Here is a 1,153,433-nt window from a genome sequence, read left to right as displayed (position 1 = left end):
GGGATGAGGCGCAGGAGGATGCCTGCGGGTGGAGGAGGGCCTCGAACACGCTAGCAGCAGCGTGGGCGGGGGTCAGTGGCACGAGACAGCAAGGTGGTGCTGCGGACGTGGGGGGCGAGCTCTAGACCAAAAACAGATCAGAGGTCGCTCACCCACGACGCGCAGCCCCAGCCATTAAGAAGGGAGGGGGTAGGGAGGAGCAGCTGGGAGGCGGGAGGTGGAAGGGAGCGGCGAATGGGGGTGCGAGGGGGGCGGGCCGCAGGGAGGCAGCGGCAGGGGAAGCGGCAAGCGGGAGCGCCTAAGGGGCGAAACCAGGTTAAACAAGGCACAAAATGACAAAAATAAGGCACAAGTCAAAAACAGTCACAAAATACGGTAAATGGCACAAAATACAATCAGAATACAGCAATCAGAGGGGGCACAAATGGGGGCAAGAGCGCAAGGAGGCAAGGCGTTGAAAAGTAGAAAACACTGACAGATACAGCGAAAAGCGTCAGAGAGCACACCGGTCTAGCAAAGCTTTCCAGAGCCCACTAGACACCAGGGATGAGGCGCAGGAGGATGCCTGCGGGTGGAGGAGTGCCTCGAACATGCTAGCAGCAGCGTGGGCGGGGGTCAGGGGCACGAGACAGCAAGGTGGTGCTGCAGACGTGGGGGCGAGCTCTAGACCAAAAACAGGTCAGAGGTCGCTCACCCGCGACGCACAGCGCCAGCAATTAAGAAGGGAGGGGGGGAGGGAGGAGCAGCTGGGAGGCGGGAGGCTGGAGGGAGCGTGGAATGGGGCGGGGCCGCAGGGAGGCAGCGCCAGGGGAAGCGGCAAGGGGGAGCCCCTAAGGGGCGAAACCAGGTTAAACAAGGCACAAAATGACAAAAATAAGTCACAAGTCAAAAACAGTCACAAAATACGGTAAATGGCACAAAATACAATCGGAATACAGCAATCAGAGGGGGCACAAATGGAGGCAAGAGCGCAAGGAGGCAAGGCGCTGAAAAGTAGAAAACACTTACAGATACGGCGAAAAGCGTCAGAGAGCACACGGGTCTAGCGAAGCTTACCAGAGCCCACTAGACACCAGGGATGAGGCGCAGGAGGATGCCTGCGGGTGGAGGAGGGCCTCGAACACGCTAGCAGCAGCGTGGGCGGGGGTCAGTGGCACAAGACAGCAAGGTGGTGCTGTGGACGTGGGGGGCGAGCTCTAGACCAAAAACAGGTCAGAGGTCGCTGACCCGCGACGCACAGCGCCAGCCATTAGGAAGGGAGGAGCAGCTGGGAGGCGGGAGGGAGCGGTGAATGGGGGCACGAGGGGGGCGGGGCCGCAGGGAGGCAGCGGCAGGGGATGCGGCAAGGGGGAGCGCCTAAGGGGCGAAACCAGGTTAAACAAGGCACAAAATGACAAAAATAAGGCACAAGTCAAAAACAGTCACAAAATACGGTAAATGGCACAAAATACAATCGGAATACAGCAATCAGAGGGGGCACAAATGGGGGCAAGAGCGCAAGGAGGGAAGGCGCTGAAAAGTAGAAAACACTTACAGATACGGCGAAAAGCAGTAGAGAGCACACGGGTCTAGCGAAGCTTACCAGAGCCCACTAAACACCAGGGATGAGGCGCAGGAGGATGCCTGCGGGTGGAGGAGGGCCTCGAACACGCTAGCAGCAGCGTGGGCGGGGCTCAGGGGCACGAGACAGCAAGGTGGTGCTGCGGACATGGGGGGCGCGCTCTAGACCAAAAACAGGTCAGAAGTCGCTCCTCTATGTGTGAGCTTCACCCATGCATTTTGGAACCACTGGTCCACGGACAATGATTGGAACACTATCCGGACTTGTGTAGTTGCTGTACATATTTGTATATACTGATGATTTAAATTTATCTTGGCCTATCTGAGTTTTCGATTATTACACTCGTTACAATCATTTCATTTTGTCCTTGCGTTCTTCCAGGGGGTGATGGGGTGTGAATGTAATGTTGCTGCATGTATTTGTGTGTATGTTGTTGTGGGTGAGGGTGGGGGTGGGGGTGTTGCATGTGTGTGTCACTCTCTCTTTCCTCCCCCCTCCCCTGTGTGCTAGGTGCAGTACTTACTGTGGTCGTCGCCGGCGTCTTTGCTGCTCCTGGTAGAAGATGAGGTAAACCAACATGGGCAGGACCTGTAACTCGGCTCCATGGCATACTGGTTCCTCGTTGGGTGTCGAGAGGTGAGTGGTTTCCGTTCCAAGTACTGTTTCCACCGTGCTTTTGATGGTGTTGGAAAAGGTGGCGGATGATGGCGGTTTCCGCCGCAGTGTTTATTTCTACCGCCGTGGCAGTCGGAGTGTTAAAGTGGCTGTCTGTGTTGGTGGTTTCCGCCATGGTCGTGATTAAATTTTTTTAACCGCCAGCCTGTTGGTGGTATTACTGCCACTTTAACACCGACCGCCAGGGTTGTAATGAGGGCCTTTGTGTGGGATTTGTGGGAATTAACTTCCTTTGGGCTACTATTGTATGACAACAGGTAACAGGTATGCTCCATGAGGCAAAGCATTGAAGGTGATATGGTCTCCTACTTGTTCAATGGTTACTGTGATTACACAACTTCAGTAATGGAATTGTAGTTGTCTGAGATCCTCATTTTTCTCTGGGCAACTGTTGACACTTCAGATGGCATGAATGCATGTGGTATGGTACATGTAAGGGCCACTTTGGTAGAGTTTGATGCTGGGGCCTACTTGACATCATGGTATTGTTTGCTAATCAGAGCTGTTGTTCAAGTGTGATCAGAAATATGTGAGGGTCCTTTTTCTCTTTGTATTTTCAGCATCATTCCAGGCAAGAGAAGGAGACAGGATACCACCAAGTGGGGAAGCATCTGGTCACAGTACCTCCAGTCAAGACACCACCGACACAGAGGGGCCCAGTAGCCTGAAGAGTGAGGGGAGTATCCTCATCATTGGATTCAACCTCCAGTGGCCACTCCCTAGTGGTGGGGGAACCCATCGGGACATGCTCCTGTACCGTCTTTGTCCACCACCCCCAGTTCTATTGTTACCCTCCCTGTTGCTCCCAACCCAGTTTGCCATGGCTGCTCCAAGTGGATGGGCATCTCCTTTGCTTCAGGCACTTCGACACCAGCCCCTGTTTCCCCTGCTGCCCTGAGTGAGGAGGCTATTGACTCTGGCCCCTCACAGATGGCAGCCAGTTACCCCCATTCAACCCCCTCCACCTCCCTCTTCCCAATCCAAATCCCCCTACCTATCCTAAGCACACAGACGCACCTGCACGCACCCACCTCAACACACACAACAGCACACAAACACCACAAGACACACCGGCACGCCGACACTCAACATACGCCCACAAACACATCAGTCACCCCTTCAGTAGACTCTCCAAGCACCCCCACTGACCCACAAACCACATCCAGCAGACTCACAGGTACCACCACTACAACCAGTGACACATTCACCACACCGACCATACCCACAGACACCATCCCATCAGACACACAAACACCCACCATATCCACCATGCCCACAGACACCACCCCAACAGACACACAGACAGACACATCTATCATGTCTACAGACACCACCCCAGCAGACACACAAACATCCACCACTCCATCACCCAGCCCCTCAAGATGTGCAAATGCCCACACTCACACATGCAACAGACCTCACCCAAACAAAAACATAACTCACACGAGCGCACACCCAAGACATCTACACCCACACACCAGACAACCACTCCCTAAATCTCCAAATCCCTGGCAGTGATAGGAGTAAAGTGTGGGCACAGTACTGTGCAGAGACTTACAAACAGACTGGCCAATGGCCTTTGCTATTATGCATTTCCACTTCAATAAACCCAAGTTGTTGTTTTGTTGGGTACACATTTGTCCTGTAATTCCTTTTCTACCTTTTTGTTGTTCCTGATTAATTTGTGTTGTTTACCTACAGTTGTGTGTATTTCAGCTTGTTTGTTGATCAATTTGCTGTTTTTATGAACATCTGACTTGTTTGGGAGTGCTGATGTCACCCAGGACAAAGGGTAGATTTTGACTGTATAGATATGTGTTTGTTAATGCAATTGTGGTGTTATTGCACTGTGTTCTGTTTGGTATGGTATTTCCTCTTGTGTGTCCAATGTCAGCATGTATGGCACTAGACTTGTCCCCCTGATATGGATTGCATATTGGTCTCATATGTGGTAGCTTGAGTTTTCTTTGTGCAGTCATGGGGGTGTTCAGTTGTGGTAGCTTCTTTTGCATTTGACTGGGCATGTGTCCATTTTGCTGTGTGTAACTTACAGCTACGTTATCTAGATCCATCTCCCATGCACATTCTGCAGATAGGCATGTCACTTGGCTTTAGCATTGTTTGTCCCTGAGATACAAGCAGGGCCAGTTCCTGTGCAAATATTGTTTTAGTGTTGTGTGTACCAGTGCAGCATCCTTCCCCAAGTGTTACTGATGCCCTCATTCCTATTGTGCAGGTGTTGGCTTCATAGTCAACTTTGGATATTTGCTCTCTGACTGTCATGCACCCCATTGTCCTTCCATTGTGTTGCAATGTGGGTGATGTGTGGGTCCATTACAGGGATGTTTCATGGGAGGGATGTGTGTGTTCTTTGACACATCCATACAGATGTGTGTTGAATCTGACAACAGTCCATGGGATGTGTGCAATATGAGGGTGTCAGTTGTATTGGTAGATGTGATGTTGCTGTGTTGGTATTGTGTGGCACAATGTTGTATACACGTCATTGTCCCTGTGCCTAAGGTGTGCAGATGTGTGTTTTTATGTAGTGTGGCAGTGCAGTGTGAGTGACCTGCCCAAATGGGGCATTTAATGACTGTGAGTGCGTCCTTCTTTGTGAATAACTCTGGCTGTGTACATAATGACAAATGTACTTGGTGCCCGTAGATTAACCCCCATATCATAAGGATGATAACGCAATAATCCATTGTTCAGCGTAATGACACATGTGGGTGTTTGTACTTACCATCATTTGCATCCATGGCTGCATGGATTTTTTGCACCTGCGATGAGCAACAACAGTGGCGGGACGTGTGTTATGGGCTCCATGGTAGCACAGGATGTTTAACGCTGCCTACAGGTGAGTTGCTCCCTTTATGCTCCCCATTTCCACCTGCTGGGACATGGTGGTTGGACTGCTACGGTCACATTGGCGATGTGCAACATCACAATTTGTCTGACAGCAACACAGGCTCCGTCAGCCTGTTTGTCCTGCCATGTCACAATGAGATCTGCACAGCCTTGAGGTGCCAGAGTAACCACAGTGATCTTTGCTCCATAGGAACACATCTCATAATACAGTAGTCAGACCGCCAAGCTGATGGGGGTCGGACCATCACCGCTGCCATGGTGGTGCACAGATGGCCAAACTCGTAATGAGGCCCTTTGTCTGCATCCAGCATATGCTTCGTAGAAGTTAAGAAGGTAGTGAAGCATGAAACTGACACATCTGTCTCGGATTAATCAATTCTCTGAAGCAAATATATTTCAATTTTTTCCTCTCTTAGCTACCTTGGTTTAGTGGCAAAATGTAAAGCCTTCATGAGCTCCTGCTAGTTCTCAGGCAACTTAAAGAACATTGGGGGTCATTCTGACTTTGGTGGGCGGCAGAGGCCGCCTGCCAAAGTACCGCCGTCAGAATACCGCTGCGCGGTCAAAAGACCGCCGCAGTAATTCTGAGTTTCCCGCTGGGCGGGCGGGCGACCGCCAGAAGGCCGCCCGCCCGCCCAGCGGGAAACCCCCTTCCACGAGGATGCCGGCTCTGAATGGAGCCGGCGGAGTGGAAAGGGTGCGACGGGTGCAGTTGCACCGTCGCGATTTTCAGTGTCTGCTATGCAGACACTGAAAATCTTGGTGGGGCCCTGTTAGGGGGCCCCTGCAGTGCCCATGCCATTGGCATGGGCACTGCAGGGGCCCCCAGGGGCCCCACGACACCCGTTACCGCCAACCAGGTTCTGGCGGTCAAAACCGCCAGAACCAGGCTGGCGGTAAGGGGGTCGGAATCCCCATGGCGGCGCTTCCTCAGGCCAGGGGAAAACCGGCGGAAAACCGCCGGTTTCCCTTTTCTGACTGCGGCTTTACCGCTGCGGTCAGAATTGGCCTGGATGCACCGCCAGCCTGTTGGCGGTGCATCCGCGGTCCCCGGCCCTGGCGGTCCATGACCGCCAGGGTCGTAATGACCCCCATTGTGTTAATAATGCCTTTGGGCAGAGTTAGTGCATTGGAAGAAGTGTGAAAAGTAGAAAACATCAGCTGAGTGACAGTCATAGTCAGGGAAATATGCAGCAATATCTGCTGAAAAAAGACCTGAACCCAGGCTCTTCTGATAAAACAAATAGGCCTCAGACCCTGTCACAGCGTACATCTCAGTCTTGTGGTTTAAGCCACTGGAGTAGAAGCAAAGTGTGAAGCAGTTTCAGACACAGAAAATACCCTTGGGCTCTTATAAGTGAAAAAAGCCCTGTTAAAAGGGCAAAGAATTTCTAAGACATCTTCTCAATGTCTTTCTCAAGGGTGGCCCCAAAAATTAGTGTTTCTGCTGAAGAGATGCACTCTGATTTGGCTTACTCTGACCAGTTCCTAGATTAGCTTACATTTACTTTATCTCCCCTATTTTAATTGACAATAATATTGTACAGACCACTTAGACCAAACTCTGGTAGTGTCTAGGGCACTTTTAAACCCATTGGACAATGTGGCTGGCGGGCACTTATTGTGCCCCAGTATGACTGCACTGTCAGTGCACACCATTTGCCATGCACAACATTGTGCATGGCAACTGTGTGCCTGAGGTGCGCCTGGTGCCGCACTGTGGCTGCATGTGCTTCAGGATCACTTTATGAGCCGAAGTATGCCACTGCAGTCCCACTGCCCAGACACACTGCCAGTCCAGCGGTAGTGTCGTAATGCAGTGGTCAGGATAGCACCAGCTTGGTGCCTTTCTCCCAACCGCTTCAACTGCGGTCCGGCAGTCGGACCGCCAAAATCAGAACTGGGCCCTAAATCTCTTAAAGCTAAGAGCATCCAGATATAGGCCTTTCCATTACAAATTCAAGCAGACGTATGTAGATTTACAGAAGATCAACAATAGACTCTGGGGCAATGAATGGAGGAGCTGAAAACTTTGAGTCCACAGTGCAACGTAGGTTTCCAGAAATGCTGTAAAATTATGTGACACAACAAAACAGATGCAGAAGGGTGAAGAGGTAAACCATTTAATAAGTGACTCTGTTATATGTGCAGTTTACAGGGGCATGGGTTGTGGCAGATGTTGAAGGGCCCATGTCACCAGCTAGGAGTGCCAAGAAGGATTAGGGAGGGGTCTCTAGGATGGGGAGTGCACTGGGGTATATAGATGAGCATTGGACAACCCCCCCAAAAAAGTTAGTCCTCCTTAATCTAGACCACACATTTTAAATATTTTGTTTCGTCTTGCTGGGTTAATGGGTGATGCAGGGGTTGGGGTGGGAGTGGGCAGGGTCAAGGCCAAGATAAAGGAAAAGTACCTCAACTCTACTCACTGGCAAATAATTTTATTCCAAAAGCTACATTTCATTTAATCAGAAGCTTTGATGTTCTTAAAGATGAATACGTTTCATGAGGTATTTTGTTCAGCCGATCCAGGAATTACTACAGGGCTAACCATAGTGTGCAATATTAAGGCTGGGATAAAAGTATTGAACAGTCGGACTGAAGACACAGATAGGTAGACATTGCAAAATGGGTTTCACCAGTTTAATACTCCCATATTTTTTGCTTTTTGAATCACCCGGTTCTGGACTTTTTTCTGTGGGTAAATCTCTCTAAATGTGTCTCATACTCGGTTGTCACCCGATAAATGAACGTTGCTTGGTTATCATCAGTGTCGCCTTTTTAGATAAGGCTGCTGCAGCTCATCTAGGAAAGGGTCGCTTGACTGGTTACACATGAACATATGTTTGCATGTGCGCATGTGTGTGGGCTATAAGCGTGAGATTACTGTTGTGTGCAGTCCAGTAAATGTGCACAGGTAGCCTGGTTCAGAGGTGAATCTGCAGGGTTAGATATTTACCTGGGATAGGTATTATAATATGAGTGAGTACTTATAGGTAAAGTCAGTGTGATTTCCTGTCTTGTCTGTAGTGACACTTTATTATACATATTTTGGGGGAAATCTGCATTAGAGTGCAGTTTTGCTTCCCTTAGGCCTACAAAGTTCCCTGAGGTATAAAACTGGGATGGCAAAGGTTCACCGAGTCATATTCACAGGTCACATACATGTTCACATACATGTACATCTTATGGGTCATTTGGAACTATCCTATTTATGTCAGCTGAGCATCATAGTTCTGTCTTTTTGTCACTCTGCTTGGCCAAGTTAATTACTCTGCTCTCCAGCCACAGGAACAAAAGCCTCCTCACACAAAGGGAGTAATTAACAGTGCTTCCCACAGCTTATGAGGAATAATGAATGTAGATGAAAATGTGCAACTGTAAATTACCTGTCCTACTATAGCAGGGATAGAGACAGCCTGGGTCACGAACAAAGATGGAACCCCAGGCAACTAGAGCCAACACAGGAAGGGGCTCCTCTTTAAAGCTTTGGTAGGAAAGGCCCTGGTAGTGATGTCAGTGAGGGGCAGAGCTGATACTTCAAGAGCAGATGTGACCAGTGACTCCTTGATGAAGTCATCTTGAACTGTTCCAGCACGCTGTGCAAGAAGGTTGGGACAGGGTTGAGAAGGTGATTTGGCACCCTAGAATTGCCCCGGGGTACTTGGCTTCTAGAGCTTTTCACCCTCTTTTAAAAGGAGAGAGGGGCTGTTAACCCTATTTGTGCTTTTCACTGATGGATTCCTAGAACTGCCACAGCCATGGACAACTGGAATAAACCTCCTGTAGGCGGGTGTCATGCACCTCGCCTACTGAGATTCAGCCTTGGCGTCGAGGGAGTCTCTCTTCACTCCCCATTACGCGTCGTCATGGAGACGCGTGGGACTCGCGCAGTGGCGCGCAACTAGACTTCCGGGTTGTCGGCTCGGATAATGGAGGAGACGGGATAAAGACGGGCGCCGCAGCAGTAAGGGGGAGGGAAACGAGAGGAGAACAAACGAGAGAGGAGACGAGAGGAGAGCAAACAAGAGGAGAAGACGCGAGGACCGAGGAATTTAAGGACGTGGAACCGCCGGCGGCCGAATCAAGGAAGAGAGAGCAGAAGGCCTACGCCCACACCAGAGTGAGGGAAACCGCCAGAGAGGACGTGGAATCCTGCCACGACCCAGGAGGGTCGTGGCTAACCAAGGTACGGGGCTTATTCAGGGGCACATGCACAAAAGGGGTAGGAGGGAGGAGAAAGGAGGGAGAAGGAACTGGGGAGGGTGTAAGGGGAATAGGGCAGCTTGGGCTGGGGAACTGAGGACTCGGGGTCACAGAGCACGTCAACCGCCCTACACTACCCTGTCACATTTCCGGCCATCACCCAGGTTTTCTGTTTTCTCTCTTTTTCTGACCCGAACCCCATTACATCACCAACCCCTGTTGTTCCTTCCCTCACAAACCTCCCTTATACTAATACGATAACCAAGATAATAAACTTACCGTACCACTTACCGAAGCCTGTCCGGGCGCCCAGGAAGAAGCCGGCAGCAGCCCATCCCTACAAGAAAGGACAGAAGGAGATATTGAGGACCTGCACCAACCACCTCCCACGTAAAACAGAGATTCCCCGGAGAAAAGACTAAGGAGAAGAACAGATCCTATTTTTGTTTTTTTTTAACATTTTTCTTTATAATAAAATAAACCCCGGCTTCGGCCTTACACACCCTTACGAAACTGAGTCCGCGCCTCTGTACTATCCCGCCCAATATCACGCCCCACCACACCTCCTGATGTCCAAAACGACCAAGGACTCTGCACCAGTTAACCCCAGGACCAGTGGGTCCCTCAAAGGGCCATTGAGGCTGGCCCCTTTATAGACCCTGGTGGGAGTTTTGGGAAATATCTGGACTTTTGCACCCAAAGACAAAGACCATTGGGTTTCCACTCATAATATGTTTGTGGATATAAAAAATGATCTCAAACATGCAATAATGTAAAAAGAACATACATCCAAAAAGAATCATGTGAAGGCTGTTAAAAATATTGGCCCTCATTACAATCGTGGCGCCAACATACTGTGCCCACGGCAGTATTCCGCTACGGGTATTATGACCCATACAGAGAAAACTGCCACAATACAGACACCCACACAAGTCCGCTAGCAAAAAAGGTCAGTGATAAACTGGCGATAGCCAAACCCACACCGTTACGCCAACAGGAATATGCCCACAGTATCACTACCCATGAATCACCGTGGAGGTCTTTCAATCGCGGTAAACCATTGGCGGCACATACCGCCGCGCTCAAAATACACACACATTTACAAAACACCCCCACATTGGACAATTCAAACTACACACACCTGACACACATACACACATCACACCCACACATTCACACCACCATAAAACACACACCCACATTACCCACAACCCTTTCAACTAAAAAAAAAGATTGCCACCACAGAGAGACACAAGCCAGAAGCACCAACTCAATCAGAGGCACAGATCACCATCACCCATACACCATCCACGCACATCACAGCATACACCCCAACACATTACCCCACACATCCTCACATATATCACTCACACCACATCCATGGCACCCCAAAGGCACCCCAGGTTTTCTGAGGAGGAGCTAAGGGTCATGGTGGAGGAAATCTTCTGGGTAGAGCAACAGCTATTCGGATCAGAGGTGCAGCACACATCCATTGCAAGGAAGATGGAGCTATGGCGGAGAATCGTGGACAGGGTCAACGCCGTGGGACAGTACCCAAGAACCAGGGATGACATCAGGAAGAAGTGGAACGACCTAAGGGGGCAGGTGTGTTCTGTGGTTGCAAGATACCAGGTAGCAGTACAGAGGACTGGGGTTGGACCCCGACCTCCCCCCCCACAACTAACAACATGGGAGGAGCAAGTCTTGGCAATCATGCATCCTGAGGGCTTTGCAGGAGTAGCAGGAGGACTGGACTCTGGTAAGTTAAATCTTTACTGCTTTATCCCCCAACCCTACCTGCATACCATCACAAACCCCTACCTCTACCCTCACACTCATCACTCCAACACCTCACATATACCCCACTATCACAACCCACCCATCCCAAAACCAAGCCCTGCATGCAACACCAAAGCATGGACACCCAACACAGACCTGCATGGACACCCATCACCACAGCATGCCCAGTAGAGAGACTCACCCAGCCCACAAAATCACCACTCACACAAGGCAAAGCTAACAGGGAAATCACAACCATACAGGGAAATACACCCATGCACAAGATGGCACACACAGATACATTAACACTGCATTTGCATCCCCACAGGACCCATACTCAACTTCACCGGAGAGGATGTGCCAGCTACATCCAGTTCCCCCTCGAAGAGGCCCACAGTGACAACAACAGCTCTGCTCCCTGGATCAGGATGACCAACCTGGCCCATCAGGGACCTCTGGACAATCGGTGACCCAGCCCACCACAGAGCCTCTCCACCTCAGGAAACACCAGCACAGCACCCACCCAGCAGGCCCATGCCACTGTCCCCAGGACATGTCAGTCAGCAGTGTGTCCACCACTACAGGGACCTCAGGCAACCCTACAAACACAGGACAATCAGGGACCTTGGGTCAGTGGCAGTGAGCACATGGTTCAGGGGACAGAGGCACAGGACAACAGGGAAGCTGGCAGGACTGCTGTGCGACAGGGGGAGGACAGGCCCAGGGAACCCACTCTCCACGAGGCACTCTCCAACATCCTGGGAGCATACCACCATTCCCAGGAGACGATGGGCCAGATGCTGGCCAAGTTGCAGGAGACCCAGTGGCTGCAGGAGGGACAGTAACTGGGGATCAGGGATGACCTAACAAACATCTACACCATCCTAGTCACCATTGCAGGGGTGCTGGCAGACATGGCCAAGACCATGAGGGAGCTAGTGGCACAACAATGGGCGCATGACACTAGCCAAACCAGTGGACAGGAGGCCCCGCCACAGGAACAACAGGCCACCAGCACCCCACCCCCCGCAGAAGGAGAACCACCCTGCAAACGGTCCCTGCGATCCAGGTAGAAGCCAGAGAACATTGCCAAGACCCTCACCAGGAAATAAGACTCTCCGGATTGTCACCCTTCTGTCCCACTCTGTCACACTGCCCACCTTGAACTGCCACTACTCCCCTTCCTATGCCCCATTGGACAATGCACCTGTGATACTAAGAGACTGGACTCTACTCTGGACTTTCCTCCACCATCAACCCAGCCCATTGCACATCCCCATCTACGTATGAGCGCCTAAATAAACACCCTTTGAACAAATACTAATCTGGAGTCTGTCAAATGATTCACAAATGTATTAGTACAACATTATCAAAGCATTGCAACTCAAATGTACAGTGAAATATACTTTGGAATGACCTTTGGTGGGCAGCAGTACACATAGCAGGAACCAGAGTGGGGCACAGAGATCTGAAAATAGAGATGCCAAAGGGTACAGTCAGTGGCCATAGACATAGGGTAAGAGGCTGCCTTGTACAATGTCCAACAGATAACTGAAATGTAAAGTAAACTTACAGTGTCTTACTTGTGTGTCACTGGAAGTACTGCTGAATTATATTGCTTCTGTTGTCAACATCTTCTTCCTCTGCCTCCTATTCCTCACTGTCCACAGGCTCCACTGCTGCCACAAGACCATCTCCAGGCACATCATCCTGCAGAAAAGGCACCTGGCATCTCGAGGGCAGGTTGTGCAATTTGCAAAATGCAACATGCAACATGCAACGATGATCTGGCACACCTTCTTGGGTTAGTAGTACAGGAAGCCACCTGTCAAATGGAGGCACCGGAACCTGGCCTTCAGGAGGCCAAGGGTCCTTTTAATAATCCTCCTTGTACACCCATGTGCCTCATTGTAACGTTCCTCTGCCCTTGTCCTGGCATTCCACACTGGGATCAGTAGCCATGAGAGGTTGGGGAAAGCAGAGTCACCTACAAATATCGAGGGACAACTGTTAGACACACACTAACCCTTAGGGACAACCCCATACCCAGACACCTACTCATAGTGTGGGGGACCTTTGGCTCACCTATTACCCACACCCAGTGCCTCTGGAGTTGGCCCATCACATATGGAATGCTGCTATTCCTCAAGATAAAGGCGTCATGCACAGAGCCAGGATATTTGGCATTCACATGGGAGATGTACTGGTCCGCCAAACACACCATCTGCACATTCATAGGGTGATAGCCTTTTCTATTTCTGAAAACGTGTTCATTTCTCCGGGGGTGGGTGGGACAAATGCCACATGTGTACCATAAATGGCACCAATGATGTTGGGTATATGACCCAGGACATAAAAGTCAGCTTTCACTGTGGCCAAATCCTCCATCTGGGGGAACACGATGTATCTGCACATGTGTTTCAGTAGGGCAGACAACACTCTGGTCAACACGTTGGAGAACATTGGCTGAGACATCCCTGATGTCATGGCCACTGTTGTTTGGAAGGAACCACTTGCCAGGAAATGGAGCACTGACAGGACCTACACTCGAGAGGGGATACCTGTAGGCTGGTGGATAGCTGACATCAGGTCTGGCTCCAATTGGGCACACCGTTCTTGGATTGTGGCCCGATCAAGTCTGAATGTAATGATAATGTGTCTGTCCTCCATTGTCGCAAGGTCCACCAGGGGTCTGTACACCGGAGGATGCCGCCATCTCATATTCAGCATCAGCGGTTGAAGCCTATCGAAGAGAACGGTGAGCAGTGGGTCATATTCTCACATCTACTGTACTAATGATGATTTCTTTACTTTACAGAAACAAAATGTGAACCCAACAATCAGTTCCGTGCCAGTGTCTGCTGTGATGCAGTTAGGTGCCATGCCCTCTGCCCCCCTCAAATGGCGGATGCCTGATATGTGAGGAGGGACAAGTGGAAATGAGGTAATTGCGCTGGCGTTGTGCGCCATCGCAGTAGGCGGTCGATGACCGCCGCGCAACTTTGCATTGGTTATCATTGGGCCCTATGGGTTCCAGGACCCAATGGCGATGTACGCCAGTGGTGACGGTATGCACCGCCGTGGACGTCACCGCCATTTTCTATCTATCCACTCACTTGCTACCTGTCCTTCAACAGGAGAGGACCTACACTGCAAGTGCTGCTGTGACCTGTGTCTGGAACCGACCATGGTGCATGTGTCTGGGGAAAGGGCCCCTGCCTTCACTCCTGAGGAGTTGGAGAAACTGGTGGATGGGGTCCTACCCCAGTACATGTTACTCTCTGGTCCTCCAGACAAACAGGTGAGTACACTGTGAGCATGATGCGTGGGCCATGAATGTATGGAGTGCTGTGTATGTAAGCCACATGTGGGGGAGCAGAGGTGTCCTGGAAAGAGTGCAGCATGTAAGGTGGACAATGTATGTGCGTCAGGGGATGGGAGGGATCTGGTGGGCCATGAGTCTGATGGTCCGGATGGTTGACTAATTCCTTTTTCTGCTGTCTTTTCCCTGCAGGTCAGCGCCCACCAGAAAAAGGGTATTTGGCATGTCATCGCCAAGTAGCTTCGGACCCTGGGAGTCTTCGACAGACGGAGCACCCAATGCCGCAAAAGGTGGGAGGACCTGCGCTGCTGGGCAAATAAGATGGTGGAGGCCCAGCTGGGGCTGGCCTCCCAATGAGGAAGGGGTGCCCGTTGCACCATGACACCCCTGATGTTCCGCATCCTGGCGGTGGCCTATCCGGAGTTGGATGGGCGCTTGAAGGCATCACAGTAGCCACAAGGGCGTGAATACAGAATCTGATTCCTGACTTTGCGCATGTTAAGAGGTACCTGGGTGGGGGATGTGGGCTATGGGTGCCCATAGGCCGGGGCGAAGATGGCAGGAGAGGTCCCTTGTTGGGCAGGCTCTGAATCACTCCTACCCCAATAGTGTTAGTGGGTATCTACTACTGGGCAGGGTCCTGTGGGTTTCTGGTGTGCAGCTGATGGCGTTAGGCATTCTACCCCATGGGCTGGTGACTATCCTAGTAACTGGTTGGTCATGGCCTAGTGTATAGGGCTGCTTCCTGTGTGTTGTGTACGCCAACGGTAGTGGTGTTGCTGGCATTGACCAAGTGTGTCTTCTGTCACTCTCCCCTCCTTTTTGTTTTGTCACCCTGTCCTTATGTGTATTAGCATCATCTGGCGGAGGAGCAGAGGCACCAGCAATGGAGGGAGCTGCATCCCACATGGGCCTGGAGGCCGAATCCACAGACGGTGAGGTCACCAGTGGGCCGGAGGGCCAGGGGAGCACCACGACGGTGACAGGAGTGGACACCACAGACAGCGACTCCTCTGATGGAAGCTCCCTGGCAGTGGTGGACACCTCTGTGCCCACCCCAACAACAGGTAGAGCCACCACCCCCCTACCAGCACCGCCCTCCCAGCAGCCCCTCAGCGTGTTTCCTGTCCCCACTCTCCCAGGAGGGTGGGCATCTCCTTCGCTCCAGGCACCTCAGGCCCTGCCCCAGTCAGCCCTGCTGCCCTCAGTGAGAAGGCTATTGTCCTCCTGAGATCCCTCACTATTGGGCAGTCAACCATTCTGAATGCCATCAGCGGTGTCGAGAGGCATTTACAACAAACAAATGCATACCTGGAGGGCATTCACTCTGGCCTGGCGGCCCACCAGAGAGCATTTCAGGCTCTGGCCAACTCCCTGATGGCAGCCCTTGTCTCCGTGTCTAGCCTCCCTCCTCCAACTCCCTCTACCCAGTCCCAAACCCCTCAACCTCGGCCTATCCAAAGCACACCTTCAGACTAGCATTTACCCATATCAACACACAGAAATGGTTCAGGCAAACACAAGCACTACACATCATCCCACAGGCACTCACACAAGCACCATACCCATGCAGACACACCAACATCCACTGCCTCCACTGTGTCCCCCTCCTCCTCCTCGCCCACCTCCCTCCCAGTATCCTCTCCACTCACACCTGCATGCACTACATCCTCATCCACTACCTCCATCACCAGCACGCCCATCACTACTCACCCCTCACTGGCAGTCACCACCCCCACATCCATGCCCACGTCCCCTGTGTCCTCTCCCATTGTGTCTGTGACCCCTCCTCCCAAAGTACACAAACGCAAGCACCCGCCCACCCAACAACCATCCACCTCACAACAGCATCCAGCACATGCACCTTCACCCAAACTCAGCAGACAGACTCCTCCTACCACTGCTCCCTCTTCCTCCACTCCCATACCCTCTCCCTCCTCCTGCTCCAGTGTAAATAAAAAGCTTTTCCTGTCAAAAATTTCCCTGTTCCCTACCCCTTCCCCCCTCCTTCCCCTCGGGCCAGCGTGTCCAGATCCCAGGGCAGCACCTCAACGACCAAGTCGGTGTCCGCTGTGGTACCTGCAACTCCCAGAGGCTTAAAGGGGGCACCCGTCAGGCCAGCCAGTGTGCCACTAACCCCTGCAAAGGACCAAACCATTCTTCCACCTGCCAAGGTGAAGAAGGGGACAACATGCAGCAAGGGCAAGGAGCACGACCCACCCAGCAAGGCCTCCTCCAAAACTCCAGCTGCCAGAGCCAAGGTCACAACAGCATCTCCCAAGGTGAGGAAGGGGCAGAAAAGACAAGGCAAGGTACTTCAGCCGTCGGTGGTTGCAGGTGAAGGCCTGGTGCCCACCAGCAGAACCGCCAGACCCGCCACCTGCACCGCAGGCAGCACCAACAGTAGCCCCGCCACAGGCACCGCCTCAAGCACCGCCACCTGCACTGCCACCACTACTGTCAGCAGCAGCAGCATCCCCAGTGGGCAGCCGTCTGAGGCTGCAGGAGAAGGGCTGGAGCCTTCCACCACCACTGGCAGCACTGGCACCTGCACCACGGCCAGCACCACCAGCAGCCCCACCGCAAGCACTGCCGCAAGCACCACTACTTGCACCGCTGACAGTGGGACCAATACCAGCACCAGCACCAGCAGCCCCAGTGGGCGGCCGTCCGAGGCTGCAGGAGACGGGCTGGAGCCTTCCACCACCACTGGCAGCACCCCCACCAGGACCGGCACTACCACCAGTTTGCAGCCTTAGGTGCTGCAGGATGGAGTCTAGCCCTGCCTCCGTGGACCATCATGCAACCTGGTCCCTGCAAATCTCGTGCCTCAGACACCCAGGTGAGGGAATGTGAACTGCCGCACCCCAAGTGCTGTATCACTCGGCACAGTGCCCGCCCCAGAACCAGTGGAGGTATGCATCCAATCAGCCCCTCCTTGGCAGGATGAAGCACACTGGGCACCAAGCCCCTTCCTGATCCTGCGGAGAAAGGCAGCCACTCACCCTGTCCTTGGCAGGATGAAGCACACTGGGCACCCAGCCCCCTCCAGAACTAGTGGAGAAGCCATCCACTTGAGAGACTGTGGCCTTGCACTCCCCAGGACCAAGCGGTGGGCAAACCACCCACTTGAGAGACTGTGGCCTTGCACTACCCAGGACCAAGCAGTGGGCAAACCACCCACTTGAGGGACTGTAGCCTTGCACTCCCTGGGACCAAGCAGTGGGCAAACCACCCACTTGAGAGACTGTGGCCTTACACTCCCCAGGACATCGCTGTGGGCATGGAGCCCCCTCGAGGAGCAGTGGCGTTATTCCATCTTCCAGCTGAGGTGCCTCCATTCCCCGTCCCTCTGAGGTGCCTGTGAGTTTTCAACCTGATTCCCCTGCATTGTTCTCTCCATATTGAGGCAGGAGTCAAGTGTGGGCTTGGCCCATGATTTGTGGCCCAGTGACCCACAGACATTTGGAAAGGACAATGTATGGCCTTATGTACATATTGTATATTTTTGTAAATACTGTTTTTATAATCGTTACGTATATCTGCCTATTTCTAAAATATCAATGATTTAACTCTATTCTCTGTGTCCTTGCGTTCTTCCAGGGGGTTACAGGGTGTAAATGTAATGTTGCTGCATGTGTTTCTGTGTGTGGTGTTGGGGGTGGAGGTGTTGCGTGTGTGTGTCGCTCTCTTTTTCCTCCCCCTCCCCTGTGTACTAGGTGCAGTACTCACCATGGTCGTCGCCGCCTGTGGTATTCCTGGTAGATGAGGAGGCAGACCACCATGGGCAGGACCTATAACTCCGGCTCCATGGTGTCCTGGTTCTTCGTTGAGTGTCGAGAGGTGAGTGGTTTCCCTTCCAAACACTGTTTCCGCTGTGCTTTTGATGGCGTTGGTACCGCCCTGGAAAAGCTGGTGGATTGGCGGGTTGTGATGGGGTGGGCGGTACATTGTCTTCCGCCTGTCTGTTGACGGTGCCCGCCAAGGCGTTTGTTGCTACCGCCGTGGCGGTCGGAGTGTTAAAGTGATGGTCTGTGTTGGCAGTTTCCACTGTGGTCGTGATCCCATTTTTTTTACCGCATGCCTGTTGGTGGTCTTACTGCCGCTTTAACACCGACCGCCAGGGTTGTAATGAGAGCCATTATCTCTAAACAGTTTAGAAACAGAGTACTTGGAAATTTACTACAAAAGAAATCCTTCATTTAAAAACCATACTGCTAAACTGAAACATAAACTATATGTTCAATTAATTGTAGAGAAAACATTTGCAGTGAAAAGGAATGTTTTTTTTTTAGCACTGAATCATATGAGAACATTAACACGCTAAATTTAAAATTTTATAATAACTAAGTTGCACAAAAGGAAATTGAATGCCTTCAATTTGGAGGCTGGTGAAAACATACATCAAATAGTGAACCATACTTTCACAAAGCAGGTTATAATACATACACCAATTGGGTTCTAGTTGTAAACAATCAAGGACATTGTCATGAAGTTATGGATCTGTTGTTGGTTTAGAGAAAAAAGTGACTTATGTTATAGAACACACACGACAAAATGATTAGGGCAAAAAAAGTAAACATCCTGTTTACCAATGGAATTGCACCACTATATGCAAATGGACAGCACATTGTATGGAAATACTACTAAACTTTATTACTTCTTTCAAAGAAAAATATTTACAAGGCACAAATCAAACTTTGCAAACCTTGGCCAATTGCCCATTTTGCAGTCTTACATAAAAGCAATGACATATTTTATTCTGCCTTAAAAATAATAAGTGTAATTCCACTTTTTATGACATTGAAATGCTTTTAATACATGATAACACTTCCTGAAAACTTGTACAAACTTCATATTTGATGAAATGTCCTCCAATAGAATTGGAGGTAAAGAATGATGCTTTATTAGATTAAAATGCAGAGAAGGCCCTATCAATTACGAACAATATTGAATCGAAATACTTTAATGGTGACAATGAGGATCATGTATCCCCAGATATATTACACACATATCCTACAGTAGATGATACAAGTATAGACCTCACACAGTTTCACTGGTACATTTTGCTATTTTATAAAACCATGTCAGAAATTCCAAATTAAGTCTGCATTTGCTATAGATACACACATTATGAAAAACAAAATTAATCTATTTACTGGAGAAAATGGAAAATTAAGCTAGAATAGCTTGGACTCTTATAGTGGAAAACACATTTGATGCCCATTCTTATCTAATAGTATATTATCATTGCTTTGGAAAACTTGACCACAGCTTTTTGCCTTCATAGTAAATTTGGAATAATTTGGATATTTACCCTATACCTCTTGATTTTCAAAATTTGAATTTATATAAAAGTATCTTAATTCATACCTTACATTCTTTTTAAGCTATTATTAGAATGCAACCAAAATGTGGACAATTTCAAGCACAGGAATTAATGTGTGCATCATAAGGAATGGTTGTTTTTCCTACCATTAGATTTTAAGAAAATTATTGACAATGTGGGAACACAGCACACATTAGAAGAACCTTTGGTTGTGTCAGTTAATGGAGATCCTACAAAAGATTTAAAAAAGTCTAGAATTGAGAAGCTTTCAAAAATACAAGATGCTATTTCATACTTGTTACAAAATAACACACACTACAACAACTTCTGAACAAAGGACTTCTTTGATACCAAAGACCCTCAACTTCCAAAGGACACACATGTAGGCTAGTTTCTAAAAATTAATAAAGAATAGTCAGAAGAAATATACAGGACTACAGTATACACCATTATATTGCAAAGATTTAATGGGTGATGCTGTAGAATTCATCAAATGAGAGAAGCTACAGGAAATCCTGTGAGTATTGGGGACAAAAACTTTAAACTTTAAAACTTTAAAGGCTCAATGTTATCCAGTTTTATTTTTAACCGGAAAAGGAGGGTGGTATGAGGATCGTCCAGTTCCATTTTTTGCATCAGAATATAGGGCCTGATTTAGATCTTAGAGGACATGTTACTGTGTTACAATGGTGAGGGCTATCCCGTCCACTAAATTCTAAATCCGATAAGATATAATGGGATTTATACTTCGGCAGATGGCAAATCCATCACTGCAGTGACGGAGTAACTCGTCCACCGAAATATAAATCAAGGCCTATAATCTGAAAATTCACATTTTAGGCAAAACATATCTTATTTATTCACTTTACTGTGTGAAAGTGAATTATCTGTTACCTCTTATGCTGTTGGCCATGTCATGTGAACTGGAACAGGATTTAATAACATAATAGCTAAATATTGTTTACATAAAGTTCAAATTAATGATGAGAACCTGAGCTATAACTTACTTAATATTCTGACATGTCAAAGAGGTACAAATGAATACTGATACAGACGGCACAAACTTAAAAGTATGTCAACGAATTTGGGACAACATACTATATTTCTCACTTTAAGCTGTGCTGAATACCTGTGGGATGATTTATAAACTTTCCTACTAGAGGCTAACAACAATTTGCCGGATATGTGTTTGAAAACACTAGGGTAATTATATTCTTAGAGACAGCAAATATATGCAGATTTTTTCATTGCAAATTCCAAATTATGCTACAAGTTCCTAACAAAGAAAAAGAAAAAACCCTAGTTGAGGTTGTTGAATTCTTTTGGAGGAAAGAGTACCAAGTGAGTGGTACACCTCACATTCATATGCTATTTTGGATAAAGAATGCACCAAAATTTGGATACAACTCTGATGATTCTGCTCTTCAGTTTATAGAATAATAAGGGCCAGATGTAGCAAAGGATTTTACATTCGCAAATGGTGCAAATCGGTAAATTCCACCGTTTGCGAATGCAAAACACCCCTCACGATGTATGAAAGGCATTTGCTGTGCAAATATAAGGAATCACTAAAATAGCGATTCCTTGCAACTGCAACAAGTAAATGCGAATCACATACTGCGATTCGCAAATACAGATGTGAATATGCGAATCACAGTATGCGAATCGCAAATAGCGACATGAATTTGCAAATCGCATAATGCAAATCGCAAATTCCGTATCGCAATTCAATTCATCAAAAAGTCGCAATTTGCAATTATTTGCAGAGTGTTTTTTTGCACGTGCAAATTACCATGAAGTGAAATCAGGTAGTAAAGAGGTGCAACCTATATAAAGAGGCCCAGAATGACTCTTTTCCACAATGGCCGGACTCTACGTGATGGCAAGGAGAATGAGGAACCTGGCAAGTTTGAGGATAGGGAGGAGGAGAGAGGAGCACATTTTCAGAGTGCGCAATACCCTTTTTGACCAGACAGAGGAGGAGATATATGATAAGTATAGGTTAAACTCAGCCATGATACTCGACCTGATAGCTGATCTCCAACCCCTACGGCTGCGAAACACGCAAAGGACCAATAGCATACCCACCTTTTTACAGGTATCCCTGCACTTATTAGCCTCAGGGATCTAACAAGGGGTCATAGCAGCAGCTAAAGGTGTCTCACAGAGTGCTTTCTCACGCTTCTTCAATGCATTTCTCAATGCCATGCTTAGCAAAATTCAATAGCACATACGAATTCCCAACACCCACAGGAATTACTACAAACAAAATTAAATTTCTACCAGGTTGCCCAATTCCCACATGTAATAGGCTCTATCGATGGGACACATGTTACTATCTGTCCACCATCGGCCACAGAGTATGTTTATCGGAACCGAAAAAGTACACATTCTATGAACATACAAGTAATAAACAATGCCTCCAACATTATAACGGATCTCGTGGCCAGATACCCAGGCAGCACACATGACTCCTACATCTTCTGGCACAATGGAAAATACACACAGCTCCTTGCTGGGAATTTTGGCAACTTGGTAATGTCATAGTTGACAATGTCGCCTGGATGTATTTGTGATGTCGCAGATAACAATTACTCATTTTACTCCCCTGTCATTCTAGGAGACAGTGCCTACGCCGTGCAGTCCTTCATACTAATGCCCTATCTGAATCCTGCTCCACCAGACAAAAGTAGTTATAATGCTGATCACAGGATGACATGCAGGGTTGTAGAGAGGACCTTCGGCCTGCTGAAGAGCCGTTTCAGATGCCTACACAAGAGTGATGGTGCACTACAATACAGCCCTGAAACCACTTGCAAAATCGTGGCTACTTGTGCCATGTTGCACAGCATTGCAACAAGGGTGGGCATACCAGTGGAACCCACCGAGCCCGACTCAAATGAGAATGACGATCCCTTGCCAGCCCTTCAGCCAGCAGACAGAAGCAGTGCAGCAGAGGACAGACATAGATGTGCTGAGATCACGCCCAATTATTTTTGATGTAAGTAATGACAACACCACGTCTAATTTTATATATTGCTGTAGGTAGCATCTTTATTGCCTTGACTTCAGGTAACATATGTGTAATTAGGACATAGGTATGCACTATACACAAATAGGTGCTAGTTAAAGTGTCACACTATTAGCATCATAGTATCACTGCTTTGCTACATGATATGCAAGTCCCCTGTACCTCTCAACATTACTTTCTCCACTTGAGTGCTCAGTGGTCTTGGTGGCACCTCTTGTTGCACGTTCCAAGACAGTACTGTGTCTGGTAGTGCGACGCCTAGGATCGATCACAGGGACTGTGAGCCTGCTGAGCCTGGAAAGCTCCTCACTATCCCCACGACCCAGTTCGCTGTTTGTAGCACTCCATGCTGTCTGCATTGTCTCCAAAACATTGGTAATTTGCACCATTCCTTGTGCAACATCCCGATTGCAATGTGCTATCTCCACTTGTATGCCCACAGCACGTCTTGATCCCAAAGCAGTTGTGGTAGTGAGCCAATTAACAGCTCTGCAGAACACATCCAAACGGCCCATCAATTGGTGATGGCGCCTACAGTGGCTGACATGCTCCTACTGCATCACAGTGCAGAGTTCCCTAATGGCGTTTCTCATCTCCTTTGCGTTTTCTGCTGCTGTTTGCTGTCCCTCATGCAACTTGAACATGTTTTCATTGAGTGCATCCAACTGCTTGTGCATTGATCCCATGTTGTCATTGTGAGACTCAAACTGCATTGGCATTGCGCCCATGTTATGATCGATTGACACGAACTACCTGTGCATTGACCTCATGTGTTTACATTGCAGGCGCTGCACTTTCAGCATGGAAGCTTCAAGGCCGCCAAATAGTGATGGGCCCTCACCTTCCTCTGTGCACTGTCTGCCTGCTTCACAATGCCTCCTGAGGGGAGTGGACTGACGCTGGGGCAGAGACTGCTGTCTGTCAGTGTTTCTAGCCTCTGGGGGTGGTGTGGGTACTTCATCCGGCATTTCATCAGAGTCCAAGTTATACTCAGGGAGAGGTAGCACTCTTGCACTGCGTATGGTTGGTGCTTGTATGAAGGATTCACTGGTGCTTGAGTCGGACTGTGACTGAGTTTTGCTCTCCCCCACATTTCCACCTTCTGCTGTGTCAGGGCCCGGAACATCTGCAACAACCATGTGCAGCATGTCATTCTTGGATTAGTACTCAAATAGTTGCATAATAGTATTACATTTACACAGGCATAGTATCACTGAGAGTCTTTTGTGTTGTTTCTCTGTTTGGTTTTACACTATCTTGCTATTTATGTGGTAGTTGCACATTAGAGGTGTGGACCAGCACTCCTATAAGGCATTGTTGTGGTGTATGTAAGATGTGGCATGGACTACTTATCACACTGCATAGTGCCATTGCTATTTTCTAAGGGGCATTTGTACATGAACATATGGGGAAACACATAATTGCTGCCCTTACCTTTGCTGGTGCTGGGTGTGCCTGAGGTGTCAATGTCAGTGACACCACTGACAGCTTCAGGAAGCAGTGTCAACTCCACCATGTCTTCCATTGGTGTAGACAGTGTCTTGGTTGGTGGTCCTCCTCCGATGCTCATTGCCTCCTTCAGCCTGCATGCTACCCTCTCTTTGGCACGTGAACGCAAGTCATATCAGCACTTGCGTATTTCCTTGACAGAGTGCTGCGCAACACCCACTGTGCATATTTTGGTCTGGATGTCTGACCACAATTTTCTCTTATCACTTTCAGGTACCTGTAGTGAGTTTTTTCCAAAAAGTTTGTTATGGTGCCTGACCACCTCCTCGGTGAGCACCTCCAATTCCTGCTCACTGAATTTTGAGTTTGCGCTTCCTGTCTCCTTTCTCCTTCACATTCCCATCAGGATCAGTTTGGTCCTGGCTGGCTCTCAAGACTGCCTTCCTGGTGCTTGGCTGGGTCTCTCTGCCAGCTCCTGTGGGTGGGGCTTCTGAAAACAGCATGGACTGACTCACTTCCTGGTTGTGATGTCATCAGGCTGTTCCAGGTTGCCTTTTTCGCAATTTGCAATTTGAACTCACCAACAGCCTCAGACCACTGACCACTGGGGATGGTAGACATGTAAGCGGTGGTGCCACTGTCCAAGGACATCACGGGGCCACTGGCGGTGCTTGTGGCGGTGGTGCTTGCGGCGGTGTCTGTGGTGGCGGTGCTGGCGGTGCTGGCGGCGGTGTCTGTGGTGGTGGTGCTGGCGGCGGGGTCTGTGGTGGCGGGGCGGGTGGCAGGGCATGTGTCAGCACCTGCTGAGGGAGAAAGGAGGATGTCTCCTGCAGCCTCGGATGGCTGCCCACTGGGGAAGAGGCTGGGGACTGTCGCAGTGGCTGTAGACGTGCCGGAGGCAGTGCAGGTGGCAGTGCAGGTGGCGGTGCAGGTGGCAGTGTTCGCCTCCGTACAGGTTGGCGTAGACGTGAACAGAAAGTGTGACACTGGTCCCTCAGTCTGTGCCACCATGCCCTCTCCTGACCTGCCCTTCTGTTTTTGGCCCTTCCCCACCTTGGATGGTGGCGCAATTGTCTTGCCACTATCCCCTTTTGTTTTCACTGAGCACTTGGTGGCTGGTGATTTCGGCTTCTCCCCCCGGGATGTGGGTACCTTTTTCACCTTGGCAGGTGGCGGAATGTCCTTGCCCTTGCTACGTGGCACATTGGCAGCCCTGATGGTTGGCGTACTCCATGACCCTGCAGTTGCTGGCACCACTGTGCCTGGGGATTTGGTTGCTGAGGTGCAGGGCTGGGACCTGGAAAGCCTGGCCCCAGGGGAAGGACGGGGGGAGGTGTAGGGAAGAGGTCAATGTTAGCCAGGAAGAGTTTTTTTTAGACACACTGGGACGGGAAGATGGAGGGGTTTTGGGAGTGGAGGAAGAGGTAGTGGTTGTAGGAGGTGTATGTCTGCTGAATTTGGGTGAAGGTGCATGGGCTGGAGGCTGTTGTGAGGTGGATGGCTGTTGGGTGGATGTGTGCCTGCGTTTGTGTACTTTGGAAGGAGGGCTCACAGACAGACTGGTAGAGGACACTGGGGATGTGTGAATGGTAGTGGTGGTGGTGATTGCACGTGAGCGGTGTGTGGTGATGGGCATGTTGGTGATGGAGGTAGTGGCTGAGGATGTAGTGCATGCAGGTGTGAGTGGAGACCAGAGAGTGAGGGAGGAGGGAGACGTGGAGGAGGGGGACACAGTGGAGGAAGTGGATGTTGGTATGTGTGCATGGGTATGTTGCTTGTGTGAGTGCCTGTGGGATGTGTGGTGCTTATGTTTGCCTGAGCCACTCTTGTGTGTGTGCATGCTGGTCTGATGGTGTGCTTGGGATAGGCAGAGGTACAGGGGCTTGGGTCTGGGTGGAGGAGGTTGGAGGGGGAGGCTGGACACAGGGACAATGGCTGCCATCAGTGCTGAGGCCAGAGCCTGAAATGCTCGCTGTTGGGCTGCCTGGCCAGAATGAATGCCCTCCATGTATGCATTTGTTTGTTGCAAATGCCTCTCGACACCCTGGATGGCATTCAGAATGGTAGACTGCCCAACATTGAGGGTTCTCAGGAGGTCAATAGCCTCCTCACTGAGGGCAGCAGGGCTGACTGGGGCAGGGCCTAAGGTGCCTGGGGTGAAGGAGATGCCCACCCTCCTGGGTGAGCGGGCACAGGACACACGCTGAGGGGCTGCTGGGAGGGCGGTGCTGGTAGGGGTGTGGCGTCTGTACCTGTTGATGCAGTGGGCACAGAGAGGCCCACCACCACAAGGGAGCTCCCATCAGAGAAGGAGTCGCTGTCGCTGGTCTCCGCTCCTGTCCCCGCCGTGGAGCTCCCCTTGCCCTCTGTCCCACTGGTGGCTTCAGACTCCGTAACTTCACCCTCCAGGGCCAAGTGGGATGCAGCTCCCTCCTGCTCTGGTGCCAATGCTCCTCCGCCTGATGATGCTATTGCACACAAGAACAGGGAGACCACAAAAAAGGGGGGGGGAAGACAGAAGAAAGACATGTTCAGTGCATGCAACACCACTAGCGGACACAACAGACAGTGAGCAGCCCTCTGCACTACGCCATGCACTTACAGTTCCTAGATTTTTCACATGCCCATGGGGTACGAGGCCTAAGCCCAATTGCTGCACACCTGAAAGTCAGAGGAACCTGACTAGGTGTAGATGGATCTTATCACTAGTGGGGTTTGGGTGCCACATAGCCTGCCTCACAAGGGACCTTGCCTACCAAGATCGCCCTGGCCTAGGGGAACCCACTGCCCACCTCCCCAGCCCAGACACTTCGTAATGCACGCAGAGTCAGCTGAATGAGAGTGTACTCACCCCCTAGTGGCTGCTGTGATGCCCTCAAGCACCCATCCAACTCCAGATAGGCCACGGCCAGGATCCGGAACATCAGGAGGGTCATGGTGCGACGGGCACCCCTCCCACGTTGGGAGGCCATCCCCAGCTGGGCCTCCGCAGTCTTCTTGCTCCAGCGGCGCAGGTCCTCCCATCTTTTACGGCAGTGGGTGCTCCGTCTGTGGTAGAGCCCCAGGGTCCGGACGTCCTTGGCGATGGCACGCCAAATAGCCTTCTTCTGTCATACTCATTGCCCACCAGTTCCTACCCATGCCCTGACGCACATACACACACCATCCGCACATGTAGGCCTCAGCCCCCCCATGTTTCTTCCAGCGACACCACTCAAAGCAGGCATTGCCCATTCAGCATGCTCACAGTGTACTCACCTGTTTGTCTGGAGGACCGTACAGTTGCGTGTACTGGGGGAGGACCCCATCCACTAGGTTCCCCAACTCCTCCGAAGTGAAGGCAGGGGCCCTTTCCCCAGACACTGTAGCCATCGTCGCTTCAGTGTTGGTCCTCTCCTGTTGAAGGTCAGGTATCAATTGAGTGAACTGACAGAAAATGGCGGTCACGTCCGCGGCGGTGCGTACCGTCACTGACGGCGTACATTGTCATTGGCTCCTTGGACCCATAGGGCCCAATGTTAACCAATGCTGAATTGCACAGTGGTGTACAACGCCAGCGCAGTTACCTCATATTCCCTTGTCCCACCTTACAGTTCAGGCAGCCGCCATTTCAGGGGGCCACATGGCATTAATAATAACTGCGTCACACCTATCTAGGCCTGGAATACACACAGTTACAAGCACATTGCGGATTAATAAATTTCTGCAAATTACATTTTGTGATACCTCAGTGTTGGCTTACTGCTCGCTGTTCTCCTCCATAGGACACGTCTGCTGGGACAGGTGATGAGATGGCGGCATCCTCCGGTGTACAGACCCCTGGTGGACCTGTCGACAATGGAAGAGAGACACATAATTATCACTTACAGACTTGATCCTGCAACAATCCAGGAACTGTGTGCCCAATTGGAGCCAGACCTGATGTCAGCAATCCGCCAACCCACAGGGATACCCCCTCTAGCGCAGGTCCTGTCAGTGCTCCATTTCCTGGCAAGTGGTTCCTTTCAAACAACAGTGGCCATTGCATCAAGTATGTCCCAGCCAATGTTCTCTAATGTGTTGTCCAGAGTGTTGTCTGCCCTGCTGAAACACATGCGCAGCTACATCGTTTTTCCTCATGTGGAGGATTTGCCCACAGTGAAAGGTGACTTCTATGCCCTGGGACATATCCCCAACATCATTGGTGCCATTGATGGGACACATGTGGCATTAGTACCTCCATGCAGGAGTAAACAGGTGTGGAGAAACCGGAAGAGCTACCATTCGATGAATGTGCAGATGGTGTGTTTGGCAGACCAGTACATCTCCCATGTGAATGCCAAGTTTCCTGGCTCAGTGCATGACGCTTACATTTTGAGGAATAGCAGCATCCCTTATGTGATGGGACAACTTCAGAGGCACCGTGTGTGGCTAATAGGTGAGGCCAAGGACCCAATACAGTGTGAATAGTTGTCTGGGTATGGGGTTGTCCTTAAGGGTTAGTGTGTGTCTAGAAGTTGTCCCTCGAAATTTGCAGGTGACTCAGGTTACCCCAACCTGTCATGGCTACTGACCCCAGTGAGGAATCCTAGGACAAGGGCAGAGGAACACTACAATGAGGCACATGGGCGAACTAGGAGGGTGATCGAACACACCTTCTGCCTCCTGAAGGCTAGATTCCGGTGCCTCCATATGACATGTGGTTCCCTATACTACTCACCAAATAAGGTGTGCCAGATCATCGTGGCCTGCTGTACACAGCACAACCTGACTTTGCGACGGCAGGTGCCTTTTCTGCAGGAGGATGGGCCAGCTGGTGGTCTTGTGGCAGCTGTGGAGCCTGTGGGCAGTGAAGAAGAGGAGGCAGAAGAGGAGGATATCGACAACCGAATCAACATAATCATGCAATATTTCCAGTGAGACACAGGTAAGAAAATGTCACTGCCTCCCACATCTCATACTATTGTTGGAGCTAGCATAAGTCTGTCATTTTCACTCAGTAAATGGACCCTGACTTGTCACTTTGCCTTTCCATTTCACAGATGTGGGTCCCACTTTGTGCCCTCTGCTATATTTCCTCCTGCCCTACAGCTGTGTTACATCTGTATGTGCACAAGTAAATTGACATTGCTATATTCCATGGTTATTGCAATTACACATTTGTGAAAGCACAGACTGACTCCAGATTGTTTTGTGATTGAAGTGTGTTTATTTCTGTGCTAATAAGTGGAGGGGGTTGTAAAATGGGCTGGGGTGATGGTGGAGGAATGTCCAAGGCAGAGTCCAGTCTATTTGTTTCACAGGTGCATTGTCCAAAGGGTCATAGGAAGTGGAGCAATGGCAGTTGATGGATGGACAGGGTAACAAAGTGGGTGACATTCAGGGGGGGTCTCATTTCCTGGCGGGGTCTTGGCAATGTTCTCTGTCTTGTTCCTGGACCTCAGGGACCATTTGCGGGGTGGTTCTCCATCTGCAGGGGGTGGGGTGCTGGTGTCGTGTTCCTGTGGCGGTGCCTCCTGTCCACTAACGCCGGCAGAGGTGGAGGGCTGTTCATCGTCCAGGCTAGTGTCAGGGGCCCTTTGTTGTGCTACTGTGTCCCTCCTGGTGTTGACAAGGTCGGTCAGCACCCCTGCAATGGTGACCAGGGTGTTGTTAATGGACTTCAAGTCCTCCCTGATCCCAAGGTAGTGTTCCTCCTGCAGCCGCTGGGTCTCCTGAAACTTGGCCAGTACCGTTGCCATCGTCTCCTGGGAATGATGGTAAGCCCCCATGATGTTGGAGAGTGCCTTGTGGAGAGTGTGTTCCCTGGGCCTGTCCTCTTCCTGTCGCACAGCTGTCCTCCCAGCTTCCCTGTTGTCCTGTGCCCCTGAACCGTGTGCCCACTGCCACTGGCCCCAGGTCCCTGATTTTCTTGGGTGAGTGGGGTTGACTGAGTTCCCTGTAGCGGTGGACACACTGCTGATTGACGTGTCCTGGGGACAGATGGATGGGCCCGGTGGGTGGGTGCAGTGGTGGTGTTCCCTGAGGGGGGAGGTTTTGTGGTGGCTTGTGACTGTGTCAGGGGAACCGACTGTCCCGAGGTCCCTGATGAGCCGGACTGGTCATCTTGATCCAGTTGTGCAGAGCTGCTGTCATCACTGTGGGTCTCTTCTGTGGGGGGCCTGGATATGTCTGGCACCTCCTGTCAAGTGACATTGGGTAGGGGTCCTGTTGGGGTATAAAAGCATGATTATGGCATCTGTGTGTGCCATCGTGTGCAATGGGTGAGTGACCCTGAACTCCAGTGCTTGCATTATTGTCTTGGTCCTTGTGTGATTGGTGATTTTGGGGCATGAGTGCGTCTCTGTACTGGACATGCTTGGGTGATGGGTGTCCATGCATTGGTGTTACATGCAGGGCTTGTTTTGGGGATGTGTGGGTTGTGTTGGTGGGGTATCTGTGGGTTGTTGGGGTTATGGGTGTGAGAGTAAGGGTGGGGTATGTGTGGCATGCAGGTAGGGTGGGGGATAAAGTAGTAAAGATATGACTTACCAGAGTCCAGTCCTCCTGCTACTGCTGCGAGTCCCTCAGGATACAGTATTGCCAAGACTTGCTCCTTCCATGTTGTAAGTTGTGGGGGAGGAGGTGGGGGCCCACCGCCAGACCTTTTTACAGCAATCTGGTGTCTGGATACCACGGAACGCACCTTCCCCCGTAGGTCGTTCCACCTCTTCCTGATGTCATCCCTAGTTCTTGGATGCTGTCCCACTGCGTTGACCCTGTCGACAATTCTCCGCCATAGCTCCAACTTCCTTGCAATGGAGCTGTGCTGCACCTGTGATCCGAATAGCTGTGGCTCTACCTGGACGATTTCCTCCACCATGTCCCTGAGCTCCTCCTCAGAGAACCTGGGGTGTCTTTAAGGTGCTATGATGTGGTGTGGGAGATGTGTGAGGTGGTGTGTGTTGTGATGTGTGAGGGGATGTGTTGGTGTGTGTTGTTTGAGGTGCATGGATGTTGTGTAAGTGATGGTGTTGTGTGTCTGTGGATGCTGGTGGTGTTTAAGGTAGTGTCTCTCTCTGGCCTGCTTTCAAATTTCTGGTAGTAAGGGTTTGTGGGTAATGTGGGTGTGTGTTTTATAGTGGTGTGAGCGTGTATGTGTGGTGTGTGTATGTGTATCAGGTGTGTGTATTTCGATTGTCCAATGTGGTTGTGTTTTGTAAATGTGTGTGTATTTTGAGTGCAGCTGTGTGTACCACCAATGGTTTGCCGCGGTTGAAAGTCCACTGCGTTGATTCGTGGGTCATGATAGTGTGGGTGTATTCTTCTTGGCGTGACGGTGTCGGTTTTGTTATCGCAAGTTTATCACTGACCTTTGGTGTGGCGGACTTGTGTGGGTGTCTGTATTGTGGCGGATTCTAAGCTGTGGGTCGTAGTACCTGTAGCGGAATTCCGCGGCCACAGCGGTATGTTGGCGTCTTCTGCATGGCGGTAAGCGGGATTTACCGCCAGGGTTGTAATGAGGGCCTATATGCCACTTTGTTTTCCCAAGTCCAACTTTAAACAAAGGAAGAGTCAACAATGTTATGTCTTCTGTTAGACATGATATCAAAGGAAAGTCCCCCCAAAACATATACAATTTAAAAAGAAAACATGCATCACAGCGGATTAATGATTACAACCCTTTAATGCTACATACATAGAATGCAAACATTGCTTTACAATATGTTGCTGATAACTCTACTGCTGTTGCCCGCTATTTGACTTCATATATGACTAAAGCTGATAAAACTGATATGAAGGAAGCATGGAAAGAAATGTCTGCAGAGCAATATTTAACTGAAAGGTTGTATGGATTTAGCCTTCAAATGCTATCTCACAGAGAGATTACCAGTTCTGGGGCATGTGACTGTTTAAGCTCTTCCAGTTTATATGCTAAATCTCACACCATTACATTGCTTAGTTTAGGATTAGCCTCATCACAAAGAGGAGTTTTTAAATGTTTGCCTGAAATTGAACATCTTGCTCACTTTTTTCTTGAAAACAAGGACATTGTGAAAAAACATTTATTAGACACATACTATCCTAAAAAAAGCCCTCTATTAGGAACGTTGTCACTGTATGTTAATATGATTTGGAGAGTGCATGGCTGCCCCAGCAATGGGGCTTCCCATCGCTGGACCCAGTAATCCAGTAAAATGTAGAAGGAAGGACAAAAAGGTTAACGAGAGAACTGTGTAGCAAACAACCATGTTTTAAGTTTTTTTCTGAAGCAAACATGACTCAGGGTAATCCTGAAATCATGTTGCTCCAAAGAGGAGGAGCCAACACCTGAAATGAGCAACCACCCATTTTCTCTCTCTTGAATCAGAGGACCACTGCCAGATTAAATTCTGCAGAGCAATGAGCTCTGGTGGGAATATAGGGCAGCATAAGACCTGAGAGGATGGGGGCTCTAGGAAAGTACATAATCTTATTGATGGTACTAAGAACCTTAACTGGATGTGCTTTTCAATAGACAACTTATGGAGCTTCAAAAGGAGTCCTGATGAGGAACAGAACTTTGGAAGGCTAAACAGTATTAATTCTGAAATGATTGCAGCCTCTTCAGAATTGATTTCTTACAACCCAGATACAAGCTGTTGCAACAATCAAGACGTGATAGGATGAGGGATTGAATAATCACCTGTCAAATGTATGGTTGAAAGGAACCTATGGTAGAGTTTAGGCCTCTGAAGAGACCGAAGGAGGAGCCTGCAAGTGTTCACACTAGTTTATTAAAGGAAAGGGAGCTGTCAAGCCAAAAGGCTGCTTTGATGGGTGATTTGGGAAAAGGAAGAGGACTCAGAGCCTCCAGCCACTACTAATCACCCCACAACTGGGTGTGCTTGTCGATCAATAAAATCTCCATTTCATTTGAGTTAAGTTTAAGACAGTTGACATCCATCAAGGTGGCCATTGCATGTATACATTCCTTAAACTTAACAGAATCTTGACAGTCTTCAGCAGAGAAGGAGACAATAAGTTGAGTTTCATCTGCATATAATACTATGAAAATCCCATAAGACTTCACAGTTCTCCAACAAAGGCCTGATATAAATGTTAAGGTAGGGCTCAAAGCGGAGCCCTGTGGGATCCCATGTTCCAATGGTCTCAGCAAAGAAGAGAAAGGAGGAGCAATAACCTGAAAAGAGCGGGTATTCAGAAAGGATGTAAACCAGGATAGAGCCTTGCCACCAACACCTATTTTTCAGAGGCGCTGCAGAAGCAACTTATGGGATATGGTGTCGAAAGAGGCACTCACGTCCAAAAGAATGATGGCAGCAGAACCACCCTCATCAGCTCCTTTACAAAGGGATTCTGTGACTGTCGGCAAGGCTGATTCAGAACTGTGATTTGACTGGAAACCATTTTGTGACATACCCAGAATGTGATTAATTTCTAGGAACTCTGTTAAGAGTTTGTTGCCATGCTTTTCTCCAACTTTACCTAGGTAAAAGACAAGGGAGCAAAGGCAATGACATGCACATAGCCGGTGGACCGAACACAAGTCTTATGCATCCAAGAAACAGAGGCATAGCTCCTAGCTCGGTAAGGGATTCTACCCCTCAGTTCTCATGATAAACTAAATGACTGTCAATACTGTCATGGAACGTGCCAGGCCTTAGGAGCATTTTAGAGTTCGGGGAAGTATGGGCCTACTTGGGCTCAAATTACATTCTTTGTTTTCAGGGAACTTGGGAACCTGTAGCCAGGTTTTTACGAGATCTTCTTGCCAGCAACACGCCCAAGCATTTTTGGCTGCCCATCTGGTGGACTATCTATTTTCATTAAGCACTCTGCCAATTTAGTGGCCATCAACCTCCCAATTGACAGTGGAGTGGCCCAAGCAGTCACTATCAGCGGCCTGAAAATTAATTACGAAAAAGTAGATTTGATACTGGTCAACTGCTACATAACTGCTCCAAAGGGATTAAAGCCTGGGATAATCCAGGGGTTGCTGAAGAGCTTGGAATCTTTTATACTTAACCACCTCTGCTATGAAACTACAATATTGGGAAATTTTAATGTCAGTGCCTTGGCGGCCTATTGGATGTTGCCTCTCAAGATAGGGGCTGGCAATCCATTCAGGAATTCTTGGCATCTTATAATTTAACTTCAGCATATTTCAAAACATTGGTAAAACAGACAGATCGTCTATTCCTTCATACCTTCAAAGGAGGCTCAACTATTGACTATGGGGGTCATTCTGACTCTGGCGGTAAAAGGCTCTTACCGCCGGTCAGAAGACCGCCATCATACCGCCGCGGCCGCGGTAAACCGCCACGGTCATTCTGACCCACAACTGCCAAACCGCCAAAAACCCGACATCCACTGAAGGCCGCCTCATCAGCGGTCAGCGATAAACTGGAGATGACCAAACCTCCACCGTCACGCCAACACAAACACGCCCATGCCATTACGACCCACGAATCCACGCGGCGGTCTTTCAACCGCGGTATCCCATTGGCGGTACACACCGCCGCGGTCAAAATACACACACATTTACAAAACACAGCCACATTGGACAATTCGAAATACACACACCTGATACACATACACACACCACACCCACACACCCATCACCATATAAAACACACACCCACATCACCCACAAACCCCCACAAATCGAAATTCAGAGACAAGGCGCAATACACAGAGAGAGAGCACAGGGAACGCAAACCACAACACACACAGGAACCCAACATCATCACCCACACCACATCTACGCACAAAACACCACACACCACCACACTCATCACCACAAACACCACCCCACACCTCATCCACACCACCCCATGGCACCCCAAAGACACCCCAGGTTCACGGACCAAGAACTCAGGGTCATGGTGGAGGAAATAATCAGGGTAGAGCCCCCAGCTCTTCGGCACACAGGTGCAGCACACCACAATAGCCAGGAAGGCGGAGCTATGGCAAAGGATCGTCGACAGGGTCAACGCTGTGGGACAGCATCCCAGAAATCGGGAAGACATCCGAAAGCGCTGGAACGACCTACGGGGGAAGGTGCGGTTGATGGTGACAAGACACAACATCGCTGTGCAGAAGACTGGCGGCGGACCCCCACCCACTCCACCCGAATTCACAGCATGGGAGCAAGAGGTCTTGAACATCCTGCATCCTGAGGGCCTCGCTGGAGTAGGCGGAGGAATGGACTCTGGTAAGTCTAATCTCAACTACTTCACCCCCCCCAACCACCAGCATGCCAACCCACACCCCCACCCTCACCCCTAACCCCCAGCACACATACTCCCTGTTAATGTCTCACCAGCACAACCCACCCAACCCAACCCAAACCCCTGAATGCCAACACAAACCATGGACACCCATCACCTAAGCATGACCACTGCACATACCCATCCCCCCCCACAAACCACCCTCACAACTCCACACACATGGGACTGCCAGCACTGGGGGACAAGGGCACCCACAAATCGGACGCCACGGCACACACAAAAGCAATAACCATATTCTTTTACCCCTGCAGGGCCCGAACGCCAACACACCGGCCAGGAGGGTCCAGATTTGTCCATCCCACCCCCAGAACAGGCCCCCAGTGATGACAGCAGCTCTGTCGACCTAGAACCTGATGACCAGCCCGGACCATCGGGGACCTCTGGACAGTCGGTTACCCTCAGTCAGCCACAGGCCACAGCAGACCTACCCCCCTCAGGAAACACCAGCACAGCACCCACCCAGCGGGCCCATGCTTCTGTCTCCAGGACAGGTCAAGCAGCGGTGTGTCTACCAGTACAGGGCACCCAGGGTAACCCACAACCCCAACAACAACAGGGACCTGGGGGCACTGGTAGTGGGCACACCGTCCAGGGGACAGAGGTCCAGGAACAAAGAGGAACTGGGAGGGCTGCTGTGCGACAGAGGGAGGACAGGCCTAGGGAACCCACTGTCCAAGAGGCCCTCACCACCATCATGGGAGCGTACCACCACTCCCAAGAGACGATGGCGACGGTCCTGGCCAGGTTCCAGGAGATCCAGGCCATGCAGGAGGGCCAGTACATGGGGTTCCGGGAAGAACTGCGCAGCATCAGTTCCGCAATGGGTACAATCGTGGTGGCACTCAACCAGATTGTCACCACATTGCGGGACCATGTGGCCCCCCAAAGGGCCCCTGCCACTAGCAAGGAGGAAGAACAGCCCACCACCTCCGCCGGCACTAGTGGTCAGGAGGCCCCGACACAACAGCAACGGCCCTCCCGGACCCCACCCCCTGCAGAACAAGAACCACCCCGCAAGAAAGGCCTGAGATCGAGGAAGAAGACAGAGTAGGATGTCAAGACCCCCGCCATGCACGGAAACCCCCGGATGTCATCCCACTGTCCCACTTGTTTACCCTGTCCAACCTTGAACTGCCCCTGCTCCACCTTCCACAGGCATATGGACAATGGACCTGTAGGAACGACAGTCTGGACACTGCCATGGACATGCCTCCATCATCACCCTGTTTGAACTATACACCTTTTTTAAAACTTCAATAAACACAATTATTGCACATTAACCAACTGGATTCTGCTATCTATTTATTTAAACCAAATGTATTTGATATAACCAACAAAACATTTTTAGTTACATTGTGATGACAACATATCAGTGTCACACAGCGGTAGTCCATGGGGAAAAAAAACAGAGGGCACTCCGTGGGGATCAGATCACTGAAATAGGAAGTGATATACACAACTGAGATACCATACATTGGGGTGAAAGGTCAGACAGTAGAAAGCCACTACAGTTACAGATATAATACAATGCAGGAGTAGATTCTTACCTGTGTGTCACTGGAAATACTGCAGTATCACTCTGTCCCTGTTGTCTGTGTCGTCCTCTTCGTCTTCCTCCTCTTCACTCTCCGCAGGCTCCACAGCGGCCACAACACCACCATCTGGACCATCCTCCTGCAGGAAAGGCACCTGGCGTCACAAAGCCAGGTTGTGAAGCATGCAGCAGGCCACGATGATATGACACACCTTCCTTGGTGAGTACATTAGGGATCCACCAGTCATATGCAGGCACCTAAACCTGGCCTTCAGGAGGCCGAAGGTCCGCTCAATCACCCTCCTAGTAAGCCCATGGGCCTCATTGTACCGTTCCTCTGCCCTGGTCCTGGGATTCCTCACTGGGGTCAATAGCCAAGGCAGGTTTGGGTAACCAGAGTCACCAATTAACCACACACGGTGTCTCTGTAGCAGTTCCATCACATAAGGGATGCTGCTATTTCGCATGATGTACGCGTCATGCACTGACCCTGGGAACTTGGCATTTAAATGGGAGATGTACTGGTCAGCCAAACAGACCACCTGGACATTCATCGAATGATAATTTTTACGGTTCCTGTACACCTGCTCATCGTCTTTTGGGGGAACCAAAGCCACATGGGTACCATCAATGGCACCAATGATATTGGGAATGTGTCCAAGGGCATAGAAATCACCCTTCACTGTAGGCAAGTCACCCACCTCAGGGAAAATGATGTAGCTCCGCATGTATTTCATCAGGGCAGACAACACTCTGGACAACACCTTTGAAAACATAGGCTGAGACATCCCAGATGAAATGGCCACGGTAGTTTGAAATGATCCACTTGCCCAAAAATGCAGTACTGACAGCACCTGCACTAGAGGCGGAATCCCTGTGGGTTGGCGGATGGGTGACATCAGGTCTGGCTCCAGCTGGGCACACAGTTCCTGTATAGTGGCACGGTTGAGTCTGTAGGTGAGTATGACGTGTCTTTCTTCCATTGTCGACAGGTCCACCAGCGGTCTGTACACGGGAAGATTCCTCCGTCTCCTCGCAAGTCCCAGCGGACGATGCCTAGGAAGGACAACATGGAGCACAGAGTCAAGCAACCCACAGGTAAGTGCCCACCGCATGCACAGTACACGAATCTCTCGGGATTGAATGGCTAGTATGATTGTCGGTGCAAGGCCTAGGTATGTGTGACGCAGTAGGAATGAAGCCATGTGGGCCCTTGAAATGGCGGCTGCCTGACCTGTGAAGTGTGACAATGTGAAGTGAGGTCATTGCGCAAGCGTGGCACACAATGGACAACATTGAACCCTATGGGTTTCAGGAGCAAATGGCGGTGAGCGCCGGCGGTCGCGGTACGCACCGCCGCGGCACGCACCGCCGCGGCACGCACCGCCCAGTGTATACTGTGTGGGCAGTTGTCACCCATAGGCTTGTAGGGCATGTCCCAGTGAATGAGTAGTGTACTCCAAGTGTGCAGCGTAGTGCAGGGGGCTTCTGTGTCTGTCCTCTCTGCCAACGGTGTCCCCAATGCATGCACTCAACTTGTCTTTATGTTTTCCACCCCCCCATTTTCTTTGTTTTACTGTGAATGTGTGCAGTAGCATCATCAGGCGGAGGAGAAGTGGCATCGGCGCAAGAGGGAGCTGCATCTCACTTGGCCCCGGAGGGCCATGCAACGGACTCCGACATGACCAGTGAGACGGAGGGCGAGGGGGGCTCCACCACGGGGACCCGTGGAGACGGCAGCGACACCGACACGTCCTCGGGAGGGAGCTCCCTTGCGGTGGCGGCAACATCCATGCCCACCGATCCTACAGGTACAGCCGCCACCCAGCGCACCAGCTCCGCCCTCCCAGCAGCCCCTCGGCCTTCGGCCCGTGCCCGCGAGGCCAGGAAGCCGGCCATCTCCTTCGCCCCAGGCACCTCAGGCCCTGCCCCAGTCACCCCTGCTGCCCTCAGTGAGGAGGTCATTGACCTCCTGAGGACCATCATTGTTGGGCAGTCTACCCTTTTGAATGCCATCCAGGGTGTGGAGAGGGAGGTGCATCAAAGCAATGCATACCTGGAGGGCCTTCATTCGGGTCAGGCTGCCCATCAACGATCGTTTAATGCTCTGGCCTCAGCACTGACGGCAGCGATTGTCCCTGTCTCCAGCCTCCCTCTTCTGACTCCCTCCACCCAGTCCCACTCCCCTGTTCCTCTGCCTATCCCATCCACACCTACAGACCAGCCTGCACACACCTCAACACCCAAGGGCAGCTCATCCAGACATAAGCACCACAGGACACACAAGCATTCACCCAAGCAACATCCAGATGCAGACATGCCAACAGCCACTACCTTCTCTGTGTCCCCCACCTCCTCGTCTCCCTCCTCCCTCCCTGTGATGTCTCCACACACACCTGCAAGCACACCACCATCAGCCATTGCACCCATCACCAGCACACCCTCCAGTACAGTCCGCACATGTGCAGTCACCACCCCCACTGCCATGTACACGTCCCCTGTGTCCTCTCCCAGTGTGTCTGTCACCCCGCTTCCCAACCACACAAACGCAGGCAGGCACCCAAACAACAGCCATCCACCTCACGTCAGCCTCCTGGCCAAGCACCTGCACCCAAAGACAGCACAATTGACTCTCCCACAACCACATCCTCTTCCTCCACTCCCATACCCACTCCAGCCACCCTTCCCATGGCTCCAAAGAAAATTTTCCTCGCTAAAGTGGACCTCTTTTCCTCACCTGACCCACCCCCTCCATCCCGTAAGAGTTCCACAAACACCTCAGCCGCCACCAGCCCAGCAACTCAAAAGAACGTCCTGCCTGGTTTTTGGAGTCCGCCCTTTCCTTGGGCTGGGACATCGTCCAGCAGCAAAGGCACAGCCAACCCCCCTTGGGAAGAGGACCAAAAAACTGAAGGGCAGGCGCGACAGCCCTGATACGCCTGCCCCCAAGGAGGGTAGCCTTGCACCGTCACCTGCCACATCGGGTAAGGGAGCCAAGGGCCACGGACAGTCTGCCAAGGAGGGCAAGGGCAGCAGGGAGCAAAAGGCAGGGAGCAGCCGACCTGGCCATGAGGGCCCCACCAGCCCCATTCCGGGGGTATCGAAGGAGAGCCAGGGCCCCAGGACTCCATCACAGGAGGGCCCCACAACGGAAAGGTCCGATGCAGACTGAGCGGCAAGTATTGGCCAGGTGTGGTTCACTGGAAGCACAAGACAGGCACCGCTGAACAGGGCCCCGCCGTGAGAAGCACCGCTAAACAGGGCCCCGCAGTGACCAGAACCGCTGAACAGGGGCCCGCCATGACCAGAACCGCTGATCAGGGCCCCGCCGTGAGAAGCACCGCTGAACAGGGCCCCGCCGTGAGAAGCACCGCTGAAAAGGGCCCGCCATGACCAGAACCGCTGAACAGGGCCCCGCCGTGAGAAGCATCGCTGAACAGGGCCCCGCCGTGACCAGAACCGCTGAACAGGGGCCCGCCGTGACCAGAACCGCTGATCAGGGCCCCGCCGTGAGAAGCACCGCTGAACAGGGGCCCGCCGTGAGAAGCACCGCTGAACAGGGCCCTTCCTGTCAAGCTCCGCTGGGCCCCGCCGTCTCTGAACTGCTCCGCTGGGCCCTTCCTGTCAAGCACCGCTCCGCTGGGCCTTTCATCTCAAGCACCGCTCCGCTGGGCCCTTCCTGTCAAGCACCGCTCCGCTGGGCCCTTCATCTCAAGCACCGCTCCGCTGGGTCCTTCATCTCAAGCACCGCTCCGCTGGGTACCGCCGTCTCTGAACTGCTCCGCTGGGCCCTTCCTGTCAAGCACCGCTCCGCTGGGCCCTTCATCTCAAGCACCGCTCCGCTGGGCCCTTCCTGTCAAGCACCGCTCCGCTGGGCCCTTCATCTCAAGCACCGCTCCGCTGGGCCCTTCATCTCAAGCACCGCTCCGCTGGGCCCTTCATCTCAAGCACCGCTCCGCTGGGCCCTTCCTGTCAAGCACTGCTCCGCTGGGCCCTTCCTGTCAAGCACCGCTCCGCTGGGCCCTTCATCTCAAGCACCGCTCCGCTGGGCACCGCCGTCTCTGAACTGCTCCGCTGGGCCCTTCCTGTCAAGCACCGCTCCGCTGGGCCCTTCATCTCAAGCACCGCTCCGCTGGGCCCTTCCTGTCAAGCACCGCTCCGCTGGGCCCTTCATCTCAAGCACCGCTCCGCTGGGCCCTTCATCTCAAGCACCGCTCCGCTGGGCACTGCCGTCTCTGAACTGCTCCGCTGCGCCCTTCCTGTCAAGCACTGCACCGCTGGGCCCTTCATCTCAAGCACCGCTCCGCTGGGCCCTTCCTGTCAAGCACCGCTCCGCTGGGCCCTTCATCTCAAGCACCGCTCCGCTGGGCCCTTCCTGTCAAGCACCGCTCCGCTGGGCCCTTCCTGTCAAGCACCGCTGGCCCATTGGCAGTCCCGGTTCTGTGTCAGGCAGGCCTTCACGACGATCTCTGCCCACCATGCCTCCTCCATGACCAGTGGTCTCTGTAATCCACCTGATGGACTGTGGCTTTGCACTCCCCAGGATGCCACAGTGGGCAATCCACCCACTGTAGAGACTTGTGAGACTGTGGCTTTGCACTCCCCAGGATGGCACAGTGGGCAATCCACCCACTGTAGAGACTTGTGAGACTGTGGCTTTGCACTCCCCAGGATGGCACAGTGGGCAATCCACCCACTGTAGAGACTTGTGAGACTGTGGCTTTGCACTCCCCAGGATGCCACAGTGGGCATGGAGGCCCTTCGTGGATCTGACGTCGTTGACTCATGTGGCTGAGGTGCCCCCCCTTCCCTTCCCCCTGAGGTGCCTGTCTTTTTATTTTAGTGATGCCCCAGCAGTGTTCTCTCCAATGGACTCGATCTCGTGTGTGGGCTTTGCCCATGTGTTGCTGCACATTGGCCCACGGACATTTGGACTTTGAATGACTGGGCCGGACTTTTGCTACTGGTATGGATAGAGTTCTAGATGTCGATTCATTCTTCATATATTGCTATGGTCGCTATACTTTATTGTTGCAATAATATGGTTCTACTTTTACATTCATTGCCTTTTGTCTTTGTTTTTGGGGGGGGTTGGGGGTGTCACTCTGACTTTTTTATCTGCATAGGTGTGTAGGTATTTCGGTGGGGGTGAGGGTGGGGGTGGGTGTGTGGCGTATGTGTGTGCCCGTAACCTTTCCTCCTCCCCCCTCCCCTGTGTCGTAGATGCAGTACTCACCGTTGTCGTCTGCGGCGAGGTTCGTGATCCTGGAAGAAGAGCAGGAAGGCAATGGCTGGGAGGATGTGGAGTTCGGGTTCCATGCTGTTCCGATTCCGCGTGGAGTGTGTCGAGGTAAGCGTTTTCCATTGGAGATGTCTGTTTCCACCATGTTTTTATCGGCGGGGCACCCGCCCCGGAAAAGGTGGCGGATTGGTGGGTCGTGATAGGGTGGGCGGTACATTGTCTGCCGCCTGCCTGTTGGCGGTGACCGCCGCGCTGTTTGTTTGTACCGCCGTGGCGGTCGGAGTGTAAAAGCGGCGGCCTGTGTTGGCGGTTCCCGCCAGGGTCAGAATTCATATTTTTAGGCCGCCAGCCTGTTGGCGGGTTGGCCGCCGCTTTAACACTGACCGCCAGGGTCAGAATGACCCCCAATGTGTTTCTGTCAAGTAGTCTGGCCATGCTGCTGATTCATTTGGAAGTCACAGAAAGGATGGAGAGTGATCATAATCTGTTAAAATGCATAATAGACCCCCACATTTAATCTTCAATTGGTGGCTCAATAAGAACAGCAAAGGTACATTTAGTGAGGAGAACTAAATGGAGACCAGAATATTCACCTTGTATAGCAACCTGGCTAAACAACCAGTCCCTTGAAACAAATTTGGTCTTTAACTGGTGGTAGAAGGTTGTGGATAATCTCACATCTCTCTTACATAGGAAAGCACCCCTCCTCACCCTATTAGAAGTGGGTCAGCCGGAAGAACTGCTCTACACCCTTACAAAGTAATTAGAACAAGACGGACACTACGCAGAGCACAGCACAAGCACAAACAAAAACCAACAACTTACACAGCGGTGAAGATAAAAAATAACAGCCAAACTCTTAAGAAAATAACTTGAAAGTGTAAGGCGGCAAAAGATAAAAAAGAATGGGAAATCTTATTTACATTTTTAAAGGATCTGAATCACGAACGCTTTTGGGTGCATGTGAACAAGCTTAAGAACTGCAAGGTCTCAAGGGAGAATGACGTACCAGAGGCTGCCTAGGCCACCCACGTCACAAATCTATACACAGATAACCAGTTAGATTCCTTGAATTCTCCTGTGGCCTCATTGAAGTGCCCATGGGAAGGTCAAAGGAGGGATAAGGGAAAAAGTAGCCCCCGGGCCCGAGCAGTCAGATGCTCCTGGCAAATTAAAACATGCAAGTCTTGAACATATTACCCCTATGAAGATTGAAAACTCCATTAAGTGTGTAAGGAAAGATGGAGCTCCTGGACCTAATGGTCTGCCAGCGTCTATGTTCAAATTGACCCCAGCAGAATGGGCTAGGAGGCTGTCTCTGTTTTTTAACAGTGTGTTCCAGTTGGCTACAGTCCTGGACTCCTGGAGAGGGTCCATTCTTTGTCCAATTTATTAAAAGAGGGATCGTAAAAGCCCCCTCACATTGTCATTTAAAAGCCCTCTCAAATGTAGAAGCAAAAATATATGCATGTATACTGCTTGACCAATTGGAGACCTGGGCACATGATCAGCAGATCCTGGCATTCTTTCAATCTGGCTACAGACCCGGGGTGCCTACAGTGGATAACATTGTGTACTATCCTTTTTGAGACAGCAAATGGTTAAACAATCACCTTCCGTTATTTTGCTGTTTTGTGGACTATAGTGTGGCATTTGTCAGGGTTGACCAAGCAACATTATGGAGCAAGCTGGCTGCAAGGGGAATCCCTGCACAGCTCCTAAGCACCATTATTTCCCTGCAATCGGATACATGGGTCCGAGTGACTACAGGTCCTGGTACTGCAACTCGGAGAATTGAAGTCAACAGCAGCTTAAAGGAGGGGTGCATTCTGGCCCCTCTATTGTTTAACCTGTATACAGTTGATCTAGGGAAACCATTGTAGGCCAGCGGTCTGGTTCTGCCAAAGATTGGCTCCACTAAGTTTCAAATTATCTAGTATGTGGATGATATCATGATAATGGATTACACAAGAACCAGCTTACAGTGGGCATAAAAATCCCCTAAACGCATTTAACATAGCCAATCAGATTCAAGTGAACCAAGAAATAACAAAGGTTCCCATATTTGAAAAGTGTAAAAATAAAAAGAATACCGCCTGGAACCAGGAAAGTGTGCCAATTGGCACAGCCAGGAAGACCAGCTATCGCGGCGTGTGGTTCAGTGAAAACAACTCGGGAGGGAATCAGATAAATGCAATTAAAAACAAAGCAGCTATAATTACATATGGGATTGCACAACTGAACATGCAACTGAGAAGCACATCCTCAGCCCAAATACTGAGGGTAATAAAGACCACTCTTCTTCCCACTCTGCAATATGGCCATTTGGCATATCCTGGGTCCTTAGACGCAGCATTGAAACAAGCACACTGGAGGGCGTACAAGAAATGTTCACAACAACCAAGATCGGTCTGACATTCCAGGCTGAGATTAGAGTTGGGTTTAGTGTCACAGAGACTAGACCGCCAAGCATCAATACTGATGTACTACATAAGGGTTAGGAAGGCAGAAACAATATCATTAAAAAGCCTACCTGAAATTTATCTTTGAAAATGCAGGTTGCCCTTTGTATATAAAAGTAAATATTGCACTGAAGACTTTTGAGATGGGAGACTCTCTCCAGCTGGCAGAAAGTGCTCCTTATTACACCTGGAAAAAAATAAATTAACAGACGATTAAAGAAATCTTGAGAGAACAAGAATTATCGATCACCAGAATCTCATCTGTAGCACAGCCTTTAAATGGCTCCTATCTGGTTGGGGCTCCACAGCCATATTTTTTGGAGTTAATAAACGCAGAAATCCATCCCCTCTTGGACCACTGTCAGTGACAAAAAAACTGTAGCCTCTGTTCTTATCAGCATGAATCATGGCTACACCTTCTTTGTTGCTGCCCCCCTTTAGATTATCAGAGAAGACAGTTAATTAAACCAGTAGCCTTGGCCTTGAGGGCGTGCTCATGCCTGGAAGCTTCTAACATCTGCTTCTCTCATTCGGCTGCTTGGGTCCTGGCCAGATGCACTAAATATATCACCGAATTAAGGCGGCTGATCGCCTTGTCAGCGGGAGGAAGGGGGGCCACTAGCAGTTAAACTAGAAGGTGGGGTTGTTCCCCTTAAATAGTGCCAAAGAGCGCTTGGAAATTATAGGCATCATTACAAGTGGCAATGTTTGTGTTCTTGTATATAGATTTTAATATCATCCCTTCCACTCTACTATACATTAAATCATACCAGAAGCAAAGTATTGTCTGCTGTTTAATGTCATCAAATTGCACTGATCTCTCTGGAAAAGGGCTACTGACATAATCTTAATTGTATGTGTCTTACACAAGCACTTTCGACATTTGCCTTAGCGGCCTTCTTAGTTTGGAAACTTAAGTCTCTAATTTCACTGGTCTCTCTGGAAAAGGGCTGAATTACTGACATAATAATTGTACATGTCTTGCACAATCATCCTAGGCTCTTGCCTCAGAGGCCTTCTTGACTACCACGGTAGGGCAATAATATTTGAGCTTGATAGATTCAAGAGATGCTTTCTTCAGCAGGGGTATCACCTTCACTTGCTTCGACACCTGTGGAACAGTAGCCCTAGACAGGGAAAGATCAGCCACCTCAAGAAATGAGGGAAAGATGGCCTTGGGAAATGTGAGGACAAAGTCTGGGTTAAGAAGGTCATCCGGGGAGCCCGATTTCAAAAAAAAATTACAGAGTGGAGAAAGTGACCAGGTCAAGGGGGGCTAATTCAATAACTTCTGGCCCAGACTGTGATTCAGTTGTAACAGGTAGGACAGACCTCAGAATCTGTTGGGACTTTAGCCAGAAAATGGGAGTAAATAGTATTGATCTTTTCAATGAAAATGTTGGCTATATTGTTGCAGTGCTCAGTTGAGGCCTCAACTGGCCTGTTGTGGGAGGTTTCGTAAAGCTGTTTACAGTGGAGAAGATTTATTTTATTTGAAGTTGCTCAATTTTATACATATAGAAATAATGTAGTAGAGGATGTTAATAGTGGAAAATGTTATCTCCAGGGAACAGATTGTTGCTTAATAGGTCACTCAAAACCTACACTCATCAATCATTGCAAACTTACACATAATAATCCAGCAGACAAAGAATTGTATTTCTTGGCACTCACAGCTTTTTAAACCATGGTAGAAAAGTGAGAATTGATTAGAACATTCATATCGTATGAAGAAGCTTTTTATGACTACAGGCCAAACATCACAATACCAGAGATTTATGGTGAGGTGTTGGAGCAAGAAATGTTAAAAAAAAGGATCCAAGAGGAACAGTATGTGATACTGGAAGTACAAATAAAGGGGCACATTACGACATTGGCAGTAAGTGCCGCCTACCCCCAGAGCGACCGCCTCCAAAAGACCGCAGCTAACATCCATCCACCAAATTATGACCACAGCCGGATGTCCGCCACAAGAATGGGGGAAATCCAGCTGTGGCCATACTGGCGGATGGTGTTAAGGTGGCACAGCTACCACCAGCACCTGCACCATGCCAGTAGACTGCTGCCAGCCATATTATGAAAAATAATATGGCCTGGTGGAGTTCTGCTGGCGGGTGCTGCTGGCAGTAAAGGCGCCCTGTCCCGTCTCCTGCTGGAAGACCCCCCTGAATGCAGGTAAGTTGGGTTTCCGACAGGGGAGGGGGCGTTGTTTGTGTTTGTGGGGGTGTGTGCATGAATGTGTGAGTGTGTGTGTGAATGCAAATGTGTGTGTAGTGTTGTTTGCGTGTGTGTATGCATGTGTGAGAATGTGCGTATGAATGGAAATATGAATGTGTGTCTTTCTGTCAATGTGAATATGGTACGGATGTGTGCGGAAATGAATGGGTGCATGCGTGTATGTCTGTGTGAGTGAGTGTGTGTATGCATGGTACGTGTCTGCAAGTGTGCGTGCACGGGGGTGGGGAATTGGAAGAGGGAAACATGGATGCAGGGTGGTTGGGGGCATCTGGGGAGTCTTGGGGGGAGGGTGGGCCTCCTATCAGTGACAGGGAAGGAATTTCCTGTCACTGGTAGGGTCTACCTCCATGGTTTTCGTGGCATTACGAACGACACGAAAACCATGGCGGTAGGGAGGGTCACAATGCCGCCAGCAGTACATTAGCGGCTTCCAGACTGGAGAATCTAATCACAGGGCCCGGTGGCTGCTACCACCATGCGGTCGGTCTGGTATATTGGCGGGTAGGCTTCAGCCAACCAGCCAATGTCATAATGTGGCGGTATGTACCGCCAGCCTGTTGGCGGTACTACAGCCACATTATCACCATCCGCCGGGGTCATAATGACCCCCAAAGTGTGTAATAGAAGTGCTTCAGGCCCACTTGGCACCCCAAATATTGTCAATGAAGGAACACTTGCTATGGTTCAGGTAGAAGTTGCGATGGTAGAAATCTGTAAGGAAGGAGAAAACTTTGAGTACGTTATCACAATGAGAATCTGATCAACATGCAGTATTTGAGGAAATTAAAGGAAGAGTTGATCATGAACTAAAACATGAAAATGGATCTTGTACATTTTCTGAATATGAACCAATATTAAAATATATATCAGGTCAAAGTTATAATAACTTACCTTCAAAAACGTACCAATTCAACCTTATCTTGTGTAGTATCAGCTCCAACTGGATTAGCCACATGTAATATTAAATGAATAACATTACATTGACTACTATTACAACGAGTTGAGTTTAATAATAAACTTCTCAAGAAGTTTGTAGAGTTCTGAAAAATGTATACGTTTTGATTATTGGTGAGGTTAGTATGGTATCCTACTTGATGTTGGCTTTTTGTTCACTTACATGACAGAACATTATACTCTGTTTAGTGGTAAACATGTGATTGTTTTTGCCAATCTACTTCGACTGACTCCTGTTAAAAAAGAACCAATTTTTAAACCTGTGACAGCTAGAGGAACAGGAAACTACTTAGGCAGTGAAAGTAATGGGGTTGTATTGCCGGTACAATGAACTTACACAAAACATGAGATAAACAGATGACAAAGAATATGGGGAGATTTTGAAAGATATTAGGATAGGGATTGTTTCAGACACTGCTAAGAAGAAACCTCAGAGAAAAAGGATATCAACAGTATTCTCAAATTTGAAAAGTGCAGGCAAAGTTATACATTCACATCTTTTACAATCAATAACTGTTGTTTGTTTGATGTCAGCCCTAGAAGAATGTAATGATTTAAATATGGAAAAGTTAGAAATGGAATATCAAGAAATTGTATATTTACCTTGGAACGATTCATCTGAACGTCATGGAGCAAGCACTCCTTTAATTATGCATTCACTTCTTTGACAAACAATACATGTTATTTGTCAACCCTAAAAAATGCAGATTTAAATATGGAAATGTTAGAAACGGAAAATCAAGAAATTGTATGTTTACTTTGTAAGGCATCATAGAGCAAATATTCCTGTAAATAAAATATTAACTACAAAATTATTACAGATGTAGAAATCAGTTTCAGAATAGCCAGATTAGGAAACGACTACTCAAATGCAAAAATAGTTGTGTCATTTCACAACGCAATTTAGATGTGGAACAAAGACTTGTGAATGGAGCAATGGGACCTATATTCAAATTTATACAAGTTAAAAGTCATGAAGACGTAGGAATTGTTATTGTGAAATTTGACTATTTGAAGGACCCCAAACACGTTGCAAGATCAACAGCAAGATTTTTATTGATCAATGACCTACATGTTGAAAGGGAGCAATTACTTATTTTTTTAGCTTATGCTGTGGCAATACATAAATCACAAGGTTTAACATTGGCTTATTCACTAACATTGACAACTGTTTTTTAAAAGGGTATTTCTTATGTTGCTTTGTACCACATGAAAATGGAACAAGGATTATATATTATAGATATGGATGACACCAAAACTAATGCAGACTCTGCTTGTGTATGTAAATATTATCGTTTAAGACAAAAACATACTTCTTCACTTGGAGAATACCCAGTACTATGTAAACATAAAATATATATAAAAGAAAAGAAAAGAAAGTTTCCAAACTGATAATACTTTACAAAATGTTCAGCCATGTAAAAGAAAACCTAACTGGAATTCAAGGCTTTCAATTTAGTAAACAGTAATGGGACCAACTTGTATACTAATGTTATTATTAATTTGGTATTATTTACCTTTAGGTAAAGACTTACTTTTGTATTCACGACTTCAGTACAAAAAACAATTACCAATCTGAAGTGGTGTCAGAGATATAGTCGATGATTGTAGCTGAACTATTTGTCATTAAATGAGCAACAGGATGACCGGGAACTTTGTATGTCTATTTTTGAAATACTAACAAATGAAACTTTCCCTCAACCTGATCCTTTTGCGACAAGCTACAATTGGGAACATGAATGTTTAAAATGCTTACATGTTTTTTCAACAGTCACAGAATTTGGAAAATGTCTATACCGTCCTATTCCTGATTGTAAATCTTTATCAAGATAGTAATATATCAAGATTGTAATATATCAAGCCGTGAAATTTAACTTGTGTACAAACTGTGCATGTGAACTTGTGTGAACTATTGTATTTACTAAACTAAATAAGTATTTATGAGTTATGATTCAAAGGAGTTTCACAGCTAATCAAAAGATTCAAGCCATAATAAACAATTTCACAGCTACTCAGATTTCAATTTCTGGATGCACTTTTACTTGTCCAGCAACAATCTTCCACCATGGACAACAGACATCTTGTGGTCATTACATCATATATTTAATGACACCAAGTTAACATTTAAATACAGACTATCTAAAAAGTTTATGGACTGTTACATTCTTCTACTAACTCCTAAGTTTTAGTTTTAGGTTGTGCAGTGAGTGGCCATTTCTGAAATATGCAGCACATATACTACATACTACCTATAATATATACTTTAATATGTGGCCATCCATGGTTGATGACTTATGAAGAAATCTATTGCTTTAGGTAAGCAATGTAGTTACATAATGTGAACTCAGAGTTGAACAAGCAACTTTTAGTGAGGGTATTTTTCACAGTTCAAAAGATTTGTGTTTGTCCCCAATGTTGCACAATGATTAAATGTAAATACTAACTTGTACCCCAGTGTGTCATAAATGATAGCATATATAAGTACCATGGCTGGTATTAACACCTGAACAATACTAAATAAAAAGGTTTGTAACAATATGCATTTATATTAAATAGTGTATATTATATGTGTTGAACTAATTTGTTTACATCACAATAAAAGCAAAACCAGTTTATCATTACAAAGTAAGCATAGGTTTTCTTAATTTAATTGAGTTGTCTTTTTAATGGAGGCTTGCCAATCACTTACCTTCTAATTTACTTTTCTGTTGTAGCCACTTACTTGACCAACAATAATTCAAAACTGAAAGCCCCCAACAGTAATAAGCTATCCTACAAAAAAATAAATATATATATGGGTTCTGAGGAGGACAACAGTGAGCAAGAACCAGCTCATAGTTAATGTTCGATTCGTTTTCCCCTGCCGCAATAACTGTAATTACAGACAGCACAATGCAGTACCAGCATTTGGCTCCACAATATTGTGTGTTCTGGGGAAGACGGTACACAACCACTTGGGAGCCAGCTGTTGGAACTGTAGGTGGAAGGCTGTGATGGTACTTGCCTTTGAACACCAGAAATGGAGACAAAAAGAGCAGGTGTGGTGCTGGCAGAAGCACCAGATGTTTCCTGGACCAATCCAGGTCATGCCTTCTTTTTGCACGGGACAAATGGGTTGCATGCATGGCATGCAGGTGTTTTCTCAATGCCTTTGTCCCAAGGTAATAATGTGGTCTGTCCCCATGAGAAATAACTTTTTTGCATAGGCAACAAGTTACCTGCCATGCATTAACTTTCTTCTCCCCAGGGGGAATGGAGAAGAACCTCCATGAAACGGACTTCACCTTTTTGTGATGCTGTAACTTATCCTTCTACATAGCAATTCCTTCCTCTTCCTCTCCAAAGGATCTGGGGCAGCCACAGCAGATTGAATTATTTGTTTAATCTTCACAAAAAGTTCCCTGTGAGGGAGGCACAAGATGCAGCAGTCCTGGATTTTCTGTTCTGAATAGCTCTGAATCTTGACAGAACCAACACATATTAGAAGCACGCTTTCTATTGGCTGAAAAGATCTTCTTTTAGCTTATCAGAATCAATGTTACACTCACAGAGTACCAGGGTACTCTCAAATTAATACTGTAATGCCAGGGAAAAATAAAAACAAACAAAACAAAAACATGCCTACTGGACCTATATAACCTAAACCCTTGACACTACTACTGGTTTGAAACTTTACAACTTACATCAGAATATTTTTAACATTTTGTAATTGCAATCACTTGTAAATACATTTGGGATACTTAAATGTAGCCCAAATAAAGGACATATAAAAAATTTGGAAAAAAACAAAAAATACATCCTACTTTATACATTTAAAGTTAATGCAATTTTACAGCATATTTACTATACAAATCCAACACCTTCACACAAAAAACAGGTACCAAGTTAGTTATAGTTAGGGATTGCTACATTTCTACTACAGCAACATTAAACTACACAAGCATTAGAAATATCTTCGTTATAGTTTTTTATTTATGCAGTTACTTTCATACTTCATTACATAATGTATTATAATCATTATATTTACATATTACTTATAAACTTTACAGAAAAATTGAAATAACTGTAACTCGCCACTATCAATGTAGTATGCTTAGAAATATTTTTAGCCCACATGATTTTGTATAATGATACAATACTTTTATTTATGCTTTTGGAATGGCTTGTTTAATTTTTTACATAATAGATGTAATTTTGGTGAGTTATAGTTATTTTCATTTGTCTGTAACATTTGAAACCTTTTGTTCTTCTTTAGGTACATTAAGGTCAGCATTTCTTTTTTCATTTGATTGTTAATGTGAACTAGGCTACCCGTGAAGGGCATGGTATAGGGTAAATGTTGCTCATAACACATGCTTGCTACACCTAAGTGAGTTGTATCTGTGATGGCATTAATACATCTTCATATTCTGAGCTATTATTTACTTACTTTGTAGCCACTAATGCACTAGTAGCTTATAGGGTAATGTGTACAAAAGCAGGTTGAAAAATGTCATCAATTGGTGTCATCGATGATGCCATTTGAGATGTCATCATTGATGCTATAAATGATGTAAAAAAACATGTCATGACTGATGTAATATAGAAGGTTGTAAGGTGTGCTGTTGTTATAGTTAGACCTGCTAACTAGAACTGGTGGTGAATTTCTGTTGTGAGAAAACAGGGCTGATTGCAGAAGCCCCCTAACTTTTTGCCCTCAATTTATAACATTTTGCTGGTGTTTTCCTGACTCTAATGGTGCCCTGGGTACTGCTAACCAGTCCAAGGGCCTGTGCTCTGTGTAAAATGCATATGCACATTAGACTAATTATAATTGGCTATGTCAACCTACCTATAAGTCCCTAGTATATGATAGGGCATGTAAGTATAGGGACCTCAGCATAGGTAGTGCACCCATAGGTACACTGCTGAGGTGCCCAGTGTCATTTTAAAGGTAGGTCTGCCTTGCTGGCTGTTTTTAAACTAAAGTTATGCAAATTCGTCTTTGAAATTTTAAGTACTTCCAAAAGTCTTAAACTACCTTACTTTACATATAAGTCACCCTTATGTGCCCATAGGGTTGGGAGCAATGTAACTATAAGCAGGACCTTATAAAAATAGTTTAATAAGCCCTGGTGAGGTAAAATAGTCAAATTTGTTTTTTCCTCACTGTAGTGAATGGCCTCCAGCGGCTAACACAGGGATACTTTATTATAATTAATAAGTCCCCCTAAGTGTCAGATACCTTGGGTTTGGTATCAAATTAATTGTTATGATAAATTCCACAACTTATAATTGTTTAATTTAATATAACTAGCTCAGGTAAAGAGTTTTAAAACTCTACCTGAAAGTTGCCAACTTCAGCTCTGTAGTGCCCTTCTTTGATTGGCCAGCCTCTAGTCCTAACTCCCAAGGAGCAACTCAGAGCTTCTGGAACCTTGGATCAAGATGTAGACACTTCAAGGACCCTAAAAGGACCTCTGGAAGAAGATCCAGAAGTTTGGAGACGTTTGGAGCAACTCCATAAGTTGAAGAGTTGCACTGTGGAAGTTGTAGTCCCAGACCCCAAGAAGCAAACCAGAGCCTCAGAACCCTTGGCTGGTGCTATGGACCACTTTCCTAAGTCAATAAACACTTCTGAAAGTAAGTGTGACAGTGTTACCTCGTGGGTGGCCTGAACTCTAGACTTTGTCCCTTTCCAGTGTGACCTTTTTGTAACCCTTTGAGCTCTAGTTGCTTCGATGCGCTAGAAAACATTAATTCTTTAAACATTCATATCTCTGGTTCCCCTTATCTGATCTTAATCATTTTGGTGTCATGTTAAAGATAAACATCTAATCTATTTCTATAAATTGGTGTTAAATTTTTATTGTGTTTTGTGCTTTACTTATTTACTGTTTTGTGATTTTTAAATGCTTTACACACTTGTCTCCTAAGTTAAGCCTTGCTGTTTGTTGCCAAGCTACCAAGGGTTGAGCTGGGTTTCATTTATTGAGACCTAACTGGACCTAAGTGGGGGTTAGTGGCCTATTGGTAGGAGTAGGTACTTTAGTTCAAAGCATTAATATTGTCATGGTTGAATTCATCTAAGAAGATCGTTACTTCAACCTTTGGTAAAAAAAAAACACATATGTATATATATATATATATATATATATATATATATATATATATATATATATATATGTATACATAATGTCCCAACTGGGAACCACTTGTCATTTATGTGCAGCAGAGGTTCCTGCTCCACACGGTGCCATAATGCTCCTCTCTGAGTAGTTGTTAAAGAAAACAGTACTACAAACTCCCATAGCAGTTCCCAGTATTTAATTGTCTAGACTGGGGACCATTGGTCTAAATGTAGTAGCCTCGGTGGTTTGAGATATTTGTGGAATTAAACAGCCCGGAGTACAGAGGCTGTAACGTGGCAGTCCAGGTAGGGACTCGGTACCCCAAATATACCGCCAATAATCCTCTATCTAAGGAAAGACCCAGAATCCTTTGAGTTGCTGCAAATGATACTTTACTCAGCAAAAAGGATTTCCCCTACAATGCGTTCTGGGTGCAGCCTTGTTCACGGATGAAGTGGTCATAACAAACACATTCTCAAATATTGACAAACATAGAAAAAGGACAAGTGAAACAAGTAGTGTATCAAGAGAGCCCGAAACCAGCCGCCATATTGGAATTGCCTTACAATGAACTGATACATGCTCACAAAAATTATTCTAAGCAAACATTTGATGGTACATAAATATAAAATGAGAATTAATATGGTAGCATATAATTGTACCACCCCCTGTGAAAATAACCACACTACTTTACTGCATGTGCATTGTACCTTCATACTACACCTCACAGCAGGTACCTGAAATAACCTTGTATAATCAGATTACAATATATGGCATATGAATAAATATCTCAGCACAGCATAAAATATGCAAAGTGCACCTATAATTGCGCATAGTCCAAAAAACAAACAACATGAGTTGCCACAGCAATCCCAAGTGAGCTCATAATCCTTAGGACTACACAAACCGGTCCAAGTGGTCATGTCTTTTTCAGAATCTAATACAACAATTCCAAGAACAAGCCCCAGGACTCCTGGAAAACGGATACCTCACATTAATACTAATGTACAAATTTGTTGTAAGCTGGTCAGTTTAATTCAGTATGCTGATCTGGGTTCATAAAGTGTCATCACCTGTGTACAAATACAAAATGATAATAAAAATAAAACAAACACCTTAAACTCTGAATGTGTCAATAAAATCAATACATAAGTACATTAAAAACAATATGCATAAAGGCTTCTCATTAAACCTCTCCAACAAAGATATCTACCTCAAATGAATGCTCATTTCTTTACTTGAATTTAAAACAAAAGGGGCTAGTGTCTCAAACTCCGCTGTATATTAGGACTTTAATGTTCTCAAAGTGTATTGTCTGTCACACCCACTTAAGTTAGGTTTAACCTGATCAATCACCACAAACTGTAATGGATTCTCATTTCCAAAATGAACATTTTGAAGATGTCTGGTGACAGGATAATTATAGTCATGGTGTCAAATAGCTCTTTTATGTTCCAACACCCTCCTTTTGGCACGATGGACCGTCCTGCCCACGTAGATCTTTTCACATGTGCATATCAGACAGTGCATGCAGAATTCTGTATTACGATTGTACTGGCCTCTGATAGAATATTATTTTCTCCCATTGCTCATTTTGAACTTACTGCTGTTTCTGCTATTAATGCAAGCTCTACAACGCATGTAACAATAAAAACCTAAAGGTCCATAGTTGGTTTTAGCGAAATCATCAGTGTTTATTACCATGTTGTAACTGAGATCATCCTGTATAGATTTGCTTTTCCTGACTGTGATCTGTAGTTTGTCATGAACATACTTCGTTAACACAGAATCAGTCTGCAAAATATGCCAACTCTTATTGAGAAATTTCCTCACATTGTAAGATTGATTGGAGTAAGTTGTAATAAATCTTACTGTGTTAGATTCCTCCTCACTAATGATACCCTGATGAACCAGACTGTCTCTAGGTATTCTGTCAAACTTCTGATTTGCCTGAATAATGATATCATTACTATAACCTGTCTTTTTGAATCTCTCACCCATAATCATGCTCTCATGTTGGTAATCCTTCATAGTGCTACAGATTCGGCTAGCACGTAACAATTCCCCATAAGGGATGATTCTTATTAGGCTGGAAGGGTGCACACTTAGAGGATTAAGTAGGCTGGTTCTGGCCATCTGTTTCCTATATAGCCTATTAGTGAGGGGATCATTTTTTATCACAACCTCTACATGAAGGAACTCAATGCGTGTTTTAGTGTAATGTTCCACAAATTGCACAGTAAAGTTGTTCTAATTCTAAGTGAACAAAAATTACTTTGCTGATATCTCATCACCTGTCCAGATCAAAAAAATGTTGTCTCTGTAGCAACACCACAAAATAACTCTCTTCTCAAAGGCAGTGACCTAGACGGATACCTACTCTTCTCACCAGCCCAGGAGTAAAATCGTGTAACTGGGGCTAAACAGGTGCCCATCGCTATCCCCTGGAGCTGCCTATAGATTTGATTATCAAAGAAAAATAAATTTTTCCTGAGACTGTATCCAATCATGTCACACAACATGACAGTATGAAATAATAGTGAGATTGTTTGCATGTAATGCCTAACTGCTTTTAGTCCTCGTTCATGTTGGATGCAGGTATATAGACTTGAAACATCAGGTGTCAGCAACAGATATTCCTGCTCCCACTGTATACCCACAATAATCTTCAGGAAATGTGTGGTGTCTTTTGTGCATGATGGTAATGTTCTTACAAAAGACCAGAGGTTGTGATCAATGCATTTGGAAGTCTTTTCCAACAATGAGCTTATTGCAGACTCAACCCGCCTGCCAGGTGGATTGGTCTTATCCAACTGGTATAACACAGGAATTGTAGGACCATCACTCCTCAAAAGCAGATACTCTTCTCACTCAATTAGGCCTCTTTTTTTCCATTCAAACATCATCTCATGATACCACTTATCTGCTAGCTTGACCTCATCTCTGTTGGATTTCACATAACAGTTTGGATCCCCTGTCTTTCAACTTTAGCCAGATATTGACTTTTATCAATGATAACCACATTACCACCTTTATCTGACTGTCGTATCACAATGCTACTATCTTTTTTCAATGTCTCTAACGCTACCAATTGAAGCCTAGACAGGTTCTTCTTTCTGATGTCGCTTGGGTTAGATCTAATCTTTTTCAATTCCTTTATCACATATCTTTCAAATACCTCTATTGCATCACAATGCCCAGCTGGTAAGAAAGTAGATTTAGGTCTAAATGGACTAGGACACGACTGGTCTACCTCCGTACCCAAAACATCCAGGTTCGTAAATGGGTCCACACATGTGTCTAAATTATCATGCAAAGTTGTCAGTGTATGTAAGCGTATCAGTATGCAAAGCACTGAGTTTAGTCCAGTAATATGTATGTATATGTATATGTATATATGTGTGTATATACATATATATATATATATATATATATATATATATATATATATATATATATATATATATATATATATATAAAAATAGAAACATATTAACTATATATAAATATACGCATATATATTATAATTATGCCTCTGTTTGACGAGTCATCATGACATTTTCAAAACTAGCTTGCCAGTCACTTCAGCTGCTGTTTGGAACACTTTGGGGGGATTCATCTAGTGGGGCCGAGAAGAAGGGGTGTCCCATAACAAGATTTCCCCATGCAAATTCCCATGAGGATTTTAGATGCAACTACATCCCGAACCAGTAAATGGAATGACACTAAATTTGACATAAATTCAGATCTTATTCCAGAAAAAGTGCTTCTATAATTTGGTGTAAATCTTTTTAGAAGTTTTGGAGTTTTTGAACAAAGATGCAGATCCACTGCACTGGATACATGGCAATGATGTGATTGGCAGCCACACATCAATCAGGAAGTGGTGGCAGCCATCTTTGGACTCAGGACCCTCAGCACTTGGTTCGAGTCAAGGGATGATGCAATAAAAACCACAAGGGGCAGGGTAGGAATACCCTGAACCCTAGGCCTGGTGATGGGGTCCAACAGGCAGCTCGCCTGGGTCCAACATTTTTTTATTTATTTTGCCATAAATTAGCAAAGGATCCATGGGTCTGTGGCAAATTTCATAAAAAAACAAGCATGGTCTCCTGTCCTTGTTATTTTTAAGCTCCCCGGGTGGACCAGGTCCTGGGAAGAACGCTTGGGGGATTGCATGGCTCTCATCCACAGACCAATTTCTGCCCATGGTACCCTATCCCCCGGAGACTGACTGATATTGCTGGTAGTTTGTGAGTAATTTTAAGGAAAAATATGTGTACATTTAGGGACATGGACCCTCCGCAGGTCCAACTGATTCTATGCAGAGATCTGATTGGCTGGCAACACTTTATTCAGGAAGTGTTGACAATCATTCTTGGACTTGAGCGCTAGAAAAGTTAAACAAGAGAAGGGGTCAGGGTAGGAATACCTTGACCCCTTAGACCTGGTGGTGGGGTCCCCCAAGGACCCCACCAGGTCCAAAAAGCATTTTTTTTAAACATTTCGGATCCCAGGAAATTTAAAAAAAAACAAGCACGGTCTCCTGTGCTTGTTTAAAATTGAGCCCCCGGGTGGGCCAGATCCCGGGGCACTTATAATTACATATTTAGACGGGGGTACACATGGTCCCCTCCACCCCATGGCAGATTTTGGCCCTAGGAACCGCCACCTCCCTTTTATTGGAGGGCCCCCTAAGCCATCAATAGTCCTCTCCCCAGGGGTTGGCCAAGAAACTGGAGGGGGTAGATGCAGACCCTCCATCTTTGCTCAACAGGGCTCCATTGACCACTACCCTCCAGGGGCTAAGATTATAAAGAAAATTGAGGAGGGGCAGTGCAGACCCTCCTCCTGGGCCACACTTGGCCCCGGTGGCTACCACATCCCAAGGCTTAGCCAACTTCTAAAAAGGGAGGGTGTTTTCTGCCCTGGAAACCACCACCTTTCCAGGGATGGAACGCAAAATACAAAGGAGAGGGTGCGCTCGGACTCCCGGAGCTATTAATTGCCCTGGGGACTACAACCCTCCACGGGCCCGCTCCTTATGTTCCGAGGTGCCCACCCTTGGGACATAGTAGTTTGCTGTCGCTGGTAGGAGCTACTACAAACTGTAAGTCTCTCCTCAGCAGGCAGGAGCAGCAAATTGCTCCCGCTCTCTGGGAGGAGACTTTTCATCTGTTTTACTGCCCGTTCTCAAGCAGGAAGGAAAACAGATGAAACAATTGCTCCAGCATGCAGGAAGCAGCATTTATTGTCGCTCCCTGCGTGTGGGAACAAGAGGACCGCAGGGGAATTGAGGTTCCCCCCATGGTTCACAAAAGTGCACACTGGGTGGTGCCAGGGCATCCAACAGGAAGTTGCTGTGCCCTGGGGGGTGGGGTCCTCAGGGCCAGAATTGGCCCCTCCCTCCCCTTCCAATAATTGGCCAGGCCTGGGATGGGGCCATGCAGTCCCCTCTCCTTCAGTAATTGTCCAGGCTCTGGGAGAAGGGGTCACCGGGGCCAAAATTGGCCCAGGAAGCAAGACCTCTCCTGTTTCATGAATTGGCTGGGCCCCAGGGATGGGATCCCAGGGGACAAATTCGGCCAAGGGAAGAAGGTCATGTGGCCCCCCTCTCCTCTCACTATTAGGTCAGGCTCCAGATGATCGGGTCACCAGGGCCAATATCATCCCAGGGAGGAGGTCTGTGTGGCCCCCCTCTACTTTTAGTAATGCAGGTTGGGAATAGAATTACTAAATTATATGAATAAATATTCCCTGAAGACCTGGTACACCTGGGGGTTATATACCAAAGCGCGGAAGCCCTCGCTTGTTTTTTCCCAATTTTAACACATATTCATGGATCATCTACAAAGTCACAGTAAACTTTTTTTAAAAAACATTTCTGGCCCCATGGTGTGGTCCCTGTGTGACCCCACTGCCAGGCCAACTGATCAGGGTGTTTCCACCTTGCCTCCTTGTCTTTTTTCATGTTTTTTTCTTGAGACTCAGCTGAGTCTAGGTTCAAAGAATGCTCCCAACACTTCCTGATTGAACCTTGGGATCTGTCAAATACACGGACCCTTTGCGTCCCCAGTTATCTATTTTTCTTTTTTCTTTAATAACTGCAAGATTACTGAATAGATTTGCACCAAATTACAAAAAAAACCTCTTTCTGGAACAAGATCTATCTTTCTGCCACAGTGGTATAATTCCATTCAGCGATTCAGGCTGTAGTCCTAAATAAAATCCCTATGGGCAATTGCTAGTGGAAAACGTGTTTTGGGAACCCCATTTTTCTCAGCTCTCTCTTGATGAATTACACTGAGCTTTCCACCCAGCAGCTGAAGTGCATTCCATACTATTTTTTAAAACTTCTTGAAGATTCGTCAAGCGGTGCAAAAGTTATTGGCAAAAAACAAAAAACGCTTAGCCTATGGAAACTAGGTCCTAAATATAATTATCTACTGCCAACCACCAGTAGGTGATATATATAGGATCTAGATATCTTTTTGCAAGGTATACCCCCAGAGTTTTTCAAAAACTGTTCTTCGTAGCTGTAGAACTCTGTGCACGTTAGCCCTTCTGACCGGGAGTGAAGTGTCTGTGCTCTTCCTTATGGGAAAATTAACATACCCCTAAATGGCATACTTAATATACCAATTATATGGTAGAAAGTGTACCCAGGGCCTGAAAGTTCAATGTTTCAAGTGGAATGCAGCACGCATTATGCCCTCTACTACAATACCTGTGTAAACATAACTCCGGGACTAAAATTTGGAGTCTGCCTATGCAGTTTCAAACTGTAAATTCAAATAGAGTGTGTCAAAATATTGCATTTTGGAAGGGTTAAGCCTTCCTTTAAAATGTTATTTAGTCACCTGTAAGTCACCTGAAAGACCCAAAAGGCAAGGTGCATAGCACTTAAAAGTAGGACAGGTAAACATTTAGGGGGTCATTACAATATTGGTGGTAAAAGGCACTTACCGCCGTGCAGAAGACCGCCAACACACCGCCACGGGGGCGGGAGCCCGCCACAGCTATTATGACACACATCAAGGAATCCGCCGAAATTCAGACACCCACACAACACCGCCACACCAAAGGTCAGCGATAAACATGCAGAAACAAATCCTCCACCTCCACGGCAACAGAAACACGCCCATGACATTACGACCCACGAATCCACGCGGTGGTCTTTCAACCGCGGTATTCCATTGGCGGTACACACCGCCGCGCTCAAAATACACACACAGCTCCAAAACACCGCCACATTGGACAATTCCAAATACACACACCTGATACACATACAAACAACACTCCCACACATCCAACACAATATAAAACACACACCCACATCACCCACAAACCCCTACGACCCAAAATAAGAGAGAACGCCATAGAGAAACAGCACAGAATAGAGAACCCCATCACACAGAGGCACACTACACCATCACCCACACAACATCCACGCACAAAACACCACATACCACTACACTCACCACACTCATCAACACATACACCACCCCACACCTCACCCACACCACCCCATGTCACGCCAAAGACACCCCCGCTTCTCTGAGGAGAAGCTCAGGGTCATGGTGGAGGAAATCCTACGGGTAAAGCCACAGCTATTTGGCTCACATATACAGCACACATCCATAGCCAGGAAGATGGAGCTATGGCAAAGAATAGTGGACAGGGTCAACGCAGTGGGACAGCACCCAAGAAATAGGGAGGACATCAGGAAGAGGTGGAACGACCTACGGGGGAAGGTGCGTTCCTCGGTATCCAGGCACCACATCGCGGTACAGCGGACTGGCGGCAGACCCCCACCTCCTCCCCCACAACTAACAACATGGGAGGAGCAAGTCTTGACCATCTTGCATCCTGAGGGCCTCGCAGGAGTTGTTGGAGGAACGGACACTGGTAAGTCAAATCTTAACTATCATATCCCCCACCTTACCTGCATGCAATCACACCCCCCCACCCTCACACCCTCCCCTATCACCCTAACTCCTCACTAATGTACCCATAACACCAACCACCCATCCCAACCCCAAGACCTGCATGACACAACTAAGCATGGATACCCATCACTAAAGCATGCCCACTGCACATACCCAGAACACCTCCCAACCATCAGCACACAAGCCCCCACACAGGAATGCTAGCACTGGGGTACACGCACACCCAACCATTGCACACCATGAAACACACACATGCAATAATCATGTACTTATCTCCCCGCAGGAACCCGAAGGAACGTCACCAAACCAGAGGGTCCAGACAACACCACTCCACCCCCAGAAGAGGCCCACAGTGACGACAGCAGCTCTGCCCTACTGGATCTTGATGACCAGCCCGGACCATCGTGGGCCTCAGGACAGTCGGTTCCCCTTGCCCAGCCACACCCCAACACCGAACTTCCACCCACTGGTAACACCAGCACAGCACCCACCCAGCGGGCCCATACCTCCCTACCCAGGACAGGTCAATCAAGGGTGTGTCCACCACTACAGGGCACCCAGGCTAACCCACCACCCCAACAACAACAGGGACCTGGGGGCAGTGGTAGTGGGCACACGGTCCAGGGGACGGAGGCACTGGAACACAGGGGAACTGGGAGGGCTGCTGTGCGACAGAGGGAGGACAGGCCAAGGGAACCTACTCTCAACGAGGCCCTCTCCTCCATCATGGGAGCATACCACCACTCCCAGGAGATGATGGCAACGGTCCTGGACAAGTTGCAGGAGACCCTGCGTCTGCAGGAGGAGCAGTATTTGGGGTTCAGGGAGGAGCTCAGGACCCTCGCCTCCGCCCTGGGCACCATTGTATGGGTGCTGACGGACATTGAAAAGACTTTGAGGGACACCGTGGCACTCCAAGGGGCCCCTGACACTAGCCACGACAATGAAATGCCCACCACCTCCGCCGGCGCTAGTGGACAGGACACCCAGCCACAGGACCACCACACCAGCACCCCACCCCCTGCAGATGGACAACCACCACGAAAGCGGTCCCTGAGATCCAGGGACAGGACAGAGCAAGATGGCAAGACCCCCGCCAGGAAATAAGCCTACCCTGATTGTTCCCCCACTGTCCCACTTTGTTACCCTGTCCAGATTGGAACTGCCCCAGCTCCACTTCCAATGGCCAGATGTGCAATGTACCTGTGAGACTAATAGACTGGACTCTGCCATGGACATTCTTCCACCATAACCCATCCCGATTTCACAACCCCCCTTCATTTTTCTGCACTTAAATAAACACCCTTGAAACACTAATAAAACTGGAGTCAGTCTATGATTTTGAACTTTGTATTGTCAATTACAGTGTCAAAAAGGGTTACCAATTGGAAGACCAACATACCAATGTCACACATCACAAGCCTTTCAAGGGTGCAAGCTGTTGACACGTAGGTTACCACATTTGTGAAACTGAAATGGAAGGGGACAACTCAATTAACAAATAGTGAGTGAAATGTAGGTACAGGATAGAGGTAGACGTGTGAAAGTTAATGTAATGTTAAACCTGAAAATGTACTCACCTGTGTCTCACTGGAAATATTGCTGTATGACTGACTCCCTGTTGTCGTTTTCATCTTCCTCAGCTTCATCCTCATCACTGTACACAGGATCCACAGGCCCCACAGCTGCTACAACACCGTCATCTGGATCATCCTCCTGCAGAAAAGGCACCTGGCGTTGCAATGCCAAATTATGGAGCATGGAGCAGGCGATGATGATGTCACACACCTTCTTCGGTGAGTAGAATAGGGATCCACCTGTCATATGGAGGCACCTGAACCTGGCCTTTAGGAGGCTGAAGGTGCGTTCGATCATCCTCCTAGTCCGCCCATGGGCCTCATTGTACCGTTCCTCTGCCCTGGTCCTGGGATTCCTCACTGGGGTCAATAGCCATGAAAGGTTGGGGTAACCAGAGTCCCCCAATAGCCATACACGGTGCCTCTGGAGTTGACCCATCATATCAGGGATGCTGCTATTCCGCAGGATGTAGGCGTCATGCACAGAGCCAGGGAACATAGCATTTACCTGCGAGATGTACTGGTCTGCCAAACAGACCACCTGGACATTCATCGAATGATAACTCTTCCTGTTCCTGTACACTCCTCTGTGGGGGGACCAGAGCTACATGGGTCCCATCAATAGCACCTGTGACGTTGGGGATATGTCCAAGGGCATAGAAGTCACCTTTAACTGTAGGCAAATCCTCCACCTCAGGGAAAATTATGTATCTCCTTACGTGTTTCAGCAGGGCAGACAACACTCTGGACAAAACGTTGGAAAACATAGGCTGGGACATCCCTGATGCCATGGCCACAGTAGTCTGAAATGACCCACTTGCAAGGAAATGACAGCACCTGCACGTCAGGGGGGATTCCAGTCGGATGGCGGATTGGTGACATCAGGTCTGGCTCCAACTGGGTACATAGTTCCTGGATTGTGGCACGGTCAAACCGGTAGGTCTCGATCAAATGTCTTTCTTCCATTGTCAACAGGTCCACCAGCGGTCGGTACACCGGAGGATTCCGCCATCTTCTCATATGTCCCAGCTGACGGTGCTTAAGAAGGACAACAGCGAAGAACCAGTCACTATTCCTCCAGGTATGTACCCACAGTTACACACAAGACTACACCACTCACAAAACCCCTTCCTGTATGTGTGTTGATTATAGGCCTAGCTATGTGTGACGCAGTAGTAAATGAAGCCATGTGGGCCCCTGAAATGGCGGCTGCCTGACCTCTAAAATGGGACAATGGAATTGTGGGGTAACTGCGCTGGCGTTGGACACCGTCACGGTAGGCGGTCGTAGAGCGCGGCGCAATGCTGCATTGGTTAACATTGGACCCTATGGGTCCCAGGAGCCAATGAACAGGTGCGCCGGCGGGGATGATGCGCCCCGCCGCGGACGTCACCGCTGCGGACGTCACTGCCATTTTCTATCTCTTCAATCACTAGATACCTGACCTTCGACAGGAGAGGACTTACACTGCTAGTGCTGCTGTGACCTCGGTCTGGAAGCGACAATGGCTGCTGCGTCTGGGGAAAGGGCCCCTGCCTTCACTGCACAGGAGTTGGAGAAACTTGTGGATGGGGTCCTCCCCCAGTACATGCTACTCTACGGTCCTCTAGACCAACAGGTCAGTACACAGGGAGCCCGTTGGATGGGCTATGCCTGGGTGGAGAGGGCTGGTTGGAAGAGAGAAGGGTGCAGAGTTCATAGAACATGAATGCATGGGAATGAATGGGCCACATGGCCAGAGTAGGGAGGGGGCCACTCACATTGACGGTGCAGTAGGTAATGACTGTTCCTCTTTCCTTGTGCATGTCATGTAGGTCAGCGCCCACCAGAAGAGGGACATTTGGCGTGCCATCGCCAAGGAAGTCCGGACCCTGGGGGCCCACCAGAGACGGGGCACCCACTGCCGTAAGAGATGGGAGGACATTCGCCGCTGCAGCAAGAAGACGGCGGAGGCTCAGCTGGGGATGGCCTCCCAACGTGGGAGGGGTGCCCGTTGCACCATGACCCCCCTGATGTTCCGGATCCTGGTGGTGGCCTACCCGGAGTTGGATTGGCGCTTAAGGACATCACAGCAGACACAAGGGGGTGAGTACAACCTCATTCTGTGGACTTTGCGTGCAGTGGAGGTGTCTGGGTGGGGGAGGTGGGCTGTGGATGTCCCTAGGCCAGGGCGAGTTAGGTAGGCAAGGCCCCTCCGTAATGTAGGCCATGTGGCACTCTACCCCAGCTCAGAACAGTGGCAAGTTGATGTATAGTGGCCCCTTTGCCATCCATGTGCGCAGATTTCTACCATTGCCATGTAGGCCATATCCCAGAAATTGCATGTGCAGAGGGCAGGAGCACGGCGTAATGCATGGGGCTGCTGCGTCTGTCTTGTCCGCCAACGGTAGCGGTATGCCATGCACTAAAACTCTCTTTCTTCTATCTCCCCCCCTTTTCCTGCTCTCCCTGTCCTTTTGTACATCCGCATCATCAGGCGGAGGTACAGTGGCACCGGAGCATGAGGGAGCTGCATCCCACATGGCCATGGAGGGCCACTCCACAGACTCTGAATGCACCAGTGGGACGGAGGGCGAGGGGAGCTTCACGTCGGCCACAGGATCACCAACCAGCGACACTGACTCGTCCGCCGATGTGAGCTCCCCTGTGGTGGCGGCACCATCTGTGCGCCCTACTTCTACAGGTACAGCCGCCACCTCCCCTACCAGCACCGCCCTCCCAGCAGCCCCTCAGCGTTCGCCCCATGCCTGCTCACCCAGGAGGGTGGGCATCACCTTCGCCCCAGGCACCTCAGGCCCTGTTCCTGTCACCCCTGCTGCCCTCAGTGAGGAGGCCATTGACCTCCTCAGGTCACTCACTGTTGGGCAGTCTACCATTGTGAATGCCATCCAGGGTGTAGAAAGAGAGTTGCAACACTGTAATGCATTCCTGGAGGGCATTCATTCTGGTCAGGCTGTCCTTCAGCGGACCCTGCAATCTCTGGCCTCAGCACTGATGGCAGCCATTGTCCCTGTGTCCAGCCTCCCCCCTCCAACTTCCTCCACCCAGACCCAATCCCCTGTACCCCAGCCCATCCCAAGCACACCTACAGACCAGCATGCACACAAGTCCACACCCAAAAGTGGCTCAAGCACACACAGGCACCACACACACCACAGGCACTCACACAAGCATCACACCCATACTGACACAGCAACATCCACTGTCTCCACTGTGTCCCCCTCCTCCTCTTCTCCCTCCTCCCTCCCAGTCTCGTCTACACACACACACCTGTATGCACCACATCTACAGGCACTAGGACTCGCACCAGGACACCCAGCACCACAAGCCGCTCACCTACACTCACCACCCCCACTGCCATTTACACGTCCCCTGTGTCCTCTCCCAGTGTGTCTATGACGCCCCCTCCCAAAGTACACACATGCCGGCAATCACTCACCCAACATCCATCCACCTCACGACAGCCTCCAGTACCTGCACCTGCACCCAAAACACCTAAAGTGATACCTCCTACAACCACCTCCTCTTCCTCCACTCCCAGACCCCCTCCAACTACCCATCCCAGTGTCAGTCAGAAACTGTCCCGATGTCAAATTGACCTTTTTGCCCCCACCCCGCCTCCAATTCATCAGTCCCGTCGAAGCGCCTCAGCCAAAAAGCCTCCAATACCAGTGGTGCCTGTTTCAGGTTTTTGGAGTGCACCGTCCACCAGGGCAGGCAGTAGGACCGGAGCCAAGGCACTGTCAACCCACCCCCTGTAAAGGCTCTGAAATTGGAGAGTGGACGACGGGACCGTGTCAAGACTCCTGGTGGGACTACAACTGAAATGGGATCGAAGGCGATTGGTGAGTCAGCTGTAACTCCAAAAAAGGTGGGGAAGGTCCCGAGGAAGTCTCCCCAGCCTGTTGTGAGTGTCACGGCGGAGAAGTGCGCCATAGTTTCCGGCGGTCCAGACACAACCGCCAGCACCGTCGTTACTGTTCAGGAGACCACGCCAGAGTCACAGCCCAGGAGGGCCCAAGTATCGTCACTGGTCAGGAGACCACCGCCGGAGTCACAGCCCAGGAGGGCCCAAGTATCGTCACTGGTCAGGAGACCACCGCCGGAGTCACAGCCCAGGAGGGCCCAAGTATCGTCACTGGTCAGGAGACCACCGCCGGAGTCACAGCCCAGGAGGGCCCAAGTATCGTCACTGGTCAGGAGACCACCACCAGAGTCACAGCCCAGGAGGGCCCAAGTATCGTCACTGGTCCAGAGACCACCACCAGAGTCACAGCCCAGGAGGGCCCAAGTATCGTCACTGGTCAGGAGACCACCGCCGGAGTCAGTGCCCAGGAGGGGCCAGGATGCCACAGCCCGCTGGGCAATGATGGAACGTCATGCCACACACCAATGTCCAGTGTGGAGATCGGCATGCCACACACCAATGTCCAGTGTGGAGATCGTCATGCCACACACCAATGTCCAGTGTGGAGATCGTCATGCCACACACCAATGTCAGTATCAGAACCGCCATGTCAAAGCACTGATGAACAGTCCTGAACTGCCATGGCAAAGCACCGCTGAACAGGGCAAAGACCGCCATGGCAAAGCACTGCTGAACAGTCCTGAACCGCCATGGCAAAGCACCGCTGAACAGGGCAAAGACCGCCATGGCAAAGCACCGCTGAACAGTCCTGAACCGCCATGACAAAGCAACGCTGAACAGGGCAAAGCCCGCCATTGCAAAGCACCGCTGAACAGTCCTGAACCGCCATGGCAAAGCACTGCTGAACAGGGCAAAGACCGCCATGGCAAAGCACCGCTGAACAGTCCTGAACCGCCATGGCAAAGCACCGCTGAACAGGGCACAGACCGCCATGGCAAAGCACCGCTGAACAGTCCTGAACCGCCATGGCAAAGCACCGCTTAACAGGGCAAAGACCGCCATGGCAAAGCACCGCTGAACAGTCCTGAACTGCCATGGCAAAGCACCGCTGAACAGGGCAAAGACCGCCATGTCAAAGCACCGCTGAACAGTCCTGAACCGCCATGGCAAAGCACCGCTGAACAGTCCTGAACCGCCATGGCAAAGCACCGCTGAACAGGGCAAAGACCGCCATGGCAAAGCACCGCTGAACATAGCAAAGACCGTGTAGGTATGAATAGGCCGCCACATCAGGCATCCTTATCCCATGTGCAGCTGGGACAGTGACAGGATAGGAACTTTCACGGGGAGACTCATCCAGTCTGGGCACCAGTCCCACCCAGTACCAGTAGAGAACTGCATCTACTTGAGAGACTGTGGCTTTGCACTCCCCAGGATGGCACAGTGGGCAACCCACCCACTGTAGAGATTTGAGAGACTGTGGCTTTGCACTCCCCAGGATGGCACAGTGGGCAACCCACCCACTGTAGAGACTTGAGAGACTGTGGCTTTGCACTCCCCAGGATACATCAATGGGCATGGAGCCCCGTCGTGGATCTGGCTTCGCATTCATGTGGCTGAGGTGCCCCCGCTTCCCTTTCCCCTGAGGAGCCTGTAGTGTTTCTATCTGATGCCCTGGCAGTGTTCTCTTGGATTTTGGTCAGGTATCTATTGTGGGCCTCGCCCATGCATTTTTGGACTGTTGGTGCACGGACATTGTTGTGTACATATCTGCACTACTTCTTGTATTGTATATATAATTATGACAGATTTCGAGATATATATCAGTATATTTTTGTATGACATGTATATTGGCACATTACAATGTTTGACCGCAATTCGCTTTGTCTTTGCATTCTTCCGGGGGGATTGTGGGTTGTTCATGTGATATTTTTGACTGCATTGGTGTGTATGTTGTGATATGCGAGGGTGGGGGTGTTTGGTGAGTGTCCCCCTAACTTTTGCCTCCCCCGTGTCGTAGGTGCAGTACTCACCGGTATCTTCGGCGCCTACGTCGCTGTTGGTCATAGAGGAGCAGAAAGACAAGGGCAGGTAGTATTTGGAGTTCCGGCTCCATGGAGTACTCGTTCCTCGTGGAGTGTGTTCAGGTGAGCGTTTTCCCATAGCAAAAGCTGTTTCCGCCGTGTTTTTATCCGCGGTGAATCCGCCCCAGAAAAGGTGGCGGATTGGTGTGTTCTGATACTATGGGCAGTACATTGTCTCCCGCCTGTCTGTTGGCGGTGACCGCCGCGCTGCTTATCTGTACCGCCGTGGTGGGCGGTGTTTTAAAGTGGCTGTCTTTGTTGGCGGTTTCCGCCAGGGTCATAATTCCCTTTTTTTGTCCGCCGGCCTGTTTGCGGTCTTACCGCCGCTTTAACACCGTCCGCCAGGGTTGTAATGACCCCCTTAATGTTAATCATGTCCTTACACTATAAAACCCCAAAAGCTATTTTCACTCACCATAGCACGATTGGCTGCTCAATAGTAATGAATTGGAATGAAGACATAGCTACCAATGTCATTCTTGGACTTTCTGAAATATTAATTAAAAACCCAATTCACTAGTGAGGTCAGATTTTTAATAAATATTTTGCAAAAGGTGATTTTATAAAGTTACATTTTCTCTGCATATAGTCTGTGGAATCCCATTTGCATGAGCTCCAACTGTGGTCTGGTAACTAAAGAGCTCCCTTGATGAGATGTAATCTGACTACCAGAGCATGGACAAAAGGTTGTAGAATTATGAAGATATTGTGTCCGCTTGACACCTGTGGGCTAGGCAAAGGAATTTGATTAACTTCAAAGAGGCCTCCGCTGTCAGAGCAAATGTTATCTGACACCAGTCCTTCCCCTTCCTTCTTCCCCCACATTCAGGCAGGCACTAATACCAGAGGAAGAGGAGCTGCCCCAGAACAGGTTTAGGGTGACCACAAAGGAGGGACTGCACATTTCCATGACCATGCCTCTGGTGTGGTCAAAGGAGATCTGCAAATGGGCACTGTGGGATTATTTGCAGTAGGGCACAAAGCCCATACTGTAAATTGGGTAGTGGTAACCCTTGAAAACCTTTACACCATTGGCTAGGGAGTGGCCAAGAGTTTCCCTCACCCAAAGGCTGCTGCCAGGCATAAATGTGGCAACCCCAGTACATCCTCAGAACACTTTCTGGACATGTTGAAGTACAGAAGAGGAACTGACCTGTTGTCTATGACGTGAGAAGAGCCTAAAATACAGGACCTGCACTCCCCCTGGTACCCAGGCAAAAAAGTTTACACAAAGAGTGATAAGGCTTACCTCCTCTTCAAGGTGCATGGACATAACAAGCCATAATTGGGATTTTCTGAACTGCCCCACTGACCCTTACTAACTGGACCTGGCTTCTGCTGGAGTGAGTATTGACCCCTAAGTACTGTCAACAAGGTCCTAGGCCCCTCATATGGTATCTGGACAACAAAGGATTTTCCTTAGGCATTAAATTCAAATTTATCCCACTCTGATCTTTCCATTCAAAGTCAATGGCTTCAATGAGATCTTGTCCAGCAGCAATCTGATGCCGTGGAGCCCTTTTAATATACAGCCTGCAGCTTTGTGCTGCTTGGGATTTTTGACTTCCATTTCAGAGTCTTGGTCCGACAGTAAAAGTTCGGACTGTGTTGAACCTGGATCTAATATCCTACCCGTGCTCCAATACGATCAACTTAAGTTGTGCCTAGAAACTGGTCAAGCACAAACAGATAACTATTGTTGGAGCTTAACACGTTTTGATGCTATTTTTCTATTTACACTTTGGAAGCTATTAACTCTGGTTTTCCTTATTGGATTTTTGCCAACTGTGTGATCCCGATGACCTTTCGTTTTTAATTGTCATAAAATAGTGAGTAGTGTTTGTCTTGGACACTTTAAGTTCAGTGGAGTGCTCGTCTGTGGTGGATGGCAGGCTGCTTGGGTAGGAATTGCACTTTCTTTCATGCCATACTCCTGCAGTAGTTGGATTGTTTATGTTATGGCTTTAGAGTGGGAAAGTTTCAGACATAAAAAAATATATGGCAGATGATTACATAGCTTGTGGGATGTTTATGAGGGCGAATGATGTTACTAAATTTTGAGTGATTGTCAAAAATGTATTTCCCAAAATATGGATCACAGACACAAGACTAGGAGGGTACTTATGGGATTATCCACCCTTTAGAATGGGGTCAAGGGATTTTCAGCAAGTTTGAAACCAGAAGGAGTGTGACTTGCCTTAGAAGTTTACTGCAGGCAGTATAACCTATGTACGCCTCTGTGACTGAAACAAGAAAAGAGGAGTTGAAAGCAGCACAGATAATGTGTTTTCTTTTCTCCTGCACAGTCAAGCAAATAACCTATTGCTCTCACATGGGGTTGTTTATGAAGTTAGAGGAGGTAGTCAGACTTGAAAAGTAGATATCCTCCCATTTCCATTCTTCCCATTCCTCTGGCCTGGTCTGATACTTTCTGATAACCTTCAATTTAGCAATTCCGATGTCCAGAAGACTCTCCATAATATAGCTGTTCCCTTCCAACGCTGGCATAGTCTCAAAGCCAACGCCTGGATTAACACCTTGGAGAGGCTAAAACCTTCCACCAAGGACAAGACTATGGACTTGTTAGAATCTTTTAATAGCTGGATTACTACTGGCTTAGATGTGCTATTACCTTGTTCTACTAAAGCCGGAGGATGTCGCAGGAAAGGTGCTCCCTGGTTTTCCCCCATCTTCAACATCTCAAAAGAGAATGTAGGAAATTGGAAAGAAGATGGCGAAAATCCTATGATGATTCTTTAAAACAAGGATATGGAAGAGCCATTAGGTCCTACCACGCAGAAATTAAAGATGCCCAATCTACCTATTATGCAGCTAAAATTGAGCTGGCATCAAACTCCTCATAGGAGATCTTTCAGATTTTTAAGGAAATTACCCAGCCGCAACAGAACTCGGTTCTTATAGAGGCTTCCCAAGAACATAGCAACAATCTTGCAAACTTCTTTCAACAAAAATTCCTAGACATCTATTCTACTCTTCCTTCTGCTACTGTTCAGTCCTCGGAGGTGATGGGACAGCAGTCTCTGTGTCCCACCACCTTTTTTGGGATTTCTTCCTATATCCGAAGACTCTGTTTTGAAATCTCTTAATACTCTTAAATCAGAATCCCCTCTCAATCCAGCTCCTCCTTCTGTGTTAGCACTTGGTGCTTCAGTTACTGTACCCTTTCTTACTAAGCTTTTGAACTCCTTACTGTCATTGAGCACAGTACCTGAACAATGGAAACATGCCATTGTTAAACCTCTTCTGAAAAAACCTAACTTATACGCTGCCCTGCCTAGTAAATATAGACCTATATATCTGCTGCCTGCTCTTTCCAAAATAATTGAAAGACATGCCAACACCCAACTATCCCACTTTCTAGAAGACAATAATATCCTTCATTCTACCAAGATGGGTTTTAGACCCCGTCATAGTACAGAGTCAGCATTGATCACAGTCACAGAAGAGGCTAGAAGGCATATGAATCAGGGCCTGGTGACACCAATCATTCTTCTTGATCTTAGAGCAGCATTTGATATGGTGAACCCCGTCATATTTCTTGGAAGAGTGCAACGGTTCGGAATTTCGGGTGCTGCCCTAGACTGGATCACATCCTTCATTAAGGGAAGATCATATCAGGTCTTGGACAGATCTTATTTCTCCTACCCAGTCAAGAATAGCTGGGGAGTGCCTCAATGGTCCTCTCCCAGCCCCACCTTATTTAACATTTATATGTTACCTCTTGCAGAAGTTGTCAAGGCTGTCCTTATTGTCATACACGGACGACACACAGCTGGAAGTATCTCTATCTACAAATTCCAATTCAAACGGCCCATCACTTGCCACATGCCTCCAAGCGGTGGCAGCATGGATGTTCCTAATTAGGCTAAAACTCAACGAAAATAAGACTGAGGTGATGATACTTGGACATCACTCACAGCCGAGATCTAATCCTACCATCTTGGAAGAATTGGTCAATCTTCCACCCGCTAAAGAATTCATTAAGAGCCTGGGAGTCTGGCTCGATCCTCAACTCACTATGGCTCACCAGGTCAACAAGGTCTCTGCAAGCGCTTTTGGTTTGCTCAGGCTTCTGAGGAAGGTTTTTAGAATCCTCTCTTTTGTTGGCAAAATACTCATTATACACGCCATGATTAGCTCGCGCCTGGACTATGGTAATGCTCTGTACATTGGATCCACCAAATTTGTGATTAAGAAGTTGCAGGTGGTGCAGAATGCTTCAGCCTGTCTGCTTTTAAACATACCTAGGCATGAATCAGTCAAATCAAACATTTTCTCTCTTCACTGGCTTCCTGTAGCACATCGGATAGAATTCAAGACCCTGTGTTATATTCACAGAGCCCTGCACAATAGAGTTCCATCTTTGCTTAGGACACTAGCTTCATTTTATACACCTACTAGACATCTTAGTTCCTCTACTGCCTCCCTAGCCATAGTCCCCAAAGTAAAGAAGACTAGATGGGGTGGAAGCTCTCTGATGTATCAGAGAGCCAAGCTATGGAACTCACTACCACTCAGTCTGAGCCTTAATAGCCATGAATTATCATTCCGTAAGGCTCTTAAAACTTGGCTTTTCAAAGCATAACTGCTCTGTCTGCTCTAAGGGGGTCATTTCGACCTCGCCGGTCTTTTGACAAGACTGCCGAGGGACCGCCGTGCTGAAGACCGGCACCACTGCCAGTGGTGGCGGTTTTCCGCTCGGCGTATTATGACTGCTGGCAGCCCTCCGTCCTTTTCCGGACGGAGAGCCACCAGCAGCCATACTGGCGGGCAGCGGGGAAGTGGAGATTGCTCCACCTCCACCGCCACGTCAACAGAACACCGCCCACCGAATCACGTTCTGTGATTCGGCGTGGCGGTGTTCTGTTGACGGTGTGGTGGCGGCGTAGCAGCCCCCATGGATCCCGTCCCCTCCCGGAAGATCAATGGACAAGGTAAGTTGATCGTCCGTTAGGGGAGGGGGTTGGGGGGGTGTTGTGTGATGTGTGGGTGCATGGGGGTGTGCGTGTGAGTATGTAGAGGGGGTGTGTGAGTGCGTGTATGCATGCGGGGGTGTAGTGTGAAAGGAAATGTGTGCATGTCTGTCTGTATGTATGTCTGTATGGATGTGTGCGTGTATGTCTGAATGAGGGTGTGCGTGTATGACTGTGTGTGTGTCTGTTGGCATGTTTGTTCGTGTGTGTGTGGGAATGTGTGTTGGTGGTGCCTGCATGCGTGTTGGGTGTGTGTCTGTGTTGTGATGTCGGGGGTAGGGGTGGGGAGAGGGGGTCCTGCCACCTTTGGGGGGTGGCAGGGGGGTGGGGGGTGTCGGGGACGGACTCGGGGGATGGGGTGGGGGTGTCGGGGATGGACTCGGGGGAGGGGGTGGGGGGTGGCGGAGACCCCTATCAGTGCCAGGGAAGGAATTCCCTGGCACTGATAGTGCTTACCGCCATGGATTTCATGGCGGTTCCAAACCCCATGAAATCCATGGCGGTAAGCCAGGTCATGATACCTCCGGCGGTCTTGTGACGGCCGCCGGGCTGGAGACCCAAGTCTCCAGCCCTGCGGTCGTCTCCGCCGTGGCGGTCTTATCGGAGAAGTGGCGGATGACCATGGCGGTAACTGCCATGGTCATAATTCCAATTTTTTTACCACCAGCCTGTTGGCAGTAAAACCGCCACTTCTCCATCAGGTCGTAATGACCCCCTAAGTGTCTTGCTATCAGCACTGGGAGGCCTTTGGGTAGCCATGCGGTCTACAAATCAGCATAACATAACATAATATATTTGTACAAAACCAACAGTGATAATATTGAAGCCAAAAGCTAGGCATTAATAATGGAAACAATAGAGTCAAGTGCACCTGGAATTTGGAATGATAACATTAGATCCCTGAACACAATGCATCTAATTTACCCTTCATGTATTGTTCACATATATATTTATTGTGAGAAATAGGTGCAATAGGTAGTTTATTGATTATGTCATCTCGTACTCTCATTTTTGTATGGTAATGCTAATGGATAAGGTACAGCAGTGTAGAAAGGAATGCAAGATTTGATGTTAGTAACTCTGTGTAGCTGGTGTGATCACGCAGACGCTTCTGTGCTGAATACATATGAAGTACAAGCTGAATTATTCAAATGGGAAAGATCATGTCACTGCAAAAGGGAAAACAGATGAAAAGAAAATGTGTGTGAAGATAGGAAAGTTCTAGATAGGAATCTTTCCATTCAAAGCATATTTTCATATTGGTTGTTGGAAAATGGGTTGGCAAGTAACTACACTTAGCCATAGGCCACTAACCTCCACTTAGGTCCAGTTAGGTCTCAATAAATTAAACCCAGCTCAATCCTTGGTAGCTTGGCAACGAGCAACAAGGCTTAACTTAGGAGACAAGTGTGTAAAGCATTTAAAAATCACAAAACAAAGGCCCTCATTTTAACCTCAGCGCTCTTTTTGGAAGATCGCTGAGGTACCGCCTTGCTGAAGACCGCCAGTGCAAGCGGTTTTCCGCACAGCGTATTATGACTGCTGGCAGCCCTCCATCCTTTTTTGGACGGAGAGCCGCCAGCAGCCATACTGGCGGTCGGCGGGGAAGTGGAGGCTGCTCCGCCTCCACCGCCACGTCATCAAAACACCACCCCCCGAATCACGTCCCATGATTCGGTGTGGTGGTGTTCTGGTGACGGGGTGCTGGCGGCGGAGCAGCCCCCATGGATCCCGTTCCCTCCCAGCGGATCACCGGACCAGGTAAGGTGATCGTCCATTAGGGGAGGGGGCGGGGGTGTTGTGTGGTGTGTGTGTGCATGGGGGTGTGAGTGTGTAGAGGGGGTGTGTGAGTGTGTGTATGCATGCGGGGGTGTTGTGTGTTTTGTAAATGTGTGTGTGTCTGTTTGTATGTCTGTGAGTATGTGTTCGTGTATGACTGTGTGTGTCTGTTGGAATGTTTGTTAGTATGTGTGCGGGTATGTGTAGTTGTAGTGTCTGTGTGCATGTGGGGGGGTGTGTGTTGATGTTTGGGGGTGCTGCCACCTTTGGGACACTGTTAGTGCCTACCACCATGGATTTGGTGGCGGCACAGAACCCCACGAAATCCATGGCGGTATGTGGGGTCGTGATACCATTGGTGGTGTAGTGACAGCTGCTGGTCTGGAGACCAAAGTCTCCAGCCCAGCGGTCGTTACCACCCTGGCAGTCAGAGTGGAGAAGTGGCGGTTTAGCATGGCGGTCACCGCCATGCTTGTAATGCAATTTTTTTCCGCCGGCCTGTCGGTGGTATTACCGCCATTTCTCCACCGACCACCAGGGTTGTAATGAGGGCCAAAGCGTAAAACATTAAAATATCACAAAACAGTAATTAAATAAAATACAGGAAACAGTTTAAAAATCCAAAACCAATTTGTAAAAATAGGAAATGATTTTAGCTTTAAAATAACACCAAAACAAATAGAATCAGAGAAAAGGAACTAGAGATATAAATTTTTAAAGGATTATTGCTTTTTAGCGATTAGAAATGAATAGCGCCAATCTGGTCATATGGTCGCACCTCGACGAGGGCAAGGACAAAGTTTCAGGCCGACCACGATGGAGCCCTGCTCGGCTACAGCTCACAGAGGTCTCGGTCAAAAGTTTACCTTCAGACTTTGCCTCATTTGATGATCTCAACACCACAGTTTGGTGATGAGAATGGCATGCCCATAAAGGAGAGATTGCATCTCAAAATCAGAAAGGCAGTTGCTGTACTTTAGACAAGATTCTACTGTACAGTGTTGCAGTTTGCTTGAGTGTCTTCTTAATTAGGGTGAGGCGTCTGGAGGTCTGTCACCAGAGTTTCTGTGCAGTATTTTACACATTTGTATGAGTCTGGAGCTGTGTTAGGCTTTTCCAATGGTAATTCTCATAGTATAACACATATGTGCTCCTCTGCAGCAGTTATGAGACACTGTGCCCAATCTGCTGAAGAAAAAAAAGGACATGCGTATCAGAGCAAGCTATACCTCCTATAGAAATTGATCATAATGTGTGTGTAACCATGCATGGTGGCCATTTTAACAGATTGGGAAGGTTTGGATTGGATTACATAGATTACAAGAGTTACAGATTGCAAGTGACATAGCCTATTGCTTCGGTGGTAGGCACACCTCAGTGGAAATATTCAAAGTGTGTTGGTTATTGAGCCTGACGTCTGTTGATAGCACATCATTGCAGGAGCACTTGAAGCATCATGCTTTTCTGTGCATGTCAGTGTCTGTGAAAAGCACCATAGTTTACAGCATTTGTTGATCTTTGGTGACTGCCAACCTGAGTGATAAGCATACCAGCGGAGAAGTAATTTGTGTGGAACTCAGAGGGAGCTGGAGAACAGAAAATCTTATTCTTAAATATTGAAAAACTTGTGCTGAAGGTACTTTTGGGAACCTGTTGCAACCATGATGGGCACACCTGATTTATTAATTTGATTTTGCGTTATTATGAGACACATATTATAGCCAATATGCAGAATGTCACACCGTCACTTTCTTTTTAAGCAATTCAGTTCAAAACATTCTTTCATATTGGTCTCATAGAATGTTGTCGTATGAATATTGATAGCTGGACAAGCTCTCTGGATGGATAAGGTGCAATAAAATAGTTCTCTTGCGCTTGATCTACTGTCTCATTTGACAACCTAAACACCACAATAGGAGCATGTTACTGCAAAATGGGAAGCAGAGGAAAAGGAAGTCTGTGTGAAGACAGACGGAGATCAACAAAGAGGGAGGGTATTTAGAGGACCTGTGCATCACTCTCATGATATTACAGAAGAGAACTAAGCAGCCCAAACATGTGACAAATTAGGAGGCCAAGCACATATTGTGAAAACACATGGGCACAGTAAGAAGCCACAGGCATGGCAGAGCACCTATGAGTGTTTGGGGTATCACTCTCATAAAGAACTAAGGGAGGCACAAAGCAATCAAACTGAATACAGAGAAAAGTGAAAGAGATGTCTGAACACTGTCCCCCAGGTTGTAATTTGAAAACAGGTGGCTATATGCTGTCACTGCTAATCTAAAACGAGGAGAATGTGAGTCAGTGAACTAGCTCCTCAAAGGATGGAGCTCGCAATCCAAAGTAATAGATTGAAAGAGTAAGGAATATCATGGGTATCAATCAGTGATGGATGTGCAATAGGTAAGAAGTGTGGAAAACGGAGTATAGAAACTATTAGCAGTGCATGAACACTTCCCATTAATTAAATCATATAACTAGTGCCCTTTAGAGCACTGGGTCTGGAGATCACAAGATAGATATAGCACGCCACATATGAGTATTTGTGGTTAGAGGGGAGAGAAATGACAAATGACTTAGGGGGTCATTACAACATTGGCGGCAAAAGCCGCTTACCGCCGTGCAGAAGACCGCCAACACACCGCCGCGCCCGCGGAATTCCGCCACAGCAATCACGACCCACTGCTCAGAATCCGCCAAAATCTAGACACCCACACAAGTCCGCCACACCAAAGGTCAGTGATTAACTGGCGATAACAAAACCTCCACCGTCACGCCAACAGGAATACGCCCACACTATCACGACCCACGAATCCACGCGGCGGTCTTTCAACCGCAGTATTCCATTGGCGGTACACACCACCGTGCTCAAAATACACAAACATTTACAAAACACTACCACATTGGAAAATTTCAAATACACACACCTGATACACATACACACACCACTCCCACACATCCAATACAATATAAAACACACACCCACATCACCCACAAACCCTTACGACAACAATTGCGACAGAAGGCCAGAGAGAGACACCACCAGAAAGAACAATAGCATCCACAGGCAATAAACACCATCACTCACACAACATCCACGCACCTCACACAACACACCTCTAAATATCACCCCACATATCACAACACACACCACCCCACACATCACCCACACCACCCCAGGGCACCCCAAAGCACCGCAAAGACACCTCAGGTTTGTTTTCTGAGGAGGAGCTCAAGGTCATGGTGGAGGAAATCATCCAGGTAGAGCCACAGCTATTCGGATCACAGGTTTAGCACACCAACATAGCTAGGAAGATGGAGCTAAGGCGAAGAATCGTGGACAGGGTCAACGCAGTGGGACAGCACCCAGGAACTAGGGATGACATCAGGAAGAGGTGGAACGACCTACGGGGGAAGGTGCGCTCCGTGATCTCAAGACACCAGATTGCGGTTGAGAGGACTGGCGGCGGACCACTACCTCCTCCCCCAGAACTCACAACATGGGAGGAGCAGGTCTTGGCGATACTGCATCCTGAGGGCCTCGCAGGAGTAGCTGGAGGAATGGAATATGGTAAGTCAAACCTTTAACTACTTCATCCCCCATCCTACCTGCATGCTATCACATACCCCCACCCTCGCTCTCACCCCCATCACTCCAACTCCTCACATATGTCCCAATATCACAAACCACACATCCCAAACCCAAGCCCTGCATGTAACACCAAAGCATCGACACCCATCACCAAAGCATGTCCACTGCACATACCCACACACCCCCCTAAACCATTATCTCACAAGGTCCCACACAAGAATGCAAGCACTGGAGTACAGGGTCACCCACCCATGGCACACCATGGCACACACAGATGCAATAATCATGCCTTTACAACCCTGCAGGACCCCTACCCAATGTCACCGGACAGGAGAGGCCCACAGTGATGACAGCAGCTCTGTCCAACTGGATCTAGATGACCAGCCCGGCCCATCTGGGACCTCGGGACAGTCGGTTCCCCTCACACTGGCAGAGGCCACTACAGAGCTTCCCTCCCCTGGAAACACCAGCACAGCACCCCCCCAGCGGGCCCATACCTCTGTCCCCAGGACACGTCAAGCTCAAGCAGCAGTGTGTCCACCACTACAGGGAACCCCAACAACACCAGGGACCTGGGGGCAGTGGTAGTGGGCACACGGTTCAGGGGACAGAGGCCCAGGGAAACAGGGGAACTGGGAGGGCTGCTGTGCGACAGGGGGAGGACAGGCCCAGGGAACCCTCTCTCCACGGGGCCCTCTCCAACATCATGGGAGCCTACCACCATTCCCAGGAGACGATGGCAACAGTACTGGCCAAGTTTCAGGAGACCCAGCGGCTGCAGGAGGAACAGTATTTGGGGTTCAGGGAGGAACTCAAATCCATCAATTCCACCCTGGGCACCATTGTAGGGGTGCTGAAGAACTCGTCAACACCAGGAGGGACACTGTGGCACAACAAGGGGCCCCTGACACTAGCCTGGACGATGAACTGCCCACCACCTCCGCCGGCGCTAGTGGACAGGAGTCACTGCCACAGGACCACAACTCCAGCACCCCACCCCGTGCAGATGGATAACCACCCCGCAAGCGGTCCCTGAGATCCAGGACAAAGACAGAGAACAATGCCAAGACCCCCACCAAGAAATGAGACCACCCTGATTGTCATCCTTCTGTCCCACTTTGTCACCCTGTCCCTCCATCAAATGCCCAAGCTCCACTTCCTATGCCCCTTTGGACAATGCACCTGTGAGACTAATAGACTGGACTCTGCCATGGACATTCCTCCACCATCACCCCTGAAAATTTTACAACCACCTCCACTATTTTGCACTTAAATAAACACCCTTAAATCACAAAACAATCTGGAGTCAGTCTGTGCTTTCGAAAATGTGTATTAGCAATAACAGTTGCAAAATGCTATATCCTATGTAATCTCAACATATCTATGTCACACAGCTCTAGTCCATGCGGAAACAAAGCAGAGGTCACAGAGTGGGACCCACATCTGTGAAATTGAAAAGGAAAGTGACAACTCAGTGTCCATACACTGGGTGAAAATGACAGACAGATGAGAGGTAGAAGAATTTAATCAGATGTAGCAGGCAGTGTTGTCTTCTTACCTGTGTCTCACTGGAAGTATTGCTGGATCACCGTGTTCCTGTTGTCTATGTCCTCTTCTTCTGTTTTCTTGTCTTCACTGTACACAGGCTGCACAGCTGCCACAAGACCTCCATCTGGACCATCCTCCTGCAGAAAAGGCACCTGTCGTCACAAAGCCAAGTTGTGAAGCATACAGCAGGCCACGATGATCTGGCACACCTTCTTTGGTGAGTAGAATAGGGAACCACGTGTCATATGGAGGCACCTGAACCTGGCCTTCAGGAGGCCGAAGGCCCTCTCTATAATCCTCCTAGCCCGGCCATGGGCCTCATTATAGCGTTCCTCTGCCCTTGTCCTGGGATTCCTCATTGGGGTCAGTAGCCATGACAGGTTGGGGTAACCAGAGTCACCTGCAAATGTCGAGGGTCAACTGTTAGATATACACTAACTCTTAGGGACACCCCCAGACCCAGACACCTAGTCACACTGTATTGGGTCCATGTCCTCACCTAATAGCCACCCACGGTGCCTCTGGAGATGCCCCATCACATAAGGGATGCTGCTATTACGCAGAATGTAAGCACCATACACTGAGCCAGGAAATTTGTCATTCACATGGGAGATGTACTGCTCTGCCAAACACACCATCTGCACATTCATAAAATGGTAACTCTTCCGGTTTCTGTACACCTGTTCACTCCTGCGGGGGGACCAAGGCCACATGTGTCCCATCAATGGCACCTATGATGTTGGGGATATGTCCCAGGGCATAGAACTCACCTTTCACTGTAGGCAAATCCTCCACCTGAGGGAAAACGATGTAGCTGCGCATCTGCTTCAGCAGGGCAGACAACACTCTGGACAACACATTGGAGAACATAGGCTGGGACATCCCTGATGCTATGGCCACTGTTGTTGAAAAGACCCACTTGCTAGGAAATGGAGTACTGACAGCACCTGCACTTGATGGGGGATTCCTGTGGGATGGAAGATAGCTGACATCAGGTCTGGCTCCAACTGGACACACAGTTCCAGGATTGTTGTACGATCAAGTGTGTAGGTGATAATTACATGCCGCTCCTCCATTTTCGACAGGTCCACCGGCGGTCTGTACACCGAAGGATGCCGCCATCTCCTCACCTGCCCCAGCGGACGTGCTCTATGGAGGAGAACAGCGAGCAAAGAGTCAACCAACACTCAGGTACATAAACACAACTTAATCAGAAAATGTTTTAAAATCGACATATGGCTGTATTAATATTTAAGCAAGGCCTAGATATGTGTGACACAGTCAAAAATAATGCCATGGAGCCCCCTGAAATGGCGGCTGCCTGAACTGTAATGTGGGACAAGGGGATATGTGGTAGCTGCACTGGCGTTGTACACCGTCGCGGTAGGCGTTTGAAGACCGCGGCGTAATCCTGCATTGGTTAACATTGGACCCTATGGGTCCCAGGAGCCAATGACGATGTACGCCGGCGGTGATGGTACACACCGCAGCGGACATCACCGCCATTTTCTCTCTGTTCAATCACTTGATACCTGATCTTCGACAGGAGAGGACCTACACTGCAAGTACTGCTGTGACCTCAGTCTGGAAGAGACAATGGCTTGTGTGTCTGGGGAAAGGGCCCATGCCTTCAGCACGGAGGAGTTGGAGAAACTAGTGGATGGGGTCCTCCCCCAGTACACGCTACTCTACGGTCCTCCAGACAAACAGGTGAGTACACTGTGAGTATGCTGTATTGGCAATGGCTGTTTGGAGTGGTGTGGATGAAAGATAGTGGGGAAGAATGAGGCGTGCATGAAACGACGGTGAGTGCATGTGCGTCATGGCAAGGGTAGAGATGCGGGCCAATGACTGTGACGGTGCGGATGGTTACATCTTCTCCTTCTCCCCTGTACTATTCCTGTAGGTCAGCGCCCACCAAAAGAAGGATATTTGGTGTGCCATCGCCAAGGAAGTCCGGACCCTGGGGGTCTACCACAGACGGAGCACTCACTGCCGGAAAAGATGGGAGGACATTTGCAGCTGGAGCAAGAAGACGGCGGAGGCCCAGCTGGGGATGGCCTCCCAAAGTGGGAGGGGTGCCCGTCGAACCACGACCCCCCTGATGTTCCTGATCCTGTCGGTGGCTTACCCGGAGTTGCATTGTAGGTGTCTGGGTTGGGGAGGTGGGCTGTGGATTCCCCTAGGCCAGGGCGAGTTTAGTAGGCAAGGTCCCTTCTTAAGGCAGGCCCTGTGGCACCCCACCCCACCTGTGTACAGAACCAACTACACCTAGTCAGGCTCCTGTGACTTCCATGTGTGCAGGAATCGGGCATAGCCTTGTAACCTGTGTCCCTGTGATGGATTAGGGAACTCCAAGTGCACGGCGTAGTGCAGGGGGCTTCTGTGTCTGTAGTGTCCACCAACGGTAGCGGTATTGGATGCACTCAACATGTCTTTCTTCTGTCTCCCCCCCCCTTTTTGTGGTCTCCCTGTGCTTGTGTGCATTAGCATCATCAGGCGGAGGAGCAGTGGCACCGGAGCAGGAGGGAGCTGCATCCCACATGGCCCTGGAGGGCGACACAATGGAGTCAGAAGCCACCAGTGGGACGGAGGGCAAGGGGAGCTCCACGGCGGGGACATGACTACTCCTGTGATGGGAGCTCCCTTGCGGTGGCGGGCCCCTCTGTGCCCCCACATCTACAGGTACAGCCGCCACCCCCCCTACCAGCATCGCCCTCCCAGCAGCCCCTCAGCATTTGCCCGTGCCCGCTCACCCAGGAGGGTGGGCATGTCCTTCGCCCCAGGCACCTCAGGCCCTGCCCCAGTCATCTCTGCTGTCCTCAGTGAGGAGGACATTGTTCTCCTCAGGTCCCTCACTGTTGGGCAGTCTACCATTTTGAATGCCGTCCAGGGTGTAGAGAGGCAGTTGCAACAGACCTATGCATACCTGGAGGGCATTCATTCTGGTCAGGCAGCCCATCAGCTTTTCAGACTCTGGCCTCAGCACTGATGGCAGCCATTGTCCCTGTCTCTAGCCTCCGCCTCCAACTTCCTCTACCCAGACCCAAACCCATGTACCTCAGCCTATCCCAAGCACACCATCAGACCAGCATGCACACACGTCAACACACAAGGGAAGATCTGGCAAACATAATCACCACACATCCCACAGGCACTCACGCAAGCATCATACACATGCAGACATACCAACAGCCACTGCCTCCACTGTGTCCCCCTCCTCCTCGTCTCCCTCCTCCCTCCCAGTCTTGTCTCCACTCACACCTGCATGCACTACATCGTCAGCCACTACCTCCATCACCAGCACACCCACCACCACACCCGCTCACGTGCAGTCACCACCCCTACTACCATTCACACATCCCCTGTGTCCTCTCCCAGTGTGTCTGTGAGCCCACCTCCCAAGGTACACAAACGCAGCCACACACCCACCCAACAGCCATCCACCTCACTACAGCCTCCAGCCCATGCACCTTCACCCAAATTCAGCAGACATACACTTCCTACAACCACTACCTCTTCCTCCACTCCCAAACCCCCTCCATCTACCCGTCCCAGTCTGTCCGAAAAACTTTTCCTGTCCAACCTTGACCTCTTCCCCACACCTCCCCCACCCCTTCAGTCTCCTAGGGCCTGCCTCTCCAGGTCCTAACCCAGCGCCTCAACCACAACATCTGCGGGAACAGTGCTGCCAGTAGTAACTGGCTTCTGGACTGCGCCAGGCAACAGGGCCGCCAGTGTGCCAAGGAGCCAGAGCACGGACAGTCCCCCACCTCAAAAGCACAAAACGTTGCCCACTGTCTGACGGGCGAGAGAAAATAAATCTTCCATCAAAGCCTCTCCCAGGTGTACAGTTGGGAGTGTGGAGACAGCTGCGCCTCCATCCAAGGTGGGAAAGGGGCACAGTAAAACAGGAAAGTCTGGGAAAACCTGCACAGCGGACAGGACCGCAACAAGCACCGCTGCCAAGGCCACCGCCGCCACAAGCACCGCTGGCAAGGACACCACCACCACAAGCACCGCTGCCAAGAACACCGCTGCCACCAGCACCGCTGAACAAGACACCGCCGCCACCAGCACCGCTGAACAGGACACTGCCACCACCATCACCACTGAACAGGACACCGCCGCAACAAGCACCGCAGGCCAGTGAGCGCCAAAGATTCCGACGCTACTGAGGCCGCCGCGGGCAGGATGAAGCACTCTGGGCACAAAGCCCCCTCCAGAACCAGTGGAGAAAGGCATCCACTACCTCTGTCCTTGGCAGGATGAAGCACTCTGGGCACAAAGCCTCCTCCAGAACCAGTGGAGATTCACATTCACTACCTCAGTCCTTGGTAGGATGAAGCACTCTGGGTACAAAGCCCCCTCTAGAACCAGTGGAGAAAGGCATCCACTACCTCAGTCCTTGGCAGGATGAAGCACTCTGAGCACAAAGCCCCCTCCAGAACCAGTGGAGATTCACATCCACTACCTCTGTCCTTGGCAGGATGAAGCACTCTGGGCACAAAGCCCCCTCCAGAATCAGTGGAGACTGTTATCCACTTGAGAGACTGTGGCTTTGCACTCCCCAAGGATAAAGCAGTGGGCAATCCACCCACTGGAGAGACTTGAGAGACTTGAGAGACTGTGGCTTTGCACTCCCAGGATAAAGCGGTGGGCATGGAGCCCCCTCATGGCTCTGGCATCGTGCACTCATCCGGCTGAGGTGCCCCCCTTCCCTTCCCCCTGAGGTGCCTGGTGTATTTCTATCTGATGCCCCAGCAGTGTTCTCTCCGTTTTGTTCGGGTATTGAGTGTGGACCTCGCCCATGCATTTTGGGCCCAGTGGTCCACGGACTATGATGGTGGAATACCTTGGACTTGTATTCTTGGTTTATATATTTGTTTCTATTGTAAATATATGTATAAGAATGTATATATTTTTGATTAATGTTTTTGAATAGATTACAAACGTTCGACTCATTTCCTTTTGTCCTTGCATTCTTCCAGGGGGATTTGGGGGTTGTAAATGTAATGTGGCTGCATGTACCTGTGTGTGTGTTGTAGTGAGTGAGGGCGGGGTGGGAGTGTTGCGTGTTGCGTGTGTGTGTCACTCTTTTTTCCCTCCCCTGTGTCGTAGGTGCAATACTCACCGTGGTCTTCGCCACCATCTTTGTTGTTCTTGGTAGAGAAGCAGGAAGATAAAGGCTGGCAGTATCTGGAGCTCGGGTTCCATGGTGTCCTGATTCCTCGTGGGGTGTGTAGAGGTGAGCGTTTTCCCTTCCAGGTCCTGTTTCTGCCGTGTTTTTGTTCACAGTGAATCCACCCCGGAAAAGGTGGCGAATTGGCCTGTCATAATACAGTGGGCGGTACTTTGTCCTCCGCCTATCTGTTGGAGGTGACCGCCGTGGCGTTTGTTTGTATCGCCGTGGCGGTCGGAGTGTTAAAGTGGCTGTCTATGTTGGCGGTTTCCGCCACGGTCGTGATTCCATTTTTTTTACCGCCGGCCTGTTGGCAGTTTTACCGCTGCTTTAACACCGACCGCCAGGGTTTTAATGACACCCTTAATGGCTAAGGTGTCAGAGAATAGGAGAAATGAATGTCGCCACTTTCATGAATGCCAAATGGTATTTTTTTTATAGAGGAGTGCTGATCCATCATACTTTATGGAATGAATAAAGTTGGAAAGCCAGATCAAGCTCCACTCGATATACAGGTGGTACTGCAATATCAGCACCTATATCTAGAGGTTCCTATTTTAGTGTATATTTTTGTGAACTATAACAGATATTTTCCAGTGTTTTCACAAATTCCCAAAACTATGGTAATCAGAATTTATACACCATACTTTTACAGTGATTAGAAATACATTCATGTCAGTTTTATTTCCACATCCTCTTGCATCACACACAAGTTGGCAGCATTCAACTGAAGAATGTGGTGGCTCAAGATGCACCTGGGCAGTGCTGCTAAGAGGCACTCTCCAGGGAGTGGGGAGTGGGGAGTGTTGCATGGGCAATTGCGGGATGGCAAATGTCACCTGACAATGACACTTCTATGACTGGAAGTGATCAAGGCAACTGGGAGAAGGGCTGGAGACTTCTAGGATGATAGGGTGGAGAGGAACTTTGGCCATCTTAGGAATCAGGGCAGGTCAGGGTTTTTAGCTTCATTTGTCTAAGGAATAGTTGTTAGAAGAAGGATCTTAGTTGGCAGAAGAGTATGGGAGTAATTATGACCCCAGCGGTCAGTGGTAATGTGGTGGTAGTACCGCCAACGGGCTGGTAGTACATACCGCCACATTATGACATTGGCGGGTTTGCTGAAGCCAACCCGTCAATGTACCACTCCGACCGCCATGGTGGTAGGAGCTGCCGAGCTGGAGATAAGAATCTCCAGCCCGGCAGCCGCTATTGTACCGCCTCAGGCATTTTGACCCTGTCTACCACCATGATTTTCGTGGCGTCCGTAACGCCAAGAACACCATGGTGGTAGGCCCTATCAGTGACAGGGAATTCATTCCCTGTCACTGATAGGAGGTCCCCTCCCCCCAATCACTCCCAGATGACTCCCCACCCCCTCCATCCACGCTCCCCCTTCCAATCCCCACCCCCTACACACACACACGCAGACACGCACCACGCATACACACACCCACTCACACAGGCATACACACATTCATACACGCATGCATCCATTCATTCATGCACACATCCACACCACATTCACACTGACACACAGACACGCATTCAGATATCCATACTTACATGCATTCTCACACATGCATACATGCATGCAAACAACACTACAAATACATTTGCATTTACGCACACACACACACACACACACACACACACCCAAAACACCCCCCACCCCCTCCCCTGTTGGAAACCCGACTTACCTATATCCAGGGGGCCTTCCAGCAGGGGACGGGGCGGGGCGCTGCTACCACCAGCAGCGCCCGCCAGCAGAACACCACTAGGCCGTATTATTTTTCATAATACGGCTGGCGGCGGTCTAATGGCGTGGCGCTGCTGGTGGTAGCAGCGCCACCTTAACATCATCCGCCAGCATGACCACAGCCAGATTTTCGCCCTATTTGTGGCGGAAATCCAGCTGTGGTCATAATTTAGCAGATGGCTGTTACTTACCGCCAATGTCATAATGTAGGTCTATGTGTTTGTGGGCCTGAGATTGTACAAAAAGACCAGATGGGATTTCTCTACAGTTACCACCTAACCACCTGTATCTGTGCACTACACATTCCACGGGAGCCAGGAAACCAATTTATTGCAATGACCACACACAGAAAAAGTATCCTCATGCAGTACTTAGCTTAGAGAGATACCATTGCCCATAAGACCAGAAAAAACTCATTACACTTATATATTTTCAAACTACAGTTGTCTTTTCTAAGCCACTACCCCCAGGACTTTTTAAAAGTGTGAATGAAATCATAGCTGCCAAGTGTCCATGTCAGAAATCATGCTTGATGGCAGCAGCCAAAACTGGCTTTTAGTCAACAACACTTTGCATGCTGGAACTCGATGTATTGCTGTTATCACTATGTAGTGTGGTCTCATAAATTGGAAAAAGTGCTGTAGCTGTACTACCAGAACTTGAAAAACTTGACATAAAGCATCTTGGCTGTTATGTGAAACAATATTCGAAAATTGCTGTTTGTCACAATTCATCATGAAAGTAAATATCGGGGTTATCAGAAGTGTGGGAATGGAGAAAGGTATAGAATGGATGCCTCAAATACACAAAAGGACATGGGAAACATGCTTGTAATATGTGTTACTACTGGCAATCCATCTGTATATAGCATTTCAACCCATTGCTCTTTTCCTCACCTCATTTTTTATCGAGCCATATGCAAATCACTCTTGACCTTGCTCCATTAGGAGCAGGCCAGCTAAAACTGCAAGGTTCTTCTGGAACCAAAGCCCCTGAACACCAATAACCCAAAACTAATTTCACTCTGATTGTGACTCATTAGTCAGTTGTAGTTTAGTTTCAGTACCATTGTTTTGTGTGTTTGATTTCCAAGATACTTTTAAAAAAGGGAAGGTCAAATAATACAGCCTAGTCATTGAGGACATAAAGGGCACATCAGTGGCTTCAGCAGAGGCCTTTGGTTTGTAGGGTTTAGGCTAGGATCAGTCAGGGATCAAACTGTCTGGTACTGCATAGGGGTTCCAAGTGGAAGACAGTCTGAGCTTGCTAAGTAAAGCAGGTTGAGAAGTTCACATGGGCAGGAAATTGATGAGCAGATACATTCTATGATTCAGTAGATTGGAAGATAGGAAGGGTGAAAACATTTGCTATCCCGTAATGCCTGGACTTTACAACCTGTTATTTTTTTTACATGCAATTTAATGATCAGCTGATCAATAAAGAACAATTTTAAAATAAAAATAAATATAAGCCAGTGTTTAATACAGATGTAATTAACCTCTTGACTGCTCAGCCTTTTCCCCCTAGAATGCTGAGCTCTTTTTTATTTTTTGCTATTTGTGTTATTTGACACTTTTGCCTTCATAACTATTTTTTCTCATAAAGTATCTATGCCAAATATGTGTCCTTTTTTTCAACATCTTGGGGATTCTAATGGTAAGCATAGTTTGTAGATTATCTTGAAGGGGACCGTGAAAATAGCCAAAATATAACAATTTCTTTATTTTTGTTTAACAATCTGAAAACGTACTGCACAAGAAAGCAACTGTTTTTTACTCAAACTGGCATTACATTGAATAATGGGTTGCTGTGCTTTGACCACCATCTTCCCAGCTTTCAGAAAAAAGCACAGTTGAATAATTGTTTTTTCACCACAGCTCTTTATTTTTTTCTAGGAGGTAGGCAATTTTTCTTAATTTTTGTGGTTTTAACCTGCATGCAGTTTGTGATGGAAACAGATACAAAACCCATAGGTGATCCTAGAAATCCGCACAGTTTTTAAAGTAGACAATTCTAGATTCCTTAAGGCACAATTTCTGTACAGCCCTTAAGGTTTTTCCAAAGAAACTAACTGTTGAAATAAAAAATAATGAAAAATAGTAGGAAAACCAGCCATTTGGGACTACTTTTTCATCTGTAACTTCTTGTTACATTGGAAAAATATCAAAGCAATAGACCATTATGGCCCTCATTACGACCTTGACGGTACCGCTGTGCAGAAGACCGCCAATACACCGCCGCGGCCACGGTAGACCGCCACAGCTATTATGACACACATCTCGGAATCCGCCGAAATTCAGACACTCACACAAGTCCGCCACACCAAAGGTCAGCGAGAAACATGCGGAAACAAATCCTCCACCTTCACGCCAACAGAAACACGCCCATGCTATTACGACCCACGAATCCACGCGGCGGTCTTTCAACCGCGGTATTCCATTGGCGGTACACACCGCCACGCTCAAAATACACACACACTTACAAAACACAGCCACATTGGACATTTCAAAATACACACACCTGATACACATACACACACCACTCCCACACACCCAATACAATATAAAACACACACCCACATCACACACAAACCCCTACGACCAGAATTTCTGAGAGAAGGCCAGAGAGAGACAGCACAGAATAGAGAACCCCATCACACAGAGGCACACTACACCATCACCCACACAACACCCATGCACAAAACACCACATACCACTACACTCACCACACTCAACACATACACCACCCCACACATCACACACACCGCGCCATGGCACGCCAAAGACACCCCGCTTCTCCGAGGAGGAGCTCAGGGTCATGGTCGAGGAAATCGTCCGGGTAGAGCCACAGCTATTTGGCTCACAGGTACAGCACACATCAATAGCCAGGAAGATGGAGCTATGGCAAAGAATAGTCGACAGGGTCAACGCTGTGGGACAGCACCCAAGAAATAGGGAGGACATCTGGAAGAGGTGGAACGACCTACGGGGGAAGGTGCGTTCCACGGTATCCAGGCACCACATCGCGGTACAGCGGACTGGCGGCGGACCCCCACCTCCTCCCCCACAACTAACAACATGGGAGGAGCAAGTCTTGTCTATCTTGCATCCTGAGGGCCTCGCAGGAGTCATTGGAGGAACGGACACTGGTAAGTCAAATTTCAACAATCATATCCCCCACCCTACCTGCATGCTATCACATACCCCCACCCTCACACCCTCCCCTATCACTCCAAATCCTCACCTATCTACCCATGACACCAACCACCCATCCCAACCCCTAAACCTGCATGACCTAACTAAGCATGGATACCCATCACTAAAGCATGCCCACTGCACAGACCCACAACACCCCCCAACTCTCACCACACAAGCCCCCACACAGGAATGCCTGCACTGGGGTACACGCACACCCAAACATTGCACATCATGAAACACACACATGCAATAATCATGTACTCATACTCCCGCAGGAACCCGAAGGAACGTCACCACACCAGAGGGTCCAGACAACACCACTCCACCCCCAGAAGAGGCCCACAGTGACGACAGCAGCTCTGCCCTACTGGATCTTGATGACCAGCCCTGACCATCGTGGGCCTCAGGACAGTCGGTTCCCCTTGCCCAGCCACAGCCCAACACCGAACTGCCACCCTCTGGGAACACCAGCACAGCACCCACCCAGCGGGCCCAAACCTCCCTATCCAGGACAGGTCAATCAGCGGTGTGTCCACCACTACAGGGCACCCAGGCGAACCCACCACCCCAACAACAACAGGGACCTGGGGGCAGTGGTAGTGGGCACACGGTCCAGGGGACGGAGGCACAGGAACACAGGGGAACTGGGAGGGCTGCTGTGCGACAGAGGGAGGACAGGCCAAGGGAACCTACTCTCAACGAGGCCCTCTCCTCCATCATGAGAGCATACCACCACTCCCAGGAGACGATGGCAACGGTACTGACCAAGTTGCAGGAGACCCTGCGTCTGCAGGAGGAACAGTATTTGGGGTTCAGGGAGGAGCTCAGGACCATCGGCTCCGCCCTGGGCACCATTGTATGGGTGCTGACGGACATTCAAAAGACCTTGAGGGACACCGTGGCACTCCAAGGGGCCCCTGACACTAGCCACGACGATGAAATGCCCACCACTTCCGCCGGCGCTAGTGGACAGGAGGCACCGCCACAGGACCAACACACCAGCACCCCATCCCCTGCAGACAGACCACCACCACGCAAGCGGGCCCTGAGATCCAGGAACAGGACAGAGCAAGATGGCAAGACCCCCGCCAGGAAATAAGATCACCCTGATCGTCCTCCCACTGTCCCACTTTGTTACCCTGTCCAAATCGGAACTGCCCCAGCTCCACTTCCAATGGCCAGATGTGCAATGTACCTGTGAGACTAATAGCCTGGACTCTGCCATGGACATTCCTCCACCATCACCCATCCCCATTTCACAAACCCCCTTCATTGTTATGCACTTAAATAAACACCCTTGAAACACTAATAAAACTGGAGTAAGTCAATGAATGTGAACTTTTTATTGTCAATTACAGTGTTAAAAAAGGTTACCCATTATAAGTCCAACATACCAATGTCACACATCACAAGCCTTTCAAGGGTGCAAGCTGTTGACACGTAGGTTACCCCAATAGTGAAACTGAAATGGAAGGGGACAACTCAGTTAACAAATAGGGAGTGAAATGTAGGTACAGGATAGAGGTAGACGTGTGAAAGTTAATAATATGCGAAACATGAAAATGTACTCACCTGTGTCTCACTGAAAATATTGCTGTATGACTGACTCCCTGTTGTCGTTTTCATCTTCATCAGCTTCCTCCTCATCACTGTCCACAGGCTCCCCAGGCTCCCCCGCTGCAACAACACCATCATCTGGATCATCCTCCTGCACAAAAGGCACCTGGCATCGCAATGCCAAGTTATGGAGCATGGAGCAGGCGATGATGATGTCGCACACCTTCTTCGGTGAGTAGAATAGGGATCCACCAGTCATATGGAGGCACCTGAACCTGGCCTTCAGGAGGCCGAAGGTCCGCTCGATCACCCTCCTAGTCCGCCCATGGGCCTCATTGTACCGTTCCTCTGCCCTGGTCCTGGGATTACTCACTGGGGTCAATAGCCAGGACAGGTTGGGGTAACCAGAGTCCCCCAACAGCCATACACGGTGCCTCTGGAGTTGACCCATCATATCAGGGATGCTGCTATTTCGCAGGATGTAGGCGTAATGCACAGAGCAAGGGAACATAGCATTTACCTGCGAGATGTACTGGTCTGCCAAACAGACCATCTGGACATTCATGGAATGATAACTCTTCCTGTTCCTGTACACCTGTTCATTCCTGCGGGGGGACCAGAGCTACATGGGTCCCATCAATGGCACCTATGACGTTGGGGATATGTCCAAGGGCATAGAAATCACCTTTCACTGTAGGCAAATCCTCCACCTCAGGGAAAATGATGTATCACCTTACGTGTTTCAGCAGGGCAGACAACACTCTGGACAAGACGCTGGAAAACATAGGCTGGGACATCCCTGATGCCATGGCCACTGTTGTCTGAAAAGACCCACTTGCAAGGAAATGCAGCACTGACAGCACCTGCACGTCAGGGGGGATTCCAGTCGGATTGCGGATTGGTGACATCAGGTCTGGCTCCAACTGGGTACATAGTTCCTGGATTGTGGCACGGTCAAACCGGTAGGTCACGATGACATGTCGCTCTTCCATTGTCAACAGGTCCACCAGCGGTCGGTACACCGGCGGATTCCGCCATCTTCCAATATGTCCCAGCTGACGGTGCCTAAGAAGGACAACAGCGAAGAAACTGTCAGCATTTCTCCAGGTATGTACCCACAGTCACACACAAGACTACAACAGACAATTAACCCATCCGGGAAATGTTTTGAGTGTAGGCCTCGGTATGTGTGACGCAGTAGTAATTGAAGCCATGTGGGCCCCTGAAATGGCAGCTGCATGACCTCTAAACTGGGACAAAGGGATTGTGGGGTAACTGCGCTGGCATTGGACACCGTCGCGGTAGGCGGTTTTAGAGCGCGGTGCAATGCTGCATTGGTTAACATTGGACCCTATGGGTCCCAGGAGCCAATGAACAGGTGCGCCGCCGGTGATGATGCGCACCGCCGCAGACGTCACCGCCGCGGACGTCACCACCATTTTCTATCTCTTCAATCACTAGATACCTGACCTTCGACAGGAGAGGACCTACACTGCTAGTGCTGCTGTGACCTCGGTCTGGAAGCGCCGATGGCTGCTGCATCTGGGGAAAGGGCCCCTGCCTTCACTGCACAGGAGTTGGAGAAACTTGTGGATGGGGTCCTCCCCCAGTACACGCTACTCTACGGTCCTCCAGACCAACAGGTTAGTACACAGGGAGCACGTTGGATGGGCTAGGCTTGGGTGGAGAGGGCTGGGTGGATGAGGGAAGGGGGCAGAGTACATAGAACAGTTATGCATGGGAATGAATGGGACACAGGGATAGAGTTGGGAGGGGGCCAATCACAACAACGGTGCAGTAGGTAATGACTGTCCTCTTTCCTTGTGCATGTCATGTAGGTCAGCGCCCACCAGAAGAGGGACATTTGGCGTGCCATCGCCAAGGAAGTCCGGACCCTGGGGGCCCACCAGAGACGGGGCACCCACTGCCGTAAGAGATGGGAGGACATTCGCCGCTGCAACAAGAAGACGGCGGAGGCTCAGCTGGGGATGGCCTCCCAACGTGGGAGGGGTGCCCGTTGCACCATGACCCCCCTGATGTTCTGGATCCTGGCGGTGGCCTACCCGGAGTTGGATGGGCGGTTAAGGACATCACAGCAGACACAAGGGGGTGAGTACTACCTCGTCATATGAACTTTGCGTGCAGTGGAGGTGTCTGGGTGGGGGTGGTGGGTTGTGGGTGTCCCTAGGCCAGGGCGAGTTAGGTAGGCAAGGCCCCTCCGTTATGTAGGCCATGTGGCACTCTACCCCAGCTCAAAACAGAGGGAAGTTGATGTATAGTTGCCCCTTTGCCATCCATGTGGGCAGATTACTACCATTGCCATGTAGGCCATATCCCAGAAATAGCATGTGCAGAGGTCAGGAGCACGGCGTAATGCATGGGGCTGCTGCGTCTGTCTTGTCCGCCAATGGTAGCGGTATGCCATGCACTAAAATTCTCTTTCTTCTGTCTCCCCCCTTTTCCTGCTCTCCCTGTCCTTTTGTACATCAGCATCAATAGCCGGAGGTACAGTGGCACCGGAGCACGAGGGAGCTGCATCCCACATGGCCATGGAGGGCCACACCACAGACTCTGAATTCACCAGTGGGACGGAGGGCGAGGGGAGCTTCATGTCGGCCACCAGATCATCAGCCAGCGACACGGACTCGTCCACCGATGGGAGCTCCCATGTGGTGGCGGCACCATCTGTGCGCCCCACTTCTACAGGTACAGCCGCCACCTCCCCTACCAGCACCGCCCTCCCAGCAGCCCCTCAGCGTGTGTCCCGTGCCCGCTCACCCAAGAGGGTGGGCATCACCTTCGCCCCAGGCACCTCAGGCCCTGCCCCAGTCACCCCTGCTGCCCTCAGTGAGGAGGCCATTGACCTCCTCAGTTCACTCACTGTTGGGCAGTCTACCATTGTGAATGCCATCCAGGGTGTAGAACGAGAGTTGAAACACGGTAATGCATTCCTGGAAGGCATTCATTCTGGTCAGGCTGTCCTTCAGCGAACCCTGCAATCTCTGGCTTCAGCACTGATGGCAGCCATTGTCCCTGTGTCCAGCCTCCCCCTCCAACCTCCTCCACCCAGACCCAATCCCCTGTACCCCAGCCCATCCCAAGCACACCTACAGACCAGCAGGCACACAAGTCAACACACACAAGTAGCTCAAGCAAACATAGGCACCACACACACCACAGGCACTCACACAAGCATCACACCCATACAGACACAGCAACATCCACTGTCTCCACTGTGTCCCCCTCCTCCTCTTCTCCCTCCTCCCTCCCAGTGTCGTCTACACACACACCTGCATGCACCACATCTACAGGCACTAGGACTCGCACCAGAACACACAGCACCACAAGCCGCTCACCTGCACTCACCACCTCCACTGCCATTTACACGTCCCCTGTGTCCTCTCCCAGTGTGTCTGTGACGCCCCCTCCAAAAGTACACAAACGCCGGCAATCACTCACCCAACATCCATCCACCTCACGACAGCCTCCAGTACCTGCACCTGCACCCAAAACACCTAAAGTGACACCTCCTACAACCACCTCCTCTACCTCCACTCCCAGACCCCCTCCAACTACCCATCCCGGTGTCCGTCAGAAACTGTCCCTCTGTCAAATTGACCTGTTTGCCCCCCCCCCTCCAGTTCATCAGTCCTATCGTAGCGCCTCAGCCAAAAAGCCTCCAGTACCAGTGGTGCGTGTTCCAGGTTTTTGGAGTGCACCGTCCACCAGGGCAGGCAGTAGGACCCGGAGCCAAGGCACTGTCAGCCCACCCCCTGTAAAGGCACCGAAATTGGAGAGTGGAGGACGGGACCGTGTGAAGACTCCTGGTGGCACAACAAGTGAAATGGGATTGAAGGCGATTGGTGAGTCAGCTGTAACTCCAAAGAAGGTGGGGAAGGTTCCGAGGAAGTCTGCCCAGCCTGTTGTGAGTGTCACGGCGGAGAAGTGCGCCATCATTTCCGGCGGTCCAGACACAACCGCAAGCACAGTCGTTACTGGTCAGGAGACCACCGCCAGAGTCAGTGCCCAGGAGGGCCCGAGTATCGTTACTGGTCAGGAGACCACCGCCAGAGTCAGTGCCCAGGATGGCCCAAGTATCGTTACTGGTCAGGAGATCACCGCCAGAGTCAGAGTCAGTGCTCAGGAAGGCCCAAGTATCATCACTGGTCAGGAGACCACCGCCGGAGTCAGTGCCCAGGAGGGACCAGGATCCCACAGCCCCGCTGGGCGATGATGGAACGTCATGCCACACCCCAATGTCCAGTGTGGAGTTCGTCATGCCACACACCAATGTCCAGTGTGGAGTTCGTCATGCCACACCCCAATGTCCAGTGTTGAGTTCGTCATGCCACACCCCAATGTCCAGTGTGGAGTTCGTCATGCCACACACCAATGTCAGTATCTGAACCGCCACCTCAGGCTACCGCTGAACAGTCCATAGCCAGCCAATGCAAAGCACCGCTGAACAAGGCCAAGACCGCCATGGTGAAGACCGCTGAACAGTCCATAGCCAGCCATGGCAAAGCACCGCTGAACAAGGCCAAGACCGCCATGGTGAAGACCGCTGATCAGGGCAAACACCGTGTGGGTATGAATAGGCCGCCACATCAGGCATCCTTCTCCCATGTGCAGCTGGGACAGTGACAGGACAGGAACTTTCACGGGGAGACTCATCCAGTCTGGCCACCAGTCCCACCCAGTACCAGTTGAGAACTGCATCTACTTGCGTCTATGTGGCTTTGCACTCCCCAGGATGGTCCAGTGGGCAACCCACCCACTGTAAATACTTGAGAGACTGTGGCTTTGCACTCCCCAGATAGCACAGTGGGCAAGTCACCCACTGTAGAGACTTGAGAGACTGTTGCTTTGCACTCCCCAGGATGGTCCAGTGGGCAACCCACCCACTTGGGAGACTTGAGAGACTGTGTCTTTGCACTCCCCAGGATGGCACAGTGGGCAAGCCACCCACTGTAGAGACTTGAGAGACTGTGGCTTTGCACTCCCCAGGATGGTCCAGTGGGCAACCCACCCACTGTAAAGACTTGAGAGACTGTGGCTTTGCACTCCCCAGGATGGCACAGTGGGCAAGCCACCCACTGTAGAGACTTGAGAGACTGTGGCTTTGCACTTCCCAGGATGGGCCAGTGGGCAACGCACCCACTTGGGAGACTTGAGAGACTGTGGCTTTGCACTCCCCAGAATGGCACAGTGGGCAAGCCACCCACTGTAGAGACTTGAGAGACTGTGGCTTTGCACTCCCCAGGATGGTCCGGTGGGCAACCCACCCACTGTAAAGACTTGAGAGACTGTGGCTTTGCACTCCCCAGGATACATCAATGGGCATGGAGCCCGTCGTGGATCTAGCTTTGCAGTCATGTGGCTGAGGTGCCCCCCCTTCCCTTCCCCCTGAGGTGCCTGTACTGTGGTGTTTCAATCTGATGCCCCGGCAGTGTTCTCTCAGATTTCGGTCAGGTATCTATTGTGGGCCTCGCCCATGCATTTTTGGACTGTTGGTGCACGGACATTGTTGTGTACATATCTGCACTACTTCTTGTATTGTATATATAAATATGACAGATTTCGAGATATGATTCAGTATATTTTTATATGACATGTATATTGGCACATTACAATATTTGAACGGATCTCGCTTTGTCTTTGCATTCTTCCGGGGGGATTGTGGGTTGTTAATGTGATATTTTTGACTGCATTGGTGTGTATGTTGTAATATGCGAGGGTGGGGGTAGGGGTGTTTGGTGGGTATCCCCCTAACTTTTGCCTCCCCCCTCCCCGTGTCATAGATGCAGTACTCACCGGTATTTTCTGCGCCTACGTCGCTGTTGTTCGTACAGGAGCAGAAAGACAAGGGCAGGTAGCATTTGGAGTTCCGGCTCCATGGAGTCATCGTTCCTCGTGGAGTGTGTTGAGGGGAGCATTTTCCCATAGCAAAGGCTGTTTCCGCCCCGGAAACGGTGGCGGATTGGTGTGTTGTAAAAGTGTGGAAGGTACTTTGTCTCCCGCCTGTCTGTTGGTGGTGACCGCCACGCTGTTTGTCTGTACCGCCGTGGCGGGCGAAGTGTTAAAGTGGCTGTCTTTGTTGGCGGTTACCGCCAGGGTCGTAATTCCCTTTTTTTTTCCACCGGCCTGTTTGCGGTATTACCCCACCTTTTACACCGTCCGCCAGGGTCGTAATGATCCCCTATGTCTGATAGACCCTTTTGGTGATGAGTACATATAGGCCCTCATTACAACCCTGGCAGTCGGTGATAAAGCAACAGTAATACCGCCAACAGGATGCCGGTAAAATGTTTTAATTATGACCACGGTGAAAACCGCCAACACAGACAGCCACTTTAACACACCGACCTCCACGGCAGTAGCAACAAGCACCGTGGCGGTAACCGGCAACAGCCAGACAGAAGACAAGGTTCCACTCACTGTGTTACGATACACCAATCCACCACCTTTTCCAGGGCGGTACCAACACCATCAAAAGCATGGTGGAAACAGTACACAGAAGGGAAACTGCTCACCTCTGGACACTCAAGGAAGAACCACGATGCCATGGAGCCTGAACTACAGGTGTTACCCATGATGGTTTACCTCATCCTACACCAGGAATACCAATGGCAGCGAAGACGACCACGATGAGTACCGCCCCTAGCACTCAAGGGAGGGGGGGAGGAAAAAGAGAGTGACACACAAACGCAACAAACTACACCCCCACCCCCAACAATATACACACAAACAGATGCAACATTACATTTCAGGAATAAAGCAAGGACAAAAGGAAGTGATTAAAGTCAGTGTAATAATATAAAGTTCTAGAAATACGTCCTCAAAGCACAAAACAGTATCTACAATATATACAAATGGAGGGACACTGCCCAGTCCATAATGTCTGTGGGCCACAGGGCCATATCACATAGACCAAGGCCCCACTTGACTCCTGCCTCAGTACGGAGAGAACACTGTTGGGGCATCAGACACAATGCAGTCTCCAACCCCCTGGTGAGTGTCTGGGGCCTGGCCTGGGCAAGGCAGGATTTCACAATCAAGAGAGACTTTGCTTTGAAGTAGGCCTACTTCAAAGGAGAAAATGGGTATAAGAAGGGCACCCAAAACCACAGACTTTAGAAGACTTCTAGAACCCAGAGGAACCTCTGCTTGGAGAAGAGCTGAAGAACTGAGGAAGAAGAGCTGCCCTGCCTGTGACTGTGCTTTGTGGAGCTATCCTGCAGTTGCTGCTTCTGCCAGAGTAAGAGGGCAAAGACTGGACTTTGTGTGCCTTCCATCTTGAGAAGAAATCTCCAAGGGCTTGATTTAGAGCTTGCCTCCTGTTGTTTGAAGTCTCAGGGACAGCAAAGACTACTCTCTGCCAGCACCTGGAGTCTCTGGAGAGACTCCTACACTGCCCTGTGGTGCCTATCCAGTTCCTGGGACCCTGAAAGGAGAAGCTGGCAGCCTAAGAGGAGGAAATCCATGCACAGAGCACTGTGCGGGGAAAAGATCGACGCAACTCTGCTTTGCGGCTAAAGAAATGACACGCCGCCAGCTCCGCGGCTGAATATCGACGCTCGCCGGAAACACAACTGAAGAATCGACGCACAGAGCAGGAGTAACGACGCGCAGCATCACTGACGGAGGCTGGGAGATCGCAACCTGCGCTGCGTGGTTTTCAGATCATCGTGCGGCTGGATTTCCAATGCAAGCACCGCTGGGCGTGTAAAAACAATGCAAGGCCTGCCCCGACCCGAGGATGCTGACCGGATCGACACATTGCTCTCCTGCGTAGAGAAGAAATGACTAGCCCGAACCGACGAAAGGTCTCGCTTGTGAGTGAAATCGACGCATGGCAAGCCCTTTTTGATGCACACTCACCTGTGCGGGGTTATTTTTGACGTACCCAAGGTACATTTTCACGCTAACAGTGTTAGTGTGTGTTTTAAACTACATAAAGACTCTTTTTGCTTTTTAATTGATAACTTGACTTGTGTATTGTAGATTTTTGTTGTTTTGGTCCTGTTTTGTTTAGATAAATATTTCCTATTTTTCTAAACCTGTTTTCTGCCCTTCTGTAGTGTTTTCATGAAGTTACTGTGTGTGTTGGTACAAATACTTTACACCTAGCACTCTGAAGTTAAGCCTACTGCTCGTGCCAAGCTACCAAGGGGGTGAGAAGGGGTTAGCTGAGGGTGATTCTCTTTTACACTGACTAGAGTGAGGGTCCTTGCTTAGACAGGGGGTAACCTGACTGCCAACCAAAGACCCCATTTCTATCATTGGCAGCAGCAATGGGATTTGGACTTGTATTTGTACTTGACATACAGTGATTAAGTGTACACTACGGTTTGAGTTCAGACCACTACGTGACCACATACTACTTGCCTTGTGATTCTTGTTTTTCTCTTTGGGGCTGTTTTTGTTCTACTTCTATTTTTTCGCTGATTCCTTGGTTGACTTTCTTTGGAACTTCATTTCGGAACCTGTTTTTCTGCCTTTGGAACTTTGAACTTGTTTTTGAATCTTCATCATGTCCCAAGCTGGAGATGCATCAGTTGGAGCTGACTCTGACCTTGAGAAATTGGAGATTTATACCAAGGCTCAGTTGAAGCAGTTCTGTAAATGTTTTCATTGTCCCATTAAAAGGTCATCCAGGAAGGAGGAGCTGCAAAAGACACTGAGGCCTGGGTGACAGCCAAGAGCACTGAAGGGCACACAGAGGATGAGGGAGATGAGGAGGGAGAGGAAGAGTGTTCCAAACACAATGGTATTGTGGGTGGACCTGTTATGTCCAGGGAGAAGGTCTCCAGGGCAGGTAGCAGTGTCTCATCTAAGGGTCTGACACCTGAGGAGTTACAGGACAGACAGGCAGAAAGGGAGTACCAATTGGAGCAGAGAAGGCTGGCCATTGAGGAGAGGAAGTTAGTGATGGCTCATGAGCTTAGCTTGAGAGAGCTGGATCATAGATCAATTGGTGGGCCAATCCAGTAGAGATGGTGGCAGCAATCCTACAATGCAGCCTGGGAGAAGGGTGCATATTCCTAAAGACCTTGTGAACGATTACAAGAGGGAGGATGACATGTACTTGTGGTTCAAGGTGTATGAGTCTGCTATCCACATGAATCTGGTCCCTGAAGCTCATTGGGGGGGCGAGTCTGTGGAAGCACTTTAAGGTAGAGGGGAGGGATACACTGACAGCCTTAGGGGATGCTCAGAGTCTCACCTACACTATCATGAAGGATTCCCTACTCACAAGGTTTGGTCTCACCCCTGAGCAGTACAAGGATAAGTTTAGGTCCTACAAGAAGAAGGAATCACAAACATGGTTGGAATGTGTTGATTCTTATTGCAGGTCACTGGATGGTGGGTGAAGGGTAATAAGGTAACTATGTATGAGGGGCTTTACAATCTGATTGCTTGGGAGCACTTGTACAGTTTATGTTTTCCAGAGTTGCGCCAGCACCTTATTGACAGCAAGCTGACTGACCCCAGGAAGCTCGCGCAGGAAGTGGACCGTTGGGAGAGCACAAGGGTCCAAAAGAGTTATGGCAGAGACCACGCTAAGGGTGGGCAGGGTCCCTCTCAGAAGAATTTGGGGGTAAGGGTAAACAGGGGAAGTTCTCTAAAGGGTCCCAAACTGATTCCCAGGGTAAGGATTCCCAACACCCCCAGTGGAGTGATTCTCCAAAGGGAAGCCAGTGGCAGGTGGCCCCCCAGGTAAGTACTATACATGTGACCACGTGAGTCATGTGAGGGGGGACCCCAAATGCCCCAAAAGTACACCAACACCCACTGGTGCACCTTCCCAGGATTTAGCCAGTGTAGTGCTTGGGGAGGAGTTGGTTTTAGGTGGGTGGGAACCAGCTGAGATGACCCTTGTCTCACTAGGGGACAGTGAGATGGTCCAGAGAACCCTAGTGCCTGAGAACACTAACAAGTACAGGCAGTGGGTGACCATTAATGGACAGGGGGAGGAGGCTCTGAGAGACATAGGAGCCAGTGTGACTACAGTGAGGAGTCAGCTGGTGTCTGAAGAGCAGATGGATCCCCGGGTACTTCACCAAGTAGTTGCAGTGGACAACTCAGAGTGCCTGTGCAGAGTGGCGCAGGTTCCCTTTGAATGGTGGGGGGGTCCCAGGTTTCTTGAAGGTAGCTGTGAGTCCAATCATGCCTGTTGATTGTTTGCTAGGCAATGACCTGGAGGACTCCCCTTGGAAGGAGGTGGAACACAGGTCTCACTTGGAGATGTTGGGTCTGCCTGGGTGGGTATGCGTATCCACCCGGTCAATGGCAGCCCGTCAGGGTAATCAAGAGCCCCTGGAGCCTGAAACAGTGGCCCAGGGGACCGCCAAGAAGTGGAAGGGCAGGGGGCACAGGAAACCGGCCCCTGAAGTTCCCACGGTCCAGGAGGAGGCACAGCCTGAGGGTGACGCTCGGGGCCTACAGGGGAACAGGTGGCTGAACTGAAGGAGGTCCCTGAGCTGTCGCAGTGGCTGCAGGAAGGGGGGCACACCAGGGAAGCATTCTGTGCAGCACAGAAGGCATGCCCTACTTTGAAGGGTTTGCTGATATATTGGGAGGATGACCTCCTGTATAGTGAGCCTAAGGTTCCTGAGCCTGGGTCAGCCCGTGTGCTGGTGGCACCCCAGTGCTTCAGGGCCTTCCTGCAGGGGTTGGCTCATGATGTGCCTTTAGCTGGACATTTGGGGCAGGACATGACCTTTGAGAGGCTTGTCACCCACTTTTACTGGCCCCTATTGCACAGGCACTCAGATGCACATTGCAGGTCTTGTCAGACCTGCCAGGCAAGTGGCAAGAGTGGGAGGAAATGTAAGGCTCCCCTCCAACCTTTGCCTGTTGTCAATACTCCCTTTGAGAGGGTAGGCATTAACATTGTGGGGCCTCTGTATCCCAAGACAGCCATGGGCAACAGGTTTATCCTGGTCTTGGTGGTCCATGCCACCCGGTACCCAGAAACCATTCCCTTGAGATCAATTGGTGGGTCGTGCTTTGATGGGGGTTTTTACCGAAATGGGGTTCCCCAAGGAAGTGGTATCTGATAGGGGTACCAACTTCATATCCACCTATGTGAAGTCTCTGTGGAAGGAGTGTGGGGTAACCTACAAGTTCACCACCCCTTACCACCCCTAAAGTAATGGTCTGGTTGAGAGATTCAACCACACCTTAAAAGGCATGATCATGGGCCTGTCAGAGCCCTTGAGGCAGAAGTGGGACGTCCTCTTGCCATGCATTCTGTTCACCTACAGGGAGGTCCCTCAGAAGGGACTTGGGTTTAGTCTCTTTGAGCTGATTTATGGGCACCCTGTGAGGGGACCTTTGAGTCTGGTTAAGGAAGCTTTGGAGAAAGCTCCTAGTAAACCCCCGCCGGTTGTATTCAGTTACATGCTAGCTTTGAGAAACCAGACTGCCCACTTCAGGAGTCTTGCTCAGCAGAACCTGGAAGCAAGCCAGGAGGACATGAAACGCTGGCATGACCAGAATGCCACTCTGGTCGTGTTTCAACCTAGACAAAAAGTGTGGGTGATGGCACCAGTGGAGCCTAGGGCGCTTCAGGATAAGTGGACTGGGCCATCTGAGGTGGTGAAGCGCAAGAGTGAAGTCACCTACTTGGTGGACTTGTGGTCTCCAAGGAACCCTTTAAGGGTCCTGCATGTCAACCGCCTCAAGCCACACTTTGAGCAGACTGAGCTGTTAATGTTCCTTGCAACAGATGATGGGGTAGAGGAGGAGAGCAAGCCTCTTCCTGACCTCCTGTCTGCAGGAGAAAAAGATGGGTCAGTGGAGCGAGTGATCCTCTCCCCATCCATGACTGAGGAGGAGCAAGGTGACTGTTGCCATGCATTGGGACAGTTTTCCTTACTGCTTTCCCTGATCCCAGGAGTCACACACTGGTGCACACATGCTGTGGACAGTGGGGACAATACACCCATTAAACAGAAGGTTTACAGGGTGAATGACAGGGTCCGCGCATGCATTAAGGATGAGGTATCCAAAATGCTTACCCTAGGGGTTATTGAGCACTCCAGCAGTTCTTGGGCCAGCCCAGTGGTATTGGTCCCAAAAGCTGCTGCACCTGGTGCCACTCCAGAACTCAGGTTCTGTGTGCACTACCGGGGACTCAATGTGGTCAGCAAGACTCACGCATACCCCATCCCCTGAGCTGATGAGCTCATTGACCGGTTGGGAGCTGCCAAGTACCTCAGTACGTTTGATCTAACATCTGGGTACAAGCATATTGCCTTAACTGAGGGGGCCAAGGAGAGATCAGCATTCCCTACCCCAGGTGGACACTTTCAATTTAAAGTGATGCCATTTGGGATGAAGAATGCCCCTGCTACCTTTCAGAGGTTGGTCAACCAGGTGTTGGCTGGGCTGGATGAGTTCAGTGCCACCTACCTGGATGACATCCACATGGGAGGAACACCTGCAACACCTCTGGAGAGTGTTGGAGGCCCTGCAGAAGGCAGGCCTCACTATTAAAGTGAGCAAGTGCCAAATAGGGCAGGGTTCTGTGGTGTACTTAGGACACCAGGTGGGGAGTGGCCAGGTGGCACCCCTACAGCCTAAGATTGACACAATTCTGGCTTGGGAGCCTCCCAAGATCCAGACTGAAGTGAGAGCCTTTTTAGGTCTCACAGGATCTTACTGGATGTTTTTTAAGGGATATGGTACCATTGTTACCCACTTAATTGAGTTGACTTCTAAGAAGCAACCCAGGAAAATGACCTGGTCAGAGGCTTGCCAGAACGCTTTTGAAGCCCTCAAGGCTGCCATGCGCACAGCACCTATGCTGCAGGCACCTGACCACTCCAAGGTGTTTGTTGTGCAAATAGACGCCTCAGAGCATAGTATTGGAGCAGTACTCTCACAGCTTACTGAAGAGGGCCTAGATCAACCTGTAGCCTTCATTAGCAGAAGGTTACTACCCAGAGAACGTAGGTGGAGTGCCATAGAACGTGAAGCGTTTGCTGTGGTCTGGGCACTGAAGAAGCTAAGACCTTACTTGTTTGGGACTCACTTCCGAGTTCAGACCGACCCCAGGCCCCTCAGATGGTTAATGCAGATGAGGTGTGAAAATCCCAAACTGTTGAGGTGGTCCATCTCCCCACAGGGGATGGACTTTACAGTGGAACACCGTACTGGCACAGAGCACGCCAATGCTGATGGTCTGTCCAGGTTCTTCTGCCTTAGTGATGAGAACTCCCATGAGGTTGGGTAGTTGCTCTCCACTTTCACCCGGTGGGGGACACATGTTAGACTTTTCATCCTTGGCGTGGTCTCCCTTAACGTTTTGCCTCTGTTTCCCAGGTTGTTGATGTGTGCTGGACTCTGTTTTGTTGTTTTTGTTACTCTGGGCACTTTACCACTGCTAATCAGTGCTAAATGCAAGTGCTCCTTTACCAAATGTATATGTAATTGGCTTATCCATGATTGGCATATTTGATTCACTAGTAAGTCCCTAGTAAAGTGCACTACAGGTGGGCATGTAAATCAAATGCTACTAGTGGGCCTGCAGCACTGGTTGTGCCACCCACCTAAGTAGCTCTGTAATCATGTCTCCGCCTGTCACTGCAGTGTCTGTGTGTACAGTTTTAAACTGTATATTTGACTTGGGAAGTGTACCCACTTGCCAGGCCTAAAACATACCCTTTTCTTACATGTAAGGCACCCCTAAGGTCTGCCCTAGGTAGCCCCAAAGGCAGGGTGCTGTGTATGGTTAAGGTAAGACATATAGGTGGTCATTACAACCCTGGCGGACGGTGTTAAAGCGGCGGTAATACCGCAAACAGGGCGGCGGATAAAAAAAGGGAATTATGACCCTGGCGGAAACCGCCAACAAAGACAGCCACTTTAGCACACCACCCACCACGGTGGTATAGACAAGCAGCACGGCGGTCACCGCCAACAGACAGGCGGAAGACAATGTACCGCCCATAGTATCACAACCCGCCAATCCGCCACCTTTTCCGGGGCGGATTCACCGTGGATAAAAACACGGCGGAAACAGTTGCTGCAATGGGAAAACGCTCACCTGAACAGACAAAGTGAAATCCGTTCAAACATTGTAATGTTGCAATATACATGTCTTGCAAAAATATACAGATATACTGTATATGAAATTCAGGCCGAAATATATACATTACGAGAAGTAGTGCAGATATGTACATAACAATGTCCGTGCACCAACAGTCTAAAAATGCATGGGCGAGGCCCACAAAATATACCTGACCACAATCAGATAGAACACTGACGGGGTATCAGATAGAAATACTACAGGCACCTCAGGGGGAAGTGAAGGGGGGGCACCTCAGCCGGATGACTGCAAAGCCAGATCCACGACGGGGCTCCATGCCCACTGTGCCATCCTGGGGTGTGCAAAGCCACAGTCTCTTAAGTCTCTACAGTGGGTGGTTTGCCCACTGTTCCATCCTGGGGAGTGCAAAGCCACGGTCTCTCAAGTCTCTACAGTGGGTGGCTTGCTCACTCTTCAATCCTGGGAGTGCAAAGCCACAGTCTCTCAAGTCTCTACAGTGGGTGGTTTGCCCACTGTGCCATCCTGGGGAGTGCAAAGTCACAGTCTCTCACGTCTCTACAGTGGGTGGTTTGCCCACTGTGCCATCCTGGGGAGTGCAAAGCCACAGTCTCTCAAGTCTCTACAGTGGTGGGTTGCCCACTGTGCCATCCTGGGGAGTGCAAAGCTACAGTCTCTCAAGTCGATAACATTCTCCACTGGTTCTGGAGGGGGACTGGTGCCCAGAGTGCTTCATCCTGTGCAGGACTGAGGTAGTGGATGCATGTCTCCACTGGTTCTGGAGGGGGACTTGTGCCCAGAGTGCTTCATCCTGTGCAGGACTGAGGTAGTGGATGCATGTCTCCACTGGTTCTGGAGGGGGACTCGTTCCCAGACTGGATTAGTCTCCCCGTGAAAGTTCCTGTCACTGTCACTGTCCCAGCTTCACATTGGATAAGGATGCTTGATGTGGTGGTCTATTCATTCTTACCAGGTGCATGCCCTGTTCAGCGGTGCTCTGCCATAGCGGTTCTGGGCTGTTCAGCGGGCTTCACCATGGCGGTCTTTGCCCTGTTCAGCGGTGCTTTGCCATGGCGGTTCTGGACTGTTCAGCGGTGCTTTGCCATGGCGGTGCTTGCCCTGTTCAGCTGTCTTCACCATGGCGGTCTATGCCCTGTTCAGCGGTGCTTTGCCATGGCGGTTCTGGACTGTTCAGCGGTCTTCACCATGGCGGTCTTTGCCCTGTTCAGCGGTGCTTTGCCATGGCAGTTCTGGACTGTTCAGCGGTGCTTTGCCATGGTGGTTCTGGACTGTTCAGCGGTCTTCACCATGGCGGTCTTTGCCCTGTTCAGCGGTGCTTTGCCATGGCGGTTCTGGACTGTTCAGCGGTGCTTTGCCATGGCGGTTCTGGGCTGTTCAGCGGTGCTTTGCCATGGCGGTTCTGGACTGTTCAGCGGTCTTCACCATGGCGGTCTTTGCCCTGTTCAGCGGTGCTTTGCCATGGCGGTTCTGGACTGTTCAGCGGTGCTTTGCCATGGCGGTGCTTGCCCTGTTCAGCGGTCTTCACCATGGCGGTCTATGCCCTGTTCAGCGGTGCTTTGCCATGGCGGTTCTGGACTGTTCAGCGGTCTTCACCATGGCGGTGTATGCCCTGTTCAGCGGTGCTTTGCCATGGCATTTCTGGACTGTTCAGTGGTCTTCACCATGGCGGTCTATGCCCTGTTCAGCGGTGCTTTGTCATGGCGGTTCTGGTACAGACATTGGTGTGTGGCATGACGTTCCCTACACTGGGCATTGGTGTGTGGCATGACGTTCCCTCATAGCCCACCTGGGCTGTGGCAGCCGGGGCCCTCCTGGGCACAGACTCCGGCGGTGGCGGTGGTCCCCTGACCAGTGACGATACTTGGGCCCTCCTGGGCTGTGACTCCGGCGGTGGTCTCCTGACCAGTGACGATACTTGGGCCCTCCTGGGCTGTGACTCCGGCGGTGGTCTCCTGACCAGTGACGATACTTGGGGCCCTCCTGGGCTGTGACTCCGGCGGTGGTCTCCTGACCAGTGACGATACTTGGGCCCTCCTGGGCTGTGACTCCGGCGGTGGTCTCCTGACCAGTGACGATACTTGGGCCCTCCTGGGCAATGACTCCGGCGGTGGCGGTGGTCTCTTGACCAGTGATAACGGTGCTGGCGGTTGTGTCTCGACCGCCGGGAATGATGCCGCCCTTCTCCGCCGTGACACTCACAACAGGCTGGGTAGACTTCCTCTGGCCCTTCCCCACCTTTGGTGGAGTCACAGCTGACTCTCCAATCCCCTTGGAACCCATGTCAGTTGTTTTCCCACCAGGAGTCTTCACACGGTCCCGTCGTCCACTCTCCAATTTCAGAGCCTTGACAGGGGGTGGGCTGCCAGTGCCTTGGCTCCGGGTCATACTGCCTGCCCTGGTAGCCGGTGCACTCCACAAACCTTGAACAGGCACCACTGGTATTGGAGGCTTTTTGGCTGAGGCGCTACGACAGGACTGATGAATCAGAGGGGGGGGGGGTGGGGGCAAAAAGGTCAACTTTACAGAGGGACAGTTTCTGATGAACACTGGGATGGGTAGTTGAAGGGGGTCTGGAAGTGGAGGAAGAGGAGGTGGTTGTAGGAGGTGTCACTTTAGGTGTTTTGGGTGCAGGTGCAGGTACTGGAGGTTGTTGTGAGGTGGATGGATGTTGGGTGTGTGATTGCCGGCGTTTGTGTACTTTGGGAGGGGGCGTCACAGACACACTGGGAGAGGACACAGGGGACGTGTAAATGGCAGTGGAGGTGGTGAGTGCAGGTGAGCGGCTTGGGGTGCTGGGTGTCCTTGTGCGATTCATGGTGTCTGTAGATGTGGTGCATGCAGGTGTGTGTGTAGACGAGACTGGGAGGGAGGAGGGAGAAGAGGAGGAGGGGGACACGGTGGAGGCAGTGGATGTTGCTGTGTCTGTACGTGGGTGAGGCTTGCGTGAGTGCCTGTGGGTTGTGTGGTGCCTATGTTTGCTTGAGCTACTTGTGTGTGCTGACTTCTGTGCATGCTGGTCTGTAGGTGTGCTTGGGATGGGCTGGGGTACAGGGGATTGGGTCTGGGTGGAGGCTAGAGACAGGGACAATGGCTGCCATTAGTGCTGAGGCCAGAGATTGCAGGGTTCGCTGAAGGACAGCCTGACCAGAATGAATGCCCTCCAGGAATGCATTACCGTGTTGCAACTCTCGTTCTACACCCTGGATGGCATTCACAATGGTAGACTGCCCAACAGTGAGTGACCTGAGGAGGTCAATGGCCTCCTCACTGAGGGCAGCAGGGGTGACTGGGGCAGGGTCTGAGGGGCCTGGGGCGAAGGTGATGCCCACCCTCCTGGGTGAGCGGGCACGGGGAGAACGCTGAGGGGCTCCTGGGAGGGCAGTGCTGGTAGGGGAGGTGGCGGCTGTACCTGTAGAAGTGGGGCCCACAGATGGTGCCACCACCACAAGGGAGCCCCCATCGGCAGACAAGTCCGTTTCGCTGGTTGGTGATCCGGTGGCCGTCGTGAAGCTCCCCTCGCCCTCCGTCCCACTGGTGTATTCAGAGTCTGTGGTGTGGCCCTCCATGGCCATGTGGGATGCAGCTCCCTTGTGCTCCGGTGCCACTGTACCTCCGCCTGATGATGCTGATGTACAAAAGAACAGGGGGAGCAGAAAAAGGGGGGGACAGAAGAAAGACAGTTTGAGTGCATGGCATACCGCTACCGTTGGCGGACAAGACAGACACAGCAGCCCCCTGCATTACGCCGTGCTCCTGCCCTCTGCATATGCAATTTCTGGGATATGGCCTACATGGCAAAGGTGGACATCTGCACACATGGATGCCACAGGGGCAACTATACCTGTACTTGGCACTCTACTGAGATGGGGTAGAGTGCCACATGGGCTGCATTACAGAGGGGCCTAGTCTTCGTGTTTCTGGCTGGCCTAGGTACACCCACAGGCCTTCTCCCTCACCCAGACCCCTCTACTGCGCACAAAGTCCACAGAATGAGGTTGTACTCACCCCCTTGTGTCTGCTGTGATGCCCTCAAGCGCCCATCCAACTCCGGGTAGGCCACCGCCAGGATCCAGAACATCAGGGGGGTCATGGTGCGAAGGGCACCCCTCCCACGTTGGGAGGCCATCCCCAGCTGAGCCTCCGCCGTCTTCTTGCTGCAGCGGCGAGTGTCCTCCCATCTTTTCTGGCAGTGGGTGCCCCGTCTCTGGTGGGCCCCCAGGGTCCGGACGTCCTTGGCGATGGCACGCCAGATGTCCCTCTTCTGGTGGGCGCTGACCTACATGACATGCACAAGGGAAGAGGAACAGTCATTACCAACTGCACCGACGATGTGAGTGGCCCCCTCCCTACTCTGGCCATGTGGGCCATTCATTCACATGCATTCATGTTCTATGAACTCTGCCCCCTTCCCTCTTCCAACCAGCACTCTCCACCCAGGCCTAGCCCATACAATGTGCTCCCTGTGTACTAACCTGTTGGTCTGGAGGACCGTAGAGTAGCGTGCACTGGGGGAGGACCCTGTCTACCAGTTTCTCCAACTCCTGAGCAGTGAAGGCAGGGGCCCTTTCCCCAGACGAAGCTTCCAGACTGAGGTCACAGAAGCACTTGCAGTGTAGGTCCTCTCCTGTCGAAGGTCAGGTATCTAGTGATGGAACAGATAGAAAATGGCGGTGACGTCCGCGGCGGTGACGTCTGCGGCGGTGTGCATCATCACCGCCGGCGCACCTGTTCATTGGCTCCTGAGACCCATAGGGTCCTATGTTAACCAATGCACCATTGCGCCACGGTCTACGACGGCCTACCGCGACAGTGTGCAACACCAGCGCAGTTACCCCACAATCCCATTGTCCCAGTTTAGAGGTCAGGCAGCCGCCATTTCAGGGGTCCACATGGCTATATTTACCTCTGCGTCACACATAGCTAGGCCTACACTCAACACACATACAGGAAGGGTTTTGTGAGTGGTGTAGTCTTGTGTGTAACTGTGGGTACATACCTGGATGAAAAATGACTGATTCGTCGCTGTTGTCCTTCGTAGGCACCGTCAGATGGGACATGTGAGAAGATGGCGGAATCCTCCGGTGTACCGACCGCTGGTGGACCTGTTGACAATGGAAGAGCGACATGTCATCGTCACCTACCGTTTTGACCGTGCCACAATCCAGGAACTATGTACCCAGGTGGAGCCAGACCTGATGTCACCAATCCGCCATCCGACTGGAATCCCCCCTGACGTGCAGGTGCTGTCAGTGCTCCATTTCCTTGCTAGTGGGTCTTTTCAGACAACAATGGCCATGGCATCAGGGATGTCCCAGCCTATGTTTTCCAACGTTTTGTCCAGAGTGTTGTCTGCCCTGCTGAAACACGTAAGGCGATACATCATTTTCCCTGAGGTGGAAGATTTGCCTACAGTTAAAGGTGACTTCTATGCCCTTGGACATATCCCCAACGTCATAGGTTGCATTGATGGGACCCATGTAGCTCTGGTCCCCCCCCACAGGAGTGAACAGGTGTACAGGAACAGGAAGAGTTATCATTCTATGAATGTTCAGATGGTCTGTTTGGCAGAGCAGTACATCTCCCAGGTAAATGCTATGTTCCCTGGCTCAGTGCATGATGCCTACATCCTGCGGAATAGCAGCATCCCTGATATGATGGCTCAACTCCAGAGGCACCATGTATTGCTATTAGGGGACTCTGGTTACCCCAACCTGTCCTGGCTACTGACCCCAGTGAGGAATCCCAGGACCAGGGCAGAGGAACGGTACAATGAGGCCCATGGGCGAACTAGGAGGGTGATCGAACGCACCTTCGGCCTCCTGAAGGCCAGGTTCAGGTGCCTCCAAATGACAGGTGGTTCCCTATTCTACTCACCGAAGAAGGTGGGCGAGATCATCATCGCCTGCTCGATGCTTCATAATTTGGCTTTGCGACGCCAGGTGCCTTTTCTGCAGGAGGTTGGTCCAGATGACGGTGTTGTAGCAGCTGTGGAGCCTGTGGACAGTGATGAGGAGGAAGCTGAGGAAGAATACAACGACAACAGGGAGTCAGTCATACAGCAATATTTCCAGTGAGACACAGGTGAGAGCATTTTCATTTTTACCATTACATTAACTTTCACACGTCTACCTCTATCCTGTCTGTCGATTTCAACCAGTATTTGGTAACTGAGTTGTACCTTTCCAGTACGGTTTCACAGGTGTGGTTACCAACGTGTGTCATCTGCTTGCATCCTTCAAGGACTTGTGATGTGTGACATAGGTATGTTGGCTTTACAATGGGAAATGCATTATGACTCTGTCATTGATAATACATATTTACAATATCACAGACTGACTCCAGATTGTTTTGTGTTTCAAGGGTGTTTATTGAAGTGCTCAGAAATGGGAGGGGGTTGTAAAATGAGGATGGGTGATGGCGGAGGAATGTCCATGGCAGAGTCCAGACTATTAGTCTCACAGGTGCACTGCCCATCTGGGCATAGGAAGTGGAGCTGGGGCAGTTTAAGTATGGACAGGGTAACAAAGTGGGACAGTGGGAGGACAATCAGGGTGGTCTCATTTCCTGGCGGGGGTCTTGCCATCTTGCTCTGTCCTCTTCCTGGATCTCAGGGACCGCTTGCGTGGTGGTTGTCCATCTGCAGGGGGTGGGGTGCTGGTGTGGTGGTCCTGTGGCGGGGCGTCCTGTCCACAAGCACCGGCGGAGGTGGTGGGCAGTTCATCGTCCTGGCTAGTGTCAGGGGCCCCTTGGAGTGCCACGGTGTCCCTCAAGGTCTGCTGTATGTCCTTCAGAACCCCTACAATGGTGCCCAGGGCGGAGCTGATGGTCCTGAGCTCCTCCCTGAACCCCAAATACTGTTCCTCCTGCAGGCGCAGGGTCTCATGGAACTTGTCCAGGACCGTCGCCATCGTCTCCTGGGAGTGGTGGTATGCTCCCATGATGGAGGATAGGGCCTCGTGGAGAGTGGGTTCCCTTGGCCTGTCCGCCCCCTGTCGCACAGCAGCCCTGCCAGTTCCCCTGTGTTCCTGTGCCTCCGTCCCCTGGACTGTGTGCCCACTACGACTGCCCCCAGGTCCCTGTTGTTGTTGGGGTTGTGGGTTACCCTGGGTTCCCTGTAGTGGTGGACACACCGCTGATTGACCTGTCCTGGGTACGGAGGTTTGGGCCCGCTGGGTGGGTGCTGTGCTGGTGTTACCAGAGGGTGGAAGGTCAGTGTTGGGCTGTGCCTGTGCAAGGGGAACCGACTGTCCCGTGGCCCACGATGGTCCGGGCTGGTCATCAGGATCCAGTAGGGCAGAGCTGCTATTGTCACTGTGGGCCTCTTCTGGGGGTGGAGTGGTGTTGTCTGGACCCTCTGGTGTGGTGACTGTCCTTCGGGTTCCTGCAGGGGCATAATAGCATGATTAATGCATTTGTGTGTGTGATGGTGTGCAATGGGTGGGTGTCTTTGTACCCCAGTGCAGGCATTCCTGTGTGGGGGCTTGTGTGATGATGGTTGGGGGGTGTTATGGGTATGTGCAGTGGGCATGCTTTAGTGCTGGGTGTCCATGCTTAGTTGTGTCATGCAGGGCTTGGTATTGGGATGGGTGGTTTGTGTTATTAGTACATTAGTGAGGATTTTAGGTGATAGGGGAGGGTGTGAGGGTGGGGGTGTGTGATAGCATGCAGGTAGGGTGGGGGATATGTTAGTTAAGATTTGACTTACCAGTGTCCCATCCTCCACCGACTCCTCCGAATCCCTCTGGATGCATGATGGTCAAGACTTGCTCCTCCCATGTTGTTCGTTGTGGTGGAGGAGGTGGGGGTCCGCCGCCAGTCCGCTGAACCACGATGTTGTGCCTTGAGACCGTTTAATGCACCTTCCCCCGTAGGTCATTCCACCTCTTCCTGATGTCCTCCCTATTTCTTGGGTGCTGTCCCACGGCATTGACCCTGTCCACGATTCTGCGCCATAGCTCCATCTTCCTGGCTATGGAGGTTGTCGTAGTTTGGACTCTTGCTCTGAGCAAGACTGCTGGTCTCAGGATGACAGTACTTTAGTTTGTAGGTGACTAAGGGGGTCATTACAACCCTGGCGGACGGTGTGAAAGCAGCGGTAAGACCGCCAACAGGCTGGCGGTCTTTTTTTCAGTATTATGACCATGGCGGTTACCGCCATGGCCATCCGCCGCTTTCCCGTTCCGCCCGCTGGGCTGGAGACCTGGGTCTCCAGCCCGGCGGCCGTGACAATACCGCCCCTCGCACTTATAGGGGTCTCCTCCACCCCCCACCCCCACCCCGACTCCCTCCCCTACACCCCCCACCACCCCTGTCACCCCCCAAAGGTGGCAGGGCCCCCCTCCCCACCCCGACCCCCAACATAACTTTACTGACACACACCCAACATGCACGCAGGCACCACCAACACACATACACGCGCACACACCGACATACATGCCAACATCCACACACACATTCAGACACGTACACCCACATTCACACAGTCATGCACACATCCATACAGACATACATACAGACATACACGCACACATTTCCGAAATACGCGTCACCCCCGCAAGCATACACGCACTCACACCCCCCCCTACATACACAGACGCACACCCCCATGCACCCACACAACACCCCCCACACCGCCCCCTAACGGACGATCGACTTACCTGTTCCGTCGATGCTCCGGGAGGGGACGGGAGCCATGGGGCAGCTCCGCCAACACCACACCGCCAACAGAACACCACCGCGCACAATCACATGACGTGATTAGCTCGGCGGTGTTCTGTTGGCGTGGCGGTGGAGGTGGAGCAACCTCCACTTCCCCGCCGCCCGCAAGTATGGCTGTTGGCGGCTCTCCGTCGGAAAAACGACAGACGGCAGCCAACGGTCATAATACGTCGCACGGCAAACCGCCACTACTGGCGGTCTTCCGCACGGCGGTCCCTCGGCGGTCTTCTTAAAAGACCGCCGAGATTGTAATGACCACCTAAGTCTTTTACTACAACTAGTTGTAAATGTTGTCCAAACCTTACCGGCTTACTAGCAGTACTTCACCAGAAACACAATAGTAAAAGGTGATTTGCAGCAGTCGCTTACGCATGGACTCGAAGTAAGATTTCTCAGGGTTGTCGTGGTTAAACGGAAATTACCCTTTTCTCACAGATTTATTATGTCTCATACAAACAAAGGCAATAACACAGATGCAGTGAAATTATAATCGTTTTTATTCAACATAACTGCAATTTGCGATAAGTTGCATGAACTGCAATGATTAGGATAATGAATATACCAAGCAACAGTATTGTGAAGAAGAGAGTCATTGTTATACAGACCCCCACCATTGTGATATATATAAGAAATATATATATATGTATAAGATGGAATAAGCCCTAATACCCTAAGGAGAATAGGTCTAACCTCCTACCTAAAAGGAGAGCTCGGTTCATTAAAACTAATCTGCCAAAGTCGTGTCCATGAGAGGAGCCCCCAACCCTCGTTACCTTGGAATGAGGTCTCTATCTCAGACTCCGCAGGGACACGAAGACTGGGTCAGCGTCAAGATGACTGCAGCATCGGTATCAGCGATGGTGGCGATGCCCTCTGGTCGGAATCCCTCTGATTATCTGTCTAAAGTGTGATGTATTTATACAGATCTACAAGGTCCCCTGACGTAGTTGTAATTCAAAACAATAGATAACAGGCATGCTTGGGATGGCAATTGATATCAACAATCCCTCGAAAGTATAGAGAGCGAAAATCCCTAAGTGTGAACACCTACTGTTTGTTTGTCTTTCGTGCTTGATCTTGACGCCTTGGTGCAGTGACACTGATAATAAAACTCATAAAAAGTGGCCTAACTATAAACAAGGCCGCCATCTTAAAGGAAATAAATAATTAAATGGACTAAGACAGAGCAAGCTAAGTAGGTTAAAAGTCACTAGGTGACGGGGGCACGAGTTTACAAGCCTACGGCTAAACTAACTCTTGTTATCCTGTTAAAAACAAACTAGGATTCACTACACCCTCCCCATTGCCGTAACAGGTATGATGAAGGTACAGGAACCCAAACGCTAAAAAAAGCTGCTTCTGAACTAAAAGCCAAAGGTAAAACAGAAAAACAAGCTAATAAATGTAGCTAATAATAAAATAATTGCTGTGTGTTAAAATTTGTTTAAAAATACATACAGAGATGTCAATATCAACCATGACAAGTACAGCAAACGTTTAGTATAATTGCATATTTTGGAACCAGGAATTGGTAAACAAATTCATCGAATTATGTGTTATACGCAGGATCTTGAAGAATGTCATCGAAGTCATCAGTCAAGGACCTCAAAAACGAGTCAACATCGTCTGAAGTGAAATCTATTGCTGGACGGACAAACGGATCCACAGAGCAGAAGTGAGCCATATTCACCAGTGTATCGATACTCGCTGCAGTGTCCTCATCCATGTTAGATCTTATAACAGAAGGCTCATAGGTGGCCTCGCGGAGCAACCTCAGTCTCAAGGGGCATGACCGTGTATGAACCCTCATTGAGGACATCAGCAGTTCGCGGTCCACAGGAGATTTCGGTGCAACAGCAAGACAGACCATAGGCAGATTTTCAAAGAGACACCATATGCAGCGGAACACCGGTTGTACACACCAGAGTAGAGGCCGGAATGACAACGACCAGTCAAACTCCAGTTCCACCAACAAAGGTGTACCGAAGATCCGAACCATGTGTTCACGGCACAGCGGGGTTGACGGGAGCGGCTCCATTGCTGGAAAGAAACAACCACTGCGAATCAGAAGAAATAGCAGTAGTAGTCCGCCAATTAAAGCCAAAATAATTGGAAAGCCACCAAACACACTGGAAAAGAGAGAATGGATGGCCGATGGGATGACTCCGAAGACAGTCTGGAAGATGGACACGAAACCAGACCCGACAGCCTTAAAGAAATGAACAATCCCAGTTGTGCTTGAAGCATTGAATATTCTGGATACCAGCTCTCCAAAGTGTTTGGGGAAATCGGTATTTAAAAGGGATTGTATCTCGGCTGATGATCTCGCAATCTGGAGAGCATACATCTCTTTTGCGGATGTCAAGGCGACCTGTTTCTGAAACAATAGCGCTTTTAGTCTACTCAACTTGTCATAGTTCACATTAATAGTATCTATGTGGGGCCACATTTCAGATACTTTTATCTCTCGTGTGGGAGGAAACAAAACATGTCCACAACACGTAACGACCTTCGTGACTGAGATTGCGTAGGCAATTCCAGGTCGCAAGCCGCAACAGCTTTCATCGTTCAGTAGAACATAACTTCCATTGGAAAGTACATGAAACACTGGACGAATCAAGGGGACGGGAGTACCCTTCAGAAAACAGGCCAAATTCGCGACCCCCGCATTGCAAAGACCGTGAAGAGGCACCTGTTTGCATATCATAGAAAGACAAACAGCAGTCTCACATTCACTTCCGCTAAGAAAGACCTCCTGTTCACCGTTAAGACATCTATAGTCAAAGGGCAACTCCCACTCTTCCTTATCTAGTTGCCGTAAACGTGCAGCAGCTTCAATCTGGGAAAGTTTCCAAATTTCATTGTACATAGCATATAAAAACCGTTTCGAGCGTTGTTTCCTAGGACCTAATAGGAAATCCTGTAAGTCTACACTGTCAGAAAGAGTGTTCAGGTGTTGCCTAACCGCTGTTAAAGTGTTTGTCTGCACCCATTGCTGGCACAGCTTACCCACACTGTATGTTGTAATTATACCTATATTTTGACCTGATAAAAAGCGAGGGTCAGGCCTGTGAATGGAAAAAACCCCTGAAGAGTTCAAAAAACGCTTTTGACACTCATCAGTGTCGGCGGGCCATACCAACCATCCGCCGGGGCGGGAAAGTGAAGAATTATAGGCACCAGCCTTAACCATTGCATCTAGCCTGTCTTCTGAGACATTAAGAAAGTGTTGGCAATCTCTAAATTTTGTTGGAGTAGGGATACTGGGCGTGTTCAGATCTTTAATTTTTGCTAACCCTAGACATGATGTCTGCCCAATAGTGTCATTTAAGAAAATAATTTGCACAGGAATCAGGCATGCTCGAAACAAAGCCTCCCTACCCTGTATCTGCCAATATTGTGTCCCCCATACACTTTTCAAATCAATAGTGTTTTTCCAATATTCGTAACCCTCAATCGAGAGCCGGGAAACAAAGGGATCTGAATAAATCAGTTTCGTATCTGTTAGCAAAAGTTTTCTAATTTGTGCCGGAGTTATATTAAAATAATACGATTCTGCTTTCTTTGTATCATGCCCAGAAAAGTATGTAAATTTATCACTGTAATACTTTGGACTCCCCACCTGTGGTGTTGAAGAGTGTTCCCATTGTGTGTAGTTCAAGAGAGGCCTATATCTAGTTGCACGGTGTAGGTAGTGATGTCCCCAATTGTTATAGCAGAACATTTCCCCATAATTCATTGTATAATGATATACATCATCACTTCCAAAGGTGGAAGAGTCCTTCATTTCAGTTAGCATGGAATCAACTGTTTGGACATCCCAATCATCAGAGACAACATTAGGTGTAATAACATCAGACATTGAAATTTTGAACACGTATGGTATCTGAATAATCTCAGTAGGCCCATATATATTGAATGCAACCTTGTCCCACACAATCCCATCAGAAATTGGTATAGCTGTAATATTTACATAGGACAAATCTCGCCGGACCTTATGGGAAGAATGATGTGGTGTTAAAATTTCATCAACAGGCTCCACAGAGGAGCTATCAGCAATATAGTGATCATTAATAAGTAAAAAGAAAACAGCCACAAAACCAATCCATAAAAATAATGCAATAAATGTCAAACAGAACCATAGATAGTTCCATGGGTAGATCAAATAGTTCTTTTTATGCCATCAATAGATTTTGCTACTTCTCGAAAGTTTGTCAGTCTCAGTTGAGGATGAATCCGAAGAAAAATCATCAAGGTCTACGTAATAGCCAGAGGAAGTCTCTGCAAACACAGGACCTGCTGCATTCTGATCCACCGCTCGTGGAGGGTCTTGATAGACAACATCATTAGTTGTGGAAGTGTTCGTGTAAAATACTGCCAAATCTTGAAGCGGGTGGTCACTGAAGTTGTGACTGGAACTAACAAAAGTTCATGTTCCACCCTCCCCATGGTCGAGGAAGTATCTGGAACAGCAGTTGACATAGTTGCATAGTCAGTAGTAGCGATGTTCATCCTATTATGTAGATGGATGTCCTGTTGGGTAGTGAGAGGGGATCGGGAACCACCCAAGGGACCTCCTGGTCTACTGTGAAGAATCGGCCACATGGTGTAGTTTGATGTCATCAATGGAGACAAATCTATTTGATTTAGAACCAGACAATGGTGGAAGGATGACAGTCCTGGTGCCTTTTATTCCCAAGACTGGTACAGGTGCTCTGTATGATGGACCAAACTCTTTTTTCACAGCGATCTTCTCACGAACTAGATCCCCAACGTTAGGAATCCAGCCAGTCGAAGTTTTCGCCAATTCCGTTATTCCTAAGAGGTGGCAGCACTTGCAGATGATTTATCATCACAAAATTGTTGAAGCTCCTGTAAAACAGTGAGACGTTCTTTTATGTCAAATGGTGTTTCTGCTGCCACCATACCAGGGGCATCAAGATAGGGGACATACATAGGTATCCCAAAGAGAACCTCATAGGGAGACTTTCCCCCCAAGGACCGTCTTGGCAGATTATTCAGTGCTCTCTGGACCCCATATAGGTGATGTAACCAACTGCGGCCTGAACCTAATACTCGAGCTGTTAAGGACTGCTTTAGATCACGATTCCGCCTCTCCACGACTGAATTTCCCTCTGGATGGTATGGTGAGGAGTAATGGAGTTCAACACCCATCGTTCTCATGGTGTCCCTGAAAGCTTTAGAGGCAAATGCAGGGCCCTGGTCCGAATGGAATGCTGCAACCGCATATGTACCGATAAAGATCAGCAAATCTTTTATAACAGTCTGGGCGTCAGCCGACCGCTGTGGCCATACCCACAGGAATCTAGAACAGGAATCCACAGCCACTAAAATGTATTTGTATGCACCATCAGGCTGTAAGGGACCACAATGGTCCAGGTACACACATTGGAGTGGCTTGTCTGACACTAAGAGGGATGTCTGCGGAGGGCGTTTGATATTCGAGCCCTTAATCTGCTGACAAATGTCACAGCAAAGGACATACTATTTAGTCCGTCTGCATAGACCAGGCCACCAGTATCGTTGTTGTAGAATTGTTATAGTGGCCTGCATACCAGCATGTGCAGAAGCGACACCCTCGTGTGCAGCCGTAATCAGCTCTAATCTCTGGTCTTCATTGGGGATTACTCAATCACCTACCCCAGGAATCGTTGCATAGGCAACATTCTGTGCACTGATACGGTAAGTATAGTTCGTAGGGTATCCTTTCGGAAGGGACTTGCCTGCAGCCGAAGCTTTAACGGCAATCAGTATTTCATTATCCAACCTCGTCCGAGAACGAGTCACTGCAGCCACAGAAGCCGTAGCTACTGATGCTTTGGCTGCTTCATCAGCCAATGTATTGCCGGCAACGTGTATTCCTACATGTTGGTGTCCTAATGTATGAACTACATGGACACATGGTAGCTTATCCTTAAGATCAGCCACCCTTCCACACAACATTTTGGGGGTCATTCCAACCCCGGCGGGTGGCGGGCGCCGCCCGCCGGGCGGAAACTGCCCAAACACCACCCCGCGGTCAAATGACCGTGGGGAGCATTCTAACTTTCCCGCTGGGCCGGCGGGCGATCTTCAAAAGATCGCCCGCCGGCCCAGCGGGAAAGCCCCAGCAAAGTTGAAGCCGGCTCCGAATGGAGCCGGCGGATTTGCTGGGGTGCGACGGGTGCAGTTTTCAGATTTACAGATTTTCAGTGTCTGCTGTAATCAGTTGTCTCAGCACACCTGTGACACGCTAGGTGTCTCAGGTGGGACCCTAATGATGAAGCATGCCACCAACTTGGTTGGTGGGTGAGGGGTCTTTTTAACATAACCTAAGTGTGTTTCTTTTCACAATTTTAGTGTTTGGAACATCACAGAAGTAGGTGGACACATCAAAATGATATAATACAAAACTACCTGTGTTTGGGGGTCATCTATGTTTTTGGCCCCGGGTGCAGCCATCATCTAGGGAAACCTACCAAACCCAGACATTTTTTTAAACTAGACACCCCAAGGAGTCCAGAGAGATGTGGCTTGTGTGGATCCCACAACATTTTCTTACCCACTCTTCACTGCAAACCTCAAAATTTGCTTAAAAAAGCATATTTTCCTCACTTTTCTTTGTAGGATCACTGCCTCAGCACCAATTTCCTACTCCCCAGCATTCCCCCCAGTCTCCCAAGTAAAGTGATACCTCACTTGTGTGGGTCCCTGTTAGAAATGGGGTCTTTGGTTGGCAGCCAGGTTACCCCCTGTCCAAGCAAGGACCCTCACTCTAGTCCAGGTAAATCACACACAATCCAAATTATCCTGTGCCCACCCTCTGGTAGCTTGGCACTAAACGGTCAGGCTTAACTTAGAAGGCAATGTGTAAAGTATTTGTGCAATAAATCATACAATAACACAATATAGCACCACAAAAATACACCACACAGCTTTTAGAAAAATATCATATTTATCTGGATATTTGCAGGTCAAAATTATCAAAGATGCAATAAGAAAATGTAAAGATATCACTGAAAAGTGATATAAAGTGTCTTAAGACTTTTAAAAGCAAACAAAGGGCCTGATTCTAACTTTGGAGGACGGTGTTAAACCGTCCCAAAAGTGGCGGATATACCACCTACCGTATTACGAGTTCCATAGGATATAATGGACTCGTAATACGGTAGGTGGTATATCCGCCACTTTTGGGACGTTTAACACCGTCCTCCAAAGTTAGAATCAGGCCCAAAGTCTCTTTCAAGCACAAAGTACCTGGTTCACATGAAAAATGTCCGCAAAGGGCCGCAGAGGAGGAGAAGCAGGGAAACAAAGGGGTGTGTGTCGATTTCTCGGGCCACACACGGTCAATGCATTGTTTAGTTTCCACGCAGGGATGGCTGGGCATCGATTTCCGCCGCTCGGTCGTGGATCCTCTTCGGGTCACACGGTTTTCAGACGCCCCAGGGTCTGTGCGTGGAATCCTGGGCTTGTGATAATCTCTGCGTCGTTCTGGTGAGCGGTGCGGGGAAATATCTTCCTCACGGCAGGCGTTGCGTCGATTTTCCCTCTGGAAGTCGGGTGTCGTCATCCCGGGTCGGCTGTGCGTCGATCTGGTGGGCCGTGCGTCGATGTTCCGGTCGCACCGCAGGTGCCGCGTCGATCTTTTCCTCGAGAAGTAGAGCGGCGTCGTTCCGGTTCGGCGTGTGGTAAATTTTTCACCGCAGGACAGGCTGTGCGTCGTTTTTAGCCAGTTGTGTGTCTAATTTTTGCCGCACAAGGAGTCCAGTTGCAAGAGAGAAGTCTTTTTGATCCTGAGACTTCAGGGAACAGGAGGCAAGCTCTATCCAAGCCCTTGGAGAGCACTTATTCACCACAGCCAGGGAGGGGCAAGGCCGCATCCTTCTCAGAAAGCAGTCAGGTGAGTCCTTTGGGCAGCCAGACAGTTCTTCTTGGCAGGATGCAGGTTCTGGTTACAAGTTTCTTCTCCAGGAGGTGTCTGAGGTGGTAGGGCAGATGCTCTGATTTTATACCCAAATGTGCTTTTGAAGTGGGGGAGACTTCAAAGAGTGGCTTAGAAGTGCACCAGGTCCCCTTTCAGTTCAATCCTGTCTGCCAGGGTCCCAGTAGGGGGTGTGGCAGTCCTTTGTGTGAGAGAAGGCCCTCCACCCTCCCAGCCAAGGAAGACCCATTCAAAATGCAGATGCATGCAAGTGAGGCTGAGTATCCTGTGTTTGGGGTGTGTCTGAGTGAATGCACAAGGAGCTGTCAACTAAACCCAGCCAGGCGTGGATTGTAATGCACAGAAAGATTTAAGTGCAGAGAAATGCTCACTTTCTAAAAGTGGCATTTCTAAAATAGTAATATTAAATCCATCTTCATCAGTCAGCAGGATTTTGTATTACCATTCTGGCCATACTAAATATGACCTTCCTACTCCTTTCAGATCAGCAGCTACCACTCCAACAATGTATGAGGGCAGCCCCAATGTTAGCATATGAAGGGAGCAGGCCTCACAGTAGTGTAAAAACGAATTTAGGAGTTTTACACTACCAGGACATGTAAACTACACAGGTACATGTCCTGCCTTTTATTCACACAGCACCCTACCCTAGGGGTTACCTAGGGGTGAATTATATGTAGAAAAAGGGGAGTTTTCGGCTTGGCAAGTACTTTTAAAGGCCAAGCCGAATTGGCAGTGAAACTGCACACACAGACCTGAGACAAGGTTAAGGTGCTACTTAAGTGGGTTGCACAATCAGTGCTGCAGGCCCACTAGTTGCATTTAATCTAGAAGCCCTGGGCACATATAGTGCCTTCTACTAGGGACGTATAAGTAAATTAAATAATCCAATTGGGTATGATCCAATGTTACCATGTTTAAAGGCAGAGAGCATATGCACTTTAGCACTGGTTAGCAGTGGTAAAGTGCGCAGAGTCTAAAAACCAGCAAAAACAGTGCCCAAAAGTGGAGGGAGGCAGGCAAAAAGTTAGGGATGACCACCCTAAGGCTGTCAGGTCTAACAGTCCCCAAAGCAGAGTCAGCTCAAAGATGTATAAAAGAAAAATATGTGCTATGCCCTCAATCTCTTCAGGTTTTTTGCCTTTTTGTGTTGCAGGCACCTGGGCCACCCACACAAGTGAGGTACCATTTTGATCAGGGGAGTTGGGGGAAAGCTGGGTGGAAGGAAATTTGTGGCCCCTTTCAGATTCCAGAACTTTCTGTAACCGAAATGTAAGGGAAAAGTGTTCTTTTAGCCAAATTTTGAGGTTTTCAAAGGATTCTGGGTAACAGAACTTGATGAGAGCCCCACAAGTCACCCCATCCTGAATTCCCCTAGGTGCCTAGTTTTAAAAAATGCACAGGTTTGGTAGGTTTCCCTAGGTGCCGTCTGAGCTAGAGGCCAAAATCCACAGCTAGGCACTTTTCAAAAAACACATCATATTTCAATGTAAAAATGTGACATATCCATGTTGCGTTTCCTGTAGCAGGCATTAGGCCTACCCACACAAGTGAGGTACGATTTTTATCAGGAGTCTTGGGGGAACACAGACTAGCAGAACAAGTGTTACTGCCCCTTGTCTTTCTCTGCATTTGTTCCTTCCACATGTAAGACAGTGTGTAAAAAAGTTGTCTATTTGATAAATGCCCTGTAATTCACATGCTAGTTGGGGGACCCTGGAATTCAGAGATGTGCAAATAACCACTGCTTCTCAACACCTCATCTTGTGCCTATTTTGGAATACAAAGGTTTCCTTGATACCTATTTTTCAGTCTTTATATTTCACCAAATGAACTGCTGTATACCCGGAATCGAATGAAAACCAATTACAAGGTGCAGCTCATTTATTGGCTATGGGTATCTAGGGTTCTTGATGAACCTAGAAGCCCTATATATCCCCACAACTAGAAGAGTCCAGCAGACGTAACAGTATATTGTTTTCAAAACTCTGACATTACAGGAAAAAGTTACAGAGTAAAACATTGAGAAAAATGGCAGTTTTTTTACATCAATTTCAATATTTTTTTATTTCAGCTGTTATTTTCTGTAGGAAAACCTTGTAGGATCCACACAAATGACCACCTGATGAATTCAGAATTTTGTCTACTTTTCAGAAATGTTTAGCTATCTGGGATCCAGCATTGATTTCATACCCATTTCTGTCACTAAGTGGAAGGAGGCAGAAAGCACAAAAAAATAGTAAAAATGGGGAATGTCCCAGTAAAATGCCAAAATTGTGCTTAAAAATTAGGTTTTATGATCCAACTCTACCTGTTCCTGAAAGCTGTGAAGCTGGTGATTGTAGCACTGCAAACCCTTTGTTGGTGCCATTTTCAGGGAAAGAAACACCAGCCTTCTTCTACAGACCTTGTTTCCCATTTGTTTTTGAAAAAAATATTTATTTTGCTGTATTTTGGCTAATTTCTTGGTCTCCTTCAGGGGAACCCACAAACTCTGGACACCTCTAGAATCCCGAGGATGTTGGGAAAAAAGGACGCAAATTAGTCATGGGTAGCTTATTTGGACAAAATGTTATGAGGGCCTAAGCACGAACTGCCCCAAATAGCCAAAGAAAGTCCTGGCACATGAGAGGGAAAAGCCCTTGCAGCGAAGGGGTTAATCTGCCTATTTCAACACTTCAATTTACATCCTACTTAAAATGCATTCCAGTAGGCAGATATGAAAGGCTAGGAGATAGTTACATACATGAGGTGTGGGAGCTACACTTCTCGCACAAATGTCTCAGTGGCTTGAAAGAGGTCTTTCTTAGCAGTAGTGAATGAAAGACTTCTGTCAGCCATTCAATGGTTTGTAAACAGCTGTCCTTGCAATGGGCATTTAACGCATCGGCAGTGAACTTGGCTTGCTATCTGAAGGGAGTCCCAGTCTCCTTGATTAGACGTGCGTTCCAAGTGCTCTCGAATGGCAGCTATGTCCTGCTCAATAGTGAGAACTGTTGTGGGATGTGAGCTGGAATAGTTTACGTAGTTTTGGTCTCTAGGATTGTTACATGCTGTGGGAACATACTTTTTCCTCCTACATGACAGAGGGAAGTAGCTGAGATATGGCCCATATCACTACTTCAAATGTGAATTTTGACAAGTTGAGCAGACTTAAGGCTTTATTGTTTCAAAAACATGTGGCGCTCACATCTGCACGTGAGACCTATGCACTTCAGGTGGCAAGGTGATCAGCAGAGATACAGTCCCTTTCAAGTACCAACTTTCCGAGACACTTTGGTGAACTCGTGGGATGAATATTTAATGCGTCCAGTACTACTGGAATTGCAATTTTCTTTAAGGCTGTTGGTTATGGTTTTGTTCACACTTTCTCCTCTATATATTTGGATTAATACCTTCAGCCATCCACTCAATATTCTCTAGTATTTTCGGGGGATTTCTGATAACTTTGGCTATAGTAGGTGACATTTTGCTTTTGCTACTTTTTCTGCGCAATGGCTGTCCTGCCGCAACAAGGAAGTCTGAAAGCGCTTCCACCAGCACAGCTGTGTCGTGAACGCATGATGCAGTACCGTGGAGCAATACTCTTGGAACAATTGGAGTGTGACTGGTCTCTGTCATTCAAACCGGTTTTGCATTGTGTGCAGCATGTGTTTCGGTGCCTCTGGTGCTCATTCGAACATGCACTGAAAGTGTGTCTTTCTACTGAGGGCTTGCTTTCATTGGACGCTGATCTGTTGATATTCTCGCGGAGGACTCATTACCAGACATGCGCGTTGAGGGTACGTTTGCTACGGGAAGCTGCTTATGAGTTGCCCTTCATGGTAGATGCAGCTCTAAACTTGTTGTGCACACCACAGAATGATGCTGCTTTGGCTGGAGCTCAGGCTTTGGAACACAAATTCTCCTTGGCAATGAACTTCCTACCTTACCATCTGCTAAAATTTCCTGTCTTCAATCCCGGATTCGATTGGCAACTTCAAAAATGACTCTGACTCTTGAAATTCAGCCTTTTTTAATGCCACGGTTAAGACCTTAAATTGTCCTTTTCACACATGCTCAAGTGTCTCTTTGACTAGTCATTATTGACATTCTTATATATTATTATATATGTATATGCCTTAGGTTGAATATTAGTAGCTTTCATTCAGAATTAGGCTTTGAACCAGTAAGGGGAGGGTGTTGTGTAGCCATTTTAGTTATAGCTTCATACACGTTGTTTTAGCAAACTAGGCCTGCCGCTGTGCACTTTAACCTAGACATATTTTATTCAGCATTGTTATATTATATTATTATTTTAGCCACATTTGCGGTCTTGTTTTATTTTCCCTATCTAGCTGTTCTTTGCCTAGACCAGCACTGCGTTCTTAAACAAGACATTTCTTTCACTCTGTGCTTCTCTCAAGGCTGCAGTTTGATAGCTTGCCAGCAAAAGTAATACGCTTTGTCTCTAATGTTCACAGAAACATACACACTCTTACGTGGCGATCCTTTCTTGGAACATCAGCTGTTTTATTATAAAAACACTACTTTGACCCACGTATGTTAGAGGGAGATTCCAACCAGATGACCACGACTGTATGCTAATTGCTGAGTGCTTCGCTGCAGCTGCTTATGTAGACTACAAGCCTCTTGCTCAGGTTTGAGGGATGATATCTTCCCAGGGGAACCTAAAGGGCAGAATTGAGCATAACATGCTGTGCTCTAATGTAGCCTAGTAGGAGATATCTTAATGATTCTAGTGACAATATGGTAGCGTTATTTTTATGCCTTACTCTCCTTGTCACAATTTTAATCCTGTCATGCTTCATCGCCCTAGTTATTGCAGTACACACTTTATTATCTAAGATGCAGTTACTTTCATAAAAGCTTATTGAACTCTATTCTGCCTCTGTTTGTCCTTGTATATGTGAGACTAATGTAACTGAGGGAAACAGATGAGATCTGAGTGACCACGATTTCCCTGAGGAGTCAATTGTGTCATGTACATGGTGCCCAATCATCCCTTCTCTTGGGTGGAGATGAGGCACTGCTAGTTAGCAGGAACAAAACCCAGATTAGGCCGACAGATGTCATCTTTAGTGGGTTCAAACTCAGTCCCCACAGTGCAAGTGATTCTGCACCCAAATACAGTAGTCTCATTAGGATAATGAGAGCCTACATGACAATGGCATGCTTGTGAAACGTGGCACCTCTTAGAAGTGGAATCATAAAACTCTTGGTAAAGCAGCAATAAAATCTACAACAAAATGCACCAGTTTGCAACAAGTGTTCCTCACAGGGGCATACCAAAATAAAATTAGGATCATACTTACCCAGGGGGAATGATGGCTGACTTCTTATCAGAGCCAGCCTGAATCTGGTCAGTAGGGTCCTGTCCCAAGATTTTGAGACCCACTCCAAGTACAGTTCCAACCCTTTTCTATTTTGGACCTCCCCTTAATCCCTGTTGGCTAATTTCTTTAGCTCCAGCATAGCTCTTTCACCCTTCTTGAGCTCACTGAATCTAGTCTTATCCCAGGTTTTGTTGAATGTTGAAATGTTTGCAGGCTTGTGGAATAAATCAGATCTGCTTAAGTTAACACAAGTGTCCCTAACGTATGAAAATCATGGGATTCAGAGACCCTTGTCACGTGACAAACAATCTGATATTCAAGCAGGCTTCAGGATTTTTCCAAATTGAGCAATATAGCATCAGTGGCACTAAATTGGCCTCATTCACTAGATAGGGAATATGAAGCTCCTTGTGTACAGAGTACATAAACTAGCAGGAATATGGTTTCCTTAGAGCCCCACAGGCCATCCCCATAAGTTAGGACTGGTAGGCATTTCTGTTTGTAGATCCCCACCATAGGTGCAAAGGACTTTTTGACTAATTTGGAAGCAATGTTGAAAAGAAATCCACCTGAGGCACACAACTTAAGTTTCCTCTGTTTCAGGCATGTGCCCCAAGTCCCCTGGGAGTCTAGTGTAACCCTCAGGTACGGGAATTCATATGCTCTAGAAATTAGAGCCCCTGCGGCACAAGATTTCATAGCTTCATGGTTTTACGGCCACAAGCCATAACAAAGGACCTAGCAGAGTTAGTGACTAGGCCTAGGCTGCCCATAAAATTAACAAAAATAACTAAAAGTAACTGGAGACGATTAGGGGTTCTGAACATTAGAACAGCATCATCAGCATAAAGGAGGATGGGAATACTCCACCCTCATACATGTCCTTTCCCTTGGCAACTAAATTGAAATCCAAATCATTAATATGTAATAAAAATAAAATTGGTGCCAAAGCTCAGCTTTGTCAAACACTTCGGCCTAGGCCAAATTTCTCACTACATTCGCTGTTGGGCATCAAATGGTAGCATTTAAATTTGTGTGGAGAGTTCTTAAATAGGAAACCAGGCTGTGATCCAGCCCATTAGCTTTGAGTTTGTCACAAAGTTTAGACCTGATCGTGCTATTGAAGGCACAGACAAGGTCCTTAAAAGCAAGATAAACATATATATTTCATAACTAGGAGGTGAAAGTTCAAGCACTGCTCTTGCGTGCCCAGGTTGGGTCTGAAACCACATTAAATGACAGTAATGATACATTTCTCAGTAGTCCATCACATAATTCTGTCAAAGACAACTTTGCCAGTAACTTTAATTATAAAATGAAAAAGAAAAATCAGTGTATAGCAACTGGGAGAAGAACTGTTGCCATTTTTAAATATAGGCACTAGTAGACTAGAAGAAAGACATTTATTGGCTTCCTTAGCAATCCCAATAAAAAAGTTAAACTCCAGAATTGCTTAACCTCATGAAGATTTGTAGAAGTCCACTGGGAGCTCTAGAGTGGGTCTTAAGTGTGGTCCATTTTGGCCTGGTTTTCCGCTTCCCTTTTCTTCAGCACAATGACACATGTTTGGTGGACACAGTTCAGATAAGATGTTTTTCTTTTCACAGAGTATTATCCTTATGATTTTTTAAAGACTGTGCCATTGTATATTCCAGTTATTGAATGGTATCGCATATAGAATATTTGAGTTATTGGCTACCCATGAAGTTTCGTGCTAATCGTTTCTGTTTACTGACCTACTAATATAGGATGTGATCTTTCTCCCTAAAATAATATGATGATGTGATTTTGTTCCTCCAAATTCCTAGTTCATCTTTCAATTAATTTTGATGTCAGATTGCATTTAGCTAAAACCTGGCCTCTTATCATTTATTGGTTATTAGTCACAATTTGAATAGTAAATGCCTTTGATACTGCACTATCAAGTTATGTTATGGACAGTCCTAATAATACGCAGTATGGCCCTCATTACAACCCTGGAGGACGGTGTTAAAGCGGCGGTAAGACCGCCAACAGGCCGACGGTAAAAAATTTGCAATTACGACCGCGGCGGAAACCGCCAAAAAAGACAGCCACTTTAACACTCCGACCGCCACGGCGGTACAAACAAACAGCGCGGCGGTCACTGCCAACAGACAGACGGAAGACAATGTACCGCCCACACTATTATGACAGGCCAATCCACCACCTTTTCCGGGGCGGATTCACCGTGGATAAAAACACGGCAGAAACAGGAATTTAGAAGGGAAAACGCTCACCTCTACACACTCCATGAGGAACGAGGACACTATGGACCCGGAACTCCAAATTCTACCTGCGATAGTTCTCCTGCTCCTGTACCAGGAGCACGAACGCCGGCGGCGAAGACCACAGTGAGTACTGCACCTACGACACAGGGGAGGGGAGGCAAAATACAGGGACACACACACGCAACATCCCCACCCCCACCCTCACCCACTACAACACACACACTAATACATATCTATATATTATAGTTACACCCCCCACCCCCTGGAAGAATGCAAAGACCAAAGGAAATGATTGTAACCATTGTAATCTATTAAAATACAGTACTATAAAATATATATACACTATAAACAAATATATACACCAATAATACAAGTCCAGGTATTGCACCATTTATAGTCTGTGGACCACTGGGCCCAAAATGCATGGGCGAGGCCCACACTCGATACCAGATCAAAACAGAGAGAACACTGCAGGGGCATCAGATAGAAATACAACAGGCACCTCAGGGAGAAGGGAAGGGTGGTCACCTCAGCCGGATGAGTGCACGACGCCAGATTCAAGAGGGGGCTCAATGCCCACTGTTCACTCCTGGGGAGTGCAAAGCCACAGTCTCTCAAGTCTCTACAGTGGGTGGTTTGCCCACTGTTCAATCCTGGGGAGTGCAAAGCCACAGTCTCTCAAGTCTCTACAGTGGGTGGTTTGCCCACTGTTCAATCCTGGGGAGTGCAAAGCCACAGTCTCTCAAGTCTCTACAGTGGGTGGTTTGCCCACTGTTCAATCTTGGGGAGTGCAAAGCCACAGTCTCTCAAGTCTCTACAGTGGGTGGTTTGCCCATTGTTCAATCCTGGGGAGTGCAAAGCCACAGTCTCTCAAGTCTCTACAGTGGGTGGTTTGCCCACTGTTCCATTCTGGGGAGTGCAAAGCCACAGTCTCTCAAGTCTCTCCAGTGGGTGGTTTGCCCACTGTTCAATCCTGGGGAGTGCAAAGCCATAGTCTCTCAAGTTGATAACAGTCTCCACTGGTTCTGGAGGGGGACTGGTGCCCAGAGTGCTTCATCCTGTGAAGGACAGAGGTAGTGGATGGATGTCTCCACTGGTTCTGGAGGGGGACTGGTGCCCAGAGTGCTTCATCCTGTGAAGGACAGAGGTAGTGGATGGATTTCTCCTATGATTATGGAGGGGGACTGGTGCCCAGAGTGCATCACTCACCCCATGACGGTCCCAGTTGCGTCAGTGCCCCTGCCGCTCATGGGCTAGCGGTGCTTGATTTGGCGGTGCCCTGTTCAGCGGTGCTTGAGTTGGCAGTGCCCTGTTCAGCGCTGCTTGATTTGGAGGTGCCTTGTTCAGCGATGCTTGATTTGACGGTGCCCTGTTCAGCGGTGCTTGATTTGGCGGTGCCCTGTTCACCGGTGCTTGATTTGGCGGTGCCCTGTTCAGCGGTGCTTGAGTTGGCGGTCCTTCATGGCCAAGCGGGGCTTGTCCTGGCGGTCCTTCATGGCCCAGCGGGGCTTGTGCTGGCAGTCCTTCATGGCCCAGCAGGGCTTGTGCTGTCGGTGGCCTCCTGGGCAGCTGGGCTGGGGCTGGCGGGGCCCTCCTGGGCAGCTGGGCTGGGGCTGGCAGGGCCCTCCTGGGCAGCTGGGCTGGGGCTGGCGGTGGCCTCCTGGGCAGCTGGGCTGGGACTGGCGGGCCCTCTTGGGCAGCTGGGCTGGGGCTGGCGGGGCCCTCCTGGGCAGCTAAGCTGGGGCTGGCGGTGGCCTCCTGGGCAGCGTGGATGATGGCGGTCTTCTCCACCGTGCTGCTCTTCCCAGACTTGCCGGGTTTCTTGTGGCCCTTCCCCGCCTTGGGAGGTGTCACAGCTGAGTCCACACTCCCACCGGGACCCCTGGGAGCGGCTTTGGTGGCTGGAGTCTTCCCCCTCCCCCGCTGGGCACTGGCCAACTTCTGATGCTTCACAGGGGGGGGACTGGTTGTGATGTGGCTCCGTGCCACACTGGCTGTCCTGGTGGCCAGTGCACTCCACATACCTGTGACTACAGGCACCACTGGTCCCGGAGATGTTGTGTCTGAGGTGCTAGTTCGGGACCTATGAGATGGACGGGGTGGGGGAGGTGTGGGAAAAAGGTCAAGGCTGGACAGGAAATGTTTTTTGGACACACTGGGACGGGTAGCTGGACGGGGTTTTCGAGTCGAGGAAGAGGTGGTGGTAGTAGGAGGTGTACGTTTGGTGACTTTGGGTGCAGGTGCATGCACTGCAGGCTGTCGTGAGGTGGATGGCTGTTGGGTGTGTGTGTGCCTGCGTTTGAGTATCTTGGGAGGGGGCATCACAGACACACTGGGAGAGGACACAGGGGACATGTGAATGGTAGTGGGGGTGGTGATTGCACGTGAGCGGGGTGTGCTGGTGGGTGTGCTGGTGAGGGACGTAGTGGCTGTAGAGGTAGTGCATGCAGGTGTGTGTGTAGACAAGACTGGGAGGGAGGAGGGAGACGACGAGGAGGGGGACACAGTGGAGGCAGTGGATGTTGGTGTGTCTGCATGTGTCTCATGCTTGCATGAGCGCCTGTGGGATGTGTGGTGCTTATGTTTGGCTGAGCTTCCCTTGTATGGTGAGGTGTGTGCAGGCTGGTCTGATGGTGTGCTTGGGAAAGGCAGAGGTACAGGGGATTGGGTCTGGGCGGAGGAAGTTGGAGGGGGGAGGCTAGACACAGGGACAATGGCTGCCATCAGTGCTGAGGCCAGAGTTTGAAAGGCTTGGTGAAGGGCCGCCTGACCAGAATGAATGCCCTCCAGGAATGCATTAGTTTGTTGCAACTGCCTTTCTACACCCTGGATGGCATTGAAAATAGTAGACTGCCCAACAGTGAGGGAACTGAGGAGGTCAATGGCCTCCTCACTGAGGGCAGCAGGGGTGACTGGGGCAGGGCCTGAGGTGCCTGGGGCGAAGGTGATGCCCACCCTCCTGGGTGAGCGGGCACGGGGCGAAGGCTGAGGGGCTGCTGGGAGGGCAGTGTTGGTAGGGGGGTGGCGGCTGTACCTGTAGATGCGGGGGGCACAGATGTTGCCTTCACCACAAGGGAGCTCCCATCAGAGGACGAGTCCGTGTCGCTGGTCTCAGCTCCTGTCCCCGGCGTGGAGCTCCCCTCGCCCTCCGTCCCACTGGTGAATTCAGAGTCCGTAGTGTGGCCATCCATGACCATGTGGGAGGCAGCTCCCTCGTGCTCTGGTGCCACTGCTCCTCTGCCTGATGATGCTAATGCACACAAGAACAGGGAGACCACAAAAAGGGGGGGGGACAGAATAAACACATGTTTAGTGCATGGATTACCGCTACCGTTGGCGGACAAGACAGACACAGAAGCCCCCTGCACTACGCTGCGCTCTTGGGCTCTACAGTGCAATTTCTGGAAAATGGCCTACAAGGCTATGGACGACATCTGCACACATAGATAACACAGGGGCATGAATAGCTGTATTTGGCACTCTACAGAGGTGGGGTGGGGGGCCACAGGGCCATGCCTTACGGAGGGGCCTAGCCTACGGAACTCGCCCTGGTCTAGGGAAACCCACAGCCCTCCTCCCCCACCCAGACAACTCCACTGCACGCAAAGTCAGCTGAATGAGAGTGTACTCACCCCCTTGTGTCTGCTGTGATGCCCTCAATCACCCATCCAACTCTGGGTAGGCCACCACCAGGATCCTGAACATCAGGGGGGTCATGGTTCGACGGGCACCCCTCCCACGTTGGGAGGCCATCCCCAGCTGAGCCTCCGCCGTCTTCTTGCTCCAGCGGCGAATGTCCTCCCATCTTTTCCGGCAGTGGGTTCTCCGTCTGTGATAGACCCCCAGGGTCCGGATGTCCTTGGCAATGGCACGCCAAATATCTTTCTTCTGGTGGGCACTGACCTACATGAAATGTACAGGGGAAGAAGAGAAGTCATTACCAACTGCACCGTCAAAGTGAGTGGCCCCCATCCCTACCCTTGCCATGTGGCACATGCACCCACCATCTTTCATGCTCGCAGACCTCTTACATCCAGCCCTCTCCACACAGGCATAGCCCATACAACATGCTCCCTGTGTACTTACCTGTTTGTCTGGAGGACCGTAGAGTAGCGTGTACTGGGGGAGGACCCCATCAACGAGCTTCTCCAACTCCTCCGATGTGAAGGCAGGGGCCCTTTCCCCAGATGCACAAGCCATTGTCTCTTTCAGACTGAGGTCACAGCAGCACTTGCAGTGTAGGTCCTCTCCTGTAGAAGATCAGGTATTGAGTGATTCAACAGATAAAAAATGGCGGTCACGTCCACGGCAGCCACGTCCGTGGTGGTGCGTACCATCACCGCCGGCGTACATCGTCATTGGCTCCTGGGACCCATAGGGTCCAATGTTAACCAATGCAACATTGCGCCGCTGTTTCTGACCGCCTACCGCGACGGTGTACAACGCCAGCGCAGTTACCTCACATCCCATTGTCCCACTTTAGAGGTCAGGCAGCCCCCATTTCAGGGCCCACATGGCCTAATTTCCAACTGCGTCACACATACCTAGGCCTAGTCTCAACACACATACAGGCCACCTTTTGTGTATGATTGGTGTTCTGTGTAAACTGTGGGTATGTACCTCTGAGTTGTTTGACTCTGTGCTCGCTGTTGTCCTTCATAGGCACCGTCCGCTGGGACATATGAACGAGATGGCGGCATCCTCCGGTGTACCGACAGCTGGTGGACCTGTCGACAATGGAGGAAAGACATTTGATAATCACCTACAGGTTTGACCGTGCCACAATCCAGGAACTGTGTACCCAGTTGGAGCCAGACCTGATGTCAGCAATGCGCCATCCGACAGGAACCCCCCCTCAAGTGCAGGTGCTATCAGTGCTCCATTTCCTTGCAAGTGGGTCATTTCAAACAGCTGTGGCCATGGCATCAGGGATGTCCCAGCCTATGTTTTCCAGAGTGTTGTCTGCCCTGCTGAAACACATGCGGCGCTACATCGTTTTCCCTCAGGTGGAGGATTTGCCTACAGTGAAAGGTGACTTCTATGCCCTTGGACATATCCCAAACATCATAGGTGCCATTGATGGGACCCATGTGGCTTTGGTCCCCCCCCACAGGAGTGAACAGGTGTACAGAAACTGGAAGAGTTATCATTCAATGAATGTACAGATGGAATGTTTGGCCGACCAGTACATCTCCCATGTGAATGCCTTGTTCCCTGGCTCAGTGCATGACGCCTACATCCTGCGGAATAGCAGCATCCCTTATGTGATGGGTCAACTCCAGAGGCACCGTGTGTGGCTATTAGGTGAGCCCCTGGAAGAAAGATAGTGGGAATGGTTGTCTGGGGTTATCCCTCCAGGTTAGTGTGTGTCTAACAGTTGTCCCTCGCCATTTGCAGGTGACTCTGGGTACCCCAACCTGTCATGGCTACTGACCCCAGTGAGGAATCCCAGGACCAGGGCAGAGGAACGCTACAATGAGGCCAATGGGCGAACTAGGAGGGTGATCGAGCGGACCTTCGGCCTCCTGAAGGCCAGGTTCAGGTGCCTCCACATGGCAGGCGGATCCTCATTCTACTCACCAAAGAAGGTGTTCCAGATCATCGTGGCCTGCTGTATGCTTCACAACTTGGCTTTGCGACGACAGGTGCCTTTTCTGCAGGAGGATGGTCCAGATGGCGGTGTTGTGGCAGCTGTGGAGCCTGTGGACAGTGATGAGGATGAAGCAGAGGAAGAAGACATGCAGAACAGGGACTCAGTGATCCAGCAATATTTCCAGTGAAACACAGGTGAGAATACATTCCTGCCTACTACATGTACTTTTACACTACTACCTCTCTACTGTCTGTCGTATTCACCCTGTGTATGGTCACTGAGTTGTCACTTTCCCTTACAGTTTCACACATGTGGGTCCCAACATGTTTCATCTGCTTAGATTCCTCATGGACTAGAGCTGTGTGACATAGGTATGTTGACATTACTATTTCCAGAACATTTGGTCACTGTAATTGCAAATACACTATTTCGAAATCACAGACAGACTCCAGATCATTTTGTGATTTAGGTGTGTTTATTTAAATGCAAAATATTGGAGGAGGAAGTTAAATGGTGAGGGGTGATGGTGGAGGAGTGTCCATGTCCTGTCTATTAGTCTCACAAGTGCATTGCCCATATGGGCATAGGAAGTGAAGCTGGGGCAGTTTAATTATGGACAGGGTGACAAAGTGGAACAGTGGGATGACAATCAGGGTGGTCTCATTTCTTGGCGGGGGTCTTGGCATCGTGCTCTGTCTTATCCCTGGATCTTAGGGACCGTTTGCGGGGTGGTTCTCCCTCTGCAGGGGGTGGGGTGCTGGTGTGGTGGTCCTGTGGCGGGGTGTCCTGTCCACTAGCGCCGGCGGAGGTGGTGGGCAGTTCATCGTCCATGTTAGTGTCAGGGGCCCCTTGGAGTGCCACAGTGTCCCTCGTGGTGTTAAGTAGTTCCGTCAGCACCCCTACGATGGTGCCCAGGGTGGAGCTGATGGTTCTGAGTTCCTCCCTGAAGCCCAAATACTGTTCCTCCTGCATGCGCTGGGTCTCCTGAAACTTGGCCAGTACCGTTGCCAGCGTCTCCTGGGAGTGGTGGTATGCTCCCATGATGGAGGAGAGGGCCTCGTGGAGAATGGGTTCCCTGTGTGAGGGGAACCGACTATCCGAGGCCCCCGATGGTCCGGGCTGGTCATCTAGATCCAGTTGGACAGAGGTGCTGTCATCACTGTGGGCCTCTTCTGTGGGTGGAGTGGACATGTCTGGACCCTCCTGTCTGGTGACGTTGGGTAGGGGTCCTGCAGGGGTGGAAAGGCATGATTATTGCATCTGTGTGTGGCATGGTGTGCAATGGGTGGGTGACCGTGTACCCCAGTGCTGGCATTCCAGTGTGGGAGCTTGTGTGATGATGGTTTAGGGGGGTGTATGGCTATGTGCAGTGTGCATGCTTTAGTGATGGGTGTCCATGCTTTGTTGTTGCATGCAGGGCTTGGTGTTGGGATGTGTGGTTTGTGATATTGGTACATTTGTGAGGAGTTGGAGTGATGGGGTGGGGGCGAGGGTGGGGGTATGTGATAGCATGCAGGTAGGGTGGGGGATGTAATAGTTAAGATTTGACTTACCAGAGTCCATTCCTCCACCTACTCCTGCGAGGCCCTCAGAATGCAGAATCGCCAAGACCTGCTCCTCCCATGTTGTTAGTTGTGGCTGATGAGGTGGGGGTCCGCCGCCAGTCCGCTGAACCACCAGGTGGTGTCTTGAGACCACGGAACGCACCTTCCTCCGTAGGTCGTTCCACCTTTTCCTGATGTCCTCCCGATTTCTTGGGTGTTGTCCCACTGCGTTGACCCTGTCCACTATTCTTCGCCATAGCTCCATCTTCCTTGCAATTGAGGTGTGCTGCACCTGTGCTCTAAATAGCTGTGGCTCGATTCCTCCACCACGACCCTGAGCTCTTCCTCCGAGAACTTGGGGTGTGTTTGCCGTGCCATGGGGTGGTGTAGGTGATGTGTGGGGTGGTGTGAGTGGTGATAAGTGTGGTGATATGTAGTGGTGTGTTGTGTGAGGTGCGGGGAAGTTGTGTGGGTGATGGTGTTATGTGCCTGTGGATGCTGTTGTACTTGCTGGAGGTGACACTATCTGTGCTTCGTTCTCAATTTTTGTTGTAGGGGTTTGTGGGTGATGTGGGTGTGTGTTTTATATTGTATTGGGTGTGTGGGAGTGGTGTGTGTATGTGTATCAGGTGTGTGTATTTTGAATTGTCCAATGTGGCTGTGTTTTGTAAGAGTGTGTGTATTTTGAGCGCGGCGGTGTGTACCACCAATGGAATACCGCTTTTGAAAGACCGCTGCGTGGATTTGTTTATCGTGATAGTGTGGGCGTATTTCTGTTGGCGTGACGGTGGAGGTTTTGTTTTCGCCAGTTTATCACTGACCTTTGGTGTGGCGGACTTGTGTGGGTGTCTGAATTTTGGCGGGTTCCGAGATGTGGGTCATAATAGCTGTGGCGGAATTCCGCAGCCGCGGTGGTGTGTTGGCGGCCTTCTGCACAGCGGTAAGCAGCTTTTACCGCCAATATTGTAATGACCGCCTATGTGTTTACATTATAGGTTACTTTTACCAATATTATGTCATAACTTTGGTATTAGTACGAATAGGCACCACACTTTATATTGGCAATTTTATATCCTTAAAGTACATCTAGTGTTGAGGCTATACCCTCTTGGGTCCTAGTTGTTTATGCATCTGTATATTTAGACCAGTGATATCATGTAGGACACACTATATGTAACTCATACTTTGTTACTCCAATAAAGAATTGGCTCTATGGGCCTCATTACAACCCTGGTGGTCCAATGACAGCCAGGGTCATGGTGACAGTTAGACCACCTCCAAGTAAGCGATCCAACCACCATATTCTGACCGTGGTGGTAGCGCCGCAGTCGGACTGCCTGCACCGCCACTTTTCGTTGACACAATGGTCTAGCGGTGCTGGTGGTTCTCATTCGCTAGGGCAACACTGCATGCAGCGCCGCCCTGGGGATTATGACCCCCTTCTCCACCAGCGAATACAGGGTGCAGGGTCCCCCAGGGAGGCCCCTGCACAACCTATGCACTTGCCATGGGCAGTGCAGGTGCCTACCTTGCCAGTCCCATCACAATGTCCACTATCTGCTTTGCAGACATTGAACTTTGCAACGAGTGCTACTGCACCGTACGCACTACAGCTTTGCCGCCGGCTCTATTATGAGCCAGAGACAATGCTGAAGGCCGTTTCCTGCTGGGACGACAGGAGGAAATTGTGTTTCCGCTCGCTGACCCAGTGGGAAACTTATAATGGACCTGGCGTGGATGCTACCACACTGGCAGTAATCTACCCGTCGGGACTTCAGCAGATGGGCTTTTTGGCCACCAAAGTCATAATAAGCCCCTTTGTTATGATTGTGGACATTATTAAAGCACGTATGTTGCTTTGAAGGGGGCAGTGCTATTACAAATTTTCCGCTATGGATATGTCATATAATTTTACTTTATGGGCCTGATTACAAATTTGGCGGAGGTGTTAATCCGTCCCAAAAGTGACGGATATACCACCAGCCGTATTACGAGTTCCATAGGATATAATGGACTCGTAATACGGCTGGTGGTATATCCGTCACTTTACCGTCACTTTTGGGACGGATTAACACCTCCTCCAAAGTTGTAATCAGGCCCATAGTGTTTATAATTTATGATTTGGCATTATTTCTTGACCAGAGTGTGTATCTGTTGTACCCTTCTTAACTTTATGGGATCCAGACATTAAATAATTAAGGTATTATACTATATATGTTATAAGACGGCGCCATATTCCAATCTATTTTGACAGTCGTTTTTCTATTTCAGAACTTGTTACATTCACAGGGTGGTCAGGTGATCAAGGCTCTCTGACGTGAAAAAAGTGCCTGTTGAATGCTGGAATAAACTACACTAACTGTGCGAGCTGAGTGATAGTATTTTTCTTCTGGTGACTTCTATATGTTTCTAACTGGCTCCGCAGGAGGATTGCCCGCTCCACACTTGTTGGCCATGACCTCTGAAGTGGTTAAATGTGTGTATGTGTGTGTGTGTATATATACATGCACAAAGGACTATTTTTGCTAACCTTTGAAAAATCATAACTTGAAATGTACTTAACTGATTTTGATGATATTGGTCTTAAAAATGAAAATCTGAAAAGTAGTTTTGTAAATTGGTTTTGAGTTATTCTTTTGAGTGTGTGTCCACACTTATTGATTCTGTGAGGACAACAAATGCTTACCACTTCTCAAATTTCGGTCTAACTGCTCAACCAAGCTACCACAAAAATTAAAGCATTATCCTAATGCTCTAATTTGTGGCTGGAAGAGAGGTAGATAGATTGTCATTGAAATGTTCTCTCCATACAATAACTTCAAAGAGTAAGACTAGCAAGATGTTTGGTATGAATGTTATAGTTACGTTTGGATAAAGAATGGAACAGAGTCACTTCTGGCCTAATGGTCAAGGTCTTGTGCTGTCACTCAGTAGGCTGAAGGGTCAAATTCTAGTATTGTTTGTCAGTATGTTTGTTTATTTACTAGTGTTTTGACTGTTAAACCTTTCTACTGATGGAACATTCAATTTTCTTTCCAATCACATTCGTGGGTTGACTGTCATAGGGATGTCTGGAAGCATCACAGTAAGGAATCACCTATGGCCTAAAGGTTAAGGTTATAGACCCTCACACTGAAAGTTGAGGGTTCTACTGCAGATGTGAAAGTGGAGATTTCCCATCTTTAATTTCTTTTAAACTTTTAACGTTTAAGGTTCATACTGAAAGGTGATCTTACTCTTTTTAATTGACAAATACATTTTTCTTTTCAATTTGTCCAGAAATATCTCATTCTAAATATATAACTCATCAAAGCCTGAAAAACTCTCTAGCTCTCTCACTCTTTTTCTCTCTCTTTCATTCTTTTTTCCCCACTCACACACCCTTTCAGACCCTTACGCACCCACTCACACACCCACTCTGACACTCAAGCACCCACTCACAGAACCACTCAGACCCTTGTGTATCCGCTCACAGCTACACTCAGACCCTCACTCACCCACAGACACACCCACTCAAACTCTCATGTACCCACTCACAGACTCACTGAAACCCTCATTGACGCACACAGACACTGACTCACCCACTCACAGACCAAAGAAGACACTGTAGCACCCACTTCCATCCCTAGACAAAGACACTCTCACTGCCCCTCTGAAACCCAGATACACCCTGTCACACCTATTCTCACATCCAGAGAAACAGGCTGTGCCCAACTCCTGCTGCACACAGCTGAAGGCGGTGTTCAGAATGGGGTTGTGTTGTTTTAGGGGTTGGCCACAGCCAACCACACATGGCCGAAGACCTTGTGTGGCAGTGGTTGGATTAACGTATAGTAATGAAAAATACTTTTAATTAAAAATGTCATAGAAATTCTCTTAAAGAACAAAGGGTTATAAGGACATTATAGTTGGGAAATAGAATTGAAAAGAAACAGAAACTCACTTAAAAAACTAAAGGTTACAGGGACGTCATATTTTTCACATTATAAATGTACAAAACCATAGTAATTAACTGTGCATAATTAAAAACAACACATGGAGTACTAGCTCTGTGTAAATAGTGATGTGCATAATGTTGATAACAAAACATTTCACCATAATTTACATAATCCAAGTACAAATCCTCATTTTCAAAAACAGTGCACAATTCTAATTCAGATAGCATATTAGAAACAGCCATAGCATTCCATTCATCAGAAATAGAACCAAGACTAATAATGTCATCTATAGCAATTTAAAAAATATACTGAATTTAAGATGTCTCTGTAGGACCAAAAATGTCATTAGAACCTTATCCAAACAATACTAAAATAGACAGGAAATGCATTAATGTTCACAAGGGACACGTCTCTTGTGACCTTATGTGAAGAAGAATGGAGTATAAGCTCCTCACTACCAGCTCTGGAGAAGAACAACCTGGGAGTTAGTGTCCATTTAAACAGCAGGAAAAAAACTATGACATCTAATCCAGAGGAAGGGAAAAAAGAATGAAAGCAAACCCAAAGGTAGGACCATGAAGGAACTAGATAGGTTTGCTTCATTCAAAGGAGCAGTGCATGTGCAGCATGCAAGGAGGAAGGTGAAGAACTTGGAGAAAATCATCAATGTTGACAAAGTAACCAGAGTCAGTCTGAGTAAAAACAGTAATCTCATTAGGCAAAGGAGAGCAGGTAGGTACAGCCAAATGTGGCTGATAGTACACAATCACATCACTAGACACAGGAGTAGAAAACTGTAAACTCACATTAAAGATGTATCCTTTATTGGTATTAGTAGCAGGCATGAGTGAAAGTTCAGCATTTGAAGTTCCCAGCAAGCAGTAGAAAGATTAGAACTACTTAATGCATGTGGCTTACTGCGGAGAACCGGCCATATGGTGTAACATTTTTAAATCAATGGAAACTGGTTGTTTCTGTCTACAAATAGCAAGTGGTGGCAAAATCACAGATACCTGTGCACAATAGTACAGGTCTAATTCTTTTTTGTTTTCTCTTGGACTAGATCCGTGACTTTAGAAAACAAGCCAGAAGTCGCCGGAAGCCCCTTCTCTTTGTCAGTGGCAGACAATTTAGAAGTTAAAGTTAAGCACTCATCCAGAAAGTCTTGTAATTCTTATAAGACAGCAAAACAGTCATTAATGTCAACCAGCATATCTACCTTTACTGTACTAGGGTTATCAAGAGTTGGAACATACCTTTTGACCCCAAATAATACTTTGAAGGGAGTCCGACCACCCAAAGACCTTCTAGCCAGTTAATTTAATGTTATCTAGGCTCCATACAAGTGATGGACCCAACTACGGTCTAAACCTAATATTCCAGCTGTTAAGGACTGCTTTAAGTCAGTTCTTCCATTCTACTACCAAATTTCCCTCAGGATAATAGGGGGACAGGATAAAGCACAGCAACACCCAGGGTGCCCACAGCATGCTGGTAAGCCTTAGAGGCAAAATCTGCTCTCCGGTTCAAGTGGAATGCCACCACTGCATATGTGCCAATAAAGACTTTCTTATCTTTAATAACAGTTGCAGCATCAGACAATCACTGTTGTCACACAGATAGAAATGGAGAATAAGAGTCAAAAGCCAAAAAGATAAATGTAAATGTACCATCCATTTGAGTGGTCCACAATTATCTAAATAGACATATTGTAGTGGCTTATTTGAAACTAAAAGTGTAATCCGTGGTGGGTGTGCGATGGCAATTTGTTGACAAATTTCTGTAACAAGAAAATTGTAGCTGCCACACCAGCATGGGCAGATGTCAATCCTTCACGAGCAACAATTATTAATTCTAAACTGTTGCCTGGGTTGGGTATCACTCGATCACCCAACCTGAGAAACCGGGCAAAGGGAATAATTTGTGGACTCAATTGATAGGAGTATTTTGCTGAACAATCTTCAAGGTACAGGTGCACTACTAGCCACAGCAGTGACCTCAGCCATGATGTAATTATCTATCCTCATTTATGAATGAGTGTTCACAGCTACAAACATAGCCTGAACAACCACCATAGCAGCCTTATCAGAATTCCCTTCAACATGCACACCAACACATTGATGACTCAATGTGTGAATCACAAGAGCCCATGGCAAAGCGTCTTTCAGAGCTGCCACCTTTTCCCAAAGAAGCTTATACATGATAATGTTACCTTTAGACACTCTGAATACATTCAAGTGCCAATAAGGTAAATTATCATTAAAGGACTGAACAGGAACAGGAATCAACCACTATTTGTGTGGGGCGGTCTGTATCAGTATTCAGCAGTGCCAGAACCAAAGCTTTAAATTCAGTCAGCAGAGAATTACAACCAGCCAAAACGTCTGTAAATGGTTTATGTGCCTACAAATACACCATCTTTCATAACACCTTGCAGAGTACTTATTTTTAGTACCAACCACAGGCTGGGCTAAACCATTCGTATATATTATATAAATATACTGATCTAGAGGTAACATTTCACTAGATATGGAGTATTCCTATTCATACTGGAGAAATTTCTGTGCTCTCACAGGGTCAAACACATTATCTACATCCGCACCGGTTAAAGAAATTCCCACAGGATCCATCTTGGATGTAAGCCTTGCACATTAGAAGTGCTGTCCTTGGTAACAGTCTGTAAGACCTAAAAAGGGCCACAGTTATGTGTTTCCCCTGAGCCAATGGACATTCCTTCAGTACAGCTGTTTGAACTTTTGATTGCAGTCAAAGGTTTTTCTGTCGATGCAAAACACATTTCCATATTGAAACAATTTATAAGCAATCAATACAGTTTCAGCTTCATTAAAGGTGACATGTGTGTAACCAATGGATCCTGCAATTATGAGGAGCACTAAGGGCCAGATGTATGACCATTTTGTTTTGTGACTCACAATTTTTTGTGAAATGCAAATTATGAGTCACAAAGCAAAATGTACAACGGTGTCAAGCACACTGTGATTTGGAAATGGATCGTCAGAGACCTGCCTCATCAATATTCATGAGGCAGGTCACAAATTGCGACCCATTTGTGAAAGGCAACAATAACAGTGATGGTGGCCATCTGGGGTCAGCATACAACCATGTCTGTTATTGCTTTGTTAATAAAGCATTTTTTTTTTAATGCAGGCTGTTTTCCTTAAAGGAAAATGGGATGCATTTACAAAACAAAAATGAAAAGTTACCTTTTCATCATTTCAGAGTAGGCAATGGTCCGTGGGACCACTGCCTGCTCTCAAAAAATGTTGGCACCCATATTCACAAAGGGTAAAGTGTCCCTTTGTATTTCAAATTGGCGTTCCCGTTTGCGAATAGGTTACCACCAATTTGTAACTGGTGGTAACTGCGATTGTTTTGTGACCACTTTCAGGGTCACAAAATAATCATGCAAGGGCATGTGAGTCACAATTAGGAAGGGACACCCCTGGAATGCCCCTTCCTAGTTGCAAGTCACAATCCCTATTTTGCGAGTTGGTAAGTGGCTACCGACTCGTAAAATAGGAATAGTATATCCTACAAGGCCATTATGCGGTTGCAAAAGGCAACTTTTGCATTTTGCGACTGTAAAATCGTGTTGTACATCTCGGCCTAAATTAATAGTGTTATCACGACTTTATAGGTGTTTAGACTCAAGCATGTCTGTAATTAAGATTCTGAGAAAGAAGTATATTAATTTGTCCAACGTTTATTTGAAAAATATGGATGAATTAAATCTCACAACAGTTTAACCCATTGTGCATAATTTGGTATGTTCTACCATAATTTAGCCTAAAAGAGACTGAAGCCTTTTTAAGGTATTTGGGGCCATATTTGTACTTTTTGACGCAAAACTGCGCTAACGCAGTTTTGCGTCAAAAAAATTAGCGCCAGCTAACGCCATTCTGAAGCGCCATGCGGGCGCCGTATTTAATCAATGACGTTAGCCGGCGTTAGATGCTGGCGCTGCCTGGTGTGCGTGGAAAAAAACGACGTACACCAGGCAGCGCCGGGGTAGGGGGATATGGGGCTTGGGCGTCAAGAAATGGGGCAAGTCAGGTTGAGGCAATTTTTTCGCCTCAACCCGATTTGCGCCATTTTTTTTAACTCCCAACCCCCATAGAAATGACTCCTGTCTTAGCATAGACAGGAGTCATGCCCCCTTGCCCAATGGCCATGCCCAGGGGACTTCTGTCCCCTGGGCATGGTCATTGGGCATAGTGGCATGTAGGGGGGCACAAATCAGGGCCCCCTATGCCACAAAAAAAAAAAAAAAACACTTACCTGAACTTACCTTAATGTCCCTGGGATGGGTCCCTCCAGCCTTGGGTGTCCTCCTGGGGTGGGCAAGGGTGACAGGGGGTGTCCCTGGGGGCATGGGAGGGCACCTCTGGGCTCCTTCAGAGCCCACAGGTCCCTTAACGCCTGCCTTTTGCAGGCGCTAAAAAACTGCGCAAAAGCGGCCGTACGTCATTTGTTTTGACCCACCCACTCCCGGGCGTGAATTTTGCCCGGGAGTATAAATTCGACGCACATGCCTCGGAGTCGATTTTTTAGACGTGAACGCCTACCTTGCATCTCATTAACGCAAAGTAGGTGTCCACGCTAAAAAATGACGCAAACTCCATGGACTTTGGCACTAGACACGTCTAACGCCAAAGTATAAATATGGAGTTAGTTTTGCATCGAAATTGCGTAAAAAAAACGACGTAATTCCGGCGCAAACGGAGTATAAATATGCCCCTTGGTGGTTCTAACAGAGCACATTTCTCTAAGGATTGTCACTGAAGGCTTTTGCTTCATTTAATAATTCATATCCATAAAGAACACTGAGAAAGGCAATTTTAAATTTTGGAAAATTGAATTTATAACCATGGTCATGAATCCCAGAATTATATGATTCACTTCAGCACATAAAAGTTTAAATTGTCATCTGTAAATAAATGTGATCAGTGAAAGACAATGTTCTGAGTTAATTTCTTGTAAAATTGACATCAGTCAGCAGCAAAATTCCTGGACTCTTCTTATGCCCTTGGGAGTGGTACCAGAACCTCCTTCAAGAACCTATCTCTGTGAGAGTGGTCAAATCTACTTTCAGGTGCTATATTTTGACAGAAAAAAATATTAGAAATGTCCAATGTAGTTTTGTATTTTATATGAACAATATTATTTATTATGGCTGTGCTGTGTGAATTTTGAACAGCAAAAATCCATGTGTGAATGTTTAAATGTCTATTGTCTAAAACTATATGATAGGAATGATCAAGTTTAATCCCAAGAAATAATGGATTATACATAGGAGAGACTCAAGGCTCAATCACACCTTGATATTCTAATTGTGATAGACTTTTTCCTAACCAGGCTTTTAGCGTCATGTTCAGTAGGGCAATGTGGTTGCACATGCAGGCTGGCCCTTATAGGTATAACATGATAATAAGATGAGTCCCTATCCCAACTTGTCTGATTATGATATAACGCTGGGGGCCTGAAAAAGAGTCAATTTTGCAGCATATGGTTCTTTAACAACTTTGGAAACGAGAACAGAAAAGGAAGGCAGTATTATATCTTCCCCTCATGGGATTTTTATAACACACTCTTGCAGTCAATCCACCTGAGGTAAGAGAATGTCGTTTTCATTGGCCAAATTCTGCCAGAATATTACTTTAATATTACACGGGCTGTCACCCTCAATTTGGATGTCCAAATCAAAAAGTCTATCAGGAGGGCTTAGCTGCTGAACTGGAGGTTCAACCTGTATATATTCATTAGTCGGTCTCACCACCAGAAACCTTTAAAGAGTCTGGTGTACTATCATCACCTCTATTGTGCTGTTGAGCAGAGTTCTTGCCCACATGTTGTTCAAAACAAGAGTTATTAGTATTTGCAGCATGTTTAGTGGAAATTCCTGCCACTTTCTTCTTTTTAAATTATGCTTTTTGTTGTGAAATTTTCTCTTTCTTTTGTATGATAAAATCAGAGGAGCACTTTCATTTCACATACTCTTCTCGTCTGTGTTTGCCTCTTTCCAGTCTCTTTGACCTTTTGTCTATAGAGTCCTGAAAGGAACAAGAAGGATGTGTATCAGAAAACTGATACCTATCAGGCTGTTTAAATGCATCATAGTTACATAAATTATGATATTTTTCAGAAGACTACGGTTGCAGAGATATGGTTCAAGTTTCAGTTGTAGCTTTATCTTTATTTTTGTCCTAGTGCTTGTTAGAAGACTAAGGCATCTGCTTGGTAATGCCTGTATCAGATTTGCTTTTGTGTCTTATTAGGCCTGGGTCCCAAACTATCATGACCTATAGAAGTATAGCTTTCAGAAATTATTATAGGTAGCTTATGTTCCTGATCTGGAAGTCAATGTGAAATGTTGGCGTATGACCAAAGAAGCTGCCTCCCCTTTAATATACCTTACCATTTTTGAGGACACTGTGGCAAGGTTGCCAATGAGTTTCATCTCAAATCCAGACCATGGGCCGCCCCATGTTCATTTTGAATTTACTTAAGTACTTCAGGAAAAGCACAAAATGATTGGGTACTATGTGTAATGATATATATATACACATGGCAACAAATACAATACCCATGTAGCACAATGTTCAACTGCAAGAATCACACCAGATTGAAGACACACAGTGAAAATTCTAATATCTTAGGGCCCTGAATGAAAAAACACTGCTTCAAGCTGATTTGTTTTTTGTGCACTCCAAACTGGAATCACATCATGTTTATTAGGTATTTTACCCATAATGGCATTAATAGTAACTGGACTAACTGCAGGCACAGCTACCTGTGTCTGCCTAGCTTGAACAGCCCTTTATGGGTCAACAGTTAATGTACGCATAATGAACTGCATCAGATGCTGATACAGTCTAACTAAATGGTTTAAAAGGTCCAGCTTATCATGCTGATTTAATGCTTGTGCATTTTGACATTGCGTAATACCTGCCAAGGCTGCCCATGATGCCACTCATTACTGAGAAGACCCAGTCTGGCATTTTGAAGTGTATGTTGGAGGGTGCCTTGGAACCAATTATGAGGTTCCCGATAGGTTAATGTATTTCTAAATATTCGTAAGGTCTATTTGCAGCAAGAACTTCAGCCTCAGTGTATGTGTGAAATGGGAATGATTTGGCATCAACTACAAGAAAATGAACCCAGGAATAAAAAACTTCACATTTATAAGCTTTGTGTGCCACGAAGGTAACATTTCTACCACCATTTGAGAGCCCATGTACAAGTAAGTGTGCAGTGACAGCTTGTCTGCAGGAATATCAGCTGGTTGCACTACATTTAAAGAATGGAGTCTAAAGAAAAAAAAACACTATAGGGGTAGTCCTTTTGAAAGTTAAAGCTTGAAAAACATTCAGACATAAATAGGTGCCTCCTAATAAGGCTGAGGAGGTTAAATCCCTATCACCACAGGCGTCTCTATTTAAATAAAGAAGCCTTGGGTACATGCAAAAAGGCTATTCAGGAGGCCCATAACTTGGTGCCAAACCTAGAATGTTGTTGGTGCAATGTTATGTGGTTCCTAAGAATTTAATAGGACTTTGTAATATGCCAACAAAAACTTCACAATATAGAGACTTAGGGGGTCACTACGAGTTTGGCGGTCTTTTGGCAAGACCACCGTGGTGGTGGGCATCAAAAGACCACCATTTTTGCAGTCATCTGACCACCATAATAAGAGAAGATCCTGCAGGTGAGAGGGCCCCTGCCTTCATCCCAGAAGAACTTGAGAGGCTGGTGGATGAGGTCCTACCCCTGTAAGAACAGCTATATGGGGGACCAGAGGAGCATGTGAGTCCTATGCCTTAGCCATTTGTGATAGATGTGTGTGATGTTGCATTGGGCATGTGCATTAGTGTGGGTGTGTGGATGCATGCAGATGGCATGATGTGTAGGTGTGTGTGCTGAGAGCATGGGTATGTGTGCCAACTGGCTGTGACTGGTGTGGATTGATCACTCATCTTGCTATGGTGCCAGTACTCCTTATGTCTGTGCCATCCATGCAGGTGAACGCCCATCAGAAGAAGGCAATCTGGCATGCCATCGCCAAGCAAGTGCGAACCCTGGAGGTTCATAGTAGGTGAAGCATCCATTGCAGAAAGCGGTGGGAGGACCTGAGACGCTGGGCCCGGAAGACTGTGGAGGTCCAGCTGGGGATGCCCTCCCAATAATGGAGTGGTGCCTGTCAGACCCTGACCCCCCCATTTTGGCAGTGGCCTACACTGAGGTGGATGGGCGTTTGAGAACAGCACAGCAGCCACAAGAGGGTAAGTATTTGCAGAAACCATAACCCATATTTGTACTTTTTTAGTGTTGCATTTGAGTCATTTTTTGATGCAAAAGTGGTGCAAACTTTCAAAAAATCATTGTATTTTGTAAGTATGCGCCACTTTTGCGTAATTTTTTTCTCGCAAATGCAGCACTAAAAAAGTCTAAAAATGGCCCCATGTACTTTGCTCTGATAGTTTGGTGCTTGCTGTCACACTTTACCAGCTGTGAAAATGTAAGAGGTTGTACATGTATGTTGACTATAGACATTACATAGTACTCTATTTGCCTGACCGAGAGAGGGAGATCTGGCCCTAGGCTATTGCATGTGCACGTTAGGTCACCTGTGTAAATATACATCTATGTCTGCATGTGGAGATGTAAAATTGACAGTGCCACATGTGTGTCTCCACCCAGTCATATATACATGTATGTAGCCTGCTGTAGAAGCCGACCTATCCTGTAATTCCTGGTCCATGAATCAAGATATATGAATATGAAGCTCTATGGTGGCTGGTCCATGTACATCATCTGTATTTGCTACAGAGTGCCTGACATATGTGGTATTGGGCCTAATTACCTTTTGTCCTGGTAAAGTATTGACTTCATGTGAGTCTACCATCTCATTCAGTCAACAGGTATGGACAGATGTGAATGTAAAAATGGGTTTGTGGTGCTGTCCCCATTGTCCCTTCATATGCATACTATAGGGTTTGTTAAGGTTGCAACTGAAGGACTTCCAACTATGGGTGTCAGATATTGTGTATTTGGGTGTACCATGCTTTTCCATGGAATAATAATGTAGGCGATTCACTATTATACCAATGCCTTTGTATCAGGGCATGTAAGTGATTGGGCTTTCCACCCTTAGACAAGGTACAATGTGCATGCAATGTCTGCCAATGGCCTAGCAATACTAGTTCAAACTATGGTATTATGTGCCTACATCATGTCACAATGGTTACTTGTGGTCGGCTCTAGTGGAGTGGGACAAATCTTATTACCTTTAGCATAGCTGATATGGACAGGTTGGACAGGCATTGATTCATCTTTACTTCATACTTCGAGATGTAATACCTTGCCACTACTGCTATTTGTCTTCAAGGTGTAGTTGTTGTGGCAATTGTTATAAGTGCAATGGCAATGTTTTAGGTCCATGTGTGCACCATGTGTACATGGAATTTCAGTGGGATATGCCTGTTGTGTGGACCTAGGTACTAGTATTCACATGTCAGGATTGGTGTGAGTGATGTCGGTTTACTCATGTTGACATGCCACGGCTCTGTAACTGCATGTTACGTGTTGTATAAGTTGCCATAATAGGTATCAGTTGGCTGTCCTTTGTTTAGTTGTAGTTACACTGCTGTCTGTGTTTGTCAGTGGATGTATCATGGGTGCTGGGTAGGACACTGTTGCCATACATGCATGTATGGTGTAATGTGGGGTATCTGTGTATGGTTACTGAAACAAAGCCTCTGGAATTTGATACATGTAGTGATTTAGACGTTCTCCAGACATGTATTTCAAGATTCTGATGGCACCTGAATAGGCCTGCAACATGTTGAGTCTTCATCAGGGATTGTATCCATAGTGTAAGATCTGTACTAAGGATACAGCTAGGCATGTGATTTAAATGGCAGGTGCTGTGTAGTTAGTCAAGAGTTGACTTCACTTGCATGGCACATTACTTATGGACATGGACAGGTCAGGAGTTGAATGTGAACATGCATGATATGGTGTTAAATGTCAACGGCTGTTCCTAATGGTGTTAGGAGAGATATGACCATGATTAGGACGGATGTTAAGCTTTAGCTAGGGCATGATGTGCATGCTGACATTGGTTTACAGGTGGTTTGATGGAAGGCTCCAGTTGTGGTAACTTACATAGAATATGATATTGGTGAGAGATATAACATGAAGGGATGGATAGAAGTGACATGTAGTGACATGAGGTAGGATATATGGTGTCCCATATGGGATACCCTAGCCAAGAGATGTCTAGCTACAGTTATCCATGTTTTCATATGTGTATGTGAAGAATGTGATGACCCTCTCTCTCTTCCTCTCTATTTCTCACTCCCTCTTTTTATATTTGGGTGCATCAGCATTGGCAGGTGAAGGAGACGGGGAACAGGCGAGTGGGGATGTTGCCCGCCACGGGACCCGGAGTGCTGAGACTGCAGACAGAGAGGGGCCCAGTGGCCTGGAGGGTGAGGAGAGTGCCACGGGGGAGACCGGATCTTCCACAACATCATTTTCGGAAGCCTCCTCCGGTGGACACTCCCTGGCAGTGGTGGACCCTTCTGGGACCACCTGTGAGAAGGTAGCCTCTTTCTAGCCTTGTTACCCCCACTTTTGGCCTGTTTGTGAGTGTATGTCAGGGTGTTTGTCACTGTTTTCACTGTCTCACTGGGATCCTGATAGCCAGGCCTCAGTGCTCATAGTGAAAACACCATGTTTTCAGTATGGTTGTTATGTGTCACTGGGATCCTGCTGGTCAGGACCCCAGTGCTCATAGGTTTGTGGCCTATATGTATGTGTCACTGGGACCCTGTCACACAGGGCCCCAGTGCTCATAGGTGTGCATGTATATGTTCCCTGTGTGGTGCCTAACTGTCTCACTGAGGCTCTGCTAACCAGAACCTCAGTGGTTATGCTCTCTCATTACTTTCAAATTGTCACTGACAGGCTAGTGACCATTGTTACCAATTTACATTGGCTTACTGGAACACCCTTATAATTCCCTAGTATATGGTACTGAGGTACCCAGGGTATTGGGGTTCCAGGAGATCCCTATGAGCTGCAGCATTTCTTTTGCCACCCATAGGGAGCTCTGACAATTCTTACACAGGCCTGCCACTGCAGCCTGAGTGAAATAACGTCCACGTTATTTCACAGCCATTTTTACACTGCACTTAAGTAACTTATAAGTCACCTATATGTCTAACCTTTACCTGGTAAAGGTTAGGTGCAAAGTTACTTAGTGTGAGGGCACCCTGGCACTAGCCAAGGTGCCCCCACATTGTTCAGAGCCAATTCACTGAACTTTGTGAGTGCGGGGACACCATTACACGCGTGCACTACATATAGGTCACTACCTATATGTAGCTTCACCATGGTAACTCCGAATATGGCCATGTAACATGTCTATGATCATGGAATTGCCCCCTCTATGCCATCCTGGCATTGTTGGTACAATTCCATGATCCCAGTGGTCTGTAGCACAGACCCTGGTACTGCCAGACTGCCCTTCCTGGGGTTTCACTGCAGCTGCTGCTGCTGCCAACCCCTCAGACAGGCAGCTGCCCTCCTGGGGTCCAGCCAGGCCTGGCCCAGGATGGCAGAACAAAGAACTTCCTCTGAGAGAGGGTGTGACACTCTCTCCCTTTGGAAAATGGTGTGAAGGCAGGGGAGGAGTAGCCTCCCCCAGCCTCTGGAAATGCTTTGTTGGGCACAGATGTGCCCAATTCTGCATAAGCCAGTCTACACCGGTTCAGGGACCCCTTAGCCCCTGCTCTGGCGCAAAACTGGACAAAGGAAAGGGGAGTGACCACTCCCCTGACCTGCACCTCCCCTGGGAGGTGTCCAGAGCTCCTCCAGTGTGCTCCAGACCTCTGCCATCTTGGAAACAGAGGTGCTGCTGGCACACTGGACTGCTCTGAGTGGCCAGTGCCACCAGGTGACGTCAGAGACTCCTGCTGATAGGCTCCTTCAGGTGTTAGTAGCCTTTCCTCTCTCCTAGGTAGCCAAACCCTCTTTTCTGGCTATTTAGGGTCTCTGTCTCTGGGGAAACTTTAGATAACGAATGCATGAGCTCAGCCGAGTTCCTCTGCATCTCCCTCTTCACCTTCTGATAAGGAATCGACCGCTGACCGCGCTGGAAGCCTGCAAACCTGCAACATAGCAGCAAAGACGACTACTGCAACTCTGTAACGCTGATCCTGCCGCCTTCTCGACTGTTTTCCTGCTTGTGCATGCTGTGGGGGTAGCCTGCCTCCTCTCTGCACCAGAAGCTCGGAAGAAATCTCCCGTGGGTCGACGGAATCTTCCCCCTGCAACCGCAGGCACCAAAAAGCTGCATTACCGGTCCCTTGGGTCTCCTCTCAGCACGACGAGCGAGGTCCCTCGAATCCAGCGACACCGTCCAAGTGACCCCCACAGTCCAGTGACTCTTCAGCCCAAGTTTGGTGGAGGTAAGTCCTTGCCTCACCTTGCTGGGCTGTATTGCTGGGAACCGCGACTTTGCAATCTACTCCGGCCCCTGTGCACTTCCGGCGGAAATCCTTCGTGCACAGCCAAGCCTGGGTCCACGGCACTCTAACCTGCATTGCACGACTTTCTAAGTTGGTCTCCGGCGACGTGGGACTCCTTTGTGCAACTTCGGCGAGCACCGTTTCACGCATCCTCATAGTGCCTGTTTCTGGCACTTCTCCGGGTGCTACCTGCTTCAGTGAGGGCTCCTTGTCTTGCTCGACGTCCCCTCTCTCTGCAGGTCCAATTTGCGACCTCCTGGTCCCTCCTGGGCCCCAGCAGCGTCCAAAAACGCCAAACGCACGATTTGCGTGTAGCAAGGCTTGTTGGCGTCCATCCGGCGGGAAAACACTTCTGTATGACTCTCCAGGGCGTGGGGGATCCATCCTCCAAAGGGGAAGTCTCTAGCCCTTGTCGTTCCTGCAGTATTCACAGTTCTTCAGCCTAGTAAGAGCTTCTTTGCACCAACCGCTGGCATTTCTTGGGCATCTGCCCATCTCCGAGCTGCTTGTGACTTTTGGACTTGGTTCCCTTGTTCCACAGGTACCCTCAGTCAGGAATCCATCGTTGTTGCATTGCTGATTTGTGTTTTCCTTGCATTCTCCCTCTAACACGACTATTTTGTCCTTAGGGGAACTTTAGTGCACTTTGCACTCACTTTTCAGGGTCTTGGGAGGGTTATTTTGCTAACTCTCACTATTTTCTAATAGTCCCAGCGACCCTCTACAAGGTCACATAGGTTTGGGGTCCATTCGTGGTTCGCATTCCACTTCTGGAGTATATGGTTTGTGTTGCCCCTATCCCTATGTTTCCCCATTGCATCCTATTGTAACTATACATTGTTTGCACTGTTTTCTAAGACTATACTGCATATTTTTGCTATTGTGTATATATCTTGTGTATTTTTCCTATCCTCTCACTGAGGGTACACTCTAAGATACTTTGGCATATTGTCATAAAAATAAAGTACCTTTATTTTTAGTATAACTGTGTATTGTGTTTTCTTATGATATTGTGCATATGACACTAAGTGGTACTGTAGTAGCTTCACACGTCTCCTAGTTCAGCCTGAGCTGCTTTGCTAAGCTACCATTATCTATCAGCCTAAGCTGCTAGACACCCTATACACTAATAAGGGATAACTGGGCCTGGTGCAAGGTGCAAGTACCCCTTGGTACTCACTACAAGCCAGTCCAGCCTCCTACACCACCCCAGCACTATCTTTGTCCGTCATCCCCCTTTCGACTTCCGCCCTCTCTTTAGCTCCCCTCCCAGTTATTTGTGCCCACTCACTCAGGAGGATGGGTGTCTCCTTCACAGAGGGCACCTCTGTACCTGCCCCTGTCAGCCCTGCTGCCATCAGTGAGGAGGCTATTGACTTCCTGAGATCGATATCTGTGGGTCAGTCCACCATCGTTAATGGCATCCAGGGACTTGCAACTCAAATCCAGCAGAGTAATGCATTCCTGGAGCGCATTCACGGTGCACTGGCTGGTCTACAGGGATCCTTTCAGGCTCTGGCCCCACACTAATGGCAGCCAATCATCCTTTGTCTTCTGTCCCCCCTCCACCTTCCTCTTCCCAATCCCAAACCCCTGTCCCTTGACCCACCCAAAGTACACAGACAGACAAGCATGCATCCACCTCAACATTCAATTGCACCACTGACAAACACAAGCACCACAAGACCCACCACCTGCATGCACACAAACAAAACCCACCTGCAGACAAACCAACAGTCACTTCCTGCCCTGACACCCCCACCACCCCTAGCACCACAGACAATACACCTGACATACCTGCAGTGACCACACCAACATTCACTGATACAGCCACAACACCTATCTTACCCACAGTCATCACAACAGCAGACCCTCTGACATTCACCCCAGTTACCACATCCACAACCATCACAACTACTAACACACCTACATGCAGCACATCCACCATGCCTGCAGTCACCAACCCAACAGACAGTCACCCATCTCCCATGGCATCTGTCTGCACCTCCACCCCTCCTTTCAAGACACATAAATGCCCACATTCACCCACCAAACGGACATCCACCACCCACAAGTCTACCTCGCACACAGTTGCACCCAAGATATCCTCCAAGACACCTCTTACAACCACTCCCTCTCCCTCTACTCTCAAACACTTTTGCCATGACCACACCCATTTGAGTAAGAAGTTTTTCCTCTCAGAGTTGTGCCTTTTCCCTACTCCTCTACCACCCTGTGATACCCCTAAATAGTCTGTGTCCCTCTCCATGTCCTGCCCTTTCACCGCCAAGACCTCTCCTGCCACTCCTGCAAGTTCCCATGCCCCTCCCCGCAAAGAGGTTGACCCCTCCTACGAGTTCCCAGCCCTCACCTGAGCCTCAATCTAAGCCCCTCTCCCAAACTCAAGTCCAAGGATCACTCACCCAGGCTTAAGCCCAAGCCCCCACTCGCCCCCACCCCCAATCCTTGAGGTGCCTGCCTTCACCTTGATGCCTAAAACTGTGGAGGTTACATAACAGTCAGGAGTCAAGTTGGGGCACAGAAATTTGCATATTGTGCATGATGCACTTTTGTTCTTGGACTGGCCTCTGGCCTTGAACATTTTATCATATTTGTTAGACTTGACAGCCTTAGGGTGGTCACCCCTAACGTTTTGCCTGCCTCCTCTACTTTTTGGACACTGTTTTTGCTGGTTTTAGGACTCTGCGCACTTTACCACTGCTAACCAGGGCTAAAGTGCATATGCTGTCTCTCTTAAAACATGGTGTCAATGGTTCATACCCAATTGCTTTATTTAATCTACTTGTAAGACCCCAGTAAAGTGCACTACATGTGCCCAGGGCCTGTAGATTAAATGCTACTATAGGGCCTGCAGCACTGATTGTGCCACCCACATAAGTAGCCTCTTAACCATGCCTCAGGCCTGCCATTGTAAGACCTGTGTGTGCACTTTCACTGCTACTTCGACTTGGCATTTAAAAGACCTTTCCAAGCTTAAGCTCCCCTTTCTCCACAAATAAGTTACCCCTAAAGTAGGCCTAAGGTAACCCCTAGGGCAGGGTGCTATGTAGATAAAAAGCAGGACATGTACCTGTGCAATCTATATGTCCTGGTAGTGTAAAACTCCTACATTTGTTTTTACACTGCTTAGAGGCCTGCTTCTTTCATAGGCTAACATTAGGGCTACCCTCATATACTGTTTGAGTGGTAGGTTCTGATCTGAAAGGAGTAACAAGGTCATATTTAGTGTGTCCAGAATGGTAATACAAAATCCTGCTGATTGGTGAAGTTGGATTTAATATTAATATTTTAGAAATGTCACTTTTAGAAAGTGAGCATTTCTCTGCACTAAAATCCTTCTGTGTCTTACAATCTACATCTGGCTCGGTTAGTTGACAGCTCCCTTGTGCATTCCACTGAGAGAAACCCTAAACACAGGATACTCAGTCACACCTGCACACATCTGCATACTGAATGGGTCTTCCTAGGCTGGGAGGGTGGAGGGCCTGAAACTTACATGTCAAAGGACAGTAGCCTGCCGTCACACAATGGACTGCCACACCCTCTACTGGGGCCCTGGCAGACAGGATGGAACTGAAAGGGGACCTTCTAAGCCACTCTTTGAAGTCTCCCCCACTTCAAAGCCACATTTGGGTATTTAAGCAGGGTCCCTGACCCTACCAAATCAGACACTTCTGGACAAGATACCACTGGAAAAGAAACCCTGAACCAGAACCTTCAACCTGCCAAGAGGAACTGCCTTGCTGCCCAAAGGACTCACCTGTGTTTCTGCAAAGGACTGCTGCCCTGCTGTTGCCCTGCTGCCTTGCTGCCCTCTGGCTCTGCTGAGAAGTGCTATCAAAGGGCTTGGCTAGAACTTGCCTCCTGTTCCTTGAAGTCTCATGACCAAAAGGACTTCATCCTACAAAGAACTCCTTGTGCTGCGAAAATTCGACCCACAGCGTGCATGCCGAACTGGAACTACACAGCCCGGCTCCCCGAGAGGAAATCCACACAGCACCAGTTTGACGCACAGCCCACTAAATTGAAGCAAAGCCGAGGCAAAATTACGCAGCCCAAGTTCCTGCAAGAAGAATCGACGCATCACCTGCTGTGCAACAGAAATTTCCACACTCCGCCCACCGGATCGACGCAGCCCCTCTGACTTTGTCCTGCACACCCAGGATTTCTCCGCATCGTCCCCAGGGCGTCCGGAAACCCCGCAACCCAAAGAGGATCCAAGTCCGCCCACCAGAAATCAACGCAAAGCCTTCCCTGCGTGGAAAATTATCAATGCATCATCTGTGTGCGCCGGGGAAATCGAGGCACACTTCCCCGTTTTCCATGCAGCTCCTCCTCTGCAGTCCCTTGCGGAGAATTTGAACGCAAACCAGGTACTTTGTGCTTGCAAAAGACTCTTGTTGCTTTTTAAAGACTAAAGACTCTTTTTATCATTCTCTAAAGTGATATTTTACTTGTACTTATCAAATCTTGATCGTTTTCACCTGCATCTAACCAGATAAATATTCTATATTTTTCTAAACACTGTGTGGTGTATTTTTGTGGTGCTATACTGTGTTATTGCATGATTTATTGCACAAATACTTTACACATTGCCTTCTACTTTAAGCCTGACTGCTCAGTGCCGAGCTACCAGAGGGTGGGCACAGGATAATTTGGATTGTGTTTGACTTACCCTGAGTAGAGTGAGGGTCCTTGCTTGGACAGGAGGTAACCTGAATGTCAACCAAAGACCCCATTTCTAACAATATTTATTTATATTGTAATAGGACCAACCTGTTGTTAGCTTCAAGGTTACATCTTTGTCCAGCATTTCTTTACTTAGGGTAGTTTTGGTGTTGGCTGACATTGTTTATGTGTAAGCATTTGAGTGTGTGAGTGGTGGTTGTGCTACCAGTTGTGTCTGGGCTGCATGTGTGGTTTTGTGCATGGTAATTTTCCCACAGTGATGGGTGTGTTGGGTGAGGGGCATGTGTATGTTGGGGACATGTTGCTGTGTTGGTATTGTGTGGTTTTTGTGTTGACGTGTTATTTACTGTGTTGTTGGCCTTTGTGTGGTTGTACTGTGAGTGGGAGCGTGTGGGGATAGGCATATTAGATCCGTTGTGATATGTTTTTGCTGGGTATGTGGTATGTCTTGTTGTATGGATGTGTGATTGTATGTGTTTGTTATCTGGTATTGTTACATTGTGTTGTATGTATGATTTTTCATGTGGAGGTGTGTATAGTAGGTGCTTAACGGCATTTTCTGGTGATGTGGTTGTAGTGTAGTTGTGTCATTTGGTGGTGTTGTGTCTTGTGTTGGTGCTGTGTATCTGGGGTTTGGTGTGTGTTTTTGGCATGTGTGTGTGATGGCCGTATTGTATATGTACTGTGTATGTGCGTGTGTGTATGTGGCTGTGTGTGCATGTAGGTGTGAGGTTACGTTTGTGTGTTGCCCTCACCAGCCGTCCTCGCTAGCTGTCCCAGATGTGTATGTTGTGTGTGCATAGGTATATTGGCATTTTCCAGCAGTGACAGGTAAGTGTGTGTACATACGGTTGGTGTTGTCGCTGTCACTGTCGCTGGTTCCTGAGTTGTTAGACGAGCGGGTGCAGAGGGAAGATGTGTAGTTCAGGTTCCATGGCAGCTTCAGAATGTTATGTGCTTCTGGAGGTGAGTGTCTTCTTTTATAGAGTCGGTTTTCGGCCAGTGTTTCCGTTATGGTGCGACCATGGTGCACACCTTAGCGGTGTGCAGCCTCATAATATGTCTGGCGGGAACATACTCTTCACTAGCCTGAAGGTGGCTGCCGTCATCCATGGGGGCCTGACCACACTGGCGGTACCGCTGGTAAATTGGTTGAATTCTGTTGGGAAGACCGCCATGGTCATAATTTGGTGGTCTTCTTCTCCAGCCTGTTGGTGGTACGACCGCCACTTTCAATGTGGAGGTCCTGCGACCGCCAAACTCGTATTGAGGCCCTTAGTCTACTTATATCAACAGTAAATTATGGTTTGTTTGGCTAGCTTACAGTACCATATCCAAAACGCCTAACCTTTCATTATGATAGATGTTGTTGGTAACCTCGAACATGACCACTCTGATTCCCAAGGAATTTGTGGGAACAAATCTTGTTTTGTTTGTCATTTTTGAATGCCCAAGATGTCAACAAGATTCAAAATTACATTTTCAATTATTTATTGAAGAGCTCTGATTCTTGTAAATAAAACATGAGCTTCAATTATTAAGCAGATAAAACACAACATTGTAATAAGCGTTATCAGGACGGTGAAAAATACAAACAATTCAACCATGTTGATTGTTTCTAATGTTACTAATGTTACTCCTATCTGTCACTAGTATCTACACACTAGAGAGTACACGGACAAAATACCTGTCCCTCCGACCTGTTATGATGACCTAACCCTCATACCTTGCTATCATATGTCAGGAAGCCGGGCTCAGTGCATTCCTGCATATATATGTCTAAGTGTGCAGGGCTATCTTACTTCTCAGGATGAAGGTGGGGGTCAGCAGGGCCACATCACAGTCACAGCACACAGATTCCATGATAACCTCAGCATGAAGTGCTCCTCTCACTGACTTTAGCATAGATGCTGTTTATATAATAAAACTCTAGCCTTATCACATTGTGCCAGAGGCACAGAAAAATGTTTTAAAGTTTTTTTAGGGAAAATTAGTCATCTCTTACAACTACAAAAAATCTAAAAAGGCCATTCTGTTCTGATTGTATGACCTTGGAACTAAATATGCAGACTACAGGGTGATAATGCCTACCAAGAATAAATGTGTGTGTGTCACATTCTCGTGTTGAAGAAAAACATGTAAAAATCACCATTAGAAAAAGATGTCAAGTTAAAAAGGAAATCCAAAATGGGAAATAAGCACAGGCCCTACAACAGTAAGCCCAGCACTTTTTTGTACAATTTTTCGACTTTAATGTATTAACTCATCATAATTCCACAGGGATATAATGTGAGACACCTACCTGTCTGTTGTACCATAGATAGGAGTTATTCAAAGGGGTGGTTCTCACTGGACTGAGATTTTCACATCATCTATTTTCTTATATATATCTTTCAGACATTTTACAAAGCCTCTGCTAGCTACATATGTGAGCTATTAAAGCAAAATGTGATTGCTTCCCATGATATTCAAAAACCTCATCTTCTGAAAGAAGATTATAGAAATAAAACCCTTTCAGACTCTATGGCCGAACTATTTGGGTAAGATGTGCACAAGTATTTCCTCCACAGATCGTGCAGGGTAGAGAACTAGCCTTGTATTTCCACCAGGGGGTCTATTTACAAAGGTGTATTCAGTTGTGAATGGAAGTTTACTGCCTAATTACCATTTTAATGTCTGCTAAGAATTATATTCTGAAAAAAGAAAATAGAAGTAAAATCCTTTCAGCTTTAATGTCTGCCAACAATTCATAAAGAGGTTCCTGGCAGACATAAATCCATCCACAAATGTAAAGATCTACTTCTCAGCTGTGAAGTTCTTTGCACTCATAAATCCCACCAAAAGACAGGAAAATTAGCATTCCATGGCATATTTAGCTTGGCTGTTTGTGAACACTAACACACAAGTACGTTTGTGAGGAAAATATCACCTTGAGATTTGATAGGGAAGTAGGGGATGGTGTTTTTTCACAGGAAGTATATTTTTTCATCACAGAGAGAATGAAATGTACATTTGCACCGGGGCTCCTATTTTGGCTGTGTGGAGTTCTCCAGTATAGCTCTCTCACTCAGGGAAGGGACACATGATGGCCACTAAGTGAACTGATGGATGCAGTTAGCATGTGGCTTAGAATCTCAGGGTGGTTGGAGATTCGATCCATGCAGTCAAAGGCTGAACCTCCCTAAACCTGCCTCTCATATATGGGTTGCACCGTGGTAGAATCAGCAAGTTTGCCCATCCAAACTGGCCGCACAAGAAGAAAGTCTCAGACTAAGCCAAGCTAGATGGGCTAGAGCGTAAAAGCGTGACATACACACTTTAGAGGAAACGTCATTGATTGGCAGCTGATTTTGCCCAATCCTGTGCGGTCAGCAGAGGAGGAAGGTAAAGATTTCACCATTAATGATACAAGGAAGTTGGGCCAGAATGGACGCAGAGCTAAATGAAGTAGTCCTACGATTGGTGAAGCAAGTGGGGGCAGGATATCGCATCCCAGGGCTCTGTTCTGTACTACCATCTCCCACTCTCAGCCTACTCCTTGACCCTAAAGACACCCATAATAGTGAGAATGTTTGAAAGTCATCTTGAAAGTGGTCACAATGGGTCACATAGATTGCTTTGCACTCTACCCATCAACCCATCTCCTTCTTTCGGCTCCTCTCACAGGCCATTCAACGATATTAATGGACCATGTGACAGTGAGCATGTGTGGACCATCATAGAACGGATCAGCTCTCCAAAAGTCTGTAAATTCTAAATTAAACGTGGTATGTACATTTTTGCTTGGTGAGTTGATATATAGGCTTTTTTGGCCTAAATCAAACAAAGGAAAACCTCATCATGCAGAAAGTGGGGAATGTTTACAAAACAGTCCCTGGTGAGTAGTTGATAGGACATCAACTGACTTTGCCACTGGAATAGTGTTAACTGAGGTTATTCATGAGAATTTGATCATGGGATGATGTGAAAAAAGGTCAAGCCATCGCTGGGGCATAGTGTTTTCACTTGTGCAGTGATTCCTGCTGGAAGAGCATTCTGGAATAGCACGCAATGTCTAAGGAAGAAGGTGACAATCACATTTCAAAGTGAGAATAACAAAGAAGAGTAATTACAAGTTGAATATGTTGAAAGTTTCTAGTCAGAGGGTTCCCAGATGGCAAGTTGGCTGACGTATTTCATGTTATATTAGTAATTTTATCTGCAGTGCTAGTTGAAGATTTTGAAGTACTAATGGCTTAAAATAGCAGCACAGTGAGTGGGTCAGAAATGAAAGGTTGTCTTTTGGGATTATTGCTGGGGTTTTATGGGGTATGATGCAGAGAGGGATGATGTAGACAATGTTTAGACACAGATTAAAGGACAAGGGTGGGCGGGATAGTCATTTGGCCTACATCTGAGAGTTGCGGTCAAGTCAGTTGTGTCTTCTTGATTGAAAGTAATTGAGTTAAGAGTGGGGTGTAGGTTGATGAAGACAGTAGTGTAGTGATGAAAGCAAAGAGGCAACATTTGTGCCTAAAAATGCATGCAGCGACTGTAGAATTTTAGAAAATGAAGGCCATGTGGCTACCATAGTCTGAAGAACAAAGGAATAAGGTAGTTCCTGGTTAGAGAAGGATTGTGGGAAAGTAGACTAAGGGCCTAATTTAAAGTTTGGCGAATGGGGTTACTTAATCACAAACATGATGGATATCCCATCCACTGTATTATGATTCCATTATATCCTAAGGAAATTGTTATACAGCGGAGAGGAGATACGTCACGTTTGTGACGGAGTAGACCATCCGCCAAACTCTAAATCAGGCCCTAAATCATGAATGATACACTAGGAATTACAAGGTATTTTGCCAGAAGTGACTTTGGTGAAATTGACCTGTTGTAAAATAGGGAGAGAGGATTATGGCGGTGTGCAAGATTGGAACCTGATGAAACAAAATGAGGGATTAATAGAGGAACACTGGGAGGAATCAGGGGATTGGAGATTACGTTGTGCAGCTCAGTGGTGGATCTTTTTTAGATTGTTAAATCCTTAGTTATGATTTTGTCAATTATGGGGTTTAGTTTAGTATGTCAATTGAGTTTCAGGTTGGTGGGTTGTAGTAGAAAGGATGTTGCTCTGGTGACGGGGTAAAGTGGTTTCCACCAACCAGAGATATCTTAGCCAAAGAGAAAGGATGTGCATGATGGATGTAGGTTGTGATAACAGCAGGATACATAAGGATTTCTCCCTGGGACACCTTCTACAGCAGAGATAATGGGAGGTACCACAGAGATGGATAGCAATAATGGCCTCGAGATGATCAGACTTCTGAAAAAGACAATATCTAGGATAACAGCTGGGCACTTGCATTGGATTAGGTGGGGAGCTTTAATACAAGGTGCAAATTACAGAGGTTGTTTTGTGATTTGGAGACATGTCTACCTGGGGGATGCAGTTTCCACATGAATACTCTTGTAAGAAAGATTGGTAGACCAACGCAGTTTTACCAGAAACATGTTGGAAGACCGCAGTCCAGGGTGGAAAGACCAATAGACCAGTCAGAATTTAAAGAGGCTTTGAAGTGGATGAAGAGGCCCAGAGACTGAGAAAGGTCTGAGAGATCCAGTACATGGTGACAGTGCCTACAGTGAATAAGGAATGATTTTTTGGGGTTTGGGTGGAGGCACCGGAGCACTTATGTAGCAGTTTGACGGTACTGGATCACCGGCATCGGCACCGGAGCACTTATGTATAATTTTTATGGTATTTTTGTGTGTAAGGTGGTGGTGAATTAAGATGTTTTCTGTAAGAGCAATCAAAATAAGGCAGCATTTTATCAACCATAATACTTGTTTGTCGGTCCTTTGCGTGCATCTCAGTGCTGCTTGCATATGTTGCTATGCAGCAGGTTCTCCTACGTCTCAGGAGAAGTCAGGGTCCGTGTAATATCAAGACCGCCAATTTACATGTCTTTGGCCCTCATTACAACCCTGGCGGTCGGTGTTAAAGCGGCGGAAACCGCCAACATAGACAGCCCCTTTAACACTCCGACCGCCACGGCGGTACAAACAAACAGCATGGCGGTCACCACCAACAGACACGTGGAAGACAATGTACCACCCACACTATTATGAGAGGCCAATCCGCCACCTTTTCCGGGGCGGAACCAACGCAAACAAAAACACGGTGGAAACAGGACTTGGAAGGGTAAACACACATCCCATGAGGAACCAGGACACCATGGAGCCAGAACTCCAATTCCTCCCTGCAATAGTTTTCCTGCTCCTCTACCAGGAGCATGAAACGATGGCGACGACGACCAGAGTGATTACTGCACCTACAACACAGGGGAGGGTGGAGGGAAATGAGAGTGACACACACACGCATCATGCAACACCCCCACCTTCATCCACAACAACACACACACCAATACCTGCTGCAACATTAGATTTACACCCCCGAACATCCCCCCGGAAGAACGCAATGACAAAAGGAAATGATTGTAACAATTGAAATCGATAAAAATCCATTAGTCAAAACTTGAAACACAGTATAAACAATTATGCACACCATCTATACAAGTCCGGATAGTGCACTATTCATAGTCGTGGACCACTGGGCCCAAAATGCATGAGCGAGGCCCACACTCAATACCAGACTCCAAATAGAGACAACACTGCTGGGGCATCAGATCGAAATGAAACAGGCATCTCAGGGGGAAGGGAAAGGGGGGCACCTAAGCCGAATGAGTGCACGACGCCAGCTCCACGAGGGGGCTCCATGCCCATTAATGTTTCCTGGGGAGTGCAAAGCCACAGTCTCTCAAGTCTCTCCAGTGGGTAGGTTGCCCACTGCTGCATCCTGGGGAGTGCAAAGCCACAGTCTCTCAAGTCTTTTCAGTGGGTGGCTTGCCCACTGCTTTATCCTGGGGAGTGCAAAGCCACAGTCTCTCAAGTCTTTTCAGTGGGTGTTTTGCCCACTGCTTTATCCTAGGGAGTGCAAAGCCACAGTCTCTCAATTCTTTTCAGTGGATGGTTTGCCCACTGCTTTATCCTGGGGAGTGCAAAGCCACTGTCTCTCAAGTCTTTTCAGTGGGTGGTTTTCCCACTGCTTTATCCTGGGGAGGGCAAAGCCACAGTCTCTCAAGTGGATGCCTTTCTCCACTGGTTCTGGAGGGGGCTTTGTGCCCAGAGTACTTCATCCTGCCAAGGACTGAGGTAGTGGATGTGATACTCCACTGGTTCTGGAGGGGGCTTTGTGCCCAGAGTGCTTCATCCTGGCAAGGACTGAGGTAGTGGATGTGACACTCCACTGACGGTGGTGCAACATGCAAGCTGGCCAGGCTCCTGGAACCACCAGCCTTGCATGACTGACCACTGGGGATGGCAGCCATGTCTGCGGTGGTGCCACTGGCTCAGGATGTTGTGGGGCCGCTGGCTGTGCTGGCGGCGGTGTTAGTAGCGGCGGTGCTTGCGGCGGACTCTGTGGCATCGGTGCTTGCGGCGGACTCTGTGGCATCGGTGCTGGCGGCGGGCTCTGTGGCATCGGTGCTGGTGGCGGGCTCTGTGGAAACGGTGCTGGCAGTGGGCTCTGTGGAAACGGTGCTGGTGGCAGTCTTTGTGGCAGTGGTGCTGGTGGCGGGCTCACTGACTGCGGTGCTGGTGGCGGACTTTTTGCCGGCGGTGCTGGTGGCCGTCTCACTGACTGCGGTGCTGGTGGCGGGCTCAGTGTCTGCGTGCTAGTGGCGGGCTCAGTGTCTGCGGTTTTGGTGGTGGGCTTAGTGTCTGCGGTGCTGGTGGTGGGCTCAGTGTCTGCGGTGCTGGCAGCGGTGTCTGTGGCGGCGGTGCAGGTGGCAGTGCTGGTGGCGGTCTTGTCCGCCGTGCAGGTTGGCGTCGATGTGGACCTGCCTTTGATTTTCTGGCCCTTCCCCACCTTGGATGGTGGCGCAGCTGTCTTGCCACTTTCCACTTTTGCTTTGCTTGAGCACTTGGTGGCAGGTGTTTTTGCCTTTTCCCTCCGGGATGTGGGCAACTTTTTCAGTTTTGGAGGTGGGGGAATGTCCTTGCCCTCGCTCCTTGGGACACTGGCAGCCCTGTTGCTTGACACACTCCAAAATCTCGCTATTGCTGGCACCACTGTGCCCAGTGATGTGGTGGCTGAGGTGCTGGGTTGGGACCTGGAAAGGCGGGCCCTAGGAGACTGACAGGGGGGGAGGTGGAGGGAAGAGGTCAAAATTTGATAGGAAAAGCTTTTTAGACACACTGGGACGGGCAGATGGAGTGGGTTTGGGAGTGGAGGAAGAGGTAGTGGATGTAGGAGGTGTACATTTGCTGACTTTGGGTGAAGGTGCATGGGCTGGAGGCTGTTGTGAGGTGGATGGCTGTTGGGTGGGTGTGTGACTGCTTTTGTGCACTTTGGGAGGAGGGCTCACTGACACACTGGGAGAGGACACAGGGGATGTGTGAATGGTAATGGGGGTGGTGAGTGCACGTGAGCGGTGTGTGGTGATGGGCGTGCTAGTGATGGAGGTAGTGGCTGAAGATGTAGTGCATGCAGGTGTGAGTGGAGACAAGACAGGGAGTGAGGAGGGAGACGTGGAGGAGGGGGACACAGTGGAGGCAGTGGATGTTGGTATGTCTGCATGGGTAAGATGCATGTGTGAGTGCCTGTGGGATGTGTGGTGCTTATGTTTGCCTGAGCCACCCTTGTGTGTTGAGGTGTGTGCATGCTGGTCTGAAGGTGTGCTTGGGATAGGCTGAGGTACAGGGGATTGGGTCTGGGTGGAGGAGGTTGGAGGGGGGAGGCTGGACACATGGACAATGGCTGCCATCAGTGCAGAGGCCAGAGCCTGAAATGCTCGCTGTTGGGCTGCCTGGCCAGAATGAATGCCCTCCAGGTATGCATTTGTTTGTTACAACTGCCTCTCTACACCCTGGATGGCATTCAGAATGGTAGAGTGCCCAACAGTGAGGGATCTCAGGAGGTCAATAGCCTCCTCACTGAGGGCAGCAGGACTGACTGGGGCAGGGCCTGAGATGCCTGGGGCAAAGGAGATGCCCACCCACCTGGGTGAGCGGCCACGGGACACACGCTGAGGGGCTGCTGGGAGGGCGGTGCTGGTAGGGGGGTGGTGGCTGTACCTTTAGATGCGGTGGGAGCAGAGGGGCCCGCCACCACAAGGGAGCTCCTATCAGAGGAGGAGTCGGTGTCGCTGGTTTCTGCTCCTGTCCCCGTCGTGGAGCTCCTCTCGCCCTCAGTCCTACTGGTGACTTCAGACTCCAGTGTCTCGCCCTCCAGGGCCAAGTGGGATGCAGCTCCCTCCTGCTCCGGTGGCACTGCTCCTCTGCCTGATGATGTTAATGCACACAAGGACAGGGAGACCACAAAAAGGGGGGGGAGAAAGAAGAAAGACATGTTCAGTGCATGTAATACCGCTACTGTTGGCAGACACTACAGACACAGCAACCCTCTGCACTATGCCATGCACTTAGAGTTCCCTAATTAATCACAGGGACATGGGGTACAAGATCTATGCCCGATTGCTGCACACATGGAAGTCACAGGAGCCTGACTAGGTATAGATGGCTCTTACCACTGGTGGGGTTGGGGTACCACATAGCCTGCCTCACAAAGGATCCTTGCCTACAAAGCTTGCCCTGGCCTAGGGTAACCCACTGCCCACCTCCCCCACACATAAACCTCGAAATGCATGCAGAGTCAGATGGATGTGACGGTACTCACCCCCTTGTGGCTGCTGTGATGCCCTCAAGCGCCCATCCAACTCCGGATACGCCACCGCCAGGATCCGGAACATCAGGGGGGCCATGGTGCGATGGGCACTCCTCCCACGTTGGGAGGCCATCCCCAGCTGGGCCTCCGACGTCTTCTTGCTCCAGCTGCGAATGTCCTCCCATCTTTTCTGGCAGTGGGTGCTCTGTCTGTGGTGGACCCCCAGGGTCCAGACATCCTTGGCGATGGCACGCCAAATATCCTTCTTCTGGTGGGCACTGATCTAGAGGAATAGTACAGGGGAAAAGGATGATCTTTAAATGTCCGGACTGTCACATTCATTGTCCCACGTTCCTACCCTTGCCTTGACGCACATACACTCACCGTCTGCTCATGCAGGCCTCAGTCCCCCCCCTGTATCTTCCATCCACACCACTCCAAACAGGCATTTCCCATACAGCATGCTCACAGAGTACTCACCTGTTTGTCTGGAGGATCGTAGAGTAGCGTGTACTGGGGGAGGACACCATCCACTAACTTCTCCAACTCCTCCGAAGTGAAGGCAGGGGCCCTTTCCCCAGACATATGAGCCATCGTCGCTTCCAGACTGAGGTCACAGCAGCACTTGCAGTGTAGGTCCTCTCCTGTCGAAGGTCAGGTATCAAGGGAGTGAACAGAGAGAAAATGGCAGTCACGTTCACGGCAGTGTGTACCGTCACTGCTGGCTTACATCGTCATTAGCTCCTGGGACCCATAGGACCCAATGTTAACCAATGGAGGATTGCGCCGCGGTCTTCGACCGGCTACCGCAACAGTGTACAATGCCAGCGCAGTTAGCTCATATCCCCTTGTCCCACATTACAGGTCAGGCAGCCGCCATTTCAGGTGGCCACATGGCATTATTTTTAAATGCGTCACACCTATCTAGGCCTTCCATACACACAGTGACAGGCACATTGTGGATTGACAAATGTGTGCAATAAATTATTTTTTTACTACCTCAGTGTTGGCTGACTCTGTGCTCGCTATTCTTTTCTATAGGGCACGTCCGCTGGGGCAGGTGAGGAGATGGCGGCATCCTCCGGTCTACAGACTGCTGGTGGACCTGTTTACAATGGAAGACAGACAAATCATTATCACTTACAGACTTGATCATGCCACAATCCAGGAACTGTGTGCCCAGTTGGAGCCAGACCTGATTTCAGCTAGCCGACTTCCCACAGGAATCCCCCCTCTAGTGCAGGTCCTGTCAGTACTCCATTTCCTGGCAAGTGGGTCTTTTCAAGCAACAGTGGCCATTGCATCAGGGATGTCCCAGCATATGTTCTTAAATGTGTTGACCAGAGTGTTGTCTGCCCTGCTGAAACACATGCACAGCTACATCGTTTTCCCTCAGGTGGAGGATTTCCCCACATTGAAAAGTGACTTCTATGCCCTGGGACATATCCCCAACATCATAGGTGCCACTGATGGGACACATGTGGCCTTCGTACCACCCCGCAGGAGTAAACAGGTGTACAGAAACAGGAAGAGCTACCATTTGATGAATGTGCAGATGGTGTGTTTGGCCGACCAGTACATCTCCCATGTGAACGCCAAGTTTCCAGGCTCAGTGCATGACGCTTACATTTTGAGGAATAGCAGCATCCCTTATGTGATGGGGCAACTCCAGAGGCACAGTGTGTGGCTACTAGGTGAGGATAAGGACCCTATACCGTGTGAATGATTGTCTGGGTCTGGGGTTGTCCCTAAGGGTTAGTGTGTGTCTAACAGTTGTCCCTCGACATTTGCAGGGGACTCTGGGTACCCCAACCTGTCATGGCTACTTACCCCAGTGAGAAATCCCAGGACAAGGGCAAAGGACCGTTACAATGAGGCACATGGGCGAACTAGGAGAGTGATAGAAAGGACCTTTGGCCTCCTGAAGGCCAGGTTCCGGTGCCTCCATATGACAGGCGGTTCTCTCTACTACTTCTTCTGAGACCACGGAATGCACCTTCCCCCGTAGGTCGTTCCACCTCTTCCTGATGTCATCCCTTGTTCTGGGGTGCTGTCCCACTGCGTTGACCCTGTCTACGATTCTGCACCATAGTTCCATCTTCCTAGCAGTGGAGGTGTGCTGCATCTTTGAACCGAATAGCTGTGGCTCTACCCAGACGATTTACTCCACCATGACCCTGAGCTGCTCCTCAGAGAACCTGGGGTGTCTTTGCAGTGCCATGGTGTGGTGTGGGTGATGTGTGAGGTGGTGTGTGTTGTGATGTGTGAGGGGATGTGTTGTGTGTTGTTTGAGGTGCGTGGATGTTGTATAAGTGATGGTGTTGTGTGTCTTTGGATGCTAGTGTTGTTTATGGTGGTGTCTCTCTCTGGCGTGGTTTCAGAATTCTGGTAGTAAGGGTTTGTGGGTAATGTGGGTGTGTGTTTTATATTGTATTGGGTGTGTGGGAGTGGTGTGTGTATGTGTATCAGGTGCGTGTATTTCGAATTGTCCAATGTGGTTGTGTTTTGTAAATGTGCGTGTATTTTGAGCGTGGCAGTGTGTACCGCCAATGGAATACCGCGGTTGAAAGACCGCTGCGTGGATTCGTGGGTCGTGATAGTGTGGGCGTATTCCTGTTGGCGTGACGGTGGAGGTTTTGTTATTGCCAGTTTATCACTGACCTTGGTGGGGCGGACTTGAGTGGGTGTCTAGATTTTGGCGGATTCCGGCCTGTGGGTCGTAATAGCTGTAGCAGATTTCCGCGGCCGCAGCGGTGTGTTGGCAGTTTTCTGCACAGCAGTATGCGGGATTTACCAACAATGTTGTTATGAGGGCCTTTATGTCCTTTCCTTACACAACAATTGTTCCCTATATTGCTGGTACACAGCATGTTCTATAAATCTGCAGGTGCTAAGAGAAAGCACTGTATAAATTCAAAGAGCACCTACAATATATGTTGATGGTCCGCAAATACTTGCTGTCGATTTCAAACAGCTAAACCAATGGAGATTTATGGGTTTCGGAGAAGATTATTAATAGATCTTCCATCTGGTAGAATCCTCTCACATTACCTCCCGGTCACTCGCGCATGTTTTTTTTTTAGCTCGGCACTGGAATGTCAGAGATACCTTTCATTCCTGGTGTACTGCGAGAATTCAGATTGGATTTTCGTCACAGCGCTTGACACTGCAGTGAGGAGCATTACTCATTGCTGCCGACAATTCTTTCTTTTCCAGATAGAAGTCAAGATATACTCGTGGCAGCAGATAAAAACTGTCTGCTTCTTGTTGTTCACACGATGGGCGGTGTATAAACAAGAGCAAAGTTCATTGTGAGCTGTCAAGCGGGAAGCCAATAACTGAAACAATCAGTCAGGCAGACGATATTTGCTGTGGACACCCAGATAAATATCAAGGTTTACAAGGCTGGTGGTTTACCAATTTCTTTAGAATCGCTGATTAGTTCTGGGGAGATACTATTAAAACTGTACGAACTGAGGCAGAGAGCTTGCGTGCAAAACAAATAGGAACCAAAATCTGCACATTTATGTACAAAAATCGTTTGCAAAAAAACGGTATGCGAAATATGGGGCTACGGTAAAAAGTAATTAAGCATTTACGTGGCTCATATTACCTTTATGTTTTGTTACACTGATGTAAAATCTTAAAACTCTATTAAGGAAGGTTTATTTTCTGAATATTGCAATCTTGTGGATACTTTTCAAACTACCCAGCCCAATTTACCTTAATTTTAAGAAATTTAAAGACAAAGGAAACAGTGGCCTGCAAAGATGCTGTCATGGATGCCAGCAGGATATCCACAAGAGACTTCTGGAGTAACTTGAGTTTAAATCCTTTAGTTCGTAGCCTGACGTTCTTGTCAGGTGGTAACTGTCGCAGACTTTGCATTGGATTAACAGTACACGTTTTATCTCATGGAGGAACGTGGCCTAGAGTTTAAACAACATGTACTTAAATATGAGAGCTTCAATTTCAGTGTTAAAATAGGATGTCGCTAAAAACTGTCAATCACTCCTGCGTTGTACATAAATTGTTTGCAGATGCAAAAGGGCTTTGAAATGCATTTTACAATCTAGCCATGCAGTCTGTTAATACTTGTTCTGTGAGGCTGGTACTCAGAGATTGTCTGCGACAAATGCATCTTGGAAGATTTAAGCCGCTCAAGCAATTTTGTTTGCCAGTTGTGTCGTTGTTGTGACAGGCTCCACTAAATGTTAGATGCTATTATAATTTGATAGTGCAATTATATAAATTTAATGTCAACTTTATTTCTTGTGCGTTTTCGATTAATCTCAATAAATGGTAATTCAGTACTTGACAAACGAACAACAAAGAGTACTGCAAAACATCCACATAGTCTTAGCATGAAAAATGCATTTAATCTGTGAGGAATTCCTTGGCCAGAGAAGAGCGGAAAAGAAGATAATCGTTTTTAGACCCGTCTCACAAACCTTTTTCTCTAGGAGTGGTCATGGAAATTCAATGTATGGATGTGTACGTCACTAAAAGTAAATAGATTATATATATGTATAACATTAAAACATTTTCAACATGATTTAGCTGTCGTCACTGCCACCTCGAGTCCGAGCTGAATTACAAGGGCCTGCTAACGGTCGATGAAGTCGGCCTAACGGTTCCTCACCTACCACTGGATGCATGAGATCACTGTGGTATCTTATCCGGCCCCACACTTGCCCCAAAGGCACCTTTCTCTCTGAGAAGCTTTAACCCTTGCCAAGCCTGGGCCTGCCGCATGCTTGAACATGAGGGGGAGCTGGCGCTCCACCACCAAAAAAACCAGCAAGAAAAACGAAAAAGCAAGGGTCTTATTTATAAGCCCTCTGGCGCAGGTCAGCGTAGCAACTAACCTTCCTGTGCTGTCCTGTGCCACAGAGAAAGGGCAGAAATGCATTGTGTCTACAAGATACGGCGCATTTCTGTCCTCTCCCCCTGCGTTGGTGCACAATGGGCTGCCTAGCGCCGGCACAGGCACCCTTGTACCATGGTGCAAAGATACCTGTGCCACTGGCAGGATTGTTTCTGTGCAGCAAGGGACATGCTGGCACACCTGTCAGCACTTGGTATCTGGAGTGACTTGACTATTCCCAAATATAGTCTACTATTCTGTAATACAGTTCGTACAGATGTAGAGTGGACAAACAATACATGGAGGCTTGGAGCAGAAGCATAAAGTGATACATGAAGACTGAAAACGAGGTGTGCACAGCCCAGGCTTGTGCTAAGAAATTTCAAAAGGTTTAGGAACCACAAAGGGAATCCTTCTTTGGGGAGCCCAAGGATGGTTAGCTGGAGGATGATGTAAGTATAGGATGATATCAGGTGTGACAGGGAAAAAGAGGAGGGCTAGGTCCAGTACCAACCTAAATATTATAACTGTCTATGAGAATAAAATGGCTGAACAGACGTATATGGTGATAATAGTGTTTCCTGACACACACACACACACACACACACATATATATATTTACATATATATATATATATATATATATATATATATATATATATATATATATATATATATATATATTTTTTTTTTTTTTTCTTTACTGAAAAAACAAAGGTTACAGGGAAGTTATAGTTAGGTTCTGAATTTACTTGTACAAAACCATTGAAATACAGTAGTTATAGTTAAAATCTTTCAAGTAACTGTAACTCGTGCCCTAAGGTAATAATAACTTCGCCATGCACTTCTAATTACTCCATGTATTATAACGTTGATGACATCTTTTATCCCATCTGTTGGACTTGGACCTTTTTGCAGGTTCATTCCCAGACTTTCTGCCTCCTTCATCCTATTTTATCTGACATCTTGCTGTTGGCTCTAGGACTCTGAGCACTGTATCACTCCTGATCAGTGCTAAAGTGCAGGTGCTTTCCCTTCTAAAAGTTGGTATGATTGTCTTATACCTAATTGGCACATTTAATTTACCTCTAAGTCCTTTGTACAGTGGTACCCCTATACCCAGGGCCTGTAAATTAAATGCTACTAGTGGGCCAGCAGCGCTGCTTGTGCCACCCACAGAAGTAGCCTTTCAAACCTGTCTCAAGCCTGCTAGGGCAGGGCCTGCATGAACAGTTTTCTGCCACAGGGACCTGGCATCTGAAATTTACTTGCCAGGCCCAGAACTCCCCTTTTACTACATGTAAGTCACCCCTAAGGTAGGCCGTAGCCAGCCCTATCAGCAGGGTGCTTTATATGTAGAAGGCAGGGCATGTGCCTGGTTGCGTGGCCTGTCCTGTTAGTGACAAACAGCGTATTTGGTTTCTCACTGCTGCTGTGAGTGCTGCCTTCTCATAGGATTGCATTGGAAATGCACTGCCTTATGTGTATGGGTATTAAATGATTTATGAGGGGTAGCGTAGGCATGTTTGGTATGGTTGTAAAGGTAGTAAGGAATGCTGCTTACTGGTGTAGGTGGATTTTTTATTACCATTATAGAAATGCCACTTCTAGAAAGTGAGCATTTCTCTGTGCTTATGACTCTGGTGTTTTGCAGCTTGACTCCATTCAGTGTCATGCTGATTGTAGCGCCTTGAGAGTGCCTTGTCTATAAACCTCAGAGCGCCGGTGGGAGCGCTCTCTCCTTCTGATTGAAGCACCTTGAGGGCGCTTGCCGTGATTGCAGCTGAAGAAAAATCACTGCCATGACCCGGGCATTTTAAAAACCCCGTAGCAGAAAACTAATGCCCCCGGGGCACGAAGAAAGGAAACCTGGATCAAAAGCGCTCCTAGTGGTGCCCCTGGGGTGACTCACGCTCTGAGGAGCAACCCTGGGGCACCAACAAGCCCCAACTATTGCCTCATCACCGCTGCAGCCTGGGCGGGATGCATTTCACATGTGCACCTGGTCGGGTGCACCAGCTGGTGTGGGTAGGATGGACGGGAGGAGGCCTCATCAGAGGCCCCATGCTCCACTGAGGCCCCAGCTTGGTACCGAGGATGGGAAGGGAGGAGGCCTCATTGGAAGCCCCCCCACACCGCTTGGCCACTTGTTCTGTTTTTGGCTCTGCCACCCCCCCAGGGAGGGCCAGTCGTGGCCCGGTAGGGCTACAAAGATTATAGGTGCCCGGTTTAGGTGCAGGCCCCAGGAGCGGCCCCTGTATAAAAACCCGCCCCCCTCACCCCAACCATGAAACGGCCCTCATTGTGTCGTGGAGGAGCACCAGGGGGCCCCCCAGTTCTCCTCTTGGCACTTGAGGTGCCTTCATCACAAAGACAGGTACTTTGGGTGACAACATATTCATTTGGCGCCTGTAGGCTGACATGTTTCCTACGTGCCATATAGTGTCTGATGTTCCTTTGATGGGCATTCTGGGAATGTTATGCTGAACAGTTTTCATGTCTTGAACTGCATCTGCTAATGTTCCTTTTATGAGCATTCTATTCTTATTTGTTTTTATGGCTTGCAATATGTATTTCCTAATGTTTCTGGTATGTGCGTTTATGAGGATCTTAAGACATGCATTTTTCTCGTAATGTTTTACTGACTACTGCTTATATTACAGAATAATGAGTAACTTGTGTGTTATATGTGACTACTGCTGGTTTCTGCAGAGTAATATTCTGACAACTGCTTGGGTAGCAGGGTATTACTGACATGTTGTGTCTGGTCTAATAATGTTGTGTACAATACAGTTTATTTTTATATATGTTTCCTTTGTGGTGGGGATAGTGCGTCATGTGTGTTGTGTGTGTTGTGCAAGCGCTTTGCACATTGCCTCTGGGATAGGCCTGAGTGCTCGTGCCAAGCTACCAAAGGGGTGAGCAGGGGTTATCTCAGGTGTGTAACTCCCTCGCCCTGATGAGAGTGGGTGGGTTCTGCCTGGCTTAGGTGCATATCCTAGCCAACCAGAAACCACATTTCTAACACCATATTTCATATTATCACTGCAACATTTGCAATAAAATGATTGACGAGGCAACTGTACATGGCAAAGGTGTGAGTTATAGTTACCTTAGGGCATGAGCTATAGTTATTTGAAAGAGCCCGAACTATAACTGCTGAATTTCTATGGCTTTGTAGGAATACATTCAGAACATAGTTATAACGTCACTGTAACCTTTTTTTTTTTTCAGTAAATTTCTATGTTTTTTTTAAACGTATAGTAGTTTTCATTACTATACGTTAATCCAACCACCACTGAACGTGGTCTTTGGCCGTGCATGGCTGCGGTTGGCAACAGGGTCTCACCTGTGGCCAGGCCCTAATGCCAACCCCCTATAAGCACCCAACCTTGCACCATGCACGGCCTTCGCCTGTGCACAGTAGGGGTTGCCCGCAAGGCTGGCCTGCAGCCAGTCCCTGTGCGCAACCCCCTCTATGCCCCCTTACCCCATGCTGTTCACAGCCCTTTGGCAGGCACAAGGGAAGTTGGCCGCTGCCTGTCAGTGGGTCTCTGAGTGGGTGTGTGACAGTCTGAGTGGGTATGTGAGTCGGTGCATAACTGACTGAGTGGTCTGTGAGTGGGTGCATGAGGGTCTGACCGAGGCTGTGAGTAAGTGCATGAGGGTCTGAGTGGATCTGTGAGTGGGTGTGTGAGTGGGTGCAGAAGTATCTGAGTGAGTGTGTGAGTGGGAGAAATTGATTGAAAGACAGACAGAGAGAGAGAGAAAGAATGTAAGAGGGAGAAAGATAGAGAGTTTTTAGGCTTTGATTTCTGATATACTTAGAATGAGATATTTGTGCCTCCTCTCCCCTCTCCCAGCGCCTTGAGACCGTTACAGGTGAGTAGCGCGCTCTATAAATTTTTTGATTGATTGATTGTGTACAATTTAAAATAAAAAAAAAATCTGTGATTTAAAAAAGTATACTATTTTGTGTTTTTTTTTAACAAAAAGAGGGAAACAAGTCCAGCTAGACTCGAACCCCCAATGCTCAGTGTGAAGGTCCGCGACCTTCACACTGAGATATAGCTTTTCTTTTTTTTGTCTTTTGTTAACCATTTATGGGCTATCTGAGACTGCAAGAACACCCTTAAGGGCTCTACCTTGATCCCCACATATTTATTTATTTTCTATTTTTAAAAAACACCCTTTATGAGCTATCAGGGACCGTGGGGTAAGCCTCAAGGCTTTCCTCATGGGGCAATTGCTTAAGCAAGCAAGGAGCTGCTTTAAACAGCAGATTCCTGCTTGCTGAAGCATTTCATCTCTTTTCCCTGCATGCACCCAGGGGACATAGATGAAAGCTCCACTGTTTGAAAGCAGGACCTGCTTTACATGTACCGCTGTCAAAAAGTGCAGTGTTTGCTGTGGCTCGGCTGCAGCTTCCAAGCTGCAGCCAAGCCACAGCAAACATCAAACACCTATGTCCCAGGGGTGGGCACCCTGTGACATAGCAGTAGTCAGCCCTGAGGGGTGCAATCCCGGGTCCATCTGACCCCCCCTCCAAGTGGAGATAGCCCCCGGAGGAGGTGGTTCCTAGGGTTAATGGGGGTCTGAAATGGAGCCCCTTTACTTATTTTTATTGTTTGCCCCTGGGAGGTGGTTGTCCCCATGGCTCGGATGGATCACGGGCCCCCACACCAAATTTAGAAATTGCTCTGTGGAGGTGGTGATCCCTGGGGCTTGGGGGACTGATGAGGCACCCCCTTGTACTTAAACCAATTTGCCTCTGGGGCACGGGGGCCACGGGCCCCCCTGCATATATCATAAAAAGTCACCCCGGTGAAGTGGTGGTCCCCTGGCTGTGGGGGGGGGAGGCCCCCCACACTCCAAATTATTAAAACCTCTGGGACTTGCCCCACCTAGGGGCCTATCAAAAACAAGCTACAAATTCCTGAATATCACAATTTTGCTTCAAAAAAATTATTAAAAACCTTTATTTTTTCCTCTGAAGAGTCACTCTGGGAACCCCCACCAGAACTAAGGGGTCAGGGTGTCCCTACCCAGGCCCCTTATCTTTTTTTAAAAACTTTTTTTAATGGGACTCAGCTTCAGCCGAGTCCCAAGATGGCTGCCAACGCTTCCTGGTGTTAAATGTTGTCAGCCAATCAGAGCCGTGCATTTCCATGCACAAGCTGGTCATTATTTTCGAGCCAAGGTATTCCATTTTGGATTTTCTTTAATTTCTCGTAAACTACCTAAAGGATTTACACCAAATGAGTGGAAGCGTAATCTGCGTACTAAAAGCTAGCTTTTCATCAAATTTGGTGTAATTCCGTCCAGTGATTCAGACTGTAGTCGTGTCTAAGTGTACCAAGGGAATTAACATAGGAAATGCTACTTTTTTGACCACCCCCTTTTTTTCAGCCCCCGCTTGACAGATCACCCGAAATTTTCCATGTGCAACAAGAATCATCTTAACTATGTCTTAGGCCTGCCATTGCAACATTTGAATGTGCAGTTTCACTGCCACTTCGACTTGGCATTTAAAAGTACTTGCCATGCCTTAAACTTCCCTTTTTCTACATATAGGTCACCCCTAAGGTAGGCCCTAGGTAACCCATAGGGCAGAGTGCAATGTAGGTAAAGGGCAGGACATGTACACATGTGTTTTATATGTCCTGGTAGTGAAAAACTCCTACATTCGTTTTCCACTACTGTGAGGCCTGCTCCTTCCATAGACTAGCATTAGGTCTCATATACTCATATACTTTTTGAGTGGTAGGTTCTGATCTGAAAGTGGTAACCAGGTCATATTTAGTATGGCCAGAATGGTAATAGAAAATCCTGCTTTTGGTGAGGTTGAATTTTATATTACTATTTTAGAAATGCCAATTTGTAGAAAGTGAGCATTTATCTGCACTTAAAAACCATCTGTGCCTTACAGCCTGTCTCCAATCAACATCTGAGCTGGGGTGATTGACAGCTTCCTTGTGCATTTCACCCAGACAAACACAGAACACTCAGTCACACCTGCACTCATCTGCATATTGAATTGGTCTTGCTAGGCTGGAAGAGTGGAGGGCCTGACACTTACATTTTTAAGGCTAGTGGCTTGCCCTCACACTATGGACTGCCAAACCCCCTCCTGGGATGCTGGCAGACAGGACTGCACTGAAAGGGGAACTTGTGCACTTTAAAACCACTCTTTCTCCCCCTCTTCAGAGGCATTTTTGGGTATGTAAACTGGGCCTCTGACCCCACCAACTCAGACACTTCTGGACTTTCACCTGAACTCTGTCAGAAGACCTGCCTGGCTACCCAAAGGACTCTCTGGACTTCTTTGCTGCTAAGGACTGCTGCCCTGCTGTTGCTATGCTGCCTTGTTGGCCTCTGACTGTGCTGGAAGGACTCTGCCTTCCCCCCAAAGTGCTCTCCAAGGGCTTGGATTGAGCCTGTCTCATGTTCTGATGTCTCAGGGACTACAAAAACCTCCAATACTAACTTTTTGTTAGTACACCGACTTCAGCAACTTCAGACTGACTTCAGAGACGCCAGAGACACCACAGCCCACTCCTGCTCTGTAGACCTCACTGCATGCAATGACTCTGACCTGCAATGCATGTCCGATATTTCTGCGACTCCACTGACGTCACTCGGGTCATTGCGACTCTGTGAAGTCGACACATCACTTCCTGACTGACCGAAACCAGCGACCCCGCTGGGTCACAAGGAATCGACGCATCGCGCACAATGCCACATCATGTCCCACTGCATCCGACACCTCACCTTCACCTGCTTCACAGTGTGGAACCAATGCCTCTCTCCTCAGATGCCGTAAGGGACTGACGCTGCACCGACTCCACCAACACCTCTTTCTGACTCCGTGCAATGTCCTTGTTTTTTGTTCTCAAAAGGTACTGTATTTGGTGGTCCGTGTGACCCCGTGACTAGCACCTGTGGTGTCGGATTGTTAGGAACGACTCCGGCAACGGCGCCGTGATAACCCCAGTAGAAGCTATTGTGTTTTCTAGGTGATTTAGTTGGATTTAATCTTTAAAAATTCATAACTTTGCTTGTGTACATTAGATTTTCATTGTTTCAACAGCATTTTATTCTGATAATATTCTCTATTTTTCTAAACATGTGTGATGTCTTTTTTTTTTTTTTTTTACTATGTTACTGTATGATTCATTGCACAAATACTTTACATGTTGCCTTCTAAGTTAAGCCTGACTGCTCAGTGACAAGCTACCAGAGGGTAGGCACAGGATCATTTTGATTGTATGTGACTTACACTGACTAGGATTGTGGTCCCTACTTGGACAAGGGTGTATACATCTGCCAACCAGAGACCTCCTTTCTAATAGGTTCTATTCAAGAAAGTTACTCCCATATCTGCTCCAGTATTATTACAGACCAAACAGGTACAATCCTTGCTTTAGAGTGAATCACACTGTACACTTCGCCAATCACTGGTACTGCAAGGCAGTGGCATATAAATCAGCTGAGGCAGGGAATAACACACACCAGCAGCACAAAGGGCAAAACATTTGAAAAGGGAGAAACAAAATATTAAAAATTGTAACTTTCTTATAGATTTTTTTTACTCTTTAATGAAAACATATGTATGTTGAATTTATAGCTAACATTTATGGGAGCACATGTAATTCAACACACATTATAAGTCAGCATGTCATAGGAATCAACAGTTAGGACTGAACCACACTGATTACTAGATGAAACACACTATGCCTTCTACCAGTCATGAACAGCCTGTCCACATAAGAAACTAGGACACAGATCAAAATATTTTCTCACCATGCCAGTAAGATGTATTTGTCACCTTGCCCCTCATTATAAGAAACAGTTACTTGAGAAGGAAAGATGGGACCTACATGCAGGCAAAGGATCAACATCTTTGAAGTTTCCAGGGAAGTAGAAATTGCTACATACAATTGTTTATCCATTTTGATTCTTGGCCTGGGGGCCGAGCTCACTCCACCAACAGCCTCTGAAAATGTATCCCTTCAAATATCAAAATACTAGCTGCACTCCATGTCTTGGCCACTGGATCCTTTCAGAGGGTCAGTGGGGACACCATGGGCATCTTACAGGCAAGACAATTATGGTGCTTGTGACAAGTAATCAAATAACCCCCCAAACAAAGTGCATTATTTTATCTCCATGCCCCAGTCACTGGTAAAAAGTAAATGTGTTGTAAGGTAATTTATACCATTGCCCACTTCAATCTAATATTAGGAGCCATTGTTTGCACCCATGTGGCACTTCAGTCCCCCTGCTCCAAGGAATGCCTCTTCTGGAACAAAGACCATTTGCACTCCATCAATGTGAGATCTATCTCCTATGCTAAGCACTTCTTCTCTAATGTGTATGCTGCCTTTCCTTGGTACACACACAAGAGTTCAGTTTTCAGACAGTTTGCACTTGCAGATCAATTGGGTTCTGGGGATTTAGGTGACGTGGACAGTAGGAACGTTTCATCAATTCACACTGCAATTGCATGTTTACACAGAGTATATTTTGCACAAAAATACTGTACTATATGACAGTTTTACATTTTGTATAAATATTAGGGGTGGGCAGAGCTTGGTTCACACTGCGAAATTCCATAGAGTTACATAAAAACTCTGCAAGATTCTGCGGAATCGATCCTGTTTGCCCAGATTTTGAGCACTGGGAGCTTCTTCTGTGCTGTAAAATCACTGCAAGCTGCACCATGTGGTTTGACAGAGGGGACTGCTTCTTTCTGCCACTTGAGTAGATTTTCTACTTGAGCGGCAACTTTCTCCACGTGAGTGGTTGCAACCTGTCGGGACTGCCAGAATTGAGAAATTGCACCAGGAGGAGTCCTAGCACCTGAAAACCATGCTAGGGACTAAGGCCCATATTTATACTTTTTTGCGCCGCATTGTCGTCATTTTTTGATGCAAAAGTGGCGCAAATGTACAAAATACAATTACATTTTGTAAGTTTGCGCTGCTTTAACATAAAAAAATTACGCGAATGCAGCGCAAAAAAAGTATAAATTTGCCCCTAAGTTCTTGCTCTCATGTGCCAGCTTTATCCGACAGTTAGTGGAGTTTTGCCGGAACGCCACACAAAGCAGAACACAGAGTGGGCAAAACTCTGCAAACTCTGCTGACGGAGCAGAATTTTTGCCCACCCCTCATAAATGTGCTTAATTTTGCAGAAGAGTCCTGAATTTTCAGAGTTATGCAAAAGCAAATTGTGCAAATTTCGCACACCCCTAATAGTTAAAGAGATAAACATTGATTGCATTCATATAACCACCTTCATCATAAATATCTCATTTTTTGTTGTAGATGAGGCTGGGATTGTCTCTACCACATTTCCTCACCCTCTTCTGACATCCAACATTACAGCTTCAACAGAGGTACAACAGAACACATAATTGCTCTAGCAGTATCTAAAAGTAACATGTCAGATCATTGTAGCCTTTTGTTTATTGCATAAAATCACCAACTGATGGGGCTCACATATCATACCTCAGATCAACACCCCATTCAAGTTCCAGGGATGGGCCACAGAGCAGATGTCAGGGTCTTCAGGTGGGCGGCAAACCAGTGATCTCACGTATCACTAAACCTGCTAGTTTGATTGCTGCATCGCAGTAATTTGACAGTGTTGAGACAATGAAAAAATGATGGAAAATGACATCTGTAATATGTATCTGTTAGAAATGGGGTTTCTAGTTGGCTAGGGTATGCACCTCAGCCAGGCAGAACCTACCCACTCTAGTGAGGGCTAGGGAGTTACACGTCCAAGATAACCCCTGCTCATGCCCTTGGTAGCTTGGCATGAGCAGTCAGGCTTAACCTGGAGGCAATGTGTAAAGCGTTTGCACAACACACGTGACGCAAAATGTACACCACAAAGTAAACACAACACTGAGCTAGGTAAAAATAATCTGTATTGCACAAAACATAATTAGACCATCATTACACGTAAGTAATACCCTGCTACCTTAGCAGTTGTCAGAATGTTACACAAGTTACTAATACTCTGCGAGAATAGGCAGTTGTCACATTAGAACACGTAAGTACTCAGGATTCTGCAACATAAGCAGTAGTCAGGAACTACAGTAAAAGATATATGCACTTGTCATGAACAATTCCTAAATACCCATAAAAAGAACATTAGAGAATGTCTCACAAGTCATATAAATACATATCTGCTTGTCATGCTCATAAAAGAAACATTAGCCTATATGTAAGAAACATCAAACACAGGTAGGTAATATATGATCCAAACAATTTTGGATTACCACTATTACTGGTCCCTTAGAAAAAGTACCTGGTTGGATGAAGAGGCACTTCCAGTGCCTAAAAGAGGAGCATAGGGGGCCCCCGGTGCTCCTGTGCGCAAAGCGGGGGCCACGTGGTGCTCCAGGGGGGAGAGGTGTGGTTGGCACCCTCTCCTCCCAATAGACGGGGGCCCTCCGGGGACCTGTGGTCTTTTTGGGGCCCCTCCGGGCCTCCAATGGCCCTCTCCTAAGAGGTGGGATTGTCACCCAGAATGCCCAGGTTAAGTTATGGGGGCGATAGCGCCCCTAAGGCAGTGGCCGGAGGGAAAGGAACTCCGTTCCCGCTCCCCGTGCCCTGCGTCGGTGAGAAAGCCACACGCGTCCTCGGGACGGCTGTCCAAATGAAAATAAGGTGGAGCAGGGGCCTCCGATGAGGCTCTCCTCCTGCTCTGGGGGAGCGGCGGCACCCGCACGGTGCATGAGCCGCTCTCTCGGCTTCCACGACACGTTAGGCTGGGCAGGCACCGAGGACAGTGCCTGCTAGTGCCCTGAGGGTGACTCTGCGAGTGCGCTTTGCTCCTTAACTCGAATAAGGGATGCCCCGGGGGTTCCGGGAAAGGCAGTGGGGGGTTAATGACCCTATTGTGTGAGGCCGGGGCACAGTCTTTACAAATGCAGGTGTGTCGCGCCTTTCCCTTCTCCCAGCCCAGGAAGGCTTTACAATATGTAGATGCTCCTCTGTGTCACCTCCACCCTCCTTGTGTTCAGGCTGTCTGAGAAGTATGCACAAAGCCCCAACTGTCAGTCTGCCCAGACGTTGATTGGAGACAAGCTGCAAAACACCAAAGTCATAAGCACAGAGAAATGCGCACTTTCTAGAAGTGGTATTTCTGTGATAGTAATAAAAAATACACTTACACCAGTAAGCAGCATTTCTCACCAGTATCACAACCATACCAAACATGCTATGCTACCCCTCATAAATCAGACAATACCCCTTACACATAAGGCAGGGCATCTCCAATGCAATCCTATGAGGAGGCAGCACTCACAGCAGTGAGACACCAAGTTAGACAGTTTTTCACTACCAGGACAGGCCACGCAACATGGCACATGTCCTTCCTTCTACATACATGGCACCTTGCCCAAAGGGCTAGCTAGGGTGTACCTTAGGGGTGACTTACATGTAGTAAAAGGGGAGTTCTGGGCCTGGCAAGTAAATTTAGATGCCAGGTCCCTGCGGCAGGAAACTGCGCACACAGGCTCTGTGCTAGCAGGCCTTAGATAGGTTTGACAGGCTACTTCAGTGGGTGGCGCAAGCAGCGCTGCAGGCCCACTAGTAGCATTTAATTTATAGGCCCTGGGTATAGGGATACCACTTTACAAGGGACTTATAGGTAAATTAAATATGCCAATTTGGTACAATCCAATCATACCAAATTTGTAAGATAAAGTACATGCACTTTAGCACTGGTTAGCAGTGAAAAAGTGCTCAGAGTCAAAACGTCAGCCAACAAAGGTCAGAAAAATAAGGAGGCAAAAAGCAGAAAGTCTGGGGAATGACCCTGTAAAAGGGCCAGGTCCAACAGTATCCATAGGAATAAATCTCATTCCTCATCACATCAATACAACTCAGACGATGTGCGCAGAAAATTACACATAATGTGTATGGGTACAATTTACACCTCTTAATATACACTTATATTTATTTTACTTAAGTTTTAAAAACATGAGAATCGTGTGTGCTGTCAAATACCATTAGGGTGCAAGTTAGAACCACTGGCATGTTGTTCCATTCACTGTTTCAATTTGTACTTATTTCACCTGTTTGGCAAATTTCTCCTACTCTCCTATATAGGGACTACATAGTACAGAAAGAGAATTATATAGTAGAGGTGGAGATTTCTGACAACTGCAATAAATAGGAAATACTATACAGGAACAGAAAGTAGACCATTCCTGAGCAACCTAAGGGTCATTATGTAATTTTCCTCCCTCCTACTACTTCTTTAGTTCTAGAAACATCACAAATGCCTGAGAATAGGGTAGAGTGAGACCCCATTTCTCAGGAAGAAATTGGAGGTGAGGCAGTGCTCCAAACATATCCTCATCTTTCTTAGGGACCAGAGACCCAGCTGAGTAACAGTGTCAAACTACGTCTGATCAGAGTTGGTGTACATAATGGGCAGAGTTTGAATGTTAACAGGATTTTGATTTTTAGATGTACTCAGAGTCTCCTCTACTCACCACGTACAAGAGATGACTTGAAAATGTTGCCCATACACCTTGATTGATAAATAATCAAACGGACATGAACTGAACTATTCCGTCCAGCACAATGTTATTCTAATTTACACATGGGCTTGTATAATCTAATCACCACAAATGCAAGAGCAACACAACTGTTCTCTAATGTGCCTACTCGTAGAACAGTGACACTGCCTTGTGGCATCTTTTATGTGATACGCTTAATAATCAGCCATGGAAGATTTTACGCAACAGATTTAACAATAATAGTATCCATAGTACTGCAAAGAGAGGACAAAGTTTAAACAGGCAAAATGGAGTATACTCGTTCATGTGCTTTGAGGAAAAATACGTTTAAGTGCAGTCTTTTATAGAATGAAAATGAATGGGGAATACTGTTTCAAACAAGCATTATGTCACAGACTTTCTTTGTACTCTGGAGAACAAAACAGAGTGTGTGGACTTGCTCCAGTAATTGATTAGGAAGTATGAGGTTGAGGATATGGCTTTACAGGAAGATAAGCTGCCAAAAGGGGTTACAAGTAGGCTTAGGTTTAGTAGGCTTGGGTAGAATTTAAATTGTGGTGGCGTAAATGGTGCAATTTCAGAAATGTTGTGTTGCACGAAGTAAAACAATTATTCTGGTACGCATGGTTCGCAGACAAAATGAAGTGCTACCATTCAAAAATAACGCCAATGGCTGGAATTCGAGTGGCTGTTGCTCATAACCATTGTGCTTTTCAAGTTTTTTTCAGTGATAAATGACAGATTTTCATTTCACATGATTACACATTATTTCACACAATTTCCTCAAAAGTTCACGTAATTATGCGAAAGTAAATTTTGTTATGTGAATTTCGCAAGAGTTTTGATTATTAAACAATAATTCGAAAATATGGTGCCCTAAATGACTTTCAGTTATACAGAAGCCTTCCACATAAAAGGTAGGGGAGTATCTAAAATCGAATTTATCTGTCAAAAATACAATTTAAAACCTTGATAAAAAATTAGAGGGAGAACCTAATTTGTTTCATTTGTGCTAAACATCCTCAGTCACCGTGTCATAGCCTCAATTACAGATCACAGTCTTGAGGATAGCGATCATTGGCTCATGCTGGTACCCAAAAATGATCACTTGAGTTTACAGCTGCTTGCCAGGGCAAGCCAATCCAAAGAAATACTCTCTAGTGATCCGAGAGTTGAAAGTACAACCATCCCAAAAAGTTTTCAATGTGGACATCATGATGAAAACAGAAGCCCAGAAAATAGAGTACAGAGGGGTCTTCAAAGCGCAATTTGCAATTGCTAGTTATTCTACTTAGGTCCACGCTTAAGGAACACATGGCCCGTATTTATACTTTTTTTAGCGCCGCATTTGCGCCGCTTTTTGACGCAAAACGGCGCAAACCTACAAAATACAATGGTATTTTGCAAGTTTGCGCCGTTTTTGCGTCAAAAAACGACGCAAATGCGGCGCAAAAAAAGTATAAATACGGGCCACAGTTTTAAATCAATTGTCTTTCACTGAGAGGCTGTCTGTTCTTCTTAAAGAGTCAGACGACTTTCTTTCTTCAACCTGTTCCAAAACGGATTAGTGGACAAATGTTTCTATTATCTGTGAAAGTCCTTTTGGTTGGGCTGTGACAGAATGTGAAAATAATAAAATCCACTTGCATAGGGCCCAGTCCCTTGAATGGATTGGATGATTACCAACTTTGATTCAGGCCTGAAATGCATGCAGGCTCTCCATTGAATTCAAGGACTATTAGAAAAATGTAAAATTACCTTTGTAGTATGGAGGATGGCCCATTGACGTCCTCGCACTACCTTCATAGTGTAGAGAAGGCCTACGGGTCATCCTTCATACCTGAAAAGAAAATGCATCTGGTGGAAACACCAGAAGCATTTTCTTAATGGAGAACAAACTCAGGACGCAAAGGAATGGTTTCCCTGTGTAGAAAATGTAATTTTTTCTGTTTTGATGTAATACCAGTGAGCAAAGCATGCTGATTCCACAACAAAACAGAAGTGAAAGCAGGTCACACTAATGGTGTGCTCTGCTTTCACTTTTCATTGGTGCTCAGGGGCATACTCCTGTTCACCCACACATTGATCAACACGGAACAGGCAGCATTGGAAAATTAACAATGTTCCCTTTCCAGCTCAATCTCTTCCTAGTAAATTCCTGTGATCAAGCAGGATCCATCCCACTAGACACCAGGGACTTCTGTTTGCAAGGGCTGAGTGGCCCCTCAGGCAAGACATTCTTGGTGGGTTTTCCTCCATCAATGGCAATACAGTCTTTCAGCCCTCCTTGAGGAGCAAATTGGAGGGCATTTGTTCCTAATCTTTCCCCCTGGTTGATGGAAAGCTCACTAGGTACCAAGGATTAAAAACAAAAGAGACGAGGTAGGGCACCATGGCATAAGTCATGTCCCCACCCCAAGAGGGGCACTATAGTGTTTCTGCCACCCTGGGAGACAGATTGTGGCTTTAATTGGTGAGGTTGAGAGCCCATTAGATTCCAGGGAATTTAATATGGCACAAAAAACGGGGGTGGTCCATTCCTGGCATTGTGCCATACTCATAGCGGAGAAGGGGCAATATAGTCTTACTGCGCTCCTGGGAGCATATAGGAAATTAGCCCTGATTAAGGGTTCTCCCACAATCTACCCCACATGGTGGTAGAAAACCCACTCAACATCAGGAATTTTACATTGGGGAAAAAGGGTTTGGGCTTCCCATCCCTCGAGGTACAATACAGTCTTTGTGATCCCTGGTGGGCAGCAATGGGTTTCGCCCTAATTTGAGCCCCATGGGCCTAAAGCCCACTAGACACCAGTGGTAAGTTTTGTTCTAGCAAAAGAAAAAGGGTGTGTGTGTGTGGGCTACCTTGTCTCTGGGCCTATCCACCACTTCTAAAGCACCAACAGCCTTTCTACCCTCTTGAGGTGCAGATCATCCCCATCACCGAAGCAAGCAAGAAAATTGTAGGCTCTTTGTTGCATTGTCTTGACAAATGGACCAGCAGAATCGGGGGGGGTCTCAATTAAAAGTTCCTCTTTTTTCCGATTATGAATCATTCCACTATTTGTACCCGTACTCTGCTGCCATCCATGAAAACTTAGTACACAAAGATGTTTCTGAAAACAAGAAACCACGGTAGTCCAGGGAGGTGTCTCTTGTGTATATCCCATGATGCTTCCTGAAACACAATGCATATTTGAACTAAAATTTTGCAAACATTTTGGAAATAGTGGAGATCCTTATGGGTAAGAAAACGTCATAGAATCCATGCAAGTCACACTACCCTGGACTCTTCTGATTGTCTAGTTTCCAGAAATATTTGGTAGATTTTCCTAGATGCCACTTGAGCCTGGGCCCAACATTCACTGCTACCCACATTGCAAAAGAAGACTTGGTTTTGAGTGGAAAAATCTGATCCATCCATGCTGTGTTTTGGAACCTTTCCTGCCATAAGAGTGTGTACCATTTTTAGCCAAAGCTTAAAGTTTGCAATGTCTTATGAGTAAGAAAGCCTGATGGGGTCCACAGAATTTATAGTACCTTGGGATCCTCTGGGTGTCTATGTTTCAGAAATGCCTGCGATTGACAGGTTTCTCTGGGTGGTGGCTAGGCTAGGACCCAAATCCACAGCTACCCACATTGTAAAAAAACAAAACATTGATTTTTCTGGGTGATATGCAATGCCCCCAGGTCACATTTTGTGGATATTTATTAACTAACAGTAGGCCCAGTCACACATGTGTGACACTATTTTATTGGGAGACATGTGGGAACACATAATAGCAGAACATTTGTTGTTACTAAGTGAATGTGTCTGCATTTCTGGTTTACAAATATAAGTCAGTGTGCATGCAAGAACATATTTTTCAAAATGACCTTTGAATCTCATGATAGTGTGTGTAACCCCAGATTTAGAGGTATACAAATAACCACCATTCTTAAACTCAACTCATTATCATGTGCTCTCTTCAGAAATACACAGGGGCATATTTAAGTGCCCCAAGCACCACCAGAACATTACTTTTTGTGACGCTCCGGTGGCACTGAGCACTGCTCCATATTCACAAGGAGGTGTTACGCCACTTGTTTGTGATGTTACGCCCCCTTGTAAGTATGGGCCCCTCCGACGAAGTTTTCTGTGTCAGAGGGGCATGCAATGGGTGTTTCTGTGGGTGCTCCACCACAACACCCATTGCTTTTGATGCTGCCTCAGATTTACAAGTTATCGTTAACCTGAGGCAGTACCAACAGCTAGCACCACCCCAGTGGTGGCGTTAGCATGGCAAAATGAGGAGGAATGCTTTTATTCCTCCTTGTTGTTTGCTTTTTACATGTGTACTGCATTGTGCAGCACACATAGAAAGAGTAAAATGTCATGGACGATTGTTTATGTGCAGGAAGGTGCCCCTCCCTGCACATAAACAATCATTCCAAATGACGCTTTGGCACTTGTATGTATACTGCATTTTGCAGCACACATACAAGTGCCAAATTACCATTATAAGGACATCTTCCTGCACATAAACAATCTATCCCCTTAACACAGACACCCTTGCACTATGGTGAGAGGATGCCTGTGTTGGCGCTAGGCAGCTTAATTCAGCGCCAGTGCAGGGGGAAACCCATGGGTGCATCAAATCCATGTAAATGTGCCACTTTTGCATAAATCTGGGCCATAATTTTCCTTCATACCCATTTTCCCTTCTTACAATTATACCATATGAATTGCTGCATAGTTGGAACATGATGAAAAATCATTATAAGCTGCAGCTTAGTTGTTGGGTTGTTGAATAGTCTAAATGATGTAACAGTATCTTGCTATTGTAAAATGGCCAGCATGAGAAAAAGTTACAAAATAAGATGTTGTCACCAAATGCTATTTATTTCTTATTAATTCATTATTTTTTATTTCAATGATGACTTTCTTTGGGAAAATCTTCAGGGATCTACACAAATCACATCATTCTGAATTCTGTTTATATTTTTTAAAAAGACTGGCTTTACAGCATCATCTATGAGTTTCATACCAGTTTCAATCAGAAATTGTATCCAGGTTGAAATCACAAATATTAGAAAAAATGGACTGCACCTTTGAAAAATGCACACCTGAGGTAAAACTGTTTTTTTTACATAATGCTGCATGTCCTTGAAAGTTGGGAGGGTGATAATTGTAGCAGAGCAAACCTTTTGTTGATATAATTTTTGGTAGAAAAAATACACATTCTGGCATTCTGTAAGCTCCGCCCGCTGAGCCACTCCCCGTCCACCCTCGAAGTCGGTAAAGGAATTCCCGCCTTTTACCAGGATGACGGACAGCTTTCCAAAACGACCCCACTGCGTTTACCGCCGATTCCGGTGGTGCGTTGTTGATGCACAGAAGCACGAGGACATCTCCACAGAGACACACTAGTAACAATAACATTGCCAAAGGCACACAAGGTTGCTGGAGACGTTAACCCCGTGGCCCATCAGGTACCCCTAGTGTACAATATAAACGGGGCGCATAAAACATGCTAGGTAACGCTTACTGACATACTCGTAGAAAATACTCCGGTTGGTTCGGTCACGATGCTCATTTTTACAGAAACTAAACCTCAACAGGAAACACTTACCAATATAAACGTAGCAGGTGCCCCAGTTGAAGCTCAGCTTCTGGAAAGGACAAGCCACCCTAACTCTCGGGCTTGGCAAAGATAAAGCAAGGCTGTGCGCTCAGAGATCCCATAGCAAAAAAAAAGATCCAGAATCCTTCCTGGAGGTGAACTGATGATGTACTAGAGCGTAATCTGTATCTGACTGTGACGCGCGGGTTCTATCTTCCTCTCCTGGAGGCACAGAGTAGAAGGTTCTCCCTTTATGAAGCACCTGTAAGCTCCGCCCGCTGAGCCACGCCCCGTCCACCCTCGAAGTAGGTAAAGGAATTCCCGCCTTTTACCAGGATGACGGACAGCTTTCCAAAACGACCCCACTGCGTTTTACCGCCGATTCCGGTGGTGCGTTGTTGATGCACAGAAGCACGAGGACATCTCCACAGAGACACACTAGTAACAATAACATTGCCAATGGCACACAAGGTTGCTGGAGACGTTTACCCCGTGGCCCATCAGGTACCCCTAGTGTACAATATAAACGGGGCGTATAAAACATGCTAGGTAACGCTTACTGACATACTCGTAGAAAATACTCCGGTTGGTTCGGTCACGATGCTCATTTTTACAGAAACTAAACCTCAACAGGAAACACTTACCAATATAAACGTAGCAGGTGCCCCAGTTGAAGCTCAGCTTCTGGAAAGGACAAGCCACCCTAACTCTCGGGCTTGGCAAAGATAAAGCAAGGCTGTGCGCTCAGAGATCCCATAGCAAAAAAAAAGATCCAGAATCCTTCCTGGAGGTGAACTGATGATGTACTAGAGCGTAATCTGTATCTGACTGTGACGCGCGGGTTCTATCTTCCTCTCCTGGAGGCACAGAGTAGAAGGTTCTCCCTTTATGAAGCACCTGTAAGCTCCGCCCGCAGAGCCACGCCCCGTCCACCCTCGAAGTAGGTAAAGGAATTCCCGCCTTTTACCAGGATGACGGACAGCTTTCCAAAACGACCCCACTGCGTTTACCGCCGATTCCGGTGGTGCGTTGTTGATGCACAGAAGCACGAGGACATCTCCACAGAGACACACTAGTAACAATAACATTGCCAATGGCACACAAGGTTGCTGGAGACGTTTACCCCGTGGCCCATCAGGTACCCCTAGTGTACAATATAAACGGGGCGTATAAAACATGCTAGGTAACGCTTACTGACATACTCGTAGAAAATACACCGGTTGGTTCGGTCACGATGCTCATTTTTACAGAAACTAAACCTCAACAGGAAACACTTACCAATATAAACGTAGCAGGTGCCCCAGTTGAAGCTCAGCTTCTGGAAAGGACAAGCCACGCTAACTCTCGGGCTTGGCAAAGATAAAGCAAGGCTGTGCGCTCAGAGATCCCATAGCAAAAAAAGATCCAGAATCCTTCCTGGAGGTGAACTGATGATGTACTAGAGCGTAATCTGTATCTGACTGTGACGCGCGGGTTCTATCTTCCTCTCCTGGAGACACAGAGTAGAAGGTCTCCCTTTATGAAGCACCTGTAAGCTCCGCCCGCTGAGCCACGCCCCGTCCACCCTCGAATGTAGGTAAAGGAATTCCCGCTTTTTACCAGGATGACGGACAGCTTTCCAAAACGACCCCACTGCGTTTTACCGCCGATTCCGGTGGTGCGTTGTTGATGCACAGAAGCACGAGGACATCTCCACAGAGACACACTAGTAACATTAACATTGCCAAAGGCACACAAGGTTGCTGGAGACGTTTACCCCGTGGCCCGTCAGGTACCCCTAGTGTACAATATAAACGGGGCGTATAAAACATGCTAGGTAACGCTTACTGACATACTCGTAGAAAATACTCCGGTTGGTTCGGTCACGATGCTCATTTTTACAGAAACTAAACCTCAACAGGAAACACTTACCAATATAAACGTAGCAGGTGCCCCAGTTGAAGCTCAGCTTCTGGAAAGGACAAGCCACCCTAACTCTCGGGCTTGGCAAAGATAAAGCAAGGCTGTGCGCTCAGAGATCCCATAGCAAAAAAAGATCCAGAATCCTTCCTGGAGGTGAACTGATGATGTACTAGAGCGTAATCTGTATCTAACTGTGACGCGCGGGTTCTATCTTCCTCTCCTGGAGGCACAGAGTAGAAGGTTCCCCCTTTATGAAGCACCTGTAAGCTCCGCCCGCTGAGCCACGCCCCGTCCACCCTCGAAGTAGGTAAGGAATTCCCGCCTCTTGCCAGGATGACGGACAGCTTTCCAAACGACCCCACTGCGTTTTACCGCCGATTCCGGTGGTGTGTTGTTGATGCGCAGAAGCACGAGGACATCTCCACAAAGACGCACTAGTAACAATAACATTGCCAAAGGCACACAAGGTTGCTGGAGACATTTACCCCGTGGCCCATCACGTACCCCTATTGTACAATATAAACAGGGTATATAAAACATGCTAGGTAACGCTTACTGACATACTCGTAGAAAATACTCCGGTTGTGTAGGCCACGATGCTCATTTTACAGAAACTAAACCTCAAAGGAAGCACTTACCAATATAAACGTAGCAGGTGCCGCAGTCGAAGCTCAGCTTCTGGAAAGGACAAGCCACCCTAACTCTCGGGCTTGGCAAAGATAAAGCAAGGCTGTGCGCTCAGAGATCCCATAGCAGAGGAAGATCCAGAATCCTTCCTGGAGGTGAACTGATGATGTACTGGAGCGTAATCTGTATCTGACTGTGACGCGCGGTTTCTATCTTCCTCTCCTGGAGACACAGAGTAGAAGGTTCCCCCTTTATGAAGCACCTGTAAGCTCCGCCCGCTGAGCCACGCCCCGTCAACCCTCGAAATAGGTAGGGGAATTCCCACCTCTTGCCAGAATGATGGACAGCTTTCCAAGGCGACCCCACTGCGTTTGCCGCCGACTCGCGTGGTGCGTCGTTGATGCGCAGGGGCGCGAGGACATCTCCGCGGGGACGCACTAGTGGCAATGACATTGCCGGGGGCACACAAGGTTGCTGAAGACGTTTTGCCCCCGTGGCCCATCACGTACCCTAGTGTACAATGTGGACGTGGCGGATGCCGCGGTTTGAAGCTCACCTTCTGGAAAGGACGGCCCACCCTGGCTCTTGGGCTTAGCAGGGATGGGGCGGGGCGGGGCTGTGCGCTCAGAGATCCCATGGCAGAGGGGATCTGGAATCCTTCCTGGAGGTGAGCTGATGATGTGCTGGAGCGTGGTCTGTGTCTGACTGGGACGCGCGGTTTCTGTCTTCCTCTGCTGGAGACACAGAGTGGAGGGTTTCTCCCTTTGTGGAGCACCTGTGGGCTCCGCCCGCTGGGCCACGCCCCGTCCACCCTCGAGGGAGGTGGGGGAGTTCCCGCCTTTTTACCAGGATGATGGATGGACGACTAAGTATTTTTTACCCATGTTTCTAATTATGTATTGTATGTGCAGATGTGTGTGTATAGTCATGTGTGTGTGTGTGTATAAATATATATATATATGTGTATATGTTGTTTCTGTGCCTGGCATGTTTCTATGAATTTCTGCTCTCTTTTTATCACACTTATCTACTCATCGCTCTTATGTCATGTCTCTATCAAACTATCCTCCATTCTCACTCGGACTCATCCCAAATCCCTTCGACCACTTCCATCTCCTAAATATCTCTGCCTAAGCTCATCCCTCCACCCCCACATCTAACTCACCAAACCTCACTCTACCTCTGTGACCTCCCACACAACCCTACTAAATTCTCCTGCATTCATCTCACCCTGCTACTATGCTCTCCCTAACCCTTCCACATCCTCTTTCCCCTCCGCCCCCCTTTTATTCATCTCAAGCCTTTGGATTGAGCAAATGAAGGATAAACTCCCAATTAACACTTCTGGATTTCTTTCCTCCTCCACCCCTCCATTACTCCAGTCAATCTAACTAACAAACTCTCATATCCGCAACTCAAATTAACTCATAATAATACTAAAACTGTACTCCTTATTAAATTATACTAATCCATCACTAATTCTTGTTGGGTACCGGAGTAGCGTGCTACTCATCGAAAAGCGCTTCGACGCCTCGTCAGGGGTAGTAAGCGCTATATAAATACGATTACAATTACAATTACAATTACATTGTCTTTTTCCCCATTTTCCCTAAAACCTCAAATTGGCAATATTTTGACAATTTCCTTATTTAACACAGGGGTACCTTTAGTATCCTCAGGATGGGTGAAAAAAACAACCCACATTTGTCCTGGATACCTTTTGTGGAAAGTTATCAAAAAGTAAGCGCTGAGTGCCACAAACAGAAAAGGCTCAGTACTCAGGGTGGAAAAGCTTCAACAGCTACGGGGGTAACCTTTTTCACAACTCCTACTTTGACATTTCCTCTTTGCAAAATGCATAATGTCTTTCTCAAAGTGACCTTTACTGGGTACCTTACTCTTTCTTGCCTACAGTCTCTTGATCAGTAATCAGCATTTTGAGAGGGAAACGGCCTTTAGCATGCAGTCTTTATAACACAATGCCTTTACCATGAATGCCTGTACCACGCTCACTGGTAAGTATAAGTACATTTAGGTAAGCATATTTTTATTTATTAAATGTTTTAAAAAGAATATTAATAGATGGGATAAAGTAGGGAAGTTGAAATTAAAAGAGTACCCATTTTGATACATAGTGTAAAATGTAAACAAAAGGGATTTGGGAGATTACCTCCATTAAGAAAGTATTACTTTTAATATCTATATTGGAAAAAAATGTAAATATAGGTAAGTTTTGGTAAGTATGCTTCTTAAAAAAATATTGACAACATAATATTAATATATGGGGTAAAACATGGTGTTGGAGAATTTAACCCATTTTGTGGAAAGAGTATTAACTTTAATATTAAGTAATACAAATATAGTGGGAAAGAGGTGGTTAAGATTTATCCCCATTAAAAAAAAGATTAGCTTTAATATTTGTAAGGAAACAGTGGATGGTTGGGAATTTACCCTCCATAAAAATAATATTATTATTCATACATATTGGAAAAGTTGGTTCATATACAAATATAACTGGTAATACCTGGGTATTGATTTTTTTATTAAAATGTATGTTTCTTTTCAAATTAAAGTAATTAATGTTCATTTTAATAATTGATGTTTAATACAATTATTTTTATTGAGTGGGATGTAAAGGTTAAAGGGTCATTAAGCAGAGTTTATTAATGCTCAAATATTAATTTAATACAATAGTACAAAAAGGCAAAATCTTTAAATTACGACATACAAAATTAATGTTTAAGAGTGTAATGTAAGGAGTATAGCTGTATGTGGTGGGGGATTGTATTAGTATTCTGGTATTAATGATAATTGTTTTGTATTCAATAATTTTCCCAAGAGGGATGTACGGGGAATATGGGTATGGGGAAGGAAATTGCATTATTACTCACGTATTAAAATGAATACTAGTGTATTAAGGTAGAATATGTTTAGACATACTAATTGTTAATAATATTATTATATCATTATATTAAAAATAATTTGAATTCAATCAATAATGTAAAATTTAAAAATGTGTAGTAAATGTGTAGTATTCATTTTTCATGAATATAGTATCTTATATTTATTTATTATCAATTTCATAACATTTATATAAATAAAATTGAAAGACACAAATTTGTTTTTAAAACCTTTAAGGTTTCAAAAAATAAAAAAACTCTAGTGGATTTATTCACCACTCTTTATTTACAAGCAAAAAAGTGCACTAGATGACCCACACGTTTCGGCTATCGCCTACATACCATTGACCCATGCTTACAAATATTTCAAAATACATATATACTGTATATATATATATATATAAATCTACAAATCATAGTTGTTTTTTCATTGCTTGTTCTAAACAACTAGACCACACAATGGGGAACATCACTTCATCTTGAAGGGTTTCGTATCCATCATTTAGTCATCAAGCTTTATACCTTTTAGAGTATGATAATCACTCACTTCCCCATGAGGTATATGTTTGCATGCATATACAAACCATATACTGTGTGTAGTATCCATTTGTTGTTATTATGTGTCAACCTCTTGATTATCTTGTTGTTACTTAATCCCTTCGCCTCCAGGCCTTTTCCCCCTCAAGTGCCAAGCCTTTTTTTTGGCTATTTGGGGCAGTTCACGCTTAGGCCCTCATAACTTTTTGTCCACGTAAGCTATCCACACCCAATTTGCTTCCTTTTTTTCCAACATCCTAGGGATTCTAGAGGTACCCAGAGTTTGTGGGGTCCCCTGAAGGAGGCCAAGAAACTAGCCAAAATACAGCAAACATTTCATTGTTTTAAAAAAACTTAGAAAAAAGGGATGCAGAAGAAGGCTTGTGGTTTTTCCCTGAAAATGGCATCAATAAAGCATATATGGTGCTAACATCACCATCTTCCCAGCTTTCAGGAACAGGCAGACTTGAATCAGAAAACCCAATTTTTCAACACAATTTTAGCATTTTACTGGGACATACCCCATGTTTACTATTTTTTGTGCTTTCAGCTTCCTTCAGTTAGTAACAGATATGGGTGTGAAATCAATGCTGGATCCCAGAAGGCTAAACATTTCTAAAAAGTATACAAAATTCTGATTCCATCAAGGGGTAATTTTTGTAGATCCTATAAGGTTTTTCTACAGAAAATAACAGATGAAATAAAAACATATTGAAATTGAGGTAAAGAAAAACAGCCATTTCTTTCCACGTTTTACTCTGTAACTTTTTCCTGCAATGTCAGATTTTTTAAAGCAATATACCATTACATCTGCTGGACTCTTCTGGTTGCGGGGATATATAGGGCTTGTAGGTTCATCAAGAATGCTAGGTACCCAGAGCCAATAAAGGAGCTGCACCTTGCAGTGGGTTTTCATTCATTTGCTGAAATATAAAGAGTGAAAAATAAGTATCAAGAAAACCTTTGTATTTCCACAATGGGCACAAGATAAGGTGTTGAGAAGCAGTGGCTATTTGCACATCTCTGAATTCCGGGGTGCCCATACAAGCATGTGAATTACAGGGCATTTCTCAAATAGACGTCTTGTTTACACACTGTCATAAATTTGGAAGGAAAAAATGTAGAGAAAGAGAAGGGGCAGTAACACCTGTTTTGCTATTCTGTGTTCCCCCAAGTCTCCCAATGAAAATGGTACCTCACTTGCGTGGGTAGTCCTAATGCTTGCAACAGGAAATGCAACATAGACACATCACATTTTTACATTGAAATCTGACGTGTTTTTTGCAAAGTGCCTAGCTATAGATTTTGGCCTCTAGCTCAGCCGGCACCTAGGGAAACCTATCAAACCTGCACTTTTTTTAAAACTAGACACCGAGAGGAATCAAAGATGGGGTGACTTGTGGGGCTTTCACCAGGTTCTGTTTCTCAGAATCCTTTACAAACCTCAAAATTTGGCCAAAAAAACACTTTTTCCTCACATTTCGGTGACAGGAAATTTGTGGCTCCTCTCAGATTCCAGAACTTTCTTCCCCCCAGGGCCCCATCTAGTGTCCCGATAAAAATGGTACCCCACTTGTTTGGGTAGGCGTAGTGCTAACAAAAGGAAATGCCCCAAAACAATATGTGAACACATCAAAATTATCAAATAATAAACTACCTCTTTTTGCGGGGAGAGGACCTGCATTTTTGGTCCTGGGCTCAGCAGCCATATATATGGAAACCTACCAAACCCAAACATGTCTGAAAACTAGACACCCAAGAGAATCCAGGGTGGTGTGACTTGCATTTTCTTACTCATAATCCTCTGCAAACTTCAAATTTAGCAAATAAATCAATTTTTTCCCACATTTCTGTGTGGGATCTCATCACCGGGACAAATTTCCTACCACCCGACGTTCCCCTCAGTCTCCCGGTAAAAATGATACCTCACTTCTGTAGGTGTGCCAAGTGCCTGTGACAGGGAAGAGCCAAAAACATGTCGAAATTGAGGGGGGACCAAAGCGGGTCACAAAGGGCAGTTTGAAAAAAAATATTTTAAGGCTGACTAGTGTGGCATAATTGTTATTGGTATAGATGAGACAATGCTAGATGGTAGGAATTTTGTGGATTCCTGCAGATTCCGGAAGGTTCTATCACAAAAAATGTGGGAAAATGTGGGATTTCCAGCAAAGTTGGAGGTTTGCAGGGCATTGTGGGTAAGAAAATGGTGCGGGGTGCATGTGAAGCACACCACTCTTGACTCACCCACATGTTTAGTTTTCAGTTGTGCCTAGGTCTTGTGGATTTTTCTACTTGGCAGCGTCCCAAAGTCCAAAAAGTGCAAACCTCACCATTCCAAGTGGGATGATTTTGAGAGTTAGCCAAGCTCTCATGGCTCAAACATAAACCAAAACCCAAAATAACCAGTTGCTTGCCATGGGATAAGATGTTTTAGTGTGCGGGGGGAGAGCTGAAAGACTATTACCCCCTTCAGTTGAGTATAAGTGCTACGCTCCCTCAGGGGCATAACCACCAAACTATTAAACTTTTTTTTTTAAATTCCCTGGCATCTAGTAGACTTTCTGCCCCCCTGGGGTGTCGATCGGGGTAATTGCCCTATCTGCCCACTGGTGGGCAGAACAACTTTGGCCCCATTTATTTGGGGTAAGGGTATGGCCATACCCCCACACTCTTATTTTGAAAAATTCTTTCCTGGTCTCTGGTGGGCTTTCTGCCCCCCTTGGGGGCAGATGGGCCTTTACAAAAATAGGCCGATCTGCCCCCCAGGGGGGCAGATATGGCAAACAGTAATGTGCCCCCATGGGGAGCGACCCTTGCCCAAGGGGCTGCCCCCCCAAACAAAACACACACATACACACACACCAATCCCTGGTGCCTAAGTGGTTTCTGACCCCCCGGGGAAGATCGGCCTAATAGAAATAGGCCGATCTGCCACTGAGGGGAGCAGAATTGGCCTAAAATAAATTGCCTAAAGAGTCACTCCCCATGCATAAAAAGATAAAGTAAACAAAAAAATATATATATCCCAGGTGTCTAGGATTTCTGCCCCCCCCCGGGGCAGATCGGCCTAATTATAATAGGCTGATCTGCCCCAGGGGGCAGAAAAGGCCTAAAATATTTTGCCCCCCTGGGCAGTGGCCCTTGCCCAAGGGGCAGCTCCCCTTATACGTAAGTATGAAAATAAAAGAAGTCCCTGCTGCCTAGTGGGCATTTCTGATGTTCTCTTGACAAGCAGAAATCCTTGTTGAGACATGAAAGGAAAGGAAAGGCCTTTCCTTTCCTTTCATGCCTCTGCCTGCCCCCTCCTCCTGAGCAGAAGAGAAATGTTGAGCATTTCTCTTCCAGCGCGATGGGAAGTGACCTCTGATGAGGTCAGCACCCAATCGCGTGCTGACATCATCAGACGTCACTGGAGTGGGTTCGGGGGGGTCAGGGACTGGGGGTGTGGGAGGGAGGCCCATGGGTGGAAGCACGTTGGCTGGGTCCAGGACGAGGTGGTTAAGTCCGTGGTGCCTGAGCGCCGTGCCACCGGACATAACCAGCTCGCCCACGGCACCCGAGGGGTTAAAGTGCTACTGCCTTGTGCAAATTCAGCTGTAATAGATATAAAGTGACAATGCAATGTTGTATCTTTTTCTTAGTTTCCATTAAAGTGCTGTTGCCATTTAATTTAAATCAACAGAAAGTGATAGTGTATTAAAATATGAAATTGCACTTATATTACCAAGACTGTATATGACACTAACGTTCTAGACCAAATGTGTCATGGGATATACCACAGACGTCAATTAAAATGCTAATGCATAATGCAAGTCTTGATCCCCATCTTAGCACCAATTTATGATTATTTCAGGTAATCAGTATAACTAAAATTATATTGCGGATGACAGTGTATGTCTCAAATACAGAATACTTAAAATGATCACACCAAATGGCACAGTATTGAATATTACTGCTTACGTATATACAACTGCAATTGATATAAAGTGACAATGCAATATTAGTACGTACTCCTGATTCTGTTGAGGTGGTAATACCATGTAATTGAAATAAGCATAACGTGGCAGTGCATCACTACTTCTTAAAATTTACACATATTTGATATTGACCTGTACAGAAAGCTAGACACCTAGACTCACTGGCACATGATATGTACCACAAACACAGTTAAATTGTTAGTACATGATATACACAAAATTGAGCTCTACTTCATAAATAACTCATTAAGTAAAAGGGATGATAAAATTAGGATGACAAGTGTTATGCCCTTGGAGGGATATAATATGCTCATAACTCATATGAGAATACGTATTCAACAATTTGTGAATCCAAATGTAATGGTAATGAAAGAAATCTGTATCACTTATACACATAGATCACATCTACATCTACATTTCCAAAATTAAAAGTTTATGCTACTTAATTTCGTCCAAGCAAATGTGCATGTTCTTCCTGTGCTCCATCAGTACTGGCAATATGACAATGATAAAAAGTACAGGCCTAAATGTAACTTATATCATAAGTCAAATCAAAGTCATTATCCTCGTACAAGGGGCATCAATTTGATCTACTACTGCCAGTAATAAGTATGCATCAAACATAGGATCCAAAATTTGTTGTCAATAGGGAGGGTATGGGTTGCTCATTACTCATCATGTTTATAGTTTTTGACTCATTGGTGTAGATGCAATTCTGCATCTAAATTATGTCCCTAAGGGTATTTTGTTCCTAGTAACAGTATGAGGGATGATTCCTGACTTCTTATTTCTAGTTCCCTATGCCCTCCCCTTGGGTGAGCTTTTACATGCTTCATCCCATTGTATTCCAAGCTATCAATATAACCATGATGCTCTCCCTAAATGTGTTTAGCCGTAGCATAATTATTGTTTTCATTTATAATGCTCTCAACTGTATTTGGGTGTTTATTTTCACTCTTTTGGTTGTGCTCTTCATTTCTTGCAACCACAGGTAAAAACATATACTACATATTCTGAATTCCAATTGGTAATCTATTTTATAGGTATTCATTTTCCTTCAAATGAAGTATAGTATTTCATGTTGCACCCTATTTTATATGCTTTACAACTTCCACATTTCCAGAAGTCCATGTCACCCTTCTTTGTTATATGATGTATTTTCCTTCTTTGTATGCCCGTTCCCCCCATCAAATTCTCCATTAATTTCATTGTCTTTGATGAGTTCCAGAAAAAAGGTAAAACGAAAGAGTCATTTTAAATAACATTGGAATTATTTGTACATGCATTTGCATTTTTTGCCAGCATTGCTTCTTTGTTGATGCTCGTTTGTATGCACTCCTGTTAGAGGCGGGGTAGCTTGCCTAGGTAAGCAAGCGGAGATCACTACAGTGTTTTGGTGTGAACCAAATTCTTCAACTCCACCTGCCAAATATATCAGCATTGCGAGTTCATGCCATGCCCAACTTCAGGGGTGGCAACGGTTCTCGTTTAAGAGACCAAAACAGAGGTACCAATGAAGTGTCAGCCATTCACAGGAACTGGTCCCACATTGCAGACAGGAGTGGGCACAGTCTAAATGGTTTTGGAACAATGACAAGGTCTTAACACAGCCCCTGAAGCACACAGCAGTGGGGTAGGGTGAGATTAACATAACAGTGATGTCGGTGTGGAAATACTGGAATTGTCTCTACCACAGATTGCACCCTGGAGTCAGTTTCATAACACTCCACTTTATGGCAAACCTACAAAGAATTAATATGATTTACACACAGTCACATGATATTTTGATATAGTGAGCTAAAAACTGAACCCATGCCTCCTTGCTAAGACTTCCATCCTTTGAACCATGTCCATGGAAGAAAGGGGAGGATGCCTCTATCCTGTTCATTGAGGATGTGTGAGTTAGAGGCCCATGTGGTGCCATAGCCAAAGCACGGGCTGATTAGCTGTCAGGAGACCTGCAACATCATCACCCACACAGAACCATTTATTTCTTGCCAAAGAGAAAGGCTGCATTTCAATGTGCAGGTCTCAGACATCTTGCATTTGACATCACAAGACATTTGATCCATGGTGATGTCATTTGAGATGTCATCAGTGATGTCACCAGTGGTGTCACTGACCTTGTCATGAGTGATGTAATATGTGAGGTCATAAGCAGTGCATTGCGGGGGCGCAAGTTAGCTCTAGGAGATATAACTGCAGAATTTATATGTTTTTTTATTAATGAAATGTGCGCCTAACTATAGCGTCCCTGTAACCTTTGTTTTTTTCAGTGAATTTCTAAGGTTTTTTAAATTCTATTTCCTAGCTATAATATCAATGTAACCTTTTTTTTCAGTGAACTTCCAAGGTTTTTTAAAGTTCTAGTCCCTAACTATAATGTTCCTGTGACCGTCATTTTGTTCAGTAAATCTCTATGATTTTATAAAATCTATTTCCTAAGTATATATCCTTGTTGTTATTTTTTTCAGTGAATTTCTATTGTTTTTATAAATCTATTACCTAACAAAAAACGTTCCTGTAACGTTTGGTTTTTCAGTGAATTTCTAAGGTGTTTTAAATTCTACTTTATAACTACAACACTCCTGTAAGCTTTGTTTTTTCAGTGAATTTCTACGTTTAAAAAAATATATTTCCTAACTGTAACCTGTAACCTTTCACAGTGGATGTGTGAGTGGTTGAATAGGCAGGTGAGTGGGTGTGTGAGTGACTGTAGGGGTGTATACATGACTGTGTAAGTGGGTGTAAGAGTGCCTATGTGGAAGTGTGAGTGGGTGCATGAGTGTCTGAGTGGGTCTGTGAGAGGATGCATCAGCGTCTGAGTGAATCTGTGATTGCTGAGTCCCAGAGTGGATGTGTGAATGGGTGTGTAAGTGTCTCATGAGGTGTGTGTGTGAGTATGTGAGTGTCTGAGTGGGACTGTGAGTAGGTGCATCAGTCTCTGAGTGCATCTGTGAGTGAGTGCGTGACTGTCTCAGTAGGTTTGTGAGTGCGTACATGAGTCTCTGAGTGGGTCTGATGGTGTCCACATGAGTGTCTGAGTGAGTGAGTGTGTGAATGCCTGCATGAGTGAGTGACTGTGTGAGTGCTTGTATGAGCGAGTGTTAGGGTGCATGAGTGGTTGTACGGGTGGGTTACTGATTGTGTGAGTGGCTGTTTGGTTGATTGAGTGGCTGTGTCAGTGGCTATATGGGAGAGTGAGAGCTAGTGTGAGTGATTGTATGGATGAGTGAGTGAGTGAGTGTGAGTTGCTATATGGTGAGTTAGTGACTGATTGGCTGTATCAGTTACTGAGAGGGTATGTGAGTGGATTAAGAGTGAGTGAATGGGTATGTCAGTAGCTGTTTCAGTGACTGAGTGGGTTCTAATTTAGTGTATGACTGAAAGAGTGGGTATGTGAGTGGCTCTGTCACTCACTGTTTCTCTGAGAGTCTGCATGGGTAAATGATAGGTTGTGTGAGTATCTGCACAAACAAGTGCTTGAATGATTGATTAAGTTGTTGTGTGAGTACCTGAAAATCAGTTGTATTACACAGAAAGTAGGAAATAGGCAAAAGAAACTAATGGAAAGATAAGGCAAGCGCAGTTTATATGTAAAAACACTTTCTGTGGATATCTGTAACCAAGATGTCTATGGGACAAGAACTGTTTTCATGTAACATTGTTAAACTTCAGCCGCTATTGAAAAAGAAAAAAAAGATAAAGGTTTGTTAGTATTTAATCTTGAAAGGTACACCAACATAAGAATAGTCATAGCTTATACTGTAAGACTCCATTACAAAGTAGGAAAATATAGTTTTCATTTTTTACTGTTCTCAGCTTTTATACTTCTTCACCGTAAACAATGGTTTGTATAAAGCATCATCTTCGAACAGTGGGGTAAAAACAATCTATGAATTGTTAAAGAAATCCCAAAGCTGCACAGTAGATCACTACAATTGAGTGATACTATGCATTAAACTCACTACTATTCATTAATCAGTGGCTTCTTCTAGAGTTACTACAGTGATCTAAACAAGCAGATTGAAAAAAATTACTATGTAATTATATCTGGTACAACATCAGAAATTAATGTGAAGTACTCTTCAATTTTAGAGATCCTTTTGAAAACATCAACCCTAGTTGGCCAAATGATGATCCATGTACACAAAATCCCACACAGTACTTTTTTCCTCAAATAGGATGTTGAAGTTTGGTTGGAGAAACAAAGGGGAAACTGTTATAGTTTTGAAGGATTATTTTTGTTTCAACTTCAAGTTGCTGTTACTGCAGTATGTTATTCCAGTTTCAGACTTTAATTAGAGAGTGTGGTATTGACTTTTTATATTAACTCCTTTCTGGAGACAATACCCTTAATAGGCTGAATAATGTCTAAAAAACAGATGAACCACATAGAGGAAACACTGTGGGCCAGTTTTTTTTTTTAAAATCATTTTTATTAACCAGTGTGTAGCATACTGTGGATAATCGAAGTTGAATGCAGCTATCATCTTGTATACATGTAGTCCAAAGCATAGAATACCATAAAAGATAACTTTATGCATAGGTAATAACACAGGGCCTCATTCCGACCCTGGCGGTCATAGACCGCCAGGGCCGCGGGTGACGGAAGCACCGCCAACAGGCTGGCGGTGCTTCCTGGGCCATTCTGACCACGGCGGTAAAGCCGCGGTCAGAAAACCGGGTCCGGCGGTTTCCCGCCGGATTTCCCCTGGTTGCCCAAATCCACCATGGCAGCGCTGCAAGCAGCGCCGCCATGGGGATTCCGACCCCCTTCCCGCCACACTGTTTCTGGCGGTTTTTACCGCCAGGAACAGGATGGCGGGAACGGGTGTCCTAGGGCCCCCTAACAGGGCCCCAGCATGCTTTTCACTGTCTGCCTAGTAGACAGTGAAAAGCGCGATGGGTGCAACTGCACCCGTCGCACACCTGCAACACCGCCGGCTCCATTCGGAGCCGGCTTCAGTGTTGCAGGCCCCTTTCCCGCAGGGCCGGCGGGCGCTACCTTAGGTAGCGCCCGCCGGCCCAGCGGGAAAGTTGGAATGGCCCCAGCGGTCTTTTGACCGCGGGGCGGCCAAATGGCGGTTCCCTCCAGGCGGGCAGCAACTGCTGCCCGCCGGGGTCAGAATGACCCCCATAGTCCCTTTCAACCCAAGTCGGGTTGTGACCATCCTGCACAGTATTATTTCCATTTGAAAAAATTACCCCTAGTCCCTCATCTCCCCCACCCTCCCTCAAGTTCCATGAAGGACATTTCATGGGCCCCACATCTACTTCCATTTCTTGGGGCAGCCTCTACTTTGGTAAACCACCTGTTCTGCCCTTTGACACCAGTCTATGTCTGATTCCTACTCTGCAATATGCAAGAGTTTGGGGGACACCCCAGACCCGGGCCACGTTCCGTTTGGCCACTCCTGCTGCAAGCCACATCCATTTGTGTCACCCATTATAGATAGGAACAACCATCTGGGATTAGTAGGGAATGGCACACCCAGTACTCAAGACATTTTATTCTCCACCTCTCCCCAAAAAATCTGTATCCGGAGACAGTCACAGAGTATTTGGTAGAATGTACCCGCCATCAAACACTCAGATTCAGAGCTCTGAGGTCACTCATCCCATTTTTTTAAGTCTTACAGTGGAGAAGTAGGACCTATGCATGATCTTAAGCTGCACTGGACGAACATGTGCTTGTATCTCTATTTCAAACATGCTCCTTGGGGCCTCTGCCAAGTCTTTATCATCAAGAGTTCCTATGTCCCTTTCTGACTCCTACCCAATCCCCCATGGGGTCTGGTGAGTTATTCATCAGTTTCTTACAAATAGTGAAGATTGCATTGTCTGTAATTGGTTCTGTGATAACCCAATCCTCAAGTGGTGTTGCGTCTGGCAATTGCTCTCCCTCCACTATGGCCCTCATTATGACCCCGGCGGTTGGTGTTAAAGTGACGGTAATACCGCCAACAAGCCGGTGGTAACTAGTGCCAAATTATGACCATTGCAGAAAGATCTCCGAAAGACAGCCAATGTACCACACTGACTGCTAAGGCAGAAACAACAGCCACCACGGCGGTAGCTGCTTACAGCCAGAGGGAAGTCACCTTCCGCCCACCATATTATGACCCAGGAAACCGCCATCTTTTCCAGGGCAATACCAAAGACATCAAAAGCCTGGCGGAAACTGAGCTCAGAATGGAAAGGACTCACCATTGGAGACAAAGGGAACAACCACGCCGCCATGGAACCTGAACTGCATGTCTTCCCCATGATCTTCTACATTCTGCTCCACCACGAACACCAACACCAGCGAAGACGATGACGGTGAGTACAGCTGCCTAGCACACAAGGGAGGGGGGAGGAAAAAGAGAGTGACACACACACACACAAAACACCCCCCACCAACACTATACTATATATAGATAGCTGCATTGCAAAAACAATTTTACCCCGTAACTCGGATGAATAGTGCAAGGACAAAACGATTTTGCAAAAGTGAATATAATGAGATCAACACAGCATGAAAAATAAGTTAGGCAAGATAATGGATATATACATATGTACAGAAAAAGGGGCACACCCCAGTCCGCTATTTGTGTAGTCCACATGGCCACAGGCCAAAGTCAAAGGCCACACATGTCACCTGCTTCAACATGGAGAGAACACTGCAGGGGCATCAGTTGGTAAACAGGCAGGCACCTCAGGGGGATGGGAGGGGCACCTCAGCCAGGAGATGTAATAAGACCACTGGTTCTGGAAAGGGCAACATGCCCTGTGCTTGGTCCTGTGGAGTGCAAGGTGACAGTCCATCATGTGGGTGTCTTACCCACTGGTTCTCGAGGGGGCAATGTGCCCTATGCTCTAGGTCCTGGGGAGTGATGGGCCACAGTCTCTCAAGTGGGTGTCTTGCCCACTGGTTCTGGAGGGGGCAACATGCCCTGTGCTTGATCCTGGGAAGTGATGGGCATGTGGGTGTTTTACCCACTGGTTCTGGAGGGGGCAACACGCCCTGTGTTCTTGGTCCTAGGGAGAGATGGGCCACAGTCTCTCGAGTGAGTGTCTTGCCCACTGGTTCTGGAGGGGGCAACGTGCCCTGTGCTTGATCCTGGGGGGTGATGGGCATGAGGGTGTCTTACCCACTGGTTCTGGAGGGGGCAACATGCCCTGTGCTCTCGGTCTTAGGGAGAGATGGGCCACAGTCTCACGAGTGGGTGTCTTGTTCATTGGTTCTGGAGGGGGCAACGTACCCTGTGCTTGATCTTGGGGAGTGATGGGCATGTGGGTGTCTTTCCCACTTGTTCTGTATGGGGCAACGTGCCCTATGCTCTTGGTCCTGGGGAGTGATGGGCCACAGTCTCTCGAGTGGGTGTCTTGCCCGCTGGTTCTGGAGGGAGCAACCTGCCCTGTGCTTGATCCTGGGGAGTGATGGGCATGTGGGTGTCTTACCCACTGGTTCTGGAGGGGGCAACTTGCCCTGTGCTTGGTCCTGGGGAGTGATGGGAATGTGGGTGTCTTTCCCACTGGTTCTGGAGGGGGCAGCATGCCCTATGCTTTTGGTCCTGGGAGTGGTGGCCCACAGTCTCTCGAGTGGGTGTCTTTCCCACTGGTTCTGGAGGGGGCAACACGCCTTGTGCTTGATCCCGAGGAGTGCAAGGTCACAGTCTCTGAGTTGAGTGTCATACCCACTGGCTTTGGAGGAGACAGGCTGCACAGCAGCCCATGGGGGTAAGATTACATGCCGTCTGCCGGTGGTGATGGCTGCATGGTGGTAGTGGTGTGCTGGTGGGGGGCGGCCCCTGCCCATCCCCTGCAACCTCGGATGGCTGAGCAGTGGTGGTGGTGCTGCTGGCGGGGGTGGCCCCTACCCATCCCCTCAACTTCGGATGGCTGCGCAGTGGTGGTGGTGATGCTGGTAGGGGGAGGCCCCTGCACATCCCCTGCAACCTCGGATGGCTGCACAGTGGTGGTACTGCTGCTGGTGGGGGGTCGCCCTTCTTGCCTGCTGGGGCAGGCTCCTTGGTTTTTCTGGCAGCTGGGGCAGGCTCCTTTCCCTTGAGGCAGCCTGGTGCAGGCTCCTTCACCTTCAGGACATGTGGCCTGGATCCTTTTCCACCATGAGTGGGTGTGGTGACGGCTGGGCCCGTGGACTGTGTGGCTGGATGCTTGGATGGGTTCTTCCTACCTTGCTCATACATGCAGGATGGAGATGAGGGGTAGGGAAGAGGCCAATGGTGGATAAGAACAGTTTTTTAGGGACATTGGAGTGGGAAGAGGGAGAAGGAATGGGAGTGGAGGAAGAGGGAGTGGTTGTTGGAGGTGTCTGTCTGCTGCTTTTGGGTGAAGGTGCATGGCCTGTATGCTGTAGTGAGGCGGATGGCTGTTTGTTGTCTGAGTGCTTTTGTTTGTGTACTTTAGGAGCGGGGACAGACACAGTGAGAGTGGACACAGGGGAAGTGTGCATGGCTATTGTGGAGGTGTTTGCCAGAGAGGTGTGTGTTTTGCTTGGTGTGGTGATGCTGGAACTGGATGATGATGTAATGCATGCAGGTGATAGTGGGACAGAACTGGGTGGGAGGTGGTGGAGGAGCAGGAGGGAGAGACAGTGGAAATAGTGGATGTTGGTGTGTCTGCAACTGGATGGTGTTTGTATGAGTGCCTGTGGGATGAAGTGTGGTGCTTGTGTTTGCCTTTACCACTCTTCTGTGTTGTCTTGTGTGCATGCTCGTCTGCCTATGTGCTCGGGATGGGTTGGGGTTGAGACGAATGGTACAGGGCAGTGGAAGTTGGAGGGGGGAGGGTAGAAACTGGGACAATGGCTGCCATCAGAGAGGAGGCCAGAGCCTGGATCGATCTCCGTTGGGGTGCCAATCCAGTGTGAATGCCCTCCAGGAATGGATTAGATTCTTGCATCTGGGCTACCAGTCCCTGGATGGCATTAACAATGGTTGACTGCCCTACTGAGATGGATCTCAGGAGATCAATAGCCTCCTCACTCAGGGCAGCAGGGCTAACTGGGGCAGGGCCTGAGGTGCCTGGGGCGAAGGAGATGCCCACCCTCCTGGGTAAGCGGGCACGGGAAACTCGATGAGGGGCTGCTGGGAGGGTGGTGCTGGTACGGGGGGTGACGGATGTACCTGTAGCTGGGGTGGTCACAGAAGTGTCCGCCACCACCAGGGAGCTTCCATCGGAGGAGGTATCTGTGTCAGAACTGTCCCCTCCAGTCTCTGCTGTGGTGCTCCCCTCACCCTCCGTCCCACTGGTGCCCTCAGCATCGTGGACTTTGCCTCCAAATGCAGCATACCTGGGACCCACGCAGCCCTGACCAGTTGTGGATGCCTACGAACTAGGTATCAAGATTTTCCCTTCAGAACCCTAGCCATCAGGGGACCTATGCTGCAATATCAAGCCTGGCCCTGGGGCACACACCGACACACATCCCCCACCCGGAGACCACCCTACCATGCATAGGTTGTAATGAAGGGTACTGTACTCACCCCCTTGTGGCTCCTGTGATGCCATCAAGCGCCTATCGAGCTCAGGATAGGCCACCACCAGTATGCGGGCAATCAGGGGGGTCACGGTTCGATGGGCACCCGTTCCTCGTTGGGCCTCTGCTGTCTTCCGTGCCCAGCGTCTCGGGTCCTCCCACCCTTTGCGACAGTGGGTGCTCCGCCTGCCATAGACCCCCTGGGTCCACACCTCCCTGGCGATGGAAAACACCATTAGACAAACAGTCCTGCCTGTTACACATAAGGCCCACCATACCCGTTACCATCACCTTTGGCACACACATGGCCCAGCACACAACCTATAAGTAGCCCAGAGGACATCCACCCACCTCCCTTACATGATGCCTTCACACACAGCACTCCATGCATTCATGCTACATGCATCGTGCCCACAGTGTACTCACCTGTTGTTCTGGAGGCCCATTCAGCAGTCTGTACTGGGGTAGGACCCCATCCACCAGTCTCTCCAACTCATCCGAAGTGAAGGCTGGGGTCCTTTCCCTAGTCACAAGGGCCATGGTAGGTTCCAGACACAGGTCACAGCAGCACATGCAGTGTAGGTCCTCTCCTGTGGAAGATCAGGTAGCATGTTAGGCATCAGATAGAAAATGGTGGTCACGTCTGCAGCGGTGTATAACGTCACCGCCAGCACAGATCACCATTGGTCACTGTAACCCATAAGGCCCAATTATAACCAATAAGGAGTTGCATTGCGGTTCCCGACCACCTACCGCAACGGCACACAGCGTCACCGTAATTACCTCACTTCCACCTGTCCCTCCACACAGGACAGGCGGACGCCATTTCAGAAGGGGGGTGCAGGCCCTGGAAAATTGCTGCATCACTGGTGAAATTAGGACATACTGGACAAATCACACTGACCCATAACAAGTTAACAACATGCAAAGTTCTGTTGTAGCTCCATTGTTCAGTTTGTGACCGGCTCCTTTTGCCCCATAGATTCCTACCACTGCGGATGAATAGGAGATGGAGACATACCCCTGTGTACAGACCCCTCGTGGACTTGGCAACAATTATCCTCACCTATAGACTTGACAGGCCTACAATCAGAGAGCTGTGTGCCCAATCAGAGCCTGACCTGATATATGCTATCTGTCACCCCTCTGGGATTTTTTTTTGCACTGTGTCGAATGACGGCTCCCTTGAGCTAACGGGCTGACGAGCCTTGGTGAGGCACCTGCGCACCAGAGTGGTACATAAACCTGAGAAGACGTTTGGTGGCATTTCAAGCAACCCCACAAAATATGCTGCTCTCTGCTGATGACGGGCGAAACCCAGAAACACGTGTCCAGAGATACACAGCACTTGCTGCACCTACTAAGGTGAAAGACTTTGATTACTTTTGTTAATGTGAAACGAATCTGACTGCATTTACCAAGATGTATTGGGGCCAACTTTTTGCTGAAGTGTGAGGCAGTGTGCTCCCTTTTTTTTGCACTGTGTCGAATGACGGCTCCCTTGAGCTAACGGGCTGACGAGCCTTGGTGAGGCACCTGCGCACCAGAGTGGTACATAAACCTGAGAAGACGTTTGGTGGCATTTCAAGCAACCCCACAAAATATGCTGCTCTCTGCTGATGACGGGCGAAACCCAGAAACACGTGTCCAGAGATACACAGCACTTGCTGCACCTACTAAGGTGAAAGACTTTGATTACTTTTGTTAATGTGAAACGAATCTGACTGCATTTACCAAGATGTATTGGGGCCAACTTTTTGCTGAAGTGTGAGGCAGTGTGCTCCCTTTTTTTTGCACTGTGTCGAATGACGGCTCCCTTGAGCTAACGGGCTGACGAGCCTTGGTGAGGCACCTGCGCACCAGAGTGGTACATAAACCTGAGAAGACGTTTGGTGGCATTTCAAGCAACCCCACAAAATATGCTGCTCTCTGCTGATGACGGGCGAAACCCAGAAACACGTGTCCAGAGATACACAGCACTTGCTGCACCTACTAAGGTGAAAGACTTTGATTACTTTTGTTAATGTGAAACGAATCTGACTGCATTTACCAAGATGTATTGGGGCCAACTTTTTGCTGAAGTGTGAGGCAGTGTGCTCCCCCTTTTTTTTGCACTGTGTCGAATGACGGCTCCCTTGAGCTAACGGGCTGACGAGCCTTGGTGAGGCACCTGCGCACCAGAGTGGTACATAAACCTGAGAAGACGTTTGGTGGCATTTCAAGCAACCCCACAAAATATGCTGCTCTCTGCTGATGACGGGCGAAACCCAGAAACACGTGTCCAGAGATACACAGCACTTGCTGCACCTACTAAGGTGAAAGACTTTGATTACTTTTGTTAATGTGAAACGAATCTGACTGCATTTACCAAGATGTATTGGGGCCAACTTTTTGCTGAAGTGTGAGGCAGTGTGCTCCCTTTTTTTTGCACTGTGTCGAATGACGGCTCCCTTGAGCTAACGGGCTGACGAGCCTTGGTGAGGCACCTGCGCACCAGAGTGGTACATAAACCTGAGAAGACGTTTGGTGGCATTTCAAGCAACCCCACAAAATATGCTGCTCTCTGCTGATGACGGGCGAAACCCAGAAACACGTGTCCAGAGATACACAGCACTTGCTGCACCTACTAAGGTGAAAGACTTTGATTACTTTTGTTAATGTGAAACGAATCTGACTGCATTTACCAAGATGTATTGGGGCCAACTTTTTGCTGAAGTGTGAGGCAGTGTGCTCCCTTTTTTTTGCACTGTGTCGAATGACGGCTCCCTTGAGCTAACGGGCTGACGAGCCTTGGTGAGGCACCTGCGCACCAGAGTGGTACATAAACCTGAGAAGACGTTTGGTGGCATTTCAAGCAACCCCACAAAATATGCTGCTCTCTGCTGATGACGGGCGAAACCCAGAAACACGTGTCCAGAGATACACAGCACTTGCTGCACCTACTAAGGTGAAAGACTTTGATTACTTTTGTTAATGTGAAACGAATCTGACTGCATTTACCAAGATGTATTGGGGCCAACTTTTTGCTGAAGTGTGAGGCAGTGTGCTCCCCCTTTTTTTTGCACTGTGTCGAATGACGGCTCCCTTGAGCTAACGGGCTGACGAGCCTTGGTGAGGCACCTGCGCACCAGAGTGGTACATAAACCTGAGAAGACGTTTGGTGGCATTTCAAGCAACCCCACAAAATATGCTGCTCTCTGCTGATGACGGGCGAAACCCAGAAACACGTGTCCAGAGATACACAGCACTTGCTGCACCTACTAAGGTGAAAGACTTTGATTACTTTTGTTAATGTGAAACGAATCTGACTGCATTTACCAAGATGTATTGGGGCCAACTTTTTGCTGAAGTGTGAGGCAGTGTGCTCCCTTTTTTTTGCACTACAATCAGAGAGCTGTGTGCCCAATCAGAGCCTGACCTGATATATGCTATCTGTCACCCCTCTGGGATCCTCCCTCTTGTTGCAAGTTCTATCAGTGCTCCATTTCCTGGCAACTGGTTCTTTCCAAGTGACAGTGGGCTTGGCAACTACAGTTCTCAATAGTGCTGACAAGAGTGTTGTCTGCCCTGATTAAACACATGTGCAGCTACATTGTTTTCCCCTTGGTTGAAGATTTGGCCACAGTGAAGGCCGAGTTCTATGCAATGGGACATATCCCTGTTCATTTGCTCCCCCCGCCAGAATGAACAGGTGTGCAGAAATCGGAAGATTTTCCACTCTATAAATGTTCAGATGGTGTGCTTGGTGGAACAGTACATTTCCTACGTCAATGCTAAGTATCCTGGGTCGGTGCGTGATGCCTTTGTCCTGAGGAATAGCAGCATCCCAAATGTGGTGGGCCAACTACAGAGGCACAGGGTGTGGCTAATAGGTGAGCCCTGGTTCCCACCCAGCAGATGTTGGTGTATGGGTATAGTGTGGGCCATATGGGATAGTGTGTGACTAAATGTTGTCCCTCAATATTTCAGGTGACCCTGGTTACCACAACCTCTCATGTCTGCTGACCCCCGTGAGGAATGCCAGGACAAGGGCAGAAGAACGTTATAATGAGGCACATGGGCAAACCAGAAGGATAATTGAAAGGACCTTTGGCCTCCTGAAGGCCTGGTTCCAGTGCCTACATCTGACAGGTGGATCCCTGTGCTACTCACCCAAGAAGGTCTGCCAGATAGTGGTGGCATGCTGTATGTTGCATAACCTGGCCCTCAGATGCCCTGTCCCATTCCTGTAGGAGGAGCGGGCTGGAAACACCTGTGTTCCAGCAGTAGACCCTTTGGACAGTGAGGATAAGAAGGCAGAGGATGAGGACAACAGAACATCTGTGATCAGACAATACTTCCAATGACACACAGGTAGGACAGTGTTACTTCACATTCCAATGACATTTGTTTGAATTTCTGTGGCACTGGCATGCTGATATGTCCACCTCCATGCCCACTTACTGTTCCCTCTGGCAATTCATTTTGCAGATGTTGGTGACCTCACATATACTCCTGGTGTGATCACTGCAGCCAGCTACAGGTCATTCATCTATGCTCATTTTCTGTACAGTTGATTTGCAATGTTTGTACCTGTTTCAATGAATACATATTTGATATACATGACATACTCCAAACTTCTTTTTTTCTAAGGGTGTTTATTGAAGTGTTAAAATATAGAGAGGCAAGTGCAATGGGATGGGGTGATGATGGAGGAAAGTCCAGGTATTGTTTCAGTCTGTTTGTAGCACCATTTACAAGGGCACATAGGAAGGGAAGCAATGGCAGTTCAAGGTGGACAGGGTGACTGAATGGGACACAAGGGTGACAATCAGGAGAGTCTAATTTCCTGACGGGGGTCTTGGCAAGTGTCTCTGGCTTCTGTCTGGATCGCAGGGAGCGTTTGCGGGGTGGTTCTCCTTCTGCAGGGGGAGGGATGCTGGTGGCCTGTGAGTCCTGTGGTGGGGCCTCCTGGCCACTAGCAGTAGCGGAGGTTGAAGGCTGTTCAGATGTCTGGCTAGTGCAGGGGCCCCCTGTTGTGTGACTGCGTCCCTCATAATATTGGCCGTGTCTGCCAGCACCCCTGCTATGGAGATCAGAGTGTTGTTGATGGCCTGCAAGTCCTCCCTGATCCCCTGGTACTGTCCCTCCTGCAGCCGCCTGTTCTCCTGCACATTGTCCAGGATCCGGCCCATCGTGTCCTGGGAATGTCGATAGGCTCCCAGAATCTCTGCAAGTGCCTCCTGGAAAGCCGGTTCCCTGGGCCTGTCCTCCCCCTGGCGCACAGCACTCCTCTCAGTTTCCCTGTTGGCCCGTGCCTCTGTCTCCTGAACCGTGTGCCCACTGCCACTGACCCCAGGTACCCAATTGTCTTGGGTATGAGTTGTGCCCTGGGGTCCCTGTAGAGGTGCACACACTGCTGATTGACGTGTCCTGGGGACAGAGATGTGGGTACACTGGGTAGATGCTGTGGTGGTGTTTCCTGATGGGGGAGACTCTGTGGTGGTGTGTGACTGGACCTGGGTAACTGGCTGTCCAGAGGTCCCTGGTCCCTGATGGGCTGGGTAGGTCATCCGGATCCTGAAGACCAGAGTTGCTGTCATCACTGTGGGCCTCCTGTGTTGGGGGACTGGATATTGCTGGCACCTCCTCTCTGCTGACATTGCCTGGGGTACCTGTGAGGATGTAAATGATGTTTTATGGTTTCTGTGTCTGACATATTGAGCATCCATGGCTTGCCCTCTTTGGTTGTATTTGCCCTGGCAGCTTTCACTTGTGTACGTTGGTGTATGGTGGGATGATTAATTCTCTATAGTGTGCATGCTTTAGTGATGAGTGTCCATGCAGGGCTGTGAGTGGTGGCCATGCATTGGTAGAGCATGCATGGCTTGGCATTGGGATGAGTGAGATGTCATGGTGGTGTGTGTGGGAAGTGGTGGAGTGATGGGAGTGAGGGTGAGGGTGGAGGTATGTGATGGCATGCAGGTAGGGGGGGTGATAGTAGTAGAGAGTTGACTTACCAGAGTCCAGTCCTCCTACTCTGGCCAGGCCCTCAGGATGCAGGATTGGCAAGACTTGCTCCTCCCATGTTGCGAGTTGTGGGGGAGAAGGTAGGGGTCCACCGTCAGTCCTCTGTACAGCGAGCTGGTGTCTTGCTGCAATGGAACGCACCTTCCCTTGTAGGTCATTCCACCTCTTCCTGATGTCATCCCTAGTTCTAGGGTGCTGTCCCACGGCGTTGACCCAGTCCACGATTCCCCACCATATCTCCATCTTCCTAGCTATCGATATCTGCTGCACCTGTGCTCCAAATAGCTGTGGCTCCACCCGGATGATTTCCTCCACCATGACCCTTAGCTCCTCCTCTGTGAAACAGGGGTGTCTTTGTGGTACTTTGGGCATTGTGTGAGGTGTGTAGGTGAGGGTGTGTTGGGTAATGTGATGTGGGGTGTGTAAGTGGCATATAGGTGTGTATAGTGTGTGGCTCTGGTTATGTCTGTGGTCTTGATGTCTCTCTGCTGGCAATGGTTTGGAATGGTAAAGGGTTGTGGGTAATGTGGGTGTGTGTTTTTTTATAGTGGTGTGGATGTGGTGTGTGTTGTTTGAATTGTCCAATGTGCTGTTGTTTTGTATGTGTGTGTCCATTTTGAGCACGGCGGTATGTACCGCCAATGGTTTACCGCTGTTGAATTTCCACTGTGGTGATTCGTGGGTCATAATATGGTGGGCGTTGTTCTGTTGGCTAACAGTGTGGGTTTGGCTGCAGTAAGTTGGCGGCAGTCAGCATGGCGGTAAGTGGGATTTACCACCAATGTCATAATGAGGGTCTATGTGTCTCTGGAGCGCATGACAAAACTGTAGATATTTGTAGTGCTCAGTCTCCATCATTTCATTTTCCTGCTTCAACATCTTGAAGCATATGATGTATTGTCCCTCCAGATGTCCCCCAGGTGCTCTATACCAATTAGAGCCCATTTGGCGAACCCTTGCAATTTGCTCACTTCTCTTAATAGGTCACTATCCTAGAACAGAATCTGTACAGTAAGTGTATCTTCCCCACTCAGATAGCGAGTTGTGTCCTTCCAGGCTTTCATAGCTGTGTGGGTATGTGTCGGCAGGGCCGGCTCCCACTGTTTACTGTATAGGACCCCTTCATATTCCCTGGGGCCCATTGCTTCTCTGTCGGTCTGATAGGCCGTCTCTATTTGGTCTGCGAAGGCCCAGTGATTCACTACCACTAGCTGTGTCACCCAGTAGTATAGTAGTGTGTTTGGGACTGCTAATTCCCCCTTGTAGATTCCCTTCTGGAGCTTGAGCAGTGCAAATCGTGGGACCACAAAGATGTACGGACTGCCTGATTAATTTTTTGAAAGGAGTCCACCGGAATCGTGAATGGTATATTTTAAAGATGTACAGGAAGCGGGATAGAGTCATCATTTTGTATAGGGCCACCCTGCTCGTGGCAAATGTTATCAATGCTCCACAACCTATCGAGCTGTGGTGTCAAATTTCGACAAAGGAATTTATGTGTATCCCATGTGGCGTATTAAAATCCCTCAATTTAGTTTTAGATTGCACAACGAGGAGTTACACATGGGATACCCCACGCCAGCAGGTAGAGGATTTATTTGTCCCAATCAATGCAGTATTCTGATTGATCCCCAAATATCGTGAATATTTGCAGTAGTCTATCTATAGAAAGGGTCGGGTTGGTGACATAAAGCAACACATAATCTGCATATAGAGAGATGTGTTCCTCCCACCCCCCTGTTCCCAGAATCCCCCAAACAAGTGGGTCTTGATGGACCCATGCTGCCAGTGGCTCCAGAGCCAGTGCAAATGGCATTAGGGCTAGGGGACACCCCTGCCTCATGCCCTTCTGGAGGGCAAAAGCGTCAAGGGCCAGGAGTACTGCTGTGGTGTCCTGTGGGACCCACATCATATGTAGTACCCTGCATAATTATCTCAGATTGAGACAGGTGCTCCTGTGGGGAATGAAATCCAAATTGTCTGGGTGGACAATCGAGGAAATTACCTTCTGCAGCCTAGTCACTCGGACTTTGACCAACAGTTTGGCTTCCACGTTTAGGAGAAATATTGGCAGATACAACCCACAATACATTGCCAGCTTCCCTTTAATATGTATTACCACTATCGTGGCTGTATGCTGATCCTTGGGCAGTTTATGGTTTGTCTAAGCACCATAGAACATATCTTTTAGGTGTTCAGCTACCTTTTCTACCATACCCTCATATAACTTCACTGGAAGCCTGCTAGGTCCTGTCACTTTACTTGACTTCAATGCTTGCATCACCGGTCCTACTTCCTCTGTCATCAGGTCCTTCTCCAGGGCCTCATTTCTTTCAGCCGTGAGAGTCAATATCTTTCATGAAGTCAGCACAGACCCACTCTGTCATGCTTGTTTTGGCAGTATGAAGGTTGTTATAACAAGAGGCAAAGGTGTTTGAAATTTCTGCACTGGTCTATTGCATCAGCCCTTTCTGACTCATGACCTCTTGCACCCCCTCTCTGGCTCTGGTCCCTCTTATCAAGCCATGCCAATAGTTTGTTTGCTTTATCTCCTATATCATGCAACCACAATTGCGTTGCTAAGGCATATGCTCAGGTGCTATCTTTCGCCAGGTCCTGCGACTCAGTTTGTCTCACTGGAAGACAGAGATGCAGATCTGGACTACCATCTGTTGGGAGTTGGGCCTCAAGGGATTTAATCTCTTGTTCTAGGGCTTCAAATTTCAATTACTTCTCCTTTCTCTTACCCACATTTAGAGCCTGAGCTTGCCTATGGATCACTGTCTTCAAAGCCTCTCACAAAACACAGCTGGAGTCAACTGTTCCCTTATTCTCTTGGAAATAGTGGTCTGCTCTCTCTCTAAGTTTCTTTTTAACTTCTGTGTCTAGTCGTGGTACCAGCATCTCTCCACGAGTCAATCCCCTCAGAGTTACTCACACTGGTGAGTGATCTGAAATATCCCTTACCCAACCTTACATAATAAACCTCCATGGAGCTGATGCATGTATTTGTGGTCGATGCGGGAGAAATTCTAGTGAGCAGAAGAGTAATCTGTATAGTCTTTGAGATGTGGGTACTGGTTATGCCACACATCCGTCAGGCTTATAGCTTCTGTAAATGGCCACAGCTGACCCACCTCAGGCTAGGGTGCACTTTTACTCAATCTATCCCTCCCTGTGTCCACCACTGCTTTCATATAACCCCATGATTAGGATCCCTGACAGCATTTCTAAGAGGGATATATAATGAACAGACATTGAGGGTAAGGTCCCCCCACTGGCCTGTTACAGCCACAGATCGGCTGAAGGTGTTTGACCATGTATGGTTTAGTGCAGTGGTTCCCAACCTTTTGACTTCTGTGGACCCCCTAGTTATCAGTACTGGAACCCGGGACCCCCACTGAATCATTATTGGAATCTGGGGACCTCCCAGTGAGTCATTCCTGAAAGCTGTGGACCTAATTGTTAATATTATTACATTTTCTATGGAGCTGCGGACCCCCTGAGAAGGCTTTGTGGACCCCCAGGTGTCCCCGGCCACAGGTTTGAAACCACTGGTTTAGTGTGTAGGGCATAGATGTTTTGAGTGGAATTCCTGTTCAACTGGCATCTGTTGAGTACACAGCGTGTGCCACCAGGGCATCCCCAGATCTACCTAGGGCCTTATAATAATTCCGATGGAGGTAAGGTTCTGCATCAGGACTAAACCCGGGGCATGCTGGCATAGATATTACAGGACTGTTGTACGTTTGATGTTACTCCCGAGCTCATTTACATTCCATGACAGGATCTTTACCAGTCGCTGCCATTTTCTTATACAAGCAAAAGTGTCTGCCTTCCCACCCTGGGATCCCAAGCCCTGGAGGTTTCACCATGCATAGCCTATGAGTTCCAATTGACCATTCTCCAGTTACTCATGCATGCATCTACAAATCAACTGCAACAAACTACGTGTTAAACAAACCCCGCACATTTTCTCATCCCCCTCTTCCTGCTACCCTGCATCATGGGTTCTCAACTTCCTACTGATTCAAATAGCAGAGTGCCTGTCTCCCCATAACTCTTAAATGCTACTATGGGGAGGCTAGTATCGCCAAAGCAGTATGGAAAGTACTTCCTTGCACAGATTTTCACTTCCCTTATTTGCAGGAGAACATGTCATTGTTTTGCCAGTATTCACCATTGTGAGTGTTCCTGCTTCCCTGGGCAGAGCAGGCCTCCCTGCCTCCCTCCTAGATCTCCCTCCCATTCTAAGCCTGGTCTACTCCAGTCCTGCTGGGACCCGGTGTAATCCCAGGGTCCGGAGGGGGCCTTCCTGTCCGTCTCCCCCAACTGATAGCAGATCCACAGGCTTCTCTCTGTCCAAATAGTTCCTTGAGGATGCAGGCCAATTGTCTTCTCTGGTGTTGGGTGTCAGTCACTTCTCTTGGGTTTGATTGCCTCCTCGCCCCACTGTCTGCCAGCCCTTAAGCCACTTCCTCACCCCCTCCAGAGATGAGAAGTACCAGGTCTTGCCCTTTGTTACCACACACAATTTGGCTGGAAAGGGCATCATGTATTTAATGTCTTTAGCACAGAGCACTTTCTTCATGTCCTTAAAACTGCAGCGCTGGCGTTGGACCTGCAGGGTGAAGTCTAGAAAAAAGTAGATTGTCACGTTTTCATACTTCAGGTCTCCTTTAGTATGGGCCGCTTGTAGGATTTTATCCCGGTTCCTGTAGTTGAAGACTCTAGCTATGAGTGTGCACGGCGGCGCCCCAGGCTTTGGCAGCCTGGCCAATACCCTGTGGGCCCCCTTCAATAGAGAATTAGTTGGATAGACTCTTCAGGTGCAGGTTGTTCATAATGAGGTCTTCCGTGAAGACTTCCGTGCTGGGCCCTTCTGCCCACTCTCGAATGCCCATGACCCTTATGTTGTTACGCCTCACCTGACCTTCTTGATCTCTCAACTTGGCTGTGATGCCAGCGTTTTGTTTTGTGAGCATCTGCACCTGGTCTTCCAATCTTTTAGTCACTGCTTGGAGTCCATTGATCTGGGTCTCTGCTATGGTTACTTTGTCAGTGACTTTCCGAAGGTCAGTTCTAGGAGGTTAATATTTATGGTTATTGCATCTATTTTTGGCTCTATTGTGCCTCGAAGTGATTGTATGGTCTTCATGATTTCTCGTAGTGAGGGATCTCGCTCCATTTGGATCTTTGAGGCGTTGTATTCTGCAATGGGGCCTTGCGGTCCACTTCTGTCATTTTGCAACCAGCGATGGCCGGATTTATGGTTGGATGTTAAGGGCAATTTTGTTGGCTATTATGGAAGCTCTTGGTTATGCGGCCATCTTGCCTGGTCCCTAGCCACGCCCCGTGTATGCCACTTTGGTTGAAGAAAGAGAAGATATGAGTAAGGTAGTTTGAATGGAAGTTTTGGTTTGTATTTTAGGTTGATGTCATTGCATTCTGGCCATCCAGTTGTGCTTTTATAATGCACAGTGTAGTGTCCAGAGGTTGTATAAACTCCTTTGTGAAAGATGATAGCCAAAGTAGTAAATGTTCTTCCTTAAAGTCATATTTGTCCAGCCTTGAAGTTTGAATGTGAGTTTCCAATTTGGAGCTATCTGCTCTACATCATTGTAGCATTACTAAAAGTTATTTTCTTGTTCTTGTATAAACAATGTAGAGATAAGGTCTGATCTGCAGTTTGGGCACGTTTTGGTTAGCATTTCTGTACAATTTATCAGAAGGCACAGTTTTAGAGTCTGGTAATGGTAAGCAGAGAAATCGTTCTGCATTAATTTGAGTGCTAGATGTAAAAGAGCAATCTTCACAGTCATGGTTCCATTTGTAACTTAGTCCAAATAAATCATCAATATTTTTGTCTTCTTTTTCCAGGATTCCAAGAATGACCATAATAAATTATTGTGCATATTGTTGAACGTTGAGAGTAAACATTATTGATCACGTGTATATATATATATATAACAAAAAGATCTCGGATTTCTGAAGCAGAATATATTAAACTTCTGTCAATAATTAAACGGTGCAGCAAAATATATAGTGAAGAAGACATTCTCTTGCCTGATTTTGGTTAAATTTGGTTTACTACATGTGATAAATGGAACAGTACATTGAAAGCAACATTAAAATTTCAGTCGACACTTGAATTATTTTCCAACTGGTAATCTACAAATTCTTCGTCATTTTCCAGTTTTCTCTTCTTCGCACCCTCTGTGTTGTCCTTTTGTACTTTTTTTTTGTGAGGGTCTGTAGACTGATTTGTAATCTTCTGCTTTTGACAGATTATCAGGGTATTGGCCTAAATGAAGAGCGTATAATGTTTTTAACCAATTGTGGTCTCTTGCTCTCATCACTAGCAATCCAATTCACATTCCATTTTACATAACCAAGTACATTCTCGCATTCAAAACACACGCAAACAGCACCATGCAGTTTGCATGGGTGGGGCCATCTTGATTTTTACTCTGTTTATGTTCCTGGGCTTGTTTTAGTCATCCCTTAATAATGTTTCCAACCCTCCTAATTAATATACCCTCATTTTTATTTTTTATTCTATTAGTGTGTCTTTTTGTGTCTCTGAATTTTTATGTTTTTTTGTGACTTTTGTATTTTGTTTCCCTTTACTTCCTTAGTTATTTCTTCCTTCCTTCATTCTCCTGTTTCTTTTTTTACCCCAACCCCACCACCCAGAACTATGGCAAAGCAGGGCGGTGCCAACAAACAGGAAAGCGGCAGCTCCGAGCTTACTGGAACAGCCAGCAGCAGACGTCTACATTGTGGACTGAGGCCATGCCAATGGCTGCAGCCCTGGTCCATCTTCTGAGAGGCAGAGGTGGCAGCACTGGTTTTCTACGTGCAGCTCGGCCTCTCCTTCATGCATGGAGGACGCAGCAAACCTTGCATTGGGCGAGGGTGTACATGTGTGTTTGACACACCACCCATGTCCAGCGCACCACCCAGCAGCTGACACACCGCTGGGTGGATATCATTATCTTCGAACAGGCCCTGCTTGATCTGCTGGACATAGAGATTCCAGGGCTTGGTGAGTATTCACCGTATTATTGTGTTTGTGTTCTACAATGCTAACTTTTTTTCTGAATAGCATGGTGCTCACACTCAGAGGTAAGTTGTGTTTAGTTTACATTAAGAATATTATTATGTGATCCAGTTAGAGCTAGGTAGGTGCTCAGCACTACCTTATCATTCTCGTCATCCCTAGCTTTGGCTGATTATTTAAGAAGCTATTGCATCCTCTGTCCTTCTGTCACCATGTGAATTAATGATAACACTGAGTTACCATTTTCTGAGACTTTCTTTATGTAGCTAGTACAGTCCCAAGCAAATTCATAGTGATGTGTAGAACTAGTATGCATCTATTCATTGTAAAAAAGGGAGCCTGAGTTGGTCCATCAAGGGGGTTGAAAAATGAGAATAGAATCAAAGATCATTCATTGCAATGCATTAGGTCCAAATGTAGTTTTTGTTAAGATAATTTAGAATAGTGATTTTAGGACTAGTATAGCCAACTCAATGATACTAGTTCCATAGGTGATCTGTTGTAGATAAGTACAATATTACTGCATTTGCCAGTTATAATAATTTTGTGGAGATTTACTGTACCACTAAACTATTTTTTCTATCTTCTTAATTTCTTACATCAGCTCCTAAGTGCAAGAAGAGGGGCAGTGACGAGGCAGGTCTGAGAAGAGCTGGGGAAGAGGAGCGGACAACCCGTGCCTCAGCTGAGGGCTCTGCTCACCTCAGTAAGTCCTATTATTTATTATTAATATTTTCCTAACATTTACCTCTGCCCACTATTGTACTACTTCTAATGTTGCATTGTTTATTTTTTATACTGTCTAATTTTTTCCAACACCCCTATCCAATTTCTGTTTAATTCTTATTGTCCCTGCAATTTTTTTCCTTATTTTATGGGTTTTGTTTGGTAGCTGACATTTTTTAGTCTGTACTAGTCTGTAGATGTATTTTGCTTAGTTGGCAATCTTCCCCTTTCCCCTATATATCATGTGGTACTGTAAGACTAAGAACAGATTTTTGGTACAGTCTACTGTGAAGATTGCAGGCCCAAGTAAGCTAGTATTTTTTATAATATTCACCAGGTATTTTTGTTGAGAAGGCTTTTTGTTTCTTGCTCATGCTTGAACAGTTAGAGAGAGAGTGTCTTTGGTAATGGACCACCAACCCAACCCCCAATGTTGTGCTGTGCTGTGGATTTATAAAGTATACCAGCAGTTCCCATGACAGTGCAGCATGGCTGGAAACTTTGTGGTCCCATTGCATTTGACAACCAACACTATGGGCCTAATTATGAGTCTGGTGGTCACTAGACTGCCAGACTTGCGGTGGTGGTGTGGACCGCCACTGCTGTGGCAGTCTGACCACCACATTATGACCCTGACGGCCTGACGCCAGGGTCGGTGATCCCGATACAGCCTGGTTCTGTGCTAGCCGTGACAAGCACCCTCGCAATGCACACTGTCGGCTGAGCAATGCAGTTTGCGAGGGTGCTAGCGCCCCCTGCGGGTGGCAGTATTTCCTCCAGCTCAATTATGAACCAGCAACATTGCTGCTGCCACTTTCCCATTGGACTGACAGACGGAAGCCTTGCTTTATGCCTGTCAGCCCAATGGGAAAGTCAGAATGGGTCCGGTGGGAATTTTGCCACTACAGTGGCAGCCGCCCTGTCGGGAGTTTGGGGGACAGGTGTTCCCGTACACCAAACTCATAATCAGGCCCATAAGTCTTTCAGTGACCATTAATATTTTAACCCTTTGTTGCGCTTCAATGATTCAGACTCATCATCATCATAGGCTATATAGATCTGCCCCTCCATTATAAAAGGTTTTTGGTTGGCTTGACTACCTGTCTTGTCTAACATTGTGAACCAACAAAATGCCCAGAATGATATTTTTAATAGAAGATACTGCAGTGGTAATCAAACTATAGTGATGTATTGTGGTTGTATTTTTTTTATTAAAAAGAGTAAGGTGAGGCGTATCTGGTATCAAAAAATGTTTAATGATTCTTTCTAGCCACAAGTTCCACTGCAGGAGCAGAAGGTGCAGAGGAGAAGCGTCAGCAGAAATGGGCAGTGGTAAGTCACATTGATTGCCTATTGAAAATGACTATTATACTCACTAGCTACAACGGTATCGTTGTGACTTGTGATTGTGAACCCCATGCTTTACCAGCCACAGCAATGGTTGATCTATCTGCAACTCAGCAAAAGTCTACATAATGTATGCTAAAAATGATGGCTTGATGGAAACTGGAAAGAACGGAAAGTTAAAAGAAAAGATGGGTGAAATGAGTGAAAGGAATGGATTGGTGGGTGGGTGTAAGGATGTGTGGGTGAATATTGGGTAATTGGATGGATGGGTGAAAGGATGACCAAAAGAAAGGATGGCTACTGAATGGATGGATAATGGATTGAAAATGTTGGTGAAACACTAGATGAGAGACTGTAAAGCCTAAATCATGGTGGTTATGGCTGGATATAGTAGGAAGAATGAAAGGATGATTGAATAATTGCTTGGTTGAATTAACACAGAAGTTGTTTTGGAGAGGGGCATGCTGCTCACTTACTTTGTTTTATGGTTGGTTATCAAAGCTATCGTTCAAAGTAGGGGGTATTTTAATACGCGTTCTTCTAATCCATTGACTCACTGTATTTGTTAAGTGAGGTAGATATTTATTCCACCCATCATAATTCATCAACCCATTCCCTGCCCACAGCATTTTGCCACCCATGGCCAACAAAGTGCTGAATGGTTGAATTCTTGACTGCAGTGTTAGCTGTGGAATGTGTGTCTCCTTCAGTTAAAGTTACATTTACAAAGTTTTTAGTGCATTGCAAACCGAACACACAAGGTGTGTTACCCTTCACCCACTCAGTCACCTCTCTTAGTACTTCACTCCTTTATTCATTCCTAAGTTTTTCCCGTCCCAAAAATCCATTTTTGGCATGTACCACATTTTTATGCCATATGAAGTGTTTCCAAAATATATTTTATGGTTTCCTATAACACATCTATTTTATGCCTGTTCAGATTCATCTGCCTCTTCGGAGTCAGGGCAGAAATGAAGTGAAAGGCATTTGGAGAAGAGTAGGGCCATTGGAATTAAAGATATATGATTGCCAACTACAGCTGCCGCAGCTGCAGACAGTAGCAAAGTACTTGAAGTGCTGGATAGCATGCCTCCATTAATTTGGCACAACAACTTGTACTCCATAGCACATAATGCCTTACTCATAAATGGGAGGTGATTTAATTTTATCTTTCCACTAAAAGTGTCTGTTTAGTTACGAGAAAAGACTTTAAAATCAAATAAAATAATTTACTGTTGTTTAATCTGGTGTTAATCTGCCTTAATTATTTTCTACTAGATAGTCAGTGCTTTTGTGTGAGGCATGTGTTGGTAAAGAAATAAAATTGGTCCTGTGACACTCTTAATCATAATCACATGCAATTCCTATGTCCCTAGGGGACCAGTAGTGTACTGCTACTCTATGTACTTTTAAAGAAGTGTTTGCTCAGAGCATCATTTAAAATTTGACTTTTTTATTTTTGGTTTTCTCGATATAACTACACCTACTGGTCAACCAGCATTACCCACCAGGCAGGCGATAACGTCCCATGTGTGCTGACAGAAGCTGGAGATCATCCAGTACAAATACCAGTAGCTGGTAGCCCTGGAGGATAAAGAGGCGGAAATTGCTGCCTGTGACCCAGTTCACCAGCAGCACACCAGTCCCAGCCTCCTGGCCATCACATTGCCATCACTGCTGCCAGATGTCAGGGGCCCTGACTGCACCTGCTGCTGTGGCCCTCCCGCTCTCACAGACCATCACTTCAGTACACCCTGCAGTAGATGGAATGTATAGAGAGCTGACTCACCAGGAGTGATTAGAACCTTCACCAGCTCTAGGCCCAAACAGACAATGCCCTCTTCTGAGCCCTTTTTTAATTTTTAGTTTTGGTGGGAGGGACTTGTTGTGGGAGGATAGGGTGGCGAGGGAGCTCAGACCAGTTTCACTTTGGAATTTTGTTGGACTTTTTGGGGACGGGGCTATTTGTTTGGAGAGAAGGGTGGGCTAGTTGTGGGTAGAAAGGGTGAGTTTTCTTATTTGCTAAAAATAAAAGGGAACATTTTACTTTATAGGGTCAAGACTGATTTGCATATGGCTGGGTCCAAACTGGGGTGATGTGGCAAGCAAAATAACAATGGATTAAACCCAGATCTGTGACTGGGGTTGAGTGTTTGAAACGTCTCAACACTCTGTCCATCATTTTATTTTGTTTTGTATGTTGACATTTTACTTAACTTCATTTGTTTATTTTGGTTTTAACTCTTTGCACTGCTGTCTTTTATTGACCTGGTTTTTAAATCTGCTAAAAAAGTGTATGCATTTACTTAGACCCTTGCTCTACTGCCCTCTGTAACTATATTGACCACTAGAGGATGAGTGCATTGCCTATTTTGTCTACAAAACCCTAGATACAGACAAACATCTTCTTATATAGAATGTAATTACTAACTAAACAAGTTCACTTAAATGCATTTCTCTTCTCTTACCTGAATAGATGAAGCGACGGCTGATATCCCAGTCTTTTTCTCCAACTGTAAGATTAATGAAAGGGTTATCCATCACTGTCAACTAGATTCAAAGAATACCGAGAGTAAGTGGGTCAAATATTATATATTAACTTTAGGAAGACTGAGAGCAGACTAACACAATAACAGTATTTGACATGCAACAATGAAGACCTGATATGATAGTAACAAGTAGCAATAGAAACTTCTTCTAAGCAATAGGGAGCTAGTATTTAAAAAATAAACTTGGGAAATAAATTCCTTAAGTCAGGAGAAGTGGGCTCTGAGTCGGGAGTGGTTAGACAAAGTTAAGCGTTTACACAACAACACAAGGCCTTGATGATGGTGTTGATAAGACCAGTGTGGAATAGTGCTCAGGTAATAGAAGGTCATGAAGTGAATTGGTGTTGCTTTCACCGCATCCCCACAGCAATTGTGTGATCCATTTATGGTGTGAAATTTAGTCACACCTCAATAAATCACACAGCCTGGGGAAGAGGGTTAGGAACTCAATGAATGGGTGGGAAAGGGGGTTAAGGGAAATGTGTGACAAAGACAAACACTACACAAAATAAACCATGAAAATATTTATTGGGATGCTGAGTACCACACCATCATCAATCTGTTCAGGAAGGGAACAATGAAGGGATAAGTATGACACAGTTCAGTACAATGCATTGGAAACAGTCCTTCTGACCCAGAGAGACCCAAGATAGTATATACCTAAATGTTATGTCTTCTAGGTTTGAAAAATACAAATTATGGAGGATTGAAGTTAACCCACCCAGTTCTATAAATTATGACCGCTAAAAGAAAAATGATACTGTATTGCCAAATTGATTGGTATATCTCTATTCTTCTTGGAATGTCTGAACCTGTCTGGTACGTAAGCTGGAGGGTTGAGCTTTCACTAAGTTTTGGTAGTGCAGGAGAGGAATAGGAGAAGGCCTGCATATTGAAAAACAGTAACTGTGTTACAGAGTAAAGGAGAAGGACAAAAGGAAGCAATGTAAGCTTCATGAGGAGTCAGGAATGTACCAGGAACACTCAGATGCAGAGTGTTAGACTTGGCCTCCTTGGCATGGTCTCCCCTAACTTTTTGCCTCTGCTTCCCAGGTTGTTGATGTGTGCTGGACTCTGTTTTGCTGTTTTTTGGTACTCTGAGCACTTTACCACTGCTAACCAGTGCTAAGGTGCAAGTGCTTCTATGTAAAATGTATGGGTAATTTGCTTATGCATGATTGGCATATTTGATTTCCTAGTAAGTCCTTAGTAAAGCGCACTAGAGGTGCCTAGGGCCTGTAAATCACATGCTACTAGTGGGCCTGCAGCACTGGTTGTGCCACCCACCTTAGCAGCCCTGGAACCATGGATCAGACCTGCCACTGAAGTGTATGTGTGTACAGTTTCAAACCACCAATTCGACTTGGCCAGTGTACCAACTTGCCAGGCCTAAACCTTCCCTTTTCATACATAAAGGCACCCCTAAGGTAGTCCCTAGGTAGCCACATGGGCATGATGCAGTGTATGTTATAGGTGGGAGATGTATTGATGCGTGTTACACGTCCTAGCAGTGAAATACTGCTAAATTCGGTCTGCACTGTTGCAAGGCCTACCTCTCTCATAGGTTAACATGGGGGCTGCCTTTAAATATTATTAAAGTGCAAATTCCCTTTGAGAGCAGATAGAAATGTGGAATTTGGGGTCTCTGAACAATTTAAAAATACATCTTTTAGTGAGGTTGGATTTCAGATTGCTAGTCTGAAAATGCCACTTTTAGAAAGTAGGCATTTTCTTGCTTAAACCATTCTGTGACTCAACCTGTTTGTGGATTGCCTGTCTGGGTCAGTTTGACAGTTGGGCTATTTGTGAATCTGCTCTAGACAGTGAGACAAAGGGAGCTGGGGTGTAGCCTGCATATTCTGATGAGCCATCTGTGCTAGAGTGGAGGGAGGAGTGGTCACGTACACCAGAATGGGCTGTGCCTGCCCTGTCACAATGCAGCCTCCAGCCCCTTGGTGTGTATCTGGGGCCTGGCCTGGGCAACGCAGGATCTTGTGAACAACAGAGACTTTCCTTTGAAGTATGGCTACCTCAAATACAGAAAGGGGTATAAGTATTGGACCCAAACCCCTGAAAATTAGATCACTTCTGTAACCAAGAGGAACCTCTGCCAAGGAGAAGAGCTGAAGAGCAGAGGAGAAGTGCCTGTGGTCGTGCTTTGATGGGCTATCTTGCAGTTGCTGCTTCTGCCTGTGAAAGGGGACAAAAACTGGACTTTTGTGTGCATTCCTGCTTGTGAAGAAACTCCAAGGGCTTGAGTTGAGTTTTCCTCCTGTTTTGAAGTCTCAGGGCCATCAAAGACTTCCTCTGCTAACATCTGTACTCTCTGCTGACACTCCTGCCCTGCCAAGTAGTGTCGTTCTTGGGCAGTTGTGAAAGGTGAAGTTGGCAGACAAGAGCTGAAAATCCACGCACAGGACACTGCGTGGAAATTTACGAAGCACCATCTGCATCGCAGCTGATAAACGACGAACTGCAGGATTTGCGGCTAAAATAGATGCTCCACCTGCATCGCGGCTGAGAGATCTCCACATCGATCGCGGCTGGAGAAACAACATGCAACACCAGCTTGCGGCTGCTGATAACGATGCAAACCTCATGCAGCATGGTTTTATAACACCGTGCAACAGGATTTTCCACATATCGTCGCTGGGCATCAAAGTCAACCCGACTCTGCGTGGATCCGAGGTGCCCCGTCTGGAAATCAACGCATCACTCTCTTGTGAGAAGCAATGATGCACGGCCTCCCTTGCGAGGAAGAAATCGGCGTATCACTGCCTTTTCCGATGCCCACTTGCCCGTGTGGATTTATTGTTGATGCTAACCTGGTATTTTGTGTAAACTCAAAGTTCCCATTGTTTTCTATGGAGAACGACTCTCATTCTTTTGAAAATTCTTATTTTAACTTGTGTATGTTTTTTTTTGTCATTTTGGTCATGTTTGATTTGAACAGATATTATCTATTTTTCTAAACTGGTATGGTGTCCATTTTGTAGTGTTTTCACTGTATTATTGTGTGTTTTGGTACAAATACTTTATAAATTGCTTCTAAGTAAAGCCTGACTGCTTGGACCAAGCTACCAAGGGGGTAAGCAGCGGTTATCTAAGCGTATTTCTCCATTACCCTGACTAGAGTGAGGGCGCTTGCTTGGACAGGGGCAACCTGACTGCCAACCAAAGACCCAATTTCTAACACAGAGCAAGACCAGGGAGTATCTTATTTGGGCCAGCAATTCAGCAAACACACACTCAACAGCATTTTCCAAATCAATGCACCTTTCTCCAGTCCACAGAGCTGAGTGACTAATAGGCATCAAAGTGTTTATCATCATCATGGTTTCTCTTTGAATTTGATACCTTTCTCCTTTTAGCTGTTGAGGTAGTCCTGCCGTGAGTCCTTCTATCCTCCTATTCCTTCTCCTGATTCTGAGTAACTCCATCCAAGCCCCAAAATGAGTGAGATTGAACTGTGTAGTATACTGCTACTGAAGAACAAATAGTGAAAGAGAGTTAGAGTATTTTGTATTGATTTGTGTTTGGTAACTAAAGTGACTGGTCTGTTCTCTGAGGTAACAGTCAAAATGAGAGGAACCTGCAGGTAAATATGTCTCAGTTTGAAAAGCCAATCACATTCAAGATGAAATGATCACCTATCAGCCAACAAATGTTGAAAATCATCAAAATCAAGTTTACAAATTTGACATCATCAATCATCACTCACAACCACTCAATATACCACCACTCATTGGTGCAATAGTTAGTAGATACCTCTTCCAATTCAAGCCCAGTGATTCATTATTACAAAATATTATTTCCTCTTTCATGGTAGCAGCACATTGGAATTTGGCATTCAAATTGTCATTTTTTTACTCAAGGACCTTCTGGGGAAGCCCTGCTAGATGATGTAAAAAAGGACAAGCAATGGCGTGTGAGGAAGGCAGGCATTATATCCAATGTCCTAAAGGAAATGTGGGGGCTTTTTCACTGCTCACAGGCCTAACTAGTTTTTTTGCGAAGACAGAAAGAAAGAAGTTCAATGAGAAATAGTTAAAAAGTTCTATGGTGGCACTGGCATACTCTGTCCCGGAAGTGGAGTTCGTCCTGAAACTCAGGTGGTTCACCCAGAAGTGTATCAGCAAAGACTTGATTCTGACCAATCATCCTCTTTCTCCTCCTGTGGTGTTTTGGGAACAGTGTAATCAGGTGGTATAAAATGCTGATTCATTTTGATAATGGTTTTTCTCACTTGGTTGCTTTGAGGTGCACAAGAGGAGATGTGACTGGTCCTTCTCACTGTAAGATCTGCACCATCTGCACTGAACACATGTTTAACAGACATGCTGGCTATAGGACAAGCCAGATACTTTATTGCCAGTCTGCTGAGATCTGGCCATTGGTACATCTTCCCATACCAATACACCAATGGGTTTTGTTCCACATACACTTCTTTTGGGTCATCCAGATACTCCTGGAACATCCTCTGAAGTGTTATTGGTTCTGTCACTTGCTCAATCTCTTTTGCCTTTGCCGCTGCACTGGAGTGAAGACCTTCCACTTGAAACCAAGGCAATGCAGAGGTTGGGTCTGATTCTTCTGATGTTGTTGTTGCTGGTGTTCTTGTTGCTGGTGTTCACTGCTGTGAGACAAAACTTCCTTCTCTGGAAGTTGAAGGTGGCATCCTAGAACTGCTGAGTGGGATTCGAAGTTCCTGTTGTTCTTCTTCCAGTTCTCCGGGTTGCTCAACAATCCACCTCTTCTATTTTGAAACATCCACACAGAAAAAGGAATGACAGGGGAAATAATTGCTTTGTAGCGTGGATTAGGTAGGGAGGCAGATATATACTCTTTGGATGAGATAAAGTCATTTTGCTGCCTTGCATTAAAAGTCAAGTGATAGCCTATGCTTGCAACCAAAGCATGCGCTTTTGGGTTTTTGTTTACACCTCAGAGTGCAAACTTTTCAGACACCATCTTTAGTTGGTCCTGTTTCTGATGCAACAATGGGAGAGCAGAATCTGTGTCAGACATTTGAGTAGGACCCATTTGTCCTCATTCATTGACAAAGCTTTGCCAATTGCATCCCTTCCTCTTAGAATGAAATAGTCATTGATCTGTCTGTACTGCTCAAACAGACATTGCAACATATAATAGGTGGAATTCCAACATGTTGGCACCTCCAGTATCAGGGCTTTAACTGGTACTCTGTTCCCATGCTGAATAATCCAGAACTGTTTCTGGGCTTTAAAAGACTGTCTGAAATGAGTCCAGATTTGTCTGCAGGTGGGTATTATGTTGCTTACCATGTCTTCTTTTATGAGAAAGTCTTGCACAACCAGGTTGATGCAGAGCGCCAAACACAGGGCCCTGAAATAGCCACCATCTGCCAGGGCCTTGACTATGTTACTGCCATTGTCGGTGACAACAAATTTAGTTCGGAGACCTCTGGATCACAGCCATTCAGACACCTTGTTATTAAATTTGTCCAAGATGTTTGCAGCTGTATGTGATTTCTCTGTGGCGAACATGGCTATTGGTGCATGCTGCCGAATGCTCTTAAAAATTTCTTTAGAGCCAAAACCTGTAGATAGTTTTTGCTTTACTCCCGTGAAGGAGATCCAGTGTGCAGTGGTCCACATGTATTCAGTAGCCTACTCACTGGTCCATATGTCTGTTGTCAGGTAGATAGTGTGGACAACAATTTGCTGCAAAGCTTGTCCAACCAATTGCAGCACATCGTGATGCAGTGCTGGAACAGCAATTCTGGCAAAATAGGTTCTACTTGGAACCTTCCATTGCTGGCAGATGGCTGCCGCAAACTCTCAAAATCCCACTCATTCCACTTAAGCAAAAGGGAGGAAGTCAAGCGCTAATATTTTTTATCAGCTTACCATTGTACAAACGTGCAATTGGTTGGTTGCGGTCGTAGGGCCTCTCCTGCCTACCCATGTCTGTAATAGTAGCCTGGATGTTCTTCTTTTCTGGCCCACTGACACAGGCAACTTTTGAGATGTAGATGTTGGTAGACTCAATGTGCGTCATGATGCATTCACCGTATAATGCAGGTCTCCATCTGACTCTGAGTTTTCCTGTGCCATTGTGAGGTCACTGAGACATGGGATTCAGATGTACTGCTAGGGACAGGGCTGCTTTGCATGAGGATGTCACCCTTTTTGTCCTCACCTTCCAGTGTGATTTGAGCAATTGTAGCTGATGTTTCCTGGCTCTCCTCACCTTCACTACATTGACCATGTTCAGCATTTTTTTTAAAGGTGATCCTCCCACTGAATTACATGATATTTTTTCTTAAGGGTCATCTGGCCTTCAGTACCATAATGTGAACCAGGCCTACCCTGAAGAACACTTACACGGCGAATATTGCAATGTTCTCTTCCTGTTTGCTGATCCTAAAAAAGTCCCAAACTGGGGAGAAGTACTTTCTTACAGGGCCACTGTCAATGCCTGAAGAAGAAGTGCAGTTAGGTGGGTATGTTGATTGCCTCTCTGCAGTGCATACTTCTACTGAGGGATGGGTTGGTGCAGGTCTCTCTCTGCTGGGGCCTCACAAACATGGGAGCTGGCGGTGCTGTCTGTGCCACATCCCTCGGAGCAGGTTGGATAGTAATGTCGGACTCCTCTGTGCCAGCTTCCACAATTACTGGCTCATCATCATCATCCCCTTCTGTGATTCTAAGGCTCTCTGAAAATTTTATTTTTATTTTATTTTCCCTTGCCTTTCCTGGCATCTCCCGGACTCTGCTGGGGCCCACTGCATGTCCCTATCATTCATCAGAATTGGTGCTTGGAGAAGAGGGTGGAGTAGTACCTTCCTTTTTCTTGCTGGAGGTCTGGTTAGCCATTGATTCTAAAAGAGGAGATTCTTGCTCAGCAGGAAGCTCGACATCCTCTTCTGCTGCAACTTTGGGTAGATCTACTATTTCTGGTTGTGGCTGCATTCTACTTTGCTATGTTTCCTGAAATGATTGGGTACTACTTTCTTAGGAGGAAATTGAATTATTATACCTAAAGAACCGAATGCTGTAGCTTGCCTATGAGCCTTTGGTGGATGAATGGATGGTTGGATGGAGGAGTGGATGGATCGACGGAACAAGGTATATTAGTGAGTTAAATAAAATGAAGTAAATTAAAAAATAAAAAAGAATAAAAAAAATTAAAAAATTAACTAAAAGAAAAAAATACAATAAATAAATAAATAAAATAAAAGAACATTAAATAAAAAATAAAATTAAAAAAATAAAATCAAGGGAAAATTAAACAAAAAAGATGATCAATATTTGCTGATTTTTGTATGAAAACTTATACGAAAGACACACTGGCTGGATGCACAAAATGGCTGCTAAACATGGTCAAACAGCAACAACAACAAGGAGCTAGGAGGCATGGGGAACAAAGAACACATGCAAGCCTACAGTAAAGTGAAAATAGCTGGATGCCCAAAATGGCCGCCACCCACAAACAACAACAAGGAGGCAGGACGTATAGGGAACAAAGAACACATGCAAGCCTATGGCAAAGGGACACTAGCTAGATGCACAAAATGGCTGTCAGCCACATGGTCAAACAACAACAAGGAGCAAGGAGGCATGGCAAACAAAGAACCCATGTAAGCCTATGGCAAAGGGACACTGGCTGGAGGCACAAAATGACCACCAGCCATATAGTCAAACAATCACAGTGAGGAAGGAGGCATGGGGAACAAAGAACACATGCAAGCTTATGGCAAAAGCACATGACTGGATGCACAGAATAGCCACCAGCCACATTGTCAAACAACAACTGTGAACAAGAAAGCTTGGAGAAAAAGAATTCATGCAAGCCTATGGACATAGACTACACAAAATGGTCCCTGACCAAATGGCATGGAGAACAAAGACAAATGGTGGATGTTGACACACACACACACACAAACACACACAGTGCAAAAAAAAAAAAAAAAAGGGAGCACACTGCCTCACACTCCAGCAAAAAGTTGGCCCCAATGCATCTTGATAAATGCAGTCAGATTCATTTCACAAACACACACACACTGGCCATAATGAGGAATGGTTGTGACACTGAGGAAAGCAATAACATTAACTCAGCAATGCAAAACACAAAAATTAACTGAGTTATACAAATTTCACAACACATATCCTTCTATTCCATCAAGTATTACCCCACTACATATACACTTTTTGCAAAAACAAATATGAAACACAAACAATAGGTAGCATTTTTAAATTAATTCAATGCCATCCATGCCCTCAGTGAAATATTAAAAACATATACCACTGAAACATTTATTTCAAACACTGATGAAAACTTGTACTGGCTCCTAATGGCTAGATGGCCCTTTGAAAATCTATGACATCTAGTAAAATAATATTGTAAATGTTACAAAGTTACTGAACTGTGGAACAAGTTTACTTTACAAAAGGTGAAAAATCTATGAAATGCAAGATAAATAATAACTAGGCCCATACTTAAACTCCAGGTACCCATCACTATAAAATGTAAAAATCTCAATAAAGTGCAGAGAAAAGCTGGAGCATGCCCAAGTAAACAAGCAACACCTTTATACAATATTTTTTGAACTTACTTGTGTAATTTTACAACAGCAAAGTCGTTAAATCCAATGGCATATCCAGGAGATAATGAGTGTGAGCCTTCTACCTTAAAATCCAAGTGAAAAGTAAGTAGGAAATAGGAAAAGCACTGGGAAGAGCATGCTGGACAGAAACAGGAAGTTGGAGTCTATTCCTTCCGTATGGAAAAAAAATAAAAAGGCTATTCACTCTAACAAAAACAACTTGAAGGGTCCATTGGAGAAGAAAATCCATTCAGAAACCTGTTTTGACTAAATTTAGATGCACAGCAAGTAGAAAATCTACTACAGGTGCATTAGCGAGCGGGATTGTTTTGGCCGCTGTCATGGCCAGAAGCAGCTCAAGTAAATGTAAAGTCTTGCACATGATGCCAGAAGCAGCATGAGTGAATGCAAAGGCTTTTGTGCACTCAATAATGGTTGGAGGATGAACTAACTTCACTCTGCACCAGATTGTGAAATTCTATAACTTCGCGCTGCTACACAAACCTGCAAACTCAGCCGGCGGAGCAAAGTTCTACATCCAGGCCTACTTGAAATCTGCTGCACTGTTAAGTGCATGAAGGCAAACAATTTGTTTGATAACATGCTCATTTTATCAATGGTAAGAAACTTCAATTTTTTAAATACGCTTGCTACCTCATGAGAAGCATCATGAGATAATTTCTGATATTCTAGTTATTGTCATGTTTAACAGGTAGCATTAGTAGTCAGTGCAGAGCAATTCCTTTAATGTTATGTGTCACTAATCCTGTTGGTGCTGTTACTACACATGACAAATTGGAATCTGTAGTCTTCTGTAGATAAATGGTCAAAAGTTTAATTAGGAAGTTTTTCCCGGTGCCAGCTTCTCTACTTATGTATAGTAGTACTTGTTTATATGAAGGACATTCAAATAGTTTTTTCTCTTGGCAAAATTCATTCTCTATTTTATCTTTAACTTAGTTGTAAATTTATATCTGTTCATTATTCAGTTGTTCTACTAAGTGTTTAAAATTCACAGTTCCCCCTCGTTTGCTGCATTGCAACCTCTACCTCATTCATAGCCATAGCTGCTTCGTTTTGAATTACTGGTTCTCCTGAAGAATCTTGACTTGCTGAAATGTGTCTGTTTTGTGAGCTCTCCCTGGCTATCTCAGCAACAATGGGTTCTTCCTGTTTAATCTCATCTTTCAACATCTGCAAGTACATTGGAAAGACAGAACACTTAAAACGGTCTTTTACAGCATTGAATGACTCTTCATAACAGTCAGAGTGTTCAAGTAAATCTGATTCAGCATTGCATGGCTTGAACAGTTACAAAAGTGCCAAGTAGAAAAGCTCTATTCTTTCTGGAGTTTGGCAATTAAGCTTTCTATGGTTAATTAGATTTCTTTTGTTGTGTTGTACCAAACAACAGTCATATCCAGTCACTGCAAACCTTCCTTCTTCCATGTTTTCAGTTGCATTAGTGCTATATGTATAATACTGAAGTACTTCATAGAGACACATGTTTTCAAGACTTCTTTTTGGAAAGTATGTGTCTAGCATGTTAGTCTTTAGAATATCTGTACTCCCAGGATCAGATTTTGCAAGGTACTTATTGCTTGCTAAGTCTAGGCTTACCCACTAGATTCCTCTAGACTTGGAGAACAAACTTGCTGAGCTCAACCTATCGGCACATTCATAAGATCCAATTTTCTTGTACAAAAGCATTTTCAAACTAAAACTGTAGAATTCCTTGGTAAGACTCTTTTCTGCTAACATTTTCCACCCACATCTCTTTCATCTCTGTATTCTCTGACTTTGTGATATAAGAAGTCATGTAGTGAGCTACAGCAATGGAATTATCTGCAACAAATTGTATATCCATGTTTACATTCCACTTCTTCAGAATAACAAGGTTGTGGTCATTAATACATTTTGAAGCTTCTGTTCTTCTGAGGTTGCATGCATTTTTCTGAGATTTCAGTGTCAGAGTGTGTCTTACAACAGACAAAATGTTGTTCACTCTTCCCTCTGAGATCACAGGTCATGGGAATCCGAAATCTGTATTTTCGTGGATAGTGTTTACTACGCCTATGATTTTGAACTCTTAGAACTTGTTGTCTCAACCCCTTGTCAGCACTTTCAGTTGTTATGGTGCATGTCACGTACTATTCTATGAAAGACAAGCCAGAGTCATCGGTGTCTTTTCCAAACATTAAGGCATCTTTTACCCATAACAGCATGTGAATATGTGGAGCACCTCTAGCTTGGTACTCTTTATGGCAAAAAAAATCAGTCACTTCGCTAAGAGGAGGATTAGTTTTGTTATAGATGAAAGTCATCATTGCTTGAAACCTATGGTTAAAATAGCTACAAACATTTGCCCTGTCCATTGAATAGAGTTCTCCTGGTGTCTTCAGATTTATCTCTTTTATGTTTGAGTTTTCCTCTCGTAAGAATTCAAGCAGGGGTCATCCCATGCATACTCAGCACAACTGAGTGTCAGAAACCAAGTAGGTGATCCTAGGTTCCTCAAAATACATTTTAGCTCACCATGACAATGATACCAATACTAATTGTTAACATGCTGACATGCCATTAAATTAACCAAGTTATACTCCAGAGTTTCATCTTTTCCTTGAACTTTCTCAACAAATTCCTTTGCTGACAGATTCTGCAGATTCACTCCTGTTTTGAGAATGTGATTTACTGCATAAGAAAAGCCAGACAAGTCGCTCTCTAGTAGTAGGTGAACTATGAAGGGAATACACTGGTGAAATAGAGGGTCCTCTGAATAAAGTCTAGTTGAACTGTACTCGGCTGCTGGTATTTATACATGCCAGTCATCATACCTACCGCCTACTCCAGTAGCAAACAGATGTTGAAAACAATACGCTTCTAAGATTTTCTCACACACACTTAATGGAGCTCTTTTAGCTTCTTTCATTTGAAAGAGATCAATAGCATCCCCAATAATCTCTTTAGAATGTAGAGGATGAACATATAGGCGGCCATTACCACAATGGCGGTAAAAGCCGCTTACCGCCGTGCAGAAGACCACTAACACACCGCCGCGGCTGCGGAAATCCGCCACAGCTATTATGACCCACAGCTCGGAATCTGCCAAAATTCAGACACCCACACAAGTCCACCACACCAAAGGTCAGTGATAAACTGGCGAAAACAAAACCTCCACCGTCACGCTAACAGAAATATGCCCACACTATCACGACCCACGAATTCACGCAGCGGTCTTTCAACCGCGGTATTCCATTGGCGGTACACAACGTCGCGCTCAAAATACACACACTTTTACAAAACACATACACATTGGACAATTCCAAATACACACACCTGATACACATACACACACCACTCCCACACACCCAATACAATATAAAACAGACACCCACATCACCCACAAACCCTAACGACAACAAATCACGAACGAAGGCCAGAGAGAGACACCACCATCAACAACACTAGCATCCACAGGCACACAACACCATCACCCACATAACTTCCACGCACCGCACACTACACACCACTAAATATCATCACACTTATCACCCCACACATCACCTACACCACCCCATGGCACGGCAAAGACACCCCAGGTTCTCGGAGGAGGAGCTTAGGGTCATGGTGGAGGAAATCGTCCGGGTAGAGCCACAGCTATTCGGATCACAGGTGCAGCACACCTCAATTGCAAGGAAGATGGAGCTATGGCGAAGAATAGTGGAGAGGGTCAGCGCAGTGGGACAGCACCCAAGAAATCGGGAGGACATCAGGAAGAGGTGGAACGACCTACGGGGGAAGGTGCGTTTCGTGGTCTCAAGATACCAGCTGGCGTTCAGCGGACTGGCGGCAGACCCCCACCTCCTCCCCCACAACTAACAACATGGGAGGAGCAGGTCTTGGCGATTCTGCATCCTGAGGGCCTCGCAGGAGTAGGTGGAGGAATGGACTCTGGTAAGTCAAATCTTAACTATTACAATCCCCCACCCTACCTGCATGCCAGCAAATACCCCCACCCTCACCCTCACCCCCATCACTCTAAATCCTCACAAATGTCCCAACATCACAAACAACACATCCTAACACGAAGCCCTGCATGCAACAACAAAGCATGGACACCCATCACTAAAGCATGCCCACTGCACATACCCATCACCCCCCTAAACCACCATCACACAAGGTCCCACACAGGAATGCAAGCACTGGGGTACATGGTCACCCACCCATTGCACACCATGCCACACACAGAAGTAATAACTATCCTTTTATACCCCTGCAGGACCCCTACCCAACGTCAACTGACAGGAGGGTCCACACATGTCCACACCACCAACAGAAGAGGCCCACAGTGATGACAGCACCTCTGTCCAACTGTATCTAGATGACCAGCCCAGCCCATTGGGGACCTTGGGACAGTCGGTTCCCCTCACACAGTCACAGGCCACCACAGAGCTTCCCCCCTCTGGAAACACCAGCACAGCACCCACCCAGCAGGCCCATACCTCCGTCCCCAGGACACGTCAATCAACTGTGTGTCCACCACTACAGGGAAACCAAGATAACCCACCACCCCAACAACAACAGGGACCTGCGGCAGTGGTAGTGGGCACACGGTCCAGGGGAGGAAGGCCCAGGAACACAGGGGAACTGGGAGGGCTGCTGTGCGACAGGGGGCGGACAGGCCCAGGGAACCCACTCTCCACGAGGCCCTCTCCTCCATCATGGGAGCCTACCACCACTCCCAGAAGACGATGGCAACGGTACTGGCCAAGTTTCAGGAGACCCAGCGCCTGCAGGAGGAACAGTATATGGGCTTCAGGGAGGAACTCAGAACCATCAATTCCACCCTGGGCACCATCGTACAAGAAATGAGACCACCCTGATTGTAATCCTACTGTCCCACTTTGTCACCCTGTCCATCCTTAAACTGCCCCAGCTCCACTTCCTATGCCCACATGGGCAATGCACCTGTGAGACTAATTGGCTGGACTCTGCCATGGACATTCCTCCGCCATCACCCCCCACCATTTTACAACCCCCTCCAATATTGAGCACTTAAATAAACACCCTTAAAGCACAAACAATCTCAAGTCTGTATGTGATTTCGGAATACTGTATTAGCAATAACTGTGGCAAAAAGCTTTTTCATTGATAATGTCAACATCCCTATGTCACACAGCTCTAGTCCATGAGGAATCAAAGCACATGTCACACAGTGGGACCCACATCTGTGAAATCGTAAGGGAAAGTGACAACTCAGTGATCATACACTGGGTGAAAACGACAAACAGTAGAGAGGCAGTAGTGTTTAAGTACATGTAGTAGGCAGGTCTGTATTCTTACCTGTGAGTCACTGGAAATATTGCTAGAACACTGAGTCCCTGTTGTCCATGTCTTCTTCCTCTGCTTCCTCGTCTTCACGGTCCACAGGCTCCACAGCTGCAACAACACCGCCATCTGGACCATCCTCTAGCAGAAAAGGCACCTGTTGTCGCAAAGCCAAGTTGTGAAGCATACAGCAGGCCACGATGATCTGGCACACCTTCTTTGGTGAGTAGAATAGGGATCCACCTGTCATATGGAGGCACTGGAACCTGGCCTTCAGGAGGCCGAAGGTCCGCTCGATCACCCTCCTAGTTCGCCCATGGGCCTCATTGTAGCGTTCCTCTGCCCTTGTCCTGGGATTCCTTACTGGGGTCAGTAGCCATGACATGTTGGGGTAACCAGAGTCACCTGCAAATGGCGAGGAACAACTGTTAGACACACACTGTAGGGATATCCCCAGACCCACACAACCATTCCCACTGACTAGCTTCCAGGTGCTCACCTAATAGCCACACACGGTGCCTCTGGAGTTGACCCATCACATAAGGAATGCTGCTATTCTGCAGGATGTAGGCATCATGCACTGAGCCAGGGAACATGGCATTCACATGGGAGATGTACTGGTCTGCCAAACATACCATCTGTACATTCATCGAATGATAACTCTTCCGGTTTCTGTACACCTGTTCACTCCTGTGGGGGGGTACCAAAGCCACATGTGTCCCATCAATGGCCCCTATGATGTTGGGGATATGTCCCAGGGCATAGAAATCACCTTTCACTGTGGGCAAATCCTCCACCTGAGGGAAAACAATGTAGCTCCGCATGTGTTTCAGCAGGGCAGACAACACTCTGGACAACACGTTGGAAAGCATAGGCTGGGGCATCCCTGATGCTATGGCCACTGTTGTTTGAAATGACCCACTTGCAAGGAAATGGAGCACTGACAGCACCTGCACTTGAGGGGGGATTCCTGTGGGATGGTGGATAGCTGACATCAGGTCTGGCTCCAACTGGGTACACAGTTCCAGGATTGTGGCACAGTCAAGCCTGTATGTGATTATCACATGTCTTTCCTCCATTGTCGACAGGTCCACCAACGGTCGGTACACCGGAGGATGCCGCCATCTCCTCACATGTCCCAGCGGACGGTGCCTATGAAGGAAAACAGCGAGCACAGAGTCAAACAACTCAGAGGTAGGTACCCGCAGCTTACACAGAACACCATTCATACTCAAAAAGTGGCCTGTATGTGTCTTGAGTCTAGGCCTAGGTATGTGTGACGCAGTTGAAAATGAAGCCATGTGGGCCCCTGAAATGGCGGCTGCCTGACCTCTAAAGTGGGACAATGGGATGTGAGGTAACTGCGCTGGCGTTGTACACCTCGCGGTAGGCGGTCGAAGACCACGGCGCAATGCCGCATTGGTTAACCCAGGAGCCAATGACCATGTACGCCGTTGGTGACGGTACGCACCGCTGCGGACGTGACCACCATTTTCTATCTGTTCAATCACTCAATACCTGATCTTCGACAGGAGAGGACCTACACTGCAAGTGCTGCTGTGACCTCGGTCTGGAAGAGACAATGGCTCGAGTGTCTGGGGAAAGGACCCCTGCCTTCACATCGGAGGAGTTGGAGAAACTCGTGGACATGGTCCTCCCCGAATACACGCTACTCTACGGTCCTCCAGACAAACAGGTAAGTAAACTGTGAGCATGCTGTATGGGCTATGCCTGTGTGGAGAGTGACGGATGTAAGAAGGAAGGGGGGAGAGTGCAGCGTGCATGAAACAACGGTGAGTGCATGTGCCACATGGCAAGGGTAGGGATGGGGGCCAATCACTTTGACGGTGCAGTTGGTAATAACTTTATCTTCCCCCTGTACAAATCATGTAGGTCAGCGCCCACCAGAAAAAAACATATTTGCCGTGCCATCGCCAAGGACGTCCGGACCCTGGAGGTCTACCACAGACGGAGCACCCACTGCTGGAAAAGATGGGAGGACATTCGCCGCTGGAGAAGGAAGACGGCGGAGGCTCAGCTGGGGGTTTCCTCCCTACGTAGGAGGGGTGCCCATCGCACCATGACCACCCTGATGTTCAGGATCCTGGCGGTGGCGTACCCGGAGTTGGATGGGCGCTTGAGGGCATCACAGCAGCCACAAGGGGGTGAGTACACTCACATTCTGCTGATTTTGCGTGCAGTGGAGGTGTCTGGGCGGGGGAGGTGGGCTGTGGGTTTCCCTCGGCCAGGGCGAGTTCTGTAGGCAAGGTCCCTCCGTAAGGCAGGCCATGTGGCACCCCACCGCACCTCTGTAGAGTGCCAACTACACCTAGTCATGCCCCTGTGTCATCCATATGTGCAGATCTCGTCCATAGCCTAGTAGGCCATTTCCCAGGAATTGAACAGTGGAGCCCAAAAGCGCGGCGTAGTGCAGGGGGCTTCTGTGTCTGTCGTGTCTGCCAACTGTAGCGATAATGCATGCACTCAACATGTCTTTCTTCAGTCCCCCCCCCCTTTTTGTGGTCTCCCTGTTCTTGTGTGCATTAGCATCATCAGGCGGAGGAGCAGTGGCACCGGAGCATGAGGGGGATGCATCCCACATGACCATGGAAGGCCACACTACGGAATCGGACTTTACCAGTGGGTGGGAGGGCGAGGGGAGCTCCAAGACGGGGACAGGAGCTGAGACCAGTGACACAGACTCGTCCTCTGATGGGAGCTCCCTTGTGGTGGCAGCAACATCTGTGCCCCCCACATCTACAGGTACAGCCGCCACCCCCCCTCCAGCACCGCCCTCCCAGCAGCCCCTCAGCCTTCGCCCCATGCCAGCTCACCCGGGAGGGTGGGCATCACCTTCCCCCCAGGAACCTCAGCCCCTGCCCCAGTTACCCCTGCTGCCCTCAGTGAGGAGGCCAGTGACCTCCTCGGGTCCCTCACTGTTGGGCAGTCTACCATTTTTAATGCCATCCAGGGTGTAGAAAGGCAGTTGCAACAAAGAAAGGCATTCCTGGAGGGCATTCATTCTGGTCAGGCGACCCTTCAGCGAGCTTTTCAGACTCTGGCCTCAGCACTGATGGCAGCCATTGTCCCTGTGTCTAGCCTCCCCCCTCCAACTTCCTCCACCCATGCCCAATCCCCTCTACCTCAGCCTATCCCAAGCACACCTACAGACTAGCATGCACACACGTCAACACACAAGGGAAGTTTAGGCAAACATAAGCACCACACATCTCACAGGCACTCACGCAAGCATCACGCACATGCAGACACACCAACATCCACTGCCTCCACTGTGTCCCCCTCCTGCTCATCTCCCTCCTCCCTCCCTGTCTCGTCTACACTCACACCTGCATGCACTACCTCTACAGCCACTACTACCATCACCAGCACACCCACCACCACACCCCGCTCATGTGCAGTCACCACCCCTCTACCTTTCACACGTCCCCTGTGTCCTCTCCCAGTGTGTCTGTGATGCCCCCTCCCAAGATACACAAACGCAGGCACACACCCACCCAACAGCCATCCACCTCACGACAGCCTCCAGCACATGCACCTTCACCCAAAGTCAGCAAACGAACACCTCCTACAACCACAACCTCTTCCTCCACTCCCAAACCCCCTCCAGCTACCCGTCCCAGTGTGTCCCAAAAACGTTTCCTGTCCAACCTTGACCTCTTTCCCACACCTCCCCTACCCCGGCCGTCTCCTAGGTCCCGAACTAGCACCTCAGCCACAACATTTCCGGTACCAGTGGTGCCTGTAGTCACCGGAATCTGGAGTGCACCAGCCACCAGGGCAGCCAGTGTGGCATGGAGCCACAGCACAGACAGTCCCCCACCTGTCAAGCATCAGAAGTTGGGCAGTGCCCGGCGGGAGAGGGGGAAGGCTCCAGCCACCAAAGCCGCTCCCAGGGGTACAGGTGGGAGTGTGGAGTCAGCTGCGACACCTTCCAAGGTGGGGAAGGAGCACAAGAAAGTCAGCAAGTCTGGGAAGAGCAGCACAGCGGAGAAGACCGCCATCATCCCAGCTGCCCAGGAGGCTACCACCATCACAAGCCCTGCTGCCCAGGAGGCCACCACCAGCACAAGCCCAGCTGCCCAAGAGGCCACCGCCAGCACAAGCCCAGCTGCCCAGGAGGCCACCGCCAGCACAAGCCCAGCTGGGCCATGAAGGACCGCCAGCAAAAGCCCCGCTGGTCCATGAAGGACTGCCAGCAAAAGCTTCCTGGGCCATGAAAGACCGCCAGCAGCTGAGTCACTGCAATGGAGACCGCCGCTCCAAGCACCGCTGAACAGGGCACCCGCGCTTCAAGAACGGCTGAACAGGGCACCGTCGTCTCATGCACCGCTGAACAGGGCACCGGCGCCTCAAGAACCGCTGAACAGGGCACCGCCGTCTCATGCACCGCTGAACAGGGCACCGCCGCCTCAAGAACCGCTGAACAGGGCACCGCCGCCACAAGCACCGCTGGCCCATGAACGCCAAGGGCACTGATGCTACTGAGTCCGTCACGGGCAGAATGAAGCACTCTGGGCACCATGCCCCCTCCAGAACCAGTGTAGAGATCCATCCACTACCTCTGTCCTTAGCAGGATGATGCACTCTGGGCATCATGCCCCCTCCAGAACCAGTGGAGAGATCCATCCACTACCTCTGTCCTTAGCAGGATGAAGCACTCTGGGCACCATGCCCCCTCCAGAACCAGTGGAGAGATCCATCCACTACCTCTGTCCTTAGCAGGATGAAGCACTCTGGGCACCATGCCACCTCCAGAACCAGTGGAGACTGTTATCCACTTGAGAGACTGTGGCTTTGCACTCCCCAGGATGGAACAGTGGGCAACCCACCCACTGTAGAGACTTGAGAGACTGTGGCTTTGAACTCCCCATGATGGAACAGTGGGCAACCCACCCACTGTATAGACTTCAGAGACTGTGGCTTTGCACTCCCCAGGATGGAACAGTGGGCAACCCACCCACTTGGGAGACTTGAGAGACTGTGGCTTTGCACTCCCCCGGATGGAACAGTGGGCAACCCACCCACTGTATAGACTTGAGAGACTGTGGCTTTGCACTCCCCAGGATGGAACAGTGGGCATGTGGCCCCCTCGTGGATTTGGCGTCGTGCACTTAACCGGCTGAGGTGCCCCCCCTTTCCCTCCCCCTGAGGTGCCTGTTTTGTTGCTCTCTGATGCCCTTGCAGTGTTCTCTCCGTCATGGTAGGGGATCTTGTGTGGGCCTCGCCCATACCGTGTGGGCCCAGTGTTCCACGGACTTAATTGGAGCACTACCTGGACTACTATGCTTGGAATATATTTTGTACATGGTGTATATATATATTTTTGCCTACTTGATTTTAGTATATTATATATTACAATGGTTACACTCATTTCTGTTGTCTTTGCATTCTTCCAAGGGGGTTGGGGGGGGTAACTGTGATGTATCAATATGCATTAGCGTGTGTGTTGTAGTGGGTGAGGGTGGGGGTGGGGGTGTTGCGTGTTGCGTGTCCCTGTTTTTTCCCTCCCCCCTCCCCTGTGTCATAGGTGCAGTACTCACCGTGGTCTTCGCCGCCGACCTTCGTGCTCCTGGTAGAGGAGCAGGAAGACTATCGCAGGGAGAATTTTGAGTTCTGGGTCCATGGTGTCCTCGTTCCTCGTGGGGTGTGTAGTGGTGAGCGTTTTCCCTTCGGAATCCTGTTTCCGCCGTGTTTTTATCCGTGGTGAATCCGCCCCGGAAAAGGTGGCGGATTGGTGGGTTGTAATAGTGTGGGTGGTACATTGTCTCCCGCCTGTCTGTTGGCGGTGACCGCTGCGCTGTTTGTTTGTACCGCCGTGGTGGTCAGAGTCTTAAAGTGGCTGTCTTTGTTGGCGGTTTCCGCCAAGGTCGTAATTGCAAAGTTTTTACTGCCGGCCTGTTGGCGGTCTTACCGCCGATTTAACACCGTCCGCCAGGGTTGCAATGACCACCATAGTATTCCGAAATTTCTTACGATCTGGATCGATCTACCTTTTCAGTCTGACCCCTTAATTGCAATGTGTTATCGTCCATATGTGTAATATCTTGAAGAACATGTACATTTCTATAGTAACTATAATTTTGTACCAGATGTAATGTTGCTCTTTTTACTTGACTAACATCTACTAACTCTTGCCATATCTTTTCACTCTTGATAGGCACACCATTAACTAGATTTACAAGTGCCTCTTCCAAATCTCTATGCACACCTATAGTTTCAAAATCCTTCTTAAAATCTAATTGTAATTACACAAGTCTACCTTTTAGACCTTTCTGGAGCTCAGTTGGAGATAACTTTCCAGTCTTTGGCTCCACACAGACTATAGCTTGAAATGGATACATACATTGTATAGGTATAGATTCATAAACATTCAAATCTTGACGTTTTTGTGGAATAGAAACTCATTCGAATTTGTTATACCATGCTCTAGCTAGTATTTTACTGTCCTCTAATTTATTATAACAATACTTACATATAATTTGTTATTTTATTGTCCTCTCATTTATTATAACAATACTTACATATAATCTGTTGTGTGGAACAATCAACGCGTTCCTCTGCCAATAAATAAGGTGCAAATTCTCACCACTCATCTTTATTGTCTTCTTCAGTTTTCAAAGACACATTAACATAATGAGTTGGACTCCTGTAGTGATTGTGTCAACAACCTATACAAACACAGTCCGGTTTCTCTGAACAGACTGTGTTGAACTTCATAATCTCTTCATGAAAGTTATCAACAGCACTACCTATGTCCTGTTCTCCGACATCTGCAGATTGCAAGTGTTCATTTTCTCTGTACTCCTCTCTAAGTCCAAGAAAACAAAACTGCACATCATCACAAACCTTTTCTGCCTCTGCCACTGGTCCAATGAAAAGAGCTCTATTCATATCTCCTAAACATAACACAGGACTCTTCACATGGTAAAGACTCTTAACTAAAGTTCGCATTCGCAAGTGGTGTGTATCTAACATTCTAAAATGATGAAAGATGCATTGGCACACTTTCTTTGATAAATATGCTAGTAAATGTTCCTGTGGATTTGTATATTTTGTAACTTTGCCAGGATCTAATCCTTGCAAAATAGCAAGTTTCTGCTTAAGACTTTTGAATCTAAAGATACGTAGAAAACTTCTCAGAATGTCAACTGATTACTGGCGACCACAACAAATATTGCTAAAGCTCCACTTACATATAGGGGCCTTTCTACACCTTCCATGTACCTCTTCAACTATGAGTTCCTCTACATGTCTAGGTACCATTAACTCTTTTTCAATAGGAAAACTATCTTTCATCTCATAACATCGTCCGGATTCATCAACTGCATGCACTGATGCCTTCTCTTGCAAGTAGTTTTCTTCATTAAAGTACTCAGTACTAGAAGTATGTCTCCAGTCACCACTAAAAACTTTGCAAATATAATTTCTAGTAATAAGTCTTTTCTTTTGGCTTTTTCTCTTTATACTCAACACTATTTTATCTAGTGTTTTCATTCTGCTTACAATCAAAATAAATAGCTTCATTTTCAAAGCAAAGGGCTTATCAACTATACTCTCAACACATTCCTTTAGTGTGACAGTTTTTCTCCTTCTTCTATTCTTTTTCATAGTTCTCATTAAATTCTGTATTACTATAGAACATTCTAACTCTTATAGCCTTAAGCTGGTGCTGTCTTCTGGTTAAACTGTGCTTCTTTGTAGAATTTTTTTTACTTATCATGTACTTTTACTCTTTTCTTAGTTGATCTCAAACTTTGGGGCATATTTATACTCTGTTTGCGCCAAATGTGCGTCAAATCTTTTTACGCACTTTCGGCGCAAAATGTGCACCATATTTAAACTTTGACGCCCGAGCCCGCGGACGTCAAAATTCCTCCGTGTGCATAATTTTTTGGATGCGGAAAACTGTCTTGCGTTAATGACATGCAAGGTAGGCGTTCCCGCCCAAAAAATGAGTTTAAGGCCTGTGCGCCTTATTCATACTCCTCTGTCATTTTGACACACAGGAGACGGTGGGTCTTAAAAAATGGCGCACAGCCTGATGTGCACTGTTTTTTAACACCTGGGTGAGTGCAGGCATTAAGGGACCTGTGGGCTCACTTCCATGGTCTCTGACCATGGAAGGAATCCAGAGGTGCTCTTCCCTGCCCCCATGGACACCTCCTGCCACCCTCGCCCGCCCCTGGAGGACACCCATCGATGGGGGGACCCATCCCAGGTAAGTACAGGTAAGTTGAGGTAAGTATTTTTTTATCTTTTTAAAAAGTGGCATGGGGGGCCTAATTTGGGCCCCCTCACATGCCACTGTGCCCAATGACCATGCCCATGGGACAGAAGTCCCCTGGGCATGGCCATTGGGCAAGGGGGCATGACTCCTGTCTTTGCTAAGACAGGAGTAATTTCAATGGGGGTTGTGCGTCAAAAAATGGCACAAGTCCGGTTTGAGGCATGATTTTTGCCTCAAACCTGACTTGCACCATTTTTTTTGACGCACAACCCCCATTTTACCCTACGCGGGCGCTACCTGGTTTGAGTCATTTTTTTTTACTCTGACCAGTCCGCAGCGCTGGCTAACGTCATTCCTTAAATAAGGCGCCCGCATGGTGTGTAGGAATGGCGTTAGCCGGCGGTAACATTTTGACGCAAACCAGCGCTTGCGCTGGTTTGCGTCAAAAAGTATAAATATGGCCCTTTGTTTCTTATATACTTCATTTTGCTGTCCTTCAAGTTGACCACATACTATCTCAAGAAATGTCTTTGTTCTCTTACCAGTAGCTCTTTCTTCTTTCACTACTTTTTCTGCGTTTTGCTGCTTTTGCTTCTCAGTTGTGAGGCGATAGTATTGTTGTCTCTGTTTCTTTATTCTCTGACTTTTTAATGGCATTTGCTGACTGGTATACTCTATGTAGTGCTTGGCTTAAGAGTCTACAAGTATATCAGTAACTTCATAAAAGTGAGATGGTCATCTCTCAATCACTTAAGGACAAAACACCATGGTTGATGGCATACCTGCAGCAAATATTAGAGGTAGGTTATTTGTCTTAAAACGTGTCTTTAACACATGTGAAGAGCTTTTACAGTCCACCTTGAGTGGGCAGTGAGAGTGCACACACAGACTCTGCATGTATTAGTAGACCGCACCCATGTTCCAAACACTGTGGACCTCATTATGACTATACGGGCAGAAGTCCTGCGTCGTGATGGCCGCATATGCGGCTGCCTCTCCGCAGTTCCTATTAGGAGTTTCCTCCTGGTCAGCAGGCGGAAACAGTGTTTTTGCCTGCCAGCCCAGAGGGAAACACACCACAACATTGACGCTGGCTCATTATCGAGACAGCGGCAATGTTGCAGTGCGTCGGGTGCGACAGCACCTGTCACGCTTTTCACTGCCCGTAAATTCAGCAGTGAAAAGCACGATGGGGATGTCTATGGGGGCTTCTGCACCCCCTTTCCTCCAGCCTTTGCATGACGGTGGGACTGCCATGCAAAGGCTGGCGGAAAGGGGACTCGTAATCTGCAGCGCTGCCCTGGTGGATTGAGACCACTGGCATGGCCAGGCTGACGGCTGGCGGCAATGTTGTGCAGCCAGCAGTCAGAACATGGCGGCTCCACCACGGTCGTGATAGGGCAGTCAGTCCGCCCCTTTCAGCGGCTGTTCAAGTGCCACCACGAGACTGACGGCTCATGGACCGCCAGACTCATAATGAGGCCCTATTTGTCTGGATACTTCACAACATGGTGTCACTGCTTCCCTATGTATCTCAGTGGATGTAGGGGTCCGCCTGTAGTAATACCATGAGAAGCTGGCAGTGTGAGACCACAGACAAGGTCTGCACTGGTAGGTCTGGCCCATGTTTAAACACTGCATGTTTAACTATATCCAGCAGTCTTGAACTACACATTTGACTCAGTATCAGTTTAAAGAAAATATTCTACCATCTAAGCACATACAAACCTGCCCTATATTTTACCAACACCTACCCGAAAGAGGGTATCTAATACATAGCTATCAACTTTCACAGATTAATGATTCACATGCACCTTTTAATTCTGAGTCTTGTAGTCCTCTTTTAAAATGGAATAAATATGACTACAAGTCCCAGAATTCAAATAAAACATTATTTGTGAGCAGCACATCATGTATAGACATGTAAAACTTTCACATCGTGTAAGACAAACTGTGTCTTAGTCACCTTTTGATAAATATATAAAACCACTAACATTACCACTCATAGATCATCTCAAGTACTTAAAATACTGTTCTATATATTTCATACTTTCTTTTAACAATCTCATATTGACATATAGCATTTTATTTTTTTTCCAAAATTAAAGGTAATTCACATACTTGTAGATTGAGTTAGTTGGAGAAATAGTTATTTTACTCTTATTAGACAGATTCAATTGTCTCAGGAATTGTGAAAACTACGCATAAAACCTTTTCAACTCTGCATTGTCTGATACTGCAGACGGCAGCAAAGAGAAACATACCTTTCATATTTTAATGTTGTAAGTCGACTTGTGAATGGTTAGAATATATTAACCCTTTAATGCACTTTTCTAAAGAAGCCCAATATGGGAGGCTTTATGTTAATCAAGATTGCCTCTTCGAATCCACAAAAAATAACGGGCATCCAAAAACATATTTATCTTGGTAGTTTTATGACTTTAGAGTACAGTACACATTATTAGCAAGCACTCGCTAGGAAAAGAAAACCTTATTATGCAACAATGAGTGTCAATGCCTGTAATAAAAAATAATAAAAAACTGAGAACTCTCTCTTTAACACCCTTCCCTCAGTAAACTCAGACACCATAGCAACCCACTGGAAACAGTAGGTCATAAGTTTACAGCAAATTGTAGAAGGACCATAGTAGTAGCAAAATGAGCAGCAGCAGGTGTGGTTTAATGTGTTTTGTTATTTTTAAACCTGGAGCACACCTCTATTTTAACTGTATTCCGTTTTCAAAACAGCCTCATTTAGCTCCAGCGTTCTCCTGTGTGCTACTGCTGTTTCACTTCTAAATGGTTAGAGTGTGGACTGCTGGCAAAAGCTATGTTTTCTGGGCTACAGATGCTGCTAGAAAGAGTGGTATACAGAGACTTGGGCTTGGCTAATATGGACATTAATTGGATTGGCCAGAGAGGGTTGAAGTGGCATCAATTGCTGCCTTTGGTAAAAGCATGAGAGATTGCCAGCCCCCGGACCTCATGATTGTGCACTGTGGTGGTAATGACCTAGGCACACTGACAGGGGTAGAACTGCAAATCCTAATGAAGGATACCTTTGTACAGTTGATGTCACCTTTCTCTCACAATGTGTTGGTGTACTCATATGCCAAAGGCAGAAATTGATGTTGGCTAATACATCCTGTCTACATATTGACAAAGCCAGGAAACATGTAAATAAAACTATTTCAGCATTCCTCAGAGACCATAAAATGGGCTGTATTTACAACAACAACTTAAACTTTGACATGGATGCGCTTTGACATGGATGGAATCTATAGAACTGATGGAGTTCACTTCACAGACGAAGTCAACAGGGTGTTTCTCAGCAACCTAAAACTCTCCATCTCATCATTCAATACACATTAGCCCATTTAAAATTAATAACTATATATATAAGTAATTTTGTACATCACACATGTATGACTCGCTGAGTGTTTCAGAGCATGAGTACGATTTTGTAACTGGGTCATGACTGTCTGAGAGGATCTGTGATTGGGTGTGTTACCGTCTGAGTGGGTGTGATTGTGGGTGTATGACTCTCTCAGTGGGTCTGTGACTGGGTGTGTCAGTGTCTGAGTGGGTCTGTGTGTGGGTCCATCAGTGTCTGAATGGGTCTGTGAGTTAGTGTGTAAGTATCGAAGTGGGTATCAAAGTTGGTGCATCAGTGTATGAATGAGTCTGTGAGTGGATACGTGAGGATCTGAGTGGGTCTGTGAATGGGTGTGTAAGTGTCTGAGTGGGTCTGTGAGTAGCCACACGATGGTCTGGGTGGGTGTATGAATCTAAGTGGGTCTGTCAGGGGGTGCATGAGTGTCTGAGTGCTTCTGTGAGTGAATTATTTAGTGTATGAATGAGTCTGTGAATGTTTTTTAAACACTTTTTTGCCATTATTCAGGAATTCATCATGACATTACCCAGGGGTGCGCTGAATGTTACGGCATATTCGTGAATATCGTGAGTCCTGAAAAAGAAATTATGGTCATAATTTGACCCTTAAAGACCACTATAACACTCTCCCGGGTGAAGGTATCTTCACCCTGACCCCTTATGCAACTTCATGTTTTTATTTTAGCCCTGGGGACCATATCCCATACCGTAAAATGGTGGCCACAACTTTCTGGTCAGGTTGTGGCCAGCAAATCACACCATTCCTGGTGGCTCACACATTCACGAATACACTACGATCAATATATATTCGTCGTGACGGATCCGGACCCTAGATAAACAAATTCATTTTCACTTTTGTATCTCAAAAACTACTGAACAAATTAACACCAAATAACCAACAGCACAATCTGTGTAAGAAAATCAAACTTTCTGCCAGATATAGTGTAATTCCATCAGTGGTTTGGGCTGTAGTTGTGTTCAAAACTCATACAGGAATTAAAATGAGAAATGCATGTTTGTTGACCCACCGTACTTATTCTTGGCCCCTACTTGACAGATCACCCCAACACTTCCCATGCACAATAAGAATCACTGGTACACCTTTATTTGGAAATTTTCGTGAAGATCCGTCAAACAACAATAAAAATATAGGCAAGTCTAAAAAAAAAAAAGCTGTGGAAACATGGTCCTAACTATAACTCCCTGGGGCTTCAAACAAATATAATGTGGGGGCGGCATGCCCTGGGGCCCGCCAAGGTTGGCTCCTGCTATATCCTGGGATGCCCAACCCAGCGACATAGCTGTTAGCTCTGGCTTGGCGGTAGCTTTGACAGCTCCCACCAAGTCAGAACAAATACTTCACTTTCTGCAAGTGAGAGCTGTCAAACATCTCCTGCTTGCAGAAAGTTCAATTTTCATCTCTTTCCCTCCACACAGGAAACTGATAAAACATTGCTCCCACAACAGGAAGCTGCTATTTAACACAGCTCCCTGCTTGTTGGAGCAATGCCGGTGCCTACAGGATGGGAAGAGCCAGCTACAACCACAAGGGCCTTTAAGTTCCCCCAGTGGTCCTGTCCCACTCACTTTCATCCCATAAAGGGATGAACGAGAGAGAGAGAGATTAGTATTACAATGTTCTCTCCATAAAAATACTTAGAAGAGTCAGACTAGCAAGATCTTTGGTAAAAATGTTATAGTTGCATTTGGATGTAGAGCCGAACAGAATCACTTCTGGCCTAATGGTCAAGATCTTGTGCGGTCACTCAGAAGGCTGAAGGTTCAAATTCTTGATTCCCTTGACAGTGTGTCTGTTTATTTTCTAGTGTTTTTACTGTTAATCATTCCTAGTGATGGAACATTGAAGTCTTTTTCGCTCAAAATCTGTGGGTTGAATGTCAAAGCTAAGGGTCTCGGAATGCCAAACTTGAGGCGATGGTTGGCTGCCGCACTCCTGGCGCAACTGCCAGATTACAATCCTGGCAGTCAGACCAACAGGAGACCGCCACCTCTGCCGGGATCAGGGATCTCAATTGGTTGACGGCGGTCAAAGTCGTGGTCAGCCATGGCGGTGCTGAATTTGGCAGCACCGTCCTAATCACAAATTAGCTTTCCACCAGCCTTTTAATGGTGGAGAAAAGGCTGGCAGAAAGGCAGTGGTGGAGACCACAGGGCAGCCCCAGCACTGCCTATGACCATATCATGGGCAATGCAGGGCCCCCCTGCCATCACCCCCGGAATGCTCACTTTCTGCTACGGTAGACAGTATGCATTTCAGGGGTGCTGTGTGCAATAGAATTGGCCTCAGCTCCCTAAGAGAACTGAGGCCAATGCCCCCACACTATTTCCACTAGGCTAACTGGCAGAAAAGTTGCAATAGGATGATTTCCGCTAGTCAGCCCTGTGCAAGAATTGTAATAGGAGAAGGGTGAGGCTGCCAACGTGATGGCAACCTCTTCACTGTTGTATTTTCCCTCTCGAAGGCAATGCTACTAAGATCATTATCATGCCCTACGTCTGGACACTGCACAGTAAGGAGTTGGTTAAAGTGTCAGACATGCACACTAAAGAGTAAGGGTTCTAGTTTAGGTGAGTATGTGGTAATTTCCTGCTTTAGTTTCTTTTCAACTATAAATATTTGAGTTACATACTGAAAGGGACTCTCACTATTTTTAATTGACGAAAACATTTTTCTTTTAAATTTTTCATTCTAAGTATATCACTTATCAAAGCCTAACTCTCTCTCTCTCTCTCTCTCTCTCTCTCTCTCCCTCTCTCTCTCTCTCTCTCTCTCAATCTCTCGCATTCTCTCTCTCACTCTCCACATTATAACACTGAGGGGTGGACCCACCATGTGACTGTTGTCCCAGCCAGGAACATGGTTACTGATGGGGTGATGGTGGTTGGAGTTGTAATTAGCCAGGGTACCACTGAAGTTAGCTCCACCTAGGTGATTAAAACTCAGCTTTCCACCATCCTTTCCATGGTGGGGACCCCGCCATGGAATGGCTAATGGAAAGTCACTGCCAGGGCGATCAGGGGGGCCTCTCCACTGCCCATGCCCGTGGCATGGGCACTGCAGGGGCCCACCCACTCAGCACCATCAGAATGAGCACTGTCTGCTTTTCAGACAGTGCACATTTCAATGGTGCTGTAGTGCTACGGTAAAGGAGCTGAGGCCAATATCAAAGCACTGTTCCCACTGGTCAGCCCGGCAGGAACACTTAATACAATGTTCCCGCCGGTCATTTCGGGGGTGGGGGACACCACCGGTCTGACAGTGGCGTCCTCCCCACGGCTTTGGCGGTTCGCTTCTAGGACTGCCAAAGACGTAATGAGGCCCTGTTGGAAATGGCCTTTCTGCAGGGACATCCCCAGACTTTTTGCCTTCCTCCTTCTCTTTTTCTGATCTCATTTTTGCTGGCTTTAGGACTCTGCGCACTTTTCCACTGCTAATCAGTGCTAAAGTGCATATGCTTTTTCCTTAAAACATGGTGACATTGGCTCATACCCAATTGGACTATTTAATTTACTTATAAGTCCCTTGTAGAGGGCACTATATGTACCCAGGGCCTGTAGATTAAATGTTACTAGTGGGCCTGTAGCACTGGTTGTGCCACCCACTTAAGTAGCTCCTTAACCTTGTCTCAGGCCTGCCATTGCAAGGCCTGTGTGTGCAGTCTCACTACCAATTCGACTTGACATTTAAAAGTACTTACCAAGCCTAAAACTCCCCTTTTTCTACACTCAAGACACCCCTAAGGAATGCCCTAGGTAACCCATGGGGCAGAGTGCTGTGTAGTCAAAAGGCAGGACATGTACCTGTGCAGTTTACATGTCCCAGTAGTGTAAAACTCCTAAATTCATTTTTACACTGCTGTGAGGCCTGCTCCCTCCATAGGCTAACATTGAGGCTGCCCTCATACATTGTTTGAGTGGGAGCTATTGATCTGAAAGGAGTAGGAAGGTCATATTTAGTATGGCCAGAATGGTGATACAAAATCCTGCTGACTGGTGAAGTTGGATTTTATATTACTATTTTAGAAATGCTACTTTTAGAAAGTGAGCATTCCTCTACACTTAAATCCTTCCGTGCCTTCCAATCCACGTCTGGCTAGGTTTAGTTGACAGCTCCCTTGTGCATTCACTCAGACACACCCCAAACACGGGATACTTAGCCTTACTTTCATACATCTGCATTTTGAATGGGTCTTCCTGGGCTGGGAGGGTGGAGGGCTTGGCACTTGCATGTCAAAGGACAGGGGCCTGCCTTCAAACAAAGGACTGCCACACCTCCTACTGGGACCCTGGCAGACAGGATGGAACTGAAAGGGGACCTTGTGCACTTCTGAGTCACTCTATGAACTCTCCCCCACTTCAAATGCACATTTGGGTATTTAAGCAGGGTCTCTGACCTTACCAACTCAGGCACTTATGAGGTAGACAATCTACCTGAAAGACACTTCCTGGAGAAGAAACGTGAACCAGAACCTGCATCCTGCCAAGAAGAACTGCCTGGCTGCTGAAAGGACTCACCTGTCTGCTTTCTGTGAAGGACTTCTGCCTTGCTTTTGCTCTGCTGCCTTGCTGTTGCCCTGCTGCCTTGCTGCTTTCTGGCTGAGGTGAATAAATGATCTCCAAGGGCTTGGATAGAGCTTGCCTCCTGTTCCCTGAAGTCTCAGGACCAAAAAGACTTAGGGCCTGATTACAACTTTGGAGGAGGTGTTAATTCGTCCCAAATGTGACGGATATACCACCAGCCGTATTACGAGTTCCATAGGATATAATGGACTCGTAATACGGCTAGTGGTATATCCGTCATATTTGGGACAGATTAACACCTTCCTCCAAAGTTGTAATCAGGCCCTTAATATCTACAAGAAGGACTCCTTGTGCAGCGAGAGTCGATGCTCAGCCTGCAAGAAACAATGCACAGCCTGCACCGCAGTGAAAATTTCACCACACTCCAGCCTGACTTCGCAACGAGAAGATCAATGCAGCACCAGCGTAGCGACCGGAAATTTGACACACAGCCCACCGAATTGACGCACAGCTGAGCCAGAAAGATGCAGCCAGACTTCCAGATAGGAATCGATGCAGCATCTGCCGTGCAGTATATAATTTGTCACAGCGCCCACCAGATTGACACAGCTCCTGTGACTTCATCCTGCCACTGCAGGAAATCCACGCATCATCCCCAGGGTGTCTGAAAACCCAGCAACCTGAAGAGGATCCACGACTGAGTTCCCGGAAATCGACGCACAGCCATCTCTGAGAGAAAAATAAAAAATGCATCACCGTGTGCGGCCTGAGAAACTGGCTCACACCCCTTTGTCTCCACGCATCTCCCCCACTTCAAAGCCACATTTGAGTATTTAAGCAGGGTCTCTGACCCTACCACCTCAGACACTTCTGAGGTAGACACTCTACCTGAAAGACACTTCCTAGAGAAGAAACGTGAACCAGAACCTGCATCCTGCCAAGAAGAACTGCCTGGCTGCCCAAAGGACTCACCTGTCTGCTTTCTGTAAAGGACTGCTGCCTTGCTGTTGCCCTGCTGCTTTGCTGTTGCCCTGCTGCTTTGCTGCTTTCTGACTGAGCTGAAGAAGTGCTCTCCAAGGGCTTGGATAGAGCTTGCCTCCTGTTCTCTGAAGTCTCAGGACCAAAAAGACTTCATCTCTACAAGAAGGAATCCTTGTGTGGCGAGATTCGACGCACAGCCTGTCAGAAATGACCCACAGGCTGCACCGCAGTGAAAATGTCACCGCACTCCAGCCCGACTTCACAACGAGAAGATTGACGCAGTGCCAGCGTAGCGACCGTAAATTTGACGCACGGGCCACCAAATCAACACGCAGCCGGAGAGACGCAGTCAGACTTCCAGAGAGGAATTGATGCAGCACCTGCCATGCAGTATAAAATTTGACGCAGCGCCAACCAGATCGACGCAGCTCCTGTGACTTCGTACTGCCAGCACAAGAAATCCACGCATCATCCCCGGGGCATCTGAAAACCCCGGACCCGAAGAGGATCCACGACCGTGTGCCGGAAATCGACGCACAGCCATCCATGCATGAAAACTAAACAACACATTGTGGTGTGCGGCCTGAGAAATAGACGCACACCCCTTTGTCTCCACGCATCTCCTTCTCTGTGGTTCTTTGCAGAGATTTTTCACGCAAACCAGGTTCATTGTGCTTGAAAGAGACTTTGGTGGTCATTCTGACCTCGGCGGTAAAAGGCGCCTACCGCCGTTCAGAAATCCTCCATAATCCCGCCGCGGTCGCGGAAACCCGCCACGTTCATTCTGACCCGCAGAAGGCAAACCTCCGAAAATCCGACCGCCACAACAGACCGCCAGACCAGCGGTCGGCGGAAAGGTGGAGGTGACCAAACCTCCACCGCCACGCCAACAGAAATACGCCCATCCCATTACGACCCACGAATCCACGCGGCGGTCATTCAAACGCGGTATTCCATTGGCGGGACACACCGCCGCGGTCAGAATACACACAAACGAACAAAACTCAGCCACATTGGACGATTTGAATCCCACACACCTGATACACATACACACACCACTCCCACACACACAATACAATATAAAACACACACCCACATCACCCACAAACCCCTACGCTAAAAAATTCGGAAAGAAGGCAAGAGCGAGACACCAGCATCCAAAAAATAACAGCCACAGCCACTCAACACCATCACCCACACACTATCCACACACAAAACAACACACACCACCACACTCAACTCACTTAAATACACATACTCCACCCCACACATCATACACACCACCCCATGGCACCCCAAAGACAACCCCGCTTCACAGACGAAGAACTCAGGGTCATGGTGGAGGAAATCGTTCGGGTAGAGCCCCAGCTGTTCGGCACACAGATACAATACACCAGCATTGCCCGGAGGACGGAGCTATGGCAGAGGATTGTCGACAGGGTGAACGCAGTGGGACAGCACCCCAGAAATCGGGAAGACATCAGGAAGCGATGGAACGACCTACGGGGGAAGGTGCGTTCCATGGTATCCAGGCACAACATCGCCGTGCAGAAGACTGGCGGAGGACCCCCAACTCAACCCCCACAATTCACATCATGGGAGGAGGAAGTCTTGAACATCCTGCATCCTGACGGCCTCGCAGGAGTCGGCGGAGGAATGGATACTGGTAAGTTGAAGCTTCAATACTGCTTCCCCCCCACCTGCATGCCAAATCAGACCCCAACCCTCACCCCCATCCTCGAACCCCACCCTCACCCCCACCCCCATCCTCACCCCCACCCTCACCCCCACCACCATCCTCACCCCCACCACCATCCTCACCCCCACCCCCAGCACACCTATTCCCCGCCAATGTCTCACCATCACAACCCACACATCCCAAAACCTAGGCCTGCATGCGTCCACTAAGCATGGACACCCATCACCAAAGCATGCCCAATGCATATACACATCCCCCCCACAAGCCACCCTCACCAAAGCCCCCACACACGAATGCCAGCACTTGGGGACACGAGAACCCACAGATACACCCATATGCGACACATTTAAACTATAACCATACCTCTATACCCCTGCAGGACCCGACCGTCAACACACCGCGGCGGAGGGGCCAGAATTCTCCACACCCCCCACCCAAGAGGCCGTCAGCGATGACAGCAGCTCTGTCGACCTGGACACCGATGACCAGCCCGGACCATCGGGGACCTCTGGACAGTCGGTTCCCCTCACACAGGCCCAGGCCACTACAGACCCAAACCCCTCTGGGAACACCAGCACAGCTCCCACCCAGCGGGCCCATGCCTCTGTCTCCAGGGCGCGTCAATCTGCGGTGTGTCTACCACTACAGGGCACCCAGGATAACCCACCACCCCAACAACAACAGGGACCTGGGGGCAGTGGTAGTGGGCACACCGGCCAGGGGGCAGAGGCCCAGGGAAACAGGGGAACTCGGCGGGCAGCTGTGCGACAGGGGGGGGAGGAGAGGCCCAGGGAACCCACTCTCCACGAGGTCCTCACCACCATCATGGGAGCATACAACCGCTCCCAGGAGACGATGGCGACGGTACTGGCCCGGTTCCAGGAGATCCAGGTGCTGCAGGAGGAACACTATCGGGGGTACAGGGAGGACATCAGAGCCATCAACACCACCCTGGTTACCATGGTAGGGCTGCTGCAGGACCTCGTAAACAGCAGGGCGGACACTGAACAACACCCAAGGGCCCCTGCCACTAGCCTGGACCAAGAACAGCCATCCACCTCCGCCGGCGCTAGTGAACAGGAGGCCCCCGCACAGCAGCAGCCCACCAGACCCCCACCTCCTGCAGGAGAAGAACCACCCCGCAAGAGGGCCCTGAGATCTCGCAAGAAGACAGAGTAGGATGTCAAGACCCCCGCCAGCAAAGGATACCACCTGATGTCATCCCACTGTCCCACATTGTCACCCTGTCCATCCTTGAACTGCCCATGCTCCATCTCTCCACAGGCCTCTGGACAATGCACCTGTGTGACTGTTACTCTGGACTCTGCCATGGACATTCCTTCACCATAGCCCCCACCCACTTGAAACCACCCATCCCATTTTGAGCACTTCAATAAACACCTATTTTGCACCAAAATATCAGGAGTCTGGCTGTGATTTCAATAGATTGTAATTGACATGACAGTGCAAATATGTCCTTGTACATGGTGAAGTCAACAAACAGCTGCCACAAAGCTGTAGTCCATGGGGAAACGAAGCACAGGACTCGTAGTGGGGACCCCAGATCTGAAATAGGGAGGGAAAAGCCAAAACTCAGTCATCATACACTGGGGCAAATAGACAGGCAGCAGAGATGCTGGAGAGTAGTTAACATTTACTAAATTATCTTTGAAATGTTACCTGTGTCCTATTGGAAGTACTGTTCAATGATTCTGTCCCTGTTGTCTGTTTCAGCCCCGTCGTCTTCCTCCTCGTCACTCTCCTCAGGTTCCACCGCTGCCACAACACCACCGTCTCGACCATCCTCCTGCAGGAAAGGCACCTGGCGGCGCAAAGCCAGGTTGTGAAGCATGCAGCAGGCCACGATGATGTGACACACCTTCTTAGGTGAGTACATTAGGGATCCACCTGTCATATGCAGGCAGCGAAACCTGGCCTTTAGGAGGCCAAAGGTGCGTTCGATCACCCTCCTAGTACGCCCATGGGCCTCATTGTACCGTTCCTCTGCCCTGGTCCGGGGATTCCTTACTGGGGTCAGTAGCCACGACAGGTTGGGGTACCCAGAGTCCCCCACTAGCCATACACGGTGTCTCTGTAGCTGTTCCATCACGTAAGGGATGCTGCTATTCCTGAGGATGTAGGCGTCATGCACTGACCCTGGGAATTTGGCATTTACATGCGAGATGTACTGGTCAGCCAAACACACCACCTGGATGTTCATTGAATGGTAATTTTTTCTGTTCCTGTACACCTGCTCCCTGTCTCTTGGGGGAACCAAAGCCACATGGGTCCCATCAATGGCACCAATTACGTTGGGAATATGTCCAAGGGCGTAGAAATCACCCTTCACTGTAGCCAATTCGCCCACCTCAGGGAAAATGATGTAGTTCCTCACGGATTTCATCAGGGCAGACAACACTCTGGATAACACCTTCGAAAACATGGGCTGAGACATCCCGGAAGCAATTCCCACGGTTGTCTGAAATGACCCACTTGCCAAGAAATGTAGTACTGACATGACCTGCACCAGAGGGGGAATCCCTGTGGGTTGGCGGATGGGGGACATCAGGTCGGGCTCCAGCTGGGCACACAGTTCATGGATAGTGGCACGGTTAAGACGGTAGGTCAGGATAATGTGGCGTTCTTCCATTGTCGACAGGTCCACCAGCGGTCGGTACACGGGAGGATTCATCCGTCTCCTAACCCAACCCAGCGGACGGTGCCTAGGAAGGACAACATGGAGCACACAGTCAAGCAACCCACAGGTACGTACTCACAGCTAGCACAGTATACGATTCTCTATGCAGTGAATGGCGTGTCTGAGTGGCTATGCAAGGCCTAGGCCTGTGTGACGCAGTTGAAATTGAGCCATGTGGGCCCTGGAAATGGCGGCTGCCTGACCTGTGAAGTGTGACAATGGGATGTGAGGTCAATGCGCTGGCGTGGCACACCGCGGCGGGCGGCGGGCGAAGACCGCGGCGCGAAGCCGCATTGGTTAACATTGAAGCCTATGGGTTTCAGGAGCCAATGGCGAAGGGCGCCGGCGGTGGCGGGACGCACCGCCGCGGTACGCACCGCCGCGGACGTGACCGCCATTTTCTATCTACTTATCCACTTGCGACTTGAACTTTCACAGGAGAGGACCTATACTGCAAGTGTTGCTGTGACCTCGGTCTGGAAGGGACAATGGCTGCTGCGACTGGGGAAAGGGCCCCTGCCTTCACTGGAGAGGAGTTGGAGAAACTTGTGGATGGGGTCCTCCCCCAGTATGCGCTACTCTACAGTCCTCCAGACCAACAAGTGAGTTTAATTCAATATGGATTTGGGGCCACTGGCTGGCTTGGGGGCCTGGCGGGGATGGGGGGCATGTTGGGGCTGGCGGGGGGCCTGGCGGGGGGCCTGGCGGGGATGGGGGGCATGTTGGGCATGGCGGGGGGGCATGGCGGGGGGCCTGGCGGGGATGGGGGGCATGTTGGGGCTGGCGGGGGGCCTGGCGGGGGGCCTGGCGGGGATGGGGGGCATGTTGGGCATGGCGGGGGGCCTGGCGGGGATGGGGGGCATGTTGGGCATGGCGGGGGGCATGGCGGGGGGCCTGGCGGGGATGGGGGGCATGTTGGGCATGGCGGGGGGCATGGCGGGGATGGGGGGCATGTTGGGGCTGGCGGGGGGCCTGGCGGGGGGCCTGGCGGGGATGGGGGGCATGTTGGGCATGGCGGGGGGCCTGGCGGGGATGGGGGGCATGTTGGGCATGGCGGGGGGCCTGGCGGGGATGGGGGGCATGTTGGGCATGGCGGGGGGCATGGCGGGGGGCCTGGCGGGGATGGGGGGCATGTTAGGCATGGCGGGGGGCATGGCGGGGATGGGGGGCATGTTGGGCATGGCGGGGGGCCTGGCGGGGATGGGGGGCATGTTGGGCATGGCGGGGGGCATGGCGGGGATGGGGGGCATGTTGGGGCTTGCGGGGGGCCTGGCGGGGGGCCTGGCGGGGGGCCTGGCGGGGATGGGGGGCATGTTGGGCATGGCGGGGGCATGGCGGGGGGCCTGGCGGGGATGGGGGGCGTTGGGCCACTGGAAAGGAAAATGCTGAGAAACTTGAACGTGGTATTTCTCCCTCCCTGTACGTGTCACATAGGTCCGCGCCCATGAGAAGATCGGGATTTGGCGTGCCATCGCCAAGGAAGTCCGGGCCCTGGGGGTCCACCATCGACGGGGCACCCACTGCCGCAAGAGGTGGGAGGACATCCGCTGCGGGACCAAGAAGACCGCTGAGTCTCTGCTGGGGATGGCCTCCCAACGTAGGCGGGGTGCCTGCCGTCAACTGAGCCCCCTGATGTTCCGGATCCTGGCGGTGGCCTACCCTGAATTGGATGGGCGCGTGAGGGCAGCACAGCAGACACAAGGGGGTGAGTACAAGCATTATCTACTCTGTTGTCGCGCAGTGGAGGTGTCTGGGTGGGGGAGGAGGGCTGGGGGTCCCCCTAGGCCAGGGCGATATCTGTAGGCTGGGCACCCCCGTAAGCCCCTGTGTCCCCAGCCACCACCCTCAGTAGTTTGTCAGTACAGCCATCCCTGGGCCGTGTCATCCATGGGTGCAGTTGTCAACTCTAGGCGTGTAGGGCATGTTCCACGGAATGCGTAGCGTACCCCAAGTGCGCAAGTTAGTGCAGGGGGCATCTGTGTCTGTCATGTCCGCTAACTGTACCGGAGATCCATGTACTCAATATCCCTTTATTTCTCTCTCCCCCCCCCTTTTTGTTTGTCTTTCTGTGCTTGTGTGCATCAGCATCATCAGGCGGAGGAGAAGTGGCATCGGGGCAGGAGGGAGCTGCATCTCACATGGCCCAGGAGGGCCATGCCACAGAGTCAGACTGGACCAGTGAGACGGAGGGCGAGGGGAGCTCCACGACGGGGACGACTGGACCCTGCAGCGACACGGACACGTCCTCGGAAGGGGGCTCCCTTGCGGGGGTGGCACCATCCGTGCCCCCCGCCATTACAGGTACAGCCGCCACCCAGCGCACCATCTCCGCCCTCCCAGCAGCCCCTCAGCGTTCGCCCCGTGCCCGCTCTGCCAGGAAGCCGGGCATCTCCTTCGCCCCAGGCACCTCAGGCCCTGCCCCTGTTACCCCCGCTGCCCTCAGTGAGGAGGTCATTGACCTCCTCCGAACGCTCATTGTTGGGCAGACTACCCTTTTGAATGCCATCCAGGGGGTGGAGAGGGAGGTTCATCGCAGCAATGCGTACCTGGAGAGCATTCATTCGGGTCAGGCTGCCCATCAGCGATCGTTCCAGGCTCTGGCCTCAGCACTGACGGCAGCCATTGTCCCTGTCTCCTGCCTGCCTCTACTAACTCCCTCCTCCCAGTCTCCTGTTCCTCTGCCTGTCCCACCCACACCATCAGACCAGCCTGCACACACCTCAACACCCAAGAGAAGCTCATCCAAACATAAGCACCACAGATCACGCAGACATTCACACACGCAACATTCCGATGCAGACATGCCAACAGTCACTACCACCTCTGTGACCCCCACCTCCTCGTCTCCCTCCTCCCTCCCTGTGACGTCTACACTCACACCTCCATTCACCTCACCATCAGCCAATGTTTCCATCACCAGCACACCCTCCACTCCAGTCCGCACACGTGCAGTCACCACCCCCACTGCCATTTACACGTCCCCTGTGTCCTCTCCCACTGTGTCTGTCACCCCCTCTTCCATACCACACAAACGCAGCCACCCACCCACCCAACAGCCATCCACCTCACGACAGCCTATCCCTCCTGCACCTGCACCCAAAGACAGCAAACGTGACTCACCTACAACCACATCCTCTCCCTCCACTCCCATTCCCACTGTACCTACCACTCTCCATTGTCCCAAGAAGCTCTTCCTCGCCACTACTAACTTCTTTCCTGACCCTGAGCCCCCCCCTCCTTCTCGTCGGGGTAAGAAGAGCACCTCAGCCACCACCAGCCCTGCAGCCCCCTTGACAAGGGTGCAGGGGTATTGGAGCCCGCCAGCCCGCATGTCTGGATCTTCGCCCAGCAGCAAGGGGACAGCCAGCCCACCCCCTGGGAAGAGGAGCAGAAGGCGGAAGGGTCGCCGCAGGAGCCCGCCCTCTACATCCCCCCCGGACACCACCCAGAGACAGTCACCAGCCACAGCTCCAAAGGGAGGAAAGGGCCACAGGCCCACGACTAAGGAGGGCAAGGGCAGCAAGTCGGAGAGGTCAGGCAGCAGGCCTGCTGCCCAGGAGGAGCCCACAACCCCCATAGCCGCTGCCCCGGGAGGAACCGGCACAGCTGCCCCGGGAGAGCCCACCACCCCCATAGCCGCTGCCCAGGGAGGACCCAGCCCAGCTGGCCAGGAGGGCCCCACCACCCACAGCCCAGGTGGGCAGTGAAGGAGCACCATCCCCGCTGCCCAGGAGGGCACCAACAGGCAATTAGCAGTTGGCCATAGACCGGCCGCCGTCTCCAGAACCGCTGAACTGGGCCCCGCCGTCTCCAGAACCGCTGAACTGGGCCCCGCTGTCTCAAGAACCGCTGAACTGGGCGCTTCAGGGCAAGGAGCGTTGAACTAGGCCCCGCCGTCTCAAGAACCGCTGAACTGGGCCCCGCCGTCTCAAGAACCGCTGAACTGGGCCCTTCAAGGCAAGAACCGCTGAACTGGGCCCTTCAAGGCAAGGAGCGCTGAACTGGGCCCCGCCGTCTCAAGAACCGCTGAACCGGGCCCTTCAAGGCAAGGAGCGCTGAACTGGGCCCCACCGTCTCAAGAACCGCTGAACTGGGCCCCGCCGTCTCAAGAACCGCTGAACTGGGCCCCGCCGTCTCAAGAACCGCTGAACTGGGCCCTTCAGGGCAAGGAGCGCTGAACTGGGCCCCGCCGTCTCAAGAACCGCTGAACTGGGCCCCGCCGTCTCAAGAACCGCTGAACTGGGCCCTTCAAGGCAAGGAGCGCTGAACTGGGCCCCGCCGTCTCAAGAACCGCTGAACTGGGCCCCGCCGTCTCAAGAACCGCTGAACTGGGCCCTTCAAGGCAAGGAGCGCTGAACTGGGCCCCGCCGTCTCAAGAACCGCTGAACTGGGCCCCGCCGTCTCAAGAACCGCTGAACTGGGCCCTTCAGGGCAAGGAGCGCTGAACTGGGCCCCGCCGTCTCAAGAACCGCTGAACTGGGCCCCGCCGTCTCAAGAACCGCTGAACTGGGCCCTTCAAGGCAAGGAGCGCTGAACTGGGCCCCGCCGTCTCAAGAACCGCTGAACTGGGCCCCGCCGTCTCAAGAACCGCTGAACTGGGCCCTTCAAGGCAAGGAGCGCTGAACTGGGCCCCGCCGTCTCAAGAACCGCTGAACTGGGCCCCGCCGTCTCAAGAACCGCTGAACTGGGCCCCGCCGTCTCAAGAACCGCTGAACTGGGCCCTTCAGGGCAAGGAGCGCTGAACTGGGCCCCGCCGTCTCAAGAACCGCTGAACTGGGCCCTTCAAGGCAAGGAGCGCTGAACTGGGCCCCGCCGTCTCAAGAACCGCTGAACTGGGCCCCGCCGTCTCAAGAACCGCTGAACTGGGCCCTTCAGGGCAAGGAGCGCTGAACTGGGCCCCGCCGTCTCCAGAACCGCTGAACTGGGCCCCGCCGTCTCAAGAACCGCTGAACTGGGCCCTTCAGGGCAAGGAGCGCTGAACTGGGCCCCGCCGTCTCCAGAACCGCTGAACTGGGCCCGCCGTCTCAAGAACCGCTGAACTGGGCCCTTCAGGGCAAGAACCGCTGAACTGGGCCCCGCCGTCTCAAGAACCGCTGAACTGGGCCCCGCCGTCTCAAGAACCGCTGAACTGGGCCCTTCAGGGCAAGGAGCGCTGAACTGGGCCCCGCCGTCTCAAGAACCGCTGAACTGGGCCCTTCAGGGCAAGAACCGCTGAACTGGGCCCCGCCGTCTCAAGAACCGCTGAACTGGGCCCCGCCGTCTCAAGAACCGCTGAACTGGGCCCTTCAGGGCAAGAACCGCTGGCCCTTTGGCAGACGTGGCAGGGCAGGATCTATCTCGGGCAGGGCTGCAGGATGTCCTCTGGCCAACTTGCCTCCTCCAGTGGCAGTGGGGTCTGTTATGGACTGTATGGACTGTGGCTTTGCTCTCCCCAGGATGGCCCAGTGGGCAGCCCACCCACTGTATGGACTGTATGGACTGTGGCTTTGCTCTCCCCAGGATGGCCCAGTGGGCAGGCCACCCACTGTATGGACTGTATGGACTGTGGCTTTGCTCTCCCCAGGATGGCCCAGTGGGCAGGCCACCCACTGTATGGACTGTATGGACTGTGGCTTTGCTCTCCCCAGGATGGCCCAGTGGGCAGGCCACACACTGTATGGACTGTATGGACTGTGGCTTTGCTCTCCCCAGGATAGCCCAGTGGGCAGGCCACCCACTGTATGGACTGTATGGACTGTGGCTTTGCTCTCCCCAGGATGGCCCAGTGGGCAGGCCACCCACTGTATGGACTGTTTGGACTGTGGCTTTGCTCTCCCCAGGATGGCCCAGTGGGCAGGCCACCCACTGTATGGACTGTTTGGACTGTGGCTTTGCTCTCCCCAGGATGGGCCAGTGGTCATGGAGTCCCCTCGTGGATCTGGCGTCGTGTACTCAAGTGGCTGAGGTGCCCCCCCTTCCCTTCCCCCTGAGGTGCCTGTCCTATTTTCTTTCTGATGCCCCTGCAGTGTTCTCTCCGTGGAGTTCTTGTCGTGGGACTGGGCCTTGCCCCTTTGCACAGGACCCCTGTGATCCACGGACAGTGGTTGGACTACATTTAGTAGCTGTATATATTTTGTACATAGTTTATTTATTTATTGGGATTAATGGTGTACATATTTCAATATATCTGCCCGTTTATGATCTCTTCTTTTGGTCTTTGCATTATTTCGGAGGGGGGTGGTTTGTGGGTTGTGACAGTGATCTGTGGGAATGCATTGATGTGTGTGTTGTAGTGGGTGTGGGTGGGTGGGTGTGTGCCGGTAATCTTTTCCCTCCCCTGTGTCGTAGGTGCCGTACTCACCGATGTCTTCCGCGCCGCCGGGCGTGCTCCTGGTATATGAGCAGGAATAGGAGTGCGGGGATGACCTGCAACTCTGGCTCCATACTGCCGGAATCTCGCGTGGAGTGCGTAGAGGTGAGCGTTTTCCCGTTCGTAGTCTGTTTCCGCCGTGTTCTTATCGGCGGTGCTCCCGCCCCGGAAAAGGTGGCAGATTGGTGGGTCGTAATAGGGTGGGCGGTACTTTGTCTGCCGCCGGGCTGTTGGCGGGAACCGCCGCGCTGTTTGTTTGTACCGCTGTGGCGGTCGGAGTGTTAAGTTGGCGGGCTGTGTTGGCGGTTCCCGCCAGGGTCAGAATTGCATATTTTAGACCGCCGGCCTGTTGGCGGCTTGGCCGCCGCTTTATCACCGACCGCCAGGGTCAGAATGAGGGCCTTTGTTTGCATTTAAAAGACTTAAGACACTTTGGTGGTCATTACAACCCTGGCGGTTGGTGTTAAAGCGGCGGTAAGACTGCCAACAGGCCAGCGGTAAAAAAAATGGAATCACGACCGTGGCGGAAACCCCCAACATAGACAGCCACTTTAACACTCCGACCGCCACGGCGGTACAAACAAACACATCTGCGGTCACTACCAACAGGCAGGCGGAGGACAATGTACCGCCCACTTTATTACAACCCACCAATCCGCCACCTTTTCCGCGGCGGATTCACTGCAAACAAAAACACGGCGGAAACAGGACTTCGAAGGGAAAACGCTCACCTCTACACACCCCACGAGGAACCAGGACACCATGGAACCAGAGCTCCAGATTTTTCCAGCCTTTATCTTCCTGCTCCTCTACCAGGTGCACGAACGCCGGTGGCGAAGACCACAGTGAGTACTGCACCTATGACACAGGGGAGGGGGGAGGGAAAAAACAGTGGCACACACATGCAACACCCCCACCCTCACCCACTACAACACACACGCTAATACATCATGATACATCACAGTTACACCCCCAACCCCCCTGGAAGAATGCAAGGACAAAAGGAAATGAGTCGAATGATTGTAATATATACGAAGACAGTAATCAAAAATATATACCTATGTTAAGATATTCACACTATAAACAAATATATACACCAAGAATACAAGTCCAAGGAATTTCACTATCATAGTCCGTGGACCACTGCGCCCAAAAGGCATGGGTGAGGCCCACACAAGATACCCGAACAAGACAGAGAGAACACTGCAGGGGCATAAGACAGAAATAAAACAGGCACCTCAGGGGGAAGGGAAAGGGTTGGCACCTCAGCCGGTTGAGTGCACGACGCCAAATCCATGAGGGGGGCCCCATGCCCACTGTTCAAACCTGGGGAGTGCAAAGCCACAGTCTCTCAAGTCTCTACAGTGGTTGGTTTGCCCACTGCTCTATCCTAGGGAGTGCAAAGCCACAGTCTCTCAAGTCTCTACAGTGGGTGGTTTGCCCACTGCCATATCCTGGGGAGTGCAAAGCCACAGTCTCTCAAGTCTCTACAGTGGGTGGTTTGCCACTGCTCTATCCTGGGGAGTGCAAAGCCACAGTCTCTCAAGTCTCTACAGTTGGTGGTTTGCCCACTGTCATATCCTGGGGAGTGCAAAGCCACAGTCTCTCATGTCTCTACAGTGGGTGGTTTGCCCACTGCTCTATCCTGGGGAGTGCAAAGCCACAGTCTCTCAAGTCTCTACAGTGGGTGGTTTGCCCACTGCCATATCCTGGGGAGTGCAAAGCCACAGTCTCTCAAGTGGATAACAGTCTCCACTGGTTCTTGAGGGGGCTTTGTTCCCCGAGTGCTTTATCCTGCCAAGGACTGAGGTAGTGGGTGTATCTCTCCACTGGTTCTGGAGGGGGCTTTGTGCCCACAGTGCTTCATCCTGCTCGTGGTGGCCTCAGTAGCGTCAGAGCTTTTGGCGATCATGGGCCTGCGGTGCTTGTGGCAGCGGTGTCTTTGGCAGCGGTGCTTATGGCAGCGGTGTCCTTGGCAGCGGTGCTTGTGGCGGCGGGGTCCTTGGCAGCGGTTCAGCTGCTGGCGGTCCTGTCTGGGGCAGTGGGGCTGCTGGCGGTTGCCTCCTTGGCAGCAGGGCTGATGGCGGTCTTCTCTGCCGTGCTGATCTTCCCAGACTTGCCGGTTGTCTTGTGCCCCTTCCCCACCTTGGAACGTGTTGCAGCTGACTCCACACTCCCACCTGTACCCCTGGGAGCGGCTTTCGTGGCTGGTGTCTTCCCCCTCTCCCGCCGGGCACTGGCCAACTTTTGATGCTTGACAGGTGGGGGACTGTCCGTGCTGTGGCTCTTTGCCACACTGGCTGCCCTGCTGCCTGGTGCACTCCATAATCCGGTGACTACTGGCACCACTGGTCTCCCGATGTTGTGGCTGAGGTGCTAGATTGGGACCTGGAGAGTCGGGCCCTAGGAGACTGACGGGGTGGGGGAGGTGAGGGAAAGAGGTTAAGGGTGGCCAGGAAAAGTTTCTTAGGAAAACTGGGACGGGTAGATGGAGGGGGTTTGGGAGTGGAGGAAGTGGAAGTGGTCGTAGGAGGTGTCTGTTTGCTGACTTTGGGTGAAGGTGCATGGGCTGGAGGCTGTCGCGAGGTGGATGGCTGTTGGGTGGGTGTGTGGCTGCGTTTCTGTACCTTGGGAGGTGGCCTCACAGACACACTGGGAGAGGACACAGGGGATGTGTGAATGTGAGTGGGGGTCGTGACTGCACGTGAGCGGGGTGCGGTGGTGGTTGTGCTGGTGATGGACATAGTAGCTGAAGATGTAGTGCATGCAGGTGTGAGTGGACACGAGACAGGGAGGGAGGAGGGAGACATGGAGGAGGGGACACAGTGGAGGCAGTGGATGTTGGTATGTCTGCATGTGTGTGATGCATGCGTGAGTGCCTGTGGGATGTGTGGTGCTTATGTTTGCCTGAGCTTCCTTTGTGTGTTGAGGAGTGTGCATGCTGGTCTGATGGTGTGCTTGGGATAGGCTGAGGTACAGGGGTGTGGGTCTGGGTGGAGGAAGTTGGAGGGGGGAGGCTAGAGACAGGGGCAATGGCTGCCATCAGTTCTGAGGCCAGAGTCTGAAAAGTTCGCTGAATGGCTGCGTGACCAGAGTGAATGCCCTCCAGGAATGCATTGGTTTGTTGAAACTGCCTCTCTACACCCTGAATGACATTCAAAATGGTAGACTGCCCAACAGTGAGGGACCTGAAGAGGTCAATGGCCTCCTCACTGAGGGCAGCAGGGGTGACTGGGGCAGGGGCTGAGGTGCCTGGGGTGAAGGAGATGCCCACACTCCTGGGTGAGCGGCCACGGGGCAAACGCTGAGGGGCTGCTGGGAGGGCGTTGCTGGTAGGGGGGGTGGCAGCTGTACCTGTAGATGCAGGGGGCACAGATGGGCCTGCCACTGCAAAGGAGCTCCCATCAGAGGAGGAGTCCGTATCGCTGGTGTCAGCTCCTGTCCCGGCCGTGGAGCCCCCCTCGCCCTCCGTCCCACTGGTGAATTTAGAGTCCATAGTGTCGCCCTCCAGGGCCATGTGTGATGCAGCTCCCTCCTGCTCCGGTGCCACTGCTCCTCCGCCTGATGATGCTAATGCACACAAGTACAGGGAGACCACAAAAAGGGGGGGAGATAGAAGAAAGACATGTTGAGTGCATGCAATACCGCTACCGTTGGCGGACACGACAGACACAGAAGCCCCCTGCACTACGCCGCGCACTTGAGTTCCACTATTCAATCCCTGGGATATGGCTTACAAGGCTATGGCCGATTTCTGCACACATGGATGTCACAGGAGCCTAATTAGGTGTAGTTGGCACTGTACACAGGTGGGGTGGGGTGCCACAGGGTCTTCCTGAAAAAGGGGACTTAACTAGCAAACTCGCCCTGGCCTAGGGGAACCCACAGCCCACCTCCCCCACCCAGACACCTACAATGCGCACTGAATCAGCTGAATGAGAGTGTACTCACCCCCTTGTTGCTGCTGTGATGCCCTCAAGCGCCCATCCAACTCCGGGTACGCCACTGCCAGGATCCTGAACATCAGAGGGGTCATGGTGCGATGGGCACCCCTCCCACGTTGGGAGGCCATCCCCATCTGGGCCTCCGCCGTCTTCTTGCTCCAGCTGCGAATGTCCTCCCATCTTTTCCGGCAGTGGGTGCTCCGTCTGTGGTAGACCCCCAGGGTCCGGACGTCCTTGGCGATGGCACGCCAAATATCCTTCTTCTGGTGGGCGATGACCTACAGGAATTGTACAGGGGAAATAGAGAAGTTATTACCAACTGCACCGTCACAGTCAATGGCCCGCATCCCTACCCTTGCCATGTGGCACACGCACTCACCGTCGTTTCATGCACGCCTCATTCCCCCCCCACACTTTCTTTCATCCACACCACTCCACACAGGCATTGCCCATACAGCATGCTCCCAGTGTACTTACCTGTTTGTCTGGAGGACCGTAGAGTAGCGTGTACTGGGGGAGGACCCCATCCACGAGTTTCTCCAACTCCTCCGTGCTGAAGGCAGGGGCCCTTTCCCCAGACGCATGAGCCATTGTCTCTTCCAGACTGAGGTCACAGCAGCACTTGCAGTGTAGGTCCTCTCCTGTCGAAGATCAGGTATCAAGTGATTGAACAGATAGAAAATGGCAGTCACGTCCGCGGCGGTGCGTACCGTCACCGCCGGCGTACATCGTCATTGGCTCCTGGGACCCATAAAGCTTCCAATGTTAACCAATGCAGAATTGCGCCGCGGTCTTCGACCACCTACCGCGATGGTGTACAACGCCAACGCAATTACCTCATATCCCCTTGTCCCACATTACAAGTCAGGCAGCCGCCATTTCAGGGGCCCACATGGCTTTATTTCTAACTTCGTCACACATACCTAGGCCTAGGTCAACACTCATACAGGCAAATTTCGGTTTATGAATAGTTTTCTGAGTAATCTGTGTTTACGTACCTCAGAGTTGGTTGACTCTGTGCTCGATGTTCTCCTCCATAGGCACTGTCCGCTGGGGCATGTGAGGAGATGGCGGCATCCTCCGGTGTACAGACTGCTGGTGGACCTGTCGACAATGGAGGAAAGACATGTGATCATCACCTACAGGCTTGATCGTGCCACAAAACTGTGTGCCCAGTTGGAGCCAGACCTTATGTCAGCTATCCGCCATCCCACAGGAATCCCCCCTCAAGTGCAGGTGCTGTCAGTACTCCATTTCCTTGCAAGTGGGTCATTTCAAACAACAGTGGCCATAGCATCAGGGATGTCCCAGCCTATGTTTTCCAACGTGTTGTCCAGAGTGTTGTGTGCCCTGCTGAAACACATGTGGAGCTACATCGTTTTCCCTCAGGTGGAGGATTTGCCCACAGTGAAAGGTGATTTCTATGCCCTGGGACACATAATAGGTGCCATTGATGGGACACATGTGGCCTTGGTCCTCCCCCCTGCAGGAGTGAACAGGTGTGCAGAAACCGGAAGAGTTACCATTCGATGAATATGCAGATGGTGTGTTTAGCAGACCAGTACATCTCTCATGTTAATGCCAAATACCCTGGCTCAGTGCATGACGCTTACATCCTGTGGAATAGCAGCATCCCTTATGTGATGGGGCAACTCCAGAGGCACCAGGTGTGGCTATTAGGTGAGCACCTGGAACCTAATCAGTGGGAATAGTTGTCAGGGTCTGGGGATATCCCTAAGAGTTAGTGTGTGACTAACAGTTGTCCCTCGCCATTTGCAGATGACTCTGGTTACCCCAACCTGTCATGGCTATCGACCCCAGTGAGGAATCCCAGGACAAGGGCAGAGGAATGCTACAATGAGGCCCATGGGCGAACTAGGAGGATTATAGAGAGGACCTTCGGCCACCTGAAGGCCAGGTTCCGGTGCCTACATATGACAGATGGTTCCCTATCCTACTCACCAAAGAAGGTGTGCCAGATCATCGTGGCCTGCTGTATGCTTCACAACTTTCCACAACAGGTGCCTTTTCTGCAGGAGGATGGTCCAGATGGATGTGTTGTGGCAGCTGTGGAGCCTGTGGACAGTGAAGACGAGGAAGCAGAAGAAGAGGACATCGACAACAGGAACTCGGTGATCCTGCAATACTTCCAGTGAGACACAGGTAATAAGACAAACCTGCCTGCTACATGTACTTTTACACTACTACCTCTCTACTGTCTGTTCTTTTCACCCAGTGTATGGTCACTGAGTTGTCACTTTCCCTTACGATTTCACAGATGTGGGTCCCACTGTGTGACATCTGCTTTGTATCCTCATGGACTAGAGCTGTGTGACATAGGTATGTTGATATTACATTTGAAAGAACATTTTGTCACTGTAATTGCTAATACACTAATTCGAAATCACAGATAGACTCCGGATTGTTTTGTGCTTTAAGGGTGTTTATTTAAGTGCTCAATATTGGAGGGGGTTGTAAAATGGTGAGGGGTGATGGTGGAGGAACGTCCATGGCAGAGTCCAGTCTATTAGTCTCACAGGTGCATTGTCCAAAGGGGCATAGGAATTGGAGCTGGGGCAGTTTGAGGATGGACAGGGTGACAAGGTGGGACAAAAGGATGACAATCAGGGTGGTCTCATTTCTTGGCGGGGGTCTTGGCATCGTTCTCTGTCTTTATCCTGGATCTCAGGGACGGTTTGCGGGGTCTTTCTCCATCTGCAGGGGGTGGGGTGCTGGTGTGGTGGTCCTGTGGCGGTGCCTCCTGTCCACTAGTGCCGGTGGAGGCGGTGGGCAGATCATCGTCCAGGCTAGTGTCAGGGGCCCTTTGGTGTGCCACAGTGTCCCTCCTGGTGTTGAGGACTTCCTTCAGCACCCCTACGATGGTGCCCAGGGTGGAATTGATGGCTTTGAGTTCCTCCCTGAAGCCCAAATACTGTTCCTCCTGCAGCCGCTGGGTCTCCTGAAACTTGGCCATTACCATTGCCATCGTCTCCTGGGAATGGTGGTAGGCTCCCATGATGTTGGAGAGAGCCTCGTGGAGAATGGGTTCCCTGGGCCTGTCCTCCCCCTGTCGCACAGCAGCCTTCCCAGCTCCCCTGTTTCCCTGGGCCTCTGTCCCCTGAACCGTGTGCCCACTACCACTGCCCCCAGGTCCTTGTTGTTGTTGGGGTGGTGGGTTAGCCTGGGTTCCCTGTAGTGGTGGACACACTGCTGATTGACGTGTCCTGGGGACAGAGGTATGGGCCCGCTGGGTTGGTGCTGTGCTGGTGTTTCCAGAGGGCGGAAGCTCTGTGGTGGCCTGTGACTGTGTGAGGGGAACCAACTGTCCCGAGGTCCCAGATGGGCCGGGCTGGTCGTCTAGATCCAGTTGGACAGAGCTGCTGTCATCACTGTGGGCCTCTTCTGTTGGTGGTGTGGACATGTCTGGACCCTCCTGTCCGGTGACGTTGGGTAGGGGTCCTGCAGTGGTGTAAAAGCATGATTATTGCATCTGTGTGTGCCATGGTGTGCAATGGGTGGGTGACCGTGTACCCCAGTGCTTGCATTCCTGTGTGGGACCTTGTGTGATGATGGTTTAGGGGGGTGTATGGGTATGTGCAGTGGCCATGCTTTGGTGATGGGTGTCCATGCTTTGTTGTTGCATGTAGTGCTTGGTGTTGGGATGGGTGGTTTGTGATATTGGGACATTTGTGAGGAGTTGGAGTGATGGGGGTGAGGGCGAGGGTGGGAGTATGTGATGGCATGCAGGTAGGGTGGGGGATGAAGTAGTTAAAGATTTGACTTACCAGAGTCCATTCCTCCAGCTACTACTGCGAGGCCCTCAGGATGCAGAATAGCCAAGACTTGCTCCTCCCATGTTGTTAGTTGTGGGGGAGGAGGTGGGGGTCCGCCGCCAGTCCTCTGAACCGCAAGGTGGTGTCTTGAGACCACGGAACGCACCTTCCCCCGTAGGTCGTTCCACCTCTTCCTGATGTCATTCCCATTTCTTGGGTGCTGTCCCACTGCGTTGACCCTGTCCACTATTCTTCGCCATAGCTCCATCTTCCTAGCTATGGATGTGTGCTGCACCTGTGATCCGAATAGCTGTGGCTCTACCCGGATGATTTCCTCCACCATGACCCTGAGCTCCTCCTCAGAAAACCTGGGGTGTCTTTGCTGTGCCATGGGGTGGTGTGGGTGATGTGTGGGTTGGTGTGTGTTGTGATGTGTGGGGTGATATTTAGTGGTGTGTTGTGTGAGGTGCGTGGATGTTATGTGGGTGATGGTGTTAAGTGCCTGTCGATGCTAGTGTTGTTGATGGTGGTGTCTCTCTCTGGCTTTCGTTTGTGATTTGTTGTCATAAGGGATTGTGGGTGATGTGGGTGTGTGTTTTATATTGTATTGAGTGTGTGGGAGTGGTGTGTGTATGTGTATCAGGTGTGTCTATTTCGAATTGTCCAATGTGGCTGTGTTTTGGACATGTGTGTGTATTTTGATCGCGGCTTGTTGAAAGACCACCGTGTGGATTAGTGGGTCGTGATAGTGTGGGCGTACTTCTGTTGGCGTGATGGTGGAGGTTTTGTTTTCGCCAGTTTATTACTTACTTTTGGTGTGGCGGACTTGTGTGGGTGTCTGAATTTTGGTGGATTCCGAGCTGTGGGTCATAATAGCTGTGGCGGAATCCCACGGCCGCAGCGGTGTGTTGGCGTTCTTCTGCATGGCGGTAAGCAGCTTTTACCGCCAATGTTGTAATGAGGACCTATATCTCTCAGAATGCTTCATGATGAGCAGGACCAGTTGTATATTATATGAGACATTAACAAAGGACTAAATGTGAAAAATATATATACGTTTACTGAAGAAAGAAAGTTAAAGTCAGTTGCAATTTAGGTGTGATAAAGAAGATTTGCTTTTCTTTCAAATCTTAGAAATTTAGGTTAAAGTAACATTATAGTTATGTGGCCAACCCACCTGGAGGCAGCCAACCCCATACTGTGCATTGCCTTTCATCATGTGTGGCATGGGGTTGTTTTGTAGCCAGGCCTTGCTTCCAACTCCCCACAGGCAGGCAACCTCACCCTCTACACAGCCTTTGGCCATGCCACATGTGTACCATCAATGGCACCTATGATGTTGGGGATATGTCCTTGGGCATAGAAATCACCTTTCACTGTAGGCAAATCCTCCAGTACACGCTACTCTACGGTCCTCCAGAGCAACAGGTAAGTACACTGGGAGCATGATGTATGGGCTATGCCTGTGTGGAGAGGGGTGGATGTAAGAAGGAAGGGGGGAGAGTGCGGCGTGCATGAAACGACGGTGAGTGCATGTGCCACATGGCAAGGGTAGGGATGGGGGCCAATCACTTTGACGGTGCAGTTGGTAATAACTTTCTCTTCCCCCTGTAAATCATAAAGGTCAGCGCCCACCAGAAAAAAGATATTTGGCGTGCCATCGCCAAGGACGTCCGGACCCTGGGGGTCTACCACAGATGGAACACCCACTGCCGGAAAAGATGGGAGGACATTCGCCGCTGGAGCAAGAAGACGGTGGAGGCTCAGCTGGGGATGGCCTCCCAACGTGGGAGGGGTGCCTGTCGCACCATGACCCCCCTGATATTCAGGATCCTGGCGGTGGCGTACCCGAAGTTGGATGGGCGCTTGAGGGCATCACAGCAGCCCCAAGGGGGTGAGTACACTCGCATTCTGCTGACTTTGCGCGCAGTGGAGAGGTCTGGGTAGGGGAGGTGGGCTGTGGGTTTCCCTAGGCCAGGGCGAGTTCCGTAGGCAAGGTCCCTCCGTAAGGCAGGCCATGTGGCACCCCAGCCCACCTCTATAGAGTGCCAAGTACACCTAGTCATGCCCCTGTGTCATCCATGTGTGCAGATGTTGTCCATAGCCTTGTAGGCCATTTCCCAGGAATTGAACAGTGGAGCCCAAGAGCGCGGCGTAGTGCAGGGGGCTTCTGTGTCTGTCATGTCCGCCAACTGTAGCAGCAATGCATGCACTCAACATGTCTTTCTTCTGTCGTCCGCCCCCCTTTTTGTGGTCTCCCTGTTCTTGTGTGCATTAGCATCATCAGGCGGAGGAGCAGTGGCACCGGAGCACCAGGGGGCTCCATCCCACATGGCCATGGAGGGCCACACTACGGAATCAGACTTCAGCAGTGGGACGGGGCGAGGGGAGTTCCACGGCGGGGACAGGAGCTGAGACCAGTGACACGGACTCGTCCTCTGATGGGAGCTCCCTTGTGGTGGCGGCAACATCTGTGCCCCCCATCTACAGATACATCCGCCACCCCCCTTCCAGCACCGCCCTCCCAGCAGCCCCTCAGCCTTTGCCCATGCCCGCTCACACGGGAGGGTGGGCATCACCTTCACCCCAGGCACCTCAGGCCCTGCCCCAGTCACCCCTGCTGCCCTCAGTGAGGAGGCCATTGAACTCCTCAGGTCCCTCACTGTTGGGCAGTCTACCATTTTGAATGCCATCCAGGGTGTAGAAAGGCTGTTGCAACAAACCAATGCATGCCTGGAGTGCATTCATTCTGGTCAGGCGGCCCTTCAGCAAGCTTTTCAGACTCTGGCCTCAGCACTGATGCCAGGCATTGTCCCTGTGTCTAGCCTCCCCCCTCCAACTTCCTCCACCCGACCCAATCCCCTGTACCTCAGCCTATCCCACGCACACCTACAGACCAGCATGCACACACGTCAACACACAAGGGAAGCTCAGGCAAACATAAGCACCACAAATCCCACAGGCACTCACGCAAGCATCACACACATGCAGACATAGCAACATCCACTGCCTCCACTGTGTCCCCCTCCTCCTCATCCCCCTCCTCCCTCCCTGTCTCCTGTCTCCTGTACACTCACACCTGCATGCACTACCTCTACAGCCACTACGTCCCCCTCCAGCACACCCACCACCACACCCCGCTAACGTGCAGTCACCACCCCCACTACCATTCACACGTCCCCTGTGTTCTCTCCCAGTGTGTCTCTGACGCCCCCTCCGAAGATACACAAACGCAGGCACACACCCACCCAACAGCCATCCACCTCACGACAGCCTCCAGCGCATGCACCTTCACCCAAAGTCACCAAACGAACACCTCCTACAACCACAACCTTTTCCTACACTCCCAAACCCCCTCCAGCTACCCGTCCCAGTGTGTCCAAAAAACTTTTCCTGTCCAACCTTGACCTCTTTCCCACACCTCCCCCACCCCGTCTGTCTCCTAGGTCCCGAACTAGCACCTCAGCCACAACATCTCCGAGACCAGTGGTGCCTGTAATCACCGGAATCTGGAGTGCACCGGCCACCAGGGCAGCCACTGTGGCACGGAGCCACAGCACAGACAGTCCCCCACCTGCCAAGCATCAGAAGTTGGCCAGTGCCCGGGGGAGAGGGGGAAGACTCCAGCCACCAAAGCCGCTCCCAGGGGTACAGGTGGGAGTGTGAAATCAGCTGAGACACCTTCCAAGGTGGGGAAGGGGCACAAGAAGGTCAGCAAGTCTGGGAAGAGCAGCACGGCGGAGAAGACCGCCATCATCCCAGCTGCCCAGGAGGCCACCGCCAGCACCAGCCCAGCTGCCCAGGAGGCCACCGCCAGCACCAGCCCAGCTGCCCAGGAGGTCACCGCCAGCACCACCCCAGCTGCCCAGGAGGCCACCGCCAGCACAAGGCCCACTGGGCCATGAAGGACCACCAGCAAAAGCCCCGCTGGGCCATGAAGGACCGCCAGCAAAAGCCCCGCTGGGCCATGAAGGACCGCCAGCAAAAGCCCCGCTGGGCCATGAAGGACTGCCAGCAAAAGCCCCACTGGGCCATGAAGGTCCGCCAGCAGCTGAATCACTGCAATGGAGACCGCCGTCTCAAGCACCGCTGAACAGGGCACCGCCGCCTCAAGCACTGCTGAACAGGGCACGCCGCCTCAAGCACCGCTGAACAGGGCACCGCCGTCTCAAGAACCACTGAACAGGGCACCGCCGTCTCAAGCACCACTGAACAGGGCACCGCCGCCTCAAGCACTGCTGAACTGGGCACCGCCATCTCATGCACCTCTGGCCCATGAGCGCCAAGGGCACTAACGCTACTGAGTCCGTCACGGGCAGAATGAAGCACTCTGGGCACCATGCCCCTCCAGAACCAGTGGAGAGATCCATCCATTACCTCTGTCCTTAGCAGGATGAAGCACTCTGGGCACAACGCCCCCTTCAGAACCAGAGGAGAGATCCATCCACTACCTCTGTCCTTAGCATGATGAAGCACTCTGGGCACCATGCCCCCAACCAGAACCAGTGGAGAGATCCATCCACTACCTCTGTCCTTAGCAGGATGAAGCACTCTGGGCACCATGCCCCCTCCAGAACCAGTGGAGACTGTTATCCACTTGAGAGACTGTGGCTTTGCACTCCCCAGGATGGAACAGTGGGCAAACCACCCACTGTATAGACTTGAGAGACTGTGGCTTTGCACTCCCCAGGATGGAACAGTGTGCAATCCACCCACTTGTGAGACTTGAGAGACTGTGGCTTTGCACTCCCCAGGGTGGAACAGTGGGCAATCCACCCACTTGTGAGACTTGAGAGACTGTGGCTTTGCACTCCCCAGGATGGAACAGTGGGCAACCCACCCACTGTATATACTTGAGAGACTGTGGCTTTGCACTCCCCAGGATGGAACAGTGGGCAATCCACCCACTTGTGAGACTTGAGAGACTGTGGCTTTGCACTCCCCAGAATGGAACAGTGGGAAAACCACCCACTGTATAGACTTGAGAGACTGTGGCTTTGCACTCCCCAGGATGGAACAGTGGGCAACCCACCCACTGTAGAGACTTGAGAGACTGTGGCTTTGCACTCCCCAGGATGGAACAGTGGGCAATCCACCCACTTGTGAGACTTGAGAGACTGTGGCTTTGCACTCCCCAGGATGGAACAGTGGGCAAGCCACCCACTGTAGAGACTTGAGAGACTCTGGTTTTGCACTCCCCAGGATGGAACAGTGGGCAACCCACCCACTGTAGAGACTTGAGAGACTGTGGCTTTGCAATCCCCAGGATTGTACAGTGGGCATGTGGACCCCTCGTGGATTTGGTGTCGTGCACTCAACCGGCTGAGGTGCCCCCCCTTTCCCTCCCCCTGAGGTGCCTGTTTTGTTGCTCTCTGATGCCCCTGCAGTGTTCTCTCCGTCACGGTCGGGGATCTTGTATGGGCCTCGTCCATAGCGCATGGGCCCAATGTTCCACGGACTTAATTGGAGAACTACCTGGGCTACTATGCTTGGTATATATTTTGTATATGGTTTATATATATATATATATATTTTTGCCTACTTGATTTTAATATATTGCAATGGTTACACTCATTTTCTATTGTCTTTGCATTCTTCCGGGGGGGTTGGGGGTGTAACTGTGATGTATCAATATGCATTAGTGTGTGTGTTGTAGTGGGTGAGGGTGGGGGTGGGGGTGTTGCATGTTTGTGTGTGTGTCCCTGTTTTTTCCCTCCCCCTCCCCTGTGTCGTAGGTGCAGTACTCACCGTGGTCTTCACCACCGGCATTCGTGCTCCTGGTAGAGGAGCAGGAGGACTATCGCAGGGAGAATTTGGAGTTCCGGGTCCATGGTCTCCTCGTTCCTCGTGGGGTAGTTTCTTATGGTTTCCACAGTTTATACAACAACTTTACAATTCAGGGCTCAGTGCCCTTTGCTATTAAATAATAAAATCTCCGTATAGTAATTGTGTCCTTTCTCAATTTCTCCTTCCTGTCCTACTAATTGTGGAGTATTGTGGGAAATGTAGTACTGCACTTGTTTCGTATAATGCAACAATTAAAAAAAACATCTATATTAAAGCCACATGAGCATAATTATTCATACAAAATCATTCATACATAATATCATCATCTTGGATTGTTTCAATGCTCATTACTGGATGTGCCAGAGTTTTACAATTGTTTGACAGACTTTTCCAGTCCAAATTGCAAGTCAGGGCTCATTGCCATCATGAAACTTAATTACAGAAAATATCCACTAGCACAGCCACGTCACTAACATTCATCCATATTGGACATGATATGTTTACGGCATTTTGGAATCTCATTAATTGTCATAGCTTCTATATCTGGAATTTTCTAATATTTTGCTTAGTGCCTGATAAATGTCTCACACATGCATTTTGTAATCTTCATAGTGAATACTCCATACAAACAAAAACAACATGAGATCCTTGTACTATCTGTTCAGATTGTAGGTATTATTTTTTCTCTTACATATTACATTGTTGGTGTTCATCACTTACTTGGCTCATTCCTATATTTGACTACCCCTTGTTAGTGTACTGTCATAAATGTACCCACATATCCTTATATGCATTCAAACCAAAAGAAGTCTTGGTACGTAATCTAATAAGGAATATTGATTCTTTGCGGCACAGTTTCAGTGTTCGATCTCCTCTCTCATTGTTAGGGGCCCTAGCTTTGCCATGACATCTCATGGTTTTTCAACTGTTCTCGTGATTTTGAGTATAATGTTTGACTATGGCATAGCTGGGATCTTTGTTTTGTACCACTAGTATGTGTTCTAATATCCTCTTTTTCAAAGAGCATGGGTGCTCCCACATACTTGAGAGCACACCCACACTCAGTCACAGAGACCTCAAAGTTTGTTTCACATGTGATCCTTTGGTTTATAGCAATGGTTCAGTTTTTACTATCTAAAACTTCTTTGATGTTTTTCCCAATCTTGCAGGCCTTACATTTACTTACAAATCCATTCTTTTCCTTATCCAACCATGTATGTTGTTTCCTATAACTGAAATGTCTTCAAACCAGTCTGTCTTTCAATGACGGTACCTTTCTATATGTGACCTATGGTCTAAGACCAATTTACTTTGTTAAATCTAGATCATTAGAGGTAAGATTCCAATCTCTATTGGAGATTGAATATATTTCTTGGCTTTCATTACTGTATGTAAGTCTCAATCTGAAATTTTCATCTTTGTTTCCAACTCCAACATTACGTTTTTTGTATCAATGTTTGAGTATGTATTTTTGCTTTAGCTATTTTACCTCTCTTATGGAATCTTTGTTACACCTGATCAAATTGATTTTATTAATTGATTCTTTTATATATTTATATATATATTTACAAATATATATATACATCATCTATCTATCTATCTGTCTATCTATCTATCTATCTAGCTATCTATGTGTGTTAAAGTGACGTCATAGTTAGGTTATTTAAGTTTAGTAACAATATTTTATAAAATAAAAATAAAAACTTTGGAATGCATTGATTTAATTGACTGGAGAGTTAGTAGGGTCTGTGGGGGCCTTTAGACTTCCCCCGTGGATCTCAATGACTTTTTGTGGGTGCCATGAGTGGGCACCCAGACATCCCCTGTGAAAATAAAATGCTGGCTCCTGCCATATGGGTGCTGGTTGGAGAGCCGGTAGAGACTGCGGGTGTCACAGAGCCCCCAACATTTGTTCTTTTGTATGACCTGGGTGAGCACCGGGTCACCCATGAAAAACAAAATAGTGGAGTTTGCGGAAGTATGGAATTCGGGCACACCTCCACTAACTGCCATGTGGTCGAATTTTTTTCATTCAATTCTTGCAACGTTAAGCTGGCATGCGTGAGTGAGAATTTGCATCCCTTGCATGATTTGACCTGGTTGTCGCGACCACGCAGTGGGTGTGCAGAAGCGCACCAAAGGCACACCTAAGGCTAGCCGGTATGCACCTGTCCACACCTGGAATGTGCCAAGGGTGCGGGACCACTGGTCTGCTGGTGCAGGGAAAGTCACCAATTTTGCATGTCTCAAGGGATGAACTTCTGGCTGTTAACGCTGAATGTATGAATATACACTGTAAAGTTCTTCAATCTCTTCTAGGTCCAGATTTGGTGAAATGTTTAAACTGTAATTTGACTCTTACTAATGTCAAAGTTCAAGAGTGGAATAGTTCAAAGCCAGAGTTAGCTCAGTGTGGGTCATCACCTGTAGTAATTGATTGTGCCTTGATCAATGCAAGGTCCCTCATTAGACACAAACTTGAATTCTTTGAGTTCCTGGTAACTCACAAACTAGATGCAGCAGTTGCTACCGAAACTTGGACAGGTAGTACGTCTTGGATCAGGAAGTACCAGATGGCTACACGATTATGAATGTAGAGTAGATAAGAGAGGGAGTGGTCTTGCTATTGTGGCACATGACTATTTTTCTATATGAAACTCCTCGGAACCAAGTTGTTTGACCTATGAAATCCTTCCCTTCCAAATAGGGCTTATGAAATATTATACCTTTAACGGCTCATTGATCTACTGTCCACCTGCTCCCAGAGTGTCCTTTGTACCAAGTACTAGTCCTCTGTTAGAATCCAGCATTAAATCTGATAATTTCTTCATACTGGGGGACTTTAATTTCCATCTCGGAATAACAGTGATAATGACTCAGCCTTTCTTGGTTGATACAGTGGCTAGCCTGGGATTGCATCAGCTGGTCAAACATCTCACCCATTGGGCAGGACATATACTGGATGGAATCTTCTCTAGTAAGCCTTCAGGTACTGGACTTCTTAACATTATTATGTTTGCATCATAAAGCAGTAATGTTCTTGATTACTTAACCTCAAAATTCTTCCAGGAACAGCACGAATTCCCAAGTACCAAAAGCAGAACCTGGCAGAAAGTCATTCCCTCTGCTGTGCATTCCCGAATATCAGATACTTTACCTGAATTTGATTTCAGCCTAAGATCCGATCTTGCATTCAGTACTCAAAACTATTCAGCCTGGTTATTAAGGGCCATTTACACTACAGTCTTGCACCAGAAAAAGCCCTTCCAAACCGTGGGAAAGCTCACTCAGAATTCTGGTTCTCAGAAAGCTTGAGAGCCCAGAAACAACTTTGCAGAAGGAAGGAGCGAATATGGAAATCTAATTATGATCCTCTTGATAGACAGCTTTATAGGCAATCCATCACAGATTATAAAATGTTGATACTATAGGAAAAAAACGAAATGCTTCTTCTGTAAGAAACTGAAGTCCAGTAACTCTGCAAAAGAGCTTTTTAGTATGGTGAAAACTTAGTTAAATTGACTGTACCTAAAAGTAGCAACTGTAGTCAAGAGGTTTGTTACTCATTAGCTGATTTTTTTCAGGCAAAAGTAAAAGAAGTTTACAATTCTTTTGTAAGTATGATTCAAACTTCTGCTACTGCCTTGTCAGGCCTAATATTGAGCAGGTCTTTAATTTAATCGAAGTTAACAAATCATGTTCCCCCGGCAGACCTTTGCCCTCCAAGAATTGTCCATCTTGTCCTAGAAATATTAAGTTCTCAAATGGTTAAGATTTATGATGAAAAATTCAACACATGATATTTCCTTCTTGGATAAAAAAGGACTCCATTCTACCTCCAATTAAAAAACATAGTGGGTCATTTTGACCTCGGCGGTCTTTTTCCAAGACCGCCGAGGGACCGCCGTGCGGAAGACCGCCAGTGGTGGCGGTTTGCCGCTCGGCCTATTATGACCGTTGGCAGCTCTCCGTCCTTTTACGGATGGAGAGCCTCCAACAGCCATACTGGCGGGAGGCGGGAAAGTGGAGGTTGCTCCACCACCACGCCAACAGAACACCGCCCAGCGAATCACGTCCTGTGATTCGCTGTGGCGGTGTTCTGTTGACGGTGTGGTGTCGGCGGAGCTGCCCCCATGGCTCCCGTCCCCTCCCGGAGGATCGTCAGACCAGGTAAGTCGATTGTCCGTGAGGGGAGGGGGGTGGGGGGGTGTTGTGTGTTGTGTGTGTGCATGGGGGTGTGCGAGTGTGTATGTACAGGGGGTGTGTGAGTGCGTGTATGCTTGCGGGGGTGTTGTGTGTTTGGAAATGAGTGCGTGTATGTCTGTAGCTATGTCTTTATGGATGTGTGCGTGTAAGTTTGAATGTGGGTGTGCATGTCTGACTGTGTGTGTGGATGTTGGCATGTATGTCGGTGTGTGTACGTGTATGTGTGTTGGTGGTGCCTGCGTGCGTGTTGTGTGTGTATGAATGATGTTATGTTGGGGGTCGGGGTGGGGAGGGGGTCCTGCCACCTTTGGGGGGTGGCAGGGGTGGTGGGGGGGTAGGGGAGGGAGTCGGTGGGGGGTGGGGGAGACCCCTATCAGTGCCAGTGAAGGAATTCCCTGGCACTTATAGTGCTTACCGCCATGGATTTAATGGAGGTTCTAACCGCAGGAAATCCACGGCGGTAAGCCGGGGTCAAAATACTGCTGGCGGTATAGTGACGGCCGCCGGGCTGGAGACCCAGTTCTCCAGCCCGGCGGGCGGAACGGAGAAGCGGCGGATGACCATGGCGATGACCGCCATGGTCATAATAGAAAAAAAAAGACAGCCAGCCTGTTGGCGGTCTTACCGCCGCTTCTCCGCCTTCCGCCAGGGTAATAATGACCCCCATAGTATTGATCCACAAGAGCCCAGTAGCTACTGGCCCTTCTCTATGCTACCTTTTCCTGCCATACTATTGGAGAAAATTCTGAACAGGGACTTTATGTCATTTATTGATATTGATGGTGTTAGGCTTTTGAGTTTATGCAGGGTCATCCCCAATCTTTTTGCCTCCTGCCTTCTATTTTTTCGGACCTGCTGCTGTTGGCTTTTAAACTCTGTGCACTTTACCACTGCTAACCAGTGCTAAAGTGCATATGCTCTCTGTGTAAATTATATGTGATTGATTTACCTATGATCGGCATATTTGATTTACTAGTAAGCCCCTCGTAAAGTGCACTAGAGGTGCCAGGGCCAGTAAATCAAATGCTACTAGTGGGCCTGCACCACTGATTGTGCCACCCACATAAGTAGCTCTGTAATCATGTCTCAGACCTGCCACTGCAATGTCTGTGTGTGCAGTTGTAACTGTAAATTTGACTTGGCAAGTGTACCCCCTTGCCTGGCCTAAACCTTCTCTTTTCTTACATGTCAGACACACCTAAGGTAGACCCTAGGTAGCCTCAAGGGCAGGGTGCAGCCTAAGAGGAAGAAATCCAAGCACAGAATGCCGTGCACGGAAAAGATTAACGGGACCCCGTTCTGCAGCTGAAAATCGACACTCGCCTGCAACGCGACCGAAGAGTCGATGCATAGAGCTGGAGAAACAATGCGCTGCATCGCTGACAGAGGCTGGGATATCGCAACCTGTGCTGTGTGGTTTTTGAATGATCGTGTGGCTGGATTTCTGACGCAAGTACCGCTGGGCATGTAAAAACAATGCAAGGCCTGCCCGGACCCGAGAGTGCTGACTGAATCGACGCATTGTTCTCCTGCAGAGAAAAGAAACGACACGCCCTGACCCGACGAAAGGAGAAACGACGCAAGGTCTTCCTCGTGAGTGAAATCGACACATTGCAAGCCCTTTTTGACACACACTCGCCTGTGTAGGGTTATTTTTGATGCACCCAAGGTACATTTTCACGCTAACAGTGTTAGTGTGTGTTTGAAACTACATGAAGACTCTGCTTTTTAATTGATAACTTGACTTGTGTATTGTGGATTTTTGTTGTTTTGGTCTTGTTTTGTTTAGATAAATATTCTCTATTTTTCTAAACCTGTGTTGTGTCATTTTGTAGTGTTTTCATTAAGTTACTGTGTGTGTTGGTACAAATAGTTCACACCTAGCACTCTGAAGTTAAGCCTACTGCTCGTGCCAAGCTACCAAGGGGGTAAGCAGGGGTTAGCTGAGGGTGATTCTCTTTTACCCTGACTAGAGTGAGGGACCTTGCTTGAACAGGGAGTAACCTGACTGTCAACCAAAGACTCCATTTCTAACAGATGGTTTGTTGGACTCCACCCAATGTGGGTTTAGGACTGCTCACAGGACCGAGACAGTTTTGATAACTACCTCGGAGGAGCTGAGGTCCATCCTAGATGGTGGAGGCAAAGTCGCACTGATTTTGTTAGATCTTTCGGTGGCCTTTGATACGGTCAATCATACCATTCGGATTGACTGTCGCGCAGGATTAGGAATAAGTGGATCTGCACTCAGTCTGATAAAATCTTTTCTGTCAGACAGAGTGCAATTTGTGGAGTTAGGTGGTTTTCCCTCAGATCAGTTCTGCCTGCCATGTGGGGTTCCTCAAGACTCTTCATTGAGCCCTACTCTTTTTAATCTTTGTTACCCCACTGGCTTGGCTCATCAAAACTTTTGGATTTTCAGTGGTGTCGTATGCTGATGACACCCAAACAATGGTATCATTATACTAGCAACCCAGATGAGCCAGCCTCAAGATGCAACTCTTGTATGACTCAAATTGACAGCTGGATGAAGCTAAATTGTCTAACCTAAATGCCAGGAAAACTGAGGTCTCCAATGTGGTGGCTCCAGGAAATGGGGGATCTTCCCCTGTCTGTCCAGAAAGCAAAGAATTTGTGAATTGTCCTCAACAATCAACTTAACGATGAAGATCGGGTAATGCCCTTGCATTGTCAGTATTCTTTACTGTAAGAATAATTAGGAACATTTGCCCTTTCAAACCCCAGACCTTCAGAAAATGGTATTCACTACTCTTGTCTTGTCCAAATTGGAGTATGGGATTGTACTTTTTATGGGCATTCAGCATAAATTCATCCACAAACTCCCAATGTTACAGAATGCAGTGGCCTGACGTCTGCTGGGAGTTCCAAAATGCCAATCTATGTTGCAGGGCCTTACTAAGCTTTATTAGCTTCCAGTGAAAAAAAGGATAGAGTTTGAGGCTCTCTGCATAGCTTTTAAGGTACTGCAAAACATTGTTTCAGATTATCTTCAGGACAGGTTTATCTGGTATGTTTCATCCAGAAAACTGAGATCTTTGTAAATACAGTGCTTAGTGATTCCAAAGTATAAACAAGTATTGTAGGGGGGTGGGAGGCAGGCAGAACCTTTCTGTTGAGGATGGCAAATCAACAGAATTATCTCCCCTTGGTGCTAAAGAACTACTCAAACCTACTGTCATTTAGGAAGGCCCTCAAGTCTCGTTTTTTAATCATAAGAGTTTATCTGGATGATTACCAGCTATGACAGCTCCAGCGCCAAGATGCCTCCAGGTAGTTCAGTGCAATATAAAACCCAAATCAAATCAAATCAAGCTCCCGGTGCTCAAAATCAGTGCGACATACCGAAATTCCGCTACTCTCAGAACTCCACAGAATCCCATTGAGTTTTTGAGTAACTCCGCCGAATTTCGTGGAATGAAATTCTGCAAGTTCTACCTGGGCCTAATATAAATCAGCCACGTAGCCTCTCATTTATTATTCTCTGCTCTAAAGAATGAGCCCCATAATGCTCTGTGAGGGACATTTTAGTAACAGTTTTGGATAATGCTGGTGCCCCAGAAGGGACAGGGGAAATACTAAGTTTGGTCTTAATGTTGTGTGATGGTGCAGCGAGTGGAGCAGCTCACCATCAACATTAAAAATAATTGCAGTGTCTCCTGGGTCATTGAATCCATGACCCCAGGAGAGTGCACCATAGTTTTTAAAACACTCAGAGCTAGAGCTATATGCTTTTCAGCTGAAGTGTAGGGACCTCTTTTGATGGGTTTTATGGCTGCACTTTGTGGCCTGAAAACATTAAAAAAATAACTCAAACATATGTTTATTTTTTTATGCTTTATTGAAAATATTTTGTGACAATCACTATTATTAAATAATAATCATTTGATTATAGTATTGTTGGCTTTTTGATAAGGCCAATAGGTCTGCTCTATGTATGTTTATGTGCTGACCACTTAATAAACCAAGAAGCCTGCCCCTTTTTATATTTTGGTATTCTCACCATTTGACAAACCCAGTAGTTCAGCCTTTCTTAAAATTATACTCTTTATATTCTTACATGACACAGTGACATGCAGAGAGGTGGTGGAGAGTTGGATGCCCAATCATATGATGAGAACTGCGATAAACATCTTACTTCAAGTTAAACAAATATAGAAATTGACTGAAAAAATCCAATAGGTAAAATCAAAGTTATAGTTAGGAATTCTAATAAAATATTTTTTTCATTAAAAAAAACGTACAAATTTTCCAAAAGAAATTGTTGGGTGCTATAGTTAGGTACAAATGTTAGGCAAAACATGATCTTATAGGAACCAAATCCCTGAAATTAACCCGTTATAGCTATTCCATGTAACTATAAACCATGCCCAATGTAACTTTTTGTGTCCTCAACAGTTATTGAAAATTACCTCCTATTAGACCTTATAGCCTTTGGAGTGGTCTTCTCCCAAACATTCTGTCTTCTCCCCTCCTGTTTTTGGAAATTTGTTTTTGTGGGCTTTGGTACTCTGTGCACTTTGCCACAGATAATCAGTGCTAAAATACCTGATCTGACTCTTTAAAACATGGTATAATTGGCCTATTACTGACTGGCATATATAATTTACTATTAACTCCCTAGTAAAGTGGTACTATATATACTTGGGGGCCTGTAAATTAAATACTACTAGTGGGCCTACAGTAGTCATTGTGCCACACAATTACGTAGTCCTTTAAAACATGTCTCATATATTATGTATTAATCACGTTTAAGGTGGGCTCTAAACAGGCCGTAGAGCAGGGCACAGTATATTTAAGAAGCTGGACATTTACCTTTAAGTTTTATTTGCCATGGTAGTGAAAAAACCCCAAATTCATTTTCACTACTGTGAAGCCTATCCCTCCAATAGGATATAATTGTTTTACTTTATTACTTAATAAGTGCTAACTTTTTATTAGGAACATTTGGAAATGCCATGTCTGATCTCACTAGGATTGTAATTGGAAATCCTCTTTGGTGGGAAAGTCGAATTTTAAGTCACAATTCTGAAAATGCCACTTTTAGGAAGCTGGCATTTTCCTGCCCTAACCATTCGGTACCTGCATCCTGCATCCTGGCCCACAAGTCAGTGATTTGCTGGCAGTTAGCCTTTGTGGATTCCTCACAGACAGTGAAACAAACTGAGACTAGGTGTTGGCAGGAAGAGACATCCTACCAAGATGGGTGAGGCGGAGATGTTCCATGCCCTACTTATATTTCAAAGGGCTGCCTCCAGCACACTCACTAAAGCACTTGACACAAGGCGTTTGTCACCCTAGACCACTTGGAGCCTGGGTAGGGGAAGGAAGAAAGCTTCAGGAACCAAATGTGTGGGTGGGCTAGAACCGTCTCTCGCTTCAACACACAGTATAAATATTGGACCCTCAGACCAACTCTTCAGTTCACTCCTGGACCTGTGGAGGACACTCAAAAGGACTGTGTTGTACTCCAGAGAACTGCCTTGCTGCTTGAGTTCTGCTTTGTATCTCAGAGGACTGCCCTGCTGCACCAAGAGGACTGACCTGCTGTCTGACTCCTGCCTTGTACCCTCAGAGGACTGCCCTGATGCCTGAGACCTAATGTTGTGCTCAAACCTAGGACTTCCAGAGTAACTCCAAGGGCTAGTTGGCTGGCCTTTTGATCAGAGCCTCAGGGACAGGAAAGGATTCATCCATCTCGATCCCACACCTGGACCCAGCCTGAGTCAGTCCTGATCCTCAAAGTGGTGCCCCCACCCCAGTCCTGGACCCTTGGAAGTGTGCTAGAGGTGCCCAAATAGATCATATCTAAAACTTGGGAATTATCTGCCAAAACGTGCTTTGAGAACCTAAAAGAGACCAGGAAAAATTAGAGGGACCTACCTGCTAACTAATCTGTCCAAGGATCATTGCCTGTTGGCCTGAATTTTGAGTAGCTCCAACCACATTCTTCTCCTCAGCAGCAAATTGTGTTCAGCCGCTCCTTGCAGATGGGGTATCCAGACTCCTGGAGCCCTAATTGGCAACAGTCAGCAACTTCATCTCACCGGAGATTTTTGACTTTAAAAAAACTGACAAAGTCCTAACATAAAAATCTTCACAGGGACTTCGTCAAATAGCTCCCCTACAACTACGCTTCTTCCTCAAACTGAGCGTTACCTTCTCAGACACATTTTCTTGAAAATTCTTCTAGGCGTGAAGGTAAGCCGAGACTGGGCCCAATCAAACTTTTGACTTTTACGCAGTCTCGTGCTCCCAGATACTTGTGGTCGGAGCTTTGATTTTTTAGATGCATTTTTCACTCAAAAGTTTAAAGAATTCATAACTCTGGATCTATTAATTGGATTTCATTTTTTGTGGTCATTTAGTTTATTCAAATTTACTCTATTTTTTTAATAGGTTTGTGATTTTCCTTGTGTTGCATTTTCACTTTATTACTGTTGGTGTGCTGCATAAATACTTAACACAGTGACTAGGTGACTCTTGTCTACTTTTGTTCCAAGCTACTAGAGGGTTAAGCAAATATTAATTTAGTGACTTTTGATATTTACCCTGACAGGGATAGTGGTTGTTGCTTGAGAAGGGTCTTTATCCCCAGTCAAAATCCAATTTCCGGCACCTCTCATATTACATCGCTCATGATATATTCTATGACACCATTGATAATATCACTGTTTTATCTTAAATGAAATCATTGATGACAAAACTGTGCATGTGGGGGGTCAGTACAAATGTAGAATTCCTAAACTGTAGCCAAAGATCGTATCCACTTATTTTTTTCATTATGGTATGGTAACTCCTTAATGTTCCACAATCAAGAAACTCTTACTGAGTTCTCTCTTGGGTGAGACCTGCTAAGATGATAGTCTAATTTTATTGAGAATTGAGAGGGACCTACCTGCTAACTAATCTGTCCAAGTAGCATTGCCCGTTGGCCTAAATTTGGAGTAACTCCCACCACATTCTTCTCCTCAGCAGCAAATTGTGTTCAGTGGCTCCTCCCAGAAGGGGTATCCAGACTCATGGAGCACTCATCGGCAACAGTCAGCATCTTCATCTCACTGGAGGTTTTTGACTTCTAAAAAACTGATAAAGTCCTAACGTAGAAATCTTCACAGAGACTTTGTCAAATAACTCCCCTACAACTACGCTTCTTGACGCCCCATGAGAGAGTGTTAAGTTCTGAGAAAAAGTAGATTGGCCATAAAGAATACATGGGTGAATAGAGAGGGTAACAATAGACATATACCTATTCGTACCAATGAAGTAGAAAAATGGAAAGATGAATGTTGTGGAACACAAGAACACAGATATTAGACACATGGATTTAACCAATAGGTCTCATATTGAGTGAGTTTGATCAGAGTCCTTATTGTGGTATTGAATTATATTTGAAATAGTCTGATGCTTATGCATGGGGGAAATGGTTAGACAAATAGCAAGTAAGAAGGCTACAGACTTACCAAGCTCTGCCACCTGCTCCTGTCTGTGACTGGCCCACATGTTGGCACATTGGTTTAAGCAGAAATGGAAATGGTGGAAGATTGGTGTACGGGCTGAAAACAAAGGATCTAAAAAGTAAAACATGACATAATATAGATGAACATTTCTGCGACCTGCTCAATTCCATTACAATGTCTCAAGAGACATAAAGAACATACATTAATACCCCTGTTGGAAGTTGACAAAATATGCACTTGTCAAGAGTCTGAGATGTGATAACAATTTGGCACACCTAGTACCCTTTGTGTGTGTGGCAGGTATACATTTAGACACAGGGCCTGGTTGTCACCCTGCCACCATATTGGTTATGCTTGCTCTAGCCATTGCTAACAATGCATTTCATATGGGAACTGTTAAGAGCATGTAGAGTAGTGTAATCATTTTACATTTGGGGGAGGTAAAATGAGTGTAAGTGACATATGAGATATGTAAATAGTGGATTTGTAACATAGTGGCCTGAAATTTTGATTTCCTGGAAAAAGTGTCTATATAGCACATCAGAGCACATGGAGGAGATGGAGGGGTTGTGAGAGGGACACCGGACTGCTTCCAGGAAGAGCCTTTACCTCTTGTAGCGGGAAAACATCTCCTTTACCTTCTTCCACTATCCTGACATGTTTTAGGTTCCCCGGGGTATGTGCGGAGAACTCCACCTAAAGACATACACCTGAAATCTGGTAACAAAATTACTGGTAGTATCATTACAGTTGTAAATTCACTCATCTGAGGCCTACAACTGGATGGATATTTACACCTGGAAATGGTAAAAAGCAAGTGGGAGGAGATCTATCTGTGCAGGGATCTATACAAGTAGATGTCCCTATGTGAATATGGCCCTTAGACCTTTTTTATATTTCAGATTTAATATTCATATTGCTTGCCTAGCACCAAAAGCCTTTTGCAAAGTGATTTTTGTGAGCTGCAGTGAAAACATACATTCACCACTACTAAAGTAAAAAACACACTGCTCCCACAGCTTTACAAAATTAAATGAGGCTAACCAACCCAAACATATGGCACACACTCATGCTTAAAATAACAATTTACCACATTGTTTCATGAGGTCTGTGCTGACGAATGTAAACTTCAAACATCTATAAAAATAGGAAGAATGCATTACTTGGTTATGTCTACAATACTAAAAGGGCACAAAAAAATAACAGGTCATTAAAAATTTAAATTGTCTTCAGTCACCAATAATACTTAAGGGCGAATGACTCTCTGAATTCTACGGAAGGGAGAGATTGTTCAAGAAAAGTTGTATTAAACAAGGAAGTCCTTAGACGGTCTTAACTAAGCCAAGTTCGAACGAGATCTAGCCAGCATTGGTTTCAGGGAAAAGGAACGTTCACAATGAATAATTCTTCTAAAATAGCGTCCCGATAAGCATGGTTGCACCAAATGGCCTCGGAGCTAGGCTACACAACGTGTATATCTCTGTGCTCACGGTTCTTCAAGACGCTCTTTTCCATGCATCTTTGTATTTCATCGAGCTATAAATTAGTATTGATATGGCATGAACCTAGCTGGTGAGCATAAGAGCTATGCTCATAGCATATGCTATGCTATGCTATGGGGGTGTTGGAAGATTAAAAATATCACACGCATCAAAATGGATTTGCATCTTTGAATTACATTTTGCATGTTTTCAATCACATTTCATACATTTTAGTTAAAGGGAGATTAAGTGATTTGTCCAGGCTCACATGAATTGTGTTCAAATGACAGATTTCGAACCAGCACCGTCAGGATTCAAAGCCATCAGCCATGGTGTTGGCTCTCTTTACATCATAGATGCAGGTTATGCTCTAGAGAGAACGAGGTGGGAGAGCAGATGGGCCAGATCTTCTATTCCCAAAAGGGAGAGCTGTTCCGAATTAGAAAAGCCTCTCTTATTAATTGTTCATGTGGCCCTACTCTCTGCCTAAGGTATTCTGTTTCAAGATAACAAGTAATGACTTGAGCTACTCAAACTGTCTTAGAGGTGAAGTCAGCTAGGACGGAAGCTGACGTTTCACGACCACAAACAAACAAAAGGGCGTCATGCTACACTTCCACTATAACTAAAGAAAGAACATGCAAGCCATATCAAACGCTATTTATGAGTCAGAAACATCCTGAAAAACATGGTTTCCCACTAAACAAAAATATCAACAAAAAAGTGCATGCAATTAGAACTTACAGTTTAGAAACACATTTGTTTCATTTTCTTCTTCATGTTAAACCATTTCTAAATTATGGTACTATATGAGAAATTAGCTTTACTTCTTTCTATTGGGCTAAATAAATGTTGTATTACGCTTCCACAAGTCTACCTCTGAGAGAGTGATTACTCCAACTATTAAAATTTACTGAGCAAAGGCACAGAGCGCTGCGGTCTATGGGGCAGAAATTTGGGGGTCCTCGAACACTGGCAAGCTAGCAGTGGGGGAAAACAACTTTGTAAGGTCAACCTTGGCCTGTCCTCGCAGTACCCCACTGCTGCCAATGTTCTGGGACCTTGGCCTTCCACGCATCTCAGATGTAATTGCCCTACGACCATTGCTTTTCTGGGTCCGTGTATGGACCACCCCTGAGCTATCCACATACAAGGAGTCTATTCAAGACATTCTAGATAGACCAAATGTACTTACCATTTCCTGGTTTAACCACATCTCAAAATGGTTTCATAGATTGGGTCTTAGTGAGTTTTGGAGTCATCCAGAAAGTATAAGGAAGGATCAGAAGAATCATCTGAAAACTGTTTACTGGATACATGTCAGGGAAAAATACCTGCTGTGCTCAACACACGGCAGATTGACGTCACAATTCTTTGATTTTAAATGGTATCCATATCTGGAACCATTTATGGATACAATTCTTGATCCATTAAGTAAGAGTCTATATATTCAGTTTAGATATGGTTGTCTGCCTCTTAAATCCTATGGCAGTACGCGGAGTGCGACCCCAAGTCCTGATACTTGCCTGAGTTGCAATCAAATTTCAGAATCTATTGTACATTTTATGTTTATATGCCCTGCTTATTTGATTGCGCGACGGAAGTGGTTACGATCTGTGTGCAGTAATATGGGGGTAACACATTGTATTGCTGCCTTAAGGATCATGATGAGGGAAACTTCTCTCCCTCTATCTTGTGCGGTTAGCAAGTATATTGTAGCTGCTTGGCATATACGTACTACATTTTTGGGGAAATAATGATGATGAGGACCAAATGTTGTATCCTTACATGAGCTTAAATTAAGAACATTTAATGGCTCATTTTACTTAATTCATATATCAAATGTGGACAGGTGTAAGTGTGAGAACCCGGCCCTTTGCAGAGATTTGTGTGTACCCTACCCGACGATTGATTGAAACCCAGGAGGGATATCTCAGCATTGCCTCTTTCTGAGAATGACTAAATCCATTGGCTAAATTAGCACTTATTAACAGATGTACAAAATGGAAACATATACTGCAGTGCTCAAGAAAACTCAAGTTAATATATTTTGTAATGAAAACGACACATGTTAGAATGGATTTTAAAGTTGTACATTTAAACTATTGTAATGCCACAACACCCAAACAAGAACTGCAAAATCAGTAAATCACTGTTTACTGTGGCAAATCAAGCAGTGTTAGAATACTAGAGGGATAATTATGAAAATAATTCAGAAGGACTGGACTGAGTGTGTTATAGATGTGTAGATGTCCCTCGTGCATTTCAATGCAGAGCAGATGTGGAAGGATAGACCCAAACAGTCAACAGCATCAGGTGAAAGATGAATACTCCATTGGGCCAAGCAAAGCCAAAACATAATTGACAAAGTCTCCAGTTAGTGACTGATAGAGGCTGGTTAAAGAGAGTGAAGGGGGTTACCCAACACCCACACAATGGCAACTGTAAGCAATAGGTCTTATTGACAGCTGTTCTATTTAAACCTACACCTCAAAAGAAGTTACAAAAGTAGTGGTTCCCATCATTAAGATGTTTATAAAAATGCATCAGAGCACTATCCAAATAATTTTTCTGTTCCTAAGTAACAAAGGCAGTCGAGTTGGGGAGTATTTATGATAATTCAGAATGAGATAAGGATTGTGCATACCACAAAGAACTCTGACAGATAACATTAACTGTCACATATATTTTAAATGTCATAGCTTACTCTTATTGCATCCCTACACCAGTTGAAAACTCTGTATTAATTAAATCATAGTGACAAAGTAAAGTTATGTAGCATAGTGTGAAGACATCCAGTCTGAAAAGGTATTCTTTTCATGTTTGTTTAGTACAGTGTACATAATAGTATTCCTTAATGAATAAGGTTTGTTTTATGGCCTGTTCACTTGGTGGTGGCAATGGTGATGACTCTATGGAAGGGTATACCACTCTGCCCTGATCGAATAATAAATCAAAAACCAAATTTGCACGTATAGCCGTTTAGAAGGTAAAATGAATGTAGATCCTCAGAAAAACTGACAAAAAGAACTGAGTGTGGTCTGAAGAGTCCCTTGAGCTTCTATGCATAAATGGAGGAGGAGCTGAAAATTTCACACTGCAGTGTGACAGGCCTAATTGCCACACACGTAAGAGACTGAGGAAAAAAGTCCTGCCAGAAAAGGAGCCTCTCAGGGGATAAACCAGAAGACATTGGTCAGTACATGGTCCTCACTCTCTTTCAGTTCAGTCTTATGTTCTCACACAGTATCAGATGGTAGGGTAGGAGAGCTCTGTTTACTGAACACATGGATATGACAGTTGAAATGCCACATCTGAATGTGCATCCAATGCAGTGCCACTTTTCTTGATCCCCTTAGCACCCCCTTAATGCCACCATGTGTGTGCCAAATTTAAGATACAGTGCACTATGGCAGTACTTAGCAAACTAGCTTCAACATTTTTGATGCTAGTTTGGCGCTTTGCAGGATTAGCATAAAAAATGTTGACGGTAATCCTGCAAAGCACGTTAAGGCCCGTTATAAATAATGGTGTGCCTCCTTTTAGTGCCTGCTCTGTGCAGACACTAAAAATTACGCAAAAAATGGCGCAAAGAAATATTTTAGAGTTCTTTGCACTATTTTTGCAGTCACCCTAAAGGGGAACACCCCCCCCTTGCTTAAATTATGCCTGGCGCAGGCATAATGTGGAGCAAGGGGTTACAAAGTGGTGCAATGCATGCATTGCACCACTTTGTAAATCTGGCGCAGCGATTTGTGCCTCGTTTGGCCACATTAGCATTAAAAAAATGATGCCAATGTGATGCAATGAGGCACAGGGCCCTCTTAAATCTGGGCCTAAGTATTTTAATATGGTAGCGCCGAGTTCTTTTAGGAAGAGTCACTCACCCTCTATGAGCACGATTGAAGAGGGATTAAAAAAAGTGAAACTTGGAATAGGAGTATATTTCTATCATTGGCTTACAAAATCTATTCTCCTAGTAAACGGAAATACTAAAAGTGCCTAAGGAAGGGAAATAATTCAGACTGATGTTTTCTTCCTTCCTTCTGTTTAGCTTGTTCTGCTAAAGGATGCCAAACTACAGCTCAAAGTTTAGGAACTTGTTTTTTTTAATCTGCTACAGAGATAATTACGATAAATAATGAAAGCAGGTGGGAGATATAGGGTATGCAAATAAAAGCCTCATTAGCTGCCCTAACTAAAACAATGGCTGATTGAAATACAATATCCACCAAAACGAGCCTCGGAGAGTCACTTTTGATGCATGCATTTTTTATATTTTTTTCCTCCCAAAAGGAATTACACAACTTTGGAAAAGCAATTCCAAAGAGAGCGAACTGAATTGTTTTATATGAATTATCTTACTAGTTCCAAGTAGGAATGATGCAAGCTTGATGGGATGGCCAATAGAGAGGCTAGACATGTGAGCACGTTGATCTTACTTTAGTTATATTTAACACTAGCTGCTCATGTAGTCAAAGGACAAAAGATGAGTTGATTGTAGTGAATGTGTTTCTGAAACCAATAAGATATACATGTTTTGCTTTTGTGTTATACCATTTTGAAAAACAAATAGTAGTCTATTCCAGCATGGCTGTTTTATCAGGAAGGGATTATAATAAATGACATTGTAATAATTTATGAACTCTTGCTGAATGTTGTAAGTGGGGAGGTTTCGCTGAAATTCTGAAAGCAATGTTTCATGCCTGAGCCTTATTCTATTGAATGGCCGAGTCGACATCAGTGCCAAGAAAAAGGAATAAACAATTATCTTTTAGCTGTGGGCCTTATTCCATTAATTGTCCATTTCGACACCTATGTTCTGGCCACGATAACCTATCTAGGAGGTAAACTGGATATTCTCTGGGTCTATTTTTGTCTTGACCTCCATTTGAGGTTTTTCTATGTAAAGGAAGCACCTCCCCATAACATCGCAATGGATGTTGGCTAGAACCAAATGGGCTAAATGTGGTAGTGCTGCGATAGACTTAATTATACTAGTATTTCAGGAGCTCTTTGACATAATGCTGTCAGTAAATCAAAGGATTAATTTACTCACCTGCAGCTTGCCCAATTGAGTTCCATATGAGGCAATTTCATACTATGTTGTCCACTTTATGAGTTATTAGAATTGATAAAAGATGAAATACAAATAATAAATGGCTTGATGTTGAAAGTGGGAAAGCTCCCAAATATTTCAGGAAATTGCTTTGAACGTATTATAGATTTAAACATAGAGATGCATTACATACATATAAGATAGCAATTTGGTCCTGCAAGACATTGATGGTAAATAAAAACATACATTTATAAGACAAAGCCTGGACATGGATAGATGAAGCCCTTGCCTGGAAGACTCAGAGGCCTTTTGGCCAATTTTGTCACATGGGGTATTTTAGGGACAGGATTAAAACGCTTCTGAAATTGATGAACACATTTTGATTCAATTTTTAACAGTTTTGTATCACCCCGTTCAAATCTAACAAATTAAACTCTCTCTTTTGAACCAGGCTCAGAATCATCAATTCCTGGATGGGTTCATTAACTAAATTATTGTGTAAAAAAAGGTGGTAATTGTAGCCATAGTTTATATTAATCGATCTTATTACAAGCCACTGCCTCTACAATATTCTGCAAATTTCTGTTTTATTTGTTAGAGGATAAAATGTCAATATCAAATTTAGGGCCAGATGTAGGAAGTTCCGATTTTGCGAATCGGAAATTGCGAGTCGGTGCGACTCGCAATTTCCGATTCGCAATATCGGATGCAGAACGTCTGAGACACCGTCTGCGATTCGCTATGGGGTCGCAAAGACCCACCTCATTAATATTAATGAGGTGGGTCGCATTTTGCGACCCCATAGCGAGTCCCTGCACTCACAGGGATGGTGGCCTGCTGAAGACAGCAGACCTCCATGTCTGTGACTGCTTTTTAAATAAAGCAGTTTTGTTTTTTTACTTTGCAGCCCGTTTTCCTTAAAGGAAAACAAGTTGCAAAATTAAAAAATAAAGAAACCATTTGGTTTCGTTTTTTCAGAGTAGGCAGTGGTCCATTGGACTACTGCCTGCGCTGAAAAAACATTTTGGGAAACATTCATAAAGGGGAAGGTGTCCCCTGGGGACCCCTTCCCTTTTGCAACTGGGTTACCACCAGTGTGACACTGGTGGCAACTGCGAATTGCTTTGCGACCGCATTCGCGGCCACAAAGCAATTTAGCACAGCGATGCGAGTCACAAATAGGAAGGGGACAGCCCCTTCCTATTTGCGAGTCGCATTCACAATTTGCGAGTCGGTACCGACTCTCAAATTGTGAATGAGCATCGCAATCGGCATTTTGCATGGCGCAAACTGCGATTTTCGCAGTTTGCACCATGCAAAATGCTTGCTACATCTGCCCCTTAATCTCATTGAAGGAAATTGATTTTCGTCCTGGGATACACACCTGACACAACATTTTCACTTTAAAGTTCGCTGTCTATAAATCATGAGATTATGGAGATCATGAAGCATGTTTTGTTGACTTTGGGGCAGCGTTTGTCTGTACTGATCGTGAATGTTTATGGAGAAGGGGACCAAAATCGGGATAAATGAAAGTCTGCTGGCCTTAACTAAACTTTTTTTGTAATAGTAATTGGACGACGGTCTAATTATACGATGAAGGGGGATGGACAGGATAAATTTAGATATGCAGTGGACTGAAGTAAGGGTATGTTCTTTCTCCATCAATCTTTGCTCTGATCCCTGAAGTTCCTCTATTTTATCTTTCAAATGTTGGACCTGGCCCTTTTACAGGGTCATTCCCCAGACTTTTTGCTTTTTGCCTCCTTATTTTTCTGACCTTTGTTGGCTGACGTTTTGACTCTGAGCACTTTTTCACTGCTAACCAGTGCTAAATTGCATGTGCTCTCCCTTACAAATTTGGTATGATTGGATTATACCTAATTGGCATATTTAATTTACCTATAAGTCCCTTGTAAAGTGGTATCCCTATACCCAGGGCCTGTAAATTAAATGCTACTAGTGGGCTTGCAGCGCTGCTTGCGCCACCCACTGAAGTAGCCTGTCAAACCTATCTAAGGCCTGCAGCGCAGAGCCTGTGTGCGCAGTTTCCTGCCACAGGGACCTGGCATCTAAATTTACTTGCCAGGCCCAGAACTCCCCTTTTACTACATGTAAGTCACCCCTAAGGTACGCCCTAGCTAGCCCTTTGAGCAGGGTGCCATGTATCTAGAAGGCAGGACATGTGCCATGTTGCGTGGTCTGTCCTGGTAGTGACAAACAGCTTAACATGGTGTCTCACTGCTGTGAGTGCTGCCTTTTCATAGGATTGCATTGGAAATGCCCTGCCTTATGTGTAAGGGGTATTGTCTGATTTATGAGGGGTAGCGTAGGCATGTTTGGTATGGTTGTGGTAGTGGTGAGAAATACTGCTTACTGGTGTAGGTGCATTTTTTATTACTATCACAGAAATGCCACTTCTAGAAAGTGCACATTTATCTGTGCTTATGACTGGTGTTTTGCAGCTTGCCTCCAATCCAAGTCTGGGCACACTGACAGTTGGGGCTTTGTGCATACTTCTCAGACAGCCTAAACATAGGGAGGGTGGAGGTGTCACAGAGGTGCATCTACCTATTGTAAAGCCTTCCTGGGCTGAGAGAAGGGAGAGGAGGGGCACACCTGCATTTGTAAAGGCTGTGCCCTGGCCTCACACAATAGGGTCGTTTACCCCCCACTGATGTTTGGAGCCTGTGCTGGAAGAGGGAAAGGGCACTCCCAGAACCAGTTGTAACTGGTTGGAACCCCCTCTCCTGGCCATTGTAAAACACACTGTAAACCCAGTATAAGTACAGGGGAATTTTCGCCACAATCTGAACATTCTTGGAACTTAAAACTGGACACAGAACGCTGATGAATGGACTCACCAGGAAACCACCTTGGACTGCTGCTGCTGTGCTGATCTGTGCCCTGCCTGCTGATCTGCACCCCTTGTGCTGGACTGTAGCTGGGTCCACCAGCCCTTTGCTTCTTCTTCTTGTACTTGTTCCCAGGGGCAGGGTGCTGTGGCCCCTGACCCCTGCAACGATCCTTGCAGATTAATCCTTAGCGCTGAGAGAGCGCTCTTCTGTGCCCAGGTGCGCTTCGAGGCACCTTTTCCTGCTGGAATCACCGCCGCAGCCCGAGCTGGTGAAAGTGCCCTTGCGCTTTGAGAAGCACTCCTCTACTGAAAAATCACAGTCGCAGCCCGGGACTCTCGTTTGGTAGTGGCGCGCTGTTTTAAATTGTCCAAATCACCGCCGCGACCCAGGCGTCGCATGGTAGTGGCGCGCTGTTTTTAATTGCCCAAATCACCACTGCGACCCGGGTGTCGCATTTTGCCTTTAGCGCGAGGATTGCACAATTGCTAGTGCCCCCGGGGCACCCAGAAAGGAGGACAGGAGCGAGCGCGCTCCAAACAGAGGGCAAAGCGCGCTTCTTGACGCCCAGGTCAGGCTGGGTAACGGCTTGCGCACCAAATCGGGTGCGGCCGCTAGTTGAAGCAGGAAGGAAGCCTCATCGGAGGCCCCTGCTTCCTTTCTCCCGTTTTGGCAGCCCCACCGTGGACGAGGGCGGCTGCCTACCGCTAAGCAGGACACGGGGTGGAAAGGGAGTTCCCTTCCCTCCAGTCCCTGCCGTAGGGGCGCAATCGCCCCAACTACCTGATTCTTCATGGCTCTTGGTCCCCCTTTTGGGAGAGGGCTATTAGAGGCCCAGGGGGTCCTCACAAGGATCGTGGGTCCCTGGAGGGGCCCGTTCCCACACCGCAGAGAGGGCACTGTTCGCCCCTCTCTATCCAGGAGCACCACATGGCCCCCGTTTCACGCATAGGAACGCCGGGGACCCCTCGTTTCTCTTTTAGGCGCTGGGAGTGCCTCTACTACAGAGACCAGGTACTTTTTAGGGAATATGGGCTCCAGGAGCCTAGTATAGACCTCTTGATGTTTATAGATTTCCTACCTGCTTTCTGTCACTACATATATGTGCTAATGTTCCTTTCATGGGCATGTCTAGCTGATATGTATTTGGATTACTTGTGAGATGTTCTCTAATGTTCCTTTTATGGGTATTTAGGACTTATTCATGACAAAGTGCATATAACTCTTATTGTAATTCCTGACTACTGCTTATGTTGCAGAATCCTGAGTACGTGTTCTAATGTGACTACTGCGTATTCTTGCAGAGTAATAGTAACTTGTGAAACATTCTGACAACTGCTAAGGTAGCAGGGTATTACTTACGTGTAATATTGGTCTAATGATGTTTTGTGCAATACAGATTATTTTTACAGAGCTCAGTGTTGTGTTTACTTTGTGGTGTGTATTTGGCGTCACGTGTGTTGTGTGTGTTGTGCAAACGCTTTACACATTGCCTCTGGGATAGGCCTGACTGCTCATGCCAATCTACCAAGGGGGTGAGCAGGGGTTATCTTAGACGTGTAACTCCCTTGCCCTGACTAGAGTTGGTAGGTTCTGCCTGGCTGAGGTGCATACCCTAGCCAACCAGAAACCCCATTTCTAACACAGAAGTACATGCATTTTTCTTGAAAATCATGAATAGTCATTTGAACGTTTTACTTTGTGCAGGAAAATAAGGGCCTGATTCAAGGTTTTGTGGAATATACTGCACCCACCAGGGTGGCAGAGGACATTACCTCCATCACCCGGATAGACTACCGTCCACCAAATTTAAAGATAACACTCAGCACAGCTGTCATCTCTGTACATTGAAAGGAACAGCCATCACAGAGACTCCTTTCAATGTACAAAATGTTTGGTAGACACGCCTGTCAGTTTTCATGGCCATTTATCAAACTTTTCCAATTTTTTTGTAGAAATACATTAAAAAAGCAAACATTTGTATTTGGAGAGCCAAAAACTAATGACCCCCACTTCCTGGGAGAAAACTGCTAGGATGTGAAGGTCATTATAATTATTTTCTGTCCTTTACCTCCAGGATTTAGCTTATGGCAGCAGGCATTAAAAAAATAATGAATAAAGGTTATGCAGTTCCTAACAAGAACAGAATAAAGAAACAATTTGTCATCCCTGATATATGAGAAGTTGGAAGAAAATCTATTGATTTAGGAGCAAGAGACCTCACCCACCCGGTTGGGTCCATGCTTCATAATTGGGAAGCTCCTTGTTATGCAGGAGCTGCAATGCCTAATGGGCACCCAAAAGGAGTCTCTTTGCTGGAGATTGTTTATGAAAAGGGACCATATCAAAAGTCAAGAGAAATAGTCTGAGGTGTAGATTGGAAAGAATGGAAGTTAAAAATGGCTAATGGACACCTAAGCTGTGTTTATTCTCAAGGTGGACCCTATCATGATTAAAATAAAGAAGGAAAATAATGTTTCTTTGTGTTTAGGATTGAATATGGTTTACATGTTTCTTGCCTAAATGTCAGAAAGATCAGTGGCAATTCATCAGCACCAAGCTAAAAAATCTTACTCTACTAAGGTAATGAACAATCATAAATTTGAGGATTGGTACCCAAAACAAACCTCCACCCAATAGGTGCAGAAAACAAAATACCCAAAACCAGACCGGGAACATCTGACCTGTAAGGAATAAACAATCAATAAACAATCAGAAAATAGCAATTGGATAAAACATCAATGATCAGATAGGTTTCTCCTTCTGATCAAAACTGAAGGTGAATGATTATCACACTGATTGAGACACACTGAACATATAAAAAAAAAAGCATGCCTGGTGTGACAAAGTACATGGGGCACACAATTCAGTGAGCCCCACAGTTAAGTTGTAAACAAGGTAAATAATCACTGCATGATGGAACAAACACAACATACAACGTTGAAGCAGGATTGTTGTGTTGAACTATGTGAAACAATGCAACCAACCATATGTCTAGGACACCACAGGTGAATCATGCAGTCACACTCAATAAAGTCACCCCAAAACAACCATAATTAAATGGTGGAAGGTGGTATACTCTACAAACATCAAACCTCACTGAAGCTAGAATTGTGCCCCTTAGGTATTACGGATGCCTCCTCGGATTATGCAGTAGCTAATAGAAAGGCTGTTAAAATAAGGCTGAGAGTGAAAATCCAGACCACCCATCTCAAGCTGCAGGGATCAAGATAAATGCATAAAAGGTACTCAGAAAGGTCAATACGGAATTGTGCTGACAACCAATCCTCATCTGTAATCCTGGAATTATCCAGGATGGATCAGAATGCTGCTTATGAAGTGCAACCACAGTGTCAGCTTGTACGGAGGTGGAGCAAGTTGAGGCACAATGCCTGCAGAATGCAGGATGAATATCTCCTCTCCATATAGTGTCTGATATCAGGCACCATGTTGGGGGGAATTTTTCACAAGAGCGCATTTAAGTAGAAAAAAGAAAGGGAACCAATATTACAGACTCCTTCCATAAACATCAGCCACTGCAAGGATCGAGCAGGCAAAGATGCATTGCCCATGAAAAGAGGGAGAAAAGTCCTGCTTTACTCTACCATCCAGCATTGGGCACCATTTCGGGGCAGAAAATGTTTTTTACAAGAGTGTATGTAAATGAAAATAGTGGGCAAAGAAAGGAACAGTTTAGTGGACTCTGCTCATCAACTCCAGCCACTGTGACGATAAAAAAAAGGAAGGGGTTATTAATCTTAATGTATAAGGTTACAGGATATTCCCTGTCATGTGGATCACACCTTAACGTCAGATATCCTTAAACAAAGGTAATGAGTCCTAACCCCTAAATGGGTGGGATTAACGGTCCGGGCCAATTTCTGGCTAATTCCAATAAGTGCCACACCTAAGGGAAAATACAAAAGCAAGAAAAGACATTGTTCTAGGTTGAAAATGAAATAAATAAATCAGAAGGGTGATATGGTAGAAAGGGTGCTGACCCAAGAGAGTGATATAAAGCAACCATACGACTGAAGGATTTGTGATGATTTAACTCACTCCAATGTATCTTCATCCAAAATACCCAGTATAGTTCCCTATAGAAGAGGGCACTTTGACATGCATTTGGGCGTGTTTCAATGACTATCCAATCAGTGTCATTTGGGCTGCAAATTTTATCTATATAATGAGTGCTCATCTTGGTGGTAACCTTCTTACACTGGAGGCCACTAAGGTGCTCGCTGTTCCAGAAGTTTACTTGTCTGGTAGTCATGCCTACATTTCTTAGACCACAAGGGAAGGTGATCATTTATACAGTTTTCAGTATTGCAATTGGTAGAATTTGTCAGACCCCAAGACTGTTTAGTGTCTAGATCTCTTTCTTTGGTGGGTTTGTGAGGTGACAGATGCCACAAGTGCCACATGGATAATGGCCAAGAATGGATGGTATATCCCAAAGGTTATATTGATTGCTTCCTGCTAACTCTCTCGGTCTTGTGTGAACTGACAGGTCATGCATGTTTTTAGGTCGCTTATAAGCAAAGCATGGAATAGAAAGATTCAAGGTACCAGTTAAAAGTATCCCTCCTCATTTGTGGATAATTCTCTGTATTCAATTGAAGTTAGAAGTTAAAGTAGTCACACAAGGGTCTCATCTGCCTCCCTAGGTACCATTTTAAGGAGAGCATCCCTATTGTTATTTCTCGCCCTCTTGCGAGCTGAGTTGGCAATATGTTGAGGATAATGGGGGTGATTCTCACCCTGGCGGGCGGCGGAGGCCGCCCGCCAGAGTTCCCCCCTCCAAAATACCGCTCCGCGGTCGAAAGACCGCTGAGGGTATTTTGGGTTTTGCACTGGGCTGGCGGGCGACCGCCAAAAGGCCGCCCGCCAGCCCAGTGCAAAACAGCCTTCCCACTAGGACGCCGGCTCAGAATTGAGCCGGCGGAGTGGGAAGGTGCGACGGGTGCAGTGGCACCCGTCGCGTATTTCAGTGTCTGCAAAGCAGACACTGAAATACAAAGTGGGGCCCTCTTACGGGGGCTCCTGCAGTGCCCATGCCATTGGCATGGGCACTGCAGGGGCCCCCAGGGGCCCCACGACACCCCATACCGCCATCCTGTTCCTGGCGGCTCTCTGCCGCCAGGAACAGGATGGCGGTATGGGGTGTCAGAATCCCCATGGCGGATTCTACAGGGCAGCGGAAAACCGGCGGGAGACCGCCGGTTTTCCCTTTCTGACCGCGGCTGAACCGCCGCGGTCAGAATGCCCTGTGGGGCACCGCCAGTTTGTTGGCGGTGCTCCCGCCAACCCTGGCCCCGGCGGTCCATGACCGCCGGGGTCAGAATGACCCCCAATGTCTTTCATCAAGTTATTTAGGTAAGGATCATGCCTGTGTGTCAAAATCAGCAATGGAGATACAACTTCAGAGAGATTGTCAAAAGGGAAGGTTAGCCCTAAGGGTCTTGGAACTGTGACTGTCATATAGGAGTAGGCTATACAATCTGTTGCTTTCTTGAAAGTCTTAGTGCTGAGACTGCCTACTTTAAGTAAGATAAAAAAGATCTAGAAATAAAAGCTCTTTGTCTGAGAGACTTCTGGTAAAGCAAAGGTATGGGCTAAAGGATTTGATCCAGGTCATAAATAAGAGGATATAATCAATGTAGGGGTGCCACAAAAGTGCATTATTTGCATAGGGATTGTCAGATGTCAGAGTATGTTAATTTTCAAAATGGGCCAAATTCAGACATGACAGAATATGTGCAAATGTGCCACCCACTAAAGTTCCTTGTGTCTGTAGATCCAGGGTATCCTAGAACTGAAGGAAATTCTCTTTGAGTGTCATTGTCGCACATTCAAGAATGAAAATAATAGGTATTGGAGAAGACCAAGGGTGCATCTGCATATATTCTTCAACAGCCTGGAGAGTGGCATCCACTATCCACTCTATATAGGATGAATATTGTCTTTCCTCTAACAGCCACTATTCCATCAAAAGAAGCCGATCGGAGTTCCATCAATGCATCAATGGATAATTTAAAGTCTCTAAGGGGCATATTTACAGGCCCCTAGCACCACTGGAGTGTCACTTTTTGTGAAGCTCCGGTAGTGCTGTGCCCTACATTATATTTACAAGGTGGTGTTAAACCACTTCTGTGGCTTAACGTTGCCTTGTAAATATGGGCCAACACAGTTTTCTGCAGCAGAGGGGCGTGCAATGGGTGTTGCTGTGGGCGTACCCATGCAAAACAAATAGCTTTTTGAGACCGCCCCACATTTCCAAGGAAATGTAAATCTGAGGCAGTGCCAAAAACTAACGCCTCCACAGAGGTGGCATTAGCATGGCACAACAAGGATGCAGCACACATAGAAAGAGCACAAGGCCATAAATGATTGTCTACATGCAGGAAGGTGCCTCTTCCTGCCCATAAAAAATCATTAAATAATGACGATTTGCTACTTCAATGTGTGCTGCATACTGCAGCACATATAGGAGTAACAAATCGTCATTATTGATTGTTTATGTGCCGGGAGGGACACCTTCCTGCACATAGACAATCATCTATGCAATGCAGGCGCCATTGCACTAAGGTGTAAGGGTGCCTGGGTCAGCACTAGGCAGCTAAATTTAGCACTAGCACTAGAGAAAACACAGAGGTGGACCATATATTTGTAAATACTGTGCATCCCCGTGTTTCTGAAGTGACGCAGCACAGCACTGCCAATTTTGGTGCAGCACTGTGCTGCGCCACTTCCTTGTAAATATGCCCCGAAGTGAGGCTTGTGGACCAAGGATTTGGCAAACAAGGTGCCCCATCACATTCCCACCTAGATCTATATAATCTTAATCACCAGTACCCGCAAACTTGCCAACTGAATATTTGGCACAATGCAGTATGTGCCACTCTGGGAAAAGTTGATTTACTCCACTTCAGCCCTGAGATGCCAATGCAGCCACTACCACAGACAAAGCTGTGGAGCAGTGGAGCAGGTTGCGGAGCAGGTAGCTGGAATTGCAAGATACAGGTGGTCAGCAATAGGGCGTGGTAAGGCCAGGCAGTTACTTAGCATATGGATTGCTTATGGATTGTTTTCCAGGAAGGGGACTTGAACCTGAGCTTGGTGGAGCAATTCATAGAAAAGGAACACCACGTTGACAGTTTACTGCATATGGCGTCTTTCCTTACCCTTGTGAAACTGCTTTAGCCCCTAGTATTGCTCGCCTGACTGCCCATCTGCCAGGTTGGTAGAAGACAAGTGGAATCTGCTCCCATCGAAGACTTCAAGGAGACTTTGCGCTCCAAGGGGGCTTTTGAGTTTCTGGACGGCACAGAGACCAATGTGCAGGTGGTGGAGAGTGTCTAACAGCATTAATTACCGCAGGCCAGGGTGGGCACCAGCTGCATGAAGGCCACCAGGCTGCTTGTGTTCCTCTTAACCCCCCCACTAATTCTCTCACTCTGCCCTGTTATTTTCTGTAGAAATTATGCCAGAAAAATTGTGATTGGGGAAATTAATTTCCACCTGAACCTGTCATAAAACAAAAGCGAACTACCTTAAGAAACAATTCTACTTATATTGGGTCACAGAAAGGGGTTTCTTCCATACCAGCATTTCCCCTTAAATCATCAGGATCTAATACTTGTGTGGAGGCTGGAATCAATAATACTTAGGAGGTCCTGGCTGATTGGATGTATACCCTTGCTCACTATCAGCACCAACAGAGGATGGCCTAGAAAAGAATACATTAGATTTGGATTTCACTTCACCAGATATTCTCCTAGCCACACTACCTGTCTCTAGCAACAAGTCTCCCATAGATTATACTAACCAGGCTTCATTTGCCTCTCCAGAGAATAAACTCCCAAAGTCTTTATTTTGCAACACTCCAAGTAAACTTACTTCCTCAGTTTCTAACCTATCAAGATCTCCAGATCTCAACTTGAATGTTTCTATTCAGCTTTCAAGTGATTATATTCATGACTCTGATGCCCTCTGCTGTTTGAGAGAAACTTTTGTCTTCTATCCTGGATTTTTTTTGAAAAACAATAGATAACTCAGATCATATGCTCGATATGTTGACCAGGATTCTTAAAGATTTACGAACAAAAGCAGAGGTTAGGTCTGATGAGAAGCATCTTGAAGTCTTCCCAAGTATACTTAAAGATGTTGGTATTCAAGCTGGTTGCCTATGCTGAAAGGTTTCGAATACCGACCAAAAGACAATTGAGAGAGGCCTTGACATTGCTTTGCACTTTTTGTTTGGAGGATCTTTTTAAGCTCCCAGAAGAGCCTTACAGGGTGACTAATAGGGCTATCCAAAGCACTTTTTGAGCATCTTTTCCAATTTTCGACAAGAAAAAAAGCAAGACTCATGTATATCTAAGTGATGTCCTCACTCCTTATTCAAGAAAATGGGCAAGAGTCTGAGTGCTGAGAGGCAACACCGTAGGATAACTAAAATGGGAACAAGGATAATAAGATTTGACAATGAGAACCCCATACAGGGTCATAATTCAAAATGCTGTGTAGAGTCTGCTGCATCCTTTTGCACTGCCCACTCTATCGCTACGATGGGACGTCCCCTTCATACCTCTCAGCCAGAGGGTGGAGATAGTGCCCTCATGCAAAATCAACCTCCCATGCTAGGGCATTTGGTGGGTGCTTCGATGTGCCCTTCTTCTATATATGATCTGACTCCATACTCTTTTAACCCTAATTTGACACCTCAACATCCCAGTGATCTACCTGTTCTCTCCATGCAGACCTTGAAATGAAAGATACTCCCCAGATACTTGATTTTGTTGCATTGTTTGATGATTAGTTGTTGTATTTGGGTCACTCTTTGTTATTAAAGTGTATGTCAGAAATAGGCCCATTAATGATGATAAGGAGCAATGACACCTCTATGGTACAATTATTGAGTACCACAACTGAGAAGAGAACTAGAGTCACCTTTTTCCAAAAGTTATTGTAAGCTGATTCCAGAAAATTTTAATTCTTTTGGGCATATATGTTATCCCCTTTTTTTCCAGCAAGGAGATTGACAAGGCCTTTTATGAACCACCACTATGAATAATACCCCTTTAGAGAACTGCTGGGTCCCTTGCAAGAACTTGTAAAATAATGCTAAATCAACTCAAATCTCATTTGGGTTAACAGTAGATCTGTTACTTTTTAAACTTCTGGTTATAAGGCTCCCTATGTTTGTTTTGAGGATGATGATTTGAGCAAGTGGAATTGGCTAGCAGGAGCATTTAACTTCAATTATACAAGGAAGCACACAGGTATTTTAGTACAGGCATTAAAGTCCTTTCCTGGATCTCAGTTGGCTCTTTCACTAAGTCACAGAAGCTTTGCTTTTTAGATCTCCTGAGGGCAGATACAATCTGTCTCCAGGAGACCTAGGGCCGTATTTATACTTTTTGGCGCACAACTGCGCCAACGCAGTTGTGCGTCAAAAAATTTTACGCCGGCTAACGCCATTCCAAAGCGCCATGCGGGCGCCTTATTTATGGAATGACGTTAGCCGGCGGAGCTGACTGGTGTGCGTCAAAAAAAATGACCCACACCAGGCAGCGCCGGCATAGGGGAAAATGGAGCTTGGGCGTCAAAGAATGGGGCAAGTCGGTCTGAGGCAAAAAATCTGCCTCAACCCGATTTGCGCCATTTTTTTTTACTCCCACCCTCCATTGACATGACTCCTGTCTAAGACAGGAGTCATGCCCCCTTGCCCAATGGCCATGCCCTGCGGACTTCTGTCCTCTGGGCATGGTCATTGGGCATAGTGGCATGTAGGGGGGCACAAATCAGGCCCCCCTATGCCACAAAAAAAATAAAATACTTACCTGAACTTACCTTAAGTTCCCTGGGATGGGTCCCTCCATCCTTGGGCATCCTCCTGGGGTGGGCAAGGGTGGCAGGGGGTGTCCCTGGGGGCATGGGAGGGCACCTTCCAAGCCCACAGGTCCCTTAACGCCTGCCCTGACCAGGCGCTAATAAATGACGCAAAAGCGGCTGGACGTCATTTTTTTGGACCCGCCCACTCCTGGGCGTCATTTTTGCCCAGGAGTATAAATACGTAGCACATGCCTCGGAGTCATTTGTTTGACGGGAACGCCTACCTTGCATATCATTAACGCAAGGAAGGTGTCCACGCTAAAAAATGACGCAAACTCCAAGATCTTTGGCGCTAGATGGATCTAACGCCAAAGTATAAATATGGAGTTAGTTTTGCGTCGGATTTGCGTAAAAAAAACGACCCAAATCCGGCGCAAACAGAGTATAAATATGCCCCCAAGTGTACAGGACCCTTTGAGCATGATAATGATGTTGTAATACATTGCCCCATGAAAAAAGCCAGGAAAGGTCACACAAGTGAAGGTATTTCCAACCTCCCTTACTACAATATATACTTTTTAACTGGAAGGGTATTACTAGTATAAAATCTGACCAATATCTTCATGCCAAACTTTACATCTCTAAGGTCCGTCCTTTGTCTTTCTTATTAGTTTGTGAACTCATTAAATTTTTCAGATTGCTGATAGAGAGAGGGTAGGAAATTGGCTTATTAGATGTGTGGAAATAGGTCCACAATTCCCCTTATTGGGAACACAGAACCCCCTTGCAGCACTTGCCTCTCTCAGGGTAGCAAGGCAGAGCAGACAAAGGCCTACTCAGGGGAGGTGGTCTGGGCTAGTAATCACTGTTCACTGACACATAACGATAACACTCAATAACTGATTGTCTAGTCAGTACGTTTTCTTTGAAGAAAGGAGTAGTACATTTATTACACATACACTACTAAATACTACACTGTAATTTTATAATATGTATATTGGTAGATGGAAAGTACAACAGATGACATCACATATTCACCATTGACCCCCAAAAGGGGTCATACAAACATATCAGGTAAGTGTATTGGCTTGGTCAAGGTTCAAGAGCAACAAACCACATGTTAAAATCAGAATTTTGTACTTAAATGTAATCATAAAAAAAGATTTATCCTGAGTGAATTAACTTATTGTTGTTAATAAAATGTTTTCATTTTGATTACTAATCATTGACATTATTAAATCAATAAAACATTTAAAGTGAGCAAAACATATGATTGTAGATGTTTCATATATTTTCCAGGCATAAAATTGCAATTATAAAAACAGGCCTTAAAGAGCACCACATTTGATTGTATTACATTGCAACCATAGACTTGGCTCCTAAAGAGCACTCCAAGACATGTATTGCTATTAATCATTTTCTGGCTATACAAACTGCAACTATAAACACAATCCCTAGAGAACACAGCACTCCTCAGCTGTAGAACAAAAGCTCCAGCATTGGGAGTGCTTGAAAAGATCATTGATTCATTGTCCCCACAAACCTATGGTCAGTACTTTTAAAACATTGTTTAGGAGCACATTCTGCACTCCTGAGGCCGCCCACACCTCCTGCAATTTGATGGTGATACCCTTGCCATCTTGGGCCTTCACAAGGAGAGAGAATGTAAATAACTGAAGAGCCTGGCATGGCATTAAGGGTAACTACTCCTGAAGCAGTAGATATTTTGGTAGTGGCACTCCTGCTGTCCCAGTTGAGCTTCAGAACCTGTTTTCTTTTATTTATGTGGTGTGTGGCCTTGTGCTGCACTCCTATTTCCTATTTCATTGGGGGTGCCCAGTCTCACCCAGACATCCCACATGCCACTGTCATTCGGGGCAGCCCAGGGAGCCCACCACTGGCAAAAAGTGGAAATGGGAAGAGGGCTCCACGCTCGCCCCTTTTACTACAGTGAATTGTTGAGTTCTGCTCTGACCCTCGGGTCCTGGAGTTCTTTTTAGGAGAGGCAGTGGATTCCCATGTGCTGCGAAACTTTAAAATGCTATAACTTTGGCCTAGTTAGGATGATTTTGAAGATACGATTTTGGGCTCATTTTTCTCCTAATATTGAGCTCTAATCAAACGGGGCACTTGCAGTAAACCTCCTCACCTCCAAATTGGAGAAGTCCTCAGGGAGCTGCTTCTCCTGGTCTGCCACACCAGTTTTCCTCCTGGTCATGGTTTCTGGGTGCAAAAATTGAGGGCTTTCCCCAAACTGGTCCTCAGAGGCCTAAGGGGACCAGCCTCACTGGCCCTTGGGGAGATTCACTGATTATGGGGTCAACAGGGCAGAGCCCTTAGCCCTTTCTGGGCAGCAGGAGGGTCCTCCTTCCAGTTTTTGATGGTGGTCTTAGGATCCAGCAGTAACGGGCAGAAAAATCACCAGCCCAGAGGGAGTCTTCCAATTGTACAAGAGTTTTTGAATGGGTGAGGAATTTTCCAGAAGTCAGGCATCCTGGCTAACCTTAGTGTGCCATGTGACCTCTCCATGTCTGTCCTAAACCTCCTGAAAAGCAAGCCAGGACAGTTCAAAATGGCATCATCTAGGAGTCACTGGTCACATCTGCTCCTGGGGTCTTAGCTATGCCCCTACTTATATCACTGCCAGCCTGTTACATACCAGAAGTTCATAGACAGCCCCCTCCTGGGTTGGCTCCAGTTGTCTGGGCTTCCTTGTTTGTTCATTGGGCTTGGACAGGCCCATCCCTGGTACAGTGTGACAGCTGTTTGATTGATGCAGATCATTATGCCCCTCCCCTTTCCTCATCAGGAGCTGGGTGAAATACTGTTAATTGTTCCGTTTGTGTGGGGAGACCTTTGTCCCTGCTGCTGTAAAGAAATGTAATTAACTGTGCACAACAGGGTGACAAAAGGCCTGGGCTCTGATCCTGAGCTGAGCCAGGAAAAATTAGAATCTTGGATGACCCATAAAGTGTACAGATATCATTTTGCAAATTGCAGCATTGATTTTCCTGCCCCAATTAGGTATGTCAGTGGTCTCTGTAGGGCAAAGATAAGCAAAACTGCACTCTAAGGCAGTTCTCTCCCTATGTGTAAGATAAAGTGCCACTACACACAAAACAGTAAATCACATTGACTTTCCCTATTAGTGTACACTAACATTATAAGACCTACCCAAGGTCAATAGCTAATCTTTCAGAGTCCGCATTGCGCCAGACTACCTGTGCGAAGTTACCAGGATGTCCACAACAGTAGTCCCCCACACGCAGCCTGCACACATGTGCAAACGTGTTTGCACACATGTTCATGTGTAACCAGCCAAGTGTCCCTTAGCTTGCTGCATTGCAGAAGCCTTATCTTAATAGGCTAACACTGGTAGTAGATATGCACATTATGTTTGCCATGTTATTAGATAGGTGAGACACATGTAGTGAGAGTCATCAACAATAAAAAGTCAAAAACCAGGTGATAAAAAAATTAAAAAATCTGGGCACACTGAATGGGCAGAACCCGATTGCAACAAAGAATATCATTAATGTGCATGTTTATTGTGGGAGTTTCTCTCATACTATATGGTACTACTTTGGCATCATAGTGCTGCCACCTATCGAGCAATCTGTGTTCTCAAACATGAACTTAGGGAAGCTCAGTACACATTAGACCACTGCTACCTCTCTTATTTTTGTTAGTAATTGACCACTTTCAGATATATAAAAAAATCACGGATCCCACTTACCTAACCAAAAGGCTTCACTGTTTTCTTGAGTCCCCATACATTGTTCTTGTTCTTCTGTCACACAACTCTTCATGGTACACACAGCTCATCTTTCAAAAATGACCAGACTTCTCTCTAGCTCCAAGCAAAATTCTGCATTTCAGCACAGCCTTCTCTTGTTGGTCCTGGGCTTTCTCCATGGTCACAGCTAAAAAGTGGAACGTCCTCCGTGTGTACCTGTGTTTGGAAAATAACCACTCTAAATTTTGTAAGCTTCTCAAAAGTCAACATTTTCTTCACTGCTTAGTTCATCTAAATATAGGTTGATGGTTCATCTTTATTCTTCTGCTAGTACTACAACTTCTTCTCCTTGAGTTACCATGTGTTCCGTAAAACTCTTATCCTCATCATCATTATCGTCATCATTGTGGCTAGATTATCTGTTTTGTGTTCAGAAATCTTCAGTCTGTTATATTTGAATGAACATATCAACATCCTCATCTGTAAACTGGGACATGTTGTACCCAATGAGAAGGCCAGTGGATAGTTCAGATCAATAACATGAGAGAACTAGCTCCCTAAAAATAAAGAGGAACAGAATTAAAAATCACGACAATAAGTGTGCTACTAAGCTGATATGAGCGTACCAGTGGTGATAGCTAAGACCGCTACCACAAATGTAAACATTTTTACTAAACAAACTCCTTGTTCAGTGAGGCTGTCTCATAGTTTTAGGGAAATTGCAAGTTCCTGATCCTTCTGATACTATTAGGAAGAAGCTGAAACAGAAAAATCTAACTCCAGCAAGTATATAAAGTGACTGAATACATATTTGGGTCCGATGTCTACCTATGCTATATTGTAAGTCATATACAGAGAGATTATATTCACAGTAGCTGAACGTCTTCTGTAATTTTAAAGATCCTTCAGACGTTCTTCCCCACATTACTACCATTATATTAATTTCCAAGCCAGGAACGTACTCTCTTACCCATTTTTCTACAGGTCCCTCTCCATACTTTCCATTTGGAAGTCCTCATGAAACGTTTGTCATACAAAAAATATATACGCATATCAATATAGCTTTCAGAAATATTGACTTTCGGCAGATAACACGCTTTTGTAAAGGTAAGTTGTTGCATGCAGAACGAAGGCACCAACAGTTAAAAAGGCTATTTTGACAACAAAGTGCTTCAACAACATGTAATTGGATCTGCCTTTTTCAGAACATGTCTGGTATTAAGTGTGGTAGAATATTCGTCAGATAATCAAAAGCCCTATACCAAACCCATCAGTTAATTGGGTACTCTCCCCACATTTCAGTTGTATTGGGGTACAGAGCAGGTGTGTACCCTTTCTCCCTGTTGTTTTATAGCATAAGAACTCCTACTTATTTTGCTATGGTAAAATAACAGGCTTTGTGGCGTACAGGTTTTATTTGGGTGACCTTACTACTCCCACATTATCCGTCATTGAGACCATCCATCAATGTTCTCTGCACTCCAATTATGTATTTAATAAGGGGAATGTCATTTGTGTTGTCTTTAAAAACATGGAGGTATAAAATTGGCCCAGCCTTCAAACAAGCACCTTGGGTTGATTTTGCTGAAAGCATGAAAGTGGTGGTGCTCCTCAATAAAAATAGGTTGGTCCTTCCCTTTCCTGTTATGAAGAAGCTGATTGCAGGCACTAAAATTGCATTACTCCACAAATGTTCTACTCCTTACCTTTCTACTTCATTTTTGCCAACCTAGCCAACTAGATAATAAAATTCATCTGGTGGTGTAAATAACTATTTCTTGTTATGTCCTAACAAAATCCTGAGGTTAGCAGTGCAATGCTTGAACTGTCAGGTTTTAGGTCCTAATACACCACTTTTCTTAATAGATATGGCTTGTATTCTTTTCAGGCTGGCCTGTGAATACTAGAAACCTTCTTGTGTCTAAAAGTTGAGTTGCCTCCTACTCATTAGTCAAAATGCTAAAAAAAGAATGCATACCTCCCCTGAATATCTCTCTAAATATTTCATCCATTTGGAAGGCTTCCCATCAACCAGAAAAATCAGTTTATATGAAACCCAGAAATATCTTTTATGACATAGATCTTATTCAGTGACCCTCACTATGACATTGGCAGTAAATACCACTTACCACCATGCTGACTGCTGCCAACATACCGGCGGGGCGGCAGATATCCGTTCACCATATTATGACACACACACACCAATCTGTCACTATTCAGCCACACACACAATTCCGCCACACCAAAGGTCAGTGATAAACTTTCGGTATCCAAACCCACACAGTTACGCCAACAGAACAACGCCCACCATATGATGACCCACGAATCACCACGGCGGACATTCAATGGCAGTAAACCACTGGCAGTACATACTGCTGCGCTCAAAATACACCCCACAAACAAAACAACACCACATTGGACACTTCAAACTACACACACCTGACACCCATACATACCCAACACCCACACACCCACAACACTATAAAACACCCACCTACACTATCCACAACCCTTTACCATTACAAACCATTGGCCCGAGACAGACACCACAGACAAGACCAGAGACACACACTACCATCACCTTTACACCAACCACGCACCTCAAAACACACGCCAATACATCACCCCACACACCCTCACCCACACTACTCACACAACACCCATGGCACCACAACAACACCCCAGATTTTCTGAGGAGGAGCTAAGGGTCATGGTGGAGGAAATCATCCGGGTGGAGCCACAGCTATTTGGAGCACAGGTGCAGCAGATATCCATTGCTTGGAAGATGGAGCTATGGCGGGGGATCGTGGACAGGGTCAATGCCGTGGGACAGCACCCAAGAACAAGGGATGACACCAGGAAGAGGTGTAACGACCTACGGGGGAAGGTGCGTTCCATTGCGGCAAGACGACAGCTCGCAGTACAGAGGACTGGCGGTGGACCCCAACCTCCTCCCCCACAACTAACAACATGGGAGGAGCAAGTCTTTGCAATCATTCATCCTGAGGGCCTGGCAGGAGAAGCAGGAGGACTGCTGTGCGCCAGGGGGAGGACAGGCCCAGGGAACCAACTCTCCAGAAGGCACTCACTGAGATCCTGGGAGCATACCAACATTTCCAGGATATGCTGGACTAGATCCTGGACAACGTGCAGGAGAACAGGTGGCTGTGGGAGGGACAGTATCAGGGGATCAGGGAGGATTTGAAGGCCATTAACACCACCCTGGTTTCCATTGCAGGGGTGCTGGCAGACATGGCCAACATTATGAGGGAGGCAGTTGTACAACAGCGAGCCCCTTCCACTAGCCAGACTACTGAACTGCCCTCTACCTTCGCTGCCGCTAGTGGACAGGAGGCCTTGCCACAGGACCAACAGGCCACCAGCAACCCTCCCCCTGCAGAAGGAGAACCATCCTGCAAACGTTCCTTGTGATCCAGGCAGAAGCCAGAGACTATTGCCAAGACCCCTGCCAGGAAATAAGACTCTCCTGATTGTCACCCTTGTGTCCCACTCTGTCACCCTGTCCACCTTGAGCTGCCATTGCTCCCCTTCCCTTCCTATGCCCCCTTGGACAATGCACCTGTGCTACAAATAGACTGGAACTATACCCTGGACTTTCCTCCATCATCACCCCAGCCCATTACACTTCTCCCTTTTCTTCTTAGCACTGCAATAAACACACTTTAAAAACATAAAAGTGTGGAGTATGTCAAATGATTTAAGTATGTAATCACTTAACTAGGTTTAAACATTGCAATTGAACTGTAGAGTAATGTTTACATAGGAAAGAACTGTAGTTGGCTGCAGTGAACACACCAGGAGCGATAGTGGGGCACCAACATCTGCAAAAGGAGTTGCCAAAGGGTACAGTAAGTGGGCATAGAAGTGGGAATTCACAGCATGCCAGTGACATGTGAAACAAAAAAATGACAATGGATTGTGAAGTTACACTGTCTCCTGTGTGTCATTGGAAGTATTGTCTAATCACTGCAGTTCTGTTGTCCTCATCCTCATCCTCTACCTCCTCATCTTCACTGTCCACAGGGTCCACTGCTGTCACACAGCCATCTCCAGCCTCCTCCTCCTGCAGAAAAGGCACATGGCATCTCAAGGCAAGGTTATGCAACATGCAGCATGCCACGATTATCTAGCAGAGCTCATTGGGTGAGTAGCACAGGGATCCACCTGTTAGATGGAGGCACCGAAACCTGGCCTTCAGGAGGCCAAAAGTACGTTGAATGATTCTTCTTGTTCGCCCATGTTCCTCATTGTAACGTTCCTCAGCCCTTGTCCTGGGATTCCTCACAGTGGTCAGTAGCCATGATAGGTTGGGGTAACCAGAGTCACCTGCAAATATCGAGGGACAGCAGTTAGCCACACACTATCCCTTATGGCCCACACCGTACCCATACACCAACAGCCACTGGGTGTGAACCAGGGCTCACCTATTAGCCACACTCTGTGCCTCTGTAGTTGGACCATCACATTTGGGATGCTGCTATTCCTCAGGATAAAGGCATCATGCACAGACCCAGGATACTTCGCATTGACGTGGGAGATGTAATGGTCCACCAGGCACACCATCTGGACATTTATGGAGTGAAAACTTTTTTGATTTCTGAAGACCTGTTCATTTTGCCGGGGGGGACAAATGCAATATGTGTTCCCTCAATCACCCCAATGATTTTGGGGATATGTCCCATTGCATAGAAGTCAGCCTTCACTGTGGCCAAATCCTCCACCTGGGGGAAAGCAATGTAGCTGCACATGTGTTTAATCATGGCAGCCAACACTCTTGTCAGCACGTTTGAGAACATTGGCTGTGACATTCCTGCTGCCAAACCCACTGTCACTTGGAAAGAACCAGTTGCCAAGAAACGGAGCACAGATAGCACTTGCACCAGGGGGGTGACGGATAGCAGATATCAGGTCCGGCTCCATTGGGCACACAGCTCCATGAGTGTGCCCCTGTGAACTCTGTAGGTGAGGATAATGTGCCTGTCCTCCATTGTTGCCAAGTCTACCAGGGGGATGTCTCCATTGCCTATTCATCCTCAGTGGTTGCAATCTATGGGGCAAAAGAGTGAGGAGTGGTCATAAACTGTACATTGCAGTCACTACAGTTCAATGCATGGTGTGAATTTTAATTGTATTAGTGCATTTGTCTGTGATGCAGTTATGATCTATGGCCTGCCCCCCCCGAAATGGCATCTACCTGTCTTGTATGGAGGGACAGGTGGAAGTGAGGTAATTCCGCTGACGTTGTGCACCGTTACGGGAGGCGGTCGGGAACCACTGTGCAATGCCTCAATGGATATTATTGTGCCCTATGGGGTACAGTGGCCAATGGTGATGTATGCCGGAGGTGACGGTATGCACTGCCGCAGATGTCACTGCCATTTTCTATCTGTTCACTCACTTGCTACCTGACCTTCAACAAGAGAGGACCTACACTGCATGTGCTGCTGTGAACTGTGTCTGGAACCTACCATGCCCCGTGTGACTGGGGAAAGGGCCTCTGCCTTCACCTCGGCGGTGTTGGGGAGACTAGTGGATGGGGTCCTACCTCAGTACGGACTGGTGTATGGGCCTCCAGACCAACAGGTGAGTACACAGTGAGTACGATGCATGGGGCATGAATGCATGGATTGGTGTGTGTGAAGGCCTCGTGTGGGGAGGTTGGTGGATGGGTCCTGGGCGGCATGCAGCTTGTGTGCTGGGCCATGTCTGTGCAAATGGGTATGGGAAGGGGTGTGGTGGGCCATGGATGTAACAGCCAGGACGGCCTGACTAATACCTTTCCATGTGTGTATTTCCTTTGCAGGCCAGCACTCATCAAAAGAAGGGTTTATGGCGTGCTATCACCAAGGACGTGCGGACCCTGGGGTCTACAGCAGGCAGAGCACCCACTTTCAGAAACGGTGGGAGGACCTAGGACGCTGGGCACGGAAGACGGCAGAGGCCCAGCTGGGTATGGCATCCCAATGAGGAAGGGGTGCCCGTCGAACCCTGACCCCCCTAATGGTCGTCATACTGGCGGTGGCCTATCCGGAGCTGGGTGGGCGCTTGAGGGCATCACAGCAACCACAAGAGGGTGAGTACAGTGCCCATCATTACAAGTTACGCATGGTGGGGTGGTATCCTGGTGGGGGATGTGTGTCAGTGGGTGCCCCTAGGCAAGGCCTGACATTGCAGAGTAGGTCCCATGTTGGCCAGGATTCTGATGTGATATTCCTCCAACCTAGCTAGTAGACATCCACTACTGGGCAGGGCTGTGTGGGTCCCAGGTATGCTGCAGTTGGCGGTATGTGTCCCTCCCCATGCCCTGGTGACTAACATTGTTACTGGTAGTGCATTGCATAGTGCGTAGGGCTGTTCCCTGTGTGTGAGTGTGCTGTGTACGCCAACAGTGGTGTAGGTGCAGCCATTGACTAAGTGTATCATTTTTCTCTCCCCCTCCTTTTTGTTTTGTCATCCTGTCCTTATGTGCATTAGAATCATCTTGCGGAAAAGCAGAGGCACCGGGGATGGAGGGAGCTGCATCCCACAGGATCTAGGAGGCAGAGTCCACCGACGCTGAGGGTACCAGTGGACAGAGGGCAAGGGGAGCACCACACCAGAGACTGGAGGGGACAGTTCAGACACGGATACCTCCTCTGATGGAAGCTCCCTGGTGGTGGCGGACACCTCTGTGCCCACCCCAGCTACAGGTACAGCCACCACCCCCATACCAGCACCGCTCTCCCAGCATCCCCTTATTGAGTTGCCTGTGCCCGCTTACACAGGAGGGTGGGCATCTCCTTCACCCCAGGCACCTCAGGCCCTGCCCCAGTTAGCCCTGCTGCCCTGAGTGAGGAGGCTATTGGCCTCCTGAGATCCATCTCTGTTGGGCAGTCAACCATTGTGAATGCCATCCAGGGGCTGGCAGCCCAAATGCAACAGACCAATGCATTTCTGAAGGGCATTCACACTGGCATGGCGGCCCAACAGAGATCAATCCAGGCTCTGGCCTCCTCTCTGATGACAGCCATTGTCCCTGTTTTCACCCTCCCCCTCCAATTTCCTCCACCCAATCCCATTCCCCTCAACCACAACCTATCCCAAGCACACAGGCAGACGAGCATGCACCCAGGACAACACACAAGAGTGGCACAGGCAAACACAAGCACCACACTTCATCCCAAAGGGCACTCACACAAACACCATCCAGATGCAGACATTCCAACATCCACAATTTCCACTGTGTGCCCCTTCTCCTCCTCCACCTCCCTCCCAGTTCCATCTACACTCACACCTGCATGCACTACATCCTCATCCACTACCACCATCACCAGCACACCTATCAGTACACACACCTCACTGGCAGACACCACCCTAACAGCCATGCACACGTCCCCTGTGTCCTCTCCCACTGTGTCTATGCCCCCCTCCCAAAGAACACAAACACAAGCATTCAGACACCCAACAGCCATACACCTCACAACAGCATCCAGCCCATGCACCTGCACCGAAGCACAGCAGACTGACATCTCCTACAACCACTCCCTCTTCCTCCTCTCCCAAACCTTCTCCCACTTCCCGTCCCAATGTCCCTAAGAAGCTTTTGCTCTCCATCATTGACCTCTTCCCTACTGCTCCCCACATCCTTCACATCTGGCCAGGGTGGCTAAAACCCAAGCAAGCACCTCAGCCACCCACTCCACTGGCCCAGTAGTATCCACAGCAATTCATGGTGGGAAGGGATCCTGGGCACCAGGCAGCCACACGGGAAGGGTGCTTGTCCCAAGTGCTGCCAGGAAGGGCAAGGAGCCCTCCCCATCTGCTGCCATGAAGGTCAAGGTGCCACCCCCAGCTGCTGCCAGGAAGGGCAGTGTGCCATCCCCAGCTGCTGCCAGGAAGGGCAAGGGGCCTGGTGCTGGGACTCAATCGGAGTCTCCAATACCAACCATGGTGGTGCAGCCGTCCGAGGATGCAGGGGATGGGCTGGAGCTTCCCCCCACCACCACCAGCAGCAGCAGCACCACAACCAGCAGTGGGCCGCCATCTGAGGCTGCAGGGGATGAGCTGGAGTTTCCCCCCAGCAGCAGCATCAGCAGCACCACCACTAAGCAGCCATCACCACCGGCGGACAGTCTGTAGTCCTGCGTACATGGGCTGCTGTGCGGCCTGCCCCCTGCAAATCCTGTGGGTATGACACCCACCTGAGAGACTGTGACCTTGCACTCCCCAATCATCTGCATCACGGGGCTCAATGCCCCCTCCAGAACCAGTGGGGAAAGCACCCACTTACCCCATCGTCCCCAGGATGAAGATCACAGGGCATGATGCCCCCTTCAGAACCAGTGGGGAAAACACCCAATCACCACATCCTCCCCAGGATGAAAATCACAGGGCATGATGCCCCCTCCAGGACCAGTGGGTAAATCACCCACTTGAGAGACTGTGGACTTGCACTCCCCAGGACCAAGCAGTTGGCAAATCACCCACTTGAGAGATTGTGGCCTTGCACTCTCTAGGACCAAGCAGTGGGGAAATCGCCCACTTGAGGGACTGTGGCCTTGCACTCCCCAGGACCAAGCAGTGGGCAAATCACCTACTTGAGAGACTGTGGCCTTGCACTCTCCAGGACAAAGGGCACAGGGCATGTTGCCTCCTCCAGGACCAGTGGTGTTGTACCATCTTCCGGCTGTGGTGCTCCCTGTTCCACATCCCCTTGAGGTGCCTGCCTATTTTCCAAATTATGCCACTGCAGTGTTTTCTCCCTGTTGTTGCAGGAGACAAGTGGGACCTTGGACTTTGTAATGTGACCCTGTGGCCCACCCACATTGAGGACTGGGCAGTGTCCCTTGATTTGTACATATGTATATACTTTTAGATTGGATGTATGTATTTTTGATGTATTTATATTACTATACTCACTTTCATCTATTTGTGTTGTCCTTGCATTATTCCTGAGGGGCACAGGGTAAATATGTTTTCTTACTGCATCTGATTGTGTGTATGGTGTTGGGGGTGTTGCATGTTGCGTGCATGTGTCACTCTCTTTTTCCTCCCCCCTCCCCTGTGTGCTAGACAGCTGTACTTGCCGTGGTCGTCTTTGCTGTCATTGGGGTTTGTGTTGGAGCAGGACGTAGAAAAGCATTGGGAAGATCTGCAGTTCATGCTCCATGGCAACGTGGTTCTTTCCTGAGTCTCCAAAGGTGAGTCCTTTCCCTTCTGTGAGTATTCCTGCCAGGCTTTTGATGTCATTGGTACTGCCCCAGAAAAGGTGGCAGATTGAGCTGTCATAACATACATAAAGTGGATGGTATATTGGCTTCCACCTGGCTGTAGAGGCTACCGCCGTGGTGGCTGTTGATTCTGTCCTGGCGGTCAGTGTGGTAAAGTGGCTGTCTGTCTGAGCTTTTTCCGCCATGGTCATAATTTGACAGTATGTACTGCCAGCCTTTTGAGGTATTGCTGCCACTTTATCACCGACCGCCAGGGTTGTAATGAGGGTCAAAGTATTGATTTGGACCTTGGTTTGCAGAGGTAAGGCCTGTGAAGGAATTTGGCTTTGATCACACACCTGATGACAATTTTTTTATCCATGATTAACTTCCACAATGCGTTTAACATATAGGGGGTCATTACAACCCTGGCGGTCTTTGACCGCCAGGGCTGTTTCGACGGAAGCACCGCCAACAGGCTGGTGGTGCTTCCTGGGGAATTACGACCGCGGCAAAAGCGCCACGGTCGCACCACTGCCACATTGGTCCTGGCGGTTTAAATCCCCCAGGACAGCGCTGCTTGCAGCGCTGCCCAGGGGATTACGAGTCCCCCTCCCGCCAGCCTTTTCATGGTGGTAAGAACCGCCATGAAAAGGCTGGCAGAAAGGGGAATCGTGGCCCCCTGCCACGGCCACATGGAGCTTTTTACTGTCTGCTATTCAGACAGTGAAAAGCGCGACGGGTGTAACTGCACCCATCGCACAGCCGCAACACCGCCGGCTCCATTTGGAGCTGGCTCCTGTGTTGCTGCCGAGATCCCCGCTGGTTTCTGCCCACCGGCCCAGCGGGGATCTCAAAATAGACCCTGTGGGAGTGCGGCTGCATTGGCGGCTGCCCGGCAGTTCAACTTTGGCGGGCGGCCTCTGCCGCCCTCCAAGGTTGTAATGAGGGCCTAAATGTGTTGATTTACTCATCTTACACTTATCAGTGAAAGACTCTAGCTCTTCATTGTTGGTGTTGGTAGACCAACTGGATAAGAATGAGTCAAAATCCCCTGGTGTAAGGCTATGCATCATCAACAGCTTTGAAATTAGTTCTGGATGATAAATGTCAAGGCTGTAGTGATCCGAAATCTCAATGGGTGGTCTTTTCACCTTCCTTGGAGGGAGAAGTGGTCCATACAAGTTTAATTATAGGAATACCTTTAGTTTTGCATCACATCAGTGATCCAATTGAACTTTTTTTGCATTGTCTTTTATGCACCTCCCCTAATTCTTCCTCACTGTCTGGATGAAACCAATTTCAGCAGGGTAGACTATGGCCAGACAAGAGCAACAAAGCCTAAACACAAGGCCATTGAAGTTATTGATACAAAATATTGGAACTTCTTACACAAATCAGAGGGGAATTTGCAGTTTAAATGCACTTCCCCCATTAAATCTATATGGCTCGAATTGGGTCTTTCAAGTACCGATATGTCAGTTCTTCGACGGGTTCATAGGCTCTTGCTCAGTAAGGTGCAATCTTTTAAAGGACTACTTTACTTAGAGGGGATGGGTCAAAGTAGAAGAGAATACACTTTGCACAATAAAGCACTTTTGCACTTAAGATTAATTAGAGCTAATGGCAATGACTTGTTATGCTCTTAAGAACTATCGGAAACATGGAATTAGGTTCAGCTCAATGAATAATGAATGAATAATGATATGCTGCTGTGTAGGGGAAAGAGGAAGGTGCAGATTGCAGCTTTCACTTGTTTGGAGGCATTACCCCATCTCTACTTCAAGTGGAACTTGGAACATGGTGTTTGAGGATTCTTTTTATTGTTCTGAATGAACATTTTCCCATTTAAATCTGGTATTGGGGCTTGGGGAGGGATTGCTCTGGAGACTTGACTATGTGATCTTTGTGGGGACTCTGAACAAACCCTTAAGAATGTTTTTTTTGCGTGTCCTACATTGCATGCTAATTGATGTTGTTTTCTATAACCTTTCTTTTTGAAATATGAAATTGCTCATCTAAAGATTCATTGCATTTTTTAAATTTAATCCAGTAAATGAAGAAACATGTTTTAAAATGTTTAACTTTTGTAAGTATTTTTTAAAAATGTTTATTGATTATGCACTTGCTATTTTCAAAAAGTGGATCTCATTGTATAGCTGCATGTTATTTATAAAAAAATAAAAAATGTAATTGACATAAACGCCTTATTATTAGTGTTAATACCACTCACAGAATGATGCTTGTTAGAATAAAGCATCCTCATAGCTGGCCCTTGGGAGACATGCAATGACTGGTTGTTAGTCAATTCAATTGTTAATGAACTCTATTTTTCAGTAATTTAAATAGGAATCCTCATATTGGAATTATGTTACGGATCTGCTGAAGTGGTCCTCTTTTCAGTGTCAATCCTTACAATCTCTTAAACTCTGAAATCAGACTGGAAGCTACAGTGCTGCCCCAACACTCAGGAAAAGGAGTAGGAGAAAGAGGGAGGTAGAGATAAACACAGTTCTGTTTTTGGAAAATAGTATTGGTTTGGAAAACCATGAATCTTGTTTTGGGTTGATCAAAATACAGACAGCACTGCTACCTCTTTGAAGCCAAATGCTACAACGAGCCCAAGGAAGAGAAGGAACCAACCTTGGTCATGCAGGAGGAGGAGAGAGTCTGGAACTTAGCACAGTGATTAGGCGGGGAAAACCGGAAAGGCACAAATACAATAAAGTGAGGAGAGTGCAACAGGTGAGTGCAAACCATTTGGACAAGTGTAAAGGTAATACAAACATGAGTAGTTTCCATGCATAGATCAAAGGGTATTGCTCATGTTTATCCTGTGACTGCCCTTGATGCCCCAGAGTTGATCTACTAAAGTGAATGTTTAAATCTGGGTGATATTTCACATGCTCGCCGTTAGAGGAACACCCTGATGAGTATATTTAAGAGTAGATGGTTGCACTCGCCCACCATGAACTCTCCCCCAATAGACTTGGATGAAGCTTTAAGGGGAAATCATTGCTTAAAGAAAGCCACTAATCTGGGGGTGGGAACAAAGGAAGCCATCTCCCATGATCTGTCAGAGGCATCATACTCCTACCAAAAGATGAAGTAACCAGCTGACCTCTGAAAACTAGAGCCCTGAATCACATCTACCTCACATTGTGGAGTACCATCAAAAAGGGCAAGTAAAGGGTTGTGCGAGCCTGAAATAAGTGATGGTTTAACTGTGAAATACTGGATGAATCTTCCAATATTTAGACAATTCTAGTCTCAAAGTCAAAAGACCCACTAACTATAAGTTTCAAAATGGACTCACAAACCTGAATGCAAACTTATGATGGGCAACCTGTAAGGACAGGCACTTAGTACATGTCAGAAACTTGGTTGTTTATTTTCGAGGGGGTGACCTCTACAAACAAAATAAAACAGCTAGTTAGATCAAAATACAGGAGAGAACCTCTTCTTGACAATTGGTAGCCATGGCATAGTCGGTAGGCAATCCCTAGAGAAGCACATGTTAGGTTCAAGCAATATAAAACATATCAGAGTAAAAAACACAACACCATAATTTCCCAATTCAAATAAAAAAAAAAGACATCAAGCTCTTAAAAATAAGTGAGACAGGCTCTAAGATATGACTTTTTAAAATGTTAGGGCTAAAAGTGTATAGAAAAAATTGAGCACTATTTAAAATAATTGTTTGTGGTTGACTAGGATCGAGATGCAATTTTAGATTTCCAACGAATGTCAGATACACCAAGCAGGTTATCCTCGTCAAAGATTTTCCCTTCCGATTTAGGGCCCAATTCAATTGTTGGTGGATGGAGTAATCTCCATTATCCTGGTGGTGGATTTATTGTCTGCCAGGCCAAGACTACACCACCTGTCAAATTTAGAACTGACTGTTAAGCTGGTGATCATTTTTAAATCATTGGCAGGAACGGCTGTCATGGTGGTTCCAGTCAGTGCTGTTTATGGTTTGGTGCAGGTCTCCATCAAGCACCATGGAGCCCTGCATCAAACTGCTTTCTTTTTGAAAATGAAAAAATAAAGGTATTGCTTCGCCATGGGAGTCCTCTCCCATGGTAAAGGGAGTGTTTAGTTGTTTTCACTGCCTCTTGCTTTCACAGTTTTCCTGGAGGTGTGAGGCAGGGAAAACTGAAATCAAATTTCACCCATCTAAATCAGGTGGGTGAAGTCAGAGGTCTGCCTTCAATGGCTCTTGCCCTGTAGGAGTGTAGGAGGAGTTTAATCAAGGCAAAAACAAAGTAGTCACCACCGTTATTTAAACCTGAAGTCCATACAGATCTAAATTTGGTGGGCAGACCATTAACTTGGAGATATAGATTCTCCATCACCGTTGCGAAGGAGTAGCTATACTGCTAACATATAATTCTGCCCCAAATTCACTTTTTAGAAAACATTTAAATCCTTAAATTAGAACAAGGAAAGACTGAAAGTTGTGTCTGGGCAGGGCTCCATGAGGCTGGATACCTTTACTGTGGGGTCCCACTAAACCTGTTTTCTAAGCAGTAAAAAAGTCTAACAAGGATGAACCTGGTTTTCTTGTATTTTCCTTATTTGTTAATGTCCTGAGAAAGCCTCAGTACATGTCCCATTCTTTGGAGGAGGAAAAATTACTAAGTCACACTTTACTTCAACTGTTGGGAAAACGTCTTCTGGTTAGTCCTGCAGTCCATAGTTCTTCAGGGCAGGCTTCTAGTGCCAGATCCCTCTTTAGTAAGGTCTTCTGCAGGGTCCAGTCCTCCTTGGTAAGCTGGGCTCTCTTGAAGTCAGAAGTCCTGCTTTTTGTGACCCTGAATGATGCAAAGGAGGTCATCTAACATTTGGAGAGCAGTTCCAGTCTGTAGATGTGAGCAGCAGTTAGGAGTCATTGAGTCCTTTAGTAAATCTTTTATGACATCAGGAGGCAGGAGTAGGGGGGTTTTCCAGCAAGGCCTTCTTCTTCAGTTGGCTTTTTCCCAGATTCAGGAATGTTCTGTGGAGGTGGTGTGTGAGTTGCCAGATTTGCTTTGCACTAGCCGGTGATTAGAGAAATTCTGCCACCCACTCCTAGCTAGTTTCTCACAGGCTCCACCTCCTTTTGCAGTACATCCTCTTTGACCTGCTGTAAAAATTACCCATGAGCTCCTGTGTCAATATGGCAGAGCCCTTCTGCCACCAAGCAGGTCTGTTGTCAGCTCCTTGGTGACTCACATCCCAATTGACACGGTCCATACAGGTTCTCTTCTCCACTCAGGCCAGAACATGACTCTGAATGAATGCAAGAGGTGTCTGCCACATCTGAAAGTCATAAAGGGTGGTGCTAAGGTTGTCTTTTTGTGTTGCCAACTGTTAGACCTGTCAACATTCGGGAAGTCTTCCCCCAAACATTTTGCCTGCTTGCCTCTAATTTTGCTGAATTTGTTTTGGTGGCCTTAGGACTCTGTACACTTTACCCAGGCTAGCCAGTGCTTGTGCTCATTTCCCTAAACATGGTTTTGCTTGGCATATAGCCAACTGGCATATTTAATTTACTTATAGGTCCCTAGTAAAGTGCACTACACATGCCCAGGACCTGCTAAATAAATGTTACTAGTGGGCCTGCAGCACTGATTGTGCCACCCACTCAAGTAGCCCTCTAAACATGCCCCAGGCCTACCATTGCAGCCTGACTGCAGTATCAAACTGCCATGTGAATTTGGGATTTAAAACACCTAACCAAGCCTTAAACATCCCCTTTTATTTCATATAAGTCACCCCTAAGGTAGGCCCTAGATAGCCCATAGGGCAGGGTGCTACGACATTAAAAGTGAGGGCATGTGTCTTCCAGTATCACATGTCCTGGTAGGGAAAAACTCCCAAATTCACTTTTCACTACTGCGAGGCCTACCCCTCTCATAGGATAACACTGGGGATTCCTTATTACATTTAATACAACTGTAATTCCAGATTGGGAAGAGGTGCGTCTGTCATGTTTAGTACATATGAGATTATAATGATAATTCCTCTTTACTAGTAAAGTCAGATTTACTGTTACAGTTTTGAAAATGCCACTTTTAGAAAGTTGCAATTTTCCTGCTGTTAGCCCTGTGTGCCTGCATCCTGTCTCTGATCACTTGTCTGTGGTGGATGACAGCTGGGATTTGTATATTTCCTTTAGACAGCCACACAGAATGGAGCTTAGGTGTGACATGAATGACCCTGGTGGTCCATTAGGATTGGAAGAAGGAGCTGACCGCAGTCTTACATGTGAACTTCAATAGGCTGTGTCCTGTCCCCACACAAAGAAATGCATACCCACGTGTAGTGAGTCTGGAGCGAGAGCAGGAAGAGAGGACGTCTGTGCACTTCAAAGATTCCTTTAAAGTCAACCCCACTTCAAAGGAGCCCCTGGTTATAAGTACTGGTCCTCCGACTCTACCACTTCAATACTCTTCTCGATCTGTAGGTAACTTGCCAGGAAGAAGGACGTCTGTGCTTCTATTATGACTGTCACTGTGCTGGACTGCTGCTCTGTAAGAACTGGGCTGTGCTGACATGCTGCCTGCTGTCCTCCCTGTCTGGGTGATGACTAAACCTGAATCTCTCTAACCCACAATCAAAAGTGACTCCAAGGGCCAGCCGACTGGTCTCCTGGTTTCAAGTCTCAGGGCCATAGAAGACTTCCAACCAACCGAACTGGACTCTGCCCGTTGTGAGCCTGACCTGCCAATTGGTGCCATCACAGTCCTGGGCCCTTGAAGGTATTTCTTTAGGTGCTGCTCCAGCAGAACCACTGCATCTTCGCCGTTGCGGAGAAAGAACCAGTGTATCTCTGCCACTGAGTCAATAAAAATGGTGTGTCGCTTTCGGACCCAGGACTGCTGTGTTTCCTTCAGCACAAGGCTCCTGCTTCCCTGTTGACCACAGCTTTGATGGCGAACTCTGCATCGCAGCCACTGCACTCATCAGAATCAGTGATCACCTCGACGTGACTGGCTCCTACAAGTGAACCCATCACATCTTGGCTCTGACCCATCGCCGCCACTGCTTGGAGAATTTCGATGCATCTTCTCAAGTGCTTAAGGAAATTCGATGCATCTCCTCAATGGCATGGTTCAGTGCCACCGCAATGCTCTTGCATTCGAATTTTAAGGTACTTTGGCTCAGCAAGCCTAACTGGGTCCCTGTAGCCCTCCTGTGCTCTATTGTGGTTGGCCTAAACTTTTGACTTTGTCCCAGTCAGGCACAACCAGATACCCCCGGTTGCCATTTTTTGCTTCTAAGAGGTTTTCTACAGTTTATTCTGTAAAAATTCATAACTCAAGTTCAACTTATTGGATTTTTGTTGTTTTCATCTTGTTTTATTTAATAAATTAAAGTCAGTTTTTCTATTCATGTATGTTTTTGTGTGGTGTTTTCACTGTTTTACAGTTTTAAGTGCACAAATACTTTACACAGTGCCTCCTAAGTTACCCCTGACTGCATTGGTGAGCACAGGTTAATTTATGGTGTGTTTGTGACTTACCCTGACTAGAATTGAGGTTCCTGCCTTGTCAGGGTGCAAACCTCCGTCAACCAGAAGCCCAATTTCTTAAACTAACTGTTCCTGTCTACTCCCAGATAGTTATTCCGTGCTAAGTGGTCAGTTGTTAACATCCACGTATCCTTCTTAGATTCAGAGGAAGGCCATTGTCTTCTGAGCAACGGTTGTTAACTCTTAGCCAAGTATGTGTATTCCAGCTGGGGAGATGTGATGAGGGTCAGAACTGGTTTTAAGCCAGTTCCAGCAGAGTTCCAGCAGAGTTTAAAGCAGGGGTATCCGACCTTTTCTGTAATAAGAGCTACTTAAATTCAATGAAAATCATCCAGAGCTGCTGCTGTTATTATTGCGGTAATATTGACACATCAGACAAGATTACGTTAGTGGCCACAATATGCAAGATTACCAGCAGTGATCACCTTAGTTCATCAGGCAGAGTTCTCAGTAGTAAGGAAGCAATATTATTGTCAAAGTGCAGTGCCTCTATGTGGATAATATGTTAACACCCAAAGCTGCAGTGCTCCTGGCACCAAGGTAATTACATTAGTAGTAAGCCTCCCCAACCCATGTGTATTTCCATTCAACTATGAGCTTTAAATATATTTTGCAAATGCAGCCATTTTGCTCCAAACATCAGCTTATGAGTTCTGAAAATACAGAATTTTGTCTCCAATGCTCATTATTCAATTGTCATATACATGTTTTCATTCATCCAAGCAAAGCTTCTAATTTAAAAGGATGGGCTGCACACAGGAGAGCTACTTATAAGTAGCTGGAGAGGTACCAGTAGCTCACAAGCTGCTTGTTGGAGAAGCCTTGTCTAAAGTATATTATTGTAATGTTAATTCTCTGATGGTTTTACCAAACATCAGAGAAACAGAAAGACAATCATTGCAATGTTGCCCCAGAAAGACTATTCGGGCAATTATTGGTCTTTCCAACTCCTATGTCTTCAATGAAGCTCTCTACATTCCAATGTTCTATAATTGCCTTATAAATCACTGCTGAGTGCTATGCCAGTTGTTAAGACCCTGAACCCAGAGTCATAGACATGAGATGCAGACAAAGGCCTATATCAAGGGTGAGAGACTTAACAATTGGTTTAAACAAAGGCATAAAGACTATAATTAGAACATTCTTTTCAGTAAGGGTAGAATATTCTAAATTAAATAGGGAAACACAGAAAAACAAAAGTTGGGACTGTTGTAGCAGAAGGGATACATCACCCATTATTTGCCCTGAGGCACAACATTCTCTTTAATGGAGCTCCCACCTGTTCAATTTTCTATTAACTGTTCCTTGGCGTGCCAGAAATTAAAAGGCATCAATAAACTCTATTTTCCAATAATTTGTAGAGACTTAATAACATCCGTATTAGGTGAAAATGAACTGATCTTCGACTTAATTAAAAATACACCAGTACATCAGTTGTATGCAAGCCTAGCACTAATGAGAAATCTTGGGAGTTTAACCCTCGGAATTGCCATGAAGTCCCTAATAAAATGCAGTATGCATCTATTCGTGTTGTTTCTTCTGTAAATGGGGAATTTTAAACATGCAATCTAAATCTCACGAGGCAAGCACGGTGTTTTCATCACGTTTCAAACATGTCATGAAAGACATGCCATGCAATGCTTGCAACATTGGTACGACCAAAATCGTGCTCAAACATCGTTAACGTACGCTGACATTGTCAATTTTAACACTCTTTGGCCATATTTTAACTGCCTTTATGTTTTTATTTACTCCTAATTCTGCATTTTCTGACCAGACTCGTGTGTGTTTTTTCGTTAGACTGTAGTTCTTTTTTAACTTTCATGTTTGAGAATCTATTCCTCCTGAGAATTAAGTCCCACGAACGATTTTTAACGGATTACTAATTCGACATTATTTTGCAGTGCCACCTGATTTCGCTTCATGCGGTACCTTTGTACAGCTGCGTCTTTCAGGACTGTGTGTCCCGAGACCTGCGTCAAGGTAGGACAGTCAAAACCGTCACATCAGATGGCTGCCTGCGCATGCTAATGATGACTGACAATTTAATCTTCAGGTTATTCATGTATTCCTCGGCTATGCATCAGGTGTCATGTGAAGATGACAACGCCTGTCAGTAAAACAAAAGAATCTTCTGACAGACTCTCAATTGATTTTTTTCAATGGACTTCACCGCATTAACACTTTTATGAAATAGCGGCATTCATTTTTTAAGGAAAAAATAAGTCAGCATATCCTGACAAGATAGATGAACGTCTAAAAATACGTGGAGGTTAGTTGATCCTTATCACAGTGAAACAAGCTCGTCTCTAACACAATGTGTCACCAGTCAGTTCATTTCACTTACATAGAAATGCTTCACTGCACCCTGAGATTTCAATAGTTCGCCCTTGTTAGTCATTTTTAACGTGTGATCCTGCCTGCTGTCATTCATCTTGAATATTTCAGGTTATGTGATAAATTATACACCGGATGCTAAATAGTAAAATTAAAAATCCTTCACTATTCCTGTGTTTTTCCAAACCTACCAAGAATCCCTGGTTGCAATCCAGTCATTCACCTTTCAAACCTAGTAGTTGCTATGTCCTTATTGGCGTTTTCCTATATATCTCATGGATTTGGCAACAATTTCCAATGTTCTAGAGAGCCTGTCAGAAGCTTTGGGGTGCACAGAGGCTAAAATATTATCTCCGAAAATTATCACAGTAGTGTTTAAAAAGCGCAGCTGATGTGTATTTGAGGAGGACACAGTGATTTAAGGCTATACACGTGCCCATCAACATCGATTTAAAAGTTTTAAAAGTGCAACAAATCATATCTACAAAGCATTACACTAAACTGTGAATCAATGAACAACCAGAATAGGGCTTTTCTTTAACAAATATGTTGGAAAAATCATTTACTGGTGTGAGGAAAAATGCCCACTCTTTGCTCTCCCAAGAGTGACAACATGATTCACAAAGGTAACCTTACACTTTTGTAACGTAACCTTTTTTTTGGTATTCACAAACTACGAGTTAATAGTAAGTGTAAGACTGCGAAGCTCGCAGTCGAGGAAGAGACCTTCGCAGATAAAAAGATCTGTCTCTCTGCAGTTGTAAAGTTACTATGAACTAGTAGTTTGTGAATACCAAAGAAAACTGTAAACCTACACAAAAGTGGGGGTTTACCTTTGTGAATCAAGCACGAAATCTTTATTTTTTTCCTAAGGGGTAGCAGACAAGATTTTCATAAAGTTAGCTAGAAGTATGTGTTCATTTTTTGGAAGCGAATGCTTTGTTGAAACAACATGTTACCATTAGGGAAACATTTCGCCCTACAACGAACAGCTACAAAATGTTGTTTCACTGTGGAGGTAAAATGCCACTTTTCTATGAAAAGGTCTATTTGGGAGTCGAAGTCTATTTTCCCAGTTTAGTCCAGAAATATACTAGAAACCTGGTTGAACGGTACATTTTTAAATACAATCCAATCACAGTGCAAGGTATATTCTTGATAACTACATTATACAGCTAATTAAAAAAAATCTAACATTGTGTTGCTTTGATTTCAAGACACAGTAAACCTGTTCCAGTTCTGATGGCTTTCCTACCATCCAGTCCCAGTAATTAGTATCCTGTTTATATGTAAAACTTGCTCTACCAGCAAACTAGTTATGTGGGACAGGATTCCTTTTCCCCCCAGAAGAAAAAGAAATGTCTCTCTGAGAATAAATCTGCAGGTAAGGCTCATGTTAAGTGCTATGCGTGTCAGCAGGAAGGGCACTTTAAGGGAGATGGCAATTGTCCCAAGTGGGCACAGTCCCCTACTGGTGGGCAGTCACTGAGCTTGGCTAGTGTAGTGTTTGGGAAGGAGATTGCTCCAGATAGTTTGGTGGGAGTGTAGAATTGGCCCTAGTGTCCCTGGGTGATGGAGAGATAATACAGAGACCCTACATGCCTGAAAATACTAAGGAGTACAGTCAGTGGGTACCCATCAATGGGCAGAGGGTGGAGGCTCTGAGAGACACAGGAGCCAGCATGATTACTATCTGGTGTCTTCTGGTGTATTCAGTGCAGGTAGGACCTAACACGTTCCACCACGTTGTAGCTGCTGACAACTGTAAAGTGGCTCTGGTTCCCTTTGAAAGGTGGGGGATATCAGGTCTTCTGAAGGTAGCTGTGAGTCCGTCCATGGCTGTGGATTGCCTACTGGGGAGAGACCTGGAGCAGACTGTAGGAAGTTGGCTCTGTATGCACTATTTCAAAGTAAGGAATAGTATGCACAGAGTCCAAGGGTTCCCCTTAGAGGTAAGATAGTGGCAAAAAGAGATAATACTAATGCTCTATTTTGCGGTAGTGTGGTCGAGCAGTAGGCTTATCAAAGGAGTAGTGTTAAGCATTTGTTGTACATACACACAGGCAATAAATGAGGAACACACACTCAGAAACAATTCCAGGCCAATAGGTTTTGTTATAGAAAAATATATTTTCTTAGTTTATTTTAAGAACCACAGGTTCAAATTCTACATGTAATATCTCATTTGGAAGGTATTGCAGGTAAGTACTTTAGGAACTTTGAATAATTACAGTAGCATATATACTTTTCACATAAAACACAAATAGCTGTTTTAAAAGTGGACACAGTGCAATTTTCACAGTTCCTGGGGGAGGTAAAGTATTGTTAGTTTTAACAGGTAAGTAAGTCACTTACAGGTTTCAGTTTTCGGGTCCAAGGTAGCCCACCGTTGGGGGTTCAGAGCAACCCCAAAGTTATCACACCAGCAGCTCAGAGCCGGTCAGGTGCAAAGGTCAAAGAGGTGCCCAAAACACATAGGCTTCAATCGAGAGAAGGGGGTGCCCCGGTTCCAGTCTGCCAGCAGGTAAGTACCCGCGTCTTCGGAGGGCAGACCAGGGGGGTTTTGTAGGGCACTGGGGGGGACACAAGTCAGCACAAAAAGTACACCCTCAGCAGCGCGGGGGCGGCCGGGTGCAGTGTGCAAACACGCGTCGGGTTTTCAATGGTTTTCAAAGAGAGACCAAGGGATCTCTTCAGCGGTGCAGGCAGGCAAGGGGGGGCTCCTCGGGGTAGCCACCACCTGGGCAAGGGAGAGGGCCTCCTGGGGGTCACTCCTGCACAGAAGTTCCGTTCCTTCAGGTGCTGGGGGCTGCGGGTGCAGGGTCTTTTCCAGCCGTCGGGAAATAGAGTTCAGACAGTCGCGGTCAGGGGGAGCCACGGGATTCCCTCTGCAGGCGTCGCTGTGGGGGCTCAGGGGGGACAACTTTGGTTACTCACAGTCTCGAATTCGCCAGAGGGTCCTCCCTGAGAGGTTGGTTCTCCACCAGTCGAGTCGGGGTCGCCGGGTGCAGTGTTGCAAGTCTCACGCTTCTTGCGGGGAGTTGCAGGGGTCTTTAAATCTGCTCCTTGAAACAAAGTTGCAGTTCTTTTGGAGCAGTGCCTCTGTCCTCGGGAGTTTCTTGTCTTTCTTGAAGCAGGGCAGTCCTCAGAGGATTCAGAGGTCGCTGGTCCCTTGGAAAGCGTCGCTGGAGCAGGTTTCTTTGGAAGGCAGGAGACAGGCCGGTAAGTCTGGGGCCAAAGCAGGTGGTGTCTTCTGTTCTTCCTCTGCAGGGTTTTTCAGCTCAGCAGTCCTCTTCTTCTGGTAGTTTCAGGAATCTAAATTCTTAGGTTCAGGGAAGCCCTTAAATACTAAATTTAAGGGCGTGTTTAGGTCTGGGGGGTTAGTAGCCAATGGCTACTAGCCCTGAGGGTGGGTACACCCTCTTTGTGCCTCCTCCCAAGGGGAGGGGGTCACATTCCTATCCCTATTGGGGGAATCCTCCTTCTACAAGATGGAGGATTTCTAAAAGTCAGAGTCACCTCAGCGCAGGACACCTTAGGGGCTGTCCTGACTGGCCAGTGACGACTCCTTGTTTTTCTCATTATCTCTCCTGGACTTGCCGCCAAAAGTGGGGGCTGTGTCCAGGGGGCGGGCATCTCCACTAGCTGGAGTGCCCTGGGGCATTGTAACACGAAGCTTGAGCCTTTGAAGCTCACTGCTAGGTGTTACAGTTCCTGCAGGGGGGAGGTGTGAAGCACCTCCACCCAGAGCAGGCTTTGTTTCTGTCCTCAGAGAGCACAAAGGCTCTCACCGCATGGGGTCAGAAACTCGTCTCTCAGCAGCAGGCTGGCACAGACCAGTCAGTCCTGCACTGAACAATTGGGTAAACTACAGGGGGTATCTCTAAGATGCCCTCTGTGTGCATTTTTTAATAAATCCAACACTGGCATCAGTGTGGGTTTATTATTCTGAGAAGTTTGATACTAAACTTCCCAGTATTCAGTGTAGCCATTATGGAGCTGTGGAGTTCGTTTTTGACAGACTCCCAACCCATATACTCTTATGGCTACCCTGCACTTACAATGTCTAAGGTTTTGCTTAGACACTGTAGGGGCATAGTGCTCATGCACATATGCCCTCACCTGTGGTATAGTGCACCCTGCCTTAGGGTTGTAAGGCCTACTAGAGGGGTGACTTACCTATGCCACAGGCAGTGGGAGGTTGGCATGGCACCCTGAGGGGAGTGCCATGTCGACTTAGTCATTTTCTCCCCACCAGCACACACAAGCTGGCAAGCAGTGTGTCTGTGCTGAGTGCGGGGTCCCTAGGTTGGCATAAGACATGCTGCAGCCCTTAGAGACCTTCCCTGGCATCAGGGCCCTTGGTACCAGGGGTACCAGTTACAAGGGACTTACCTAGGTGCCAGGGTTTTGCCAATTGTGGAAACAATGGTACATTTTAGGTGAAAGAACACTGGTGCTGGGGCCTGGTTAGCAGGGTCCCAGCACACTTCTCAGTCAAGTCAGCATCAGTGTCAGGCAAAAAGTGGGGGGTAACTGCAACAGGGAGCCATTTCTTTACACAAGCCCCCCCCCCCCCAGCCCACAGGCCAGGAGACTCAGCCAAAGCTGGGAGAGGCTTCTAAGTCTGTCAGGCGAGGAAGAGTAGAGGAAATAGGCTGGTTTGTTGCATGGCCTACTCTGCCTTACATCCTTCTGTTCAGGTCATTCCCTCTGGGGAACTGACCCACTTCCACAGTGATAGGACCTAGGGGGTTATTCTAACTTTGGAGGAGGTGTTAATCCGTCCCAAAAGTGACGGAAAAGTGACGGATTTACCACCAGCCGTATTACGAGTCCATTATATCCTATGGAACTCGTAATACGGCTGGTGGTATATCCGTCACTTTACCGTCACTTTTGGGACGGATTAACACTCCTCCAAAGTTAGAATAACCCCCCTAGTCTGAATTGCCTCTTGTCTGTCTCTTTAATATCTCCACCCATTCTCTCTATTTTGGGGTTAGAGGTATCCACCTCTGCTAATCTTATCTTAGCCAGGGTCACCCCTAGCTTACCCAAAGAGGTTACCCAGAGCTGGAGTAACCCCACCATGACCAACAGGGTCCGGGGGCCTAACTTGCTATTTGGCATGGGGTCAGACCACCATGCCAAGGATAGTGCAGCCATAAATGCTAACACCCAGCAGAGGCCACTGACAGCTGTCAGGGCCCAGAACCACGCCTTTAGCTCTTCACCTACAAGGGAAGGGGCTAAGTTACAGGCTTCTTTGGGTTCAGGGTGCCTGTCGGCTGTATTAGAGTGGGGGGTTACTACCTCTTGTAGTAAACACCCTTCTTCCACTCTTTCATCTGTTAACTGAGGAGCCACCCACTCAGGCTTAACAGTTGCCTGACTAGGCAGGACTTCTTGTGGGTCAGGTTGGACTTTACCAGTGCCACTTGTGGAGTTCTCCCCTACTGGAGCAGAATCTCCCTGGCTTGCTGGAACCTTGACTAAAGGTTGTCCACCTTTCCTACTCTGTTTTCCTTTCTTTTTCTTCTGGGGCCTACTTGCAGTTACTGCAGGGGTAGCACCTCCAGAGTCCTTGGGAGAGGACTGGCCCTGGACCAGTTCCTCTCTTGTGCTCTGACTAACCTCTGGGTAGTCATTTCCAAGGAGACAATCAAGGGGGAGGTCTGTACTGACTACCACCCTTCTCCAGCTAAAAGTCCCACCCACTTCTATGGGCACAAAAGCCACAGGCCTATCAGTGACCCTGTCTGGGCTAACTCTTACTCTGGCCATCTCACCTGGGATGTACTGGTTTGAGAACACCAGCCTGTCATGCACAATAGTGTGACTGGCACAAGTGTCTCTCAGGGCAGTGGCTGGGATTCCATTCACCAGTAGGTGGTGGAAGTGTCTACTTCCCTCTGGAATCTCCAACTCACCTGTTGGGCCCTTTTTCCAGTTGAAGGCTATGAAGACCTCCTCATCTGAGGAGTCATCCCCAATTGCTACACTGGTCACCCCTGGGATTTTGCTAGGGGGTTTGTTTTTGGGACAAGAAGTGTCCTTGGTGATGTACCCTGTCTGTTTACAGTTATGGCACCATGCCTTAGTGGCATCCCAGTTCTTACCCTGGTACCCACCTTTGTTTTGGGTTGTGTTTCGGGGCCCACCCACCTGGTCTGGTTTTTGGGGGCCTACAGAGGACTCTTTTTCTTTGTTTCTAGTGTCACCCACTTTCTCCTGGGGAAGCTTTGTAACCCCTTTCTTTTGGTCACCCCCAGTGGAGGTTTTGGTTACCCTAGTTTTGACCCAGTGGTCTGCCTTCTTTCCCAATTCTTGGGGAGAAATTGGACCTAGGTCTACCAGATACTGATGCAACTTTTCATTGAAGCAGTTACTTAAAATGTGTTCTTTCATAAACAAAAGATAAAGCCCAACATAGTCATGCACTTCATTTCCAGTTACCCAACCATCCAGTGTTTTCACTGAGTAGTCAACAAAATCAACCCAGGTCTGGCTCGAGGATTTTTGAGCCCCCCTGAACCTACTCCTGTACTCCTCAATGGAGAATCCAAAGCCCTCAATCAGGGTAGCCTTCATGAGGTCATAGGATTCTGCATCTTTTCCAGAGAGTGTGAGGAGTCTATCCCTACACTTTCCAGTGAACATTTCCCAAAGGAGAGCACCCCAGTGAGATTTGTTCACTTTTCTGGTTACACAAGCCCTCTCAAAAGCTGTGAAACATTTGGTGATGTCATCACCATCTTCATATTTAGTCACAATCCCTTTAGGGATTTTTAACATGTCAGGAGAATCTCTGACCCTAGTTATGTTGCTGCCACCATTGATGGGTCCTAGGCCCATCTCTTGTCTTTCCCTTTCTATGGCTAGGATCTGTCTTTCCAAAGCCAATCTTTTGGCCATCCTGGCTAGCTGGATGTCCTCTTCACTGGAGTTATCCTCAGTGTTTACAGAGAGGTTGGTCCCTCCTGTGAGGGAGCCAGCATCTTTGACTATTATGCTTGGAGTCAGGGCTTGAGAGGCCCTGTCCTCCCTAGATAGGACTGGTAGGGGGGAATCACCCTCCAAGTCACTATCATCATCCTCTGAGTTGCCATCCTCAGAGGGGTTGGCCTTTTCAAACTCTGCCAACAGCTCCTGGAGCTGTAGTTTGGAAGGTCTGGGGCCCATTACTATTTTCTTTATTTTACAGAGTGACCTTAGCTCCCTCATCTTAAGATGGAGGTAAGGTGTGGTGTCGAGTTCCACCACATTCACATCTGTACTGGACATTATGCTTCTAAAAGTTGGAATACTTTTTAAGAATCTAAAACTAGTTCTAGAATCTAATTCAAACTTTTACCAAACTTTTAAACTCTAAAAGCAATGCTAACATGGACTAACACAAGGCCCTAGCAGGACTTTAAAGAATTTAGAAAAATAGTTCAAATTGCAAAAATCAATTTCTAATGACAATTTTTGGAATTTGTCGTGTGATCAGGTATTGGCTGAGCCTGGTGCCACATGTGTATTGGTGGTATCCCAGCACTTCAGGGTCTTCCTATTGGGTCTGGGTCATGGTGTGCCACTGGCAGGTCATTTGGGGCAGGCTTGTCCTTCACTTCTATTGGCCTCAAATAAGTGAGGCCTCAGATGCATTCTGTAGGTTCTGTCCTACCTACCAGATAAGTGGCAAGTCAGGGAGTAAGTCCAAGGCCCCCTGCAGCCTTTTCCTGTTCCTGTGTTGTTAGCACCACTGTTGAGTGGGTTGGTGTTGACATTGTTGGGTGTTATCTGACCAGAGCACCAACTTCATGTCTAACTACATGAAGGCCATGTGGAAGGAATGTGGGGTGACCTTCAAGTTGACTACTACTGACCACCCCTAAACCAATGTGTTGGTTGAAAGGTTCAACCGTACCCTCAAAAGCATGATTATGGTTCAACCTACCATGTCTTTTGTTTGCCTACAAGGAGATACCACAGAAGGGGGTTGAATTCAGCCCTTTGAACTTCTATATGGTCACCCTGTGAGAGGACCCCTCATCTTGGTTAAGGAAGGCTAAGAGAAGCTCCCAAGAAGCCACTCTAGGATTTAGCTAGCTACTTGCTGATGTTCTACAAAGAGACAGCCCACTTCTGGAAGCTTGCACAGGAGAACTTGGAAGCTAGCCAGGAGGACAGGAAGTGATGGTACGACTAGAATACCACTCTGGTTGATTTTCAGCCTGGTCAAAAGGTGTGGCTAAGCCTCGAGCCCTACAAGATTGTTGGCCAGGGCCTTATGACGTGAAGAAATGCAAGAGTGATGCCACGTACTTGCTGGACCTAAAGACTCCTAGAAACCCTTTGAGGGTCCTGCATGTGAATCGCCTCAAGCCCTACTTTGAGAGATCTGAGATTACCATGCTCCGGGTTACTGATGTTGAGGTGGAAGAGGAGAGTGAACTTCTCCCCAACATCCAATCTTCCGAGGGGCAGGATGGGTCATCCAGGGGTGTAAGCCTTTCTCCTACACTGGAACTAGATCAACAGAGAAACTGCTGCCAATTGCTGGGGCAGTTTGGCTCTTCGTTCTCCCTTAACCCAAGACTCACTTCAAGGTTTACCCATGATATTGATACCGGGGACAGCATGTCCTGTAAAGAACAAAATTTACAGGCCGTCTGATAAGGTGAGGGCTAGTGTCAAGGAGGAGGTCTCCAAGATGCTAGTGTTAGGGATTATTGAGCCCTCAAGCAGCCCATGGTCCAGCCGAGTGGTGGTTCCCAAGGCTGCCCTTCCAGGTGCCACAAATGATCTCAGGTTATATGTGGACTACCGTGGACTAAATGCAGTCACCAGGACTGATGCACACCTCTTGTCTAGAGCTGATGAGCTCATAGATTGGCTTGGAGCTGCCAAATTCCTCAGCACATTTGACTTGATGTCTGAATACTGACAGATTGCTTTGACTGAGGTGACTAAAGAGAGGTCAGTGTTCTCAACACCAGAAGGGCATTTCCAGTTCCAGGTCATGCCTTTTTGTTTGAAGAGTGTCCCTGACACCTTCCAGAGGCTAGTCAATTAGGTCCTGGCTGGGTTGGAGAACTTTGATGCCTCCTACATAGACAACATTGTAACCTTCAGCTCTAGCTGGGAAGACTTCTTGAACCACCTCCAGGAAGTGCTTCAGGCCCTGCAGAGCACAGGCCTGGTTATCAAGACCAATGAGTGCCAGAAAGAACAGGGGTCTGTGGTATACTTAGGACACCAAGTAAGGGATGGCAAGGTGCAGCCTTGCAACAAAATTTGACGATGTTCTGGCTTGGGAATCCACCAAAACCCAGACAGAAGTGAAATCCTTCCTAGGCATCACTGGATACTACAGGAGATTCATCAAGGGATATTACACCATTTTTGCCTCCTTGACAGAGCTGACTTCCGAGAACCAGCAATGTCAGGTGGTCTGGACAGGGACATGCCAGAAAGCTTTTGATGGCCTGATGGAAGCCATATGCACGGCACCAGGGCTCAAGGCCCTTAATTTCCCCCAAGAGTTTGTTGTGTGGATGGATGCCTCAGAGCATGGGATAGGGGCTGTGCTGTCATAGATAGATGAAAAATGCCTAATTCAGCCTGGATCCTTCATCAGTAGGAGGCTACTTCGAGGCGAACAGAGGTGGAGCACAATTGAAAGGGAAGTCTTTATTCTGGTGTGGGTGCTGAATAAGCTAAGGCTACACTCACTTCCAGGTGAGACAGAACATAGGCTCCTCAGATGTTTAATGCAGATGAGAAGTGAAAATCCCAAACTGTTGAGGTGGTCCATCTCCCTACAGGGAATTGACTTTATGATGAAACTCCACCCTAGAACAGACGTGGCCAATGCTGATGGTCACTCCAGGTTCTTATACATTAGTAAAGAGAACTTCCAAGGGGTTGGGTAGCTCTCCCCACTTTTAGCTGGGAGGACACGTTTTAGACCTGGCATCCTTGGCGTGGTTTTCCCTAACATTTAGCTTCCTGACCTCCTGTTTTTCTCACTTCACTTTTGCTGGTGTAAGGATTCTGTGCACTTTGCCACTGCTAACCAGTGCTAAAGTGCAGGTACTTTGTACTCTAAAACATTGTCTTATCCACAATTGGCATATTTAATTTACTTGTAAGTCCTTAGTAAAGTGCACTCTATATGCCCGGAGCCTGTAAAATAAATGTTACTAGTGGGCCTGCAGCACTGATTGTGCCACCCACTTCAGTAGCACTTTAAGCATGCCTCAGGCAGAGAGTTGAGAGGAATGGAAGGTGAATAAAGCTAAATTATTTTCCAAAGCTACTGTTAAAGACAATGTGGAAATGGACATAATAATGATCAAAATCTGAACTTTAAACTCAGAAGATTAGAAAACTAACTAAAACCGAAGTAACAAAATGGTGGGAAGGAATCTCACTCAAAAATTATTTGGATAATAAAATTATCCTTGGGGCCTTAGAATATACACAATTCCAACATAGGTGTCACCGGACCCTATGATGCTGGAAGACTGGGCGGAGGACTCCAACAAGAGTTCATGCATCATGTTGGAAATTTTGAAAAAGTATGCGTGGCTGGATAGGGAGAAAACACAGAAGGAAGTCAACAGTAGAAATGAGGAACTTAAAATGCATGAAGAGAAAGAATAAATAGGACATTTTCTTAAGGTAATGGAATCAAGAGTAGACAAACCTGAACAAGGTATAGAAATGAGAAAGTTGCATAAGTTTATAAGAAACTGTGAGGATTATCAAAAGGGTCTCATTTTAACCTTCAACCGAAAATATGATGAATCATCAAAGAAAGCTAATTGTTGGAAATGACCTTTCTGCAGGGTCACCCCCAAACTTTTTGCCTTCCTCCTTTTCTTTTTCTGACCTAATTTATGCTGGCTTTAGGACTCTGCACACGTTACCACTGCTAATCAGTGCTAAAGTGCATATGCTCTCTCCCTAAAACATGGTGACATTGGCTCATACCCAATTGGCATATTTAGGGGCATATTTATACTCCGTTTGCGGCGAAATTGCGTCGTTTTTTTTGATGCAATTTCGACGCAAAACTAACTCCATATTTATACTTTGGCGTTAGACGCGTCTAGCGCCAAAGTCCATGGAGTTAGCATCATTTTTTAGCGTGGACACCTACTTTGCGTTAATTATATGCAAGGTAGGCGTTCCCGTCTAAAAAATCGACTCCGAGGCATGTGCGTCGGATTTATACTCCCGGGCAAAAATCACGCCCGGGAGTGGGCGGGTCAAAAAAAATGACGTACGGCCGCTTTTGCGCCGTTTTTTAGCGCCTGCAAAAGACAGGCGTTAAGTTACCTGTGGGCTCTGAAGGAGCCCAGAGGTGCCCTCCCATGCCCCCAGGGACACCCCCTGTCACCCTTGCCCACCCCAGGAGGACACCCAAGGCTGGAGGGACCCATCCCAGGGACATTAAGGTAAGTTCAGGTAAGTGTTTTTTTTAAAAAAAATTGTGGCATAGGGGGGCCTGATTTGTGCCCCCCTACATGCCACTATGCCCAATGACCATGCCCAGGGGACAGAAGTCCCCTGGGCATGGCCATTGGGCAAGGGGGCATGACTCCTGTCTTTGCTAAGACAGGAGTCATTTCTATGGGGGTTGGGAGTGAAAAAAAAATGGCGCAAATCGGGTTGAGGGGAAAAAATTGCCTCAACCTGACTTGCCCCATTTCTTGACGCCCAAGCCCCATATCCCCCTACGCCGGCGCTGCCTGATGTACGTCGTTTTTTTTAACGCACACCAGACGGCGCCGGCGGCTAACGCCGGCTAACGTCATTCAATAAATACGGTGCCCGCATGGTGCTTCAGAATGGCGTTAGCCGGCGCTAATTTTTTTGACGCAAAACTGCGTTTGCGCAGTTTTGCGTCAAAAAGTATAAATATGGGCCTTAATTTACTTGTAAGTCCCTAGCAAAATGCAATACATGTGTCCAGGGCCTGTAAATAAAATACTGCTAGTGGGCCTGCAGCACTGGTTGTGCCACCCACATAAGTATCCCTTAACCATGTCTCAGGCCTGCCACTGCAAGGCCTTTGTGTGCTGTTTCACTGCCACTTCGACTTGGCATTCAAAAGTAATTGCCAAGCCTTAAATTCCCCTTTTCCTACATATAAATCACCCCTAAGGTAGGCCCTAGGTAACCCAATGGGCTGGGTGCTATGTAGGTATAAGGCAAGACATGTAGCTGTGTAGTTTATATGTCCTGGTAGTGTAAAACTCCTAAATTAGTTTTCCACTACTGTGAGGCCTGCTCCTTTCATAGGATGGTAATAGGGCTACTCTCATATACTGTTTGAATGGTAGGTTCTTATCTGAAAGGAGTAACCAGGTCATATTTAGTATGGCCAGAATGGTAATAGAAAATCCTGCTTATTGGTGAAGTTGGATTTAATATCACTATTCTAGAAATGCCATTTTTAGAAAGTGAGCATTTTCTCTACACTTAAATCGTTCTGTGCCTTACAATCCACGGCTGGCTGAATTATTTGACACCTCCGTTGTGTATTTCACTCAGACAACCCGAAAAACACAGGATGCTCAGTCACACCTGCACACATCTGCATACTGAATGGGTCTTCCTGGGCTGGGAGGGTCGAGGGCCCGACACTTACATGTCAAAGGACAGTGGCCTGCCCTCACACAATGGACTGCCAAACCCCCTACTGGGAACCTGGCAGACCGGATGGAACTGAAAGGGGACCTAGTGCACTTCTAAACCACTCTTTGAAGTCTCCCCCTCTTCAAAGGCACATTTGAGTATTTAAACCGGATCCCTGACCCTACCAACTTAGACACTTCTTGACAAGATACCTACTGGCAAAGGAACTCTGAACCAGAACCTGCAACCCACTAAGAGAAACTGCCTGGCTGCCCAAAGGTCTCTCACCTGACTGCTTTGCTGTAAAGGAGTGCTGCCTTGCTGCCCTCTGGCTCTGCTGAGAAGTGCTCTCCAAGGGGGTGGATTGAGCTTGCTTACTGTTTCCTGAAGTCATAGGGCTTAATCTCTGCAAAGAACTCCTTGTGCGGTGAAAATCGATGCACAGCCTGCCGGAATCGACACACAGCCTGCCCTGTGGTGAGAAAATCACCTCATTGCCGAACCGGAATGACGCAACCCGGCTCCCTGAGTGGAGTTCGATGCAGTGCCAGCGTTGCGACCGGAATTTCAACGCACAACCCACCGGATCGACGCATCGGCGAGCCGGAATGAGGCAGCCTGACTGCCTGCAAAAGGAATCGATGCAGCACCTGCCCTGCGTCAGAAATTTCCCCCATCGGCCACCAGATCGATGCAGCTCCTATAACTTCATCCTGCACACCCAGGATTTCTATGCATCGTCCCCGGGGCGTCCAAATACCCCGCAACCCGAAGAAGGTCCAAGCCTGCGTGCAAGAAATCAACGCAAAGCCCTTGCTGCGTGGAAAAGCATTGACTCATTGTCTGTGTGCACTCGGAGAAAACGATGCACACCTCCCCGTTTTCCACGCATCTCCTCCTCTGCGGTCTCATGCGGGTAATTTAGACACAAACCAGAGGCACTTATTGCTTTTTAAGAACTAAAGACTCTATTTATCATTATAAAAGTGATATTTCAACTTGTATTTATCAAATCTTGATCATTTGGACCTTAAATCTACTCAGATAAATATTCTATATTTTTCTAAATCTGTGTGGTGTATTTTTGTGGTGTTTGCACCGTGTTATTGCATGATTTATTGCACAAATACTTTACACATTGCCTTCTAAGTTAAGCCTGACTGCTCAGTGCCAAGTTACCAGATGGTGGGCACAGGATAATTTGGATTGTGTGTGACTTACCCTGACTAGAGTGAGTGTCATCGCTTAAACAGAGGGTAACCTGACTGCCAACCAAAGACCCCATTTCTAACACTAATGAATCCCTACCGCTACAATATTTTACCACTATATCAGAGAGGGGTTTGATAACCCGTGATGAGACTGATATCTCTAATGCAGGTGAAGGAATCTCCAGATCAACAAGTATGACTGACAAACCATCCACTTTTTTTTAGAAGAGTACCAACTCTTGAGAATAGGGTGGCAAGTTTGGGCATGTCTAGCCTTGTATTTCTTTTGATAATTTAATTATAAGATGACACGTATGGGGTAACCATCAATTACCCTTAGATGTCAACACGGACCTTTTGACTCAGATAGGAGTGAAATGGTTAACAACAATGAAATCAAATCAATAAACATCACTTTTCAACATTGGAGTCAGTAACTGATACACACCATGACCCATGTGGCCATGAATCACCACACCAGTTTAGTAAAGTTCAAACATGTATTGCCTTTTAGATTAACAATGCCAAGATCATGCAAACCAAATGTAGACCAACTGATAAAAGTAAATGAATAACACAGACTGACCAAACCTTTGAAAGAATCTTAACCTAGACAGAATATTTATCATTAGGCATTCAAGAACCACCATGCAGAATAACAACAATAGCAAATAAATGATAGACACTGTATGCATATAGTTATCACAGATGAATTGTTTACAACCAAATTATAAAGAACATTCACATTTAAAAGGTGACATTCTTAGCTATTACCCTAACCCGATAAGCATGTTTGGGCTTCATGCAAAAATAAAAGAAGACACAAATTAATTTGGAAAACACCTGACTATGGCACTACCCAAAAATAACAGTTGGGTTTCTAAAAGAGAAAACATAAAAATCTGTCTTTATCAGTGGAGCATCTTCTGGACATCTTCATTGGGCAAATGACTATAAAGTAAACAGTTCAGTAATGGTTGGCCTTAATGCATCTGAATTGTCAGTGACAGAAAGCTAACACATAGCACATTATTACACTAGCAATAATAAAAGCACATCCGAACACAGCCAGGAACAGAGAGGAACTGCCTGAACTTACATCACCTAATTCTATTATATTAATTTCCTAGAAAGCAACTAGCTAAAACTCTGTTGGTCAGTCTGTGGGGTGGTTTAGGTCAGTGCCAATTACATTTTCTCCACGTTCACAGCTGTAACCTTTCTTTATTTTCTGCATTCACCATTGGTTCATCCTTTCTCAATGCTGCCACCAGTTTCTGCAGCAAAATACAAATGTTGCAGATTACACACAAACCTATTAAAAAATTCAGTGAGCCTTTGTTTCAGGAATACATGTTATCTTCAGGAAGCCAGACAAATGTTGCAACATAAGAACATAACATTTCGACAGTGAGTTTAGAAAGATAATTTCACAACATTAGCATTTTAAACATCGCAGCTGCATTTTTAACATAAGGCCTTTTTAAAACGAATTCGAAATTATGCAGAGTTAAACAGTTCATCATTTTCAGACCAGTAATCCCTTTTATATATTTAATTAGACAGTTATTTATTATTATTGTCGAAGTAGATTTATGGCTGCCACCATAGTGCTCATGTTTTATAAGACACAGGTTTTCTAAAACACTGGTTTTCAGCATTACACATTTTAAACACGTTATTTCATTTTGTTTTAGTAGCACACTTTTATTAATGATGTTTATGTTCCAGCATAAGTAAACCAACAGAATGCAACCAACAGAGGGAGAGGCAGAGGTAAAGTAACAGGAGGTCCAAAGGCAGCACTGGAGGCAACGGAATCTACAAAAGAAAAGACGAGAAAGAGCAGCAAATACAAGCCCTTGTGGGATGTGACAAAAATGGCAACCAAAAAGATCAATGATGGACTCAACCATGGTAAATGTTACTGTGATTAACCTTTCACAGAGAACTTTGAGACGTATTTAAGAGCTCCTAATGAAATATTAAGGCCACATGAGCATCATTTTTTTATGCTAATGTTGCATTAGAAAGCCAAACATGCTGCGCCATATTTACAAAGTGGTGCAATGCATGCATTGTACCACTTTTTAACCATTTGCGCTACATTATGACTGTTACAGGCATAATGTATGCAAAGAGTGGCTTCCCTGTGGTGGGGAGGTGAAAAAATGGAGCAAGGAAATCTGATTTCCTTGCGTCATTTTTTTGGTACTTTAAACGTCTGCTCAGGGCAGATTTTGGAACTACTCCTGCAGAGCACATCAATAGCATAAAAAAATAAGATGCTATTGCCCCCTACCGTGCACCATTGTGCCCCGCATTTTAATTACAGCGCACACATGGTGGCGATAGTGTGCAAGAAAAGTGACGCAGCACCTTGTGCAGTGCCACATTTCTCAAATATGCCCCTTTGAGTCATGATCAACTCAGTGTCCTTACTTATGGTCTCTCCTTCTGCCCTACTAAAAGATTTGATTTTACTGAAACACGCATTGACTTTTTTAAAATGACTAGAAAACTCAAATTTAAACAACATGGCATGCATTAAACCCAGAAAGTGATAGAGAAAGGGAGTACATTTCTAGACCAAAGATAACGGGCAATTTAACAGTAAGCGGTGTGGATGTCTTGATTACCTTACATGAGCTAGAATCAGTAAGTAGGCATGACAACTTTGTTAATGACTGAGAAGGTATCCTTGGTTGATTAGGTTCCATTTATGACACCCACGCTCCTAGGAACTTTCAACCAAAGTCAGTCTTTCTCCATCAGATATCATCAGATGTCATTGATGTTTTTCAGGGCAATGTTGTGCATGAACCGGTAAAAAATGAGATGTAACAAAAGTAGAATTAGGTGGAATCTCCTCAGGAATGAAATGAATGCTATTTATGATCTTGCTAATGATTCTGACATTGTAATGCAACCCACAAATAAAGGGGTGTTGTTATCCTATCGAGAGATCTATATGTTAAGGAAGCAGAACGACATCTAAATGGCAATAGATACTATGAAAAGATTGAAAGAGACACATACGCTAAAATGATGATTGATTACTGGGTGAGGATAGAGAAATGGACAGATTTGGGGAACTCGGCACAGGAAGAATTTTTATATCTGATAGATGATTACCCCAGGATACCAGTATTCTACTTATTGGACAAAGCGCATGAGAACAAGATGAACCCCCTTCTCCCCCCAGGAGGCAGATTGTCTCATCTAGAGGGAGTATCCTAGAAAACACCTCCAGGTATGTTAATCATTTTTTGAGGCACACTTCCATAATAAATACAAGATACTAGAGATTTCTTGGGAAGATTTTAGGGGATAGAGTGGTCTGATGACTTCGTCCTCCTCACTCGTGATGTATGCTCCTTGTACACTACCATTGTTCTTTCAGGGTAAGATATTGTATCATGTGCCTGGAAGTAAATGCTGACTTTGGGATACGTACTCACTCAAAATCATACCAACATTTCCAAAGAGGATAAAATGCACACATGTTCCCAACAGTGACTTGTATGTCAAGGGAATGGAGCCTGCCGGGACTACTTAAGGACCAGACTCATCCAGTTCTTTTCACACACTAATATGCCTCTGAGTATGATTCATATATGCCTTCAAAACAATGGGCCAGATTCACAAAGGTAAACTTGGACTTTTGGTCTAAGTTTAGACCAAAATTCGAAGTTGTTGACTTTCGGTATTCACAAAGGGCATTTACGAGTAGTATATTTATGTCTGCACTCAGGGTGGAGTCTTCACACTTGGAGCAGAATCTCTACACATGGGGCGGAGGCAATTTTCTTTCATCCTGGCACACCTGTTAGTGCCGACCATCCCCCACCCAGCTCCAGCACTACTTCTTTAGCCAACAGCCTAGTGCAGCATTGCTGCACACATAAAAGCAACGCTGTCATAAATAAACCCTTTCAGACCTTTCAACATGTTGCTGAATGTGTTTGTTGGTTTGCCCCTTGTCATGGACGATTTGAGGAGAAGGAGGGGAGTAGAGAGGATTTTCAAACAAAGCATAAACTTCTTTGGGATGTCCAGTGAACATGTCAGGGCCAGATACCGTTTCCTCCGATGTCATCTTGGAGATGGTTTGTGAGTGGGAGCAGGATCTTGACTTTGTGACCTGTGGTTACCACACCATTCCAGCCTATGTCAAGATCCTAGCACCACTCTGTTTTTTTTGCTATGGGGGTCATTCCAGTGGGTCTCCGGTGACCTTGTGGACATCTCTTAGGCAAGGAAGTCCTGATGCTTGCATCAGATACTGAGCTACAAACATAGGAGAGACCATCTACACATACAAATGCCCCATACCTTGGCCGGAAGGCAAAAGGTAGCTAGGGATTTCTACCTCATGTCCAAATTTCCACATGTGCTAGGAGAAATGTATTGCACTCATTTGGTTTATTAGCCACCTCACCACAATGCAAACATCTTCTACAGCAGGCAGGGTGCCTGTGATGCCAGTGGTAGCTTTACTGATGTGCATGCAGTGTTCCCAGGCAGTACTCATGACAGCTATGTACTCTGTAGGTCACCTCTTGAACTGATGGATGGCAGCAGTAGAATTTGGCAACATGTGACTGGGTAAGTACCATGCCACTTGGTAAGTAACAAGCACAACACATTATGATATGTAGAAATGTTTTTTAATATACACAACAATTATACAACATTAATCCTCATGCCATATACATGCCCCCAATAGATACAGCATGTACCATTTCATACATTGTGTACTGTACAGATGCAAGAGGAACATGTACAAATATTACCTAATTTTCCTTCTCAAGGAATGCTGCATATGCACTCTTCCCTCATCTCCTCACACCATACTGATGTGCAACCACTATACCTCAGCGAAGGTACAATAGGGCACACATATGTACACAAGCCATCATTGAGCGCAGGTGTGGTCTCCTGAATTCAAGATTTAGATGTCTTGACCTTACAGGAGGGTGCTGCTGTACTCCCCACAAGTTGTGTGCAAGATAAAAGTAGCCTGTTGTGTATTTCACAACATAGCATTAAATCATGGCTTACACATACTTCTGCACCCTCATCTAGGTTTGAATCGGGGCAACCAGGCCATGTTACAAAACACAGGGTAGTGTATACAGGTGCGTGACCAGCTTGTTGACACTTTTTTAACCTGAGCATTGTGTTGTGTTATGACCCTCATGTGGTTTGCACTCTGTTGTCAATGATGATAGTTCGACATTTACCACTCTGTAGAGAAATTCCATCCTCAGACTACTTTGTAAGCCATACTTAATGTTTATAAACAACAGCAGTTGGCAAGACCCAAAAGATTGGCCATGCAATACTTTATGTGCACATGTCAGTGATTAGTGTGGACAACATCTCTAAGGGTTCCATTGATTCAGGGGACTAAGGGGGTCATTACAACATTGGCGGTAAATGCCACTTACCACTGTGCAGAAGACCGCCAATACACTTCCGCGGCCACAGAATTCTCAAAATACACACACACACTAACAAAACTACACTACATTGGACAATTCAAAATATACACACCTGACACACATATACACACCACACCCACTCACCCAATCCAATATAAAACACACACCCACATTACCCACAACCCCTTATAATGCAAAAAAATATTGCCAACTGAGAGAGGGACAAGCCAGGAGCACCCACTGATTCAAAGCCACATAACACCATCACCCATACACCATCCACGTACCTCCCAGCACACACTCCATCACATCACCCCACACACCCTTACACCTACCACTCACACTACACCCATGGCACCACAAAGACACCCCAGGTTCTCAGAGGAGGAGCTAAGGGTCATGTTGGAGGAACTCATCCGGGTACAGCCACAGCTATTCAGCTCACAGGTGCAGCAGATGTCCATTGCAAGGACTATGGAGCTATGGTGGAGAGTAGTGGACAGGGTCAATGCCGTGGGACAGCACCCAAGAACAAGGAATAACATCAGGAAGAGGTGGAACGACCTACGGGGGAAGGTGCGTTCTGTGGTCTCAAGACACCAGGTAGCCGTACAGAGGACTGGCGGTGGACCCCCACCTCCTGCCCCACAACTAACAACATGGGAGGAGCAAGTCTTGGCAATAATGCATCCTGAGGGCCTCGTAGGAGTAGCTGGAGGAATGGACTCTGGTAAGGCAAATCTTTCACTACTTCATCCCCTACCCTACCTGCATGCTATCACATACACCCACCGTCGCCCTCACTCCCCCATCGTTCCAACTCCTCACATATGTCCCACTATCACAACCCACCCCTCCCAACACCAAGCCCTGCATACAACAACAAAGCATGGACACCCATCACCAATGTATGGCCACTGCACATACCAACACACACCCCTAAACATTTAGCACACAAGGTCCCACACAAGAATGCAAGCACTGGGGTACACGGTCACCCACCCATTGCACACCATGGCACACACAGATGCAATAATCATGCCTTTACACCCCTGCAGGACCCCTACCCAACGTCACCGGACAGGAGGGTCCAGACATGTCCACTCCACCCACAGAAGAGGCCCACAGTGATGACAGCAGCTCTGTCCAACTGGATCTAGATGACCAGCCCAGCCGATCTGGGACCTCGGGACAGTCGGTTCCCCTCACACTGGCACAAGCCACAACAGAGCCTCCCCCCTCAGGAAACACCAGCACAGCACCCACCCAGTGGGCCCATACCACTGTCCCCAGGACACGTCAATCAGCAGTGTGTCCACCATTACAGGGACCCCAGGCAACCCTACAAACCCAAGACAATCAGGGACCTGGGGTCAGTGGCAGTTGGCACACGGTACAGGGGACAGAGGCACAGGTCAAGCTGGGAGGACTGCTATGTCACGGGGGAGGACAGGCCCAGGGAACCCACTCTCCACAAGGCACTTGCAGGGATCCTGGGAGCACACCACCATTCCCAGGAGACCTTGGGCCAGATATTGGCCAAGTTGCAGGAGGCCCAGCAGCTGCAGGAGGGACAGTACCTGGGGATCAGGGAGGACCTCAAACACATCCACACCATCCTGGTCACTATTGCCGGGGTGCTGGCTGACATGGCCAACACCATGAGGGAGGCAGTGGCACTCCAATGGGCCCCTGACACTAGCCACACTGAAGCACAGCACTCCAACCCAACTCCGCTGGTGCTAGTGGACAGGAGGCCCCTCCACTGAAACAACAGGCCACCAGCACCCCACCCCTGCAGAAGGAGAACCGCCCCACATACGGTCCCTGCGATCCAGGCAGAAGCCAGAGAACATTGCCAAGACCCCACCAGGAAATAAGATTCTCCTGATTGTCACCCTTCTGTCCCACTCTGTTACACTGTCCACTTTGAACTGCCATTGCTCCCCTTCCTATGGCCCCTTGCACAATGCACCTGTGATACAAAGAGACTGGACTCTAACTGGACATTCCTCCACCATCACCCAAGCCCATTGTACATCCCCCTCAACCTCTTAGCACCCTTGGAACAAATACTAGTCTGGAGTCTGTCAATTGATTGAAAAATGTATTGGTTCAACAATCTGTAAACATTGCAATTCATATGTACAGTTATATATGCACTGGTATAACCTGTAGTGGGCAGCAGTAAACACACCAGGAGCCAGAGTAGGGCACAGAGATCTGAAAATAAAGATGCCAAAGGGTACAGTAAGTGGCCATAGACATAGGGAAATCATGCAGCCATGTCCAATGTCCAACACTAAACTGCAATGTAAAGTGAAGTTACAGTGTCTTACCGGTGTGTCACTGGAAGTACTGCTGTATGAGAGAACATCTGTTGTCCACATCTTCATCCTCTGCCTCCTCTTCCTCAATGTCCACAGGCTCCACTGCTGCCACAAGACCATCTCCAGGCTCATCGTCCTGCAGAAAAGGTACCTGGCATCTCAAAGCCAGGTTGTGCAACATGCAACATAGAACGATGATCTGGCACATCTTCTTGGGTGAGTAGTACAGGGATCCACCAGTCAGATGGAGTCACCTGAACCTGGCCTTCAGGAGGCCGAAGGTTCTTTCAATTATCTGCCTTGTTCGCCCATGTGCCTCATTGTAACGTTCCTCTGCCCTTGTCCTGGCATTCCTCACTGGGGTCAGTAGCCATGAGAGGTTGGGGTAAACAGAGTCACCTGCAAATATCGAGGGATACCTGTTAGCCACACACTCAGCCTTAGGGACAACCCCATTACCATACACCAATATATACTGGGTGGGGACCCTGGGCTCACCTATTAGCCACATCCGGTGCCTCTGGAGTTGAGCCATCACATATGGGATGCTGCTATTCCTCAAGATAAAGGCGTCATGCACAGAGCCAGGATACTTGGCATTCACATGGGACTCACCATCTGCACATTCAGAGAGTGATAGCTTTTTCTACTCCTGAACACTTGTTCATTTCTCCAGGGGGGATAAATGCTACATGGCTACCATCAATGGCACCAATGATGTTGGAGATATGTCCCAGGGCATAAACGTCAGTGTCAGAGTCACCAGATCCTCGGGGTCTGTGCACGTTCCCAACACGTCCACCACTGAACAGCTCCAAGACTCTGATAGATAAACCACAGAGACTGAGAGAGTCCAAGAGGGGAAGAGGGGATTAGGATGGGAACAGCTGGGAAGGAGACCTATAGTAAGAAAAAGGCTAGAACACACAATATGAAAATTATATCTCCTGAAATCAATACTAGACTATGATTCTAAGCCTAGTCACTCTGAAAACATGAACAATCTAAGAGTTAAGTTTAAAATGACTAAGTTTCAAGATGGCCGGATACCTGTAGGGGAATCAAGATGAATTAAATGAAAACTTTCTTATTCAAGTACTTTCCTTTACATGAGAATCAGAAAAAACATTCTGACTACATTTTAAACCAGTCATATAAATCCTGTTTTTTAGAATGTATACTAGGACCATACAATATTGCATCTAGAAACTCTGGCCTTCTGTGTACTCTTAAAATGTTTCAACACAAATTGCGCATATTGCAGATATATATATATATATATAGTAAACACCATAAAAGGATTGTGCACCATGAATAACACAATATGGATTCAGGAAACAAATCACAAAATTTGTCAACTCGAGTATTACATAATAAATATCTTAGAATAGTAGCATACAATAAACAACATGAATTAAACTCGAGGAGAGAATCGTGCGTCTTGCCAATTCGAGTGTTACCATGTAAAATACCAAGAAATGGTAGCACGCAATGAATATCAAAGTCAAATCATCATTAATCGAATTGCGCGTCTTGCCGATTCATAAAACACAATGTAAATGTCAAGGAATAACAGCTCACAATAAATAACAAGATCAAAGTACAATGAAACGAATCGCGATTCTTTTGCCGATTCTTAAGCCACCATGTAAAATGTCAAGAAATGGAAGCGCGCAATGAACAACAAAGTTAAATGTTCATGAAACGAGTTGTGCATCTTGCCAATTCGTAAAACATTATGTAAATGTCAAGAAATAGTAGCGCGCAATGGTCAACAATGTTTAAACACCATAAAACGAATCGCGCGTCTTGCCGATTCTTAAGCCACCATGTAATTGTCAAGAAATGGTAGCGCACAATGAATAACAAAGTCAAACCTTTATGAAATAAATCGCGCGTCTTGTCTATTTATAAACTACCATATAAATGTCAAGAAATGGTAGCGCGCAAGTAATCTGTTACTCATTTAAGAATTTAAACCAAGAATATAAAATTCTAAATAACGGTGTTGGGACAGTCCAGCCACCGTCTTACCGCCTGGATTAATGACCATCAATGAAGGATTAGGGCAGAAGACTGGAAGATCCAAATAGGCCGCCGGGACAGGAGCTCAGGAAGAAGCTGCTGCTCTGCACCGGGACCTTTGAATAGTGAGCACTGGGAGTTGGGCTGGCTCTCTTTTATAGAGTCTTGGCCCAGCCGAGAACCACGCCCAGGCATGTTGCAGGGAAAGTCTCTGGAAGGCCCTGGAAAGGGGCCACATCCTAACCCACTCTGAAAACCTGCAGCAATACATTGCAAAGGAACAGTATTTGTAAGCATATTAAAAATACGTTTCCAGGATTGAACTCTGCAATGCAAAAGGTTAAACCACAACAGATCAGCACAATGCATAAATCACTTTGTTTTGAGAGTGCTGGGATTTTGCATTTTTGTCGCCAATAGAGCGCGTGTTGCTCTGGTGTTGACAGTCAGCCTTCACTGTGGCCAAATCCTCCACCTGGGGGAATACGATGTAGCTGCGCATGTGTTTCAGCAAGGCAGACAGCACTCTGGTCAAAACATTGGAGATCGTTGGCTGAGACATCACTGATGCCATGGCCACTGTTGTTTGGAAGGAACCACTTGCCAGGAAATGGAGCACTGACAGGACCTGCACTAGAGGGGGGATACCTGTGGGCTGGCGGATAGCTGAAATCAGTTCTGGCTCCAATTGGGCACACAGTTGTTGGATTGTGGCCCGATCAAGTCTGTAGGTTAGGATAATGTGTCTGTCCTCCATTGTCGCCAGGTCCACCAAGGGTCTGTACACTGGAGGATCTCTCCATCTCATATTCATCCTCAGCGGTTGAAGTCTAGGGAGGAAAACGGTGAGCAGAGGGTCATATTCACATATCTATTGTAATAATGATGCATATCTTTATTTACAGACCCGGTATGTGTTCGAGAGTCAGTTGATGTGCCAATGTCTGCTGTGATGCAGTTAGGTGCCATGGTCCTGAAATGGCGGCTGCCTGACCTGTGAGGAAGGACAAGTGGAAATGAGGTCATTCCGCTGGTGCTGTGCGCCGTTGCGGTCGGCGGTTGATGACCACTGCACAACTTTGCATTGGTTAACATTAAGCCCTATGGGTTCTCGGAGCCAATGGTGATGTATGCCGGCGGTGACGGTACACACCGCCTCGGACGTGACTGCCATTTTCTATCTGTTCACTCACTTGCTACCTGACCTTCAACATGAAAGGACCTACACTGCAAGTGCTGCTGTGACCTGTGTCTGGAAGCGACAATGGCTCATGTGTCTGGGGAAAGGGCCTCTGCCTTCACTTCGGAGGAGTTGGTGAGACTGGTGGATGGGGTCCTACCCCAGTACACTTTACTCTATGGTCCTCCAGACAAACAGGTGAGTACACTGTGAGCATGATGAGTGGGCCATGAATATATGGATTCCTGTGTGTGTAAGCCACATGTATGGGGGGGCTGATGTGTTCTGGTCAGAGTGCTGCATGTATGGTGGTCAATGTATGTGCGTAAGGGGATGGGAGCGATATGGTGGGCCATGAGTATGACAGTCCGGATGGTATGACTAATCCCTTTTCTGCTGTCTTTTTCCTGCAGGTCAGTGCCCATCAGAAAAATTGTATTTGGTGTGCCATCGCCAAGGAGGTGCGGACCCTGGGGGTCTTTGACAGGCGGAGCACCCACTGCTGCAAACAGTGGGAGGACCTGCGCCACTGGGCAAGGAATACAGCAGGGGCCCAGCTGGGGCTGGCCTCCCAATGAGGAAGAGGGGCCTGTCGTACCCTGACCCCCCTGATGTTCCGCATCCTGGCGGTGGCCTATCCGGAGTTGGATGGACGCTTGAGGGCATCACAGCAGCCACAAGGGGGTGAGAACTATTTCAGAATCATGACTTTGCGCGCGTTAAGGTTTTACCTGGGTGGGGATGTAGACTTTGGGTGACCCTAGGCCAGGGTGAACATGGCAGTGTACGTCCCTTTTTGGGCAGGCTCTGAAGCACACCAACCCCATTGGTGTTAGTGGGCACCTCCTACTGGTCAGGGCCCTGTTTGTTTCAGGTATGCAGCTGATGGCGTTATACTAGGTACCCCATGGGCTGGTGACTATCTTTATAACTGGGAGTGCATGACCTAGTGCATAGGGCTGCTCGTTGTGTTTTGTGTACGCCAACGGTAGTGTTGTTGCTGGCACTGACCAAGTGTATCCTCTGTCTCTCCCTCCCCTTTTTGTTTTGTCACCCTGTCCTTGTGTGCATTAGCATCATCTGGCAGAGGAGCAGAGGCACCGGCGACGGAGTGAGCTGCATCCCACATGGGCCTGGAGGCCGAACCCACTTACGGTGAGGGCACCAGTGGGACGGAGGGCAAGGGGAGCACCCTGACAGAGACAGGAGGGGACACTACAGACAGTGACTCCTCCTCCAATGGAAGCGTCCTGGCGGTGGCAGACATCTCTGTGCCCACCCCAACAACAGGTACAGCCGCCACCCCCCCACCAGCACCGCCCTCCCAGCAGCTCCTCAGCGTGTTTCCCGTGCCCGCTCACCCAGGAGGGTGGGCATCTCCTTCGCCCCAGGCACCTCAGACCCTGCCCCAGTCAGCCCTGCTGCCCTCAGTGAGCTATTGACCTCCTGAGATCCCTCACTTTTGGGCAGTCAACCATACTGAATGCCATCCAGGGTGTTGAGAGGCATTTGCAATAAGCAAATGCATACCTCGAGGGCATTCAGTCTGGCGTGGCGGCCCAACAGAGAGCATTTCAGGCTCTGGCCTCGGCACTGATGGCAGCCATTTTTCCTGTATCCAGCCTCCCCCCTCCAACTTCCTCTACCCATTCCCAATCCCCTCAACACCAGCCTATCCCAAGCACACCGGCAGACCAGCATTCACCCAAATCAACACACAGAAGTGGCTCAGGCAAACACAAGCACCACACTTCATCTCACAGGCACTCACACAAGCACCATCCCCATGCAGACACACCAACATCCACTGCCTCCACTGTGTCTCCCTCCTCCTCCTCGTCCACCTCCCTTCCAGTTGCGTCTCCACTCACACCTCCATGCACTACATTCTCATCCACTACCTCCATCACCAGCACTCCCATGACTACACACCCCTCACTGGCAGTCACTACCCCCACATCCATGCACACGTTCCCTGTGTCCTCTCCCACTGTGTCTGTGACCCCTCCTTCCAAAGTACACACCCACCCAACAGCCATCCACCTCCCAACAGCATCCAGCTCATGCACCTGCACCCAAACACAGCAGACTGACACCTCCTACAACCACTCCCTCTTCCTCCATTACCAAACCTTCTCCCTCTCCTGCCCCAATGTCCCTAAGAAGCTTTTCCTTGCAAACATTGACCTCTTCCCTACCCCTCCCCCCGTCCTTCACCTCGGGCCAGGGTGGCCAAAACCCAGCCCAGCACCTCAGCCACCAAATCCATGTCCGCTGTGGTGTCTGCAGCTGTCAGGGGCACAAAGGGGGCACCCATCAGCCCAGTCAGTGTGCCACCAACCCCTGTGAAGGGTCAGAACATTCTGCCACCTGGCAAGGTGAAGAAGGGGACAGCATCCAGCAAGGGGAAGGAGGCACAACCACCCAGCAAGGCCACCTCAAAGACTCCAGCTGCCAGACCCAAGGTGACACCACCGTCTGCCAAGGACAGGAAGGGGCACAAAAAACTGCCAAGCCACTTCCGCCGTCTAAGCCTGCAGGTGAAGGCCTGGTGGCTACCAGCTCAACCGCCAGCACTGGCACCTGCACTGCGGCCAGCACTGCCACCTGCACTGCCGCAAACACCGCCGCAAGCACCACTACTGTCAGCAGCAGCAGCCCCAGTGGGCAGCCGTCCGAGGCTGCAGGAGAAGGGCTGGAGCCTCCCCCCACCCCTGGCAGCACCGGCACCTGCACCGCGGCCAGCACCACCGCCTGCACCACCGCAAGCATCGCCACAAGCACCGCCACCTGACCCGCTGACAGTAGCACCAATGCCAGCAGCAGCAGCCCCAGTGGGCAGCCGTCTGAGGCTGCAGGAGAAGGGCTGGAGCTTCCCCCCACCACTGGCAGCACCACCACCAGCACCGGCACTACCAACACTGTGCAGCCGAAGCTGCCGATGGATGGACTGTAGCCCTCCCTCCATGGACTGTCTTTCATCCTGGCCACTGCAAATCCCGGGGCTCTGACACCCAGGTGAGGAACTGTGACCTGGCACCCCCCCATGTGATGCATCACTGGGCATAAAGCCTCCTCCAGAACCAGTGGAGGAAGGCATCCTCTCACCCTATCCTTGGCAGGATGAAGAACACTGGGCACCAAGCCCCCTCCAGAACCAGTGGAGAAAGGCATCCACTCGAGAGACTGTGGCTTTGCACTCCCCAGGACCAAGCAGTGGGCAAACCACCCACTTGAGAGACTGAGGCTTTGCACTCTCCAGGACCAGGCAGTGGGCAAACCACCCACTTGAGAGACTTGAGAGACTGTAGCTTTGCACTCCCCAGGAACAAAAAGTGGGCATGGAGCCCCCTCCAGGAACAGTGGTGTAGTACCATCTTCCGGCCGAGGTGCCCCCCTTCCCTTTCCTCTGAGGTGCCTGTGTGTTTTCAACCTGATGCCCCTGCAGTGTTCTCTCCGTTTTGAGGCAGGAGTCGAGTGTGGGCTTTGCATATGTGTTATAGCCCAGTGGGCCACAGACTATTTTTGTGTGGACATTTTCCCTCATTTTGTATATAGTGTATATATTGCACATACTGTTTATTTATTTATGAACGTTTTTCTCTAAATTTCTAATATTACACTAATTTGACTCCATTCTTTTTGTCCTTGCGTTATTCCTGAGGGTTACGGGGTGTATATGTAATGTTGTTGCATCTGTTTGTGTGTATGGTGCTGGGGGTGAGGGTGGGAGTGTTGCGTGTTGCGTGTGTGTGTCATTCTCTTTTTCCTCCCTCCCCTCCCCTGTGTACTTGGTGCAGTACTCACCGTGGTCATCGTTGTCGGCGTTGGTACTCCTAGTAGATGAGAAGATACACCAGCATGGGTAACACCTGTAGTTTGGGCTCCATGGTGTCCTGGTTCTTCCTTAAGGGTCGATAGGTGAGTGGTTTCCCTTCAAAGTACTGTTTCCGCTGTGTTTTTGATGGCGTTGGTACCGCCCCAGAAAAGCTGGTGGATGGGCAGGTTGTAATGGGGTAGAGGGTAACATTGTCTTCTGCCTGGCTGTTGGTGGTGACCGCCGTGGTGCTTGTTGCTACCACTGTGGCGGTCGGAGTGTTAAAATGGCTGTATGTGCTGGCGGTTTCTGCCGTGGCCATGATTCCAATTTTGTTACCGCCGGCCTGTTGGCGGTATTACCGCCGCTTTAACACCGACCGCCAGGTTTGTAATGAAGGCCTAAGTACTGAAACAAAAAAATTGAAAATTAGAAAAAAATTGTCCTTTGTGACGACATTTTCATTTTAACGTCTTGTTACTATCACTGATTTACAAAAGTGATATACCATTACATCTGCTAGACCCTTCTGGTTGAAGAGATGTGTAGAGTTTGTGGGTTTTGAAAGAACATGAGATACCCAGAGCCAATAACTAAGCTGTACCTTGCAATGTTTTTCGAATGTCTATTGGCATAGTACAATTCATATGGTAAATCTATATATTTCAAAAAGGGCATAAGATATGGAGTTTAGAAGCAGAGCCTATTTGCACATCTACAAATTTGTGGGTCCCCATACTAGCATGTGCATTAGAGGACATTTCACAAAATGTCTTCTTTCTTAAACACTGGTTTACATTTGGAAGGCACAAATACAGAGAAATACAATTGGTAATAGCACTTGTTCTACTATTCTGTATTTCCCCATGCCTCCTGATACAAATAGTGCCACACTTGTGTGGGTAGGGCTTCTACAGGAAAGGCCCAAAAACACAACATGGACACATCAAACCTTTCTACCTTTTGACCTGTGCCTAACAGTGGATTTTGGGCCATAGCTCAGCCGGCACTTAGGTAAACCTAGCAAATGTCTAAATTTTTGAAACATGGATACCTAGGGGAATCTAGGATGGCGTGACTTGTGTGGATCCCATGAGGTTATTTGTACCCACAATGCCCTGCAAACCTCAAAATTTACCTGAAATGAAGCATTTTCCTTACATTTATTTGATGGAAGCTTCTGCAATCCACAGGAATCCACAAACTGTCTCCCACCCAGTATTGCCCCCTCTTGCGCTGATAAAAAGGCTATACCACTTGTGTGGCTGGCCCTAGTCCAGGAACAGATCAAACCATGAAAATGGGAGTCCTATTGACCTCAGTTGGATCTGTTCCTGTTCCCTGCACTAGGCCCAGCCACACAAGTGGTACAGCATTTTTATCTGCACCAGTGGGACAATGCTGGATGGTATGAATATTGTGGATTCCTTCAGATTTCAGAATTTCCCATCACAGAAATGTGAGGAAAATGTGAGTCTGTAGTCAATGTTTGAGGTTTGCAGGGCATTGTGCGTAAGAAAATTGTCAGGGATTCATTCAAAGCAAATCACCCTGTATTCCCCCGGATGTCTAGTTTTCAGAACTGTCTAGGTCTGGTAGGTTTTTTCAGGTGGCTACCTACCCAAGCCTAAAACGTTCAGCTGCTCACCATTGCAAGTCGATGATACAGGGAGCTAGTCAAACTCTCCTGTTTCATTTCCAAAACAATACCCAAAAGAACCAAATGTCCTCTTGCTTGCCATTGGGAAGAGATGCAGAAAGGCTGTTGAAGGTTTAGAAGTGAGGGTGGGGCCTGACAATAGGCTGGGAAAGACCAACCGCTTTATTTTATTAAAAATATATAATGCTGCCATACAGTTGGCTTTCTGCCACTGGTGCGACATCATGGATAAATTCCCAATCTGTGCCCCGGGGGCAGGAAGACTGTTTACCCTTTTTATTGGGATGGGGTAATGTTCATGCCGGGCAGCCACCACCCCAACAATTAAAAAAAGTAATCCCTGGTGTGTAGTGAGCTTTCTGCCCCACCAGGGGGAGACACATGGGGTAGTTGTCCTCATTTGTACCCGGAGGCAGAAAGACTTGGAGGCTTGCTCATACCCATGTTAGCCATCCCCCACCTCTACAGTTAAAGAAAAAGTAATTCCTGGTATTTAATGGGATTTACCCCTATTGGGGCAGACAGATGGGGCTAATTGTCCCACTCAGACTATTTCATTTTATTCAGGGGTATATGGCCATGCAAATGCTGGACAGCCTCCTCCCCTACAATTAAAAAAAATCTCTGGTGTCTAGTGGGCTTTCTCTCTCCCAGGGGAGCATATGGGTTAATTGACCCCTTCTACTCACCAGGGGGCAGAATTTTTGTGGGGAAGCACAAGCTCTTGCCCAAGAGACTGCTCCCACTGGTGTCTAGTGAGTGGATTCCTGTTTCGTGATCACCTGTCTGTGGCTGTCTCCAAGTAAGAATCCACTAGGGAATGCCTCCAAGCAGCGAAGCAGTGAAAGTGAAATGAGCTGATTGACTCATTTCACTTTCACTTTCAATGTTATGACATCAGAGTGCACTGCTGACCGATTGACATTACATTATAAAAAAAAATGCCCCAGACTGCTTGGAAAGCTCTTCCCTAGCTCCTGATGTTAAAGAAAAAATCCCTCTGCTGTAAATAGCAGAGGAATTTCCTGTCTCGTGTTCCAGGATGACTCATAGCTGTCATCGTCTCAGAAGTATTGTGTCTGAAGATGGCTCCAAATTGTCCTCAGATTAAAAGCGGTGAAAACAAATATGATGGGCACCTATTACACTAATCGAAGTGTCCATCTTGAGAAAATGTGTTTGTATGAATGAATGCAGTAGTATTGTAGGAAAGTACCCTCTTTCTGGGCATGGTTACCCCTATTTTCTGCCTGATGTCAGTGTGCTTGACTGTATCTTCTGGAATCCTGCTAATCAGAACCCCAGTAATGATGCTCTCTCCCTCCAAATTGGTCACTTGATACTCTTAACACAGTATTCCACTCACAATTGATATACTAGTGCCCCCTTATAAGTCCCTAGTGTAATCTACCTAGGCACCCAGGGCATTGGAGTTCCAGGGGATACCTATGGGCCGCAGCATATATTTTGCCACCCATACGGAGCTCATGCAAAGGCTTCTGCAGGACTGCCATTTTAGCTTACTGAAAAGATGCATGCACCCTTTCACTGCCATTTACACTGCACCAGGTCACTTATAAGTCACCCCTATAGCAGGCCCTCCAGCCCTGAGGGCAGGGTGCACAGTACCTGTATGTGAGGGCACCCTTGCATTAGCAGAGGTGCCCCATGACCTCCAGGACCACTTTCACAGCCTTTGTGAGTGCGGGGATGCCATTTTATGCTTGTATGGACATAGGTCACAACCTATGTCCAGCTACAAAATGGTAACTCCGAACATAGGCATGTTTGGTATCAAATATGTAGGAATCATACTCCCATGCTTTTACAAGCATTGGATGTATGATCCCATGCACTCTGGGGGCTCCTTAGTGGACCTCCAGTACTGCCATTACAGCCTTCTGACGTTTTCCAGGCAGCCCCAGCTGCTGCCACTTCACAGCCAGGTTTCTGCCCTCCTGTTGCTTGAAAAGCTCGAGCACAGGAAAGCAGAACAAAGGATTTTCTTTGAGAGAGGTGTGTTACATCCTCTCCATTTGGAAATAGGTAACACAGTCTTGGGAGGGGTAACCTCCCAAAGCCACTGGAAATGCTTTGAAGGGCACATTTGGTGCCCTCCTTGCACAAACCAGTCTACACCAGTTCAGGGACCCCAGTCCCTGTTCTGGCACAAAACTGGACAAAGGAAAGGGGAGTGACTACTCCCCTGTCCATCACCCCCCCAGGGGTGGTGATCAGAGCTCCTCCAGAGGGTTCCTGGGGTTTGCCATCTTAGATTCCAAGTTGGCAGGGAATTCTGGGAGCATCTGAGTGGCCACTGCCAGCAGGTGAAGTCAGAGTCCTCCCCTGATAGGTGCTTACCTGGTTAGCTGACCAATCCCTCTTTCAGGGCTATTTAGGGTCTCTCCTTTGGGTGGTTCTTCAGATTTGGATTGCAATACTCCAGCAGGAATCCTCTGCATCCTCCACTTCAATGTCTCACCAAAGAAAAAATCTGGACCCTCCAGGAAATCTACAAAATGCAACAAAGAAGCAAGAAGCCTTCTGCAACATTATATCTTCAGCTCCCGTCAGCAACTGCAACTGTTTCCTGGTTGTGCATCCTCTGAGGACAGCCTGTCTTCAGCCTGCAACCAGAAGAGCAAAGGAATCTCCCTTGGGGTGAAGGAGTCATTCCCCTGCTTCAGCAGGCACCTACTGCAACGACGGCCGGCTGTGTGGATCCCCTCTCCTGCTGAGCTTCATGGATCCTGCATCACGGGTGGTGGACTGAAGTGGACAGGATGGTCCTGACGTCTTACTGTCTATCTTTGGTGGAGGAAAGAGCTTGCCTCCCCATGCAAGACAGTACCCCTATGCACCACGTGTTTTTCATTTGTCAAGACTTGCTGGCATTCTTCCATGAAGTTCTTCATGCATCTTGCAGCTCTGGCCCCCAGCACTCTATCTTGCGACGCACAGCTTCCTGAGTGGTTCTCCGGCGGTGTGGGAGCCCTTGTCATAGTGCTGCATGGACCTCTTTTGTACCTTCCTTTGTTGCCATGCTGTGGGACTCCTGTGCGCGCTGCCTGGTCTTTTGTGGGCTCTCTGAGTTGCTGAGATCCCCCTGTGACTCCCACTCATGGGTAGAGTCCACCAGGTCTTTCCTGGTACCGTGCACTGCCATTTTCTGCTAACTGTGAGATTTGCATGTGCCAAGGCTTGTTGGCAGATTCCAGTGACACAAACCAGACTGCAATCCTCCATCCAGCCTGGGACATCACTTGCACCAACCAGGAACCCAACTCCGTCTTCTTGGGTGCAATACTAGCTGTTCTTCTTTACCGGTGGTTATTCTTTTGCTCCTTCATCCATGTTAGCAGGGGCTCCTGTTCTACCTGGACACTTCTGCGCTTCTTGGACTTGGTCCTCTTCTTCCACAGGGCCTCGGGTCCAGGAATCTACTGTTGGTGTCTTGCAGTCTCTTCCAGTTCTTGCATAATCCTTCTTTTTGTTTCTGTGTGTGTTCTGGGAAAGTTACTGTGTTTTACTCCTGCTTTCTGTGCCCTGGGGTGGGTTCTAGTACTTACCTTTGGGGTTTTCTAGTACTCCCAGCTTCCCTCTACACACTATACTTGCCTAGATGGGAAACCAACATTCATATTCCACTTCCTTAGTATATGGTTTTTGTTCCCCCAGAACCATTTCTAACTATTGTGATGTTTACTAATTGCACTGTTTTCTAACAGTTTTTAGGCCTATTTCTGCATAGTAGTGTATAAAATTTGTGTATTACTTACCCTCTAAGGGAGTATAGTCTCTATGTTTTTTTGTGGTATTTTTGTCAACCAAATAAAGTACCTTTATTTTTGTAACACTGAGTATTTTCTTTCATATGTGTGATTACTGTGTGCCTAGTATTGTATGAGCTTTGCATGTCTCCTAGATAAGCCTTGGCTGCTCATCCACAGTTACCTCTAGAGAGCCTGGCTTCTAGACACTGCCTACACTACATTAATAAGGCATAACTAGACATGGTGTAAGGTGTGAGTACCATAGGTACCCACTATAAACCAGTCCAGCCTCCTACAACTATACATACAGAAATAACATAGGTGAGAACATTAAGGGGGTCATTCTAACTCTGGCGGGCGGCGGAGGCCGCCCGCCAGAGTTCCCCCACAAGAACACCGCTCCGCGGTACGAAGACCGCCGCGGTGATTCTGTGTTTCCCGCTGGGTTGGCGGGCGACCGCCAGAAGGCCGCCCGTCAGCCCAGCGGGAAACCCCTTCCCACGAGGAAGCCGACTCCGAATGGAGCCGGCGGAGTGGGAAGGGTGCGACGGGTGCAGTTGCACCCGTCGCGAATTTCAGTGTCTGCTAAGCAGACACTGAAATTCTTTGTGGGGCCCTCTTACGGGGGCCCCACGACACCCCATACCGCCATCCTGTTCCTGGCGGCCGAATCGGCAGGAACAGGATGGCGGTATGGGGTGTCGGAATCCCCATGGCGGCGCAGCTTGATTCCTTAGGGCAGCAGAAAACCGGCGGGAGACCGCCGGTTTTCCCTTTCTGACCGCGGCCAAACCGCTGCGGTCAGAATGCCCTTGAGAGCACCGCCAGCCTGTTGGCGGTGCTCTCGCGGTCGTTGACCCCCTAAGCAAGGAAAGTTTGGGGTGAGTGGCTATAAAAAATAATTAGTGAAACATGCAAACCAAGTCTCATTAATCATTTTAAAGGTGAGGTTAGTGCTGCCTCGCTATATGTTTTACTGATATTTTACTTAAATGCTGCATGTGTGAAAGCACTGATTTCTTTCATTGATTTTATGCTTCAATTGTAATGCTTTTTCAGTTAATAGAAACCTGGGGAGGGCAACCATAGAGTGCCAGTGTTGTTCCTATCTTGCACAATCTTACTATAGAGTGGCTGGTGGGTTGGCACTCTTGTAGCTGGAAAGCTCCACCATTTAATGGCAGCTGGGGAACGAGCATGCTGTTGATGCAAGCAGCAGGCGTGCCCCTGGCTTGCCAAAGACGCACCTAAGGCAAGCCCATGTGCGCCCATTTGCACCTGAACATGGCCAGCGGCCAGGAATCCTGTCTGACCGGACACCCAGCTGGTAAGATATTCTTACCAACAATTCCTTTCTCTTAGTCCTATGCATACAAGCCAACTATGTAACCCTCTGAAATAAATCCACAATGAGACAACATGTGGCTTTTTCTGTAAAAACAAGAAATATCTAAGGAGGGAAACAGGTGAACAATAAGGGTCGCTAAGGGACAGAGAATGATGGAAACTGGGGTTTGATAATTGTAGATCCCTTCCAGGTCACAAGACATAAATTAGGCTGCTTATAGTGGAGAAAGAATTAGATGTTAAACTCTGGTTAAATTAGAGTAATGGGTGTCGCATACAGATGGCATTACCACCAGGAAACTACATTAATAGACAGGACACGATAGGCAGATATGGGGGTGGGGTTGCAGTGATTCTAAAAGAGGAATTAGGATCTTCCATTGTCCCCTTACAGTTTCTGAATGTAACATTCTCAATTTGGTATTTTATTTTCCAATACTCCAATACTGTCAGTACTACATTTTTAGAGACCCTTCCTGAAGTACTAGCTATTAGCATGTTAGGAAATAACTCCCTCACATTATTAGGGGATCTTAACTTGCACAAATCAGGCAATATCTGCCCACACCTACAATTGCCAGATGTACTGAGTTAGCTACTTTCTTTCAGAAAAAGATATTACAAATCTATAACTCATTATTAGCTAACCCTAATGATCTGTTCCACCAAATGCTTAATCAGGAACCACCAAAACTGGGAATGTGGATAGATAAAGGTCTTGCCGAGGACCCACAGGCAACCAAAGTATCATCTGCTTTGGCACATTAAGGACAATATGGAGAGTCCTGGAGTTGATACCAGAATAATCTAGATGAACAGTGGTTCATACATTAGTAATCTCCCATCTAGAATTCTCTGTGCCTACGATCACCAAAATAAGCCATGAAAAAACTACAGGTAGTGCAGAATGCAACAGCAAGAATGCTAATGAAAGTCCTTAGATCAAAATCAGCAAAAGAAGCCATGAGAATATTGCATTGGCCACCCATTGAGACAAGACTTAATTTCAAAACCCTAAGCCTGGCATTTAGATTTCTCAACTCAAAAGGGTCATTTCTTGAAGATCCCAAGAGTTTGAAGAATCAGATGAGGAGGTAGATAATTTACGTATCTTGCCCTAAATTACGAAAATGTTGTACCGTCCAATATGAGATGTCTGGAACATGAACTTAGACTCAAAAAGATGCTTAAAGCGTGGCTCTTCCCTTAATTCTAGGGAGATGAACCCACAATTGGGTGGTTGGTCTAATAGTTTAGTGAAGCTGTTTACCTTCTCATCTGGTACAAGTGCTTTATAAAATCCTAAACTAAACTAAATTGAGCTGTCAAAAAGGCAAAAAAAGAGAATTATTTTTCCTAGTTCTCTTGCAACTTCGTAAACCTTGGCATTTAGAAACTGAACTGCCATGTGGCTATGACTGTTATGAAGATGCTTTCAATACAGTCAAAGATAGTCATCAATGAGAAGTCTTTCCCATGTATCCAAAAATGTTAAATAATAAAATCCAACAGGAAGAAGTTGCAAAGTTTTAATAGTCAAGATCACCTTGGCCAGCCTATCATTGATAATTAGGCATCCATAGCTATGAATGAAGTAGAAAATGTTATATGTCAATTGAGGAGTGGGAGCATTGATTTATAACGTTTGATCCCACAAGCTAAATGAAGATCAGCTAAAGATTTTGGAGCACAGAACAAAATATGTAGGGCATGGATTGCTATATAATAAGTTTGAATGTACTTGTAAAATATTGAGGTCAACACTTCTCTATGTTAGTGGTCAGGCAGGTACAGAGAAAGGTTTTCTGATTAAAGTGCTGACTGCATTTGATCACAGAAAAACTAGCTACAACCTGTCATGCCTTGTGACTGCTCCTGATGGACTAGCTGCTCACAACATTAAAGGAATCACATTGCACAGATGACTTTTGTTGCCTGTGGAACATGACAACAAACTAGAGTACCTAACATTATCTGGTGATGCTTGTCATGAAGTCTCCAGAATTCTGAGACTAAGAGGTCTTTAGGAAGTTTGAAAAATGTTGACAACGATTACATTTCTAGTATGCTGAGTTGACAGACAATATGAGACAGACAACAGATGTGGAGTATAGGAATATATTAAAAGACACTAAAATGGGGATATTTAGCATGCAAGCTAAGAAAATGGTTGCTTCTCGCATGGTTAGATCTCTAATCCCATACAAGAAGTCACTAACTTCTATAATGCAACACATTATGAAAACTCAGAAATAGATTGTGTGCCTAATGCCCTCATTGAATGAGTGTGCACAATTTAACTTTAAAATGCTTCATCTGGAAAAAACAGAAGATAGTGACTCTCAGTATTAAAGATAAAATGGAACATCAAGATTGAAGCCTACCACTATGTCAGTAAGTGTGAAACAAACTGGAATCAGTAGAGAAAACAGTTTCACAGAACGTTGGTTTAGAAAAGACTTTAAACCTCTGGAAAGTTTTGTGATGAAATACTTTTGTGATGAAATCTGAACATCCAGGAGGGATTAGTGAATGGTGCAATGGGGAATTAAATAGATTTCATTATATATCCCAACAGAACAGAGTATGACTATATTCTGATTAATTTTGATCACGTTGAGGTAGGAAATAAAATTGTGAGGTGCACGGCTTGATTCCTCCTGGTAAACAATCTGTTTGTAAACAGATATTTTCTTCGGTGTTTGGTGTATGCTGCCACCATTCACAAATCTCAAGGATTAAGGGGGTCATTCTGACCCTGGCGGTCACCGACCGCCAGGGCCAACGACCGTGGAAGCACCGCCAACAGGCTGGCGGTGCTTCCATGGGCATTCTGACCGCGGCGGTACCGCCGCGGTCAGAAACGGGAAACCGGCGGTGTCCCGCCGGTTTCCCGCTGCCCCAGGGAATCCTCCACGCCGGCGCTGCTTGCAGCGCCGCCATGGGGATTCAGACCCCCTTACCGCCATCATGTTCCTGGTGGTTTTCACCGCCAGGAACAGGATGGCGGTAATGGGTGTCGTGGGGCCCCTGGGGGCCCCTGCAGTGCCCATGCCACTGGCATGGGCACTGCAGGGGCCCCCTAACAGGGCCCCACTATGATTTTCAGTGTCTGCAAAGCAGACACTGAAAATCGCGACGGGTGCAACTGCACCCGTCGCACCCCTTCCACTCCGCCGGCTCCATTCGGAGCCTGCATCCTCATGGAAGGGGGTTTCCTGCTGAGCTGGCGGGCGGCCTTCTGGCGGTCGCCCGCCAGCCCAGCGGGAAACTCAGAATGACCGCCGGGGTCTTCTGACCGCGGTACGGTCTTCTGGCGGCTCCCGCCAGGCGTGCGGTTACCGCCGCCGGCGGGAGTCGGAATGACCCCCTAAGTTTGGATGCAACAATGACACATGCAGGTCACCCAGTCTTCGAGGAAGGACTGTCTTATGTTGCTTTATCATGGGTCAGGACATTGGCTGGGTTGTACCTTCTTTATTTTGAGGAGAACAAAGTCAATGTTGACTCATCATGTGTGATAACGTACTATTATTTGTGAGGGATATCTGCTTCTCAGCTAAGCTTATATCCAATTGTTGTCAAGCACCCAAGTTATAGAAAGTACAATAATTCTGAGATTGTAGATTTTTCAAATCTTTCAAAAGATAGGGAAGAATCTACAAAGACTTTGAAAAGACTGAAAACTTATGAATTCAGTAATTTTATTATTTTCCATTTTCTAACACTTCCAGAGTTTCATGCTACTGTAATGTAGTACTTAATGTTCGATTTAACCAGTGGTTGAAAGCATTGTACAAAACAAAGGGAAGCCTTTAAGTCAAGCTCTGACAACTCTGTTCAGTTTAGCACACACTGAACAACACATATGCAATTTTATTCCATTTGTTTATGATATGATTGACCACTGTATTGGTGGGCGCATTTCTCTTTGAACGTGCAACAAGATGCACTGGAGTTTTAATGGCAATGCTAAGTGTGTTAGAAAATGAGGGACTTGCAATTAATGATTTCTATCCAACAAACTTTCCATGGAACCTTGAATGTGTCAATTGTCACTATTCAGGAAGAACAAACATTCAGTCTGAGAGATTTGAGTACCTTGCAGTACCAGATTACATGTCAGTGGCTTTTGAGAAACTATTTGTAAAAGTTATTGAGAACAACTGCTGTCCAGACTGCACATCAGAACTGTTGGCTACATTAATTGTAAGACACAATTCATTCTTATGCAACATAGATGCAGAGCTGATGGTAGCAAAATCAATACTGATATCACCAACTTTATATCTGGTCAGATATCAATTCATAAGAAAACATACAATGCTGCGGCTATTAGTTTTAATCAAGGACACTCAATGAACCCTGGTCACTACACAGTCTATCTTAACAATTCAACGGGCTGGACTGAATGTGATGATGTTTCTCTTACAGTAAAGTATAGGTTACTCTGTAAGCTTCCAAATTCCTACCTTATATTTCTACAACCAAAGTTCCAGAGGAAATCTTATTAAAAAAATTCTCTATAGATATAAACAGAGGAAATAAAAAATAAAGTTCATATTCATTGTCGTTATGTGGCCTACCAAGGATAACAACTATAAAATAACTGAACTTTTTGTAATATTAATAATAAATGCACTTAAAATAAATAATTGAGAATTAACCCCTTCGCTGCTAGGCCTCCCCTCCTTCTAGTGCTGAGTCCTGATTTGAAAATTTGGGGCAGTTCATGCTTAGGGCTCAATAACTTTTTAAGATATCCACACCAAATGTGTGCCCTTTATTCCCAACATTCTGATGATATGCAGGGTTTGTGGAATCCCCCAGAGGGGACTGAGAAAATAGACAGACTATAGCAAAAGCTTGAGTTTTTTGACAGAAATAAGGAGAAAGTGCTCCAGATAAAAGTGTCTGTTTGTTTCCTAAACATGGCATCCATGAACAATTTAATGTACTAAAGTCACCATCTTCCCAGCTCTCAGGAACATGCAGAGACGAATCAAAATTCCTAATTTTGTAACTCAAAGTTTGGCTTTTTTCTAAGAGGTAGCCTATTTTCCCTATTTTTTGTGATCTCCATCTACTTCCACTTTATAGTAGAAACTAGTGTGAAATTCATGGGTGATTCAGAAAAGCAATACATTTCTGAAAACTAAACAAAAATCTACTATTGAAATAAAGAAATACTGAAAATAAGTAGGAAAAAATGGTATTTCATCTGTAACGTTTTGTCACAATGGCAGGTTAACAAAAGCAATGTACCATTATGTCTATTAGACCTATATGGTTGCAGGGATGTATAGGGTATATAGGTTTTCCAAGACCCAAGGTACCCAGAGCAAACAACCAAGTTACAATGGGTTTTCATTGAGCACCGAGTGTAGACCAATTCTTATAGCAAAATAAGCAGAGTGAAAAATGAGTATCAAGAAAACATATATATTTCTTAAATGGGCACATGATAGCGAGTTTAGGAGCAAGTGGTTATTTCTATATTTCTGAATTTGTGGGTATTAATGATAGTGTACATTTTAGAGGGTATTTTTCAAAATGTCATCTTTCTGATACACTGGCTTATATTAGAAAGGCATAAATGCAGTAAAATCCAATGGTAATAACAAATATTCTACTATTATATGCTCCCACAAGTCTATCAATAAAAATGGTACCTCACTTTGTGGGTATACCTAGTGCCCGTGACAGGAAACAGCCCAAAACACAACATGGACGCAGCACGTTTCCACCCAAACCTGGCTCTCTTTTTCCAATGTGAGTAGCTCTAGATTTTTGACCCTAGCTCAGCTGGCACCCATAGAAACCTAATCAACCTGTAAATTCTTGAAAACCCAACACATAGGGGTATCCAGAGAGGGGGATGACTTGCAAAGTTCTTACCACGTTTTTCTACCTAGAATGCCTTGCAAACCTCAGACTTTGACTAAAAAACAGATTTCTGTGATGGAAATTCTAGAATCCATGGGGAGCCAAAAAACTTCATTCTACCTAGTATTCCCCCAAGTCTCCTGATAACAACTGTACCTCACTTGTGTGGATAGACCGAGTGCCCACGACAGGAAACGGCCCAAAACACAACATGGACACCACACATTTTCCCACCCAAAACTGACATTATTTTTCCAATGTGGGTACCTCTAGATCTTAGACCCTGGCTCAGCTGGCACCTAGAGAAACCTAGCCAGCCTGTACATTTTTGACAACAAGACACAGAGATATCCAGGGTGGACTGACTTACGTGGCTGTCACCACCTGTTGTTACCCAGAATCCCTTGCAAACTTCAAACTTTGACCAAAAAACACATTTCCCTTACATTTCTGTGATGGAAAGTTGTAGAATCTGGGAGGAGCCACAAGATTCAATCTGCCCAGTATTTCCCAAGTCTCCTGATAAAAATGGCACCTCACTTGTGTGGGTAGAACTAGTGACCGCAACAGGAGATAGTCCAAAATGCAACACGGATGCAGCACATTTTTCCACCCAAAACTAACACTCTTTTTCCGATGTGGGTAGCTCTAGATTTTGGACGCTACCTCAGCTGTCAGCTAGGGAAAACTAGCCAACCTGTACATTTCTGAAAGCTAGACATCTAGGGCTATCCAGAGTGGGCTGACTTGCATGGCTCTTACCACGTTTTTGTTCTCAAAACCAATTTCAAACCTCATAATTTGACTAAAAAGCATATTTTCCTCAGATTTCTGTGATGGAAAGTTCTAGAATCTGTCAGGAGCCACAAACTTCCTTCCACCCAGCAATCCACCAAGTCTCCTGATAAAAATGGCACCTCACTTGTGTGGATAGATCTAGTGCTTGCGACAGGAAATGACCCAAAACAACATGGATGTAGCACCTTTTTCCATCGAAAAGTGATCCTTTTTTTCCAATGTGGGTAACTCTAGATTTTGGACTATAGCTCAGCTGTCAACTAGGGAAATCTAGCCAACCTGTACATTTTTTAAATCTAGACACCTAGAGGTATCCAGAGTGGGCTGACGAGCATGGCTCTTACCATGGGTTGTTACCCAACTTTGACTAAAAAAATATTTTCCTCTGATGTCTGTGATGGAAATTTCTAGGAACTATGGGGAGCCACAAGCTTCCTTATACCCATCATTCTCCCGAGTCTCATGATAACATTGGTATCTCACTTGTGTGGCTGGGCCTCATAATGCCTGCATCAGAGCAAATCAAACCAAGATCAAGGAGTATACCTTTGCAAGGACTTCCATTGAGGTTAGTTTGATCAGTTCCTGTTATGGGCACCAGATCCTGTCACACAAGAGGGGCAGTAGCTTTATTGGAATGGGTAGGGAAACGCTGGGTGTTAGAAATGGGGTCTTTGGTTGATAGTCAGGTTACCCCCGTTCAAGCAAGGACCCTCACTCTAGTCAGGGTAAAAGAGAATCACCCTCAGCTAACCCCTGCTTACCCCCTTGGTAGCTTGGCAGAGCAGTAGGCTTAACTTCAGAGTGCTAGGTGTAAAGTTTTTGTACCAACACACACAGTAACTTAATGAAAACACTACAAAATGACACAACACCAGTTGAGAAAAATAGGAAATGTTTATCTAAGCAAAACAAGACCAAAACGACAAAAATCCAACATACACAAGTCAAGTTATGAATTTTAAAGATTAAACTAAAAAAATTGCGCTTAGAAACAAAAATGCTTCGATTAGATGTTAAAACGGCGTCGTGACGGAGTCGTTCCCAACATGCCGACACCAGCGGCGCCGGACACGGAGTCGTGTAGACCCCCAAGTACAGTACCTTTGGTGAAGAGTGAAAACAAGTCGATGCGTGAAGTCGGGGATCGCGGCGTCTGTGCGAAGCGTTGAATCCGCGCACTTCGAGCGGCGTCGGTCACGACGTGCTGCGGCGACTTCCACGGAGTCGCGGACTTCAGCGGGCTGCAGCAGCGTCGGGCCTGCGAAGAGCATCTCGTTCCAGCGAAGGTCACGGCGTCGGGTGCAGGCGGCGTCCCCGGATTCAGCAGCGGCGTCGGTCCGGAGTCGTCCGAAGTCGATTTCCTTGGATTTCCAACAGCTTTCCTTTCAAGGGCCCAGGGACTGGATAGGGCACCACTTGTCAGAGCAGGAGTCTCTCCAGAGACTCCAGGTGCTTGCGGAGAGAAGTCTTTGCTGTCCCTGAGACTTCAAACAACAGGAGGCAAGCTCTAAATCAAGCCCTTGGAGATTTCTTCACAAAATGGAAGGCACACAAAGTCCAGTCTTTGCCCTCTTACTCTGACAGAAGCAGCAACTGCAGGATAGCTCCACAAAGCACAGTCACAGGCAGGGCAGCACTTCTTCCTCAGCTATTCAGCTCTTCTCCAGGCAGAGGTTCCTCTTGGTTCCAGAAGTGTTTCTAAAGTCTGTAGATTTGGGTGCCCTTCTTATACCCATTTTAGTCTTTGAAGTCACCTTTCTTCAAAGGGGACTCACACCTACTTGTGAAATCCTGCCTTGCCCAGGCAAGGCCTCAGACACACACCAGGGGGTTGGAGTCTGCATTGTCAAAGGCAGTCACAGTCCTTTCAGATGAGAGTGACCACTCCACTCCTCCCTCCTAGCAGAGATGGCTAATCAGGAAATGCAGGTTACACCCCAGCTCCCTTTGTGTCACTGTCTAGTGTGAGGTGAAAAACAACCCAACTGTCAAACTGACCCAGACAGGGAATCCACAAACAAGGCAGCATCACAGAACGGTTTAAGCAAGAAAATGCTCACTTTCTAAAAGTGGCATTTTCAAACGCACAATCTTAAAATCAACTTTACTAAAAGATGTATTTTTAAATTGTGAGTTCAGGGACCCCAAACTCCACATGTACATCTACTCTCTAGGAGAATCTACACTTTAATCATATTTAAAGGTAGCCCCCATATTATCCTATGAGAGAGACAGGCCTTGCAACAGTGAAAAACGAAGTTGGCAGTATTTCACTGTCAGGACATATAAACCACATTACTATATGTCCTTCCTTATCCATACACTGCACCCTGCCCTTGGGGCTACCTAGGGCCTAGCTTAGGGGTGCCTTACATGTAAGAAAAGGGAAGGTTTAGGCCTGGCAAGTGGGTACACTTGCCAAGTCGAATTTACAGTGTAAAAATACACACACAGACACTGCAGTGGCAGGTCTGGGACATGATTACAGAGCTACTTATGTGGGTGGCACAACCAGTGCTGCAGCCCCACTAGTAGCATTTGATTTACAGGCCCTGGCACCTCTAGTGCACCTTACTAGGGACTTACTAGTAAATCAAATAGGCCAATCATTGATAAAACAATTACATACAATTTACACGGAGAGCATATGAACTTTAGCACTGGTTAGCAGTGGTAAAATGCTCAGAGTTCAAAAGCCAACAGTGACAGGTCAGAAAAAATAGGAGGCAGGAGGCAAAAAGATTCGGGTTGACCCTGCATAAGCAAAAGTCCAACACTGGGTGATAGGAATTTTGCGGTTTCCTCCTGATTCTGCAACACTATGGAACAAAAATGGAAGGAAAATGTGTGATTGTAGTCACATTTTGAGGTTCACGGGCCATTGTGGGTAAGAAAACATGTTGGGATCCACAAGAGGCCCACCACCCTGTACAGCTCTGGGTGTCTAGTTTACAAAAATATCTAGAGCTGATAGATATTCCCTAGAGACAATGTACACCCTGGCAGAGCATGACAGAGAACACAAATATTTCTTCACACTCATCTATTTCTCAAGGACACACACATACTGGTTGGATTTAGCATGAGGGTGAGTGAAGGTAGGTTCAAAATGTAAAATTGTGTTAACAAGAGACTTCACAAAAATCAAATACACTGTTAATAATTGAAAGGTCAAAAAACTGAACCAATGACTCACAGCTCCTGAACTGTAAAGCTGTGTCAAGGCACTAACCACTTTACAGGCCATTTCCACACCTTTCATATCTGACACACACAAGATCATTCACACCACCAGCCCTGAGCCCAGCACATTACAATACTCACATCAACAGACAAGGTAGAGACAATTTACATCTGGGCTGAGAAAGACAGAGAAAACAAATATTTCTTCACAACCATCTATTCCTGAAGTACACATGCATACTGGTTGTATTTGGCACAAGAGTGAGTGCAGGTTATGACATTTTATTAACAAGAGATTTCATAAATAAGAAATACATTGTTAATAATCTAAAGGTCAAAAATCTGAACTAATGATTCACAGCTCATGAACTGTAAAGCGACGTCAATGCTCCAAGCACTTTGCAGGCCATTCACACGCCATTCACACACCATTCACGCGTGACATACACAAGACCATTCACACGCCAGACATGGACGCCAGCACGTTACAACACTCACATCAACAGATAGCACCATTCAGGAACCCATCACTTTCATACACTCACATGACTGACACAACAATTACCCACGACTGGCGGCTGATGGAATGAGTGGACTGGCGTTTGGTTAGCAGAATGTGCAGTGGCTCGCAGTAAGTCACTACTCACACACCACCAGCCAAATGCAAGCTCACACACACAACCAGCCAAGCACCAGTCCATGCACACAGCCATCTAAGTGCCAGTCCATGCACACTGCCAGCCAAGTGCCAGTCCACTCACACTGCAAGCCAAGTGACAGTCCACACAACACTGCCAGCAAAGCACCAGTCCACGCACACCACCAGTCAAGCGCCAGTCCATGCACACTGCCAGCCAAGTGCAAATCCAGCCACAACACCAGCCAAGCACCAGTCCACCCACAACACATCACATTTTGTTAACAAAAAAGAATACACAAACCATTTGGAAGTAGATGCAAAACTACAAACACAACAGCTCTACATAAATACATCACACTAATGACATCCATAAAATCTGAACAAAAAATATAAAACAATACTGTGAGAAAACTGGGCTGATTGCAGAAGCCCCCTAACTTTTTGCCCCCTTTTGTCACTTTTTTCTGCGGTTTTCCTGAACATTAGGGTGCCCTGGGTACTGCTAAACATTGTCGGGCTTGTGCTCTAATAAAAATGAGTATGCAAATTAGGCTAATTATAATTTGTAGTATTACCCTGCCTATAAGTCCATAAAATATAGTAGGGCATGTAGGTTTAGGGACCCCAGCATAGGAAGTGCACCCATAGCTGCACTGCTGAGGTGTCAAGATTGGTATCAAACATCTTGTCATAATAAATCCAACAACCTGCCATGTTGATTTTAATATAACTAATTCAGGGAACTATTTTTAGAACTCAACCTGAAAGTTGCCAACTTCAGTTCTTTAGTGCCCTTCTCTGATTGGCCATCCTCTAGCAGCCTGGCCATGCTGCCTTGATGAGGTGTTAAGTGACCTGGACTGAGACAAAGGAAGTGCATAGGGAAGGAGATCTGCCTCAGCAGATGGTGAAACAGGCAAACTGGTCTTCAGAGGAGGGAAGGATATTTTGAGCAGCTCAGGACCTCCCCCATTTCCTGCAAAGCCAGACAACCAGGTGCCCCCTTGATTAGATTAGGGAAGGTCAGAAAAGGGGTGTGTTAAGGAATCTTAGCCACACCAGTGGGTGGACTCAGCCAGACCTAACCTCCAAAATTCAGATTCTGCCATTTTAGATTTTTAAGGAATATTGCTCCCTGGGTTTGATTTTTGACACACTTCCAAGAAAGTGGTAATTCAAGAGGATTGTGGCCTGCCTGTGGTTTGACAGTTACCACCATGCTTTTTACCCCTGGAGTAAGGATAAATATGACAGAGCTATACCCACACCTCAGTTACCTACAAAGAACAATGCCAGAAGAAGAAGGACTACCCTGCTAGACCCCTGAAGGACTGCACCTGCTGCACACTTGGGCTTCACCACTAAAAGTAATTTGCCTGGCTTCAGCTGGTTCAAGAAGGGACTACCTGTTTGCTACAGGTGAAAAATAGCTAACCAGAGTCTCCTGCATCAAGTCCTGAAGAAACTGACCAGCTAACCACTGTCTAATGGTCATTTTGGAGCTCGAGGCAGGTGCATTCTCGGAGTTGGAGTCATAATTCTCAAGGAGCAACTCAGGGTTTCTGGAACGCTGGGGTTAGCTGTGGACACCTAAAGGACCTTCAAAGAGCTTCTGGAAGAAGATCCAGATGTTTGGAGATGATTAGAGAACTTTTGGAAAATCGTGAGTCAAGCTGGCTTACCTTAACCACGATCCAGCCTGACTTGCAGGCTCGTGTCTGCTGAAAAGCTCCGGAGCCCCAGACTTCCAGGATTTAACCAGGGGCTCTTGGAAAGGCAATCCGACGATGTTTACTCAAAATCAGTTTGCTGTTAAGGGTCATCCAATTTCGGAGAGAAAAGGCTCCAAAAAAGTGACAAAGTCAGAACATAAAAAGTTGACCTGGACTTCCCACACAGCGTATCCAAGGAGGGCTCCAGGGATGTCGGATCCAAATTCAACTTCCACCCAGATGAAGATTTCCGTACTGAAAATTAATCTAAGTCCAAAGGTAGAATTCTTCACCTGCTCACCTTCATCTGCTGTGACGCACATCCGAACAGATTGGTGACTTCGTACCGCTGAAGAAAAGTCTTCAAGAAAAAGGCTACGTCCGAAGGTAAAATTTTGACCGAGGCCTCCTGTTTGCTTTAGCCGAGCAGGGCTGCATCACAGTTGGCCTCAAACTTTGACTTTGCCCCAGGGGAGTGCAACCAAAAGACCTTTGTGCGCTTTTATTTTCAATGCAATAGAAAACATTAATTCTTTAAAATTCATATCTCTGGTTCCCCTTATCCAATTTTAATTGTTTGCTGCCATTTTAAAGATAAAAATATAATCTATGTTTATAAATTGGTGGTGGATTTTCATTGTGTTTTGTGTTTTATGTATTTACAGTTTTGTGATTTATAAATGCTTTACACACCTGTCTCCTGAGTTAAGCCCTGTCGCTCAATGCCAAGCTACCAAGGGTTGAGCTGGGATTAAATTATTGAGACCTAAATGAACCTAGTGAGGGATAGTGACCCAACCAAAACAGACCAGTCAGTTCAGTTTACGCTTACTGTAGCTTCCAATAATTCTGTTGTGTGTGGTTCAATTTAAAACATACGAGCACACATAGCCCAGGGTTAGAAAGACACTTGGGGCAATACATACGACTCTCCTTCTGAACACCTCTTCGGACACAGACTCTACATCTCCTATTGGGATCTTTTTTTGGGGGGCATAGGAGGAATGCCATCAGAAAAGTTGCGATTTTACAATCTAGCCACATCCTTCACCACTCCAACTCTAGGAACACTTGTCCATTCCACTACAACAAGTCTGCCTATTACAGACTGCTGAAACTGAACAAATATAATTTTTGAATCTGGAGAAAGCATTGAAGTTTGCTAAGTGGAATAGATGGATCAGCAACTTCCTATACAAAATGTAAGTCTTACAAATAGCAATGTAGGGCTCCAGCCTCTGATCTACTCCAGCAACCTGACTCCAAACACAGGGGAAGTACTTCCATGATGAATGGTTGTCAGCATGTGAACATCTCTCCTGTTTGCAACTTTCACAGCTAGAAGTTCATCACTGCGCAAGGCACTGCACTGTCCTGTCTGAAGCTTTTTACATACAAGCTCTTTAAGGCATCCTTTACAGTTCAGGGGGATTGTACAACAAGCAACAGTGTCCACTTTCAACAATTCCCTGAACAATTGCGCACCAGTGTTGAAGTTATCTACGCATAAATGTGACCTTTGTTAAAAAGTCCTCTACTAAGTTCCTACACAGCTTTCTCACTAACTCTGAAAGTGGACGGAAAACTTGGGAGGTCAATAGTTGAATCTCAACCAGTATAAAACCTGAAATTATAGACATATCCAGTACTACTCTCAGACAGCATATACATCCTAATTCCATAACGTACCCTCTTGCTAGAAATGTACTGCCTATGAAAAAAATGGCCCTTGAACAGAACCAAAGACTCATCCACAGCTATTTCTTTCCCTGAATCATATATCTCTGAAAATCCATCTACATTGTGATCAAGAACAGGTTGAATCATAAAAAGATGGTCAGAATCAGTGTGATCTTTTGACAATGCTGAAGCATTTTCAACAAAATGCTGCACCAGAAGCAGAAGCAAATACCGATAATGACACATGGTTGCAGGAAATATTGCCTTTGCCATCAACGGGCTAGTAGACCAATATGAAGACAGTGATGGCTTCCTTATCAAGCCCATCAAAAAAGTTAAACCCAAGAACTTCTTCAACTCATCCAGATTTGTTGGAGTCCAATGGCTTGCTCTAAAGTGGGACTTGACTCTGGCACTGTTGTCCTTCAAATACTGTTCAGTACTCATTCAAAAATATATTGTCCATAAACAACTGAAAGAAATCTACTGGCAAAAAGTTTTCAGTATTCACTCCATACCCTGAAACACCAGTAAAGGCAGGCAACGCCAGCTGCACTAAGTTTGGGCAACCCAGAATTGAGCACTTCCAAAGGGAAGCCTTTCAGCCCCAGGCTGCAATCCAGAAGCTTCTAGCTACACATTAGTGTCTTCCTCTAAAAGAGGCATTTACTCCACACTGAGAATGGCTTCATCATCAGATTCCTCTCAGACAGAAATTTTACTGCCAGAATCTTGGACTTCCTCCTCTGTCTCAGATGCAGAGTCAGTCTCATAATCATTGTGAGAGAAAAAATAGAAAAGCATACCAACAATCTGCTGAGCGGTAATCCTGCAGCTAGCCATAATCTTTACTAATAAAAGTAACTTGACAAATCAAAAAGTATGGCTGATCTTCTCCCAAGGGGGCAGAAATTGCCAAAATGTGACCGCCATAAAGGGGAGTGACCCTTGTCCAAGGGGCCGCTCACCAAAATATGTATAACAAAAATAGCTGGTGTCTAGTAGCTTTCTACCCACCTTGTCCTTGAGATGGAGGAAGGAAGAGTCTGAGGAAAGGAGTTAGGGAGATCATAGTAGTAGAATGGGTTTTGGATGAGTCAAAGGTGAGATAAATGAGGGGGAATTTAGTAGGGTTGTTTGGGAGATCATAATAGTAAACTGTGGTTTGGGGTGAGCTGGATGCAGTACAGGAGAGATGAGCTTAGGCAGGGTTATTTTGGAGATCAAAGTAGTAGAATGGGGTTGCGATGAGTTAGTGTGGGGATGGAGGATAGGTTGATAGAGACACAGGGTGATGGGAAGACAGAGTAAAGCTTGTGAGAGAGTACATTTTTTTTTGTTTATTTTTTTTATTTATACTTTTTCTTTATTTATTTTTTAGTTTTATGTACTTATTTATTTATTTTCTCTAGTACAGTAGGACTAGGGTAATAACTAAATAGATATGTATACACACAGTAAGGGAATATGTATATGTATAATGGGTATAATAATATGAGATATAAAGTATAAACACAGACTTTCAAGATTTGCAATATGGGATGTTAATTTATAAGTGTACTTTTCTATCATTCATTTATCTTTCCTCAATTTTTCAGTAGCAAAATGCTTGCAGATAAAATAGTTCAAATAACATTTCTTTATTGTGATGTAGAAAAAAAGCAGGGATTCATAAGTATCTAATATAACAACTTATCTAGGAACCATGCAATGACCTATGAACATGAGAAGCATAGAATAATATACAGTACACATATATATGTATATACACACACATATACAAATACACACATGCACACACATGCATACACACATACATGTTTAACTGTGATTAAATATACATTTGTTAAAAAGGCTTAAAGACTATGGCGGTCATTCTGACCCTGGCGGTCAAAGACCGCCAGGGCGGAGGACCGCGGGAGCACCGCCGACAGGCCGGCGGTGCTCCAATGGGGATTCCGACCGCGGCGGTAAAGCCGCGGTCGGACCGGCACCACTGGCGGGCTCCCGCCAGTGTACCGCCGCCCCATTGAATCCTCCAAGGCGGCGCAGCTTGCTGCGCCGCCGAGGGGATTCCGACCCCCCCTACCGCCATCCAGATCCCGGCGGTCCGACCGCCGGGATCCGGATGGCGGTAGGGGGGGTCGCGGGGCCCCTGGGGGCCCCTGCAGTGCCCATGCCACTGGCATGGGCATTGCAGGGGCCCCCGTAAGAGGGCCCCTACATGTATTTCACTGTCTGCTTTGCAGACAGTGAAATACGCGACGGGTGCAACTGCACCCGTCGCACAGCTTCCACTCCGCCGGCTCGATTCCGAGCCGGCTTCATCGTGGAAGCCTCTTTCCCGCTGGGCTGGCGGGCGGTCTGAAGGCGACCGCCCGCCAGCCCAGCGGGAAAGTCAGAATTACCGCCGCGGTCTTTCGACCGCGGAACGGTAACCTGACGGCGGGACTTTGGCGGGCGGCCTCCGCCGCCCGCCAAGGTCAGAATGAGGGCCTATGGCTCTCATTACGACTTTGGTGGTCTTCGGGCATGACCTCCATGCGAAATGGCACTACCATACTGCCAGTGGTGGCGGTATAGCGACCGCCAGATTACGAGTCACAAAACCAACACCGCCAGGCCAACCCATGGCAAAAAAAAGTGACTGTTCAACTGCCGGCCCCGCCACGCCAACACCATTCTGACTTAGAGGCAACTTCCAGCACAGTGGTACATGCACGGTGGTAAACCGTTGGCGGTTCGCATTGTGGCGGTACAAATAGGCACTGCTGAAAGTAGCCAGCACCACATTAGCCATTTAGAATATCCCACACCTGAAACTCATACACACACCATGCACACCTGCACACGCCACCATATAACACCCCAATACACACACCCACAATCCCTAACGACAACTAAGAGCAGCCACAGACGCACTCAACATGAAGCACACCCCAAACACAAAAAAACAATCACACAGTACACATTGTACAAATTACCACCACAGCCCACCAGCACCCGCAGGAAGACAGCCCCACATAGCTACACAGCCCTCACTGCCCCCGACACTTAAACCACATACCCACCCCACAATATATCATGCCAGAAGCACCCACAGTTCACCAACAATGAGTTGCGGCTCATGGTGGATGAGATCATCAGAGTAGAGCCACAGCCCATGGGAGTCCAGGTACAGAAAACATTGATATGCAAGAAAACTGAGTCATGGCATAGGATCGTCGACAGGGTCAATGCAGTTGGCACCTACCCACGTATAAGGGAGGACATCAGGAAGAGGCTGAACAACCTCAGGGGGAAGGTCCATTCCATGGTGTCCAGGCATCAGATAGCTATCAACAAGTCTGGCGGTGGGCCCCCACCTCCACCCCTTGAGTTGACATCCTGGGAGGAAAAGGTCCTGGACATCATGGACCTCGAGGGCATGACTGGCATCAGTGGAGGGCTCGACGCTGGTAAGTCAACAATACCACCCAAGCACTACCCACCCCTGCCCAGTATGCCTCCCCACCACCCACCACTCTCCAACCTACTTCAACCCACACCCACTGCACCTGTCCCAAACACCCCACACCCCTCCTCTGCATGCCACACCATCCCACTCCTACCATCCCTACTCACTCAGTCATAATGCATGGATGGCAACCAAAATGTGAAGAACCACAGCTCCCACAATCTGGCACAACCCATACAGGAACACACCACAGACTCACTGCACAGTAGAACATCTGCATGGACAGCCATACCACAGCCCACACCTACTAGCTGCCACGACTTCGTCCCAACACATGACAATGACAGCAATGCCAACCACCATCCACAACCCCCCATGTTACATGGAAACAATGCCACAAACCCCTACACCAAACCAATGTCTGCAGTGCAGCAGCTGTCATTGCCATCACTGGGAAGCAAGTTGAGCCACTGCATGCTTCACAACAGGGAAATAACAACTACAATTATACAACTAATATCTACCGGTTCTATTCACAGGTACCCCTGCCAGTGCCACCCTGCAGAGGATGCCAGGCACAGACAGCCCTCCACAGGATGAAGGCCGCACTGGATGTCTGGATGGGAACGACTTACCTGGGTAAGCTGGGGCCACTGAACAGTCTACCAAAAGCAGACCCACCCTGGACACACCGGACACCCGCACCCATGTGGCAACAACACCACAGCCAGCCCCTGAACCCCAAACCTGTGCCCCAGGGACCTCACAATCAGAGGTGTGCCCCAATCCCAGACAATGAAGGCCCTCCTGCTAATCGGAGGTTGCACACTGTGCAAGGTGAACAGGCAAATGGGGGCAGGGTTAGTGGGAGGGGAACTGTAGTCCAAGGCTCTGGCAGCCACACCAACTGACTGCCCAGGAGGCCCTCAACCAAGTCCTGGGTGTATACCCGCAGACCTAGGACACAGTGGCCCAGATCCTTGCTAACGTGCAGGAGACCCAGAGGCTGCTGGGGGAATACCATCAGGAGGCCATGCAACAGTGACAGGCCCAAAATGCCACCTTGACCTCCATAGCAGGAGTGCTTGAGTACCTGATCACCATCCTGCGTGAGTCCACCACCCACTAGCAGGCCCCTTCCACTGGCCACATCCCATCAGAGCCCTCCACGTCAGCGGCAGCCAGTGGTATGGAGGCCTCACCACAGGACCCGAAGAACCAGCACCCCTACCACTGTAGCTGAGGAACCCCCATGCAAGCAAGGACATCAAACTAGGCATCCAGCCAGACATGATATCAAGATGACGACCACTGCCAGGAAGTGACCCTCTCCTGAACATTCTCCCTTGTGTGTGAGTGAGGCATCCTGTACACTGTCCACTCTCAAATCTCCATATTCCCAGGGCCAGCATACTGGACCTGGACTACCTACAGCTGGCCTCACCACTCTGATGATCTCAGCCACCATGACCCCACTCATCACCCCTTGCACTTGTTCCTCCCAAATGAAAACATTGAGCACAGTTACTGCCTATGTCTTTATTTGTCATGAGTATGAATAGAACTGCCAATGCATGTTCAACTGGTAACCCATCGCCCAGCACATGCATGGGAGGGTTATAGAGGGGAGAGCAAAATACAGAGAGGTTGATCGTGGAGCAGCCAATGGCTGGAGTTATGTGTGAAGGGAGGCAACAGGTCAGGCAGGGACCAAAGTACACCACTACAATGTCCTGAAAGTAGAGCAAGATGAGGGACAACAATCAATGTAGGAGTCACAGATGCCAACTCAACACAAATGCACTGTAGGAACAGGTATCCAAGGCAGATACGGAAGTCATGTCCACAACCATATGGCCAGTACCAACACACAAAAACAAGATATACCAACCCAATGGTCCCACCACCACACAGCACCCAAGCCCAAGCCCTGACCCCATACACAATGCCACAAACAACAATGTAACAATGCCATCCAATGTCTATTCCCAGGATAGATGCTGCACAGATGCAACAACCCTTTGTGGCACAAACATAGCACTTGAAGTGGCAGCTCTGGGAACATTGTACATACACATTGATGGCACTAGTGCACCAGCACAACAGCTGCCTGACAATAGGCCAGACCTGTACACTGTACACTGTGATTACCTAAGTCATGGGCACATGTGATACACCCAACCCACCCAGAGTCAGAGCTGCAACCAATACCATCAGTGGTCACAGACAACAGGTGGTAGCCGGGACAAGGCAAACAGTTGTAGAGGACACATACCAGATGGTTGTCACATACCTGCATCTCAGTCAAAGTACTGTCTCAGTTCTGCCCTGGAGTCAGCTGCATCCTCATCATTCTCCTCATCATCACTCCCCATGTCCCATTCATCACCAACTCGTACGGATACCCCCTCCTATGCATCCAGCAATGGGATGTGAAGCCTCAGGGCTAAATTGTGCAGCATGCAGCAGGCTACAATCATCAGGCACACCTTCTGTGGGTTGAAGAGCAGGGCACCCCCGGAGAAATGCAGACACCGGAATCAGGCCTTCATCAGGCCAAAGCACCTCTCAATGACCCAACTGGTACGACTGGTCCCCGGCATCTGAAATTGGAGGCCTCACGGGTGTCAGGAGCCAGGGCAGGTTGAGATAGCCACAGTCACCTGTGTGTTCAGAGGTAAGATGCATGTCAAAACCGGGAGGGTGATAGGGCAAGGGCACAAGAGTGCAGAGAGCTGAGGGGCACACATATGCAGGGGTACAAACCAATGAGCCAGACCCGGTCCCTCGTAAATGGTGCCATCATGTGTGGGACACTGCTGTTCTGCAGGATGAATGAATCATGCACAGAGTCTGGGAACCTGGCTGTCACCTGGGAGATGCATTGGTCTGCGAGACACACCTCCTGCACATTAAACTAATAAAAGTTTTTGCGGTTCCTATAGACCTGTTCACTCCTCCTGGTTGGCACCAGGGTAATGTGGGTGCCATCAATGGCCCCAATGACATGAGAGACGCGTGCCACTCCGTAGAATGTAGCCTTGACAGTGGGCAATTCTGCACGTTGGGACAACCGGATGTAGCTGCCCAGATGTTTCCACAGGGCATATAGTACGTCCTTAAGGATGTCAAAAAACATGGGCTGCTACATCACTGCTGCCAGGCCCACTATAAGCTGGAAGGAGCCTGAGGCAAGGTAGTGGAAGACTGACAACGCATGCACTGTGGGAGGGATGGCACTGGGATGGCGAAAGGCTGGCAACAGATCCGGCTCCAAGTGGGCCACCAGTTCCATGATGGTTTCACAGTTCAGGCGATAGGTCTGGATGATGTGACGCTCACCCAGGGTGGCAAGATTGACTAGGGACCTGTAGACTGGTGCATTCCTCATCCTCAACCTTACATCATACCTGGGAACAGGAGAGAGTTTGTATTATGATGTGCACCATAGACTGTGTCGACGGTGTTGATGTGTCCACAGGTCACCAAACGTCACCCATGACGCACCAACATTTCACCCACGATACACTCTGGACATGTAAAATGGCAGCCACCTGTCCTGCATACATGAGACAGGTGGAAGTGAGGTCATCCCGCCTGTGTAACACGTCATGGCTTTAGGTGGCCACGACTGGCGTGCAACTCACCATTGGTTAACACTGTTGCCTATGGGAGGCAGGAGCCAATGGTGATTCCTGCTGGCGGTGAGGGTGATGTCCGCAGCGGCCGTAACCGACATTTCATGTGCTCCTGCTCACTTGATTCCTGAACCTTGTGCACTGAAGACCTCCACTGCTAGTGCTGCTGTGTTCTGACTCTGGTAGCCAAAATGCCATGTCCTGCAGGAGATAGGGCCCCAACCTTCACCTAGGATGAGCTGGAGCGGCTCGTGGACGGGGTGCTGTCCCTGTATGAACAGTTGTATGGGGCACTAGAGAAGCAGGTAAGGCCAATGTCATTGTCCTGTATGTGAGTGATGCGCATGTTGGATGGGGGCCTTGGTGGGTAGCAGTGTGTCTAGAGCATGGACATGAGTGAGGGGCCTAAAGCTATGTTGGGTGATGAGGTGTGGGTGTGGAAGAGTGATGTGTGCTGTCCACTGCTGTCCCAGGGATGCCACGCTACATGACTGTGTCCTTCTGTCTGTGTCACCCATGCAGGTCACTGCCCATCAGAAGAAGGGGATTTGGCGTGCCATCGCCAAGCAAGGCAAGACCCTGAGGTCCATGCCCAGCGGCGCACCCACTGCAGACAGTGGTGGGAGAACCTGAGACGCTGGGCATGGAACACTGTGGAGGCCCAGCTGGGGATGTCCTCCCAATGAGGGAAGGGTGCCTATTGGACCCTGACCCCGCCAGTGGCCCGCACATTGGTGGTGGCCTACCCTGAGGTGGATGGGTGCTTGAGGGTAGCACAGCAGCCACATGGGGGTAAGTTCTCACTCTCACTTGCTATATGTGTTGCCATAGTGGCTCTGAGTGGGCACCATTGGGTAGCTGTGGCGTGGATGCTTGGTATAATATGTCCACTATGGGTAGTGTCCATCTGGGCAGGATTGGCATCACAGGTGTGGGTAATGCCATGCAGTCAGTGGTAGCAGGGCAGCTTCCTCCAATGTTGTAACTGTGTGGCCACCTACTAGCTAGATGTGCTTGCTAGCTCAAGGCAACAGGATGATTGGACCTGGGGTGCCAGTCAGGCCATTGTGATTAGTTCTTGCCAACCACTGTGCCAAGGGTGTATCCTAGGACCTCAACTGGCAGGCACTGCATATGTAGTGGGATAGGGTGCACCAAGTGGTCACATTGCTAACTGACAATAGAAACGTAGGCCTGCCAACTAGCCATGCACGATTCTGTTAAGTGTGCAGTCCATTACATGCTTGTCTCAATGGCCATGGGTAGTGGGCAGGTACTGGGCAGGTGTGGCTGGTACGCCACTTCTCATGTACATGTTTGCATCAGTCAGACCATCAATTCTTGACATGTGCAAGGTTGTGGTTTCCCCCATGGTGTTCTGTAGTTGTAGGATATGCAGGGGTAGGCCTAGCGTATCATGGCATGGCATCAAATTCTGATGTTCTACCCTGTAATACTGTTGTGCTGGCATTGACCAAATGAATCCTGTCTCTCTCTCTTTCCCTCCGTCCCTGTCCTCCTCTGTCTTTGTGTGCATCAGCATCATCTAGAAAAGGAGAAGGGGCACCAGTGAATGAGGAAGCTGCAGCCCACGGGACCCAGGAGGCTGAACCCAGTTGAGGGGAGTGCCACGGGGGAGACTGGATCGAACACTACATCTTCTGATTTCTCCTCTGATGGTGGCTCCCTGGCATGGCAGACCCATCTGGGACCATCCAGCACCATCCTGGTCCGCAACCCCCTTACCAGCACTGCCCTCCCTGTAGCCTCCTACCCAGTTGCCCATTCCCACTCACCCAAGAGGATGGGCACCTCCTTAACCGCAGGCACCTCTGCCCCTGCCCCAGTCAGCCCTGCCGCCATCAATGAGGAGGTTATTCGCCTCCAGAAGCCCATCTCTGTGGTGCAGACAACTATTGTGAATGCCATCCAGGGACTGGCATCTCAGATGCAACAGACCAATGCGTTCCTGGAAGGCATTCATGGTGCCTTGTCTGGCCTATAGAGATCGTTTCAGGCTCTGGCCTCCTCCATGATTGCAGCCAGTGTCCTTTCTTCTTCCGTACCCCTCCAGCTACCTGTTCCCATGCCCACATCCCTCTCCCCTCACCCATCCAAGGCACACCTACTGACCCACATGCATCCACATTAACACACGGTATGCAAGGACAGACATAAGCACCACAAACGCCACCACTGTCATGCACACACACAACAGACACATGCAGACATAACTACATCCACACCCTGCACCGACTCCTCCACTACCTCCCCCTCACAGTCAGTACACCACGAACACCTGCAGTCAGCACCACATCAGTCACTGATCCTGACACATGCACCCTCACTGCCACCCTCACCACATTATCTGACCCCCATTCATGCACCCCATACACCACTGGCATAGATACCATGACTGTCAACACACCCACATGCAGCACATCCACCCTACCTGCAGACACTACCCCAACATACACTCACACGTCCCCCTGCCATCTCTCTGCATCTCCCCCACCTCCTCCCAATACATCTAAACACCTCACCCACCCAACAGTCCCCCAGCACACACATTTCATCTACCCATGCACCTGCACCCAAGGCACCTCCATGTATACACCATACACACTCCCTCCACTCCCAAACGTCCTTGCCTTGACCTCCCTTGTATCCCCAAAAAGGTTTTCCCTGTTCCCTAGCACTGCCCCAGTCCCTGTTCCCCCAAGTGCCCTGCTACCCTTCCAAGGCCCCTGCCTTCTGCCTCCCAGTACACCACTGCCCCTCACCATGCCCCTCCACTACCTGCCACTTCTGCCCGTCACGTCCACTGCTCCTCCTGCGAAACCCAAGCCCATGCCTGCTCCCTTCACTTCCAAGGCCAAGCCCAAACCCCCTCCGGCTATACCCTCTCCAAGAGTAAGCCCAAGGATCTCGCTCCAAATCCACCCCAAGGACCCCCCTTCAAGCCCAGACTAAAGAACCCCCCTCCAAGCCCAAAGCCCCCCTCATCCCCTTTACCCCTGAGGTGCCTGCATACCCCATTGATGCCCCTGCCGTGTGGAGGCCTGCACTTTCCAGTCGGGAGTGAAGCTGGGGTGTAACCTTGTGCCCAGTATGCTCTGTGCACTTTGGGTCTTATGGACTGGCTGTTGGGCCTGTGTGTACATAGTTGTGTTCCTGATTTTACCATATTATAATATATCTGTGCCACAACACCATTGGTGTCGATGGTACCTACCTTGACCTGGCTTTCCTTTCACCTGTATGTGTGGTGGTAGTGGGTATTAGTGTGTATGTTTGTGTGTGTATGTGTGTGTTAGTATGGGTGTTTGTTTGCGTGTGTGTTTGTGGGCATGGCTTCCCATGTTGTGTGTGTGTGTACTAACATCGTTCCCTCCAGTTTGTGCTAGGCTGGTGTACTTACGGTTGGTATCTTGGTCGCTGTCGCTGGTCTGGGAGTTGCATGGCCAGGTAGAGAATTGGGAGGAGTTGCAATTCACATGCCATGGTGCCTATGAACGTGCCTGTGTTCCTGAATGTGGGTGTTCCCTTTTAAATTGTTCATTTCCGTCAGGCTTTTGGCGGCGGTGGATCCGCCCTGGAAATCCTGGCAGTGTGCAACCTCGTAATGTGGTCGTGGGATACTGCCAGACCGCCAGCCTGGAGATGGTTGCCACCAGCTGCACAGGCCCCACCGCAGTGGCGGTCTGAATGCTAACTTGGCTGTATTCTGCAGGTGCCTTCCCAGTACTTGTGATATGGTGGTGTTCACCGCAGGGCCCGCAGCGGTGCGACTGCCAACTGCACTGCAGCAGTCCGCTGACCGACAAACTCGTAATGAGGCCCTATGTGTATATATTATTATTATGAAATAGTAACTATACCTATTTCTTAAAGAACAATACATATCTAGAATATACACAATATCAGATTATAAATATTTATCAACACAGGCATAAGCAGTGATACGCAGTGCATTGCTGTTTGGCTATGGTGGTTATGAAGGAAAGAACCAACTCTTGAGTAGTCTTCTGAAGACAAGCTAGTTATCCGCGCATCTTATATTTGTGGATAAATGAATTCCATAGTTTGGCTGCTTGAACAGAGAAGGATGTACCACCTGTAATCTTTTTCTTGTATGGTGGTACTTTAAGGCGGAGTACCAACCTTGAGCCGAGGTTCATTTCTGACATTCAACAAATTTGGTTATTTTCCATGTCTAGCTTTGCAGGTGATACAAAGCAGCTTGAAGGTAGATCTTCTGGCAACCAGTAACCAATGTAGTGCTCTCAGGGCAGGGGAGATGCAGGCTTGTGGCTTTACTTGTAATAGTAGCCTAGCAGCTGAGTTCTGAATATGTTGTAGTTTTTTTCATAATAGATAGAGATGATCCATTGTAGAGGTCATTGGTGTAATCCAGTTTAGAAGTACAAGAGAGATGGCAGGCTGCTCCTTCTGTGGAAATCTGAGGTGGGGGAAGATGCGTCGCAGGGGCTTCAGGGTGAGGAAGCTTGATCATGCTAATTTGTCCACTTGGGCATTCATTGTTAACTTGGAGTCCATGGAAATTCCAAGGCACACAGTGGGTCACAATTTTTCCAGCTGCCACATGTGAGCATTTCTGTTTTGGAAATATTCAGCTTGAAATGGCTCAAAGACATCCACTGATTAACGGCTCAGAGGCAACTGAAGATTTGTGAGTTTTCAATGTCTTTGGGGTATTCCAATTTAAGAAGTATCTTTGTGTCGTCTACATAGTTGTAGCATGTGGGTTGAAAATCATTGATCAGTTCTGGTAATGACGTCATGTAGATGTTGAAAAGCATAAGTGAGATGATTGATCCTTGAGGGACCCCTGCTTTTGTCTGGTAGGGTTTGAACGAGAAGGGGTGAGAATAGGTGATATCAGTTCTGTTTTGAAGGTAGGATGTAATCGAATTGAGAGAAGTCCCTTCTATGCTGCCTTCGTGTAGTCTTTGAATTTGGGTGTCATTGTCAACAGTATCAAAACCAACTGAGAGGTCCAAGAGAAGTAGCACAGCCACTCCATTGCAGCCAACTGTGTTTTTAAGATCATCCCAAAGTGCTATGAGTGCAGATTCAGTGCCTCTTCCTGTGTGATTGTTTGATAGTCTATAGGAACGGCTTCATGCAACACTTGGGTCATGTCATCTCCAAACCATGATTCTGTTATGAATAGAAAGTCAGGTTGTGTGTCAGTGAGCAGATCTAGATGTGGTGCTTGTTTTCTGAGAGTGATAAACCATTTACGAGCAGGCAGTTTAAAAAATATGTATTTGTGGAAGTGTCATTTTGTTTTGGAGAAGGTGTGTTGTTAGTTGTAATAACTGTATGAGGGTCACAATAGTCCTGTTTTTCTATATAGTGTTCCTTATCCAGCAGGCTTAGGAGGCATTTTGTTGGGTCTGTCTGAATCTGTGGTGGACTTGGTGGCTGAGAGAGACATGAAGAGTGTAGTTCCTTTTTTAGAGGAGCCTTATTGTGTAATGGACAAGGTGATGTAAAGTTGTTAAGAGTGGCATGCTGTTTATTGTGTTTGCGTCTGTTTAGTGTGATAGGAGTACGGGTTGGGGTTGTGGAGGAGCATGTGAATCATAATATAAGACTCTAAATTGCGCAGTGGATGAGAGGCATGTGAATGCATGTTGTGTGTTGGGGTACTTGTAGATGCTTGTGAAAAGTGAGAATTTAGAAGTAAAGATTGGTCAGGATTTATATTATTTTTGTAGTCATGAGGGTGGGAGTGGGTGTGATGGAAAGTATTGTGAAAGTTTGTGTTATTTTGATGTGCTGATGTGTGTGGTTTGTTTTGTTTTTGTTGAGTAGTGAGAGGAGATATTGATATAACGGTTTTCTGTGAAGGATCTGCACGTGAGTTAGTGCTGGTGAGTGGCATTAGATTATTATAGGGGATGTCGATATGTTTTGGAGAAGAGTGTAAGAGGTGTGTAAGAGGGGATGGACAAGAGTTAGCGGTGTTTGTGTTAGATTTGATCACTGGAAGAGGTAATACGTATGGTGGAGTGTAAGAATTGTATGGCTGTGCTTAATTGGTGAAAAGAGGGGAAGATGTTTGTGGATGGTGTGATGGGAGGCTGAGTTTAGGTTTTGTGATGATAAGAAGGGGTCTGGCAGGAGCAAATAGAGAATAGTGCTGTTGGCTTGTTTGAACAGGTATGATCTGGATGGCTGAAAGTAATGTATAATGTGGTTTTGTGTTCAGTGGGACACGGCTGGATGTTTTAGTGGTAATGGACGGAGTTGTGTTAGGTGTGAGAATGAAGATGTTTTAATGTAGTTGTGGTGGATATGTGTATAGGTGTCGTATGTGGGGTTTTGTGCTCATTGATGAGACATTGCAACCTCTATGAGGTCTGTTTGCAGTGCATGAGTTGGATGCCTTTGCTGATATTGTGTTTGGATGTTGGAGGATGTGTAGGGATGTGTAGGGCCCTTTCTGGTAACTGGACATTGGACAGCATTTCTGGCCATAGGACCGACCCGGCCCGAACCGGCCCAAAGAGGCAACTGGCTCTTGTCCTCTTGGCCCTTAGCCTTGATGCCTGGGCTGAGACGCCCTGAGTGCTAGGCTTAAATAGCCCTTTTGGCCAATAGAAACCTAGTCCTAACCCTAACCAATCAGATTTGTAACCCTAAACTCTAAGAACAATGGGAGACCTAGCCCTATTAACCAATCACAACCCTAGTCCTGACTACCAATTACAACAGCAATCCTAAAACCTCAATCCAATAGAAACCCTAGCCCTAGTACCAGTCACAATAGTAGCCCTAAAACTACAGTCCAATAAGATTCCTAGCCCTAGTACCAATCACAATAAAAGCCCCAAAACCATAGTCCAATAGAAACCCTAGCCCTAGTACCAATCACAATAGAAACCCTAAAACCACAGTCCAATAGGAATTCAAGCCCTACACCAATCACAATACAAGCCCAAAAACCACAGTCCAAAAGAAGCCCTAGCCCTAGTAACAATCGGAACAAAAACCCTAAACATTAAGCCAACAAAACTGCTAGTCCCAGCAACCAATCACAACAACATATGCAGCAACCAATAGCAACCTATAGAAGGGCCCAGTTAACTTAAGCCCAAGCCCCTGTGGAAGGGAGGAGGGTGGTGCTCCTCTATTATGAATCTCCTTGGATACAGACAGGCAGCATCTTTACTTCCAAGTTAGCAGAGTCTACATTCCAGGTAAGGGACAGATTGATAACCACTGAAATACTGCTTGTCACGCACTCAGATATTTGGCTTTTTGAAAGCAAAAACAAGTGGTGCAGACACTTTCTAAACACAGTCTAAACACAGATTAAGCAGTCTCCTAAACACACTCTGGTTAGCCACTGAGGCTTATGTAGCCTTTTTTTTAAAAACAATTTGGGGCGGAGGGCTTTGTGCAGTCTTTTGTCACAAACTAGGATGAAAATTTCAAACAGTCATGGATAGCAGTTTGAAACACCAAGCTGGCTGAAACACAGGGTGCCTACTGTAAACAGACAGGGGTAGCAGTACATAAACTTGTTAACAAATAAGAATTCCCAGAAAGTCTGGGGCTCTTACCAGTCTCCTAGGATTTCTTGAACAATGGGCTGTATTAGGGCGACGGGAAAGCTGGGCTCACAAAATGGAGGTGGTCAAACATTTGAGTAAAGCAATTGAAACCAATGTAAAATTGCATGTGAAAGGAATCTTGCTTCCCTGGGTGGATTCAAACTGCAAACACTGACTTTGTGAGTCCAAACCGAGAATATCCTTTTACCTAATTCTCAAAGAGATGCTGTAATCAGTCTGTGTGATTCACAGCCTTCGTCTTGCAGCGGAAGCTAATCACCTCTAGACTGGAATGGCAGCTGGAGAGATACCTGGAGTGGTCTTGACTTGCCAGGATCTCCACACATCCTGCCCCAAAAATGGCAAATTGTATCATCCAAATATTTCTTATAGCTATAATGCATGCACATCTTCATGATGCCACTCATATAGACACATTTCCAAGAGCTTAGCTCTTCAGAGAGTGACCTCCATACATATGTCAATATTCATCTCTCGGGAAGTGACATTACTGATTTTGCACCAAAACTATTTTTAAAAGAAAAAGCCAGGTAGGTACATGTTGTTTCTCAGCATCTTTGTCAACATCAAATATCACCACTGCATTTCCCAGCATCCAATCCTGCAGAAAGGGACACTGCTATGTTATCAGGATCTTTCCTGATCATGACCTGTTAGAAGCCCCTGGCCCATGTACAAGCACAGGTACATCAACTTACCAGTTTGAGCAAGAAGAAAAGACACATTATGGACCATGTCTCTCTCTTATCTTACTTGGAGAAAATGTTTGTTACATATGTATTAGAACCTGCCAGAGACTTTTCTACCCAAGTGTTTATAGGCAAGCATTTTCAGACCTTATTTAAAGAAAATAGTAGTGCACAGCAAATGTGTGTAATAATATTGAAGATAGGAGAACAACCGTAGTGAACATAGATGAGCAAAATTTAAAATCTATAAAAGCAGGCAACATTGTGAAGAATTGTGCCAATCAAGTCCTAACTAAAAAGCATTTTCGCATCAAATGTCTGCTATTTTATGAGGGTTATGCACTTAGATGTTTGTTGTTGCATATTTGAATTTCACTGATATTTTCCATTCAACGGTCTGTCTGTAGGGCAAGGCTAGATTATGTAGCCATTTCTTTATATCAAATAATGGTCATAGTGGAGTACACAGATAACTGCTGTGCTTCTTCTGGAATTTGAAGGTCATATTCTCTCTCATTGAGGGAGCTGACAATGAACATTTTATATGTTTTCTCAGCATTTTGTTGAAAAAATACCCTTGTGATGCATTATGTAAGGTGGGTAAAAAGCATGGGAATTGTTAGAAATTGGGTCTTTGGTTGGTATTCAGGTTGCCCCCTGTCCAGGGAAGGACCCTCACTCTAGTCAGGGTAAAGGAGAATCACACTCAGTTAATCCCTGCTCACACCCTTTGGTAGCTTGGCACAAGCAGGCAGGCTTAACTCATAGACAATGTGTAAAGTATTTGTACCAACACACAATCATTCAGTGAAAAATACGTTAGAAGAATAGCCAATATTTATCTGAACTAAACAAGACCAAAATAACAAAAGCCCACATACACAAGTCAAGTTATGAATTTCTAAAGATTGAACTCCAAAATAGCGCTTAGAAACACAAATGCTTTGATTAGGTCATCAAGACACCATGACGGAGCCAATAATCTGACGTCAACGACACCGGTCATGGAGTCACACAGACCCCCAGGTACAGTACCTTGACGTCGCTGGATCCGAGGAGGTTTTGGTACCGGTGCTGCAGGGCAAAGAGCAGAGGTGTCACGAAGAGGCATCGGGTCCTTGCTGCGGAGCGCTGGAGGTGAGGTGGCATTGGTGCAAAATGTTGGATCCACGCACTTCCGGCGGAGTTGATGTCTGCTGGTTACAGTGCGGTGTGGTGACTTCCACGGAGTCACAGACTTCAGCGAGGCTGCAGCGGCATCGGGCCTGTGAGGCCATCGCACTCTAGCGAGGACCATGGCTTTGGTTGCAGGTAGCATCATGGGATTCGGCAGGGGGGTCGGTCTGGAGTCGTCTGACATCCGTTTTCTTAGATTTTCCTGCTTTCCCACTTGCTTCTCCTTTCTAGGGCCCAGGGACTGGATTAGGCACCACTTGGCAGGGCAGGAGTCTCAGCAGAGAGTCCAGGTGCTGGCATAGAAAGTCTTTGATGGCCCTGAGACTTCAGAACAGGAAGCAAGCTCAGTCAAAGCCCTTGGAAATTGTTCTCAAGCAGGAATACACCACAAAGTCCAGTCTTTGTCCCCTCTCACAAGCAGAAGCAGCAACTGCAGGATAGCCCGACAAAGCACAGTCACAGGCAGGGGCAGCACTTCTCCTCAGCTCTTTAGCTCTTTTCCTTGGCAGAGGTTCCTCTTTAATCCAGAAGTGATCTTGAAGAAATCTAAAGTCTGGGGTTTTGGGTCCACTACTTATATCCCTTCTTGTCTTTGAACTAGGCAAACTTCAAAGGAAATTCTCTGTTGTTTACAGGATCCTGCCTAGCCCAGGCCACAGCCCAGACACACACCAGGGGGTTGGAGATTGCATTGTGAGAGGGCAGGTACAGCCCATTCAGGTGTGAGTGACTACTCCTCCCTCCACTCTAGCACAGATGGCTCATCAGGATATGCAGGTTACACCCCAGCACCCTTTGTCTCAATGTCTAGAGGGTATTTACAAACAGCCCAACTGTCAATCTGACCCAGACAGGGAATCAACAAACAGGAAGAGTCACAGAATGATTTTAGCAAAATAATGCCTCCTATCAAAAAGTGGCATTTTCAAACTAATAATCTAAAAGCCAGCTTCACCGCAAGATGTATTTTTAAATTGTGAGTTCAGAGACCCCAAACTCCACATTTCTATCTGCTCTCAAAGGGAATCTACACTTTAAAGTTAATGAAAGGCAACCCCCATGTTAACCTATGAGAGAGATAGGCCTTGCAATAGTGAAAACAGAATTGAACAGCATTTCACTGTTAGAACATGCAAAAAGCATCAGTACGTGTCCTACCTTTAACATACACTGCACCCTGCCCATGGGGCTACCTAGGGCCTACCGTAGGGGTGCCTTACATGTCTGAAAAGGGAAGGTTTAGGCCTGGCAAGTGGGTACACTTGCCAAGTCAAATTAGCAGTTTAAGACTGCACACACAGACACTACAGTGGCAGGTCTGAGCCAGGTTTATAGGGCTACTCATGTGGGCAGCACAACCAGTGCTGCAGGCCCACTAGTAGCATTTGATTTACAGGGCCGGGGCACCTCTAGTGCACTTTACTAGGGACTTACTAATAAATCAAATATGCCTATCATGGATAAGCCAATTACACATACATTTTATCTAGGAGCACAACTTTAGCACTGGTTGGCAGTGGTAAAGGGCCCAGAGTATCAAAAACAGTAAAAACAGAGTCCAGCACACATCAACAACCTCGGAAGCAGAGGCAAAAAGTTAAAGGAGACCACATCAAGGATGCCAAGTCTAACAGGAATTACTGCAAAAAATCACTTCAAAGCTACTATGCCTTTTTTCTAAGTATCATACTTTTCAATGAATGCTATATGAACTAGAAGCATATTTTCAGGGTATACAATACATGTAGAAGACATAATGGTACACAGAAATATGCGTTAATGCACATGAAATATTCAATTCACTACTTTGGGGTTGAAAGGAATTAATAGCCTATTGCCACAACTTCCAAACACTAACACACCACCAGTGGAGTCTTGTATATTAATGTTTCACATGAGGTAAATTAATAAGTCATCAACTGCAAAAAGGTGTGGAGTGAACGATTTTAGGATTGGTATGATGTCAGATGCAGACGCATTGCTGCTGAGCTGCATGGAGCCAGGATTGAGTCAGAGGTGAGGAGCAGAGTGCTGAGTGAGGGAGGAGAGGACAAATCCAAGGACGGAGGCCATGCCGAGGTCGAGCACTGCAAAGCACGGGCAGGCATGATGAGGCACACCAGTCAGGAGCTAAGGGAACCATATCAAGGCATTATGTTGGCACCAGCTGTTGACACCAATGGTGGTAACAACATTGGGTGTTCCCGCTTTGATCGAGGTAAGGGGCTGTCGCCTGTTACATCTATGTTGCTTACGCTGCATACACTGCTGCTTAGCTGCCCACAATATCAGCAATATTGGCTGTTACATCGGCTGTACTTCTGTTCCTTCACCTGCTTCTTCACCTACCTCATCCCAAACAACCCTCCTCATCACATACTACGCGTTGCAGCTCCCCATGGCCCTGTAATACACTCCTCTGCAGATATCACAGAGAAACTTCCCTACCTGCCTTCCTGACTCCTTAACTTTTACTGCCCTCTAGCTGAGGACAGTAATATCTAAACATGTTCCTGAGTGACAATAGTTTACACAAGGCTGCACAAGACTCTGGCACTTTAAATTGAGCAGTAACTGCAAACACCACACATTGGAGCGAAACAAGACTAGCTGGTGTTGAGCATGGCTGTGGCATTAGGGCAGCGGCCCTAGGTTAGAACCGGAAGAGTGCAGAGGTGTTCGGGCTTGAGCTCAGTGTGGCTTGTGTGTCTCCGTGTGCTCCCCTGCTCCCTGTACAAGGTGCCTTTACCCTTCTGTGATCTTCACAACTCCATCACTGCAACCGTAACAGCCTATGTCACATCTGTGCCATCCATCACTGAATAGTGCCAATACCTCCAACTTACAATTAATATGAATAGCTTGCACCACCCTATGGGGTTTAGAGGACTGAAAGAACATAGCACAAAAACGTGGGTGAGGCAAATGGGCTGTTAAATAATGTTGTCAGCATCACAGTGTGTAACGATATGGGCCCAGATAACCCAGAGGAAACAAATCAGGGAATGCTACCCTTTTTCTATCTGCCTGGAAAGTGTGGCATTGACTCTTCCTCTACTGACACACTACTGCCATGGCTAAAAAGATAGGTATATCACTGGGTAAATTGAAGGATGGTGCAGCCCTAGCCAAAGCCCTAGCCCAGTGCATCTAGCCACCTTGAGTGGGCAGTCCATACTAAGGGGGTCTCAGGAAAGGAGCTGTACAAAGAAGGGTAACACGGCACCTGGCCCGAACATAGAAATGCCTTCACTTAAACGCATCAGTGTTAGTGAAGGCAATGATATTCACACCCCTAGCAAACTGACAATTAATTTACTGGGCACACACTCGTCAGTAAGCCTCAAGCCGCCTCTTGCATTCATAAAAACACAGGATTGCTAATGGAGTATTTCTTTCAGAACGAAGGCAGCCCTCAAGTCTCACCCTCTGACTCATAATCTGCTGCAGCAGTAATAGTAACAGAGTCCACCGTGTATCCTACACCAGTGAGCACTCAAACTTCTCAATGCAGATGCAACCGTGATAATTGAGTTGTCATCTGAAAGGATCCTCAGTACCTCACTGGAAGAAAACCCAAGATCAGTGGCAGTGGCCTGAACCTTATCTAACTCTGAAGGAGAACCCAGTCTCCCTACCACTTTTAGCATTAGTACCTGCAGGAATGCAAACAGCCCTGCATTCACCTGGTTGCATACATCCCAGATGTTGTCACAACTTCATGCAAAACAGTCATTTTGGCTACCAAGGGGGAAGCCTTGGGCTCTGAAGAGCTCCATAGAGTGGACCCTGATTTGGAGAAGAATATGCTTGAGTGGCCAGTGGATTATGACAATCATAACAATTTGGGAAGTGGCACAACAAAGGGCTCCTGTCTTAGCACCTAACCATGGAACGAGTTCTTCAGTTCCCATGTTTCAAAATGACTAGTCAACAACTGTGCAGAATTTTAAGCAGCCTGAGGTCCCAAATAGTTATAAGGGAAAAGACCCACCCACACTCCTGTCTATCTCTGAGCAGTGCAATCTATTGGCCTCAATTAATTCTACCTTGATCACTGTAACTACCGCTTTTAATTGGCAGTCGGACTAATTGGAGATAGAAATGGATTGGATAAATACTCTAGCATTATCAATAACTAAGCTGGAGTACAAATTAGACTCTCTAGACCCAGGTAAACAATGTGTCGGACCACCTGGGATGGGCAAAACTACATGCTCTTGCCACCCAATAGTACAGAAACTGAGTGCTCTGCCGGAGGTCCTATCCACCATAATAACAGATTGGAAACAGGCCTTCTATTGGCCTTTCAAGCCAAATGCTGAACTGTCACACTCAGGCCCTCATTTCCAGTTTGACGGTAACCGAACCACAAAGCTGGCCGCCAGGCTGGCGGTGCAGACTGCCATATAACGTCTACGGCGGTGAACCCACTGCAACACAGCCAACCTACCACCAGTACAGCGACTGCGGTCGAGCCGGTGACAGCAGCGCTAGCCATCATCAGGCTGGTGGGAACCAAAGTACTACCCACCATATTACGAGTCGCCAGACCGCCAGGATTTCTTGGACAGGCCAACCGTCACGAAAAGCTTGGCGTGAACAGAAAGTACAAAAGGAGACACTCGCTTCAGGTACACAGATGCGTCTGCCATGGCAAAGAAACTGCATGTCCTCCCAGCGTAGTATCTTGCCATACGCCTTCATGGCCAGCGACAACAATGCTGATGACAACAGTAACTGCGCCTAGCACATAGTGGAGGAAAAAGCAGTAATACACACCCACATATAACACACACTCCCGCCAAGGATAGCGAAGGCCACACACACATGCAACCAGACGTACTGTACCAGCACACACATCTACACACGCACACACAAAATACGAAAAAGCCAAGTACCGAATACACACACAAAGCCAAGCAGATACATGCCAAACGTACAGCACAACGCAAACAAACACCACCAACACAGTCATACACATCCATACACTACACGCCATAGTCACACAATGACAACTAGACCACAAACACTATGGGCTTGATTACAACTTTGGCGGAGGGGGTTAATCCGTCCCAAATGTGACGGATATCCCGGCCGCCGTATTATGAGTCCATTATATCCCATGGAACTCGTAATACGGTGGGCGGGATATCCGTCACATTTGGGACGGATTAACCCCCTCCGACAAAGTTGTAATCAAGCCCTATGCATGCAAATGTGTGTTGTTTGTGCGCATGCCTGTGGGTTCATTTGTGGTGCTTGTGTTTGTCTTTGTACACCTTGGGCCTGATTTATACTTTTTAAGTGCCGCATTTGCGTAATTTTTTTATGCAAAAGCGGCGCAAACTTACAAAATTCCATTATGTTTTGTAAGTTTGCGCCACTTTTGCGTCAAAAATTGGCACAAATGTGGCACTAAAAAATCAGGCCCCTTGCCTGTTGTAGTGGGTGTATGTTGGTTTGTAGGTGTGCCATGGATGGGTGAAGGGAGAGGAGTACGGGTAGCTAAAGCGGGGATGGAAGATGAAGGGACACTGGCTGCCATCAACAAGGAGGCCAGGGCCTGAAACGAAGAGGCCAGAGCCTGAAACGAGGAGGCCAGAGCCTGAAACAATCTCTGTTGGCCAGACAAGGGGCAGTGAATGCCTTCCAGGTAGGCATTTGACTGCTGCATCTGGGAAGCCAGTCCCTGGATGGCATTCACAATGGTTGTCTACCCCATAGAGATGGACTTCAGGAGGTCAATAGCCTCCTCATGGAGGGCTGCAGGGCTGACAGGGGCAGGGGCCGAGGTGCCTGTGGCGAAGGACACGCCCACCCTCCTGGGTGAGCAGGCACGGGCAACTGGTTGGGGAGCTACAGGGAGGGCGGTGCTGGTAAGGGGGCTAGTGCACAAGGATGGTACTGGGGTTGTCCCAGATAGGTTCACCACCACCAGGGAGCCACCATCGAAGGAGGAATCTCAATCAGATGTCATGGTAGCTTCAGTCTCCCCTGTGGTGCTCCCCTTGGCCTCTATCCCACAGGTCCACTTGGCTCCGCTGGCGCCAGCCTCCTGGGTCCTGTGGGCTGTAGCATCCCCACTCACCGGTGCCCTTCCTCCTCCACCAGATGATGCTAATGCATACATAAACAGAGGTGGACAGAGAAGGAGGGTGGGAGAGAAAGAAAGGTAGAAAAGGGTAAATACCTAATCATCCACTACACATGCAAGCAATACACCCATTTGCCCCTGTCGTGAAAACAAGAGCCCATATTGCAGTCATGAACAATAGAGTCCTGCAAGCCATAACCAAACTAATCACCTATCACCTCACCCCTACAGCCTAGACACCTGATTGAAAATCCTACATGACTGCCAACTGTCTAACTCACTCATCTATCAATTTAATCCATGAACATACCCAACTACATGTCAGTCATTACAGGATGAAACAAATCTGACCTCAGAGGTACTGTGAACACAAATGAAATGACAGGTATGTGTGGAAAACAATCTGTACAGATGTCCAGTGATATCGCAGTGATATCAATATGAATGTACACTACACATACCTGCCAACAAGATCACTTTGGATTACGACAGTAGACTCAGGGATGGAGTATGAAGCTAGTAAAATGCCTCAACATTGTAGTAACTCACATGTACAATAGAATATGTGGTACAGTATCACCACTTCAGTTCCCGCATGGCTTTACATGGCTAGTGAACTACACTGCAACATCATTGGAGTGACAACCAGGCCTGTACACTCCCCATATTCCATTTGACCTCATAAATCACAAGTCCAGTGAGGGACACAGTTGACAACCATGTAAAAGTCACCTAACAGTCTTCACTTACCCCCTTGTGGCTGCTGTGCTGCTCTCAAGCTCCCATCCAACTCTGGGTAGGCCACCGCTAGCATGCGGGCCATTGGGGTGGTCAGGGTCCGACGGGCACCCCTTCCACATTGGGAGGCCGTCCCCAGCTGGGCCTCTGCAGTCTCATAGGCCCAGCGTCTCAGGTCCTCTCACCGCTTCCTGCAGTGGGTGCTGCACCGGCTATGGACCCCCCAGGGTCCGCACTTGTTTGGCAATTGCTCCCCACAACCCTTTTTTCTGGTGGGTGCTGACATGCATGGGAAACATCGAGAAAATGGAGGACATGATGTAGATGATATGTATACATCTGCAACCTTTTGCGACACACAACATACACAGCCCATGCACATTGCCAATACACTAAACACCACATACATCATGTGCATGCAATACCCCCAAATCAGTCATCACATGTCAATGTGTACACACATTCGCCATCAAACACCACCCGAAATGAAAGACAAAGGACGTTGTACTCACCTGTTGATCTCAAGCCCCATACAACCACCCTTACAGGGGTAGGACCGCTTCCACCAGTTTATTCAGCTCCTCAGCTGTGAAGGATGGGGCCATACTCCCTGCAGTGCATGCCATCATGGCTTCAAGATACAGGATACAGCAACACAAGAAGGGGAGGTTTTCCTTGCTCGAATGCCAGGAGTCAAGTGAGCTTGGCTAAACAAAATGGGGGTCACTACCGCAGCGGTCATGACCGTTAACGCCGGCGGTGATCGTCATTGGTCCTAGTTTTTCATAGGTGTCAATATTAACCAATGAGGAGTTGTATGGTGGTTTCGACCACCTTCCACTATGACAACTGCTGCCGGCGAAATGAGGTCACTTTCATCTGTCCTCTGCATGCAGGACAGGCGGCTCTCATTTTAGATTGTTACATGACTATCCTGGTTATCCCACTGCGTCATTATCTGCATATCATCACAATATGCTTAATTGTAGGTTATATTTTTGTCAACACTCAAATATATAGTGGGTGTCAGGTGACATTACACAGTTGTTACTACATATGTTTGTATTGGCAATCTGTATAGTGTAACATATGGAAATTCTTTGTTTGTACATCACTACAAGTCCTGTACACATCCCTGGTCACAGGTATGGAATATGAGGCATTGTCTTGGTAGGAATGGATTGTGGAGTAATGTGTCTTCCCACAACTTGACAGCCAACCTACATGACCAACACTTCCTGATTGTCATATGTCAGACATGGGTCACTACATTGTGAGATGTGTCCAGATTGTTGTTTGTCTCCCTGCCTAGATACCGCTGAAATAGAGTGATGAGGAATGCAACAGTTTACCGGCCCCTAGTAGATCTGGAATCCATGGAAGAGCACCACATCACTATGACCTATCGACTGAACCGTGTGTCCATCAGGGAACTGGTCGCCCAGTTGAAGCTAGACCTCCTGCCAGCTTTGACAAATCTCCATGCCATCCCTCCAAAAGTCCAGGTGTTGGCAGTCCTGCATTTTCTGGCGAGTGGCTCATTTCAGGTGACTGTGGAACTGGCTGCAGGGATGTTACAAGCCCAAGTTCAGTATGGTGTTACAGGATGTGCTGGATGCCCTACGTAAGCATTTGCACAGGTACCTAAGCTTCCAACGTGCTGAATGAAAACTGTTAAGGCAGCCTTTTACAACATTTCAAATGTCTCACATGTTATAGGGGCCATTGATGTTAATCACATCACCTTGGTACCTCTGAGGGCCAATGAACAGTCCTACATAAACCGGAAGAGTCCATATTTGCTTAATGTACAATTGGTGTTTCTTGCAGACGAGTACATAGCACATGTGACAGCGAAATTCTCTGGTTCGGTACATGAGTCCCATGTCCTGAGGAACAGCAGTGTCCATGCATTGATGTTGAGGCTATAGGGAGAAAGGGCCTGGCTAATAGGTTTGTGTTGTGCTGTCCATGTCAGACGTTTGATATCCCTCCTTACACAGTCTGCACTATGCCTAGTTCTGTTTCCTATAGTTATATCTACTTTTCCACACAGGTGACTCCTGATACCCCAACCTGCCCTGGCTCCTGACAACTGTTAGATAGCCAACTGCAGGAGGGGAGAACAGGTACAATGAGGCACATGGCCGGATGAGGCGGGTGATAGAGTTTCGGTCTCTTGAAAGCTAGATTTCGTTCCCTCCATGTGTCCGATGGTGCCCTACAGAACCAACCAGGGAAAGTCTGCAAGATCATTGTTGCATGCTGCATGCTCCATATTTTGGCCCTCAGAGGGCCCATCCCACTGTTGGAGGAGGGGAATATTGATGCAGGAGCAGTGGCTGAGGCCGGTGACCTGATACTGAAGAGGAGGCAGATGAGGAGAAGGCACATGACAACAGGACAGACCTGATTCGTCACTACGTTTGGTGATTTTTAGGTATGTGTGATTTGGATGTTATGTGCACTTGGACCATGAATTGGAAAAGCCAGTCTGTACTTAGATTTTGCATGCATCAAGGTGTGTGTAGGGACTACTGCTTTCCATCTTGGTTTCTGAACCTGAAAGGTTGCTGAATTACCATGAGGGGTAGTAGAAAGGCATTGCTGTCAATTACATGTGCTTGATGCTGGTGCCATGACGAAACATCCCTATGGTTGTACCCAAGTTTATTGATCCTTAGACTGACTGCTTGGGTAAATGTAACGGACACTTATCGGACTTGTCCTGTTGTGTAGGCCTATCGTGTTGTATTGTCTGCTGCTGTCTGGCAACTACCTGTTCCTGACTGCGCAAGGAGGTTATCGGTAGAGGATGCCACCTTTGAGGAAGCTTTACATTACTACACATGTGGGTGAGTGATAATCCAGGCCTTAACATATGTGGTATTATAGCTGCTGGGGCAATCATTCTGTGTTTGTGTTATACTGATGTCGATGCATGGATATGGACTACATGCCTTACAACACTGAGCCTTATTCCATGTTTTTTTCCCTCTTCAGGTCAGATGTCTGTTTGCAAGCTGATTACAGAAATGCCTGTTGACACTCTTGCCATTGGATGTTACTACAATATGGATGTACTTACACACCAGTTGGAAATTCCTACTACATCTGTCACTTTGACATTCTTGTTTTCCAGATACATGAGTTTGATTGTTGCTTCTAAACAGAAAATGCCACTTTAAACAATGAAGACACATACGCCATTACTTGTGCTCATTGGTGTTTATTGAGTGTTTCACATCACAGTTCAGAGGAGTGGGGACATGGTTTCACTAATACTCAGAGTGGGTGGTCCAGCTGTACGTTTCACAGGTCCTGTATCCATTACCCTTGGGATGATGGGAACTTGGCATTGAACAGCCAATGGTCGACCTCTTTTATGGGGGAGAATCTCAACTGCAGGGGAAGGGGTACTGGTGGCAACGTGTGGGTCCTCCTGCTTGGCCTCTATTCCTGTAGCAGGTGCTGATGTAGAGGGCAGAGGTGTTGTGTGACTGCTGGATGGGGCCTGCTAATGGGTTGAGGAAGTACGCAGGATGGTGTTGAGTTCTTTGAACTCCCCTAACATGGAGACCATGATGGCACTGTGTACCTGAAACTGCTGCATGGCCTCCTGGTGATATTCACCCTGCAGACTTTGGGTCTCCTGCAAGTTGGTGTGTATCTGGCCCATCTTGTCCTGGGATTGCTGGTAGACTCCCAGGACTCTGGAGATGGGCTCCTGGCCAGTCGTGGCCTGTTGCTGCCTTGTCATTTGGCCCACGATTTTCCTCCCACTAGCCCTTGCCCCCTGGGCCCCTGGTGCAGTGTGCCCCCTCCCTCTGATACCAGGACCGCCATTGTCTTGGGATTGGAATGTTGACTCATGCCCCTGTACTGTGGGGCACAATGATGTTTGATCTGTCCTTGGGACACAGGTTTGGGAAGGTAGGCTCGGCTGTGCCAAGGATGTCACAGGAGAGGGAGATTCAGTTGTGGGCAGGGTGAGGCTGGTGGTGGTGGACTGATAACTCATGTCTGATGGGCCTGATGAACCAGACATCCAGGGGATTTCTCCTCTATTGGACCTGCTTCCAGGGCTGGGATTTCTGTCAATGGGATCCTCTGCTGTGTGGCAGTACTTGGGAGACCTGTGTAATAAGAGGTATTGTGTTACTTGATGGTATTATACTAATGGTACACATGGTTGTATGCCATCGTTGTCTGGATTAGCAGAGCAGTAATGGCATTGACAGTTATGTGACTACTGCTTGTGTTTGCATCAGTTGATGTTGCTATTGTCCTATTGTGATCAATAGTTGTTGTTGATCTTGCTACTGTCATTGTCATGTACTGATGTGTCTTGAAAAGGGGATTATTAGTAAGGGCGGGTAAGCACATACACTTAGCAATAGGCCACTAACCTCCACTTAGGTCCAGTTAGGTCTCAATAAATGAAACTTAGCTCAACCCTTGGTAGCTTGGCAACGAGCGACAAGGCTTAACTTAGGAGACAAGTGTGTAAAGCATTTAAAAAACACAAAACAGTAAAGAAGTAAAACACAAAACACAATGAAATCCCCACACCAATTTATAATAATAGATTAAGGGGGTGATTCTGACCCCGGCGGTACTAGACCGCCGGGGCCAGGGTCGGCGGGAGCACCGCCAACAGGCTGGCGGTGCCCGCAGGGCATTCTGACCGCGGCGGTTTGGCCGCGGTCAGAACAGGAAAACCGGCGGTCTCCCGCCGGTTTTCCACTGCCCTTCTGAATCCTCCATGGCGGCGCAGCTCGCTGCGCCGCCATGGGGATTCAGACACCCCATACCGCCATCCTGTTCCTGGCGGTTCGCCCGCCAGGAACAGGATGGCGGTATGGGGTGTTGTGGGGCCCCTGGGGGCCCCTGCAGTGTCCATGCCAATGGCATAGGCACTGCAGGGGCCCCACTTTGAATTTCACTGTCTGCATTGCAGACAGTGAAATTCGCGACGGGTGCAACTGCACCCATCGCACCTTCCCACTCCGCCGGCTCCATTCGGAGCCGGCTTCCTCGTGGGAAGGGTGTTTCCCACTGGGCTGGCGGGCGGCCTTTTGGCGGTCGCCCGCCAGCCCAGTGGGAAACCCAGAATCCCAGGTGTTCTGGAGGGGGGAACTCTGGAGGGCGGCCTCCGCCGCCCGTCAGAGTTAGAATCACCCCCTATATTTTTATCTTTAAAATGACAACAAAACTAATAAAATCGAATAAGGGGAACCATAGATATGAATTTTTAAAGAATTAGTGCCAGATGTATCAAACGATTTTGCATTCGCAAACGGTGCAAATCGCAAATTTCCACTGCTTGCAAATGCAAAATCGCCTTTCATGATTTATAAAAGGAATTTGCAGTGCAATTTTATGGAATTGCTAAAAATAGCGATTCCTTAAAATTGCAGCTCCATTTAGGGAATCGCAAATTGCAATTCTCTAAATTGGAAATTGCAAATAGGGAATTCCTATTTGCGATTTCCAAAGCACATGTATCATGCATTTCCTAAATGCGAATTGGGCATTTAGGAAATTAAATTACCACCAAATCCAATTTGGTGGTAAGCATGTGCAATTTTAAAAAATGCATTATAAATGCATTTTTAAAAATGACATGTAGTGCACACATGCCCTAGGAGCATGTGTGTGCTTCCCATGTCCGCAAATATTTTTTTGGGGTGCATCAAAGGTGGCCTTAGGCCGCCAGCACCCTGGGGTTTGCAATCAGATGCAGGGTCCTTCCCCCCTGTGATGACCTCTTCCTGGGAAGTGTGGCAAAAATAAATCCCAGTGAGCAACAGTTTCCAATAGTGGCGATAGTTACAAGGCACCCAACCCTAGGGGCACATAGGGCAAACGTTAGGGGTGTGTAAAAATAAAGTATTTTAAGACTTTGGAAGTACTTTTAATTCCAAAGTAGAATTTGTATAACTTTAATTTAAAAGCTGCCAGCAAGGTAAGCCTGCCTTTAAAATGATGCTGGGCACTTCAGCAGTGCACCTATGGGTGCACCACCTATGCTGGGTTCCCTAAACCTACATGCCCTACCATATACCAGGTATAAAGGTAGGTTGACATAGCCAATTATAATTAGCATAACTTGCATACTCAGTTTCCGCAGAGCTCAGGCCCTGGGACTGGTTAGCAGTACTCAGGGTACCATCAGAGTCAGGAAAAAATAGCAAAAAGTGAAAAATGGGGGCAAAGAGTTAGGGGGCCTCTGCAATCAGCCCTGTTTTCTCACAATGTGCATTCTAAATTCTTGTTGACGAAGGGGGGTTTTATGTGCAGGTGCCCAGATGTGAAGTGGATTTAGCAGTCATGCAAGGGAAGCGAGTGTTGCATTGTGGTAGTTGTAGTACTTGCTGCAGTGTGGGGGAATCCATAAACTAGGTGGGCCTATGAGGGAATGGCATTAGTAGGGAGCTGTGGCATGCAAGGTAGGGTATTGGGTTCATGGTGATTTTGTGCATGTGAGGGTGGTGTGAGAGAGTGACAGGGTGGTGAGGGTACATGCTATGCAGGGGTACATGATGGCCAGGGAGTATAGTTGACTTACCAGAGTCCATCTGGTATTCCCGTCAGCCCCTCTGAGTGTGGGATGGCCAAGACCTTCTCTTCCCACGATGATAAATCTGGGGGAGGTGGTAGGAGCCCACTACCAGTGCTCATGTCGGCGATTTGGTGTCATAATGCCATGGCCTGTACCTTCCCCCGTAGATTGGTCCACCTCTTCCTAATGTCGTCCCATGTGCGTAGATAGTTTACCCCTGACAATGATCCTCTGCCATAAGTTCATTTTCTGGTCTATGATTGTCCTTTGGACCTGTGCTCCAGACACTTGTGGCTCCACTCTGACAATTTCGTCGACCATGACCATCAGTTCCTCGTCTATGAATTGTAGGATTTTTTGTGGTGTCATTGTGGTTCTGTTGTGGGTGGTGGGGTGTGGGATGTGCAGGGATGCTAGGTGTGCTGTTTTTTGGTGTAAGGTTGAGTGCTAGGATGTGTGTGTGGTTTGTGGTGTTTGTATGCAGTGCTGATGTGTGTGTTGCTCTTGTTGTGTGTTGTGTGATGTGTGTTGTGTGTGATGGTGCCTGTGATATTTAGGTGCAGTGCCTTCTGCCAGTGTGCTGTTGCCTCGCTATGTCAGACTTTCTGGGTTCAAAGGATTCTGGGTGTGCGTGGGGGTGTGTTTTGTAGTGCTTTGGTCAGATGTAAGTGGTGTGTCTATCTGTATCAGGTGTGGGGTATTGGTTTTGTTCAATGTGGTGCAGTATTCTGTCAGAGGTGCTTTTCTGACCGCAGCAGTTCAGACTGGCAATGAATTGCCGCCATGCTAAGACTAAGGTGCTGATTTGTGATTCGTGATTTGGAAGGCGGGATGTTGTCGGCGTGGCGGTGCTGATTGTGGAAAGCCTCTTTCACAGTGTTGATCAGGCCGACGGTGTCAGATTTTTTTTGTTTTTTGGCGTGTTGTTTTGCTGACATAATATGGCAGTCTTTCGGTGCCGGCTTGCACAGCAGTCTTCAGTAAAGACTGCTGAAGTCAAAATGACCCCCCCAGTGTTGACCACCTCTGCAACCATGCCAGATTCAGCCGCACATAGTCTACCACCAGCTTGAGGCAAACCAGCTACTAGAGACCAACCTGATCTGTCAGGTCATGCAATTCTATCTCTAACAACAACAGTCCTGGACATTCCAACAACCAGTGAAAGCATCCCTAGAGCAAACCCAATGGATTCCAATCACCATGCAATGGCAACAGATGGCATCCAATGTTTATGTGGTAGTCAAGGTACCGTAACACTGTAGAATTATGAACAGACAAGACCTCTTTTAAAAAGAACAAGGAACAAATAAAAAAAAACTCAAAATAAAGCCATAAAACAACACCAACAAGTCCTACAAAACCCAGTGCTCCAAACCCAAGCAATCTTGGTATGTGAAAACTCAATTACCCTGTATCCCACCTTCAAGGGAAACAATGCTCTGAAGAAGGTAGAATGTGCACAGGATCTAAGCCAACATTAGGTAAGTTGCTCACTGTACTCTGTGGTATCTTAAATGCCTGTAAACGTGTCTAGGCTTCAAGATGCCCCAGAAGCCCCCTCACTGTTGCAAACTAAGTTCAGAGGATTCCAATCTACAAGTGCCCAATGTGGGCCAAGCCCCAAAATTGAGCAACTGATTTCAACAGTGTTGCAAACCTAGTTCATAGCCACCTAACCAACAAACATTCAAACTGGGCTAGGACCTGAAACTCAGCCACTGATCCCACAGTCTCGAAAAAGAATCTCAGAAGCCTCCTGCACTGGTCAAATCCCAAATCAGCCCTAACTGGCTCCTGAAACACAAACCTCAGGAAAATCCCTTTTCCAGTTATGTCAAAAGTAACAGTCCCTACATCAAGCCCAGAGATAAACAAATGCCAGCAAAAATGATTATCATCTCGCACTGCCCCTTTAAAATCCCATGTGACATTTTAATCAAGTCTAACTTGCTGAGACCGTTCAAAAACTTCCCGAACTTATGAAATATAACCTCAGAAGATATTCTAGGTGTTGCATTTAAAATTCTGGCCACCAGCAAGAGTGGGATGGAATCAACAATAGTAACGCGCAAATCCCCCACATTAGTGGCAGATATTGTGATCAGCAAGCAGACTTTTGAAGAGTAGGGGGGTTGAGATAACGTAATCAGTGCCCCCCCAAATGTCCTCACCCATTGAGGGCTTCATGAGAACAGTTAAGGCCGCAAGCACACCCACTCCATATCCTCAAATGGGCAGGAAAAGTCAAACTCAACCTGTTTTACAATAAGCTGTGAATGTCATGCTCATAGTCCAATCAAAAAGGTCTAACACAAAGAATAGGCTTAGAGTACACTGATAGAACAAAACAAAGGAGTGACTAGAGCTGGCAATCAACTACACTTTCGATTTAACACATAAAAAATAATTCCTAGCCTGGTAAACTTAGGTGGTCATTACAACCTTGGTGGTCGGTGTTAAAGCAGGGGTAAGACCGCCAACAGGCCTGCGGGTAAAACAAATGGAATCACGACCGTGGCGGAAACCGCCAACATAGACAGCCACTTTAACACTCCGACCGCCACGGCGGTTCAAACAAACAGCGTGGCGGTCACCGGCAACAGACAGGCGGAGGACCATGTACCGCCCTCAGAATTACAACCTACTAATCCGCCACCTTTTCCGGGGCGGATTCACCGCGAACAAAAACACGGCAGAAACAGGACTTCGAAGGGAAAACGCTCACCTCTGCACACCCCACGAGGAACCAGGACGCCATGGAACCAGAGCTCCACATTTTTCCAGCCTTTATCTTCTTGCTCCTCTGCCAGGAGCACGAACGCTGTGGCGAAGACCACGGTGAGTACTGCACCTACGACACAGGGAAGGGGGAGGGAAAAAACAGTGACACGCAACACCCCCACCCCCACCCTCACCCACGACAACACACACACTAATACAGCATGATACATTACAGTTACACCCCTCAACCCCCCTGGAAGAATGCAAAGACAAAAGGAAATGAGGTGAATGATTGTAATATATTAAAATTCAGTATTCAAAAAATATACATACACTATTTACAAATATATACACCAATAATATTAGTCCAAGGTATTCCACCATTAAAGTCCGTGGACCACTGGGCCCAAAATGCATGGGCGAGGCCCACACAAGATACCCAAACAAGACGGAGTGTACACTGCAGGGGCATCAGATAGAAATGAAACAGGCACCTCAGGGGGAAGGGAAAGGGTGGGCACCTTAGCCAGTTGAGTGCACGACACCAAGTCCACGAGGGGGCCCCATGCCCACTGTTCATTCCTGGGGAATGCAAAGCCACAGTCTCTCAAGTCTCTACAGTGGGTGGGTTGCTCACTGTTCAATCCTGAGGAGTGCAAAGCCACAGTCTCTCAAGTCTCTACAGTGGGTGGTTTGCCCACTGTTCAATCCTGGGGAGTGCAAAGCCACAGTCTCTCAAGTCTCTACAGTGGGTGGGTTGCCCACTGTTCAATCATGGGAAGTGCAAAGCCACAGTCTCTCAAATCTCTACAGTGGGTGGGTTGCACCCTGTTCAATCCTGGGGAGTGCAAAGCCACATTCTCTCAAGTCTCTACAGTGGGTGGTTTGCCCACTGCTTTATCCTGGGGAGTGCAAAGCCACAGTCTCTCAAGTGGATAACAGTCTCCACTGGTTCTGGAGGGGGCTTTGTGCCCAGAGTGCTTCATCCTGCCAAGGACAGAGGTAGTGGATGTCTTTCTCCACTGGTTCTGGAGGGGGCTTTGTGCCCAGAGTGCTTCATCCTGCCAAGGACAGAGGTAGTGGATGTCTCTCTCCACTGGTTCTGGAGGGGGCCTTATGCCCAGAGTGCTTCATCCTGCCAAGGAATGTGTGAGTGGAAGTGAATCTCCACTGGTTCTGGAGGGGGCTTTGTGCCCAGAGTGCTTCATCCTGCCAAGGACAGAGGTAGTGGATGTCTTTCTCCACTGGTTCTGGAGGGGGCCTTGTGCCCAGAGTGCTTCATCCTGCCAAGGACAGAGGTAGTGGATGTCTTTCTCCACTGGTTCTGGAGGGGGCCTTGTGCCCAGAGAGCTTCATCCTGCCAAGGACAGAGGTAGTGGATGTCTTTCTCCACTGGTTCTGGAAGGGGCCTTGTGCCCAGAGTGCTTCATCCTGCCAAGGACTGTGTGAGTGGATGTGAATCTCCCTTGGTTCTGGAGGGGGCTTTGTGCCCAGAGTGCTTCATCCTGCCAAGGACTGTGTGAGTGGATGTGACTCTCCACTGGTTCTGGAAGGGGCCTTGTGCCCAGAGTGCTTCATCCTGGCAAGGACAGTGGTAGTGGATGTCTTTCTCCACTGGTTCTGGAGGGGGCTTTGTGCCCAGAGTGCTTCATCCTGCCAAGGACAGGGGTAGTGGATGTATCTCTCCACCGGTTCAGGAGGGGGCCTTATGCCCAGAGTGCTTCATCCTGCCAAGGACTGTGTGAGTGGATGTGAATCTCCACTGGTTCTGGAGGGAGCTTTGTGCCCAGAGTGCTTCATCCTGCCAAGAACTGTGTGAGTGGATGTGACTCTCCACTGGTTCTGGAGGGGGACTTGTGCCTAGAGTGCTTTATCCTGCCAAGGACAGAGGTAGTGGATGTCTTTCTCCACTGGTTCTGGAGGGGGCCTTGTGCCCAGAGTGATTCATCCTACCAAGGACAGAGGTAGTGGATGTCATTCTTCACTGGTTCTGTAGGGGGGCTTGTGCCCAGAGTGCTTCATCCTGCTACGGACAGAGGTAGTGGATGTCTTTCTCCACTGGTTCTGGAAGGGCCCTTGTGCCCAGAGTGCTTCATCCTGCCAAGGACAGAGGTAGTGGATGTATCTCTCCACTGGTTCAGGAGGGGGCCTTATGCCCAGAGTGCTTCATCCTGCCAAGGACTGTGTGAGTGGATGTGAATCTCCACTGGTTCTCGAGGGGGCTTTGTGCCCAGAGTGCTTCATCCTGCCAAGGACTGTGTGAGTGTAAGTGACTCTCCACTGGTTCTGGAGGGGGCCTTGTGCCCAGAGTGCTTCATCCTGCCAAGGACAGAGGTAGTGGATGTCTTTCTCCAATGGTTCTGGAGGGGGCCTTGTGCCCAGAGTGCTTCATCCTGACAAGGACAGAGGTAGTGGATGTCATTCTCCACTGGTTCTGGAGGGGGCTTTGTGCCCAGAGTGCTTCATCCTGCCAAGGACAGAGGTAGTGGATGTATCTCTCCACTGGTTCTGGAGGGGGCCTTGTGCCCAGAGTGCTTCATCCTGCCAAGGACAGAGGTAGTGGATGTCTTTCTCCACTGGTTCTGGAGGGGGCCTTGTGCCCAGAGTGCTTCATCCTGCCAAGGACAGAGGTAGTGGATGTCATTCTCCACCGGTTCTGGAGGGGGCCTTGTGCCCAGAGTGCTTCATCCTGCTCGTGGCGGCCTCAGTAGCGTCAGAGCTTTTGGTGCTTATGGGCCTGCGGTGCTTGTGGCGGTGGTGTCTTTGGCAGCGGTGCTTGTTGCGGCGGTATCCTTGGCAGCGGTGCTTGTGGCGGCGGTGTCCTTGGCCGCGGTGCTTGTGGCGGCGGTGTCATTGGCAGCGGTGCTTGTTGCGGCGGTGTCTTTGGCAGCAGTGCTTGTTGTGGCGGTGTCTTTGGCAACAGTGCTTGTTGCAGCGGTGTCTTTGGCAACAGTGCTTGTTGCGGCGGTGTCTTTGGCAGCGGTGCTTGTGGCGGCAGTCTCCTTGGCAGCGGGGCTGCTGCTGGAGGTCTCCTTGGCAGCGGGGCTGCTGCTGGCGGTCCTGTCTTGGGCAGTGGGGCTGCCTCTGGCGGTCCTGTCTGGGGCAGCGGGCTGCTGCTGGCGGTCCTGTCTGGGGCAACGGGGCTGCTGCTGGTGGTCCTGTCTTGGGCAGCGGGACTGCTGCTGGCGGTCTCCTTGGCAGCGGGGCTGCTGCTGGCGGTCCTATCTTGGGCAGCTGGGCTGCTGCTGGCGGTCCTGTCTTGGGCAGCGGGGCTGCTGCTGGCGGTCCTGTCTTGGGCAGCGGGGCTGCTGGCAGTCCTGTCTGGGGCAGCGGGGCTGCTGCTGGTGGTCCTCTCTTGGGCAGCGGGGCTGCTGCTGGCGGTCCTGTCTGGGGCAGCGGGGCTGCTGCTGGCGGTCCTGTCTGGGGCAGCAGGGCTGCTGCTGGCGGTCTCCCTGGCAGCGGGGCTGCTGATGGCGGTCCTGTTTTGGGCAGCGGGGCTGCTGCTGGCGGTCCTGTCTGGCGCAGCGGGGCTGCTGCTGGCGGTCCTGTATTGGGCAGCGGGGCTGCTGCTGGTGGTCTCCTTGGCAGCGGGGCTGCTGCTGGCGATTTCCTTGGCAGCGGGGCTGCTGCTGGCAATCTTGTCTTGGGCAGCGGGGCTGCTACTGTCGGCCCTGTCTGGGGCAGCGGGGCTGCTGCTGGCGGTCCTGTCTGGGGCAGTCGGGCTGCTGCTGGTGGTCTCCTTGGCAGCGGGGCTGCTGCTGGCGGTCCTGTCTTGGGCAGTGGGGCTGCTGCTGGCGGTCCTGTCTGGGGCAGCGGGGCTGCTGCTGGTGGTCCTGTCTGGGGCACCAGGGCTGCTGCTGGCGGTCCTGTCTTGGGCAGCGGGGCTGCTGCTGACCGGCTCCTTGGCAGCGGGGCTGCTGGCGGTCCTGTCTTGGACAGTGGGGCTGCTGCTGGCGGTCCTGTCTGGGGCAGTGGGCTGCTGGCGGTCGGCTCCTTGGCAGCGGGGCTGATGGCGGTCTTCACCACCGTGCTGATCTTCCCAGACTTGCCGGTTTTCTTGTGCCCCTTCCCCACCTTGGAAGATGTCGCAGCTGACTCCACACTCCCACCTGTAACCCTGGAAGCGGCTTTGGTGGCTGGTGTCTTCCCCCTCTCCCACCATGGCACTGGCCAACTTTTGATGCTTGACAGGTGGGGGACTGTCCGTGCTGTGGCTCCTTGCCACACTGGCTGCCCTGCTGCCTGGTGCAGTCCATAATCCGGTGACTACTGGCACCACTGGTCCCACCAATGTTGTGGCTGAGGTGCTAGTTTGGGACCTGGAGAGTCGGGCCATAGGGGACGGACGGGGCGGGGGGGTGAGAGAAAGAGGTCAAGGCTGGGCAGGAAAAGTTTTTTATGAACACTGGGACGGGTAGATGGAGGGGGTTTGGGAGTGGAGGAAGAATAGTGGTCGTAGGAGGTGTCCGTTTGCTGACTTTGGGTGAAGGTGCATGGGCTGGAGGCTGTCTTGAGGTGGATGGCTGTTGGGTGGGTGTGTGGCTGCGTTTGTGTACTTTGGGAGGAGGGCTCACAGACACACTGGGAGAGGACACAGGGGATGTGTGAATGGTAGTGGGGGTGGTGACAGCACGTGAGCGGGGTGTGGTGATGGGTGTGCTGGTGATGGATGTAGTGGCTGAAGATGTAGTGCATGCAGGTGTGAGTGAAGATGAGACTGGGAGGGATGAGGGAGACAATGATGAGGGGGACACAGTGGAGGCAGTGGATGTTGATATGTCTGCATGTGTGTGATGCTTGCGTGAGTGCCTGTGGGATGTGTGGTGCTTATGTTTGCCAGAGCTTCCTTTGTGTGTTGAAGTGTGTGCATGCTGGTCTGATGGTGTGCTTGGGATAGGCTGAGGTACAGGGGTGTGGGTCTGGGGGAAGGAAGTTGGAGGGGGGAGGCTAGAGACAGGGACAATGGCTGCCATCGGTGCTAAGGCCAGAGTCTGAAAAGCTCGCTGAAGGGCTGCCTGACCAGAAAGAATGCCCTGCAGGAATGCATTGGTTTGTTGCAACTGCCTCTCTACACCCTGGATGGCATTCAAAATGGTAGAATGCCCAACAGTGAAGGACCTGAGGAGGTCAATGGCATCCTCACTGAGGGCAGCAGGGGTGACTGGGGCAGGGCCTGATGTGCCTGGGGCGAAGGTGATGCCCACCCTCCGGGGTGAGCGGGCACGGGGCAAAGGCTGAGGGGCTGCTGGGAGGGCGGTGCTGTAGGGGGTGGTGGCGGCTGTACCTGTAGATGCGGGGGGCACAGATGGGCCCGCCACCGTAAGGGAGCCCCCATCAGAGGACCAGTCCGTATCACTGGTGTCAGCTCCTGTCCCCGCCGTGGAGCTCCCCTCGCCCTCCGTCCCACTGGTGAAATCGGGGTCCGTAGTCTCGCCCTCCAGGGCCATGTGGGATGCAGCTCCCTCCTGCTCCGGTGCCACTGCTCCTCCACCTGATGATGCTAATGCACACAAGTACAGGGAGACCACAAAAAGGGGGGGAGACAGAAGAAAGACATGTTGAGTGCATGCATTACCGCTACCGTTGGTGGACACGACAGACACAGAAGCCCCCTGCACTACGCCGCGCACTTGGGGTCCACTATTCAATCCCTGGGACATGGCCTTCAAGGCTATGGCCGATATTTGCACACATGGATGTCACGGGAGCCTGACTAGGTGTAGTTGGCACTGTACCCACGTGGGGTGGGGTGCCACAGGGTCTGCCTGAAAAAGGGGACTTAACTAGCACACGCGCCCTGCCCTAGGGGAACCCACAGCCCACGTCCCTCACCCAGACACCTCCACTGCGCGCTGAATCAGCAGAATGAGAGTGTACTCACCTCCTTGTTGCTGCTGTGATGCCTTCAAGCGCCCATCCAACTCCAGATACGCCACCGCCAGGCTCCTGAACATCAGGGGGGTCATGGTGCGACAGGCATCCCTCCCACGTTGGGAGGCCATCCCCAGCTGGGCCTCCGCCATATTCTTGCTCCAGCGGCGAATGTCCTCCCGTCTTTTACGGCAGTGGGTGCTCCATCTGTGGTAGACCCCCAGGGTCCGGACGTCCTTGGCGATGGCACGCCAAATATCCTTCTTCTGGTGGGGCTGACCTACAGGAATTGTACAGGCTAAAAATAAAAGTTATTACCAACTGCACCGTCACAGTCATTGGCCCGCATCCCTACCCTTGCCATGTGGCACATGCACTCACCGTCGTTTCATGCACGCCTCATTCACCCCCCCTATCTTTCATTCACCCCACTCCACTCAGGCATTGCCCATACAGCATGCTCACAGTGTACTTATCTGTTTTCTGGAGGACCGTAGAGCAGTGTGTACTGGGGGAGGACCCCATCCACGAGTTTCTCCAACTCCTCAGTGCTGAAGGCAGGAGCCATTGTCTCTTCCAGACTGAGGTCACAGCAGCAGTTGCAGTGTAGGTCCTCTCCTGTCGAAGATCAGGTATCGAGTGATTGAACTGATAGAAAATGGCGTTCACGTCTGCGGCGGTGTGTACCGTCAACGTCGGCGTACATCGTCATTGGCTCCTGGGACCCATAGGGTCCAATGTTAACCAATGCAGAATTGCGGCGCAGTCTTCGACCGCCTACCGCGACGGTGTACAACGCCAGCGCAGTTACCTCATATCCCATTGTCCAACTTTACAGGTCAGACAGCCGCCATTTCAGGGGCCCACATAGCTTTATTTTTAAATGTGTCACACATACCTAGGCCTTGGCTCAACACTCATACAGGCAAACATTCGGATTTTGAATAGTTTTTTAGAGTAAGCCGTGTTTACGTACCTCTGAGTTGGTTGACTCTGTGCTTGCTGTTGTCCTCCATATGCACCGTCCGCTGGGACATGTGAGGAGATGGCGGCATCCTCTGGTGTACAGGCCGCTGGTGGACCTGTTGACAATGGAGGAAAGATATGTAATCATCACCTACAGGCTTGATTGTGCCACAATCCTGGAACTGTGGACCCAGTTGGAGCCAGACCTGATGTCAGCTATTCACCATCCCACAGGAATCCCCCCTCAAGTGCAGGTGCTGTCAGTACTCCATTTCCTTGCAAGTGGGTCATTTCAAACAATAGTGGCCATAGCATCAGGGATGTCCCAGCCTATGTTTTCCAACGTGTTGTCCAGAGTGTTGTCTGCCCTCCTGAAACACATGCGGAGCTACATCGTTTTCCCTCAGGTGGAGGATTTGCCAACAGTGAAAGGTGACTTCTATGCCCTGGGACATATCCCAAACATCATAGGTGCCATTGATGGGACACATGTGTCCTTGGTCCCCCCGCAGGAGTGAACAGGTGTACAGAAACCGGAAGAGTTACAATTCGATTAATGTGCAGATGGTGTGTTTGGCAGACCAGTACATCTCCCATGTTAATGCCAAATTCCCTGGCTCAGTGCATGACGCTTACATCCTGCGGAATAGCAGCATCCCTTATGTGATGGGGCAACTACAGAGGCACCGTGTGTGGCTACTAGGTGAGCACCTAGAACCAAATCAGTGGGAATAGTTGTCTGGGTCTGGGGATATCCCTAAGAGTTAGTGTGTGTCTAACAGTTGTCCCTCGCCATTTGCAGGTGACTCTGGTTACCCCAACCTGTCATGGCTACTGACCCCAGTGAGGAATCCCAGGACAAGGGTAGAGGAACGCTAGAATGAGGCCCATGGGCGAACTAGGAGGATGATAGAGCGGACCTTCGGCCTCCTGAAGGCCAGGTTCCGGTGCCTACATATGACAGGTGGTTCACTATTCTACTCACCAAAGAAGGTGTACCAGATCATCGTGGCCTGCTGTATGCTTCACAACTTGGCTCTGCGACGACAGGTGCCTTTTCTGCAGGAGGATGGTCCAGATGGAGGTGTTGTGGCAGCTGTGGAGCCTGTGGACAGTGAAGACGAGGAAGCAGAAAAAGAGGACATCGACAACAGGAACTCTGTGATCTTGCAATACTTCCAGTGAGACACAGGTCAGAAGACAAACCTGCCTACTGCATGTACTTTAACACTACTACCTCTCTACTGTCTGTCCTTTTCACCCAGTGTATGGTCACTGAGTTTTCACTTTCTCTTACGATTTCACAGATGTGGGTCACACTGTGTGACATCTGCTTTGTTTCCACATGGACTAGAGCTGTGTGGTATAGGTATGTTGACATTACAATTGAAAGACCATTTTGTCACTGTAATTGACAATTCACTAATTTGGAATCACAGACAGACTCCAGATTTTTTAGTGCTTTAAGGATGTTTATTTAAGTGCTCAATATTGGAGGGGGTTGTTAAATTGTGAGGGGTGATGGTGGAGGAATGTCCATGGCAGATTCCAAGCTATTAGTCTCACAGGTGCATTGTCCAAATGGGCATAGGAAGTAGAGCTAGAGCAGTTTGAGGATGGATAGGGTGACAAGGTGGGACAAAATGATGACAATCAGGGTGGTCTCATTTCTTGGTGGGGGTCTTGGCATCGTTCTCTGTCTTTGTCCTGGATCTCAGGGACTGTTTGCGGGGTGGTTCTCCCTCTGCAGGGGGTGGGGTGCTGGTGTTGTGGTCCTGTGGCGGTGCCTCCTGTCCACTAGCGCCGGCGGAGGTGGTGGGCAGTTCATCGTCCAGGCTAGTGTCAGGGGCCCCTTGTTGTGTCACAGTGTCCCTCCTGGTGTTGAGGACTTCCTTCAGCATCCCTACGATGGTGCCCAGGGTGGAATTGATGGATCTGAGTTCCTCCCTGAAGCCCAAATACTGTTCCTCCTGCAGCCGCTGGGTCTCCTGAAACTTGGCCAGAACCATTGCCATCGTCTCCTGGGAATGATGGTAGGCTCCCATGATGTTGGAGAGGGCCTCGTGGAGAGTGGGTTCCCTGGGCCTGTCCTCCCCTTGTCGCACAGCAGATCTCCCTGTTCCCCTGTTTCCCTGGGCCTTTGTCCCCTGAACCGTGTGCCCACTGCCACTGCCCCCAGGTCCCTGTTGTTGTTGGGGTGGTGGGTTAGCCTGGGTTCCCTGTAGTGGTAGATACACTGCTGATTGATGTGTCCTGGGGACAGAGGTATGGGCCCGCTGGGTGGGTGCAGTGCTGGTGTTTCCAGAGGGGGGAAGCTCTGTGGTGGCCTGTGACTGTGTGAGGGGAACCGACTGTCCGAGGTCCCAGATGGGCCGGGCTGGTCGTCTAGATCCAGTTGGACAGAGCTGCTGTAATCACTGTGGGCCTCTTCTGTTGATGGTGTGGACATGTCTGGACCCTCCTGTCTGGTGACATTGGGTAGGGGTCCTGTAGGGGTGTAAGAGCATGATTATTGCATCTGTGTGTGGCATGGTGTGCAATGTGTGGGTGACCGTGTACCCCAGTGCTTGCATTCCTGTGTGGGGGCTTGTATGATGATGGTTTAGTGGGGTGTCTGGGTATGTGCAGTTGCCATGCTTTGGTGATGGGTGTCCATGCTTTGTTGTTGCATGCAGTGCTTGGTGTTGGGATGTGTGGTTTGTGATATTGAAACATTTGTGAGGAGTTGGAGTGATGGGGGAGAGGGTGAGGGTGGGGGTATGTGATGGCATGCAGATAGGGTGGGGAAAGTAATAGTAAAGATTTGACTTACCAGAGTGCATTCCTCCAGCTACTCCTGCGAGGCCCTCAGGATGCAGAATAGCCAAGAATTGTTCCTCCCATGTTGTTAGTTGTGGGGGAGGAGGTGGGGGTCCGCCGTCAGTCCTCTGAACCACAAGGTGGTGTCTTGATACCACGGAACGCACCTACCCCCGTAGGTCGTTCCACCTCTTCCTGATGTCATCCCTATTTCTTGGGTGCTGTCCCACTGCGTTGACCCTGTCCACTATTCTTCGCCATAGCTCCATCTTCCTAGCCATGGAGGTGTGCTGCACCTATGATCCAAATAGCTGTGGCTCTACCCGGATGATTTTCTCCATCATGACCCTGAGCTCCTCCTCAGAGAACCTGGGGTGTCTTTGCCGTGCCATGGGGTGGAGTGGGTGATGTGTGGGTTGGTGTGTGTTGTGATGTGTGGGGTGATATTTAGTGGTGTGTTCTGTGAGGTGCGTGGATGTTATGTGGGTGATGGTGTTGAGTGCCTGTGGATGCTTGTTTGTAGATTGTGGTGTCTCTCTCTGGCCTTCTTTCGTAATTCTTGGCAGTAGGGGTTTGTGAGTAATGTGTGTGTGTGTTTTATATTGTATTGGGTGTGTGGGAGTGGTGTGTGTATGTGTATCAGGTGTGTGTATTTGGAATTGTCCAATGTGGTAGTGTTTTGTAAGTGTGTGTGTATTTTGAGTGCGGCAGTGTGTACCGCCAATGGAATACCACGGTTGAAGGACCGCCGCGTGGATTCGTGGGTCGTGATAGTGTGGGTGTATTCCTGTTGGCGTGATGGTGGAGGTTTTGTTATCGCCAGTTTATCACTGATGTTTGGTGTGGCGGACTTGTGTGGGTGTCTAAATTTTGGCGGTTTCCGCCCTTTGGGTCATAATGACCGTGGCGGAATTCCACAGCCGCGGCGGTGTGTTGGCGGTCTTCTGCATGGCGGTAAGCAGCTTTTACCGCCAATGTTGTAATGACCCCCTGGTATCCTTTGCGTGGTCTCCCCTAACTTTTTGTCTCTGTTTCCCAGGTTGTTGATGTGTGCTGGACTCTGTTTTTGGCACTCTAGGCACTTTAACACTTCTATCCAGTGCTAAAGGTCAAGTGCTCTGATTGTAAAATGTATGTGTAATTGGCTTCCCATGATTGACATATGTGATTTATTAGTAAGTCCCTACTACAGTGCACCAGAGATGCCAAGGTCTGTAAATCAAATGCTACTAGTGGGCCTGCAGTACTGGTTGTGCCACCCACATTAGTATCCCTGTAAACAGCGTTCAGATCTGCCACTGCAGTGTCTTTGTGTGTAGTTTTAAACTGCCAATTCGACTTGGCAAGTGTACCCACTTGCCAGGCCTAAACCTTCCATTTTTATACATGCAAGGCACCCCTAAGGTAGGCCCTAGGTAGCCCCACAGGCAGGGTGCAGTGTATGTCAAAAGGGGGACACATACTTATGTGTTTTACATGTCCTGGCAGTGAAATACCGCCAAATTCGGTTTTCACTGTTGCAAGGCACATCTCTCTCATAAGTTAACATGAGGGCTGCTTTCAAATGTTATTAAAGTGTAGATTTCCTTTGAGAGCAGATAGAGATAATGGAGTTTAGGGTCTCCGAGCTCACAATTTAAAAATACATCTTTTAGTGAAGTTGTTTTTTGGACTGTAAGTTTGAAAATGCCACTTTTAGAAAGTAGGCATTATGGGCCAGATGTATCAAAGCTTTTTGCATTCACAAACGGTACAAATGCCCATTTGCGAATGCAAAAAGCTACTTCAGAATGTATCAAAGGCATTCTGAATGCAATTTTAAGGAATCGCTAAAATAGCGATTCCTTAAAATTGCGACCCTTTTTAGAGAGTCGCAAATTGCGACTCTCTAAATAAGAAATCGCAAATAAGGAATCCTTATTTGCGATTTCTTAAGTACATGTATAAAGCAATTCCTTAATGCGAATTGGGCATTAAGGAATCGCTATTACCACCAAGTTGAGCTTGGTGGTAACCATGTGCAAATTTTAAAAATGCATTTAAAATGCATTTTTAAAACTTACATGTAAAGCACACATGCCCTTTTGGCATGTGTGCACCTTACATGTTGTTAAAAATGTTTTGGGGTGCAGCAGAGGGGGCCTTAGGACCCCAGCACCCTGGACTTTGCATTTCCCAAAATTGCGAATTCCAGTTAGGAATTCGCAATTTGGGACATGCAAAATATTCGCAAATATGGGCCGACAGGCCCATAGATGCGAATGGGGGCCGGTATTGCAATTTGCGTTTCGGTAATAGCATTTGCGATTTTTAAGAAATCGCTATTACCGAATCGCAAATATGATACATTGCATTTTGCGAATCAGAAATAGCGATTTCTTAAAAATCGCTATTTCCGATTCGCAAAAGGCTTTTTCCATACATCTGGCCCTTTCTTCCTTAAGCCATTCTGTGACTCTGCCTGTTTGTGGATTCCCTGTCTGGGTCACAGTTGGGCTGCTTGCACCTCTCTCTAGACAGTGACACAAAAGGTGCTGGGGTGTAGCCCACATATCCTTATGAGCCATCTGTGCTGGGGGGAGGAGTGGTCACTCACACCTGACAGGGCTGTACCTGCCCTCACATAATGCAGTCTCCAACCCCCTGGTGTGTGGCTGGGGCCTGGCCTGGACAAGGATCTTACAAACACTTGAGACTTTGGGCGCAGTTTTGCGTAAAAAATAATACAGACGGTTAATGCCATTTTGGTGCGCCGTGCGGGTGTCAAATTTATACTTTGACACACGGTGGCGCAAACCACAGGTGTGAGTCATTTTTTTTTACGCACACCGCAGTGTCAAGTCGTAAAGCAAAACAACGTTAACGCGGCGGAAATGACTGTGGTTCGATTTACGACCCCGCAAACCGGATTTGCAGCGTTTTTTGACGCAATAGGGTCAAAATTCCCAGCGAACACAGCCATTTCAGCAGAGGAGAGCCAAAATGGATCCCAGATGCCTCTACAGACCCCAGAAAGATGACAACAGACCAGGAATCAGCCAGGAGGACCCACACAAGAACAGGACACTTTTAAAAAGAAAAGAAAGTGTCACTTTAGTGCAGAGGAACAGGAAATTCTGGTTAAAGATGTGACGGAACACCAGCACCAACTGTTTGTCACCTCAAAGTTGCCAATCAGTAAGAGAGAGGCTATATGGCAACAAATTGTTGACAAGATTAACAGTGTGGCAGAAGTGTGCAGAACAGTCATCGAGTGCAAGAAACGCTGGCATGACTGCAAGCGCAGGACCAAGGAAAAGATGGCCAGGAACAGGAAGGCAGCACTGCAGACTGGAGGTGGGAGCACAGCACAGCAGGAGGCCCTGGACCACATGGAGGAGATGGTCGCAGCCGTCATCCCTGAGGAGATCGTCACAGGGATTCAAGGACAGGACGGCGCAAACTAACAGGAGACAGCGCACATGCAGGGTAAGTCGCATGGGGAATTAAAATGCACTAATGTTAACCGTAAGCGGGGGGGATACCAACCACAAAATGCATGGAAGTCATCATATACATGGAGTGGCATGGATAAAGGGGTATGGCATGGGGGCATGGTCTGCACAGACAGAAGCTGGGGCACACCATTACACATGCTGCCATGCCATCGATGGAGCACAGGTAAAGCCACGCCAGGAGGGAAGGGCACAATGTCAAACTGACATCCTGGCACACGTCAGCCACCATATCCCCTAAATTAACTAGGGCCCAATTAACAACCTCTAGCCATACCGACAACTGGAATGTAACTGTGACAACAGTTGTCACTACCACCTCCGCTCTGTGTGCAGCTCAAGTAGCCAATGGCAGTAACTTCCCCATTGATCATACACAGCAAAATTTGAGAGTTGATGATGACAACTCCAGTAATCCCCTGAAACAAGACAAAGGCCCCAGTCCTGTCAAATGTCAATGCCCATAGTTGTCGCAATCATCAGCCAAAGTCATCAACACTAGGAGCTACACAGCACTAAGGACATACCCATGCTGCATATGTCAGGGTCCATCCTGTGCCTGGGTCACAATGTAACATCCCAAATGTCATACTGCTCAGACAACAGCATTGAGGGGGAGGACACATGTAACTGGTCACTGAAATACACCTGTACAGTCAGAGGAGGAAATAGGACACTGATACGATTATCAGGGCAATCAAAGGTACCACACATTCCCAACATCAGCTGTACACATTACCAATGCCAACATCCACATCGTGCCATAACAATGCTATGGATAGGATACGCTACATGTAAACTACATTTAAGTGGATGTGAAAGATCAGAGACTTGGGCAGGTCCAGATTGTCAAGTGTGCTGCCAGTGCCATTAGAGCACCCACAGCCAGTGAAAGGCCTCACCATGAGAATGGATGTAGACGGAGGCTTGAGTAGGACAAGAAGGTGGCAATTCACTATTTGGCCAGAACAAACACCTAGAGGAGATGATGCCGACAAGTCTAATAACTTACCACAATACATGTGACATGCAGGTGGGCCATAGGCCTGGGAGAATGCCCATCTGAAAGACTGGAACAATGAACACGAAACAAGATCACAATGTGAATTCATCACAAGGCAGGCATGTCACATCACTAATGCCACAACACACACACACTAATTGTACCCCATTTCATTGCAGAGGAAGATGGATCTCCTGCGGATATGCCTGTCGCAGAATACCCTGATGACATGGATGACGAGCTGACAAACATTCCCCAGCAGACCATCCAAGAGGTCCTTGAAACCCTCCAGACCCCACCTTCAGTCAAGAAGGAGCACAGAACAAGCAGCCATCAAAGAGGACCCACCCACCACCCCAATTGTAAGACCTGCCAGCTCCAATACAGCTGAGGACTAAGACGACACAGGCACCAGCTTTGAGAGAACTGTAGTTGGGGTATAGCGGGAGCTGGCCAATGAGGTGCGGGTAGGGATGCAAACTATGGCAGCCAGTCTAGAGGGGGTGCGTTCGTGCATGATGTCATCTGCAGATCAGGCAGCAGCCATGCAGGCACTAACATCCATCCTGCAAGGACTACAAGAAACTGTCAAGGAATTCACCACTGCAGTAAGGGAGTTGCCACAACACCTTGCACCCCAAACCTTCCACTGCATGCACAAATGCAATCATGACCCCCTCAGGGCTGACCTGGCTGCCTACCATCGTGATGTGGCTGCTATTCTTAAGAATCAGCAGATCCTCCTTGCTGCAGTACTGCCCTTAAGACCTTCACAGGTAGCAGTGACCGGGATGTCTGACTCCACGTCTTCTAACACTGAGGTGTGTGTTGCCCCTTCATAACCACCACCACCAAGGACAGAGGAGGCAACACACACATCAGAAGAAGACATGGAACAGATCCCATTCACACGGAAAAGTACCCGGAAGCACTAGTCCCTGTCACATGGCCAACTATTACCAAGGTCCTGCGTTTTGTAACATGCCAGTCTTACAACAACTCTACTCAATGACTGTTCTGCAAACCACTGTATATCTTGTCAGCCTGCCCAGTGATTGTCTCTCTCTTACTCATTGGCAAATCCTGTCCCTCTGCACTGTCTGAAACATCACCCCAGCATGTCAAAAGCATTTCCTTAACCCCTTGTGTAGGATCACAATGTAAGATGTCACTATAATGGACTTACAATCATGGACAATGTACACATAGCACTACAGCACTTTTCAATAAATAGCACTTACACAACAAATCTGTCTCTGGGTAATGTGACACATCACCTGTGCAGTAGATAACTGAAATGTGCCTACTGTCAAATAACGTAGCTTGTCAATACAACTGTCCTGAAATTATGTAGTCAGATAAATCTGCACAGTGGCCAGGATTGCATCATACTCTGCCCTTCCTGAGGGTAATATCTGATGAAGTGAGAAACCATACACCATCATGCTGTGTTGAACAGAATAATGCTTCCTCAAGAGATATCTGAGTCATAAAATAGTGGCAGCAAAATGTTGTCACCATGCAATACTAACACATATAACAGTGCACACAAATCTAAGCAACCACTCCAAAAACTGCATGAATTAAGGTGTCTGAGTTTACATCCAAATAGGTAATCATGCTGAACAGTTTCACAAATGATCTATGTGAGTCATGAAGACAATACTACAAGAGTGCTTACGACAACTCATCTTATAAGGGTGTCCTTGAACATCACACTGCAGTCAGACCTAAAACTGTTCCCCCAGTACCAAGTCTGGAAGCACCGTTTGTGACTTACAAAACATACTTACCGACAAAAACACGCTGGGATCCTTATTAACTGTGATTGGTGGTTGCAACGAATGGAGGAATCTTTGCAAGATAGCTCTGGGGTAGCTGCCAATCTTACAGCTCAGTTGGGATTTGTTCGCAGCATAGGACACAAATGTAATAGAACAAAATTCATGTACACTAATGCCAAGGCCATGATCAAGTAGCATTTAACACATACTGTAAAGGGTTTGCTATATATTTATTAAATGATAATCACAGAAGAGGAAACTGAGGGAAAAGTCTTACCGCCCCTAATCTACCCTGACTACTCATTACCCACAACTGTCCCTAACTAACCTAACCGAAACGTACTTATCACATGTAACGAAACATTCTAAACATCAACCCCCCACCCCCCTTATGAGACGGGACACATGGAGGACAACAGATACTAACCTAAACACATACTATACTATCCTAAACAAATATACATTTTTTTGTATTTTTTGTATTTATTTTTTATTTAACACACAAGAACCCCAACATAGACCCCCCCACCCACCCACCCACACACTTAATAAGTAAAAATAGAAAGAATCAGGGCCCCCCACCCACTAATGCTAACTAAACTAACAGCCTATACTAACCTAACACTAAGCCCCCTAAGCCCACTAAGTATGAGAACAAGGAAAGAGGAGGGAGGGGAGGGAATTATGTCCATTGTCATCAAAGTCTAGAGGTTGGCCCTCCGGAGGGTCCGCTTTATGGACCGCACATGCCTGTTAATATGGCTCAGATCACTGATCTTCCTCAACACACGGTCCATCTTACGTTCCATATCCTGGAATGCTGCAGGGTCAACTGTTGGAGCTGGGGCAGTCTGGGTACCGGCGGAGGAGGTTTGTGGGCGTGTAGAGCCAAGGCCTGTGGGCTGTCCTGAAGCTGTTGCAATGCTGGGGCCTGGAACTACAGCAGACGTTGGGACAACAGCCCCAGCTGGGGGTGGTGCCACCTGGGTGGAACTGGTGGTTGTGCTGGTGGTGGCTGTGGTGGGCAAAGTAGGGCCACCCTGTGGGAAAGCCCTCCATGCTCCAGAGGCCCGTTCATGGCGGTGTCGATGGGCCATCCTCCTGAACCCTGACTCTACCAGCAGGATATGTTGGTATCTCATGACCCGCCTCTGGAACTCACGGACCTGGATGGGTGTCATGTTTGCAGCTGTGAAGACAAAGGCAAATAATTTACATTAGGAACAGCATTGTCTGAAATGGCACAAGAAGTAAATCAGACAATACATCTACTGTACTTGTAACAGCTCATCTCACCATACAGATCATTGAATGTCCCTGAGGAAGTACATGGCAGGCCAGCCTACAAAGGTAACATCACACATAGCACATCCAAAACCTACAAGATGGGTAACAACTGGCATTGACTTGCCATCTGAGTTCTGCCAGTTATCAGCTAACAATCATCCTGCATATCCTGTGCCAATACCTGGGCTACAGATGTCAGTGTACGGAATGCAAAACTAAAGCCACATAGTCTGCAAGTTGTAACTGGACTTGCCAGTATAGTACCCATGTGCCATACCTGAGTGTGTATACTAGGTTCCAACCAAACAGTCACTTATTCACATGTATGTGTACCATACTGTTAGCATCAGTCCTAGGTACCCTATTCACAAACCCATGCCTGTGTTTGAGGGGGGGTGCGAAACCACGAACAATTCCAAACAACATGGACACCCAGGAGTGTATAGAAAACTCCACACATGTTTGGCTCTACACACACACCACAGGTAAGGTCTATCAACAATTAGGAGTCTGCAAACCCTTGACCAATCATAGCACCACACATGTCAGGAAATGCAGAGCTTGGTACACAAAATATACTTCCAGCAAAGCATGACTTACGCCAGACACAGAGTTGCAAAAACACCCATGATCATGATTAGCATGCACACCTAGGCCATTGCACTCAAGTTCCACATATCTGTAGCACTACATGTGGAAGTACATGCTGCTAAGTACTTTGGTGAATAGGGAAGCAGAAGTCTGTTAGAAAGTGATTTGCAGTACCAATCTGGGAGAATGTGGGTCTGACAGGCTGACTAAATCTGAGCTGAGTTCCAGTGCGACTCTTGTTGATACAAGTGTTATCCACATGACTCACCCCAGTACTCATTGTGGGGCCTACAGGAATGACCTACAGTCCCTAGATATTACAATCGGATAAGTATTTGGTGAACCCATGTGCATACCTTTGGACTGCCATCCCTAATTGGAATGTGGCACAACTAACTCCAAATGCCAGACTAAGATGTTAGCTGAGGGCACCTTACACCTTTTCACGATGTTTTCAAATCCATATCTGACATGTATCCAAAAAGATGAAGGACCACAATGATCCCCAACATTCATTCCGTGAACGCTTTCCTTCCACACTCACCAGACTCACATGAGACATATGTCTGGGCCACTTTGCTATCATCAATTGACGTTAAGCCAGCACTCATTTTCTGCATCATGTAGTGTTTCTAAAGTCAGTCTAGCTCTTGCGTCAACAAAGTTAGCCAATATTTTAGTACATCTTTACTTCTCTGGCAAATGTGACCTATATAGACCTGATTGGCTCCTATTTTGTTTGGTTATCTGACACAAAGGCGGCACCAATTTGCTTAACGGAAAAGTATCCTGTAAGTTTGTAGAGCACATGCTTCTTGACAGCTAGCAATTGTGATCCTTCACATAGTGATTCAATTAACCTGTATGTTTCGGCAGCATTACACACAGTCAGCAACTTAGCTGGCAGACACTGTACAAATCATCTGATGTCACTACAGAGCATTTAATCGTGCATATTTACATGATTAGTACTCACCAACAGGGCCACCAATCACGATTCCCAGGTGGTCCAGCAGATCTTGCTCCCTGGTGATGAGGTCAGCCCACCGGTGCTTCAGCTGGTGGTCACTCCTCTGGCTGGCATACACGCGCTGCAGGTGATACAGCACCTTTCCCCACCGGATTCTGCGTGCCTCAGTGTGATACCCCTGTATCACCCTGCCCCCTGCCTCGATCATGAGTGGTGGAAAATGACACACAAGCCATATAAAGCCCCCCAACTCCTCCTCACCCATCCTGCAAAGACGTGGCCTACCAGACATCTCGGCAATGAAAAGGGGAATAGGGGAATAAAGAAGTAGAAAGGGGAAAAGGGGGAAAGTAGGGGTACAAAAAAAGAAGAAAAGTAAACTTAACCACTAAAAGAGCCCAACTATCCGCAAACTAGCACTGCCCACAACAGACTCCCACAAACAACAAAAACACTAGAATACTGGACTAATGTAAGCAAAACACACTAGGACACTATACAACAACAATATTCGTTTCACAAAATGACAATTAAGATAGCACACAGGACACAAAAGCAGGAAATCCCTGGACACCACTCTCAACACAGTCACACAGTCTAGAAGATACACAGACTGCAAAGTGAAAGTGAAAGTACACCCACTTTACATAATCTGTAAACAGGATATCCTATTACATCACTTCCTGCATAAAATGGCCGCTGTTTTTCACGTTATGCGTCATATTTTGTCACGCATACAGTTTGTGCAATCTGTATTGGTGGGAAAAAAATAATGCATACCGCTAGCAACGTCAAAATTTCAGTGCATGAACTGGTTTTGGGCATTTTTTCAGTTTTTATGTTATGTTACATTTGGGACACATCAGAGAGGCTGATTGCACCCACTATGGTGTTGATGGTGTATGTTCACATGTGAGACATCATACTGCAGCGGACCATGACCCGCTACTTCCTTAACAGGATTTTGACGGTTGGCTGACGCACTAGATGGCCATATGTGTGGCCTACATATATGTATTGCACAATTTGGGCATGTTTGGCATCAGGAGAGGATAGCAAGGTGACGCACATAAGTACAGTACCTCAATGCCTATGGCTCAATGTGTGTGCAGTGGCAACTAATGTAGTTGTGGGCCAAGTGTGTGTGTGCATCACAAGATGCATTATTGAACATATGCTTGTATGAATGTGAAGTCAATGTGTCCATACCTTAGATGCAAGTCATTGTGGAAATGAGAGAGGACATGTGTTAGTCATACATGTAGCAACATCCGTTATGTGCACTTCCAAGATTTTGGGAAACGTAGACACCACAAATGACAAAGCATGCACCAGATAGATGGCAGATGCTTGTTCATGTCAATGGTCTACAATTGTGCCATCCCATGTCCTAGATTTTTGGTAACAGCTTCCTAGGCACTTGTTGGTGAATCCCACAGTGAGTCAGACACATGCATTGAGGAAGTGGGTACCATGTAATTGGCCCAGACAGCCAAAGGTGAACCACAAATGTCTGATGACGCCACAGTTCTCCAGTGGCTGTGGTGGACCAGCAGACGAGGCAGCACGTGTCCACATATTTCCAGTGATCAATTGCACAGAGGTGTCTTGTTCATGTTTGTGGTCCAATGTTGATCCTGTATATTTTAGGGGTGTATGTTGTCACAGTTAGGTCCAGGTCTCATCATGAGTCAGTGGCAGCTATTCCTGTATCTACTGAGCATCCTTTGTTGATCAATGTGAGTAAAGTGGATGAGGACATGAGAACCTACATTGGGAGGGTCCCACCCGGGAGGGTCCCCCACCTGTCACTGAAGACATGTAATGAGACTGTCAAAAGGGCAACCTTGGTGTGCTGAGTGAGATAATGTCTCAGGTGTCATGTTCCGGCAGGTGTCATTACAACACTTGTATACAGGTTGGCCTCTGCAATTCCCACTGCATCTGGGAATATCATAGCCTCTGTGCTGATTATTCTCGCAGCTAATCACATCACACGGCCCATCAATATGTTGTGAGCAATGTAATTCTGTGTGTGAACTGTCAGGGTCCTGACATGTGTGGACTTTTCATGGACATTATCATGGACATTATCAGAGGTTGCTGGTTCTGCTGAAGGCCCCGTACCCAATCCCTGCATACGGCCCTGGGACACTGTCACACTTTGTCGTTCATGCATAAATGCGACCCAGACAAGGGATGGGCCATGAATTTGGGTATTCACAGAAGATTTAACTCATATGGTACAATTAAAAGGCAGATGATGCTACACAATGTATTTGGGTATGCATTGATGAAGCACATGACCAAATACCCTCTGAGGAATGAGAGGTTTGGTAAAGCAAGTGTGGTACATATGTAGCCACAGGGAAACTTTAGGGTGACGCACAGACAGATGCCAGTCAGGCTGACAGGATGAAGGGTCAATCAGGATCCAGAAATTTCACAAGTTACATAATCAGTGGTCTGACTAAGACTGTTTGGAGGACGAACTAGACAGTTGACATGTAAAAATGTGTATGTCCTGTGTTTTTGAAGGTGACACATGAACCCAAGGGCTGTGTTACACGGCTTAATTAGTAGCAATGCTTAACGGTGTATTTGACAAAATGGCAACTCCTATGCTGTTCTAGGCATCAGCAGGGGCAGTGCATGTTGAAATGGGTGGTGTGCATGGAGCTGATCACAGGTGTGGGCTGCATCAGTTTCTCACAAGTCCTGTAGGTGAGATTTGCATTTTAATGGCCAACAGACGTTTTCACACGGGAAGCAATCTACAGGTGCTAACAGGGCTTAGAAACTAGAAGCCAGTGTATTAATTGACCTGACGTCCATGCAGTCAGATGTACTATGACAATGGTATACCATAGGAAAGGGTTTAGCACACTGGATTGCTATTGTTAGTCTGTGTGTGTAGAGGAGGGAATATCGGGGTACACATATTACTGTTCCAGGGATCTCTTCAGACAGGTGGGTTGTGACCATGTGCATGGGTGTGTCAGGAGTTAGGAAACGGGTTGACATGTACATGGAATGTCATGTGCTCAATGCTGCTCATATGTGTGGCACTTGTGCTGTGTATGTTCTGATTATAGGGAACTCTAGTCACAGATAGTCCTTGCAAAGATTGGATGCAGTTGGACTTACTGCTGTCAAGGGACTGGTCATACATTCCTGTTACTGATGCAAAAGCACATCAACTGCCTCATGTATGAGGCGTGTTTTCCCCTTATTGAGTGATGGTGTCTTAGTTGTGTGCCATATGCTGCGATGAACCATGTTTCCAACATGTATGTGTGAAATAGGTGTGGTCCTCAGCTATTGTCCTTCAAAGGTGAAATGTACAGGATGTTTGTCATTTACAGTGTGTGTGTATGTGACCGTTGTATGGTATGCATCACATTTGCTCTGGGATTTTCAGTGTCCTAATCGGTATAGCAGCAATGCTCCATGAGGCAACACTCTTATTCTGATAGTTAGAGATAAAGGTGTGCAAAAATGAATAGCCAAACCATGATATGGTGAGTATTTTAGGTGTTTATTTAAATTAGTTCATAAAGTGGTGATGGTGATTATATTTAAAAGAAATTGTTCACAATATGTTGCCGCCTACGCAAACAAGCGGCCGTGTTTTGTTGTTACCCCTCATGTTGCAGGCCACCATCCTCCTCCTCCTCCTCTTCAGGCATGTGTGGCTCTGGTTCCAGGAGGGAAATGTTTCTTCTTATGCAAATGTTGTGAAGAATGGCACATGTTAGAATGATCTTACAGACCAATTCCGGGTAATATAGGAGGCTAAGACCAGTGATGTCGAGGCACCGGAATCTCGACTTGAGGATGCCGAAGGTCCTCTCGACTATGGTGCGTGTCCTCCTATGTGCGTCATTGTAGGCACGCTCTGCTGCAGTACTCAGGTTGCCAATAGGTGTCATTATCCATGGCTGGATCCCATACCTCTGATCAGCTGAAAGAGAAAATGAATGGGATCATGTTGAGGTAGCTAGCCCCATTGAAATCACCTTGCATGGCAGTAGTTGTCTTGTGTTGTCTGTGACTCTTTTGTGTTATTGTGTCACATCCTAGGCTTGTAGGATGTACCATCTGCATTGTGTTGTTTCCTTGGCTGGATGAGTGTTTGGCTGCTGACCAGTTGTCAGCAGTATGTTTTGGGATTTGCAGTACAGTGTGCCCTCCCTAGCATTGTGACTTGTGATACAGGTGTCCCTGTGTCTTCACTGGGGGTGAGATGATAGTCCCATACACAGGTTAACATTGACAGTGTTGTTAACACGTTCATATCAATGTACCCTGGACATCACATACCTTTAGACTGATGCAATGGATTAATGTCAACATAATTGAGACGCTTACAATTTGCAAGGTGACATTTAGGCAACACACTCCAAACGTTGTGATCATTGACATCTTAACATTAGGCTGTACAATAATTTCAGATGTGTGACAGGTTCAATGGTGACCTAAGAAACATGGCTAGCGATGTCACAACCTCAGTGTGATCCTGTCGACATGTTGCTGTTGTGGTGTATGTGTTGTGTGTCCTAGAGGTTTGCTGTGCTGTGTGTATGTAAGTAGGTTTTTGTACTTACCAACAAGTAGTCCATTGCCATACCGTCCATCCTGGAAGTGTTGATTGATGGTGCTGTGACGGAAGATGAATGAGTCATGGACACTCCCAGGATATTTTGCCACGATGTTGGTGATCGATCCTTGGTGATCGACAATGGCCTGCACATTGATGGAATGTGTGTGCTTCCTGTTGCGGTAGAGGTGTTCAGTTGCAGCAGGTGGAACAAGGCGTACATGTGTGCAGTCGATTGCACCAAGGACGTGTGGGAAGCCACTAATGAGGTAGAACCCCTGCTTTGTTTCCTGCTGCTTCTGCAGTGTGTTAGGGAAGCAGATGTGGCGGGGTGTGAGTCCAATGATGGCATCCAGTACTTTGGGCAAAAAGGCAGAGAATGACGGCTGTGATATTCCGGCAACCAGGGCACCAGTTGTTTGGAAAGAGCCACTTGCCAGCATGTGAAGTACGGCAAGCAGCTTGGTTTCTGTTGTGATGGTGCGGGGTGTCAGCAAGGTGGGTGCCAACTGTGGCTCAATGTTTCGCAGCAGCTGCTGAATGGCCTGCCAGTTCAACCTGTACCTCTTGATGATGTCATGTTCCCTGAGGCAATGAAGGGTTGTTCTGGTGCGGAATATCCTCTCCTGCCTTGTGCGCTGCCTTTGGGGTCCCTGCTGGTGTTGTGGTAGCTGCTGTTGTTGTTGCTGGGCTCTGCGTCTGCGTACACTCTGGATGAGAAGCACCTCTATGTCTCCCTTTTGCTGCTCTACTGTTGCTTCTGTGTGTTCTGATTAAATACAGGTGTGTTTGCCCCATTTTAACGCCTGCCCTGACCCAGGCTTTAAATTTTGACGCAAATCTGGCCGTGCATCATTTTTGCCCGAAAGTATAAATATGACGCACGGCCGTTTAAGTCATTTTTTGGACGGGAACGCCTACCTTGCATATGATTAACGCAAGGCGGGTTGCCGAATCCAAAAAATTACGCACAGGCGGAATTTTGTCGTCCGCGGGCTCGGGCGTCAAAGTTTAAATACGGGGCAAGGTTTGCGCTGAATGTGCATCAAAATTTTTGATGCACATTCGGCGCAGATGGAGTTTAAATATGCCCCTTTGTTTTGAAGTTTGCCAACTTCAAAGGCAGAAAGAGGTAAAAGTATTGGATGCCAAACCCCTGCAAATCCGATTACTTCAAGGATTCAAGAGGAACCTCTGCCTACAGAAGAGCTGAAGAGCAGAGGAGAAGTGGTGCGCTGGCCTGTCACTGCGTTTTGTTGGGCTATCCTGCAGTTGCTGCTTCTGTCTGTGCAAGGGGACAGAGAATGGACTTTGTTTTGCGTTCCTGCTTGAGAGGTATTTCCAGGGGTTCGGAGTAGAGCTTGCCTCCTGTTTTTTAGCCTCAGGGACAACAAAGGCTTCATTATCCAGTTCTGAGTCTGCATGCTGTGGAAAGTGCCATTCTAGTTCCTGGGCCCCTGGAAGTAAATTCCTGGACAAAAACCAGTCTAATGACACCGGATGTCACCGTATGACTTCGCAAAGGAAGCCGCTGCCCAGAACCACAATGCCTCCTGCCCGAGGCCGAGGACGTCACTGAGTGCGACGAATCTGAAGACCCTGTAGGCTGACACCGCTACACCGGTCCTGAGGCTACTGAGCCCACTCAACTTCTCTGACACCGGAGTGTAGTAAGTCCAACTTCCGTGACAAACCGATACCATCACAGCACCTGTGGACCTGTGATGTCATCGCAACCCTGTGAGTTTGCCCCGCAGCATCGTGATTCCGCCGGACATCACATCTGCCGGAACCAAGGGACTAATTTCGCATCTGAGGCTGCTTCACCTCCACCCCACTGCAGTAAGGACCAGACGCCACTGTGCAATGCCTCTGCCCTTCTGCCCAGTGGCACTGGAACCGACGCTGCATCCGATCAAGCAATGCCCCTCCCCCCGACTACGTGCACCGACCTGTTTTCTACTTGTTCATTAAGGTACTGTACCTGGTGGTCATTGGTGTTGCATTGTAGGGAACGTCTCCATCACGCTGCCGCTTGTTACCAACTTGCAGTATTTTTGCCTCAAGGCACTGTTTACATGCTTTTACTTGATAAATTTGTATTTTTAACTGTATACTGTGGATTTGTATCATATTTGGTCTTTTTACTTAGGTAAAATAATAACTATTTTTCGAAACCTGTGTTGTGTCATTTTGTAGTGGTTCTCTGTATTATTGTGTGTGTTGGTACAAATACTTAACACATTGTCTCTGAGTTAAGCCTACATGCTCGTGCCAAGCTACCAAGGGGGTGAGTGGGGCTTATCTGAGTGTGGTTCTCCCTTACCCTGACTAGAGTGAGAATCCTTGCAGGGGGTAACCTGACTACCAACCAAAGACCCTATTTCTAACATTGGTGAGCAGCGGTGAGGATTTGAACTTGTATTTGTATTTATACTTGGCATACAGTGATTAGGTGTACACTACTATTTCCTGTGCAGACCATTACGTGATCACATACAGTTTTTGCTTTTGCATTACTTTGGACTTTTTCCCTATTTCCATATTTTTGCTGATCGCTTTATTGACTTTGAACATCATTGGGAATTTTTTTCCCGCTTTGGAACTTTGCACTTTTTTGGATTCTTGTCTCAATCTGGAGATGCATCAGTTGGATTTGCTTTTGAATTAGGGGAACTGGAGAGCTATACAATTGCTCAGTTGAAGCAGTTCTGCAAGAATCTCGCCTGCCCCTTAAGGGCTCCACCAGGACAGAGAAGCTGCAGAAAGCACTGAGGGCCTGGGTGATGGCTAAGGAAGCTGAGGGGCATGCAGAGGAGGATGAGGGAGAGGATTAGAAGGTGCAATCCATACACAATGATATAGTGGGTTGACCTGTTATGTCCAGGTAGAGGGTCTTCAGGGCAGGTAGCAATGTGTCATCTAAGGGTCTGACTCCTGAAGAGTTAAAGGACAGACAGGCAGAGAGGGCTCACCAGAGGGCTCACCAGCTGGAGTTGGAGAAGTTTAGGATGCAAAGGGAGATGGAAGAAAGGAGGATGGCCGTAGAGGAGAAGAAGATACCGCTGGCTAATAAGCTAAGCTTGAGGGAGCTGGATCAGAGGAGCCAGTTCAGTAGGGATGGTGGCAGCAATGTCACAGTGCAGCCTGAGAGGAGGGTGCACATTCCTAATGACTTTGTGAAGGATTATAAAAGGGAGGATGACATATTCTTGTGGTTTAAGAAGTATGAGTCTGCTCTCCATATGAATCTGGTCCCTAAAGCTCATTGGGGTGTGGGTCTGTGGAAGTACTTTGAGGTAGAGGGAGGGATACACTGACCTCCTTAGGGGATCCTCAGGGGCTCACTTACTCGATCATGAAGGACGCCCTACTCACAAGGTATGGTCTCAACCCTGAGCAGTATCAGGACAAGTTGAAATCCTATAAGAAGAAGGAATCCCAAACATGGTTGGAATTCCCTATTTGCATATTCCAATTTAGGGAATCACAATTTTTCGATTCCCTATTAAAAAATCGAAATTTTTGAGAATAACTAAAAGTTGTGATTCCCTAAAATTGCACTGCACTGTGTTTCATACATTTCAACAAATAATGTTTGCAAAGCTAATGGGACTACAATCCAAAGAAGTAAACCCCAGGTGGCAATCACTTACTAAAACCCCCAGCTGCAGACTCTGTGCCCGGAATTGAGAATCTTTTAATCATCTACTTTGCTGTTATCCGGCACTCCTGAAACCATGAAGCACTCTAGTAAAATCACTGTCTCTCACATAGGGCTTACAAACATGTAACGAGGCCACAAACCTGGTGTTCACTCCCTCAGAGCCAATGAAACTGGCTAAATTTGGCAAATATATTAGATTTACGCAATCATGCAAAAAAGAGGTAAATAAAGTATTATATTGTTCGTAGTGATATATAGCCGTGGAATTGGTTGACTGAAGCTGTGCATGATCAGACTGGTAAGACTTGGACAAATTGATCCCTTATCATCTTCGGCTTTCACTCAAGCACTCAGTCAACTAAACAATTTTCAAACAATTTTTATACTGTAGTAACTAGAGTGGGATGCTGTAGCAGCGTACCTAGTCCTTTGTTTGAGAATGAACACTTCAAGCACTTTATAGCCCATCAGCAGGACACCCCATGCAGAAAGCTTCTTACTGCTACTCGGGGGTCTTTTCAATTGTGCGTGTTTCATAAGAGCTTACTACACCATCACAGTTTTGTGAGTGCTAGACTACCTCAGATAGCACCCTGCTTGTGATTAAGCACTTTATTAAGCAGTTTGCACTTCTTTTAATGCTGTAATATCCGTTTCATCTCTCCATGTCTCAGATTTGAATGTTATACTCAAGGATTTTATTTGCTTCAATGAGGTCTGGCAAATATACTCCTATTTTAAAAGAACTGTGGTCTTACTGATCTTATGCATATGTGTTTTATCTGTTAAAAGTCTATAAAGTTCCTAATATTATTAACATTTTAATTAATCATACAATAAAGTACATTTACTATAAGTCATCAATAGTTCATATACCCAGATGTACTCCTCTTTTGGAGTAAAATTTTCAATCCTTGTTTATTGAGTCTTCCTTAAGAATAAAACTGGTTAACTGGTTTCATAGGTTCCCAACACATATGGAGATATGAAAAAGTAAAATGATTGATATTATATATATTACATGTATTAAAAAAACAGATGATAGCAGATTACATGAGATAATTGCTAAATAACAATAAGGAAAAAAGATATGCGAAGTAAAAATGTGTCTGCTCTATTGCACGAAAAACATGTTTAAAGATGACCGCCATATTTTGAACAAGAACTGTGGACGGTTTTTTATGTTTATTTAGTTGGTGGAGGGTATTTAGTGAAATGAAAGTATGGACTAAATTGCTTGGGATCAAGGGAGCTTGGACTCCCGAAACTCGCCAGGTGTTTGTTTTTGCCATAATAAACTGGATTTGTTAGAGGACATCGAGTGGCAGAGGCGTTTTTTTCTGAAGAGGAGAAAACATTATGAAGAATAAATATATATATATATATATATATATATATATATATATATAATTTTTTTTAATTTTATTTATATCTATCTATCTATCTATCTATCTATCTATCTATCTATCTATCTATCTATCTATCTATCTTGCCAAAACGGTCTGCAAGGTCACACACTTTTTGCTGGTGCTTTTGGGAGGTCAGACCAGCTCGAATAATGTGTAAAACAAAGAAAGAAAGCACTCTATAGCAGATTTACTGTTTATTTGAAGTTATAAACTGTCAACACGTTTCAACCACCACAGTCTTGTTCACAACTGTTAGTCCTACTTCCATGTCCATATTAAATACCTTTTAGAGAACCAAAGCATTCTAGATCTCATAGTCAAGGTGCACATGTATATGAAAGCAATTATATACATAAACAAAATCAACATTTCTTACAGATTTACTAATTAAGCATCCTTCTAATGATATTTTCGAAACATTCAATATTTTGAAATGATTATTCTTTTTAATATTATTACATTATTCATTCAACTTCAACCTCTCAGTGAGATTTGTGACCTTACATGTGTTCAGCACATCTTTTGCCAGTTCAAATTTCTTTTTTCTTCCATACCTAATTTTACTTGCTATTTCAAAATTATTGCAATGATACCCGTTTCATCTTCCATTTTACAGTAATTTGCCATTATATATGTACATAAAGTTCTTCATCCAGGTTCAAACACCCTGGGTGTTTAGTCATGAGTTTCATAATGTACTGTGACTCTTTTCTCCTTCGTGTTAGAACCCTATCTCCTCCTCTAGACAGTTGGGATACTGTGTATACACCATAATATCGGACATTTCTCCATGTGAAATCTGTATGTGCCCTATTGATATATCTTGCTACAGCACATGTTGTATCTTTATTTTCTATGGCTCTAATGTGTTCAAGGATTCTTTTTCTTGATTGGCAGATGGTACATTTTAAAAAACCTTTAGTCATCTTCTCAAGCCAAACTTCACTCTGTTTATTCTCAAAGTAATTATGTACTAACGTATCTTACATTATTCATTCAAATTTAACCTGTCAGTGAGATTTGTGACCTTACATGTGTTCAACACATCTTTTGTCAATTTCAAATTTCTTTCTTTTTCCATACCTATTTTTACTTGCTATTTCGAAATTATTGAAATGATACCCCTTTCCTCTTCAATTTTAATTTACCATTAGATATGTACATGAAGTTCTTCAACAACATATATAAAAACCTTGTATAGTTGTCTGTCTACAACTTTTTTCAGAATATAACAGACCAGTGCAGAGCTTTTCTTTAAGAGAGGTACATCTCCTAAATGTGATTTGAGGTTTCTGCCCAATAGCATCCACCAAATGCTCCTTCGTTCCTAATATGTCCCAAAATGTATCCAAACTACGTCTTATCTCCCATGCATGATTATGGAAGGCTGTAATAAATCTTACAGGCTGACTTTCATCAACTATATCCTTAGCCCGGGGGATTAGTAATTTTTCACGGTTCAACGACAACACTTTCTTATAAGTATTTTCAATAAGGTTCCGGGGATACCCTCTCTCAAGGAATCTATTACTCATAGTTTTTGCATCATGCAGAAAATCATTGTCATCACTTCAATTTCTTTTGCCTCTGAGTAATTCTCCATAAGGAATGCTCCATAAAAGATTAATGGGATGACAGCTTTTAGCATGGAGCAGACTGTTCCCAGCTGTTTACTTCCGAAACAATGTACTTATTAATCTCATGTCTCTGACCTCCAATTTCATATCTATGAATTCTATTTCAGATTGATGAATATGAGCTGTGAATTTCAGATTCAACTGATTTTAATTCAATTCTTTAAAAAGTCTAATGCCTCGTTCTCACTGCCATTCCAAATACAAAAAATATCATCAATATAATGAACCCAAAGGACAGCGTGTTCGTCAAACAGACGGATATTACACACAACCTGCTCCTCCCACCAGCCCAGGTAGAGTCCTGCATAGCTGGGGGCAAATCAAGTACCCATTGCTGTCCCTTGTGATTGTCTGTAAATTTCCTTATTGAAAATAAAAAAAGCTGTTTGCTAAACATGTCTTCATCATCTGCAATAGCATATCAGTTTGCTGTAAAAAAGATATTGATCTTGCTCTCAAAAAATGTTTGCTTGCCCTAATTCCTAATTGATGAGGCATACACGTATACAAACTCTCTACATCTAGGCTCAGCAATAAAAACTGTTCATCCCATAAAATACCATTGATCCTTGTCAAGAAATCACTCCTATCTTTGACATAAGAGGGTAAAGATTCAACAAAAGGTCGAAGAAAAAAGTCAACATATTTTGATGTATTCTCAAGCATACTGCCTCTATAAGAGACAATCGGTCTTCCTGGTGGATTAACAGAATTTGTATGTAATTTGGGCAGCAGATATTACACCGGGAGCTTAGGGAAATCACATTTTAAGAACAAATATTCCTTTTTTTCAATAATTTTTTTATCACTCCAAACTTGTAATTTATCCATATATTCCCTATTTGCTGTAAAATATTTTTCTCTTGTAGTAATTTCATATTGCTTCATCTCGTTAAGTTGTCTCAAACCTTCCTCCAGGTATTTATCCAATGGCCAAATCACAACATTGCCTCCCTTATCAGATTGTTTGATGACTATACTCCCATTATTTTTCAATTCTGTTATAGCTTCAAGTTGCTTCTTATTCTAATTTTAATGACAAAATGTTCTTTCTTTCAATCCTTTGAAATTCCTTGATCATACATTTCCCAAACGTATCAACGTATCAATGGATCAATTCGTTACTTGGGGACAAAATATAGATCTAGGTTTAAAGATATTTGCTGTCCCACTGTCCAAATCCGTTTCTAAACCTTCCCCTTCCAAATTCATGATAGGATCACTGATCCAGCTACTGTCATCCATTAAATGCCCCATAGTTTGGAATACTTTTATGTCCCCTATCTGAAGGATAGATGGACTTCTCCTGACACTCCCTGAGTCATAGACTTTAGGTAATTTTGTTGCATGCCAATATTTCAACTTCAGTTTTCTGGTGAAATTAAATAAATCAATCCTACTTGAAGTGTAATCAAACTGCGCTGTTGGACAAAAAGAGAGCCCCAAGGACAAAACTTCTTCCTGTGTTTTAGTTAAAATTATGTTGGATAAATTTACCACTGTTCTGTCCATTGATCCGATGTCGTTTGTCCTCTCGTGCGTAATCCCCATGAGCTTTCAATGTCTTTTTGTCACACATATATACAGGGCAACACAGCCAGCTCTGTAAATAAGCAAATAACACCTTTATTTAACACTTTTTGTCCACAGTGCTAACAGTACTAGTCTGAGGTATCACACACACACATTGGTTGTAACTAATGGGAACTATGGGCCAGCTTTCAAAGTCCCTATCTCCACCAGAGCATTGCTTTTAATAATGCTCCGGTGGCGCTATGCACTGCAACGTATTTACAAGTTGGCGTTAATACACAGAATGCGACCCACAAATTCATTTGGCAGTTGCAAGGAATCACTATTTTAGCAATTCCTTGTATTTGCACTGCGAATGCCTTTCATACATGGTTAAAGGCATTTTTGCATTCGCAAACGGCCAAATTTTGCGATTGATACATCTGTCCCTTAGTCACAAATGATGCTAGAACTCATCTTAATTCCAAATGATTACTTCTACAATACGAGGATACAAGTTCTGAAAAGCGAAAAACGTAAATCCACAAATAATATGATTTTGGTTGCAATGTTTGCTGAGAGATTTACCCATGGCAAACACACTGATTATGTCCGGGTACACTCATTAAAAGGAGAGTGAATTTCCATGCTTTATAATGAAAATGCAGGAGCTCTTCTTCGCTTTATAGCTAAAAAATTGTCGCACTTCTCAAACCCACATGACAGCGTCTTTATTAGATGAAATTCCGAGCAATCTGAGCAACTGATACAAAATGGATTGCGGCCGTCTGCGAAGATGACAGGTTCTTCATTATCTAAATATATTTTAAATCATTCATTGTGAAAAACGTGCAGGATACTGCTGAAGGAGAACATTGGTTTGGTGAACACCTAGAGTGCTGAATCATTTATTTTACCAGGAAATATTTTTGACGGGCAAAATATCATACATTTAGAATAACAGACGTTTTTGTCAAGTCGTCGTGCTCAGCAGACGGGGGATTTCCTTGGCAATTTAGATCAGCGAATCGGCTAACATGAAAATAAAGTAAGATATCACATCAGACCAATCTCATCAGTGACTGGAATCTATGACATCCTCAGGATATTTTTACAGCTGCCTGTGGACGTTGTACCTCATTACCTTGTGAGACACGAGCTATAAATATCGCCCGAGAGGACACATAGTTAAGTGTTATCAGCTCTGTTAGCTAACAATGATGCAATGTCACATGACTAGATCCAAGAAATCTCAGGTACTTTCTCTGCACCAAACTAGGGGTACTCATTTTAGCAACTTTAGCCATTACCCTAAAGGCTACTCCAACTTATAGTTAATGTCAACATTCCTTGTTTCTATGTAGGGAGTGTACATGGGAGGCCAGTTCAGGAAAGTCTGGATTTTAAAGTTTCCGCTCTTAGACTAGACTAGAGTCTGGTACTAATGTCAAAGGATGTCTGACGGGTGCTGTTAGGGTGCATATGTAACGGTCTGCTAGGTTAGCTTAACTATGCACACTCATGATACAATTCTGTCCCTAACATAATATACACCATTATTAGCATATTGCGAACACCCTAGACAAAAATGTATTTACTACTCTCCTCATTCTGGCCAAATTCTGATGGTGGTAATTCTTGGCTTATTATGAACATCCTTTGCATGATGCTGACCATCCCTGGAATAAGTTGGAGCCCGGAATACTACTACTACTACTACTACCACTACTACTACTACTAATAATAATAATAATAATAAAACACTTTTTCTATATAGTGCTTCAGATCTCATTCTGTCATAAATAATATAATCATTATTACTAGTGTATATCTATCTATCTATCTATGCTCACTTAAAAAAACAAGGCTTACAGGGATGTTATAGTTAGGCCCACATTTAAACGTTCGAAAACATAGAAATTCACCAATTAGAGTTACCTCAAGTAACCATGACTCGTGCCTAAGATAACAATAACTTTTACTGCAAACATTGCATTGACATTATCAATGATTGCTATCAAAGATGTCATGAGTGCCGTAATATGTGGGGTCATTAGCAGTGCATGGCAAGGGTACCTCACATTTTTAAGCAAATGCCCCTGGGACTTGGCCCACCCGGGGGCTTTATAATGACGAAGTAGGGGAGCCAACGCTTTATTAAAATATTATTTTTTTTTACAGAAGATCCACTGATCCACTGAGACTCTGTCTGTAAAATAAACAAAAAAAAGCTTTTTAGCCCTGGGTGGTGGGTGAGGGGGGTGTCCCCATGGGACCACACCACCAGAACTAAGGGGTCAGGGTGTTCGTACCCTGGCACCTTTTTTTTTATTTTATTTTTTTATTTGGGGACTTGGCTAAAGCCAAGTCCCTAGATGGCTGACAACACTTCAAAGGCTTCTGGTATTGAAGTGCTGTCAGCCAATCAGATCTGACATGAGATCGGGAGCAGTTGGAAGCCCTTCGTGACCCTATTTATACAAATGTCCTTTCCCTTTAATTTCTCAAAAACTACTGAAGTGAATTACACTAAAAAAAAAAGCTTGCTTTCTGGACCAGGACGTACCTTTTGCCAAATTTGGTGTAATTCTGTCCAGTAGTATTGTCGCTATTGCTGTTCAAAACCCCTATTGAAAAACAAATGGGGATATGTGCTTTGGGACCGCCCCTTTTTCTCAGGCCCTCAGGATGGATCAACCCAAAACTTTCCAAACAGCAGCTGACGTGACTGGCAAATTCGTGAAGCGGCACCAAAGAATATGCAAGTAAAAAAATGCCTAGTGGGGTCAAAAAAAGTGCGTTTCCCATGTTAATTCCAATTGAGATTTTAGACATGACTACGAACCCAACCTTTACACAGAAAACACCAAATTTGGCAGAAAGGTGGCTCTTCGTCCAGAAAGAATGTTTTTTGTTATTTGGTGTGAATTCGTTCAGTAGTTTTTGAGATATTAAAGGAAATCAAAATTTGTATATCTTGGTACATGAATAATTAGCAAATTCTCCCGATTTTGTCTAGAGATCTCGGGCCATATGTATGAAAAATGGAGCTTTTTTAAAATCGCTATTCCCGAGTCGCAATTGGCCATGTAACAAAATTGCGATTCTGAATTAGCGATTTCTTAAAAATCGCTATTTGTGGTTTGCGAGGCCGATTTACTGAATCAAAATTTGCAATCTCGCAATTTGCGATTTTTTTGCGATTCGGTAAAAAATCGCAAATTGCGAGAAAGTTCGAGAATGCACACCTGGAGGAGCCTGATGACATCACCAGCAGGAAATGAGTCATCCCAGGCAGTTTCAGGTGCCACACCCAAACCAGCATCCTGAGAGAGAGCAGCCCAGCCACACAGAGCAGCACTCAGCAGGAGCAGAAACACCTGAGCCAGGATGGAGACCCCAGGAACATCACAGGAGAAGCAAGAGAGGAAGCGCAAGCTTAAATTTAGTGAACAGGAGCTGGAGGTCCTGACTGAAGAGTTAGTGAGGAGCCATGACCGCCTGTTTGGGAAATCTTCACTCCAGGTTCCTGAGAGCGAAAAAAGAAGGTTATGGCTGGACATTCAAGGAAAAATCTGCGCCATTGGAGTGGCACAGCGCTCCATAGAGGAGATTAAAAAAAGGTGGTATGACCTGAGCTCCCATGCAAAAGAGAGGGTGGCAAGAAGACTTGCGGAGGCCAGGGGTACAGGTGGCGAACCACCAACCGAAGCACCATCCACACCATTGGAGGACCTGGTGGAATCCACACTCCTCCCTGAAGCTGTGACAGGGGTCACAGACATCAACACCTCCGGTACACCATGTACCAGCCAAGGTAAGTGCAAAGTTGTTTGTGAACCCAATATGTGTATGCATGAAAGCCCCTTAGGAATAAGCATCTAATGTGAAGTAGTGTGTGAAGTAGTCCAGTCCACTTCTTAGAAGCAGCACAACAATGCATTATGGGAGTTGCGGTCCACAAACTAGTATAGACAGTAGCATAACAATGTAATGAAGCATAGTGACAGCCAAAGTAACACAACATACACAACACCGTGTAGAGCAGTACCTGTACCTTTATTGCCATTTTAAGAAGGATAATGTAACATACAGAACTGACATGCTGCGTATTGTTGTTGCAGGTGGGCCAGGCCCAGCAGCCACACACAGTCCATGTGCAGGGGAGACGGACACCCATCAGCCCTCTGACAACAACACCAGTGGGTCCCTCCACATCTCCACTGTCCGCCGCAGGCCCAGGGCACTACCACTGCCAGACTTCAGGGGCGACTCGGATGTGCAGCAGGAAGGGCCAAGCACACCGTCTGCACCAGACAGGCGCAGCCAGATTCTCGAGGGCAGGGGTCAGCCAGCACCACGCAGGAGTGCAACAGAGTCCCAGCAGCAACCTCATGAGGCAGGTAAGGGTCCGTCCTTGTTCGGGGGCCTTGAGGCTGCTATGTTGCAGCAGCAGCGCCTGCAAAACAAGCGCATACTTAGTTTGGACCGGAAACCTGCGAGTCCACAACAGACACATGATGGGCCTGCATCGGCAACTGGACGCACTGAATACCAACATCACACAGCTGCGTGAGGGACAGGTGCAGGCCTCTGAGGACACTAGGGACCTAACTAGTGCAGTCCGTGACCTCTGCTATGAGCTGCGCCATGAAAGGGTTAGCCGGCGCAGACAGGAACACAGATTCCGGACAATGTTTGGCAGCTACTGCAGGTCCTCCAACAGGATGGCGAACTCAACAGCACTAATCGCCCGTCGCGCAGTGGCGGCACAAGTGGAGGCTACACACACCAGCAGGGACGTTGTCCAGGGCCTTGTGCACATCACAAATGTGATTGAACATGTCATGGGACAGAGATCTGCCACTCCCAGTGAGGTAGCCTTGGGGGACACTGAGGACAGTTCAAGCCTCAGTACGGTTGCCGTACCTGCTGCAGCCACCAGACGGCGCAGTGCCAGACGCAGCTCTGCCACTGAAGGTGACATTCAAGGTGCCAGTGAGTTAACTGGGCACCCGAGTGGTGTGCGTGGGAGGGGAAAGTGAATCTTGCCGCCATTACACTGCTGTTGCCACTATGACGGAATAGTGCGTGACTCAGTTCATTTGTTAATTTGAGTTTCTTACATCAGCTGTTTACTTTATTTATCACTCATTTATTACCTGACGTAAGGTAATAAATTTATATCACTACAGGTACAGTTGTCAGTGGATTTTTATTATTCATACTCACGTCTGAAATGGTTGTGTGTGATGTCAGCACGCCTTTGCCTTCCCTCTGCTGCACTGGTCCTGTCTGCTGGCTGTAGAGGTGGTATGGGATCGTCATCCTCATCTGATTCGGTGTCACTGATTTCTATAGGTATGCCCCTGGTTGTAGCTATATTGTGCAAGATTGCACAAGTAGCCACTATTCTACATGTGGTTTCTGGACTGTACTGTAGTGCCCCTCCACTTTTGTGGAGGCAACGGAAGCGACTCTTCAGCAGTCCAAATGTGCGCTCCACAACGTTGCGGGTTGCCCTGTGTGCTGCATTGTATCTCCGTTCTGCTGGTGTTGTGGGATTGAGGTAGGGCGTCATCATGTAGCTGCGCACTGCGTAGGCACTGTCTCCTGGAAGGGACAGAAGGTGTGATGAGTAACTGAGCCATCTGACATGGGTTCGCCATCTATGCACCAGTGTACAGAGTGACATTACCTAGTAGATATCCTTCACCAAACTCCCCAGCTAGCAGTCTTGTGTGAATGCCGCTGTTGTGAAAGATGTACGAATCATGTGTGCTCCCTGGGTACCTGGCCACGAGATCAGTTATGATATAGGAGGCATTGCATATCACCTGTATATTCATGGAATGTTGGTATTTACGGTTTCGGTACACATACTCTGTGGCTGATGGTGGACAGATTGCCACATGTGTGCCATCTATGGCACCTAGGACGTGGGGGAACTGTGATATCTAGTAAAACTCTATTTTTGTCTGCTGTATTTCCTGTGGGGTGTGGGGGAATCTGATGTACTGTCTGGAGAGGGTACTCTGTGACACCCCCCCAGCCGCTGCTATGACCCCTTGATAGCTCCCTGAGGCGAGTAGGTGTAGGGAGCATAATACCTGCACATGGGTGGGCATGCTGTGAGTCCTTAGTGTTCTGCGCTGCAGTATGGGTTGTAGCTCAGCTATCAGATCAAGTATCATGGCTGAGTTCAACCTATACCTCTCAAATATTTCCTCCTCTGTCAGGTCAAATAGTGTAATGCGCACTTTGAAAATGCGCTCCTGTCTCCTCCTCCCTCTCCTCAAACCTGCCAAGATCCTCATCCTCCTCGCCATGACGTAGAGTGCAGCCATTGTGGAAAAGAGTCTGAGGCATTCTGGGCCTCTTTATATAGGTTGCACCTGGTTACCACCTGGTTTCACTTAGTGGTATTTTGCATGTGCAATATGCCATTCAGAGAAAAATCACAATTTGCGATTTTTTGATGAATCTATTTGCGACTTGGATTTTGCAAATCGCATTTTGCGCCTCACAATTTCCTACTGGAAATACTGAATCGCAAAATGCGACTCACAAAACCAGGTCGCACCGCAAAAAATCGCTATTTTTGCGATTTCTTATTTTTGGTCTGCGAATGCCTTTCATGCATGGTGCTGCGTGGTCAGAAATGGCCTAAAATAATTTTGACTCCCCAGGGGAGCGACCCTTGCCTAAGGAGTCACTCCTGTTGCGTCAAATTGGCGCAAAGAAAATAAATCTCCGGTGCCTAGTGGTTTTGGCCTAATAAAAATAGGCCAATCTGCCCCCAAGTGGGGCAAAATGGTCCAAAATAATTTTTTCCCCACGGAAACGACCCTTGCCTAAGGGGTCGCTCTCCTTGCATGAAATTGATGCAAAAAAGTAAAAATCCCTGGTTTCTAGTAGATTCTACCCCCCTTGGTGGCAGATTGGCCTAACAAAAATAGGCCGTCTGCCCCCAAGAGGGGCAGAAATGGCCTAAATACAATTTGTCCCCCGGGGAGTGACCATTGCCTAAGGGGCCACTCCCCATATATAAAAAACAAAAGTAAACATAAACCAAAATATGTTCCTGGTGTCTAGGGGTTTCTGCCTCCCTTGGGGGAAGATCGACCTAATTATAATAGCCCGATCTGCCCACGGGGGGTGGCAGAAAAGGCCTAAAAATATTTTGCTCTCCCTGGGGAGCGGCCCTTGCCCAGGGGCCGCTCCCCTTATCCGCAAGTATGAAAAATAATCCCTGGTGTCTAGTGGTTTCTGCCCCCTTTGGGGGCATATTGGCCTAATAAAAATTAGGGGGCAGAAATTGCCTAAATACAATTTCCCCCCCAGGGGAGCGACCCTTGCCTAAGTGGTTGCTCACCATACATAAAAACATAATGTAAATAAAAAATATATATATCCCTGGTGTCTAGAGGTTTCTGCCCCCCCGGGAGCAGATCGGCCTAATTGGGGGGAGCAGAAATGGCCTAAAAACAATTTGCCCCCCCCCAGGGAGTGACCCTTGCCTAATGGGTCGCTCCTCACATATAAAAAAAATATATATCCTTGGTGTCTAGGGGTTTTCTGCCCCCCCCCCCCCGGGGCAGATCGGCCTAATTATATTACACCGATCTACCCCCAGGGAGGCAAAAATGGCCTAAAAATAATTTGGACCCCTGGGTAGCGGCCCATGCCCAAGGGGCCGTTTCCCTTATGTGTCAGTATAAAAACAAAAAAAATCCCTTGTGTCGAGTGGGCATTTCTGCTGCCCGTCGCAGAAATGCTTGCAGAGACATGAAAGGAAAGGCCTCTGCCGGCCCCCTCCTCCCGAGCAGAAGAGAAATGCTGAGCATTGTGAGGTGACCTCAGATGAGTCAGCACGCGATCACGTGCTGACGTCATCAGACGTCACTCGGGGGGTTTGGGGTGGAAGGGGAAGTGATTCCCCTTCCAGCCCTGCCCAGGGGGTGTGTGGGAGAGGCCCTCGAGGGGAGCGCCAGTGCTTCCTCGAAGGCCCTTTACCAGGACATAGTGGTTACGTCTGTGGCGCCTCAGCACCACACCACCGGACGTAAGCGATATGTCCATGGCGGGGAAGGGGTTAAAAAAAAAAACAAGTGCGGGGTCCCCACTCATTTTCTTCAAAAACTCCTGGGTGGACCAGTTCCTGAGGGCATACCCATAAATGCAAAAATAAGGAGGGGGTCACAGGGCCCCCCTAGGGCTCTTTTTAGACCCGAGGATGACCACCTCCCTGGGACTTTATGAAACAAATTGGAGGGTGAGGCTGCACAGACCCCTCTATATTAGGCTTGGGATTCCCAGGGACCACCTCCTCCTTTGGGCTTTATGTGATAAAGGAGGGGGTCACCTGGATCCCCCTCCTGAGGATTTTTTAATATCGTTATTTCTCCCCGTTTTTCCTCTTTCTATGTGTGCTGCATTCTGCAGCATAAATAGAAGGAGGTAATTGCCTCCATTGATTGTTTTTATGCAGGAAAGTGGCCCTTCCTGCATAAAAACAATCACCCCCACAATGCAGGCACCCTTGCACCAAGGTGCAAGGGTGCCTGTGTTGGGGCTGTGCAGCAATTTGTGCGCCAGTGCAAGAGGAGAGGACAGAATTTGCCCATATCTTGTTGATACCATACATTTCTGCACTTTTCCTTTGGCGTAGAGTGACACAACAAGGCACTTGCTGCACAGCCCTACACCCTGGGCCTTGTATATATGCCCCTAACTCTAAACAGCTCCCGCTTGCTGGAAACAGATGAAATGTTTGCTCCCAGGTGCAGGAAGCTGCATTTCTAGCAGCTCCCTGTGTGCAAGAGCAATGCCAGCTCCCACAGGAGGTGGAAAGCCGACTGGGACCACCGGAGCTTGGAGGCTCCTCCTGCAGTCCATAAATGATGCACAGTGGGTGTCTTGGGTGGAGCAGTAAGACACTAATGGGTGTGTCCCAGGGATAGGGTCCTCGGGCTGTATGTGGCCAGGGAAAGGACAGTGTAGCCCACTTCACACTTTAAAAAATATATTTGACCCCACGGAGGTGGTGGTCTCCTGGGAACGGGATTTGCACAGCCCCCTCATAGTTATCTAAATTATCCCTGCGGAATTGATAGTCCCTGGGGCATATGTAAGCCCCAAGAGGAAGGTCCGTGCAGCACCAAGGCTAGAGGGTCAGGGTATTTCCATCCTGGACCCTTTTCGTTCCTTTGGTAGAACTGTGCATGTCACAGCAGAAACTGCTTAATGAGGTGTCGGCTGCAGGGCTTGGCCGCAGGTTTGGCCTTGCGTCCAACCCTGCCACACTCGGCTGAAGGCTGTGCATGGTGCGGGTTTGGGTGTTTGTTAGAGATGAGTCACACAGTTTGGTGCTTATAGGGAGGGCTCACAGTAGGCACATCAATCATGACCTCTTCCATTACATCATTGCTACATATATTGCACTAATTGTTATATATGTATCCAACATTTCTCTAGTGTTGCTTAGTTTTCTGCTGGAATGTTAAATCTGACCCTTCCAAAGTCCAGCACTTTCCCTAGTGTTGTTTTGGTTGAAGTTGGAAATAGTAAATCTGAATGCTCCAGCCCAGTGCTTTCACGAATGCTGATTAGTGTGGAGTGGAATAGCAAATCTTAATCTTTCAACATCCAATACTTTCACCAATGTTGCAGTGTTGGAGTGGGAATAGTAAATTTGACCCCTCCAAAGTCCAGCGCTTTCCCTATTGTTGCTTAGGTTGGAATAGTAAATCTCACCCCTCCAAAGCTTAATGCTTTCTGTACTGTTGTTTAGGTGGAGTGGGAATAGTAAACTGACCACTTGAAAGTCCAATGCTTCCCTTTCTGTTGCTTGAATTGGAGTGGGAATAGTAAATCTTATCTCTCATAATCCAAGGGTTATCCTATTGATGCCTATTGTAATTGTTTTTTGTGATTGCATTTACATAGTGGTTACTTCCTCACACGTCCTCTAGGGGCTAAGCATATGGTGGCACTGCATTATTTTCTTCCATTCTGTTTTCATATTGTTATGCTCTCTAGGGGCTAACTATATTGTTACATGACCATATTTCTTAGAAATGCTATTTTTGTTGTGGTATCCTCTGGAGACTGTTCTGAGCATTACAGTCAACATTCTACAATATTTGTGGCACTCACAAACTTGCCCCATAATGTTTTGCCCGGCATTCCTTTTACAAAATATTTTTGGTTGAAACTCAGCTTGTGGTGGTCCTAGGACAATGGGACCACCATCAAAACGTGTTCACTACACGTGCTCTTTTTGTCTAGACCATCTCTGGGTCCCCACAAGAGGTTAGTGAGGACCCCAAAATAATAACCCATCCCGCCATTCAGTGTTTTTGTAAGCTCTCTTATGGCTGGAATGTTTGTTTTGCACCAGGGAGTAGTTTGTGTTTTAAGGGCCTTGTTTGAAAAAATATTCCATTTTGGCTTACTAGTTCTTTAGCTATATGCAGGGCCACTGGAATTATGTGGCAAAAAGGACCAAAGTATGCAGGAGGGTTGACCAATTATTGTGGAAAAAGAAGTCCAGTTATACATTTAGAATGCCAATAGCTCCAACTCCAGTAAATGTGAAACCTATTGCATTGCAAATGCTTGTTTTATTTACAATCCTTATCGATCCCTTTCAACCCAGGGCGTAACATTGGCCCCTGCAGCGCAAGGGTGAGTGGAACTCTTCAATGTGTCCCACCCCTCCGAGGGAAATGTATATCCATAACATATAAACTATACAGGTATATGTCCTGCCTTTTATCTACGTAGCACCCCTACCTTAGGGATGACTTATATGTATAAAAAGGGGTGTTTAAGGCTTGGCAAGTACTCTTAAATGCCAAATCGAATTGGCAGTGAAACTGCAAACACAGGCCTTGCAATGGCACGCCTGAGACATGGTTAAGGGTCTACTTATGTGGCACAATCAGTGTTGCAGGCACACTGGTAGCATTTAATCTACAAGCCCTGGGCACGTGTAGTGCACTTTACTAGGGACTTATAAGTAAATTAAATAAGCTAATTGGGTATGAGCCAATGTCACCATGTTTTAAGGGAGAGAGCATATGCACCTTAGCACTGGTTAGCAATGGTAAAGTTCATAGAGTCCTAAAACCAGCGAAAACAGTGTCAAAAAGTGGAGGGAGGCAGGCAAAATGTTGAGGGTGACCACCCAAGTCTGTCAGGTCTAACATGATGCAAATCTGCATTTTATGTTTCTGGCAAGGCAAAAAATGACACTATGTAGCATTGTATGTGAACTAAGACGTATGGAGAAACTGAATAATTGCAACTTTTCAAAGAAAAGACTCTTCCATTTTTTATGCTGTAGAGTAAAACATATTTCTTGGTGCCCCGGCGAATAGAAATACTATTTGAAAAAAAATACTGAAGCCTGCGTTTTGTGTATTGCCTTATGCATGTAATGTATCACTTGTGGATGCCACTTCTGCGTGAACTGAGGATCATTTCTCTACACCGGCTCGACGCTTCAATATTATATGATAACTCCATCCAGCAGATGTCCCCATGGCGCCACAGCTAAGACTCAGGCCTCTTGAAAAGAAGTCTGCGTCTTATTTTGGAGTGACCATAAATATATTCCGTCTGATATATACTGATATGTAAACTCGCAGGTGCAGCAAATCTTTGCTGAGGATACATTACAGTGCTGAAGGATCCAATATTTCTTCTGCTGAACAAATACTAATAAACTACGCACCAAGTACTCCAACTAAAACATATTTAATGATCTCATTGAAATATGTTCCGTTAATGTCAACATTTGCTTTTCCTTTTTTGTATGGGACATTTTTGTACTTGGCTGGAATAATTCATATGCACTGTATTCAGTGATAGCCTCAGAGCTTTGATGAGATCACAGTTGAACAATATTTGATAAAAGTGGTGTCTGTATATCCCTATTTCTTCGTTCTTTCTAGAATCGAGACAGAATGCAGAGGTTTGGCAGAGGGAGATCATTTACCAGACCTATAGTGTGTCTTAGCCTGGTGCTTTAGAAATGTTGTCAGGTCTAGCAGGGGGAGACAGAGAGGGCATTCCTCCCTAATTCCCGTGGGTTTCGATCATTCCCGCACAACTGCAAATAAAGCTAAAGTCTTTGGTAATGACGTGGCAGGTTACATGGCCAATCCCACTAAATGGCACCTGATGCTGATCAGACGTGTTTTCTCTTTCCCCACAGAACATATGTTTAAACTTTGTTACATGTTCTCCTGCTATGAAGGGCTCCGCTGCAAGAACTTCTGATATGCCTGTCTAGGGTGAATACATACACGAATATGCTCCATCCATCGTGAAAGACACAACAAAGTTGCCAGCAGAGTGTAAAGGCTTTAATACAAAAGGGAGCCTTTCACACTGGGCGCAATGTGTTTTTGTTGTGGTACTAATTGTGTACTTTGCACGTTTCATTTTATTAAGCTTTCAGGCGACACATATGGAAACAAAGAAGAATAGAACATTTCCAATGTTTTGGTGACAAAGATAATGTAAGTTACCACAGTCTTGACTCATTTGTCACTTCGTGATAATTTTAAATGCATTCTCTTCATATCTTACTCTAGAAATATGATCTGAGAACAGGGGTTTCTTGACACTTTTAGGTAGGTTTACACTTTTGAGTAAGTTTACATCTTTGTAGTAGTCTCAAACTCCTGGACCTATTCCCAAAGGTAATTTACACTTTTGAGTAAGTTTATTCTTTCAAGTAAGTTTGCTATTTTTTGGTGTACACAAACTCAGAGTGTAAGTTACTTTTAAAAAGAAGAAAAAAAAACCAGAAGTAAGTCCTCTACTACACATGGCCAACCACTGGTACTGCAACACACTTTCATAGAAAATAATGAAGGAGTCTGACGTTACTATCCAACCTGCTTCGATGGATGTGGCACAGGCGCCACCGCTAGCGCCCATATTTGTAAGGCCCCAGCAGAGGCCTGCATCAACCCATACCGCAGTAAAAATATGTACTGCAGAGAGGCAATCAACACACCCAGCTACCTCCAGTTCTTCTTAAGTATTTGCAGTGGCCCAGTAAGAAAGTACTTCTACACAGTTTGGGGCTTTTTACTGATTAGCAAACAGGAAGAGAACATTGCGATATGCTTCATTTACCATGCAACCGTTCATTCAGGTAAGCCTGGTTCACATTATGGTACGGTAGGCCAGACGACCCATATGAAAAAATATTACACAATCCAGTGGGAGGACCACCTTAAAAAAATAGCTGAACGTGACCACGGTGGTGAAGGTGAGGAGAGCCAGGAAACATCAGCTACAACTGGTCAAATCAGGGTGAAAGATGAGGAAGAAGAAAGTGACATCCTCACACAAAGCAGCCCTGTCCTCAGCAGTCCACCAGAATCACTTCCCCCGACTATCTTACAATGGCACTGAAAGACTCAGAGTCAGAAAGAGACACCACTTTATACTGTGACTGCACCACAATGCAGATTGAGTCAATCACCACCTACATCTCAAAGGTCACCTGCATGATTGCCCCACAAAAGAAGAAAATCCAAGCTATTATTATGGGCATGTTTAGGCAGGAGGGACCCTATGACCGCAACCACTCAATGGCATGTTTTGTACAATGGGAAGATGTGAAAATGTTAGCGCTGGATCTCCTCCCTTTTTCTTTCGTGGAAGGAGTGGTGTTAGACCTGACAGCCTTAGGGTGGTCATCCCTAACTTTTTGCCTGCCTCCCTCCACTTTTTGGACACTGTTTTTGCTGGTTTTTAGACTCTGCACACTTTACCACTGCTAACCAGTGCTAAAGTGCATATGCTCTCTCCCTTTAAACATGGTAACCTTGGATCACACCAACTTGGACTGTTTGATTTACTTGTAAGACCCTAGTAGAGTGCACTATATGTGCCCAGGGCCTGTAGATTAAATGCTACTAGTGGGCCTGCAGCACTGGTTGTGCCACCCACTTTAGTAGCCCCTTTACCTTGTCTCAGGCCAGGCAAGGCCTGTGTGTGCAGTCTCACTGTCACCCCGACCTGGCATTTAAAAGTACTTGCCAAGCCTAAACCTCCCGTTTCTCTACATATAAGTCACCTCTAATGTGTGCCCTAGGTACCCCATAGAGCAGGGTGCTGTGTGGGTAAAAGGCAGGACATGTACATGTGTAGTTTACATGTCCTGGTAGTGTAAAACTACTAAATTTGTTTTTACATTACTGTGAGGGCTGCTCCCTTCATAGGATAACATTGGGGCTGCCCTCATACATTGTTGAAGTGGTAGCTGCTGATCTGAAAGGAGTAGGACGGTCATATTTAGTATGGCCAGAATGGTAATACAAAATCCTGCTGACTGCTGAAGTTGGATTTAATATCACTATTTTAGAAATGGCACTTTTAGAAAGTGAGCATTTCTCTGCACTTAAATCTTTCAGTGCCTTACAATCCACATCTGGCTGGGTTGCTCCTTGTGCATTCACTCAGACACACCCCAAACACAGGGTACTTAGCCTCACTTGCATACATCTGCATTTTGAATGGGTCTTCCTGGGCTGGGGGGGTGGAGGGCCTGCTCTCACACAAAGGACTGCCACACCCCCTACTGGGACCCTGGCAGACAGGATTGAACTGAAAGGGGACCTGGTGCACTTCTTAGCCACTCTTTGTAGTCTCCCCCACTTCAAAGGCACATTTGGGTATAAAACAGGGCCTCTGCCCTACCACCGCAGACACTTCCTGGAGAAGAAACCTGAACCAGAACCTGCACCCTGACAAGAAGAACTGCCTGGCTGCCTAAAGGACTCACCTGACTGCTTTCTACAGAGGACTGCTGCCTTGCTGTTGCCCTGCTGTCTTGCTGATCTATTGCCTTGCTGCAGAAGCGCTCTCCAAGGGCTTGGATAGAGGTTACCTCCTGTTCCCTGAAGTCTCAGGAGAAAAAAGACTTCTCTCTTGCAACTGGACTCCTTGTGCGGCGAAAAATTTGATGCACAGCTTGTTCCGTGGTGATAAATTCACTGCACGCCGAACCTGAAAGACGCTGCTCGACTTTGTGAGGAAAAGATCGACGCAGCGCCTGCGGTGCGACCGGAACTTCGACGCACGGCCCGCCTGGACAACATCGCCTGACTTCCAGAGGGGAAATCGACACAGCGCTTGCCATGAGGGAGAAAATTCCACGCATCGCCCGCCGGAACGACGTGCAGCCGGTCAACAAGCCCAGGATTCCACGCACAGACCCCGGGGCATCTGAAAACCCCGTGACCCAAAGAGGTGACCCATCCGCGTGCCGGAAATTGATGCAACGTCTTCCCCGTGTGAAAAATAACGACGCAAGTCCGTGTGTGAAGGGGGGAAACCGACGCACACACCATTTTCCACGCATCTCCTCCTCCGCGGCCCTTTGTGAAGATTTTTCACTCCAACCAGGTACTTTGTGCTTGAAAGAGACTTTGTTTGCTTTTTAAAGACTTAAGACACTTTGGGGGTCATTCCAACCCTGGCAGACGGTGTTATAGCGGCGGTAAGACCGCCAACGGGCTGGCGGTCTTTTTTTTAGTATTATGACCATTGCGATTACCGCCATGGTCATCCGCCGCTTCACCGTTCTGCCCGCTAGGGCGGAGACGACCGCTGGGCTGGAGACCTGGGTCTCCAGCTCGGCGGCCGTCACAATACCGCCACCGGTATTTTGACCCGGCTTACCACCGTGGATTTCCAGCAGTAGGAACCGCCATGAAATCCATGGCGGTAAGCCTTATCAGTGCCAGGGAATTCCTTCCCTGGCACTGATAGGGGTCTCCCCCACCCCCCACCCCCACCACACCCCATCTCCCTCCCCTACACCCCCCACCACCCCTGCCACCCTCCAAAGGTGGCAGGGCCCCCCTCCCCACCCCGACCCACAACATCACATAACTCACACACACAAGACACGCATGCAGGCACCACCAACACACATACACGCACGCACACCAACATACATGTCTACATCCACACACTCAGTCAGACACGCACAACCATATACAGACATACACGCACACATCCATACAGACATACATACAGACATACATGCACTCATTCCCAACACACGCAACACACCCGCAAGCATACACGCACTCACCCCCCCTCTACATACACAGACACACACCCCCATGCACCCACACAACACACAACACCCCCCCAGCCCCCTCCCCTAACGGACGATCGACTTACCTTGTCTGTCGATCCTCCGGGAGGGGACGGGAGCCATGGGGGCTGCTCCGCCGACACCACACCGCCAACAGAACACCGCCGCGCCGAATCACAGGACGTGATTCGCTGGGCGGTGTTCTGTTGGCGTGGCGGTGGAGGTGGAGCAACCTCCACTTCCCCGCCGCCAGTATGGCTGTTGGCGGCTCTCCATCGTAAAAAGGACGGAGAGCAGCCATCAATCATAATACGCCGAGCGGCAAACCGCCACTACTGGCGGTCTTCCGCACGGCGGTCCCTCTGCGGTCTTGTTAAAAGACCGCCGAGGTTGTAATGACCCCCTTTATATCTTTTATTTATATCCAGTGATATCTTTACATTTTCATATTGCATCTTTTATCTTTTGACCTGCAAATATCCAGATAAATATTATATATTTTTCTAAACACTGTGTGGTGTATTTTTGTGGTGTTATATTGTGGTATTGTATGATTTATTGCACACATACTTTACACATTGCCTTCTAAGTTAAGCCAAGCTACCAGAGGGTGAGCACAGGATAATTTAGATTGTGTGTGACTTACCCTGACTAGAGTGAGGGTCCTTGCTTGGACAGGGGGTAACATGACTGCCAACCAAAGACCCCATTTCTAACAGCTTGGGAATAAGCACATGTGTTAGTTACACTTTTCTTTTGACTCTTTTGCACTATATCTCTTTTCTGACAAGCTTATAGACTTGGCCGGTGTTGTATGTGTATTTTGACTTTGGGCATATGTGTGACTCCCTGCTTTCATGGGACGTTATTGACACACATTTTGCGTAGGGAAGAGTTGCAAGTGTTTTAGCTGTGCTGTCCTATGTCTAAAGGAAAGGCAGGACTCTATTGTACCTGCAAGATATGGTGCATTTCGGTCCTTTTAGCCAGTGCTGGCACAAATATTGCAGCCGAGCACCAATGCAGGTACCCTTAAACCATGGTGCAAGGGTGTCTGTGTTGTTGTCACAATTGTTTTTGTGAAAGGAGAGGCACCTTCCTGCACAACAGTAATCATGAGAGACATTTTCCTCATTCTGTGAGTTTTGAAGAATGCAGCACACATTGAAAAAGGAAAAAATGAGGAAAAATTAAAAATGTCTTCTTGTTACGCCTGCTCTGAGGAGTTGTAAGTTTTTTCTGCTGCCCCAGATTTAGGCTATGGTGTAAATATGTGGTAGTGTTAAAAAACATGGGTGTTGAGTGGGAACACACTGACAGCAATGCCCATGGCACACCTTCCCTGGGCAGTGTGAGGCAACACAGTGACCTGCGCTATGTTTCCTCACTCCATATCCACAAGGCAATGAATAGTCACAAAGGTTGGCTTTACGTTGCCCTGAAGTTCAGGCCCTGCAGTGTGTGCCGCCAGACTGTCACTGAAGGTGACATTCAGGCAGTGCACTGGGGCTTCTACATAAACCCCACGCTCTTTAAACACTGTTGCCTTGTCCACTTCATCTGGATTGTGATGGGAGGAGGGAATGCCAGTGTACATTTGCACACCACATGCTCAGGACCTGTGCACAATATTGCACATTGCCACCTTTGTTTGTTTTATTTCTTCCACACAAATGCATGTGGTACATGTTGTTGATATGCACACATGTTTTGACCACATGATTTTGATCTACCATGTGACATGCACATGAGTACCTAAATTCATGATTGTCTAGTTTCACATAGGTGTAATATTGATATATGGAATGTTTACAGTAACTGTGAAGTGATGGTCCGTACACGTGTTCTCTCCATTGTTTATTTATGTATTTACAAAGTGTGTTGCCTGTGAATTTGGAAATGGCATATGTTCCCACCACACATGGTTAGTCTGAAAAGAAATAGTGGACTATTTTGTTCCTTCTCTGTGTTCAGCTCCATTTCCAACATGTCAGCTCTGTCCTTCTCATCTGTGTCTTCTTCCACTGGTTCATGCACATCCCTGCCTGGTCACTTGGGACATTTGTCTGTACACAAATATTTTGCAGGATATAGAACAGCAGCATTATTTTACAAACTGTTTGTGGTCAGAACAGCAGCTGTCCCCCAGACATATCAAGGCACCTGAAACGTGACTTCAGCAGATCAAATGTCCTTTGAACTATACCCCTGGTCTTAGTCAGTGTTCTGTTGTATATTTAATGTGCCTCGGTCTTTGGATTTGCAAACAGGGTCATCACTCATGCCTGAAGGCCATAACCTTGGTCAGCTGAAAAGCCAAAGGAAGATAGGTCAGTCAACGCACTTTTGGCAAACTGACACAGGGGCTATGAATGTCTTGTGAAATGTTGGGGGCATATTTCCAAGTGGCTTGTGCCACAGGTGCATCACCTTTTGTGCCGCACCAGCGGACCAGGCTGCAGGCCCATATCTACAAGGCCATGCAAAGCCACTTTGCGTGTCTTTTCATGGCCTTTTAGATATGGAGGAAGGCAATTTAGTGCAATTCGATGTGTTGCCTAACTTTGGCCCTCATTCTGACCTTGGCGGTCTTTTCGCAAGACCGCTGAGTTACCGCCGCGGTGAAGACCGCCGACCGCGGCGGTGTGCCGCTGTGCGCATTCTGACCGCTGGGAGCGTTCCGCCGGAAAACCGCCAGCAGCCACACTGGCGGTCGGCGGGAAAGTGGAGACTGGTCAACCTCCACCGCCACGCCAGCAGAACACCGCCCAAAGAATTACGACCCACATTTCTGTGTGGCGGTCTTCTGTTGGCGGTCACGTCCCTATGGCTCCCGTCGCCTCCCGGAGGACCAACGCACAAGGTAAGTTGATCGTCCGTGAGGGGAGGGGGTGGGGGGGTGTTGTGTGATGTGGGCGTGCATGGGGGTGTGCGTGTGAGTGTGTAGAGGGGGTGTGTGAGTGCGTGTATGCGGGCGGGGGGTGCTGCTGTGTCTATGGGTAATGTGTGCTGTTCGGCAGGTGCGCATGTCGGCATGTATGTGTGCGGGTATGTGTCCCCGTTGTGTATGTGTGTGTAGGGGGTGTGTATATGTGCATGTTGGGGGTGTGTGCATGTCGGGGTACATGTATGTGCATGTCGGGGTGGGGGTGGGGAGGGGGTTCGTACCACCTCTGGGGGGTGGCAGGGGGGTGGAGGGTGTGGGGGGAGGACTCGGGTGGGTAGTGGGGGGTGGGGGAGACCCCTATCAGTGCCAGGGAAGGAATTTCCTGGCCCCGATAGTGCTTACCGCCATGGTTCGCACGGCGGTTCCCGCCCGCAAGAAACCGCGGCGGTAGGCAGGGTCATAATACCCTTGGCGGTCTTGGGACGACCGCCGGGCCGGAGTGCGCAAACTCCAGCCCCGCGGTCATGACCGCCGCGGCGGTCGGAGTGGAGAAGTAGCGGTCGGTCGCGGCGGGGACCGCCGCGGTCAGAATGCCATTTTTAATACCGCCGGTCTGTTCGCGGTCCGACCGCGGTCTCTCCGCCGACCGCCAGGGTCAGAATGAGGGCCTTTGTGTCTTAGAGAAGTTCCATGGGTGTTGCAGTGGGTGTTCTTATACAAGACTCATGGATTTTGAAGAATTCCCAGATTTACAACATTTTGCAAACCTGGGAATGAGACAAAGGCCTATGCCTCCCCAGGGAAGGCAAGAGGAGCTTAGAGGAGAAATACTATTCTGCAGCACACATAGGAAGATGAGGATACGTCCATTAAATGTTTTTGTACAGGAAGATGTCCCTTCTTGCATGAAGACAATCATGTTATAAACATAGGAACTCTTGCACCATGGTCCACCAGTACCTGTGTTGGCACTAGGCACCAATTTGCACCCCAACACATGCAGAATGCACAAGATGGAGCCATGTGTCATTGATGCAGCGCATTCCTGCCTTTTATTTTGTATGCAGGGTAGCTCAGCAAAAGGCCCTGCAGTGCTGCCCTGCTCAAAATTTTTTGAAATGAGGCCCTGTGTGAGTGAGCACAGACAGACATGTCCATTGGGCCATTCAACATTTGCTGTTGTTATGTCAGTCCTGCAGTTCATACATACTTACCAACCAGTAGACCATTCCCATATTGGCCATTCTGGAATCTCTTGTTCATGATGGAGTGGTGAAAGATGTATGCATAATGCACACTCCCAGGATATTTGGCCAGGACGTTGGTAAAAAGGCCACAATGATCCACAATGTCCTGGACTTCCATGGAGTGTGTGTGTTTCCTGTTCTGGTATATGTGTGCCTCAATTGCTGGAGGAACAAGTTACACATTTCAACAGTCTATGGCACCCAGCACACGTGAGAAGCCAGCAATGGTGTAGAATCCTAGTTTTTTCTACAGCTGCATTTGTTGTGTGTTGGGGAAGAGGAGGTACTGCGGTGTTATGGAACTAATGGCATCCTGGACATTATAGAGCAAAGCCAAGAAGTATGGGTAGGAGATACCAGCCACTCTGGGTGTGGTGATCTGGAATTACCCCGACACCAACATGTGGAGCACAGCCATAAGCTTTACCTTTGTCAGTTAATGTTAGGAGCCTAGGTGCTATTTGATACAGTTGATGATTTGTATATCTTACAGCCTTGACAAAGTCATTTTATTGACGAAACACGTGTGGGCTGTCACATCTGGAATGAAGATACTTATGTAACATATGAACTGAATCTCTACTTTTCCTATGAATAAAAGAAGATAACTACGTATGGACAGACTATGGCCCTCATTCTGACCTTGGCGGGCGGCGGAGGCCGCCCGCCAAAGTCCCGCCGTCAGGTTACCGTTCCGCGGTCGAAAGACCGCGGCGGTAATTCTGACTTTCCCGCTGGGCTGGCGGGCGGTCGCCTTCAGACCGCCAGCCAGCCCAGCGGGAAAGAGGCTTCCACGATGAAGCCGGCTCGGAATCGAGCCGGCGGAGTGGAAGCTGTGCGACGGGTGCAGTTGCACCCGTCGCGTATTTCACTGTCTGCGCAGCAGACAGTGAAATACATGTAGGGGCCCTCTTACGGGGGCCCCTGCAATGCCCATGCCAGTGGCATGGGCATTGCAGGGGCCCCCAGGGGCCCCGCGACCCCCCCTACCGCCATCTGGATCTCGGCGGTCCGACCGCCGGGATCTGGATGGCGGTAGGGGGGGTCGGAATCCCCGCGGCGGTGCAGCAAGCTGCGCCGCCGCGGAGGATTCAATGGGGCCGCGGTACACTGGCGGGACCCCGCCAGTGGTGCCGGTCCGACCGCGGCTTTACCGCCGCGGTCGGAATCCCCATTGGAGCACCGCCGGCCTGTCGGCGGTGCTCCCGCGGTCCTCCGCCCTGGCGGTCAAAGACCGCCAGGGTCAGAATGACCACCTATGTATGGTTTATAAAACGTTTATGAAACACAGAAGACTTGAGAATGCCATTGGGTTCAATTAAAGGGATACATTCCTGGACTCCTGTCTATCTATCTATAGTGTGCTATGGTTGTATTGTCTTTGATCTTTTTTAGCTTGCTTAGCAGAAGCTCCTCATCATCTTTGGCCTTAGATCTTTCAAAGACAGCACATATTTTTTCCTAAAGACCTCATGACATTCTAAAGGAAGAAAAGGCAAAACGGACTAGATATATGTAAATGTGATGTCAATCTGATGAACATTAACAGTATTGAACAAGGATAATTTTTATTTTTTCCAAAGACATTTTGGTATCTGCACCTTCTACTACCATGGCATCAACACAAACCCATACAAATCCATGAAGAGTCAGCACATGTTCTAAATTCTCATCAGTAAGTGGAGGTGCAAATGTGTCTCGACAAGAGGTGTTCAAACAGAGTTACACTACTCGACTATGGCAACTATGGGGTAATGTATGGTTCCTGGATGGTGTACTCCATTATAAGATGAACTTTATCCATAATTCAGTGTTTTAAATTGACAGGTATTTTCAGGTACCTGCGCTTAAATACTTTTAAAAGGATAGTACCAACACTTCTCAGTAGCAATGCATTACTTTAAATGTGAGAGTACAGTCACTTCTCAGTAACTTAGAGGTACCCTGAAATAGTGAGCAGCTGCATCTTTATGTTGGTTTTATTTATGTTTCTGTTTTCATTTTATGCACTGCAGAAATTATAAGGATGCTTAAAGTATGGGATCAATCTATGATCCCTCGTACTTTTAAATAAGCATTCTAGTGTATCTTTTGAATGCTTGATATGGTAACCACAAAGTCCATCCAACAATTTTAAAACAGGATTAAATCAAACATAAACGTTTGCACAGATGTGCAACATGATTTGCAATGATATGTCTAATGTACAAAGTGTCTCTTAAGGGGTATTATTTCCTCACATTCTACTTTTCATTCAATCAATCAAACATTTATAGAGTGTGCCAAATCACTCATGAGCATCTCAAAGAACTGGAGCAGTATGCTGCTCCATGGAGGTATGATCATTTGAACATCCAGGTCTTTAGTTCTCTTCTGAATCGCTGGAATGACTGTGTAATTCTGAGGTGCAGAGGGATGTTGTTCCAAGCCTTGGCTGCCATGTTTGAGGAGATTGCACTCTGCTGTTGGCTCAACAGATCTGTTGGGTGTCTGCGAGAGAGAGGAAAGCTGATCGGAGGTGTCTGGTCACTTGGTGAAAGGTCAGGCGTTTGTTGATGTATGCTGGTCTTTCATTGTGCAGGACCTTGTAGGCATGGATCAGCATCTTGAAATGGTATCTCTTCTGAATCAGAAGTCAGTATAGTTAATGAGATGGGGTGTGATGTGAGTCCTTCTGGGGAGGTTGAGTATGAGTTTTGCAGCTGAGTTCTATATTGTCTGGAGTTTCTTCAGGAGGCATGCTGTGATTCCTACATAGAGCCTGTTTCCATAGTCCAGTCTGCTAGTGATGAGAGCCTGTGTGATGGTCCTTCTGGTGTTTGCTGGAAGCCACCTGAAGAACTTGCGGAACATGCAAGGGGTGTTGAAGCAGCTAGTTGAGACTGTGTCGACTTGCTTCTTCATGGATAGCTTGTTATACAGGATGATGTTGAGGGTTGCAAGCGAGGTCTGTTGGGTCAGGGGTGTACTGTGTCCTGCGGGCCACCATGTGTCAGTTCATAGCGAGGCGTTGTTCTCAAAGATGAGAACTTCCATTTTTTCGGTGGTGAGTTTGAGACAGTTGTCCTTCATCCAGTCTGCTACATTCATCATGCATCTGTGGAAGTTAGCTTTGGTGCTAGATGGATCTTCAGACAGTGTGAGGATGACCTGTGTGTCATCAGTGTAGGCGATGATGTTGTGATCTAATGGTGACAGCCAAGGGGGGTCATGTAGGTGTTGAAGAGGGTTGGGCTAATGGAACGATCCTTGGGGGGCACCACAGATGATCTTCTTGGGCTCTGGGGTGAATGGTGAGAGATGGATTCTTTCGGTTCTGCCAGGGGGGTATGAGACAACCCATTTAAGGGTGTTTTCTTGAACCCCAATATGGTGGAGTCTGTTGATCAGAATTTATTGGGAGACAGTATCAAACGCAGTAGACAGGTCTAGCAAGATGAGGGTTATTCTTTCCCCATGGTTCAGGAGGGCTCTGATGTCATCTGTTTGGTTTAATCAGGGCTCTCTCTAGTCATCTAGGTGTTGGGTGAGTTGCTGGTTGATCGCTTTCTTGAGGACATTTGCTGGATAGGGGAGCAACAAGATAGGCTGGTAGTTCTTCAATTCGGCCGGGTCGGTGGGTGTTTTTTTCAGCAGGGGCCTCACTCCAGCGTGTTTTGAGTCCTCTGGGGGGAGGCTGCAGTGATTTTGGTATTCTGGACCTTCCTGAGCTCGTCACCAATTGTCTTGCTTCCGAGGATGAAGACGTGATGGGGGCAAGGGCTCGTTGGTGCTCCCGAGTGCACGGAGTTCATGATGGAGATAGTGTCTTGCATGGTGAGGAGTTCCCAGTGGGTGATAATGGGGGTCATTACGACCCTGGCGGAACAAGTCCGCCAGGGCCGTGGGACGCGGTGGCACCGCCGACAGGCCGGCGGTGCCCCGCGGGGCATTCTGACCGCGGCGGCTCAGCCGCGGTCAGAGAAGGGAAACCGGCGGTCTCCCGCCGGTTTCCCGCTGCCCCAAAGGAATCCTCCAAGCCGGCGCAGCATGCTGCGCCGGCATGGGGATTCCGACTCCCCCTCCCGCCATCCAGTTCCTGGCGGTTCTCCCGCCGGGAACCGGATGGCGGGAGGGGGAGTCGCGGGGCCCCTGGGGGCCCCTGCCGTGCCCATGCCTATGGCATGGGCATGGCAGGGGCCCCCGTAAGAGGGCCCCTAAAAGTATTTCAGTGTCTGCAAAGCAGACACTGAAATACGCGACGGGTGCAACTGCACCCGTCGCACCTTCCCACTCCGCCGGCTCTATTACGAGCCGGCGTCATCGTGGGAAGGGAGTTTTCCCCTGGGCTGGCGGGCGGTCTTGTGAAGACCGCCCGCCAGCCCAGGGGAAAACTCGGAATACCCTCCGCGGTCTTACGACCGCGGAGCGGTATTTCGGAGGGGGGAAGCCTGGCGGGCGGCCTCCGCCGCCCGCCAGGCTCGGAATGAGGGCCAATGTGTTCAGGTTTTGTGTTTGTGCTTGTGAGCTGATTGATGCTGTCTGCAGTGGAGGGTTGGCTTTCAAAGTTTTCATAGATGGCCAAGATCTTGTCATAGAAGAAGCCCATGAGATTATCACACAGTTCCTATGAGGGAGTGATGTCATTCTAGATGGCAGAGGGGATTGGTGAGCACCTTCATGATGGTGATGAGTTCTTTGCTGTGGTTTGTGCTGGCTTTGATGCTGTGTTCCTAGCTTTGAGTGGTTAATGCTATTGATGTTCACCCACTGAAGTCTGTTGAGTAACCATACTGCTAGGTTTGATATTTCTTGGATAGTGGATAGTTTAAGGAATAATTGCCTTGAAGGGTAATAGGTGCTCACAAATGTGACAGCCCCCAGGATTGGTGTGCCTCTGAGCAGACTATTAGGTTTAGGAAGCTTGCTTGTTGTTAAAGACCATACATGCAGAAATTCAATCTGCCAAGACACAGCTAGTTGTTTGCTGCTGAATGGCTTCCAGGACCAAATATTAGTTGAACACTTGAAAAGCTATAGTACTATAGTAATTCTCATTTCACGTCCCACTGCTTCTTAGTGCTATGTGCCAGGTGAATTATAGGGTTGAAAAAGTACCACTCACTATTTTGGAAGCAGGGGCATTCATTCCCCCTTTCAACCTCTGGCCCATCCCTCCTCTCTCTGACTCATCCAAAACATTTCTGACTACTATGAACCCCAAACATCTTTCTCACACTTCCCCCTTCTATTTTAGCCATTTGACCTAAATAACAGGTGCGCACTACCACTACTTACAAAAACAACTTACTACACTTACTCTAAACCCTACTAACCACACCAGAAATCAAGACCTCAAACCCAAAACTGTTAATGCAGAAAGAAAAGAAACTATACTAATCTACTAAGTATTAACCTCTAATGTTGGGTTACGGAGTAGGGTGCTACTCACCACAAAGAACTTTAACGCCTCATCAAAGTTAGTGAGAGCTATCTAACTATAATTTGCAATTACAATTAGAACTACAATAATATCTCCATGGACATCAATTCACCAACATGCCATGTGAGGCGAAAGTGACATTGCACACTCTTTGACCTTCACTTTCACTCATACACATGCTTACACAGATACACACATTCACATACACACACACCCACACACACGTACACACACACGCACACACACACTTTCTCCCACATGAGCACACTCCCTCACACAAGCATGCACACAACATACACTTAAGAGCATATTTTACTTACCTCGGCTGTCCAAGATAATGTGATATTATTCACTATTAGTGTAGTAAACAAATGACAGAAAACAAGGACAGTAGAGCCCCAGCTGACATTCTTAAGGCTGAGCTGTCCCTGTGTTTCTAGCACTGATTTTGCCATCTCTGTGGCCAGGGGTCAGAAAGGCAGTGCTGGGGCAGCAAAGGGGAAAGACAGGAACCGCTCCTGCGACCCCTGGTGATGTATAAATGATGTCCAAAAATATCTAATTTTCAGACCAGCACTTCTGCCATCCCTAAACCCTGTAAATAATAACATTTACTATTACCCAGTTATTAGTACTCCATTTACCAGACTCAGAAGGTCAGGAACCTTGGTTTAAAAGTTGTGACCTGCCAATCTCAGTGACAAATGTTCATCATTCTGAACCATACTACTGGCTATATATGAGCGATGTGGTTGGGGTCCACTAGCCTTTGTTCCTGAAATTAAGTAACAACTTAGGCCGACATTAGCGCAGTTGTGCATCAAAAACATTATCACAAGCTAACGCCATTCCCTAGCTCCATCTGTGCTCCATATTTATAAAATGACACACAATGGGCCTGATTCTAACTTTGGAGGACGGTGTTAAACCGTCCCAAAAGTGGCGGATATACCACCTACCGTATTACGAGTTCCATAGGATATAATGGACTCGTAATACGGTAGGTGGTATATCCGCCACTTTTGGGACGGTTTAACACCGTCCTCCAAAGTTAGAATCAGGCCCAATGTCTCTAAGAAATGGTTAGAGTAAAAATAATGATGCTAACCAGTTGACATCCCATAAGTAAAAATGATGCTAATGCTGCAAAAGTGGCACTAGAATGCTTTGCGGCACGTTTTTTTACAGAAAACGAGTTATCACCATATTTAACAGCATTAGCATAAAAAAAACATGCAAGTAAGAAATACATTGTGGGAAGAGAAGATGGAGAATGCAGGCCAGTATAGACTACAGGGAAAACCTAATCAGCCAAGTACCATCCAGGAGGGTCGAGCAAAGTCCCAGGAGAAGGAGAAGAGGAAGCAGAGGTGTTGCTTTAGCAAGGAGGAGAATGACATCTTGGTCAGAGAGGTGATGGAGCACCAACACCAGCTCTTCTTCACCTCCAAATTGCCAATAGGTAGGAGAGAGGCTGTATGACAGGCAGTAGTAGATAAAGTCAACAGTGTGGCAGAGGTGAAGAAGAGTGTCACTGATTGCAAGAAGCACTGGCACAGTTACAAGCGCGAGGCTAAGGAGAAACTGGCCAAGAACCAAAAGGCATCACTGCAGACTGGAGGTGGAAGTCTGGCACCTCTGGAGGACCTGGATGAGCTGGAAGAGTTGGTGGCAGCTGTCATCCCGGAGGACCTGGTCACTGGAATCACAGGACAGACTACCAAGAACTACCACAAATGCAGGGTAAATTGCAGAGGGGGGAAATATCTGGAATCTCACAAATGGCAGAAGGGGGGCTATATAGGACACACTAAATGCATGCTAAAGGACCCATCTCTCACTTTTAGTGATGCTCTCACCCAAGTCTCACTTTTAGGGATGCTCTGGTGGCGCTATGCACTCTGACATATACACAATGTGGTCTTGAGCCACTTCGTGTGGCTTAACACCACCTTGTAAATATGGCTCCTGCACACACAGCACATTGCCTGCAGGGGCATGCAATCAGTGTGGCTGTGGCTGTGCCACAACAACACCCATTGCATATTATTGTTGCCCCAGATGCGAGACAACATGTTCACCAGAGACTGTGACTAAAGTCAACACCACCCCAGGGGTGATGTCAAAATGGTGCAACAAGGCAAAATGCTTTCCATCCTCCTCGTGTCATTGCCCTTTTGATGTGTGCTGCATCCTGCAGCACACATAGAAATGCCACCTTGCCATAATAGACTGTTTATGTGCAGGAAGGGGCATCTTCCTTCATATAAATCAAGTGAGGTTATAGACAGAAAATGGCGGTCACATCCACGGCGGTGTTCGCCATCATCGTCGCCAGTGGTCCCCATTGGATACTGTACTCCATAGAGCCCCATTTTAGCCAATGAGGAATAGCATGGTGGTGCAAGACCGCCTTCCGCCATGATGCCTAAAGTAGGCAGAGTTACATCACTTCCACCTGTTCATACTTTCAGGACAGGCAGTTGGCATTTTATGGTGGTGGATAACAATTAGGAATTGGAAACTGCATCATTGATGTAAATTGTACATACGTTGCCACTTACATTGTCCATTTACATACATGCTCAGTTACATTGAGGTGGTGGTTCCATTGTTCAGTGTGTGACACCCTTCACACTCTTGTGTCCCTTAGATACCTACCACTGCAGAGGAATAGGAGGAAGAGGCAAGACCCCGTGTACAGACCCCTTGTGGACGTGGCTTCACTGGAGGACAGGCACATAATATTGACCTATAGACGGGACAGGGCCACAATCACAGAGCTGTGTACTCAATTTGAGCCTGATTTGATATCAGCTATCTGTCATCCCACTGGGACCCGCCCTCTTGTGCAAGTTCTATCAGTGCTCCATTTCCTGGCAACTGGTTCTTTCCAAGTAAAAGTGGTCTTGGCAGCAGGAATTTCACAGCCAGTGTTCTCAGTAGTGCTGGCAAGGGTTTTGTCTGCCTTGCTCAAACACATGTGCAGCTACATAGCTTTCCCACAAGTGGAAGATTTGGCCACTGTGAAGGCTGAATTCTATGCAATGGGACATATTCCCAATATAATTGGGTCGATTGATAGAACACATATTGCATTTGTCCCCCCAGCACAATGAACAGGTGTTCCGGAATCAGAAGAGTTTCCACTCACTCAATGTGCAAATGGTGTGCCTGGTGGACCAGTACATCTCCCACGTCACTGCCAAGTATCCTGGGTTGGTGCATGATGCCTTTGTCCTGAGGAATAGCAGCATCCCAAATATGATGGCACAATTACAGAGGCACAGGCTGTGGCTAATAGGTGAGCATGAGTCCCCACCTAATATATGTCAGTCTATGCCTTCAGGAGTCATCCCCCATACCATTGTGTAAGGATAATGTTCGTCCCTCAGTTCTTGTAGGTGACTCTGGCTACCCAAACCTGTCATGGCTCCTGACCCCTGTGAGGAATGCCAGGTCAGGGGCTGAGAATCAGTATAATGATGCACATGGGCGAACAAGGCAAATAATAGAACGTACCTTTGGCCTCCTGAAGGCCAGGTTCAGATGCCTCCATCTGACAGGTCGATACCTGTGCTACTCCCCTGAGAAGGTCTGTCAGATAGTTTTAGTATGCTGCATGTTGCATAACCTGGCACTCAGACAACATGTGCCTTATCTGCAGGAGGAGGTGATTGGAAATGCCTCTGTGGCAGCAGTTGACACTGAGGACAGTGAGGATGAGGAAGCAGAGGATGAGGATGTGCACAACAGAACATCAGTATTATGGCAGTACTTCCAATGGCACACAGGTATTACAGTGGAACTGACCATTCCTCTAATTATTTATGTTTTCAATGTGGCTGTAGCAGGATGGCAGTCACTTCCTTTCAATCTCAACTGACTGTCACCTAGGTCTTCTCAATTTTTAGATATTGGTGTTATTACAACTGTGTACAACTGTGTACCGATGTGATGACTACAGACAGCTATACGTAATTATTTGTATGCTATCACAAAGTTCAGGTCAATTACACAAGATGTAACTGTTAACATAACTGCACATTGTCATCACATAAAGCAATATCACTCAAGTTGTGGTCAATGGTGCAGTGGAATGGGGTGATGGTAGAGGTAAGTCCAGGGTATTGGTCCAGTCCAGTATGTAGGTCCAGTTTCCAAGGGACCATAGGAAGGGGAGCAATGGCAGTTCAAAGTGGACAAGGTGAGACAGTGGAACACAAGGGGGACATTCATGAGGGGCTCATTTTCTGGTGGTGGTCTTGGTTTTGGCAAGTGTATCTAGCATTTGTCTGGGTTGCAGGGAACGTTTGTGGGGTGGTTCACCTTCTACAGGGGGAGGGGTGCTGGTGGCCTGTGGGTCCTGTGGCAGAGCCTCCTACCCACTAGCTGCAGCAGACGTGGTGGGCTGGTCAGTAGACTGGCTAGTGGTAGGGGCCCACTGGTGTGCTGTCCATTCCCTCATGATGTTGACCATATCTGCCATCACCCCTGCATGTGGTAGCTTGTGGAGTGAAAGGAATTCTGTGCATGGGACTGATATCATACCTGATGTCAGATTAGAGTGTTAGTGGGGTAGAATTCTTGAGATTCTGGTGGAGAGCTGTTGATGGGAGGCTGCCTTACTGTGTCATGGATAAGGTACTTCAAACAAAAAGAACCTACTTCTCTAGTATTTGGATTCCTCTTTCATTACACATGGTGATGTTGAGAGCCTGCAAATCTTTCCTGATCTCCTGTTGGTGTATCTCCTGCAGCTGCTGGTTCTCCTGCATTTCGTTAAGAATCTGGCCCATCTTGTCCTGGGATTGTTGGTAAGCTCCCAGGACATTAGTGAGTGCCTCCTGGACAATCAGTTCCCTGGGCATGTCCTCCCCCGGCGCACAGCTGTCCTCTCAGTGTCCCTGTCCCCCTGTGCCTCTGTCCCCTGAACGGTGTGCCCACTGCCACTGACCCCAGAACCCTGATTGTCTTGGCTGTGAGGTGTGGACTGGGGTCCCTGTACAGGTGGGCATGCTGCTGATTGATGTGTCCTGGGGAAAGAGAAGTGGGGACGTTGGGAGGGTGCTGTGCTGTTGGATGCTGAGGGGCAAGGCTCTGTGATGGACTGGGAGTGGGCTGGCTGGCCGCCTGACCAGAGGTCCCTGATGGGCCAGGTAGTTCATCCAGATCCAGAAGTCCAGAGTTACTGTCATCACTGGGGGCATCTTCTGTTGGGGGACTGGATAGTTGTGGCACCTCCTCACGGCTGGGATTGGCTGGGGCACCTGTCGGCATATGAGTGATGCATTACGCTTCTTGTCTGTGACATATTCTACATCCCTAGCTTCCCCTATATCGTTGCTGTTGCCCTGCCACATTTGTTTGTGTCTGGTGATATATTGTGGGATTGTTAGTTCTCCAAGCTGTGCATGCATTGGCGGTGGGTGTACCTGCATGGCTGGAGGGCTGTACCTGCATTGGTATGGCATGCAGGGCTTGGCATTGAGGTTAGTCAAATTTGTAGGTGCACTGTGTGGGATGGAATGGAGTGATGGGAGTCAGGGTGAGGGGGTGAGATGGCACACAGGTATGGGGGTGATAGATAGTGAATATTGACTCACCACTGTTTAGTCCTCCGGCAACTCCTATGGGTCCCCCAGGATGCAGTATTGCCAAGACTTGCTTCTCCCATGCTGTCAGCTGTGGGAGAGGAGGTGGAGGTCCACCGCCAGTCCTCTGGATAGCGAACTGGTGCCTTGCTGCCATGGAACGCACCTTCCCCCTTAGGTTGTTCCACCTCTTCCTGATGTGGTCCCTTGTTTTTGGTTGCTGTCCTACAGCGTTCATCCTGTCCACGATTCTCTGCCATCACTCCATCTTCCTTGCAATGGACATTTGCTGTACCTGTGCTCCAAACAGCTGTGGCTCTACCCTGACTATTTCCTCCACCATGACCCGCAACTCTCCATCTGTGAAACGGGGATGCCTTTGTGGGGGCACGGGTGTTGTGTGGTGTGTGTTGTGCAGTGGGTGCTGAGTAACGTGGTGTGTGTGGGGTGCGTGATGGATGGCTGGGTGTTAGTGGTGTGTGTAGTTTTTGCTGTGATTTACGTGGCTGTCTCATGGCTACTTTTCGTGTTTCATGAAGGGTTGGGAGTAATGTGGGTGTGTGGTTTATAGTGCTGTTGGTGGGTGGGTGTGGGGTGTGTATCAGTGTCAGGTGTGTGCTTTTGGTATTGGTCAATGTTGTGTTGTTTTGTATTTGGGTGGCCATTCTCACCGCGACGGTGTGTACTGCCAATGGATTACCACCGTTGAATGTCCACTGTGGTGATTTGTGGGTCAGAATGTGGAGGGCGTTTCTTTGTTCGTGTGACGGTATTGGTGGTAGTACCAACACTTTACTACTTACCTTTGGAGTGACAGATATGTGTTTGTGACAGTATTCTGTCATTTTAGTGTGTGTGTCATAATATGGTGAATGAATGTTCACCTCCGCGACGGTATGTTGGCGGCCGTCACCACGGCGGTAAGCAGCATTTACCGCCAATGTCATAAGGTAGGAGTCCAGGGGGAGCTGGCCAAGCAGGTGCGTACAGGGATGGAGACCATGGCAGGCAGCCTAGAGGGAGTGAAGAGGTGTCTCAGTCCAAATAAGGACAACTTAGCTGCCATCAGAGGCACCCACTCCCCGCTACGTAGACTCCAGCAGTCCCTGTCCCACATAGCTGCTGTCATGAGGCAGAGGCTTCAACAATTGCCCTCTCAAAGTGGCAGCAATATGATAGACAACAGGCTGGGGGCTATACAAAATACCCTGGAGTCCATACAGTGGGAAACATGGCTGCCTACCATAGTGATGTTGCTTTGCTGTTGAGAAATGAGCAGTTCCTCCTTGCTGCAGTGATGCCTTATGTGTTACCCCAAATGGCAGCTGCCGGGACCTTTGAATCCACATCTCTATTCTCTGATGTGTGTGTGGCTCCCTCAACTTCTACAACCAGACCACCCATGGCACAGGAGGCACCACACCCATCAGAGGATGAAGATGGGGAAGGTACTACATTCACATGGAAAAAATGCCGGTAGCATCAGTCTGTGCCACATGGACCATATATCCTTAGTTCTATGCTGAAGATTATGCCAGAATTATGACAGATGGCAATGTGTCCTCTTCACTCAACCACTGTGGACTTATCTGCCATAAACTGTCATTATCTCAATTCCTACATATGGTCAATTCAGATACCTCCTCACTAATGCCCACTTCTCCTACCCATGTCTCATGACATGTCCATCACCCCTGGACTCTTAATATACAACAAGTGGCTCAGGATCTCTAACGGGGTCTGTGAACTGGACATTGTATTGCTTTGGAAAATACACTTGCACATGTAAATAAATCTTTATATACATACGTATCATGTCAACATTTACTGTGATCCATCACCTCATCTAAATGTATGCATTGTGTGAAGCTATGTCAATGAGAACAAAACCTAATTACATGTGTGGCTTACTGTCAGACACACTGCCACATACTAGGGCTCTAATATGAACACATATCCATGCAAGTTGACATTATTGGGTCAGAACCAAGTGTTTGGAATTTTCCCTGATGAGAGCAACAGTACAACGAATATGTGTGGAACAGAAGAGGTAAATTTGATCAGTGACGGGGAGCTGTCAGTGTGCTAGGATACATACCCCAAATATGTTCCATATATATGTGCCACACTTTACAAGATTTCGTCTGACAGGCCTCACTGATGACAGTTGAAGTTCCATACTTACATGTCAAAGATTCTATATACATACACAATGTGAATGTCAGGAACTGGGGATGAAAAATGTTTTGAGTAGCTAATGCAGCCAATCTGACAGCTCCTTGGTCATAAGGGATGCACATAGTCATACATGTAAATCAATGCAGAAAGCATACCCTAAGGCATTCCTCTAACTTGGCCAGTGCACACATGAGAACAACCAGGCACTCAATCAACATTGAGACCTAATTGTCTAAAACTAACAGGATTTATTGAAACATTAAAACAACACCTTGTGAAAACCTAACCTATACACTATCCTACACTAAACTAACAAACAGTAACTTATCTAAACTTACCCCTACAGCTATCTATGCAAACCTAAACTGATCTTAAACATTTAACACCACACACTAAACATTGTCCCCCCTCCCCCCTAAAGAGACAAGATACGAGTAGGACAACATAAAAAAAGACTACACATATGCTAACGTAACCTATAGTCTAAACAAATATATCTTCTTTTGTGAATTTTTTAAAAGATTTTTATTTTTATTTTTTTATTTTTATGAACATAGAACCCCATACATAACCCTCACCCTACCCGCAAAACAAAAAACAGTACTAAAACCCACCCTCAACTATACTTACTCTATCCTACAACTAACCTAATCTACTTGACTAACCTATAACTGCCCAACTAAAACCCACTGAAAATGATAACAATATACAACGGCAGAAGGGAAGGAACTGGGAGGCTGTGCAGCAGCTTGTTCAGAGCTTCTTCAGCTTCTTCCTACACAACCTCAGCAACCTCTAATTCCCTGCATTGTCCTTCTCTAGCTGGTCCAACCTTGCCATTATGGATGCCATGTCCCTCCTCATGTCCTCCTCAATGTTTGAGGAAGTGGCTGCTGCAGGTGGCTGCAGGTGGCTGTTGCGGTGGCTGAGTGGGCATACGTGCTGATGATGGTGTGCTTGATGTGCCCTGCACAGTTGCGGCCAGTTTTGGAGGTCCCCCATTTTCAAATGCAAGCCAAAGCCAAGTCCCTGAAGATTTCTCACGCCAATACATCCTGGTCATCTTCCGGTACACTGCCTCCATGATGTGGGGGAAATGGTCAGCCCTTTTTTAAAAAGCACGCTTCAGAGCTTCTGTGCTGTGGTCATAGTGACAGTTAAAACATGAGGAGAACATGGCATCAAATACTGTATTGATTAGAGGTAGACAAAACATGCAATGTACACAACACCCTCAAATGACACATGCTTGCTGTTAGAAATGGGCTTTCTGGTTGGCTAGGGTATGCACCTAAGTCAGGCAGAACCCACCCACTCTAGTCAGGGAAAGGGAGTTACACGTCCAAGATAACCCCTGCTCACCCCTTTGGTAGTTTGGCACGAGCAGTCAGGCCTAACCCAGAGGCAATGTGTAAAGCGTTTGCACAACACACCCTACACACGGTTCACAATATGTACACCAGAGAGTAAACACAATACTGAGCTATCTAAAAATAAACTGTATTGCACAAAACATATTTAGACCAAACATTACATGTCAGTAATACCCTGCTACCTTAGCAGTTGTCAGAATGTTACACAAGTTACTAATACTCCGCAAGAATAAGCAGTTGTCATAATGGAACAAGTAAGTACTCAGGATTCTGCAACCTAAACAGTAGTCAGGAATTACAATAAAGATATATGTGTACTTATCATGAACACCTCATAAATATCCATAAAAGGAACATTAGGGAACCTATGGCAAGTCAGGAAAAACATATATTAATAATGCCCATGGGAGCAACATTGGGAAATCAATTGTTTCACAAAAAGAGTACCTGTTTTTGAGAAAAAGGCACTCCTAGTACCTAGAAGAGGAAGGTGGGGCGCCCAGCACTCCTGTGCACTAAACAGGGGCCATGTTTGGCTACTGCAGGAGAGGGGTGGTTGACACCCTCTCTGTTTTACCTAACAGGCCCATCCTGGGACCTGGGATCTCTGGGGGGCCCCCTGGGCCTCCACTGGCCCTTCCAGCATGGGGAGCCACCAAAGAATGCCAAAAGTAAGTTACTGGGGTGATCGCGCCCCTAAGGCAAAGGCTAGGGGGGAAAGGAACTCCATTTCCGCCCCGTGCCCAGCGTCGTGCAGGAAGCCGCCTGCATACTCGGTGCGGCTGCCCAAACAAATGAACGGTGGAGCAGGGGCTTCCAATGAGACTTTGCTCCTGCTCCTCCGAGGCCGCGCCCGACACGGTTCTGCGAGGCGCTCTTCTGCCCTTTCCCGGGCACGGTGCTGCAAGCGCACCAAAAGAAGTGCTGGTTCGTGCCCCCGGGGTGCTCCTCACAGACTGCGTCACACCGGGGGTACGTGTGGGAGGCCAGATGCTCCCTTATTCGTCTCTCTGTGCCCGGGGGTCCGGGAGAAGCACGACTCCAAAGCGCTAAAAGGCAATTAAGCCGGGTCGTGGTGGTGAGGGTTTAGAGGTATCCCACAACACGCTTACGAGTGTGGTGCATCCCTGAAGAGCCCGGGTCACATCGGTGATCTCAGTGAGTGGCGAAGTGCTTACGAAGCACAATAGCAGCCAGCAAAGTGCTCTCTAAGCGCTGGGTCAATACTAGGCAGGACAATGTATTTTCAGAGCGCCAGATCCTTCTTTAGAAGAGAAGCACTTTTTAGGCATTTTCAAGTAGGTGATGTCAGGGGCCACAGCACCCACCCCTTGGGGGACAACAGCAGGATGGAGCACAGGGTGGCAGGACTCAGCAACAGGCCAGCACAAGGTGGATGCAGGCAGTTTCCCTAAGTGACCAGGCAGGTCACAGGTTAGCACAGCAGCAGCAGTCCAAGGTGGCTCCTGGGGAGTCCCTTCAGCATTCGCCGTCCAGGTGAGAGGAGCTGCAGCAACAATGGCTACACAGGAGAAGGAGACACCCAGTGGAGGCAGAAAACGCAAACTTAAGTTTTCTGAGAAGGAGTTGGAGGTGCTCACCGAAGAATGCTGCCTGCAGCATGAGGAATTATTTGGCAAGGCAGCATTGAGTGTCCCTGACAGCCACAAAAAGAAGATCTGGCAGGACATCCAGAACAAAATTAATGCCATCAGTGTCAGCCACCGCACCCTGGATGAAATCTGCAAAAGGTGGTATGACCTTCGCTCCAGGCCAAGGAGAGGGTGGCGGAGCGCATGAGGGAGATGCATGGCACTGGAGGAGGGCCATCTACTGTTCCACCCCCTACAGCCATCAAAACCATGGTGGAGACAACTCTGGGGCCGGAGGCTGTACTGGGCAATGGAGACCTAGACTGCACCAGGAACATCAAAAAGTAAGTACCAAAATTAATGTATTCACACCAACCTTTGCACTTTGCACACAATGACAGTACACATCAGCAGGCACCTCCAAAGTAGCTCCATTCACAGTTTTGCAACCTATAGAACAATGCATTATGGGCAATGTAGTACAGTAGTCCAAATATAGGTAAATGTTTATTTTGAGGCATCAAACATATGTGTGATACTGACAGTGTATCCCCTATGTCCCACAGGTCTCCCATAAGGCCCCCCCATCAGCACCACTGTGCAGGGAGAGGACCATGGCAGAGACACACAGGAGGGGGCTACCACAGACACAGCAGGGGAGTGCATGACAACACCATCCATTCAGTCGGCACAGGAGACCATGGACGATCCTGCTCTGGGTATGGAGGCAGCCATTGGGACACCAGGGCCAAGGCCTAGGGAAAGCCAAACAGGGGGATCAACGGGTGTGGTGCTTAGACGATGACGCACAATGCAGGCTGTACGTAGGGAGGATGTTTCCGATGAGGATTTGTTGGGACTTGAGGCATCCTTATTGCAGAGTCAGCCCCTGCAAAATAGACAAATGCGGTTAATGAACCGTAACCTCTCAAGACTGCAGAACACTATCCCGCAAGGGCTGGCAAATGTGGACAACCAGTTCTCTACAATGAACACTCACTTGGGTAACCTGACTACCTCCATAGACAATTTGGTCAGGGAACTGGTGGCTGACAGGGCACAGGCAAGGCGCAGGGAGCGCAATACTGGTGCCCGTTTAGACAGGGCTGGTGTGTCCAAAGGGCGCCTGGCTACCAATACAGCCTGCCTGTCAAGGCGCACTGTCAGCCTGCAAGTGGAACTCGGGCATTTTGCAGGAGATGTGGGTCGAGGACTTGGCTGCATCAGCCATGTGGTAGACCTGCTGGAGACCAGACAGGCTACAAGGGGCATTGGGGATACCCCGCAGGACAGTGAGGAGGTCTCCAGTGTGAGTAGTGTGTCTGATACTGATGCACGTGTGTTGCGGAGTAGCAGTGCATGGCAGGGCTCAGGGGACCAAGCTGGAGTGAGCCATGGTGGCCGCAGTCGCAGGAGGCTGTGAGCTAGTGACACGTAGTGTTACAGAGGCACATGGACATAATGTGTGAGATTCCACTTTCTTTTTGCATACTGTAGTATAGTTAACAAATATTTCAACATTATAGTCCTGCAATAAAAGGGTTAATTTGTTTAACTACACAACTGGGCAATGTGTGTCTTACATCAGTAAGTGTTGTCACGGTTGCTACGTACCTGCCAAAGTAGTGGGTTGCAATGTGGTTCCGTCTCTGTCTGCCCTCCATTGCGATGCTTCTATCCCCAGGCTGTCGATGTGGTAGCTCTTGCTCCTCATCCTCTGAATCTGTGTCATCAGGGGTGAGATATAGCCCACATCTGGTGGCAATGTTGTGTAGGATGGCACAGGTGGCAACTATCTTGCATGCTGTTTCTGGGGCATACTGAAGTGCTCCTCCACTTTTGTGCAGGCATCGGAATCGTGACTTCAACAAGCCAAATGTCCTCTCAGTTACAGTTCTGGTCTGCCAGTGTGCAACGTTATATCGCCTCTCATTCTGATTGCCAGATGTTAGGTATGGGGTGAGTATCCATGGTCTCAGGGCATATACACTGTCACCTGTTTGGCAAAAGAGGCAAATTTAGCAGGGCATCACAGGGTTAGGCAGTGACATGTATGTAAGGCTTCAGAGTTTACTTGTCAGTACCTAATAAATATCCTTCTCCAATATGTATGCATCATGTATACTCCCTGGATATTTAGCCACGATATCAGTAATGACATTATGGGCATCACATACCACCTGGATGTTTAGTGAGTGGGTACATTTCCTATTGCGGAACACATTTGCTGGTGGGCAAATTGGTATATGTGTCCCGTCCACACACCCTATTACATGGGGGAAGTTGGCAATTCTGTAGAAGTCCAACTTGGTGCTGGTCAGTTCTGCCTCATTTCTGGGAAGGTATATATATCTGGACATGTGTGCGAGTCTGGCATCTAGGAAACGTCTAAAGAATCGTGAGAGTGCACTTTGGGACACCCCACCTGCCACTGCAATCACCCCCTGAAAGCTACCCGAGGCCAAGAGGTGTAGTGAGCAGAGCATGTGTGGGGATGGCGCTGCCGCGCATTGTCTGGCGTTCGAGCTCAGGTTTCAGCAGTTCAATTATCTGCTCAGTCTGTATTTCTCATATATCTCCTCCTCAGTTTGTTGAAATAGTGTCTGCCTGCTTCGGTATATCCTCTCCTGTCTCTGCCTCCTCCTCCTCTGCTGGGCAGCCTGGACTCTCCTCCTCCATGCAATCACGTATAGTGCAGCCATTTTGAGTAGCCTAGATGCCTTCTGGGTCTCCTTTTATACTTTGGTTCTGGTTACCACCTGCACTGAATCAGTAGTAATTTGGGTGTGCAAAACTGACTTTTTGCGACTAGTCGCAATTTGCGACTGGTTTTTGCAGACGGTTTGCGACTTTCTGTTTGCGACATCCTGATTATGGGTCGCAAAATCAGGTCGCAAATTTTTCGAGTGGGTAAGGGTTGCATCGCTATTTGGTACTGCAAAATGGGATTTGAACATGACATTTTGCATTTTGTGGGGTTGCAAATAGTGCTGCGACCCACTTGCGACTCGCAAACATTTGCTACATCTGGCCCCAGATTCTTAAGCACGGAAGAATGCTCACTTTCTAGATGTGGCATTTCTGTAATAGTAATAAAAAATACACCTACACCTTTAAGCAGCATTTCTGACCACCATAACAACCATACCAAACATGCCTACGCTAGCCCTCATAAATCAGACAATACCCCTTACACATAAAGCAGGGCATTTCTAATTCAATCCTGCAGCACTCACAGCAGTGAGACACCAAGTTACGCTGTTTGTCACTACCAGGTCAGGCCACGCAACCTGGCACATGTCCTGCCTCTTACATACATGGCACCCTGCCCATAGGTCTAGCTAGGGCGTACCTTAGGGGTGGCTTACATGTAGTAAAAGGGGAGTTCTGGGCCTGGCAAGTAACTTTAGATGCCAGGTCCCTGTGGCAGAAAATTACGTACACAGGCCCTGCGTTAGCAGGCCTGAGATACGTTTGAAAAGCTACTTTAGTGGGTGGTGCAAGCAGCACTGCAGGCCCACTAGTAGCATTTAATTTACAGGCCCTGGGTATAGGGATACCACTTTAAAAGGGACTTATAGGTAAAATAAATATGCCAATTAGGTATAAGCCAATCATACCAGTTTTACAAGGGAGAGCACATACACTTTAGCTCGATTAGCAGTGAAAAGTGCTCAAAGTCCTAAGGTTAGCCAACAAAGGTCAGAAAAATAAGGAGACAAAAGGCAAAAAGTCTGGGGAATGACCCTATAAAAGGGCTGGGTCCAACACTTGCCACCAGACATTCCCCAACAATATCAATCTCCACTTTAAGATGAAACTTCCTACCAGCCATCTACCATATCATGTACATGTCACTGGGTTAATGGCTATCCATTGTTGACCATTAGGGCCCAAATGTAAGTGGACTAATGCCTCCTTGTGCAACATTTGTGTCATCATACTAGTGAGGATCAAGTGGCCCAACAAGTTCCAAATCCCTGTGCCATGGTCTCTAAGTGGGCCAATGCATGCATTCCACCACTTTGACATCCCATGCGCTACATCAAACCTTGGGCAGGCATCATGGATGCAAGGTGGGAGTCACCTGGTAGTGGGACCAGAAAAATTGGCACTGGGAATTCAAAGGAATGCCAATGCATCAATCATGTGTCATTGGGTCAACACCTGCTCAGAGCAGGTGTTACAAGGAAGCACTAAATTGCTTACAATGGCCCGCTATGTACTGTTCAGGGTTAGTGCCCATATCAATTGCCCTAAGCCTGAATAGTACATCTATATTGTCTACAGATTTTATGCATATTGCCCCCCACCCTGTGGTATGGTGTGCAAATTTTCTTCTGCGGCGCACACATGGTGGCTTTATGGGTGCCCTAAGGGGCACAGGAAGAGTGGCACTGCACGGGGTGCAGCTACAGTATTCCTTCTTATTGAACTACCTGTGCATATGCATGTCTAACATCTCCTAAGTACAAAGTATACACTCAGCATCCAAATTCTATGCACACGTGATGTGATCAAGCTCACTCACAATTATCATGATGGGTAGGTCATGTTGGTAAATCTGCACACATCTAGGTTGCTACAATCCTTAGACATGTCCCACTTGCATCTAGATCAGTGTTGTATTTTCATTGTGTACTCAACTGACTGTCGGCCAGTACAACAAGGCTACCTGAACGGACACTGCCTCACTTAAAATCTGAAGAATTGTGAGGCACAGGTCATGCAAGTGACTCCTAAATTAGCCCCCTAAAGACCTCAACACATGTACATCATCTGTACTTTTCCTGAGTAACTTAAAGCAATGTGTGGCACACAGTGCTGTAAAAAATGCTGTGACAAATATGTTGGCAACAGGAATGCTAATCAGATAAACAGCACCTTTGATTGACATCACTGTCTATGTAGGCATACTTCCCTTTTCCTAACACCCACAATTCCATTGCAGCATAGGTTGGCACATGTGCAAAAATCTACGTATTAAGCATCCTCAACATTGCATCAGACATGATGTCTATATCCTAACTCAGATGATGTCATCTCATTGGTCACACATGCCATTTCAACTTTGCATTGCACACATCATACCCTCTCACACAAACCCTGGAATGACACATGTGACGCACAAGGTGACATTTACTGAGGGCCTCAGGATCTTCAAACTGGGACACCGCTCCAATTGTGCAGGGTGGGGGTCCATCTGCAAGACATGACAGGAACACACAGCTTAGTAATTTCTGAACATTTATGTACATGGACAACTGTTACACATTCAACTTGTTTAGCTGAGTAAGCAAGTCAACTCTGTGTTAGGAATGAACAACTGCCAAACATTACAATTCCCTCTGTAAGGCAAATGGCAAGATAATTGAGGCCCTGGCACCACCAGAGGGTCATTTTTTCTGACACCCCTGTGGTGCTTTTCACTGCACCACATGTACAAGGATCTGTTATGCAGCTGTTTGTAGGGTATGGCCTCTATGTACATCTATGGCAGCAGGACACAGTACTCTCAAATACTGTCTGACCGACTCGCAATTTGAGAGTCGCAAACCCGGATGCTGGATGGTGTCCCTGACACCATCTGCGAATCGGTAGGGGGTCGCAAAGACCCACCTCATTAATATTAATGAGGTGGGTCGCAATTTGCGACTCCCTTCTGATTCGCAGCACTCACAGGGATGGTGGCCTGCTGGAGACAGCAGACCCCCATGTCTGTGACTGCTTTTTAATAAAGCAGTTTTTTTTTTTGTATTGCAGCCCGTTTTCCTTAAAGGAAAACGAGTTGCAACACAAACGAAAAAATGAAACGTTTATGTTCCATTTTTTCAAGGCCATTCACAAAGGGGAAGGGGTCCCATGGGGACCCCTTCCCTTTTGCGAATGGGTTAGCACCCATTTGAAATGGGTGCTAACTGCAAATTGGTTTGCGACCGCGGTCACAAAGCAATTCTACATTGTGATGCGAATCGCAAATATGAAGGGGAACACCTCTTCCTATTTGTGAGTCGCATTCCCATTTTCCGAGTCGGTAACCAGGTTACCAACTTGCAAAATGGGAATGAGCATCGCGATGTGCTTTTTGCATGGCGCAAATAGCGAATTTCGCTGTTTGCGCCATGCAAAAAGCATTGCACATCTGGCCCCTGGTATCATGTTAGGGAGTTGTGGAATTACCAGGTATGATTGTAGGAGTGCTGTGAGGTGCCCATCCCTACACATGGTCCTTCATGGCTGGTGATGTTGTATTACTATGTGTGCAGCACAATGCACCAGACAGGTGAAGGTAGAAATAAGGGGTACGTCAGTTATGTTTCGGTGATATACAGTATAGTTGTTGTTGGCAACACTTTGATGCCATTTGATATTGGTGCTGCCGGTGGCTCCTACAACAATTCAAATGTGGGGCTGTGCCTACATGTGACTTTCTTTACACTGACCTTGCCAATGGCATTCACATTGCTGAGCTTGTGCCTGTATTATGTACAGATGGGTGTATGTGTGTGTGATGTGCATTGAATGCAGTGTAGTGTGGCATGGGGCATATGTATTGTTGTCTGTACATCTGTGTTCCCCTCTCATATGTGTTTTATGTGGTGTATGTATTGTTTGTCCTGCTAGTTTGGTGTGCTGTCTGTGTAATGGTTGGTATGGTGGGTTACCTATGAGTAGGCCATTGCCGAGAAGGATGGCTGGGAGATGCCACCCACTTGTGTGCCAGTTGTCTGGAACAATCCTGATGCCAGCATTTGGAGGACAGCCAGGAGCTTGGTAATAGGTGGAATAGTTGTTGGTGTTTCCACCCTTGCAGTGTTGTCTGGTGCAATGTGGTACAGCAGGCGTACAATGGTCTCCTGCTTCAGACGGTAGATCCTGATGACATCTTTTTCCCTGAGCACAAGGATAGTTGTGCGCTGTCGAAAAATCCTCTCCCGGCTTCTGTGCTGCCTTTGTGGCTGCTCTGGTGGTGTTTGGGGTTGCTGCAGTGGTGCTGGTAGGACCTGTTGTCATCGCTGTCATCTGCAGTGTGTGCCAAGCTGGAGCATTAACAGTTGTATGTTGTCCAGGGGGTTGCCAATACGTCTTCTGTGTATTTTCCCTATAGTAGTGTGTTGGCCTCATTTTAATGCCTGGTCTGACCAGGTGTTAAAATTTGACGCTAATCGGACTTTGCGTCATTTTTTGGGGCTGGTTCCTTAATGTGTGATATTTTCACATTGGACAGTAAATATGGTGCTGGAGGGCTAGTGTCATATTTTGGGAGAGAACGCCTACCTTTCATGTCATTGTCGCTAAACGAGCCAAGATGTGGTGGCACTCCCAAAAATGAAGCAAAATCTGATATGTTGTCTCTAGATAGGTCTAGTGACAAATGTGGTGCTAGGTTAGTGCCGCTTTTGTGTCCAAATGTATGGCGCAAAGGTGGTGCTAAGTTACCCTTAAATATGGGCCTTACTGTTTCTGTGAAATTCCTATTCAAGAAATGTTTATTCCATCAAAACTCAATTTTCAGCTGATAATATTTTACATTCTTCACTAAAATTGTTCGCAAAATCGACAGAAAGTGTAATAGTCTCTCTGTTCAGCACATAATGTTATTACAGTTACTCTGAAGAGTTTCTGCTCCTTTATGCTCCACCATGTAAAGTGAAGTATCTTGGGCACAAAACTGCAGCATTTTCAGCAAGTGTCCCTCTTGCTGATTTCCAATAGCTGAGTGCCCTGAGTCAGCCAGAAGAATCACCTGTGTGAGAGAATATGTCACAAGTTATTTCACCAGAAATCTGGTCCATGAGGAAATCTGATTATCTGGTTGGATAGTCTCCAAATGGCTGTTTAGGCTAGCCTGCTTGTGGTATAACTTATACATATTGTGGTTTTGGGATTACATTCACACGCTTTTCCTAAATGATCCCTCTTCCAGTACCTACCAGAATGATTGACCCAACATACTTGAGAAGTACTGGAGAAGCTTGGTGGACATTGACTGGCATGAGATGAACTTTTTGCATTAAATTGTGCCCAAGTCAGAGATGCATGGCCTTTAGGCATCTTGTCATAGACCCTCTAATGGGAGGCAATAGGGACTTTATACACATGGTTGGCAAGGTAGCCTGTGGACCCATCCACCATCACTAGTGTCTACATTATCACAGCACTATAGAATCAATTCCTCAACATTGTACATTTCTCTTCATTCTTTTAAATGAAACCTCTGGCCATCTGGAAACCAAATCCATGGCTAAAGTCAAATATGGAGTATTACTCTCTCCTTCCAATAGGCCCAAAATATCTATTCAAGTTTCCTCCCTTGAACCGGTAGAAAGAGCTCTTCATACCATGAGTAGGACACAAGTTTTTCAAGGTTTATCATTAGTAGCACATTCCTCACACCTTCTTATGAATCTTTCCACCTCCAGATCATACCCTGACCTCCAAATGTCTTTCCAAATGTGCTCTTTAGTTTTCATGACTTTAACATTTCTCCCTGAGCAATGTTCAAAACCTTCCTTCTCAATTTAGAGAACACTACTAATCAAGCTCTACTAAACAACAATTTTACCTTTTCAGATAATTCAGCCTCAAGACATGGCTGTTCGAGCAGTAGCAGCCCCACCCTCCCATCAGTGCCTTGAGACCCTCAGGGATGAGTAGTGCGCTTTACAAATGCTCTGATTGATTGATTGATTAACTGCATGGAAAGCACATAGGCCCTCATTATGACATTGGCGGTAAATTCCACTTACTGCCACGGTGACGGCCACCAACATACCGCAGCAGTGGTGAATATCCGTTCACCATATTATGACACACACACACCAATCCCACAGAATACTGCCACATACACAAATCCGCCTGCCCAAAGGTCAGTGTTAAAGTGTTGGTGCGACCACCCATACTATTATGCCAACAAAACAATGCCAACTACATCATGTCCCATGACTCACCACTGCAGACATTCAATGGCGGTAAATTATTGGTGGTACACACTGACGTGCTCAGAATGGACACCCAAATACTAAACTGCACAACATTGGCCAATGCCAAAAACACATTCCTGACACTCATACACACACCACACCCACTCACTCACAGCACTATAAAACACACACCCACATCACACACAATCCTTTACGAATACAAATTATTGCCACCAGACTGACACCAAGACCCCTGAAACAACTAGACACCCACACCACACACACACCCACACATCCCTCACGAACCCCACTATGCGCACCCAAACAAGGACCCAACACCCACACACTTACACACACCACACAACACCCAGGTCCCCACAACGGCACCCACATTTCACTGATGAGGAGTTGAGGGTCATGGTGGAGAAAATGGGCAGGGTAGAGTCACACAGCTGTTTGGAGCACAGGTACAGCAAATATCCATTGCCAGGAAGATGGACCTATGGCGGAGAATCGTGGACAGGGTGGACGCCGTGGGACAGCATCCAATTACAAAGGACTCCCCAGCAAGGAGAAACGGGCATGGAGCCCCCTCCAGAACCGGTGGGCAAGTCCCCAACTTCGGCTGAGGTGCCCCCTACCGCCTCCCCCCTGAGGTGCCTGCCCACTTCAATGATGATGCCCCTACACAGTTCTGTGAGGATGTTGTCAGGAAACAAGTTGGGCCTTGGACTGTGTCGTGTGGCCATGTGAGCCCTTACTACTTTGGACTTGGCATTGGCCCCATTGTGGACAATTGTACAGATCTTTTTGTTTTCAAATTGGTTTATGTGGTGGCTTTTGCCTTGCAAATACATTTTCAGTACTTCCGTACTCTAGTCCTTGTATTATTATGCTATGCCTCGTGTGCCATTGGTTTTCCTCTGCAGCTGGTTGTGTGTATGGCGTGTGTGTGTCCCTATTCACATTTCTCAGATCAATGCAGAGTCTTATGTCTCAATTGGGTTTACAAGCTACTACAACAGAAGCAAGCCATTTCAGTGCTTCTACAGGAATAACAATTCTGTATTTTTCCAAAATGACACAATGCTAGGCCTGAGCGGAGTTTGCGGAGTTCTGTGAAGGTACCAAAAATCTCCACTGAGCAGAGTTCTGTGAAGCAGCAAATTGTGTTAGGGCGCGCCACTCATGCTGATTTTTAGCACCGGGTGTTTGATCCACACTGTAAAATCAGTGCAAATGGCACCACTAAAAGAGCAAGAGGGTGCTGCTTCTTGATTGCCGCTCAAGTTGATTTTCTACTTGAGTGGCAGCTTCCTAAATGCAAATGGAAGGTTTCTCAATGCGAGCGGTAGCGACCATCCGAGATCGCCCGCGTAGAGAAATTTCATTATGAGGTGGTCTGGAATAAGATTTTCCTTGCTTGCACTTGTTGGTGACCGTGAGCAAGGATAAGCTCTGCTCCCCTCTGTTATGCAGAATTTTTCAGAGCTCCTCACTGCAAGTGGAGTGCGGAGTGTGAAAAACTCTGCAAACTCCGTGAGCAGAGTGGAGTTCACCACCCACCCCTACACAATTCTTTTTTGACAGCATTCTATTCATTGATGCATAATTGTCTCTCTTTAGCCATACATGGAATTTCTGTTTTTGCAGTTTAATCTTCTAGGAGTATCCCATCAAACAAACCATCTCTGGATTGAAAAATGTTGGAACTTTTGTTCAGAAAAATATTCCTCTCATTTACCCCACACATCTGAATCATACATTCTTTAACACTGTTACATACTCTTCCCCTGACTCATCTTGTCTCTGCATTTGCTTACCAAAATAATATCTAAATTAGTACTTAATCTTGAACGGTAAATTAGAACATTTTTTATAGCAATTTCAAACTCATTCAGTCCATTTGTGTCATCAGTGCTTAATTGGGGTAAATATTCTAGTACTTCTTGTCAGCCAGCACCTAGGTAGTGTAACATTAAAACACATTTTTTTTAGCACTTAGGTTTGCACCATATACTTGTTAATGGTTCAAGATTAAATTTTTCCACTTATTCCAATGTAAAATAGGTTCACCAGGATGCCAAAGACAAATTTATGGTGGTGTTGTATTTTTGCATTTTGGTTATAGACGATTATAAGCCACTATATATGAAGTTGTTAAAAATAATTATTTTTATCTTGACAGTAATGGATGAAGAGCATTTAAGCACTTAGCAAGCTCTCAAAGAGCAAAACATATCAACACTTGTTTGTAGAATAGACAACTGTCCGCAGACATCAGATGTAAAGACCATTTTTTTAACACTAAGGCGGCGCTAAGTGTTTTTTCTGTCGTGCCATATTGCTGGCATATGATTGCATTGCGCCACTTTGTAAACCCCTGAGCCACATTATGCCTGCATCAGGCATAATGTATTCAAGGGAGGGCGTTCTGGAGCAGGAAGGCCCGAACAAATGGCACCGTGACATTTACAACATTTCACTGTGCCATTTTTTCCATCATTTTTAATGCCTGCTCAGAACAGGCATTAAGATGACGCACCCATTATATTTAATGGGCCTCCCTGTGCTTTGCTGCACTAGCGTAAACATTTTTTATGCTAGTGTAGCAAAGTGCCAAGAAACTATTGTGATAACAACCGCCATGGTGCACCATATTGTAAATAAGGTGAAACCATGGCATCGTTACATGCAGGTGGGGGAGGCGCAAGAAAAGTGCCACATCGTCTATGGTGCACCACTTTTTTGTAAATATGCCCCACAGAGTGGAACACTAATGAAGAAAGTGCTAACCTCCGGCATTTCAATAAACCCATTTTAAAGGTGATTTTCATTGAGATGAAAGACAAAGGGCCAGGTTTATCATACTTCCATACAACACAATGCAGCAAGGCACCTTGCTGTGCTGCATTGCATGACAGGGAGGGGAAAAGAATGTGTCATATTTAACATGATAAGGCACATTTCTGTCCTCTCCTTGAACTGGCCACAGTGTGCTGCCTTGAGGCAATGCAGGCACCCATGCACCATGGTGGAGAACACAGCACACTTACAAAGAGGAAACGATGACCTGCTTTGGTAAATCTGGGAAGGCACCAAGATTCATGAGTGGATGCATGGGAACACCCATTCTCCACTGACGGAATGCCTTCCCAGGTCAGAGTAATACAAGGCAGTGATTTGTGCTGCCTTCCATTACTCAAGATTTACCAAACAATGCAGGGTGGCTTTCTGTCCCTTGGTAAATCTAACTTAGGGATTCTGTTGTTCTTGTGACATAATGCGTGAAGCAAAGGCAATGCAATCACTTAAATCTTTCCCAAAGCCTTTTGTCCATGCTGCTTGAATTGTATTTGTGAAAATTACAGCCTTGTTGTCGAACTGAGATTGAGCTACAGTCACAATGCTCATGCTCATTGTGAAAGCCCAAGCCTTCGGGTTAAGGAACGACTCCACGAATAGCAGTAGTAACGGGCAGAGCCCCTAGAGCCTCCTTGTGCCACATTAGCATCATTTTATTTACGCTAATGTGGCCCAATGAGGCCACAATCACTACACCAAATTTACAAAGTGGCAAAATACATGCATTGCGCCACTTTGTAAGCCTTTGTCTACATTATGCCTGCCTCAGCCATAATGTACGCAAAGGAGGTGTCCCCCATTGGGGGTGGGGTGGGGCAAACAATGGCGCAAAGAAATCTAAGAGATTTCCTTGCATCATTTTTTTCATCACTTTTAACGCTTATTCAGAGTAGGTGTTAAAAGGAGGCACACCATTGTTTATAATGGGCCTCAATGGGCTTTCCAGGATTAGCGTGAAAATAATTGTTGATGCTAATCCTTAAAAGCTCGGAACTAACATTAAACATTCTGACTCTAGTTCCTTAACTGCTGCCATGGTACACTGTATCTTATATACAGTGCACTCATTGTGGCATTAGGGGAACGCTAAGGGGCGTAAGAAAAGAGGCACTGCACTGGGTGCAGCGCCACTCTTCTTAAATCGGGCCCTAAGAATATAAGGTTAATTCAGTCTCCACCATCAACTGAACCATCAACTGCCAATTTTAGAACTTTCAGATAAGAGATGAGGTCAGACAATTCCACAGGGGAGATTCAGCTGCATGCAAAGAAGAGTATAGTGATTATACCACAACAGTCACAAAAATACACTAAATGTGACACAAAGGATCCCTTAGACCTCTGGGCCCTGGTGCCACTGAACCTGCTAACCTCTTGAAAGCTACATCTCTGAGAGGGCTAGAAACACAATGTCATTGTGAAACAAACAGTTTATACAGTTAACTTTCATAGGCACATGGAAGAAGCGCTGGGTTAGTGGTTGAGTGCACGGAGCAGAATGGTGGTGTTTTTAACCCCTTGTAAGAGTCAGACAGCTTGGAGCCATTTGACGCCGCGGTGGCCATTTGCGCAGGAGGGCTCCAAGCTGTTGTTGCACATGAGATGACAAATCCCTCTGGTGCGGGCACCAGAGGAATTGTTTGCTCCTAACATTAGACGCGGAAGCTGGGAAGTGCTTCCCCAGCACCCGAGGCTGTTTTTAGTTTTTCAGTGAAATGACAATCAGCCAGTGTGGCAAAATTATGTCATTCCAATGAAAACAAAAATGAAATGAGCCAATCGTCTCATTTCACTTTCTCTGCATCGGTGCTTTCAGTGCTAGCTCAGCAACCCAAGCGCTGATGCAGACAGAAGAGGTATCTTTGGAAACAGGAGAACCTCTCCTTTCCAATGGTACCTTTCCTAAGCAGATCCCTGCTTGGGGATTGTGAAAGGAGGGTGAACCCCGACCAGGGATCCACTCCACTAGACAACAAGGTTGGGAGAGTGGACCCTTGGGCAAAGGCTTTTGCTCCCCCTTTTTATTTTTTGGTAATTCAGTATTTCTGTCCCCCTGGGGGCTGAAAGCCCACCAGGCACCGGGAATATTTGTTTTTATTTGTGTAGGGTTGGTATTCTCCAGTATGGGCATTACAATGCCCCCAACAGATCCACACAGTCTTTCTGTCCCCCCTTGGGGGGCACAGGGGGCAATAGCCCCTGGTATGCCCCCCTAGGGGGCAGAAAGCCCACTAGGCACCAAGTGCTATTGTGATTATTAGTACAGGGGTGAGGGCTGCCCAGAATGGGCTTGACAATGCTCCCACCCCCAAGATAAATGGGTGAAGTCTTTCTGCCCCCTTCGGGGGGCAGATGGTGGTAATTACCCAGATATGCCCCCCAGGAGGACAGAAAACCCACTTTAAACTTGGGAATCATTTATAAAAAAAGGGTTTGGGCTGCCCACCATGAGTATGGCTATGGCTCCACCCCAAATAACTTGGAACAAAGTCTGACTTCCCCCTGGGCAGCAGATGGGGTAATTACTCCTGATCTACCCCTGGGGAGAGGGGGCAGAAAGCCCACTAGGCACCAAGGAATTAAAAAAAAAAATAGGGGTGGGGGCTATCCACCACTATGGACATGGTTATGCCCCCACCCCAACTGATGGGGGCAACAGTCTTTTTGCTCCCTTTGCAGACTAAAGCATCTCATCCCAATGGCAAGCAAGAGAACATTGGGTGTTGATTTTACATACAGGCCAGCAGAGATTCGCAAACTCCCAACATTGTTTACTTGTAATGGTGATTGGTTGCACTTTATGTACTTGGGTAGGCCAATCACTTCTGAAAAGTAGACATCTGGGGGACTTCAGGGTGGTGTGCTTCACATGCATCCAACCACCATTTACTTACCCACAATGTCATGCATTTTCCCAACATTTCTGTTATGGAAATTTCTGTAATCCACAGGAATCCACAAAATTCCTACCATCCAGCATTGCCCCACCTGTGCTGATAAAAACTCTGCCCCAACCGTGTGGCCGAGCCTAGTGCCAGAGGCAATAACGGATACAACCAAGGTCAATAGGAGTCCACATACAAGGGCTCCCTTTGTCCTTGGTTTGAGCTGCTCCAGCTGCTGCACTAGGACCAACCACAAAAGTGGGGCAGTGTTATTATTGGCACAGGCTGGGAAATGCTGGGTGGTATGAATTTTGTGGATTTCTGTAGATTCTGGAAGTTTTCATCACAGGCATGTAAGGAAAATGTGTGATTTCAGGAAATGTTTGAGAACTGCAGGGCATTGTGGATGAAAAAACCTAATGGGATCCATACAAGTCACACCATTCTGGATCCCCCTAGTTGTTTAGTTTTGAAATGTGAACAGGTTGGCTAGGTTTCCCTAGGTGCAGGCTGAGCTAGGGACTAAAATCTAGAACCACCCACATTGAAAAAAGTGGATCAGTTTTCAGTGGAAAAATGTAATGCACCCATGTTGCGTTTTGGGCTACTTCCTGTCACGGCCAGCAGGTCTACTCACACAAGTGAGACACTATTTTTTATCAGGACACTTGTGGGAGCATAGGGCAGTAGAACATTTGTTATTACCAATTGAATTTCACTGCATTTGTGACTTTCAAATGTAACCCAGTGTTTAAGAAAGATGACATTTTGAAAAATACCCTTCAATGCATATGCTATTATGGGTACCCACAATTTCAGAGTTGTAGAAATAACCACTAATCCTAACCTCTGTGTCTTGTGCCCATTTCAGAAATATATAAGTTCCCTTGATATCCATTTTTCACTCTGCCGATTTTGCTATAAGAATTGGTATGTACTTGGTGCTCAGTTAAAAACCATTGTACTGTGCATCTCAGTCGTTTGCTCTGGGTACCTTGGGTTCTTGGAGAGCCTACAAAACCTCTAAATCCCTGCAGCCAAGAATCTAGTGGATGTAATTGCATATTGCTTTTGTCAATCAGCAATTGTAATAAAATGTTACAGATGAAATTGTTGTCACAAATGCCCATTTATCCTACTCGTTTTCAATATTTCTTTATTTTAACAGTTATTTTCCTTGGGAACACCTTGAGGGATCTACCCATATGACCCCTTGCTGAATTTGGAATTTTGTCTACTTTTCAGAAATGTATAGCTTTTCTATATCACCCATGGGTTTCACACTGGTTTCTGCCACAAACTGAAAATAGTGTGAGAGCACAAAAAATAGGGAAAATAGGCTACCTCTTAGAAAAATGCTAAAACTGGTACAAAATTAGCTTTTTTGATTCAGCTCTGCGTGTCCCCGAGATAAGATGGGGACTTTATTACAGAAAACCATTCATAGATGCCATTTTTAGGGGAAAAATAACACTTTTATCTGTCCCTATTTTTCTAAAAAATCTCAACATTTTGCTATATTTTGCCTATTTTTTCAGTCCCCTTCAGTGGAAACCCAAACCCTGGGCACCTGTAGAAATTCCAGGATGTACAAAAAAGAACACAACTTTGGTGTGGATAGTTTACGTGGAGAAAAACTTATGGAGGCCTAAGTGCGAACTACCTCAATTAGCCAAAAAAGGCTTAGCAATGGGGGAGAAAAGGCTTAGCTGCAAAAGGGTTAAAGTTTGTATTAATCTTGTAGACTTACCTGGTGTCACCCCTGAAGTTTCCGCTCCCTGCAATGTCACCATGATATGAAATTTCCCAAGATGATCATGGCAGCCAAATGCTATTGTATTTTATAGAGCTTTACATTTGTTTGTAACTCAGGGCCTGATACAGAACTCAGTGGATGGGTTACTCCCTCACAACAGTGATGGATAGTCTGTCTGCTGAAGTCTAAATCCCGTGAAAGAAATGTCCCCTAGTCAGGCAGCCTTATCAGGGCACTAGTCAGGAGGCTATTGCAGCTTGTACCACCCATTGTAGAGGCCAGAAGTGCTAGTTATTGTCACAACATAAACTTATAACTGTCATATTCCTACAAGTGTGACAATTAGGGCAATTCCAGGGTCTCAAAGCTAAAAGAAAGACATTGGCAGCTGGAATTAGCCATTCATAGCATATGTTTAATTAATTAATGTTGGACCTGGCTTTTTGACAGGGTCATCCCCAAACTTTTTGCCTCCTTCCTCCTATTTTTCCTGACCTGTTGTTGTTGGCTTTTGACCTCTGGGCACTTTACCACTGCTAACCAGTGCTAAAGTGCATATGCTCTCTGAGTAAATGGTACTATTGATTGGGTTATCCATGATTGGCTATTTAATTTACTTATAAGTCCCTAGTAGAGTGCACTATATGTGCCTAGGGCCTGTAGATTAAATGCTGCTAGTGAGCCTGCAGCACTGGTTGTGCCACCCACTTCAGTAGCCCCTTAACCCTGTCTCAGGCCTGCCATTGCAAGGCCTGTGTGTGCAGTTTCACTGCCACTTCGACTTGGCATTTAAAAGTACTTGCCAAGCCTAGAACTCCCCTTTTTCTACATATAAGTCATCCCTAATGTATTCCCTAGGTAACCCCTAGAGCAGGGTGCTGTGTAGGTAAAAGGCAGGACATGTACCTGTGTAGTTATATGTCCTGGTAGTGTAAAACTCCTAAATTCGTTTTTACACTACTGTGAGGCCTGCTCCCTTCATAGGCTAACATTGGGGCTGCCCTCATACACTATTGAAGTGGCAGCTGCTGATCTGAAAGGAGCAGGAAGGTCATATTTAGTATGGCCAGAATGGTAATATAAAGTCCTGCTGACTGGTGAAGTCGGATTTAATATTACTATTCTAGAAATGCCACTTTTAGAAAGTGAGCATTTCTTTCCACTAAAATCTTGTTGTGCCCTTCAATCCACGTCTGGCTAGGTTTAGTTGACAGCTCCTTGTGCATTCACTCAGACACACCCCAAACACAGGGTACTCAGCCTCACTTGCATACATCTGCATTTTGAATGGGTCTTCCTGGGCTGGGAGGGTGGAGGGCCTGCCCTCACACAAAGGACTGCCACACCCCCTACTGGGACTCTGGCAGACAGGATTGAACTGAAAGGGGGCTTGGTGCATTTCTTAGACACTCTTTGAAGTCACCCCCACTTCAAAGGCACAACTTAGTATAAAACAGGGCCTCTGGCTACCTCATCAGACACTTGCTGGAGAAGAAACCTGAACCAGAAACTACATCCTGCCAAGAAGAACTGCCTGGCTGCTCAAAGGACTCACCTGTCTGCTTTTCTACAAAGGACTGCTGCCTTGCTGTTGGCCTGCTGCCTTGCTGAACTGCCTGGCTGCTCAAAGGACTCACCTGTCTGCTTTTCTACAAAGGACTGCTGCCTTGCTGTTGGCCTGCTGCCTTGCTGAACTCTTGTCTGGCTGTAAAAGTGCTCTCCAAGGGCTTGGATAGAGCTTGCCTCCTGTTTCCTGAAGTCTCAGGACCAAAAAGACTTCTCTCTTCCTCTTGGACGCTCTGTGCGCCGAAATTTTCGACGCACAGCTTGTTCCGCGGCAAGAAAAACGCCGCACACCGACGCTGATCGACACGACGCCTTCGGGACGACCGAAACTTTGACGCACGGCCTCGCAAGGACAACGCCGCCCGACTTCCCGGGAGAAATCGACGCGATGCCTACCGTGAGATCGAAACTTTGACGCACGGCCTCACAAGGACAACGCCGCCCGACTTCACAGGAGACATCGACGCCTGCCGTGAGATCAAAACTTTGACGCTCGGCCTCGCAAGGACAACGCCGACCGACTCCCCAGGAGAAAATGACGCAACGCCTGCCGTGAGATCGAAACTTCGACGCGCAGCACCGCAGAACGACGCGCAGCCAGAAAACAAGCAGGAAAATCCACGCACAGACCCTGGACATCTGGTACTCCCCGCGAACCACAGAAAGAGACTGTCCGCGTGCCGGAAAACGACGCACGACTTCCCGCGTGGAAAATAACGACGCAAGTCCGTGTGTGCTGAGGAGAAATCGACGCACACACCAGTTTTCCACGTACCTCTTCTCCTGTGGCCCTCTGAGGAGATTTTCCACCAGAAACCAGGTACTTTGTGTTTGAAAGAGACTTTGTTTACTTTCTAAAGACTTAAGACACTTTATATCACTTTTCAGTGATATCTTTACAAATTCATATTGCAACTTTTATCGTTTTGACCTGAAGATACCCAGATAAATATTATATATTTTTTTAAACACTGTGTGGTGTATTTTTGTGGTGTTATGCTATGGTATTGTATGATTTATTGCACAAATGCTTTACACATTGCCTTCTAAGTTAAGCCTGACTGCTCGTGCCAAGCTACCGGAGGGTGAGCACAGGCTGATTTTGGATTGTGTGTGACTTACCCTGACTAGAGTGAGGGTTCTTGCTTGGACAGAGGGCAACCTGACTGCCAACCAAAAACCCCATTTCTAACATTGGTGATCAGCGGTGAGGATAGGACTTGTGTTTGTGCAGTGACATACAGTAGCTAAGTATTTCACTACCTACCCACAGTTGAAGGTCAACTTGATTTTTCATCTTTTTTTGGCTTTTGATTCTCTGATGTCCTCCTGGATATACTATTGATATTTTGGACTTTGGATTTTGTTTTTTGCTGGTAAGATCTTATCAGAATGGGATTGCTTACCTACTCATTCTTTGTTCGTACTGACCACCTCACTAAGGCTGACCTAAGGAAGCTTTGCAGAAAATGGGGCCTTCCTGTGGCAAAGAGATCTACTAAGGCAGAGATGCTACATAACTACATAGTCTGGGGGGAGGAAAGATGGGCAGAGAGAGAGGCAGCAAGAAACCAAATTACTAAGTACCCCTCAGATGAGGAGGAGGACTACGCACATGAGGAGGAAGACTGCTCACATGAGGAGGAAGACTACTCAGATGAGGAAAGAGACCCAGAGATAGATGAATGGCTCCGAGGTCAAAGGCGACAGGAGCAACAATTAGAGGAGTATCTTGCAAGGGTTGAGGCAAAAAGACTCTTAGCCCTGGAAGAAGAAAAGATTGCAGCTCAAGAGCTGAGCTGTAAAGAGCTGAAACTGGAGGCCGGAAGGGCTGAGTCCAGTTCAGATGGTGGCAGCAAAAATCTTGCATCTAGTACTGCTGAAGAAGGGCACAAGCCTAGAGATGTGGTGCCCAACTTGAAGAAGGGAGTTGACACACCCCAGGCGGTTCAAGGGTATGAGGTAGTTCCCGTTATGCACAGGGTCCCTGAGAAGGATTGGGGAACTGGCACAGGGAGTCATATTCCTACTGGGGGGAGGGACACTTTACTGACTCTAGCAGAGAGTGACAGAGAAAAGGGTTCCCCCCTGGTGGACGTCCTGGATATAGAGTGTAGAGGCATCCCAGAAGAGTATGGGTTGAGTGTCAGGGACAGACAGATACTGTCTCACCAGTCTCAGGAGGGTGAGGTAGAGTGCTTTTCCAAGGTTGAGTTACTGGGTGGTTGGGTGAAGGGTACTGTGGTTAATACATGTGAAGGGCAGAGTGATGTAATTGCTGGAGAGCATATGTCTGGTCCTTATTTTCCAGAGCTACGCCAACACAAGGTGGAGTGTGAGTTCTCTGACCCCAGGGAACTTACAATGGAGGCAGACTTCTGGGTGAGTACCAGAGAGTCTGAAGAGGCATTTGGGGGTGCTCCTGAAGGGAGTGGTCTAGGTGGTTCCCAACCGAGTGAGGTGGGAAAGGATTGTAGTGTCCCAGATAGGTCCCAGGTCCTAGAGGGTTCCATGAGGGAACACCAGGAGGGAAGCCTAGCCTGTACCGTAGGGCCACCTTTTGAGGGAAGCCCCGCAGTGTCAGAAGATCTTGGGGGGGTGACTGTAGCCAGCATCCCAACAGTTCTGGTGTCTGGCAGTACCCCTCCTATTGAGGGGGTGCAGAAGTCCAGACATAGGGTTGAGAGGGGGTTGCAGACCCCAGTGGAGGACCTTGAGAGTCAGGGGTCAGCTCTGAGAGCAGAGCCCCCCAGGAATGACCCAGGTGAAACCGTTTCTGGTTTGGGGGAAACCCAGACTCTGCTGGATGGGCAGAGGTCGGGAGACCTGCGCCAACCAGACTCTTGTGTGGCCCTTGGGGACGGTGTGTCCCTTGTGGGGGGTGAGAGTGCCCCCCAGGAAGTCCTGGCATTCCAGGCAAAGATTCAACCTCAGGGTGGTGATTCTGGGTTGGATACCCAGGTTCAGAGGTTAAACTCTGACCTGGTGGGAGGTAGGGGTGCCTCCCAAGAAGTCCTGCTGTGCCAGGCAATTGTCCAACCTCAGGGTGTTGACTCTGGGTTGGATAACCGGGTTCAGAGGTTAAACTCTGACCTGGTGGGGGGTAGGTGTGCCCCCCAGAAAGTCCTGGTGTACCAGGCAGTTGTCCAACCTCAGGGTGCTGACTCTGGGTTGGAGAACCAGGTTCAGAGGTTAACCACTGACCTGGTGGGAGGTAGGTGTGCCTCCCAGAAAGTCCTGGTGTGCCAGGCAGTTGCCCAACCTCAGGGTGGTGACCCTAGGTTGGAGAACCAGGTTCAGCGGTTAAACTCTGACCTGGTGGAGGGTCAGTGTGCCCTCCAGGAAGTCCTGGCGTGCCAGGCAATTGTTCAACTTCAGGGTGGTGACTTTGAGTTGGATGGCCAAGTTCAGAGGTTAAACTCTGACCTGGTGGAGGGTCAGTGTGCCCTCCAGGAAGTCTTGGCGTGCCAGGCAATTGTTCAACTTCAGGGTGGTGACTCTGAGTTGAATGGTCAGATGCAGAGGTTAAACTCTGACCTGGTGGGGGGTAGGTGTGCCTCCCAGAAAGTCCTGGTTTGCCAGGCAGTGATCCAGTCTGAGGGTACAGACCCTGGGCTGGAAGACCAGGTTCAGGTTGTCCCCCCGGACCTGGAGGGAGGGGCTACTGATAACAGTGCCCCTACCATGTTGTCTTCTGAGGAGGCCACTCCTAGTTGGAGGGTGCTGGACCCCAGAAGGGAGGGCAGGGGGAGGGAAGCCTCACCCCGGGCCCTAGTCCAACCTGAAGGTACAGACCCCAGGTTGGAGGGCCAGTTGCAGGTTAACAGCCCTGCACTGGTGGAGGAATGGTACAGGGTGACTTCTATAAGCCCCCTGACCATGTTGGACTCTGGGGGTACCGCTCCAGGAGGGAGGGTACAGAGCCCCAGAGGGGAGGACCAGGTTCAGGCTGTCATCCCTGACCTGGTGGAAGGGAGAGTGGTTAAAGGGTGCCCAGCACCTGGGGCTACCGCCCCCCACTCTCCACAGCCACAGTGGTGGGAGAGCTTTGAGAGGCCTGGGGCCTGGCTCTCATCCCTGGCCGCTGTCAGTAACCACTGTGGCTTGCTGTCCGGGTGGACAGAGTTATCCCTGGGGAGGGGACAAGTGTCCCACCCCGGGGGTAGAGTGGGCAACACCACTGTGTTGGTCATGGTGGTACTATCCTGCTCCTGGGATACATCTGTGAGCAAAGTAAGGTTAGGTGCTGCACAGATGGGATCCGCAGGTAAGGAGAAAAGTTCCCCATGGGTTAGCTTAGTGGGCCCTGAGAGTATGGACAGAGGGATCCAATTGGAGTCAGGAAGGTGAAGAACTGGAGGATGCCCCTGCTGTTGTGGGCCTGGGTCCTTGTTCTGTCGCCTCAAACAGGGAACTACATCAGGATAGTGATTGTTCTCCCCTGGCTTTAGGCTGGTAGGGGGTCATGTTGGACCTGGCTTTTTGACAGGGTCATCCCCAAACTTTTTGCCTCCTTCCTCCTATTTTTCCTGACCTGTTGTTGTTGGCTTTTGACCTCTGGGCACTTTACCACTGCTAACCAGTGCTAAAGTGCATATGCTCTCTGTGTAAATGGTACTATTGATTGGGTTATCCATGATTGGCTATTTAATTTACTTATAAGTCCCTAGTAGAGTGCACTATATGTGCCTAGGGCCTGTAGATTAAATGCTGCTAGTGGGCCTGCAGCACTGGTTGTGCCACCCACTTCAGTAGCCCCTTAACCCTGTCTCAGGCCTGCCATTGCAAGGCCTGTGTGTGCAGTTTCACTGCCACTTCGCCTTGGCATTTAAAAGTACTTGCCAAGCCTAGAACTCCCCTTTTTCTACATATAGGTCATCCCTAATGTGTGCCCTAGGTAACCCCTAGGGCAGGGTGCTGTGTGGGTAAAAGGCAGGACATGTACCTGTGTAGTTATATGTCCTGGTAGTGTAAAACTCCTAAATTCGTTTTTACACTACTGTGAGGCCTGCTCCCTTCATAGGCTAACATTGGGGTTTCCCTCATACACTGTTGAAGTGGCAGCTGCTGATCTGAAAGGAGCAGGAAGGTCATATTTAGTATGGCCAGAATGGTAATATAAAGTCCTGCTGACTGGTGAAGTCGGATTTAATATTACTATTCTAGAAATGCCACTTTTAGAAAGTGAGCATTTCTTTGCACTAAAATCTTGTTGTGCCCTTCAATCCACGTCTGGCTAGGTTTAGTTGACAGCTCCTTGTGCATTCACTCAGACACACCCCAAACACAGGGTACTCAGCCTCACTTGCATACATCTGCATTTTGAATGGGTCTTCCTGGGCTGGGAGGGTGGAGGGCCTGCCCTCACACAAAGGACTGCCACACCCCCTACTGGGACTCTGGCAGACAGGATTGAACTGAAAGGGGGCTTGGTGCATTTCTTAGACACTCTTTGAAGTCACCCCCACTTCAAAGGCACAACTTAGTATAAAACAGGGCCTCTGCCCTACCTCATCAGACACTTGCTGGAGAAGAAACCTGAACCAGAAACTACATCCTGCCAAGAAGAATTGCCTGGCTGCTCAAAGGACTCACCTGTCTGCTTTTCTACAAAGGACTGCTGCCTTGCTGTTGGCCTGCTGCCTTGCTGAACTGCCTTGCTGCTCAAAGGACTCACCTGTCTGCTTTTCTACAAAGGACTGCTGCCTTGCTGTTGGCCTGCTGCCTTGCTGAACTCTTGTCTGGCTGTAAAAGTGCTCTCCAAGGGCTTGGATAGAGCTTGCCTCCTGTTCCCTGAAGTCTCAGGACCAAAAAGACTTCTCTCTTCCTCTTGGACGCTCCGTGCGCCGAAATTTTCGAAGCACAGCTTGTTCCGCGGCAAGAAAAACGCCCCACACCGATGCTGATCGGCGCAACGCCTTAGGGACGACCGAAACTTTGACGCACGGCCTCGCAAGGACAACGCCGCCCGACTTCCCGGGAGAAATCGACGCGACGCCTACTGTGAGATCGAAACTTTGACGCACGGCCTCGCAAGGACAACGCCACCCGACTCCCCAGGAGAAATCGATGCAACGCCTGCCGTGAGATCGAAACTTCGACGCGCAGCCCCGCAGAACGACACGCAGCCGGAAAACAAGCAGGAAAATCCACGCACAGACCCGGGACATCTGGTACTCCCCGCGAACCACAGAAAGAGACTGTCCGCGCGCCGGAAAACGACGCACGACTCCCCGCGTGGAAAATAACGACGCAAGTCCGTGTGTGCTGAGGAGAAATCGACGCACACACCAGTTTTCCACGTACCTCTTCTCCTGTGGCCCTCTGAGGAGATTTTCCACCAGAAACCAGGTACTTTGTGTTTGAAAGAGACTTTGTTTACTTTCTAAAGACTTAAGACACATTGGCCCTCATTCCGACCCTGGCGGTTTGAAACCGCCAGGGTGGAGGACCGCGGGAGCACCGCCGACAGGCCGGCGGTGCTCCAATGGGCATTCCGACCGCGGCGGTAAAGCCGCGGTCGGACCGGCAACACTGGCAGTCTCCCGCCAGTGTACCGCCGCCCATAGGAATCCTCCAAGGTGGCGCAGCTAGCTGCGCCGCCGAGGGGATTCCGACCCCCCCTACCGCCATCCAGTTCCCGGCGGTTCTCCCGCCGGGAACGGGATGGCGGTAGGGGGGGTCGCGGGGCCCCTAGGGGCCCCTGCAGTGCCCATGCCACTGGCATGGGCACTGCAGGGGCCCCCGTAAGAGGGCCCCTAAATGTATTTCACTGTCTGCTTCGCAGACAGTGAAATACGCGACGGGTGCAACTGCACCCGTCGCACAGCTTCCACTCCGCCGGCTCGATTCCGAGCCGGCTTCATCGTGGAAGCCTCTTTCCCGCTGGGCTGGCGGGCGGCCTGAAGGCGGCCGCCCGCCAGCCCAGCGGGAAAGTCAGAATCACCGCCGCGGTCTTTCGACCGCGGAACGGTATTCTGGCGGCCCCCGACAGGCGGGCGGTCAATGTCAGAATGAGGGCCATTGGGCCTGATTACAACTTTGGAGGAGGTGTTAATCCGTCCCAAAAGTGGCGGTAAAGTGACGGATATACCACCAGCCGTATTACGAGTTCCATAGGATATAATGGACTCGTAATACGGCTGGTGGTATATCCGTCACTTTACCATCACTTTTGGGACGGATTAACACCTCCTCCAAAGTTGTAATCAGGCCCTTTATATCACTTTTCAGTGATATCTTTACAAATTCATATTGCAACTTTGATCGTTTTGACCTGAAGATACCCAGATAAATATTATATATTTTTCTAAACACTGTGTGGTGTATTTTTGTGGTGTTATGCTATGGTATTGTATGATTTATTGCACAAATGCTTTACACATTGCCTTCTAAGTTAAGCCTGACTGCTCGTGCCAAGCTACCGGAGGGTGAGCACAGGCTGATTTTGGATTGTGTGTGACTTACCCTGACTAGAGTGAGGGTTCTTGCTTGGACAGAGGGCAACCTGACTGCCAACCAAAAACCCCATTTCTAACAATTAACAATTGTTGTTGTGATTGTGTCTAAGTGAAACACATAGCTGCACCATGTGAATGACTGTCATAAGTACCCATGCGGACAATTAAGTGATGGTGCCAAGCATCGGAAACCACTAGCTCAAATTAGGCACTGGGATAGCATGGGATTTAAATTAGAGCAGACGGGATCTCCATCCACATCCCTGCTGTGATGAAGTAACCTGTCCGACGAGTTCTAAATCAGGTCCTAGGTAATTTTGAAGACCGGCTCGTGGAAAGGTCGGCAAAATAAGTGCCAGTCCTTAAAAAGAGTGACGGTCGGGCCCAGTGGCTTAATTTATCCAATGCTGTTTGATATGCTTAAACTGCAATGTTGTGAATAACACAAAAGAGTCGTCTGCTTACACATGCAGAGTAAGATCTAAAATAAAAGTGAGTAAAATGTAAGTGTGGATTTCGCCAGATTGCTGTGATTCTCAGAACTATGTTAAATTATTTTGATATTTACAAGAGATATTTCACTTTCATCTCTGTTTTTCATCATCATTAAACAGAAAATGATCTGCATTCCTTTTAACCTAGCGCGTTCTTTGTATTTCTCTTTCCCAGCAGACAGTCAGACATTTCTTCAGAAACATCATCTACTTTGGAATTTTCTACAGCTGTCTAGACATCTGTTTTAATAAAATTAGATTGCATTCAGTGTTCGCTGAAGAGGGAAAGGTTCTTTGAGTTTTCAGAAAGACATTATTCATAAAGCATCTGCAAGTTTTTCAAATGCGGAGTTAACAATCATTTCAACTCATATTAATTTGCCATTCAAGCACCTTTTTATTCAGGGTCAGAAATGGTTTCAGTGGAAACATAAAATGTCACTCTCATTATAATTGCCATTTTCATCAACTCGCTTAGTCCATGTATCACTGGATTTGGTTCAAGTGTACTTAAGCTGCGTCTAATAAAACTGCGGGTCAGACTGCAGAGTAGCGATGAATGCATACCGAAGGCACATTAACTTTCCAAACATAGCGAAGACGAAGACAGAAAGAGAGGTCTGGATTGGCAAAACGCTTTCACAAACTGCCACATGACATCTAGCCTAAGTAGATAAACAGTTATAAGATATTGCCCAGGTTTATGCATGATGAGAGTCTCTTCTGAAAATTCAGCCCACGCCACACAGTTTTTATTGAAAACATAATACTTAAAAATTCAGCAGAAATACACTTCGGGGCATATTTATGAGAGGCTTGCACTGTCGTTGCATCACTTTCCGTGACGCAATGGTGGCGCAAGTCTTTCAACCATATCGATGAGGTCACACAAAGCCACTCTGCGTGGCTTTGAATGACTTCATAGATTTGGAGTAAGGCAAGGCTGTGCAAATCGCTGTGTTGCCTTACTTTGCATTAGGGAGGCGTTCCATGGGCATTGTGGTGGGTGTTCCCATGCAACACTAATGAATTTACAAACCCACGTCAACCTGGGGATGTGCCAATCCTTACGCCTCCCCAAGGGAGACGCAGAGTGAAGAAATATGTTTATTTCTCCTCGGTTTTCCCTCTTTCATTTTGTGCTGCCTTCTGTAGCACACATACAAAAGAGGAAACAGCTTCCCAGGATTGTTTTTATGCAGGAAGGTGTCCTTTTCTACACAAAACAATCTTGCCTACAATGCAGACACCCTTGCACGATGGTGCAAGGGCCCCAGCATTGGCACTACGCAACATTAACTCAAGATGTATGGTGGATGAGCAGCAGTACATCTTGCTGTACTGCAAGCCCAACTTCATGCTCTGCTTCTACCTCATTTAAATCACATGCAGCTGGCTCTTGTTTGGTTTGCTGGGAAGATTATATTTGTTGTGACAATTCCATTTCAGACTTGCTGGTATCAGCCATGACTATAGTCACAGCAGCTATGAGAGATGTTTGTTTTGGTGGTCATGGTTGTGACCATGTTGATCCAGCAGTGGTCACAAGGTATGCTGACCTAGAAAAGGTTAAAGCAGGTTTACAGCTTTAGCCATCTTGGCCACACAAGGACTAGTGTTTGCTCACCTGGGCTGACAAAGGAAGAGGATTTGGTACCAGTGCACTTTTCAGTGCTGGCACAGACTTGTTATTCTTGTGGCCTATTTATTGACAGGAGCCTGTGTTTAGGTGTGATGTATTTGTCTTGTCATTGAATGGCAGCTTAGTAGAGAGGCCTCTGGACTCTGGTATCAGATAATTCACAGACCTGTCTCATCTCACTTTCATCCACCTACTAGCAATTACAAACTTGAAGGAAGATAGTGATTTTGTTACAAGTCATCAGAACAGATAACAATAATAACACCCATGTCTAAAATAATTGTTCGACCAGGTACAAGTTAGAAAAATATTGATAAAATGAAAATGTGTTGTTAAAGACATATCAAAACACGTGTTTTTCAGTGCTAAAAATTGCCTTGATACTGACAGTTTATTCAATGAGTCAGATAAAATACAACTACAGTTCCCACAGAGGTATATGTTAATGAGATAGAAATAGAAAATATCTAGTGCCTCTCTCATGTCCATAGGACCCCCTCAGAGAGCTAGAGGGAGGCAATCAAATAAATCTATTGGCATACAAATTACCAACAGCCCTCAAGTTCAGTGACAAGAAATATGTATAAAAAGGGAAATATCTATTGGTGTGTCAATGTCTTTAACTTGCTATCCTCTGAGAAGAAGACTTTTCAAAGTGGCAGAAAATGGTCATTAACAACTATCAGACACACACTGGTTTCACAAAATGGTAGACAAGCACAATGTGCATCCCATCGTCATGCCCAGTCTGCCAATGTTTAGCACTTGAAGAAACACATGCACTGGTAAGCTGTGATTACACTGCTAACAGGCACCACATTTCACTGTGATCATGAAGTTGCGTGGGTGGACACTACGATCTGTGCATGTTGTGTTATGTATATTTGTAAAGCACGCTATCACTGACAGGGTATCCTGATGCTACCTTATGCAACATTTATGCTGCTCACTTGGGTAACTTCAGCCCATTTACATGTAATGTGCCTCTACCCCTTGCTGTAGCTGCATCTGTCACATGTATCACAGATCCCTCATCCTCCAGCACAGAGGGTGCCCAATGTGCGAAAGTGTAGATATTACTGTGCTATACACTGACTGCAGCAACAAATTCATCATTGTGTCTGTCCTCCTCACAGCACCCATGAGTTGATAGCCTTACTCCACACAACGTCAAAGAGAGGAGAATCATCATGCAACTCTGGAAGAGAATCTTGTTATTCTGTATAAGATTTTAGGAAGCCACAGCAGGCAGGATAACTAGGAGACTACACCTTTGCTATTAACAACTTATGAGAGCTATGATCACAATCATGAGGTCACCAAGTCCTCATCTACCAACCAAAGCATCAGAGACATTTTACCAATATGATGTTCCCCTTGTTTGTAACCCTTCTTGCTTCTGGGTTGTGAACCCACATGTGCTTGAGCAATGTTACAGTAATTTGTGTAAGCTATTCATTATACATCCCGTTTGGGCCCAAGTTCTTCTCCTCTCTCCCTTATTGACCATATTGCAATTATATTGATCATTGATCCTGAACGGCCTGTGCTCCACTCAACAGGACAGGATTATCCCTCTTCTTTGTTCTCACTCCACACCATCCACTCTGTTGCTCCCATCTGAACTATTCCCCTTCTGCCACCAGGAAGAGTTAGTCATGGTGAATTGGAGTGGAGCAGTATTTTCACCTAATAATACGATGGCTAAGACTAGCAGCAGTCAGTGGGATGCTTGCTTCATGAAATTTACAAAGCTCTCGTATCCATTGATTTCTGATTATCCAGCATGGACACCTCTATGTAGGAATGAAACTAACTGGCCATTGGGAGAGAGGAGAACACTTATCGGGACAATAAGCCTCTACAGCTCTCTCACATATAGGTTGCCAATAGGTTGAATGCCCCACTTGTAAAAGCTAATCATGTAGCTACAGCATCTGCACTAATCATTAATGTTACTTACTATCACTGAGTCACCATTTGGAGACACCGGTCCTGGCACTGGATCATGGTCAGGCTGCCATGGCTACTAAAACAAGTAATATTCCTGAAGATATGGATGATACTTGCACCCTTGACCAGATTTGACAATGTTTCTTAGGGCTACATGTATGAAACATAGGTTTTGCGACTCGCAAATTATGAGTCAGAGTGACTCGCAATTTGCGAAACGCAAAACCTTAAGTTCAACAGTGTCAATGACACTGTTTGTGATTCGCAAGGGGGTCGCAAATGCCCTACCTCATGAATATTCATGAAGTAGGTCGCAATTTGCGACCCCCTTGCAAATGGCCGCCCTCAAAGGGATGGTGGCCTGCTGGAGACAGCAGACCACTATGTCTGTGACTGCTTTTAAATAAAGCAGTCGTTAGACTTTTGAGTTCATGCAGGGTTTTCCCCAATCTTTTTGCCTCCTGCCTCCTATTTTTTCTGACCTGTTGCTGTTGGCTTTTGAACTCTGAGCAGTTTACCACTGCTAACCAGTGCTAAAGTGCATATACTCTCAGCGTAAATTGTATGGTTGATTGGTTTAGCCATCATTGGCATTTTTGATTTACTAAGTCCCTAGTACAGTGCACTACAGGTGCCCAGGGCCTGTAAATCAAATGCTACTAGTGGGCCTGCAGCACTGGTTGTGCCACCCACATAAGTAGCTCTGTATTTATGTCCCGGACCTGCCACTGCAGTGTCTGTGTATGCAGTTTTAACTGTAAATTTGACTTGGCAAGTGTACCTACTTGCCAGGCCTAAACCTTCCCTTTCCTTACATATAAGGGACCCCTAAGATAGGCCCTAGGTAGCCCCAAGGGCAGGGTGCAGTGTATGGTTAAGGTAGGACGTATAGTAATGTGTTTTATATGTCATGACAGTGAAATATTGCTAAATTTGTTTTTCACTGTTGAAAGGCCTGTCCCTCTCATAGGTTAACATGGGGGCTACCTTTAAATCTGATTAAAGTGTAGATTCCCTTTGGGGGCGGATGGACATGTGGAGTTTGGGGTCTCTGAGCTCACAATTTAAAAATACATCTTTTACTAAAGTTGATTTTAAGACTGTGTGTTTGAAAATACCACTTTTAGAAAGTGAGCATTTTCTTGCTTATACCATTTCTGTGACTCTGCCTGTTTGTGGATTCCTTGTCTCTGTCAGTTTGGCCATTGGGCTGGTTGCACCTCACACTAGAGTGTGACACAAAGGGAGCTGGGGTGTAGTCTGCATTTCCTGATGAGCCATCTGTGCTAGGAGGGAGGAGAGGAGTGGTCACTCACACCTGAAAGGGTTGTGCCTGTCCTCACAAAATGCAGTCTCCAGCCCCCTGGTCAGTGTCTGGGGTCTGGCCTGGGCAAGGCAAGATTTCATATTCAAGAGACACTTTGCTTTGAAGTAGGCCTGCTTCAAAGGAGAAATTGTGAATAAGAAGACCACTCAAAACCACAGACTTTAGAACACTTCTGGAAACCAAGAGGAACCTCTGCCTGGAGAAGGGCTGAAGAGCTGAGGAAGACTTTGCTTCGTGGAGATATCCTGCAGTTGCTGCTTCTGCCAGAGTAAGAGGGCAAAGACTGGACTTTGTGTGCCTTCCATCTTGTGAAGATCTCCAAGGGCTTGATTTAGAGCTTGCCTCTTGTTGTTTGAAGTCTCAGGGACAGCAAAGACTTCTCTCTACCAGCACCTGGAGTCTCTGGAGAGACTCCTACTCTGCCCTGTGGTGCTCATCCAGTTCCTGGGACCCTGAAAGGAGAAGATGGCAGCCTAAGAGGAGAAAATCCACGCACAGAGCGCCATGCAGGAAAAAGATCGATGCAAATCTGTTCTGCAGCTGGGAAATCGACGCGCTGCCGGCTTCGCAGCTGAAAATCGATGCTCGCCTGTAACGCAAACGAAGAATCGACACACGGAGCTGGAGAAACGGCACGCAGTATCGCTGACGGAGGCTGGAGATCACAACCCGCGCTGCGTGGTTTTCGGATCATCGTGCGGCTGGATTTCCGATGTAAGCACTGCTGGGCATGTAAAAACAATGAAAGGCCTGCCGGGACCCGAGAGTGCTGACTGGATTGACGCATCGCTCTCATGTGGAGAGAAGAAACGACGCACGCCGACCCGACTAAAGGAGGAATGACGCAAGGTCTCATTTTTGAGTGAAATCGATGCATCGCCAGCACTTTTTGACGCACACTCGCCCGTGTAGGGTTATTTTTGACGCACCCAAGGTACATTTTCACGCTAACAGTGTTAGTGTGTGTTTAAAACTACAAGAAGATTCTGTTTGCTTTTTAATTGATAACTTGACTTGTGTATTGTGGATTTTTGTCATTTTGGTCTTGTTTTGTTTAGATACATATTTCCTAATTTTCTAAACCTGTGTTGTGTCATTTTGTAGTGTTTTCATTAGGTTATTGTGTGTGTTGGTACAAATACTTTACACCTAGCACTCTGAAGTTAAGCCTACTGCTCGTGCCAAGCTACCAAGGGGGTAAGCAGAGGTTTGCTGAGGGTGATTCTCTTTTACCCTGACTAGAGTGAGGGTCCTTGCTTGGAACTGGGGGTAACCTGACTGCCAACCAAAGACCCCATCTCTAACAGCAGTTTTTTTTTTAAATGCAGCCTGTTTTCCTTAAAGGAAAATTAGATGCATTTCAAAAACAAAAAATGAAAAGTTTTCTTCTCATGTTTTCAGAGCAGGCAGTGGTCAGTGGTCCGTAGGACCACTATCTGCTCTATAAAAATGTTTTTACTGCCATTCAAAAAGGAGAAGGGGTCCCATAGGCACCCCTTCCTGTTTGCGAATGGGTTAGCACCAGTGTGACACTGGTGCTAACTGCGATTGTTTTGCGACCGCATTCGCGGTCACAAAACAATCATACATGGGACTGCCACTCACAATTAGGAAGGGAACACCCCTTCCTAATTGCGCTCACAAACCCTTTTTGCGATTCAGAAAAGAGTTCACTGAATCGCACAAATGGGACTGAACATCCCAAAGTGCATGTTGTACTTCGCAAACTGACCGATTCGCTGTTTGCGACATGCAAAATGCTAGCCCTTAGTTACTTTTGCTCCACTTTATAATACATGATTCTCACTGGCTTTGCACAAATGAAAATGAATATACTTCTGATCCAAAGTAACACCAATATATCACTTTCTAGCTCTGTCTTTATTTCTAAAATTACAGAAAATGTCGAGTCATGTAATATGTCAAAGTTAATACAGTAGGGCTAGCTAATTATCTCCCAGGAGACTGAGTAAAGCTGTTTTAGTCTCAAGAGACTGAAACATCGATGACGCATCCACTCTGACCAGTATTTAAACAACCATAATTTGAATGGACATTCCTCTGAAGGAATTATGGTTTAAGAGACATATATTAATTGGGTGGATCTACCTGTTACCAATGATTACTGTTCAGTTAATTCTGATTAATTTCCTGTGATTAAGAGGTGACAGCTGTGCTTTTATGGATCTTCATGATCATTCAGTGCATTTTGATATGTGTGTGTTTATTATATATATTGTACTGAATCATCTTCTATTTTGTCTACATATATTTTTGTTAATATACTTAGATTACGTCTTATTATACTAATTCATTTGCTGAGGTTATTTCAAGATTGTTATTGGCTAGAATAATTTGATACCTACCACATTGATTGATTTAAAAAAAATAATAATCATTGTGAATTACTCCTTCAGGAGCTTCTTGGTTGGTTAATGTAATGTGTCAATGCATAAAGTGAGCAGCAAATGAGATGTGTGATTACAATGTTAGTTGGAAAGCGTGCACAATTTTCTGATGTCACAATATTGTTGCCTCAACACAACATAGCCAAGACTTATCTATGAACAAGTGTACCTTTGATAAGTAAAACACATGGATGTAGGGGACATGGCTTGGAAAGATGGCCAACATGGCGCACCTGTAGGGAGCTCGAACTCCCAACCGCAGTGCCCTCAAATATCCTGTTGTTGATCGCGCACCACAAGACCTACTACAGTGAAGCAGTCGACTATGAGCAAAGTGCAGCTTTGTGGAGACCGGAGAGCACGATTTTAACTGGGTGAGAATGGTGACAGTCGGCTGGTGGCCGCGGCCTACTTGGTCTTGTCAGTGACATGAAGCCATGTGGAGACCGGATGGATTTGTGAATGCACAAGGCGCCGGAGAGGATATGCCGGACTATACCACAGTCAAAGATGTCAGCGTGAGGCTTTTTGCGGTGCAGAGAGCTGAGAGGCACTGGCTGCCTTCTGCTGAAGAAAGGAGACACGCGTTGCTGAGACAGACTGATGGCGGGGAGCGATACGGCCTTGGAGCTACGGCTACAACCGCTGCTTGGGGTGAGCCAGCCTGCCGCTACTTACTTACATGTTGCAAAATTTGTGACAAGTCATGGCCCCAGTTCCCTCACTCCCTTCCCACTAAGCCTTTCAGTTGCTTTGCATCTTATCCTTGTTTTCTTTTATGTTGGAAAGTACCAGCGACAGCGGCTGTCTGGTTTTCCAAGATTTACATTGCCTACTAACCTGGGGCTTTCTCAAGACTCAAAGTTACACTCTGTTGAAATACATTGGGGCATATTTATACTTTGTTTGCGCCGGAATTGCGTCATTTTTTTTGACGCAATTCCGACGCAAAACTAACTCCATATTTATACTTTGGCGTTACACCCGTCTAGCGCCAAAGATCTTGGAGTTTGTGTCATTTTTTAGCGTGGACACCTACCTTGCGTTAATGATATGCAAGGTAGGCGTTCCCGTCTAAAAAATGACTCCGAGGCATGTGCGCCGTATTTACACTCCCAGGCAAAAATGACGCCCGGGAGTGGGCGGGTCAAAAAAATGACGTCCAGCCGTTTTAACCTGTGGGCTCGGAAGGAGCCCAGAGGTGCCCTCCCATGCCCCCAGGGACACCCACTGCCACCCTTGCCCACCCCAGGAGGACACGCAAGGATGGAGGGACCCATCCCAGGGAACTTAAGGTAAGTTCAGGTAAGTATTTTTTTTTTTAAAGATTTGTGGCATATGGGGGCCTGATTTGTGCCCCCCTACATGCCACTATGCCCAATGACCATGCCCAGGGGACATAAGTCCCCTGGGCATGGCCATTGGGCAAGGGGGCATGACTCCTGTCTTTGCTAAGACAGGAGTCATTTCAATGGGGGTTCGGAGTAAAAAAAAATGGCGCTAATCGGGTTGAGGCGAAAATTTTGCCTCCGCCTGACTTGCCCCATTTTTTGGCGCCCAAGCTCCATTTTCCCCTACGCCGGCGCTGCCTGGTGTAAGTCATTTTTTTTTACGCACACCAGGCAGCTCCGCAGGCTAACGTCATTCCATAAATAAGGCGCCCGCATGGCGCTTTGGAATGGCGTTAGCCGGCGTTACATTTTTTGACGCACAACTGCGTTGGCGCAGTTGTGCGCCAAAAAGTATAAATACGGCCCATTGTCTTCAAGGTATGGTCAATTTCTGCAAAAAAATTCCAAGTGTAATACAACATAGCTTATTCCATGTCGGGAGAGGTAAAGTCTCTGTGGTTCGTACCGATGTGAGAAAGCCCCAGCCTAACAGGCATTGTAATGGGGGTAAAACACATGTTAATTTATAAAAGAAAGTCTGGATTCACCGGGTACGAATAAATTGCCCCAGCCTAAGAGGCATTGTAATGGGGCGAAACACATGTTAATTTATGAAAGAAAGTCTGGATTCACCGGGTATTAATACATTCTGTGAATACCATGGCAATAAATAAAAGCAAGTTGAAATAAACAATACTGACCCATCAGCATATCTTCTTCTGATACCTTGGTATACATAAAAGGAAACAAGAAAACATCAGGGGATTTAGCACTCCATAAATCTTGGAAAACCAAACACCCATTAAAGATACACAACGGCCTGATGTGTGGCTAACAGTCTGACTTGCTTTGAGAATTCCTAGGAAGGCTGACAAGTGCGGCTAATACTTGCAGAAGGGAATGAACTGACTTAGGGGCATATTTATACTTTTTGACGCAAAACTGCGCTGACGCAGTTTTGTGTCAAAACGTTTAACGCCAACTAACGCCATTTCTTAGTGCCACCTGGGTGTCAAATTTATACTTTGACGCTCGGCGGCCCAAACCACGGGTTAGAGTAATTTTGTTTTACTCAAACCCTTGCACCACGTCGTAAAGAAGAACAACGTTAACACAGTGAAAATGACTTTATTCCGGTTTACGACATTGCAAACCGGAAAAGCGCCTTTTTTTTGCTGCAATAGCGTAAAAAAGCAGCGCATACACAGCAAAATGTTCAAAGGAGCCCCAAAATGGATTCCAGAAGCCATGAGAGATCCCAGGAACATGACAACCGACCAGGAACCAGCAAAGAGTACACACAAGACCTAGGAGAGGGAGAAGAAGAAAAGGAAGTGTCGGTTCAGTGCAGAGGAGCAGGAAATACTGGTGAAAGAGGTGACGGAACACACGCATCAACTTTTTGTTACCTCTAAATTGACAATTGGGAGGAGAGAGTCAATTTGGCAACAGATTGTTAATAAGATCAACAGTGTGGAAGAAGTTTGGAGAGCAGTCACCGAGAGCAAGAAACGTTGGCATGACTGCAAGCGCAGGACCAAGGAAAAAATGGCAAGGAACAGGAAGGCAGCACTGCAGACATGGAGGAGATGGTGGCAGCCGTCATCCCTGAGGAGATCATCACAGGGATTCAAGGACAGGACAGCGCAGACTACCAGGATACAACACAGATGCAGAGTAAGTGGCATGGGGAACAAAAATGCCTAATTGTTAACTGCAAGCGGGGGGGCTTACCTACTACACAATGCATGTCAGCCATGATAATCAGGTAGTGGAAAGGGCAAAGGGGCACGGCACGGGTGCATGGGCTCAGCAGGGGAAACCTGGGGAACAGCACAACACTACAACAACAACCTTTGCATCGGGGTACTCTGCCATGCCAAGAATGTTGGAAAGGCAAAGTCAGTCCAGGAGGGTAGGGTACAATGTAAAACTGGCCTGCTGTCACACAACAGCTGGTATTGTCGCTACATGAACTAGGGCTCAATTTCCAGTCTCAGGCCGTATCCGCAAGTGGTATTTACCATTGACAACAGTTGCCACTACCACCTCTGCTGTGTGTGCAGGTCAAGTAGCCAATGGCAGTTATGTGCCCATGGATCAAACACACCCAAAATGGAGGGTTCAGGATGACAATGTTATCAATCCGCTGTAATGGATAACAATGTGCAAATCCTGTCAAATGTTCATGTCTATAGGCGCTACAAACATCAGGTATTGTAATTAACATTATGAGGTACACAGCAGTAATGTCATACCCATGCTGCACATGTCAGGGTCTACAATAGCTGCAGTGCCACCATGCAACATCTCAAGTGCTAAGACAACAGCATTGAGGGGGAGCACACATGTTTCTAGCTAGTGAAACACACCCGCACAGTCATAAGAAGAAATGGAACACTGCTAGGACCATCAGTACAATCCAATGTAGCACGTATTCCCCAACATCAGCAGTACACACTACCAATGCTGACATCTGTATCGTGCCATGCCAATGCTATACATAGTACATGCTAGGTCTCAGCAACATATCGTGGATGTGAAATATCAGAGACTGGGTCAGTTCCAGATTGTTAAATGTGGTGCAAGTGCCATCAGAACACCCACAGCCAGTGCAAGGCCACACCATGATAATGGAAGTAGACGGAGGGTTGAGTAGTACAATAAGGTGGCAACACACAATTTGGGCAGAACCTACACCTAGAGGATGTGACGCAGACATTTCCACAAACTGCCCACACTACATGTGACATGCAGGTGGGGCACAGGCCTGGGAGAATGCTAATATTTAATGACAGTAACAATGAACAGGAACCAAGATCACAATGTGCATTTAATAGGAAGTCAGGAATGTCACATTACAAATGCCACAACACAGACACACTAATTGTACAATATCTCATTGCAGAGGACAATGGCTCTCCTGGGGTTATGCCTGTCCTGGACTTCCCTGATGACATGGATGACGAGCTGACAAACATTAGCCAGCAGACCCTCCAAGATGTCATTGGAACCCTCCAGACCCCACCTTCAGTCGCAAGGAGGAGCACAGAAGTAGCAGACATCAGAGAGGACCCACCCGCCACACCAACTGTATGACCTGCCAGCTCCAACCCAGCTGAGGACTCTGAGGACACTGGTGCCACCTTTGAGAGGACTGTAGGTGGAGTACAGCGGGAGTTGGCCAAGGAGGTGCGGGAGGGGATGAAAAATATGGCAGCCAGCCTTGAGCGGATGCGTTTGTGCATGATGTCATCTGCAGAACAGGCAGCAGCCATGCAAGCGCTAAAATCCATCCTGCAAGGACTACAACAAACTGTAAAGGAATTCACCACTGCAGTAAGAAAGTTGCCACAACACCTCGCACCCCAAACCTTTCACTGTGTGCACAAATGCAATCACAACCCCCTCAGGTCCAACCTGGCTGCCTACCACAGTGATGTAGCTGCTATCCTTAAGAACTAGCAGTTCCTCCTTGCTGCAGTACTGCCCTTAATAGCCCCACAGTTGGCAGCTACTGGGATTTCTGACTCCACATCTTCAAACACTGAAGTGTGTGTTACCCCTTCAAACCCACCACCACCAAGGACATAGGAGATGACACACACATCAGAAGATGAAGACGTGGAACAGATCACCTTCACCAGTAAGAGTAAATAAGTCCATGCCACATCAGCACTGATATCCTATGTCCTGTGTTTGTTAACATGCCAGTCTCGCAACAGCTGCTCACATGCACTGTTCTCCAGCACACTGTTTACCTTGACACTATGCTCTGTGATTGTCTCTCACTACCTCATTGGCAATTCATGTTCCTCTACATTGTATGACACTTCACTCCAGCATGTCCAATAACATGTACCATTGCACTTGTGTAGCATCACAATAGAAGGCATCACACTAATGGACTCAAACTCCTGGACTATGTAAATATTGCACTACAGCTATTTCAAATAAATAGCACATTCACAACCACTTTGTCTCTGTGTAATGTGACACATTAACTGTGTACGAGATTAGTGATGTAGGTCACATGTCAATGGCCATAGAATGTCAATACAACTGTGTTGAAAGATTGTGGGCTGATAACTATGCAATGGGGTCTGGATTGTATCTTCATCTGTGCTTCCTGAGGCTTATTTCTGAAGTAAATTGAAAACTAACAGTATAATGCTGAGTTAGACTGAAAAAGTCAGCTTCAAGGTATGTTTAAGCTGAAAATCAATGTGTTCAAAATTCCCTTCAAGACAATCTTTATGTATGTGACATCTGACTATAAACTTTCATCACACACAACCATACATCAGGAATGGATGTGTACGAGTGTATGGATATTTATGTAACCTGGGAGTACAATGTAAGAAATTATAGGTGTGAGTTATCTATGCAAAACTACATAAGATTAAAAAATCATTCAGCTTTTCAGGGTTCACATGAACATCAGGCTGCAGGCAGACTTACCACATTGGCCAAGATTCCAAATCAGGTTTCAAACGATGACAGATTTAAAACACACATCCAAAATTCACAACACATTGGGAACCATAGTAACCTTGAGTGGTGGGTGCAATGAATGGCAGATGCATTGAGAATTAGCTGTGGTGTAGCTGCAAATGTGACTGCACATTAGGAATTGTGAATAACCATGTCAATAATGAGATTCGGATGCAGGATGGTACACAAATGCAAATACTAAATTGACACTGTACACCCATGCCATGGCCCTGATCCCCAAGCATATGACACATACTGTGAAGGAGTGCCCAAATATTTATTTAACAGTAAAAAAGGATAATAACACTAGGAGAAACACCTTAACTAACCTAACCTATCCTAACTACACATTACCCGCAACTGGCCCTAACTACCCTATGCTAAACTTACCTATCACATTTAACTAAACACTCTAAACATCAATCCCCTTATATGACGGGACACATGTACAACAACATATTCTAACCTAAACACATACTATCTTATCCTAAACAAATATATATTTTTTGGTATTTATTTTTTTATATTTTTTTAATTTTAATTTTTTATTTTTTATTCACATAAACCCCAACATCATCCCTCACCCACCCACCCACAAAAAAAACACATGTAATAATATAACCCCCTCCATCCCCAACCCACTTATACTAACTAAACTAATAGCCTATTCTAGCCTAACACCAAGCCCCCTAAACCCATTAAATATAAGAACCAGGAAAGAGGAGGGAGGGGAGGGAATCATGGCTGAGGGGCACAAAGTCACAAATTTGCCCTCTGCAGGATTTTCTTTATTCCACGTAGTCTCCTGCTATTGCTGGACACCTCCTGCTGCAGCCTATCCATTCTGCACAACATCCGTTGCATGTCACGTCTCGTTGCTTGGAATTCAGCATTGTCTATCACTGCAGCTAGGGTTGTCTGTGTGCCACTAGTGGATGGTAGTGCTGGTACCAGTGCCATGCTTGGAGGGGGAGGTGCAGAACTGCTGTCTGTGGGCCTGGAGCTGATGAGGTAGAGGGACCTGCAACAGTGGCTGTCATCCTTTGTGCGACTGTGGTTGGAGTGGTTGTGCTGGTGGTGGTCGCTGTTGTGGGCAAGGATGGCCCCCCTTGGGCAAATGCTCTCCAGACCCCTGTGGCTCTCTCATGGCGATAACGCCGTGGCATATTGCGGAACCCAGACTCCACACCTAGTATGTGGCGTTAACGCATCGCCTGCCTCTGGAATTCCCTGATCTGATAGGCATCCATGTTGGCAGCTGTAAAAATAGAGAAAGCCAAATATTAGTGACATTATTGTGTGATACATCTACTGATGATATGCTAACACTTCCTCAAAATTAGCTTAAACAATCCAACTCACAGTACAGATCATAGAATGTTCCTGAGGAATGACATGCCAACGCAGCCTACACATCTCCTTTCTAACAGCACAGCAATGCTCAAAAAGGTGTGTACCTACTTAAATGATCTGTGCGTCAGTGTTCTGCCATTAGTCACATAACAAATGCTGCAAGTACTCCACATGTGACAGGCCAACTATTGAATATCTTCTGGATGACAATCAAGGCCCTCAAGATCTGTGATTTGTAAATGGAATTGCCTGGACGGTATGCAGTTGCTAATTATGATGGGGTATCCTAGGTTGGAACAAATGAATGTTGGAATTACATGTCTGTCTTCTACACTGGGATCCTCACACCTAGCTACACATATTGCATAACCCTAACCCTGTGCCTCAGAGGGTGATGGACATGCAACACATACTTTCAAACATCAAAGACAGCCAGGAAGCTTTGGACAGCTGTCCATGGGTTTAGTCAGTCCACCACAGGTAAGGAGGGCTGCCAACTAGGATTGACTCAAACATTGGACAATCACATCCACATTTATGTTCCTAATTCCGGACAATTGTCAACATCATTTGATCTCACTAATACCTTTCCAAAACCAAGCACATTGATGCAAGCAGCCATCTGGGCTTGAGCTGCATGCACACCTATAACATTCTACTCAGGTGCCACATAAACGTAGCACAACATTTGGAGCCAGATGCTGCTAGGAAGTCAAAAATACAGTCCTACGTGTTCATTAGTTAACAGGGAGGCTGAAGTCTTTGGGTAATACTTCGGCAGAACTGGTCTGTGTGAATCAGGGTATGACTTGCTGACTAAATCATGAACATGGCCACCTCCAAATTTATCATTGGCATAAATGTAGCAACAAATATCACCCTTTTCACCTGCCCATGCCAATAGCGCAGCACTAGAATCCCAAAATATGACTCTCCGCCGCTAATTGTCCAACTCAAACATGGAACAAAATGTCAAACTCCAGGCAAGTCACATATCAGATCATGTGCCCGTACATCATACCTTGCAATGTGTCCAACACGCAGGAGTCAATCACACAACAGCTGCAAACACAACACTGAACTAACATATCAACACTAACTGAATATGTCTGGGTCCACACATTGAGCCACTTCTCCAACTGTGTAGGGGGTTGGTCCACCTGTAACACATGGAACGGTGGAATGTGCTCAATGTCTGTTCACTGTAAAAGACTTGCAGCACAAAATCACTGTGTGTGACATTTTAGATGATAGAGCAGCACCTCAGGCATGTAGACACCCCAACAGACATACCACTGCAAACATGTATTGACCCTGTCACTCCAGTGATTGATAGAGACACATAGACATACATGCACTGGCCCTAACAATAATGTGATGACTCAATATTGTGCAAAATTCTTTCTAGAGGGTACTCCATTTCTTCATTTGTTGTTATGAGAGACATGCAAAGCCACATTCCTGGTGCACTGCAATACCAGTCACTCAGGTATTGTGGCTTGTGTATCAAGGGACAATCAGTTACTGTGTGATGCTCATGTGGGTTGAGTTTAGTTCAGAACTTATTGTGCTTTCTATGGTCCATTACATTTGGGCCTGTGCTGTCTGTAGGTTACATATGCCACATTGCCAGTGTACCCAGAGCCGTATATGCCCCCTATAACACCATGATGGCAGGGATCCTGTGTGTTACTTGATGACAATGTTACGCTAAACATAGATTGGCCATTTATCTAAATCAAAACGAACAAAGAAATATATGCTGACAGTGTCTAATTTGACCATCCGTGACTTAATGCATGGGCACAGGTGTAGTCATTGCACCTGAAATGTGTTACTCAGGGCCCTGTGTACCTATATCAGGTATTTTAGATCACAGTTAGCCACATTCATCATCTTACATTTGCCAAGTTGGGTGACCTGTGGTTGAACATTGAACTGACACTGTCCCCTAATTGAAACATGGTTTAGCAAATGTCCTACTGTGGCAATCTTGATGAGGTAGGTCTCAATTTGTATGCACCTTGGGAATGGCAGCAGTCACAGGAATGCTGGTCTGCTGATCTTAGCATACATCTGTGATAGCCTTCATACTGAGAAGTTAACAATTGTACATATGCTGCACTAGATCAGCAGGGGTGTAACAAACATAATCTACCAAACTATTTCATCACTTTAAATGTATGATGGAAGCAGTCAGGGGTCCCTTGCACAACATCATGCAAATAAATAATTTGCGACCATGCATTCACAAAGTTCAGGGATCCCATGATGACCCATTAACTTATGAAAATTGCTTGGCTATAAAGTGACACAGATGGCAAATGCATCAGCTCTGTACCAGCAATTGTGTCCAAGGCAAATTAAAACACTCAGGAACAATGGACACAGGGCCTGATGTTTTAAATTTTTTATGTGTAGCATTTGCTTCCTGTTTTTACGCTACAGCTATGGAAAGTAACACCAAACATTTAGATATTATCCAGTGTGCATTACTTTGGCATCCATGATTAATTTAAATGCTGCACAAACCAAGTCAAAATATCAGCCTAAGATATTACCAGAGGGTAGGAAGATCTTTGTCTGTACGGCCATGAATACAGTTCAGACAAATATTCCAAATAGTTGGGGACTACATTCATTCTATGCTTTAGCATGTTAAATACATCTCATTCCTCACAGACCATGAATAAAACATTTGTTTGTGTCACATTACCACCATCTATTGACGTCAAATCGGCACTAATTTACAAGATCAAGTTGTGTTTTGTAAGTTTGTGCAGCTTTTGCGTCAACAAATGACGGTAATGCGTAGCAAATATTGTATAAATCAGGGCCACTGTATGTTCAACTTGCATTCCACATGTCCACAAACATTGCATGCAGCATGTCACCAAATCTGCTACTGTCACTACAGAGCATTTTACTGTACACATCAGTCTGATTTGTACTCACCAACAGGGCCACCAGTCACCACACCCAGGTGGTCCAGCAGGTCTTGTTCTCTCGCCACAAAGGCTGTTGAATACTCTCTTTAGGTGGAACAGCACCTTGGACCACCTGAGCCTCCTCGCCTCGGTGTGATACCCCTGTATCACCCTCCACCAGCCTCTAACATCAGGGGGAGGAAGTGGCACACCAGCCAAATGAAAGCCCCCAGATCCTCCTCACCCATTCTCCCCAGACGTGGCCTGCCCAACATCACAAAACAAAATAGGGATAGGAAAGGGAAAGGAGGGAAATACAGGGAAAGTAGGTAGGAAAATGTAACTTAAAGAACCCACAAACAGCCCAACAATACCTCAACTAACAATACCCACTACACACTTCCATCAGTACAAAGACAAAATTAGACACAAAAAATTACAAAAACACACTTACACTGAATTACTGAGACACTTACAAAAACAACAGATGACAATTGGAATGGCACACAGGAGACAAAAGCACAATTTGGACAGGCACAACTCTCGACACAGCCACACAGTCTAGAAAAATCACAGACTGCAAAGTGAAAGTGTAGGAACACCCACTGTTCCATTTCTGTAAACAGGATATCCTATTCCTGTCTCAAATGCGGTGCGTTTTTATTATGATGCGTGAAATTTCATGACGCTTATGGGCTTTGCGTCAATATTTATTGACGCATTGGCCTAAAAATTAGGCCGCATTTAAGGATCAATATATTTTTAATGGATAACCAATTTCATGGGGTGCAGTGTTGGAAATAATGCTAGGGACCAATCGATGTTTAATGGCTGTGAGCGTCATTTTTTTACACATATGCAGCATATTTTTACGCCTAAGTGTCTTTTTTTACGCGTTTGCATCAAAATATCTTTTACTGTGTTTCTGTCATTTTTCTCATTTTTAACATACATGAAAGCTATAACTATACAAAGATAGGCTGTTAGGGCCTGATGTGTGTGTTCCAGTGTTTGGGCACATGTGGCAGACCACACTACTGTGGACCATAATACTCATGTTGTTGTGCCAGATTAGCACTCTTAACTGATGCAACAGCAACCCAAACATTAGGAATTAAAATGCTGGTGGCGCCTCAATAGAGGATAGCAAGGCTACGCAACTTTAAAAAAATCCCTCATGGCCTGTGTGTTTATGTCTGTGAATTGGCTATTTCAATTGTTGTTGTGCCTCTGTGTGAACGTCACAAGACATGTTTTGCATAATGTGCTTGTATGCATGTGTTGTAATTGTGGATAACCATCAGATGCCATTGATTGAGGTACATCAGTCAGGATATGTGCTTGTCATACCAGTAGTGTCTTATGCTGTTTGAACTTCCCTGACTTTGGGGACAAAACATCTCCCATGACACACCATATACAGGATAGAAAGAGGATGGTTGATAATGGCAATTGTTACAAAGGTAAGTCATCACATGTACTGGAATGTTGGACACAACTTCATGGTCACTTGTGTGTATACTACCCAAGAGTCAGGCATTTGAACATGCTAGGTAGGTACAGTGTTTATGACATGGAGTCCCAACTCCAATCCAAAAAAGTTATGGTACACCACAGTTTGAGTCATGTAAATGACCTATGTTTCTCCTGTGGCTGTGGAGGACCAGCAGACCATGCTGCATGTGTTCACATATTTCCAATGGTTCATTGCACAAAGGTGTCCAATTCAAGTGTGTGGCCATGTGTACCCTGTGTCAGTATTGGCCTCCATGTTGTCACGGTTACGTGCAGGTCTAGTCATGATTATGTGGAGCCATTCCCTGCATTAACAGAGTATCCATTAAAGCAGATTTGACCTAAAGCCAAAGAACAACCAACGACACACATGATGATAGTCCAGCTATGGCACTGCAGACCTTTAATAAGGCAGACGACTGGGCAACCTTGGTGTGCTTACAAACATTTTGGATCAGTAATAGGAAACAGGCAGGTTTCATCACAACATTTGTACACAGGGTTGCCTCTAAAATTCCCACTGCAACAGGGGACATCAGTGCCTCTGTGCTGATTAATGTCACAGCTAGTCATCATGCAAGCCCCATCAAAAGGTGGCGGCAGAAGTGAATCTGTGTATTGACCGTCAGGGCACAAACATGTTTAGTCCTTACATACACATTGGCAACCCTTGTTTGTTGTGCTGGAGGCACCGTGCCGAATCCATGCATACAGCCATGGCACACTGTCACTGTTTGGCACTAATACATGCAAAACCAGACAAGGGATGGGGGTTAGATTAGGCTATATGAATACATGTCCCAGAACAGAATGCTATAAGGAAACTGAGTAAACTATACTATATATTTGAGGATTAGACCTGTCAGACACAATACCCCATGAGGAAAGAGAGGCATGGAAAATGTAGACAAATGAGACAAATGTAGCCACAGGAAACCTCTATGGTTAACGCAAAGACAGGAACCAGTCAGGCTAACAGGATGCAGGCTCTCTCAGGAACAAACATGAACAAGGCAAATACACAGTGAGCAGACTCTGACTGGGAAAAGCTGGAACAACTCTGTGGGAACTAAAAGCTGCATTTGTGCTGTGGTCTGCAACGTTACACAATCCCACAAGGGCTCTGTTACACAAGTGATTTGGACACCAATCACCAATCACCAAGGAGATTCAGAAAATGGCAGCTTCTAAGCAGTTCCAGGCAGAAGCAAGGGCAGGGCAGGTTCAAATGGCTGGTCTGCATGGAAGTGCTCACAGCTGTGTTCAGCTTCAGTCTCTCACACGTCCTGGAGTTGAGAATCAAGTTCAAAGGGCCAAGTGGACCTTTCACATGGGAAGCAATGGACAGCTGTTTACAGGTCCTACCGACTACCAGGCAGTGCATTATCGAACCTGAAGTCCATGCAGACTGATGAACTATGACTATGGCATGCCATACTGATGAGGGAAGAACACAGAAGTAAGAATGGGAGTCTGGGTGTGTGTGGATGAAGGTTATCAGGGTACAGATAGTCCACTTACAGGGCCCCCTAGAGGAGGGTGGGCAAAGACTGAAAACATGGCAGTGGCAGGACTTATTACCTGGGATGGACTGTGCAGGGCATGTCTTGTGAGCAATGCTTGTCATACGTGGGGCACTCATGCTATCCATTTTCAGCTTTGATGGACTCCTTGTCACACATGCTCCTTGCAAAGATAGCTGATGTCACACCTATTGCTGTCAAGGGTCTGGTCATACAATCCTGTTACCAATGCAATAGCACATCCACTGCCTCATGTATGAAACACTTTTTTCCCTTATGATTGATGGTGTCTTTGTTGTGTGTTATGTGCTGCAATGAACCATGTTGGCAACATGGATCTGTGTCATAGCTGTGGTCCTCTGATATTGGCCTTGACATGTGAAATAGACAGGACATATGTCATTTACACTGTGTGTGATGTTCGCTGTACATTCATACCCATCAAATGTGATGTCGCTTTTTCAGTGTCCATTCTGTATTTCAGCAATGCTCCATGAGGCTAAACTCTGATTATGATTTCTAGGGATCATGTGATGCATAAATAATTATACAGAGCATGTTTGAGTGATGAAGGAAGGTGTTAAATGACATATACTAACAAAGTGATGATGGTGACTATAGATAGAACAAGTTTTGTACAATGTGTTGTCTCCGACGCAATCCTGCTGCAGTGTTTGGATGGTCCTCCTCATGTTCACGAACAGCATCTTCCTCTTCCTCCTCTTCAGGCATTTGTGGGTCTGGTTCTTAGAGGGGAATGTTCCTCCTTACACAAATGGAAAGCAGGATGGCATAGGTCAAAATGATCTTGCAGACCATTTCAGGTAAATATAGGAGGCTGCCTCTGTGATGTCGAGGCACCGGAATCTGGACTTCAGGATGCCAAAAGTCTTCTCTACAATGGTGCATGTCCTCCGATGTGCCTCATTATAGGCATGCTCTGATACTGTGCTTTGGTTGGCAAATAGGGTCATGATCCATGGCTGGATCCCATAACACTGATCAGCTGAAAGAGAAAATGAGTGTAAATATCTTGATGTTGGTTGCACCTTGATTATCACTTTGCATGGCAGTTGTTATCTTGTGTCACCTGTGACTCACCTGTATTTGTGGTATTGTGTGGGACTCTAGGCTTCTAGGATGTTCTTTCAGCATTGGGTTGTTTATTCATCAAAACTGAATTGATTGTACTGTGGTGGTAACACGGTTGCACTATATGGCCTGAACATCCCATCCAATTCAACATTTGTAATAGCATGTGAAAAACAACAGTGAGTCAGCATCATCATGCTATGTGTCTCATGGTGTTTGACCTGCAGCGAAACACATTACACACCCCTTACATAGTACGTATTGCTTGGAAGGGTGTGTGATTGAGTGTTATTGATGTGATATTGGAAGATGCATCTTCCAAGTTGTATTGCCAGTTAAGGCCATGTCATTGTCACTTTGTGGTTTTAAATTGGTCTCTTGTGGCCCTGGAGTGGCATCTGTTGTTATTTGCATCTGTCATTTTTCCATAGGTGTGTATCCCATTGGGTCAGGATATCAAACATGACTAGTAGTGTCACAACCTCAGTGTCTTCCTGGCCATGTGTCAATGTAGTGGTGTATGTGTTGTATCTCCTACAGGGTTGCTGTGCTGTGTATACATAACTAGGTTTCTGTACTTATCAACAAGTAGGCCATTGCCATATCGTCTATCCTGGAAGTGTTGATTGAGGGTGCTGTGGCGGAAGATGAATGAATCATGTACACTCCCAGGATACTTTGCCACGATGTTGGTGATCAATCCCTGGTGATCCACAATGGCCTGCAAATTGATGGAGTGTGTGTGCTTCCTGTTGCGGTATAGATGCTCAGTTGCAGCAGGTGGCATAATCCGTACATGTGTGCAGTCAATGGCACCATGCACATGTGGAAAAGCCATTGATTTGATAGAACCCCTGTTTGGTCTCCTGCTGCTTCTGCTGTGTGTTGGGGAAGCTGATGTGGCAGGGTGTGGGGGAGATGATGGCATCCAGTACCTTGGGTAGGAAGGCAGAGAATGAGGGCTGTGAGATCTCGGCAACCAGGGCACCAGTGGTTTGAAAAGAGCCACTTGCCAACATGTGCAGGACAGCTAGCAGCTTGGTCTCTGGTGGAATGATGTGGGGTGTCTGCAAGCTGGGTGCCAACTATGGCTCAATGTGGCGCAACAGCTGCTGTATGGCTTGCCAGTTTAGTCTGTACCTCTGGATGATGTCATGTTCCCTGAGGCCTTGAAGGGTTGTCCTGGTCTGGAATATCCTCTCCTGCCTTTGGTGTTGCCTTTGGGGTCCCTGCTGGTGTGGTGGAAGCTGCCCCTTTTGCTCCTGTGCTCTGCGTCTTCGTGCATGCTGGATGAATATCACCTCCATGTCTTCCTTTTGGAGCTCTGATGTTGCTTCTGTGTGTTTTCCTTAAGTACACGTGTGTGTGCCCCATGTTAATGCCTGCGCTGACCCAGGTGTTAATTTTTGATGCAAATCGGAATGTGCGCCATTTTCAGCCCCCGCCTCCCAGCCGTGCAGGATTTTTGGGCGGTTGGATAAATATGGCGCACGGGTGTTTAAGTCATTTTTTGGACGGAAACGCCTACCTTGCATGTCATGAATGCATGGCGGTTTCACGCATCCCGAAAATGATGCACACTGAGATATTTGGACATTAGCGGGTCTAGAATCAAAGTATAAATATGGTGTTAGTTTTGCGCCAAATTTGCATTAAAAAAATTACGCAAATCTGGCGCAAGCAGAGTATAAATATGGGCCTTGAAGCACTAAAGGAGAATAGCCAATCATATTTGTCAATGTAAATACCTTACCAGAATACGCAGACAGGTGGTACATGGTAGCCTTAGGGCACACTGCCATATGTTAAACTGAATATCAAAATGCTGCTACTTCTATGTTTTCATATACAATGCAGTTATTTTATGGTGAATCATTTGTTGTAGTTCTATTTGAGGTGTATGGTTTAATTTCTTTTAATTGACATCTCAACATGTTTTGTTAAGTATATTTGAAATTTTCAATTTATGAATCCTTTTAAATAATGCCTGCAGTATTATTTGCATGAATGAAGGACTCACCGTCACTGACAATGCAATACTAAATTAATGTGAAAACTGCTGTGGAATTACTTAATTTCCTGGCATCAAAACCCAGGCATCCCTGCTGTAGAATGTAGTCAATGTCTGTCGAAAAATTCCCGAGGGCTTCTTTAATTTTTTTCCAACATGAGAAAACCTGCCTAATAGGTTATTGAAATGCTCATTTAGACATCACACTACTTATTCTTTAGCACTGAACATGAAATACTAACATTTATTGTAACCGATCACTCGGGTAATTCTGACCTATGTTTATCCGGTTGTGGTATTAAGAAATACCTGGAACCGGAAGTTTTGGATCATCATCAAGTGGACAATTAGGCCACCTCCTACTGAGTGTAAACATCTTACATGAATCTTTTTTAGCATGCCTTTCTAAAGTGTTTTGGTGTCATGTACTTATTTAGAATGATGCATTATTCTTAATTTCCTAAATTTCTGAAAAAGCTATAACATTGAAATTCCCGCCCTTAGATACTTTTCAAGTAGGGTACATGATTTCAGCACATGTTTTAATTTTCAGTATAGGAAATAGGCATTCCGAATGAGAAATCATTACCAAATTTGATTTAGTTTAACTAAATCTGTTGACGTCTTATTATTTAATGTTAGAATACCTGTCTGATATGGTAATGTTCAATAATATTGAATAGTGGGCATCTCCTCCTCTTTTACTATGGATTGGAGGTGCTCTAGTTTATAAAGGTCTCTTTTATGTTTTGTACGATATAATGAACAATTAAAATGCAAAAGTAAAGTTTATTTGCATTTAGATGCATATAACATACAGAATCCTATGTGTCAGCCACCGTAGAGTGCTTTATCGGTGATGGGCAAAAGAACTCTGGTAGGAATCCTTGTGCACAATGATATTATCTAGTCGATCATGGAAGGGGTAGCCGAGTGTTCCTCTGTCTAGGAGGCACAGGTGGCCAAGCCTTGTGGTGTACTGATATCGCCAGATCAGTCTGCCAATTTGAAACTGATTTAGGTGCCATCTAAATATATGTGGAAACCAGTATTATGGGCTTTAATGATTGTAGGAGGCTGGCCTGGTTTGTAGTGGGTACCTAACCCTCCCCAGGATCTTCAGAATGCCCTCCTGAGTCTGCCTGGTTGGAATCTCCCTCTACCTCCCCCTCTGACTATACCTGACCAGTGGTAAGTCCCTGGTCATCTTGCAGAAGGAGATTTAAGAGGAATTCCTTATTGGGGTTCTTCCCAATCCCCTAAACTTCTTTCAATGCAGAGACCCCTCAAACTTTCAAAATTCAAACTTTCATAAGTTTTCTTTACAACTCTGGGGTAGCCTGTGCACCAGACATAGTGACAGAAAGACGTTAGGGAAAAGAGTAAAAAGTTAATTAACTATTAGGCCTAACTGTTTAGAGAAAAGAAAAACACTTTTCAGAAACTTTTAAAACTTTTAGAAAGGTTTAAAGAACTTTTTAGAAAGTTAATAATGACTTCTAGGTACAATTATGTATAGCTCTAAGTATTGGAGTAAAATTTTCTCGTGAAAAGCACTAGTAACAAAGTGGTAAAGCTATTGCAAGTACTTCTCCCACCACTGCACCACCAATGTAGGAGGCTGGCCTGGTTTGTAGTGGGTACCTAAGGTACTTACACCTTATACAAGGTCCAGTTATCCCTTATTAGTGAAATGTAGGCAGTGTTCTAGCAGCTTAGGCTGTCTAGAGGTAGCTGTAGCAGAGCAGCTTAAGCTGAACTAGGAGACATGCAAAGCTCCTGCAATACCACTATAGTTACACAGTACTTATACACACTAAAAGACAATACTCAGTGTTACCAAAAATAAAGGTACTTTAATTTAGTGACACAAGGCCAAAATTATCTTAGAGGCAATACTCCTTCTGGAGGTAAGTATTATACACAACATACACACTAGAGACCAAAACCAGGTAAGTAAATAGTCATAGAATAGTGCAAACAGTAGAAAATACAATAGAATGCAATAGGCCTAGGGGCAGCACAAACCATATACTAAGAAAGTGGAATGCGAATCACAAATTCCCCCCTAGGCAAGTGCAGTGTGTAGAGGGGCACTGGGAGTGTACGAAAACACCAAACACCAAAGAGCCCAGGAAAGTAGAAGTAAAGTACTGCAAGTTTTCCCAAGACACACTACAAGTCGTAATAAACGTTATTTCAAGAACCAAGCAAGACTGCAAGCAACAAATGGTGGATTCCTGGATAGGAAGACCTGTGAAGAGAGGAGACCGAGTCCAGATGTCGCAGAAGATTTCAGGAAGGATAGAAGCCCCAGCCAACCTAGAAGATGGTGGAAAAGATAATTCTCTGGTTAGAAGAAGTCTGCAGAAGAGCACCACAGAAAATGGCTGCAAGTTTCTGCATGATGCAGGAGATGTCCAAGTCGAGATGTTAGATGCAGGCTGTTTGCGTCGCTAGATTTGTCCAACAAGCCTTGGTTCAAGGAAGGTGATGTTTTGCATCAAAATGGCACTGCCTGTACCCAGGAGGAACATGGGACATGGGAGGGACATGGTGATGGACAGGGGAGTGGTCACACCCCTTTCCTTTGTCCAGTGTCGTGCCAGAGTGAGTAGTGTGGATCCCTGAACCGGTGCAGACTGGCTAATGCAAGGAGGGCACCATCTGTGCCCTTCAAAGCATTTCCAGAGGCTCTGGGAGGCTACCCCTCCCAAGCCTGTAACACCTACTTCCAAAGGGAGAGGGTGTAACACCCTCCTCCCAAAGGAAATGCATTGTTCTACCTTCCTGGGACTGAGCTGCTCAGACCCCGTTAGGGTAGAACCCTGTCTGTGAGGTGGCAGCATCTGTAGCTGCAGTACAAGCCTTAGAGAGCTGGTTCGGCAGTACTTGGGGTCCGTGGTGGAGCCCCCAGAATGCATGCGATTGGCCCCCCCATTACCAGATTTGGAATGGGTAACAATTCCATGATCTTAGACACCTTACATGGCTATATTTGGAGTCACCATTTTGAAGCTACATATAGGTATTGACCTATATGAAGTGCACGCATGTGATGGTATCCCTGCACTCACGAAGTCAAGGGAATTGGCCCTGGACAGTTTGGGGGCACCTTTGATAGTGCAAGGGTGACCTCACACTTAGTAACAATGCACCTAGCCTTCAGTAAATGAAGGTTAGGCATATAGGTGACTTATAAGTTACTTAAGTGCAGTGAAAATGGCTGTGAAATAGTGTGTGCACTATTTCACATAGGCTGCAGTGGCAGTCCTGAAGAAGGGTTTGTCTGAGCTCCTTATGGGTGGCAAAAGAAATGCTGCAGCTCATAAGGATCTCCTGGAACCCTAATGTCCTGGGTACCTAGGTACAATATACTATGGACTTATAAGGGGGGTCCAGTGTGCCAAATGGAATTGGAATATGAAGTCACTAAACTATAGTGACTAACTTGGAAGCAGAGAGAGCATAAGCACTGAAGTTCTGGTTAGCAGAACTTCAGTGACACAGTTAAGCACTACTGACAACAAACACATTAGGCCACAAACTATGAGCACTGGGGTCCTGGCTATCAGGATCCCAGTGAGACAGGCAAAAAAACACTGACAAATAGGGTTTTAACTATGAGCACTGGGGTCCTGGCTAGCAGGATCCCAGTGAGACAGTAAAAACACACTGACACACACTCACAAACAGGCCAAAAGGGGGGTAACCATGCTAGAAAGAGGTTACTTTTTCACAACGATACAGGCCAGGAACCTATATAAGTATTTAAGAGAATCAGTGGAACAGCCGATCCTTGAAGATGGTGTATGCAATTTTGAATCAGTTACTTTGTGTTGTGATATTTCAGGCTTTTCATCATTTATGCTGTGACTTCAGCATTCTTAGCGACTCTGAGAAATTAGGCTCAGAAAAAGGTCTGGAAAGATTATAGTTGTCACAGTTTGTTGTTCTTTGGGCTCTGTCATCACCATGCTTGATGAAATAGGCCACCTTCCATTTTTTCTGTTTGCTCACAAACGACCAGTGATACTTTGATTTGATTTCTAGATTAGATTAGTGGGCTCTGTATCATGTCAAGATGGCCATTCCTAATGACAGAATACTAAAGATCTCAAAGTACGCAACTCCCTGACAAATTACACTTCTGAGATGCCTTTCACCCAGTCCACACTCTGAAAAACCTGCACATATCAGAAGTGCCACTAACACAGTAACCTAAGACGAGACCTCAATAGAAGATAAATGAATAGGGACTTTGGCCCACTGAATGCATGTTGAGACTTTCTTGTGAATATCTCTGCCCTTTTCCATGTTACCTTCAAATCCTGACTGCTCTGATGTAGGCATGGTACTTCCTCTGTTGTCTAAAAGATCAGTTACCAACTAAATATCCACATTTCATTCAGACCATCAAACATCAATGAAAAGTTAACAGGTGTTAAACCAAGCATCTTTGGCATGGTTTCCCCTAATCTTATTGCCCTCTATGGGAAAAAGCCTAAACAACGATTGCTGAACAACGAGTTGCTTTGTCCACGAAAGCGGAACACCGCTTTCATGAACAGCGACTTTGTTTTTCTCTGCCTTAACCTGCATGCCTTGAACAATGAACATGCGTGGTTAAGGCAGAGGAATACAGACTCATGATCGGGAGAAGATGCTGTCAAGTAATTGGGGCTGGGGCAGGGTTGGGGGTAGTTTTAGGGGTGGAGGTGGGGGTAGTTTTCGTTTTTAGGGACAGGGTCAGGGTGGTTTTAGTGTTTTAGGGCCTGGTGGGGGGGTCTGGGTAATTTCAGTTTGTAGGGGCGGGTGGGAGGTCAGGGCAGTTAAAGTTCTAGGGGTGGAGTGGGGGTCACTGTACTTTTAGGGGTGGGGTGGGGAGTCGGGGTAGTTTTAGTTTTTAGGGACAGGGTCAGGGTGGTTTTAGTGTTTTAGGGCCTGGTGGGGGGGTCTGGGTAATTTCAGTTTGTAGGGGCGGGTGGGAGGTCAGGGCAGTTAAAGTTCTAGGGGTGGAGTGGGGGTCACGGTACTTTTAGGGGTGGGGTGGGGAGTTTTAGTTTTTAGGGGCGGGAGTGGGCGGTCAGAGTAATTTTAGTTTTTAGGGGCGGGGTGGGGAGTTGCGGTAGTTTTAGTTTTTAGGGGCGGGTGGGGTTGGGTAGTTTACATTTTAGGGGCAGGGTTGGGGGTTGTGGTATTTTTAAGGGCGCGGGTGGGGGTCAGGGTAGTTTTAGCTTTTAGGGGTGGTGTAGGTTTAGTTTTATGGGTGAGGGGTCGGGTAGTTTAGGTTTTAGGTGTGGGGTGGGGCTAGGGGTAGTTTTCGTTTTTAGGGGCAAGGGTTGAGGTAGTTTTAGTTTTAGGGGTGGGTCGGGGGATACAGGGTAGTTTAGGTTTTAGGGGCAGGGTGATGGTAGGGTGTAGTTTGAATTTTTAGGAGCAGGGGTTTGTGTGGGGTTAGTTTTAGTTTTTAGTGGTGGGGTGGGGGTTGGAGTAATGTCAGTTTTTGGAGGTAGAGTGGGGGGTCAGGGTAGTTTCAGTTTTCAGGGGGATGGGTGGGTGGTCGGGGTAGGATTGTTTTTAGGGGCAGGGTATGGGTCGGAGTAGGATTGCTTTTAGGAGCAGGGGTAGGGGGTCCGGGTAAGATTGTTTTAGGGGTAGGGTTGTGGGGGTTGGGGTAGTTTCGTTTTCAGGGGTGGGGGTCAGGGTAGTTTTAGTTTTTAGGGTGCTGGGTGGGGGTCAGAGTAGTTTCAGTTTTTAGGGGTGGGGTGGGAGATCAGGGTAGTTTTAGTTTTTAGGGGAAGGGGTGGGGGTCAGGGTAGGATTGTATTTAGGGGCAGGGTGGGGGGTCGGGTAGGATTGCTTTTGGAAGCAGGGGTAGGGGGTCCAGGTAGGATTGTTTTAGGGGTGGAGTGAGGGGTAGGATTGTTTTAGGGGCGGGTGGGGGGTGAGGCGGGTCGCATGCTGGAACCACACATGCCGTTCCACAGATGCCTTTCCCAGGCATGCCTTTACAACTAAAAATCATTAAGGCATTTGTGGTTAAGGCATTTTTGGTAACAAAGTGGTCATTGTTTTGACCGCGTTATTCAAGCATGCGTGGTTCCAGCATTTGTTGTTCCATTGCACATTCCCCTCTAGCCTCCTGTTTTGCTGAATTCATTTTTGGTGACTTTAGGACTCTGGGCACTTTACTAGTGTTAAAGTGCATGTGCACTTTCCCTAAAATATGGTAACATTGGCTGATCCACAATTGGCCTATTTAATGTACTTATAAGTCACTAGTAAAGTGCACTACCTGTGCCCAGGCATGTCAATTAAATGCTACTAGTGGGCTTGCGCACCGATTGTGCCACCCACAGCAGTGGCCCTTCAAACATTGTTCAGACTGTGTGTTCAGTGTTAAACCTCCATATCGACCTGGCAAGTTAACCCTCTTGCAAAGCCCAAATCCTCTTTTTTAATACATATGTCACACCTATGGTAGGCCCTAGACAGCCCCAAGGGCAGGGTGCAGTGTATTTAAAAAGTTGGACATGTACTTTTAAGTTTTACATGTCCAGGTAGTGAAAAACTCTTAAATGTGTTTTTCACTACTGCAAGGCCAATCTCTGCCATAGATTAACATTGGGAAGGCCTTATTGCATTTGATAAGTGTAATTTCTAGATAGGACCCTCAAGTTTGGTGTCTTTAAAATTGCAATTTAAAATCACAATTTATGGAGAAATCAGATTTTAAATTGTAATTCTGAAAATGTCCTGTTTAGAAAGTTGCCATTTTCGTACCTTAAATCTTCAAGTGCCTCTGCCTGTCTCTGTATATACGTCTGGGGTAGGTGACAGCTGTGCTTTCTCTCTAGAGAGCCACGCACAAAGAGAGTTAAGGTGTTTCTGATAGACCATCTACATCTTGATGGGCCATTAACATCTTGATGGGTTATCCTGGGCAGAATAGTAAGGAGGAGCTGACACTTGCACCTGAATGAGCTGTGCCGCAAAGAGCTGCATACCCCCCCTGCAGTGAATCTGGAGCCCTGGCAGGAAGGCAGGACCTCTGTGCACTTCAAAGGCCTATCTCCGAAGTCTCCCCCACTTCAAAGGTACAATTGGACCCAAGACACCACCTCTTCAGAACACCTCTGAACTTGAGGACATTCTGCCAGGAAGAAGGATTGTTGTGCTGCTGACAACACTGCCACAGCTTCTGGACTCTGTCATCTGTGAGTCCTGCCCTGCCAAGTGGTGCCAATCCAGTCCTTGGATCTTGGAAGTGGGATTGCTAGCCGATTCCTACCAGAATCGACACATTGTCATTGTTAAGCCTGTTGGGACCGACGCATCGCCTTCGATGCTGCGACATTGCCGCTGCAGGAGACATTGCATCGTCAGATGTGTGGCTCAACACTGCAGCCTCACCAGCATTGAAAGGGTTTGGCATTGATGCCTTACTAATTGTGTGTATTGGAACCGATACATCGCCTACACCGCCACATTGACGATAAACATCAAGACCGCTACTCCTTGCAGCGCTCCTCAACGTTTATGCAACCTGAACCTGAGGTGTTGATTACAGCGTGACAAGGTGAGTCCCTATATCTGCCTGCGTTCCACCGTGGTTGGCCTGTCTTTTTAGATTTCACCCAGACCAGATGGCCCCGGTTGGTGCTTTATGCTTACGAGCACTAGATTCTCAGATATTTAAAAAAATCATATCTAAAATTCTAATGATTGGATTGTTGCCATTTTGGTTTTGTTTTGGTCATTAAAATAAACTTTATTTCATTAACCTGATGTGGACTATTTTCATGTGGTGTTTTCACAGTTTTACTGTTCTAAGTGTTAAACAAATACTTTTCGCGTTCCTTTTTAAGTTAAGCCTGCCTGCTCTGTGCCAAGCTCCCAGAAGGTAAGCACAGGTTAATTTCTGGTGTGAATCTGACTTACCCTTACAACGATGGTGGTTCCTGTTTGGACAAGGTGAATACCTCTGCCAACCAGAAACCCAGCGCCATGTTTACAAACTTTTGACGCAAAGCAGCGTCTTGCTGCACTGCCTTATGTCAAAAGAAAACGGCAGTAATGTGTTGTATCTACAAGATATGGTGTATTCTTGTCCTTGTCCCCTGCTCTGGTGCATCATGGTGCACGGGTACCTGCTTTGTGTCTTTTTCAACTTAGCACAGTTTTCTTTATGGAAACGTAGCCTGCTTTTAAAAAAGGTTACTTTATTTAAAAGTGATCAAAGATGTGGTGGTGTGCTGACCCCAGTTGGACTCCATCCAAATGTTGGCCACTACCCAGTATGAGTTCCAATTTGCAACCTACCTCATTAATATTAATGAGATAGGTCAGGTTGTGACACCCTACAATCCTTACTTTGTGAACTGTTATTTGTGCATACGTCAGTTCAAAAGTAATTCAGTGATCATAAAAAGTCAGTATGCAAATTGCAACCACCTTTTGGAAACACATATATTATATATTGGACAAGTAGCATTTAAAGAAAGCAGACTCAATCATTTGTATGTAGATTGAAATACATTCCTATGAAGCCTTTTGGTTATTTTTTAATTTTTGCACTTTATGTGTATTTGTTGCGAGAATTGATTCAATCAGGTTCAGGTTAGGAACATTCTGTTGATGTTGCTTGAAGTAATTAAATCAGCTGCCTGCATTCTATTAATTACTGATAATCTGCAGTTTTAGAGGAGGTCCCAAAAGAGGATTCTGTACTGCTGTAAATAGGGGTCGGTAGTATATTTATTTCTGTTAAGGTGTCCTTTAGAACAGACGTGGCTGAACTATTTTGCAGGAAAGCAGTATATGAAAAATCCACCTTTCAAAGGTGTCCATATTCAATTTAGATTTCCCTGGTTTCTGCTGTTAGAGTCTGCCCTGGAAAATTCAGGTGAATGTTTCAGCCAATCGAACTTTCCACACTTGTTGGGTTTAACCACATTTTTTGCTTGATTCTTGGATTGCTGGCAATATGTGAGTAAACATTGGCCAGTCTTGGCCAGCCTTGGTGCCAGCTTTGCTTAATTGCTGCCCTTCAAGAGCTAATTTTAGGTAAGCAAGGTCACAGTTTGTGGCTCTGAAGGTCAGCATTGAACAGAGCAGCCTTGGAGAGAGAGGAAAGAAACTACCTGGCTTGTAGGACATAGGATGCTATTGTGCAGCTTCTTTGGTCTGATTAGGTAGGTGAGTGGTTTTCTGGTTGGGTAGGTATGTGTGGAAACCATAATGAACAACAGATTAATGTTTTTTTAATTTAGTTGCTATGTAGTATGCTTTTGTATAGGGTCTTACGTAGCTTGTTAAATTCAGCTGTGTGAGTGCATGCCAGTGTCTGAACCGGATGTGCACTCTGGATGTGCCTTTAGGGCTGTGGCAAGTTTTGTGCCACTCTCAAATTATGCATGATTGGTCAGCTTCTGTTTTTCTTGTTTGCTTGGTTTTCTTGTGAGAGTGCACGTTGAGGTATCAACTCAGTATAATACACACATGGCATTGCATGTTATTTATGGCATCTTTTGATGTGTCCTTTTATCTCTGGAAATCCATAGTACTCCAAGTCTTACCCAAGGCAAGGATTGGTCACAGTTGCCCAATATCCTGGCATATCCCTGGTGTGGAACTACTTCACTGACAAAAAAAAAGATATAAAACTTGGCTCATTTTGTCTCAAGAGTGTCAGCAGGGGCACATTAGATGGACATTTAGGTAAAGTGCCCACATTAAAATTCATCAATACGTTGGCACACTGTACACATTAATAAAATGTGCACAATAACGACTGGTGGTATAGAATGCTAAATAATGCTTTGGCTAATCTGAATATGTTTCAAATCCCCAGTACTGTTTTCACCTGGAGTCCTGATAAAATGTGCTGCACAAATCTAACTAAAGTAAATTAGTAGTGCAATTTCACTTCAGACTTTCAGTCACGATTGAAGGCCTGTGGTCATCTCTGGTATAGATCTCTTAATTTATATTTTTTTCACATTCAGTGGTTGACATATGTGTAGAACCATGCTGGTTGAGAGCATCTGGAGCAGCAGTATCTTTGTCTATGAACACAGTAGGCAACAGAGACAAAGATTAATGGAGTGAGAAACACATTAACTTCACTCCGCTGGGTTGTTACTACACTTAGTTGTCCACTCCCACAGAAGTCTCTTCTTGCCCATATGTTCAACAAACATAGGAGAAAAGAGACATTAACCTCACATCTAGTGACACTTATTTTTCTTGCACACCGCTGAAAAGTCTTTAAAGTCAGTTGTCCACTTCCCATTGCTTCCTCTTTTCATTTATCCACCTGCAAACCAAGGCACAAATAATGAAAGAGGGACCTAGGGAGACACAACACCTCCACTTGGTCCACTCCGCCTAGCTCCACCTCACAACCATCTATTTGTTCTGAAGAGAGACGGACTGAGTCAGGTAGACAGATTTCCAGCCATTTCACCTACACACTCTGCCAGTCCATCCTGAAAGATTAAACAAAAGACAGACATATAGGAACAAAGAAAAGAAAAAGAGACTACACTGGAGGACTCTCTCCTAGGATGATGATGGTGTTATTGCAAATCAAACGAAGGAATAGCCCTAACTGTAGTGGCATGGACATTGTAAACATCAACAAAGTAAGAGTACAACTTAAACATGATTCACTATGGCACCAATAGCTCAATGGGTGTACCTACCCACTAGGCTGTGCATGGCATGTTGTCATTCTTAAACAAACAGGAGACAGAAGGAGAGGAACAGGAAGACACGTACATTGGGCCAGAGAGGAACCCCAGATGGTGACTCAGAGCCAGGGTTAAAACCAGCCATTCAGAACTTAGTAGTTAATCTATCCACCAGGTTTCTTTCCTCTGATGAAACCAATGCGCTCAACAGAGGCTTAGGTTTTGTGTCCACACCCAAGGAAGATTTCTTCCGACTCAACTGCAAACTTTCCCAATTTTTTAGAAAGAGTTGTTTACACTTTTTCTTTAAAGACCATCCTATGCAGCTCCAGACTGAGGACTCGGGTTTAATGAAACCATCCACTTTTGTTCCCCCTACACCCACTATGCCATATGAAGTCCTAGCTTTTGAAAACGCAGTTATGTCTGATCTAGACAAACTCCGCCTCAGACATCCTTTTAACAACATTCCCACTACAGAGAGGAATGCCTTGAAAACATTGGCAAATGACCAGACGATTGTGATCAAACAAGCCGATAAAGGTGGAGCCATAGTTATCATGAATTCAGATGACTATAAAAAAGAGTGTGTTCGTCTCTTAAGTGATTCCACTTATTATGCTCCCATCCCACAAGACCCAACACAGAGATTACAGATTCATACACAGAGTATGATCGAGGAAGCTCGAAACAACCAATGGATCTCTCAAAAAAAGGCAGATTTCTTAGACACCAGTCATCCTCGAACGCCTTATTTTTATTGTCTTCCTAAGATACATAAGGGAACCTCACCTCCCCCTGGCCGCCCCATAGTATCTGGGATTGGCTCTGTGTTAGAACCCCTATCCACTTTCTGTGATCACTATCTACAGCCTTTAGTGAAGGGTTCTAGCACTTACCTACAAGACACTAAGGATGTCTTAAATTTAATTGAGACAATTAACTCTACGGTATTTGTTCATGCACTCATTACTCTTGACGTAGAAGCGCTGTATACCAATATTCCTCAGGAGGCTACCCTGCAAGTAGTAGAAACATCCCTCCTTGAAGGTACCTGGATTTTACCAACCCCAGTTCAGTTCATTATGCAGTGCACGATCTTGGCCATGACTGACATTTTTTTTTAAGTAGAAGATCTATTTTTCCATCAGATCCGGGGTACCTCTATGGGAAGTACCTTTGCGTCTAGTCTGGCATGCTTATATATGTACGACTTTGAGAAACAACACATTCTTCCCATTACTAATCCTTTCCATGAGAACATTAAACTGTGGCGTCGATTCATTGATAATATTCTGAATATATGACAAGGACCACTAGGGGATGTCGCTCCCTTTATATCTTGGATTATCTCTTTAGACCCTTTCCTGAGATTTACATCCTCGGTTTCTACCACCCATATATCTTTTTTAGATCTCATGATTACTATTGCAAATTGACCACAAGTATTTACCACAAACCCACAGATCGCAATAGCCTGTTACTCTATGAGAGCCACCATCCGAGAGCTCTACGGGAGAATTTACCCTTTGGTCAATTCCTGCAGCTCCGCAGTAACTGCAGTACGACCCACTTGTTTGACACCCAAGCTAGTGACCTACATACCAAATTGTGTGACAGACACTACCCACCCTCTGTTGTGAATTCTGCACACAAAAGGGCTAAGAACAACAATAGAGAGGCATTACTTCTTACTGTCGCCAAGGAACCAGACCCGCGTTTGACCTGTGTATCTACTTCCACTCCAATATCGAATACCATTAAAAAACGTATTAACAAGAGATTGTCTATCTTGACAAGTAGAGGCACATCCATCCCTAAACCTTTCTTCGCATTCAAGAGGACATCTAATATTAAAGACATGGTGGTCCACACCTGACCAGCAATGGTAAAAGAGACTGCCAGACAGACTACGCTTTGGAATCTTCCCCCAGTTTCAGGCCATCACCCGTGTGGGATGTGTAACACGTGTCCCCTTATCAAATATTTGTTGGCTCTGGACCTTGATCCAGTAGGCGTATGGCGCCTCGTTAAACACACCAACTTTAATTCACGGAATTTTGTTTACATGATTACTTGCCCCTGTGGACTCTGTTTCAGGTCCTGAGCTCGCCCCCCACGACCGCAGCACCAACCTGCTGCCTTCCGCCTCTGTCCCCCTCGCGCCCCCATTTTCCGCTCCCTCCCGCCTCCCGCCTCCCAGCTGCTCCTCCCTCCCCCCTCCCTTCTTAATGGCTGGCGCTGCGCGTCGCGAGTAAGCGAACTCTGACCTGTTTCAGGTCCTGAGCTCGCCCCCCACGACCGCAGCACCAACCTGCTGCCTTCTGCCTCTGTCCCACGAGCACGCTGCCGTTTGCGTGTTCGAGGCCCTCCTCCACCCGCAGGCATCCTCCTGCGCCTCATCCCTGGTGGCTAGTGGGCTCACTTGACCCGTGTGCCGCTTCCGCCGTCCTGTAAGTGTTTTTTGGCTTTTTCGTTTTTTCAGCGCCTCGCCGCCGGCGCTCCTGCCCCCTTTGTGCCCCCCTGATTGCTGTCTCCCCGATCGTGTATTGTGCCATTATTGTATTTCTGATTGTATTTTCTCATTGTAACTGCTTGTAGTTTTGCTCGTTTTCAGTGTTTTTTGCCCCTTGTGCGCTCACCGTTCCCTGCCGCTGCCTCCCTGCGGCCCCGCCCCCCTCGCGCCCCCATTTGCCGCTCCCTCCCGCCTCCCGCCTCCCAGCTGCTACTCCCTCCCCCCTCCCTTCTTAATGGCTGGCGCTGCGCGTCGCGAGTGAGCGAACTCTGACCTGTTTCAGGTCCTGAGCTCGCCCCCCACGACCGCAGCACCAACCTGCTGCCTTCTGCCTCTGTCCCACGAGCACGCTGCCGTTTGTGTGTTCGAGGCCCTCCTCCACCCGCAGGCATCCTCCTGCGCCTCATCCCTGGTGGCTAGTGGGCTCACTTGACCCGTGTGCCGCTTCCGCCGTCCTGTAAGTGTTTTTTGGCTTTTTCGTATTTTCAGCGCCTCGCCGCCGGCGCTTCTGCCCCCTTTGTGCCCCCCTGATTGCTGTCTCCCCGATCGTGTATTGTGCCATTATTGTATTTCTGATTGTATTTCTGATTGTATTTTCTCATTGTAACTGCTTGTAGTTTTGCTCGTTTTCAGTGTTTTTTGCCCCTTGTGCGCTCCCCGTTCCCTGCCGCTGCCTCCCTGCGGCCCCGCCCCCCTCGCGCCCCCATTTGCCGCTCCCTCCCGCCTCCCGCCTCCCGCCTCCCGCCTCCCGCCTCCCAGCTGCTCCTCCCTCCCCCCTCCCTTCTTAATGGCTGGCGCTGCGCGTCAGCGCCGCTGGCGCGCCGTAGGCGCGCCAGAGGCAAGCCCGTCTGCGCCCGTCCGCGCCTGGACCGCGCCCAGCGCCACACCCCCTGGCCCTCGCGCCCCCCGCATCCGCTACTCGATCAACGAACTCCGCGCCTTCAACCCCGGCCCCTCCACTGAATGCTGCCGGGCATCCCCGAAGCACACTAAATGACCTTTTTCCTGCCGTACCTGCAACTTCTCCTGCATCAGAACGACCAATCCAACTACTGAAACATTCAACCCCAACCACCTGAACTGCATTCTCATCAACACCCGCTCCGCACGAAAACACGCCATCGAGCTCTGGGATTTGCTCGACACCACTGATCCTGACGTGGCTTTCCTGACCGAAACCTGGTGGAACGACTCCTCGTCTCCGGACATCGCCATCGCCCCCCTCGCGCCCCCATTTGCCGCTCCCTCCCGCCTCCCGCCTCCCAGCTGCTCCTCCCTCCCCCCTCCCTTCTTAATGGCTGGCGCTGCGCGTCGCGAGTGAGCGAACTCTGACCTGTTTCAGGTCCTGAGCTCGCCCCCCACGACCGCAGCACCAACCTGCTGCCTTCTGCCTCTGTCCCACGAGCACGCTGCCGTTTGCGTGTTCGAGGCCCTCCTCCACCCGCAGGCATCCTCCTGCGCCTCATCCCTGGTGGCTAGTGGGCTCACTTGACCCGTGTGCCGCTTCCGCCGTCCTGTAAGTGTTTTTTGGCTTTTTCGTTTCTTCAGCGCCTCGCCGCCGGCGCTCCTGCCCCCTTTGTGCCCCCCTGATGGCTGTCTCCCCGATCGTGTATTGTGCCATTATTGTATTTCTGATTGTATTTTCTCATTGTAACTGCTTGTAGTTTTGCTCGTTTTCAGTGTTTTTTGCCCCTTGTGCGCTCACCGTTCCCTGCCACTGCCTCCCTGCGGCCCCGCCCCCCTGGCGCCCCCATTTGCCGCTCCCTCCCGCCTCCCGCCTCCCAGCTGCTACTCCCTCCCCCCTCCCTTCTTAATGGCTGGCGCTGCGCGTCGCGAGTGAGCGAACTCTGACCTGTTTCAGGTCCTGAGCTCGCCCCCCACGACCGCAGCACCAACCTGCTGCCTTCTGCCTCTGTCCCACGAGCACGCTGCCGTTTGTGTGTTCGAGGCCCTCCTCCACCCGCAGGCATCCTCCTGCGCCTCATCCCTGGTGGCTAGTGGGCTCACTTGACCCGTGTGCCGCTCCCGCCGTCCTGTAAGTGTTTTTTGGCTTTTTCGTTTTTTCAGCGCCTCGCCGCCGGCGCTTCTGCCCCCTTTGTGCCCCCCTGATTGCTGTCTCCCCGATCGTGTATTGTGCCATTATTGTATTTCTGATTGTATTTCTGATTGTATTTTCTCATTGTAACTGCTTGTAGTTTTGCTCGTTTTCAGTGTTTTTTGCCCCTTGTGCGCTCCCCGTTCCCTGCCGCTGCCTCCCTGCGGCCCCGCCCCCCTCGCGCCCCCCATTTGCCGCTCCCTCCCGCCTCCCAGCTGCTCCTCCCTCCCCCCTCCCTTCTTAATGGCTGGCGCTGCGCGTCCGCGCCGCTGGCGCGCCAGAGGCAAGCCCGTCCGCGCCTGGACCGCGCCCAGCGCCACACCCCCTGGCCCTCGCGCCCCCACATCCGCTACTCGATCAACGAACTCCGCGCCTTCAACCCCGGCCCCTCCACTGAATGCTGCCGGGCATCCCCGAAGCACACTAAAGGACCTTTTTCCTGCCGTACCTGCAACTTCTCCTGCATCAGAACGACCAATCCAACTACTGAAACATTCAACCCCAACCACCTGAACTGCATTCTCATCAACACCCGCTCCGCACGAAAACACGCCATCGAGCTCTGGGATTTGCTCGACACCACTGATCCTGACGTGGCTTTCCTGACCGAAACCTGGTGGAACGACTCCTCGTCTCCGGACATCGCCATCGCCCCCCTCGCGCCCCCATTTGCCGCTCCCTCCCGCCTCCCGCCTCCCAGCTGCTCCTCCCTCCCCCCTCCCTTCTTAATGGCTGGCGCTGCGCGTCGCGAGTGAGCGAACTCTGACCTGTTTCAGGTCCTGAGCTCGCCCCCCACGACCGCAGCACCAACCTGCTGCCTTCTGCCTCTGTCCCACGAGCACGCTGCAGTTTGCGTGTTCGAGGCCCTCCTCCACCCGCAGGCATCCTCCTGCGCCTCATCCCTGGTGGGTAGTGGGCTCACTTGACCCGTGTGCCGCTTCCGCCGTCCTGTAAGTGTTTTTTGGCTTTTTCGTTTTTTCAGCGCCTCGCCGCCGGCGCTCCTGCCCCCTTTGTGCCCCCCTGATTGCTGTCTCCCCGATCGTGTATTGTGCCATTATTGTATTTCTGATTGTATTTCTGATTGTATTTTCTCATTGTAACTGCTTGTAGTTTTGCTCGTTTTCAGTGTTTTTTGCCCCTTGTGCGCTCCCCGTTCCCTGCCGCTGCCTCCCTGCAGCCCCGCCCCCCTCGTGCCCCCATTTGCCGCTCCCTCCCGCCTCCCGCCTCCCAGCTGCTCCTCCCTCCCCCCTCCCTTCTTAATGGCTGGCGCTGCGCGTCGCGAGTGAGCGAACTCTGACCTGTTTCAGGTCCTGAGCTCGCCCCCCACGACCGCAGCACCAACCTGCTGCCTTCTGCCTCTGTCCCACGAGCACGCTGCCGTTTGTGTGTTCGAGGCCCTCCTCCACCCGCAGGCATCCTCCTGCGCCTCATCCCTGGTGGCTAGTGGGCTCACTTGACCCGTGTGCCGCTTCCGCCGTCCTGTAAGTGTTTTTTGGCTTTTTCGTTTTTTCAGCGCCTCGCCGCCGGCGCTTCTGCCCCCTTTGTGCCCCCCTGATTGCTGTCTCCCCGATCGTGTATTGTGCCATTATTGTATTTCTGATTGTATTTTCTCATTGTAACTGCTTGTAGTTTTGCTCGTTTTCAGTGTTTTTTGCCCCTTGTGCGCTCCCCGTTCCCTGCCGCTGCCTCCCTGCGGCCCCGCCCCCCTCGCGCCCCCATTTGCCGCTCCCTCCCGCCTCCCGCCTCCCAGCTGCTCCTCCCTCCCCCCTCCCTTCTTAATGGCTGGCGCTGCGCGTCGCGAGTGAGCGAACTCTGACCTGTTTCAGGTCCTGAGCTCGCCCCCCACGACCGCAGCACCAACCTGCTGCCTTCTGCCTCTGTCCCACGAGCACGCTGCCGATTGCGTGTTCGAGGCCCTCCTCCACCCGCAGGCATCCTCCTGCGCCTCATCCCTGGTGGCTAGTGGGCTCACTTGACCCGTGTGCCGCTTCCGCCGTCCTGTAAGTGTTTTTTGGCTTTTTCGTTTTTTCAGCTCCTCGCCGCCGGCGCTTCTGCCCCCTTTGTGCCCCCCTGATTGCTGTCTCCCCGATCGTGTATTGTGCCATTATTGTATTTCTGATTGTATTTCTGATTGTATTTTCTCATTGTAACTGCTTGTAGTTTTGCTCATTTTCAGTGTTTTTTGCCCCTTGTGCGCTCCCCGTTCCCTGCCGCTGCCTCCCTGCGGCCCCGCCCCCCTCGCGCCCCCATTTGCCGCTCCCTCCCGCCTCCCAGCTGCTCCTCCCTCCCCCCTCCCTTCTTAATGGCTGGCGCTGCGCGTCCGCGCTGCTGGCGCGCCGGAGGCGCGCCAGAGGCAAGCCCGTCTGCGCCCGTCCGCGCCTGGACCGCGCCCAGCGCCACACCCCCTGGCCCTCGCGCCCCCGCATCCGCTACTCGATCAACGAACTCCGCGCCTTCAACCCCGGCCCCTCCACTGAATGCTGCCGGGCATCCCCGAAGCACACTAAAGGACCTTTTTCCTGCCGTACCTGCAACTTCTCCTGCATCAGAACGACCAATCCAACTACTGAAACATTCAACCCCAACCACCTGAACTGCATTCTCATCAACACCCGCTCCGCACGAAAACACGCCATCGAGCTCTGGGATTTGCTCGACACCACTGATCCTGCCGTGGCTTTCCTGACCGAAACCTGGTGGAACGACTCCTCGTCTCCGGACATCGCCATCGCCATACCGGACGGCTACAAAATCACCAGAAGAGATCGAACCAACGGAATCGGCGGCGGAATAGCCATCGCTCACAAAGCTACCCTCAAAATCCACACCCACTCGGACGACACCCTCAGGACAGCCGAACACCTCCACTTCCAGATCCACACGGACCCCAACACGACCCTCAGAGGAACCCTCATATACCGCCCTCCAGGACCAAGAGCCCCCTTCAGCGACACCATCGCCGACCTTGCAAGCACCCACGCCCTCGCTTCCCCGGATTACATCCTCCTGGGAGATCTGAACTACCATCTGGAAAATGCCAACGACGTCAACACCGCATCACTGACCTCCAACCTCCTCAACCTCGGACTCCGCCAGCTAGTCAACACGCCCACCCACATCGCCGGACACACCCTTGACCCCCTCTTCACCTCAAGCAACCACGTTTCCTTCAGCCACACCTCCGAACTCCACTGGTCCGACCATCACTGCGTCCATTTCACCTATAAGAAAACCACAGAGCAACACCGCTTCCAGCTACCTCCCCACCGCCGCTGGGGCAAAGTCACCCAAGACCAACTGACCAGCACCCTCATCAACAACCTTCCACCCGACGCAACCGACCCGAGCACAGCCGCCATCAACCTCCATCAATGGATCCTCGACTGCGCCAACACCCTTGCCCCTCTCAAGAAACCCACCGCCACCCAAGGAAAGAAAAAAACAGCCTGGTTCACAGACGATCTAACCACCTCCAAAAGCATCTGCCAGAAGCTCAAAAAGAAATGGATCCAAGAACGCACACCCGACAACCTCGTCGCCCTCAAAAACGCCAACCGCGAACACCACCAACGGATCCGCATCGCCAAGCGCGCCCACTTCACCGAACGCATCAACAACAACGCCCACGACTGCAAAGAACTCTTCGGCATCGTGAAGGAACTCTCCAATCCAAAAGCCAACTCCAACGACTTCCCGCCCTCCCAGAAACTCTGCGACGACCTCTCCACCTTCTTCCACCAGAAAATCGCTACCATCCACGACAGCTTCAACACCGGTCCACCGCCAGACCCCACCCCCGACGTCTCCTCCCGCGACTGCCGCCTCACCGCCTGGACCCACGTGGACGAGGCAGAAACCATAACAACCATGAACACCATCCACTCAGGCTCCCCCACGGACCCCTGGCCCCATCATGTTTTCAACTCAGCCAACGCCACCATCGCCCCCGAACTCCGCAAGATCATCAACCTCTCCTTCACTTCTGCCACCTTCCCGGACAGCTGGAAACACGCAGAAATCCAACCCCTCCTCAAAAAACCCAAGGCCGACCCCAACGATCTCAAAAACTTCCGTCCGATCTCTCTCCTCCCTTTTCCAGCGAAAGTCATCGAGAAGATCGTCAACACTCAGCTCGCCCACTTCCTCGAAGACAATTCCATCCTGGACCCCTCACAATCCAGATTCAGACGAAACCACAGCACTGAGACTGCTCTCCTTGCCGCCACAGATGACATCAGACATCAGACATCAAATGGACAACGGCGAAACCTCAGCCCTCATCCTCCTCGACCTATCAGCCGCCTTTGACACCGTCTGCCACCGCACCCTACTGACCCGCCTCCAGGAAGCCGGCATCCAAGACAAAGCCCTCCACTGGATCTCATCCTTCCTCTCCGACAGAACGCAGAGAGTCCGTCTCTCCCCTTTCCGCTCCAAAGCCACCAACCTCATCTGTGGCGTCCCCAAGGATCCTCCCTCAGCCCTACGTTGTTCAACGTCTACATGGCCCCCCTCACTCAACTGGCCCACCAACATCATCTCAGCATCATCTCCTACGCCGACGACACCCAGCTCGTCCTCTCCCTGACCAAAGACCCGCTCACCGCCAAAACAAACCTCCACGAGGGGCTAAAATCCATCGCCGATTGGATGAACAACAGTCGCCTGAAACTCAACTCCGACAAGACGGAAGTCCTCATCCTCGGGCGCACTCCCTCGGCCTGGAACGACTCATGGTGGCCCTCCGTCCTCGGACCCCCGCCCACCCCTGCCAGCCACGCAAGAAACCTCGGCTTCATCCTGGACTCCGCCCTCACCATGTCCAAACAGGTCAGCGCCGTCTCCTCCTCCTGTTTCAACACCCTTCGAATGCTCCGGAGAATCTTCAAGTGGATCCCAACAGAAACCAGAAAGACGGTGACCCAGGCCCTCGTCAGCAGCAGACTTGACTACGGCAACGCACTCTACACAGGCATCCCAACCAAAGACATCAAACGACTCCAACGCATCCAAAATGCCTCCGCCCGACTGATCCTCGACATACCCCGCCGAAGTCACATCTCCCCTCACCTAAAGGAACTCCACTGGCTCCCGGTAGACAACAGGATCACCTTTAAACTCCTGACCCACGCTCACAAGGCACTTCACAACACCGGACCCTCCTACCTCAACACCAGACTTAACTTCTACACTCCAACACGTCAACTTCGATCCGCCAACCTCGCCCTCGCCATCGTACCCCGAATCCAGCGCAAGACATCCGGCGGCAGATCCTTCTCCTTCCTCGCCGCCAAGACCTGGAACTCTCTCCCCACATCTCTTCGCCAGACCCAGGACCTCCTCGCATTCAGAAGGCTCCTCAAGACCTGGCTCTTCGACCGCTAAATCAGCAGCGCTCCCCCCCCCCCCCCCCCCTCTCAGCACCTCAAAACCCTGACGGGTACATAGCGCGCTTTATAAATACTATGATTGATTGATTGATTGATTATATTGGGATGACAACCAGACCAGTAAAAATCAGAATCAATGAGCACTGCAGCAACATCAGGTGCAGTTGTGCCAAGACTAAACTCAGTGTGCATTTCATTGATAAACACCATGGCCCTGATGACTTGTGGTCGGTAGTGTTGGACTCCCCTGTACACTCAGCTAATAACCCGAAAGCCTCATTTGAGAGTGAGCAACGCCGGGTGTTCAAATTAGGGACTCAGATCCGAGGACTTAATGATGACGTCCCTTGGTCACTACTCCAGCGTTAATTAACCACTAGGATGCCAGAGGTGATAGCCGGACTTCCGATAACTCTGTCCTTCTGTAACCACCATTTTGTTATCTCAACCTTGACTTGCATTTCATATATCCCTTGGATTAGACCTTCTCTCCTTATGGACATGGCTTCTCAATATATAGCCACAGTGACGAATACCCTACAGGAGTGTCATGGATGGTTATGTCCATTTTAAAATAAGCACAGTGACATTTTTTCCTTGGGCTTTCCCCTACCCCTATGAGCTTGTTTGGCTTTTCATACCATTTATTCCATTGTGTTTTGACTTTGGTTCCACCTCTTCTTTGTTTCTGAGACTCTGGTATATTGGCGGTGTCTGATAGTTTAACCACCACTGTCCTATGATTATTAGGCCAATCAATTCTCCATTTTTCTTTTTCTTTTTATCTTTGGTAATTAACCAATAAGGGTTCTCCTTGACTTACCTTTTACCGTAGCCCTTATTTCCGCGACACAGCACTTATAAGATTTTAATATTTACCCGTATTGAGGGTGAGGGTTAGTCTGTTTTTACTCTCTTTGACCCTTCACAGGAGTCAGCCTGCCATAGTCCTCCTTCTGTTTCCATGCTCTATGTCCACATGACTTGCGGAGACCTATCGCCACCTCCGGGATGAACCTGACTTCCAGGTTTCAAAGTATTCTTAACGGGACCTCCCACGTTGGGCAGCCATCTGCAGGAATGCTGCCGCGGGGTAGGTCCTTAATGGAGGATCGGCTGCTACTAAGTATGTACACAACCTGTGGATAACAATAAACTGTGGGGCACAGAAATACCCAATTTCTTGCCATTTGCGAAGTTCTGGTAACAGCCTGATTGTCAAGTTCGACACAAGTTATTACTATTTTATTGATTAGGAGCTAGTACATGCTTGTAGAATACTTTTGTCCAGGTTATTTGCAGAGACACTTTAAAAATTGTTTTTTTTTAAACTATATTGAATTTTTCAGTGCTGACTCTAATACTCTGACACCACTTATAGTCCACCTTACATCATAACCAAGTGGCTGTCTATCCCCTTTATTGGTAGTCCTCTAGTCACTCGCCCGTTTCTTTAAAATTGACCACTGACTAACTAGAGTAGGTGAGACAGAGGATTGTTTATGAGGTCAAGATTGTTGACCCACTTTTATAGGCTGGTTCGAGGTTTATTAATAGGACTCGGATGATACATCAACTAGACAGACGCTATACCGGTGTTTTCAGCATTTGTATTAATTATATTTGGACTGTGTTTCATTTTCTTTAGCCCATGCACCCATCTCCCGGCAGGAGATTCCTAGAGAGCCGTTTCCATAATTTGGGATGGTAAGCCAGTCCTATCATCTTGCCACACTACCACCTTTCACTGTTCACATTTTTGCTCACTGTACGTCACTCACATGTGTGTGTGCATGATTTAATGCAACTTCATTGAAGTAACGTTTATTAATGTGTGTTTTATTGTTCACAGGGCAACCCGGACTTGTTAGATTAGCCAGTTGTGTATTTTTCATAAAGTAAGTGACCATAGCCGAGTAGACTGACATTCACAGGCACAGTGAGAATTGACATTCGTTCTTAAGGAGAAGTTCCTTTTCTTTTGGTCCTGAAGAACCATCGTTAGATCCTTGTGGACCCTAGAGATGTGAAACATGTAGACCCATTTGAGAGGGGGTAAGAATTATCTTATTCCCCACCTACTGAATTTTGAGAGAGTGGTTGAGCATTATATCAATACACTCCACTTGTTTTTTAACCTTGGCCTGAACCTTTTCTTAGACCAATAAATAATTAATGAGGAATAGAAGGGTTCTGAGCCAATTTTACTCTTACTTACTGTCCTTTCTTTGGTGATCTTACTTGGTGGCATAATCCGCGCAGTTATTTTCCAACGGCACATCAGTATTGTTAAAGATCTCCGGTAAAGTGCCCCCTACATGGGGGGCCCGTCAGACATTGCAGTGCCGGTCTGACGAGGAGCACACCCAATGATGAAGCATGACATCCAATTGGATGTGTGAGGGTTTGTGCTTCTACCCTTAGGGTTGTCCTGTGTTCTTTCTTTCTTCTGTTTGGAATAGCGTACCTTTTGTTTGATTAGACTATGGGGGTCATTACAACATTGGCGGCAAAAGCCGCTTACCGCCGTGCAGAAGACCGCCATCACACCGCCGCGGCAGCGCAATTCCACCACGGTCATTATGACCCAAAGCCCGGAATCCGCCAAAATGTAGACACCCACACAAGTCCGCCACACCAAACGTCAGTGATAAAGTGGCGATAACAAAACCTCCACCATCACGCCAACAGGAATACTCCCACAGTATCACGACCCACGAATCCATGCGGCAGTCTTTCAACCGCGGTAGTCCATTGCCGGTACACACCGCCGCGCTCAAAATACACACTTACAAAACACTACCACATTGGACAATTCCAAATACACACACCTGATACACATACACACACCACTCCCACACACCCAATACAATATAAAACGCACACCCACATCACCCACAAACCCCTACCGCCAAAAATTCCAAAAGAAGGCCAGACAGAGACACCACATTCTACAGACAAGCATCCACAGGCACTCAACACCATCACCCACATAACATCCACACACCTCACACAACACACCACTAAATATCACCCCACACATCACAACACACACCAACCCACACATCACCCACACCACCCCATGGCACGGCAAAGACACCCGAGGTTCTCTGAGTAGGAGCTCAGGGTCATGGTGGAGGTGGAGGTGCAGCACACATCCATATCAAGGAAGATGGAGCTATGGCGAAGAATAGTGGACAGGGTCAACGCAGTGGGACAGCACCCAAGAAATAGGGATGACATCAGGAAGAGGTGGAATGACCTACGGGGAAGGTGCGTTCCGTGGTCTCAAGACACCACCTTGCGGTTCAGAGGACTGGCGGCGGACCCCCACCTCCTCCCCCACAACTAACAATATGGGAGGAGCAGGTCTTGGCTATTCTGCATCCTGAGGGCCTCTCAGGAGTAGCTGGAGGAATGCACTCTGGTAAGTCAAATCTTAAATACCATATCCCCCACCCTACCTGCATGCCATCACATACCCTCACCCTCGCCCTCACCCCCATCACTCACAGTGATGACAGCAGCTCTGTCCAACTGGATCTAGACGACCAGCCCGGCCCATCTGGGACCTCAGGACAATCGGTTCCCCTCACACAGTCACAGGCCACCACAGAGCTTCACCCCTCTGGAAACACCAGCACAGCACCCACCCAGCGGGCCCATACCTCTGTCCCCAGGACACGTCAATCAGCAGTGTGTCCACCGCTACAGGGAACCCAGGCTAACCCACCACCCAACAACAAAAGGGACCCGGGGGAAGTGGCAGTGGGCACACGGTTCAGGGGACAGAGGCCCAAGGAAACAGGGGAACTGGGAGGTCTGCTGTGTGACAGGGGAAGGACAAGCCCAGGGAACCCACTCTCCATGAGGCACTCTCCATCATCATGGGAGCCTACCATCATTCCCAGGAGACGATGGGAAAGGTTCTGGCCAAGTTTCAGGAGACCCAGGGGCTGCAGGAGGAACAGTATTTGGGCTTCAGGGATGAACTCAGATCCATCAATTCCACCCTGGGCACCATCGTAGGGGTGCTGAAGGAAGTCCTCAACACCAGGAGGGACACTGTGGCACAACAAGGGGCCCCTGACAATAGCCTGGACGATGAACTGCCCACCACCTCTGCTGGCGCCAGTGGACAGGAGGCACCGCCACAGGACCACCACACCAGCACCCCACCCCTGCAGATGGAGAGCCATCGCGCAAACGGTCCCTGAGATCCAGGACATAGACGGAGAACGATGCCAAGACCCCCAACAAGAAATGAGACCACCCTGATTGTCATCCTTTTGTCACACCTTGTCACCCTGTCCATCCTCAAACTGCCCCAGCTCCACTTCCTATGCCCATTTGGACAATGCACCTGTGAGACTAATAGCTTGGACTCTGCCATGGACATTCCTCCACCATCACCCCTCACCATTTAACAACCCCCTCTAATATTGAGCACTTAAATAAACACCCTCAAAGCACAAAACAATCTGGAGTCTGTCTGTGATTTCGAATTAGTGTATTAGCAATTACAGTGACAAAATGCTCTTTCAATTGTAATGTCAACATACCTATGTCACACAGCTCTAGTCCATGAGGAAACAAAGCAGATGTCACACAGTGGGACCCACATCTGTGAAATCGTAAGAGAAAGTGAAAACTCAGTGACCATGCACTGGGTGAAAAGGACAGACAGTAGAGAGGTAGTAGTGTTAAAGTACATGTAGTAGGCAGGTTTGTCTTCTTACCTGTGTCTCACTGGAAGTATTGCAGGAACACAGAGTTCCTGTTGTTGATGTCCTCTTCTTCTGCTTCCTCGTCTTCACTGTCCACAGGCTCCACAGCTGCCACAACACCTCCATCTGGACCATCCTCCTGCAGAAAAGGCACCTGTTGTGGCAAAGCCAAGTTGTGAAGCATACAGCAGGCCACGATGATCTTGCACACCTTCTTTGGTGAGTAGAATAGGGAACCACCTGTCATATGTAGGCACCGGAACCTGGCCTTCAGGAGGCTGAAGGTCCACTCTATAATACTCCTAGTTCACCCATGGGCCTCATTCTAGCGTTCCTCTGCCCTTGTCCTGGGATTCCTCACTGGGGTCAGTAGCCATGACAGGTTGGGGTAACCAGAGTCACCTGCAAATGGCGAGGTACAACTGTTAGACACACACTAACTCTTAGGGATATCCCCAGACCCAGACAACTATTCCCACTGATTTGGTTCCAGGTGCTCACCTAGTAGCCACACATTGTGCCTCTGTAGTTTCCCCATCACATAAGGGATGCTGCTATTCTGCAGGATGTAAGCGTCATGCACTGAGCCAGGGAATTTGGCATTAACATGGGAGATGTACTGGTCTGCCAAACACACCATCTGCACATTCATCGAATGGTAACTCTTCTGGTTTCTGCACACATGTTCACTCCTGCGGGGGGACCACGGCCACATGTGTCCCATCAATGGCACCTATGATGTTGCGGATATGTCCCAGGGCATAGAAGTCACCTTTCACTGTTGGCAAATCCTCCACCTGAGGGAAAACGATGTAGCTCCGCATGTGTTTCAGCAGGGCAGACAACACTCTGGATAACACGTTGGAAAACATAGGCTGGGACATCCCTGATGCTGTGGCCACTGTTGTTTGAAATGACCCACTTGCAAGGAAATGGAGTACTGGCAGCACCTGCACTTGAGGGGGGATTACTGTGGGATGGCGGATAGCTGACATCAGGTCTGGCTCCAACTGGGCACACAGTTCCAGGATTGTGGCACGATCAAGCCTGTAGGTGATGATTACATGTCTTTCCTCCATTGTCGATAGGTCCACCAGCAGTCTGTACACAGGAGGATGCCGCCATCTCCTCACATGTCCCAGCGGACGGTGCCTATGGAGGACAACAGCGAGCACAGAGTCAACCAACTCACAGGTACGTAAACACAGCTTACTCAGAAAACTATTCATACCCCAAAATTTGCCTGCATGAGTGTTGAGCCAAGGCCTCGGTATGTGTGATGCAGTCAAAAATAAAGCCATGTGGGCCCCTGAAATGGTGGCTGCCTGACCTGTAAAGTGGGACAATGGGATATGAGGTAACTGTGCTGGCGTTGTGCACCGTCGCGGTAGGCGGTCGAAGACCGCAGCGCAATTCTGCATTGGTTAACATTGGACCCTATGGGTCCGAGGAGCCAATGACGATGTACGCTGGCGGTGGCGGTACGCACCGCCGCGGACGTGACCGCCATTTTCTATCTGTTCAATCACTCGATACCTGATCTTTGACAGGAGAGGACCTACACTGCAAGTGCTGCTGTGACCTCAGTCTGGGAGAGACAATGGCTCGTGCGTCTGGGGAAAGGGCCCCTGCCTTCAGCACGGAGGAGTTTGAAAAAATCGTGGCTGGGGTCCTCCCCCAGTAAACGCTACTCTACGGTCCTCCAGACAAACAGGTAAGTACACTGTGAGCATGCTGTATGGGCAATGCCTGTGTGGAGTGGTGTGGATGAAAGATAGGGGGGGGAGAATGAGGCGTGCATGCAACGACGGTGAGTACATGTGCCACATGGCAAGGGTAGGGATGCAGGCCAATTACTGTGACAGTGCAGTTGGTAATAACTACTCTTTTTCCCCTGTACAATTCCTGTAGGTCAGCGCCCACCAGAAGAAGGATATTTGGCGTGCCATCGGCAAGGACGTCCGGACCCTGCGGGTTTACCGCAGACAGAGCACCCACTGCCGTAAATGATGGGAGGACATTCGCCGCTGGAGCAAGAAGACAGCGGAGGACTAGCTGGGGATGGCCTCCAAATGTGGGAGGGGTGCCCGCCGCACCATGATCCCCCTGATGTTCAGGATCCTGTTGGTGGCGTATCTGGAGTTTGATGGGCGCTTGAGGGCATCACAGCAGCAACAAGGGGATGAGTACACTCTCATTCTTCTGATTCAGTGCGCAGTGGAGGAGTCAGGGTGGGGGAGGTGGGCTGTGGGTTCCCCTAAGCCAGGGCGAGTGTTCTACTTAAGTCCACTTTTTCAGGCAGACCCTGTGGCACCCCACCCCACCTGGGTACAGTGCCAACTACACCTAGTCAGGCTCCTGTGACATCCATGTGTGCAGATGTCGGCCATAGCCTTGTAGGCCAGGTCCCAGGGATTGAATAGTGGACCCCAAGTGCGCAGCGTAGTGCAGGGGGCTTCTGTGTCTGTCTTGTCCGCCAACGGTAGCGGTAATGCATGCACTCAACATGTCTTTCTTCTGTCTCCCCCCCCCCACTTTTAGTGGTCTCCCTGTACTTGTGTGCATTAACATCATCAGGCGGAGGAGCAGTGGCACCAGAGCAGGAGGGAGCTGCATCCTACATGGCCCTGAAGGGCGAGACTATGGACTCCGAATTCACCAGTGGGACGGAGGGTGAGGGGAGCTCCACGGCGGGGAAAGGAGCTTACACCAGTGATACAGACTCGTCCTCTGATGGGAGCTCCCTTGCGGTGGCGGGCCCATCTGTGCCCCCCGCATCTACAGGTACAGCCGCCACCACCCCTCCAGCACCACCCTTGCAGCAGCCCCTCAGCCTTTGCCCCGTGCCCACTCACCCAGGAGGGTTGGCATCACCTTCGCCCCAGGCACCTCAGGCCCTGCCCCAGTCACCCCTGCTGCCCTCAGTGAGGAGGCCATTGACCTCCTCAGGTCCCTCACTGTTGGGCAGTCAACCATTTTGAATGTGATACAGGAAGTAGAAAGGCAGTTGCAACAAACCAATGCATTCCTGGAGGGCATTCATTCTGGTCAGGCAGCCCTTCAGCGAGCTTTTCAGACTCTGGCCACAGCACTGATGGCAGCCATTGTCCCTGTCTCTAGCCTCCCCCCTCCAACTTCCTCCACCCAGACCCACACCCCTGTACCTCAGCCTATGCCAAGCACACCATCAGACCAGCATGCACACACCTCAACACAAAAAGGAAGCTCTGGAAAACATAAGCACCACACATCCCACAGGCACTCACGCAAGCATCACACACATGCAGACATATCAACATCAACTGCCTCCACTGTGTCCCCCTCCTCCTCATCTCCCTCATCCCTCCCAGTCTCATCTCCACTCACACCTGCATGCACTACATCTTCAGCCACTACGTCCATCACCAACACACCCACCACCACACCCCGCTCACGTGCACTCACCACCCCCACTACCATTCACACATCCCCTGTGTCCTCTCCCAATGTGTCTGTGAGGCCACCTCCCAAGGTACACAAACGCAGCCACACACCCACCCAACAGCCATCCACCTCACGACAGCCTCCAGCCCATGCACCTTCACCCAAAGTCAGCAAACGGACACCTCCTACGACCACTACCTCTTCCTCCACTCCCAAACCCCCTCCTTCTCCCTGTCCCAGTGTTCCTAAGAAACTTTTCCTGGCCACCCTTGACCTCTTTCCCTCACCTCCCCCACCCCGTCAGTCTCCTAGGGCCCGACTCTCTAGATCCCAACCTAGAACCTCAGCCACAACATCGGCGGGACCAGTGGTGCCAGTAGTCACTGGATTATGGAGTGCACCAGGCAGCAGGGCAGCCAGTGTGGCAAGGAGCCACAGCACGGACAGTCCCACACCTGTCAAGCATCAAAAGTTGGCCAGTGCCCGGCGGGAGAGGGGGAAGACACTAGCCACCAAAGCCGCTCCCAGGGGTACAGATGGGAGTGTGGAGTCTGCTGCGACACCTTCCAAGGTGGGGAAGGGGCACAAGAAAACCGGCAAGTCTGGGAAGATCAGCACGGCGGAGAAGACCGCCATCAGCCCTACTGCCAAGGAGCCGACCGCCAGCAGCCCCACTGCCCCAGACAGGACCGCCAGAAGCAGCCCCGTTGCCCAAGACAGGACTGCCAGCAGCAGCCCCACTGCCCAAGACAGGACCGCCAGCAGCAGCCCCGCTGCCCAGGAGGCAACCGCCAGCAGCCCCACTGCCCAAGACAGGACCGCCAGCAGCAGCCCTGCTGCCCAAGACAGGACCGCCAGCAGCAGCCCCGCTGCCCAGGAGGCAACCACCAGCAGCCCCGCTGCCCAAGACAGGACCGCCGGCAGCAGCCCCGTTGCCCAAGACAGGACCGCCAGCAGCAGCCCCACTGCCCAAGACAGGACCGCCAGCAGCAGCCCCGCTGCCCAAGACAGGACCGCCAGCAGCAACCCCGCTGCCCAAGACAGGACCAACAGCAGCCCCGCTGCCAAGGAGTGGACCGCCAGCAGCCCCACTGCCCAAGACAGGACCGCCAGCAGCTGAACCGCTGCCCAGGAGGCGACCGCCAGCAGCCCCACTGCCCTTGACAGGACCTCCAGCAGCTGAACCTCTGCCCAGGAGGTGACCGCCAGCAGCCCCGCAACCCAAGGCAGGACTGCCAGCAGCTGAACCGCTGCCCAGGAGATGACCACCAGCAGCCCCACTGCCCAAGACAGGACCGCCAGCAGCAGCCCCGCTGCCCAAGACAGGACCGCCAGCAGCCCCGCTGCCAAGGAGCGGACCGCCAGCAGCCCCACTGCCCAAGACAGGACCGCCAGCAGCTGAACCGCTGCCCAGGAGGCGACCGCCAGCAGCCCCACTGCCATTGACAGGACCTCCAGCAGCTGAACCTCTGCCCAGGAGGTGACCGCCAGCAGCCCCGCAACCCAAGGCAGGACTGCCAGCAGCTGAACCGCTGCCCAGGAGATGACCGCCAGGAGCCCCGCTGCCCAAGACAAGACCGCCAGCAGCTGAACCGCTGCCAAAGACACCACCCCACAAGCACCCCTGGCAAAGACACCGCCGCCACAAGCACTGCTGCCAAGGACACCGCTGCAACAAGCACCGCTGCCAAAAACACCGCCGCCACAAGCACCGCTGTCAAGGACACCACCGCAACAAGCACCGCAGGCCCATGAGTGCCAAAAGCTCTGACGCTACTGAGGGCCACGAGCAGGATGAAGAACTCTGGGCACAGGGCCCCCTCCAGAACCAGTGGAGAAAGACATCCACTACCTCTGTCCTTGGCAGGATGAAGCACTCTGGGCACAAGGCCCCCTCCAGAACCAGTGGAGAAAGACATCCACTACCTCTGTCCTTGGCAGGATGAAGCACTCTGGGCACCATGCCCCCTCCACAACCAGTGGAGAAAGACATCCACTACCTCTGTCCTTGGCAGGATGAAGCACTCTGGGCACAAGGCCCCCTCCAGAACCAGTGGAGAAAGACATCCACTACCTCTGTCCTTGGCAGGATGAAGCATTCTGGGCACCATGCCCCCTCCACAACCAGTGGAGAAAGACATCCACTACCTCTGTCCTTGGCAGGATGAAGCACTCTGGGCACAAGGCCCCCTCCAGAACCAGTGGAGAAAGACATCCACTACCTCTGTCCTTGGCAGGATGAAGCACTCTGGGCACCATGCCCTCTCCAGAACCAGTGGAGAAAGACATCCACTACCTCTGTCATTGGCAGGATGAAGCACTCTGGGCACAAGGCCCCCTCCAGGACCAGTGGAGATTGACATACACTTGAGAGACTGTGGCTTTGCACTCCCCAGGATTGAACAGTGGGCAACCCACCCACTGTAGAGACTTGAGAGACTGCGGCTTTGCACTCCCCAGGATTGAACAGTGGGCAAACCACCCACTGTAGAGACTTGAGAGACTGTGGCTTTGCACTCCCTAGGATTGAACAGTGGGCAACCCACCCACTTGGGAGACTTGAGAGACTGTGGCTTTGCACTCCCCAGGATTGAACAGTGGGCAACCCACCCACTGTAGAGACTTGAGAGACTGTGGCTTTTCACTCCCCAGGATTGAACAGTGGGCAACCCACCCACTGTAGAGACTTGAGAGACTGTGGCTTTGCACTCCCCAGGATTGAACAGTGGGCATGGGGCCCCCTCGTGGATTTAGCGTTGTACACTCAACCGGCTGAGGTGCCCACCCTTTCCATTCCCCCTGAGGTGCCTGTTTTATTTCTATCTGATGCCCCTGCAGTGTTCTCTCCGTCTTGTTCGGGTATCTTGTGTGGGCCTCGCCCATGCATTTTGGGCCCAGTGGTCCACGGACTTTCATAGTGGAATACCTTGGACTAATATTATTGGTGTATATATTTGTTAATAGTGTATGTATATTTTTTTAATATTGAATTTTAATATATATATTACAATCGTTCACATCATTTCCTTTTGTCTTTGCATTCTTCCGGGGGGATTGGGAGGTGTAACTGTAATGTATCATGTTGCATTAGTGTGTGTGTTGTCATGGGTGAGGGTGGGGGTAGGGGTGTTGCGTGTTGCGTGTGTGTGCACTGTTTTTTCCCTCCCCCTCCCATGTGTCGTAGGTGCAGTACTCACCGTGGTCTTCGCCGCCGGCGTTTGTGCTCCTGGTAGAGGAGCAGGAAGATAAAGGCTGGAAAAATGTGGAGCTATGGTTCCATGGCGTCGTGGTTCTTCGTGGGGTGTGCAGAGGTGAGCGTTTTCCCTTCGAAGTCCTGTTTCCGCCGTGTTTTTGTTCGCGGTGAATCTGCCCCGGAAAAGGTGGCACATTGGTAGGTTGTAATTCTGTGGGCGGTACATTGTCCTCCACCTGTCTGTTGGCGGTGACCGCCGCTGTGTTTGTTTGTACCGCCGTGGCGGTCAGAGTGTTAAAGTGGCTGTCTATGTTGTCGGTTTCCGCCACGGTCGTAATTCCATTTTTTTTACCGCCGGCCTGTTGACGGTCTTACCGCCGCTTTAACACCAACCGCCAGGGTTGTAATGACCACCTATATCCGGGAGACAATACACTGGACCATTAATCTCCCAGTCCTCCCTCTTTTTGAAATAGATGTTGTCAGTCTTGTCTTGTGCGCTTGATGTTACATCACTCATCGATGAGATGACTGTTTGACATTACATTGCAGCAAATGATGACAGGAAAGGTAGGTTGAGCAGCACAGGCAACAATACATACATGATCTCCTCATATCCCTTTTGCAGCTACTATACTCTGGTCCTGTCTAGGTAATTTGCTGCTTCTGCTTCCTCTACCTATTGATTTTTTGCTGCTGTCATGGTGTGCTGCTTTTTCCTGAACCTGCAAAGAAAAACAATCATCCATGACTTTTGCCAGGAAACTGCCAGCGGCAGTGAGGGAAGGAACAACACATGATGGAGTGTTGCTCATGACCGTTGTGGTACTAGTGGTGGCCATGGCCATCATCACCCAGGTGGTCACTGTAGTGAGCATGATATTCATTATGGTGATAGACATTGTAACAGTACATCCTAGTGAAGATTACAACTACTTGTCAATCAATGTGCTGCTCACAGTGCTATGACTGATGTGTCCATATCCGTGGGGTTGACTAAAAGGAAACAAAAAATATAACTGTTGGGGGAATGAGGTGTGTAGTAGCATCTGTAAAGAAGAATTAGGGTTACTGTTTGAGGTGAGTGGATGGAAGAGAGGATGTTGTATGCTGCTTCGGGTGGTTGCTGATGACTGAGGCCCCATAATAAGCCTGCTTGTACTAGATAAAGCTCTTAGCTCCTATACTAGGCTGCAGGCTCTTGGATGGATTTTATGGCTCACTGATGAAGCTGTTGACTCCTGAAACGAGCACTATTGGTGGGGGGAAACAGGAATTTTTTTAATGAAAAGAAAGGGGTTGACTACAAATCATCCTAAAGAAAGGACACCAAGTGAATCATACACGCTGATTAAAAGTCAAGGATCATAAGCAAAATGTTTATAGGCCAGAAATGACAAACACATGAGAAAAAGGAAACCTATGCTGGAAGATTTCATTAAAGGGTCTCAAAATGTGTGAAATGGCAAAAAGACTCACCTGATTAGCATTTCAAGTGTTTCGTTCTTCAGAACTTTAATGGAGGGGTCTGAGGTATCTCATCAGAGATACAAATTCACTGTGTCCTTGTCATGATCAGAGCCTCCTGTTTTGGTTCCTCTGTTTCTACCTCCATCCCAAACCCCTTCTAGTGTTGCTGTGCACACCAGCACTCAGGGCTTCACTGGCCTCACAAAGGACCTATACCATACTTGCCCTGACACATGCTTGAGTCACAAATGTAGGACCTGCTTCTGCAAGTGTCAAGCAAGGTTCCTTTGCATCGAGAAATCATGTAAGAACACCAGATCTTACAGTCTCTAGCAGCTTTTGCAGGAATGGCACCCATCTTGGGTGTGGTTAAACTGTTTAAGCTGTGCCCATTGCTCAACAGGTGCTTGCTGTCAGCAAACCAGGACTTCAAAGTAGCTCCCTGACTTGCTAATTCACCTGCTTCAATTCAGAGTTCAAGGGTCTGCTCCAGCAATCTTGCTTCTGAAGGAGTTGCCTTCCGGTGGTATTCATCCTTTGAAGAGGTCAACCTGTTATAGTCTTATTTGAAAACATAAGGAAAACAATATATTCAATTAGGCAAGGTTCATTCGTGTTTTTGCTTTCTACAGATACATTGTTATAGCTGTCATAGAACCGCAGGCACATATACAGAAATACACGTTTGTTAGAGCTGGTTATTAAGAGGCATTACTATCTTCATAAAAACACAATATTTCCAAGATGTATTGTAGAAAATGACACATGGACTTAGAAAACCAAAGCTTATGCATAAAATACACATGGGACATGAAGAAACAAAATAGTGAAGTGAAGGGGTCAGTCTTGATGAATGTATTGTATTGTATTATTTTATTATGGAGTTAATTAAAACCATTACAAAAACATATATATTTATTCAAATAAAAAACGTTAATTCCATTCAACATAAAATCACCGTTCATACCATTATCTACAAAATACCCTATTAGAAATAAAAGTAAAAATGTTTTACAAATACCTCTAACCCTTTATGAAACCCTACTACAGGGTACTACCCAAAATGTTAAATCAGCTGTTTTTTTAAGAAAAGCATCCAATCAAAAAGTAAAATCCTTTCTCTCCAGCAACTAGCATTTATGCAAGATGCAATTGTGTAAAGCTGAAACAAACTTAGTTAATATACAAATATATGTAGAAAACCAGTTCAGGCAAGTTGGCTTTAAGTGATGTATCGAACAAGTTCGATCTCGGTTTTCTACTAGTTGTTCATAGATGTGTTTTCAGCCGCTTCATGTTTGTAAAATTTACTATAGTTAGGCATCAGTTCCTTCCATTAAGAGCTCATCTGGTATTTACAAAGACAAGAATTTATCGTTCAGAAAAACTGAATAGTTCAATCAAACATAATATTTGTGTCAGAAACTGAAATACTTGACAAAACATATATTGATATATTGTTGTCTGTATCGCTGAGTGCAAACAGGCTACAATTGCATATAGGTGTATTTTTCCACGTCTTACATTAACAGAGTATCTACGCAAGACCTTGTACTTACAAATATAGTATGTAGATTAATATGGCATTAGTTAGAGATTAAGAGCGAAGGTAGTGTCCGTTGGGATGGGGGAGGTAATTCGTGATAGGCAGGAAAATTAAGGCATTACACCATCCACTCTAAATACGTTGGGTGGTGTAATGTCCTTCCTCAAACAGAGCCTACTTCATTAGGCCATCCGAGGAAGAATTTCTTTGACAGAGCTAATAATGGGCTCCATTGACCGAATACATATGATCCGCCCATCTCCAAAAGAGATAGACAGACCAAAGGTTCAGCAGGTAGGTTACATTTGCAACAGAGTTCAATGTCTACAAAACGCTAAACCAGACCTCTAGTTCTCTCCGGCTTGTTCTCCTCTTTTCAGTTTGTGCTCTTCTCTCCTAGATGGAGGTAGCCCCCTGATCATCCCTCAAAACGAAACCCTACATTTCAGGAACGTAAGATGTTATTCCTGATTTTAGTTACCCTTTTATCTTCATTTACATCCCACTTTCCTTTCGTCTGGTTTCTGATAGTAAAAATACAAATAAAATATCCTTTGTTCAGAGTTCTTATTTCATTCTAGGTCTATCACAGTACAAGATCCCTCGTTCAGCCCCAGGGATTTTACAGTAGTAAAACAGAAACCCAAAGCTTCAGGGCGAAGGTCAAAAGTGGTTTAGAAGGTCTTCTTATAGATATTTAAAAATACGGCCTCCTGAGTTACAGTGGGGACATCCATTGTCTTAGGGTTGCCACTTTGCTCCTTTTTACGGGCAGTGCTCTCCTGTGTCAGTGTGAATACTTCCTGTTTGGTGGTAGGCTATGTGTATGCATCATCTGATTCCTCAGGTTTGTCTCTGCTGTGGTGATGTACTCAGTTTGTCCCATTGCATGTTTCTGGTCTTTCACTTCCTTAGGTGAAGCGCATCTTCCTTGGTTCTCCAGCAATAGGGTAAATCTTGCCTTCTTGGTGGGGGCAATCTTTCTTCACTTTTTGTACTCTTTCCCCTCCTCCATCATTTGTACTTTTTGTTTTTGCTCTTTCCCTTTCACCTGTTCTTTTCATAGTTTCCTTTTCTTCTTGCCTCTAACCTGTTTCCTCTTTCCCTTTTTGAAACATTGGGCTGATTGGGGATTCAAGCAGGATACCATGAGTTCTCATATTCAGGCATTTGCTTAAGTCCCCATCACATATACACAATTAAAATTACACTAAACACACACATATTACGTCACTCATGGTATGGACAGTGATGCCACTGACCATGTCATGAGTGATGTAATATGTGAGGTCATAAGCAATGCATTACGGGGGGCACAAGATATAGTTATCTGAGGTAACTGTAACTGATGACTTTCACTGGTTTTGCAGCAGACCACCTAATGCTAGTGTGTGTGGTAGTGTGGATGGGCAGTTAGGCTTATATTGGAGATGTGATAAGCATTTGTTGTACTCACAGCACCAATAAATATGGACATATGCTCAGAAGAATTACTTGAGACCAATTTACAAAAATACTTAAGATTTTTATATAATTTTTAAGACCAAGATCATCAAAATAGGGTAAGTAATTTTCACGTTATGATTTTTCAAAGTTTAGAAAATGTTCTGTTTCTGTGCATAATCATGCACTATAGGAATCAATAGGAATCACTTTAAAATTGCATATGAAATAAGGCAATGCTCTCACAAGTGTCACCTTTTGTTTCTAGGTTGAGGTTGAGGTCGTGGCCTGTAGGCCAGCTGGAGAAGTTTGGACGATTCCTGGTTTTGGCAGGAGTAGTGGCTGAAGTCATGGAGTTGATGCAGAATGGAGAAGTGGCCCACTTGAAAACACACTGCAGAGATGGACTTAAAGGTAAGTCCGGTGGGTTCTCTTTTGAGGGTAGAGGTCGCTTGGGAAGCTCCAGCCACCCAGGCCCAAGTCACGGCACTCCTTGGCTTGACTGGATGCTACAGGAGATTTGCAAAATATTATTGCACCGTAGTGGTCCCCCTCACAGAACCTACCTCTAAGAAAATGCCCGAAAAGATCAACTGGACAGTGAGCTGTCAAAATGCTTTTGGCACTCTGAAAGATGCAATATTCACTGCCCCAGTCCTGACAGCTCCAGATTACTCCAGGAAGTTTATTGTCCACACAGATGACTTAGAACTTGGGATAAGAGGAGTCCTAGCCCAGACCAATGATGAGGGACATGACCAGCCTGTTGCTTTTATAAGCAGAAGCCTACTCCCCAGAGAACAAAATGGAGTGTCATAGTAAGAGCTCCTTTGCTGCAGTCTAGGCTATGAAGAAGCTGAGGCTATACTGGTTTGGCTCTCACTTCATAGTTCAGATAGACCACAGGCCTCTTGGGTGGCTTCAATGGATGGTGAAAATCCAAAACTGCTTAGGTGGGCCATATCCCTACAGGGAATGGACTTTGAAGTGGAACACAGACCTGGGATGGCCCATGCCAATTCAGATGACTTTCCAGGTTCTTCCACTTAGAGGATAAAGACTCCCCAGGGGAATGGCAGTTTCATCCCCTTTCATTTGAGGGGGCAGTGTGAGAAAGGGCCTATATTGACATGGTAGCCCCTGGCTTTTTGCCTGGAAAATGATGTGGTTCCAAACTGTAATGACCCTGAGTGCCTTTTAAACATGTCCTCAGGGCAAGATATCTTTCCACAAAACTGCACTATGTATTGGCACTACAGCCAGCTGTAAGTCCCTAGTAAATGGTACCCCTGGTACATGTGGCATGGGTATTGAAGAGGGCCCCCCAGAGCTGCAGCACCCATTATGCCACTCTGAGAGGCCCCACACTGGCCTCAAGCAGACTGCCATTGCAAGTTCATGCCAAGGTGTGCGTAAAAGTTGCAAACTCAACATGGCACTCACAGAGAGTGCCCTGTCCACTAACATAGCCTGCACTATAGGTAAATCACTCCTCTGGCAGGCCTTGCAGCCCTAAGGCAGTGTGCACTATAATGCATATGAGGGCGTATGTTTCCATGTGCAAATATGCTGCTACTTTGCCTACACAAAACTTTAAGATATAGTAAGTGTGCAGGGAATCTATAGCCAATATGTGTGTTGAACACTGGTCATTACAAGTTCCCCAGATACATAATGGCCTCTCTGAATAGTGGGTTGTTTGGTATCAAACAACTCAGAATAGTAAACCCATTCTGATGCCAGAGGTGGATCTATTATACCATTTACCCAGAGGGCACCTTAGAGGTGCCCCCTGCAAAACCTCCCAATCCTGGCATGGTTGCTGGCTGGTTTTTACCAATCTGCCACCACCAGACAAAGGTCTGCACTCCTGAGGTAAGATCTGTTGCTCTCAGAATCCAAAACACAAAGGCCCTCATTATGACCCCGGCGGACGGCGTTAATATGGAGGAAAGTACTGCCAACAGGCTAGCGGTACTTTCCTCCATATCAAGACATTGGCGGTACCAATGTACCACACCGACCGCCACAGCAGTAACGACCGCCGGGCTGGAGACTTCACTGTACAGCTCGGTGGCCGTCACCTGCCCGCCTGCAGGCTTATGACCCCATCTACCTCCATGGTTTTCGTGGCAACCTTACTACCCTGAAAATCATGGCGGTAGGCACTATCAGTGATCATTGATAGGGGTCTTCAACATCCCCCTCCCCCTCCACAGGTTTCCCCCATTCCCTCTTCTTTTCCAGACCCCCTTCATACACGCACCTTCATTCACACACGCACACACGCATACACACACCCATTCCCACATTCAACCACGCATGCATACATCCATTCACACACACATCCACACACACTTACATACATACAAGCACACATGCATTCACACAACACAACATACACGCACTCACACATCTATACATGCACACACATACAACACGCAACACTTACCGGCATACACGCATACACACACCCCCCACACACACAAAACCCCCCACCCACCCTCCCCTGTCGGAGCACCTGACTTACCTGTTGTCAAGGGGTCCTCCAGCAAGAGACGGGACAGGGCGCTGCTGCCAGCAGCAGCGTCCACCAGCAGAACACCGCCAGGCTGTATCATGTGTCATGATATGGTCGGTGGCGGTCTAATGGCGTGGCGCTGCTGGTGGCAGCAGCGCCACCTTACCACCATCTGCCGGCATGGCCACAGCCAGACTTCCGGCATCCTTCTGGCGGAAATCCGGCAGTGGTCATTATCCGGCGGATGGCTGGTAGCCACGGCGACAGTATTTTGGTGCCATTGTTGTAATGAGGACCAAAGTCTTTTCTAGGTGGAGCTGTTACACCAACTCCCCCAGGCAGGCAATCTGGCCCATCAGACAGCTTCTCTGCTTTTGAAATCTGACCTTTGATTTTGCTGCTAGCAACAGACAGCCACACAATGGTTTCCCTCCACACTATGAGTGGGAAAACGTAATTAGGGTGGGAGGAATGGCCACCCGCAGCTTGCACGACCTCTCTGGTGTGGCAGGCAAGGTGACCATTCCATTTAATTCTTTGCCATCTTGGGTGGCACAAACATAGCCTATTGTGATCAGGGATGTGACCCCTTCCTACAGAAAGTAGTCACATATTGGGTGTAGCCACCCTATGGTAGGTGGCCCTTTGGCCATTACCCTGTACTCCCCGTAACACCCACTAAATGCAGCATTTAGTGGGCATCCCTAGACTTACAGATAAGATTTGATGGACACAGGAAGACCAGTGACAAAGAAGACCCAAGGCCTGAGAACAGAAGTCCTACTGCAAGAAGAAGAAAAAGGTGCCAAACCCTGCCTGCTGCACCCGGGACTCAACGATCTCTGCTGAGGGGGTAGACTAGATATCCAATAGACTCTAGGGCCCTCATTACAACCCTGGCGGTCAGTGATAAAGTGGCGGTAATACCGCCAACAGGCCGGCGGAAAAGAAATTGAATTATGACCACAGCGGAAACCACCAACACAGACAGCCACTTTAACACTCTGACCGCCACGGCGGTAGCCACAAACACCGTGGCGGTAACCGCCAACAGCCAGGCTGAAGACAATGTTCCGCCCACAGCATTACAACAGGCCTATCTGCCAGCTTTTCCGGTGCGGAACCAACACCATCAAAATCACGGCTGAAACAGTACTCTGAAGGGAAACGACTCAACACTCAAGGAAGAACCACAACGCCATGGAGCCCGAACTGCACATTTTTCCAATGCTGATCTCCCTTCTCATACAGTAGGAACACGAATGCTGGCGAAGACGACCATGGTGAGTACTGCACTTGGCACACAAGGGACGGGGGAGGAAAAAGAGAGTGACACACACATGCAACACGCCACACCCCCACCCTTACCCACTATACCATACACACAAACCGATTCAACAACATCACACAGATACCCCGTAACCCTCAGGAATAACACAAGGACAAAAGGAATTGATTGAAATGAGTGTGATAGTACACTTTTAGATAAATACGTACTAAAATCAATAAACAGTATGTACAATTTATACAAAAGGAGGGACAATGCCCACTCCAAAATGTCCGTGGCCCACGGGGCCATAACACATAGGCCAAGGCCACAATTGACTCCTGCCTCAATACAGAGAGAACACTGCAGGGGCATCAGGTCGAAAAAACACAGGCACCTCAGGGGGATGGGGAATGGAGGGGCACCTCAGCCGGAAGATGGTACAACGCCACTGGCCTGGAGGGGGCTCCATGCCCAGTGCTTGGTCCTGGGGAGTGCAAGACCACAGTTTCTCAAGTGGGTGGTTTGCCCACTGCCTGGTCCTGGGGAGTGCAAAGACACAGTCTCTCAAGTGAGTGGTTTGCCCACTGCTTGGTCCTGGGGAGTGCAAGGCCACAGTCTCTCAAGTGGGTGTGTGTTTCACATAAGCTTTATTCGGCCAACAGACCATCAAAGCAATACAATACAATACAATATAATATAATAATATAAACCATAATGTCATAGAAAAATTTAAAAAAAAAGAATGATCCATGTTTGCCCGTCTTAAAACTATTTCAACTCATTGTAAATAAAAAGTGCGTATGCGCCATGCTGTTGCTAAAAACTTACTTACTGCGTAAATTGTCACATTTGAATTGTGGCTTTTTAAGATCCGCAAAGCTAGAAAACATTTCCTTAAATTCAATTCCCTACAGATTTTATGTATCCATTTAAACCTTGGGATTGAATAGGCGGGACAAAAAAACATAAAATGTTCTACTGTTTCGGAAGGAATGCCACATACAGGACAGGTATCAGAGCTTGACTTAGGTCCCCATCTGCTCGTTAAGGCCTTCAGGGGTAATGTTCCAAATCGAAATCTGGCATACAAACTTTTGCCTAACAAATCAGGTATTGTATCTAAGTATGGTTCAAACTCAGGGTACCATTTAAAATTAATAAACGAGTTAGTTAAATGACCATTCGATTTCTGAGAAATGTAATTATTACATATGTGGGACCAGTAAGCTCTCTTCAATACTTTTACATGGGGCTTCACAAGTTGCTGGGGATTCTCCCAGAAGTTCCTCAGTCCTAGCATGCAAAACCAACTAGATACGTGTTTGATCCATGGTATGGACATGGAGTTAGAGGTTTTTAACAATTCTAATAGGGAAGACTTATATATAGCCAGTTCAGGAACTACCCAAAGCCTCACCCAATATAGTAGGGGCCGTAAGATAATCAAATCGGCTATACGTTTAAGCCCTAGATCTAAAAAAAGGGGGGTTAATGGGGTGCTAGTGGGACAAGCACATAGAGCCCGTGCAAAGCTATTCTCAATTTTAGTTATCCTACTGCTATCTGTCATGCCCCAAATCTCTGCACCATAAACAGCAGCACCCTGTGCCTTGGCCACATAGATCTTTACTGCTGGAGACACAACTTTAGCGATCGTATTCCTGTAAAGGCGTAATATGGATGCTGCCCGATGTTGCAAAAGCCCGCCACTCTTACCGACTTGTTCGTCCCAGAGGAGTGAGTCTGTAAGCCTCACACCCAAGTAGTCGATAGAGCTAACCTGGTCCAAAATAGCTCCATCTAACCTGATCGTACACTTCTTACGAGAGCCAGAGCGAAGCACCATCAATTTTGTTTTCTTCGAGTTCAGCTCTAAACCAAAATTCCAGCAGAATGATTTAAATCTATCCACAAGAATTTGCAGCCCCATAGGGGTCTTTGAGATCAATAGAGAGTCATCCGCAAAAAGAAGAATTGGGATTTTCTGATTGCCTAAGCTGGGAGCATCATTCTGGCATGTCATGAGTTCTTGGACCACCTCGTTAATGAATAAAGAAAACAAAAGTGGCGCTAGGACACATCCCTGACGAACACCTCTTTTAATGGGAAACTTGTTAGTCAGTTCGCCTTGGTTACCCCATCTTACTTGAGCGTATGTGCCTTCATGCATACGTGTTAATAAATGAATGATATCAGATGGTGCCCCTCTTTTGTGTAGCACTCCCCAAAGCTTGTCTCTAGGTACCAGGTCAAAGGCAGAGCGCAGGTCTACAAAAGTGACATATAGTGTTTGCTTTGCCAAGACTACATATTTCCAGTGTAGCACGGTCAACCTAAATGCCTGGTCAACCGTGCTAACTCTAGAGCGGAACCCTGCCTGAAGTGGTGATAGGATCTGCTGCTCCGTCACCCAACTCGTCAGTCTAACTAACAATTGTTTTGCAAAAATTTTTTGTAGGTTGTCAATTAAACTGACCGGTCTGTAGTTAATTGGAAGATTTACGTTGCCCTTTTTATATATTGGAATAATTTCTGCACCCTTCCACGTCTCAGGGATCTGTCCTCCTTTTGCGATTTTGTTTGACAGCATATTAATGTACCAGGTCCAGATGGGTAACTCTGATTTATAAAGGTCACCTGGAATTTTATCAGGGCCTGGGGCTTTACCTGTCTTTAGAGATTTAATGGCGTCTGCAGTTTCTTCTAGAGAAAAGCAAATATAGCTTCCAGAGTTAAATAGATTCCCACTGGACGGAGAAGTGGCAAGGTTAGCATTGGGTGAAAATGGGGGGTATAATCCCACTTTCTCACAATCGACAGTCCCAGTGGAGGCAGTTCCTTCGTACAAGAGAGAGAAATGATCCACCCAGGTACCAGGTTGAATATGGTTCCTTTGTATAAACCTACCCCCTCTCTCGTGCTTAGTCAGCAGTTCCCAAAAAAGCGTATTGTTGTTTGTTTTAGTAGCATCTAGCAAGTCCTGCCAAATAGCATCTTCCCAAGCTTTCTTTGATTGTAGGATTATCTTTTTATACGTGAATCTTGCTTGTGGGTGATTTGCCCACTGCTTGGTCATGGGGAGTGCAAATTCTCTGGAGTGGATGGCTTCTCCACTGGTTCTGGAGGGAGCTTTGTGCCCAGTGTGGTTTGTCCTGCCAAGGAGGGTGTGAGTGGATGCCTTCTTCCACTAGTTCTGGAGGGGGTTTTGTGCCCAGTGTGCGTCATCCTGCCAAGGAGGGTGTGAGTGGATGCCTTCTTCCACTGGTTCCGGAGGGGGCTTTGTGCCCAGTGTGCTTCATCCTGCCAAGGAGGGTGTGAGTGGATGCCTTCTTCCCCTGGTTCTGGAGGGGGCTTTGTGCCCAGTGTGCTTCATCCTGCCAAGGAGGGTGTGTGTGGATGCCTTCTTCCCCTGGTTCCGGAGGGGGCTTTGTGCCCAGTGTGCTTCATCCTGCCAAGGAGGGTGTGTGTGGATGCCTTCTTTCACTAGTTTTGGAGGGGGCTTTGTGCCCAGTGTGCTTCATCCTGCCAAGGAGAGTGTGAGTGGATGGCTTCTTCCACTGGTTCTGGTGGGGGCTTTGTACCCAGTGTGCTTCATCCTGCCAAGGAGGGTGTGAGTGAATGGCTTCTTCCACTGGTTCTGGAGGGGGCTTTGTGCCCAGTGTGCTTCATCCTGGATGGTGCAAGGTCACAGTCTCTCACCTGGGTGTCACACCTACAGGTGTTGCAGGGACCAGGACGCACTGCAGCCCATGTAGTCACGACTACACACAGCACCCCGGCGGTGATGGCTATTCAGTGGATGTCAGTTGCAGTGCAGGTGGTGGTGCTGTCAGTGGTAGGGGGAGGCTCCAGCCCTTCCCCTGCAGCCTCGGACTGCTGCCCACTGGGGCTGCTGCTGCTGGCAGTGGGGCAGGTGGCGGTGCTGGCCATGGTGCAGGTGACAGTGCTGGCAGTGGTGGGGGGAGGCTCCAGCCCTTCCCTGCAGCCTCAGACAGCTGCCCACTGGGGCTGCTGCTGCTGGTAATGGTGCTGCTGGTGGCGGGGCAGGTGGCAGTGCTGGATGCGGTGCAGGTGGCAGTGCTGGCCGTGGTGCAGGTGGTGGTGGTGGTGGTGGCTGAGGTGCAGGTAGCGGTGCTGGCAGTGGTTGGGGGGCTCCAGACCTTCCCCTGCATCCTTGGATGGCTGCAGTTCCATGGCTGGTGTTGTGTGCCCCTTCCTGCCCTTGGCAGATGGTGGTGCCTCCTTGCTTCTGCCAGCTGGTGTTCCTTTCCTGCCCTTGCTGGCTGGTAGTGCCTCCTTCCCCTTGCTGGCTGGTGTCCCCTTCTTGGCCTTGCTAGGGTGCAGACCCTTCTTGGCCTTGGCAGGTGGTGCTGGCACACTGGCTGGGCTGACGGGTGCCTCCTTGGAACCTCTCACACCTGCAGTAGCTGCAGAAACCACAGAGGCCGTGGACTGGGTCGCTGAGGTGCTGGGCTGGGTTCTAGCCACCCTGGCCCAAAGTGAAGGACCGGGGAGGGGTAGGGAATAGGTCAAGGGTGACGAGGAAAAGCTTCTTAGGGACACTGGGGTAGGAAGAGGGTGAAGGTTTGGGAGTGGAAGAAGAGGGAGTGGTTGTAGGAGGTGTCAGTCTGCTGTGTTTAGGTGCAGGTGCATGGGCTGGATGCTGTTGTGATGTGGATGTCTGTTGGGTGTCTGTGTGCTTGCGTTTGTGTACTTTGGGAGGAGGGGTCACAGACACAGTGGGAGAGGACACAGGGGACGTGTGCATGGATGTGGGAGTGTTGACTGCCAGTGAGGGGCGTGTAGTGATATGCGTGCTGGTGATGGAGGTAGTGGATGAGGATGTAGTGCATGCAGGTGTGAGTGGAGACGCTACTGGGAGGGAGGTGGATGACGATGACGATGGGGACACAGTGGTGGCACTGGATGTTGGTGTGTCTGCATCTCAATGGTGCTTGTGTGAGTGCCTGTGAGATGAAGTGTGCTTCTTGTGTTTGCCTGAGCCACTTCTGTGTGTTGGTTTGGGTGAATGCTGGTCTGAAGGTGTGCTTGGGATAGGCTGAGGTTGAGGGGATTGGTACTGGGTAGAGGAAGTTGGAGGGGGGAGGCTGGAGACAGGGACAATGGCTGCCATCAGTGAGTTGGCCGGAGCCTGGAATGCTCTTTGTGGGGCCGCCACGCCAGAGTGAATGCTCTCCAGGCATGAATTTGTTTGTTGCAAATGCCCTGCCAGACCCTGGATGGCATTCAGTATGGGTGACTGCCAACAGATAGGGATCTCAGGAGGTCAATAGACTCCTCACTGAGGGCAGCAGGGCTGACTGGGGCAGGGCCTGAGGTGCCTGGGGCAAAGGAGAAGCCCCCCCTCCTGGGTGAGCGGGCACGGGAAACTCACTGACGGGCTGCTGGGAGGACAGTGCTCATAGAGGGGTGGCGGCTGTACCTGTAGTTGGGGTGGGCACAGAGGCGTTCATTACAGCCAGGTGTTGCTGTGGGCACTGTCCCCTCCTGTCTCCGTCGTGGTGCTCCCCTCAGCCTCTGTCCCACTGGTGCCCTCACCATCGGTGGATTCGGCCTCCAGGCCCATGTGGTGTGCTGTTCCCTCCGTCACTGGTGCCTCTGATCCTCCACCAGATGATGGTAATGCACACAAGGACAGGGTGACAAAACAAAAAGGGGGGAAGAGACAGAGGATACACTTGGTCAATGCCAGCAACAACACTACCGTTGGCGTAAAAAACTCACAGGGAACAGCCCTATGCACTAGGCCATGCACTACCAGTTATAATGCTAGTCACCGGGCTATGGGGTACAATGCCTAACACCATTAGCTGCACACCTGAAACCAACAGGACCCTGTCCAGTAGTAGATGCCCACTAACATTATTGGGTTTGGAGTGCATTGGAGCTTGCCCATCATTAAACCTACCCTGCCATGTTCGCACTGGCCTAGGGGCACCCACAGCCCACATCCCCCACCCAGGGAATACCTTAACACGCGCAAAGTCATGATTCTGAATCTGTACTCACCCCCTTGTGGCTGCCGTGATGCCTTCAAGCACCCATCCAGCACCAGATAGGCCACCGCCAGTATAAGGAACATCAGGGGTGTCAGGGTACGACGGGTACCCCTTCCTCGTCATCTCCTTCCGCCATCTTCCTTGCCCAGCGGCACAGGTCCTCCCACCGTTTGCGGCAGTGGGTGCTCTGCCTGTCAAAGACCCCCAGGGTCTGCACTTCCTTGGCAAAGGCACGCCAAATACCCTTTTTCTGCAGAAAAAACTACAGCAGAAAAGGTATTAGTCATACCGTGCGGACTGTTATACTCATAGCCTACCACATTCCCCCATCCCTTTACGCACATACATTGACCACCTTACATGCAGCACTCTTGCCAGGACCCCTCAACCCCCCCCACACGAGTCTTACACACACAGCACTCAATACATTCATGCCCCACACATCATGCTCACAGTGTACTCACCTGTTTGTCTGGAGGACCATAGAGTAAAGGGTACTGGGGTAGGACACCATCCACTAGTCTCTCCAACTCCTCTGAAGTGAAAGCAGGGGCGCTTTCCCCAGAAACTTGAGCCATTGTCGCTTCAAGACACAGGTCACAGCAGCACTTGCAGTGTAGGTCCTCTCCTGTTGAAGGTCTGGTAGCAAGTGAGTGAACAGATAGAAAATGGCGGTCACGTCCACGGCAGTGTCTCCCGTCACCACCGGCGTACATCGCCATTGGAACCCATAGGCCCCAATGATAACCAATGCAGTGTTGCACGGCAGTCATCGACCGCAGACCGCAATGGCGCACAATGCCAGCGGAATTACCTCATTTTCACTTGTCCCTCCTCACAGGTCAGGCAGCCCCCCATTTCAGGGGGCACAGGCCCTGGCACCTAACTGCATCACAGCAAACATTGACACATCAACTGACTTACGAGTTCACATGCTGTTTCTGGAAAGCATAAATTGCATATTAATCTGAGAATATGTTTGAATATGACCTTCTGATCACCGTTTTTCACCCTAGCGTTCAACCACTGAGGATAAATAGGAGAAGGAGACATCCACCTGTGTACAGACCCCTGGTGGACCTGGCGACAATGGAGGGCAGGCACATTATCCTAACCTACAGACTTGATAGGGCCACAATCCAAGAACTGTGTGCCCAATTGGAGCCAGACCTGATTTCAGCTATCTACCAGCCCACAGGTATCCCCCTCTAACGGAAGTCATGTCAGTGTTTCATTTCCTGGCAAGTGGTTCCTTCCAAGCAACAGTGGCCATGGCATCAGGGATGTCACACCCTATGTTCTCAAACGTACTGACCAGAGTTTTGTCTGCTCTGATGGAACACATGCACAGCTACATCGTTTTCCCCCAGCTGGAGGATTTGGCCACTGTGAAGGCTGACTTCTATGCACTGGGACATATCCCCATCATCATTGGTGCCATTGATGGTACACATATTGCATTTGTTGCCCCCGGAGAAATGAACAGGTGTTCAGAAATAGAAAAAGCTTTCACTCTCTGAATGTGCAGAAGGTGTGTTTGGCAGACTAGTACATTTCCCATTTCAATGCAAAGTATCCTGGCTCTGTGCATGATGCGTTTATCTTGACGAATAGCAGCATCCCATATGTGATGTCTCAACTCCAGAGGCACCGGGTGTATCTAATTGGTGAGCCCATGGTCCCCATCCAGTTGATGTAGGTATATGGGTGTGGGGTTGGCCCCAAGGGTGAGTGTGTGGCAAACAGGTATCGCTCGATATTTACAGGTGACTCTGGTTACCCCAACCTCTCATGGCTACTGACCCCAGTGAGGAATGCCAGGACAAGGGCAGAAGAACGTTACAATGAGGCACATGGGCGAATAAGGAGGATCATTGAGAGCAACTTTGGCCTCCTGTAGGCCAGATTCCAGTGCCTCCATCTGACAGGTGGATTCCTGTACTGCTCACCCAAGAAGGTGTGCCAGATCATCGTTGCATGTTGCACAACTTGGCCTTGAGATGCCAGGTACCTTTCCTGCAGGAGGATGAGCCGAGCCTGGGGATGGTCATGTGGCAGCGGTGGAGCCTGTGGACAGTGTCGAAGAGGAGGCAGAGGAAGAGGATGTGGACAACAGAACTACACTAATTCAACAGTTCTTCCAGTGACACACAGGTAAGACTCCGTAACTTCACCTTCCATTGCAGTTTTGCGTTGGACATTGAACATGGCAGCCTGATTTCCAATGGCCACTTACTGTACACTTTGGTATCTCTATTTTCAGATATCTGTGCCCCACTTTGGCTCCTGGTGTGTTTACTGCTGTCCACTACAGGTCATACCTCTGTAAATATTACAGTACATTTGAATTGCAATGTTTACAGCTTGTTAAACTAATACATATTTCAAACAATTGACAGACTCCATACTTGAAATAGTTCCAAGGGTGTTTATTTCAGTGCTGAAAAGTAAATGGGGATGTGCAATCGGCTGGGTTGATGATGGATGAAAGTCCAGGATAGAGTTCAGTCTATATGGATCACAGGTGCATTGTCCAAGGGGGCATAGGCAGTGGAGCAATGTCAGTTCAAGGTGGACAGGGTAACAAAGTGGGACACAAGGGTGACATTAAGGGGAGCCTTATTTCCGGACGGGGTTCTTGGCAATGATCTATGGCTTCTGCCTAGATCGCAGGGACATTTTGCATGGTGGTTCTCCTTCTGCAGGGGGAGGGGTGCTGGTGGCCTGTTGTTCCAGTGGCGGGGACACCTGTCCACTAGCGTCAGCGGAGTTGGATGCCTGTTCATCAGTGTGGCTAGTGTCAGGGGCCCGTTGGTGTGCCACTGCCTCCCTAATGGTCTTGGCCATGTCACCCAGCACGCCTGCAATGGTGACCAGGGTGGTGTGGATGTCTCTCAGGACCTCCCTGATCCCCAGGTACTCTCCCTCCTGCAGCCACTGTGTCTCCTGCAGCTTGGCCAGTATCTGGCCCATAGTCTCCTGGGAATGGTGGTATGCTCCCAGGATATTGGTGAGTGCCTAGTGGAGAATCGGTTCCCTTGGCCTGTCCTTCCCCTGTCGCACAGCAGTCCTCCCTGCTTCCCTGTTGTCCTGTGCCTCTGTCCCCTGAACCGTGTGCCTACTGCCACTGACCACAGGTCCTTGATCATCCTGTGTTTGTGGGGTTGCCTGGGGTTCCTGTAGTGGTGGACACACTGCTGATTGACGTGTCCTGGGGACAGAGGGATGGGCCCACTGGGTGGGTGCTGTGGTGGTGTTTTCTGAGGGGAAGGCTCTGTGGTGGTTTGGGACTGTGGCTGGGTCACCGACTCTCCAGAGGTCCCTGATGGGCCAGGTTGGTTATCCTGATCTAGGCGTGCAGAGCTGCTGTCATCACTGTGGGCCTCTTCTGGAGGGAGCTGGATGTTGCTGGCACCTCCTCTCCGGTGACATTGTGTGGGGGTCTTGTGGGGATGTAAATACAGTGTTATTGTTACTGCGTGTGACATCTTGTGCATGGGTATGTTCCCCTTTATGGTTGTTATTACCAAGATAGCTTTGGCTTGTGTGAGTTGTGATTTGGTTGGCTAAGTGATTGTCACTAGTGTGCATGCTGTGGTGATGGGGGTCTGTGCATTGGTGTTACATGCAGGGATTGGTATTGGGATGGGTGGGTTGTGATGGTGGGGTATATGTGAGGTGGTGGAGTGATGGCGGTGAGGGTAGGGGTAGGAGTTTGTGATGGCATGCGGGTAGAGGGGGGAGAAAGTAGTAAAGATTTGACTAACCAGAGTCCAGTCCTCCTGATGCTCCTGCCAGTCCCTCAGGATGCATGATCACCAAGACTTGTTCCTCCCATGTTGTTAGTTGTGGGGGAGGAGGTGTGGGTCCACCTCCCGTCCTCTGTACAGCTACCTGGTATGTTTCTACCACAGAACCCACCTTCCCATGTAGGATGTTCCACCTCTTCCTGATGTCATCCCTTGTTCTTGGGTATTGTCCCACAACATTGACCCTGTCCACGACCCTCCGCCATAGCTCCATCTTCCTAGCAATGGACATCTGCTGCACCTGTGAACCGAATAACTGTGGCTCTACCCGGATGATTTCCTCCACCATGACCCTTAGCGCCTCCTCTGAGAACCTGAGGTGTCTTTGTGGTGCCATGGGTGTAGTGTGTGTGGTGTGTGTGAGGGTGTGTGGAGTGATATGTTGGGGTGTGTGCTGTGAGGTGCGTGGATGGGGTATGGGTGATGGTGTTCTGTGGCTTTGACTCAGTGGGTGCTCCTTGCGTGTCTCTCTCTCAATCGTCAATTTTTTTTTCATAAAGGGTCGTGGGTAGTGTGTGTGTCTGTTTTATAGTGGTGTGGGTGTGGTGTGTGTATGTATGTGTGTCAGGTGTGTGTAGTTTGAGTTGTCCAATGTGGTGTTGTTTTGTATGTGTGTGTGTATTTTGAGTGCAGCGGTCTGTACCACCAATGGTTTATCGCAGTTAAATGACCGCCGCGGTGATTCGTGGGTCATAATGCTGTGGGAGTATTTCTGTTGGCGTAACAGTGAGGGTTTTGGTACCGCCAGTTTATCACTGACCTCTGGGCTGGCGGACTTATGTGTGTGTCTGTATAGTGGCGGATTTCTAGTTGTGGGTCATAATATGCGTAGTGGTATATCGCCGCAGTCGTGGTATGTTGGCGCCTATCAGCATGGCGGTAAGCGTCACTTACCTTCAATGTCATAATGAGGGCTTAAGTCCTCACTTTGCACTCCATTCTTGTTATCGCTCCCAGTATTGGGCTCTGCATTAGTCATATTGCCATCAAAAGCTCTCCTTGCTCTCTCCTCCTGTTCATTGACTGCATCAGCAGACATATCTATTGTTCCTTTTTTCCACAAACATTGAAAACGTAAGACTATCACTCATGCTTTGCAACTCAGTACTCAGTACACACACACACATGCACTCATATGTATATATGTATGCATACATATATATTTCAAACAAACAAAACCACTGAAATTCACCAGTTATAGTAGTTTTGTGAAGTAAGTATAACTCGTGCCCTAAAATAACTCTAAGTTGCGCACCCGCTATTCACAGTGTTGTCATTATTTATAGAATTTCAGATGTTGTGATACTGTTATCAATGATGTCATAGAACATGCCAGAAATGATGTAATATGTATTTATCAGTGCATACAAGGGCATGAGTTGTAGTTACTTTAGGTCATGAATTATAGCATGTGTGATAACTATAACTGGTGAATTTCTGTGTTTTATTCATTTAAATAAAATGATTTGATTGACATTGTCAATTAACTGTAATAATATCCATTTAACCTTTGGCTTTTTATTCAATTTCTAAGGTTTTTTAAATTTAAAAATAGATGATATTAAAATTCCAAACTATAATGTCACGTTAACCATTGCTTTCTTAAGGGAATTTCTATTTTTTAATGTAAAGTAAGATGTCTATTGCCATGAGCACTGCTTACTATGTGATGTAACAATAAAAAGGATGTCATTTCAAGTAACGCAAACCAACTGACTTTGTCAAAGGGTCAGATCACAAGTAGAAGAAGCAGAGCTAATAGCTTTATCATGGAGTCTTCTTCCAGGAGCACCACCAGAAACAAAAATGTAATAGAAAATAGCCCTGGGACATTATGAGGTGCTCGTTACGCAGAGCAGTGACAACAATTGAGCACTCTTGCCACTCATTTATCATTCTTTTTTTTTGCTTTTTAAGAGTGGGTGTCCACCTGGGGCACATACAAAATAGCCAAATGTTGGGACTTTTTTTTGTTGAAAAATGGATACCCCGGTGCACAGCCTGGGCACCAACATGTAGGCAAAATGTTGGGGGGCCACGGAGCGAGCCCCTGGAGCCCCATGGTGGGACCCGGCCATTTTTCTTTTTTAAAGTGGATGCCCTTTGGCCTTTTAGCCATGGCCAATGCAAATACTACTGCAAAAACCAAAAGCACATATCACTTGACACCAAAACCACATAGCAAAGCATTCCTTTATTGAGAAGATTTCACTCAGAATTGAGGGAGATGTAAATGATGCAGGTGAGCATTTACAATTGTGGATCTTATTTGACCTCTCATTCTACATTTATGATATAAAATATTCCTTTTTCATTGTCCTCTCCAATGTTTGTTTATATTCTATATTTGCATATAAATGTTTTATTGGATCCTGAGGCTCAATATAACAGCATCATGATCTTTTTCAACTAAAATAGCAAAAAAAGAATAATAAGTCCTTTATTACCTGACAATTAGGTGATAAAAATGAAAAAAAAAAAATGACTTGATATTCAACAGACATGTTGAACTGAACAGAGCCACAATAGTATATTTCATTACAAGGTCGAAGGCTCAAAAATGACACTACTCTTATGGCAAAGAAAAATTAATATTCCCTGTATGCCTTCCCCAGATGCTGTTATGTGGTGGACTGTCTTTACTTTCGGTAGCAGAGATAACCAGACCAAGCATGAGTATCTTCTAATGGGTACAATCAATCAACTATTCCTTTCCTCTTAGGAAAAATAATTATGACCAAACCCTGGGGCTCTGAGATAGGAAGATGCTTTTGTGGTCGGAAATCATACAACTCAGAAAACCACATTCTTTGCAATGACAAAACAAGTTATAATGGAAGCAAAGTTTTTTGTGAGTCTGAAATGCCTTTGGATTCACAAAGTAAACTTTTAGGGTTTAACACTCAAAGTGCCCTGTCCCTGCTGTAATCTCTCTGTGGGCTTTTAATCATGCTCATCAGTTTGGTTAGTTCCTGAGCTTGCCTTATAAAATTTGCTTGATTTCATTAGTGAAAGGCATGCACACTTCATGCGTTTTCCGGTGTTTAGCCCTCTTTGAGTGCACCAGCCAACTACTGAAAGCATACGAGGCTTGATCTTTTCTGGACTACTTTTTCTTTTCACTTCGTAAGCAGCGCAATCTCGCTGGGCAGTGATTGGGCGCTATTCAGGACATCAAGTCTGTTACATGGATAAATGCACTCTTGCCGGTTACATGGATTATTGTACTTTTGCCGATCCGATTGACTGCGAGTGAACTTCCGTTTCCTTTTGTGTGTCTGCTTTGCACTCATTGAGGCTGTCGGCTCGCTTATGTGAAACTGTTTTACTTTTCAGTTTATGTGGCAAGAAAAGTCCAGTTAGGAGTTTAAAACGCTAATAGCTCTAACTCGAGCAAATGTGCGACCCATTGCATTGCAAATGCCTGTTCTGCTTGCTGTGAAGCAAAAAGTGATGAAACTTCCCATTCTTCATCTGTTTCTCAATGGAATATAGCAACCTCAAAACAGACCTGTCCAAGCAACATTGATTTGCAAAGAGGCAGGTGATCATGGAAGACAGCTTCTACCTTGTAAGTCACAGCTGAGGCTATGGATAATTGCGTATACAGTGGTCCTTTGGACGACTACCTGCTCCCATAATGCAATTCACAAAATGTTAATTTTATTTAATATTTTTATTCCAGTCCCTGTCTCTTTAAGGGACAAGTGCTGGAAGAAAAAATAGTCATTCTGAGAATGTTGTAGTAGTGAAAATGGAAGGTTTTTGTCCCTCAAAGACCTCCATCCCTACATTTGGAGTCATTCAGGATGAGTCATATAATGAATCCTTCTTCATCATATTAATGAAGCAGGACTTTTTGAGACTTTTTGCATGTGGTGATTTTGCATTTTAATGATTTGTACATCAGCCATTAGAGCAAAATGAAAGTTGGGTTGCAAAAGTGTTGCTGTACAAAAAACATCAGTTGCTATGCAACTTGATCTCTATGAACAAAATATATTTATATTTTGAAAATAAACCAGGACCTTCTTAAGGAGCTTTCACATGGGCACTAGGAATTCATAAGAGAGATCTCTTCAGTATTAGTGACTCACAGTATTTTCAAGCAGCTCAAATACAGCCAATGAAGAACATGGTAGTGTTTTGGCACACAGCAGTGCCTCCCTAAGACCAGAACATATTTCTCTTCTCATTCCGGCTTCACCAGGACCACCTCTGGTCTGACATTGAGAACATTGACGCTTCAGTTTGTTGCTAACTTCCAGTTAAGAGATTGGTGCTTCTAAGAAGAGACTACATTGAAAGGTAAATTTCATTGGAGGGATAGGAATATGTAAATATGAAAACGTGTCAGAGTATATTTTATTTTAATTTTATAAAATATATTTTTGGTCTGAAATAATGAAATTTTTTATTTTTGATACTGCAATATAAAAATGTATGTATTTCAACAGTATAAGTATGAGTTATATTTCAAAAGGCTATAATTAGATTTAAGATTTGTAATGGTTGTTAGTTGTATTTAGGATGAAAGTTCTGAGTATAGTGTTAGTGTTTAGGATTAAGATTCACATTAAGGTTACATCTTGTATTAGTGTTACTGGAAGGGTAATATGTAGTGTTAAAATTTACATTTCCAAAATTTACATTGAGTGAGTTGGGGACTGCATAGGGGCATATTTAGAGTTTAGTAAAGAACTACGTGTATAATCAGGTTATCCTAGTTTAAGGTTCTTCATTCCAGTGCAGACCTGGTTAGACCCTGCCTTAGCCCCTACTATGTCCAGATTCTTCTGTTCCTAAAAAGAACAACAATTAATCTTCATAATCTTTCATAGACAATGTTTTACCACTACAGGCTTCTGGGCACCTAGAGTGGAAAAATATTATGGAGCTCTAATGTTAATATCCTGTTGGATAATTAAGAATATTTTTACCTCACTAGGTGTAGTTGTACATGTTTTGGCTCCTTGATCTTCCAACATCATTGTTTTGAAACAGTCTTGTCAATTTTTACATTTCTTGTTTTGTGGACATTACCTTATTTTACTTTTTAGTGTCTGAAACAGTGTAAGGTGTTCCTTGCATACAGTGCATCCTATGTAAGCAAAATAAAAGATACTGCCCAACATCTTTTCGAAGATGCTGATGGGTAAAAAAAAGTGCCACACCATCAGCTACAAATATTGGTGTAGTTTTTCACAACCACATTTATTTTTATTTCTAATGTTTGAGTTTTTAATGCAACCAAAGTGTACACTGTACAATATGACAAAGGACATCAGTAATAGTGAATTATCCCTGTCCACTATGACCCGCGTTATGGAGGAACATGTCTTCATTTTGGATGAAGATTTTCACTGCTTCTTTTTCTGATAAAATGAGAAGTTACTTTATAACTGTCTACTCTGTTGGGAGATTCACACTACAATGCGTTACTGTGTAGGGTGGCAGTCTAACCAACTCTATTATAATTAGGCTTGGGTGAAATTTAAATTACTCCAGCGTAATTTACGTAATGAAGGGGGTTTTGCCTTATGCTTGTTATGTGAAATTTTTGGCATGTTACCACTAAATGATGGATTTGCATTATTTCACATAAATATGTGAAAGCAAATTACTTACATTTCTCACACCCCTCATTGCAATACTGCAATCCATGGACCTGTTTCTTTAGATTCTTTCTCCACACAAAGACAGTAAGTTGTATAAGTCTGAGTTTGCATGTCTTGACGTTGTCTCAGGGATTTCACAGATGGACAAAAGACATGAATATTCATGTGCAATTGTTAGAAATGCGGTCTCCAGTTGGCAGTGGTTTTGCTTCTGTCCAAGGTGGGACCCACACCCTAGTTTGGGGAAGGAAGCCACACAGCTAAGATAACACCTGCTCATCCTCTTGGTAGCTTGGCACAAGCAGTCAGGCTTATTTCAGAGGCAATGCATAAAGTATTTGTACACACACAGTAATACAATGAAGACACCACAAAGCACTCCACACCAGTTTAGAAAAAAATAGCCAATATTTGTCTGAATAAAACAACTTCAAAATGACACCCACCCGGCTCACAAGGGACAACATCAGGAAGAGTTGGAATGACCTTAGGGGGAAGGTCCGTTCCACGTTATCCAGGTACCAGCTGCATGTCTAGGAGAGTGGCACAGGTCCCCCACACCTCCTCCCTTACAACTCACATCCTGGGAGGAGAAGGCCCTGACCATCCTGCAGCCTGAGGGCTTCACAGGAATACCTGGCGGGGTGGACTCGGGTAAGTCACAACACTAAAATATCACCAAAATGTATTGTCAAGCATGATTACCGCTCACCTTTGACCACCTTCACTGTCACCCCACCCACCAGCCCAGTCTCCACTTGTCCATTGACCCTGGTCTGGCATCCCACATGTGAACTAGAATCACCTGGGGGAACAATAGCTGCATACATTGTATGTAGTACAGGGATTAAAAGCACTACAATTCCCAGGAGGTGCTGTTCTACAATTCCAAAAACCAGAACAGTGTATCATACTTAAATTTACCTTGTTTGGCAAGTCCCTGGTGATGTGTACCCATTGGAGAGGATGACATTTGTATAGTATGTGGGTAGTACAAGCAATAACAGTAATGCTAATGCCATGAGGCACTGCTACTGTCACTCTCAAGCCACCACAGTGTCCCCTGCTCAAATTACCCTTGTCCCTGAACTCTCCATTGAAGAGTACTCACCTGAGGGGTTGATATCTCTATAGTGTGTAGGTAGTACAAGCACTTTCAGGACTGATAAGGCAGAGAGGCACTGCTACTGTCACTCCATTTAGCCAACACATTGTCCTCTGCTCAAATGATCCTTTCCTTTTCCCTGCACTCACCATTGAAGGGTACTCACCTGAGAGGCTATCTGTATAGTGTGTGGGTAGAACAAGCACTGACAGGACTGATAAGGCCAGAAGGCTCAGTCTCACAAAATCCAAACACAAACCCAGTGTGCATCTGTCCCAATATACATGTTTGTGAAGTCGCCATGGAAGTACACATACCTAGGAGGATAACTTATGCATACTGTATAATACTTGGAGTAACATTTCTATAAATTCCAGGAAGGCCAATCCCTGTGACTCCAATCACCAGGACACTGTACATATGCCACAACTCATCTGTCCATGAACTCACAAATGAACTTTACTCACCTGGGAGGGACCAAGAGCCAGATCATGGTACACTCTGTGATGTGGCTAAATACCTAGATCCATTTTGAGCAGCTAAGCAAAGATGGAATTATTGTAGACAGGAAGGACAGCTCAACCTGTGTGCACCGAAACAAACATGAACCAAAGGCCTCAAGATGCATCACCTGAATGACATTGTCAAAAGACACATTCACAATGCACTGACCACATTATGACTACAATCACATAAACAACAATGTCTGGGGTCTGCCTGCATACCAGTCAACTAGGACTTTAAAGGATCAAAGCCACATCCTGTCCAAACACTGTTTTGCCTGCACTGCTGGCAAGATATAGGTCTATGACCAACCTCCCAAGTGATAATGAACTCATACATTCTGCAGCTGGTTGACTGAAATGGAATTGCCATATCTTAGAAATGTCAGGTCTATACAATTGATAACATGTGTACCAGTTACATAAGTAAAAGCTGCCAATCCAATGTGTACGTGGCCTTGGCTGAATGTCATGCTCAACAATGTGAGGCAGATGTCAAAAAACAACTGTAACATTGTATCTCTCATTTCAAAAGGTCGAGCTGCCACTGGGAACACCAAAATCACTGAAGAGACTACCACTACCCCCATAGATGAAGCTCTCAGTGACGACAACACTCCTGGATGTCTGGACGTTGAGGATGGTCCTGGTCCATCAGGGCAACCTGGTCAGACAACACCAGTGAAGCTCACCATGACCACATCAACTCCTCCCAGCCTGGCTGCATCTACATTTCAGGCAGCCATTTGCCTGCCAAATTGTGTCCTAAGGACAGTGACTACCATTTTGTGCCCCCCAGTCAAGGATCCTGAGTCACAGCAACACACCTTAGACAATGATGGTCCTGGAACGAGAGGTAGGGGCACACTGTGCCAAGGGTGCAGACAAGTGGGGACAGGGTGCGTGGGAGGGATGTTGTGAGCCAGCAGCATGAGACCACTGGGGAGGGTCCTGGCCAGGACACCATCAACCAAGTCTTGGGAACATATCAACAATTCCAAGGCATGATGGGCCAGGTACTTACCAAACTCAGGGAAATCAAGCAGCAGCAGAGGAACTTCCATTGTGAGTCACTGGAAAGGTGGGAGGCCACCAACACCATCCTGGCCTCCCCTTCAAGGGTGTTCAGGTAGATTAGCAGTTCCCTTATCAGGGACCGTGAGCAACACCACATCCTCTCCTTTGGCCAAGCAACACCAGGCCCTTCCAAATCAGTCACAGCCACTAGAATTGAGTCCCTTGTGAGGGGAAGGACCCATCTCAGACACCCCTGCTCTGTAGCTGCTGAACCCCCTGCAAGCTGGGACATCCACTCAAGACTCCAGGGGATGCAGATGGCAGGACACCAACCACTACCAACAAGTGACCTCTTCCTGATTTCATTCCTTTGTATGTTAATTATCCACTTTGCTGACTGTTCTCTAACCACGTTCCCTCTTCCATGGTAATAGAACACTGGACTTTAGAGTCCAAATGTTGTAGCATCTACTAATATGATTACATCCACCATGACTGATCCCCTCACTTTAATCTTCTGTAGCATCAGTTTTTTATGTCCTGCACCTATGCAAATAAACTCGCCAAGCAGAAGAACATTGCCTGCTTGGTTCTGTTCCACATGTTGAAATGTCGAGATGTAAGCCCTTGTGATGCATACGAGGAAGACACAAGATGGTAATGGAAGGAGGGATATGTCACAGGTAAGGTCATAACAACACAATGGTACATTGTCTGGTCACACCAAGAATTACATTGCATTTTACAGTACATAGGATGTCAAAATGTCTGGACTGTCATAGTCAAGAATGAACCATATTGGATCATGCTGGGTATACCAAAGTACCATCCCCAAGACCAAAAAAGAAAGGGTTTTGCCAGACCTTGTCCCGGAGAATAGGCTAACAGATTAGTGGATGTTGACACCAGCTTGAGCCTTATCACACACCAAAACCTGGTCTGCCAACATTACATAAGCCATGGCACAGACAGAGAGGGCAGTACAACAGTCCCTAATTATGGGTTCATCCCATTACAATGATAAATATCTGTGGGTATGATATAACCTATGTCAGTGTTGTGGCACAGGCACTCTGGCCGGCAAGGAGGAAACGCATCTACAGATACAAACAGGTCATAAAAGATCATTGTCAACACAATGTGAAGGACGAATGCATGGATTGCACTTGATTAGAACATTTCTCAAGGTAATATGATTGCACACATGTGGCAACTGGACCAACACACCATATCAAACCAGTGTATCCTGCACTTCAGATTTCCTTCCACACACTATCCAAGCTGCCTTGGCACAGGACTTGTATACCCTAAATCTGTGACCAACATTACCTGGATCAATCCATGTCCTCTTCCTATGTCAGAACAGCATCAGATAGCAGCCAATGTCAAAACTCTGAAATGCCCACATGAGGATGGCATGGTGAAGGCAACTGAATAATGAATAATACAAGGAGTTTAGCTTAGGAAGTTATATATATGACCATAATCTCACACCAAACATCAGTGAACACAAACCCTGCAGATATTCAAGGTAGTGAAATGTTCAAGGCTGACTTAGTAAGCAAAGATTTGATGTATACGGTAAAGCATTACATCCACAGTCTGTAGCAAAAACACCCTAGTCCACACATCCTGATAATTATAGTTCCACATACAGTCACAGTGACAACATAACAATACTTACTTACACTCAGGTAAAGTAAGTGATTGATGAGATTTGCCCACAAGTCTTCACTTTCCTCTTTATCACTGTCATCCTCACTTGGAATTTCAGGATTCTCACCGGGGCACTGCTGGCTCCCCCTCATCTGGGATGCATGGAATATTCCTCCGAAGTGCAATGTTGGGGAGCATGCAGCAGACCACAATGATCTTACATACTTTTTTGGGGGAGTAGAGGAGGGCTCAACCGGCCTTGTTCAGATATCTGAATCTGGCCTTCAGGAGTCCAATAGCCCACTCCACGGGACGTTTACATTGTTAAAGTAGACTTCCCCTGGCGTAGTTGAGTCCTCATCAGCATCAACAACCATGGACGTTTTATACAGAGTCCCATCTTATGGAATGGAACATATGTGCAACTTTGAGTACTTCTCATTGGATTTGTTGCAGCAGACATTGCACACACACAAACAGGAGAGATTTGACCTACCAACCAGCCAGGCCCTCTCTGGGTACAGTTGTGACATCATTTGAGGGATTGCACTGTTCCCCATAATGAAGGCATCAATAACTGAACCCGGGAAACAGGCACAGGCTTGTGAAATTTAGAGATCCCCCAAGCAAACAATTTGGACATTGATGGAATGGTAGCTCTTTCTGTTGCAGTTCACTTGTTCATTGGCATGCTGTGGGACCAAGGCAACATGTTTAGCATCAATGGCTCCTACCATGTGTGCCAAACCATGGAAGTCAGCATTCACATGGGTCAAATCCTCATGTTGAGGAAAGTGGATGTAGCTGTCCATGTGTTTCAACACTGCTGAGAGTATATCCTTCTAAATCAGACTGAACATAGGCTGGGACATTTCAGCAGATTGGACTACTGATTTTGGAAGGTTTCTGTGGCCAGGAAGTGCAAAACTGCCATAACTTGTGCAATGGGTTTAATGCTATTTGGATGATGAATGACAGGCATCAGTTCTGGCTCCAACTGATGACATAGGTCCACAATTGTTAGCCAATTCAGATGGTAGATCTGGATGATGTGGCATTCTTCCATGGTCTGAAGATCTGGAAGTGGACGATACTCAGGAAGTTGTTTGCTCCCTCCACTCCCTGGGTACCTAGGTATGACAAGACATGAGTATTGCCATTATTAGATGTGTCCCTTGAAAAATACAGGGTGTATTTCAATGTTAAATATGACAAGTCATGTATTGAGGTTTGGCCATGATACATAGTACCCATCACAACTGATAATCACACAGCAGTCACGTCACTCCCTTGCTTTGACATACATGTGTACACATCATGTGAATAGTCATCAACAATTGTGTAACAAAACATGCCTCTCAGACTGTGACTTGATATCCCAAGCATTAAAATTATCTTTGTCGGGGTGTGGGAGGGCTGTGCCCCAATGCAAATCGCCATGTCTGCCTAGCAATGTACAACAATGGTGTCTGTGTAGTAGGAGCTACATGACAGGAAAAGACAAGCAGTTAATGATGTAAAACCCAACAATTTCAGAGGTGTGACGCATTTGTTGGAGCCATACAACACATTTCAGGCCTCTAAAATGGTGGTTGCTTGACCTACTCCACAGGACATTGGGAACCGCCTGCAACCGCCGGCAGAAGTTGTCATGGCAGTAGGCAGCTGAAACTGTGGTGGACACAGCCATAGGCTAACGTTGATGCCACTGGCGGTCATAGGCTGCTGTAAGCAAGACCTCCACTACCTGAGCTGCTATTTACCACCTCTAGGAGCAAGCATGCCACATACAGCAGGTGATAGGGCCCCAGCCTTCTCACTAGAAGAGATGGAGAAGCTGGTGTGTGAGGTCCTACTCCTGTATGGACAGCTCTATGGTGTACTAGAGGAGGAGGTAAATGCCTCATTTGCACAGTTGTCTCTGTACTTCAACATATACTCCCTCCTCACAGGCTAGAGTGTGACCATGTGTGGCAGAATGTGAGCTCTAATCCCTGTAGGTGGAGTCGGTGTGATTCAATGGGGGAACCACTGTGCATGCATTGGTGTTTAGTGCCAGGTGTTAAGCTTTGCTTCATTGTGGTGTGTGTGTATTGAATGTACCCTGATCCACTTTGTTTTGGATAACATAACTGAGGTGACATAAGAGTCATCCCCAGATATCTCTTACCTCATGGATGTCATCAATGTGAGGGCATGTGTATTTGAATGACAGCATGAGCATCACATGAATGTTGTATGTGTCAGTTTTGTGTAATGTGAGCTATGGGTATGGTGCCACAGACATTTCAAACCACATCTGCCCTTGCTAGATTGTTGTTTGGAAGGCACATCCTGACTTACTCTGCCCCTCACTTTGGCAAATAAACACCATGTGAGAAACTGGGGCTGATTGCAGAGGCCCCCTAACTTTTTGCCCCCATTTTCCACTTTATGCTGGTGTTTTCCTGACTCTGATGGTGCCCTGGGTACTGCTAACCAGTCCCAGGGCCTGTGCTCTGTGTAAAATAGATATGCAAATTAGGCTAATTATAATTGGCTAAGTTAACCTATCTATAAGTCCCTAGTATATGGTAGGGCATGTAGGTTTAGGGACCACAGCATAGGTGGTGCACACCTAGGTGCATTGCTGAGGTGCCCAGTGTCATTTTAAAAGCAAGCCTGCCTTGCTGGCTGCTTTTAAATTAAAGTTATATGCAAATTCGACTTTGGAATTAAAGGTACTTCCAAAGTCTTAAACTACCTTATTTTTACATATAAGTCACCCCTAAGGTGTGCCCTATGTGCCCCTAGGGCTGGGTGCCATGTAACTATAAGCAGGGACTTTATAAAAATAGATTTATAAGCCCTGGTGAGGTAAAAACAGCCAAATTCGTTTTTCCCTCATTGAAGTAAATGGCCTTCATAGGCTAGAATGGGCAGACTTTATTTAAAATTTTAAAGTCTCCTTAAATGTTACATACCAAGAATTTGGTATCAAATTGATTGTTATAATAAATCCCACAGCTTCCAGTTGTTGGATTTAATATAACTAGTGCAGGTAAAAAGTTTAGACTTTATCTAAAAAGTTGCCAATTTCAGCTCTGCATTGTTTTTGCTGCTGTGCTCTGATTGGCCAGCCTGCAGCAGCTTCTGCCAGGCTACTTTAATGAGGTGTGAAGTGGCCTGACTTCACACAAAGGAATGTGCTTGGGGGAGAGAATCTCCCCTCAGCAGATGGGGAAGCAGGAAGGGGGAGGGCTGCCAAACTGGTCTTCAAAGGCAGAGAAGGACATCTGGAGCACCCAGCAACACCCCCACATCCTGCAACCCCAGACAGCTAGGTGCCCCCTTGATTAGATTAGGAGAGGGCAGGAGAGGGGTGTGTTTATGATTTTTAGCCACACCAGTGGGTGGGCTCAGCCAGATCTCTCCTCTAAAAATCAGATTCATCCATTTTGGATTTTTAGAGACTGTTGCCTTCTGGGATGGATTTTTGCCACACTTCCCAGGAAGTGGTCATCACAGGGGGACGACCCTGTCCCTGATTGGAGGACCAGGGCCCCCCTGCTTTTCACCCAGGAGCAAGGATAAAACTGGCAGACCTGCACCCACGCCTCAGATCCCCTCAGAATTCAACAAGAAAGGAACTAAAGAAGAAGAAGGACTGCCCTGCTGGACCCCTGGCCTGCACCTGGACCCTGCACTCAGAAAGACTGCACCAGCTGCACACTTGGGCTTCACCACAAGAAGGACTTTGCCTGGCTTCCACTGGTTCAAGGAGGGACTCCCTGTTTGCTACAGGTGAAAAATTGCTAACCAGAGTCCCCTGCACCAACTCCTGAAAAAGTGACCAGCTGACCACTGTCCAGTGGCCAAAAAGGAGTTTGCGCCAGGTGCATTCTGGGAGTTGAAGTCCGCACTTCCCAAGGACCATCACAGAACTTCTGGACCCTTGGGGTGAGCTGTGGACCCCAAAAGAACCTTAAAAGAACATCTGGGTGAAGCCCCAGAAGTTTGGAAAAGATTGGAGAATTTTTGAAAAAAAGCTCCATAAAGTGACCGACCCGACGCGGAAATTCTAGCCGGCTTGCCTCAACCGCGACCCGGCCTGACTTCGTGGTTCGTCCCGGTAAAGAAAAACATCCAAAAAAGAGACTAAGTCCGAACGTAAAAAGTTGACCGGGACCTTCCAGCCATCGTATCCGAGAAGGGCTCCACGGACGTCGGATCAAGATCCAGGTTTACCCCGGTCGAAGGATTTTCATCTCGAAAAAACGACTAAGTCCGAAGGTAAAAATCACCACCGAGGAAACCGACTTCGCGTATCCGGACAAGGGCTCCAGGAGGTCGGATCCAACTGGCAGGTTCGTCCCGGGGAAGAAAAACATCAAAAAAGAGACTAAGTCAGAAGGTAACTTTTTAACCGAGGCCTCCCGCGACTTGTAGCCGAGCAGGGCTCCATCGCGGTCGGCCTGAAAGTTTGACTTTGCCCCGGTCCTGGTGCAACCAGATGACCCGATTGGCGCTTTTTGTTTCTAAGTGCTAGAAAATAATAATACTTTAAAAATTCATATCTCCGGTTCCCCTGAACCGATTTTAATCGTTTTTGTGTCATTTTAAAGATAAAAATATAAGCTATTTTTATAAATTGGTTTTGGATTTTTAAACTGTTTCCTGTGTTTTATTTAATTACTGTTTTGTGATATTTGAATGCTTTACACTTTGTCTCCTAAGTTAAGCCTTGACGCTCGATGCCAAGCTACCAAGGGTAGAGCTGGGATTAATTTACTGAGACCTAACTGTACTTTTGTGGAGGTTTGTGGCTTGTTGCTAGGTGTAGGTATCTACCTGCCCTACCAATAACCCATTTTCCAACATAATCGGAAGCAGCGACGGGATCCTGTACTTGTGTTCAATATCACGTTACAGTTTTAGATAAAACAAATTAAAAATCCTTTAAATTGACCTAGTGCAAAAATTGTTTTTAATTTTTAATTTTAATTTTTTTTTTAATTAATTTGGATTAATTTCAATTATTGAATTTTTGTAATTTTTCTAAATTCTTGTTACCAATTTTTGCAAAAAGTTTTTGTTGACACAAAACTAGGGAACCATGGAGCTTGATCTGGCTAGCCTACCCACACTGACAGTAGTCCAGCTTAGGGGGTTGTGTATTGAGAGGGGGTTGCCTGCAACCCCTGATCTCAGGAAGCAAATCCTGATTAAATCCCTGACAGCATGGGCTGAGGCCCAAGAGGTAGAGACAGAGGAAGCTCCAGAGGAGGAAGAAAAAGAGGAAGATGCTAACTCTAACCACTCAGGGGAGGGAAGGCATCAGACCCCAAGTGAGGGAGAGGAGGAACGGTCCTCAATGGATACAGTCACTAGGGGCAGACCCAAAGCTAGTGGTAGGAAGAGGGTCCTTTCAGGAGGAGAGAACCCATCCATCAGGGAAAGAGAGCTGGAAGCCCAGCTAGCCTACATAGCTTTGGAAGCAGAGAAGCTGGCCCTAGAAAAGAAAAAGTGGGCATACAAAGAAAAAAGAGATGGAAGCAGCGATAAAGAAGCTGAGGTGTCCATGGGTGGGGGAGTTTGCCCCAGATTACCCAAGGGGGTGGTCCCTGCTTATGTAGAGGGGGATGACATAGATAAGTGGCTGGAGGCCTTTGAGAGGGCACTCCAAATGAGAAGGGTTAGGCCTCAATACTGGGGTTCCCTTTTGTGGGAGTTGGTCCCCAACTCAGGGAGGGATAGGCTTCTGACCTTAAGGGGGGAGGAGGCAGATTCATACCCTAGTATGAAAAGGTGCTTAGCCAAGAAGTTTGGTCTGACCCCAGAGCAATATAGAATGAAGTTCAGGGACACCCAGAAGGTCAGTACCCAGTCTTGGGTTGACTTTGTGGACACCTCACTAAAGGCACTAGAGGGCTGGATTATTGGCAACAAAGTAAATACTTATGAGGGGTTATACAATCTGATCATGAGAGAGCACATCTTGACCAATTGTATCCAAGAAAGGTTACGCCAGCATCTAGTGGACTCTAAGCTGACCAACCCTAGAGAGCTAGGGGAGGCAGCTGATGAGTGGTTGAGAACCAGGGTGGTTGTCAAGTCCCAGGGGGGAGACTCCAAGAAGGGGGGGACAGGTCCCCAAAAACCTAAGGAGGGAGGTGGTAAGCCCACCACAGAGACTCCCTCTGTACCCCAGAACCCTAAGAAGGAGGAGAATAAATCCCACTCCCAATCTGACATGCAGAGACAGGGAGACCCAGGGTTAAAAAAGCTCTTGGACAGTAGGGCTTGCTTTGACTGTCAGCAGACAGGTCACTTCAGAGGAGATGCAGCCTGTCCAAAGAAAGTGGTTAGCACTGGGCTGTCCAGTGTAGCCATAGAGGAGGATTCCTCAGATGATGAAGTCCTCCTAGCATTGTGCTGGGAGACAGGACCAGATGGTAAGCTGGTGATCCCTGAGGGTGGGAGTAGGCACTTCCACCACATTCAAGTGAATGGGATCCCTACCACTGGCCTGAGAGACACCTGTGCCAGTCACACTGTAGTGAGTGACCGGTTAGTGACCCCAGACATGTATGTCCCAGGAAAGACAAAGAAAGTCAGGATAGCCACAGGGGAGGTCACCTCCAAACCTGTAGCCATAGTGCCCCTAGAGAGGGAGGGTATCCTTGACTGGATTAGGGTGGTAGTCAGTGCTGACCTTCCCCTAGATTGTATCCTGGGCAATGACCTCCCAGAGGTGAGTCTGGTCACAGATGGGGTGGTCGCCCAGGGCGCCCCCCCAACCCAAAGTCCTGGGGAGTCAGTCCCTACAGTTAGGAGACAGGGGTCCCCAAGAAAAGGAAAGAAGAAAAGGAAGGGTAGGCCACTCTTAAAGAGAGTTCCAAGGAGCCAAAGGCCTTCTGCCCCAGTAGGGGGGGAGCCCAGAGTTGGCACTGGTGAGGCCTCACCTGACCCCAAGGAAGTCCTGAGTAGTCAGGCAGCTGTCCAGATGCAAGGTGTTGCCCCTGCACTGACAGAAGGGAGAGTGGAAGGAGGGTGTCTGCCACAGGAGGTGGTAGCCCCCCACTCTAGACAGCAAGAGGGGTGCCAGGACCCCAAAGATGCCCCTAAAGCAGCTCAGCCACCTGTCAGTGGAGAGCTTAGGGTGTGGTTCTGGGTACTGACAGCTGTCAGTAGCCTCTGCTGGGTGCTAGCCTTCCTGGCAGCACTGTACTTGGCCTGGGAGGCAGACCCCAAGGCCAATAGCAAAGTAGGCCCCCTGACCCTGTTGGTCATGGTGGGGTTGCTCAAGTGTTGGGTGACCTCTTTGGGTAAGCTAGGTCTTGCCCTAGCAAAGTTAGGAGTAGGGGAGGTGGGCACCTCACTACCCAAGTTGGCAGAGAGAGAGGAGGAAGACCCCCCTAGAGGGAAGTTTCAGTTTGGGTTGGGTCCTTTTACTGTTGGGATGGCTTCACTACCCAGAGGGAGTGACCCTGACAGGAGGATATAAGGCAGAGTAGGCCCTGCAAAGGGACAGCCAGTTTTCTTCACTGTCTTCCTCGCCTAACAAGCCAGGAAGACTCTCCCAGGGTTGGGCTGAGTCTCCTGGGCGTGTGGGCTGGGGGGGGGTTGTGTGAGAAACTGGGGCTGATTGCAGAGGCCCCCTAACTTTTTGCCCCCATTTTCCACTTTATGCTGGTGTTTTCCTGACTCTGATGGTGCCCTGGGTACTGCTAACCAGTCCCAGGGCCTGTGCTCTGTGTAAAATAGATATGCAAATTAGGCTAATTATAATTGGCTAAGTTAACCTACCTATAAGTCCCTAGTATATGGTAGGGCATGTAGGTTTAGGGACCACAGCATAGGTGGTGCACACCTAGGTGCATTGCTGAGGTGCCCGGTGTCATTTTAAAAGCAAGCCTGCCTTGCTGGCTGCTTTTAAATTAAAGTTATATGCAAATTCGACTTTGGAATTAAAGGTACTTCCAAAGTCTTAAACTACCTTATTTTTACATATAAGTCACCCCTAAGGTGTGCCCTATGGGCCCCTAGGGCTGGGTGCCATGTAACTATAAGCAGGGACTTTATAAAAATAGATTTATAAGCCCTGGTGAGGTAAAAACAGCCAAATTCGTTTTTCCCTCATTGAAGTAAATGGCCTTCATAGGCTAGAATGGGCAGACTTTATTTAAAATTTTAAAGTCTCCTTAAATGTTACATACCAAGAATTTGGTATCAAATTGATTGTTATAATAAATCCCACAGCTTCCAGTTGTTGGATTTAATATAACTAGTGCAGGTAAAAAGTTTAGACTTTACCTAAAAAGTTGCCAATTTCATCTCTGCATTGTTTTTGCTGCTGTGCTCTGATTGGCCAGCCTGCAGCAGCTTCTGCCAGGCTACTTTAATGAGGTGTGAAGTGGCCTGACTTCACACAAAGGAATGTGCTTGGGGGAGAGAATCTCCCCTCAGCAGATGGGGAAGCAGGAAGGGGGAGGGCTGCCAAACTGGTCTTCAAAGGCAGAGAAGGACATCTGGAGCACCCAGCAACACCCCCACATCCTGCAACCCCAGACAGCTAGGTGCCCCCTTGATTAGATTAGGAGAGGGCAGGAGAGGGGTGTGTTTATGATTTTTAGCCACACCAGTGGGTGGGCTCAGCCAGATCTCTCCTCTAAAAATCAGATTCATCCATTTTGGATTTTTAGAGACTGTTGCCTTCTGGGATGGATTTTTGCCACACTTCCCAGGAAGTGGTCATCACAGGGGGACGACCCTGTCCCTGATTGGAGGACCAGGGCCCCCCTGCTTTTCACCCAGGAGCAAGGATAAAACTGGCAGACCTGCACCCACGCCTCAGATCCCCTCAGAATTCAACAAGAAAGGAACTAAAGAAGAAGAAGGACTGCCCTGCTGGACCCCTGGCCTGCACCTGGACCCTGCACTCAGAAAGACTGCACCAGCTGCACACTTGGGCTTCACCACAAGAAGGACTTTGCCTGGCTTCCACTGGTTCAAGGAGGGACTCCCTGTTTGCTACAGGTGAAAAATTGCAAACCAGAGTCCCCTGCACCAACTCCTGAAAAAGTGACCAGCTGACCACTGTCCAGTGGCCAAAAAGGAGTTTGCGCCAGGTGCATTCTGGGAGTTGAAGTCCGCACTTCCCAAGGACCATCACAGAACTTCTGGACCCTTGGGGTGAGCTGTGGACCCCAAAAGAACCTTAAAAGAACATCTGGGTGAAGCCCCAGAAGTTTGGAAAAGATTGGAGAATTTTTGAAAAAAAGCTCCATAAAGTGACCGACCCGACGCGGAAATTCTAGCCGGCTTGCCTCAACCGCGACCCGGCCTGACTTCGTGGTTCGTCCCGGTAAAGAAAAACATCCAAAAAAGAGACTAAGTCCGAACGTAAAAAGTTGACCGGGACCTTCCAGCCATCGTATCCGAGAAGGGCTCCACGGACGTCGGATCAAGATCCAGGTTTACCCCGGTCGAAGGATTTTCATCTCGAAAAAACGACTAAGTCCGAAGGTAAAAATCACCACCGAGGAAACCGACTTCGCGTATCCGGACAAGGGCTCCAGGAGGTCGGATCCAACTGGCAGGTTCGTCCCGGGGAAGAAAAACATCAAAAAAGAGACTAAGTCAGAAGGTAACTTTTTAACCGAGGCCTCCCGCGACTTGTAGCCGAGCAGGGCTCCATCGCGGTCGGCCTGAAAGTTTGACTTTGCCCCGGTCCTGGTGCAACCAGATGACCCGATTGGCGCTTTTTGTTTCTAAGCGCTAGAAAATAATAATACTTTAAAAATTTATATCTCCGGTTCCCCTGAACCGATTTTAATCGTTTTTGTGTCATTTTAAAGATAAAAATATAAGCTATTTTTATAAATTGGTTTTGGATTTTTAAACTGTTTCCTGTGTTTTATTTAATTACTGTTTTGTGATATTTGAATGCTTTACACTTTGTCTCCTAAGTTAAGCCTTGACGCTCGATGCCAAGCTACCAAGGGTAGAGCTGGGATTAATTTACTGAGACCTAACTGTACTTTTGTGGAGGTTTGTGGCTTGTTGCTAGGTGTAGGTACCTACCTGCCCTACCAATAACCCATTTTCCAACACACCACATGCCAGTTGCCATGAATAAAAGTGTTGGGAATGGAGTTTCATTTAGGTCTTTCTCCTCAGCCTGCAGAGACCAGGGCCTGTCCAATGCCTGTCAAATGTATCTCACTGTACTTGTCCAGGTCTGGGCTGGTGTTGAATCACTTTTGTCAGGCAACTGTGGCACTGTGCTCACTCCCTGTACCCCAGTGCAACATGTTATGAGGCCAAATCTTACCTCAGTGCTAATATGATGAGTTTTAGGCTGTATCCGCAGATAAGAATGTACATGGTATTAGGGGAGAGCTGATGATCTGTAACTTATGTGCATTAGGCATCTCTGTCAATATGTGTTTCAGAGCCTTGACCGGTCCCTTGATCCCACAGCTGTGTTGTCACCTTCATACAGGCCACATGTGTCCTGTGCAGGTTCATTGCATTTCTGACTTTGAATAAATGCAAACTGTGTTTTGTTTACTGATAGCCCATGGTATGTTGTCTGGTCACATTGCAGAAAATGTACAATGCATGCCTTTGTTATTCTGAAGAGGATCTATGTATGATGCACACATATGTCAAAAAGTGTGGTTTGTGTTGATGATGAGACACACAGACCCCCACCCCCTGACGTGGCATGAGTCTGCATCTGTATTTGCACATGTCCACACATGGACAGGCTGGACTCTTTCTGTGCCCACCATGCCAGTCCCTTCATTGTTACCCATGTGTGATGTTAGAGGTTGTACCCTGGCAGTAGCCTGTAGGGACTGTATGTAGAGGATCATTTTCACAGATTGTGAGTGTTTTGATACATTCTTGGCTGAGGAGTTTACCTTCCAGAAGCCACATTGGTGTGATGTGTCTAATAGTATTTCTGATCTCTGTCAGATTGCTAGCTCATGTCCCACAAGATGTCAATTGACCTACTTAGTCAGTGCAGGGCCTGAGCTGGGTGGTAGGTAGGGCTGCATATTGGGAAATGTTTATCGTCATCTCCCTGTATTCAATGCCTGATATGTGCCACACTTGGGCAGTATGGGCAAGACAGGATGTTCTCATCTTGGTATACTGACATGCATGTGACTCAGCCATTTTGGATGGGACTTGTTGACATAATTTTTTGTCTTGTCTTTTGCATCCATGCAGGTCAACGCCCATCAGAAGGATGGGATTTGGAGAGCCATCACCAAGAAGGTGTGGACCCTGGGAGTCCACAGCCGGCGGAGCACCCACTGTCAGAAGAGGTGAGAGATCCTGGGTCCGGAAGATCACGGAGGCCCAGCTGGGGCTATCCTCCCAACGTGGGTGGGGTGCCTGTTAAACCATGATCACCCTAATGGCCCACATTCTGTTGGTGGCCTACCTGGAGCTGGATGGGCATTTGAAGGTAGCACAGAAGTAACAAGGGGTGAGTACATGGCAAATTCCTCCCTGTCCCATTGCCAGGTGATTGAGTGAGGTACTGACTGCTCCCCCTGAAAATGAGGGATGAGCCATGTGTCATATAATAGATGGGAGATTTTTTGTGTTGACATGTCATGTATACCAAACTGTTGTGCCTTGCCTTTTGGACCTGGAACCTAGGACAAAACTGTGGTGGGAATCCTCAGACCATTTGCTTAGCAGGGAGCACAAATGGCTGTGTACAGTGATCACTCTAACTGATTGTTGTTGTAGTGGATTTAATTTCTATCCAACAGATCACTCTACCTATATGTTACAGGCCAAAGGTAAGTAGGTTGTGGATCACTGTACTCTTCCATGTGTCTGGGTATATGTGTATGCAGACATCTGCCACACAGGAGCTAGTTATCATCTGTGTATGATGGGTGCTGGTGCCTCCCTGCAGTCTTTGAAGTGTAGGTGTCCATCATACACATAACATAGCTTACATAGCTATTTGTTTGCACCTGTAGCAAATTATTTTCCCTTAGTAGGTGGGGAATGTGCATTGAAATGAATGATGTGTCATCACTGTTGCCAACATTCCTTGTGGCTACATGTCAGCATGTGTCATTTTCCCTTTAGGAAACATTTATTTGTTGTAGTTCCATGCATGTTCTACCTATGTTGATGGGATGATGTCTGTAATCCCTCATATATATGCACATGGGAAATGGTTAGTGGTATAGTAAAACTACAATCTACAATGTGCATCCATTTTATGTGGTGCCACAGACAGGAATGTGTCACCATTGTTCATTGTCAGACATATACCTTCATGGGTCATAGTAGGTAATTTGGCATGTAGAACTGCAGTAGCTATGTGAGAGATGACAGGTAGGCCCAACGTGTGGAACCACTTTGTGTTTATCTATGCCCTTGTTGTGGAATCGTGTAAAAGTGCACTGCACATGTGTAATAATTGAGGATTGTGCCATGACTGTTGAAATGTTTCATGGAGTGAGTTGCAGTGTTGTTTACATCACATGTGTTTGGGTACAGGCATTCATCCACAGACAGACACTAGGATTAGGATGTCGGAGATGTGGGTAGTGATGTTGATGGTCATTGGGCAACAGGTTGAGGGCATTCTAATGTTCTGTTAAAGTTCTGTGTCTTCTCAACATGCAAAGGACAGATGTATACTACAGAAACCCTCGTAGGATGACATTGTAATGGGTGTCAGACATTAGTGGTCACTATCCTGGATTTTGAAAAATCAGTGTTTTGTTTATTCTGGCGACATCTCTTCCTGACATATTGAACCTGACATCAACAGTGTTCCTTTCAATACCACATGTGAGGCCCATCTGAGTAACATTGATACTACCTCTTTGAATTTATTGTGACAGATGTCACTTGTTAAAGTGTACATTGTTGAAATGTTTCCCAAGTGACATGCTTATTTCTGTGGCACATACTCCAGGCTATAGAACTTTTGGGATCCACATAGCAGGATTTCAGGGCCTCCATTCCAATTGTGGGTTCAATTTGTATGTGCCTAATATGTGTGCATGACCTTGTGCAGGATATGTGGGAATGGAAATTACAATGGCATACTGTTTTTTGCATTACTTGACTGAGATTTGTTGCATGTGGGACAACTTTGAGGATGAAGAGGACTCCTAGTTGTTGTATGGTTAGTGTGGTTCCAAGACTTCACCCATGTAATTGTAGATGTGTGAGGTCCTGATTGTTTACAGTGTGCCACTGTAGTAACTCCCGATGGCATGCATACATTCATATATCGTGGCACATGTATGCACCATTTAGATGAGGAGTTTTGCTGGGGCCTACTAGATTTGATAGTATTGTTAGTCAATCTGAGTTATGGTTCAGGTGTTTTCATGGACATGTGATGACCATATTGCTCTTTGACCTTGCAGCATCAGCAGAGGTAAGCAGACGAGATGGGGCCTAGCCAGTGGGAATGCATCTAGCCATGGTCCTCGGGACAAGAGACTACTGACACGGAGCCCAGAGGGTGTGGAGAGTGCCACAGGGGAGACTAGATCTACATTATCCTTGGATTCCTCCTTCTGTGACCACTCCCTAGTGGTGGTGGATCCATTAGGGCATCCCCCAGCACCATCTCTGTCTGCAACCCCCTGTTATATCACTACCCTCCCTGTTGGTCCCCACCCAGTTGGCCGTGCCTGCTCACCCAAGAGAGTGGGCCTCTCCTTCGCCCAGGCACCTCCGCCCCAGTCCCTGTTACCCCTGCTGCCCTTAGTGAGGAGGCAACCCAACTGCAACAAACCAATACGTCCCTGAAGGCATTCATGGTGCAATGGCTGGCCTACAGAGATCTTTTCAGGCTCTGGCCTCCACGCTGACTTCAGCCAGTCACCCTCCACCTTCTGTCTCCCCTCCACCTTCCTCTTCCCATTCCAAATCCCCCTTCCCCTACCTACCCAAAGCACAAAAACAGATCCACAGACATCCACCTCAACAGACAAACGGAGAACACATGAACACAAGCGCCACAAAACACACTGGCATGCACACAAACAACATCCACCTAAAGACACAACAAGTCACACCTTCCCCTGACACCCCACCACCCACAGCACCACACACATAACAACAAGCATACCTAAAGACACCACCACAGCTGTCACTGACACAGTCACCACACCCATCCTACCTGCAGACCGCACCTCTGCAGACACATAGATATCCACTAAAAGCACCACACCCGCAGACACCACAGCTACAGACACACAAACATCTACCACATCCACCATACTTGCAGTTACCTCCTCAACAGACAGGGTGTCCCCCAGCACCTCCACCCCCCTAAGCCCAAGATACATAAATGCCCTCACTCACCCACTCAACAGACACCCACCACACACATACATACCTAACATAAGCACACTCACACGACATCCACACCTACATATCAGACAACCACTCTCTCACCTTCAAATCCCGACCCCCTTCTGTTGACCATCCCCGGGTGTCCAAAAAAACAAATCATCTGTGAGCTTGACCTTACGCCTGTTTTCCTCCTGAACTACACCCAAAAGGATGCCACCCACCTCCAAGTCCATCCCTTCCACCTCCAAGACCTCCCCTGCCCCCCTGCAAGCACCCATTCCCCCCACCCAAAAGGTAAAAGTTTTTTTTTGGGTGAGGGACCTTTTGGGTGGGGGGAATCCCCCTTTTCGGTGGGGGGAATGGGTTTTTGCAGTGGGGGCAGGGCAGGCCTTGAAAGAATACCACCCCTCCCAAAAACACCTCCCTCCCATGCTCAAACCTCCCTCCCATATCCGATCCCCTCATGGATAATCCCTAAGGTGCCTATTTGCCTCCTTGATGCACGCTTCCTGTGGAGGTTCCCTGCCTTTGGGAGTCAAGAATAGGCACAACACAGTGCTGTATTTGAAGTTTTTTGGACTGGCTAATGCCCTTTGGACTTGAAGAACTTTATAAATTAATAAACCCAAACAGTTTGTTTTTTTGGTACACATTTGTCCTGCAATTCCTTTAACACCATTATGTTGTCCCTGATTAATTTGTATTGTGTGCCTGCAGTTGTGCGTGTTTGTGCCTGCTTGCTGCTCCATGTGCTGTTGTTTGTAGCCTTTGAGTTTGTGGGCAATGCTGGTGTCTCCGGAGAGAAAGGTACATGTTGTGTGTATAGGTATGTAGGTGTAAATGCAATGTTGATGTCATGGCATTGTGTAGTATTTGGTATGGTAAGTATTTATTTTCGTGTTGTGCAATGTGGACATGCATGGTGTTCGACTTGTCCTCCTGATATGGCTTCTGTATGTATCTGATGTGTGTCATCTTAAGTTTTGTTTGTGCAGGCATGGAGTGTGCTCAGTTGTGCTTGCTGTGTTTGAATTTGCCTGTGCATGTGTAATGTAATGTAATTCAAGATTTATGTAGCGCGTTCCTACTCAAAGAGCATTGAAGTGCTGGGAAGAGAGCACGTAGTAAAGGATAAAAAGAAAATAGGAAAAAAACGAAAATAATAAAAATAGAAAGACATCCAATAAAAGACAGAAACAAAATAATTTAAAAACCCTGATCTTGATGTACCAAGAAGTTAACGAGGAAAGAGCCAAGTTTTTACCATTTTCCTAAATTTCATATAACCTGGTTCTTGCCTAATATTCAGAGGGAGAGAGTTCCATCCTCTGGCTGCAGCCACTGTAAAAGCTTTGTCTCCCCATTGAGCTTTGTGTGTGCAAGGGACCTTTATCCAGTAAGCTTGGGATGACCTCAGGCTTCTTTAAGGTACCTGCAGGTGGAGTCTAGAAGTCAAGTACCGTGGTCCTGTTCCATGAACTGCCTTAAAAGTAAGAAAAAGTGATTTAAACTGGATACGCTGCGCCACTGGTAGCCAATGTAATTTCCTGAGACTCTCCCTAACTGAGAGGCATCGCGGGAGATTAAGGACCGCTCTGACAGCGGAATTCTGAACTAATTGGAGTCTTTTAATCAGCCCCTTATCCAAATTAAGGAACAGTGCATTGCAGTAGTCTATCTTGGACATCACCAGTGCCAGGATAGCAGCTACTCTCCATTCATGCCACAGATAAGGGAAAAAAATTCTGAGCATTTTAATTGACCATAAACTGAAGTTTACCACATGATTAATCTGTTTTTTAAAAGACAGATGTTCGTCAAACAAAATGCCCAAATTTCTAGTAAAAGTAGTAGGCACAGGGCAGTTACCACATTCAGAGGGCCACCACCGTGAGTTCCATAAATTTATTCCAGGTCCAAAACATAAAACTTCAGTTTTGGTGGCATTCATTTTTAGCTAATTGTTCTTCATCCATTTACTCACTGCGAACATACAATTACTGAACTGATCTGCAACCTCCTCCCATGGCTGATTAATAGGAATAATAAGCTGGGAGTCGTCAGCATAAGAAGATGGAATGAAACCAAAAGTACGAATTAAACTAGCCAAAGGCGCTACATACACATTAAACAATGTGGGGCTGAGGGAAGATCCCTGAGGAATCCCACACGGCAGAAGATAAGGCATAGATTTAAAATCACCACAGCTAACTGTGGTCCAACTGTTTGTAAGAAAGGACTTCAAGAGTTTGAGCGCCTGGTCCCTCAATCCCACTGGATGCAAACGGGACATTAATAATGTAGGAGAGATGGTGTCGAAGGCTGCAGACAGATCTAAAAGAACCAAAACAGCTCCCTTGCCTTCATCGACTATCCTCCGAATAGCATCAGAGGAAGAGATTAGGGCTGTTTCAGTACTAAGCCCTTTTCTAAACCTGTGTTGGGAGATATCAAGAGCCTCTGCTTTTGCTAAAAACTCAATCAATTCAGAGTTCAACATTTTTTCTAAAATCTTTGCCAAAAACAGGAGATTGGCCGCAAATTACTCATGTCCTGACTATCCACATCTGTTTTTTTCTTAAGGGGTACTACTATCGTTTCTTTCCAGATAGAGGGGTACGCCCCGGACATTACTACCCCTTGGTAAATGGGGACCAACATCCGTGCCATTAAATCCGGAACCAAGTGAAAAATAGAAGGAGGACACGCATCAAGAGGAGAGCCAGATTTAATTTCAAGAATCTTCTTTTTGATAGTATCCATGGAAGGGGGTTGGAAATGTGACATTAGTGACTGGCCATCTGCTGTAGAACTCTCAGTTATCGTGGGGGGTAATACTTCGGGAATGATCTGGGTATCAAAGTTGCTATGTATTTCCAATATCTTATTTTCAAAGTGAAAAGCAACTTTGTCACAGAAATACTGAGAGTTTTCTAGACCAGCGGGCTTCATGGGCACAGTTAGGGCCTTAATAGTCTTAAAAAGTTCCCTGGGGGCATTAATTGCCTCCTTTACTTTGGTAGTATAAAATTTAGATTTGCCCATAAATTGTGCTGCTTTATGAGCCTTTAGGGTGGACTTAAGGGCCACCCTTTCCTCAGGTACTGGATTAAGTTTCCACCATCGTTCCTGCTGTCGGTACTTGCTTTGAAGGAGTTTAAGGTCTTTTTGTAAACCAAGGGTGACCTGGTTTCTCCTGACTATTAGGTCTTCTAGTTATAGGGGGTATCATTTCTTCCATGGTCATTTCCATTCCTTTCAGAGAGCTATCAATCAGGGGCAAGGCATAGTTTTAGCCTTATCCCAGCCAGCTTCTAAAGCTGGGCCTAATTCCTCTGCTTTAACCTGTTTCCATAACCTGACTACCTTATTCGTTTCCACGTTAGCAACACAAACATTTTTTGAAGCGAGTTTAAATTTCAGCAGATGATGATCCGTCCAACTCAACTGTACCATGGTTACCTCCACCTGTTGAGTAGCTCGTGCAAACACCCCATCCAGAATATGTGTCCATTTAGGTGTGTGTCCCTTGCAGCTAGTTCCTGTAGGGGTATGTTCCATGCAGTAGGAGTTGTATGTGCTTTGTTGACTTGCCCTTCCTCATTGTGCATATGTGCATGACATTTGGTTTAGTATTGTTTGTCCCTAGGACACATGTAGGGCCATTTCCTTTGCACAAGTTGTTTGAGGGTTTGAGGGGCCTGTTCAAGGTGATGTATGTTCCAGTGTAGCCCCCCTTCTTTGGGTGACCCAGATGCCCCCATACGTGCAGATATAGTTGTCATGTTTTCTTTGTCTATTTATGCCTCTACATTTAGTGCATGCCATTGTGCTTCCATTGTGCTGTGATGTTTGAGATGTGTAGGTCCATTGCAGGGTTGTTTCATGGTGGTGGTGTTTGTGTACCATGCCACTTCGATACATATGTGTGTTGTATGTGTGAACAGTTCCTGGCCAGTAGTATGACAATGTTGTGTAGCCTTCACTGTCCCTGTGCCTGAGCTGTGTGGCCGTGTGTATTTGTATAGTGTTGAGTATAGTGACTGTGTGCAGGTCTGTGTTGATGTGTTTTTGTGGGTGTGTGTGGTTTGAGACGTGTACCTGCTGCCCCTGACATGCCTCCCCCTAATGTATAAGCAGACACAACACGCTGTTTTGAAGGTTAATGACACAGGTAGGTGTGTGTACTTACAGTTGTTGGCGTCCACGGCGGCATGGATTTCATTGTCTTTGGATGAGCAGCATGACTTTTATGAAGGGCTCCATGGTGGCGGATGTGTAAGGCTGCCTGCAGGTGAGGGTCTATCTTTATACTGTCCGTTTCTGCCTTCTGATACATGGTGGTTGGACTGCCACGGTCACAATGGCAGCGTGCAACCTCATAATGAGCCCGGCGGCAACACAAGCTCCTCAGACCTGTTTGTGCTTCCTCGTGACCATGGCAGTCTATCCTACCTAGAGGTGCTGGTGGACCGCTGGCAGTCTTCTGTTAGTGAGACTGGCATACTCGTAATATGACCGTCTGTCCACCAGATTGGCGGCAGTCGGACGGCTACCGTTGCAATGGTGGTCTACGGACCATGGACTACCAAATTCATCATCAGCCCCTAAATCTCAGTAAAGTGCATAGAAACACAATAGCTCCAACAGGGGCTATCACAACATTGTTCCCAACAGTCCGACACCACTTACAAGGGAGTGTGGGCTGGTGATGGAGTCACACTGACCCCCAGGTACAGTATCTTTGAAAACAATGAAACAAAGACATTGCACGGAGTCAGGGAGCTGAGGTGTTGGTTCCTTACTGCTACTGGGAGGTGAGGCGCTTGTTCATTACAGTAGCAGAGGAGGTGTTGTGCGTCAGTGGAGAGGCATCAGTTCCTTATGATTCAGCGGGGTTAATGAATCCAGAAGGTCAAGATGTGCGGCGTCAACTTTGCGGTGTCACAATCACACCACAGGGCCACAGGTGCTGTGGCAGAGTCCAAGTTGGGTGTACCAGATGTCAGGGACACGGCACTCAGGACTCATGCTGTGGCAGGACTATGGAGGTACTGCAGTGGCCTCCAGTGTCGTTCACAGTCATTGCACTCAGTAGGGATCATGGCTCCTGGTGCAGGCAGAGGTGCAGAGTCAGACAGAGGTGCCAATTCCGCAGTTGCTCTGGAGTCAGTGCACTTGGTTTCTTCTTTGTTTCACCAGTACTCACTTCCAAGGGCCCAGAAACTGGATTAGGCACCACTTGGCAAGTCAGGACTCTCAGCAAGAAAGCCTTGGGTGCGGATGAAGATGAAGTCTTTTATGTCCCTGGGACTTCCAACAGTCGGCAAGCTCAGTTCAGGCTCTTGGAGAACCTTGGAAAGCAGGATGTAGAAAGCAAAGTCCAGTCCTTTCACTCCCAGGACAGAAGCAGCAAGCAGCTGCAGCAAAGAAACAGGCAGGATGGCAGTCCCTCCTATGGCATCTAGCTCTTTTTACTGGCAGAATGTCCTCACTCCAAAAGTGTTCTGAAGTTGTGGTCTCAGAGGTCCACTACTTACACTCATTTCTGCTTTTGAAGTGGGCAAACTTCAAAGGAAAGTCTTTGAAGTGCACAAGACCCTTCCTTTCTTGCCCTGGCCCCAGACACAACATAGGGGGTTAGACACTGCTTTGAGTAAGGACAGGCACAGCCCTATTCAGGTGCAAGTCGCAGCTCCTCCCACCACTCTAACCCAGGAAGACCCATCAGGATGTAGAGGACACACCTCAGCTCCCTTTGTGTGAATGTCTAGAGCAAATTCACAAAACAGCCCAAATGTCATCCTGAACCAGATGTCAATTCCACAGCCAAGCAGAGGTACAGCATGGTTAATGTTAGAACGTTGATTACTGGTAAGGGCAAGTAAATACCTACAATTAGCAATAGGTCACTACCCCCCTCTAGGTCCTGTTAGCTCTCAAAAAAGGAATCCCAGCTCAACCCTTGTTGGCTTGGCAACAGAAAAGTTAGGCTTAACTTGGGAGACAGGTTCTGGAAAGTATTTCAAAATCACAAATCAATAAATAAGTAAAACAAAAAAACACAATAAAAATCCAACTCCAGTTTATAAAAATAGATAATATTTTAACCTTCAACATTACACTAAAACGACACAAATCTAGTAGAGGGAACCAGAGATTTTAATTTTTAAAGAATAAATGTTTTTTACTGCATGAAAATTAAAAGCACAAATCTGGACATCTGGTCGCACTCGACCGGGTCAAAGTCCGAATTTCAGGCCAACCGCCATGGAGCCCTGCTCATCTACAGTGAGTGGTTGGCCTCGGTCACGGTTTTACCTTTGGGCTTAGCCATTTTCTTGAAGATTTCCTTCACCGGGACGAAGTCGCAAGTCAGATCTAACTTCTCTGGAGTCCTCTTCAGATACATGTCTCAGGAGACCTTGGTGAAGAATTCAATGTTCAGACGTAGACGATTTTTCATCACAGAAATCTTCATCCAGGCCAAATTTGAAATTAGATTCGACCTCTCTGGAGCTGTCTTCGGATACGCCGCATAGGAAGCCTTGGTCAACTTTTTACATTCGGACGTAAAAACTTTTGGGAGCTTTTTCTCTGCGACATTGGACAACCCTCCACAGCAAGCCGATTGGCAGTTGACGTCATTGGATTGGCTTTGCAGGCGCCCCTGGTGAAATCCAGGAAGTCTGGGGCTCCAGAGCTTTTCAGCAGGGCGAAGCTGCAAGTCAGGCCAGGCCTATGTAAGCCGTTTTGACTCACGACATCGGGTCGGTCCACTTATGGAATGTTCTTCTCAAAAGTTCTCCAAACTTCTGGATCTTCTTCCACAAGGTCTTTGAATGTCCTTTAGGAGTTCACAACTCAGTCCAAGGTTCCAGAAACTCTGAGTTGCTCCTTGAGGGTTAGGACTCCAACTCCCAGAATGCACCTGGTTCAAATCTCAAAATGACCACTAGCCACTGGTCAGCTGGTCACTTTCTTCAGGGCTTGATACAGGGGATTCTGGTAAGCTATTCTCTACATGTAGCAAACAGGCAGTCTCTTCTTGAACAAATTGAAGTCATGTAAAGTCCATATTGTGGTGAAGCCCAAGTGTGTAGCTGGTGCAGGCCTTTAGAGTGGAGTGTCCAGGTACAGGTCAGGGGTCCAGCAGGGCAGTCCTTCTTTTTCTTGCTTTTGTTCATGGTAGAGATCTGAGGTGGGGAGTGCAGCACTGCCAATTTTAATCTTGCTCCTGGGGTGGAAAGCATGGAGGGGACAACTGTCCAGTCACAGGAAGGCCACCACCCTCTTGGATGACCACTTCCTGGAAGTGTGGCAAAAATCAACCCCAGGGAGCAGCATTCCTCATAAATCCAAAATGCAGAAATTCAGTCTTGGAGGTTAGATCCAACTGAGCCCACCCACTGGTGTGGCTATGTTCCTTTATTACACCTCTCTCCAGCCCTCTCCTCATCTAATCAGGGGGTACCTGGCTGTCTAGTTTTGTAGGAACTCGGGGAGGTCCACTTGCAGGACCAAATGTCCTTCCCTCCTTTGAGGTACAGTTTAGCTGCTCTCCCCCATCTCATTTCACCATCTGCTGCAGCAGTTATCCTCCCCCAGGCACTTCCTTTGGGTTCAGCCCAGGCCACGTCACACCTCATCAAGGAAGCCTGGCCAGGCTGCCAGAGGCTGGCCAATCAGAGAAGGGCACTACAGAGCTGAAACTGGCAACTTTCAGGTAGAGTTCTAAAACTATTTCCCTGAGTTAGTTATATGAAATTCAACAATGGCAAGTTGTTGTATTTATTATAACAGTAGGTTTGATACCAAACTTGAAATATCTCACTCCTTTTGAGACTTCATTAATTCAAAATAATTTCTCCCCATGTTAGCCTATGGAGCCAATTCACTACAATGACGGAAAACAAATTTAGCTATTTTTCTTTAATAGACTGCCTGCATATAGTTACACTCCACCCAACCCTGTGGGGACCTAGGGCACACCTTAGGGGTGACTCATATGTAACAATAAGATAGTTTAGGACTTTGGAAGTACTGTTAATTCCAAAGTCAAATTTGAGGAACACTTTCACTTAAAAGCAGCCAGCAAGGCAGGACTGCCTTTAAAATGACCCTGGGCATCACAGCAGTGCTCCTATGGGTGTACTACCTATGCTGGGGTCCCTAAACCTACTTGCCCTACCATATACTAGAGACTTAGGTAGGTTGACACAGCCAATTATAATCAGCCTAATCTGCATACTCATTTTAATCAGATCACAGCCCTGGGACTGTTTAGCAGTGCCCAGGGCACCATCAGAGTCAGGAAAACACCAGCATAAGTGAAATATGGGGGCAAAAAGTTAGGTACTTCTGCAGTCATCCCAGTTTTCCCACAGTTAAACAAGAACATGCCCACTTTCTAAAAGTGCATAATCAAACTTACAATTTAAAAACCATCTTCACCAAATGATGTATTTTTAAATTATGAGTTCAGAGACCCCAAACTACATCTGCACCCAATGGAAAATTACACTTAAAAGATAATTCAGGGCAATCCCCATGTTAACCCATGAGAGGGCTAGGCCTTGCAATAGTGAAAAATGAATTTAGCTGTATTTCACTATCAGGGCATGTAAAACACACCAGTTCATGTCCAACCTTTTACATATACTGCACACTGCCCATGGGGCTGCCTTGGGCCAACTTGGGGTTGTCTTATATGTAGTAATAGGGAAAGTTTGGGTCTGGCAAGAGGGTGCACTTGCCAGGTCAAACTAGCAGTTAAAACTGCACACACAGATACTGGAGAGGCAGGTGTGAGACATGTTTACAGGGCTATTCCTGTGGGTGGCACAATCAATTCTGCAGGCCCACTAGTAGCATTTGATTTACAGGCCCTGGGCAAACATGACGCTCTATACTAGGAACTTACTAGTGAATCAAACATGCCTATTACGGATAAACCAATTACCAATACCATTTCAGACAGAGACAACTTGCACTTTAGCACTAGTCAGGAGTGGTAAAGTGCCCATAGTTCTAGAGCCAACAAAAGCAGGTCAGACAAAATAGTAAAAGGAGGGGAAAAGTTTGGGGAAGGCCCTGCAAAAAGTGCCAGATACAACATCAATATTTAGCTTCTATTGGCCTCATGCAAAGTGCACATCAAAAAAAGTCTGATTTTGCAGTAATAACCCCCAGAGAGTGAAGTTACAGCACACCAAATAAAACATTTTGGGGGGCATTCCGACCCTGGCGGTCCTTGACCGCCGGGGCCGGGGTCGGCGGGAGCACCGCCAACAGGCTGGCGGTGCTCCTGAGGGCATTCTGACCGCGGCGGTATGGCCGCGGTCAGAACCGGAAAACCGGCGGTGTCCCGCTGGTTTTCCGCTGCCTTGAGGAATCCCCCATGGCGGCGCAGCTTGCTGCGCCGCCATGGGGGATTCCGACCGCCAACCGCCAGGAACAGGATGGTGGTGAGGGGTGTCGTGGGGCCACTGGGGGCCCCTGCAGTGCCCATGCCAATGGCATGGGCACTGCAGGGGCCCCCGTAAGAGGGCCCCACTTTGAATTTCAGTGTCTGCTTAGCAGACACTGAAATTCGTGACGGGTGCTACTGCACCTGTCGCACACCTTCCACTCCGCCGGCTCCATTCGGAGCCGGCTTCCTCGTGGAAGGGTGTTTCCCACTGGGCTGGCGGGCGGCCTTTTGGCGGTCGCCCGCCAGCCCAGTGGGAAACCCAGAATGACCGCCGCAGTCTTTTGACCGCGGGACGGTCTTCTGGCGGTCCCAGCCAGGCCGGCGGCTACCGCCGCCGGCCGGGGTCAGAATGACCCCCTTTATGTGTACAAATATAGCAGCCCACAACAGGGTTAGTGCTTCCTCAGAAAATAATAGATTTAATGTGTGCAAATACTGCTTCCCCTGGGCTGGATTACATTACACTGGAAATATTAAATCTCCCTTGATCAAGTCCCACAAAGTAGTAAGTACCATTTGAAGGATTAACAAGATAAATCGAAAGCCTTTCCAGTAATTTTTTGTTGAATATAATAGCTGTTGTAATATTTGCCCCTTCTAAGAGCTAAGCATAGTTTTCTGTATATATTTGTGCTGGCTACTTTTGCATTATGTACATCTAAGGTAGCAGTACAGAAATCAGCAAAGATGTGAATCTGAGTACGAGGACAATTGAGACTCACAAAGCCAGTATTTCATACTCATTGTATCATTGGATTTTTTTTGTATCTGAGCAAAGAGATTCACTGGTATACAGACATAATGGCATGGGAAGAACGTTTTTTGGTTTACTAATAGTTTTGGCACCATTTGACGAATCTTCACGGAACCTTCCAAAAAATAAATCCTCCTCAGCTACTTCATTGAAAGTTTCATGGTGATCTGTCAAGCAGGGGCTGAGAAAAAATGGTTCCAGAATCCAGCTTCTCCATGCAATTTTCACAGGGTTTTTTTTAACAGCTCTAAATACCAAACGGCTGAATGGAATTAAATTTGTCAGAAGCTAGAACTTTATGCAGAAAGTATGCTTTTTGTGAATTGGTGTAAATCCACTCAGCAGTTTTTTAGACATTGAAGCTCAAAATGTATGTATATCGGGATGGTTTGTGTTGTCAGACTCTCATAGCAGTCCCGCGAGCATACAACTTCAAATAATAGAGCTATCTGATTGGCCAATAGGGCTGTTTTCCCATCTGTCATCTCTCTCCTGTGAGAGGCTCCAGTGAGTCCTGTCGAGCTTGCATTCTGATTGACAGACTACAACATGAGGGGAAATGTAGAAGCTGCAAATTTTGGACAGAGAAACTCGATTTCTGTGTCCTGAAAATTAAAAAAAAATAAGATAAAAGAGGGTAGGGTAGGGAAACAGACACCAGAGACAACGGTCCCTTGACAAATGTGTGTCTACACAGAAATGCTCTCTCTCCATTCCTATGAGACCTCTAGCCCTTACATCTTAAAAATGTTGATACCCGATACTAAGTGAGTTTTTTCTTGGCCTGTGTTTTGTGTTGGCCTTAAATCAAGAAAACAATAGTAGGGTAACTGAAATGATAGAGACCAATCAAAGAATCAATCATTTGTAGAGCACTGCACTATCTCCCCTGGGGGTTTCTGGGCACTGGGGTGTGAGGTCCCGTCAAAGAGCCAGGTCTTGAGGTCCTTCCTAAAGTCCATTTGGGAGAGTGCTGTGCGGAGATGGAGGGGCAAGTTTTTCCAGGCTAAAGCAGCGATGTAGGAGAAGGAGCAGCCATCACTGTGGCTTCAACGGATTTGGTGTGTGTGTGTGGGCTACCGAGGAGAAGCGTAGGTGTCTGGCAGGTTGATGGAAGTTCACTCAGTGGTTCATGTAGGCTGGTCCTTGGTCATGTAAGACCTTGTAGGTGTGCGCAAGGATCTTAAACTGGCATCTCTTCTGGATTGAGAGCCAGTGGATGACTGTGAGGGAGGGTGATATGGGCATGTTTGGGGAGGTCCAGGATGAGTTTGGATGCCACATTCTGTATTGTCTGGAGTCTTTTGATGATTTGTGTGTGGATGCTGGAGTAGAGTCTTTTGCAGTAGTTGAGGTAACTGGTGACAAAAGCCTGGGTGACAGGTTTCCTGGTGTTGATTGGGATCCATCTAGAGATCCTGCATAGCATGTGGAGGGTGTAGAAGCAGAAAGAGGCAACTTCATTGATTTGATTTGTTGCTTCATGGTCAGTTTACTGTTGAAGATGATGCCGAGGTTGCGTGGATTATCTGTAGGTGTGGGGGTGGGTCTGAGTTTGGATGGCCGCCTGCTGTGGTCCCACCTGGATGTGTTTCTATCAAAGATTAGGACTTCTATTTTAGGGGACCTGAGTTTAAAGCAGTCCACTTTCATCCAGTTGTTTACGTTGGTCATGGCGTCACAGAAGTTAGTCCTGCTGGTGGGGTGTTTTCAGTGAGTGAGAAGATGAGCTGTGTATCTTCAACATATAATATGCTGTTGAGACCATGGGATCTGATGATGTCTGCCATATCGGTCATGTAGATGTTGAACAGTCTGGGGCTGAGGGATAATCCTTGGGGTACATTGCATATGATGCCCTTGAATTGGGAGGTGAAGGGAGGCAGCCTGATGCTCTGAGTGCATCCTGTCAGGAAGGAGGCAATCCCATTTGAGGGCATTTACTTGTATGCCAATACTGTAGAGTCTGCTAACGAGGGTGTGGTGGGATACATTGTTGAATGTTGCTGAGAGGTTGAGGAGGATCTTGAACATGGTCTCCCCATGATCGAGGAGTGTTCTGATGTCGCCCATAGCTCCGATGAGTGTTGTCTCAGTGCTGTGGATGGCTCAGAATCCTGACTGGGAGATTTCAAGCAGGTTGTTTTGCTCTAAGTAATTGGTGAGCTGTTGATTGATGGCCACCTCAAGTACTTTGGCGGGGGAGGGGAGCAGCAAGATCAGCTGAGTTTTTAATTTCATTGGGGTCGGAGGATGGTTTCTCATTGTATAGTTCTGATGAATACCTCCTGATCATAAGGTCCCCATTCTCATATACAGTTTTGTCTTGTCTGGAAAAAAATCAGAATGCAATAAATTATTGAGGGTCTTTTCAAAGACTATTGTATTTCCAGCAACCAAACCTACTCTTGATTCTGCACTCTCCACTTAAGTGGTTAAGCGTATCCTGACAGAAACTGTGATGGGATGTGGAGTTCAGTGTTGAAGCCTGCTACTAGTTGTTTGTGTGGACTGTCTTCTTAAAACAAAAAAAAAGTTATTTAATCCTATACTGTAAACGAATTTTTTTATAAGTTAGTTATAGTTTATTATATTGTTATATGGCAAAACTAAGCACCAGCAATGGTTCCAAAAAAGGAAGCTGCCAACACACCACCCACAAGCTACCCAGTGAAGGGATGTCTGCCTGTATATTTGCCTCAATCCGAAAAACGGTTGCAGTGGTCCAGCATGTAGTTTTCGCCAGTTACTGTGGTACACAAAAAAAAAGTAAATCCTGACCTAATGACAGAAACCGGATCTTTCATTATTCGCACACACGTGGCGACTCACTGGTTCTGTCCGACCATCCCAGTGTATTGCTAGCCACATGGCCGAACTGTGCCTGTTAGGCCTCAGCAGTTGAGTTGCACCTGGATAGACCACTCCTGCCAGTCCATGCTGCCAGTCAATGTCGTAGCTTAAATTGCCTTCTGTGACTTTCCTTGCTCTTTTAGCGCTAGATGCAGGGACTGAAGCTGCGGCATATGAGCAGCATGCACCCAATCTTCCTGTACCCTGCTTCCTTGGTGGCTCTGGTAATCACCGGCTGGATGCTGAGATCAACTTGACAAAGAAGGATTACAAAACACAATACTGCTTTTCTCACCACTGGATGAAAATTGTTACTGCCTTTCTAGCAATCACTACTTTTGCCCTAGAGCCGCGTCAGTAGTAATCTTAGTATAACAGACCTTTCTGCGGTTGTTTTTGTGTAGCATATTGTACTGGAAAGGGTGCCTCGAATACAAACTTCATACAGTACACTTGCTCGCTTTTGTGCAATGTATTTTTGTCATGCTACCATTTAGTTGTTTCCACAAGCATGGCGAGTGACATTGTCGCCAATCAGCTCTCAAGAAATATAATACTGAACGATTTCCTCCCGCTCACACAATGCATCAGGGTGTATTTTCACACAACGCTATGCAGGGCTGCCCACACCTTAATAATCTGGACGTCTGTGGCTTAACACCTGACTGGGGTGTGCTGTGGCTGCACTGCCCTGCCGATTGTGTTAAGCAGTGTGCATTATGAAGGGACCCATGGAGAGAGAGACGCAGTCTAGTCTCTCCGCGGGTGGATTCGGGACGGGGGAAGTGGAGCGCGAGGCGCCCGATTGGGTAGGAGGTAAGTTGGGGCGGGGATTAGGATAGGTTTATAAGGGGGGTGGAGGGTGGGGTCGGACATTTTTTGCCCCGACTTAGGTGATGGAAAGAAGTTATTTATAGTGACCACCCACCCACCCACTTAGGAAGACAGGGGGAGGAAGGGTTTTTAGATAGGCAGGTTATTTAGGGCAGGTAGGGGGGGGTTAACAGTCATTTAGGACAGGTGAGTTGAGAAGAGGTAGCAGGAGATGGGGAGGGTGGAGAGCCAGGTGCGGGCTTGTCCACCCTTCCAGGGGGAAAACAAGGAGGTGAAGCATCAGAGCGGGGAGGGGTAGGCTACAGGCAAGGAAGGCATGGGCGGAATAGGGGAGCATATACGGCAGGAAAATTGAAGGGAGACATTTGAGGAGAAAATGAAGGCAAGGGAGTTGTAAAAGATAAAGGGCCTCATTATGACCCTGGCGGGCGGCGGAGGCCGCCCGCCAGAATCCCGCCCTCCAAATTACCGCGCCGCGGTCAAAAGACCGCGGCGGGTATTACGAGTTTTCCCCTGGGCTGGCGGGCGGTTCCAGTAAAACCGCCCGCCAGCCCAGGGGAAAACGACCTTCCCACGAGGATGCCGGCTCGTAATCGAGCCGGCGGAGTGGGAAGGTGCGACGGGTGCAGTGGCACCCGTCGCGTATTTCAGTGTCTGCAAGGCAGACACTGAAATACTTTTCGGGGCCCTCTTACGGGGGCCCCTGCCGTGCCCATGCCATTGGCATGGGCACGGCAGGGGCCCCGCGACCCCCCCTACCGCCATCCTGTTCATGGCGGCTTTCCCGCCATGAACTGGATGGCGGTAGGGGGGGTCAGAATCCTCATGGCTGCGGAGCGCGCTCCGCAGCCATGGAGGATTCCAAAGAGCAGCGGAAAGTCAGCGGGAGACCGCTGACTTTCCGCTTCTGACCGCGGCTGAACCGCCGCGGTCAGAATGCTCATTGGAGCACCGCCAGCCTGTTGGCGGTGCTCCCGTGGTCGGTGGCCCTGGCGGCCACCGGCCGCCAGGGTCAGAATGACCCTCAAAGTGTGCTTTAAAGATATATAGTTAAATGTTTTGAAGTATTGTTGCGTTTAAATCCTGTTCTAATAAAATGACCTTTTACACTAACAAGAGTGTCACGTATGTATGTCCCGACTAGTTTTGAGGGCTAACTGAGGTGCCGTAATGTTATGAACTGATGCACTGAAGGAGGGCCAAACGTCAGTGCTTATTGATGAGTTCTAGATATGAAACTCACACATTTGGAAGTTCAGTTCTTTGTCTGATTTAAAAAGGTTGAATCCTGACTGCAATATTTGTTCATATTCAACCACTTTTTTATGAAAACTACACGAGGCAGGTAGGATCCTTTTACTAGTAGCACCACAAATCCGGTGTCTGTGGCTGAATCAAGTTTCAAAGTTGAGCTGGAAAACCAACACATTTCAAATTTTAGCATACAAATTTCGACAGGTAAAGTCTGGTGAAATGGGGATCAATGAAAAGTATAGGGAATGTGGGGAACAAATACAGAATAGTCGGTGTGGATCAGGAATATCTTGAGTTATTCCTTGTCAAATCAAATGTTTTGCCAACCTCATTTTCCACCTGCTGAAAGTGAATATCAACGAAAAAGTCTTCAGAATTTGAATTGGATGTTATATTTGACCCAATAAATCCAGTTTGCGCGCGTTATTCCATATTCTTTTTCAAACTCTGGCTGGAATTGGTAAATTCGGCACCTCTAACCTCTCAATTTCCAGACCTCTCCTATTGAGTCCTCAAATAGATGCACCCACTTCCCTCATCTTCTCCCCGGTGATTCTCGCTAACTCTTTGTAATGAGCCACACGATGAGTTGATATCCAATAGTATTTATTTCAGGAAAACTGCGATAAAAGACCTTCGGTAAAAAATATCCGTAACCAAGGACTCTCACACGATTCAACTAGAGTTCACGTCACCTAGCAACCAACCCATTCGAATACTCATATGTCGCTCGTGACACTCGATCAACAAGAATATTACACCCTAACTGGTGGCGTAGCAAAGGTGCAAGGGGCCACTTGCAAGGAAAAAAAGGAGGCCGAACTCACAGTATGTTAGTAAAAAACAGTGATCATTGGAGTCCACATTGCCCTTCAATCCCCAGGCCCCTGGTGCCACTGCACCTGCTGCATTGTTGGTAGCTTCACTCTTGCATCAAACCGAGTCTAGACAACTTCTTTCATCTTTCGAATGAACTAACCAGCACAACGTGGGCGAATGACTGCATCTTACTTCTGATAGAGTATTTGAGGGTTCTACCTGTGCAGTCGTAGCAACAAAGACCAGTTAAAAACAAACAAGCAGTTTTTATGACGATTAATATCAAACTATTTGAAAATGATATAGCGAGTTCCAAATAAAATACTACAACTTGTGAATGTATCCTAATTTAGTATCAAAAGTCACAAAAACTAGTCTTTCTTTCAATATATGGCAAAAATGCACACTTGCCTTGCACTCGAGGCTGCCTGCTCTTGAAAACCTAAGCAGTTTTCTGTTCTATTTAATTATATTTTTCTCTCCACAGAAACCTTGCACTCTGCCTCTGTCCGCTTAGCATTCTAAGGAATTGCAGATACTTATCGGCTAAAACATATTGCGAATGCAACATTGCCTTTTCGTGAATTTTAGCAGAGTTTACAAGCATGCTGTCAGTATGCAGTGAGATTTAAAAAGCTCTAAAAGGTTACGGCTTTGGGAATTGTGTTGTATAGAATCGAAAGATGTGCTTGCTGAGCTATTCATGTATTTTGTCAGATGACTGTGATTTTGGAGCCCAGAGCTACTGAAGGTAGCTTTGAATAATGCATAATACCTTTCACTTTATTCCCTACACATAATGTCAGCCAGAATAGTTACCGAACTTTCAGACTTTTCATTGACTATGCATGCTGGTTTTCATGAAATACCCAGAGAACGTTGAAGGAAATGCCACTGATGTTCTTTTGATTAGTTGTAATGCACAAAAGGGCTCGAAGCGGGGTGGCATGGAATTGCCAATCCTCAGTTATCATTTAATGCCATTTCATAAATTACTCAAGCGCCAAATAAATAGGGCATTGAATGAACTCAAACGCAAGATCACAAACTACTGTTGATAGGCGTCCTTTAATGACCATGGTGGAAAGCAGCAAGTTCCTTTAAAGTTCCTGTGGCAAGCAACTGTTTGACAATGTCCAACAGCGCCACTCCAGCTCTTCAAATATTTAAGACACTATTCAACCTAAATCTGTGGCAGATCGTGGGCTGGATCACAGATCATTTTTGACAGGCTCTATTCAGTGGCGTGGGAGGGAAAAGGGACTGGGTGGCGCAGTATATATATTTTTTAAACTTACCTTACGCGCAGCTCTGATCTGCGCCGCTCCGCTCCTCTCTTCCACTGCAGGCACAGGCTCCCAGCCTGCCCTGCATCCAATCCTAACGCTGCTTTCATGCTGCTAGCCCCACCCCTTTTACAAGACAACAATAATAAACATAGTTTATTGTAGTTTTCTTTTAAAAGTTATGCAGCATCTGATGCTGGTGGTGGTGGGGTGGGGGGGAGTTATGCTCCTTTCATTTTGTGCATATCATTGGCGTAGTACATATTTTGGTAGTGGTGATGTGTTGCTTTTTGCTGCTGTGTGTTGGTGGTGTATTATTACCATGTGATTATAACGTATTGCGCTGTGTGCTCTGTTTTGAATGTTTTGTGATATGCCTGCTATAATTGGTTAAAATGCTGCTTTGTTTTTTCTGTTGCATGATCTTCAATTGCCTACTTTAGAAATGTTAACAAATGCTACATTTGCACTCAAAAGTAGTATATTAATTGAAATCCTACATGACAAGCAACCATTTGCAGCTATAAAAGATTGTAAAATAGCGCCTCACTAGCTCTTCAACTACTTAAGTCACCTAAACTACTGGGTATGAAAAAAGGACACTGGGACCACCCATGCCTATAGGATGCAATAAACATGCAGGTGTTTTTCTTTTGTGCATATTGGCCAGACCATCCTTAAAAGAATTCCGTTTTGCATCTGCCAGTACCACTTTTAAAACAACCATGGTATGTATTCTTCCTAGTTAGTGCCCATTTTTGCCAATCCTATGCTACTTCCAGTGATGCTTTCCACAATTTGGCAAAAGGTCTAACTCAGATAGTTCAGCTCTGGTTAAATTAAACCTTTCAAAGAATCTTCAGAGGCTAGCCTAAGCTAACAATGATCTATGATAGTTAGCCTCAAACATTCTGCCTTGTTTATGTTATACACCATGAAATTCTAAAGAAACTTGAGAATGAGATGTAGTGTCAGAAATGTATTGTATGCAACATGCATACATATATATATTTAGCACTCACCCCTATGTGGGTTCTTGCCTACACAGGTAGCACACTTTGCTGTGTAGGGTGTGTGGGGTGGAAGAGAATGAATGTTTTGACCTCTGTAGGAAGGGTTTCCATGTCATGCGTAATTAACAACGAGGAACAGTTATCCTGCATAGGACACAACGCTTATCAGCATCTCTACAGGGACTTTATTGAATTTTTGATGATTATAGCCCACTTAGTTGGTAACTTCATTGGGTTGCCCATTCCAAGATATTTTGTTCAATGTTTATGGCCCCGAGCAGGCATAGGTTGGAAGGAGAAATTGTGGAAAAATCTGGAGGACAGACTGTTGATACAATTCCATATTAAATTGTCATCACAAGATGTCAAGAAACGGTCACAGTATGTAGCTTGTCAGAACCTGCAGTGGTGAACTAAATTTTAGTCCGCTAGTGGCCAGAGGCATGTGGCAGATCTCTTCAGTTATTTCATGCTTATTAACCCATTTAGTGTGGGCTTTGGCCACTGCCCGACGCCCACACAACCTCCCCGGTGTGGGTCACGACCAGTGGCCAACACCAGGGAGGGGGTTAAAAAATCCTCTGGTGCAATGCACCGGAGGATTTGTTTTTCTTTTTTTTCTGGGAGGCGTGGAACAACTTCTGTGTCCCCCCCCCTCAATCCCCTCTGCGACGTCAGCACGCCACGAGGTGCGCTGACGTCACATTTTTCCCCACAGGAGCAGCGGAGGAGCAGGTAAGCGTCCTCTCCCTACTCTGGTGGGGACAAAAAGGCCAAAATGGCCTCCCCAGATGCCAGGAAGGCATCAATGGAAAGGTGAGAGTCTCCCCTTTCCATTGATGCCTTCCTGGCACCATTTCCTGGCGAAGTATCGCAGAGTGGCTGCGATCCATGGGCAGGAAATGCCCCTAGGCACCATGGATCTTCTTTGTGGGGTTCGGCCCCGTGTAAATTGGACGCACCCCGTGGGGGCACAAGTTAAAAAAAATAGGTTGGGGTTGTTTTGGAGGGCGATGGCGCTCCCCAGATTTGAAAAAATGTATTTAAAAAAAAAAGAAAATGGCGGGGTCGGCCCTCTGAACATGGGCCGACCCCTGGGGCTACAAATGATTATAGTTTCCCTGGGGGGATGATTGGGACCCCAGGGAATATTTAAAAAAAATGGAAAATGTTGGGGGGGTCAGCCTAAGGGCTGACCCCCTATGGGGCCATTTGTTTTATACATGTGTGAAAGTGATGTAAAGTTAGTCTCTCTCTCTATATATATATATAAATATGTATATATATATATATATACATATATATATATATATATATATATATTGACAAATCTATATAGATATGTATGTGTGTGTGTGTGTGTGTATATATATCTTATATATCTTTTTTTTTTCATGTGTTGTTTTCAGGGAGCAACAATTGCCCCCCCCCCCAGGGAAACCACACATAAATAAAAGTGATATATATGTGTGTGTGTATATATATATATATATATATATATATATATATATATGTGTGTGTCTTTTGTCTAGTGGCAGTTTTGCCATAAAGTAGCGCAGATGATTTATTGTCCTGCTGCAAAGGATATACATTTATATGTATTTAGCAGAGTGGATTAGTAAAGGAAAGCGTCCCCTGCGCTTTAAAACAAATGATGTGCGAAGGGACTATGGAGATATGAGGGGCATTTTTGCTGGGTGGTACTGAGGGAATTAGAAGAGGAGGTATTGGGAGGCAGAGCACCAAAAATGACTGTCGCACTGGGTGCCACCAGCGCTAAAGGCTGTGATGATGGGTATGTGGTAATGTGAAGTAATACTGTCTGTTTTGTTTTTTTCAGTGTCTTCAGAGAATCTGCCGAATCAGACAAGAAGCGAAGGTAAGGTGACGGGCAATTTTGTGACTATCTGCCTTCTACGTAGGTTAGTACTTTAGAAGGACAGTTTAGCCAGTAGCAGAGATGGTGTCTCGTTGGATGACTGCCACTGAAGACCTAACTCGGGTTATAGTGGACAGCTCTGATGTAGGATCAGAGACTGAGACAGCAGATATTGAGACAGCATCTGATGGAGAGGACAATGGGGCAGAATTTAAGGGTGATTTTTCAGTCGTGGAGTCCCATCCAACGACACCTCTTCCAGTGATTCTGAAGAAGACGATGACGACAGTCGTGCTGTCCCTTCGCAAGCACAGTCTGTGCAGCGGGACAACTTCGGGTTAGCCAAACCGAGAGAGCAGGTGCATGCGGCCACAAGCACAGAGAGAGTGCTCTCTTGGCAGCCCCCCTATTTAGTTCAGCCCCAGATTCCACCTTTTACTGGTGATGCTGAATGTAAAGTCGATACAGCTAACTTTTTGCCAGTCGACTACGTCCATCTATTTTTGGATGTTGACTTCCTTCAAGAAATTGTGCAGCAAACAAATTTCGGTACTGACCAATTTCTGAGGGAGCGTGGAGGCACTCTAGGGCCCCGTTCTAGGGAACGCCAGTGGACTCCCAATTTGCTGGCGGAGTTGAAGATATTTTTGGACCTTACACTCAAAATGGGGATAGTGCAGAAACCCACCTTGCACTCTTACTGGACGACTCACACGGTTTGGGTAACCCCCATCTTCGCACCATACATGAGCAGAGATAGTTTTTTGTTACTGCAGCGCATGCTGCATTTCAATGCCAATTCTGCTGCATTGCCCCGGGACCATCCAGACCATGACAGGTTGTTTAAAATTTGGCCTGTCGTGGAACATTTGTCTGCCAGGTTTCCAGAGATCTATACTCCTGGAAAGAATATAGCAGTCGATGAGTCCTTGATCCTGTACAAAGGACGGCTGCTTTTCAGACAGTGCATTGCGAGCAAAAGAGCTCGCTAAGGCATAAAGCTGTACATGCTGTGTGAGAGCTCTTCTGGCTATGTGTACAGCTTGAGAGTGTATACAGGGAAGGACTCTACCCTAAACCCTGTGTAGTGTGGTTAGTTTTACGTATTCATTGCGTTTTAGCTTCAGGCTTTAGGCCTTTGTGCACTTTGCCCTCAATATATTTTATTCATTTGCTGACAGCTTAGAGCCTCTGTGCACTTTGCTCTACATGCTTTTTATTAGGCTTCGTACTGTTATTTTTCAAATAGCCAGTTCTACGGTGTTGTTTTTTTATTCATATCACACTGTTTTGCCTACTTTAGCACTGGAGTTCTCCATAACATATTTACTCTGTGCTTCAGTCAAGGATACAGTCTGGTACATTGCCGATAGACGTGGTAAGAGTTTAGACTTGGCATTCCTGCGTAGGGACATTTTGTGATCACGATGACATGTTAGATATAAAATCACTTCCTTGTCCCAATACACGCAAGAGGGACATTCCGACCAGGGAACCACAACTAGACGCTAACTGCCTCATTGCAGATGCTGAACCAAGATCACAGGTCTTTGCTCAGGTATGAGGGCTGATGTCTCCACAGTGATTCTAATAGGCAAGCTAGAAGCTTAACATGCTGTGCTCTAAATAGAACAAGCAGAGGGAGAGTAGAAACTGTTAGACAATATGATAGCTTTGTTCTTATGTTTTACTCTCCTGGTGACTATTTCAATCCTACTGTGTTGTATCGTTCTGGTTATTGCGGCTCACGCCTTAATATCTAAAATACAGTCATTTTATTAAAACATAATATAAAACTTATACTGTCTTTGTCATTTGTATATGAGATCATATTGGAAATAAGAGAGTTGGTTTGGATCTGAGTAACCACGACTTCCCTGAGAAGTTCCAAAGATGTCATGCGCTCGGCTGCCAAATCATTCCTTCCACATGGGAGAAATGAGGCACTGCTAGTTAGCCGGAGCAAAAACCGGATTTAGGGTGACAGAGTTCTTTACACGTGGGTCAGACTCAGTCCCCCACACCGTTATAGATCCTGCTACCTAGAAATCCAGTAGTCTCATTTAGAATAATGAGAGCCCACGCGACATGGCGCCGCCAACGTTTGGTCTGGCTCTAATGATTAGGTACGGCTGACTCTCTTGGTCTCATATATATTTTGACTCCTCGGTTCCGTATACGGAGACGTCCGTGGGGCTGAGGGTTTCCGCCGCCACGGCATAGGTGCTTCCTGTTGCTTAGTGGTTGGTTGTTCAAGCTTGAACTTTGAAAGGAAATACCCCGATATTGGTGTGCCTTCTCTGACCTGAAGCTATTTATTTTTTTATATAAAAATGGCGAATGTTAATGTAGTGAATATAGCAATTAATATGCGTCACCCGCTCACAGGACATCTGTTGGCACATGGACTGACCGTCCAGGGGGGTCCAGTCACTTTTGTGGTGGACGCCCATGCAGCCTATAGAACGGAACTTTTTTATTCTTGGGTCGGATTTCCAGCAGTGGATGGGGGAACAAATACTTTTCACGAATACACTGTTGCGAGTGTCCCTGGACAATACAGGGCTTACGCTTATTTAGAAATACCTCTATCTTATCAAGAACACCATAATTGGCTTGATGGCGCCCTCCCACACTCAGTAGCACAAGTTAGGTTAGGTCCACTGAGTAATGATGGTCCTACCTGGCCTTTATTGGCTACATATACACCACATCCTGCGGTTGCTCAATTGGCAGTGGTTGAAGTTCGTCGTTTATATACAGAATTAACGGCTACATATAGACGATTAGTTCAGTTTGTCATGCAGACACTAAATACGAATGCAGCGCGTGCTGCTCCAGCGCACCCACAGGCTGTGGTTCCGGGTATTAATCCGGCCACTGTGCACTCAGTTATGGGTAAAGTACCCGCTAAACGAGAGGAGACTCCATTTTGGCTGGCGCAAAAAATTAATACGCTGGAAGCGGTATTTCCCCATACGGGACCTCAGGATAAACATAGAATTTTGACGATGTGTTTGCCGTACGGGATGGTTCCTCCGGTGGACCTTTGTAATACCTGGGGCACGGTGTTTGCCACGATCTACACTACGGCACACGGTACACCGACATTAGCTAATTTACTGGACGTACTTAAACAGATTCAGGATGAATATGGGGCTGCCCCTGCCTTGGATTTGGGCATGCAGTTGCTGGGCAATTTTGCCACAGTTTCTTCTATTATTTTGAGTAATCTCAAAGGAGAGGCAGTAGCACTAGCAGTGCGAATGCGTCTTCGGGATGTTCCGCTGCTTAATCAGGAGCGGGAGCTTCCGAGAATAATAGCGGAAACATATTCTAGTATTGGTCGTGATAGCCTAGGGGCTAGACCACAAAGACCCCAGTTACAGGGTAAAAATAATAAAGACAATGCTAAACAGCAACAACCTGAGGGTTCGAAAAAGCGCTGGGAAAAGAAACAGCAAACACCTAAGAAAGATGATGGGCAGTCTCCGCAACCGGAGACCCCTCAGAATAAGTATAATCTCAGGAATAGGGATACTTTGAAGACGCCTGATAGATATCAATATACTGATACACGCCAATCTCGTTCCTTTCAGGACTCCTCGGAAAAGAGAAGTGAGAGAGGTGGGCGGTCAGAGCGGAAGACGGAGTACGTGAAACCGAGACAGGATTCACAACGCTCAGCGGAGGTTTCTATTAAACAAGAAGAGAAACCGCTGCAACAAAAACAGCAATTTAAAAAGAAGAAAGTGGCAGCTGTCTCAGTCAGACATGCCTCTCAAGAAGAGAGTTCTCTTGACGAACAAGACATGGGCGTTAGCACTGTTAGACAGCGCGGCAGAGGTCACAATAGTTCGCCGGAGTCTTCTAGAGCATCTGGAGGTGAAAGCAACTGATGACTTCATACAAGTCGAGACGGCGGATATGCGAGTCTCTGATCCTGATAGAGTATATGAAGTGACTCTGCGATTGGAAGGGGACATTGACCGTATTATAAACGCCATTTTTTGGGACCATGTGGTAAAATCATATGATGTTCTGCTGGCCGAACAAGATTGGCCGCCTGACTTTGTTCGCGATTGTCCGGTTGGGGAGGAGGTTATTACTCCTTCCTTCTCACCACTTGTTCCGAAAGAACTAGCTGAGTCCTATAGTAAATCATGGGCTCTAGCACAGGCTCCCGCCTTGTATAGAAATAACGTGGGGTGGGACAGACAATCACCTTATCATGTAATTCCGATAAAGGGCGAACCTCAGCCACAACCGCAGTATCCTATCAAATTTGAAGCTAGGGCATCGGTTAGAAAGATTCTAACACAATTGGAGTATCAGGGTGTAATTGAGCCCTGTGTCTCGCCGATGAATAATCCCTTGTTTCCGGTTGCTAAACCGGACCATTCATATAGGATAGTGGTGGATTACCGACATTTGAATAGTCATACACGCACATATGCAATACAGAATTCACACAGCGCAGCGCTTTGCAGCTGTGGCCGCAGTGACTCGTTCGAGTTCCAAACCAGACACAGAAATTTCGGCTGCCATAAAGGCTACGGCTGCTGGCACGCCCTTTCCTAAAGGATTTCCTTAAAAATATAGTTACTGCTTGAATGGTGCGCTGAATGCTACTGTTACAATTCCAGGCATTGGTGTACGTGAAATTCCCAATAAAATTGAGAGACCTCGATTAATTTCTGCAGCACATGAGGGGGTGGCTTCTGCACATGCTGGTGTGGCTGCCACAATTTCACTTTTACAGGCTCGTTACTGGTGGCCTGGTCTCTATAAAGAGACGAAGCAATATGTCCTTTGTTGTGACGTTTGTCAACAGATTAAAGCGTCGTCGGCTAGACGCCCGCAGCAGACGCCCCTTCTGATTTCAAATAAACCTTTACAATGTGTGTACTTGGATCATTCTGGTCCGCTGACACCAGATAGTGCATACAAATATATATTGGTTGCTGTAGATTCGTGCTCCAGATTTGTATGGGTATGGCCACAATGCTCGGCTGACGCTCGCACTGTTATTAAAGATTTGCGCATCTTTGTCGATATATTTGCAGTTGCGGCTTTTCATTCGGACCAGGGCCCTGCTTTTGCCTCTAAGGCATTCAGGGACACCATGGCTTCGTTGGGGGTCCAACTCCAATTCTCGTCTCCATTTCATCCCGAGGGAAATTCTGTCGTGGAGCGTTTAAATCATGATTTAAAGCAGTCCTTAACGGCCAGAGTTATAGGTACGGGTCGTGGTTGGCTAGCCCACCTATATGGAGTACAGAGAGCACTTAATAACTTGCCTAGAAGGTCACTGGGGGGGTCATACTTCATATGAGTGCCTGTTTGGAACACAAATGTATGTTCCTGATCTAGATGGTCCTGGTGTGGAGGCGGCAGATACGCCCTTTGACATAAATGATCGTGTCACTGTTTTGCAGGATTTACAACAATTCCGTGAAGATAACTCTTCTGCCAGTGCTGCCTCCTCAGGAATTAAGGATGAGCCAGTAACACCTACTGGTTGGATACCCAGGATTGGGGATCTGGTGCGTGAAAAGGTCGCAGTTAAAAAATAATTTGGTCCTTCTTATCGAGAACCTGTCCCTGTGCTAGGGGTGAGCGGCACGAGAACTGTGATTTTACCGCCGCTGCGAGGGGCCAAAGGAAATCGCTTTGTTTCCATTGATAATGTCAAGTTACAACATGTGGCCGATTCTGCACAGCAGACCAATAGGGACACCCAGTAGTTCAAGAATCCCTCTCACTACTGGGGAGGAAGTCCCGCTGCAGGTGATTTTCACCGACACTGTTTCCTCTCCGAGCTTGGGGAGGGTGGATGATGATCTTGCGATTGTTCCACCGACGGCGATTAATATGGAATCTTGTGATCAAATTGCTGTACGTTCTACTGACGTTTCTGAACATGTGGTTTATAGCGTGCCACGGCGAGAGCCTCCATCTGCTTCTTTGTTCACAGTTGCACCTTTTGCTAGAACTGCTTCTGGCTGCTTCAACGACGCTGAAAATGATGTGTCCGGCTCCTCGTCCTCATTGACTTCTGTCCACGGTCCACAACGGCTCTGGGTTGGCTTAAACGCACATATTTTGTTTTTCCTTGGAACTATTTTTGGCTTTTTTTGGCCGTGATGACTATTTTATTATGGTTGGGATTTGTGGTTACTTTTTTTCTGATAATACATGGTCATTTTCTTCCTGATCGATCTGACATTGAGCACGTGGAGACTGTGTTAAAACCGCATTTTTCGTCTCATATGGTTCGAAGAGACTTTTCCACAGTGAACATTTCTGCTATACCAGTTCCGGATGGAATTGTGTGGGATAAAGTAATGTTTGATATATATGGTCCCACTGAATTGATTCAAATACCGTATGTCCTCAAATTATCGATGAATGATATTGTTATACCTGGCATTGTTTCTGATGATTGGGATGTGAAGACAGTAGATTCTATGCTTACGGATTTGCAATATTATACTGTCTATGACGATGATGATGCTTACCAGTTTAGAGATAATCATGGTGACATGTTTTGTTACAACTATTATGGACACCACTTTATTCATAAAGCTAGTAGCCCCAAGTCCATGTTTAATTATGTGCAATGGGAACATTGCTCGACTCCTCCACAAGGGAGTTCAAAAACGTATTATGATAAATTTGCATATTTTTCTGGGCATGATCCACGTGATGCTAAGTCCTACTATTTTAAAGTTGCACCGTATTCTAATAAGCAAATGTTATTGACCGATACTAAATTACTGTATTCCAATTTGTTTGTATCTAAACTTTCGGTCGAGGGATATGAATACTGGTTTAAAACTGTTGACTTGAAAAGTGTTTGGGGTTCGAAAAATTGGCAAATGCGAGGCAGGGACACGTTATTTAGAGCATGTATTATCCCTGTGCAGATGATTTTCCTCAATGACACAGTACAACAGACTAGCTGTTTGGGCTTAGCGACGATTAGGGAGTTGACTTTGCCTAGTATACCCGTCCCTTCTAAATTAAAAAATTGGCAGCACTTTGTGAATGCTACTTTCAGTGACTTTACACATTGGGTCCAGAATGGTACGCTTAACACTTCATCGTTATATCCAGGCGGGTGGTTATTATGGCCTGTAGACACTAATATGTGTCATCAACGTTTTGTCACCTCTTCAGGGGGGTTCAGGACTAGTAGGGCAGACCCTCGTTACGTTTCACCAGAACATGCTGATATTATAACTACATACAGTGTGGGGAAGCTTTGTCAGCAATGGTTGAAGTCATCCACGCTGGATGCAGTTAAGTCACATCTCACGTTACTGTCTAATGATACTGATTTACAAGATTTTGTGTCAGGTCCCAAAGTACCACGGAAGAAAAGGTTCTTATACAAGGTTTATAATGAGATTTGGAAGCTATCACAACAAGAGGCTGCAGCCCGGTTGAGGCAGATTGATCAAGAAAATCTGATGCAGATTTTGAGGGTCATTCTGACCCTGGCGGCCGGTGGCCGCCAGGGCCACCGACCACGGGAGCACCGCCAACAGGCTGGCGGTGCTCCAACGAGCATTCTGACCGCGGCGGTTCAGCCGCGGTCAGAAGCGGAAAGTCAGCGGCCTCCCGCCGACTTTCCGCTGCTCGTGTGAATCCTCCATGGCTGCGGAGCGCGCTCCGCAGCCATGAGGATTCCGACCCCCCCTACCGCCATCCTGTTCATGGCGGGAAAGCCGCCATGAACAGGATGGCGGTAGGGGGGGGTCGCGGGGACCCTGGGGGCCCCGCAAAGTATTTCAGTGTCTGCCTTGCAGACACTGAAATACGCGACGGGTGCCACTGCACCCGTCGCACCTTCCCACTCCGCCGGCTCGATTACGAGCCGGCATCCTCGTGGGAAGGTTGTTTTCCCCTGGGCTGGCGGGCGGTTTTTCAGCAACCGCCCGCCAGCCCAGGGGAAAACTTGTAATACCCGCCGCGGTCTTTTGACCGCGGCGCGGTATTTCGGAGGGGGGAATTCTGGCGGGCGGCCTCCGCCGCCCGCCAACATTGGAATGACCCCCTTTGTCTGTTGTTGATAATGGCATGCATACCCTTTCTGACCGTGTTTACACGATTGACAGCATTGTTTCCTCTGCCATTGACATTATTAAATCGGACATGTCTTCTTTATATCATGGGCAGAGTCAGACGCGGTCCATCATGCAGCTGGGTTGGACTCTTCAGACCTTGAAGGCGGGTCGCGTTCCATGGCAGCACGTTCGTGCCAGAGAGATCTTTATCTCTTTTAATTTGACTCGTCAACAACAACTGATGGCTAAAAAGGAAGCGACATATGTTATGTTAAATATTGAGAAATTAGAGAAACTGCCTTTCACGGTAGCTGAGATTCCGTCAGCTGAGTGGTTGATTCATGGGGTTATTAATTTGCCTATCTCTACTTTGCAATTTACTTCGTGTTTGAAGCACATTCCGGTGGGTAGATATGAACTATTGGGAGACAGTTACATACACGAGGTGTGGGACCTTCCCTTTCAGTACAGATGTGTTAATGGTTTGAAGGAGGTTTTTCTTAGCGGCAGCGAATGCAAAGCTTCTGTCAGCCATTCAATGGTTTGTAAACAGCTGTCCTTGCACGGGACGTGTAACGCTTCGATTGCTAACTTAGCTTGTTATCTGAAGGGAGTTCCAGTCCCGGTTATTAAAAACACTTTCCAGGTGCTTTCTAACAGCAGTTACATTGTTCTTAACAGCGAACGCTGCTGTGGCATGCGTGCCGGAATAGTTTACATCGTCGTTGTCAACAAGGCCGTTACGTGCTGCGGGAATGTGTTGTTTCCCCCCACTCAATTTAGGGAGGTAGCGGACATCTGGCCTCATATTGCTACTTCCAAGGTTGATTTCGACCAGTTGAGTCGGCTAAAAGCTTTATTGTTTCAAAAGCATGTGGCCCTTACGTCTGCTAGCGAGACCTACGCACTTCAGGTGGCAAGGTCATCGGCGGAGATACAGTCCCTTTTGAATACTAACTTTCCAAATCACTTCGGTGAACTTGTGGGACGTATATTTAATGCGTCCAGCACTGCTGGTATTGCACATTTTTTCAAAGTTGTTGGTGTTGGTTTTGCTCATACCTTCTCTTCCATATTCGGTTTGATACCTTCGGCTATACATTCTATTTTCGGAAGCATTTTTGGGGGTTTCCCGATTACTTTGGCTTTATTGGCTGGAGTCTTGTTGTTGTTGCTATTTTTTCGCAATGTCTGTCCCGTCACAACGAGATCCTGTATTGCTGCTCCCGTCAGCGCAGCTGTGTCGTGAACGCATGATGCAGCATTTTGGAGCGACACTCCTGGGATATTTGGAGTGTGACTGGTCTTTGTCATTCAGACCGGTTTTGGATTGTGTGCAACCCGTGTTTCGATGCCTTTGGTGCTCGTTTGAACATGCACTGTCTCTCTGTCTCTCATTGCAGCGCCCTCCAATGGTCGATGCTGATCTGTTGATGTTCTCGATTAGGGCTCATTCCCAGACTTGTGCACTACGGATGCGCTTGCTTCGTGAGGCAGTTTATGAGATTCCCTTCCTGGAGGAAGATGGTATTGTCTCTTTCATAGGCCCTACACGAGGTGCCGCCCTGAACGGTTTTGGGGCTTTGATCACACCTGCTCCATGGTACTTTGTGGCGTGGATCTTCCGATATTGACATATATCGAAGTGGAGGAACTCCTGCGTTCTATTGCTTCTATCTAACAATTGGATTTTTACGAAATTGACACTATATTGAATTTGGCTTTATGATCACATGTTACCTAAATTTATGACTTTGTTGTCTACTCACCTTGTCGAAATAATTGTTTTAGGTATTGTTTATATTTGGGGCATCCTTTTATATTATTGGAACCACTTGCTACAGACAAGGGGAGGGTGTGGTGTGGTTAGTTTTACGTATTCATTGCGCTTTAGCTTCAGGCTTTAGGCCTTTGTGCACTTTGCCCTGAATATATTTTATTCATTTGCTGACAGCTTAGAGCCTCTGTGCACTTTGCTCTACATGCTTTTTATTAGGTTTCGTACTGTTATTTTTCAAATAGCCAGTTCTACGGTGTTGTTTTTTTATTCATATCACACTGTTTTGCCTACTTCAGCACTGGAGTTCTCCATAACATATTTACTCTGTGCTTCAGTCAAGGATACAGTCTGGTACATTGCCGATAGACGTGGTAAGAGTTTAGACTTGGCATTCCTGCGTAGGGACATTTTGTGATCACGATGACATGTTAGTTATAAAATCACTTCCTTGTCCCAATACACGCAAGAGGGAGATTCTGACCAGGGCGCCACAACTAGACGCTGACTGCCTCGTTGCAGATGCTGAACCAAGATCACAGGTCTTTGCTCAGGTATGAGGGCTGATGTCTCCACAGTGATTCTAATAAGCAAGCTAGAAGCTTAACATGCTGTGCTCTAAATAGAACAAGCAGAGGGAGAGTAGAAACTGTTAGACAATATGATAGCTTTGTTCTTATGTTTTACTCTCCTGGTGACTATTTCAATCCTACTGAGTTGTATCGTTCTGGTTATCGCGGCTCACGCCTTAATATCTAAAATACAGTCGTTTTATTAAAACATAATATAAAACTTATACTGTCTTTGTCATTTGTATATGAGATCATATTGGAAATAAGAGAGTTGGTTTGGATCTGAGTAACCACGACTTCCCTGAGAAGTTCCAAAGATGTCATGCGCTCGGCTGCCAAATCATTCCTTCCACATGGGAGAAATGAGGCACTGCTAGTTAGCCGGAGCAAAAACTGGATTTAGGGTGACAGAGTTCTTTACACGTGGGTCAGACTCAGTCCCCCACACCGTTATAGATCCTGCTACCTAGAAATCCAGTAGTCTCATTTAGAATAATGAGAGCCCACGCGACACCTGTAGGTTGCCCTCCCGTGTTAGGGGTCACAGGTAAGATTGTATGGGAAGTTGTCCAGCCACTTCTTCACAAAGGTTATACCCTTTATGTGGACAATTTCTATACAGGAGTAGAGCTGTTCAATGAGCTCTACAAAGCTGGCACTGTGGCTTCCGGTACAGTTTGTTGTAACCGCAAAGGATTCCCACAGGAGCTTGTTTGCAAGAAGCTCCAGAAATCCCAGAGTACTGAATTGCATTCCAACAAACTGCTTGCAGTCAAGTTCTTGGATAGGCGTGATGTATACGTGCTCACTACAATTCATGATGAGAGCACTTACCCCATCACGGTTTGGGGTCAGACGGCCTCAGTCCACAAGCCCATCTGTATATTAGATTACAATAAGTACATGGGCGGAGTGGCCAAGAGCGACCAGGTTCTTCAGCCATACAATGCATGTCATAAAACTTGCACTTGGTACAAGAAACTGTTTACCCACCTGATCCAGATGGCAACATACAAGACGTATGTTGTTTACCATCAGACAACCACAGGAAGACACAAGACTTTCCTTGATTTCCAGTTGTCTGTAATTGAAAGTCTCACTGCTGTTACAGAAGCAGCAGCAGCTTCCACCTCATATGTTCTTGAGGATGTGGCAAGGCTGCAGGAGCGACACTTTGCTAATCGCATTCCTAAAACACCCAAAAAGGATCGTTCATGACGTCGCTGTAAAGTGTGCTCGAAGCATGGAGAACGGCAGGAGAGTTGGTATTACTATTCCCAGTGCACATCACAACCAGGCCTCTGTATCCCTACTTACTTTGCATTGTATCATACTAAAGCAAAGTTCTGGGAAATCAACTGAGGTTGAGCTGCCGTTGGCTAATCCTTTCAGTGGCATTGCATGGATACCGAACGTCCATGGGCCACTGCTTCGTTAGGCAAGAAGCCACAGAATTGTACTTCATTTACTTCATCATGGACTTCCTTATGGCCTGCTTGAGACCTAAATCCACCGTAAGAACGTGGTAGGTGTTCTGTTCAATTAACATGCATTATATTCCCCTTACTGCATATACTAGTGAACAGAACATATGCTACATTGTCACGGAGTACCCTTTCTTCACCAGCATGTCTGCCTTAGTTTCAATAGTAGATATGCTCGCTCATTTTGAGGAATAGGCCTCCCAAAGCATACTTGGACACCCCCAACTTGCATCCACAAACTAGTATAGGTTCACTTGGCAATGATACAGGATTATTCAGGACTCTGATGAGAACAGAAACATGAATGGGTTAGGAAAGCTTATGGTAGGTGTGCCGTCACAGGGATATTGCAGAGGTAGAAGGCAGATAGTAAAGGTAGTACAGATGTACATCATCTACACCTATGCATTCAAACCCATTGGTGCCATCCCAGCACTGAAGGACAATGACATGTACAGGTCAGTGTTTGACCTGCTTTTCATGTTCATCCTCCATCAGAACTTAGTAGATGTTCAGTTTGCTGTATGATAAGTGCTTTACAGTCACAGCACTGCACATAATGTTGGCTGGGACATATGCTACATTCTCATGAACTCCCCTGTGTGCCAAACACTACCTTTTTTCATAGCCTATGACCTTCTCTTTAGGGCACATCACGAGAATTCCACAGCATGTCTCCCTTAGTTTCAAAGGTAGATATGCTCACTCAGTTCGAGGAATCGCCTTGTACGGCATACTCAGACACCTCCAACTTGCATCCACAAACTGGAAGGAGTTGGATTTAGCACAGTGAGTGCGTTAAAGGCGCCTGAAAAACATGTCTTCCTGAGCCTCAGGTGGCTGTCATGGGAATCATTAGTAAAGGTTCATTACGCATGCATTTCGTAATGTTAAGGAAAAAGGAGGTGGTTACTTGACTGGTGGTAAAATGTAGTCAAACTTATTCCGTTCTGTGGCGTGTGAATGTGATGGGCCCATGTCTGGCAGCGATAAGTTAATGTGAGTGCAGTGATTGGTTGGAATGGGCCCTTGGCCGTGGTATGAAAGGGTTGTTTGTTGTGCGTGAATGGTGTGTGAATGAACCGTAAACAGTTTGGTTCCTGGACGCGGCTTTATGGCCCACCTTCAGAAGGCTTGGTTTCAATATTCAGATACTTTGATAAGTATTCGTGCTTTGAAACCATAATTTCTGGAGGTGCTAAAACCAACCAGTGTGAGTGGTGAGTTAACTTTAACAAACTAGTACCAGAAGAGTCTAAGGGTGCAGGACGTGCATGCCTCTCACCAATTTTCCTTCACCCAGAATCACCTTGAAATCACAAAATGTGCTTAAAAAATTAATTTTCCTTACATTTCAATGAGCAGAATTCCAGGGATCTGCAGGCAGCCACAAATTTTGTACCACTCAACGTTCCACTAAGTCTCCAGCGAACAACTGCCTCACTTTAGTGAGTGGACAAGTGACCACAACAGGGAAGTACCCAAAACGGATTGTGAAGACATCAAAATTACCTACCACAAAACAGCCTCCTTTTGTAAGACAGTCACCTGAGTATTTGGTCCTGGGCTCGGCAGCCACATAGGGAAACCTACCAAACCCAGACATGTCTGAAAACTAGACACCCAAGGCAGTCCACGGAAGTGTGGCGTATTTGGATTTCACAAAGTTTTCTTACCCAGAATACCCTGCAAAAGTGAAACTTTGATTAAAAACACTATTTTTCCTTTCGTTTTCATCGCAGAAACTACAGGAATGTGCAGGGATCCTCAAAATTCCTACCACCCAGTGTTTCTCCACTTGTCCTGATAAAAACATAACCCCCCTTGTGTGCCTGCGCCTAGTGCCTGCGTCAGGAATGGATCACTTCAGGGTTAACAGTAGCCCTCATGCAAGGACTACCATTGACCTTTGTGTCGTCCATTCCTGTCGCGGGTACTAGACCTACCCACAAAAGTGAGGTACCATTTTTATAGGGAGACTTGGAGGAACGCAGGGTAGGATGAATTTTGTGGCTCCTCTCAGATTCCAGAACTTTCTGTCACTGAAATGTGAGGAAAAAGTATTTTTTTTATGAATTTTGGGGTTTGCAAAGGATTCTGGGTAACAGAACCTGGTGAGAGCCTCACAAGTCACCCCATCTTGGATTCCCCTAGATGTCTAGTTTTCAAAAATGCACAGTTTTTGTAGGTTTCCCTAGGTGGCGGCTGAGCTAGAGGCCAAAATCTACAGCTAGGCACTTTTTAAAAAACAGCTCTGATTTCTTTGGGAAAATGTGATGCGTCCATGTTGTGTTTTGGGGCATTTCCTGTCGTGGGCACTATGCCTACCCACACAAGTGAGGTACCATTTTTATCAGGAGACATGGGCAAACAGCGAGTATGAGGACATTTGTGGCTCCTCCCAGATTCCAGAACTTTCTGTCACCGAAAAGTGAGGAACAAGTATTTTATTTTGCCAAATGTTGAGGTTTGCAAAGGATTCTGGGTAACAGAACCTGGTGAGAGCCCCACAAGTCACCCCATCTTAGATTCCCCTAGGTGTCTAGTTTTAAAAAATGCACAGGTTTGCTAGGTTTCCCTGTATGGCGGCTGAGCTGGAGGCCAAAATCCACAGCTAGGCACTTTGTAAAAAACATCTCTGATTTCTTGGTGAAAAATGTGATGTGTCCATGTTGTGTTTTGGGGCATTTCCTGTCTCGGGCACTAGGCCTACCCACACAAGTGAGGTACCATTTTTATCGGGAGACATGGGGGGAGACTGGGTAGGAGGAAATTGGTTGCTCCTCTCAGATTCCAGAACTTTCTGTCACTGAAATGTGAGGAAAAAGTGTTTATTTTTGCCAAATTGTGAGGTTTCTGGGTAACAGAACCTGGTGAGAGCCCCACAAGTTACACCATCTTAAATTCCCCTAGGTGTCTAGTTTTCAAAAATGCACAGGTGTGGTAGGTTTCCCTAGCTGGAGGCTGAGCTAGAGTTCAAAATCCACAGCAAGGCACTTTGTAAAAAACAGCTCGGATTTCATGGGGAAAATGTGATGTGTCCAGGTTGTGCTTTGGGGCATTTCCTGTCGCGGGCACTAGGCCTACCCACACAAGTGAGATACCATTTTTATCGGGAGACATGGGAGAACACTGGGTAGGAGGAAATTGGTGGCTCCTCTCAGATTCCAGATCTTTCTGTCACCAAAAAGTGAGGAACAAGTATTTTATTTTGCCAAAGTTTGAGATTTGCAAAGGATTCTGGGTAACAGAACCTTGGTGAGAGCTCCACAAGTCACCCCATCTTAGATTCCCCTAGGTGTCTAGTTTTCAAAAATGCACAGGTTTGCTAGGTTTCCCTGTATGGCGGCTGAGCTGGAGGCCAAAATCCACAGCTAGGCACTTTGTAAAAAACAGCTCTGATTTCTTGGGGAAAATGTGATGTGTCCACGTTGAGTTTTAGGGCATTTCCTGTCATGGGCATTAGGCCTATCCACACAAGTGAGGTACCACTTTTATTGGGAGACTTGGGGAAACACTGGGTAGGAGGAAATGTGTGGCTCCTCTCAGATTCCAGACCTTTCTGTCACCAAAATGTGAGGAAAAAGTATTTGTTTTGCCAAATTGTGAGGTTTGCGAAGGATTCTGGGTCACAGAACCTGGTTAGAGCCCCACAAGTCCCCCCATCTTAAATTCCCCTAGGTGTGTAGTTTTAAAAAATGCATAGGGTTGGTAGGTTTGCCTAGGTGGCTGCTGAGCTAGAGGCCAAAATCCACAGGCCAAAAGAAACAGCTCTGATTTATTGGGGAAAATGTGATGTGTCCACGTTGTGTTTTGGGGCATTTCCTGTCGCAGGAACTAGGCCTACCCACGCAAGTGAGGTAACATTGTTATTAGGAGACTTGGGGGAACACAGAATAGCAAAACAAGTGTTATTGCCTCTTGTCTTTCTCTACATTTTTGCCTTCCAAATGTAAAACAGTGTGGAAAAAAAGGCGCCTATTTGAGAAATGCCCTGTAATTCACATGCTAGTATGGGCACCCAGGAATTCAGAGATGTGCAAAAAACCACTGCTTCTCAACACCTTATCTTGTGCCCATTTTGGAAATACAAAGGTTTTCTTCATACATATTTTTCACTCTTTATATTTCAGCAAATGAATTGCTGCATACCTGGTATAGAATGAAAACCCATTGCAAGGTGCAGCTCCTTTATTGGCTCTGGGTATCTAGGGTTCTTGATTAACCTACAAGCCCTATACATACCCGCAACCAGAAGAGTCCAGCAGACGTAACGGTATATTGCTTTAAAAAATCAGACATCGCAGGAAAAAGTTACAGAGTAAAATGTGGTAAAAAATGGCTGATTTTGTTCACCTCAATGTTAATAATCTTTTATTTCAGCTGTTATTTTCTGTAGGAAAACCTTGTAGGATCTACACAAATGACCCCTTGCTGAATTCAGAATTTTGTTTATTTCTGACACACTAACTGGAAGGAGGCTGAAAGCACAAAAATAGTAAAAACAGTTTATGTCTCAGTAAAATGCCAAAATTGTGTTGAAAAATGTGGTTTTCTGATTCAAGTCTGCCTGTTCCCGAGTGCTGGGAAGCTGGTGATTTTAGCACTGCAAACCCTTTGTTGATGCCATTTTCAGGGAAAAAACCACAAGCATTCTTCGGCAGCCCTTTTTCCCATTTTTTTTAAAGAACCCAAAATGTTCGCTGTGTTTTGGCTAATTTCTTGGTCTCCTCCAGGGGAAACCACAAACTCTGGGTACCTTTAGAATCACTAGGATGTTGGAAAAAAAGGACACAACTTTGGCGTGAATAGCTTATGTGGACAAAAGGTTATGGAGGCCTAAGCGTGAACTACCCCAAATAGCCAAAAAAGGGCTCAGCACTGTGGTGGGGAGGGGGGTGTGGGGGGGAGGCCCAGCAGCTAAGAGGTTAAGTTTACACATCCTGTATGAACTACAGTCAATTGCCTCACCACTGAGAGTTATGGTCTGAGTACTAATGTGGATTGGAAGAGTTATATATTGCATTGTACTGTTACTGCATTTATATAGCATTTATTACCCTTGGCAAGACAATAAAGTGCTTTATGCTGGGCAACACCCTGCTTTGGAACCCAAGGTTTGTTTTTTCAGTGGTTATTGTTGCTTATTGGGATTAGTCTTGTGCTCTTAACGAAACCATCATATGCATGTACTACGGTTTCTGTGTGGTGGATTATATTAATGGAAGTTAGGTGTGAATTCACCCAAATGTTTGGCTTTATTAATAGATGAGCAACAGGAGATTAGTAATTTTTAAGTTACAGGGTATGACTTTTAAAGGTTAGTTTGTGATCTTGGAAATGAGGTGCATGCAATTCGTACACATTCAGTAGGGATTAAGGCAAGCATGAATGTGAATTAGAGTAAACCGTGCTCAGAAAAAGGAGCCCTGTAGAAATTGAATTGTATTGCTTGCATTCCTGTGCCTGGACGTAGGAAACCCAGACACTGAAGTGAAGAGAATGCAGGGCTACTTTTAGCAATTGCATTAACTTGGCTAACAAGGGTATGAGGAATAGCTTCTTTCTGAGCACAGCTAGTTGGTAGATGGTAATGGTGAGGGGTGGGACTGCAGTTTTTGTTGTTTGAGGTGAAGATGTTTCTAAGCCATACCTGCCCTTTGTCTATCCCAATTGCTGCTTCAGAAACGTTATTGACAGCCAGATGAAGTGAGCTCACACTTTATTGTACCCATGTTATGAGTTTTCATGCCTACAGCCAGCCCCAGTGGTACTTGCTGTGAGAAGCATCACTTCACCCAAAGCCAGGGAGCATGAGGACAATTGAAAAGAAATCAAACAATGCTTTGCCTGATCTAGTGCTCCATCTTTCTGTTCCATCTTTCTGTTGAGCACATATTAGTCATGGTTTTGCTTTCAAAATCGAAAGTGCATCTAATTTCTCATTTAATTTAACGGTAAAATGGATATGGTGCCAGCATTAGAGTGCATGCATTTCGCCTGAAAGTTTGCAGCAGAAGACAGAAAACACAGAATTATTACTGTCCTCTACCCTGTGTTTATAACTGCCACCACAGCTGTGTCTTTCAAATATACCATGTTTTATGCCTCATCTAAATATATATATGGATTCAATATGTATATACACAAACACTCTACAGTCACCCAACTATATTCATTTATTGTTCCTAAATATCAACAGTAAACACATATTGTCTGAAATATACCAACCGACAGAGCGCCGTTTAAGTTTAAAATTCAAACATGTCTCCAATTAATATATCGGCTTGGAAATTTCCACATACTAAATTAGGAACCAAAAAAGCTTTTGAAAATGCATTTTTAATCTGAACTTTCATTTTGAAAGCGTTTTCGCCAGATGTAAAAACAAAACCATTGTTCTCTCACCCAGTTCCTTACCCGCTCAAAAAATTGTAATGCCTTTAACAAAGAGAATTATTTTACCAAAAATTAACTAAGGTTTTTTGTTGGACCTGTTCCTCTCCGCTCTCTGGTTCTACTGATTGGATTTTGTTGTTTTGGTGTCAAATAATGTATCAACATGTATTCTATTTTTCTAAATTTGTTTGGGATTTTTCTTGTGTTGTGTTTCTACTTTATTATTGTTTGAGTGCTTCTTAAATACTTTACACATTGCTTGTAAGTTAAGCCTGACTGCTTTTTGTGCCAAGCTACCCATGGTTAAGTATAGTCCTGGGCGAGTTCATGGAGTTCCACTCTGCGGAATTCTGGGGAGTTGATTAAAAACTCTGTGGAATTCTACGGAGGTGGAGTTCCGTGACCTGTGGAGTCCTGAATGTGCCAAATCTCGGAAGCGCTAAGCAGGGTCAGGCCTGGCTAGCCTGAAACAGCAGCTTTCTTTTGCTGCCTACGGCCCTGGCATGAATTCAGGCCAGTGCCATAGGCAGTGAAAGCTGGCAGGTTTCTTGTGCACCGGCCTACCCCGTGTGCACTGCACACAGTCCAGGTTGGAGCACAAGAGGACTGAAACAGTAGCTTTCTCCGTCAATGGCCGTGGCCTGAATTCGGGCCAGGCCTATAGGTACCAAAAGCTGCTGTTTCAGTCCTTGTTTGTGCACCACTGTGAACAAACAATGAAAAAAGAAGAGACAAGGACTTACCTGGGTCTTCCTGGGGGTCCTCCTCTCCTCCTCATCCTCCGAGTCCACAGTGGCCTGGTTGGCTCTCTGCCTTCCTCTGGCCTCTGCTCCCAGGCTTCAGTGCGCACTGCAGCCCAGTTATGGGCTACACAGTGCAAGCGTAGATGGTGTGTAGCCCATAACCAGGCTTCTGTGCACACCGGGTGAGCTCCGCTCCACTGGTGGGGCTAGCTGAGTTTTTGGTTGAACTTCGCACTCCAAGCGGAGCATGGAGTTTTAAAAACTCCATTAGCTTCGCCAGCGGAGTGGAGCTCCCCTCACACCCCTAGTGAAGTACAGGTTAATTTAGTGACTTTTGTGGTTCACCCTGACAGGGATTGTGGCTATTGCTTGACAAGGGTCCATACCCTAGTCAACCAACAAGCCAATTTCTCACACTTTGGTTACATTTCAGGTTCGAAACACTCTACAAGATGCTACATGTTTAAAAGTAAACAAAATCCTAAATAATGAGCATCACTATGTTCACAGGCATTTGCAATCAAATTGTTGCCTTCAAATAGAGCACAATAATAGTAACACAAACGCAGGCAGCACTTGTTGTTAAAGGCACATGTGTATAAAGCAGAGATACAGTGAGGTTTGTGAACTTACTTTGGTGCATGCACAAGTCTTGCATTTCCTATTCATCGTGAACTGCACCGCTGCTTCTTGAAGATGAGGCCAGTTGAGGTGCCTCAATGAGGTAGACTAGCCTCTGAAAGTGGCTGATACGGGGTAGGTCAAGGGTCCTGTGGCCTCAGTGGCACAGTCACTACAGTTCCAGGGTGCACTGCTTCATAGGCCCATCCCCAAGGCTGGATAAAACGTTCACTATGGATTGTGGTGGACAGGCCTACAGTTGTAACCCACTCTCGCCACCTGTAGTGCCTTTTTTTCAAATGCTAAGAGAGTCCAAGAATTCTGAGGCCTAGCTGGCCCTATTCCAGGAGCTGAATTAATTCCCTAGGGGAAGGGTTAGGTGGACTTGCCTTGAGGGATGAACTGCTCTAGGTTGCTGCTAAGTGAGGCCCTGTCTACTGCAGCAAAGATAGGTCTGTCTCTAGAACTGAAGAAGGCCTCCAGTATAGGGCCTTGTTGATAGCTTTCACCAATGGTCATATGGTTCAACAGTAGGCCTATGGCTGTGAGGTCAAGGTATGCATCTCGTTAGAGGAGAAGGAAGACTACTCAAGGGGCTCCTACAGATAAGCCATCACAGTTGGACCGTGTTAGACATTGAGGTCCTCTTCCTGCTGCAATAGGAGTCATAGGCTTCTGAGGTCTGGGTAGGCCTCTCCATGGAGGGAAAGGGGAACTCCAGAAAGGGACCTGCTAAATGGGTCACATAACAGGACACCTAAGCTGCTGGAGGAGGCCATGGTCACTGACCACAGGGCAGTCTGTGTGACTGTGCAAGAGACCCCACTGGCCTTGAGTGACCTGCACAAACATGCAAATGAAAAGGTGCTGCCATGGGACTTGTTATGCTTGGCATCCTTGGCATGGTTTCCTCTAACTTTTTGCCTCTGTTTCCCTGGTTGTTGATGTGTGCTGGACTCTGTTTTCGCGGTTTTTGATACTCTGGGCACTTTACCACTGCTATCCAGTGCTAAAGTGCAAGCGCCCCTATGTAAAATGTATGTGTAATTGGCTTTCCATGATGGCATATTTGATTTACTAGTGAGTCCCTAGTACAGTGCACTAGAGGTGCCCAGGGCCTGTAAATCAAATGCTACTAGTGGGCCTTCACCACTGATTGTTCCACTCACACAAGTAGCCCTGTAATCAGGTCTGAGACCTGCCACTGAAGTGTGTGGGTGTAGTGTTAACGTGCCAATTCGACTTGGCAAGTGTACCCACTTGCCAAGCCTAAACCTTCCCTTTTCTTACATGTAAGGAACCCCTAAGGTAGGCCCTAGGTACCCTCATGGGCAGGGTGCAGTGTATGTTTAAGGTAGGACACATACTAATGTGTTTTACATGTCCTGAAAGTGAAATACTGCCAAATCCAGTTTTCACTGTGCAAGACCTAGATCTCTCATAGGTTAACATGGTGGCTGCCTTTAAATATTATGAAAGTGCACATTTCCTTTGGGAGCAGATAGAAATATGGAGTCTAGGGTCTCTGAACTCACAATTTGAAAATAGATATTTTCGAAAAGTTTGTTTTTAGATTGTGTGTTTGAAAATGCACTTTTAGAAAGTAGGCATTTTCTTACTTAAACCATTTTGTGACTCTGCCTGATTGTGGATTCCCTGCCTGGGTCAGTTTGGCAGTTGGGTTGTTTGCACCTCTCCTCTAGACAGTGACACAAAGGGGGCTGGGGTGTAGCCTGCATATCCTGATGAGCTATCTGTGCTGTGATGGAGGGGAGGAGTGGTGACTCACACCTGAAAGGGCTGTGCCTGCCCCTCACACAATGCAGTCTCCAAACTCCCTGTGTGTGTCTGGGGCCTGGCATGGGAAAGACAGCATCGTACAAACAAGAGAGACCTTCCTTTGAAGTTTGCCTACTTCAAAGGCAGAAAGGGGTATAAGTAGCAGACCCCAAACCCCTGAAGATTAGATCACTTCTGGAATCAAGAGGAACATCTGCCAAGAAAAAGAGCTGAAGAGCTGAGGTGAAGTGTTGCCCCTGTCTGTGGCTGTGCTTTGTTGGGCTATCCTGCAGCTGGTGCTTCTACCTGTGAAAGGGGACAAAGACTGGACTTTGTTGTGCATTCCTGCTTGAGAAGAATCTCCAAGGGCTTAAACTGAGCTTGTCTCCTGTTGTTGAAGTCTCAGGGTAATCAAATACTTCCCCTGCCTGCACATGGACTCTCTGCTGAGATTCCTGCCCTGCCAAGTGGTGCCCTATCTAGTCCCTGAGCCCATGAAAGGTGAAGCTGGAAGACAAGAACTGAAAATCCCCGCACAGAGCCCCGTGCAGGAAAACGTACGACGCACCTTCCGCAACACGGCTGAAATCGACTCTCCACCTGCATCGTGGCTGGGAGGTTGACGTAACATGGCTGGAGAAACAAAGTGCAACTGTTTACAGAGGCTCATAACAACACACACCCCACACATCATGGTTTTTTAACACTGTGCAACCAGATTTACCACACATTGTCCATGGGCGTCCAAGTCAACCCAACTCTGCGCGGATCTGAGGTGCCCCGTCCGAACAACGACGCATCGCTCTCTTGCGGGGGCAATGACCCGATCAGAGAAAGAAATGAAGCACGGCCTCACTTGCAAGTAAGGAATCGACGCATCGCTATCCTTTTCCTACACACACTCGCCTGTGCGGCTTTGTTTTTTACCATAACCAGGTACTTTGTGTAACAAAAGCATTCTCACTGTTTTCTAAGGATTAAGGCGGTCATTCTGACCCTGGCGGTCAAAGACCGCCAGGGCGGAGGACCGCGGGAGCACCGCCGACAGGCCGGCGGTGCTCCAATGGGGATTCCGACCGTGGCGGTAAAGCCGCGGTCGGACCGGCACCACTGGCGGGCTCCCGCCAGTGTACCGCCGCCCCATTGAATCCTCCAAGGCGGCGCAGCTTGCTGCGCCGCCGAGGGGATTCCGACCCCCCCTACCGCCATCCAGATCCCGGCGGTCCGACCGCCGGGATCCGGATGGCGGTAGGGGGGGTCGCGGGGCCCCTGGGGGCCCCTGCAGTGCCCATGCCACTGGCATGGGCATTGCAGGGGCCCCCGTAAGAGGGCCCCTACATGTACGCGACGGGTGCAACTGCACCCGTCGCACAGCTTCCACTCCGCCGGCTCGATTCCGAGCCGGCTTCATCGTGGAAGCCTCTTTCCCGCTGGGCTGGCGGGCGGTCTGAAGGCGACCGCCCGCCAGCCCAGCGGGAAAGTCAGAATTACCGCCGCGGTCTTTCGACCGCGGAACGGTAACCTGACGGCGGGACTTTGGCGGGCGGCCTCCGCCGCCCGCCAAGGTCAGAATGAGGGCCTAAGACTCTTAGGGCCTGATTCTAACTTTGGAGGACGGTGTTAAACCGTCCCAAAAGTGGCGGATATACCACCTACCGTATTACGAGTCCATTATATCCTATGGAACTCGTAATACGGTAGGTGGTATATCCGCCACTTTTGGGACGGTTTAACACCGTCCTCCAAAGTTAGAATCAGGCCCTTATTCTTTTGAAAATTCATATCTTGACTTGTGTATGTTGGATTTTTGTCGTTTTGGTCTTCTTTGATTTAGATAAATATGACCTATCTTTCTAAACTGGTGTGGTGTCCATTTTGTAGTGTTTTCACAGTATTGCTGTGTGTTTTGGTATAAATACTTTACACATTGCTTTCGAAGTTAAGCCTTCCTGCTCGTGCCAAACTACCAAGGGGGTGAGTGGGGGTTAACTGAGGGTGATTCTCCTTTACCCTGACTAGACTGAGGATCCTTGCTTGGACAGGGGTAACCTTTTAGTAAAGTTTGGTTTTAGATTGTGTGTTTGAAAATGCCACTTTTAGAAAGTAGGCATTTTCTTGCATAAACCATTTTATGACTCTGCCTGTTTGAGGATTGTGGTGTATTGGAGCCGCGCCGCACGCAGGTCTCCACGGAGATGCCGAGGGAGAATCCTCGTGTGGTATCCGAGGAGATGCGCGGCTCGCAGTCGGCAGAAGACGGTTGGAGTGGATCGGAGGATGGAGAAGCTGAATCGATGGCTGGGGCATTAATAAAATAAACGTACCTTTCTTTTATGGTCTCGTTTGATTCCTGAGTCTTTAAGACTTTACAAGTATTCCCTGTGTGGGTCAGTTTGACAGTTGGGCTTTTTGCATCTCTCCTCTAGACAGTGACCCAAAGGGAGCTGGGGTGTAGCCTGCATATCTTGATGAACCATCTGTGCTGGGAGGGAAGGGATGAGTGGTCACTCACACCAGAAAAGGCTGTGCCTGCCCTCACACAATGCAGTCTACAACCCCCTGGGTGTGTATCTTGGGCCTGGCCTGGGCAAGGCAGGAGTGGATCCAAAACCCATGAAGATTAGATCACTTCTGGAATCAAGAGGAACCTCTGCCAAGGAGAAGAGCTGAAGAGCTGAGGAGAAGTGTTGCCCCTGTCTGTGACTGTGCTTTGTTGGGCTATCCTGTCCTGCAGTTGCTGCTTCTGCCTATGAAAGGGGACAAAGACTGGACTTTGTTGTGCATTCCTGCTTGAGAAGAAGGGCTTGAACTGAGCTTGCCTCCTGTTATTAAAGTCTCAGGGCCATCAAAGACTTCCCCTCCCAGCACCTGGACTCTCTGATGAGACTCCTGACCTTCCAAGTGGTGCCCTATCCAGTCCCTTGGCCCTTGAAAGGTGAAGCTGGCAGACAAGAACTGAAAATATATGCACAGTACGCCATGCAGGGACATTTTTGACGCACCTTCAGCAACTCGGCTGCTAAAAGACACACCGCTAGATTTGCAGCTGAAATCGATGTTCCACCTGCGTCCCGGCTGGGAATTAATTGCAACGGGGCTGGAAAAATGACAGGAAGCACCTGCTATGGAGGCTCATAACATGGCAAAACCCATGCAGCGCAGTTTTCTAACTCCGTGCAACCGGATTTTCCATGCATTGTCCCTAGGTGTCAAAGTCAACCAGACTCTGCGCGGATCGGACGTGCCCCTTCTGGAAATTGACGCATCGCTCTCTTGCGAGGGAGAAAAAGGACACATTGCCGACCCGACATGGAAATGATGCACAGCCTCACTTGTGATTAAGGAATTGACGCATCACTACCCTTTTCCAATGCACGCTCGTCTGTGCGGCTTTATTTTTTATGACAGCCAGGTACTTTGTGTAATAAAAGCATTCTCACTGTTTTCTAAGGATTAAGGTCCTCATTACAACCCTGGCGGTTGGTGATAAAGTGGCGGTAATACCTCCAACAGGCTGGCGGTAAATTCTGACCATGGCGGAAACAGCTCAGAAAGACAGCCACTTTAACACACCCACCGCCAGAGCAGAATCAACAGGCACCACTGCCGTAGCCGCCTACAGCCAGGCGGAAGACAGTGTTCCGCCCACCGTATTTTGACAGTCCAATTCGTCACTTTTTCCAGGGCAGTACCAACAACATCAAAAGCATGGTGGAAACAGATCTCAGAAGTCAAAGGACTCACCTGTGGAGACTCAGAGAAGAATGACGTCGCCATGGAGCTTGAGCAGCAAATATTCCCAATGTTGATTTACGTCCTGCTCCACCACGAACACCAACATGGTGAGTACAGCCGCCTAGCACACGGGGGAAGGGGAGAAAAAAGAGAGTGACATACACACAAGCAGATGCAGCAACATAACATATATACCCCATGCCCCTCAGGAATCATACAAGGACAACTCCAATAGATAAAAGTGAGTGTAATAAGATAAATACATTAGCAATACATGCACCCAAATCAAAAAGTATATACATATTTACAAATGAAGGGACACTGCCCAGCCCTCAATGTTCGTGGGCCACAGGGCCACATCACAAAGTCCAAGGCCCCAGTTTACTCCTGCCACAACACGGAGAGAACACTGCAGGGGCATCAGGTCGAAAGAAGGCAGGCACCAGGGAGCACCTCAGCCGGCAAATGGTACAACGCCACTGGTCCTGGAGGGGCAACATGCCCTGTGCTTGGTCCTGGGGAGTGCAAGGTCACAGTCTCTCAAGTGGGTGACTTGCCCACATGCTCTGGAGGGGGCAACATGCCCTGTGCTTGGTCCTGGGGAGTGCAAGGCCACAGTCTCTCAAGTGGATGACGTCTCCACTGGTTCTGGAGAGGGCATTGTGCCCAGTGTTCTTCATCCTGGGGATGATGAGGTGAGTGGATGTCATCTCCACTGGTACTGGAGGGGGCATCGTGCCCAGTGTTCTTTATCCTGGGGAGGATGGGGTGAGTGGATGGCATCTCCACTGGTTCCGGTGGGGCCATCGTGCCCAGAGTTCTTCATCCTGGGGAGGATGGGGTGAGTGGATGGCATCTCCACTGGCTTGGGAGGGGGCATCGTGCCCAGTGATACAGATCTTGTGGAGTGCAAGGTACAGTCTCTCTGGTGGGTGACATACCACCAGGATTTGCATGGGGCAGGCCGCACAACATCCCATGGACGCAGGTCTACAGAATGTCCGCCAGCAGTGACAGCTTTTCAGTGGTGGTGGTGCTGCTGCTGCTAGTAGTAGTGGGGGGAGGCTCCTGCCCATCCCCTGCAAACTTGGACACTGCCCACTGCTGGAGGTGGTGGTGGTGCTGCTGCTGGTGGTGGTTGTGGGTGGAAGCTCCAGCCCATCCCGTGCAGCCTCGGACAGCTGCCCACTGGTGTTACTGCTGCTGCTGGTGGTGCTGGTGGCGGTGCTGCTGGAGGAGCTGGTGGTGGTGGTGGGGGGAAGCCCCAGCACATCCCCTGCAGCCTCAGACGGCTCCCACTAATGCTGCTTCTGGTGGTGGTGGTGCTGGTGACGGTGCCGCTGGTGCTGGTGGTGGGGGGAAGCTCCAGACCATCCCCTGCAGCCTTGGATGGCTGCACCACCATGGTTGGTGGTGTGGGCTCCGACAGAGTCCCAGCACCAGGCCCCTTGTCCTTACTGCCTGCTGATACAGGCCCCTTGCCCTTCCTGCCAGCAGCTGGGGATGGTTCCTTGCTCCTTTTAGCAGCAGCTGGGGTGGCTCCCTGCCCTTCCTTGCAGCAGCTGGAGTTGGCTTCTTCCCTTCCTTGAAGCACTTGAGGCAGGCACCCTTTCCGTTTTGCTGGCTGGTGCCCGTGATCCTTTCCCACCTGGAGTTGCTGGGGACACTACTGTGCTCGTGGACTGGGTGGCTGAGGTGCTTGCCTGGGTTTTAACCACCCTGGCCTGATGTGAAGGACAGGGGTGAAGGGGTAGGGAAGAGGTCAAGGGTGGAGAGGAAAAGCTTCTTAGGGACATTGGGGTGGGAGGAGGGAGAATGTTTGGGAATAGAGGAAGAGGGAGTGGTTGTAGAAGATGTCAGTCTGCTGTGTTTGGATGCAGGGGCATGTGCTGGATGCTGTTGTGAGGTGGATGGTTGTTGGGTGTCTGAAAGCTTGCATTTGTGTACTTTGGGAGGAGGGGGCACAGGCACAGTGGGAGAGGACACAGGGGACGTGTGCATGGATGTTGGGGTGGTGACTGTCAGTAAGGTGTGTGTTCTGATAGGTGTGCTGGTAATGGTGGTAGTGGATGAGGATGTAGTGCACGCAGGTGTGAGTGTAGCCGCAACTGGGAGGGAGGTGGAGGACGAGGAGTAGAGGGACACAGTGGAGGCAGTGTATGTTGGTATGTCTGTATCTGGATGGTATTTGTGTGAGTGCATGTGGGATGAAGTGTGGTGCTTGTGTTTGCCATGTCCACTTGTTTGTGTTGTCCTGTGTGCATGCTCATCTGCCTGTGTGCTTGGGATAGGTTGGGGTTGAGGGGAATGGGATTGGGTAGAGAAAGTTGGAGGGGGGAGGCTTGAAACAGGGACAATGGCTGCCATCAGAGAGGAGGCCAGAGCCTGGATTGATCTCTGTTGGGCCCCCAAGCCAGTGTGAATGCCCTCCAAAAATGCATTGGACTGTTGCATTTGGGCTGCCATACCCTGGATGGCATTCACAATGGTTGACTGCCCAACAGAGATGAATCGCAGGAGGTCAATAGCCTCCTCACTCAGGGCAGCAGGGCTGACTGGAGCAGGTGCCTGGGGCAAAGGAGATGTCCACTCTCCTAGGTGAGCGGGCACGGGAAACTCGCTTAGGGGCTGCTGGGAGGGCAGCTTTACCTATAACTGGGGTGGGCACAGAGGTGTCCGCCACCACCAGGGAGCTTCCATTGGAGGAGATATTCATGTCCGAACTGTCCCCTCCTGTCTCTGCCTTGGTGCTCCCCTCGCCCTCCGTCTTACTGGTGCCATCATCGTCGGTGGACTCGGCCTCCTGGGTCCTGTGGGATGCAGCTCCCTCAGTCGCCGGTGCCTCTGCTCCTCTGACAGATGATGCTAATGCACATAAGGACAGGGGCCAGATGTATCAGAAATGCATTTTGTGAATCGGAAATAGCGATTTTTAAGAAATCGCTATTTCTGATTCGCAAAATGCAATGTATCACATTTGCGATTCGGTAATAGCGATTTCTTAAAAATCGCAAATGCTATTACCGAATCCCAAATTGCGATACAGCCCCCATTCGCATCTATGGGCCTGTCGGCCCATATTTGCGAATATTTTGCATGTCCCAAATTGCGAATTCCTAGCTGGAATTCGCAATTTTGGGAAATGCAAAGTCCAGGGTGCTGGGGGCTTAAGGCCCCCTCTGCTGCACCCCAAAACATTTTTTTACAACATGTAAGGTGCACTCAAGCCAATTTTAAATGCATTTTTAAAATTTGCACACGGTTACCACCAAGTTCAACTTGGTGGTAATAGCGATTCCTCAATGCCCAATTCGCATGAAAGAATTGCTTCTTACATATGCTTTAGAAATCGCAAATAAGGAATCCTTATTTATGATTTCTTATTTAGAGAGTCGCAATTTGTGACTCTCTAAAGAGGGTCGCAATTTTAAGGAATCGCTATTGTAGCGATTCCTTAAAATTGCATTCAGAATGCCTTTGATACATTCTGAAATGGCTTTTTGCATTTGCAAATGGGCATTCGCACCATTTGCGAATGCAAAACGCTTTGATACATCTGGCCCAGGGTGACATAACAAAAGGGAGGGGAGACAAAGGATACACTTGGTCAAAGGCAGCACCAACAACATCGTTGGTGTACACAACACCTTTACACACAGGGAACAGCCCCATGCACTAGGCAATGCACTACCAGTTACAATGCTAGTCAGCTGGCCCTGGGGAGCGACACATACCACCAACTGCAGCATACCTGAGACCCACACACCCCTGTCCAGTAGTGGATGCCTGATAGCTAGGTTGGAGGATTTTCATGTCAGAACCCCGCCCAACATGGGACCTACTCTGCAATGTCAAGCCTGGCCTAGGGGCACCCACAGGCACACATCCCCCACCCAGATACCACCCTACCATGCGTAAGTTGTGATGATGGGCACTGTACTCACCCCCTTGTGGCTGCTGTGATGCCCCCAAGCACCCATCCAACTCCGGATTGGCCACCGCCAGTATGCGGGCCATCAGGGGGGTTAGGGTTCGATGGGCACCCCTTCCTCTTTGGGAGGCCATCCCCAGCTGGGCCTCCACGGTCTTCAATGCCCAGTGTCTTATGTCCTCCCACCATTTCCAACAGTGGGTGCTCTGCCAGCTGAAGACCCCCAGGGCAATGGCACGCCAAATACCCTTCTTTTGATGGGCGCTGACCTGCAGAGTAAATAGACACAGGGAAAGGTATTAGTCAGTCCGTCCTGCCTGTTACACTCATGGCCCAACATGCCCCTTCCCATCCCCATAGTCACAGACATGGCCCAGCATACATGCATCACGCTGCCCAGGACCCATCCACCAATGCCCCCTGATCAGTGTAGGGAAAGGTGCAGAAGACATTGTGACGCGAAGGGTTAATTAGTTTGAACAGTGTAGATGAGCGGGATGCCTGCAGAAACCTGAAACAACGTGGAAAAGTCCACAATGCCTTTTTCAAGCTTGTTTTCCAACATTCCATAGATAAAATTATCCGCAGCTGCATATGTAAGAAGCAGGAAGAGTAGGAGAGAGACACAAAGGTCGTTCTAACCCTGAGAAAGGGAGTACAGGAAAAGGACGGAAAAAAAATGGCTAGTCAACAGCAGAGCAGCCAAGGGACATGTGCTGATAACATAGCTATAAGATGCGAGAAAGGGATAGAATCCAAGCTTCAGGTTATTTAAGCACTGAAGCGCGGGTGAGGGGATTGAAGCTCGCAGATGGAGTTGTGCAAGCTGCCATCGCCCAGCCCACATCGCTGCCTCCCTGGTTGTGCTGTTCTTAGACCGTGACGCTCGAGGGGGAGAGAGGTCCGAGCAGGCGGTAGAGGGCTTCCCAGCATTTGTGGATAAAGTTAAGTTCCACCCAGGGATGAAAGGCCTTTGTTTCTCTGCTTTATTCTGATTGATTATCATACTTGCACTATGTTTATATTCTGAAGTATTCTGCTCATTTATAACTTGCTTTTTTCCTGAATGTCTTAATGTGAACATGCTGCAGTAATTGAGATATGCGTTTCGTATACAGTTAACCAATGCATATATTTCTGTCGATGAACTCTTTGCTCGTATATAAATAGATGCTCTTCCTCGTGTGTTCATATTTAGATAGATGCTCTTTATTGCTGGTTTTCATTCTACTTCGTTGATGTGCCAAATGCATATATTTTACTGAAAAATCTATTAAAGCTAAGTTGTGTTCATTATTGGCATGTGGTCCTTCATTGAACGTCCTCATTGACTTATATCGAACAGATGAGGTGTCAATCAATCACCTGGATAAGACACCCCCCCTACATGAGGCCTTCACACACAGCACTCCATACATTCATGCCCATGCATCGTACTCACAGTATACTCACCTGTTGGTCTGGAAGCCCATACAGCAGTCGGTAAAGGGGTAGGACCCCATCCTCCAGTCTCTCCCACTCCGCCGAGGTGAAGGCAGGGGCCCTTTCCCCAGTCACACGAGCCCTGGTAGGTTCCAGACACAGGTCACAGCAGCACATTCAGGTGCATATTTATACTTTTTTAGCGATGCATTTGCGCCGCTTTTTGACGCAAAACATCACAAACTTACAAAATACAATTGTATTTTGTAAGTTTGCGCCGCTTTTGTGTCAAAAAATGATGCAAATGCGGCGCTAAAAAAGTATAAATATGGGCCTCAGTGTGGGTCCTCTCCTGTTGAAGGCCAGGTAGCAAGTGAGTGAAGAGATACAAAATGGCGGTGACGTCCGCGGTGGTGCATACTGTCACCGCCGGCGTACATCACCATTGGCCACTGTACCCCCTGGGGCCCAATGATAACCAATGAGGAGTTGCACGACAGTTTCCGACTGCCTCCCACAACGGCGCACAACGGCAGCGGAATTACCTCATTGCCATCTGTCCCTCCATACTGGACAGGTGGATGCCATTTCAGGGGGGATGGCAGGCCATGGATCCTAACAGCGTCACAGTTCACAATTTCACATTCTGGACATATGCCACCTATATATTGGGACAATCACAATATGCATTGAACTGTAGTGGTAACAATGTACAGATTATGACCAGGTGCTCACTCTTGTGCCCCATAGATTGCTACCGCTGCGGGTGAATAGGAGATTGAAACATCCCCCATGTACAGACCCCTTGTGGACTTGGCAACAATGGAGGACAGGCACATTATCCTCACCTACAGACTTGACAGAGCCACAATCACAGAGCTGTGTGCCCAATTGGAGCCTAACCTGATTTCTGCTATCCGTCATCCCACTGGGATCCCCCCTCTTGTGCAAGTGCTATCAGTGCTCCATTTTTTGGCAACAGGTTCTTTCCCAGTGAAAGTGGGCTTGGCAGCAGGAATGTCACAGCCAATGTTCTCAATAGTGTTGTCTGCCCTGATTAAACACATGTGCAGCTACATCGTTTTCATCCTGGTGGAGGATTTGGCCACAGTGAAGGCTGACTTCTATGCAATGGGACATATCCCCAACATAATTGGTGCGATTGATGGGACACGTATTGCATTTGTCCTACCCTGGCTAAATGAACAGGTGTTCAGAAATTGAAAAAGTTATCACTCGATGAATGTGCAGATGGTGTGTTTGGCGGACCAGTACATCTCCCATGTCAATGCTAAGTATCCTGGCTCTGTACATAATGCCTATATCCTGAGGAATAGCAGAATCCCATATGTAATGGCTCAATTCCAGAGGCACCGGGTGTGGCTAATAGGTGAGCCCTGGTTCCCACCCAGTGGATGTTGGTGTATGGGTATAGGTGTGGGCCCTAAGGGTTAGTGTGTGTCTAACAGGTGTCCCTCGATAATTGCAGGTGACTCTGGTTACCCCAACCTCTCATGGCTACTGACCCCTGTGAGGAATCCCAGGACAAGGGCAGAGGAACGTTACAATGAGGCACATGGGCGAACAAGGAGAATAACTGAGAGAACATTCGACCTCCTGAAAGCCAGGTTTCGGTGCCTGCATCTAACAGGTGGATCCCTTTGCTACTCACTCAAGAAGGTGTGCCAGATAATTGTGGCATGCTGCATGTTGCATAACCTTGGCATGAGATGGCAGGTGCATTTTCTGCAGGAGGAGGAGGCTGGAGATGGGCGTGGGGTAGTAGTGGACCCTATGGACAGTGAAGATGAGGAGGCAGAGGATGAGTATGAGGACAACAGAACAGCTATTATACAACAGTACTTCCAGTGACACACAGGTAAGACACTGTAACTTCACTTTGCATTGACAGTTTTGTATTTGATATTGTACATGGCAGGCAGATTCTCCCAGATCATCGTTGCATGTTGCATGTTGCATAACCTGGCCTTGAAACGCCAGATGCCTTTTCTGGAGGAGGATGAGCCTGGGGATGATCGTGTAGCAGCGGTGGAGCCTGTGGACATTGACGAAGAGGAGGCAGAGGAAGAGGATGTGGACAACAGAACTACACTAATTCAACAGTACTTGCAGTGACACACAGGTAAGATACTGTAACTTCACCTCCCATTGCAGTTTTGCGTTGGACATTGAACATGCCAGCCTGATTTCCCTATTTCTATGGTCACTTACTGTACCCTTTGGTATCTCTATTTTCAGATATCTGTGCCCCACTCTGGCACCTGGTGTGTTGACTGCCTCCAACTATAGGTCATTCTTATGTATACATTACTGTACAGTTATATTGCAGTGTTTAAACATTGTTAATCGAATTAATAGTTAAATCATTTGACATACTCCATACTTGTATTTTTTCAAAGGGTGTTTATTTAAGTGCTAAGAGGTAGAAGGGGATGTGCAATGGGCTGGGGGGATGATGGAGGAAAGTCTATGATAGAGTCAGTCTATTTGTATCACAGGTGCATTGTCCAAGGGGGCATAGGAAGGGGAGCAATGGCAGCTCAAGGTGGACAAGGTGACAGAGTGGGACACAAGGGTGACAATCAGGACAGCTTATTTCCTGGGGAGGTCTTGGCAATGTTCTCTGGCTTCTGCCTGGATCGCAGGGACCGTTTGCAGGGTGGTTCTCCTTCTGCAGGAGGAGGGGTGCTGGTGGCCTGTTGTTCCTGTGGCGGGGCCTCCGGTCCACCAGCGGCAGCGGAGGTGGAGGGCTGTTCAAAGGTTTGGCTAGTGTCAGGGGCCCGGTGGTGTGCCGCTGCCTCCCTTATGGTGTTGGCCATGTCAGCCAGCACCCCTGCAATGGTGACCAGAGTGGTGTGGATGTTCTTCAGGTCCTCCCTGATCCCCAGGTATTATCCCTCCTGCAGCCGCTGGGTCTCCTGCAACTAGTCCAGTATCTGGCCCATCGTCTCCTGGGAATGGTGGTATGCTCCCAGGATGTTGGTGAGTGCCTCGTGGAGAGTTGGTTCCCTGGAACTGTCCTCCCCCTGTCGCACAGCAGTCCTCCCAGCTTCTCTGTTGTCCTGTACCTCAGTCCCCTGAACAATGTGCTCACTGCCACTGACCGCAGGTCACTGATCGTTCTGTGTTTGTGGGGTTGCCTGGGGTCCCTGTAGTGGTGGACACACTGCTGATTGACGTGGCCTGGGGACAGAGGTATGGGCCCGCTGGGTGGGTGCTGTGCTGGTGTTTCCTGAGGGGGGAGGCTCTGTGGTGTTATGGGACTCTGCCTGGGTAACCGACTGTCCGGAGATCCCTGATGAGCCAAGTTGGTCATCCTGATCCAGGCAAGCAGAGCTGCTGTCATCACTGTGGGCCTCTTCTGGGGGGGGGAAATGGATGTTGCTGGCACCTCCTCTCCGGTGACGTTGGGTGGGGGACCTGTGGGGATGTAAATGCAGTGTTATAGTTTCTCCGTGTGACATCTTGTGCATGGGTGTGTTGCCCTGTATGGTTGTGATTGCCCTGTCAGCTTTGCCTTGTGTGAGGAGTGATTTTGTGGGCTAGGTGATTCTCTCTAATGTGCATGCTTTAGTGATGGGTGTCCATACAGGTCTGTGATAGGGGTCCATGCATTGGTGTTGCATGCAGGGCTTGGTACTGGGACAGGTGGGTTGTGATAGTGGGGTATATGTGAGGTGGTGGAGTGATGGGGTGAGGGTAGGGGTGTGAGTTTGTGATGCCACACAGGTAGGGGGGTGATAGTAGTATAGAGTTGACTTACCAGAGTCCAGTCCTCCTGCTACTCCTGCCATGCCCTCAGGATGCAGTATTGCCAAGACTTGCTCCTCCCATGTTGTTAGTTGTGGGGGTCCACCACCAGTCCCCTGTACAGCTATCTTGTGTCTTGCAACCACAGAACGTACCTTTCCCCATAGGCTGTTCCACCTCTTCTTGATGTCATCCCTTGTTCTCAGGTGCTGTCCCACGGCGTTGACCCTGTCCACGATTCTCTGCCATAGCTCCATCTTCCTGGCAATGGATGTCTGCTGCACCTGTGGTCCTAATAGCTGTGGCTCTACCCAGATGATTTCCTCCACCATGACCCTTCGCTCCTCCTCTGAGAACCTGGGGTGTCTTTGTGGTGCCATGGGTGTATGTGGTGATGTGTTGAGGTGTGTGCTGTGAGGTGCGTGGATGGTGTATGGGTCATGGTGTTCTGTGGCTCTGGTTCTGTGGGTGGTCTTGGTGTGTCTCTCTCTCTGTTGTCAATTTTTGTGAGTCTTAAAGGGTTGTGGGTAATGTGTGTGTGAGTTTTATAGTGGGGTGGGTGTGGTGTTTGCATGTGTGTCAGGTGTGTGTTATTCAAATTGTCCAATGTGGTTTTGTTTAGTATGTGTGTGTGTATTTTGAGTGCTGCGGTATGTACCGCCAATGGTTTACCATGGTTGAATGTCTGCTGCGGTCATTCATGGGTCATGATGTTGTGGGCGTAGTTTTGTTGGAGTAACGGTGTGGGTTTTGGTACCGCCAGTTTCTCACTGACCTTTGGTCTGGCGGACTTGTGTGTGTGTGTCTGTATACTAACGGATTGCGATGTGTGGGTCATAATATGAGTAGCGGTAAACCGCAGCGGTATGTTGGTGGTAGTCGGCATGGCAGTAAGCGGTACTTACCGCCAATGTCATAATGAGAGCATAAGACTCTTATTCTTTTGAAAATTCATATCTTGACTTGTGTATGTTGGATTTTTGTCAATTTGGTCCTGTTTGATTTAGATACATATAACCTATTTTTCTAAACTGGTGTGGTGTCCATTTTGTGGTGTTTTCACTGTATAGCTGTGTGTTTTGCTACAAATACCTTACACAGTGCTTCTGCTCTGATTGCTTGTGACAAGCTACCAAGGGGTGAGTGGGGGTTAACTGAGGGTGATTCTCCTTTACCCTGACTAGAGTGAAGGTCCTTGCTTGGACAAGGGGTAACCTCTTATTAACGTTTGTTTTTAGATTGTGTGTTTGAAAATGCCACTTTTAGAAAGTAGGTATTTTCTTGCATAAACCATTTTGTGATTCTGCCTGTTTGAGATTTCCCTGTCATGGTCATTTTGACAGATGGGCTGTTTTCACCTCTCCTCTAGACAGTGACACAAAGGGAGCTGGCGTGTAGCCTACATATCCTGATGAGCCATCTGTGCTGGGAGGGTGGGGAGGAGTGGTCACTCACACCAGAAAAGGCTGTGCCTGCCCTCACACAAGCAGCCTACAACCCTCTGTTGTGTGTCTGGGGCCTGGCCTGGGTAAGGCAGGATCATACAAACAAGAAAGACCTTCCTTTGAAGTTTGCCTACTTCAAAGGCAGAAAGGGGTATAAGGAGTGGATCCAAAACCCCTGAAGATTAGATCACTTCTGGAATCAAGAGGAACCTCTGCAAAGGAGAAGAGCTAAAGAGCTGAGGAGAAGTGCTGCCCCTGCCTGCGACTGTGCTTTCTTGAGCAATCCTTCAGTTGCTGCTTCTGCCTACGAAAGGGGACAAAGACTGGACTTTGTTGTGCATTTCTGCTTGAGAATAATATCCAAGGGCTTGAACTGAGCTTACCTCCTGTCATTGAAGTCTCAGGGCCATCACAGACTTCCACTGCCAGCACCTGGACTCTCTGCTGAGACTCCTGACCTGCCAAGAAGTGCCCTTTCCAGTCCCTGGGCCCTTGAAAGGTGAATCTCGCTGACAAGAACTGAGAATCTAAGTACAGAATGCCATACGGAAAAATGTTCGATGCACCTTCACAACTCATCTGATAAACAATGCGCCGCTAGCTTGGCAGATGAAATTGACGCTCCACCTGCAACCCGGCTGGGAAATCGATGGAAGGGGCTGGAGAAATGACATGCAGCACCTGCTTATGGAGGCTCATAACAAAGCAAACCCCACCAGCGTAGTTTTCTAACACCGTGCAAACCAGATTTTCCATGCATTGTCCCGGGATGTCCAAGTCAACCTGACTCTGCGCGGATCCGAGGTGCCCGTCTGAAAATTGACACATCGCTTTCTTGCGAGGGAGAAAAAGGACACATCGCCAACCCGACTGGAGAAGGAAACGATGCACGGCCTCACTTGCGAGTAAGGAATCGATACATTGGTACCCTTTTCCAATGCACGCTTGTCCTTGCAGCTTTATTTTTGATGATAACCAGGTACTTTGTGTAATAAAAGCATTCTCACTGTTTTCTAAGGATTAAGACTCTTAGGGGGTCATTCCAACCCTGGCGTTCGGTGTTAAACCTGCGGCCAAACCGCAAACAGGCTGGCGGGGTCAAAAATGGAATTCCGACCCTGGCGGAAACCGCCAACAGAGACTGCCACATTACCACACCGCCCGCCACGGCGGCACAAACAAACAGCGCGGTGGTCCCCGCCAACAGACAGGTGGGAGGCAATGTACTGCCCACTGTATCACAACCTACCAACCCGCCACCTTTTCCGGGGCGGTAGCCCGCCGATAAAAACACGGCGGAAACAGCCATTTCGAAGGGAAAACGCCCACCTCCATATACCCCACGAGGAATCAGGACAGCATGGAACCCGAACTCCACATACTCCCAGCGATAGTGTTCCTACTCCTCTACCAGGAGCACGAACGCCGGCGCAGAAGACAACGGTGAGTACTGCACCTACGACACAGGGGAGGGGGGAGAAGAACATATTACGGGTACACACATACGCGACACACCCACCCTCACCCTCACCCACTACAACACACACATCAATGCATAGCAACACATCAGAGTGACACCCCCCAAACCCCCCGGAAGAATGCAAATACAAAAGGAAATGATTCTAAACATTGGAATGTATTGTATAACTGGCTTAAAAATATATCCACATATCAAAAAATCTGATATACATAAATGTACAAGTCCGAGCATTGTAGCATGCATTGTCCGTGGACCACTGGGCCCAAATCACATGGGCAAAGCCCACACAAGATATCTGACTCCAACGGAGAGAACACTGCAGGGGTATCAGATAGCAAAACTACAGGCACCTCAGGGGGAAGGGAAGGGGGGGCACCTCAGCCAGATGAGTGAACGACGCCAGATCCACAAGGGGCCTCCATGGCCACTGTACAATCCTGGGGAGTGCAAAGCCACATTCTCACAAGTCTCTGCAGCGGGTGGTTTGCCCACTGGACCATCCTGGGGAGTGCAAAGCCACAGTCTCACAAGTCTCTGCAGTGGGTGGTTTGCCCACTGGACCATCCTGGGGAGTGCAAAGCCACAGTCTCACAAGTGGATAACAGTCTCCATTGGTTCTGGAGGGGGCTTTGTGCCCAGAGTGCTTCGTGCAGCCCTGCCCAACATAGATGCGGGCCAGCCCCTGCAGCTCATGGGGCAGCGGTGCTTGAGACGGCGGTGCCCAGTTCAGCGGTGCTTGAGATGAAGGGCCCAGTGCAGCGGTGCTTGAGATGAAGGGCCCAGTTCAGCGGTGCTTGAGACGGCGGTGCCCAGTTCAGCGGTGCTTGAGACGGTGGTGCCCAGTTCAGCGGTGCTTGAGATGGCGGTGCCCAGTTCAGCGGTGCTTGAGATGAAGGGCCCAGTGCAGCGGTGCTTGAGATGAAGGGCCCAGTTCAGCGGTGCTTGAGACGGCGGTGCCCAGTTCAGTGGTGCTTGAGACGGCGGTGCCCAGTGCAGCGGATCTGGCCATGGCGTGGAGGTCATTTGCCACCTGTCCTGTGGCTGGCGGAGCCTTCCTTCCCATCTGTCCTGTGGCTGGCGGTGCCCTCCTGGGCTGCAGTGCCGGGCCTGTTGGTGGCCTCCTGCCCACCTGGGATGGGGCTGGCGGGGCCCTCCTGCCCACCTGGGATGGGGCTGGCGGGGCCCTCCTGGCCAGCTGGGCTCATGGCGGTGTTGTCGGGCGTGCTGCCCTTCCCAGCCTTCCCTGATCGCCTGTGTCCCTTCCCCACCTTGGGCAGTGTGCCAGCTGCCTCCACACTTCCTGCCGGAGCCATGGTAGGGGTTTTAGTCCCTGCTGTTTTCACCATCTCGCGACGGCCACTGCCTATCTTTGGATGTTTCTCCGGGGGTGGGCTGCCCGTGCCTTGGCTCCGTACTGAACTTGCTGCCCTGGAGGGTGGGGGACTCCACAGTCCATGGCAGACTGTCATGACAGGGCCCGGTTTTGTCGTGGCTGAGGTGCTGACTATAGTCCTATGACATGGATGGGGTGGGGGTGTTGGTGGAAAGAGGTTGAGTTTGGACAGGAAAAACTTCTTAGGAGCAGTGGGACAGGTAGGTGTAGTGGGAATGGGAGTGGAGGAAGAGGTTGTGGTTGTAGGAGTATGAAGTCTGGTGTCTTTGGGTGCAGGTGCTTTGGCTGGAGGCTGTCGTGAGGTGGATGGCTGTTGGGCGGGTGGCTGCCTGCGTTTGTGTATCTTGGAAGAGGGGGTCACAGACACACTGGGAGAGAACACAGGGGACGTGTAAATGGTAGTGGGGGTGGTGACTGCACGTGTGCGGAGGGTTCTGGTGTGTGTGCTGGTGATGGACGTAGTGGCTGAAGATGTTGTGCATGCAGGTGTGAGTGGAGACGTGACAGGGAGGGAGGAGGGAGACGAGGAGGAGGGGGACACAGTGGAGGCAGTGGGTGTTGGTATGTCTGTATGTGGATGTTGCTTGTGTGAATGCCTTTGTGATGTGTGGTGCTTATGTCTGCCTGAGCTTCCCTTGGGTGTTGAGGTGTGTGCAGGCTGGTCTGATGGTGTGTCAGGGATAGGCAGAGGTACAGGTGATAGGGTCTGGGTGGAGGAAGTTGGAGGGGGGAGGTTAGAGACAGGGACAATGGCTGCCATCAGTGCTGAGGCCAGAGTGTTGAACGATCGCTGTAGGGCAGCCTGACCAGAATGAATGCCCTCCAGGTATGCATTACTCTGGTGCACCTCTCTTTCTACACCCTGGATGGCATTCAAAATGGTAGACTGCCCAACAGTGAGCGTCCTCAGGAGGTCAATGACCTCCTCACTGAGGGCAGCAGGGGTGACTGGGGAAGGGCCTGAGGTGCCTGGGGCGAAGGAGATGCCCACCTTCCTGGGTGAGCGGGCACGGGGCAAACGCTGAGGGGCTGCTGGGAGGGCGGTGCTGGTGCGGTGGGTGGCGGCTGTACCTGTTGATGCGGGGGGCACAGATGTTGCCGCCACCACAAGGGAGCTCCCTTCAGAGGACGAGTCCGTGTTGCTGATGTTTGCCCGAGTCCCCGCTGTGGAGCTCCCCTCGCCCTCCGTCCCACTGGTGAATTCGGAGTACGTTGCATGGCCCTCCATGGCCATGTGGGATGCAGCTCCCTCGTGCTCCGATGACACTTCTCCTCCGCCTGATGATGCTAATGCACACATGAACAGGAAGACCACAAAAAAGGGGGGGGGGAATAAAGACATGTTGAGTGTATGCATTGGCGACACCGTTGGTGGACAGGACAGACACAGAAGCCCCCTGCACTACGCCGCGCACTTGGGGTCGACTACTCAATCCGTGGAACATGGCCTGCAAGCCTATGGACGACATCTGCACACATAGATGACACAGGGCCTTGATTAGCTGTACTTGGCACCCTACAGAGGTGTGGGGCGGGGGCACAGGGCCATGCCTTACGGAGGGGCCTAGCCTACAGAAATCGCCCTGGCCTAGGGATACCCAGAGCCCTCCTCCCCCACCCAGACACCTCCACTGCGCGCAAAGTCAACAGAATGAGAGTGTACTCACCCCCTTGTGTCTGCTGTGATGTCCTCACGCGCCCATCCAAATCGGGGTAGGCCACCGCCAGGATCCAGGACATCAGGGGGGTCAAAGTCCGACTGGCACACTTCCCACTTTGGGAGGCCATCCCCAGCTGAGCCTCCGCCGTCTTCCTGCTCCATCGTCGGATGTCCTCCCATCTCTTCCGGCAGTGGGTGCCCCGTCTCTGGTGGACCCCCAGGGTCCGGACGTCCTTGGCGATGGCACGCCAAAAATCGATCTTCTGGTGGGCGCTGACGTAAGTGAAATGTACAGGGGGGAAAAATAGTCATCACCATCTGCATGCTCAATGTGAGTGGCCCCCCATCCCTACCCTTGCCATGTGGCACATGCTCTCACCGTCGTTTGATGCATGCCTCAATCGCTCCCCTCCCCACCATCATTCATCCACCCCACTCAACACAAGCATTGCCCACAAAGCATGGTCCCAGTGTACTTACTTGTTGGTCTGGAGGACCGTAGAGTAGCGCATACTGGGGGAGGACCCCATCCACAAGTTTCTCCAATTCCTGAGCAGTGAAGGCAGGGGCCCTTTCCCCAGTCGCATGAGCCATTGTCTCCTCCAGACCAGCAGCACTTGCAGTGTAGGTCCTCTCCTGTCGAAGATCAGGTATCGAGTGATTAAGCTAATAGAAAATGGCGGTCACGCCCGCGGCGGTGCGTACCGCGACCGCCGGCGCACATCTTCATTGGCTCCTGAGACCCATAAGGTTCAATGTTAACCAATGGTGCTTAGCACTGCGGTCTTCGACCGCCTACCGCCACAGTGTGCCACACCAGCGCATTTACCTCACATCCCATGGTCGCACTTCACAGGTCAGGCAGACACCATTTCAGGGGCCCACATGGCTTTCTTTCTACTGCATCACACATACCTAGGCCTTGCATCAACACTCATACAAACCATTCAATGCATTGGGAATCGTGTTATGTGCAAGCTGTGGTTACGTACCTGTGGGTTGATTGACTCTGTGCTCGCTGTTGTCCTTCATAGGCACCGTCCGCTGGGACATGCGAGGAGATGGAGGAATCTTCCCGTGTACAGACCACTGGTGGACCTGTCGACAATGGAGGAAAGACATGTCATACTGACATACAGGCTTGACCGAGCCACTATCCATGAACTGTGTGCCCAGCTGGAGCCAGACCTGATGGCACCAATCCGCCAACCCACAGGGATCCCCCCTCTAGTGCAGGTGCTGTCAGTGCTCCATTTCTTTGCAAGTGGGTCATTTCAAACAACAGTGGCCATATCATCAGGGATGTCTCAGCCTATGTTTTCCAAGGTGTTGTCCAGAGTGTTGTCTGCCCTGCTGAAACACATGCGCAGCTACATCGTTTTCCCTGAGGTGGGGGATTTGCCTACAGTGAAAGGTGACTTCTATGCCCTTGGACATATCCCCAACATCATAGGTGCCATTGATGGGACACATGTGGCTTTGGCACCCCCCAGCAGGAGTGAACAGGTGTACAGAAACAGGAAGAGTTATCATTTGATGAATGTACAGATGGTGTGTTTGGCAGACCAGTACATCTCCCATGTGAATGCCAAGTTCCCTGGCTCAGTGCATGACGCGTACATCCTGCGGAATAGCAGCATCCCTGATATGATGGGTGAACTCCAGAGGCAGCGTGTATGGCTATTGGGGGACTCTGGTTACCCCAACCTATCCTGGCTATTGACCCCAGTGAGGAATCCCAGGGCAGAGGAACGGTACAATGAGGCCCATGGGCGGACTAGGAGGGTGATCGAACGGACCTTCGGCCTCCTGAAGACCAGGTTCAGGTGCCTCCATATGACAGGTGGGTCCCTATTCTACTCACCGAAGAAGTTGTGCGACATCATCATCGCCTGCTCCATGCTCCATAACTTGGCATTGCGACGCCAGGTGCCTTTTCTGCAGGAGGATGATCCAGATGACGGTGTTGTTGCAGCGGGGGAGCCTGGGGAGCCTGTGGACAGTGATGAGGAGGAAGCTGATGAAGATGAAAACGACAACAGGGAGTCAGTCATACAGCAATATTTTCAGTGAGACACAGGTGAGTACATTTTAATGTTTCACATATTATTAACTTTCACACGTCTACCTCTATCCTGTACCTACATTTTACTCCCTATTTGTTAACTGAGTTGTCCCATTCCATTTCAGTTTCACTATTGTGCTAACCTACATGTCAACAGCTTGCACCCTTGAAAGGCTTGTGATGTATGACATTGGTATGTTGGCCTTCCAATGGGTAACCTTTTTTAACACTGTAATTGACAATACAAAGTTCACATTCATTGACTGACTCCAGTTTTATTAGTGTTTCAAGGGTGTTTAATTAGTGCATAACAATGAAGGGGGGTTGTGAAATGGGGATGGGTGATGGTGGAGGAATGTCCATGGCAGAGTCCAGTCTATTAGTCTCACAGGTACATTGCACATCTGACCATTGGAAGTGGAGCTGGGGCAGTTCCGATTTGGACAGGGTAACAAAGTGGGACAGTGGGAGGACGATCAGGGTGGTCTTATTTCCTGGCGGGGGTCTTGCCATCTTGCTCTGTCCTGTTCCTGGATCTCAGGGCCCGCTTGCGTGGTGGTGGTCCGTCTGCAGGGGATGGGGTGCTGGTGTGTTGGTCCTGTGGCGGTGCCTCCTGTCCACTAGCGCCGGCAGAGGTGGTGGGCATTTCATCGTCGTGGCTAGTGTCAGGGGCCCCTTGGAGTGCCACGGTGTCCCTCAAGGTCTTTTGAATGTCCGTCAGCACCCCTACAATGGTGCCCAGGGCAGAGCCAATGGTCCTGAGCTCCTCCCTGAACCCCAAATACTGTTCCTCCTGCAGACGCAGGATCTCCTGAAACTTGTCCAGAACCGTTGCCATCGTCTCCTGGGAGTGGTGGTATGCTCCCATGATGGAGGAGAGGGCCTCGTTGAGAGTAGGTTCCCTTGGCCTGTCCTCCCTCTGTCGCACAGCAGCCCTCCCAGTTCCCCTGTGTTCCTGTGCCTCCGTCCCCTGGACTGTGTGCCCACTACCACTGCCGCCAGGTCCCTGTTGTTGTTGGGGTGGTGGGTTCGCCCGGGTGCCCTGTAGTGGTGGACACACCGCTGATTAACCTGTCCTGGGTAGGGAGGTTTGGGCCCGCTGGGTGGGTGCTGTGCTGGTGTTCCCAGAGGGTGGCAGTTTGGTGTTGGGCTGTGGCTGGGCAAGGGGAACCGACTGTCCTGAGGCCCACGATGGTCCGGGCTGGTCATCAAGATCCAGTGGGGCAGAGCTGCTGTCTTCACTGTGGGACTCTTCTGGGGGTGGAGTGGTGTTGTCTGGACCCTCTGGTGTGGTGACGTTCCTTCGGGTTCCTGCGGGGGTATGAGTACATGATTATTGCATGTGTGTGTTTCATGATGTGCAATGTTTGGGTGTGCGTGTACCCCAGTGCAGGCATTCCTGTGTGGGGGCTTGTGTGGTGATAGTTGGGGGGTGTTGTGGGTCTGTGCAGTGGGCATGCTTTAGTGATGGGTATCCGTGCTTAGTTAGGTCATGCAGGTTTTGGGGTTGGGATGGGTGGTTGGTGTCATGGGTAGATAGGTGAGGATTTGGTGTGATAGGGGAGGGTGTGAGGGTGGGGGTGTGTGATAGCATGCAGGTAGGGTGGGGGATATGATAGTTGAAATTTGACTTACCAGTGTCCGTTCCTCCAACGACTCCTGCGAGGCCCTCAGGATGCAAGATGGACAAGACTTGCTCCTCCCATGTTGTTAGTTGTGAGGGAGGAGGTGGGGGTCCGCCGCCAGTCCGCTGTATACCGTTGAACGCACCTTCCCCCGTAGGTCGTACCCACCTCTTCCTGATGTCCTCCCTATTTCTTGGGTGCTGTCCCACAGCGTTGACCCTGTTGACTATTCTTTGCCATAGCTCCATCTTCCTGGCTATTGATGTGTGCTGTACCTGTGAGCCAAATAGCTGTGGCTCTACCCGGACGATTTCCTCGACCATGACCCTGAGCTCCTCATCGGAGAAGCGGGGGTGTCTTTGGCGTGCCATGGGGTGGTGTGTGTGATGTGTGGGGTGGTGCATGTGTTGATGAGTGTGGTATGTGGTGTTTTGTGCGTGGGTGTTGTGTGGGTGATGGTGTAGTGTGCCTCTGTGTGATGGGGTTGTCTATTCTGTGCTGTCTCTCTCTGGCCTTCTCTTAGAAATTCTAGTCGTAGGGATTTGTGTGTGATGTGGGTGTGTGTTTTATATTGTATTGAGTGTGTGGGAGTGGTGTGTGTATGTGTATCAGGTGTGTGTATTTCGAAATGTCCAATGTGGCTGTGTTTTGTAAGTGTGTGTGTATTTTGAGCGCGGCGGTGTGTACCGCCAATGGAATACCGCGGTTGAAAGACCGCCGCGTGGATTCGTGGGTCATAATAGCATGGGCGTGTTTCTGTTGGCGTGGAGGTGGAGGATTTGTTTCCGCCACTTTTCCACTGACCTTTGGTGTGGCGGACTTGTGTGGGTGTCTGAATTTCAGCGGATTCCGAGATGTGTGTCATAATAGCTGTGGTGGTCTACCGCGGCCGCGGCGGTGTATTGGCGGTCTTCTGCACAGCGGTAAGCGCCTTATACCGCCAAGTTCGTAATGACCACCTATGTGTTTGCAAATACAGAAGTGTATTTCAGAGCAATCACTTAACATATACTGTCAACTTCCTGCACAAGTTAGTATTGCTATCAATAGTTTTATAAATTAGCAGTATGACATAAGAATATTTTCATAAATTTTTTGTCTTTGAAGTCATTTAGATAAAATTCACAGATTGGTCCAAAAAATTAGGAAAGTAAAGAAAATCAAAGCAGCCCTGTCGTACATTTGAAAAACCTCAAACCAATAGCCATTGCAGTAAGTACTGTATTCTCCATAGAAAGAAAAATACTGTCAATCAGTAAAAATGATTTACTTAGAATTCTTAGTATATGTCTTTTAATATTGCATATTAATTTAAATTTTATCATCAATTCTATAAACTTTAAATTGGTAAGACACTGAAAGGGTGACACATATACTAATGTAACACAGGTCAGGTATGACATCAGGGAAAGTTCTGGACACATGGAGGGTGGAAAATCTCCCATTCCAACTCCGGTCAGGGCAGACCTCAGGGAAAGCGCTGGGCAGTGAGAATGGGGCAGCTTTACTATACCAAGTCCACTCAGGGCAGACCACATGAAAGGTGTTAGAAATTGTCAAGGCATCATAACTAACTATTCTATCTTTTGCCAGATCCAAAAATGTGGAAATGATGTACAGCAAGCAAACTATACTTTTCAAAAGAAAAGTATATTTTTCACTTACTCAAAGAATAACTTTTTTTGCTCTTTTAACAGCATTTCTGACACTAGAGAATGCAAGACAAGCAACATATGTTCTTTCAAAAAGTAAAAATGTAGGCCCTCATTACGATTCTGGTGGTCACGGTTCCGATACACGGGTGATGGCCAGGCCGGTGGTGCAGACCGTCACATTACGACAACGGTGGTCTATCCACTGAAAATAGCCAGTTTGCCGACTGTACCGTCAGTGCGGTCTGACCGCCGCTGACGGTAGTTGCCATCCCCAGCCCGGCGGTAACCACTGAACTGCTCAGCTTATTACAACACTGCAGACCGCCATGATTTCCGGGGTGGTACGACCGCCACCCAAAGCCTGGCGGAAACAGCACGTGTAAAAGGACTCACTCACCTCTAGGGACACAGACAACTCCGTGGAAGCAGTGGAACGCCACCTTGAAGTCTTTCCAGCACTCTTCCTCGCCTTCCTCCTGTATGACCACCAACGACGACGAAGACGCCATCGTTGAGTATAACTGCAGAGAACACAAGAGGGCAAGGGGAGAGTTACACACCCACACACAACATACACATCATGCATGGACTCCAACGCGCACACACGCTACACAACACCCGTACCAAGACACTCACTTTCACACACGCACAAAACACAGCCACGCCAAACACACACATCCCATACACACACCCCGGATCGAAACTACACAACCACACCAATATCAGCAGCAGACAGAGACACACAAACCAATACAAATACACAAAAATACATACAATTGCCAAATACAAGAAATAACAGTAAACTTGAATAAAGAAATGCCTAGAAATGCACATTGTACAGCACATAATAGATGTATGGAAACTTACCTGTAAACAAAAAGACTTGACAAATGTATAGTGATTAAATCAACAGGAATCCTGCTGTCCATATCTATATAAATTTAAATCCAATGCAAATATGCAACAAAAACACCAAGGCCTTCAGGCCAGTCCAATGTCCAAAAGTCTTTGGTGTGCATGGCAAAGACCCCAACTTGACTCCTGACAACCTATTGGCCTCCACAGGGTAGAGGCAACTATGGGGCAGTCAGACACCTCAATGGTCTGTGGGTGGGGGTAGTGGTGGGGATTTTGGTTTGGGAGGGAGGTCCTTGGCCTTTGGCTTGGGAGGGGGTCCTTTGGCTGTGGTCTGGGAGGGGAAGGGGGTTTCATCTTTGATTTGAACGGAGGGGCAGGTGCTTTGGACCATTGTTTAGGGGCAGGTGATTTTTTGGGTACGGGGAAGGCTTTTTAGCAGGTGGAAGGGGAGCAGAGGTAGAAGGGGTTCATGAGAGGACTTGGAGGTGGAGGGACTTGGCCTGGGGAGGGAACCATGATGGCGAGTGGCAACACAGGGTGGGACAGGTGCAGGGAAAGGCCAAGGTGGGCAATGAAAAACCTCTTAGAAACACAGGGGATGGATTGGATAACTGGTGTGGGAGTGGAGGTAGAGGGAGTAATTTTAGGACGTGTAGGTGTGCTGAATATGGGTGCAGATGTCTGCAAAGCATGTTTGTGTGAGGTGGAGGAATGTTGCGTGTCTGAGTGCGGGTGTTTATGTGTTCTGGGAGGAGGGGGGAAGAGAGGCTGAGAGAGGACAGACAGGTTGTGTGGATGTATGTTGGTGTGGTTTCTACATGTAAGGTGGGTGTGCTGCATGTGCCAGGGATTGTGGTTGTAGTGGGCGCGGATGTGGTGTATGGTGTGCATGTATGAGTGTCTGCTGTTGTGGTGACTGAAGGCAACACAGAAGTGGTGACAGGAACTGGGAGTGAGAAAGCAGTGCTGGCAGGAGTGAGAGGTGATGTGACTGGAAGGGAGGCGGTCCTAGGGAGACAGGGGAAGTAGCGGCTGATGTGTCTGCTTTTGTGTGTTGAGTGTGTGCATGCTTTTGATGTGATTTGTGGTGCCTGTGTTTGTCTTTGCATACCTTGTCTGTTGATTTGTGTGAGTGCTTGTCTGAATGTGTGGTTTGGCTGTGAGAGGAGAGAGGGGTCTGGGATGGGGCACAAGTAGCAGGAGGGAAGACGGAAGTACTAGGGACACTGGCTGCCATCAATGAAGAGGCCAGAGCCTGAAATTATGTCTGTAGGCCAGACAAGGCATCATGAATGCACTCCAGGTGGGCATTACTCTGCTGCGTCTGGCATACCAGGCCCTGAATGGCATTCACGATTATTGCCTGCCCTACAGAGATGGACCTCAATCGGTAAATAGCTTCAGCATTGAGGGTAGCAGGGCTGACTGGGGCAGGGGCTGAGGTGCCTGCAACAAAGGAGATGCCCACCCTTTTGGCTGAGTGGGCACGGGCAACTGGGTGGGGAACCACTGTGAGGGTGATGCTGGTAAGGGGGAGGGCAGACAAGGATGGTGCTGGGATCATCCCAGAAGGTTCAGCCACTGCCAGGGAGCTTCCATCGGAGGAGGAATCTGTATCTGTTGTGTCTGCTCCAGTGTCCCCCGTTGTGCTCCCCTCGGCTTCGGGGGTCTCTGCCTCCTGGGTTCCATGGGCTGCAGCCTCTCCACTCGCCTGTGCCCTTACTCCTTCACCTGCTGATGCTAATACTCACAAGGATAGGATAGTACAAAAAGGAGGGGAGGGGGTGAAAAAGGTGGGAGCATATGGTCAATACAAATACCCTTTGCACATTTGTATAAATCAACAACATACCTCATTTGAAATTCCTGAATGCACCCTTTACAGCGTCAATAGACATATCTACACACCTATTGTGCATACCCTCTGATGTGTATACTCAATCATGAAACCTCTACAATAACGCTCAGGTACTACTTTACACTGTCATTGCTCTTGTATACAGGATTATTACTGTGATAAGTCAGTCCATAAGTGACATTTGTACAGTGTCATACCTACATGTGTCACCCATAATGGACATGAATAGATAGGTATTGGAACCAACTTAAGATCCTGTAGATCCCTGTGATATTCTACAATTTGGCACAGTACAAATGCCATGGCAACCTGTTGTACAGATACTTACCTATCATAGCAACTAATAATTACAGCACAACTGTATCCTACCTACATTAACTGTTATAGCTACAATAGACATCCTATATCCTATGGCTAACACACCCTTTCCATTCTTAAGCAAACAGTATAGGAAATAAACTCTGTAACTCACCCCCTTGTGGTTACTGTGTTGCCCTCAAGCGCCCATCCAACTCCAGGTAGGCCACCGCCAATATGCAGGGCATTAGGGGGGTCAGGGTCCGACAGCACTCCTTACTCATTGGGAGGCCGTCCCCAACAGGGCCTCAGCAGTCTTCTGGGACCAGCGTCTCAGATCCTCCCACCTCTTTCTGCAGTGGGTGCTCCACCGTCTATGGACCTCCAGGGTCCGCACTTCGTTGGCGATGGCTTTCCACAACCCTTTCTTTTAATGGGCACTCACCTGCATGGGAGACACAGAAAGAAAGGCACATTTATGTAGACCCAACAACCTACTACATTCTTAGACCTACAAACTGTTCACATATTGGGATCGTGCATGACTTCACAATTGCACAACAATCCTAGCATTCATATCTGAAGCTACACCCTCCACTGGAATATCCTGCATACACATACTACACACTTACATACCCATGTAGCAACAAAAACACCATGATGCGACCTACCTGCTGTTTTGGAGCCCCATACAGCTTTGTGTACAGGGGTAGGACCCCATCCACAAGTTTCTGGAACTCTCCTGTAGTGAAGGCGGGGTCCCTATCTCCTGTAACACCTGCCAGGAACATGACACAGCAGCACACTCAGTGGAGTTATTGATGGCTGCAGAGGTAGGAGTCAAATGAGATAAACTGTAGAAAATGGCGGTCACAGTCTCAGCGCTCTGCACCATCACCACTGGTGGCAATCGTCATTGGTCCAGGTATGCCATAGACATCAATGTTAACAAATGAGGAGTTGCATGGTGGTTCCGACCACCTACCGCCATGACTCCATACACCGGTGGAATGAGCTCACTGATAGCTGTTCCCTGCATGCAGGACAGGCAGTAGCCATTTTACACTGTTACTGTTACGAAAACATAATTTAAAAGTGTCACTAATCATTTTCATCATGGACATGTGATAAGTTACAATCTAGTACTGTATACAATACAATCAGGCAGTATAAACTTTGAGTGTGCACAGAATCAGAAAATGACATTATGACAAATTGGAAAAACAAACATAATGATGGTGACTGTACACTAGGAGTGACAGACAACCATCTTTCTGATGTAATACTTTGTAAAACCCTGATGTATGTGCAAAATACATAAGTAGTTTGACAGCTCTGTACTTTGAAGTCTGCTTTGTATACAAAAAGTGGTAGCTAAAGTGAAGTTGGTCCTCCATTTGTGACCATGTAGTAGGATGCATGAAGTGTAACCGTTGGCACTCATGTGTTGCATGCCATGTGTAGAAACCGACCACTGTGGAGGATGAGGCATGCACCTGTGTACCAGCCCCTGGTTGATTTGGCAACGATGGAAGAACACCACATCATCTCCAACTATTGACTGAACTGTGCTACAATCAGGGAGCTGTGTACCCAATTGGAGTGTGATCTGCTGATTCAACAACCTACAGCCATTTTTCCAACTATGGAGGTGCTATCAGTCCTCCACTTCTTGGCCACTGGCTCATTCCAGGGGATAGTCGGAATGGCAACAGGCATGTCTCAACCAATGTTCAGCAATGTGATGGGGAATGTCTTGTCTGCCTTAGTAAAACATATGGAAAGCTATATTCAATTTCCCCATACTGTAGATTTGGCCAGTGTGAAGGCTGGATTCTATGCAATGGGACATATCCCTCATGTGACTGGGGCCATTGATGGCATCCACATTGCATTAATACCACCCAGAGCTGATGAGCAAGTGTACAGAAACCGTAAGAGCTTTTATACTATTGATGAGAAGATGGTCTTCTTAGCAGACCAGTACATCTCCCATGTGACTGCAAAGTTTCCTGGGTCTGTACATGATTTGTAGATCCTCAAAAATAGCAGTGTCCCATGGTTAATGGCAATTCTACCAAGAGTGAGAGCCTACCTCATCGGTGACTATGATGAGTGTATGTGAAATTACTGTTACCCCAGCCTTCCTACTCAGTCTGTAGGTAACATAGTGGATTGTAAATGTTAGTTTACTATATCTACTGGTGATTCAGGTTATCCCAATCTCTCCTGGCTACTGACACTGGTGAGGAATCTAAGGACCAGGACTGCAGAACACTACAATGAGGCTCATGGGAGGACAAGAAGGGTGATCGAAAGGACATTCGGTCTGTTGAATGCAAGGTGCAGATGTCCGCACATCTCTGGGGGTTACCTGCAGTACTCACCACAGAAGGTATGCCAGATTGTGTTGGCCTGCTGCATGCTCCACAATCTGGCACTAAGGAGGAATATCCCTTTGCTTGAGGAGGAAGGAGTTAGGGATAATTCAGTGGTAGAAGAGGGAGGAAATCTGAGTTACGAAGATGGGGATGAGGAAGATGTAGGCACAAGGACACAGCTTATCCTGCAGTACTTCAGCTAACATTCTGGAGGGTACATCTCTACATTTACCAGGTCTCATGTTGGAGTAAAGGTTGGGTGTACTTCGTTATCCATTTCTGAGAGGTATAGGTTTTGATCTCATTTGGGTATCAGAAGAGTGTAGACAAGAAAGGTCTGTCAAGTAGATCAACAGTCCCACTGTGATGTAATTTAGTTAATCTGACTGTGTTGCATATACTTCAGACATGCTATATACTTGTTTACAGATTTGTGACTACTACCTTCTGATATCATATGATCATATGAATAGGTTGCTGCTTATAAACTTGTATCCAAGGGTGTGAGCTGTCTAGTACAACTACAATGAGTGTGTATTACTCAGTTCATTACTGTTCATTACTGTTAGATGCATTGATAATCTTGTCTCATATTACCTGAACAGGATTGAGGTCACATGTTCAGTTTCACTGGATCCTCTATCAATGTGTAAACTTGCATTGTAAATGGTTTAACCATCAATTTGCAGGTACATACTGTTACATGTCCCTTCTTTGCTATCAATTGAAGAAGTGCTGTGGATAATGTTTGACTACTCTTCCCTCTCTACTACCTGAGGACCCAGGGATGTGTGGACACTGACTTTGCAGAAGAGAACTGGATGTAAGGAAGGTACATTCACATCTTCATGGTGTATTATACTCAATTTCTGTAACATGTCACACTCTTGTTTGTACCATTACAATAAGTAAACACAAAACAACATAACTTGTGTGTAAGTGTATTCATTGTGTGTTGGACCTGGCTCTTTTACAGGGTCATTCCCCAGACTTTTTGCCTTTTGCTTCCTTACTTTTCTGACCTTTGTTGGCTGACATTATGACTCTGAGAACTTTTTCACTGCTAAGTGTTAAGGTGCATGTATCACCCTTGTAAAATTGGTATGATTGGCTTACACCTAATTGGCATATTTAATTTACCTATAAGTCCCTTGTAAAGTGGTATCCCTGTAAATTAAATGCTACTAGTGGGCCTGCAGCGTTGCTTGCACCACCCACTGAAGTAGCCTGTCAAACCTATCTCAGGCCTGCTAGTGCAGGGCCTGTGTGTGCAGTTTCCTGCCACAGGGACCTGGCATCTAAATTTACTTGCCAAGCCCAGAACTCCCCTTTTACTACATATAAGACACCCGAAGGTACGCCCTAGCTAGCCCTTTGGGTGTCCTGGTAGTGACAAACAGCCTAACTGGGTGTCTCACTGCTGTGAGTGCTGCCTTCTCATAGAATTGCATTAGAAATGCCCTGCCTTATGTGTAAGGGGTATTGTCTGATTTATGAGGGGTAGCGTAGGCATGTTTGGTATGATTTTGATAGTGATAAGAAATGCTGCTTACTGGTGTAGGTGTATTTTTATTACTATTACAGAAATGCCACTTCTAGAAAGTGTGCATTTATCTGTGCTTATGACTCTGGTGTTCTGCAGCTTGCCTTCAATCCACATCTGGGCAGACTGACAGTTGGGGCTGTGTGCATACTTTTCAGACAACCTGTACACAGGAAGGGTGGATGTGTCACAGAGGTGCATCTACATATTGTATAGCCATCCTGGGCTGAGAGAAGGGAGATGCTGGGCACACCTGCATTTGTAAAGCCTGTGCCCTCTCCTCGCACAATAGGGTCATTTACACCCAACTGATGTTTGGAGCCTGTGCTGGAGGAGAGGAAGGGCACTACCAGAACTAGTTGTAGCTGGTTGGAACGCCCTCTCCTCCCCATTGCAAAACACACTGTAAACCTAGTATGAGTACAGGGGTGTTTTCCCCACAATTTAGACATTCTTTGGACATTCTTGGGACTCCAGAAACCTGACCTGGAGCTGGACACAGGATGCTGTTGAGAGGACTCACCAGGACCACCTTGGACTGCTGCTGCTGTGCTGACTTGTGATCTGCTTGGTCACTAGGAGAAACTGCCCTGGATGCCCTGGATGCCCTGCATGCTGTTTTAAGCACTCTTCATGCCAAAAACCACCACCGCAGCCTGGGATCACCGTGGTGCCCCTCTCGCTGTTTGGAGCGCTCTTCGTGCCCAGAAATCACCGCAGCAGTCCTATATTTATCAAGCGGGAGGATCGCACACCTTCTAGTGCCCCCAGGGCACGAGCAAAAGGTAAACGGAGCAAGCGTGCTCCTATTGCACGGTCCGCTTCTTGGAGTGCCCCCGGGGCACCAGACGCTATCCAATTCTGCTACAAACACAGCGGCGGGCCTGGGAATCAACAGAAACACTTGTGCACCATTTCGGGTGAGGGTGAGTGTGTTTTCATGGGCCCCAGGAGGGGTCTGATCTCCGTATTTGAGTAGCAGGACTCAGGGGAAGGTGGGTGGAATGCCCTCTTTCCCCCGGTCTCTGCTGTAGGAGCAGGACGGTCCTTTTCAAACCGGGCAGCATTTTTTTTTCACTAAAAACAGGGAACGGAGACCTCGACAGAGGCCCCCATCCTCTCGCCCCCATAACTGCTTGTAGGGCCTTGCCTGGCCCCCACCCTGTGCAAAGGGCATGCGGAGACCAAGGGAGGCCCCTACCGAAATCGTGGGCCCCAGGAGGGGCTCGTCTCCCACATTGGAGAGGGTGCAGACTGCCCCTCTCCCCCAGGAGCACTGAGTGGCCCCCGTTATGTGCATAGGAGCGCCGGGGGCCCCCATGCTCCTCTCCTAGGCACGAGGAGTGCCTCTTCTTCAGAAAATCAGGTACTTTTAGGAAATATTGGCTCAGTGAGCCTAGTATGAACCTTGGGGGGGTTATATGTTCCTACCTGCTTTCATGACATTACATATGTGCTGATGTTCCTTTTATGGGCAGGACATGCTGATATGTATTTTTTATTACTTGTGATATGTTCTCTAATGTTCCTTTTATGGGTATTTATGAGGTATTCATGAAGTGCATAGAATTTGTACCGTAATTCCTGACTACTGCTTATGTTGCAGAATCCTGAGTACTTACGTGTTCTAATGTGACAATTGCGTATTCTTGCAGAGTATTAGTAACTTGTGTAACATTTTGACAACTGCTAAGGTAGCAGGGTATTACTAACGTGCAATGTTGGTCTAATTATGTTTTGTGCAATACAGTTTATTTTTACATAGCTCAGTGTGGTGTTTACTTTGTGGTGTACATTTTACATCACATGTTGTGTGTGTTGTGCAAACTCTTTACACATTACCTCCAGGTTAGGCCTGACTGCTCGTACCAAGCTACCAAGGGGGTGAGCAGGGGTTATCTTGGACGTGTAACTCCCTTGCCGTGACTAGAGTGGGTGGGTTCTGCCTGGCTTAAGTGCATACCCTAGCCAACCAGAAACCCCATTTCTAACATTGTGAATACCAAAGGGTGGATAGGGTGCAAAGAAGTGGGACCATGGTGTTCAAAAACGTCAATCTGTTAGGCCAAGTAGTTGGTAGCGCAGGTCCAGTATCCATGTGGCATTTTAATATGGGGCTATGGCAGTAGAGTCTCAACAGGTGTATCAGTGGCACACAAGGGAGAAAGTTCTGGAGAGGCTCATTTCCTGGCAGTGGGGTTCTCTTGGCTTCAGCCCCTGAAGGATGTCTGGCTCTGCGACCATGTTTGCATGGGGGTACCTCGCTACAGGGGGTGGCTCAGTAGTGGCTTGTGAGTCCTCAGGGATGACAACCGTCTCACTAGCTCCAGCAGAAGTAGAGGGCTGGTCAGTAGTGTGGATAGTGGAAGAGGCCTGGTGGTGGATGGAGGGCTCACACGGTGGTGTGATGAGCTCCTGCATCAAGCCTTTCATGGAGGCCATGGTGGCATTGAGGGCATGCCACTCCTGCATGGCCTCCTGGTGGTACTCCCTATGCAGCCTCAGGTTTTCCCCCAACATGCCTAAAATCTGGTCTATCTTGTACTGGGATAGGTTGCATGGTCCCAGGACTTGTGCTATTGCCTCATGGGCAGGTGTCTCTCTGGGTTGCCCCACCTTGTGGCCCCTAGGTGCCCTCCACTGGCCCTTGCCCCCTGTGCCTGTGTCTCCAGCACAGTGTGCCCACTCCCACTTGCACCAGGACCTTCATCGTCTTGTGTGGTGGGTACTGACTCAGGTCCCTGTACAGGTGGGCACCCTATGGATTGACGTGGCCTGGTGACACTGGTTTGCGGGTGTTAGGTGACAGGTGTTGTGATGGCTGAATTTGTGGGGGGCTCTATGGTGTCCTGGGTAAGGCTGGTGGAGGTGGACTGCCCAGAGTGCCCCATGGGCCAGGTAAGTCTTCCAGTTCCAGACATCCTCTGTTGCTGTCATTTTTGGGGTCTTCATCTGGTGGAGAACTGGCACTATGTTATCCTGGTTGACTGATGACATTCTCATTGGCACCTGTGGATAACGGGGATTGTTATTCACATCTACCTGATGTACTTTACAGGGGCTGTGAGGTGAGTTCTGTGTGTCATGTTTCAGTACTCAGGCATTGTGATGAGAGGGGAATGTGCAATGTTAGGTCGCTAAAGGGTGATGCATTGTGGGTGTTTTAGTGCTTCATGCTGTACATGCTTTGGGTGCATTTGAGTGTGTAGACTTTGGGATTGGTGTTACTGGGGTAGGGTGGGCATGCAGGGAATGGGGATGCATGCATTACAGGTATTCTTAATATAAAGGGGATTATCGGTGGCTTACCAGTTTCCAGTCCTCCGAGGATTCCACTGAGACCCTCAGTGTGCAGGATCACCAAGACCTTCTCCTCCCATGATATGATTTCTAGGGGAGAAGGTGGGGGCCCGCTGCCAGTCTTCATGATGGCGATTTGGTGTCTGGATGCCATTGACCTTCCCCCTCAGGTCGTTCCACCTCTTCTGTATATCCTCGTTTGTGCGTGGGTAGCTTCCCACTAAGTTTACCTTGTCGATGATCCTCCACTAGAACTACATCTTCTTTGCCATGGTTGTTTGCTGGACTTGTGCGCGAAACAGCTGTGGCTCTACACTGATGATTTCATCCACCACGGTCCTTAATTCATCATCAGTGAAACGGGTGTGCTTTTGTCTGGACATGGTGAATGTGATGTGTGTGTCCAGATCGATCTTCAGAGTGGTTGTGCAATGTATGGTAGTTGTTTGTTGTAGCAAAGGGTTGTGGGTTCTGTGTGTGTTTTATAGTGTTATGGGGGTGATGTGGTGTCTGCATATGGATCAAGTGTGGGGTATTCAAATTGGCCAATGTGGTGTTAGTGTTGTAATGGAGGTTCTATTTCGGATTACCGCCACGCTAAGGCCGCTGTGCCAATTTGTGCGTCGTATTGGGGACTGCGGTCTCTTTCTGCTGTGGGCGGTGGGACTGCCTCTTTGCTGCCATTGTTCACCCTGACAATGTGGAATTTGTGGCTGTATTCTAGCAATTTTACTTTTGTGTGTCATATTAGGGCAGGCGGATTACCACCTCCACTGCGAACTTTTGGTGGTCGCCAGCACAGCAGTCTTCGGGAAAGACTGCCAATGTTATAATGAGGGACAATACTTTTATTTTGTGGGGGTTATAGCTACTGCAAAGAGAGAGTAACGGAGACCAGGAGACACAGAAGGTGTGTAGAATACTTTACAGCCTCTTTCAAAGGCAGAGTGGTTACTCTTGGAGACCTTGTTCTAAGGACCACAGAACACAACCACTCTGCCTCTACAATGGAAGCTGAAGTTAGAGAAGATGTACAATACAAAAGAACTTTGTGCCACCTCCAATGAACCCTGTGGCTCAGTTATAATGGTAGTTGCTCAGAATTATCCCATACACATTGCCTGTAGCATGCCTGCTATCCATAATTTAAGAGCAATGATTCAGACACAAAAAAATATGCAAGTAATCCCCATCTTAGACCCCCACATACTTTTTCAGACCTTAACATTCCCCAAGAGGTAGCATGATCTTTTACTAATGAACAATGAAAATGAGTCCCAGGGGCTACTTTTGCAGCCAATTGCTTATATTAAGCACTTGGTGTACCCCTGCCTATGCTGAACAATTATGTATGACAATCATAGTCTATAAAAACACATACTAATTTTCTTTACCCTTTAAACACAGTTGCCCTTGAGACCTGTGATATTTGTGCAATGGATAGAAGTTTCAAATCCACTCCACATCTGTTTGCCCATATATACACAATACATGCATCTGTCTCTAATACACAAATGTACTACTAATGTATACGTTACTGCCTGATAAACAGTCTACTACATATACTGAGTTTATGTCAGTTGTAAAAAACAAACCCTTAGAAAAAAGTCCTAAGAAAATCATTATTTGATTTTTAAATCCAAATGATAAGTACTATTTCTAAATTATACTCTAATAGCCAAATTCAAGGTTGTTTTTTTCACTTTTCCTAGGTATATTGGAGCAAAATTTTATAAAAACAACATTAGTACAAGACTATGGCCCTCATTCTGACCCTGGCGGATTGAATCCGCCAGGGCCGAGGGCAGCGAATGCACCGCCAACAGGCTGGCGGTGCATTCATGGGCATTCTGACCGCGGCGGTAACGCCGCGGTCAGAAACGGGAAACCAGCGGTCTCCCGCCGGTTTCCCGCTGCCCATGGGAATCCTCCATGGCGGCGCAGCAAGCTGCGCCGCCATGGGGATTCCGACCCCCTTCCCGCCAGCCTGGTTCTGGCGGTTTACACCGCCAGAACCTGGCTGGCGGGAACGGGTGTCGTGGGGCCCCTGGGGGCCCCTGCAGTGCCCATGCCAATGGCATGGGCACTGCAGGGGCCCCCTAACAGGGCCCCACATTGCTTTTCAGTGTCTGCCTAGCAGACACTGAAAAGCGCGACGGGTGCCACAGCACCCGTCGCACACCTTCCACTCCGCCGGCTCCATTCGGAGCCGGCATCCTCGTGGAAGGCGCTTTCCCGCTGGGCCGGCGGGCGATCTTTTGCAGATCGCCCGCCGGCCCAGCGGGAAAGTTGAAATGCCCCCCGCGGTCTTCTGACCGCTGGGCGGTGTTTGGGCGGTTTCCGCCCGGCGGGCGGCGTCCGCCGCCCGTCCGGGTCGGAATGAGGCCCTATATGTAAAGCAATAACATGCAATTTCAGTTTATAAAAAAACGAACTGTTTGTGCTTTGTCCCTCTTAAAAGTATAGACACGTACTGCACTTTCATTGTGCAGTCAAATTCATTTATGCACAATGAAGAGAAATGACTGAAAATACATGGGTTGAGTATCTGAACGGGTCTGGCCATAGGAGGAAACCACATTTTTGTTTACAGTGGTAAAACTGCTATACTACCAGTTTTGAAAGATGTACAGAAACAAAAAATGCCATTGAGGGTTGGCATAGCTCTTTCAATAATGAAATTGTCAAATGTCAACCCAACTTCAACCAATTATTGAAAAATATGAAAAAGGAGCAACGTTTTCAAGAATAGAGAGAAGCACAATCTTTAACTGGTAGCCTGCAGCCTTGAATATCTAAAGAAGTAAAGAAATGTCTCAAAGATCATCTAAATGCTAAGTGTTTTTATTACTCAGAGATACACACTACCTAAAAGATTGCACATATTTTACACTATTAATTACAAATACTTCTTTGGATTACTTTCCTGCTTGGTCATCCTTAATGTATTTTGAAATGACTTTGGTTTAAATAAAAACATTTAAATTATCAAAATATGTCATACCTGTTTTCTTTTTTCAATCCTTGGTGATGTTATCCTAGTTTTATATCATCAAAATGCAGTCTGTCCAATACTCCACATTGCAGTAAATCCAAACCCCTGTTTTCTAATTTTTCATTACTTATAATGTAATTACACAATTATATAAAAGTCCTTTTGAAAAAATAAATCTTTTCTTCCTAAACTTTTTTTCTTCTCAATCTGTTGTTTTCTTTTCTTCTCAGATTCGGCACAGTTGTAATTCTTTACTTCTCTTTAAAAACTGTCATCTTTTTGATTCTATCTTCTCTTCTTTTTCAAGTCTTTTCTGATACATTGTTTTAAATAACAAAACAGTTTTAAAAAGTCTTTAAAAAAAGTGAGGACATTTTTTGACATATTTTACTTTACTATTTATTGTAAAATCTGTATTAGAATGTTTTGTTTACTTTGAGTGAAAAAAAATGACAAAGGCCCAATCCAAACGCAACCCGTCTGGGGATTTAATTCTGATTTGTACAGATCAAATTTAGCACAACTATACTATTTTGCTTTGACCCTCAGTCTCTCTTAGTAAACAATTGCCCATTATACATTTATCTATTAAAAGTCATAAAAGACTTAACTACTGGAGCTCTTTCGTCCCACTCTTTCCTGCATGATGCACCACCAAATGTAAAAGCAGACGGACAGCCACGTACGTCATGGAGTCTGATGAAAATGAAAGGTGATTTTTATATTCTACCCTAAGGAAAACCTTTTGCACTGCTTTAAAAATAAATATTAAAGAGTTTTTGATTGCTTAGTTTGTAAACCTAAAATTATTACAAAAGTAATGATATTGTGAAATAATTATACAATTGATTTAATTTTTCATAAAAGTTAAATATATTTCATGTTATTTGTTATTGGATATAAATGCATTATAAAATTAACTAAATCTAATACTCAAGTATTAGAATTAATATCTGAGTATTAGTACACTTCCTCACCCATTGCCCTTATATCCCATGCATGCCATCCCAGTAGGAAAGTTTTATATGGCCAACACATTATACATTGATATTAATTTTCTATTAATGATGAATTAATAATATTAATTAATACTCAGGTATTAAAATAATACCTGTCTATTAATACAATTCCTGACCCACAGCCCATACATCCTATGCATCCTGTCCCAGTTGGTAAGTATCAAATGGCCAATGCATTATAAATGAACATGTATGTATTTTCTATTAATAATAAATTGCAATATGAAATAATACTGAAGTATTAAAATGAATACCGAAGTATTAATACACACCCTCACCCATATCCCATATCCCAATACCCCATGCTTCATGTCTCAGTTAGTAGGTGTTTCATCGCTAATACATCATAAATTATTATTCTTCCCTTATTATTAAATTTTTGATTGTAATTAATACTTAGGCAGTGAAATTAATACACAATAATAAATACACTTCCCCATCTATGGCCCCTATATCTCATGCATCCATCCCAGTTAGTCAGTGTTACATGGGCAATACATTATAAATTAATATTTAGTTATCTTCTTTTAATAATATTTATACTCAGGTGTCAAATATACAAGTATTAATACACTTACCAACTCAAAGTTTCTATAACCCATACATTCCGTCACAGTTGCTAATTGTTTCAAAGCTTATACTTTTTAAATTGTTTTGTAAATACATTTCATTATTTATTATTTAATATTCATATATATTTACACATGTGGAATGACATAATTGTTATTTTATACATATTATAGTAATTAATTTAAGATATTTTTCATATTTTTTTAAAGAAATTATAAAATGTACTTGCCTACTATTCCCTATCCTCACCTTAGTGCATGGTAAAATCTTTATTGTAACAACCGTGGGTCTAATTTTAACTTTGGCGGTTGGACCGCCAGACCACCATGTTTGCGGTACAAAAAAGACCACTTCGCCAGCCGTCCCCAGACCACCGTACTAAGATGCAAACAGGCAGGACCGCAGCCCTTGAAGCAAAAAATGCAGACCACCAGTGGCACAGTGGCACAGTGGCACAGCGGTGCAGCGGCTTGCATCTAGTCGGTCCAGCTTTCAGCAACATCAACGCTGTGGCCAACCATTGAGAGTAATACAAACACACAGTCACCGTGGTGGTCTCCTTGCGGTGGTTAGTCAATGGTGGTCTGTCACTGTGGTACTCATCCAACAAAGTAACAAACAAGCGCGCATTGGATGGATTCAAAAACAACACAGCTGACACATATTTGTCATTTGTTGCTTCAACATTCCAGTAAACGATGCGCCCCCAAACCTATGTACCAGGCACAGTTTCCACCATCTCATACCCACCAGTCCTGGACCCTGAGGTGCAACTCAACACTCTGGACACTAGCGCTTCAGGACCCAGTTGGAGAGAGCACCCTGTGCCAAGAGCACAGGCTAGTGGGGGTAGGATGCGTGGGAGGGATGCTTTGGGCCAGTGGAGTGAGGTCACTGGGGCTGCTGTCAGCCAGGATACCACAGCCACATCTTGGGAGTCTATCAGGAGTCCCAAGGTGTGATGGGCCAGGTGTTGACTAAACTCCGGGGCATTAAGCAGCTACAGAGAGTCATGATTGAAAGAATTAATGCCCATAATATGAAAATGGGCACCCTAACTGGAGTGTTGCAGGAAATTGACACCACACTGATCAGGGCTTTACTCCCAACATCTACCTCTTCCTGTGTGACAAGTACATCATGCTAAAATCTGTGGCAAACACAGGAAGAAGGGCCCTGACAGAAGCACAAACAGTCACAGACACCCTTGCATCTGCAAGAGCTGACCCCTTCCTGTAAGCTGGAATGTCCAGCAAAGAATCCAGAAGGTGCACATGGCAAGACACCCACCACTGCCAGCAATAATCCTCTTTCTTAACCCCTTCGCTGCCAGGCCTTTTCCCCCTCCTGGGCCGAGCCTGTTTTTGGGTATTTGGGGCAGTTTGCGCTTAGGCCCTCATAACTTTTTGTTCACATAAGATACCCACACCAAATTTGCGTCCTTTCTTTTCCAACATCCTAGGGATTCTGGAGGTAGCCAGACTTTGTGGGTTCCCCTGAAGGAGACCAAGAAATTAGCCAAAATAGAGTGAAAATGTTTTCTTTTTTTTTTAAATGAGATAAAATGGCTGCAGAAGGCAGCTCATGGTTTTTTCCCTGAAAATTGCATCAATAAAGGGTTTGCGGTGGCAAGATCACCATCTTCCCAGCTTTCAGGAACAGGCAGACTTGAATTGGAAAACCCCATTTTTCAATACAATTTTTACATTTTACTGGGACATACCCCATTTTTACTATTTTTCGTGCTTTCAGCCTCCTTCCAGTTAGTGACCCAAATGGGTGAGAAACCAACGCTGGATCCAGAAAGCTAAACATTTCTGAACAGTAGACAAAATTCTAAATTTAGCAAGGGGTCACTTGTGTAGATCCTATAAGTGTTTCCTACAGAAAATAACAGCTGAAATAAAAAAATATTGAAATTGAGGTAAAAAAACAGCCATTTTTCTCCACGTTTTACTCTGTAACTTTTTCCTGCGATGTCAGATTTTTGAAAGCAATATACCATTACATCAGCTGGACTCTTCTGGTTGCGGGGATATATAGGGCTTGTAGGTTCATCAAGAACTCAAGGTACTCAGAGCCAATAAATGAGATGGACCTTGCAATGGGTTTTTATTCTATACTGGGTATACAGCAATTCATTTGCTGAAATATAAAAAGTGAAAAATAGGTATCAAGAAAACCGTTGTATTTCCAAAATGGCCACAAGATAAGGTATTGAGAAGCAGTGGTTATTTGCACATCTCTGAATTCCGGGGTGCCCATACTAGCATGTGAATTACAGGGCATTTCTCAAATAGACGTCTTTTTTACACACTGCCTTACATTTGGAAGGAAAAAATGTAGAGAAAGACAAGGGGCAATAACACTTGTTTTGCCTCTCATTTCGGTGACAGAAAGTTCTGGAATCTGAGAGGAGCCACGAATTTCCTTCCACCCAGCGTTCCCCCAAGTCTACCGATAAAAATGGTACCTCACTTGTGTCGGCAGGCCTAGCGCTCATGAAAGGAAATGGCCCAAAACACAACGTGGACACATCACATTTTTTCACAGCAAACAGAGGTGTTTTTTACAAAGTGCCTACCTGTGGATTTTGGCCTCTAGCTCAGCCGGCACATGGGGAAACCTAGCAAACCAGCACATTTTTGAAAACTAGACACCTAGGGGAATCCAAGATGGGGTGACTTGTGAGGCTCTGACCAGGTTCTGTTGCCCAGAATCCTTTGCAAACCTCAAAACTTTACCAAAAAAACACTTTTTCCTCTCATTTCGGTGATAGAAAGTTCTGGAATAAGAGAGGAGCCACAAATTTACTTCCACCCAGAGTTCCCCCAAGTCTCCCGATAAAAATGGTACCTCACTTTTGTGGGTAGGCCTAGCGCCCACGAAAGGAAATGCCCCAAAACACAATCTGGACACATCAAAATTATCAAATACAAAACTACCCTTTTTTGCAGGGGGGCACCTGCGTTTTTGGTCCTGGGCTGAGCAACCTTCTAGGGAAACCTACCAAACCCAGACATTTCTGAAAACATGTCGATATTGAGGGGGAACAAAGGGGGTCCAAAAGGGCAGTTTTCAAAAAAAATATTTAGGCTGACAAGTGCAGCAGAATTTTTATTGGTATAGATGAGACAATGCTGGGTGGTAGGAATTTTGTGGATTCCTGCAGATTCCAGAAGGTTCCATCACAAAAACGTAGGAAAAATGTGTGATTTCCAGCAAAGTTGGAGGTTCGCAGGGGATTGTGGGTACAAAAATGGTGCGGGTGCATGTGAAACACACCCTGGAATCACCCGGATGTTTAGTTTTCAGATGGTCTAGGTCTCGTGGATTTTTCTACATGGCAGCATCCCAAAGTCCATAAAGTGCAGCCCTCACCATTCCAATTGGGACGATTTTGAGAGTAAGCCAAGTTCTCATGGCCCAAATGTAAAACTAAAACCCAAAATAATCAAATGTCTTCTTGCTTGCTTTGGGATAAGATGTTTTAGAGTGCGGGGGAGAGTTGAAGACTGTTACCCCCTTCAGTTGGGGTGGGGGCGTAACCAGGCCCATACTGGTTGGTAACCACCACCCCAATATTTTTTGTTTTTTTTAAATTCCCTGGCATCTAGTAGACTTTATGCCCCCCCGGGGTGTGGATCAGGGGTAATTGCCCTATCTGCCCACTAGTGGGCAGAACAACTTTGGCCCCATTTATTTGGGGTGGGGGTATGGCCATACCCCCACCCTCTTATTTTTGGAAAAAAAACTTCCCTGGCCTCTGGTGGGCTTTCTGCCCCCCCTTGGGGCAGATGGGCCTTCAAAAAATAGGCCGATCTGCCCCCAATGGGGAGCAGATATGGCCAACAGTAATGTGCCCCCATGGGGAGCGCCCCTTACCCAAGGGGCTGCCTCCCTAAAGAAAACACACGCATACACACACACCAATCCCTGGTGCCTAAGTGGTTTCTGCCCCCATGGGGGCAGATTGGCCTAACAAAAATTGGCCGATCTGCCAAGGGGGGCAGAAATGGTCTAAATACAATTTGCCCCCCAGGGGAGCGACCCTTGCCTAATGGGTCGCTCCCCATCTCTAAAAAAACAAACAAACAAAAAAAAACACAAAAAAGAATTGCCCTGGCACCTAGAGGTTTCTGCCCCCCCCGGGGGCAGATCGGCCTAATAACAATAGGCCGATCTTCCCCCAGGGGTGGCAGAAATGGCCTAAAATACATTTTTCCCCCACCCCCCCACACCACCCTGGGGTGCAACTCTTGCCTACGGGGTCGCTCCACTTGCGTGACACTGGCGCAAAAAAAAAGATCCCCGGTGCCTAGTTGTTTCTGCCCCCCTTGGGGAGCAGATTGACCTAAAATCGGCCGATCTGCTCCCAAGGGGAGCAGAAATGGTCTAAATACAATTTGCCCCCCAGGGGAGCGACCCTTGCCTAAGGGGTCGCTCCCCATCTCTAAATAAACTAACAAACAAAAAAAAAAACACAAAAAAAAATTGCCCTGGCACCTAGAGGTTTCTGCCACCCCTAGGGGCAGATCGGCCTAATAACAATAGGCCAATCTTCCATGGGCCTCATTAAAGTGGACTTCTCTGGTGTAGTTAGATTCCTCAGTGGCGTCCATAAGCAAGGACGGTTTGGATATGCTGAGTCTTCTGTCAAGGTATGGGACAGAAGGGGAACAATGAGTCACTGACTTTATGATTGTAGCACCTGACATTACTCACACACAATCAGGACAGACATGACTAACCAACCAGTCAGACCCTCTCTGAATGCAGTTGTGACCTCAGCTGGAGCAGGTGCTGTTCCATATTATGAAGGAAACTTTGGCTGATCAAGGAAAACGGGCACAGACATTTGAGATGTAGAAATCCACCAAACAGACAACTTGCTTGTTGATGCAATGTTTTTTCTGTTCTGATAGACTTGTTCAGTGGCCTGCGGTGGCACCAAGGTAACATGTGTGCCATCAATGGGTTGCACTACATGTGGGATGCAAGCAACACCATAGAAGTCAGCCTTCACATTGGCTAAATCCTCATGTTGGGGGAACCTGATAATGCTGTCAATGCGTTTCAACACTGCTGAGAGGAAATCTCTCAACACCAGACTGAAAATAGGTTGGGAGATATCATAAGATAGGGCCACTGTATTGTGGAAGGACTCTGTGGCCAAGAAGTGGAATACTGCTATGACTTGAACAATGGGTGTCATTCAGTCAGTCTTTCGGTGGGTAAAGGAGTCTTGAGATAAACTCAATAATGTGTAAGTTTGAAAATTGGTACCCTGAAATTCTGTAGCACAGGTCGGTATTTGTTTGCAAAATAACCACTGGGTGCACGTCATATTTTTAAGGGGGTACATCTTCCTCTTATTTAATGTGCAGCCATTATTCGCTAAGGATAAATTTAAAAGCAATTGGGCCACGATACATCCCTGTGTGAACCCTCTGTTTATAAACAAATTGATAGACCTAACAGTAGATGGCCTGATCCTAACTTGCACAAGTATAATAGTATAATACTATGACAGCAGTAAGCATAGTAATTGGAACACCCCAATTTGCCAAATGGCCAATAATAGGCCTCTATCAGTACAATTAAACACCATTTTGAAGTCTATAAATTAAGCATACAGTGAACCTCCCTTCCTGTGCACTGTGCGATGAATAATTGTGGAATGAATAATAGTGCCAATCTGCGTCAGCAACAGAAGCAAACAGTCTTGATGTGTAGTTGCTGGTGGCCTTTAAAGACCACAGCAGCCTGTAAGTCATTTGAGCTAGGCATTCCATTAGATCTGTTGGATTTAAAGATCTTTGTTATCCTATCATTGCTAACTTCATGCTTAAAACCATCGATAGGCATAATTACAAGATCTGACTCAGAACCTTTGTCTGCTACATGTAAGGAATTAAATACATTTGCCTTTCGTTTGGAGCTACACTATTGTCAGCTGGGGTTTTTCCGTCATTGGCATGATCACATCTCCAAAATTTTAAATGGACACAATTCTTGTTAACTTCAAAGTGATCGATCCACAATTTTTACTCTGCAAGTTGCTGCATCTGCTATACTGCTTGCTTGAAATGGCTTTACATCTTTCCCACATTATCCGGTGGCCTCATAGCATGCCTGCATCTGTTTGCCTTTCTGGTGTTTCTATTTTAAGTTTTCTACCTCTCAATTCCAATGCACTAGCTGCTAATTTTCCTAATCGGAGTAAGGTATTGCTTAAATACTTCTCTATCTTGAAATAGTAGACAGTTTACTGGCATATGTATTAGCCTTATCATTGTAATATATCAGAAGAGCCACCCTGGTTCCTGGTATGAGACTCTTACCCAAGGCCACTTCTACTCAATACTTAACCAATAAGCAGCCCATCAATCAATCAATCAACATTTGTAAAGCGAGCTACTCACCCGTTAGGGTCTCAAGGCGCTGAGGGAGGGGGGAGGGAAGGACTGCTACTGCTCAAATAGGCAGGCTTTGAGGTGTTTCATGAAGGTCAGGAGGTCCTGGGTCTGTCGAAGGTGGGTGGGGAGGGTGTTCCAGGTCTTGGCGGCGAGGTGGGAGAAGGATCTGCCGCCGGCTGTAGTTCGATGGATGCGAGGGACGGCAGTGAGGGCAAGGTTGACGGAGCAGAGTTGGCGGGTGGGAGTGTGGAAGGTAAGTCGCTCGTTGAGGTAGGCCGGGCCTGTATTGTGAAGAGCCTTGTGAGCGTGGATGAGGAGCTTGAAGGTGATCCTCTTGGTGGCAGGGAGCCAGTTCAAGCCTCTGAGGTGGGCTGAGATGTGGTTGCGGCATGGGATGTTGAGGATGAGGCGTGAGGAGGCGTTCTGTATACGTTGGAGTTTCTTCTGGAGCTTGGCTGTGGTTCCTGTGTAGAGCGCGTTGCCGTAGTCCAGTCTGCTGCTGATAAGAGCGTGAGTGACCGTCCTTCTTGTTTCAGTGGGGATCCATCTGAAGATCTTGCGAAGCATGCGGTGGGTGTTAAAGCAGGAAGATGAGACGGCGTTGACTTGCTGGGTCATGGTGAGCAATGAGTCTAGGATGAAGCCTAGATTGCGTGAGTGGGTGGTGGGTGTTGGTGCGGTTTCTAGGGTGGGTGGCCCATCACTTAGCCCATCACTTTATACCATCCTATCCCCTTCAGCATCCTTCTAATATATCTCAGCAGGGTAATTCGGGGTGATGAGAGTCATCTTATGCATTTTAGAAAGTATTAAAAAAAAATATTAAAGTATTTTAAAAAATTGACTATAGTACCTGGCCACAGGGGAGCAGAGCCACAAGTGATGTATATAGTCTGCTCTGTTATGGGAGCAGCAAGAAAATCTTGGGCCCATATCCAAACCCACTGACTTATGGCCAGCTGGGATTGTAATGAGGTCTGTTTAAACATTGTAAATGTATAATTCTGTGCCTAGTATTTATGAATGTTTTCTCTATTTGAGCTCATCAACAATATCAGATTTCCTCCGATAACCCTTCTGTCTGGGCTGTCTCCTCTCTGTACTTTGCATTAGAAGTGGAATAACTTTTACTGTCTGCAATCAATTTATAAAGTTTAAACATGACACCATGAGAGCGGGCCCTAGCAATTAGTTTTTATGTGGCCATCAGTGTAAGGGACTCCGAAAGAATGGTGGGGCATTTCTCCTATATAAAGTTCTGAATTCTGCAGTATAAAAATATTTCTAGTGTTGATATGTCCCCATCTCCTTGAACTGCTCTAGTGTACTAATTATACTCATTTTATACAGGCCTCCCATTTGTGTGAGACTAGTGTTTGCTGAGCTCTTGCTGTGCTTTGGGTTCAAATGTGACCGTCAGTAGTGGATTATTGAGTAAGGGCAGACCTAGGAAGTACACCTCACTTGATTCCATTGGAGAGCTATTGTATTAGACACTTACACAGCGATAATCAACATTTACACAGCGATAATCACTGTATGAGACTGCACTTTTGGTATTGGCATGGGCCTTCACAGAACGGTACCTGGGGAGTGCTGATATACCACCCTCAATCATAACATGCAGGACTTGTATTCCAAATACTATTTTAAAACATATTTTTCTTGAGCCATCCAAAATGTGTGTTCTAGATTTGGGACCACAAACATCCCCCCTTGAGTATGGAAGAGTCATTGTATCCTAGTTGATACAGAACTGTCTGCCTGCCCAGATTAATCCCAGAAGTATTGAAGGAATACATGCAAACATCATTTTGGTAGAATAATTGGAATACTTCTGAAAAGATATAGGCCCTCATTACAACATTGGCCGTAAAAGCCGCTTACCGTCGTACATAAGACCGCCAACACACCACCGCTGCCGCGGAAATCCGCCACAGCTATTATGACCCACAGCTCAAAATTTGTCAAAATTCAGACACCCACACAAGTCCGCCACACCAAAGGTCAGTGATAAACTGGCAAAAACAAAACCTCCACCGTCATGCCAACAGAAATACGCCCACACTATCACGACCCACAAATCCATGAGGCGGTCTTTCAACCGCGGTATTCCATTGGCGGTACACACCGCTGCTCTCAAAATACACACACATTTACAAAACACAGCGACCTTGGACAATTCGATACACACACACCTGATACACATACTCACACCACTCCCACACACCCATTACAATATAAAACACACACCCACATCACCCACAAACCCCTACGACCACAATTACCGAAAGAAGGACAGAGAGAGACACACAAACAACTACCAAGCATCCACAGGCACACAATACCATCACCCACAGAACGTCCACGCACCTCACACAACACACCACTAAATAACACCCCACTTATCGCTATACACACCACCCCACACATCACCCACACCACCCTATGGCACGGCAAAGACACCCCAGGTTCTTTGAGGAGGAGCTCAGGGTCATAGTGGAGGAAATCGTCCGGGTAGAGCCACAGCTATTCGGATCACAGGTGCACACCTCCATAGCTAGGAAGATGGATCTATGGCGCAGAATAGTGGACAGGGTGAACGCAGTGGGACAGCACCCAAGAAATCAGGATGACATCAGGAAGAGGTGGAACGACCTACAGGGGAAGGTGCGTTCCGTGGTCTCAAGACACCACCTTGCGGTTCAGTGGACTGGCTGCGGACCCCCACCTCCTCCCCCACAACAAACAACATGGGAGGAGCAGGTCTTGGCGATTCTGCATCCTGAGGGCCTCGCAGGAGTAGATGGAGGAATAGACTCTGGTAAGCCAAATCTTAACTATTACATCCCCCACCCTACCTGTATGCCTACACATACCCACACACTCACCATCACCCCCATCACTCCAAATCCTAACAAATGTCCCAACATCACAAACCACACATCCCAACACCAAGCCCTGCATGCAAGAACAAAGCATGGACACCCATCACCAAAGCATGGCCACTGCACATACCCATACCCCCCTTAAACCACCATCACACAAGGTCCCACACAGGAATGCAAGCACTGGGTACACAGTCACCCACCTATTGCACACCATGGTACACACAGATGTAATAAAAATCCTTTTATACCCCTGCAGGACCACTACCCAACGTCACCGGACAGGAGGGTCCACACATGTCCACACCACCAACAGAAGAGGCCCAGAGTGATGACAGCAGCTCTGTCCAACTGGATCTAGATGTCCAGCCCGGCCCATCAGGGACCTCGGCACAGTCGGTTCCCCTCACACAGTCACAGGCCACTACAGAGCTTCCCCCGTCTGGAAACACCAGCACAGCACCCACCCAGCGGGCCCATACCTCTGTCCCCAGGACACGTCAATCAGCAGTGTGTCCACCACTACAGGGAACCCAGGCTAACCCACCACCCCAACAACACCAGGGACCTGGGGGCAGTGGTAGTGGGCACACGGTCCAGGGGACGGAGGCCCAGGAACACAGGGGAACTCGGAGGGCTGCTGTGCGACAGGGGGAGGACAGGCCAAGGGAACCCACTCTCCACGAGGCCCTCTCCAACATCATGGGGGCCTACCACCACTCCCAGGAGACGATGCCAACGGTACTGGCCAAGTTTCAGGAGACACAGCGCCTGCAGGAGGAACAGTATTTGGGCTTTAGGGAGGAACTCAGAGCCATCAACTCCACCCTGGGCACCATCATAGGGGTGCTGAAGGAAGTACTTAACAGCAGGAGGGACACTGTGGCACAACAAGGGGCCCCTGACACTAGCCTGGACGATGAACTGCCCACCACCTCTGCTGGCGCTAGTGACAGGAGGCACCGCCACAGGACCACCACACCAGCACCCCACCCCCTGCAGAGGGAGAACCACCCGCAAGCGGTCCCTGAGATCCAGGACAAAGACAGAGAACGATGCCAAGACCCCCGCCAAGAAATGAGACCACCCTGAATTTCATGTCTGTCCCACTTTGTCACCCTGTCCATCCTCAAACTGCCCCAGCTCCACTTCCTATGCCCGTTTGGGCAATGCAACTGTGAGACTAATAGACTGGACTCTGCCATGGACATTCCTCCACCATCACCCCTCACCATTTTACTACCCCCTCCAATATTGAGAACTTAAATAAACACCCTTGAAGCACAAAACAATCTGGAGTCAGTCTGTGATTTTGAAATAGTGTATTAGCAATTACAGTGTCCAAATGCTCTTTCATATGTAATATCAACATACCTATGTCACACAGCTCTAGTCCATGAGGAAACAAAGCAGATGTCACACAGTGGGACCCACATCTGTGAAATCGTAAGGGAAAGTGACAACTCAGTGACCATACACTGGGTGAAAACAACAGACAGTAGAGAGGTAGTAGTGCTAAAGTACATGTAGTAGGCAGGTTTGTATTCTTACCTGTGTCTCACTGGAAATATTGCAGGATCACCGAGTTCCTGTTGTCTATGTCCTCTTCTTCTGCTTCCTCGTCTTCACTGTCCACAGGCTCCACAGCTGCAACAACACCGCCATCTGGACCATCCTCCTGCAGAAAAGGCACCTGTCGTCGCAAAGCTAAGTTGTGAAGCACACAGCAGGCCACGATGATCTGGCACACCTTCTGTGGTGAGTAGAATAGGGATCCACCTGTCATATGGAGGCACCTGAACCTGGCCTTCAGGAGGCCGAAGGTCCGCTCTATTATCTGCCGAGTTCGCCAATGGGCCTCCTTGTAGAGTTCCTCTGCCCTTGTCCTGGGATTCCTCACTGGGGTCCGTAGCCATGACAGGTTGGGGTAACCAGAGTCAACTGCAAATGGCGAGGGGCAACTGTTAGACACGCACTAACCTGTAGGGATATCCCCAGACCAAGACAACCATTCCCACAGACTTGCTTCCAGGTGCTCACCTAATAGCCACACACGGTGCCTCTGGAGTTGACCCATCACATAGGGATGCTGCTATTCCGCAGGATGTAAGCGTCATGCACTGATCCAGGGAACTTGGCATTAACATGGGAGATGTACTGGTCTGCCAAACACACCATCTTCACATTCATGGAATGATAACTCTTCTGGTTTCTGTACACCTGTTCACTCCTGCGGGGGGGTACCAAAGCCACATGGGTCCCATCAATGGCACCTATGATGTTGGGGATATGTCCCAGGGCATAGAAGTCTCCTTTCACTGTAGGCAAATCCTCCACCTGAGAGAAAACGATGTAGCTCCGCATGTGTTTCAGCATGGCAGACAACACTCTGGACAACACGTTGGAAAATATAGGCTGGGACATCCCTGATGCTATGGCCACTGTTGTTTGAAATGACCCACTTGCAAGGAAATGGAGTACTGACAGCACCTGCACTTGAGGGGGGATACCTGTGGGATGGCGGATAGCTGACATCAGGTCTGGCTCCAGCTGGGCACACAGTTCCAGGATTGTGGCACGGTCAAGCCTGTAGGTGATGATCACATGTCTTTCCTCCATTGTCGACAGGTCAACCAGCGGTCTGTACGCTGGAGGATGCCGCCATCTCCTCACATGTCCCAGCAGACGGTGCCTATGAAGGACAACAGCGAGCACAGAGTCAACCAACTCAGAGGTACGTACCCACAGCTTACACAGAACACGAATCATAATCCGATATTTGGCCTGTATGAGTGTTGAGGCAAGGCCTAGGTATGTGTGACACAGTTAAAAATTAAGCCATGTGGGCCCCTGTAATGGCGGCTGCCTGACCTGTAAAGTGGGACAATGGGATGTGAGGTAACTGCGCTGGCGTTGTACACCATCGCGGTAAGCGGTCGAAGACCGCGGCGCAATGCTGCATTGGTTGACATTGGACCCTATGGGTCCCAGGAGCCAATGACGATGTACGACGGCGGTGACGGTACGCACCGCCGCGGAAGTGACCGCCATTTTCTATCTGTTCAATCACTCAATACCTGATCTTCGACAGGAGAGGACCTACACTGCAAGTGCTGCTGTGACCTCGGTCTGGAAGAGACAAAGGCTCGTGAATCTGGGGAAAGTGCCCCTGCCTTCACATCGGAGGAGTTGGAGAAACTGGTGGATGGGGTCCACCCCCAGTACACGCTACTCTGCGGACCTCCAGACAAATAGGTAAATACACTGGGAGCATGCTGTATGGGCTATGCCTGTGTGGAGTGGGGTGGATGAAAGATGGAGGGGGGAGATTGAGGCGTGCATGAAACGACGGAGAGTGCATGTGCATCATGGCAAGGGTAGGGATGGGGGCCAATGACTGTGATGGTGCATTTGGTAATAACTTTTCTTTTCCCCCTGTACAATTCATGCAGGTCAGCGCCCACCAGAAAAAGATATTTGGTGTGCCATTGGCAAGGACGTCTGGACCCTGGGGGTCTACCACAGACGGAGCACCCACTGCCGTAAGAGATGAGAGGACATTCGCCGCTGGAGCAAGAAGACGGCGGAGGCCCAGCTGGGGATGGCCTCCAATGTGGGAGGGGTGCCCGTCGCACCATGACCCCCCTGATGTTCAGGATCCTGGCGGTGGCGTACCCGGAGTTGGATGGGCGCTTGAGGGCATCACAGCAGCCACAAGGGGGTGAGTACACTCTCATTCTGCTGATTTTGCACGCAGTGGAGGTGTCTGGGTGGGGGAGGTGGGCTTTGGGTTTCCCTAGGCCAGGGCGAGTGTGCTAGTTATGTCCCCTTGTTCTGGCAGACCCTGGGCACCCCAAACCCACCTGTGTACAGTGCCAAGTACACCTAGTCAGGCTCCGGTGTCATCCATGTGTGCAGATGTCATCCATAGCCTTGTAGGCCATGTCCCAGGGATTGAACAGTGGAGGCCAAGTCTGCGGCGTAGTGCAGGGGGCTTCCGTGTCTGTCGTGTCCGCCAACGGTAGCGGTAATGCATGCACTCAACATGTCTTTCTTCTGTCGTCATCCCCCTTTTTATGGTCTCCCTGTTCTTGTGTGCATTAGCATCATCAGGCAGAGGAGCAGTGGCACCGGAGCAGGAGAGAGATGCATGCCACATGGCCCTGGAGGGCGACACTACGGACTCAGAGTTCACCAGTGGAACGGAGGGTGAGGGGAGCTCCGCGGCGGGGACAGGAGCTGGCACAAGTGACACGGACTTGTCCTCTGATGGGAGCTCCCTTGTGGTGGCGGCAACATCTGTGCCCCCTGCATCTACAGGTACAGCTGCCACCCCCCGTCCCAGCACCGCCCTCCCAGCAGCCCCTCAGCCTTTGCCCCGTGCCCGCTCACCCAGGAGGGTGGGCATCACCTTCGCCCCAGGCACCTCTGGCCCTGCCCCAGTCACCCCTGCTGCCCTCAGTGAGGAGGACATTGACCTCCTCAGGTCCCTCACTGTTGGGCAGTCTACTATTTTGAATGCCATCCAAGGTGTAGAAAGGCAGTTGCAACAAACAAATGCATTCCTGGAGGGCATTCATTCTGGTCAGGCGGCCCTTCAGCAAGCTTTTCAGACTCTGGCCTCAGCACTGATGGCAGCCATTGTCCCTGTCTCTAGCCTCCCCCCTCCAACTTCCTCCACCCAGACCCAATCCCCTCTACCTCATCCTATCCCAAGCACACCTTCAGACCAGCATGCACACACGTCAACACACAAGGGAAGCTCAGGCAAACATAAGCACCACACATCCCACAGGCACTCACACAAGCATCACACACATGCAGACACACCAACATCCACTGCCTCCACTGTGTCCCCCTCCTCCTCGTCTCCCTCCTCCCTCCCTGTCTCAACTACACTCACACCTGCATGCACTACATCTACAGCCACTACTTCCATCACCAGCACACCCTACCACCACACCCCGCTCACGTGCAGTCACCACCCCATTGCCATTCACACGTCCCCTGTGTCCTGTCCCAGTGTGTCTGTGACACCCCCTCCCAAGATACACAAACGCAGGCACACACCAACCCATCAGCCATCCACCTCACAACAGCCTCCAACGCATGCACCTTCACCCAAAGTCACCAAAAGAACACCTCCTACAACCACAACCTCTTCCTCCACTCCCAAACCCCCTCCAGCTACCCGTCCCAGTGTTCCCCAAAAACTTTTCCTGTCCAACCTTGACCTCTTTCCCACACCTCCCCCATCCCGTCTGTCTCCAAGGGCCCGACTCTCCAGGTCCCAACCTAGCACCTCAGCCACAACATCTCCGGGACCAGTGGTGCCTGTAGTCACCGGAATCTGGAGTGCAGCGGCCACCAGGGCAGCCAGTGTGGCACGGAGCCACAGCACGGACAGTCCCCCACCTGTCAAGCATCAAAAATTGGCCAGTGCCGGGGGGAGAGGGGGAAGACTCCAGCCACCAAAGCCACTCCCAGGGGTACAGGTGGGAGTGTGGATTCAGCTGCGACACCTTCCAAGGTGGGGAAGGGCCACAAGAAAGTCAGCAAGGCTGGGAAGAGCCGCACGGCGGAGAAGACCGCCATCACCCCAGCTGCCCAGGAGGCCACAGCCACCAGCCCTGCTGCCCAGGAGGCCACCGCCATCATCCCCGCTGCCCAGGAGGCAACCGCCAGCACCAGCCCTGCTGCCCAGGAGGCCACCGCCACCAGCCCTGCTGCCCAGGAGGCCACCGCCATCATCACCGCTGCCCAGGAGTCCACCGCCAGCACCAGCCCTGCTGCCCAGGAGGCGACCCCCACCAGCCCTGCTGCCCAGGAGGCCACCGCCATCATCCCCGCTGCCCAGGAGGCCACCGCCAGCACCAGCCCTGCTGCCCAGGAGGCCACCGCCACCAGCTCTGCTACCCAGGAGGCCAACGCCACCCGCACTGCTGCCCAGGAGGCCTCCGCCAGCACCAGACCCGCTGCGCCAGACAGGACCACCAGCACCAGCCCCGCTGGGCCATGAAGGACCGCCAGCACCAGCCCCGCTGGGCCAGACAAGACCGCTAGCACCAGCCCTGCTGGGCCAGACAGGACCGCCAGCAGCTGAGTCACTGCAAAGGACCCCGCCGCAACAAGCACCGCTGAACAGGGCACCGCACCCACAAGCACCGCTGAACAGGGCACCGCCACCACTAGCACCGCTGAACGGGGCACCACCGCCACAAGCACTGCTGAACAGGGCACCGCCACCACTAGCACTGCTGAACAGGGCACCGCTGCCACTAGCACCGCTGGCCCATGAGCGCCAAGGGCACTGACAAAACTGAGTCCGTCACGAGCAGGATGAAGCACTATGGGCACCAAGCCCCCTCCAGAACCAGTGGAGATTCACATCCACTACCTCTGTCCTTGGCAGGATGAAGCACTCTGGGCACAAAGCCCCCTCCAGAACCAGTGGATATTGCCATCCACTACCTCTGTCCTTGGCAGGATGAAGCACTCTGGGCACAAAGCCCCCTCCAGAACCAGTGGAGAAAGGCTTCAACTTGAGAGACTGTGGCTTTGCACTCCCCAGGATGGAACATGGGCAAACCACCCACGGTAGAGACTTGAGAGACTGTGCCTTTGCACTCCCCAGGATGGAACAGTGGGCAAACCACCCACTTGTGAGACTTGAGAGACTGTGGCTTTGCACTCCCCAGGATGGTACAGGGGGCAAACCACCCACTTGTGAGACTTGAGAGACTGTGGCTTTGCACTCCCCAGGATGGAACAGTGAGCAACCCACCCACTGTAGAGACTTGAGAGACTGTGGCTTTGCACTCCCCAGGATGGAACAGTGGGCAAACCACCCACTTGTGAGACTTGAGAGACTGTAGCTTTGCACTCCCCAGAATGGTACAGTGGGCAAACCACCCACTTGTGAGACTTGAGAGACTGTGGCTTTGCACTCCCCAGGATGGTACAGTGGGCAAACCACCCACTTGTGAGGCTTGAGAGACTGTGGCTTTGCACTCCCCAGGATGGTACAGTGGGCAAACCACCCACTTTAGAGACTTGAGAGACTGTGGGTTTGCACTCCCCAGGATGGAACAGTGGGCATGTGGCCCCCTCCTGGATTTGGCGTCATGCACTCAATCGGCTGAGGTGCCCCCCCTTTCCCTTCCCCCTGAGGTGCCTGTTTTATTGCTATCCGATGCCCCTGCAGTGTTCTCTCCGTCATGTTCGGGGATTGAGTGTGGGCCTCGCCCATACCGTGTGGGCCCAGTGTTCCACGGACTTCAATGGAGCACTACCTGGACTACTATTCTTGGTGTATATTTTGTTTATAGTGTATATATATATATTTTTGCATCCTGGATTTTAATATATTACAATGGTTACACTAATTTCCTTTTGTCTTTGCATTCTTCCGGTGGGGGTTGGGGGGGTGTAACTGTAATGTATCAATATGTATTAGTGTGTGTGTTGTCGTGGGTGAGGGTGGGGGTGGGGGTGTTGTGTATTGCGTGTGTGTGTCCCTGTTTTTTCCCTCCCCCCACCCCTGTGTCGTAGATGCAGTACTCACCGTGGTCTTCGCCTCCGGTGTTCGTGCTCCTAGTAGAGGAGCAAGAAGATAAGGGCTGGCAGGATCTGGAGCTCGGGTTCCATGGGGTCCTGATTCCTCGTGCGGTGTGTAGAGGTGAGCATTTTCCCTTCGAAACCCTGTTTCCGCCATGTTTTTGTTCGCAGGGAATCCGCCCCGGAGAAGGTGGTGGATTGGTAGGTTGTGATACTGTGGGCGGTACATTGTCCTCCGCCTGTCTGTTGGCGGTGACCGCTGCGCTGTTTGTTTTTACCGCCGCAGCGGTTGGAGTGTTAAAGTGGCTGTCTTTGTTGCCGGTTTCCGCCACGGTCGTGATTCCATTTGTTTTCCGCCGGCATGTTTGCGGTTTTACCGCTGCTTTAACACCGACCGCCAGGGTTGTAATGACCACCATAATGTGTAGAAGGAAGACCATTTTACATTTGTTTTTATGGGGGGGGGGGCAATTTCCACTAAAGTGCTTTTGCTTCAGTTCTATCACTGATCCATAATTGTCTTGTATTACACTCTCCACATTCCAATGTATATTGATGTGTATATAGTGAATCTGCTCTTCATACCACTAACTGGGAAATTTGAGTCTGGGATACTAGTTGTGGGACTACTAGGAGCCTACTGGGCCTTACTCCAGTTCATTTGTAATCCCGAGGGCTAGATGGTATATTTTTTACCACTAGGGGAGAGGTGCTGATGGAATAAAGTCTGCATATAGCAATACATAGTTGGTCCTGTCAAACCATAAGCCTTTACAATAATGGCTCTCTCTGATAATACATGTCAGGGACTACATTGCAAGTACAAATAGCAATGGTGTCTGAGGACACTCCTGCCTAGTGCCTCTAGTAATCTCGAACGAGCCAGATAAACTACCATTTATTCTTATACTAGGCTACTGGATGTGTGCTGAGTAGAGCAATCCAGCCAAGCATCCTTCCTCCCAAACCAATTCATCTCAACACAGTCAGCATGTAAGTCAATTCAAGAGAGTCAAAGGCCTTTTGTGCCCCTAGCACCAAGACTGTAGCTGTGATATCCGGGCCTTGTTGATGTGCCAGTGAAAAGGATGCACAATTGCATCAGAGGATGATCAGGCTGGAGATAATCTCAAATGTTAGGACAGCATTAGACAATTTACGTAAGGCTGTAACTGGATTACAATGACTTTTACAAGGATGTTTGTGTCTATGTTTAGAATAAACTGTGGCTAATAGGAGGGACACTGGCTGGGGGTCTTACCCATTTTTACATGCACCATAATAATGGCCTTACACAGTGTTGGTGGAAGCTGGCCACTTTGTGGGCATATTGTTAACTTCTAAAAGATGTTAGATCAAAGTCCATTTATTTGTTGAACAGTTTAGCAGTCAGTCCATCTGCTCCAGGTGCCTTGTCATTAGTTAATAGTATTATAGCACTTGCTATTCCCTCAATGGTGACAGATTGGGTAACCAACTCCCTTTCCTGACACTCATATCATGCCAAGGTGGCTTTTGAGAGATACTGGTCTATGTTTGGGAACACCAACCTTGGCTGAATATAAATCTGCATAGTAATCAGGAAAAACTTCAGGTGTTGTTGTACAATGTGTTCCATTAGATCTGTCAATTTCTAATATGTCTCTGTATGCCCAATTAGATTGTAATAGTTTGGCCAGTGTCCAGTTGGGTCATTCAATCTCCACATACTGACTTGATAGTGCATACTTGCCTACGTATTTGACTTTGTGCTCTGCCTTCTCTTGAAAACCTGATATCTTATGTATCTTTTCCCGAGCCATAGAATTGTGTGACCTACTGTCATTATCATCCAGGATTCCAAGATTCCTTTTCCATTGCTCCTATCTTAATGCGTATGACCTTGAGAATATAAATCTGCTTAGAGATACACAGACTCTGAAGCTGGCCTTAAATTCCTCCCATAATGTGGCACTATTAGCTACTGAGCTCTCATTTATTTCTAGTCTTTGATGCACCATCTGAGTATCTCCTGGATGTCTTAGTTTAGTAGAAAATCTATGGATGGTGGGAGCTAGTGCAGCAGAAGCATGAAAAGCAGCATCATTGGAGGGTGATCTGACAAGTTGCTGGGAGAGTCTCAGCTTCCAGTGTTCATGTACAAACAACCCTGGTCACCAACCAATAGTCTATGCAGGTTGTTGCATTAAACACTGAGGAGTATTATGTATAATCCAAAATGTTGCGGTGTTTAGGGTCCCACATGTCCATGAGGGCATAGCTACTTAACGCATCATCACTGATGCTTTTTTGATTATTATGGACTTGCCTTCATAGACAACCAGCATTACATTGAAGTCACCTCTCTACGAGATCAAGCGTGGGTCACGTTTATTGCAAGTGGCTAATAATGTGTGAAAGAAGCTAGAGAATATATTAAGATCATAGATATTAATGAGGGCCATATGTTTATCATTTCAAAGTACACTGGGAGTATAAGTTATCTATCCTCAGTGTCTGTTATTGTGCAAACCTGTCTAAATTGGATCCCTCTTTTGACTTTTGCTACTCCCCTAGTGTGTGGATTATATGATCAAACATACTGGTGTTTACCCAGTGACATGGCTAATAGATTTTCGGAGGCAGAAGTTACACGGGGCTCTTGTAGGTTTGCAATATCTATTTGGTGCCTGTTGAGGTGTGCTAATACATGTCTAACCTTTTTGAGATAAGTCATCCAAAATTCAATGTGATTAGTTTTATAGTAGCTATTTTGTGATTAGACATACCTACTGATCCAAAACGTATCTACAGACATAGGCCCTCATAAAGAACATGAAGATCTGGACCGCCACGCCGGCAGTGGCGGTCATTGCCGCCAACGGCATGGCTGTCCAGACCGCCATATTCTGAATGTGGTTGAACCGCCACAGTGGAAAGGCCGCCACTACCAGGCTCCCCCCACCAAGCAGCCTCGCGGTGGTGGCGTTTCAGATCCTCCGGATAATGAGTCGCATTCCGCCAGCCTTTCCCTGGCAGTTTACACACCCAGGGAAAGGCTGGTGGAATGAGTGAATCGGGCCCCCCTGGGGGCCCCAGCACTGCCCATGCAATTGGCATGGGCGTTGCAGGGGCCCCCATGCACATCCCCGTCGCCCCTGCTGTACCTGCCGCACTGCCACATTGGCTCTGGCTCCATTTGGAGCCGGCATCAATGTTCAGGCTCTGTTTCCAGCTGGGCCGGTGGGAAGTTCATCATGTGGCTGCTGGTAACCAGCAGAGATCATAATGAGGGCCATAATGTGGTTCCCTAGCCCTGGAGCAATAGTTTTAGTTTTAGTTTCCTATGTTTACAGTATGTCATGCTCTTTACTCTGCTTTCCATGGACCCTCTTCAGTAATGCGCCAAGTTAGCAACCAAGAAACATCCCTTTGCCGTCCCCTTACCACACTGAAAATCCCAAAATCAGTGGTTCCTTCAATCCATTTTATTAATCAAATGGAACATGCAAATAAGAAGTATATGAGCAATGCTCATAAACACCCTGGTTCCCAATAGTTCGTAAAGGTTGTGACTCCTGAATGGGATGTCTGGAGGCCACACCTGTTGACATTATGGCCCTCATTACAACCCTGGTGGTAAATCCCGCTTACCGCCGTGCAGAAGACCGCCAACATACCGTTGCGGCTGCGGAATTCCTCTACAGGTATTACGACCCACAGCTCGGAATCCGCCACAATACAGACACCCATACAAGTCCGCCACACCAAAGGTCAGTGATAAACTGGCGATACCAAAACCAGCACCGTCACGCCAACAAGAAGACGCCCACAATATCACGACCCACAAATCAACGCAGGGGACTTTCAACCACGGCAAACCATTGGCGGTACACACCGCCACGCTCAAAATACACACACATTTACAAAACACAACCACATTGGACATTTCGAAATACACACACCTGATACACATACACACACCACTCCCACACACCCACAACACTATAAAACACACACCCACATCACCCACAAACCCTTACTACCAGAAATGTAAAGTAGGCCAGAGAGATACACTAACTTAAACAACAGCAGCATCCACAGACACACAACACCATCACTTACACGACATCCCCGCATCTCAAACAACACACACCAATACATCCCCACACACATCACAACAGACACCACCTCACACATCACCCACATCACATCATGGCACCTCAACTACACCCCAGGGTCTCTGAGGAGGAGCTCAGGGTCATGGTGGAGGAAATGGTCCGGGTAGAGCCACAGCTGTTCGGATCACAGGTGCAGCAGACATCCATTGCAAGGAAGATAGAGCTATAGCGGGGAATTGTCGACAGGGTCAACGCAGTGGGACAGCATCCAAGAACACGGGATGCCATCAGGAAGAGGTGGAATGACCTATGGGGAAAGGTCTGTTCCATGGTCTCCAGACACCAGATTGCAGTACAGAGGACTGGCGGTGGACCCCCACCTCCTCCCCCCCATCTAACAACATGGGAGGAGCAAGTCTTAGCAATTCTGCATCCTGAGGGCCTCGCAGGAGTAGCAGGAGGACTGGACTCTGGTAAGGCAAATCTTTACTACTTCATCCCCATCACCCCACCTGCATGCCATCACATACCCCACCCTTACCCTCACACCCATCATCCCAACAACCCACAGATACCCCACCAACACAACCCACACATCCCAAAAACAAGCCCTGCATGTAACACAAATGCATGGACCCCCATCACCAAAGCATGTGCAGTACAGATACCCACACAGACCTCAAACCAACTATCACACAAGGACCAAGCCAAGAATGCAAGCACTGGAGTAGAGGGTCACCACCCATTGCACATGATGGCACACACAGATACAATAATTATGCATTTACACCCCAACAGGATCCCTACCCAACGTCACCGGACAGGAGATGCCAGACATATCCAGTCCCCCCACAGAAGAGACCCACAGTGATGACAGCAGCTCTGCACGCCTGGATCAAGATGACCAGCCCGGCCGATCAGGAACCTCGGGACAGTCGGTTCCCCTGACACAGTCACAAGCCACCACAGAGCACCCCCCTCAGGAAACACCAGCACAGCACCCACCCAGCGGGCCCATCCCTCTGTCCCAGGACATGTCAATCAGCAGTGTGTCCACCACTACAGGGGACCCAGGCAACCCCACCAACCCAAGAAAATCAGGGACCTGGGGGCAGTGGCAGTGGACACAAGTTTCAGGGGACAGAGGCACAGGACAACAGGGAAGCTGGGAGGACTGCTGTGCGACAGGGGGAGGACAGGCCCAGGGAACCCACTCTCCACGAGGCACTCTCCAACATCATGGGAGCATACCATCATTCCCAGGAGACGATGGCAACGGTACTGGCCAAGTTTCAGGAGACCCAGGGGCTGTAGGAGGAACACTACCTTGGGATCAGGGAGGACTTGAAGTCCATTAACAACACCCTGGTCACCATTGCAGGGGTGCTACACGACCTTGTCAACACCAGGAGGGAGACAGTGGCACAACAAGGGCCCCCTGACACTAGCCTGGACAATGAACAGCCCTCCACCCCCGCCGGCGCTGGTGGACAGGAGGCACTGCCACAGGAACATGACGCCAGCACCCCAACCCCTGCAGATGGAGAACCACCCCGCAAACGGTCCCTGAGATCCAGGAATAAGACAGAGAACATTGCCAAGACCCCCTCCAGGAAATGAGACCCCCCTGAATGTCACCCTTCTGTCCCACTATGTCACCCTGTCCATCCTTAAACTGCCATTGCTCCACTTCCTATGCCCCTTTGGACAATGCACCTGTGAGTCCAAGAGACTGGACTCTGCCATGGACATTCCTCCACCATCCCCCTAGCCCATTTTACAACCCCCTCCACTTATTTGCACAGAAATAAACACACTTCAATCACAAAACAATCTGGCGTCAGTCTGTGCTTTCACAAATGTGTAATTGCAATAACCATGCAATATAGGAATGTCAATTTACTTGTGCACATACCAATGTAACACAGCTGTAGGCCAGGAGGAAACATAGCAGAGGGTACAAAGTGGGACCCAGGTCTGTGAAATGGAAAGCCAAAGTGACAAGTCAGGGTCCATACACTGAGTGAAAATGACAGACTTATGCTAGCTCCAACAATTGTATGAGATGTGGGAGGCAGTGACATCTTCTTACCTGTGTCTCACTGGAAGTATTGCATGATTATGTTGTTTCGGTTGTCGAAACCCTCTTCTTCTGTCTTCTCTTCTTCACTGTCCACAGGCTCCACAGCTGCCACAAGACCACCATCTCGCCCATCCTCCTGCAGTAAAGGCACCTGCCGTCGCAAAGCCAGGTTGTGCAGCATACAGCAGGCCACGATGATCTGCCACACCTTCTTTAGTGAGTAGTAGAGGGAACCACCTGTCAGATGGAGGCACTGTAATCTGGCCTTCAGGAGGCCGAAGGTGCGTTCGATCACCCTCCTAGTTCGCCCATGTGCCTCATTGTAACGTTCCTCTGCCCTTGTCCTGGGATTCCTCACTGGGGTCAGTAGCCATGACAGGTTGAGGTAACCAGAGTCACCTGCAAATATCGAGGGACAACTGTTAGACACACACTAACCCTTAGGGACAACCCCACACCCAGACACCTATTGACACTGCATTGGGTCGTTGGCCTCACCTATTAGCCACACACGGTGCCTCTGGAGTTGCCCCATCACATAAGGGATGCTGCTATTCCTCAAAATGTAAGCGTCATGCACTGAGCCAGGAAACTTGCCATTCACATGGGAGATGTACTGGTCTGCCAAGCACACCATCTGCCCATTCATCGAATGGTAGCTCTTCCGGTTTCTGTACACCTGTTCACTCCTGCATGGGGGTACTAATGCCACATGTGTCCCATCAATGGCACCAATGATGTTGGGGATATATCCCAGGGCATGGAAGTCACCTTTCACTGTGGGCAAATCCTCCACCAGAGGGAACACGATCTAGCTGCTCATGTGTTTCAGCAGGGCAGACAACCCTCTGGACAACACGTTAGAAAACATTGGCAGGGACATCCCTGATGCAATGGCCACTGTTGTTTGAAAGGAACCACTTGCCAGGAAATGGAGTACTGACAGGACCTGCACTAGAGGGGGTATCCCTGTGGGATGGTGGATAGCTGACATTAGGTCTGGCTTCAACTGGGCACACAGTTCCTGGATTGTTGCACGGTCAAGTCTGAATGTGACTATGATGTGTCTCTCTTCCATTGTCGACAGGTCAACCAGCGGTCTGTACACCGGAGGATGCCGCCATCTCATCACCTGCCCCAGCAGAGGTACCCTATGGAGGAGAACAGCAAGCAGAGAGTCAGCCAACACTGAGGTATCACAAATTTTCATTTGCTGAAAATTTATTAATCCGCAATGTGCCTGTAACTGTGTGTATTCCAGGCGTAGATAGGTGTGACACAGTTATAATTAATGCCATGTGGCCCTCTGAAATGGCGGCTGCCTGACCTGTAAGGTGGGACAAGGGGATATGGGGTAACTGCGCTGGCGTTGTACCCTGTCGCAGTGGGTGGTCGAAGACCGCGGCGCAATTCAACATTGGCTAACATTGGGCCTTATGGGTCCCAGGAGCCAATGACGGTGTACGCCGGCGGTGACGGTATGCACCACTGCGGCCGTGACCGCCATTTTCTGTCTGTTCACTCACTTGATACCTGACCTTCAACAGGAGAGGACCTACACTGCAAGTGCTGCTATGACCTCAGTCTGGAAGCGACGATGGCTCGAATGTCTGGGGAAAGGGCCCCTGCCTTCACTTCGGAGGAGTTGGAGAAACTAGTGGATGGGTCCTCCCCCAGTACACGCAACTGTACGGTCCTCCAGACAAACAGGTGAGTACACTGTGAGCATGCCGAATGGGCAATGCCTGCTTTGAGTGGTGTGGCTGGAAGAAACATGGGGGGGCTGAGGCCTACATGTGCGGATGCTGAGTGTATGTGCGTCATGGCATGGGTGGGAACTGGTGGGCAATGAGTATGACGGTCCGGCCGGGTGAGTAATTTGCTTTCCCCCTGTACCATTCCTCTAGGTCAGCGCCCACCAGAAGAAGGTTATTTGGCGTGCCATCGCCAAAGACTTCCGGACCCTGGGGGTCTACCACAGACGGTGCACCTACTGCTGTAAAAAATGGGAGGACCTGTGCCGCTGGAGCAAGAAGACGGCGGAGGCCCAGCTGGGGATGGTGTCCCAACGTGGAAGGGGTGCCTGTCACACCATGACCCCCCTGATGTTCCGGATCCTGGCGGTGCCTATCCGGAGTTGGATGAGCGCTTGAGGGCATTACAGCAGCCACAAGCGGGTGAGTACACTCTCATTCAGCTGACTATGTGCGCATTACGAGGTGTCTGGGCGGGGAGGTGGGCAGTGGGTTCCCCTAGGTGAGGGCGATCTTGGTAGGCAAGGTCCCTTGTGAGGCAGGCTATGTGGCACCCCAACCACACTAGTGGTAAGAGCCATCTACACCTAGTCAGGCTCCTGTGACTTCCAGGTGTGCAGCAATTGGGCCTAGGCCTTGTACCCCATGGTCATGTGAAAAATCTAGGCCCTGTAAGTGCATGGCATAGTGCAGAGGGCTGCTCACTGTCTGTTGTGTCCACCAACAGTAGTGGTGTTGCATGCACTGAACATGTCTTTCTTCTGTCTCCCCCCCCTTTTTGTGGTCTCCCTGTTCTTGTGTGTAATAGCATCATCAGGCAGAGGAGCATTGGCACCGGAGCAGGAGGGAGCTGCATCGCACTTGGCCCTGGAGGGTGAAGCAATGGAGTCTGAAGCCACCAGTGGGATGGAGGGTGAGGGGAGCTCCACGACAGGGACAGGAGCAGAGACCAGCAACAGCGACTCCTCCTCTGATGGGAGCTCCCTTGCGCTGGCGGGCACCTCTGTGCCCACCGCATCAACAGGTACAGCCGCCAACCCCCCTACTAGCACCGTCATCTCAGCAGCCCCTCAGCGTGTGTCACGTGCCCGCTCACCCAGGAGGGTGGGCAGCTCCTTCGCCCCAAGCACCTCAGACCCTGCCCCAGGCAGCCCTGCTGCCCTCAGTGAGGAGGCTATTGACCTCCTGAGATCCCTCACTGTTGGGCAGTCTACCTTTGCGAATGCCATCCAGGGTGTTGAGAGGCATTTGCAACAAACAAATGCATACCTGGAGGGCATTCATTCTGGCCCAACAGAGAGCATTTCAGGCTCTGGCCTCAGCAATGATGGCAGCCATTGTCCCTGTGTCCAGCCCCCCCTCCAACCTCCTCCACCCAGACCCAATCCCCTGTACCTCAGTCTATCCCAAGCACACCATCAGACCAGCATGCACACACATCAGCACACAAGAGTGGACATGGCAAACATAAGCACCACACATCCCACAGGCACTCACTCAAGCACCATACCCATGCACACATACCAACATCTACATTGTGTCCCCCTCCTCAACGTCTCCCTCCTCCCTCCCAGTCTCGTCTCCACTCACACCTGTATGCACTACATCCTCAGCCACTACCTCCATCACCAGCACGCCCATCACCACACACAGCTCACGTGCAATTACCACCCCCACTGCCATTCACACATCCCCAGTGTCCTCTCCCAGTGTGTCAGTGAGCCCTCCTCCCAAAGTACACAAACGCAGGCACACACCCACCCAACAGCAATCCACCTAACAACAGCCTCCAGCCCATACACCTTCACCCAAATTCAGCAGACGTACACCTCCTACAACCACTACCTCTTCCTCCACTCCCACACCCCCTTCATCTACCCGTCCCAGTGTGTCTAAAAAACTTTTCCTGGCTAACATTGACCTCTTCCCTACACCTCCCCCCCGTCCTTCACCTAGCGGCAGGCTTTCCAGGTCCCAGCCCTGCACCTCAGCCACCACATCCCCAGGCCCAGTGGTGCCAACAACTGCGGGGTCAGGGAGTGCGCCACCCATCAGGGCTGCCAGTGTGCCACGTAGCGAGGGCAAGGACATTCCGCCACCTACCAAGGTGAAAAAGGTGCCCACATCCTGGAGGGAGAAGCCAAATCTACCAGCCACCAAGGGCTCAGCGAAAACGAAAGGGGATAGTGGCAAGACAACTGCGCCACCATCAAAGGTGGGGAAGGGCCAAAAACAGAAGGGCAGGTCAGGAGAGGGCATGGTGGCACCGACTGAGGGACCAGTATCACACCTTCTGTCCATGTCCACGCCAACCTGTACGGCGGCGAACACCGCTAGCTGCACCGCCACCTGCACCGCCACCTGCACCACCACCTGCACCGCCTCCTGCTCGTCTACAGCCACTGCGACAGTCCCCAGCCTCTTCCCAGGTGGGCAGCCATCCAAAGCTGCAGGAGACATCCTGCTTTCTCCCTCAGCAGGTGCTGACCCATGCACTGCCGCCAGCCCCGCCGCCAGCACCACCGCCACAGACACCGCCGCAAGCACCGCCAGCGGCCCCGCAACATCCTCGGACAGTGCCACCACCGCTGACATGCCTACCATCCCTAGTGGTCGGTCATCCGAGGCTGGAGGAGAGTTCCAGGACCCTGGGCAGCTTCCATGAAGCATTACTGTCATCACTGTTGGCACCAGAAGGTGGAAGGCGAAGCAGCAGCAGTGTGGGTATGTCACTGCCTCCATGGCGTATCATGCTACCTGTACCTCGACAATGTCGTGCCACACACACCCAGGTGAGTGAATTGTACCGGCCACACTGCACGTGAAGCACTCTGGGCACAAGGCCCCCTCCAGAACCAGTGGAGAAATACATCCACTATCTGAGTCCTTGGCTGGATCAAGCACTCTGTGCACAAGGCCCCCTCCAGAAACAGTGGAGTATCACATCCACTACCTGAGTCCTTGGCAGGATAAAGCACTCTGGGCACAAGGCCCCCTCCAGAACCAGTTGAGAAATACATCCACTATCTGAGTCCTTGGCTGGATGAAGCACTCTGGGCACAAGGCCCCCTCCAGAACCAGTGGAGAAATACATCCACTACCTGAGTCTTTGACAGGATAAAGCACTCTGGGCACAAGGCCCCCTCCAGAACCAGTGGAGACTGTTATCCACTTGAGAGACTGTTGCTTTGCACTCCCCAGGGTAATGCAGTGGGCAAACCACCCACTTGAGAGACTTGAGAGACTGTGGCTTTGCACTCCCCAGGATAATGCAGTGGGCAAACCAACCCCTTGAGAGACTTGAGAGACTGTGCCTTTGCACTACCCAGGATAATGCAGTGGGCAAACCACCCACTTGAGAAACTTTAGAGACTGTGGCTTTGCACTCCCCAGGATAAAGCAGTGGGCAACCCACCCACTGGAGAGACTTGAGAGACTGTGGCTTTGCACTCCCCAAGATACAGCAATGGGCATGGAGCCCCCTCGTGCAGCAGTGGCGTTGTGCGTTAATCTGGCTGAGGTGCCCCCCCTCATACCTCCACCTGAGGTGCCTGTTTCATTTCAATCTGATGCCCCTGGAGTGTTCTCTCCGTTTCCAGTCAGGTATCTAGTGTAGGCTTCGCCCATACATTTGGGGCCCAGTGGTCCACGGACAATGATTGGTGCACTATCTGCACTTGTGTAGTTGAGGTACATAATTGTATATACTGGATTTTGAACTTTGATAATGAGATTTCACATGATTACATTCGTTCAAATCATTTCCTTTTGTCCTTGCATTCTTCCAGGGGGTGGGGGGAGTGTACATGTAATGTTGCTGCATGTGTTTGTGTGTATGGTGTTGTGGGTGAGGGTGGGGGTGTTATGCGTGTTGCGTGTGTGTGTCACTCTCTTTTCCCTCCCCCCTCCCCTGTGTTGTAGGTGCAGTACTCAACATGGTCATCACCGCCGTCTTTGGTGCTCCTGATAAAAGAGAGGGAAGACCAGCATCAGCAGTATCTGCAATTCGGGCTCCATGGCGTCCTGGTTCCTCACGGGGTGTGGAGAGGTGAGTGTTTTCCCTTCTGTGTACTGTTTCCGCCGTGTTTTTGTTCGCCTTGGTTCCACCCCGAAAGAGGGTGCGGATAGCCATCTTGAAATACAGTGGGCGGTACTTTGTCTTCCGCCTGTCTGTTGGGTTTACCGCCGTGGTGTTTGTTGCTTCCGCCGTGGCGGTCGGAGTGTTAAAGTGGCTGTCTATGTTGGCGGTTTCCGCCATGGTCATGATTCCATTTTCTTTCCGCTGGATTGTTGCGGTATTACCGCCGCTTTAACACCGACTGCCAGGGTTGTAATGAGGGCCTAAGTTCACCTCACCTCCTATCTTGATCATATCAGAAATCCCAAAGTGCATTGCCTAAGGTTAATTACCACAGGTGCCAGCCTTTCATGGCTGGTCATATCCTTTATCAAATGTCACGACAAACTGTACTGAAACAAAGTATTGAATAAAGAGATAGGTCCCCATCTCACCTGGCACTAAACAGTATTCTGACTTGTAATGTAGCCTATTCAGTAAAACCCAATCATTAAATGTAATGTATGATTATTATGTCAGAAGGAATTAAATATATTGGCTCATCTGGATTTGTGCTCAGTCATTGTCGTGCTCTCCCGACGATGCAGAAAGAAAGGCAGAGAGTTGGTTATATTTATGCTTTTCTCATTGGTCATTCTCTCTCTTGAACTATATCTGTTGGTTATTTACATGTAAAGGTTGAATAATAAACATGTATTCAGGTCATTGTAAATTGCAACAGGATAACATGGCTGTTTGAATATGTTCATGTTATTTTGTATGAATCAAATTCTCTGTCGTACTGATTGTTTTCAATAATCAACAAAGTTTAAACATAGCTGATAATTTCACTTCTCATGCATTGTTTTAAACAAAGGACACAGTTCTGCAGAGTAAGTAAGCAAAAGGGCGACAAGGCCTTTTCTGACAATGTTTTTTTTTCTGAAAGGTTTAACAGTGATCAAATATGATATATAAGCTAAGAAGACAGACCCAGATTTACTAACACTGCCTGCCTGTCATTGCAGATAAAAATAGCATATTCATTTAATTTCATTCAGTATTAGTTATGTACCTCAGATAAGGTATGCAGGTGTGAAAAATCTTTGAAAGTGGAATTAGGCCCTTTATTTAGTGCTGAGGTTAGTTTACTTAGCCAAAGAAATGAATGTGGGGTTGGAGATATTTACATAAATTAACATTATGATTTCACCAATGTTACTCTATTATTTGCAAATGACACTTTTCTGTAAATGTTGCTGCCACTCATTCATGTTGTAGGCACTAAGATATGATTTTAATTTTAAAATACATCTTTAACATATATCACTCGTTTCCTTGTGTTCTTATGTTTGTCGTGTCATAAAGAAAAAGGGTTTGAATGCAAATAATTATCCCTTGAGTATATTAAATGACTGTTTGTTACCTCAAACACATCTCAATCAAACAAATGCTTAGTGTGTAGTGTAGAGTTTGCATTGTAACTAGTATTCTATCTCAGGGTGACACAAATTTGTTGGTGTCATAGGATCTAGAAAGCCTATTTCTGGAACTTGTGTAAAGAATCGAGGAAATGAATCAAACTCCAACTTGAAGAACTGCAAGGCCTGCTGCAGCTTGGTGAAGAAGATTGTTTCCCTTGTACTTCACATATAATTAAGCAGGTTAAACCATTGCATATTCAAGATTAAGATGTTGCAGTTGTTTATGTAGTAAGAAGGTTGTGTGTGCTTCTAGCAGTGACCATCTGAAGTCAAGGTGTATTGAGACATTAGAGCCCTCATTTTAGCTCTTTCCTTTCTCTGGCTAGTCACAGAGACAGGCGTCTGTCCTTGTAGTTCACAATCCTCACTGTTATAGTCCTGGGGAAGTCTGTGAAGCCAGAAATCGACACACTCTTTCTACCATAAATAATGAGCAAAATGTCTTAATCTCTATAAGCACTTTCTCTACCAAAAGCTGAAATTGTCCTGTTGTTATAGAATCTTGAATCACCAAAATTCAAAAGTTGCGGTGCAGCCCTTCAAATCTTCATTCTCAGCATGTGTTAAAGGGTTTTTTACTTGCTGCAGCGATAAGGCTCTTGGACATATCCATGTGTTGTGCAATTTTTTCGAATCTGTCTTCCAGGTTGAAGTCGTGTATGAAGTGTGCACCAGCATACACTGCTCAGTGCAGGTTTCCAACACCAGGTGTCTATCAATCTGTAAAATAACCCTTTCTGAGTGCAGCCAATTCGTCATGCGGCATCCCACTTCTACCACTCGTTAAGTTTGCTGAGGCAGCCTGTGTTCTGAGCACTTGAATTGTTTGAATTACTCCCTGCTTCCTTACTCATGATGTCTACAGTATCTGAGCACTGCTAGTGTCCCCTGGCATCTGTACAAACCAATGTGCCCAACCCACATGTTCCTCAGACCGTATTCACATCATTGGACCTGGGCATGAGTGGAGTAGAAATCTCCAGGCTTCTCACAACCCTTCATCTCCTGCTAGACCTTCAGATCTCGGCCTGCTTTCTATGTGAGGTAAGCTGATTCCCACAAAAAATATGCACTGTTGGTGCCATTTACACATCAATAACCAGGCCGATGGGTGCAGCTTCTGTGGTGGATGATGTAGTCAGACTTTTAGGTGAAGAGAGAGAAGCCACGCTAAACCATGGCCATCCGTGCTGATGGCAACCTGGCACCCCTTGACTCGAACGTTTCACTCAAAGAACACAATGTCAAGAAGAAAAAAGTAGCAAATTTTCAGGACTTTCTCCTGAAAAAGTTAAACCTTTTTCTCCCAGGAGACTTCATAATTACACTTACAAGACCTCTACACCAAGACCACTACCTAATAGCAGCCAAACTATTGGTATCGGGTGATCAACATCAGGCAAGGCGGTCTGACTTTGTCAGAACAGAGACTAAAAACTGGAAGAAAGAGAAAGAAGAAAACAAGGCTTCTCAGCCTACACCCCAAGATATGGAATAGCATCCATTTTACCTCCACAACAGAATCAGCCCTTCTACAATTCAGTTCAGGAAGAAACTGAAAATTCACCTCTTCAATGAAAACTATATCAGATGTGCTAACTTCTCACCCTTTCACAAGATCTACTTCCTCACTCTTTCCACTACCCCCCATGTTTCATCAATGGGGCCTTCCCTCTGTACAATGTTTGCTTGCTACACAGCTAGGTTAGCACTTCAGAAATACCAAAACATACATACATTCATACATATATACATAAATACATTCATACATAAATACATGGATAAATACATACACACATACGTGCATACATACAACCATACATTAGTCAGAAATGTGAATGGTTTACTTATACACTACATGTCAAGACACTTACCTTTTGTAAGATGTGCTGATCCGGAGACAGCAGGGAGCCCACCAGTCCCTTTCCACCAGTATTGGGGAGCATTAAACAAAAATCACAACCCTGATAGAAAACTGGGCGGGGGGACAGTGGAACAGGATTCGAAATGAAGAAGAAATGCTTTGGACTTGCTGCTCCAGTTTCTTCACACTTTAGATTCTCTCTTAATAGTGGTCGCTTTGTGGATGCTGCTCTTGACCAAACAAAATGAGTCTCAAAGCACTGAAAGAATAAGAAAAGAATATTATCAGGTAAATATTGTTACTTCCTCTGGCTTTAAATGAGGAAAGCTGAGCAATAGGGCATGCCCTGGGTGTGATTTATTTAGAACCATACGCTAGATGGATGCCTGTTCTCCTGGGTTCCTGTAATCACTTTGAAATCCTACAGGTCTTGAAATTATTTTCCAAGAGATATAGGACAAAATGGAACAGTGGAGCCTTGACAATGTCTCACCAAGCCTCTGGACATCAGGCCATGGAAATGCTGGACCCAGCTGAAGCCAGAGAAGACAGAACTGAGCATGACTAGGTCAGCAGAGTCAATCATCTTGAAAGTGACTAGCATAACATCGTAAATCCAATAATTTTTACTCTAATGACCTATAACACCTGCAGAAGTTAGAATGATAAGAGGAAGATAGGCTTTGGAAAGAGAAACTCACATAGAAAAATTCATCTTTGTTTGTGCTAAGTAATTTCCACTCTGGCACACCATGTTTAAGGAACTGAAAATTCAAGAGAGAGTCACAAGAATCAAGTTTTCAACCTTTTTGTAATAAATCTTAACAAACATGTTTTTTTTTGGCTGAGCGACCTCAGATCTTTCTGATTGTTCCTATTAAAACTCTGCTAGCTGTGTGATTGTGAAGCTTTTAAAGTTTGAAATAACAAATAAAGTGAGAATAGAAAGGAGTCCTACAAGGCAGCTTAGATTATTTTCCGTCACACAATGCTCGATCTTCTTTCTATGCTTTTGTAAGTCCCAGATTGGGAAAGTAGATGGTGCAGATGAACAGCAGCTGTTGTGTTTCCACGCTGCCACTCAGGTGTTAGTGACAAAGCACAATTATTCAAAGCCGTATGTGATGTTCATATTGTGTGGCACATCCCGCTACAGGAAATTTTTAGAATTTGAAGTGAAATTCCTTAGGCTTTGGATAAATTCGAAACAAATCATACTTATATGTTAAGTTGTTCGAATTCACCCAACTATGCAGTTGTACTTAAAACTGTGCAATGTGGGCAACAGTTCCCAGCCCTTTTAAAACATGGACAAAGGGCCCCACATTCCAAGGACCCCAGTGGTAAAGTGATTGAAAAATTCAGAATCCCCATTAACAATATGCAAAAAACAATATATTGTGTTTTGTGGCAGTTGGACAGGTTCTTCATAGAAACTTACTTGCATGTCTGTGCAAAAATCAAAACTCTAATTCTCTCATGCAGTTGATGGCAATTAAATAAAAAAAGAATCTTTTTGTCACAAGTATCTTACCTTACTTCACCTCACCTCTTCAACCTCACTCATCACAATACCTCTTTGACTATCTCTATATATTCTCCACCTCAACTCTCTCTACTTCACCTATGTCTATCTCATCTTCTCTCAATACACCTCTCTCTACCCCAGCTGCACTCAACCTCTTTGTCACAGAAATTCATCTGTCTTCTTACCAACCTCTGCGCCTACATCTGCATCTCTACCTCTCTACTCCTTTTCTACCTCAATTTTCTTTTGCTTCACTTATGTCTCTCTCCATCTACCTATGGCTCATCTTTATCTCAGCCCTTCCTATCACACCACAATGAGCTGTTGCCATCTCAACTCACTGTAACTCTCCTTCATCTGTTACCTGTCTCAACTTTGTTTCTTTATCTCTCTCTCAATCTCTCTGACACCTAACATCTCTTCGCATCTCTGTTAGCCCTCTTTCTACCTCCTTACTATCTGCCTCAAGTCTCTCTTTACCTCAATTTCTCTGTCTTTAATGTCTCTCAATATCTCATTGCTACCTCACATTCTCTTACACTCATGCTACTAACTTCTCCACTTACCTCACCATCAAATCACCACCTCACCTCTTCATCACCCCTCTGTTTCTGCCTCTGTTTCCTCTATCTCACCTCTCTCACTACCTTTCTGTTTTCTTGTAACCTCTGTTTTGCTTCCTTTACCTCAATGTTCTCAGTTTTCTATTTGTGATATCCTCCTCTTTCTCTGTATCATCTTCCTCTGCACCTCAGTCTTTGTGTCAACTCCCTTCTCTTTCTCTCACTCTCCCTTTATACATCTGCCTGCCTCACCTCTCCATCGTTACCTCATTCTTTACCTCACCACTCTACATCACCTTCATTTTTTCGACCTCTTTATCAACCCCCTCTCTTTTTTTCTCCCTCATCCCAGACACTCTTCTTCACCTATTTTCTCTGCATTCATCATCCCGTTTCTACCCTTGTCCCCTGTCTCTACCTTTCTCCTTGCAAAAACAACAAGTGATGGACGGAATGCTGAACATTGTCAAACATTCACCCCCAGTACAGTAATCTGGGCCTTAATCCATCGTTTTTTTGCTGCCCATGCCATTCCAGTTTGGACCCAGCCATATGCAAATCAGTCTTGACCCTATTCCCCATGGTAACAGTCCAGCCCGAACTGCTAGGCCAGGTCTTCCCTGGACTGGAAACAAGCATCCTGGGACCGGTTTCGAGGTTTCACCCCTCATCAGCCAGGCTAGCTTGAATCCAGTGGCATGTGATTCTACCTTTCTCCTTGCCTCACTACTCTGGTTACCAAAATTGTCTCTCTACCTCTATGTAACTCACTTCTTTCCATCTTGGCCTTCTTTCTACTTTGTGCCTTAGTGTGCCCCACCCCTTTCCCTCTGCACATCCTTCATTTTACCTCTAGCACTCCTCACCTTTGTAACTCATGGTAAGATCTTACCAAGCTCCATTTCTCCATCTACATCTTCCTCTTTCCAGTTGTCTATCCGGTATCTTTTTCTACATTTTTAAAACTTTTTTGCTTTACCCATCATCTCTCCCTATTGCACTTGTGTGTCAAAACTCATCTTATCTTTACATCATTTTTTCTGTTCTTGACCTGTATCAATATACCATTTTCCTTACCTACTTGTCCTTTTCCTGCACCCAACCCAATCACATATGTCTTAGCAGAATCGGAGGACACTTTCTAGCCAGAAAATTGTAGAAATAGGAGAATGGGGCACTACAATGAAAAAGAATTAGAAGTAAATTATCCTATTTCACCTGAAAAGTGAAAATCATTGAAACAATTTTTTTGTTTCTATGATGCAGAGAGAATGCAAGTTGGGAGGGCATTTATTTCTAATTACAAATATCCAACAATTAAAGCTACATTGTTAAGCACTATATGTAAATGTTTTACTTTAAAATTACCCATTAGCCCACTACACATCCACAAAGTGATCCCTACCAGGTCTTTTCTACAGCAGAATGCCCAGGCTGATTAGGGATGGAATTCTAAGTAAATTATTGCTGCAAGAGAAAAAATCGCAAGATCCAGCTGTGAAAATAAATGCCTTTGTCTGAGCTTGAGGGCATTAACATTTGTTCTTCTCAGCTGGCAGATTCCAGGTAGTGACATGCCACTTTCGGGCCACAGTGAGAGGTGCGGTCCATTTTCCAGGCTTGCCCGCGGCATTTTTTCTCAGCCACGACTCGCACTGTTACCCGCAGCAAGGTTGGAGGTCCTGGGTTGGGCGTCGGGCCTCGCCGCATTTAACGCACGGCGTGTGTGTTCGCCGCGGGGTGTATGCACTCCTCCTGGCCCTTCGCTTACCTGGTGCACTGTTGTAGGGCTCTTTCTTTCTTCCTTTTTTCTTCTTTCCTTGTTCCTCATATTCTCTTCTTTCCAGCATACCCTTTCTTCTTGTCTTTTCCCAGCATACATCTGTTTCCCTTTCTAATATGGTGCCTTCTTCTGCCTTGTTCTATAGCCTCCTTCCCAATCCAAAATGGTGTTCTTGCTTCTTCCTGCATGTTGCTTCCTGCTGAGGGGTATTTAAAGGGTTAGATTCTTGTTCTCCTTGTGTTTCAACACTTCCTTTGGTGGTGATCACGCTCTGGCTAACTGTGATTCCAGTTTTTGTTCCTGTTTTTTCCAACTTTCCAGTTATTCTTTTTTTGCCATTGGAATTCTGATTTTTCACATGTCCTTTTTTTCTGTTCCAGGGAGTTCCTGTCAAAGCGGTATTTTCCTGAAGGGGTTTTTACCCTGGGACTCCTTCTGGAGGGCATGGACCTGCAAGAATCAATGTTGCCCTTCAGCTCCAGCTGACAAAGCAGTAAGCGAAGAGTAGATTGTGACAGGTAGATTCAGTTTTCATCTCTTCTCTTTTTATGTCACCCTGTTTCTGAAAGCTTAATGAATAATTCAGGTATTTGGTGTCATAAGGTTGCGAATTTCTTGAAAATGGGTAAAAAAATTGAAAGTTGTTCAGGAGAGGGGGCCCCAGATTAGGTCTTGCCTGGGGTGCAAGAATCCTTGTATTGGAAATGTTGTCAAGACGCTAACAAGAGTGGTTTCATACTAGAAACTGTAAATTGTTCGTATAAGTTAGATGTGCCATGTAAAAGTTTTACAAGTTGTTGTCATGTTGTATTCTGTATTTATTTTAGAGGAGATTCATTCCTACACTTTTATGAGTCTTATGACGACCACTTAATTGAACCATAGCCAGTTTGCTTGAGTAAACAATCAACAGCATATGAATAGAAAATGTAGGCTTCGGTGGCCCACACAAATCATTATATAAAAGTGCACATTCTTGACATAATACAATTATTTATGGATCATTTGAGCACCTGCGACTTAACCGTGATTAATTTTGCAATTAATAAAACAATAGGACATCTAGGCACACACATTCAGCAGAATTGAACAGCGTGCGACTGTCTTTTGGCAGGACAATCACGTATTTTTGTTTGTAAAGCTGAAGCTTAAATTCCATACCAGGCTATGCACATTTCATCGTGCTTTAATGACTTTCTCATTTCATAAACTCAACATTGCAATTATGAGTCAGGTTGTTTTTGAATATTCAAAAAACTATCCCTCGCTTTGTCAAACATGCAACTGCTGGCTAAAAAATTGTCGAGAGCCAGACAAACCCAGAGACTTATGGATTTGAAGATTGCTATATTTTCCAGAAAACCCATTCAGTGCATTTACTTGCCAAGAATTTAACAGTGATTACCCTTTGATTGTACACAATACAGTAGCATTCAGGAATTAAACTATATTAAATAAATATCACCAAATCGTTTCAATAAAGCTCACCTTGTTGTACTTCTGTTTTTACGAACTAAACATGTTCAGCTCTTAAATCTCACCTCCTCTTTCCTGTGGTCCACTCTTCACCACAGCTTCCCCCACCACCCTTTGCACCACTCCATTGTTCAGCGCTCTGTTGCATTGTAGATATGTTTGCGTTATATATGCAATGATCTGGAATGTTCCATTGTGGAGGGAGAAAAAGGTCTGCCTCAAGATATTTTGCCCCCCAGGCAAGGTATAATATTTGAACCCACCCCCTTCTTTTTGTGCATGCGTGTTGATCAGTTCACCTTGGAAGTGGTGGATCATAAATATGCAAACAACATTGCATCAAGTGGTTCAGACAAGTTGCACTTATCTTACAATATCAGGTCTCAGATTGAAGAATTCTAAATATTGCCATACAAATCTTCATCATCTTAGAATTTGGACGAGTTCAAACCCAATCTTTGAACCTATTGATTTTAAGTCATGCAAGATTCTTCTCCTAGACATTAATCTGACCATCAATGAAAACCAGATACGTGATTTCCATCATGCTAACGGCAGCGTAGACTCCCTAAAATTATATAAACCCAACCACAGTATAGCTTGTCAGAAATTAGGGGAGAGATTTTGCAAGTTATTGGGAGCCCTCCCACCTGACCCATTTTGATAACTACTTCCGGCCAGAACACAAGCAAACATTACTGTTGTCCCGTCACAGAGTGGCTCACAGTCACTTTGTTTTCTTTTACTAAAGCACACTACTGTTTTAAGTATGATAATAAATGTATCTTTGGGCTGAGCTTGTAATCCCCTCTTCATCGCCTCCACCAATATTAATTAAAGTCCACCCGGAGAAACTCAGCCCACAGTTTGAAGGTCTCTGACCTATAACCTAATGTTTGCAAGTTCCTTTTTTCCATGTTTAAAAATTCATTCTTTGGATTACTTATTCGGCCTTTGTTCCACAGCTGTCACTTCCTTATTATGAACCGAAACGCTATTTGGTTTGCAGTGCAGTCTTTTGCAAATGTATTACCTTTTAATTTTCTAAAGTGACTAGAACTTTATTTGTGTGAGAAAAACATAATTTCTCAATATAGCATCCTGGCTGTGTTGCATATGATTGCCTTATTTCAATGGCATCGAATGTTGCCTTGGAAATTGGGTAGCGCACAGACTATAGGGTGTCAATATTTATTCAAAGTGATTAATTCATCCTAAGGAATATGTATCTAAGGTGAAGCACAGGATTTAGGGCCAGATGTACGAAGCATTTTTCTAGTCGCAAAGGGACCGATTCACAGAATCGGCCCGTTTGCGAGTTGAAAAATGCTTTTTGGGATGTACAAAGCCCAAACTGCGATTCGGTAACTTGTTACTGAATCGCAGTTTGTGTTTTGTGATTCTGAATTAGGAAGGGGCGTGTCAAGGTCGTCCCTTCCTAATACCAAATCCAAATGATATGTATGATTGTTTTGTGACCGCGAATACGGTCGCAAAACAATCGCAGTTAGCTCCAATTTCAAATTGGTGCTAACCCATTCGCAAAAGGGAAGGGATCTCCATGGGACCCCTTCCCCTTTGTGAATGCATGCGGAAACATTTTTTCAGAGAAGGCAGTGATCCCACGGACCACTGCCTGCTCTGAAAAAATGAAAAGAAAACTTTTAATTTTTGTTTTTGAAATGCATCCCATTTTCCTTTAAGGAAAACGGGCTGCATTTAAAAATTTTAAAAAACTGCTTTATTTAAAAGCAATTACAGACATGGTGGTCTGCTGTCTCCAGCAGTCCACCATCCCTGTGAGGGCAGCCATTCCCAATGGGGTCGCAAATTGCGACCTAACTCATGAATATTCATGAGGTAGGTCATTTGCAACCCCATTGGGAATCGCAAACAGTGTAAAGTACACTGTTGTACATCCGGATTTGCGACTCGCAAATTGCGAGTCACAAAACCGGATCTTTGTTCATGTGGCCCTTGGTATTTAAACCTCAACATTGAAATGGTTCTTATTAACTGCCCAGAGTGTAAAGGTTATTCTTGACCTTTGGTGAAAATTAGTTACATGGATTTTAGTGCTCCAACCATCAATAGATTGTTCTTCCCAGTGCCATAGCAGGTTTTCAATTTTCTGTGATTTAAGAGCTCATGTTTCCATCACACGTATCTGACTCATATTTTGTATTGCAGTTGCAGAGGATACCTGTTAGAAAAGTAGTTGTTCAGCTCAGCTTTTGGCCAATAAGCCAGGGTGATCCTTTCAAATAATTGGTTTGCGAGTATTCTTCGACTTCTGAAGCAGATACAAGTCAATTCATCGTTCTTTTAAAATTTATCTTGCTGCCTGATTATGTGACTTGGCCAAATAACTTAAGAAGAGTTGAGATAAGGGGTTTGTGAGTTTATAATAATGACGGCATCTGTGTAAGTATGCAGCAGAACCAGTACCATGTCAAGCATATATGTAGTAGCTTTCCTTCTTCTTATGTTACTAGATTGAGTATCACTGAGGAGTGTCTTCTCACAATTGGGGTAGTTTATGTTGAGGTTGTCCCTCAAAAAGATATAAGTACCGGGCCCTCATTTGAACAAGGTGAAACAAAATTAACATATGGAATTCGACTCTGCATGGCTACAACTGGCCTTTTGTTACTGAACCCAGTGTTCTGGGGTGAAGGAACACCAGACCTGATCTTACTGGCTTATGATGTCGATCAGTAAAATTGGAGCAGCCAGGCCTCAACCTTAGTCCCTGGCAAACATTGTCTTTATCAAATCTATTATTCCATTCCCTCACCTATGCTCTTAGCACCCCACTGCAACCTCTACAGAGCAGACGTATACTTATAACTAATTGTAATTGTGGCTGCCGGGTCTGTCTGCACGGTATTCTACCTAAATCAGAATCTGCTAACTCATAATCATGCCCCTCACCCTACTAGTTCTTTGTAATCCAGGATTTATTCAGCTGATTCTATTTTTTAACAAAGAGGGCTTTCTTTTAGACCTGGCATGCTTTATGTGGTTTCCCCTGTCTTTTATGCCTCTGCTTCCTGTAATTTTGAGTGTGTGCTGGACTTTTTTGGTTTTTGTTTTCTGGGCACTTTATCACTGCTGACCAGTGCTGAAGTGCAAGTGCTCACTGTCTAAATTATGATTATGATTGGCTTATTTGATTTACTAGTAATTCCCCAGTAAAGTGCACTAGAAGTGACAGGGGCCTGAAAATCAAATGTTACTGTTGTGCTTGCAGCACTGATTGTGCCACCCACATAAGTAGCCCTGTAAACATGTTTCAGACCTGCCACTGCAGTGTCTATGTGTGCAGACTTTCACAGTCAATTCATTCTGGCAAGTGTATCCACTTGCCAGGCGGCCAAAACCTTCCCTTTTACTACATGTAAGGCACTCCTACGGTAGGCCCCAGGTAGCCAGTGTATTTAAGAGGTAGGGCATTTATAGGTGTTTTACAAAGGGAGCTGAGAAATGTCCTACATATCCTGATGAGTCTCCTGGCCTGGAGAGGGGAGGTAGGAGCTGACACTTGCACCTGAAAGGGCTGTGTCTGTTATCACACAAAGCAGTCTGCAGGCCTGTTGAAGGCAGGATCTTGTGAACAACAGAGAATTTATTTTGACATTTGCCTACTTCACTGGCAGAAATTAGTATAAGTGGTGGACCTAAAACCACAGATTTTTAAAACCCTTCTGGATCAAGAGAAACCTCTGCCAAGGAGAAGAGCTGAAGAGATGGAGGAGGTGTACTGCCCCTTTGCTGTGTGTGATTGCTAGGTTGGCCTGCAGTTTCTGCTTCTGCCTTAAAGAGGACAAAAACTGGACTTTGCTGTGTATCCTGCTTGTGAAGTTTCTCCTAGGGTTTGTACTGAGCTTCCTTCCTGTTAAGAAGTCTCAGGGACAGCAAATACTTCGAGCCTGATTACGACCTTGGCGGAGGGGATTACTCCGTCCCAAATGTGCCGGATATCCTGCCCGTCATATTACAAGATCCATTGTATCCTATAGAACTTGTAACACGGCGGACGGGATATCCATCATATTTGGGGTGGAGTAATCCCCACCGCCAAGGTCATAATCTGGCCCTTCATTTGACAGCACCTGGGCTCTTTAGCTGAGAACTCCTGACTTGTCAAGTGGTGCCACATCCAGTCCCTCAGCCCCTGGAAGGAGAACCTGGCAGAATCAGAGTGAAAATCCATGCACAGAAGCAGACGGCAGACAAATCAACACATCGCCGGTAAAATTTACTCATTGCCAGCTCAGCGCAGATTCATCCCTGCCGTGCATCTGGATTTTCCATGCATCATCTCTGGGCATCAAAATCTTCAATATCGCCATACGGATCCAAGGCTAGAGGTCTGGAAACTGAAGCATTGCTTGCCCAGCAGAGAAAGAATCGACACACATCCTCACTTGCGAGTAAGTAATCAACGCATCACTTGCTTTTCTGATGCACACTCACCCGTGCAGCATTATTTTTCACGCATACCAGGTACTTTGTGCTAAAACAACGCATCCATTGATTTTTATGGATTAAGACTCTTTTTACTTTAAAAACTCATATATTTGCTTGTGTACGTTGGATTTTTGTCATTTTGGTCTTATTTGATTTAGATAAATATTAGCTATCTTTCTAAACTGGTGTGGAGTTCTTCTGTGGTGTTTTCACTGTGTTACTGTGTGTTGGTGCAAATAATTTACACATTGCCTCTGAGATAAGACTGACTGCTTGTGCCAAGCTATCAAGGGGGTGAGCAGGGATTATCCTAGTTGTGTATCTCCCAAACCCTGACTAGAATGAGGATCCCTGCTTGAACAGAGTGCAAACTGACTTCCAAACAGAGACCCTATTCCTTAGACTTTCCATATGTAAAACCAAACTGTGTGTTAAAAATCTTGAATTTATTGACAGTGTCACCAAGGACAACATATGACTACAGTGTGTTTAAGGTCATCTTTTTTTGCTGATGCTGAAAAGAAGTAGTTAATTTTGCTTTCTGTCTGAGGGAAGATGCCACTGCAGCAATTAGCCCTGTAATTAAGAAGTAGTATTGATTGAACAGGGAATGCTCTGATCACTTTACCCTGACCATTACAGTAACTATCAACAACTATGAATTTACTAAGAGCTTTGTGAAATGTGCTAAACGTAGACTACCACAAGGATTCAAGTTCTTTTATATAAGGATGAAGGAGTTTATGCAGACCAACAAGCAAGTAGCCAGTCAAATGTGTATCAGATTTTTTTGTAAACTCAAATCTACAATACTGAAAATTGTTACTGGATGTTTTGAATAAATGATAATACAGTATACATTAATGTCTCTGACACAGCATTAAATACAGTACACCCTCTGAGTTTCCCAGTGCTCCAACCCATTACAAGAAGGAGTTGTGATTCAGATATAATTTCCCCCAAAGACATCTTAGTTAGACAACCAAAGAAGTATTTGGTTGCTAGTTTTGTATAATACCTAACTGGGAGTAACAACTATTAAAAGCAAGAAAGGAGCTCTCACAGAACGTTCGTCTAGCAATAGAAACTTTGTAAGTAAATACCAACTATCCAACCATATGTGTGGATTGAGGATTATATATGGTTTAATGGACAATATTTTTAATTTGTATTGTTCAACTGTTTTGTCTTCCATGCAGCACTCAGGGAACTGCTGAAGGACAGTCATTCAGACTGAAAACAGAAGCTAACCCAGTGAATGTAGTAAGAGCAGAGAAAAGACTCATCTCACAACTTCTCCATACAAAGCCACTTCCCAGATATCAGCCCCCTCTTCCCTGGGTTGGTTATTCACATCAGTGCATTCTTAGTACTGGTGGGTGTGTCCTGTCTGGGATGGTCAGATCCATGCCGCTCCCTACAACTGCTGATGTTCTTGGGGGAACAATTAGGTTAGCCCTTGACACTGACCATGACTACCCTCAGCTCACTGGGCTTCAGAGGGCCCACAGTGGTGACAGTGACTGATTATAGTTGCAACAGAGGCTTTTTACTTGCTACCTAAGCAGGGAGATTTGCCTACCTCCTGTCATTGTTTTGAATTGTCTGCCAGTCCCCTGCAACCAGGTCCGACACTTTATCGGCTTTTTAGATGGATCCTCATGTTTACCTTGTTTAGGTGTGCGGAACAAGTTTGCTATGGGTACCTATAGCACACAGGAATCAATTTTAGATATCATATTTGTGAATGGACAGAACAAAGGATGGAGAGAGCCTGCCAAACAGCAATTTGACTTGGAGGGCTCCTTTAAAGCATTGCTGATGGCCTTTGAAATGCAACAGATGGTATGATGCGAGAGTACAGAAAATAAGGTCCATTGAAGTGTAAGGTTCTGGCCCCTACCTTCTCCATTCTGTCTCAGAGGTGCTACCTCCAACAGGTAAGAGCTGGTGTCCTTTTATGGCAACCAGGTTCCAGCGTAGTTAGCAGATGGAACCTGACGTTCAAAAAATCCTGTTTCAAACATTGGGAAGCTGTCTCAGTGGAATATCTTCCCATTACTGTTGTGAAGAGAAGTATTGGATGTACCTCTGCAGAAGGAATCTGCCAGACATACATTCCAGTCCAACTGGTAGAAAAATAAGTTAATCAAAGGGTGATTATGCCTCCATTCCCTGAAAACAATTGCTGTATGAGCCCCAGATTAAGGAAGTCGTTCTGAAAACTTTACAAGCGCTTGTGCATCTGTGCTGCCAATGTTTTCCTGAGTGTTGCAACCTCAGCCTTCAGAATACATGGCCCTCCTCCCTTGACTGGGATTATTTGGCAACGTTGCCAATGACGCTTTAAGTATCACACCCTTTGAGACTGAGCTCATCAATTCTTTGTGCCATAGTGACAATTGTGTGTGGGAGTCCCACTGTCACAAAGAACTTTGAGAGCTCTGTAGGCTTCCTCTAAAGATCAGAAAAATGTACAGCATTTAGAAGCTGCAAACATGGTGAGCAATTTACAATGTCCAAGATCCTAAGGGACAGATTTATTAAAGGGTTGCACAGCGTAGGAAAGTCCTCGTTTTTGCCCTGGTCACCCCCACACTTTTTGGACAGTTACTGGTGGTTACTGACTCATAGCTGCGCCCTGGGTACTGCTTACCAGTCCCAGGGCCAGTGCTCTGGGTAAAGTGGATATGCAAATTAGGCTAATTATAATTGGCAAAGTTAACCTACCTATAAGTCCCTAGTATATGGTAGGGCATGGACGTTTAGGGACCCCAGCATAGGTAGTGCCCCCATAGGTGCACTGCTGAGGTGCCCAATGCCATTTTAAAGGCAGGCCTGCCTTGCTGGCTGCTTTCAAATTAAAGTTACATGCAAATTTGACTTTCGATTGAAAAGTACTTCCAAAGTCTAAAACTACCTTATTTTTACATATAAGTCACCCCTAAGGTGTGCCCTATGTTCCTCTAGGGCTGGGTGCCATGTAATTATACGCAGGGACCTTATAAAAAGCCACTTTTGTTTTTCCCTTATTGTAGTGAATGGCCTCCATAGGCTAGAATGGAGAGACTTTATTTTAATTTTAAAAGTCCCCTTAAGTGACAGATACCAAGAGTTTGGTATCAAATTAATTGTTATAATAAATCCCACAACTTCCAGTTGTGGGATTTAATATAACTTGTTCAGGTAAAGAGTTTTAAAGAGTTTTAAACTTTACCTAAAAAGTTGCCAACTTCAGCCCTGCAGTGTTTTTGCTGCTGTGCTCTGATTGGCGAGCCTCTGGCAGCCTGGCCAGGCTGCCTTGATGAGGTGTGAAGTGGCCTGGCTCCACACAAAGAGATGTGCCTGTGGGAGGAGATCTCCCCTCAGCAGATGGTGAGGCAGGAAGGGGGGTTCTGTCAAACTGGTCTTCAAAGGCAGAGAAGGACATTTGGAGCAACCCAGCAACACCCCCACATACTGCAAACCTAGAGAATTAGGTGCCCCCTTGATTAGATTAGGAGAGGGCAGGAGAGAGGGTGTGTTTAGGATTTTTAGCCACACCAGTGGTGGGCTCAGCCAGATGTAACCTCCAAATATTCCCAGGAAGTGGTCATCACAGGATGAAGGACCCTGCCCCTGATTGGAGAACCAAGACCCCCCTGTTTTTCACCCAGGAGCAAGGATAAAACTGGCAGACCTGCACCCACATCTCAGATCCCCATCAGATTCCAACAAGGAAGAACCACAGAAGAATAAGGACTGCCCTGCTGGACCCCTGGCCTGCACCTGGACCCTGCACTTTGAAGGACTGCACCAGCTGCACACTTGGGATTCACCACAAGAAGGACTTTGCCTGGCTTCAACTGGTTCAGGGACTCCCTGTTTGCTACAGGTCAAAAATTGATGACCAGAGACTCCTGCACCAACTCCTGAAGAAATCAACCAGCTGACCACTGTCCAGTGGCCAAAAAGGAGTTTTCTCCAGGTGCATTCTGGGAGTTGTAGTCCACACCCCCAAGGATCATCTCAGATCCTCTGGAACCTTGGGGTGAGCTGTGGACCCAAAAAGAACCTTATAGGAACATCTGGAAGACGATCCAGAAGTTTGGAGAAGTTTGGAGAAGTTTTGAAAAAAAAGCTCCATAGAGGGACCGACCCGCCGCAGCAACTCTAGCCGGCTTACCTCAACCGTGACCCGGCCTGACTTGCAGGTTTGTCCCGATGAAGAAAATATCCAAAAAAGAGACTAAGTCCGAACGTGGGAAGTTGACCGGGACCTCCCAGCCAGCGTATCCGAGGAGGGCTCCAAGGACGTCGGATCAAGATCCAGGTTTGACCCAGTCGAAGGATTTTCACCTCGAAAAAATGACTAAGTCCAAAGTCCAATTCTCCATCGAGGGCTCCCGCGACGCGTATCCGGAAAAGATTTCCAGGAGGTTGGATTGGACAAGCAGCTTCGTCCCGCTGAAAAAAATCTTCAGAAAAACAATTAAGTCCAAAGGTAAACTTTTGACCTGGGCCTCCCGCGGGCTGTAGCCGAGCCGGGCTCCAACGCGGTCAGCCTTAAACTTTGACTTTGCCGCGGTCGAGGTGCGACCAGATGACCAGATTGGCGCTTTTTTGTTTCTAGGCTCTAGAAAACAATAATTCTTTAAAAATTCATATCTCCGGTTCCCCTTACCCGAATTTATTAGTTTTTGTGTCATTTAAAGATAAAAATATAATCTATTTTTATAAATTGGTTTTGGATTTTTAAACGGTTTCCTGTGTTTTATTTAATTACTGTTTTGTGATATTTGAATGCTTTACACTCTGGGGGTTATTCTAACTTTGGAGGAGGTGTTGATCCGTCCCAAAAGTGACGGAAAAGTGACGGATTTACCACCAGCCGTATTACGAGTCCATTATATCCTATGGAACTCGTAATACGGCTGGTGGTATATCCGTCACTTTTGGGACGGATTAACACTCCTCCAAAGTTAGAATAAACCCCACTGTCTCCTAAGTTAAGCCTTGTCGCTCGTTGCCAAGCTACCAAGGGTTGAGCTGGGTTTAATTTACAGAGACCTAACTGGACCTAAGTGGAGGTTAGTGGCCTATTGCTAAGTGTAGGTACTTACCTGCCCTTACCAATAACCCATTTTCCAACACACAGATTTTGCACCACTTAAAGTGAGAGTAATGAAAAGTAGCACAAATCACAATCACAATCATTACTATGGTTATATTCCATCTGTATTCATCTGCATACTGATGGGATGTCCTGGGCAGGAAGGGTGGAGGGGGTCACACTTGTGCTTCAAAGGGTAGTGGCCTGTTCCCACACAAATGACTGATAACCTCAACAGATAGCCTGGCCGACATGATTGAGCTGAAAGGGAAATAATGCAAATCAAAGCCACTCTTTGAAGTGTCACCCACTTCAAAGGCACTTTTGGGTATGAGTACTGGGTCTCTGACCCCCTCAAAAAATCGCTTCTGGGCCTGGAACCAAATCTCTCTCAGAAGAACTGCTGTGCTGCTCAAAGGATTCAACTTTACTGCTTTTCTGGAAGGACTGCTTTTTTACTTCTTGACCTGCTGCCTGCTACTCTCTGACCCTGCTGTAAAGACTCTGCCTTCTCACCAGAGTGATCTCAAAGGGCCTGCTGGCTTGCCCCCTGTTATCATGCAGACTCAAGGACATCAAAGACTGCCTGCAACTCTCCTGGTGCTGCTGGACTCTGCCTCCTGTGAGTCTCACCCTTGCCTGAGATGCTCCCACATGCTCTAGACCTCAGAAGTGGGTTGTGCAGCTGCTTTTTGCAAAAAGCGATGCATCACCTCCAGTACAGGAGAAAAATCAGTGCATCGCTCTTTGACACCCTCCCCCTCCCCTGAGTCCTCCCCAAACACCCACAACCCCCCTACCACCCTCAAAGGTGGTAGGACCCCCTTCCTACCTCCGCCCCCCAGATACACACACACCCCCCACTCGCATGCTCTCACCACTCATACACATGCACGCACACATACACGCACCCATACATGCACACAGACATATTTGTCACATTTCCCATACACACAGTACACCCACCGCATGCATACACGCACTCACACAACCCCTCTACACACTCACACGCACACCCCCATGCACGTACACAACACACACCCTCCCCTAACGGACAATCACCTTACCTATTGCGGTGATCCTCCGGGAGGGAACGGGATCCATGGAGGCTGCTCTGCCACAAGCACCCTGTCACCAGAACACCACCACGCCGAATCCTGGGTTGTGATTCAGTGGGTGGTGTTCTGATGATGTGGCGGTGGAGGTGGAACAGCCTCCACTTCACCGCCGACTGCCAGTATGGCTGCTGGCGGCTCTCCGTCCGAAAAAGGGCGGAGGGCTGCTAACAGTCATAATACGGTTGGCGGGAGACCGCCTGCACTGGCGGTCTTCGCCCCGGAGTAACTTCACCTGTCTTGGCAAAAGACCGTTGAGGCCCAAATGAGGGCCTGTATGTACTTATTGTGCTCTGGGGGTCTATGGCTACTGGGAAACTAGGAGTTACTTGAGGTGTTCTTTTTACGTATCCCTGATTCTTGACTTACTGTAATATTTAAACCACTTGATGTCTGAAGTCACTTCCAACATTTAAGCATGCACTGTAGTGATGGCCCACTGATCCCCTTTGAAATGTGGGATGACCAGGGGCATGAATATTATCCCTGTATTCTGGACTATCACGTACATTCCTACCTCCTTTCTTATCTAATCCTTCATAGTATACAAAGGATAGCAAGGGTGACCCATACGGACACCAGTCTAACCTTTCTAATGTCAAGATAGAAAGTGCAAGTTGGAGACTAGTCAATGCTCCATAACTGGAGAGCATGGAGGAGTCAGAAGTACTTAAAATCTCTCCAAAGAAACAAGACAAAATAGCAAGGAACAGGATTACAAGAGCAAAAAAAAAAACAGTAGATCAGCAAACTATGACTAGAAAATCAAAAGCACAAAAGGAAACAAGGCAATACAGCGTGAGAGGCCTAGAACATGATGATCATTATGTATCTCAAAGCATTGTGGTGGAAGAATGAAATTTTTTCTCCTCCTTTTGTGTTGGTTCCTATAATTGTGTCAAGGGAATGTTTGGAATTCTGGATTGGAAAGATTAAAAAAAAAAAGAATCAAGCCCCAACTATAATGTCCGCTAAGAGGTTCTCAGCACCATAAAGCTGCATAAGCTGACACCAGTTGCTCAGCTCCCAAATGTTAGAAAAGGTTGACATTACAGCATCAAAGATGTTTCTGGCTCTCACTGCAGCAGCTGGTACCACTAGACTAGAGAATAAGGGGCTCATGCAGCAGCAGATCTCACAAAGGGTGCCAACTAGGTAAGAGACCAGCGAATATGTGTGAAAGTGTGAGTCTGTTGCAACATGTGTGAGAGTGTTTGTGTGTGTGTTTGTGTGTGTGGGTATCCATGTGTAACTGTGTTTGCCTATGCCTATTTGTTTGCCTATGTCTTTATCTGCGTGTGCATGTTTCTTTGTGCTCATGAATGTGTGAGTGCATCTCAGTGAATGTTTTTACTTGCATGCATGCTTGGGTGCAAACATCTCTGCGAATATGAGACCATTCATGTTTATTTGGGGGGCATCTCTACTTTCTGATTGACATCCATAGCAACAGGTTGTGTACCCAGCTATTTGGCTCTGACCACTGCAATCTGATGGCTATCTTTGCAATAAGGTGGTTATTCATGATACCTGGTTTTTCCTGTGGAATCTGGTAAATACCACTGGAATACATGTGGCACTCAAAGCATTTTGTGAGTATATCTGACATGTGATGGCCACCTCTATCATACAGTGGTTGGTGGGTATCATTAACCCCTTCGCTTCCAGGCCTTTTCCCCCTCAGGTGCCAGGCCTTTTTTTGGTTATTTGGGGCAGGGCGCGCTTAGGCCCTCATAACTTTTTGTCCACATAAGCTACCCACGCCAAATTTGCGTCCTTTTTTTCCAACATCCTAAGGATTCTAGAGGTACCCAGACTTTGTGGGTTCCCCTGAAGGAGAAGAAGAAATTAGCCAAAATACAGTGAAAATGTTTTTTTAAAGAAAATTGGAAAAAAGGGCTGCAGAAGAAGGTGTGTGTTTTTTTCCCTGAAATTGGCATCAACAAAGTATTTGCAGTGCTAAAATCACCACCTTCCCAGCTTTCAGGAACAGGCAGACGTGAATCAGAAAACCCAATTTTTCAACACAATTTTGGCATTTTATTGGGACATACCCCATTTTTATGATTTTTTGTGCTTTCAGCCTCTTTCCAGTCAGTGACAGAAATGGGTGTAAAGCTAATGCTGGATCCCAGAAACCTAAACATTTCTGAAAAGTATACAAAATTCTGAATTCAGAAATGGGTAATTTGTGTAGATCCTACAAGTGTTTCTTACAGAAAATAACAACTGAAATAAAAAAAAAAATTAAATTGAGGTAAAAAACAGCCATTTTTCTCAACGTTTTACTCTATAACTTTTTCCTACAATGTCAGATTTTTGAAAGCAATATACCGTTACGTCTGCTGGACTCTTCTGGTTGTGGGGATATATAGGGCTTGTAGGTTCATCAAGAACCCTAGGTACTAAGAGCCAATAAATGAGCTGCACTTACACTGGGTATACAGCAATTCATTTGCTGAAATATAAAGAGTCAAAAATAGGTATCAAGAAAACCTTTGTAGTTCCAAAATAGGCACAAGATAAGGTGTTGAGGAGCAGTGGTTATTTGCACATGTCTGAATTCTGGGGTGCCCATAGTAGCATGTGAATTACAGGGCATTTCTCAAATAGACGTCTTTTTTACACACTGTCTTATATTTGGAAGGAAAAAAGGTAGAGAAAGACAAGGGGCAATAACACTTGTTTTGCTATTCTATGTTCCCCCAAGTCCCCTGATAAAAATGGTACCTCACTTGTGTGGGTAGGCCTAGCGCCCGCGACAGGAAATGCCCCAAAACACAACGTGGACACATCACATTTTCCCAAAGAAAACAGAGGTGTTTTTTGCAAACTGCCTACCTGTGGATTTTGGCCTCTAGCTCAGCCGGCACCTAGGGAAACCTACCAAACCTGTGCATTTTTTTTAAACTAGAGACCTAGGGGAATCCAAGACGGGGTGACTTTTGGGGCTCTCAGTAGGTTCTGTTACCCAGAATCCTTTGCAAACCTCAAAATTCGGCTAAAAAAACACTTTTTCCTCATATTTTGGTGACAGAAAGTTCTGGAATCTGAGAGGAGCCACGAATTTCCTTCCACCTAGCGTTCCCCCAAGTCTCCCGATAAAAATGGTACCTCACTTGTGTGGGTAGGCCTAGTGCCCATGACAGGAAATGCCCCAAAACACAAAGTGGACACATCACATTTTCTCAAAGAAAACAGAGGTGTTTTTTGCAAAGTGCCTACCTGTGGATTTTGGCCTCCAGCTCAGCCACCACCTAGGGAAACCTACCAAACCTGTGCATTTATGAAAACTAGAGACCTAGGGGAATCCAAGACGGGGTGACTTGTGGGGCTCTTGCCAGGTTCTGTTACCCAGAATCCTTTGCAAACCTAAAAATGTGGCTAAAAAACACTTTTTCCTCACATTTCGGTGACAGAAAGTTCTGTAATCTGAGAGGAGACACAAATTATCTTCCACCCAGCATTCTCCCAAGTCTCCCAATAAAAACGGTACCTCACTTGTGTAGGTAGGCCTAGTGCCCGCGACAGGAAATGCCCAAAACACTATCTGGACACATCCCATTTTCTCAAAGAAAACAGAGGTGTTTTATGCAAAGTGCCTACCTGTGGATTTTGGCCTCTAGTTCAGCCATCACCTAGGGAAACCTACCAAACCTGTGCATTTTTGAAAACTAGAGACCTAGGGGAATCCAAGATGGGGTGACTTGTGGGGCTCTCACCAGCTTCTGTTACCCAGAATCCTTTGCAAACCTCAAAATTAGGCTACAAAAACACTTAAGACAATTCTGGGTGGTAGGAATTTTGTGTATTTCTGCAGATTCCGGAAGGTTCCATCACAAAACTGTGGAAAAAATGTGTGCTTTACTCAAAGTTGCAGGTTTGCAGGGCAAGGAAGTGGTGCAGGTTGCATGTGAAGCACACCACCCTAGAATCAACTAGATGTTTAGTTTTCAGATGTATCTAGGTCTTGTGGATTTTTCTAGATGGCAGCGTCCCAAAGTAAAAAAAAGTGCAGCCTTCACCATTCCAAGTGTAACGATTTTGAGAGTTACCAAGCTCTCATGGCCCAAATTTAAAACAAAAGCCAAAAAAATCAAATGTCCTCTTGCTTGCCATGGGATAAGATGTTTTAGTGTGCGGGGGAGAGCTGAATGACTGTTAGCCCCTTCAGTTCGGGTTGGGGCATAACCAGGCCCATACTGGTTTGTAGCCCCCACCCCACTATTTTCTTTTATTGTTTTTATTCCCTGGCATCTAGTAGACTTTCTGTGGATCGGGGGTAATAGCTCAATCTGCCCACTGGTGAGCAGAACAACTTTCTATATATATATTTAGATAGATGCACACACACACACATAAATATGTTTATACACACACAGATATAACACATTCCTGCTTTCTCCCATTGCTGGTGTATTGATTTATGGCCTGAGTAAATGCAGCCTCTTGCCATTTGCACTGTGGTGCAAGAGTGCCTGTGTTACAGGCAGGATTGTTTTTGCACAGGAAAAAGCACCTTACTGCTCAAAAGCCATCATTATAAGCATTATCCTCTTTCGATGTGTGCTGTTGAAAGAGGAAATAAACAGATTTCTCCTTGGTAAGCCTATGTGGGCAAAAGGGCAACATTTTGACACATTCCCAGGTTTACAAGTCTTTGAAAATCTGGGAATACGCCAAATTTCATGGGTGGAGTCAAGGGAAGTCCCAGGCTCCTTCCATGGAGCTCCTTCTCAATGAAAAGTAATGGAAGGCAGTGATTTGTGCTGCCTTGTGTTACTCTGGATTTACAAAGCCACACAGACCAATAGAAGGTGGGCTTGCATAGCTTAGTAAATCACACTGCGCCCCTGAGGTTGCCTTGTGTGATACAAGGGCAATGCAAAGGCTTAGCAAAGCTGGCCCTTAGTCTTTGTTTCAAGAAAGGTGGGACCTGCCTAAGATTGACATGCTGCCTCTGCTTATACTGGGATATGCAGTCAAATGCCAGTTTCCTGATGACATTTTGTTTGGAGCATGCTTCTTGGAGCATGAGAGCTGTTCAGAGGTAAGCAGCCCTGTGTCATTTATGTTTGATTCATAGAATGATGTGCATATATCCCTGTGTTGTACTGACCCAAAGTACCTGGCACAATCAGACCGGGTACTGTCTCTGTCTCACTTCCTAAAGTGCACTCATGAAAACAATTGGGCATATTTACAATGAACTGGCATAGGGCAGTGACACAAGTTTTTTTGCTGCACTGTCCTGTGCCAATTCAAAGGGCAGGAATGCACCGTATTTAAGAGATAGGGTGCATTCCAGGCACATCATTTGCTGCCTAGTGCCAATGCAGGCACCCTTGCACCATGGTGCAAGGGTAACTGCATTGTTGGCAGGATTATTTTTGTGCATGAGTGGACACCTTCCTGCACAAAATCAATCCATGGAGGCTTTTTCCTCTATATGTGCTGCAGAATGTCTATGGAATGCCCCCTGATGCAGTGCCCGTAACCAACATGGAACCCTGCCAGCAATGCCCATGGAGCACCCCCCCCCGATGCAGTGTAAAGCAACGCAATGACCTGCACTGATTTGCCTTACATCATATCTAAGAGACCATGAGAAATCATGCAAAGTGGCTTTGCATTGGCCTCTTATATATACTTGTCTACACTCTGCACCATTGGAGAGTCAAAAAAAATGTCACACTGGTGGTGCAAGGGGCTTGTAAATAAGCCCCTCTTTGTGATACAGCCTAGAGGTACCCTTTTGACCAATGATTGGGTGTGCTATACATACAGCAGCTGATGGTGCACCACTAGTACTTCGTAGGCTGCCTCATGGATGTGTGCCAATACCTCTCCTTGAAGGCTGCTACCTCTAGGGGTGACGACACCCACATAACACCAATCACTTAAGAGGTAGCAAAATAAGCCATAGGAAAACTACTTTGGTGATGTGACGTCGAAGCTGGGGCTGCGGCCAGGCAGGATGACAGTCTCTGACTGTAGTTACATCTTTCACTATGCAAAACACCAAACCCAAACCAGAACTGATCTATAGGATGAGTACTCTTCATTGGTATACTGCAAGTAAGTAGGTTAAACTAACCATAACCAGAATGTCAAGCCCCCCCCTTCCCTGGGTGGATGAAGGTTTGTCACAGGGCTCCTCATCTGCTGACTATCCCCCACAACCCATTCCATCTGACTAGATCTTGGTTGTAAACTAGATTGAAAGTCTCACTCTGAAATAAATCAACAGCTGGAGCCTGACTTGGTGACAGCAGTAGCAAGCACACTGCAAGGGCATGATTGTGTATAAAGGCAATAGAGGCAGACAGGTCAGAGGCCCATCAGGATGGAACATTTTTGAGTCTCCCTTCCTCCTCATCCCTCCCCCCCCCAACCCTGGTTGGATCTGCACAAATCCTGGCAAGCCAAATCTTAGACACTATCATTATTTGAGTAGAAACTATTACCTGTTAAATGGAAAGTCAGGCTGAATCACTACTACACACTGGCTATACATAGTGTAGGGATGGCTCCTATTGTGCCTAGGTATACCTAGAAGCAAAATAACATAGCCGGTTTACTCTTAACAAGCTTCTTGGATCAGGAGAGAAGAATGAGATAAAGCATGGTTAAGGGAATTTTTGCGTGTATGTTGAGAGAAGGTGCTGCAACTTAAATTGCTGGGAATTTGATTGTTAGCTTGAAACTCAGGTAAGGTGGTCTGCCAATGAGAGAGTATCTGTGCAGAGGTGGATCGTATTTTTCACGCATAGGCTGGGAAGATTCAAAGTAACAGTCTCAGGTTTCAGAGGGAGGAAACACTGGAGCACACACTGTCAGAGAAATGCAGGTTCTCCCAAACACTCCTAGCTTACTGAAGGAATAGGGAAGATACATTGAATTTTGAACATATATTGCAACACTGCTTACAAAGAGGCTTTGATTAGACACTTGCAAGAAACATGATCTTTTTGGGACCTGGTCTGAAAGGATTCCAAATGGAGCTTTTGGGCAAAGCAGAATGATTTTGTAAATAACTTATACTGAGCACATGAGATAGATTGGCAACCTTTTGCAATTCAAAGAAAGGTTCTACTGACACTTCACGATTAATTACAAGCATGCACCCAAAGCATGGGTGTTACATATCCATCTGTCCCCACAAATGCCCAAAGACCTAATTTACTGGAGAATCTCTTCACCTAAACAAGGGCACAGGAGATTATTTTCTCTTTTATTATGACATTGATGATTGTGTATACTCTTCATATGCATATTTGACTAGATCATACTTATGCTTGTTTACTTATGTATTGGCATTAGAATACACCACTGATACACTCTCCTTTAGTGTGCCCCCTACTCAACTGCTGTTCTAATATACTTCATGGTTGTGGGCAATCCCTCTAAGCAGGATACTGTTCAACAAATTCACTCTTTGGAAACAAGTGGAATGGCAAGGCAGAAGGAAAGAGGGAAAGAGGTGGTGTGAAAGGGCAAGCAGTTGTCACAGTTGTAGATGTCAGTTTTGATGCAGCACTAGGTTAATGAAGCACTCAATCGCTGGCACAGAGGCACAGAGCATGCAGACAGAGTTAGAAGAGAAGGTGACTCTTCTCTCAGTAAAGACATTGTTGGAAAATAACAACCTGAGGAGGAGTGTACTGTTTTGTTGCAGGACAAGTTGGGTTACTTTTTCTGACAGTTTTGTGAAGAGCCTCAATGAGGTTGAGGAGGACAGCTGGCTTAGTAATTTGAGCGAAGATCCTGCTGCTATGTAAGGGAAATATCAACCAATGAAAGAAAACATGTAAATCTCCATAGCCAGAGGTGATCACATAGAAGCTATGTGTACTGCTTTGATAGAAAGGGTATCTAAAAAGGAAAGCAAGTACTGCAAGGACACCATCGGCAGTGCAAGTGGACTGGAATGTGTAGGGTCATGCTATATGTGCTAGATCTGTCACTAATAGAGAGGAGGGTTAGATCTAGGAAGAGGGAGTCAAAGTTAATGTGGCAGGTGTTAATAGAGGAAAGGATGTAGAGGTGTGTACCTAGTCTTAAACAAGAAAGACAACTGGGTGCACCATTGTGAAGCATGCACTTTGTGAAAAATTATACCCAGAGCAAACTTTAGAAATTGCCAAAATGTACAAACTGAAACTTGGACACTCTGGGCCTGATTACGACCTTGGCGGAAGGGATTACTCCGTCACAAACGTGATGGATATCCCACCCCCGCATTACAAGTTCCATTATATCCTATTGAATTTGAAATATGGCTGACGGGATATCTGTCATGTTTGTAACATAGTAATCCCCCCGCCAAGGTTGGGATCAGGCCCTCTCTGTTTACATGATTGATGTTCTTTTGGGATAAAGGGTCTGATGGTGTACAGTTAAGGTCAGGAGATCGTTTGAACTTGGGTTAATTATTAATTATCCTTTGTTGGGATAGCAATTATGAGGTGCACAAGTGAGGAATGTTGCACACTTTAATGAAGTGGATAGGAATTTCGTTAGCACAGTTGTACCTGGCAACAATGGGCACTGAGAAGAATTGGATCCTTGGCACATTATAGCATAGGACAATTCGCAGTTTAGAGAAATTGATATATTAACTTCTATGTATTCCGCACAATTTGTGACCCTGATATGGAACTGATTAAGAATAAAGGCATGAATAAAGCAGAATTCACTGTTGCATATGTAGGAGTAAGTAAAAAAACTTTTTGTTTCCAGTTTTTTAAAACCGTAGCAATTTTCTGAAACAAATCTAAGATATTCCCGATGGCCGTAAAAAGTCATTTTTTCCAATCCAAACCATTAGCATTTTCTCTAATAACATTTACAAAGAACATCAATCACCATATACCTAAATAAGGATCCTTGCTGAGGGCTAGCTCCAAATTTGTCCACAATGGAATCCAGTTAAGTAGAGAGCATTATGTTTAAACAGTTGTGCAGTTCTCCAACCAATACTGGAAATTAGATATTTATAACTGAGGTTAGTGTTTAGAAGATGGCTGCTCCTAGTCAGCAATTAGTTCCAGCTCGGTAAAGTGCATTTATGCTTTAAATACTTGTAAAATTATTTAAATTCCCTACTTAGAAACACTGACTTGTTAGTCATCAACACATGCATGGTAAAGGTTCCTAACAGAGGAGAAACTCCACCTACATCAATACTAAATTAAGACGCATTCAATTCTGAACATTTGAATTAACTAAGGAGGAGCCCCACCTTATTCAACACTAGGATAAAATGCATTCACTTCTGAATCTTTAAACACTTTATACAATCAAGGTATGAGCACATTATTACAGCATTGTTTACAATTTAAACAGCTCAGCCACTGCACACCAGCAGTTGGATCCCATTAGATAAAGTGTGTTATGGTGTAGATATTTGTGGATTTCCTATAATTATAATGTACATGCTAACAATTGGAGCTCAACTATCGTTATTCGGCTGCCCTGCTTCCTTTGACTAAATGTTGCACTTTAAATGATATCAGGGCTCTACACAAAACTATATTTGCCCAACATTCATCACTTGGGTCAATAGATCCTCTCATATTTGCAAGCCTATGGTTCTCCTTCGAGCAGGAAACATGAAAGGAGGTTTATTGGTGCTGTTATGACCCACTCAAGGCAGTGCAGTTAGAAATTTAGTGGTGTTGATGGAACACTTGGAGGAACTGGATAACAGAAATCATATCACATTGTAGAACGACATGGGTAATAGAAGATCATAAAACTTAACACAGAAACAGATGTGCCGGGTCTGATAGAAGCAGCGATTAATAGAGACAGAATAGGAGCGAAATCAGCTGGTTGCTGGTTAAATATGAGGTGATAAAACAGAGAAATGGCAAAAAGAAGGTTAGATCTTCTGCATCTTCCAAGCGGAGATCAAACAGAAGGCATCACGACATGGAAAGAAAGGAGTGGAAGTGTGTGAAAAAACTAGACAAATAGTATACCTTTACCCAGTTTGGGATGATTGGAGATCCCTGCACCTTGGCACTTAAAGTCAAGCCACTTCCCAGGGATTAAAAGTAAAATATATAAGCCCCAGTGAGAGGATACCATTTATCATGGATACATTAAATATCAACTAACAAACTTGTTTGGTGTTGGAACAGACATCACATTAATTAGAGGAAGCTACTGTAAATTGCTCTGGAAGGAAGCCTTTATTAACAATATTTGGGAAGACAAAATCAAAAAACTTACGAATCAAATGTTGATTATTAAAAGACCACAATTCACTCCTACTGGGTTAATGGCAGATGTCTCAAGGTACATAACAAGCATGGATATACTTCTGGGGAAAGAGGTAGACACTGAGTTGGAAACATTTGTATTTGTTATATGGAGCACACAAATGGAACACACAAATTAAGCTTAATTAGGACATGCAAACTGGAGTAAACTACATGTGCTAGCGCGTCAGAGCCTTGATAAGTAAGCTTACAAGGAGACGCGTTTAGGTCGACGAACCTTTAGACCACAGTCAGGGACTTCCCGGTACGAGATGTCTTTTTGGCATCACAAATCAATAGATCAATAAACCAATCAATTATTTTCATACTAATAAGCAACCCAATCAATAACAACTAGTAAGAATCAATAAGTTGAACACACCATGACCTTTCAGTCATGAATAACCACACCAGTTTAGTTAAGCGTTAGGATATTTATTTCCCTATTAGTTACATTCTAATGTCATTTCAGTTAATCTCATTAGCAAATCATCTCATTAGTAACTCTTCAGATTTGCAATTACAACACAATTAATCAATGCATAGAGAATATTCATTCAGTATTAACACGTCATTAATAAGAAGCAACTTAGCAAAGTCTCAGTAGTACATGATTCAACAAAGCAAGAACTCAGTCATTTGTCTGTTTGCGTAGGATATTTGTGAACACCTTAACTAACCTCTAATTAGCATTAGCATGATGGGCTTCATGCAAAACATTTTAGCAAACACGAATTTGGAAAACATCTAAAACTATGGCCTCTGTCAAACGAGCAGTTGGTACCTAGAAAGAAAAGGCAAACAGACAATTACAATTTTTCATCAGATAGTTACCAATCCAACAGATCAGCAAACAGCGTCAGTCTTCGTCCGCAGGACATCAGTCGATTCACCCTCAGCAGAGATAGGACGGGGCAAAGTCCCGATATAGCATAGCTAAGGAATAGGATCTTCCCTCAAATGGAGGAGAAGTAAGTATCAGGTATGGACGGGTAGAGGATGGTTTAAAGTAATAAGACAAAGCAAAAGAGTTAAAGTCTCTGTAAGGTAAGTGAAGTCTCAAAGTTTCTGCTTTCGTCTCTGCTCTGCTCCCAAATCCTTGGGTCATTCCGTTAAATCAAAACTGCCTAATTTGCCTTTAACTCCTCATTGGATAATAATTGGTGCAGTGTTATCTGTCCAATAATCCTTCACGCCACTTGCCAGAATTTTGCACAAACCACAGTTCTCATGTCGTGGATTGGTCCATGTTATTGACGTCTTCATTGGTTGGAATGTCAGGTAAGAAAAGTTACACTTTGCGCTCCAGTCAGTGTCTCCATTGTTTTCTCCTACTCTAGTAACCTGCACCTGTTACGAATTACACTGTTGCATTCAGCAAGAACATCTCCTTGAACAAGTCGGTTCTCATGAGAAAGAATTTACTACAGCTATACACACACATAACTTCTGGAAAAGTACAGCTTTGTGTCCTTCAGGAAAAACAACACATTACACGTTAGGAAAATACAGTTTAATATGAGACCAGGCAGTTAGGCCCAGGCCCTTGCTAAGCTAAGGCCCTAAATTAATAAACAACTCGTAATACATAACTCTAATTATAATGTGCTAATACAAATTCAAAACATTAGTACATAGTTAATCCTGAATTAGCAACTTTCATTAGACTTCGTATACATTGGTAGCCACTCCCCGTGGGCACATTTCAAACGTGTGCATTATTTTCTACGTTAACACATTTTCTATGCAGCTTCATCACACAATATGTTGCAAGCTTTTCATGTTAACATTACTTTTTAAAGACACACTCCAACAATCCCTCCTCTGATGACTCTTGTCATCACAAAACTTTCCCCACGAATTTTACATCCTAAAATTTCCTCAACTCAATTTCCTCCCTTATTTGCCTCCCCTTTGATTTTGCCCTATACAATTATTCCCTTTGCTTTTCTTCCCTCCTCTTATTATATTTCACCATCTTTAATTTAATTCTTTTACTAATTTTCATTGGTTGGAATGTCAGGTAAGAAAAGTTACACTTTGCGCTCCAGTCAGTGTCTCCATTGTTTTCTCCTACTCTAGTAACCTGCACCTGTTACGAATTACACTGTTGCATTCAGCAAGAACGTCTCCTTGAACAAGTCGGTTCTCATGAGAAAGAATTTACTACAGCTATACACACACATAACTTCTGGAAAAGTACAGCTTTGTGTCCTTCAGGAAAAACAACACATTACACGTTAGGAAAATACAGTTTAATATGAGACCAGGCAGTTAGGCCCAGGCCCTTGCTAAGCTAAGGCCCTAAATTAATAAACAACTCGTAATACATAACTCTAATTATAATGTGCTAATACAAATTCAAAACATTAGTACATAGTTAATCCTGAATTAGCAACTTTCATTAGACTTCGTATACATTGGTAGCCACTCCCCGTGGGCACATTTCAAACGTGTGCATTATTTTCTACGTTAACACATTTTCTATGCAGCTTCATCACACAATATGTTGCAAGCTTTTCATGTTAACATTACTTTTTAAAGACACACTCCAACAATCCCTCCTCTGATGACTCTTGTCATCACAAAACTTTCCCCACGAATTTTACATCCTAAAATTTCCTCAACTCAATTTCCTCCCTTATTTGCCTCCCCTTTGATTTTGCCCTATACAATTATTCCCTTTGCTTTTCTTCCCTCCTCTTATTATATTTCACCATCTTTAATTTAATTCTTTTACTAATTTTACATTCCACCCACAATCCAAATAAGCAAGCTATAACAATCAATATCCCCTGTATTATTTTAGACAATATTCCATGCCAAATGTTACTAAGCCAATTTCCCACTAAAGCAAATCCTTTTCCAAACTTTTCCCAAACACCTGGTTCTTTCAAATCTTTCAAATCCTTCAAGTCTGTACTATCCCTAGTCAAGTTAGTAAGCATACTTCTAATCTCATTACTATTATCTAGTATATATGCATAACAATGACGCTCATTAAGCATCGTACAAAGTCCGCCATTTTTCGCTAAAAGAATGTCTGAAGCAAGCCTGTTTTGAAGAGTCATAGCCCTCTCCGCAGCAAGTTCAGTATTCATCAGGAGTATAGCCCCTGAAAAATTTGTCAGCATGTTATCCATAATAGTAGACAACTTTCAAATCTTTATGGAGTTTAAGATAACTCCCACTGAAGGAATTATTGCCCCAAATATGTCTCCTACTACACCAGCAGCAGTTTCTCTCTTCTGTCTAGTACGATGTAATTCAGACAATTTTGGAAACCTTTTCAAATCGTCAAGTTGATATATCTTTAGGAAAACTATCCCCAAATAACATGTCCCATACTATCCCTTTGGAAGACGGTAATAAGCATTAAGTCCACATATGTAATAGATCCCTGGGATCACTGGATCCTGTCCATTTAAAATGAACGTCCATTCACTCTGAAGCAAAAACACATGCTTTCATTCACTCATTCCCACATACACATTATCATAATATGATTTCGGCCTAGATATGCAAAGCTTCCCTATGTGTAATGCATCTAAAGCTAGCTTTCCTTGATCTCTAATTGCACCATAACCTTCACTACTAGCAAAAGCCCGCTGCTGCAATCCTTTCTCTAATTTACCTTTTAATGCCCTTCTCCTATCTTCTGTGTGATCTACAAAGCTTTTCTCTACAGGTGTAAGCAAGCATGTCAAATTATCACGGTGTGCATAAGATGTACTAATCGTTAATGTCGACTCAAAGAATCCTTTAACTAACCTTATACTATAGTATCTAGCTACCCCACTCAAATCCTCTATTATAGGCACATAAGAAAACACAAGGTCATAGTTTGAGTAAAATTATTGAATCTCTTCCTGATTATAGAATCTTGTTAGTAACAGACTACAACTTATCCCATAGGTTAGTGGCAGACTATGATAGGAAACCCCCTCTTGTACCAAAACAGGAATCTGTGTGCACACAAAGCAATCCTTTGCATCCATTGTGTCAACATACTCACTCAGCAAGCGATAGGAAACGTTAGTGGAAAGTTCCCCTTATGCTTTAGTTCCCTCATGCAAATATCTCGTATTCAATTCAAACCTCTCCCAAGCTTTTAGTGCAGTGGTAGTTTCAGGAATTGTAGCATTGTTAGCCCCACTCTTATCCATTAGTGTCATACCCACAACCACCACCATAATGAATATCACACACACAACACCCAAGCCAACACTCAAATATTTACAACGCCTACTCCCTCTATTATCCTGACTAGTGTTAGCCATGATCTGTAAAGAATCAGAAAGTGAAGGATGGTTAATTCAAACAACAACAGAGGATAGTCAGAATGATTTTTTTTTTCTTGCAGCAAAGTCAAAACAGACGAAAATTTTCTTTCAGCAATTATTTACAGTTCTCAGTTTCACTCCCAGAATCCTTGTCAATTCAGGTTAGTAGCTTGTCAAAATCGTTTTTCAAAAGTCAATTCAGGTTTTCAAAATCTCATCTGGTACATTTTCACTCTCCTTTTCTCAATTTTCAACTTTAATTTGATCTTTATACCAATTCAATCCCTTCAGCCAGACTCAGGTGCCAAAGTTTTGACCTGGAACTTCTTGGTCAAAGCAAAACGCCAAGAACTCTTGTTGCCATTCAGCTGTCGTTGCATACGCCCATTCAGGACCTGCGTACCTTCTGTTTGCTACTCTCTTTCTCTTCAATTTGCGATCACCTTGCAACTCTCCTTCACTTAGGTCTTCTCTCCTTGTTGTATCAACCTCTTCCTCTATTGCATCTTCGACAACCACTTCTCCCCATTTCACTTGCAATTCTGGCCACTTGTCTCCTTTCCGTATCTCTCCGGTCTTTGATCTCTCCTGTGGCAACTCTTCACCCTCTCTTGGCTCAATAGTGTTTTCTCTTGATGGACCTGCAATCTGCTCAGGAGGAGTTTGGACACTCTGACTCTCTTTCACCTCAGCTCCTTCGCCTTCTGGGTCTGTCAAATGCTCTAGCTCATTTTCATAATCGTCTGCTTCTGGGAGAACCTCCCTCTGATTAGGCTCTCCTGCTGCCTCAGTTGAGATAGGCTCACTGTCACCCCTCTGGATCTCTTCTCCCTCGTCTCTTACTGGAGTGACCAAGCCGTCCACAACGGCCTCTCCTTCAGTCTCATTTACCCTTCGATCACTCTCCGGCCCTGAGAGTTCCTTCTCTGTTGTTGGTACCTTCAACAACTCAACTTCTTCATCAGTTGGACATGTCACCTTTTTCGTGTGACTGGCATGGATCCAATTCGGAATTCCCGCACACTTCACAGCAGTAGTAGTCGTTAGTATCACTTGATATGGCCCCTTCCAACGTGGCTCCAAACACGTCTTCCTTACGTGTTTCTTGATGACAACCCAGTCACCAGCTCTCAGGTTGTGTCCTGGATCATTTATCAGTGGCAGGGTGGTAGCTTCCACCTGGTGAGAAAAAGAGAGGACCACATCAGCCAGACCCTTGCAGTAGTCCAACACCATATCATCCGTGATATTCACAAGAGCATTCGCAGGCACTGCGGACAGTCTCATAGCTCGGCCCATGAGAATCTCATGAGGGGACAATCCTGTTTTCTTGCTAGGTGTATTTCTCATTGACATTAACACCAAAGGTAATGTATCGGGCCATTTCAAATTCGTGGCTGCACACATTTTTGCCATTCTCGACTTCAGGGTACCATTCATCTGCTCCACTAGTCCTGATGCTTCAGGGTGGTAACTACAATGCAACTTCTGCTCAATGTTCAATGCTGCACACAATAGCTTAACCACCTTGTTGTTGAAGTGACTTCCCCTATCTGATTCTAAAGAGATCGGAAAACCGAAACGTGGTATCAATTCCCTAAGCAGCAGCTTCCCTACTGTGAGACTGTCATTCCTGCGTGTAGGGTATGCTTCAATCCAGTAACTAAAGATACACACAATCACCAACACATACCTCAAACCTCCACACACAGGCATCTCAATAATATCCAATTGCATTCTGATAAATGGACCTCCAGCTCTCCCAATGTGGCTCAAATTCACCACTGTTCCTTTTCCCGCATTCATCTGTTGGCAGATGACACACCTATGGCAAATCACTTCTGCAGCTTGTCTGAACTTCGGGTTAAACCAATCAATTTTGAACAACCTGATCATGGCATCCCCCCCAATATGTGCTTGACCATGGTAAAACCTTGCAAATTGTGACAAAAGGCTGTTCAGCAAGACCATTTTCCCTTCGTCTGAGACCCACAAATCATTTGGCCTTTGTACGCATTGCATCCTAATCCAAGAATGCTTCTCATCTTTGCTGGCACGTCCCTGCAACAATCTCAATTCTTCTAACGTATCAATCACCCTTAATGCGTAACCTGTGCATGTCTCATTTTCTTTTTCAGGCAACAATTCCCACTGATCCTTAAATGATATGCAGTTCAATGCGCAAAACCTTGAGACTTGATCCGCATATCCGTTCCCCATTGAAAAAAAGTCTTGTGACTTCAGGTGCACACTGCATTTCACCACGGCAATTTACTGAGGTAACTGAATCGCGTGCAACAACTCCTTAATTCTCTCACCATTTTTCACTGGCGAACCAGAGGAGGTCAAGAAACCCCTCTGTGACCACAGTTGGCCAAAATCATGGACAATTCTGAATCCATACCGGCTATCAGTATAGATAGTTACTCTCAGCTGGGCAAAAGCATGGCAAGCTCTAGTAAGAGCGACCAGTTCAGCTACTTGAGCAGAATATACTCCTTTAAGCCAAGACACTTACAAGATACCAGAAATCGTACATACAGCATATCCGGCTCTCAGCACTCCTACTGAGTCTCTCAAACATGAGCCATCAACAAAGATAATTTAGTCATTTTCTTCCAATTGGGTATCTTTATTATCAGGCCTTGGTTTGGTGCACATTTCTGTTACCTCAAGACAATCATGTTCTACATCTTGTACATTTTCAACCTCTGTGTTTTCACTTGGAAGCAAAGTTGCCGGGTTCAACACTGTACATCTTTTCAACGTTACATTTGGTGACCCCATTATAATCGTCTCATATTTTGTAAGTCTTGCATTTGTCATGTGCTGCGTTTTAGTACGGGTCAACAGGATCTCAACTGAGTGAGGGACCATGAATGTTATAGGATGTCCCATCACTATGCCTTCACACTGTGTAAGGCTTTGTCCAACTGCTGCTACTGCACTCAGACAACCTGGTAAGGCTGCTGCTACTGGGTCCAAAGTAGCTGAAAAATATGCTTTGGTCGGTTTACACCTCCATGGACCTGCGTCAGGACAGACAAAGAACATGCATCATGTTCATGACAAAAAAGAACAAAAGGCTTCATGTAATCAGGCATACCTAAAGCTGGAGCCCTGCACATGCTCTCTCTTAACTCAGTAAACGCTTTCATTTCCTTCTCTCCCAACACTATGACATCCGTCCCCTCTTTGACCGTCAGTCTCACCAATGGCTTGGAGATGACTGAGAAATTTGGGATCCACTGACGACAGTAACCCACCGTTCCTAGAAACATCCTAACATCTCTCCGTGTTGTTGGTGGATTCATCTGTAATAGTGTAGTCACTCTTTCCCTGGGTAACTTTCTCAACCCTTTCTCAATTTGATGACCCAAGTACTTCACCTCTTTCTGGCAATATTGCAATTTCTTTGGGGACACCTTGTATCCGTTCTTTCCCAGGTGATTCAGTAAGGCAATCGAATCATACTTGCACTCATCCCTCATTTTGGATGCGATCAACAAATCATCAATGTACTGCACTAGAGTCGATTGAAAAGGCAACTCCAATGACTCCAAATCCTTCTTCAATATTTGATTGAATATGGAAGGTGATTCCGAAAACCCTTGAAGAATTCAACACCAACTGTAAACCTTGTCCAGGAATTTAAAACTGAAGAGAAATTGGCTGTCCTCATGAAGAGACACAGAAAAGAATGCTTGGGACAGATCAATTACTGTGAACCACTCTGCATCGCATGGAATCTGAAACATGATCACAGCTGGATTTGGCACCACTGGGCAGCATTTCACCACTATGTCATTGATCTTTCTCAAATCTTGGACAGTTCGAACCTTACCACAAGGCTTTCACAGTCCCATTATTGATGAATTACATGGACTGCTCATCACTTCTTTCAAGACTACTTATTTCACAAAGTCTGCAATTAATTGCGCAACCTTTATGAGGACATCTTGCGCCATATGGTACTGAGGTATTTGGGGGAACGCAACATTTGGCTTCACACTGACTTTAACTGGTTGTACTCCCTTTATCAGTCCTACTTCTTTCCCTGTCAAGTCCCACACGTTCTCTTGGACTGTTCCCTGCAAGTCTGCCGAGACATCAGCCACTATGAACATCGGGAAGAAGTTAATCAGCGGGTATTCCTCGTCTGTGGTCTCAGTTTCAGGCTCTGACACCTGCTCCTCTCCTTCATCATCACTGTTTGTCTGGACCTCAATCCCTTCATTGGAACAGGTGATTGAACACCTTGTCTTGCACAGTACGTCTCTTCCCAGTAGAGACACGGGACTTGAATCACAAACCACAAATTGGTGCAATCCCTGGAAAGTGCCAAGCTCAACCTGAACAGGATCTGTGATCGGGTTAGTCAGGAGTTGGTTTGCTCCTCCCACTACCTTAACTGTACGTCCCGAAAGAAGCAGTTTCGGACCCTCTGCACTTCTGACTGTAGAACGCGTAGCTCCTGTGTCAACCAAGAATGAAACCTTGTGACCCATTACCTTCCCCTGAACATAGGGCCTTTCTGGTCTACCTCCAAGGACTCTGCAAGCCTACACTCCTCACTATTTGAACTCTCGTCCGACCATTCATCGTTTATTCCATTCTCACCATGCAATGGGTACTGTTGCACTGTGTTATTTTGACTCATCCCTTGACCTGTGACCTGTTGAGGAAGCATCACCTGTTGCTGTTCCATTGGCACTAAAGGCACTTGCATTTGCTGTCTAGTTACCATGGGAACGTGCTGTTGCATCTGTTGTAACTGCATCAGCTGTATACGTGGCATCTGCACCTGCTGCATGGATTGAAAACCCTGCATTTGATTCACGTTATTCTGAAAATTTGGATTTGGACCTCTCAGCCTCGGTTCCTTCACATTTTGAAATGAACTGACATCATTGCTTTGTATAACAACACCCTCCTGCACCATCAGCGGGCACTCCCGCTCCCAATGCCCAATGAACCCACAAGCATGACAAGGTAACATCTTCTTTATTCGCTGCACATCGTTTTGAACTACTACAGTGTTCACATCTGGACTTCGGTTCACAAAACCTCCACGACCTCTACCTCTCACTTGCACCTGAAACATCCCATTTCCTTGTGGCTGTTGCACCATCTGTTGTAGACAACCTCCCTGCATCCCTGACTGTGCTGCCTTAATTTGCATCACCATCGCTTTCTCTTTTAACTTTCTCTGCTTTAACTCAATCTCGTCACTACAGTACTTCGCATATTGCAACACCTCGTCAATCGGTTTCGCTTGCCAGCAAATCAAGTGACTCTTAATCATCTGGCTAATCTCAGGTCTCAACCCTTCAACAAATCGAAACACAAGGTGATTCATATCCTTCGCTTGAGCAATCTCTGTACCACTGTAGTGCTTGAATGCCTTCAACAGCCTCTCATAATAGGCATGTATCGACTCCTTGGCTTCCGATCAATCTTTTGCCAATCAATATTCTTTGGCGAAACTCTTGATTTCAGAAACTCATTCACCTTATAGTAATTCTTCATTACCTCAGGAGACGGTGGTCCTGTGATTCTGGCACTTGCCGGTTCCTCGGTCGGCCAATCCATGCCCCTCTTGAACTCAAGCCACAAATCAGCTGGAACTATGATCAAAAAGAGAGTATTCAGGTCTTCCCAAAGACATTTTGCAAGCTTCACAAACCTGTCCGTCGGCTGATACCACTCTATTGGCTTCTCCCTCAGCCTGGGAAAGTCATTCGTAAATGATAGAATATCACCTCTAGAATGCAAAAACCCAACACTCGCAAGATAATGTAATTTATGCATTGTGATGATATGTTATTGTTTAACCTTTTGCATTGCAGAATTCCATGTTTATAAATACTGTACATTTGCAATGTATTGCTGCAGACATTCAGAGTGTGTTAGGGTGTGGTCCCTTTCCAGGGCCTTCTAGAGACTTTCCCTGCAACATGCCTGGGCGTGGTTCTAGGCTGGGCCAAGACTCTATAAAAGAGAGTCAGCCCAACTTCCAGTGCTCACTATTCAGAGGTCCCGGTGCAGAGCAGCAGCTTCTTCCTGAGCTCCTGTCCCGGCGGCCTATTTGGATTTTCCAGTCTTCTGCACTCATCTCTCATTGGTGATCACTTTTTCCAGGCGGTAAGACGGTGTTTGGACATTTCCCAACACCGTAATTGAGAATTTTCATATTCTTGATTTTAATTCTTAAATGAATAACAGATTACTTGTGCGCTGCCATTTTTTGACATTTGTATGGTGGTTTGCAAATAGGGAGGACGCGCAATTTATTCCATAAAGATTTGACTTCGTTATTACATTGTTGTTCATTGCGCGCTGATATTTCTTGACATTTACATGATGTTTTACGAGTTGGCAAGACGTGCAACTCATTTCATGAGCATTTAACTTTGTTGTTCATTGCGTGCTACCTTTTCTTGACATTTACATGGTGGCCTTAGAATCGGCGAAACGTGTGATTCACTTCTCGTGTGTAATTCATGCTGTTCATTGTGCGCTACCATTTTCTGGCATTTACATGGTGGCATTCGAATCAACAAGACGCGCGATTCTTTCCCTCACTGCTTTTCATGTTGTTCATTGTGCGCTACCATTTCTTGGCATTTGTATGGTGGTATTTGAATCTGCAAGACGCGCAATTCTTTCCTCGTGTATAAATAATGTAAATTACTGTGCACTACTATTCTAAGACATTTTCTTGGTAGCATTTCAAGTTGACACGTTGCATGATTTATTCCTTGAATCTACATTGTGTGATTTCATGGTGCACAATCCTTTATGGTGTTTAATACTCATATAAAAATCTGCAATGTGCGCAATTCACTTCCCAATGTTTTTTCTGAGATGAACACAACAATACCAGAGTTCTAGATGTAATGCTGTGTGTTTCTGATATGTATTCTTAAAAGAAGATTCATATGGTTGTTTAGAAATCGCTCAGAGTGTTTCCTGATTCTCATGCTAAAGAAAGTACTCAAATCTGAAAGTCCTATTTAACTTTTCCTGTTTCCTCCTCAGGTATTCGGTCATCTAAAGCCTAGTCAGTTTTAGGACTATTCTAGGGTTGTTCATGTTTTTTCGGAAAAGACGAAGCTTAGAGTTGTAGCATGGTACTGATTTCATGAGATGTAATTTTGATGTTGTGTTTTAACCTTTTGCTTCCTACAGGTCTCCTTCCCAGCTGTTCCCATCCTAATCCCCTTTTCCCCACTTGGACTCTCTTAGACTCTGTGATAAATCTAATCAGAGTATTGGAGCTGTCTTGTGGTGGAAGTGTTGGGAACGTGCACAGACCCCGAGGATCTGGTGACTCTGACAACTCTGCAGTATCTCTTTAAGGTGTGCCTTCATCCAAGTAGACCTCATGTGCTCAAAATCCTTTGGCTCAAAATCTAACCTGTTACTCCTCTTGAGATGTTTGGTATTTTCTAAATCGATGCCATATTTATCTGCCAAATTTGCCAACCTCTGGTGCACCCTGCTCACTTCTCTAGTTATCTTTGGACACAAGTATCTCAATTCTGCTTCTGTGTATGACTCTAACCTGTTCACTCCCATGCTCCCTTCAACAAGATCATTGGCTTCCATGCCCAACCTCACAAAATTCAAGTGTTCTTCTCCTTCCGCTCTCCCTGCAGTTACAGGAGCAGTCTGTGGAGGATTGAGCTTATCTAACCAGTCAGTCTGCTGTTGTGCTGTTAAACCTTGTCATGAGATATTCCCAGCCTGCGCTAAGGGTGTCAGCGGTATATTCACACTTGTGATCTGCAGAGTCTAGAGTCTCGAATCTGTCTGCCTCATCGTCTCTGGAGGAGCCCCAATCGGACTGAAGTCTGACAGGGACCTAGGTCCTTCAAATGTCGGTTCCACTGGAGCCGTTCCTTGGGAGCTTCCTACAAACCCTCCTCTTGTCATCTCGTAAGTCATTACTCCTTGATCGCATACACTAGGCTTCGCTTGCGCATACAATGGTACTGGTGGACCAACTGTAATGGGCAAAGATATGGCGGCTGGCGTTTGCCTGTTCCCCAAACCCAGTGGGGGACTAACTCCCATATTCTGGTTAATCACTGGTGCCATGTTTGACTGCAGTCCTGTGACCGAAGTATAATTCGGAATCATTTGCTGCTGTACCTAGGGCAGTAAAGGTGGAGTGGGATCAGTCTAAATCAACTTTGGTCCTCCATATGCTTGCTCTGTCGGCACCATCAATTCGTTTTAGTCTCTAAGATGGGGACATCAGGGTAAAGTCTCTGAACCTGTGGTGGTTGCAGCTGAGATTGCAAACGTGGGCAGTGGACACGCTAAAACTACTCTGCACCGGAACTGGTGTCGAGACAGGACTAACCTGTATTGGATTCGTTGTCACCTTCTCTTGGGATGCAACTGCAGGACATGTACTAGTACTGGGTCTATTGTCATCTATCGCATATGGCGGTGGTCGGTCATTCAGTATCTGATTAAGGAACTCATCATCGTCTGAGTCATCTACCTCTGACCAGGGCTTCCTAGCCTCTTTATCTTTGGAAGGACTTTTGTCAGTCTTACAAGTGGCTTTCCCCCCTTTGTCTTCACCTTCTTGAGCTATTGCTGGAAACAGCCTGACTCCGTCTATTGTCTCTCTCCTCCAAACTCTCTGTGCACTATCCCACCTAGCCTCCGCTAGTGTCTTTTCTGCTTTCCTCATTCTCCTCTCAAATTTCGGTTGCTGTTGTCATATTGCCATCAGTTCCCAAATTGCTAATGCCTCAAACTGTACTGGCCTCGGAGGTGGCTTTAGCTCATTTAGCACCCTCTGCAAATGTTTCAAAATCCTTAAATTGAACGTTCCGTGCTCCAGAAACACCAAACACCCTTCTTTCTCTGTAGCTTTGCACCGTTGCTTTAGCCAAAGACGTGGCGCACCCCCCTTTTCCTCCATTACAGTATAAGCCTGTGTATCCTCTGGCGGTGTAACTTCCCCTACACTCACAGTAATATATATGTCTCCCCTCAAAGTGCTCTTTAAAGCCTTGAAAATTTTCATTTTTTTCACCTTTTAATTTGTTCACAGTCGAATCATGAAGTGACTTTAATTCCCAGAACTCTCTTCGCATACCTTCTCAACCAATTGCCTCTCACGGATGGCTGCCAATCCGTGCGCGACCCTTCTCCCTAACCAGCCTATCCCAGCGCAGCTCCAATGACGTCACACTCACACACATTGCGGCTGACAAAGTCTTGCGGCTTGTCCTCCCACTCTCAGATTCACACAAAACTAATACAATATAATGCGAGCACCAACCAAAAATAAACTCAAATTTGCCGGTTTACTACAGGAAAGGGTAACACAATCGCTTCAGAACTTTATGGAGATTTCGCCTAGCCTCGCCCACTACTCTCTCCTTCTCAGATGCCGCACTCGCAAGCAAAATTTGACCCGCAAATTTTACTCTCGACATGTCAATGAGTCGTTCTAGTGCACTTTAGAACTCACCAAATCTCCATCTAAGTTTTCAATCACTCACTTTGACTCAAACTCGACTCGTCGATTTCACCATCGACCTATTAAATCGCTCAAATTACAACATAAACCAAGTGTCTCATACACTTATCAATTCACTCTGGAGTCTTAGACTACGCAGGGTCCGTACATCATCAACAACCATGTGGACAATTTTTTAGCACAAAGTGCCACACTCACATGAAGTTCGCCGACTTCCCTACTCTCACACTGTGGAGTACGCACACTCCTACTAAAACATCATCATCTTGGCCTAAAATCCTCACAAGCTTCACAATTCACCTGCGATATGCATAAGCTGTGCAAGCGCAAAACCTACTTCATCCACACTATCACCAGAACGCCGAGAACATACTCAAGCTTCCTTCAGCAAGCTCCGAGATTCCGGGAAAGTCATTTGGGACTTAGGGGCACATTGCCTCTCCTATTTGCATCATTGAAAAAGAATAATTTTTCCCAAACCCAATTTTTCCGATACACCTTGCTTACTTCCAAACCACGCCCATCAAATTCCACCAAAAACCCGACACCTTTTCTAGCAACACTCTGTCAAACTGTATTCCCTTGTACTGGGGCCCCAAAGGGCCAAACCCATACGCACTGTTACCAAAAACTGATAATTATCACACCCCGCAATCCTTCGTACTAGGGCCCCAAAGGGCCAAACCATCCTCTGCTACCAAAAACTGCTAGCGCGTCAGAGCCTTGATAAGTAAACTTACAAGGAGACGCGTTTAGGTCGACGAACCTTCGGACCACGTTCGGGGACTTCCCAGTACGAGATGTCTTTTTGGCATCACAAATCAATAGATCAATAAACCAATAAATAATTTTAATAAATAATAAGCAACCCAATCAATGACATCTAGTAAGAATCAATAAGTTGAACACACCATGACCTTTCAGTCATGAATAACCACACCAGTTTAGTTAAGTGTTAGGATATTTATTTCCCTATTAGTTACAATCTAATGTCATTTCAGTTAATCTCATTAGCAATTCATCTCATTAGTAACTCTTCAGATTTGCAATTAGAACGCAATTAATCAATGCATAGAGAATATTCATTCAGTATTAAAATGTCATTAATAAGAAGCAACTTAGCAAAGTCTCAGTAGTACATGATTCAACAAAGCAAGGTCTAAGTCATTTGTCTATTTGCGTAGGAAATTTGTGAACACCTTAACTAACCTCTAGTTAGCATTAGCATGATGGGCTTCATGCAAAACATTTTGGCAAACACAAATTTGGAAAACATCTAAACTATGGCCTCTGCCAAAAGAGCAGTTGGTACCTAGAAAGAAAAGGCAAACAGACAATTACAATTTTTCATCAGATAGTTACCAATCCAACAGATCAGCAAACATCGTCAGTCTTCGTCTGCAGGTCATCAGTTGATTCACCCTCAGCAGAGATAGGACGGGGCAAAGTCCCGATATAGCAAAGCTAAGGAATAGGATCTTCCCTCATATGGAGGAGAAGTAAGTATCAGGTATGGCTGGGTAGAGGATGGTTGAAAGTAATAAGACAAAGCAAAAGAGTTAAAGTCTCTGAAAGGTAAGTGGAGTCTCAAAGTTTCTGCTTTCGTCTCTGCTCTGCTCCGAACTCCTTGGGTCATTCCGTTAAATCAAAACTGCCTAATTTGCCCTTAACTCCTCATTGGATAATAATTGGTGCATTGTTATATCTGTCCAATAATCCTTCACGCCACTTGCCAGAATTTTCCACAAACCACAGTTCTCATGTCACGGATTGGTCCATGGTATTGATGTCTTCATCGGTTGGAATGTCAGGTAAGAAAAGTTACACTTTGCGCTCCAGTCAGTGTCTCCATTGTTTTCTCCTACTCTAGTAACCTTGCACCTGTTATGAATTACACTGTTGCATTCAGCAAGAACGTCTCCTTGAACAAGTCGGTTCTCATGAGAAAGAATTTACTACGGCTACACACACATAACTTCTGGAAAAGTACAGTTTTGTGTCCTTCAGGAAAAACAACACATTATACGTTAGAAAAATAGAGTTTAAATATGAGACCAGGCAGCTAGGCCCAGGCCCTTGCTAAGCTAAGGCCCTAAATTAAATAAACAACTCGTAATACACAACTCTAAGTATGATGTGCTAATACAAATTCAAAATATTAGTACATAGTTAATCCTGAATTAGCAACTTTCATTAGTCTCCGTATACATTGGTAGCCACTCCCCGTGGGCACATTTCAAACGTATGCATTATTTTCTACGTTAACACATTTTCTATGCAGCTTCATCACACAATATGTTGCAAGTTTTTCATGTTAATGTTACTTTTTAAAGACACACTCCAACACATGCACCGCCGTACCTGAGCTTGTGTGTTTGAAACAATACACAATATAGTGGGTCACAAGAAAATAACAGAAACTGTTAGAAGTGGATGTTCTTACACCAGTGATCAAGCGGTTCGACAGCAACTTTGACCCTGAGAAAACTTGATGGGTTATGGAAAGTTCTTCAATTAATTTAAGTGAGTAGCCCCTCCCTTGACAACTACGGTGCCCAATGCTCTGGTTGAAAATCCAAGCAAACACGTGGGAGAGTGGAATGCAATAAGTGAATTGGCCTACGCTTTTTTTTTCTACTGCCCTTGCTGAATCAAGTCAAGATCAGTTTTGTATGACAGGCAGTGGACTTGTACGAGATTATCTATGGGAAATCTTCACATTACCACTTAATGTCAAAGACTCATCATTAGTGATCTGGCTAATTTTTCATGTGCTGACACCAGAATTGCACTTCACATTAATGTTATTCTCATTAGGGGAGACTGTAGAAAGCAAATCACAGAGACAGTTGTATGTCAGAATATCGTACAGAAAAAATGTGTGCTTTAAAAACATCAAAGCTAAAATATTGACTACCATATCACGAAGGTAAGTAAGTAGAGGTAATAAAATGTTAAATATTCCTAACTCAACTTCTATTGAAGAAATATATATTTCAATGGTCAAAACACATATATGCTGAGTTAAAAAAAGGTAATTTTATAATTACCTATTTATACTTCATGATAATGTAGTGTTTAATATTTTGGCCATGCTATTTTTCCATCACGATATTTCAAATATGATATTCTGGAGAATACCCTCTTAGACACTGCAGAGATTGATGGAGTACCCACAGCAGAAGGATGGGTGATCAACCCCAAGTAGGTGCAGGACCCTGCATCAGAAGTGAAGCTTCTGGTAATGTGTGGTCAGTACCAAGTCCAAAGGTTCCCTAAAAGTTGATTGAACAATAAAGCTGTTGAAGATTAATAGCACGAACGAGAATGACACTGAAGTTTAATGGGCTTATGAAAACCACACATTCTACATTTAAGACTGATACTGAACCCTTTGTACAATGTCATTACGAAAACAACACAGAATGGAGTGGGACCTGAACTGGGTGCCACGTGAGAAGTTGCATAAGTGTGTGCTGTCAATCACTATAAAGGAAGAGGAAGGGATTGACAGAGGGCTGGATGATGGGTCCCTGTGGGCTCACTATGTCAGGCCAGGACCTTGGGTGGATTCTGAGGTTGGAGAGGTGAGCTTCAAGGCAAAAGTTCAAACAAAGACACAAAGGAGCAAGGAATGAAACCTGAAAGATGAAAGCAAGCAGATTCAGGTGTGACTCCTCCGGTCAGTTTATTAGTCACAGTGTGAAATGATGGTGTGGTTGCAAAGATGCCTTCATGCCAAAATGACCATATTCCAAAAGGTAGTACCTCAAGCCGTGGATCTCTAGGTACCACAACGATTACATCATTTGGAGCCTGAAGAGGTTTTCTCAGACCAGTATATGGAATTAGCTTTCTGTTAATAAATGAGATTGTCAAGTTAATAGTTTTTTACTTGGTAGGTGTGTATTAAGAACATTATTGAGACTATTAACTTGAAAGAAGAGGGTTAAATCAGCGGAGCTCATAGTTAGTGGAAGGGGACAGTAGGTGCAGTAGTCTAAGGAAGTGGGGTCTGACATTATGTTCTGACTAATTAATGTAATTATTTGAACATATTCCTCTTTAAGCAGGATTATGAGTTGCCATTCTATATAGGGATACCTCCTTAAAACAATTTTGATAGTACTTGTTTTTAGCTCATAAGGAGTAGGCTCAGTCAAATATAATTTAAAATGGCGTCATCTCATGTAATTTCTGGCATTTCATGTTAGAATTGTTAATCAAAATGCCTGAGCATGGGAAGAAAGTGAACATACTGACTCCGAGCAGCTCTGATTCACGACATATGTGATTTTGCGCTATTCCTAAACCTAGGAAAACCTGGTCAGACTCTTAAACAAAAGTCAATTTTTTTACTCACGAAGGCTTATGGTCAAAAAATTCCTGACACACTTTTGGGAATTTGTAATTGTTACAGATTCTCAGAAGTGTTCATGAGTAAACATTATTGTACATGGAAATATGCATGTCTACATTTAATTGTGTGAAAATGTCAATAAGAAGTGCATTTGCACTCTAAAAGACTACGGGGCAGATTTAAGAGCCCATAGCACCTTCTTTTGCCACAGTGACATATTTGTTTTTACATTGATGTGGGCCATAGAGGCCAAAATTATGATGCCAATGACGCCAGTCACAGAGTCACAAGCACCCCCTGCTACAGTACCTTGTGAAAATGAGGAAACAAGCTGTGCATGGAGTCACTGGATCTGAGGCGGTGTTGGTTCCAGTCCTGCAGAGCGAAGGAGCGGAGGCATCATGAAGAGGCATCGGGTCCTTGCTGCGGAACGATGGAAGGTGAGGCAGCGTTGGTGCAAACCGTTGGATCTGTGCACTTTCAGCGGAGTTGGTATCCAGCATTTACAACGTGGTGAGGTGACTTCCATGGAGTCGCGGACTTCAGTGAGGCTGCAGCATCATCAGGCCTGCAGGGTCGTTGCACTCCAGCAAGGACCACGGCCTCGGTCGCAGGCGGCATCACAGGATTCTTCAGCGGCGTCAGTCCGGAGTCATCCGAATTTGGTTTCCTTGGATCATCAGCTTCTCCTTTCAAGGGCCAAGGGACCGGATTAGGCACCACTTGGCAGGGCAGGAATTCTCAGCAGAGAGTCCAGGTACTGGCAGAGGAAGTCTTTGATGGCCTTGAGATTTCAAAACAGGGGACAAGCTCAGTCCAAGCCCTTGGAGATTCTTCTCAAGCAGGAATATACCTCAAAGTCCAGTCTGTGCTCCCTTTTGCAGGTAGAAGCAGCAACTGAAGGCTAGCCCAATAAAGCACAGTCACAGGCAGGGGCCAGCACTTCTCTGCTATTCAGCTCTTCTCCTTGGCAGTCTGGTGTTTTGGGTCTGAGAGAGCGCAGCTTATATACTTAGAAATTAATATGAAATATTTATGATATAATGCGTAATAATGCCGCATAGAAAATGTATTAATGTATTTTGCTAAGCGTGCGATTGAAATGTGCCCACGGGGAGTGGCCGTCAATATATACAATGACTAATGAAACTGATTAATAATGATGAAATGTTATGTTAAAGTATGATTTGCACTAATATAAAAAGGTTATATGTTAAAGTTCTGCTAATAAATCATTAGGCCTTAGTTAGCATGAGTCGAGGCCTAGCTGCCCGGTTTCATATTAAATGTGTTTTTCTAACGTGCAGTGAGCTGACTTGCTGAAGGACATGAACTCGTATTTTTTCCAAAGCTAGAAGATGAATGTAACTGTAGTAGATCCTTTCTCATGAAATTCGACTTGCTTAGTGAAACTTTCTTGCTGAATGCAACAGTGTAGACTAGTCGCAGGTACAAGGTCGCCTGAACTGGTACAGACAATGGAACCAATGACTGAAGATGCAAAGAGGACCACAAGAGTATGAAATCATACCGGACATTCTACCTGCTGAAGACGTCAATCATAAGGACCAATAAACTATGTGAGAACTGTTATGGGGTGACAATTTTAATGAAGTCATCGAAAACCTATTGGAGGGAGATAGTGGGGTGCCAACCCCAACCAATTAAAATTTAGGGGACTATACAACAGAAAAGGGATAAAAACCCTTGACACAAAGAAGTAAATTAGACTAGGAGACTAGGGGATAGGAGAGAGGGGAGATGCCGTTTGCGACTTTTGCTATGACCCAGACACTTTGTCACTCTGCATAGAGACTTTGCTGTTTGGTTCTTCAAATCAACTTTGTCCTTACCTTGCCCATTTGTACTTTACCTCCTTATGAGGGGAGTACCTTTTACCCTGCCCTACCGAACGTTGCTGAATTCCTGGCTGATGGCGAATCAACTGACATCCTGAGGACGAAGACTGAATGTGTATGCTGACCCAATACGGAGGGTAACTATATGACAATGAAATTGTAATTGTCTGTTTGCTTTTTCTTTCTAGGTACCAACTGCTTCTTTTGACAGAGACCCTAGTTAGATGTTTTCTAAATTGGTGTTGCTAAATTGTTTTGCATGAAGCCCAACATGCCAATGCTAATTCGAGGTTAGATGAGGGGTAAACTAAACAGACGCAAATAGACAAATGACTGAATCTATGCTTTGTTGAATAACGTGATAATGATACTCTGCTAAGGATAACTTATGTTGACGTCTTGCTATATTCTAATATTCGTGATTCTTGCTTTGATGAAATCTTATCAAAGTTGCCATATTGTGACTATGCTAATGTGTTTCTTGGTGCTGAGACTAATAAACTTACTGGTTGAATCGTAATCAATAGGGAATACAATTCATATAATAGTACTAAACTGGTGTGGTTATTCATGACTGTAAGGTCATGGTGGTTTCTGAGTTTTATTAATGTCTTTGACTAATCTGAATTGTCTTATTATGGTAAACATTGATGACGTTATTGAAATATTGATTGACATGTTGATTAGTTATCTCGTCCTAAGGTGTCTTTAATCAGGGTCAAAAGATTCATTGGCATAAAACGAGCCCCAGAGTGAGTAAATTAGTCATAAAGGGACGCGTTACCAGTTCTGGTAGCAGAGCAACGGTTTAGGTCCTTTGGGGCCCTAGGACGAGGGACCATTGTTTAATAGTGTTTTTCGAAATAATGCAAATTGGAGATATGATGTGTTTCTAAATTCCCCATGACTTTTCGCAGAATCTTGGAGCTCGCCTAAGTGAGTTGGGTATGTTCTCGGTGTTCTAGCATGTGTGGTATAGAATTTGCGCTTTCTCAGCTTACGCATATTGCAGGTGATTTGTGAAGTTTTGTGTGAATTTAGGACAGGTATTGTTGCTTTAGTAGGAGTGGGCGTACTCCGCAGTATGAGAGTAGGGAAGTCAGCGAACTTCATGTGAGTATGGCTCTTTGTGCTCAAAATTATCCACATGGTTGTTGGTGATGTACTGTACCAGTCGTGGTCTAAGACTCTGGAGTATATTGTCAAGTGTAGGAGACACTTGGGTTTATGTTGTAATTTGTGCGGTTTAATAGGTCAATCGAACGTGGTTGACAAGTCGAGTTTGAATCAAATTGTGTGAGTGAAACCTTCGATGGAGATTTGGCAAGTTCTAAAGTGCACTAGATCAAACCATTGACAAGTCGAGAGTAGGATTTGCGGGTCGAATTCTGCTTGCAAGTGCGGGAGCTGAGAAGGATAGAGTAGCGGCCGAGGCTTCAAGTGAAATCTCTGTAAAGTTCTGAAGCGATTGTGTTACCCTTCCTGTAGTAAGCCGGCAAATTTCAGTTTTGTTAATTAAAGGTGCTTTCAATATTTTGCATTAGTTTTGTGTGAGGAGGACAAGCCGCAAGACTTTGTCAGCTGCAGTGTGTGTGAGTGTGACGTCATTTGAGCCGGGCTGGGATAGGTCAGTTGCTAAGAGGGGTCACGCACGGATTGGCAGCCGTCTGTGAGAGGCAATTGGTTGAGAAAGGTGGGTGAAGAGTGTTCTGGGTATTAAAGTCACTTCCTGATTAGATTCTAAAGCAAAATAAAAGACGCAAAAATGAAGTTTTTCAAGGCTCTGAAGAGTGCTTTGAGGGGAGATACATACATTACTGCGAGTGTGGGGGAGCCTTCACCGCTTGAGGGTACTCCAGCTTATATTGTAATGGAGGAGAAGGGAGTCGCGCCATGTCTTTGGTTAAAACAGTGGTGCAAATTGACAGAGAAGGAGAGATGTTTGGCGTTTCCGGAACACGGAACGTTTAATGTAAGAAGTTTGGAAAATTTGCGAATGATGTTAAGTGTGCAAAAACCACCTCCGAGACCAGCTCAGTATGAAGCATTATCAATCTGGGAGTTGATGGCCATACGACAGAGACAGCAGAAATTTGAAAGGAGAATGAAAAGAGCAGAAAAGACCTTAGCTGAGGCTAGATGGGATAATGAGACCAAGATGTGGAGAAGAGGAATAGTTGACGGACTTAAGATGTTTCCGGCAATAACAGAAGAAGATGAGACACAGGGAAAGAAAGCCACTTGTAAGACAGACAAGGGCTCTAGTAAGCCAAAGGAGACTCAGAGGTCTTGGGCAGACGCAGATGATTCAGACAATGAAGAGTTTCTAAATCAGTTGTTGCATGATCGCACGCCACCATATGCCATAAATGCTAATGTACAGAGCACTAGTGTGGGTTCTGAAGACCAGGCACAAAATAAGGGCATCACAAGTACAGTGCAGACAAGTGATACAGTTTTCATACAGAATGGTGTCAGTGTACCCACTGCGCCAGACACACAGATACAGTTGAAGCCACCACAGATTCAGACGCTTTATCCTGATGTTCCAGTATTAGAGACAACTACGAGTCTGATGGTGCCGCCTGATCCGGTATACACGAGATCAAAGTTAGTGCAGATTGAGCCAACTCCGCAATTGCTGCCCCAGCCGCAGCAACAGGTGGTTCCGAGTTGCACTTCAGTTGCAGGACCGCAGTCGGTAGCTACAGCACCAATGATGAATGAAGCTATGGGAGTTAATGCTCCACAGGGTTTGGGACTTAGTCAGACACCAGCTGCTATATCATAGCCAATTACTGTTGGTCCACCAGTACCGCTGTATGCGCAAGGTAAGCCTGACGTATGTGATCAGGGAGTAATGACCCAAGAGGCAATAAGAGGAGGGTCCACAGGACTCTTGCAGGGAGAACAGACAGTCAAAAGGTCTATATCCTTGTTAGACTTTAGTCCGATTGGGGTTCCTTTGGAGACAATGAGGCAAGCAGGGTTAGGAACACTAACCCCACAGGTACTGAGCAAATACGACACAGACACCAATGGTGCAGTCTGGAAATATTTTGTTGCAAGGCTTAACAGCGCAACAATTGAACGAGTGGTTAGACAAACTCTACACTCCGCAGACTACTACAGTGACCGCAGAGAGATCAGAAAGGGAAGAATACCTGAATTTTGTGAGACTGGGTGTAGAAGCCATGGAACTAGTGGAAGGAACAATGGGGGGTGAACAGACTAGAGTCATACACGGAAGCAGAATTGAGGTATCTGTGCCCCAAAATAACTAAAGAAGTGAGCAAGGTGCATCAGAGGTTGGCAAACCTGGCAGATAAATACGGCATAGACATTGAGAGTACTAAACATTTGAAAAGAAGCTACAGATTAGACTTTGAGCCTAAAGATTTTGATCACATGAGATCTACCGGAATGAAAGCACATCTTAAAGAAATACTGCAGTGTGCTCAAATTTGGGGAGCCTTAGAGAAATGGGAAGGCAGAAGGCAAAGAAGAGAGATAAAGAGAAAGGTGCTGGTCCGGAACCAAAGCAGGCTAAAGCCACACCGGACCCAGGGACAATAAAAATGTTACCAATGAGAGAAACAGCTGGAGGGGTTCTAGACCATGTACCGTGGTCAAGGGGTGACATCCTGTCATTCACAAATGATTATCCCAGGTTGAGAGAGAAGCCAATAGAATGGTACCAGCAGACGGACAGATTTGTGAAGCTTGCGAAATGTCTCTGAGAGGACTTGAATACCCTGTTTGAAATTATAGTTTCACCTGACTTATGGCTTGAGTGCAAGAGGGGCGTATATTGGCCGACAGAGGAGCCGGCAAGGGATAAGGTTACTGGAGCACCGTCTGCAGAAGTGATGAGGTATTATCATAAAGTGATTAAGGGGGTCATTCTGACCTCGGCGGTAAAAGGCGCTTACCACCGGTCAGAAGACCGCCATAACACCGCCGCGGTCGGGGTAAACCGCCACGGTCATTCTGACCCGCAACTGGCAAACCGCCAAAAACCCGTCATCCACAAAAGTCCGCCACACCAACGGCCAGCGAAAAACTGGCGATGACCAAACCTCCACCGTCACGGCAACAGAAATACGCCCATGCCAGTCCGACCCATGAATCCACCTGGCGGTCTTTCAACCGCGGTATTCCATTGGCGGTACACACCGCCGCGCTCAAAATACACACACCTTTACAAAATACAACCACATTGGACAATTTGAAATACACACACCTGAGACACATACAAACAACACTCCTACACACCCAATATAATATAAAACACACACCCACATCACCCACAAACCCCTACAACCACAAATCAGAGACGAAGCCCAGAGAGAGACAGCACAGAATAGAGAACACCATAACACAGAGGCGCACTACACCATCACCCACACAATATCCACGCATAAAACACCACACACCACCACACTCACCACACTCATCAACACATACACCACCCCACACCTCATCCACACCACCCCATGGCACCCCAAAGACACCCCAGGTTTTCAGACACTGAACTCAGGGTCATGGTGGAGGAAATAGTTCGGGTAGAGCCCCAGCTCTTCGGGACACAGGTGCATCACACCAGCATTGCCAGGAACATGGAGCTATGGCAAAGAATAGTGGACAGGGTCAACGCTGTGGGACAGCATCCACGAAATCGGGATGACATCAGGAAGCGGTGGAACGACCTACGGGGGAAGGTGCGTTCCATGGTATCAAGGCACAACATCGCGGTGCAGAAGACTGGCAGCGGACCCCCACCTCAACCCCCAGAATTTACAGCATGGGAGGAGCAAATCTTGAACATCCTGCATCCTGAGGGCCTCGCAGGAGCAGCTGGAGGAATGGACTCTGGTAAGTCTCATCTTAACCACTTCATCCCCCCCAACCCCACCTGCATGCCAACTCATACCCCCACCCTCACCCCTACCCCCATCACACCTACTCCTTGCAAATGTCTCACCATCACAACCCACCCATCCCAACGCCTAGCCCTGCATGCGTCCACAAAGCATGGACACCCATCACCAAAGCATGCCCATTGCACATACCCATCTCCCCCACAAGCCACCGTCACAACAGCCCCCACAAGGGAATTCCTGCACTGGGGTACACGGGCACCCACCCATTGCACGATATGGCACACACAGAAGCAATAATCATACTCTTATACCCCTGCAGGACCCGAACGCCACCACACCGCCCAGGAGGGTCCAGAAATGTCCATCCCACCCCCAGAAGAGGCCCCCAGTGATGACAGCAGCTCTGTCTCCTTGGACCCAGATGACCAGCCCGGCCCATCGGGGACCTCAGGACAGTTGGTTCCCCTCACACAGCCACAGGCCACAGCAGACCTACCCCCCTCTGGGAACACCAGCACAGCACCCACCCAGCGGGCCCATGCCTCTGTCTCCAGGACACGTCAATCAGCGGTGTGTCCACCACTACAGGGCACCCAGGTTAACCCACCACCCCAACAACAACAGGGACCTGGGGGCAGTGGTAGTGGGCACACGGTCCAGGGGACAGAGGCCCAGGAACACAGGGGAACTGGGAGGGCTGCTGTGCGACAGCGGGGGGAGAGGCCCAGGGAACCCACTCTCCATGAGGCCCTCTCCTCCATCATGGGAGCATACTACCACTCCCAGGAGACGATGGCTACGATACTGGCCAGGTTCCAGGAGATCCAGGTACTGCAGGAGGAACAGTTTATGGGGTTCAGGGAAGAACTCCGAAGCATTAGTTCTGCAATGGGGACCATCGTCATGGCTCTCAACCAGATTGTCACCACATTGCAGGACCATGTGGCACCACAAAGGGCCCCTGTCACTAGCATGGACCAAAAACAGGCTACCACCTCTGCCGGCGCGAGTGGACAGGAGGCCCCGACACAAGAACAACAGGCCACCAGAAACTCACCCCCTGCAGAAGGAGAACCACCCCTCAAGCGGGGCCTGAGATCTAGGAAGAAGACAGAGTAGGATGCCAAGACCCCCGCCAGGAAAGGATACCCCCTCATGTCATCCCACTGTCCCACATTGTCACCCTGTCCAACCTTAAACTGCCCCTGCTCCATCCTTCCACAGGCATATGGACAATGCACCTGTGAGACTGAAAATCTGGACTCTGCCATGGACATTCCTCCACCATCACCCATCACCGATTTTCAACCATGTCCCTAAATTGAGCACTTTAATAAAAACACTTATTGCACAAAAATAATCTGGAGTCTGCCTGTATTTTGAACAAATGTATTAGACATAACTGTGCCAAAATGTCTAGTTACATTGTGATGACAACATACCACTGTCACACAGCTGTAGTCCATGGGCAAACAAAGCAGAGGTCACGCAGTGGGGCCCACATCTCTGACATTGGAAGGGAAAGTCACAACTCAGTTAACATACACTGGGGGGAAACTCAGACAGTAGAGAGGCAGGAGACTTTAAGTAAATGTAAAATGGCGGTGTTGATTCTTACCTGTGTGTTATAGAAAATACTGCTGTATCACTGTGTCCCTGTTGTCTGTGTCGTCCTCGTCGTCTTCCTCCTCTTCACTCTCCACAGGCTCCACAGCTGCCACAACACCACCATCTGGACCATCCTCCTGCAGAAAAGGCACCTGGCGTCGCAAAGCCAGGTTGTGAAGCATACAGCAGGCCACGATGATCTGGCACACCTTCTTTGGTGAGTACATTAGGGACCCACCTGTCATATGCAGGCACCTAAACCTGGCCTTCAGGAGGCCGAAGGTGCTTTCGATCACCCTCCTAGTCCGCCCATGGGCCTCATTGTAGCGTTCCTCTGCCCTGGTCCTGGGATTCCTCACTGGGTTCAGTAGCCAGGACAGGTTGGGGTAACCAGAGTCACCAATTAGCCACACACGGTGTCTCTGTAGTTGTTCCATCACATAAGGGATGCTGCCATTTCGCATGATGTACGCGTCATGCACTGACCCAGGGAACTTGGCATTTACATGGGAGATGTACTGGTCAGCCAAACAGACCACCTGGACATTCATCGAATTATAACTTTTTCTGTTCCTGTACACCTGTTCACTCCTGCTGGGGGGTACCAAAGCCACATGTGTCCCATCAATGGCACCAATGATGTTGGGAATATGTCCAAGGGCATAGAAATCAGCCTTCACTGTAGCCAAATCGCCCACCTCAGGGAAAACAATGTAGCTCCGCATGTATTTCATCAGGGCAGACAACACTCTGGACAACACCTTTGAAAACATAGGCTGAGACATCCCTGATGACATGGCCACTGTTGATTGAAATGACCCACTTGCCAAAAAATGGAGTACTGACAGAACCTGCACTAGAGGGGGAATCCCTGTGGGTTGTCGGATTGGTGACATCAGGTCTGGCTCCAGCTGGGCACACAGTTCCTGTATAGTGGCTCGGTCAAGCCTGTATGTCAATATGACATGTCTTTCTTCCATTGTCGACAGGTCCACCAGGGGTCTGTACACGGGAAGATTCCTCCATCTCCTCGCAAGTCCCAGCGGACGGTGCCTAGGAAGGACAACAGCGAGTCAATCAACCCACAGGTACGTTCCCTCAGCTTGCACAGTACACGATTCTCTATGCAGTGAATGGCTTGTATGAGTGTGGATGCAAGGCCTAGGCATGTGTGACGCAGTAGAAATTAAGCCATGTGGGCCCTTGAAATGGCGGCTGCCTGACCTGTGAAGTGCGACAATGGGATGTGAGGTCAATGCGCTGGCGTGGCACACCGTGGCGGGAGGCGGTCGAAGACCGCGGTGCAAAGCTGCATTGGTTAACATTGAACCCTATGGGTTTCAGGAGCCAATGACGATGTGCGCCGGCGGTCGCGGTACGCACCGCCGCGGTACGCACAGCCGCGGGCGTGACCGCCATTTTCTATCTGCTTAATCACTCGAGACCTGATCATCCACAGGAGAGGACCTATACTGCAAGTGCTGCTGTGACCTCGGTCTGGAAGAGAAAATGGCCGCTGCGACTGGGGAAAGGGCCCCTGCCTTCACTTCTGAAGAATTGGAGAAACTCGTGGATGGGCTCCTCCCCCAGTATGCGCTACTCTACGGTCCTCCAGACAAACAGGTAAGTACACTGGGACCATGCTTTGTGGCCAAGGAATGGGTTGAGTGGGGTGAATGAACGATGGTGGGGAGGGGAGCGAATGAGGCATGCATCAAACGACAGATGAGAGCATGTGCCACATGGCAAGGGTGGGGATGGGGGGCCACTCACATCGAGCATGCAGAAAATGATGATATTCTATTTTCTCCCCCTGTACATGTCACATAGGTCAGCGCCCACAGAAAATCGACATTTGGCGTGCCATCGCCAAGGACGTCCGGACCCTGGGGGTCCACAACAGACGGGGCACCCACTGTCGCAAGAGGTGGGAGGACATCCGCCGCGGGAGCAGGAAGACCGCAGAGGCTCTGCTGGGGATGGCCTCCAAACGTAGGCGGGGTGCCACTCGTCAATTGACCCCCCTGATGTCCCGGATCCTGGCGGTGGCCTACCCCGATTTGGATGGGCGTGTGAGGACAACACAGCAGACACAAGGGGGTGAGTACAAGCACATTCTGCTATCTTAGCGCGCAGTGGAGGTGTCTGGGTGGGGGAGGAGGGCTGTGGGTATCCCTAGGCCAGGGCGATTTCTGTAGGCTAGTCCCACCCGTAAGGCATGGCCCTGTGCCCCCGCCCACCACCTCTGTAGGGTGCCAAGTACAGCTATTCATGGCCCTGTGTCACCTATGTGTGGAGTTGTCGTCCATAGGCTTGTAGGCCAAGTCCCACTGATTGAGTAGTGTACCCCAAGTGCGCGGCGTAGTGCAGGGGGCTTCTGTGTCTGTCCTCTCCGCCAACTGTGTCGCCAATGCATGCACTCAACATGTCTTTATTTTCCACCCCCCCCCTTTTTTGTTGGTCTTCCTGTTCATGTGTGCATTAGCATCATCAGGCGGAGGAGAAGTGGCATCGGAGCACGAGGGAGCTGCATCTCACATGGCCCTGGAGGGCCATGCAACCGACTCAGAGTTCACCAGTGAGACGGAGGGCGAGGGGAGCTCCACAACGGGGACACGTGGAGACACCAGCGACACAGACACGTCCTCGGAAGGGAGCTCCCTTGTGGTGGCGGCAACATCCGTGCCCACTGCAACAACAGGTACAGCCGCCACCCAGCGCACCAGCTCCGCCCTCCCAGCAGCCCCTCAGCGTTCGCCCCGTGCCCGCTCACACAGGCAGGTGGGCGTCTCCTTCGCCCCAGGCACCTCAGGCCCTGCCCCAGTTACCCCTGCTGCCCTCAGTGAGGAGGTCATTGACCTCCTCAGGACGCTCATTGTTCGGCAGTCTACCCTTTTGAATGCCATCCAGGGTGTAGAAAGGGAGGTGCACCGGAGCAATGCATACCTGGAGGGCATTCATTCGGGTCAGGCTGCCCATCAACGATCGTTCAACGCTCTGGCCTCAGCACTGACGGCAGCCATTGTCCTTGTCTCCTGCCTCCCTCCTCCAACTTCCTCCACCCAGTCCCACTCCCCTGTCTCTCTGCCTATCCCAGACACACCTACAGACCAGCCTGCACACACCTCAACACCCAAGGGCAGCTCATCCAGACTTAAGCACCACACATCACACAAGCATTCACACAAGCAACAGCCACATGCAGACATGCCAACAGCCACTGCCTCCTCTCTGTCCCCCTCCTCCTCGTCTCCCTCCTCCCTCCCTGTGACGTCTCCACTCACACTTGCATGCACAACATCATCAGCCACTACGTCCATCACCAGCACACCCACCAGAACACTCTGCCCATGTGCAGTCACCACCCCCACTGCCATTTACACGTCCCCTGTGCCCTCTCCCAGTGTGTCTGTCACCCCCTCTTCCAAACCACACAAACGCAGGCAGCCACCCAACCAACAGCCATCCACCTCACGACAGCCTCCAGCACAAGCACCTGCACCCAAAGACACCAGACTTGACTCACCTACAACCACATCCTCTTCCTCCACTCCCATACCCACTACACCTACCCTTCCCACTGCTCCTAAAAAGTTTTTCCTGTCCAAAATTAACCTCTTTCCATCACCTGACCCACCCCCTCCATCTCGTAAGAGTCCAATCAGCACCTCAGCCACCACAACCCCTGGACCTACAAGGACCATAGTCCAAGGATATTGGAGTCCACCACCTTCAAGGGCAGCTACTTCGGCTAGCAGTAAAGGGACAGCCAGCCCACCCCCTGGGAAAAAATCAAAGAAAGGCAAGGCCCGGCGCGAGAGGCCAGAGACGGCAGCCTCCAAAGGCACTACCCTGGCACCGTCAGGAAGTGGTGTGCCACCTGGCACATTGACAAAGGGAGGCAAGGGCCACAGAGAAGCAGGGAAGGATGGCAAGGGCAGCATGCCCGACGAGTCCGGCAGCAGGCGAGCTGCCCAGGAGGGCCCCACCAGCCCCATTCCAGGGGTGAAGGAGGACACCCACGGGCCCGGGACACCAGCACAGGAGGGCCCGGCAAGCGAGAAGACAGATGTGCACGAAGGGCCCAGCAGCCACATGTCGGGTGGCGAGTGAACTCCATATAATGGCCGGATCTGGTGCCCTGGAGACACATGTCAAGAACCGCTGAACAGGGCCCTCCAAGTCAAGAACCGCTGAACAGGGCCCTTCAAGTCAAGAACCGCTGAACAGGGCCCTTCAAGTCAAGCACCGCTGAACAGGGCTCTTCAAGTCAAGAACCGCTGAACAGGGCCCTTCAAGTCAAACACCGTTGAACAGGGCACCGCCGTCTCAAGAACCGCTGAACAGGGCCCTTCAAGTCAAGCACCGCTGAACAGGGCACCGCCGTCTCAAGAACCGCTGAACAGGGCCCTTCAAGTCAAGAACCGCTGAACAGGGCACCGCCGTCTCAAGAACCGCTGAACAGGGCCCTTCAAGTCAAGCACCGCTGAACAGGGCACCGCCGTCTCAAGAACCGCTGAACAGGGCCCTTCAAGTCAAGAATCGCTGAACAGGGCACCGCCGTCTCAAGAACCGCTGAACAGGGCCCTTCAAGTCAAGAACCGCTGAACAGGGCCCTTCAAGTCAAGCACCGCTGAACAGGGCACCGCCGTCTCAAGAACCGCTAAACAGGGCCCTTCAAGTCAAGCACCGCTGAACAGGGCACCGCCGTCTCAAGAACCGCTGAACAGGGCCCTTCAAGTCAAGAACCGCTGAACAGGGCACTGCCGTCTGAAGAACCGCTGAACAGGGCCCTTCAAGTCAAGCACCGCTGAACAGGGCACCGCCGTCTCAAGAACCGTTGAACAGGGCCCTTCAAGTCAAGAACCGCTGAACAGGGCACTGCCGTCTCAAGAACCGCTGAACAGGGCCCTTCAAGTCAAGAACCGCTGAACAGGGCACCGCCGTCTCAAGAACCATTGAACAGGGCCCTCCAAGTCAAGAACCGCTCCGCTGGGCCCTTCATGTCAAGCACCGCTCCGCTGGGCCCTTCATCTCAAGCACCGCTCCGCTGGGCCCTTCATCTCAAGCACCACTCCGCTGGGCACCGCCGTCTCTGCACCGCTCCGCTGGGCCCTTCATCTCAAGCACCGCTCCGCTGGGCCCTTCATCTCAATCACCGCTCCGCTGGGCACCGCCGTCTCTGCACCGCTCCGCTGGGCCCTTCATCTCAAGCACCGCTCCGCTGGGCACCGCCGTCTCTGCACCGCTCCGCTGGGCCCTTCATCTCAAGCACCGCTCCGCTGGGCCCTTCACCTCAAGCACCGCTCCGCTGGGCCCTTCATCTCAAGCACTGCTCCGCTGGGCACCGCCGTCTCTGCACCGCTCCGCTGGGCCCTTCATCTCAAGCACCACTCCGCTGGGCCCTTCATCTCAAGCACCGCTCCGCTGGGCCCTTCATCTCAAGCACCGCTCCACTGGGCCCTTCATCTCAAGCACCGCTCCGCTGGGCACCGCTGTCTCTGCACCGCTCTGCTGGGCCCTTCATCTCAAGTACCGCTCCGCTGGGCATCGCCGTCTCTGCACCGCTCCGCTGGGCCCTTCATCTCAAGCACCGCTCCGCTGGGCACCGCCGTCTAAGCACCGCTCCGCTGGGCCCTTCATCTCAAGCACCGCTGGCCCATTGGCAGAAGGGGCTGGCCCGGATCTGCGTCGGGCAGGGCTGCACGATGCACTCTGGGCACCAGTCCTCCTCCAGTACCAGTGGAGTCTGTAATCCACTTGAGAGACTGTGGCTTTGCACTCCCCAGAATGGCACAGTGGGCAAGCCACCCACTGTAGAGACATGAGAGACTGTGGCTTTGCACTCCCCAGGATGGCACAGTGGGCAACCCACCCACTGTAGAGACATGAGAGACTGTGGCTTTGCACTCCCCAGGATGGCACAGTGGGCAACCCACCCACTGTAGAGACATGAGAGACTGTGGCTTTGCACTCCCCAGGATGGTACAGTGGCCATGGAGGCCCCTCGTGGATCTGGCATCGTGGACTCATCTGGCTGAGGTGCCCCCCCTTCCCTTTCCCCTGAGGTGCCTGTAGTTTTGCTATCTGATGCCCCAGCAGTGTTCTCTCCAATGGATTCGGGTCTCCTGTGTGGGCTTTGCCCATGTGTTTATGCCCATTGGCCCACGAACAATGGCTGAAACCCAATTTGGACAGGACAATATACATATGTGTATATAGTTATAGATGTTCGAAATTTCTTTTACTTAGATGTACAATATATTTGAATTTCATGATTATTTCCTTTTGTCTTTGGATTCTTCCGGGGGGTTTGGGGGTGTCACTCTGAGTTGTTGCTCTGCATTGATGTGTATGTAGTTGTGGGTGAGGGTGAGGGTGGGTGTGTCGCGTATGTGTGTCCCCGTAATTTTTTGCCTCCCCCCTCCCCTGTGTCGTAGGTGCAGTACTCACCGTTGTCTTCTGCGCCGGCGTTCGTGCTCCTGGTAGAGGAGTAGGAAGACAATAGCTGGTAGGATGTGTAGTTCTGGTTCCATGCTGTCCAGATTCCTCGTGGAGTGTGTAGAGGTGAGCGTTTTCCATTCGTAATGTCTGTTTCCGCCGTGTTTTTATCGGCGGGGCTCCCGCCCCGGAAATGGTGGCAGATTGGTGAGTTGTGATAGGGTGGGCGGTACATTGTCTCCCGCCTGTCTGTTGGCGGTGACCGCCGCGCTCTTTGTCTGTCCCGCCGTGGTGGTCGGAGTGTTAAAGTGGCGGTCTCTGTTGGCGGTTCCCGCCAGGGTCAGAAATCCATTTTTTTTTACCGCCTGTTGCCGGTTTCGCCGCCGCTTTAACACCGACCACCAGGGTTGGAATGACCCCCTAAGTTTTTGAAGCAGAAAGTGTCGCCGAAAGTAACTGATTGGCTGAAAATTGATCGAACATCACAAGAAGCCAAAGAGTCGATTCATGCTTACTATGAGAGATTGTTGAAAGCATTCAAACACTAAAGTGGCACTGAGGTCATTGAGCTGAAAGACATGAATCATCTTGTGTTCAGGTTTGTTGAAGGGCTGAGACCAGAAATTAGCCAGATGATTAAGAATCATTTGATCTGTTGGCAAGCAAAGCCGATTTATGAGGTGTTGCAGTATGCAAATTACTGTAGTGATGAGATTGAGTTGAAACAGAGAAAGTTGAAAGAGAAGGTGATGGTGATGCAGATTAAGGCAGCACAAGCAGGGATGCAGGGAAATGGAATACAGCAGATGATACAGCAGCAATCACAGGGGAATGGAATGTCTCAGGCACAACCAAGAGGTCGGGGACGAGGAGGTTTTGTGAACCGTGGTCCAGATATAAATACTGTTGTGGTTCAAAATGATGTGCAGGGGATGAAAAAGGTGTCACCATGTCACGCGTGCGGGGGCGTGGGGCATTGGAAGTGGGAATGCCCAATGGTGGTGCAGGATGGTGTTGTTCAACAAAGCAATGATGTCGGTACATTTCAAAATGCGAGGGGTCCAAAAATGAGGGGCCAAAATCCAAATTTCCAGAATAACATGGTGTAGATGCAGGGTCTCCAACCTGTGCAACAGATGCAAATGCCATGTGTTCAACCAGCACAAATGCAGCAGGCACAACAACAGATTCCCATGGTACCTAGACAGCAAATGAAGATACCATTAGCTCCAATGGGACAGCAACAGGTGATGCTTCCTCAACAGGTCACAGGTCAAACGATGAGTCAAAATAACACAGTACAACAATTCCCATTGCGTGGTGAGGATGGAATAAACGATGAATGGTCGGATGATTGTTCAGACAGTGAGGAGTGCAGGCCTGCAGCATCCCTAGAAGTAGACCAGAGGGGACCCTATGTAGAGGGAAAGGTGGTGGGTCATAAGGTTTCGTTCCTAGTTGATACAGGAGCTACATGCTCTACAGTCAGAAGTGCAGAGGTTCCGAAATTACCACTTTCGGACTGTACCATAAGGGTGGTAGGTGTAGCAAATCAGTTCCTGACAAACCCGATTACAGATCCGGTCCAAGTTGAGATTGGTAACTTCCAGGGATTACACAAATTTGTAGTTTGTGACTCGAGTCCTGTATCTTACTGGGAAGAGACTTACTGTGCAAAACAAGGTGTTCAATTACCTGTTCCAATGAAGGGATTGAGGTGCAGACAAACAGTGATGATGAAGGGGATGATGGTCAGTTTCCAGAGTTAGAGCCGGAGACGGCAAATGAGGAATACCCTTACAGAACCCTATTCCCGATGCTTACAGTGACTGACTTACCACCAAAGTTGCAGGGAACAGTGACAGAGAAAGTGTGGGACCTGACAGGAAAGGAAGTGGGCCTAATAAAAGGAGTAGAACCGGTTAAAGTAGAGGTAAAGCCAAATGCAGTGTTTCCCCAGGTACCGCAGTACCACATGGCACAAGACGTCCTCATTCAAGTAGCGCAGATATTTGCGGACTTTGTGAAGCAAGGGGTTCTGAAAGAAGTGTTGAGTAGCCCGTGTAATTCACCAATAATGGGTCTGAAAAAGCCCTGTAGGAAGGTTCGAATTGTGCAAAATTTGAGGAAAATAAACAAGATTGTGGTAAAGTGTTGCCCCATAGTGCCAAATCCAGCTGTGATTATGTTTCACGTTCCGTGTGATGCAGAGTGGTTCACAGTTGTGGACTTGTCTCAAGCATTGTTTTTGGTGCCTCTTCATGAGGATAGCCAATTTCTCTTCAGTTTCAAATTCCTGGATAAGGTTTACAGTTGGTGCAGAATTCATCAAGGGTTTTTTGAGTCACCTTCCATCTTCAATCAGATATTGAAGAAGGATTTGGAATCATTAGATTTGCCTTTCAGTTTGAATTTAGTACAATACATTGATGATTTGTTGATTGCGTCCAGAACAAAAGATGACTGCAGGTATGACACAATTGCCTTACTGAACCTTTTGGGAAAGAACGGCCATAAAGTGTCCCCGAAGAAGCTGCAATACTGTCAGAGAGAGGTGAAGTATTTAGGTCACCTGATTGAGAAGGGGTCAAGAAAAATATCCAAGGAAAGGGTGACAGCCATACTGCAGATGAATCCCCCGACAACAAAAAGAGACATTAGGATGTTTTTGGGAATGGTGGGCTACTGTCGTCAGTGGATCCCCAACTTCTCAATTATCTCTAAACCATTGGTGAGACTGACTGTTAAAAACCATGTCTGAGAAAGAGCTGAAGGCATTCATGGAATTGAGGGAAAGTATGTGCAGGGCACCAGCTTTAGGTATGCCTGATTACACAAAGCCTTTCGTACTGTTTTGTCATGAACGTGATGCTTGTTCTTTGTCTGTCCTGACACAGGTCCATGGAGATGCAAACCGCCCAGTAGCATACTTTTCAGCTATTTTGGACCCAGTCGCAGCAGCCTTACCGGGTTGTTTGCGTGCAGTTGCAGCAGTTGATCAAAGCCTCACCCAGTGTGAAGGAATAGTGATGGGACATCCTTTAACAGTAATGGTCCCCCATTCAGTTGAAATCTTGTTAACCCGAACCAAGACGCAGCACATGACAAATGCGAGATTGACAAAATATGAAACAATTATACTGGGGTCACCTAATGTATCCCTTAAAAGATGTACTGTATTCAACCCGGCAACTTTACTTCCTATTGAAAATGCAGACATTGATAATGCAGATGAGGTAGAACATGATTGTCTTGAGGTAACAGATCTGTGCACCAAACCAAGACCTGATATTAAAGATACCCAACTGGAAGAAAATTATTACATTTTTTTTGTTGATGGTTCATGCCTGAGAAACGCAGTAGGAGTACTGAGAGCTGGGTATGCCGTGTGTACAATCACTGGTATCTTAGAAGCTTCCTGGCTCGAAAGAGTGTACTCTGCTCAAGTGGCTGAATTAATTGCTCTTACTAGGGCATGCCAAGCAGCTGAAAACCTAAAAGTCACTATCTATACTAACAGTAGATATGGATTCGGAATTGTACATGATTTTGGCCAGTTGTGGTCACAAAGGGGTTTCATGACCTCTTCTGGTTCTCCAGTGAAAAATGGCGAAAAGATTAAGGATTTGTTGCACGCGATTCAGTTACCTCTTGAAATTGCCATGGTGAAATGCAATGCTCATGTTAAGTCACAAGATTTTGTGTCAATGGGAAACGGCTATGCAGATCAAGTTGTAAGGTTTTGTGTATTGAACTGTATATTGTTTCGAGATCAGTGGGAATTGTTACCTGAAACTGAAAATGAAACATGCACAGGGTATGCATTAAGGGTGGTTGACACATTAGATGAGCTAAAATCCTTGCAGGGACGTGCCAGCAAAGAGGAGAAACGTTCCTGGCAGAGAATGCAATGCGTACAGAGATCTGATGACTTATGGGTTTCAGAGGAGGGAAAAATGGTTTTGCCAAACAGTCTTTTGTTAAAGTTTGCGAGGTTTTACCATGGTCAAGCACATGTTGGGAGAGACGCAATGATCAGGTTGTTCAAAATTGATTGGTTCAATACGAAATTCAGACAAGCTGCAGAGGTTATCTGTCACAGGTGCATCATCTGTCAGCAGATGAATGCAGGAAAAGGGACTGTGGTGAATTTGAGCCACGTTGGGAGAGCAGGAGGTCCATTTAGCAGAATGCAGATGGATTTTATTGAAATGCCTGTGTGTGGAGGATTGAGGTACGTGTTGGTGATTGTGTGCATTTTTAGCCACTGGATTGAAGCTTACCCTACACGTAGGAATGACAGTCTCACATTAGCAAAGCTCCTACTTAGGGAGTTAATACCCCGTTTAGGGTTCCCGATCTCTTTAGAATCAGATAGGGGCAGACACTTCGACAATGAGGTGATTAAGCTCTTGTGTGCTGCATTAAACATTGAGTAGAAGTTGCATTGTAGCTATCGCCCTGAAGCATCAAGACTAGTGGAGCAGATGAATGGTACCTTGAAGTCGAGAATGGCAAAAATGTGTGCAGCTACCAATTTGAAATGGCCAGATGCATTGCCCTTAGTGCTGATGTCAATGAGAAACACACCTGACAAGAAAACAGGACTGTCTCCTCATGAAATTCTCATGGTCCGAGCTATGCGATTGCCTGCAGTGCCTGGAAATGCTCTTGTGAATATCACGGATGATATGGTGTTGGACTACTGCAAGGGTCTGGCTGATGTGGTCCGCTCTTTTTCTCACCAGGTGGAGGCTACCACATTGCCACCGATAAGTGATCCAGGTCACACCCTGAAAGCCGGTGACTGGGTTGTTGTCAAGAAACACGTGAGGAAGTCGTGTTTGGAGCCACGTTGGAAGGGGCTGTATCAAGTAATACTGAGAACTACTACTGCTGTGAAATGTGCAGGTCTTCCAAATTGGATACATGGCAGTCACACAAAGAAGGTGACGGGTCCAACTGATGAGGAACTTGAAGTATCCAAAACAACAGCTGCAGAGAAGGAAGTCTCAGGGCTGGAGAGTATTCAAAGGGGAACTGAGACTGAAGGAGAGCCCGCTGAGGACGGCTTAATCACGCAAACCGTAAACGAGATCCAGAGGAGTGACAGTGAGCCTATCTCAGCTGGGGCAACAGGGGAACCGACACAAAGAGAGGTTCTCCCAGAAGCAGACGGATACGGGTTTGGAGTTAATCCCATAACTGACCCTGAAGGCGAAGGAAGTGAGGCAGAAGGAAGTCGAGGTGTTCTGACTCCTCCTGAGCCACTTGCAGAGCCATCAAGAGAAAACACCATAGCACAAGAGGAGGGCGCTGTTCAACGTCCTGAAAGGCCAAGCAGAAAGAAAACACTTAAAGGAGATAATTGGCCGGAGCCACAAGCTGCAGGAGAGAAAGTGATCCCTAATGAAACAATAAAGGAAGAAGTTGACACAACCAGGAAAGAAAATCTTAGTGAAGGAGAGTTGCAGGGTGATCGCAAACTGAAAAGAAAGAGAGTTGCAAACAGAAGGTACGCAGGTCCTGAATGGGCGTATGCAACATCAGCTGAATGGCAACAAGAATTCTTGGCATTCTGTTTTGATCGAGAGGTTCCAGGTCAATATTACGGCACCTGAATTAAACTTTATAAAGAGACTGTGTTAAATTGAATTGAAAGCTGAAAAGCTGAGAAAAAATACTGATAAATTACCGGATGTGACACTGTTAACCTGAATTGACTCTGAAAAACCGATTATGACAAGCTGCTAACCTGATTTGACAAAGGGGTCCTGGAGTGAGTGAAACACTGTAAACACTCGCAGAGAAAGAGAGAGACTTTGCACCGAGAAAAGAAAAAAAAAGAGAGAGAGCTTTTATATTGTCCTCAAGTTGATTGTTTGCTTTGTATTATTCTGATTTCTGATTCTTTATAGATCATGAGTTACACTAGAGATAATAATAGTAGGGGTAGGACATATGCATGTTTGATTGTTGGTGTGGGAATTATGTGAGCGGTAGTGATAATAGCTGTGATTGTGGGAATGCCATTGGTGGATAAGAAAGTGACTAACAATGCTTCAAATCCTGACACTGCTACACTAACACCATGGGAGAAGTTTGAACAGGATACAAAATACTTGCATGAGGGAACTAATTCAAAAGGGGAACTATCTACTAATGTCTTCTATCGCTTGCTGAATGAGTATGTTGACACAATGGATGCGAAGAATTGCTATGTGTGTACAAAGATTCCTTCATCAGTGCAAGAAGGGGTTACTTATCATAGTCTGCCACTTACCTACGGAATAAGCTATAGTTTGCTATTAACAAGATTCTATGATCAAGAATATTGTTCAATACTTCTATTCTAACTTAGATGTAGTGTTTTCCTTTGTGCCGGTGATTGAGTTTCTAAATAAATTAGCTAAAGAACATAGCATAAAATTAGTTAGGGGATTCTTTGAGCCGACACTGACATTTGGGACAGCTTATGCGCACCGCAATAATCTAACCTGCTTACTAACACCTGTAGAAAAGAGCTTTTTAGATCACACTGATGATAGACGGAAAGCATTAAAGGAAAGGCCAGAAAAGGGATTAGAAAAACGCACGCTTTCAAATGATTATGCTTACACTGCAATAAAGACACAGGGCAAATTAGCTATAGATACATTACACGTAGGAAGGCTTTGTATATATAGGCCGAAATCTGAGCATGACACTTTATTTGTGGGAACGAGTGAATGCAGGCATGTGTTTTTGTTTCAGAGTAAATGGGCGTTCATGTTAAATGGACAGGATCCAGCAATCCCTGGGATCTATTATATATGTGGACTTAATGCTTATTACCGTCTTCCAAAGGGATGGTATGGGACATGTTATTTGAAAATAGTTTTTCCCAAGATCTACGAGATGGATGACTTAAAGGAAATTCCTAAAATGTCTGAATTACAGCATACTGGACAAAAGAGAGAGACAGCGGCTGCTGACGTTGGTGACATATTTGGAGCCATAATTCCTTCAGTAGGGGTTATATTAAACTCCATACAGATTCGAAAGTTGTCTACTATTGTGGATAACATGTTGACAAACTTCACAGGGGCAATACTCCTGATGGATACTGAACTTGCTGCAGAAAGAGCTATGATTCTTCAAAACCTGCTTGCTTTAGACATTCTTTTAGCAAAGAGTGCCGGAGTCTGTAAGATGCTTAATGAGCGCCATTGTTGTGCATTCATTCCTGATAATAGTAAAAAGATTAGAGGTATGCTTACTAACCTAAAAAGAGATAGTGCAGATTTGAAGGAGCTGAAAGGAACCTGGAGTTTGGGAAAAAGTTAGGAAAGGAATTACTAAAGTAGGGAATTGGTTTAGTAGTATTTGGAATGGGGTTCTTGCAAAAATAATAGGTGGTATATTGATTGTCCTGACTTGTTTATTCAGACTATGGTTATCATGCAAAATTAGTAAAAGAATTAAAAGAGATTTGGCAAAACGCAATAAAAGAAAAGAAGAAAAGGAAAATGAGAAAATGTTCCAAGAAATTTGGGAAAAATCACGCAGGGGGGAAGAGGTTGAAATGCGTATGTTAAGAAAAATGAAAGGTTGTGAAGGGAAAGGTTTTGTGTGATGACAAGTGTCATCAGACGAGGGACTGAGAGAGCGCAGCTTCTATGCTTAGAAATTAATATGAAATGTTTATGAACTAATGCGTAATAATGCCGCATAGAAAATGTATTCATGCATTTTGCTAAACGTGCGCTTGAAATGTGCCCACGGGGAGTGGCCGTCAATATATACAATGGCTAATGAAACTGATTAATAATGATGAAATGTTATGTTAAAGTATGATTTGCACTAATATAAAAAGGTTATATGTTAAAGTTCTGCTAATAAATCATAAGGCCTTAGTTAGCATGAGTCGAGGCCTAGCTGCCCGGTTTCATATTAAATGTGTTTTTCTAACGTGCAGTGTGCTGACTTGCTGAAGGACATGAACTCGTATTTTTTCCAAAGCTAGAAGATGAATGTAACTGAAGTAGATCCGTTCTCATGAAATTTGACTTGCTTAGTGAAACATTCTTGCTGAATGCAACAGTGTAGACTAGTCGCAGGTACAAGGTCGCCTGAACCGGTACAGACAATGGAACCACTGACTGAAGATACAAAGAGGACCACGAGAGTATGAAATCATACCGGACATTCTACCCACTGAAGACGTCAATCATAAGGACCAATAAACTATGTGAAAACTGTTGTGGGGTGATAATTTTAATGAAGTCATCGAAACCCTATTGGAGGGAGATAGTGGGGTGCCAACCCCAACCAATTAAAATTTAAGAGACTATACAACAGAAAAGGGATAAAAACCCTTGACACAAGGAAGTAAGGGCCAGATGTAGGAAGAAAACATTTTGCGAGATGTAAATTGCGAGTCCCAGCGACTCGCAATTTGCACCTCGCAAAATGTTATGAACAAAGGTGTCTCAGACACCTTCTGCGACTCGCTATGGGGTCGCAAAGACCCACCTCATAAATATTTATGAGGTGTGTCGCAGTTTGCGACCCCATAGCGAGTCTAGGCACTCACGGGGATGGTGGCCTGCTGGAGACAGCAGACCACCATGTCCGTGACTGCTTTCTTAATAAAGCAGTTTTTTTTCCTTCTTTTTGCAGCCTGTTTTCCTTAAAGGAAAACGAGCTGCAAATAGAAAAAATACCGAAACCTTTTTGTTTCGTTATTTTTCAGAGTAGGCAGTGGTCCATAGGACCACTGCCTGCTCTGAAAAAATATTTTTGTTTGCATTCACAAAGGGGAAGGGGTCCCATGGGGAGCCCTTCCTGTTTGCGAATGAGTTACCATCCACTTCAAGTGGATGGTAACTGCGAGTTGATTTGCGACCGCTTTCGCAGTCACAAATCAATTCTACATCGCGATGCGGTCGCAAATAGGAAGGGCACACCCCTTCCTATTTGCGAGTCGGAAACACATTTTGCGAGTCGGTTCCGACTCGCAAAATGTGTTTCTGCATCGCTTGAGGCCTTTTGCGCCTCGCAAATGGCGTTTTTCGCCGTTTGCGAGGCGCAAAAGGCTACCTACATCTGGCCCTAAATTAGACTAGGAGACTAGGGGATAGGAGAGAGGGGAGATGCCGTTTGCGACTTTTGCTATGACCCAGACACTTTGTCACTTTGCATAGAGACTTTGCTGTTTGGTTCTTCAAATCAACTTTGTCTTTACCTTGCCCGTTTGTACTTTACCTCCTTATGAGGGGAGTACCTTTTACCCTTCCCTACCGAACTTTGCTGAATTTCTGGCTGATGGCGAATCAGCTGATGTCCTGAGGACGAAGACTGAATCTGTATGCTGACCCAATACAGAGGGTAACTATATGACAATGAAATTGTAATTGTCTGTTTGCTTTTCATTTCTAGGTACCAACTGCTTCTTTTGACAGAGACCCTAGTTAGATGTTTTCTAAATTGGTGTTGCTTAATTGTTTTGCATGAAGCCCAACATCCCAATGCTAATTCGAGGTTAGATGAGGGGTACACGAAACAGACGCAAATAGACAAATGACTGAATCTATGCTTTGTTGAATAACGTGATAATGATACTCTGCTAAGGATAACTTATGTTGACGTCGTGCTATATTCTAATATTCGTGATTCTTGCTTTGATGAAATCTTATCAGAGTTGCCATATTGGGACTATGCTAATGTGTTTCTTGGTGCTGAGACTAATAAACTTACTGGTAGAATTGTAATCAATGGGGAATTCAATTCATGTAATAGTACTAAACTGGTGTGGTTATTCATGACTGTAAGGTCATGGTGGTTTCTGAGTTTTATTAATGTCTTTGACTAATCTGAATTGTCTTATTATGGTAAACATTGATGACGTTATTGACATATTGATTGACATGTTGATTAGTTATCTCATCCTAAGGTGTCTTCAATCAGGGTCAAAAGATTCATTGGCCTAAAACGAGTCCCAGAGTGAGTAAATTAGTCATAAAGGGACGCGTTACCAGGTCCAATACATATACCCCTTTCTGCCTTTGAAGTTGCTCAACTTCAAAGAAAAGTCTCTGTTAGTTACAGGATCCTGCCTTGCCCAGGCCTGGCCCCAGACACTCACCAGGGGTTGGAGACTGCATAGAGGAGATTCACAAATAGCCCAACTGTCAGTCTGACCCAGACAGGGAATCCACAAACAGGCAGAGTGACAGAATGGTTTGAGCAAAACAATGCCTACTTTCTAAACGTGGCATTTTCAAACTAACAATCTAAAAACCAACTTCACTAAAAGATGTATTTTTAAATTGTGAGTCAAGAGACCCCAAACTACAAATTTCCATCTGCTCTGAAAGAGAAAATGCACTTTAAGAATATTGAAAGGCAGTCCCCATGTTAACCTATGAGAGAGATAGGCCTTGCAAAAGTGAAAAACAAAATTGGCATTATTTCACTGGTAAGACATGTAAAAACACATCATTACATGTCCCACCTTTAACATACACTGCACCCTGTCGATGGGGCTACCTAGGGCCTGCCTTAGCGGTGCCTTACATGTATAAAAAAGGAAGGTTTGGGCCTGGCAATGGGTACACTTGCCAAGTTGAACTGGCTGTTTCAAACTGCACACACAGACTCTGCAATGGCAGGTCTGAGCCATGTTTATGGTGCTATTCATATAGGTGGCACATTCAGTGCTGCAGGCCCACTAGTAGCATTTGGTTTACAGTCCATAGGCACCTCTAGTGCACTTTACTAGGGACTTACTGGTAAATCAAATATGCCAATTATGGAAAAGCCAATACAATTACACATAGGGAGCATTTGCATTTTAGCACTGGTCAGCAGTGGTAAAGTGCCCAGAGCAACAAAAACAGGAAAAACAGAGTCCAGCACATAGCAACAACCTGGGAAGCAGAGGCATAAAGTTAAGGGAGACCACACCAGGGATGCCAGGTCTAACACTAACCTAGAAATAAAAGGGGACCCAAGGAACCACTAAACCTCCAGCTTAGGCTGGGAGAAGACGAGGTTGGAATATGTATGGCATGCTCTTGGATTGGGGCTATATTTAATATTCGAAATGGGGCCCAGGAGCACAGAGATGCCAAGATGTCAACCCCTGAACTGGGATGAACAAGGATGCATGGGAGCCATGAAGGCACTTAAGGGCAAAAGGTGAGATTCCCTCAACGGGAGCTGCACAGGACTAGCATGCATTTGAGGCCCGTGATCACCAGAGACAACACCTAACATTTATTGCTATTTGAGTACTGCATAAATACATTGCACATTGCTTCAGAATTAGGCCTGGAAGCTTTTGTGCCAACCAGAAAGTTAAGTACAGGTTTACTTAATGACATTTGTGGGTCAACCTGACACAGATTGTGATTGTTCATGGAAGTGGATTTTCACTGCTATCAACAAATAACACAATTTCTCAAACACCTCACAAATCTAATGCTTTTGTAAAAGCACACATTTACATAGTGGTTCAATATTCATTGTGCATGTTCATAGCTACAAAATAGTAACAAGCCAAGCAGTTAGTTCCTTTTGCAAACCCAGATAGTGTAATAAATCAGGTCATTCAGATTAAGTAAAAGACAATAATTCAAATTTAATATATAGTCAGCAGGCAGTCAGCATCAAACAACTAACATATGTTTTGTTCTGTTTACAAAGGACTTCAGATTCAGTTAAGGGAAACTCCCTTTATTTGGAAAGTTTACTGTGATCAAAGGATGACATGAAGCAAGTGGGGCTATACAAATGTATGGCAGGTACAACTCAAGTGATTATTTTACATCAGTGGGAGTTTCATCCCTCCTCCAGCAGTCACAAAAATGTGAAAGCTCATCATCTGAAATCTGGAAGCTAGTGAAAACTTTACAATTTCATGTGTCCATTAATTATGTATGGATGACACGTCCTTGCTGTGTTTGCGTGCATTTGATTTGTGACTTAGGGGTACATTTAAGAGCCCCTAGCGCCTGCTTGCACTACATTAGCATCATTTTTTTACGCTAATGTGGTCCAACAAGGCCAAAATCCCTACTCCATATTTACAAAGTGGTGCAATGCATGCGTTGCACCACTTTGTGACCCTTTGCACTACAAATGCCTGCGCCAGGCATATTGTATGCAAAGGGAGTGTTCCCCCATTAGGGGTGCTGAAAAACTTGTGCAAAGAAATCTAGTAGATTTCTTTGCATCATTTTCTTCTGCACTTTTAATGCCTGCTCAGAGCAGGCGTTAAAAGGAGGCCCACCATTGATCACAATGGGCCTCAATGAGCTTTACAGGATTAGCGTCAACATTTTTTATGCTAATCCTGCAAAGCTCCGGACCAGAGTCATAAATTTGGATGCTAATCCTGTAACTACCACCATGGTGAGCCATATTTTAAATATGGCGCACACATGGTGGCTTTAGAGGGGTGCTAAGGGATGCAAGAAAAGTGGCATTGCACTATGTGCAGCACCACTTTTCTTAAATATGCCCCTTTGTATTCTGAGGGGTCCTGTGATAACAGCACACCGACGTTTAACCTCTTGAACTTAGCGAGGATTTAATACAGGACCAATTATTATTTGGAACAGACTGATCTTGAGGAGATGGCTGTTCTGCGGGCTGCCCTTCCTACTGGTGTGAAGACGGGAGTTTAGAAGATTATGCCCATGAGAGGCTAGTTCTTCCCAGCGGGACTGGTAAAATGAGTGAGTGGCTGAACCGATTGTTGCAAGCATTGTGAGCAAATCTCATCACCCATTTTTTTTTTTTCCACATATTTGCATGCTAAAAGAAAGACAAGTGAAATTAGCCATTAGTGGGCAAAATACTACTGGAGGTAACTCCCCATTTTCGATTTAAAACAAACTTGTAAAACACTGGTGACCTACCAATCAAAAACGAATAATACCCACAAATTAGTGATTCTGGTTACAGGACTATTATGGTGGTAATCAAGCAGCACTTGTGATGTAGTTCTCTGTATTGTAGGGAGCATCCTGTAGCTTTGATCAAATCCTCACTACCTGTGATATAGATCTGCGCATTTGCATAGTTCCTGCAATTGTCAGTGTTTTTAAGTCTCATCTGAAAACTTGAAAGACACCAAAACTCTTTTGGAATACTTGACACACTTCAAGTCAGGACACAGCAGTCCAACTGCTTGTGTGACTGCTTTGACAACTCACACCAGTTTCCTGTGGATTAGACTCTTTCAGTGCCTGGCTCAATGGCAGATCGTATTTGTTCAATTTTTTATGCCATTTTATATTGTTTTGCAGCGTAACCTTAAAGACTAAGGGCCAGATTTAGGAAATTCCGGCTTTGCGACTCGCAAATTGCGAGTCGCAAGGGGGTCGCAAAGGCCCACCTCATTAATATTGATGAGGTGGATTGCAATTTGGGACCCCCTTGCGAGTCGCAGCACTCACAGGGATGGTGGCCTGCTGGAGACAGCAGACCACCATGTCTGTGGCTGCTTTCAAATAAAGCAGTTTTTTTTTTCTGTAATGCAGCCCGTTTTCTTTAAAGGAAAACGAGATGCATTACAAACGAAAAAATGAAACGTGTCAGTTTCATTTTTTCAGAGCAGGCAGTGGTCCTATGGATGTAGCAAAAGACTTGCTACATCTGGCCCTAAATGTTTCATTTTATAGAATATTACTTTGCAGTTGTTATCCTCACTGCATGATGCATTCTGTTTCCAATCACTTGAAAGCTATCTTGTTGACATTCTAAAATCTGCCATATCGCCGCAATAGTCAAAATCGTTGCCCCGATTTAAGAGAAGAAAGCAAATCCAAAATTATGTTATTGTAATTTGAAAAGCCTTATGGTGGATTCAGGTAATTCAAACTCTAAAAAGTAGTTAACATTTTGTGGTCTGATGGCACTCCCTTAAAAATGGAGCAACCAGAGGACTGACTGAGTTTTCAATAAAACACAACTTCAATATTGCCCTAAATCGGGTGCGAATCCGTCAGCCAACTCTGTTTTTTAAGTCAGCACCACACCGAGGCCTTGGAACTGTATCTCCACAGTTATTGTTGAGTTCAAAACATATATTTAAAGTGCAATAGCTAGGTCCAATGGAAACAATATTATAAGCGGAGGTCATAAACCGACCAAGAGGACTGTGTAAGGGAAACCATAAATCTTATGTAAAGCGGGAAACTTAAGAGGACACAATAACACTAATGGCACTAAATTCATTTGCCACTGGCAATAGCACAAACCGGTTACAGCAATAGAATTAAAACATTCAGGCAAGAAATATAAGTGAAGATATATATTCGTTTAAATGGGGAATCAAGAAAGTTAAGAAAATGTTAACAGTTTTGAAGAGCTCTCAAAAGTCTGTAATTTGGAAAACTTGTTTGCCCCTCTATAATAATGAGACTGTAGAACTATTTCAAGTAATGCTTATCTAAAACCGCAAATAGCGAACAGAAATGAAATTACTTTCTATCTGGCTACAATTGATTTGACTGCTATATAAATTATATACTCAATTTAACTATCAAAATATGAACGCCAACCAATTAAAAATAAATAATTTACTAAGCAATGTTTCATTAACTAATCTTGCTTGTGTGTAATGTAGGATAAGCCACCGGTTCATAAAATAAATAGAGACAGTGAGTGTGCTGTTTTGTCTCTGATGGGATAGGTGAACATGTGATAATGGCCTTGTAGCTACCGTTCTAATGGCCTTGCTGCCACACGTTTTCAGCCAGAGAAATAAACAGCTATCAAATGATGCCACCTCATTAATTATACTGGCCTTTGGCTCGGGCTTGACATTTTGGATTCTTCAATTGACTGTGGTTAATGCCGTCAGTGGAACGTACCCCTACCTAATTACAACTAGGAGTTTTTTTCCTGATCCTAGGAGTCCCTGGGATGACTATCCCCTATCAAAGAATGGATGCTTGGTTTCCCCACTAACTAGGACACTGGGCCTAGATTAACAATTTGTTTATGCAATGTAGTGCAGTATTCAGATTTGCTGGGTATGTGCTGTACAGGGGACACAATGCAGAGCAATGTCTACTAAGATTGGCTTGCTGATGAATACAATCTGAATAAAGTAAGCTCTCTTCCTATGCTCTGGCGCACAAATAGGGCTGCATTTAGTGATGTACAGAGTTGCTTCATAGTGCAGTGGTGAATGTGCACTGTCTGGCATAGGATTTGTACCGGAAGCCTACTCTGCCATTACAAATTCCTAAGCATTGACCAATACAGTTGTATTCCAGACTTAGGATGGATTATGTCCATTGCAACACTCAATATAACCTGTTTTAAAGTTAAGAAACACATTTCCTCTTTTGGCAACTGCCTCAAGGAGGCACAAATGTTGATGCAAAGCTCCGTATGGCTATCTTACCAGCTCCATATTTGAGTCAAAACCTGTGGGTGTTTGTGCTGATCTACACAGGTAATGCTCCAGGAATGTCCCCTTGATGAAAAGGATTGCAAACTACTTTTTAAACTCAGAAAAGGGCACCTGGGAAGTAAATATCAATGTGTTGCTTTGGATGAGTTTGAGATACAGCGAACGCCTTATAGAAATATGCCTCCGTTCTTTTTAGTCTGTGAAAGAAAGTTAGCTTCCCATGCCCCCTTGACACTACTCCTGATGTGAGAGTGACATCAAACAGTATCTGATTCAGACTTGACACCAGTTGTCTACACTTTTATCCTTTCTAAAGTAGACTACAAGAACTCTCCATTTTTGATAATCCAAATATAAATGTTGCACTTCTTAGCAGTACCATCCACACTCTATTAAAGGTAATGCGAGGATATTGACAGGAATAAAAAATGGTTTGAACATTTCACCCCTGTTCTTATCACTCTTTGGTGGCTACCAACAAGGCTAAAGCAATTTTTAAGCTGGGCTGTGTTAGAAATGGGGTCTCTAGTTGGCAGAGGTATACACCCTTGTCCAAGTAGGGACCACAGTCCTAGTCAGGATAAGTCACACACAATCCAAATTACCCTATGCTCACCCTCAGGTAGCTAAGCACTGAGCAGTCAGGCTTAACTTAGAAGGCAATGTGTAAAATATTAGTGCAATAAACCATACAGTATTATAGTGACAATACCACAGAAATATACCACATAGGTTTAGAAAAATAGATAATATTTATCTGAATAAAATAAGGTCAAAACAACAAAGATCCAATAAGCACTAGTTGAAATATAACTTTTAAAAAGGTTTTAAAGAGGCTTAATTCTTAAAAATAACCAGTTGTTTCTTTGTTACACACACGACCTGGTATGCGTCAAAAATAACAATGCACTGAGACCGCAGAAGAGGAGGTGCATGGAAAAATAAGGTGTGTGTCGGATTTTCAACGCAGCACAGATGATGCATCATTTCTTTCCACACTGCAAGGGGCTTGCATAGTTTTTCAGCACACAGTCTTGGTTCCTCACTACCATGCGGGGATATTTTGACGCCCAGGGACAATGTGGGGAAGATTCTTGATGCGCTGGAAGAAGGCGCGGGCACTGTGTCAATCCAGTAGGTGATCCATCGAATTTACCATCGCAAGGCAGGCACTGCGTCAAAGTTCCACTCGGGGAGTCGGGCTGCATCATTCCAGTTGTGTGCAGTGATTTCTTGGTCACAATGCAGGCTTTGTATCAATTTCGGCAGGCTGTGCATCGATTTTCGACGCACAAGATAGTGAAGGCTCTTTGGCCCTGAGACTTCAGAAAACAGGAGGCAAGCTCAATCAAAGCCCTTGAAGATCACTTTTGGGGGAAGGTAGAGTCCTTCCGGCGAAGTCAGAGGCCAGTAGGGCAACAGTAGGGCAGCAGTCCTTCTCAGCAAAGCAGTCTAGATGAGTCTTTTGGGCATCCAGGCAATTCCTCTTCACAGGATGCAGGTGTTGGTCCAGAAGTGTCTGAGTTGATGAGGGCAGAGACCCAGTTTATATACCCAAAAGGCCTTTGAAGTGACTTTGAAGTGGTTTTGAAGTGCACAAGTTCCTCTTTCAGTGCAGTCTTGTCTGCCAGGGTCCCAGTACGGGGTTTGGCAGTCCATTGTGTGAGGGCAGGCCACTAGCCTTTGAAATGTAAGGGTGAGGCCCTCCATCCTTCCAGCCAAGGAAGACCCATTAAATATACCGATGAGTGCAGGTGTGACTGAGTGTCCTGTGTTTGTGGTTGTCTGGGTGAAATGCACAAGGGAGTTGTCAACCAGCCCAGCCATGGATTGGAGACAGGCTGTAAGGCACAGATGGTTTTTAAGTGCAGAGAAATGCTCACTTTCTAAAAGTGAAATTTCTAAAATAGTAAAGTAAAATCCAACCTCATTAATAGGCAGGACTCTCTATTACCATTCTGGCCATATTAAATATGACTTGGTTACTCTTTTCAGATCAGAATTTACCACTCAAAAAGTATGTGAGGACAGACGTAATGCTGGTCTATGAAAGGAGCCGGCTTCACTGTAGTTAAAAACAAATGTAGGAGTTTTTTACTGCCAGGACATATAAAACACATATGTACATGTCCTGCCTTTTACCTACATAGCACCCTGCCCTATGGGTTACCTAGCGCCTACCTTAGGGGTGACATATGTATAAAAGGGAGTTTATTTGAAGGCTTGGCAAGTATTTTTAAAAGGCAACTCCAATTGGCAGTGAAACTGCACACACAGGCCTTGCAATGGCAGTCCTGAGACAATCACTGCTACAGGCCCAGTAGTAGTATTTAATTTAAAGGCCCTGGGCACAGGTAGTGCACTTTACTAGGGACTTATAAGTAAATCAAATATGTCAACTGGGTATGAACTAATGTTACCATGTTTAAGGGAGAGAGCATATCCACTGTGGCACTGGTTAGCAATGATAAAGTGCGCAGAGTCCTAAAATGAGCAAAAGCAGTGTCAGAAAAATGGAGAGAGGCAGGCAAAAAGATTGGCGATGACCACCCTATGGGTGTCAGATCTAACATGTGTGTCCCCCAGCTGAAAGTGGGGAGAGCTACCCAACCCCCTGGGAGCTCTCATCACTAAGGTGGAAGAATCTGGAGAGACCATCAGCCCTGGTGTTGTCAGTCCCCGAGTGATGCTCCATTGTAAAGTCCATCCCCTGTAGGGAAATGGACCATCTCAAGAGTTTAGGATTTTCACCCCTCATCTGCATGAGCCATTTGCAGGGCCTGTGGTCTGACTGCACCCGGAAGTGAGTCCCAAACAGGTATGGTCTCAGATTCTTCAGTGCCCAGACCACAGCAACCGCTTCTCTTTCAATGGCACGCCACCTCTGTACTCATGGTAATAGCCTTCTGCTAATAAAGGCTACTGGTTGGTCTAGGCCCTCCTCATTCAGCTGTGCCAGAACCACCACTATGCCATGCTCTGAAGCGTCTGTCTGCATGATTAACTCCTTGCAGTAGTCATGGGGCCTGGGCACGGGTGCTGTGCACATGGCTTACTTTAGGGAGTCAAAGGCTTTCTGACAAGCTTCTGTCCAATTCACCAACCAAGTTGCTTTTTGGAAGTTAGTTCTTTTAAGGGGGCCACTATGATGCCATACTCCTTAGCAAACCTACGGTAGTATCCAGTGAGGCTCAGAAAGGCTTTCACTTCTGTTTGGGTTCTAGGTAGTTGCCAGGGCGTGATTGTCTCAATCTTGGCCTGGAGGGGCTACACCTTGCCCCCACCTACTAGGTGTCCCAAGTACACCACAGAACTCTGCCCACTCTGACACTTACTGGCCATGATTGTCAGGCCTAGCTGTTGCAGAGCCTGGAAAACCTCTTGGAGGTGGAGCAGGTGTTCCTCGCAGCTGGAACTGTAGATGGCAATGTCATCTAGGTAGGCTGCGCAGAACGCATCCTTACCAGCCAGGACCTCATTAACCAACCATTGGAAGGTAGCGGGCTTTTTACAAACCAGAGGGCATCACTCTGAACTGGTTATGTCCCTCAGGAGTTGAAAACGCGGATCTCTCTTTGACCCCCTCAGTCAAGGCGATCTGCCAGTACCCTGATATGAGATCAAAAATACTGAGGAATTTGGCAGCGCCTAGCCTGTCTACAAGCTCATCAGCTCGGGGGATGGGGTGAGCATCAGTTTTAGTGACATAATTGAGACCCCTGTAGTCCACGCAGAACCTAAGTTTGGCTTGGCACCCGGGGCAGCAGCCTTGGGTACTAGGCACCCCAGGGCTGGACCAGGGACTGCTGGATTTCTCAATAACCCCCAGAGCCAGCATCTTGGCAACTTTATTCACTTCATGCTGGCCTTCGCCCAGTCTGATACCCTGTAAATGTTATTCTTTACTGGGGGACTGTTCCCATGTCAATGACATGAACACACAAGTGCGTGAGTCCAGGGGTGAGGGAAAAGAGGGTGAACTGCTCCAGTAGCTGGGAGCAGTCCCCTCTCTGGTCCAGTGTCAGGGAGTCACAGAGATTGGCACCCTCCACTGATCCATCACATTTTTGGGCAGAGAGGGGGTCGGGCAGAGGTTCACTCTAATCCTCCACACCCTCATCTGTCACCAGAAGCATGTTGACCTCAGTCCTCTCAAAGTTAGGCTTCAGTCTATTCACATGGTACACCCTTAAGGGGCCTCCCCTTTATGATCTTTGATCTCAAATGGGTCAGGCCAACGGTCCTGGAGAACTCTAGGCTCCACTACCCAAACTTTGTCTCCTGGCTGAAACTTCACCACAGTGGTCTCCTGGTCGTACCAGCATTTCATAACCTCTTGACTGACTTCTAGGTTGCTTTTGGCCTTCTTCCAGAAGCGGTGCCTCTGTCAGACACAATCTCTTTTGTGAATCCAACACGGGTAAAGGTTCCCATCAGAGTTCTGGTCACCACCGGTGCAGTCACCGTCCTCAGAGAGGTTGCCTCTGGGTAGCGGATGGCATGGGCTACCAAAACCAGAAAAAACCTATTGCCTAGAGCAGTGTTGGGGTTCAATGGACCAATAACGTTGATGCCCACCCTTTCAAAGGGGGTGCTAGTGACGGGGAATGGGATCATGGTGCCTTGAGCCTTTTCACTATCTTCCCACTGGCCTGGCAGGTAGGACAGGAGCTACAGAAAGCATCTGAGGCTGTCCACATTCAACCAATAAAAGTGGGTGACAAGCCTAGCAAAGGTCTTGTCTTGCTCTAAATATCCTGCCAAGGGAATGTCATGAGCCAGACCCAGTAGGAAGGCCCTATAACACTGGTGGACCACCAGCGCATGTGCTGCCCCAGCCTCTGGTACCTTAGGCTCACTGTGAAGGAGATCATTCTCCCAATAGATAAGGTGATCACCAGAGGCTTTACCTGCTGCCAGGACGTAGGCATGTTGCCTCAAGCCCTTAAGAGTGGTACACTCTTTCTGCACCTTTCAGGATTCTTACCCTCGTTGGCCCACCTTCAACTTGCCAGCCAGCAAGCTCAGGTAGGTCACCCAGGGCAGCAATGTTCTTCCCAGTTGGCTCAGTGGCATCCTCCTCAGGGACCCCGTCAACCACCGCAGGAACTTCTGGGACCAGTTTCATGTGCCCCTTGCCCCTCTCCTTGGTAGCTGTCTGGGCCATTCTTCTAGACTCCAGATGCCATTGACTTCCCTCCCCAGCAGCCAGACTCCACTCAGGCAATCCCAACATCTCCAAGTGAGACCTTAGATCTACTTCCCTTAAGGTAGTTTGCTCAAGGTCATTGCCTAACAGACAATCTACAGGCATGGCAGGACTCACAGCTACTTTCAGATTACCAGAGACCCCCACCCCTCCAATTCAAAGGGAACCAGAGCTACTGGTAGGTTGCTCTCATGATTGTCAGTGACTATGATTTGGTGGAATGTGTTCGGTAGGACCTTCTCTGCTGAAACCAGCTGGCCCCTGACAGTAGTGATGCTGACTCCTATGTCACGCACAGCCTCCACCCATTCCCCATTAATGGTGACCCACTGCCTATACTTGAAAGTATTAGCAGACATGTGGCCTTTTGGCGCAATTTCTGCATCTCCCAGGAACCCTAGGGTTACATCTATCTGTTCCCCAAAACTAACTGGGACTACCTCCTCCCCGAGCACTACACTAGCCAACCTAGGCATCTGTTATCCAGAGGGGGGCTGTGCCTTCTTGGGACACTTGGAGTTGCCCTTATAGTGACCATACTTAGTGCACTCTATGCATTGGGGTACAAACCTCCCTGTCTTACTGTCAAAGAACCCTTTCCTTTTAGACTCAGACTTGGACTGGTTGCCACTATTCCCTTGAAAATTATTTTGGGGGCCTTTTGAGAACTCCCTATTTTTAAGTTTTTCTCCCCCCTCTTTCTTCTGTTGAGGACCCTGACCACCTTTATGGGTGTTCTCCCCCAGATACCTTTTTGGACATTCTGGTGCTAGCCCAGAGGTCCTCCTCCTGGTGTAACTCTGTAAAGCAAATACTGGGCAAAAGCGCTCTCAGGATCAAACTGTACAAACCAATGTAATCATTTACTTCCCTGCCCACACGCAACCATTCAGAGCATTACTAGAGAAGTCAAAAAAATCTTCCCAGGTTTGGTTGGGGAGCTTGGTACTGTCCCTGAACCTTTGGCGATACTTTTCAGGGGTCAGTCCAAATTTAGCAGTCAAAATGGCTTTCATAGGGGCATATTTGTTCAGATCCCCAAGTTCTAGTGTAAGAAGTGTGTCCCTCCCAAATATTGGCACATGTTTCCACAAGCACCCCCCCCCCCATTGCTCTACAGGAAGCCCATGAACCCTTAGTTTAACTTCATATGCAGTAAGCCATTTATCATTGTTATCTGCCACCACATAATTTGGCACCACATCCTTGGGTATACAAATATTTTGGTCTCCAGCAGGTCCTATATGTAGGCTGCCATTATCACTGCTGGACCCAGACTGCCTAGACTTTAGCTCTAGCTCTTTCAGACTCAGTTTGTGAGCCAAGATAATTTTCTTCTCTGCCAAGGCTCTCTCAGGCTCAACTCCCCTCTCCTCTGCCTCTATTTTTAACCTTGCCAACTGTAGTTGTAATACTCTTTCATCCCTCCTTGCCTCTGCGGTTGGGCCATGATGGGAGACACTGCTTCCAGTTCTCACAAAAGGAACAAAATCAGAGTTGTGACCCCCCCGCTACTGCTGGTGAATCCTCTGGAGAGCCATCTTCTTGCTCTCCCAATTCAACATGCTCTTGTGAACTGGCTTCTGCCCAGACCCTCAGCACCTTTTGGTACTCCTCCTTCCTGGAGACTACATGGATAGGCACCCCATCCCTTGTTCAGAACCCCTTCAGCTGGTTGACAGAATATGTCTCCAGCTTGGCTAGGTCAAACTCTCCAGCTTCACTTGCAGACCAAGCCAGAGACATGTTGTATAGGATTTAGATTATAAAATGTCAAGGAGGGAAATTTGTAACAAAAAGAAACAAATCAAAAAAATGATCTTTGACTGTGGGTGGGTAGTGTACATGTAGCAACTTATGGCACCGCACAAACACAAGTCCTATCCTCACCGTTGATCACCACTGTTAGAAATAGGGTCTCTAGATGGAAAGATATGCACCCTTGTCCAAGTAAGGACCACAATCCTTGTCAGGGTAAGTCACACACAATCCAAATTGTGTGTGACTCTGGTAGCTTGGCACTGAGCAGTAAAGCTTAACTTAGAAGGCAATGTGTAACGTATTTGTGCATTAAATCATACAGTAATACATTGAAAACATCACAAAAATACACAACATAGGTTTAGAACTATAGAAAATATTTATCTGAATACAATAAGATAAAAATGACAAAGATCCAATAAGCACAAGTTGAAATATCACTTTTAAAAGATTAAAAAGAGTCTTAGGCCCTCAAGAGTTCAGGCTGGTGGTCATTTAACTGACCGCCACCCTCCCCGGGACCCTGCCGGCCCCATAAAGAACATCCTGCTGGGCCTGTGGGCGGAAACATTGTTTCTGCCCGCCGGCCCAGCAGAATGCATGGCCGGGATATTGCCAGTGGCTCCACATGGAGCCGCGCTCAATGCCTCTGTGCAGCAGGTGCAGCTGCACCCATCGCACAGATCACTGCCCGCAAATCGGTCAGTAACCTGTGTGATGGGGCCCTGCACAGGAGCCCATGCACTGCCCATGACAACCCGCCAGGGAAAGGCTGGTGGCAGTAGGGATCATTATCCGAGGGGCAGCAGCGCTGCCCTGTCGGATAATGATTCCATCCACCGTCAGGCTGCCTATCGGAGGCAGCCTGGCAGTGGAGGAGGGCCGCCTAAGGTGGCCCTCCATGTGTTCATTATATGGCGGTTCAGCCCGCAATGCTGGTGGCGGTCTTTTCACCCGCCGCCGGCGTGGTGGGCTGAACCGCTGGGGTTCATGATGACCCCCTTAACCCTTAAAAATAATTAGTTGTCTCTTTGTTACACACAATACCTGGTATGCAATAAAAATAATGATGCACGGGGACCGCAGAAGAGGAGGTGCGTGGAAAAATAAGGTGTGCATCGGATTTTCCGATGCGGCACAGACGATGTGTCATTTCTTTCCACACTGCATGCAGTGTTGTTTTTTGGCGTGCAGTCTTAGTTCCTCACTGCAATACAGGGATATTTTGACACCCAGGGACGATGCAGGGAAAATCTTTGATGCTCTGGAAGAAGGCACAGGTGCTTCGTTGATCTGATAGGCAATGCATAGAATTTGCCATTGCAAGGCGTGGGCTGCATCAAATTTCAACTCACTGAGTCGGGCTGCATCATTCCGATCGGCTGTGCAGCGATTTCTCACTCGCAATGCAGGCTTTGCATCGATTTTAGCAGGTGGTGCGCTGATTTTTGATGCACAAAGAGTTTCCAGTAGAGACAAAGGCCCTCATCATTACATTGAAGTTAATTCCCGCTTACCGCCGTAGTGACGGCCTCCAACATACCGCTGTGGAGGTGAACATTAGTTCACCAAATTATGACACACACACACCAATCCAACAGAATACTGCCACAAACACAAATCTGCCAACCCAAAGGTCAGTGTTAAAGTCTTGGTACCAACACCCATACCATTATGCCAACAAAACAATGCCCACCACATCATGACCCATTGTTAGACCTGACAGCCTTAGGGTGGTCACCCCTAACTTTTTGCCTGCCTCCCTCCACTTTTTAGACACTGTTTTTGCTGGCTTTTAGACTCTGCACACTTTACCACTGCTAACCAGTGCTAAAGTGCAAATGCTTTCTCCCTTTAAACATGGTAACCTTGGATCACACCCAATTGGACTATTTAATTTACTCATAAGTCCCTAGTAATGTGCACTGTATGTGCCTAGGGCCTGTAGGTTAAATGCTACTAGTGGGCCTGCAGCACTGGTTGTGCCACCCACTTAAGTAGCCCCTTTACCTTGTCTCAGGCCTGCCCTTGCAAGGCCTGTGTGTGCAGTTTCACTGCCACATCGACTTGGCATTTAAAAGTACTTGCCAAGCCTAAACCTCCCCTTTCTCTACATATAAGTCACCTCTAATGTGTGCCCTAGGTAACCCCTAGAGCAGGGTGCTTTGTTGGTAAAAGGCAGGACATGTACCTGTGTAGTTTACATGTCCTGGTAGTGTAAAACTCCTAAATTCGTTTTTACACTACTGTGAGGCCTGCTCCCTTCATAGGCTAACATTGGGGCTGCCCTCCTACATTATTGAAGTGGTAGCTGCTGATCTGAAAGGAGTAGGAAGGTCATATTTAGTATGGCCAGAATGGTAATACAAAATCCTGCTGACTGGTGAAGTTGGATTTAATATTACTATTCTAGAAATGCCACTTTTAGAAAGTGAGCTTTTCTTTGCACTTAAATCTTTCTGTGCCTTACAATCCACGTCTGGCTGGGTTTAGTTGACAGCTCCTTGTGCATTCACTCAGACACACCCCAAACTCAGGGTACTCAGCCTCACTTGCATACATCTGCATTTTGAATGGGTCTTCCTGGGCTGGGAGGGTGGAGGGCCTGCCCTCCCACAAAGGACTGCCACACCCCCTACTGGGACCCTGGCAGACAGGATTGAACTGAAAGGGGACCTGGTGCACTTCTAGGCCACTCTTTGAAGTCTCCCCCACTTCAAAGGAACATTTGCCCTACCACCCCAGACACTTCCTGGAGAAGAAAACTTGTAACCAGAACCTGCATCCTGCCAAGAAGAACTGCCTGGCTGCCCAAAGGACTCACCTGACTGCTTTCTACAAAGGACTGCTGCCTTGCTGTTGCCCTGCTGCCTTGCTGAACTCTTGCCTTGCTGCAGAAGTGCTCTCCAAGGGCATGGATAGAGCTTGCCTCCTGTTCCCTGAAGTCTCAGGACCAAAAATACTTCTTTCTTTCAACTGGACTCCTTGTGCGGCAAAAAATTAGACACACAGCTTGCTCCGCTGTGAAAAATTCACCGCACGCCGACCCGGGATGACGGCGCTAGACTTCGCAAGGAAAAGATCGATGCAGCGCCTGTGGTGTGACTGCAACTTTGATGCACGGCCCGCCTGGACAACGCCGCCCGACTTCCAGAGAGGAAATCGATGCAGCACCTGCCGTGAGGAAGAAAATTCCATGCACAGCCCACTGGAACGAAGCGCAGCTGGACAACAAGCCCAGGATTTCACGCACAGACCCCGGGGCGTCTGAAAACCCCGGGACCCACAGAGGAGACTGTCTGCGCGCCGGAAATCGATGCAACGTCTTCCCCGCGTGAAAAATAACGACGCAAGTCCGTGCGTGAAGGGGCGAAACCGACGTACACACCATTTTCCACGTATCTCCTCCTCTGCAGCCCTCTGCGGAGATTTTTCACTCCAAACCAGGTACTTTGTGCTTGAAAAGACTTTGTTTACTTTTTAAAGACTTAAGACACTTCATATCACTTTTCAGTGATATCTCTATAATTTCTTATTGCATTTTTTATCGTTTTGACCTGCAAAGATCCAGATAAATATTATATATTTTTCCAAACACTGTGTGGTGTATTTTTGTGGTGCTATATTGTGTTATTGTATGATGTATTGCACAAATACTTTACACATTGCCTTCTAAGTTAAGCCTGACTGCTCAGTGCCAAGCTACCAGAGGGTGGGCACAGGATAATTTGGATTGTGTGTGACTTACCGTGACTAGAGTGAGGGTCCTTGCTTGGACAGGGGGTAACCTGACTGCCAATGAAAGACCCCATTTCTAACACCCATGAATCACCATGGCGGGCATTCAATGGCGGTGGACCACTGGCAGTACACATCAGCTCGCTCAGAATGGACACCCAAATACTAAACTACACAACATTGGCCAATACCAAAAACCCACACCTGACACTAATACACATACCACATCCACCCACCCACCCACAGCACTATAAAACACACAACCGCATTACCCACAACCTTTTACGAATACAAATTATTGCTAGGAGACTGACACCAAGACCACTGCGACAACTAGACACAAACACCACATACACCCATACATCTCTCATGCACCCCACTTCATACACCCCACCACATTACCCAACACCGCCACACCTACACGCACCACACAACACCCATGTCCCCACAAGGCATCCCCATTTCACAGATAAGAAGTTGCTGGTTATGGTGGAGGAAATAGTCAGGGCTAGAGCCACAGCTGTTTGGAGCAGAGGTACAGCAAATATCCATTGCCAGGAACATGGAGCTATGGCGGAGAATTGTGGACAGGGTGAACACCATGGGACAACATCCAAGAACAAGGGACAACACCAGGAAAACGTGGAGCGACCTACTGGGGAAGGTACGTTCTGTGGCAACAAGGCACTAGCTTGCCATACAGAGGACTGGCAGTGGACCCCACCTCCTTTCCCACAGCTCATAGCATGGGAGGAGCAAGTCTGTGTGTGTGTGAATGGTGTGTGTCGTGCATGTGTGTGTGTGTCACTCTCCTTTTCCTCCCTCCCTCGTGTGCTAGGCGGCTGCACTCACCGTTGTTGTCTTCGTCTACATTGGTGTTCCAGGTGGAGCATGGAGTAGAAGAGCATCGCGAAGACTTGAAGTTCCGGTTCCATGGCGGCTTTGATCTTCTCTGTGTCTCTGTTGGTGAGTCATTGGTCTTCTGTGTTCTGTTTCCACAAGGCTTTTGATGGCTTTCGTACCACCCCGGAAATTGTGGTGGTTTGCTGTGTCATGATATGGTGGGCGGTACCCTGTATTCCGCCTGGCTGTTGATGGCTACCACCTTGGTCAGTGGTGTTAACGCCCTGGTGCTTGGTGTGGTACATTTGGATATCTATGGGAGTTATCACTGCCATGGTCTTAATTTGGCATTAATTACCGTCAGCGTGTTGGCGGTATTACCACCACTTTAACAGTCACCGCCAATATCATCATGACCACCAAAGTCTTTTTGACCCTGAGACTTCAGAAAACAGGAGGCAAGCTCAATCCAAGCCCTGGAAGAGCATTTTTGGGGGAAGGCAAAGTCCTTCCAGCAAAGTCAGAGGCCAGTAGGCCAGCAGGGTACCTGCAGGCCAGCAGTCCTTCTCAGCAAAGCAGTCCAGATGAGTCCTTTGGGCAGCCAGGCAGTTCCTCTTGAAAGGTTGTAGGTGTAGGTCCAGAAGTGTCTAAGTTGGTGGGGTCTCAGACCCAGTTCATATACCCAACAATGCCTTTGAAGTGGGGGAGACTTCAAAGAGTGGATTTGAAGTACACAAGTTCCCCTTTCAGTGCAGTCCTGTCTGCCAGGGTCCCAGCAGGGGGGTTGAGAGTCCATTGTGTGAGGGCAGGCCACTTTCCTTTGAAATGTAAATGTCAGGTCCTCCAACCTTCCAGCCCAGGAAGACCCATTCAATATGCAGATGAGCGCAAGTGTGACAGAGTGTCCTGTGTTTGTGGTTGTCTGGGTGAAATGCCCAAGGGAGCTGTCAACCAGCCCAGCCCATACATTGATTGGAGACAGGTTGTAAGGCACATATGGTTTTTAAGTGCAGAGAAATGCTCACTTTCTAAAAGTGGCATTTTTAAAATAGTAATATAAAATCCAACCTCATCAATAAGCAGGACTTTCTATTACCATTCTGGCCATACTAAATACGACCTGGTTACACTTTCCAGATCAGAATCTACCTCTTAAAAAGTATGTGAGGGCATACCTATTGCTAGTCTATGAAAGGATCAGCCCTCACAGCTGTGGAAAAACAATTTAGGAGTTTTTCCCTACCAGCTCATATAAAGCATATGTGTACATGTCCTGCCTTTTACCTACATAGCACCCTGTCCCATGGGTTACCTAGGGTCTACTTTAGGGGTGACTTATGTGTAGGAAAAGGGGAGTTTAAAGCTTGGGAAGTATTTTTAAATGGTAAGTTAAAGTGGCAGTGAAACTGCAAACACAGGCCTTGAAATGGCAGACCTGAGACATGGTTAAGGGGCTACTTATGCGGGTGGCACAATCAGTACTGCAGGCCCGCTAGTAGCATTTACTGAACAGGCCCTGGGCACAGATAGTGCACTTTACTAGGGACTTATAAGTAAATCTAATATGCCAATTGGGTATGAAACAATGTTACCATGTTTAAGAGAGAGAGCATATCCACTTTAGCACTGGTTCGCAGTGGTAAAGTGCACAGGGTACTAAAACCAGAAAAAACTGTGTAATAAAAGTGGAGGGAGGCAGGCAAAAGTTGGGGGATGACCACCCTAAGGCTCTCAGGTTGTTTTGTACACTGAGCCCTGAAATACCTTGCACAAAAATTCAATACCTTCAGCCAAAAATATAACTTTAAAAAGAATCAAAGAGTTTCCAGATTTTTCTCAGTGAATAAACCAAATCTGAGAACTTTAGCCACCCTGGAATCTGGGTGAATCCTTCATATGTTGTGTTCACAGGTATTTGAAACTCCTCATATTCCATCTGGACTGGGAGAAATAGTTATTTAAGCTCATGCTTTACTCACTTTTCTGCCAACAGGAACACTACTCCAATGATACTGATCAAATTATACCAATACATTAGTGTCATAGACATTAGCATTGGGTGACTTATAAACCTTTATTTAAAAAGCCTAACAGAGAAATTAACATGAAATGTCAAATGTTCATGTTTGAATATGGTGGGCACTGTGGCCTCCATTCGTATTTGAGATTGCGTTTTGCTATGAAAGATGTTGTGCATACATAGTTGAGTAAGGTACCAACATGAATTCATATTAAAAGTATCATTAGATGAATATTAGAAATTTACTATATTATGAGCATGAATTAATCATACTTATGCTGATTTAAATGAGGTTACATATATGAAGAGAAATAAATGTGCATTCAAATTGTGTTCCAATATGTCATGAATAATGTTTGCAATTAAATAATTTGCTTTGCATATTTGATTAAAATTGTAAGGTGCACAATAGGATTTATTTGTATTAACTGTAATGATGTAGAGGAAAAATACATGTTCCCTCTGACCCAAATTAATTCTTGGGTTGCTGACGTGTTGTTGAATGTCCTGTTGTATTAAAGACCAAGAACATGTTTTGATGTTAACAAATGTAACAGTATTATTTCTAGCTGTCAAACAAGACAGGAAGGCTTATTAATTTCGTAGGAGAACTGTTCAACTCATTGGGTGTAGTGTGAGAAAGTATCCCAAAGTTGCAGTCAGTAAGTAAGTATCATATTTTGGCAGAAATGTATGAATTCATTGACATGACCACACATTTGCCCTGAGAAAATCCAGAATAGTTGCAAACTTGATGGAGTCAGCGGTTACCATTGGTTGCTGGTTATTGTGCGCAAAATGAACTCATCTGGAGGACCAATCAGAAACTCATGGACATTTCTAGTTAGGGAGGGTCTTTTGAAACTTTAAGTTAGTCTGTCAGAGTCTATCGAAGCCTGTGAGTTCTTCTTCGGTGTCCATGTTGTCACCTCATGTCCCTCTCTAAGTCTTCTTCCATATTTATTCCTTTTGTAGGAATCTCCTTTTAGTCCTATATGTCCCAATTGTTTATGCTGATCAGTACTGATATGCCCAATCATTTCTGAACTGTCCTATGTGCAGACCATGTTCTGCACTGTCCCGATGCTGCTTTCAACTGATGAGGTGAAACTGTGAATGCTCTGCTCAATTAAACTTTCCTGTCTGCTGTCCCATGAGGAGAGGTATTATCCATAATGTTGTTTCTTTTTTCTTTTTATCTTAGCTAAATACACCAGTGTATTTTTATAGTGAGTTACCCTAGTTAGATAACTTTTCCAAATTATTTTTATCTTTCCTTTTTTTTTGCCCGCATGTGTTAGCCCGGTCCCACACATGCAAGTCCAAATTTGCATTAGAGGTAAGTGTGGCACATCTATGAAAATTGATTGTTATTGACTGAATTTTGATGATTTACTGATGTCACCAGCATCTGCTTTGAAATCTGAGTTTAGTGTGCATATTATAGTTTTTTTAATTTGTGTTATTCTTTTAGAAAGCTTAACAGTATTGATGCTAGGTAGGCTTAATCTCGTTAGAGGTATTGGTCATTCTATGGTTTTCATGTATGTTTACAATTTAGTCTTGCGCACCATTTACGTTACATGATCTCTGTGGTTGTAATAAAGCTTTGAAACTTTATTCAGTTCAGAGTTTTGCTTTATTGTTAAATTGGTTATGGTGTCTAAAGGTGTTTATGTATCTCATGTTGTTGGTTTAAATTGAATGAATCCATTTACCACACTCCTCACTGAGTCCAAGGATCCGGTCGACTTCTATTAGGTGGGATAAGGTATGGTGTCTCACTAGAGTGCTTGTGGTTTCTGAACCCGAGGTGGGAAGAAGACGTATGTGGGTCCTCCAGCAATATTATATAGCCATATATATTTTCTAATATGCTATTATTGTAATTATGAACCACGTGTTATCAACGATATATATTTGTGTTTCTGCTTTGTCCGTTTATTTGATTTCTTTTTTTACATTTTGCATTTGTGTCCATTTGTCATAGTAATTTGTAAACTGTAGCTGCATTGCCTATGTAATGCAAACTGATTCCGTTGAGATGTTGTTTACACAATATAAAACTTACAATAAATATGCATATAAATAAATAAATAAATAAATGTGAATTCTCTAAATTTACTGTAACGCATGAGAGTCAAATAATAAAAAGGTACACAGTTAATTATACACTAAAACTGCAATATTCCTTGATGTATTTGTGATCAATATATAGAATTATTGATGGTTAATAGTGAATTTGCGGGGATGTTTTTCACCGAGGCATTGTGAGTGACCTCACATAGATGAGAGCAAAGCTCAAGATCTCTAATATGTCACTCAATCCAAAGGTGAAAAACATCCCCCTAATTCACTTTGTACCCTTCTATAACTGAATGTTATTTATGGCCCTCAAAATCATCTGCCCCTGCTTTTGACTAGTACGCAGGACAGAGGAGTAATTGGGGAGCAATATATAACATGGTTTCTCTTCTGTGTCCAAAATCTTTAAAAAAATATCTGGCCTCATGCCACCCACACTAACCACTCTCTGTGCCCTCTCCTTCAGAATCTGTGCTCTTCCCTGGTTTCCGGGGCTCCTTTGACAAATTCTTGGAGAGCCCAGTTAGAGCATCATGTAATTCCTTTATGATGTAGCAGCAGTGTGTAAAAGCTTTAAGTCATAGCAGTGACTTACTGGAACTGAATCCATTTATTCACATTAGTAGTTCTCTAGTAGAGCCATACATAACAATTCAATCATGTTAACAAATATGCAAATACAGAACACTGGAAAACAAAAAACAATAAAAACATAAATGCAATTACCGTAAATGGTTGGATGTTTCATGAAATGTTGATAAACAGGGACGGTTGGCAATCATAAATTTCAATAACAATATTTATGTTCTCGTTGTTGACACCAAAAACTGGATAAAGGTAAGAAAATAAAATAGCAGAGTATAACAATGTGAAACGTTAACCTTGTAAAGGAATATGTAGTGTCTCATGGTTCAAGAAAGTGCAATAAATGGTGTGGGAAAATAAGGCCCAGATTTACAAGAATCCCATGCATCAGTACTGACACGCCAGATTTCTTGAGCCCCCCCACCACCATGTAACAACACCATTGGTGCACCATATTTACAATACGATGCACCAATGGTGCACGTTAGGCCAATTGTGTCAAAATGTTTGACTCTATTGTGGCACTTTGCTCCAGTTGACACTAGGCAAGTGGAAGGAGTCGCATTGATTTCAATGGATGCGTCCTTTTAATGCCTGCTTTGAGCTGGCGTTCAAAATGACTCCAAAAATGGCGCAATTAAATCCTTTCGATTTCATTGTGCCATTTTTGCGAGTCTTCTAATGCCTGAATGACCCCTAGCATACATTATGCCTGGCGCACACTTAATGTGTCACAAGGGGTCGCAAAGTGGCACAAAGCATGTATTCCACCACTTTATAAATTTGGCGTGGCGATTTGTGCCTTTTTGAGCCACATTAGCGTATAAAAATTATGCTAATATTGTTCAAGGATACCCTAGGGACTTGTAAATCTGACCCTAAGTCTATTGGGTGGTACAGGCCCCTTAACATTGGGATTTCTTGTGAACTGCTGTCCCTAGAAGCTATGGAACAGTGGCTCTGTAATCTAAAGGGCCATCTTTAATGATGAAAGGTGAAATACTGCAGCTAGGCCCGCTTGAACAATAATTTATGCACCCACAGATTTCAAAGGAGCCCACACTGGTTTGCACAGGCCCTTCATGATCCTCCTAACATGTAGGTCACTGAGGTGCTGGATATCTGCACACAAGGCAAGGTCGCAGAAAAGCAAAAAAAAAGGTAGTGTAGTGAGTGAGTGTGCTCACCAGACTGTCACTGCACAATTCACCTGCACTTATGGCAGTTAGTTTGTTAGCCCTTCTCTGATCTCCGATGTGGGGCCTCTAGCCTCTGAGTCCACATCTCCATAATACTTGGGCTGGGTTTGGGACTCCCCATTAACAAAGTTAACAGCAGCTGAAGCAGTTGCTCAGGCCAGTAGAGCCTTCTGATGAAATAGTGTTCAGGTCTGAATGCTTATCCATTATCTGGTCCAAATCTTCTGATCTACGGGCAACTGTTTCTGGTAGCCATGTACTCACCACATGCAGGAATGTGTGATAGGCAATTGCCCTCAAGAAGCTGTCGCCTTCTCAGGAGGAACATGTCAAAGTTCAAAAAACCTTCCTAGACAAAGACTTCAGTGAATTGAAGAAAAAACTAAAATCTGAACTCCAATAGTCTAATGTTTGAGGAATAAGGATCAACAAGTAGAGGGAGTGAGGAAACAAGCAAAGGGAGATTGCTTTGTTGAGACCTACCCTCCAAAGTGACTGACTACCATTATATAGTAAGAGAACAGGAAAATAAATTGATATCATCAAACATCACATAACAGGAAACACAAAGGATTTGGGAAACCAGAAAGGAATCAGGAAAGAAATTGCCAGAGGGAAAGACACAGGAATAGACACCTCAACAGGACTCGTTGCAAATCAGCTTTTTTAAAGGGCACCCCCAACCCCTCAGAAAAGTGATTGACATTTTGGAGCTAGAGGAACAAGGAGGAGCAGCTAGGAGCCTAGGAGCTTGAGAGAAGGAAGCACTGGGTGAGTGAAATTACAGCCAGTAGCTGCAGGCTTCATGCAGCATTTCCTAAGACCGAGGAAAAGTAGAATCACACAGAGCACCATGATTCTCAAGAACCCAGGCTGCAGTATCAACAAATGGACTGCTCTAAACTCTGCATTCTGGAAACACCAGAGAGGGGTCCATGCAGGTCTGTTTTAAAGACAATGTTCAATATGCTTAATGGGAGTTCCATCTTAAGTTTCCACATCTTGGATGTCGGGCAGTAGTGTGGCATTGCCATAATGTAATGTATACTTTAAGGCTGGCATGTGCCAGCATGGAGTTTGGAATGGTGGGCAAAGTAGATTCTGAGAAAGACAGTTGGCACTTGAAAGTTGAGGCGAAGGGAGCGCTGCTCATTCTCTGGTATTATCTTTTAATAAATATCCATCTTTGACCAACAGTCAACATGTAGGGAGATTAATTTAACAAGTAGCCCATTCCCAATGAGAACCAGGGAGCCTTTCACTGGTCCAAATTATAACTAAACACAGTAGAGAACAGTTTGTGCTCTCGTAGGGGTTTCTGGGAAAGACAGCCATTTCCCTCCATCCCAAAATCCATCAATGAGGCAGCTGCTTATGTGCACCTGGTCGGGCACAATATCCAGGTGTTTTCTTTCTGGCAGGCAATGTTGTGGCATTTTCCAGACAGGAAACCTTTTTCAATTGCCCAGACAGTTCCTGACGACAAATGAGTAGGAAGGAGGAAAATAGGGAGGGACTCCCATTGTTAATTTCTTTTGGAGGCATCCCGCCGGAACCACGAATCTTGGACCCACGCATGCCTAAACAACATGGTCAGAACGAGGACCGCATTGTTACCACGAATGCCTTTCCCATGAATACCTTAACAAGGATTTTTTGTTGTAAAGGCATTCCTGATAAAGGCATGCGTGGTTCCAGCATGTGACCTCCCTCCACGACTCCTAAAATAATTGTATCCCAACCCCCCCATCCCCACACCTAAAAACAATTCTACCCCTACACCACTACCGCGACCCCACCCCTAAAACTTAAACTACCCCGCTCTTAAAACTACTTCGGCCCTCCACCCCCCTAAAAACTAAAATTACCCCGACCCCCAACCCCTGCCCTTAAAACTACCCCGACCCCCAACCCCACCCCTAAAAACTAAAAATACCCCAACCCCCACCGCTAAAACTACTGAAACCCCCAACCCCTAAAACCTAAACTACCCCTACCTCCCACCCTGCCCACATAAACTAAAAATACCTGACCCCCACCCCTAAAACTACTGTGACCCCACCCCTCAAAACCTAAGCTACCCCGACCCCTGACCCCAGCCCTAAAAACTAAAAATACCTTAACCCTCCACCCCTGCCCCTAAAACTACTGCAACCCCCACCCCCTAAAACCTAAACTACCCGAACCCCCTCCCCGCCCCTAAAAACTAAAAACACCCAGACTCCCCACCCCTGCCCCTAAAACTACAGCAACCCTCACCCTGCCCCTAAAACTACCAGAACCCCGCACCCCCTAACACCTAAACTACCCAACCCCCACCTTGCGCCTAAAAACAAAAAATACCCCGACCTACCAGCCCCTGCCCCTAAAACTACAGCAACCCCCACCCCTAAAACTACTGTGACCCCCCTCAAACCTAAACTACCCCGACCCCCACCCTGCCCTTAAAACTAAAAATACCCCAAACCCCGCACCCCGTCCCTAAAACTACAGTGACACCTCTAATACTACTGTGACCCCTCCTAAAACCTAAACTACCCCGACCCCCCACCCTGCCCTTAAAACTAAAAATACCCCAAACCCCCCACCCCGGCCCTTAAAACTACAGCAGCCCCCCTCACCCCCACCTCTAAAACTACAGAGACCCCCACAAAACCTAAACTACCCCAACCCGCCCCAAAAAACTAAAAATGCCCGACCCCGCCCCTAAAACTACTGCGTCCCCCCACGCCCTCTAAAATCTAAACTACCCCTACCCCCCACCCCCACCCCTACAAATAAAAAATACCCCAACCCCCCACCGCTGCTCCTAAAATGGCCACAGCCCCACTTACCGGACCGCGTCCTCATCAGAAGCCGACTCTGTGGTTTAACCATGCATAGGCATTGTTCGGCACATGCATGGTTAAGGCACAGAAGAACAAAGTTGTGGTTAACAAAAGCGCTGTTCTGCTTTCGTTGTTCAGGACTTGTTATTCCGGAGTCGTGGTTGGGTATACTGCCTCTCCATCCTCCATCTTGCAACTGCCTTTTGCACAAACAGTAATATGTTCAGTATCAACTAAAAATATCCTAACCGGATGATCAGGTCAGACGCATACGACTATATAAATGTATCACCATCAAGAAGTAACTGAAGGTCTCTGTACACTACACTTCTCAAGGCTTTGTCACTGTTTACTGTGGATTGAGGGAAACATACTCAGTCAGTCTTATTCGATTTACTGTGTCATCTGATTAATTGAAGTGCCACCTTCGTCCATCGGAATCCTTTCACTCAGTAGCTATCCTGGGCGGCAAGCAGTGCTGTACAAAAACACGCAACTAAAAAAAAACACAGGTGTACTTTAAATTATTGCAAATTATCCACAGTGAATGCTGAATTACATGTTTATGTCCTTTATTGCAAAATCTAAGTAGATAATGTCTGCACTCTTTCCCACTCTTTAAAAAATAAACATGAAAAAGGTGTCCACCTGATCCAGACAGCTAGATTTCGCTTAAAGGGGGGGGGGGGGGGAATCCTCAGACATCATCACTTTGATCAAATACTGCACCCTGAAACCTATAATTGCTGCTACCAGTCAGAGTTTTCACTGAGAGGTTCAAGGCCTATCCCAATATGAGGTCTTCAGAATCTCGGTACATTAAGGTAGCCATGAAAGGCCTAATTTGAGCAATTTGAGGAGTCCTTTGGGATCGTGGGTTTTACCAACTTTTGCAACAAAAAAAAAGGATTTTTAGGGCTCAATAGCAAGGATATGCCTGCTGCGCAGAGTATGGCAGTGGGCCTCATTCCTTGACTGAACTTAAAAAAGAACCAAAAATAGGCTTCTGCAGCTGGTTTGATGTCCATTTTGATGTATTTGTTAGTCCCTTGACCAGTATTAAGAACAATTAGATATTAGCCACAGCAGAACCGTCTCACACATTACAATAATCGCAAAAACGTACACCTAATTTCTCTGCACATGGAGTTTAAAATCATTAGTGTTTAGGCACACGAGGAGATAAAATGTGAAAATTATCATCTGTGAAATATTTGGAACAGCTGAAAATGAAACACTTAGAATTAAACACCCTCCCTGCATCTATTAGAGACACGCTTCCAATGTTCACAGCTCAGTGAAAATATATTCACTTCACTTCTGAGGCAAGCTCCTGGCACATCAATGCAGTTAAATGCTCAACGCTGCTTCAAAATCAGCAAGGCAAATGCTATTTCTGCCTATTATTCCAGCCCAATGGAAAGAGCGGCTCCCCTAATGCAGCGAGACGAGATTAAGCATTCAGAGCAATGTTCGATTTCCTCCCTTCGTGTCAGTGGCAGAGTGCAGTGCCCACGAGAGGCTGTGCTGTTGTGTTTTGATGATACGACTTAGGCATTAATGTTGGAGGAGAGCACACATCCATCTCCGCTCCACCTTAGCCGGTATTCCGTTTCCCTGAGATTATAAACAAGGTTTATGGATAGATGCCTTTATATATTTATTTTTCTGGCAGTGCGGTGGCGTACATACAAAGCAGCAGTGGCGGTGCTACTCTTTGAGTATAATCAATGACTGCTTTAATTTCCAGCTCCCCTGGAATAGCTGGGACTCGACTGTACCGTGTACTTATGCATCATTAATGCAAACCAATATTGTGCAGCGCATACTGTGGAATAACACTTTGTATTCAAATGTGCGCCCAGGTTAGGGTAACCGTAAGATGTGTGTTTATCTCTCGAGTAAACATTTAAATTGTTTTTATTGGAATCTAGAAGGAAGAAGCAAATATTTAGCAATTGAGGCCTGATCGGCCAGGACATGGGCGCATTTACACGAAGAGATATTTCTCAGTGAGTTTATTCGCATGCTGTGAAGCAAAAGCAAGATTGAGCTCGTGACTTCATTCGATCTCTCATATTCCAACGTACTGCACCGTCTGACATTCTAAAACTAAACCACAGCGTGTGAACTGGAATAATTACATGGTAAATCCGGTGTGGCATTTTTCGGTTTCTCCCAGACGCTGTAAAACATCAACACTTACAGTCCCAGACCGCACGGTATGAGGTGGTCGGAGTCCACCTGCAATAATCTATGCAATAGGCATACATTTTGTGGCATGAGATGGACACGGTTTAGATGAAGCAACGAGGTCACAGCATGCATTCTATTTAGCACCAGTCAGTCAAGCAACAGGTATATTTATAACATTCATATATCAAACTTCCTCAGTTGAGAGTATGTTTTGCGTTTCAGAAACATTAACCTAACTTCCCCTGAAGAAGGACAGGTGGTCCGAAATGCATTGGGATCCGGTTGGTAACAAAGCAGGACTTCAAGTTGCAGCGAGAGAATGGAATATATTTTGAAAACAGCTGGCTACAATGAATCTCAAATGATTGCAACGTCGAAACTTTTATTCGGTTTGAAAAAATGAATCCATTACAGCAAATAATCACCAATACATTGTTAATATACCAATAAAACCATATATAATAAAAACACCCATCAAAAATATAAACATATAAAAGCCTCATTCATAAAAAAAACAATAAGATGGAAGAATTCGTTCTAAAAACTCTACATTTTTACGCCAAGTAATAGCTCCCTTCAGGAATGATCCCAGGCCCTTCCACACCAATACATCTGAGGCCATTTGCAACCACATAAAAGCAGGACAATATTGCACGAAACCCTTAGGCCTTAGGAGAGGTAATAAAAATCGAGTTCTAAACGGTGCATAAAAAACACAAAACAATGTAAAATGAAGCAAGGTCTGTTGGGACACCCCATCGCAGGGGCAAGGTTTAATCAATTTTTCCCCATACTGACCTAGCGGGAAACACAAATTACTTCTAATGATCCCCAGACGGAATCAAGTTATAAGAGACCTTTCCCCCACATCCTTTATCTCTAAGAGATAACGCTCAGGACCCACCCACATCTTTAGCATGATGAAATCCCTTATCGATTTTTCCCTAAAGCCTCCCCCTCCCTCTTGGTCTCCTGGATTCTCAGAAAATTATCCTTGACCCATTTCTTATCATAGCTAGACAGGCCCTCAGGATAGTCAAACAATTCAGGCCACCCCAGGTCATGAGCCATCTTCCTTATGTGGGTCAGTCAGGGAATATTCTTTGCATTGTCACAAGCCAAACAATCCCTTAAAATATCCCTATTAAGAGTGGCATGTTTGTTACTCCAGATTGAGATCCATAACAGAAGTGGAGCCAACTGGATAGTGTCCTGCACAAACTCAAGCTCCAGTTCCAGGTGAAGGCAGAAACCAGAGATATTTTGTCCAACTCCCAATAGCCTTCTGCAGAACCGATTTTCTTCCACCATAAGGGCTCGGGTATCCCTATACCCCCAAAGTGCTGCACCATACAGCAGGACAGGAAGGCATTTCTGCCTATAAATTTCAAGCAAGGGCTTGATTGGTTTACTACCTACCCTTACAGCAAAATCAAAAGTTGCACCAACTGTTGCATGAAAAAGCACACCCCTTCTGGCAATACAGGGTTTCCAAGATCCTTTCTCATCAAAAATGACCCCAAAGTATGGGAACTCATGGACCCTGCTAATAACTTGATCCTCCACCCTTAGCTCCCCCACCCTGCTCAAGGGTCTTCCGCAAACCATAAAATGTGATTTCTTAAAATTGACCTCTAAACCCAAAGCTGACATAAAGGTGGCGTAGGCTCTAACTATTTCCCGGAGACCATTCATCGTGCGGGCCATGAGGACCGCGTCATCCGCGTTCGTCAGCACAGGGATATCAATACCCTTCAACTTTGGGACATCCCTACAATGTTCCTTCAAAAAATCAGACAATCCGTTTGTATATAGAAGGAACAAAGTAGGAGCCAGGACACACCCCTAGCTCACACCCCTAGAAAGCTTAAAAGCCTCTGAGCATTCCCCATTAGGCCCCACCCTCACATTTGCAACTGTCCCAGAGTGGAGATATCGGAGCAGCTCTACAATATTAGGGTCCAACCCTAACTGATTTAGCCTCTCCCATAATATAGACCGGTTCACTTTATCAAAGGCACAGCTAAGGTCCATAAAAGCAAGATAAAGGGTACCTTTCCTGGCCTGCGTGTATTTACCGATCATCATCAGTAGATTGAGACATTGTTCTCGCGTACCGAGGCCTTCCCTAAAACCATACTGGTCCCGGATTAAAATATCATTTCCTATCATCCAGGCCTCCAGACGCCTTAAAATAATCTGTCCCAGAATCTTCGCAGAAGAGTCCAGGAGAGATATAGGGCGATAAGACTTAGGATCATTTCGATCGCCCTTTTTAAACACTGGGACAATACATGCCAGTCTCCAAGAGGCAGGAATGCCCACAGTAACTGCTGCATTAAAAACATTTAAAAGAATAGATGCCCATAGCTGGGGGTTAGCTTTATATAGGTCCATAGGGATCGAATCCGGGCCCGGAGCTTTATTACTCGCGCTACTCTGTATCGCATCCATAACCTCCTGGAGCGAAAACCTGATTGCTAAGTTAGGAGCCATATCATACACGTTCTCCCGGTTATTTCTTAAGGGAGTACCCTCAAAAATTCTACAAAAGTGAATTACCCAGGCCTCCGGGGCGATGTTACAGCCAAGGCCCTCAGGTGTTTCTGATTCAAAGGAACCTCTATTTACCACCTTCCAAAACAGGCCAGGGTCCTTCAGAGCTATAGCACGCTCTAACTCTTCCCAGGCGTTATCTTTATATTTTAGCTTGCTATCCCTCAGGGCTCTTCTATACCTCATTCTGGCTTCTTTTACGAGGACCCAATCTCTAGGATGTTTCTTGGTGGGCATCTTTAGGTTTGCCCTTGCATCATAGCAGGCCTTGTCATACCAGGCACATTTGCGTTTACTGGGGTGCAACTTCAATAAGCGTGCAATTGGAAGAGTTTGGATTATTGGATGAACTATTGAAGTTGGGCTCAGACCACCCCATACAGTGTGCTCTGGTACTATGATTGTTGATATTTTATAGTCTGGAATTTTTTCAAGGCCTGCGGGCAGTACCAGCACGATTTCACGTTTGAAAAAGTTGAATTTGCATGAAACAGGTGTACATAGGATACTACCACTGATCTATTACTCATTTTTTTCAGATATCTCTAATTTTGCAGAACATGTATTACTTTACCTTTAATTTTCCGGTTGTTTTACGAGTAAAGTTGAAGTGCCTTTAACACAAGTATGACGTGCCAGTTTTTGAATCTTGGATCTCAGCTTGCCCCATAGCTCATGTAGGAAATAGACAGGGCGTCTCTCCATGCAGCGCTTTGTCTTCACAGCCTGGTATTTGACTGTCAGTCATTTACACCACCGCGAATCAGTGATGCACACATTAGTTGATTTTCTATTGCGGTGGATTAGAAAATTAGCACACAGTGAAGAGTGAGATACTTCGGTATCTTTGTTTTGTAACACAACGTGTTAGTACTTTTATGACTAGACACTCGTGGCACGGCCACTATGTTTGTAAGACATTGTAGTGTCCTGCTGGACACGTTCTAGTGTTTGGCCAGCCTCTCTGCTGAGGGCTGGCCTCCCTCATAAACCCCACACCAACCCAACACAGGCGTCACTGGTCAGGTGACCCTGGCAATAAAAAGGGCCGGGCGCACGTGCCCAGGGCCAGTTCCAGATACCACCAAACTGTGTCCGTGTCGACTTTCTTTCAGTAGCATGGGGGCCTAGGGCCCCAACACTACATTGGCGACGAGTGGGTCGGACCCCCACGTGTGTGCCACCTTGCGCTTTGCTGTTCTTTGTGGGAGGAAGAATATGCCGCCCAGTGAGGCACCGCAACCACCCGCCTGCTGCCACACAACTTGATTGGTACGTGGGTACCAGAAGTGAAGGAGCGCACCTGCCGCCCTGCATGCTGTCATGGAGCCGGCGGTAAAAGGTAGGAGCGGTGTTTCTCTGCACCCAAAAACAAATGGAAAATAAAATCCCAGGGCCGCTCCCCCCAATCTTTTCAAAATTAAATGCTGAAATGCAGCCCGCAGCATGTGGGAAAGCTACTGGGGCCGCGCTTAAAATGCGTGTCTGGTGCTGTCGCGCACCGTGAAGAAAAGGGCGCAGAACCATGACTGGGGCCGTCGCCCGTTTAATCTGAAATAATGGTGCACTCGCGCACCGAAGAAGATTTGCCCAGGGCCCCCCAACCCCAAAAATGCCTGCAAAACGGCCGCAGCATAAAGGACTGCTGCGGCCGCAACGTGAGATCCGCGATGGTGCTGGCATGCACCACAAAAGGAACGAAAATGCCCAGGGGCTGCCTCCCCCTTGTCCTGGCAGTAACTAAAGCAAGAGGTGCAGACACGCACCGAAAGTAAGTTGAAACAAAATGGTGCATCCACTCACCAAAGCACCAGGTGCCAAGGGCCGCCCCCACCTCCAGCAAATGACTACAGAAGTGAAGTGCTCACACGCACTCAGATAGAGAAAAAACAGTGCCCGGAGCACCCACCCCCTCACTGAAATTCGTGACATTGGCATGCCTCTTCAAACAAGGCTGTGCAGTTTTGGAAAAAAAGTGGACAGAAGAAAAAAAAACAAGGAGAGAAAAGGGAGAAAATAAATAAAATTGCACTTACCTGCAGCTCCCACCAGCATGACGAAGTCCTCTCAGCAGCATGCCCTCCTCACCGGCATGTGTTGAAACAAACAAGGCCTGTAACAGGAAAGACTGTGTTCAAGCTAGAAAAAAAAGTGCACTATTGGCATCCAGTGGCCAGAATCGGTACTGCACCCTATTTCTGTTTTAAAGGTAAAAGAAGCTTGGATGAAAGGAAGTTTACAGCAGCACCTTCAGAAAATGACTGCTCCAAATCAAGAGTGCGCCCGTAGACAGAAATGGCGCAGAAGACGGAAACAGCGAGGAAGAAGGAAGCAACGCAGGCGACGCGGTAAAAGGGAAGGCGAAAACTGCAGCTGTCCCAGCCAAGCTGCAATGACGAGAAATGGACGCAAGTGCTACGCGAGGTACGAGGAGAGCGCGCATGGGCTGCGCAGCCCCTGCCAGCCGTCTGCCACCACCGCCGAAAGCACGCCACATGCCCCAGTGGTGATGGACATCACCGTAGGACAAGAAAGGGACATGCCAGGCAATACCAAAGGACACCCAGAAAAAAGAGATTGTCACATGCGCAGAGAGCTGTGCCAGAGAACGTGACGACATGGAAAACGCCTGCGAAATTGGAGAGAGCACCCGAGAGCGTGATGTAACGCACGGGACAAGAGGCCGTGCAAGCCAGCCTTTCAGCAACACAAGATGGCCACCGTGGGCCCATCACACAGGAGGTCATCAGAAGCGACCAACCCTCCAAAGCACACCCAGGTTCAAGCAAGACCCAGTGCCAAGAAAGCACTGCCTTGAGGCGCAAGCACTGCGCCCTCAAGTGAAGAGGAAGCGGAAAAGAAAGTGACCCTATGTCACTGTCCTGCAACGGGCCGGAGACTCAGCAAGGAGTGTCCTCCCCCACACTGCCTCAAGACGGAGTTGGCAGTGACTTGCAACTCGCAAGAGGAGAGTCGCACACCCTGAGTGGCACGATGCCACCACTGCTACACGTGGAAGAGCCCCTAGTCCTTCGGCAGGACAGGACCTTCGGAAGGTCCACACGAAAGGGAGACAAGTGGCCAGACGCCACAACAAAGGAGAAGAAAGCGTGGCGTAGCACCACGCTATGAAGAAGGAAGAAAGGAGACTGTGTGACATTACCTGTCACACTGCAGCACCTGACGACCACAAAAGAACAAGAACGGAAGATCAACAGGGTGGAGAGATGGAGGACTCACACAACAAAGGAAGAGTGCACCCACAGACAAGACAGCCACCAGGGTGCAGTGACGTCACTGGAGACAGCTCGGCAGGAGTGCCAAAATGTAAGATGCCATGCGCGAACCGCGTACTTACCCCACACATCAAAGATGACCACCCAAGCCACCTGTCATCGGCTGCTTGAAGCAGATGGCACCACTGCTAGCATCTGCACATGAGCAAAAGAAAGACTGCACTCGCTATGACGAAGTTACTCCAATCACCCTTACTCCAGCAACATCACTTGTCGTCCAGGTCTCCAAATGGCAAACATCATCATTGCCATGTGTATCACGGTATCCATCAAAGGAGCAGTTAAACAACCAGACTTGAGTCCTACACCTCTGCTTTAATGCTCTGAAGAACCAGTCAACCAATGACCAACTGTTCGCCCTGTCTGTATCCTGCTCTCGGTGACAAGAGCAAGTCGTGACCTAGACCCATCTACCCCTGCAATGGCACGAGCGACTAGGCAGTGGCTCCTAGGAGGTCTTGCAGCTGCCCTATGTGGCACACAAGCAGCCCCAGCGCAGACCAAAGCTGTCCCATGACAACCCAGCCAAGGGGCCTCTCAAGCTTGAGAGAGGACTGGACATTGCCCCACCGATGAAGTCAAAGAGACAAACAGGGCTGTGCAATGGAGACTCCAACAGGTCACAGCACACCAAGACTGTCTTCAGTGAATTAACATGACACCAACTAGACACCCTCCTGGCAACGTGATAGACAATTGCCCTGAGTCCGTCTGAGAGCCCGCATGCACCTGATCCATGTCGGCAAGCGCCCTGACCACGGAACATCCACCCTTGTGGTTGCACGAATGATTTGACCATGGCTCCTGTCGGAGAGCCTGCAGCGGCCAGCAGATGGCCCACACGCAGCCCAGCACAGTCCATGCCAATCCCGTGGCAAACCCATCGAAAAGGCCTCGAGGAAGTTTCAGAGTGAAGAGTCCACAACCGAGAGGTGGTCTGGAAGCAGCTCTGCCATCAGAGTGTCAAAACGTACAAAGGTTCCAGATGAGGACTTCACGCCATCACAGATGTCATCCGTCTTCGAGGGATTGGCCTTCATGAAGCCAGGACGTCTCGGCAAGCAGTTTCACAGTGGACTCCACCAACGCTCGTGATGCACTCAATTCGAATGACACACCCAATTTGAATGATACGCCCTATTTGAACAAATTGAACTATAAACACCACCAGCCTCGCCAGGAGTGCCCACAGGACTGAAACACGGCGCCTAGGGCCCCAACACTACAGACATCAAGCAGGTTAGGGGGTCGTCACGTTTAATAGCACGTCATGGTTCTGTTGGACAGGTAGACGTTCACTATTGTATATGTTATACAATAGCTTGCATATGATATTTTATAGATACACTTTCAGTTTCATAGCGCTGCTTAAGATAGACTTTGTGGGTTTAAACCATGTCTTTATCGACATGAACAAACATCTTTGCTTTTGTAATTTATATTTGAATGTTATTCCCTTTATTTCGTTTTTTACGGAATATGACACAGAACTGATTGTTACACCACCAGATGAAGGCTCACGTCCGAAATACATTGGGGTCTTCTGATGTAATATGAAGAATTACTGATGTTACAAAGGGAAATGTATTTTTGCAAAATGAATTGAATCTGACTGTACTCAGGACAGTTGGTGTTTGCAGAAGCATGATCATTCATTTTAAATATTGTCAACAAAGAAAGTCTGAAACAAACACATTTAATTGAGTAAATCTGATATAGCAAGTTTGCTGTGGTCAAGCAGTGCATCTGTGAGACTGACCTATCGTATCTTATGGCAGAGAGCTTGATAATCTTCATGTGAACACTCATGAGAAGGGAGTGCACCCAGATAGCATGCAAGCAAGGCTGGAATTATCACAATATTAACAGAGAGGGGAACGCATAGGAACTGTTTCTTAGTTTGTGATTTTTTTGGCCTTGCCGCAGAAATCTTTAGCAGTGTCTTAGCAGAGCTCTTGTTATCAATACATCAAAAAGAATTATACAGAAGTAGAGAGTACAGTTTAAGGTCAACCATTACCTTTCATGTGGTTTTTATGGTTTCCCATTATCTTAATGACTTGTCTGCCAAGGTCTTGGCTTTATCAGGATTTTTACATTGCCCCATTTGTATTTTCTTTAGATTTGGGTGGTGGGATCAAGTTAGCCAATTGTTAAATGCAGATGCAACATCACATGCAGCTTGAAACAGACCCAGGTTATGTTCTTCGATGCATTCATTTTGCAGCAGAGAAACATTTTAATTTCTTGCTGTGTACTGTAAGCAACAAGCATAAGCAATTTACACTATCAGATATAAAAACACTTATTTACAAGCAAATGTGTACTTTATCAATAGCAGTGCATGTGTGTACTTTTATAGGAAATAATATTGTTCGGAAGAGAAAAGGTCTAGAAAATACCCCATTGGTGAAAACATGTAAATATAACACAAAAATGTTATGCCTTGCCATATCTAACCTACTGTACCTTACCTATCCTACTATTCCTACCAACAGCTCCTAGCCTAGCATACCTAGCCTATCATGTCTAGTTCCCTCTTATACCTATTTTACAAATCTACTTACCATATGTAACCCTCTATGCCTACCATACCAAAATTATCATGCTAATTTGTCATACTCAACACCACCTACCATGCCTACCCAATTTACCATACCTATCCCATCATACCGACCTACCTACCTTGCATGCCAGTACTTCCTACAATAACTTGAGTTCCTATCTACCACACTTACAAAACATAACTTACGTGGCTTAACCTACCATGCCCACCTTAACTAGCCACATACCTACCCTACACACCTATCAAACCTAATCTACCTATCTTACCTAGCCAAGCATACCTAACCAAACATACCTACCTACCACACCTATGAAATATAAATACCAACCTACCTAATATCCTACTTACCTATCATGCCTACCATGACATGCCATTCCATAACATGCATACACCTATGATTCCTACCATACATAGCCTAATATAGCTATCTCATTTATCCATCTTAGCCTAAATCAGCATATTTACCATAGCTACAATAAACACCTACTGCACTTAACCTATCATACCTACCATGCTTAACCTTCTTTATGTAACATACCAACCATCTATATCGTATGATACCTTTCATATACCTATCATATCACTCTATCATGCCAAACCTATCGTTTCCAGCCTACCAAGCATACCTAACCTAACATACTTAACTTATCAGACCTACATATCAAACCCAATATTTACCTGCCAAATCTATTTAGGTACCATAACGAACCTATCATACCAAAACTATCATATTGACCTAGCACAGCAAGCATACCTGCCTACTTGTCATACTTACACTACCGTAATTACTATATCCTACCTCCCTAAAATGCCTAACCTATAATACCTCTATACCTCGCATAAGTTACATATTGTATTGGATCTACCATATCTAAACTACCTAACAGCCAGATAACCTGACCATGGTAAGTTTTCAAATTTCTTCTAAATTGAAGCAGGTCCTCCACATAATAGGCTCTGTGCCATTTCTGTTTCAGTTGTTTACAGCGGGTGTGCTGTTCCACTGTAACCTGAGTGGATCATGGACCTAAGGGCTGAGAGTTGTGCCTATTTTTCAAAGGAATGAATGGAGTTAATTTATTGATGGTTTAGGTGATCCATTTCCTAAAGGGCAAAGCATCCTCTGCTATTTTTCCTGATAAAGTAGGATAGAGGAGGATAGATCTGTGCCGAATTGGGATCAGAGAGTAATCTTTTCCATTGTCAAACGCTTTGGGGACCTGGCCCAGGTGGAGGAGAAGATAAACTACCTGACTCAATCCAAAGTCTAAACGGGATCAACATATGGTCAGACCAGGCCTGCTGGATGCGGGGGGGGGATCCATTCTAAAATTGGAGTTATTGAGGCAGACTCCATCCAGGATATGCTATTCAGTGTGAATGAGTGCAGAGATTAATTGATGAAGATCAAAAGAAGATTAAGGTGTCTAAAAAACTGGCCACTTCTGAATTATTGCTGCATTCCGAATGAAGGTTGACAGCTCCCGGAATTGTAAAAGTTGCATAGCGAAGTATGGGAAGAGGAAGAGCTTATCCTAGCAAAGCTAGAACATTAGAGCAGGGGCCAGGGGGATAATAGATAAGCCCTCCAGCAAAAGACATGGAGGCACTAATCTCAAAACAAAAGGAAAGGCTTTCTGCCCCTTTCAAGTGGCCTAAATCAAAAGTATGACATTGAAAAGCCTCATGAAAAATTATAGGCAAGCAACCTTGGTATACTGTTCTATCCTGTCTGAAAATGGTGTAGCACAGGGTAGAATATGTGCAATATCGAGGTTATGCTACTCTTTGAGCCACAACTTTGTAATGAACAGGAAGTAAAGATGGAGATCAGTGAGCAGGTTGAACATTTCTTGAGCATGTTTACTCAAAGAACGTGCATTAATAAGGCCACCTAGCAGCGACCTCTCAGCAAATGCCTGAGATATCGCAGGTGGTGATACTGAGGAGGATCTGAGCACAGCTCTACACTTAAGGCATGACAAAGGACCATCAAGGTTAGTTGGAGAAAACATAAGGTCACAATGTGTAAAAGAAAAGTTACGTGATTTTAGGAAATCTGATAACATAAGACTAACCTGATGACAAACGGGCAGAGTGGCTGGCTCCTTTGGCACACCTGCAGCACACCTGCTGCATGTCTGCGGCATCCACCCACTTAAATAGCTATTGCACATGAGTTCACATAAAGTATGAAGTGCGATGTGCCATGGTAGAAGTAATTCAATAACTAAAATGTATCCCTTCAGTAAAAAAAAAAAAAAAATTGGGATCACATAGTGAAAGGACCCACCAATTTAATATTGAACACAGGTATGACAAATTAGAATGCAATCACAGCCTTTTAGGAGCCAAACTAACCGCTGAGTGTCCACAGCATCCACCCACTTGAATAGCTATTGCACATGAAAAGAACTAGTGTGCTGACAACCAAAAATGGTCACTCTGAGTGGAACTCCAATAGCCCAGGAAGTGGAGTTCACATAAAGTGCAAAGTGCAATTTTCTAAGTTAGAAGTTATTCAATAATTAAAATTCCCCCCTTCAGTAGCAAAACAACTTTTTCATCACACAGTAAAAGGTCCCCATAATTTAGCACTGAACAAAGGTAAAATAAAATGAGAATGCAATCATAGCATTTTGGAGCTAAACCCTACCGCTGCGTGCCAATGGCATCCATCCACTTAAACAGCAATTGCACATGAAAAAATCTAGATCGCCAATGTTGGAAAATAGGTTATTGGTAAGGGCAGGTAGGTACCTACACTTAGCAATAGGCCACTAACCTCAACCCTGCAAAACTCTTGGTAGCTTGGCAACGAGCGACAAGGGATAAGGGGAACCAGAGATATGAATTTTTAAAGAATTATTGTTTTTTAGCGCCTAGAAACAAAAAGCGCCAATCGGGTCATCTGGTTGCACCTCGACCGGGGCAAAGTCAAAGTTTAAGGCCGACCGCGATGGATCCCGGCTCGGCTACAGGACGCGGGAGGCCTCGGTCAAAAGTTTACCTTTGCACTTAGTTGTTTTTCTGAAGATTTTCTTCAGCGGGACGAACCTGCCAGTCCAATCCGACCTCCTGGAACTCTTCTCCGGTTACGCGTCGCGGGAATCCTCAGTGGAGATTTTTACCTTCAGAATTAGTTGTTTTTTCGAGATGAAAATCCTTCGACTGGGGTAAACCTGGATCTTGATCCGACGTCCTTGGAGCCCTCCTCAGATACGCTGGCTGGGAGGTCCCGGTCAACTTTGACCGCGGGAGCACCGCCAACAGGCTGGCGGTGCTCCCAAGGGCATTCTGACCGCGGCGGTACAGCCGTGGTCAGAAACGGAAAACCAGCAGTCTCCCGCCGGTTTTCCGCTGCCCTGAGGAATCCTCCATGGCGGCGCAGCTTGCTGCGCCGCCATGGGGATTCCGACCCCCTCACCACCATCCTGTTCCTGGCGGTCGTGCCGCCAGGAACAGGATGGCGGTGAGGGGTGTCCTGGGGCCCCTGGGGGCCCCTGCAGTGCCCATGCCAATGGCATGGGCACTGCAGGGGCCCCCGTAAGAGGGCCTCTAAAAGATTTTCAGTGTCTGCATTGCAGACACTGAAAATCGCGACGGGTGCTACTGCACCCGTCGCACCCTTCCCACTCCGCCGGCTCCATTCGGAGCCGGCTTCCTCGTGGGAAGGGGTTTCCCGCTGGGCTGGCGGGCAGCCTTCTGGTGGTCGCCCCCCAGCCCAGCGGGAAACACAGAATAACCGCGGCGGTCTTCTGACCACGTAGCGGTATTCTGTTGGGGGAACTTTGGCGGGCGGCCTCCGCCGCCCGCCAAAGTTAGAATCACCCCCTTAGTCTCCTTTTCGGAGATTTTCTTCAGCGGGACGAACTTGCAAATCAGGCCGGGTCACTGTTGAGGCAAACCGGCTAGAGTTGCCGCTGTGGGTCGATCCCTCTATGGAGCTTTTTTTCAAAAGTTCTCCAAACTTCTGGGTCTTCTCCCAGATGTTCTTTTAAGGTCCTTTTGGGGTCCACAGCTCACCCCAAGGGTCCAGAAGCTCTGAGATGATCCTTGGGGGTATGGACTACAACTCCCAGAATGCACCTGGCACAAACTCCTTTTTGGCCACTGGATAGTGGTCAGCTGGTCGGTTTCTTCAGGAGTTGGTGCAGGGGACTCTGGTTAGCAATTTTTCACCTGTAGCGAATAGGGAGTCCCTCCTTGAACCAGTTGAAGCCAGGCAAAGTCCTTCTTGTGGTGAAGCCCAAGTGTGCAGCTTTTGCAGTCCTTCTGAGTGCAGGTTCCAGGTACAGGCCAGGGGTCCAGCAGGGCAGTCCTTCTTCTCCTTTGGTTCTTCCTTGTTGGATGTTGTTGTTGTTGTAGGGAACTGAGGTGTGAGTGCAGGTCTGCCAGTTTTATCCTTTCTCCTGGGTGAAAAACAGGGGGGTCCTGGTTCTCCAATCAGGGGCAGGGTCCTTCCCCCTGTGATGACCACTTCCTGGGAAGTGTGGCAAAAATCAATCCCAGGAGGCAACATTCCTCAAAAATCCATCATGGCTGAAAATGATTTTTGGAGGTTACATCTGGCTGAGCCCACCCAATGGTGTGGCTAAAAATCAAAAACACACCCCTCACCTGTCCTCTCCTAATCTAATCAAGGGGGCACCTAGTTGTCTGGGGTTGCAGGATGTGGGGGTGTTGCTGGGTTGCTCCAAATGTCCTTCTCTGTCTTTGAAAACCAGTTTGCCAGCCCTCCCCCTTCCTGCCTCATCATCTGCTGAGGAGAGATTCCCTCCCACAGGCACATCTCTTTCTGTAAAGCCAGGCCACTTCACACCTCATCAAGGCAGCCTGGCCAGGCTGCCAGAGGCTGGCCAATCAGAGCACAGCAGCAAAAACAATGCAGGGCTGAAATTGGCAACTTTTCAGGTAAAGTTTAAAACTCTTTACCTGAAGAGGTTACATTAAATCCAACAATTGGAAGTTGCAGGATTTATTATAACAATTACTTTGATCCAAAACTGTTTGTGTCTGTCACTTAAGGGGACTTTTAAAATTAAAATAAAGTCTCCCCATTCTAGCATATGAAGGCCATTCACTACAATGAGGGAAAAACAAATGTTGCTGTTTTTGCCTCACCAGGGCTTATAAAACTATTTCTATAAGGTCCCTGCTTATAGTTACATGGCACCCAGCCCTACGGGCACATAGGGCACAACATAGGTGTGACTTATATGTAAAAATAAGGTAGTTTAAGACTTTGGAACTACTATTAATTCCAAAGTCGAATTTGCATATGACTTTAATTTAAAAGCAGCCAGCAAGGCAGGCCTGCCTTTAAAATGAAACTGGGCACCTCAGCAGTGCACCTATGGGTGAACTACCTATGCTGTGGTCCCTAAACCTACATGCCCTACAATATACTAGGGACTTATAGGTAGGTTGACTTAGTCAATTATAATTAGCCTATTTTGCATATTGATTTTACACAGAGCAATGACCCTGGGACTGGCTAGCAGTACCCAGGGTACCATCAGAGTCAGGAAACCACCAGCCAAAAGTGGGGGCAAAAAGTTAGGGGGCCTCTGCAATCAGCCCTGTTTTTTCACACAAGCCCCCCCCCTCCCAGCCCACACACCCAGGAGACTCAGCCCTACCCTCGGAGAGTCTTCCTGGCTTGTCAGGCGAGGAAGACAGGGAAGAGAACAGGCTGTCCCTTTGCAGGGCCTACTCTGCCTTACATCCTCCTGCCATGGTCACTCCCTCTGGGTACTGAATCCATCCCAACAGTGAAAAGACCCATCTCAAATTGAAACTTCTCTCTAGGGGGGTCTTCCTCCTCTCTTTCTGCCAACTTGGGTAGTGAGGTGCCCACCTCCCCTACTCCTAACTTTGCTAGGGCAACACCTACCTTACCCAAAGAGGTCACCCAACACTTGAGCAACCCCACCATGGCCAACAGGGTCAGGGGGCCTACTTTGCTTTTGGCCCTGGGGTCTGCCTCCCAGGCCAAGTACAGTGCTGCCAGGAAGGCTAGCACCCAGCAGAGGCTACTGACGCTGTCAGTACTCAGAACCACACCCTAAGCTCTCCACTGACAGGTGGCTGAGCTGCTTTAGGGGCAACTGTGGGGTCCTGGCATCCCTCTTGCTGTCTAGAGTGGGGATCTACCACCTCCTGTGGCAGACACCCTCCTTCCACCCTCCCTTCTGTCAGTTCAGGGGCAACACCCTGCATCTGAACAGCTGCCTGACTACTCAGGACTTCCTTGGGGTCAGGTGAGGCCTCACCAGTGCCAACTCTGGGCTCCCCCCCTACTGGGGCAGAAGGCCTTTGGTTCCCTGGAACTCTCTTTAAGAGTGGCCCACCCTTCCTTTTCTTCTTTCCTTTTCTTGGGCACCCCTGCCTCCTAACTGTAGGGACTGACTCCCCAAGACTTTGGGTTGGGCGGACGCCCTGGGTGACCGCCCCATCTGGGACCAGACTCACCTCTGACCTGTTTTCTCACAGCCAACAACCAAAAATGGCTGCTCTGAGTGGAACTCCAATAGCCCAGGAAGTGGAGTTCATGTAAGTGCAAAGCGCATTGTGCCAAGGTAGAAGTAATTTAATAAATAAAATTGGCCCCTTCAGTAAAAAAAAAAAAATGTTTTAATCACACAGTAAAAGGTCCCTCCAATTTGGTATTGACCTCAGGTAAAACAAAGGAGATTGGAATTACAGCTTTTTAGGATCCAAACAAACTGCACATTTGTCTCTAGCATCATTTGCACACGGTATCTTATCTACCATATCTAACTTACCTACCAACCAGAGAATCATACATGCATCATGGGAGAAAAACCTACTATGTAATGGTATTTGGTCTTAGCTTGTATGAATGGTGAAGACATTTCTTTAGTAGTGTAAAATAAGCAAAGCTGATCCTGCAATCGCATTGGTGGTCATAATAATGCATTGTTGTAATACTACCACATTCAGTGGCTGCTGAGCAGACCTGAATCAAAGTGGCTTGAATCAGCTATGACTTTCCTTACTCACAGCTATCATAGAAAGTGTTGTGCTAACTTTAGAAACTATATAACCCTCAAGATAGAGAAATAGAACTCCTCAAAAAATGCGATGAAAGAAGCTGCCCAGCAAGCAAAGAACAATGACCTTGCCTGTGAGTCTCATTGTCAGCGCTATGCATAGATTCAATCCATATAAGGATGCATTAGGGATAAAACAATAATCTGTCCAGATAGTTTGCAATGTAATAAGGCCTTGTGTTGACCCTTTTTCTCTTGGGAATCATGGATCACAGATCCTGAATGGCTATCTTCATAGCCTTCAGCTGTGTACAAACAAAACACTTCTAACACACTTACCTGTGGTAGAAAGGTTGTGTTAGCCCTGACAGCCTTAGAGTGGTCTTCAACACTTCCTGTTTCCACTTACCACACTTTTCTGACCTGCTTTTTGCTAGTATTAGGACTCTGTGCACTTTACCACTGCTAACCAGTGCTAAAGTGCTTGTGCTCTCTCCCCTAAATACAATAATATTGGCTTATCTCCAATTAGCATATCTAAGTTACTTATATGTCCCTAGTAAAGTGCACTACATGTGCCCAGGGCCCGTAAATTAAATGTTACTAGTGGGTGTGCAGCATTGAATGTGCCGCCCACGTAATTAACCCTCTAAGCAGGCCTGCCATTGCAGAGCCCTTATGCGCAGTTTTACACTGCCATGTCGACCTGACAAAATAACCATTTTGCCAGGCCTGAACCTTCATTTATTATACATATGTCACCCCTAGGGTAGGACCTGGAGAGCCAGGGGGCAGGATGTGCTGTATTTAAAAACTAGGACATGTACTTTTAGGTTTTACATGTCCTCGTAGTGAAAAACTCTTAAATTAGTTTTTCACTACTGCAAGTCCTATCTCTTCCATAGGATAAAATTGGGGTTGCCTTATTACAACTTCTAAGTGTAATTTCCAAATTAAAACAGATAATACTTTCAAGTATGGTGTCTCTGGAATGACAATTTTCAAATCCTACCTTATAGTGAAGTTGGATTTTAAATTGTAATTCTGAAAGTGCCACTTTAAGAAACTTGTCATTTTCTTACTTTAGCCTTTTGGTGCTTGTTGCCAATCTCTGATCACATGATGGGGTTAGTGACAGCTCGGATTTGTGTATTCCCCATGGACAGCCATACACAATGGGAGTTTAAGTGTGCCTCTGTGGGCTATCATAGCAGGATTGGGGGGAGGAGCTGGACCCAACCTCACACCAGAATAGGCTGTGTCCTTTCCCCACAGAATGTGCTGAATGCTCCCTGTAGTAATTCTGGAGCCAGGACAGGTAGGGCAGGGCCTCAGTGCACTTCGAAGGTCTGTCTTCAAAGTCTGCTCTGCTTCAAGGACACCACTGGGTATAAGTACTGGATCTCAGGCACCACCACTTCAGTACACTTGTGGGCCTGTGGATACTCTGCAAGGAAGACAGTCTACTGTGCTGCTGACGAACTGCCACTCTGCTGGACTACTGCTTTACTGTGCTAGCCTGCTGCCTACTTTGCTCTGCCTATGTGAAAAGGACTAGTCCTGCGTCTCTTGAACACGGAGTGACTCCAAGGGCTAATTGGCTGGCCCCCTGATTTGAAGTCTCAGTGACATAAAAAACTTCCATCCACCCTGCTTCTTCACCTGGACTTTGCCAGCTGTGAGTCTACCCTGCTAAGTGGTGAAACCCCATTCCTGGCCCCTTGATGTGGGCCTGAGATGCTTGTCAGTGGAACTGATGCATCCCTCTGCTGAGTGATGCATTCTAAAGGAGAACTGTTGCATGTCCTTGGCTGAGCGGCACATCCGTGAGCAGAACCGACTCATTGCTGCTGCTGCAAGGATTGGACTTGTGGCAAAAGACTCACATCGCCACTGCATATTGGGTTCGATGTATCATCTTCAAAACTGCAGCTGTGTTACACTTTCCCAGAGCAAGCCTCTCGCATTTCGTATTGATCGCAGCCTTTACAACTATACCAAAATTCCTCATTGCAGGTTCACAACTCATCGGAAACAACGCATTGCCTTGACTGCGCAATGCATCTTTGACACTGACCTTTGTATAACAAGCTCTGTTGACAAGACCCTCGACATCAACACAACAGGACCTCAAACTGCAGCTACATCACCTCTCAGAACAGACTCATCACCTTGGCTGAATGACACATCTTTTATGGGCATCCACGCAACACTCTGCAACCAGGGTTTAAGGTACTTTGTTAAGTGGGCCTAACTCTGCCCCTGTAACTGGCCCATGCTCCCTCGTGGTCAGCCTGAACTTTTGACTTTTTGTCCCGGTCCAGCATGTCCAGATTCACCCAATAGCACTTTGTGCTTATTGGCGCTATTTTTACTTCAGACATTGAAATTCAATATCTCTGGTTCTACTAATTATATTTTGTTGTTTGGGTCTTGTTTTATTGATTACATTTTGATCTATTTTTCTAACCTGGTGTGAGATCTTTTTGTGTTGTGTTTTCACTGTTTTACTGTTTGAAATGTTGCACTGATACTTTACACACTGCCTGTAAGTTAAGCCTGACTCGTCTGTGTGAAGCTTCCAGAGGGTGAGCACATGTTAATTTAGAGTTTGCCTGGACCTTTACCTGACTAGTGTTGAGGTTTTTGCTTGCCCAGGACTCGTACCTCAGGCAACCAGTAACCCAATTTCTAACAGCTTGTAATTGCCACCATGCTCCATTAATAAAAGCCTGACACAATTTCCTAATGCCTTGTGCTGTCAATGAACATTTATCAGCATCAACTTGTTCAAAGGAAGTGACCATTGATACATCTCAGAAGAGCTTTACCACAATACAACACTGTGTTTTACCTGTGCAGACACTGTAACAGTCTTCATACATCTGACCATAGGATGTTTTATTGCAAAATCTCCCACAAATAGACTGTGTATGACATGAGATGAAGAGTTGCAAGTCTTGCTCAGGAGCGCAACCTACAGAGCTCTGGAATCAGGACTGCAAACCTTCTTATCTTACTGGGGTCACAGCACCATCACTAACAGTACAAGTTCATGGCACAGTCCACAGAAGTCTGCATGGGCAGCTTCAGCACAAAGCTCTCTTCGGTCACATAGCCTGGACTGTACAGACAGCAGAGGTCTCACTTGTGTCTTTTATACTCTTTATGTGTCTCTTCCTGAATGCATCGGCCCCTATCTGCAGCTCCCTGTCACTCGGTGTTACTTCTGTCTTCCCGAGGCCAATTTCTTCCTTGATTTTGTAGTTGGCGACCTCTCTCTGCTCGTATTTTGAGCTTTTCTGACAATCAATCTGTTTCTCAGAATATCCCTCTGTTGTTCCTACTATATCACAGCTTTCCTCAAGCATTGCCAAAGCCACGAGTCTGGCTCATAAATAAAAGTGGCTCTCTAGTGTTAGGTTTGTGTGTGCGCAGTGTTACAGGTGGGTGAGTGAATACAGGAAGGACTCAATGGATGCTTGAATGCAAAGATCAAGTGTATGTGTGAGAGAATCATTACATAGGAGGATGGGTAAGTGAAGGTGTTGGACTTTGTTGCTTATGCAGGGTTAATCCCAATCTTTTTGCCTCCTGCCTCCTATTTTTTCTGACCTGATGCTGTTGGCTTTTGAACTCTGAGCACTTTACCAATGCTAGCCAGTGCTAAAGTGTATATGCTCTCTATGTAAATTGTATGTAATTGGTTTATTCATGATTGGCATATTTTATTTACTAGTAAGTCCCTAGTAAAGTGCACTAGAGGTGCCAGGGCCTGTAACTCAAATGCTACTAGTGGGCCTGCAGCACTGGCTGTGCCACCCACATAAGTTGTTCTGTAATAATGTCTCAGACCGGCCACTGCAGTGTCTGTGTGTGCAGTCTTAACTGTAAATTAGACTTGGCAAGTGTACCCACTTGCCAGGCCTAAACCTTCCTTTTTCTTACATGTAAGGTAGCCCCAAGGGTAGTGTGCAGTGTATGGTTAAGGTAGGACATATAGGCCCTCATTCCAACCCTGGCGGTCTATGACTGCCAGGGTGGAGGGCAACAGAAGCACCGCCAAGAGGCTGCCGGTGCTTCCAGGGCCATTCTGACCGCGGCTGTAAAGCCGCGGTCAGAAAAGGGGAACCGGCGGTTTCCCTCCGGTTTTCCCCTGGCCCAGGGAATCCTCCATGGCGGCGCTGCTTGCAGCGCCGCCATGGGGATTCCGACCCCCTTCCCGCCAGCCTGTTTCTGGCGGTTTACACCGCCCCATGAAGATTTTCACTGTGTGCTTTGCAGACAGTGAAAATCGCGACGGGTGCTACTGCACCCGTCGCACCCCTGCAACACCGCCGGCTCCATTCGGAGCCGGCTTCTATGTTGCAGGGGCTTTCCCGCTGGGCCGGTGGGCGGCCTTTGGCGGTCACCCGCCGGCCCAGCGGGAAAGCCAGAATGGCATCCGCGGTCTCCTGACCGCGGAGCGGCCATTTGGCGGTGACCGCATGGCGGGCGGCGACCGCCGCCCGCCGCGGTCAGAATGACTGCCATAGTAATGTGTTTTATATGTCCTGACAGTGAAATATTGCAAAATTTGTTTTTCACTGTTGCAAGGCCTGTCCCTCTCATAGGCTAACATGGGGGCTACCTTTAAATCTGATTAAAGTGTAGATTCCCTTTGGGAGCGGATGGACATGTGAAGTTTGGGGTCTCTGAGCTCACAATTTAAAAATACATCTTTTAGTAAAGTTGATTTTAAGATTGTGCGTTTGAAAATGCCACTTTTAGAAAGTGAGCATTTTCTTGCTTATACCATTTCTGTGACTCTGCCTGTTTGTGGATTCCCTGTCTGGGTCAGTTTGACAGTTGGGCTGGTTGCACCTCACACTAGACAGTGACACAAAAGGAGCTGGAGTGTAGTCTGCATTTCCTGATGAGCCATCTGTGCTAGGAGGGAGGAGAGGAGTGGTCACTAACACCTGAAAGGGCTGTGCCTGTCCTCACACAATGCCGTCTCCGACCCCCTGACGAGTGTCTGGGGCCTGGCCAGGGAAGGGCAGGATTTCACATTCAAAGGAGACTTTACTTTGAAGTAGGCCTACTTCAGAGGAGAAATTGGGTATATGAAGGGCACCCAAAACCACAGACTTTAGATCACTTCTGGACATCAAGAGGAACCTCTGCCTGGAGAAGAGCTGAAGAGCTGAGGAGAAGTGCTGCCCTGCCTGTGACTGTGCTTTGTGGAGCCATCCTGCAGTTGCTGCTTCTGCCAGAGTAAGAGGGCAAATACTGGACTTTGTGTGCCTTCCATCTTGTGAAGAAATCTCAAAGGGCTTGACTTAGAGCTTGCCTCCCGTTGTTTGAAGTATCAGGGACAGCAAAGACTTCTCTCTGCCAGCACCTGGAGAGACTCCTGCTCAGTCAAGTGGTGCCCTATCCAGTCCCTGGGCCCTTGAAAAGAAAGCTGGCAGAAATCCAGGGAAATCAACTTCGGACGACTTCGGACCGACCAGCTGCTGAATCTGGTGACACCGCCTGCACCCAACTCCGTGATCATCGCTGGAACGCGACGACCTTCGCAGGCCCAACGCTGCTACAGCCCCGCTGAAGTCCGTGTCTCCGTGGAAGTCGTCGCACCAGGTCATGTCCGACGCCGCTCGAAGTGCGCGGATTCAATGTTTCGCACAGACGCCGTGATCCCCGACTTCGCGCATCAACTTGTTTTCACTCTTCACCAAAGGTATTGTACTTTGGGGTCTACGTGACTCTGTGTCCGGTGCCGCTGGTGTCGGCTTGTTGGGAACAACTCCGTCACGACGCCGTGCTAACACCTCATCGAAGCATTTTGGCCCATATTTATACTTTTTGACGCAAAACTGCGCTAACGCAGTTTTGCGTCAAAAAAATTAGCGCCGGCTAACGCCATTCTGAAGCGCCATGCGGGCGCCGTATTTATTGAATGACGTTAGCCGGCGTTAGCCGCCCGCGCCGTCTGGTGTGAGTTAAAAAAAACGACGTACACCAGGCAGCGCCGGCGTAGGGGAAAATGGAGCTTGGGCGTCAAGAAATGGGGCAAGTCAGGTTGAGGCAATTTTTTCACCTCAACCCGATTTGCGCCATTTTTTTCGACTCCCAACCCCCATAGAAATGACTCCTGTCTTAGCAAAGACAGGAGTCATGCCCCCTTGCCCAATGGCCATGCCCAGGGGACTTATGGTGTTGTGTCATTTTGTAGTGTTTACATTAAGTTACTGTTTGTGTTGGTACAGATACTTTGCACCTAGCACTCTGAAGTTAAGCCTACTGCTCTGCCAAGCTACCAAAGGGGTAAGCAGGGGTTAGCTGAGGGTGATTCTCTTTTACCCTGACTAGAGTGAGGGTCCTTGCTTGAACAGGGGGTAACCTGACTGTCAACCAAAGACCCCATTTCTAACAGAAGGCAATGAAGAGGTGGCTTCAGTTATAAATCAGGCCTCTCGGCTTTTCAAACGCTGGGTCTATTAGCAATTGCACAGTCTTAGAACCGTGTGCTGCGACCACACTATTTCAGCCCTGAGTGGTAATCATATAATGATAATTGCAGATCCACAGCCTAAACATTTTTTAAGAAGTCAAGCCAGCTTATCCTTTTCTTTATGTTATCCTCTGCTTATTTGGAATGGTGAGTGGGGCAATTTCGCAGTATTTGCATGTGTGTGACCTTTCATTATTAAAACTGATTATCATCACTCTCAAACCAGTTGTGCCATACACTAAAACGAATACGGTGAATCGTGACACACAAATGTACTTGCAATAATTTAGTGGCAATTGTTCGCCCATGGAACGAAATGATTTACTACCCTTCTAATGTGCAATTTGTCTACTCCTATCACAAAATATTCAAGTGGCTCCTGGTACGATAATATTTAACACAAGGCGGCATGCAACAGTCATTCGAGAACTGGAAAGCCAGGCTTCCTTCTTGCAGATAATATCAGACACATAATATGCGGTTCTATTGAGGACCAAGGACCCGTCTAAATTGGAGAAGGCCGCATTCCTTTCAACCGCTTGAATATTCTTCCGGAAAACATAATGGCACTTAGAGACCTGCCTGCTCTGAGGCACGAACAATTGCATCTTCATTGATTTTCTTTAGAGTGTATGTCCTGTTTTGTGGACATTTATATACATTGATCTGTGCTACAATTTCCTTTTCGCGTTCCCCTTGTTCTTTTTTTTTATAGAAAAACCATTAATTTATTCCCTTCTCTGAAAGGGTTGAAGCCATCCTCACAGAGCGACTATGCTCACCATTCCAGAGACAGTTTATGTTTGTTCCTTATCATTTAGAGGCTTCCAAAAATAATGGTAAGTAGACATAGAAAGCACCAGCAGTGTACACCCTGTTTAGTTTCACTTGAGTATGCATTTTGTTGTTTAGTTATTTAATTATGTTCGATGGTGGGTTGCGAGAAAGGCACGTGATTGCTGTTGCAAATTGTGGCAGCTCAGGGAGAATAACCCCAGATAAAGGGAGGCTCTGAGCAGCACAGGAAGGATTTCCATTCCACAGCCCTGCACACGCAGGATGTTCTGAAAGTAGACGGTATTAGTATGCAACTTAAGCGAGGATGGAGGTAAAGTAGGGAACAAAGTCCCCATCTAGTTTTTAACATGTTTATTGCGTTTTCAGCACAAATAATAGCATAATCTTGCTCGTCACTCTAGCCTGAGATAGTTTCCTTTTGTGTACACTTCCACTTGGGGTGCATGCAGTAGCGTAGCTAGTCTGTCTTGGGCCCTAGTGCAAGGAAGGAAATGGGCCCCGTGGGTGCTGCTTAATTTATAGTACAGCATAAATTTTAGTTCAGTGGGTCACTGTGGCCCCGGTGCCACTGCACCTCCTGCACCAATGGAAGCTACGCATCTGGGTGAATACATCTGGTTTCATAGCATGCGTGATAATGCCCTCAATAGATTTGTCTTACACATAAACAACTTAGATAATCTTTTGAATGTATACCAGGGACAGCTCTGGCGCCCCACTGGATTGTGGGGAAAGGAGACTTAAAATGATAATAACGCAATGTTATTATAATTTCATTTTTCCTGGGAGTAAGGAGCGGGGTGAATTAGTCTGGAGGGAGGAGGCCAGAGGATGGTTTTTGCTGCACAAAGTGCGCATGTCTGGCCCACCGTGTTGGGCCGGCCAAACAGACATGCGCACTTTGCATGTTCTCTACCCGGCTGTATTACACAGCTGAGTGGAGAACATGCCCAGGCTCCCACTCACAGTCTGAGCGGAAAAGCAGGCTGCTCAGACCAATCACAACGTTGCTGTCATGCTGGTGACAGCAGCGTTGTGATTGGCTGGGAGCCTATGTGAGCCAGCAAGTGGAAGAGGACTGAGGGGAGATTAACACGCCCCCCACGAAGGTAAGCTTAAAAAATTAGATATATATCCCCTCCCCATACCGCCCCCCAACCCTGTTGAGTGGCAGCCACCACTGATGTATATGTACTAAGCTGGGTGGATCTGAAAAGTAAACAATTCAAGTCGGATGCACGTGCGGCAAGCAAAGTTATTCAGACATTTTGGGGGTGATTCTAACTCTGGTGGGCGGCGGAGGCCGCCCGCCAGAGTTCCCCCCTCCAGAACACCGCTCCGCGGGCAGGAGACCGCCGCGGTGATTCTGGGTTTCCCACTGGGCTGGCGGGCGACCGCCAAAAGGCCACCCGCCAGCCCAGTGGGAAACAACCCTCCATGAGGATGCCGGCTCCGAATGGAGCCGGCGGAGTGGAGGATGTGCGACGGGTGCAGTTGCACCCATCGCGAATTTCAGTGTCTGCTCAGCAGACACTGAAATTCTTTGTGGGGCCCTCTTACGGGGGCGCCTGCAGTGCCCATGCCATTGGCATGGGCACTGCAGGGGCCCCCAGGGGCCCCACGACACCCCATACCGCCATCCTGTTCCTGGCGGGAGAACCGCCAGGAACAGGATGGCGGTATGGGGTGTCAGAATCCTCCATGGCGGCGCAGCAAGCTGCGCCCCTATGGAGGATTCCTTTGGGCAGCGGAAAACCGGCGGGAGACCGCCGGTTTTCCATTTCTGACCGCGGCCAAACCGCCGCGGTCAGAATGCCCTGCGGGGCACCGCCAGCCTGTTGGCGGTGCTCCCGCCGGACCGCCGGGGTCAGAATGACCCCCATTATGTATATGTATATGATGATAATGCTTTGGTGGGTGTGCTCAATTAATCTTTACCCCTTTGTAGATCTCCACATCTTTCTCTCTCTCCAAATCCTGATACCTTTCCCTCCAAGTGATCTATGGGAGACTCGAATTAGCTCAGAATTTCGTCCCACAAGCCTGCTATTTCACTGTTATGTATTCACACGTCTCCTCTACCTGAAGTGTGATACTCTCTAGTCGAGCCCATTTCTTTACCGACTCTGTTTACCTGGTATTTGAAAGGCCATCCTGACCCCCACATTTCATTGTTATTATTTTCTCGGCTAATACAAGGTCCAGGTCTAGGAAACTATTAGCCTTTGCCCTGGGTTTGGGACATTTGAACAGACCCAGTAGGCAATTCTCCAACTGTGCATCAACTGAGTAAGGATAATGGCCAATCTGTCTGTTCTGAAGTGTTGACTAAAAATGGTTCCAGGACTCCCACTGCTGTGCAGTGAAGCATCACTTTGTGTAAATAAACATAGTGACCAGAAGTAAAGCCTTGGGGTATGTTTCCTATATGAAACATTGTTCCAGATACCTCCCCCAATCCCTGGTTGTACTGTCACTAGACAGGTCCTCTTTTTATCCCTGTGTGTGACTAATGAAGTAATACATACCAGAACGTGCCCTCTAAAGACTCAGGGCTTCAAGAATATGGGCCACTGAGGAGTAGCCAGATACGAGGAAAGATATGTATGCAGATATGACTGTATGCAAGTGTTTTTGACCATTTCAACTGAATCTGACCGCTTGCTGAGACAGACAATTGTTTTTTCTCAGAAATCATGGACTGAAACTTTCAGAGTTTAAAGAACTGAGGGGCATATGTACTAGCCCCTTTGCACTGCTCATGCACCATGCAACATGGTGCAAGAGGGACACAACTGAAAAATGAGATTTTTGAAGCCATGCAAGGCCACCTTGCGTGATTCTGAGTGGGTTCATAAATATCTAGTAATACTACACTGTGCAAATCGCTGCATGTCATCACTCTGCACCAAGGAGGCATTTCCATGGGAGTTGCATGGTTATTCCCATGCAACATCTGTGGATGTTGATGCATTTCCAAATTTACCAGAAGTGGTAGACTAAGAATTCATGAAAAACCCACACCTCTCAGGTGAGGCACAACAAAGAGAAATACATTTATTTCTCCTTGTTCTTTAATCTTTCAATGTTTACTGCATTGTGCAGCACACATAGAAAGAGGAAAATGACCCAGAGGATTATTTGTGGAGGAATGTGCCCCTTCCTGCACAAGAACAATCCTGCATGCAACAGAGGTACCCTTGCACCATGGTGTAGGGTGCCTGCATAGGTGATAGGCTGCCCAGTGGGTGCCAGCTCTGGAGAAATGGCAGGAATGCTCCGTATCGACTTAAATACCGCATATTCCTACCCTTTCCCTGTCGCTCAGCATAGCAAGGTGACTTGCTGCACTGCCATGAGTGTCAAACTCATAAATATGCCCCTGATTAATTTCAAATATAAATCCAGAGAGACAATTTCCAACCTATTAAAGCAACTAGGGCCAAAATTTTATCTCTTTCAACTTTCCCTTGTTCAGACAGTGCTGGGGCTCATCTCTTAAATCCACAATTGCCTATATCTCTGTCTCTAGTTGTTGGAAAGTGGATTATTGGTAAGGACAGGTAGGTACCTACACTTAGAAATAGACCACAAACCCCCAGTAGGTCCAGTCATGGTCTCAGTAATTTAATCCTTGCTCAACCCTTGGTAGCTTGGCCCACGAGCAGTTAGACTGAATTTAGTAAACAGGTGGGTAAATCATTTGATATCAACAAAACAATAAATAAGTAAAACATAACACACAATAAAAAAATCCAATACCAATTTATAAAAATAGAAGATGTTTTTATCTTTAACCCCTTCTGTGCCGGGGACGTAATGGTTACGTCCACCGGCACAGTGTTCCTGTGCCAAGGACATAACCATTACGTCCTCGGCACTGAGCTCAGAGGGAGCGCTAGCGCTCCCTCTGTTGGCTTCCCTCCCACCCCCCAAGGCAGGGATGGAAGGGGAAGCCCTTCCCCTTCCACCCCCGACTCCCCCAGTGACGTCTGATGACGTCAGAGCGCATTCGCACGCTGACCTCATCAGAGGCAACTTGCCCATCGTGCTGGAAGCTCAGCTTCCAGCGCGATTGGAAGAGAAATGCAGAGCATTTCTCTTCTGATCACGTGATGGGGACCTGAGAGGCTTCAAAGGGAAGGAAAGGAATTTCCTTCCCTTTAAAGTCTCTCAGAGCATTTCAGAAGCCAGATCGTAAAGCGATCCGGCTTCTGAAATGCCCACTAGACACCAGGGATTTATTTTAAAAATGGAAATTGGCATAAGGGGAGCGACCCCTTAGGCAAGGGTCACTCCCCAGGGGGGCAATATTTTTCAAGGCCTTTTCTGCCCCCCCTGGGGGCAGATCGGCCTATTGTTGTTAGGCCGATCTGCCCCCATGGGGGGCAGAAACCACTAGGTGCCAGGGATCTGTTTTTTTATTTTTTAGAGTTGGGGAGCGGCCCCTTAGGCAAGGTTCGCTCCCCTAGGGTGCAAATTATACTTAGGCCATTTCTGCACCCCTTGGGGGCTGATTGGCCTATGTTTATGAGGCCAGTCTGCTCCCAATGGGGGCAGAAACCACTAAACAGCAGGGAGTTTTATTTTATGGCGAATTCACGGAAGGGGTCTCTCCCCGGGGGGAACAAATTTATTTTAGGCCATTTATGCCCCCCGGGGGCAGATTGGCCTATTGTTATTAGGCCAATCTGCCCCCCGGGGGGGCAGAAACCTCTAGGTGCCAGGGATTATTTTGTTGTTGTTTTTTTTTGGTTTTTAGAGGTGGGGAGTGACCGCTTAGGCAAGGGTCACTCCCCTGGGGGGCAAATTGTATTTAGACCATTTCTGCCCCCATTCGGGGCAGATCGGCTTATTTTTGTTAGGCCAATATGCCCCCAAGGGGGGCAGAAAGCACTAGACACCAGGGATTTTTTTTGTGCCAATTTCACGCAAGACAAGGGTCGCTCCCCGAGGGGGGCAAATTTATTTTAGGCTATTTCTGCCCCCAGGTGCAGATTGGCCTATTGTTATTAGGCCGATCTGCCCCCAGGGGGGGGCAGAGACCTCTAGGTGCCAGGGATATATATATATTTGTTTGTATTGTTTTTGTTTTTTAGAGGTGGGGAGTGACCCCTTAGCCAAGGGTCGCTCCCCTGGGGGGGGGGGAGAATTTATTTTTGGCCATTTCTGCTACCCTTGGGGGCAGATCTGCGTATTTCTATTAGGCCGATCTGTCGGGGAGGCAGAAACCACTTAGACACCAGGTATTGGTGTGTGTGTATGTGTGTGTTTTCTTTAGGGGGCATCCCCTTGGGTAAGGGTCACTCCCCATGGGGGCACATTACTGTTGGCCATATCTGCCCCCCTTGAGGGCAGGTTGGCCTATTTTTGGAAGGCCCATCTGCCCCCAAGGGGGGGCAGAAAGCCCACCAGAGACCAGGGAAGTTTTTTTTTCCAAAATAAGAGGGTGGGGGTATGACCATACCCCCAACCCAAGTAAATGGGGCCAAAGTTGTTCTGCCCACCAGTGGGTAGATGGGACAATCACCCCGGGGGGGAGGCAGAAAGTCTACTAGATGCCAGGGAATTAAAAAAAAAAAAATAGTGGGGTGGTGACTACCAACCAGTATGGGCCTGGTTATGCCCCCACCGCAACTGAAGGGGTAACAGTCTTTCAGCTCTCCTCTGCACTCTAAAACATCTTATCCCACATCAAGCAAGAAGACATTTGATTTTTTTCGGTTTTGGTTTTACATTTGGGCCATGAGAGCTTGGCTAACTCACAAAATCTTCCCACTTGGAAAGGTGAGGGCTGCACTTTATGGACTTTGGGACGCTACCATGTAGAAAAATCCACAAGACCTAGACACATCTGAAAAGTAAACATCTGAGTGATTCCAGGGTGGTGTGTTTCATATGCACCCCGCACAATTTTCTTACCCACAATGCCCTGCAAACCTCCAGCTTTGCTGGAAATCACACATTTTCCCACGTTATTGTGATGGAACCTTCCAGAATCTGCAGGAATCCACAAAATTCCTACCACCCAGCATTGTCTCATCTATACTGATAAAAATTATGTTGCACTTGTCAGCCTAAAAATGTTTTTTTTTCAAACTGCCCTTATGGATCCGCTTTGGATCCCCCTCAATTTCGACTTATTTTTGGCTCTTCCATGTCACAAGCACTTGGCCCACCTACACAAATGAGGTATCGTTTTTACCGGGAGACTCAGGGGAATGTTGGGTGGTATGAATTTTATCCCGGTGCGGTGATCCCACACAGAAATGTGGGAAAAATTTGATTTTTTAGCAGAATTTGAGGTTTGCTGGGGATTCTGGCCAAAAAAATATTGGGGAAATCCACGCAAGTCACACCTCCCTGGACTCCCTCAGGTGTCTAGTTTTCAGAAATGTGTGGATTTGGTAGGCTTCCCCGGATGGCTGCTGAGCCCAGGACCAAAAGCACAGATGTCCCCTGCAAAAACAGGTAGTTTTGTATTTGATAATTTTGATGTGTCCAGATAGTGTTTTGGGGCATTTCCTTTTGCGGGCAGTAGGCCTACCCATAAAAGTGAGGTACCATTTTTATCGGGAGACTTGGGGGAACGCTGGGTGGAAGTAAATTTGTGGCTCCTCTCTGATTCCAGAACTTTCTGTCACCGAAATGAGAGGAAAAAGTGTTTTTATGTCCAAATGTTGAGATTTGCAAAGGATCCTGGGTAACAGAACCTGGTCAGAGCCCCACAAGTCACCCCATCTTGGATTCCCCTAGGTGTCTAGTTTTCAAAACTGTGCAGGTTTGCTAGGTTTCCCTAGATGCCGGCTGAGCTAGAGGCCAAAATCCACAGCTAGGCACTTTGCAAAAAAACAGCTCCTTTTTCTTTGTGAAAATGTAATGTGTCCACATTGTGTTTTTGGGCATTCCCTGTCGCAGGCTCTAGGCCTACCCCCACAAGTGAGGTACCATTTTTATCGAGAGACTTGGGGGAATGCTGGATGGAAGGAAATGTGTGGCTCCTCTCTGATTCTGGAACTTTCTGTCACCGAAATGAGAGGAAAAAGTGTTTTTTTGGCCAAATTTTTAGGTTTGCAAAGGATTCTTGGTAACAGAACCTGGTCAGAATCCCACAGGTCAACCCGTCTTGGATTCCCCTAGGTGTCTAGTTTTAAAAAATGCACAGGTTTTCTAGGTTTCCCTAGGTGCCAGCTGAGCTAGAGGCCACAATCCACAGCTAGGCACTTTGCAAAAAACAGCTCTGTTTTCTTTGTGAAAATGTGATGTGTCCATGTTGTGTTTTGGGACATTTCCTTTTGCGGGCGCAGGGCCTACCCATGCAAGTGAGGTACCATTTATATTAGGAGACTTGGGGGAACACAGAATAGCAAAACAAATGTTATTGCCCCTTGTCTTTCTCTAAATTTTTTCCTTCCAAATGTAAGACAGTGTGTAAAGAAGATGTCTATTTGAGAAATGCTCTGTAATTCACATGCTAATATGGGCACCCAAGAATTCAGAGATGTGCAAATAACCGCTGCTTCTCAACACCTTATCTTGTGGCCATGTTGGAAATACAAAGGTTTTCTTGATACCTATTTTTCACTTTTTATATTTCAGCAAATGAATTGCTGAATACCCTGTATAGAATGAAAACCCATTGCTAGGTGAAACTCATTTATTGGCTCTGGGTACCTAGGGTTCTTGATGAACCTACAAGCCCCATATATCCCCACAACCAGAAGAGTCCAGCTGACGTAATGGTGTATTGCTTTCAAAAATCTGACATTGCAGGAAGAAGTTACAGAGTAAAATGTGGAAAGGAATGGCTGTTTTTTTCACCTCAATTTCAATATTCTTTTATTTCAGCTGTTATTTTCTGTAGGAAACACTTGTAGGATCTACACAAATGACCCCTTGCTGAATTCAAAATGTTGTCTACTTTCCAGAAATGTTTAGCTGTTTGGGATCCAGCATTGGTTTCTCACCCATTTCTGTCACTAACTGGAAGGAGGCTGAAAGCACATAAAATAGTAAAAATGGGGTATGTCCCAGTAAAATGTCAAAATTGTGTTGAAAAATTGGATATTCTAATTCAAGTCGGCCTGTTCCTGAATGCTGGGAAGATGGTGATTTTACCTCTACAAACCCTTTGTTGATGCCATTTTCAAGAGAAAAAAAACACAAGCCTTCTTCTGCAGCCCTTTTTTCCCATTTTTTAAAAAAATACAAAATATTTGCTGTATTTTGGCTAATTTCTTGTTCTCCTTCAGGGGAACCCACAAAGTCTGGGTACCTCTAGAATCCCTAGTATGTTGAAAAAAAGGATGCAAATTTGGCATGGGTAGCTTATGTGGAGAAAAAGTTATGAGGGCCTAAGCGCGAACTGCCCCAAATCACCAAAAAAAGGCTCAGCACAGAAGGGGAAAAGCCCTGGCAGCGAAGGGGTTAAAATGACACCAAAACAACAAAAATCCAATGTAGGCAACAGGAGATATGAATTTTTAAAGATTAAATGAAAAAAAATGCTTTCAAGTGCCTATAAATCAAAAGCGCCAACCGGGAACATCAGGTCACACTTGAGTGGGACAAAATCCAAATCAAAAGTTGAAGCTGACCACGATGGAGCCCTGCTCAAATACACTGATCTGAAGGCCTCCGTCAAAGTTTTACCTTCACACTTAGACATTTTTCTTGAGCTTTTTCTTTTGTCGTCAGGTGAGGCTCCTCTTCAGGCCGGGCTGTGATGCAACACCGGCAGCGTGCTTCAGCAGGGGGTCCTGGTCAACTCCTGGAAGTCTTGTCGAAAGGGAAAACCGCTAGAGCTTCAGTGGAACAAACCTGAAATTCAGGCTTGGTCATGGTTCAGCGTTGCTGGCTTGACTCTCATTGACTGGTCTGTCACCTTATGGAGCGTTTTTCCAAAGTTGCATCAAACTTCTGGATCTTCTTCTAGAAGTACTTTTTGGGTCCTCAGCGTGTCCACAAACTTAATCCAGGGTTCCGGAAGCTCAGAGTTACTCCTTGGAAGTTGGGACTACAGTTCCCAGAAAGCACCTGGTGAGAATCCTCAAATGGCCACTGGTCAGCTGGGCTATTATTGCAGGAAGTGATGCAGGGTAATCTGGTCAGGCCCTTTGTAACTATTGCTCACAGGGAGTCCACTCCTGGAGTGTCAGAAGCAAGGCAAAGTAATTTTCTTGTTGAAGTTCAAAGTGTGCTGCTCGTGCAGTCCTTGTGAGTGCAGTGTCCAGGTGCAGGCCAGTGGTCCAGCAGGGCAGTCCTTCTTCTCCAGTATCTTCTTCCAATAGGGATCTGAATTGTGGGGCAGCTCTGCAATATTTATCTTTGCTCCTGGGGGTGGGAAGCAGTGGGTGTTCCTGTCCAATAGAGTGGAGGCCACCACCCTCTTAGGTGACCACTTCCTGGCAAGTGTGCCAAAAATCAATTTGAGGGAGAAATATTTTTCAAAAATCCAAGATCACAAATCAAATAAGGGTTTATAAAGCACAACTATTCACCCTATCGGTCACAAGGCATTAAGGTGGTTTGTCCTCTAAGCTTCAGTTAATGAGACAGGTTTTAAGGTCCTTCCTGAATTGAGGTAGTGATGGTGACTGCCTGAGGTGCAGGGGCAGGGTGTTCCAGCTCTTTGCCGTGAGTTAGGCGAAGGATCCTCTATCAGACGGGGTCTTGCGTATGCGCGGTACGCTGGCTAGTGCTTGTTGAGTGGAGTGGAGAGGTCTGGTGGTAGAGTAGAAGGTGATACAGTGGTTTAGGTAGGCAGCTCCTAGGTCATGGAGGAGGGCCTTGTAAGCGTGGACGAGGAGCTTGAAGCTAATTCTTTTCTTGATAGGGAGCCAGTGGAGGTCTCTTAGGTGATTGGAGATATATTTGTGGCAGGGAATGTCCAGGATGAGTTTGGCGGAAGCGTTTTGGATCTGCTGTAGTTTCATCATTTTCTTCTGGGTGGTACCAGGGTAGAGGGCGTTGCCATAGTTGAGTCTGCTGGTAACCAGGGCATGGGTTATGGTTTTGAGGCAGTCCTTTTGGATCCATTTGTAAATCTTACAGAGAAGTCAGAGTGTGTGAAAGCAGGAGGATGCAACTGAGTTGACTTGGCGGTCCATCGTGAGTGATGAGTCCAGGATGAAGCTGAGGTTGTGCACGTGGTTTGTTGGATGGGTGGGAGAGTGCCTAGTTGCTGACTATCAAGAGTCATCCCAAACTGATATCGACGGTCTCAGAATGAGGATCTTGGTCTTTTCAGAATTGAGCTTGAGGCAGCTGTCCTTCATCAAGGTGGCAATGGCTTCCATCCTGTTGTGGAAATTCTTCTTAGAAGTACTGGGGTTTTCAGTCAGTGAGATGATCAGCTGGGTATTGTCGGCGTAGGAGACGATGTTCAGTTTGTGGTCCCTGATCATGGATGTAAGCGGGGGTCATGTACATATTGAAGAGTGTGGGGCTCAGGGATTAGCCCTGTAGAACTCTGCAGCTGATCACCGTGGGTTCTAACAGGTAAGGCGGGAGTCTGATTCTCTTTGTCCTGCCAGACAGGAGAAGTGCATCCATTGTAGGGCCTTTCTGCAGATGCTGGCTGCGTGGAGCTTGGAGCAGAAGGTGCTGTGTGAGACAGTGTCAAAGGCGGACAAGAGGTCCAATAGGATGAGGGCTGCTGTATGGCCATGGTCAATTGTATTGTATTGCATTGTAACAGTATTTATATAGCGCTTACTACCTCTGACGAGGCGTCGAAGCGCTTTTCAGCGAGTAGCACGCTACTCCAGATTCCAACAAGAATTAGTGATGATTAGTATTGGGAAATATAAGTGCAGTTTTAGCATTATTATGAGTTAATTTGAGCCGCGATATGAGAGTTTGTTCGTGGAGTAATGGAGGGGTGGAGGAGGAAAGAATCTAGAAGTGTTAATTGGGAGTATATGGTAATAGGATTTAAGCTTGGGATGAGTAAAGGAGGATGGAGGAGGGAAGAGTCTGTGAAAGGGGTTAGGGAGAACATAGTATCAGGGTGAGATAAATGAGGGCAAATTTAGTAGGGTTGTTTGGGAGGTCATGTTAGTAAGGTGAAGTGTGGTGAGTTAGATGTGGAAGCGGAGGGAAGAGCTTAGGCAGAGTTATTTAGGAGATTAAAGTAGTAGAATGGATTTGGGATGAGTCAGAGTGGGAATGGAGGATAGATTGATAGAGAAATGCTTTAATAACTGGAATTTTGAATAATGTAAAATGTCTGCAGCGAAGTGCTCCTTTTGACATGGTTACTGCATAATTGGCACACTTTCCTGGCACACAGCTATGTCCCTTGTAAAAGGTACCTATGGTACCAAAGGCCCTGTGTCCAGGGAAGTTCCCCCAGGGTTGCAGCATGTATTATGCCACCCTAGGGGACCGCTCACCAAGCACATGTACACTGCCCTTGAAGCTTGTGTGTGCTGGTGGGGAGAAAAAGACAAAGTCTACATGGCACCCCTCTCAGGGTACCATGTCAACAAACCACTACCTGTGGCATAGGTAAGTCACCTCTCTAGCAGGCCTTACAGCCCTAAGCCAGGGTGCACCATACCACAGATGAGGGCATAGCTGAAGGAGCAATATGCCCCCACAGAGTCTATGTCCCTTCTTAGACATTGTAAATGCAGTGTACCCGTATTGAGTATATGGTCTGGGAGTTTGTCAAAACGAACTCCGCAGCTCCATAATGGCTTCACTGAGTACTGGGAAGTTTGATACCAAACTTCTCAGCACAGCAAACCCACACTGATGCCAGGGTGGGATATATTGCAAAATGCACACAGAGGGCATCTGAGAGATGCCCCCTGTATATAACCCAAACATGGTGTGAGTGCCTTTGTGCACTCTGTGGTCAGAAACAAAGCCTGTCCTGGGTGGAGGTGTTTCACAACTCACACCTCCCCCCTCCCCAAAACTAACACCTGGCGGTGAGCCTCAAAGGCTCAAGCCTTGGATTACAGTGACCCGGGGCACTCCAGCTAGGATATTTGCCCCACGCCCCTCCCCCAACACCGGGATAAAGTCAAACTTTTGGCAGCAAGTCTGGCGGGAAAATTAGGGAAAACAAAGAGCAGTGACCACCCCAGCCAGGACCACCCCTAGGGTGTCCAGAGATGAGGTGACCCCCTCCCTGCTGAATCCTCGATCTTGGTTTGGAGGACAGGGACCAATAGAATTAGGTTTGTGCCCTCTTCCCCAAAGGGAGTGGGCACAAGGAGGGTGTAGCCACCCTCAGGGACAGTAGCCACTGGCTACTGCCCTCTGACCCCTAATAATGTCCCTAAATCTAGGATTTAAGGGCCTCCTTGAACCCAGTTCACCAGATTCCTGGCGACCTACAAGAAGAAGGACTGCTAAGCAGAAACCCCCAGCAGAGAAGAAGGAAGATGACAACTGATTTGGCCTCAGCCCTACCGGCCTGCCTCCAGCTTCAAAGAACCTACAAAAAAAGCGACGCATCCAGCTGGACCAACGACCTCTCACAAGCTCCAGAGGGCAGCCCTGCACCCAAAAGGAGCAAGAACGCCAATGGATGGCAGCCCTGTCCAAGAAGAAACCAACAACCAAGGACTCCCAACTCACTCCGAATGCGCTAGTCCTAACTACTATGCACCGACGCCCATGGCCTGTGGCCAGGTGGCCAAACCAGCTAGAGAGGATCCCCAGGCGATTCAGAGCAAGTGCCCACCCTGGGTTGACGTCTCCACCCGTCTACAACGACACCTCCTGAGGGAATCCAGAGGACCCCCCGACCGCGAAAGCTCAGGTTGCAGATATCCGATGCCAAAGGACCCACTGCACCTGCAGCCCTCAGGCCTTGGAGAAACCGACACCTGGTGCAGCAACCTTCATCAGGCAGCCCTCCTCCCTGTCCACCTGGTGATGTGCCCGAGACACCCCCCTGGACCTTGACTGAAGCCTCTGAGTTACCCATGGTGTCCCCTCTTAGACCAGCACTGGAAGCCCGGCGTCCTGTTTGCATGTTGTACACAACCACCCCTGTGCCGCTGAGGGTGTGTGTTTGGTGCCTACTTGTGGCCCCTCCAGTACTCCTTCAATCCCCCCTGGTCTGCCCTCCAAGCCACGGGTACTTACCTGCAGGCAGGCCTGAGTCCGAGTACCCCCTGTCTCTATAGTAGCCTACGTTACATTTGCTCATCTTTGACCACTGCACCCGGTCGGCCCCGTGTTGCTGGTGGTCGGTGTTTGGAGTTAACTTGAACCCCAACCGGTGGACTTACTAAAACCCAGAAACTGAAACTGTAAGGGCTGTACAATGCAAATTGAACTAACATTTCTTACCCCCAGGAACTGTTATGAAAATTGCAGTGTCCATTTTTAAAACCGATAATTGCCAATATTTCAAAAACTGTATAACTTATCAATTTCAAGCCAAGTACTGTTGATACATGTGTGAAATACAAATCTATTGAAGCACTTACCTGCAACTTGAATCTTGTGGTTCTCATACTGTGGATGTGAATCTCATCCATTCCTGTAAGGTCTATCTGTATCCTACCTGCTAGAGATGGTGTGTGGCAGGGCAGCTGGCAATTAGAGTCACTTACTTGAGGAGTTGTCCTCTTCTCACTGTGTAACAAAAGGGTTGGCATTGCGTTTGATGTTGTCGAGCCACTAGTTGTTGTTGGCCTGTGAGGTAGTAATGTGTCTGATGCTGTACCCTGAAAGTTTCCCTTTCCGGATGGTCTTCTCATTGAGGGTCGCTCCACTACATGGTTGGCCGAGAAACTGCAGGCCATCTGTCTACTGGCCATGGCTGCTTCACAGAGGTCAGATTTCAGGCACATTTTGGAAATGTTATATTCTGTCACCAGCACACCTGTCCTACGTGATCTAGGACAAGGACAGTCCAGCAGCAAAACTGAAGCAGAAATGAGCACTTTTTTTCTGCAACATAATATTCACTCTGGCACAAACAATAACCAAGCCATAAGGGCCTAATATTTTTATACAGGCAACCCTCAAGGAGCATGCGGATGACATTAGTGGTGGCAAGGAGTGTGGTCTCCATGCTGTGATAGCTCCTGAAGCCTGATTGGGGGGGTGTCCAGGATGTTGTTGTCCTCGGTGTGCTTACAGACCTGAGCGTTGATGACATTTTCGATGACTTTGGCTGGAAAAGGCAGCAGACAGATGGGGCAGTAATTCTAGAGGTCCAGGGGGTCGGCCGTGGGTTTCTTCAGGAGAGGTTGGATCTTGGCATGCCTTCAGTCCTCTTGGAAGGTGGCAGTCTCTATGGAACAGTTGAGGGAGTGTCGAAGCTTGGGTGCAATGGATGTGATGGCCTTGTTGAAAATGTGGTGAGGACAATGGTTCATAGGGGCTCCGGAGTAGATGCTGCTCATTTTGGTGCGGGTCTCGTCTGTGCTGAGGGTAGTCCAGCGGTGGAGGGTCTGTGGTGGTTTGTTGGGATGGATCTGGAGGGTTGTTGGAGGGCACGGAGGGTCTTGGGATCGCAAAAAGGTATTCTTAGAGTTTAGATCTGGCTGAATCCGCCCACTGATGTGGCTACGTTTCTCTTCACACAACCCTTCCAGCCCCTCTCCAAATTTAATCAGGGAGGCTTCTATCTGTCTGGGGCTGCAGGAAATGGGGGAGGTCCAGTTTCTGTCCCAAGTGGCTTTTGCTCCTTTGAAGACCAGTTTGGCTACTCTTTCCCCATCCTGCTCTGCCATCTACTGTAGCAGTTCTCCACCCACCAGATGCTTCCTTTGTTTCAGCCCAGGCCACCTCACACCTCATTATGGTATCCTGGCTCAGGCTGCCCGAGGCTGACCAATCAGGAAAGGGCGCTACAGGGCTTCATTTGGTAACTTTCAGAAAGAGATCGAAAACTCTTTCCTTAGGTTAGTTATATGAAATTCAACATAGGCAAGTTGTTTGATTTATTATTACATATAATTTGGTACCAAACTTGCTGTGTTTAGCTAATGGGAAATAAGATGTTATTATTTTTAAATAAAGTCTCTCCATGTTAGCCTATGGGGCCCAATGACTACAATGGAGAAAAATGAATGTGGCTGTTTTTCCCTCACCAGGGCTCATAAAACATGTTTTATAAAGTACCTGCTTATATTTACGCTGCTCCCAACCCTGAGGGTGTCTAGGGCAGACCCTAAGGATAACATATGCGCAAACAAGGTAGTTGAAGGCTTTAGAAGTACTTTTAATTCCAAAGGCAAATTTGGTGTTCATTTTAACTTAAAATCAGCCAGCAAGCCATGCCTTCCTTTACAGTGACAATGGGCACCACAGAAGTGCACCTTTAGGTGCATTATCTGTACTGGGGTCTCTAAACCTATATGCCCTACCATATACTAGGGACTCATAGGTAAGAGTCAATTATAATTATGCCTAATTTGTACATTACTATTTAACAAAGCACACTGACCCTGGGACTGGTTAGCAGCGTCCAGGGCACAGTCAGAATCATTTACTACCACTATCATACCAAAGGTTTTGGGGGTGATCAGGTCAAAAAGGATGACTTTCCCACACTAGTCTCCTTATCAACACAGTAGCCCAAACTCTTTATGATAATGAATGATCAGTACTCCATTAACGTTCGTTCCTAAAATGTCCCTCTACAACCCCAAGCTGTACAGATAAAATGTATTGATTAGCAGAACGTGGCAGGAATGTTTGTCTGTGCTTGCAGGAAAAATTATTGATCAATGAAACAGACAACAGTGTATGCTTGTTCCAGAGATCATCTTCGGCGCGGTTCTCAGAAGTCTAAGAACGGGAGAGCACCTCAAAGAGATAATCCATGGGATAAATCTGATGAGTCTGAAGGATCAGAAGATCTGTCCTTTACCTACAAGACTCTGATAGAGGGAAAGCCTCATCTTAACACCATACCGTGCAAACTTCTGCAAGCCTAATGGACCTGAGGAATGTTGAAATATTCCCACACAAAAGAGACTGTCAGATAAGTGCACAATCAAAGACATGAGTCTGCCAACAAAAATATAAAGTGCAGAGAAGCAAATTAAACGGCCATTGCTGTGCTAAACAATTACGCCAAGCTTATTATGAAACCCACACACTATTGAGAAGGTAGAATCAGGATGATAAGAGAAACACAGGTACAGTGAGAATAAGGAACAGGGAACACGTGGCATACCTTATTACCACGATTTGTTTATTTGCAGTATTATATAGAACTGACTAGGATAAATGGGTGTTAAAATACTTTACATAACAATGAAACAATAAATACACAATCTAATTTCATTTGTGTTACATTGCTTGCAACAAAGAACCACTTTCAAGGCGTAAGTTACAATCAAACAAGAACCTGTTCATTAAAACAGTTGTGTGTAAGTTCCCAGACGAATCTTCTTATTACTCTGCCCCTCCGGGGCACACCAGGATGAAGGCTCGTAACACAAAGGAGGATACTACAAGCCAGCACTGGTGGAAGTGAGCATCCAGACATTCAATGGTCAGATCACAAAGTATTTATTAGTACATCAAGTAGCACTCCAGTAGTATTGAAATTCATGGGGCCCAGCTGGAATTTTACATTGACTAATTCATCTTCTGAACACCATCCTAAGGAAACTCGAATAGCACACACAACACCACTAGATTGGGAATATTATGTCCATCGTTACCTACATATATTACCCTATTTAGATAAAACCACTGCCAAAGGCAGGTTTGGAAGTGAAAGTACTAAAGGGCCAAGTAATTGGCAGACATACTATCGAAAGTCAGTTCAAATAAGAAAACATGTTCCACAGCACGCACCTCTGAGGGCTGACGATCTGGACTCAACCGGAGACATCAAGGAGTAGCTGAGCCGAATATTGCCTACAGCCGCAGACTGCCTATCTGCTGAAGAGTTGCTACATGCTTAACGTTGAAGTTCATATGACTGTGTGAAAACATGGCCCAGAAGCATGCCTAGGTTCATGTTTTTGTGCAGTAGACAGTTTGCTCTTCTGGCATCCTTGTAAACAGGGCAAGATATGTAGGGGAATATAAACTGGCACAATGAATTGAATCATTACTACGGAAATCTTACGGCTGGGTAATCTTTAGCGTGATATCTTTTGGCTTTGATGTTGCTTTCTTTGATGAATTTAGTTAGTTCTGCATCCTTGTTGGCATTTTGCTCCAGACTGATTTAAGTGATGACTTAATTATAGAATATGTATCACATGTTTTCTTTCAGTTCCTTACACTTTTCAGTGCTCTAGACCATCATGTTTCATCCCATTCCATGTTGGATTCAAATTACGGCTCTAGACATTTTTTCAGTCTGATTCCAGCCTGCACGATGATGTGTATGACTACTGGACATTCACTGCCGCATTATCTTCTAATCTCCGACTTAGACATTGATGCGTCTCCTCAGACCAGCAAAAGACGTGTACCCTTTGGTGGGGGGAGTTTTTAAGTGGCACCCTACATTGGGTGGTGTTACTGTTCATGAAGAGTTTAACCTAACTCAAAAATTAGGCAGTGAATTTGTAAGGTCTTCATAAAAGCACTATTTTGTCTCATCTTTTTACTATTGCGGGGAACAATTCTCTATTTTATTTCTCACCTACAGTGGTTCATTCCACAGTACCACCAATATATTTTTTTTATTTCATTTGGGATTAAAGTTGCATCACCTGGCTTTAGTTTTTGCTACCCCCTAAGAGACTGTCATGAACAAAGGGATACCGCTCCAGCGAATTCAAGAGTCATAGTGCTCCAGCGAGAATACAACGTCTGATTATACTGGGTGCAGAAATGTACCCACTAAAATTACTGGGCACAGAGTAACAATGGATGGCGGGAACACAGTGAGTGGTGCCTTCCACCACCTCCCACAGCACCAGGGGAGCAAGGAATGGTTCCTCCCGCAGCCGATAGTCTGCCATTATCACTAACTTCTTCTCTAGCCTATTGCCCACAAAAAGCAAAGAGCTGTGACCCCAAGCCAGACGCACGATTGACAATTGCCGCCTGGTTAAAACAAGTGGTAAATGCAGTGATTAATTTGTAAAAGAATAAGTGTTGGCCCCAAAGCTCCACTTAGAAACCTACGGCTGACTCTTACTTGTCAGTGCGCTGAATACCAAGGCAGTGTAGTCTGTAATCCATCTCATGCCTCATTGATCGACTACCAGGCCTCTGCGTTCCCTTTATTTCACTCTTGCAGGTTCCTTCTTTTTCCGTTTGCGACAGGTTTTCCATCTTTCCCTTTCTCCTTCCCTGTGTTTGTTTTTTGTCTCTTGCTCTCTGGAAGTGTCCGATGAGGGAAAAAAAGTGTCCGATGAGGAAAAATAAATGCAACAGAAAAGCCTCAGGAATCGAGAAATCCTACTGAAAGGACCTGGTAACTAACTAAACGCCTGACAAGTTGTTCCACATTCCAGGGTCCTGAACTCAGGGCTTAATTTGTGCTGGTGGTTTTCGGTGCTTTGCACGGAACTTATTTAACAGGGCTGTGGCTATTGATTTTTTTCGCCCCTGTTAAATGGGCCAGGTAATTATTAAAAATATATATACCTACATGTCCTGTCCTCCTCCATCAGTTCATATATCTGTTCTGCGACTCACAGGCATTGTCTGCATTTCATGGTGAGTTCAGAACAGTTTCAGTTTGCTGTGTCCCCTTTCTCTGGCGATGGATTGAAGTGTCCTGAGGTGAATTCAAGACCACGCAGCATGGCACTCAGCATGCTAGTGCCGCTGCAGGTTTCTGGGCAACGCTTTGAGCACCAGCACTTATTATTCTACAAATTAAGCACTGCCTTAACTCTTAATAACTTAGAGGTGAAGGTATCTGGAATTCGTATATTCGGCAGTGGTATGCCACTTCCTTGATTCTAAGTATGTCATTATGCCCTAATCATCTGTTTGCATTGAAATATTCCAGAATGAATTAACTTCAAAAGTGAACAAAAAGGGTGTTTCACGATAGGCAATTTATTTTCTACAGTATGTAATTTGAGCAAGTTCCTGATTCTCATAGGTACATGTGGGTGTGCCTTATGAACTGTGATCCCTGAAATGCCATGTGTCCTGTGCTGGCACTTCAGCACAAAGTCTGGTGATGTTCTCAGTTCTGCTTTCTCAAATGCATTTGTTACATGTCCATGTTTGCAAACAGATGCACTGTCACTGCACACCACTACACTCGTCTAGCTGAGGTATTGATATGGATAATACCACTGCACGTACTCGTCAACCCTGATCTCTCTGATGTTTTGGAGTAGAACAGCACCACAGTTTGCCTTTTTTATACATTCTCAAATTCCTGCACTGTCAGTTGACGCTGTTGCAGTGTTAGTTGCAATATTCAAATTTCAACTGATATTCTTTCATTCAAGTTGAAAATGTCATAGCTTTATTTTCATCGGTCTGTTCACTAGCATATTTTGTAGTATGTAAAGTGGTACTACTATAGTAGGACCCCCCTTGGGTAAAAGGCAAGATACTCTACAGGTAACAGCTACTATAAGTATTCATCTATTCATAATATTATTTACATACTCCTGAATGCATTTGTGAATTAGCCCCAAAACATCCTGACCTTGATTCTCAAAAGGCAAATTTACACTTCTGTGTAAGTTTTCTACTTTTTTGAATTCACAAATTGCATGCAGAGTTTTATGGCACTGACCTCCCTATACTTATATATGCAGAGTTCTCTGCACCCGGAGAAACCACAGTTGGGGCAGAGAAGTAACCGGAGAAGTAACTGCATGTAGTTTGAGAATATCAAAAAGTAGTAAAAGCGTAGTTTAACTTTTTCAATCAGACCCAATAAATAAAAATAAAATGTGAATAATTACCGAATATTTATATGCTTGGGACAGAAAAGTCCTCTGCATGGTAATGCCCTAATCTGAATGCCCCAAATGTACTGATGTCGGGCCCCCTAATGCTGATTTGTGTTGGCATAGGAAAACACGGATTTATGATGGTGCATTATAACATTGGCCTTTCTCACTGTCTTGTTGGGCTGAGATGTGTGTCAATGAGCTACCCTCACAGAGGAGGAAGGCTCCTTCCTTCACAAGGGAATAGGCAGCACAAACACGGTGGTGGCAGCATACCGTGTAGTGATTAGTTGGAGTGAGCAGGTCCTCTTTAACCTGTGTTACTGGACTGGGGCCTACAGGCTCACTCATTCAAAATTCAACTGATGTGTGCTTAACTCACCTGTTGTCCTACATCAGGTTGATGTGGAGTGCTGTGCAGCGCATGAGTGGTGTGTCTGCTCTGGGTGTATGCGTGCCTGGGAAGGGTGCTATAGAGGAATAATGCAGAAATGTGCAGTCCCTGCATTTAAATGCATGTGCTAGGAGTATGTGTACCTGTGAATGGTGCAGTACATGAAGGTGAAGGATGTAGTGCTGTGCAATGCATGTGTGTTGAATACATGTACTGGGTGTATGTGTGCCTGTGGGTCGGGAAATACATGAAGGATACAGTGCTGTGCAGTGCTTGTATGTTAAATGCATGTGCTAGTTGTTTGTGTGCCTCTGCATGGTACAATACAAGGCAGACTAAGGGTTCCATTTTTGAGACTCAGGCCTGCATGGTAAAATATGAGGATGGGTTAGAGGAATCCATCAGACAGATTTGTGTATTATTTCACTTCTGTCCTGGGTGGGACACACTGGAGAGGGGATAGGCAAGCTTCCATATACACTTCAAAGAGAGCTCTTTGAATCAGAGAGCAGAGAGAGGTTACAAGGATGGGGCCTGGGCACATCTCAGGAAGGAAAGAGGACTGATAAGAAATTCATAAAGCGTAGGGCTGAGGCCTTGGGCTAACCTTTTGGTACACATATCACTATGGCTGACATCCAGTTGTTAACTCTAGGCACTCATGTGGCCTGGTTTGTGTGGCTTTCATAGTTAAACCTGCTCCTGGTATGACAGACTACTTCAAGAGGAACAGAAGTCAGAGGAGTGGGCACTTCACAAGGAAGCAAACCCCCAACATAAACCTCAGAGACTCAGAGCATGATTCACAAAGGTAAACTTATACTGTTTGATATGTTTACTATTTTCTGCTAGTCACAAAGGTAAGTTATGAGTAGTATATTCACAGGTGTGGAGTCCCTGCACTTGGGGTGGAGTCTCTGCACTCAGGGCGGAGCTCTGCCCAGAGTGCAAAGACTCCACTCTGAGTAGGGTGAATAAGGCCCTCACAGTCTAAAACACATTTGGTGTCTGGAAGTGGACTGTGAGAAAGGAAACTTGAGAACCAAACAGTTGTGAACATTCAGCCAGCAAGGTGAGCTGTGTGAGGAGGGGAAGCTCTGCATGACCTTTGCCTGTGACTAGTACTCGGGTTCCAGGCTTGCTAGTCTCCCTGTTGGGTCAAGGGCCATCACCCAGGGATTCCAAGACCACCTTCCCTGGAGCCTGCAGCACCATTGCCTGACTGCTTGCTAAGATCCGTGCACCCCGTGAGGAAGAGGAGATTGCTGAAGGGAGTGAGGTCCAATGGTGAGCTTTGTCGGGTGGGCTCCCTTTGCACGGTTTGAAGAGTCAGCTGCTGTAGCGATCAGGTCATTGCACATGTGCAGGAAGAAGCCAGCGACACTCTTATGCCAGTGAAGGTACCTCGTTAATTGAACCATGTGCATCACTGATCTAAAGAGGCCAGAGCCCGTGTGTAGTGAGGAGCTGGCAACCCCATATGACAGGAGAGTCCACCATGAGAAGATTGCAATTCTGTGAGAGTCATAGCCCTTGTGCGGTGGTAAGCCGTGAATCCATATGCTGTGAGGTGCTGCTGCCGAGGACTTTGCTGTGTTGATCGGGAACCCAGACCTTATACAGTGAGTCTACAGTGACCTTGAATGCCAGAGGACCTTGAATGCCAGAGGAATCAATGGGACCTGCCCAGGTCAGAGTTATTGTCTAAGAAGATAGGTTGCCATGGGAACCCTAAATACCTTCACTGGGACAAAGGATTCACACCACGTCCTTCACACCCATTTTCCCACTGCAGACAGGCGAGAGCTTTACCCTGCAGGGAAGAGCTACAAAGTACCTCTGGTCCTTGTGGTCATGCAACCACATGCACAAACACATACGAGGAACTTTACCACCTGTGACAGGTAAGGAAAGGCCTTTCTTTTTCTATTCAGAGATCTCGATCCTGACTATGGAGTCTCTGCAGTCATAATGTTACTATTAAATAAAATCCTCCTAGGTCTGGTGGTGAGACCACCCTGAGGCCAAAAGCATGATTTGTTTTTTATCAGTCCCGTTAATCTGCATTAAAACTACTGAGTTGTTAAAAAAATGCAAGTTCCTGTCTTTTTTTTTTAATTTGAGATTCCCTCCTAACCAGATTGAGCCAGGGTTTGAGGGGTTAGCTCTGGGGACCGACCCACCCATAACCTCTGCTCATTAAATGGGGAGGGGGCATGCACTCCTCTCCCTTAACCTTTTTTAGGCCTCGGGGACCTCATCCCCTGGGGCTGCTTTTCTTACAATTGTGAGGGGGCATGTGGCCCCACTCCCTGTGCCATATTTAGGCCCTGGGTATCCCATCCCTGGGGTTGATTTTCCTATAGGGAAGGGGGCATGCTCCCTCCTCCCCAGATCTGGGCCGAGATTTAAATTTTGCGGAGGGTACCATACATCCCCCACTTCTCAAGCCATAGATCGGCCACAGGGACTCAACCCATGGTCCAATACTGCTGCAGTGTCCTTAGGACTACATCCTCTGGGGAACTGGCATTTCTGCCCAGAAGAGACCTAGCAGGGAATTTAAACTTGGTTCCCTACTTGCAGTCTCCTGGGCAGGAAACACAACTTCTATGGGTACACACTATGGGTGCTAGCTGAGAAGCTGGCTGGGGCCGTGGGGACATTCGGGCCCCCAGTGATTTGGCCTGCTGTGGGTGCCCAGGTCGGCATCAGGGCACCTACTTTAAAAAAAATAGCCAGCTACGACCGATGTGTAATTTATTTTTAAAAAAACTACCTGCATGGTAATAGCATACGTGATAAAGATATAAATAACTCCTTGGTAAACTCTGCATTGTACAGGATGTTTCCAGAAAAATGGATACTAAATCTGTAGTAATTCACCTACCAATACCATGTCAACGAAATGATTTATATGTTATGAGGTGGAACAAGGAAACCAGCCATTTTCATTATTGTTTTTTTGTATCGTATCTCAATTTATGGTACTGTCTATTTTGCACTGTGTCAAACTGTGTCAGAATCTATATTCATATCTTACATCCATTGATTCTCTGAGAGTATGGCAACCTCTCAGAGAACCAGCTGTGTCCAAAGGTTGGTAAGGCTTCTACATCTCACTTTATGCTGTTACTTAATACAGTGCCATGCATGAGCTCCCAGGGTTAATCTTATAATACAATAAAGAGGACCACCCTCCGACTCAGACTTAACTCACAGCACAGTACTTCCCCTTTTCATGGCATGCTGTGGTTTTGATGTGAAATCCATTTTCACATTAGTTAATATAATTCCGAACATTCCTGTTGTAGCGGGATCTTTTATTTTATTTTAATGCTACCGCAGTAAGAGAAATTCAGCCTGCAATGGTGTGTTTTGCTTGCAACTAACCTAGGAAACACTTTTATTATGGCTTTGGTACAATGAAATTGAAAAAAATCTCCTCGATTTTCATTGAGCGAGTTCAAAATGGTGGTTCTTCGGAGCACAGCATCTCCTCACTCCATTGGGTAGATTTGTTTGTCGTCATCAAGGATTTCGAGAGATGGAAACGCTGTGGCGCAAGAGGTATGCCGTAGAGAAGAAGATAACTTGCCAAAGATGCCGGCTGCTGCGGTTAGCCGTAAACACAGGCATTATGATGTGGTTAATATATGTCTGGAAGTCATTCATTAATGGGGAAGATTTTAAAAGTATCTGTTGCAACAAAACAAACTAAAATCATCTTCTAGGTTTCCAGGGCTTGTCTTAGGCTGATGGTATGCAATGTGTCTTAATTTTTTACATCTTACCTAATGTGACTGATAATGCACCAAAAACCTCACTGGAGATTGTGCGTGATGTATACACTTATTTTACCCTGTGGCGATTGCCACTGGGTAGTTATAGATAGCCAGCTGTTCCATAGGGAAAGCGTTTTTTTTTGTGTTGCTAATAACTTTGGCCTCATTTGTCAGATCTCCAAAAACTTTTTTTTAAAACTGCTACTTTTTGACTAGATTATGCATAGAAAATTTAAGTGTGATCTGTCAAGAGGAGGCAGAGTAAAAAGGGAAGTCAATTTGTCAATTTCAAAACAGCTTTCTGATTGGTCCAGGAAACTTTTTTTTCCCTTGGGCCAATTCGCTCTCGTGGGAGTAAGGTTCCAATGGGAGAGAGCTCTAAGATTGGCTGCCAGCAACATTAGAAACATGTTGGCAGTCATTACAGGAATCAGGAGCTTAGTCCCCTGTCCTGAAGTAAAAAAATAAAAATATAAGGGGGCAAGTTATGGATACTCTGCCAGAAGGGCCCCATGTAAGGGCCCAGAGGAACCCCATAGGGCCCCCCCCAAAAAAAGAGATTTTCTAATGCGATCCCACAGGATTCCCAAACCAAAAACAAAACGGTGACTGGAGTCTTACTCTCCAAATAAAGATCCCCAGGGAGCCCACATCCAGGACTGCATTGTTTATTTAAAGGGAGAGGGACTTGTGCAACCCGCCAGAGCCATTATAGTCCCCAAGGAAGGGGTGAATGCCCCTCATCCCCATGCCATTAAGGGCCCCATGGAGCCTAACCCTAGGGCTGAAATTTGCATAAATGGTGAAGGGGGGCACATGCCCGCTCCCTGAGCCACCAGGGTCCCCAGGGACCCCATTCTGCATGGCTGATTTTATTAGTAAAGGGAGAGGGGTGCTGGGCCATCAAAGGCCCCGGGTAGTCAATCCCCAGGGCAGAAATGCTCCAAAAAGGGGAAGGGGGCTGCATGCCCCCCATCTCCAATCCTTCCATGGCCTCAGGAACATCATACCCAGTGGCCAACTCACTAGCTATGTTCCAGGGAGCCCACCCCGGGCTGCAATGGTTTCCCTGCCCCCACTGGCCTAGTGGGAGCATTTGTAATCCTCTCGTCAAACGGGAGCAAAAGCAAATCTGCTCCCAGTAGGTGAGAGGTTTGATAATGCTTCCGTCAGCTGGGAGCAGACTTTTAATGTATTTTCGTTTCCCATTGATCCGAGCAGGGATACAGATAAACAGATTGTTCATGCCCCGAGGGAGCAGCAGAAATCACTGCTCCCTGCATGCAGAGAGGAGACTAGGGCAATGGGGGCCCTGTGCCTCCCCCCTGTCGCCCCCAGCTAGTGAAAGTTGAAATCCCCTGATGGGCACCAGGACACCCACCTTTACTTAATGCAGTCCCCAGTGGATGGGGGTCCCTGGGACCAGAAAAGGCTTGGGGAGGGGTGGCAACACACCTGCCACTCCTCTTTAAAAATCAAAAACCCTGTGGGTTGGGGTCACCAGGGGTTTTTTGAAGGTAGGGGAAGGGACTGCATGGCTCCCTCCACTTAATTATCACATTAGGCCCCAGGGGATGGGTTCCCCAGGGTCTAATGGCTCACCTCCCCTTCAAAACATTTATGGCCACGAGAATGGGGTCCCCAGGGCCTTTTTTGTTTCAATATCTAAATTACCTGATTTTACAAACACTTTCCACCCTAATCTCCTACTGACCCAATGACCAGTTACTATACCAACAATTTCTAATTAAATAAAAAGCAATAATTCATAGAAAAAACTTAAAGCTATACCAAAACAAACTAAGCACAAATATTATTATAAAACTAAAACAGTGTAATACTAAAATAACTAATGTTTATCAACCTAATTAGAAAATAATATTTTATACAACTATTTTAGGTGTTAAAACTTTTTATTGTTATCCTTAAGGCTTTAGCAGTGTACAACAGTACCACCTATAACCACTGGCAGGTGGAGGTAATTATAACAGTAGAATAGAGAACGTACGAACAGACAAACATGACTGCATCTCTATTTTGGATGACTGCATTGCAGATCATAATTATCATCCTTAGTGAACCCATGCATTCTATGTAGTGGTTTTTGTTGTGGTCAGGCGAGTGCCTGGTGCAGTCAGGCGAAGGACGCGCAAATAGTGTGGGCATGTCAGCTCTCTGAATTCGTCGGAGAGGTAGGCAACACAAGGGCCCCATGTTTTGTCAAAAGTGGGCAGGGTGGCTGTAGCCCCTACAGTGAGCCTCTCCATCCCCATTACATCCCACAGTTTATGGAGCCAGTCCGTGTGAGTGGGAACCCCTTCAATACCCCAGTGAGCTGTAAGTAGTTGTTTAGCTGCTCCAAGCAGTAATGTGAAAGCCCTTCTTTCCGAAGTTCTAAGGGGCTAAGTCTGTGGGTTGGAAAGCCCCAGTAGCACATAGCTAGGGAACCGTGGAAGGGTAGTGTCATAAATATCATCAATCGCCTTTAATATGGCATCCTAAAAGGATGCTATTCAGGTGCAAAGCCACAGTATATGCGTCAAGGTGCCTGGCTGCCCACAGTTCCACCAACATCGGACCGTTCTACCCCTCCGCCACTCAGCTACCCAAGCCGGTGTGAAGTACCAATAATATGCAATTTTCAAGAATAATTCTTTAGTGTTCATGTTGCTCGCTGTCACCCAAGCTCGGTGTAACACATCCACATTCCCTATCTGTGAAGGAGCACTCACATTCCACTTCCCACCTGCTCCTCACAGGGATTGCAGCAAAATTGACGGAGTGGTCAAGAAGCCATATATATCAGATATGAGCTTCTTATCGTTGGTGCATGTTAGATGCCATTTCTCAAAAGGGAGAAGCGGCCTGTTCGCGTGTGACCTAATCTCCAGAGAGAACACCCAATGTTGTATTGCTTGTCACTGCCAGTAAGTTTTTGGTGGCAGGCCGTACGCCACCTGCAGCTGATCGAAATCCATAATGCCTTGGGCATCAGAAAGGTCTCCAATCTACTTACAATTGGAGTCCTGCCAGTCTTGGAATGAGGTTCCCATGAAAGCTAAGGGGAAGTCAGGATGGCCGATAATTGGTGTTTTCGGAGATATGGGAGAAGATAAGCCTTTACGTGTCTGCACCCTGTCCCACGCGTCCATTGTGGCCCGCAGGACAGGGGAGATATAGACTCCCAGTGGTTGATGCCCCCGGGGGAGCCTTGGGATTTTCCAAATGTGCTGTCCAGCCACTGCTTGGTCTATGAAGCACCAATGCTTCTCTGTGTGATCCCTCGACCATTCCAATAAGTACCGTAACTGGGCCTCCTGGTAATAGCTAGCCAGACGGGGGACCCCCAATCCTCCCTCTGCCTGCAGGAGATAGGCCTGCACTCGCACCATTCTCGCATATTTCCCTGCCCAGATATATTCCCAGATTAACTTCTGCATAGTATCTAGCACTCCGCTCAGAGGAGTCAGAGGGATGCTTTGCATGAGAAACAGCACTTTGGGCAAGAGCATCATCTTTATGGCTGCTACGCGACCTAACCATGAGAGTCCATAGCCTCTCCACTTGGCCAGGGCATCCCTTGCTTCACTCAGCAAGGCGGTGTAGTTGCGCTGTGCTGTGTCCGTCAGGGTGGTGCAGATCTAGAGGTCCAAGTAGTTCACTGTTTGCTTAGGCCAAGTAAAAGACAGGGTGGGCCTCAGCGCCACTACGTCTGTTTCCGATACTGTTAATTTGAGGATGGAGCATTTAGACAAGTTGGCCTTGAAACCAGCCACTTCCCCAAAGGCATTCAGTTCCTCGAGGACTGCTGAGAGTGACCTTTCCGGTTGTGTCAGATAGAGCAGGACATCGTCCGCATAGAGCGCAATTTTGTGCGTTTGTCATGAATTGTCTGATTGAGCCGTATGGGTTCTGCAAAGGGCTCCATGAATAGGGCAAACACCAAGAGCGATAGTGGAAAGCCCTACCTGGTCCCTCTGGTTATGGGGAAGATGGCAGATAGGCCCCCATTCATGCTCACTCTAGCTAGGGGGAGGTGTAATTACACCACACCCATTTGCAAAATCTTGGTCCTAGACCATAGCAGGGTAGGACCGCAAACAGAAAGTCCCAGTGAACTCAGTCAAAGGCCTGCTCTGTGTCAAGTGACAGCAATAGAGATGTTGGTATGTGGGCTCGTTGCACTTAATCCAGAAGGTGGCACAGCCGTTTAGTGTTATCAGCACAAGTCCTCTCCGGGATAAACCCAGTCCGGTCAGGGTCCATTAGCCCCTGCATGTAAGGATTGAGGCCCTCATTCCGACTGTGCCGCCCGCCAGGCGGGAACCGGCATTTGGCCGCCATGCGGCCAAAATACCGCTTCCCGCATTCCGACATTCCCGCTGGGCCAGTGGGCGCTAACCAAGTTAGCGCCGGCCGGCCCAGCGGGAATGGGGGCCGCAACACAGGAGCCGGCTCCGAATGGAGCTGGCGGTGTTGCGGCGGTGCGACGGGTGCAGTTGCACCCGTCACGCTTTTTACTGTCTGCTAGGCAGACAGTGAAAAGCTTCATGGGGCCCTGTTAGGGGGCCCCTGCACTGCCCATGCCAGTGGCATGAGCAGTGCAGGGGCCCCCAGGGGCCCCAGGACTCCCCTTACCGCCAGCCTCTTCCTGGTGGTGAAAACCGCCAGAAACAGGCTGGCGGTAAGGGGGTCAGAATCCCCAGGGCAGCGCTGCTTGCAGTGCTGCCCTGGCGGATTCGCCCAGCCGGGGCAAAAACGGCGGGAAACCGCCGGCCCCGGTTTTCTGACTGCGGCTTTACTGAAGAGTTTCACGTCCACGTTCAATAACGTGATAGGCCTATATGAGGAGCAGAGGGCTGGGTCTCGTCCATTCTTTGGAATGATTGCGATCGTTCCCAATTGCGTCAAGGGGGTAAGTGTTCCAGTGTCTGCAAAATTATTGAAAAGTCGTGTCAGTATGGGCGCCAGGAGGTCCCCAAATAGTTTATTGAATTCTGGTCCAAACCCATCTTGTCCTGGATCCTTCCCCACCGGGCGGCGTCGTATGGCTGGTAAAACTTCAGTAGGGGTAATGTCGGTGTCAAGTGCGTTAGCTGCTGCTTTTGGGAGCCGGATCAGGGGGATCTCATCTAAAAAGCCTATGATTGCCTCTACATCCCTCCCCATGTGTGTGTATAAAGGTAGGCATAGAATTCCTCAAATTCCTACAGAGGTAACCCATCTGCTGTGACGGCCTCCCTCATTTTGTTTTGGATCTCAGTTACCCAACGTTGCACTGCCTGAGCCCGTAGCTTGTGGGCCAGTAGTTGTCCCGCTTTGTTCCCCCACAACATAGTACATCTGCTTTGTGCGTAACACGGCATGCTCTACTGCTTATATATCTAAGTTCCTTAATTCTTTACGCACCACCCCCAGCAGGCGTCGTGTCTCCCCGGTGCCCACCCCTCCGTGTATTTCTTCCAATTCTTTTACCAGTGCTTCTAACTGATGGCGCATCTCCTTTCAAAGGGTGTCAGCACATGCTGCGAGGGCTATAAAATGACCCCTCACCAGATCCTTTAGTGCTTCCTTTACCCTGACCACTGAAATCTCTGGTATGTCATTAAGGGCTAAGTAAGAAGTAATCCTATCTCTTATTTCCGTGCACACCTCTGCATGACTAAGGAGCTTAGTGTTGAGTCTTCACAACCTCATGCTGTGTCTCGGGGCTGATACTGTGAATTTCAGTGTAATTGGGGTGTGATCGGAGAGGGCAGCCACTCCAATTATGGTCTGTGTGACTGCGTGTAGAAGGCTGGGTGAGGTCAGGAAGAGGTCAAGTCTTGCATATGTCTGATGTGCAGCTGAGAAAAATGTGTACTCCCATCATGTTGGGTTATGAGTGCGCCATACTTCTGTTAGGCCCCCTTCCTGCAACCAGTGTCAAAAACCCACCGAATATGCTCCCTTCTGCCCATAGCGTTGTGCGGATCTGTCCGTGAGAGTGTCAGAAACCACATTAAAGTCACCCCCTATAAGGATGTCAGTGTCATTTGTCGTGAGCACTTGTCCGATGGCCTCCTGGAAGAACCCCTCCTTTCTCTCATTAGGCCCGTATATACATGCCACAGTTATGTTGTACCCATGGATTACTATGTGTAAGGAGATAAGCCTGCCTTTGCTCTCTGCCTGGGTGCCCACCACTTTCCAGGGGAAGTGTGTGGCCAATAATATTGCCACTCCTCTCTGCTTCCCCGCTCCCAAGGAGTAGACCTGATGGTCGAACCAGCAGAATTTCAGCCTCTTCTAGTCTGCTCGCAGTAAATGCGTCTCTTGTAGAAAGCATATGTCACATTTAGATTCCCTGTGGTATGAGAGAAGGGCTCACCGCTTCACTGGAGCATTGAGGCCTCAAACATTGAGGCTAATTAGTTCAAAGGACATTCATGTGTGTAGGAATATTTAGGATGGGGTTGCCTTGGGTGTATGGCCTGCGCTTAAAGAAAGTGGTGGTTAGTGGTGTTCTTCCCAGAGTCCAACAATACAATGCAGTTTGGTTAAGTAACAAAACAGGAAACAATACAAACCAAGAAACAAACATTAACTTAGCTCACGGCCTGGGAGCTACACTGTGTCCGTTGGGGGGGGGGGGGCCTCTTCATGCACCAGGTAATTTCTCATCTCCTCTTTATCTACCTTGTGGAGACTCCACCGTCATTTCGTCTGTCCACCTGCATTGTTCCTGAGTAACGGTATGCGTCTGTCCATTGAGCCTGATTTCCCATCGTATGGGCCCAAGCGAAGAGACAGCGAAAAGGTGAGACGGGTCGGCTTCTCATCCATGTCGCCCTCTCACCCCCTCCATGTTTGTCCCCTCCATTTAGCCTCATGTTTCTACTTCAGTGTTGGAGGTGCAGTCCTGATGCCATAGGCTGTGCAGTAGGTTCCCTCTCTCCCTCTTGCTTTCTTTGCCAGTTGGTTTATGGACTCTACTGTTACGTTGTTGAGTCTTGAGTTCTGGCCCCACTGCTTCCTCTTGTGGTGGTCGATCTGGATCTTCATGGGGGAGCCGACTCAGAGCATTCATGTCTGGTAGAGATTCTTCTTCTTCCAGTGTCTAATAAAGTGCAGTTCATTTAGCCCAATGAATTGCAGTTTGAAGGGGTGACACCATTTGTATCGAATTACCTTCTCCTGGGGCAGGCTGGTGATGGGTCACAGCGTTCATTGGCATTGCATCGTTAATGGTGAGAGATCTTGACGTAAGTATATTTTGTGGCCCTCAAAGTTGATTATACTCTAATCACAAACTGGTGCAAGGATTTGTTCTTTTTGTTTGTAGTAATGAAGACGCCTGAGTATGTCCTGTGCCTGACCCGGGGCCTGAAACGGTTGGCCCACTCTGTGCATGCGGTCCAGGATTATCTCTTGGTCTTTGAGTGCCAGGGCAAAATGCCGAAACAAGCGTATCACAAAGTCTTCCAGTGGCCCAGGTGTTGCCTTCATGGGAACCCCTTTACACGTATGTTGGAGCTGCGCTGCCTGTTCTCGAGATCTTCCAGCCGATGTAGCAGTTCACGATTGCTCTCTTAAAGTGAGAGGATTTCCTGTCTGTGGTAGTCCAGTTCTTTTGCCTGTGCTCATGGGAGCATTCCACCGTGTCCATTCTCTGTTCAGTTCAACTACTTCCCTTCTGAGGTCTTTAGATGTGGTGGCAATATTCTGTCTAAGAATAGCAAGGTCGCCACGCCGAACAAATGCTCCAGATATGACTTTGTTATTAGGGTTGTGTCTTCTTCCACCTACTCGTCGGCATTGGGTCTGTTATCACCTGACGCCCCTCCCAGGGTGTGCTCCCACCTCTTCGCGAAGAGCTCCTTCAAGTTGCCTTCCTTTTTACTTTGCCATTGTGTTGTCATTATTCCTTCCATACGGATGAGGTCACTTAGAGGGAGTTTGTGCAACTTCCACCCTGAATGCTACTCCAGACTTTTCCTTTCATATACGATTACGCTTAGGATGTTCAGTCCCTCTACCCCGTGGGCTCTCCTCGGGGGCTTGGGCCTCAGGTGGCCGGGTGGGGAGAGGTTGGCCCATTATTCCATTCCACTGAGCTCCAGGAGTGTCTCCTCAGTGCCTCAGGAGTTGTGGATGCCTTTGACTGTGTGATTCAGCTGGTGTGTATGTGCTCTTTTAAGAGGGCCCAGTCACATCCTTACCTGTCTCTTCTCCAGTGGGCTTTCTTCATACCTTACAGCTATTGTCCGGTTCTCCTCTGTGTCTGGTCCCTCACACAAATATTCAGGTTGGCTCCCCCCAGGCAGGCCCACGCTCACTGTACCTCTGAGCTGCCTTATACGGGCTGTATTGCAGACCAGCTGTTGTCTCAAATGTTGCCCTCTGTCTTCAGTCCTCTCTGTGTGTTGCTGCAGTGCTCAGCACCTCCAGGTGGCCCCTCCCTGCGGGTCTCTCGGATCCCAAAATCGGCCCACGAGGCTCGTTCTCAGCTTTCCTTCCACCAGCGAGCAGGCAGGCCTACCACCAAGTCCAGGCCGGCTGCTGTGCAGAGTCGCCGTCAGCCGTCCTTTCTTCCCCCAGCAACCCGAAAGGGAGGCAAGCTCACTTCCCCAGTCGTCTGCAGGGCAGGGTGGGGTCCCTGTGGGGCTCACTCACCCCTTCTGGAGCTGGCCTATCTGCTCCGTCGCTCCAGGTCTCACGTGGCCGCCATCTTGGTTGGGGCCGTGACTCACAACATGCCACTCTGCCACTCTGAGGGCTCCTCTGGTCCCCAGAGGGATTCTCCCTCACTCACGGGGCCCCAGCCGATGCTCACGTAGTACGGTGGGTGCTCTAGGTGGATCCCGCCGCTCACTGCCTTATCGTGACGGCGGAGCTCCACCACGGCGCTCTTACCTTGCCGCAATCCTGGCTCCGCCCCCTATACAACTATTAAAAAAATATATATATATACAACTTTGTTTAAAAACAATATTAAATAAATAAGAATAATTTATTCATACCTTCTATATTCTGTCCCACAATATTTTTGACATTGCAATATTTTTTGACACAATATTTGTGAACCATTATATTTTTATACAGCATTTTGTCAGAGTACCTTTAGAAGACTGTTGTATAAAACCTGTTTTTGTGGCATTCATGAGAAGCCAGAGAAAGAAGCCTTGACTACATTACTCCCTGAACTATGGAATGCTCACTTTCAAGACCCTCTGGTACTTAAGAAGGTCAACTGAATTTGGTCACGTACCACGACTCAAACTGCTAGACCTAGGCTGATAATAGCATGTGTGTTGATGCATTAACATGCTTCAAGCACCCAAATCACAAATTGACAGCATATGTCTGTGTGTATGTATATATATAGATATTAACAATGGCGGTCGCCACTAGGTAGTTATAGTTAGGACCATATTGCCATGAAAAAGCGTTTTTTGACCTGACTATATCTTTGGCATCATTTAATGAATCTTCAAAAAAAGTGTAACAGTGATTTTTGTTGTGCACAGATAGGTTTGGGGTGATCCGTCAAACGGGGGCTGGGAAAAAGGGGGTGTCAAAAAAGTTGTGTTTCTCATGTTAATTCCCATAGGATATATAGACATGACTACAGCCTGAACTGCTCTCAGTACACAGATTGTACTTTCGCTTATTTGGTGTAAATCTGTTCAGTATTTTTTGAGAAATTTAGGGAAATCCAAATATGTATATCTCTGGCCGCAGCGACTTTGTGATTATTTTGTGACTATTGTTTGGAAATTTGTGCATTTTTGCAAATGCGCATGCAAAAAGAAGCAAGGTAATTGGCTGACCACAACCTAACTAGAAAGTTGCAGCCGCCATTTTATTTCATGCGACACGGTCCCCAGGGGTGAAAATGTTGATTGATTGTGGCATAAGGGGTCAGGGTGAAGGTACCCTGACCCCACAGATGAGATATAAGTGTGTTTTAGAGGCAAATTATGGGTTTAAAATAATTTTGTATCACCGTGCATGATATTCATTAATTTTCACAAATGTTCACAAATTATTTACAAAATATTTGCGATTTTGAAAGAATTTGAAAGAAAAACCACAGACTCCTTCATACACAAATTCATTCATTCATTCATACACTCAGAGATTCATCCACCCACTAACACACCCACTCAGACATTCATTCCCCTCACTCAGACCCACTTATAGACGTGTGTGGCAGAGTTGTAATAACCTATAGTAATTAATATTACTTTATGTTAAAAAAAACGTAGAAATTCACTGAAAACAACAGAGGCTACAGGTAACTATAACTCGCGCCTTCACCATGCACAGCTAATTACTCCACTTATTATATCATTGATGAGATCTTGTTTGGCATCTTTGATATTATCACTGCAACATTTACGATAAAATTATTGATAAGAAAACTGTACATGGCAAGGGCGCGTGATACAGTTATCTTAGAGTGCAAGTTATAGTTACGCGAACAAACTCTAACTATAAATGTATATATTTATATTTCCTCAGCAAAAGGCCGTACCTCAGCCTGCCTGCTGTTGCTGCCAGTGTCAATGCGGCAGTTAACGGCCAAACTCCAATCCATAATCCAACAAGAGAATAAACCATTGCACTCCAGGAAGCATGTTTTCCAAGCTCATTTATTCAACACAGTGTGAGTGCCTCCACCACACAGCGCATTTCAACTGCAAAGATCTTGATCACATATATATATATATATATATATATATATATATATATATATATATATATGTGTGTTTATATTACTTACTATGCTTAACATAATATAGGTCACTGCATAGCTTACATATAGCTTATTTCATTAAATGCTTATGGGTCTCTCTTATTGGGGGAATATAAAATACATGTAAACAAATATAAATAAATAAAAACAAACTTTCCAAAACAAATAATAAAAATGCACCAATATATTAGTTATTTATCTATAGATGTACATGTGAGACATTATATATTACAACACTATATCTCATTATTATTTTACATATACGTGTATACCTTCCTATGTGGTTAGATGTCTCTACATTTATTAATTTACTTCTACTGTGGGGAGTCCTTCAACTCTCTTCAATTCAGTAATCTGTCTCATCTTATACCTCTTTAAATTATATCCTCTAAATTCACTCTCCGACTTATGCCAAGCATCATTGTACTACTATGATCTTTTTCATAACCTCTACTAGACTCTTTCCTCCTCTCTCTCTTTTGACTCATTTCAAACCTCATTTTATTACTATGATCTCCCAAACAACACATTCTAGACGCTTCACTCCTCTATCCCTCTTTTGACTCATCCCATGCCTTGTTTACTGCTATGTTCTTCCTAGTGACCCTTCCTAGACTCTTCCCTCCCCTATCCCTCCTATGACTCACCCCAAACCTCATTTTACTATTATGATCTCCCTAATAGCTCTTTCTAGACTCTTTCCCTCTCCCTCCTTTGACTCATCCCAAACCTCATTTTGCTACTATGATCTCCCAATAACACTTTCTAGTTCCCCCTCTATCCCCCTTTTATCCTTTTCAATCAAACTAACAAACTAGCATGTCCACCGCTCAAATTAAAAACTTATATTTCACTATACTAATCCATTACTAATCCACTTCGGGTTCCAGAGTAGCATGAAACTCACCAAAAAGCACTTCTTCAAGGGTAGTAAGCACAATATAAATACATTTACAATTATAAGAAACAGAATTGATCTTTTGTGATGGATGGCCACCTTGTACATGTCTCAGATTACTACTCTAGTGATATGAATGATTTGAGGAAAACAGTATTTGCCCTCTAACCGAACTACGAAATCAGCACACCAAACGTGGCTTGTTGAATCACCACAATGTAAAGACCAACAAATATAATGAACTAGAATACTGGAAAAAGTATTGGACTCTCTGGATTCTAGGTCGATGGAGATTTCACTGTTTATCATGACAGAGAATTTAACATCTTAAAGACCAGGATGCCTTCCGGAACATGGACAAGGGCCAGGGAGGTCTCACTTCTAACAGAGTTTCTCACTGGATTTAGAAAAAGGAGAGACCACCTCAGATTGCCATTGCTAAAAAGCAAAATAAGTTTAGGACCCCTTCAAATGCATTCCACTGGTGATACTTTTTTAGTTTACAAGGCCTCAAAATCAGGTACTTGAATTGTTTGCAATTGGAATCTACATAAAATTCCCTTGGGTGATGTACTCATGTTGTTTACTAATTTTGAACCTTTTGACTTGTTATTAATGACATTTGCTCCAAATCAGAGAACTTCCTATTCTCATATGTGTTTTGTCTGGTACTGAATTGTAAATATGTTGAACAATAGGACCCTGAGGTGCTCTTCTGTTTAGCATGTCCCTATATAATAAGGTCTGAGACTGTTCTAGGCAAGTAGTTGGTTCAAATGCTTTCCTTTACTCTTAGGGATAACATGAAATTCATTATTTGCGAAACAGGGGGCCTTCTCATCTTGCTGTACACTCCCACCCATGGTACTGCTCTCACCTTGAGATAAATGTGACCAAAATGGGTTCAACTAGCGGATGAATGCCAAGGTCACAGGGTTCCTGGAGCAACCAGGATTCCCTATGTTTCTTTGTTTGACAGAGTTACCCTCTACTCTGTTTCTCTCCAGGAGGAGTTGTATTCTATTTGAGAACATCTGACCTGGTGTTTGACAATATCCAGCAATTATCACCCCAGGGGTATATCAGAAATGTGACTCTAACCCACAGTGTCCATTGACAGACTCCTTATTGCTCTACTTCAGAAGACTTATTGCAGTCTTAATTGGACAGGCTCAAATGGGTTACATGGGTTTAGTCATCAGCAGCAGTTGTACCAGGGCAGACCTGAACTCCCATGTGCCTGCTTTCAGAAACATCTAAAAAATGTGTGATTTGTATTATTATCCACACATTTTTGCCTCACAGGATCCTCAGGATTTGGACTGAGCCCAATGACAGTTATGTTGTTTCTGAACATGTTATAAATGATTGACTCACTGAAGAAACCCAGTTCTGACAAATATCTTTTTTATGCCAATTGCCAAGGTTGTGCTCTGATTTTGGAAAGACTTTGTAGGATTGGGTTGACACTGGAACTTGGCTATAAATCCGTTATCAGACATAACAGGACCCCACAACAGGATCAATAAAAATGATATTGCTATGCCCAGTAATATCATAAGTGATCATGCTTTAATTAATATATGGCAGCTACTACTCCCAGAGGAGCACTACATATTTTTTATGTATGCAGGGCACCAGCTCATGCATGAATTATTTTTTGCTTATCGATCAGTCCTCCCTGATCTCTCCCTGTGAGTGTACTTGGAGGGGAAATCCCTGACCACACTCTGATACGATTTGACTTGATTGTGACCACATTGCTGTATTGGCTATGTTACAAATGTCAACACACAAGCATAAGTTAGCTAATGCAAATTCTCAGTTACTTCATGTCAATGAAGGCTCAATGTCCTCAATACTGTATTGGACAGCTGGGAAGGCAGTGTGGAGAAAGATCCTGGTCAGACATTTGGCCTTAGTGAAACTGAATCCGAAATTAGACCAGTTGTGTCATTGCCAGAATATTAAGCACTAAACATGCAGTATAATGACTGCCCTATGCCGCAAATTTGCCACCCACCCATCGACACCACAGAGACTAATGCAGCTGCCTGCAACTTCAGGCAATGGGTCAACACATGTGCCAATACTCCCACCCCAATCACGAACCCCTCCAATAGATGCACTGACAGAAAGGCCTTCTGGTTTATTGCTGACCTGCATGAATCTAAGCAAAGCTGCCGAAGACTCAAAAGAATGTGGCGCCAAGATCAGGCTCCGGACAAACACACAGCCTTCAAAAACACCATCCGCAGACACCACTAACTCATCCGAGCCGGCAAAAGAACCGCCTTCAAAAACCGAATCAAAACAACGCACACAGCCACAAGGAGCTCTTCAACGTCATGAAGGAACTCCCCAACCCCAGCTCCAACACCAACGACATCCCACCATGCCAAGACCTCTGCTGCTCCCTAGCCTCCTACTTCCACCGCAAGATTGCAGACATCCACAACAGCTTCCGCACCCAGACTCCCGGCAACCATGAACACCACAGATTCACCTCCGACCAACCTCCTGCTCTCCTGGACCCCCGTCAGAGACAACAACACCATCAAAATCATGAACACCATCCACTCTGGCTCTCCATTTGACCCCTGCCCTCACCACATCCTCAACAAAGCAAGCTCCATCATTGCACTCCAAGTACGGAAGATCATCAATAGCTCCTTTGAGTCCACCACCTTCCCGGAGAGCAGGAAACACGTTGAGATCAACACCCTCCTCAAAAAATCCAAGGTGAACCCAAAGGACCTCAAGAACTTCGAGCCTATCTCCCTGCTCCCCTTCCCGGCAAAAGTAATCGGGAAGGTTGTCATCAGACAACTAAACCGCTTCCCAGAGGAGAACCGCACCCTGGACCCTTCCCAATCTGAATTCTGCAGCAACCACAGCACTGAAACCACCCTCATCGCCGCCACCGACGACATCAGAACCATACTGGACAGCGCCGCAACCGCAGCCCTCATCCTCCAGGACCTCTCGGCCGCGTTCAACACCGTCTGCCACCACACCCTATGCTCACGCCTCAGCAATGCTGGAATCCGTGACAGAGCCCTGGACTGGGTAACCTCCTTTCTCACCAGCAGAATCCAGAGAGTCCGCCTCCCCATTCTGCTCTGAGGCCACCGAAATCATCTGCAGCGTACCCCAGGGTTCATCCCTCAGCCCGCCCCACTCGCTAACATTGCCCGATCCCACATCCTCAACATCATCTCACAGGTCAACGACACCCAGCTGATCCTCTCCCTCGCCAAGGACTCCACCAAGACCTACCTCCACGAAGGAGTGAAGACCATCGCAGAATGGAAGAAGAGCAGCTGCCTCAAACTCAATTCTGACAAGACGGAAGTCCTCATCTTCGGCTCCACCCCCTCTGCATGGGATGATTCCTGGTGGCCTGCCACTCTCTGACGCGCTCTGACTCCCACCAACCACGCAAGCAACCTAGGATTCATCTTGGACCCCTCACTATCCATGACCCAGCAAGTCAAAGCCATCTCCTCCTCCTGCTTCAACACCCTCCGCATGCTCCACAAGATCAACAAATGGATACCCACCGAAACCAGAACAGTCACCCAAGCCCTCGTAAGCAGCAGGCTGGACTACGCCAATGCCCTCTACGCAGGAACCATGGCCAAACTCCAGAAGAGGCTGCAACGCATCCAGAAAGCCTCCACACGCCTCATTCTGGACATCCCCGGCACTGCCATGTCACAGACCACCTGAAAAACCTGCACTGGCTCCCAGTCAACAAGAGAATCAACTTCAAACTCCTCACCCATGCTCACAAAGCACTGCACAACACCAGACCAGAATACCTCAACAGACGACTCTCCTTCTACACCCCGACCCGGCATCTCCGCTCCACCGACCTCGCCCTCGTAACCGTCCCACATGTCAGCAGAACTACAAGCGGTAGATCATTCTTGCACCTCGCTGCCAAAACATGGAACACTCTTCACACCCACCTGCGCCAGACCAAAGACCTCCTTTCCTTCAGGAAACGTCTCAAGACCTGGCTGTTTAAGCAGTAGCAGCACCTCCCCCTCCCACCTTCCCCTCCTCCCCTCCTCAGCGCCTTGAGACCCTCACGGGTGAGTAGTGCGCTTTACAAATCCCGGATTGATTGATTCATTGATTGACTGTCTGGAGAATTAGAAATTCTTCCATAACACTCTTTTCACCACCAAAGGTATAAATGCCCTTCTTGCAACAGCCTTGCAATCACTTCTTCTGCACTCACACACAGCCTCAGATCACCCTTTCTTTAGGGCCTAGCACTAGTAGCAGCAAACTAGCTCACCTACAGCAGCCTGATGCCCCCCTGGTCTCCAGCTCTCTTGCCCCCTGTCTTGCACCAGCCTTGCAATCACTTCCTCTACACTTACACACAGCCTCAGATCACCCTTTGTTTAGGGCCTAGAACTAGTAGCAGCAAACCAGCTCACCTCCAGCAGCCTGATGCTACCCCAGTCTCCAGCTCTCCCTGCTGGCCTCAGTACTGTACCCCCATAACGCCACTTCCTTTCCCAGGGACTCTCGGGAGACAGGTTCTTTTCAAGTGGAGTTCTGATGGCAAGTTTCCTTTTTTCGCAACACAGACCCCCCTCATAAGCAAATCTTGTCCATGCCCAGTGCTGGCCCTCCTGTGCACACAGAAGGGAAAGAGAAACGAGGACTTACCTAGGTCCAGGTGGGTCCCCGTTGCAAGTGGTCTGGCTCTTGCTCCCAGGCAGATGACAGGGAAAGGAGGGAGACCTGGATCCAGAGCTGAGGCCGGTGTAGCCCCTCAGCAGCAGCTCCGCGGCCATGCCCAGCTGCTGCCGCTTTCTTCTTTGCACTGAGTATGCACTGCAGTCCAGTTATGGGTCTCAAAGTGCAAGCCCAGACTGTCTGTGCTTGCTCTGTGTGGCCTATAACTGGGCTTCAGTGCGCACGCGGTGAGCTCCACTCCATTGCAGGGGCTAGTGGAGTTTTTAGCTGAACTCCATGCTCTAAGCAGAGTGCGGAGTGTAGATTGCCAAAAACTCTCTTAACCCTGCCAATGGAGTGGAGGTCACCACCCACAGTGAAGTGGACTAAGTGTAAAGCTCTCCTTAAGTCTCATGTTAGTACAAAGGCATGCTTGGGGGTATGTGATATTGCTATTTCATAGACATTGGCATTTTGGTTTATTGTTGATAAGTGATTGGATATAATTATAGACGGTAATGTCCCTTAGAAGAACATTGAATAAGTTTGCACGCAAGTCACAAATTGACCTCTCATTATGTGGCAGGATTCAAGTGATTAAAAGGAATGCAATTTCATGCTCAGTATGATTATGGGGATTTCTGTTACCTGCAGATGGAATCATATATTTTTGATTAGACCCGGGCATAGGACTCTGCTCTGCCAGTGAGTTTGTGGAATTCGGGCACTTTGTGCTACACGGAGTAGCATGAAGTACCCGAATTCCATAATCCGGCACAGGTTGGAGATCATTTGTGTACGTGAGGTTGGGTTTTGTGCTCTGTAGTGAGTGCCACGATACCCCCGGGCTGCTAGCGAGCAAGCGTGAGCCTTTGCATTCGATTGTGCTGTTTTCAGCTGTATACGCAAGACTTCATGTTTACTCGTGCAGCTTCCGGCTGCAACAGCAGCCAAAATAGTCCAGCTTGCGCACTTGGAGTAAATTCTCTATTCACGATACATCTAAATCTAGCAAATCTAGCAAAAAAGTGTGTTTTGAATGGATTGTCCTCTCCAATAGCCCCTTCAAGTTGTTCTATAGTGTGAGCAGCCTTTTTTCTTTTTTTCAAATAGAAAGGAAGTGTCCAGAGACCCCAACTTCCAGTTCCTGTCTAGCAGGCTCCTGCCAGTGCTTTGTCCATCTCCTGGTCACTTTTCAATTGGATTTTAAGGTGAAAGGATCCCTCTTTTGGTCTCCTGGATATACCTTTGGATTTAAGGACATTGTGGCATATTTATATGCCCATAGCGCCATCTTGCCCCACATTAACTTAAGTTTTTTTTACGCTAATGTGGCCCACGAAGGCCAAAACACTTGCACCATAATTACAAAGGTGCGCAATGCATGCATTGTGCCACTTTGTGACCCTTTGAGCTACTTAATGCCTGCTCCAGGCATAATGTATGCAAAGGGGGCATTCCCCCGTTTGGGTGGCCAGAAAAATGGCGCAAGGAAATTTAACAGATTTCCTTGCATCACTTTTATGGCAGTTTTAACACCTGCTCAGAGCAGGCCTTAAATGGGGGCTTTCATTTTTTATAAAGGGCCCCTATGTACTCTGCAGGAGTAGCACCAATATTTTGGGGATACTCCCGTGGAGTACATCAATAGTGTCAATAAAAATTATGCTATTGGCCCGTACCCTGTGCCATGGTGCTCTATATCTTAGATACAGCACACACATGGTGGAGGTAGGGGGGCGCTGAGTGGCGCAAGGAAAGTGGTGCTGCACTAGGTGTAGTTCCACTTTCCTTAAATATGCCCTTTTGTTTTTGTGAAATCACACAAGTACGTTTAAAAACGTGTATAAGTTTGTTGTTTGTTTGCTTGGGCACACCCCAGTATTTCTTTGTACTTTAATTTGATTTTAAAAATGTTGTCATAGTTGGTGGCCTGGAGTTTAGGAATGGGCCTAGTTAATATTTATTTTGCATTCAACTGATTTTTCTTCCTTTGTAAAGGAAACTTGTTCCACAGCTCAGAACCTGTCCTTTTCTACATGTTTGTAACATTTGCAATATTATTTTACTTTGTGGCCTACATTTCCAAAGAGCCACATAGCCAGAAGGCCCAGCACTAGTAGTCATCAGTGCATGAAAAAAATAAATTGCATATGCTTTTAAAACTACATTGAGGGCATGAATGGCATTGTATTAAAATACAAAATGTTGGTTATTTTTTGCATTTCATTTTTTTTGCAAAAAAGGTATATGTTGTGGCAATATTTCATGCAACAGGAGGATGTGTGTACTGTTGTGTGAATTTTTTATTGCTCAGTTGATTTTCATATTTTGCATTCCTAGGTTAATGGGTTAATGCCTCCTTAAGGCCAGTGTGTGTTTGTGTGTGTATGTGTCATCGTCCACCATTTGACTTTGTTCTCCATGCTGTGTGGCCGGGCCATTTTGTGTAGTCTATGTCCATAGGCTTGCATGTGTTCTTTGTTCTCCATGCTGCATTGTTCACAGTTGTTATTTGACCATTTGGCTGGCAGACATTTTCTGCTCCCAGGCAGTGTGACTTTGTCATAGGCTTGTATGTGTTCTTCTTTGTTCTCCTTGCTCTTTGTTGTTGTAGTTTGACATGTGGATGGCAGTCATTTTGTGCATGCAGACAGTGTTCCATTGCCATAGGCTTGCATATGTTCTTGCTTTGCTCCCCATGCCTCCTTGCTCCTTGTTGTTTGACCATGTGGCCATTTTGTCTATCCAGAAAGTGTCTCTTTGCCCTGGGCTTGCATGTGTTCTTTGTTTGGCATGCCTCCTTGCTCCTTGTTGTTTTACCATGTGACTGGCTGCCATTTTTTATATTCAGCCAGTGTGTCTTTGCAGTAGGCTTACATACAGACATCATTAATTATTTATCCTCTGTATATTTTAAGGTTATATTTTAATTTACATTTTTATTTTCTATTTCATTTTTTTATTTTAAATTTTTATTCTATTATTTTTAAATCAATTTTGTATTTCATCTTTTCATTTAAATTTTGTTTATAATTATTTTAGTTTTTCACTTTAACTTTCTATTTTAATTAACATTTTTAAAAAAAATCTTGTTTTATTTTAATTTTAATTTTAGTTTTTTAATTTTGATTGTTTTTATTAATTTGTTAATTTTTTATTTTACTTTTATTTAATTCTGTATTTTGCCTTGATCCATCCATCCACATCCATTCCTCCATCCATCCATCCATCAAAGGTGCACAGCCGCACTACAGCATTTGGTTTCTTTAGGTGTATAATAATTTAATTTCCTCATTGACACCTTGGATGTGGAGCACTGCAGACAAATAAGCTGCATAATTCATTCATTTAATGATTATTCCATTTCCCCACCTTGCCGCCATAGGTTTTTCAAAGGATTATTCCATTTAGCCATGCACCACTCTCTGACTACCCCAGATGTTTCCTTTAAAACAGATGTAGATAAAGCAAAGAGCTACATCTGCATGTTGTGCTGCCTGGTTTGAAATGAAATTTTATGGTGTGGTTTGACTTTACTATGTTTGATTAAATTGATATTTATTACATAAGTAACCAACAACACTAAAATTGCATTTGTCTGTACTATGTCAACCTGCAACAGTGCCACATTTCACTATATACATGTTTTTCTTGCTTGGCTGCTTTTAGGTGCACAAGAGAAGAGACCTCACTTCACCCACAGTAATGCCATAATGAAAGCCTTACAGTTACCTCAATCATCCAAACTCTTCTGTTTGTGCATCTTAGTGCCACTGCCAACTTAAGCTTTAGATGGCCCCAAAGAAAGTTACTTCCAAGAAAGTGGGCAGTGAGAAAAAGCAGCTTATCATCAGTGGTGTGCCAACCACAACCTTTTTTAGGAGACTTGTGCCAGCCACACTGGCCTCCTGGGGAGGAACCTCAACAGCACCACCCCAACCTAAACCCAAGATCATGTCTGTCAGTGAGGCAGCCACTGCAATCATGGCAACGCCGACGAGCAAGAACGTTGAATTGGATTTGTCCCTTTCGCAAAGTTGTACCCAATTGTTTCAGTAAACAGAACAAAGTGGATAGCAGTCGCAGCCAGCAATAGACCAGAAGATTGAGCTTCCTGCCAAGCAAGAACCTCCTCTTTTAGAATCAATGGGTACCAGATCTCTTTGCAAGAAAAAGGAAGAGTACTACTCCACCATCTTCTATAAGCACCACTTCTGATGACGATGATAGGGACATGGAGTGGACCCCGTCAGAGTCCAGGAGACGCCAGGAAAGGAAAGGGAAGAGAAAAGCTCCTGAAAGCCTTTGCATTATGGAAGGGGATGATGAAGAGGAGGATGATGATGACGAGTCAGTCATTGTGGAAGCTGGCACAGAGGAGTCCGACATTACTATCCAACCTGCTCTGAGGGGTGTGACACAGGCAGCACCACCAGCTCCCATATTTGTAAGGCCCCAACAAAGACCTGCATCGACCGGTCCGTCAGTAGAAGTACGCACTGCAGAGAAGCAATCAACACACCCATCTACCTCTAGTTCTTCTCCAGGCATTGGCAGTGGACCAGTAAGAAAGTAATCCTCCCCATTTTGGGTCTATTTTGTGATTAGCAAACATGAGGAGAATATTGCAGATATGCTCCATTTGCCATGTGAGTATTCGTCATGGTAAGCCTGGATCACATTATGGTACTGGAGGCCAGATGACCCATATGAACAAACATCACGCAATCCAGTGGGATGAGCGCCTTAAAAAAAATAGCTGAACGTGGTTGCATTGGTGAAGGTGAGGAGAGTTGGGAAACATCACCTACAACTGGTCAAATAATAGTGGAAGGTGAGGAAGAAGAGGGTGACATCCTCATGCAAAGCAACCCTATCCCCAGCAGTGTGCCAGAATCACCCACGTCAGTGACCCCCCAATGGCACAGGAAGACTCAGAGTGAGATGGAAAAAGCAGGGCATATGGTGACTTCACCTCGACGCACATTGAATCTACCACCGCCTACATCTCAAAATTAACCAGCACCTCTAGCCCAACAAAAGATGAAAATCCAGGCTACAATTACAGGCACGTTTATGGAAGCGGGGCCCTACTACCACAACCACTCAATGGCATGTTTGTAAATTTGGAAGCTGACAAAAATGTTAGAGGTGGACCGTCGCCCTTTTTCTTTGGTAGGAGTGGGATTCTTAGAGTTTGTGGCAAGCATCTACCCGAAATGGAAGTGTTAGAAATTGGGTTTCTGTGCACTCTGTCCAAGCAGGGACCCTCACTCTATTCAGGGTAAGGGACATACACACTTAGGATAAACCAAACTCAAACCCTTGGGCAATGTGTAAAGTATTTGTACCAAAACACACAGTAATACAGTGAAAACACTACAAACTTGAGAATACACCAGTTTAGAAAATAGCCAATATTTATCTAAATCAAACAAGATCAAAACGTCAAAAATCAAATATACAAAAGTAACGCTATGATTTTTTAAGACTAAAGAGTCTTACTCTATAGAAAACAATGGATGTGTTGATGTTACACAAAGTACATGGTTTGCATAAAAAATAAAGCTGCACAGGGAAGCATGCATCAGAAAAGCCAGCAATGTCTCAATTCCTTACTCACAAGTGAGGCCGTGCACTGTTTCTTCTCCTGTCGGGTAGGCGATGCATCGTTTTTCTCCCCCACAAGAGAGCAATGCCTCAACTTCCGGGTGGGCACCTCAGGTCCGGGCAGGTTCACTTTGACTTTGATGCCCAGTGACAATGCATGCAAAATCCAGCCACACGGTGATGAGGAACCATGCTGCATGGGGCTTGTGTCGATTTCCCAGCCGCAATGCAGGTGGTGTGTCAATTTCTCAGCTGCAATACACGTGGTGGATCGTTTTTACAGCTACGTTGCAGGTTGTGTGCTAAATATTTCCCCGCATGGCTCCTATGCGTGGATTTCAGTCTTGATTCCACCAGCATCACCTTTCAAGCACTCAGAGACTGGATAGGGCACCACTTGGCAGGATAGGAGTCTCAGCAGGGAGTCCAAGTGTGGGTAGAGGACGTTTTTGATGGCCCTAAGACTTCAAAACAGGAGCCAAGCTCAATCCAAACCCTTGGAGACAATTCACAAGCAGGAACATATCTCAAAGCCCAGTCTTTGTCCTCTTTCAGGCAGAAGCAGCAATTGCAGGCCAACCCAGAAAAGCACGATCACAGAAAAAGGGGCAGTAGTCCTCTTCAAGTTCTTCAGCTCTTCTCCTTGGCAGATGTTCCTCTTGAGGTGTTTTGGGTTTACTACCTATAAACCTTTCTGCTTTTGAAGTAGGCAAACTTCAAAGCAAAGTCTCAGTTGTTCTCAAAATCCTGTCTTTCCTAGGCTTTGCTCCAGACTCCCACGAGGGGGTTGGAGACTGCAATGTGTGAGGGCAGGTACAGCTCATTCAGGTGTAAGTGTTAGCTCCTCCCTCCACTCTAGCTCAGATGGCCCATCAGGATATGCAGCTACACCCCAGGTCCCTTTGTGTCACTGTCTAGTGGAGATTCGAAAACAGCCCAACTGTCATTGTGACCCAGACAGGGAATACACAACCAGGCAGAGTCACAGAATGGTTAAAGCAAGAAAATGGTCACTTTCTGAAAGTAGCATTTTCAAACTGACAATTCAAAAACCAACTTTACCAAAAAATGTATTTTTAAATTATGAGTCCAGAGACTCCCCAACTCCAAATCTCTATCTGCTCCCAAAGGAAACTACACTTAAAAGGTATTTAAAGGAAACCCCCATTTAGAGGGATAGGCCTTGCAACAGTGAAAACCAAATATGGCAGTACTTCACTGTCAAGATATGTAAAACACATCAGCACATGTCCTACATTTAACGCACACTACACCCTGCCCATGGGGCTTCTTAGGGCCTACCTTAGGAGTGCCATACATGTGTAAAAAGGGAAGGTTTCGGCCTGGCAAGTGGGTACACTTTCCAGGTTGAATTGGCAGTTTAAAACTGCACACACAGACACTGCTGTGGCAAGTCTGAACCATGTTTGCAAGGCTACCCATGTGGGTGGCACAACTAATGCTGCAGGCCCACTAGTAGCATTTGATTTACAGGCCCTGGGCACCTCAAGTGCACTTTACTAGGGACTTGGTAGTAAATCAAATCCGCCAATCATGGAAAAGCAAATTACACACACAATTTACACAGGGAGAACTTGAACTTTAGCACTGGTCAGCAGCGGTAAAGTGGCGAGACTATCAAAACCAGCAAAAAGAAAGTCCATCACACAGTCAAAACACAGGAAGCAGAGGCAAAAAGACATGGGAGACTACACCAACGATGACAGGTTTAACATGTGCCCTCCCCAGCTGAAAGAAGGGAGAACTACCCAGGTCAGTGTTCCACCGTGAAGTCCAATCCCTGTAGGAAGAAAGACCACTTCAGCAATTTTGGGTTCTCACTGCATTAACCATCTGAGCAGCCTGTGGTCTGTCTGAACCCGAAAGTGAGTCACAAACAAGTAGGGTCTTAGCGTCTTTAGCGTCCAGACCACAGCAAAAGCTTCACTCTCAGTTGTACTCCACCTACGTTCCGGGCAAGTAACCTTCTACTAATGAAGGCTACAGGCTGGTCTAGGCCCTAATTATTTAGCTGTGCAAGTACTGCTCCCACACCATGCTCTGAAGCATCAGTCTGCACGACAAACTCTTTAGAAAAGTCAGACTCCTTCAGCATGTGTGCTGTGCACATGGTTGCCTTCAGGGCATCACAAGTGTTCTGGCAAGCCTCAGTCCAGATCACCTTTTTAGTTTGCTTCTTGAAGGTTAACTCAGTCAAGGGGCAACAATAGTGCCATACCCCTTGACAAACCTCCTATAGTATCCTGTGAGACCTAAAAAGGCTTTCACCTCATTCTGGGTCTTGGGAGGCTCCCAAGCCAGAATGGTATCAATCTTTGGCTGTAGGGGTGCCACCTGGCCACTCCCCATATGCTGTCCAAAGTATACCACAGAACCCTGCCCTAATTGGCACTTGCTCATCTTAATAGGGAGACCTGCCTTCTGCAGAGCCTTCAACACTTTGCCGAGGTGCTGCAATGTCATCCGGGTAGGCTATGCTGAAATCCTTCAATCCAGCCAAAACCTGATTTAACCAACCTCTGAAAGGTGGCAGGGGCATTTTTCATTCCAAAGGGCATCAACCTGAACTGGTAGTGCCCATCTGGATTGGAAAATGCAGACCTCTCCTTTGCAGCCCCAGTTAGCGCAATCTGCCAGTACCCAGAGATAGATCAAACATGGTGAGCAACTTGGTAGCTCCAAACCGATCAATGAGCTCATCAGATCAGGAAATGGGGTGCGCATCAGTCTTAGTGACCACGGTAGTCCACACAGAACCTGAGTTCTGGAGTGGCACCAGAGGCAGCAGCCTTTGGGACCAAGACCACTGGGCTGGCCCAAGGGCTACTAGAGAACACAATAACCCCCATTGCTTTCATCTTGGACACCTCATCCTTGATTCTAGCCCTGACCTTGTCAGTCATCCTGTAAATCTTGTTTTACCGGTAGACTATACACATATGATGGACCACCTGGCTACAGTCCCTCTGTTGCTCTGGGGTCAATGAGAGAGAGAGAGTTTCACACCCTTCACAGACCCATCTGTCTCCTGAACAGACAGTAGTTTCAGGAAGAGTCCCACTCTCTTCCTCCACCCCATCATCTGTTGCTAGCAGCATTGTCAATTCAGACCTCTCAAAGTGAGGTTTGAGGCGGTTCACATTCAGGTCCCATAAATGGTTCCTTGGAGCCTGCAAGTTCACCAGATAGGTGACCTCACTCTTGCACTCCACTACCTCAAAAGGCCCAGTCCATTTGTCCTGAGGAGCACAAGGCTCCACTGGGGCCAGGACCCACACTATCAGGCCAGGCTGAAACTCAACCACAGTGGCTTTCTGGTCATATTAGTGTTTCATGTCCTCCTGGCTTGCTTCCAGGTTCTCTTGGGCAAGCTTCCTGAAGGGGGCTGTCTGGTTCCTAAAAGCCAGCATATAGCTAAGTATATCCTGGGGGGACTTACTGGAGGCTTTCTCCAAGCCCTTCTTCATCAGACTCAGAGGTCCCCACACAGGGTGGCCATACAACAATTCAAAGGGGCTAAAACCAAGTCCTTTTTGTGGCACCTCCCTGAAGGCAAATAGAAGGCATGGCAATAGGACATCCCACTTCTGCCTCATGGAATCCAACAGGGCCATAATCATGCCCTTCAATATTTTGTTAAATCTCTCAACCAAACCATTTCCTTGGGGGTGGTAAGGATGGTGAACTTATATGTCACTCCACACTTCTTCTATAGAGACTTCATATGAGTAAATATAAAGTTGGTTCCCTTGTCAGATACCATCTCCTTGGGGAACCCTATGAGGGTAAATAAATCTCCCATCAATGCCCAGCCCACCACAGGAGTTGTGATTGAGCTAAGAGGTACAGATTCTAGGTGCAGGGTGGCATGGGCCACCAAGACCAGGATAAATCTGTTGCCCATGGCTGTCTTGGGGTCCAGAGGCCCCACAATGTCAATACCCACCCTTTCAAAACAGTTGCTGACTACAGGAAAAGGTTGGAGGGGAGCCGTTAATTTTCCCCCACTCTTGCCACTTGCCTGACAAGCCTTACAAGACCTACAGTGCACATCAGAGTGCCTGTGCATTTGGAGCCAGTAAAAGTGGGTGACAAGCCTTTCAAAGTTGTTTTCCTGCCCCAAATGACCAGCTAAAGGCACATCATGAGCCAGACCCAGTAGGAAGGCTCTGAAGCAGGCCATCTTCCCAATAAATCAAGTGTGACCCAGACTCCTTGACAGATGACTGGTCTGCAACCTGCTGTCGTAAACCTTCTAGAGTAGGGCATGTTTTCTGTGACAGAATGCCTACCTGGTGGGACCCCCTTCCTGCTGCCACTGAGTCAGCTCAGGCACCTCCCCCAGTTCAGCGACTTGTTGCCCTGTAGGCTCTGGGGTGACCCCCTCAGGTTCAGCCTCCTCCTGGACCGTGGGAACTTCTGGGGTAGATTTCCCATGCCCATTGCCCTTACTCCTTCTGGCAGGCACTTGGGCTACTCTTTCAGTCTCCAGGGTGTCCTGATCATCCTGATGAGTTGCCATTGACTGGGTGGTCACACACACACACACACACAGGCATACCTAATATCTTCAAGTGAGACCTGCGTTCTAGCTCACTCCAAGGGCAATCCTCCCGGTCATTGCATAGCAGACAATCAACAGGCATGGTTGGACTCACAGCTACCCTCAAGGGACCTGAGACCCCCTACTCAAAGGGAACCTGCTCCACTTTGCACAGGCACAGGCGCTCAGAGTTGTCTACTGCAACTACTTGGTGAAGTGCATGGGGAACTTCCTGCTCTTCAGACACCAGGTGACTTCTCACAGTAGTCACACTGGCTCCTGTGTCTCTCAGAGCCTCCACCTTCTGCCCATTGATGGTCACCCACTGCCTGTACTGCTTAGCATTCTCAGGAACGAGAGTACTTTTGACCATCTCACTGTCCGGTAGTGAGACAAGGGTCATCCCAGCTGGCTCCCACCCTTCTACTGGACCCAACTCCTCCCCAAGAGCTACATTGGCCAAACCCTATGACTGAGCACCAGTGGGTGCCTGTGTCCCCTTGAGATATTTGGTATCCCCCCTCATGTGACGCATCTGATCACATGCATAGCACTTGTGGGACCACTCTCTCCAGGTTCAACTGGGGGCTGGGAATGCTCACCCTGAGAACTAGGTTGGGGCCCTTAATAGAAATCTCCCTGTTTACCCTTACACCCCACTTCTTCTGATGGGGACCCTGCCCACCCTTGGCCGAGTCTCCCCCATACAGCTTTTGGGCCCTGGTGGTTTCCCACCGGTCCTCTTGCTGAACAAGCTACCTGGGGCCAGTCAACTTGCTGTGAATTAGGTGCTGGCACAGTTCTAGAAAACAAAGACTATACAAGTGCACCTACGCAATCAAATAGTACACCCCTTCTTAAGTTGGCATTTTACTTCCCTTCATCCAACCATCCAGTACCCGCAAAAAGAGACACACTCCAACCAAGTTTAGGATTCCTTCTTATAGGAACTAAACTTTTCCTTATACTGCTCAGGAGTAAGACCATATCTGGTGAGTAGGGCGTCCTTCATGATAGAGTTGGTGAGACCCTGAGGATACCATAAGGATGTCAGAGTGTCCCTTCCCTCTACATCAAAGTGCTCCCACAGTGCCCCCTTTGTGATTCAGAGACCATGTTCATGTGGAGAGCTGACTCATACCCCTTAACCCATAGAAAGAAGTAATCCTCCCTCTTGTAATCCTTTACTAAGTCCTTTGGAATGTGTACCCTCCTTTCAGGCTGCAGTGTGGTACTGCTGCCACCATCTCTGCTGGACTGGCTCCTTTGGTCCAGCTCCTTCAAACATAATTCATGAGCCAAAAGCATATTTTTCTTTTTGTGGACCTGGTTCTTTTTGCAGGGTCACCCCCAAACGTTTTGCCTCCTTCCTCCTATTTTTTCTGATCAGTTTCTTTTGGCTTTCAGAATCTAATGAAACTGCTATTCAGTGCTAAAATGCATATGCTGTCTGTGTAAATTGTATTGGTTATTGGTTTATTCCTGATTGCCATATCTGATTTACTAGTAAGTCCCTAGTAAAGTGCAGTAGAGGTGCCCAGGGCCTGTCAATCAAATGCTACTAGTGGGCGTGCAGCACTGATTGTGCCACCCACATGAGTAGCCCTGTAAACATGGCTCTGACCTGCCAGTGCAGTGTCTGTGTGTGCAGTTCTTAAACTGCCAATTTGACCCAGCAGGCCCAAACCATCTCTTTTTATACATATAAGCCACCCCTAAAGTAGGTCCTAGGGAGCCCCATGAGCAGGGTGCAATGTATGTTAAAGATGAGACAAATACTGATGTGTTTTACATGTCCTAACAGTGCAATACTGCCAAATGTGTTTTTCACTGTTGCAAGGCCTATCTCTCTCACAGGTTAACATGGGAGATGCCTTTAAATACCTTTTAAGCACAGTTTCCCTTTGGGAGGAGATAGATATATGGAGTTTGGTGGAGTTTGGTTTCCCTGAACTCACAGTTTAAAAATAAATCTTTTAGTGAAGCTGTTTTTTAGATTTTTCTTTAAGAAAGTGGCCATTTTCTTGCTTAAACCATTCTGTGACTTTGACTGCATGTGTAGTCCTTGTCTAGGTCACACTGGCAGTTGGGCTGTTTTTGAATCTCCACTAGACAGTGACACAAAGGAAGTTGGGATGTAGCCTGCATATCATGACAGGCCATCTGGGCTAGAGTGGAGGGATGAGTGGTCACTCACACCTGAATGGGCTGTGCCTGTGCTCACAAAATACAGTCTCCAACCCCCTGGTGTGAGTCTGGAGCAGGCATGGGCAAGGTAGGATCTTATGAACAACAGAGACTTTCCTTTGAAGTTTGCCTACTTCAAAGACAGAAAGGGGTGTAAGTGGTGGACCCAAAAACCCAGATTTTTAGATTTTCTTCTGGATTCAAGAGGAACCTCAACTAAGGAGAAGAGCTGAAGAGCTGGAGGAGGAGTACTGCCCGTTTGGGACTGTGCTTTGCTGGACTGGCCTGCTGTTGCTGCTTCTGCATGAAAGAGGACAAAGACTGGACTTTGTGACATATGCCTGCTTGTGAAGAATCTCCAAGGGCTTGGACTGAGCGTGCCTCCTGTTTTGAAGTCTCAGGGCCATCAAAGACTTCCTCTGCCAGCACCAGGACTCTCTGCTGAGACTCCTGCCCTGCCAAGTTGTGCCCTGTCCAATCACTGTGCCCTTGTAAGGTGAAGCTGGTAGAACAAGGACTGAAATCCACGCACAGGAAGCCATGCAGGGAATATTAAGATGCACCACATGCAATGTGGCTGTGAAAATGATGCACTACCTGCCTCGTGGCCGAAATCGCTGCAAAATCTTCATTGCGGCTGAGAAAACGAAGGCATCACTTGCATCGTGGATGCAGAAATGAGAAAACACCCGCTTGTGGCTGCTGAAAACCAAAAAAAACCCACACAGGATGGTTTTCCATCACTATGTGACTCGATTTCACACGCATCACCCCTAGATGTGAAAATAATTGTGAACCTTTGCCGATTCAAAGTGCCCCGTCTGGAAATTGAGGCATCGCTCTTTTTGCAGGAGAGAAAAATTACGCATCTCCTACCCCACCAGAGAAGAAATGAAGCACAGCCTCACTTGCAAGTAAGGAATTGATGTATCACTGACTTTTCTGATGCACACTTGCCCGTGCATCTTTATTTTTGATGCAAACCAGGTACTTTGTGTAACAACAATGTTTCCATTATTTTCTATGGTGTAAGATTCTATTATTTTGAAAATTCATATTTTGACTTGTGTGTGTTGGATTTCTGTTATTTGGTCTTGTTTGATTTAGATAAATATTGGCTATTTTTCTAAACTGGTCTGGTGTCCATTTTCTAGTGTTTTCACTGTATTACTGTGTGTTTTGGTACAAATACTTTACACATTGCCTTTCAGATAAGAATGCTTGTGCCAAGCTACCAAACGAGTGAGTAGGGGTTATCCTAAGTAAGTATCTTCCTTGCCCTGAATAGAATAAGGGTCCCTGCTTGGACAGAGTGCAAACTGACTGCCAACGAGAGACCCCATTTGTAACATTGGTGGCAGCGGTGGGATAGAACTTGGAGTTGTACTTGACATACAGTGATTAAGTGTACACTACTATTTTCAGTGCGGACCATTACGTGACCACATACTAATTGTTTTAGCTTTTTCTCTTTTTGTACTTTTTTTCCTTCCATTTTACCAATATGTCTCAATCTGGGGATGCACCAGCTGTGGCTACAAAGGCTGTTTTGGGTTGGAGAAACTGAAGGAGTACACTGGCTCAACTGAAGCAGTTTTGTAAGGATCTTACCTGCCCAATCAAGAGCTTTGCTAGGAAGGAGAGTCTGTTTGGCAGCCAAGGAGGCTGGGGGGCACACAGAGGAGGAGGAGGAGGAGGAGGGTGAGTAGGTGCAGAGTAATTCAGGTGGTGTAGTGGATGTACCTGTTCTGCCTGGGAGGAGGGTCTCCAGGGAAGGTAGCAGTTGGTCATCCAAGAGTCTGACTCCTGAGGAGTTCCAAGACAGACAGTCAGAGAGGGTGCACCTGTTTGAGTTAGAGAGGCTTAAGATGGAGATGAAGATGGAGGGGAGAAGGCTGGCCTTAGACGAGAAAAATATGCTCCTGGCTCATGAGCTAAGGTTGAGAAGTCTGGAAGCCATGAGGGCTGAGTCCAGTTCAGATGGTGGCAGCAAAAGTCTTATATCCAGTATTGAAGAAGTGCACATGTCCAGAGACCTGATGCCCAAGTTTAAGGAGAGGGTTAACATACACGAGGAGGTTCAGGGGTATGAGGTAGCTCTAGTGGTGTGCTGGATCCCTGAGGTGGATTGGGGAACTTGCATGGGGATTCATATTCTGTGTGGTAGGAGGGACTCTCTACTGGCTGTAGGTTAGAGTGACAGGGAGAGGGGTTCCAGCCAGGTAGAGGTCTTGGTTGTGAGGTATGGAGACACCCCAGAAGAGTGTGGGTTGATTGTCAGGGACAGTCAGATACTGTCTCACCAGTCTCAGGAGGGTGATGTTGGGTACTTTTTCAAGGCTGAGGCAATGGATGGGTGGGTAAAGGGAAGCTTGGTTAACTCATCTGAGGGGCTATGTGATGTGAATGCTGGAGAACATATGCCCAGTCCTTGTTTTCCAGAGCTATGCCAACACCAGGTGGAGTGTGAGTTTTCTGACCCCAGGGAACTTGCACTGGAGGCAGACCTCTAGGTGAGTCCCAAAAGGTCTGAAGAGCCATTTTGGGGTGCTCCTGAAAGGAGTGGCTTAGGTATTTCTTAACACCTTGGTGATACCATTTCTGGGCTGGGGGGATCCAGGCTCTACCAGATGGGTAGGGCTCAGGAGACGGGTGCCAGCCAGACTCTAGTGCAGCCCTTAGGGAAGGTGTTTCCCTTGTGGGGGATAGGGTGTACCAGTTAATAGTCCAGTCTGACAGTACAGAACCTAGGCTGGAGGGTCAGGTGCAGGAGTAAACTCTGACCTGATGTGGGTGGTTTGCTAAATTACCCCTCCCGGTGTGACTTCTAGGGGTACTCTCCATGGCAGGGGCTGCAGAACCCTGGTAGTGGGGGCATGGGAGGGAAAGACTCACCTCGGACCCCAGTTCATTCCAAGGGTACAGACCCTGGGCTGAAGGGCCAGGTTCAGGGTGTCCACCCTGACCTGGATGAAGGGGTAACTGCTAACAGTGCCCCTACCATGTTGTCTTCTGGGAGTACCACTAAGCGGGAGAGTGCAGAGCCCCAGAAGGAGGGGCAGGGGGAAGGCTGCTTCCTCCTGACCCCTACCCAGCCTAAGGGTGCAGACCCTGGGCATTGGGACCAGTGTAAGGAAGCCATTCCTGCACTGGTGGGAGAATTGTGCAGGACTACTTCTACAAGCACCTAGACAATTCTGGACTCAGGTGGTGCCGCTCCTAGGAGGAGGATACAGAGACCAAGAGGGGAACACAAGTGTCAGGCAACCTTCCCTGACCTGGTAGGAGGGAGAGTGGACAAAGGGTGGCAGGCACCTGGGGCTCCCACTCCCCACTCTCAAAAGTCACAGTGGTTAGAGAGCCCTGAAAGGCATGGGGCCTGTCTCTCATCCCTGACAGCTGTCAGTGGCCACTGTGGCTTGCTGTCCTGCTGGAAAAAGTTGCCCCTGGGGGGTCAGAAGCCCACTCAGTGGGTGAAGTGGGCCACACCACTCTGTTGGCCATGGTGTTACTGTCTGCCCACTGGGATATATCTGTGAGCAAAGTAACTTTAGGTGCTGTACAGATGATATCCGCAGATGAGGAGAAAGGCTCCCCCTGTGTTAGCTTAGTGGGCCCTGAGAGTATGGACAGAGGGATCCAACTGGGTTCAGAAAGGCGTAGAACTGGAACATGCCCCTGTTGTTGCAGGCCAGGGTCCATGTTCTATCGCCCCAATCAGGAAGTCCATCATGGTATTGATTGGTCTCCCCTGGCTTTAGGCCGGTGGTGGTTGTGTTGGACCTGGCCCTTTTTGCAGGGTCACCCCACAAACTTTTTGCCTCCTTACTCCTATTTTTTCTAACCAGAGTTTTTGTTAGCGTTAGGACTCTGGGCACTTTACCACTGCTAACCAGTGCTAAAGTGCATATGCTCTCTGTGTAAATTGTATTGGTGATTGGTCTATACCTGATTGGCCTATCTGATTTACTAGTAAGTCCCTATTAAAGTGCACTAGAGGTGCCCAGGGCCTGTAAATCAAATGCTACTAGTTGGCCTGCAGCACTGATTTGTGCCACCCACACGGGTAGCCCTGTAAACATGGCCCAGACCTGCCATTGCAGTGTCTGTAGGTGCAGCTTTAAACTGCCAATTCAACTTGGCAAGTGTACCCACTTGCCAGACCCAAACCATCCCTTTTTATGCATTCAAAGCACCCCTAAAGTTGGCCCTAGGTAGCGCCATGGGCAGGGTACAATGTATGTTAAAGGTGGGACATGCACTGATGTGTTTTACATGTCCTAACAGTGAAACACTACCAAATTTTGTTTTCACCTTTGCAAGGCCTATCTCTCTCCTAGGTTAACACGGGGGCTGCTTTTAAATATCTTTTAAGTGCAGTTTCCATTTGGGAGCAGATAGAGATCTGGAGTTTGATGTCTCTGTACTCAGAATTTAAAAATACACATTTTAATGAAGCTGGTTTTTAGATTGTTAGTTTGAAAATGTCACTTTTAGAAAGTGGGAATTTTCTTGCTTAAACCATTCAGTCTGGGTCAGACTGACAGTTGTGTTGTTTGTGAATCTCCACTAGACACTGACACAAAGGGAGCTGGGGTGTAGCCTGCATATCCAGATGGGCCATCTGGGCTAAAGTGGAGGGAGGGGTGGTCACTTAAACCTTAATGGGCTGTGCCTACCCTCACACAATGCAGTCTTCAACCACTGGTGTGAGTCTGGAACCAGGCATCGGCAAGGCAGGGTCTTTTGCACAACACAGACTTTCCTTGAAGTTTGCTTACATCAATGGCAGAAAGGGGTATAAGTAGTGGACCCAAAACCCAGATTCTCAGATTTGCTTCTGGATTCAAAAGGAAGCTCTGTTAAGGAGAAGAGCTGAAGAGCTGGAGGAGGAGTACTTCCCCTTTTCATTTGACTGTGCTTTGCTGGGTTGGCCTGCAGTTGCTGCTTTTGCCTGAAAGAGGGCAAACTCTGGACTTTGTGGTATATTCCTGCTTGTGAAGAATCTCCAAGGGCTTGGACTGATCTTGCCTCCTGTTTGAAGTGTCAGGGTCATCAAAGACTTCCTCTGCCAGCACCTGGCCTCTCTGCTGAGACTCCTGCCCTGCAAAATGGTACCCTATCCAGTCCCTGGCCCCTTGAAAGGTAAAGCTGGTAGAACAAGGACTGAAATCCATGCACAGGAAGCCATGCAGGGAAAATTTCATCACACCACCTGCAACACAGCTGTAAAAATGATTCGCCACCGTCCTGAAATCGACGCACCACCTGCATCGTGGCTGGAAAAATTATGCAACACCCACTCGCAGCTCCTGACAACAACACAAACCCCACACATCGTGGTTTTCATTCACTGTGCTGCAGGATTTTACACGCATCACTGCGGGGTGTGAAAATCATCGTGAACCTGCGTTCAGCTGAAGTGCCCCATCCGGAAATCGACATATCGCTCTCTTGCGGGAGAGGACAATTATGCATCACCCACCCAACCAGAGATGAAACAACACATGGCCTCACTTGCGAGTAAAATAATTAATGCATTGCTGACTTTTCTGATGCATGCATGCCCATTTTTATGCAAACTCAGTACTTTGGGTAACAACAACATTTCCATTGTTTTCTATAGGGTAAGATTCTAAGATTTTGAAAATTCAAATCTTGACTTATATACGTTGGATTTTTGTTGTTTTGGTCTTGTTTGATTTTTATAAATATTTGGCTACTTTTCTAAACTGGTGTGGTGTCTATTTTGTAGGGTATTCACTGTATAACTGTTTGTTTTGGTACAAATACTTTACACATTGCCTTTGAGATAAGCCAGACTGCTTGTGCCAAGCTACCAATGTCATTGTAAGAGGAAGGGATGTAATTGGGAAAGCTATGACTATGGATGCAGACAAATGGGGTCTAGTCAAATGCCTGACACAGATGCTGCTCTGTTTTGAGGTTTTAACAGGGTAAGTTAGAAAGGAGGACAGTACAATGAGCCAAGCTCTCTCGTTGTTGCATCTACTACAGGAGCAGCTAAAGAAGGTGTCAGAAAGGTTCGTACCCGGAGGTGTGAACCAAAACCCAGAAATGCATGCCTTAATTGGGAGCTTAATCCTTCGCTTGGCTTGTAACGCAAGGCTGCAAAATGATTTTATCTTGTCCAAATAGTACATCTGTGTCACCCTACTTGATCCATGCTATAAAAAATATATTTCTCTTTTTATTCCTTTTCCTGAAGGGGATGTTTTAAAATACAAGCGGTGGATAATTTGAGCGAGCCAGAGAACTGGAAGAAAAACAGCAGGAACTTAGAGTGCCACTCTGCAGTTCTGGGGTTCAGCCTTCAACTTCCAGAGAGGGCAGTCTTGTCTCACAGTAGCCAACACAAGTAACAGGAACACAGACAATAACAGTATCAGAAGAATTTGACGCAACCTCTGCATTTCAAGTGGTAGGTCTTAAGTCCAGTGCAGAGGTGAAGGCAAAAGAGGTTTAGCAAGTGGCAGCACCAATGACACTTCAGAGGATGTCCCAGGTGTATCTGGATGACTCAAAAGAGGTGTATGTGGAACAAAACCCATTGGTCTATTGGTATGGGAAAATGCGCCAATGAGCTCAGCAGGCTGGCAATAAAGTATCTGGCTTGTCCTGTTGCCAGTGTGTCTGCTGAACAAGTGTTCAGTGCAGCTAGTGCAGTTGTTACAGTGAGAAGGGCCAGTCTCTCACCTCAAAACGAGGAGAGATTAACCAGCATTTTATACCACCTGATTACACTGTTCCCGAAACACCACAGGAGGAAAAGGATGATTGGTCACACTCGAGTGTGTCTTCTGATCACCTTCTGGGTGAACCACCTAAGTTTGAGGGCGCACTCTACTTCCTGGACTGAATATGCCAGTGCCACCATGGAACTTTTTAAATATTTCTCATTAAAATGTTTAGGGGCAGATAGGAGATCATTTTTTCCTGCAAGTGATTGGCCTTTCAAACTTAGTGAAATTTACCTTCAGGGTCCACTCCTTTTTTCAGGTTCATCAAACCAGACCAGTCATTTTAGTTACCAAACACAAATCTACACAAAATACTCTAGTTATGTTTCTCTATTTGTTCTTCGACAGCAGTGCACTAATGACTATACAGGTCTACCTCACTCGGTTTGTGACTGGAATGGAGTTCCTCAGAATCAGGGAAGGAGGATGGATGGACTCAGGGCTCAACAGCTAGAAGGAGAAAGTTATCAACTCCAATGATAAACTGTTATGATGGCCAAGACTCTGAGGCCTAATACTCACTTAGCTCTGTGGACTGGAGAGTGGTGTGTTGTTGGGAAATGTTGCTGAGTTATGTGTGTTTTTTTTCAATATGCAGGCCTTCTCCAAGTCCTCTCCTGCATGAACAATACTTGGTGAAAGCTCAAGACTCCAGCTTATCTATCTGACAAGATCAGCGAGGAACACAAGAGTGACATACATTCCAAGAAGAATAGAGATGCACTGACCTATTTGGGAATACAGTGTCACTTTCTTTTCATCAATCATAATTTTTATAAATGGGTGGATTAACTTCAATCCTCCATAATTTGTATTTTTCAAACCTAGATGACATAACATTTAGAGATATACTATCTTGAGCCTCTCTGGTGCGGAAGGACTGTTTGCAATGCATTTAACTGAACTGTGTAATACTTCTACCTTCATTGTTTCCTTTCACAACATAATGATGATGATGTGCTGGTCGGTGCCCTGATAAATATTGTCATAGTTTCTTTTGTGAAATGTTTGTCTTTGTCATGCCTTTCTCCAAATCCCCTTTCCCATCCATTCATCAATCTCTCAACCTTACTTCCTTTGGGCTATGTGATTTATTGAGGTGTGACTTAATTTTACTCCATAAATGGCTCACACACTTTTTGGGGCAGGTGTGATGAAAGCGATACCAACTCACTGCATGACCTTCTATTACCTGAGCAATATTCCACACCAGTCCCATCAACATCATCATTAAGGCCTTGTGTTGTGTAATTGCTTAACCTTGTCCAATTAGTCCTGACTCTGAGCCCACGTCTCCTGACTCCGTGATTTTATTTCCCAAGTTTCGATTTCAAATACTAGCTACCCACCATTGCTCAGAAAAGTTGATATTGCTAGTTTTTATTGTCATGTCAGTTCTTCTTTGCTATATGCCAAATGCTTTCATTGTGGTAGTCTGATTTCAGTCTTGCTAAAGTTACAATATATTATGATCCACTAACTCTCCGTTTTCTTTCAATCTAGCTGACAGGGATGGATACCCCTTTGATTAATCATGCAGTTGGAGTACACATAGGTGGGGGTGGCACCTTCTGTCTTCCCTGTTAGCATGCTAGCCTGCTACTATTACCACCTACCACCCTCTTAAGATGCCACCTTGGAAAAAAAACCTGCAGTAAGAAGACTCCATTACTTCATCTATTCAGGTATGAGAATAACTATGGCTCTCATTATGACATTGGCGGCAAATCCCGCTTACCGCCACAGTGATGGGCGCCGACATACCGTCACAGAGGCGAGCATCCATTCGCCATATTATGACACACACACACCAAACTGACAGAATACTGCCACAAACACATATCCGCCAGTCCAAAGGTCAGTGTTGAACTGTCGGTATGAACATCCAAACCGATACATCACCCAAACAACGCCATCCACATTATGACATACGAATCACCAGAGCGGACATTCAACGGTGACAAACCATTGGTCGTACGCACTAGCACAGTCAGAATGGCCTATAAGACAACACAACGTTGGCAAAAACTAAAAACACACACCTGACACTGATACATACACCACGCCCACCCACACACAGCACTATAAAACACACACCCACATTATCCACAACCCTTTGCGAACACAAAAAATAGCCAAGAGACAGCCACACAAATCATAGACATAACTACACACATACCACACACACCCATTCATCCGTCACGCACCCCACACCCAACCACATTCCTTGTCACCCACTGCACAACACACACCACACAACACCCATGCCCCCACAAAGGCACCCTGTTTTACTGATGAGGAGTTGCGGTCATGGTTGAGGAAATAGTCAGGGTAGAGCAACAGCTGTTTGGAGCACAGGTACAGCAAATCTCCATTGCAAGGAAGAAGGAAGATGGAACTATGGCAAAGAATCATGGACTGGGTGAATGCTGTGGAACAGTATCCAAGAGCAAGGGACAACATCAGGAAGAGGTGGAACGACCTACAGGGGAAGGTACGTTCCATAGCAGCAAGGCACCAGCTCGCCATCCAGAGGACTGGCAGTGGACCCCCACCTCCTTCCCACCAGCTGGCAGCATGGGAGGAGCAAGTCTTGGCAATACTGCATCCTTGGGGACTTACTGGAGTTGCCTGAGGACTGGACACTGGTGAGTCAATATTTACTACCTACCCCCCACCATACGTGCATACCACCACCACCCCTCACTCTGACACCCATCACTCTACTCCATTCCACCCACAGTGCACCACCACAATATACCAACCTGAATGCCAAGCCCCTAAATGCCATACCCACTGGATGAACATCCCTCCCGGCCCTGCATGTACAACTCCCTATCAATGTATGCACAGCATGGAGAACTTGCAATCTCACAATACATCACCATACACAAACAAAGGTGGCAGGGCAACAGCAACAATATAGGGGAAGCTAGGGGTGTAGAAAATGTCACAGACAAGTATCATAATACACCACTTACATCCCCACAAGTGCCCCAGCCTATTCCAGCGCCATTGGAGGTGCTGCGGCTAACCAGTCCCTCATCAGAAGATGCTCCCAGTGATGACAGTAACTCTGGACTTCTGGATCTGGATGAACTCCCTGGCCCATCAGGGACCACTGGTCAGTCGGATACCCCAGCCCACACCTAGTCCACCACAGAGCCTCCCCCCACAGTATCCAATACACCAGCACCCACCCAGCATCCCCACACCTCTGTCCCCAAGAAACATCAATCAGCAGTGTACCCACCTGTACAGGGACCCCAGTCCACACCTCACAGCCAAGACAATCAGGGTCCTGAACTCAGTGGGCACACCGTTCAGGGGACACAGTCGCAGGGGGCCAAGGACACTTGGAGGACAGCTGTGCACCAGGGGGGAACCGACTGTCCAGGAGGCACTCACTAATGTCCTGGGGGCATATCACAATCCCAGGACAAGAAGGGTCAGGTGATAGACATCATGTAGGAGAACCAGCAGCTGCAGGAGGAACACCACCAGGCGATCAGGAAAGAATTGCAGGCCCTCAACACCACAATGGTCTCCATAGCAGGGGTGCTGGGTGATATGGCCAACATCATGAAGGACTACACAGCACACCAGCAGACCCCTTCCACTGGATATTCAACTGAACAGCCCTCCACTTATGCTGCAGCTAGTGGACAGGTGGCCCTGCCACAGGACCCACAGGCCACCAGCAGTCCTCCCCCTACAGAAGGTGAACCACCCCGCAAACTTTCCCTGTGACCCAGACAGACACCAGATACACTTGCCAAGATCAAGACCACCAGGAAATGAGACCCTCCTGAATGTCCCCCTTGTGTCCCACTGTGTCACCTTGTCAACTGCCATTGCTCCCCTTCCTATGGCCCCTTGGACACTGGACATGTGCTACGAACAGACTGGACCAATACCCTGGACTGTCCTCTAGCATCACCCCATTCCATTGCACTATTTCTTCTATGTTTTTCACCTCAATAAACACCCTTGAACACAACTTGATTGATAGTGCTTTGTGTGACAAAAATGTACAAAAATTGTTTTGCCTTGTGAAATTGTCCTCAATTTTGTGATTCCATCTAAAAATGGCCTGTAGCTGTCAGTAGTCATCATGTCAGTACACAGTTGTAACCACACCAACATTTGCAAAATGGGAAGGCATAGGTGACAGTCAGTTGGGATGCTAAGGAAGTGACTGCCATCATGCTACAGCCACACAGAAATGATGAATAATCAGAGGAATGGTCAGCTCCACTGTCTTGTCTGTGTGTCATTGGAAGTACTGCTGTATGACTGATGTCCTGTTGTCCTTATCCTCATACTCTGCCTCCTCATCCTCACTGTCAGGGGAGTAACAGAGAGATCCACCTGTCATATGGAGGCATCTGAACCTGGCCTTCAGAAGGCCGAAAGTCCTCTCAGTTATTCTCCTAGTTCACCCAGGAGCATCATTATACCTATTCTCAGCCCCTGTCCTGGCATTCCTTACAGGGGTCAAGAGCCACAACAGGTTTGGGTAGCCAGAGTCACCTGCAAGAAGTGAGGGACAAACATTAGCCTTGCACAATGGTATGGAGGATGACTCCCGAAGCCATACACTGACATGCATTATGTGGGGACTCAGGCTCACATGTTAGCCTGTGCCTCCGTAGTTGTGCCATCACATGTGGGGTGCTGCTATTCCTCAAGACGAAGGCATCATGCACTCACCCAGGATACTTGGCAGTGATGTGGAGATGTACTGGTCAGCCAGGCACACCATTTGCACACTGAGTGAGTGGAAACTCTTCTGATTCCGGAACACCTGTTCATTGTGCCAGGGGGTGGACAAATACTATGTGTGTTCCATCAATGGCCCCAATAACATTTGGAATATGTCCAATTGCATAGAAACCAGTCTTCACATTAGCCAAATGATTCACTTGGGTGGAAGCAATGGAGCTGCACATGTGTTTGAGCAGGGCAGCCAAAACCCTTGCTAGCACTATTGAGAACATTGGTTGTGACATTCCTGCAGCCAAGCCCACTGTCACTTGGAAAGAGCAACTTGCCAGGAAATGGAGCACTGATAGGACCTGCACAAGAGGGGGAATCCCAGTGGTTCGACGGATATCAGATATCAGATCAGGCTCCAGTTGTGCACACAGCTTTGTGCTTGTGCCCTGTCCAGTCTATAGGTGAGCAAAATGTGCCTGTCTTCCAATGTAGCCAAGTCCACAAGGGGTCTGTATACGGGGGCTTGCCTCCTCCTCCTATTCCTCCACAGTGGTAGGTACCTAAGGGACACAAGAGTGAGAAGGTAGTGACAAACTGAACAATGGAACCACCACTTCAGTGTACATTGAGCTTGTATGTAACTGAACTATGTAAATGGCAATGTATGTACAATTAACAACTGATCGCCTGTCCTGTATGTAGGGACAGGTGGAAGTGATGTAACTCAGCCGGCGTTGGGCGTCATGGTGGAAGGCGGTCTTGCACCGCTGTGCTTTTCCTCATTGGCTTACACGGGGCTCTATGGAGTACAGTGTCCAATGAGGATCACCAGCAGTGGTGACAGTGTACACCGTCGTGGATGTGACCACCATTTTCTGACTATAATCTCACTTGATTCCTGACTTTACACAGGACAACACATCCACTTTGTGTACTGCTGTGAACCTGCCATGGATGGTGTGACAGAAGAAAGGGCCCCTGCCTTCATTTCAGAGGAGTTGGAGTGACTGGTGGATGGGGTCCTACCCCTGTATGGACAGCTGTATGGGCCTCCAGACCAACAGGTGAGTACACCTTGGGGACGATGCATGTGACAAGGTTGCATGGAGATGTGTGTGCCATTTGGGTTGGGGGTATGGCTGCTGGTAGTGTACATGCAGGGCTTCGGGTGATGTGTGTGCCATTTGAGGGGAAATAGTATTTGTGGGCCATAAGTGTGACAGGCTGGATTGTATGGTTAATGGTGTCCTCCTGTCTGTGTTTCCTCTGCAGGTCAGCGCCCATCAGCAGAAGGGACTGTGGCATGCCATCTCCAAGGATATGCAGAACCTGGGGGTCTATAGCATGCGGAGCACCCACTGCAGGAAATGTTGGGAGGACTGAGATGCTGGGTCCTGAAGACCGCAGAGACCCAGCTGGGGATGACCTCCCAACGAGGGAGGGGTGCCCCTCGGAACCTGACCCACCTGATGGCCCACATACTGGTGGTGGCCTACCCAGAGCTGGATGGGTGCTTGAGGGCAGCACAGCAGCCACAAGGGGGTGAGTACAGTGTGTGTAACACTCATCTTTGTTGTGAGGAAATTCGATTTTTAATACGATCGTATCGACCCGCCATTTTGTGGCCCGCCGCCATTTTATGTTGCCTTCACTCAGGCAGCACAGCGAACGAAGTCCATTCTGCCTTTTCTGCTTATTCTGCAACATGGTGTTCAAAACAGCCTTCTGCCTCTATCTTTACAAGGCTGGTATTAAGGTCTGACCGAGTACACTAATCCCTGTCTGGTTTTCTAATCCTTGTTTCAACTATCTGTAGGCTCACACTATTCTCCGCCGATCTTATCTTATCGTCTGGCCTTCGCTGTCCTTTGCTAGTATTCTCTCATTTCACAACTGTCCTCCAAACGCACACAAACTTATCGCACCACATGCAACTTCGTTGTGGATCGGTTAATGAATTAGTTCAAGGGAGGGGTGACAAACACAGCTGGAGGGGAGGCAACCTTAAGTCACTTGATACTTTGTTTTCCAATTCCTTCTATTGGTGCTGTCTTGTTTTCCGACATTTCTATTGGCTCTGTTCTATCTTTACATTATTCTTAATGGCTCCTTTCTATGTGTTCTGGGAGTGTATGTAGTTAATAAATGGTTTTTATACGGTATATAAGATTGTGCGCCACAAAGTAAAGTGGCAGTCTCCTGAGAACATACCTTGCGTACTTCTTGGACAACTGTACTAGCTGCAGCTAATAAAATCTGATCTTTTACGCCTGACAGAGTGTCCCGTGTCTCTGTTAGTTGAGGCAGGTGAATCCAAGGAGATTTCAGGCGTACCCTGCGCCGCCAGGCCCATAAGGTTCTGGTTCTTCAACTGGCGCCCAACGTGGGGCGGCTTCAGCGGTACCGGTTCTGCCTGAAGGTCGTGAGGAACCCCGCAAGAAAATTCTGGAGGAATCGCGAGCCACGTCAAGCGACCCCTGTATGTCGAAGTGGTCCGAAGGTCTTTTTCAGCGCGGTTACTCCTTCCTGACGGCTACTGACGACTGCTGCCCTGACTGCCGCCCTGCCTTGGCCCTTTCTTTGATGATGTATGGTAAAGCGAGACGATAGACGGGCCTCTGTTGGTGTAAGAAGACATCCTTAGTTAAGTATTTGGTGGGTCGCGCCCACAAATTTTGGTCTTTGTTTTGTCCTTAGGTCCTTAGATTTGGCCATTGCAGTGGCCAAAGCCGAGGGGTAAGTGCATTTGTGCTGTGTAAACTGAAAGTTTTACCCCCTTGATGTTTGTGAACAGCCAGTAAAAATCGTGAGATGTCTGGTCTGACTAAGTTTGGAAAACTTTGTTGCTTTGGTTGTAATAGGGACTCCCAGCTTGAAGACTCCTGTCCGATTCCTTCGGTTGGAACTCCCACATATGAGCTCTATTCTAAACATGGTGTTGGTCCTATTGCCTTTAATAAGACATGGACCCGATATACAAAGAAAGATGGTGTTTTAAAATGGCCAGAAAATGGTAGTTTCGAAACTGATGTGCTAGATAATTTAGAAGCAACGTTATTTAAAAGAAAAGCCCGGCCGGCAATGTTTGACTCTTTTCGCCTTTGGCGTAAGGAAGCCAAACAGAGAGAAATTAAACAAGCGAAACGAGATAGGAAAACACAGGGAATGACGATTATACAGGCTGCTCAGCAATTCAAAGATGATGAAATAGATAATGCAATGGAAATTTCAGACAGACAGCATCGAATGGCAATAGATAAATGCTATCCGACGTTGCCTATCTCTTCCCTTGATAAGAGAAAAGATTTTGAGGAAGATTCCTTAATGTCCCACTTATTGAAATTGCCTCCGCCCTATGTACAAGGTGCTAATGCACCCCCGATGTTACAGCCTGTTCAGCCGCCAGTTGTGCTTCCGCCTGCTCCAGCTTTTCCACATTTGCCTCCTCAAGTATTGCCTATGCCAGCTTTGCCTTTAACTCCTTTGTCTTCTGCTCCTTTGGCAATTCCTAATGCTCCTTTAGTTAATTCACCTAATACCTTGTCCCCTATCCTTATGTCAAATTCTCCATCTATGCGTAAGCGATTTGCAGATACTGTCTCTGGTCTCTTATCACCTTTCTTTGAAGCTTTAAACGTGTCTCCAGCTTTTTCTCGAAGACAGTCTCGTAGTCAATTCCCAGACTCCGAAGAGCGAGAAAAATTGGACTCACTTGCTTGTAGATGGATCAAGAAGGGTCCCCAATATAGTACGTCTGATATTATGTCCACCTTTCTGCAATGGAATGCACCTACGCAGAGATATGTTTTTAAAGTTATGTGCGATACTCTCGCTAAAGAATGGGAGGATATGAATTTGGGTTCGGTCCCACAGGATCTGTTAGATGTTCAGGCTGACTTTGACAAAGGACTTATTGTGGGTCCTAAGGTTGAAAACGCTGTCAGAACACTTATTTCTTTCAGATCCCTATTGTTCTCACAGACTTTTCCTGATTCTGATCCTTCAGTTAGGACAGCACTGAAAAACTATCCCATGAGAGAGGTTTCTCCAATATGGAAGGAAGAAGTTGCAGCAGCAGGTGCTAATCCAGCTATTCCTGCGCATTTTCAGCGCATATGGATACATGTCCCCTGGAAAAGGTCTGAAGTTTTAGCACTTAAACAGACACTACCAGATCCACGCAAAAATCCTGCTGGTTACTATAAAGAGTTGTCGCAAACAGTTGATGCATGTACTATGAATCTAGCAGATATTGACATGTTGATGGGAAATGTAGTTCCACAGACAATATGGGCTAAAATTCGTAGAGAGGATCACGCTCAAGAATTAGGCGGCGATTGGAACGCTATTATTGCCGCAGATAGAGGTCAAGTAGGTGGTGCAAAGCCCGACGCTTTGATCTCAGAACTCCCTGGTAGGATTATTACATTAATGAAAACAATGATGCCTGCTTTGAGAGTTAATTGGGATAAGCTAGCAGCATGTAAACAAAAGAAAGATGAAAGTGTTTCCGATTTCTTTACCCGATTCGAGGAGACATTCATTGATCACAGTGGTCAAGATATGGCTACAGAAGGGGGACAGCGATTATTTGTGGATAAGTTCGTATATAACTTGCTTCCTGAACTATCACACAAGCTAAAAGACTCCGAGAGTTCATGGGCAGTTTCTTCTTCCGCCCAGATATTGGCTACTGCACAATATTATGAAAATAGAGACAAAGAAGAAAGGGAAAAACAAGAGAAAAAGACAAAAGAATTAAAAACTAAAGTTCTCTTGCAACAGGCTTATCCTCCTCGTTATGTTCAGCCTCAGTTTCAACAGCCTCCGCAGTTTCAGAGGTTGTATCAAAAGCCTGAACCATTCATTCCAAGACCTTTGCTAGGTCCCAATCAATGTGCTTATTGTAGGGAGGAAGGTCATTTTAAGAACAGTTGTCCGGCATTGTTGCAGCGTAATGGAGCAACATCTGCTTCACGAGGTCGTGGTGGTCCTCAGTCAGCAAATAGAGGTAGAGGTCGAGGTGTGTTAACCCAAGAGCAGCGTTCTTTTGTTCCTCCAAATTCCGGAAATTACTTTGACCAGCAAAATGTTAGGTCTACACAGTATTACAGTGAGGATCAGTATATTGAAGGAGGGAATGAAAGTCTTCATTTTGAATAGGACAGCCATGGACAAAGTAAGGGGGTTACGTCAATTCCAGTGGATCAGAATGGACCTTATGTTAATGTCACTACAATGGGTGTTTCAGAGCCATTTCTTTTAGATACTGGTGCCATGAGAAGCTCTATCATTCATTCTAAACTCCCTGGCGCACCTTTGTCTGGCTTAACGAATGTATCTGTAGGATTTTCTGGCGCCCCTGTTCGCAATCCAGTTTCTTGCCCTTTGCCTGTTTCAATAGGCCCTTATGATTTAGAAGCTCCGCTTCTTCTGACGAATGGTTGTGGTGAAAATCTGTTGGGTTTAGATCTATTAAAAAGAATGCATGCTACGATATATTGTTCACCTTCTGGTGTATACCTCACTCTAGGACAGAAAATGACTAGTCCAATGTACTTATCAAAAGATCAATTCCCACCTGAATTGCTTTCTCTTCCCGAAACGCTTTGGGCTACGGGTCCGAATGACGTTGGTTGTCTTGAGATCCCACCTTATGTTGTTACTCTTAAGCCCAATGCTGAAATGCCACGTATTCCGCAATACAGAATCTCTACTGAAGGTGAGAAAGCACTTCTGGAAATTGTCCATGATTTGATTCAGAAGGGTGTGGTTGAGGAAACGAGAGGAAATACATGTAACAGTCCTGTTCTTCCGGTTCTTAAACGCACTGATCCTTCTCAGCCTCCTGTTTATCGTTTTGTAATTGATCTTCGGGAGGTAAACAAGATTGTCGTACCGCAGTTTCCTGTAGTCCCAGATATCACTGCTCTGTTGACGATGATACCTTCTACAGCGACTTGGTTTTCAGTTATTGATCTAAAGAATGCTTTCTTTAGTATTCCCATCGCCGAAGAGAGTAGAGATATTTTTGGTTTTTCCCTCGGAGGCCGAAGCTTCCGGTTTAAACGCGCACCTCAAGGTTATTGTGAAAGTCCCTCTATTTACAGTCAAGCTCTAAAATGTCATCTTGATGCCTTTTCCTTACCGTCCGGTGCCGCTCTCATTCAGTACATGGATGACTTATTAGTTGCAGCTGATTCAGAGGAGATTTGCAAAAATGTGACCGTTGCACTGTTGCGTCATTTGTTTGATCTGAATCACAAGGTTTCTCCTTCTAAATTACAATATGTCTGTCGCGAGGTGACTTATTTGGGTCATCTCTTGTCAAAGGAGGGACGACGATTGACCCCCGAACGAATTCAGGCAATTGCACAAATGTCAGTGCCATCCACACAAAGAGAGGTACGTGCCTTTTTGGGCATTACTTCTTATTGTAGACAGTGGATTCCGAGTTTCTCTTTATTGGCTAAACCGCTGTTGGCGCTAACTTTAAAAGATACGCCTCAGCCTCTTCCGTGGACTGACGAATGTCAGAAGAGTTTTACTGATTTGCGTATTGCTTTGTGTTCTGCTCCTGTATTGGGTACTCCTGATTACAGTAAGCCCTTTACGCTCTATGTCCACGAAAGAGAGGGTTGTGCATTGTCAGTCTTAACGCAGCGTTTTGGAGATCAACAGCGACCATGCGCATATTTCTCAGCTACGTTAGATCCAGTAGCTAAAGCATTGCCTAGTTGTCTTAAGGCGACAGCGGCAGCAGCAATTTCTATTCGACAGTCTGCTGGAGTAGTGCTAGATAATACTCTCATTGTTATGGTGCCACATGCAGTGGATACTTTACTAAATAGGACAAAAACGCAGCATCTTACGAGTGCTCGGTTGTCCGGATATGAGCTGACGCTTTTGGCTAGTCACATACACATCAAACGATGTAATACCCTGAATCCAGCTACTTTGTTGCCTCTTCCAGAAGAGAGAGATGTCTCTGAACAGCATGATTGTTTTCTCCGTACTGAAGAAGAGACTAAGGGTAGAATTGATCTAAAAGACACGCCATTAGTGAATCCAGATGGAACACTATGGGTAGATGGTTCTTGTTTCAAGCTCCCGAATGGAGATACAGTTTCAGCCTACGCTATTACTACTTTGCATACGATTGTGGAGACAGCACGCATTAGACATAATTCAGCTCAGGCAGCTGAATTGATAGCCTTAACTAGAGCGTGTGTGTTATCCAAAGGAAAAAGAGTAAACGTGTACACTGATAGCCAATACGCTTTTGGTGTAGCGTTTAACTTTGGGCGCTTATGGAAGGAAAGAGGATTCTTTACTTCCCATGGTACTAAGATACAACATGGTCAATTAGTGACTGAACTTCTTGAGTCACTTACAATGCCTACTCAGATAGCGATCGTGAAGTGTAGTGCACACAAAAAGATTGTGGACGATGTTGGTCGAGGAAATGCATTTGCAGATGAGGTAGCGAAAAAGACAGCCAGAGACAACACAAGTCGAATGTATGTTGCAGGTCCCGCAAACTGCGTAAGAGAAAAGGGAATGTGTGAAGATACAGTAGAGAGTGTGAAATCAATTCAAGGAGAGGCTACGGAGAATGAGTTGAGAAAGTGGAAGGAAAGTACAGGAATGTTAGATGAGATGGGATGTTGGGTTGAATTATCAGAACATCAACGTTGGCTGTTACCAGATGCTTATGTACTACCTGTAGTTACTATGGCACATGGTCCAGCTCACCTAAGTGCAAAAGGAATATGTAAACTTCTGGCTCCAGTGTGGCAAAATGAGGGGATCCCAAAGTGTGCAAATAATGTAGTAAAACATTGTATTGTTTGCTTGATGTACAATCCGGGAAAGGGAACCCCAACTCCAGCAGGTCATTTTGCTCCTCCAACATATCCATTTGAGGTGTTGCAGATCGATTATATTCACATGGAACGATGCAACAACCTCAAATATGTTCTGGTGGTAGTATGTGCTTTTTCTAGATGGGTAGAAGCCTACCCTCTGAAGGACAATACTGCTTTATCAACTGCCAAAATACTTTTGAAAGAATTCTTCCCTAGGTTTGGTTTGCCGCGCATTGTCTGGAGTGACAATGGGAGCGAATTTGTGGGTCAAGTCATGCAAAAAGTTTGTGCAGGTCTTGGCATAAAACAGAAGTTCCACGCGGCGAATCACCCACAGTCGGCTGGTTTAGTAGAATGCTACAATGGAACCTTGAAGCTTAAAATTGCTAAGGTGCAAGCTAGCACAGGACTTAATTGGCCTGATGCTTTACCATTGGCTCTTCTGTCCACCAGAACAGCAGTACACTCTCGTTTGGGCTTAGCCCTTACGAAGTGATATTTGGTCGCCCAGCTAATGTATGGGGAGTTCCTCGCCCTAAGAAATACTCAGACTTGCCATACCCGATGTTGATTGACTACTTGCATGACCTTACAACTAAATTGCGTGTTCTTCATCAACAGGTTCAGAGTGCTCTACCAGAGGCTTCCACAGACCCAGGTCATTCCATCCGACCAGGTGACTGGGTCTGCACGAAAAATTTCCAACGACAGAGAAATTTGGAGCCCAGATGGAGAGAGCCACGCCTGGTTCTTTTGACCACAAGAACAGCAGTTAAAGTCGAAGGAAAGAAAAACTGGGTGCATGCCGTGCACTGCAAGAAAGTGCCTTTGCCCTTGCCTTTCGATCAGTGGGTCCGTAGAGGCATCAGTGACTCTGAAAGTGAGAAAGTTCCGCAATTTGTACCATTCAGTGATGCGCGTCTAATTGGAACACTTTCTGAGAAAGAGGACGACGACATCCTTCAAGAAGCAATACCATCGCATCGTCGCTTGAACACGACAAATCCAGGAACATTGTTTCAAAACCAGACTGCCTCTGGACAGGAACGCTATAATTTGAGACCAAGACCAAAGAACTTGTAAATTTCTCTCCTATGTAGTACTCTATCCCGGTTGCAGGGTCACGGTAGGAGTCTTAGTTACGACCTGAGTAAGTGGCAATAGGCCTGCAGGACCTCACAGTGTCATAGGACGGTAGATAATCGTGACTACAGTGATTGAGGAAGATTGCCGTGAGCATCCACTTAGAAAGATGGAGGCTACATTAGATAAAAGAGAAAGTAAAAATGTAAAGAATAATTGTAAAGAAATATGTAGTCGTTGTAGTATTGCTCTATGCGTCATTATATTGTTGTGTATTCTTTTGGCATCTGTAAACTGGATCATTATTACTCTGCAGCAAAAAGTTGTCTCTTCTCCTACCTCTACATCTTCTTCTACTATCTCTCCGCACCTATTTCACACTCTTCCCCAGCATGAACTCATCAGAAGAACTGAATACTTTAACAATTCCTTCGTCCAGTTGTTACATCAACATCAGTTAGTGATCAATACAACTGACTGTTGGGTGTGTGGACTCATACCACATACGGTAGAAAAAGGAATGCCATATTTAGTTCTTCCATTCTCCTATGAAGGTTCCGCTTGGGCTTATTTTGTCATTTTCAATAATGCATATCAAAGTAAAATTAAACAACCTGTCAGTTCACATAGTGTTGGTTCAAATTTCAGTCATAGTTTATTGATAAAGGGAATGGTAGCTATGGCTAAAATCATGGAAAAAAGTGAAGCTTCCATAGATGAAAGAAAAGCATATACCAATTGGAACATAACTAATTACATTTCCAGCCTCAATGATAAGGTTAAGCAAGGAAAATCTCCTCCGATACGGGTCATACCCCAACAAGGAAATTTCTGTCTGCAAATAAATGGTAGAACTCCAAACACCGGACAAAGAGAAAGTTTATGTTCCCATACATATGTTTATTCAGCCCTGAATTCACTGCCGTTAGTACCATCTCAAGGTACATACTTCATTTGCCACGATAGGGCTTATACATGGTTGCCAGCTGATTTCTCTGGTACTTGTTATATAGCCTTTCTTCTTCCCCCTACATACACCGCTCCTGCGAACCATCATAAAAATAGATATGGCAGAGGGATTGTGGATTCGAAAGACACAGCAGGACAAGAGGGAGGAGATTTCCTCAAAGGATTTCTTCCCTTCTGGGGTCCAATGGCCAACAGCAGAAATATAAGGCAATTGGTTCGTGTCGTAGAAACCACCATAGACATCACTGTAGGAGCTTTAAGTAACATTACAGCTGAACTACAGGCTGATCGTCTTATGACCTTGCAGAACCGTGTTGCCTTAGACTTTGTTCTTGCGGACCGTGGTGGAGTATGCAAATTGATCGGATCAAGTTGCTGTATTTTCATACCTAATGACGCTCCGACAGTATACCAAGCTATCTCTAAGTTACACATAATCTCCGAGTCGATTCATCAGGACGAAGGAGATTGGTCCTTTTCAGAGTGGTTTTGGGGAATACTGTCCAAATGGGGTTGGAAGGTATTGACATTCTTTGGAGTAATTTTAGCTTTTATATTCTCTTGTTGTCTTTGTATGCACTGCGGTCCTGCCATCTGTAACCTATGTGCTACTGCATGTATTCCCAAACCCAAGTCACAAAGAGCAGAGAATATCAAAATGATGGTACAGCAACAGCTTGATGACCTCATGGCCATAGACATCGACTCAGATTAACATGAGTTTGTGTATCTTGCCTGAGTTCTGGCAAAAGGAGGGTCTGAGGAAATTCGATTTTTAATACGATCGTATCGACCCGCCATTTTGTGGCCCGCCGCCATTTTATGTTGCCTTCACTCAGGCAGCACAGCGAACGAAGTCCATTCTGCCTTTTCTGCTTATTCTGCAACATGGTGTTCAAAACAGCCTTCTGCCTCTATCTTTACAAGGCTGGTATTAAGGTCTGACCGAGTACACTAATCCCTGTCTGGTTTTCTAATCCTTGTTTCAACTATCTGTAGGCTCACACTATTCTCCGCCGATCTTATCTTATAGTCTGGCCTTCGCTGTCCTTTGCTAGTATTCTCTCATTTCACAACTGTCCTCCAAACGCACACAAACTTATCGCACCACATGCAACTTCGTTGTGGATCGGTTAATGAATTAGTTCAAGGGAGGGGTGACAAACACAGCTGGAGGGGAGGCAACCTTAAGTCACTTGATACTTTGTTTTCCAATTCCTTCTATTGGTGCTGTCTTGTTTTCCGACATTTCTATTGGCTCTGTTCTATCTTTACATTATTCTTACTGGCTCCTTTCTATGTGTTCTGGGAGTGTATGTAGTTAATAAATGGTTTTTATACGGTATATAAGATTGTGCGCCACAAAGTAAAGTGGCAGTCTCCTGAGAACATACCTTGCGTACTTCTTGGACAACTGTACTAGCTGCAGCTAATAAAATCTGATCTTTTACGCCTGACAGAGTGTCCCGTGTCTCTGTTAGTTGAGGCAGGTGAATCCAAGGAGATTTCAGGCGTACCCTGCGCCGCCAGGCCCATAAGGTTCTGGTTCTTCAGTTGCCTGGAATAGGATGCTGGTGGTGGGGTTCAGTAAGTGGGTGCCCCTTCATGCCAGCTCATACATTGCTATGTGGTCCAGCTCAGGGTCAATGGGTGAATGGCAAAATCTTGTTAGCTAGCTAGGTGGCATTCCATGTCAGACAGGGCTTAGTAGGTCCCAGGAGGGGTGCAGATGGCGGTGGTTGGCTCTCATCTTGCTGTGGTACCTAGCCAATGGAATGCCAGTGCAGGGCATGGTGCTCAATCTTGATCCCTGTGTGTGATGGTAATGTGTATGTCATCTGTGATGTTGGTGCTGTAATTGACTCAGTGCGCCCTTTCTATCCCCCCTATTTTCATCTGTCATCCTGTCCATGTGTGCATTAGCATCATCTGGCAGAGGAGCAGGGGCATCAGTGAGTGAGGGAGCTGTAGCCCACGGGACCCAGGAGGCAGAGTCCACTGAGGCCGAGGGCACCAGTGGGACGGAGGTTGAGGGGAGCACCACGGTAGAGACAGGAGGTGACAACACTGACTCTAATTCCTCCTCCGATGGGAGCTCCTTGGTGGTGGCGGACACTTTTAGTGCCACCCCATCACAGGTACAGCTGCCACACCCCATACCAGCACTGCCCTCCTAGTAGCACCCCACCGAGTTGGCTGTGCCCGCTCTCCCAGAAGGGTGGGCATCTCCTTCGCCCCAGGCACCTCAGGCCCTGCCCCAGTGAGCCCTGCTGCCCTCAGTGAGGAAGCTATTGACCTCCTGATATCCATCTCTGTTGGGTAGTCAACCATAGTGAATGCCATCCAGGGTTCTGGCATCCCAGATGCAGCAATGCAATGCCTACCTGGAGGGCATCCGCAGTGGGTTGGCGGCCTAACAGAGATTGTTTCAGGCTCTGGCCTCCTCTTTGATGGCAGCCAGTGTCCCTGGTCCTACCGTCCTCCCTCCAACTAATCCTTCCCAGTCCCGGTCTCCTCAACCCCAACACGTCCCATGCACACATACAGACAATCAAGCACACAAAACATCACAAAAGAGTGGCACAGACAAACACATGCACCAAACTTCAAGCCACAAGCACTCACACAAACAACAGACAGTAGCAATCACAACAACATCCACTGCCTTCACTGTCCCCCTCCTCCTCCTCCTCCCTCACAATCACATCCGCACTCACACCTGCATGCACTGCATCAACAGCCGTCACCACCCTCACCACATCATGCAGTACACCCACCTCACTTGCAGACACCTCCACAACATCCATCCACACATCCTGTTTGTCCTCTCCCATCCTGTCTACCCCCTCCTGAGACACAAACGCTCACACTCAGACACCCAACAGCCATCCACCTCACACACGTACACTGTCCATGCACCTGCACCCTAGTCCAGCAGACGTACACTTTCTACAACCACTCCCTCTACTTCCACTGCCATCCCTCCTCCCACATCCCACCCCACTATCCCTAAGAAGCTTTTCTTTGCCCATCTTGACTTCTTCCCTCCACCCCCGTCCTGTCGGTAAGAGCAGGGTCCCAACAACCCAGCTCAGCACCTCAGCAAAACAGTCTGCCACTGCTCCCACCAAAAAATCAGCTGCTGGCACAAAGGGGCCCCTGAGTGTGACAGCAGCCACTCCTAGTAAGTCCACACCTCTGCCTCAGAAAGGGAGGACTAGGGTGGTGAAACCTCAGGACAGAGGAAAGGATCAGTGATCAGTGGAGGCACCTCCTAGACCTGGAGGCAAGGACACAAGTCACATGACAAAGGCCAAGGGGGCCCATCAGAAGAGGGAACACAAGGATCCCCCACCACCACCAAAGAAAGCTAAGGATCCCCCTCCACCACCAAAGAAAGCCAAGGAGCCCCCTCCACCAGCAGAGGGTAAGAAGCCCCCACAACCAGCAGTGGAACCCAAAGAGACCCCACACCAGCAGTGGGAAAGGAGCCCCCACAACCAGCAGTGGAACCGAAATAGCCCCCTCCACCAGCAGTGAAACCCAAAGAACCCCCTCCACTAGCTGAAGGCACGTAGTCTGCCCTCCAGAGACCATTGGGAAAGGACCCCCTCCAGTACCAGTGGGCATGTTACCCACTCAAGAGACTATGGCCTTTCACTCCCATTCAGAGACTGTTGGGCAAGGAGCCCCCTCAAGAAATAGTGGGCATATTACCCACTCAAGAGACTGTGGCCTTTCACTCCCCTATAGAGACTGTTGGGCAAGGTGCCCCCTCCAGAACCAGTGGGCACGTTACCCACTCCAGAGACTGTGGCCTTTAACTCCCCTCCAGAAACTGTGGGGCAAGAAGCCCCCTCCAAAACCACTGGGCATGTTACCCACACAAGCTGAGGTGACTCCCACCCCTTCCCCCTAAGGTGCCTGCCCATTTCCAACATGATGCCCCTGAACACTGGAGTCCGGAAGTTGTCAGGAGTCAAGTTGGGCCTTGGACTATGCCCTGTGGCCATGTGGCCCTTTGTTACTTTGGACTGGCCGTTGTCCTAAGCTGGACATTGACGTCTGCATTTTCATGTCATGATTCATTATGGTGGTTGTTGGCAGCAAACTACAGTGTTCTTATTTCAGTAGTCAGGTCAACCAAAAACTTTGCATAATGAAGGGGCAGAGCTGTAGGCTATGATGATGATGACTCAGAATCACTGAAGCGCAATGAAGGAGTGGAATAAAAATGGTCAATGAAAGAGAAAAAAAAGATGATGCAGGTATAACAGGAATTAAACAAAAATGGAATATTGGAGCTGGGGAAAAAGGAGACTGGATGAAAGTAGTAAACAAGGCAAAATTAAAAGTAGTATAATAGTGGGCAGTAAAAGTTAGGGAAATAATAATAATATTAAATAATAGGACTTAGTGGGATGAGCAGAGCCCTCAGCATTGGTGCTGGTGTTCGGCGCCTCCTCAGCTCCTGCCAGACCAGTCTCTGTGGTGCTGCTCTTCTTTCCCTGGGGTGCTGAGGTAAGAAATAAAGAAGATAAAAAAATTGATTGGTGGTGCAGTTAATCTCCACAAAATTATTATATAACAGGCAAACGCAGTAACATTGTACATAAATCATATCACCTATGGTACTAGTATGATCAACTATGTTGAGTTGGCTGTACTCCTAAAATACCTATTCTAAAATGCATTGTAATGAATGATATTTGATTCTATTCTCATTTCTCAACCCTGGCTGATAGACCAGCTCAGTCTCCCTTTTTGCAATGCATAAATGCACATTAGTACTACACAACACAGTGACATTCCTTGGGACTGTATGAGCTACATAATGAAAGTCACACAGCATGCTAACTCACTGATATCACTATTTCACTATGGTGACAGGAGGACAGAGGAGTCTTCATTGCAGTAACTTCTTAAATAGTCAGCCAAAGCAAGTGCCTACGAGTACGATGATGTAGCGCTGAGCACTTGTATAGCTCTAAGTGGATCATGTAATAAATAATATTGTTAACATAAACTAAACACACGTAACTTACCTCTGAGTGTGAGTAGCATGCTATTCGGGTAAAAGTTAGCACTGCAGACATAAGCAATAACATAGTTAATACTCACCGATCCCCAGAACCTCCAAACCTAGAAGGTCAAGCAGGTCCAGATCACAGTTGATGATATCTGCCCAGAGGTGTGTCAGCTGCTTGGTGGTGCACTGGACCTGGGTGGTGCCCTGAACACACCTGCTCACCCTAGCCCAACACAGCAGATGCTCCCACAAGGGGTGACCACTCCCAGGTCTGCTTGGAGGGGAGATGGCAATGCACATAGAAAACCAGGGTTGCCACTTCTTCCTCACCATATTGGGCTGGTGTTGGACCCCTTGGCGGCAGTGTAGTCCGCTAGGTAGGTAGCTGCTGCTGGCTGTCTGGGGGTACCTGGCACTGCTGCTCCCCTGTTCACTGGTGCAGCCTTTCTCTGCCATGGTGCTGGGTGGGGAATGAAGGAAAGAAACAGGAGGAGAAGGATGGAAGAAAGGAAGAAATAACTAAGGAAGTAAATGAAAAAATAAACAAAAATACAAAAAGTCACAACAAATGGAAAAAAGTAAAAATACACAGATAAAAAAGGCACACTAATACAATAAATAAAAATGAGAGGTAGATTATTTAGGAGGGTGAAGGATTGAAAAGATTATTAAGGGATAAAAAACAGGCCCAGCACCATAAACAGAGTGAAAACCAAGATGGCCACGCCCATGCAAACTGTGTGGTGTCGTTTGAGTGTGTTTGAATGCAAGCACATACTTTGAGTTTCCTTTGATGAAAAACAGAACACAAACGGGCCCAACAAGGGACTTCGCCTGCAGAACTCCACGTAGTGCAGCAGAGATTTTTCACAGCTCCACAAAGTTCCTCGTGGCGTGACTCCGCGCATTCCACCCAGGACTAATTTTGATTCACATTGCTAAATCTTCTTCCATGAAGGGCTATGGTATCTATTGCTCTGTCAGCACATTACCTTGATAAAATGCCACTCGTGTTATCTATCGGATTTGGACATTGTTCAGATGTCCTTCAGCATCTAAATGCTTTTTCTTGACTGCCCCACTATAAACCTTCAATCGTTGATCAGAAGTGTTAAAGGTGCCCTGTGTCTGTGATCTTATTCTACATGATGACTGGGAGATCAAAGAAAGGAGGGGTGTCAAAGGTTTATTATGCTTTATTTTATGACATGCTTTTTTTTTTTAAAGTACACAGGGTTTGTGGATTCCCCCGCAGGGAATTGAGAAAATATACCAAATAAGTGATGTGCAAGAAGCTCTGTTTTTTTCTAAAAGGTTTGCTGTGCTTAGATCACTAGCTTCCCAGCTTTCATGAACAAGCAGAGTTTTAAAACAAATCAATATTTTATCTTGGTTTTTACATTTTTCTAAGTGCTAGCTGATTAATTCTATTTTTATTGTTTCTACCTATTTGTAGGTTGTGATGGAAACAGGTGTGAAACCTTTGAATGCACCTTGAAGGATATATATTTCTGAAAAGTTGACACATTTTGGAATTTCCACAGTTTCCTACAGAAACAGAGGGCCAGATTTACAAGAAAGTGGTGCATCAGTTGTGAGGCACCACTTTTCTTGTGCCCCCACTAATGACACCATGTGTGCGCTGTATTTACAATACGGTGCACCATGATGCACGTTAGGATAGTAGTGTCAAAATGTATGATGCTATTGTGGTACTTTGCAGAATTAGCGCCATAAATTGTGGCGCTAATCCTGCAAAGTAAAGGGAGGTCCATTGAAAGATTTGGACACGTCATTTTAATGCCTGCTCTGAGCAGGCATTGAAAATTACACTAACTGTTATAATTTTCACTGCGCTATTTTTACGGGTCTCCCTAAGGGGGAATGCCCTCCTTACATTCATTATGTCTGGTGCAAGCAAAATGTGGCGCAAGGGGGTGCAAAGTGTCACAATGCGAGCATTGCGCCAGTTTGTAAATATGGCAAAGGAGATTGGCCTCCTTAGCACCACATTAGTGTAAAAAAATTACGCTAAGAGGCACTAGGGTCTTGTAAATCTGGCCCTAATTGTTGAAATAAAAACAGAATGGAAAAAAGAGGAAAACATAGGTGACAACTTTTCATATCTAATTTCCCCCCCCATAGATAGTTTAAAAAAATAACATATTGTAATGTTTGTTAGACCCTCCTGTTCAGGGATATAAATATTTGATGGTTGTAAAAATATAAAGCCGCCCAGTTTCAACAACTGAGATGCAGCTAATAATTTTTTTATTGTGTACACTCCATTTCAAATGCTAAAATTTAACATATGAAAAACAGCTAAGAAGAAAAGTTCTGCATTTTTTAAAAATGTGCTCATATTACTGAATTTGGGAATAGTGGTTATTTGTACAAATATGAATTTCAGAAGTGCTTGGGGTTAATAGGGTTCTTTGATTGGTGGCTGACACAGAGCCTGAATAGTGCCGCCATTTACCATAACAAGTGAGAGATAATTGGTGGACACCCCTTCTCTGCCAGCACATATATGTAAACTTCTTTTTTTTCTTGGGGCGAGAGTTTACTCCAATGCAAGGGTGGGCTTCCCACAACTATTCTTTTTCCCCTTGTGTTTACTGAACTCACCCCACCTATTCCAGAGGGGCAGAAGGGCTGTTGGTCCTGTTTTGGGGTGGGGGGACTTCCAGACTGCAGGTTGGGTGCCTCTTTTCCTTTTTTCTCCATTTTCTGCCCTGATATCTAGTATGCAGTTTGGGGATAAGTACTCCTAATTGACCCCTGGGGAGTAAACAGACTGTTCGATATATCTCCTGCATAAATTTGTGTTTAGGAAGCTGAGTTATGGAATCTAAGCACACATGAAGGTAAAAGTAGGCAGTACCAAATGGCGCAGTTTGCTTTCACTTTGTAACAGTAAATTCAGCACACTGTGCGTGCTGCACTTCACAGTAACGGTACAAAAACAAATTCAAGACATGAGGGAATCTCTTCCCTCACATTCTAAATTTGTTTCTTAAAGAAAATCCTTATGGTGCTTGCCCCAGAAGGATTTTCTTTAGCAGCACACTTAACGAACCATTCTTGTCGACCGCACTACAAGCGTATTGCACTTGATTTGAATGGTTCGTCAAATGCACCTAAGGCAATTTTTTTTTTTAATTTTCTAAGCAGTCGCGGATCCCCTGAGAAGGCTTCGCGGACCCCCAGGGGTCCCAGGACCACAGGTTGGGAACCACTAACCTAAGGGGTTAACTTAGTATATCGATTTTTGTAAGTCTGCTTCAAAAAGCAATGTATTTAACTTGCTGAGAAATATACAAATATGTAAATAATTTCTAAAAAGTAGCTCTATATGTTTCAACCACTATAATTATTAATCCGGATAAAGATCTGAAAATGTGATCAGAACATGTTAAACAAAAGAATAACATTTTTGTAAAAGAATGGTTATAGCAGATGTTTATAGTAGCCAACTATTATTGGCCATGACCATTAAACAGTCCTATTTGTGAAATGCCACACTGCCGCCTTTTTTAAGTGTTTAAACTCCAGCAGGTTTCCTATTCAAATTAGTGCAGCACCACTTTACTTGCATCCCTTTGCACCCCCCCTACTGCCACCATGTGTGCGCAATATTTAAAATATGGCGCACCGAACAGCTCATATACAACCTACAAGATAAAATATATGTGTTCCTACAAACGTGGTCACGCTTTCGTTCAGGACCAATGAGCTGATTATCCAAGGCGAAGGTCAGGACACAAGTCACCAAGCAGGGCCACGCTTATCCGGAAATGTTATTATCACACACCAGTACTCTATCACTCCCTTCTGTTTTGCACCGGCTTCAGTTGAGTACAAGTACACACTCCCGCCTGCTTTCCATTCGGTCCTTTCAAGAGCGCATTTACCACTTACCCCTATTTTTCCCTTCCTTCCTCCACTTCTTCACCCCCTACGCTAGTCTCCTCACTTAGATTACTCCCCCCAACCCTCCTTGAATGTGTCCCCTGCACCTCGCCCCCTCCCATTCGTCCTATTCATTCCCCCCTCGGTCACTACCACTACTATTACCATTACCATTGTCATTTTTATCTACGCCACTACTACCTATATCCTCACTCTCACTCACACTCGCTCTTTCCTTTCCTTCTCCCTACACTGCCACTCCCTCTTCTCCCTATCACTTTTGTCTCCACTATTATTAACAACCCGTAGCTATGTTCCCCTCTAATCATTTTTCTTGCTTTGTTTACACCTTTCTTTTCAGATACTTCCCCGCTACATCACGACCTAACTCACGCTAATCCATGATGTTACTCATAAACAGCTTACCCTTCCCCCCGCTTTGCTATCAATGGTGCATTTTTCCTCCTCAGTTCCCTCGCCTTTATGTCCCATTTTGAGCATTTTCTCCCCCTTTCTATGGTTTGGGTATCACCCATCCCTACAGGCCGCACAGGCCACCTCTCTCCGCTATTAGCTCGTATCTTATGTCTGGAGGGCCTATAGTCATGTCTCTTATCCATAATTATCCATCCCCAAGGGTCATTCTTGTGCTCCCCTTCCTCCCGTGTCCAAACTAGCCTATGAGTAGTGGAGCTCTGAAACACTTAGAGGAGAGGTAGCTAGGGATGGTATGTCTGTCCGTTCTTTTAGGACCTTTTCCACATTTGCTCTGCAATGGGGTCCATAGGGGGACAGAGGAGGAGTGTTGTAGTGATTTAGTATTGTATTATTGCGTTATTGTATTATTGCATTATTGTATTGTTGTGTGGTACTTCTGTACCACTGTACTACTGCGCTATGGTTAATCTATTCTATCTCAGTTGCAGTTTTGTGTCTTAGACTTATACATGGTGTGACCAGGTTCTTTTGGACATTATTATATGACAAAGTGCCTTTCTTTCCTAATATGCTTGATATTTTCTGCAATATATTGCCAGACTTTAAGGTGTACGATGTACTCGAATCTTTCAGGCTTGTTTTATACTCTATGTACAATATTGTTGTTTCTGACGAATAATAAAAAATCACAACACAAAAAATATGGCGCACCATGGTGCAGGGTAGGGGGTAATAGTGATAACATTTTTGACTGTATTGATGTACTGTTCAGAGCTAGTGCAAAAATGTTGGCACTATTGCTGAACAGTGCATAGAGGCCCATTATAAATAATGGTGTGCCCCCTTTTAACGCTTTCTATGAGAAGGCATTGAAAATGCTGAAAAAATGGCGCAAGTAAATCGGATTGCTTTGCGTCATTTTTTGGGCCCCCCTAACAGGGGAATGCCCCCCTTCCATACATTATGCCTTGCGCAGGCATTATGTGGTGCAAGGGGTTATAAAGTGGTGAAATGCATGCATTGAGCCACTGTAAAAATGGTACAGCGATTTAGGCCTTGTTGGGCAATATTAGCATTAAAAAATGATGCTAATATGCACAAGGAGGCGCTATGCCCTCTTAAATCTTGGCCTTAATTTAGCCACCCCAAAATGATGAAAGCCTGAGATAACCTTGCTGGGATTATGTCTCTTGACCTACAACTCACTACATACCTTGATGATGAGCATTTTACTTTACCTTTTATTTGCACCACCTTCATGCACATAACCCCTTTTAACTAAATTATCTGTTATGCTACATGATGAAAAATTAACATGGATGGGGAATGATTGGAACAATTACATAAACTTCACAATCTGAGAGCTCAGACGGAAGATCTATCAGTTTCATCCAACTGATCTTAAATGGTCAGACAGCAGACCTAAACTATACTGATCTTACAGACTTAGATCTAAGGCAGGAGCTGTACAGGTTATCAATTTGATCATAAAAAATAACATTGCTTATGAAATGCACCAATTTGACAAAATAACTGGCAAATGATCTGGAGATCCACCATCAACAATAATGACCAATGTTGGCATGAGACAATGAAATATGAGCTTGAAACATTTTGTTAATGTACAAATTTTGGCTCCAAATTTAGCACATTATTTTAAAAAATAAGCTCACTGTCCCCAAACAGCCACTTTAGGTTTTGCCAATAAACACTCAATTATCCTCAAACATCATTTTTTTAAATGTTCTGTACCTACACTGATTATTTACCAAGGGTCTCATCACAAGTTCCTGAATACAGGGGTGGGAATCTTGTCTATGGTATCGCATGCACTAATCCATATGCCACCTATACCTGTCCTCCTATGTGCCAGCCATGGTATTCCTCCAATATGCCATAAATGCCACATGTGTCACCATATATCACCCATGTCATTTATGATTTGTCCCTTCACGTTCTTACCCCAAATTCCCCTTCTCACAAATACATTGACAGGTATACAAACAGGAGCATCTTGCTGCAAGCAGAAGGGACGGGGTGGCATGCGGGGGAGGGGGCAGGGAGGATTTAAAATAAAAGTAAAATAATTTTTTAAAAACACTTACCTTAACGCCACACGCCGTCCCACTCCTCCGTCTCTTTGCTGCAGGCACGACCTCGCAGCCTGCCCTGCGGCCAATCCTGACACTGCTCAATGCAGCATCAGGATTGGCTGGGAGCACCCAGCTAGGTCACTCCCAAGAAGACTGGGAGCCTGTGCAGGCTCTCTCCAGCCCAGCAACTGTGTTGCTGGGCTGGAGAGAGCCTACTGTGCATGTGTGTTCTAGCCAGCCCGAGATGGCCGACCAAACACACATGCGCTCTGAGGGGACGTGCTGACTCACTGCTTGTCACCCACATGGCCTCTATATTTTACCAAAAACGATAATGAACACAGCTTAGGCGGGAGGGGAGTGATGCTCCTCCGCCCTAATGGAGAAGCCGCCCCTGTATACAGACACAGAATCATACACATTGTCCATTTACATTGTCTTCTCAAGGCCAGATCAAATGAATAGCTGGTGCCTCTGGGAGATGGAAGAAGGGGTTGGGCTTGGCTATCAACTTCAGCACTGCAGGTTCCTCCTGGAACTTGTAAGCCAGGAGGTCCTTACACAGGCTATGACCACGACTGGACTAGGGAGGCAGCAAAAGAGTACTGATTTTAAGCAATGATGGGCAACCCAGGTCAGAAAAATAAATACTGGTTATCTAGCCATGGTGACTTTTCCTTGCCTCATTTCCTGAGGCTCATAGGAAGGCAGGAGAAAGATTTACCTATACTGAGAGCGGTTCCATTAGGCACCCTTAATAAAGCAAAAAGCACATCATGCATCTAAAGTGCTCTACACCATTATGTTCCTTCCATCCATACATGAGGACAATGCATATAAACCGTAGCCAAGACGCCAATGGCCAATACTTGGTTCAGGACATCAGCTCTGCTACTGTTGCAGAGTTAGATATCAAATGTGGTGGGGCCTCACCCACCATACCTAATAAACCCATTAGCCTTAAAATGTTGTTATTATTTACTGGCCGATAAGAAGGTTTGCAAATCGGAATGGTGCACTAATTTGTTACAGTATTAAGCCAATATTTTGGCACCTATCAAACACTGAGCATGTCATGCAGAACAGTAGCAAATTAGAGATACATTTTGCCCAGTGAGAGAAGTGAGGATAGTGGAAGGCGCTGAGGATCCATTTATTATAACATGCTTAGTATGGAAACACCAGTCACATTGATAAATTACCATCTGAGAGAAAACAAGACATGCACATATAGGCAATGGCAACAGGGTACCCTAAAAATGAATCAGTGCATGCCCTGTAGATGTTATTATGATTTCATTTCACACCTCTGAAAAATAACATATTGCATGAATACACTCAAGGGAAAATCCCATTGATGTAGGATAGGATTATCTATGCCCTGTACCCAGAAGGGCAGTACCATCACCACTGAAGAACAATCAACACAAACATTACTTGACAGGTGGTACTGTATAAATACAAGCGCTGACTGGACCTTCGGGTGTAAGGTTCTATATTAGTTAGAAGGATGTGGATCCTGAATATTGACTACTGACTATTATGGAACATTAATAGTGTAGACAGAATATTGAGGAACACAATACAGAAAGGTACGTTTGTATAGGTTTTTCACACTTGTAGGAAATTAGGTTATTGTTTGAGGAGGGCGAAACCCTACTGAAGCAGCAACAACAATCTCTCACAGGATAAAGCTACAAGCAGCATCCAAATTAACCTTTGCTTAACCTTCTGGTAGCCTGGCACAATAGCTTAACTTAAAAGCAATGTGTAAAGTATTTTTGCAGCATGTTAAACGGTCATAAAAGGAAAACACAGCACAAGAAAAATACCACACCAATTAAAAAAAATAGAGCACAATTTTATTAAGTATTTGTGATCAAATTGACAAAAATCCAAATAATAGAATGGGAGATATGCAATTTTAAAGATTAAGCAAAAATACTGCCTTGAACCAGATAGCGCCAACTGTTATTATCCAGTCATGCCAGACCAGGACAAAGCCACAAGTTCAGGCCAACTGCAATGTAGCACGAGCCAGATACAGGGACCAAGCTAGGCCCACTGACCAATGCACCTGAAATCCTAGTTGCAGAGCATTGTGAGATCCTGTGTCGAGGATGTCTTGTGGAGCAGTGGTTCTGTGGAAGCTGCAAGCTCCATTGCTGAGGATGGCATAGAAGAGTAGCTTTCAATGTGAAGTCCTGTGTCGAAGATGTGTCACGCACTGGTGATTCAGAAGAAGCTGAGGGGCTGCGATGTGAACTCTTGTGTCGTTGTCAAGGCTGCTGTTGATGAGAGGTTTTCAATGTGAAGGCCTGTGCTAAGGATGCAACAGGCAGCAGCGGTTCTGAGTAAGCTTCAGGCTACAAAGGGAGGTCCAACATCAGGGATGCATTATGCTACGACGATTCCTAAGTGGCTTCAAGGAGATGCATCTTGTGTCATCTGTTCTGCTCACAGGACCACAGTGGAGCTGGCAGAGCACCTTCAGGCCCACTTCCAAGAGACCAGAATTGGGGCGGCACCACTTGGAGAGCAAGACTCACAGCAAGTAGAGTACAGGTGCTGGGTTCAAGATGGTTAAGAGCTTTTCTGTCCCTGATGCTCTGATCAGTAGGCCAGCCAACTACCTTTTGAAATAACTATGGTGGCCCTGGGATCAAGATGCAGGTACAGTCCTATCACCCAGGCAGCAGGGCAACAGAGTAGCAGTCCTTCTGGCAGAGCAGCACAGCTGTCATTCTGAGTCTTCAACAGGTCCAGAGGTGAACTGAAGAGCTGGAGACCGCTTTAAAGAGGAGAAGGTTCTGGATGTTTCCACTCCCAGGGGTGCTTGGAATTGTTCACCCCTATCCTGTCATTAGCTTGTCTGGCGTCACAAAAGACTAGTGTCAAACCCTTTGTAAGTGTGTTAAGGCCTTTGTATTTTGTAATCAATGTTCTGTAAAACTGATTTAATCTTGCCGGTGCTGTACAAAACTCTTCAAATAAATAAATAAAAATAAATGATGTGCAACTGTGGAAGGTGACAGCTCCTCCCCCTCATCAGGTCAGAGATGCCCCATCCTGCCTACACCTCTTCTTCTTGGTCTCACGGTCTGGGAGCAATACACCAAGACCAACTGCCATCTACACTTAGTCACGTCACACAGTGAACAGGCAGCAGGCAAAAAATGGTTGGCACATGAAAATGTCAACTTTCTAAAAGTGGCATTTTCTGAATTGTGATTTCAAATCTGACTTACCATTAAACAGGGTGTTAAATTACAATTCTTTGGACACCTAACTCGAGAGTCCTATGTCCTCCCAATTGAAAGTTATCACTTATTAAATGCAATATGTTAACCCAATGTTATCCTATGGGACAGGCAGGTCTTGTAATAGTAGAAAACAAATGTAAGAGTTTTTCACTACCAGAACATGCAAAAGTTAAAAGTACAACTTTGTAAATACACTGCACCTTGCCCTATATCCATTAAACAGGAAGCTTTAGGCCTTACTAAAGCTTTATTTTACCTGGTCAAAATGGCACAATAAAAACTGCAAAAACAGGTGGCAATAGCAAGCCTGAGACATGTGTAAAAGACTACTTAAGTGGGTGACGCAATCAGTGCTGCAGACTCATCAGTAGTATTTAATTTACAGGCCTTGGCTACCTGTAACACTTACTCACAAGTAAATTTAATGTGTCAATTGGGTGTGAGCCAATTCTATCGCATTTAACGGAGAGAGTGGAATTGGCACTGGTTAGCAGGGAACCCTGTGAAAAGGGCCAAGTCCAACAAGACCTAACTCTACTTTATGTATCTTAAAAAAAATATGATATATATATAAACAGTTAAAAACCTAGGTAGTTATAGTTAGGGCCAAGTTCTACAGAAAGAGTATTTTGTTTAGCTCATAACTTTGGTGCTGCTTGATGAATCTCCACAAAGTTTTCCAAGAAACTCCAACGCTCACTTAAGCTGCTGTCTGTAAAGCTCTGGGGTGATCTGGGGGGAGGGCTAAGAAAGAGGGGGGTCTAACAACACTTTTTCTATATGATAGCGGTGAAACTACTGGACCGAATTGCACCAAATTTTTCAGAAAGGTAGGTTTGTTGTTTTGGTGTAAATCCGTTCAGTGTTTTTTGAGAAATTAAGGGGAAAATAAATTTGTATATATAGGGACGTGACGGATTTCTGACCCCTCCCGATCTCGTGCTAAGAACTGATTGGCCGTCAACACTTCAGTCGGGAAGTGTTGGCAGCCATCTTGGGACTCGGCAGCTGAGTCCAAGAAAAAAATGTTAAAAAAAGAAAAGGGGCCTGTGTACAGACACCCTGACCCCTTGGATCTGGTGGTGGGGTCATAGATGGCCCCCCAGGGCTAAAAAGCATTTAATTTTACCTTGTGCCACAATCCGTGACAGATGTCGCAAAATTTCTTTCAAAAAACCAAGTTCTGGCTCCCGCACTTAGGCCCATATTTATACTTTTTGACGCAAAACTGCGCTAACGCAGTTTTGCGCCAAAAAAATTAGCGCCGGCTAACGCCATTCTGAAGCACCATGCGGGCGCCGTATTTATTCAATGACGTTAGCCGGCGTTAGCTGCCGGCGCTGTCTGGTGTGCGTTAAAAAAACGACGTATACCAGGCAGCGCCGGCGTAGGGGGGAAATGGCGTATGGGCGTCCACAAATGGTGCAAGTCAGGCTGAGGCAAAAAAATCGCATCAACCCGATTAGCGCCTTTTTTTTACGACGCCCAACCCCCATTGAAATGACTCCTGTCTTAGCAAAGACAGGAGTCATGCCCCCTTGCCCAATGGCCATGCCCAGGGGACTTCTGTCCCCTGGGCATGGTCATTGGGCATAGTGGCATGTAGGGGGGCACAAATCAGGCCCCCCTATGCCACAATTTTTTTTTTTTTTTAAATACTTACCTGAACTTACCTTAATGTCCCTGGGGTGGGTCCCTCCATCCTTGGGTGTCCTCCTGGGGTGGGCAAGGGTGGCAGGGGGTGTCCCTGGGGGCAGGGGAGGGCACCTCTGCGCTCATTCTGAGCCCACAGGTCCCTTAACGCCTGCCCTGACCCAGGCGCTAAAATCCGGCGCTAATGCGGGTTTTTTAGACCCGCCCACTCCCGGGCGTCATTTTTGCCCGGGAGTATAAATACGACGCATATGCATCGGAGTCATTTTTTAAGACGGGAACGCCTACCTTGCATATCATTAACGCAAGGAAGGTGTTAATGACGCTAACTCCATGAACTTTGGCGCTAGACGCGTCTAACGCCAAAGTATAAATATGGAGTTAGTTTTGCGTAGAATTCGGCGCAAACGGAGTATAAATATGCCCCTTAGTCTTTTGTAAGCCCCCAGGTGAGCCAAGTCCTGAGGGCATTCTTTTATTTGAGTATGGGGGTCCTGGCAAAGCAGAAATTATGTGCCCCAGGGACCACAACCTTCCAAGGATAAATTAATTATTAGTGTGCGGAGGCCTGTCTGCCTTCCCGACAGCCTTGCGGACTGCAACCTCCCCAGGGCTTTAATCAATTAACAAGTAGTGGGGCCAATCCAATCCCCCCACTGCCCAGGGGACCAGGGGTGCGAGCTTTAGGTACCTTAGGGCATGAGTTATAGTTATTTGAGGTAACTCTAACTATAACTGGTGAATCACTATGGCCTCAAACGTTTATAATGTGAGCCTAATATAACATCCCTGTATTCTTTGTTTTTTTAAGTGAATATATATATATATATGTATATATATATATATAAATATATATATACATTTTTTTTTTCTAGTGGCTGTCAGCACTAGGTAGTTATAGTTAGGACCGTAATCTGACTGCAGTATTAAAAGTTACAATGTGAAGTCTGCTAAAAAACAGCCAAATTCCTGAAACTGCTAGGACACTGGAGGATGGATAATAGGTAGTCCCACCAACAGCACCCCCAGCCCAGCACAATTCTACCCCCCAAATTACGATCCACAAATCACCACAGTGGTTCTTCCATGGTGGAAAACCATTGGTGGTCCGAAACGTGGCAGTCACAACTCACTTCTGTCAGAAAACTAAACCATATTGGATAGTTTGAATACCCCGCACCTGACACACATCCACACACCAGACACACCTACTCACAGCACTATATAACACACCCCACCACAACCCACAATCCTTTGCATCCAGAACGCCATACACAAACACCGAGACACCAAAAAACAATATAAGTTGTACTTGTACACTATAGACACACATACACATTTCACTCTGCACACATACCACACCAGCAAAACTGTCACAATACACACATCATTATCAATTTGCTACGGCCGTCTCCAAGTCACATCGCCGCACCCACACCTCATCAATTACCAAACATTGCACCCTTACACTCACAAAACCCACAAAAACACCCAAGTTTCACTGATGACGAGTTGAGGGTCATGGTGGATGAAATTGTAAGAGTAGAGCCACACCTGTTCAGAGCACAGGTCCAACAAACTTTTATTGCCAGTAAAATGGAGTTGTAACAAAGGATAGTCGACAGGGTCAATTCATGCACAAAAGACGACATCAGAAAGAGGTGGAATGACCTATGGGGAGAGGTGCGCTCCATGACATCCAGGCACCAGCTAGCCATACAGAAGACTGGTGGTGGGCCCCCACCTCCCCCCATACCTTTACATCATGGGAGGAGAAGGTCTTGGACCTACTGCATCCTGAGGGCCTCACAGTCATACCTGAGAGACTAGAGTCTGTTAAGTACCTATAACGTTAATGTCACACAATTGTGTTGTCCTGCATGCTTCCTCACCACCCTATCCCACCCTAATAAACTATCTTAGCCACTACACCTCTCACCAAATCACCTAATACCCCACTCTAGCATGCCACCTCTCCACTGAGCCCAATTGCCCTCAAAGCCCTAGGAAATGGCATGTTAACTACAGGCTGATCATTTCATTACGACTCCCAGAACGCACTAACCCATCATTGTGAAAACCTGGAATGTGCACAACACATCACATGTTATGCATGTACTACTCAATAACTAGCTACCCGTCTAGATTGTTCCAGTGAGGACCAGTACATGGCAATGGCAGCAATGCAAAGGCAAACTAACAATAGCAACCAAAGCAAAACACAGCTACAGGTGAGTGACCATTCCTACTGGCCACAGATCAAATATCCCAAGCCAAAAATAAACTGACCTGGGTTGGAAATTAAGACAGCTGAGTAGATACACATGCACAACATCTAGATACAAGACAATTTACCTTGCATACCGACATTTTGAGTTCCACTTGGACACCATTGTGCATTGTGCAGCTTTAATGCATGACATCTAGCAAGCCTGACTATTCATTAGGTATCAGAGGTGAACAGTTGTGTCAATATCAGACAATAACAGATCCCATCTGCAGTGTAATCTGTACCAATTTAATATAAAATCTCTAAACATGGAGTATGGAAATCAAGTCGAAGAGTTGTATATACAACAAACCTATGCTGTTCAGCAGCTGTCAATGTCATTCCAGGGAATCATGTTAAGCCACTATACGTATCTCACACAAATGCAACTTAATACATTTTAACCTGAACTCTGTGTCTCACTCCCTCCACGGGTAACCTTGCCATTGCCACCATGGAAAGGGTACCTGAGAATGTCAGTCCCCCTCAGGATGAAGGCCCCAGTGAGGACAACAGCTTTGGATGTCTGAACACTGACGAACAACCTGGCCCATCTGGGACACCTGGACAGTCAATAGCTCTCAGCCTTACCCTGCCCACATCAACATCAGAGGCAACCAATCGCCTCCAAACCTATGTCCCAAGAACTGTATCATCTATTGTGTGCCTCACAGTACAGGTACCTGAGTCGCACCTGGTACTTGTGACATTGATGGACCTGCAACCACTGGTAGTGAGCACACTGTGCCAGCAGCACAGGCACATGGGGGTAGAGTGCATGGGAGGGATGCTTTGGGCCAGAGGATGGGACCTGAAAGGGACACAACTGACCAGGAAACCATCTACCGAGTCTTGGTAGCATAACAAAGTTCCCAAGACAGGAAGGGCCAAATGATCACTATGTTGGGGGAAAATTGAACGCTGCAGAGAGCCCACCACCAGGAAGTCATGCAGCAGTGGCAAGCACAAGATACCCACATGGTTATCATTGCAGGGGTGCTGAGGGACATCAATACCACCCTGATTATTGTCTCTAAATAACATCTGGCCCCTTCCACTAGCAATATAACATCTGCTCCTTCAACATCTGTGGCTGCTAGTGGAATGGAGGCCCTTCTAAAGGAAGCTTATTCCTCAGACAACCCTCCCTCTGTAGCTGATGAACTCCCCGCAAATGTGGATGTCCACCCAGACATCTAGCAGGAGCAGATGCCAGGACCAAACCCACTGCCAGGATGTGAACCTCCCCTGGTTAGTCCACCCTTGTGTGTCACACGTACACCCTGTTGACTGTTCTGAAAGCTAACTCAATTTTCCCACAGCACAAAGACATTGAGCTTGTTTCACAACTGGTGTAGCAGCTACCCTGATGAAATCATCCACTATGACTTTACCCATCACTGTTATGTTCCTAAATAGTAGCATAATGGTCATAGTTTTCTTTTTTATATGCACAATAAATCACACTTAACAGAGGCACTTTGTATGTGTCCTTTATAATCCATGTACAATAGTTATGCATGCCAATTGTGATGTGGTAACCCCCCGTATCAAACAGCCATTGTAATGGATATCAAATGGAGCCTCCATCAGCAGGAGACTCATTACAATAGAAATGTTACAGAACAGATATAAAAGAGGTTGAAATCCAGGTCAACACAAATTTATAGTCAATATTGCAATCAGCACATAGAGCATGAATGAACGTACCATCAGGATGTATTCAATGGTGTCATAAAATGCAAAGACACAGGATACAGAAGGCAGGCTCATGGTAATCTACCTACAAACCAGGGGCACACTGGTAGGTCCTCTGTCACATCTGGTATAGGCTTTTCACCTACCCATACCATAGGTTCTAAATCACGTATCTCATGCAACATACAAAGATTATAACAGAGGTACCCAGTACTGAAACCATTCACTAACATTGGTTCCATACTTGCAGGTTTGTCACTCACCTATGTCAGTCTACAGTGACATGCACCTTGGACTGCAAAGTCAGAGCAAAATGACAGCTAGTTCCAATGGCGATCACAATTTACTCCACCAATTGTGAAGTGAGAGGCCATAATCCAACCTTTACACATGTGCCAGACACTTCCCTAGACACATAATACACCATTTGACATCCTCCTCTACCCCACAGGTGAAAGAAAACGATAAACAATTTACCACCCCTGTTTTATGACGGTTAAACTATCAAGGTTACACCTCACTTAAACTAAACTGATATTACCAGGTATCTGTCAAGTACACCTCTCATTTCTGTCAGCAATTCCCATCTACTTCTGACACAGTATTCCTCAAGCCAAGGTTGCAGAGCCAAACAGGATCTAGGCAAATCAGTGAGCGAAAGGTAAAGAGGACAGGAAATTGCACAAAACATACCTCACATCTGAGAAGTCATTACCAGACGTGTAAGTTAGCATCTACTGTAACAATAAACGAGAATGCAGAACAATCTGTCCTGTACACAATATAAACTTTCAGTCTGCATTCACAACTCACTCATAGGCATTGGATCTCATTACACCCCTACAGATGAAGCAAGTAAGGAGATGTGATACCAGCCATCTATATCTGGTTGTACAATTACATCAGAACAATAGGTCTACTTCACATACCTGTGTGTCAGTTGAAGTACTGATTGATGAGATCTGCCCAAGAGTCACCTGCTTCATCATCCTCTGGCTCATCATCACTCTGCACATCCGCATTTCCAGCTAGAGGTTCAGCTGCCTCCCCCTCATCTGCTATCAATGGTATCTGACGTCTCAGGGCTAGGTTGTGGAGCATGCAGCATGCAACTATTATCTGACATACCTTGTGGGGTGAATAGAGGAGGGCTCATCCAGATAAGTCCAGTCACCTAAATCGTACCTTCAGGAGCCCAAAAGTCCGCTCAACTACACACCTTGTCCTCCCGTGGGCCACATTGTAGCCAACTGCCCATGGCGTGGTTGGGTACCTCACTGGTGTCAACAGCCAAGGACTGTTTGGATAGTCAGAGTCACCTGTGAACACATTGTGAAAACAACACAAATATGTATGTGAGCTATAATGCGATGGCAGGAGATATAAATCGCAAACACACAGTTCAAGGGTAACTTGACAACCAGACAGGCCCTCTCTGTGTGGAGTTATGTCATTAGCAGTGAGACATTGCTGTTTCTCATGATGAAGGAATCATGCACAAATCCGGGATACTTGGCTGGGACTTGTGAGATGTACTGGTCTGCCAGACACACCAAGCGAACGTTGATTGAGTGGTAGTTTTTCCTGTTTCTATACACCTATTCATGTACACTGGGAGGGAACAAGGCGACATGGATGTCATCAATGGCTCCTACCACATTTGGAATGTGTCCCAGCTCATAAAGGCCAGCCTTCACATAGGCCAAATCCACTCAGTGGGAAACCTACTGTAGCTGTCCAGGTGTTTCAACAATGCAGTTAATACATCCTTTCAAAACCAGACTGAACATGGGCTAGGATATCCCTGCTGTTATAGCCACTGTATTCTGAAAGACCCTCTGGCCAGGAAGTGTAGCACTGACAACACTTAAGCAATGAGAGGTATGCTATAGGGACTTTGAATGGCAGGCATTAGATCTGGCTCCAACTGATCACAAAGATCCATGATGGTATGATGATTCAGAAGATATTTTTTAATGACATGCCTTTCCTCCATGGTGTGCAGGTCTATAAATGCAAGGTACACTGGTGGTCATCTTACTTTCCTCATGGCAGGATAACTAGGTGAAAAAAGTAAACATAGTATGAGAAATGCAGAATGCACACATCAAGTACAGCTATTTATATTCCCCACTCCTAACAGCTGTAGAGGAAGGCTACAACATCTGACAGATACAGTACAGCACATAGTTATGTGGGTGTATCCAATTACACCCTCCTTAGTGCACATGTTGAGCCATAACAATGGGATATAACTTTTGTAACTACTGTAACTGTCAATGTGTGTAAGACTCATCAGTTATACTTATATCTCATATTGTTGGACTTATATGAATTTTTCTGACAAATAGGAACCCCTGAGTAGCTGTACAGAGCTTTCACCATATGTCCTCACACAACACAGTTTTTACAGCACATATGCACAATATGTTACCCAAACATGAGGGCAGTACATACAGATGTACAGCACAAAAGGGGGTTAACAAAATGATGCATGTTAGGAAACACTTCCGTACATGAAAAATGTGCTCAAAATGGCATGCCTGCCCTACTGTACTGGACAGGTGAAAGTGACCTAAGTCTGCCGGCGGAAGTCGTCATTGAGGTGGGAGGTCACAACCGCGGTGTAACTTACCATAGGAAGACATTGCTGCCTTTGGTGGGTTTGGGCCATTGGCGATGTCTGCCAGCGGTGACAGTCATGTATGTGGCGGCTGTGACCATCTTCTGCAGTATTGCTCACTGGACTCCTGACACTGCTGCCAGCAAGACCTCCACTACCTGAACTGCAGTGTACTGCCTCTGGGAACTATCATGTCACGTCCTGCAGGTGATAGGACCCCTGCCTTCACCACTGAAGAGCTGGAAAAACTAGTGGAGGAGGTCCTACCCCTGTATGAGCAGCTACATGGAGCACCAGAGGAGCAGGTGAGTCCAATGTCATAAAAATGTGTGATAAGTGTTGTGTGTTGACGGTGTACCATTGATGGAAACATGTTGTGTTGATGCATGCAGATGGTATATTGTGAAGGCGTGGGAGCAGAGAGGTTGGGTATGTGTGCAAACCTGCCATGACTGATGTGTACTGTCCACTCCTATTGGTATGGTACATGTGGACATGACTTTCTCTTTGTCTGAGTCATCCATGCAGGTAAATGCCTATCAGAGATGGATTTGGCATGCCATCGCCAAGCAAGTGGGGGGTCCACAGCAAGTGGGGCACCCATTGTAGAAAGCAGTCGGAGGACCTGAGATGCTTGGCCCAGAAAACCGCTGAGGTCCAGCTGGGGATGTCCTCCCAAAGAGGGAGGGGTGCCCGTTGGATCCTGACCCCCCCCCCAATGTCCTGAATTTTGGTGGGGGCCTTCCCTGAGGTGGATGGGCATTTGAGGGCAGCACAGCAGCCACAAAGGGGGAAGTACTGACTGAATCCATGTACTTTCCTCTGATAGTTTGGTGTATGCTGTCTCAGTATAGCAGCTGTGACAATGTAGTAGGTGCTACAGGTATGTTGACTACTGGGAATACATAGTACTCCAGTTGCCATTATAAAAATAGAGTTTTGGCCTTTGGGCTGTGCATGGAAACATGTTGATCACCTGTGTCCAGCAATATGAATGACTGCATGTGGAGATGCACATGTGACAGAGCCACATGTGTTACTCTACCCAGCCATATAATCATAAATGTCTGTAATCTGCTGTGTCATCCTTCCCATTTAGTGTTCCCAGGTCCAATCATCCAATTACTGTTAAAGTAGCTCTAAGGTGTAATACCACTCCCATTTCAATGGATCTGCTCTATGTGCAACATTGAGCCTGGCATATTAGTTACTGTGCCTAGTTATCCAGTGTCCTGAAACAGTTGTAGACTTCAAATGAGGCTGGCATCCCATTGAGGCAATGGTTGTGGCCAACATAGTACTGTCCATATGTGGTTTGAAGAGGTGTCCCCATTGTCAACTCATATTCATACAGTGGGGTATATGAAGTTTGTAATGGATGGATATCCAGCAGTGGGGTTCTCATATTGTGTATTACACCTTAATATTTCTAGGCATTACATTAACATGTGGACAAATAACTTGTATCCCAAAGCCTTTGTTGTAGAGGAGGTAAGTGGCTAGGCAGTTTTACCCTTAGACAATGTGCTTTGTCCATGCTAAATATGCCAATGCCATACCTATAAGAGTGCAACATATGGTATCACCTGCCTACATCATGTCTCATTTGATACTTGGTAGCTGATTATCTATAGTGGACTATTCTTTGCTAAACTTACTTTAGCTGATTAGGGTTGTTTGGACAGGATGTAGTCTTGGCTCACCTCATTATTGCCAGATTTTATGGTTTAGCTGTGCTTCCACATCACATACACCAGTTGTTGTGGGATATGTTGTCAGTGAGATAGCAGTTGTGTAGGTGCATGTGTAAATCGTGTGTACATTGGTTTTCAGTGGGGTTTGTTTTGTCAGAACTCAAGGGAATCACATGTCAGGACAGTTGTAAGTGAAGTAGGTGTACTCATGCTGTCATGTCGTGGCTCTAAATCAGCATGTCAGGTGGAATGTTATGAGCCCTTCTAGAAAATTGTAAGCTGTGCAAGGTATTGTTGTTGGAACTATGCTCTCTGTGATTGTCTGTGGATGTGTTGTGCGGGCTAGATAGCCCACAGTTGCAGCACATGGAGTTATGGTGTATTTGGCAATGTATGTGAATAGTGACTGAAGAAAATCCTGTCCGATTTTGTACATGTATTGACATAGCTGTTCTCCAGACATGGAATATCAAATTGTGATGGCCGCTCTATGAGACTGCCACATGTTGTGAATTCATCACTGTATGTTGCCATTGTGTCAGATATGTATAGAAGGATCAGCTAGGCATGTGATTGGAAGGCCTTGTGCTGTGTTGTATGTGATGAGAGATGACTTTCCTTGAATGGAACATGACTTTTGTTGATGGACTGAGCAGATGTGTAGTCGGAGTAGCCATGATATGGTGTTATTTTTCAACTGCATTTCCTTAGACTGATAAGATGAAGGACAGTGATGAGCTGTATGGGGATGACATATTTTGCTTTAGCCAGGCCATGATGAGTATGCTGTCTTAGACTAACAGGTGATTTGATGGGATGGTGAAGTAGTGTTCAAATACTTGGCCTATGATATCGGTGAGACATTTGACAAATGGGGTAGTATGAAGTATCATATTTGAATATGATGTAGGATCTGAGGGTTTCAAACTGGGACTTCCCTGGAGATGTATACCTACAGTTCTGCATGTTGTAATGTGTGTATGTGAAGAATGTGATTACCCTCTCTCTCCCACTCTCCCTCCCTCTCTCTGTTTGTGTGCATCAGCATCGGCAGGCGAAGGGGTTGGGGCACAGGTGACTGGGGATGCTGCAGGCCACGGGAATTGGAGTGCTGAGACCACCGACAGCGAGGGACCGGTGGCCTGGAGGGTGAGGGGAGTATCGTGGGTGAGAGAGGATCTACAACATCATCCTCAGAATCCTCATTCAGTGGCCACTACCTGGTGATGCAGAACCATATGGGACCATCCCAGCACCATCTTTGTCCACCATCCCCATTTCTATCACCGCCCTCCCTGTAGCTCCCCACCCAGTTGTCCGTGCCCAGTCACCCAACAGGGTCGGTATCTCCTTTGCCGCAGGCACCTCTGCCCCTGTCAGACCTGCTGCCCTCAGTGAGGAGGCTATTGACCATCTGAGGTCCATCTCTGTGGGTCAGTCGACCATAGTGAATTCCATTCAGGGACTCACGGTGTACTGACTGCCCTATAGAGATCCTTTCAGGGTCTGCCCTATACACTGACATCAGCCAGTCATCCTTTGTCTTCTGTCCCCCCTCCACCTTCCTCTTCATAATCCCAAAACCCTCTTTCCTGCAACAGTCAAAGCACACAGACAGACAAGCATGCATCCACCTCAACATCCAAGGGTAGTTCTTACAAACACAAACACCACAGGAACCACCATCCACACAAGAAACATACATCTGTAGACACATCAAGAGTTACAACCTGCCCTGACACCCTCATCACACCCAGCATTACAGACACAACACCTGACACACCTGTAGATACCACACAAACATTCACAGATCCAGCCACTATACCTATCTTACCCAGAGACAGCACCACAGCAGACCCTCAGACATCCACCCCAGTCACCACATCAGCAGACACCACAACCCCAGACATGCCTACATAAGGCACATCCACCATGCCTGCAGTTACTACCCCAATAGACATTCACCCATCCACCACGGCATCTCCCAGCACCTCCACCCCATTCCTCTCAAGACACATAAACACCCACACACACCCACCCAACAAACACCCACCACCCACAAGTATACTTTGCACACATATGCACCCAAGACATCCACAACTACACCACAGACAATCACTCCCTCTCCCTCCACACCCAAACCCTTTTGTCATGACCATCCCCATGTGTCAAAGAAAGTTTTCCTCCCTGAGTTTTCCCTTTTCCCTACTCCTCCCCCCTCCTTTTGCCATGATCATCCCCATGTGTCAAAGAAAGCTTTTCTCTCAGAGTTTTCCCTTTTCCCTACTCCTTTCCCTTCCTGTGATACCTCTAAATGTACTGAGGTGCCTGCCTACCCCCTTAATGCCCCTAACTGTGGAGGCTACATGGCAGTCAGGAGTCAAGTTGGAGCACACACATGTGCTTTGTGTGCATGTTGAACTCAGAATTGTTGAACTGGCCTCTGTCCTTGGACATTGATAATATGTATTTACATTTAATATATATGATGACCAACCTGTTGTTGGTTTCAATGTTATATTTTTATCCTGAATTTCTTTAATTAGAACAGTTTTGGTCTTGGCTGACATTGCTTGTGTGTGAGCATTTTTGTGTCAGTGGTGGTTGTGTTTTGTCTGGACAGCATGTGTAGTTGTGTGCACAGCATTTGTCTACCAGTGATGGGTGTATTGTGTGATGGCCATGTGTATGTTGGGGACATACTATTGTGTTGGTATTGTGTGGTGTTTGTGCTGACATGTGTTAGTTGCAGTGTTGTGTGCCTTTGTGTGCTGGGACTTTGTGTGTGAGTGTGTGTGGAGAATGGTATGTCAGATACGTTGTGATGTGTGTTTGCGGGGTATGTTGTATGCTGCAGTTTGTGGATGTGTGATTCTGTGTGTTCATTCCCTGGTGTTGGCATGTTGGGTTGTATGTGTGATTCATCAAGGTGTTGTGTCTATTGTGGGTCCTTGACAATGCTTTGATGATGTTTCGATTGTGGTGTAGTTGTATTTTTTGGTGATGTTGTGTGTTGTTGGGTGTGACTGTGTCGGTGTTGTGTATCTGGGGGTTGGTGTGTATTTTAGACAAAGGTGTGTGTGTGTGTGTGAGATGGCCATAGTGGGTGTATGATGTATGTGCAGGTGTGTATGTGGCCGTGTGTGTGTTTGCGTTACAGTGTGGGGTTACGTGTGTGTGCCGCCCTTGCCACCCGCTCCCAATTTGTATGTTGTGTGTGGTTAGGTACTTTGTCACTTTACATCAGTGACAGGTAAGTGTGTGTCCTGATAGATGCTGTCGTCGTTGTTGCTGGTTCCGAAGTCAATGGGTGAGCAGGTGCAGCGGGAAGATGTGTGGTTCTGGTTCCATGGCGGCTCTGGACTGCTTCCTGAAGGTGAGTGTCTCCTTTTATACAGTTAGTTTCTGCCTGGATTTCTGTGGTGGTGAAACCGTGGCAGAAACCATGGTGGTGTGCAGGCTCATAATCTGTCCAATGGGAGCATGGTCTCTGCCAGCCTGCAGGGGGCTCAGTCATCTGTGGCAGCCTGACCACACTGGCATTGCCGGCAGTGGTTTGGCTGTAGTCTGTTTGAAGTACCGCCATGGTCATATTTTGATGGCCTTCTCCGCCAGCCTCATAATGACCCCCTAGTTTCTATAGAAAAAGCTGCTTTTTGCTTGCCTATAATTTTTGGCCCCGCTTGACAAATTTTCACCAAATTTTCCAAAGAAATTTTACATCATATGAGCTGCTGTCTGAAATGTTTCGGGTTGATCGATCAAGCGGGCTGAGATAAAAGGATGGTGAAATTTAGAGCATTTACAATGTTAATTCTCACTGGAAAAAACAGCAATATCGCAAAAACCACTGGACGGAATTACACTAAATTTGGAAGAAAAGCAGCTCCTGGTCCAGAAACAGCCCTTATTAACGGCGAGTGCAAAGTGCTCCGTCCCCTGCTGTAATCTCTCTTTGGGCTTCTAACCATGCCCATGCCAGGTTAGTCACTTTAATTGGTTTGTGTCTTGCCTTTTTAAAATCTGCTTGCTTTCATTAGTGAAAGACATGCATATGTCATGCCTTTTCCGGTGTTTAGTCCTCCTCTAGCGCACCGACCAACTACTGAAAACATACGAGGCTCAATGTTTTCAATCTGGATTCTGTACTACTTTTTCTCTTTATTTCACAGCGCGATCTCACTGGGCAGTAGTCTAGCTCTTTACAGGACATCGATCCTGTTACATAGGTAAGTGCACTTTTGACGATTAAATAGATAATTGCACTTTTGCCGGTTACATGGATAATTGTACTTTTCACTGCAAACAAACTTTTATTTCCCTTTGTGTGTCTGCTTTGCGCTGATGGCGGCCGCCAGCTCACTTATGTGAAACTTTTACTTTTCAGTTTATATGGCAAGAAAAGTCTGGTTAGTTATGTGAAACAGTTTTACTTTAAATTTTCAATTAATGTGGCGAGAAAAGTCCGGTTAGCAGTTTACAATGCTAATAGATCTAACTCAAGCAAAGGTGAGACCCATTGCATTGCAAATGCTTGTGTTTGAAATAGAGCCCCATAGGCATCAGCACCAAGCATCAGGCAACAAAAATTCCAGCACGCATTCATCTATTCCCTGGTGAGGCCCCGCTCTGGTGCACTTTGTGCTCCTCCATGTGAAATCCGTCTCGGAGGGTGAGAACGGGTTTATGGTTGTCATTGGTGTTCTGTGGTGAACCCTTACAACGTGGCACATGATCATTTAAGGTATTTTGTTCTGAGTTGTAGGAAGTCACTTTCCAGCACTTATTTAATTTGAAAGGGAGAGTACCTGCACTTCTTTAATTGCACCTCTTGTATTTGAAAGGGAGAGTACCTGCACTTCTTTAATTGCACCTCTTGTATTTGAAAGGGAGAGTACCTGCACTTCTCAGTAGCTGGGGTAATGAGTACCTATACTTCCATAATTCTGTTTAAATCACTGGTTGGTGGCCCATGTTTTTAGTTCTGGGTACTGGGGTTCTCTTTAACTTTATTTTTAGGTTGACCTAGTTCTCTGACGACCCTAATGTCATTAAAAAATAGTAATTCACATCAGGCCTGTCAGCTCACATGGTGCTGGTTTCAGCCCTTCTCACACATCCGGTAAAGAGCAAGTTTGTCACGGTTCACTGGACACCTTTGCACATAGTACGTTTGCAACTCACGCAGATTTTATTCAGCAGGAATCGATCGGGCCCAGCTAACATGAATCTGCTCCAGAAGACTTGGTTTTTGCTGTAGAACAGGGTAGATGTGTGTATTCAAATAATGCTGGGGTTCAAGAGTTGTCGCTATGTCCAGACACCCCACTACCTCCTCATAAAATCATACAGTGACAATTATTCCGGGTTTGGCAGGACTGCAGTATGCAGAGATGTCGCTACCTCCCTTTTCATCCATTGGTATCTTCAACACTCATTTAAATTTTGTTTTTCTCCACCTCGATGGCTATTTCTTTATAATTTAACATTTTTATTTAAATGGATATTGGCACTATGTTAAGGTAGCACCATGTTTGCCTTTTTTCTGCCTTTAATTTTTGATATTCAGATTTTACATTTTGCATATACTTGCAATAATTTAAAAAATAATAACCATTGCACCAATTTGCCAAGACTAAACCTACTGGCTTTGCCAGTGCTTGCTTGTTTTCTTTTTGTTCCTTATAAGTGAGCACAGGTACAGTTTATCTTATCCTAGTAATTAAGTAAGGGGGAAGTAGAAGGTGTGTAGTGAGAAAGGGTAGTTCTAGGGTTTTATGCTGTACAGGCCCCACAGTGCATTTATCTGTTTAACCCTACAATGCATTTGTTAAGGACACTGTCTCTTTTGGGAATGTAGTCTTTTGATGTGCTGAGGCAGCCATATTTATGATTAACCAGAACAGTGGCCATGTGATTCAGCCCTCTCTTACTTCCTCCCCCATCAAAGCGAAATTGAGGTAATATAAGGCCAAACAGGGCTGAATACAGCTAGGGGAAGAAGGAGAGAGTTACTAAGGAGGGCCGGACTGGGGAACCAAAAGTAGCTCTGGGAAAAAACACTCAAAGCTGCCCCCCCTTCATCTGCTCATGCTGTCTCTCTCTTCCTACTCATCCTTCCATTCACACCCTCTTTCTTTCCTCTCTCTTCTTCCTCTCTGATCGCTTTCTCTTTACCTTCCTCCTCCCAAATAACCTTGAGGAGCTGGGGAAAGTGACAGAGGCACCAGGGGTGTCCCTGGGCATTCAAAGACTGCCCCCACAAACTCCAGCCCACAGGGGAAATGCCTGGTAAAATAAAAGGCCTATCCGGCCCTGAAGAGGTGGTTTGAGACGGGAGCAAGCAGGATTAATCACTGCCAGTCGAAGCAAGAAGGGTGGTGGGTAGAAGAAGAGCGGCAGGCCAGGCAGCAGCAGGAGAAAATAGTAAAACTTATTGCATGGTGAGTGGAATGGTGCAGGAAGAGCAAACCTAAAACTGCCATTGAAGGATGGCAATAAAAGCATCAATGTAAACCAATGTGGAATGAGAAATCAGGGAAGGAAGTTGTATTGAAACACATGGCTGCTCATCCTCTCAGTGGAGAAGGAAAACAATCTCGTACTAATATTGTCAAGTCCAGTAAACCTCTGTCTCCAGTATTGTTTTGGCTGTTCTGCTAAAGTTACCTACACCATCTTATGAGAAAGCACAGTGTCACAGCACAGACATGCTTCACTTAGAAAATCAAAATCACAATTTAACAGGACTTCTGCATTATCCTGCTCTTTCTCATGATTAGCTGCCAGATGTAGAAAGAAATTAACCATCAATACCATTCAGGACAGCTCCATCTCCCATTTCAAAGAACGTCTGCAAAACTGTCTACTTTTAATTCAATTAACATATCATGAAACCATACTATCTACCGAGGCAGGACTAAGGAGATGATGGACAGTCCTGGGCACTGTTAGGCCTTTTCTTTTACTTTGCTAATACTCATTTTTTAGGGTCGAGCCATAAGCGCTTCAGAGTCTGTTGTAATATCTCTGTGGGCTTTTAACCATGCCCACTCTTTCTATTCATTCTTTGTTGTGCTTGTCTTAAATGCTTCATTTTTATTGGTGCATTTTATGAAATTTCCCTCTTGGTCTGCTGAGTTCCCTCCCCTGGCATATTAACTAAGTGAACATTCCTGAACATTTCTGTTGGCCATCATACTTGTCACGCCTACTCCTGTTACAGCATGTGATGGACCCTCCTCTGGTTTCGGTTTCCCTTACATCCTAGCAGCGATCCTTTCTGGGTATCCAGGCAGGGAACTAATAACTCTTGCGCTCATGGCAGCGGTGGTGCTTTGAATCGGCCAACTGTTTTACACTTCATTTTCAATTCATGTGACAAGAAAAGTCCAGTTAGGAATTTAAAAAGCCAATTGCTCTAACTCAAGCAAATGCGAGACCCATTACATTGCAAATGCTTGTTGTTATTTGGTGTAAATCCATTCAGTAGTTTTTGAGAAATTTAAGAAAATCCAAATGTATTTCTAGGGATGAGAAGGATTTGAAACCCCTCCCGATCTCATGCTGAGATCTGATTGGCTGCCAACACTGCAAACCAGGAGGTGTTGGCAGCCATCTTGTGACTTGGCTTCAGCACCCCCCCTCATGGAGCCACAAATGGCCCTGGGGACCACCACTCCCCATGCCCGACTCCTATCATGTCCCAGGGTGCTCTCTCTCGGGACATAGCTGTTTGCTTTGGCTTGGCTGCAGCTTTGTAGCTGCAGTAAAGCCACAACAAACCCTTCGGTTTTTGACAGCGGGATCTGTAAAGCAGGTCCTGCTGTAAAAATACAAAGCTTTCATCTCTGTCCCCAGCACGTGTGCAGGGACCAGAGATGAAATGCTTTAGCAAGCACGAAGCTGCTGTAAATGCAACTCCTTGCTTGCTGAAGCGATGGCACCACAAGGGAAGTCTCAAGGCATCCTCTGCAGTGTGTGACAGTCCATAAAGGGAATTTTGTTTTACATTAATAAAACATAAAACATTTAATAAATAAGTAGGGACCACTGGGAGCCCTTGAGGGCTCCCTCGCGGTCCCAGATAGCCAATAAAGGGCTACAAAAATACAGAAAAAAAAGAATAGCAATAGCTCAGTGTGAAGGTCCAACACCTTCACACTGAGCATTCAAGGTTTGAGTCAGGCCGTACTCGCTTACCTATTTTTTTTGTACAAATTATTTTAATTATTAAAAATCACACATATAATTTTTATTTTAAATTGTACAGAAATATCTAATTCTAAGTATACCATGCATCAAACTAAAAACTTGCTATCTCACTCCCTCTCACTTTCTCTCACTCTCTCTCTATCTCTCTTTCAATCAATTTCTCTCACTCACGCAACCCCTCACAGACCCACTGAGACCCCCGTGCACTCACTCACAGCCCCAGTCAGATAGTTACTCACTGACTCATAGACCCACTGACAGACTCATGCACCCACTCACAGACCTGTGCACACAAAGACGCACCTCCTAAAACACTGATGTATGCACTCTCATACCCAGACAGACACTGTCACAGCCACTCACATCCACAGATAACCTTCTCACACCCAGATAGGGCATGGTCAATCCTGCCGCACAAGCCCAAAGGGCCGTGCACAGCATGGGGTTGGGTGGTTAAGGGGGATGGGCCGCAGGATCTGACTGCAGGCCAGGTCTTGCAGGCAACCTTTGGTGCGCATGGGTGAAGGGCGTGCATGTTACAACGTTGGGTGCTTAGAGGGTTTGGCCTGCGACCAGGCCCTGTGGCCAATCACCACCACGCACGGCAAAAGGCCATGCTTTGTGGTGGTTGGATTAAGGTATAGTAATGAAAATTACTATACGTTAACAAAAAAAAACATAGAAATGCACTGAAAAAACAAAGGTTACAGGGACGTTATGGAAAGGAAATACAATTTTTAAAAAACATAGTAATTCACTTGAAAAAACAAAGGTTACAGGGACGTTATAGTTAGGCTCACATTTTAAACATACAAAACCATAGAAATTCACCAGTTATAGTTAGAGTTACTTCAAATAACTATAACTTGTGCCCTAAGGTAACCATAACTCATGCCCTCGTCATGCACTGCTAAATACCCCAAAAATTATGTTACTAATAACATCTTTGATAACATCATTGATAATATCAATGTTAGAAATGGGGTATTTGGTTGGCAATCAGGTTACCCCCTGTCCAAGCAAGGACCCTCACTTGGCACAAGCAGGCAGGCTTAACTCAGAAGCAATATGTAAAACATTTGTACCAACACACACAGTAATACAGTGAAAACACTCCAAAATGGACGCCACGTCAGATTAGAAAAATAGGTAATATTTATCTAGTTCAAAAAAGACCAAAACAACAAAAATTCAACATACACAAATCAAAATAGGAATTTTCGAAAGATGAAGAATCTTACTCCATAGAAAACAATGAAAATAATGATTTTGCACAAAGTAACTGGTTTGTGTCAAAAATACAGCCGCAAGGGCGAGTGTGCGTGGGAAAAGTCAGCGTTGCGTCGATTCCTTCCTCGCAAGGGAGGCCATTTGTCATTTTTTCTCCGGTCAGGTCGACAGGTTTTTCTCCCTCGCAAGAGAGCGATGCCTCAATTTTTGGACGGGGCACCTCAGATCCGCGCAGAGTCGGGATGACTTTGATGCCCAGGGATGATGCGGGAAAATCAGGTTATAGAAAACCTCATTGTGAGGGGTTTGTGTCATTATCAGTAGCCGCAAGCGAGTGTTGTGCGTAGTTTTACCAGCTACGATGCATCTAGCTGCTACCCATGCGGAGCGTCAATTTCACCCGTGAAGCCGGGGGCGCGCTGTTTATCAGCGGTGTTGCAGATGGTGTGTCAAAAATTTCATCGCACAGTTTTCTCTGCGTGGATTTTCAGCTCTTGTTCTGCCAACTTCACCTTTCAAGGGCCCAGGGACTGGATAGAGCACCACTTGGCAGGGCAGGAGTCTCAGCAGAGAGTCCAGGTGCTGGCAGAGGAAGTCTTTGATGGCCCTGAGACTTCAAAACAGGAGGCAAGCTCAGTTAAAGCCCTTGGAGATTCTTCTAAAGCAGGAATGCACAACAAAGTCCAGTTCTTGTCCCCTTTCACAGGCAGAAACAGCAACTGCAAGATAGCCCAACAAAGCACAGTCACAGGCAGGGGCAGCACTTCTCCTCAGCTCTTCAGCTCTGCTCCTTGGCAGAGGATCCTCTTGAATCCAGAAGTGATCTAATTTTCACAGGTTTTGGGTCCAATACCTATACCCCTTTCTGCCTTTGAAGTTGGTAAACTTCAAAGGGAAGTCTCTCTTGTTTGCAAGATCCTAACTTGCCCAGGCAAGGCCCCAGACAAACACCAGGGGGTTGGAAACTGCATTGTGAGAGGGCAGGCACAGCCCATTCAGGTGTAAGTGACAATTCCTCCCTCCACTCTAGCACAGATGGCTCATCGGGATATGCAGGCTACACCCCAGCTCTCTTTGTCTCTCTGTCTAGAGGGGATTCACAAACAACACCACTGTCAGTCATCCATTGGTATCTTCAAACAGGTAATACACAAGCAGCCAGAGTCACAGAATGGTTAAAGCAATAAACTGCCCACTTTCTAAAAGTGGAACTATTTTAAACTAACAATCTAAAAACCAACTTTACTAAAAGATATATTTTTGAATTGCAATTTCAGAGACACTAAACTAAACTTTTCTATTTGCTCCCAAAGGGAACCTGCACTTTAATTTTATTTAAAGGTAGCCCCCATGGTAACCTATGAGATAGATAGGCCTTGCAACAGTGAAAACAGAATTTAGGACATGTAAAACACACCAATACATGTCTCACCTTTAACATACACTGCACCCTGCCCATGGCGCTACCAAGGGCCTACCTTAGGGGTGGTTTACTTGTATAAAAAGGGAAGGTTTAGGCCTGGCAAATGGGTACACTTGCCAAGTCAAATTGGCAGTTCCTACAGACACTGCAATGGCAGGTCTGAGACATATTTACAGAGCTACTCATGTGGATGGCACAACCAGTGCTGCAGGCCCACTAGTAGCATTTGATTTACAGTCCCTGGGCACCTCTAGTGCACTCTACTAGGGACTTACTTACTAGTAAATGAAATATATATATTGTACTCAATATCCCAGAGTGCAATCAGAAGCAATGGCTCCATGTTTGTGTAGAAATATGAGAATGGATGCTGTTAATACAGTTACATGACTAGGGAAAGAAGGAAGTCACGGAGCTGTAGACAATAGAAAGCAATTTGCCCTCTTACTGACCCGGACATTGTTGTTCATGGAGGGGCATGCATAGTACAGTAGCACCTGTTGAGGATGATTTGTGATGACGACACACTAAATATGTTTCAGAACTAAAGTGAGACTACACCTTAGTTGAAAGGCCATCATTGATCCTGCCCTTGTTCACTGATGTCAGTCGCAATGCAGTAAGACAGGACTGCTCAAGCACGATGAGAATAATAGGCCCTTCACCTGCTTCTCAGGGAGCTTTGCCAAAGTAACACATGAAGACTGTGACATCGATAGTCTGTTGTAAAACTGCATTAAACTGGAAGATGTGTGGGGGCGTCATAGAAAAAATGTTGATGACTACTGTATCAAGGTGACACACGAAATGGCATTTCCAAATAACCAATCACCATTTCAAATTAAGATGGTAAATAGTTTTACAAGGTAGATAAAAAAGTGCTTACATTATGATCACTATAAAGGGAAAGCTGTGCTTAAAATCAGAGAAAATAGCTCGTCTGAAAGAAGGATGACCTTTTCCCCCCTTTGACTCAACATTTTTATTTCTTCATTATTTTGGAGGGGCAGTTGTTGGCTGGAGTTTTGATTGTCCTCGCCTATACTTTAGCTTCTGTAACATATCCTGTAACCGAATCTCCTGCCTGACGGCTACAGTTCTGTATTCCGAGGCTGTTTTCAGCCAGGCACCACTGATTTGGTTTGTCAGTGCGCTGGAGTCCCACTGGCATCCTCAGAGTACAGGAGACGCGTTGCAGAGACAGCTTGGAATGTACAGGGACAGGTTGTCAGTGGCACTCCTTTGGTGCTGAAAAATCTAAAAGGACACCTTTGTTTCTTCTTCTCTGTGGCCTGGTTGCCCTGGCTCCGTGGTGTACTATTAAGGCGATACTCGTGCTGTGAGAAGTCCTGAACATAACTCTAATGGCGCTCTACAGATAACGATTGAAGTTAAGGATTAGAGATATTCCTTTAGTATATAGATAAAGCAAAAAGCAGAAGAAAAGCCGCAAAGATCAAAGAATTATCATGACAGGAAAACGCTATAAATGGCCATAAAAAAGTAAATCATGAACTAACCCCGTTACACTGACAGGAGGTTCTCTGTGATGTACATAACGTTTTTCTAAATGGAAAAAACACCGATATAATTTTTTATTTAGAGTTTCTTTTACACAATTCAAGAATCATGGAGCAAACACTGCTCATTGGCGAATATTACCAAAAATAAATAGAGTGGTTCAACATGTCAGTGTACAAAGAGAACAAGAAAGCGATTATCACTAAAATGCTGAATCTTGCAGTCCACAAAGGCTAGCTGCGTAGTACGAGTTGTTCTGGATGTAGTGCCCTGCTGGACACACTGTACCCATCCAACACAGACATCACTGGTCAGGTGACCCTTGAATAAAAGAGCCCAAGTGCACATGTTTTCTTTCCTCATGCGCTTTGCTACTTTTCAGCAGTTTTTTTACAACGTAAACCCGTTCCGTGCATTGGATGGCCCGGAGCCGTCCGACTCTACAGTGCTCATGTGCATTGGACCGCTTCCGGCTGTCTGACCACATGGCACTTGAAATCCCTCTGGTGCGGGCACCAGAGGTATTTCTTTTAGAAACAAAGGCCCATATTTATACTTTTTTAGTGCCACATTTGCATCATTTTTTGACGCAAAAGCAGCACAAATGTACAAAATACAATTGTATTTTGTAAGTTTGCGCCAATTTTGTGTCAAAAAATGATGCAAATGCAGTGCTAAAAAAGTATAAAAGTATAAATATGGGCCAAAGAGCCTTGGGAGATGGGGGAGAGCTTCCCCATCTCCTGAGGCTGTTTCTTTTATTCAGTGAAATGACGATCAACACGCACAGCACACTGACATAATTTCAATTAAACTAAAAGTGAAATGAGCGGATCGTCTCTTTTAACTTTCACTGTTTCAGTTGGCTATCTCAGCTCCATGAACACAAAGACAGATGGGAGGGGTAACATTGGAAAGGGGAGAATCTCCCCTTTCTAGTGGTACCCCTCCCTAGTGGATCCCGGCTTGGGGATCACCCAAGAAGGGTGATCACTAACCATGGATCCACCCACTAGACACCAGGGAGGTGAGTGGCCCCTTGGGCAAGGGCTGTTGCTCCCCTCATTGTTTGGGGACAGATGGTTGCAGTAGCCCCTGATCTGTCCCCTTGGGAGGAAGAAAGCTGTAGGAGGCTGGCCTGGTTTGTAGTGGGTACCTTGGGTACTTACACCTTACACCAGCTCGAGTTATCCTTTGTTAGCGAATGTAGTAGTGTTCTAGCAGCTTAGGCTGATAGAGGTAGCTATAGCAGAGCAGCTTAGGCTGAACTAGGAGACATGCAAAGCTCATGCAATACCACTTATAGTTACACAGTACTTATACACAAGTAAAGACAAAAATAAAGGTATTTATTTGGGTGACACAGTACCAAAAATATCTTAGAGACAATGCTCCTTCTGGAGGTAAGTATTATACACAATATATACACTAGACACCAAAATTGGACAAGTAAATAGTCATAGGACAATGCAAACAGAAGGAAATCCTGCAGAATGTAATGGGAGAAAATAGGTCTGGGGCAACACAAACCACATACTAAAAAAGTGGACTGTGAATCACAAATTCCCCCCTAGACAAGTGTAGTTTGTGCAGAATTGCTGGCAGAGTAAGAATACAGTAAAGGTAAGTAAATTACCCCACCCCAGAGCCCAGAAAAGCAAGAGTAAAGTACTGCAAGTTTCCTTAGGACACACTACACCTCATTTTGGGATTTTGCAGCAGCCAACCAAGTCTGCAAAGAACAACTGCTGGATTATTGGACCTGAAGACCTGCAAAGGAAGGGGACCAAGTCCAGAAGTCGAAAGAAGTTCCAGGAAGGACAGGAGCCCCTACCAACCCAGATGAGGGTACACAAGAAGAGTCCCCAGTTAGTTGAAGACTGCAGAAATACATCTAGGAAGATGTCAGTGGGTTTCTGCATAATGCAAAAGATGTCCCATGGCGTGAAGATCGTTGCAGATTAGATTTCATGTTGGAAGGCACCAACAAGCCTTGGCTATGGCAAAAATGTGTTTTTCATCAAAATGGTTCTGAATGGACCCAGGAGGGACCTGGGGGCCTCAACTATGTGTGAGGAGGAATAGGGGGTTCTCAGCACTTTTTAGAGCCCTCAGGATGCCAGCACCCCCAGAAGCCACAGAATCTGGTTTCAAAGGAGGTGCAAAACGCAGCTAATGCAGCACAACAAAAGAAGGTCCCACGTCACCGGAGAACAACTCAGCCAGTTGAGCATTGCAGGGTGGAATGCTGGGGATCTGGGCCAGGATGTGCATGAAGGAATTTTGCAAAGAATACACAGAGGCCTCAGGAGGTGAAGAAGACACAGGGGTACCGTCGTTCTTGGGGAAGGAAAGGTCTTACCTCTGCAAAATAACGTCAGCAGGACCTCAGGTCAGTCTATGTCGATGATGTCCACCCTCTGTGTCTTTAGGAGCAGGCTCGTCACCGTGAGAGGAGTCCCAGGGAACAAGCCGTCGCCTTGAAAGGTGCCTGCTTGGAGCAGGGGAGTGACTCCTTCACTCCACTGGAGATGTCTTTGGTCCTTCTGGTGCAGGATGAAGACAGGGAGTCCCCAGAGCATGCACACCATGGAAACTGTTGCAGTTGCTGACTTGGAGCTGAGGTTGCTGAAAAAAAGTGTCTCTTGTAGACACTTTGTTGCAGTTACAGTATGTCTTGGAGCAGGCTGCGGTTGATCCGAGGTCAGAGGATGCTGAAGTTGTTGCAGAGGATTCCTGAAGGAAACTTGCAAGCAGAATCTGAAGAGAACCCACAGGAGAGACCCTAAATAGCCCTGAGAGGGGGTTTGGCTACCTTATAAGCTATGGACCTATCAGGAGGGCTCTCTGACGTCACCTGCTGCCACTGGCCACTCAGAGCCCTCCTGAGTGCCCCCACACCTTGCAAAGCAAGATGGCGGAAGTCTGGGACACACTGGAGGAGCTCTGGGCACCACCCCTTGGGTGGTGATGGACAGGGGAGTGGTCACTCCCCTTTCCTTTGTCCAGTTTCCCGCCAGAGCAGGGGAGAAGGGGGAGGCTGGGGGAGGCTACCCCTTCCCAGCCTGTAACACCTATTTCCAAAGGGAGAGGGTGTAACACCCTGCTCTCAGAGGAAATGCTTTGTTCTGCCTTCCTGGGACTGGGCTGCCCAGACCTCAGGAGGGCAGAACCCTGTCTGTGAGGTGGCAGCAGCTGTAGCTGCAGTGCAAGCTTCAAAGAGCTGGTTTGGCATGAATGGGGGGCAATTCCATTATCGTAGACATGTTACATGGACATATTCGGAGTTACCATTGTGAAGCTACATAAAGATATTGACCTATATGTAGTGCACGCATGTAATGGTGTCCCCGCACTCACAAGGTACGGGGAAATGGCCCTGAACTATGTGGGGGCACCTTTGCTAGTGCAAGGGTACCCTTACACTTAGTAACCTTGTACCTAACCTTCAGCAAATGAAGGTTAGACATATAGGTGACTTATAAGTTACTTAAGTGCAGTGAAAATGGCTGTGAAATAGTGTGTGCACTATTTCACGCAGGCTGCAATGGCAGTCCTGTGTAAGGCTTTCTCTAAGCTCCTTATGGGTGGCAAAAGAAATGCTGCAGCCCATATGGATGCCCTTCCCTGGGTACCTAGGTACCATATACTAGGGACTTATAAGGGGGGTCCAGTGTGGCAATTGAAATTGGTAAATTAATTCAATGGACTACAGTGACAAAGTTAAAAGCAGAGAGTACATAAGCACTGAGGTTCTGATTAGCAGAGCCTTAGTGACACAGTTAGGCGCAACACATGCACACACATTGAGCCACAAACTATGAGCACTAGGGTCCTGGCTAGCAGGATCCCAGTGAGACAGGCAAAACATAATGACATATAGGTTTTTATCTGTGAGCACTGGGGTCCTGGTTAACAGGATCCCATGACACAGTAAAAACACACTGACACACACTCACAAACATGCCAAAAGTGGGGGTAACCATGCTAGAAAGAGGCTACTTTCTTAAAAGCTCACCAGAAAACAGGGATTTAGTTTATATATACATCTAAGGGAGGAGGATGTCCTAAATGAGCATTGTAATGCCCCCACCTCTCACAAAAATTGGTACAGCCTTTCTGCCCCCCCAAAGGCAGATAGGGGTAATAGCTCCCATTCTGCCCCCCCCGGGGGGGACGAAAGCCAACTAGGCACCAGAGCTTGATTTTATACAGCTAGGGGTGCAGCTGCCCAGAATGGGCAATGCAATGCCCTCACCCCTACAAAAAATCAGCAGTCTTTCTGCCCCCTCAGGGGGCACAGAAAGCCCACTAGGCACTGGGGATATTTTGTATTCACCTACCGATGGGGGCTACCCAGAATGGGCATTAACATAGCCCCACCCTTCCCCCCAAAATGATTAGCACAGTCTTTCTACCCCCCAGGGGATGGATGGAGCAATAGTCCCCAATATGCCCCCCAAGGGGGCAGAAAGCCCACCAAGCACCAGGGCTTGGTTATTCTTCATCTAGGGGGAGGGGTGGCCCAGACTAAGTACTGTAATGCCCCCCTCCTCCCTTGAAAAGCTCAGCACAGTCTTTATGCCACCCCTGGGGGACTGATGGGGCAATAGGCCCCCACCTGACTCCCCCACGAGGGACAGAAAGCCCACTAGGCACCAGGGAGTATTTTTACTTTGTATAGGGAGGGTGCTGATGAGAATAGGCATGCAGATGCCCACAACCCCACAAAAATGGATACAGTCTATCTGCCTCTCCTGAGGGGGGTAGATGGTGGCTATCACACCCAGAACCCACCTATGCACCAGGGATATGTTGATGGGCATGTCAGGGAATGGCCCCATAGGCAAGGGTCGCTCCCCTATTATTTGGGACACACATTTTGGCCCTTTGTTCCCCCCTTTGGGACAAATCAGTGATATTTTAAGCTCAACTGCACCTAAGGGGGGCAAAAAACCACTAGATACCAATAACATTTTCTGTGTGTGTGAACTGGAGTTCGGCTGACAGTCTGCATGTACTGGTATTTGGCTGACTATGTGTGTACTGGTATTTTGCTGATGGTGTGTACTTGCTCTTGGCTGCTGGTGTGCATGGACTGGTGCTTGGCTGGTGGTGTGGCTTGTGTGGAACCCCCAGCATTTTCTTACCCAGAATCCCTTGCAAACCTTAAATTTAGCAAAAAAGGTACATTTTTCTCACATTTCTGTGTGGGGAAGATGTTCGATCACTGGAACAGCACAAATTTCCTACCATCCAGCGTTCCCCTTGGTTTCCCAATAAAAATGATACCTTACTTTTGTGGGTGCCGAAAGCATAGTCTGCCTAAAAACGTATAAAATAAAAAAACTGAGGAGGAACCAAAGTGGGTCCAAAATGGCAATCTACATGTTTTTGGCCCTTCCTTGTTGCAGGAGCTTGACCCAAGTGGGTGGACCAAGCGCTTGCGACAGGGAAGGGCCAAAAACATGTAAATATTGGCTATTTTTCTAAACTGATGTAGTGTACATTTGTAGTGTTTTCACTGTGTTACTGTGTGTGAGTACAAATACTTACCACATTGCCTCCGAGATAAGCCTGACTGCTCATGCCAAGCTACCAGGGGGTGATTAGAAGTTATGTTAGGAGTATGACTCCCTGACCCTGATAGAATGAGGGTCCCTACTAGGACTGGGTGTAATCTGACTGCCAACTAGAGACCCTATTTCTAATATTGGTGATCAGCGATGGGATAGGACTTGAGCTTGCACCTGACATACAGTGATTGGTGTACACTACTCCATAGTGCAGATCATTACGCAACCACATACTGCTTTTTTGATCTTTTTCTGTTTTTGACCCGTGCAGTTATCCACAAATCATGTCTCTGTCTGATGAACCAACAAGTGAAGTTGCAGAGTTTGTGTTTGAGATTGAGAAGTTGAAATTCTACATGGTATCTTAATTGCCCTTTGAAGAGTTCCTCTAGGAAAGAGGAGCTGCAAAAGGCACTTCGGGCCCGGTGGGCAGTGAGAGAAGCTGGGGAGACTGAGAATGAGGATGTGGAGGTACAGACCCATCAAGGGGACTTGAGAGCTCAGGATATGCCTGTAGGGAGGATATCCTCCAGGAGTGACAGCAGTGTGTCATCCAGAGGTTTGTCCCTAGAGGAGCTAGACAGGCCAGAGAGCATGCACTGGGAATTGAGAAGCTCAAGTTGGAAGCAGAAAACAAAATATTTGAACTGCAGCAACAAGAGAGATAAAGGTCTTGTGCTCTGGAGGGAAAGAAATAGCTTTTGGCTCCCGAGTAGAGTATGATGGAGCTGGACCTCAAGGCCAAGCAGGCCGAACCCAGCACAAATGGTGGCAGTATACGTCCAGTGCAGTCTGAAAGGAGGGTGCATATTCCTAAAGATTTAGTGAAGGCTTGTAGGCGGGAGGATGACATACACTCCTGTGGTTTAGGGGGTATTAGCTCTCCACATTAACGGGGTCCCTGAGGTACACTGGGGGGCAGTACACTGGGGGACAGGTCTGTGGGAGCACTTTGAGGTAGAGGGAAGGGGCACCTTGACAGCCTCAGGGTATACCCAGGGGCTCACCTACTCTATGATGAAGGATGTCCTACTCACCAGGTTTGGTCTCACCTCAGAGCTGTACAATGAGAAGTCTAGGTCCTATAAGAAGTCAGATTCCTAAATTGGGCTAGAATGTGTTGATTCTTTTTACAGGGCACTGGATGGATGGGTGAAGGGCAGCAAGGTAAAAGATTATGAGGGGCTGTACAGTTTGATTGCATAGGACCACTTCTTTAGTCTTTGTTTTCCAGAGCTGCACCATCATCTGATTGACAGCAAGCTGAATGACCCCAGGAAGGTTTCCCAGGAAACAGACCATTGGGAGAGAACCAGGGTCCATAAGAGGTATGAGGGAGACTCTGCAAAAATGGACAGGGTCTCCATCGGAAGAAGTGGGGGGCAAGGGTAAACAGAGGGAGTTCTCTAAAGGACCCCAAACGTCTTCCCAGGGTAAGGATTCTAGTCCTCTAGGTGAGAAGAAGACTTGGATCTGTACAGGGAAGGCTGCAGGGAAGGATCCCCGCAAGTATTATGCATGTGATCAGAAGAGTCACATGAGGAGGGATCCAAAGTGTCCAAGTGGACACCAGTGCACAGTCCTGGGGGTTGGCCAGTGTGGTGTTTGGGGAGGAGTGGGTTCCAGGAGAAGGGTGAGATGACCCTTGTCTCAATAGGGGACAGTTAGATGGTCCAGAGGATACTCATACCTCAGAACACTAAGACGGACATGTAGTGGGTGACCATCAATGGACAGAGGGTGGAAGATCTGGGAGACACAGGAGCCAGCATGACTGCTGTCAGGTGTCACTTGGTGTCTGAAGAGCAGGTGGTCCCCAATGTGTTTCATCAAGTAGTTGCTGTAAACAACTCTGAGTGGCACAGTCCAGCCATGTCTGTTGATTGTCTGCTATGTAATGACCTGGAGGATTCCCCTTACTGTGAGGTGGAACATAGGTCACACTTAGAGATGGTGGGTATGCCTGAGTGCACATGTGTAACCACTTGTTCTATTGCAGCCAGTAAGGGTGATCAGGAGAACCTGGAGCCTAACAGAGTGGCCAAGGTGCCTGCCAAGAAGAGAAGGAGCAGGGGGTGTGGGAAAGCCACCCCAGAAGTTCCCACAGTCTGGGAGGAGGCTGACCCTGAGGTCAGTACCCTGGAACCTACAGGGGAGCAGGTGGCCAAACTAGGAGATGTACCTGAGCTGACCCATTGGCAGCAAAAATGGGATCCCACCAGGGAGGAGTTCTGTGAGGTGCGGAAGACATGCCCTTCTCTTGCAGGCCAGGTGGCTGGCAAGGAGTCTTGATCACAAGGGATCTACTGGGAAAATGGTCTCCTGTATAGAGTGCCTAAGGTTGCTGAGCTTGGGGCAGCCTGAGTGTCGGTGATACCTGAGCGCTTCAGAACCTTCCTACTGGGTCTGGCTCATGATGTGCCTTAGGCAGAACATTCGGGGCAGGACAAAACATTTGAGAGGACTGTCACCCAGTTTTACTGGCCCCAAGTGCGAAGATACTCTGATGCTCATTGTAGGTCTTGCCAGACTTGCCAGGCAAGTGGCAAGAGTGAAGGGAGATTCAAGGCTCCTCTCTAACGATTCCCTGTCATGAGCCACTCTTTTGAGTGGGTGAGGATGGACATTGTGGAGCCTCTGGAACCCAAGACAGCCATGGACAACAGGTACATCCTGGTCTTGGTGGAGCATCCCACCCGGTACCCGGAGGCTATCCCTCTGAGGTCAGTGATGGCCTCCGTGATGGGCCAGACATTGATGAGGATCTTTTCCCACTTGGGGTGCCCCAAGGAGATGGTATCCAACTGGGTTACCAACTTTATATCCACATATATGAAGTCTCCCTGGAAGGAGTGTGGGGTGACCAACTAATTCACCTCTCCTTACCACCCCCAAGGAAATGGGTTGGTTGAAAGGTTCAACTGTACCCTGAAAGGCATGATTATGGATCTGGCAAGAGATCGTCCCACTTATGTCTCATGAAGGCATAAGTGGGACGATCTCTTGCCATGCCTTCTCTTTGTGTATGGGGTGCCCCTTTCAACTGTTGTATGGGCACCCTCTGAGAGGACTTCTTAGCCTGGTGAAAGAAGGCTGGGCGAAAGTTCTTAGTAGGCCCCCAAATGATGTATTTAGCTCTGTGTTGGCCTTCAGAAACCAGACTGGGTGTTTCAGGAAACTCACTCAGGCGAACCTGGAAGCAAGCCAGGAGGATATGAAGCAATGGTATGACCAGAATGCCACTTTAGTTAAGTTTCAGCCTGGCCAGAAAGTATGGGTCATGGCTCTAGTGGAGCCTTGTGCTCTCCAGGAGAAGTGGACTGGGCCTTTTGAGGTGGTGGAGCACAAGAGTAATGTAAACTACCTGGTGAACTTGCAGAATATAAGGAACCCTTTGAGGGTCCTACATGTGAACCGCTTCAAACCACATTTTGAGAGGTTTGAACTGACCTTGCTCTTGGCAATAGATGATGGAATGGAGGAAGAGGTGAACCTCTTCCTAGCCTCCTGTTTGTCAAAGAGCAAGATGCGTCTGTGGAGGGTGTGAATCTCTCCCCAACACTGACCCTGGAAAAGCAGAGGGACTGTCACCAGTTGCTGGGGAAGCTTGCCTCTCTGTTCTCCTTGACCCTAGCAGTCACCCACTTGTGCACCCATGATGTGGACACTGAGGACAGTTTCACCTGTGAAACATAAAATCTATAGGGTGACTGACAAGGTCAAAGTCAGCATCAAGGAAGAGATCTTCAAGATGCTAGTGTTAGGGGTGAAAGTGTACTACATCAGTCCTTTGTCTTCCTAGTGGTCTTGGTCCCAGAGGCTGCCTCCCTAGGTGCACCCCCTGAGCTTAGGCTCTGTGTGGACTACTGTGGGCTCAACTTGGTTACTAAAACTGACCGCACCCCATCCCCAGAGCTGAAGAGCTCATAGATCAGCTAGGAACTGCCAAGTTCCTTAGTACGTTTGACTTAACATCTGGATACTGACAGATTTCCTTGACCAATTGGGCCAAAGAGAAGTCAGCGTTTTCAACACCAGAGGGGCACTATGACTTCCGGGTGATGCCCTTTGGGTTGAACAATGCCTCTGCCACCTTTCAGAGTTTGGTCAACCAGGTCTTGGCTGGGCTGGAGCAATTCAGCGCTGCCTCCCTGGATGACATTGCAGTGTCCAGCTGGGAGTGTCACTTGCAGCACCTCTGGCAGAAAGCAGGCCTCACTATTAAGGCCAGTAAGTGCCAGCTAGGGCAGGGGGCGATGGTACATGTGGGCCACCAAGTGGAGAGCAGCCAGGTGGTACCCCTACAAATCAAGATTGATACCATTCTGACTTGGGAACTCCCCAAGACTCAGACAGAGGTGAGAGCCTTTTTAGGTCCCACCCGTTATTACAGGTGATTTGTCAAGGGCTATGGCATCATTTTTGCTCCCTTGACTGAGCCGACTTCCAAGAAGCATCCCAAATAGTGATCTGGACTGAGGCTTGCCAGGCTACTTTTGATGCCCTGAAGGCAGCCATGTGCATGGCACCCATGCTTAAGGCACCCGACTTTTCCAAAGAATTTGTTGTGCAGACCGAGGCTTCAGAGCATAATGTGGGGGCAGTTCTAGCACAGCTAAATGGAGAGGACCTAGACAAGCTTGTAGCCTTCATTAAGAGGAGGTTACTCCCCAGGGAACAGAGGTGGAGTACAATTGGGAGAGAAGCTTTTGCTGTGATAAGGGCACTGATGAAGTTAAGACCCTACTTGTTTGGGACTCACTTCAGGGCTCCAACGGACCAAAGGCCCCTCAGATGGTTGAGGCAGATGAGAGGTGAGAATCCAAAGCTACAGAGGTGGTCCATCTCACTCAGGGAATAGACTTTACAGTGGAACACTGCCCTGGTACAGAAAACACAAATACTAATGGTCTGTCCAGATTCTTCCACCTTAGTGAGTAGAACTCCCATGAGGTTGGGTAGTTCTCCCCACTCTCAACTTGGAGGGACATCTGCGTGTAAGACCTGGCATCCTTGGCATGTGTCCCCTGTCTTTTTGCCACAGCCTCCTATATTTTAGACTGTGTGCTGGATTGCATTCTTGCTGGTTTTGGTACTTGTTGGACTTTTGCCCTTTTGCAGGGTCATCCCCAATCCTTTTGCCTCATGCCTCCTATTTTTTCTGACCTGTTGCTGTTGGCTTTTGAACTCTGAGCACTTTACCACTGCTAACTAGTGCTAAAGTGTATATGTTATCTGTGTAAATTGTATTGTTGATTGGTTTATCCATGATTGGCATATTTGAGTTACTAGTAAGTCCCTAGTAAGGTGCACTAGAGGTGCCAGGTCCTGTAAATCATATGCTACTAGTGGGCCTGCAGCACTGATTGTGCCACCGACATAAGTAGCTCTGTAATCATGTCTCAGACCTGCCACTGCAGTGTCTGTGTGTGCAGTTCGTAACTGTTAATTCAACTTGGCAAGTGTACCCACTTGCCAGGCCTAAACCTTCCCTTTTCCTACGTGTAAGGCACCCCTAAGGTAGGCCCTAGGTAGCTCAAGGGCAGGGTGCAGTATATGGTTAAGGTAGGACATACAGTAATGTGTTTTATATGTCCTGACAGTGAAATAATGCTAAATTCGTTTTTCACTGCTGGAAGGCCTGTCCCTCTCATAGGTTAATATGGGGGCTACCTTTAAATATGATTAAAGTGTAGATTCCCTTTGGGAGAGGATGGACATGTGGAGTTTGGGGTCTCTGAGCTCACAATTTAAAAATACATCTTTTAGTGAAGTTGATTTTAAGATTGTGTGTTTGAAAATGCCACTTTTAGAAAGTTAGCATTTTCTTGCTTATGCCATTTCTGTGACTCTGCCTGTAAGTGGATCCTCTGTCTGGGTCAGTTTGACAGTTGGGCTGGTTGCACCTCACTCTAGACAGTGACACAAAGGGAGATGGGGTGTAGTCTGCATTTCCTGATGAGCCATCTGTGCTAAGAGGGAGGGGAGGAGTGGTCACTCACACCTGAAAGGGCTGTGACTGCCCTCACACAATGCAGTCTCCAACCCCCTGGTGAATGTCTGGGGTCTGGCCTGGGCAAGGCAGGATTTCACAATTAAGAGAGACTTCGCTTTAAAGTAGACCTACTTCAAAGGAAAAAATGGGTATAAGAAGGGCACTCAAAACCACAGACTTTGAAACACTTCTGGAAACCAAGAGGAACCTCTGCCTAGAGAAGAGCTGAAGAGCTGAGGAAGAAGAGCTGCCCTGCCTGTGACTGTGCTTTGTGAAGCTATCCTGCAGTTGCTGCTTCTGCCAGAGTAACAGGGCGAAAACTAGACTTTGTGTGCCTTCCATCTTGTGAAGATCTCCAAGGGCTTGATTTTGAGCTTGCCTCCTGTTGTTTGAAGTCTCAGGGACAGCAAAGACTTCTCTCGGCCAGCACCTGGAGTCTCTGGAGAGACTCCTTCTCTTCCCTGTGGTGCTCATCCAGTTCCTGAGACCCTGAAAGAAGAAGCTTGCAGCCTAAGAGGAAAAAATCTACGCACAGAACGCCGTGCGGGGAAAAGATCAACGTGACTCCGATCTGCGGCTGAAAAATTGATGCGCCGCCGGCTTTGCAGCTGAAAATCGACGTTCGCCTGCAACGCAACCCGGAGATTGACACCTGGGGCTGGAGAAACTACACACAGCATCGCAGACTGAGACTGGTGAGATCGCAACCCGCACTGTGTGGTTTTCGGATCATCATGCGGCTGGATTTCCGAGGTAAACAATGCAAGGCCTGCCTGGACCAGATTGACGCTTCGCTTTCCTGCGAAGATAAAAAAAACAACGCACGCCGAGCTGACTAAAGGAGAAACAACTCAAGGTTCTCGTGAGTGAGTGAAATTGTCGCATTGCAAGCCCTTTTTGACTCACACTCCCCCATGCGGGGTTATTGTTTGACGCACCCAAGGTACATTTTCAAGCTAACAGCGTTAGTGTGTGTTTAAAATTACATGAAGACTCTTTTTTCATTTTTAGTGATAACTTAACTTGTGTAATGTGGATTTTTGTCAGTTTGGTCTTGTTTTGTTTAGATAAATATTTCCTATAATTCTAAACCTGTGTTGTGCTATTTTGTAGTGTTTTCGTTACGTTACTGTGTGTGTTGGTACAAATACTTCACACCTAGCACTCCGAAGTTAAGCCTACTGCTGGTGTCAAGCTACCAAGGGGGTAAGCAGAGGTTAGCTGAGGGTGATTCTCTTTTACTCTGACTAGAGTGAGGGTCCTTGCTTTAACAGGGGGTACCCTGACTGCCAACCAAAGACTCAATTTCTAACAGTACTCTAGGCACTTTACCACTGCTGATCAGTGCTACAGTGCAAGTACTCCCATTGTAGATTGTGATTATGTTTGGTTATCATTGCTTGGCATATTTGATTTACTAGTGAGTCCGTAGTATAGTGTATCATGTGTGCCCAGGGCCTGTAAATCAAATGCTAATAGTGGGTTTGCAGCACTGATGGTGCCCCCACATGAGTAACCCTATAAACATGTCTCAGACCTGCCCTCGCAGTGTGTGGGTATGTGGAGTTTTAAACAGCCATGTTGACCTGGCAAGTGCACCCACGTGCCAGGGCCAAATCTTCCCTTTTAGTACCTGTAAGGGACCCCTAAGGTAGGCCAAAAGGTAGCCCCATGGGCAGGGTGCAGTATATTTAAAAAGTAGGACATGTACTGGTGTGTTTTACATGTCCTGATAGTGAAATACTGCGAAATTCGGTTTTCACTAGTGCAAGGCATGTCTCTCCCATAGGCTTACATGGTGATTGCCTTGAAATATAAGTGAGATTTTCCATTATGGGCAGATAGAGATATAGATTTTGGGGTCTCAGTTTGAAAATACATCTTTTCGTGAAGCTGGTTTTTAAATGTTAAGTTTGAAAACGCCACTTTTAGAAAGTGGGCATTTTCTTACTTAAACATTCTGTGCCTCTTCCTGGCTATGGAATACACGTCTGGGAAAGGATGACAGTTGGGCTGGTTGTGAATTCACTCTAGACAATCACACAAAGGGAGCTGAGGTGTGCCCTGTATATCCTGAATGGTTTTCCTGGGCTAGAGAGGTGGGAGGAGCTGACACTTGCACCTGAATAGAGCTGTGCCTGTCCTTACACAATGCAGTCTCCAACCCCCTAGAGGGTGCCTGGGACCAGGACAGGAAAGGTAGGGTCTTGTGCACTACAAACACTTTCCTTTAAGTTTGCCTACTTCAAAGGCAGAAATGAGTAGAAGTATTGGACCCAGAACCCCAGACTTGAGGACACTTCGGCTCAAGAGGAGACTCTGCCAAGGAGAAGACATGAAAAGCTTTGAGGAGGAGTACTTCCCCTTTGCTGTGTGCGCTTTGCTGAGTTGGCCTTCAGTTGCTGCTTCTGCTTTGGCAAAGACAAAGACTGGACTTTGCTGTGTATCCTGCTTGTGAAGTTATTCCAGTGGATTGTATGATGGAACAACTAATGGAAGAACCATGCATGCATGAACAACGTGGTTGGAACAACTACCGCGTTGTTACCACAAATGCCTTTACCACGCATGCCTTTACAATGATTTTTCATTGTAAAAGCATGCCTAGTAAAGGCATGTGTGGGAACGGCATGCGTGGTTCTAGCCACCCCCCACCTGCCCTAAAAACATAACTATCCCGAACCCCTACCTGCCCTACAAAAAAGTACTACCCTGACCCCCCAAACCCCCACCCCTAAAAACAAAAGTACCCCAATGTGAGAAAACAGGGCTGATTGCAGAGCCCCTCTAACTTTTTTGCCCCCATTTTCTACTTTTGGCTGGTGTTTTCCTGCCTCTGATGGTGCCCTGGATACTGCAAACCAGTCCCAGGGCCTGTGCTTTGTGTAAAATCAGTATGCAAATTAGGCTAGTTATAATTGGCTAAGTCAACCTTCATATAAGTCCCTAGTATACGGTAGGGCATGTAGGTTTAGGGACCACAGCATAGGTAGTGCACCCATAGGTGCACTGCTGAGGTGCAAAGTGTCATTTTAAAGGCAGGCCTGCCTTGCTGGCTGCTTTTAAATTAAAGTTATATGCAAAGTCTTAAACAACCTTATTCTTACATATAAGTCACCCCTAAGGTGTGCCCTATGTGCTAGTGCTGGGTGCCATGTAACTATAAGCAGGGACCTTATAAAAATAGTTTTATAAGCCCTGGTGAGGTAAAAACAGCCACATTTGTTTTTCCCTCATTGTAGTGAATGACCTCCATAGGCTAGAACGGGGAGACTTTATTTTAATTTTAAAAGTCCCCTTAAGTAACAGACACAAAGAGTTTGGTATCAAATTAATTGTTATAATAAATCCCACAACTTCCAGTTGTTGGATTTAATATAACTTGTTCAGGTAAAAAGTTTTAAACTTTACCTGAAAAGTTGCCAACTTCAGCCCTGCATTGTTTTTGATGCTGTGCTCTGATTGGCCAGCCTCTGGCAGCCTGGTCAGGCTGCATTGATGAGGTGTGAAGTGGCCTGGCTTCACACAAAGAGATGTGCCTATGGGAGGGGATCTCCCCTCAGCAGATGGTGAGGCAGAAAGGGGGAGGGCTGCCAAACTGGTCTTCAAAGGTAGAGAAGGACATTTGGAGCAACCCAGCAACACCGCCACATCCTGCAACCCCAGACAACTAGGTGACCCCTTGATTAGATTAGGAGAGGGCAGGAGAGGGTTGTGTTTATGATTTTTAGCCACACCAGTGGGTGGGCTCAGCCAGATGTAACCTCCAAAAATAATTTTCTGCAAAAAAACAAATTGCCTGACCCCCACCCCTAAAAACCAAACCACCCCGACCCCCCAACCCCACTCCTAAAAACAAAACTACCCAACCCCCTCCCCACCCCCACCCCCACCCCTAGAAACAAAACTACCCTGACCCCCACCCCCAAAAACAAAGCTACTCCTACCCCATACACCCATCTCTAAAAACAAAATTGCCCAAACCCTCTACCCCTAAAAACCAAACTACCCCCTCTCTAAAAACAAAATTACCCCGACCCCTAGCCTACCCCAGAAAAAAACAAACCCAACCTTCCCCACCCCTACAAACTACCCCCAACCGTGCCCCAGCCCCACTTACTTGACCTCATCCTCTCCCAATGCATTCTCTTTTTCTCTGCCTTAACCACACATATGCATTGTTCAGCATATGTGTGGTTAAGGCATAGAAAAAATTAGTCATTGTTCATAAAAGCATTGTTATCCATGCATTGTCAACGTAGTCATTGTTCCGGAGTCATTGTTCTGGACATTTCCCATGGTTTGGAGTTCTATATACAAAAACAAACCTTTTAATTATTTGGGGTGCCATCCTACTCTACAATATATCTAAGATGCCAATGAAACTCTGTTTGTGACCTCAATTGTTGAAGTAGTCGCACAATTCACATATCTACTTGCACAACTGAGAGATAGGTGCACAAATAGCAGCACTTATAAGTGTAAATAGTTTTTTGTTGTTTACATAAAGCATATTTTATCTGGACCACAAAGTTAGCAGAACATTACATTTTCTCAATTGGAAATGTACATCCAAATGTATATATGTATAGCCATCTAGATTCTTCTGGAAACAAACAACAGCATCAGATTCTCAAGAACAATCCCGAAACTCAGTGCAAATTCTAAGAAAATCGGAGTGTTGTTTCAAATACATGAGTCATTTCAGGCGAGAAGTTTATTAAAAAAAAAAATGTGAACCAAGCCCTAAATTATCACCCTTCTACCTATGTCTCTACCTATGTCTTCCTGAGTCTGCGTCTGAAAAAGTGGAATTTAAATGTGAAATAATTTAAGGTTCACTATGAGGAAAGCCACACGTCAAAAAATGACTATATTAGCTCAGTAAATACCACAAGGATGTTATTTTTTACACACAGACATTCTGTGGTTGTATCTAGAGGCTAGTCTTGAGTACTTGGTGCGCTGCTTGCTGAGGTTACTGGAACAAGAACAGCATTCTATTTAAAAACAGGGACACCACGTTCGAAACATCAGAAGAGTTTATAACCCACTCCAACTCAATCTCCGTAGTGTTGCAGATACAAATAAGCACTGAAGGAGAAAAATGTGCAGACTCCTTATCTGTGGTAGCGCAGCTAGCGTACAGCATTAAATGAGATGCAACTAGCTCAAACAGACTTCTTATAATTCAGAATGCAATAACATTGCAATGTCCATGCAGGACCTGCCTGACAGACTGCAGCAAGGCAGGTAGGTATATGATGGATAATATCAGAAAATATGTGTTTGCCAGAACAGAAACAAATGCTTAAAAGAAAACTACACAGAAGTCCAAAACATCAAGGTGGCGAAAACACTACTTCTTACCTATTTTCAGCATTAACACCTTCGCTCTTACCCTCCTGTGCTAACCTTTTTTAGGCTCTTTGGGATAATTCGTACTTAGACCACCACTGACTTTTTGTCCACATAAGCTATCCACTTTTTTCCAACATCCTGGTGTAGGAGGCTGGCTTTGTTTGTAGTACCTAGGGTAGTTACACCTTATACCAGGTCCAGTTATCCCTTTTTAGTGAAATGTAGTCAGTGTCTAGATGCCAGGCTGTCTAGAAGTAGCTGTAGGCCGAGCAGGCAAGGTTGAACTAGGAGACATGCAAAGCTCTTGCAAAACCACTGTAGTCACACAGTACTTACACACAAGAAAGACATTATTCAGTGTTACCAAAAATAAAGGTACTTTATTTTAGTGACACAAGGCCAAAAATATCTTAGAGGCTATACTCCCTTAGGAGGTAAGTATTATACATAAAATGTACACTAGTAACCAAAATCAGGAAAGTCAACAGTCATAAAATAGTGCAAATAGTGAAAATCACCAAAGGTTACAATGTGCCTAAGGGGAACACAAACCATATACTAGCATAGTGGAATGCAAATGTTTGTTTCCCACCAAGGCAAGAGTAGTGTGTAGAGGGGTGCTGGGAGTGTAAGAAAACACCAAAGGTAAGTAAAGTACTCCACCTCAGAGCCCAGGAAAGCATGAGTATGATAATGAATTATGTAAAAACCAAGCAAGACTGCTAGACAGCAATGATGGATTCCAGGACCTGAGGACCTGTGGAAAGAGAAGACCAAGTCCAAGAGCAGCTGAAGAGTCCAGGAGTAACAGGAGCCCCTGCCACCCCGGAGGAGGGCGCAAAAGTGGAACCTCCGGTTGGAAGAAAAAGTCAGAGATGCACCAAAGAAGACAGCTGTGGGTGCAAGAGATGTCCCATGTCAAACAGATGAATGTTTCATCACTGGATTCTGCCAACAAGCGTTGGCTCGTGCAAGGGATGCGTTTGGCAGGAAAAGGCGCTACCAGGGCCCAGGAGGGACCTGGAGGTCTCAACTTGGACTGAGGTGACAAGTGGGCTCTCAGCACTTCAGAGAGCTCTCAGAAGACAAGGCAGCACCCATGGGAGTCCTAGGACATGGGGAAAAATGAGTTGCAAATTGCGGTTGTCGCAGCACTACACAGAGGAATCCCACGCCGCAGGGGAACAACTCACGGAGCTGAGCGTCACAGGTTAAAATGCCTGGGATCTGGGCTACGCTGTGCATGAAGGATTCCTTGGAGAAGTGCACAGGGGTACTGTCTGGCCCGGGGAGGCAAGATCTTACCTCCACCAAATCTGGACAGTTGGACCTTTGGACAGTCAGGGTCACTTTGGTGCACTACCTGTGTTCCAGGATCCACGCTCGTCATCAGGAGAGGGGACCCTGAGTACAGGTTGTCGCTACAGAGAGGTGCCTGTGGAAGTGACTCCATCACTCCACGGGAGATTCCTTCAATTCTTCTGGTGCAGGATGAAGACAGTCAGTCCTGCGTGCACGACCTAGAAACTGCTGCAGTTGCTAGCAGGAGCTGAAGTTACAGAGTTGCAGTAGCCATCTTGGATACTTTGTTGCAAGTTGTAGAGTTCATGGAGTTCCTAGAGCAGTTCTACGGGTCATTCAATGGTAGAAGGTGACACAAAGGATGTAGAGAAGTCCTGCTGGAGTCTTGCAATCTGAATCTGAACACCCAGAGGAGAGACCCTAAATAGCCCTGAGAGGGGGATTGGTCACCTAAACAGGTAAGCACCCATCAGGAGGGGTCTCTGATGTCACCTGCTGGCAATGGCCACTCAGATGCTCCCAGAGTTCTCTAACCATCCTGAAAACAAGATGGCAGAGCCCAGGGACACTCTGGAGGAGCTCTGGGCACCACCCCTGGGGTTGTGATTGACAGGAGAGTGGTCACTCCCCTTTCCTTTGGCCTATTTAGTGCCAGAGCAGGGACTGGGGGGGTCCCTGAACTGGTGTAGAATGGATTATACAAGGAGGGCACCATCAAAGCACTTCCAGAGGCTCTGGGAGGAAACCCCTTCCATGCCGGTAACAATTATTTCCAAAGGAAGAGGGTGTAACACCACTGTTCCAAAGGAAATGGTTTGTTCTGCCTTCCTGGTATTGGGCTGCCCAAGCCCCAGGAGGGCAGAAGCCTGTTTGTGAGGTGGCAGCAGCTGGGGCTGCAGTGGAAACCTCAGAGAACTGGTTTGGCAGTACAGGGGCTCCATGGGGGAGCCCCCAGGGTGCATGGAAGTGGCCCCTCAATACCAGAATCAGTATAGGGGTACAACTTCCAGTTCCTAGACCCTCACATGGCCATATTTGGGTTTACCATTTGGGAACCTACGTATATGTATTGACATATATGTAGTGCACACTTATAATGGCGTCCCTGCACTGACAAAGTCTGGGAAAATTGGCCTGGATGACGTTGGGACACCTCTGCTAGTGGAGGTGTGCCCTCATTCACAGGTACTTTACACATATCCTTCAAGGCTCTGAAGGTTAGATGTATAGGTGACTTATAAGTGACCTGGTGCTGTAATAATGCCTTTGAACTAGTGCTTACACTATTTCACTCAGGATGCAATGGCAGTCCTGAGGAAGTGTTTACATGAGCTCCGCATGGGTGGCAAAAGAAATGCTGCAGCCCATAAGGATCTCCTGGAACCCCAATACCCAGGGTACCTAGGTACCATATACTGGGGGCTCATAAGGCTTATAAGGAGGGTCCAGTATGCCAACTTGGAGTGGAATATAGAGTCACTAGACTATAGTGACAAATTTGGAAACAGAGAGAGCATGAGCACTGGAGTTCAGATTAGCAGGACTCCAGGGACAATTTAGTTTTAATCAGGCAGAAATTGGTAGTAACATGCCAAGAAAGATAGTACTTTCCTACATCCCTCCAAACGAGGGACAATAAGGCTAACCTTGCCCAGATGAGCCTTCATTGTCTAAGTGGAAATATCTGGAGAGTCCATCTGCATTGGAATGGTTACTCCCAGGTCTCTGTTCCACTGTAAAGTCCATGCCCTGTAGATAAATAGACCACCTCAACAATTTAGGGTTTTCTTCTTTCATCTGTTTTAACCATAAGAAAGGTTTGTGGTCTGTCTAAACTATGAAGTGAGTCCCAAACAAGTATGGTCTCAGCTTCTTCAAGGCCCGGACCACATTAAAGCTCTCTAGGGCTGATCAATGTTTTTCTCTGGGGGGTCAACCTGCTACTGATAAGAGCAACAGGGTGATCATGGCCTTCTGATTTTAGCTGTGATAACACTGCCCCGCCCCCACCCCAGTTCAGAAGCATCTGTCTGGACAATGAACGTTTTAGCGTAATTTGGGCTTTTTAGTACAGGCGCAGTACACATAGCCTGCTTAAGCTCCTCAAAAGCTTTTTGACAGCTGGCTATCCATAATACTTTCTTTGGCATCTTCTTTGAAGTGAGGTCATTAAGAGGGGCAACAATGAAGACATAGGCCCTCATTCTGACCTTGGCGGGCGGCGGAGGCCGCCCGCCAAAGTCCCGCCGTCAGGTTACCGTTCCGCGGTCGAAAGACCGCGGCGGTAATTCTGACTTTCCCGCTGGGCTGGCGGGCGGTCTCGTTCAGACCGCCAGCCAGCCCAGCGGGAAAGAGGCTTCCACGATGAAGCCGGCTCGGAATCGAGCCGGCGGAGTGGAAGCTGTGCGACGGGTGCAGTTGCACCCGTCGCGTATTTCACTGTCTGCACAGCAGACAGTGAAATACATGTAGGGGCCCTCTTACGGGGGCCCCTGCAATGCCCATGCCAGTGGCATGGGCACTGCAGGGGCCCCCAGGGGCCCCGCGACCCCCCCTACCGCCATCCGGATCTCGGCGGTCCGACCGCCGGGATCTGGATGGCGGTAGGGGGGGTCAGAATCCCCGCGGCGGTGCAGCAAGCTGCGCCGCCGCGGAGGATTCAATGGGGCCGCGGTACACTGGCGGGACCCCGCCAGTGGTGCCGGTCCGACCGCGGCTTTACCGCCGCGGTCGGAATCCCCAATGAAGCACCGCCGGCTTGTCGGCGGTGCTCCCGCGGTCCTCCGCCCTGGCGGTCAAAGACCGCCAGGGTCAGAATGAGGGCCATAGTTCTTAATGGAACTCCTGTAATACCCAGTGAGGCCAAGAAAGGCTTTGACCTGGGTCTGAGTAGTAGGGTGAGCCCAGTCTAAAATAGTCTGGATCTTCCCCTGTAGTAGTTCAATCTGTTCCCCACCAACTAGGTGTCCCAGATAAGCCAGTTTCCCCTGCACTATCTGGCATTTTGAATCCGTGAAAGTGAGGCCTGCCTTTTTGCAGGGCCTCTAAACGTTTCCACAGGTGGCCCAGGTGGTCATCCTAGGTGGAGCTAACTACAGCAATATTATCTAGATATGCTGCACTGAATGATTCCAGACCTTGGATGACTGTATTCACAAGCCTTTGGAAAGTGGCAGGTGCATTGTTTTCAGACCAAAGGGCATAACTGTAAATTGATAATGCCGTACAATGGTTGAAAGTGCAGTTTTTGGTTTAACATATTCTGATAATTTTATCTGCCAATACCCTGCAGTCAAATCAAAAGTTCTCATATACTTGGCAGATGCCAGTGTATCTATCTGCTCATCTGCTCTGGGTTTAGGGTGAGCATCTGTTTTTGTAACTGTATTGAGCCCTCTGTAGTCTATGCCAAATCTCATTTCCCTTTTACCATTTTGACTATGAGGTTTGGGGTCAAGCACCACTGGGCTGGTCCAGGGGCTGTCTGAGTGCTTAATTACTCATAGGTCCAACATCTTCTGAACCTCAGATTTATTAGTCTCTGACATGGTCAGGCTGCCTATAAATCTTACTTTTGACAGGTAAACTGACTCCAATATCAATAGAATGCTCACACCAAGTAGTCTGACCAGGTGTGAGTGAAAAGAGTTCAGAGAATTGGCCTAGGAGGTTTTCTTGTAGTCCTCCTTTTGGTCTGCTGTAAGGCAGTCTGCAAGGACAGCCCCCTCCGCTGAGCTATCAGCTGCAGTGTTGGAGAAGAGGTCAGAGAGAGGGTCACTCTCTTCTTCCTGCCCCTCGTCAGTGGCCATGAGTAGGGTCAAGTCTGCCCTATCATAGTAAGATTTCAGGAGGTTCACATGAAGTACCCTTAAGGGACTTCTTGGAGTGCTTAGGTCCACCAGATAGGTGATCTCACCCTTCTTTTCCACTATGAGAAATGGACCACTCCATTTGTCGTGGAGTGCTCTTGGTGCCACGGGCTCCAATACCCACACCTTCTGTCCTGGGTGGTACTCAGTCAGGACAGCCTTCTGGTGATGCCATTGCTTTTGGGGCTGTTGGCTGGCCTGAAGGTTTTTAGTGGCCTTTTTCATGTACTCAGCCATTTGTGATCTTAGGCCAAGCACATAATCCACAATGTCTTGTTTAGGGAGCCTCAAGAGTTGCTCCCACCCCTCTTTGACAAGCGCAAGTGGACCCATAACAGGGTGAGTAAAAAGGAGCTCTAAGGGGCTGTAGCCCACTCCCATCTGGGGTACCTTCCTGTAGGCAAAAAAGAGGCATGGCAGGAGGACATCCCATCTCCTTTTGAGTTTTTCAGAGAGTCCCATGATCATGCCTTTGAGAGTTTTGTTAAATCTCTCAACCAGTCCATTTGTCTGTGGATGATAGAGTGTGGTGAATTTATAGGTTACACCACATTCCTTTCACATTGCTTTTAAGTATGCAGACATGAAGTTACTACCCCTTTCTGATACTACCTCTTTAGGGAAGCCCACCCTGGAAAATAGTCCCAGGAGGGACTTTGCCACTGCAGGAGCTGTAGTGGTTCTCAAGGGTATGGCTTCTGGATATAGTGTGGCATGGTCCACTACCACTAAGATGAACCAATTTCCAGAAGCAGTTGGAGGGTCATGGGGGCCAACAATGTCAACCCCTACCCCTTCAAAGGGCACCCCAACCACAGGCAGTGGGATTAAAGGGGCCTTTGGGGTGCCACCAGTCTTGCCTCTGGCTTGGCAAGTGACACAAAAGTGACAAAACTCTTTTGTTTCTTCTGACATGTGAGGCCAGTGAAAGTGAGGGACTAGTCTCTCCCAAGTCTTACTTTGCCCCAGACGTCCAGCCAGGGGAATATTATGTGCAGCATTTAAGAGGAATGCCCTATACTGCATGGGAATGACCAGTCTCCTAGTAGCACCAGGTTTTGGGTCCCTTGCTTCAGTATAAAGGAGACTGTTCTCCCAATAAACTCTATGTGAGTCACTGATATCCCCAGCTTCTTGTTTGACAGCTTGCTGTCTTGGACCCTCTAGTGTGGGATATTTCTGCTGTGCCACACAAAATTCCTCTGTGGCAGGCCCCCCTGCACCCAAAAGTTCAGCTGTGTCAGCCTGAAGCTCCTGTGGTGTAAGTTCTGCACAAGGAGTTGATTCCTCCTCATCAAAAGGGGAATCTTCTGGAGAGGGAGGGATCATGAACAAGGGTTTTCTCTTTCTACCCCTAGTTTCTGGGAGCACTTAGTCCATTGTTCCAGGATCTAAGTTTCCCTGTCCTCTTTGCTTCTTGGCCTGAGCCCTGGTAAGAGAAAAGATGAGTCCTGGAATGCTCAGCATTGCTGCATGCTGAAGTCTCCAAATCATTGCCCAGTAAACATTCCACAGGTAGATCAGTGGATACCTGTTCTTCGGACCAGTAAACCCCCATACCCCCCAGTTATGATTCACAACAGCCATGGGGTGGCTAACAGTGTTTTTATGGGCATCAGTAACTTGGTACTGATGACCAAGTAGGTGTTGCTCAGAGGCTACCAGTTTTTCCATCACCATAGTGACACTGGCACCTGTGTCCCTGTAGGCCTCAACCTGAACACCATTTATTAGGGATAGTTGCTTGTACTTATCCATATTAAGGGGACAAGCATCCAAGGAGGCAAGGTCAATGCCACCTTCAGAGACTAAAACAGCCTCAGTGGTCTCCCTAACTGGACCAACCCCCACTACATTACCAAAAGTGAGACCAGCTGCACCCTTAGATTGGCTATTTGTATTGTTTTTATCACCACCACTGCTATTACTAGGGGCACTAGAGGAAGCAGTGGGGGTTGTGGTGGTGGGAGGTTTGGTGTTCTTCTTGGGACAAGTTGGGTCACTTGCCTTTGCTTTTACACAGATTACACCAAGGCTTTTTCTGATGTTGGAAGAGGACTTGGGCCCTCCACCCCAGAGGATTTTTGCAGGCCTGATAAAGACTCTGAGTTTTTATCTTTGTCACCACCCTTGTCATGTGACTTACGATTCTTCTTCTTCTTGTCCTTGTCACCCCCTAATTAGCTATATACAAAAGAGAGGGTGTTAGACAATGGAGAAATGGTGCTCAAAGACCCAGTCGGCACATGTGCAAATGCCCAAATATCAGTAAAGTGGTACACTCATAAGGGAAAACACCCTTTTCCCTAAATCTGAAAAACCATGTTGATCAGACAAAACAGTAAAATCAGAGGCACTCGCTCTAACAAATAACAGTTCATATCTGACAAAATCGATCATCTTAGTTCTCCAGTTTGTAGTTTATTGTTTTCAAATCAACTTCTTGCTCTTTCAAGTGTACCTCAGCCTCAGCCAACATGTGTTTTGTCTTAGGGAATAACCTAAGGACTTCCTCAGGGCTGATATAATGTCAGTTCCTGTATCTGCTTAAAGTTTGAACGTCAAATCGGACGAGCATCAACAAATTTCATCACACTGCGTTAGATACCAAAACTACTGAGCTAGGACAAACCAAAACTTTAAATGATGATATGTTGATCTGATAATAAGTAAAAGCAGTATTGAGTAGTGAAGAGTTATGTCGCGTATACAGGTCGCGAGTACGCTGATGCGTACTCGTGACCCGTATACACGGCATAGCCCTGAGGAAGTCATTGGGTTATTCCCTAAGACGAAACACATGTTGGATGAGGCTGAGATACACTTGAAATTCAGCATCTGTAAACACAGAAGCTGAGATATATTTGAAACCCCACATCTGCATACTTTGAAGAAGTTGATTTGAAAACAATAAACTACAAACTGGTGAACCACGCTGAAGAACTAAGACACCTCTCTATTCCGATCGGACTTTCTTTATGACAGTGTGTTCTTGGACTGTGCTGGTGCATTTTTTATTTGATCAAAAAATGTATATATAGACTCTGATATCGATTTTGTAAGACATGAACTGTTATTTGTTAGAGTGAGTGCCTCTGATGTTACTGTCTTGTCACCCCCTGTATGAGCTTTTCTGCTTACCATTGTTCTGACCCATTTGTCTCTCTTCTTTCCCAGTTCTTTGGCGAGAGTTCAGATCTGAGTCCACTAGGTACTTGTGTAACAAATCAGACACACAATTCTTAAGAATATGTCTCTCAGGATTAGATTTTACAGACCCTCATAATCAGATACTTTTCTGCCATGTGACCAACCTTCTAAAGCCTTCACCGAACAGTCCAATAGTCTATCCAATCTTGTGAAAACTTTCTTCTGGTTTCTCTGAACTTAATCCTGTATTGTTCAGTGGTTAAGCCAAATCCCTCCATGAGTGCTGTCTTCAAAATGTTGTAATTATCTGAATCATCTTTTCTGATAGTAGAGAGTCTGTCTCTCCCCTTCCTAGAGAAGGACAGCCACAGAATAGCAGCCCACTGTACCTGAGGGACCCTCTGAGCTTTACAGGCCCTCTTAAATGCAGCAAACCACTTGTAGATGCCATCCCCCTCCTTGTAAGGGGGAACAATTTCAGGCAGGTTTCTAGAATCAAATGCGTTTTCTCTGACACTGTATTTTCGGAAACTGCAATTGCTGTTGCCACCATGGGGAACTAACCCCAACCCCTGTCTTTCCCTTTCCACTGCTAGGGCTTCCCTATCTAAGGCCAACTGTTATTTTTGCAACCTCAGTCTGGCCTCCTCCAACCTCAGCTTTCTGAGTTCCCTATCTATGGACTTGTTCTCAGGGTTGGATGTGTGGGACACTCATGAGACTGAAGTGACATGGGAATGAGCAGAGGTTTATCTTTCCCTGACTGATGTAACCCTAGTGACCTGGCCTCTAGGTGTGAATGGAGCCCTACTTTATGTGACCCCCCCACTACCAGCTACACTAGGTGATTTGTCAGTGGAAAGATCAGTGGAAGGACTCTCCCTTGCATCTTCAGGAACCTCTCCCGAATCTACCTGGTTAGAATCTCCCTCCACCTCCTCTCCTTCCTGGTGACCAGACTGTTCTTGGTCTTCCTGGAGAAGGAGATTCAAAAGGAATTCTTTGTTTGGGTTCTTCTCAATCCCTAAGCTTCTCTCCAAGCAAAGCCCCCTCAAACTTTTAAAGTTTAGGTTCTCATAAGTAGTTTTGATTACCCTAGGAGTGGCATAGTATATATGCCCAAATGTGCCTTTCATGTGGAGGAAACTTCAAATAATGGTATTGAAGTGCACCAATTCCCCTTTCAAGTCAATCATGTTTGCCAGAAGACCTGTGGGGGGTTATCAGTCCTTTATGTGGCTCAAGCCATTATCCTTTGAAGTGTAAGTGAGGGCTCCTCCACCCTTTCTGCCCAGGGAGACCATCAGTATGCAGATGAATGCAGAGGTAGCTAAGTGTCCTATTTTTATGGCTGTCTGAGTGGAATGAACAAGGGGAGCTGTCAACCAGCACAAACCAGACATGGATTGGAGACAGGCTGTAAGGCACAGAGAGCAATAAGTGCAAAGAAATGCCTACTTTCTAAAAGTGACATTTCTAAAATAGTAACTTTAAAGCCAACTTCACCAGTAAACAGGATTTCTCGCTACCATTCCAACCATACCAAACATGGCAATGCCACTCCTTTCAGATCAGAAATTACCACTTAGTATATAAGGGAACCTATGGGAGGAGCAGGCTTCACAATAGTGAAAAACAACTTTGACCGTTTTTCATTACCAGGACGTGTAAAACTTACAAGTACATGTCCTACCTTTTACTTACATAGCACCCTGCCCTATGGGCTACCTAGGGCTTACCTTAGGGGTGATATATTTAATAAAAGAGAAGTTAAAGGCTTGGCAAGTAGTTTTGATTAGCAGGCCTGAGACATGGTTAAGGAGGGGGGTGATTTGGTATCTGTGGGCTTAGGAGGGGTGAACTGTTTCTTCAGAGCCACTAACCGCCACTTAGGTCCAGTTAGGCCTCAATAAATTAAACAAAGCTCAACCCTTGGTAGCTTGGCAATGAGCGACAAGGCTTAACTTAGGAGACAAATGTGTAAAGCATTTAAAAATCACAAAACAGTAAATAAGTAAAACACAAACACAATAAAAATCCAACACCAATTTATAAAAATAGATTTTTTTTTTATCTTTAAAATCACGCCAAAATATTAAAATCGGAGAAGGAGAACCGGAAATATGAATTTTTCAAGAATGAACGCTTTTTAGCGCATAGAAACGAATAGCGCCAATCTGGTCATCTGGTCGCACCTCGACTGGGCCAAAGTCAAAGTTTAAGGCTGACCGCAATGGAGTCCTGCTTGGCTACAGCCCGCGGGAGGCCTTCGTCCAAATTTTGGGACTTAGTCGTTTTCTTGAAGATTTTCTTCAGCGTGACCACGTTGCCAGTCTAATACAACCTACTGGAACTCTTCCTCCGATACGCGTTGCGGGACCCCTCTGTGGCGATTTTTGCCTTCAGACTTAGGGGGTCATTACAACCTCGGCGGTCTTTTAACAAGACCGACGAGGGACCGCTGTGCGGAAGACCGCCAGTAGTGGCGGTTTGCCGCTCGGCGTATTATCACTGTTGGCTGCTCTCCGTCCTTTTTCCTATGGAGAGCTGCCAACAGCCATACTGGCGGGTGGCGGGGAAGTGGAGGTTGCTCCACCGCCACGCCAACAGAACACCGCCCAGCGAATCACGTCCGTGATTCGGCGCGGCAGTGTTCTGTTGGCGGTGTGGTGTCGGCGGAGCAGCCCCCATGGCTCCCGTCCCCTCCTGGAGGATCGACGGAACTGGTAAGTGGAGCGTCCGTTAGGAGGGGGGGTTGTGTGTTGTGTGGGTGCATGGGGGTGTGCGTGTGTGTATGTAGAGGGGGTGTGTGAGTGCGTGTATGCTTGCGGGGGTGTTGCGTGTTTTGGGAATGAGTGCGTGTATGTCTGTATGTATGTCTGTATGGATGTGTGCGTGTATGTCTGTATATGGGTGTGCATGTCTGACTGAGTGTGTGGTTGTAGGCATGTATGTTGGTGTGTGTGCGTGTGTGTGTTGGTGGTGCCTGCGTGCGTGTCGTGTGTGTGTGAGTTTTGTGATGTTGGGGGTCGGGGTGGGGAGGGGGGCCCTGCCACCTTTGGGGGGTGGCAGGGGTGGTGGGGGGTGTAGGGGAGGGAGTCGGGTGGGGGTGGGGGGTGGAAGAGACCCCTATCAGTGCCAGGGAAAGAATTCCCTGGCACTAATAGTGCTTACCGCCATGGATTTCATGGCGGTTCCTACCGCTGGAAATCCACGGCGGTAAGCTGGGCCAAAATACCGGTGGCGGTATTGTGACTGCCACCGGGCTGGAGACCCACGTCTCCAGCCCAGCGGGCAGAATGGAGAAGCGGCGGATGACCATGGCGGTAACCGCCATTGTCATAATACTCAAAAAAAGACCGCCAGCCTGCTTTAACACCGTCCGCCAGGGTTGTAATGACCCCCTTAATCTTTTTTTTAGAGATGAAAATGTTCGACTGGGGCAAACGTGAATCTTGAGCTGACGTCCCTGGAGCCCTTTTTGGATACACCCCCAGGAGGTTCAGGTCAACTTTCTACTTTCGGACGTAGTCACTTTTTCTGAGATTTTCTTCACCGGGGTAAACCTGCATGTCAGGCCGGGTCGCGGTTGAGCCAAGCCGGTTAGAGTTGCTACGGCGGGTCGGTCCCTTTATGGAGCTTTTTTCCACAAATTTTCCAAACGTCTCCAAACTTCTGGATCTTCTCCCAGATCTTCTTTTTAGGTTCTTTTGAGGTCCACAACTCACCCCAAGTTTCCAGAACACCTCTGAGATGCTCCTTGAGGATGCAGACTACAACTCCCAGAATGCACCTGGCACAACCACCAATTTGGCCACTGGACGGTAGTCAGTTGGTCAGTTTCTTCAGAAGTTGGTGTAGGGGACTCTGGTTAGCAATTATTCCCTTGTCACAAACAGGGAGTCCCTCCTTGAACCAGTTGAAGCCAGGCAAAGTCCTTCTTGTGGTGAAGCCCAAGTGTGCAGTCCTTCAAAGTGCAGTGTCCAGGTACAGGTCAGGGGTCCAGCAGGGCAGTCCTTCTTCTTCTGATGTTTTTCCTTGTTGGGATCTGGTAGGGAACTGAGGTGTGGGTGCAGGTTTGCCAGTTTTATCCTTGCTCCTGGGTGAAAAACAGAGGGCTCCCGGTTCTCCAATCAGGTGCAGGGTCCTTCCCCTGTGATGACCACTTCCTGGAAAGGGAGTAACATTCCTCAAACATCCATCATGGCTGAACATGATTTTTGGAGGTTACATATGGCTGAGCCCACCCACTGGTGTGGCTAAAAATCCTAAACACACCCCTATCCTGCCCTCTCCTAATCTAATCAAGGGGCCACCTAATTGTCTGGGTTTGCAGGATGCGAGGGAGATGCTGGGTTTCTCCAAATGTCCTTCCCTGCCTTTGAAGGCCAGTTTGGCAGACCTCCCCCTTCCTGCTTTTTCATCTGCTGAGGGAAGTACTCCTCACCCAGGCACATCTCTTTGTGTCAGCCCAGGCTACTTCAAACCTCATCAAGGCAGCCTGGCCAGACTGCCAGAGGCTGGCCAATCAGACCAGAGCACTACAGGGCTGAGGTTTGCAACTTTTTTGGTAGTGTTTAAAACTCTTTACTTGTACATGTTTTATTAAATCCAACAATTGTAAGTTGTGAGATTTATTATAACAATTAATTTGATACCGAACTTAAGGTATCTGACGCTTGAGGGGACTTTATAAATTAAAACAAAGTCCCCCTATTCTAGCCTATGGAGGCCATTCATTACAAGGAGGGAAAAACAAATTTGGCTGTTTTACCTCACCAGGGCTTATAAAACTATTTTTATAAGGTCTCTGCTTATAGTTACATGGCACCCAACCCTAGGGACACATAGGGCACACCTTAAGGGTGACTTATATGTAAAAATAAGGTAGTTTAAGTCTTTAATTTAAAAGCAGCCAGCAAGGCAGGCCTGCCTTTAAAATGACATGGGCACCTCAGCAGTGCACCTATGGGTGTACCACCTATGCTGGGGTGCCTAAACCTACATGCCCTACCATATACTAGGGACTTATAGGTGGGTTAACTTAGCCAATTATAATTAGCCTAATTTGCATATTAGTTTTATACAGAGCACAGGCCCTGGGACAGGTTAGCAGTACCCTGGGCACCATCAGAGTCAGGAAAAAAGCAAAAAGTGATAAATGGGGACAAAAGGTTAGGGGCCTCTGCAATCAGCCCTTTTTTCTCACAGGAATGCTTACAGGGAAGGCAGGTGTGACAGGGGATGACTTAGATATGGAAGGGATGGTTTGGGACATGGGTGGGCTACTCTTGGGTTTGGGGGAGTTTAAAGGTAACAGGGGAAAGGGCAAACTTGACAAAGGAAACTCTCCTTTGGAACACAGGGATGGTCATCAGAAGAGGTTGGGGATTTGGAGGTTGAGTGATTGGTCATCTAGTGTGTGGGTGCAGATGTCCTGGGTGTGTATTGCGTGAGGTATGTTTCTGTTTTGGTGGTGTCTGTTACATGTGTAAGTGTGGGTGCTTGCATGTCTTGGGGTTGGGAAGTGGATGGGCTTGGTGAAGGAGTGGTGGATATGCGTGTGTCTGTTAGGGTGGTGTCTGCAGGTATGCTTGTAGTGGTGGATGTGATTGGGTCTGTTGGGGGTGGTGTCTGCAGGTATGGTAGATGTGGTGGATGTCTGTGTGTCTGTTGGGGTGGTGTCTTGGAGTATGGTAGGTGTGGTCAGTGTGTCGCTGACTATTGGGGTGGTTCCTGTGAGTATGTTTGATGTGGTATATGGTACAGTGGGGGTCTGCCTGGGGAAGTGGTTGCTGATGTTGCGTGTGTGTGGATGTCTGTTGAGTGCTTGCGTGCAGGTGTGTTTTGTGGTGTTTGTGTTTATGTGTGCTGCTCTTGTGTGTAGAAGTGGGTGTGTGCAGATTGGTCTGTGTGCTTGGGACTGGTAGGGGAATTGGGGATTTGGATTGGGAAGAGGGAGGTGGAGGGGAGACAGAAGGTGGGGGTGACTGGCTGCCGTCAACGTGGAGGCCAGAGTCTGAAAAGATCTCTGTAGGCCTGACATTGCACTATGACTGCCTTCATGAATACATTTGTCTGCTGCAGTTGGGTAGCTAACCACTGAATGGCATTCACAAAAACTGTCTGATCCACAGAGATAGTCATCAGGAGGTCAATAGCCTCCTCACTGAGGGCAGCAGGGATCACAGAGGCTTGGACAGAGGTACTTGTGGCAAAGAAGACACCCACCCTCCTGGATGAACGGACACGGCCAAGTGGCTGTGGAGCAACAGGGAGGGTGGCAATAGAACTGGGGATGGTGGACAAGGATGGTATAGGAGAAGGTCCTGATGTGTCCGTCACCACCAGGGAGTGGCCACTGGAGGTAGAATCTGAAGATGAGGAGGTCGATCCTGTGTCCTCCGTGGTGCTCCCCTCACTGGGTCCTTCTGTGTCAGTGGTGTCATGACTGGACGCACCGTGGCCAGATGTTTCCCCTCTTGCTTCCTCCCTGTTTCCTTCACTTGCCTGGGATGATGCTGAAAATACAAAGGGAAGTAGGGGCACTATGGGGGTTATTCCAACTTTGGAGGAGGTGTTAATCCGTCCCAAAAGTGACGGACAAGTGACGGATTTACCACCAGCCATATTACGAGTCCATTATTTCCTATGGAAATCGTAATACGGCTGGTGGTATATCCGTCACTTTTGGGACGGATTAACACCTCCTCCAAAGTTGGAATAACCCCCTATATGTCACTGATCATACTTGACCAGCTGTGATTAGTAAACATTAGCATGATGTAAAGTAGGACCCAGCTACAAATTCCACCAAAATGGCTCTTACATTTGCCACACAATATGCATGCACACCACATAAATTGACAACAGTTATCCACAGGAAATTCTGAATCACAGACAACTCCAATTGCATGGGTGAAATTGTGCAATCGCAGTACCCATTGAACAAGTAGGATACCTCATCACCTTCAATGGTTTGCCTCATGTAGCATTCCTCAGTTGACTGTTGTCATACAATTTTAGGGCAATGCCAAGTTTATTCACGCAGATCACAGACAAGGTCATCCATACAGCTAATCGTCACATACTCAATACTACAGTATGAAGAAATAATGCTCCAAATTCCTGCAAAGCTGCTGACAGAAGTACAGTAGCCTGAAGAAGGTGACATTGAAATACCCATGTCACACTGGAAAACAATCATCAATGCTCAACTCCCATGTGTAAGTTGTCCCAGTGGAGTCATGGAGGTTGCACTAATGTTGCTCAGCTAAGTAACATATCTTCCAGGAAAATGTACACTGGAGACAGATTGTGCACAATGTCAGGGAGATATGTCCACAAAACCTACAACACAACGAATCAGCTAGCCCCAGGGAAATCGCCTCTCCTGATTGGTACCTCTGACAATAACATACTCGGGTTGCTTCAGTAGAAGCGAATAATCCTTTGAGTGTTAGAGAGGCCCATGGTTTCCCAAGTACTTGTAGAAGGCCCTCAACATGTTGCTCAATGGGAAGCCATATCACTGTCTCCATTTTTGTCATGCAAACATAGATTCCCTTGGATGAATGTTTGTACACAACCACATATGATTCCCACATAACTGCAAGTCATTCCATGATGCATGCCAATTGTTAGGTAATGAGCCTACCCCATTTCACATGTGCAAAGCACTTTGCTACATGATGCCACATCAACGGCATTTAAATGCACATTGCTGGTAAAAACCTGTAGTCCTACCTGTCATGTCCTTCATTGCCACTGCAGTTGTACATGTCAAATGACATGCAGTGATGGGTGAGGGTATGTGTGAGCCACCAAACAATGGTGACACACTCGTCTGTTGCACCACATGAAATGTAGCACCATGAGAAATGTCAAATTTCAAACACATGTTGGCATGCACACATATGTGAGGGAACACAGAGATCATTCCATGAAGTCAGGTAGACCATGCATGAGACAGCACTGAAAATGATTTCTCAAAAGTGAAAGGAACACATGCTAACGTAGTCACAAGCTATGATGGAAACAGTGATGTCACACAAATCATGTAAATGGACATTCCTCACTTACCAAGGGAAAGTATTGCTTTGTAACTGCATCCAAAAAGCAATGTATGCTCTGTCACATGTATGATGGCCACCATCACATGACAGACAGTAGTGAGACATCAGCACTCATGACAACTAAAGACAAGTGACCACTGGGGGACGGATGCCAATATATTCACTTGAGCAGACATATGGCAGAAGACAGAGATCCATTATGTCATTTTATTTGGGATGTCACACTGAAAAGTAATGGACTGTTTTGTAAAATTACACCCACAACAGCACTCAACAGTACCCTATTGATCACTATACACAGCCATGTGTTGGCCCTGGAGAGTTAATTGTTTGTGGACTGTACTCGGTTGTGCCCTAGGTCCCTGGCTAATGGGCAAAGCACATCAGCAAGCACCAACTTTCATTCCTACACCAACAGTTACTCATCTGGTGCGTCACACATGGCCCATCCCCAATCTTCAGGGAGTGATGGCAGAACCAAACACACATGAACTTGGCAATGTGACAGGCAGTAATATGCCCTAGACTCACCCCCTTGTGGCTGCTGTGCTCCCCTCAAATGCCCTTCAAGCTCTGGGTAGGCCACTGCCAGAATGCGGGCCCTTAAGGTGGTCAGGCTCTGATGCGCGCCCCAATAATTTTAGGAGGACAGCCCCTGCTGGACCTCAGTGATGTTCCTGGTCCAGTGTCTCAGGTCCTCCCACCTGTCCCGACAGTGGGTGCTTTACCGGCTATGGACCCCCAGGGTCTGGACCTTCTGAGTGATGGCTCTCCAAATCTCCTTCTTCTGATGGGCGTATGGATGCAAGAGACAAATCAAAAGGTTACCGACACAAATTTTTTGCCCGACTGGTTGTGTCACACACACGTCAAAAACACCAAGCAGAAAATGTGGAAATTGTCAACAAACCACAAGTGTAAAGCACACACACTCATGAGTACAGAGACAAAACTATGCGCTTCTGTATTTATCTGCACATAACCCTCTTCTCATGGCCTACACTGACAAAGCAAGCCTACTGACATCAGGTAGACCAGGCCCAAGCAACATGTGCTGTGATTTAAGCCACAATAAAACACTACACACTATTGTGGCTTCTGAAGGGTAAACTCCTTGGACCTGATTAGATCAACACATTTACACTCTACAACATTGACTCACTGCATACAGTCCGGTAGGGAGCTGGGTTTCTTGTTGCAGTGCCCCCCCACACTTTTGGCCTGGTTTTTAGATGCAACTTCAACTGAAGTGCACTCATCGCCAGTGTTCCTTCCCTAAAACAAGACACCCAGTCACTTGAACCTCAAGTGACCAGGCCTGTTAGCCCCCTATAAGTTCCTTGTAAATGGTACCTCTGGTACCTATGATATGGGTAATGAAGAGGGTCCCTTTGAGCTGGAAAACAACTTGTGCCACTCTCAGGGACCCAGCACCAACCTTAAGTAGAGTGCCATTGCAGGCTGCTTGACAAGGTGCTTCCAAAATTTAAAACACAACATGGCAGACAGCCTGTGTGCCATGCCCCTAAACACTGCATGCAGTAGATATGTAAGACACCCCTACAGCCCTAATGGAGGGGGCATTATATTACATGCGAGGGCATAGCTACATGAACAGATATGCCCCTGCTGTATCTTTGTTGATTCTCAGCCATAGTATGTGTACAGGGAAGCCATTTTAAATGCATGTATTGGCCACTGGTCACTACAAGTTCCCTAGCTACATGACGGCTTCTCTGAATCCTGAGATGTTTGGTATCAAACACCTCAGAATAATAATCCTCATTGACCCCAGTAATGGATTCATTAGAAAATGAACACATGCCAGCTACAAGTGTGTTGTCTGACTGGTCATGACCAGTTCAGCCATGACAGATGTGTCTCTGGACCCCCACTGTGAGAGTCAGTGCTCTCGAGGCCCAGAGACAAATGTCTGCCCTGGCAGAGGTGTTACCTCCTCTCCCAGGTACGATGGACAGTCCAGGGAAGGAAGATTCAAAGGCCTTGCCACCTTTGTATTGCTACCCAGGTCTCTCCAGATGGTTGAGATGACCTACCCCCCTGTCCTGACCCCACTTTTGAGGCAGCACATATGGAAAAATTTGCCAAATTAGGAGGAGTGACCACTTCATGCCAGTCCTACCCCTAAGGTGGACCAGCTGAAGTGGACACTACTTTTTTAATTCCTCCATCTTGTTTGGAATGAATTAGGCCACTATGATTAAGGTTATGCCCACTTTGCAGTTGAAGTGGTCATTAGAAGGGTTTAGTCACCCTGAATGTGGTCAGTCCATTAGCTACCACCCGGCACTCCCTGTAATGCTCCTGAATTGAAGTTTAGGTGGCACTCCTGAACCCTAGAGCTGAGATTCCTTATGACCTAAGAAGAACCAGACACTGCAGAGTTGCATCAGCAGAGAAGGCTACAGACACCACCTGACTTGGCCCCAGCCTTATCCTCCTCTCTGCAGCCCTTTGACAAATCTTGTGCCAAAAGACAATCCGTTGTAAACCCCAGTGTCCTCCAAAGCTTTGTGAGGACTGCCTGTCTTTGACAAAGATCAAGATCTCTAGAGAAAAGCGGACATGTTCAAGAAGAAACCAACTTTAAAAGAAAAAAGGACTATGCCCTGAAGAACCGCAAAACATCCTCCACACCCACCTTTGCACCGATGCCCATGGCCCGAGTCCAAGTGGCCCACCAGTCCAGTGAAGGTTTCCCAACGATTCTCAGGCCAGGTCCACTAGGGCTGACACATGCCAGACGCTGCCTCAAAGTCTAAAGCCTCAAACCAAAGTCTCCTCCTGACCATGACCTGCTGGGTAAGCTGTTACCAATGCCTAAGGACACCCCTGCACTCTGAGCCCTGGGTCCTTGGGGAGCTGGACCGTTGGTGTCCCTATGCCCCCTAGCATCAGAATTTACCTCGGCAGCTGTGGGTTTTCTTTGTTCAGTCTCCTGACCTGAACTTGCAGCCTTTTTCAAAAACTGATCTCCCACCTTGACTTGCATTGGGACCCCAACACTGTGTTGGCACTCTGCACCCAGTCGTCCCTGTGTCACTGACGGGTTAAGTTTGGTACTGCCTTGTGGCCCTCCCGTGCTTACCTCAGCCTCAGAAGATCGACCACTGACACCACTTACTCACCTGTGAGCAGACATCTTCGGTTATCCTCAGTCTGCATTAGTTAACATTGGGCTCCGATGCTGTGTTGGCACTCTGCACCCGGCCGCCCCTGGTTGTTTCAGACATATTGACAGCCTATCTGCTGAACAATGTAATAAAATGTCTTCTTTGACAAGGCACTTGCATATATGTGTTTGTGTGGAATTGTTGTAATCCTGAGCTGGACACTGTGTACATGCAATTTATCCCATCTCGAAAAAGTATCTTGGATTATCATTGTATGGTTCACATGGTCCGACATATCTACATGGCTAAATGTGAAATTGAAGACAGCAGCCAATATGTTAGTGACGGGTAATTTTATTAGGAAGCTACAACTAATAGAAAATATATCTGACATGACTCAACAAAAATTTAAATGAGAAGGGGTCAGTCATGGTGAATGAAATCATTAGAGTAGATGCCATACCACTGGACGTCCAAAGTCCAGAGTACTCCTCCCACTGGAAATAGAAAGTTGTTCAAGATCAGTCCACAGAATAAATGTATGAATCACAAAGGAGAATTTAGGGAAGAGGATTAATGCTGGCAGTGGTCTGTCTTGCCATCCTTCAGTGGCCTTAATCTGTTGGCCCACAGCATCCCTCCCACACACCCTACCCCCATGAGCCTATGCCCTTGTTCAGGGTGCCATTTCTGCCTGGATCCTGGACCCACAGTGTCCAGAGTGTCAAGCTGCACCCCAGGATCCAGGACTGGGGGACAAAAAATGCTGGACATTGTGCTAGGTACACAGGTTGGGGGGCACATAGTTGACTGGGACTGTGAATCAACAGTGCTAGGAGGTGACATTGTGGCCACAACTCACTGTTGCTATCTGGCCAGGTTGCCCAGATGGGCCAGGACCTTCCTTCACATCCACAAGTGAAGGAGTGTCACTGGGGACTTCATTGAGGGGAGTAGTGGTAGTCTGTTCTGTGACCTCCATGTGCCCAGTGGTACCTCTGCCTGTTAATGAAGAATGTACATTTTTAAACTGGTTGAATTGTGACATCTACCTCCAAAGGTTCTGTGTTACAGTAAGCAGAGGCATTGGACATTCATAAGTTGTAGGTTATCCTACTGTGCCAAGATACCATGGTATTGGGTTCTTTGACATGTCACATGTGAAGCATGTCTAAACTATTTGACTCAAGCAGCTCATGAGACGTGGAGATCAGTTGAAATTTGAAAGATGGACTGAAAATGACACCTTACCACCAGTGACATTGCAGTTCTGTGACAGTTTTTGTGTTGTAACTTTCCAGACTCTACTTACCCAGGAATTCCTGTCAAGCCCTCAAGACACAAGATAGCCAAGACCTTCTTCTATCAGGAAAAGAGTTTTAATGGAACACTGGGAATACCGTCACCAGTCTTCTTGGCTTCCAGCTGATGGCTGGGGACCAGGAAACTGACCTTGCCCCTCAGGTCATTCCACCTCTTCCTAATGTCCCCCTTTGTGTGCAGGGTTGTGCCTACAGAATTCACTCTGTCAACTATCCTTTGCAACATTTACATTTTCCTACTGAGAGGATTGCACTGGAGATGGGCTCCAAACAATTGTGGCTTTACTCTTATGATTTCATCCACCATGACTTTCAAATCATCTTCTGAAAAATGGGGATTTTTGAAACATGTCATGGTGGACAACTAAATCAGGTAACAGGGTTTTACAAGGGAAGTGCAATAGGGAGTGAATGGAAAAATCTGTGGAGGTTGTTTCATGTGATAATGAAAAAAGAGATGTATAATCTATGTAACATTAAAGAAATAGTGTTCAGGGTTATTTGGCTTTCTGTGGAAATGCAAATGATTGAGGTCTGTGAAGGGGTGTGTTTTATAGTGTGATATGAAGGTTTGTCCACTCGACCAATGTCGGTCAGCTGTGTTGTATTTAACTTCATCCAATGTGCTCTTGTCTGTTACATTGTTGGACACGTATCATGATGGTAGACCACCATTGGCTAACCGCTGCGAGGAGACCACCATGGCTCTTTGGTTCACCACGGCGCTGACAGCACTGGGGCTCGGACCACCTAGATACAAGCTGCTGCGCTGCTGGTAGTCTGCCTTTTTTGCTTGGTGGGCGGAGGTCCTGCCTGTTTGCACCATAATACGCCGGTCCGGGGCCCACTGCCGCAGCAGTATTTTTATGACCACCAACATGGTAGTCTGGCAATCAGACCCCCAAACTCGTAATCAAGCCCTAAAAGGCTGATTTAATTGTTGGTGGAGAGAAACTCCATTGCAACTGTAATGCAGCTCCCTTCCCGCCAACACCGTGGCCAGCCCATCCAAATTATATTCTGGCGGAAGATGACTCCTATGGCAAGAGGAGCATTATCTTTTTTATTTTCAAAAAGAAAATCCATCTTTAGGATTTTCTTTTTGAAAATAAAAAACAACTACGTTTGGTTCTAGGCCCCATCATTTTGATGGAGCCCTGCACTAAGCTGTGAAAAGCATTCAGAGGAAGCTTTGTGTCAGCTATTTCTGGCAGCTTGGGGTCATTTCTAAATTTGGCAGATGGCATCTCCCTCAGGGTGATGGAGTAATTTATTCCATCGCACTCGCAGAGAAACAGGCCTCCCGATGAAAATTATATCGGCCCTTAAGTCAGAAGGTACAAACCTTAACATTTTGACCAGGACAACCTTATTTTTTTATATGATCTCTGTTCCATCATGGTCAGCCGGAAGTAATGCTTAGGACCTAGACAACCTAGAACTGTGACTTGTGATTTGTGCTTTACTTTTGCTTGGTGCTTTTTGCCACAATTTCTTTAAATTTCATATCTCTAGTTTTCGGTATTTAATTATATTTTTTGTGGTAAAAATGTTTTTACTACATTTTTCTTGATCTTTTGAAATCAGTGTGGTGTTTTCATTGTGTTGTGTTTTGACAGCTTATTTGGTGCTGCTAAATCCTATATACACTTTTCCTTAGTTAAGTCTGTCTGTTCTGGCGATAGCTATCAGGAGAAATCAATGTGTCATTGGAATCTGAGGGTCCGATTTAGATGTTGGCAGAGAGGGAACTCCTGTACAATGGCGACAGTGTTCCATCCCTGCCAACACAGTGGTCTCCCCACTCAATTGAAATGAAGGCAAATCACAGTTTTGGCTACTGCAGTGACTGCTCCTCAGCCCAATAAGGGTGGGCAGACATATAGCTGTTTTTTTAACTATTCATGACCACTGGTAAGGAACAGTAACAAAACAAGAATAATACCCTTGTCATGGGCAATGACTGCCATGATGAGGTAGGCATTATCCTTTTCCTTTTCAGAAAGGAAATCTCGCTCTGGGATTTTATTTTTGATAATGTAGAAGAAAAGGTTTGATGGAAGGCTCTGTCATGTTGCCAGACCCCTTCATCAATCTGTGAAAAGCATTGACAGGAACTGCCATGATGGCCCAAGGTTAGATATAAGATGTTAGTAGTCTAATAAAATGTTTTTTTGTTTCCTTCTGAATTAGTTGTGGTAAGTGTGATAGCTGGAGCTCCTAGAGATCTAATGCATTTACTGCATTTACTGCATTGTTTTGAAAAGGAATCAATTAATTGAAGTGAAGTGAATTAATAAAAGGAAGATGTAAGTTTTTAAGGGGAGTGGTGGACATCTCTGTACCTGTTAGTTGGATGAACTGGATAAAGGAGGGATGAGTTTGGAAAAGGTGTTTAGGAGTCCATAGTAGTCAGGGAAGTCTGAGATGAGTCAGAGTGGTGTTATGGGCAGAGGCTGAAGAGGAATATTGTTTTCATTTTCTAAAGCTCAAGTCAGTAAAAATTAAAATATTTTTATTTAGAGAAATATCCACATATTCAAATACAGCAATATATATACATACATACATACACACACATAAACACATGATAAAGATGCAGGTTTGTGTACAAGCCCCACCATTTAAAAGCCCATATGCATCAATATTTACATGCTCAGACACTCCCATTTGTGTTGTGTATAAATAAATATATTTTTTATATAAAATTGTTAAACACTTACACTTGCCTTCCCTAGAATCATATTTACATGTACTGGAATATACCTATTATCATAGACAAAAACTCAAACTCAAACCCAACAGCACACTGTCATCCATGTATACATCATGAAATATTGTATCCATTCTTCACGTTGTCTAGATAAAGTTCTATCTTTCTGCCAAATGGGTGTAATTCTGTTCAGCCATTTTGAATGTAGCATTGCCTAAAGTTCCTTGGGGAAATTTCATGGGGACCTAAATGTTTTGCTCAGCCCCTACTCGACGAATCGACTTGAAACATTCCAGGAAAGAGATGAGCCAGATGAACACTGTTTGGAAAGTTTCATGAAGATTCGTCAAATATATGGATCAGAACAATATCATTTCAGGCTTAGAGTGCTGCATAAACACCGACTTATATCGGGTGTTCCCTTGTGGCTGGACATGGCTAAAACTCTCTGAAGAGATATAATGATAACAAAACACATATTCATTCCAGATTGGCTTAGATGGTTTTTTACCAGTCCAAATCTCTAATACTATGTCTGAAGTGGTAAAAGGCTTTTGCCATCTTACAGTTTGGCATGTATGGCACTATGCTAATCCTATGCTGAAAGACTTTGCTGCATGAGTGGCAAAAGGCTTGGGGCCTGACTTAGAATTGAGTTTGGTGGACAGGTTACTTTGTCGCAAATGTGATGGATATCACATCTACCTTATTACACTTTTTACAGGATATTAGGGAATTGTAATATGGTGGATGGGATATTCATCACATTTGTGATAGAGTAGCACCATCTGCCATACTCTAAATCGGGCCCTTTGTCCCTTTATGGCAATTTGACACTATGGTGGTCATTACGACCCTGGCGGTCAGAGACCGCCAGGGGTAATGTGGCGTCCGTACCAGGCTGGCGGTACGGAGGCCCTTATTACGACTGCGGCGGTATGACCCCCCTACCGCCAGTCTGTTTCTGGCGGTTTGCACCGCCAGGAAGAGGCTGGCGGTAAGGGGTGTCCTGGGGCCCCTGGGGGCCCCAGCACTGCCCATGCCACTGGCATGGGCAGTGCAGGGGCCCCCTAACAGGGCCCCGGACAGCTTTTCACTGTCTGCATTGCAGACAGTGAAAAGCGCGACGGGTGCAACTGCACCCGTCGCACGGCCGCAACACCGCCGGCTCCATTAGGAGCCGGCTCCTATGTTGCGGCCTCATTCCCGCTGGGTCGGCGGCCGCAAACTTGGTTTGCGCCCGCCGGCCCAGCGGGAATGTCATAATGGGGGCCGCGTAAGTGCGGCTGCATTGGCGGCGCACAGTGGTTATCGCCTGGCGGGCAGCGGTAGCCGCCCGCCAAGGTCGTAATGACCCCCAATATATATATATATATATATATATATATATATATATATATGTGTCCGTGTGTGGGTGAGTTGCTCTTTGAGTGGCTGTATGGTTCAGTGGCTAGGTGTGTGAGATATTACATGGGGGTGTAAGTGGGTGTGTGACTCGGTTGTGGATTATGGGGGTTATTACAACTTTGGAGGAGGTGTTAATCCGTCCCAAAAGTGACGGTAAAGTGACGGATATACCACCAGCCGTATTATAAGTCCATTATATCCTATGGAACTCGTAATACGGCTGGTGGTATATCCGTCACTTTACCGTCACTTTTAGGACGGATTAACACCTCCTCCAAAGTTGTAATAACCCCCAATGTCATTTGAGATCAGAGGTGTCTTTTGAAATGTCACCCGTGATGTCATCAGTAATATCACTGACCATGTCATCAGTGATTTAGTATGTGAGATTGTAAGCAGTGCATTGCCGGGTGTAAGTTATACTTAGCTCAGCTAACTATAACTGCTGAATTTCTCTGTTTTTTATTTAAAATGTGAGCCTAGCTATAATATCCCTGTAACCTTTGTTTTTTCTGTGAATTTCTAAGGTTTTGTTTACTTTTATTTCCTAACTGTAACATCCCTGTAACCTTTGTTTTTTTTTTGTGATCTTCTGTTTTTTTAGGTTCTATTCCTAACTATAACGTGCCCTTAACCTTTGGTTTTTTAAATGAATTTCAATGTATTTTTTAAATTCTATTTCCTAATTGTAACATCCTTATAATGTCAAAGTATATTATGTATTAGAGATATAAAATATGTTTCTATTAAAATAAAGTTTGGTGACAGTTTTTTTTACTGAATGAAATACAGATATTACTATTTTTTTAATTAGCTGAAACATTATTGCAATTTTTATTACTGTGCTTTATTTAACTACTGTGTTTTTAAATATACATATAAGGATCTAGTGTATCAGGGCCACTGCAACTATGTGATTGTGCGACTGCAATGAAATTTGCATAATTACTTTTTGCCGCAATTCCCTTATATTCCATCATCTGTTGCATAATCTCCAGATTTTAGCAAAAAAAATTGTATCTAGCTGAAACGGTTTAAAAGTTACCAAAAATGCAATGACACGTTTTGCTACACACAGGAAGGCCCTTTTGCTGTGATGGACTAGAAAACATTCTAATGTGTATTGCCATGTACAGGTCATAAACGGGTACATCCACTATCCAGACAGTGTCACCAAGTTAAAATATGATGAAATAATGAAGTAATACTACTGCAAAATTTACTGCATTATGCTGCATAATTTGCACTTTGTTGCAGCATAATTTACTCAACCATGCTGCATAATTTGACCGTCTACTGCTGCATAATTCCAGTGGTTCTGAGTGAACTTCTGGTCACAGAAGAAATTTACCAATATCATATTTAAATTATGTTTTTCTATGATTTTTGTATCAAAACTATTTTGTAAATCAATGTTCATTGTTTGCAGTGAGCCTGGACATCATTGTGATGTTGTCAACCGCAAAGACAGCCTGGTTTTCAAATTACATATATAGGTATATTGTAGAGAATGTTTGCTTATAGGGGTTTCCTAATATGATGTTTAAAGTTTTCTTTTTGTATTAGGCTTTATAGGAAAGTACTTTTCTAGTGTTTTTGCGTTTCCGTGGCGACTCTGGAAGTCACGATTACACTGTTAATTGCGACGACCGCATGGTTTTCAAATATTGTAAATCACATATATGGACATAATGTAGGCACCATTTGTTTGGATATGTTTAGTAATATAGGCCCTCATTACAACACTGGCGGTAAATCCTGCTTACCGCCAGTGCAGAAGACAGCCAACACACTGCTGCGGCAGTGGAATTCCGCTACAGCTATTACAACCCACAGCTCGGAATCCGCCATAATCCAGACACCCACACAAGTCCGCCACACCAAAGGTCAGTGATAAACTGGAGATAACAAAACCGACACTGTCACGCAACAGGAATACGCCCACACTATCACAACCCACAAATCCATGCGGCGGTCCTTCAACCACGGTATTCCATTGGCAGTACACACCGCCGCGCTCAAAATACACACACATTTACAAAACACAACCACATTGGACAATTCGAAATACACACACCTGATACACATACACACACCACTCCCACACACCCAATACAATATAAAACACACACCCACAAAACCCACAAACCCTTTCTACCAAAATTTCGAAAAAAGGCCAGAAAGAGACACCACCAGAAACAACACTAGCATCCACAGACACACAACATCATCACTCACACAACATCCATGCACCTCAAACCACACACAACACATCCCCTCACACATCACAACACACACCACCTCACACATCACCCACACCACATCATGGCACCTCAACAACACCCCATGTTCTCTGAGGAGCAGCTCAGGGTCATTGTGGAGAAAATCATCCAGGTAGAGCCACAGCTATTTGGATCACAGGTGCAGCACACCTCCATTGCTAGGAAGATGGAGCTATGGCGCAGAATCGTCGACAGGGTCAACGCAGTGGGACAGCATCCAAGAACTAGGGATGACATCAGGAAGAGGTGGAATGACCTACGGGAGAAGGTGCGTTCTGTTGTCTCCAGACACCAGATTGCAGTACAGAGGACTGGTTGTGGTCTCCCACCTCCTCCCCCACAACTAACAACATGGGAGGAGCAAGTCTTGGCAATACTGCATCCTGAGGGCCTCACAGGAGTAGCAGTAGGAATGGACTCTGGTAAGTCAACTCTTAACTATTATGGGGGTCATTCCGACCCCGGCGGTCAAGGACCGCCGGGGCCGGGGATGCGGGAGCACCGCCAACAGGCTGGCGGTGCTCCTCAGGACATTCTGACCGCGGTGGTTCAGCCGCGGTCAGAACAGGAAAACCGGCAGTCTCCCGCCGGTTTTCCGCTGTCCTGCAGAATCCACCATGGCGGCGCAGCTTGCTGCGCCGCCATGGGGATTCTGACACCCCATACCGCCATCCTTTCCTGGCGGGTCACGCACCAGGAACAGGATGGCGGCATGGGGTGTTGTGGGGCCATGCCAATGGCATGGGCACTGCAGGGGCCCCCGTAAGAGGGCCCCACTTTGTATTTCAGTGTCTGCTTTGCAGACACTGAAATAAGCGACGGGTGCCACTGCACCCGTCGCACATACCCACTCCGCCGGCTCCATTCGGAGCCGGCTTCCTCGTGGGGAGGGGTTTCCCGCTGGGCTGGCGGGCGGCCTTCTGGCGGTCGCCCGCCAGCCCAGCGGGAAAGCCAGAATGGCCTCCGCGGTCTTTTGACCGCGGAGCGGCCATATGGCGGCTCCCTCCAGGCGGGCGGCTCCCGCCGCCCGCGGGGGTCAGAATGACCCCCTATATCCCTCACCCTACCTGCATGCCATCACATACCCCCACCCCCATCCTCACCCCCATCACTTCAACACCTCACATATGTCCCACTATCACAACCCACCCATCCCAACACCAAGCCTTGCATGCAACACCAAAGCATGTCCACTACAGATACCCACACAGACCCCAAACCAAATATCACACAAGGACCTAGACAAAAATGCAAGCACTGGAGTATAGGGCCACTCACCCATTGAACACAATGGCACACACAGATGCAATAATCATGCCTTTACACCCCTGCAGGACCCCTACCCAACGTCACGTGACAGGAGGTTCCAGACAAATCCAGTCCCCCCACAGAAGAGGCCCAAAGTGATGACAGCAGCTCTGCACAACTGGATCAAGATGACCAGCCCAGCCCACCTGGGACCTCGGGACAGTCTGTTCCCCTGACACTGGCACAAGCCACCACAGAGCCTCCCCCCTCAGGAAACACCACCACAGCACCCACCCATCAGGCCCATACCTCTGTCCCCAGGACACGTCAAGCAGCAGTGTGTCCACCACTACAGGGAACCCAGGAAAACCCACCACCCCAAGAAAATCAGGGACCAGCGGGCAGTGGCAGTGGGCACACAGTTCAGGGGACAGAGGAACAGGAAAACAGGGGAACTGGGAGGACTGCTGTGCAACAGGGGGAGGACAGGCCCAGGGAACCCACTCTCCACGAGGCCCTCTCCAACATCATGGGAGTGTACCATCATTCCCAGGAGACGATAGCAATGGTACTTGCCAAGTTTCAGGAGACCCAGCGGCTGCTTGAGGAACACTATCTGAGGATCAGGGAGGAACAGAAGTCCATTAATACCCCCCTTGTCACCATTGTAGGGGTGCTGCAAGACTTTGTCAACACCAGGAGGGACACTGTGGCACAACAAGGGGCCCCTGACACTAGCCTGGACAATGAACAGCCCTCCACCTCCGTCTGCGCTAGTGGACAGGAGGCACCACCACAGGACCACAACACCAGCACCCCACCCCCTGCAGATGGAGAGCCACCCCGCAAACGGTCCCTGAGATCCAGGAACAAGACAGAGATCATTGCCAAGACCCCCGCTAGGAAATGAGACCCCCATGAATGTCACCCTTCTGTCCCACTTTGTCACCCTGTCCATCCTTCAACTGCCCTTGCTCCACTTCCTATGCCCCTTTGGACAATGTACCTGTGAAACAAATAGACTGGACTCTGCCATGGACATTCCTCCACCATCACCCCTGCCCATTTTACAACCCCCTCCACTTATTTACGCAGAAATAAACACACACCAATCACAAAACAATCTGGAGTCAGTCTGTGCTTTCACAAATGTGTAATTGCAATAACTATGGAATATATCAATGTCAATTTAATTGTCCACATACCGATGAAACACAGCTGTAGGGATGGAGGAAATATAGCAGAGGTCACAAAGTGGGACCCACATCTGTTAAATGGAAAGGCAAAGTAACAAGTCAGAGTCCATATACTGAGTGAAAATGACAGACAGCTCAAACAATAGTATGAGATGAGTGAGGCAGTGACATCTTCTTACCTGTGTCTCACTGGAAGTATTGCTGGATAACGTTTCTGTTGTCGATATCCTCTTCTTCTGCCTCCTCTTCTTCACTGTCTGCAGTCTCCACAGCTGCCATAAGACCTCTAGCTGGACCATCCTCCTGCAGAAAAGGCACCTGTCATTGCAAAGCCAGGTTGTGCAGCACACAGCAGGCCACGATGATCTGGCACACCTTCTTTGGTGAGTAGTAGAGAGAACCACCTGTCATATGGAGGCACCGGAACCTGGCCTTCAGGAGGCCGAAGGTCCGTTCGATCGCCCTCCTAGTTCGCCCATGTGCCTCATTGTAGCATTCCTCTGCCCTTGTCCTGGGATTTCTCACTGGGGTCAGTAGCCATGACAGGTTGGGGTACCCAGAGTCACCTGCAAATTTCGAGGGACAACTGTTAGACACACACTAACCCGTAGGGACAACCCCATACCCAGACAACTATTCACACTGTATAGGGTCCTTGTCCTCACCTATTAGCCCCACACGGTGCCTCTGGAGTTGCCCCATCACATAAAGGATGCTGCTATTACTCAGAATGTAAGCGTCATGCACTAAGCCAGGAAATTTGGCATTCACATGGGAGATATACTGATCGGCCAAACACGCCATCCGCACATTCATAGAATGGTAACTCTGGTTTCTGTTCACCTGTTCACTCCTGCGTGGGGGTACCAAGGCCACATGTGTCCCATCAATGGCACCTATGATGTTGATGATATGTCCCAGGGCATAGAAGTCACCTTTCACTGTAGGCAAATCCCCCACCTGAGGGAAAACGATGTAGCTGCGCATCTGTTTCAGCAAACCAGACAACACTCTGGACAGCACAATAGAGAACATTGGCTGGGACTTTCCTGATGCAATGGCCACTGTTGTTTGAAAAGACCCACTTGCCAGGAAATGGAGTACTGAAAGGACCTGCACTAGAGGGGGTATCCCTGTGGGATGGTGGATAGTTGACATCTGGTCTGGCTCCAACTGGGCACACAGTTCATGGATTGTTTCACTATCAAGTCTGTAGGTGACTATTACGCGTCTCTCTTCCATTGTCGACAGGTCCACCAGCGATATGTACACCAGTGGATGCCACCATCTCATAACCTGCCCCAGCGGACGTGCCCTATGGAGGACAACAGCGAGTAGAGAGTCAGCCAACACTGAGGTATCACAAAATGTCATTTGCACACATTTATTAATCTGCAATGCCTGTTACTGTGTGTATGCAAGGCCTAGATAGGTGTGACGCAGTTTATTATTAATGCCTTGTGCCCCCCTGAAATTGTGGCTGCCTGACTTGTAAGGTGGGACAAGGGGATATGAGGTAATTGCACTGGCGTTCTACACCGTTGCGGTAAGCGGTCGAAGACCGCAGTGCAATCCTGCATTGGTTAACATTTGGTCCCTATGGGTCCCAGGAGCCAATGATGATGTATGCCGGCGGTGACGGTACGCACAGCCATGGACGTCACCGCCATTTTCTGTCTGTTCACTCACTTGATACCTGACCTTCAACAGGAAGGACCCACACTGCAAGTGCTGCTGTGACCTCAGTCTGGAAGCGATGATGGCTCATGTGTCTGGGGAAAGGGCCACCGCCTTCACTTCGGAGGAGTTGGAGAAACTAGTGGATGGGGTCCTCCCCAGTACACACAACTGTATGGTCCTCCAGGTGAGTACAATGTGAGCATGCTGCATGGGCAATGCCTGATTGGAATGGTGTGGATGGAAGATACATGGAGGGGACTGAGGCCTGCATAAGCGGACGGTGAGTGTATTAGTGTCAGGGCAAGGGTGGGAACGTGGGCCAATGAGTATGATGGTCCGGATGGGTAAAGAATTTCCTTTTCCCCTGTACTATTCCTCTAGGTCAGCGCCCACCAGAAGAAGGATATTTGGTGTGCCATCGCCAAGGATGTCCGGACCCTGGGGGTCCACCACAGACGGAGCACCCACTGCCGGAAAATATGGGAGAACCTTCGCCGCTGGAGCAAGAAAATGGCGGAGGCCCAGCTGGGGATGGCATCCCAACGTGGGAGGGGTGCGCGTCGCACCATGACCCCCCTGATGTTCCAGGTCCTGGCGGTGGCGTATCCGGAGTTGGATGGGCGCTTGAGAGCATTACAGCAGCCACAAGGGGGTGAATACAGTCACATTCATCTGACTCTGCGCGCATTACGAGGTGTCTGAGTGTGGGAGGTGGGCAGTGGGTTCCCCTAGGCCAGGGCGAGCTTGGTAGGCAAGGTCCCTTGTGAGGCAGGTTCAGTGGAACCCCAGCACCACTAGTGGTTAGTGCCATCTACACCTAGTCAGGCTCCTGTCAGTTCCATGTGTGCAGCAATCGGGCTTAGGCCTTGTAACCCATGGGCATGTGAATAATCTAGGAGCTATGAGTGCATGGTGTAGTGCAGAGGGCTGCTGTGTCTGTAGTGTCCGCCAACAGTAGTGGTGTTGCATGCACTGAACAAACATGTCTTTCTTCTATCTCCCCCCCCCTTTTTGTGGTCTCCCTGTTCTTGTGTGCAATAGCATCATCAGACGGAGGAGCAGTGGCACCGGAGCAGGAGGGAGCTGCATCCCACTTGGCCCTGGAGGGTGAAACAACAGAGTCTGAAGCCACCAGTGGGACGGAGGGCGAGGGGAACTCCACGGCGGGGGCAGGAGGTGACAGCAGTGACATCGACTCCTCCTCTGATGGGAGCTCCCTTGCGGTGGTGGGCACCTCTGTGCCCCCCACATCTACAGGTACAGCCGCCACCCTCCCTACCAGCACCGCCCTCCCAGCAGCCCCTCAGCGTGTGTCCCGTGCTCGCTCACCCAGGAGGGTGGGCATCTCCTTCGCCCCAGGCACCTCAGGCCCTGTCCCAGTCAGCGCTGCTGCCATCAGTGAGGAGGCTATTGATCTCCTGAGATCCCTCACTGTTAGGCAGTCTACCATTGTGAATGCCATCCAGGGTGTTGAGAGGCATTTGCAACAAACAAATGCATACCTGGAGGGCATTCATTCTGGCCAGGCAGCCCAACAGAGAGCATTTCAGGCTCTGGCCTCAGCACTGATGGCAGCCATTGTCGCTGTGTCCAGCCTCCCCCCTCAAACGTCCTCCACCCAGACCCAATCCTCTGTACCTCAGCCTATATCAAGCACACCATCAGACCAGCATGCACACACATCAACACACAAGAGTGGACATGGCAAACATAAGCACCACACATGCCACTGGCACTCACACAAGCATCATACCCATGCAGACACACCAACATCCGCTGCCTCCACTGTGTCCACCTCCTCCACGTCTCCCTCTTCCCTCTCCTTCTCATCTCCACTCACACCTGCATGCACTACATCTTCAGCCACTACCTCCATCACCAGCACGGCCATCATCACACACCGCTCATGTGCACTCACCACCCCCACTACCATTCACACATCCCCTGTGTCCTCTCCCAGTGTGTCAGTGAGCCCTCCTACCAAAGTACACAAATGCAGGCACACACCCACCAAACAGCCATCCACCTCACAACAGCCTCCGGCCCATACACCTTCACCCAAATTCAGCAGACGTACACCTCCTACAACCACTACCTCTAACTCCACTCCCAAACCCACTCCATCTACCCATCCCAGTGTGTCTAAAAAACCTTTCCTGGCTAATATTGACCACTTCCCTACACCTCCCCCCCCGTCGGTCCCCTAGGGCCAGGCTTTCCAGGTCCCAACCCAGCACCTCAGCCACCACATCCCCAGCCACAGTGGTGCTAGCAACTGCGGGCTATTGGAGTGCGCCAACCATCAGGGCTGCCAGTGTGCCACGAGCGAGGGCAAGGACATTCCGCCACCTGCTAAGCTAAAAATGTTGCCCACATCCCAGAGGGAGAAGCAGAAAACACCTTCCACCAAGGGGTCAGAGAAAACAAAAGGGGATAGTGGCAAGACAGCTGCGCCACCATCAAAGGTGGGGAAGGGCCAGAAACTGAAGGGCAGGTCAGGAGAGGGCATGGTGGCACCGACTGAGGGACCAGTGTCACACCTTCTTTCCACTTTGACGCCAACCTGTAAGGCGGAGAAGACCGCCACCTGCACCGCCACAGACCCCGCCGCAAGCACCACTGTCACAGACCCCACCTCCAGGACCGCTGTCACAGACCCCGTCACCAGCACTGCTGCCACAGAGCCCGCCACCAGCACAGCCGCCACAGAGCCTGCCGCCAGCACCACTGTCACAGAGCCCGCCGCCAGCACCGCTGCCACAGACCCCGCCGCAAGCACTGCTGTCACAGAGGCTGCCGCAAGCACCGCTGCCACAGAGGCCGCTGCAAACACCGCTGCCAAAGAGCCCGCTGCAAGCACCGCTGCCACAGAGCCCGCCGCCAGCACCGCTGCCACAGAGCCCGCAACCAGCACAGCCGCCACAGAGCCTGTCACCAGCACTGCCGCCACAGAGCCTGCCGCAAGCACCGCTGTGACTGACACCGCCGCAAGCACCGCCAGCGACCCGCAACATCCTGAGCCAGTGGCACCACCGCAAACATGGCTGCCATCCCCAGTGGTCAGTCGTCCGAGGTGAGTTCCTGGAGCCTGGGCAGCTTCCATGAAGCATCACTTTCAGTGGAGAAAGGCATCCACTACGTCAGTCCTTGGCAGGATGAATCACTCTGGTCCCCAAGCCCCCTCCAGAACCAGTGGAGAGATACATCCACTACCTCAGTACTTGGCAGGATGAAGCACTCTGGGCACCAAGCCCCCTCCATAACCAGAGGACACTGTTATCCACTTGAGAGACTGTGGCTTTGCACTCCCCAGGATGCAGCAGTGGGCAAACCACCCCCTGTAAGGACTTGAGAGACTGTGGCTTTGCACTCCCCAGGATGCAGCAGTGGGTAAACCACCCACTGGAAAGACATGAGAGACTGTGGCTTTGCACTCCAGAGGATAAAGCAGTGGGCAAACCACCCACTGGAAAGACTTGAGAGACTGTGGCTTTGCACTCTCCAGGACAAAGCAGTGGGCAAACCACCCACTGTAAAGACTTGAGAGACTGTGGCTTTGCACTCCCCAGGATGCAGCAGTGGGCAAACCACCCACTAGAAAGACTTGAGAGACTGTTGCTTTGCACTCCCCAGGATAAAGCAGTGGGCAAACCACCCACTGTAAAGACTTGAGAGACTGTGGCTTTGCACTCCCCAGGAAGCAGTAGTGGGCAAACCACCCACTGGAGAGACTTGAGAGACTGAGGCTATGCACTCCCCAGGATACATCAATGGAGCAGTGACGTTGTGCATTCATCAGGCTGAGGTGCCCCCATCCCCCTCTCCCTGAGGTGCCTATATATTTTCTATGTAATGCCCCTCCAGTGTTCTCTCCGTTTGGAGTCAGGTATCTAGTGTGGGCCTCGCCCATGCATTTTGGGACTCAGTGACATGGTAGCCCCCAGTTTTTGCCTGGAAAAGGATGTGATTTCAAAGTGTAAATGCCCTGGTCCCCTGATAAACAGGTTTCCAGGGCCAGATCTTTTTTCCTAAAACCTGTGCTATGTTTAGCATTTCAGCCACCCTTGTAAGTCCCTAGTAAATGTTACCCATGGGACTTAGTGAATGGATACTGAAGAGGGAAGCCCAGAGCTGTAGCACCAATTGTGCCCACTCTTAGAGGACCCACACTAGCCTGATGTGGACTGCCATTTTAAGTGCATGACAAGGTATATTTAAAAGTTGCAAACTTTATATGGTCCTACCAAGAGCATAAGTCCACTAACACTGCATGCAGTATAGGTATGTCAACCCTCTGGCAGGCCTTACAGCACTTTGGCAGGGTGTATTATACAGCATGTGAGGGTATATATGTGTGACCAACTATGCTCCTACTGTGTCTTTGCAAAACCTTCAGACATAGTGAGTGTACAGGAAAGCCATGTCATAAACATGTGCTGGACACTAATCATTATGAGTTCCCCAGCTACATGATGACCTCTCTAAATACTGGGTTGTTTGGTATCAAACAACTTAGAATAATATCCCCACACTGATGCAGTGTTTGATTTACTATAAAACGTATGCAAAGGGCACCTAGAGGTTTCTCCTGCAAAACCTAACAGCCCTGGCATGGTTGCTGATTGGTCTTAGCCAGCCTGCCACTCCCAGACAGATGGCTGGACTCCTGAGGTGGGAACCTCTGCTCTCAGGAGCGAGAACACAAGGCCTTTCCCGGGTGGAGATGTTACACCTCCTCCCCTACGTAGGCACCCTGCACCAGCAGTCAGCTTCAAAGGCTAAATCGCCTTTGAAATCTGACCCCTACCTCTGCTGCTAGCAGCAGATGTCCGGCCAATTTTTTTTCCCACTTTGAGTGAGAAAACTTATCCAGAGTAGGAGGAGTGCCCCCCCTCAGCCAGCACCACCCCTCAGGTGTGGCAGGCAAGGTGACCACTCCATTCCATTTTTCTCCATCTTTGATGGCAGGAAAATAGCCACCCTAAGGTAGGTGGACCATCGCCCACTACCATGTGCTCCCCTTAAATCCCCCAAGAAGGCCAATCCTAGACCTGCATCTCACATTCAATGAAAACAAGAAGACCTGTAACAAAGAATACCTGAGGCATGCAAACAGAAGTCCTGCTGTTCAAACAAAAAGGCAACAAACCCTGCTTGCTGCTCCTAGGACTTCACAATTGCTGCTGAGGTGTCACCTGGAAACCTGAAGAACTGTTCAAAAGCCCAGAACACCTTAAGCTTTCTGAAAATCACCAAGAACCTCTCTCAGAGTGAAGGTATCACTCTCCTACAACCTGTAAGCAAGAAATCAGTGAAGTCCAGTTCACTGACCGAATGCTGACCAACAAACCGGACCCATCAGCCTGACAAAAATCTACATAACGGACCTGAAGGACAAAACCTTCCAGTGTGGAAAGTTTAGTGTCACTGCAACTTTCAGGTCCTGAGATGTCCAATTGCCCAGCGTACTAGACCCCCAAAATCAGACACCCAAAAGCGAAGTTTACTCCAGACTCTCAAATGCCCAGAAGCAAGCACCAGTCAAGGGACTTCAGGATACCCAAAAAACACCCCCTAGAGTGGCCCTGCTGACCTGCAACCTGCTCTCAAAGTGGCCTGCTCCTGGCTCACCTGACACAGGACTCTTGGCTAACCTATCTGCACTGCACAGGGCCTCCATGCAATGCTAAACCAGCTGTTCTCTAGGGGTCCTATTCTCTTGCAAAATCTACCCTCCAAGGTGACCCGCCTGACTTACCTTTAAGTCCACCTGTGCAGTGTGTTTCCAAGTTGTCTCCATCTCCATTGTGCATCAACTCCAAGACTTCGGCTGCTGTTTCCGCTTGAACCAGAAACCACCCGAACTTCTCCGGCTGGCCCACAGGATATCTTAATGACCTCGACCTCAAAATAGAACGTGACACTTTGGCTGATTTTATATGCATTTTTAAAGATTTTCACATTCATTCCTATGGTGGGTAATTATGCACAAAAAACATATATTTTCTAAACCAGTGGTTCCCAACCTATGGTCCGGGGACCCCCGGGGGTCCGTGAATCCCCCTCAGGGGGTCAGCGACTGCTTACAAAATTAAATAATATTAACTGATTAGGTCCCCAGCTTTCAGAAATGACTCAGTAGGGGGGCCCCGGGTTCGAATTATGATTCAGTGGGGGTCCCCGGGTTCCAGTAATGATAAAGTGGGGGTCCACAGATGTCAAAAGGTTGAGAACCACTGTTCTAAACTTTGAAAAATCATAACAAAAGAAGTACTTATTGTATTTTGATGATCTTGGTCTTAAAAAATGTATACAAATCTGAAGTATTTTTGTAAATTTGTCTTGAGTTATTCTTCTGAGTATATGTCCACATTTATTGATACTGGTAGTACAACAAATGCTTAGCACCACTTCAAGATAAGCCTAACTGCTCGCCTACACTACCACAAAAACAAAGCCTTAGATGGTCTGCTTTTTACCTCTGGATTCCAAAGTGGGGTTGCTTGGAGCATGTCATTTGTGTACACTATAGAGAGATCTAGCCTCCTGCACATACATGTACTCATACATTCAGTGAATGAACCATACACCACTGATGCACTCACTCAACCATACATCACTCAAGCACTCACCTGCACATGTACCTGTTATGAACTCACCATCTCACCCATACATCATTTATACACTAACTCACTCATTCATACATGCACTCATAAATTCTGTAAATCACCCATACGCCATTCATACACTCATTCACTCACCCATACACCAGTTATACACTTATCACATGCCCATACATATGCTCATACAGTCAGTCAATCACCCACATACCTCTCATACACTCAATCACTCACTACTGCACACAATCATGCACCCTCTCATCCACACACCACACATACACTCACACATACACACACTATTGCACTCACTTATTCATATACACATGCACTCATTCACTCAGTCACTCACCCATACATGCAGTCACTCATTCTCCCATATATGCACTCAAAGAATCACCTATATACCAGTCATGTACTCAGTCACTCTCCTATACATGCAGTGATACAGTCTTTCAGTCACCCATACACCACTCATGTTCTCACTCAGCCATACATGAGGAAATGTGTGCACTCAGTCTCCCAAAGAGCCATTCATGCACCCATTCACTTATACATACATTTATGCACTCGCATACCCACCTATACATGCATTGAAGCACTCAATCAGCTCTACAGCACTCATACACCCACTCTCTCACCCATACATACACTCATGCACTCAGTCAATCGGCCAACAGCACTCATGAACTCACTGACTCACCCATACATGCACTCATACAGTCTTTCACTCACCCATGCATCCGTCATTCACTCACTCACTCATACACACATGCACTCATCCACAGTCCGTCACCCAGGCACCATTTGTGCACTGTCACTTACCCAGACTCCACTTACACATTCATCCACTTACCCAAGTGGCACTCATGCACTCACTTACCCATTCAGCACTCATGAACTCAATCACTCACCCATGCACACTCTGATGCACCCAGTGAATCACACACTCACAACTCATTTACTCATTCCTTCATTCCTTCACCCATACATGTAGTCACTCAATCATGCATATATCACTCATGCATTGACACACTCACTCATAAATATATGTGTACTCAGTTAATCTCTTATACACCGCTCATACAGTCTGACACTTATCCATATATGAGCTCATTCACCCACTCATAGACCCACTCATGCACTGTTGCATCCATTCACTCATACACACACTCAGCATTCTCTCATGTATCCACACATTCTCTCATACACTCAGTCATTCACCCATGCACTACTCATGCACTCACTCAGTCACTCACCAGTAGATGCACTCAAGTAGTCATTGACTCAACAATGTACTGTTCTCACACTCAATCACGAAACATGACTCCAACTCAGTCAATCAGTAGAACAATCTTGCTTTCACTTCCTCACACATGCATACGCTCACTCATTCATCTATACATGCACTCATGCACTCACTGAATGTCTCAAGCACCACTCAGGTGCTCACTCACTCATTTCTACATGCACCCATACATACAGTGATTTACCCATGCACTATTCATACCGTCACTAACTCACCCATGCACCTCTCATATGTTTATTCACTTACCCATACACCACTCACACACTCACTCACCAAGCCATATACACATTAATTCAGTCTTTCAAACATCCATTAGCAACTCATACACTCACTCACTTGCCCATAAATAAGCTCACAAACTCAGTGAATTACCCAGACACCACTCATGCTCTCACTCACCCACACATGCACTCATACACTCAGTCAATCACCCATATAACACTCATGCACTTAGTCACATATACATACATGCTTGCAGTCTCTTACTTACTCAATCATACATGCACTCATGCAGTTACTCATTTGCCCATACAGCACTCAGTCTCTCACCCATACATCCACTCAGTCACTAATGCATCACTCAAGCACTCACTCACCCATGCACCACTCTCACACTCCATCACTTATGGATGCACTCATTCCCTCACTCCCCCACACGCACGCTCATGCACTCAGACAATCACTCATAAACCACTCCAGGACTCACTCACCCATACATACACTAATTTAGTCACCCATACACAACTCATACGCTCAGTAAAACACTCATACTCTACAGATGCACTCAGTCAATCATCTATACAATACACATGCACTTATTTAATCACTCATACACACACTGATGCACTCAATCACTCACCAAAACACACACTGATGCACCCAAATACTCACCCATACACACGCTGATGCACACATTCAGACACTCATACAGACACTTATGAACCCAATCAGTCACTCATATAGACACTGATGCATCCAACCACTCGCTCATACAGATATTGATGCCCCCAATCACTCACCCAAACAGACACTAGTGCACCCCATCACTCACCAGTACAGACACTAATATACCCAATCACTCACCCATACAGACATTGATGTACCCAATCACTCACACATACACACACTATTATACCCATTTACAGACCCATACATGTAATCATGCACTCATCTTTTTTCAACCATACAATTTGGTTTTAAGAAGATTTGTTGTGCATATTGTTTTCTGCTTTTATAACATGTTATCTTTTATTTGTATTTTCTGTTTGCAAACTAAATGGCAACATGGACTGGAAAACTTCAAGAAGCAGCAACAAAAGGTTGTAAACAGTTGGATTGTAAATGATATTTAACACTTGTGCTGCTTTTGCTGCATTACAAAGCACTTGGACTGACTGTTCTCCAGCAGACATGACTTTGCTGCAGTCCATACAATACATAGGCATCTGGCTGAATTCAGATGCCATGTCTTCAACTTGGGTCTCTACTTCTACAGGGACTCTCTGTCTTGGCGCAGCTGGTGTTTCAGACAAGTTTGATGTTCCTGCAGTTTCTCTCTCCTTTCTAGCTCTTTTTAACTGGTTGGAGTGGTAAGTTACTTTTAGGTGATGTAAAATATAGCACCACATGAGGACTTCTTACCGGATCCTCTGGAGAGCGTCTTCTGACAGAGAGATCTCTTCACAAATTTAGCACAGGCTTTGACTTTTCTAAGGGAATCATGACGAATTTCCACACAACACAGGGTTTACACACTGAAGGCCCTTCATCTCCAGAGACTTCATTCTCCTAGTCTTCAATGTCTTCTTCATGTCCTGGTTGTGGCATCGGATGCTCTTGGCTGCCTCATGTTGCCATTTTGGTATTTTTGAAAAAAGTCTAAATGTAAATATCTACCAAAACTGCCCATATATTTCCAGACCTACCTGCTAAAAATGAAGAAACAAGCATTATGCCTGTCATAGCGACAATATCATATAAATGATTTTTCATTACAAATAAGTCCACATGTAAAACTTAAAACATCATCACATTAAATTCCTATAACCAAACACTTTCTCCAATATCTGTATTTATCTCTTTCACATTATTTCAAAACTACACAGGCATTGCACTTGATGCGGTCATCAGGACTACCGGAGTCGCTCATAACCCGAAAAACGATACTTTCCTGCAAAACCTAATAGAAAAAAAACTGTAAACATTATGGCCCTCATTACAACCCTGGCGGTCGGTGTTTAAGCGGTGGTAATACCGCAAACAGGCTGGCGAAAAAAAAAAAAGGGATTACGACTGTGGCGGAAACCGCCAACATAGACAGCCACTTTAACACTCTGACTGCCACGGTGGTACAAACAAACAGCACGGCGGACACCGCCAACAGACAGGCGGAAGACAATGTACTGCCCACCCTATCACAACATGGCTATCCTCCACCTTTTCCGGGGTGGAAACAATGCGAATAAAAACATGGCGGAAACAGTACACAGCAGGGAAAAAACTCACCTCTCCACATCCCACGAGGAACCAGGACGCCATGGAGCCAGAACTGCAGATCCTGTCGGCGATGGTATTCTCCTCTATCAGGAGCTCCAACAACGGTGAGTACTGCACCTACAACACAGGGGAGGGGGGAGGGAAAAGAGAGTGACACACACATGCAACACCCCACCCCCACCCTAACCCACAACACCATACACACAAATACATGCTGCAACATCACATATACACCCCCCACCCTCCCTTGAATAACGCAAGGACAAAGGGAAATGATTTGAACGATTGCAATTTAAAAAAAATCCATCAGTCAAAACTCAAAATCCAGTATATACAATTATGTACACCAACTACACAAGTCCGGATAGTGCACCAATCATTGTCCTGAATGCTGTATGGGTGAGTACATGAGTGATGTATGGGTGATTCACTGAGTGTATGCATGCATATATGCGTGAGAGCATGAGTGGTGTATAGGTGATTAAATACGTAAGTGAATGTATGGGTGATTGCGTGAGTATATAACCGCATGTTTGGGAAAGTGAGTGACTGCATGAGTGGTGTATGGATGATTGAATGGATGCATGAGTGGTGTATGGGTGATTCATTGCATGAGTGTATGTATGGGTGAGTGAGTGCATGAGTGGTGTGTAGGTGATTGACTTAGTGTATGAGTGCATGCATGGATGAGTGAGAGAGTGCATGAGTGCATATATTGATGAGTGAGTGAGTGCATGTGTGCTGTAAGGGTGATTGACTAAGAATATGAGTGGATGAATGTGTGAATAACTGAGTGCATGTGCACATGTATGGGTGAGTGAGTAGGTGGCTGAGTAGCTGAGTAAGTGGGTCTATGAGTGGCTGTATGAGTGAGTGAGTTAGAGTGTGAGTGGTGTATGGGTGACTGAAAGAGTGTAATTGTGTGATGCTTTGCTTTGATTAAGAATATGAGTATGTGTTTGGTTTGGTTTTGGTAGGGTGGCGATATCTAATATTGGTGTAGTGACCTTGTGTGTAGGATTTGATTATGAGGAACTGGAGAGATGTGGATCTTGAAGGGGTTTGGAATGAGTGCTACAGGAAAATCTCTGTAGAGTGTGAGAGGGCATAACTTGGTTAGCAGGGCTGGTTGTAGGCTGAGCAGGGGGTAAGATAGCCTTAGTGCTTAAGGGTAGAAAAGAATGAGAGTAGGATAGAGTAGTGTTATGTGCTTTGGGTGAAAATAAGTGGGGGTGTGGTGTAAGAGGATGGTTTGATATAGTATTTAACACTGGGGTGAGGGGCTGGTAACAGCAGTGTTTGTAGTAGGCAAAGGCTAGTGGAAAAAGACAAAGGGGGTCATTCTGACCCTGGCGGTCGGTGATAAAGCAGCGGCCAACCCGCCAACAGGCTGGCGGTCCAAAAAATGGAATTCTGACCCTGGCGGGAACCGCCAACAGAGCCCGCCACTTTAACACTCCGACCGCCACGGCGGGACACACAAACAGCGCGGCCGTCACCGCCAACAGGCAGGCGGCAGACAATGTACCGCCCACCCTATCACAACTCACCAATCCGCCACTTTTTCCGGGGCGGGAGCCCCTCCGATAAAAACACGGCGGAAACAGACTACGAATGGGAAAGCGCTCACCTCTATACACCCCACGAGGACGGAGGACAGCATGGAGCCCGAATTGAACATCCTACCTGCTCTCGTCTACCTGCTCATCTACCATGAGTACGAACTCTGGTGCAGACGACAACGGTGAGTACCGCACCTACGACACAGGGGAGGGGGGGAGGAGGAAGGGTTACGAGCACACACATACGCAATACACCCACCCCCCAACTATCTACACACCAATGCAGAGCACCAAGTCAAAGTGACCCCACCCAAACCCCCCGGAATAATGAAAAGATATAATTAAAGTGAGAAACTAAATTTATGTATAAAATAGGTTCATTGAAGTCATGGTAAAATAGGAAAATGAATTAAAAAAAATTCAAGTTTAAACATTGCGTAACTGAGAAATAGAGGCAATAAGTCCAGCACAGTCACTGAAATTTCAACTGTCCGTGGGCCAAAGTGTATCAACACATGGGCAAAGCCCACACAGGAGACCTGAGTCCGTTGGAGAGAACACTGCAGGGGCATCAGATGATAAAACTACAGGCACCTCAGGGGGAAGGGAAGGGGGGGCACCACAGCCACATGAGTCCACGACGCCAGATCCAAGAAGGGGCCACCATGCCCACTGTCATATCCTGGGGAGTGCAAAGCCACAGTCTCTCAAGTCTCTACAGTGGGTGGCTTGCCCACTGTCATATCCTGGGGAGTGCAAAGCCACAGTCTCTCAAGTCTCTACAGTGGGTGGCTTGCCCACTGTCATATCCTGGGGAGTGCAAAGCCACAGTCTATCAAGTGGACAACAGTCTCCACAGGCAATGGAGGAGGCAGGGTGGCCCGAGTGCAGCGTGAACAGTAGCTCGACACAGAACCGGCACTGTCATTGGGCCAGCGGTGCTTGAGACGGCGGGGTCCAGCGGGGCGGTGCTTGAGATGAAGGGCCCAGTGGAGCGGTGCTTGAGACGGCGGGGCCCAGCGGAGCGGTGCTTGACAGGAAGGGCCCAGCGGAGTGGTGCTTGACAGGAAGGGCCCAGCGGAGCGGTGTTTGAGACGGCGGGGCCCAGCGGAGCTGTGCTTGAGATGGCGGGGCCCAGCGGAGCGGTGCTTGAGACTGCGGGGCCCAGCGGAGCGGTGCTTGACAGGAAGGGCCCAGCGGAGCGGTGCTTGAGATGAAGGGCCCAGCGGAGCGGTGCTTGACAGGAAGGGCCCAGCGGAGCGGTGCTTGAGATGAAGGGCCCAGCGGAGCGGTGCTTGACAGGAAGGGCCCAGCGGAGCGGTGCTTGAGACGGCGGGGCCCAGCGGAGCGGTGCTTGACAGGAAGGGCCCAGCGGAGCGGTGCTTGAGACGGCGGGGCCCAGCGGAGCGGTGCTTGAGACGGCGGGGCCCAGCGGAGCGGTGCTTGAGACGGCGGGGCCCAGCGGGGCGGTGCTTGAGATGAAGGGCCCAGCGGGGCGGTGCTTGAGATGAAGGACCCAGCGGAGCGGTGCTTGAGATGAAGGGCCCAGCGGAGCGGTGCTTGACAGGAAGGGCCCAGTGGAGCGGTGCTTGAGATGAAGGGCCCAGCGGGGCGGTGCTTGAGATGAAGGGCCCAGCGGAGCGGTGCTTGAGATGAAGGGCCCAGCGGAGCGGTACTTGACAGGAAGGGCCAAGCGGAGCGGTGCTTGAGACGGCGGGGCCCAGCGGAGCGGTGCTTGACAGGAAGGGCCCAGCGGAGCGGTGCTTGAGATGAAGGGCCCAGCGGAGCGGTGCTTGAGATGAAGGGCCCTCTTCAGCGGTGCTCCTCCCGGCGGGGCCCTGTTCAGCGGTGCCTTTCTGCACGGCGGGGCCCTCTTCAGCGGTGCCTTTCTGCACGGCGGGGCCCTCTTCAGCGGTGCCTTTCTGCACGGCGGGGCCCTGTTCAGCGGTGCCTTTCTGCACGGCAGGGCCCTGTTCAGCGGTGGCTTTCTGCACGGCGGGGCCCTCTTCAGCGGTGCCTTTCTGGACGGCGGGGCCCTCTTCAGCGGTGCCTTTCTGCACGGCGGGGCCCTGTTCAGTGGTGCCTTTCTGCACGGCGGGGCCCTCTTCAGCGGTGCCTTTCTGGACGGCGGGGCCCTCTTCAGCGGTGCCTTTCTGCACGGCGGGGCCCTCTTCAGCGGTGCCTTTCTGGACGGCGGGGGCCCTCTTCAGCGGTGCCTTTCTGCACGGCGGGGCCCTGTTCAGCATTGCCTTTCTGCACGGCGGGGCCCTCTTCAGCGGTGCCTTTCTGGACGGCGGGGCCCTCTTCAGCGGTGCCTTTCTGCACGGCGGGGCCCTGTTCAGTGGTGCCTTTCTGCACGGCGGGGCCCTCTTCAGCGGTGCCTTTCTGGACGGCGGGACCCTCTTCAGCGGTGCCTTTCTGGACGGCGGGGCCCTGTTCAGCGGTGCTTGTTCTGTAAGTCAAGGGAGTCAGACCTGGCCACGACTCCCTGCTCAGTCGCCCTCCGACCATGCAGTTGCTGGACCCTTCGGTGACGGTGTCCTGGGCCCTTGTGTGTCCTCCCTCACACCCGGGAAGGGGCTTGTGGGGCCCTCCTGGTCCACGCTCCTGCTGGCTGACTTCTCCGCCCTGCTGCCCTTGCCCTCCTTCGATGTGGCTCTCTGGGCCTTGCCTCCCCTGGATGTTGTGGCAGGTGAAGTGGCAGAACTTTGGTCCTTGGGGGCAGCCGTGTCAGTCTTCTCGCGGCGGCCCCTTACTTTACGGGTCCTCTTTCCGGGGGGGGGGCTGGCTGTCCCCTTGCTGCTGACCGATGTATCACTGCTGGCAAAGGGGGGACTCCAAAATCCATGCACTACGGTGACCCTTGAAGCCGGGCTAGTGGTGGCTGAGGCGCTCTTGGGACTCTTAGCAGATGGAGGGGGGGGGGTCAGGTGAGGGAAAGAGGTCAAGAGAGGAGAGGTAAACTTTTTTAGGACCAAGGTAAAGGGTAGGTGTAGTGGTTATGGGAGTGGAGGAAGAGGAGGTGGTTGTAGGAGAGTCAGGTGTGCTGTCCTTGGGTGAAGGTGCATGGGCTGGAGGCTGTGGTGAGGTGGTTGGCTGTTGGGTGGGTGGCTGCCTGCGTTTGTGTGTCTTGGAAGAGGGGGTGACAGACACAGTGGGAGAGGACACAGGGGACGTGTAAATGGCAGTGGGGGTGGTGACTGCACGTGTGCGGACTGTACTGGAGGGTGTGCTGGTGATGGAAGTACTGGCTGTTGGTGGTGTGCATGCAGGTGTGAGTAGAGACGTCACAGGGAGGGAGGAGGGAGACAAGGAGGTGGGGGACACAGAGGTGGTAGTGGTTGTTGGCATGTCTGCATCTGGGTGTTGCTTGGGTGAATGTTTGTGTGATCTGTGGTGCTTATGTCTGGATGAGCTGGCCTTGGGTGTTGAGGTGTGTGCAGGCTGGTCTGATGGTGTGGGTGGGATAGGCAGAGGAACAGGAGACAGAGACAGGCTGGAGGCAGTTAGAAGAGGGAGGCTGGAAACAGGCACAATGGCTGCCGTCAGTGCTGAGGCCAGAGCATTGAACGATCGTTGATGGGCAGCCTGACCCGAATGAATGCCCTCCAGGTATGCATTGCTACGATGCACCTCCCTCTCTACCCCCTGGATGGCATTCAAAAGGGTAGACTGCCCAACAATGATGGTCTGTAGGAGGTCAATGACCTCCTCATTGAGGGCAGCAGGAGTTACAGGGGCAGGGCCTGAGGTGCCTGGGGCGAAGGAGACGCCCGCCTTCTTGGGCGAGCGGGCACGGAGCGAAGGCTGAGGGGCTGCTGGGAGGGCAGAGCTGGTGCGCTGGGTGGCGGCTGTACCTGTAGAGGCGGGGGGCACGGATGTTGCCGCCACCGCTAGGGAGCTCCGATCCGAGGACGTGTCGGTGTCGCTGGTGTCACCACGGCTCCCCGTTGTGAAGCTCCCCTCGCCCTCCGTATCACTGGTGGCCTCGGTGTCTGTGCCATGGCCCACCGGGGCCTTGTGAGTTGCAGCTCCCTCGTGCTCCGCTGCCAATTCTCCTCCGCCTGATGATGCTAATGCACACATGCACAAGAAGATAAAGAAAAAGGGTGGGGGGAGAAATAAAAACAGGTTGAGTGCATGCATTGTCAACACCGTTGGCGGAGAGGACAGACACAGGAGCCTCATGCACTAAGCGGCGCAATCGGGGTTCACTACTCAGTACTTGTGACTAGGCCAACAGGTCTAGGGACAACAAACGCGCACATGGGTGATGCAGGACCATGGATAGCTGTACTTGTCACCCTACAGAGGTGGGGGGCGGGGGCACAGGGACATGGCTAAAGGAGAGGACTACACTACAGAAATCGCCCTGGCCTAATGTCACCCACAGCCCTCTTCCCCCACCCAGGCACCTCCACTGCGCGTAAAGATAGCTGAATGTGCTGGTACTCACCCCCTTGTGTCTGCTGTGATGTCCTCACGCGCCCATCCAAATCGGGGTAGGCCACCGCCAGGATACGGGACATCAGGGGGGTCAGGGTACGACTGGCACCCCTCCTAGGTTGGGAGGCCATCCCCAGCAGTGACTCAGCGGTCTTCCTGGTCCCGCGGCGGATGTCCTCCCACCTCTTGCGGCAGTGGGTGCCCCATCTGTTGTGGACCCCCAGGTTCCGGACTTCCTTGGCGATGGCACGCCAAATGTCGACTTTCTGATGGGCGCTGACCTATTTGACATGTACAGGGTGGAATTGGAAATATCATCAATTTTCTGCATGATAGATGCGATTGGCCCCCCCCTCCCCAACCTTGACATGTGGCACATGCTCTCATCTGTCGTGCCTTGCACTCGTCATTGTCTCCCCACCCCACCATCTAATATCCACCCCACTCAACACAGGCATATCCCATTCAACGTGCACACAGTGTACTTACCTGTTGGTCTGGAGGACCGTAGAGTCGCGCATACTGGGGCAGGACCCCATCCACAAGTTTCTCCAACTCTTCTGTAGTGAAGGCAGGGGCCCTTTCCCCAGTCGCAACAGCCATTGTCTCTTCCAGACCGAGTTCACAGCAGCACTTGCAGTATAGGTCCTCTCCTGTGGATGATCAGGTCTCGAGTGATTAACCAGATAGAAAATGGCGGTCACGGCCGCGGCGGTGCGTACCGCCGCGGTGCGTACCACGACCCGGCGCACCTAGTCATTGGCTCGTGAAACCCATAGGGTTCGATGTTAACCAATGCGGCTTGGCGCCGCGGTCTTCGACCGCCTACCGCCACGGTGTGTCACGCCAGCGCATTGACCTCACATCCCACTGTCACACTTCTCAGGTCAGGCAGCTGCCATTTCAAGGGCCCACATGGCTTAATTTCTACTGCGTCACACAGGCCTAGGCCTTGCATTGCCACTCATACAAGCCATTCAATGCATTGAGAATCGTGTACTGTGCAAGCTATAGTTACGTACCTGTGGGTTGCTTGACTCTGTACTCCATGTTGTCCTTCCTAGGCACCGTCCGCTGGGACTTGCGAGGAGAAGGATGAATCCTCCGTGTACCGACCGCTGGTGGACCTGTCGACAATGGAGGAACGTCATATAATACTTCGATACCGACTTGACCGAGCCACTATACATGAACTGTGTGCCCAGCTGGAGCCAGCACTGATGTCCCCCATCCGCCAACCCACAGGAATTCCCCCTCTGGTGCAGGTTCTGTCAGTCCTCCATTTTTTGGCAAGTGGGTCTTTTCAGACAACAGTGGCCATGTCATCAGGGATGTCTCAGCCTATGTTTTCTAAGATTTTGTCCAGAGTGTTGTCTGCCCTGACGAAATACATGCGGAGCTACATTATTTTCCCTGAGGAGGGTGATTTGGCCACTGTGAAGGGTGACTTCTATGCCCTTGGACATATCCCCAACATCATTGGTGCCATTGATGGGACCCATGTGGCCTTAGTACCCCCAAAAGACGATGAGCAGGTGTACAGAAACAGGAAAAATTACCATTCAATGAATGTGCAGGTGGTCTGTTTGGCTGACCAGTACATCTCCCATGTAAATGCCAAGTTCCCTGGGTCAGTGCATGACGCGTATGTTATGCGAAATAGCAGCATCCCTTATGTGATGGAACAGCTACAGAGACAACGTGTGTGGCTAATAGGTGACTCTGGTTACCCCAACCTGCCGTGGCTACTGACCCCAGTGAGGAATCCCCGGACCAGGGCAGAGGAACGGTACAATGAGGCCCATGGGCGATCTAGGAGGATCATAGAAAGGACCTTCGGCCTCCTGAAGGCCAGGTTTAGGTGCCTGCATATGACAGGGGGATCCCTAATGTACTCACTAAAGAAGGTGTGCCAGATCATCGTGGCCTGCTGTATGCTTCACAATCTTGCATTGCGACGCCAGGTGCCTTTCCTGCAGAAGGATGGTCCAGATGGAGGTGTTGTAGCAGCTGTGGAGCCTGTGGAGAGTGAAGAGGAGGAAGATGACGGGGACGACACGGACAACAGGGACACAGTCATACAACAGTATTTTCAGTAGCACACAGGTAAGAATCCCCCACGCCATTTTACATTTACTTCTGGCCTGCATCTCTACTTTCTGTGTTTCCCCCCAGTTCCTTTCAACTGAATTGTGACTTTCCCTTCCCTTTTCAGAGCTGTATGACCCACTGCGTGACTTCTGGTTTGTTCGCCCATGGAGTAAAGCACATTGACATTGGTATGTTGTCATCACAATGTAACTGAACATTTTTGAACCGTTATGTGTAATACATTTGTTAAGAATACAAGCAGACTCCTGAGTGTTTTAAGTGCAATTAGTGATTTATTTAAAGTGATACATATAGGTCCATGATAGTAAACGGTGATGGGTGGGGGTGGAGTGATGTCCATGGCAGAGTCCAGTTCTCGGTCGCACAGGTGCATTGTCCATATGCCTGTGGAAGGATGGAGCAGGGGCAGTTCAAGGTTGGACAGGGTGACAATGTGGGACAGTGGAATGACATCCGGGGGGATCTTATGCTGGCGGGGGTCTTGGCATCCTACTCTGTCTTCTTTTGTGATCTCAGGTTCCTCTTGCGGGGTGGTTGATCTTCAGCAGGAGGTGGGGTTCTGGTGGCCTGTCGTTGTGTGGGGGCCTCCTGTCCACTAGCGCCGGCGGAGGTGGTAGGCTGTTCCTGGTCCAGGCTGGTGACAGGGGCCCTTTGGGGTGCCACATGGTCCCGCAATGTGGTGACTATTAGGTTCAGGGCCAGGACGATGTTCCTGAGCTCCTCTCTGTACCCCATGTACCGTTCCTCCTGCTGTGGATCTCCTGGAACCTGGCCAGTACCGTCGCCATCGTCTCCTGGGAGCGGTGGTATGCTCCCATGATGGTGGTGAGGGCCTCTTGGAGAGTCGGTTCCCTGGGCCTGTCCTCCCCCCCCTGTCGCACTGCAGCCCTCCCAGTTGCCCTGTTTCCCCGGGCCTCTGTCCCCTGGACGGTGTGCCCACTACCACTGCCCCCAGGTCCCTGTTGTTGTTGGGGTGTTGGGTCAGCCTGGGTGCCCTGTAGTGGCGGACACACCGCTGATTGACCTGTCCTGGAGACAGAGGCATGGGCCCGCTGGGTGGGAGCTGTGCTGATATTCCCTGAGGGGGTTAGGTATGCTGTGGCCTGTGTCTGTGTGTGGGGAACCGACTGTCCAGAGGTCCCCGATGGTCCGGGCTGGTCATCAGGTTCTAGGTCGACAGAGCTGCTGTCCTCACTGGGGGCCTGTTCTGGGGGTGGGATGGACATATCTGGACCCTCCTGGCCGGTGTGTTGGCGTTCGGGCCCTGCAGGGGTGAAAGAGTATGGTTATTGCTTCTGTGTGTTCCATGGCGTGCGATTTGTGGGTGCCCTTGTCCCCCAGTGCTGGCATTCCCTTGTGGCAGGAGTTGTGAGGGTGGTTTGTGGGGGGGATGGGTATGTGCAGTGGTCATGCATAGGTGATGGGTGTCCATGGTTTGTGTTGGCATTCAGGGTTTGGTTTTGGGTTGGGTGGGTTGTGCTGGTGAGACATTGGCAGGGAGGATGTGTGCTGGGGGGTGAGGGTGGGGGTGTGGGTTGGCATGCTGGTGGTTGGGGGGGGGAGTAGTTGAGACTAGACTTACCAGAGTCCATTCCTCCGCCTACTCCAGCGAGGCCCGCAGGATGCAGGATGTTCAAGACCTCTTGCTCCCATGCTGTGAATTCTGGAGGAGTGGGTGGTGGTCCGCCGCCAGTCTTCTGCACAGCGATGTTGTGTCTTGAGACCATCGACCGTACCTTCCCCCGTAGGTCGTTCCAGCGCTTTCGGATGTCTTCCCGGTTTCTGGGATGCTGTCCCACAGCGTTGTCCCTGTCAACGATCCTTTGCCATAGCTCCGCCTTCCTGGCTATTGTGGTGTGTTGCACCTGTGTGCTGAAGAGCTGGGGCTCTACCCTTATTATTTCCTCCACAATGACCCTGAGTTCTTGGTCCGAAAACCTGGGGTGTCTTTGGGCTGCCATGGGGTGGTGTGGATGAGGTGTGCGGTGGTGTTTGTGGTGATGTGAGTGGTGGTGTGTGGTGATGTGTGCGTAGATGTGGTATGGTTGATGATGCTGGGTTCCTGTGTGTGTTGGGGTTTTCGATTGCTGTGCTCTCTCTCTCTCTCTCTCTATCGCCTTCTCTCCGATTTCCTACTAGTCGGGGTTTGTGGGTGATGTGGGTGTGTGTTTTATAGTTGCTTGGATGTGTGGGAGTGGTGTTTGTATGTGTATCAGGTGTGTGTATTTCAAATTGTCCAATGTGGCTGTGTTTTGGAGCTGGGTGTGTATTTTGACCGCGGCGGTGTGTACCGCCAATGGAATACCGCGGTTGAATGACCGCCACGTGGATTCGTGGGTCGTAATGGCATGGGCGTGTTTGTGTTGGCGTGGCGGTGGAGGTTTGGTCATCTCCAGTTTATCGCTGCCCGCTGATGAGGCGGCCTTCCGTGGATGTCGGGTTTTTGGCGGCTTGGCAGTTGTGGGTCAGAATGACCGTGGCGGTTTACCGCGGCCGCGGCGGTAGAATGGCGGTCTTCTGACCGGCGGTAAGAGCCTTTTACCGCCGAGGTCAGAATGACCCCCAAAGTATCAGAAACGATTATGGATATGTGTAATGTGGGTTAGTGGTGAATTTGTGATGTGTGTTTTGGATTGCAGGTTTAGCACAGAGTTGTAGGTAGTGTAAGAGTGATGGGGCCTTTGTGTGAGTGTAGCTGTAGAAAAGTATGTAGGAGTGTTTTATAGAGGTTGATAGTGCTTGGTGAATGAGAGGTGAATTGTGTGGTTTTCTCTGCTGTGTGATAGGTGTGTGCTTGTTTTGAGTGGATGTGCATGTTTGTGGATATGGCTGGACCCTGATGAAGATTTGTAGGTAGAGGAAAGGACAGCATCTCTGGCCCTTGGCCCTACCAGGCCTATACCTGCCAAAACAGGTAAGTCACCTTTGTCTTCTTTTACCTTAGCTTTAATGCCCATGCTGAGACTCCCTGTGGAGGGCATGAAATGGCTGGTGATGAGGTCACAAGACCCCCTTTCACCCTCTTAGGCTCACCTGCAAGTCCAGCCAAGTGGTTGCCCAGCAATGACCAAATGAGTGCAAGTGGAGGAGGGGTGTGCTCAGCTTTCTAATCCAGAAGCTGTGTCTTGAATAGCAGGTGGGAAGAGGAAAAATGGAGGAGAGGAGGGTTTGTGAGAAAACTGGGTCATGCACAGTAACATTTTATTATTGGTGGTCCAATTGCATAAAATTCACAAACTATGAGAATTAATTGAAGCAGAGTTTGTCACCAGAAATTCTGTCCTATAGCACTAAAAAGGTGCTTTGATTATAATCAAAGGAGTAGATAGCTATCAAGCATGTTTAGCTCAGTCACCAGGAGCCTGTGAGAGGAGAGCAGAGGGAGCAAAGAGAACGGGGAGGGAGAACAAAAGAAAAGAGAGTTTTTGAAAGAAATAAAGCAGAGAAACAAAGGGGAGCACAGCCAGGGAAGGGAGATAGGCTTGGGGGGAGCAGAACAGTGCTGGATCAAAGCACCGCAGTTGAAAATTGACACAATCCCTGGATTGCGGCAGGAAAATCAACGGAAGGCCTGCATTGCAGTGGACGTATCAATGCAGCACCTGTCTTGCGGTGGAAGAATTGACATAGTGCCTGTAGACCAAAGCAGTGCCTGTTCCACCGTGGCTCCATCATCACAGTGCATCTGGGTTTTCCTGCGCATCATCCCTGGGCATCACTTTCCCATTGATCATGCACCACAGCTAGAAACTGAGGCTGTGTAACCCAAAACCGCCACATCACCTCTCTTGTGAGGAGAGAACTGAAGCAGCATCTCTCCTGCCAGTGAGTAACTGACATATCGCCTCATCTGGGAGGAAAGAATCAAAACATCACCTCCCTTGCCAATAAGGAACTGACCATCACCTAATTTCTCTGGTGTCTCACTTATTCTGTAGCCCGCATTGTCTTTGTTTTTGATGCATCTCAGGTACTGTGTGTTAAAAAGATACAACCACTGATTCCTCTGGGTTGACTCTTTTCAACTTTTAAAAAGTTATATCTTTACTTGTGTATATTGGATTTTTGTTGTTTTTGGTCTTATTGTATTCAGATAAATATTGGCTAGTTTTCAAAACTGGTGTGAAGTCCTTTTGTAGTGTTTTCACTGTGTTACTGTGTGCGTGCACAAATACTTTACACATTGCCTCTGAGATAAGTTTGACTGTGCATGCCAAGCTGCCAAGGAGGTGAGCAGGGGCTATCTTAGCTGTGTGGCTCTCTTGTCCTGACTAGATTTAGGGTCCCTCCTTGGACAGGGTGCAACCCACTGCCAACTAGAGATCCCATTTCTAACTTTTAACAGTGTTCATTATCAGACAGGAAATGCAGCACAATTGGAATGATAGCAAGGATTGTTGCACATGAAACTTGACAGAGGCACATAACCAATAGATATCAATAGGTGTTACTTCACCAAACTGCTGAGTTAATAAAATTGCCACAACCCTCTCCAGGACTTGAACATACATAGTATACAAAGTAAGTGCAAATCCAACTATCCCTGGCCCATGAAGAGGACATAGAGATTGGATCCGAATCACCTTCAAGCTACTCACCCACATGTACAAGGCTATACGCGACGCAGGACCAGCCTACCTGAACCACTGCGTCTCTTTCCAAACCCCTGCCAAATCCCTCTGCTCAGCCCAGCTGGTCCGGGCCACTACCCTTCGCATTTGTAAAACCATCTCCAGAAGGATGATCCTTCACCTACATTGCAGCAAAGAGCTGGAACAACCCCCCTCCTACACCTCAGACAAAGTCCATCGCTCACCATCTTCAGGAAGAACCTCAAGGCGTGGCTCTGTGGATGAGCCCCCCTCAGTGCCTTGAGACCCTCAAGGGTGAATAGCCGCCCTTTACAAAAACTGATTGATTTATTGATCTATTTGTTCATAAAAGGAGGAAACACCCAAGGTACCATACATTCTCATGACCCCCCCTTTTCAAACCACACAGACACAGGGCCGGCTTTAGGGCGGTGCGACCACAACGGGAGCTGACCTGGATTGGGGAAATAACTTGGAATCTTGCGATTTAAAAGCACTGCCTGTAAAGTTCCTTGTGTGTCCAGCCTTTACAAAACAATTAAAATGTCAAGATACCTCTTGTGATTAATGTTCATGCTAGAGAGAGAGATGGGAGTTTTGCCTAGTGGCAGCTTTGACTCGCCATGAAGTAGCACAGAGGGTTAATGTGCCTGTTGTAAAGAACAGATTTGTATTTTATGTGGATAGCTAAGTGGAGTAGTAAAGCCAGCCTTTACAAGCACAATTGAATGTATGTGAAAGGGGGGCTATGGAGAGGTGATAGGCACATTTGATGGGTGGTAGTGAGGGAATCCGAGGCGATGGTAGTAGGGTGGGGAGCACCAAAAAAGATTGCCACACAGGGCGCCACCAGCGCTCAAGCCAGCCCTGCACAGACACATCCACAACCCTACAACAGAACTTGAAACAAACCATCTGCACAAGATCCTTACTTATTAATCCAGCCCAGTTCAAGGCCTTGGGGAGTGCTCCCCAAGTGTGGCCAGATCCAAAAAATGATCTTAATTTCTTGAAATGCTAAACAGTTGGCCTTTAAGACTATAAAGCAGCCTCTCATGATACAAAATTGATTTCTTTGCTGCAGTTGGACCATGTCTTTCCCTGTGCAGGACATGGTGGTATTCGGTGGTGATCAGCACTGCAGTAACCACTTTGGTTCTTGATCAGTTACTGGCTGCATGCCTTGGTCCATGAGCGAACCATCCTCGGATGGTGTCAACTACCTTTGCGTTCTCATTCTGTTTTGGTCTGATTTGGTGTGATATTGGTCAAGTTAGTTTACATTGCTCAACCAGACTGTTTGAAAGTCTTGCTATCTGCTCAGAAATAGAACAACATCAAGTTCAATGCTTGGTTCCAGCAGGAACAGTTTAATGGGCAATGATAAGTGGCCTCTTTGTAATATCAAAGCTCTAATTATTTCTAATCTTTTGTATTCAGGACTGAGTTGGAGGTCAAAGTGTGCAGTTAAGACAACCACTGATCTTTCATAGTTTTTGTTTTCTTTATTGGGGAGGTTCCTGAACAGTTTGAACATTTCTTCTCCAGTGAAGTGAGACAGAAGAGAGTACTTCATGGCGCTGTAATTTCCAAAGAGGCATGAAAGTAGTTGTTTAGTTTACTCACCAACATTTTCTGTTTCGTGCTGGAGATGCCAGACTCACGAGCACATTGAAGGGCAACGGGGACCCAACAGGCTGGAAACTGTCCCCTTGATGACTTGATTTGTCCCTTGAAATGTGGGCCCTCCCAAATATGTTGTCCAGAGCTCATGTCCTGTTTTGATAATTATCTAACGTACTACAAGCATTTGTGTGAGTGTTTATTGAACCCTGTTTGGGCAGCAGCACTTTAGCCTACTCTCAGTGCAATAAACACGCAGGCAGTGCCCTTGACAACTCATTGCTTGCCTGTTGGGGTTTATTCCAGACTTTATTTTCTGATAACTGAAACAGCAGCCAGTGTTCTGTATGTCTAAATATTATATCTTATTTATTCACCAAATAGTCTATAATGCCCTGTTGTTACCAGCCTCTTTTGGCCCTCAGAGGCTTTTGCCGAACATTCTTGAGCTCTTCCCAATAGAAACCACCAATGCTCCTTCAGGGAAATTGAGAGCGAGGAGCTCACCTCCTCCACAGTCTCCTTTTCAGTGCCATGCAGTTTCTCCGTCTGGGTCCGCTTTATTGCAAACTGATGGCAGTGAGTCCTCTTGGAGCTGCGTTGATCCACCGCAGTAGGAGGTGGGCAAAGCCATAAGACTAAGCAGAGCACAGCTGAGGACGAGGGCTGGCAGGCAGGACACTCCACGTCGCTTCAGGATTCATGGCAGTGATGGTGAACTGCAGTGCTTTCACCGCGCGGCACACTGGATCTCATCGACAGTCTAGTGGGGCATGGGGTAGTTCTGAAGCAGGTTTCTAGGCCTAAAGGGATACACGACTCTCCTAGACTCACAGCTCTATAATGTCAAGATTGGCAATGAGAGTCCAGACTCCCTAACCCTCAGAGTGCGTGGTGTGGCCTGGTAGTACACTACCGACACCATCATTAAACTGCAGCGCAGGACACTGTGCTCTGTCACAAAGCACTTATTACTAATGACCACTGCTGATCGTACGATAACATTCTTTTCAGCATTTCTCAACCCCATTCATAAAATAAATTCAATTATTTAGAGATTGATTGTCTTAAAATATTTGACACATTTAGTATTTTATGTAAAATCAACGAAGTGATATGATTCAACAATTAATCACTCGACGTGGGGAACCAATTAAAACAATAACAAAGTGTGAAACTTGTAAATCACAATTACTTTATCTGCTACAAAATAGACATATTTCTGTCTGAATTGCAAATATATTTTTCACCTTGCTAGATTTAATCAGAGATGACTCATCTCCATGGCTTGGAAAACTCTAATTATGGAACTTTTATTAGCGTTGATGAATGATTATGTAGTCATTTCCTTAACAAGTACAAAACAAAAACACTCGTGTGTAGGCAGATGTTGTATGTGCTGCTTGGAGATAATAAAGGCTTGTGAATAACAAGCCTCCTTTCTAAAGTTACCAAGCTCATATGCATCTTACTGTTTTTCTTCTAATTATATTCCAGGACATCTATCTCGAGGCAAGAGGGCCATTCTAAATTGGACTCATTAAATCATTTGTTGTCAGTTCTAAAAGAAGGGCTGAGGCTAGTTAAGGAATGACAAATGCCTTTTTCCTGCATGTTACTTCGTTTAAAGATGGACTCAGTATTTTTGATAATTTACAAAAATGCAGTGTGTGAAGCTATGCACTGATAAATACCTTAAATCTAAACATCACACTAGATGCATTCTTTTTTGAAGCACGGTAGAAAATTATGTAGCCATGTCTGGGCTGCCTGGAGCCAAACAGCTAGAAGCCTGAAGGTCAAACTATAGGAAAGGTGACTATAATCAAACACCAGGGCCAGTTAATATTTGTCCAGAGATTTTCATTTTTGATTTGTGTTTTTGTATAATTAAAACAGTAATTTAGCTTGGATAGACCTTGCTAATCCAGGCTGATTTTTTTCTGGAGGACATTTGAAAACATGGCAGATGTGTTGCAGTGATGATGTAATATTTCAGGAACCATGAGACCTAAATACTTCATTTTTTGTGTCAAAACATAGGTTTTGGGGGTCGAGTAGGCTTATAGAGACAGAAAATACCCCCTCAGAGCAATCTTCCTTCCGTTTTTCAAAATAGCGTCTCTATAATGATGTGTTTTAGTCATCATATTGGTAAATTATTTTGATATTATTTTTGTTTCAGGTTTTCCATTGGTATACATTCATAAACATGAGTGAATCGGATGGTACCTCCTGAGAGAGTTTTGCTAACTACCAAATCCGAGGACTCCTTCAACAACAAAAAATGTGTCATATGCCAACCTAATCTGAAAGAAAAGCTAATACCAATTGCGGCTGGACAGAAGAGAGTTTGAGATACTGCAGAAATATGGCAAGGCGAAGTTCACAAAAAATTTAAACTGATGGGTGAACAGAATCAAACATTTATCATTGTAACAACAAGTGCAACAAGTCCTATATAATGGAAAAAAGCCTGGAAAAAATTGTCAAATAATAGCAGAAACCAGTGGATCACACCAAGAATCCAAGTCTTCTGAGAAAGCGATCACAACCAAACCCACTGTCCATCCACTTAGAGGATCAATGGCTACTCCTTATCCACCTCCAACAACTGATCAGAAAGCAAAAGATCTTCAATGTCTAATCTGTGGTTTAGCCAGAAGAAGGGCCAAAGGGATTGATGAAAGGACAACGTACAGGGTATGTGAATCTCAAAGAGCAAACACGTTTTTAAATGCAGCTAGTTTCTTCCAAGATGACGTTTTCAGCTGAGTAGCCTGATCTAAACTGTGCGGTGAATCTATTTGCAGCAGATTTGTATACCCACCCGAATTGCATGGACGCATACATTCGAAAATATGAATGTGCAATGAGCTCCCAGCAGCAATGTAACCACCAGCCTTCTGTTAAGTTTGCACTCTTTGAAAAGGTAAATTAAGTTTTAAAGCCACTCTTTATTGCAGGCTACGGGTTAACACTCAGTGAGATCAGAGGTATAGTGGTCAACATTGATGAAACTGTATTGATACATAATAATTGAATTAAGATTTTTTTGGTGAGAATGGGTACAATGACAGAATTTGTTTCAGTAGCAAAAAGAATGAGTCACTTATAGTGTTCACAGCTGATTTAACTCCTGATGTTCTTGCTGCCAAAATAAAATCACAGGATGCAGCAAAATCAGCAGGAACTACTTTAAGAAAATTCCTGAAAGAATTAGATTTTGAACTTGATGACAAATTTTGTAATGCCCCAGAGCACTGCAAATCCTGGGAGTCACCACAAATTCCTGATGTTGTCTTTACATTTTTTGCATCATTGTTTAATTTCAGCAAAGCAAAACTTTTACAAACTAAAGTTCTTAATTTCGGAACAGAAGCCAACAACATTGATGATGGCTTTGAAGATATAAGCCAAGAACTGGAAGACAATCCCATGAACCAACAGGATTAAACTGTGCAAATGTACTGTCTTTTTCAAGTCATGTTTTATGAATTACATCACTGCAAAAGAAATCTCTGCTACACATGATAACTTCTCACAAAATCTATGAAAAGTGCAAAGTAGCGAGTTAATCACTTCATTGAATAGGATTGGTGTATCAATAAGTTATAATGAAATATTACAGAGCAGGAACTTCTTAGCAGCTCATGCTGTAAAATCTTGTGAATCCGACAGCACACAACTTCCAAGCCACTTTATCAGTAAAGGGTTTACAATTGCTGTTCTTGATAATTTTTATTTTGAAGACAGCTCTTCTTTGTCTGGAATATCCAGCACACATGATACTGCCATGGAGATTTTTCAAGCCTGACCCAATGAAGTAGCTGCTGGAAAACAAGCTGTGTCAAGTGTATGCATAAACAAATGAAGTTGCAAACTTACAACCCAAAATCACTACAAGTCATCAGCACGTTCCAGTCTACCGAAAGGTTTCGGGGTGGCTATGGACATGGTTCTTCTTCTACCTGATGCTGTGGTCCGCAAAGCTGATTTAACTGAATTTAACATATTGCTTATTCGGCGCGGACTGAAGGATGAACAAAAGCCAGTTCCTCCGTAGGCTGGAATTTAAGCAATGATCTCCCAGAATACCGTACCATTGAAGAAGGTTGGGTTTTTACCAGTTATATTATCTCCAGTCACAAACTATGCAATGGTATGCACAGCTCTGAAAAAAATTCCAAATGTGCATGCTCAACTTGAAGGTCACCGTATACTGCCAACATTCTGCGATCAAGATGTTTTCCATATTGTAGCTGACATTTGTACAAGCAATGTAGTAGAAATTGATGATCTTTGGCCAATCATGGACATTCTACAAACGACAAAAGTTGTGTTGTGATGTGCAGAAAGTTATCTCACTGAATCTGGCATAGACGGTGCATGTATTGAGGCTGAAATCTTTGGAAGCAAAACTGTCCAGTCAATATTGAGTGGAACTCAGTATGTTTGTTCATTACAAGGTATGCTCATCATCTCTGAAGCTATAGAAACATTGCTTTGGAATGATTTCTGGAACAAGAATGACAAATTAGGTTTTGCATATCTTATCTCAGAAGTGAACAAGGCACAGGGTGCACTTCATTCAAAAGACATAATGCAAATACAGGCAACATTCAATATACTTAGTTAAAAATCATAAAACCTGAAAAATAAGGTAGTAGAGTTTGTCAAAGAATGTGAAGAAAAATCAGAACTTTGCAAGTTCTTGGGAAGTGTTTTACACACAATAGCAGTAATGAAAAAACAGTTACATGCCGATCAGGAAGGTGATTGGGAGCTGCAAGTGAAGGCTGTGGAGTCACTGATTACTGTGTTTCATGAATTCAGTTTCATAAAACACCTGAGATATGGGTCCTGGTATTTGGAAAGAGTGAAGAACCTAGAGGTGGAAAAAATACATCTACCGAAAATTAATCCAAAGACATTTTGGTAGTCATTTTGACATTGGCGGTAAATGTCACTTATCGCCGCGGTAACGGCCGCCAACATACTGTTACGGAGGCGAACATCCGTTGGCCATATTATGACACACACACTAAACCGATAGAATACTGCCACAAACACAAATCCGCCAGACCAAAGGTCAGTGTTAAAGTGTCGGTACAACACCCATACCGTTATGCCAACAAAACAACGCCCATCATATTATGACCAACGAATCATCAAGGCGGACATTCAATGGCGGTAAACCATTGGTGGTACACACCGACGCGGTCCGAATGGCCACGCAAATACAAAACAACACAACATAGGCCAAAACTAAAATCACACACCTGAAACTCATACACGGTCCACACCCACCAACCCACAGCACTATAAAACACACACCCACATTATACATAACCCTTTGCCAACATGAAGACTGCAATAGCTAGCCATGTAAATCAAAGAGAGAGCTACACACTTATGCATCCGTCACGCACTCCACATCCCACACCCCACCACATTACTCAACACCCTCTGCACAACACACGCCACACAACAACCATGTCCCCACTAAGGCACCCCTGTTTCACAGATGAGGAGTTGTGGATCATGGTTGAGGAAATAGTCAGGGTAGAGCCACAGCTCTTCGGAGCACAGGTACAGCAAATCTCCATTACCAGGAAGATGGAGCTATGGCGGAGAATCGTGGACAGGGTGAACGCCGTGGGACAGCATCCAAGAACAAGGGACGACATCAGGAAGAGGTGGAACGACCTAAGGAGGAAGGTACGTTTGGTGGTGGCAAGACACCATCTCGCCATCCAGGGGACTGGTGGTGGACCCCGCCTTCTCTCCCAAGGCTGACAGCATAGGAGGAGCAAGCCATGGCAATCCTGCATCCTGGGGTACTCACTGGACACTGGTGAGTCAATATTTACTATTTATCACCCTCCATACCTGTGTGCCATTTCACCCCCTCACCCTGACTCCCATCACTACACTCCATCCCACACAGTTGTTTACCTACACATGTGACTAACCCTAAAGCCAAGCCCTGCATGCCATACCAATGCATGTACAGCCCTCCCAGCCCTGCATGTACACCCATCACCAAAGCATGCACAGCATGGAGAACTAACAATCCCACAATACAACACCATACACAAACAAAGGTGGCAGGACAACAGCAATGATATAGGGGAAGCTAGGGATGTACAATATGTCACAGACATGAAGCATAATACATCACTTACATCCCCAGAGGTGTCACAGCCAAACCCAGCGGGGAAGAGTTGCTACGACTATCCAGTCCCCTAACAGAATGTGCCTCCAGTGATGACAGCAACTCTGGACTTCTGGATCTGGAAGAATTACTGGCCCATCAGGGACCACTGGTCAGTCGACCACCCCAGCCCACTCCCAGTACACCACAGAGCTTCCTCCCTAAGTATCCAACACCACAGCATCCACCAACGTCCCCACACCTCTGTCCCCAGGACACGTCAATCAGCAGTGTGCCCGCCTGCACAGGGACCCAGTCCACACCTCACAGCCAAGACAATCAGGGTGCTGGGGTCAGTGGCAGTGGGCACACCATTCAGGGGACACAGGCATAGGGATGGGGACACTCGGAGGACAGCGGTGCACAAGTGGGAGGACAGGCCCAGGGAACCGACTGCCCAGCAGGCACTTACTAATGTCCTGGAGGCTTACCAAAAATCCCAGGACAAGATTGGCCAGATTCTTAACAACATGCAGGAGAACAAGCAGCTGCAGGAGGTACACATTCAGGAGATTAGGGAAGATTTGCAGGCTCTCAGCACCACCATGGTCTCCATAGCAGTGGAGCTGGCTAATATGGCCAACATCATGAGGGAATATATAGCACATCAGCAGGCCCCTTCCACTAGCCAGTCAACTGAACAGCCCCCCACATCTCCTGCAGCTAGTGGACAGGAGGCCCTGCCACAGGACCCACAGGCCACCAGCACCCCTCCCCCTGCAGAAGGTGAACCACCCCATAAACGTTCCCTGCGACCCAGACAGATGCCAGAGACACTTGCCAAGACCAAGACCACCACCAGGAAATGAGACCCTCCTGAATGTCCACTTTGAACTGCCATTGCTCCCCTTCTTGTGGCCCCTTGGACACTAAACCTGTGCTACAAACAGACTGGACCAATACCCTGGACTTACCTCTACCATCGCCACATTCCATTGCACTATTCCTTCTATTAATTGCACTACAAAAAACACCCTTGGACACAACTTGAGTGATAGTGCTTTATGTGATGAAAATGTTTTGGTATAGTACAAATGATGAGCTGTAGCTGTCTGTAGTCATGACATCAATGCACAGTAGTAATAACACCAATATCTGCAAATAGAGAAGGCATAGGTGACAGTCAGTTGGGAGGCAAAGGAAGTGAATGCCATCCTGCTACAGCCCCACAGAAAACATCAATAATCAGAGGAATCGTCAGTTACGCTGTCTCACCGGTGTGTCATTGGATGTATTGACCTATAACTGTTCTCCATATCCTCACTATCCTCAGGGTCCACTGCTGCCACAGGGGCATTTCCAATCTCCTCCTCCTGCTGATAAGGCAAATATTGCCTGAGAGCCAGTTTGTGCAACATGCAGCATACTACAACTATCTGGCAGACCTTCTCAGGGGAGTAGCACAGGGATCTACCTGTCAGATGGAGGCATCTAAACCTGACCTTCAGGAGGCTAAAGGTACGTTCTATGATTCGCCTGGTTCGCCCATGTGCATCATTATACCGATTCTCAGACCCTGTTCTGGAATTTCTCACAGGGGTCCTGAGCCATGACAGGTTTGGGTAGCCATGACAGGTGAATTTCTCACAGGGGTCCTGAGCCATGACAGGTTTGGGTAGCCAGAGTCACCTGCATGAATTGAGGGAGAAACATTAGCCTTACACAATGGTATGGGGGATGACTCTAGAAGGCATGCACTGACATATGCTGGGTGAGGACTCAGGCTCACCTCAGCCACACCCTGTGCCTCTGTAATTGTGCCATCACATTTGGGATGCTGCTAATTCCTCAGGATGAAGGTGTCATGCACTGACACAGGATACTTGGCAGTGACATGGGGGATGTACTGGCCCACCAGGCACACCCTTTGCACATTGAGTGAGTGGAAACGTACGTACGATTCCTGTACACCTGTTTATTGTGGAGGTGGGGGACAAATGCAATATGTGTTCCATCAACAGCCCCAATAATATTAGGAATGTGTCCAATTGCATAGAATAAGCCTTCACAGTGGCCAAATCTTCCACTTCGGGGAAAGCAATGTAGCTGCACTTCTTGTTGGGCAAAGCAGACACATCTCTTCCCAGCACTATTGAGAACATTGGCTGTGACATTCCTGCTGCCAAGCCCACTGGGCCCGCTTGGATAGAACCAGTTGCCAAGAAGTGGAGCACTGATAGAACTTGCACAAGAGGGGGGATCCCAGTGGGATGATGGATAGCTGATATCAGATCAGGCTCCAGTTGAGTACACAGCTCTCTGATGGTGACCCTGTCCAGTCTTGAGGTCAATATTATACACCCCTCCTCCAGTGTAGCCAAGACCACAAGGGGTCTGTACATGGGGCTTGCTTTCTCCTCCTATTCCTCCACAGTGGTAGGTATTTAAGTGGTACAAGAGTGAGAAGGGTGTCACAAACTGAACAATGGAACCACCACACCCCAGTGCAACTGGGCATGTATGTAATCGGACAATGTGAATGGCAATGTATGTACAATTCACAGAAATGACGCAGTTTCCAATTTTTGATAGTTGTCCACCACCATGAAATGGCATCCGCCTGTCCTGTAAGTATGGACAGGCAGAAGTGATGTAACTCTGCCGGCGTTGGTTGTCATGGCGGAAGGTGGTCTTACACCGCTGTGCTATTCCTTATTGGCTATCATGGGGCTCTACGGATTACATCATCCAATGAGGATCACCGGTGACGGTGTACACCGCCACGGACGTGACCGTCATTTTCTATCCATAATCTCACAGGACAACACCTACATTGCATGTGCTGCTGTGACCTGTGTCTGGATCCTGCCAGGGCCCGTGTGACTGGGAAAAGGGCCCCTGCCTTCACTTCGGAGGAGTTAGAGCACCTGGTGGATGGGGTCCTACCCTTGTATCGGAGCTGTATGGGCCTCCAGACCAACAGGTGACTACACCATGGGGACGATGCATGCGAGAAGGTGTGGGATATGTCTGATAGTAGTGTACATGCAGGGCTCCGGGTGATGTGTGTGCCAATGGAGATTGAAATGTAATTTGTGGGTTATATGTGTGACAGGCCGAATATTATGGTTAATGGTGTCTTCCTATCTGTATTACCTCTGCAGGTCAGCACCCACCCGAAGAAGGGATTGTGGCGTGCCATCACCAAGGACGTGCAGACGCTGGGGGTCTAAGCAGTCAGAGCACCCACTGCAGGAAAAGGTGGGAGGACCTGAGATGCTGGGCCTGGAAGACCTCAGAGGCCCAGCTGGGGATGCATAGTGCCCAATCCTTACCCCTGTGTGGGATGGTAATGTGTATGCCATCTGTGGTGTTGGTGCGGTAATTGACCCAGTGCTCCCTTTATCTCTCTCCCTCTATTTTCTTCTGTCATCCTGTCCATGTGTGCATTAGCATCATCTACCAGAGGAGCAGGGGCACTGGCGACTGAGGGAGCTGCAACCCACAGGACCCAGGAGGAAGGGTCCACCGACGCTGAGGGGGCCAGTGGGACAGAGGGCGAGGGGAACACAACGGCGGAGACAGGAGGTGACAACCCTGACTCTGATTCCTCCTCCGATGGGAGCTCCCTGGTGGTGGCGGACACCTCTGGAACCACACGAGCTACTGGTACAGCAGCCACCCCCTCTACTAGCACCAACCTCCGAGTTGCCTGTGTCCACTTACCCAGTGTCGCGTAGGCTCTCATTATCCTAATGAGACTACTGGATTTTGGTGGCAGAATCAACTGTACTGTGGGGACTGAGTCTGAACCCACACCAGGTGACACCTGTCGGCCTAATCCGAGTTTTGTTTCAGCTAAGTAGCAGTGCCTCACCTCCACGCGAGAGCAGGAATGATTGGCCAACAGAGCGTATGACACAAATGACTCCTCAGGGAAATCAGATCTCATCCGTTTCTCTCAGTTATGTTAGTCTCACATATGCAAGGTCAATCAGAGGCAGAGTATAGTTCAATGAGGTTCTATTGAAGCAACTGCATCTTAGATAATAAAGCATTGTTGGACCTGGCTTTTAGACAGGGTCATCCCCAAACTTTTTGCCTCCTTCCTCCTATTTTTTCTGACCTGTTGTTGTTGACTTTTGACCTCTGGGCACTTTACCACTGCTAACCAGTGCTAAAGTGCATATGCTCTCTGTGTAAATTGTACTATTGATTGGTTTATCCATGATTGGCTATTTAATTTACTTAGAAGTCCCTAGTAGAGTCCACTATATGTGCCTAGGGCCTGTAGATTAAATGCTACTAGTGGGTCTGCAGCACTGGTTATGCCACCCACTTCAGTAGCCCCTTAACCTTGTCTCAGGCCTGTCATTGCAAGGCCTGTGTGTGCAGTTTCACTGCCACTTCGACTTTTAAAAGTACTTGCCAAGCCTAGAACTCCCCTTTTTCTACATATAAGTCACCCCTAATGTGTGCCCTAGGTAACCCCTAGGGCAGGGTGCTGTGTGGGTAAAAGGCAGGACATGTACCTGTGTAGTTATATATCCTGGTAGTGCAAAACTCCTAAATTCGTTTTTACACTACTGTGAGGCCTGCTCCCTTCATAGGCTAACATTGGGGCTGCCCTCATACACTGTTGAAGTGGCAGCTGCTGATCTGAAAGGAGCAGGAAGGTCATATTTAGTATGGCCAGAATGGTAATATAAAGTCCTGCTGACTGGTGAGGTCGGATTTAATATTACTATTCTAGAAATGACACTTTTAGAAAGTGAGCATTTCTTTGCACTTAAATCTTTCTGTGCTCTTCAATCCACGTCTGGCTAGGTTTAGTTGACAACTCCTTGTGCATTCACTCAGACACACCCCAAACACAGGGTACTCAGCCTCACTTGCATACATCTGCTTTTTGAATGGGTCTTCCTGGGCTGGGAGGGTGGAGGGCCTGCCCTCACACAAAGGACTGCCACACCCCCTACTGGGACTCTGGCAGACAGGATTGAACTGAAAGGGGGCTTGGTGCATTTCTTAGACACCCTTTGAAGTCACCCCCACTTCAAAGGCACAACTTAGTATAAAACAGGGCCTCTGCCCTACCTCATCAGACACTTGCTGGAGAAGAAACCTGAACCAGAAACTACATCCTGCCAAGAAGAACTGAATGGCTGCTTAAAGGACTCACCTGTCTGCTTTTCTACAAAGGACTGCTGCCTTGCTGTTGGCCTGCTGCCTTGCTGAACTCTTGTCTGGCTGTAAAAGTGCTCTCCAAGGGCTTGGATAGAGCTTGCCTCCTGTTCCCTGAAGTCTCAGGACCAAAAAGACTTCTCTCTTTCACTTGGACGCTTCGTGCACCGAAATTTTCGACGCACAGCTTGTTCAGCGGCGAGAAAAACACCGCACACCGACGCTGATCGATGCGACGCCCTCTGGACGACCGGAACTTCGACGCACGGCCTCGCAAAGACAACGCCGCCCGACTTCCAGAGGAGAAATCGACGCGACGCCTGCCGTGAGATCGAAACTTCGACGCACAGCCCCGCGGAATGACGCGCAGCCGGAAAACAAGCAGGAGAATCCACGCACAGACCCGGGACATCTGGTAATCCCCGCGACCCATAGAAGGAGACGGTCCGCGTGCCGGAAAACGACGCATGTCTTCCCCGAGTGAAAAATAACGACACAAGTCCGTGTGTGAAGGGGCACAACCGACGCACACACCTTTTTAACTCCCGTAGAACGACGCACGTCTCCCCGCATGAAAAATAACGACGCAAGTCCGTGTGTGAAGGGGCGTAACCGACGCACACACCATTTTTCCACGCATCTCCTCTTCTGCGGCCCTCTGCAGAGATTTTCCACTCCAAACCAGGTACTTTGTGCTTGAAAGAGACTTTGTTTACTTTTTAAAGACTTAAGACACTTTATATCACTTTTTAGTGATATCTTTACAAATTCATATTACAACTTTGATCGTTTTGACCTGCAAATACCCAGATAAATATTATATATTTTTCTAAACACTGTGTGGTGTATTTTTGTGGTGTTATATTATGGTATTGTATGATTTATTGCACAAATGCTTTACACATTGCCTTCTAAGTTAAGCCTGGCTGCTCGTGCCAAGCTACCAGAGGGTGGGCACAGGCTGATTTTGGATTGTGTGTGACTTACCCTGACTAGAGTGAGGGTTCTTGCTTGGACAGAGGGTAACCTGACTGCCAACCAAAAACCCAATTTCTAACAAGCATGTATTGCAATAACTAGGACGATGAAGCATGACAGGATTACAATTGTGACAAAAAGAGTAAAACATAAAAATAATGCTACCATATTGTCACAATGGTTTTTTAGAATAGTTCCTACCTAAACTGTGTTAGAGCACAGCATGTTAAGCACTAATTCTGCCCCTTAGGTTCCCCTGGGAAGACATCATCCCTCATTCCTGAACAGGAGGCCTGTAGTCTACATAAGCAGCTGCAGCAAAGCACTTAGCAATCAGCATACAGTCGTGGTCATCTGGTTGGAATCTCCCTCTAATGTACATGGGTCAAAGTAATGTTTTTATACTAAAACAGCTGATAATCAAAGAAAGGATCCCCATGTAAGAGTGTGTATGTTTCTGTGAACATTAGAGTTAAAGCGTACCACTTTTGCCGGCAACCTATCTTACTGCAGCCTTGAGAAAAGCACAGAGTGAACGAAATGTCTTGTTTAAGAATACACTGCTGGGATAGGCAAAGAACAGTTAGATAGAGAAAACAAAACAAGACCGCAAATGTGGCTATTGTTAAATTAATAAAAATGAAGCTGAATAAAATATACCTAGGTTCAAGTGCACAGTGGCAGGCCTAATTTACTAAAATAACATGTATAAAACTATAGCTAAAATGGCTACACAACACCAGGAGGGTGGGATCTCCTTTGCCCAAGGCATCTCAGGCCCTGCCCCAAGGAGCCCCGCTGCCCTCAGTGAGGAGTCTATTGACTACCTGAGATCCATCTCTGAAGGGCAGTCAACCATAGTGAATGCCATCCAGGGGCTGGCATCACAATACAACACTGCAATATTAGGCGGCCCTACAGAAATTATTTCATGCTCTGGGCTCCTCTCTGATGGGAGCCAGTGACCCTATTCCTACTGTCCCCCCTACAACTACCACTTCTCAATCCCAGTCTCCTCAACCCCAACCCACTCCATGCACACATACAGACAAGCATGCACACAGAACATCAGACAAGAGTAGCACAGACAAACACTGGCAGCACACTTCAGGTCACAAGCACTCACACAAACAACAGACAGTTGCTCACACAACCACATCCACTGCCTCCACTGTCTCCCCCTCCTCCTCCTCCCTCAGAGTCACATCCACACTCACACCTGCATGAACTGCATCAACAGCCACCACCACCATCACCACATCATGCAGCACACACTGTCCATGCACCAGCAGACATACACCTCTGACAACCACTTCCTCCACCTCCACTCCCATCCCTCCTCCTACATCCTGCCACAATGTCCCTAAGAAGCTTTTCCTTGCCCATCTTGACTTCTTCCCTCCCCCTCCACCCCCCTCAATCCTGTCTGTAAGAGCAGGGTCCCAACGACCCAGCACAGCACCTCAGCCAAACCGTCTGCCACTGCTCCCATCAAATCTTCAGCTGCTGGCACAAAGGGGCCCTGGAGTGTGACGGCTGCCACTCCTACTGTGAGCACACCTTCGCCTCAGAAAGGGAACACTAGGGTGGTGAAAACCAAGAGACAGAAGACTGGGACAGTAGAGGCACCTCCTAGTCCTGGAGGCAGGAAGGGGAAGGTTTGCACTCAAACTCCCAAGAAAGGGAAGGTTCCCACTCCACCAGCAAAGAGATGCAAAGGGCCCCTTCCTCAAGCAGAAGGCAAAGAACCTTCACCTCCAGCAGAGGCACTCAGGGTAACACATCCACCAGCAGTGGGAAAGGAGCCCTCACCTCCAGCAGAGATAGCCAGGGTAACAACTCTACCAGCAGTGGGCAAGGACCCCTCACCTCCAGCAGAGGCAGCAAGGGTAACACCTCCACCAGCAGTGGGCAAGGAGCCCTCACCTCCAGCAGAGAGCATGTAGGCCACCCACCAGAGACAGTTGGGCAAGGACCCCCTCCAGAACCAGTGGGCATGTTCCACACTTCAGAGACTGTGGCCTTACACTCCCCACCAAGGACAATTGTACAAGAAGCCCCTCCAGAACCATTGGGCATGTTCCACACTTCAGAGACTGTGGCCTTACACTTCCCACCAGGGATAATTGGACAAGGAGCCCCCTCCAGAACCAGTGAGCATGTTACCCACTTCAGCTGAGGTGCCTGCCCATTTCCAAAAGAATGCCCCTGCACAGTGGAGTCCAGATAATGTCAGGAGTCAAGTTGGGCCTTGGACTGTGCCTTGTGGCCATGTGGGCCTTTTGTTCTATGGACTGGACATTAGTCCTCTCTGGACATTGATGGATGCTTTTGTTTTCGCATGGACAATACGGCGCTTTTGGCATCAAATAACAGTATCACTTAAACCTCAATGTGGTCCTTGTTTTAATTAGACGTGGGTCCTGTGACATTGGTTTTACCCTGAAGCTGGATGTGTGTATGGTGTGTGTGTGAATGGTGTGTGTTGTGCGTGTGTGTGTCACTCTCCTTTTCCTCCCTCCCTCCCTTGTGTGCTAGGTGGCTGTACTCACCATCGTCGTCTTAATCGGCATTGGTGTTCCACGAGGACTATGGCGTAGAAAGCATTGGGAAGACTTGAAGTTCCGGTTCTATGGCGGCAGCGGTCTCCTCTGTGTCTCTGATGGTGACTCTTTTGTTTTCTATGCACTGTTTCCGCCAGGCTTTTGATGGCATTGGTACCACCCCAGAAACCCTGGTGGTTTGCTATGTCATGATATGGTGGGCGGTACCTTGTCTTCCGCCTGGCTGTTGATGGCTACCGCTGTGGTTAGTGGTGTTAATGCCCTGATGGTTGGTGTGGTACATTGGCTGTCTATGGGAGGTATCACCGCCATGGTCATTATTTGGCGATAATTACTGCCAGCCTGATGGCGGTATTACTGCCACTTTAACAGTCAACGCAAATGTCATAATGAGGGCCTTTGTGTTGTAAGGCAGCGAGGGAAGGTTCAATGCTGCGGATCTAGGTATGAAACTAAAACAGGCAATCCAGAGATCACAGGAAAGCTTCAAGGGAATTGATAAACATCTTCGTTTTCAAATACAGTATAATACTGCAATTCGGTCATCATAGAATCAAACTGCTTTCACATCCCAATCATCAGAAACAACTCCGGGTATTATTATATCATTAATTGAAAGTTTAAACACCTATGGTATTTGAATGACCTCCGTAGGGCCATATATATCAAATATTACTTTATCTCAAACAATCCCATCGGGGATTGGTATAGCGGAAATGTTCACAAAGGGCAAGTCTCTGCAGATCACCAGCACAGACACGCCAGTAGACAGCCGCCAGCCATATCATGACACATGATACGGCCTGGCAGTGTTCTGCTGGCAGGCGCTGTTGGCGGTAGCAGCTCCCCCGTCCAGTTCCCTCCAAAAGACCCCCTGGATGCAGGTAAGTTGGGCTTCTGACATGGGAGGGGGGCGGGGGCTGTTGTCTGCATGAATGTGTGAGTGTGTGCATGTATGTGACTGTGTGTGTAGTGTTGTTTGCATGGGTGTATGCATTTGTGAGAATGCATGTACAAATGGAAATGTGAATGCATGTCTGCATGTCAGTGTGAATGTGTGTACGGATGTGTGTGAGAATGAATCGATGCATGCATGAATGACTGCATGTATGCCAGTGTGAGTGAGTGTGTGTATGCGTGGTGCATGTCTGCGAGTGTGTGCATGTATGGGGGGTAGGGGATTGGAAGGGGGACCCTGGATGGAGGGGGGTGGGGAGCATCTGGGGAGTGTTTGGGGAGTGGGTGAGCCTCCTACCAGTGACAGGGAAGGAATTCCCTGTCATTAGTAGGCCTACCGCCATGGTGGTAGGCAGGCTCAGAATGCCTCTGGTGGTACAATACCGGCCGCCAGGCTGGAGATTGTTATCTCCAGCCCAGTGCCTGCTACCGCCATGGCGGTAGGAATGGCAAATTGGTAGGTTGGCTGCAGCCGACCAGTCAATGTCATAATGTGGCGGTATGTACGCCCAGCTTGTTGGCGGAACTACCGCCGCATTATCACCTAACGCCAGGGTCATAATGACCCCCTTAATCCCGCACATATTCTTATGGGTGATGACTAGAAGCAAAATTGGAACAAAGCTTCAAGCTTTATCTGCTGAACCTGTGAAGTTTCTGAAAGGATTTGCTGAGACAGAAGAAGAATGCAACTTTAAAGACATAGATATATACCTTGTGTGTGTGTCGAAAATGAATTCTGACTGTCACAAATTTGACAATTTTTAGTACAATGAGATCAAGACATCAGTCCCACTACATGACCTTCCACCAACGTCATATTCTGTGCACGGACGCATTAAAGGAGCGTTCTCCTTGATCAGAAGATACGTATATGTTTTGGATCATGCATTTGCAGAGAAAGATCCATGTGAATTTTGTTGGGAAGATATTGATGGGGTGCTAAAACCCATGAAATGTGTAAAGCCTCCATCCACAGAACTTACACATGCATGTACTTGCAAAATCTGTGCTACAAAATCTCTCAAATGTTTCAACATTCTGCAAATGTACTATGAATGATTGCTGAAACAAATAAAGAAAGTGAACTATGAAAATGTGTCTAAAACAGGAGTGATAAGCATTGCTTTTTCATATTCAAATCATAAACATTGGTGTATATTAATGGATTGAAAACCATTATTATTTGTTCATTTCTATGTATGTCTCTTCTTCCTCTGTTATAGCCACTATTTTTGAATGCCCTTCTTGCTGAATTTGTTTTTGTTGGCTTTAGGACTCTGGGCATTTTACCACTGCTAAACAGTGGCACAGTGCCTGTGCTCGCTACTTAAAATATGGTACCATTGGTTTATCCACATTTGGCATATTTAGTTTACTTATAAGTCCCTAGTAAAGTGCACTGCATGTGCCCAGGGCCCTTAAATTAAATACTCCTAGTGAATCTCAAGCATTTGTTAAAACACCCACTTCAGTAGCTCCTTTAAACATGAATCAGGGCTGCCACTGCGGGTTAACACTCTTGCCGGGGCCAGTCCTTCCTTTTTGAATACATATAGGTCACCCCTAAGTTAGACCCTTTAAAACCGTTACGTTTTAAATGTCCAGGTAGTGAAAAACTCTTCAATTTGTTTTCACTACTGCAAGCTGTATCTCTCCTATTGGTTAACGTTGGGATTGCCTTGTTAAATTTTATAAGTATACATTGTTCCTTCTTTGGTACCAGTCGCAGAGGTGAGCATATCAGGCCCACTAAAATGGGACTGTCAAAGGGGCCCTTGGCTCTACCTAAGGCTAGCTCTTTCTAAATTGGGCTTTGGACAATTATTGAGCTGAAATCACTGATGTCTGTTTTTGTGGGATAATAGAAATGGGTATTACCCTGGAAGGTCAGAAGAAGCCATCCTCAAAGTTAACCCTTTTGCTGGGCCCAAATCTACCTTTTTAATACATATAAGTGACCCCTAAGGTAGACCCTGTAAAACCTTTAAGATTTACATTTCCAGGTAGTGAAAAACTCTTAAATACATTTTTGACTGTTACAAAGCCTATCTCTACCATAGGTTAACATTGGGATTGTCTTATTGCATATTATAATTTGAATCTCCAATTGGGAAGGGATGGAATCCTAAGTTTTGTGTCTCAGAAGTAACAATTTAAAATCACTACCACTGGTAAAGTTGGATTTTAAATAGCAATTCTAAAAATGTCACTTTTAGAAAGTTGACGTTTTCTTACTTGAACCATCTAGTCTCTTCTGCTGGTCTCTTGTGCATTCCCTCCTGCAGCCACACGCAAAGGGAGCTTAGGTATTACCAAGTGGTTTTCTGAGTAGTGATGCTAATCCTGGGCAGGGTGGGAGGGATGAGCTGTGTGGAAACTGGTCTGATTGCAGAAACCCCCTCACTTTTTGCCCCCATTTTTAGCTGATACTGGTGTTTTTTTCTTACTGTTCCCTGGGCACTGCTAACCAGTTCCAGGGTCAGTGCTCTGTTTAAAATGGTACATGCAAATTAGGCATAACTATAACTGGCTCTGACAACCTACCTATAGGCCCCTAGTATATGGTAGGGCATGTAGGTTTAGGGACCCTAGGGTAGGTAGGGCATCCCTGGGTGCACTGCTGTGCTTCCTGGTGTCATTTTAACCCCTTTGCTGCCAGGCCTTTTCCCCCTCCTGTGCCAGGCCTTTTTTTGGCTATTTGGGGCAGTTCGCGCTTAGGCACTCATAACTTTTTGACCACATAAGCTAGCCAAGTCAAATTTGGGTGCTTTTTGTCCAACATCCTAGGGATTCTAGAGGTACCCAGACTTTGTGGGTTCCCCTGAAGGAGGCCAAGAAATTAGCCAAAATACAGTGAAAATTTCGTTTTTTTAAAAAAAATTGGAAAAACTGGCTGCAGAAGAAGGCTTGTGGTTTTTTCCCTGAAAACGGCATCAACAAAGGGTTTGCGGTGCAAAATTCACCAGCTTCCCAGCTTTCAGGAACAGGCAGACTTGAATCATAAAACCCAATTTTCAACACAAATTTGGCATTTTACTGGGACATACCCCATTTTTATGATTTTTTGTGCTTTTAGCTTCCTTCCAGTCAGTGACAGAAATGGGTATGAAACCAATGCTGGATCCCAGAAACCTAAACATTTCTGAAAAGTAGACAAAATTCTGAATTCAGCAAGGGGTAATTTGTGTAGATCCTACAAGGGTTTCCTACAGAAAATAACAACTGAAAAAGAAAGATATTGAAATTGAGGTGAAAAAAACTGCAATTTTTCTCTACGTTTTACTCTGTAACTTTTTCCTGCAATGTCAGATTTTTTAAAGCAATATACCGTTATGTCTGCTGGACTCTTCTGGTTGCGGGGATATATAGGGCTTGTAGGTTCATCAAGAACCCTAGGTACCCAGGGCCAATAAATGAGCTGCACCCTGCAGTGTGTTTTCATTCTTTACCGGGTTATACAGCAATTCATTTGCTGAAATATAAAGAGTGAAAAATAGCTATCAAGAAAACCTTTGTATTTGCAAAATGGGCACAAGATAAGGTGTTGAGGAGCAGTGGTAGTTGCACATCTCTGAATTCCGGGGTGACCATACTATCATGTGAATTACAGGGCATTTCTCAAATAGACGTCTTTTTTACACACTCTCTTATATTTGGAAGGAAAAAATGTAGGGAAAGATAAGGGGCAATAACACTTGTTTTGCTATTCTATGTTCCCCCAAGTCTCCTGATAAAAATGATACCTCACTTGTGTGGGTAGGCCTAGCGCCCGCGACAGGAAATGCCCCAAAACACAACGTGGACACATCACATTTTTTGAAAGAAAACAGAGGTGTTTTTTGCAAAGTGCCTACCTGTAGATTTTGGCCTCTAGCTCAGCCGGCACCTAGGGAAACCCACCAAACCTGTGCATTTTTTAAAACTAGAGACCTAGGGGAATCCAAGATGGGGTGACTTGTGGGGCTCTGACCAGGTTCTGTTACCAAGAATCCTTTGCAAACCTCAAAATTTGGCTAAAAAAACACATTTTCCTCACATTTTGATGACAGAAAGTTCTGGAATCTGAGAGGAGCCACAAATTTCCTTCCACCCAGCGTTCCCCAAGTCTCCCGATAAAAATTATACCTCACTTGTGTGGGTAGGCCTAGCGCCCGTGACAGGAAATGCCCCAAAACACAACGTGGACGCATCACATTTTTTGAAAGAAAACAGAGGTGTTTTTTGCAAAGTGCCTACCTTTAGATTTTGGCCTCTAGGTCAGCCGGCACCTAGGGAAACCCACCAAACCTGTGTATTTTTTAAAACTAGGGACCTAGGGGAATCTAAGATGGGGTGACTTGTGGGGCTCTGACCAGGTTCTGTTACACAGAATCCTTTGCAAACCTCAAAATTTGGCTAAAAAAACACGTTTTCCACACATTTCGGTGACAGAAAGTTCTGGAATCTGAGAGGAGCCACAAATTTCCTTCCACCCAGCGTTCCCCCAAGTCTCCCGATAAAAATGATACCTCTCTTGTGTCGGTAGGCCTAGCGCCCGCAACAGGAAATGCCCCAAAACGCAACGTGGACACATCACAATTTTTGACAGAAAACAGGTGTTTTTTGCAAAGTGCCTACCTGTAGGTTTTGGCCTCTAGCTCAGCCGGCAACCAGGGAAACCTACCAAACCTGTGCATTTTTTAAAACTAGAGACCTAGGGGAATCCAAGATGGGGTTACTTGTGGGGCTCTGACTAGGTTCTGTTACCCAGAATCCTTTGCAAACCTCAAAATTTGGCTTAAAAAACACATTTTCCTCACATTTCGGTGATAGAAAGTTCTGGAATCTGAGAGGAGCCACAAATTTCCTTCCACCCAGCGTTCCCCCAAGTCTCCCGATAAAAATGATACCTCACTTGTGTGGGTAGGCCTAGCGCCCGCGACAGGAAATGCCCCAAAACACAACCTGGACACATCACAATTTTTGACAGAAAACAGAGGTGTTTTTTGCAAAGTGCCTACCTGTAGATTTTGGCCTCTAGCTCAGCCGGCCCCGGGGGGGGGGCAGAAATGGCCTAAAACATATTTGCCCCCCCACCCCCCAACCCCTCCCCGGGAGCGACCCTTGCCTATGGGGTCACCCCCCTTGCGTGACATTGGCGCAAAAAAAAAAAAAAACGGTGCCTAGTGGTTTCTGCCCCCTTGGGGGCAGATTGACCGAAAATCAGCCAATCTGTCCCCAAGGGGGGCAGAAATGGTCTAAATACAATTTGCCCCCCAGGGCAGCGACCCTTGCCTAATGGGTCACTCCCCATCTAAAAAAAAACATACAAAAAAAAAAAACACAAAAATAACATTTGCCCTGGTGCCTAGAGGTTTCTGCCCCCCCAACCTCCCCAATCCCCCCCCCCCCCAGGAGCGACCCTTGCCTACGGGGTCGCTCCCCGTGCGTGACATTGGCGCCAAAAAAAAAATCCCTTGCCTAATGGGTCGATCCCCATCTCTAAAAAAACAAACAAACCAAAAAAAACACAAAAATAAAATTTGCCGTGGCGCCTAGAGGTTTCTGCCTCCCCCGGGGGCAGATCGGCCTAATAATAAGCCGATCTGCCCCCAGGGGGAGCTGAAATGGCCTAAAATAAATTTCTGCCCCCCGACCCTCCCCAACCCCCCGCCTGGGAGCGACCCTTGCCTACGGTGTCGCTCCCCCTGCGTGACATTGGTGCAAAAAAAAAAAATCCACGGTGCCTAGTGGTTTCTGCCCCCTTGGGGGCAGATTGGCGTAGCAAAAATCGGCTGATCTGCCCCCAAAGGGGGCAGAAATGGCCTAAATACAATTTCCCCCTCCAGGGGAGCGACCCTTGTCCAAGGGGTCGCTCCCCATCTGTAAAAAAAAATAAGAAAAAAAAAAAAAAGATGATCGCTGGTGCCTAGAGCTTTCTGCCCCCAGGGGGGGCAGAAAAGGCCTTTCAAAAAAATGCCCCCCCCCGGGAGCGACCCTTGCCCAAGGGGTCGCCCCCTTATGTCAGTTTCATAAAAAAAAGAAAATCGCAAGCAAGCAAGCAATCCGGCTTTTGAAACGCTCAGAGAGACTTCAAAGGGAAGAAAATTCCTTTCCTTCCCTTTGAAGCCTCTCTGGGCCTCCCCCACGTGATCGAAAGAGAAATGTTTTGCTGAGCTTCCAGCGCGATGGGAGGATGCCCTCTGTGATTGTCAGCGCGCGATGCACGCTGACGTCACGGGGGGTGGAAGGGGAAGGGCTTCCCCTTCCATCCCTGCCTTTTTAGCAAATGGGGGGAGCGCTAGCGCTCCCCCCAGTTCGCGGGTGCAGGACGAGGTGATCCCATCCAAGGCACCCGGGAACTGGTGCCCTGGACGAGATCATCTCGTCCAGGGCACCGTAGGGGTTAAAGGCAGACCTGCTTGACTTTAACCCCAAACTCGACTTTGGAATTAAAAGTACTCCCAAAATCTCAAACTACCTTAGTTCTGCATATAAGCACCCGTGAGGTCTGCTGTATGTGCCCCATGGGTTGGGTTCAGTGTAAATATTAGCAGGGGCGTTATAAAAGATGTTTTATTATCCCTGGTGAGGGAAAAACAGCCAAAATTGTTTTCCCCATTGTAGTCAATGGGCTCCATAGGGTAACACTGGGAGACTTTATTTTAAAATAATAAAGACTAATTCCAATCGAGATGAGCAAGTTTTGTACCAAATTAAATTTTATAATAAATCCAATAACTTGCCAATGTTGATTTTAATATAACTAGCAGAGGGAAATAATGTTAGAACTCTTTCTGAAAGTTACCAAATTCAGCCCTCTAGTACCCTTTCCTGATTGGTCAGCCTCTGAAGTCCCTAGCTTCACTCAGAAAAGGACTTTGTCTTGCTTCTGCAACTCCATAAGTGGACTTCATGTAAACTACAGGTACAAAGGAGCTGACCTTGCAAGAACAGCCCAGCTGACCAGCGTCCCCTGGCTATTCGAGGATTTTGACCTGGTGCACTCTAGAAATTGTAGTCTCAACTCCCAAGGAACAAATCAAAGCTTCTAGATCCTTGGATCAAGTTTGTGGACACTTCAAAGACCTAAAAAGACTTCTGGAAGAATACCCAGAAGTGTGGAGAAGTTTGGAGTAACTGTTGTAAAAAGCTCCCTAACTTGAAGAGTTGCATTGTGGGAGTTGTAGTAACAGACCCCCAGAGGCAATCCAGAGTCTCTGAACCCTTGGCTGGTGCTCTGGACTACTTTCCTGAATCAAAAACACTTTTGGAAAGTAAGTTTAACAGTGTCACATCAAGGGTGGTCTGAACTCCAGACTTTGTCCCTGTCTAGGGCAACCTTTTTCAACACGTTGAGCACTAGTTTTACTTTGAATCTTTAAAAAATCTTATCTCTGGTTCCCTACTTTGAAAATTGTTGTCAGATTTTTGTTGTGTTTTACTTATTTATCGTTTTATTGATATGAAATGATTTACACACCTGTCTCCTATTTTAAGCCTGACTGCACAAGGGCCAAGCTGCCAAGGGTTGAGCAAGGATTAATTTACTGAGATCTTGACTGGACCTAGTGGGGGTTTGTGGCCTGTTGCTAAGTGTAGGTACCTATGTGCCCTTAAGTCTCTTCCACCTCAAAGGCACAATTGGGTATAGGAAATGGACTTCTGTCCCCACCAAACCAGTACACTTCGGTACCTGAGGACATTCTGCCAGGAAGAAGGACTGCTGTGCTGAGGAGGGGAGTGTCACCCTGCTGGAGTTGGCGGGACTCCTGATCTGCTGTGCCTGCCCTGCTGCCCTCCTTGCCTAGGAGTAAAACGGACTGGAACTGCATCTCTGCATCTCCGGAACCATAGTGACTACAAGGGCTTTCTGGCTTGTTTCCTGTTCTGAAGTCTCAGGGACATCAAAGACGTACCTTCAATCAACATACTACCTGGACATTGCTTGCTGCAAATTTTGCTCTCCCAAGTGGTACCAACTCAGTCCAGGGCCCTTGGATGTGAGCATAAATTTCTGTATTTGTAAGAACCTGCGCATCAATGCTGTTGTGCCAGTCAGAACTGACACATTGCCTGCTGTGGAATCAGGATTGTGCATCACCACTGCTGCAGAGACTGGCGGATCGCTCTCGGAACTGCTGCATCACAGCCGGAAACACTGCTTCGGAACCAAAGCATTGCTGCCACTGCGTGGAGAAGATTAACTCATTGCCCATTCAGTGTGGATTAACCCAGTGAATTGCATTTAGAACTGCCGCACTCGGAACTGGCACATCGCAGGAGTTGCATAAAGAAATTCAGCGCAACACCTTATCTGCATGGGAACTATTGACACATCTCATGTTGCTACAAGGATTAAGGTACTGTTGCTCAGCGGGCCCTGCATGTGTTCTGTAGCCAGCCTGTGCTCCATTGTGGGTGTCAAGAACTCTTGACTTGGTCCCGGTCCAGAGTGACAAGATAACCCAATAGGTGCTCATTGATTCAAAGCACTACTTTTTGACTTATTTTTTTAAAATTAATATCTTGACTTATATTTATTGGATTTCTTCATTTTGGTCTTGTTTTGGTCATTAAATTGAGTTGTATTTTTCTAACCTGGTATGGATCATTTTTGTGTGGTGTTTCCACTGTTTTAAGCATTGCACAGATACTTTACACATTGCCTCCTAAGTTAAGCTTGCCTACTCTGTGTCAAGCAACCAAAGAGTGATCACAGGTTAATTTATGGTTGTAACTGACTAACCCTGGCTAGGGTTGTGGCCCCTACTTTGACAGGGTGCATACCTCTGCCACTAGAAACCCAATTTCTACCACAAAGCAAAAAAGAGAAAGGCAGTGACCGGTTAACTGTTCATGTAAATAATCACATCAGCAATAAAAACATGTCAACAATACATAAATTAAAAAATTAAAAATTAAAATTAGACATGTCAAAATATTGCATAATTATGTAGTGAATACCTTTTACTACACAGCAAAATAATAACCTTTGCAGAGTATTCACCTCTTGAGGTTGGCCTCAGTTTTACCCAAATTGAGACCAATAGCACAGCGGTGTGATTTGAATAAAGCCTCTGTTTGGAGGATCTCTAATTTGGCATGACAAACATAGGTATAGCAGTTTTGAAGTACAGTCAAAATGTTTGCAAAAAGCCATTTTGTTGAGCCTACTATAAGATATTTATATCAGAATACCCCTCAAGTCAGCACTGCATGTTGCCACAGTAAAAACTTTAGGTACGATTTACAAAAGTAAAGTTAGTCCTGAAATCTAAGTTTAGACCTGAAGTCTAACTTTACACCTGAAGTCTAAGGGTCCAATTCGCAAAGGTAAACTTAGACCTGCAGTCTAAGTTTAGAGCTTGAGTCTAAGAGCCAAATTTTCAAAGGTAAACATAGACTTCAAGTCTACATTTACCATTGAGAATTGGCTTTTATAAAATGTGATCATCTCCTTAAACCAGTGTTAACTCTAAACAAGCAAAGTTCTGTACATATTTCACTGCGTGGAGATGTCCTTTCAGAGATTTTGTCCCACAGGTCACCGTAGAGGATTTGAATAACACATTTGTACATTTGTGGGGGCATGAGGTGAAGTCAAGGCTAGAGAGCCTTGGAATTCAGCAATCCTGATATTCTGCAGTGGCATCAGCCTCCAAGAAAAGGTGGGTCCTGCCACTTATTTGTTTTATTTTTTTTACAAATTAACTACTATGTAATATGAAATTTAATAGGGGACTGAGTTTTCGTAAAGCAAGTTGCTTAAGTTTTCTGGGCTACTGTTTTCTCCCATTGTTGTGCTTCTTGAAACACTCTTTGGTTGTGCTTGGGTCCTGCAATATGAACGGATATAAATAAACCTGGATGTAGTCGCTTGGTGATCTTTTTCTTACTGTCAACAATCTGGCTTTTTGTCCGTAAGATCTTTTGAGGAGCAAAATAAATCAGTTATCCTTGAAGCCTGGAGTAACTCCGCATACCAAAGATTGACCTCCCTCTGATCTCACACCACATTGTTCGTTAGTTTTTTACTGACTAAACCTGGTGTCACACAAAGGTCATTCATTACCAGAGATGCTGCAAGCCACGTTATGACGCATCTTCGGGTATGTAAATAGCTACAGTGCTCTCATGGGGATATTCTGTCAAACAATGGATGAATATTTACGAAAACTTGTGACCCATGTACCAATAGTCTGTCCAACCAGAATTTCTTTACTTTCACTTCAACATCCTTTTCTGCTCTTGCCGTCTCCTTACTGATATCCAACTTTATTAATAAAAGGCATCCCAAAAGTGCCCTCTCCAAGTCCTCCTAGTACCTCCTCCAGTGCATATCATGATAGAGACATTGTGGGTTCCTACCTCAAGAATATTGGAACTTAAGAGGAGGATGACGATCCTGGTCTTGCCACTCTTAGTCACATCTTGATCCAGTAATGATAAACCTTATATACTGAGAGCCTTTATTGGTTTTATCATCAAAATAAGGGGATAATATGAGATGTGTTCATTTATTATTTCATAAACAATAATCACATTAAAACTAATTCATTACTATTTACTTTTTCACATTATTAAGAAAATGAAAACATGTGTCACACATCTACATTAGTAATGGCTAGAGACAAACACCTCTCCCATTCACATACACACACAGTCACACCTATTCTCCCTTGGGAAGGGAAATTTACAATTAATAAGGTAAGGAGATATTATTCATTTAGTTCATTACACTTTACACCTTCCTCTTCTTTCAAGTCACTTATTGCCATTTCATCAACCTTGCAACCAAAGTTTTAGCTTCTTATTACTTACCTTCAGAATAAAATTATCATTTGTGGGCTGCTCAATTCATATTAAATAATTTTTTGTCTCATTCAGCATGATGTGTGTGTTAATACAAAATGTTATATTTCTTTAAGATTAAAGTGATTCCATTTTTTAATGGCAATTGTTTGCTATTTCTTCAATTGTGCAATTGAAATGAATACTGACAGATGTAAATCTGAATTCATCTCAATTGTAATCACAGTGTGGAATTATTCAAAGTTAATATTCACTGTCTACACATGCAGAAGTTCCAACAATGACATCATTTTCATAATTTAGTTAACATAAAACAATTGTAAAATTAAGTCATCAGTACTTATGTACATAGCTTATCCTAATTTTGTACCTTAGTTGACACTGTTTAATACTCACCTACACCCTGTATTGAGAACAGTGATTAATGTATTTTCTAAAGCACTCACCTGTATTTCTTGCATTAATTTTGTCTTATTCTATAAATCAACCATACATTTCTCATAAACACCCACAATAGAGTAACATTACAACAATGCCTTTATATTCAAATGTATGCAATGAGGTTAACGATAAGCATATTTCTTGTATTGTATCCTTATTTTGATGACTGATTAATTAAACATTTTAGGAGTATCATTACAGAATGGAGTTGAGGGTTGTCACTGAGTGGTGATGAAAGATTGGGGAACAAGCATTGAACAATGAGAAATTGATGCCTGAGCAGAGCCTGCAGCAAAGCCCTTACCTAAAACCAGAGCGGCTTGAGAGTAGTCTATTCCTATAAGAGTTGCATTGAGGTGTGTTGCACCATAAACATGTTGGCTGGGCCAGCAAAAAGAGGTTAACAGGATTGCCTCTTGAGGACACTGAGTTATTTACAGGTCAGTGTGCAATGGGGTCATTAATTTAGACATTGTGGTGCACCTCATGTTGTAACAGATGTAACAGCATATGAGCATGCTTTGTTGATCTAGAATACCCACATTTGTGTCAGCCATCCCTTCAACATAGACTGTTATGCATTGTTATGTGCACCCTTTAAGAGACAGTTAAGGTTTCCCCTACTTTGAGAAATGACTCAGCTTCCTTGAAAGTTTCTTCACCGGTGGTTTCAGTGCACACGGGAATTGGGGGATCAGAGCAGGAGTGGACCATGTTCATGTAATAGGACAGACATCTTGCTTGCTCTTGTTGGGAGTCACAATAAATCTCTGCATCACAGTAACAGTGGATGTCTCAAATATATATATATATATATATATATATATATATATATATATATATATATATATTACCTACTGGCAGCTGCCAGTAGGTTGTCATAGTTAGGACCATGTTCCATAGAAAAAGTGTTTTTTACTTGCCTATAACTATGGCAGTGATTGACGAATCTTCACAAAATTTTCACTACCTACTCCTCCTTCCCTCTGTTGACCAATTCTATGCCCCATCATTGCTCTCCCTCCTAGTCTTTGTGCTTCTCTTACTGCCCATACCTTCCTTTCCCCGCCCTCCCATGTCTGTGTGTTTGCCCCTGCTCCCCACTTTTTCCTTGCCATGTTCCATGGCCTGCCACTGCCCCTCCTATTTACTTTGAGTGTTCTGTTGAGCTGACACTTCCCTTCCCATCTGTCAGGCATGGTCAGATGACTGCTGCCTGTCCCCGCCACCTCCAACCTTTCTGTCCAAGTTCTATGCCCCTATCCCCTACCTCCTGTTCTCCATGGACCATTGTTCTGCTGCTCCCTTCAGCCCTCCATGATCTCTTGTGCTGCATCTTCTCCTGCCTTCCCCATGTGGTCTGTTGTGAAGCCCCTTCCCCTGCCCTCCCTTGCCTATGTCCAGCCTCATCCCTTTGGTCCTTTGTGCATGCCTTTGCCCCTTCCCTCTTGCCCACCATGGCCACTGTGCTGCCACTAACCCTCCTGATTGCCATGTGTGGCCTTCTGTGCTGCTATAGCCCCTACAACCTGCACAATGTGGTCAGCCTACTGCCTCTGATCCCTCACATTACCTCCATTGTCTGTGTGCACGCCATTATATTCTCACTGTTGCCCTCCATGGTGTGCTGTGCTTCCAGTGCCCATCCTGCTTGCTCTCCATGGTTATCTTGCTGTTCCAGCCCTGCCTATTTGCCCTTTACCTTCTGTTTTTCATTTGCAGGCCCCTATCCCCTCCCTCCTGCCTTGTCTGGTCCATTGTCATGCCCCTGCTTCCTCCCTCCTGCCCTTCAATGTCTGTCATGCTGTAACTGTCCCTCCTGTCCGATATGGTCAGCTTGCTCCCTTTGCCTCTTTCCCCTCTGCTCTCTGATGTCCATGTGAATGGCCCTGTTCTCTTCCTATTACTTCCCATGGTCTGTTGTGCTGCAATGCCATCCTGCTTGCCCTGTGTGGTTTATTGTGCTGCTGCGGCCTCTGATGCCTTCCCTGTATGATCAGTTTGGTGCCCCGTCCATCTCCCTCCTGCCCTCTGTTATCTGAGTCCATGTCCCGACCCCATTCCTCCTGCCCTAGTGATCCTAAGTACCATACTTGCCAACATTGTTATTGTGGTAAGAGGGAGATTTTGACAAAAAACCTGGGAAATTGATTTTCCCTTTTGACTTACATTGAAAAGAGGAGACTTTAGGCTTGAGATAGATAAAAAAAAAGCTCTTTTGATCTGAAAAACATCAGGACTCTCCTGCCTGAATCAGGTCTATTGGCATGTATGGTTGCCTTACCACTGCCTCTTCCTTCTGACCTCAGTGGTCTGTTATACTGCCACAGCCTCTCTTGCCTGTCCTGCATGTTTGGGTTGTTGCCCCTGCCTCCTATGGTTTGTTGTGCTGCCACTGCCCCTCTTGCCTGCCCATCTTGGTCTACTTGCTGCCTCTTCATCCTCCTCACTGCCATCAATTATCCGCATCCATGTCCCTGACATCTGCCTCCTCACAGTATTCTAATGAACAACTAGATTGCTAAAATTCTATATTTATTACAAAAGTGTGGCACACCTGACAGCATCTTGGTTTAATCAAAACTGTAATACCTAAAGCATTTCCTTTAGAAATTATAAAAATGAGAGGGTCTGTCATGGGTATTTGAACTGTGGGCCTGTTCAGAGATATTGCGAAGAAACAAGGGCCAGATGTAGCAAAGGGTTTTACTCATTTTGTGTCTATGGGAAAATGTGTTTGTACATATGGCCCCAACTCTTTAGATTGTAGCGATAACTTGGTTTCTTTTTATTGTTCGTGATTTGGCATTCACGAGTTTTCCAATTAAATCATGTCTTTTAGTATTTTTTCTTCTTTGTCCTTCCTCTTTTTTCCTCTTTCTCTCTTTTCGGGGATCTTCTTCTTTGGGGCTTTTCCTTTTGTTTTTATTGTCTTAATATTTCTCTTCTTCCTAGGTATATCTCGGGTTCAGAGGGCGATGTCCCCACAGAGTATATGCAAGAGTGAAAACAATTAATAGAAGGAAAAGAGGTCAGTATTTTGTGTTTGAGTATTTTTCTTTTATTTCCTGGTGAGGGGAAGGGGAAAAGTGCAGGATAGTGCCTAAAGGTGAAGACTCAGTAAAGCACTCTTTAATCTTGGTGTAATGAAAGAGTGTACTGGTGATTATGTGCAGTCACCATGAAGAAAAATAAATGTAAAATAATATATAATGAACTCCGTTGATGATCCGCTTTTCCTTAGACAAAGGTCAAACGGAGTACTATAGTACCATTGTATGTTGAAGTATTTACTATTACCTCCCTCTCTGCTCACTCCTCTTCCCCCTTTCCCTTCTCTCTTCGAAAAATATTCGGTGGGACCCAGTATGCAGGCATGTACCTGCATTAGCCACGTCCATCATGGGACGTGGTGGGTTGTTTCCGTTTCTCTCTGTGGTTCTTCTCCTCCTTGAAGTTGTCCAGTTTTGCATAGTCGTTACGCGTTTTCAGAGCCCGTGACATGTCCTTTTTCTGTCCCGGCATCCTCTTTATCACCCTCCGCATCCTCCTCACTTTTGCCGTCTCCTCAACTTTTTCCAGTCCTCCCATCTTCCTCCGTATCTTTTTCCAAAATCGCTCCCACGTCTTTATTCCTGCCCTCTCTATCCTCGTCTATACTCCTCACTTCCTGGTTGGTGTGCATGTTTCTGGATGTAGTACTTTCTAAAGTGCCCCCAGTGCACTCCCCTGTCGGACCCGACCTGCGCAGTGTCACTCGTAACGGTGGTGACTCTATTACATGGTCTTATCCCAATAGAACTCATGGTTAGTGCTCTAAAAAAGTAAAATGAGGACCTTTTTTCTGAGTTCTCACATAGCGACAAAGCACTTTTAAGTTTAGAATTATTGGGTATGTTGATGTTTTTTTTTTTTTTCAGTTGATTGCTTGATTTTGTGTTGCACTTAGTTGAGAAAATGTGGCATTATGGCCAGAGCTGCAGATTTTCAAACTAGGGAACCAGGTTTGAGTTTCAATGTCAGCTCAACATCCTGAGATTATGGACAAATCACTTCATCTTCCCATGCCTAAAGCCTAAAAGGAATGTGTCCTTGTGTAATATAACTGATGCTCATGTAAAGCACTCCAATACCTTCAGGTCAAGTCTGAGCTACATAAAACTGCAAAAAAGTCAACAAATAAGTGCTTTGCACATTTCTGTTACTGGGCTATACTTGAGCTACACTAGGGTGATATTTGTGCTACATTTGGGCTATTTTTCCTTTGGTGGCCATCTTGGGAGACTTAGGGCCAGATGTAGGTAGGTTAAAAATTGCGACTCGCAAATTGCGAGTATTTGCGAGTCGCTATTTGCGAGTCGCTAACTGCAATGCAGGTAAAAAGTGCGAGGACAACTTGCGACTCGCACACGGAGTCGCACCGCAGATAGCGAGTCCGCTGTTTGCGAGGTCGCTTTTTGCGACCGTGCAAAAAACGAACTCGCATTTTTCGAGTGGGTGTCGCAAATTGTGACTGTGCTGAAAATTGAATGCAGGTGCTGCAGAACACTCTGGAAAACTACTCAGAACACTCAGGAAAACACTTCCTGGCACATGATGATGACATCACAGCCAGGAAGTTTACAAATACACCTGGGAGGAGAGAGGACAACACCCATTTAAACTCAGCACATCAAACAAACAGAGCTCTTGCAACCATGGCTGACAATCCTAGGAAAAGGAAGCTAAAGTTTGCTGAAAAGGAGTTGGAGGTGCTGACTGATGAGTGCTGTCAGCACAGACGAGCTGTTTGGCAGGGCAGCCCTCACCGTGCCAGACACAGAGAAGAAAATAATTTGGCAGGAGATCCAGGACAAGGTAAACTCCCTGGGGGTCAGCCACCGGAGTGTGGAAGAACTGAAGAAAAGGTGGTATGACCTGCGCTCCCGGACCAAGGAGAGGGTGGCAGAGCGGCTCCAGGAGATGAGCGGCACTGGAGGGGGACCATCGACGGTACCACCACCCATACCCCTGGAGGAAAGGGTAGAAGAGACCAAAGAGCCTGAGGCTGTAAGCGGGATTGGAGATCTGGACACCTCTGAGCCAGGACCATCAACCGGTGAGTACCATGTGACATGCATGTACCCTCATTAATGCCATACCCCCACCCACCTTGTACACAGGAGCATGCACAACCAAGATAGCTCCAGTTCAGAGTAGCAAACACCAGAATGATGCATTATGGGCAATGTAGTCAAGTAGGCAGCTCATTGGCAATTGTTTATTAGGAAGTTGATAACAAATAGTAGACACTGACAGTGTGTTCCCTATGTCCCACAGGTCTCCCACAAGACACCCCCACCAGCCCAAGCAACCAGGGGCCAATGGTCAGCCAGCACACACAGGAGACAGACAACAGGGCCAGCCACCACTGCTTACTGCACCACCAACACCATGCCCTCTCAGGAAACACCTGTTGCAACAATGGTGTGCGAGCCTGCACCAGGTACGAGCCAGAGTGCCACAGCAGACAATACAGGGCCTCCACTGCTTCGCAGGCGACGTAGGATATCAACAGCAGAGCAGCAGGCAGAGTCAGGGCATGCCTCCACATCACCAACAGAGGCCCAACTGCTACGGGGTGAGCGCCTGCAAAACCAACAATTAAGGAGGATTAGTGGGGTATTGCAGCGCTTTGAACGCAATCATGCCCTCAGTATGCAGCAGGTACATTCGGAATTGCAGGTGATTGGTAACAACACGGGTGACCTGGCACTGTCTATGCGCCAACTAGTGGCAGGACTGCTAACGCAGAGTGACAGTGCACGGCGCAGGGACCGCCAGCTGCTGCAACGCCTGGATAGGATGGCCTCCTCTATAGTTAGGCTGGCTGTCAACACAACTGGGCTGTCTAGGCGCACAGTCAGCCTCCAGGTGGACATGGGCCACTTTGCGGGTGATGTGCCACGGGGACTGGGCCGTCTCAGCCATGCAATGGACCTCATGGAGGCACAGCAGGTGGCCAGGGGCACAGGCGACACGCCACAGGACAGTGAGGAGGGCTCCACTGTCAGCAATGTCTCTGCCAGTGACACCAGGGTGCTACGTAGTGGAAGCACAAGGCAGAGCACTGCTGACCCCCCTAGTACCAGCCAGGCTGCCCGACCCAGCCGTAGGGTGTGAGCTCAACACTGTCCTTGGGGTTGGGGCACATGACGTCAATGTGTCCCATGCCGGGTGGACTATTGAAGCCCCTGAACTGTTTCTATTGTATATAGTTTTGTTATTTGCACTTATTAAATCACTTGTTCTTTCCACTTAACACATGGACTCTTTGTTATATTGGTGAGTATGATAAAAGTTGGCACGTACCTTCCAAAGTATTGGTTTGCAATGTGTTCCCATCTCAGTCTGCCTTGATTTGCGATGCTCCTATCCCCATGATGGCGATGTGGTTGCTCTTGCTCTTCATCCTCAGAATCAGGGCGTTCAGGGTGAGAGGTAGCCCATGTCGGGTGGCAATGTTTTGCAGGATAGCGCATGCAACAAATATTTTGAAAGCCGTTATTGGGGTATACTGGACGGCACCTCCACTCCGGTGGAAGCATCTGAACCTTGCTTTCAGCAGTCCGAAGGTTCGTTCTATCATGTTCCTGGTCCTCTTATGTGCACTGTTGTATCGCCTCTCGCAATCATTGCTGGGTGTTAAGTACGGAGTCAGTATCCATGGACATAGTGCATATGCACTGTCACCTGTTTGGCACAAAACGTACAATGTTAGCAAGGCATGGGTGGTTTGCACATTAACCTGTGTTCATGTCTTCAAGGTGTATTCAGCTCTACCTAGGAGGTATCCATCTCCAAACTCCCCACGTTCCAGTTGTTGGTGTATCCCACTGTGCCTAAAAATTTAGGAGTCATGAGTACTGCCTGGAAATTTGGCAACCATGTCAGTGATGATATAATGAGCGTCACATACCACCTGAATATTGAGTGAGTGGGTACACTTCCTATTGCGGAATAGATATTCCAAGTTTGCAGGAGGGCATATTTGTACATGTGTCCCGTCTACACACCCTATGACATGGGGGAAGTTGGCAATTCGGTAGAAATCCAACTTGGTAGTGTTGATTTCTGCCTCATTCCTGGGTAGGTATATGTATCAGGACATGTGTGTGAGTAAGGCGTCTAGGAATGCCCTAAAGAACCTTGATAGTGCACTTTGGGACACCCCACCTGCCACAGCAATGACCCCCTGATAGCTACCCGAGGCCAAGAGGTGCAGTGAACATAGCACTTGCACATGCGTAAGGATGGCGCAGCCGCGCACAGTCTGGTGTTCTAGCTGTGGTTTGAGTAAATCTATTAAATCTAGTATAGCTGTGCTGCTAAGTCTATATTTGTCATAACTTTCCTCCTCAGTTTGCTGGAAGAGTGTCTGCCTGGTTCTGTATATCTTCTCCTGTCTCTGGCTCCTCCTCCTCCTCTGCTGTGCGGCGTTGGCTCTCCTCCTCACTGCTATCAGGTATATCTCCGCCATCTTGAGTAACCCAGATGCCTTCTGGGTCTCCTTTTATACTTTGCTAATGGTTACCACCTGCTCTGAGTTAGTGGTAAATTGGAAGTGCAAACTGGGCTTTTTGCGACTAGTCGGAATTTGCGAGTTGCTATTGCATATGGTTTGCGACTCTCAAATTGCGACTTCCTATTTGCGGGTCGCAAAATGGGGTCGCAAATTTTGTGAGTCGGTAACGGCTCGCATCGCATTTTGCGAGTCGGAAATGGGATTTTTGCATCCCATTTCCGATTTTGCGGGGTCGCAAATTGCGAATCAGGCCATTTGTGACTCGCAAAAGTTTGCTACATCTGGCCCTTACTGCTGTATCTTCAGTAGAAAACGTTTTTCAGTTTTCCACTTCAATTCCATCAAGATAGCTGTTAGATGTGCCACACTTTTAGAATAAATTCATAATGTGAGCACTCCAGTTGCTCATTAGAATTCTATGGCAGGACCGGAGGTGAGGATTATGCAGATCTTTCTTCACTCTTTATTAAACAGCAGTTCAAAGTTCAACAAAAACGAAAACTGAACCACAAATCCTATGAGCGTTGCCATGACGACCATAGAACACCGGCTCCATTAACATATGTGTATAAAATGTCCATCGCACGTCACATCACCCTCTTTCTTCACTGCTCAGAGGACAGATAAGTGCCTTTTCTGCTCTCTGCACGCTTGTGTTTGAAGTGTGGGTTTTTTACTGGATTAGTGTGTTTTTTTCAATCGCGCTTTTCAGCTGCAGTATCTTTTTAGCAACCTGGTTGCTAAGACGCGTTACCACGCACGGGAGGTTTTGAAACTCGAGTGCTTGAGTGCGGTGGCGCGTCGGGCCCTCTAGAGGGCGCGCATTCTTTTTCTACACGCGTTTCGTTGCGCACGGGTCTCTTTGCGCCCGGCGCTTTGGGATTTTTACGAGCTAGGGGTTTTAAGGGCTCAGGCTCTTTTTTAATCCCTCCAACCCCCCAATAAACACCGCGTTGCGGTCTGACTGCACCCCGGAGTGGGAAAACGCTCCTGTTAATCATTTCTCACGTGCTAAGGGCCCTATATATCTATATACATATATTTTAAGGTCTTGGACCTAGTGGGCCTATTGGACAGACTTGGGGGGGCTACCCTATTATCTTTGGGTGTGTTCTGTCCTTATCCTCGGGGTCCAGGTACGCAGCCCGCACAAGAGCATGACTCTTTCCCTATCATGTCCCCTGGTGAGGGCCCTTCTCATCGCATCCTACCCCTTGGGGTGGACGTGTTGCTGTCACAAGCTATTGCGCTGGCTCTCGCTCCCACCAAGGAGAGCGTGACGCAGCTTGCGGAGCAAGTTTCCAAAGGGCCAGGCATGTTTGCGATGACGGTGTTGCACCTGGTGCTTCTCTCAAGATATCACGCAGGCGCACATTGGGACAGCTTGGGGATCCTGACCCCCCTTTTGAGCTACCATTCAAGAGTACGCAAGCGCAGACTACTCTACCCTGCCGGGGGGGTTCTCTACCCAGAGCAAACAGTGGGAAGCTCCACCATAAATTGGGCCTCCTTGTGGGGTCACAACCGGGCTTAGCAGGGGATTCCGAGGGAGACTCTTCCTCTGGTGAGGAAGTGCAATCTGGACGTCCTTGGCGCCTCATTACCGGATACTCAGGTTGAAGGCGATTCGGATATGTTTGAACTGGAAGGGATATATCACCCTCGCTCCTCAGAATGGCACCCGAATAGCAAGGTGGCAGACTATGTGGCGAGCAAGATCCACCAGCCTTTAGATAAAGAGTGTCCTCGTCCTACCCTGCCTGACAAGGTGGCGGCCACCCCGGAGCTTGATCCCAAGATGTGTACTTTTTTTGCTAAATATATGAGGGATCCTAAGAAGGGGATAGACTGGTCCTGGCGGGCGTGCCAGGACAAGCTCCTGGATGTGGTAGGGCCTCTGACCCAAATCATTCAGTTGGCGGAACGCGCCAAACAGTCAGACACTCTACTTCAAACCGAGGTTGTGGCAGGATGGGCACAGAGGGCTATTTGTCTTCTTGGCAATGCCAATTGTGCCATCTCGGCGGAGAGGCGACGCTCCTTGCTGATTAAGATATACACTAAGCTAGGGGAACTCTCGTCCTCGGAGGCAGGGTCAGTGGCTCCAGGCCAGTTGTTTGGAGATCCTTTCGTGAAGGAGCTCGGGAAATTTGTGGCCACTTTTTCGGGCCCTGGATAAGGCTCAGTCCTCCATAAAAAAGATTTTCCCGGGCAAGGTTTTTGGCGGGGCCAGACGAGGCAAGGGTCACTCTTCCGTCCGACAGTCCCTACAAGGCCCTACGTCCTACAGACAGTCAGGATGGCGAGACGGCCGCAAAGAAACCTTCTTCCCTAACAGGGGAAAAGGGAGAGGCAGAGCGAGCAGCATCGCCAGAGCCCCAGGAGGCACTTCGGGTAATGAGTGACCTTTTTTCCCCTTTAGAATTGGGAGGGAGGCTGCGTCTGTTCAAACTGAACTGGGAACTCATAACATCCGACGCGTGGGTGCTACAAACAGTATCGGGTTTCCACATAGAGTTTTGGGGAACTCCAGTAGAGCAGGATCTTTCCAGACCCTTAAGTTTTTCAGCTTCAGATGTCAATCTTATAGATGCAGAGGTTCGTGAGCTTCTGAGCAAAGGAGCCATTTGTCTTTGCTCTCTTCACCCCAGAGGGTTCTTCAGCAACCTGTTTCTCGTGGAGAAAAAAGACAAAGGTTTTCATCCGGTGATCAACCTTCGTTCTTTCAACGATTGGGTTGTTTATCGGCTCTTCAAGATGGAGGGTATACACATGATTTGGGATATCCTCCTGCCGGGAGATTGGATGGTCCGTCTGGACCTCAAAGATGCATATCACAGGATAAAGAGCGTGAGCTGCCAAAGATTATCGCAGAGACCTACTCTAGCATTGGTCGAGATAGTCTGGGGGCCAGACCAACAAAACCAAGGTAAATCTAATAAAGATTCTACCAAGCAAGCTCCTGAGGATAATAAGAAATGCTGGGATAAAAAACAACAAACTCCTAAGAAAGAAAGGGGAGAATCTCCACATAAGGAGACCCTACAGAATAGATACAATCTCAGAAATAGAGATAATATAAAAACACCTGACAGATATCAATATATTGATACACGCCAATCTCGTTCCTTTCAGGACTCATCTGAAAAATGCAGTGAGAGAGGTGGGCGGTCAGAGCGAAGAACTGAGTACGTGAAACCGAGACAGGAATCACAACAGAAGTTTCTGTTAAAAAAGAAGAGAAACTTCCCCAACAAAAACCCCAATTCAAAAAGAAAAAAAGTGGCACCGGTTGTAGTTCGACATGCCACTCAAGAAGAGGGCTCTCTTGAAGAACAAGAAGTGGGCACTAGCGATGTTAGGCAACGCAGCAGAGGTCACAATAGTTCGCCGGAATCTCCTAGAGCATCTGGAGGTGAAAGCAACTGATGTCTTCCTGCAAGTAGAAACTGCGGACATGCATGTCTCCACGCCTGATAGGGTGTACAAAGTAACATTACAATTAGAAGGAGACATTGAGTGCACAATAGACGCAATTTTTTCGGATTGCGTCGTAAACATATATGATATTTTGCTGGCCAAACAGGATTGGCTACCTGAATTTGCCCTTATCGGGAAGATGTTATTAAACCTTCTTTCTTGCCTATTGTTCCTGAGGAGCTCGCAGAATCCTACGCCATTGATTGGGCTTTGGCGCAGCCACCCGCATTATGTCACAACCATGTAGAATGGGACAAAGATTCCCCTTACTATGTAATTCCTATAAAAAATCAACCCCAACCTCAACCCCAGTATCCAATAAAACATGATGCTAAAGCACCTGTGAGGAAAATCCTCACACAAGTGGAGTACAAGGGCATAATCCAACCCTGTGTCTTACCTATGAATAATCCCTTATTCCCAGTAGCTAAACAGAATAGTTTTATACTGTTTCTTGGATATTAGCTATCAAGTGAAGGAAAGAGCCTAGCACCACAATTCTTGGCAAAATGAGCACAGTTACAACCTCGAAATACCATTAAAAAACTCCAATCTCCTTTGGGTTTCCTAAATTTTGGCAGTGCTTACATTCTTGATTATGCATCATGCATAAAACCTTTATATGACTTAATACGTCCTGACTTTCAAGTAAATTGTGGACAGTCGAACACACACACATACTCAGAGCTTTGCAAACAGACATGCTTGCAACATAACATTTACACACAAGGGACAACAAAATACATTTGATCATCAGAGTAATTGCTTGTGCCATTGGTTTCACCTATGTAACTTTCAACATTTGTGTTCAGCAGCAGAACAATGCTTTGCTCCCACTGGGAAGATTCTCACTGTTGTTCAGATGGCCGTCATTAAAAAAGAAAGACTTCTAGCCCAAGGCAAATGTATTATTGTCATCTCTCCAATCCCACCCCTTGAGGCTGTTACCAAAGCCAGCATTCCAAAAGCTAAAGCATTACATCCATGTTGGATTCAAAGGGCAATGTCTTTGACAGCCACTGATGTTGACTATATATTTGACCCAAAATTACAAACATAAGAATTTTTGCAATATGAACTAGAGTACCCAGTTCCAGCAAATGCACTGCCCATTGATCAATATCAAAGAGTCATGTACACTGATGGCTCAGCACAACCTGCAATTGGCACAAAACATCAATACTCCGCTGCTCAGGAGCGAAACCGGACGATGGCATATGGGCTGCTGTGAAAGCTACGGCTGACTGCACGCCCTACCCAAAAGCATTTCCTGCTAAATATTCCTACAGAAAGGGAGGCTGACTGGACGCTAAAGTAAAAATACCAGGCTTGGGGATTAGAGTGATTCCCAACAAAGTCTTAAGATCAGAGTTGATTAAAGCAGCGCATGCTGGTGTGGCGGCTACAATATCATTGTTGCAGGCACGTTATTGGTGGCCAGGTCTATACAAACAGGCCAAGCAGTATGTCCTTTGTTGTGACATCTGTCAACAAATTAAGGCTTCCACTGCTAAACGCCCACCGCAGACACCCCTCCTAATTTCCAACAAACCATCACAATCTGTGTACTTGGATCATTGTGGTACCCTAACACCGGATAGTGCATACAAATACATCTTAGTCACTGTTTTTTTAATCTTGGTCAATGTTGACTCTTGCTCCACATTTCTATGGGTGTGGCCACAACGCTCGGCTGTCGATCAGAATGTTATTAAAGATTTGTGAGTCGTTATCGGTACATATGAAGTTGAGACATTCCACTCAGACCAGGGCCCTGCTTTTGCCTCAAGGGCTTTCAGGGATGCCGTGGCTTTGTTATGGGTCCAACTCCATTACTCCTCTCCATTTCATCCTGAGGGAAATAGTGTTGTGGAGTGACTAAACCGTGATTTAAAGCAGTCCTTAACAGCCAGAGTCTTAGGTACGGGTCATAGTTGGCTTAATCACCTGTGTGGAGTCCAGAGATCACCTAAGAATATGCCTAGAAGGTCCCTGGGGGGGTCGCACTTCATATGAGTACTTGTTCAGAACTCAAATGTATGTTCCAGATCTTGATGATTCTGGCATGGAGGCGGCAGAAGCACCCTTTGACATAAATTAACATGTCACAGTCTTACAGGAATTACAACAGTTCCGTGACGACAACGCTTCTGCCAGTGCAGCCTCCACAGGAATTAAGGATGCACCAATAACACCCACCAGCTGGATTTCTAAAGTTGGGGATCTAGTACGTGAAAAGGTTGCTGTGAAAAAGGAGTTCGGTCCTTCCTATCGTGCACCGGTCCCAGTTTTGGGAATACATGGTACCATAACTGTCATTCTACCACCGTTGGCTGGTGCTAAAGAAAATTGCCTTGTATCTATTGACAATGTCAAGTTACACCATGTGGCCGATCCTGCACAGCAGGCCAAGAGGAACAGCCAGTAGTTCCAGACTCCCTCTCACTACTGGTCAAGAAGTCCCTCTACAAGTTGTGAGCAGCGACACTGACACCTCTCCGAGCTTTCGGAGGGTGGAAAATGATCTTGCATTAGTTCCACTGACATCTGTTTCAACAAACAATACAGGAATAACTGATCAATCTGACCCAACTTCAACACAAACGGATGGGGTCATTTATTCTGAACCACTATGAGAAACACCCACCAGTTCTCCACCTATAGACATGGCTTCAGCTTTTGCGTGAAATGCTTCTGGATACTTTGCTGACGTCAACAACACCTTTTCAGACTCATTCGCCTCTTCTACATCTGAACTGTCAAGACCACGTAAGCTGATAAACTGGCTTAAAACAAATTACTTTATTCTTCCATGGAAGTATCTGTGGCTCTCTTGAGCTGTACCAGCTTTCCTCCTTTGGAGTGGGTTTGTCATAACATTCTTTTTATTAATACATGATCATTTTCTTCCTGAAAGACCAACAGTTGAACTGGTGGATGAGGTCTTAAAACCCCATTTTTTTTCTCACAAGGTCTGCAGAGACTTGTCTTTTGTGAACATTTCCGTTATACCAATTCATGATGGGATTGGTTGGGAGAAAGTAACATTTGATGTATACGGCCGACAGAGGTCATTCAAATACCATATGTGTTTAAACTTTCAATGAAGATGTAATAATACCCGGATGTCTATATGATGACTGAGATGTGAAAACAGTTGATTCTATGATGACTGAATTGCTATTTGAAAGCGAAGATATTTATCAATCTAAAGAGAATTATGGTGATATGTTTTGCTCTAATTATTATGGGCACCATTTCATCCACAGAACAAGTACCCCCTAGACTATGTTTTATTACACACAATGGGAACATTGTCCAACTCCACCACCAGTGAGTTCTAAAACATATTTTGCAACGTTTGCATATTTTTCTGGGCACAATATTAAGAATGCTGAGTCGTATTATTTTAAATTGCCATTAATAGAAAATGTACACATATTATTAACAGATACAAAATGTTTTTATTTGGATTCCTTTGTTTCCTGGTTGGCTATAGAAGGCTATGAATATTGGAAGAAGTTGATTGACTTAAAAAGTGGGTGGGGAACATGAAATTGGCAAATAAGGGGGAAAGGAGCTTTATTTAGAGCATGGCTGATATCTGTTCAAATGATATTTTTAAATGAAACTGTACAACAAGCAAGTTCTTTAGGCTTAGCAAAAATTAAAGAATTGAATCTGCCCAGTATTCCTGCCCCTGCAAAATTTCACAAATGGCATAAATATATAAATGTAACTGAAGATCAACTTGATGAATGGGTCCAGAATGGCACGTTTAATGCTTCACTGTCACGTCCTGGCAAGTGGTTATTGTGACCAATAGATACCAATGGGTGTCACAAACATTTTATAAACTCCACAGGGTTTTAGAACTAGTAGGCCGGACCCTCGCCATGTATCATCTGAACATGCAGGTATAATAACAACATACACTGTAGGGAAAGTATGCCAGCAATGGTTGAAGAGTTCCTCACTAGATGTGGTTAGAGAACACCTCAGTCTCCTGTCTAATAATACTGATTTACAGAAGTTCCTGTTAGGCCCCAGAGAACAACGCAGAAAACATTTCTTGTATGAAGTATATAATGAAATTTGGAAGCTTTCCCAACAAGAAGCTGCTGCCCAGTTAAGGCAAATAGACCAGGAAAACTTACAGAAGGCATTAGCTGTTGTAGACAATGGGATTAATACCCTTTCTGACTGAACATACACCTTAAATAACATTGTCTCTTCTGCAATAGAAATAATACAAAGTTACATGTCTTCTTTACACCATGGACAGAGTCAACTAAGGTCCATTATGCAGTTGGGTTGGACACTTCAAATACTGAAGGCAGGTCGCATTCCCTGTCAACAGGTTAGCGCAAGGGATATATTTTACACATTTAACTTAATGCAACAACAACAACTAATGACTAAGAAAGAAGCGATTTATGTTATGTTGAACATTGAAAAGTTAGTTAAGTTGCCTTTTATTGTGGCTAAAATACCATCTGCTGAATGGTTAATACACGGGGTCATTAATCTGCCTCTTGCCTATTTCAACACTCCAATTCATGTCCTGTTTAAAACACTTTCCGGTAGGCAGATATGAAAGGCTGGGAGATAGTTACATCCATGATGTGTGTGAGCTACCCTTCTCGTACAAATGTCTCAGTGGCATGAAAGAGGTATTTCTCAGCGGTAGTGAATATGAGACTTCTGTCAGCCATTCGATGGCTTGTAAACAGCTGTCCTTGCATGGGGCGTGTAATGCTTCAGCAGAAAACTTGCCTTGTTATCTGAAAGGAGTTCCAGTCCCCTTGATTAGATCTGCATTGCATGCGCTTTCAAATGGAAGCTATGTTCTCCTCAATAGTGAAATCTGTTGTGGGATGCCAGCCGGAATAGTTTATGTTGTTTCGGTCTCTAAGATTGTTACATGCTGCAGGAACGTACTCTTTCGTCCCACTAGACAAAGAGACGTAGCTGACATTTGGCCCCTTATTGCTACTTCTAATGTGAATTTTGACAAGGTGAGCAGACTCAAAGCTTTATTGTTCCAAAAACATGTGCGCTCACATTTGCACGCGAGACCTACGCACTTAAGGTGGCAAGGTCAACAGCAGAGATACAGTCCCTTTTAGTTACGAACTTTCCGGGACACTTTGGTGAGCCCGTGGGATGAATATTTAATGCATCCAGTACCACTGGAATAGCAAATTTCTTTGAGGCTGTTGGTTCTGGTGTTGTTCACACCTTTTCTTTCATATTCGGTTTAATACGATCAGCCATTCACTCAATATTCTCCCGCATTTTTGTGGGATTTCCGATAACTTTGGCTATAATAGGTGGCATTTTGCTATTGCTACTTTTTCTGCATAATAGCTGTCCCGCCGCAACAAGGAGGACTGAAAGCGCTCCCACCAGCGCAGCTGTGTCGTGAATGCATGATGAAGTACTTCAGCGCAACACTCCTGGAGCAATTGGTGTGTGACTGGCCTCTGTCATTCAGACCGGTTTTGCATTGTGTGCAGCCTGTGTTGCACACAATGCAACACAGGTTGCACATGCGATGTCTCTGGTGCTCATTTGAACATGCACTGATCGTTTGTCTTTCTACCCAGCACTTGCTTTCATTGGACGCTGATCTGTTGATGTTCTCACTGAGGGTTCATTACCGGACATGCGCGCTGAGGGTGCGTTTGCTACAGGAAGCTGCTTATGAGCTGCCCTTCAAGGAGGATGCAGCTTTGAACTCATTATTGGGCACACCACGGAATGCTGATGCCTTGTTGAAGCTCAGGCTATTGAACATAAATGCTCCTTGGTCCTTCTTGATGATGCATTTCCAACTTTAACACCTGCCGAAGTGGAAGATTTCCTGTCTTCAATTGTCGCGGATTCTATTGGAGACTTCCAAAATGACTCTGATTCTTGAAATTTTGCCTTTTTATGCCACAAGTTAACATTTTTAACTTGTCCTTTTCTATATGCTCCAGTGTCCTTTTAATTTGTCATTATAGACATTTATATATATATATCTTAGGTTGAGTTTTAGTAGCTTTTATACATAGTTAGGTTTGGAACTACCTATAAATGGGCAAGGGGAGGGTGTTGTGTAGCGATTTTAGTTATAGCTCCATGCATGTTATTTTAGCACTTCAGGCCTGCCGCTGTACACTTTAACCTAGAAATATTTTATTCAGCTTTGTTTATTATTTTAACAATAGCCACGTTTGTGGTCTTGTTTTATGTCTCTCTATCTAGTTGTTCTTTGCTCAGGCCAGCACTACGTTCTTAAACAAGACATTCTTGTTACCTCTGCACTTCTCTCAAGGCTGTAGTGAGATAGGCCGGTAAAACGTGGTAACGCTTTGTCTCTGGTATTCATAGAAACATACACATCTTTAGGTAGGGACATTTTCTCAGAACATCAGCTGTTTTATTATAAAAACACTTTCCAGTCCCATACACGTAAGAGGGAGATTCCAGCCAGATGACTATGACTGTATGTTGATTGCTGAACGCTTCACTACAGCTGCTTATGCAGACTTCAGGTCTTTGCTCAGGTATAGGGGATGATATCTTCCCAGGGGAAGCTGAAGGGGAGAACTAGAGCTTAACATGCTGTGCTCTAATATAGCCTATGTAGGAATTAGTCCATTGACTCTAGTGACAACATGGTAGCGTTATTTCTATGCTTTACTCTCCTCGTCACAATTTTAATCCTGTCAAGCTTTATCGTCCTGATTATTGCAGTACATGCTTTATTATCTAAGATGCAGTTGCTTTATTAAAACCTTATTGAAACATATACTGCATCTGTTTTGTGTATATGTGAGACCAATGTAACTGAGAGAAACCAATGAGATCTGAGTGACAACCATATCCCTGAGGAATTAATTGCCCAATCATCCCTGCATTTGGGTAGAGATGAGGCACTACAAGTTAGAAGGAGCAAAACCTGGCTTTGGGCAACAAGTGTCACCTGTAGTGGGTTAGACTCAGTCTCCCACAATGCAGGCGATTCTGCAGCTCAAATCCAGTAGTCTCATTAGAATAATGAGAGCCTACATGACAGTGTCTGGCTATAAAAACATTAGACATTGAGCCAATGAAACTGGTTGTGGGGGTGTGCAATAATAATGAGCAAGTTGTGTAGGCTTCCTATTTTACTGCTCTGAATTAGCTCTCATTACAGAAAATGTTTCAGAACCCTGGCCTAAATTATGTTAGTGGCTTGGATTTGTAAAATAAATGTATGAAAAGGGACAAGGGTACTCAACAGGTAACAACAAATTTCTGGTTTCATGTAAGAAATACATTTTACAAAATATGCTGTTCTAACTTTTTAGAAATGCTTATGATAGATTGTTCAAAATTGTGTTGCATCTATGTAAACAAACAAAACCTCACCAAAATGTTCTTTCTTTCTTTCTTTCTTTTTTTTTGTATCCATACAGGGACCACACCTATAAAAAAAAAACATATGGAAGGACATTGCGAAGAAGGAACGGACCCTGGAGTTCGATAAGTGGCACAGCATCCATTGCGGGAAGAGGTGGGAGGACCAAGTCGCCGGAGGAAGTAGTCAGCCGAAGTCCAGGTCTGCCAGTCCTCCCAACATCGAAGGCGTTTGCACTGCACCCTGACATCCCCAAGGGGCTGCATACTTGCAGTGGCCTATCCCCTGCTTGATGTGCAGTTGAGAGCCTAACAGCAGCATTAAGGGGGTAAGTTATGTTTTGAGTTATTACTATTAGATAACTATCTTTTGATACAGCAAACAATTATTGCATCAACAGAAAGGTTGACACACATCCAATGCACAAGAAGAGTTCTGAAAGGTGTAAGTTTTGAACAAGGTATATCATGATGTGTTTTGTATAAGTTTTAAAACATGATACCGCTATATTCCTAAACACTGTCAAAGGTCTGTTTGGAGCAGACACATGCCCGCCTGAGTAAAAAAGGTACATTAATTTTCTTTGACGCTATAAGGGGCAATTATAACAAATAGGCCACAATTAATAATTGTGTCAGCTGTGATGATCCATCACAATTGTGCAATAGGATCCATTGGACCAATTACTGGTGAGGCAGCATAAAATGGCCTTGTGTTCAGTGGACGTTCCAATTGTCACACTGGTGAGTTGGTATCATAGACAAACAATATGACGCATGTGAACTGAAATGACTAGAAAGATTAAAACAATGTCAACATTTTTTAAATAAAAACATGTAACAAATGTCTTCACAAGTTGCAGAGTGGCATGATGCCTTACTCATTCACAAATGTGCATGTAAGTGAACCTGTTTTTAAAACATGACTTTGATAGGCATACAATTCTGAAATAAACAGACAGAAATGTGTACACATTGGTAACAGAGTAACACATAACCAAAACCAACTTTTATATGCCCCTTCCCATGTCTAGATAATAAATCAATATTGAAGAAAATTATTTTAGTGAAAGGGACATTTGAAGATGGACAATGTACACTGTTTATTGGCTAGATATTGATTATTGTAGCATGGACTCACTATTCAGATCAAACCATCTGTACCATTCAGAGGTGCTAAACAATTGCTGGAGAACATTAAAAATGATTTATAGAAATTATCAAAAATGAAATGGGATTAATGATGACAAAATATTAAACTGTGAGTAAATGGTTCCTGAAGATGTTGCCTACATGCATGAGGCAATGATAAAGTATACCTATGTTTGAAAGCAATGAAGCAGGTGAAATAAGAAAATTATGAAATGTTTTTAACAAACATCGTGATTAGGTACACTGATACAACTGAAAATGTTGTATATGTCTTTTTAGCATCTTTAGGAGCAGGCGAGGGAGACATTGGCCATGAAGGTGGGGAAGCAGCTGGCCACTGTGTGTCAGGCGGTGAGGCCTCGGAGACCGATGGAAACGATGGCATGGAGGGTGAGAAGAATGGAACGGCGGACACCAGCTCATCATCTTCTTTAAAAACCTCAACAAACGAGCAGTCCCTAGTGGTGGCAGACCCTACAGAACCTGCACTATTTTCATCCTTGTCTGCCACCCAGATTCCCGTCCCTGCCCTTCCCTCCCTCTACCTCCCTCCCAGGTGGCCAAATATGTCCCCTAAAAGGACTTGGTTCTCATTTACTGCAGGTACCTCCACCACTGCTCCTGTTCCCCCGGCTGTGCTCAGTGAAGAGGCTATTCACCTGTTTTGAAGCTTCCCTTTAGGCCTGACTATGATTGTGAATGGCATACAGGGCTTTAGTTGTCAAATGCAACAAATAGTTGCATTTCTGCATGCCATTCATAGTTCAATGTCTGTCATCCAGAGATCACTTGTGAAAATAGCATCTGTAGTGACTGCAGCCCCACAAAGGGCCCAACCGTGTGCCCCAACTCCAATACCTCCCGATTCTTATTAAACCGAATCCCAACTCCCATCCCTATCCCAAGCACACTCACTTCTTTACAGGGGCCCACTCCAACAGACACAAGCAGCACACCCAAACACACACACAAACACACATAAACACAATCACACAACAAACAGAAACAAACTTCCATCCAGCATACACACAGTACTGACACTACACCCACAGGCCCCACAACCACTACCACAACCACCACACCCACCACCACACCTACAACCACAACCAACACCACCATATCAACAACCACCAGAACACTCATAATCACCACAATGGGCAGCACACCCACAACCACTGTCACACCCACAAGCATCACAACAACATCCACCCAACAGCACACTCACCCAAACACAAACACTCACACAAACGAACACCTACATGCAAAACAACACCCATCAAACCCAAATGCACACACTTACCAGAACACCAAACACCTGCTAAACCACACACATCCAAACATACATCAGGCACAATGGCAGCTTCAAAACACAGAACCACATGCACTACAACCACACCATCCACATCAGCAGCACATTCATTCAAACACACTCACATAAAAGCACACACACAACACCAGCCAAACCCAAATGCAGAGATTCACCCGAACACCAAACACCTTCCAAGAAATGCATACCAAACATACACCACATACACCAAACAGACATGTACCTGCAAAGCAGGCAGACAGACACTCATCACACACTCCAGCTCCCTCTATCAACCAAATCCAATCCTCTCCCACCCCTCCTACCCATACTCTTCCACCAGAATTGATGTTGTACCTGATCCTGACTATGGGTCGGTGAAGAATTCCACTCCCCCAGCGGAGTTCGCAGAGTTTTCCCTACTCCGCACTATGTGTGATTTAGATATTTGAACACAAGCGGTCACAGTAGGCCATGCCCGCTCGGGATGAGTAAGCTCAAGCTTGCTTTGAGGAAGCTGACGGCTGAGTAGAAAATCTACTTGAGTGGTAAAAAGAAGTTAGCACCCTCTGGCGCTCCGATTAATGCCGCTCACATGGATTTTACAGCGCAAGAGAAACTCCTGTGCTGAAAATCAGTGCGAGCAGTGCACCTTAACTAAACTCACGCAACTCCGCGTAGCATTGGTGGAGTTTTTTCAGCACTTCACGGAGCTCCGCATAGCAGAACTTCGGAAACTCCACCAAGGCCTAATCCTGACTCCTGTGAAACCCAAACAAACCTCTCCTAAGAAGATTTCTTGAGGTACCTGTTCTGTGACCACTATATGCCCCTTCCAGATGGGGATTATCCCTTGGCAGTGTAATTAGGAGGCAAGTTCGGAGAAAAAAACCCACATCCTTTTTTATGAACAATTATTATTTATTCACTTATAGATATTTTAAGAGAAGTATCTCATTTCAAAACACAATATTTTTCTTTTCACAAAGTCTTTTCTGACATTCCTATTTCAAGTCATTAATTAGTAACAATGTTAGTTATTAAAATGTGAGTAACATAAAATTAATTTAATTTATGACAGTGAAAAAAAGAGTTTTTTTTATAACATATTGGTACAGTGTATGCATTAGCAATAAATATTTGTAATGGACATGATCATTTTGGTACAAGCATTCATCATGATGCATCAAAATTAAGGCCCTCATTACAACCCTGGCGGTCGGTGATAAAGTGGCAGTAATACCGCCAATAGGCCGATGGTAAAAAAAATGGAATTATGACCATGGCGGACACCACACCGACAGCCACTTTAACACACCGACCGCCACGTCGGTAGCAACAAGCACTGTGGCGGTAACCGCCAACAGCCAGGCTGAAGACAATGTACCGCCCACAGTATTACAACAGGCCTATCCGCCACTTTTTCAGGGGCGGTACCAACAACATCAAAATCACAGCGGAAACAGTACACAGAAGGAAAAGGACTCACCTCCGGAGACTGAAGGAAGAACCTGAGTTGCAAATCTTCCCCATAAATGTATAACTCTTCATGCATTACGAACAGCAATGTCAGCGAAGACGACCACAGTGAGTACTGCCGCCTAGCACACAAGGGAGGGGGGAGGAAATAAAGAGTGACACACACATGCAACACGCAACAACCCCACACCCAACACCATACACACAAACACATGCAATAACATCACATATCTACCCTGAAGCCCTCAGGAATAATGCAAGGACAAAAGGAATTGAATAAAGTTAGTGTAGTAAGATAAAAGAGTAGAAATTTGTGCTTCAAAATCCAAACAGAATATACATATATACAAATGGAGGGACACAGTCGTCAACGTCCGTGGGCCAGAGGGCCACATCACATAGGCCAAGGCCCCACTTGACTCCTGCAACAACACGGAGAGAGCACTGCAGGGGCATCAGGTTGAAAATACACAGGCACCTCAGGTGGACGGGGAACAGGGGGCAACTTAGCCGGAAGATGGTACAACACCACTGTTCCTGGAGGGGGCAACATGCCCATCACTCTGTCCTGGGGAGTGCAAGGCCACAGCCTATCAAGTGGAGGGTTTGCCTACTGCTTGGTCCTCGGGAGTGCAAAGTCACAGTCTCTCAAGTGGGTCGTTTTCCCACTGGTTCTGGAGGGGGCCTTGTGCCCAGTGTGCTTCATCCTGGCAAGGAGGGGGTGAGTGGATAGCTTCTTCCACTGGTTCTTAGAGGGGTCCTTGTGCCCAGTGTGCTTCATCCTGGCAAGAAGGGGGTGAGTGGATGGATTCTTCCACTGGTACTGGAGGGGGCCTTGTGCCCAGTGTGCTTCATCCTGGCAAGGAGGGGGTGAGTGGATGGCTTCTTCAACTGGTTATGGAGGGGGCCTTGTGCCCTGTGATGCAGCCCTTGGGGAGTGCAAAGTCACAGTCTCTCACCTGGATGTCACACCGACAGGATTTCCAGGGTCAAGGACACACTACAGCCCATGGAGGCAGGACTACACACTGCTCACCGGCGGTGACGGCTGCTCACTAGTGGCAATGGCGCTGCTGGTGTCTGGGAGGGTGGAGGCTCCAGCCCTTCCCCTGCAACCTCGGACAGCTGCGCACTGGGGCTGCTGCTGCTGGCAGTGGTGCTGCTGGCGGTGCAGGCAGTGGTGGGGGGATGCTCCAGCCCTTCCCCTGCAGCCTTGGACAGCTGCCCACTGGGGCTGCTGCTGCTGGCAGTGGTGCTGGTGGCGGGGATGCCAGTGGTGGGGGGAGGCTCTAGTCCTTCCATGCAGCCTTGGATGGCTGAACCGCCATGGTTGGTGGTGGGGTCTTAGAATCAGTGCCAGCACCAGGCCTCCTGTCCTTCCTGCCTGCAGGCCCCTTGCCCTAACCTTTCACAGCTGGTGGTATCTCCTTGCCCTTCCCCTTGGCAGCTGGTGGTACCTCCTTGCCCCTCCCCTTGGCAGCTGGTGGTACGTCCTTGCCCTTCCCCTTGGCAGCTGGTGGTGCCTCCTTGCCCTTCCCTTTGGCAGCTGATGCAGGCACACTGTCAGTGCTGATGGCTGGTGCCCTGGAGCCTCTCCCATCTGCAGTAGTTGCCAACATTACTGTGGCCGTGGACTGGGCGGCTGAGGTGTTCGTCTGAGTTCTGACCACCATGGCCCGACATGAGGAACGGAGGGGAGGGGTAGGGAAGAGGTCAAGAGGAAAAGCTTCTTAGGGACACTGTGCTGGGAAGAGGGTGAAGGTTTGGGAGTGGAGGAAGAGGGAGTGGTTGTAGGAGGTGTTTGTCTGCTGTGTTTGGGTGCAGGTGCATGGGCTGGATGCTGCTGTGAGGTGGATGGCTGTTGGGTGTCTGAGTGCTTGCGTGTGTGTACTTTGGGAGGAGGGGGCACAGACACAGTGGGAGAGGACACAGGGGATGTGTGCATGGATGTGGCAGTGGTGACTGCCAGTGAGGGGTGTGTAGTGATAGGTGTGATGGTGATGGGGTAGTAGATGAGGATGTAGTGCATGCAGGTGTAGGTGGAGACGCTCCTGGGAGGGTGGTGGATGAGGAGGAGGAGGGGGACACAGTGGAGGCAGTGGATGTTTTTTATGTCTTCATCTGGATGGTGTTTGTGTGAGTGCCTGTGGGATGATGTGTGGTGCTTGTGTTTGCCAAGTCCACTCCTGTGTGTTGTCTTGGGTGCTTGCTGGTCTGAATGTGTGCTTGGGATAGGTTGGGGTTGAGGGGAATGGGACTGGGTAGAGGAAGTTGGAGAGGGGAGGCTAGAGACAGGGACAATGGCTGCCATCAGGGAGGAGGCCAGAGCTTGGAATGATCTCTGTTGGGCTGCCATGCCAGAGTGAATGCCCTCCAGGAATGCATTTGTTTGTTGCAAATGGCCTTCCAGCCCATGGATGGCATTCACTATGGTTGACTGCCCAACAGAGATGGATCGCAGAAAGACAATAGCCTCCTCACTCAGGGCAGCAGGGCTAACTGGGGCAGGACCTGAGGTGCCTGGGGCGAAGGAGATACCCACCTCCTGGGTAAGTGGGCAGGGAAACTCGCTCAGGGGCAGCTGGGAAGGCGGTGCTGGTACGGGGGTGGCGGCTGTACCTGTACTTGGGGTGGACACAGAAGTGTCCACCACTAGCAGAGAGCTTCCATCGGAGGAGGTATCACTGTCGGAACTGTCCCCACCTGTGTCCGCTGTGGTGCTCTCCTTGCCCTCCGTCTCACTGGTGCCCTCACTGTCTGTGGATTCGGCCTCCTGGGCTCTGTGGGATGCAGCTCCCTCCTTCGCCGGTGCCTCTGCTCCTCTGCCAGATGATGCTAATGCACATAAGGACAGGGTGACAAAACAAAAAGGGGGGGAAGAGACTAAGGATACATTTGGTCAATGGCAGCAACATCACCACTGTTGGTGTACACAACACACACACACATACAGGGAACAGTCCTACGCACTAGGCAATGCACTAGCAGTCACAATGCTAGTCACCAGCCCATGGACAGGAATACCTAATGCCAATAGCAGCATACCTGAGACCCGCAGACCCCTGCCCAGTAGTGGATGCCTACTAGCTTGGTTGGAGGTATTTTACATCAGAACCCTGCCTAACATGGGACCCACCCTGCAAAGTCCGGCCTGGCCTAGGGGCACCCACAGGCCCACATACCCCACCCTGTGACCACCCCACCATGCGCAAGAAGTATATTAGGAAACTGTACTCACCCCCTTGTGGCTGCTGTGATACCCTCAAGTGCCCATCTAGCTCCGGAAAAGCCACCACCAGTATGTGGGCCATCAGGGGGTCAGGGTTCGAGGGGCACCCCATCCTCGTTGGGAGGCCATCCCCAGCTGGGTCTTCGCCGTCTTCCTTGCCTAGCGTCTCAGATCCTCCCACCGTTTGCGACAGTGGGTGTTTCACCTACCATAGATCCCCAGGGTCCGCATGTCCTTGGCGATGGCACGCCATATACCCTTTTTCTGATCGGCGCTGACCTGCTGAAAAAGAAACATAGAAAAAGGTATCAGTCATACCGTCCGGCCTGATACACTCATGGCCCACCATAGCCCTCACATCCCCTTACAAACAGACATTACCCACCATACATGTATCACGCTGCATAAAACACTTCTACGAAACCCCCCATACGTGGCCCTCACACACAGCACTCCATGCATTCATGCCTCATGCATCGTGCTCACAGTGTACTCACCTGTTGGTCTGGAGGCCCATACAACATTCGGTACTGGGGTAGGACCCCATCCACCAGTCTCTCCAACTCCACAGCGGTGAAGGCAGGGGCCCTTTCCCCAGTGACATGAGCCATTGTCGGTTCCAGACACAGGTCACAGCAGCACTTGCAGTGTAGGTCCTCTCATGTTGAAGGTCAGGTACCAAGTGAGTGAACAGATAGAAAATGGCGATCAAGTCCACGGCGGTGAGTACCGTCATCGCCGGCGTACATCACCATTGGCCACTGAAACCCACAAGGCCCAATGACAACCAATGAGGAGTTGCACGGTGGTCATCGACCGCCTCCCGCAACGTGCACAATGTCAGCGGCATTACCTCATTTCCACATGTCCATCCACACAGGACAGGCGGACACCATTTCAGGGGGAGCAGGCCATGGCACCTAACTGCATCACAGTACACATAGGCACCATTTGGGCCTATTCAACGACATACTGTTACAGCCACAACATGCAATGCAGTGTTGTGTTTGGAAATGTGGAATACTGATCAGCTGCTCACCGTTTTGCCCCCTAGATTACAACTGCTGCGGATGAATAGGAAATGGAGACATCCCCCTGTGTGCAGACCCCTGGTGGACTTGGCAACAATGGAGGACAGGCACATTATCCTCACCTATAGACTGGACAGGGCCACAATCTTAGAGCTGTGTGCCCAATTGGAGCCTGACCTGATATCTGCTATCCGTCAGCCAATTGGGATTCCCCCCTCTAGTGCAAGTCCTATCAGTGCTCCATTTCTTGGCAAGTGGCTCCTTCCAAGTGACCATGGGCTTGGCAGCAGGAATGTCACAGCCAATGCTCTCAATAGTGCTGACCAGAGTGATGTCTGCCCTGATTAAACACAAGCGCAGCTATATTGTTTTTCCCCAGATGGAGGATTTAGCCACAGTGAAAGCTGACTTCTATGCAATGGGACATATCCCCAACATTATTGGGGCTATTGATGGAACACATATTGCATTTGTCCCCCCCTACCCCCTCCCCCCCTGGAGAAATGAACAGGTCTTCAAGGTCTTCAGAAATCGAAAGAGCTTTCACTCGATGACTGTGCAGATAGTGTGCCTGGCAGACCAGTACGTCTCCCATGTCAATGCAAAGTATCCTGGGTCTGTGCATGATACCTATCTCCTGAGGAATAGCAGCATCCCATTTATGATGGCTCAACTCCAGACGCACAGGGTGTAGCTAATAGGCGAGCCCATGGTTCCCACCCAGTATATGTTGGTGTATGGGTATGGTGTTGGCTATAAGGGTTACAGTTTGGCTAACAGGTATCCCTCAATATTTGCAGGTGACTCTGGTTACCCCAACCTCTCATGGTTGCTGATCCCTGTGAGGAATCCCAGGACAAAGGCAGAGGAACGTTACAATGAGGCACATGGATGAACAAGAAGAATAATAGAGAGGACATTCGGCCTCCTGAAGACCAGGTTTCATTGCCTCCATCTAACAGATGGATCCCTGTACTACTCACACAAGAAGGTGTGCTAGATCATCGTGGCATGCTGCATGTTGCATAAACTTGCCTTGAGACGCCAGGTGCCTTTTCTGCAGCAGGATGAGGCTGGAGATGGGCGTGTGGCAGTAGTGGACCCTGTGGACAGTGAAGATGAGGAGGCAGAGGATGAGGACAACAGAACAACTATTATGCAACAGTACTTCCAGTGACACACAGGTAAGACACTGTAACTTCACTTTGCATTGACAGTTTTGTATTTGACATTGTACATGGCAGGCAGATTCTCCCAATTCTATGGCCACTTACTGTACCCTTTGGCATCTCTATTTTCAGATATCTGTGCCCCAATCTGGCACCTGGTGTGTTGACTGCAGCCTACAAAAGGTCATTCCTATGTAGTTATTTCTGTACAGTTGTATTGTAGTGTTTAAAGCTTGTGAAACAAATACTTTGTCCAATCATTTGACAAACTCCATACTTGTATTTTTTCAATGGCGTTTATTTAAGTGCTAAGAAGTAGAGGGGGTAGTGGAATGTGCTGGGTTGATGGTGGAGGAAAGTCCAGGATAGAGTCCAGTCTATTTGTATCACAGGTGCATTGTCCAAGGGGGCATAGGAAGTGGAGCAATGGCAGTTCAAGGTGGACAGGGTGACAGAGTGGGACACAAGGGTAACACTCAGGAGAGTCTTATTTCCTGGCGAAGGTTTTGACAATGTTCTCAGCCTTCTGCCTGGATCGCAGGGACCGTTTGTGGGGTGGTTCTCCTTCTGCAGGGGTGATGGTGGCCTGTTGGTCATGTGGCAGGGCCTCCTGTCCACGATCAGCAGTGGAGGTGGAGGGCTATTCATCAGTGTGGCTAGTGCCAGGGGCCCGGTGGTGTGCCACTGCCTCCCTCATGGTGTTGGCCATGTCTGCCAGCACCCCTGCAATGGTGACCATGGTGGTGTGGATGTCCTTGAGGTCCTCCCTGATCCCCAGAAACTGTCCCTCCTGCGGCCGCTGGGTCTCCTGCAACTTGTCCAGTATCTGGCCCATCGTCTCCTGGGAATAGTGTTATGCTCCCAGGATGTTGGTGAGTGCCTCCTGGAGAGTCAGTTCCCTGGGCCTGTCCTCCCCCATCACACAGCAGTCCTCTCAGCGTCTCTTTTGTCCTGTGCCTCTGTCCCCTGAACCGTGTGCCCACTGCCACTGACCCCAGGTCCCTATTCGTCCTATGTTTGTAGGTTTGCCTGTGGTCCCTGCAGTGGTGAGTACACTGCTGATTGACGTGTCCTGGGGACAGAGATATGGGCCCGCTGGGGGGGTACTGTGGTGGTGTTTCCTGAGGGGGGGAGGCTCTGTTGTGGTATGGAACTGTGCCTGGGTAACCGACTGCCTAGAGATCCCTGATGGGCCCGGTTGGTCATCCAGATCCAGGCATCCAGAGCTGCTGTCATCACTGTGGGCCTCTTCTGGGGGGGACTGGATGTTGCTGGCACCTCCTCTCCGGCGATGTTGTGTGGGGGACCTGTGGGAATATAAATGTAGTGTTATTGTTTCTGCGTTGACATCTTGTGCCTGGGTGTGTTGCCCTGTATGATTGTGATTGCCCTGTCAGCTTTGCCTTGCGTGAGTTGTTATTTGGTGGGCTAGGTGATTCTCTCTAATGTGCATGCTTTAGTGATGGGTGTCCATTCAGGGCTGTGAGTGATGTCCATGCATTGGTGTTTCATGCAGGGCTTGGTATTGGGATGGGTGGATTGTGATGGTGGGGTGTATGTGAGATGGTGGGGTGATGGCGGTGAGATTAGGGGCGGGGGTATGTGATGGCATGCAGGTAGGGGGGTGATAGTAATAGAGATTTGACTTACCTGAGTCCAGTCCTCCTGCTAATCCTGCCAGGCTCTCGGGCTGCATGATTGCCAAGACTTGCTCCTCCAATGTTGTTAATTGTGGGGGAGGAGGTGGGGGTCCACCGCCAGTCCTCAGTACTGCTAACTGGTGTCTTGCTACCATGGAACGCACCTTACACCGTAGGTCATTCCACCTCTTCCTGATGTCATCCCTTGTTCTTGGGTGCTGTCCCACGGCGTTGACCCTGTCCACGATTCTCCGCCATAGCTCCATCTTCCTAGCAATGGATGTCTGCTGCACCTGTGATCTGAATAGCTGTGGCTCTACCCGGATGATTTCCTCCACCATGAGAACCTGGGGTGTCTTTGTGTGGCCATGGGTGTAGTGTGAGAGGTGTGTGTGAGGGTGTGGGGTGATGTTTTGGGGTGTGTGCTGTAAGGTGTGTGGATGGTGTGTGGGTGATAGTGTTCTGTGGCTCTGGTACTGTGGGTGCTCTTGGTGACACTCTCTCTTTGTTGACAATTTATTTGAGTCATAAAGGGTTGTGGGTAGTGTGGGTTTTATAGTGTTGTTGGTGTGGTGTGTGTATGTGTGTCAGGTGTGTGTAGTTTGAATTGTCCAATGTAGTGTTGTTTTGTTAGTGTGTGTGAATTTTGAGTGCAGCAGTATGTACTGCCAATAGTTTACAGCGGTTGAATGTCCGTCGCGGTTTTTTGTTGGTCATAATGCTGTGGGCGTAGTTCTGTTGGTGTAACGGTGTGGGTTTTGCTACCGCCAGTTCATCACCGACCCTTGGGCTGGTGGACTTGTGTGTGTGGTTGCATAGTGACGGATTGCTATGTGTGGGTCATAATATGGGTAGTGGTAAACCGCGGCTGCAAAGGTATGTTGGCGGCAGTCGGCATGGCGGTAAGCAGGACTTACCGCCAATGTCATAATGAGGGCCTAAGTATTAATTTTTTAACTTGTTAATACAGATGTTTTTATTTTAAATTGATAAGTTTAAAAAATGAACACATATGCATTACACATTAAAAATGTACAGTTCAATACAATGTAATAATATGCAGACAATGCAATAGACAAGGGAAATGCGACATTAATACTTATATGAGCGTTTAGAAATATAATTAATTTCACATTTCTTGTAAACCAGCTTTTTGCCTTGTCTAGTGCATTTTCTATATTTAACTAAATTTATGTTGTTGCAAAAATGTGTAATGCATATGTATCTCATTTGATATATTAGGGAAAAGTATTAAACACACCCGTATGGACACATTTTAAATTTGTGATTCATGTGACTTTTTGTGTAGGTTTCTATTACCATGAAGGCAGCTTGCACGAAATTTGTAAATGTTAATGAAATATGCAGGTGTGTTTCTTTAAATTCATTACCATATTACACACATATGCATTGCACACTATCATACTATTACTTGTAAGTATGAATTGAATATGCACGAGTCCAGAGCTAATGTAAACCAGCAATTATAATGGCAATAGATAAAAAGGACACTTACCTTTGATTCCGGTGACAACGGGGGTTGATTTGCATTGTGGTGAAGTAACAGCAGCAAAGGAAGGACTTGTATAACTGGGTTCATGAAGAAAAGGTAAGTGAAAAAGTAAAAAAGGTAAGTTTCAAGCTTATATACCTTCCAATTTACCATCTCAGGTGTGGAGGTTTCCCCGCCATAGTTACATTGGAAAGAAGGCATACCACGATTGGTCTGGTGGTAAAACTGGCTGTGGTCCCACCAATAGCCACTTTTGCCTATGGTGTAGTTGACGTGTGTGTAAAATTCTGGCAGTGACGCAGGTCACCAAATAACTATTGTGTATGGGCCCGCCAACATTTAATTAAAACTGGTGGACTGCCTAGTCAGTGGATGGATTATCTGACAGAAAAACAGGAGTGGGACCAATTCAGGAAAAATCTAAAGGCCTAATTACGATCTTGGTGAATGGGATACTCCATCACAAACATGACAGATATCTTGTCCACTGTATTACAAGTGCCATAGTACATAATGAAACTTTTAATATGGTGGATGCGATAACCGTCATGTTTGTGATGGAGTATCCCATCCACCAAGATCATAATCAGGCCCTAAATCAGGCCCTAAGCTTAGAGTGGCTTTTGCTGCAGAAATATTTCAAGATATTATACGTTGGATTATTCAGCAGATGACACATGCCTTCAACTACATTGATAATATACTGGTATTTGGTGCAACATGGAAGGAGCATGATAAAGTTCTCAAACAAGTGTGTCAATTACTTACAGATGCAATTCTCACCTTAAATGCCCAAAAGTGTGAATTTCACAAAACCAAGCTCAAGTACTTTAGACATATATTTTCTGATGGAGGTATGACTCTTGACCATGAAAAAGTACAAGCACCATCAGCAACTAGTCATCCACAAGATGTCAGCATGTTATGGTCTTTCCTGGGCATGGCCAGCTATTGTTTGAGGTACAGTCATGATTTTGCCACAGTGAGTGCCCCTTTGTGAGACCTGTCAAAATGAAATGTCCACTTCTGATGTTCTGCTGAATGTGAACAGAGTTTCAAAATTATAAAACATGCAATTGAAAATACGAGTGAGGTGTCTTACTTCGATGATAAATTGCACACTGAGATCATTATTGATGTGAGCCCAGTGAGGTTGAGAGCAATCCTTGCTCAGTATAGTGGAAATCCTAATGTTTGGAGACACTTTGTGGCTTATGGCAGACAAAGTTTGTCTTACACAGAACACGCTTATTCCAAGCTGGAAAAGGAGATTCTAATGGAGGTATGGCCCTGTGAACATTTTAATGTGTTTCTGTATGAAAATAATTTCATGGTAATCACTGACACCAGATGGTACTCACGATTTTTGGCAATTTGGAAGCCAAGATAACCTCTCGCATCGAGAGGTGTGCTTTGCATCTACAATAAGTCTGCACAATTGTGCATATCACAGGCAAAAATCAAAAACATGATGATTAATTCTCATGACTACCCCTACAGTGGCACAGTTCAAGATTGAAAACTGTTGAGGAGTACATCTATTTCACTGTAAAATCTAGCAAGTCTATTTCTCTGTCCATTGAGCAGATCATTGCCGCTAGCAGTGCTGAGAGAGACATGTGGGCTCTTAAAGACATTATTACAGCCCAGTCCTGGAGACCATTGACCAATAAGTAACAATGCTGAATTAAAAAAACTATTGCAATGTCCAAGATTAACTGTCTGTCACTAAAGAAGGGATTGTGCTAAGAGGACCCCAGATTGTCATATCTGTGAGTTTGAGACAGCAAGTAATTCAACTTGCCTGCGAAGGCCATCCTGGCATTGTTGCAAGCAAGAGGCATTGAGGTATCATGTGTGGTTCCCTCACTTTGAAGAGAATGTGGAGGGGAGCTGAAGAAGTGTTATTTATGCAACTGTGTTGGAAAGTGGTTTATTAGTAGTTGCAGGTGGGTACCTACAGCTAGTAATAACACCACAATCACAAATAAGGTCCAGTCAAAGGGCCTGATTATGAGCCTGATGGTCACAAGACCGTCAGACTTGTGGTGGCGGTCCAACCACCACAATACAAGCTTGGCCGGCAGACCCACCAACAGACCGCCATCTCCATCAGGATCCATAATCCTAACGGGCTGATGGCATACTTGGTTATTATCAGCCAGGGCAATGCTGAACTCAACGCTGCCTGGCTGATTACAACCTTGTTTTCCACCAGCCTTATCATGGCCGTTTCCCCACCAAGAAAAGGCTGGCAGAGAACAAGAGCTGGGGGCCTCGGGGGTCGTGTACTTCCCAGGGAGGCATGGACAGTGCAGGGCCCCCCAGCCCAGCACCATCGGAATGCGCAGACAGTGTGCATTCTGGGGGTGTTGGACGGCCCCCTCCAAGCTACGAGATAGTGCGTGGCTCCTTTAAGCGAGCCGTGTGGTATCCTGTAGCACTGTTCCTGCAGGTGTGACTAGCAGGAACGCTTTGTTTCAAGGTTTCTGCTGGTCAGCCAGGTCAGAGTGGGGGAAACCTTGTAATAGGGCAGGGAGGATGCCACTGCCATGGCGGTGACATCCTCACAGTGAGTTTAGTGCTCCGGTGTTGGGACCACCAAACTCATAATCGGCCATAAACTCTCAATAAATTAGTCACTTTTTTGGTTTATTTTCTCTTGTTGTTGAGCGAGGCTCCTTGGCAGGCCGTGTTGCGATTCGTTGGCTCTGTTCAGCGCGAGGCCTCGGTGAACCCCTGGAGGTCTTGGTTCTCATTATCATTGGGCAAAGCTCTGGAGCTTTAAGCGGGGCACACCAGAATTTGGTGCAGGCTTACGATTCAGCAGGACAGTCCCTCTTCTTCTTGTTTTCAGGCAGGGATCTGAGTTGCTGGGCGACTCTCCCATATTTATCCAAGTTTCTGGGTTGGCAAGCATGGGGGGACCCCTAGCCAATGGGATACAGTGTACCACCCTCTGTGATGACAAGTACCTTAGAAGTGCAACATGCTTTTGTCCCAAAAAGCTCATGTTCCAAAAAATACCAAAATGATGAAAATCTCTTCTAGAAATTCAGATCTGGCTAAGCCCACCCACAGGTGTGGCTAACTTTCCCCTACACCCCTCTTCCAGACCATCTCATAATCTAATTAGAAAGGCTTTCACCGGGCTGAATGTGCAGGAAGTGGGGGTGGGCCTGGTTTCTGTCCTGTCTTTCTCCCTGTAAAGACCAGTTTGGCTACTCAGCCCCCTTACTGTCTTTGTACCTGCTGCTGCAGGTTTCATCCCAGAGGATGTCTCCTTTGTCTCAGCCCAGGCCACCTCACACCACATCAGAGCAGGCTAGCCTACCTGTCAAAGGCTGACCAATCAGAAGAGGCTACAACATGGCTGATTTTAGGTAACTTCAGGTTAGCATTTCTTAAACTAGTTTCCTGTTATGGTTAGAATGAATATAGCCTTGGCAAGTTGTTAGATTTATTGTAACTATTAATTTGACTCTTTAAATGACTGTTCCAGCTCACTCCTGTTAAAATGTAGAATTTATTAAATTTTAATAAAGCCTCCCATGATAGCCCATGGAGCTAGTAGTGCTACAATAGGGAAAACAAAATTGGCAGTTTTTTCCTCATCAGGACATATAAAAATATTTTATAATGTCCCCAGTTATTTTTACAATTCACCCTACCCTCAGAGCACCTAGGATAGACCTTAGGGCTGACCAATATGTAAAAATAAGGTAGTTTAAAGCTCTGGAAATACTTTTAGTTCCAGGGTTGAATTTAGGCATGGTTTTATTTTAAGAGCAGCCTGCAAGGCAGGGCTGGACTTAAAAAAACAGCCTAATTACATATACCTTTCAAACAGTGCCCTGGCCCTAGTCCTGGTTAGCAGAGTCCAGGGCACAGTCAGAGACCATAACCACCAGTATCATTCACAAAATGGGGGTGTTCAAGGTGAAAAAGATGTCTTTCGCACAATGACATAACTGTAATTGCAATTTAACTGCATTTTTATAACACTTTGTGCCCCTGACGAGGCAGCAAAGCATAGTAGCAGTTGGGAAGCACACTACCATCTGGGAGAGTGCTTTTTTGGAAGAGTGTTGAATTGCAGTGTTTTACTATTTTATCTGAGAATTCCCCAGTTAAATGATTAGAGACTCCACATCTTTGTATAATGCCGAGTCTACGGCTGTAAGAGGAGTATGCCATGGGTCCGTATGCATGAAAGTAAAATGATTCTCCACTAAACCACCAATTGGATAGTAAAAAAAACTCATAACTTGAGGTTCAGATGTCCATATCACCTTTGGTCCCTGTGCCATCAAAATAGCTACACTTCTAATAACAACATCCCTGGAAAAAATATGATTTCCTTAGGTTCCAGAATTCTCCTAATAAAGCATTCTGTTTTGAGACAAGCATGTTGAGTGGTATATACCTAAACTCTTTGAAATGTTCCAGACAATGACAGAGATTATTAACTTTTTGAGCTAACCATGCTGTATTTTCTATTGGTTAAAGAGAAAAGTGCTCTGAATGAAAGAGCTCACCTCTTTAGAACAGTCTTTCTTAAACTGAAATTTCACTTCTTTAGGTATAGGCATGCCTACACTTCTTTATGGTATGCATGTTCTAAACAGTTCGCCTCTTCGAAGTAGGCATTCTCACGCAGTATTTTTCCGTGATGGGCCCAAACTTGGTGACAAGAATGGAGAATGGCGTTTGTTGGTACACCCCATCAGGTCAAATATCTCTATTTGCAGCAAGGTATCCTTCCCCACTGTGGGCATATGTTCTCAGAGACTTGCTCCCCATTCCTCTTCTGGGACCCTATACATCCTTGGGTCTACTTCATAAGCTCAAAAACATTTGTCTATGTAATTCTCCACCAAACAGCTAGGGACCAGGTCTTGTCCCTGTTGCACACTTTGGTTTTGCTGCCTTCATTATTGCTGGATCCTATGGTTTTTATGGCCTTCAGGTCCAATTCTTCAAAGCTCACTTCATGATCAAGTGTGTTCTCCAGCTGAGTTGTACAGACAGCTGCCTCCTCTATCTTTATTTTGGACATTTGAAACCTGAACTACTTTTCTGCTTTCCTGTTGGTTAATTCATCAGGGGAAATGTTGCAGGAACTGGATGTTGCTGTCTGCCCTTGCTCTGGCAGACAGCAGCATCTTCTGTGGCCCTTTCCTCTCCAGTGGGGCCAGAATCAGGGGGTTGCCATCCTCCCCTTCCAGTTCATCCTCCTGTTCCTACTCAAAGCCCACTTCCTCATCCTCCTGCTCTGTAGCCTGTAACTGGTGGGCCTCTTGTAGGCCCTGAGGAGCCCTTGGTTGTAGGAAGTACCATCTCCTCACAGAATCCCTTGAGCTCATCTGCACTGTAGTGCTCCAAGTTATGAAGCTCAAACTCAATCCTTGAAGGCAGAATTACAAGTGCACCAAGTGAGGCTGAATGGAAGTGAATTTGGAAAAAGCAAAAGTGGCCAATCAATGAGAATTTGTAAGAGGTAGAATCTGGTGTCAGATTATTCATATGAAAATGTATTGTTACACAAAATCACTGAGTGACACTGAACAAATACAGTTTAGAAAAACAGGGCGGATTAAGGAACAATGTATGGGGTACTGCCTCCCAAGGGAAGCAAGGCTAACAGGCCTTTCCTATGTTTTTATATGCTGCGTTCTCTGCCGTACCTATGGTTTCTCCAAAGTCATAAACTTATTATTAAGTAGTAGTTTGTAAATATAACTTATAATAATATAGTTTGGGCAAGGGCAGCTCCCCAGGGGGCCAAATTATTTTTAGCCCATTTCTGCCCAACCCCCTAAACACAAGGAATATGTATTTTTTTTTATTATTGTTTTTTTTATAAGTGGGGAGCGAACCCTTAACCAAGGGTCACTCCCCGGGGGGCAAAATAAATTTTATGGCATTTCTGCCCCGCTTTTTATTTGGCCAATCTGCTCCCAAGGGGGGCAGAAACCACTAGACACCAGGGATTTTTTTGTTGTTTTGTTATTGACATGAGGGGAGTGGCCCTTTGGGCAAGGGCCGCTCCCCAGTTGGGAAAATAGTTTTAGGCCTTTTCTGCCACCCCTAGGGGCAGATCGGCCTATTATAATTAGGCCGATCTGCCCCCGGGGGGGCAGAAACCCCTAGACACCAGAGATATATTTTTTTATGTTTGTTATATACGAGGAGCGACCCCTTAGCCAAGGGTCGCTCCCCTGGGGGGCAAATTGTATTTACGCCATTTCTGCCCCTCTTGGGGACAGATCGGCCTCATTTTGTTAGGCCACTCTGCCCCTAAGGGGGGCAGAAACCACTAGACACCAGGATTTTTTTTTGCATCAATTTCACGCAAGGGGAGTGGCCCCTTAGGTAAGGGTCGTTCCCCTGGGGGGGGGGGGGATTTATTTTAGGCCATTTCTGCTCCCATTGGGGGCAGATTGGCCTATTCATATTAGGCCGATTTTTCCCCGGGGGGGAAGAAACCACTTAGGCACCAGGGATTGGTGTGTGTGCATGTGTGTGTTTTGTTGGGGGGGCAGCCCCTTGGGCAAGGGTCGCTCCTCATCGGGGCACATTACTGTTGGCCATATCTGCCCCCCTTGCGGGCAGATCAGCCTATTTTCAGAAGGCCCATCTGCCCCCAATGGGAGCAGAAAGCCCACCAGGAAAGATTTTTTTCAAAAATAAGAGGGTGGGGGTATGGCCATACCCCCACACCAAATAAATGGGGGAAAAGTTGTTCTGTTAGGCAAATTACCCCCGATCCATACCCCGGGGGCAGAAAGTCTTCTAGATGCCAGGAAATACAAAAAATTGTAGGGTGATGGCTACCAACCAGTATGGTCCTGGTTATGCCCCCACCCCAACTAAAGGGGGTAACAGTCTTTCAGCTCTCCCACAAACTAAAACATCTTATCCCATGGCAAGTAAGAGGACATTTAATTATTTTGGGTTTCGGTTTTACATTTGGGCCATGAGAGCTTGGCTAACTCTCAAAATCGTCCCACTTGGAATGGTGAGGCCCGCACTTTTTGGACTTTGGGACTCTGCCATGTAGAAAAATCCACAAGACCTAGACACATCTCAAAACTAAAAATCTGGGTGATTCCAGGGTGGTGTGCTTCACATGTACCCCACACCATTTTCTTAACCACAATGCCATGCAAACCTCCAATTTTGCTAGAAATCACCCATTCTTCCCACATTTTTGTGATGGAACCTTCCGGAATCTGCAGGAATCAACAAAATTCCTACCACCCAGCTTTGTCTCATCTATACCGATAAACATTCTGCTGCACTTGTCAGCCTAAAAATGTTTTTTTTCAAACTGCCCTTTTGGACCCAATTTGTTTCCTCCTCAATTTTGACATGTTTTTGGCTCTTCTCTGTCACAGGCACTTGGCCCACCTGCACAAGTGAGGTATAATTGTTACTAGGAGACTGAGGGGAATGTTGGGTGGTAGGAAATTTGTACTGGTGCGGTGATCCCACATAGAAATGTGGGAAACATGTGATTTTATTAGCTAACTTTGAGGTTTGTTGAGGATTCTGGGTAAGAAAACATTGGGGGATCCACGCAAACTACTCCTTGCTGGACACCCTCGGATGTCTAGTTTTCAGAAATGTCGGGGTTTGGTAGGTTTCCCTAGATGGCTGCTGAGCCCAGGACCAAAAACACAGGTGCCCACCCCCGCAAAAACAGATAGTTTTGTATTTGATCATTTTGATGTGTCCACATAGTGTTTTGGGGCATTTCCTTTCACGTGCACTGGGCCTACCCACACAAGTGAGGTACCATTTTTATTGGGAGACTTAGGGGAACGCTGGTTTTAGGAAATTTGTGGTTCCCCTCAGATTCCAGAACTTTGTCACCAAAATGTGAGGTAAAAGTGTTTTTGGGGCCAAATTTTGAAGTTTGCAAAGGATTCTGGGTAAAAGAACCTGGTGAGATCCCCACAAGTCACCCCATCTTGGATTCCCCTAGGTGTCTAGTTTTAAAAAATGCAAAGGCTTGATATGTTTCCCTGGTGACAGCTTAGCTAGAGGCCAAAATCCACAGCTAGGCACTTTGCAAAAAACATGTCTGTTTTCTTTGGGAAAATATGATGTGTCCACGTTGTGTTTTGGGTCATTTCCTGTTGCGGGCGCTATGCCTACCGACACAAGTGAGGTACCATTTTTATCGGGAGACTTGAGGTAATGCTGGGTGGAAGGAAATTTGTGGCTCCTCTAAGATTCCAGAACTTTCTGTCACCATAATGTGAGGAAAAAGTGTTTTTCTGGTTACATTTTGAGGTTTACAATGGATTCTGGGTAACAGAACCTTGTGAGAGCCCCACAAGTCACCCCATCTTGGATTTCCCTAGGTGTCTAGTTTTAAAAAATGGGCAGGTTTGGTAGGTGTCCCTAGGTGCCGGATGAGCTAGAGGCCAAAACCTACAGCTAGACACTTTGCAAAAAACACGTCCAATTTCAATGTAAAAATGTGATAGGTGCCTGAAAGCACAAAAAATTGTAAAAATGGGATATGTTTCAGTAAAATGCCAAAATTGGGTTGGAAAATTTAGTTTTCTGATTCAAGTTTGCCTCTTCCGTAAAGCTAGGAAGATGGTGATTTTAGCACCACAAACCCTTTGTTGATGCCATTTTCAGGGAGAAAAAAACACAAGCCTTCTTCGGCAGCCCTTTTTGCCCTTTTTAAAAAATAAAATAAATAAAACGCTGTATATTGGCTAATTTCTTGGTCTCCTTCAGGGGAACCCACAAAGTCTGGGAACCACTAGAATCCCTAGGATGTTGGAAAACAAGGACGCAAATTTGGCGTGGGTAGCTAATGTGGACAAAAAGCTATGAGGGCCTAAGTGCGAACTGCCCCAAACAGCCAAAAAAAGGCTTGGCACCTGAAGGGGAAAAGGCCTGGCAGCGAAGGAGTTAACGACTGACGTGGACACGGTGAACACCTAAGTAGCACACAAAATGCTCTTGAGCTTTATTAACTTGGTCAGCCATTAGCAAAACATTGCAAAATGTATGGGCAAGTGCTCGTTCCAACTCCGGAAGCAGCCTTTTTATCCTGATAGAAAATAGCATGAAACCCAGGAATAGATAAACCGTGTTTACAAGTAAAAGGAAAAACTAAACCAAAGCTGTCTTGCAAACAAAAGCAATACGCAAAGTTGAGAGATGATGGTGAGAGCTGGCTGAGTTAATGTTTGTGTGGATAAAAACTTCGGTACCATCCCATGGGTAGTCAAAGATCTCCACGCATGCAAATTTATGCAGCCTGTCTTTGCACAATACAAGATAAAGAGATCAGACTGATATGATCCTGTCCCGCCTTTCCAACGTATGACAGGAGTATACAAAGAGTCATCTGATCACATGGTTAGATATATGGGGATTAAAAAATTGACAAAATGATGACAGAATTGTTAGAAGACTAACGCCCCGAAATGACCTCTACAGCTGCAGCCTTCCTCAAAGAAGTTTGAAAACTGAGGACAATTAAAAAAACAGAGTGAGTAGCGCATGGATAAATCTGATGTGCCTTCGGGATCTTGGAAGGCGCACATCTGCCCTTTCTAACTTTTTTTTAAATATGATGAAATTAAACACTGCATTTTAATCACCAGCATGATTATGATTTTTCTGTCGGCATTCAGTTTTAATATTCAGGGTGTAACGCTGCCCTTTAACTGTTGAATCATCTTTTTTTATTACAATTATCAAGTGTTAGTGGATACAGAAGATTATAACAATGTAGTTTCAGTTTTCCGACTACATTACAAGGTACAGAACAAGGTCCCAAACAGGCAAGAAAAACTGTCCGTCCTAATTTCAAGGATAAAAAACATCTCGAAAGGGACGATCCATTTCTACTGTTCGAAGTCCGTAAAAGTAATACAATAAAAAAATATTTAAGAGGACATAAGAGAAAGCAAGGAAAAAGAGAAAGTAGGACAATATGATTAATATTAAAAGGGGAACACCGCTCATGTGTCCCTTAGGTAGTGGGAATGGAATAATATCAGAAAGGACTTGGAATTACTCTCTAGCATAGTACTCTTGTTAACAATAGAGAAACAGACAAGTGAATGTAAAGATATAATGAAAAGCAAATCGATATCAATTGTTAGTCAAATATTATTGTACTATGAGATGTGCAAAAGTCGGTCCAAAGTTTAATACAAAGTTATTAGTCCTGCAGTCTATACACAACTCTCTCTTTTGATACAGTTGTCCCTAGGTCTCTCATCCAGTCTTCATGTGTAAGAGGAAATTGAGATTTCCATTTCCATTTCATCAGGATAAACATTTTGGCAATGGCAAGAGAGTTAGCGACCCATTTCTTACAGTGATTCATCACTTCATCCAGTTGAGACGCGTCATTAAATTGGACAAATTACCGCGAATGTAGCATAATTGCTCCACTCATGGCTGACATTGCTAAAAAGCTATAGCTTAGTACAGAAATGCAAGCTATATACCAAATCCGCTCCATGTTCTCCACATCTCCAACATGTGGAGGTTTGGTTTAACTTCGCAGCTGGATTTTGTTTAGGAACCAGTGGTCAATATCTTCATGAAACTGACATTTAATCAGGCTTTTCTGATGCCACGGATGTGTTTCTAATACATCATCCCATTCCAGATCTGTGAAGTCCGGTGACAGTTTAGTAACGCAGTGTTAAGCTTTTGTCTTTGATGCTTGGAGTGGAGTTCCTCCATCAGTTTGTTGTAAGTACCTGTTATCACACACTTAAAGTTCCACTATTGTGTAATGTATTGGTGTAGCGATATCTGAGCTGCAGTTTTCGCAAGTCTGCTTTACAAGCAATGTTTCAGTGACCACATCTCCTGCTTTGGCTACTGTGCAAATTGAGCTTGTCTTGGAGATCCATAGAGCATATCAGTTATCTGTCCTGGAGAATATGGTCTAGGGAAAATAAGCCTTGCCTCAACCATTCTGACCAGATTAACATAGTTTCTTCAATTGTTATACTAATTTTTTCTATTCGCACTGAAAGACTGTTAAAAATGGGGTCTTTGGTTGACAGTCAGGTTACCCCCTGTTCAAGCAAGGACCCTCACTCTAGTCAGGGTAAAAGAGAATCACCCTCAGCTAACCCCTGCTTACCCACTTGGTAGCTTGGCAGAGCAGTAGTCTTAACTTCAGAGTGCTAGGTGTAAAGTATTTGTACCAACACACACAGTAACTCAATGAAAACACTACAAAATGACACAACACCAGTTTAGAAAAATAGGAAATATTTCTCTAAACAAAACAAGACCTAATTGACAAAACTCCACAATACACAAGTCAAGTTATCAATAAAAAATCAAAAAGAGTCTTTAAGTGGCTGCAAACACACACTAACGCTGTTAGTGTGAAAAAGTACCTTGCGTGCATCAAAAATAACCCCGCACGGGCGAGTGGGCATCAAAATGGGCTTGCTATGCGACAACTCCACTAACGAGTGGGACCTAGCGTAGTTTCTCCTTTCGTCAGGTCGGGGCGATGCATCGATCCGGTCAGCACTCTCGGGTCCGGGCAGGCCTTGCATTGTTTTTACACATGCAGCAGTACTTGAGTCGCAAATCCAGCCGCACAATGATCCTAAAACCATGCAGCACGGGTTGAGATCTCCCAGCCTCCGTCAGCGATGCTGCACGTCGTTTCTCCTGCTCCTTGCATCAATTCTTCGGTCACGTTTCCGGCGAGTGCCGATTTTCAGCCACGGAGCTGGCGCCACGTCGTTTCTCCAGCCGCAGATCGGAGTCGCACTGATCTTTTCCCTGCACGGCTCTCTGTGTGTGGATTTCCATTTCTTTAGGCTGCCAGCTTCTCTTTTCAGGGTCCCAGGAACTCAATGGGCACCACAGGGCAGAGGAGGAGTCTCTCCAGAGACTCCAGGCACTGGCAGAGAGAAGTCTTTGCTGTCCCTGAGACTTCAAACAACAGGAGGAAAAGTCTAATTCAAGCCCTTGGAGATTTCTTCTCAAGACGGAGGGCACACAAAGTCCAGTCTTTGCCCTCTTACTCTGGCAGAAGCAGCAACTGCAGGATAGCTCCACAAAGCACAGTCAGAGGCAAGGCAGCTCTTCTTCCTCAGCTCTTCAGCTCTTCTCCAGGCAGAGATTCCTCTTGTTTCCAGAAGTGTTTCTAGAGTCTGTGGTTTTGGATGCCCTTCTTATACCCAATTTCTCATTTGAAGTAGGCCTACTTCAAAGTAAAGTCTCTTTTGAATGTGAAATCCTGCCCTGCCCAGGCCAGGCCCCAGACACTCACCAGGGGGTTGGAGACTGCATTGTGTGAGGGCAGGCACAGCCCTTTCAGGTGTGAGTGACCACTCCTTCCCTCCCTCCTAGCACAGATGGCTCATCAGGATATGCAGGCTACACCGCAGCTCCCTTTGTGTCACTGTCTTGTGTGAGGTAACCAGCCCAACTGTCAAACTGACCCAGACAGGGAATCCACAAACAGGCAGAGTCACAGAAATGGTATAGACAAGAAAATGCTCACTTTCTAAAAGTGGCATTTTCAAACACACAGTCTTAAAATCAACTTTACTAAAAGATGTATTTTTAAATTGTGAGCTCAGAGACCCCAAACTCCACATGTCCATCCGCTCCCAAAGGGAATCTACACTTTAATCAGATTTAACGGTAGCCCCAATGTTAACCTATGAGAGGGACAGTCCTTGCAACAGTGAAAAACGAATTTAGCAATATTTTACTGTCAGGACATATAAAACACATTACTATATGTCCTGCCTTAACCATACACTGCACCCTGCCCTTAGGGCCTACCTTAGGGTTGCCTTACATGTGAGAAAAGGGAAGGTTTAGGCCTGGCAAGTGGGTACACTTGCCAAGGTGAATTTACAGTTACAACTGCACACACAGACACTAGTATATGAAGTCTTGGTTCCTGAGACTTCAGAACAGAAGGCAAGCTCAATCAAAGCCCTTGGAAAGCACTTGTGGAGGAAGCAGAGTCCTTCCTGCAGAATCAGAGAGCAGCAGGGAGCAGCGCAACAAGCAGGAGAGCAGTTCTTTCAGAAAGGCAGTCCAGATGAGTCCTTTGGGCAGCTCAGGAGTCCTTCTGAGTCCAGTTGTTGATCCAAAAGTGTCTGATTTGGTAGGAGTACAGGCCCAGTACATATACCACAAAGTGCCTTTGAAGTGGAGGAAACTTCAAAGAGTGGTTTTGAAGTGTACAAATTCATGCTTTTGGGTGTCACCCTACAGCTTATTGGACAAAGGTGTTCCCCTGCTTGTCTCCAAGTTGATTGAGGAAAAGTGGCTAATCTGCATTGCAACTGAGGTCTGCAGCCTGAAACAACAAGATGAAGGACTGCCCTGTTGGAACCTTGTATGCAACCCAGAGGACTGCACTCTGAAGTATCATTCCTGTTTCACACTAGAACAACAGCCCTAAGGACTTTGCCTTGCTTCAAAAAAGACTCAGGAGTGGACTCCCTGAAAGCAACAGGTTAACTAAGCTTGCCTGCATCAACTATCACAAAGGTCCCCAGTCTGGAGTGTGTCCAGTAGACTTTGAAGGATTTGGCCAGGTGCATTGTGGGAATTGTGGTCCTAAAATTCCAATGACCATCGAAGAGCTTCTAGACCCTTGGATGTGTGTTTTGGACACTTTGAACCCTCAAGAGGAACTTCAGGAGCAGGAAGTTCCAAAGGTTTGAAGACGTTGGAGCAACGTTTGGAAAAAGTTCCATTAGTGGCCTGACTCGCCGTTGTGGGTCTAGCTGACTACCTTTGGCCAGGATTTCTGGTTCATCCCTGCTGAAAGCTCTGGAGTTCCAGACTTCCAGGATTTGACTGGGGCCCCAAAGAAAAGCAGCCTGATGATGTTGCATGGAAATTGCCATGCGAGAAGGACCACATGAAGTCGAGAGAGAAAAGCTCCAGAAAAGTATTGAAGTGTGAATATGAAATTTTGACCGAGGCCACCTGGTCAGTGTATCTGGGCAGGGTCCCATCATGTTCAGCCTCAAACTTTGATTTTGTCCCAGTCAAGCACAACCAGATATCCCTAGTTGGCACTATCGATTTCTAAGCGCTAGAAAGTACATTTGTTATATAATCTTTAAAAATTCATAACTCTTGTTCCCTATATTTAATCTTTGTCGTTTTGGTGTCATTTTAAAGATAAATTGGTGCGGGATTTCTTATTGTGTATTATGTCTAACTTAATTGCTGTATTGGTGTATTTACATTCTTTACATACCTGGCTCCTAAATTAAACCTGCCTGCTCGTTGCCAATCTGCCAAGGGTTGAGCTAGGGGCTAATATTTTAAGAAAGTGACTGGACCTAACATTGTCTTGGGGGCATTATTGCTAGTGGTAGGTGTGTACTTATCTCCACTAATAACCAGCCTCCAACATATTTGGTGTTCAACAGTGTAGATGTTGACTTGTTTTTAATTACACTACACAGTAAAGTGAGTTAAGCTCAGTAAAATCAGCTAAATTGACTTAGAACTTATGATTTTGGATTTTTTAAATTTGGAGTAAAACTGATTTTTGGTTCATCTTTGTGATTTTCTTAAATGTGTTCTATTTCTCATTGTGAGGTTTGTATGACCCAAAAGTATGGATACCATGGAGCGTGATATGGCTAAATTGAACAAACTCAAAGTGGCTGAGCTTAGGATCCAGTGTAAGTCCAGGGGTTCACCTAATAGCAACAAAATCAGAAATGCTGATTAGGTCCATAAAGGCCTGGGCACAGAAGGCACAAGAGAATGAAGGGAAGGGGGACGGTAGCCCCACCAAAAAACTCCACCAGAAGGAGGAGGATGACACCCTGTCCACAACTTCCAGTGATAGATTTGTACTCCCAGCTTAGAAAGAGAAGGAAGTGTCTCTTAAAGGGGAACCATAACTGTCGTAAAGAGAGGAAGCTTCAGGCTCAGTTGGAGGCATTGCCTATAGAAAAGGAGAAGCTAGAGCTGGAAAAGAAGAGGTGAGCAGGCGAGCCAGGGGAGCAAGAGAGAATAAACGGTGGCAATGACAATGAAGAAAGTGCTGAGATACCCAAGGCAGGTAGGGGTAATTCAAGGCTTCCAAAGGGAATAGTCCCCATGTACACTGATCGGGATGATACTGACAAATGGCTGACTGCATTTGAGAGGGTCCTTGAGATGAAAGAGGTCCGCTCTAAGTATTGGGGTTCACTCCTGTGGGAACTGATTTCAATAGCTGGAAGCGATAGGCTCCTGACCCTTCAGAGGCATGAGGCAAAATAATACTCCCACAGGAAGCAATGCTTAGTCAAGAAATTCAGTCTAACCCCAAGACAATACACCCAGAAGGTGAGCACAGGGTCCCTGTTGGACTTTGTAGACATCTCAGTGATGGCACTAGAGGGTTGGTTCCGAGGGGCTGTATAGTTTGAGTCTTAAAGAGCTCATCCTGACTCATTGTGTACAAGAAAAGTTACACCAGTATATAGTGGACTCAAAGTTTTCTGGTCTCAGGGAACTAGGGGAGACAGCTGATGAGTGAGTGAGAACCTGGGTTTCTAATCAACAGCAGAAAGGTGACCAAAAGAAAGGAGGACAGGTCTCTTCCCAGAAGAAAGCCCAGGGAAAGGAATGTCAAAAACAGAAAAAGTCCTCATAAGGCCCACAAACCTTCACAAGAGTGTGATACCCCAAGCCATGCCCAAGCCATGCCCAAGCCATGCCACTTTCAATAAGAAAGGGTATTTAGAGAAGAACTTTGATCCTACTTCTCACATAAGTGTAATCTCTCCCAAGGAGATGTCTCTGGTGGAAATTATACTTATGGAGAATATTCATTCATTTAACACTTCGTTTTCACCTTCTGATTCAATCCACCCATTTCCAAATCAGAACCTAAGGTCTATTTCCTTAAACACCTATAATAAATTTGAATGGAGGCAAACTGTAGGTGACCTCTACCACAGAAAAAGAGATAAGGTCAATAATGTCTCTAGAGAAATGTGTCTATTAGAAGACTTTGGCCCAGATTTAGGAGGGCCTAGCGCCATTCCAATGCCACATTAGCATCATTTATTACACTAATGTGGCACTGGAAGGCCAAAAACACTGCACCATATTTACAAAGTGGCACTGGGGAGGGGGTAAAAAAATGGTGCAAAGAAATCTAAGAGATTTCTTTGTGTCCTTTATATCAGCACCTTTAACGCCTGTTAAGAGCAGGCATTAAAGGGAGGCTCCCATTGTTTTCAATGTGCCTCTGGGTGCTTTGCGGGATTAGCATCTACATTTTTTAAGCTAATCCTGCAAAGCACCGGACTAGCGGCAAAATTATGATGCCAGTAGCCTTGACTACCGCCATGATGCGCCCAATAATAAATATGGCGCTCACATGGTGGCATTGGGGGACGCTAAAGGGCGCAAGATAATATTAGAGGTTCCGCATCAGTGGCTACTCATTTATTAAGACAAACTTTGGACATGGTTGGATCATGTTGTTATCGGACACAGAGAAAAAGATGCAAGACTATGGGAACAAAGGGTTATAGAAGGGCTTATAGACCTCTCTCAAACTTACTAGATGGCTAGCCAACAAAATGCTGCACCAACGTAAAAACAGTAGGGCCAACAAAGAAGTTAGAGTAAGAAAATGTGATGCGAGAAGAAGACATTTTCTTTCTAAAGCCATTTGGTGCCTGCTGCCTGTCTCTGATCCCATGTCTGGGACAGGGTGACAGCTGTGCTTTCCATATTGCTCCTAGTCAGCCATACACAATGGGAACCTAGGTTTGACCTGATAAACCATTCACATACTGATGGTCCATCCTGTCATGTTTGGCCAAGAGTGATCAGCCCATCTCTTGGGCTCATTTTGGTCACATCTGTCTAATGTTAACACAACTGCTGTCTTTACATTTACAAAACATGTGCACCATGCATACATCTCACAGATAATAGGTACTGTTGTGTATTTACAGGCAATTGCCATATATTGACTGCTACATACGTGGGAGCAAAACTTTCAAGTACTACTGCTTAATGCAAGGAGTTGCTGTATTATTAAAACAAAAGTGCTCCGCTTTATTGGTAAAACTTTCAAAGTGCTTCTGTTTAATGCAAAGTGTCGCCATTTTATTTAACCCCTTAGCTGCTGGGCCTTTTCCCCCCCAGTGCTGAGCCCTTTTTTGGCTATTTGGGGTAGTTCGCGCTTAGGGCTTCATAACTTTTTGTCCACATAAGCTAACCACGCCAAATTTGCGTCCTTTTTTTCCAACATCCTAGGGATTCTAATGGTACCCAGAGTTTGTGGTTTACCCTGGAGGAGACCAAGAAAATAGCCAAAATACAGTGAAAATTTTGTTTTTTCCAAAAAAATGGGAAAAAAGGGCTGCCGAAGAAGGCTTGTGGTTTTTCCCCTGAAAATGCCATCAACCAAGGGTTTCTGGTGCTGAAATCACTATCTTCCCACCTTTCAGGAACGGGCAGACTTGAATCAGAAAACCGAATTTTTCAACACAAATTTGGCATTTTACTGGGACATACCCCATTTCTACTATATTTGGTGCTTTCAGCCTCCTTCCAGTTAGTGACAGGAATGGGTGTGAAACCAATGCTGGATCCCGGAATGCTAAACATTTCTGAAAACTAGACAAAATTCTGAATTCAGCAAGGGGTCATTTGTGTAGATCCTACAAGGTTTTCCTACAGAAAATAACAGCTGAAATAAAAAAATATTGAAATTGAGCTGAAAACAACAGCCATTTTTCTTTATGTTTTACTCTGTAACTTTTTCCTGCGATGTCAGATTTCTGAAAGCAATATACTGTTTTGTCTGCTGGACTCTTCTGGTTGCGGGGATATAAAGGGCTTGTAGGTTCATCAAGAACCCTAGGTACCCAGAGCCAATAAATAAGCTGCACCCTGCAGTTGGTTTTCATTCTATACTGGGTATACAGCAATTCATTTGCTGAAATATGAAGAGTGAAAAAGAGGTATCAAGAAAACCTTTGCATTTCCAAAATGGGATCAAGATAAGGTTTTGAGGAGCAGTGGTTATTTGCACATCGCTGAATTCCGAGGTGCCCATACTAGCATGTGAATTGCAGGGCATTTCTCAAATAGACGTCTTTTTTACACACTCTCTTATATTTGGAAGGAAAAAATGTAGAGAAAGATAAGGGGCAATAACACTCGTTTTGCTATTCTGTGTTCCCCCAAGTCTCCCGATAAAAATGATACCTCACTTGTGTGGGTAGGCCTAGTGCCCGCGACAGGAAATGCCCCAAAACACAACATGGACACATCCTATTTTTTTTATAGAAAACACAGCTGTTTTTTCCAAAGTGCCTACCTGTAGATTTTGGCCTCTAGCTCAGCCGGCACATAGGGAAACCTACCAAACCTGTGCATTTCTGAAAACTAGAGACCTAGGGGAATCCAAGGAGGGGTGACTTGCGGGGCTCGGACCAGGTTCTGTTACCCAGAATCCTTTGCAAACCTCAAAAAGTGGCTAAAAAAAACAAGTTTTCCTCACATTTCGGTGACAGAAAGTTCTGGAATCTGAGAGGAGCCACAAATTTCCTTCCACCCGGTGTTCCCCCAAGTCTCCCGATAAAAATGATACCTCACTTGTGTGGGTAGGCCTAGCGCCCGCGACAGGAAACGCCCCAAAGCGCAACGTGGACACATCAAAATTTTTGGAAGAAAACAGAGGTGTTTTTTGAGAAGTGCCTACCTGTAGATTTTGGCCTCTAGCTCAGCCGGCACCTAGGGAAACCTACCAAACCTGTGCATTTCTGAAAACTAGAGACCTAGGGCAATCCAAGGAGGGGTGACTCGCGGGGCTCGGACCAGGTTCTGTTACCCAGAATCCTTTGCAAACCTCAAAAAGTGGCTAAAAAAACAAGTTTTCCTCAGATTTCGGTGACAGAAAGTTCTGGAATCTGAGAGGAGCCACAAATTTCCTTCCACCCGGCGTTCCCCCAAGTCTCCCGATAAAAATGATACCTCACTTGTGTGGGTAGGCCTAGCGCCCGCGACAGGAAACGCCCCAAAGCGCAACGTGGACACATCAAAATTTTTGGAAGAAAACAGAGGTGTTTTTTGAGAAGTGCCTACCTGTAGATTTCGGCCTCTAGCTCAGCCGGCACCTAGGGAAACCTACCAAACCTGTGCATTTCTGAAAACTAGAGACCTAGGGCAATCCAAGGAGGGGTGACTCGCGGGGCTCGGACCAGGTTCTGTTACCCAGAATCCTTTGCAAACCTCAAAAAGTGGCTAAAAAAACAAGTTTTCCTCAGATTTCGGTGACAGAAAGTTCTGGAATCTGAGAGGAGCCACAAATTTCCTTCCACCCGGCGTTCCCCCAAGTCTCCTGATAAAAATGATACCTCACTTGTGTGGGTAGGCCTAGCGCCCGCGACAGGAAACGCCCCAAAGCGCAACGTGGACACATCAAAATTTTTGGAAGAAAACAGAGGTGTTTTTTTAGAAGTGCCTACCTGTAGATTTTGGCCTGTAGCTCAGCCGGCACCTAGGGAAACCTACCAAACCTGTGCATTTCTGAAAACTAGAGACCTAGGGCAATCCAAGGAGGGGTGACTCGCGGGGCTCGGACCAGGTTCTGTTACCCAGAATCCTTTGCAAACCTCAAAAAGTGGCTAAAAAAACAAGTTTTCCTCACATTTCGGTGACAGAAAGTTCTGGAATCTGAGAGGAGCCACAAATTTCCTTCCACCCGGCGTTCCCCCAAGTCTCCCGATAAAAATGATACCTCACTTGTGTGGGTAGGCCTAGCGCCCGCGACAGGAAACGCCCCAAAGCGCAACGTGGACACATCAAAATTTTTGGAAGAAAACAGAGGTGTTTTTTGAGAAGTGCCTACCTGTAGATTTTGGCCTGTAGCTCAGCCGGCACCTAGGGAAACCTACCAAACCTGTGCATTTCTGAAAACTAGAGACCTAGGGCAATCCAAGGAGGGGTGACTCGCGGGGCTCGGACCAGGTTCTGTTACCCAGAATCCTTTGCAAACCTCAAAAAGTGGCTAAAAAAACAAGTTTTCCTCAGATTTCGGTGACAGAAAGTTCTGGAATCTGAGAGGAGCCACAAATTTCCTTCCACCCGGCGTTCCCCCAAGTCTCCTGATAAAAATGATACCTCACTTGTGTGGGTAGGCCTAGCGCCTGCGACAGGAAACGCCCCAAAGCGCAACGTGGACACATCAAAATTTTTGGAAGAAAACAGAGGTGTTTTTTGAGAAGTGCCTACCTGTAGATTTTGGCCTCTAGCTCAGCCGGCACCTAGGGAAACCTACCAAACCTGTGCATTTCTGAAAACTAGAGACCTAGGGCAATACAAGGAGGGGTGACTCGCGGGGCTCGGACCAGGTTCTGTTACCCACAATCCTTTGCAAACCTTAAAAAGTGGCTAAAAAAACAAGTTTTCCTCACATTTCGGTGACAGAAAGTTCTGGAATCTGAGAGGAGCCACAAATTTCCTTCCACCCGGCGTTCCCCTAAGTCTCCCGATAAAAATGATACCTCACTTGTGTGGGTAGGCCTAGCGCCCGCGACAGGAAATGCCCCAAAACAGAACGTGGACACATCACATTTTTTCATAGAAAACAGTGCCTACCTGTGGATTTTGGCCTCTAGCTCAGCCGGCACCTGGGGAAACCTAGCAAACCAGCACATTTTTGTAAACTAGAAACCCAGGGGAATCCAAGATGAGGTGACTTGTGGGGCTCGGACCAGGTTCTGTTACCCAGAATCCTTTGCAAACCTCAAAATGTGGCTAGCTGTTGACCCTGAGGTGATCCATTCCTGACACAGGCACTAGGTGTAGGCACTCAAGTGGGGTAGTGTTTTTATCAGGACAGGTGAGGAGTCACTGGGTGGTAGGAATGTTGTGGATCCCAGCATATTCCTGTAGTTTGTGTGACAGAAATGCGAGAAAAATAGAGTTTTTTCTGTACATTTCAGCTTTGCAGGGTATTCTGGGTAAGAAAACTTTGGGGAATCCACACAAGTCACACCTTTGTGGACTCCCCCGAATGTCTAGTTTCCAGAAATGTTTGGGTTTAGTGTGTTTCTCTATATGGCCGCCGAATCCAGGACCAAAAACACAGGTGCCTGCCTTACAAAACCAGTTTGTTTTGCCATAGACAATTTTGATGTCTCCACAATATGATTTGGGTGGTGGAATTTGGGGCTGAACTAAATTGGTGAGCTCCCAAGAGAGCACTCTCTCTCTGCTTGCCGCCGCATTCACCTGCTCTCTGGGTTGGCCTAACCCACTATTACCCAGTTGCACGAACAGCTTGCGAAGGGACAGCAGGACTGTCCTCATCACCTCCCTCATAATGTACTGGAAGAGGAGTTTTCGAATGGGACTCCTCTGACTGAAAAATCACTCCCAGAGTCTGCGCCATTGTCCTATCCCTCAGATGCTGTCTCAGTATCTGATGTCTCAGTCTCTGATCCTATGTCAGAGCGGTCCTCTATAACCCGAGTGCAGGCAGCAGTCATCCATCAAGATGCCATCTCTGCTATTGGCTAAACTGTTGCTCTAAAACACTAGCCTACGTAGTCAGTCACAAAATCGATGGTGTGTGTGAGATACGTGCAACAGTAGAGGCCGCCTTACCTGCGCTTCTTCCCTCAATCAGCACGTACTTTCAAGACACTCAAAAAACACCTTGTCACATACCATTCGTCACAGTCTTTAGCACCTCCTGCGCCCAGTCCAACAATCATTATTGGTGCTCCCACTCCCTCCTCCTCGGATTCCCTCATTACCACCCAGCAAAAGTGCCCTTCATCTCTCCATAGACTTTACTAATGTACTCAGCTATTTACATAAAATACAGATGTGCTCTTTGCAGTAGGCATATAAACCTTCTGCGCTTCTTTATGGCACTAAAACTGCCACTAGACAAGTCGGACCCTTTTCCCCCCAGGGAAACCACACACATATTGACAAAAGTGATGTATATATGACAGCCAACCACCTGAAACTCAACTCAAGCAAAACCGAAATAATCCTCTTTGGCCCTCACCAAAAAAACCTGGGACCCCCCATGGTGGCCCACCACGCAAGGCCCTGCACCCACCCCCGCCAACTACGCACGCAACCTCAGCATCATCCTAGACTCCTCCCTCTCTATGACCCAACAAATCAACGCTCTTACCTCCTCATGCTTCAACAAACTCCGTATACTGAAAAACATTAAAATGGATCCCCACAGAGACCAGAAAAACTGTCACTCACGCACTCATCAGCAGCAGGCTTGATTACAGAAACGCCCTCTACGCCGGCACCACTCTAAAACTCAAGTGCAAACTACACGCATCCAGAACTCAGCAGCACGACTCATCCTCGACCTCCACCGACACGAACACATCTCTCCACACCTCAAATCCCTCCACTGGCTCCCCATTGACAAAAGGATCACCTTCAAGATCCTCATCCTCACACACAAATCACTCCACAACACAGGCCCTGCCTACCTCAACGAGAGTCACCTTCCACACCCCCACACGAAACGTCCGTTCAGCTGACCTCTCTCTCGCCTCTGACCCCCGCATCAAACACACCACCACCGGGGGCAGATCCTTCTCCTACATTGCACCCAAAACATGGAACGCACTCACAACCCACATTCGCAAGACCCAAAACCTACTTCTTTTCAGGAAGGGCCTCAAAACCTGGCTTTTTGAACAGTGAACCTCCTAGCCCCTTTCCCTCCCCCCCGTCCCCCCCCAGCGCCTTGAGACCCTCACAGGTGAGTAGCGCGCTTTATAAATCTCTTTGATACAGATCTACCAATATATATATATATATAAATATATATCTACATAGATATATCTATAGATATATCCATGTACCTAGATATATCTATCTACATAGATATATATATATAGATATATACATATATTTTTTTTTAGTTGTTGTATGGTTTCCTTGGGGGCCAAAATGGCCCCCAGGGAAACCCTACAACATCTAAAAAAAAAATTGCCACGGGCGACCCCCTGTCATTTCATTTTTTTTTTTATTTGATTTATTATTTTTTTTTTTTTTTAAATCCCCTGGGGGGGGGGGGGGGGCGCGATCGCGCCCCCCCCCCCCTCCCCAGGGGGCACCTACCTTTTTATTTTTTTCGGAAAATTATCCGGGGGGGGGGCGGCCCGTTTTCCGGGGGGGGGGGGCTGCCCCCCAAAAGTGAAATCCCTGGTGTCTAGTGGGGTTTCCTGGCCCCCGATCGCAGCTGTGCTGCGATCGGGGGCCAGGAAACCGTTTCAGAAGGCCTCATAAGAAAGGGGAGACTCTCCCCTTTCTTACGAGGCCTTTTCAAAATGTTTCCTGACCCCCCCGATCGCAGCTGTGCTGCGATCGGGGGAGCCAGGAAACCTGAAAGTGTTTCCTAGCCCCCGATCGCAGCACAGCTGCGACCGGGGGCCAGGAAACACTTTCAGGAAGGCCTCGTAAGAAAGGGGAGACTCTCCCCTTTCTTACGAGGCCTTCCCGAATGTGAAAAAGGCCGTTTTCCCCATGAAAGCAGGAAGCGGCCGCAAGGCTGCTTCCTGCTTTCATGGGGAAAACACCTTTGCAACGTCAGCGCGCCTCGCGGCGCGCTGACGTCACAAAGGGGCGGGTGGGGGGCGGGGGGAGACACGGTAGCTTCCGTGTCTCCCGGGGGGGGAAAAAAAATAAAAAATAAATCCTCGGGTGCGACGCACCCGAGGATTTATTAATGCCCTTCCTGGTGTCGGCCACTGGTCGTGACCCGCACCAGGGAGGGTGTGTGGGCGTCGGCCAGTGGCCGACGCCCGCACCTAAGCGGTTAAACGAAAGTGCTCCTCTTTATTTTGTAAATACTTTGTTGTTATTTGTATTGTGTGCCTGTGCTGAATCCACTCTTTCATTTTAGATGCTTGCAAGTTCTGTCTTATGGCTCCAAGATGTTGCAAGAGTTAGAGACTTGTGACCGCCATGTTGGGAGAGGCTGCAGATAAATATGGGCCACACAATTACCAACCGCTTGTGATTTGGCGTTTCTCCTGACAGCACCATCGGGTCAAAATCCTCAAAATCACGGTATGGCAGCCACTTTACGTGCGCTTGTGAAAAGGCATTGTCTTGTCTTTGGATTTAGAATTCTCATGTAGATCTTTGTGCCATGAATTGCACGTAATAGTAAACCTGGAAAACTGTGGAAAGACATGTGTATAAAGGTGCAAACTTTGCTAATGCATGAGACAGTCCATAGCACGCTTAACATTTCGGAAAATGCCTGTTGGGTTAATTGAAAGTATTTGTTTGGTGATTAAGGTCACAAATGGAATATGGTTTTTTTAAGACTTCCTCACAATTTTGAGCATAGCACCTGAAGCGCTTTTTGTGATTTAAGAAGAAATTAACCTAGTGGCATATTCATCAGAATAATTTAAAAACAGTAAAGTTAACTGTTTCTGTGCTGTAACCATTGCTCAACAATCCACAAACTCCTTCTTAGCCAACAGCATAACATTTTGGCAAATGATTCCAACTGTGAATCATAACCTTGCAAATTGGTGTGATTTTGATTGAGAGTGAACATAACAAGTTCATTTACAATGCCTCTTTAAATCCCACTGGTAAGATTGATCCAAGTAATCACATATAAATATTGAACCACTGAAAACATAGAACGCAGAAGTAATCCACCAGTCTTGTTGTTCCAGGTCTCCCTCCCCACAGTACCCTCCCCAAAACCATTCCTCTCATCCGGCCACTCCGATCCTCAGGTGTCAAACATGTTCACACAGTCCATGCTTGCAGAAGGTGGGTATTAAAGGGTAGTTCTTCTGAGGAACATCGTCTTGACAGAATCACAAGCCCAATGTTATTTTGTTCCTCCCGAGCAGTACCGTCAGAATGTCTATGTTAGAGGATGTATGTAGGATGTTTGACTCAGTATAGAAAGAGCTCACCTTAGCCCAGTTATAAACTGGCATTAGCAAGTTAGGTGCCAGAAATACAGGTTAGAGAGGGACCTCACCTACTCCTAGCAAAACGTCTCAGAGAACTCTGCCCATTCCCTTGTAGTTTCTGTCACAGTTCACACTCCTGTTACTTTGGCCCCTCCAGGTATATTCACAGGGATTCTACTCTGGTGCAGACGTTCTTGACCCAAGTACAATTGCACTTTATGAATAGGCCCAAAGCTTCCCGGATGCTCAATCCCATATAGCCTTCCTTATTTCATATCTGGGGGGGGGCGCAGTGCAATGTGGAGTCCCCTTGGCTAATGTAGATAGCACTCTATTACATAACTGGAGGAATTTTAAAGCGAAATTCGAGAAATGATTTGACTGTAGAATTATTACTGGCTCTGTGGATCTAGAACTTCTAGACTTAAAACAGGGTCAGAAAGACCTTGTAACTTATAGTACGCAATTTTATTGGCTCATTTTTTAAACATATTGGCCCGAATAGAAGAAGGCAGCTATCTATTGCCAAGAACTTAGACACAAGTTAAAAGTCTTACTTGTGTAAATTGATCCACAACCAGAAAATTATGAAGACCTTAAAGCACTCACTTTATAATCACCGCACACTCTCAAACCAAAAAGGCAATGAAAAAAAGATTTGACAAGCGTACATATGTGCGGTCCAAAGATAAGGGACCCCCGGTTGTTCAGGATGTTAGTGAGCCAATGGAGATTACTCAAAAAGAGAGGAAGATTTATACCTTTACTATGGTAAAAAAGGACATTTTGTTCAAGAATGTCCAGTTTCACCCAGGAACTCTGGAAATAGAATTTCTTCTCCGCAATCCCAAGTCTGGGAATCAGGAAACTACTCAGCTTGATTTGTGTCCAGGAGGTTTCCCCGAGAATCGATCAAAACTCTCCTTAATAATCAGTGACAATACTCTGCAGTCATCAGCTCCAAATTTAACTCTAAATGCTCAAATAATATTTGGAGATAAACTTAAAGAAGTTGTTATATTGGTAGATTCAGGAGCCACCAGTGATTTCATTGACACTGATCATTGCAGTAAGTTAGAAATAGCACACTGCAAAATGAACGACCTGAAACTGTAGGGGCAGTAGATAGGACTCTTCTAACCTCGTGTCTCATCGCCCATCGTACTATTGTCCTTGAATTAAGCTGTCGACAAAATAATGCTACACCCCAGGAACAAATCGCATTTGATGTGATAGCTGCCCCACAATTCGGAACTATTTTTGGAATGCCTTGACTCACCATTCACAATCTGCACATTGACTAAGCTAATAGATGTTGAACTTTTGATTCTGGATAGTGTTCACAAACATGTCTTTCCCATAATCTAACCAGTCAACCAGATTCCAACGCAAGTCACCTCATAGCTACAACATAGAAACTCAAGAGTTATCACATCACTATATGACTACCGCAGCCGAACAAGATGCTAAATTACCACCAGAATATGAGGAGTTCCTTGACATACTTAGTGGCTCTAAGGCTGAAATTGTGCCTCCCCAAAAAACCTACATTTGCCAAATAGATTTAGTGCCGGTAGCAAAAATCCCATGTAGCAGGATTTACACTGTTGTGGGACAGGAAAATCAGTATTTATGAGACTGGATAGGTATTCACAAAATGGCTTTATTCGTCCCTCTAAGTCACCAGCCACATCACCTTATTTTTTTTTATTCCAAAGCTCACAGCATGTTTAGGCCCTTTATTGACTACAGGACATTAAACAACATCACAATCAAGAACAAATACCAAATACCACTCATCCCTGTTCTCTTATATCAGATACATTCACCATCTATACAAAGCTGCACCTCAGAGGTGCACATCATTTGGTTAATGTCTGATCCGGTGATGAGTAGAAAAACATGTTTCATACTCAATGGGTTTATTTGAGCATTGTGTGATGTCTTTTTGGCTCTGCAATGCGCCGGTATCATTTCAGTTCTTTGCTAATTAAGTCCTGCTAGAGTACATTGACAGGTTTATTATTGCTTATATTGATGACATTTTGACCCACATGTATCATTTTTTCCAATAGCAATTACCTAATTGTGATTTTTTGTGAATCGCAATTAAGTAATCGCTATTGGAATGTATAAAACTCCAGGACTTTCAGGTTGCGATTCGCAAGGGCTCACAAATGGACCTACCTCATTAATATTCATGAGGTGTGTCACAATCTGAGACCCATTGCAAATGGCTACAATCACAGGGATGGTGGCCTGCTGGGCTTAACACACCACGATGTCTGTGATTGCTTTTCAGCAAAACAATCTTTTTTCTTTAAATACAACCCATTTTCCTTAACCGGTTGTGTGCCCAGGACGAGGTGATCTCGTCCAAGGCGCCAGTTCCCCAGTGCCTTGGACGAGATCACCTTGTTCTATGGGCCCCAGGCGGGAGCGCTAGCGCTCCCCCCGATGGCCAGGCACACCCCTCTCCTAGGCAGTGATGGAAGGGGAATCGCTTCCCCTTCCACCCCTGCCCCCATTACCCCCCTGTGGCGTCTGATGATGTCAGCGCGCTTTCGCGCGCTGACCTCATCAGAGGCCTTCCCTCCGGCGCTGGAAGCTCAGCTTCCAGCGCCCGATTTCTCCTCCGATCACGTGGAGGGGGCAGAGAAGCCTGAAAGGAGAGGAAAGGCCTTTCCTCTCCTTTCAGGCTTCTCTGAGCATTTCTGCTAATGCCACTAGACACCAGGGAATTTTCTTTTTTTTCTTAGTTATTTGAAATAAGGGGAGCGGCCCCTTGGGCAAGGGCCGCTCCTCGGGGGGGGAGGAATTTAATTCCTCAAGACACCAGGGAAAATATTATTTATTGTTTTTTTTTTTTTATGTTTGGGCAACGCCCCGTTGGGCAAGGGTCGCTCCGGGGCGGGAAATTATTAGTAGGCCATTTCGGGGGGGGGGGGGGAGGAGGAACCACTAGACACCAGGGAATATATTTTTTTTGTGGGCTATTTGAAGTAAGGGGAGCAGCCCCTTGGGCAAGGGCTGCTTCTCTGGGGCAAATTATTTCTAGGCCATTTCTGCCCCCTGGGGGCAGATCGGCCTCCGGGGGGCAGAAATCCACTAGGCACGAGGGATAATTTTTTTATTGTTTTTTAAAAAAAAATTTATGTTTGGGGAGCGACCCGTGGGCAAGGGACGATTCGGGGGGGGCATATCATTATATCATATTTAGGCCATTTCTGCACCCCCGGGGGCAGATCTGCCTTGCGATCTGCCCCCAGGGGGGGCTGAAACCACTAGACACCAGGGAATATTTTTGTGTGGAGGCTATTTCAAGTAAGGGGAGCGGCCCCTTGGGCAAGGGCCACTCCTCGGGGGCAAATATTTCTAGGCCATTTCTGCACCCCCCTGGGGGAAGACTGGCCTAATATTATTAGGCTGGTCTGCCCTCGGGGGGGCAGAAAGCCACTAGACACCAGGGATGATTTTTTTTGTTTACTTTTATTTTTTTATGTTTGGGGAGTGACCCCTTAGGCAAGGGTCGCTCCCCTGGGGGGCAAATTGTATTTAGACTATTTCTGCCCCCCTTGGGGGCAGATCAGCCTATTTTTGTTAGGCCAATCTGCCCCGAAAGGGGGCAGAAACCTCTAGACACCATGGATTGGTGTGTGTGTATGTGTGTGCTTTGTTTGGAGGGGCAACCCCTTGGGCGAGGGTCTCTCCCCATGGGGGCACATTACTGTTGGCCATGACAGATTGGCCTATTTTGGAAGGCCTGTCTGCCCCACAGGGGGGCAGAAAGCCCACCAGAGACCAGGAAAGGTTTTTTTTTCAAAATAAGAGGTTGGGGGTATAGCCATACCCCCACCCCAAATAAATGGGGCCAAATTTGTTCTGCCCACCAGTGGGCACATTGGGCAATTACCCCCGATCCACACTCCGGGGGGATAGAAAGACTACTAGATGCAAGGGAATAAAAAAAATAAAAGAAAAAAGTGGGGTGGTGGCTACCAACCAGTATGGGCCTGGTTATGCCCCCACCCGAACTGAAGGGGCTAACAGTCTTTCAGCTCTCCCCCGCACACTAAAACATCTTTTCCCATGTCAAGCAAGAGGACATTCGATTATTTTGGGTTTTTGTTTTACATTTGGGCCATGAGAGCTTGGTAACTCTCAAAATCGTCCCACTTGGAATGGTGAGGGCTGCACTTTTTTTTACTTTGGGACGCTGCCATGTAGAAAAATCCACAAGACCTAGACACAACTGAAAACTAAACATCTAGTTGATTCCAGGGTGGTGTGCTTCACATGCACCCGCACCATTTCCTTACCCACAATGCCCTGCAAACCTGAAACTTTGCTGGAAAGCACATATTTTTCCCACATTTTTGTGATGGAACCTTCCGGAATCTGCAGTAATCCACAAAATTCCTACCACCCATCATTGTTTCATCTATACCGATAAAATTTCTGCTGCACTTGTCAGCCTAAAAATGTTTTTTTTCTAACTGCCCTTTTGGACCCACTTTGGTTCCCCCTCAATTTCGACGTGTTGTTGGCTCTTCCCTGTCACAAACACTTGCCCCACCTACACAAGTGAGGTATCATTTTTACCGGGAGACAGAGGGGAACGTTGGGTGGTAGGAAATTTGTCCCGGTGCAGTGATCCCACACAGAAATGTGGGAAAAATGTGATTTTTTAGCTAAATTTGCGGTTTGCTGAGGATTCTGAGTAAGAAAATATTGGGGGATCCACGCAAGTCACACCTCCCTTGACTCCCTCGGGTGTCTAGTTTTCAGAAATGTCTGGGTTTGGTAGGTTTCCCTAGATGGCTGCTGAGCCCAGGACCAAAAAAAGGTGCCCCCGCAAAAACAGGTCGTTTTCTATTTGATAATTTTGATGTGTCGACGTTGTGTTTTGGGGCATTTCCTGTCACGGGCACTAGGCCTACCCACACAAGTGAGGTATCATTTTTATCAGGAGACTTGGGGGAATGCTGGATGGAAGGAAATTTGTGGCTCCTCTCAGATTCCAGAACTTTCTGTCACCGAAATGTGAGGAAAAAGTGATTTTGTAGCCACATTTTGAGGTTTGTAAAGGATTCTGGGTAATAGAAGCTGGTGAGAGCCCCACAAGTCACCCCATCCTGGATTCCCCTAGGTCTCTAGTTTTCAAAAATGCGCAGGTTTGTAGGTTTCCCTAGGTGCCGGCTGAGCTAGATGCCAAAATCCACAAGTAGGCACTTTGCAAAAAACACTTCTGTTTTCTGTGGAAAAATGTGATGTGTCCATGTTGTGTTTTGGGGCATTACCTGTCGCGGGCACTAGGTCTACCCACACAAGTGAGGTACTATTTTTATCGGGAGACTTGGGGGAACATAGAATAGCAAAACAAGTGTTATTGCCCCTTGTCTTTCTCTACATTTTTTCCTTCCAAATATAAGACAGTGTGTAAAAAAGACATCTATTTGAGAAATGCCCTGTAATTCACATGCTAGTATGGGCACCCCAGAATTCAGAGATGTGCAAATAACCACTGCTCCTCAACACCTTATCTTGTGCCCATTTTGGAAATACAACGGTTTTCTTGATACCTATTTTTGACTCTTTATATTTCAGCAAATGAATTGCTGTATACCCGGTATAGAATGAAAACCCACTGCAAGGTACAGCTCATTTATTGGCTCTGGGTGCCTAGGGTTCTTGATGAACCTACAAGCCCTATATATCCCCGCAACCAGAAGAGTCCAGCGGACGTAACAGTATATTGCTTTCAAAAATCTGACATTGCAGAAAAAAGTTACAGAGTAAAACATAGAAAAAAATTACTGTTTTTTTCACCTCAATTTCAATATTTTTTTATTTCAGTTGTTATTTTCTGCAGGAAACCCTTGTAGGACCTACACAAATTACCCATTGCTGAATTCAGAATTTTGTCTCGTTTTTAGAAATGTTTAGGTTTCTGGGATCCAGCATTAGTTTCACACCCATTTCTGCCACTGACTGGAAGGAGGCTGAAAAATCGTAAAAATGAGGTATGTCCCAGTAAAATGCCAAAATTGTGTGGAAAAATTGGGTTTTCTGATTCAAGTCTTCCTGTTCCTGAAAGCTGGGAAGATGGTGATTTTAGCACCGCAAACCCTTTGTTGATGCCATTTTTAGGGAAAAAAACACAAGCCTTCTTCTGCAGCCCTTTTTTCCCTTTTTTAAAAACAAAAAACAAAAGTTTCACTGTATTTTGGCTAATTTGTTTGGCCTCCTTCAGGGGAACCCACAAAGTCTGGGTACCTCTAGAATCCCTAGGATGTTGGAAAAAAAGGACAGAAACTTGGTGTGGGTAGCTTATGTGGACAAAAAGTTATGAGGGCCTAAGCGAGAACTATTCCAAATAGGCAAAAAAAGGCCTGGCAGAGGAGGGGGAAAAGGCCTGGCAGCGAAGTGGTTAAAGGAAAACAGGATGCGTTAAAAAAAGAAAAATGAAAAGTATCCTTTTCATTTTTTGAGAGTAGGAAGTGATCCATGGGACCACTGCCTGCTCTTAAAAAATGTTTTCTCATGCATTCACAAAGGGAAAGGGGTCAGGGACCCCTTTGCGAATGGGTTACTTCCCATTTGAAATTGGTGGTAACTGTGATTGTTTTGCAACCGCATTAACAGTCACAAAACTATCATACGTACCTTTGCGATTCAGTATTAGGAAGGGACGCCCTTGACACGCCCCTTCCTAATACCAATCGGTATGTTGTTGCAAGTCCAATTTGAAAATTGGTAACAAGTTACTGAATCGAAAACTGGATTTGTTACACACCAAAATGCAGTTTTTGCGATCGCAAACAGCCCTTTGTAAAGCAATTAAAGAGTGGCCGAATCTTGTAATGTCAAAGACATTCAGCGGTTTTTAGGTTTTACCAACTTTTACCACTATTTTATCGATCGCTTCACATCCAAAGCAGCTCCATTCACTAAATTGCTTTGGATAGGAGTAGCCACCTTCTTGACTCACGAAACCACCCAAGCCTTTTTATCACAAAAAAAGGCCTTTAATACAGCTCCGGTGCTACCATGTCCAGACACAACAAACCTTTCCTTGTGTAGGTGGGGGCCTCCTAAAATGCCACAGGAGCAATTTAGTCTTAATGCAATGAAGATGCAGGTCAACTACACCCCATGGCATACCTGTCTAAAAGATGGTCCCAGCTGAAATGAACTGTATCTTAGTGGGAAAAGAACTGTTAGCCATCCACTTGGCCTTTAAAGAATGGTGGCACTTTTTATTAGCAGCCATGTATCAAATCATAGTATATACAGATCACAGCAATTTACAATTCCTGCAGTGTTCTTTGTGCTTCGACCCCAAGACAGCTTTGCCAGACCCTGCTTTTGCAGAATTAAATTTCTTTATCACCTTCTGCGCAGGCAGCTCGAATAATAAAGTGAATGCTCTTTCCAGACAAGACAGTGTACCACAAAAAACAGGAGAACCAACCAGTATCCATGGTTTCTCTGGCTCAAATTATAGGCATAACCATTACCAATTCCTTTTTTGTAAAGATCAGGAAGAGTATGACATTACCTAGAAGGATCCAATGGCAACAGAGAGAACAAACATGAAGAATCAAGGAAAACCTACCTTTTCAAGGAAATCGGTTATATGTACCACCCAAACAATTGTACAAACAAGTTTTACAGTGGTGACATGATAACCCTTTTTCCAGACATCCAGGGCAAACCAGAACATTGGAGTTGGTTCAAATATATTTTTGATGGCCAAATTGGAGACAACAAACCATGGAATTTGTCTCAACTTGTGAAATTTGCAACAGAGCAAAAACAGATAGATCAAAAAAGAGAGGCTTATTACAAGCACTACCCATTCCACAGTGATTTTGGGAAGACATCTCACTAGACTTCATCATTGCTCTTCCTTAAAATCAGAGCAAATAATCCATACTAGTAATAGTTGATCAGCTTTCTAAAATGGCACATTTTGTGGCTTGCTTAGGAATGCCAACTGCTGCTGAATTGGTTACCTTACTTCTTCATCACGTTGTCCAGCTTCATGGGCTCCCAAAAACCAAAACCTCAGATCGAGATACGCAGTTTACTTCTAGATTCTGGAAATCTTGGTTCTCAGCTTTAACCATACAAAGTTGTCTCTCAACTAGTTTCCATCCTGAAACTGATGGACAGACTGAAAGGGTCAATCAGGACCTAAAACAATATCTACTGTGTTATCTTTCAAATGCTTCAACCACTTGGGTGTCTCTTTTATGGGAAGCTGAAGTTGGTTTCAATCATCTACAACACTCCTCTTTATGAATGTTACAATTTTTTGCTAATTACCAACATCATCCCCATTATTTACCATTCATATCACCACAAATACAAAACAATATGGCCACACTTGTCTCACAATTATGACAAATATCATCATTAGCATTCAAACTATCCGCCAATGTGTGTATCGCTACTGAATGATTTAGGAGATTTGCGGACTAAAAAAAGACACCCTGCTCCGTTTTTTCACAAAGGTGATAGAGTGTGGCTGTCCACCAGAAATCTTCAACTTCAACAACCTCATTGCTTCCAAACTCGTTTCATAGAACATTTTCTAGTGCCAGAGCTCATCAGTCCAGTGTGCCTTATTCTCCCACAGTGTATGAAGCTGCATCCTGTATTTCAATCTTCACTACTTAAAACAGAACAACCTTCTGCTCATGTCCGACCCCCACCTATGCTAGTGGGCTATCACCTGGATTATGAGGTACAAACTTTCAAACGAGTACAAAGATCAAGGGGCAAACTGTGGTATCTAGTTTCCTGAAAAGGTTATAGCTCAGAGGAAGACTCAAGGGAGCCCTTGGACTCCATTCATGCTCCAAGACTTCTCTGCCATTTCGATGCCAGTAACCCTATACCTCCATCTTGCCCTCAAAATGGGCTTTGAGGTGGGATGATGTCATGTTAGGCCAAAAGATCAGTCCATCTCTCAGGCTCATTCTGGTCTCATCCATCTGATGTTAAAACAACTGGTGTCTTTAAGCTTACAACACATGTGCATTATGCATACATCTCACAGACCACAGAGACTGATGTGTATTTGCAGGCAATTTCCATATATTGATTGACATATACACCATAAAAGTTCAAGTATTACTAAAACAAAAGTGCTCTGCTTTATTGACAAAACTTTCAAAGTGCTACTGCTTAATGCAAAGAGTGGCATATTAAATAAACAAATGCGCCCTGCTTTATTTTGTAAAAACATGTTTTTTATTTGTTTTACAAGCCTGTGCTTCCAAGTTCCGTCCAACAGCTGCGAGGACTCGTGAGAGTTAGAAACTTGTGACCACCATGTTTGGAGAGGCCACGTAAAATACGGACCACACCCATTACCAACCGTTTGTGATTCAGCAGTTCTCCTGGCAGCAGCATTGGGATGGAGTCCTCGGAATCACAGTAGGGCAACTGCTTTACCTGCGCTTGTGAAAAGGCATTGTCTTGTCTTCAGATTTTGAATTCTCATGTAGAACTTGGTGCCATTTAATGCACATCCTAGTAAACCTGGAAAACTGTGGAAAGACATATGCGAATAAAGGAGCAAACTTTTCTAACACATGAGACAATCTGTAGCAAACCTAGGGGCATATTTATACTTTTTGATGCAAAACTGCATGAACGCATTTTTGCATCAAAAAGTTTATCACTGGCTTGAGCCAGTCCTGAGCACCAGCCGGGCGCCATAATTGTGGAATCGTGCAAGCCCGTGCAGAAGGTGGGCTATCGTAAAAAAAATGATGTTAGCCGGGTGGGGGTGGCTGTATAGGATAAGGGGGTTTTGCACCAAAAAATGATGCTGGGCTGGTTAGAGGGAAAAAATGCCTCTAACCATCCTAGTGACATTTTCTGATGCAAAACCATCAATAAAACATGAATTCCGTCTTACAAAAGACAGGAGTCATGCCCACCACCCCAATGGCCAGCACAGGGGCACAGTGTCCCCTGGGCATGGCCACTGCGGTCTGAGCCATATAGGGGGCCCCAAGTTGGGCCCCCGATGGCACTTTAATTAAGAATAAAAAATACTTACCTATCCTTACCCTACTTACCTGGGATGGGGTCCCCCATCTTCCAGTGTTCCTCTGGTGTGGGTGGGGGTGTTCCTGGGGCTTAAGGAGGGAATTCCATGCTGTTTAACCATGGAAATGGGTCCACAGGTCCCCTTATGCCTGGTCTGACCCAGACATTAAATAATGGTGCACAGCAAGCATCGCACCATTATTTAGCCCCTCCTCCTACCCGTGTGTCATTTTAGCATGGGGGATAAATATGGGGCTATGGGGTTAGCACCATTTTTTAGATGGGAACGCCTACCTTGCATCTCATTGACGCAAGGTAGGTTCATGTATCTTAAACATGGTGCAAACTCTAATATTTTGACGTTAGACAGGTCTAACGTAAAAATATAAATATGGAGTTAGTTTTGCACCAAATTTGCATTAAAAAGTGACACAAAATTGGTGCAAAAGGGGCATAAATATGCCCCTTAACATTTTGGGAAACACCTGTTGGGTTAAATGCAGGTATTTGTTCGGCGATTACAAAGCCAAAAGTTTAATTGAAGACTTCCTCACAATTTAGAGCAGAGCACTAAGCCAAGAATGAAGTGCTTTCTTGATTTAACAAGAAATTAACTTAGTGGCATATTGATCAGAATAATTCCAAAACAGTGACATTAACTGTTGCTGTGCTGTAACCAGTGCTCAACAATCCAAATTATTTGAACTGTGAAGCATAACACCATACGTTGGTGTGATTGTGCCTTAGAGTGTGCATAACGAGTGAATGTATATCGCATCTTTAAATCCCTGACTGGTAAGGTTGATACAAGTAATTGCATATAAATATTTAACCACAGAAAATATAGAACACAGCCGTATTCGACTGGTCTTGTTGCTCCAGGTCTCCTTCCCCACAGTACCCTCCCCAAAACCCTTCCCCTATTCTGACCACTCCAATCCTATGGTGTTTTACAGTGCTGCCAGAAGGTGCACATTGGAATATACTGCTCCTGAGGAATCTGGTCTTGACACATCATGGGCAGGATAAGAGGGAGCAGCTTGGCACTGCCTCACACTTACATCTGTATAACAAAGGGATGCATAACCCCCATGTGCTGAGTCTGGAACCAGGAGAAGAAGGGCGGGGACCTCTGTGTACTTCAAAGACCTGTCTTTGAATTCTCCCCTGCTTCAAAGGCCAAAATGAGTTTACGTACTGGACCTTTGACAACACTAACTCAGTATACATTTGAACGTATGGATACTCTGCCAGGAACAATGACTGCTGTGCTGCCACAAGGACTGCCATTCTGTTGGACTGCTACTCTGCTGGACTGCTGCTTTGCTGTGCTGATCTGCTACCCTCTTATCTTGGAGTGAGAAGGACTAGACTTGTATCTCTACAACCCAGAAACCAGAGTGACTCCAAAGGCCAGCAGACTGGTCTCCTGATAAAAGTCTCAGAGTAGTATAAGACTTCCAAACCCCCCTACATATATACCTGATCCCTGCCATCTTTGAGTCTACCTGGGCTTGGACCCTTAGAAGTGGGCTTAAATTGTTTGCTGTAGCTACAATGATGCTTCATCGCCGCTGCACCGATTGGAACTGGCACATCACCCCTGTTGCATGGATATTAACTGGTGCATCAGCCCCCCTGTATGGATTGGAGTCAATGCATTGCCTCTCCAGCGCAGATTGATGTTGGCGCATTGCTTTCAGAACTTCCGCATCTCTGACCCAACAAATCCCTGCTGTTGCATGAAGAAAATGAACGCATCCTCTCCACTGCAAGGGATTGATCAATGTATTGCTGCCACTGCAGGGATCAAAAGCAACAGATCACTTCAGCCTGCTCCCTGCATCCTTGACTTTCTTGCAACCAGGATTAAGGTACTTTTGTTCAGCAGGCCTCAATGGGTCCCGGTAATTGGCCCATGTTCCATCATGGTCGGCCTGTACTTTTATCTCTGCCCCAGTCTTTTGTCACCAAAAATTCACGTTTCTTTTTTCTAGGTGCTATTTTTCAGTTTATTCTTTAAAAATGGCTATCTCAAGTTCTACTCGTTGGATTTTCATTGTTTTGGTCTTGTTTAATTTATTGAATTTGTTTCTATTTCTCAAGCTAGATATGGTATCCTTTTGTGTAGTGTTTTCACTGTTTTGCTGCTTTAAGTTTTGCACAAATACTTTACACATTGCCTCTTAAGTTAAGCCTGACTGCTCTGTGCCAACATACCAAAAGGGGAGCACAAGTTAATTTAGAGAGTGATAGTGAGTTATCCTGAATAGGATTATGGTTCCTGCTTGATCAGGGGACATATTTCTGTCAACCAGAAACCTGATTTGTAACAACAGTGAGGATTGGGCTTTTGTTTGTGAAGTGCCATACAGTACCTTTGTGTAAAGCACCATTCCACATTTAAGGCCTATTTGTATCTTACATTTTCCCTGATGGACATTTTTGTATGTTTTCCCAGATTGTGTCCCTAGTTGGAGAATCTACATCTGCACATGCAAAAATAGAGTTTGAGCTGGTTAACCTTCATTTAAATTCTGTGGCCCAGCTCAAGGGTTTCTGCAAGGGATTTGGGCTTCCTGTATAGAGCACCACCAGGAAAGTGGAGCTGCAAAAGAAGCGGAGGGCCTAGTGAGAAGCTTGTGCTGATTTGGATGTAACCCCAGAAGAGGAAGAGGAGTTGGGTAAGCATAAGGGGGGGTCCATTCTGAGGAAATACCAGCAGTGGAGGTGTAGGAAATGACCCCTGAACTGGAGTTCCCTGTCAGAGCAAAGAACAATGTCTCTTTCTGTAGTCTCTCCCAAGAGGAGCTAGCTGAGAGGAGGGAGAAGAAGGAGTTTAGACTACATATGGCAACATTTTAAAAATGAGGAAGAGGAGAAACAGGTAGAAAGAGACTAAGCAGATGAGAAACTCTTACTGGTTCATGAACTAAGACTAATTGAGATAGATTTCAGAGCCAGACAGGTGGATTCCAGCTGTGATGGTTGCAGCATACCTGCAGAACCTGAAGGAGAGAAACAAGTCTGCATAGCCAAAAAATTGGTTCTCAGTTATGTAGTCGGAGCCAACACTGACAAATGATTTTCTGCTTATCAAGTTGCACTGAGGGTTAACCAGGTTACTGAGGAGCACTGAGAGGGGTGGTCTATAGAAACATATATGTCTGCTGTAGGGAAAGACACACTTCTAACACTGGAGGTTGGGGAACAAATCAAGTACACCCCTATAAAAGCCATTCTCAATGCAAGGTTTGGGCCAGAATTTCCCCAACCAATCCTGGGTAGATTTTTTTAACTACTCCAGTTAGGCACCAAATGGTTGGAGGGGGCAGCAAAGTTAATGATTATATTGGGTTGTACAATTTAACATGAGAGAGCACATGCTAAGTATCTGTTTTCCTGAACTGTACCAGCACCTAGTTGACAGTAAGCTGACTGACCCCAGGGAGCTTGCAGGGAATGCGGACCTCTGGTCCAGTACCAGGGTGTCCAGAATAGTGTCTTGGGGAACTCCCACAGAGGTTGTCAGGGTTCCAACCAGAAGAAAGAGAGGGAAGAAAAACTTTAAAGCAAGGAGTTCCCAAAAGGTCCCCAAAATAATTCCCAAAGGAATAGTGGGAACCTGTCCCAGTCTGACTCTAAAAAGAAGGTGTTCTTTGAGAAGCAGACAGGGAGGTTTGTACCTTAATGCTTTGAATTCTTAAAGTATAGCCACTCCAAGGGTGACTTCAAATGTCCCAAGAGGGCACAAACCCCCACAGGTGGGCAGAAACCTGTGTTGGTGAGTGTAGAGCTCGGGGAGGTGGTAGCTTCAGTTAGCATTTGAAATAGATAGAGGTAAATGGTTCTAAAATACCATATGCCTGCTAAAACATCCATGTATAGGCAGTGGGTTAGGATTAATGGGCAACAGGTGGAGTCTCTGCGAGAAACAGGAGCCAGCATGACCACTGTAATGTGCCAGGTGGTGTCTGCAGAGCAGATCAAGCAGATCATGCCTAACTGCTAGGCAAAGAGCTGGTGCAAATTGCCTGAGGAGAGGTAGAGCTAAGGTCATACTTGGAAATGTTGGACTTTCCTGAGTATGTATGAATGACCTCATGGTCCATGGTTGCCCAGAAAGGGAGTCAAGGGTATCTGGAACCTGGAGCAATGGCCCAGACTGCTGCAAGGAGTGGGGCAAGGAGTGTGGGAAACCAGCCCTGAAGTTCCTGTGGTAGAGGGTGATGGGGTCCCAGTGGATGAGGCCTCGAGCAATGTGGGGAGAACATTGTCGCCCTTGGTGACCTACCTTAGCTTGCTAGCTGGCAAGTTGAGGGTGGGCCCACCAGGTAGGAATTCTGCAAAGTGCAGAAGGTGTGCTTCTTTCTTGAGTATGTCAGACAACAGGCCTCAGCCCATGCAGTAGGTAAAGCCTCTGGGGGTCACTTAATCTACTGGGAGAATGATCTAAATAGCAAGCCGAAGGCTCCTGTATCTGGGGCAGCCCATATGCTATTGGTTTCCCAGTGTTACAGAACTTTCCCACTTGGTTTGGCTAACGGCATACCCCTGGCAGGACATTTGGGGCAAGAAAGGACCTTCGCCAGGATTGCCTCCAATTCAATAGACCCTGAATGAGGACATCTTCAGATACATTCTGCAGGTCCTGTCCTACCTGCCACTCCAGTGAGAAGACATGCAAAAAGCAAAAAACTCCCCTTATTAGTGGTTAGCACCCCCTTTGAATGGGAGGACATCGACATCATTGAACTCCTGGACCCCAAAACAGCCTTAGTCAACATGTTTGTCCTAGTCTTGGTGGACCGTCCTACTCACTACCCAAAGGCAATCCCTCTGAGGTCAGTGATTGCCCCTGTGGTGGACTGAGCTCTACCTTGTGGGGTTCCCAAAGGGCACAGTGTCTGACAGAAGCACTAACTTAATGTCCACATGCATGAAGCCCAAGTGGGATGAGTGTGGTGTAACCTACAAGTTCACTACAACCTATAAACCCCACATCAATGGTGTTGTGGAGAGATTCAACAAGACCTTGAAGGGCATAATTATAGGTCTCCCTGAAAAACCTCTTGCAATACCTTGGGACTTCCTCTTGCCATGCCTTCTCTTCACCTACAGAGAGGTGCCACAAAAAGGACTAGGCTTTAGTCCCTTTGAACTGCTCAGTGGCCATCCTGTTAGGGGACCTCTTAGCCTTGTCAAGGAGGGGAGGGAGCAAGCTCCCAATAGTTCCCCACCCCAGATATCGACAGCTCCTTGCTCGCCCTCTGCAACCAGATGCACCTCTTTGGGAAAAAGGCTAAAAGCAACCTCAATGCCAGTGAAGAGGGCATGAAACTCTGGTACAACCAGAAGTCCACTCTGGTAGAGTTTCAGCCTGACCAGAAAGTATGAGTTGTGAGGCCAAACGAGCCTAGAGCTCTGTGGGATTGCTGGATCAGCCCTTATGAAGTAAAGGAGAAGAAGGGGGAGCCGACCTCATTGTTTTTGCACCATATGTCTTCTAGGCATGTGTGGAGTATTTACATCATTCAGTCATGTGTAGTTCCTCATCACCTTTCATTCCAGTACATACTTCTCTCCTGAGAGAGCAGAAATGTGTTTAATGCTAAATGTGTTTGGGGGTGGCTGCTGCTCTCAATACCCCATTCTCAGAGCTGACTAAACACCAAATTTAAAAAAGGGTGGTATAATACAGGCTTTCACATGCAGTGGTAATGTCATTTCTCACATGTGTATTTTCTCCGAAGGAAAATTCTCTGGTAGAAACTACACTTATGGAGAATATTCATTCATTTACACTTAGGTTTCAGATCCTATTTCACCTCCACCCATCTCTAAATCAGGACCTCAGATCTGTTTCCTTAAAGACCTATAAAAAATGTTAAGTAGAAGCAAATGTTAGGTGACCCATACCACAGAAAGGAAAGATAACGACAATAATGTAACTAGAGAAATATGTCTATTATAAGATTTTGTCTACTATTCCCTACCACCACACTAGGGAATTTACTTAAGGTTGCAGTTAACACATTATTGACGCAGACAGCAAGACCTACAACAAGAGAATAGTGGAAAACAAGTATGTGCAGTGGCAGTACTATTGTAACATTTGTCCCGTGATGGAAGAACACTGGAAAGAAAACACTATTTTAAAAAACCTAATAAGAAAACACTGATTACCTTTCCAATACCAGATAGAACTTGGGACATTTTAAATATACTGTTGGGCATTTTCATCGTGATTAAGCTATCAAATGCCCAAAAAAAGTAAAGAAAATTAAACACAAGGATGATAGTAATTGATGTCCTGAAAGACAGACTGTAGCTTTTAATTTGCTTCATCCTCGCAGCACTCTGACAAGAGAAACACAATAATCTCTTCCAAAAACAGTTTAACTAACACTATCAGCTTTAGGTGCTGATAGCAGTTTTACAGAGTTGTACCATTATCACTCAAAAGGCACTATGATCCCCTGTTTGAGCAGTCATTAACAAGTTGGTTTAGTCATAAATATTAATTAACCCCTGAAGTAGTCTGAACCATGATTTCCAGTGTAACAGAACTCCCACAAAATAGCCATGTTGCATCATGTGCAGCCCTAGTAACGACACTTGTACAAGTGTTTTTTTTTAAAGTTTGTGTAGGAGGCTGGCCTGGCTTATAGTGGGTACCTGATGGTACTTACATCTTGTGCCAGGTCCAGTTATCCCTTATTAGTAGATTAGTATTGTTCCAGCAGCTTAGGCTGATAGAGGTAGTTATAGCTGAGCAGCTTAGGCTGAACTAGGAGACATGTAAAGCTCCTACTATACCACTTATATCATATAGCACTATATCACAATACTCCGAGTTACTAAACATAAAGGTACTTTATTTTAGTGACAATGATATAGGTGGTCATTGCAAACTCGGCGGTCTTTTAACAAGACCACCGAGGGACCGCCGTGCGGAAGACCGCCAGTAGTGGCGGTTTGCCGCTCGGCGTATTATGACTGTTGGCTGCTCTCCGTCCTTTGTACGACGGAGAGCCGCCCACAGCCATACTGGCAGGCGGCGGGGAAGTGGAGGTTGCTCCACCTCCTCCGCCACGTCAACAGAACACCGCCCACCGAATTACGTCCTGTGATTCGGCGCAGCGGTGTTCTGTTGGCAGTGTGGTGTTGGCGGAGCAGCCCCCATGGCCCGCGTCCCCTCCCGGAGGATCGATGGACAAGGTAAGTCGATCGTCCGTTAGGGGTGGGGGGGTGTTGTGTGGGTGCATGGGGGTGTGCGTCTGTGTATGTAGGGGGGGTGTGAGTGCGTGTATGCTTGCGGGTGTGTTGCATGTGTTGGGAATGAGTGTGTGTATGTCTGTATGTATGTCTGTATGGATGTGTGCGTGTATGTCTGTATATGGGTGTGCGTGTCTGACTGAGTGTGTGGATGTAGACATGTATGTTGGTGTGTGTGCGTGTATGTGTGTTGGTGGTGCCTGCGTGCATGTCGTGTGTGTGTGAGTTATGTGATGTTGGGGGTCGGGGTGGGGAGGGGGGCCCTGCCACCTTTGGGGGATGGCAGGGGTGGTGGGGGGTTTAGAGGAGGGAGTCGGGTGGGGGGTGGAGGAGACCCCTATCAGTGCCAGGGAAGGAATTCCCTGGCACTGATAGGGCTTACCGCCATGGATTTCATGGCGGTTCCTACCGCTGGAAATCCACGGCGGTAAGCCGGGTCGAAATACCGGCGGCGGTATTGTGACGACCGCCCGGCTGGAGACCCAGGTTTTCAGCCCAGCGGTCGTCTCCGCCCTGGCGGGCGGAACAGTGAAGTGGCGGATGACCATGGCGGTAACCGCCATGGTCATGATACTAAAAAAAAGACCGCCAGCCTGTTGGCGGTCTTACCGCCGCTTTAACACCGTCTGCCAGGGTTGTAATGACCCCCATAATCCCTTAGGGGGTAGGTAACATACACAAAATATACACACTAACCAAAATCAGGTAAGTAAACAGTTAGAAAAATAGTGCAAACACTGAAGAATACAATAGGATGCAATAGGCCTAAGGGCAACACAAACCACATACTAAGAAAGTGGAATAAGAACCACTTAGGGACCCCTGGCCTAGTGTAGTGTGTAGAGGGTCACTGGGAGTGTAAGAAAACACCAAGGGTGTTCAAGATACCCCACCCCAAGACCCTGAAAAGTAGGAGTAAAGTGACCCTACTTCCCCAGAAACACACTAAACTCGTGATAGGAGATTCTGCAAAGACCACGTTAGACTGCAAAGCACTGAAGATGAATTCCTGGAGCTGAGGACGTGTAAAGGAAGGGGACCAAGTCCAAGAGTCATGAAAGTGTCCAGGGGGTGGCAGGAGCCCACTAAACCCCGGATGAAGGTGCAAAATGGCTTCCTCTGGATGGAAGAAGCTGAAGATTCTGCAACAACGAAAGGTGCCAGGATCTTCTTCTTTGCACAGAAAATGTCGTACGGAGTGCTGGAGGATACAGAGTTGTTTCTTTGGAGAAGGACTGTAAACAAGCCTTGCTAGCTGCAAAGGGAGTGGTTGAAGAAAAAGGGTGCTGCCCGGGCCCAGGAAGGACCAGGAGGTTGCCACTTGGAAGAGGAGACAGAGGGCGCCCTCAGCAACACAGCAAGCCCATGCAGAAGAAGGCAGCACCCACATAAGTACTTGAACACAGGTTCAAGAAAACTGAGCATGGCAGTCATCTCAACACTACAAAAGAGGGTCCCACATCCTGCATTGCTCAGTGAGTTGAGCAATGCAGAATGGAGTGCGGGGGGACCTGGGCTAGGCTGTGCATGAAGGATTCCTTGCAAAAGTGCACAGAAGCCCTTGCAGCTGCAGTTCATGCAGTACACAGGATTACTGTCTGGAGAGGGGAGGCAAGGACTTACCTCCTCCAAATTTGGACAGTTGGACCACTGGACAGTCTGGGTCACAGGGGTCCACCACCTGTGTTCCAGGTGCCATGCTAGTCAGGATGAGAGGGGTCCCAGAGTACCGCTGATGCTGAAGTTTGGTGCCTGCTGGAGAAGGGGGAAGATTCGGTTGACCCACGGGAGATTTCTTTGTTGGCTTCCAGTGCAGGGTGAAGGCAGGCAGCCCCCAGAGCATGCACTACCAGGAAACAGTTGAGAAAGCCGGCAAGATTAGGCGCTACAATGTCGCTGGTAGTCTTCTTACTACTTTGTTGCGGTTTTGCAGGTGTCCTGGAGCAGTCAGCAGTCGATCCTTCGCAGAAGTCGAAGAGGGAGATGCAGAGGAACTCTGGTGAATTCTTGCAAATCGTTATCTGAGGAAAAGCCCACAGGAGAAACCCTAAATAGCCCTCCGAGAAGGATTGGCCACCTAGTAAGGTAAGCACCTATCAGGAGGGGTCTCTGACGTCACCTGCTGGCACTGGCCACTAAGAGGTTTCCATTGTGCCCTCACACCTCTGGATTCAAGATGGCAGAGGTCTAGGACACACTGGAGGAGCTCTGGGCACCACCCCAGGGGTGGTGATGGACAGGGGAGTGGTCACTCCCCTGTTCTTTGTCCAGTTTCACGCAAGAGCAGGGGCTGGGGGTTCCCTGAACTGATGTAGCCTGGCTAATGCAAGGAGGGCACCAACTGTGCCCTTCAAAGCATTTCCAGAGGCTGGGAGAGGCTACTCCTCTCCAGCCCTTAACACCTATTTCCAAAGGGAGCGGGTGTAACACCTTCTCTCAGAGGAAATCCTTTGTTTTGCCTTCCTGGGAGTTGGCTGCCCAGACCCCAGGAGAGCAGAACCCTGTCTGTGGGTTGGCAGCAGCGGTAGCTGCAGAGAAAACCCCAGAGAGCTGGTTTGGCAGTATCCGGGGCCCATGGTGGAGCCCCGGGGATGAATGGGATTGGCACCCCAATACCAGATGTGGCATGGGGGACAATTCCATGATTTTAGACATCTTACATGGCCATATTTGGAGTTACCATTGTGAAGCTACTTATAGGTATTGACCTATATGTAGTGCACCTGTGTAATGGTGTCCCCGCACTCACAAAGTCCTGGGAAATTGCCCTGAGCTATGTGGGGGCACCTTGGCTAGTGCCAGGGTGCCCTCACACATAGTAACTTTGCACCTAACCTTCACCAAGTGAGGATTAGACATACAGGTGACATGTAAGTTACTTAAGTGCAGTGTAAAATGGCTGTGAAATAACGTGGATGTTATTTCACTCAGGCGGCAGTGGCAGTCCTGTGTAAGATTTTTCTGAGCTCCCTATGGATGGCAAAAGAAATGCTGCAGCCCATAGGGATATCCTGGAACCCCAATACCATGGGTACCTAGGTACCATATACTAGGAAATAATAAGGGTGTTCCAGTGTGCCAATTAGAATTGGTGAAAAAGGTCACTAGCCTATAGTGACAATTTTAAAGGCAGAGAGAGTGTAAGCACTGAGGTTCTGATTAGCAGAGCCACAGTGACACAGTTAGTCACTACACAGGGACACACATTCAGGCCACAAACTATGAGCACTGGGGTCCTGGCTAGCAGGATCTCAGTGAGACAGGCAAAAACAAACTGACATACATGTAAAGATGGGGGTAACATGCCAGGCAAGATGGTACTTTCACACAGTTTGAACTACTTTGTGAGGCATTTTCTGGGGGCACACATGTGGAAGGGCTATTATGAACTCTTAGGCCTCGATCACGTGCGCCCCAGCGGGCGGTATACTATTTATTGCTTGTTGAAAACTGGCCTCCCAGTGTTGGGAAACAAGTGCTCTAAATAGCACCTGGTGCAAGCTGTGCCACAAGAATCTGACATTAGGTGTGTATTTTGGGGCTTTTTGTAACAAAAGCCCCATGTTCCTGTAAAGTACGGGGAAAAAATTGAAAAGTGCTGCCTTTATCATGATTATTAATTACATGGCACCACTTGTAAATGCAAAATGTGTTTGTGCAGCCATCCTTGATTACCAAAGGAGTCATAATGGTCGCCCAAAATAAACATTTAAAAGGAGCCTCCGCTGATCATAGCACCATATAGTACTTGGTCTGTGGTACAGAGCTGGCCTCATGAAGCTTTCAAGGTTTTGCACAAGGGAGGTAGTTGAGGGTGATGCTTGCTGCAGTGCAACACAATCGTTAGTTGGAATAAATAAGTGATTCTCTAACAAGAGTTGGCCTTATTTTGCAATTCAATATTAAACTATATAAATATGTTATTATAGTATAAATGGGAAGTAACCAAAATGCAATGAAACAATGGAGGGACACAGTGCAGTGGCAAAACCAGTCACCCCAACGATGCAACAATATATACCATGTGCGATTACCAGCTTAGCATGAACATGGTCACACATCTGAAAAACAAAAGCAGAAAATTAGGCCCGGGCATAGAACTCTGCTCCGCCGCCTGAGTTTGCGGAATTCAGGCACTTCACGCCACGTAAACTAGTGCAGAGTTTCCAAATACCGTAATACAATATGGAACTGAGTTCCTTCACGCATGAAAAAATTGGGTTTGGAGCTCTCTCGCGAGTGCCACAATACTCTAGGGCCACTAGAGAGCGAGTGCACAATGTTGAGTTCGCTCACGCTGTTTCGGGCTGCGTGCTCAAGACTTTGCGTTTACCTGCACTGCTTCCAGCAGCAATGGTGGCCTAAACAGTCCCGCTCGCAAACAGAAATGCACCTGGAATAGAATTTCTACTCAAGAAACATCTAAATCTAGACAAAAAGAGGTTTTTGAGTGGCTTTTCTTCTCCAATGGACCCTTCAAGTTGGTACTAGAGTGAGAAGCCTTTTTTCTTTTTGTTCAGACAGGAAGAAAGTGCCCTAGAGACTCCAATGTCCTGTTCCTGTCAAGCAGGCTCCTGCCAGTGCTTTGTCCATCTCCTGGTCACTTTTCACTTGTATTTTGAGGTTGAAGGATTACTTTATTTGTCTCCTTGGTATACCTTTGGATTTAAGGACTTTGGACCTACTCAAGAGTCTGGCAGTCCAAGTACCACCAGGCTCACGGTGGCGGTCGGACCTTTGCACTTCAGGCGGTCCAACCACCACATTACAAATCTGGTGATTGGACCGCTGTCACAGCCTGGAATATGGCTCCCAATGGGCTGATGGTGGGCAGACTCGTGGTCAGCCACAGTGGTGCTGAACTCTGCCCTGCTGTCCTGAACAGGACTCCTGTTTCTGCCAGCCTTTCCAAGGGGGGGAATAGCCATGGAAAGGCTGTTGGAAATACAGTGCAGACAGTGTGCATTCTGAGGGTGCTGTTGTGCTATGGTATTGGCCTCAGCTCCCTTAAGGGAGCCAAGGCCAAAACCGTAGCACTGTTCCCACTGGTCTGACCGTCTGTAACAACATAATACTATGCTCCTGCCAGTCAGCCTGGCAGGAACATTGTAATATGATCGTGGGGTGGAGGCTGCTGATATGACTGCTGCCTCCTTCCTGTGGCTTTGGTTGTCAGAGTATTCTGACCTCCAAAGTCTTAATGAGCCCCTCTGGTTTCGTGAAATCACACAAGTAAGTTCCAAAAGTATTGAATAAGGGTGTTGGTTGTTTGCCTGGGCATGCACCATTATTTTTTTGTACTTTAATTTGATTTAAAAAATGTATATTGGTGGGTGGCCCGGAGTTTAAGTATGGGCCTAATTATTTATTTGGTATTTCATTGATTTCTCATCCTTTGTAAAGGAAAACTCAAAATTGTTGCACAGCTCAGTACCTTTTCTACATGTTATAATGTTTCAATATTGTTTTGCTATGTGGCCTAGATTTCCAAATGGCTATCTAACCAGTAGGCCCAGTACTAGCAGTCATCAGTGCATGAAATAAATATTTGAATGGTATGTGTTTCTAAAACTTCATTTTGGACGGAGATGGTGTTGGATTAAATTAAAAATGTTGGCTATTGTTTGCATTACATTTTTTTCTTTTTGCAAAACATGTATATGTTGTGGAGTAATATTTGATGGCATAGGATGATGTGTATTGTTGTTGTGAAATTTTTATAGCTCAGTTATTTTTGGTGTTTTACATTGCTGAATTAATGTTAGTGTTTTCTTCTGTGTTATCAAGATGCCTCCTTATGGCCTGTGTGTGTGTTTTTAGTTTTTCTTTGTTCTCCATGCCATGTGGTCAGGTGCCATTTTGTGTAGCCTTAGTCCATAGGCTTGCACATGCTATTTTTTTCTCCATGCCTCCTTGCTCCTTGTTTGACTATGTGGCTGCCGCCATTTTCTGCATCCAGTGTCCCTTTGCCATAGGCCTGCATATGTTCTTTGTTTGCTATGCCTCTTTGCTCCTTTTCATTATTGTGCTTTGTAGTTGCCAGCCATTTTGTGCATCCAGCCAGTTTGTCTTTGCCTTAGGTTTGCGTGGGTTCTTCTTTGTTCCCATGCCTCCTTGCTCTTTGTTGTTTGGCTATGTGGCTGCCAGCCATTTTCTATACCTAGCCAGTGTCCCTTTGCCATAGGCTTGCATCTGTTCTTTGTTTGCCATGCCTCCTTTCTCCTTGTTGTTATTTTAGCATGTGGCTGGCAGCTATTTTGTGCATCCCACCAGTGTGTCTTTGACATAGGCTTGCATGAGTTCCTTTTTTCCCCATGCCTCCTTGTTGTTGTTTGACCACTGGGCTTGTGGTAATTTTGTCCATCCAGCCAGCATCCCTTTGCCATAACCATGCATGTGTTCTTTGTTTGTCATGTATCCTTGTTGTTTTTTTACCATGTAGCTGGCAGTCATTTTGTACATGCAGCCAGTGTGCCTTTACAATAGGCTTGCATCGACTCTTCTTTGTTCCTCATGCATCCTTGCTCCTTGTTGTTGTTGTTTAACCATGTGGCTGGCGGCCATTTTGTCCTTTCAGCCAGTGTCCCTTCGCCATAGGCTTGAAAGTGTTCTTTGTATGCCATGTCTCCTGACTCGTTATTGTTGTTAGAGCATATGGCTGGCAGCCATTTTGTGCATGGATCCAGTGTGAATTTACCATACGCTTGCATGCAGACATCTGCAATTATTGGTCATTTGTTAATTTTAAGTTTACATTTTAATTTTGTATTTTATTGTTTTATTTTTATTTTTTTTATTTTAAGTTTTGTATTCTATTTTTGTTATTTTTCAATTTTATTGTTTTTAATTTCAGTTTTCATTTACATTTTTTAATTTTAATTTATTTTATTTTACAGTTCTTTTTTATTTACATTTTTATTTTAGTTTCTTGTTTTTATTTTCAATTTTGCTTATTTTTTAAATTTGTATTTTATTTTATTTTATTCTGCATTTTACCTTGATTCATCCATACCCACGATTCCTCCATCAATTCATCCATCCATCCACCAAAGGCACACAGCCGCACTACAGCATTCGGTTTCTTTAGATGTATAATAATTCCATTTCCTCCTGGACACCCTGGCTGCAGTGCGCTACAGAGAAATCAACAGCATAATTATTTTTTAATGATTATACCATTTCCCCTGGACCACCTTGCTGCAATACATCTTTTAAGGATTATTCCATTTACCTGTACACCTCTCTCCGATTACCACAGGTGTCTCCTTTAAAACAGATGGAGATAAAGCAAAGAACTATATCTGCATGTTATGCTGCCTGATTTGAAATGAAATGTTATGGTGTGCTGGTGTGGTTTAAGTTTACAATGTTTGATTATATTGGTGTTTATTACATAAGTATCCAACCACCCTAATATTGCATTTGTCTGTACTATCTCAACCTGCAACAATACCACATTTCACTAACTGCATGTTTTTCTTGCTTGGTTGCCTTTAGGTGCACAACAGAAGAGACGTCACAACACCCACAATAATGCCAAAGAGCATGCCTGTACAGTTAGTCCTCCAATCTTTTCCGCTTGTGCAGATTATTGCATTCTCACTCAGTGGTTACTGCCAACTGAGAGCTTTAAGATGGCCTCAAAGAAAGTTGCTTCCAAGAAAGTGGTCAGTAAGAAGAAGCAGTTTTCCATCAGTGGTGTGTCCACCACAACCTTTTTGGGAAATATGTGCCTGCCACACTGGCCTCCGGGGAGGAACATCTGCAACACCACCCCAACCTAAGCCCAAGACCATGTCTGTCAGTGAGGCAGACACTTAGATTATGGCCACGCCAATGAGCAGTGACGTTGAATTGGATTTGTACCTTTCGCAAACTAGTGTCCAATTGTTTCAGGAAACAGAGCAAATTGGACAGCAGCCACAGCCAGCAATTGTTGAAGTTGGAGCAGAACAGGAGGTCAAGCTTCCTGTTGAGTATGAACCTCCACTTTTAGATACAATGGCTTCCAGATTTCCAACAAGAAAAAGGAAGGGTACTATTCCACCATCTTCTCCAAGCACCAGTGCTGATGATGATGCTAGCGACATGGACAGGCTTGTTTGTACAATGGGAAGCTGGCAAAACATTTAGCGCTGGACCTCCTCCCTTTTTCTTTTGTTGAATGAGAGAAATCCTAAAAGGGGGTGGCAGCAATCTGCCTGAAATAGAGGGTTCCAAGTCAGACCTATTTTGCCAGAGTTGCTATTCCAGCACTGCACCACTAAGTGCTGCAATTAGTCCACACTATCCACCTGATGACAGACATGTGGACCAGTTGTCAGGCTACCAATTAGATGTGCATCACTGCACAGCAACAGCTATCTACAGGTCCTGACCCTGGAGAATGTTTTAAGAGCGTTCAATGGCATGCAACAGTAGCCATGTTCACCAAGGAGAAATCACATGCAGCTGCAAACACCTTGGATTAATTTAAAAGTAAGGTGTCTAATTGGCTTTTGACCCAGAGGTCTCCGAATTAGATTTGCTGCCATTGACAATTCAGGCAGAAGTGCAGCTTATACTCTGGGTGGCAGAATAGTAAAATTCAAAGAGGTCCTTACATCGTGTGTTTCTGTCCCAGGGGAAGACGCAGAGAAGGCTGATAGAAACAATACTCATTGGCATGCACATAAGGTGAACGGGGATGGAAACTACAAGGAGCAAGGAGACAGGGCCAAGGTTATCCATATTACTTCCAAAGATGGTAAGGGCCGGCAACTGGAGGTCCCAAGTAAGAGACCTAAGATTACTCCCTCGTTAAGGACATATTTTAAGGTACTGCCCAAGACATTGATTCTAAGTGAACAGGGGGCAAGTGCTTCACCTGGATATCTGCAACAGCTACAAATTCAGTTTGAGGCCACCATGAATTGCAAAGGAAATCAGATAGTTTGCAGTTCTAACAGGTTTCAGGTTTTAAAATAGCTGAGGAGGGAGAAGGGAGAGACGGGCAGTACTGCCTGCTCAGATGCTGGAGGCAGCACTCCATTGAATATTGACCCTCAAATGCCTCGGTTTGAACAGAATGAGCAGTCAAATCACCCTGGTGAGCTGATGGAAGTGGCAGCTACTGTATCAGGGAGGTTGGTACTACAACAAGCTCTACCAGACGAAGGAGCATGGTTGAGGCATGGCCAGAGAGGTGATTCCCATTGTTGGTCTATTGCAGATATATTAAGATCCCTGTCATTGGAAGTCAGGAATGGTTTTGAGATCTCTAATATATATCAGAGAGAGATAGGGGGCCTGTGTGATGACCTTGGTAAAAAGTCAAATGACCTTGCAGGTAGCACAGCTGTGCTAGAGGAAACAGTGGGGAACCTGAATGCAACAGAGGAGATAAATAAGGAGGAAATCCAATAACTCAAAGTTGGTGAGGAAGGAACTATGACAAAGTTAGAATCATTGGAAAACAACCAAGAGAGGAATAATTTGAGTATTTAATGGCTCCAGAGGGGCTGGAAGGTAGAGGTCTGAAAGGCCAGGTGGTTTGCCTGATTGCAGGGGTGCAAGTGTCGGAATAAGAGGAGGAAATCACAAAGGAGTTTCAAAGGGTGCACTGGGCTCCTTTTAGAAAGTACCCCAATAGAGATAAACTCTCTAGATTTTGGTTAATTTGCCCACGTACTCTACTAAGTAGCATATCTTATCAGCTGCACTGAGAAGCCATTATCTGTGGACGGGGTCTCTTTTGAAATTAGATCTAACATCTCTACCATAACTCTTAACAGGCAATGGAGTTAGGGAAGAGAATCCATGCATAGAAGAAGTGGGGGCCACAGCGCAGTTGAAGTTCCCCTCCACCTTGAGAGTTATGATCAAAAACAAAATGTACAGTTTTGAGACTGTAAGGGAGTGGATGATTTAATTAAGGACTCACAAAGAGATAGTAAACAGTAAAATGCTTTTTAGTGTCCTCCTTCGTCCCCTCTGCCCTGTTTGGTGTGTTTTTTTAAATCTTTCTACGTGTTTTAATTTTTTTAACTCTGTTATTACCTTATGAAGATAGGAAGACAGAGGGCTGATGTAATATAGCGCTCAGCGGAGGGGCCCTACTAAAGGCAGTTGCACCTTGAGGAAAGAAGGAGCTGGGTTCTCCCGGGGTTTGGTTTGGGGTGTTGTGTAGGCAAAGGGTAGGGAACAGGGTGGGAGCATGTAGGGAAAAACATACTGACCACCTGCAGATGAATCTGCACTCATTTTAGCCAATTTTTTTAAAACCTGGAAGCAGTTGTGGATTATTCAGTGTACAGTGTACAGAGTACCAGTTAACGCCCTAATACAGGATGTGCCAACACATTGGAACTCAACCCATTATATGTTGCAACATCTGTTTGAGCAGTGCAGGCAGATTGATGACTGTGTCATTCTAAGAGGAGGGGATGTAATTGGGAAAGCTTTGACCTTGGGTGCAGACAAATTGGGCCTAGTCGGATGCCTGGCACATTTGCTACTCCCTTTGTAGGTTTTCACATAGGGACTTAGCAAGATGGACAGTAGAATGGGCCAAGCTATCCCGTTATTGCATCTGCTACAGGAGCAGTTAAAGAAGGTGTCTGAAAGGTTGCACTCAAAGGTGTGCATGAAAACTCAGCAGTACATGCCTTGGTTGAGGGTATACGCTATTGCTTGCCTTGTAATGCAAGTCTGCAAAATGACATTATCTTGTCCAAAGAGTACATCTGTGCCACCGTACTTGAACCACACTACAAAAAATTCTTCCCACTTTCATTCCTTTTTACGAAGGGGACATTTCAAAATACAAGAGGTGGCTTGTTGAGCAAGTCAGAGAACTGGAAGAAGAACAGATTGAACTTAGAGACCCATTTCACAGTTCTCGGGTGCCATCTTCAACTTCCAGAGAGGGCTGTCTTGTCTCACAGTAGCTAACACCAGCAATAAGAACACCTGTACAACAGCATCAGAGAAATCGGACCTAACCTCCGCACTAGCTTGGTTTCAAGTGGCTGATCTTAATCCCAGTGCAGAGGCAAAAGCAAAAGAGATCGAGCAAGTGCCCGCACCAATGACACTTTAGAGGATGCTCCAGAAGCACCTGGATGACCGTAAAGAAGAGTATGTAGATCAGAACCCATTGGTGTATATTGGTATGGGAAGATGCACCAATGGCCAGAGCTCAGCAAGGTGGTAATAAAGTATCTGGCATGTCCTGTAGCTAGTGTGTCTGTTGAGTGTGTGTTCAGTGCAGTTGTTACAGGGAGCAGGACCAGTCTCTCATCTCTAAATGTGGAGCGATTAACCATGATCAAAATGAGCCAGCATTGTATAGCACCTGATTACACTGTTCCCAAATCATCACAAGAGGACGAAGAGGATGGTTGGTCATAATCAGGTGTGTTTGCTGACCAAGTTGTGGGTGAACCACCTGAGTTTGAGGGAGAACTCTACTTCCCAGACTGAGTAAGCCAGTGCCACCATAGAACTTTTTAATTATTTCTCATTGAACTTCTTACTTTTTTTATTTCTTTGCAAGAAATAAAATAAAACAAATAGCTAGTGGAACATTGTTTGTGTCAGATTTATGCTGCCCCACCATTTATAAAAATCACATATATGGCCGGTTTGGATCTGGACCCATGTGCAATGAAGAAGCCCCCACATTCCCTTCAGGACATTCAAGACAATGCCTGCCTCCCTCACATGCCATTGCCTATCCATTTTTAATTTTATATCATTTAGTCAGACTGCCCCAGATTATTGTTTAAAAAAGTGCCAGAGCCAATGCCTATTTCCAATGTGTTGCTACCATCAAAGAGGAGACAATATTTTGTATCATTAACCGTGCCTGGATTGGAAGAGGTAACTACTAACTATTGCACCAATGAGTGGTGATATATTGAGAGATTGTGAGTGCTAATTGATTATGTGTGTGGTGGCTGCTAGTGAGGATGGCAGTTCAATAAATTTATAAACTTGATTTCGATGATTTGCAATTTTTGAGGCCTGATTGGTGATCATTTTTTTTTCTGCAAGGGATTGGCTTTTCAAACTTAGTGAAATTTACTTGCAGGGTCCTCTCCTTTTTTCTGATTCCTCAGAGACCAGATCAGTCACTTTAGTTACTAATCACAGATCTACACAAAATAAACAAAATAATTAGTTTCTCTATTTCTTCTTCAGCAGCAGTTCACTACACATCTATATCTCACTCGGATTTGGACTTGGATGGCGTTACTCAGAATCAGGAGAAGAAGGAGGATGAGGATGGATGGACTCAGGACGGGACTGCCTCAACAGCTACAAGGAGAAAGTTATTGAATTCAAAGTGGAACTATGATGATGGCGAAGACTCGGAGGACTAGTACTCACTCAGCTCTGTGGACTGAAGAGAAGTGCATTGATTTATGAAATGCTGCTGAGTGTGTGTTTGCTGCATTGCTGACTCAATTGTGAAAATCCTCTTTAAGTTCTTGCTCTACCTCAGTTTCTTCTTGGTACACTCCAGACTTCATGTGAATCTTACCTTGCTTCCGTTTGTCCTTCTCCTTTACTCTGTAAAACAGTTACTGTTTTTCAATGCACAGACCTTCTCCTAGCCGCCCTCTCCCCCACAAACAGAAGGTTACCTACTACACAGGTACAAACATGCATCCAAGAGTGATGGACATTTCAAAAACAATGGAGGTGCACTGCCCAATTTTGCAATACAGTATAATTTTCCTTTTGACATCATCATTTTTTAAACTGTTTGGGTTAACTTTAGTCCTCCATAATTTGAATTTTTCAAACCTAGAAGAAATAACATTTAGAGATATACTATCTTGGGTCTATCTGGGGAGGAAGGACTGTTTGCAATGCATTTCAACTATCTCTTTATCATTTCCTTCCAGAGCAGGTTGATTATGGTTTGCTGCTCAGAGCCCCAATTACTATTATTGTCATGTTTTCTTTTGTGTAGTTTTTGCCGTTGTCACACATTTCCCCAAATCTCCTTTCCCATCCATTCATCGAGCCCCTAACCCTCTTCCTCTAGGTTGAGAGATTTATTAAGTTGTGACTTAATTTTACATCATACATGGATCATACACTTGCAAGGGCGGATGTGGTAAAAGCGACACCAACTCACTGCATGACCTTCTATTACCTGAGCACTATTCCACACCAGCCCCTTCAACATCATCATTTAGGCCTTGTGTTGTGCGCTGTGTAAATGCTTAACTTTGTCCAACCACTCATGACTCTGAGCTCAATTCTCATATCTCAAGGACGTCATTTCCTAAGTTTAGTTTATACATACTAGCCCCCCCATTGCTCAGAAGAAGTTGATATTGCTAGTTTTTAGCATCATAGCAGTTCTTCTTTGTTGTTTGTCAAATACTTTCATTTTGGTAGTATGGTCTCTGGCTTCCTAAAGTTATAATTTATGGTCCACTAACTCTCGGTTTTCTTTCAATCTAATTGACAGTGATGGATAACCTTTTGAATAGTCCTGCAGTTGGAGTCCGCATAGTTGGGGGTGGCACCTTGTGTCTTCACTGTTCGTGGACTATCCTGCTACTATTGCTACCACACCCTGTAGATGCCACCGTGGGAAAAACCCTGCAGTAAGACGATTGAGGTTTTAGCCCTAGCTTCATCCTTTCAGGTAAGAGAAGAACTATGGATTGAAGCGAACTTGTTTAGTTAGTAATTAACTTCCACTGAAGGAGATGTTGCTTGTGTGTATCTAGGTTTTTATAGACAAAATAGGCAATGGCAATCATCCCTTAGTGGCCAATACAGTTACAAAGGGCAGTAGCGCAAGGGTCCAAGTATATGACATACTCTTTTTTTAACCAGATTTTGAAAACAGGCTACACTAAAAGACAGCAGTGTAAACCAAAACAGCAAAGTAAACATTAGAGGCATAAATCAGTAAAATAAATCACCCCCTTTTATTTTACAAATAGAAAACCCACCCTTTCAATCCACAACAGGCCCACTCCTCTCCCCAAACAAGTGACCCCATCCCCAAAAGTAAAAAGCCCACAACAAAAGTCGACAGCACAAGTCTAAAGTCCAAAACCCTATCCCAACCCCTTTGCACCTCTTCACCCAAAACAAGTCCCTCCCATGCAAAACAATAAAAAGGCTCTGAAGAGGACACTGTTGTTTGGAGTCCAGAGCTGGCTCAGGTTCCGCTCAATACTCTCTGGCTCTCCACCCCCATATCCAGGTATTTCTGCTGCTGCAAGATGGGCTGCAGAAATGTCCTCTGTGTGTCAGCTCAGGATGAGGCAGCAGCAGTTCCTGACAGCTAGTGGCAGTGCCAGTGATGGAATGTCTGGGAAGCTGGAGGCTGGGGCTGGCTTGCTAAACTGGGGCCCAGGTCAGAGGCAGCCTGTGTTTCCACCCCTCCATCCTCCTTCTGGACCACCAGCCACCTGGATGGTCTCCAGCCTCTGCCGCTGTGACAGATCGCTATCTCCATACTGGTGGGTGGTGCTGGTGGACAAGAAGGAGTAGCTATATCAAGAAAAACAAAAAGAAAAAAAGGCAAATTGTAAACAATGCCCTGTGCAAACGGGTGTTTAAAATTAGGTAGTGGATGGCACAGTAGCAGTACATTGCTGGTACGCTAGGGCCATTGTCACAAGGTAAATTTTATTTTTTACCCACATATGCCTCACATAAAAAGCACTGACTGTCTGGCAGAAAAGAAATAAGGCACTTTGAGTGGAAAAATAAAAATAAATCACCTCTCATTTACGAGTAACGCATTATCCACTAATGAGTACAAGTTGTTCTGCTGCTAAATTTATGGAGGCTTGCTAGCCAGCGCTGCTGGTACTTTGCTATGGTCTGGAGCTGCGGCAACTGTAGTTTACTATTATATATCTTCAATTCCAATTGGCCTGCTGTTCTCCAAATGCCTTTCACTTTCTACCCTCACTCCTGACTCCAAAGAGGCAGGTCATGCATAAAATGTGGATATTATTATCCTGTTTGCTGCAAGTAGACGGTGAGGAAAACGATGGACTTCACTACACAGAAAGGAATGGACTATATTGATTGTATTTGGCACATTCGTCACAGAGTATCCATTACACCAAACTTGATAGCAAATCAGACACTTAGGGCCTTATTACAACTTTGGCGGTCATTTTGCTAGACTGCTGTGGTGGCGGGTGCAAAAAGACCGCCATGTTGGTGATAATTTGACTGCTGTATTAAGAGTCACACTCTGAAGTCAGTCAGAAATTAGCCAAAAATCCAACACTGCCAGGAAACAGGAGGGCGGTAAAGAGGCAGTTCCACTACCAGCACCTCCAGGCTGACAAAATACCACCCACCAGATTATGAGCCACAGAATCAGCACAGCAGTTCTTCCATGGCGGAAAACCATTGGCGGTACAAACCCCCACAGTCAGAACCCACTACTCTCAGAACACAACACCACATTGCACAGACACCACTAAATAACACACCACCACACAACCCTCAATCCTTAGCAATTAAAACTCCATTCACAGACACCGAGAGCAGGTAAATACACAAATATAGCACCTTTACGCTACAGGCACATCTCACTCAGGACACACCACACAACTCCACACCCAACACAAAACACACATACAGAGCACACACAAACACCACAAGTGGCCATCACTCACAATGCACCACCCACACCCCATCAATCACCCTACACTGCACCCTTACATACACCACCCCCCCCTCAACACAACCACTACCATGTACCCACAAAAACACCCACGGTACACAGACGATGAGTTGAGGGTCATGATGGATGAAGTCATCAGGGTAGAGCCCCAACTGTTCGGAGCACAGGTCCAGCAAACGTCGATAGCCAGGAAAATTGAGTTGTGGCAGAGAGCTGTCGACAGGGTCAACTCAGTAGGCAACCACCCACACATAAGGGACGACATTAGGAAGAGGTGAAACAACCTATGGGGGAAGGTGTGTTCCATGGCATCATGACACCAGATCGCCATGCACAAGACTGGGGGTGGGCCCCTACCTTCTCTCCCACAGTTCACATCTTGGTAGGAGACGGTCTTGGACATTCTGCATCTCAAGGGTCTGACTGGAATAGCTGGCAGACTGAACTCTGGTAAGTAGCCCCAACTACCATGGCACACAATTGCCTTGTCCTTCATGGTTCCTCACTACCCAAATACTCCCCAATTCACTGTATATCTTACTATAACTCCTACCTATTCACCTAATGCCACTCTCCTGCATGCCACACCTCCACCCAGCCCAACTGCCCACACAGACATTTTCAAAAGTATGGATAGTATTGGATAATACTCTCACTACAACTCCCACAATGCACTACCCCATCTATGTTAATACCTGCAATTTACACATCTCATCTCTTGCATGCATGACTATTGTAGTAGCTATACTAACTAGATGGTACAAAAGAGTACCACTATATGGCAATGACAGCAATGCAATGGCACAACACAATGACAAGCAAGGCTAAACACCGCTACAGCTCTGTGACTTATCCAAATGGCCATGAATTCAGATCCATACTCAGACATTGACTCACCATGGCATGGATTGTAAGATGGCAGCTACCATGCACAACATGCACAGACAGGACACCTAACCTTGTTCACTCACATACCTTCCTCCTACTGGGACACCATGCTGCAATGTCCAGCCATTTCCTGTCACATTCAGCAAGCTTCAATAGTCACTAGGTAACAGTGTGAACTATCAGAGAGTAACAGAACTCGTCCACAAAGCATATATCAGCAACCCTGAATGACACCCATCATTATGGAGTATGGTACACATGTCACATGTCACAGAACAATAAAAACCACCAATGGTATGCTGTGCAGCGTCTGTCATTGTCAACATTGAAACATGTTAAACCACTGTATGCATCTGATGAAGAAATACCCAAAAACATATTCAATATTTAACTTTGTGTGTCACTCCATCCATGTGTACCCCTGCCACCAGTGACTGACAGCCCTCCACAGGATGAAGGCCCCAGTGAGGACAATACCCCTGGATGTCTGGACACTGATGACCTACGTGGCTCATCTGGGACACCTGGTCAGTCTACGACTCCCTGCCTCACCCTGCCCACATCAATCTTCCCTCCACCCTGTGGCATCAACATCACAGCCAACCCTTCGTCCCCAAACCTGTGTCCCAAGGACTGTTCAAACTATTGTGTGCCCCACAGTACATGGACCTGAATGGTCCCCTTACGCCCCAGATAATTAAGGTCCGGCAGACACTGGAATGGGTACACATTGCCAGGGGCACAGGCACTTAGGGGCAGGGGGCATGGAAGGTAAGCTGTGGGCCAGAGTAGGGCCACCCCAAGGGACTCTCCTGACCAGGAAACCATCTCCCTATTCCTGGGAGCATACCGAAGTTCCCAGGACAGGATGGGCCTGATCATCTCCATGTTGGGGGAAAACCAAAGCCTGCAGAGGGAATACCACCAGGAGGTCCTACAGCAGTGGCAGGCACACAATGCCACCATGGTCTCCATTGCAGGGATGCTGAGGAACATCAACACCACCCTGCATGCTTTCCCGACGCACCAGCAGTCCCTTCCGGTAGCAATCTAACATCTGAGTCATGTACATCAGAGGCTGCAAGTAGCATGGAGGCACTGCCAAGGAAACAACAGGACTCAACACCGCTCCCTCTGTAGTTGAAGAACCACCCTGCAAACATGGACGTCCAGACAGACATCCGGCTGGAGCAGATGCTAAGACCAAACCCACTGCCAGGAAGGGAACCTCTCCTGATTTGTTCCGCGTGTATGCCACTGAGACACCCTGTTGACTGTTCAATGTCATTACTCCATTTTCCAAAGGCACATGGCCACTGGAACTGTGCAACCAACTGCTGTACCACCTACTCTGATGATTCTATCTACCATGACCTCACTCATCGTCTGTTGAAGAATGTATGCACCTTTGTTTTGCCTCACCATTTCGTTATATGCACAATAAATACAATGCAACACAGCTACTGTATATGTGTCTTTATTAAAACATCAACAAATGTCATGATTGCTATTTGTGGTCTGGTAATGCCCCCCTAAATCCAGTAGGCAGTGTAATGGATAGCAGAGGAAGGGCATCCTCAGCAGGAGACACAGTACAACTAATAGGTCCCAGGACAGATGTCAGATAGTTAGAAATCCAAGGCCACACATGGTTGTAGTCAGTATTCCCACCTGCAAAAATACCATGACAGAGAGTACCATCAGGATGGATGGCATGATGCCATATGCAGGTTATATATGTCATGCCCAGCCCAGGATACGTCCTATGCATGGGCTCCCAAATATTACCTATACAGAACCAGTCACAGATTATATATACAAAATCGTTACCTGTCAAATGTGTGTTCAAGAAACATTTCAGCTATCACTTACCAATGGCTAATGACTATGAATGCCTCAAGCCATAGGTAGCAGAGGCACTGAGTAAGGTACCAAAGTCCGTGGATAGATTAACATGAGAATAGGTGAATGAAGCAAACATAGCTCAATACTGGTCTGGCCGTTTGAGATGTGAATGTAGGGAACTGCAGTGAGGACAATTGTTAGAGCTGATACACTTTGACTGTGTACCTTACATCCTATCAGCCAGCTCACACAATTCACACATTGGGACAAGACCACATTACACCCCCACTGAATAGTCAAGTCAGGAGTACAATTGTCACCAAGGATTGTTGTAGGAGGCTGGCCTGGCTTATAGTGGGTACCTGATGGTACTTACACCTTGTGCCAGGTCCAGTTATCCCTTATTAGTAGATTAGTAGTGTTCTAGCAGGTTATGCTGATAGAGGTAGCTATAGCAGAGCAGCTTAAGCTGAACTAGGAGACATGCAAAGCTCCTACTATACCACTTATATCATATAGGTACCATATCATAAGAATCACAATACTCAGAGTTACTAAAAATAAAGGGACTTAATTTTAGTGACAATGTGCCACAAATATCTCAGAGGATATACTCCCTTAGGAAGTAAGTAAAATACACAAAATATACACAAAAAACAAAATCAGGTAAGTAAACAGTTAGAAAAGTAGTGCAAACACTGAAGAATACAATAGGATTCAATAGGCCTAGGGGCAACACAAACCATATACTCTAAAAGTGGCATGCGAACCACAAATAGACCCCGGGCCTAGTGTGGTGTGTAGAGGGTCGCTGGCAGTGTAAGAAAACACTAAGGGTGTCCAAGATACCCCACCCCAAGACCCTGAAAAGTAAGAGTGAAGTTACCCAACAACCCCAGAAACACACTAAAGTCGTGATAAGAGATTCTGCAAAGACAACAACTGACTGCAAAGCACTGAAGATGGATTCCTGGACCTGAGGACCTGTGAAGGAAGGGGACCAAGTCCAACAGTCATGAAAGTGAGTGGGGGGCAGGAGCCCACTAAACCCCGGATGAAGGTGCAAAATTGCTGCCTCTGGGTGGAAGAAGCTGAAGATTCTGCAACAACGGAAGATGCCAGGAACTTCTGCTTTGCACAGAAGATGTCCCACGGCGTGCCGGAGGAAGCAGATTTGTTTCCATGCAGAAAGACCACAAACAAGCCTTGCTAGCTGCAAAGGTCATGGTTAAAGAAAATGGGTGCTGCTTGGGCCCAGGAAGGACCAGGAAGTCGCCCCCTGGAGAAGGAGACAGAGGGGGCGCTCAGCAACACAAAGAGCCCACGCTGAAGCAGGCAGCACCCACAGAAGTACTTGAACAGGCATTCAAGAAATCAGAGCATGGCGGTCACCTCAACACTACAAAGGAGGGTCCCACGAAGTCGGTGGTCAACTCAGCGAGTTGAGCAATGCAGGACGGAGTGCTGGGGACCTGGGCTATATTGTGCAAGAAGGATTCCTTGCAAAAGTGCACAAAAGCCCTAGCAGTTGCAGATCACGCAGAACACAGGATTTCTGTCTGGCATGGGAAGGCAAGGACTTAACTCCACCAAATTTAGACAGAAGGACCACTGGACTGTTGGGGTCACTTGGATCCAGCTCCTGTGTTCCAGGGACCATGCTCCTCAAGATGAGAGGGGACTCAGATGACCGGTGATGCCAAAGTTTGGTGTCTGCATTAGCAGGGGGAAGATTCCGTCGACCCACAGGACATTTCTTCTTGGCTTCCAGTGCAGGGTGAAGGCAGACAGCCCTCAGAGCATGCACCACCAGGAAAAAGTCGAGAAAGCTGGCAGGATTAGGCGCTACAATGTTGCTGGTAGTCATCTTGCTACTTTGTTAAGGTTTTGCTGGCGTCCTGGAGCAGTTAGCGGTCGATCCTTGGCAAAAGTCGAAGAGGGAGATGCATAGGAACTCTGGTGAGTTCTTGCATTCGTTATCTGAAGAGAAGCCCACAGGAGAGACCCTAAATAGCCCTCAGAAGAGGATTGGCCACCTAGTCAGGTAAGCAGCTATCAGGAGGGGTCTCTGACGTCACCTGCTGGCACTGGCCACTCAGAAGCCTCCATTGTGCCCTCACACCTCTGCATTCAAGATGGCAGAGGTCTGGGACACACTGGAGGAGCTCTGGGCACCACCCCTGGGGTGGTGATGGACAGGGGAGTGGTCACTATCCTTTCCTTTGTCCAGTTTCACACCAGAGCAGGGGCTGGGGGATCCCTGAACCCGTGTAGAGTGGCTTATGCAAGGAGGGCACCATCTGAGCCCTTCAAAGCATTTCCAGAGGCTGAGGGAGGCTACTCCTCCCAAGCCCTTAACACCTATTTCCAAAGGGAGAGGGTGTAACACCCTCTCTCAGAGGAAATCCTTTGCGCTGCCTTCCTGGGGCTGGGCTGCCCAGAGCCCAGGATGCAGAAGCCTGTCTGTGGGTTGGCAGCAGCGGTAGCTGCAGTGAAAACTCCAGAGAGCTAGTTTGGCAGTACCCGGGGTCCATGCTGGAGCCCGGGGATGCATAGGATTGGCACCCCAATACCAGATTTGGCATGGGGGACAATTCCATGATCTTAGACATGTTACATGGCCATATTCAGAGTTACCATTGTGAAACTACATATAGGTATTACCCTATATGTAGTACACGCGTGTAATGGTGTCCCCGCGCTTACAAAGTCCGGGGACATTGCCCTGAACTATGTGGGGGCACCGTGGTTAGTGCCAGGTTGCCCTCACACTCAGTAACTTTGCACCTAACTTTCACCAAGTGAGGATTAGACATATAGGTGACTTATAAGTTACTTAAGTGCAGTGACAAATGGCTGCGAAATAACGTGGATGTTATTTCACTCAGGCTGCAGTGGCAGTCCTGTATAAGAATTGTCTGAGCTCCCTATGGGTGGCAAAAGAAATGCTGCAGCCCATAGAGATCTCCTGGAACCCCAATACCCTGGGTACTTAGGTACCATATACTAGGAAATTATAAGGGTGTTCCAGTGTGCCAATTGGTAAAAATGGTCACTACCCTGCAGTGACAATTTTAAAGACAGAGAGAGCATAAGCACTGAGGTTCTGATTAGCAGAGCCTCAGTGACACAGTTAGGCACCACCCAGGGAACACATACAGGCCACCATCTATGAGCACTGGGGTCCTGGCTAGCAGGGTACCAGTGAGACATATAAAACACACTGACAAATAGGGTTTTTACTATGAGCACTGGGGTCCTGGATAGCAGGGTCTCAGTGAGACAGTAAAAACACCCTGACATAAACTCACAAACAGGCCAAAAGTGGCTAGAAAAAGGCTGCCTTCCTACAATTGTGGACATACAAGAATTGCAAGCCATACTCAACATAATTGTATGTCATTGGAACTATTGATTTATGAGCTCAGTCCTAGATTCAGCTGCACCTTCTCCTCTGCCTCCTCATTATTTGCCATTTCAGCATTACCAGCCACTGGTCCAGCTATCAATGGTATCTGACATCTCAGGGCTAAATTGAGGAGCATGCAGCAGGCAACTATTATCTGGCATACTTTTTTTGTGGTGTAGAGAAGGGCACCTCCAGATCGGTCCTGGCACCTGAATATGGCCTTCAGGAGGCCAAATGTTCTTTCGATTACACGCCTCCTCCTTCCGTGGGCATCCTTAAAATGGAGTTCACCTTCTGCTAAGGAATATTAGGATAGCCGGGGTCACCTGTGTGCACATATGTAGGAGCAGTGAAATAAAAGGTACAGCAACAGGGAAGATTGTGATGACAGGTGCAATAACAGTCAAACACAATCATATGCATACATACCAAAGAGCCAGGCCCTCTTTGTGTGTAGTCATGCCATCATGTGTGGGACATTGATGTTCCTCAAAATGAAGGAGTCTTGCACAGATCCTGGAAACTTGGCAGTGACTTGTGAGATGTACTGGTCTGCCAGACACACCACCTGAACATTTATGGAGTAGTAGTTCTTCCTGTTCCCATACACCTGCTCAGTGGCACTGGGAGTGACCAGGGCTATATGGGTGCCGTCAATGGACCCTACCACATGAGGAATGTGTCACATATTATAAAAGTCTGCCTTCAAATAGGCCAACTCCGCATGTTGGGGAAACCTGATTTAGCTGTCCAGGTTCTTTACCAAAGCACACAGTGCATCCTTCAATACCAGACTGAACATGAGTTGCAACATCCCTGCTGTCAAGGCCACTGTACTCTGAAATGATTCTGTGGCAAGAAAGTGTAGCACTGACAGGGCGTGTACTGTGGGAGGGATTTCATATGGCTGGCAAAAGATCTGGCTCTAACTGTGTACATAGATTCATGATGGTCTGTAAATTGAGACAATAGGTATGGATGAAATGCCTGTCCTCCATTGTTGCATGGTCAACTGATGGATGGTACACAGGTGGTTGTCTCGTTCTCCTCATGGCAGAATATCTAGGTTGAGAGGAGAGAATGTACATTCAGTAAAACATTTGACACGTAAGCAGAATATGTTAAAATAGCACAAACCTAACACAGTAGGACATGCGTAACACTGAGGGGCAGAGCTGTGGCCTATGATGATGATAACTCTGAATCATTGAAGCGCAATGAAGGGGTGGAATAATAATGGTCAATAAAAGACATATGGGACTTCAGCCACATTACGACCGCGGCGATAGCACTGCAGTCGGACCGCCATCAGCGCAACTTTTCCTTCACAGGATAGACTGGCAGTGCTGGCGGTACTAATCCACCAGGGCAGCGATGCAAGCAGCGCTACCTTGGGGATTAAGACTCCTCTCTGTGCCAGCGGTTTCATGTCGGTAGCACAGCCATGAAATGGCTGGCAGAGACGGGTGTAAGGGGGCCCCTGCACTGCCCATGCTTTGCAGACAGTAAACATCGCAACAGGTGCTGGTGCACCCTATGCACTACATCATTGCTGCCAGCTCTAGTTTGAGCCAGAGACAATGCTGTAGGCTGTTTCCTGCTGGGCCAGCGGGAAATTCGTAATGGGGCCGCAGGGAGGTGACGGCACTGGTGGCAACCTGCCCATCAGTACTTTGGCAGATGGGCTTTTCCGTCTGCTGAAGTCATAATCAACCCCTTGGTGTTGGTTGCCAAATGCAATGGGACCTCA

This window comes from Pleurodeles waltl, chromosome 4_2 (genome assembly GCF_031143425.1).
Source record: "Pleurodeles waltl isolate 20211129_DDA chromosome 4_2, aPleWal1.hap1.20221129, whole genome shotgun sequence".
Taxonomy (NCBI): domain Eukaryota; kingdom Metazoa; phylum Chordata; class Amphibia; order Caudata; family Salamandridae; genus Pleurodeles; species Pleurodeles waltl.
This window is presented reverse-complemented; position numbering follows the sequence as displayed.